General features: G+C 54.9%; 50 protein-coding genes and 11 long non-coding RNA genes across 117 annotated transcripts; 34 read left to right on the plus strand and 27 right to left on the minus strand.

Moving 5' to 3' along the window:
• The first annotated feature begins 1,469 nt into the window (after positions 1–1,469).
• On the plus strand, positions 1,470–9,317 carry LOC116964037. 2 transcript variants are annotated; one of them, XR_004408516.2, is made up of 2 exons: positions 1,470–8,993; positions 9,073–9,317. It is a non-coding gene; the product is annotated as an uncharacterized LOC116964037 (long non-coding RNA). The 2 variants fall into 2 exon arrangements; XR_006166073.1 differs by having other exon boundaries at positions 9,094–9,317.
• Positions 9,318–21,525: 12,208 nt separating this feature from the next.
• On the minus strand, positions 21,526–27,015 carry COMMD7 (COMM domain containing 7). The gene is made up of 9 exons (XM_042801279.1): positions 26,880–27,015; positions 25,660–25,713; positions 25,455–25,557; positions 23,885–23,941; positions 23,768–23,805; positions 23,103–23,193; positions 22,930–22,979; positions 22,389–22,437; positions 21,526–21,891 (listed from the first exon to the last, which is right to left on the minus strand). The coding sequence occupies exons 1-9, from the start codon at positions 27,009–27,011 to the stop codon at positions 21,815–21,817; spliced, it is 651 nt and encodes a 216-aa protein (XP_042657213.1). The 5' UTR covers positions 27,012–27,015; the 3' UTR covers positions 21,526–21,814.
• A 7,408-nt stretch (positions 27,016–34,423) lies between these two features.
• On the plus strand, positions 34,424–57,172 carry DNMT3B (DNA methyltransferase 3 beta). Of its 2 annotated transcripts, none has more exons than XM_042801281.1 (21): positions 34,424–34,479; positions 35,227–35,334; positions 35,815–36,123; positions 40,186–40,330; positions 41,068–41,177; positions 42,255–42,407; positions 42,825–43,016; positions 44,509–44,667; positions 45,354–45,461; positions 46,436–46,577; positions 46,877–47,005; positions 47,477–47,521; positions 47,847–47,926; positions 48,219–48,331; positions 48,678–48,861; positions 49,257–49,341; positions 49,943–50,184; positions 50,334–50,424; positions 50,691–50,839; positions 51,485–51,570; positions 54,172–57,172. In XM_042801281.1, exons 3-21 carry the CDS (start codon positions 36,019–36,021, stop codon positions 54,311–54,313), a joined length of 2,460 nt encoding a protein of 819 aa, XP_042657215.1. In that variant the 5' UTR covers positions 34,424–34,479; positions 35,227–35,334; positions 35,815–36,018; the 3' UTR covers positions 54,314–57,172. The 2 variants fall into 2 exon arrangements, with proteins under 2 accessions (XP_042657215.1, XP_042657216.1); XM_042801282.1 differs by having other exon boundaries at positions 50,039–50,184.
• Positions 57,173–57,612: 440 nt separating this feature from the next.
• On the plus strand, positions 57,613–67,930 carry MAPRE1 (microtubule associated protein RP/EB family member 1). Of its 3 annotated transcripts, none has more exons than XM_033002125.2 (7): positions 57,613–57,715; positions 58,414–58,537; positions 61,198–61,343; positions 62,687–62,891; positions 63,277–63,386; positions 64,075–64,227; positions 64,630–67,930. In XM_033002125.2, the coding sequence occupies exons 2-7, from the start codon at positions 58,417–58,419 to the stop codon at positions 64,684–64,686; spliced, it is 792 nt and encodes a 263-aa protein (XP_032858016.1). In that variant the 5' UTR covers positions 57,613–57,715; positions 58,414–58,416; the 3' UTR covers positions 64,687–67,930. The 3 variants fall into 3 exon arrangements, with proteins under 3 accessions (XP_032858016.1, XP_042656964.1, XP_032858023.1); XM_042801030.1 differs by having other exon boundaries at positions 57,670–57,715; positions 58,393–58,537; XM_033002132.2 differs by lacking the exon at positions 57,613–57,715 and adding an exon at positions 58,074–58,168.
• A 6,246-nt stretch (positions 67,931–74,176) lies between these two features.
• Positions 74,177–76,032, plus strand: EFCAB8 (EF-hand calcium binding domain 8). Its single transcript, XM_033002290.2, has 3 exons — positions 74,177–74,348; positions 75,741–75,870; positions 75,964–76,032. Exons 1-3 carry the CDS (start codon positions 74,217–74,219, stop codon positions 75,993–75,995), a joined length of 294 nt encoding a protein of 97 aa, XP_032858181.2. The 5' UTR covers positions 74,177–74,216; the 3' UTR covers positions 75,996–76,032.
• A 29,670-nt stretch (positions 76,033–105,702) lies between these two features.
• LOC104362702 (BPI fold-containing family B member 4-like) lies at positions 105,703–119,566 on the plus strand. Of its 2 annotated transcripts, XM_042801050.1 has the most exons (17): positions 105,703–105,814; positions 108,039–108,140; positions 108,814–108,940; positions 109,701–109,815; positions 110,378–110,482; positions 110,748–110,903; positions 112,342–112,405; positions 112,811–112,874; positions 113,303–113,394; positions 114,373–114,546; positions 115,216–115,269; positions 115,909–116,076; positions 116,188–116,255; positions 117,523–117,565; positions 118,080–118,143; positions 118,417–118,493; positions 119,079–119,566. In XM_042801050.1, exons 1-17 carry the CDS (start codon positions 105,761–105,763, stop codon positions 119,100–119,102), a joined length of 1,551 nt encoding a protein of 516 aa, XP_042656984.1. In that variant the 5' UTR covers positions 105,703–105,760; the 3' UTR covers positions 119,103–119,566. The 2 variants fall into 2 exon arrangements, with proteins under 2 accessions (XP_042656984.1, XP_042656985.1); XM_042801051.1 differs by lacking the exon at positions 118,417–118,493.
• Positions 119,567–123,229: 3,663 nt separating this feature from the next.
• On the minus strand, positions 123,230–129,192 carry BPIFB2 (BPI fold containing family B member 2). Its single transcript, XM_033002203.2, has 16 exons — positions 129,171–129,192; positions 128,463–128,579; positions 128,121–128,220; positions 127,689–127,796; positions 127,397–127,534; positions 126,905–126,950; positions 126,613–126,673; positions 126,266–126,357; positions 125,968–126,144; positions 125,597–125,638; positions 125,294–125,458; positions 125,049–125,116; positions 124,352–124,397; positions 123,981–124,044; positions 123,815–123,891; positions 123,230–123,538 (listed from the first exon to the last, which is right to left on the minus strand). Exons 1-16 carry the CDS (start codon positions 129,190–129,192, stop codon positions 123,470–123,472), a joined length of 1,392 nt encoding a protein of 463 aa, XP_032858094.1. The 3' UTR covers positions 123,230–123,469.
• Positions 129,193–132,629: 3,437 nt separating this feature from the next.
• On the plus strand, positions 132,630–140,067 carry BPIFB6 (BPI fold containing family B member 6). Its single transcript, XM_042800751.1, has 15 exons — positions 132,630–132,738; positions 133,188–133,287; positions 133,933–134,037; positions 134,344–134,490; positions 134,974–135,037; positions 135,696–135,756; positions 136,120–136,211; positions 136,508–136,684; positions 136,852–136,905; positions 137,218–137,388; positions 137,593–137,660; positions 138,081–138,126; positions 138,857–138,920; positions 139,627–139,703; positions 139,817–140,067. Exons 1-15 carry the CDS (start codon positions 132,630–132,632, stop codon positions 139,853–139,855), a joined length of 1,374 nt encoding a protein of 457 aa, XP_042656685.1. The 3' UTR covers positions 139,856–140,067.
• A 3,625-nt stretch (positions 140,068–143,692) lies between these two features.
• Positions 143,693–151,748, plus strand: LOC116964031 (BPI fold-containing family B member 4-like). Its single transcript, XM_042801086.1, has 16 exons — positions 143,693–143,732; positions 144,854–144,965; positions 145,276–146,191; positions 146,529–146,633; positions 146,744–146,866; positions 147,275–147,338; positions 147,780–147,840; positions 148,232–148,311; positions 148,943–149,122; positions 149,291–149,344; positions 149,414–149,584; positions 149,976–150,043; positions 150,360–150,402; positions 150,867–150,930; positions 151,058–151,134; positions 151,392–151,748. Exons 2-16 carry the CDS (start codon positions 144,869–144,871, stop codon positions 151,464–151,466), a joined length of 2,178 nt encoding a protein of 725 aa, XP_042657020.1. The 5' UTR covers positions 143,693–143,732; positions 144,854–144,868; the 3' UTR covers positions 151,467–151,748.
• A 2,100-nt stretch (positions 151,749–153,848) lies between these two features.
• On the plus strand, positions 153,849–161,218 carry LOC116964045 (BPI fold-containing family B member 4). Its single transcript, XM_042801105.1, has 16 exons — positions 153,849–153,954; positions 154,584–155,012; positions 155,073–155,136; positions 155,695–155,799; positions 155,920–156,063; positions 156,685–156,745; positions 157,270–157,330; positions 157,791–157,882; positions 158,220–158,432; positions 158,662–158,715; positions 159,211–159,381; positions 159,538–159,605; positions 159,745–159,787; positions 160,426–160,489; positions 160,925–161,001; positions 161,115–161,218. The coding sequence occupies exons 1-16, from the start codon at positions 153,849–153,851 to the stop codon at positions 161,136–161,138; spliced, it is 1,776 nt and encodes a 591-aa protein (XP_042657039.1). The 3' UTR covers positions 161,139–161,218.
• Positions 161,219–181,824: 20,606 nt separating this feature from the next.
• Positions 181,825–189,409, minus strand: CDK5RAP1 (CDK5 regulatory subunit associated protein 1). Its single transcript, XM_042801135.1, has 13 exons — positions 189,232–189,409; positions 188,098–188,201; positions 187,623–187,657; positions 186,790–186,890; positions 186,432–186,642; positions 185,490–185,610; positions 184,968–185,198; positions 184,620–184,717; positions 184,451–184,506; positions 184,204–184,334; positions 183,225–183,374; positions 182,672–182,812; positions 181,825–182,524 (listed from the first exon to the last, which is right to left on the minus strand). The coding sequence occupies exons 1-13, from the start codon at positions 189,386–189,388 to the stop codon at positions 182,444–182,446; spliced, it is 1,617 nt and encodes a 538-aa protein (XP_042657069.1). The 5' UTR covers positions 189,389–189,409; the 3' UTR covers positions 181,825–182,443.
• A 247-nt stretch (positions 189,410–189,656) lies between these two features.
• BPI (bactericidal permeability increasing protein) lies at positions 189,657–199,126 on the minus strand. Its single transcript, XM_042801136.1, has 15 exons — positions 198,995–199,126; positions 197,948–198,062; positions 197,308–197,436; positions 196,439–196,594; positions 195,914–195,977; positions 193,895–193,958; positions 193,357–193,448; positions 193,016–193,192; positions 192,720–192,779; positions 192,428–192,595; positions 191,949–192,016; positions 191,654–191,696; positions 191,235–191,298; positions 190,630–190,706; positions 189,657–189,928 (listed from the first exon to the last, which is right to left on the minus strand). Exons 1-15 carry the CDS (start codon positions 199,107–199,109, stop codon positions 189,875–189,877), a joined length of 1,446 nt encoding a protein of 481 aa, XP_042657070.1. The 5' UTR covers positions 199,110–199,126; the 3' UTR covers positions 189,657–189,874.
• Positions 199,127–204,846: 5,720 nt separating this feature from the next.
• Positions 204,847–218,598, plus strand: KIAA1755 (KIAA1755 ortholog). Of its 2 annotated transcripts, none has more exons than XM_042801270.1 (14): positions 204,847–204,944; positions 208,484–208,681; positions 209,201–210,494; positions 210,604–210,768; positions 211,340–211,463; positions 211,854–211,947; positions 213,056–213,142; positions 213,766–213,882; positions 214,269–214,367; positions 214,612–214,760; positions 215,591–215,729; positions 216,001–216,123; positions 216,858–217,049; positions 217,132–218,598. In XM_042801270.1, exons 1-14 carry the CDS (start codon positions 204,942–204,944, stop codon positions 218,116–218,118), a joined length of 3,771 nt encoding a protein of 1,256 aa, XP_042657204.1. In that variant the 5' UTR covers positions 204,847–204,941; the 3' UTR covers positions 218,119–218,598. The 2 variants fall into 2 exon arrangements, with proteins under 2 accessions (XP_042657204.1, XP_042657205.1); XM_042801271.1 differs by having other exon boundaries at positions 215,591–215,699.
• A 9,683-nt stretch (positions 218,599–228,281) lies between these two features.
• On the plus strand, positions 228,282–242,318 carry TGM2 (transglutaminase 2). The gene is made up of 13 exons (XM_042800795.1): positions 228,282–228,576; positions 230,689–230,868; positions 233,012–233,254; positions 234,405–234,523; positions 235,379–235,507; positions 236,144–236,324; positions 237,256–237,391; positions 237,495–237,598; positions 237,730–237,969; positions 238,154–238,426; positions 240,787–240,947; positions 241,175–241,311; positions 241,608–242,318. The coding sequence occupies exons 1-13, from the start codon at positions 228,567–228,569 to the stop codon at positions 241,762–241,764; spliced, it is 2,070 nt and encodes a 689-aa protein (XP_042656729.1). The 5' UTR covers positions 228,282–228,566; the 3' UTR covers positions 241,765–242,318.
• A 5,968-nt stretch (positions 242,319–248,286) lies between these two features.
• On the minus strand, positions 248,287–276,908 carry RPRD1B (regulation of nuclear pre-mRNA domain containing 1B). 2 transcript variants are annotated; one of them, XM_042800796.1, is made up of 7 exons: positions 276,606–276,908; positions 274,868–274,997; positions 273,735–273,868; positions 266,068–266,180; positions 264,138–264,264; positions 262,940–263,115; positions 248,287–250,789 (listed from the first exon to the last, which is right to left on the minus strand). In XM_042800796.1, exons 1-7 carry the CDS (start codon positions 276,754–276,756, stop codon positions 250,640–250,642), a joined length of 981 nt encoding a protein of 326 aa, XP_042656730.1. In that variant the 5' UTR covers positions 276,757–276,908; the 3' UTR covers positions 248,287–250,639. The 2 variants fall into 2 exon arrangements, with proteins under 2 accessions (XP_042656730.1, XP_042656731.1); XM_042800797.1 differs by lacking the exon at positions 248,287–250,789 and adding an exon at positions 250,802–252,185.
• Positions 276,909–277,088: 180 nt separating this feature from the next.
• Positions 277,089–292,163, plus strand: TTI1 (TELO2 interacting protein 1). 4 transcript variants are annotated; one of them, XM_033002091.2, is made up of 7 exons: positions 277,089–279,405; positions 279,896–280,084; positions 280,862–281,010; positions 281,830–281,970; positions 283,381–283,585; positions 284,325–284,412; positions 290,669–292,163. In XM_033002091.2, the coding sequence occupies exons 1-7, from the start codon at positions 277,113–277,115 to the stop codon at positions 290,901–290,903; spliced, it is 3,300 nt and encodes a 1,099-aa protein (XP_032857982.2). In that variant the 5' UTR covers positions 277,089–277,112; the 3' UTR covers positions 290,904–292,163. The 4 variants fall into 4 exon arrangements, with proteins under 4 accessions (XP_032857982.2, XP_042657002.1, XP_042657003.1 ...); XM_042801068.1 differs by having other exon boundaries at positions 290,494–290,779; XM_042801069.1 differs by having other exon boundaries at positions 290,497–290,779.
• Positions 292,164–295,843: 3,680 nt separating this feature from the next.
• VSTM2L (V-set and transmembrane domain containing 2 like) lies at positions 295,844–311,045 on the minus strand. Its single transcript, XM_042801232.1, has 4 exons — positions 310,754–311,045; positions 301,485–301,654; positions 300,343–300,393; positions 295,844–297,289 (listed from the first exon to the last, which is right to left on the minus strand). The coding sequence occupies exons 1-4, from the start codon at positions 310,860–310,862 to the stop codon at positions 296,978–296,980; spliced, it is 642 nt and encodes a 213-aa protein (XP_042657166.1). The 5' UTR covers positions 310,863–311,045; the 3' UTR covers positions 295,844–296,977.
• Positions 311,046–320,668: 9,623 nt separating this feature from the next.
• CTNNBL1 (catenin beta like 1) lies at positions 320,669–377,769 on the minus strand. Its single transcript, XM_042800980.1, has 16 exons — positions 377,661–377,769; positions 369,493–369,681; positions 366,964–367,070; positions 366,037–366,176; positions 361,828–361,925; positions 359,576–359,669; positions 358,608–358,699; positions 355,339–355,411; positions 354,998–355,056; positions 354,133–354,281; positions 347,701–347,882; positions 336,869–336,966; positions 335,687–335,767; positions 326,739–326,876; positions 326,053–326,125; positions 320,669–320,925 (listed from the first exon to the last, which is right to left on the minus strand). Exons 1-16 carry the CDS (start codon positions 377,688–377,690, stop codon positions 320,837–320,839), a joined length of 1,692 nt encoding a protein of 563 aa, XP_042656914.1. The 5' UTR covers positions 377,691–377,769; the 3' UTR covers positions 320,669–320,836.
• Positions 377,770–389,413: 11,644 nt separating this feature from the next.
• On the minus strand, positions 389,414–411,356 carry LOC116962546 (WAP four-disulfide core domain protein 8-like). 3 transcript variants are annotated; one of them, XM_042801180.1, is made up of 7 exons: positions 411,197–411,339; positions 410,832–411,005; positions 410,307–410,474; positions 391,341–391,481; positions 390,858–390,998; positions 390,378–390,770; positions 389,414–389,541 (listed from the first exon to the last, which is right to left on the minus strand). In XM_042801180.1, the coding sequence occupies exons 1-7, from the start codon at positions 411,288–411,290 to the stop codon at positions 389,525–389,527; spliced, it is 1,128 nt and encodes a 375-aa protein (XP_042657114.1). In that variant the 5' UTR covers positions 411,291–411,339; the 3' UTR covers positions 389,414–389,524. The 3 variants fall into 3 exon arrangements, with proteins under 3 accessions (XP_042657114.1, XP_042657116.1, XP_042657115.1); XM_042801182.1 differs by lacking the exon at positions 410,832–411,005 and having other exon boundaries at positions 411,197–411,356; XM_042801181.1 differs by lacking the exon at positions 390,858–390,998 and having other exon boundaries at positions 411,197–411,338.
• LOC116965219 (WAP four-disulfide core domain protein 2-like) lies at positions 397,928–399,876 on the plus strand. The gene is made up of 4 exons (XM_042801183.1): positions 397,928–398,107; positions 398,339–398,473; positions 399,420–399,572; positions 399,669–399,876. Exons 1-3 carry the CDS (start codon positions 398,020–398,022, stop codon positions 399,569–399,571), a joined length of 375 nt encoding a protein of 124 aa, XP_042657117.1. The 5' UTR covers positions 397,928–398,019; the 3' UTR covers position 399,572; positions 399,669–399,876.
• A 4,870-nt stretch (positions 411,357–416,226) lies between the features above and the next one.
• LOC116962526 (nucleolin-like) lies at positions 416,227–419,459 on the minus strand. Its single transcript, XM_032996516.2, has 2 exons — positions 419,065–419,459; positions 416,227–417,041 (listed from the first exon to the last, which is right to left on the minus strand). Exons 1-2 carry the CDS (start codon positions 419,135–419,137, stop codon positions 416,227–416,229), a joined length of 888 nt encoding a protein of 295 aa, XP_032852407.2. The 5' UTR covers positions 419,138–419,459.
• Positions 419,460–425,162: 5,703 nt separating this feature from the next.
• On the plus strand, positions 425,163–429,522 carry DNTTIP1 (deoxynucleotidyltransferase terminal interacting protein 1). 2 transcript variants are annotated; one of them, XM_042801277.1, is made up of 13 exons: positions 425,164–425,342; positions 425,416–425,486; positions 425,614–425,710; positions 425,789–425,887; positions 426,310–426,378; positions 426,693–426,749; positions 426,998–427,059; positions 427,507–427,552; positions 428,025–428,083; positions 428,268–428,328; positions 428,693–428,764; positions 428,973–429,028; positions 429,330–429,522. In XM_042801277.1, exons 1-13 carry the CDS (start codon positions 425,256–425,258, stop codon positions 429,466–429,468), a joined length of 975 nt encoding a protein of 324 aa, XP_042657211.1. In that variant the 5' UTR covers positions 425,164–425,255; the 3' UTR covers positions 429,469–429,522. The 2 variants fall into 2 exon arrangements, with proteins under 2 accessions (XP_042657212.1, XP_042657211.1); XM_042801278.1 differs by lacking the exon at positions 428,693–428,764 and having other exon boundaries at positions 425,163–425,342.
• Positions 429,523–429,733: 211 nt separating this feature from the next.
• Positions 429,734–431,036, plus strand: UBE2C (ubiquitin conjugating enzyme E2 C). The gene is made up of 6 exons (XM_042801049.1): positions 429,734–429,930; positions 430,004–430,031; positions 430,128–430,214; positions 430,346–430,550; positions 430,635–430,694; positions 430,845–431,036. Exons 1-6 carry the CDS (start codon positions 429,830–429,832, stop codon positions 430,901–430,903), a joined length of 540 nt encoding a protein of 179 aa, XP_042656983.1. The 5' UTR covers positions 429,734–429,829; the 3' UTR covers positions 430,904–431,036.
• On the minus strand, positions 431,003–432,192 carry LOC122154168 (regulator of G-protein signaling 9-binding protein-like). Its single transcript, XM_042801047.1, has 2 exons — positions 431,914–432,192; positions 431,003–431,793 (listed from the first exon to the last, which is right to left on the minus strand). Exons 1-2 carry the CDS (start codon positions 432,104–432,106, stop codon positions 431,348–431,350), a joined length of 639 nt encoding a protein of 212 aa, XP_042656981.1. The 5' UTR covers positions 432,107–432,192; the 3' UTR covers positions 431,003–431,347.
• A 572-nt stretch (positions 432,193–432,764) lies between these two features.
• On the minus strand, positions 432,765–434,499 carry TNNC2 (troponin C2, fast skeletal type). Its single transcript, XM_042801209.1, has 6 exons — positions 434,450–434,499; positions 433,725–433,776; positions 433,456–433,599; positions 433,261–433,375; positions 433,048–433,184; positions 432,765–432,967 (listed from the first exon to the last, which is right to left on the minus strand). Exons 1-6 carry the CDS (start codon positions 434,459–434,461, stop codon positions 432,936–432,938), a joined length of 492 nt encoding a protein of 163 aa, XP_042657143.1. The 5' UTR covers positions 434,462–434,499; the 3' UTR covers positions 432,765–432,935.
• A 1,740-nt stretch (positions 434,500–436,239) lies between these two features.
• Positions 436,240–438,261, plus strand: SNX21 (sorting nexin family member 21). Of its 4 annotated transcripts, XM_042801204.1 has the most exons (4): positions 436,240–436,692; positions 436,856–437,010; positions 437,137–437,147; positions 437,291–438,261. In XM_042801204.1, exons 1-4 carry the CDS (start codon positions 436,397–436,399, stop codon positions 437,960–437,962), a joined length of 1,134 nt encoding a protein of 377 aa, XP_042657138.1. In that variant the 5' UTR covers positions 436,240–436,396; the 3' UTR covers positions 437,963–438,261. The 4 variants fall into 4 exon arrangements, with proteins under 4 accessions (XP_042657138.1, XP_042657140.1, XP_042657139.1 ...); XM_042801206.1 differs by lacking the exon at positions 437,137–437,147 and having other exon boundaries at positions 436,856–437,003; XM_042801205.1 differs by lacking the exon at positions 437,137–437,147 and having other exon boundaries at positions 436,240–436,688.
• A 401-nt stretch (positions 438,262–438,662) lies between these two features.
• Positions 438,663–440,877, minus strand: ACOT8 (acyl-CoA thioesterase 8). Its single transcript, XM_042801208.1, has 6 exons — positions 440,698–440,877; positions 440,476–440,612; positions 440,041–440,266; positions 439,641–439,798; positions 439,146–439,337; positions 438,663–439,061 (listed from the first exon to the last, which is right to left on the minus strand). Exons 1-6 carry the CDS (start codon positions 440,832–440,834, stop codon positions 438,943–438,945), a joined length of 969 nt encoding a protein of 322 aa, XP_042657142.1. The 5' UTR covers positions 440,835–440,877; the 3' UTR covers positions 438,663–438,942.
• Positions 440,878–441,084: 207 nt separating this feature from the next.
• On the plus strand, positions 441,085–459,167 carry CTSA (cathepsin A). 4 transcript variants are annotated; one of them, XM_042801241.1, is made up of 16 exons: positions 441,085–441,293; positions 444,192–445,674; positions 455,053–455,216; positions 455,296–455,407; positions 455,520–455,570; positions 455,831–455,917; positions 455,999–456,154; positions 456,515–456,606; positions 456,915–456,999; positions 457,134–457,225; positions 457,445–457,523; positions 457,637–457,785; positions 457,860–457,935; positions 458,033–458,122; positions 458,343–458,444; positions 458,567–459,167. In XM_042801241.1, exons 1-16 carry the CDS (start codon positions 441,139–441,141, stop codon positions 458,648–458,650), a joined length of 3,057 nt encoding a protein of 1,018 aa, XP_042657175.1. In that variant the 5' UTR covers positions 441,085–441,138; the 3' UTR covers positions 458,651–459,167. The 4 variants fall into 4 exon arrangements, with proteins under 4 accessions (XP_042657175.1, XP_042657176.1, XP_042657178.1 ...); XM_042801242.1 differs by having other exon boundaries at positions 441,218–441,293; positions 444,289–445,674; XM_042801244.1 differs by lacking the exons at positions 441,085–441,293; positions 444,192–445,674 and adding an exon at positions 451,628–451,775.
• ZSWIM1 (zinc finger SWIM-type containing 1) lies at positions 445,899–448,477 on the plus strand. Of its 2 annotated transcripts, none has more exons than XM_042801251.1 (2): positions 445,899–446,161; positions 446,196–448,477. In XM_042801251.1, the coding sequence occupies exon 2, from the start codon at positions 446,385–446,387 to the stop codon at positions 448,050–448,052; it is 1,668 nt and encodes a 555-aa protein (XP_042657185.1). In that variant the 5' UTR covers positions 445,899–446,161; positions 446,196–446,384; the 3' UTR covers positions 448,053–448,477. The 2 variants fall into 2 exon arrangements, with proteins under 2 accessions (XP_042657185.1, XP_042657184.1); XM_042801250.1 differs by having other exon boundaries at positions 445,899–446,152; positions 446,187–448,477.
• NEURL2 (neuralized E3 ubiquitin protein ligase 2) lies at positions 450,290–453,552 on the minus strand. Of its 3 annotated transcripts, none has more exons than XM_042801254.1 (2): positions 452,754–453,552; positions 450,290–450,598 (listed from the first exon to the last, which is right to left on the minus strand). In XM_042801254.1, exons 1-2 carry the CDS (start codon positions 453,433–453,435, stop codon positions 450,483–450,485), a joined length of 798 nt encoding a protein of 265 aa, XP_042657188.1. In that variant the 5' UTR covers positions 453,436–453,552; the 3' UTR covers positions 450,290–450,482. The 3 variants fall into 3 exon arrangements, 2 of the variants coding, with proteins under 2 accessions (XP_042657188.1, XP_042657187.1); XM_042801253.1 differs by having other exon boundaries at positions 452,750–453,552; XR_004407640.2 differs by lacking the exon at positions 452,754–453,552 and adding an exon at positions 450,704–451,496 and having other exon boundaries at positions 450,501–450,598.
• Positions 459,168–459,440: 273 nt separating the features above from the next.
• On the minus strand, positions 459,441–463,760 carry LOC116962520 (phospholipid transfer protein). Its single transcript, XM_042801252.1, has 16 exons — positions 463,631–463,760; positions 462,804–462,928; positions 462,522–462,621; positions 462,313–462,441; positions 462,030–462,185; positions 461,818–461,881; positions 461,622–461,685; positions 461,412–461,503; positions 461,108–461,284; positions 460,895–460,954; positions 460,641–460,802; positions 460,425–460,492; positions 460,305–460,347; positions 460,073–460,136; positions 459,875–459,951; positions 459,441–459,781 (listed from the first exon to the last, which is right to left on the minus strand). Exons 2-16 carry the CDS (start codon positions 462,919–462,921, stop codon positions 459,650–459,652), a joined length of 1,506 nt encoding a protein of 501 aa, XP_042657186.1. The 5' UTR covers positions 462,922–462,928; positions 463,631–463,760; the 3' UTR covers positions 459,441–459,649.
• LOC122154147 (collagen alpha-4(IV) chain-like) lies at positions 463,599–467,166 on the minus strand. The gene is made up of 3 exons (XM_042800752.1): positions 467,144–467,166; positions 464,996–465,799; positions 463,599–463,845 (listed from the first exon to the last, which is right to left on the minus strand). Exons 1-3 carry the CDS (start codon positions 467,164–467,166, stop codon positions 463,599–463,601), a joined length of 1,074 nt encoding a protein of 357 aa, XP_042656686.1.
• PCIF1 (phosphorylated CTD interacting factor 1) lies at positions 465,907–483,332 on the plus strand. 2 transcript variants are annotated; one of them, XM_042801245.1, is made up of 18 exons: positions 465,907–466,022; positions 466,247–466,355; positions 469,081–469,219; positions 469,398–469,522; positions 469,993–470,130; positions 470,556–470,686; positions 470,917–471,071; positions 471,304–471,451; positions 471,660–471,743; positions 472,468–472,567; positions 472,765–472,927; positions 474,115–474,287; positions 474,758–474,844; positions 475,352–475,536; positions 476,011–476,104; positions 476,328–476,503; positions 477,305–477,487; positions 482,775–483,332. In XM_042801245.1, exons 3-18 carry the CDS (start codon positions 469,096–469,098, stop codon positions 482,845–482,847), a joined length of 2,139 nt encoding a protein of 712 aa, XP_042657179.1. In that variant the 5' UTR covers positions 465,907–466,022; positions 466,247–466,355; positions 469,081–469,095; the 3' UTR covers positions 482,848–483,332. The 2 variants fall into 2 exon arrangements, with proteins under 2 accessions (XP_042657179.1, XP_042657180.1); XM_042801246.1 differs by lacking the exon at positions 482,775–483,332 and having other exon boundaries at positions 477,305–478,364.
• LOC116962532 (E3 ubiquitin-protein ligase RNF182-like) lies at positions 480,979–482,768 on the plus strand. Its single transcript, XM_042801255.1, has 2 exons — positions 480,979–481,340; positions 481,758–482,768. The coding sequence occupies exon 2, from the start codon at positions 481,781–481,783 to the stop codon at positions 482,507–482,509; it is 729 nt and encodes a 242-aa protein (XP_042657189.1). The 5' UTR covers positions 480,979–481,340; positions 481,758–481,780; the 3' UTR covers positions 482,510–482,768.
• A 690-nt stretch (positions 483,333–484,022) lies between the features above and the next one.
• LOC122154148 (iroquois-class homeodomain protein IRX-6-like) lies at positions 484,023–485,166 on the minus strand. The gene is made up of 2 exons (XM_042800753.1): positions 484,996–485,166; positions 484,023–484,652 (listed from the first exon to the last, which is right to left on the minus strand). The coding sequence occupies exons 1-2, from the start codon at positions 485,164–485,166 to the stop codon at positions 484,128–484,130; spliced, it is 696 nt and encodes a 231-aa protein (XP_042656687.1). The 3' UTR covers positions 484,023–484,127.
• A 1,875-nt stretch (positions 485,167–487,041) lies between these two features.
• Positions 487,042–497,096, minus strand: ZNF335 (zinc finger protein 335). Of its 6 annotated transcripts, none has more exons than XM_042801233.1 (28): positions 496,970–497,096; positions 496,236–496,467; positions 495,624–495,897; positions 495,163–495,240; positions 494,587–494,916; positions 494,313–494,447; positions 494,073–494,231; positions 493,702–493,960; positions 493,418–493,595; positions 493,210–493,322; positions 492,989–493,007; positions 492,665–492,781; positions 492,498–492,574; positions 492,212–492,372; positions 491,854–492,083; positions 491,665–491,773; positions 491,486–491,580; positions 491,071–491,357; positions 490,820–490,961; positions 490,359–490,748; positions 490,127–490,269; positions 489,623–489,762; positions 489,022–489,125; positions 488,819–488,896; positions 488,552–488,635; positions 488,309–488,374; positions 488,087–488,168; positions 487,042–487,717 (listed from the first exon to the last, which is right to left on the minus strand). In XM_042801233.1, the coding sequence occupies exons 2-28, from the start codon at positions 496,434–496,436 to the stop codon at positions 487,599–487,601; spliced, it is 4,170 nt and encodes a 1,389-aa protein (XP_042657167.1). In that variant the 5' UTR covers positions 496,437–496,467; positions 496,970–497,096; the 3' UTR covers positions 487,042–487,598. The 6 variants fall into 6 exon arrangements, with proteins under 6 accessions (XP_042657167.1, XP_042657168.1, XP_042657171.1 ...); XM_042801234.1 differs by lacking the exon at positions 496,970–497,096 and adding an exon at positions 496,847–496,934; XM_042801237.1 differs by lacking the exon at positions 496,970–497,096 and having other exon boundaries at positions 490,820–490,958; positions 493,717–493,960; positions 496,236–496,671.
• A 10,260-nt stretch (positions 497,097–507,356) lies between these two features.
• Positions 507,357–512,258, plus strand: MMP9 (matrix metallopeptidase 9). Its single transcript, XM_033008362.2, has 13 exons — positions 507,357–507,897; positions 508,091–508,329; positions 508,693–508,841; positions 509,108–509,236; positions 509,320–509,493; positions 509,570–509,743; positions 509,896–510,069; positions 510,200–510,355; positions 510,445–510,676; positions 510,825–510,964; positions 511,054–511,204; positions 511,298–511,401; positions 511,644–512,258. Exons 1-13 carry the CDS (start codon positions 507,754–507,756, stop codon positions 511,751–511,753), a joined length of 2,076 nt encoding a protein of 691 aa, XP_032864253.2. The 5' UTR covers positions 507,357–507,753; the 3' UTR covers positions 511,754–512,258.
• An 890-nt stretch (positions 512,259–513,148) lies between these two features.
• SLC12A5 (solute carrier family 12 member 5) lies at positions 513,149–546,161 on the plus strand. Of its 2 annotated transcripts, none has more exons than XM_042801239.1 (27): positions 513,149–513,315; positions 527,329–527,423; positions 527,675–527,806; positions 527,973–528,119; positions 528,796–528,850; positions 529,883–530,013; positions 530,213–530,454; positions 530,537–530,748; positions 533,247–533,414; positions 534,311–534,409; positions 534,560–534,617; positions 535,361–535,535; positions 536,330–536,448; positions 536,773–536,871; positions 536,998–537,117; positions 537,270–537,374; positions 537,454–537,622; positions 538,517–538,712; positions 538,793–538,962; positions 539,059–539,190; positions 539,430–539,537; positions 539,703–539,825; positions 539,906–540,093; positions 540,423–540,437; positions 540,988–541,121; positions 541,638–541,748; positions 541,888–546,161. In XM_042801239.1, exons 1-26 carry the CDS (start codon positions 513,207–513,209, stop codon positions 541,727–541,729), a joined length of 3,393 nt encoding a protein of 1,130 aa, XP_042657173.1. In that variant the 5' UTR covers positions 513,149–513,206; the 3' UTR covers positions 541,730–541,748; positions 541,888–546,161. The 2 variants fall into 2 exon arrangements, with proteins under 2 accessions (XP_042657173.1, XP_042657174.1); XM_042801240.1 differs by lacking the exon at positions 513,149–513,315 and adding an exon at positions 520,123–520,438.
• Positions 546,162–546,945: 784 nt separating this feature from the next.
• NCOA5 (nuclear receptor coactivator 5) lies at positions 546,946–566,673 on the minus strand. 4 transcript variants are annotated; one of them, XM_042801248.1, is made up of 10 exons: positions 566,564–566,673; positions 563,108–563,294; positions 562,470–562,577; positions 558,454–558,520; positions 554,542–554,919; positions 554,164–554,279; positions 553,886–554,012; positions 551,693–551,892; positions 549,380–549,703; positions 546,946–548,968 (listed from the first exon to the last, which is right to left on the minus strand). In XM_042801248.1, exons 2-10 carry the CDS (start codon positions 563,268–563,270, stop codon positions 548,322–548,324), a joined length of 2,130 nt encoding a protein of 709 aa, XP_042657182.1. In that variant the 5' UTR covers positions 563,271–563,294; positions 566,564–566,673; the 3' UTR covers positions 546,946–548,321. The 4 variants fall into 4 exon arrangements, with proteins under 4 accessions (XP_042657182.1, XP_032856919.2, XP_042657181.1 ...); XM_033001028.2 differs by lacking the exon at positions 566,564–566,673 and adding an exon at positions 565,441–566,253; XM_042801247.1 differs by lacking the exons at positions 562,470–562,577; positions 563,108–563,294 and having other exon boundaries at positions 566,564–566,623.
• A 1,711-nt stretch (positions 566,674–568,384) lies between these two features.
• Positions 568,385–573,812, plus strand: CD40 (CD40 molecule). Its single transcript, XM_042801031.1, has 9 exons — positions 568,385–568,489; positions 569,943–570,024; positions 570,660–570,785; positions 570,898–571,041; positions 571,278–571,377; positions 572,253–572,314; positions 572,568–572,666; positions 573,058–573,083; positions 573,391–573,812. The coding sequence occupies exons 1-9, from the start codon at positions 568,442–568,444 to the stop codon at positions 573,544–573,546; spliced, it is 843 nt and encodes a 280-aa protein (XP_042656965.1). The 5' UTR covers positions 568,385–568,441; the 3' UTR covers positions 573,547–573,812.
• A 15,130-nt stretch (positions 573,813–588,942) lies between these two features.
• On the plus strand, positions 588,943–612,297 carry LOC116963632. The gene is made up of 4 exons (XR_004408311.2): positions 588,943–588,954; positions 589,072–589,077; positions 598,495–598,500; positions 612,009–612,297. It is a non-coding gene; the product is annotated as an uncharacterized LOC116963632 (long non-coding RNA).
• A 100-nt stretch (positions 612,298–612,397) lies between these two features.
• On the minus strand, positions 612,398–737,735 carry CDH22 (cadherin 22). Of its 6 annotated transcripts, XM_033001000.2 has the most exons (14): positions 705,300–707,071; positions 704,584–704,857; positions 703,557–703,701; positions 669,167–670,129; positions 663,900–664,194; positions 652,926–653,045; positions 643,170–643,337; positions 641,975–642,162; positions 640,913–641,166; positions 633,441–633,577; positions 625,401–625,522; positions 624,976–625,093; positions 615,945–616,196; positions 612,398–614,496 (listed from the first exon to the last, which is right to left on the minus strand). In XM_033001000.2, the coding sequence occupies exons 4-14, from the start codon at positions 669,389–669,391 to the stop codon at positions 613,958–613,960; spliced, it is 2,418 nt and encodes an 805-aa protein (XP_032856891.2). In that variant the 5' UTR covers positions 669,392–670,129; positions 703,557–703,701; positions 704,584–704,857; positions 705,300–707,071; the 3' UTR covers positions 612,398–613,957. The 6 variants fall into 6 exon arrangements, with proteins under 6 accessions (XP_032856891.2, XP_042656968.1, XP_032856893.2 ...); XM_042801034.1 differs by having other exon boundaries at positions 704,584–707,071; XM_033001002.2 differs by lacking the exons at positions 703,557–703,701; positions 704,584–704,857; positions 705,300–707,071 and adding an exon at positions 737,685–737,735.
• On the minus strand, positions 734,289–739,626 carry SLC35C2 (solute carrier family 35 member C2). Its single transcript, XM_033001006.2, has 9 exons — positions 739,348–739,626; positions 739,124–739,274; positions 737,685–737,748; positions 737,391–737,463; positions 737,037–737,205; positions 736,663–736,746; positions 736,144–736,319; positions 735,322–735,451; positions 734,289–735,181 (listed from the first exon to the last, which is right to left on the minus strand). Exons 1-9 carry the CDS (start codon positions 739,462–739,464, stop codon positions 735,060–735,062), a joined length of 1,086 nt encoding a protein of 361 aa, XP_032856897.2. The 5' UTR covers positions 739,465–739,626; the 3' UTR covers positions 734,289–735,059.
• Positions 739,627–739,742: 116 nt separating this feature from the next.
• Positions 739,743–765,289, minus strand: ELMO2 (engulfment and cell motility 2). 7 transcript variants are annotated; one of them, XM_042801040.1, is made up of 24 exons: positions 765,182–765,289; positions 763,517–763,657; positions 762,712–762,824; positions 758,523–758,648; positions 758,346–758,386; positions 757,764–757,836; positions 757,375–757,425; positions 756,029–756,210; positions 752,347–752,446; positions 751,985–752,136; positions 749,094–749,172; positions 748,447–748,482; positions 745,491–745,541; positions 745,037–745,159; positions 744,257–744,391; positions 743,712–743,816; positions 743,523–743,631; positions 742,734–742,870; positions 742,243–742,406; positions 742,048–742,160; positions 741,635–741,742; positions 741,203–741,285; positions 740,793–740,870; positions 739,743–740,197 (listed from the first exon to the last, which is right to left on the minus strand). In XM_042801040.1, exons 4-24 carry the CDS (start codon positions 758,598–758,600, stop codon positions 739,997–739,999), a joined length of 2,199 nt encoding a protein of 732 aa, XP_042656974.1. In that variant the 5' UTR covers positions 758,601–758,648; positions 762,712–762,824; positions 763,517–763,657; positions 765,182–765,289; the 3' UTR covers positions 739,743–739,996. The 7 variants fall into 7 exon arrangements, with proteins under 7 accessions (XP_042656974.1, XP_042656973.1, XP_042656975.1 ...); XM_042801039.1 differs by lacking the exon at positions 762,712–762,824; XM_042801041.1 differs by lacking the exon at positions 763,517–763,657 and having other exon boundaries at positions 765,182–765,264.
• A 573-nt stretch (positions 765,290–765,862) lies between these two features.
• On the plus strand, positions 765,863–768,577 carry SNRPB (small nuclear ribonucleoprotein polypeptides B and B1). 2 transcript variants are annotated; one of them, XM_042801044.1, is made up of 8 exons: positions 765,863–765,892; positions 765,977–766,088; positions 766,168–766,319; positions 766,809–766,920; positions 767,160–767,312; positions 767,703–767,841; positions 768,021–768,146; positions 768,392–768,577. In XM_042801044.1, exons 2-8 carry the CDS (start codon positions 766,086–766,088, stop codon positions 768,427–768,429), a joined length of 723 nt encoding a protein of 240 aa, XP_042656978.1. In that variant the 5' UTR covers positions 765,863–765,892; positions 765,977–766,085; the 3' UTR covers positions 768,430–768,577. The 2 variants fall into 2 exon arrangements, with proteins under 2 accessions (XP_042656978.1, XP_042656979.1); XM_042801045.1 differs by lacking the exon at positions 765,863–765,892 and adding an exon at positions 765,936–765,958 and having other exon boundaries at positions 766,019–766,088.
• A 953-nt stretch (positions 768,578–769,530) lies between these two features.
• DDX27 (DEAD-box helicase 27) lies at positions 769,531–776,032 on the minus strand. Its single transcript, XM_033001015.2, has 21 exons — positions 775,896–776,032; positions 775,578–775,712; positions 775,415–775,474; positions 775,024–775,177; positions 774,612–774,655; positions 774,361–774,447; positions 773,498–773,603; positions 773,241–773,414; positions 772,776–772,926; positions 772,521–772,620; positions 772,271–772,412; positions 772,042–772,195; positions 771,847–771,928; positions 771,594–771,771; positions 771,348–771,454; positions 771,074–771,179; positions 770,855–770,949; positions 770,633–770,759; positions 770,285–770,369; positions 769,997–770,071; positions 769,531–769,704 (listed from the first exon to the last, which is right to left on the minus strand). The coding sequence occupies exons 1-21, from the start codon at positions 775,983–775,985 to the stop codon at positions 769,689–769,691; spliced, it is 2,268 nt and encodes a 755-aa protein (XP_032856906.2). The 5' UTR covers positions 775,986–776,032; the 3' UTR covers positions 769,531–769,688.
• Positions 776,033–776,039: 7 nt separating this feature from the next.
• On the plus strand, positions 776,040–790,257 carry ZNFX1 (zinc finger NFX1-type containing 1). 2 transcript variants are annotated; one of them, XM_042801032.1, is made up of 14 exons: positions 776,074–776,222; positions 776,812–776,948; positions 777,649–779,955; positions 780,734–780,865; positions 781,117–781,265; positions 781,476–781,619; positions 782,063–782,180; positions 782,418–782,665; positions 782,789–782,928; positions 783,235–783,389; positions 784,064–784,209; positions 784,580–784,690; positions 785,405–785,500; positions 787,702–790,257. In XM_042801032.1, the coding sequence occupies exons 1-14, from the start codon at positions 776,089–776,091 to the stop codon at positions 790,132–790,134; spliced, it is 6,450 nt and encodes a 2,149-aa protein (XP_042656966.1). In that variant the 5' UTR covers positions 776,074–776,088; the 3' UTR covers positions 790,135–790,257. The 2 variants fall into 2 exon arrangements, with proteins under 2 accessions (XP_042656967.1, XP_042656966.1); XM_042801033.1 differs by lacking the exon at positions 776,812–776,948 and having other exon boundaries at positions 776,040–776,222.
• Positions 779,846–790,297, minus strand: LOC116963634. Of its 2 annotated transcripts, none has more exons than XR_006166096.1 (4): positions 790,248–790,297; positions 789,099–789,250; positions 786,224–786,372; positions 779,846–779,952 (listed from the first exon to the last, which is right to left on the minus strand). It is a non-coding gene; the product is annotated as an uncharacterized LOC116963634 (long non-coding RNA). The 2 variants fall into 2 exon arrangements; XR_004408313.2 differs by lacking the exon at positions 779,846–779,952 and adding an exon at positions 785,394–785,479.
• A 38-nt stretch (positions 790,298–790,335) lies between these two features.
• On the plus strand, positions 790,336–798,654 carry CCNDBP1 (cyclin D1 binding protein 1). The gene is made up of 11 exons (XM_042801043.1): positions 790,336–790,482; positions 790,568–790,627; positions 791,207–791,286; positions 791,903–791,984; positions 792,419–792,515; positions 793,643–793,716; positions 794,020–794,096; positions 794,587–794,840; positions 795,227–795,287; positions 796,322–796,368; positions 796,749–798,654. The coding sequence occupies exons 1-11, from the start codon at positions 790,416–790,418 to the stop codon at positions 796,855–796,857; spliced, it is 1,008 nt and encodes a 335-aa protein (XP_042656977.1). The 5' UTR covers positions 790,336–790,415; the 3' UTR covers positions 796,858–798,654.
• EPB42 (erythrocyte membrane protein band 4.2) lies at positions 797,702–808,346 on the minus strand. The gene is given in 15 exon segments (XM_042800754.1): positions 797,702–797,852; positions 798,768–798,901; positions 799,234–799,385; positions 799,692–799,804; positions 799,806–800,010; positions 800,824–801,073; positions 801,392–801,488; positions 801,874–802,012; positions 802,392–802,569; positions 802,925–803,047; positions 803,726–803,844; positions 804,422–804,652; positions 805,320–805,518; positions 805,520–805,593; positions 808,334–808,346. Coding segments are annotated over 15 exon segments (2,178 nt in total).
• An 8,135-nt stretch (positions 808,347–816,481) lies between these two features.
• On the minus strand, positions 816,482–833,355 carry LOC104362470 (protein-glutamine gamma-glutamyltransferase 6). 3 transcript variants are annotated; one of them, XM_033001025.2, is made up of 13 exons: positions 832,984–833,355; positions 829,952–830,125; positions 828,904–829,143; positions 828,263–828,381; positions 826,997–827,101; positions 825,592–825,769; positions 824,641–824,776; positions 823,495–823,598; positions 821,297–821,539; positions 820,275–820,622; positions 819,124–819,281; positions 817,284–817,417; positions 816,482–816,770 (listed from the first exon to the last, which is right to left on the minus strand). In XM_033001025.2, the coding sequence occupies exons 1-13, from the start codon at positions 832,988–832,990 to the stop codon at positions 816,617–816,619; spliced, it is 2,100 nt and encodes a 699-aa protein (XP_032856916.1). In that variant the 5' UTR covers positions 832,991–833,355; the 3' UTR covers positions 816,482–816,616. The 3 variants fall into 3 exon arrangements, with proteins under 3 accessions (XP_032856916.1, XP_032856915.1, XP_009967082.2); XM_033001024.2 differs by having other exon boundaries at positions 826,973–827,101; positions 832,984–833,353; XM_009968780.3 differs by having other exon boundaries at positions 820,275–820,619; positions 826,973–827,101; positions 832,984–833,351.
• A 1,710-nt stretch (positions 833,356–835,065) lies between these two features.
• Positions 835,066–852,661, minus strand: LOC104362469 (protein-glutamine gamma-glutamyltransferase 6). The gene is made up of 14 exons (XM_009968779.3): positions 852,382–852,661; positions 851,284–851,398; positions 849,096–849,269; positions 848,654–848,893; positions 844,140–844,258; positions 843,275–843,403; positions 842,932–843,112; positions 842,519–842,654; positions 840,816–840,919; positions 840,480–840,722; positions 838,741–839,058; positions 837,621–837,784; positions 836,765–836,889; positions 835,066–835,708 (listed from the first exon to the last, which is right to left on the minus strand). The coding sequence occupies exons 2-14, from the start codon at positions 851,288–851,290 to the stop codon at positions 835,558–835,560; spliced, it is 2,091 nt and encodes a 696-aa protein (XP_009967081.2). The 5' UTR covers positions 851,291–851,398; positions 852,382–852,661; the 3' UTR covers positions 835,066–835,557.
• Positions 852,662–854,617: 1,956 nt separating this feature from the next.
• On the minus strand, positions 854,618–874,004 carry LOC104362468 (protein-glutamine gamma-glutamyltransferase E). The gene is made up of 13 exons (XM_033001026.2): positions 873,919–874,004; positions 866,460–866,627; positions 865,909–866,151; positions 865,223–865,341; positions 864,590–864,718; positions 862,938–863,115; positions 862,637–862,772; positions 861,635–861,738; positions 860,918–861,163; positions 859,091–859,396; positions 857,183–857,340; positions 856,838–856,971; positions 854,618–854,955 (listed from the first exon to the last, which is right to left on the minus strand). Exons 2-13 carry the CDS (start codon positions 866,620–866,622, stop codon positions 854,808–854,810), a joined length of 2,064 nt encoding a protein of 687 aa, XP_032856917.2. The 5' UTR covers positions 866,623–866,627; positions 873,919–874,004; the 3' UTR covers positions 854,618–854,807.
• Positions 874,005–900,862: 26,858 nt separating this feature from the next.
• On the plus strand, positions 900,863–904,884 carry LOC122154161. The gene is made up of 3 exons (XR_006166091.1): positions 900,863–900,957; positions 903,059–903,261; positions 904,290–904,884. It is a non-coding gene; the product is annotated as an uncharacterized LOC122154161 (long non-coding RNA).
• LOC116964459 lies at positions 901,108–902,925 on the plus strand. Of its 3 annotated transcripts, XR_006166080.1 has the most exons (5): positions 901,108–902,227; positions 902,334–902,386; positions 902,484–902,546; positions 902,636–902,691; positions 902,775–902,925. It is a non-coding gene; the product is annotated as an uncharacterized LOC116964459 (long non-coding RNA). The 3 variants fall into 3 exon arrangements; XR_006166081.1 differs by having other exon boundaries at positions 901,108–902,386; positions 902,626–902,691; XR_006166079.1 differs by having other exon boundaries at positions 901,108–902,386.
• A 1,939-nt stretch (positions 904,885–906,823) lies between the features above and the next one.
• LOC122154155 lies at positions 906,824–907,894 on the plus strand. 3 transcript variants are annotated; one of them, XR_006166078.1, is made up of 6 exons: positions 906,824–906,885; positions 906,992–907,044; positions 907,142–907,204; positions 907,284–907,349; positions 907,433–907,599; positions 907,717–907,894. It is a non-coding gene; the product is annotated as an uncharacterized LOC122154155 (long non-coding RNA). The 3 variants fall into 3 exon arrangements; XR_006166077.1 differs by having other exon boundaries at positions 907,294–907,349; positions 907,433–907,552; XR_006166076.1 differs by having other exon boundaries at positions 906,831–907,044; positions 907,294–907,349.
• Positions 907,895–910,159: 2,265 nt separating this feature from the next.
• LOC122154159 lies at positions 910,160–912,532 on the plus strand. Its single transcript, XR_006166089.1, has 2 exons — positions 910,160–910,254; positions 912,355–912,532. It is a non-coding gene; the product is annotated as an uncharacterized LOC122154159 (long non-coding RNA).
• Positions 912,533–914,762: 2,230 nt separating this feature from the next.
• LOC122154157 lies at positions 914,763–917,173 on the plus strand. 2 transcript variants are annotated; one of them, XR_006166086.1, is made up of 2 exons: positions 914,763–914,898; positions 916,996–917,173. It is a non-coding gene; the product is annotated as an uncharacterized LOC122154157 (long non-coding RNA). The 2 variants fall into 2 exon arrangements; XR_006166085.1 differs by lacking the exon at positions 914,763–914,898 and adding an exon at positions 916,744–916,878.
• A 3,561-nt stretch (positions 917,174–920,734) lies between these two features.
• Positions 920,735–921,742, plus strand: LOC122154156. 3 transcript variants are annotated; one of them, XR_006166083.1, is made up of 6 exons: positions 920,735–920,796; positions 920,903–920,955; positions 921,053–921,115; positions 921,205–921,260; positions 921,344–921,510; positions 921,626–921,742. It is a non-coding gene; the product is annotated as an uncharacterized LOC122154156 (long non-coding RNA). The 3 variants fall into 3 exon arrangements; XR_006166084.1 differs by having other exon boundaries at positions 920,753–920,796; positions 921,195–921,260; XR_006166082.1 differs by having other exon boundaries at positions 920,753–920,796; positions 921,344–921,463.
• Positions 921,743–929,970: 8,228 nt separating this feature from the next.
• On the plus strand, positions 929,971–935,570 carry LOC122154158. 2 transcript variants are annotated; one of them, XR_006166087.1, is made up of 6 exons: positions 929,971–930,032; positions 930,137–930,189; positions 934,879–934,941; positions 935,020–935,085; positions 935,168–935,287; positions 935,448–935,570. It is a non-coding gene; the product is annotated as an uncharacterized LOC122154158 (long non-coding RNA). The 2 variants fall into 2 exon arrangements; XR_006166088.1 differs by having other exon boundaries at positions 935,030–935,085.
• On the plus strand, positions 930,453–930,977 carry LOC122154160. The gene is made up of 3 exons (XR_006166090.1): positions 930,453–930,494; positions 930,578–930,697; positions 930,862–930,977. It is a non-coding gene; the product is annotated as an uncharacterized LOC122154160 (long non-coding RNA).
• Positions 935,571–938,023: the final 2,453 nt, after the last annotated feature.

Below are 938,023 nucleotides of genomic sequence, written 5' to 3' on the forward strand. Positions count from 1 at the left end.
GGGAGACAAAGGCCGGACCCCGGCCCCGGTGCCTCGCTCCGCTCCCCCCGCAGCCGCCCCCGCCCTCCGCGCCTGGTCCCCGGGCGAGCATCCTCCCGGGGGCGGGGGGGCGGCTGTCCCGCGGCGTGACCCAGCCCCGCCACGGCGGGGGGGTGTGGGGGGGTGCTCAGGCCACGGTCCCGTTCCTCCATCTCCGAGGGGGGTCAGGGGGTGGGCGGCCACAGCCGGCCGGGGGGGGCGAGCTGGGGCCGCCCGTCCCAGCCGGCAGCTGCGGCTCTCTGTGTCCCCGGCAGCCACACGCATGTGCCGTGTTTCTGGTGGTGCCACGCGTGTGCTCTCGGTCTGTCCGTGGGTGGTGCCGCGCGTGTGCTCCCTGGCCAGCAGTGCCACGGGTGTACTCCGTGCCACGCATGTGCTCCCTGTCTGCCCATCCGTCCCACGCGTGTGGTCCTGGTCTGTGGGTGCCACGCATTCTCCCTGGCTTCTCTATCCATCAGTGCTACACATGTGCTCCCTGTCTGCCCATTGGTGCTCCGTGCTCACCCAGCAACGCCACGCGTGTGCTCCATGCCCACCCAGCAATGCCACGCATGTGCTCTGTGCCCACCCAGCAGTGCCATACATGTGCTCTGTGCCCACCTGGCAATGCCACATGTGCTCCATGCCTTTCCAGCAGTGCTACACAAATGCTCTGTGCCCACCCAGCACTGCCACGCGTGTGCTCTGTGCCCGCCCAGCACTGCCACACGTGTGCTCTGTGCCCGCCCAGCACTGCCACACGTGTGCTCCGTGCCCGCCCAGCAATGCCACACGTGTGCTCCATGCCTGCCCAGCACTGCCACGCGTGTGCTCCGTGCCCGCTCAGCACTGCCACGCATGTGCTCCATGCCCGCTCAGCACTGCCACGCGTGTGCTCCGTGCCCGCCCAGCACTGCCACGCGTGTGCTCCGTGCCCTCCCAGCAATGCCACGCGTGTGCTCCGTGCCCACCCAGCACTGCCACGCGTGTGCTCCGTGCCCGCCCAGCACTGCCACACATGTGCTCTGTGCCCGCCCAGCACTGCCACACGTGTGCTCCATGCCTGCCCAGCACTGCCACACGTGTGCTCCGTGCCCGCTCAGCACTGCCACGCATGTGCTCCGTGCCCGCTCAGCACTGCCACGCGTGTGCTCCGTGCCCGCCCAGCACTGCCACGCGTGTGCTCCGTGCCCACCCAGCACTGCCACGCGTGTGCTCCGTGCCGCTGGGCGCACGGCCGCGGTGCGCACCGAGGGCAGCCTGCGTTGTCGGCGGCGGTAGGGCTGGCGTGAGGACGTCGGAGCAGGAGCCGGGAGCCTGTGGGAACCTGGAAGAGGAATTTGATGTGTCAGGGAGTTGTCTGAGGCCGGTGCTGGAGGTGCCGGGCGCGGGGGTGGCCGAGCCAGCCGGCACACAGCCGCACGCCCGGGGCTGGAGGCAGGGGGAAGGGGAGGGCACTTCGCTGCCCCTCGTCCCATCCGACACGTCCCCGAGGTGGGCGCTGGATGCTGCGGGAGCTGAGCCACGGGCTAGCCATGCCAGAGGGGGACAGTGGAAACAGGGGGTGTCTGTGACACTGGAGCACAGAAATTAATTATTGAAATATGCCATTGCAAATCATGTTGACCCTCACTACCCCACTGGATTTCTGGGCACCTTTCAAAAAATTCCCAGCGCCACCATCCCGTTTGCGCTGGGCCCAAGATGGTGCTGATGGAGAGGGACTTGCGGAGCATCAGATCTTCCCTGGTTTGGGTTTTCTACCCAAAGGCATGTAATACAGGATGCCTACAGGAACTTGCTAGTGCACTGCAGTATTTTTGCTGACCACTAAAAATAAGATGGACATCCTTTCAAGCCTCAGTCAGCCATGGAAGCGCAGCTTTCTCGGGGGACTGCTGCGAGGAGCCGCTGGGGGGATGGAAATGGCAGAAAAGAGAAGGATATTCTGCACAGTTGGGGCTCGGTGGGCAACTTTCCCGCAGAGATGTCGCGGATGAAGTCAGGCTCAGCCCTTGGCCTGCACAGCCCGTGGGCCTCCCCCCTGCACGGAACTCGGTGTCCAGAGCCGGCTGGCCCTGGGGCGGCCGCGGGAATTCCTGTGGGAGCTCTGTGGAGGTGTGGAGGCAGTTGGCTGTGCAGGACTGCCAGGGAGGCGCTCGGTGCCGGAGTCCCACTGCTTTGCCGATGTTGAGTGGGGAAGAGAGTAAAAGGACACTTTGCTGTTGCCGAGGAGTTGCTCGAGCCAAGGGTGGTGCTGCCTTCTTCACCGTGATCAGACCTCCTGGCTGAGGCCATCACTGAACTCCCCACCCTGCACTTCAGCCGCTCGGGAGCCAAGGGAAAAGGGAATGTCCTCTCGCACCACCGTAGGCACGGACAGAGTCTTCTCCTACCTCAGCCCACCCATCTGAAGCTGAGGGAAGAGATTGCATGTCCACTGAATGCAGATACTTTCACGTGAACAGCACCAATTTGAGTTTTATCACTGCCAAATCATGATGACCGTCAAAAGTTAGCTCTATTAGCACAGGGCGGAGTGATAAATATTGTATTTTCCCGAATGATTAACAGACACCCCTCCTTGGCCTGAGCGACACTTTACAGAGTAAGACACCAGCTGAAGGGCCTGAGTCTGTCCCAGAAAAGGGGTCTTCTTCAGCGGTCTTCCCCCTGGCAGGGACTGTCCCCTGTAGAAGGCTGCTGGAACGTGCAGTATTTCCAGGGAATGACCTTAGTCTGGTGCACAGCTGGGCTTGCTGTCCTCTCGATGTGGCGAGCCATGCCCTGCTAGCTGCTCCTCTGGCTAGGGCTCTCGCCTGCCTTCCACCCCCTTTGGTTTGTTCATAGTCGCAGTTAAATGTCTTGTCTGCTCTGTGATGTGAGTAGCTGAATCCATTCGGTGTTAAGAGGCTTGGGAGTCCACCTGGAAAGCGACACAGAGGGTCCCTCTTTGGAGAGCATGGACGGGAGTTTCCCCAGTTTGGGAAGGCAAGGGCAGCCAAACCCAGAGCTGTTTTCCTCTGAACGAGGGGTTTGGGAAGACCACTCACACAGGGCCTGAGTGAACACTCAATATTTTAGGTCCCAACCCAGCATGGATCCAACAAGGGTTTAACTTGCACTGCATGAGCAATCTCATGACATGCCAGATTATTATGCCTCATATGGAGGCCACCCTTGTCCTTAATGATAGAAACAAAATTTAAAGAGTGGGAGTGTTTGGTGGCACTGGTCCTTAAACTCTCAGTTTTGGATGACAGAGATGCTGGGTGATGTTCAGCACAAGCTCCAGGGGACTTCATAGACAAACACGTGATAACTCCAGGTCCATTGCTATTTGTGCTGTATAAATAAAAGCAGTTCTTAGTAACTTCCAACAAATATTAACCAGACATTAGTTCTGTTTGTAACACTCTTTCAGGTAGGGGTACCCCAGAGCCTGGACTATTTTATTGGTTTGTGATTATTCTTTCACACGCATAAACTCAAGGAAATCATGAATTAGTGATTTTAATATCTAGAAAATGCTTAATTAGAAATATCAGGGCAGCTCAGCTGGGATGGGGGCTGACGAGGGGAGGCTGCAGTGCTGCTGTAGCATGGGGGGTGTCCAGAGAAGGTACATGGTGTGTGTGTAGAGGTCCCTTCTCAAGGTACAAGAAAAAGAGATGATCCACAGAAACATGAGTCATCCAGATGGATAAAACCGGATAATTTTTACCCATCTGATAACTAACCGTTGAAACTTATCACCACGGAGAATGCGAATGCAAAAGGACCAGGTGCCCGTTGGGAGGAGAAACACCTGAGAAGGTGCAGATTTAAGAAAGAGAAGGGTGAGATAAGCACTCGTGCGTTAGGTAAGTCTAAAACTGATGGTCAGGAGTGAGAAAGGCGCTTCCTTTGAGGGTATTTCCTTCCCCAGTTTTCCACCGTAGCACTTGGTGGGTCTGATGCTGATCAGGGCAGGGCCAGCGCGGCAGGCTGGAGGCTCCGGCTCGGCTCGGCCGCGCTCCCGCGTCCCCGGGATGTCCCCAGCCATCGTGCCCAGCTGTGTCAGCGCTCGGGGCTCACCGCACACCCAGCACCGCGAGCACAGCGAGCCCCAGCCTCGGCTCCGAGCCCCTGCCCCGGGCTCCCGCTCCTTCGGCGAGAGCCTGGCTCCTGCCTCGCTGGGACAGGGCGGTGGGAGAGCCGGGCCCGGGCCGGGGGGGAGCAGTGTCCCCCCGCCCTGCGGGACCCTCCCGGGGGCTCCCCGAGCCGCCCCGAGAGGGGCTGCCCGCTGGTGGGTGGCACTGGTGGGCGCTTCCCAGCCCCCACCCCGGATACCCCCGCAGGTACTTTTACAGCTTCGTGGGAAATTCGTAACTGGAAAGTACCCTTCTCCTCAAAGCTGTTTGAAATGCCATTTATCAGCTGGAAACGAGGGCAGCCAAACACCACGTAAAAAGTCCTGCACAGCAGGCCAGCAGCGAGCGCCCCACGGATCCCAGCTGGAGAAGATGACGTGCCAGTGGGTGCCAGCGGGTGCCAGCGGGTGCCCTGCAGTGTCCCCAGCTACACTGGTTTTCTTGGTTGGCATCTGGATTCGCACCTGAGAACCCAAACTGGAACCACTTACCGAACACCCCTGGGTGCTGCTGGGTGGGATAAGAGAGGCCGGCAGCGGGAGGGGGCATGGGGGGAACCCGACCCCCCAGCAGATGTAGCCTGGTAGCAAGCAGCGCAGAGTGAGCTCGGGAGCTAATAACCATCCCTTCTGCTGGCAGCGGGGAGTGCTTCCTTGGGGAAGGATAGAGGAACGGTGAGGTACTTATGGGATCACTACGGATGAGCGTTTGGCTCTCGTAACTTCAGGCATCCAAAGCCAGCCAGCCAGTGTCACCCAGGTGTCTCAGCTGCCTCTACAGTCAACGCGCAACGATGATCACCTTCAGAAACCATTCATCCCGGTGCTTTAAACGCTCATCGTGGAGTGAGATGAATCGCTCGCTGGAGCTGCCTTTATTCTTCCCATCAAACACAAAGGGAGCCCGTGTGTCTCACAGTCTGCGTCTGAGACGTTCACCTACCCGGGGCTGGATGGGAGAGCTGTGACCCACCAACGGTACCGCTGTGACCTGCCAAGGGGATGCAGTCAAGGAAAAGGGGAACGATCCCCAGTTGTCTCGGGAGAGTCATTTTGAGAGAGGTGCAGAGAAGTATAAAGGCTGTGGCGGGGCTCCGGGCTGCTCTCTGGTTCCCTTGGCCATACCGAGGGAACGCAGGCGGAAAGTAGTGCAGAGAGTTTGCTGGATTCTTCCGGAGAAGGGGGAGCATCTTACAGAGCTGACTCGGCTCACCGATCGCGGCAAAACGAGCGCTGAGAGAAGATGCGTTCGTGGACAGTCAAGAGAGAGAGACAGCAGGGAGTGACACGGGCTAAACCCCCGCGCCACCCTGGCACAAGGAGTAGGAATAAACAGACCGTGTATAAACCCACGCTCGAAATGAGGAGATGCTGACCGAGCGTCGGAGCCCTCAGTCTCTGCAGGAGCGATCTCGGAGGAGAACTGGGGAGGGGAGCTGGGCGCTGTGGGAACAGAGCTTGGTCAGGGTACGAATGACGTGGCACGGTGTGGCTGCCTCCCACGGCGGGGCACTGGGCACCGGCCAAGGTCCCGTCGGGGTCTCTGTCCCCAGAGTGAGAAATCAGTTTTAATTCTCCTGTAGTTTTTGCTAACTCTGAACCTAAACAACGAGACTTTCCCATGTAGAATTATTCTTGACTTTAATCAAAGCCTAATTTAGATCCAGGTCAGATAATAAGTCAAAGCAGCTAAGGGTAGTCAGCAAAGAGCATGAATTCCTTCTGGAGCCTGTTGGCTTTCTGTCCATGTCACAGCACCAAAACGTTGTTTGGTGTGGCTTCTGCGCGGGAGAGGCCTGGGACTGACACAAGCGGAGGAGCCGGAGTTACAGTTGGATTTGTGGAAATAATAGACATTTTTCCCACCTCCTTCTCCTGTCTCCAGCGTGGCTTCAGAGGGCTGGGAATCAAACCACGTGGATGCTCAATTGATGTGCTTGGGGGAAAAGCCGCAGAAGGAGCGCAGCAGGCTGAGCGCTGTGGCGGGGACCGAAATACCCACCCGCTGCCGGGGCTGTGTGGGAGCCCGGGCCAGGAACAGCCAGGGAGCTGCAGATCAGGACTCAGCTACATTTCCAGAGCTGCGTGGGGAAGTCTGATGGCACCTGCCCACATCCTCGGCGACTGCACATGATGCCACATCTCCCTCAGTTTCAAGATCAGCAAATTTACCCTTCTCTGCTTTTTTTTTTTTTTTCCTTCAGGAGAAAGAAGGAAAAAACCAACTGGGAGACCACAGATTTCCAGGGTAGGCTGTGCTAACGCGGTACAAGCTGTCACCAGGCGAGCCTGGAGAAGACGGGGTGCCCTCTGCAAGCTGGAGTTCTCATTGTCTGTGTGGCAGAGGACAAGAGGGGAAGTAATATGAACCAAAAATAGTCTTACAGTTTGGGAAGTGAAACTGTGTTCCTGTGACCTCTCACACTTGTGCCTGTGTGCAGGGCAGTGGGCTGTCTCGCTCCGCCAGCCGAGAGGAGTGGGTCAGCTCCCTTCCTCCAGGTGTAACCCGTCCCTCCAGGCACATCTGCTCGGGCCGGGCCGTCCTCCCCCGTCCCCTCGTCCTCCTCTGAAATCCTCGCTGTGGGTGCACTCCAGCAGCATCTGCAGCTGCAAACAGCTGGATGGGGCTTTCCCACGAGCCCGTTTACGCTGCTCTGAGGTCAGGGGGTGGGCTCTGGGCTCTGAGAAATCCCCACTGCCTCTGCGGGACCTCTGGGCATGGCTGGCATGGGACAGGGGAGCCGAGTCCTGGCCAGGGTGGGCAGCTCGGATCCTTTCAGAAGGGAGCTGCGAGGTGGGGGTCTGGCCTTTAGCTTAAAACATTTAAATGCTAGTGCCTAAAGGCATGGCTGGCCAGCGGGGAAGGGAGGAGGCAGCAGAGACTTTGTGCCTGGGGAGGGCTGCCGTGCTCATCATGGCCCCTAGAAGAAGCTGGTTTAAGTTTTCAGTGTTCTGGTGGGCATGAAGGCCCTTGTGATATTTCTGGATGGGATATAATGGACTCAGGCTGAATTTTGGAAGCCCGGGCAGCAGCAGGATAACAAAAAGACGGCTATTTCTTCGGTCTGGCCTCATCCCACCTCTGAATACTTCAAACTCTTTGGCATGGCTCTTAACTGCGCTGGGCGCCCGTCGCTGTGGCCCCTCCGTCCCCTCCGCTGCCTGGCTGGGTGCCCCGGGGCGGCGGGTGCTGCGGTTGCCGTCCGGGTGCTGCCCGCAGAGAACGTGCTGCTCACAGCCGTCCCCGAGCAGGTTCCCCAGTGCCACACGTCTCCAAAGGCTCGTTACGGGCAGAGCTGGGGAGCCTCGCCCGCCGCGTCGCCCCTGGAGACGCTGAGCACGAGCAGGGCTCGTTACCCGTAACGGGCCGAGAGCAGCGGGGCACCCGGCAGAGCCCGGCCACCGGCCCGCGCGGTGCCGCTTCTTCATCCAACTTTTCGCGCCGGGCAGTGGCTGAGGGAGCGGTGGGGCGGTTTCTGTTGATTTTATTTGGGAGGCGTGCGGTTGGGTTCTTGCTCGATTTCCTAGAATTTTCCCACGGATGTTGAAGTCTGGTCTGGCCCCTGAATAAAGGGGATTCTGTGTCGTCCTGGGGCCGAACGGGTTAATTTTTGTGCTTCTCTCCCCAGCTCGCTGCGGACTCTGGCTGGGACAGAACATCTGTCTGTTGCTATGGCTGCAGTACACTTGAAGGGGATGACTGGATAATTATTGCAAACATCCATCCTGCCTGATGTGCTCCCGGACCCGCCGTGCCCGCACGCAGGGGAGCGGCCGCCGTTGGGAGCGCGACTCCTCACGGGGACCCTACCTCGGGCTGGCTCGTTGGCAGCACCTTTTCATTTGCATAATTAATGAGGCCGGCGGCTGCAGGGCTCCTGGGAAATCCGACGCAGAGCAGCAGCGATGAAATGGCACGGAGGGCTCCAGCCTTCTCGGTGGCTCGTTAGAGCTCTGCTCGCTGATAACGCCCCGTTTGAAGCTACAGGGGAGTTGTTCTCCCGTTTCCATTAATTTACCACCCACTTCCCTGGGAACAGATTGCTCTGGGCCCGATCCCGCGGTACCTCCTGCCAGGCGCAGGCCCCAGGCCTGTCTGCGAGGAGCAGGACCCTGGTGCAAACCCCACAGGCCGGCCGCAGCGCGGGGGGGCCGCGAGGTTCAGGGTCACGGCGGGGACCCCGCGCCGGGACCGGCCGGGACGTCCCCCGGGGACGGGTGCTGCTGGGGAAGGGTGGGTGGCTGCTCTTCGCTGCTCCCCGGAGCGGCGCTGGTGGATCCCGCTGCCGGGCACTGCCCGGTGACCCCCCCGGGCCCCCCGGCCTCGCCTTGCGGCTGCCCGTGCTCTCCCGGCGGTGCCCATCTCTGGGGACGTGGCGTGCCCGAGCCCCGTAACTCCCTGGCAATTCCTTCCTCTGCTCCTAGGAGCCAGCCTGCCTTTAGCCTGTGCCGCAACACCCACGTCCCCTTTGTTCCTGGCCTTGCTGTTCTTTTGCCTACTGGCGTTTAACCCTGCCCTGGATCTAACCCTGGGGGCGTTCAAAAATCCAGACCTGCGTCCTGTGAATTGTTCCTGTTTCAGAAAGTCCCACCTCTGAGTGAAGAGAGCAAAACAATAATGCAGAAATTCCCCTTCTGACCAGACACTGCTGTACTCTGCTTAACTATGAACTTCAATTAATCCATTGTACATTTTTTTTTCTGTTTATCAACACATGGCAGGGTAGGAAGTCCAAGTGGAGCCGGGACCACGATGAGCGCAGACCTCCGCGGCCGCCGGCCAACAAACAGCGTCGCAGCCGGGATCCTCCACAGGGGCTGCACTCACTCTGCAGAAGTCTAGGTGGGCCGTGCGGGACAAGGCTGCCCCTTGCTTTTCCCATTATCTATAACCAGCAATAAATAATAAGATTTTCATGCAGTGCTTTGCATCCGCAGAGCAGCCCGCAAGCACCAGTTGGAGCGTTTCTGGAAGCTGAGCACCTTGCTGGAGGCCAGTGGCGGGTGGGGCCGGGGCGGTGGGACTCTCCATCAGTGCTGCTGCTTTAAAGGAGGAAGAAAGATGGCAGAGAGAGGGAGAGAACTGTGGGCTATTCCCAGGTCCTGTTTGATCCTTATCATCCCTACATTTTTGTGTATGATTCAATAAACTCCCTTGCTCACACAATTTACTCTATTCTCATCAGCATGACTCAGGTGCAAATGATCCACTCACATTAGCAAGTGATAAAGTTGAGCCCCATGGCTACAAAACCTTCAAGAAATCCTCGTTTTGAGTCAATCCACCTGGAAGGCAGAGCCAAGCCCTCCCCTCTCTGCCCTTGCAGAGGGAATGGGGCAAATGAGGGTGGCAGGGTGTGTGAGTACCTCACTGGCTCTGCGAAGGGGGCTCCCCTTCCCCGAGGCTGGCATCTGCTTGCTAAATCTGCAGAAGGTCTGTTAGAGTTTGGGAGGATCCGGGAGCCCCTCTTCCCCCCGGGAGATGATCGCATCCAGCCCTGGAGGAAGCTCTGGGATGTGCTGTCCCGGGCCAGGCCCTAGTCCCAGGCAGACAGGGTGGGCTGGGTGCTGGGGGGGGGATGCTTGTCTGCTCCACAGAGCTGGCTGCCAGGGGGGCGGGGGGGAGTGAACTGCAGCAATTGCACCTCTGAAAGCCCAGCCGTCGGGATGCCCAGCTCTGCTTGGAGCTGTCTCACTTCTAGGTGCCTGAGTTTGGGGGTGACTTGCCTGAAGACACACGAGGCATCCGTGAGCTGCAGGTTTTTGGGAGTGTGTCCAGGCAGGAGGATTGCTGTGGCAGACAGAAACACGAGGCCACTTTCAGCTCACAGGAGGGTCCTGTATCCGTGGTGTCCCGGAGCTGTGGGGAAGCTTCTCCTCTGGCCCCAGGTCTGCAGGGGCTTTAGAGGACAAGCTGTCCATGGCTTCAGCTCCTATTTGTGATTCTGGGGGAAGGGTAGCAGGACGTGCAGTGTCCTGTGGCAGGTCGTGGGGCATTATCTCCTGCCAGTGCCCCAGTGCCAGCCCAGTGGTGACTCCCGTGTCCCTAGCCCAGCCCTTGGAGGAAGAAGGGCTCTTGGGGACAGCTTTGCTTTCCATGCTCCCCAACCGCTGCGTGCAGGGAGGAGGACAAGTGAGTCACTGCAAAGCCGTGGCTGAAATGCAGAGCTGTGCCTGGCAGCATGGGGAGTGGGGCATGGCTGTGGGGGGAGGAGGAGAGGGTACAGTGCTCCCCCAAGGCCAGTCCTGGCCGGGAGCTCGAGATGGGGGCTGGCGTGGGGAGGGAGCCTTGCCATCTCCCCAACCTTCTGGGCTTGGCCCCATTTCCAACGCGTCTTGGCACCATATGGCGCTTGCTTTATTTGTTCTGCTGTGACTTGGGAAGGAGGGCAGTGTTTCATTGTCTGGCAGAGGAGGTGGGACGCAGGCACAGGAACATGCCCGTGTCCCGCGGGATCACCGCCTGAGCCCGGCGCTCCGCATCGCGCCCGAGTTGCAGGTCAGTGTCCTCGCCCCTGCGCAGCCCTTCGCTCCGAGGGGCTTCCCCAGGGAGTCGCTGCTGGAGCTTCACCCACCCACGCGGCTCCGGGGCTGAACCAGCACCGCGTGTGCGGGAGCATCCCGGTGCGGAGCATGACCGACCCGCAACGGGACGCTGCCTGGTAGGAGGAAAACGTGGCAGCGCTGTTACTGACTCATCAGAGCACAGGCAGCAATTCTGCGACAGCGATGCCGGGCTTGCCCAGCACCAAAAAGTGACAGCACGCTCCACCCACCCGGGCTTGCAGGGAACAGGAGCCTTCTCCACATGCCCGCTGCCTGGAGGAGCCGCTATCCCACGCATATCTCCCCGTCCTGTTCCGTGGCATCCCAAATCTCAGCCTACAGCCTCCCCAGCCGCCCCCGTGCTCCCTCCGGCCCTGCCTTTCCCTTCCCTCTGCTGCTCGGGGCTCAGCTCGCTCCCACCCGACCACAGCGATGGGGGGAGGAAGGCTGCCTTAGAGGCCCAGCCCTGCCAGATTTGCATATTTTTTACTGGCCCCTAAACAAGACGTTTCTCGGGGGAAGCGAATGCATCGTCTTCCATCCCCAGGGGTGCTGCGTGCTGGGGCAGCCGCCGCCGCTCGTGGAGGGGCCGCGGTCCCGGCACCCACCGCAGGCTCGCCGCAGGCACAGCCCGGGTCTGCACGCCGCTGCTCTCCTCTCTGCAGGAAAAGCTTCTTTCTTGGTGGTTTCAAAATCCATGGGCTTTAATGCTACTGACCCGGGACCAGGTCCTGTCCCTGTTCGCTCGCAGGAGGAGTCCTGGAGGCAGCCAGGCTGCAGCCGCCTGCACAAACCTGCACATTTTTATTTTTTCACTAGGATTTCCAGCCTGTCCCTCCTCTCGTGTATAATTTAGTCGCATGAAAAGAAGCCGTGCGGAGAGGGGAGAGGATGGGGAAACTTGCAAAGTCAGCCATGGAGAGGGAATCTGTGTCAGAAAGCATTACAAAGGGAGCTGGGGGGATTGGCTCCAGTTGCTTCCAGTTGCTGTTTGTTTGTGCCAACCCCGTAGGAGATTGCCCAGTGCAACGAGCGGCTCTTTCTTTCCCTGCGTCCCTCTCTCCTTTTATTGCACTGCAGACTCGGGCTGGGACAGCCCATCGCTGTTGCTATGGCTGCAGTGTGCGGGGGGGGGCGGATAATCACCGCCGGAGAGGAGCATCCCGCTCCCCCCGGGCCCCCCGGCCGGCCGGCGGGCTCGCAGCCCGGGAACCGCTCGGTCTCCGCCACGGCAAAAGCCGCAGCGTGGATTTTATACCCACGAGATTAGACAGGGCTGTGCGCGCCGCTGCCAGCGCCCGCAGGAGCGGGAGGAGGAGGAGGAGGATGAGGAGGATGAGGAGGAGGAGGGAAGCTCCGGGCTGGGCGGCAGCCAGCGGCCCCGGGGAGGGCCGGGCGGGGCGGCGGGCAGGTAGGGCGGGAGGGGGGGGGCCCGGCGGGGGCCGTGGGGCCGGGGCTGCCGCCCCTCCCCGGGGGGGCCCAGCCGGCGCGGAGATGCGCGGAGCGGGGCGCAGCTGATCCCCGGCCTCAGCGCGCAGCTGATCCGCCGCCCGCCCACCCCGCCAGCTGCCGCAGCGTGGGCAGCTGGGGCCGGCGTGGAGCCGCAGCCGCGGTCCTGCGTGTCCCCGCCGGCACGGCCCGGCCGAGCGCGGAGGCCCCGGGGCTGGGGGGGGGGGGGGTTGGGAAAGGGGGGACACGCAGCTCCCCGCCGCGGGGAGGGGGAAAGGGGCGGCAGGACGGGGCACCCCCCGCCCCGTTCCGTGCGGGGCTGCCCGGGGGAATCGCCGGGTCCCTGCCCGCTGCCGGGGCGGGGGGGCGGCTGCCCGGGGGCCGCGGGGCAGAGGTGAGGGGGGAGCCCCGCATTGCAGGCAGCTGCCCCCAGATCTGCCGGCCGCGGGGTCCGGGCTCTGTGCAGCACACGGGCTGCAGGCTGGGCCCCGCAGCACTGGGGGCTGGGGACCCTGCATCCCCCAGACCGCAGGGACAGCACATCCCCCAGACTGTGGGTACCCCGCACCCCCCGGGCTGTGGGGATCCCGCACCCCCCGGGCTGTGGGGACCCTGCATCCCCCAGACTGCAGGGACAGCGCATCCCCCAGACTGTGGGTACCCCGCACCCCCCGGGCTGTGGGGACCCCGCACCCCCCGGGCTGTGGGGACCCTGCATCCCCCAGGCTGTGGGTACCCCGCACCCCCCGGGCTGTGGGGACCCTGCATCCCCCAGGCTGCAGGGACAGCACATCCCCCAGACTGTGGGTACCACGCACCCCCCAGGCTGTGGGTACCCTGCATCCCTCAGACTGTGGGGAGCCTGCATCCCCCCGGGATGCCCGGACCGCACATCCCCAGGCCGCAATGCTGGGAGGGAGGGCAGCAGCAGCACCACCAAGTCCCCACGGGGGCTTGGTCCACCCCAGCCCTCACCGTGGGAGCCATCCACGCCACACACCCATGCCTGCCGAGGGCTGCAGCGGACCGGGCTGCAGCCCAACTGCAATCCTTTCCCTGCCACGGATGCCCTGTGCCCACCAGGTCCCTCCTCTGCGCCTGCACCCCGGCACCCAGGGATGCGCAAGCAATGGTCCTGCCAGGGCCAGGCAGCTCCCGCACCCCCAGGGCCGTGTGGGGTTTGGGGTGGCCACAGGACCGTCACTCGCACTGGGCCCCAGCAGTCCTGCAGCGCAGGAGCGAGTGTCACGGCCTCAGTGGTGCCACTGGGCCGGGCCCCCAGTGCCCCCCGCTGCCCTGCAGCGCCCGCGGTGCAGGCACAGTGCCTCCCGCACTCCTGATTACCATCTTGTTTGGAACCGCTGCAGCGGCTGTAATTTGATGCTCTCAAAGTTGGTGTTTACAAGGGACAAGGCAGCCATCAAAGGGCTCTTCTTGTTCTCCCAGTGAAAGAATATTCCTCTCTCCGCGGCGTGTGGCTGCTCCGTGTGCCAAGCACTGCCTGGGTTACACTGAGCATCTTGCAGAAACACCTTATGGGGTCAGCACCCCCGGAGCTGCCGGGCGGCGGAGTTGGGGACCCCACACCGGGGTGTTTGGTGGGACAGAGGGTGCAGACCCTCTGGCGCAGTTGGCTGCTGGGGGCCAGCCTGCTCTCCGGTGCCTGCGGCAGGAGGTGCTGGTAGGCGGGCAAGCTGGCCATCCCGTGGGACTCATCAGCTCCATGTTGACAAATCCTTTCACTCACGAGCAAGCGGAGCGGGACGGAGCCTGGCGTGAGGCTTCCCAGCGCCGCTCCAGCCCTGCGACTGCTGTGTCCTCGCTGGGACGCAGCTGGGGTTTCGGTTGCCTCTGGCACCCCACAAGGTACCCACCTTCCCGAGCCATGGGTGGGCTGGGGAACTGCCCCCACCGGAGCCCCGGAACCCCCCCGCCCCCAGCTGCCCCCCCCCCAGCCCCACCCGCTGCCATCCTGCCCTCGTCTTTTCCCCAGGGCTGGAAGTCGCATCGGTCAGCGCGCTCAGAGCCCGGTTCCCGTGCGGGTGGCCCAGCAGGGTCCGCGCACTTTGGCGTCGCTCCTGCAGCACAGCGTGGCACGGGGCTGCGCCTGCCGAACAGATGGCACCGCCGCAGCCGCCTTTGGTGACAGAGGAGAGTACCTGCTGCCTGCCGGCCGGTCTGCCACGGCCGGGAGCGGGGAGCTGCGCCCCCGGCCCTTCGGGGGGGCCCTGGGGAGGGCTGTTTGCAGAATGCCGGCTACAAGGGCAGCCTCCGCTCCAGGCAGCGCTGGGGTAGCGGCGCAGGGATCAGCAGCAATAACAGCTCCGCAAGCCCTTTGTGCTGCGCCATGTTTAGGCGATGCTGTCTCTCACAGGGCAGCAGGTCCTCTGTTTGGGGGGGTTTTGTGCCCCCAGCTCACAGGAGTCCTGCTGGGAGGAGAGTAATAGATAAAAGGCAAACCAGCTGCCAGAGGGAGAAGCGTTAATGGGGGAGCCCTTGGGTGGGAGGGATTAGGGACTGCGGGCACCTGGGCTGGAGCAGGAGGCTATAAAGCAGGCTGGAAAGAGGGGCCCATCATGGCAGGGAACGGCCTGAGGGGGGGGTGAGGCTGGAGCTGGAGGCAGAGCTGGAGCACGAGCACCCAGTGGGCTGGGAGGTGGCGGTGAGTGAGCTGCAGTTACGGCACCGTTATTACAGCCACCCGTCTCTAACACCCTCAGCAAGGAGGGAGCACGATGCGCTCCAAGAAAACGTGATTGCTGGGTCCTGCCCCTTGGCCCGGTGCTCGCTGCGTGGTGCAGATGGAGCTGGCAGCGCCTCGGCTTCGCTGCCTGGAGGGCGAGCGAGATGGCGGAGGGGAAGGCGGGACTCGTCCTTGCGGGTGATGGCGACAGGGAGAGGAGAGGCAGCCCCAGACAGGAGTGCTTCTTCCTCCTTCCTCGGGGTGGAAGGCGTGATGGGCTTGTCCCCTGCGAGGGATGGATGTGGAACCCGTGAGCTGTTCTTGGTGTCGGTGCTGTGCTCGCATCCATGCGTCTCGCAGCGCTGAGTCCAGTGTGGGGTCTGGGCTTGGCCTGGCTCTTCCCTCTGATCTCTCTGCTCCTGGCTGTGAGGTTGGTTTTTAGGCAGAGCCTTAAAAATGACATGCATACAAGTACTAAAAAAAGCATAATTTTATTCAATAACTGCATTGTGTGCTCAGAATTCACTTATATGTGAGCCGGATCAGGTAGAAAAGCTGGTGGAAAGGCGCGTGCTCCCCCTCTCTTTAACCTGCTCTGCCAAAGCCGCTCTGCACCCACAGCCCTGCGCGAGGGGCTCCGGTCCCGGGGGCCTGTGTCCCTCCCCACGCAGAGACACCTTGGCCGGGCAGCCCTTGGGGCTCTGCCTGAGCCTGGGGGTCCCCGCTCTGCACCAAGGGTGGTGGCGAAGGGTCCAGCATCCCGCAGGCACCCGGCCCCCCCCTTGTCCCGCAGCCCTGCTCCCGTCCTCGGGGCCTGGCCCTGCAGAGGCCACTCGCAGCTGGGGGCCCGGGCACCCGCTGGTGTCCCACATAGATGGTGGGTTGGTAACTTTTATGTATGTGTGTATATATATATACACACGCAGAGCCAGTTCCTCAGTAGTGGAAGCTAAAAATACCAGCCTGCCTGGCTGGGTAACCAGATGCCGTGAGGTGGCCCCCAGCGAGGCAATGTTCCTTCCTATTATTTTTATTATTCTGCTCTTCGCAAAGCCAAGCCAATGGATGAAGTGCCCCGACCCGGCAGCTCGAGGGGTGCGTGGGGTGGGACGGGGCGTGCTCAGGCACCGTCCCCGGGTGGCGGCAGGGAACGGGGACAGCTGGTTTTCGGCGTTATTGCATTTTGAATAAATCTGGAAAGTGTGGGGGGGGTGTTCGCTGCGGTGACACGGCTCCAGCCCCCAGCTCGGGGCAGCGGGTGCTGGTACTCACGGCTGTCACTGCTGTGGGGACAGCACTGCGGGGGGGGGGGGGGATCCGGGGCAGGATGGCCAGGCCAGTCGGGGTCTGGGGGTGACATTCGGCTTCGGGGTGGGGGCCCGGGGTGGCTCCTGGGCTCCCGGCTGGGCAAGCGCTTGTGGGGACCGGCGGGGAGATGGTGCTGCTGGGGGGGGGGGGGGGCCGGGTAGTTGGGGCAGGGGGATGGAGGGTGCTGGGTGGGGGGAGGAGAGAAGCGGGATGGGGGGAGGGAGGGCGCGATGCCGGGGGGCGGGGGGGGGCGCGGAGCCGCTGCGCTACGCGGTGCTCTGGCGCCCTCTGCTGCTCCGCGCCGCGCAGCGCAGCGCGGGGGGGGGGAGAACGGGGGGGCCGCGCCCGGCTCCCCGCGGTGCCGTGAGTTTGCCCGGGCTCAGCGACGATGGGATGGACGGAGGAAACGGGGGGGGGGGGGGGGGGGGCGCGGGACGACACCTGCCTTGGGACCCCAAACCCTGCCCCGCCGCGAGAACGGAGATGCCCCGGCTGGTGCTCCCCGCGCCCACCCCCCCTAACACCCCCCCCCCAGGAGCCGTGGGGTGAATGCATGGGGACAGCCCCCCGCCCCGGCGGTGGTGTGAAGTGGGGTCCCGGTAAGGGAGGGGCCCTTCACCTCGCTTGCAGCCCCCGTTTTTTCACGCAGTGCCGTGGTGCCCGTGGGGAGCAACGCTCCCGGCGACGTTGGTCAAGCACCGGCTCCTCTCCGTGGGCTGGCCGCGTCCCCCAGCCCACCCGCTGGCCTGCAGCACGGCACAGGGAAGGGTTCGGGCTTGGCTGCCGATGAGGAAGGACATGTGAGGTCCTTCCTTGGGCTGCTGTCCCAAAACCCGGCCCCGGGGCTCAGCACCGCTGTTCTGGATGTGAGGGATGCTCGGGGGGGGGGGGATGCTGTGGCGCAGGCGTGGGGATGGCACCGGGGGCTCCTCGCCTGGTGTTCCGCAGCAGCCGATCACCGCTGGGACTCGTTAAGAGCACGCGCTGAAACAAAGATATTCCCCGGTGCTGTCAGCAGCACAAGGGTTAACCCCGCTTTCCCCCTTTTTTCCATGGCGAGCTCGGTGGCAGTCGGGGATAACCTCGTTAGCGGCTGCGCTGTGGCAGCGATGCCCCTGGGACAGGGTGGCCCTATGAAATGGAGCTGTGCGCTGGGAAATGGCAGCGGGGCTGTCCGGGCGGGGGGCTGGCGGGGCGTTCCCCCCCCCCCCCCCCATGCACGGGCCTGCAGCCACTCGGGGTGTCGTGGAGGGCTCCGGGTGCTGGTAACGAAGCTGAGCCTGCGAGGGAAGCCCTCGGTCCCGGGCTGGCAATGCGGGTGCACCCGGGGACCTCGGCACCGGCTGTCGGGGCACCTGCCTTGTGTCACCCCCCAGCCCCACAGCGGGGTCTGGGGAAGCCCGGAGATCCCCTCCCAGTTTGCTGATTCTCAGATGCGCCGGTGAGCTCCCACTGTCCTGCTCGGGGCTGGTACTGGCGCCAGCACCCGGGAATTGTTTGCTGCCTGTGCTGTTGTGCCACAGGCCCTGTTTCTGGTGGCCACCTCCCCGTGCAGCGGGAGAAGATGGGTTCCTTATGCCTGAGCATTCATTCGCTCTGCTGATCGACAGCCTGCGGTCTGGCTGAGCAACCCCAATTGTTCCCAGTGTGCCTGGACAAAGAAGTGCCTAGAGAGATGGCAAGGCTGAGGAGAAGAGGACATGCTAGGAATATTTCCATTGCCTTGGACACCACCAGTTTTTTTTCTCCCCCGAACTCCTGCGAGAAAGGGAGGCAGCAGCTCAGTTTCGCAGGCAGGGTGGGATGCCTGTCCCGAGCAGGGTGGGTGCAGCCTGTCCTGGGCCGAGGTTCCTGGGGAGCATGGCTCCCAGTAAGGGAAGCAGAGGCTGGGCCCCCCCCCACCCCCAGCATCGCTGTGGGAGCCCCAGGTAGCCCCACGTCCCCCTGCGGGTCCCTGTCCCCAGGGACTCGTGTGGCACCACAGGGTGATGGCACTGCCCTGGGGCCCCCCCGTGTGCTGGGGTCGGCTGTTCCCAGGCAGACAAAGCAATCTGGGGAGCTGCAGTTTGCAGTTGTTTTTTTTTTTTTTTTTCTGGGTGACATCCTGGGTGCTGCATCACCCCAAAACCTGAAGGAATTAGGGAGGGGAAAGGCATGGGGTGAGGAGGGGCGGGACTGGCTTCATCGGCCACGCTGCTCTGTGCAGGATTAACGCCATCATGGAGGCAGCACCTTTTCCGTTCCCTTTCCTCTCACGGCAGGCTGCAGGCTTTGCGTGGTGCTGGGGGGCCGTTGCCTGCTGGTTCTTCTCCCCAGCCCCTCTCACCTGCCGTGGCTCACTCCCAGCTCCTGGCCAACCCTGAGATTTGCTGCCCTATTTTGCAAACAGGAAAGCTGGGACGGGGATAAAGACTGAGCTTTCAAAGCCCTCGGCATGGAGCAGCTCCCGTCCAGGACTGTGAAAGCGGGGGGGGGGGGTTTCCCCACGGGAGCTCTGCCTGTTCCCATGCGACCTGCTCAAGGTCAGGCAGAGCCGGCAGCGAGCCCCGGTTCCTTCCTTCCCCGCCGGCCCGCGGGGTCGCAGGCGGGAGCGGAAGCGGAGCCTGTGTCTGCTCTGCCACCTCCGAGCAGGGGGAGGGCGGCGGGCGCTGCCGAGGCTTTTGTTCTCGGGGATCAGAGGGCTCCTTCACACGTGAAGGGAGCGGCATCGGCCTTTCTAGTGGGGACAAGATGCTGCATCCGAAAACATCGTGGCTCCCTCGGTCGTTAGCATCTGGCATGGCTGAGCACCACAATGGCAGGGAATCCATGCAGGGAAGTGACAGACCCCGCGAGCGCAGCCCCTGTCTCCCTGCGGCTTGGCAGGAGCTGGCAGGGATCAGCGTGTGGGATGCCTGGGGGCACGGGACACGTTGCAGCCTGGCTCCTGGGGACCACTCTGCCATCTCCCCCAGGCTCAGGAGAGGCTGCCTGGTGGCCCGGGGTGCAATAAGGCGGTCCCCAAGGTGGCAGAGGGTCCCCACTGCGGTGAGCGGGGCTGCACGAGCATCTGAGGATGCAGGGGAGGTAACTGTGCCGCGGCTGCCCCCGCTCAGGGCCATGCTGCAGCTGGGAGAGCCCACGTGTCCCCCCCCCCCCCCACACTCCCACCCCCTCAGCAGGAGCCTGGGCAGGAACGAGGGGGGCTGTGGCACGGCTGCCCCCAGAGGAAATGGGCCGAGAAAGCCCTGGGGGAGACAAACCGCTGGAGGAGCACGGTTAGCTTCACCCCAAGCTGGCAAGAGGCCCCTGTTTCCCCTGCGCCCGCTGTCCCGCGGAGATTAGCTCTCGCCTGGCTGGGCTTGACGGGCAGGCGGAAGAGGCCGCGTGCGCCGAGCGCCGCGGGGCCGCCCGGAAATCTGGGCAAAACGGGCACCACAGCAGCCCCTTCCCTCCCCGCTGCGGCTCGGTCCCTGCTCGACCTTCCCCGCGGCTGCACCGGGCTGTGCTCGCCGCCTGCCGAGTCCCGGCACGGGGCTTTGGGCGTTCGCCATCCCCCCAACGTGCTGGTGGTGAAGCCGGGGAGCTGGGGACACACACACACACACACACACCCCCCACGCTGCGCAGGAAAGGCACGGGCTGTGGTGCTGCGTTTCCCCTGGGCGCCGCGGTTCTGCCGCGGTTGGCATCGCCCCGTGCCGGGGCTGCCGGAGCCGGTTCCCTTCCCCGCCGGGGCTGCCGGCTCGGCTCCCGCTCAGCCAAGTGCACGGGGTGCAAGGGCTGTACCGGGGTCCCGGGGGGCGCCGGGGGGGGCGGCACCGAGGTCCTGCGGTGGCAGTATGTTCCAGTGCCGCTGCTCAGAGGTGCCCGTGGGGACGGCAGAGCAGCGGGGAGGTGACCCCCGCGCTTGGGGTCAGCGGGCCGCGGTGTGCGTCAGCCCTGAGCGGCTCAATCCCAGCTGGGCAGGGGGGAGGAGGAGTGTGTGTGTGTGTGGGGGGGGTGTGTGGCTGATTCCTGACCCACAGCTGGGCCTGGCATCTTCGCCGGCATCGCCGTGGGCCACCTCCCGCGGTAACCGGATAGGGTCGAGTGGTGCCGCCCTGGCATCAGGAGGGCGAGGAGAAATAATAGGAACAGGCAGCAGAAAAATGTAAAGCAAAAAAATTCCTTTTGTCTTGAGAAAGCAGCCCTTCAGACCTTCTGTTCCTCCCTGAAATAGTTTTTCCTGCCACCCAAAAGGAGATGAAATATTCTGTGGGGTGTTATTTCAGAGGATTTTTTAATTGTTGTTTATTTTTACCTTAATCATGTGACGAAGCTTGTGAATGGCCTGATACGTGGGAAAATAAATATGCAAATACTGTCCCCAGGTTTGCCAGCAGGATTCCCCGATCCGTTTCGCAAACACACAGTTCAGCCGACGCTCGTTATCGGTTCTAGTCACTCCTGCAGGACCCCACAAAATGCAGCGCAGAAAACGCCCTTTTCTCCACAAGCTGGAAAGCTGTGGCTTGCGGGGAGCTTCGTGGCACCTTGCTCCCAGAACCTGCCTTTTGTGCACGGCTTTAGCTGGAAGCAGATGCAGGCACAGGGAGCCGCGGCGCTGCTCGTCCCGCAGCAGCTCGCAGGATGACACGGGACAGGGAGTTACTCCAGGTGTAGGCTGGAAATGGAGAGTAGCTTCCCAGAATCTTCCCCCATGCTGCAGTTTATTCCCCCTGCTGTGACCGCCGAGTGTGCCAGGGACACGGAGGTGCCTCGGCAAGTCCCAGCGCTGGAAGAGGGAGCGCCGTGCAGCTCTGGGCTGTGGGAGGAGGGCGGAGTGAGCTCAGGCTGCCAAGAGGCGCTGGACAATTAAACACTCTGGCCACGGGAGGAACCTCGGTGAACACAACATCCTCCCCTGCCCCCGTGCCGGGTCGGGGGCACCCCTCTGCTGCCTGCCAAAGAGCTCACCCTCACCGCCACGACCGGCGAGAGCCGAGCTGCTGGCGCATCCCAGGGTCTGGGCGTACGTCCACCAGGACAGGGGCTGGATCCAGCCCTGGAGTCACGGAACTGCCGGTCAGAGCCGCTCGCTACAGCCCCGGCACGCAAACTGCTTACCTAGTCACCCCCCGAGATGGTGTTCCCCCGTGCATGGAGGCAGATGTTTAGTTGTTTAAGATTTAAAATCCTCTGCCACAGAGACCCTTTTCCATAATGAGGCATGATTGGGAAGGGTGTAATCAATCCGTTTCTCCATACGAGAAGAGCGAGAGGCTTGGACAGGAGCACTAAGTGATTCACCAGGTTAGAGGCTCTCCTTGCCTCCCTTCTCCTCTCTGCTTAATTCTTCTAAGTTTGAAATGGATCCTTTGCTTCCATTTCTCTTTTTCTCACAAAATCAAATTCTGATACAAATGGAGCAGGATGGGAATGGGTTTATTTCTTTGCTATTTTAATACAGGTATCCAAATATTTCTGACTACAATTTTTCACAACAGTATTAACAAAAAAGATGAGTGGACTTGTAGCTGTTTCGTAACACCTGCTGAAGTTTCAGGATCTGAAGGACTGATGGGTCCTTCTGGGCCATGCCACCGCTGCTCGCTGCGCAGCCTTGTCGTTGCTGGTCAGAGCGTTAGAGCAGAGCCGCAGGCCCACAAGGAGAAATTCAGCAGCCTGGACAGACGTCGGTTCAGGCCCGCGCAGTTTCAGCTGAAGCTTTCCAGACTGGCTTTGACCCGCTCCATTTCATGCAGAAAACTGTAGAACTGGGGCAAAGTTAACTCTGCAGAAAAAAAAAAAAAAAAAAAGAGGCATCTAGTCCTAGATGTCAGTCACGCTTCCAATACTGGAAGAGCCGTCCTGGTGCTACCACAGAGCAACTGGCGTTCACCTAAGCTGGGCAGGGCTGGGCACCGCGACTCTCGGCAGCAGTTTCCTTACGCTGCGCGGGGTGCTGGGCTGGGATTCTCCTAACAGCAACCGGCGCTTGGGAATTGTTTCCTTTCTTTGTCTGCCGTGCTGCTCTGACTGCTTCTCACGGCTCCCTGGCGTATCTGCAGTTACTTATGCAAAGATGTGAAGGCTGCCCGACAGTCAGCGCTCCTAAATACTGCCAGGGTGACTGCGGCGGGGGGAGGCCAGGGCAGGAGCAGCCCCAGCACCCATCAGCTCGCAGGGACCCTTGCTGGGGTCCCTGCCCAAAGCTTCCCCACCTCCAGCAACCCCCAGGGGATTTCGTGTACTCAAATGCTTGCTTCTTTTCCAGAACTGTTAACTCACCTATATATATGTTTTCCATTTGGCTCCCTTTTTTAATCACCAGCTTCAGCTTGGGGGGAAGAAAAAGCAGAGGTTTATTAATTCAGAGAGACCTGTGTTCTGAGCACCATGAAAAGCCACAAGTACAGGGGCCTGCTGCAAAGCACACGCATATCTGACGGGCTTCTTGGGAAGCCTCGCTGCAGGAATAGATTCCTCAGGCATTAGGAGGATCTCTGGAAGTCCTCACAAATGATCACATTTCCCCTCCCTCCCCAAGACAGCGTGACCTTTGCTAGACTGAGCTTTCTGAACAGCTCTGAAGAGTGGGCTACACTTTTGTGATACGTGATGTCTTCAGGAGAGAAACACCGAGCGGCGTGCCGGCTATCTGCTGGCAGCTGCGCGCCGGAGACTGAAGCAGACGCCCTGTTGCAGAGCTCGTCCCTGTGAGATCTGGCTTTCCTCTCGTTCCTCTCACAGCCAGCACTTCCCACGTGCCTGGTTGCAGCTTGTTCCTTAACTGCACTACAACCTGAACTCGCTGATGTAGGAGATTTACCTGTAAGAAGATACTTCCCACTTTTTCCAGTTCGCTGCTCCCAGCAGTCACTGTGAGTCAGAAAGAAGAGAAGGGAGATAATTTATTAGCTAAACTGTGAAACAAAAAGTTATTTAGCTGAGAGCTGCTGCCGGGTTTCCCAACCCACTCAGTTTAGGTTTTAGCTCTATTACCTCCAAACTTCCACTCCATATCTATCAGCTGGTTAATCATCAGCGTCTGACCAACAGCCAGGCGCGTCAGGGTGGGGGAGTTCACCTTCCACTGCAAGGGCAAGAGATACACGAGCAATCAATTCAGAGAGGCCTCTATTTACGTTACCTGAAATTTCAACATAAGTCAGGAACGAGGCAGACTGATGGCAGAAGCCCAAAGTGGAGGTGTGCGAAGCGGCAAACGAACGTGCTCGGGAGGGCTTTCAAAGATGTTTGAGTCCTGCTAGGATTTCCCCCTGCCTTGTCAGTTCTGTAAATGAAACTCACTGGTTTTGTTTTAACAGTGGTTCAGTGTAACAATATCTGCACAAAAAGTCATGTGTTCGTGTAACTGCATGACCTCGGGGCTCAAAGCGTGCAAAGCAGGAAAACAATCAAATGAAAGCCACACAAGTGCAGGAATCACGAAACTGATGAGGTAGAGGCCACAGCAAACCAGACGTATCATTAGACTAAGTGTTCCTTATCAGTTATCTGAGGATCTTTGGTTCAAAATTCTGAGCTGGTTTTGAAGAAAATACCCAAAACGCTGACACATCTCGGTAGCACAGCGAGGTTTTACAAGTTCCCACTCAAAGACTGTCATTTTGTTAGCTTAGAAACAAGCAAAAATATATTAATACCTGTTCTGCAAAATAACTGGCTTTCTCCTCGCTGAGGCCTGTGGGAGAAACCATATGAGATTACTATATGTGATAAATATTAATTATCTTTTATTTAGTGAAAGTCAGGTGACCTACCTAGAGCAATAAAATCTGCTCTGACTTGTTCAGAAGACAAATTCCTCTTCAGGGCACCTGAATAAACAATGCAAGGAAGAAAAATCACTTTTTACTGAGTCAAACCAATCTTCACCGAGTCAAATAAATGCAGGGACGGAGACTCCGCGATAGAAAGCCTCGGTCCCTGGACTGTGTTTTGAAACAAACCACAGCTCCTCAAGGTAGGAAATAGAGTTGTGCCTGCCGGGGTCTCTGCGGATGCCCAGTGCTTTAAAAGTCCGGGCGATGGGAGCGCCGGGGAGAGGCAGAGATTTCATTGCGGGTATCCATGGGAACAGCGGCAGCGGTTGTGTTTTGAAGTTGCTGCTTTCTCTCCTATAGAAGCTTTGCTTGTTAAAGGAGAACTGTTAAGGCTGGCAGGCTACTAATTTGACCTACCTGCTGTGTTTTGGATTATGGGTGTGAACGTGTGCATATAACACTTTCCCCTGCTGTGCCTGCCTCCTTTGTTCTGGGGCACAGGCAGCACATGGAAGTTTACAAGGATTCTGTTCTCTGAAGCCAAGAGCAGGAATCTCATAAATTCAAAGCGACTGCCAGCCCCACGTGGCTTCCCGACTGTGTAGCGCACGGGCAAAGTTATCTGCTGTAAACTGGTCCAATGGTGTCTGTGGTGTCCCAGAGCTAATGCCAAGTCACAGCGGGACTGGGGGCCAGTGCACCCGAACAGGAACGATGAGATGGACTGCACCTAGGCCAGAACCAGGACGGGAGAAAGTGCCGATTCCACACTAAATACCCCCAAGACAGCTGTAGGAAAGGAAATTATTCAGTGCTACTCCTGGATAGAAGAAACGGCTTGAAGTAGGAGAACAAGTTTAGACCAAATGCAGGAAACAGTTGCGCACGGTTTCACTGCTGTGAAGAAAGCTATGGGGAGCTCAGGACTGAAGGATAATAGCAACAGGACTATTAATAACGAGAAGGATCAATGGGATGAACGTGCAGTGGAGGTGTTTGATGCATTATCATGTCAAACGGCAGCCACAACATCAGAGTAATCTCATAAAGAACTGGAGTCTGGGGTATTCAGGGGGAATCCCCCTGCTCCTCTTCCCCGCTATTTATGAATGAGAAACTGCTGGACACAGAAGTGTTTCTCTAAAACAAGGCTGCAAGGACAGACATTTCCTTTACACGGCCTAGAACTACACTGGTTTCCAGCCCGGCCCTAGAGGGGTGCGTACGCTGTCTTATCTGTCCCAAACAGTGCTTGTACTTGTAGGAATTACAGTACTGGCTCACTTGGATGGAAGTTCCTGCGAAGACTTAGTGCCAACGTAAGGCTGTGCTGGGCTGGCAAAATGGATTTACAGGTACAAGTTAAACCAAGCACCGTCCCAGTGTTGTGCTCGCGTTTAATGCATAGATGTTCAAGTGAGTTCAGTTAAGCCTGTGAAATGTGTGTGCAGAGAGGGTATGTCAACAGGAGAACTTTTGATTCTTAAACGCTAAGCCATTTATCAGCTACCATTAGCACTTACTCTGCAAACCAAGGGCACTGAAGTTCCGAAGATGTATCACTTACCGTTAGGTACCAGCAGAAAACTTTTGACAATGTTTTTCAGGGGGCCCAAGCTGATTTTGTTCATGGTGGCAAAGTCTGAGAGCTGAGTCAGAAACCTCTCTACCTGCTCGAGAGAAAGAACAGGGACACGACCTTATCTCTTTATGTTTCCCGACCAGAGAGCTGCATTCACACCCTTCTCCTCGGAGTTCCGCACATGCCTCACCTCCCTGGGCTCCGTTAGAAAGCGGAAGAGCACTTCGGTCAGCGCTGAGAATTGCTGCGGAGAAAGAGGACAGCGTTACGGCGTCGGGCACCAGCACGCTTCCTTCCTCGGCACTCCGCCACCCCCATCACCGCCACACCGCAGCTCCACCTGCCGCCGGCACGCTGGGCCCAGGGCCTGACCCCCCCGTGCCGGTAAGGCACCCCCGCGCTCGGCACCGCAAGATGCCTACGGACGGGATTTGCTCATGGCTGCTTTTCAGAGACTCTCAAAGAGTTTGTGCAGCTGGTAGCTGGCACTGCGCGGGGCTTTTGTGACTCGTGGCTAATCAGAAGCTGCTGTTCTATCCTGTGTAATCCGAAAACCGGGAGTGGGAAAAGATGCGAGCATCTACGCTCATGTTTCACGAACCCCACGGGGTAACCAGAGTAACTCAGGAAAGAGGAACTGGTTAAAGGTCTAGTTGCTGCCTCCGGCTTTCTGAGCGGGCAGCTGGCAGGGCTGGAGGTGCCTGCAGGGCAGAGCTCCCCCACCCTCCTCCTCCGCCCACACCACCGGCCTCGACCTTCTGGGAACCGGGGAGCGTGGGCAGGGCTGCTGGTGCAGCGGCTCGTCCCGTCCCCCCCTCACCCCCAGCCGTGGAAGGGGGGGCGGCACCGGGCTGTCACCCCCGGCCCCCGGCCCCCTGCGCTAAAGCAGCCTCGGCCCTTCCACGAGCTTCAGCACAAGCCGAACCGGCTGCCGAGTCGCGGCCGCACGCCCGGTGCCCGGGACGGGAGGGCGGCGGGGCGGCCGCCGCAGCCCCCGGGGGGGAGCCCCTTGGCCCGGGGGGGAGCCCCTTGGCCCGCAGCCCCCGGGGGGAGCCCCTTGGCCCGCAGCCCCCGGGGGGGAGCCCCTTGGCCCGGGGGGGAGCCCCTTGGCCCGCAGCCCTCGGGGGGCAGACCCTTCGCCCGCAGCCCCCAGGGGGAGCCCCTTGGCCCGCAGCCCCCGGGGGACCCAGCTCCCGGCGCTGCCCGGCCGCGCTCCGCAACCCCTCCCCGGTCACCGCCAACCGCGGCGGGACCCTGGGGCCGGGGCCGGGGGGGCCCGGGGGTGCTCGGAGGCCTGTTGCCCCCCCCCACCTCCCCGGGGCGGCGCCTCGCCCCGACCGGCTGCGGCTGCCCGGGCGCCGGCGGCCCCGCGGGTCCCCGGTACCGGGGCTGCCCCCCCCCCGGCCCCACCTGGGCGCTGAGCTGGTTGAGGTTGTGCATGTCGCCGCTCACCGCCTCCGGCACCGGGTCGCGGGTGAAGTTGAGCAGCCCCATGGCGGCGGCCGCGGCTCCGCCCGCCCCCGCCCGCCGCAGCCTGAGCATTGGCGGCAGCACTTTCCGCACGGGCGCGGGACGGCGGGGGGCACCGGGCGGGGGGGCACGGAGCACCCCGAGGGGGGCACGGGTGGGGGGCACGGCGCACCCCGAGGGGGGCACGGGTGGGGGGCACGGCGCACCCCGAGGGGGGCACCGGGGCGGGGGGGCACGGAGCACCCCGAGGAGGGCACGGGTGGGGGGCACGGCGCACCCCGAGGGGGGCACCGGGGGGGGGCCATGGCGCACCCCGAGGGGGGCACCGGGGCGGGGGGGCACGGCGCACCCCGAGGAGGGCACCGGGGGTGGGGGGGGCCATGGCGCACCCCGAGGAGGGCACGGGTGGGGGGCACGGCGCACCCCGAGGAGGGCACGGGTGGGGGGGGGCACGGCGCACCCCGAGGGGGGCACCGGGGCGGGGGGGGGGCCATGGCGCACCCCGAGGGGGGCACCGGGGCGGGGGGCACGGCGCACCCCGAGGAGGGCACGGGTGGGGGGCACGGCGCACCCCGAGGGGGGCACCGGGGGTGGGGGGGGCCACGGCGCACCCCGAGGAGGGCACGGGTGGGGGGCACGGCGCACCCCGAGGAAGGCACGGGGCGGGGGGGGCCATAGCACACCCCGAGGCAGCCCCCCCCCCCCCCCCCCCCCCCCCCAGGGGCAGAGTGGCCAGCAGCCCGGTGTGCCCGCTCGTCCCCCCCGGGGCTGCCAGCGGGGCCCCTGTGCAGGCGGGGGGAGCGCCGCCGGGCTCTTCCCCCCCCCCCCCCCCCTACCTCCACGCGCCCCTAATCACTCATCCGGAACGATTATTTCTAATGGGAAGGGTTGGGGCGGCCTTTTGCTTTCCTACCCAGACCCCCCCAAATCCGAGCCGCAGCCCAGCTACCTGCCGATAAACGCTTACTCTGCGTTCCTCCAGAGATACTTAGCCGCATGTTTAATTTTATGCACTTGATCACTGCCGTGAGAAGTAAAACGGCTGGTTGCTGGTGAGCGTGGAGCCTAAACTACAAAAGGGGGAAAACGGGGGAGAGCTGTGGGTACCCTCTGCGCGGAGCCTCCAACCTCACCTGCGGGGTGGTCTGGCTGACAGCTCAACAGTGTTAAGTCATTTTTCTGTACGCAAACCTCAGATAAATCATTTAAAAACCATAATCTATAGGATGAATGTTTTTTCTTTCGTTTGAAAATTCTACTTGGGACCCGAAACGTGTGTGACTTTCCCCCTCCAGCTGCTGCTCCAGCTGTGCCCGCTGCCGAGCGAGGCCCAGGCTCGGGGTGACAGTGACGGGTGGCCCCAGGGCTGAGCAGCCCGTGTCCCACGCCGGGCGCCATGGGACGGACGGGTGCTGGGTCAGTCAGAGGCAGCTCCGGACCGAGCCAGCCCATGGGCAGAAAGTGCCCGCATGTCGAAGGGGTCAGGGTTTCACGGGGAGAGTTCAACCCGATTCTCGCCATAACCTCTAAGCAGGAGGTCTCCTTGATTTCAGAGATGCGGAGGAAGGCAGGTGAGTGGTAAAATCGCCTTCTCACCCTCTGTTTCATGGTCTTGTTTCTGTTTGTGCTTGGGAGAAGGCCTTGATCCAGGAAATATTAAAACTGGATGTATTCCCACAGAGGACAATGGAGCTGATCACATCCTTAAGGACTCCCTGGCCTTAAGCTGCTATTTTGCAGCTTTTCAAGAGCAGGAAATTAAGGTCTCCAGCAGTTATTCCACTATTGGTGTGAATGTGCCTGACCTGTTTTATCTGGGAAGGTGTTCATGGCTGCCCAGGCGGACTGGGTGGACAGACAGTGTAAAAAAGCATTTGTGGAAGGTAAAACTGCCCAAGCCCACAAGGCTTCTGTTTTATTACTGACACTTTCAATTGCAAATGAGAGTGTAGGAAATTTTATAGTGCCTTTCATTGGGAAGATATCCCAGTAGTGGTTTATAAACAAGGAGTTAAGCAGCAAAGTACCACTAATGATGAGGAGTTGAGATATTTACTGGTGATCTGGCTGGAAACAGCGTTCATGCTTCGTTTTCTTCTCCCTCTACCACCTAGCCCAGCTGGGAGATTTTCTGTTATTTCATATACACAGGGTGGAACCCTGTACCTTGAATGAAAGGGATTGTTGAGGTGAAAAAATTACATGCGAGGGTGCTTGAGGGATTTGACCCTAAATATTTAGGACACCTTAAAAGAAGGTGCAGATTTTTCACATTGGAAAAATTTATCAGGTTCTGTGGTGAACTGGCCACATCGGCATGTTTAAAACCACAGGATATGCTTGTATCTCCAAAACAGTTAACCTTAGCTAAAACTAATTCAGGGAAATGTATGGACTGGGTAGCACGAGGTGCCAGTGCGTGTGAACACAACATTCCTCTCTGTCTTTAAAATGTTACATACAGCTTTATGTAAGTTTTCCTGTGTGTAAATTAATAATGGCAGTTAATTATTGCACATTTTCATAACCACCAAAATTCATTCACCTGTACTGTGTGGCCAAAAAACTGAGACAAGGGAAGAGGCAATTTTCTGTCTGCTTTGTATGCCAGGATTTGCCGTGCAGGAGCAGCCTGCAACTGATCTTTACTTCCCCGTCTTTCTAGGGTGATGCTTTAGAAACTAATTAAGGATGGTCTCGGTGCACGCACGTGTGCTTGTGTGAGCATGCAGAAGGTACAGCGGGAGGGAGAAGCCAACGTAGTTGAACAATTTCCCAGGCAGCAAACCAAATTCATGGGGAAAGTTGAGTGACAGGATCCAAGAAGAAGAGTCTCAGCTGAGGTACGTACGTGCTCATAACATCCTGTTCAAACAATCGCCAGGAAATTCGGCAGTCCCACCTCCTGGGATGCCGGTTTGGCTGCGGCGTGGCACACCAGTGCAAGGAACCCTGGTACGGCACTGCCGGTTCTGCCAGCAAGGCAGGCTGGGTTCTGCCAGCGCTCCTTTTTGAAAAGGATTTATCTAAATGAAAGGTTGCAGGGTGACAATCTGGGTTAGTTACAGGGGTGCCAGGCAGCCGATGGTCCCCAGGGCCCCGGGCAGAGCCCCCAGGGCTGCTCCGTGGGTGCCTCTGCCAGGCCATTCTCATGCAGAAAATGTCTGATGGACTCATCAGAGCTGAGGACAGCAGTTCAGGTACAGATATGGGCTCTTGTTCACCACAAATACTGGAGTAAAAGCAGCAGCCAAAAGCAATGGGGGAGGGGGACACGGGGAGGGAAATAGGGCTTTAAAAATGGTGCACTCCAAAATGAACCGAACCCGAGGATCCATGTGCCCTACTTCAGATGGATTTTTCAGCTTCATTTCACCTGTCAGACTTGAAAAGTTTCCTCAGCAGTTGGAGGGTGTTATCTGGGGAAGGGTCCTTATCGTATATTCCCAAGAGATCAAATCCTGGGGTGTCACCGTCCTGTCCCCTGATGCCCCTTTCTATCCAAAGCTCTCAAAGCCCTTTGCAGCCACTCCGAGGTCAGCCTTGGAGCACCTTTCCTGAAGTGGGGGAGCACTGCCTGCAGTTAGTGGCCCGAGAAAGGCCTGGAAAAGGGAAGAGAGTGTGAACGAGCCAGGGGGTAAAACCTTTCAGCCTGGTTGGTGCTGAGCCTACCCGCTGTGTGCTCTGCCCATCTGCAGTGTCTGTGCACTGAGAACATCTCTCTACACGGGCTGAGGGATGCTGCAGCTCCTCCCGGCTTGCTGGTGAGATGGCGATTGCCTGGCTGAAGCTTTGGAGGGGTTAGTTCTGTTCCTAGGGGAAGCTGATATAAATGAGACCTTTGAGACCAGGATTTCAGTTTCTCCCACAGTTTAATGCCCCTTCCTCTCCCCCCCATCACACTTTGCACCATTTGCTCGCAGGCAAATGTTGCTACAGGAGTAAATTATTGCAAGCATTGTGTGCAAAGGTTGCAGTGGAGGTGGCAGCACCACTGCCGGGCTCCGGTACGCTCCTGCCTTGTGACCGCAGGCAAACCCCTTCCTCTGCCGGCGAGCAGAGATGATAATCCCTTACCCACGGGGGAAGGAAAGGCTCTGGACCTGGAGTGGAGGGGGGTCTGCTGGCAGCCGCCCCCGGGGAGCAGCATTTCTCCTGATAAAAGTATATATGCTTAGGAGGGCGGTTTGGGGAGGCCTCGTCACTTCAGATTAGGCTGTAGCAGGCGTATCCTGTTTTCTAGGAAAAAGAGGATTTTGTGGCCAGCTTTGTTAGAGAGGCATTGAAGATTTTTCTTTGTGCGCCTTTGCGTTTGAAGTTTACACGCGGGTAGCTGCAGACTTTCTAGATGTTTTGGTTACACAGATGACACTTATTTTTAACCTTATTTTTATTAGAGGTTTGTATCATGTGGTCCTGCCCAGCCCACAGGAAGGTCTAGAAATTTTATGTAGGGGGGATAACACTTCCTATCTCCGTGTAAACAGCAATTCCTCCCAGATGGGAGAAGCCAGCCCAGCTGTAAGGGGAGGCTGGAGGCTCCATTCCCACATGTGGCAGCAGGATGAGGCTTTCCCACAGCAGGGACAGACCTTGCTTTCAGTAGCCAGAGCCCTGCCACTGCGCTGGGGGTGGCACAGCTCTGCTCCAGGCTTGGGAGAGCTCTGGGGAGCAGTGGCGAAGAGCAGCTGGTCACTGGGAGCTGCGATGGAGCAGAGCTGGTGGAGCTGGTGGGCGGCCAGCGCGGGGCTGGGGTGAGGGCTCAGGCCACGGAGCTGCTCGTGGAAGAGGAGGACTCATCCCGCAGGACATGCTCCCAAGGGGTCTTGCAGTGAAGAATGCTGGGCAGTGCAAATGATTGTTACTGCAGGCTGTGTGTACACTGACACGGGAAACCCCAAAGCCTGAACTCGGCAGGAACGTCGCCGCCAGATTCAGCGAAAGGAAAAGTTCCTCCTGCTCCCTGCCCCAGGAGGTCACAACTGTCTGGCGTGATTTAATGGTGCTGGTGCTTCTCCCTACCTGCTAGAAGACTAAACAAGCACTTAGCTGTAACTGGGGCCTGGGAACCTGGGACCCAGAGATCCAGAGATGACAAGGTTGCACTGCTGGTGGCTGTAGGTAATGACACATATTTGCTCAATTGCTTTATTTGTTCAGAATCTCCAGGCTGGGGTGCAAAGCAAGAGACAGCAGGTAATTGGAGATCTGGACAGGGAATGGAGTTGCTTTGCCTGGCCAGGGTGGCAAAGGAGAATTTTAGGAAGAAATTTGAAGTGGGAGAATAAGGTGGACAGAGGAGAGCTGGGCCTGGTGCCATAACCTGGCTCCTGCAGCTGGTCGGTCACCAGTGCCACGGGTTGGAAATGCTGGCCGCGTGCGAAAACGGCTCTTGCTGGAATGATTTTTTGCAGGAGCACTGGGCAGTCCAGCGGTGCTGCCGATGGGAGTCACTCGCTCACGGGGTAGGGACGTGTCCGTGGCACGGGGCGCAGAGGACGCCCAGCCTGCGCCCAGGGGTGGGCAGGGACCCCCCACTGCTCCCCAGCTGCTGCTCCCTGCTCGGGTAAGCCCTGGCCATGCTTCCCATCTTCTCGGCAGCTGCTCCAGAGAGGGAACGGAGGAGTTTTTCCCCCACGGCCATGTCCCAGTGCTTGTCCATGCTGGAGAGCCTCAGGGCTGGTGGGGAGCAGGGCCGGGCGGGGGGGCTGCCCGCTGCAAGCCCTTGTTCAGCAGGGCTGGCAGAGAGCCTGGCGCAGGGTACCAGAAATATCTGGCAGGAGCCTAAATATAAAATCCTCTTTAGAGGTACCTTTTCTTCTCGTGAGATGACATACAAACCCTCTGGACTGCTAGGAAATAAACTGGCAGTATCTCTCTGTGGTTGTGTGTAGCACAGACATGGAAAAGGGTCAGGCTTTGGCTCATAATCTGCCCAGAGCTGCTTTGTTCGGTACCAGGCCTTTTTCACAAACAGTATGCACAGACCTGCTCTCCTGAATTAAATGATAACTGAGGGGAAGAGAGAGAAAGAGGGCGTTTCAGCGGGGCGGGAGATTGATGGCAGGTCAGTGAGGCCAACAGAGGCAGGAAGGTTTCCGTAGAAAGGGAGAGGAGCCCGTGGATGCTTGAAGCAAGGGCTAATTCCACCCTAACAGTGCCCTAGAAAGTCTCATGAGCACATTTTGCTTTCCCAAATTTGGAAAACCAAACAGGAGTAACATCTATTTGCTTGGTTTTAATCTACTCGGCGGAGTTGCAAATTAGCTTTAGGTTTATGCAGCATGTGTTTATTTGAACTGTAATCTCCAGTGTTCCCAAAGGCTTATCCAGACCAGATTTCTTGGCTTCTCTTGTTCACTTGCGGGGCTTTTTTTGCACATGCAGCCACATTTTTCATGCTTGTGTTTCGCAGGGATGGAGGGGTGTTCCGGGGGAACCTGCCGTACAGGCCTTGGGCTGGTCCAGGCACTTCCCGCAGGGTTCGGATGCTTTGGCTAACTCACTCATTTTTCCTCCTGGCTTTGAACGCTTATTTCTATCACAACAGGATAATCATATGCCTTCTTTTTACTGTTCTACAGTTTTCTGCTGGATCTAGAAGTAATAGCAAGTGAGCAGAGAAGATTATACCCCACGTGGACTCTGGATGCTTTGTCTTGGGCAGGAGAGGCGCAGACTGTTTTCCTGGTCCCCAGCACAGCCCTTGCAAGTGTCTTGTCTCTGTACAGGAAAGGGAAAGAACAAACAAACAAACAAAAATTGACTGTAAAACTTGGGGAGGCTTTGTCTGCCCACGCCGCGCTGCGTGGGACGCGGTGCTGATGGAAAGCCGGTGGGCAGAGGGGTGACTGGGGGGGGGGTTGTGCGTGTGAGGGCTCTGCCCGGCCCCGGGGTGCCCCTTCTCCCCCGGGGGGGCTCCTCTGCCGCGGGGGCTGAGCTCCGGGGGGCTCTGGGGAGGGATGCGGAGCCCTGGGGGGATGCCGGGCACTGGGGGCAACACTGGGACATTGGCGAGTACCCGGGAATGGGGACCCCCGGGAAGGTGTGAGACATCGGGGGTGGGGGGGGGCTGTGGAGCCCCCGGAGAGGGATGCTGAGCCCCGGGGAGGGGATGCGGGGCACCGGGCGGTGCAAAGCCCCCGGCGATGCAAAGCAGTGGGGGGATACCGGGGTGCCGGGCGTGCGGGGGATGCCCGGGGCGGGGGGAGGGGGCGCCGGGCCGCGGGGGTGCGGGGCACTGGCGGAATTCGGAGCCCCCGGGGGTGCGGAACCCAGGGGAGTGCAGGGCCCCGGGGCGATGCGGGTCCGGGGGGTCGGGCGGGTGCGGGCCCCGCGCTCCCCTCCCCTCCCCCGGCGTGCGGCGCGGCGGGCGTGGGGCGGCGGCGGAGGAGGAGGAGGAGGGGCTGCCCAGCACGGGCAGGGTTAAAGCGCCATGTAACCGGAGCGCGGGGCTGTCGGGGGCCGGCCGGGGCGCGGGCGGTGGCGGCGACGAGCGGCGGCGCGGCCCCGCTGGACGGCGCGTCCCTCCGCGGCGCAGGTGAGCCCGGGGCCGGGCACCGGAGGGGCCGGGGGGCACCGGGAGCGGGGCCGGAGCCGCGGCGCATCCTCGTGGGCGGCTTTGTTGTGCGCGGTGGCGGCGGCGGGGGACAATGGGGCGGGCGGGGAGGCGGCACCGGGCGCCCCGGCCCCGGCCGGTCGGGCGGCCCCGCGCCCGGGTCCCGGGGGCTCGGGGCGGCGGGCGGGGGGGGGGGGGGGGCGGCGGGCCCCACCGCCACTTGTTGCCGCCGCTCGGCCCCCCCGGGCGGGTTTGAGGGGGGGGGTTGGTGACCCCGCAGCCCCGGGCCGGGCTCCCTCCCGCTCCCGCCCGCCACTCCGGCTCCCGTCGCAACTTTCGGAGTTTGCCGCGGAGGCGGCGCGGCCGCGTATCCCGGGGGCGCGTCCCGGGGCTGTCACGGTGGGGTCGGGCCGGCTGCTGAGGACCCCCTGCCCCGCGGCGATGCCGGGACGGGCAGGGGCCGCGGCGGGAGCACGGCAAACCGGGGGAGCCGCGGGTTGCCGTCGGTGAAACGGCAAGTGATGGCTCCGGGGCGGGGAGGGCTGGGGTTGCCCTGCCCGTGGCTCGGCGGGCCCCGGGCAGCGCCGCCCCCCCCAGGCAGGGGGGCACGGGGAGGGCTTCCGGGAGCCCGGGATGCGGCGGCAGCGCTGCCGGGGCTGAACACCTTTGTTTTCGGTTCTTGGGTCAAGGATCTGTCAGCGCATCTTGTATTTTTTTTTCTGTTCGCAGGAAAGCAGCTCCCGGCCGGCGCCTCGGGCGTGAAGGCTCCCCGGGGCTGGGGAGGGGGCGGCCGGAGCCGGGGCGCGCTCAGCTGCCGGGCACTGGCCCCGCCGGCAGGTACCGCCCCGGGGGGAGCGGGGGGAGCCCGGGGCAGCTCTGCCGGCATCCTCCTCCCGAGCCCGGGGAGAAGCTCCAGGGGAGGGAGGAGGGCATCGGAGAAAGAGAATTGAATTCCGGGATGGTCCCAACGTGGGGGACAAGTCCCAGGGGGCTGGGAGAGAGGAGCAGCGGGTGGACACCCGGGGCGAGCGCTGGCCCGGGGGCGAGCGCGGGTGCTGCACCGACCCCCCGCGGGAAGGGGGCAGGGGAAAGAGCGGGGGGGGGGGGGCTGGAACGCAGGACTTGCCCGTTCCGCCTCTGTCTCCGGTTTCCTAATTTTGAATGCGGGGAGGGGGAATGAGCCGGGGTGTCCCGGTCCCCGGCGGGCTGGAGGCTGGAGCCCCGCTGGACGGGGCCAGGCGGGGGGCTGGGGGGGGGACACACGGACGCGGGGGCAGCGAGGTGTCATCGTCAGCGCTCTGAACTCCTCTTGCGCAGGGGGAAGATGCAGCAGTAGCCGCTGGGGACGGAGGACCTGCCACCGCTGAGCGGGACCCACCTGCGCGACGGCGGAGCCCCCGCAGCCCCCGGCCCGGCCCGCAGGCAGCCCCGGCCCGGCGCCCGCTCCTCCCCACCGGGCACGGCCCGGGGCCGGGCGCTCGGCGGAGCCGGTGTGGCTCGCCTCGGCGCGACGGGGGCGAGATGAGCATGGTAAAGAGCCTAGAGCGGCTGGAGCAGCGGCTGGCTGTGATGGTGGCTGCCCAGGAGACTTCTCCGGCCTGGTCTTCACTGGGAGAGGAGGGGCCGGTTTGTTTTTTGTTTCTTTTCTTTCCACCGAGCTTTTGCTGAAAGGCAGCGGGCGACGTGCTGCAGCCTGGGGGTGGCCGCAGAGGGCTGCTGCGGGGCGGCGGGGAGCGGAGCGGGGCGGGGGGGGGGGGCAGGAGAGGAAACGGGGGGGAAAATGGAGGGAAGTGCCGGAGCGCGGGAGCGCGGCGAGAGCCGGAGAGGGGCCAGGCACAGGAAACGGGCAGGGGAGGGGAGAGCCTGCCCGTCTTAATGAGCATATCTGCCAAAATGGGCTCCCTTTCTTACTAAACTGCCAACCCAGCAACTCTTTTCTTCCCAGGATTAGAGGGAAATGTTCAGTTTGGGGAGAGTTAAAGGCCATTTGTGTGCGCGATAGCCCAGAGCCCTCGGCAGGAGCCAGCCTGGAGGGAGCGAGCCTGGGCCATTGGGGTCCTTTATTTCTTTTTGTTATTCAAACAGGGCTTGGGTGATGGCTGCCATCCCAGCCATCATGGAAAACGCTTCCCTCCAGGCTTTTGATATGCATGCCCCTGTCTGGAGGCAAAGTCCGGCTGTCTCCCCTGCGATCTCTCCTCCTACTGGGGCAACGCACCTGATAAGGGCCGCCCTGTTTTCTCAAGCAGGAAAAGCGAATCGGGGCTGAGCCAGGCCGGGGGAGCAGCCCTGGTCCCGGGGGGCCGGGGGAGCAGCCCTGGTCCCGGGGGGCCGGGGGAGCAGCCCAGGTCCCGGGGGGGCGGGGGTGCCCGGCACAGCCCTGCCCGGCCCCTCGCAGGGGAGCGCAGCCCCTCTGCCCGCACCGGGACGGCCGGTGAGCTCGGCCGGGCAGGGACCGGCAAGTCTCTCTAAGCAGTTAATATCGTGGCACGGTCTTTTAACCAGTTTGGCAAACCTTAAAGAAACTGGTATTGCAAAACTAGGGCGGGATCCGGAGTCAGCGGGTTCATTGTCTCGGTGGGGTATCGCCGCAGGGCACGGCCTGGTCACCAGGCAGAGTCGGGGGTGCCGGTCCCTCGGGGAGCTTTGAGCATCGGAGCTGGAGCTCTGCGTTATTTTATTCTTCGTGGGTTCTTGTAGGAAGCGTATGGCTGTAGTGCATGCCTGTATGTTTGCAGTGCATTAAGCAATGCAAACACTGCGGTGCTGTTTTTCTCCTCCTCCCGTGAGACAGAACATGTGAGGGGAGTGCTCTGTTTCTTATTATTTTCGTAATGCCCTGTGTGCACATGTTGGTGTGCGTTCCTGTGAGGGGAGGCGAGGACAAAGAGCGGAGCCTTCTTCCCGAGCGGGACGTGGGGAGGCTCGTGGGGATGGTGGCTGCTGCCGGAGCTCCTGGGTGGCCGGAGGGGCCGGACAGCCCCCTTCAGCGGGCAGGACGGTCCCAGGCGTGCGGCGTGGTGCAAGAGGCAGCAGCGGTGGGAGAAAAGGGATAATGGGAATTGCAGTCGTGCGGCCTCGGTGTAGGTTCTTGGGTAAGCAAGACTTTAACCAGCTTTGCAGTTTGGGTGGTGGCGCGATGTTCCCTTTCCCACTGGTGTATCAGAGGGTGGTGACGGGATGTCCTCGAGTGATCTCGAGTGGTGCAGCTGGAGAAGTGCACGGAGTGAGCGGTGCCTGTGCTGCTGCGTGCGCGCTGTTTGCTCCTGCACGTACCACCGGGTGAGCTGAGGTGCCCGGGCTTGGGCCGGTGCTGGCGGCCGGGCCCCGCGGGCCGGCGGAGCTGCGGCGTGTGGGTCTCCGGCTCGGCCGGGGAGCAGTTCCAGCCAAAGCGAGAACTTTTTTTTCCTACTTTGTAATTGGAACAAAGACGATGTCGGAGCTCCCTGAGCACGTGGCAAAGCTGAGCCTGGCACAGCGGGTGCTCAGTTCTGGCCGTGTGTCCCCGGGGGGACCTGGCCGCTGTGTCACCCTCCGCCCCCCCAGCACAGGGACTCACTCGCCCTGTCGCCTGCCCCGGGCTGGCTGTGCTATTTTGAGGTGCAAGTTTGAACCTTCTGGGCTCGGGCTCCTGTCTGAGGCTCCCAGACAGGCTCCTGACAAAGGACCGAATGCAAAGGTCCTCTGAAAGTCCTGGCGGGGCTTTGAGGGTGCAGATTTTCTGCAGGGCTGGGAGGTGGCTGTGCCTGCTGCTGTCCTCCCTGCATCTTAACAGCCTCACACTGCCCCATCTCCCTGTCCCCAGCCTCTCTGGGTCACCCTCATGCCACGAGAGCAGCGTGTCCTCTCACACCTCGCTGTATGGATTCCCAAGTGAGATTCACTTATTTTTTTGGGGGTGAGAATTGCTATTTTTTTTGGCAGCATCGCTGCTGGCTCTGATTGCTGCTGTTCTGCAATCCTGCTGACCCTGGAGGAGCTGATCCGGCTTGTGCTGTGCTGGGATGTGTTGCTGCACCTGAGAGCATCCGGGGCCGGCGTGTGTGGGGCTGGCGTGCGTGGGGCTGGCGTGCGTGGGGCTGGCGTGCGTGGGGCTGGCGTGTGGGACTGGCTGCCCGGGCCCGGGGCAGCCCGGCGAGTCTGGGCAGCTCCCAGGAATTGTTTGCTGGGTTTGGGAGCAGATGTGCTGCAGCAGTGGGATTTCTGCACACTGCTGTGGGGGGCTTGTGCAGTTTTGGATTCCCTCTGGTGCCGTTCCTCTCCTTCTCATCCCTTTGTTGAGCAGACGTGTCTGCAGGGGGAGGCAGGACGTGCACCCAGGGGCTCTGCCTGCGGAGGTGGGTGCTGGACACCTGAGTTCCTTCATGTTTTGGGTCTTACCAGGGTTTTAATGCTGCCTTCAGCATCCAAAACATCAAACCCCAACTGGTCTTTGTTTGTCAGAGGTGCTGACAGGACAGATGATCTCGAAGCAGAAATCTCAATTGTTAGGGAAGCAGTTGGAGGCGATGCTGGGCGAGAGTGCTGGGAAGGGGGTGGCAGGGCTGGAGCCCAGGGGTCTCTTTGGGGCTGGAGGGAAGTTGCTTTTGCTTCCTAACAAGGGCCTTAGGTGGGTAAAGCCCTGCTTGCCCCTTGGCTCATTGAGCCGACTTACGTGTTCCTGAAATGACTGTGCTGGCGAAGGGGCAAGTTGCAGCACAGATCCACAGCCCAGCAACGAGGCAGCTTCGTTAGCGCAGTCCCGGGTGCCTCTGGGAGAGCCTGGGAGCTTCCACTTCCGAAAACAGGATCCGGGGAGGGCACCCGGGGGCAGGCAGGGTGGGCGCAGGGGAGGTGTGTCCCTCCTGTCCCGGGGTGGGGGTGGGATGCCCGGTCAGGCTTTATCTGCGCAGCAGCAGCAGCAGCAGCTCCCAGAGCAAGGGGGGACACGTCCTTGTCCCCCAGGGCAGGGGGTGGTGGTACATGAGTGCTGGCAGTGCAGCCCCTGCCCTGGCCCTTCGCCCTGGGGCGGGGGAGCCGAGGCCAGGGCGGGGGGGGGGGGAGGCGGGGGGGGAGCAGGAGTTTTCTCTCTTTGGGGGAGTTTACTCACTGCAGGCGCCAGGACTTTGCCCCCCATGGCGAGGTGTCTGCCGTGTCTTGCTGCTGCTGTAACAGCTGCTGGGCTGTGCTGGGCTGTGCTGGTCATGCTGGGTGTGCTGGGCTTTGGGCTTTGCTGGGCGCGCTGGGCAGCTGGAGCACAGCGGGGCTGGTGTCGGGGGGGTGGGATGTCCCCTGGTTTCTGTGGGGTGGCTGGGAAGTGCAGCTCCCCTCTGGACAGGGTCTGGAGCCGTGGGCAGGACCGCTCTGGCAGAGCTGGGCTGGGCGGCTCGGAGCCCGGGAGTGCTCCGGGGTGTACGGGTGGCGGGGGGGGGTGGCTGGAGAAAAGCCCCGGTGCTCCCCTAAGGACAAGCGGGTTGTGTCTGGGACCTCTGTTCACTGGAGCTCGCGGATCTTCAGGGCCACCACGTTTGTGGGGAGGTTTTGTCCAGGTGCCTGTTGGCTCCCGGTACCACTTGAGATGCGTCTCCAGTCAGACCCCTCTAAGGGCATGAGAAGCTGTGGGCTGGCTTGAAGAGCTTACCCTGTCTGCTTTGCCTTCCCTGGGGCTTTCTGCATGGCTAAATTGCCTTTCCACTCTGGCTTCCACAGGCGACCATGAAAAAGGACAAGAGCCACGACCAGGATGAAGCGGACTGCCGGGCAGAGTTGATCCTCATCAACGGGGACTGCAGCGATCCCGCTAACGACGCACCCACCCTGGGGCTGGAGGCAAATGGGAAGCCCAGTGTTCCAGGTGAGCCTCGCCGCGCCGTGCCGGGGTGTGCTGGGGTGTGCTGGGATGTGCTGGGATGTGCCGGGATGTGCCGGGATGTGCTGGGGTGTGCTGGGATGTGCCAGGGATCTCCCAGGTGCCGGCCGGAGGGCTTGCTGGGGGCTGCAGCACGGCGACCGTGGCTGGGGTTCCTCCGTGGCTCTGCTGGGGTTCTGCTTTCTGGCAGCACGTCCAGGCCATGGTGACAGAGGCAGTTGTGGGAACTGGTGCCACACTGGGATGCTGGCTCTGCCCTTTGATGGTTTAACACCCCCCCCCCCCAGCCTGAGGGGTGCCTCCGGCCCGAGGGGCTGCAGCACAACTCTTGGGATGCTCTGGTCGTGGTCCCCAAATCCCACCTCTTGGATTCACGAGGTCCTGCTTTAAATGGAACTGGTGACAAGCCCTGAATGGTGGGCGTATGGTTTCCTTATGCCTCTGAGCTCTCGGGAACAAAAAAGTACAGAAGGAGGTCCCCACACTTGCTATTAGAGTCCCTCCCAGTTCTGGGTGATCTGGGACTGCTGGTGTCACCAGTGTCGTGACGGGGAGCCTCGGGGGCACCGCTTGTCTTCCGCTCTCGGCCACGTTTCTCCAAGAGGAGGTTTCCGTCTCCAAATCGCGCCTTGCTGCTGGGAGCAGTGGCGGGCGGAGGCGTGCGGGGGCACGGCCAGGAGGGCTGGCAGGGCCTGAGGCTGCTCTGCCTTGTCCCTTCGCAGATGCCGGGGGCCTGGGGCTGCCGCCCCTGAGGAGCAGCAAGCGGGTGAGCAAGGGAGACCTCTCCAAGGAGGAGCTGGCCTGGCCGCTCGCGCTGGCGGAGGCGCGGGAGGTAAGTGCTCACCAAGGCTGCTCCGTGACCTTGCTGCCCGGGGGCTTTGTGGGCTCTCTGCAGATGCAATATTTATCTACAAGCGTAATATTTGTTTTCATTTTTAAATTCCTGGTTTACATTATGTCAGCGGCAGCAGGAGGGTGTGCTGTGTGACGCAGTGGTGCCCACTACATGTTGCAGCAGTCTAATAATTGTGCTGCTATTTTCTTTAAAAAGTCTTGGCCATGTTGATGGACTGAAGCATCTCTCTCTCGTCTCCCACTCTCAGGGTGGTCTGCTTTTAGCTGCTTTGGGGCTGGATCCCCATTTTTTCCCCCCCTCCTTTTGTTGACTAGGTTGACAAACCTCCAGGGTCTGGAAGCATTTTTGCCTTCTGGCTTTATTGTTTTTGTCTTTGAAATAAAACCCCAAGGTTGGAGATCTGCCTGTGATGAGGCAGCTTCCAGAAGAAAGAGCCATAAATCCAACTGGGGCGAAAATTCTGCTTCTTTCCCACTATGCCGGGTTTGGGGACTCTTCACTTGCAAAATCTCATTTCATTTTGAGACTCTTGTTATGCCGGATGCAGGAAATATGGCTGGGTTAGAGTCTTGGTAAACTGTGGCTGCTGAAACCGCAGGGGAAGGGCTGCCCTGGGTGCCTCTGCTGGGCCGGGCTGCTGGGGGGAGAGCACCCACACCTGCGTGAGAGCACCCACGCGTGGGTGAGTGGGGTGCTGTGCCCGGGACGGCTGCTGTGTCGCGGCCCGTGGCTCTCCTGATGTCTGCTCTTCCTGGCTGCTGGCTCCTGCTGCTCTCGGTCGTGCCGCCGTGGCTGTGGCTGCGAGGAGGGAGGGCGCAGGAGGGCGCAGGAGTCAGGGATGCAGGAAACAAAAGTTGATGGAAGTAGCTGGTGGGGGGCCCCCTGCCCCCAGCGCAGGGTGCTGGGGGGCTGCAGCAGTGGGTGCTCCCGAGCGGGGCCGGGCTGCTGTGACGCGTGCGGTCGCACCGAGGGGCTCAGCCTTCCGCGCTCCCCTCGGTGTCCCCGTGCCCCCCACCCCGCGGCTCCGGTGCCACCTCTCTGTTCCGGTTGCAGGTGCGGCCCCGCGGCAGCGCCGGGTGGGAGAGCAGCCTCAGGCAGAAGCCCCCCGTCCGCCTCATCTTCCAGGCAGGGCAGACCCGCCACGAGATGAAGATCAAGGAGATGAACAGCGTGGAGACTCTCAGGGACCTGCCGACTCCCCTGCGGGTGAGGGTCTGCGTGGGGCCAGGGCTTCCCTGGAGGCCCGTGCCAAGGGGCTTCAGACATGTTGCAGCCTCTCCGTGCCTCAGTTTCCCCTGTGACGTGGCGGCGGGTGTGCTGTTGCTTGCCGCTGGTACGAACTGGGTGCTTTGAACACCCTGGGGTGAGCTGGGGAGAGGAAGAGGGGAGAGAGAAAGCGGTGCATGGCTTTCTGCGTGTCTTGCAAGTAAAAGCAGCGCAGTCCTCCCCTAGGTGCCCCAGTCCTGGGCCCTCCCCTCCATTCCCAGCTCTGGTGGTGCCCCCGCTCCCTGGCTCCCCCTCTCCAGTCCCCCCCAGCTGAGGGGTTGGGGGGTGACGTGGGGCAGGTCTCTGCTCCCCCCCTGCCCCTCTCCCCGCCGCACTGACGCTCCCTCCTCCTCGCAGAGCTCCAGGCGGCGCCTGGCTGCGTCCCTCCCCGTCACCACCATCGACCTGACGGAGGAGGACTCCCGGGACTCGTCCCAGAGCAGCAGCACGCTCTCCGGCAGCAGCTCCCAGGAGGGGCAGAACGGCTCCGCCGAGCTGGGGGCCGAGGAGCCGGAGAGCAGAGAGGCGGCGACAGCCCTGGAGTACCAGGTACGGGACGGCCGAATTCTGCTCCGGTGCGGGGCGGAGCCGAACCTTCCTGCCTTGTCCCAAGCCTGTGGGCGAGGGGACCCTCTGGAAACGCCACTGCTGCTTCTCCTGCCTCCTCCTCCTCCCTGCCTGCCCTTCCCTGGGTGTCCAGGGTGCGGTGGCGCCGGGCTGTCCCCCTCCGTCGGGCGGTGGGGTGGGTGCTGCCCTGCAGGCACCTTGCTGCGGATGGGTGCTGTGCAGGGACCAGCCCCTGCCTGCGCCGTACACGGGGCTGCGAAGCCTCCGAGGGCCCCCCCCGAGAGAAGCGTGCGCGGCGCACGCCGGGCTGGCAGCCGTGCCGAGCCCCGCCGAGACAGGCAGTTGCATGTGCAGAAAATGTTTCTGCTGGGGGGGTGCTGGGGAGAAAGGGAGCTGCAGAGAGTGATTCAGTGCCTGCGGGCGTCAGGGCAGGGCCCCAGACTTGCAGGAACTGGGCAATTGCATCTTGCTGCATAATTAGGTGCCTAATTGCAGAACAAAGCTGGGGAGGAGGGCTCTGTGGGTGGAGGTGACTGCTCCTGAGCGAAGAGCCTCCCTGGGCACAGCACCGTGCCAGCATGGCCCCCGTCAGGCCGCCTCTCGGAGGCCCCTGGCACAGTCACGCCAGAATTCCCAGCTCTTTCTTCTCTCCGTTTTTGCTCTGCCCCGTTTCCTGCTCTCCCCCGTGGGCACAAGAGGAGGGTGGGTGCCCTTTCCCTGGGGTGCACCCAGAGGAGCTGAGCTGTGCCAAGGAGCAACCCCTTCTGCTCGGGGAGCCCAGGGAGCAACCTGAGAGCCGAGTCCTCCCTGCGGCAGGCAGGACACGTCGCATCCCCTGATGTGCTTCCCGCATCCCTCGGCCCGGGCCGTGGCTTGGCAGCAGCATGCAGCCAGCTGAGTTCTCCCCGACAAACTGTGGCTGCGGTGGGCGGGGGGATCAGGAGAGTCTGTGCCCCCCCGCCCCCGACCTGCTGCCATTCCCATCACCGGGGCTGCTGCAAGCCCCCCCGTGACAGCCGGAGCTCCCTAGCTGCTGGTGTGTGCGAGGGCAGGAAGAGGCTTCCCGGTGTTTGCCGCGACCCCGGGAGGGCAGGCAGGAGTGGGCACGCACGGGGCGCGGGTGCCAGGAGGGCTGTGCAGGACGGAGCACGCGCCGCGCCGTGCGTGCCAGGCGCCGGGCTCGGCGTGGGGCTGGCAGCGCCCAGACCTTCCCGCCGAGCTCCTGCGCGGTGCCGGGCTGGGCGCCAGCGCTGCCGGGGACGCGTTCTGCCATTTTTTGGGAGGGGAGGGGAGGGGGTGGCAGCTTTTGTGGAGCGTTGTGCAGAGGGCCCCCGCGTGCGTGTGACTTCGCTCCTGCGTGGCGGAGCAGCTCTGCAGGGCGCCCCGTGGCCGTTCCCCTGTGCGGGTGCTCGGATAAAATGGGGGGTGGTGGCTGTGTGCTTTTGCCTGATCTGTGTTGTCCTCTTGCTTGCAGGATGGGAAGGAGTTTGGAATTGGGGAGCTCGTCTGGGGAAAGATCAAAGGTTTTTCCTGGTGGCCTGCGATCGTCGTCTCCTACAGAGCCACGGCCAAGCGCCAGGCTGTCTCGGGGATGCGGTGGGTGCAGTGGTTTGGAGACGGGAAGTTCTCCGAGGTAAGCCTGCTGCCTGCCCCTGCCTGCCCTCGGCTCAAATCCCCTCCCCTGCATGTTTCTGCGTCTGTCCCATGCCTGGGGCTGGCCCGGGCGGGTGCGTGTGCCCAGCTGCAGCTCCCCCCCGCCCCGGGCAGGGACCCTGGCGTTCCCTGTAGTCAGGCTCTGCCCTGCTCTCGTGGCTCTAGTGCCTATAACTAATGACTGACCCCCGTGGGTGGGTGACAGGATCCAGCCACGGGGACGTCTGCCCGGCCCCTTCGCAGGGTTTTGTCCAAGCCCTGGGCTCTAGGGCTGCCCCCGGCGTTCCCTGCCTGGTGAGAGGTTCCCTCCCGGAGCCCAGCACCCCTCGGGCTGTCCCCTGCCCTCCCTGGGCTGCAGGCAGCAGGGAGGGAGGTGCTGTGCCGGGTGTCCGTGCCGGCAGAGGGTGCAAAACACCCGTTCTAGTCGCGAGCGCAACGCTGCCGCCTCTGCCCTCCTCCCTCTGCCGCTCGTCGCCCCTCTGCAAAGCTGACGCCGGGCTTCCTCGCGTCCAGCCAAAGCCCCGGCAGTGCGAGAGCCGTGCTGGGAACCACCGGGAACCGCTGGGCCGGCTCAGCGGCGTGGGGGGCACGGTGCCGTGGCGGGGGGGCACGGCCGAAGCGAGGCGTGCCCTTGCCCGCTGCTAAGCTCTTGTCACTCTGTCCCAGGTTTCTGCAGACAAGCTGGTGGGACTGATGGCCTTTAGGCAGCATTTCAATTCTTCCACGTTTAATAAGCTGGTCTCCTACCGACGAGCCATATACCATGCCCTGGAGGTAACGGCGGGGCAGAGCCGGGGTTGGGCGGATGCGGGGCCGAGGGGAGGGGGAGGGCTCGGGGGGGTGCTGGGATGCAGGGAGGGACGGGCTGTGCTCGGGGTGGCCGAGGAGATGCTTCGCTGGGGCAGGAGGAGATGCCCGAGCTGGGGCAGTGGGTGGGGGGAGGCGGATGGGGCTCTGCCCCCACACCTGGCGCTGCTCTGGGTCTGGGCAGTGCCTGTGAATCACCTTGAGAGCAAGCGGTGAGGGGGCTCCTGCCGCAGCCCAGAATTAATCATTTCCCCCATCTGCTGGGGCGATGTGGACAGATGCCTGTAGGAAAACCCTCCTGTCTCTGCTGGGACTATTTCCAAGTGCAGCCACGGGGCCAAAGTCTGCTTATCCCAGGGAGTTCAGGGGTAACTGCGGCTGCTCCAGAACCCCCTGGGGCCAGGCTCCCTCCGGGGGCTCTGACACGTGGAGTCACACTGTGACACGCTGGCAGGATGTGTCCTGGGCTGGTGCGGGCTGCTCTCGGCGGTCGGGGCTGGCACTGAGCACCCCGTGGGTCTGATCCCCATCCAGGGGATGCGCCACGCTCCAGGTTACGGTGCTGCAATCCCCCAGGCACCTCTTCTGCTTCTTCTTTGCTTCCTGTTGCTTGCTGGGGAGCAGAGTCTGGGCAAGAGCTGGGGCCGGGCTGTCCCTGCTCCCAGCTCGGTTGGGTGCGGTGGAGGACAGACAGACAGACAGACAGACTCGCCGCGGGGATGGCACGCACCGCGGTGTGGCTGAGAGCACACCCAGCGCCGGAATCCGGCAGCTGCCGCTGTGCTGGGGGTGCCGAGCCCTGCACACGTGTGTGTGGTGGGGAGGGGGCCTGGGACCCCAGCCCTGGCAGGCATGTGGGCCACGCACGCCGCAGCCGGGCTGCTCCCTGGCCGGGGACCAGCCCCGGTCACGCCGGCCCACGCCACCCCTCCTCTCGGCAGGTTGCCCGGAGCCGGTCGGGGAAGACGTTCGCAGCCACCCCCGGGGAGTCCCTGGAGGAGCAGCTGAAGCCCATGGTCGACTGGGCGCTCACCGGCTTCAAACCCTTGGGCCTGAAGGGGCTGCGGCCACCCAAAGCCTCAGGTGAGGTGGTGGCATGAGCTGGGCCGGTCCCGAGGTGGCCCTGGGGCTCCTTGCTCCTCACTGGGGTGTCCCCCCCCCCCCCTCCCGCCCCCAGCAGCATTGCAAAAAGCCAGAGTAAAGCACCCTTGAAGCTGTTGCTCCTGGATGTTGGTGACCTGTGAGCCTCGAGCCATGTGTGGGGAGCCCGGGTGGTCAGGAGGGGCTCTGCTTTTGGCTGGGGTGAGACCTGGCAGGGCTCGGCAGGAGATGTCCTGCCGGGGCTGGAGGCTTGTCCCCAGGGAGCCGCCTTTCCCTCGCAGAGAACGGGGCCCTGAGGAACGGGACGGAGGAGGTGCTGTCCCTCGAGCAGTGTCCCCCCACCAAGAGGCTGAAGACCAACCTCTGCAACAACAGCAAGGAGCAGCGAGTGGAAGAGGACCAGACCCGAGGTGACTGGCAGCGAGAGCTGGGGAGTGGCGTGGCCTGGGCCGTGCGCCCTGAGAAACACCGGGAAAACTCTGGGAAAGGGCTCGGCTCTTCCCGGGGGCCGTGAGCTTGGTTTCCGAAGGCAAAAGCTTTTGTGGTCTCACATTGCTCACTTGTGCCTTGCAAGACGCCAGCAAACCCAACTGCAAGGTGTGGTGCCACAAGCTGGGCTCCATTAATTGCTCGTCGTGGAAATAGTCTGTGTGGTGGTGTTCTGAACGCTAGCTCTGGTGTCTCCAGCACCGAAAGGACGTGGGTTTTGCACCAAAATTTCTACTGTGCCCATGGCTCTGCCTTGTCTGTGAAATGCTCAGCAAAGCTGTAGTGGTTTTAATGCAAGAAGTAAGGCATCTGTAAGTAGAGTGCATTTAAAGTTTGTTACTTAAGGAATGATAAATCTCTCTTTTTTTTTTTTTTTTTTTCATTTCATAAAGTGCAAATGGTTTCCGACGTCACGAACAACAGTGGGAGTCTCGAAGGTAATCGACTGCACTGTCTCTCTCGGGAGAAGGTGTGGGGCAGATGCGGGTGCATTGCAGGCAGCACTAGGCAAAAATCGCGGGCTCCTTTTGTCCAGCCCCGTGTCGGGGCGGGGGGGAAGGTGCCGTGATCGCAGGGTGCTGGGCTCCCTTCGTGTTGAGGGGAGCAGGCTGCTGTGCAGAGCCTCCCCCCAGCCCCTTCCAGGGGGGCCGCAGCCGCACGTGGCCCCTGCAGCGGTTCCAGCCCGCGCAGGCGGGGCGGGGGGGCCGCACCCCTGCCCGGGGGTCCCTGCCCGGGCTGAGCGGGGCGCTCTCTGTCCCACAGACAGCTGTTTGTCCTGCGGGAGGAGAAACCCGGCCACCTTCCACCCGCTGTTCGAGGGGGGCCTCTGCCAGACGTGCAGGGTAGGTGCCGCCGTGCCGGGGCCGCGCGGGGGCCGGAGGGTGGGGTGCTGGGTGTACCCCGCTGCAGCCAGCGCTGCTGGGACGGGAGGGGCGACCGTGCCAGGTCCTGGCCGTGCTGTGCCCACCGCGGGGCTGGCCCTCGGCACGGTCTGTGCGCTGGAAGCGCCGAGGATGTGCATCGCCCAGCTCTGGGTGCGCACCAGGGATGGAGCAAAGCTGTGTTCTCTCTCCTCCCTCTGAGCCTGGATCCTGACCCTCTGTCCTTCTCCCCTCCCGGCTGTCCTTTTGCTAGGATAGATTCCTGGAGCTCTTCTACATGTACGACGAAGACGGCTACCAGTCCTACTGCACCGTCTGCTGCGAAGGCAAGGAGCTGCTGCTCTGCAGCAACGCCGGCTGCTGCAGGTGGGCCCCGTCTCCGCTCCTCCAGGCGAGCTCTCCGCGTTGCTCCTGGGGTCGTGCCTGAGCCCGGGCAGGGGGCTGTGCCGGTCCCCAGCTGGCTGCCCTACGGCACATCCCAGCCTTGCTGAGCCAGGCTTCACCTGAACAAGCCCTGGGGAGGACTGCGAGAGCTTTACCCACGCCTGGGTCACCAGCTTGTGTTGGTAGCCCTAAAAAACAGGGTACAGGCGGGAAAAACATCCAGCAAAACGGAGCGGGGGCTCTGGTGGACGGCAGGGGAGACTCCAGGAGAGGCTGGGGTGACCCAGAGGGCTTTCTGGAGGTGGCTGAGCTGTTGTGGTTTGGGCAGGTGCTTCTGCGTGGAGTGTCTGGAGGTGCTGGTGGGGCGAGGGACGTCGGCCAAGGCGAAAGAGCAGGAGCCCTGGAACTGCTACATGTGCCAGCCCCAGAGGAGCTACGGGGTGCTGCAGCGCCGGCAGGACTGGAACACCCGCCTGCAGGACTTCTTCACCAGTGACAAGGGACAGGAATATGTAAGGGCTGGGGGCAGGCGAGCCCAGCGCGCCGGGCTTTGGGGGAGAGGGCTGCAGAGGGCAGCGCCAACGGCTCAAAATTCCTCAGCCCTCTGCTTTGGTCTCGCTCATCCACCCTCTCCAGGGGTGCTGGGCCGCTTGGCCCTGCAGATGGAATCATAGAATTGTTTAGGTTGGAAAAGACCTTTCAAGTCCAACTGTTAACCCAGCACTGCCAAGCCCACCACTAAACCGTGTCCCTAAGCACCACATCTGCATGTCTTTTATATACCCCCAGGTGACTCTAAAACACACCCCTGAAGGTGGAGGCGATGCCTGTAGAGCCAAGGTTTGGCCTCAAAGAGCATCGCAGCACTTCCCAGAGCCGGGGCTTCACTGCTGTCCTTTCGTTGCAGGCTGCACCCAAAATCTACCCAACAGTCCCACCAGCAAACAGGAGGCCTATTCGAGTGCTCTCTTTATTTGATGGCATAGCAACAGGTGAGGCACTGGAAGGGCATCGTCCCGGCGGCTTGCAGCACTGGATCTTGCGGGTGGATAGTTGCATGGCCTCAGACTTGGCTGAAAGCTTGGTGGGGAGAAGGGGATGAGGGCAGGGGGGATCCCCATCAGAATGGGGGGGTGAGGGCAGGGGGATCCCCATCAGAATGGGGGAGGTGAGGGCAGGGGGATCCCCATCAGAAGCGGGGGGTGAGGGCAGGGGGATCCCCATCAGAAGGGGGAGGTAAGGGCAGGGGGATCCGCATCAGAAGGGGGGGGTGAGGGCAGGGGGATCCCCATCAGAAGTGGAGGGTGAGGGCAGGGGCTCCCCTTCATGCTGGACGGGGCTGTGGAGGAGGAAGGGGTGGAGGAAGGGCACAGGAATTTGGCTGACAGGTTCCTGCTGCGCCGAGTGTTGTCTCGGGTGGCTGGTTCCACTGAGAAGCAAGAGCTGTGGGAGTGCTGGTAACCTGGCCTCCGGTGGAGTGCTGAGGGCACCTTGGCTCTGGAGTTCTGCTTTCTGGGAGCAAACCTGCCTGGAGGAGCAGGTCAAAAAAAGAGTTTGCTCATCCAGAAGTCTTGTGTGACTGCACCCACTTAGGACATGCAAGAGTGACCACATCAAGCTTCTGTGCTGACGAAGGAGACTGGGAGACAACAGAGAGCAGTGCAGCCTCAGAGCTCTGTCCCTTGGCAGGGTACCTGGTGCTGAAGGACTTGGGCATCCAAGTGGAGAAGTACATCGCCTCGGAGATCTGCGAAGACCCCATTGCTGTGGGCACCATGCGGCACGAGGGCAACATCACCTACGTGCACGACGTCAGGAACATAACCAAGAGAAACGTGAGCACCACTTGGGCGGGAGGGCTGGGGAGCGCGGCACCGCGGCCACGTGGGTCTCGCCCCACCAGCCCTGGCACGGGCTCATCCCCTGCCCTGCTGGGGTGGAGGGACCCACTTGCATCTCCTAACTGGCTCTGTCTTCGCTCTAGATCGAGGAGTGGGGTCCCTTTGACCTGGTGATCGGTGGAAGCCCCTGTAACGACCTCTCCCTCATCAGTCCGGCCAGGAAGGGGCTGTATGGTAAGGCTGCTTTGCCTCCGCAGGGCTGGGTCCCCCCCGGGGCGGGCCTGGGGTGCAGAGCCACCTTCAAGTCAAGGGATGTGGTTCAGCTGCAGCCTGCGTTGGTGGGGACCCCCCTCCGAGCTGCAAATCGTGGGGTGGCACCTACGGAGCACGGTGTCTCCATGCCAGCAGTGGTGGGGGGAGCAGCCAGGCCCCCCCGTGCCCGTGCCCCCCCGTGCCGCAGCTGGTCCCAACCCGCCGCTCCGGCTTTTTCTCCCTTGTAGAAGGAACCGGGAGGATGTTCTTTGAATTTTACCACCTGCTCAACTATGCCCGTCCCAAGGCAGGAGAGGAGCGTCCCTTCTTCTGGATGTTTGAGAACGTGGTGGCCATGAGGGTCAACGACAAGAGGGACATTTCCCGGTTTCTGGAGGTAGGGGTTGCTGTTGGCGTGGGGAAAGGCGTCGGAGCGGGAGCCGCTTGCTGGGGCTGTGCTGAGGCTGTGAGGGTCTGGCTGTGGTTTCGTATGGCCCCGATGCTGCAAAACCCCCTGCCTGGTGCACACAGCAGGAATCAAGTTTTCAGTCTTGGCTCTGGATCCCCTCTGGCTTTCAGCAGGTTAACCCTGAGCACTCGTTCTCCGGGGGAAGGTTTTTGCCAGCCTTGCAGAAGGCATCTGCTCAGAGCAATGCCTGTTATTTCTAGGGAGAGGGAGGTCAGGAACTGGGCAGGATCTTTAACTCTGTGTTAGCCAAGATGGGCTGTGGGTCAGCAGGGACCCCCGTGTGTAAAAGTCCCATCAGAGGCTGATGGTCCTGACCCTGGCCCAGAACAGTCAGCACTGAAGCAGGCTGTGATTTGCATCAGCTGCTGGCCATGGCTGTGGTGTGAGAGCCCACGTAGCCAACCGGACCATGCTCTGCTACGGGACAAGGGTGTGTTGGGGCTACGTCCTCGGGAGGATTTGCCAAAGGTTTTCAGTCCCTGCAGTGCAGTGGAGAAGGGCTTTCCATGCAGGAGCGGGCTAAGCCTCCACCTCCTCTAACTTTTTATTTTTCCCCCCTCTCGTGGCCTGCAGTGTAACCCAGTTATGATCGATGCCATCAAGATATCAGCTGCCCACCAAGCACGCTATTTCTGGGGCAACCTCCCAGGGATGAACAGGTAATCCTTCGCTGTTGTTTCGTATCTCTCGCTGTAGTTTTGTTTTGTTTCGTTCCATGGTGCTTGTGTGGTTCTTCGTTCCTCCTTGGCCCTAAGCCCAGCTCCTGGGAGCCAAAGAGCTGCAGCTCCCAGACGGTGCATTTTCCCTGTGGTGATGTGCACGTGATGATGCGCTTGCTAATGAGCAGCGATGAGACTGTGGGAAAAGTGAAAGTGTAGAGCATCCCCTGCCTGGGACCTGAAGCCTGTGGAGGGAATTGCGATAGGGCTTGTGCGGGATGCTGCGTGGCTGTCTAGCGTGGGGATGCACGTGTTGAAGAGCCAGGCTGATGGGGGTTGTGTCGCAGCCCCGTGCCCGGTCAGTGCCGGGCGGGGGTTTGCTGGGGATGAACTGGGGAAGCTCACACCATGGCGGGCAGCTGCTGCTGCTGCTGCTGCGGTGAAGCACGACCGCGCTCCTCCAGACTTTTGTTCACACCGTGCAGCACCCTGAATTCATGGCAAAACACGACAGAAGGACTTGGGGTAGAGTAAAATCCAATTACTAGTAGTCCTGCGCACCAAATACTCCTAGCAACAAGAATGAGTTTGTTCACACAGCGAATGCCTCAACCAATAAACACAGACTGGGCTTAAATATTTTTGCTTGTTTATATTTAAATTGCCAGTATTTGTTGGAGTTAAAACTGGTTAAAGCTGAGCTAGAGGCATGTAGGTATTTGAAAATAGGAATTGCTGAGCCTTTGTCGTGTCCTGGGGTGGAAGTGCCCGTCGTGATGACTGGGAGCTATCTCCAGGAAACGCCCGGGGCGATGCTTGAGCTCTCAGGCAGGACGGGACGGGCACAGGGCTCCTCCAAAAGCGTTCCAGGAAAAGCCACGGAGGGCACTGGGGAAAGTGGGCTGGCCCCACCCGGCCCCGTTAGGAACGGCTAACGAGCGAGGCCGGCGGTACTGCTGAGGCCGCACCGGGCTCTGACCGTGCTGGGAGCAGAGTGCCCTTGCAGGAGATTCCCGAAGCTTGCTCCTCCTCTGGGTGGCTCGGGAAGGGAGCTGCCCTGGGGAAAAGGGCTCCTGCTCCTGCCCTGGGAAGAGCTGCTTTGGGCCGGTGTGTGCCGGAGCAGGCAGAGGGTGAGTTTATGGCAAATGATGCCAAATGACTTGGTGGTTCCACAGAGAGTCATCTATTGACCTCAGCCAAGCTGGAGAGGCTGCGTGAGGACTTGACACGCAGAGCTGGGAGGAGGAATTTACTATTGTCTTCAGATATTTAGTGCTTGCTTTTTACTCCCCATATTCAGTGCGAGTGCTGATTCCCAGCTGAGAGATTGGTCATTCTTTGGGTTTGCTTTTCCTTTTATTTTCCTAATCCACTTTTAAAATAGAGCCGGCGTGCAGGCATCTTAATCCCTGCCAGCATCTCTTTAACTGGGAAACCTGATCTCTGCTGGGGTGTGTTCCCAGGGGCGTTGGCTGCTGGGTGTGCTGGTGGTGGTGGCTGGGACCCTGCTGCAGCTCACGGGGCGGCAGCGCTTCTGCTCCCTCCGACAACTGCCTGGAGCAGCAGTGCTCCAGTATTTGCCACTTCTCCAGCCTCTGAGGCAGGCAGCCTGCGGAGGTGACTGGTATCTTGGTAGAAAAAACGGTGGCTGTAGGAGAGGCCATCGGTGGGATGACCACGTCACTGTGTACTTCGGGAAAGCATGGCACACTTGCTGTGTTTCACCTGACGGGCTACACGTCGGGGCACTTGGGTAAGACAGGAGCCCCATACTGCGTCCTGGCTGAGAGAAATTGTCTCTTAATTTCAGTAAGACTCAAAACCCTAGATGATAGTGACTGCCCAGGGCTGCTGCTTTCCTGTCAACTTAGGTGTACATCAGCATCTTGCACCTTTTGGCTCAGCCAGGGGCACTGGTGTTTCAGTACAGTGTATATCAGTGCAATTTAGCAGCTTAGCGGACTTCAGAGCTGTAATAGAAAATTTTAGCATTGCTGGTGGTTAATTTTGGCTGCCCTCCGTGCCTGTGAACGTGCCGGTGCTGTGAGCCCCTGGAGCCAGGCATGGCCGGGGCAGGAGGCACCTGCACACACTTGCCATGGGTAGATTTCCATGAGCTGCCCCATGCAGCATGGAGCTCCTTCAGTCCTGGGGGGTCACATCCCGAGCCCACAGCTGGCGCTGGGCACTTGGTCCCCATCCGCAAGCGGGTGAAGTTGTGTGGGCAGAGCAGCTGGCACAGACACGTGGGGGAGGATTTGTGTCCTCAGGAGATGTGGGCACTGCTGCTGCCCTGGGGCGAGCAGGACCGACTGCGTCGCCGTGGCCGAATGCTCTGAGGGCTTCGGGTGGGAAGCGATATGTGTTCGCTTGCTGCCACGCAGGGGAGGGAGATTGGAGAGCTGGAGGAGAGAGCACTGGCTCCTGGAAGCGTGAAGCTCCTGCTGAGCAAGATTAAAACACAGGCTGGGGCTCGAGGGAGCCTTGGGCTGGATGTGGGGCTGGGACAGGGATGCTGCGGCCTGGCTGTGGCCGGTGGGTGCCGGGGGAGCGGGGCAGCCCCCAAGCTTCACCCACTCCCCTTCTGCCTCTGCTCCGCAGGATCTTTGGCTTCCCCCTCCACTGCACAGACGTCTCCAACATCGGGCGCGGCGCTCGCCAGAATCTGCTGGGGAGGTCGTGGAGCATCCCTGTCATCCAGCACCTCTTTTCCCCACTCAAGGATTACTTTGCCTGTGAATAGCAAGCCGAGCGTCCCTCGTCTCTCCGGTAAAGATGCACAGCTCCGCTGCCGTGGCGGGAGAGGGACGGGCACGGCCGCCGGACTCTGCCACGGCACCATCCCTCCCCGGCCACGTGCTGCGGGAAGGCAGCCTGGCCCCGCAGGGAGAGCTGAGGAAATGTCTTTAACCAAAGAACCTGGCAGGGTAACTTTTCTTTAAAGGGACTAATGGCAGTGATACGTAGAAAATGATGGACAAAAGAGCTTTAATTACCCAGCGCAGGAAGCTCTATGCATAACTGATGAGACGGGAAGTCTCTTCCAGAGCATTAACTATTCCGTTTTAGCCTAGAGCTGGAAAGTCACAACTTGCTGAGCAGTAAGTGTGGAGGCAGCTGCCGGGATGCTGCAGGCAAACTTGAACTATAGTGAATTACTGCTTTTCCTAAACAAACAAAACCTCTCTTGAAGCAACTGCCAAAAATCCCCAAACTATAGCAGCAGGTGTAAGGGACCCTGGTCAGGTTACATACACTGAACATGCAGGATACAGAAACCAAATCTTTTTTATTTTTAAGACTTTTTTGATAAACTTTAATTTTGTTGTTTAACGTCTATTGCTGCTTTAAGGCATTACATAAGAATGTGGAGATTCCTAGACCTGAATGTAGCTGAAACTGAACTGTGAGGTGATAGTTACTTTTCTAGTTAGAACTAAAGAAATGTTGTTTTATATGTTTGGCTGTAGTTTACAAATATTCACTACTTCCTTTTTTAAAGCATCTAAAACTTTTCCTTACATTTTAAAATCCTGCTGAGTGGTTTGAAAGCTTACACAGTAATCAGAGCAGGGAGGATTTGGGCTCCAGTGTCCATAAAGGAAAATGTTCTCTCAGCATTCATTTCCCAAATGAATGTGGTGCAGCGGCAGGAAGGATAGATAGCGTAGTGGCCAATGTCATCTTCAAAATACAGCCCCCAACTGTCACGTACGATGTCACGAACCCGAGTAGTATTGGCAGTGTGTTGGCTGTGGGGCAGGGACAATCCCACCCACCCCCGGCCGCGCCGGGGCAGGCCCTGGGGGTCGATCCCCCTCTCCTTCCCTGCCTGCCCGTCTCCCCGTGCGTGACTGTACGGAGCTGGGATGCTGCTGGTGCTTGTTCTGTGCCCGGCCCCAGCCCGACAGCACCCTGGGGGGGGCTGCACCCCCAAACCGGGAGCTCCCGCGGCCACCGCCGTGCTCACTTTTGATTGCCTTCCTCCACTCCCTAGCTTCACCGGAGTGATTATCTCGCTCTCGGGGAGCCCTGGGCGCGCTGTTGCCGTGGCCAGTGTCCGGGGAGATGCGGGTGCGGGCGCAGCAGAGCCCGTCCCTCTCTGCCGGGTTTTCCGTAGCCGCGGGGCTGCTGTCCCAGCCGGCGTCTCCCGGGGACTCCTGACTCCAATGCACATTTCAATGCACTGAAACAGCTCGTGACGTGTCCCCCCCGCCTCGATCCCTCTGTCCTCCCCTACAACCTGTCTCCTGGCTCTGGCAGAGTCCTCGGGTGCCTTCTCAAAATTGGGCACGTGCAAACTGTGGTTTTGTGTTGGGCCAACCCTTCACCCGATGCCCGGCTGTCTCGCGAGGTGTTGTACAGCATCAGTGGGAAACGGGAGCTTCCCTCCAGCTCCTGCTACCTCTCTGACACGCGGGGACCCCCTTGCACCCCCCTCGCGGGCGGTGGAGGACGGCAGCCTCCCCGGAGGAGGGAGCCTCCCATTTTCCACTCTTGCGTGCAGCGTTCCGCCCCGCGCCCATCCCCAGGCTCTGAGCATCACCTTCTCTGGGTCTCCAACCCACGGCTGCGCTCGGGAAGGGGCAGGAAGGGAAGCCCGGGTAGTTGAAAGGCTTTTTTCCCCTTGGTCCTGCCCGGAGGTTACTCTAGAGTCTTCCCAGAGGGGTTTGTTCTCCGTGACGCGTGCTCGAGCCGCTCACCGTCGTTAAGAAACCGCTGGAGAAAGCCGGTCAGTGTCCTCCGCGTCCCTGCTGTGACGCTCGGCCAGCCCTCGGGGACAAGTCGCAGCCTCTCGCCACCTTTGTCACCAGCCCCGTGACCGGGAAGACTGTGGGGTGGGTTCTGTGGGTGCTGGAGGTGTGCGGGAAGCCCGGCTGGCTTTGGACCCCTTGCCGACCCCCCAGCCTTCAGCCCAGACCCCAACAACACTAATTCCCCCGCACGGAGCCCGACACGGGGCCGGGAGGGTGACGGCCCCCCCTGCCTTGGGATTCCCTGATGGTTTTTATTTTTCTAAACTGGGCTAACGCGTAACCTCTACTCCCTGGCATCTCTAATTTCATACTCCAGATCTCACATCCTTTCCTATCTGATCAAAAGGAAAATAAGACGGAGAAAAAAAAAAAAAAAAGGACTTGGGGAAAGTAAACAAAGATAAAAAGAGGAATGAGAATTGTCTTGGCATTAAGCTTACTTGATAAGAATTGTAGTAGACAAGTGTTCCTTGAAATATTTTTCCCTGTAAGAGCTGCCTTTTATTATGTGTTTATAAAAATGTTGTAAGGAGAGGTAGATTTCAGAAATGCCTTTTTAATACTTTGTAAAGGTTTTTTACTCTCCCTGGTGCTATTTTTTTAGGTTAAGGATTTTGGATGTCAAAAGTTTTGCGGGTTTTTATACAATCTTTTGAAAATAAAAGAAGTGTATCGTTTTTGAACACATTTCATACGATTTTTTTTTTTTTTTGTATCAGGAGTGCAAAAGCTCAAACTGCCGTGTCCATGCAGTTTTACTGATTTTGGTGTGGGAAGGAAAGGGGATCTGTGTCAACGGTTTACCATTTATCACCATCTAATTAAAAGTCAGTATTTCTGTATGAGGAGACAGTCCTTATTTGATGACTTCATGGTGTGAAGAGAGGGGGTTTACAGAGGGGGGTGGGTTACAGAGGGGAGGGGCCGGGCCCAGCACAGCACAGGTGAGACAAGGCAGCGGGTGATGGGGAAGGGGAAAGGGAAAGGGAAGGGGAAGGGGAAGGGGAAGGGGAAGGGGAAGGGGAAGGGGAAGGGGAAGGTGCCGGCGCCATCGCGGGGCCTCGGGCCGCAGCCGTGAGACCCCGCCGGCACGCGGGATACCACGGCTGTGGGCGGGGCTAAGCGGCACCGCCAATCGCAGGCGAGCCCGCGGGCTGGGTGGGCGGAGTCATGCCGTAGCAACGCGGCGGGTTTCCCCGCCCCCTAGCAACCGCATCCCCCCTTCCTCCTCCCCCCCCCCCCCGCCCAGTCCGGAGCCGTCGAGCGGCGCTCATTGCCACCGCCGTGACGTCTACGTGACGCAAGCGCGTAGCGTGCGAGTGACGTGGTCCCGGGCAGGCGGGCGGGGCCGGTTTGAACGCGGAGGGGCCAGGGCGAGAGCTGGGCAGGTAACGGGCCGGGCCGTGGCGCTGGGGCGGCGGCGGGGTGAGGCGGGCCGGGCCGGGGCGCGGGGGGCGGCCGGGCCGGGCCGGGCCGCGCCGGCGCCCGGCGGGCTGCGACGAGACCGGCGTGAGGCCTGCAGGGCCGGGCCGCGCCGCTCCTTTGGGTGCCCGGCGGCAGAACGGCCGCTGTGGCGGTGGGGGGGAAGGCGCGGCGGCAGGGCCGGGGGGTGCGGGCCGTGCCCCGCCCGGCGGCAGCTGCCCCGGGGCTCCGCGGCCGGGCGGCGAGCGCGGCGGCCCCGCTTTGTGCCGGCGGGGCGGGGCGGGGGCCGGCCGCCGGGTATTCCCCCCTGGAGAGATTGCCGTGGTCGACCAGGAAGTGTTTCTGCCCTGCTCGGTTGGTGCGGACGAGAGGGATGAATAACTTGCCGCAGCCGTGATTCCTTTCATCAGCGTTTCCCTGTGAGTGCCTTGGTGCTAATTTTTCTTCAAAAAGCCCGAAACCGCGGCCTTTACAGTCGTGATGAAACGGGGTCCTCCCCGCTGTTAGCCGCAGACAGCTTCACGGCGCTTCCTGTGCATCGCGTTCCTCCCGGCTGTTGTGGCATGACTTCAGGCTCGCAGGGAAGCGCCTCCGCTGCAGCCCGGCGAGGAAAACGCTTGGCATTAACCTTTGTGGTTCTTAGGCCTTTGGTTCTGTCTTTCAGAAAATGGCAGTTAATGTGTATTCTACTTCAGTGACCAGTGATAACTTGAGCCGACACGACATGCTGGCGTGGATCAATGAGTCTCTGCAGCTGACGCTGACCAAGATTGAGCAGCTGTGCTCAGGTGAGGGGGCTCAGCGTGAGGGGGGGTGCCAGCTTCAGCGTGCGCCCTAGTTCGGGAGGGGCTGTGCTGGCCCTCTGGGGCCATGCTGTGGGCTTAGCTCCTGCTATGAGCAGATTCATGGGCGCTGTGATAATCTGGCTGTGGTTAGTTTTATTGAAATGGTTGTTAATATTGTAAGTACAACGAAAAGGCATATTCTTCTGACTCGCTGCAGCATAGGTGCAAAGAGAAGGAATGGGTGTTAATGTGAAAAAAAGACTCTTAGGGTGTTTTCCAAAGAGGAATTAAGCCTTTAATCTTGATGGATAGAGTAAGCCTTACAAGTGTAGTAACTAGCATAAACAAATGTGATTTTTTCTATTTTTTTTTTTTTTTTTTTGTGTGGGAGAGAACTACTAGGAGATTTGGGAGGCTGGGCAGGAGGAGCAGCACGAGGAGGGTGTACTGGTGACTCTTGTCTTCACCTTCCAAGCCCTTGTGGTAAAGGAGCAGGTCAGTCGGGGTCACCCCAGCTGACTTTGGCTTGAGTTGACTTTAGCACAGCTGAGTCTCTGATGGAGTTGTAGGCAGAAAAGGGGAAGTGATTGTGGTCCCGAAATGGAGTCGAGTGTCATCATGGGGTGGAGTGTGTGTGTTGTAGAAATGAATGAAAGATAATAGTCTGTGGAGTAAGGGCTGAAAATGCAGCCTAGGTAAAAGATAGTGATTTGGATAACTGCAACAGGTAGGTGAAAGGGGCTCGGTGAGAAGTGGAAGCGCAGCTCATGCAGTGAGTTTGAGATAAGGTGTTGCTCACAGAATGAGAGATGTGGAAATTGGAGGTGGAATAAGAGGAGGAATAAATAAAATAGGTTTGGGACTGTCGATACAGCTGTGGAAGAAACATTGGCAAGGGTTACTGAGAAATGGGGTACTTGCAGTAGACATCTGACAGATATTTGTAGTGGCTTTTGTCTTGTGAGATGATGGAGAAAAACTGTAAGAATGATGGAACTTAAGATCTGCAACCACAGAAGTAAGGGAAATAAGCACTGTCTGCTTTCAGATCGGCAGGTTAAAAACCCCTGTTGTGTGCAGCATTGATTTATATGGCTAAGAAGTTTTGCTTAGAATTGGTGCGAGTGTTGAACGCTGTGAGAGCTCTGTCTCAGAGTGAGGGTAATTAATGCTGGCTCTACAGAATTTCAGCTCACCTGTTTTCAGGAAAAGGCTGAGAGCTGTTGATGTGTTATGTGCTGAGTAATGTCCCTTTCCTGCGTCTGCAAAAATGCTTCATGCCTCTGCAGGTATGGAAGTGGATTTTGCTGTCTGTCATAGTCATGTGAAAACAGGAGTTTCCAAGCTTGTTGTGCTACCTTTGGCAAGAGCAGTAGTGACAGCAGCAGTTTGAGGTTGCATAAATGCACAAGACAACCTTTGGCTCATGCTGTGATCGCTGTTTTTTTTATCATGCGTATTGCTGGCACTACCAATAGTTAGCAAAAGCCTGATTTCTGGCAAGTCATCTGTTTCTGAGTTGGGCATTGGAGTTCTTCAGCAAGTGAACTGGAAGACAGTGGAGATCAAACAGCAAGATTTTTTTTTTTTTTTTTTTTTATTTGCACCAGTGGATGAGCAGCAATCTTATAGTAGGAGATGAAAGTGGGAGCCCCAGAAGACCTGCAAAATATCTTGATAGAAAGTGAACAATACAGGACTGTTTCCTGTGGTTGAGATGACTAGGTTAGCTTAGGACAACACCAAGATGTATTATTCCTTCTTGGTCTTTAGATAGCTCGCAAAAGCTTGTCATGTAGATGTTTGTTTTGGGTTAAGGTTCCCATTATTCTCTGTGTGCACTTAATTTGTTGATATTGGTAGGGGGAACAACACTCAGAATATTGTGCTTGTATCGTCAGTGGCACGCAGTTGCATATCATCACTGCAGAGTGAGGATACAGTTTGAAAGTAACCCTTTTTGTTGGGTGTGTGTATTCTACAAAAGCTAATTTTTTTGGAGATGACTGTCTACTCTTTGTGGCTGAACTGAATCCCTCTTTTGCTCTTGTTACAGTAAGAGCTGAATTGAAGGACATGAAGGATTTTAAATTAATAGAAACATCATCTTATTTCAGTTCTTTGATTAAGGCTTGATTTAAATATAATCCAGCTTAATTTGGCCTCTTACCTTTGAAGGCACCTTGAATTGTGTATAGATTCTGCTTGTAGTAAGTAAATGTATCTCTATTTATTATAATGATTAAATATGCTTTTTAGAATAATTATTTTTCTAGTTTATAAGAGGAGATTACATGACTGTTAGACACGTGTAGCATCTCAGATTTGTACTGCTATCTATTAAAAAAGGAAAGTTAAATTACTCATTGGAATTTTTTTTTTCCTCTTGAAATTATGAAGGCAAGGTTGTTCGTGTTCGTAAGAGTTCAAGTCATGAGACCAGAGTTCTGGTTTCTGCAGCTTGCTTAAGCTTATTTACAGCCATGCTGCACCAAAAAAAGGAAACTGAAGGTTCCTGTTTTCTTGCTTTTGTTGTCTTTAAGAGGTTGTGGAGCTGACGAATGAGTTGAGTCAGTGTGCTGGGCTGACTGAAAAGTGACTTTCCATAGGCTAGTGACCTGACTTGATTCATCCCAGGTGTTGTGTTCTTTTTCTTTCGGCAGGTGCTGCATACTGTCAGTTTATGGACATGCTCTTCCCAGGTTCTGTAGCACTCAAGAAAGTGAAGTTTCAAGCAAAATTGGAACATGAGTACATTCAAAACTTCAAGGTTCTACAAGCAGGTTTTAAACGAATGGGTGTTGACAAAGTAAGCTGGATTGTAACTGATTCTCTCTGCTCTTAATATCAAAGTTCATGGAATGTACTTTCAAATTTAGAGCTGAATAAATCTAGGAACAGAGTTTGCTTTTGGGTTGTAAATCTCAGTTTTTGGTTTGCATTGGGGTCCTCACTTGATTTAGGACACTATCTGCTTTACTCCAGCTAAGGTTAGGTTTCCTTTTCTTGCACTTTGTGATTAATTCTTCCATTTTAATTCTGTGCAACTTATGTAGCACAGACTAATACTGAAATTTCTATGAGATAAGGTTTATCTGACCTTCCTGTTTAAACCACCTTTGTACCAAGTATGCTCCCATAACCTACTGGTACGATAGTCGTAAGAATTTCAAATTCCTCTTTACAAGCAGACAGAATCATAGAATCGTTTAGGTTGGAAAAGACCTTTAAGATGGACTCCAACCGTCAACCCAGCACTACCAAGTCGACCACTAAACCGTGGCTCTTAGCACCACATCTACACGTCTTTTAAATTCTGCCAGGTATTAAAATAGGTCATTTTAAGCTAGTGAAAATGAGATCTGTGAACAAATCTTTTCAGATCGACCAATAGTTATGCTTATGGATGGGTGATTTATCTATGTAATAGTTACTGACAGCATGCTTGGTATGATGCAGAACACTTCTGCATTAAAGGTTTTTCCTGTCTTTAAGAAGGCGTCTCATCCTGTGTTGGCTGGCAGCTTCAGCACACGCTGAATCACTCCTCTGCCTGGGGGGGCAGCTTGTGCGGGGCGTCCGGACCTGGGCAGCCAGTTGTGCTTTCAGGTGCTGAATGATCATGTCATGGCTCCTGGCCCTGCCAGGGCGTGGACTCTCAGCTCACAAGACTTCACAATTTGCTGCATCTTTTTAATAATGCTCAGTTATACTCCTCATTCCAGAGAAACTCTAACTGTAATATCTAAACGTTGTCATTTTAGTACTCATAGCAGTTCTGTGCATTAGCAGTCTGTGAAATTGGTCAGCGGTTTAGATTCGTGAAAGCTAGCATTGGATGAGCCAGCTTCAAATTTACAGAAAGAAGTTTTTTGTGTTGAAACTTGGTGTAGCAGAAACCTTGCCACAGAATTATTTAATATTATTTGGACCCTCACAGTGAATGCATGATATGTTTTTAATTCAAATTATTCTCAGAAATCCTACTATTTGACATACAGTTATGTTCAAGGAGGATTTTCTCTAGGCTGGAGAAAGAATTAAATTTGCCTGTCTTCTGAATGAGCTGATTTTAAAACTTCAGATAAAAAGAGAGAGGGAGATTCTTTACCCTTAATATGAGTTTGACTTTTTTTTTTTCCCCCCCTCCAGATAATTCCTGTGGACAAACTAGTGAAAGGAAAATTTCAGGACAACTTTGAATTTGTTCAGTGGTTCAAAAAATTTTTTGATGCAAACTATGATGGGAAGGAGTATGATCCTGTTGCTGCTCGACAAGGCCAAGAGACAGTAGCACCAAACCTTGTTGCTCCAGTTGTGAACAAACCCAAGAAATCTCTCAGTTCTAGCAGTTCAGGTAGAGAAAATAGTTAAAAGATTATCTAGATCATTAAAAACTCTGGGGAAAATAAGACTGGGTTGCTATTTAAATTTAGCATATGAAACGATAGCATTTTGCATCTTGTTTCAGAGATGCTAGTCTTCAGAGTCATCCTGTAGTACCCAGTTATCTGGGAGCTACAGAAAGAACAATCTTCTCTAAAAAGAGAAAATGGCAATGATTGATACTGACACATGCGGGAAAAAAAAAAAAAGAGGACGTGTCATTCATATGGAGTCAATAAGGAAGGAACATTTCTTCAAACTCTTACATGCCTAAGCAGACTTGGAAAGGGGGATAGTACCTTTATAGGAAGAAGAAAAGTGTTCTGAGAGGAACTAACACTGAATTAATCTTGCAGCCCCACAGAGGCCCATTGTTACACAGAGGACCACAGGAACTCCAAAAGCTGGTTCTGGAATGGTCAAAAAGACTGGGGGAGACGATGAATCAGCGGGATTGATTGAGCAGGTGTGTTGACCAAAACGGCCCTGTGTACTGACCTGTGCTTTATAGATTGACGTGCAAATTTTTTTTTTTTTAATAGCATGAAATGACTGGGTCAGGCAGATGGAAGAAAGAGATCTGAATCTAGTAAGCTCATTTAAAATCACTTAATCGGAAGCCTTCATTATAATGGTCTGACTCTCCTGATAAGAGCGAAACCCCTTCTGCAGTACAGGAGTACCCAGGCATTTAAATCTAGTATGTGCCATATCACACATAGCACTGCTTTTAAGTATTTCCACAGCTGTGTTGCAGCTATCACAGCATTCCAACTGAGCTATGAGCAGCTGCCACTTCACTGAAATACTGAATGTAATACAGCTAAAACTGCCATCAGTGTGAGAGTGGTCTTGAAAGAATGTGTTAGCAAAGAACACGGCGGGCAGTTAGTGTGTTACTGATTTCATGTAACAAGTCTTTAGAATTTTCGAGTGGTATTGCATGTGTTGGACAGGGTTTTTGGTGGGGCAATAATACTACAATTTGAGAAATAGACCTTTTCCTTCTCTCACCCTTCCCTCCCCCATTTGGTTACTTCTGAAGTGCTCTGCATATTAATGCCCTTCTGAGAACTTTGGGGACCCTGCCTTTTGAATAGATACTACTGAATTTTCTCTTTGGTGGATAAATTATTATTGATGCCCTTTGGCAGATCAACGTATTGAAACTTACTGTTGAAGATCTGGAGAAGGAGAGAGACTTCTACTTTGGCAAATTGAGGAACATTGAATTGATCTGCCAGGAGAATGAAGGGGAGAATGATCCAGTGTTGCAGAGGATTGTGGAAATTCTTTATGCCACAGATGTAAGTAATCTGGTGTTTGAATTGTATTGCATAGTTCCTCCCTCCCCTTGTAATTGGAAGCTGGTTTGCTTTCCAGGGTTCCCTCTATTTCTACTTTTTTTTTTTTTTTTTCCCTTTAGGTTTATGGCCTAGCTTTTTCCTGTAATAAAGGAACAGATAACATAATTATAGTCAGGCAGCAAACAAGGTTAGCCTTTCATGAAGAGTATGTAACAAATAGATCAAAGATGAGGAAAATAATTCTTCTGGTAATATATCTTGACACTGTAAATGGTGACTTCAGGGTATCTATCCTAAGTAAAACTTTTTTTTTTTTTTTTTTAAAAAAAAAGTTATACAGAATAGCTAGGAACTGGTTTGAGATCAGATTTTCATCAAAGCACTTGTTTTATTCCCCTTCAGGAAGGCTTTGTGATACCTGACGAAGGAGCACCGCAGGAGGAACAAGAAGAGTATTAACAGACCACATACTGTACCAGCAGAGCAGCAACATCAGAATTCTTTGCCCCAGATCATGTGCTTAACTGTAAAATACTCCACTTTATTCTTAGAGGACTCACTGGTTTCTTTTCATAAGCAAAAAAGTACCTCTTCTTAAAGTGCACTTTGCGGAAGTTTCACTTTTTACAGTGGGTTTGAGTTAGGAGCTCTTTCTCACTTTGTAGCAGAGCAGTATTCACATCGAGGTGGTATATTTAGGGAGCAAGAGGCTGAATATTTGGAACTTGTTGCAGAATGGTTTGCTGGTAAAACACTGGTTTGTGGGAAGACACTTTTTGTATCTAAGGTGGTGTGTAGTAGAGAAATTGAAGACTCTGACTCACAGAAAGATTGAGTTAATGTGAAATTGCAGCACAGAAATTATAATAAAATGCCTTAAGAGTATTTAAAATATGCTTCCATATGCCAAATTGAAGTAATGTGACAGGAGATTTTATGTGCTTCATATTGGGGTAGACGTTTGTTTAACTCCACTCACTGCTGTCTGAGAGGCCTTGCATGGCAGTCTCACTTTGTCAGCAAGTGCTCAAAAGGGGCTATTAAAGCAAAACTCCATTCCTATGTAAAGCTGCTTACTAAGTGATTAGTTCTCGATGAAATAGGCCTTAACGTTGCCTGTCACAAGATTAGAGGGAGTATGAACAGCTGAGACACATAAATTACCTTGAAGAGTGCTAAAGCCTTTTTCCATGGCATTGTGGCTAATGGCTTTGCCAAAATGTACTGTGTTTTCTGTAAGAAAAAAACAACAAAAAAAAAAGCAAAGGACATCCAGTCTTACCGCCTAAAATGTTCTTCAGAAGTGATTTTCCTTCCTGGCTCTTGTTTCTATTTGTCCTGTTTCTTTTTGTTGGTGTACTTTTTGGTCTCTCACTTGTTCTTTTCTCTTTCCCATCCCAAGGAATGTTGATCGAATCCAGTAGTTGTAACAGGACTTGCACTGTGCAACTATCTTAGCAATGAAAGTAAATTGAGCACATGAGGATGATGATTTTTCTGTCTTTTTTTTTTTTTCCTTTCAGACCAGGGCATATCTAATAATACTTGCCAGTTTAGTAGTCTTCTGGGGTAAAAACTAAAACATGCTGGCTAACAGGTCTAATGTTATTGCAGAAAATACAGTACTGAGACTAACTTAAATATTAATATTTAAAGTACTTTCCGTAACTGTCCTTTTTTTGCTATCATGCCCCTCATTACTGTTGTGTTTGGCAAGATCCTGCAAGACCTCTGATCCCCCTTCACTACTGAGATTGATCAGTCCTGTTGTGCTTGTATTCATTTGTTTCTGGTGGTAGCTTGTCCTAAAATGTGTGTAGGAGAGCATTTTATCGTAATTGTTGTGTAGTGCATGAATTTTTGTGAAATTCAGAGAAAAACCCAAATTCAGTGAATGCCAAAAATGCAAGTATCTAGCCATTGTTTAAAATTGCAGTGGTGCTATTTCTCTTGTGGCCTTTTAGACTTTTGTTGCCCTAAAATTCCATTTTACCGAGAAACCATATTTGACTTGGATTTTTCTTGACAGGGTTTTTCTATTTTAAGCAGTTTCTAAATAAAGTTCTGTATTTCAAGAGTGTCATGTCTACTGGAGTTTCTCATGCTTTCAGATATGATTAGGCAAAGCTGAAGTTCATGATAGTTTTCATGATGAAGCTTGCAGAACCTGGAATATCAGCTTTCATTCTCCAGTCCTAGATATAGTTATTGTTAACTTGAGCAGCAGTGATGTTGAAACTATTTGGAGTATTCTGGGAGAAGCTGTTGCTTGAGTATTTTATTTTTGTTGCTGCTGTTGTTTTGTTTTTATTTTTACCCTTCCCATAAATGGATGAAACGTGAGTGTATTGTTGGCTTCCTCCCTCGAAGGGTGTGAGAATGGGGCTGTGTATCAGGAATGATGTCACGTGGCTTTAAGTGTGTTTAAAGTGTTTTAAAACTGCTAAACCCCTGGTTATTAGTTATAAACAAATCAGATGTTAACAGCATCTGTCACCAGTCTCTGAGCAGGCTGACTGTAAACTTAGTGGATTTGTTTCATATGAAGTGTGTTTCATAGGTGAGCTGAAATGTTACTGTCACAGATGTGTGCACAGACCAGCATCTTCAGAGCTGTGCTTGTGTGATGTATCTGACCTTGAAATTGCAAGTGTTCCCTGCAGGGCTTCTCTCTCGCTGGAGAGCACCCTCCCTGCCCCCAAAGTGCTCTATGGATCCCTTATTCTAAAGAGCAGGCATTGCTGGCACTGCCTGCTGGTATTGCAAAACTGGTGGTGGACTACAGAAGTGCAGACATAGAACGGAGGTGTTGATGCACATAAAATCTTCTTTACCATTACTTACTTGCTTTGAGGTCGGAAGCATATTTTTTCGACTCTATTCCATTATTCCAGCAGCTCAAAGCAAAAGATGGCAATTGTATGTGGCTGAATCTGAAGAGGACTTCTTGGGTGTCTGCTCTTTGCAGTCCAGTTGTGCACCGGGACCTGGTTGCTTCAAGTCTCTTTCTAACGGGATGGCATGTGTGGAACTGTGAAGCACCCAGGTCATCAGATGGGTTGCACTGGGCTGATTTTGATCTCTGTTAGCAGAGGAAGCAAATATCCTTTTATGCTAAGAGAATGAAGAGTCAGAAATACTGTTGGTGCACCTTGTGAGACTGTTGAGCGTGTGGGCATGCATTATAAAACTAAATTGAAACTGCAGTCTTGTAAGTCAAATGCTGCTAACATTTCCAGTTCCTTACATCGCTTCTTTGCTACCAAGATGAGTTATAAATAGAATGGGGGACAAACTCACATAATCAATTTATGACTACGTGATAGATACCTTGGCGTAATCTGTTTTTTAATGTCGTTTTTGGGAGGAAAATAGCAAGCCCAACTCAAACCCATAGACTTAACATAGCTACTCTGTTACACTGGTACGGTATATGCTGTTAAATACGAAATGCTCACCTGCTGGAACAGTTCTGATAGCATCCAACCTTTCTTAGTATCTTAGTTCTATCAGATATTTGAAAAATGAACAGAATGGAAGAAGCAAAAGCTCACATTTCCTTTCTGTACCAAAATGTCTTACTTGCAGGTGGACTTGTGGATGTTTTTTTAACTTTTATTGTTCAATTTTTTAAAAATTCCTGGTTTGCAATGACAATTCTTACTGTAACTGTTAAAGCCTTCAAATAAAGGCCAAGAACTTACCTGCTGTTGTATCATATCACTATTTAATGTGTCAGCTTGAGCACTCGGTGATCTTGCAGTCTGTCTAGTCGAATATCTGTTCCCAGGAACGTGCGTGTCCTTCAGGGGGGTGTTCTTTCTTAGAACGTCCTTCTAAGGATAAGGCTGGAATCTACTTCTCACAAGAGACAGGTATTTTTTGCAGGTCAGCGTGGAAACTGAATGAGGACTGTACTGCAGACTCCAGGCTAGCCTGGCATGCAGACCATGCCTCTCCATTTCCATACTAGTGCAAGGAATGTAGAGGGGAAATAATAGGGGCCTAACGTAGGGGCTGTTATTGCAGGGACTGCAAACCACCCGGCTTACTGGCAGAGGGAAAGGAATGTGCATCAGGGCACCTGCACTTGTTAGCAGGACAGCTAAAGAATTTACTGATCTCTTAATGCAGAGAAAGCAAGGAGAGAGGAAGTCATTGCAGGTCCACTTCTGGTTAATCGGAATCCGAAATTGCAGTCTGGATGAGAGCGTGCACTACCGCGGCTGGTGATGCTCAGAACGCAGGCAGCAGCAAAAATACAAACCGTGCTTTTGCAGAAAGGAGACCTGAATAAACTCCGTTGGTAAGTAAGATCTGGGATCGTATTTTGTGTCTGAGACTGTCAGTTCCTCACAGAACTTGTGTTTGGATAGTTAATGGGCCTAGAATCAGAGGAAGGAAGTATGTTAAATGGATGCGAGTAGAGAATGTGAAAGGTATGGGAGCAGAAATGAGTGAGGGTTGCAGTTAGAAAGGAGCTAGTGGAATGGTACAGATAACACTTGAATCTGGTGTGAGAGAACACTCTTAAGGAAAGGAAGGAAAAGTGCAATATTCTGGGGTTAAAGAGGAATAATGAGTGCACAAATACTGGACAGGGAATATGTGGTTGGGTAGCAGTCCTGCAGAAAAGGAGCTGGTTTTGATACAGGCAAAGTCCATGGGGAGAAATGGAAAACAAAGGGGTTTTCTTTTTTGACTAATACCTGTTAAACTGAAAGATCAGAATACCTGGAGGAAAACGGTATTTTTGAGGATACGCCTACTTACACTGTCATTAAGATAGGCAATCTGTATCTTTCAAGAAAATGTTTTTCTTTTTAATAGTGAAGGAACAAAGGTAAACTTAACTCTTGGAAATTTTGAAGACCAAAAAGAAAGTTCCCAGAAGTCAATCCCAGATTTGAAGAGGCAGAGGCCACTTTCTGTAAAAATTACTCTTTTCTTTTTCAACACAGCTGTCTGGCTTTTTGAACTGTGGCCTTTAAATAATATTTAACAATATAATTAAATATATTTAACAAATTGATATATAATTATATGTATAAATATTTATTAACACATAAATATTTATTATGATAGTACAATATAATATTAAAATTATATAAATGTAATGTGTGTATACATATATAAAAATATATATATTTGGCTGACTTGTCAGAACTGTAGGGAATGTGAACTGGTGTTGTTTTTAAGTCTGAGAGATGTTTTGCAGATATTTTCCTCCTGAAAATAATTTCATGAAATGGTTGTCTGTCAATCTTCTTACAGTGCTCTGACTCTGATCTTGTCCCCAGGGGATGCACAAGGATGAATGGACATTCAGGAGGCATTAGATCTCGTGGGACAGCACGGATATAATTCTTGACATGTTCAGAGGTCCGCCGACTGATATTTATGAAGTCACGAGCAGGTGAAGTTAAAATGAGGGGACAGTGGAGGTGGGTCCATTTTCAAAACATGACCGCAAAACTATATTTAATTGTGGCTTTTCTCTCAGACAAGGGCTTTCTGGGAGGATGAGGAGGGAAGCGGATGGAGAGGCTTGTGACGGTGGCTGTCAGGGTGATAGTGAAGCTCCCCAGCAGCCCCACAGACGGGTAGAGAAGGGCAAAGGGGTGGAGCTGCCTCCCCGTGACCGGTGGGAGCTGGGTTGCTGCGAGGGTGAGTGGTGCCACAAGAAGTGACAACCATCTTACTGTGACACCGTGCTGAAAGATGGGACACAGAGAGCTCCCGGTGACAGCTGGCTTCCTCCTTTTTCAGAGGAGGCCGCTCTTCCTGAGCCTCCCTAGAAATCCCAGTCACAGTAGATCCTTATCAAATACTTGTATAGATACAAAGAGCTTAAGAGCTCTGAGTTTCCTCCTATGTAATAAAGGAATGGGAGATCTTCCTTCTTACTGCTGTGTCATTAAGGTTAGTTCGAGTCATGTGGGCCTGGGAGGTTGAGCGCGTGGGTGATTAGCGTGGGTAGGGCTTGGTACCGCCACGGCTACCCTGATAGTATTATCTGAGCTGGCTAATCTTAAACTAGCTGGGGTGTGAGCTGCAGCCAAGGCATCGTCACGGCGAGCGCGTTCAGAAGGGCACTTCCCTTCCTTTGCCATTTCAGGGTAGGCACGGGCTGCTCTTGTTTAACGACCTCTCTGTCTTCAAAGCCACCACAACGTGAGTGAGAAACCATGATGCAGGTGAATAGTAAGAAAAAACAAACAAAACCCCCCAACCCCCTGCATTTTCTAGCTCTTTTAAAACATATTTTGGATGGGCTTAATGAAACAGCTGCAATAGGCCACCCATTGCTTTCAAGATTCTTTGGAACTTTTGATCACTGCTTTGAATGTTTTACATTGCTTTGTTTTCTTTAATGTATTAATAAGTAGTTATAAGTTCACAAAAATAGGGTATTGAACTGAGTAGATGGTGTAAGCCCTGCTAGCCAAATCTCCAGGAGGGGGAAATGCTCTCAGGGCCCTTAGAGATGGGGAGAAAAGTTTTCTTCTGTACTAGAATTTCCTGCTGTGCTCTTTGATCCGAAGTACGTGTGCACAGTTATCTCTACCTTTGAGACTGCCCCAAGCAGGAAACATCCCTGTTTACATACTCCTTCTGCAGGGGAGGTTTTGTTTTCAGTGCCAGGTGAACTGTTTGGAGGCTTTATTGGTTTTGCCTTGTTGCTCTCGGAGCAAATGAGCCCCAGGAGCCCAGGGTGCTTCGGCTGCTGTAGCAGGGTGGCTGGAGAGCCAGCTGGAGTCAGCTCTGTCCATGGGGGTTGGTGTCCTCTCTGACCAGATAATTTCCTATTAGCCGCACCCCAGGTATGAATTAAAACATGTGCTACGAAGGATGGCTTGAAATTTCTCATGGAGCATTATCAAAATTGGGGTTTAACACTTGCATTGTCCTAAATTTCTCACAGCTAGCTCCGGTCTCACGAGGCTATTCTCTTTAAAGTGTACCTTGGATGGTTGAGCTTTTCAGACAGAGGCCATTCCTTATAGCTATAGATAGTGTGTCAGAAATAGTAACCTTGTAAGAGTCTTCCAGTGTATTTGCTGTACAGCAACACTTCCTCCATTTCTGCAGGACGTAATTAAGAGAGTCTGCGTGCAATAAAAGCTCCACACAGTCCATTCTTGAATCAGACTGTTTTTCAGCCTAGGAGACTTTTAGACAGAGGTCAAAGACTGGCTTTCAGAGAAGTGGAAGATACTATTTCTGATCACTTACAGTAAACAACAAACTGGCTGGGAAACATCTCTCACAATATTTGATGAAAAGTTTCCTCACCTCCTAATTTACGATATGCTTTTTATGAAAAATGTACCTTCACTTCCTCCTTCAAACATCCAATATTTAAAGGCAATAACATTCATGCTAGAGTGTTCTAATAGTAAGGGAGTATAACAGCTGCAACCTGTGATTCCGTTTTGATCAATTTAGGAAAGTTTTGATAAGTGGGTGGTATTCACAGCATAATTTTAATACTTCAGAGTTACATAGTGGTTTGTTCTATGTGCAAAATCACTGCAGCTACGTGTGCAAACGGGAAAGCAGCATGTATAAATGGCCAATTTAAAAATAACTGCATACCATACCTGTCTGGGTGCATAATGGCTATGAATTGCACCATTTAGGCTTCCAATAAATGCATTCGCTGATTTGGAACCTGTAGAAATGTGCTGCAGGGTTCTTTTTGGGTTCACCTTTGGTACGACACTATTACAGCATGTCATCTTTATGATCTTTTTTCTCAGTTATGAATTATCTGGTTGAGTTTAGGTCTCAATTTGCAATGCTTGTTTTCACAGGTTTGAATTAGTTCTGCGTGGCAATGAAAGAAATTATCTATAATACTAACAATAAAGACATTGATGACATTGACTGTGATGCCTCATAGCCCAGGTAATGGCACTGTCCTCTGATGAAAGTTGATGGCTAAGGAGTAGCAGATGTAAAAGTAATTTCCTGATTTATTAAAAAAAAAAAAAAATCGAACACCATTTGTTACTGGTGGTAGGGCAGTGTTTATTTTCATAGCTATCTTCCATAATTCTTGCTCTGTCAACACCACAGGATCTTAGATAATTAATTCTACTCTCCCTTTGATACTGTGCAAATGAACGGTCTGTCTTGCAGGAAGGGTGTCTGGACTGCGTGTTACCCAAATTCAGAAGCAAGGATTCCATGCTGGAAAGCAAATCACACCTGCTCTCCAAAATGCCCAAGGAAGTACTCTGACTGTAAGGTAGTTTTGAGGTGCAGTCCTGCGTTAAGAGCTGCTCGTATTTATCTTCCACTTAAATGGTTCTCTTGTGCTGGCCATGAAAAATGTCTGCTACTTAAGCATTCATTTTTTCATCAAATAGAAAACATGAGCATCCTCCCTGTTGAAATTGGTTTAATAAACCAGTCCCTCATTTAAGAACAATGTCTTCTATAAAGTAATAGATTTGGTGATAAATGACTCCTTTAAATGGGTTTTCTTCTGGGTTTAATCAGTCTGGTTTGGCTATTGTATGTAAAACCATGAATTTAGTAGATTGTGCCTGTTACAGAGGCAAACCAGGATATAAGATATGACAGCTATTCTCCTTCACGGGTTTTAGATTTACAAAGGTAAAATGGCCTATTTAGGAAGATTAAAAGAACTGAGGTTATTCTAACCTCGAGAGAAGACTACGCTGAAGTTAGAGGAAAAGACTTAAGTCCGTGTATGCATAAGAGGTTGTTACAAAAAAGAAGTCTGGTCACGTCCATGGTGAAATGAATTCATGGAATTAAATTCCATATTAGACAAATATTTTTTTTTTCCTTTTTAACCTTAAAAGCAGGGCAGTAGTAGAGCATGACTTCCTAAGGAGAGTTCAGAAGTTTGACAAATATTTAGCTGAAAGATAGATCTTGACTCCACCGTAGGCAGGCGTTGGATTAGATCCCCCCTGCTCTGAGGTCCCTCTGCTTCCAGTGTTGATTCTGTGATTCAGAAACAAGTGGTTCTGATTTCTTAGGGATTATAGAGGTCTTCAGTAAGGTGAAATATGATGAACTTCTTGTGTATGCTTGTCTCTTCATCAAAACACAATGTCCCCTCCTACTTCGCCCCACTCTCATCTTTTTCCTTTGCCTTGCAACTTTCTTTTCTCCATCCAGAGAGAGGTGTCTGCAAGAAATACTTTCTCTTTGTATTGGCATTGCTCTCCTGAAGACTTTTTAGGAACTGTAAGAGGGAAAACAAACAATTTTTCTCATAAGAAATATATTTCATTAATTTTCCAGGAGGGTCTGTTTACACAGAAGCATCTAGTCTCAGCTCAAGTTACTGCCGTTAAGTCAGTTGTTCTAGAGTGAGCACAAGGTAACGGATTGAGGTTGAATTCTGGAGAGGTGCAGTTAGAGCCTTGATTCCCGTTTCTCTTCATTTTGTCATTAGTGAGCTTCAAGCTCACGTTGTCTGTAGAGCTTTTCTTGAACTTTTTGTTTTTCTCTAAAGGTTATTGTGGATGGAAAACATTTGACTTGCTGCTCTTTTGGGGCAGAGCTCATCCAAGAGCAGAGGCACAAGGAAGCCCGTTTGTCACTTAGAGTGACAGTGAAGTTTAGAGGGGCAGATGGTGGCACCTCTTTGCCTGAATTCTGAAAACAACCCATTTCTCTGCAGCTTATCTAGATTAGTCAGGGACTATGTCAAAAGATGTGGGTCTGAGCAGTGTCAGCTTACTGGAGATAGGATCTGCTGATGAAACTATTGGCAGACATTTACATAAATTAGTACCTGCTCTGGGGCTGTACGCTGTGACATTTCCTTGGATGTCAAAGGAACTTGGCCTTTGTCAGTTGGCTTGTGACTTTTGTATTTGAGGGTATTGCCAGCACAGCTGGTGCTGTGCGTGCTTGTGGATCGCTGTCAAAATGGCTGCGGATGCCTTCGGTGAGAGGCGCGTGAAGCCACGGTGCCATCAGCGTGTCATTGGCCCTGTGTCATGGGATCTCTCTCTGCAGAGCTGGCACCAAATTCTTTGGTATCGGTGACAACAAATGTGACGGGATCTTTTGCCTCGTTGAATGGGACAGCTGTGACACGGCCTTGGATTACTGGTGGGATGCTTCTCCAAGTGGGTAAATGACTTCTTTACAACAGGACTTTGGATCAGAGGTCTGTGCCTCCCTTCTGTGAAAGAGGGGTCCCTGGGCGGTGGGGGGGGGAAACAGTGATCAGGAGCTCCGGTTGCATTCCCTGGGGTGTAAAACGATGCTCGCGGTTCCTGGGCTCTCGGCTCCCAACACTTGGAGACGATTCTGCTCAGTGCTGGGAGTGGAAACTTTTGCTTTCAGTTCGTGGGGACTGAGCTGCACACTGCCCGTGTTGTCATGGCCAGGGTGGCTGCTGTGTGCAAGTAGTCACAGTGGCAAATTCCAGGTAATCACTAATTCGTTACTCATAGATTAATTCAGGTTCCCACTCATTGGTCATTCGTGTTTTGCAAGTAGTATTGCTATTTTGTTTCACTTCATTATTTACGTCTGACTACTAAATGGTATGGAGACAATTAAACATCACTTCTGCCATTTTAGATTGATTTTTCAACCATTTGTAACTCTCTTCCAGGTCTCCAAGCAATGCATTTGTCTCTTGCTGGGAGACCTGACACATCTCTTCCAGAACTCTGTACTATACAGAGAAGACCTCAGAGCCTTTTCTTGTGAGGCAGTGCAGCAAACTGTTGTGGCTGTGTATCTCCAATGGGCAGTCAACCTCACGTATAAAATTGTCCTTGAATATTTTTATTGCTCATAAGCTACTGGCGTAATATAATAATAGTAACAGCGGATCAGTGGCACTCCTACTTCTCTCCTTGCTTGTACCTTTGTACGTCAAAATGGGAATTGTACTTTGGGGCTGCTCCTGCACCTTCTGGCTCACCAGGAGGTGGTGGCTGTGCCCTGTGAGCAGCTCTGCTGTCTGTACCCCTCGAGGGCCATCTCTCCAAAGAGCAGTGACTTTGGGGTGATCCTTCTCTAGCACTTGGCTGCACACCGCGCTCCTGCTGCCCCAGGTGGCTAATGCACCTTCCCATGACCTTTGCTTCCTGGCTTGAAGAGAAGAATCCCTCTGGGAGGATGTCACTGCTCTTGTTGCAGTTAAGACACTCTCATGGCCTTTATTCAGTGCGAATGATGCACTCTTAGTCTTCTGTTTATCCTGAACCACTGTTATGCACAGAAATGCTATATTTCCTCTGTTCTCCTTTGGCTTTATATTGCGTTTCTCTCTTCTCCACCTTCTGTCACCAGACCCCTCCACTCCCTCCTGTTTTCTGCTTCCCATCAGACTTGCATTTTACCATCTGTGTTCCACTGGACTCTTTCTTAAGAAGTGGAAACAGTGGACTAGACTAAATTGACCCTCCTATCCCATGTCCTCCCCTAAAAGCAAAGTGTTTGCAGTAAAACACATTGAGGCTCAAACCACAATGTCATTAAGTAAAATCTTTCCTCTTTTGCAGGCACTCCTTGGGAACTGGTGCCACCAGATAAAGTTCATTCCTGAGCTCAAGCTTGTTGCCTCCTGCTCAGCAGCTGATAAGAGCCATGATGCTTATTTTGCTTCTATTAAAATAACACAGACTAACTCTGGTAAGACAGGTCTCTGCCTCTGTTCTGTAATTTATCCATTGCACAATGGTATCAGGCAATACTGCTCTTATTTTAACATTCTCTTCCTTTCAGATACAACATACTGGTACCGAACTTTCAGGTGACGGGAAACCTAAGTTGAGGAGAAGATGTGGATAGGGCTCACTTTTTTATGATCATTTTTTTTTTTTTTAACATGTAAATAAATGAAGCTTTTGAAAGTTGATTTAGACTACATGAGGACAGCAGAGCAGGAGAATGATTTGGTATGACTGGATCAGTTTCTGTAGGAAAACTGTAGGAAGCGCTGCCCTTTGGAAGCATCCCCGTGGGCTGGAAGGGGATCTGGAGGCGTTCTCCTTCCTGGCTTAGGAGCCTGCGTGAAGTGGATTGGCTCAGGGCTTCCCAGCCCAGGGAAAACTTGCGGTCTTCTGCCAGCAGAGCAGGATTGCCTTTGGCAGACCTGGGAGTCGGGGTGCAGGGGGATGACGTGAGACTGGAGCGGTGGCCTGGGCAGGGGGGCGGGTGAGGAAGGCTCCTGGGGAGGCGTGGGTGTTGGCAGGGGGATGGGGTAAGGGAGTGGGGGAAGCTGGATATCCTCCTGGTCAATCACCTCCCTCAAATTTCTGGTTCACCCCTCAGTCCTATTTCTCTGCCTTTTCTTGAAAATATTACTCAGCTTTCCCACCACTTGAATTCCCCTTTTCCTTTTCTTCTCACCTCTTTCTTTTTTTTGTTCACACTCCTTGACTGTCTCTCTTCTTTATATGCATCTCATTCCTCTTTCATTCCTGTTTCCCACTTTTTCCCCTCTCGTGGCTCTGCATTCTCCCATCCCCCTTCTCTGCTTTCATAATGCATTTAGTCTGGCAGCAATCCACCATCTCCTGAAAGCTAATGGGGTACAACAGAAAGCCCCATAGTTGCTATTTAGCATGCTGGCAATTGTCCAAACGTGTTTCTGTATCTGGTGTGCTGTAAAGTTGGGAGACATCGGACAATTTTTTTTTACCTGCAGCTGTATTATTTGTGCTGTTTTCTTCAGCCTCAGTAATCATGGTTTCCTCTGTCTTACCTATTTGGGCTGTGCTCTGCTCTTCAGCAGCGTAGGCTGAATAATGTCTGCTTGGAAACTGTGGGTCTCTGCAACTGCAGTTTCGCCTGTCCAAACAATTCTGCAATAACAAAAGATGTGAATGTTAAATTACTGCTTCCAAGAATCTAAAATCCCTATTGCTGGCACCTGGACTCCTAAACTTACCTGGCGTTAATGCTGGTGCACAGGGTAACGTTGAGTCTTCTGTGGCTGTCATAATTTATCAATCTGTAAGTTTTGTCTTATTAAAAAGATCTTTCTTGTGCGTTTCAATAGATGAACTTAAAGGAAACAGGGTGGTGATTTGGAGGCTATCCTCCACATGGGCTTGTTGCCCTTCTCCCCAAGAAAGTAATTTCTCTGTGCTTCTGACAAACTTGTGGTTTTTAAACCCAGAGCTTCTGGTGGTCCCTCTCGGTGTACCAAATTGAACTCTGATGGTGCTGTAATGATCTGCCACCGTTTAAAACCTGCTTGTTTTAATATGCTGAATGAATTGAATGATTTTCTGCTTCTGGCTGTAGCAGAAGAGGATTACCACCAGGTGGTACTGTTGGGCTTTCGTTTGTGCTGTAAACAGCCTGGGGTTTGTGATGGTTTTCAGGGAAGGATTTATACGGTGGGATTAACCTGTGCCATCTCTGCGGAATTTCTTTTGTTTTGTTATTTGCACATAAGATTTGTATATGAAGGAATTTCAGCCCATGAGTGGCTTGCAAAGTCTCAACTACTCCCCAGATATTCAGAATTTGGCATTGGAGGTGTGCTGTTGGTTGTTTAAATTGTTTCTCTGGGGGTCCACTGCTGCTGGTAATCTATACACCTGCATCCTTTCAAACCGTGGGGGGGTTTTTCTTTTGTTTGTGTGTTTTTTTTTTTTTTTTTTTTTTGTTAAGAGACTGAGCAAACCTGGGATCGTGCTGCAGGGCACGAACTCCTTCTCAGAGCCATCCCTCATGTGTGCTTCATGGCGAGGGGATGGAGGCTGGTCCAAAAGAGGATCCTTTTAGAAATGCCTTTTCTGTCTGCAATTTTCTCTGCTGCAAATTGATACTAATTTCCAGGCATCTTGGTACGTGACTTCTGTCTGAGCTGCTTGTTTGGGCCCCTTTTTAAAGCCAAAATTTGACCTTGTTTTTTTAATTAATTGGCCCTGTGTTTCCTCCTTCACCTGTGCTCACAGCGATCGCTTCCTTTCATGTCAATGTTCTAGTTTTTAGCAGTAACTGTGTTTCTTCCATTAGAGTACTGGGTGCTGCAAAGCGCCTGTTTGGTGTCCGAGCCTCCCGCTCAGGGGGATGTCTGGGACTTGTAAAGCAGAGAAACCAGCCATCCCCAAAGCAAATCAGGGACCCCCTCTGCCCGCCCGCCCTCCCTCCCTCCCAGCAGCAGAGCCCGTTGCCCAGGCTGTTCATTCCCTTTCCTTGACAGCGGTTGCAGTACGTGGCTGCTCCAGGAGGCTGGCAGGCCTTTGCAAGCACCATCACTTACACTGACAGGCTGTTATTTTTCTATTAGGACTCTCTGATTTTAGGTTGTAAATCACTGGCTATATTACTTGCCAGAGCCCGGTCCTGGCTGTTGTGTATCCCAGGGATTGCATGAAGAGTGGCTGCACTTGACTTCTGCTCCCTAGCTGTCCCTGCCTGCAGGAAGAACACGTGCTGCTGCACCCCTCTCCTGAGCTGCTCATTCCACATCTTCTTTCTCTCTGCCTTTTCTGCATGGATCGTGATGTCATGCATCTTTGTCTTTCTTTCTCCATGCAGTCTTTAACAGCTTCCAAAATCCTACTGCCAGCCCACTGCAAAAGGAGATTTTCTCTTCCTCTCTAATTCCTCAGGAAGGAATGAAGGGACCAGCTGCGTGCTGGGTTTCTCTGTTTTTCCTTCTGGGAACAGAGTTAAGAATTTGCATAGCATTTCTGTGTAGCAGTGGCTTTGCATGAAATGAAGGCCAGCATTGGCCCCTGCTCTTCTCTAATCATTCTTTACCTGGATGTGAATCTAATCAATTGAGCTTCACCGTCTGGATGGGAGCTTTCTTCTAAATCTGGTTAGGTCAGGAATTTCTGTCTGTGACCACTACAGAGGTTCAAAGTTTGGATACTTCTATAAGCATCTCTCCTTTTTTCTTTTTTTTTTTTTTTCCTTGCCTTATTTTTATCCAACCTCTCCTCTTTAATATTCTCTGATTTTTCTATAACTTTCCCTTTTGGTACCTGCTTTACTTTCCTTGGAATTCTTCTCCTTCAGACAGACACAGACCTGTCCTACACAGCCTTTACTGAGAATCTGCAACGTGTTTCAAATGACCTGCTGTCATTTTCATGCATAGCTGTATATTTTCTCTGCTCATAGGCCATCAGTGATTGCTTTAGAGAAAGGCATCCTCTGTTTTGATGGTTCCCCAGAGATGAATTTATTGGCAAGACCCCATAAAAGTTCTTTTTTTTTTTCTCCATTCTGCAGCTGAAATCATACATGCTTATAATGGCTATTATTTCTGACACTCACTGTTTTATTAGTAATATTGAGATTTGTGTCTTAATCAGCCAGTTGATGCTGGTCAGCATTGATGGCAGTACTGTTCTAGTAGTAGGGCAGAACTGTGCAGAAATTTCTACCAAACTTATCATATGCTGCTATATAAAGCCTGTATTCTGTCAGGGTTCTCCTGTAACCTTAAAAATAATTAAGTAGCATTCATGCAATTAGAATTTTTCTGCCTCCTGATTCCCTGTCTTTTTGGCCTTGTGACGTTTGTTGCATATTAAAATGACTTCACTGGGTTGTGCTTGATGGATCACTTTTATTTGAAAACCATTCCTGGCAGGAATATATTGAATTGTCCTGTTGTTGATGCCTGTTACAGTACAGTGAGCAGCTTCTTCACATCCACCACCTTCCTGGTGAAAGCCGGGACATGAGAAGGATTTCTCCTCTCCCTCAGCGTACCTGCAAGGAGGTCGTGGTTTGGACAGGCTGATGACAGTATTTCGGTACACGCTAGGCTTTAATGGCCCTCTCACTCCTAGCACAGCACTGCAGATGTCCTTAAGGCATTGTTTCATTTCTCTTTGAAAATTGTAACAGAGCCTCCAATTCCAACAAGCTATATTTACCAATCTCCTAATCCAGTTATCGTGCCATTCCATTTGTCTGATAGCTATTGTGTCCTGTCTCCATCAAGAGCTAGTAATGAGTTTGTTCCGATTTATAGATTTGCATAATGAATAGCTCTGAAGTTGCGCGTTACCAGGAGTTGGTGCCTAACTGATGGGATGCTGATGGCCTCTCTGCTCTCGGGGCCGGGGTGCCTGAGCCCTAGGCACACAATCCACCAGGCAGGGCTGTAGCCAGGTGTCCCACCCCCCCACCACCCCCCGCCTCTCCTGACTCTGGCGTTACCAGTTCTCCTGATGGATGCTGAGCTTGGTCCATGCAGACACTCAAATTATACGTGGGCCAGCTCTTCAAATTACACCTATGATTACTTAAAAGTTTTTAAAGTTAAATTTGTTTCTCATCAGTGCTAATTAAGACATGGAGATGGGCTTTGCTACATTATGTGTTATTACTGTTCTGCGGTCCTGTCTGGCCTTTGCCTTTCCTGGGCTGGGACTGTGGTGGATATTCGTAGAGGTGTTATGGTTTTGGAGAAGTGCCCACTAGAAACTAGTTGAGGAGTGATAGAGAAGTTATCCAAATAAAAGCAGTATGCATATTAATAGTACTCCAGCAGTAAAAAACACGTAGAATTAAATGCACTGTGTTTGTAAGAAATAGCTTCACTTTTAGCAGACTGAAACATGAGCTAAATCTGCTTTCTTGCACATCATAACGTAAACAGCTTGATGTGGAACAAATCTTCTGCCACACTGATGGAACAAATTTAGATTAAAACTCTGATCATGACTCACTCGGTGCTCTGATTGACATGTTGGTGCTCAGAATCTCTTCCAGGCTGCACTGCTAGCACCTGAGTGGGCTTGTTGTATGCTTTGCAAATGCATTGTGCTCTTTACCTTAAGTTTCCCAAAGCAGTTGATTTTGAGGAAAGTAGAGGGAGATTTCACCTTCTTGGTGTTCTAACCCATATTGTTTGGGTGTGGAGCTGTGCTGAGCTGATGGCTCTGTCCTGTTCTCCGTGGGGCCATTATAAGTTGACTCCAGTGGAAACTGCTGGAGCCATCCTGCCAGGTGTGTCTCTGAACAAGTGATTCGACTTTTCCAAGTGCTCCTAGTTGTGGATGCTGTTTTGCTCTTGGAGCCAATGAATGGTATTAAATGCAGCGTGACGAAAGATAAATAGTAGAAAACATCAGTAGAGGCTTTCATGATGGAACATGACTCATTTCCAGTGGTCAGACATTTACAGAGAATTGAGAGGAATCCATGAGAAGTATGCAAAAGAAACAAAGTTTTTGTGCAAGCTACAAGTGAGGCTGATGGGTGGAAAACATGCTGGGTGGGCTCATGCAGCCAGTCTTCAACGAGGCCTCAAGGTGCCAAAGAGACTTCTGTTTCCTGTTTTTACTTTGCAGAGACTTGGCATCTGCTTCACTTGTCATGAAGCAGCCCAAAGGAGAAGAGACTGCTCAAGCAGGACATCGGCAGGGGTGGTTCTGCGCTTTAGGTAAGAGCTGGAGCAAAGTCGGGCTTGATCCAACCTGTGCTCGCTGTGTAAGTGCTGTTGCTGCTTCTCTGTGAATCCTGCTCCCAAGCGACAGATTCGTTTAGAAATGAGGAAGAATGACCTCCTAGCATTCCTGCTTCTCTCTCTGCCTTGTCTTGGTCAGCAGCATCGCTTTCTAATTCTGGCTGGTTTTTATATCTCAGTGAAGTTGCTGTGGAATCTGTCTTTACGAGACATTCTCTTATGCTTAATCTGAAAAGAAGTAATGCCCCTCAAAAAGTGCTGTCATTGACTTCAAACACGTAGGCTGTATTTCAGATGAAAGCAGGACTGTACTGGTCCGTGGGGTGTGATTTGAAGTGTCGGAGCTTTGGCCGTGTGATGTGCTTCGGACGTTTGCAGACAGCCCAACCAGCAGAAGGTGAAAATGTCAAGATACGTGTCGATTTTTCTCAACGCCCAGAGAACTGCTGCTAAAACTCGAGCTTTAGCAAAAAGAAAATGAGCAAAGCTGGCAGAAAGATCTAAGGGGTGAAGCAGCAGCTACACAAGAGGTTGGAAGTGTTGGTCCTGCTCTGCAGCCTACCCGCTGGTCACAGAGGGAGGAGTGCAGACAGTGCCTGAGTCACTCTGTCCTCCTTTCTAGGTGACTTTACAACAGGGATGTGAACAAAATCCTGACACAGCTGTCCCACTCACCAGTTCTGAGGGTGGCTGCGTTTATGCTTCGTCAGCAGGTAAGAAAGGAGGGATGCTGGGCAAATTCTGAGCAGAGCACTGCAAAGGTGAGTGCGACTGCCCAGACCACAGCTAATGGCTGGGTCTTCTTGACTGGGCATTAAGGTGAATTAGAGTCTCTTCAGGAGGAAACTCAACTAAAATACTTAGCTGTACTGAATGCGGAAATATGGTCCATCAGGGTCCTGATTTTACATCAGGCAAATCTAAACAAGACTGTGCTCAACTGACCTGTCATGTGTGTAAGCATCATAGATTTTGGTCTAATATTTGCTGTGAACTACTGAACCCTACAAGTTGTTTGTTATTGCTGTCCATATCCCTGAAAGGATGAAAGTCTCCTTTTTTTTTTTTTTGTCAGGTAATTTTCTTGCAGCTTCTTAAAGTCACAGTGACAATTTCTACAGAAATAATTTAGGTAGTGGAGAAGATGTAAAGGTTAAACTGACAAGAACCTCCATAAATTGTTGAGCTTGTCCTTAGTGAGAATCTCCATGAATTAATTTTATTTTATCTGTTCAGCAGATTGGGAATGGTTGGATTTCATCCTTGGTCCCTTCAGAGCTTCTGAGCTCTTGGAGAGGGTCATTTGAAGAACATATCTCACATTTTGTATATAAAAAGTCTCAGGCTTATCATTACTTCAGCAGTGACTGCAATGTCAGGCTGTGGGAGCTGTCAGGGAGATACGTAGGTGCAGCCCCATGGAACATCCTCCCGGTAATATCGGCTGGCCTTCTGTGAAGCAGTACCCTAGCTCTGTGGCAGAATAATCTCATCAGAGCAGATATTTACCTCCCAGTATTTTATTAGTTGCTATGACCCTTTTCATAGTTAACATGTGATTTGTTTATGCTCTATATATTCTTATTTGAGAGTGTGGGAGAATGCCTGCTTCCTACCAGAAGGGTTTCATTCTTAGAAGTGCTTTTAGTCTTTGGTCAGTTGTTGTGGGAGATCAGGGAGTGGGATTTGGTCCCAGGTGAAGTGCCAGCAGATCTCCAGAGCTTGTGCTGTGTAGACACTGAAAGGTACAGGGACAGTCCATGGCTTTGAAGGGTCCCTGACAGTAGGTTTCTACTTATGTACAGATTTTAAAAAGAAAAGAAATACAGAAATATTTATCTCTGTTCATTTTTAATTGCCTTATCCCCAAAGTGTTAGTTATTTTGGCCTCTAGCTGTTGATCTCCTAAAACGTTGTAAGATCTGTTGCTCTTGAGCAAACTAATCTGGCTTCAACCACATTTTAGGGACAGATGCTTAAGTTTTAGAGTTATAGCAAGTAAAAATTACTTTCAGCTTGGCCAAAGCACAGTTTAAAATGGTGGGAAAATGCTGCTGCGATTCCTGTTACCTGACATTGTCATTTTTTGATTGGGAATATTTACAGCCAGTCTTGGTGTTTGCAATCCTTGCAGCTATTAGTGAACATCCCCTGAACAAACTCCGGAGCTGCAGGGTGCAGGCGGGGCCGGTTTGGGGGCGCTCCTGGCCCCAGCCGACCGTCCCGGGAGGGCGTGCGGCTCGCAGGGCACCGGCATCGTCGGGCAGGGGCCACCGCGGCCTTGCCCCGTCTTGGCTGGGTTGTCAGGTGCCTGGGCGTGCCGGCCTCCCGCAGTCCTGGGGAAGCAGAGACGTTCCTTGGAATAGAGCAGTTAAAAACACAGACGGGGAAAACCAAGCCCGCTGAGAACTGGCTGAGCAGGTTGCTCAGAGCTGACAAACCGCACGGGTGTGCGGCTGCAGCTCTTCTGAGGGTGAAATCTGTTGGGGGCAGGTACAGGATTGCTGGAAAGAGCAGGGATGTGAAAGCAGGAAAAGGACTTGTGAGCTTGATTATTTTTATCAATGGCTAAAACGTCTCCTTTGCAATCCTCTCTCTGGCTTTGTGATCCTTCTTTTTGGTCCCTGTGGCATTGCAGGCATTGAGGGTGGTCGTCTGCCCCAGCTCCATCCCGTGGCACTGGCTCTGGAGCAGGATGGGGCCGAGGGCTCTCGGGGATGAGGCCCACAGGTGAGACTCAATGCAGTGGGGAAGAGACCTGGCCATAGGGTTTAGACAGGGAAGCAGCTGGCATGAAGTGTGAATACACCATTTGTACAGCCTCATAATCCTTCCTCTGAACGCTTGGTCCTTCGAACACCGATAGTTTGTTATTTTTATTGCCTAAAATCCTGAGGAGCAACCTGTCAGCAGCTTTGGCATGGGAAAAGTGGAGCGTTGCATGATGTTCTGCTAATGTGTGCGAGATGCTGGGAGATATTGTGATAATGGTGGCTGGCCAGAGACCCTCAGCAAGAGAGACAGCCGAGTTGCTGATACCCCTTCTGTGGCAGCACCCTAATTGCCAAGGATGCGTTCACGTTCGTGCACATTATTTGGTAATTATACTTAGTGGACCGTGGGGGACAGTTAGGAAAGCTTAAACATGTGACAGCTTCCACTACATCATCACTGTAAGCACCAGCACGGCTGGGCTTGCAGCCTGGGGCAGGGTCGGTGCAGAGCAAGGGGCAGCAGCTTCCCCCAGCAAAGCACAGAGCAGCATCTTTTGGAGGGCAGGTGTCACTTTGGGACCCTGAGTGATCTGTTTGGCTGTAGGGAAAGAAAGGGATGCCTGTAAATGCTTTTAACAAGTGATCGATGCTGCTTTTTTCTAATCTAAGCCTGGACTTTAAGGTGCATATGTTGAATACAAAGGTGAACACAAGTGGGGGAACAATGCTTTGTGCTATAGTGTACCTTGGTATTTTATTAATTCATTATTATCCCTTTTTTAGAAAAAAATAGCATTGTTTGTGAAATGGTTTGGAGCCTGGGAGCTAAGTGGAGCCTTGGCAATGGTCCTGACGACATCCCTGCCACCACCAGTCCCCCTGAGCCTGCCAGAGAGCAGCCGATGTCCCGAGCACGTCCCCCCCTCCCCGTGTGGCTTGGCTCCGGGCGTTGGCCGTGTGCGGGGAGCGGGCTGTGCCTGGGGGAGCTGGCACCCCTCCGGGGGGACACCGGGCAACTGCGAGCACACCCAGCGAGCCCTCTGTTGCTGCAGAAGAGCCGTCTAGTGAATCCTTCCAAACAGTTCTGGCAGACCTCAGGGAGGGAAGTTCGGCGTGTAAAATGTATATTTGCACGTGAGCTGTGTGAAGCTTGTACTTGAGCAAGGAAGGAGACTGCAGGAGCACTACTGCAGGCAGATGCTTTGTTTTCCACCGCAGCTCAGGATATACTTGCCCAGCCCAAGCAGAATGGCACCGCAGCGGAGCCACCTGCAGCTCAGCAACGGGCACTGCCAGGGCGGAAATTCAGGGGTTAAAGCTCCAGCCTGGCTGGGCACCTGTGAAATAAAACCGGCTGCAGCAGACCACTGATCACCTCCCATGTGCAAATCTTCTGATGCTTGGTGAGGCAAATAGCAACTCAGGGTTTAATGACACCATCAGGCAGCACCTTTAACTGCATGTGGGGCTTTGGGGCAGGTGAAACCGCCCCCCTCCAGCTGCCTTTACACTGGCTGCCCCCAAAGCTGCTGCAAGCTGTGCGTGGAGGGCAAGGGGGCAGAGCAAAAAGAGACCATCAGTGCGGGGTTTGAGGGCAGAGCTTTTCAAAGCAGGGATTCAGGTGGATTGGTAAGACAGAGCTCCTGTGACACCCAGGATGGCCGGGAAGAGGAGCGATGCTCAACCCAGATGGTGTCCATCCATGCCTGAAAGGTTGTTGGAGGCTTTTTATGCTTCTCTCTGCCTGAAGTTGTTGGCCTGCAGTTGGCAGAGCTGCTGGGTATTGACATGTCATCTGTAAATCTGGTTTAAAATATAGGTCTATATTTTTGGGGTGTATCCCCTGGGACTGTAGCCAAGCACGTGGCACTGCTGTGCAGTGGCAGATGAGCAATTAGCAGATCTGTGCAGGAGCCTTTTGCTGTGCAGAGCTCTCAGAGGTGTCATTAGCATGCCATTACGGGACTCTCTTGGTGTGGTATTGTCTATGCAGGAGCTTTGAGCCGAGCCTGGACAAGGGGTGGTTGCTAACATTGCAGCCAGCACAGCCTGGGGGCTCGGGCGGGCAGAGCCTGGTGCCCCCACCGTGGCAAACGGGCAGCGGTGCGGGTTCACCTCCCCGTGGGCAACGTGAAGCTGTGCTGCACAGTGTGGGTGGTGGGAGAGGAGGGAGGACGCCGTGGGCTCGCGAGGAAGAAGGTCCCATCCTGCACCCCGTGTTGGCAGGGGAAGCTTCGCACTGGGTGGGATTCTGTGGGTTTGACCTTTCCTCTCTCACCCCTCGGCGATTGCTGGGGTCGGTGTGACCCATGCTGGGGACCACTGCCAGCCTGGCCGCTGCCCAGACCCCTGGAGCACAACGGTCTCTATCTAAGGGGGTTCCCTGTGGCTCCGGGTACCTGCTGGAGCTGGCAGGGAGGAGGAGGAGGGCTGCAGGATGTGTCCTTGGTACACTGGCTGCAGCTGGAGGAGTGCACCTTCACTCCACGCTGTTGGCTGAGTATGTTCGTTTGCCCGTTTTCCGTGGGAGGGGGAAGGACGGTGGTTTGGTGGTGCAGCCCGAGGGTCTGCAGGCGAGCTCAGCAAGGGCACGTTTGCCCAGAGGGATGGGGGCCTGGGAAGCCAGCGAGGAGGCTGCCTCTGGGTCCTCGTGTGGAGAAGGTGATTAATTCATCAGCTTTGCATTCTACTTGTTCCAGGATTTTAGGGCATTTTAAAAAACCTTTTGCATTCCTAAAGCTTTTGTGCTGTGGGGCTGTTTGGTATCCAGATCCCATCACTCAACTTCTCAGATCTAAGCACGTTTTTCCTCATCATTAGAGGTAAGAATAAAGCAACAGGGCAACGTCCTTATTATTTTTTCAGGTTAGCTGTATTTATCATGAATGTTTTGTCCAAAACGATCTTTACTTCATGATTTGGGGAATTGAGAGTCATAAGAGCACGTGATGAAGCACTTGCCCAGACAAGCTTTGGGGACTGGGTTTCCCAAGGCACACCCAGCGGGGTGTGGGGGATGGCTGCCACGCAGACAGCGATTGCCAGCGCTGGATTTGGTGGCTCTGGTCCGGGGGAAGGGGAGGACCTCCGGCTCCCACCCTGCTCCCTGCGCGACCAGAGCGTGTTAAGTAAAAATAGAGATTCGCGTTACTTAAAAGTATGCTTCAAATAGCAACTCAGAATTGCCCTGCAAACTATTTCAGATCCTGAAATCACAGGTGTTGGGTGGATTATTCTAGAGAAAAAAAGTTAAAAGGGAAGCTATATCAGAAATGAGTAGAAAACCCTACAAATATTTATCTGAATTGCTGGGTGTGCTTATCCTTCTGTCCTAAGTATTAGTGAGAAAGGCGGCAAAGGGTGGATTCTCTTTGTCGTGCTGACGGGAGTGTCACTGGCAGGTTATTACGACTGAAGATGATGAAGGTTTGAGTCTTCCTCCTCTGTGGTCACTGATGTCCCTACAAGGTTCGAAGGCAGAAAGCACCATCATCTCTCAAGATGCATAAGAGAAGGATGAGTAAAAACTCTCCAGCTTTATCCCGGCCGTTCTGCACATTGTGTGAGTGTGTGTCCGTGTCCCTTTCCTCGCTGCTCTGTTCGTATGTCCCAGTAAAGTCCCCAGTTATTTGAAATGTCGTCTCTCTTAAGCAACTAGGCCAGTCTTGTTTTGTAGACCCCTTCTTCCTCAGCCCCACTGAGTTCTGAAGGACTCAGTTTTTCCACCTATCCCACAGCATCAGCTATTTTGGAGCTGCAGTCCACCCGAATGAGACCCACGAGCGCCTCGGCTGCCCCTCAGAGCAGGCAAACCCTTTGCTTCCTTGGGTGCGGCGGCACGTGCCCCGACTGCCGCTGCAGCCCACCCGGGACAGGGAGCCTGGCCTTCCCCCGGCTTCCCCCCCCGGGGGAGAGGCGAGTGGGCAGCAGCTCGGGTGCCCCTCCGGAGCATTAGTCCCGATGGCCAGGCTGCTCCTCACAGCCTCTGGGGACTCGAGGAATGTCCTTTCCGAGTCTGAAATGAACGCGCTCGTATAGCTGTCGATATTTCAGTATTCAGTGCTGAAGCTCGAGTTCAGCAGCTCTCAAAGGGTGGATTCAGTAGCTGTCAAAGGGCGAGCGGCAAATAGAATAAAGGCTTCTGCGTGATTCTGTGTCTTCTGACAACGTCTCCAGGCCCAGCTGCAGACTAAGCGTGCCGGCAGCCAGCGTTGCGTGCGCCGCGGCAGAACTGGTGGCGGCGGGAGGAACCTCGGGGATCACTGCGGGTGTGTTGGGTGCCCCCGGCACAGCCGGCCTGCGGGACCCCCTGCCTCCTTGAGGCTTTTGCAAGCGACTTGAAGCCGAGACCCCCATCTCCAAGGGATTGAATGGAGAGAAGTGACGAGGCAAAATAAAAACAAACCGACGTTTTATTGAATGAACGTGTCTGTTACTTGGCCAGAAAAGATGCGGCCCTGGACACTTGCCTTGCAAAAGCCAGTGTCACTTCTCTCCATCCTCTCTGTGTTTCTCTTCCTGCCAGGGCTGTTTAGGGACAGTTCCTTCTGCTATTCTGCATCTTTCGCTGTGGGGGGTTTGGGGTTTGTCTTTGGTTTCTGGTTTTGTTTGTATTGTTGTTGATGTTTTAAAAGCAAATAAATGGCCCTGCAGGAGCTGCTTTGCTGGATGCTCTGACACCAAATACCTTTGCTCGTGCTTTCTTGTTTCACAGTTTGTACATCACGAATGTTACGATTCTTCCAGTCAAGGCCGAGTGTGTCCTTGGAGTTGGGGTCAAGGTGGTTTCTTATCTGCTCTTCTCAGCATGTTTGGGACTTGGTGAGTTTTGGCTGTGAAGGTTCTCATGGCATTTGCATTTCGCTCAGTGGCATAAGAGAAGTATGATGAAGGCTTTTGCAAGAGCAAGAGGAGGGAGAAATGAGATTTTTCATCAAGAAACTTTGCAGAAACCAAACGCTATACCTAGGTCCCTTCTTTCTTGTTAATCAGTGTGCAGAGTCCCCAGAAGCGGTGGATGATGAAGAGCCAAGGGGGGTTTCCCCAAGGGCGCCGGCTGCCGTTGCCGCCCCAGGGGTTCGTGTCGGCTCTCGGCAGCTCCTGGTGCCCGGCGCGGGGGCAGCGAGGCGCCGGCTGCGACGCTGCCTGTTCTGGGCAAGGGCAGGCACAGCCTACGGGCGCCGAGCGGCTTCCGCGGCGGCTTGGCAGCTCTGGGCCGCAGCAGATGCTCCTCGCTGGGGCTCTGCCTCTGTGCCGGTGTCTCCTCGCTGTGGCTCTGCCTCTGTGCCGGTGTCTCCTCGCTGTGGCTCTGCCTCTGTGCCGGTGTCTCCTCGCTGTGGCTCTGCCTCTGTGCCGGTGTCTCCTCGCTGGGGCTCTGCCTCTGCGCCGGTGTCTCCTCGCTGTGGCTCTGCCTCTGTGCCGGTGTCTCCTCGCTGTGGCTCTGCCTCTCTGGCGGTGTCTCCTCGCTGGGGCTCTGCCTCTCTGGCGGTGTCTCCTCGCTGTGGCTCTGCCTCTCTGCCGGTGTCTCCTCGCTGGGGCTCTGCCTCTCCGGCGGTGTCTCCTCACTGGGGCTCTGCCTCTCTGGCGGTGTCTCCTCGCTGTGGCTCTGCCTCTTCGGCGGTGTCTCCTTGCTGTGGCTCTGCCTCTCTGGCGGTGTCTCCTTGCTGTGGCTCTGCCTCTCTGCCGGTGTCTCCTCGCTGGGGCTCTGCCTCTCTGGCGCGGTGGGGTCGGGCGCCAGCGCTGGTCCCGCGGGCAGGACACTCGCCGGAGAGCAGCGGCGCCGGGGGCTGCGTGCGTGCTGCGCCTGAGACGCGTCAAAATAAGCCCGAGGCGAGCGCTGCTGAGTTCTCACGTGCAGAAAAGCCCGTGCCCTGTGCGAAGGCCTGTCAGCGGCTCTGATTTTCTATCCACCGCCTTTGTTTTGGATTTATTTCCAGCAGAAGAGCTGTTTGATCAAGTGCCCGGAGAAAGGTTTCCTCCGTGTCTCTGCGTATCAGCGTCACCCACTGAGAATATTTTGATTTTTTTAAACTCTTCTTGGCAGGTTCACCTCTGTGAACACGGGCAGTGCCTTGCACAGATGCCAGCTCACCACAGCACTGCCCTGCTGTTTGCTTCCCCACAGCCTTTCATTAGGTGTGAGCCTTTTTATATTTCAGACTAGCTTACGGCCCTACGTTCTGCTAAGAGGCTTCAGCTCTACCCCTGGAGAGGGAGAAAATGCTCTTATTTAGGTGAGGACAGTGTTCCCACCCCAGTGCGTGGCACGTGTGGCCCCGTCTGTAGGTGTGAAGGTGACAGGGATGTGCTGTGGCACTGGGACTGGGGGAGGAATTGGCTGTCGGGGCCAAGCCCGGGCTGGCAGCGGGGCGGAGGTGGCTAGGGCTCTGGGCCACCAGCCCTGGGGCCACGGGCTGGCCTGGCTGGAGGCGGCTGTGAGCAGAGCCAGCCGGGGCTGGTTTGCTCCCTGTGCCCAGGAATGTTCCTCTGCTTGCCAAGACTGCCCTCTCCTGAGGCAGCAGCCTGGAGGCAGCACTTAAAAACCTTAAATTGGGTTCAAATCATCTCCTGATGATCAGCTCTCTTATTTCTCTAAATTGCTTTTGTCTGATAATGGTTTGTTTTGTTTCATAATAGTTTAATTTTCTCTGCAGCAATATTGATGCAATCGTGGAAGCCACATTAAGAAACACCACCCTGTTTGAGTTAAAAAACAAGGTACAGCTCATTTCTGATGATGTTCCCTAGAGCCATGAGGAAGAGAAAAGGAATTTTTCTCACTCAGCTCCTCCAGGTGTAGACAGGGAGCATGTGCTGCATGAGCCCCGCTTTGCAAACCAGCGCTACCAAAACGGGGCAGAACCTTGCTTTATCTTCCTGACCGGGAGCGCGTCACCTCTCCAGCGCTGCCGCAAACGGGTCTCTGCTGGGCGCAGTGAACTGGGGTTTGTTACCCCTCGAACCCTTCGGAGCAGCCTGCGCCATCCTCCCGTGCCCCACCTCTAGAGGCGGAGAATGACTAATTCTGCTGCATAACAACGTGCGACAGCACGGCTGAGATTCTGCCGCCTCTAAAAAGAAAACCAATCCAGGCTGAGGTTTTTTTTTTGCCTTTACTTAAGCGTAAGTCTCTGAGCCCAGCATGGAAGAGCATTCCCAAGCGCTTCAGAGGGGTCGAATGCTTTCGAGCTGCTTTTCCCTTGGGCGTCGGAGGTTGCTGCGCCGTACAAACTGCGAGCGCTGCTCCCTGTCAGGTGCACGAAGAAGCTGATAAGGCTGGTGGGAGCTGCCCCGGTGCTTTGCCGACCTGTCGGGGTGCGCGTTAAGGGCCGCGGGCGCCCCGGGCGCGAGGTGCCGGTGCCAGCGCATGCCCGCGGATCTGTCACCAGCTTCAGGGCACGGCGCAGCCCGGGGGCGCTTGCGGGTGTTTAGAAAAGCTGCCCTAAATGCGTGGAAAGTGGAGAACGTATGGAAAAGAGAAGGAAGGGCAGGGACGGGCCAAGTTCTTAGATTTGTGTATAAAGAAAAGTTCGTTGTCTTCTGATGTGGCTGTTTCCACCCAGATCTGTGAAGAGCGAATTGCAGCGGTACCGAGGGCTTAGGGGATGCGTAGGCGTGTAAAGGCTAGCTTGCATCCTAAACTGTCTCCCAATTTTCTCTTGAATCAGTTTTCGACTGATATTTCTGATTTTTTTTTTTTTTATCTGTAAAATGCTGAATATTGACATCCTCGTTATCTAAACATAAATTTATACATAAATAAGAAAACCTTTGAAGAGATGACCTGTATTTCAAGGTAAGTGCAGTTTTAAAATGTTTATTGGAGGAGCTATGTTGATTGGGAGCTGAGCCCACTTTTTAAAATTAGACTTTTTTTTTTTTTAAACAAATACCTCTTATATATCCAGCAGACTTGTTTTGACACCTAATTAAGTTAATTTAGGTGGTTTAATATAGTTCAGCAGCAGCTCAAAATCATGGCCTTCCATCTGATCTGATATATTGATTCTACTGGTGTTTCACCCATAAATCTTTTCCTGTTTCTGTGCAGCTGTAATTGCATTGAGAAAGGGAAAATCATACGTGCTCAAGCCACCCAAAGTGCATAATTACTCCACTGAAATACCCCCTCGAGGTAAGCATGGGCTGGGCGTCATTTGTGGGGCTGAACTTTCACAACTGTTTTCTTGGCAGCTCTGCCCCAGCCCCGCAGCAGGCTGGGGGCCCGAGTGGGGCCGAGGGGGTGACGGTGGGGGTGACAGTGCCACGGGTGCCGGACCAGCCTGCGCACGGGCGGAGCGGGGCGAGGACCTGCAAAAGCCATTCTGGCAGAAATCCGCTTCCCACTAGGTGACTTGGAGCAGGATTGCAGCAATGCCGCCTGCTGGCTGATTTAGGAGGTTTTTCATCTTTTGTTTTTCAGATCAACCTTCTTCAAGACCCCTTGGGAGCTTTTGTTCTGGGAATCAAGTGTTAAGTCCGCAGGGATGTCTCCTTCCTGATTTCCCATTAGTCAAAACCCAGATTATACAAGCCTACAGGGTTTTTGGTGTGTGTGGGGTTTTTTGTTGAGTGTTTTTTTTTTTTTTTTTTTTTCTTCCCCTTTTGGAGCAGTTGAAATGTCTGTTCTTTGCAGGAACAACTGCATATTCTACATGTTTAATTCTTAAAAGGCAAGCTGGGTATTGGGGATCTTGCATACACACAACCATTGGTTTGGTTCTTGGACTGCACCGTTTATGTGCTGAAGCAATGTGTGTATATATATTGTGTGAAGATGTGGTCGTCTGGGGGGCTGAACAGTAAAATCCAAAAGCCCTGATGCATGTTTCTGCATACACCTGACTTAGGTTTGTTTATCTCCAGATGCATGCACCAAATCCATCTGTTCCTTCACATTGTAATAAGGTAATTTTACTAAGAATTGAGTAAAGGCAGCATGTTGTCACTGGAGTAATCTTCCTGTACTGTAAATGCACATAAACTTTTGCAAACACAAAATAAATTTGTTAAATATCGGCACTGAACCTTTCTGGTACTTCCCTTTGCCCTCCTCCCTGGTTCTAGTCCAACCTTAATGGGGAGACTGGGCAGGCCAAAGGTGTTGAGATCTTTTTTTATTCAGCCTATGTCCAAGTTGGAAAAAAATCCCAACGCTCCGGGTGCCAGGACCGCACCCCGAGACGTCCACTGCCCCCCTGCACCGGTTAACCCTCCGGGCTACGGGCTGAGCCTCCTCTCCCTCTTCCCCCAGCGTCTGGCTGCGCGGTGGCTTTTCTCACCGCCGTGTTTTATAAAACACCCCACCCAGCAGAAGCTGCGCAGAACCCGGTGCCCGAGGAGGAGGCGTCTCCAGTCCCGGGCCGGCCGTGCTCGCTGCCGGCAGGACTTGAGGACAGGCTTCTCCTCGTCCCCGGAGTCGCTCCCCGAGCGCCGGGGGCCGCGTGTGCCCGGCCCCTTCGCCCGCGCCCCGCTCCCACCCCTGCGCAAGGACGTGGGCCCAGACGGAGTCGTGCCCCTGTGATGGTGGAAACGGCGCCCTGGAAATGCGAATTTCCCACGGGCTTTAAACCAGGCGTTGGGTGGAGGGAGCTGCCGAGGCAGCCAGCGCAGCGCCGGCTCGGCTCGCAAGCGTTTGCTCGCGTTTACGTGGGTCTGGGAAGGCTTCTGAATTTGTATGAAGTTAATACAATGGAAAATGGATTTTCCCTGCCCACCTAAGCAAGCTTTTAGTGATTAATGCTATAAAGTAAAAACAGCAGCAACAAATTCCGGTTTATAATGTTCTCTGGGTTACAGGTGTATGAAAAATGCGTGCTTTGTAAAAGAAATTTTTCTTCCTCCCTAGTACTCTCTCAAAAAATATCTTATCTCCGTAAAAATCCCCTTGTCTCTGTAGCTGCATTTTGATGCTAATAAGATTCATAGCTTCGTAATTCTTTGTCTCTCTTCTTGCACTGGAACAAGGCTAAACTCTGTTGCAGGGTAGGTATGTTCTACTAGAGAAGAACTTAGCAGAAGAGAGGATTCATTCTTTGGTTATGAAATTCGTTGAGCTTTTTTTTTATCTGTTGTTCTAGAGATGTATTTTGTGCCATAAGCACCCTAAGAAAAGGGAAATCTGGAGGTACGGGATGAGTTGCTTGCTGTCGTGTCTCTGACGCTGAACAGTAAAGAGAAAGACCATCACACACTGAAGATATTTTCATTCACGTAATTCTTTATTCTAAAACTTTAATTGCGTTGTTTTAATGGTGGGAAAAACTCCTGTGTCTGCTTTCGAGTTACAGCAAAGGAAGCACAGAGAGGCTAAACAAACAGTTGTTAAAAATACATTCTGCTGCAAGCGCCGGTTCCCAGACCGGCGTCGTGCTTGGCTATGTGCTTCAGGAGGAAGTCCGGGACACTGACTGTGCTCTACGCAAGCGGCTCTACTTTGCCAGCACCTTCCTTGGCCCCTTTTCCCCTCTCACCGGAGTTTGTTGCTCTCCAGGGATGGAGCGAGCGGCCGCGCTTGGTGTGCGGGGCGAGAGCGGCCGTCGCGCTGCGGGGGAGCAGAAGGGTTTGCTCCCAGCCCTCCACGCAGAGCTGCGCCGATACCCCCGCGAGCTGGCTGCCTCCGGCTGGAGAGAGATCCAGCCTCCGGCCGGAGATCCAGCTGCCTCTGGCCAGAGATCCAGCTGCCTCCGGCCGGAGAGAGATCCAGCTGCCGGAGAGAGATCCAGCTGCCAGAGAGAGATCCAGCTGCCTGAGAGAGATCCAGCTGCCTCCGGCCAGAGATCCAGCTGCCTCCGGCCAGAGATCCAGCTGCCAGAGAGAGATCCAGCTGCCTCCGGCCAGAGATCCAGCTGCCTCCGGCCAGAGATCCAGCTGCCGGAGGAGATCCAGCTGCCGGAGGAGATCCAGCTGCTGGAGAGAGATCCAGCTGCCGGAGGAGATCCAGCTGCCTCCGGCCAGAGATCCAGCTGCCGGAGAGAGATCCAGCTGCCTCCGGCCAGAGATCCAGCCGCCGGAGGAGATCCAGCTGCCGGAGATCCAGCCCGACAAACACGTGTCAGAACGCGACGGTATCCTGCGGGGGCAGCGGGTGGTCCCGCGGGGCTAGTGGTGGCCTCTGCACCTCTTTGCCTTTCCCGTGGGCAGCAAACAGCCTCCCAACCCGCCTCCCAGCCTTTGAAAAGTGGATGAGCCCGACTTTCTGCAAACACGGGGCAGGTCTCTCTGAGAGGGTCCTGTGGCCGGGCCGCTCCCTGCCCTGCTCCCCTGCGGCTCCTCAGCCCCTGCTCAGCGCTGCCGTGCGTGACCCAGCCTCCAGGAGTTTGTCCCTCGTCCCCGGGGCTGGCTGTAAAGCCGAGGGGTTCCCTTGGTGAGAGGTTTCAGAGGCTCAGCTCCTCACCGCAGCAAAGCGCGCTGCTACTCGGAAATAAAGGCACCCCGTGAGTCAGGGTATCCTTCCCGCTCATGAAGCTATCCAGAAATTGCAGATCCGGATTATGAGACTGGAATGCTGCGCTACTTACGATGTGTGTTCAGTCACCTAAATCACGTTGGCTGTGTTTGAGCTTTGCCTGGATAATTGATTCAAATGTAAATGGAATGAATAAATCCTTTACAGCTAAAATATGCCCTCTTTTTATCTTGATTCTTTTCCTTTTTGTTGAATGGCATAGAAAATAGGTAGTTATAATCTCATAAATGGATATTTGACTACCTTTGTAGGAGGGCAGGCAAAATGAGGTTTGCATGGTCTCTTTTGAAATGCTTTACTGTTTTGTTTATTGAATTACTAACCTGTTTATAACTCGTCTTCTGTATTTCTGGTCAATAATCTGCTTGTGGAAATGTTTGTGCCGTTCTTCAATGGCAAGGCCAGGTGGTTATTTATTTCTTTAACTGCACATTAGTTGAGGACAAAGTATCAGAGAAATATCCTTTTTTTTTTTTTTTCTTTTTAATATCCATGGAGTGAAATATTGTGGCGAACCTGTGCCATGCTGGCATCAAAGGTTTCTTTGGTTTGGGAATCTGCACAGAGGGACTCAAACTGGCATCAGCACAAGCCTTTGCGAGCTTTTTGTGAACGTTTAAAGCTATTTTTTCCTTAAGGCTGCCTTGAGGTTTCACTAGAGACAGGGCTAACGTGCTAACGACAAGCCAACAAAAGCAAGCTGTTTGAGCTTCCCTCCCAGCCCGGTTATGTCTAATCAGCAGAGCTGCAGATGGCAGTTCTTGGAGCTGGTGGCTCTTCGGCACAGTCCAGGGGGTCCCTCGCTGCCCCGGCTGCTCGGGGACGGTGTTTCTGCTCCTGGAGCAAACATCCAGCCAGTGCAAGGAACCAGGTTCTTGGCGTTCCTCAGGCTGGAAATATTTGGGCATTTTTCACGTCTCGGGGCAGGGATCCCAGCGCTGAGTAGGCCCAGCACTTGCTGCCTTGTCACGCACGATTCTGCTCTGCTCCTGTGAGCTTTTCCCTTCGCTCTGGCGCTAAAATAATTAAACCACCCTGTACGGATCATCTCTATCCCTTCGGGGCTGTCGCTTCTTGCTGACAGCTGTTGCTTTCAGGCCCTTCAGAGCGAGGCGCCGGCGCTTTGCAGCACGTGTGGGAACACCCGCCCGCCCCCCCTCGCGGATTTGGTCTCGGGGTCTCCGGGAGTGGGAGCTGGAGCCTGCCGAAGTGTGATATCCTTGAAACGTGTTCTTCCCCGTGTCCTCGGTGTCTGTGGAAACGTCCAGACCTCTTTGAATCTAATTAACTTCTTGGCTTCGGAGATGTCCTTTGGCAGAACATCCCATATTTGAATCGCCAGTGTGAAAATACATTTCCTCTTGCCAGTTCTCCAAAAGCCAAAAATCCCCGCTTTAGCTGCTTATGCCACAGTCCTGTTTGCTGGAGGTCTTGTGTTTACGTGATGTGTTTTTCTTTATTTTACTCCTGTCTCTGCGTTTCTCACCCCAGTGCCAGGGGCTGGCTGTCCTGGGGCAAGTGGTGCAGCCATCCAGGGTGCGGGCTGTGTGACCGTATCGTACCCCAGCGCGCCCGCGGTGCCGGGAGGTGCTTCCAGACACGTCCCGAGGTCCGTCCTTCCCTCCGGGAGGCACGCGGTGCCTTCCCGCCCGCAGTGTTCCCTTGGCATCTTGCTGGCCAGAAAGGGACCGAATCGCTTCAGCGTTTGTATAATAAGAGGCTTGTTTGTGTCCTGTATGGTTTCTGCCAGCTGTTGGGCATCAATATTTATAGATTTTGTTATACAGCTTCTTCCATGTGTGGTGTTGTTTATAGGGGGAAAAATTGCAGACAAAATGGTTCATGCCCAACCTCGCCCCTATCCAGGATCTGGATTTCTCTCTCCCTATCTCTGTGCTGGCCTGTTATGAATAGGAGATTTTGTGACCGGCTTCAGAGCTCGACTTTGGCTATTTAGAAAACATCCATTCAATAAATCATATGGGGAGCAGCTGCCGCTCTCTGCTGAGCCAAGGCACATCAGATAAAATATTGCTCATTTATTTGGTTTGGTAGAAATAAAGTTGCTGTAGTGGAACATCATTACAGGCTGTTCTTAATTCACCTCAGGGCTATTCCTAATAGCAGCACACAATTCTCCCGTGACAGTCTGAGTGAATGAGATGGGTGTTTTGATGTCAAGCTGAATGTAAGAAAGGTTTTAGGAATCAAAGCTCTGAAAGAGAAATAACTACTGTTTGTGCTCTGATACTGGAAGAGGTCCCTGTTTTATTATTAACGCTATAGCTATTGAAAGCCCTGACACTTGTTCCTTGGGGATTTGAAGCAATTCAAGCCATGAAATACTGTTTCGGCTCAGCCTTTTACAAGTCACTGTTGGTAAAGCCGAAGGTGGCCTTGATAGCTGGTGGAGGCACCCAGGGCTGGCATTAAGTTAATAAAATTTGTTTGATTTTTTTTTTTTTTTCAGCTGTGTGGTAACGAGGAAACCTTCATCTGCCCAGCTCTTGGCTTACAGCAGATATCTGCTTTTGTCCAAGCAGAACGGTTTTTGAAAAGCTGTCCAAAGCATTTGAATTCGGGTTCGCTGCTTTGCACAAATGTCATCAGCATAATATTCGGAAATGGGGCCATGGCATCTGTAGGCATGTTGCCTGCTGATCTGAAAAGGTGCTGGAGGCTGTTACTTTAAAAAACAAAAAAGAAAAAAAGGTGAAGGGGTAGGAAGACAGCGTGTTGCCATGTAGGGCTGAGTGCACATTTCCTTTGACAAGGAACAAGCATCTAATCAGGATCTTGCTTTTCTCCTTAGAAAATTAGGTCTCAAAATGTCTTATCTCCTTCTTGCATCACGGCTTGGCGAAAACAAATGAGAGAACTGTGTGGATCTGAAGCGGTTACCGTATCGCAGGCAAGACAGACAACCGACAACCGCCGGGATTCTGTCTTCTGTGTTTATGTCTTTAAGTGTCCAATCACCTGTGTGAGGCAGCAGGCACTTCACATTCCGTTTGGGTGTGGAGAAGGGAGCCATGTATCCTGCTCTGCCACAGCAGCATTTCTTTGCCCTTGCTTGTCTTAATTATTCTCTATAAAATAGAGGTAACGGGCGGAAAATGTATAGTTGCTTCAGCTTCCAGGAAGCAGCTTGTGCTGCTGAGAGCGATAAAGCTAACAATGCAGCAGCAGCACCTGGATTCCTCCGTGCTGAATTGCATTTTGGTTGACAAAACAGATGCTCTTTGTTGCTGCCGAGGTGCAGGCGCTGCCCTCGCTGCTGGCGCGGTTCAGCGCCGTGACCCCCCGGCCCCGGGTGCTGGACCACCAGCCCGTCGGCCGCCGGCACCGTGCCGCGGGCTCGGGGAGAAATCGGGGCAGGTGACAAGATGCTCGTGGCTCCCGGGCAGAGATGAACAGCGGGAGAAAATGATTTACAAGTGGCTGGTCTTATCAGAGTCCGAGTGTGAACAGCACGGCCGTGCTTCCCATGCAGCAATATTGCTGATGCCGGTGGTCATATTAAATGTGGTCCCTCTCCTGACAGCCAGATAGCCCCTGCTTAGCAATAACTTCTGCTGAAAAAGAAAGAAGAATTGTATGCTGAAATAGCGAAGACCATGAAGCAGAGCTCTCCTGCTAGCTGCTAGAGATGACCTTGATTCTGTGTGCGAGAGCTGCGAAGTATCATAATTCAGTGAGAATATTTATTCTGAGCTGCGCAGCACAAGCTCAAAGAATCTCAAGACCTCATTTTCATCTGAGTAATTTTATATGGCAAATAGGAAAGTCATTTTTTTTATTCAGACTCTGCTCCAAGTAAACCTCCAGAGTGCTCATCTCCTGTACATAAAAGTTTCTCAAAATACTAGTGATAAAGCTGTTTAGTTCAGCTGTATTTCCGTGCTATCGGTGACTTTGTTAAACAGCAGTTCCCTGCAGACGGCTGTAGCTTTGATGCTGGTTGGTGTATGGCACATTAAAAATCCTTAACTCGGTTTCTAAAGTCTCACTAAAAACCCTACTGGGACTTTGATGTTGAGAAGATTCCACTCAAAGTACCCAAACTCTCTGAAGCTTGCCCGGCCTTATCTCGGAGGCCGACCAGCGAGTGGCTGCCTCAGGCAATAAAATATCAGTGGCAGCAAAAATGTGTAGTGATTATTTATGGTCTGAGCATCCGCAGTCAGGAGAGGCTGCTGGAAATTACTGGAGCCTGGTGATGCCTTGAAGAATCCCGTTCTTCATTTCTGAGACAATTTGAACGGCTGCGAGCGGTGGTTCAGCCGTTTCGCTGTCTGCGACGACCCGGCCCAAACGCCTCGGCGATTTCACGCACGAATTCCAGCTGTAAGCATCTGTGCCCCCGAAGGTTTACAAGGGGCGTCTCTTGCTAAATGCTGGGCTGCTAAAAGCAACAGTGGACCTTTACTTAGGTTTTAATTAGACGGCAGCCACTTTTTAACCACGCCACCTTTTCTGCTGCCCTGCAGCTGCGTACCGCGCCGGGCTTTCCCGCGGCGTGCCGGGGCCGAGCGCGTTGCCGTTGTGGATGGGAGGATCTCTGGCTGTGGAGCTTGTTAGAGGATGTTGTTAATGGATCAATCTGTGCAGTTCCAACATTAACAAAGTCTTGCTTTTACTGTGTGAGTGAAATTGGCCTTGAACCAAGTATTTTTTCTTAACTTCACTCGCTAGTGTGAAATACCGGGGCCTGGTGTGCGACTCGCTCCACTGTGCTATATTTGTTTTCTAGGTTGATACTTAAAGGCTCTTTGCCATGTGTCAGATATGCATCAAATTCTTTTTCAGAGTTAAAGGGGAATTGGATGATCTCTCTCTTTTTTGTCTATATTGCATTTTTGTGCACAGGAATCAGCTTGACCCTGCTGTGAGTTGCTTTAGAGGAGCATTGTCCCGTGGACACAATTTCCTGCGCTCCGTTCCCAACCGTTTTACACCCAGTTCCAGCCCGAGCAGGGCGAGCACCGGCGTTTGGCTTCAGCAAAGCTCAGGTGCCGCTGGTCCCATCCTGCTGCTGGCGCACGGTTCACAAGGTTGGGGGGTCCCTGTGCCCAGGGCGTGTGCATGTGGGGGGCCTTGTCCCCAGCGGGGGAGGTCCGTGTGTCCCCGTCCCCAGTGGGGAGGGTGTCCGTGTGTCCCCGTCCCCAGTGTGTGGGGGTGTCCGTGTGTCCCCATCCCCAGTGTGGGGGGGGTGTCCGTGTGTCCCCATCCCCAGTGTGGGGGGGGTGTCCATGTGTCCCTGTCCCCAGTGTGGGGGGGTGTCCATGTGTCCCTGTCCCCATTGGGGGGGATGTCCGTGTGTCCCTGTCCCCAGTGTGGGGGGGTGTCCGTGTGTCCCTGTCCCCCGTGTGGGGGGGTGTCCGTGTCTGTGTGTCCCCATCCCCAGCTGGGGGTGTCTGTGTGTCCCTGTCCCCAGCGGGGAAGGTGTCCATGTGTCCATCTGTCCCTGTCTCCAGTGGGGGGGGCTGTCCGTGTCCCCCTGTCCCCAGCGGGGTGGGGTGTCCGTGTATCCCTGTCCCACTGTCCCCGGGGGGAGTGGAGTGTCCGTGTGTCCCTGTCCCCAGTGTGGGGGGTGTCCGTGTGTCCCTGTCCCCTGTGGGGGGGTGTCCGTGTGTCCCTGTCCCCAGTGGGGGGGGGGGGGTGTTTTTTGCCCCTGTCCCCCCGACCCCGGAGGCGGCTCCGGGCCGCGCCGCCGCGCGCCGCCAGCAGGGGGCGGTACAAGCCCGGCCCCGCAGCGCCCCGGCCCGGAGCGGCGCCGCCCGCAGCCGCGCGCTGCCCGCGGGGCCGCGGGTTCGAGCCTCGCCCCCGCCGCCTCCGCCCCGCGCCGGGGTGCGCGGTGGCCGTTCTCCCGCTCCCGGGGGTTTTGGTCGCTGCGGTGCGTGGGTGCGTGTCACCGGCCCCACGGGACACCTCTGCGCGGCGAGGGCGGCTTGCTCCCCCGTCGGCACAAGGCGTGGGCAGCGCGGGCCCCGGCTCTGGGGTAGCTCCCAGCACCACCAGCATCGCGGGCTGAGGAAACGCGGCTCTTTCCTGCTCCCTTTCCCTCTGAGAGCTGAGCTCCTCGCCCATTTTTTTGCATCAAAATTCCTCGGGAGCCAAGGGAAGGTGCACGTGAGATGTGTAACGTCTCCCCGGTGCGCAGGAGCTGGATGGGGGGACGGGTACTCAGAATTATCCACACCAGCTGCAGGTGTGAATTGGGATGCTGAGCCGCACGGGGTCAGAGGCAGGACAGATGCCTGCCCTGCCAGCACAACCGAATTCTTCACCCTCTCCAGCCTGCTCCAGGTTTTACCTCCTCTAACACCGCCTTGTCTCCTCAGTGTCGCGCTGGTGTTTTGAGGATTCTGCCCTGAGACAGGACCCACGCACCAACCGACACTGGGCTGACCGTGGAAGGGAAGCAGCATATGGGCGAGTTAGACCTCAGTCCTACTCGTCAGGATAATGAACTCATTAGCAAGGTTTGTTTAACATGAGCTCGCTCTCTTGTTTCAGCTGCAGTTTCTTTACAGCAGTTGGTATCTTCCTAGAAATAAGCATTTATTTACATAATGCTGACTCCAAACCCCTGACTGCTTGTAGGGGCTGTAATTTATCCCCCGAGGAATGTCTGGACAAAGCACGGCACTAATTCTGCCACCTGTGCTGATGATGTGTCCAAAGGGACCATGTCAAGTCTCTATTAAAAGCTGAGAATAAGACAGAAAGCCTAAAATCTTTACTTACGGAGGATGTATGTGTGTAATATAAGGCTGCTGCTAATTCTTCCCAGGGATTAATAGAGACAATCAAGGACAATTTCACTCAGTATTGCTTTTCTTTTTGTAAAGCAGAGCTTCCCCAAACCTGAGGCAAAACAGAAACATGGCTTTGAGTCTGTGCCGTTCTCCTTCAGTCAAATGGAACTAGCTGTCTTTATTTAAAAAGTCTCTGCTGGCACCACGGTGCTGACACTTTCTGAGACAACAGAATGGACAGAAATCCATTTTCCAGGCTGGAAGGAAGGCAAGAAATAAATTGGAAGAATGAAGAGTGAGGAGGAATTGAGGTGTTTACAGTGCTTGTAGTGCAAGTGATTGGAAGTGATGGGAAGAAGGCAGGAAAGGGATTAATTTGTTTAAAATATAGGACTAGATTTGACTTTCAGGTGCGCGTTCGGTTGCCCAGGAACCCGGGCTGCCGCCGCGGGGGGTGGCTGTGGCCACGCACCCCACTCGTGAGGCAGTGAGCCCGCGTGTGCCCCGGGGGCTCCGGGTGGTCCCGTGGGAAGGCTGGAGCCTCTTCTGCTGCCCTGCCCAGGCCTATGGGCACCGGCTGGTGCGGGGCAAGGGAGCGAGCTTGGCTTGGTGGGGCCAGGTGAAAAAGGCTGCCCTGGGGAAACCCGGACTGTGCCAGACCTGAAAAGGTCAAGGTGCAAGATGCCCACCCAGCAAGGCGCTCAGGGCAGCGCTGTGACTTCAACTTGCTCCCTGCCAGCCGATGACAATCAGACACTGACAAAATATTGCAAAACTCAGCAAAGCCAATGCCTGCCCGGAGCAGCGGGGGAGGATTTGCTGGGCTCCTCAGGCTCTCCTGCCCGGCTCCCCCTGCGAGTCCTCGGCCAGTGCTGCTTTCAGCATTGCGCCGTGGAGCTCTGATGTCTTAGTGAGGCCTGAAGATGTGTCTGCAAAAATGCCTCTGTTTTTGCACGTCAGCTCCTCACGTTGCATCTGGCAAATGAAGTTTGTCCCTTTTTTGTGGCTGATAGCATTACGCTCACTTTACTTCACATCTTGGAAGCAGAAAGTTTCCTGTCTATAAAATTCCTGGAGACATTGATCTGTTGTTATCTCATGGCACCGATTTTACTCTGCCTCGCTGTTTACGCTCGGCACTGCGGATGCATCCAGAAATCAATGCTGCTGTTCTCCCTCCTTTTGACAGGCAACTCCTGAGAGCTGCTGCCGTGAGACTCGTGTTATTCTCTGTTTTTCCTGCCCGTGCTCTCATCGTGGCCCTTCCCTGAGATTATGTTTCTGTTTCTCGGGTTCCCTGTGTAGGAAACTGCATGGGTGAGCGATCAGACACAAGTAAATCTGGAAAGGATGCTCTTGACGTCTGCCCACGCACAACATGCCACAAGTCCCTGGGGCGGGCGCTACGCAGGAGTCCTGGGTCAGTGCGAGCCTGGGATCGATTTGGCAAGGCTTGCTACTGTTATAATGAGTGATTGGTATTAATTAAGCTGCTCTGCCCCTGTGGACTGCTGACAATGGAAGCTGCTAAACCAACTGTAAATGTGGCTGTGGGGATTGTGGGATTCTAACAATCCTGGGCTAAAGTCCAGTCCCAAAACTTGAGGAGGGTTTGATTCCTTCGGTTCTTACTAAAACCCTCTAGCTCCTTTCTAGGAGAATTTTAGTTCATGCTTTGACAAATCCTCTTGCTAGAATTTAGCTTTGGAGGCTGGCTCTGGGAGGATTTGTCCAAACTAAACCAAAAAGGAACACAGGTAACTTTACAAAGACAGATGCTTCCCTATTGCAGTGTTTCTGGTGAGTATAATTCAGTGTGTTACACTGGACTGGGGAGCTCAGGGAGAGGTTCCCTCCTTCTGCTTCCCTGAACAATTTCATAAACGGGAGCGGAAGAAAATCTACCCTGAGCAAGGCTGCTTGCACCGAGGCAGAGCGAATGCAGCTTCAACTGTTTTCCCCCGCATTTGTTTTCCAGTCTCTGGCCTGAATTGCCGCTGGCCAAGGGGACAGACCGACTGCCACACAAATCTGGCTATCGCCCTCGCTGCCGTACCGCCCGGTGAGGGGACGGGGGAAAAGCCCTTCATGAAGCTGAGCTCCGGCTAATCAGAACCCCGGGCGGGAGCTCCCAGCCCGGGTGCAGTCAGGGCTTACAACTCCTTTCATTTCCCCCCTCCCTTTCTCAGTTTTTGTTCTAGTGGCCTGATTTAGTCTGAGGCTCGCTGTGTCATTTTCCTCCCCCAGTGCTTTCTCCTCTCTCTTGGCCTGGCGGCTCTTTGTTGACATCGGGGAAGTTACCGTCCGTCGCCATTTGAACGGAGCCGGCTCATTAATGTTCACAGCATCCATTTGGAAAGAGTCATTTCTAGGAAGTGTCCCTGCAAGAGAACCGGCTGAATATTTGTACAAAGCAGCTCCATCACAGGGTGGAATTTGTGCTACCAGATTTAGGCTTTTCACCTTGAGAGATAGGATTCTGTTTATGTGTATTCTTAATAAGGAGTGACTATTTGCCCATTAAAAAAGCCTTCTGGCGCTGAGGTTACTTTTTTTTTTTTTTTTTTTTTTTTATTCCCCACATAACAATGAAGAAATTTTGTGTTCTTGTAGGCTGCAAACCTCTGGAATGTCTCAAAACCACCATTTGTCATAAAAAGGTGCTCTTCAGACTGTGGTGGGAAAATTCTTTTTTTTGGTCTTTAATGTTGCTCAACATTTTATTTTGAGATGTATGTAATTCTCCTAAGTTTTCCCTAGGCTTCTGTGACTGAATATTAGAGAAAAAATATCAGTGAATTTAATAATGTTTAATAAGTTATGATATTTATTGAATATTATTCTTCTAAAGTTCCTGCTGCTGTTTAACCTGCCATCTTTCTGAGCTGCAAGCTCGGGCAGCTGGGAATGCCCGAGGCTGCTCTGGAGCATTTTTCCTCTGCGGGTGTTAGTCTTTCCATAAACCCTTCCACTTTCCGGCATTTGTATTGTGATAATCTCTTCTAGCATTTCTTGCAATGCTTCATTTTAATATATATTCCCATGTCACTGCAGAACTGAATTCAGCCTCCTGGTAAGTGATATCTAAATCACTGCTGCGAGGAGAGAATGAAATATAGGTGCATGAGAGGAGGCAAAGGATATGACTGAATAAGAAAAACTCACACAGCAAGAAGAAATACCTGCAGCGATGTGTGAAAGGTGCCGCTTTCCTCACAGCTTCTGCCCGCTGCTGTTGTACAAGGTGTGTGCGTCAGGGACCACCACGGATACCTGCCTCTTGCCGTTTAACGGCGAGATGATCTGATTTGAGCGTGCAGCCGTGTTGTGCATGTGCAAAGGCTCGGGTGTGTGTTGCCCAGGCAGTGGCATGTCTGAAGTCATTTGGAAATCGGCTTCTGTACGTGCTCAGCCCCTGACTCGCGCCAGCAGCGCGTACGAGGCTGGAGCGGAGTGCCCTGAACGCCCCCCTGGGGACCTTCACGGTGACCACCCGGCCTCCTGCGTTTGGATGAGGCTCTTTGAAACGGAACCCGAAAGAAGAAACACAGGTGGGTTGATCCAGGCAGTAAAAACCCATTAGGGCGAGCAGCAGAGTCAGCAATAAAACCAGTTATCACCCTGAGAAACCCAGCAATAAAACCAGTTAGTGTAAATCACCCTGAGAAACCCAGCAATAAAACCAGTTAGTGTAAATCACCCTGAGAAACCCGGGGAGAAAAGGGGGAAAGTGGGTCTAGGGCTGGCGGTCAGTGTGGGTCCCGTGATGTGCTGGCGAGGGGTCGGCCCCGGGCTCTGGGCTCTGCACCCCGTGAAGGGCCGGGGGGGGTTGCAGTGCTGCTCCGTGTCCTTTCCCCGGTGCCCAAGCGCTGCGGTCGCGATCTCAGCGGGCAGCTGGGCTGCATCTTCCAGGGGAGATGGTTCTCCACTTTGCTCTGCGGCTCCAGCCCTCTCGGAGGGACCAAACTTCAGCCAGATGCCGTCCAGATCGAGTGCATCTTAAATGAAGCAAGAGCTCGTACAGCGATGCTGCGATGGGGTTGCTTCACTGAGTCCGAGCCCTCCGAAGCATGTGCTGGAGGACCTCCCCGCTCGGTGGGAGCACTCCTCTGGTTCTGCAAGAAAACACCTTGTGTGGTATCGAGGAGCATCCCGAGGCAATTTTTGCTGCCTTCTATATTCCCATGGGAAAGCTAGCCCACCCCTCGCCATGGTGGCAGCAGCTTTCTCCTAACTTCAACCTGAACGCACTGGCTTGTGTTTGTTCCTGTGCCAACATTGTCCCTGGGCCTGAGCAGCTCTCCTCTCCCTCTCCTCTCCTCTCCTCTCCTCTCCTCTCCTCTCCTCTCCTCTCCTCTCCCTCTCCTCTCCTCTCCCTCTCCCTCTCCCTCTCCCTCTCCCTCTCCCTCTCCCTCTCCCTCTCCCTCTCCCTCTCCTCTCCCTCTCCCCCTCCCTCTCCTCTCCCCAGTATTTACCCCTCTCCTGTGTTCGTGGAGAACGATTGTATCTCTGCTCATCTTTGTTCCCCAGGGCTGAGCGTGCCGGCCCCTCTCCGGTTTCCCAGGCAGCTCGGCTGCCCTTTGCTGCCCAGTTTCCATCCGAGTCCGTCGCTGTTGAACATGGGTGACCAGACCCGAACAAAGTCCGCAGATAAGATCTTCCCGGGGCCCTGCACAATGGAAACTTCCGTGAAGCCTGGCCAAGGTGTCTGTTGCGGGATGTGATTTTCCTTTGAAATACCCTTCTCTGCTGCCCTCGGCTCATTCAGCTGGCATAAGCATTGCTTATTCAAAATGATATTTATTGTTGGCTTTATACATTTCAATGCAACTTCATTTTTTACAGTCAATTCATGACACACTTTACAGATACAACTGAAATCAATTTGAAGCTTGGTCTTCACAAAGCCAACATTTATCAGGTTTCTGCAACCTCTCCACATATTGCTTTTTGTCAAGGAAATCTTTTTCCAGCCCTGCATTTGAAACAGAAATGAGCATTATAAGTCCCACAACTCCTCAGGGACTGGGAAAAGTGGATTGTTTCCTACTATAAGCCTCCTTGAATCCGTGCCCATGTGCTCTGTGTGCTGCCTTCCCATACAGGCAGCCCCATCAGCTTCCTGTCAGATTTAGATGCTTCAGTAATTCTCATGATTTCCCCAAAAAACAGTTTCCTTAAAGCATGGGGGGCCCCCCCTGGCGCCACCATTACAGGGCATCCTTTTTAAGACAGACAAGGGGGTGGAAAAAGCGGCGTCTGAGTGATCCAGGCCACAAAGGGAAACGGCAACCGATCAAGTCAGCGGTGACGTTACCTGGTATAAATCAAGAGGGGTGGCAGCTGGGTGCTGCTTGCAAGGAGCAAGAGTCTAGAGGGGTGCCTGCTCGTGAGACGTGGAGGTTGGGAGGAAAAGGTGTGTCTGCTTGGCTGCAGTTTTTATATAAGGGCAACTTCTTCCATCTCAGCTGCAGGAAAAAAAAAAAAAGGGAGGACGCGGCAGAGTCTCGACGACTTCCAGCAGAGCCCGAGCGGAGCCGAGAGCCCTTCCCGCGGCTCGGCTGGTGCAGGTACCAGCACGGCCCGTGCCTCGGGCTCGGCGGGCAGCGGCTGCGCGGTGACGGGGGGTCGTGCGGGGGGTGGTCGGGCCGCTGCCCCCCAGCTCTGGCAGGACGCGCATCGCGCCTAGTGCTTGGCTGCTTCGGGCTGAGGCTCTGCTGTGCTCCGAGCTCCTAATCATCTGCCTATATCTGCCATTTCGTGATTAAGGTGATGTTAACAATTATTATTTCTAACTTTATAGTTAGTTTATTTTTATCAATTGAACTTTAGTTTACGGCTTTTGAAAGTTCGAAAGAGCAAGAATAACCCTCAGAGGCCTGCCTTGGCAAAGACCCTTGCCAAAACACGCGTAACTTTTCATCTAAGGGATACAGAAATAACGGCTGCTTAAACATCAATTCGGGGGAAAATCAGTTTGGCTTTCTTTTGTGTGAATGTGTAGAATATTGGGGGCAAATCACAAAGGACCAGGAAAGGGCTTTTACTGACCCACACTTGAAGTCTGTCCCTGTGTGTGGACATGAACAAGTCCTGCTGCCCCAGGCTCAAGCAGAGTCTTACTCGAGCTTGACTAAGCGTAGAGGAGGGATTTCTCTCTTGACCTCTTTCCTTATAAAGACACTGGGATCCCTTCTAGAGGCTCTTCCCCCACTCTTCGCTCTGATGTCTCCCTTGTCACAGGCGAGTCTCCTGGAGATGACGATGTTGAAGCTCTTTGGAATCGTCTTTTTCTGTGGCCTCCTCTCACCCTCTCAGGAAGTCTTGTCCGGACTGTCTTGTGCCGTCAGTCCAGGGGCAATGCAGAACGGTAACTAGAAAATGAGTTATGTTTGTTTTGAAAGCTATGTGGGACCATGATATAGAGTAAAACCTCCCGAGTGTCTTCATCTTTATTTTATAGTTCCTCAGGGCTGCAGGCTTTGCTCAGAGCTTCTGACAGCCATTGCTGGGTTCGTGGGTCAGGGAAATATCTCTGCTCCAGAACTGGGACATGTTTCAGCACCAAACAGCCGCACAGAATTTCAGGACTAGATCTGGACTATTTCCTCTTTTTGTCTTAGTTTCTCATTTCCATGTTGGAGCAGCTGATATTTGGCAAACAACTGCTGTGAAGTTTAGCAGCTGTGTTAATATTTGCAATGCTCCAGCAAAAAAAAAAAAAAAAAAAAGAGGCTTGCTTCCAGTTGCTTCTATTAAAAAGCTACCATAATCCCAAAGAAAACCCCTTTACAAATGGGAAACAAGTTGTGAGTTGAAGCACGACCAGTGAGTGGGGTCACTCATTTCTGGCAGTGCACAACTCTACGGTAATCTTTAAGCGGGCGGTCTGGGATGCTCCCCACTGCTATCTCTCTTGGTTAACTCACTAAGGGCAGCCTTGGTCTAGTGCACGCTGTAAAATATCATCCCCTGTGTGACTTGGCTGCACTGAGACAGCTAACAGGTTTATGAGGGGTTTTGGGGAGTGGTGGGGCTTTGTTGTGCGACGGCTTTGCCAGGACAGACCTGACCGAGTGGAGAGAGGCCGCTGCCGCAAGTGCCGGTCCTCACGCAGAGCTGTTTTCCAGTGCTCTCGGATGCCATTCTCCAGAACGGGCTTCTCCAGCAGCACCTGCAGGGCCTCGTGCTCCCAAACATCCTGGGTGAAGGGGGTCTGCTGAACTCTCCCACCAGCATCACCGGGTAAGTGGAGAGCGAGGGCTTCTCCCTGAGCGCACCTTCGCCATCGTTCTGAAGCAACAGAAGCTGAGCTGCAGTTGGCACAGCTGACCCAAGTAGTTCTCCTGGGCTCATTTTGATATTGAAATGCTGACCTGATAAAAGTTTCCTGTGTGGTAGCAAGGTGGATGCTGAAGTGCGCTGCAGGTTATGGACGCAGATGCAGGATGGCGGCTCTGACGCTGCTTTTGGTACCGGAGGTGCTTGACAGCACCGAGGGAGGGAGGAAGGGGCCACAGAGGGGAAAAGTTGGCTGCTCTCTGAAGTTGGCTTCCACCCCCATCTGATTCCCGCTTGCCTTCTTTTGGGTTTCGGCTGCAGACTCTGTCTCTCATCCTGGAGCTGGTATCTGTTGCTTATCACACTGGTGCCTCCAGCGGAGGTGGCCGTGGTGACGCGGGCGCTGTAGGTTCCTCAGTGGGTACTGCAGGTTCCTCAGTGGGTACTGCAGGTTCCTCAGTGGGTACAGCTGCGCAGCTGTTAGATGATGCTTTTAAGTTGTGCCAGCTTCCCCTCTTGTTTGCAGCCTACACCTTGTCAAGGTTTGGCTTCCCAAGCTGTCGGTGGTGCTGCTGCCAGGAATCGGGGTCCAGCTGACCATCACTGCCAAGCTGGAGCTCAGCGGCAACTGGTGAGTGTGGTGTTTCACAGTGGCTGTTAAGGGAAACCCCTACCCACAGGCTTCCTACTGGGCAACGCTTTGCGTATTTTATGGGTTTCCAGGTGTTTCTTGCCTATAATAAAGTCACAGAGCAGAACAGGCATCAAAAAATGGCTTGTGGCGTTTTTAATGGCTTGCAGGAGATGGAGGCTCAGTTTGTTGCTTCTGGCTTTGCTGAGTTTCTCTGGGTAGAGGCTGAGAGATGAAATCTGTTCAACCCATTTGCTTTTTTCAGCTTGGTTGGCCTTCTTTCAGAACTAATTGATATCTTAGTGGATGTGAACATTACTGCAAACATTAAATGCACGAATTTTGAGTCGGGCACAGTGCAGGTCGTCATTGAAGACTGCCTCTGCATTCTTGGTGCCATAAAGATCAAGGTCCTTTCTGGGTAAGTTCCTGTGGATTTATGTTTTCCACTGCCTGTAATCCTCCTCTCTTTATCCCATGATCTAGACAGTCTGCCAGGACACAGACGGTGCTAAGCTGATACAGAGCCAGGCCTCAGGGAAGTAATTTCTTTCCCATTGCCAAGGCCCGTTGCTTCAGTGGAACTGGCAAAAAATTTGGTTGTTGGAAGGTGGGGGTTGATTTGCTCTCTTTGCCCGTGGAAATTTTAAGATCTGGAGTATGAGGTTTGGTACCTCTTCCAGTGCCCTGTCTTTAGACTTAGCTAGTGAATTGATACCCAAAGGGTAGGAATAACAGGGCAGGGAGTGTTCCCGGAGAACAGCCCCGCTGCTTGCCCTGGTGTTATACTCTGCCTTTGGCTGCTGTCACAGAAAGATGCTGCACATATGGACTTTTGCTCTGACCACTGCAGGTGTGTGTAATTCCATGCACATGTCTCGTCTCTTGCTCAGTCTTATTAAATTCTTGGCAGAAGGAATTTGCTGACTTCATGTATTGATGAATGCAACAGTAAATTGATCATGGGAAATATTTTCTTTTATTGCTTTTGAATTACTCACTTTTCAGGTTCATTGAATTTCTGCTAATTAATTTTGGCATTATGCGTGATATTTCAATCAGTGCAGCAGCTGGTTTAAAAGAGACTGTGTAAGTGAACAGAGGAACATGGCTTGCCTGCTCTGGGGGTCGTATTAGAAGTTTCAGCAGGATTTAAGTGATGGTGTGCAGGAAGTGAACTCCCTGCGGGGGAAGGGGGAGAGTGGGTGTATGCGATTGACTTCATGGCAGTTCCTCAGATATGTCTGTAGGCAGAACTTGGGCATAAATAATGAGATGCATTATGAATTCCTGCTGTCTGTGGCTTGCTGAGTGTGCTGCTGCGTGTTCTAACTCAATAGTCCAGAAATATATTGATTATCAAAAGTAAATGGCTCTGTGCTGCCTGTGTGCGTCATGCACCCCTGAGTGGTCTGTTTAGCAGCAGCACCGAAATGTTACGCTGCAGATTTCTCCTTTTGTTATTCCACATGTAAATTGTTTGTTCCCCATAACTAACATGGAGAGATTTCATAACAACTCCACCTTCCCTTAACTACAGCACCGATTTAAATACCAGAGGGAGACGACCAAGCCCCGGTTACACGGCGAGAGGCTCTCTCCCTCTGTGCAGTGGTGTCTGCACACCCCAAGTGCTGAAGCCTTCACTTCTCAGAAATCAGCCCAATTCTCCCCTTGGTGGGGCGAGCAGCTCCTTGCCCCTCTTGCCTTTTGCACAGCCCCTGCTCCTGCCAGTATTGGCTGCCGCAGTGTCCCTGAAGGGATGGCTAAGGACCTAGTAGTATGCAAAATGAAGGCTGGAGATCCTTTGGTCTGGAGCTGTGTTTGTAGTGATTGGAATTTTTTTTTCTCCTTTCCAGCTTGCTGTCCCTATCAGTAAATGAGATAGTGCTTAACCAGCTGACAGCAACTCTGCCCGGTCTGGTAAGCCTGAAGATTGCCCTTCTCTCACAGCTGAAGCACAAATACCAGCAGCAACGTGTTACAAGGTCAAAGCGAGCTGCACCATCTTTCCGTGTTGCTTCCCCACATCGCTGGCGTGTGTGGCTCGGCCGGGATGCTGGTGCCCAGCCCGGCTGCTGCCGGTGTCTTGCTGCCCTCAGGCGATGCCTCAGATATTCCCCGGATCAAAGGAATCCCCTGGGGTGCGGGACCAGGCTCCGGGGATGCTCCGCCGCAGCACCCCAGCTGCTGCCGAAGGCCACGCAGCGCTTTTTCCCTGGGGATTTAGATTAAAAGGAGTGGGGCTGGTCAGGCTGTAGGGCGACGGCTCCCTGCAGAGGGGTGGCGAGGGGGGTTGAGCGCCCGCGTTTCTGCTTTGTGTTGCAGCTGTGTCCGGTGATCGGGATCGTCGTCAACCTCGTGAACATCCAGCTCCTGGGCACCCTCAACGGTGCGTGCCTCGGGGCGGACGAGCCGCCGCCTCCCCGCGTGCCCCGCCGGGGGACGTGCCCTTTCCCACGACCAGTCCCCGCGGGCAGCAGCTGCCCTTCTGCGGGGCCGGCGCCGCACCTTGAACTCGCACCCGAGCGCCCGGGCGAGCTGCTCGCACCTCGGGCCTCCTCACGCCATTTCTGTCCATCACCCTTGGATTTTGCTTTTTACCTGGGATGCCCGTTATGGGCCGTATTCTAAAGGCAGGTCCCACAGAGCTGAACCTGCGGCTGTTTTGCCCATTTTGAGTAGCAGCGAGCATCCCCCAGAAGTGGGTGCTGGGGACCTGGCTGGGGGTGGGGGGTCTGGCTGGTGGCCTGCGGGCTCAGGGGAGGACTTTGTGTTTCTGCCTATTTCCTGACGTAATGGTCTTTTTTCTCCGTGAAGCGGTGATCCCGGTGGGTACAGCAGGCACGATTCACTACCAGCTGGCCAGCCTCCCGTTTACCTCGGGCTTGTTCCTTGGGTTGGATTTAGACGTGAGTTAACGCTGGGCACAGGACCCTGCGAGCGTGGCTGCGGCGCGGCGCCTTTCGGGCCGTTCACCTCATCCCATGGGAGCCGTTGTCTTCTTCCAGTGAACCACCTGGAGGAGCTGGGCGAAGGGCTCCTTTAGGAAATGCTAACTAAATATTTAATCCTTATCCAAATTACCGCTAAGTGTCTGTGTACACTTTTCTCCAAGACCTCTTTCGCTCTGTTTGCAAACTTATCCTGAGACGGCGTGTCTGTTGTTTATAACTGCTGGGACGAGCGGCTTTATCCTCGCCCTTGCCCTGCCTGCAGACTGCGTGTTATCGCTTTTTGCCTTCTTTATTCAGTCTCTATCGTGGGTGAATGCTAAACCAAGCTAGGGGATGGATTTTTTACTTCGCTCTCACTGGGGAAAAAAAAAAAAAAAAAAAAGAAAAAAAGGCACCCCCCCCCCCCAGTAGTTTCAAACAGGAGAGCTTAAATAAAAGAAAGTGGCTAGTGAGAAGCAGCAGAAGCAATAAAGACTGCAAGGGCTGGTGACAAACACTGCAGTCTGTACGATCAGCGCGGCTGCTCTTGCTTTAGGGCTGGTACTTCCCTGGGTTTGGTCTTTGCCCCCCACCCGCAGCGCGTGGGTGCTGCTGGTGCCGGTCTGCCGCGGCGGCCGAGGGCTGGCTGGGTGCCGGGGGGAGGCAGAGCTGGGGCTGCGGGGCCGGGGCGCTCTGGGGCTCAAACCGCGGGGGTGAGCTGGAGCACTGAGGTGGCACTTGGACCAAGTGTGTTATTCGCTAAGAGGGCCCCGGTTCCGCGCTCTGGCCTTTAGCAGCTCCTTTAGCTGCTGAATACGGAGGGAGTTACTCCGCGTCCCGTGCTTTCCCGAAGCTCTTCCAGCTGGCACAGACCCCGCGCTCTCCGTCTCGGGGGTCTGGGCTTGCCCCGCGGCTCTGCCCGCTGGGTTTCACGCCGGTGCTGCCTCTTCGCAGGGTGCGGTGAAGCAGGTGGGAGGCAGCATCATCCCCCACGACTCGTCCGCCTCTGCTCTGCCTCCGCTGCTGGACAGGCTTCTGCTCTTGGGACTGCGCCAGAGCTTCCTCACCGCCGCCCTGTCCCTCCTGATCCAGATACCGCCGCAGAACTTCACCTGCACGTCGGAAGTCGTGAGTGTGGCGGCACCCCCATTTCAGTATGTCACGCCGGGGGGGGTGGCAGGGGACACGTGCCAGCATTCCTTGCCGGCTCACTTGCAGGTGCTCAGGCCCCGGTGCAGCTCCTGGCTGCTCTTTTCTGAAAGCCGTAGTACACGCGCCGTGATCAGCCAGTCTCATTTCTATGTGGGTACCCCCAGGGAGCCCTGTTGAAACCAGTTGCGTACTGGTTATGCTATGAGCTCCTGGAGGTCTGTAATCCATTTCAAGGAGTCTGGAAAATGTCACCGAGAAAAGCAACTTCGTATATGCAATGCAATTCTCTGGGAGCATGCGTTTTCTGCACCTTTGATCTGTATTTCCACTGGGAAATATGAGGAGTCTACACAGCGACAAATGTTGAAAGCCTCTGGATTGCACCTCCTTCGGCTGCTGGCTGTCCTCACTTTGACTGACTGGGAGTCGCTCGGGAAGCTGGGGAGCAACGGGGAAGGCGGAGGGCTCGGGGTGCTGCCCGGGGCCTCCTTGGGGACGGGGAGTGAACGAGGGCTCGGGGACTGGCCCCAGGAGCGCGACCAGGCTGGCTGGGAGCAGGGACACCGCTGGCAGCGGGGTGGCCGCAGCAGGACGGGCGCTGCTGAAATCGGCTGCCGCGCTCAGCTTGTGCTTTCGTTCCAACAGTTCTCCGGCGCCAGTCACCTGCAGGAAGCCATCGCCACCCTCCTTCCTGCTGGGGTGAGTAAGTTCTGCTGGTGTGTGAGGGTTTGTGTAAACCTCCCCAGCCCAAGGCCATCCAAGCGATGCACCCGGGCGTGCCGGTGTGCTGCTGCCAAAGGTCTCCGGTCTTCTGCTCGCTCCTCCTGGCCGTGCTGAGCCGGCAGCACAGCCGAGCCGTGCCGCAGAGCCCGGGGCTGCCCGGCGGGCTGGTGGGAGCGGGCGGAGGGGCTGGGGGGTTTGCTCCCAGCCCTCGGCAGCCCCTGCGCACCACCCGCTCCGCCGCGTGCCGTCGGCAGCAGCCAACCTCCCCCCGCCCCCTGAGCAGGGCATCGCCTTCTCTCGCGGCTCACAGCCGTCGGCAGAAAGAGCTGACCGATGTTTGGCATCTCCCGTCTCCTGGGCGCCACGGGTGCTCTCTTCCCCCTTGGCGTCCCCTTTTGCTTCCTCAGCCCCTCACTGCCCACAGCAAGGAGTGCCAACCCATGCTGCCAGACCTATTTGCTGTGTAAATTTGGCACGTCCAAGGTCTGTGTGACCTTGGGGAACACCCCGACAGAGTTATGGGGCTGTGAGAGTCCACCACAGGCCTGCCGGGCGCCCGCCTGGCCGGTGTGTGGGGTGCAGGTCCCCACCTCCACGAGTGCCCAATTCCCGCAGTGCTCCGCCTGCCCCAGAACCAGTCCTCTGAGCATTAAGCTAACATTGTCCGGGAACCCACACATCCTCTTGGAAGAAAACAAAGCCACCGTGGAGCTTTCAGTCATGATCCAGGTGTTCGTTAGGCATTTGGATGGCTCCATCCTCAACCTGCTGCTGCTGAAAGCTGTAAGTGTGGGTGGAAACGCCTTCAGCTGGTGAAGCGTGCGGCCAGCCGCGTGCCTGGCAGCTGGGACGGGGACGTCTCCACGGGCTGATCCTCTCCCCGTCTGCTTGCAGGACCTCGGTCTGAACGCCCGCGTGTCGATGGCTGGGGGCAGACTGGTGCTGGGGCTGTCCCTGGGCAGGTAGGCTGTCCCCGCGGGGGGCTCGGAGCCAAACCTGCTCCAGCACCCCAGCCTGCCCCCTCCCCCAGACACCGCTGGGCGCTCAGCCGTGCCGGGGAGCTCCGGCTTTCCCGGGGCACAGGGCGCGGGTTCGGTTTTCTGGGAAGCAGTGGCCAGAATGGAGCAGGACAGCGGGAAGGGATGGGAGCGTTGAACAAGCACGGCCGTCACCAGCGCTGCCCTTGGACAGGCTGGTGACATTCCCTGCATTGCCACCTTAGCTCGGCAGCTGCTAACTTGAAATCTTTTCAATGTCTGTAAAACAGGCATTTCATTTCCTGAATCTGAGAATTTCATACCTGGCCGGTGGCATGAGGTAGACAGGTATCGCTGACTTTCAGGGAGCATTATGGCAGTGGGAAAGTTTTAGGAGACTGGAAGAAAAGTCTCTGTCAGTTTTGTAACAAGGAGAAATGAGGTAACCTGAATAACTGTAAAACTGTCAGCTTGACTTTGTTCTTGGGCAGTAGTTTGAAATGTCTGATATTGGACATGAGTGATAAAGGAGTAAAGGAAAGTACTGTCATTAATGCCAGTCAAGGTATGATTAAAGATTGGAAGGCATTCCTTATAGTGTGAGGTTTGAGGATTTCAACCCATTTAGCTTGTCAAAGTGCTAGATTTAGAAGGAAAATTGGCATAGCTTGTATGCAGCAATATACAGAATAGAAATGCATCAAAGGGCTTTTACTTCAATAGACATATAACAAGATTCAACAGAAGTAGAAAGGAGAAATTCAAAGTGGAAATAAAGCATATGTTTTAGCTGTGGAGATAGTTGGCTGACTGCAATGACAGATTAGGAGCTGTAGCAAATTCTTCAGAGCTCATGATTTTTAAATCCAGAGTGGATGCTTTTTCTAGAAGCTCTGCTCTCAGCTAACCAGGAGCTGACTCCTTCCCTAAGATGAGTAACGACCTGGGCGCGGGAGAGGGGAGGGGCGGCCAGGAGCTGGCGTGTGCCCTCCTGTAGTGCTGTTTCGTTTACAAGCAAATAAAAATTTGCAGCTTTTATTCTCCTATTTTCTCTCTTGCAAGCGTGGCAGGGCCTGCTTTTTGCCACGCTGTTGTGACCCCTCTGTGGCCGCCCCGGTGACTTCTCTCAGGGAGCCCTTGCCCGCGCCCCGGGTGACGCTGCTCTAGGAGGTGGCGGGGGTCTCGCGGAGGGGCCTGTGAGCTCTGCTTGTGCCTCGGTGTCTGACGTGCTGTTTTCTTCTCTTTCCTGCAGCACTTCCCTCTCCTTGGAGTCTTCCGACGTTGGCATCAGTAACGTAAGTCTCTCACGGCAGCCTCGGGTGGCCTGGCTGGGCAGGGCTGTGCCCCTCGGGGAGTGGGGGGACGCGCGGTCGCTGTGTGATGCTCTAACGTGTCCTGGCTGTGATGGATTACATCTGCTGAGGGTCTTCGTTGGTGGCTGCTCCACTTTGTACCTTGTAGCCATTCTTTGGCTGCTTTTTTTTTTTTTTTTTTTTCCCCCTTACGCCTTTTCTAGTAATGGAAGTGTAAAGCCTGAAAGTCTGTTTGTTCGTTCACCCCTGCTCGGGCAAAGCTCACGCGGAGCTCCAGCAGGAGTGTTACCCGGTGGGAGGTTTCCCAAAGGAAACACCAAATACAAATCGAGGAAGGAAAGTAGATATCCTTTAAAGAAAAGAGGGACTATCTTTTCTTTTGTTGTGTCGGTGGGAAGTGATTTCCAGTCCCGAGGACTGGCCGTCTTCCAGCCGCAGCGCCGGGCTGTGCTCGCCGCTGCCGCGTGCCTTCACGCTTGTCCCTTCCCTGGTTCAGATCTCCGACCTGGAGCCGCACTGCAGCAGCCTGCTGGCCGAAACGCTGCTGCCCCTGATCAACGGTAAGGTGACCGCCGGGGTAGCTGTGACCCCGGCGGCGCTGCGGGGACGGCGGGGGGGGGGGATGTGTGACCGAAGGCTGTAGCAGGAGCGCGGGAGCGGTTGGAGGTCCGCAGCCCCCGCGGCGGGGCTGTGGTTAACAGCCCCAACCCTTCCCTTACACCACCCACCCCGGCTGCAGTTCGCAGCAGGGAGCGTAAGGAAAGCCAAGCTCCCTTCAGCCCCCCCGGAGCAGCTTGGCCAGGGGGCTCACCCCTCCTGTCTGTCCCCCGCAGGCGCTCTGGGCATCGGGATCCCGCTGCCAAACGTGCTGGGCATTCCCCTGGTAGAGGTGGATATTCGGATATTAGCGGTAAGTGCGCGGCAGGGCCGTTTCCCCCCCGGCGAGGCACGGGTGCAGGTCTCTGGGGCTGTTTCTAGCTGCTGGCTGCTGTCACGGGGCCCTGCCCGTGGGGGCTGAGGCTGCAGGAGCTGTAGGTTTTAAGCCGTGGAAGGTCAGAAAGGGTTTGCTGTGTCTGACCTCCTGCCCGTCAGCAGATGCTGCCCGAGTACTTCGCGCCCGTGGGTGTTACCCAGCCGGGCGTGGGGTGAGCACTGCTCTGCCCTGCTGGGGTGGGTCCAGGCAGCTCCCCTTTCTGGAGAGCTCTGGGGGCAGCTCCGCTGTGGGTCCGGGGGGGTCTGGCCAGCCCTTGCGAGCGGCACCGTTCAAAGTGTCTCGAATGGCACCAAATTCCAGCCCTGTGCACCCTGGAGACGTCCCAGAGGAGCTGGGATCTTCTCCGATGCTTCCCAAAGGGCACCGTGCCCTTCTCGCTTCAAATCTGACGCGAGGATTTTTGCAAGAGCGTTTGCTGCGTGTTGCTGACAAGCTGTTGTGAACCGGCGTCCCTTGAAGTCGGGAAATAACACGGATGTGTCGCTCCTCGCACTCCTTCAGGGCCTGCTGGTGATTCTTGTGTGAGCTGGGGAGCACAAGGCACGGAGGGATCTTTCTGGGCATGGAGAGAGGAAGAAAGACCAGCGAGGATGGAACGATGAGACCAGCAATATCTACTTTTCTTTTCTAAACTTGATTCAAGATTCTTGATAACGTTTAAGACACTTTAAGGTTAATTGGCTCGTGCGAGTACTAAGATACTCGTATAAGCCAAACCCCAATAGGCAGCTCTGTGTACAAATATTTATTTAGAGAAATTAGCATGATTTTGGGGTCACAGTTATAGGAGTTGCACGTGATGCTGCAGTGGAATTGTTAACTTTGTTCTGAGGGAAAATTGTTCTTGATGTAATGAAAAATTGCAAACAGCTTTCTAAGTGAATGTCACCATCCACGTTCAGAAGGGTATGAAGTGCTGAGCAGGAGCTCAGGATACATTTGTCATGTAACTCTTTTAATAAACATTCCTGCTTTTTTAGTGCTTGGAATGAGGTTCTGGTTTCTGATGCTTCTCAGGGAGAGTATCTGTCCTGCCTCCTGGGATGGGATCTGGTTCCTTTGTGACAACTGATATTTTGGGTTTTGGTTTGAAAACTTTTCCACTCAAACTTCCCGAGAGGAAAAAAGAGCTTGGCTTTTCAGTGGCTACTCCTGGCCAGGTAACCTACTGACGAAATGCTAATCCACAAGCAGAAATCAGAATGAAATCAAAGTTCCAAAGGTCATGGAACATTTCCTAATAGAATCTGAAGGGAAAACTTCATTTCCAGATAACTGAGAAGTACGATATCACTGGAGCACACCCAGCTGCCTGCAATAGCCCACGTCTGCTTAGACCGATGTAACAGTCAGCTGATGTCTGCACCTCACAGGGAAAAGAATTCAGGCATTTTTGATTTCAGAAAAACAAATGACTCTGAGTAAAAAATAAATATACCCAAGGTCTTCAATGGCTTCTCCAGTGTCTGTTTTCCCAGCACTAGATGCTATGACTAGTGTGTTCTGTATTGCTTGTGTCCCCAGAGCTGACGGCCGTGTGTCACTGACGGGTGACGCGCAGAAGAGGTCTAGCACGGATCAGGTAACGGCCAGGGGCTGTTCTGCTTTTCTGCCGACAGGTAAGAGCAGGTCCATATCTGCCGGGCCGCAGCCTGTGGCTGTTGCATTCATTTCCAGCATCCCCGTGAGGTGTCGCTGAGGAATCGCGGCGCGCAGCAGCAGGACAGGCTGGGCCCGTCGGCAGTCCTGGCTCGCGCACACCGGCCAGAGCTCCCCTGCGCTGTGCCCAGGGGCAAACCTGGTGTCACACGCTGTCGCCGCGTGGGCTGGGGGGTCTTGTGTCACAGCAGGAGGGGTTTGGGCGGGTTGAAGCACACGGCAACGCTGGAGACCGGTGTCCTGGCGAGTGTGACTGGCTCCTTCGGTTCCCAGCCCCGTGCAGGCTGCAGGTGCCAGGGGGACCGTGCTCTCCAAAGGCCCTTCAGCTGCTGGTAACAGGGACCCTGCCCTGTCCCCGGGCAGAAATGATGCTCCTGCGTGGTGAGGGGACTCCCTGCTCAAGCAGCCCCAGCTAAACCCCGCGGGTGAAGAGCTCCTGCAAAGCAAGACGTGAACAAGGGGGAATGCTGTGGACCCTTGGGGCGTGCTCGTGAGCCGGGAGTGGGGTCTGAACCCCACCGTGCCCTCTGACGCCGCTGAGCCCACGGGGCTGGCAGAGCGGGGTTCTGGGGGGCTGTGTCACCCCCTTACCTGCACTGGCACCCGCACGGCCGGAGCACTCCCAGCTGCTCTGTGCCACCTCGGGGTTACTGGACCCATTGGGCTTGGCTTCTCCATCCATCCTTTTTGCCCACAGGTTGGCATAATGGGCTTTGTTTGTACAAGGTTTTGTTCTGATTCCTGAGCAGACACCTTCTGTGTGGTAAGTCAAGTTTAGCACCTTTTTTTTGCAGAGTCTTTTGGCCAGAACTTCTGTGGGCATTTTCTTTTGCTGGAGGGGATTAATTTTGCCGGCACACTACAGTCTCATCTGTGATCTGACACTGTCCCGAGGGCCTGCTTGCCTTAAAGTGTAACTGGAGAGCTCGCTGCCTCGCAGGGCTGGGGCTGCGCGGGCCTGGGATTGCAGAAAAATTGAAAAAGTCGTCTTGTGCATCTGGAAACAGCTTTTTCCTCCCAGGGCCTGGCCTTTGTCATGCCGTTTATTGCACAGGGCTGAGCGGGAAGGAGCAGAGGAACCTTTTCAAAAGGAAAGGGCAGCATCTCCTTGGTGTGTCTCGTTACTTCTGCAACTCGTAAATCTAGTGCTCTGAACTGCTGGTGGGTTAAGGAGTAAATCCAGAGCAGGAAACGGCAAGTCAGGATTCAGAAGAACTGGGACAATCCTGTCCACAGTGGAAAAAAAATACTAAGCGGCTGTTTTCCAGTGCGCTGGCACCCCGACATGCTGGAAAAACCTTTGAGCGGGTGAGCGGTGGGAGCGGGGTGTGAGGGGCTGGTGGCTCTGCCTGGGCTGCGCGCGGGGCCTCGGGCTCTCCGGCCCTTGCTCCAGGAGCGTCCCGGTGAGGCTGCATCCCTCGGCCGCTCCGCGGGGGCTGGCGAAGGGGCTCGTCTCCGTTTCTGCAGCGTTTGAACCCTCCGGCTGCCCCGTCCCGTTCCCTGCAGCTCCGGCAGGGGAAGCCGTGTGTTACCAGGCGGCTCCTCCTGCGGGACCCTGGGGTGGTGCCCAGGAAAACGACGGATTTTGTTTATGCCAAAGGCGTTAACAAAACCACTTTTTTTTTTCAGCATTTCTCTTTCCAGGTGAGCCCAAAATGTCCGTGGGGGACAGCAGTGGCCGTCTCGGGCGGGTGCGGCTGTGCCGGTGGGCCCAGGCAGCCGGGGGACGGGAGGGAGCAGCAGAAGCCCCCCCGTTCTCCAGCGAGGGCCAGCTCTGCCCCCCAGCCTGCGGCTGGCCCCAGCTGGGAGCTGTGGGGCGGCGAGCCGGGGTGCGCCGCTGCTGTGACCCCAGCCCTACGCTGGCGATGCCCAGCCGCGCCCCAACGCCAGAATATCCGCTGGCAAACAAATACATCTTTTTCCTGCTGTAGCTTATTCCTTTTGGGAAGCTGTTTTAAGATATATTAGTCAAAGAATAATGGTTGCAGGTCTACCAGGAAACTTTTATTAGGAACAGTTCCCGCTATTGCCAACTTCGGGCATTAAAATCATTAGTCAGGTCCCCAAGCTGGGCATATAAACCTTCAGGGTTTTTTACTCCTTGCAATAAATCAGCTTGGCTTGTTTTGTTTGCTTTCCTATTTCTGAGTCTCTGAAATATGAGGTTTTGAAGCGCTTTTCAGCAGCTCCAGAGGCTAGAAATGATGTGTATAGCTGTTGCAAGCGAAAGCAGATGTATGTGTAATTAATGTGGTTTCTCGGGCGTCGCCGGTGCGGGGCTGTGCAGCCGCGGGGAGGACGCTCCCCCCGGCCCCCGCACGGCGCCGCGCTCGCCCTGGCCGGGGGCGGCTGCCGACAGCACCCAGTGCTGGGGCGGCTTGAGGAGCCCCGTTACCAGCCCACCCTTCCATTTCGGACCCTCCAGTCTGCTGGGGATTTTCGTCTCCCATTTTAGGTTCCCAAGCAGCCTCTCGAGCGCGAAGGCTGGCCTGGTCGGGAGGAGCGAGCAGGAGCTGCAGTGCTGACCAGTGCCGAGCCGCCGTGGAGAGCCCCCTCTGCGTGTGCAATCACATTTCATTCAGCGTTTTTTTTCTCTGATGAGCTTTGTCAGAAGTACAGTTTGGAAAATATAACTGCCTTCCAGTCTAAAATTAGAAACCATTGTGCAGACTGATTTTTTTTTTTCTTCCCCTCTTCTTTCTGACCCAGGGAAAAGCACCAGCTGTAATGTTCCCATAGTAACACGAGAAATGGAGGAAAAGCAGATGAAAGATCTCTTGTTGGTAGGGGCCATGTCGTTCTGCAGCTGAGACACGGGGCTGCTTTGCATCCTTATAAATTAGTGGAATTTTCATGCTCCCTTAATTAAATGTAAGGTTTGGACATCTGTACTGGTACCAGTTCTTAGCAAAACAAAATTCATCTGTCTTTAGGTACAAATCATTGAGGAGAAAAAAATCGATATTCATACCAGAAAATGCAGTATGAAAGAAATGTTTAATTAAAGCATGGAGCATTGTTACAATCCATCCTCTTTATGCAACAAAAATACCAAGAGCAGGACTGAAAGACAAGGGTGCTTGTGCAATGCCGTTACTACCCTAAATATGAGAAAGTGTTGGTTTTTGGGTAAGGCGAGAAAGAAGATTTTGAACATTTCAAGTAGTGACAAAAAACAAAGCATGATTTCAGTGTCAACACTTTTGCCACCGTTTTACTCCGGACACCAGAGTTCAGCCCACAGTGGTCTGCTCTCCAGTTGTCGCCTGTAGCTCCAGGTTGCAGGGGACCAAGACATAGTCCTAAGCGAGGGGAGAAGCAAGAGCTGAAGGTGCCTGTGGGTCCCATCAGCCCGCGTGGGGCTTTCGGCAGCCCAGGGGCCCCTCCAACACGGCTCGTGGTCGTGTCAGTGGGGCTAGAGAGGAACTACGCCTGCTGCAGGGGATGACACCTGGTTCTGCGGGGTGAGAGGGCTGGAGGAGCAGGCTCTGGTTTATTTTGGAGCCACGAGGCAAGCACTGCTCCTGGGTTCCCTTTACAGACACAGCAGGGAGCAGTTTAAACGTCTTCTTTCTTACCTTGTGAATCACGATGTTGACGTCGGTGTAGGTAAAGCTGGAGATGTGGGGCAGGAACACGCCTTCGCTCAGGACCACTGGGAAAAGGAAGAGGGGAAGTTGCCAGCCGGGCGCTGCCTTCGGCCTCGCCGCGCGTCCTGCACAGCAGCACCCCTGCAAAACCCACCGTTCATCTGAGCCGGCACCTCCTCACGGACTGTGGGCAAAAATAACTCCTCCAGCAAGGCAGCCTGCCAAAGGGAAAAGGCACGGTCAGCTCGCTCGCGGCGTGAGCCTAAAGCAGAAGGAGAGGGGCAGGGAGCAGCAGGGGAGGGGTCCTGGTGCTCACTGCACCCCCCCGGCCCCGCAGGGACCCGCCGCTGCCCCGGGGAGGTTTGGGGCAGCCCGAGCCGGCGGGGGGGGCCGAGGGAGCCCCCTCCCGGGCTGCCCGGGGACGGTGCGGAGGAGTGGGCTGTCGTGTCCTGCAGTCACAGCGGTGCAAGGAGGGGCCGTGGTTGCGCTCGGTCACTCGGGGGGTGCGCGGCGGGGGGCACCTACCGGCACGGGACCCACGTCGGAGGCAGCCAGGCTGAGCTCAATATCCCTGGAAAACAAAGAGCAGCACAGGCGCTGCTTGTCATTAGTCCTGCTAAGCAGTGACTTTCGTGTTCCCCCGAACACCGCCGCTGAGTCCAGGGCCAAGCCAGGTGTGAACGTGGTGCCTGCGCACATCTGGGCAGGGGCTGGAGCGTTAATCTCTCCCCCCCCGGCACAGCAGCAAGGGCTTGGGGATGCTTTTCCCCTGGGACCCAGACAGAGCAGCTTTCGTGGGGCCCTGCTGAAGCGGGCAGGCTGTGCTGGGCTGCGGGAGGCTGGGGGCTGGAGCCATGGGCAGGGGCTGGGGGGCCGGCTCTGCTGGAGCCCCCCCAGCTGCAGGCTGTGTTTGCAGAGGGGGCCCTGGATGGAGCCTGTGCTTTGCCTGGCAGCGGGGCCGGGGGCGCAGCAGGAGCTGGCAGAGCGGGACGGTGTTGGCGGGTCACCTGCGTACGCCTGTGCTGAACAGGCACAGCTGCAATTTCCAATTTTCTCTCCAACCACGTTACCGAACCCTCACTGTTTCCCTCGGGACAGAGCTCCCTCTGCAGTGCCCAAACCATAAAAGCTAAGAAATTCCCTGGACCACTTTGCCTCTCCTTTCCGTGCTATGACTGGGACACATCCCCTTCGAGGGCTCAGAGCATAGCTGGTTCTTTACTCTATCGTTGCTGCAGAGATCATCATCCTCGTGTTGGCGACGCTAAGGAGGAGTCCTGCAGACATATCCTGTGAGGGGAAAAGAGAGGGCGGGATGGGAGCAAGCAAACGGTCCCGTTCCAGCTTTGAAGAGCGGGATGCAAGGAACCCATCCGTGTGCTGCCACCTGCAGCGTGCTCCTCATGCCCTGCTCTGTGCCTGGGGCTGTGAGATGAATCTGCAGTCGGGTTTGCGGGGCACACTCACCACGTTCACACTCAGGAACCTCTGGAAGGCCGGCAATCCTGCCCCGATGTGGATGGTGAGGAAGAGCTTCAGGGCTGCCTTGCCTTCCTCCAGCACCACCCGAGGCGAGCTCCTGAACACGGCTTGCAGCACCACTGGCAGGTCCTCCTGGAAGAGGGAGCCCATCTGCCGAGGAGCGGGGGGGTTATTTCTGTGCCGGGCAGCCGTGCCCTGTGCCCCCGGGGGGGGGAGCAGGAGGCCGGGGGGGCACTGCCTGAGCTGGGGCCATGCTGCTCGGAGAGAGCAGCAGCAACGAAAACGAACCGGCGTAATCTTCTGTGCCACGGTGGCGGTGGTCAGCGGGCTCTGAAAGGCAAAGCACAGCTTGTGATGCGGCTGAGCGCTGCCTGGGGCTGCTGCTCAGGGGCTGGTGCCGTGAGCACCGGGCTGGCTGCCTTCCCGCACGCTGCCGGGAGCAGCGTTCTGGTTGCTCTTCACGGCAAATTCTCCACGCGGCGTTAGACCGGCAATATTTTTGGGCGCCTGGGGGTGAGGGGCTGTGCCTCCCACGGGCACTCAGACACACGCTCTCGTTTCTGTGCAGGGCGCGTGGCTCCTCTAAGCCATTTGTGGGGCAGGGCTGTCCCTCCAAAAGTGTATTTTGTACTCCTTCCTTGCTCGCTTGCTCCACTCACCGGGATGGTCATGTTGAAGGCTCCAGCCATTTCCAGGGCGAAGAAGAGGCTGGTGTAGAAGTGCTCAGAGAAAGCCAGGGTGAGGTGGGAAGGGCTGGAGCTTGCCAGCTCGGGCATGCTGAACGGCACAGGGCTGACTGGCAGGGGGATCGCCATCCCCACCACCTGGAAAGTCGTCTGCAGGGACACGGGGAAGGAGGAAAGGAGTTTGAGGGGTCTCAGGGCACGTAGCACTGGGAGGAAGCGGCTCTCCCAAAACCTGGAGCTGGGCTGTGGGTGCTGGGAAACGAGGACTTACGTGCAAGGATATGATGATTCCCTGCTCGGAGAACATGGGTGCAGCCAGGGGCAGGTACTGGACTTGGCAGCTCGGCGTGATGGGGAACTGAGCTGAAAACCGAGCGGAGGAATGCTCAGAAAGAGGAGGGGAGCGGCGACGGTGGGCTGGGGCTGGGAGGCGTCTGGGTTTCCCGAGTAAAGAGACAGGGAAGGAGAGCTGGCGGAGGGAGCGGGTCCCCGGGGAGGTGACGGTGGCAGAGCCACTGCTGCTGGGCTGGTGTTGCAGGGTGGGAGCCTGTTCCTTCTCATGACCTGCTCCAAAATGAGCCCCGAAGCACTTAACGAGACTGAAGGCCAAATTCTCACCTGTCAGAGACATCAGCTGTTCATTTGGTGAGAGCAGCAATTTGGACACTTCCAGGCAAATCTATGGAAGGAAGAACAAAGAGGTGGCAGGTGAGCATGAGGGTCTGCTGGCACCAGGAGTCCCCCCGGTGCCTCTGAGGCGGGTGTCCCCATCGCCCAGCAGTGTCCTGCGTCTGTGCGGGGCTGCGGGGGCACCTGGCAAAGCACCAGGTTGACTTTAAGTGCTCTAATTCTTACGGAACTCTACAACCTTGTCTTCTCCTGTCTCACGCCTTTACAAACGTTACGTTACCTTGTCGGCATTAATCTCCTTGTCCAGATCTGAACTAGAGGAGTTGCTGGATGAAGACAACAGAATGGAAGAAGTTAGGTGAGAACCAGCTCAGTCAACAGTAGGCAAGTGTCTTTTATCTGACCCAAAAGGCATCCAGAGACAGTAGCACCATTATTTTCTATCATCTATTAAGCTAGGATTACAATTCAGAATCCTAAAACACTGAAGAATTTCCATTGGCTTTGCATTAAAAATGTTCCTGCTACACTACTTTAAAAGATCTGCTCCCTTATGAGATAATGAAACTCTTTTAAAATGGGGGAAACCAACCCTGCAACAGAACAAAGTTCTTCCCACAAAGATAAAGTGTTTGTGTTAGCCTTCGTAAGCTTTGAGGGCAGCGAGCAGACTTGAGTCATTATCACCTTCCTGCCTAGAAGTGCTCGTGCCTCAGTTTCTTCTCTTCCCCCATTACCCAGATCCCAAAACAAGGAGGAACACGGGGTCGACCTTTCCATCTCCTCGGTGCTCTGTATCTCCTCGACGGTGGGTTTGCAGGCAGAGGTCACCAGCTCCAGGTTCCCTTCGGGGCTCATTTCCACGTGGAATTCCGCCCGGATGGACAGTCTCATCGCCTTGGTGGTCGAGCTGTGCCAGGGCAGGAGAGGCTGGGGCGGGGGGGCTGCTCCTGGTGCTGCTCAGCCCGGCCCCCCCGGCTCCCGCAGGCAGACGGCGGGTGCTGGATGCGGCCCTTGGCGCTCCGGCCAGGAGCTCGGGCAGCCTCCCGCCCCCCGGCACTCACGCGGTGGGGGTGATGCCAAGGTCCACCTCGATGCTCAGCCGTAGCCCGGTGTGAGGGACGAGAGACAGAGACAGCTCGGCGACTTTGACGGAGTTAATTTGGTTCTGGCTGGAGCAGAAGTGAAGGTGTCAGGAGACCAGCACAGCCTGATGTGCAATCCCTGTGCGTTCGCAGGGGGCAAACCCCCAAAGTCCGTGAGATCTGCACAGATAAATCGGTGCCCGAGGCGGCACTGGGGCTGCTGCACTTACACCCCAAGGGAGGAGCCAGGAGCTTGTTTCTAAGCCGCTCTGGCAAACAGCCGTGTTGGTCTCCAGGAGGATTTTGGCCTTTGCAGGGAAAATCCCTTTTTTGATGATATTCAGCACGCTCCAGTGAAACACCAGCGTGACCCAGTGGCAAAGCCTGGGCAAGGCAGAGCTGTGGTCTCACCTGCTGGGCTTTGGGGAGCCGAGAATCAGGTCTGGGGCGGTCGGGGCCATTAGGTCCCGCCTGAGGACTGCCTCTGCGTGTGGCTTTGAAACTTCAGCAACTGTGAAAGAGGGCAGATGTTTCCTGAGAGCCTCTGGAGCTTGTGCTCTGAGGCACAGAGATGGACAGACTGAAATCTGTCCAGGTGGCACACTTCCATCCCTTCCAACCCCCCCCCCCCCCGCCCTCCTGTTCCTAGATCTAGGAAGAGGAGGGTGGCAGTGATGGCACAAGGTGACGGCGTTTGGTGTTGCATCACCGGACTGAAAGGTGCTGCCGAGGTGTGGGAGAGCGCGGACTTACAGTAGCTCAGTCCTGACGGGGTGAGGATGCCCCCGCAGTTGGGTGACCTGGTGCTGTGCGCGGGGACCAGGAGGCTCAGGAGGATGCTCAGGGCGCGGAGCTTCGCCGGGCCAGCGCCTGGAGGGGGAGGAGGCACCCGCAGCAGCCCGGTGAGAGCGGCACGGCCCCAGCCCGGCCACCGAGGCCACGCTCGGGAGCCACGACCCCGCTCCCGGCGCCGGTCTGTGGTCCCGGGCTTGTCAGCTTTTGTGCGGTAATAACACAGGTGCCGGCGGATTTCGAAGCCCTAACAGAAGGCTCAGCCTTGAAAACCCGCTGCAAGTCGGTAAGCCAGAGCAGTGCCTGCCACCGTATGCCTGCTGGAGGGCATGTAATGGCCCACCACTGGTGTAAAACTAGCAAAGAAACAGGAGCTAAAATTAACTGAGGAACGAATGGAAGTTATGAAGGAGGCTAAAATCAAATAAAAAGGTGAGCGTTATCTACCTCTCTGAAAAACATTTGGGACTTGTTTATAATGTTTGTAATGCTCTTACAATATTAAAAAACCCCAAGTCATTCAGAACATTTAACCTGCAGAAAACATACAGATTTATACCAGTCTGCAGAAAGTGGACTTCTGATGAGAGCTGACCCTTACAGAGACACACCAAAGTAAGCACAAGCCATGCCTGTGTCAAGCTATTCAGTTTGCAAATGCATCTTTACCTTTCCTGGCCAGTCTTCCCATTCTTCCAACTCAGTCCGTGTCTTGCTGTGACCACACCAAGGGATTGTGTTGGCTTTATATACCCCCGAGGCGAAGGCTGGTGGAGCAGAAATTGGCAAAGAGGGCTGGAAACCAGGACAGCGGGTGGACACTTTGTTTTATACACCATTTTCATTGTTTTCCCCGTGTACTTGATTGCGTTGGCCATTTGACCTAGCGGGGTGAAATATTGGACCGCAGGTGCTGGGGCAGCTTGCCTTCATTGTGGCGTTACTGAGGAGCACAAAGAAAGGTCTCGGGGTGGAGGTTGCCAAGAAATCAAGCATTGTTAGAAAGCGAACGTCGGTTTCTTTGCTCTGCAGCCATGCTTGCTTCCAAATACCGCGGGGACAGCCGCCAGCGAGAAGCTGCTGTGGTTTGTGTCGCTCTCCCGGCCGGGCAGGGGTGAGACCTGCACGTGTCGTGCTGAAGGAGGTCTTGGCAATTCATCAAGGATGTCACCCGTTTCCATCAGGCCTGGGTAAGTGTTGGAGTGTTTCTGTTGGGTTAAGTGAGTTTTAGACCAGAGAGGAGATAAATTTCTTTAGAGGTATCCTCTCTAACCTCTGGAACGGCCCGGGTGCAATAACTCCTTCGTCTCTTTAACCCAGTCCCAATCAAAAGCCACTGGCAATATTTATTACAACTGGTAGAAAAAATGGTGGGTGATGTCCACCCTCTTTGATGATGTCTCTACAAGCAGCGAAGGCGTTGATGAAAGGGAGTCAGAGCCCCTCTCCTTCCTGTGCTTGGGCTCCACCGTGTTCCCCTGGCTTCCTTTTGGTCTGGAGGGCAGAGCGTGAACTACCTGAAAATGCCACGTAAGTGCGTCCCCCATGGCCTCTCCCAGCTCCTCCGTGCTCCAACTCCCCACCCCCCCCCCATATTTGTGATCTCGGCTTTGAGGTGTGACCAGTCTTCCAGAGAGGGTTGAGTTGCCCATTTTGCTCCAAATCCCGTGGCAGTGGGGTGAGGTGTGCGGCGCTTGTTGAAACACCTGCTGCCCGGGGAGCACCCATTGTCCTTTGTGCGCTGGGGAAGTGAGTTATTGGGCGCTGGCTCCAGGTGCATCCTGACACGTCCAAAGCCTTTGGCTCTCACCGGCGCCGTATCGCTTTTCTTCTCAGCATGGCAGAGAAAATGCCAAGAAAAGCGGAGTTCCAGCCGTGCTGTGCATTCCCACTGAAGGCATCCAGATAGCAGTGTCAAGAGAAAGTACAAAGATATATGTCTGGCAGCCTACTGAGGGCGAGCAGGATTTACACTTCTACGTTGATGTATGCAGCCTATTTAGAGGCAAGAAATGTGTTCAGAAAAGTAAATCTATTGAAAAAGTTGTAACCTACCGATGAGTCCCCTGGAGCCGTGGGAAGAGTTTTGTGGCATCTGACTTGGGCAGGGACATGGACACGACCTAGAACAGTCTCTGAGAAATAAGTCTTTGCTGTGTTTTAGAGCAGCGGTTGGAAATTTGCCCCTTCTATACCTCGTTCCATTGCGGGTAATGTGAGCAGCTCTTCCCGAAGCGGCACTGGAGATTTATCTGTGGAGCGGTATTATCATTTACAGCAGTGCGAGGGTCTGGGGATAAGCTGCCAGGACAAGATGGCACTGTGGTGCTCAGAGGTGGATTTTCTCCTCCTGAAGAGCTGTTCTGGACCGGATGATCCCTGTGGAGGCTTAATTAGATGTCAACTTATAGCATAATGACTGATCAAGTTACTAGCACAAAAGTGTCTTTCTGGCATGATGCGTTCCTTATCAGGAATTATCTATAAATCTTACACTCCTGCTAGATAAGATGTAAATCTCCCTGTCTGGGCTTAGCAGAGAGCCACTGAGTACATCACTGGGAGGGAGATAATGGCAGATTAAGCCTCATGATGCATTTTATACAGAAAAGAACAGAAGAAATAAATTACTTGGTGCTGTAGGGTCCCACCGGGGTAAGCTTGCAGAGTGGGGTCCTGCTGTGTGGGGGTGCCTGGGAGGGGATGGGTGAGGACACCGTGGTGGCCACCAGCCCGGCTCAGGCAGGGCCACGGTGGTGGCAGCAGCGTGACCAGCCCGGGGGGAGCTCGGTGCAGCCCGGCCACAGTCTGGTGGGATGCACTGCTCCCCCGCAGCAGGACGGGGACAGCGTCGGGGCTGAGAAGCCCGTTCTCTGGGCAGGTGATGGTTCTTAGCCTCACTCCAACCCTGCTGAAATCAGTAAGAATATTACTGAGATAACCACAATTTCTACTGGGTTATCCACCGGCTGATCCCATGTGCTCCCACAGCGTCTGCACAAGCTCCATGAACCTTTGGGGAGCAAAAGCCACTCATCCCGGGAGTCACAGTTCCAGTGTGGGTGTCTCTGAAAGCAGAATTTAACGTTGCACATCTCAGGTTTCTCCTCGCCCCCACTCCTGCCTGTACCATGTAATTAAACAGATTAGGTTTTTCTTTCAGACTTGACACGCAAGTCGCTGTTGGCTCTCCCGGGGCGTTGAGCAAGAGCGCTGGTTTGGCTGGGAGCACTTGCCTGGTACCCAAGGCTTGAGGCTTACCCAGACTTTCAAATTTATTACTGCAATTATTTGTATTGGCGGATGTCAGAAACACTCGGGGATTAGCTTACACCGCAGTAATTACCTAGCCCTTAACTTCTTTTGGTTTTCCTCTCTCTTGGTCAGGGTTTATATACAGGCTGTTTCTTGCCTCTCTCCAGAAGACCAGCGCAAAGCTTGGCCAGCCCCTGGGGACTCTCCAGGTGAGGTGACACCAGGGCCCTTCCCTGCAGGGTTCCCCGCCCTGGTGAGGTGCAGCAGCTCCCGTCATTTCCCTCTGGTACCAGCAAGAAGGGGGAGGCCAAGCTGCGGCAGAGCGGTGGAGCCGTGTCCTTCGCCCGTGGAAAGGCTCGTCACGCCTCGCGCCACGGCCGAGAGCCGTGAGCAATCCTGCCGGGGCCGGGGCCGGGGCCGGGGCCGGGGCCGGGGCCGGGGCCGGGGCCGGGGCCGGGGCCCGGGCTGGCCCGGAGATGCCGCGAGCCGTGCGCTGTGTCGGGCAGCTCCAGCCCCTCCCCTGCGGCAGGTTCCAGGTGCTCGTGGAAGAGGAAGGCTGAGCGCCCCGCTTGGGTACCGACCCCGGGGCGCGCGACGCAGGGTGCAGGCGCGTCCCGATGGAGCTGCTCTGGGGTGTTCACAGACGCCTGGGTTTTGGGGAGTGATTCCCGTAAGGAGGCTGTGTCTTGGCTAGTGTAGCTCTGCTGGACTCGCACGGAGCCCTGCTCACCTTCCTCGAGTGCGAGTGCAGTGCTCAGCCCCTCACGCGTGGTTTGGGAACCGTCGCCAGCTCTTTGTCTCTCTCTGTCCGTTGAAGCCCACGCGCCCCTGGAAGCCTCTGGAGCTCCGTGAGCAGCTGTACCGGCTCAGGAGATGTCAAGGGTTTGGGGCGTTTTGCTCCTTGGCGGCTGGCTGGCGTGGTCAGGAGGAGCTTCTGGCCCGGGAGCTGTGGTCAGGATGGATCTCGGAACGATTGGCCGCGGTAAGCGTGCAGCCACGCCGGCGTCCGTGCGCGAGTCCGTCCGTGCAGAGAAGCGGGCAGCCTGCGTCCCCCCGCACGTCCACCCCGTCCCACGGGGGTGCTGCCAGCGGGACCCCGCGGCCGTGACACCCTGGTGTGTCGTCTCACTGCTGTGTGGTACGTTAAGGCGGGAACCTGAAAACGCCCCCGTGTCTCACGTCTAAATTCACACTGTGTGTGCAGCGCGGGCCTGCCGAGCTCCGGCCGTTACCCACATCAGCGTCAGTGCTGACAATCTGAATTTACAGCACCCGAAGCATCCCGCTGGTGCCTGTGTGCGTTGGAGTGGAGATTTGTTAATAACAATGTTTTATAGGGTACGGTGGGGAGTGCAAGTCCCCCCACCCTCCAGCGCAGGCTCCTCCCTGGGGATTTTGTGCTAAATGTCTCGTCTTGTGCAAATCTTCCAGCGGTCTCCACTGCTCTGAATGAGAGTGATGTTCTGCAGAAAATGGCAGAGGAAGCCGCAAAAAAAAAGCCAAACACCAAACCCATCAAAGGCATCTCGGGGTGAGTGATGATCAGCAGCATTACAGCACGAGCCTGAACCTGGGAATGAGAAAATAAAAGCAGAAGGTTGGGAAGTGTCAGCCTGGAGGCAGAAACGAATCACTCCCCGCTAACAAGTGTGATATTAAAGCCGGTGATTTTCTGCATGGTTGTGTCTCCAAATACATGGAGAAACTATAACTTAAAGGCAACAAAGCGCGTCGGCTCCTGCCTCAGCGCTGGCTGGGGACTGCTGCAGCGGCTCTGCGGTGCCGGCTGGGGTTCGCTCGCAGAGCCGGGGGTGCCCGGCTTGTGTCAGGAACATCCCGAGCGAGCCCCAGAATTTCTGGGGGACGAGAGCTGGGCCTCCATCCCGCAGATTCGTGCTGGCTGAAGGCATGGGGACATTTTGAATGCCAACGTATTTTTTTTCCAAGTTTGTTCAGAATTAAACTGTGCAATCATTTTGTTAGGAAGAAACGTGCTTCTAAATTTAAGACTGGTTTTAGATGGAAAGTTTAAACAAGAAGTGAAAGAATAAAGAAAGATGGTGATGGCAAAATCAGCGATAGGTGGCTGTGATGTAAGCAGCCGGGCTTGGCTGCTCTGTGGACTCCTCTTTCCCAGCTTTTTTCCTTTTCTTTTTTTTTTTTTTTTTCCCCACAGGCTGAAAGTGAAAGATCTCCGTCCCCCCGTGATCTCACTGATGCTTGCGCCGGGCTCAGGGCTTTTCATGGCCGTCTTAGTCCAAATGACCATCACTGGGAGAAGGTGAGCAGGAACTGGTGCCCGTGGGGGAGAGACGGAGCTGGGGGGGCTGGGGGGAGCTGGGGGTGGCTGGGGGGAGCTGGGGGGGAGCTGGGGGGAGCTGGGGGGGGCTGGGGGTGGCTGGGGGGGAGCTGGGGGGGGCTGGGGTTGGCTGGGGGTGGCTGGGGGGGGGGCTGGGGGGAGCTGGGAGGGGCTGGGGTTGGCTGGGGGTGGCTGGGGGGGGGCTGGGGGGAGCTGGGGGGGGCTGGGGGGGGGAATGGCTCGCTCCCAGGGCTTTGCCCTGCGGTGACCGAGCTTTGCTCTGAGCAGCTTTACCGGAGGAAACGTGGCAATCCCCCTGGCCGCAAACCTGTCGGCCAGCAGCCGGCTGGGCCAGGGCCCCGTGGGCAGCCCCAGGTTCAGTGCCAGGAGCTGCCACGTCGCCCTCGTCAGCACGAAACCCAACCTCCCCAGCAGGTGAGTCCCCGCGGCCAGCGCCGAGCGTTTGCCCACGTGAACGATTCCAGGGAGGCAGGTAACAATATTAAACCTTTCAGCCTCCCGGTGCGGGTTTCTACAGAACACAAATGCTTTTCACTGTTTATTTTTTCCACTAAGAAAACCCAAATGTTTTATGGACAAATTCAGGCCAGCTCTATCCTTGTTATTCCATGCAATGTTCATCTTTGGCGTCAGTCCTCATTTAAGTGCTGTATGGGGATATCAGAGCTTCTTTTAGGCGTGGAAACCTTTAGCTTTGTTTAAAACCAGAAGATGGCATTCTTGAGAAAAGGTTTGTACAGAGAGAAAGCATCTTTTATTAGACACTAGGCATATCTTGGCCTAATCCATACCAGGTAGGTTTCTTTAGCGTTTGACTTCCTTGCCTTCTGATCTGTAGTAAATCATTATTACCATGTGCGACACGGCTGTGTCGGCTGATGTGTTGTCTCTGCCCAGCGTGCTGCCCAAAGTCATGAGCAAGTTTCTGGACAGCACCCTTCAGAAAGTGCTGCCAGGTCTGGTAAGTCCGGTCCTCCTCCCATCCTTGTTTCCCAGAGGTCATCTCCTCCTCCTCCTCCTCCTCCTCCTCCTCCTCCTCCTCCTCCTCCTCCTCCTCCTCCTCCTCCTCCTCCTCCTCCTCCTCCTCCTCCTCCTCCTCCTCCTCCTCCTCACCGTGCCGTGACAGGCTTCACAGTTTTGCCGCACAGAGGAGCTTGCAGGCTGGTGGAAGGGAGCGTTCCAAGCAGTTACTGGTTCCGTGCTGCCAGCGCCTGCAGCAAAGGCACTGTCACTGCCTAAAGCGCGCGTCCCAGCCGGCGGGCAGGGGGGTGAAGCTCAGACAGAGCTGGCCCCGAGCCCGAGCCCGCGTGTTCCTAAAGTCTTGTCAAAGGGCAGATCTGCAGCTTCTTAACACGTGTCAGAAAGTCGGTCTGGCTTCATCAGGTATCTGTGGGGGGGTCTGGCCCTATTCTTCACTCAGTTTAAGGCAGGTTTGCTCCAGAATAACCTAATTCAACCAGGGACAGAGAAAAGGGAGGCAAGCCCTTGTCTGGGTAATTGGTAGTGGAGGGCTCTGGTGCTTCTGGATGGGAGTTGTGCTGGTCTGGCAGCCACGAAGCTCTGCTCCCACCAGAAGCCTCCATGCAAGGTTTTCTCACACTTTTCTTCTTGCCCTACAGCTGTGCCCAGCCGTGGATGCAGTGCTCAACCTTGTGAATGCAAAATTCACCACCATGACTTGTAAGTTGGCATTCACCCCTCCATCCATTCCTCCCTCCATCTCCTCCCCTCCCCTGGCAAGGAGAGAGCGCAGCTCTATCACCGCGCCTAGACAATCTGCTGAGCCCTGACTAGGACCAGGCAGGGACAAACCCCAGTGGGGGCCACACGGATACCCACCCGCTCCTCAGTGCAGATTCGGGAGAGCCTGGCACCACAGAGGCTGGCAGGGGTCAGGAGCCCACCGAAGCTGTAAATGGCACGTGGCACTGGTGCACCAGTGGTGTGGTGCTGGTGCACCAGTGGTGTGGTGCTGGTGAGTGCTCTCCCCAGGGCGCAGAGCGTGCACCTTCTGGTTAAGCGTCCCACTTTGCTTCCACGCAGCCGAGATCCCTCTCGGGACTGCTGGGACCCTCCAGTACACTTTGCTGAAGCCCCCGCTGACGAGTGAAATGTTCATAGAGCTGGATTTGAAGGTGAGTGCTGCTGCCTGGCGCCGGGTCTTGGGGCAGTGACCGTTCTGACATCCATCTGCTCGGCGGTGTTGTCCTCCTCAGCCTGGGGAGCAGAGGCTTCGGGAGGGGTGCAGATGGGTGCTGGTTGCATTGTCACCCAACCATCTCCCCAGCTCATCATTTCTATGGAATTTATTGCTCCATTTCGTTACTGAGACTATGGAGCAAAGCATCCCGTACCTCGTACCGGGTCCAAATGCAAATCCTGGAAATGGACCCGTGCTCTCTGACATGGCTCTTCTTACTGGTCCTTTCAGACCATTCTCCACCGAAAGGAGGGACAGGAGGTTGACCTTCCCACGGACCAGCCGGCTCTTGCTTCTCTGCCACCTAAGAGGGCTGCTGCTACCCAGCTCATCCTGTCTGCAAACTTCTTGAGTGCTGAGCTCTCTATTCTGCAGGATTCCTTCAACCTCGAGATCAGCAATAACATGGTAGGTGGTTTGGGCTTGGGAATTTCCTCAAGAGACGACTGAAGAAACCTACTCCCAGGTTCAAGGTGGATCCACGCGCTGTCTATGCCTCCTCCCTTCCCCATGTTAAACTCGCCCCCACCCAAGTGAGTGCATTAAGTCCCTGCCTTGTGACACTTTCTCAACAGGTTCTTGGGCTTCCTCCGCTGGTGACCACGACGCTTGGAGCCCTCATCCCTGAGGTGGGTGGACTTTGCCTGATCCTGTTGCTCCGTGGGTCACCTTAGGCTACCCACGGCGGCAGATAAAGCTGCTCTCCATTCACAAAGACATGCGGGGAACCTTTTCCCCAAGGTCAAACTGGCACTCTGTTTTATTAGTAAAATTTTATTAATAAGATTATTTAAAGACCATACTACTGAGCAGGATGGACCAGCTTGACTGACTCCCACTGGCTTTGGGGAATGTGGTGCTCAGCACCCACCAGGATAATCCCCAGAGTAGTGAACTAGGAAGGAAAGGGAATGTCACCCCTTTGCTTTGACTCTCCACAGATTTCCAGGGTGCTGCCTCCATCACAGCCGGTGGTGATTGAAATGCGAGAAGCCAAAGCACCAGTGCTGACCATAACCCCAGACAAAAGCTTTTTGCAGCTCTTCAGCACCGCCGAGTTTCGAGTTCGCCCTTCTGACTCTGCTCCCGCATCCCTGTTTGTCCTGGATGTTGTGAGTTGAAGCGTTTTGCAGTCGGTGAGGGCTGAGCGTGGCCGTCCCTGCCCTGAGCCAGCAGACACGTGCCAACCCCGGAGCGAGAGATGCGGGACAGTGGGCAGGGATGTCTGTCAGGATGATGCCTGGCTGGGGGGTCCTGGAGTGCTCGGGGGGAGACCAGGCTCCTGGTGGGGACCCCCTTTCCCTTTCCCCTTGCAGCACAGCAACCTGGAGGTGCAGTTTGCCATTGCAGAAGAAAAGCTGCGGCTCTCCCTCGCTCTGCAAAGGTAACGTGGCTGCTGGTCCCCAGTGCCACCACCAGCAGTGTGGCCGTCCCTGGGCTGCCGGGGAGGCCACACGCTGCATCTCACCCCCACATTTTCAGGAGGAACCTTTGCTGTCTCTGCATGACCTTGTTATGGTTTATACTAACAGCTTTTTAAAGATAGAGGAGGCTCAATGTGATGTAATCCAGCTGACCTGAAACCTGTTGGGTTTTTTTGCCCTTTAAGCTTGAAGAGCTGGACTTGGTTCAGGCTGGAGAAAATGTTCTCGGTGGGAGGCAGCCGCGTGCTGGGGGGAGGCCAGGGCACCTCTGGGGCGAGGTGGGGTTTGCTGGAGGGTGCGACGGGGGTGAGGAATTTGCTGAGAGTGACAGAGGGACTCGTCCAGAGGCAAATGCTGTTGTGCTTTCCCTCTCCCCGCAGCCTGCCGCGGGTGGCCTTGGCTTCCTCCTCCCTCGGGACGTTCGATGTGAGTTGGGTGGCCTGGGCCGTGCCTGGGGCTGGCGGTTTGTGTAATGCTGTACCAGGAATTCGCTCCCCGGAGCCCTGTCCTGCTCCTTTCATTATCAATAACAGATTTGTTAAAAAAGAAACCAACAAAAAAACCCCAACAAACAAACAAAAACAACGAGAAAACCAAAGCGAATGCTGAAGATTGAAATGTTATTTCAAGGAACAACATTTCAAAGAGTAACAAATGGCAAGTCAGCTGCCAAAGCCGTGAGCCCACAGGCACGGATGCTCTGGAAGGGGTCCCTGCTCCTAACGCACCGGATTCATTCATAGAAGAGTTTTGGCCATGAGTAACAACCCCCAGTGCGGCACCGGCGGGGCGGGAGCGTGGGCTGGGCTGAGCTCGCCTGGGCTGGGTGTTGAATCTGCTCATCTCCCTCTAATCCTGAGGCTGAGGGATACCTGCCCGGGGGGTTGTGTGTGCCGACCCCAACTCCGGGCTGCCAGGAGGGTGCCCGGTGCCGGCAGGGCAGAGGGCAGAGTGCCGCCGGCGCTGGGAACCCTCTCGTTGGGGCACTTTGCATGGAAATTCAGAAATTTTCCGATGTTCCCGTTCTGCCTGGGGGGGACCTTTGCAGGTTTCCTGCGGTTGGAGAGGGCGCTGGGGGCATCGGTGGGGTGAGCCCAGAGACACGGCTCTGGCACACGGAGTGATGGGCGGTTTACACCACTTCTCTGTGTTTCAGGAGCTTCCGCTGAAGGGAGTTTTGGCAGATATTATTCACGTGGCCTATGTGCCATCGATCAACAGTAAGCACGGCTATGGCTTCATCTGAGGATTTGCTATCCGCATGGGGGAAACAGTTCTTATTTCTTTTCCTATAGACTGTTTTCTGGGGTTTTTTTTTTTTGGAAATGGCATTGCCTGACTGACCTTGCATGATTTTCCTGCCCCCAAGACTGTGAGTGACTCTGCCAGGAAAATCACTTGCCAGCTGTTTTGCACCATGGGGTTTGCTGTGGGAGCTGGAGGAGGGCAAAGCCTCCCGGTCAGGGCTCCGGCATGCCCACTCCTTCAGAGGCAGGAGAGATCTGTCCACACAGAGCAGATCCACGACAAAGGATGCAGGCTTCTTCTCTGAAGCCTCTTTTGAACGTTGTTCATGTCCTCAAAGTCAAAGCCACTTGCCAGGATAAGATCTTTGCCTTTCTGAAGTCTCCAAAAATCGTCATGTCCCTTCTTACCATACCTAAAATTAGACAAAGTGTCAGTAAAAAACCCCACCCTGGAGCACCGATTTATGTGCTTAGCTCGCATGGAAAGTATGCCAAAAGCAGAGATTTTATTCATGTTAAAATACACAAAACGAGGAATTCCCACCCTGTTAATTTTCCTTCTGAGGATTCTGGCAAGGGCCAGACCGCTGGCAGGCGCGGCCGGCAGGGAAGCGCCGGTGGTGCCGGTGGTGCCGGCCGTGGCCGGGTCACCTCTGACCGTGGCTCCCGCTCGTTCCAGGGGTGCTGCGTGGAGGGGTCCCCCTGCCCGACCTGCTGGGCATCACCTACCTGCGGGCGAGCCTCAGCCGGGGGGAGGTAAGCGCGCTCACCCGGGTCACCCCTGCAGTCGGTGCCGTTAGTCCGTCACACCTGAGCGCGGAAGCAACTGTTAAATCCTGCCCACGTGCTTTTTATTTTTAAATCTGCAGAATGCTCTAGTGCTGGACGTGCCCGTCACGGAGAGCTGAGGCGCGGGGAGGTACGGGTGCAACCCGCCGCTGCTGCGAGGACCCGGCAGGACGGGCTGGGAGAGGGAGCAGCAAGGGTGCTGGGGTTCCTGGGGCGTTTCTTCCTCTTTCCTTGACTTTTCTGTAGTTTGGCTCCACAAGCTGAAATAAAAAGCCCCCACCAGCCCGCGACAAGGCTCTGGCCTGCCGTGTGCCCAGAGGGGCCAGCTGGGCATGTCTGGGCAGAGGTTGTATTTCCTGACCTAAAGAAGTCACTTTTGCGACAGAAATAGCACGTGCGTTAGCGCGCTCAGGCGGCAGCGTGTGCTGCTGGCCGGGGTGCAGCACCCCCATCTCCCGCAGGAGGGGGGTGCCAGAAGGGACCCCCCTGCTCCTGGGGTGCATGTGCTGTGAGAGGAGGGGAGTGTGTCTGCAGCCCCCTGCGGGGATTAGAACTGCTCGGAATGAGCTAGAGACAGGCATTTAGACATCTCCATGTGTTTTTTAATATTTCAGAAGTGCCTAGCATCGTGGTTTATCAGCTGCATTGCAGATATTGATCCCAAGCGTATAGTTCACTGATTGCTGGATAATTACCTGTCATTAGTAACTCAATAAACAGCTTCGATCCTTATTTCATCGAGCCAACATGATTTGAACATTTTTTTTTCCTGGTGACAAGTACCTGGTGCAGAATTAAGGATATCTTTGAAAAGATTGTTGCGTTTTTAAGAAATTGTCCCCAAGAAGATCTCGCTGTGAGGCAGACTCTGAGAACTCCATTTGTTTTCATGTGTGCACTGCCAGACCCAGCAGGCGTTTGTTCTGCAAGGCTTGTAAGGAATTGTCCTCATCAGGCGTCCTAAGCAATGAGGGAAGCAGCCATAAAACCCGCTCCCCATGAGGACGGGTGTTTATGGTGCCTTCTTTCTTCATTTCACTGCAAACATTGTCAATGCCAAGCACATTTTTTTTTTTTTAAGAGATTTCCCTTATTGTTCTTGCATTAGCTAGTAAACAATCGAACAGTTTGAGTCTGGATTTTCTTAAGAAGAGCAAAAAAGTGAATCAAAATATCTACATTCAGCCTTCCTAGGAGAAATCAAGGCTGAAAATCTCAGGGGGCACCCGGTTCATTTTTCATGGAGCACTTAACCACGCTGTCAAGCTGCACGATCACGTAGCCGGTACTGGGTGCCCCGGGGCACTTGGTGGAGGTGCAGCCTTGGGCCACGTGCAGACACCAGCATCGTCCCCTGGAGCTGAACACCCACCCCAGCAGCCCCGATCCCCCCAGTCCTGGCGGCTGTACCAGTCTCTCACAGTTAATGGTCCCAGACTGCCCAGGCGCGGGGATTTCCTCGGTCAGAAAGGCCACATCTGGGCGATGCCATCAAGGGGGGAGCAGAGCAGAACCCTCTAATTTTTCATCCAGGGCTAATGCATTTCACTTTGCCCGTGCTGGTCAGAGCCTACCCCCCTCTTACTAACATCGAGATCTCTAACGCTTCTCGAGGCATGTCCCTCTTGCTGCCTGGTCTTACGGCTCCATTGCCAGGTGATCTGAGCATCAAAGCGGCCTCTGTTCACATCAGCCCTATTCTTCTCCCTTTTGACCAAATCTGTTCTGGTTGACTCTGTTTCTGTCTTCACACAATGATTTGATTTCATGTTCCTGGGGCTTTGAAAGTTGCTTTAGCAAGACCTGAACATGACAATGTCATTCTCTTTATGGGAATCTGCTTCGATTTATCGAAAATATTTAATTGTCAGAGACCTCTGCATTCAGCAACAGCTGGTGAGAGGCCAAGTTACTGTCATGCCTGAAAGGTCACTGCTCAGAAGCTATTCTCTGTGGTGCCAAAGGGCCCCTTCACTGTGTGCTGACCGTTATCAGGTCTGTCTTTATGGCAATTCGGGTTTCATATAGCGATTGCCTAAAGTATAAAGTGATTCAGGAGGGATGAGAACATAACACCATCTTGTTAACACTCTCTTCCACCTTATCAAATGTCATGATCTAGCTGTGACAGCAAGGCTTTGTGCTCCCAAGGTGCCTGGCTGATCAGGTTGCAAGGAGGGTGACAACTCCTTAAGTACTTTGGCACCTTTGCCATCCCTTCCTTGCCCTTTAGCTAAGATATTTTTTAAAGCTGGAATTAATGTGTGACAAAAGCTGGCTAATCTTCTGGAAATACTTATTTCCAAGTTTGCAGAAAGTATTAACTCTGAGCAAGCATTTGCCTGAACTATTATTCTTCTGAGCTGAGGAGCAGCCCACCCGCCCCTGTCATTAATGAGGACATCAGGGGAGTGAAGAGTTCACCACCGTCCCCTTGGCTGACACATCCCCCCTCCGCCACGGACAGCCTTCGCTGTGCACGTCGGGACACGATCCACACACACGGACCACATTTGGTCTGTGGCCTGCAGAAGAGGGTTTTCTTTTTCCTGCCCCAAAGAGCTGCTGCTCCGGTGCAGCTCGAGGCAGGGGCTCCATGTGTCCGTGCAGGGCCAGGATGGGGTGAAAGGGAGAAAGCCAACGTGGTTGTGGGTGCGCATCTTGGCTCAGCAGAAATCTTTCTCTTTTTCTCCTGCCTCTAGCAGTAAACTATCTGGGAGTAAATGAGCCATGATGGATCAGGCAGGACACAATTTTTCAGCATGGAGAAAACCTGGCCAGAAATCTGAGCGGGTGAGGGCCTGGACAGAGCTGATCCTGGGCAGCTGCGTGGCTGTTCCTCTCCTGCAGCACATCTGTTGCATGGGGTGGTGTGTCAGGGAGGCCACCTCCCTTGATATGCCCACACTGGGATCAACAGTCCCCCCCGGACTTCAAAATGATCCAGAGCTGCCAAGCTCTAGCCTGGGAGCTCCCTGGCTTCATGGTCAATGGCATCGCCCCCTCAACAGTATCTCCCCGTGACAGCACATCCCACCTCCAGTCCTCCTGGAGCGCTCAGAGGTAGAGGTGGTGGACCTGGAAATGATGCCGTGTCAGCTAGACCAGTGCAGCATTTCCGAATCGGATGGTGTCTCTCCAGAGTCTGTCAGCTCAGGTTATCCATGAAGCCGTGACACCTGATTGCTACGTGTCACCACGGTGTCCCTGTTCCTTCCCAACTCAATACCTCCTTTTCCTCAGTTAACAAATGGATTGTGAACCATTCAGGTCACTGGATGGGTGCTGGTGGCTTTGATAAGTGTTGGGTAAGGTCACAGTCTGTAGGCAAGTTGGGATGGGAATTCTGGGCACGTCCTGCTGGCCTGGACAGTGAAGACCCAGCTTGATCTCCACGGTCTGTCTTTACACTGGGAAAGGTGCTGCCTGGTCCTTCAGTTGTCACCCATAACATGTGGCACATCCCCACTGCATGGGGCTTACTGCAAGGGTAACGTGCCCAGTACTGCAGCACCGAGGACTATAGAAGTACTTGACAGGGAGGGCTGGACAGTATTTTGACACATTTTTCAGTCAAAACCTCAATTTTATTTGGAAAAAAAAAAAAAAATTAAAAAAAGGCATTTTATTAGTGCATGACGTTTCAGACACGTCCGCATCTCAACGCAGGAGCAAGCCCAGAAGGCTGACGTACGAAACGAGGCAGTGGTGTGCAGACTGGCACCCAGCGCTGGCCGGGTCTGCCTCTGCACCTACAGGTCATTGCTCAATGACTTGCCTAACTCCTCACATCTCTAGGGAAATATTTGCAGTGGAAGTCACCAGAAACCATGCATTGTTTGTTTTGCTCCCCGCCAAGTCTTCTGGCTGTCCTCGATGACATCGCTGGCCTTTCCTGCTGTAAAGGTCTATATATAGGAGGATGCTTGATGCAGGTCGTCTTCAGAAGACAGGGACATCGGCTGGAGACAGCCCCGCACTCGAGAGCTTGGTCAGGTAAGAGCAAACTTATTCCTCAGGTAAGAGCAAACTTATTCCTCAAAGAGAGTGCTCTTAGCTTCTGCAAATCCGGCTGCTTCCCAAAGGAGAACCCTTAGTGTTCGTTTGGGAGCATTGGCTTTTTAACAAAAACTGTTGTTCTTGCCTGCTGCCTGCCTGAATTGTGCTCCAACAAGTAAAACGTGCGCTGGATTTCACTACGAGGTCCTCAAGAACAGACTTGCATGTTCATTGTTTCTGGAGTCCTTGAAGAAGAAAGGGTATTTCATGGTTTTCATAAACAATTATCCCTGAAATTATTATTGGTATAACTCTATTATCTGAGATAAATTTTTAGCTAAGGTGAATTAGACCTCTCACACTTGTGTTGATCCCTTTTTGTTGTACTATTTACATTTAAATAGATTTGAGGCAATGAAGTCCATTGTGGTTCTTTAAAAATAAAAAAGCTACTTCAATTTGTAGGTCCCAGAGAAATATTTCAGTGACAATGAAACTTTAAAATTTATTTTCTCCATCTTACAATTCTAGCAAAAACTGCTTTTATGCAGGGGGAATCCTCAGATGTTTGATGCTTGTGAAGAGATCATGACATTCAAACACGGAGGTGCTCTCCTTGCCAGCTGTGTCGGTGCATTTGTCCTGTGCAGATGCCATTGATCTTTCTGTGACCAGAGATGCTTGTGTTGTCAGAAATGTCCTATTTTCCCATCATGTGGGATACAGGGTCTTGTTTCTTGGAGAAATTCCCACCCAGAACAGATGCACCCCAGATCATTCAGATCGGTCACCAACATTGCTCACCGGCACTGGGGGATTACAGCAGGAACGACTGAACAACCAATTGCTTTTCACTTGGCTGCTGTGACAGTCGGTCCTTGGAGCAATTGGGGTTGAGGTTCTGGTTCCTCCTGCAGGAAGGTCCCATCAGGAGTTTCACTGTGCTCACTGGTGTGGTGAGGAGGCAGGAGAGTTGCCAGCAGCTTCCTCTCTGATTTTGTTTTCCCTGACAGGCATTCCTCCTTTTTCTTTCCTCCCTCCTCCTTTCCTCCTTCCCTCCTTCCCCTGCCTTGTGCTCACTGGCCCAGCATTGCACTGATGCCAATCACTTTCTACAGTTCTGGAGACCAAAGATGACTGGGTTCTTGGCCATTTTCCTCCTCTGCAGCCTGCTGACCCCTTCACAAGGACTTGCAATCACGCCCTCAGCTGCCAAAGAGGGTATAGATGGTAAGTGTATGGAAGAGCCGGGATTTGAGACCAGTCCTGCTCTTCCTGTCTCTTGGCCATGCTCAGAAAATCAGAAGCTGGTCCAGATTCCTTCAGCAGTAGTGGCAATGTTGGTAATTTGCATTTGTAAAGCACTTTGGCGGTGGCGTTTGGATACTTTACAGTGGCTGGTGCCACCAGCCCTATTGTATGAAGAGGGAAATAGAGGGACAGTGGAGGGGAAGGAGCAGCCAGGCTGACACAGCATGCTTGTGTGCTGTGTCCACATAGATCACAGTGACCTCTCATCTTTTTTTTTTTTTTTTTTCAGATCTTAACAGTACACGAACAAAACGTGACCTCCAGAAGCTTCAAGGTGGACTCCCTGGCAGCAATCTGCTTGGTGGTCTCCTTGAAAAAGATAATCCTCTTGACGGAGTCCTTGGTGGAGACGGTGTCCTTGGTGGTCTCCTCAGCAGAGATGGTGCTGTTGGCAGTCTCCTTGGCAGACGTGGTCTCCTTGGCAGAAATGGTGCTGTCGGTGGTCTCCTTGGTGAAGATGGTGTCCTTGGTGGTCTCCTTGGAAAAGATGGTGTCCTTGGTGGTCTCCTTGGAAAAGATGGTGTTCTTGGTGGTCTCCTCGGTAGAGATGGTGCTGTTGGAGGTCTCCTTGGTGGAGATGGTCTCCTTGGTGGAGATGGTCTCCTTGGTGGAGGTGGACTCCCTGGCATAGATGGTGTCCTTGGTGGTCTTGGTGCAGATGGTGCTGTTGGAAGTCTCCTTGGTGGAGATGGTCTCCGTGGAAAAGACGGTGTCCTTGGTGGTCTCCTCGGCAGAGATGGTGCTGTTGGAGGTCTCCTTGGTGGAGGTGGTCTCCTTGGTGGAGGTGGACTCCCTGGCATAGATGGTGTCCTTGGTGGTCTTGGCACAGATGGTGCTGTTGGAAGCCTCCTTGGTGGAGATGGTGTCCTTGGAAAAGACGGTGTCCTTGGTGGTCTTCTCGGCGGAGATGGTGCTGTTGGTGGTCTCCTTGGAAAAGATGGTGTCCTTGGTGGTCTCCTTAGTGGAGATGGTGCTGTTGGGAGTCTTCTTGGTGGAGATGGTGTCCTTGGTGGTCTCCTTGGCCAAGATGGTCTTGTTGATGATCTCCTTGATGTTCTTAGTAGTCTCATTGGCAAAGGTGGTCTCCTTGGCAAAGATGGTCTTGTTGGCAATCTTCTTGTAAAAAACGGTGGAGTTCTCACAGGGTGAGTGAGAGTGGGAGACGCGTGTCCCTGAACAGCCCTTGGTGTGTCTGGGTCACCCTGGGGCAAGGAGGCTCTGGTCTGGAGCCTGCTGGCTGAACACACGGGGCCCCTCTTTCCCCTCCCGGGGCAGGTTCATAAAGGGGGGGTTCAGGTGTTGGGGGTTTCTGTATGTGCCACAAGCTGCTCGTGGCTGGTGGGGATCCCTGCTGACCCTGGGCAGCGAGGACCCCAAGACCACGGCTCTGCAATCAGCCGCAGTGCTGGGGGCTGAGGGCACGGGGCATCCACTGGACCAATGTGCTACTTGCTGCCTTTTCCTTGTTTCAACCATATTCAGGATGAAAATTGTGAACAACACCCTCCCCAAAATAAGTGTGCGCTCCCTTCCAGGCTTTGGGCACCAGGTGGGCTTCAACACCCAGCTGCTGGTCGAGAGCACCAGGTACGGCGTGTCTGGCAGGGGCACGGCTGGGGGCTGGGGGTCGCCTCCTCTTTGGAAAGCAGATGGCCAGGAAATTCCCTGAGCCACGTGTGGTGTTTCCCCCCGTGCAGCACGCCGGGCAAGGCGCTCTGCGTGCAGGTGGAAGCAGATGCGGTCATGCTGGTCCAGGACAAGTTGGAGTCTCTTCAGAACAATGAGGACTGCAAGACTTCCGACATAACGATCCGTGTGAGGTAGGAATCCGTGTGAGGTGTCACCCGTGGGAGGGTGGCATCCGTGTGAGCAGGGTGCTCATGGCCAGCACGTGGCCCCTGTGGCAGTGGGGGCCTTGGCCGCTGTTGGCCATCGAAGGCAGTGCTTCCTTGCCCAACGCCTCGGAGAGTGAACTACCCGGCTGCCGGCCTCAGAGGGGAACTCCTGACCATTCTTTTAAAGTTTGGGCTCAAGAAAGAATATTTCCAGTTTTTGCTGGGTACCTAGCACCAGGCTGGCTTCAGAGGGCTCAGTTTTGGTAATATTTTAGCACTGAATATGGCCCTGGACAGTGCAAGTGAGGCCTCGTATTTCTCTTGTGTGAAGCGCTCTTATTTTCCAGCCGTTAATCTACGCCGCTCTTTATTTCCTATTTTCCTGCTACCCAGACCCAAAGTGCCGCTTCTGGATCAGCCCTTAAAACGCCTCCTTAGTGATGCCCTGCGCGAGGTGGTAAGTCTACAAAGCAACCTTCACGTGAGCCATCAGCACGGTGTGGGGCAGGAGGGGCAGCCCCCGCGCAGGTGCTGTTTGCACAGCTGCGGGCTCCGTGGGGCAGTCACCCTGCCCTCTGTGCCGACGGCCCCGGCACCTCGCCCGCCCCGTTGGCTGGGCCAGGCTCCGCCGGCCAGCGGGCTCGAGCCACGCAGGGCTAGTGGCCACAGGGAGCGAGTCTTGCCCGGGATGTGAAACCCCCCCCCGGCTCGGGGGCTGCTCACCCACCTGGTGCCGAGCGCTGCGGTTACGGGGTGTCCCCCCCCAACCCTGCCCGGCGGCAGCCCCCGCCCGCGCGGTGCAGCCCCGGCAGGGCTCGCTTGTGCTGGTCGTGTCAAGGCAAGGGGTGTCCGTGGGTGCTGCGGGTCCCAGGGCTCTGACCTTCCTCTGCCTCCCCAGGGGTGCAACATCGTCAACACCAGGCTCAGCGCCGTGGGCTCAGTGCTCGGCTCCAGGACCCGTAAGTGCTGGCACCCTCCTTTTCCTCTTCTCCCAGTGAGCCTCTGCAGTTAGGGTTGACTGTTTTTTTGTTTTGTTTTGTTTTTTTTTTTTTTTCCATTGGGTAAATACAAATATTTTAACTTTGTAAAAACACAACTCTCAGCTCAAGCACAACATTCTGTTTCCCTTGACCCAGAGCAGCATCAGACAGTTTTTCCTGCAGAAAGCCACTTCAGGAACCGTTGATTTTACAAACAACATTTTTGCTGCAAAATAGTGCTTTCTAGAGGCTCATCCAGCTGGGAACACTGAGCAGGAGCCAGCGCTGGTTCCGATACCTCTTGGGACCGCTGGCTTTGGGAGCATCCCCCTCTCACTGCAGCCTAAAAGCTCCTCCCTGTGTCCCACAGCTGCGCTCCCGCTCGGGGCTCTGGGGGACCTGCCCCCCTTTTCCATCATCAGCGACAACGCAATCCAGATGGATCTAAATGTAAGTGCCACCACTTCCCTGGCCCCAAACCCTTTGACTTAATGAGTTTGGGTAATTCACCTGAATGCGGTGGCTGTTTGTCGAAGGCTTCTATTATCCCAGCTGCCTTCAGAGGAGCATTTGCCGGGAGATGCTGATGAGCGCGGTCTGGCTGTGTCCGTGCTAACGCCACCACTGGGTCTCTACCTTATTTTTTACTTGCTAATTCCTGAGGGTAGCATGAGCCACATTGGCTTGATACTGCTTAATCAAGCATAATTGTAGCACTCTCATAGTTGTTAATCGAAAAAGCTTAATTTCATAGAGGGGCAGTGATCACCGTTCACGAGCAGGCTCCATTTATAAGTGGTTTGTAAAAGTTTGGTAGGTAATCGCTAGGGACCATAATCAGGCCAAAAATATTGGCAATGCTGGCCCCTCCGATGGGGAGATGCCAGTGCGTTAAAGGGAAAGCTGTGGCAGCTCCAGCCCTTGCTGGGGCTGGGACAGGCTGGAGCAGCCGTGAGTTTATTAAGGCGTCGATGAACCTCGCGTGAGCCTCTCCGCGAGGTCCCCGGGTGGGCAGGGTGCCCGGTGCGACCGCAGCCCTCCGAGCCCCGCCAGTGTCCCTCCCCTGCTCTGTCCCCTGCAGCTCCTCGTCGGGGACCCGGAGGGCGGCGTGGTGGCCTCCCCGCAGGGCCCGCTCGCTGCCACCCTGCTGCTGGCCACCGGCCACCCGCCGCGGCTCAGCCTCCCCCAGCGCAGCCTCGGCGTCCTGCTGGAGCCGGTGCTGGGGCAGGGAGCCTTCAACCGCAACATCACCAGCTCCACGGTGGGTCCCCGCACCCCTCCCGGGGGCGGGTTGGGGTCCTGGTCACTTTAGGGTGACCCAAGGGTGCTTGCCGCAGCGTGCTCGTGGGGTCCAGCCGAGCCCAGCGTGGGCTTTGCACGACCCCCCCCCCCCCCTCCGGTGCCAATGCTGCCCGTGCTGTTCCCGCAGGTGCCCGATAGCATCTCGCTGTCCACGTCTGCCCTGCTCCCGCTCATCCCCCAGGTCAGCCGCCCACCACCCGCCCCAGCCACACGAAGACCCCCTTGCCCTGACCCCCCTTGCCCCGTGCAGCTCGCCAGGGTCCTCCCCGGCTCTCTGCCGCTGGAGCTGAGCGTGCGGGTGGCCAACGAGCCGGGGATGGCCGTGAAGGACAGAAGAGCCACCATCACCCTCAAAGCCGCCATCGACCTCTTCAGCCCCCTGCTGCAGTCCCCCCAGAAGCTCCTCTTCTCCCTCGATGCGGTGAGTGGGCTCCTGGGGGGTGAGTCCTCCAAAACAGGGTGCGGGGTGGGTCTGGCTGTTCTCTGGCATCCCCTCAGCTTGTCCTGCCCTTACCATGAAGTACCTGTACTTTGGAATTTACTACATCTTCAGAACAGTGGTGCCCACTCCTTTAAAAATGCTCATAACCAAGTGTGAGTGAGATGTTTAGGGCTTAATACAAAATAAAGACAGAAAGAGTGAACCCTGGAGAGAGAGATACATGATGCCATCCATCCAAAGAATGTGATTTCTAGTCACAGACGGGTGTTTTTTCTCAGAACGGGTTACTTACAAATACTCTGGGTTTTCTTTTCAGTCTTGGGAGATATGCAGGGAAATAACTTCATTTCTCCCCTTGTTCCAATTTCAGGACATCGTTCTGAATGTTATCCCATCGGTCTCAAACGGCAAACTGCGAACCTCCCTGGCTCTTGGCAGGTAGCACCGAGCTCTGGGCTCGCTGTGGGCAGGGGGGGCTCTGCCTGGGGCCGCTCCTGGGGGCCTGGCCGCAACGAGCGGGGAGTCTGGTGTAGATGTGGTAGAGATGTAAAGGGCTGCTGGAGCTTTCCTGCCTCCTCCCAGCCCCAGCCTCAGAGCAAGTGCGTGTCTGAAGTCGCCCTGTTTTCAAAATCCGTGTGTTTTTATTTGGGTGGGACAAATTCCGGACCAAGAAAGGGTCTGAGCAGCATTTGGAAGGCTGGAGGAGGGCTGCACCCGATGCACCCCGACTCTGCCTTGTTTTTATCTTTTGTAGCATCAACGTGACACGGGCACCCCTGGGACTCAACCTTCTTGGTGTAAGTGCACACTGCCTGGGGTCGAGGTGCTGCAGCGAGCAATGCGACGGCCAGAGACTCTGTGTAGGGAAGGAGAACCAAAATGCCAATTCTTCAGTCATCACATTTCCTCTTCTCTTGGCAGAGGCCAATTGTTGTCTGCCCTATCCATCCCCTGTGCCCTATAGCACCGACACTCGGATGTCTATGTTCGCTCACTGGCAGTGCACTGGGGGTGCTGGGAAAGGGAGAGGAATAGTCAAGAAAAAATTGCCCAAAGAGCATGTCCCTGTGCATCCTCCCACCCTCAGTCCTGGAAGAGTTTCGCTGTGGGAAGCTTCCCAGCATTTGTGTTTCTTAGCGCTGAGCATGCTGCAGGGACAGGGACAGAACTGAACTGGGAAATAAGCCTGACATGGCTGGTGCCATCCCAATAAGTGTTGGTCTCTTCTTCACACGCTGACATGCATCTCCTTCCCCCGCAGGTCTCCCCGCTTGCAGGATGGCTCCAGGGAGTCCTTGGGGCTGCATACGTACCTGCCATTAACGGTACGGCCGGGGCCTGGGTCCCCTCTTCTCTCAAACTCAGCAGGATTTGGGGGTCTCCCCCTTCCCTCCCTGCATGTTTGGGGTCCGTCCCCGCCCTGTGACGAGGTGCGTTCACTTGCTTTTGCAGATGCCTTGCGCACGTCGGTCCCTCTGCCCAAAGTTGTCGGCACCAGCCTCAGGGACGCCAAGGTTGACATCACCGACGTAAGGATCGCCTTCCCCACGGCGCTGCCCTCCCGGGCGCGAGGGATGTGCCCACCCCGGGCAGGGACCTGCGGAGCCCAAAGCCCCGCGCCGCCCTGGCCAGCCCCCTCTCCCAGGGGCTGCTCTGGGTTTCCAGGGGGTCCCTCTGCCTGTGGGGCCCCACAGGAGAAACTCGCCTGGGGTATAGGGAAAAGCTGGTGGAAGCCTGAATGAGAAAACGGAATGTTTTTTTTTTTTTTTTCTGCTGCTTCTCCCAGGCGGATGACTCTCCCCACCAGACCCCACTAAAAAGATCCTGCCCAGGAGGAGCCTCCACCCTGCTCGTCGTCTGAGGCAGGCCACGCGCTGCGAGCACCACAGCCCTGCTCCTCTCTGCTCTCCCCAGCTCCGTTTTCCCCTGAGCAGCCCCCTGCGCTGTCGCTGTGTCCGAGGGGGACAGGCGACCGTCGCCGGTCGGCCAGTGCTGGCACGGCCTGGCATCGGGGTAGGGGAAGCTGCTCGGCTGGTGGATGTTGGGGGGGTTCTGTGCCCACTTTTTGCAGCCATAGTCGAGAAGCAGGAGCTTTCTCTTAGGCATAGGTTGGTCTCATATTGCTCATTTAATAAAGTCTTTCACTGCCTCTGTATTTCTCTCTCAGTCTTTATTTGATACGGGTTTCTGCCAGCACCCCTTTGTCTCCACGGTGCCCCTATGCCGTGGAGCCCACGGGCGGGCAGCGCAGCTGCAAGAGGAGGCTGGACCCACAGCGAGCAAGCTGGTACCTCACAGAAAGCGTTTCTGAGGCTCAGCCTGTGGCCCAAGGTGTGAAGCAGCAGCTCAGGTGGGAGCTGGGGTTTGGTGCACAGGGTGCCCCGCTGCCGCCCATCCCCGGCCCGGCCAGACTGATGGGGCCAGAGGACGTGCTCGCAGGGCAACGACGGTGTAGATTTAGCAAAGCCCTTACTGACATTTCTTATTTGGAGCCCTCGTTGCAGCCGCTGCAGGCGAGCCGCTCCTTGCCAAGGGTTCATTTGCAGCACGTCCCAGCCGGTGCCCGCCGGTGCTTGCTGTGCAAGGCTCTGTACGGAGCCAAGCACAGACGAGCTGAGCTAACACCTCCGTGCGGCTTTGTTTGGGAGCGTATTATCCCCTTCTTGTGTAAGATGCACCGGGTCGTTAGCAAGACATTTTATCTCACAGTGGTATTGAAGTGTTGAGAACAGCAGGGCAGAAGCGCCCTGATGGGCTGGAGCTGCCGTGGAGCAGCACGTCCCACCCTGCAGAGGCTTTTCTGAGGCTGCGGCTGCTGGGACAAGAGGGATGAGCCTCAGGAACTGCTTCGCAGGTCGAGCGTTAAATGAGATAAAAATCTCCAGGTGCTTTTCTGTAGTCTCCCCACACGCTGGCTGGAAACTTGAAAAATTACCCCGATGCGGTAGTCTGGGTGTGGCAGCCTGTGGGCAAGCGTTAGCGGGCACTGGGCTGGAATAAGCTGATTTTCCAGCACTCTTGGGGCCAGCAGGAGCCTCACGTGTTGCAGCCCACAGTCTCGGGTTCCTCCTTAGCTCGAGCTCTGGGCTCTTGGGCAAGAGCACTGCCCAATAACTGGGTATCCAATAACCTCTTGCTCAATGCTTTTCCCTGTTTTATGAATCTTTATTTATATTGGAATATGTTAAAACCACAAATGCTGCTTTATACACGCAATCCACTAGCCCAGCTTTTACAATTTAGGCATTTTTCCACTTTTTCTGCCTCAGCTTCGCTATATAAGGACCCACTGTTCCTACACGTTAAAGCAGAGGAGCCTATGGACAGCCGTAAGGTCTGCCCTTGACTGAGAGCTGAGCACTGAAGACCAAAGCCAGGCTTTGAAATTCAGGATAAGGCCAGGTAAAGAAAGGCAGTCACAACAGTGGTACGGGGTGTTGTAAGCTTGGAGGGACAGAGCCACCATTTTACCTACAAGCCTTACAATATACTCTGGTGAGCAAGGAAAAAAACACGGGAATAATACCAGTAATGGTAGAAAAGCAGGTAAGTAATTCTGGTTTATACTTAGTGACTAGCCTGAAAAATCAGCAAAGAAGGTTGCTATAGTAAAATGAAAATCCTTCTCTGAATTCAAAAATACATTCTTTTGACACAAAAAGTTAGGGATTTTTATGTTGCAATATCGTTTTATGGTTGTTATTATTATTTCTTTTGTTATAAGGTTAAAACATGCCGTTTTAAGAAGAAAGGCTTTATTCCAAATGCGAGTTGCTAGTATAATTGCAGCATTAATTTGCATCCCCATTTACAGGGTGGTTATTAGCGAGGGGAGCTCAGTGTAGTCTCTAGGTTACGAGTAACGATTTCACGCCGCAAGTTTCAAATTGTGTCAGGGCGAGCAGGGGAGGAAAGGGGCAGGTGGCTCGCTGGAATGAGCAAACAGGCGCTGGGGTTGTGCAGAAAACGCCTCGACAAGGTCCCTGCAGATGTGTGTGCAGACACCCCCCGCTCCCCTTTGCGTGTGTCCAATCTCTTTGCCGACAGTGGCTCCAACTCCTGGACTGGTTCGGTCCTCCTAAAGCTCATGTTCTCCATCCGTGGAAACATTCTCACCCCGCTCGCAGTATCCGACTCCCCTTCCTCCCCAGGGGGGTCACCCAGCCTCGTCCCGCGCTTTTCCCGTTGTCTTTGCCCAGGTCCTGCCAGCACCCGCGGCTCGCCCGGCCGAGCAGGAGACACCATGGCACCGGCGCTGGGCATCGCCCTCCTGGGCGCCCTGCTGAGCCCCTCGCTGAGCCAGCCCACAGATGCCGTCCTCAGGCTCAGCCAAAGCGTTTTAAGCGACGGTGAGTCACTCTGCCTCCTCGTAGCGGGACCCTGGGAAACAGGAACCAGCGGTGGCCCCGGGGGGGTGGCACGGTGCCGCCAGCGCAGCCCCATCCGCCGGCGACGGGAGGGGAATTGCACATGGCAGGGGAAGAGCACGAGGCTGGCGCGCAAGCCTCCCCCTCCACACTGAGCCCGGAGCCATTTTTTGAATGTAATTAAAATTTCAACTGGCCCGGCAGCTAAAAGGACATTGCTCGTGGGGGGGATTGCTCCTCCCGGGAGCCTGCGCCGCTCCGGAGGCGTGAGCCCCACAGCACCCCAATTACCTGACATTTAGGATTTACCAGTGCCCAACCCCTGCGCCTGTGCCGCACCATTCGCCCTCTTACTGGCGCAGCTGCAGATCCCTCTGTGCTTTGCGCAGGTCTTAACGAGGTGCCTCCCGGCCTGGATCCCAAAGCCCTTTTTCTGTCCTTGTGGGAGAAACTGGTAGTTGGGGGGCTGGGCTAGGCAGCGACGGCAACGGGGCGCACAAACCCCTCGAGGGCCCGTGCTTGAGGGGCACAAGGAGCAGCGGCGCGGGCAGGGGGCTGGCAGGCCGGGGCGGCAGCTCTGCCTCGCAGGCTGATGTGGGTGACGGTTCCAGCCCTTACAGGCTCCCTCGGGCAAGGCGATGTCCTCCAAGGTGCCCTCGGAGCGGTGCCGCTCGGGAGCGGGCGTCCCGGCACGGATGGACGCGGAGACTCGCTGGGTGGCCTCGGAGGAGGTCTCCTCGGCGGCGGTGGTCTGCTCGGTGGCATTACTGGTGGTTTGCTGGGCGGCGGTGGTGGAGGGCTGCTGGGGGGGCTGACTGGTGGTCTGCTCGGTGGAGGGGGTGGTGCTGGTGGAGGCTTGCTGGGCGGAGGGGGTGGTGGAGGTGCTTACGGCGGGGGGCCCACAAACCCTCCCAGAGGCTGGGCGGCAGCCGGTGGCGATGTCCCCGGGGACGGCATCCCCGCGGGGGCTGCTGGAGGAGCGCTGGGACGAGGAGGTCTGCTCGGTGATGGAGGTGTCCTCGGCACGGCGGGGATCCTCGGTGGCCCCGGTGGCCTTCTTGGCAGAGGAGGGCTTCTGGGCGACGGGGGGCTGCTCGGAGGCGGCGGCCTGCTCGGCGTCCTTGGGGAAGGCGGCTTGCTCAGCACCGTCCAGGGGCTCACCGGGTAAGGATGGCACCGCCCCGGCTCCTTGGGGGGGGGGGGGGGGGGAACCTCCATGCTGTTTGGGGGGGCAGTGGTGATGCTTCAGTCAACGCTCAGTTCTGGTCTGGAGCTGGTGCTCTGAAAACCGCTGCCTGCAAGTCCCGCCAGCTTTGCATCGCTGGCTGCAAAGGAGCCTCTTGGGCTTCACGAAAAAAGTTAAAGGAACCAGCAGTTGGAGGGTGCAGGGAGCTGTGCCTCAGCCCTGGGCAGCCCCGCCGCTGCTCCCAGGCCAACACTCACTGGTTCGTAACCAGCCCACTTTAGCTCTTACTTGAAGCCCAGCACCAAGCAGAAGCACAAGCAATGATAAAGCAACTAGTGCAAAGCTTCTGATAAAACTGGAAAATAACTAAAGCAGGAAAATAACTGAGAAAATCTGGTGGCTTTTGCCCTTTCTGGTCTAAACGGCCTCTGAGTCACCCAGCCCTGGAGCAGTGGCTCTGTGCGAGTGGCAGAGCCCAGTGGCGGGGTGCTGGGCTCGGAGCCATGGCCCGCGGTGTCCCCACGCTGTCCCTGCAGGCTGAGGATCGTGGAGCTGACGCTCCCCAGGGTGTCCCTGCGGCTCCTGCCTGGCATCGGCATCCACCTCAACCTCTACACCCGGGTGGCCCTCAATGCCAAGTGGTAGGTCGGGCCGGTGCTGGTGGCAGCATCACAACCGGGGTCCCCGGCGGGGGGGGACACTGCTCCTCTTGGCCGGGAAGCGGCTGCTCCTCTGAAGGTGTCTCCCTTCCCCTTGCGCAGCCTCCTGGGCCTGCTCGACATCGCGGTGGAAGTGAACATCACGTCAAGGGTCAGGCTAACCACGGACGGCACGGGCTGCCCCAAGCTGGTGGCAGAAAGATGCGATACCCTCCTTGGTGGCATTAAAGTCCGACTCCTGAGAGGGTGAGTGATGGAGGTGCCCTCCTCTGCCGGCGCGAGCCGCCTCGCCACCGATGCTGCAGAGCAGCAAACACACGAGGACATCTCCCCACGGTGCAGCCCCACGGGTGACAGTGACACCGGCAGCCGCTGTCCCTGCAGGTGGCAGGTGCCCACCAGCCATGCCACGGGGCTGAGCAAAGGAGGTCCCTGTGTGCCCCTCGCACGTTGCACCCGTGGGGCGTGTTGTCCCAGAGGGCTGCACCGCCCCACGGCAATCCCCGAGGGACTTCTCTGCCCCCTGTGCCACATTCACGGGTCACTTTAACTGACAGCGCACGAGGGCTTCTGAGACGTAAGCACATGGTGTGTTAATCATAGGAACCACGTGGGCTCAGGTTGTTTCTGCTCATTTAAGGAGACACTAATAGATAAAAGGCAGCAATAAATTTCCCACTGGTTATTTTGGGATGCAAATTACACTTATCTCATGCAAAATCCAAGCATTCACAATTCACTTTGCTGCTGCAATTGCCTTGCTCCGGGAGGTCTGCGCTCTGCGCTATTCACAGGGAATTGTTTAACAAGACCCATTTACTTTGCAGCAGGTTTTTTTTTCATGGTGCTCCTTTATTTTTTCCACAGCCTGCTCCCAATTGTAGATAATTTATTGGCAAGTGTCCTGAACAGACTTCTTCCTAATCTGGTAAGTCAGAGTAAACCCCCTTCCCCCTGCCCCAGAAAGGAGCAGTGAGTCTGAAGAGCTGCGGCACGGCTCCCCGCGGCATCGCTGGCGTCCCAGAGCTGCTGCGCCCACCCGCCCACCCGGCGCTTTGGGATTCGTGGGGGGCACGTGCCGTGTCTCCATCTGCTTGGGAGAAGCTGCCGCCTCCTCCCAGGTGCGAGGTCAGCCAGCCCGGTGCAGGGCTGCCCAAGAGCCTCGGCGTTTCTAATGGTGCTCTGGAGTGTGTTATGTGCTAATTGGATCTCCCCTCCCTCCTGAAAGCCCCAGGGTCTCTCCAGCCGTCCCACGTGGGCTCCAGGCCCCAGCCCTCACCCTGCTCCTCTGCCGAGGGGCGAGGACGTGGGGCGAAGGCGAGGATGCAGCCCCGTGGGGTCCCCGGCGGGTGCTCCCGGCCCCGGGGAGAGCGCGGCAGAGCCGAGCTGGGCAGCGGGGCTGCAGCCAGCTCTGGGCGCGGGTTACTCACCATCCCGCCCTCGTCCTTGCAGCTCTGCCCCGTGGTCGACGTCGCCCTGGGACTCGTCAACGACAAGCTGGGACTTGTGAACTGTAAGTACTTGGCGGTCCCGCGCCTTGCCCCTCGTATCACCTCTGCTCCTGTGACGCTTTCCCCTCCGCTGCTGCACCCCAGGTGGAACGAGCAACCCCCCCCCCGGACCCCCAGCAGCTCCCCGGGCAGCAGCCAGGGAGCAGTGCCCCGGCACGCCCTGGGATGCGCTCCCCTCCCCACATCTCTCCTGTCCCTAACCATGGACAGAAGGACCCCTGGGTGGCATCAAAGGGGGGGCTGTGAGCTGCCCCCGCCATGTGCAGCAGCAGCACAAGCTGCTCGTTAGGGAAACAACCTCTGCTGTGGCATTACCGCTCGGCACGGAGCACTCCGAGCCGGGGCCCGAGTTCACCTGCAAGCCAAGGGCTGTTCTGGAAGGAGAAGAGCTGCTGGGCAGGGGAGCGGGGGTTTGCACCTGAGCCCAGCAGGGAATCGCTGACTCCTCTGCTCTCCCCCCAGCGCTGGTACCCCTGGGTTTGCTGGGCAGTATCCAGTACACTGTGTCCAGCCTCCCCCTCGTCACCGGCCACTTCCTAGAGGTAGACTTGAATGTAAGTCCTGCACCTTCTCCTCCATACACGAACAAAGGTTGGGATATTTCCCTTGGGTTTGGGAAGGTCTCGCCGGGCCACCTACACCTGAGCAGGGGCTCCAAGGTCTCTGCGGAAAGCTTGGGGAGGTCCTGGCTCCGTGCCCTGCTCTTACCGCTGCTGCCGTCATGGGAGAGCGCGGCGGGATTTGCATTTCACGAAGTTCTGGAGAAGGAAGTGTCACGGGGCCCGACTTGGCCGTGCATGCAGCGATTTCACACGGAAGGAACATGAAGTTAACCGTAAAGGCAAATATTGCAAACATTTCGGACTGTGCTTCCTTCCCCTGTACCTCCAGACTATCGTCAGGCAAGCGGCGGGAGGCCTGGTGGACTATCCACTGGGAAAGCCAGAAACTGTCCCCACACTGCCACGGGTCCCCATGCCACCCCTGCCCCCCATGGCGGCCACCAGCTCCTCCCAGTTGGGCCTCTCGGTGACCTTCCTCAGCTCGGTGCTGGCTGTCCTGCAGAAGGAGGGTGCCCTGGACCTGGCCATCTCCACCGGCACGGTGAGTGGGGCGCACCGCCCAGCTCCGGGGCTGGAAGGGCTCGGCGCTGTCGGCCGTGCACACCGGTCCCGCCTCCGCTCCTCTGCGCCGTTCACCGGGGGCTCTGCTGTCTAAGCCAAAAAAAGCGAGTGAGAGACCATGTGGTAAAAGCCTCAGGCGTGCTGCTGGTGAAAGCAGGTTCTGCCGAAAACCGCCACACACAGGGGCAGCATTTCTCTCTTTGTCACAGTTTCCTGAGCTCCCACCACTGACAACACGGACCCTCGGAGCCCTGGTTCCTGCGGTGAGTCCTGGTTTCCCCTTGCACGGCAAGTAACCCGCGCAGAGAAGCGGCGTCCAGGGCAGGGGAGGTCTCCCTGTCCCTTCCTCCTTGGAGGCACCATCTCAGACATCCCGCGGACTTGAATGAGCTCTGACTTAGGTCCAAACCTGGAAGCCACAGCAGGACAGAGCCCGGCCTGTCACCCTGCAGCTCTCCTGGGTCACGAGGAGCCTTGCTGCTGGCCCGGCTGTGGGGCTGGCTGCTCCGCCGGCCGGGACGAGATGCTCTCGACAAGGCTCGGGGCATCCGCGGGGCTCAGCTCACAGCCAGCTCGGCTTCACTTCAGCCACCTGAGAGAGATGCAGACGGGGGCTGGAGCAATTCAGGCTCAGATCTGCCCCCGGAGCGCAGCACTGCGCAAATGCTGCCGGCACAGGCAGCCTGCTCTGTCGTTCCTGGTTACGGCACCAGTCGTGCCCCTGCCAGCAGTAACTTTCCATTTTTGGGTATTGACAGGTTTTCAAGGCATACCCCGAGCCACATGAGCTCCTGCTGAAAATTGCAGTTCCCGAAGCACCGGTGGTGACCTTAAAGAAAAATAAAGGTGCGATCCAGCTCATGGCTACAGCAGAGGTGATGGTGATCCATTCAGACGATGTCCAGAAGTCCCTCTGCCTTCTGAATATCGTATGTATGAAGGAACAACCCACGTGGAAATTCCTCCTGCAGTTTCCCCCTCCCTGCCTGGAGGGTGCCCGTAGATGGGACCTGTACCTGATGTGACACAGGTGGGCAAAGGCTGGAGGAGCCACCCCCGGCCCTGACCTCTCTGTTTGACCACAGGATGCCTCCTTGCTGGCCCAGTTTTCAGTCGAGGACAACAAACTGAAGATTAGAGTCAGCCTGGAGAAGTAGGACACTGGTCTTCATCTGGGGGGTGGCCAGGGGTGGCTGTGGGTCTTCCTGGGCTGTGTGACAATGAGAGCATCGACAGGACTGGGTCATCGGAGAAACTGCCTGGACTTTACTCACCTCTGCTTCCTCCTGCAGGGCTGGTCTCTCCTTGGTGTCTTCATCCATCGGTGATTTTGATGTAAGCAGCCTCAGCACATGGGAAATCTATTGCAGCAAGCAAAGTGCTGATAGATACTGGCTTGGGAGAAATAAGGGCCAGTTACATGTCATGGTTGTGTCGTGATTTGAATAGCACTCTTCTTTCACCTCCAGAGATGGATTTGTTTTCATGGATGATCCATGAGCAAATTTCAGAAAAAATCCTCATTGAGAAGGAGAGCTTTTGGGTCCTCAGAGAACCTCAGGACATCCCACACGTGCCCATGTTATCCCTGCGGGATGTGCTGAGGGAGGCTCATCCCTGTGCCTCGTAGGGGATGATGGCAAAAGTCGGGAGGAATACTGGGCTCTCCCGTGGCAGGATGCCTGCAGAGAGCATGTTTGGGTCCCAGCAGTGGTTGCTGCAGGCAGCTTTAATGTCAGGGGGAAAGAGCCTGTGGAATGGCATTATTTTGGGACTAAAATTTGACTGTAGAATGCTTAAAGCCCCATTTCTGTGAAATGGGGAGTTTGCGTCAGACGGGTGTGGAGCTGGAGCACCGAGGGTTCGGGTTGGGTTTAGCTGGTGTGAACGGAGTGTCCCCTCATGCCCGAGGCCGGGCTGGCCGTGGGACTGGCACCACCGGTGGCACTCAGCGACCCCTCTCCATGTCGCAGGTCTCACTCCTGGAGATGCTCGTTGGCCAGATTTTCGACGTTGCTTTCCTGCCTGCAATGAACGGTAAGGAAGCTCTTACGCCTCGCCCGTGTACTCACACCTGCTAGGCTGTGCACGGTCCGGCAGCTTACAGAGGTGTAACTGCCCTCGCCGTATAGAACAGGAGCCGCGGGACCGACCCGCACTGGGGGGGGGGTGGTTCCTTTCACGCAGGAGTGTTTTTCCAGGGGGGGGGATGAACCTGCACATCACGAGACAGGGGTCCCACAGCCCCCCCGCCCCTCCCGGGCTGCTCGCTTTGCCAGCAGGAGCGAATGACGATATGTTTTGCCGAAGCACCAAGTCCCACAACACAAAACCTTTCCAGAGAGCCTTGCGCTCGCGGAAGGAGGGGTTTGCGCTCAGCGTGGATGGAGTGGGGGGCTGAGCCCCCGGCAGCAGCTCGGCAGCGACCCCCCACTCCCACCACGCTGAGCTGGGTTGGCTTGTGACCCGCAGGCGTGCTGGGAGCGGGGGTCCCCCTCCCCAGGCTGCTGAACATCGACTTCAACAGCGCGGACATCAACGTCATCGAAGTAAGTGCTCGGGCGTTCCCCGAGGGTCCCCCATCAGCCCCTCACCTCAAAGGCAGCGCCCGTCGCTTGCGCGGGGGCTCCTCAGGGGGAAGGTGACCCCTTTGCTTCTCCAGGATCTCATCGTGCTGTCGGCGTGAGCTGGGGACACCGGGCTGGGGAGGGACCCCGCTTCACCCCGTCCGCCCCCGGAGGGATGGCAGCCCGGCCTGCCCCAAGGACCCCCACCACATTTCTCTTCCTACCTAACATGGCAAAACAGCAGCTCGGTCTTTTCCATGCAAATGTTGCATCCCGCCTACATTGCTTGGAACAGAAGGAACAGAGGTGGTTTTTGCCTCCAAATGTTGTGTTTTGGACTCTTTTGTGGATGCTCAGAAGGATGCGGGTGTCTTTGGCGTTCTCACACTCAGGTTTTATAAAGTCCAGCCCTCTCCGCAGCCACAGCGGGTGCTCAGACTTGTGGGGGTGGCTGGGTCCAGCAAACCCCAGGGGCTCAGGCCAGACCCCACTGTGCTGGGGACCCCGGCCGTGGTTGGGGGGGGGGGGGGGCTGCAGCCCCTGCCTGGCTGCCCAGCCCCAGCTGTGCCCACCCGGCACCCCGCTCAGGGTGGGCAGAGAGCTGCCTGCCAGCAAATGCTGCCTTAGACCCGGATGTCTTGGCCTCTTTTCAGGGCCTGCACCCAAAGCTGTGGGGTCTCTTGGTCATCTTGAGGACCCCCCCCATGCCATCACCTGCCCCGGGCTTTATTGGGGCTTTATCCTTGGAACGTTTGGGGACACAGGGGTACTTCATTCACCGATGCCTGTGAACTCTGCATGAACCACAGTTTATTTATGCACAGGCTCTTTCCTGTGGTTCAGCTGCCTGTTGAAGCAATGAAGCTTTTGCTAATTTAAAGCTCTAAAGGCACTTATTGCTCTTGGGGCGAAAGGTAATAGCTGTGAGGGCTGTAATATTGCTGCCTTGGAGACTGCCCTGCCCCTGTCAGTCCAGATCCACCCTGAAAAACCACCCGGAACCTCACTCAGGCTTTTCTGTCCTCTTTCATGCTCCTTTTCTCTTCCCCTCTGTATTTATTTCCCCATTTGCTTTTATTTGTTGTCTCTCAAGCCTCCTTTAAACTGCCAAGATCTTTCTTGGAGGCACAAGCAATCTCCTGCGTACTTCTGGGTGACAGGCAGTTTTCACGGCGCAGCTGGTATGCCTTAAATCCACACACTCTTTAGTTTGTGATAACTTTTTTTTTTTTTCTAGTCAGCCTTGGGCTGTTTCTGTGCATAATTAGCTTAATTGGGAGGTAATTGCTCACCCCTCACTGTCCTCAGACCCTTGTGCCCGGCTGAACCTGATGGAGCATCCCCTGGGGAGGAGCTGCCCCAAACTGCCTCTGGGACCCTTGGCTGGAACTGCGATGCTCAGGGAATGGTCTGGGGTCTCTGTGTCCCGTGGGAAGGTGGAGATGCAGGGAGGAGAATGGGGGCTGACAGGTTTCCACCTCTCTGCCTTGGCAGGGAGCGCTGCCCCGGGGCTGCAAAGCTCAGCACCATCGGCCCCACGGCCACGCCAGGGCCCCACGGCACGCACGGTGCTGGTGCTGGTCCTCGCGCCGGGGTCTGGGGCTTGCAGGGGCGCACGGAGGATTTGCAGCCGGGGGGCTGTGGGTGCCAACACCCTCTCGATCCACTCCGAGCCGCTTTGGGAGAGCAAAGCAAGACAGACGCCGAGTAGCAGCAACAGCCTCCCGTGCCACGGCCCGTGGCCACGGCCGGCCACGTGCGAGGAGCTGCGTGGGACCTGAGCCAGAGCATCCCTTCCCCGGGGACGCGAGCCCCTGCCCCAGCACCCCAGGGGGGCTTCCCCGCTGGACCCACGGAGCTCGTTGCCCCCGGCGTGAGCTGCCTTGAGAGCCAGAGGGGACAGGAGGGGCTGAGCCCCGGCGCGGGGTGGCAGCGTGGCCCGGCCGGGCGGGAGAGCGGGTGGGCACCGCACCCAGCCCGAGGGGGGGGAGCCGCGGGGCTGGCTGGGTGCTGCCGGTCACGGGCCGGCGCTGCCGCGGGCGGCATCGGGGATCGGGCTGGGGCAGGGTTCACACTCCACAGCCAGTGAAAGAGGAACTCGCCCGGCCTCATCCTTCCCTGGCCTTTCCTTGTTCCTGCAGCGGGGCTGGATAAGAGCCGCTCCCGCAGAGGCCGTGGGCACCTGCATCGCCGGGCAAGGGGCTCCAGGTGAGTGGCGTGATGGTCCCGCGGCCCCTGAGCTCCCGCTCCCATTAGGCAACCTGCAGCACAGCCTAACTCGGCTTCAGAAGCCCCAGTTTTAATGTTTTCCTTTGATTTCTGTAGCAGCATTTAGTCATTTATGAAAATTATTTTTTAAAGCGTGTGGGGCTCTTGCTTGCCAAATTCCACGTTTATTTTTGTTGTTGTTAAGTTTGTTATAATGACTATGCTAGCAGAAATGGCTAGGACGCTTTTTCATGATCTTGGTGACCAGAATTCAGAACAATTTTCAGCTTCTCGGGTCTCATCTCAGCTGGTATAAAATAAGCATTTATCTGCAAACCCATACATGCGTTTTGCATGTGCAAGATGTTCAGCTCGCTTAAATGCGTGTGACCAAGGAGGTAGCAGCCCAATAGATATTGTTAATAACTGCAGAGATAGTTGTCTCCTTTGTCACGTATTCTCTCTGAGAGCTCTTCTAAAAGACCTGACAACCATTTTGGTATCCTTTCACAATGCTACGCACGTCTTGCAGAGACCCTCCAACAAATCCCACTGATTTTATTTGACACGATTTTCAATAGAAGCTGCTCAAGCCTCTATCTTTCTCTCCTGTTCAATAATCACAGCTACAGGAGCTGTGCATCATTACATGCTGATCAAAGGGAAAACGTAAAAGACAGTCTAGTGAATTAAAGTCTAATTTAATTGTGCCAAGAACTGTCATAGAGGGATTTTTTTAAAGTATCCGGAACAGATAAAGAAGTTGTTCAGCCTGACCTAAATAATGTTATTTCTCAGTGCTGAACCTCTGCAATCCGCAGCCTGTACATTGTTTTTCTCAGAAGACACAAGCCGGGGTGGCTGGCCCGGGACGTGGGCTGTGCAGGCGGGTGCTGCCTTAAACTGGGACCTACAGCAGCACCTCAGCAGGTGCCTCTTTTCATTTCTTTGTAAGCAGCTCTCTGTGCATAAACAAACACTCCACAGCGTTGGTTGCAACCCCAAGAAATCCAGCTCATGTGGGATCATGAGGTCCTTGAAGGTCTTTTCTTTTGACTAGAGGTAGATCAAATACAGGGAAAATGGGCTCTTTTCATAGCCTGAATGGAGCAAGATGAGAAAAACAAACAATCTGCCCACGGAAATGTGAGTCTGATTTTGGCTGTGCTTTGAGCTTTAATAACACAAGGTGTTCTTCGTAACAGGGAGAAGGACACGACTTTGACACACACCATTTTTTATCCAGCTGTGCCCCTTTGAGTGTTCTTCTTTCAGGGCCGTTTTGGAGTGGTCGGAAGCCATCTGTCTCTCTCAGTACAAGGTCCTCCTGCCTCATCTCCATCCCTCTTGCTGTCTTTAAAATGGGATTTTCTCCCTCCAAGCTTCCCAGCGATGCCAGGCACCCAGCTCTGCAGCGGGGTAGCCCAGCCAGGCATGGAGACATCAATGACTCTGGAGCAGAACGTCGCCGTGCTTCAGTTGCGCCCTGATAAGCAGAAGGGCTTTGAGCTTTCTGGGTGGGAAAAGGGTGCTGTGGGTCCTGGCTGGTCCCCCAGGGCTGGGGGTCGGTGCCTGGGGCTGTGTGTTCAGGGGGGGCCTGTCCCAGCGCCCCAGGGTGGAGCACATGAAGGATGGAGAGCCAGACCAGGCTGCTGATTCCAATGTGGTGGGACTGGTGCTTGGGCTGATGTGGGTCTCTCCACAGGTACCTGGTCAGGACATGCTGCCCTTCTTGTGTCTCATCTTTCTTGGGGGCCTCCTGCCCCCCTCCCAGGGCCTCGTCAACCTACGCAGTGTCCTTGGGCTGAGCCCAGTGCAACCCAAAGACGGTAAGCTCAGAGGTTTTCCGTGTTTCCCAGGGGAGCGTCGTGGCACAGGCGGCTGCGCACCCGCCTTGGTCCTAGTGTGTCCTGTGCCACATCAGGCTTGTGGAGCATCCCTCGGCTCATCAGGGACCTGCCTCCTGGCAGGCTCGGCTCCATGGGGAACCCTGCTTTGCACAAGGATGCTCAGGGGTCCCTGTGAGACCTCATGAGCAGATCAGCCTAACGTAGCTCAGCCAACATATCTTGTCAATGAAATCTTTCCAACAGTGGAACTCTGATTACTGACTGGGACTTACTTGGTGCAGGTCTGCTTGGTACTGGTCTTCTTGGCAGTGAAGGTCTCATCAGCAGAAAGAGTGGATTGCTTGGCACAGGCCTTCTTGGTGAAGGTGGGCTACTTGGTACCGGCCTCCTTGGCAGAGAAAGTCCAAGTGGAGAAGAAAGTGAAAGTCCCCTTGATGCAGGAAACAAATCCAGCAGATCTGGGGTCCTTGGCACAGGCCTCCTAGGTGAGGAAGGTCTACTTGGCATGGATGTGCTTGGGAGAGGAGAGCTGTTGGGCAGTGAGAGCCAGAACACTAATGGAGGTCTGACTGTTGCAGGAGGACAACCTGGCAGCAATGGTCTGCTCGGCACAGGCATCCTTGGTGGGGAAGGCCTCGTCAATGGTCTCGTTGGTGGGGAAGACCTCGTCAATGGTCTCGTTGGTGGGGAAGGCCTCGTCAATGGTCTCGTTGGTGGGGAAGGCCTCGTCAATGGTCTCCTTGGTGGGGAAGGCCTTGGCAATGGTCTCCTCAGCAACGGCCTCCTTGGCAATAAAAGCCTTCTTGGAGAGAAAGGTCTGCTTGGCACAGGGCTGCTTGGAAAAGGAGGTCTCCTAGGCAATGGAAGTCTACTTGGTCTCAGTGGTCTGCTGGGTGGAGGAGGACTGCTGGGTGGAGGAGGACTGCTGGGTGGAAGAGTCCCTCACAAGTCAACACACTTTGCCTGGTAAGTCAGAGCAGAAGCACAGCGGTGGTACTCACTGCAGGGTAACAAATAACCTCCACAGGATAAGTTCTCCTAAAGGGGTGCTCCAGAGGTCCAGATCCTCCCTGTTATACAAACCACATGAGGAGCTGTGACAGTCAGAGATGGGAAAATTCTTCCCCATGGGAGTGATGTGACACTGCAATGGGCACCTTGGGAGGTGGAGGCATCTCCACCCTTGGAGGTGGTTCAGACTCAGCGGGACACAGCCCTGAGCGACCTGACCCTGCTTTGAAGTCGGCTTTTCTTAGAACAGGGGTTGGCCCTTCCTCACCTTCACTTTTAACTGGGAATATCCACGTAGGTAACAGGTCAGACAATGAACAGGAGGAATTGATGGGACTGTGGGGTCTGCTCCTGCTGATCCTGCCGTCTCGAGGTGGGTTTGCTTTGGTGTCAACCCCTAGGTTGAAGGTGCTGAACCTTGAGAAAGTCCGAGTGTCATGGAAGGTCCTTCGCGGGGGCGAGCTCGTGCTGAACATGTACTCGAAGCTGGTGTTCCACTTGCCAGGGTGAGCAGGGCTGGTGAGCGAGACAGCAGAGCGAGGCCACGGGCGTCTGGGGGTGCTGGGGAGGATGGGGCATTTCCAGGTGCTGGAGAAACATCCCCAAACGTGAAGCAAGGGCCTGGTGAGGAAAACGCTGTGCCGTGCTGCTGCCTCTCTCTGGGGACATTTCCAGCTGCCCTCGGGATCTCAGCCTGTGGTGGCCGGCAGAGGCAGCGACCCTCCTGTGGACAAGGTGCTGGAAGCAACAGGCCAAGAACTCTCCATGATCCTTCGTGTCGACCTGTCCTTCCTCCCCCTGAAGTCAGAACTGGCCTGGAAACCCCCCCTGTGCCTGTTTGCACACTGGGACGCCAGTGACCTGCGAACAGGACCAGCAGGCGGGTGGCAGTCCTGAGACTAAACCCTTGTCCCAGCCGAGCCCAAGCTTGCAGCTCAGCCACAGATACCGCTCTTCCCTGCTGCTTTGGTTTCCTCCATAGCCCTCCAAGCTACTTCCGTGTTTTCCAGGATTTTTCACTTTCTGAGCGGGTCCTCGGTAGAAACAAACATCACGTCTCACATCGCGCTGACCCAAGACGCCCCCAGTGACCTCAAGTTAGTGATTAAGGATTGCAGCAACCTGCTCGGCGGCTTCAGCGTCAACCTGCGGAAGGGGTGAGCGGGGGGGTGGTCACCAGACTTGAGCCCACCCTGTGCTTCACAGAGAAGGTTAATTCAGCAAAAATCTCAGCAGCAACATGCAGAGTAAATGGCAGCTCCGTTACCCAGCCATGAGGAAACCGTGGGATTTTCTCATAGAAAAGCCAATTTTTAAACTTTTTTTTTTTTTTTTGAGAAACCTGCAAAGGGATGGGATATTGGTATGTGTACAGGGAAATAGTTAAAATAATGGGCAGGACTAGCTGGGGGCCAGCTCTTTGCAGGTCTGCAGTGAGACAAAATTTCAGTCTCAAATCTGGGTACAGATTTAATACTCAGATTTTGAGAACCACCTAACAAAGTCCTGAGCAACTGTAATTCCTGCAAAAGCCTGGGGGAGCTGTGGGCTTGTGGCATCTTTTAACATCAGTGGTAAAAGACAAGGGGTGCTCCTCCCTGGCCCTCAGCAGTGCAGACCAGCAGAGTTCAGCTGTGTCTTGATGCTGAGCCCTGGGTTTTGGTAACTTCCCTGGTAATTTTTGTCTGCCTTTGTCCCTTGCCAGCCTCCTCACCAACCTGGTGAGCAGTTTGCTGAACTCTGCTCTTCAGTCTCTCGTACCTGCGCTGGTGAGTGCCTGAAAGTCATTTGCTGTAAGAAGCTGAACTTCAGTTGAAATTAGTGCTCTTGCCATAGTTGTCTAGCAGATTTACACACAGATATAGATATAGATATAGATATAGATATAGATATAGATATAGATATAGATATAGATATAGATATAGATATATAGATATAGATAGGTATAGGTATAGGTATAGGTATAGGTATAGGTATAGGTATAGGTATAGGTATAGGTATAGGTATAGGTATGTGCGTGCACAGACACAAGCCAACATCCCATAAGTGAATTCTACAAACTTCCTTGATCTTTCTTGCAGTCAGAATTTATTTGTTCAAAGTAATTCAAATTTCATCATGCAATGTTACGGGATAATTTGTCACCAATTGCTTTCCGAAACGCCTCTGGTACTGAGATGGTGCAGTAAGCAGAAGTGACAGCCTCACTTAGAGAAAAGGTGCTTGTTAGAAAATCTTTTATTCTGTTAAATAGAATCTGTGCCATTTTGAGAAGAGGGCTGAACAATTTATACTGTTCTTTTTCCATGGAGGAAACTACACTGTAGGAGTTGATCGTTCCATCTTGATTTAAAGTCTCTGAAACCCAAACGCTGTTAGGGAAGCACGTTGTTACACCCATGATATTCTCACCATGGTTGTGCCACTTGTTACCGTTGCAGCTTTGCCCGTTAGTGAATATTTGGATCAGCATCGTCAATATTAATCTACAATTCCTCAACCGTAAGTCATTAAATTTTCTTTTCTATGTTAATTTTTAGAGTGACACTTGAGTTTTGCGTGTCTAGCCACCTCCACAGGCAGCGAGTGTCACCAGGAGAGCCGGAGCTGTGGGTGAAGGAGTTGCTCTGCAGGAGCAGCTCCGCTCCGTCGGCAAAGCTGCTGGGGGTGGCACAGCCCTGGCTCCCCCCCCGCCGCCTGACATCCTGAAAACGTCACGGTCCTGCTGCTCTCACAGTGGTTTTTCCATCGGTTTCCCTCCCCAGCTCTGTTCACTGCCTGTCCTGCACAGACACAATCGCTGCTTCCTTGTCCCCATTTACCCCACAAGATTTCCCGTGCGATGAGACGTGCACAGCGGCTTTCACGGGAGCCTCTGACCCCCCCAGGGCCCTCGGAAAGGACGAGGGGTTTTTTCCTCCCGGTGCGAGACATCTCCGGGCAGGGACTGCGCTTGCCCAGCCCTGACAGCCTCTCCCCCTCCCCAGGTGTCATCTCCTTTGGGCTCCTGGGGAAAATCTACTCTGCCCTCTCCAGTTTGCCGTTGACATCTGGGCAGTTCGTGGAGCTGGACTTGCAGGTGCGGCCGTGTCCTGTCCCCGGTCCCCGCATGCTGCCTGCCCTCCTGCCGCAGCCGCCGCAGTCACACGCTTTAACACTCCCTTGTTTTTTGCAGAATTCCCCGTTCCCAAGCGTTTTCATCAACTGGCTCCTTCAGAGTAAGTCCAGCCCACTGCTGCAATGGGGATCCCCACTGGTGTCTGTGAGCCAGAACGGGGCAGCGGCCGTGGGGCTGCACGGGGGGACACAGCCCTGGCGTGGGTGGTGGCCAAGGGTGGGGAGTGGGTCCCCATGGCCCCGGGGTGCAGCCGAAGCCACAGGGCTCTGATACATCTCAGGGTGGTCACGCAAAGTGCTTGCACCCCCCACAGTGCCACAGGGCTGTGGGCGGTCGGGGTCCCTGGCCCTCGCAGACACCCCCAGCTCAGCCCCGGGCAGGTTTACCCCTGGGCAGCAGCTCTGGGCGTGCGGTCACGAGTCAAAGTCTGTGCGCTCCCACTTACGCCCTGCACAGCCCCGGAAAAGTCACTTCACCTCTCATAAAAGGATTTAATAATATTTACTTAATAGGAGTGAATAATGGTCCTCAGGACGCTGTGAGGATTAATTAATATTTGCAGAGGTGATTGGAAGAGCTTTCAGCCTCATATGCATGCAAAGTTAATATATAGAAGAGGGAAGGAAGAGTTGGAAGCCGTCCCAGCTTCCCCAGAGGTGTATTCCTCAGGGCACTAAATCATCTCTGCCCATAAAGCCGGGGGCTCTCGGGCTGCTGGCACACTGGGCACCACAGAGCCCGGCCCTGTATGTGGGGGCTGCCAGGGCTCGGGGCGGCGGGGGCCGGAGCTCACTGACCTGGGTCCCTCTCCCCCAGTCGCAGGCGTCGATCCCGAGAGCATCCTGTAGCCGTGGGGCCGGCAGCACCATGTGGTGAGGAGGATTTGCTGGCTGGGGACCTGGCTCAGAGCTCTGCTGCCAGATGCCCGGTGCCGGTGCCGGTGCTGGTGCCGGTGCCGGTGCCTGGGCTGGGGGAAATGAGCCCACCAGGGCTGACTGATGCCTGGTAGAGGGAGGTGACAGGGGAGCACGGGGCTGCCACTCCAGGCACCCGCGCTGCCCAAAACCTCAACTCCAGCATCCCCCCAGGTGCCCCCACAGGCAATTGCCACCACTCTGCCCTGAAGAGGAGGGAAGGGAGGAAGATGACTCAATACATGGAGAATAGATATGAAAATGGAGCAACCGAACTGAGGAAACACACTATTTCTTCTGCATTACATTTCAGCCTTACCAGACTTTGGTGCCTCTGTCCAGCTCAGGGTTAGCTGTGCCGATGGTTGGCCATGTCAATGGTTGGCCATGCTGATGGTTGGCCATGCCCATGGTTATCCATGCCAATGGTTGGCCATGCTGATGGTTGGCCATGCCCATGGTTATCCATGCCAATGGTTGGCCATGCTGATGGATGGCCATGCCCATGGTTATCCATGCCAATGGTTGGCCATGCTGATGGTTGGCCATGGCCATGGTTGGCTGTGCCAATGGTGCTGCTGGCAGTGGAGCCAGAGGCAGGAGCCCTGGGTCATGCCCACGTGCCCTCCCGTTGCCACGGCCATAAGCCACTCATTACAGCGATCACTGACAAAGTTACTGCCCTGGCCCTGGTCCCTCCTCACGCACATCCAAGTTTCACCCAACCCGGGGCTGGTTTGGGCCAGGTAATTGCTCAGCACAGAGAAGACTTTCCTGGTGCAGGACCAAGACAGCTTGGCAATTTGGTCCCCGCGCAGCCACCCCATGGGAATTTTGTGAGTTTGCAACAACTGCACCAAATTCCCATGCAGGGAATAAAGAAAAAGACAAAGGCTGGTGAAATGTAAATGCTTTGTCTTTGCTCTCCTTCTGCTTCTTGATTAGTTTACCATTTCAAAAGGAAATTTTGCTGTTACCAGTGATTTTATACTGTTAAAAAGAAGGCAAAAAAAGGCCTACAGTTTAATCCAGATGTGTACTTAGCTGATTTGTTCCCAAACATTTATGCTTTGAACAGATCAGAGTAAATGCTATCCTGTCTTGTAATCTCCAAGTGGATTTGGATGTGTTGCATTGTGGGTGAGGTGGATTCACATCCCTTCTGTTACTCCTTACAATAAAAGGGCTTTTTCTTCATCTGCATTCAGCACGGGATTTGGTTCCTTTCCAAACTGCTGAAGGAATTTTGCATTTGCAAGGGTTTTGTTATTTATCTCTCCTATCAGCTACAGGAGTAACTCACATGCAAAGAATATTTAATAGATAAGTCTGCTGGAAAGGTGGGGAACCAGGATGAGCTGCAGCCCCTGAGCCGAGTCTAAGCCCTGCCCAGCCCTGACAGACCCCGGCTCCTCTTGCAGTTTAAAGTAGCCACAGAAATGTGTCAATGGGAGAAATAAATATTCCCCTCACTTGTATTTATGCAGATTTATTCTGCCCTTGTCCCTGAGCTACTGGTTCTTTTATTCTCTATTCTTGCTCTCCGCTCGTTGCCAGCGAGCTGGGAGCTGTTAGACATGAACAAACACGTCCCTGGGGCCCTGCCGGGGCAGCCCCCCCTGGGCTGGGGCCGGGACCCCCGGGCCCCCGGGTCTGAGCGGGCGGTGACGGCCGGCAAGCTTTCGGGTGCCGGAGGAGCTCAGTCCCGGTCGCAGCGACTCGCCGGCCGCTCCCCGCAGCAAAGCACATCCCCGGGTCGGCCGTGCCCCAGCCCCTGCGCACCACGGCTGCTCCCCAGCACCCGCGTTGGCTCTGCTGGGGCGCACCAACACCCTGCTCTGCCTCTGCCCACGGCGGGTCCCCCCGCTCCTGCCTGGGGCCCTGTCGGCCCCGGGGCCCCGCTCCCAGGGCCAGGGCTCCTGCTCCCGTCTCGGTGCCTCGGCCGGAGGACAGGAGCCGCTTCTCACCCGAACTTCACGCTGCACATGGTGGTTTGCCGTTCCCCCCCGGTAGCGCGCCCGTCGCGGCGGTGTTCTGCAGCGGGCGTGCCGCCGAGCCCCGGCTGCCGGCAGCGCCTGTTCCTGAGGCAACGGGAGAGGTGAGGGGAAGCAGAACGGCTGAAGGTGCTGGGCGGGGGGAGGCGATGGGCGCCGGGAGCCGTGGTGCCAGCGCAGGGCGAGTGTTCCCGGTGCAGACCCCAGCCCACCCCGCTGTTCCGTGGCCACGGCTTGTCCCCTGCCACCGCCCTCCCCACCTGGGCTGTGTCCTTGTCCCCACAGCGCCGGTCTGACCCCAGCCAGTCTGGAGCTGCCAAAGAGCCACCAGCCAGCACGTCCTTGGCCCCTGGAGCTGACGCTAATGCTGCTCTGAAACTGCACATCTGAACCGGTTTTGACAGAAAGTGGGTTTTTTGTATTAAGTTGACTCTGTGCAGAAGCCACGGCTCTTCCAAGCAGCAGCGGCTCTGGGGAGGAAAAGCTCAGCTGGAGGAGTGAAGAGCTCCCGTGCAGCTGATCCAAAAATCAAGTGTTTCAGCTCAAATTCCCCATAGACTTACTTGATTTGTGAGCAGAAGCTCTCAGTTTTCCTTTTTTTTTTTTTTTTTCATGAAAGACCAAGATTTTCACAGGGGAAAGACTATTTTCCTGTAGCCTAACCTACAGCTCCTTCACGCTGTCGTTGAGCGTTCGAGAGTCTAAATGTTTCTCTAAACACCCCAGAGTTTCCTGCTGCCCTTGTCACGAGTCGATGGGGTGACCGAGGTGCCCCCGATGCCCAGGGACTCCAGCCCAGCCTCTCCTGCTCCTCGCTCCCTTTGCCTGGCCACGGCAGCCTGCGCTGCCCCAAGCAGCCCCACCTCGGTGGGGGGGCAGGATCCCACCCCCACCCCCCCAGTTAAACACAGAGGTAACGACGTTATTGAGCCGTGGTCGTCAGGCAGCGCCGGGCTGCAGCCGGCACGTCCCTCCCGCCTCTCGCGCCGGCTGCGCTGAGCACCGACGTGCTGGGGGCTCCGGGAAATTGGGTTTTATGTCACTGGGCTGCGTGTCCTTCGCTGGCAGCGCTGCAAGGGCAGGACAGGGACGGATGGCAGCGCCTCGGCCCAAGCCGCCTCATACCTAACACCCTGTTGGGCACGTTTGGCTGCCAAGTCCTGAGGAAACAGAAGGCGCAGGATGAAAGGAAGTGCCAAATCCCAGCCCGGGCTCACTGGCTGTGAATAATTGCAACGACAGGTGTAAAGGTTTCCTCAGTAATCCTAGAACCAAGAGGCCAAAAAGCAAATCCTTCCAGGTGGCGAGGTGCCACCGGGGTGGTTCCCACCTCCGCTCCCGCAGAGCAAGGGGCAGGCGGCCACGGGCCGCCACGAGCCCCGTGGAACCAGCAGCAGCACCCGCCTCGCCAGCCTGCACCGGTTTGACGCGCCAATTTCAGTGTAAAACGGTGACACAGGGGCCGTCCCTGCCGCTGGCACTGCCTGGCCCCGGCGTGCGACGGCTCCGACCCCTGTGAGCCCCGACCGCAAGGCATTTCCCCAGCAGGCACCCGGGGGGTGCCGTGGGGGGGGCGGGGGCACCCAGGGGCTCCTCTCACCCCCCTGATTCCCCCCGCGGCGCCCGGGACGCATGGCCCGTCCTTTGGGGACGCTGCGCGGAGCCCAGCGGGGCGCGGTGCCGGCTCCCCCGGCGCGGCGGCACCGCGGGCTCCTTTGCCTTCGCGGGGTTTGCTCGGGGGGCCGGCCAGCCCGCTCCCGCCCAGCTCCTGTTCGCACAAGGGCAAACCCTGAGGCCGGGGGCTGCCGGGCGCGGGTTTGCTTCGGCCCACGCCCGTGCCAGCCCGAAGCCCCGACAGCGATCAGCGGCCTCGGCGGTGGCGGTGGCTCCGCTCTCCCCTCCCCTGCGGGGCTTTGCTGTCGCAGAGCGCCCAGCCCCACCTCGGCGGTGGGTCTGAGCCTCTCCCCGGCTTCGCCACCCAACGAGGGGCAGGAAGAGCCCTGGGACGAGGTGCGAAACCGTCGGCTGCAGCCGGGGCAGGGACGGCACGGGGCGCGGGGGCTCGGCTGGTCCCCCCGGCTCCAGAGCATCTTCCTGCTGCCCGGAGCATCCCGGAACTCGGCCGGCCGGTACCGTTGCTGTCTTCTGAGCATGGGATGGGGAAAGTAACAGTAAAAGGGCCCTTCAAAATGGAGTTTTGATCAAGAAATCACGGGAAGAATCTTCTCTTAAAATATCGGAACATTTCCATTTTTTTTTTTAAAGCGAAACTGTTTTTCTAAGTGCCTACTCTTTTGTTCTGACAGCTTCAAAGAAAGCCTTCCACTATTCTTTTTTAAACTTTCTGTAATTAAATAACAGAAGGACAACATTTTAAAAAAATAAGAAGAAACGTTAAAAGAAGAGTCTAAGTAACCCAAAGAGAGTGGAGCATCTTCTTTAGGCTCAAAACCCCCATACCAGCTTGACCGAAGTGAATCTTGTTTTTGTTTCTGTGTGTCAGCCATTACCCTTGGTATCTTCATGGATGCAGAAAGGGGAGGAGGACAATTCTGTCTGGCTTTTCATTTCACAGCAGTGCGCTGAATATTAATCAGCCTAAACCCAGTGCTGTAGGCACTGCTGCAAATTACCCATTCTGCAGTTGGTCGTAGTTTGCTGTGTAATTTTTGCATGCAAGCCAACAGCAGGGGCTGGGCAAGCTACTTCTCCTCTGTGACCTGACTTTGCGGTGAGCAGCCACGCCGTGAAGCGCCGCGTCCCCGGAGCACCCTGATAGCTCTATTAGCAACGCCACCGTCCATCAGGCTGGTGTCATACCAGGGTTTCCTCTCAAGGAGTCGGGCACCTTTCTCTTCCTCATTAATGCAAGAAGTATATGTAGGGAAAGGAGGTTTGGTTTTGAATTAATCCTCTCCCCACGTGGCCGCCCCAGCCCCGTGTCCAACCCTGACCCTGCTTTGCCCCGTGCCCCAAGCAACTCCTGGAAATGAAGCCTGGGGAATGCAGTTTCCTGGTCTTAAGGAGATTTAGGATATTTGGGTGTTTCCATCACTGATGGGCTTTTCTTTTGACACCACTGAGGATACGATGAGAAAAACTCCTGAAGCCAAAAGCACTCGGGCATCCCCGTGCTCCCAGCAGCAGCTCCCGCCAGCCCAGCTGCTGGGGACGGTGGCTCTGACCCAGCAGAACACAGACCCCGGTCATGGGGCCCTTTGAAATAATGTGAAATAATTCCCTTTCACTTCCAATTTCCTAGGGGAAGTTCTGCTAATAGGGATGAGAACGTGCCAGGCACCATCCCACAGCAGCTGGCACCTTACAATAGTCCGTGTGTGTTGGCTCAGCTCAAGGGCTCCTGCTGCTGGGGGGGCTGGGGGGTCGTCAGTGCTGGCCACGCCGTGATTTCCCCTCTGTGGGTCAGCAGCCACCGCCGGCTCAGCCACCTTACCATGTGCAGGGCTGGGCTCCCCCTGCGCTGCCGCCTTTTCCCCAGTAGAAAACAAGTTCCCGAATTTCCCTGTTAGCAGTGAACTAGAGAAGCTGTGGCATCTCCTGCACAGCAAACGTTTTGGGGGGCAGAAGGGGCCTGGGGGGTTCCCGCAATGTGGGGGAGGCACGGGGGGATGTGGGGGCTTCGCACGGGGAGGCCGGCCTGCTCGAGTCCACCCTGCCACCCACAGCACGCAGCCCCCGCCCGAGGGTGGCTTGGTGCTCTGAAACGCTGACATTTTAGGCAAAATGCTGTTTTGAAGCCTACACTGTTGTTTGATCTTGTGAGTTGTCCAGGGAGGACACCGACACCCCTGGTAACCCCCGCGCTGACCGCGGCTCATGAGCAGAGCCCTGCCCGGTCCCTGTGTGTCCCCCCCCCCGGGACACCGCGGCGAGGATGTCCCCAACATGCAGCACGTCCCAGGGGCACGACCCAGACGAGATTTCTGAGTGGGAAGGAGGATTTGTGTGGGAAATCAGGGCTGAGAGGTGCCTCTAGCCCCGGGGCTACTGCCCAAGGGTCGGAGCCGCTGCCCGGGCGCAGGAGCCTGCGGGAGGGGACACCGAAAGTCTTTCTCTCTTTTTCCCAGCGAGAGTCCAGTGCAGCTGTCCAAACGCATTGCACCACCTCACGAGAGGCGTTTTAATTACTCTATTGACTCTTGCTCTTGAGAGCAGCCGGCATGGCAGCTCAGCCCGGGGTTAGAAGGGTGCGGAGGGGCAGAGCGGGGGAGCACGTGGCCATCCCCGCCAGCCCACCACCAGCCCACTGCCCTTCCCTGCACACGCCAGCGGACGCTCGGCCGCTCCACACGCGCCTGTGCCCGGCCTCTGACTGGGCCCTGATCCATGTCTAGCTGTTAAATAACTCAGGCAGCAGGGGGAAAAAACACTTGAAAAAATATCTGGAAGATATAGAGCCATTAATGAAAAACATCAGAAAATAGATATCAAGTAATGACACCACGATGAGAGCTTATTAATAGGAAAGTCTAAAGATAAAACTAATTTAAACCTGATGAGACAGGACATCTCATCTTCAGGAGAATGAAAAGTCAATAGTTAGCTGTCAGTAAAGGAAATAAATTGCTCACAAGGGAGGAAGAAAAGCCACAGGACTCCCAAGCCCCGGAGAACAGCACTTACTGTGAGACTTGTGAGCTGCACGCTGAACCCGCAAAGCCCTGAAGAACAGGCACTGCCGTTCCCCCCAGCGCCTCTGCCACGGCCGGGCACAGCCCGGCGCGGATCCGGGACGGCGCGGTGCCCCGCGGAGGGGCTGGGGACAGCGGGAACGCCGGCCGGAGCGGGCGCGGGGTGGGGGGGACACCAGTGGGGGAGGTTCCAGCATCTGCCCGCTGCCCTGACGGGGAGCCCGTCGACTTTCCAGTGGAGCAGAATTTGCCAGCAGCAGCGGAGGAGCTGGCGCAACCTTCCTGCTGGAACCTGACCACAGCCAGTTCCAGAAAGGAGTGACCTAGAGGTAGAGCTAATCTTAGAAATGGAAAACATTTTAAAAAGTTCTTTATGTTGCATTAAATCCCAAAGCTTTACGCGAAGATCTAGCTTCAGCCAATGGTGATAAAAAGCCACTGAAGGAAACCTCGATGGGCCCCTCAGCGGTAGTGCTGGAGGGAGGAGGAGGCCTGGGGGAAAAGGGCTGGCAAGCGCTTGAAGCCTGTCTGCTCAAGTGAAAACCCACGAGAAAAGGGAAGGAAAGCGTTCCAGCCTGGCAGGCTGCTCGGCACGTCGCTCAGAGGCAAGAGCTCCCGTCACCCGCCACCGCGCCGCGGAGCAGAGGGCTTCGGCTGCCCTCCCGCACGCGGTGCTTACAGGCTGCCGTCAGGGAAAACGTCAATCTGTCCCTCCAGCTTCGCTGATACGTGGAGGAAAAAACAGATTGCAGACTGCCGGGAGTTGTGGGGAAGGACGTGACACACCGCAGCCGGCTCCCGCGCCGAGAAAAGCCCCACCACTCTGCCTCAGCTGCTTAGAGAGTCTTGGAGAAGGGAGCAAGGCTGGGTGGGGGCAGCACAGGCAGCGATGGGCATTTATTTTGAAATTGTCCTTAGGCCGATAAATGGCAGCAGTGAGCAGATGAACACTGGCTCAGGGCGCCCGCTGCCGTCCGTCCCTCCGCCCCGGCCGCGCAGCCACCACCCGAGGACAAACAGGGTCTCTCTTTAGGGCTGTGCGGTGGGAGTCCGGGGAACAAACAGGCTCTTGTTCTCTCTGACAGTGACCTTTCCGCCACGTGCAGCTATTTGAGCGTCCACGGTGGTGCTCAGCCTCACTCAACACACACTCCAAGCAGAAAAGGAAAGCGCGCGGGCTGCGTGTTACGAAATCCAGGTGTCAGGGAGGCGTCTCAGGGCACGGCTAAAATGTCATCCCAGCACTTCAGGTCTGCTCAGAAAACTGATCTGCCCGGAAAACCGATCTGCCAAATACCTCGTTAGGTGTTTGCCCATGGGTGTGACTGGGGCACAACCGCCTGGACAGAGGCAAAAAAAAGCTTTGTGCGTTCTCCAGAGGGACAACTTCCCGGGAAGGGGGGAGCTGTTGGTGAGGAGAGGCTGGGCAGAGCCCTGCTCCCCCTGGGAAGGACCGACCGAGCCCTCCCAGTAACCCCAGCCCAGCGCGGGAAAGAGGACACCAGATAAATCCGGACGCTCGGCAGCGGTGGGACAGGCAGGGACACGGACGTGGCTCCTGGCTCCTGCGAGAGGGCAGAGCGCTGCCGCCGCGAAGCGCGGGGCGAGCTAACGCTGACCGGCGAGCCCGGCCCCGGCCCCTCTGCGGCGGGGGGGACTCGAGGGGGTCGGGGAGCCAGAGGGGTGTGGAGGAGAACAGCCCCCCAGAGCCGCTCTGCTCTGGCAGCGGAGGCTGTCGCTCAGAATGAGACCCCGCTTTCATCAGAAACTCGATTAAAAGACCCAAGCGGAGTGGCTGGAGCTGGGGGACAGGGGCTGCAGACCCCGGCAGCGCCGTCCCGCGCCCTCGGCCCGCTGCCACTGCAGCCAGCCGGCTCGGGCACGGCCACGGCCCAGACCTGCCCGCAGCAGCAGCACTAAATCCCAGTTTTTGTCAGGAGGCACCGGTGACGCTGGAGCTGCCGCGCTGCGCCGGTGTCCCCAGGCGCGGGGGCTTGACCGACACGGCTCCGGCACCGACCCCGAGGCGGGAGAGCTCCCGGGCCGTGCCCCAGCCCCTGCCCGGCCCCACGCGGGGCAGTGGGGCAGCCCCAGGGCCATCTCCTGTCTGGTTTACGCGCCCGGCTGACGTCCCCAGGGGCTCGTGCAGGCTGGAGCCTGCCTGCCTTTTTTCTGAGCAGATGGAGTTCAGCAGGCCTTTCCAGCAGGGCTGTTCGTCTGCTGATGGGCTGTCACCGTCGCCGGCCGTGCCGATGGCAAGTGAGGGTCCACCGCCTCGGCCACGGGCTGCTAAGGAGCCTGGTGGAGCTCCGCACGGAGCAGGGGCGGCTCGTGGGCTCTGGGCGGTTTTGCTGGTGCTCTGCGCGTTTCGCACACACCCTGCTAAGCCGCTGGCTCTTGCCCAAAGAACCTGCCCCAGCAAAGGACCTGGACAGAGATCACTGCTGTGATTTCCTCTGTACCTTTTCCAGGGTGCATCCTACACACATTATTTTGTCGGAACAGTTCAGGGGAGGGCTAGAAGGTGGTTGATCTCCTTGACCTGGGAAGTTCACTCTGCCCAATACTGGGAATATAAACTTGGAACCGTAAAGATATAAAGAGCAGAAAGAACAAGCAGATAACCCCAAAGCCATATGAATAAATACTCCCATTGCTCTAACATGCTGCTTTTTTTTGCCTTTTTTTTTTCCTTTTTTTTTTTTTTTCCCCCCACTTCCTGAGGCTGGTAACTTCTGGTCTGGAGTTGTTACTGCTAGCAGTTTCCACCCCCGGTGAGTGGATACAGGAAGGCTGACTGCACAGAGCAGCACTGGGGCTGCGCACTGAGGAGGGATTTAGAGTTGTGAGTCTGACCTGAGGAAGACTCCTGAGTCATCCCTAAAACAAAATACCACCCCGCATGCAAGCAGTAGTGTTTTGCCTCTGAGGAACGTCTCCCTCCTGTGCCCAGAAGCAAGCAGGGCCTGGCAGGGGCTGACCGCAGCTCTTTTCTGAAAGAACAAGACTAGGGCCCAGCTCTGAACAGGGCTGCTGTCTCCTGCAGCTCCTCAGGAACGCAACAGAACTTGTTCCGAGCGTTTGGGATAGTGGAGGCGAGGACTGAGCTTTGGTACAAAATGTATCTTACGAAGACGCTTACAAAATTGGTTGAAATTAAGACTTTTAAACCCGGTGTTCTAGATAAAAACCCTAGCAGGCCTCTTTGCTGGCAACAAATCTCGGACAGTCACGTCCCTACCAAGGCTGGGTACCGATTCCTGGATCCGTGTCTCTCTGCAGAGCAGAGATAAATGCATGGTTACATTAACCAGCATTTCAGTTTGGAGCCACAGCGCTCTCACAGCAGCAATTCCTGCAAAACAAATCCCTTCCATCATCGAGGTATGCCAGAATACCCCACCACTTCAGCTCCCAGCTGCAGAAGGCACAGGTATAAATCAGCGTGAGAGGGTTAAAGCCCTGTGGAATTCAGGACTCTCATCCCTGCTCAGGCTGGGAAAAGAAACGTACAAGCAGCACGAGGCAGAATGAACACAAGACACAAACAGCCTTCCCACCCGCCGAAATCAGGGAGCAAATCTTCTCACAAGTGATACAGAAGCCACATCCCGCCTCTAGCCCCCGAGAAGAAAACCCATTCCTGCTTCCAGGCAGTGCCAAATGACTAACTCAGCCTCCAAGGTCACTGTGAGCGCTTCCTAATGGATGCTTCGCTGCCTTAAAACCTCAGCCTTCATTCCCGAGGCCTATAAAAACTAAGGAGGCGAGGCAAATGGAAAGTGCTAGGGCTCCTTGGGGAGCCCGTGCAGTGAGCGTTATCACCTTCTCATCAAAATGTAAAACCCAGCTCTCCTCCTCATTAGTCTCCTGCTCTTAAAATAATGATTGTAAAACACCAGCAGCTGGCCTTAAAGGCGGCTGGAGCTGGGAGGGCACACTGCAGCCTGCCTTCCTCCCTGGGAACGGGAGCTTGGGGGGAGAAGGTCAAAAGGAAGAGTGAAAGGGGGGTGCCAGCCCTGTTCAGGGGGTGCTGGCTTGGGGCACACTTGCAAGATGCACAGGAAAAAGGTGCTGCAGGGCAGTTAGAACTGGGCCACTTTCCCTGTTGTTTTAATTAGCAAGCACACATTGGCTTCAGCGCCTGTCACTTTTGAGGGATGATGCTTATGCATCCTGCTGCTCCCTTTGGTATTTCAGACCAAGCGGCTCCTCGCTGCCTCTTCCTGAGGCTGGTCACAGGCTTTCGCCCAGCGGGCAGCGGAGCTCGGAGACCCGGTTTGTGAATTTGGGCCCCGGACACTTTCCCCTGAGGGGACTGGAACGGCACCGTGGAGTTGGTGGCACCTCGGACCCGAGAGCGACTAGAGGCGCTTGTGCAGATCCCCTTCTAGGGAAGGGAAGCGGCTCTGAGATAATAAGCAAAATGCATTTGTTTTTTAAACTGAGCCCTAATGAATATTCAGAGAACCATGCTGTTTTCAAAGAGATACAATTATATCCCAGAAATTGCTGAGAAAAGACTTTCTAGCAAAATCCTTTCATGTTTATTTAAAAATTCTGCAAATTCATGTCATGACTGATCTATTAAGTTGATCAGCTGTTCCTTCAGAATTTGTCACTGGATAGTCTTTTACAATGATTTCTTTGAATAACATCATTATCTATATGAAAGGGGGCGATTCTTTCTCACATCTCATGAGTTTTCTTACAAGAGCAGGTCACGGGTACTTGTTTGGATCTAGAGGGCCAGGCTGGACTATGGCACAGTGCAGCCAGGGTTAGCTGCAGGCTGACGAAAACAAGCAACTGTAAGATGCGCTTAAAGAACTTCCTGGCCATTTAAATTGGTACAACCACTTCTCTCCTCAAGTGTGCAAAGGGGACAAAGCTGCACCCAAAGCTTTAACAGAGATAACCCTCAGCTGGCAGCCAGTCCTTATCACGCACGCCCTTAGGCCTGGGGCTGGGAAATCCTCTCTAACCTAGACCTGAACAGCCCCAGTACAAGGGCAACATCCCTCAGCCTCAGACACAACCGATTAAGCATCACTCGAGCATGGTAAACACCCTTTTATATTCCACAGTTCAGTGCCACGTTCCATCATACAGGCACAGTCCAGGTTCTTACTCCCCCTTTCCAAGAACTTTGCAGACAGGGAAGTTACCAAGATTTGGAAGGAATTCTTCACAATCTTCTCCTGTTCTTTCAGTTCTTCATCCCCTCTGGCAGTACTCCTGCCATTCTCCAGCAGTTACTGGAGCTCTATTTTGTCGGCGCTACCAGCTTTTGCAGCTCCTGAATTCACCTGAGCTAGCAGGAATGCCCTGCTCTGCAGACATCCATTTCTCAGGCCGGGCTGCCGTGGAGGCCAGACCGGCAGCACCGCAAGGGCAGGCCGGGCCTGAGAGCCAGTGAAAATAGGAGATCATACGGTACCTGGGTTTGGCAAGTCCATACGCAGCTTCCATCCCTTTAGCCTACAAACTTGCACAGATCTAGGAGGGGTAGGTTGTTGCCAAACAGAAATACGTATTTTTTTTATTATTATTATTTCATATATATATTCTATTATACAAATATCTCCCTGTTTCTATGCTGTCTCCACCTGGCCAAACCTCCTTGTTTCTTCCTGGAGAAAACACGCTGCTTCTGTCCACGGGCAGCAGGGACACCTCAGTGAGAAGCCGCAGAGCGGGAGAGGGTGGTACGACAGAGCAGAACTCCCTTCAAGGTCTGCGAGGTGGCAGAGGTTACCTGAAAGAAACAGCACGACAGCCCTCAGGAACAGAAAGGCTGAGGAGGATCTGTTCTAATTTTAGGCTCTCCTGGCAGCAGCTGCTCTAGAGAACAGCACTGTGCAAGAAAGAGAGCCCAAGGAAACAAGTCTTGCAGACAGGTCACCTTCACCAGCACATAGTCCCCTGGCTGGGCTCTGGCCAGAGCCTCGCAGCCCGCAGCATCCGCCACCTCGGCATCGGGGAAGATCACCTTGATGTTGCCGTCATTCCTCCCACACAACTCCGAGGCAGAGCGCTTGCTGGGCTGAAAGGAGGACAGGAAACATTACCTGCATGGCAACAGCTCTGATTCACTGCTGGGCTTTATTGCCTCAGGAATTAACTGAGCGCTATTGCCAGTATTAAAATCCACATTCCACTCTTAAGCTAGAGCTGCTGTGCTGATGCCCACACACCAAAGCCAGCGTTTCAAAGCCTGTGCTAATTCAGTGCTTGGCCAGAGACACGTCTCTAGCCCATCTCATCCCCCTGTGCTCAGCTCAGTGCTCTGGAAAAATCAGGCTGTCTGCTTAAGTGGGAAGACACGGTCTTGGGAGTCCTAGGATTGTGTGGGGAAGGCGAGAAGGGAAGGCCGAGGTGACGATTGCTGTGTACAGCCTACAAGCCTCCCGCCCAGCAAGAGGGGAGGGGGACAGCTCCGTTCCAGGCACACTCACCCCTTCCACCAGCACCAGCTGAGACTGGCCCACCATCGCCTCGTTTGCCCTCGCAGCCTCCTCTCGAAAGACAGTAATGAGCTCCTCCAGCCGCCTCTTTTTTATGTCTGCAGGCACATCGTCTTGCAGCCGGTGATGGGCCCGGGTTTTCTGTAAACAGACAGAGCAAGTGTGGCTCCTCGATAACCACCGAGCCTGAGATCAGAGCCTCGTCTGACCCCAGCCAGCCTGGCAGCTCTTCACTTTGTATTTACAGCCTCAAGAAGTGTTTTCAGGTGCTAAGCAACACCCTTGATTTCCTCACATTCTTCCCACACCGCCTTTTTGGCAGAAGGTTTGATGTAGGGCGCTGAGTATCAGTGGCTGTGTGAAGCAGAAGTTCTGCATCTCCCATGTGAGATGCATCTGTTGCCTGCCTGTCCGCGTGGACCAGCAATGAATTCTGCTACTTCTAGTCCCGCGTGCTAAGAGGTGATCCATATTCCTTGCTTCCTTATGTTTCCCAGTCTCCCTGGCAGCACCTTACACTACGGGAAGCATTCTAAAGGAGACTTGTCAACTACTCACTCTTCCCATGGGAAATACCTTGTGAAAATTCACCAGTTCTCCCTAGACTCGATTGACAGAGTCTCTCATCTATTTCTCATCAGCACAGAAAAACGTACCTGCAGCCAGGTCTCTGCAGACATGGCTGCTTCATCGCAACCACTGCGGAGCACCTGCAGAACCAGGGCACCCAGTCAGTAACCAACCCTGACACACGCAAGGGAGCTGGAAGCCCTTCTGCCATGAAGGCAGCAACACGTACCCTCGAGGGGTTGCATGCCAGCAAAATACCTAGCAAGATAACAAGTCTTTAGGTATTATTTTCAATATTTACTTTTTTTTTTTTTTTAGTGTCTTATTGTGAGAAACAGCACTCGGGAGTTAGTCTAGCTGCCCAGAGATAACAGTCTTCTCCACCAGGTCCTGCACTCACCTGTCTCATGCTGTAGGCAAACAGGAAGCCGATGTTGTACCGGACCTCCCGCAGCAAGGACACGGTCTGCTGGTGATCTTCCTCTGTCTCTCCACAGAAGCCGGCAATGAAGTCGCTACTTAAGCTCACTCCTGTAACAGAGACGCAGCTTTACACTTCCCTCAAGGAAGAGAGGAGCACTTCACTCAAGAAAGGACAGAAGGATACAGCCGTGCTGAGCTCAGACCGAGCTAAAGGGAGCCCCTACCTGGAATGGACTCACGCACATGGTGTACGAGCTCTAAATATGCTTCTCTTGTGTACCTGCAATTAGCAACACACGGATTCGCTAATCAGAAAACCCTGACGTCAGTGGGGAGGAACCAGCACCCTAAATCAGAGGGCAGGGCACGGGTCTGCCCACGGTGATCGCCCACCCGCGCCGCATGGCCTCCAGGACCCGCGTGCTTCCGCTCTGGGCCGGGAGGTGCAGCTGTTTGCAGATGTTGTGTCGCTCCCGGATAAGCTGCAGCACCTGCGACGGGCAATCAGGAGACAGTGTCACCGGCAGCACAACTCTACCAGGATGCCAAGGGGAAGCGCCTTCCCCAGGTAAAAGCCAGCAAACCGCAACCCTGCCAGCTTTAGCACAAACATTCCCCCTCCCAGGAGCTGCTGTTCCCGTTCTGCGACTCCGCGTTCCCTTTGGGAAGGAAGCACAGCCCACAGCTAGCAGTCCGGAGCTGTCTGCAAGCAGAGGTCCAGGCGTTTTCTTTCACACTTGCCTCATCAGGAAAATCCTTGGGGTGTGGAGAGGTGAAACGGATCCTCATTTCGGGATCAATTCTAGAAACCTGGTCTAGAAGATGTGCAAAGCGCAAGCCTCCCGGTTTAGCTTTGTAGACTGTGCTAAAGCCACGACTGAGGACTGGGGCAGCAGCTGACTGAAACTGCACCTCAGACATGTCTCGAAAGCTGTTGACGTTCTGACCCAAAAGGGTCACTTCTTTCACCCCCTGCAAAGATAACCAGAGAGCAAAGACCATAACCCAGTCCGGATGGCTAAGCTGCAAGGGAAGCCACGGATCTACTTTTACTTCAAGGAGGAGCCTGCAAGGGAAGCCCTCCCTTCCCTGCCTGTCTCAGAGTTTTACAAGGGGAATCAAAAAGCCACTGGTGGAACCCCACGCTAAACTCGCCTCCACAGATAAAGGCAACGTCGCCAAAAGCGTCACTGAAAACACTTTTGCTGGGAACCATCCTTCCACCCGCGGACTGGGACGGGTGGGAAGGAGGCTCTGCCCCACCTGGTCCGAGAGCAGCCTCACTTCCTGCAGGATGGACGCGATGGGGCGGCTCCTCTCACGGCCGCGGGTGAAGGGCACGATGCAGTAGCTGCACATGTTGTCGCAGCCCCGCATGATGGATCTGCCGAGAGGGAAAGCACAGCTCATGCACTGATCGAATCGTCCGTGTCGATCCCACCCTGCTTTGGCCTGGCCCAGCACTGCTGCCTTCAGCCAGCAACCCTGGCCTGCAGCACACACCAGCTCTGAGCACAGCTCTGCAGCTTCCCCTTACACACCGTGCCAGCCACGGCTGGCTTCTGCTTGCCCCTGGCTAACACCTCCTAGTTTTTCATGCACATTTCCAAGAAATCTGGAAAGCAAGTAACGAGGCACAGCCTTGCACTGTGATCTGGCAGTGATAAAAGATCCTTCTGCACCCTGTTCCTACAGGGGATGATGCTGCCCTTCTGTACTCTATGGCCACACCAAGGAGAGGCTGATTTCGTGTTTGGGCATCTTATTATCAAAACTAAACAAATGGAAACAAAACCAACAAAAGTTACAATGCATGGAGGATTAGAAGAATTAAATAGAAGAACCTGGGGCAGGACATAGCAGAAGGCAGGGGATGAGGGAGGCACAGACTCTAGAGAGGCACAGATGTCTGTGGGACAGAAATCACTCGGTGCAGCATCAGGCTTAGACAATCAACGTTCCCAAAGGAGAGCAAGAGAAGCCCGCGGACAGCCAGAGCACGGGGCAGTCTCTCCAGGGCTCTGTCAGACAGCGAAGCAGCAGCAAACACTCAGTCTGGTAGACTCGTGCCTCCGGGCCACAGGGAGCAAGTGCAACCAGGCATTGCATCCCTTGGGTAGCTGCTGTCACCGACATGTCTGCTCCGCACAGCAGTATTTCCAAACCAGAACCACAGAGACATGCACAGGAAAAAACGGTACTTACACAAAGGCTGTCGTGCCACCTGCGCTTGTCTGGACAGGCAGAATGTCTGCGTAAGTCTCATCTAGCGACAGCAGGACATTAGCAGCTTGCTGGCCAGACTCTGCCACGGCCAGCAGCCGGGGAAGGTCGCGATACGCATCAGGGCCTGCCACAACATCGACTAGCTTCTCCCTGTGCAGAATCTCCTCCTTAAGCCTCTCAGCCATGCATCCTGCCGCCGAAGGAGAAGAGTCCTTGTGAGCACGTGCCCACCCCCCGCTACACCTCCGCACCCCCCCCAGCTCCTTTCACCCCCCAGAAAAGGCTTCGTGTCGCCAGCGGGGAGGAGGAAGCGCAGCACGATGGTCCCGCCGGGTACCGAGGATCCCGATGCGGAGGGGCAAGCGAGCCTGCTGCCGCCGGGCCTTCAGCGCCTTGAGGTGCCGCAGGCGATTCCAGATGGCCTGCTCCGCCTTCTCCCTGGGAAGCCGGGAGAACCGTGGTTATTCCGAGGGTTGTGCTTTAGCAGCCCCCCAACCCGAAGCGGCCCAAGCGCCCTGAGAGGAGAATTCAACCAAAGACGGGGGAATCATCCACCTGATGGGTCTGATGGCACACGAGGGTGTCGTTTGTGGTGTGTGGATTATGTCCTGACTTTTGTCTTATCTACTACCGTTTCGCTCGCTCGGGAGCATCTGCATGCAGAAACAACTCGGGGACTAAGCTCTTGCTGCGAAAAGGTCTGCCTTAGCCAGCCAACATGAGCTACCTTGCAAGTGACAATGAGCATTCAATATCTTCCGCATTTAGAAAAAACAAGCAAAATTCCCTACCTATTTATATCCCAAATTGCCCCTAAATGTATTTCCCAAATTTCTGAAGTACATACCCTGTACTAAAGAGACAGTCACTTCAAGAGAGGACAGAATATTTAAATAAAAATAAAAATCATTAAAGACCTGCACCAATCAGGTCTTTAATTGCCATGGCATATACACAGAGCTTACACTACCAAAGAACTTCTCACTCTGTAGAAAAGCAATTCATGGCACAATTAACGTTAAACATCGTAGCACCAGCTAGCTCTGCCCTCACCTAAACAGCCAGTTTCACATCTGCATGCTCTTTTCCTCGCACAACACGCTTATTGCCTTGGTTTTCAAATGATAATTCCTTAAAAACTGTCCAAAACCAGCAGTGATGTTTCCTTACCTCACAGAACAGGTGACAAGGAGAACCACATCTGCCTAAATTGAAAACAACAAAAAAGGAAGAATTTGTAAGTAGTCATGCCCTGCACGGGTAACTGAAGAGGCAGACTATAAAACTCACTTAACTCAGTGAAAAAGTTCTGCCCAAGTAGGCCGTGGGTTTCAGCAAACAAAGGTGCAAGAAACTAACAGGAGACAAGCAGAGTCTTCCACTAAATGGTAGAAGTAAACTCAGAGATGAGTCAGGAGCATCCCGCTGTGTTCAATCCCCCTCCAGCTGAGAGAGAACCCAGCAGTTTAACGAAAAAAAAGACAACCCACAGCTTCCTAGCACGCTTCTTAAGCGGTTTCCTTTACTCCACAGAACCTGGACTGCAAAACCCGCAGCACCCTGCGGGACTGTGCTCCAGACCAAAGCTGGGACGCAGAGGCACAGCAGCGCTGCGCTGCCCTCGCAGGCGGCCACAGGGCCTCACCTCATCCAGCTCCTTGGTCCTCGCGTAGCCGTTCTTCTGCAGGATGGCCCAGGCGATCTCCGCGTCGTTGACATTCATCTGGCAGCCGTACGTCTCCAGGTACACTGCAACAAAGGGGGGGTGAGGCAGAAGCCTGCCTCGGCTCCCACCTCCCGCCTGCTTCTGTGCCCGGCTCTGCAGGCGGGAGCCCTCAGGCCCAGCACCAGCCGGGCGCGCAGCACCAAAGCTGCTTGCACGGGCAGCCCGTGCAGAGGGAGAAAGCAAAGATAAATAAAGGCGGACTCTGGGACAGCCGAGTGCCTCGGTAAACCGAAAAATAAAGGCGGACTCTGGGACAGGCGAGCGCCTCGGAGCACGCCGCTCCAGCCCGACGGGCCTGCCGCAGCCTGCAGCGCAGCAGGAGCCCCGCTGTCACCCAGCTGTAACGCCCGGTGCCGCGTCACCCCCTCCCCGGGGCACGGGGGGCTCTGCAGGGCCCGGGCCGGCGGGACAGGGGCTGCAGGTGCCAGGGCAGCCCCCCAGCCCCTCTGCGTGGCGGGACACACACACACACACACACACCCCCACACACACACACCCACCCACCCACCCACACCCATACACCCACCCACCCACCCACACACACCCCCCCACACCCCCACACACACCCCCACCCACACACCCACACCCCCACACCCACACCCCCACACCCACACCCCCACACACACCCCCCCACACCCCCACACACCCCCACACACACACTCCCCCACACACACCCCCACACACACCCCCACACACACCCCCACACACCCACACACACACCCCCACACACACACCCCCACACACACCCCCACACCCCCCCCCCCCCACACACACACCCCCCCCACACACACACACACCCCCACACACACACACACCCACACACACATACCCACACACCCACACACACCCCCACACACACACACCCCCCCACACACACACACCCCCCCACACACCCCCCCCCACACACACACACACCCACACACACACACCCCCACACCCCCGCGAGCTGCTTCCAGCACCCAACGCCCGCCCCGGGACCCCCCACAGCACCCAACAGCTCCGCTGCGGCGGCGGGGCACGGCCACCCCCCCCCGGGCCGGCGGCACCACGGACCTCTCCCCGTCCCGGGGGCCGAGCCCGGCGCCGGCCGCGGCTCCCCCGCCGCGGTTCCCCTCAGGAATCGCGCTCGGGGGGGGGCGGCGGGGCGGGGGGCGGCGGCGGGCGGGCGGAGGAGCCCGGCCGCCCTCCGCGCCGGCCCCCAGCGCAGCATGGCGGGGCGGGGCGGGGCGGGGCGGGGAGAAGGGGCGGCCCCGCCGTGCGCCGCCAGCGCCGGCCCCGCCGCCGCCGCGGCCCCTCGGCCCCGCGTTCCGCCCCGCCGCGGTTCCGCCGGGCAGCGGGACCGGCCCCCCCGCCGCGGTGTGTCCGCGGGGCTCCGCGGCCATAAACATCACCGAAACGGGCGTTCCCGGGGTGAGGCACCCCGCGGCCCACCCCCCCCCCCCCGCGGGCCGTGCAGGCTCGGACAGTGACAGTGACAGTGACCCCAGCGCCCGCCGCCTTTATTGTCGCCAACCGCCCCCGGCACAGCGGGAAGCGGGAGGGGAGGGGGCCAGGGGAGGGTTGGGGGGACGCGGGGTTCAGCCCCCGCCGGCGCTTCTGCCCCCGGCCGCGGTGGGTGCTCCTCAGCTCCGGCAGCGGGGGCGAGGGAAGGGGCGAAGGGGACGTTTTCGGTGCTCGAGGGCCCTTCTCGTCGCCCTCATCTCCACCCTCGGGGCTGATAGTGGACGTCTGCTCCAAGCAGCAGGAAATTCTGGGTGAAAAGAGAGAAAGCGCGGGGGCTGCGACAGGCCCTGGCAGCCGCTTTCTGTTGCAGGTGGCCGTGCACGCCAGCACCCGCCCTGTCTCCGGGAGGGAGGATGGGTGGGCACGGGTGGTCCTGCCAGCCCCTGGGCCTCCTCCGAGCCCCGTAAGGGCTCCAAAGACATTTCCCAGCCACGTCTCGCAATAACTATTCGGCATCCCCATCATGGCACCCCTCCGGCGCTTCCCCAGGGCCTCCCACAACAGGGGCTTTCTTGGCTCCCCAGGGCTTGGCCGGGCTCCTTCCACCCAGCCTGGCAGGCGCTGCCTGTCCCGCCGTGGGTAGACGTGTCCGGCGGCCACGGCCCCACGCTCGTACGCAGCGTCCTGGCCGGGGGAGGCTCACGCTGCTGCAGAGCCGCGGGCGCCATCAAAAGCGCCGTGGGGAATTCAGGGCCCGGGTTTAAGAACTGGAGAACGACGCGGTGCTGCCCCAGGGGCGCAGAGCCCAGCTCCCCCCCGCCCCGTGCAGACGGGAGAAGCGGGGCTCTGGTTCGCAGCCGTGCTGCTGGGACCCCGGCTGAGCCCACCCTCCCGCCCGCCGCCCCCCGGCACGGCTCGGGGAACAGGCTCTGCATGCCGTGAGGGCAGGCGGGGGGCTCGGGGGGCACGGCGGGCTCCAGCCAGGGCTGGCTGCTCCCCTTCACTCACCGGGTGAAACCTCACGAGGATATTGGAGAGCTGTATTCTGTCCGGCAGCGGCAGAGGGAAACCCTCAGCTAACCTGTCTGGAAACGACAACACATGTGGCCTCATTGAGATGGGAGCAAGAGGGAGCACGGGCCGTGCAAAGCAGGCAGCCACCTCCTCCCCCCGGCCCTTTCTTCGCCCCCACAGCTCCCGGGGTAGGCAGAGGAAATTCCTCCCAAGCTCCACAGAAGGGCTGGGGGCTGCAAGTTTTGCCGTGCCACCCCCCAGGCCCTCGGCAACCGCCAGCCCCACTCTGGCTCGGATTGCTGGGGAGTCATGAGAAGCAGCGAGCGGGGGAGAGGGTCTGGAAAGCATTAGGATGTGCGTCGTGCTCATTTTTTCCATTGTGTTCACTGCTGGATGCATGTCACAGTGCCGAGAGGCTCCCGCACGCCACTGCCTGCCTCCGCCGGGCGCTTTTACTGCCGTCTCCTGCACTTGCTGCAGGCTCTACCCACCGATCAGGCTTGGCAACAGGGAATTAATTAGTGAGCTGGGCCTGCTCGGATGCAGCGACCTGGCTGGTGACTACACCAGCACCCCCATTCCCCCCAGCAGGTTCTCACCATTAAGACGTGGGAGCAGTATATTGGAAGCAAAGACGTTCATCATGGACTGCAGCATTCGCACCTGGGGAGTGGAGAGAGGGGGAAGGAAAAGAGCTTTAGCCTGTGAAAGAGCAAGTGACCAGGCACTGGAGGATAATTAGGGAAAGAAAAAGAGATGGGGAGCTGGGATGGGCACCCACTTCACCAGAGACCAGTGGCTTTGTCTGGCCATGCTGGTGGGGTAGGAAGTGTAGGGGTGAGCAAAGCAACAGCATCTGGCTCTGCATCCTCTCCCAATCTTGCAGGCTGAGGCAGGAGGCATCTATAGGGTCATTGTGGGGTCCTGGGTGCACCCCCAGGTCCCATGTTGAGGGGCAGGGGGGAATGAGCCCTCTCCTCCATGCTGCGGGCTCTGGTCACGGTCAAGGATAGCTTACCTGGAAAGTGCCGACATCCGAATGCTTCAGGGAGAGCTTCATCCTGCGCAGAGACAAGCGGTGCTGTGGAGGCTGTCCCAGTGGAGGGAGCGGTTCCCACCCCGGTGCCACCCATTGATGGCTGTGCAGATCCCTCTCCCTCCAGCCCCAGCTCATCCCCTCGGCAGCAGGTCCATGTCCCCGGGACCTTCCCACCTCACCCCTGTCACGGGAGCCCCGAACAGAAGCACCCCCAGGCACCCGCTGCGCTCGGGGCGCGGGGCGAGCGAAGCCCTGCGCCGCTCCCCCTCCGTACCTGCCCACCTTCAGGCTCCCAACGATGTGGCCGGATTTCACGTCGATGACGGCGGACACGTTGCCTGTCTGGGGAGAGAGCGCAGAGCTCCGGCAGTGCTCACCCCACCTCACCCCACACCAGACACCCGGGAGAACGGCTCCGACCGGCCGAAGGGCGGCGGGACCGCAGCATGTCTGCACGCAGCATTAAACATGGCATTTGCCAGCTCGGGGATTTTTCTGTTGGGGACACCCCACTACACCAGGACTGGGCTGGTTTCAGCCAGCGTCCGGCACCTCCCTGGCAGGAGCTCGGCGGCGATGGCTCAGCACTGTGGAACGCAGCAGCAGGATGGTGCACAGCTCCAGATCCCATCTTTGCCCCGCTGGGATGCGGGGGGGAGCTCACTAACGCAGCGCGTCAGCTTGAGCTGTGGCTGCAGCCAGAGCTGCCCAGCCAGGGCCACCGTCACTGCCGCAGGCTGTGCCCGAACTCACCAGGCTGAGGAGGAAGAGTGGAGCCAGGCTGGAGCTGGGAAGGATGGCGTAAGCCTGGACATCCACGACAGGCTTGAGTGAGAGCCCCCCTGGTCCGATGTCCAGGAACGGGGCAGAGTGCGTGGTCAGCCTGAGCTTCATCAGCATGTCCGGGTACATCTCCTCCAGCTGCAGAGGAGCAGGGAGAGGGTAGGGACAGCAGCACAACCCCCCTTCCTGGGGGACTGCACCTTGCACGGAGCGAAGCCTGGGCGCGGCGGCAGCTCCAGGGAGGCAGGGCTGGGCCACTCGCCTGGGGAATGAAGGCCGAGAAGGTGGAGGTGTTCAAGTGGAAGCCGATGCCCTGGGGGATCTGCGGGGGGAGAACAGTCACGCTGGGGCGATGCGGCATGGCCGAGCCCACGGCGAGCTCAGCCCGCCCGGCCCCACGCTCTGCCGTGCCCAACAGCCCCACGGCCCCCAGCGCTCAGCCTCCGGGCATCGCGGGGAGAGTCCTCCAAGGGCACAGGTTGTGACCTGACATCCTCTGCAAATGCACCCCGCTGCCCAGAGGTGTGGGGGGCAGCCCCGTCCCGCTGCGCTGCTCACCATGGAGTCCGTGATTTCGAAGACCAGTGCCCCGGCTGCGTGGTAGGCGAGGCTGGCTGTGTTGAAGAAGTAGCTGGAGGCCCCGAAGTAAACCATGCGGTCGTGATCTCGGGGCAAGGCCAGCGCCAGCGGAGGGAAGGGGACGGCGGAGCGGTGGAGCAGGGAGAAGAATTCGCCCTGGGAGGAGGGAGAGAGGGGAAGCAGGGGAGCAGAGGGTGGTGGGACTCCCCCGCTGACACGGGCTGGCAAACAGCGTTCGCAGGAGGGACCAAAACCTGGTTCCTCACCCGCCTGTGCCGACGGCGTCAGGCAAATCAAGGTTTCCCAGGGCAGTCTCTCACCTTCAGGTTTGCGTCCAGGGACTGGGCGGTAGTAGTCGGGGGTGCCACCAAGGAGTAATCGATCCCAGCCTTGGCATCTATCCTGGCTGTGACTGTAAAACAGGAGGCAGATGAGCGAGAGGGAGGTGGCACGGGAAAGCCGGGAGCAGATTGCCGACATCCAGGCAGTGCCGTGCCCTGGGCTCAGTACCAGCTTCTGTTGAGAAGCAAAAAACCTCCCGTTTCCCTCCTGAGTGTTTCTCAGGCATGCAGACTGACTCCTGGACCCAAGGAAGGGTCTGGGTGCCCTGGCTAAGGCAGCCCATGCCCCCACCAGCGCCGGGGCCCGGCCCGCGGAGGCTGCGTGCCGATGAGCCGTCTCTGGGCTGGACAGGGTGCACAGTGACACGGTTCTGCTGACGCTGTGTTCCCCAGCTCCCAAAGTGGGCGCAGAAATACAGGGAAAGGGGGAGCAGGCACCAGGTACAACATTGTCCTCGCAGCTGGGAAATGTGAGGAAGAACGGCTCCTAAAACCCCGCGCAGCCCCCGGCCGGTACCTGGCAGGGTCCGGAGGTAAGGCTGGAGCTCGCTGTGCACAGACGTGACCACGCTCTCACAGACCTGCGGGCAAGAACGGCAGCGAAGCTGAGCAAAGGCAGCTCTGCCAAGGGGGCCTGTTCACACCCCCCGGGTCAAAGCCGCCGCCGCACACCCGGCTTTGCTGCCCAGTGCCAGTTTTACCCTTTGCAAAAGCCTGTTTAAATAAAAGAGCACAGTGACGTTTGTCTCGACTCATCAGACAGCACATCAGTTACGCGTGCAAGACGCAAGCGAGGTTTATACCTGCAAACACCTGCTCGCAGCAAGGCTCCCACGTGTAGTTCAGCTGCATCAAGGCCCTTAGAAGGAATCTCACATGTGCCCTCAGACTATTCCTACAGCCCGTGCTGGAATGAATGGTGCTGAGCAGCCAAGACTTGGCTGAAGCAGAGCAAATGAAAGAGTTAATGCACCCCGCAGGGGCAGGAGCATGAACTGCACAGACAAGGCAGAGCTATCCTGAGTTCCTGCAGCTCCCTGCTGCCAGGACAGAATAGAAAATCCGTCTGCCGCTGTCATCCACAGGCAAAGCCTCGACGTTACTGGGGGATTTAATTGCAGGCGTAACACTAGCCAGGAAACGTACTGCAGGGCACGGTCCTGCAGCCGGCTCAGCGAAGCCGCAGAGCTCTCCTCCAGTGCTTTGCCCATAACGGCACGGAAACCACCAGGCAGGATCAGGCCGTCTGGCTGAGCGGGCACGCAGCCCGCAGCAGGGCACAGAGCTCCGGAGAGCCGCGACCACGCTGACAGCAACGCAGCCGCTGGCTGGGCCGCGCCGGGGAGGAGGAGGAGGGACAGAGCCCTGGGCATGGCCTTATCCACAGAGGGTTGCTGCTCTTCCCTGTGCCCAGCCAATATTCATCTGTCTGTGCTGGAAATGCCCCGTCCCTGACTGGGAGGACGGGGCTGTGGACAGGCAAACGCAGCCCTGATCCCAGTGACCGGGTGCCCCTGGCACTGGGGGCACGAGGACTGCCCAAGCGTGTGCAGAGAGAGCAGGAGGCAAACACGGGCTGCCGGGGCTGGGTCGGGACCGGGTTGTGCCCCGGGGTCCCGGTGCAGTACACCCTCCTGCCCCTCGACCCTCGCCCTGCCTCACGCATGGAGAAAGATGCTGAAAAATGGGTCAGAGCGGGCTCGGAGGGGGCATTGAGGGCAGCAGAGGTCCCCTTGGAGTCCCAGCGCTGCTCTCCTTCCAGGAGGCAAAGCAACAGGAGCCCCAGCTTCACTCCTGCTGCCAGCCCATCTGCTGCCGCAGCTCCCGGGGGCCTCGGGAAAGCCACAGCCTGGCACCAGGAATAGTGCCCGGGCAGGATGGGACCTGCTGCGGGACCGGGATTTGCCTGTTCTCCAACTGCCTCCTTCCCGAGCAGGGTTCACATCCAGGGAGGCTGTAACTCGTGCCAGTTAGCCTTGTAGTAATTATTGCTAACAGCTTGTTTCCATGTCTCGTTGCAGGTCTCCTGCATGTTGGCTTTTGTACTGGGCGGCCGGTACTGGTGCCTCCCTGATCCACCCCGCTAAAACCAGACAGCAAGTGTCTGAAAACCAGAAATGAGATTTTCTCCCCCAGTGCTCTCCAAAGCGTGCAGGAGTGCAGCCACTTAAAGGACAGTTCTGATCACATTTGCTCTGTTACAGCGAGTTTGGCCAAGGCATAAGATCTAATTAATTGACCACATGGAAGGAAAAGTCTTTGTTAATTAGGAACCAATTACGCTGGACTTTGGCAAAGGCTGCAGGTTTCAAATTCAGCCTGAGCCACACAATGCTACAGAGGCTGCAGGTAGTGATGCCCATGCACCTGGTTTTCACCAAATCAGCAACACGTCCATGCGCTCTGGCTCAGTTAAACCCCTCCGTGTGCCCTGATCCTTCTAGCACATCGGCTACAAGCGAGGGCTAAAGAAAACCCCAGAGCTCAAGAAAACCCCCAGAAAACCCCAGAGCTCTGCCCTCCTTTGCTCACGTACCTTGCTCTCCAAGATCTTCCGGAATACGGGCTCAATAGCGTTATGGAAGAGGTTGTAAAGCCATCTGCAGAGAAAAACAGAGGAGAGGCTGCCTTTTCTAGCTCAGAGGCTGCTGCTGAAGTATTTGCCCAGGAAAAGGAGACACTAGAGATGAGGGACACTGGGGAAGGTCATTCCCGTACCAATTTGGCACCTGGCTTTGCCTCAGGGTTTACATTTGCAAACCGACCTGCTTGTAAACCACATGCACACAAGTCTAGTGACTGCCTTAAATCCCCCCTTAAATGTGCAGCCACAGCAGGATGGATTCAGGCCAGATTTAAGCTCATTCAGTTGCACATCTGGATGGGAATTACATCACAAGGGTCCAGAGCCAGCTGACTCGTGCTGTGCCAGCGCAGGCAGCGCACAAGGGACTGCAGATACACCAACATCTTGCACCCTGCACCAGGGCCTGGAGGCCACGGTCCCATGGCAGACAGGCTAACACGCAGCGCTTTTGGGCCTCAGAGTGAAGTTACGTACCCAAACTTGCCCGAAAAGTGTACCCGGACTTTGGAGATGTGGGTGCTGCAGGCAGAGGTGTCGATGGTGGGTTTCCCAGAGGTGTCTCTGCCCAGCTGCAGGTTGATTTTGATATAGACATTCTCCACCTGCAGGTCAAACGAGCCGTGGTCCCGGCTGCAGGGAGAGGAGGTGAGAAGGGGACGTTTTTCAATGGCGAGTCCTGGTGAAGGGACCCCAAATGAGCTTTGGGATGGATCTGTCTAGCTCAGGCTCTCTCTGTATTGAGCGCCCAGAGGAGACCAGGAAAGTTTCTAAACTCAAGGAAGCCAAATTTCCCTGGAACATAAACTAGGAGAGGTAACCTTTAACTAGAGAGGCTCAAGAGCAAGTAGGGGAGATGGAGGAGAGGCAGGAGAGCTGATGCACAGCTCCTCCATCCTCCACCTTGCTCTTGCCTCCCACCCTGTTTCATCCATCTCGGTGGCTGCACGAGTGGCAGCGACCTCTGCCCACCCCCGCTCCCAGCTCAGGTCTGTCCCTGCGGGTGCTCAGGAAAGTGCCCCCCAGTGCAAGCAAGTAGGAGGGACCAGGTGCCACAAGAGGGGAGATGGCTTTCACATTGTTTCCCCAACCACTGCCTGGCCAGCTCCAAGGGCTCCCAGCATGGAGGGAGACCTGGGTGGGCTCCCCCGGGGCGAGGGGCTCCCAAATGTGCATCGGGATACAGCGGCTGCAGCCTGGCTGCGGGAAAGACAAGTCAGGGCATCTGCAGAGAACAAAGCAACAGCTGCCCAGACACGAGGGAGAGGAGAAAAAACCTGCCCAGACCCAGAGAGGGAGACGCAGAGCAAAGTGCCCGAGCAGGAGGAGGGGAGCTGGGCACACACATGAAGTAGAGCTTCACCCGCCAGTTCCCATCCACCTCGGCGAAGGCGTTGGAGATGGAGACCTGCAGGCCCACGTTGGGGACCAGGGAGATTCGTGAGTACGGCAAGTGGAAACTGCGAAGGTCCAATCTAAAAATCAATAAATAAGAGAAAAGTCACATTACAGGGGTGCCTTGCTCCTAGGCACACGGCTGGGCCACCGCGCTGGCAGCATCCCCAGCTCCCATCCTGCCACAACAAAGCGATGCCTGGCAGAGATGTGCAGAGCAAAACAGGGTCCCTGCAGCCACCCAGCCAGCAGCTCAAAACCCCACGAAAACCTGCACGGTGGGAGCAGAGAGGCACAACAGGGCAGCGAGGAGCTGGGATCTCTGCAAGGCCACCTCCACCACCTGGGCTTCGATTGCGCAAAATCCGCCCGCACCCCGAGTGCCAACACCCCTGTTCCCTTCTTCCCCTTTGAGCAGGGGGGCGAAGCAGGAGCGTCTCTGCCTGCACTGAGGACAGGGCCAACATCTCAGGGAGCTGTGGAGGGGCCAGGACGGTCCTCACTGCTCCAGGGGCTCCCTGTCCGTCCCCCACCCCTCCTGCCCCTCATGTGGGTTGGGGTGAGCTGCTCTGGGGTGCTGGCAGGGCTCACCTGGAGAGCTCATAGTTCACCTTCCCCACGTGCCGGATGCGAAAGTCACCCGAGATGTCCGGCAGCTTCAGCTGGGCCAGCTCCTTCTCCAGGACCACGATCCCCTGCTGATGGGCTGCAGGGGCAGAGGGAGAGCGTCACCGCCGCACACCTCCCGCGGGAGCTGGGAGCGGGACCGGGCACACAGCGGAAGGGTTAAAGGAAACATTCAGGCGATGCCCTGGCTGCTTTCCACCTCCCCAGCTATCTTTAAAGCTAATCTGCCCTGCAGGCACACGGGCAAGGCTGCCTGACAGCCAGGCTGCCTGACGTCTGCCCCAGGGGAGGTGGTGGCCAGGCACAGAACGTGGGGAGGGGTCCCAGCCCTGGCTCTCGGGGCTGGGCACGGTGCGAGGTGTGCGGGGGGGGTCCCGGGCACTGCGCTGCTCCATGCCCAGCACCGTCGGGCAACGCCGGATGGAGCCCACGGCCCAGGGAGCAGCGCGGCGTGAGCGGGTGCCGCATTCCTGCACCCGTCTGGGAAGGGGAGTCACGTCCTCCTCTCCCGCACGGCTGGCAGAGCTGCCGGGTAAATGAGCTGTTTCTCACCGAGTGTATTTCAATCCATAACAGCGCTCCGCTGGAGCCGGGGCTCTGCCTGCCTCAATAAAACCAGCACGGGGCCCATCCATCTCCGTCACCACCCCCCCTGCAGCTCCCCACCTCCTCTCCCCCCCCAGTTCACAGCTCTGGGGCTCCCGGCTCGGCTGCCCGCACACGTGCCATGAGAACGGGACCCCCTGCCCTGCCAGCCCTGCACCTCCCCCGACACCGCCTGGGTGCAGCCCCCCGAGACCCCCGCAGGGCCCTGACCTTCTGCAGGGGCTCCATGGCAGGGGGGGCAGATGGGTGCATCAGTGGGAAGCCCCAGGAGACAGTGCATTCAGCACCCGTGGCCAAGGATCCCCCCACCCTGCCCCAGGACCCTGCGCTCTCCCAGCGGGCGCCCGGCTCCGCGCCTCAGCCACCAGCACATCTGCAAGGAGAGAAATCAGAAGCCGAACCCACCATAGTCCAAGCCCGCCTGGGTGATCCTCACCACAAAGCCGGGGTTGGTGGCCCCAGCCAGGGCCAGGCACAAAGCCAGAACCCCCCAAGCCACAGCCAGGCTCTGCGCTCCCATCCTGGCGGCTCCACAGTGCCGTGCTGCTGCCGGGCTCTCCCGGCCCACACCGCCTTTATATCTGTGCCAAAACAGGAACCGTGGGTGAGGGAGGTGTGTGGAGCCACTGCCACAGCCCTTGCAGCGCGTCCCCAGGAGCCCCAAAGCTTCCTGCTGGGCCAGCACCCTGCTCCCCTGCACCAGTGGCACTGTCACAGTGGCATGGCACGGCGCACTGGCACCTGGCGGCACAGCCAGGGCCTCTCCTCGCAGCCGGGCAAGGGCGAGCAGCCCCAGCCTGGAGCCAAGAGCTCGGTTTCCAGCGCCCCATCGGGTGCGAACGGTCCTGGCTCGAGGCAGCAGCGGGGCCTGAGCAAAGCAGAGCTGCTGCGGGCACGGGCTGGGCTCCGCCGGCTGCCTTCGCTGGGGCTCTGCTCTCCCCACGTGTTCTCACTGCATGCTCCCCTGCATGCCCTCCCTGCGTGTTCTCCCTGCGTGTTCCTGCTGCGTGTTCTCCCGGCATGCTTTCCCTGTGCCCAGCAAAATCTGGGAACAGCCCAGCTGCCCCCGAGCCCTCTGCCAGCCCCGCTGCCCCCCACCCCATCCCACGGGGCTCGGGTCAGCGCCGCGCTCCTGGGTGTTAGCTGACACTATTGCGACACAGACAGGTTGTAAGCAGAGCAGCCTTGGGTCACAGCAAGGGCTAAAGAAAGCACATTATGCTTTCTCACCCCATGCAAGCAGACCCTGGAGCACCCCCACACCCAGCATCGTGGGCGAAGGGGCTCCTGCCCAGGCAGGGTGGCTGCAGCAGGGTTCAGGGGGCAACTAAATTAGTGGGGTACCCCATGCTTCCAGCCCCTGGCTCCATCACAGAGCAGCTGTGCAGGGGGGACACAACCAGCGCACTGGGAACAAGCCTCAAAGACAAAACTTCTGGGGCCCTGACACGTCACAGCCTTGGGCTCACCATGGCTGAGGTGGGTGCGGGAGCTGGGTGCAGGCAGGCAGGGGTGAGCGGGGGGCACCCCAGCAGGGAGAGCGGGGCTGGCTGCAGGATGGAGGTGAGGGAAGAAGAAATGATTTACTTTCATTTCCCACTGGGGAAGCCGCAGGACCGGGCACAGGAAACCCGCAGGAGCTGATGCAGGCAGATCTCATGCAGGATCCAGGGAAGTCCTGGTTGCCAGAGGCAACATCCCTGAACCAAGCGCTTGTGAAACGCAGCTATTGCTCAAGCACGGCCGCCGGCATGGCTGTGCTCAGGGCACTGCGGCCCCCGGAGCCCGGGGTGAGGGGGGCCCGGGGTGTCTGTGCTGGAGGAACCTGGCACGTGGCGGATCGGGGCTCTCGGCTCCACTCTGCCTTCCTCTCCCCGAGTTTCATCCGGGGGCACTTCCAGGCTGTGTGGCAAACACAGACAAACACCCACCAGACCTGCATGCGTGGCTATGGCTTTGGGGATTGGCACCGCAGCCCTCTCGGCTCCAGGGCAGGAAAACAAGGACACAGCAACCCGGCAGGTCTGGTGCTGAGGGTGCCTGCCAGAGAGGGACAAACCGCCCGGGGAAGAGCCATGTCCCACGGACACCCAGACAGCATCCACAGACTGCGATCCTCCCATCAGTGCCAGCCCTGGATCCATCCCCGGGAGCCAGGAGCTCATTTTGCCCAGAAAGAAGCCAAAAGCAGAGGGGAATGTTAAAAGGCCAAATCCCCAACTTCCAGCCTCCACAGTGCCATGACCTTGCTGCTGCCTGCTGTCAGCACTTTGCTGGGTCTTGCTCAGTGTGGAGGAGAAGCTAGGCAACCCCTCCTGTCCATGACACCACATCTCAGCAGAGCTGTTTCGAAACAGTATTTAAGACATTCAGGATGAGCATTGAGGAACCAGAACCTCTTCCATGAGGAGAAATGAAATTTCACAGGGAGCAGCAGAGAGAGGAAGCAAAACCAGAAAGTCTTCCTTCTGGGTTTGAGCAAATTTTCAAGTTGAACTGAAAAACCCCTTCAAACAGCATGAACCTGACCAAACACTCCCGTGTTTGGCAAGAAACAGCTGAAACCACATCTAACGCTCGATACGCGAGCTGGTCCCGGCAGTGCTTTCAGCAAGGGATGACAGCAGGGAGTTGGGCGTGAAATCCTGCTCTGCCCTACCTGACCCTTCCAAGCAGAAAAGGCTTTGCCTGACAGGCGGCTCCTCCAGTCCCGGGAGCACGGGGGCTGCTCTGCTGGGGAAGGGACTGGTCCCCCTGGGGCGCCTGGAGCTGGGCTGGGGTTTGCTGGGCTGTACAGGTGGGAAAGGGCCATGGTCAGACGGGAGCAAGAGGCCAGGAGAGCAGGGAGCTGCAGGAGGGCCTCTCCCGTGCTGCCGGCTGTCCCCCGCCCAGGGCTGTGGGTCAGGACAACCCCCCCCGCTGCTGTCCCCAGGCCACCCCCCGCTCCCCAGGTCAGGGCCTCCTCTGGCCCCACACGCTTCTCAGCATGTGCGGGCAGTTCCCGATCCTGCCCACAGCTCTTTCCGCACCTCCTGCGTGACGCAATGGCCCAAACCACCCTGCAAGCGCGTGCTGGGGCTCCCCGGGGGGACCTCGGCGGTTGGGCTGTGGCTCTGCTCCATCCAGAGCAGCCGCCAGCTTGGGACTGCTGGGCTCGCTGCCACCCCGAGCCCCTTCCCGGGTGAGCCCCGAGCGAGGGCTGGCTGCACCCCAGCTGTCCCTGGGATGGCCTCTGGCAGAGGCAGGGCAGCGCGGCAGGCGTTACTGCTCCTTGGGCTGCGAGCGAGGACACCCAGGCACGTTTGCCTTCTGCAAGGAAATCCGTCCGCAGCCGCTTCTTGTGGTGCCGCAGCCGCCCCGGGAATTCCCCAGGGCCTGGGCAGCACGTGCCGCTGCCGGAGGCATCGCTGCTGCCGCTTCCAGCTTCCACAGCAGCTGCGGGGCAGAGCTGGGGGCTGGCAAACACTGCTGGGGAAAGGCAGGGGAAAACCCGGGGCAAGGAAAGCGAGAGCAACCTGGCTGGTTTTGGAGGGAAGTTGGAAAAGAGAAGTCCACAACCAGAAATAAAACCTCCCCCTATCCATTTGAGCCAGGACAAGTTCACTGCCACCAGCAGAACCAGGCTCTGACCAGGACCTGGGGCCACCATGCCTGTCCCTGCACCCGCGGGGACTTCGCCCAGAGCTCAGCGAAACACTGTCGGCATCGAGATGCAGGGGAGCTCCCATGTGTGCGGGGCCGCTGCCAGCCTGGCACTGCCCACCGCCACCTGCAAGTCCCTGACAACCTTTGATCCAGCAGCATCTAACAATACAGCCGGGGGACACGCAGGGGCTCCTCCGCTGTTGTTTTCCCAGCTGCAGGATCGGCGTGACCCGGCCCCGGCGGTTCCTGGAGCCGGGAGGGCTCTCCGCCAGCGCGGGGTCACTGCTGACGCCAGCCCCGACTGCTGCATCAAAAACAGGCAGACGGAAACACGCGGGGACCCAAGAGCTGGTGGAGCGGGAGCGCAGCGGGGCACGTCGAGCACCCCGGGTGCAAGGACACAGCCAGCAGCAACGAGGCTCCCAGCAGGAGCCCCAGAGACCAGCCCCGATGCCAGGCTCACGATCCCTCGCCCTCCCTCCACCCCAACATCCCGGTGACGTCCCCGGCATCCCCCCGGGACCAGCCCTGCAGCCAGCGCGTCTTCTCTGCCCGCTGAGGGCTGCCATCGCCCCAGACAGGCGGGCTCCTCTCCCAGCACGCCAGCTCGTGACACAAGGTCTGGGAGCCTCGGGGGAGACAAAAGGGGATGCAGAGAGCCGAGGGGGATGATTTTGCAGAAAAGTAAAAATAAAAATGCAGGAATGGTGACCTCGGGCAGAGCCTGTTGGGATCTGAATGGTGGCTCTGTGCCGGCGGAGGGGCAGGGCGGGAGGCCACATGCAGCCTGTCCCAGCAGCTGCTCGGGACAAACAGGACATGGAGAAAAGGGGCAAGAGAGGAGGGTGAGCTCATGGGTCAGGGGCCCTGGGGTGGCAGGGGCAGAGGGAGCTCTGCCTTTTGCTGGGCAGGCTTGGTCCCCAGCACCCCAACTCGCACCTCCAAGCCTTGCTGTCTCAGGGCAGCAGGAGGGCACAGGGACGTGCTTTGGGGTGCTGCTGGGGTCCAGCCACGCTGGGTGCAGCTGCAGGGTGGCCCCGCTGAGCACGGCTGATAAGGGCACCCCAGGGCCCATGCAGGGAGCTGCTGCCCTCGGGCTCTCCCCAGGGCTGGGGTGGTTGGGGTCCCTCTGGGCTCGGTGTCGCAGCCTTCCCCTCCTGCTCGCCAGTGCCAGCGCCGCAGAGAGATCCCACCCCGTCAGCCCGGGTCAGCCGCGCTGCCTTCCTCCCTGCCCACAGCCTCCTCGCCCAGCCCTGGTGCCTGTCAGCTGGTGCATGAGCCAAGGCGAGCTCTTGGGCTCATTTCGGAGGTAACCACACAATTAAAGAAGCTCAGAGCATGAGCTCATACTCCCTCACGCTCAGGGAAACTATAAAAAGGCTGAAGCAGAGTATGTGAACTAACGCAATTAAAGGAGCAATTGGCTGCTGGCTGGGAAGGGAGGAGCTGGCCCAGCTGGCCCCAGTTTGCATTCGGGATCCTGGGCAGCGGCTTGGGCTGGTTTTGAGGCGAGGGCCAGCGCTGCCGGGAGCTGTGGCAGTGCCTGCGGGTCTGGAGCCCTGCGGTGGGCTGCAGCTGGGTGCTCCAGCCCCGCTCCCCACGGGCGGGCCTCTGCCCCCCCCGCCACGGCCGCTGGTGCCTGAGCCCTTGCAGCACTCGTGACCTGTACCGGCGACAAAAGGGCTCTCGCGAGCCCCCAAGGAAAGGGGAAGCAAACGCAAAGCCCTCCCTGGCGCCGTCCCCCCTCCGAACGAGCCAGCAGCCCAGCTGTACCTCCTCCTGTCTCGGCTTGTTTTCACAGCGTGTCCTTTGGCCGCTCTCTAATCCCAGGACAAATGCTCGTTACCGAGACCGCCCCGGCAGCTTGTGGCCCACGCTGTGGCCGTCCCTGGTCCTGTCCCCCAGCCCATGCCCACCAACACGACACCTGAACCTGGGCCGGGGGCAGCGGGGGGGTTTGCAGCAGGATACCCCAAATCGGTGGCTTTGTGATGCCGCTTCTTTTTGTGCGGCTTCTGGTTGCTAAATCACAGCGCCCTGACTCGAAGTAGGTACTTTCCATCGTTGAAACGTCCGAAGAGCCGCAAGAGACACTTTCCTTCTGCTGCGCTTTTAGGCCCGCTCGGACAGGCGAGCCCCGGGCGGTGCCAAGTGCTCGGCTCGGTGAGCCCCCCCGGGCCGGGCCGGGAGCTGCGGGGGGGCGGGGGCAGGGCCCGCCGGGATCTGCCGCCCCCGCGGGGCTTTACTCTCCCTCCGGGGGTCTGGCCCCAAACCCCGCCGGGGGCCGGAGCCGCGGGGGCCGGGGGGGCTCCCCGGGAGGAGCACACGGCGGCCGCTCCCCCCGAGCCGCCCCCGCCAGCCCCCTCCCCCGGCCCGCCCCGCCGCGCTCGCTCTTTCTTCGCCTTTTCTTTCTTTTTCCTTTTTTTTTTTTTTTTTTTTTCCTTTCTTTCTTTTCTTTTTTTTTTTTTTTTTCCGCCCAGCAGAGGCGCGGCGGGCGGAGGGAGCCCGGCGGGGCCGGTGGGGCCGGGGCTGCCCGCCCCCAGCTCCGGGAGGCGGCGGCGGGCGAGGAGCCGCCCGTGGAGCGGCGAGCGGGCGAGCGGGCGGGCGAGCCGGGCCCCGGGGCAGCGCCCGGCCCCCCGGGCAGGACGAGGGGAGGGAGAGTTGGTGCCGCGGGCCCCCCCGGCCCCTCTGCCACTTCCCAGTAAACATGGTAATTCCTTCTGCTTTCCTACCCTTCCCACGCCAGCACCTGCGGCCTCCCCGGCCCCCCCCCCGAGCACGGGTGGGAGTCGGTGGGGAGCGGGGGCGGAGGTGGGGTGTAAAGGCGGGGCGTGAAGGCGGAGGTGGGGTGTAAAAGGCGGAGGTGGGGTGTAAAGTTGGAGGTGGGGTGTAAAAGGTGGAGGGGGATGTAAAAGGTGGAGGGGGATGTAAAGGCAGAGGTGAGGTGTAAAGGTGGAGGCGGCTGTCAGGGTGGAGGGGGCTGTCGGGTGCTTGGGGAGGTGCGTGCGGGGCTGCTGCCCGCGATGCTTAAACTTCCCGGCAAAGTTTGGCAGGGGCTGGGGTGCAGCAGCCGGGGGCTACTGGGTGACCTGCACAGGTACGGGACACGCAGTGGAGCCGTCCCTGGGCTTGGCCAGCGCCATGGTCACCGTGGCCACTGTGTGCCGGTGGCCCGGGCTGCGGGCGATGCGGGGCTGAGCGCCGGCCTCTCGCTGCGCCGGGCTGGGGCTGTTCGTTAGCGTTTGCATCGTGTCCTGCCAAAGCTGCTGACAGCGGGAGCTGCGGGAGAGGGAGAGGAATTGTTATTCAGAGCTGGTCCCGGCGCTCAAACCTCGCTCCTTCCTGAGCTGGAGGGGGAAAGGAGACGGAGCTGAGTCACTCTGTGGCTTTGGGTAGGAGTTAAACAACTTTACAGCACCAAAACACCAAAGCCCGGCTTGTCTTGTTGGTGTAAACCACTTTAAAAAATATGGGTATTTGGGGAGAAATATCAATCTCTATTTAACAGCACTTTGGCTTATTAAAATGGAAATAGCTTTGCAAATGTAAATCTCCTTATGCTCCCTAATGCCTTTTGTTTCGGTTCTGCGTTCCCTCGCAGCTGGCAGAGAGACATCGGCTAATTGGTTGCTTTTGGATTTCTAACGGCTCCCCGGCCGGCCTGGCCTCCGCTTCTCCTCTGAACGCGGAGCCACGGCACCGTGGTTACCCCCAAATCCTCCCCCGATGATGAAGTGCTCTGTGATGCTCCGTGAAAACTTGTTCAGTGACTCCAGGCCGAAGTTATTCCCCAGGGCAGCTCAGGCGGCGGCGGGTGCCTCCATCAGTCGGTTCTGCCCGGCCGTTGGCTCGCGCAGTCCCCGCTGCTGGACGCGCTCCTGGGCCGCTTCACTCCACTGACGGGGGAGCAGATTTGTTTATTCGGTTGATCCATCCTCTGGGTTTTGGTGGCGATTTGGCAGATCTTCCTTTTTCCCCTGCAGCAGGGCTGTCCCCCTCCCCCAGACACCCTGAGTTTATCCCAGCCGATTTACCCAAACTCAGGGTGTTTCTCCCCAGCGCCAAGGTGTGGGGCTGTGTGTGGGAGGCTGTGCCGGGGTTTGGGGGGACGGTGTCGCGACAGACGCTGGGTGTGGGATGGGGCTGCTGGAAGCGTGCGCCTTCGCCCCGTCAGGCCACGGTCTGTGCCCCCCGCCCCGCAGGGCCCTCCCCGGCAGGGAGCCGAGCCGGGGAACGGCCGGGTTTGGGGCTGCCCATCGCCCCACGAGGCAGCCTGCCTGCAGTGGGGCCCTGGCCTCAGGGGACCTGGCTTCTCTTTCTGTTTTCTTTTTTATCAGTGCCACATGAGCTTGGCCAGTAAGTTCAGCGCGGTTTCCAAAGAGCTGGCTTCGGGGCGCGCTGGGGCTGTGCAAGGGTGACTCTGGCAAAGGCAGGGCAGGCAGCGCTGGCCCGTCTCTCGTGGGGCGTTGGGCGCTGGACGGATCCCCCTGTGCGCCTACAGTCGGCAGCTCCTCTCCTCCGTGCCGGGGCGGGGAGGGACCCGAGCTCGGCGGTGCCAGGCGGGGAGGTGACGGGCACCCGGCCGGACTCGGCGCCTGGGAGCGGGCGGCTGCGCGGGGGCAAGAGCGAGCAGGGAACTGGGCTTTACCCTGCAGTGGGGCTTTTCCAGAGCGAGGTCTCTCGTCCCTCCTAGGAATTGTGCAGAGACGAAGTGTGACAAAACCGGTGGTGTGCGGAAAGCCTGGCAGGGAATCGCACTTGCAGATCAGGGCACCAAGAAGGGATTTGCTCTCCGCCTGCTCTGCCCAGGCCCTGTGGCTTCTCCTGCCAGGCCTAAGGGCAGGAGATCTCTGTGTGGAGACACGGAGAAAAAGTCAAGAAGAATTATCCAAAGCATGACTGCAAAGTGCTTTAGCTAAAGCGCATTAAAGCTAATTAAGCTGAATTAATGGGGGCCACTTTGTCTCTGTAAGGGCTCCCAGGCCAGGGATTAGCTGCCTGAAACTAATGCTCACCTTCAGCTAATCCCACCTTCAGCTAATCCCACCTCACATCCTGGGTTCCTGTGCAAGAGCACGGGGATGACGGTGAGCTATGGCTGCCTGAGGCGCAGGACCTGGAGGATGCTCATCCCTGCAGCACCCGGGACCCTCCACCATTAAATCGAGCGCCTGGCCCCAGGTGACAGGCTCGGCTTTGCCGTGGGCTGCAGCCAGTGGCAGAACTAGGGGCTCCTCAGTACCTGGGGACTGGCAGAGGTAGCACACACCACGCTCTGGAGGAGGAGGAGGAGAAATATCCTGCTGCAGAGCGGCAGGTCCCCGGCCAGCCAGGCTGGGCCTGACCCTGCACCACGCAGAAACCTGCATCTCTCGCGCGGCAGCGCCGTTTCCAGCAGAAAAGGTGCTATTTTCCCCAGCCTGAGTTGTTGCTTATCCGAGCCTCTCCTGCAGAAACACTCCCAAGGAGTTGGAGAAGTCTTTGTCTGTCCCACTCGCCGCCGGGCTCCTTTAGGCAGCCATGTCCTAGTCACCCCCCCACTGCCTGCGAGGCCCCTGGCATTTACCAGGAGCTGTCGGATGGCTTCTCTCCAGGCACCCTCTGTGCAGCCGAAGCCTGGAGAGCAAACTCAGAACAGCCACTTTACTCGTGGCACAAAACCGGCATGCTCGCTCCGGTGTGGACGCGGCGCAGGGGAGGGGGCTGTAACCCGGCAGAGCGCTTCCCAGAAAACACTCCGAGGACTAATTTTCACTTTGGCAAGTTCAGTGATGAGTCTGAACCAAAACACCCTATCCATCTTCAAGATGTTTGTCCTTCCTCCCATCCGCTGCATTCCTGCAACGAGCTGCTGAGCCCGGCACAGCCCCACATCCCCGCTCCTCCGTGTCTGGCTCGGCTTAACCCCTTGGCTGCCGCAGCTCCTCTGCCTCCGCAGGGCCAGCGTTCCCGAGCAGGGCGGCAGGCCGTGCTCGGGGCTCAGCTCGGGCTCCCTAAACCACAGCCCAGCACTGGGACCGGACCTGGCCGTGCTCGTGCCCGCGGGCTGCGCGGCGCTTGGTGTGCTCTACGCCTCGTTCCTCCCCACTTCCCAGCCCGGGAGGGTGTGGAGCCCCCCGAGCTCGGCGGTGTTGCCAGCGTGGGACCCGGCAGAGGCGCGGCGTGGGATGGTGGGCACAGGCTCCGTGGGGGGTGACGGTGTCCCGTGGCGGGGCCGCCCTCCCCACCAGCATCGCTTTGCTCCCGCAGGACGCCGGGTCGCTGGACGCGGCAGTGCAGAGTGCCCTCCAGGCCCTCTACCCCCCCTTCGAAGCCACGGCCCCCACGGTCCTGGGCCAGGTGTTTCGGCTGCTGGAGACCAGCTACCGGGGCGATGGGCTCTGCTGCCTGCTCCAGTTCCTCATCCCGGCCAAGCGCCTCTTCGAGCACGTGCGGCAGGCAGCCTGTGTAAGCCCGCGCGTCCCCCCGCCGCGGTGCCCTGCACCCCGGACCGGCCGGGGAGGGGTTTGCCCTAACGCGTGACACCCTGCACGGCCGTGCCCTGCGCCGGGCTGCAGGCTGCCTCTCTGCATGTCCCCCTCCCTTCCCCATCCCCTCCCCGTGGAGGGGACCGTGGTGTGCCCAGCTCCCCGGGATGGCTCCAGCACAGAGCCTGGCGCACGCGGTCCTTGCAATAAGGGTGGGGGGACTCCCCAGTCACCTTGCCTTGCCCCTGCTCCAGTGGGGCTTTCCCCTCTGTTAGCACATGGGGAGCACTCAGCACCCTGGGAACGGCCACAAGCTCGGGGTGGGTTTGCAGGGCCTTGCTGTGGCTCGGCTTGGGGACATCCCATCGGGTCACCAGGCTCTTCAGGCCCCATCGTGGGAAGCGCAGAGCCGGGCAGCGAGAACGCGCGGGGCCGGCCGGGAGGGTCCGGAGCTGGCAGGGGGCTCTCGCTCACGCACTTTGTTCTTCCTCCCTCCCAGGCACCCTACTTTAACTGCATCTTTCTCCATGAAGGCTGGCCCTTGTGCCTCCACGAGAAAGTGGTCGTCCACCTCGCGCCGCTCAACCCCCTCCTGCTGCGCCCCGGGGACTTCTACCTGCAAGCGGAGCCCTGCGAGGAGCACTCGGCGCGCCTCACCGTCAAGCACCTCTCCCGGGACTTGCGCACGGTGGAGGAGACGCCGGTCCCCGAGGCCGCGTACGCGCTGCTCTTCACCAACGAGTGGCTGGAGGAGATCAACAGCGACCGGGCCAGAGCCCCCCTGCACACCTGCCTGGTGGCCACCGAAAACGGCATCGCCCCGCTGCCATGGAGCAAGATTGCCACGCCAGAGTTCATCGACAAGCCCAAGGCTGGAGCCGACAGCACGCCCACGGGCACCCGGCACGGCCCCGCTCCTGAAACAGCAGGCAAGCCGGCAGCACCCAGCGCACCCGTGCCCCACGGCACAGCGGACGTCCCGGTGCCCTATGGCAACGTGGCGGGCACCATCCCGGGCTGCAAGGTCACCTCTCGGAAGTCGAGCCAGGGAAGATACCCGGGACTGATCAAGGTGGAGCAGGCTGGGCCACGGAAGAAGCCAGCCACGCTGGCCGTGCCCAGCCTCTGCGAGATCATCAGCCAGAACCTGGAGGGCGAGTATGTGGACCTGCTGGAGCTCTCCCAGGAGCAGCTGGACCTCCTGGCCAGGGCCCTGCCACCCGCCTGCCCGGCGGGGCTGGTGGGGGCCGGGGCCGAGGCGACGCTCCCCTGGGCAAACGGGGGGCCAGATGCCTGGCCCTGTGGGGGGGCACCAAGCTCGGAGGAGGGTCCCTGCTCCCCGTGCCTGGGGAGGAAGCTGAGCCAGGAGCCGGGGCCACTCAGCCCACGGTGCCGCCACCGTGACTCCTACCTGGCTGCGCTGCAGAACCCGGTGAGCTTCGGCCCCGGGCTGATGGCAGCCATCCTGGAGGAGCCGGACGGCCCTGGCCCTGAGCCGCCCCCCACCACCCGCCATGAGACCCCCGTGCAGCACGGGAAGGGTGCCGGCAGCCCCACGCTCCTCACCCGCCGTCCCCGCCGAGCGAGTCCCGGGGCGCAGGCGGAGGCGTTGGTGCGGCATGGCAGCCCCCGGCTCCCCCCGGCCTCCAGCCACAGGTTCTCCTTCCTGAAGGGCCCGCGGCTCGGGGCAGCCCCCGGGGACGAAAGAGCCACCAGCCAGCACGAAGGGGCCTGGAAGAAGATGTCTGCCATCTACTCGCCCAGGATGGGCAGAGCCAAGCCAGCCGGGAAAGGTACCGACCGAGAGGGGCTGCGGCGCCTGCCCGGGCTCTGCGGGGGCTTTTGCATTTCTCAGCCTCATTGTGCATCGCCAGCTCCTCTCTCCTCTGTCCCTGCGGGCAGGTACAGATGCGGCAGCCGCTGCCCCCGCGGAGGAACGGTCCCTGGACGGCACCGGCTGCAAGAACGGTCCCTCCGTGCCCAGCACCGGCACCCCTGGCCGGGAGCCGCCGGCCTGGCAGGACCTGCACGCCGGGCTGCTGCGCTCGGGCATCGTATGCCTGCCAGGTACCACCGGCACCGCGAGACCTCGGGGGGATGGCGGGAGAGACCTCCAGAGGGAAAACGCCATGCTGCTGGAGAGGGTTTTCTGGAGGAAGGTTTCAGGGTTTTGCTGGAGGCCAGAAACCCCCCAAGCGAAAAATTTCCTTTCAGCTGGGCAAAAAAATTAAAAACATAAAAACAAGCAGTCTGCTCAGAGCAGCTGCCCCGGCTCCCAGCTGCCCCGAGCCCTCCCACACCATTCCTCACCAGTGAAGCCGTTCAGCTTTTAGCTGCCAAACGCAGCTAAAATTTGGCTTCTTCCTTTTCCCAAGAGCTGAAAAACAGTGACAAAAACCATATTTTTTTCAGGAAAAACGTCCCCAGCAGCTCTGCCCTGGCATTTCCAGGGCTGGCTGGTGCTGCCCCTCGGGAGGGGAGCCTGCATAGCGTTAACGTGGGCTGAGCCCCGGGAGCTGTTCCTGCTTGGCGAGCAGCAGGATGGGAGCCCTGGCCCCTCTGGGGTGTCTCTTGAGGCTGGAGTTTACAGTCGGGGGGGGGGGCTGCCGGAGGGGTCATTTGTTCCTTTGCCCCCCAGGGAGCTCGGACAGGCTGGGCAGGGCCCTCCTCCAGGTGACCACCAGCGGCAGCGCCTGGGGGGCCGCGTGGTGCTCAGCGGCTGAGCTGGCGAGGCTCATCCTCTACCTCTGCACCCTCCCCAGGTAAGGGCCAGGAGGATCTGCCCACCGGCTGCTTCCCCGCTCGGGGGTCCCGGGCAGCCCCCGGGCCAAGCTGGGATGGGTGCCCAGCATCCCTCCCATGCTGGTTTGGGCACATCCCGCACGTCCCCACTGTGTCCCGCCTGCAGCCACCCCTGAGGACCTTGTGCCATTCCTCTGCCAAAGGCACGTGGTTCTGAAGGGCTGGTGCTGCCCTTGGCCGGGGTGTCCCACAGGGACAAGGCCACTGCCCGTGCCTGCCGGTTCCTGCCTGCCCTCGCCCTGCTGCCCCCGGGCTCTGAGCAAGTCCTGCCCGAGGGAAGGACCCCCGCCTCGTGTGCTGCTTCTGACCCGTGCTATCTGCCTCCTGCTCACTGGATTTCCCCTTGCTAGGCGAGAAGCGAAGGACAGCGGGGTGACTGTCGTGGTGGATGCCAGGAAGCAGCCGCCCGCTCCCGCCCTGTTCTCGGCTCTCCGCTCTGTCCAGGTATGCCGGGCTCCATGTGCCTGTGCCATGGACGTGCCGGGGGGTCCCTGCCTGGGAGCCAGTGCTGCCGCCCTTGGGGGGTCCCTCAGAGGTCCCCTCCCCTGTGCCCGCCGTGCAGGGCGATCCCCTGGCTGGCAGCAGCCTCTCCAGCAGCCCCTGGCACTGCCATGCCTGGGGCCGCGGTTTTTACCCCACTCCCAGATTTTACCCGTAAGCAGTGCGGCTTTACCGAGGCAGCTCTCGGCTGCCTGCAGCTGCATCGCAACGCAATAATGTGAAAAACCCACGTCCCTCTTGCTGCCTCCTCCCCGGCAGCCTGTCCTGGCTCCTGGCTCCCTGTAGGTCTGACAGCATTTAAACAACCGCCACTTTGTTCCCAAAATTGCTGATAAATCTCTAATTTCTGAGCACATCCGCAGCAGCACAGACCATCCCCCAACGGGGCACAAAGACCCCGTTTCCCCCAGCCCCCGAACTGAGCTCGCACCCGGCGCTTGCGTCTCTCCAGCTCCTCGAGTGCCAGCCGTGAGGTACCGGCGGTTTGGGACTGAAGGTCCCTTCCCAGCCCGGCAGGATCTGGCCTCGGCCCCGCGGCGTGCCCCAAACCCCTTCAGCATCCCGCTAGCGGAGCTCACCTGGAAGTGGCTCCGCAGCGGCGGGCGGCGGTCCTGGCAGGGTTTCCGTGCGGGTGCTGAGGCAGTGCTGCAGGAGTGCCCTGCGCCGTCCCGGGGCTGCGGGCTCCTCCCCACCACAGCACCCTTTGCCTCCGCGTGCTCAGGGCTTCAGGGCTTGGTTGCAGCCTGCCCGATAAATCCCACGCCGGGCCCAGTGCTCCCTGCGCAGAGAAGCGTCGCTGGTACAAGTGAAGGGGTTTGCTCAGGCGGCTCTTCCCACGGGTCCCTTCTGCCAGCGAGCTGGTGGGTGGGACAGGGTTGTGGCCTGAGTGACCCATTTCCACTTCCCACACCAGCGAGCTCAGGAGCCTTTTCCTTTGTAACGATCTCACCGGCCTCAGCCGACTGGGGCAACCGAGCCCCGGCATCACCGCAGGTAACCCGGGGGCTGCGCCGTGGGGTTTGTCGTGGTGACTCTTCCCCGCCTCCCGCAGAGCGTCTCGCCGGGCTGCATCCACACCGTGCTGCTGCTGGCCGAGAAGGAGCTGGTCGCCCACCGCGAGAAGCTGCCCGGGCTGCAGGTGAGCCTGTCCCGGTCCCCTCCTCGCGTCCCCGCCTTGTCTCCTGTGGGAAGAGCAGAGCCAAGGTGAAAGGAGCCTCCCGCCTCGGGGGACCCTCACCTGGAGACCCCAGTTCCCCTGCTCGGGGACCCCGGGCAGAGCAGCGCCTCGCTGGGACGGGTCACCCCACACCAGGTGCAGGGATGGGTGCCCTCGGGCCCACTGGACCGTGCGGGTGGGGGAACGCTGCCCCAGGGCAGCCAAGCACCTTCCAAATCGCCTCCAGTGGCCCCACACGGGCACTGGGGTAATAAATCTAAACTCGAGAGGATTTATTATTCTTTTAGTGCTGCTCAGTTTAATTAATATTATGTGAAATATTAATGAGCCTGATCACCTAGCTTGGCTGTCGTGGCAGATTATTGCTGTCCCGGCGATCTCCCATGCATTCAAATGCCGCGGAGCTGCTGCACGGTGTGTGTGCTCAGCCCGGCTGGCACGCCGCGCTCCCGGGGCCGCAGGGTGCTGAGGTGGGGACCTCAGGGCTGGAGAGGATTATGCCCCCTGCTCCAGGCTGTCCCGGGGGATGTTTCTGGGGAGGGACTGGCACAGTCTCGCAGCACTCACGAGCCCCGTGCCCGCAGGTGGAGACCCTGGCATCGTTGAAGGCTCTGGGCCGCCACGTCGACAGCTCCCAGCTGACACAGGAGCTGGACGGCACCTTCCCCTACTGCCACGGCGAGTGGGTTCAATTCTTCCAGGTCTCTGTTCTCACACCATTAGCCATCATCGCCTCACCTTCCCCGCGGTGCCCCTCCGTCCCCACCACAGCTTCTGTGTCTCACAGACATCCCTGGAAAAGCGGCAGGAGAGCCCAGGAGAGGGGATGGAAAGGGAGAGCTCTGAGCACAGGAGGGCAAACCCCTCCTGCCTGCTTCTGCCTGTAACTGCCCATCCACCTCCACGCTCCCTTCCTCCTCGGCTTTAACCCTCTGCCCCACAGTATTCCCTGCTCTGGCCTGGCACTGCTCTTCCTCCTCCCCCTCCTCCTCCCCCTCCTGCCCCTCAGGGGCAGGCTGCCCTCCCGCCCCGCTGCTTGCCCAGCCACCCCAGCCCCCCTTGACCTGCCGTGTGTCCCCCCCCGCAGAAGCTGCATCCCTTCACGGCCAGCCTCCGGCGGGCATCCGAGCTGCTGCAGAGCTGCATCCAGGAGCTGCGGAGCGCCGACGCGCTGGCGGGGACGCAGGTAACGGGCAGGTTGTAGGGCTTTCCAAAGAGCCTGTCTGCAGGCCAGCACACAGCGACATTTCACCCCGGTCCCCCAAAACTTGGTGCCACCACTCCCTGCCTGGCTGCCCCTGGTCGCAGGGCTGTCCCCTGTCCCCTTTTCTCATCCCTCGGGGTGCAGCTCTGGGTGCTGATCCTGCGGTGGCCCAGGGGCCACCAGGCAAGGCGCCGAGTGAGACGCGTGTCCGACCCTCCCTCCGCAGGATGCGGCCGCATGCATCGGGAGGCACCAGGAGCTGATGCAGAGGGTGCTGAGCGACCCACAGCTGGTGCACGTGCAGCGCGAGGCGGGGGCCGTGCTGGCCAGGCTGCGCAGGGAGGCCGCCCGGCTCAGCACCTTGGCCGGCGTCAGGTAGGAGGGGGCGGCTTCGCCGGGAGAGGGGTGCCAACACCGGGGAACCCCGGCCTCCTCACTGGCCGACAGAGCCACCTCCCCAGGGACACCCCGGTCCCATGAGCACGAGCTGCTTTCCAGCTGCTGCCGTGCTCCCTCCTGCCCTGCAAACTCCCTCCGAGCCGGGAGCTCGCGTCTCAGACAGCCCGGTGCAGGAATTCCCGGGGGGAAAGGTGCACGGGTCCCTAGAAGGGCCAGGATCCAGGCTGGGCTCAGCAAGACCTGCAGCTATCCCTGCAGGCTGGGCTCAGCAAGACCTGCAGCTATCCCTGCAGGCTGGGCTCAGGCAAAGCCACTAGATGGGGCCAAGCCCCGGCGATGCCGGCCTCGTCCGTCCGTCCGTCCATGCACACAGGCAACGCCAATCCCACTGCTCCCTCCTGCTCCCTTCTCCCAGCTGGGCCGGGCCACACCGACAGCCAGCGCTTGCATGTTCCCTGAAATCCATCTTGCTCCGTGGGCCGAGGAGATGTCAGGGCATGTGCAGGGCCGGGGTGCTCTTCAGCAGCACCCCGGGGAGAGCCCTGGTGTCCTGGGTGGGCTCTGGGGATGCACGAGGCGGGTGGGGAGGAGGTCTCTTGGTCGGCTCCTGCCCGGGCTCTCGCCAGCCACACGTGCGGGGTCGTTGCCCATCCGCTCCCTCGGCCTCCAGCTCCCACGTCCCAGCACCTGCCCCATGCGAGGCTGCTGCCCGCCGGAGAGCTGCCTCGGCCGGTGTCTTCAGGAGGAGCCGGCGGCTCGCCCGGCGGCACCCGGCACTGACAGCCCCTCTCCTCCCCGGCTGCCAGGACCAGCATGGAGGTGGCCGAGGGGCTGTACAGCCAGCTGGAGGAAGAGCTGCACGACCTGGTGTCCCAGTCCAACAGCTGCCTGGGGCGCCTGGAGTTCCTCCGAAAGGTCCGGGAGCTGGAGACCGAGTTCGGCAAAGTGAGTTGGGCGTCCCTGGGGTGCCGCAAGTTGGAGTCGTCCTCCACAGTGTTCCCATGGCTGAGCATTTTGGGCACAGTTCTTCAGGTTTTGATGATGAAGGAAGCGCAGAGAGTCACAGGATTGCCTGAGCTTTGATTTTCACTACGGGGCAACTGTGTGTAATCACGCCTGGGGTGGGATGCCCCGCTCGGGGAAGGAAAGGGAGGTGCTGTGGAAGCGGTGCTGCCGGCGGCCAGTCCTGCCTGACCCTCGTTCCGCTCTCTTGCAGCTGGGGAGCTGGCTGGATGGGGAGGCAGCGGCGCAGCTGCGGGAGATGGGTGCTGAGGAGTGGAGCCCCGACAGCTTCCAGGGCTCCGCCGAGCAGTTTCACGAATTCCTCGTCCAGGCAACAGTATGTATGGAGGGGGCTCTTCCGTAACATGCATCCCTCAGGTATCGCTCCCAACAACGTTATTAGGTGGTTCCAGCCCTTGCCTGGTGATGAAGATGCTAATTTAGAAATGTTGGAACGTCATTACAGAGTTAGATACAATCAGCTCAAAATCCTTCAGGTTTGGAATGAGGCTTTTGGGCAAAACTGGGTGTCTCCAGGCTGGCTGGGTGAAGCTGCAGTTTTGAAGCCCAGCGTTGCCGGGGTCTTTGGGCAGCTCTGCTCCAGTGAGGGGGATGGTTGTGCTGCTCCTTGGTGCACTTTGGGCTGGGGCTGCCGTTCCCAACCCCTCCTGCGCTGCGTCCTTCGCAGCCCCCTTCCTCCCGCAGGGCCGGGCTGCAGAGCCTGGACTTCCACTGGACAACAAAGAATGTGGTGACAAGGATTTGTTCCTCCCGTACCCCTAGATATGGAGGCCCATTAGGTACCTGCGACGCAGGGAGGACGAAGCAAGGTGACTCCACTTAGGACAGCACGAAGCATTTTGTGCATTTTGAGCTGAGCCAGGACAGAGATTCTGAGAATCCCCATTCCCTCCGTTTGTTCTCCCTTGCCCAGAAACGTTTCCCATATAGCTTTGACAGCGGTGCTGAGTGCTGACCCGCAGAGATCCTCCCCCTGCCCACCCGTCCCAGCGCAGCAGGTCAGCGCCGTTTCCCGAGCGTGGAGCTTGTCCCTTCCTGCCGTCCCTGCAGGCTCAGCACCGGCACGGCCTGGCCCTGTGTCAGGAGGCGGCTGAGATCCGAGACGCGGCTTTCCCCGAGGCCGAGCCCTTCCAGGCGGCTGCAGCCCTTTTCCAGACGAAGCTGACGAGCTTCTACAGGCAGGTGGAGCGGCGGCAGGCGGAGCGGGAGCTGCTGCGGGAGCTCGGCCGGTTCTCCAGCAAGGTGGGTGTGCGGGCTCTCCTCCCCCAGGACCCGGTGCTGGCTGGGCAGCCACAAAAACAGCCGCTCTTGCCTTCTTTTCTAGATCACAGGGTTGAAGCTGGACTGCAGGCAGTGCTCAGCCCGGGTGAAGCACGGGGAGGGCCAGGCGCTGCAGTGTCTGCAGAGCTCCTTCCAGAAGCTGTCGGTGGAGTTTGCCCTGGAGAAGCTGCAGGAGATGAAGGCTCAGGTGTGCAGGATGCAGAGCAGCCGAGGGCTGGCAGCCTGGACTGAGGCATGGCACAGGTACCAGGAGACCCGGCAGATCCTGGAAGAGATGCTGGCAGAGCTGCAGGAGGCCTGGGGAGCGCGAGCCGATGGGCAGGGAGACTCCTTTAGCCCCCCCCGCTCAGGGTCTGCAGCCCCTTGCAAGGAAGACCCAGTCTGCAAAGCAACTGCCAGGCCCCAGCCAGCGGTGTCAGGGGGCCGGGGGCCGGTGGAGCAGCTGGAACCCAGTGCCAGGGGGCCAGGCCAGCCCGGGGGGCCAGGCCAGCCCCAGGCCAGCAGCGCTCCCAGCCCCGCGCTGGGCGCTGAGCCGAGCTCCCCGCAGCCCCGCTGCTGGCAGGGGCCAGAGGGTGACCGTCCCTCTGACCGCCACGTCTCTGCTGACACCTCCTCCCCAAACCCCGAGCATGGAGCCTGCCTGGGAGCTGCAGGACACCTCGCCCAGGAGGGCAGCCAGCCCCTTCAGAGGCACCCCTTCACCCCGCCTCCCCGGGCGCGTTTTCCAGGTGCTGGCCCGTTGTGTCCCACCCCTGTGCCCCATGGGGCTGTCTCGGCCCCCAGCACGCATGGTCTGCCTGCGGAGAAGCGGGCAGAGGCCACGCAGTACTTCCAGGTTTCCAGCCAGAGCAGTTTCTCCTCTGAAGACTCAGACTTGCAGAACTCCACCGAAGACACGCTGGCAGCAAGCCTAGCTTTGCCCCGGGACCTCCAGAGTCCCAGATCACCTTGCCCCTCTGAAAAGCCCCCCCAGATCGTTTACCTGGAGAACCACCACACCGAGAGTCCAGCTAAAGCAAATGACAAGTAAAACCAGTCCCTTCCAGTTGGGGCTGTTTGTGTCCAGTTTTGGAAGACTCGATCACCAGCTGGACGCGACGCACCGTGCTCAGAGGTGGGACGCTGGGATCCGTTGCCCAACCCTCGGTCCCAGAGTCCTTCAGGTCCCTGTACTTAGCACTCACCCCGCTGTGGAACAGCAATAACCCCATCACCAGCCTCAAGAGGCTCGTTAATAATCTACTAGGTGTGTTGCAATCCTCGCCTAAAGTGCATGTACCGCTACGAGCGCCGAGTTTGCCTGAGGACAGCGGTGAGCAGCCATGCTCGGAGCGTCCCGTGGGGGCACAAACCTGTGCCGAGGCGTTCCTGCCCGCCAGCCCCACCGCGCTCCCCGCGGTTTTACCGTCCCCCCGCAGCCCTGGCCAAGCAACGGCGCCAGGCATTTTGTTTGTGTGTACTCCTTAACGTGGGACTAACGTTAGTAACGTTAATAAACCTGAAGAGAAGCGCCCGGCGTGGTTCTCATGGGGCAGAAGGAAAAGCCGTGTCCTGCCCAGCGCCAGGTGCTGGGCTGCTCGCCGTGCTCCCCGCTGCTGCCCCAGCCCGGTGCCAGGGGGCAGCCGGTGCCACCGCGAGAGCCTCATCTTGCTGACAGCAGGGTGGCCCTGCTCAGGCCGCTGCCGGCTCAGCCCTGTTGTGCCCTGCCTCGCCGCACCGTTTGCAGGATGAGTCCCTCTCTCCCCCCTGTAAGGGTTAAATGCCTCCGTCGCCGGTTCTCACTCCCATCCTACCTCCTCCCCAGCACAGGGGCGAGGGTGGTGTCATCCTGCCCAGCCTCCCCACTCACTGGGAACACGCTGTCCCCAAGCCTCGGGGATCTGGCTGAGCTGGGCGCGACCTCACCGATCGCCACCCGAACCAGCCCGGGGTCCCCGGAGACCCCGTCCCGCCGAGCCACACCGCCTGTTTGGGCACCCGGGAGCCCGCGAAGCCAGGCCGGGGACGGGCTGAGCATAATGAGCTAATCAAGAGACATCCCAGAAAAAGCAGTATCTCACGTAGGAGCTGTTCCAGAAAACCTCCCCTCCTCCCAGGCACGGCGCAGTCATGGCTCGCGGCCCCGTGTGATGCTGCGCCTCAGCAAAGGGCACTTGCCCATCCCAGTGTTTGTGAGCATCGCTCATACCCCCCTCAGCCTTGTTTTTGCCAAATCCCCACACCAAGCCCCGCTGAGCTCCTCTCTGGAGGCTGCGGTCCTGGCCACCCTCTGTGGCCCTGCCCTCCTCCTGCCCTGGTCATTAATGGCAGCATTAACGAAGACCGATCCCAGCCTGCTCCCCCTGGCACTGCCCTGGGACTCCTGCCCATCGCTTCTCCCAGTCCTACTCGTCGTCTGCTCTTTGCTTCTTACCACTCTTTTAAACCCCATCTTCTCCAGCTCAAACACTACTTTCCCTAGGTGTACTTCCAGCACTGCTTCACTGAAATCCCAATAACTGGGTCCATCCCATTCCTTTTGGCTTAAAATTAATTATCAGAGAGACACTGAGGGAGGTCCGCATGATCCATCCTGGCTGATCCCAGCCAGCTTTGCTCCAACTATCGCCACGTCCTGGATGTCACCGAGGTGGCCCCAGCCAGGCCACTTTTCCTGCCTCTTCATGTAACGGTATTTCCCTGTGCCCAGCCATCTGGCCCCGCACCGTGTTTAAAGGGCCTCAGAAATCCCCTTGCTGCGGAGCTGATGCGGCACATAAGTCTGGAGAAGGAGCAGACGGACATGCCTCCCCCTGCCCCGACGTCCCCATGAGCCACCCGGGGCTGGCTGTCCCCGCGCCGGCCAGCCGAGCGTGCCTGCTCCCGGCTGGCGAAGGCCGTGCCCAGCCCGCTGCGAGAGCCGAAAATCTCTTCTGCCTCCAAAAGCACTTACAGCCCGGCCTGACACTGCCCGCGCTCGGCGTTCTGCTCTACCGACAGCTGATTTGTTCTATCATCCCCTGACACACCCGCCTCGGCAGCGCGCTGAAGAACCTGCACGCCTCCCAAATTCCTCTTTGGATACCGATTTTTGCCCGTTATTTCAGCGCAGCCCATGGCTTCAAAACTCCTCGTTATCCGCGTGTGGCCGAGCTCAGCCTCCCGCGGCCGGCCCGGCGGACACATCCCACCCCGGGCTTGTGCCGGTGCCTTGGCGGGCCGGGCACGGCGCCCGCGTTACCCCCTGCGGGGGCTGAGCTGCCCAAAACGCGGGCAGCTGCCCGCACCAGCCCACCCGGCATCGGCGGGTGCAGGGGGTCCCCCCCGCTGCTCCTGCTCTCCTACCGTGCCCAGGAAAGTAGTAAATAGACATTAAAAATGAACCGCTGTGTAAACTGAACAAGAGCAAGGAAGAGGGATGAGAATATTATTACTGAAATACTATTGTGTGGAAGCGTTTGGGTGATGCCGTCATTGCATATGAACCCCTCCCTGCTACGCTGTCACACGGTGTCCCTGGATAAGCATCTCCCACCCGTAGCTGAGGCTGCTTTTTATCGCTCTGCACCGCTCCCAGAGTCACAGCACTGCCAGGCTGTGAAGAGACAAAAGTGCTAATCAATACTTTTGTCATTTTTGGGATTGATTATTCTAATTAATTCTGGGAGCCGTTCAGCCCGGCTGTGGACAGATAACTGCTGGTACACGAGGTGGCAGCCAGATCGGGATCTCATTTATCCCATCATATAATTCAAGAGATGAAATCTCTCTGGTGGCCACAAGTAAAACTTCATATTGATTCTGAAGTGCTTTACTTGTTTATAGGAATAACACCTCCAGTGCCCCAGACGCTGGTTTGTGCTTTGCTGTTCTCCTGCGCCATCTCCAGTGCTGATACGAGGTCAGAGGCTGAAATGACCCAAATCTGAGCAGGGTGGCAGCAGCCGGGACTGAGCCTTGGGCTTCGCTGCCCCATTTTGGAAAGTTGCCTCTTTACTTGACTGGCACAAGCAACGTCTATTTTAGCTGCCACGTTGAAATGGAAGAGGCGCTCAGCATTTTTCAATTATTTTACGTCTGTTTAAATAGCCAGCTTCCCGGGAGCCCTTTGGAAAGGCACTCAAATCCGTGCTGCTGCTCTTTATCGTCATCACACATGGCGCAAAGCCAGTTTCTGCATCTCAGCATCGCCGCCCCTCGCCTGGAGAGATTTTGGCACCAGGACCCTGGCCATGCAGGGGAGCACCCCCGCAGCCCCGTGCCCACGGGCGGCCGGGCTCGGGGGGCTCAGGCCCTGCCCACGGCAGCCGGGTCTCAGCGCCAGGCCAGGCTGCCCCGACCGCGGCGAGGAGCCGGAGGTAACGCCGGGCAGACCTGCATGTGGGGTTTAAGAAAGAAACTCAGGCAAAGCAAACGCTGGGAGGGAGAGAGGAGGCAAGAGAGGGACCAAGAGGCACCAAACCCGCAGCAGGATGGGTGCCCGCGGCCACACCGAGCCCCGCTGCTGCTGTGAGTTGGGGAAAACCCAGCAAGTTGGGGGCATTTTCTGAATTGCCGTTTTTGAGCAGCGGTAACGGGTGCCTGCAGCGTGGTTTTGAGATTCCTCATATTAACATCCTAATTCCTCAATAAAATCCTGAGGAGACTCCAGGAAGAATTAATTGCTGACATGAATAATAAATGCTTCATCTCTGCAATGCCGTTCCCTGCCCGCTCTGAGCGCTCGGCCAGGAGCACCAGCGGGTCCCTGGGGGGGGCAGGGGGTCCCTGGGCTAGCAGGGCCCTCTGGGCTGGGCCAGTGCTGGCCAGGGTTTGCCTTCGCTCCAGCCGGTGCGTGGGGGGAGCACCCGAGGCGGTGGGATGCCCGACCCAGCCAGCGGCCCTGGGGAGGGAAGGCACTGCCATCAGTCCACTCTCCTCTGCCCCAGTGGGAAGAGCCTTTTTCTCCTTCCTCCACTGTTTTCCTTGGCTAGGAAAAAGTTGGGACTTTTAAAAATTTGATTTCTAGATTAGGGGCAATAGCACTTGCCACAGAGAAACAGAACCATCTTCCAAAACAGATGGAATTCAGATTCTTCTGAATAAAGCAAACAATGGCTTTCCTGTTGTTTTCCTTTTCCAAAAGAAAAAATAAAAAAGGATATTTTGCAAATCCTGAGATTAACTGATAACAGAAGGGAGAATTTCCGGCCCCTTGCTGGAGGGTGAATCGTTTCCTTGGAGGAGCCCTGTGCTCTCGGCAGCCCTCAGCCCCCACAGCTGGGTGGGCGCAGCTGGATGCCTCCTACCAAAAAGTGTTTTTGCAACATTCTGCAAAAATTTTCTTATCTCTGCTGATCCTTCAGCATGTGATTTATGACTCCAAGTCTGACCAATTAAGCTATAACCTTTCCAGAAAGGCAAGTGCAGGAGTTAATCAACGTCTCTTTCCCACCCATGAAATGGCAAAATCATTTGTCACAGGCTGGCGGGGGCCGGCAGTGCCAGGGCACAGGGCACCACGGCCTGCCCAGACCAGGAGGGCAGCTCCCACAGAAATACTTTTTTTCCAAAGAAAAAAAGGTAATAAATGTTAGATGCAAAAGATGACACAACCAGTCTGGAGACAGACAGGCCACGGGTCAGGCAAGGACGCCAGCCTGGGGGGGGACAGCCCTCCTCTTCCCCGGGGCAGCCGTCCCCCTGCGCCTCCTCGCTCCGGCACTGAGCCAGGAGCTCTGGCCGAGGTCGGCAAGTGCACTTTTCCTCTTCCTCCTCCTCCTCCTCAACACCAGGGTCCCGTCACGCCCTGCCCTGCAGACTGCGGGATCAGCAGGGACTCTGAGTTGTCAACCACAGCGAGAGGGAGGGAAGAGGAAGGAAGAAACGAGCAGGGCGAGAGGCACCGGGGCTGCAATGCTCCCAGCCAGAGCCGCGGCTGTGCCCGCATCCCAGGCAAGGAGGAGAGCACGGGCGATGGGTGGCAAGCAAAGGTGCAGGGACAACCATGAGTGGGACAACAGGAACCCCCCGGATGGGACCCCTGGCAGTTCTGGTGCCAGTGGAGCTGCCACGGGCCCGTTCCCGTTACGGCAGCTCCCGGTGTCCCGGCTCAGCCGCGAGCAGCTGCGGGTGTTTCAGAGCGTGGGACAGGGACTTGGCCCACACCGCAGTGGAAACACCGTCACGCCTGGATTTGTCCTCCTGGGTGCTGAATCCAGACAGAAAAACGGGTCTGGTTTCAGTGGGTGAACACGGAGGGAGCCCCGAATGCCAGAGGAAGCTGAACACAACACGAAGCCGTGCAGCACCGGCCTCAGCCTCGCCAGGGTTTCGGGAGGGGCAGCGAGCAGAGATGTCCCAAAGCAGTTTGTTATCTCCAAGCTCTTGCTCCAATAGAGCAAACTTGGGTCTTACCTGTGGTGGCTGGTGCTTCTGGGGAGCTGCAAGGTGGACATAAAATAACGGAAAAATTAAGAAACGAGCAATACCAAAGGAAAACAGGAAGGGCAAAGGGTAACGTCAAAGGGCTGAACTCCGAGGGCCGAACGTAACTCCGGTCTGGTCTGAGCTGGCAGGGCAAGGCCAGCCCAGCTGCTTTCCAAAATCCCAGCTGTGCCCCATCCCCAGGCACTGGCCCATCCCCAGGAAGCTGCCGAGGGGACAGACAGGAGCAGGAGACCCCCAGAATGGGGAAGCACATCGCTCGCATGCGAATCCTGGGGAATCATGCAACTTCTGGCATTTAAATCCAGACATGTGTGATCACAGAGGAACACAAGCACGCTGCACGCCAAAGCTGTGGCGGGGAGTGCAGACCCCCTTGTTTTCCTCCACAATCCCCGACGGAGCCTGTCTGCAATGAGGGCGGTGGAGGATTACTGGGAGAGGTGCCCTGGAGGAGCAGATACCCTGGGGGCAGCGGGGCTGGGGGGGTTCCAGCAAACTGCTGGGAAATGACACTGAGAGACTGGAATTCAGCTCGCACCGTGTTCAATCAGTTCAGGTTTCAAAACACTGTGTCCGTGCTCCCGGGGCAGCAGACACGCACCCGTCCCGCGCAGCACCGCAGCCCACCCTCCCGCGCCGCGGGACCCCGCCGGCAGCTGGGACCAGCCCCGGGGCCATCCCGGGGCCACCGGCACGGAGGGGTTTGCCACGGCCGGACAATCCATCTCCCGGCACACGCTGCTGCCCGCCCGCAGGTCCCATCGCCGCTGGGCAGCGGGAGGAGGCTGCCCCATCCCTGGGGAGCCCTGCCAGGGAAACCCCCTCCTGAGCACAGCGGGCACCAAGGAAACCCTGCCCCAGCCCTCCTGCCCCGCACCGAGCTCACAGACCGAATAATGTCAAGAGATGTGTGAGAGCTTTGTGTTTCTCCTTCCTTTTAAATAAAAACACGGACTCGGCCTAAGAACAAAGACAGTGACATAACAAATTCCTCCTCAACCCCCCTTCTCTGGAAGCAGACTGGAGTGCCTGGTCCCAGGACTTTCCAGAGGAGCTGGTTATCAGCTGGCTCGCCCCTCCGCAGCCAGCGCTGCTTTGGTGCTCTGCACTTCTCGGGAACAGCCTCTGGCTCGGTGTGTGCCGCGAGCGGAGAGCCAGATCCGGGAGCAGAGGATGCGTCAACCCTGCGGGGCCGTGACACCGGAGCACACCAGCCTGCCTGGACACGGCTGTGGGGCCAGGTGGAAAAACAATCTGCTTTTCCTTGGAAAAGCCATTTCTCTTCCCAAAAGAAAGGCTGCCCCTTCCCTGACCCCTCCTGCCCCACCGGCACTGCCCGCGGCCGGGAGCGAGAGCCCCTTGGTGCCGGCTGTCACCCCGCACTGCGGTGCCTCAGGGGCCCTGCCTGCTGCCGCTGCCCAGCCCGCAGCTCCGTCCCTACCAGGTACGGAGCAGCTACAGGCTTTTCCCCCCAAGTTTTTGAGGTATTTTTCCATGCTCGCAGATCCAGAGCTCCTCTCTAGCTCCGGCATGTGGAGGACAACTGACGCATCCTACATGCCAGGATCCCTGCTGTGAGCCACAAACACTCCCCGCCGGCCCCATCATCACAAGCATAAAACATTTTCTCACCCTTTAACCTTTTCCCGAAGTCACATCCCGGACCTGCCACCCCAGCGTGGAGCCTGGGGCAGGGATGGGATGATGTTGGGGTCCCCGCCGAGGGGCTCTGGCTGCTGGGGTCACTGTGCAAGGTGAGGCACACAGAGGTCACCCCAGCTTCGGAGGGCAGCTCTGCCAAGGGCCATGCTTCGGGGAACACCCCGGGGCGGGAGGCAACGCAAGCGAACGGGGCAGATCTGTTAAACGTCAGTTGACAACTTAACAGGGCGACTCAGAGGAAGACACTGTCCCTTTTCACAGCTTGTTTATCTGCCGGCACAAGAGACTGAGTCAGGATGTGCGGCACAGCCGGGGGCTCCCAGCCTCCCCAGCACACACCCAGGAAAGCAAACACAGGCTCTGCCTGCGCGGGACTGGCAACGGCAAGAAACCAGCAGGCTTTGAAGCAGCTCCAGGAGCGGGGTGGGTGCGAGGGAAGTCGCAGTCCTCTGCCGAACACCTTGAGCAAATGAGTTATTTTCGGCATCCAGCAGTGCAAACACCCTCTTAATGCAACCTTGTCTTACTAAGGAGAGCAAAAATAACACCATCAGTGTGGTTGGCCTTCTATGTGCAGCATTTTCCAGTGCCTGGGCAGGTCTCTGCGTTACGTGGTGGTGAGCGAAGTGGGCACTAAAGCTGGAAACAAGGGGGGTTCCCCCTCGCTGAGGTGCTGGGACCAAGCCTGGGGCTCCCCGGATGGCGCTGGGGGACAACCAGGCACTCAGCTCCTGCAACTTCTGACAGAGGTGCCAGCGCAGGGACAGACGCCGTCAGTCATTCCTGCTCCGTGCTTGGCCAGAAAACCAGGCAGAAATGAGTCCCTACAGCCTGACCAGCACTGGGCACCCCGGCCTGCCTGGCCCTGCGCACCCCAAACACCCCCACACCCCTCACAGCAACGAACCGCTCCTGCTTCTGAGCTGAGTGAGAAAAGTCTTGTTTCCAGTCCCAGGGCGGGCTGTTTGTCACACGTTACCCCGCGCAAATTAAGCACATCCCGAGCGTGGGACCTCGGGCTGCTGCGTGCATCCAGAGTTCACGCTGGGTCAGGGAGGAAGAGCAGGCTTGTACAGGCAGAGCCGGGCCCTGCACCCTCCGGCGTGAGCCCAAACATACCGGCACGTGTCACCGCCGAGGCTGGTGGCTCTGGTGCTCAGGCAGCAGCTCTGGGAGAGGGACCAGCTCGGGGCAGGCTGTGGGCTCCCAGTGCCACCAGCCCGGCCCCGCAGCGGCTTGGCAAGGGAGAGGGATTCCTGCATCCCTGGTACCCAGAGAGCCGGGCAGCCCCCTGGCCCCCACCGGGAACGGCTCAACCCAGCTCTGCCCACGCTGCGGCACCCCAGGCTCCGGGAGGAGGAAGAGGGTGACATTTTCAGAGGCTCCTCCCAACTCTGAGCAGGCAGAGCAGGACCCCGGGGTGGCAATGGCAGGGGCGCGCTGGCGGTGCCAGCCGTACCCCCACAGATCGTGCCGCGACGAGGCGGGTGCTGCTCCGGGGGTGCAGAGGGCCATGCTGACACCCACACCGGCGGCGGTGCCTGGCGAAGGGCCCCCCGCCACCTGCACACCCCCAGCCTGTGCACACACGTGGTGGAGCTGCGCACGGCTGGCTCCCATTAAACCCAGCTGCCCCGAGCTCTCCCTCAGCGAGGATTTGCTGCACTCACTCTAACCTCCCTCCCCGCCGGTGATGAAGGAGGGGGCTCCCCCGGCCATGGCCGCAGCGCTGGCACCAGCCCAGCCCCTTCACAGGGGACGCTGCCTTTCCAGGGCCCCTCTGCCCGCTGACACTCTGGGTAACACAGGGCAGTGCTGCCACAAAATCAGCTGTGTGCCCCCCACGGCGGGGCCAGAGTCCCCAGCTCTGTGGCTTCCCCTGGGTAGCTGCTCTTGGCGTGCTCAGACCTTCCTGTGACACTGTCCGTACCAAAACGCCCGTGGCGGAGCTGGCAGGGGGTGCACAGCTCACTGCAAACCCTCCCAGCACGGTGCTGCAGCATGCCCGAGTAGAAAATATCGCCCGTGGCCGGGAGCCCCTCACCGGGACACCCCGAGCGCCGGGGGAGCGGGTCCGGCTGCATGACTGGAACAGGGCCCACCGGGACACAGGAGAGCCCAGGACACTCGTGCGTGGGACCCTGCGCACACCAAGTGACAGACCCCAGCCGCTTCCAGGACACTGCCATCCCCAAGAAGGACCTCGTTTCCCGCAGCAGCCCTGGGGTGACGCACCAACCACTAAACCTCCTGGGGTCTGGGAGCGGACTGGGGTGAGGGGTCCGGGGGGTGGGAGAGGACCCGTCGGGGGGAGGGGGGGTTCCAGCACAGGGGCTGCAGCGTCCCACCAAGGGCCAGACAAAGAGGGTTTTATGGGGCTGCACCAGGCACAAACCCCATCCTTGGTCCTGTCCCTGGTCAGCCTAAATCATGTGCAGGAAAACCAGTAACAAGCCAAAGTCTGCTCCAGAGGCGGAACTTCCCAGGACCCCGTTCATCACAAGCCGTGCCACTGCTCAGGTACCGAGGGCACTCCCGGGTGCCGGGACCCTGGGGGGGGTGAGGGGTCTCTGCCCCTTGGAGGCACCTCAAGTGCATTGGGACCCCTCGGGGTGCGCGGGGCGGGACAGGCCGTGGCGGGCAGCACCGCTGGCAGAGCCATGGGGCCAGAGACCCTGGGCAGGAGAGGGACGGCCGGGGCTGGGCCAAGGGCTGCCAGGGAAGGTGCCAGTCCCTGCTTCGCGCACCCCTCCCTGTGGCACTGTGCCCCGGAGCAAAGAGCAAAGTTTCCAGCACATTTTCCCTCAAACAACAACGTTTCCAGAATGTTTTCCCTCTGGCCACTACATCTCTTAGGGATGCATTTACGGGAAGGGGGACTGGCCGCTGCAATCCCGAGCTGCCATACCCCTTGCCAGAAATGGCCGGGTATAGAGATAAGGCACGGGGGAAGAAAACTTTATAAGGAGAAAAACATTCCCCAAGTTTCTGGCACCTCAGTGTGAACTGCACAGCTCCTCTCCTCCCCCCATTTTTTTTTTTTTTTTTTTTTTTTTTTTTTTTTTTTGCAGCGCTTCCAGCCCCTGCCCCGGGGGAGGCTCCGGGGGCTGGCGGCGAGGGGCTGCGCCGGGCGGGCGGGGGGGCCGGCGCTTCCGAGAGGGAGCTGAACCCCCAGGGCAGCTTTTTTTTGGGTGGTTGTTTTTAATAGGTGGGACCGAAACCGCTCAGTTTCCTGGAAACTTTGTTTTCCCTTTCTTTCCCTCCACCATCCCCGGCCGCGGGGGTGTGCGCGGCGGCGGGCGCGGTATAAATGGAGCGAGCGGCGGGGCCGGGCGGCGGGCGCTGAGGGGCACCGGGACCGGGACCAGCACCGGGACCAGCACCAGCACCAGCACCGGGACCAGCACCATGGCCGAAGGTAAGGCGCAGGACGATGCCCCCCCGCAGGTGCCCGGTATTTCTGGCCCGCGGGGAGCACGGAGCGGCCGGAGCCCCCCGGGATCCCCCCCCCTCGCCACCACCTCCAGCCGCTGCGAGCTGGCACCGGGGCCACCGTCACCCCCCGGGGGAAGCAAAGGGCGACAAGCGGGGAGCCCGGGGCAGGGAGGAGAGCGGGGTGCTGTGTGGGGTGCGCTCCCCTCCCGCCCCGCAGCCACGGGGCTCCCCGCTGGCCGGGGCGACAGAGGGATTTGCAGGATGAAGTTTGGGGCTATTTAAAGCTTTTGGCGCTCTCAGAGAAGAGCGTTGACAGCTGGACTAAGAACACGCACCCACGTCCCACCCTGGTTTAAGGAGGATTTCTGGAGGCTCAGGCAGAAGTAATGCTTCTGGCCCTCAGAAATCCCCCGGTGCGGGTGGCTTTTCCGAGCCGGTGTGAGGGGGCAGGGACAAGCCCCTGGCTCCCCCAGAGCTGGCTCCAAAGTCCCAGGAAATGGGACTGGGCGATACTGGTGGGTGCTCAGCCCTGTCGTGATGCCCAGCGGGCTCCCGGCCCCCGGAGCGGTACCAGCGGGGGTCCTTGGGGTCCAGCACCGCCAGCCCCCAGAACGCTGAGCCGCGACACACTGGGCAGCTCTTGCTCCTGTGTGCTGAGGCCAGGGATCCTGCTGTCCCCCTCCCCACCCCTCTCTTGGCATCGATCCCTTTGGGAAGAGGCACCTGTGCTTTGAAAAAAATCTGCTTTTTGCTAAATCCACTAAGGATGATAACCCTGGGTGACTGGGACAAGGAGGGGCCCCAGTCCCGCTCTTACCACGCTTGTTTGCGACAGGTTTGGCTCGGTTTGCGCTCACACGGAGCGTGTGCTGTAGCACGGAGCCATGCTTCTGCGTGCAGAGGGGGAGGTGGCAAGGGAAAGGACCTTTTTGTGCGCCGTCCCCACTCCAGGGTCCCCATGGACCGGCTGGAGGGACCTTGCCCTTATTTATGGGCAGTCCCAGGTCTTGGGGTGCAGTGGTGAGCGGTGATAAGCCTGACTGCCTCCCTGGGATGCGCACTGCCGGGCCCCTGTGCCCAGAGAGCCAGGAGCAAGGCTTCCCTTTGGCTGAGGGGCAAGCATTTCCATCTGGCCCTGGCCCGAGGAGGGCTCGGTGACCACCACTGCTGGATCTGTGAAGGGTCCAGCCAGGGAGAGCCCTGACACGGGGGCAGCGAGCCGAGCATCGCCCCTCTGAGCCGCCCCAGTCCCGGACCGGTGCTGAGCTCACCCCATGCTCCCCTGCACTAAACATTTTTGCTTATTCTGGCAACGAAGCCGTCTGCCGGCGGAGCATTTAGGGGTCACTGGCCTTGAGCGGTGATGAACAATATCGCATGGCTCCAGCTCCCAGCCCTGCCCAGGCTGAGGGGGGAGAGCAGGACAGGCTGCCTGAGCCCGGAGGATCAGCCACCCCTTTGTCACCGAATTTATGGTCAGTCTCACCCATTTGTCTGCAGTCGCAGAGCGGTAAAGCTGCCGGGGAGCTGCCCTCAGCCTGGCTGAGGCTCAAAAACATCCCTGGCATTCTCCAGGCTTAGAGGCGCTTGTTTGGAGCGGGGGCACACAGACAGTAACCCCCGGCCGACGGGCCCCACGCCTCCCCGAAAGCGGAGATGAGCGCTGGGCTTTGTGCTGGTGCAAGATGCCGTGAGCCCTGGACCCAGCACAGCTCTGGCAGCACACGGGGCCCCCGCTGCGTGGTGATACCGTGAGAGGGCTACGCCACAGCGTGTGAAATTGGGCTGAGAGCTTGGTCAGCAGGGCAGCGCTTCGCTGTGAGCTTCGCCATGAGCCCAGCCTGCAGAGCCCTCCGGGAGGGATGCTCAGAGCACGGCACGGCCAGGGCTGCGCTGGGCACACCGGGGCCAGGCAGGGCAGCTTGGGCGGAGGAGGCTGGCAAAGCCCAGGCACCAAGGGCCCCAAAGGCAGGGCTTAGGGTGGGGGTAGCAGCCAGCCCCCTCTGCCCGAGCGGGGACGGCGTGTTTGGGGCACGGCTGCGCCCCGGGGAGCACACGGCAGAGGGGAGAGCCGTACCCGCTGCTGCCTTTGCAGATCTGGTGCTGGAGACGTGGGACCTGCAGTGCGAGCGCAACGGCCGGGAGCACCGGACAGCCGAGATGGGCTGCCGGCAGCTGGTGGTGCGGCGGGGGCAGCCCTTCACCATCACCCTGCGCTTCTCGGGCAGGGGCTACGAGGAGGGGGTGGACAAACTCGCCTTCAACGTCCAGACGGGTGAGTGCTGCCACGCGGCCATCGGCCCCAGCCCGAGGGCTCGCCCCATCACACACATTCCCTGTCCCCTCCCGGCAGAGGCTGGTGCTGGGCACAGCTTTTATACCAGAAGGGAGAGAAAAGGTAGAAAGTCGGCTCCATAATGAGAGCTGAAGGGAAGTGAGAAAGTAATAAAAAAAAAAAAGCCACTGCTTCCTCCACCTCCTCCTCCTGTGGCTGAGCCAGGCTCAGGGCCACGCCGCAGCCGCCGGCTCACCGGGAGGTGCCTCGGCTGTGCCTGGGGAACCCACCCGAGTCTCCTGCCCTTCTGAGAAACATCAGCAAAAGCAAATCTTTTCAGCCAGGGGGTTTCACAGCACTTTTTACCCTGCCACCCCTGGTCACTCAGACATCCCCAGAGCAGGGCTTGCTCAGGAAACACAAACCCTGGAGAAAGGAAACATTCCCACTGAGCTTGCCCAGCCCCACTGCAGCCCCCCGGAGTGGTGCCGGAGCCGGCACACGGGGCAGCCGCAGCACTGGCGCGTCCCTGGGGCTTCTCCTGCCTCTGCTGTGGCCCCAGCCAGAGCCCACTGGGAGCAGCAGGGACCGGGACATCGCTCCCGCGGCCAGAGCTGGGCACAGGCACCAGGCAGGGGCTCGGCCCCTGCCAATTCAGAGCAAAGGGAGAGGAAACTATTTCTTGGAGAAGAGTTATTTTGGGGCTGCAGCATCCTGCTGAGTCAACCAGGCCAGAATTCAAAGTGAAACTGCACCCAAGTTTCCTTGCAGTGTAAAAAGCTCTTTTTCTTTTCCTCCAAAAGCTCCGATCCCACTGTGGGGTGACAAACACAAACCCAGCACCCTCCAGCCTCACCCTAAGCTGGCAGCTCCCCCCGCTGCCCCCCAGCCTCAAGGCAGCCGTGGCAGGGGGGGTCTGCCCCCCCGCCGGGTTTTGGCGGGGTGCTGCTGCAGCCCGGGCAGTCCCAGCGAGGAGAAGGGCTGGAGCACAGCCCCGGCGCTTGCTGAGAAAGGGCAGAGGTGCTTCGGCTCTCGCGAAGGCACACGGCCACGTCCCTCACCGGGGCCAGGCCCACAGCCCCACCGGGGCAGGGGCTGCCAGACCTGTCCCCCCGAGACAGTGAAGCCACCGAGGCCATGTGCCACCTCCCACAGGAAAGAGGGGAACAGCTCCCTGCAAATATAAAGCCTGTATTTTCAAGCAGCTGTGTTTGAACAGCCCTGCTCAGGTGCCTGGGGCAGCTTCGAACGCAGGGAGGAGGAGGAGGAGAAAGAGGCAGGCTCCCCCACAGCAGCACCAGGCTGGCCCTTGCCAAAAGGACGGGGTTAGCTCAACCCGGCCTCCCCGAAAGGACAGAGAGGAGAAACCGTGTCACTCTCATGAGTTCATGAGTATTTTTGGTGACTCGCCTGGCGCCCTGCCCACGCTGCGGGCGAAGGCTGGCCGGGGACCAGCCCGGGGCTGTGCTCCTGGCAGGGGGGAGCAGATCACGGCGGCCCCGCTGCCGGCCAGCCCTGCACGGGCACCGGCCCCATCACGGAGCCGTGCCCGGCGTCACCGCTCCCCGGAGGAGCGGCCTCTGGAGCCGGCTGGGCGCAGGTGGCTTGGCCGCAGCTGCGTGCGCGGCGGGGCTGGCAGGGAGCACGCTGTCCTCGGCTCGGGCGCCGCGGCCACTGATGTAATGGCTCATCGGGGGGGTGTTTGCAGCAACGCCTGAGGTTGCGCACACGTAGCGGGGCTCCCGCCAAGAGCACCCCGGCCACGGGGCCTCCGGGGTTCACAGCCGGGCTCTGCGGCAGGACGGGGCTGCAGGGGCACTGCGCTCTGAGCGGAGGAGACACAGCATCGGGGTGGGCATCCCCTCCGCTCTCCTGGCCCTGGGGCACCCGTGGGGTGCATCCCTCCCTCCTGCCCCCTCCCAAACAGCAGGACACGCGCCTGAGCCTCCCACGGCGGGGCTGCCCCACATCCCCCGTACCCGACAGACCAAAGAGGGAACACGCCTGGGGCTCAAGAGCCGAGGTGCGGGCAGCTGCCGCAGGGCAGAGGCCATGGGAGCACCGTGGGGCACTTGAGGGGCAGGTCCCCGTGGCGTGGGGCTCGCAGAGCCCCCAGGAGAGCAAACGTGCTCCTTCTTGGCAGGGCCCTGCCCCATCGAGACATCGGGAACCAGGTCCCACTTCGCTGTGACCGATGTCCCGGAGGAATCGAGCTGGAGTGCCGTGGTGCAGCAGCAGGATGGGGAATCCCTCTCGGTCTCGCTCTGCTCCCCCACCAGCGCCCGCATTGGCCGCTACAGCCTGACACTGGAAACCTCCACCGGCTACCAGGGCACCAGCTGCCACATCGGGGACTTCGTTCTGCTCTTTAACGCCTGGCACCCAGGTGAGGGTTTCACCGCCCCGAGACCAGGGGACAGAGCACGAGCCGCCCCCCGGCTCTGCCGGCGCATCCCTGGAGGCCTCGCACTGTTGCAGGTGCCCCAAGCCCTGCCCAGAGTTTGGGTCTAAGCAGAAATCTCCACTTTGCTTCCACCTCCACGTGGTCCCCCCAGCAGGTCTGGGTCACGAGCACTGTCCCCCAATCCAGGACACACACAGCAGCCCCTTTGCCAGTGCCCCAAACACCCAGTGCCCCATCCCTGCCGCCCCACAGGAGCTCACCTCTGCGGTGCTGGTGTGAAGCCCTGGCAACAGCTCCCCACTGAGCAGCAGGCAGAAGGAGAAGCCCCTAATTACCCCTAATTGCACCCACCTGGCCTGGCCCTGCCCACTCCCTGCCCCCCTCCACCCGGTCTGGGCACCCAGTTGTGGGCTCAGGGCCGAGCCCGGGGTGCTCCTGGGGGTGCTCCTGTCCCGGTGAAATGGGGGAAGCCCACCACAGAAAGGAGACTCAGTGGGTTTAATGACCCTGGGCAAACAACAGCCGGGATTTTCATCTCTCCGTGTCCTTCCTCCGCCCCGAGGAGCAGCCCCGCGCTGCCCTGCTCCCAGCTCCACCCTGCCAGGTCTGGGCAGAAACCGGTTTCCTGAATCCCAAACACTCCGTGCTGGCTCTGCCGAGATAAGAGGCTTTAGGAAGCTTTGCTGGCCCAGGGTTGTGCCGAGCACTGGCACTGAGGATATCTGTCATGGAGTTTTTCTGAAAACATTTCCAGTAAATAGTGATTTTACCATCAGCAACTGCTGTGCAAGCAAAATGGCTTCGGCCGCGATCTCAGCCAGTGCTCCCAGATCCCACTGCTCGCTTCTCCCCCCGGGGAGGGTTCCCATCCTGGGAAAAGGCCGGACTCCATAAAACAAAAGGGAGGAAATAAAGAGAAACGAAAGAATGGAAAAGAAAACCACAGGCCCACTGAACGTTTCCCATCAGTTCAAATCAAACTGGGTTGAAATTCTCCAGCAGCTGTTTCGGATGGGAGCAGTTCCAGCCCCTGTTGCCTCATTTCCCACCAGCTCCGTCCCTGGGGGGGAGCCCTGAGCGGGTGGGGGGCTGGGGGGCAGAGCCCCATCCCCATCTCTTGCTCTCCCCGCAGAGGACACGGTTTTCCTCCGAGACGAGGACGAGCGCTGTGAGTACGTGCTGTCCCAGCAAGGGCTCATCTTCCAGGGCACCCGGGACTACATCACCTCCACCCCCTGGAACTTCGGCCAGGTGAGCTGGGCAGGGCCCCCCCAGGCCCCCCGGGCCCCCCAGCCGAGCCCAGATGTGCAGCCCTGGCGATGCAGGGCATGGGGACTGGTGCCACGTGTGTGCCCCCAGATGTGCACCCCAAATGCAGCCAACAACCTTGGGAAGGATCCAGACCCCGCCATGCAGACATGACAGGAAAAAAGAAAAAAAAAAAAAAAAAAAAAAAAAAAAGGGGAATTTCCAAGAAGGGAACGCAGCGGAGCGAGGGGAGCCTTCCTGCACGGCTCCTGGGGGCCTCGGGGCCACACGCTCCTAATCGGGGTGGCCACGCTGGGCTGGGAGCCGGCGCCCGATAACGCGGCACCGTGCCGGCTGCGCCGATAAGGCAGCGCCCAAGCCGCAGCCCCCCGCGACCGCGCTGCGCCCCGGCACTGCGGGACCCCGGCTGCCCACCCCAGCTCCGGGCTCTCCCGGGGTGTGGGGGCTGCAGGGCTGGCGGGAGCGGGGGTGCCCCTGGCCCCCGCAGGATCCGGGCCTCAGTTCGGGGAAGGGCTGTGACTCAGCCAGCGATGGGAAATCGGTGGTTTCTCCCGGGGGGCAGGTCCATGCCTGACCCCCGTGCAGCGGCGGCTGCAGGAAGCAGGATGCGGCCCCGGTGCGAGGGCGGGAGCTTCGCAGGCTGAGCCTCGGCCGGCCGCCGCGCCAGCCCCTCGCCCTGGTGGCACAAACGAGGGGACCCCGGGGCTGCACGACCCCCGCGTGCCCGGCAGCCCCGCTTGCAGGGGGAGCTGGTGAGCCAGGGAGGGGGGACGGAGGCGGGAGAGCCCCTGCGCACCCCAGGGACCTCACACACCTTTTCTCCCCGCTCTGCCCCAGTTCGAGGACGACATCTTGTCCATCTGCCTCAAGCTGCTGGACACTAACCCCAAATTCCTGAGGGACCAGAACCAGGACTGCTCCCGCCGCAACGACCCCGTGTACATCGGCAGGGTGGTGAGCGCCATGGTGAGTCCCGCAGGGCACCCAGCAGGGTGTCCCCAGGGTCCCCAGCACCCCGTGTCCCCGGGGTGCAAACACCCCTCCACCCACTTTCCCCACAGCTGCAGCTTGCAACTACAGCTGTGACAGAGGTGGCCTTTACCCTCGCAGTTACACCAGTTTCTTGACCCAGGGTGTTGCACAACCCCTTTACAACCTCTCATGCTATCACTCTTATATCACATATATATATATGTATATATAAAAGGTCTTTTTAGGAGGAGAGAAATAGCAGAGGTGGGCCCATGCCATCCCAGGAGCAGTCTGTGCTCCTTGCTGTCTGCTGCAGGTGACAATCATACCCAGACTCCCAGGTGGGAGGGTGTGTTTCTAAAACCCATCCCCAGTTAGCGCAGCCCGGTTAAGGCCCCTCCCTCCACCCACTCCGGGTGCCCGCGGACGCGGCGCAAGGCCGTGCCGGGATGCCCACCTCCGCCTGCACCCTGCAGCCCGGCGAGCTCGTGCAGGGCTCCAGGATGGCGCAGGGGGGTGGCAGCACGTGTGGGCTGGGGGAAGGCCCCTTCCCTCCCTCTTCAGCCTGCTCCGGCCCCTCCCTGCCCGTCTGTCTGTCCGTCCCTCGCAGCCCCTCTTGCCCTGCCACAGGTCAACTGTAATGACGAGGACCTGGGGGTGCTGGCGGGGCGGTGGGACAACCGGTACGAGGATGGGATGAGCCCGATGGCCTGGATTGGGAGCGTGGATATTCTCAAGAGGTGGAAGAAGTTTGGGTGCCAGCCAGTCAAGTACGGGCAGTGCTGGGTCTTCGCCGCCGTGGCGTGTACCGGTGAGAGCAGACGTCTCCCCTCTCCCCATCCCCACAGGATGGGGTCACCCGTGTCCCCCCACCTCCCACCCACTCCCTGGGCTGCAGCAGGAGGGAACCCCGGGGGCTGATTACAATCAGCCCACAATGATTGCTGAGCGGTTAAGCTCTCTGTTATTCTAATTTGTCAGGAAATGGATGAAAAAAAATGATAGAAAAGGGCTCTGGCTTTCCAGTTAAGGATGCCTCCCCAGCCAGGCGGAGAGGGAGGGGCTGGATGCATAGCACAGGAGAAGGAAAGTGGCTTTAAGGTCAATTTTGCAATAAAACCATGAATCCATTGAACTCAAAATAATTTCACTGTCAGCGGGGCAGTCAGGCTGGGGCGAAAGAAGAAAAATCCCAGGCTGGTTTCTGTTGAGAAGTGCATACGCACACACATGCTTGCACAATTTCACCCTGGCAAAAACGCTGCACTTGCAGGGCTGCATGAGCGCACGTGTGCATTTATATATCACAGATACACGAGAACCTTTTTAGAGGAGAGAAATAGCAGAAATCTAAAGTGGATTTTCCGCAACTCACAGAAGTTTATAGCCTTCCTTTGAAGCACTATAACTACCTCCCCGTTCCCCAGGGAGCTCCGCTCGCAGTAGAAGGCAGCTGTGAGATTAAATAAGAGGTCGCAGCACGCTGCCGCCTGTGCACTCCCTCAAAAGCACTCGCAGCCGCTTTTGTGCCTTTTTCCTACCGCAGTATCAGAACCCAGCAGGCAGCCGGTGCCGCGTGCCACCCGTCTCCCCGCGGCACGCCGAGTCCCGCATCCCACGGCGGCTGCAGGAACCGGCTCGTCCCGGGGATGAGTCCCCAGGGACCCCTCTGAGGGGGGAAGGGGAGGGCAGGAGCGGGGCACAGCCGGGCCCCCCCCTCACCCTGCCCTGCCTCCCTGCAGTCATGCGGTGCCTGGGGATCCCCAGCCGGGTGGTCACCAACTACAACTCGGCCCACGACACCAACGGCAACCTGGTCATTGACCGCTACCTCAGCGAGGTGGGGGAGGAGGACCGGCGCTCCAAGGACATGATCTGGTGAGCAGGGCGGCGGGACCCCGGCCCGCCCGCCCCCGCGGCACCCATGGCCCGGGGGGTGCCGGGGGAGGCGGCGGCCCCGACGTCCTGGCTTCCCTTGCAGGAACTTCCACTGCTGGGTGGAATCCTGGATGGCCCGTCCAGACCTGGCACAGGGCTATGACGGCTGGCAGGCGCTGGACCCCACGCCCCAGGAGAAGAGCGAAGGTACGGGGTGCACAGCGGGGGCGCGCCATCCCGCCCCCGGCCCGGCAGGGGCCCTGTCCCCCCGCCGTGAGCACGTCTTGCCCCTGCGGTGGCCGGTCCCCGGGCGGTGACGGCGGCCCCGGTCCCCGCAGGGGTTTTCTGCTGCGGGCCGGCCCCCGTCAGAGCCATCAAGGAGGGCGACCTGCAGCTGAAGTACGACATCCCCTTCGTCTTTGCGGAGGTGAACGCCGACGTGGTGTACTGGGTGGTGCGGCCCGATGGGTCGCAGAAGAAGAGCACCCACTCCTCGGTCGTGGGGAAGAACATCAGCACCAAGAGCGTGGGCAGGGACAGCAGGGAGGACATCACCCACACCTACAAGTACCCGGAGGGTACGGGGTGGAGCGGGGCAGAGACGCCCTGGGAAGGGGCTGGATCTTGGGAAACAGAGTGGGGAAACGATTAATTAACGCAGCAGCTGCACCAGGAGGGCTCCAGGGAGCAGGGCGAAGCAGCCCGCACTGTGCCCTCCCGGTTCCCCCCCCCGGAACCACGTTTTTTTTTCACGCACCGCAGGGTCTGAAAAGGAGAGAGAAGTGTTTGCGAAGGCAGAGCACGAGAAGCACTCTCTGAGGGAGGAGGACGAGGGGCTGCACCTCAAGATCAAGCTGTCAGACGGTGCGAACAACGGCTGCGACTTCGACGTCCTCGCCGTCATCAACAACAACACAGACACAGAGCGAGCCTGCAGGCTCATGCTGTGCGCTCGGACCGCCAGCTACAGCGGCACCGTCGGGCCCCAGTGCGGGATGAAGGACCTGCTGAACGTCACCCTCGCCCCCCGGGCAGGTAAGAGCCTGGCTGGCAGCGAGGAGGGGATGCTTCGGTGAGGGCCGGGGTCAGGTCAGCGATTTTCCCGTGTTCAGCTGCATCTCCGGGGTCTGCGGTGAGGCCTCGGTGCCGGGACCAGGGATGGGTCACCCTGGCAGAGCACCACGGTGCTGGCCGGGGCCAGGGCAGCCCCCACTGCCGCCGGGTCCAGGCTCCGCACCGACCCCTTTCCAGAGAGGAAAGCCTGGTCTCAGCCACCCGCTCCGCAGACATCCCGTCGGGGGGGTCAGGACCAGTGGGAAGGGCTGCGGGCCCGCACAGAGCCCCACAGCCCCACTTGGGAAGCGGGGGGCAGCACGAACCTTCCCGAAAGCACAGTGTGAGCCAAGGCTTTGCTTTCAGCCTTCCCCGTCCAGCCTGGCCCTGCGCTGCAGGGCTGGTTGTGTCCCCTCCGGCGGTACCACCACCACCGGTCCGGTCCGTCCAGTCAGCACGCTCCAGGCTGGCAGCGATCTGAGCTTTCTGTTCAGTCCTGGGGAATAAGGGCAGCGTTAAAGCGTGGCCTGGGGCTGGGCGGCAGGGACAGCCAGCACCCAGCGCTGGTGCCGGGGCGTTTATCCATCCCACGGCACCCCCGAGCCCCAGTGACCGCCGTGGTGGGCAAAGCCTGGGCCGGCGGGGGCCCGTGCAAGCTGCAGCTCCTTCCCGAGGCTGCTCGGCAAGCGATGCTCCTTCGGGGGCTTCTGCCTCAGTCACCCCCCGCCGTTTTAGTGCTGGAAAGGCATTTGGAGCACAACTGCCGTTGCATCCGTGACGCTCTCGTCCCCGGGCGCTGTCCTGCTCCCCCAGGCAGCCCCAGCAGGATTTTCCCACAGGCTGGGGAGCAGGACTGGCCCTGGGTCAGCTCTGCCAGCACGGCCCCAGGCTGGGTGAGCACAGCACTGGGTTTTGTTGCCCACACTGGTTACAGCAGCGCTGAATCTCTCGGCATCTCCTTGGGCCGGCGCGATGTCTCACAGCGTTTCGCCATGGAGCTCTTGGCGTGGGCCTGATGAACCTTCATTTGCCTTTGTTACAAATTAGCATTACCGCCTGGTAATTAAACAAGAGTCTTGATTTATGTCAGTTTTCCACAGACCCTTCAGAGCTTGGAGACGTAATACATCTGGAGCAGACTAATCTATGCCAGGATCTGCTCTGCTCATGGGGCCCGTAGCAAACGCAGCACTGGGCGCTCTGCCCCGTTGGGCTGCGTTAGGGGAATAAGGAATGTGCCCGCTCGGGGCTGCGCAGGGAAGAGGGACACTGGCACCCTGTCCCCACGGTGTCAGCCCCAGCAGGTCCCAGCACCCACAGAGCTGCTCTGGAGCCTTTGGCTACCGGGACGGCGGGGGCCTTTATGGTCTTTAACATTCCTGTCCATGAGTTAATCCAACATCATTTTCTCTGAGACTTTAATTACGAGCTCCTGAAGCTTCTCCCCCCAGCTCCTGCTTGGGAATAAGGTCCCCGGGACTCCCCCCATTGCAGCCTTTAGGGGAGCCCTGCGCTCTGTGCTGGCACAGGGACCCCAGCCTGAGCAGGGCTGGACCCGTCCCCCCGCCCCCCTCCAGCCTTGGCCGATGCTCCAGCACTTCGCGTCCTGTGCCGGGAACGCCAGGCTTCGCTTCCAGCAGTCACGTCCCCTGCGGGCTCCCTCCCCGGGGCAGCTCCACAGCTGGCTGCCTTCAGCCTCCTTCCCCCCCAGCACGGGCCAGCCCCGTCCCCAGAGGGCTCCGGGATAAACACTCGGCGCTGGGCGAGGGCGGCTGCCGGGGAGCCGGGCTGCCTCCCGCCACTGAAGCCCCTCGGGGTCCCAGTGCAGGTGCATCCCCCGGTCCTGCCCTGGCACGTGGCTCCTTCCCATCCCCACACCCTGCACGTGGCTGCGAGGTCTCTCCCCAAAGCCCCAGACCAGGCGCTCGCAGCCTCACTCCCTGCCTGGGGGGGGGGCAGCCCCAGCACCCCGGTAGCACCCCCAGAACCCGGCCGGGCACAGGGTGAGGGGCTGCAGGTATCTGCGGCTCGTTTGGGAAACAGCGGGGATCTGGGGGTTGATGACAGCTAAATACAACCTGTTTTCTTTGGGAAGTGGTTAGGATTGACACCCCCCAGCGCAGGCTTGTTCGTGGGCTCATGGGGCCGTGCCTACCCCACAGTGCCCCTTCCCCCCCCAGGGGTACCCCCACTGCTGCGGGGACCCTGCTCCCCCGAGACTTTCCCGCCCTTGCAAGGCGCCTGGAGAAGCTCCTGGGGAGCCCAGCCCAGCCCAGCAGCAGCCATGGGCGCAGGATTAGGGAGGGGGTTAGCCCTGACCCCCCTTCTGCTTCCCCTTGCAGCGAAGAGCGTGCCGCTGCGTGTCCTGTACGAGAAGTACAGGGAGAGCCTGACCCAGGACAACCTCATCAAGGTGGTGGCTCTCCTGACCGAGTACCAGACCGGCGACGTCGTTGTGGCTGTCAGGGACATCTACATCCAGAACCCGGAGATCAAGATCAGGGTAAGGGCCCAGCACCCTATACTGGGGGGGGGGGCTCTGGGGGGGGGAATTTCCCACTGATGGGGAGTTGGTCCAAGCGACCCGAGCCCTGAGGCTGGGGCGAGCCCACCATGGCGGGGTTTGGTCCTGCATCCCCGGGGACCTGCCTCAGCCCCGCCAGGCTCAGGGCAGCGGGAGCACTGCAGCCCCCAGGGCAGTGCCGGGGGTCCAACCCCTCCTGCCTGCAGATTTTAGGGGAGCCGATGCAGAATCGGAAGCTGGTGGCGGAGATCAGCCTGGTGAACCCCCTCGCAGCCCCCCTGAACAACTGCGTGTTCGTGGTGGAGGGCGCCGGCCTCACCGACGGGCAGCAGGTCAAGGAGCTGTAAGAGCTTTTCTTCTCTTCACCTGGCCGGGCCCTTCCAATTGGGGTGGGGGTGGATTTTTGTGCCTGGAGCCCCCCAGGGAGGGCGGCCCTGGGGCACAGTGGGAGCTGGGGCTGCACTGGTCCCTGCGGGACGTGGGGGCTCAGAGCATCTCTGCCCCATGCCTCACTGGGGAGGGGGGCTCAGCCACGACACGGGGGTCCCAGCGCCGTCCTGTGGCACCGTGGGCACGGGGAGGGTGATGGGTTGTCGGGAGGGAGAGGGGCCACCCCAGTGACCCCCTGCCCTCCCCCAGCGAGGGGCCCATGGAGCCGCAGGCGGAGGCCAAGTTCAGGCTGGATTTCGTGCCGCGCCAGTCGGGGCTGCGCAAGCTGATGGTGGACTTCGAGAGCAACAAGCTGACGGGGGTGAAGGGCTACCGCAACGTCATCATCGCGCCCCAGCCCAAGTGAGCGGCTACCGTGGCCCCCCCCCGCCGCTGCAGACACCCTGCCTCCCCTCCTGCTCGGGGGCTCGCCAGCCCCCACCCCGCTTTAACCCAAGATGCTCCCAGCGGTGCGGGGAAGGGCAACTGCCGAAGCCCAGCCCGGCCCCGACGCGGCAGCCACGGTGCCGCGCTCCCCCCCCCCCGAGCCGGGACGGGAGAGAGGGGCCGGGGGTGTTTGGGGGCTCCCTGCGGCAGCCCCTCGGTTCACTGCCTTTCCCTCACCCCGCGGGGTGGAAACATCCCCAGCCTGCCCGTGCCCCAGCCTGGGCGCAGCAGGGACCCCCCCGAGCCCCCCCCTCCTCCCGCAGCGCTGGCAGCCCCGGGCTGCAGAGCAGATCTCATAAACCAAACCCCGGAACGCCCTCCCCCAGCACTGACTGCACCTCAGCCATGCTCACGCGTGCCATTGCAACGCTCTGAACAGGATTGTATACTGTGAGCACGAAGCTGTTTATATGCTATACACAGATATAACAAATCTATTTATAGCTATATAAATATATATTGCGTACAACCCTACTGCATAGGTAAAGCAGGGAATTTGCTTTAATAACTGTTTCTGTCACTGCAAACACTGCAGTCAGGGATGGGATGTTACCTTGACACTAATTAACTACGCCAGCACTGACTAGAAGCTATTTTTCACGTTTAAAGCCAGACCTGGCACCTGAGCATCCCCTGCAAGCAGAGGCACCCAGCAGCCCCTTGCCCAGGGCTGAGCAGGCGGGGGGGGGGGAGTTCCCCCCAGCCCAGCACTGGGGGTTGCTGAGGGGCCCAGCGTTCACTGCCCTAAAGCCCCGCTGCCAGCCCCGCTCCAGCCACCTCCCTGTGCCCCCAGGGTGCTCTGCAGCTCAGGGGCTTTGCCAGAAGGAGCGCTGGCCCCCCAGGCCAATGCCAGTGCCACATTCCCGGCGCGTTTCTCTCATAGCAGGAAGGGCACCGCGCTGCGACTGTGCACAAAGGGCAGGAGAGAAAAACCTGTACAGGAAATTAAACAAACAGGTTCTGCACGCCCAGGCTCTCCTCAGGGCGGCCCGCGGGCAGCAAGCGCAGGCCAGCAGCCGAAGCACAAGAAATGCAACCTGGGAGCGAGGGAAAAGGGGTGGCCGAGCGCAGGGATTTGTCTCAAGCCTGGGACAGGGGTCAGGGCACTGCTCAACATAAGCACTTCCCACGCCAGAGCACAACCCTCCCGCTTTCTCCCCACAAACGCCGCGGGAGCCTCCCTGCCCCCCCTTAAACAGACACCAGGAAACCCATTTCGGAACTGGTGGTCTCCTGCTGCAGCCAAGGGTCCCCCCCATCCACAGCAGCCCTGGGCAGAGGGGACGCTCACCCAAACTGGGGACAGTCTGTAGCACAAGGGGACCCCGCTCGGGGAGCTCGCACCCGGCTGGCCCCAGTCACCCCACGCTGGTGGAGTGGGAGCTGGAACGTTTCCTGCCCGGGACAGCTCGTCCTCCAGCTTCCCTTTTTGTTTATCTTGGAGATGAGATCAGCTCCCCACGTGCAGCGCTCCAGCCACAGCTGCCGGCCTCTCCCGAGCCTGGCCGGGGGTCCGTGGCCAGGGGTCCCAGTGCCCCAGCTCTGCTCCCCCCACGCTCCATCCCGGCCCCGGGCAGGCGGCAGGCGCGGGGCTGGCACAGGCACCGCCGGGCTCCGGCTCTCTTTGTGCCAGCGGGATAGCTGGCAGACAAAATCTTGCAAGACAACCCTCCAGCACGGCCACACGATCCTTCTCCCCGTACCTTGTGGGGGTTTAACCAGCACATCTCCATCACACTTTCCTTGAATACCCCCCGAGAACGCAGCCGGGACCACCGCAGGGATGCTGGAGGGGAGGAAGGATCCGGCCCCATGGGATGGCTGAGCAGCTGCCCCGAGCAGCTCTCCCAAGGGACAGAAATTGCGAGTGCCCACCCCGCGGTGTGCCAACAGGACGGGAGATGTGGGGACAGGGATTCTCTCCTCCTCCTGCAGCCGGGAGGGCGAGTGGTGAGGACAACACCGGCCCCCGCTCCGGCAGCACCGGCCCCGGGACACAAGTCCCAGGAGCAGAGAGAGCTGCAGAGGAGCAGCGGTGCCTGAAAGAGTTAACAGCATGAACCCCGCGCTGCCTTCCCTTGTCAGGAACATTCCTCAGAGCCAGCGATGATGCACAGCCTTACTTTAAAGAGCATTTGTTACACACAGCTCTGCTGAGCCAGGCTTCAAGCTGCTCAATGCCTGGTTTAAAAATAACCGGCAGCTCCTCTGGTTCGAAGCTGGGTCCTGATAAAATAAACATTAGCACAGCTATTTCTGAAGGTCACTCCCATCCATCTGAGGCTCGGCAGAGCAAGGCTGCTTTGACGAGAAATGAGCTCGTAAGAGACTCCAAATGGTGCATTTACGGTTTGGCTCTGGGGCTTGGCTCTCTTTCGGGCTGGTTATCCACCAACCACCACCCCCTTCCAGACCGTTTGCAGAGCCTAAGGACAAGCCCACGGGTGTTTGTCTCCCTCACGCACCTTCCCAGCCGTCCTTGAAGGGCCGCGGGAACAGCGGGAGTCCCGGCCCTGCCCCGGGCAGAGCTGGCCCCCTCGCCTGCCGCAGCCTGGGGACAGCTTCCCTGCGCACGTCCCCGGGTCCCCCAACGCCGTACCGTCCTACATCCATGAGACCCCTTGGCACTCTTGCAAACAATAAGTTATAAATTAAATATTTACAGCATCCACTGCATGGGAGAATTTGTAATTCAGCATTAGCCCAAGTGCCAAAGCAATGCGAGACTGTTTATGTGTAGAGGAGAGGTTATTAATACATCTCAGCTTGCCAGAGATGCTGACTTGCCAAGAAGTGACTGTAAACTCATTTTAGACTTGAGGACCTTTAACTTACCTTCACTGATGGATCGAGACTAGAACAAACTACCATAAATCAGAGCATGCACAAGTACAAATGTGGGATTTTCAAATCCTACCACCCCTCCAAAGCTTTCCCCTCCTTCTCCACAAGCACGGACACATTTTTACACTCACTGAACCAAGGGGACACCTGAGGCACCAGCAAGCAGCGAGAGAAAAACACATAACCCCCCCCAGATGGAAGAGCTGCCGCGGGAATCCACCCCCCTTTTCCAAGGCCACGGGAGCTGCGGGAGGCACCACGGCGAGACGCTGCTGCCAGCGTGGCCATCGAGTTACATCTCCAGGAGCCTTTTTGTGCCCGCCTGAACCCCCCACGGCCCCAGGAGGGAACAGCCCCAGCGGCCCAGCCTGCGGGATCGCCCCAGCTCCTCTCAGCCGGCAGGTCCCCGTCCTGCCCCTCGCACCGCTCCTGCCCAGGCTGGACTCACACGGACAAGCCAGGAAGGAGACTGGTGAGAGACAGTCAAGCGCTTGCAGATGAGCGTGCTTTCCATCAGCCGCTTGTCTCTCCCCAGAAAGACAAGACCAGACCCTAAATGTGCTTACGATTTATTATTAGTTCTCAGAGTGATTCATTGCAGCAGCAGCACGATGCTTGACCACAGCCAGCCAGCCGGGCTGCAACGCCGCATCGAATCCCTGAGCGGAGGAAAACTCTGGGGGATGTGTGTGTGCAACCACTTCCGAGGGTCCAGGCTCGATGGGGCTGCAAAGCACCTGCCCCTCGGGCTGCCACGTGCCCAGTGTGTATTTCTGTGCCCAAAGCGCTCACTTACCTTAAACAGCCCCTCCCGGGGCTGGAGCCCACGCTGGCCGGTCCCACGGAGCCTCCCAGCCCGTTTCCTACTCGCTCGGGGTCGGAGCAGCAGCCCCAGTGCCCCACTGCCACGTCTGGGCAGCCCCTCACCGCCCGGTCCCCCCGCACCCCCCAGCCCAGCCGCAGCGACACGGCCACAGGGGAGCCGAGAGGAGGGTTTGGGGTTCCCCCGCTGCTGGTGCCAGCCTGGCTCATCAAAACAGCACGGAAGATCTGTCTGAAGCTACTCAATCTCCCAAGACAGATATGGAACATCCCCTCACCTCAGAGCATGGGAAAAAGGTTCAGGTGAAGAAAAATTTTTCACAGTTAGCTCTGTGCCAGAAAACACGAGGCAGATGCAGGGAGAACCACGACTGGGTGTCTTCTATTAATACACACTTTAGCCTCCACTCCCTGGGCAGCACACAAAACATCTCAGAAACCGTGTTTGACAACTGCAGCGTGGTAGCTGATTGTCATCTGCTGTGGCCGTCAGTGCCAGAGGTCCCCTTTATTAAACTTCTTGCTAAATGGTGCCACGTGAAGCCCCTGGTGAAAATACAAATAAAGAAACAATTTTCTACCTACTGTTGCCTTCCAGCAGACTTTTCACACGGTTCCTGCAAGTGCAAAAAGAGGGGAAGGAAGAAGGGAAAGGCTGCAGCAGCTCCCTAGAAGACATGAAGGCACTTACATTGTCATTCCCACCCATTTCACTCCTCTTTCCACAAGACCTCACTTTTCACAATATAATCCTGTAAAGAAGCTTATTTGCTTCTTGGACTTGCTAGAGAAGCCCCGAGCTGGCCGCCTCCCCGGGGGCTCAGCGTGCTGCCTGGCACCGAGGGCCCCCCGCCGCCTGCCCTAGATCCTCTCGCAGCAAGCATAAAGCCATGAAATCCAAGCCGGCAGGTATGTAAATCCTCAAACTTTGATTTTTTTCCTTTTCAAACCAGGTGCTGCTCAACTGAGCCAGCTTCCTCCACCCCGACCCTCCCCATCGCCCAGCAAACTGCCTCCCGCACTGTGAAACCACCCCCGGGGTTTCCTGTACCACGACGCTGTCCGTCTGCGACTCTTTACTTGCCATATTTGAACGGGAACATTTTTATTGTTCTGCTTTACAAACCACCGATTCAAACTCCACTTTCACTTTACTGGCTGATGGAGACAAGAATTTACTTTCTAAGATGGTACAAAAATAATACTTTTAGCGCTAATGCAGAAACATCTTTGTGCTGCAGTAATACTGAACCTCCAAGGCTTCCCAAGCTTCTCAGTTCTGGCTCATTTCCTTGTTTATTCAAAAATCTCCAAAATATAGCTAGCCCTTGGAAACCTGGTGGGCCCCAACCTTACAAACCATAGCAGGCTTCACACAGCAAAAAGGCAGCAGACGCCTGTGGCACTTCTCTAAAACCAGTTGAAATCCCTGGAAAATGCATGTCCTGGCCTCACTCCGCTAACTGACCATCGCAGCACCTATGGTGGGGGTTTCATTCAAATGTTCTACAAGGGTGTTTTTTTTTTTTTTTTTTTTTTCCCGACGGCACAAGGTGCGTCTTATGCTTTTTCTATCTTATCTTAAAGATAATAACACATAAAGTTGGGATCTGACCAGGAAACACATGAACGCTTGGCCCGAGTAAACGACTGGACTAAACCCAAAGTTCAGGGGCGGGACGCCGGGCAGCACAGCTGCTCCCCCCTCCGCAGAGCCTCCCCCAGCCCCGCGTCCCCAGCAGCGTCCCAACCCGGCACCTTACGGACCCCGAGTCCTCGCCTTGCGCGTCAGCCACCCACCCACCCGCACCGCGCAGCACCACCTGGTGAGGGCACGGCCTGAGCACGCGGCGCGCGGAGGTGGCGGGTGCACAGAATGCAGCCTAACAGTCCAATATTTGTGGAGGCATTTGTTTCAGTTCTTAAAAAAAAAAAAAAAACAAACCAAAAAACAAACAAACAAACAAAAAAAAACCCCAAAAAACCCCACCACAACAAAAAAAAACCCCAAAAGCCCAACAAGAGAGGATGTGCAGGACCCAGTCCCATTTATGCCTTTGGGAACCTCGCCCTAGTCCCCGCGAAGGGCACACGGTGGTGGCTTTTCACTGGAAGGAATCAGACCCCCTCCCGCTCCCAGACAGCCGGGTACCAAACCGCCGCCAGCCTTCGGTGACAGCAGCCCTAAACAGAGTCTCTCTAATGGAAGATTTGCAAAGTGGCATAAAAGCGTAAGCAGCGTTACAGGTACTCCCCGAAGCACAGGGAACGACTCGGAGCTTTGCCCAGGGACCCCTGCAGAGCAGTTCCTCGGCGTGCAGAGCCCCCGAGCCCCCCCCAGCCCCGGAGCACCCCGACACAGCGCGCCGGGAGACCCCCCCGCCCTGCGGCACCTCCTGGGCTTGGCCTGCGTTTGGCTTCGGTTATTTTTGTAAGAGTTATTATTCACCCCTCCTCCGTACAGCCTAGTTTGTGAATTGAGGAGCCAGTCCTGGGCGCCGGGCGCCCCGGTCAGAGGTTAGTGCAGGGGAGCACGTTTTGTCCCTGCTCGTTGCAGTCACCGCCCCAGCAAGGCGCCTGTTGGTTCGGCCTCCAAGCTGCCAGCGCGACCGCGACTCGACGTACCCCAGCGGCACTCCGCACCTGCAGGCTAGGGCAGGGACCCTTCGGCAGCCACCACCCGCCTCTGAGCGCAGAGGGCAAAAACCCACGACAGAACCCGCCGTGTGCCAGAGCAGCACCTGCACTGTGAAGAAAAAAAGCAAAGCCACTACTATTCAACGACACCCTCTTTATTCAAAAATAGATATCTATGAGACATTTCAGAATATACTGCTGTCACAAACGGCAGCCTATATGTCTAAATTAATTCCTAAATCAATTCATATACAGATTTAAGCTTTTGTTAAAAAAAGACACACCTTGGGGAAATCTGTTTAACCTTGAGAGAACGTCACCCAGTTCGCCAGATGCCCTTTGCCCAAAAAGTAAAACAAATACAATTAAAAACCACAAGACTTCATTAAATTAAGCAAAATAAAACACACACATATATTTGGAAAAAAAAAAATTCTAAACATAAAAAAAAAAAAAGAGACATACCACTCTCTCACAGAAGATTTGCCCAAAACAAGTGTGAGATGTCAACACATCTGTCTACATAATTTTTTTCTGACAGCGTTTTTGTTCTATAATGGATAGACATTCAATCAATGGTCAACATAATTATTGGTTGAAACAGCCTCGGGGTAACTCCATGAGCTGGGACAGGATAGAAATGAGTCTTTTGGTTTGGGTTTTCAAGGTTTGGTGGGGTTTTTTTGTTTTTCATTTTTGGCAAAAGCAGAGAGAATGTACAGTGCTGTATCTAAATAATGTTTGGACCATAAAAGGCTATACAATCGAACCACTTCACAGAAAGAATAGTTCTGTCACTGGAAAATTTCCTGTAAGCTAAAGAGAAAAACACGTCTCGGCTGGGCAGTAAGGGTGCAAGAAGTTTTTAAAAAAGGATAAAATGAAGTGTCAGTAAGAAAAGGACGTGAGCTTCTCAACAGCTTAATGACCAAAAAATGCTGTATTATTTGTTGTAACTGAATGCTGAATAGGCTACTGAATACCCTGTAAAATAAATTAATGAGGACGCAGAACAAGCTTTGCATTTCTGTAGGTTTCCTCTCATGTCTTTGACAACAGCAGCTTAAGACTATAGGGAGGCACAAACACAGCACATCAACTAATTTCAGCCTCTGTGTTACAAAACCTGTATTATCAGATCAAGTGTTTCCAGAAATTTAAATGTTTTATAGTGAGAAGTGCTAAATTTAACAGAATTGTTATCCAAATTGGAATGGTTTTCAGTGATCAGAGTCCAGCTTGTTAGACCTAACACACAAACTGAAACGTATCTACATCCATGGCAGCTAAAACATTAGCTAGCAACATAATGGAATTAAGAATATTTTAAATTTGCCCCCCCCCCTTTTTTTTAAAAAAAAAACCTTTTCCCAATCATAAAAATCAGCTCACAATAATCTGTGACACAAAATTAAGTACATCCTTCTAATATCTACATGCATGGACATGGTACATGTGCATACAGGATATGTGCATATATATATATGGGTCTATTTTCTATATAAATAAATATTTATACCACATTTAACTTCTGTGCATCGAATAACTTCACTAAAGCTATGGAGAGAATTTATAGAATAGTATTTTCAATGTAACCATCCTGAGAGTAGATCAGACAGTGCTTGTCACAGGGATATCAACAGTTGCAATACACCATTCCAACCTCTCAGCTTTTGTGACCATCTGATTTCGTATAATGAAGAGGAAAAATGTGGTATAAATCTAAGGTAGCTAGAACAAAATTTACTTCCACTCTCATTTAGGTAATATCCAGTTCTGCACTGCTCAGCAGAATGTAAATTACGAAGCGCCCTCTAATTCACAAAGAAAAGCTGCTTATTTTTATTGCCTGTGGTGAGTTTCAATTTATGTACATGCCAAATAGGAACTATCTTCGTGTCAGTCCCACAAGAGTACGAGGAACTGTGGATTTGAGAGAAATATTTCTCTGTACCACTGCTCAGGAGATGCCGCCTTCTGACGCTGACAGGGTACAGTACCTGCACACACCCACGTCCCTACGAAGCCCACTAGCCACTCTACTGCTCTCAGAGATGAGGTTCAGAAACCCAGCTAAAGCAGACAAGACTTATTCAGAAATAATACAATACTTTTACAGAGGAAAAATGCTATATGGTCAAACTTTCTTTGAAAACTTTCCAGGGATGTATGTACATGATTCTCATGACTTTTGTGGGGGGTAACAAGTGCTAAGAGCAAACAGCAACTAAAGAGTACGGAAAAATATGAGAAAAGTTTGCCTATATGGACTATCCCCACTCCCTTCAGAGCTCACAAAAACTCACTCTTCTTCCGCCCCTCGCCATGAGCCAGTGTACAGAGAGAGAGGGGGAGCAGGAGCAGCCAAGAGGTCGAAAGCAGGGTCTGCAAGTTCCTTCCTACTGCGGATCTTGGAAGACTGGATTTCCAGTCGACACCAGAGTCTTCTTGCTTCTGCTGGTAATAACGGAAACCGGGGGACACCAGCTGTCCTAGTCTGTTGAAAACAGGTCACCAGCAGACGGCAGAGGCGCCAGGCCTCCCGTGACGTTGGGCAGCAGCGACAGGTCCGGAAGGCTCTGGATATGGGATTTCAGCTCCTTGCGGACCTGGGTTACCCGAGCGAGCTTCTGCTTATATTCCTACGGGAGAGAGACGAGAGAACAAAGATTAAGCGCGGGTCAATTAGCGGTGCTTTTCCTGGAGCCAGGAGTACTTTCCAGGTGAGGACTCCGAGGGAAGGTGGCAAGGCACCGGTTCTCTGAGGGGGCGGCTGGCCTGGCCGCAGACCCTGCCACCTGCGCCCCCCGCTCACAGCCTGGCCGCAGCCCTCGGCACCCCCACGCCACTAATCCTGCCTGGGTTACTTTAACAGAGGCTACATAACGTGCCCCCCCCCCCCTCCCCGGGCCTGGCCGAGTGGCTGGGAAGTGCCGGGCCGTGCCGCCGCTCTGCTCCGGCTCCTCCGCTGGCAGCCGCAGGCCGAGGCACGCCAGGGCTATTGCAGTGCTGCTAAAACACGCTTGGGGGGGGGGGTTTAAGCTTGATCAATTTTGAATATTTCGATAATCCAATTTGCCAAATCATTAAATCAAAGCCAAGTTTTGGTTGTGGAATAGGGTCTCCTCTATGAGCTGTTAGACAACTCGTGTTAGCAACCACCGCAGCTCTACCAGGAGACTGGCGTGTTAGCAAACAACACAGAAATACGTGTATGGAATCAACTGTAAACCAGAGAAAGACACATCCACACTGGATTGAAACCAAGCAAAATACAGACACTAAAATTTTCAGAATTTTATTACAAAGGGAGAAAAACAGTAAGTTAAAAATCCCTGAAGAGGAAACTTGCAAGTAGTTTTTCCACAAATGAGGACCAGGCTGAGCATTAAAAGTCCAATAAAAAATATCTCTCCATCTTCAGAAATCTCCACAAGCTAAGAGACACCAGATAACAGTGACCAGTATTTCATACTGAGAAGACAGAGGAAGTTTGGACCCTGAAAATGAAAGAGCTGTACCTTGTTAAATTATGTTTAGAGGCCACTTAAGAACAGATCAACATATATCCGAGTTATCTAATACAGAGGCTCGATTAAAGAATGATGTTTAGGCAATTTTCAAAGTTTTGTGATTCTAAACATTTATGTAATAGTCATAGAAGACAGCTATTTAAGTAATAAAAACCCAGTATCACATAATTTCTTTTGGAATGCATCAGTCTTTATCCAGCTACACATGGCATATTTTTCATGTCACCTGCAGAATGCAGGAAACAACGAGCTTAACAAAAATCATACACAGAAGAGGCTTCCATACACTCAGTTGTAATATTAACTTACTTTTCATTTCTTAATTACTTGGCAAAGAGAACAGTTTACCAGAGAACATAGTTTATCTTTGAAGATCACATAAAATTAGGCACACATTTAATCAAAGCATCTTTCTGAAGAGTTTACAACTTTAATCCAGTCTTTCTAACCTTCTCAATGATGGAAATTCTCTTCACCTTCTCCAAATATCAAAGCACAGCAGTTCCTGCGGGGTCACAAGCAATGAGTTTACACTCTGTGTTTCATTACTTTGAATTAGAATAGCGAGAGCAGCAGTCAGCTGCAACAACTCAGGATACCCCTACGCCTGGAATGGCTATGTAAATACATTCCATATATTTCCTGCCAGCACCAAATAAGAATGTCCTTTAACTGCCTGTTTCAAACTTAAATCCTCTTACGAGGCTCAGTGAGTTAACATACCACCATAGCCAAACACTTCTGTTAATGTACACAGGATATACACTGAAATAATCAAGTTCAAACAAAGCTCTACCAGCTTCATAAACTAAAGCGCACCCTTCTCAAACCTAGAGGAAAACAACAACAAAAACCCAGGAGAAGGTGCACCCATTCATTTAGGATTGCGAGGATTCGTTATGTTTTAATGGAAGACAGAGAATCGGAATCAAAATAAGAATGCACCCCACATCCCTAGCCATACCATTTGGGGAAATACTTAAATAGGGAAACAAGTCAGAAAAAGTCACATTATGAAAACGGAGAACAAAACCAGGAAAACACCCCAGATTTTTAAGGAAAAGTACAGAACAAAAGCAGATAAAGAGGAAAGCCATGGAAGTACTGCAGTCTGACGCTTGGTGTACTTCTCCAAGCAAACCTGGAAACCAACACGGGGGAAAGAGAGAGGTGGTAAAGGGAGTGCTCGGCTCAAGGCCGGCACGTCCCGGATAACATGAGGCAGGGAGACAGCAGAACACCAGCTCCTGCACATATGGGATACAGACAGCAAAGCCATTTATCATGTTATTGTGTTCCAAATGCTTACAGATAGAAGGTGAAAGAGGCTGGATTCAGAGACTGATTTTTGACACCCCCCAGAAGACTCATGTAAAAAAAATAAATTAAAAATCATAATTCAGGACATTGTCAAGGAATGATGGATATCAAGCCAGGAAAGGAAGGGCAGTGCTTTCTCAAGAAAGCCAAACTCTGTCAAGAGTGAATATCGGCAGATTCTTTTTTGCTGTAGTAGTTCTGACTAAAGAGAGGAAAGAAATCAAGTGCTGGCAAGTGATCAAAGTCTGGTAAGTGGGTAGAAGGTGCAAATTCCAAGCATAAGCCAAGAAAATACCTCAAATATTGCCTGAATTGCCAAGATCCATGCACAAGAATTCTGTAAAAACGGGTACAATGCACCATCTACCTCCATGGGAAGACTGATGTCCTGTCACTTTCAGGGCAAAACTGAGAAGAGGACCGGAATACGCCACTTCTAGTGGACAGTGAGGACGAGGAGACGACGGCTTTTTAGCTGAAGACAATTTGTGTGACTGTTAAAATTGTATTAGACCCAATATCTGTTTCCCGACAGAACTATCTAGGGGACTGAGAATCTTTCCAGTGCCTTGCTTGATAGCCCAGCTCTCAGAAAACACAACGACAAATGAAGAACCACTAAAACGTATGCAAACCGCATTTCTGTTCTGGTTTTTACACTACGGTGAACATACAGACTTAGAAGCAATTCCTCTACACATTAACAGCAGCAACCTGTTCCCAGATTTACAATTAACAGCTTCAAGTGTTTAGAAAAATATTGTTCTTAACATATCCTCAGTCTTAGGGATAACTCTATGTTGAGAGCTACATGGAGTACCGAGCTATTAGAAATACCTCCTGAATTTGATCGGAGACTTTTTTACATATATGAAGACAAACAAAAAAAAAAAATAATCATCACCATGAGAACAACAACCATTCTATTCTAAGCAATTCTACCTGACTAGTGGGTTAAAGAAGGGATTAACTAGTCCATACAAGTTTTTCTTAAAGCAGTTAGACCTAAATCCTATCTGTTTAAAAAAAGAGGGGAAAAAAAGTACTCACAAGGAAAAGGCAGCTATAGCCCCCAAACCGTTAAAAACTCTGGCTCAGAAAAACATCGCTAAATTCAGGAATGGAGATGATGTTCTAAGGGAGCACGCGAGGAACCAAGGTTTCCTAGAAGAGATGAGTACCTGCCAGACAGATCCGATGCACAGCCCAGGCTACGTGAGAGAACCACCTCCCGCAGGCTTAACACCGGCCCCGGCCGCTGGGCAGATGGTGCCAGAGCCGCAAAGGACCGGCGAGGCCGGCCGCCACGGCTGGGGCAGGGAGCCCTGGCAGCACCCAGGCCCCCACCCCGAGCACCGGGGGGCACCGAGCCCCGAGGCAGCTCGGCGGCTGAGAATTCCGAAGTCCTGCTGCAACAGGGGAGAAGCACCTCCCAGGGAGCCGCAACCCTCCAGGTGAAACGCAAGGCACCTTTACTGGTACCTGCACACCGCAGGAATACACCTCAGCCCCACGCAGCAATATGCAGAAGCAGAGACACATACTCCCCCTTCCAGGCTCGGGGGCTTTTCTTTTTCCACACACTGAGTTGTGGCCGTGTTCTGCAATGTAGGGCTCTGGAAGCAGGTTTTATGGGAAATCACGTTGTTCACGTAGCCCATGACACGCTCTCAAACTGCATCTTGCAGATTTTTGCATAAGGTCTCTCCGTTCTATAAAACCGAAAAAATATGAAGTACACTTAAAAGAAACCACTGCTTTCTGAGGTCTTAGTTTGTACTCCATGTGTCTAGCTAATTGCCTCGCTGCATAGTAAGCTTTCATTAAGATTAATAGTATTTGGATGCCATTTGCTTTTTTTAGACAAAATAATGAGATCTTTGCTGTAAGCAGGAGTTTCAGGATGATACAGAAATACTGGCGCTGTGCCACACGAATGCTTTTGCTAATCAACATTCCCTTTCAGTATGCGGCATTCTACATCCACAGTGGCCAAGCGAATTAGATATTTAGCCCCTGAAAGAAACGCAAAATCAGAATTAAACACCACTGAACGAATCTGACAGAAGTGCTTTATTCGGAAGAAGCCTTGCTTGAACATTATAAAACTGACTGTAATCGACATGACAGGAAACTCATTCTGAGGACTGCTGCATGGCTTGCTTCACCTTGTCGAGTTACACAGCACAGACTTCATTTTATTTTAGCTTAGAATTCGCACTGGGCACTTCCATTCCTGTGCAGGGTCAAGCAGTAACATGCCATAAGTCATCACAGCTATTGCATCTACTGAAAAACATCTTCTTAAGCATTAATGAGAATTTAGAAAGTGAATCGGAAGAGTAGCCAGTCTCAGCTTTGGTATGCTGTAGCTTCAGCCAGATTTATGAAAGCAAAAGACCACAGAAGTCAGGGAAAAAAAATGCACCAGAGGCTCAGCAGAAATTTGAAAAGAGCACATAGTGAAGTGAGAGCTTGACAGTAATATGTTTATATGGTTGTGTAAAATCTCTATTTAAAAACATTAAACATACAACACTAATATAGCAGATTGACTAGGTATTCCTTCGCTTTTGCTGCTTGCCACTTAATCTATGTAAAGTACTTTTAAAACATACTCATTAAACCATGTTAGAATAAGTGTGTTTATAAGAAATGATCAATATGAAGGGTGTTGGGAGAAAATTACCAAAAATTAAGAGCTTTTAAAAGCAAGGAGAGTCAAGTTCCTGCTCAGTAAGTGAACAGCACAGAACATTTAGACACAGCACATCAAAATTAGAACAGCAGAGGTTTGTTTGCTGGTTTTGGGGTTTCCCCATCCCAAGGTCGTGCATTATCTAAGAAAGCACAAATTACTATTAATCAATACTTCCTGTATATATACACCTAGAGGTCAACTCAACTTTTTTTTTTTTCTTTTATTTTTAAGCATCGTTAATTCATTAGGTAACTTTTGAAAAAGCCTACCATTTGATTACAGTTTAGTGCTCAAGAACCACTCTGTACAGAAGATGCTCAGTCTGCATGCTACATACACATTCACTCCACCTCCTGCCAGGCTATTCCTTCTGGCCTTTTCAAAAGCAGTTCAAAATTCCCCTTCTCCGATGTAAAGCGTGGCAAGTGTATCAGCACTTTTCTCTCAAAGTGTCACATTTGAATAAGCCCAGTTTTAAAACTATATTCTATCCTATATTTCAGAAATCAATCTTCCCCACATGATGGTGGAAGGCACTGGTCAGTGTGCCGAGCAGAATCACTAACAGTTCAGTTGGTGGGCAGGGAACAGCCTTCTCCTGTTCTAACCACCCAAACCTCACAGAAATCAAATCTGCAAACCAGACACGAAGTTGCCTTGTAAAGCAACCCTGCAGTCCTAGAAATAAAAGTAGTCTTGGTCAAAAGCAAGCAGCTGGCTAACACTCACACAAAAATCAAGGAGAGAAAAGAGCTGGAAACAAGACATGAATTACCTATAAACGTGCTTGTCTCCATCTTGGCCAGGGCCTGCCCCTGCGTGGGTGCGCTGGGCAGCTGCCCAGGGCTGGCAGCCCCTCCATCTCCGCGGGGCTCCCCGGAGCAGGTCCCCAAACCTCTGGAAGCAGCCACAAACCCACAGAGCGGAGCACAGGCCATCGTCTGCACCCCGACCTCCCGGCTGCAGCAGCGGGGGCTGCTGTGCCAGGGGCACTGAATATTCTCCGGTACCTGGCAGAGCTCAAAAGCAGCGGCGCACTCAGCACGGCAAGCGCCCTGAGGGGTTCGAACAGCCCACAGCCCACTCGCCCCTGCCAGAAGTCAGATAACAGAGGGAAATGTCTCCATTTCACAAGTTCAGTGCAGCATAACTCACCTCAAAAGCAAAGCGAAAACAAAGGCTCATGGTGAAGCCAGTTTTCCCTATTTTGCAGCAGCACTAAAGCAACAGACCTGAGGTTTTTACACGACACATCTGAAAGATGCAGTCCAGGAATCAGAGCTTGAATGATATATTTCCTGACAGAGCTTCAGTTCATTTTCATACTTTAAATTTGTTCACAGTCTTGCTCTTTTAAATTTGACAAGGCTGCTTTCTTCTGCGGCACCGTTCATCACACTTCACCAGAGATGGTATTTTTGCTCTTGGCACAATTACATGCTCTGAAACCATACCTTGTCTCTTTGCTCAGGACAACTTTACGTTGTTCAACAGAAGAGTCAGTGACAGAGGCCTCTGCAGAGCGTTTCTGCAGCTGCCAGAGATGCCGCCTCCTCACCTACTGGCCTTTGCCACCTTTAGAAGCCCTCTTGGAATTGCTGCAGGCTGCCACTGTACAATGGCAATGCAACCTGGCTTCATTTGTGACATATCCTTCCCACAGTAAACACTCCGGGGGGAATGATGTTCAGGCCAAAAAAAAAAAAAAAAAAAAAAAAAAAAAAAAAAAAAAAAAAATCAACATTTAGGGCACAAGCAAACAGCTCCATATTCACCTCTCCAAGCATCTTAATGCTTTTGATTGCTAAGCAAAAAAGTAGTTATAAACTGGTTCACTTCAGTAAAATACATACAAACACTATATATTAACATTGGATGATTTTTATTTGCTTTCATTTTTCAGTATGATTTCATTTGCAGTACTACTCTAATTATGAATGCCTACAAGTGCCTACAAAGTGAAGAAATTACACCTTCGCATTGTGCAAGAAACACAGCTGTTGCCTCGAGCTGTACACCGCACAACAGAACCAGATTCACCGCAGTGTTTGTTTACTGTATCGCTATGAAACAGCCGTGGGCCTTGCCCCACACCCAAAGGCACGGGTGGCTCACAGCTGGAAATACTGATGTACAGTTCGTCACTTTTTGCCGTGTTAATCACCAGTTCGGTTCGATAGGCCTGAGCGTGACGCTCTGCCTGGGTGCTCCCGTTCAGGACCTTCTTGCCCTGCCCAGGGTGCAGAGCAGGAGACCCCCCACCCACCCAGCTCCCACAGCTCTCTCCTGCTACTTGCATGCATGTAAAATACTGTCATTTCTGTTCCTGGCAGAAAAACCCAAACTTCATCTCTTGTTCCCTGCCTAAACCACTGAAATGAATATACCACAATGCAAGACCTCCTGTCTGAGAGGAGAACAGCAGCCACAAAGGCATTGCCAACAGTGACATGCAACAAAAACCTAAGCAGTAGAAGCAACACAGCAATAAATTGCCTATTAACCCACTGAACTAAATCATATTTCAAGAAAATGTGTAGTGCCGGGCAGCCCAGAAAACCTCAAGTGAGACTGTACCTCATCCTTCAGAGATGCACTATCAAAGAGGGCTTGCAAATTCATGTGGACACAGCTTTAACCTTATTAAAGGTGCCTTGCAGCCATGAATATTAAAACCCACCAACATCTGAAAACCCCCACAGCTCTCAGCAGGATTCAAAGAATTTTTCAGGTGCAGTCAACAACCAGAAAATTCCCCCTAAACTGGATCTTAAATAGAGTATGTTGTTTATATTTATATATGCACACCAACACACACACACACATTTGTACGCATACACACATACCCTCACACACACACTGTACTATATATACATACTGTAGATACTATAGCATGTTCCTTATGTCACCTTTATACGAACACAGGCACAGAAGATATTAGGAGGGCAAAGGGAAGAACTCAGCATCACCCGCTGCAAATCAAATGTTCTGAATGCACGTTCTCTTTTTTTTTTTTTGCCTCTCCACCCCATTAAGTGAAAATAAGCATCCCTCCACTTACTCCACATTTTCTGCTGGCAGTAGATGTTTCAGATACCCATAAAGCTTCCACACCATTTGCCATTTTCTAGCACTGCTTTCACTTGGTTCTTCTAGACCCATCTATTTAGTTGACTTAATTTTACAGGCACCTGGTACACCAAAATGGAAATGTTCTCCCAGATATCGCCCCACCTACACTTCAGTTTTAGACAAAGTGACTGGCTGGATTTTCTCTACTTGCCTGCCATGCAATCAGGAAGAGTACACAGACTTCAAAAGGCAATCCCTCCCCTTGAAGTTTTGCAGACTCAGGTGCTGAAGGACAAAATCCCTCCCCAGCCAATTGTACTCAGTAATTGTAACAGGGGCAGCAATCGCCAAAAATAACACAAATTGGAGAACTTTCACTGGAAGTTAAATACTCATGTCAGATACAAAGACACCTTATCTCATTCTTATAGAAATACCAGTTCTTGTTTCTGTGTCTGTCTGAAAATGCATTTTATTTCCTGATACCTATTATGAAAGTCTAGGCTGACCTCTGACCCAGTCCAGGCCATGGAAGATCATACAGCAGCTGCAGCATCAAGCCCACAACTTCTGACTGAGATGAAGCAGCATTTAAAAAGAAATTCAGCATTCAGATGTTGAACAACAGAATCCACCATACCTTTCATTTACCCTTAAAAATATCTGCCTTGTTATAGGCTGTTCAGCATCAGCTTTGGTCCAGCTGATTTTGCTTTGCAGCTGACTTCCAGAACTAAAGGAATTCTACCTTCTCCAAGTGCTTTTAGACTACAATCAAATGATCACAATCTTCCCCCCTTCAGATAAAACATTCCTACTTATGACACTGACAATTTTTTCAATTGGTGCCCTAAAGAACAGAGCTTGCCCATATGTTATGGTCTTCAGGCTCTGTGCCAACTTTCTCCCTTCAAATTACCAGCACTTCTCAGCACAGCGTTGTTTCAGTCCCTTCTCACGCCAGCCTGTACCACCATGGATTGGCAATTCATTGTCCAAAGCCACCGTTCCCAGCATATTGTCCCTTAATTAGACAGCTTTTCTGCAACTGATGACAACAGCTCTGTGTCACAGGGGTTTGACATTGCAAAGTATTTTGAGCATTAGCCCACTAGACATAAATACACTGAGTTCATGTATATGTTTTGAGAATTTGCTGTGTTTCATGAGGAATAGCATTAATAGGATTAGTAAACAACTGTAGCTCTTTAGACCACAAAAGCTGCTTTTCAAAAGATGCAGATTGGCTACTTTCATTGTGACTTTGCTTTGTGAGTAAATAAAACACAAAAAATATCAAGAGTGATTTCCAAATTAGACATTTCCATACTTTAAAATAAAGCCCCGAGTCATATTACTATCAGAAACCCCCTCTTCCAACTAGCAGCCTTGGCTAGATTAGGATGTCAAAGTAAATAATCCATTTTCTACTTAAAAATGCCATCTCATCTGAGAATCAGGAAACTTACTTCACAAAAGGAAAAACATACAATCAATGGTACCAAAGATTCTGGAAAAGATATCCTGAGAGAGCAAAGCATACAATGAGAAGATATGTAAAATTAGATTGTTTTAAGTTATTTTCTTATTTCAGTCATTGCTTGAGTAAATGTTTTGGTTTTTAATACATTCTTAATTGCTACAATAATTTTAGATCCTTCTATTAAAATGCTTATTAACACTACAAAGAAAAATCCAGGCTTATCAATAACATTACTGTGAGAACATCAAAGACTCAAACAAAACTGATGAGCAGATATGGCCTGCCATATCTGTAACCAACATCTTCCACTATTTATTAACCTTCTACAACTCAAGAACAATGAAATGCTTTAATCAGGCAATATCCCTCAGCTAAGATTTGAGATTTGACATGAGTACGAATTGTGCCTTCATGTTAAGTAAATATTAAAGAGTGGCATTTCCCACAACTCATTTTAGACTTCTACAGTACTAAGGCCACCTTGTTCTGGGAGAATGGTGAAGATGCCTACCTAAACAGATATTTTATAAGATCATTCTTTGGTTTCCAACATATTAAAGGACGTGTTTACACTTAGCATTGGGCAAGCAACCTTTCCTGCTGCCATCAACAGGATTATTCCTATTAACAAAGTAGCTCAGCCAGTGAACTGCTTAATTTTCAGGATTACATTTCTTTCTCTGCCAGAGTTATAATTTTCAAGTAATATTCCTTACCAAAAGGATATTGGACCTGTTGTAGTGAGCTCTGAGGAGACCACACAGATGCTTCGGGGGCTGGAGCAGCTCCCCTGGGAGGCCAGGGTGAGAGAGTTGGGGGGTTCAGCCTGGAGAAGAGAAGGCTCCGGGGAGCCCTTCGAGCGGCCTCCCAGGGCTTAAAGGGGGGGCAGGAGAGGTGGGGGGGGACTCTGGGTCAGGGGGTGGGGGTAGGACCAGGGTGATGGGTTTAAACTGACAGAGGGGAGATTTAGCTGAGATGTAAGGCAGAAATTGTTCCCTGTGCGGGGGGTGAGGCGCTGGCCCAGGGTGCCCAGAGCAGCTGTGGGTGCCCCCTCCCTGGAAGGGTTCAAGGCCAGGTTGGACGGGGCTGGGAGCCCCCTGGGCTGGGGGAAGGGGGCCCTGCCCGGGGCAGGGGGGGCACTGGGGGGGCTTTGAGGTCCCTTCCAACCCAAACCATTCTATGATTCTGTGATATTTTCCAAAACAAAAAACACCAGAATTGTCACAACCTTTCAGCTAGTGCATTAGAAATTTTAATTTAACATTGTCATCATGAATTTCTTAATTTCACAGCCTCAGACTGACTCAAATTTATGGATCGTTCTGGGCTTTTTAAAACATTGTTGTGCAGCATTTTGCTACCAATTTCCTGCCTTTTTTTAAAAAATAAACAGCAACATATGTACCATTTATATATATTTTATATATATACACACACACTCAACAGGTGACTTTCTTCTGGCAAGGAAAAAAACACCTGACCCAAGACTTCCACTAGCATTCAGCAAATAAATCAGGTGCCAAACAGGATTCAGTTTTATGGCACCTTTCATACCCATGTCTGAAAGTGCCTTTTAATGACTCAGTCATATGACAGACGATGCTTAAAGAAATTCAAGATAAACAATCTAACAGAGTTATTAACTATCAGCTCTAAGTCTGAATGTGGAATCAGCACTTGTCTGGCTGATTTGGAAAAAATGTTGCTCTGGAAAAGCAGCATGTTCAGTCACAAGACATTGAGAAACTCTAATATAAACACACATGGCAAAGAAAACACTCAAAATTAAGTTTACCTCAGGAGAAAGTTGCCTGGCTGTCAGAGGGTTAGGTTTGTCATGGCAGTAAACAGAACCCACGCTGCTCCAGCACAGTCTCCTTCCAGAAGATTTTGTCCTCTACAGCCACTCAGGTCCCACCCAGCAGCAGCTGCTCGCACTAACCAGCGGCCCCCAGGGTAGAGGCAGCCCTTAATGTGCCGCCAAGGGGCATTTTAACAGATGGCAGAGTGACATACAACCACAATCATTAATTAAACTTTCAGCACCACATCTTGGGACTAGCGTGGAAGAACTTCCTTCGAGAAAGAACATTTCAGAGAAATGGCTGGCTGCCGCAGGCTCTGCGCTTGCTCTAGGACGTGCAGCTGGTGCTCAGGTCCAGTCAGCGGAGCCTCATTTTACAGTGTCCTGCCCTTCTCGTTCGAGGGAGCTATGGCAATAAATGCAAGTCATCTGCTTCCTGCAGCAGCCCAATTTACACTCTACCACAGAAGCTGCAGGTAGGAGTGGCTGTTAAAGGATGGATCCCCAAAGACCTTGTTTAAACTGCATCTCCTTATCAATTAGGGGCTGGGAAGGCAGATGAGGGGCACCCAACCATTAGGAAAATGGCAAAAAAGCAACCAATAAACAAACACCCCAGCTAATTACAGCAAAGAGAAGTAGATTATTTTTTGAAATAGGGATTTCACGAAAAAATAGGGTAAATCTGAAAAAGCTTTGCTAGGTGAGCCTATTTTTCTTTAGGAAGCATGGAGCTCTGGGCCCTCCACATCCATGTGTATTAAAACATCCTAGACTGAACATCAGAACAGATTTGCCTTCTCCAGACCTTTTACCCCGCTTTCTTACCCCTGTTTTACTCCAGATGTAAACACCAGCACCGGTGTAATCGGTACTCACTTCTAGCTTCTTCTCCTTCTCTGTTAAGACATCCTTCTGGTTCTGGGTGTACTCGATCAGCATGCGTGCCAGCTGGCGCCGGTCCTCCAGCTCTGCCGCCAGCCGGCCGTTGTACTCTGCCAGTAACAGGCACGCTTCGTCCACGGTCTTCGAAAGACGTTCGGCTGCCTCTTTGTCTACATGCAAAAGTGTTGGGTACTTCAGAGGACAAAGTTTAAAACTTTCTATATTTGACAGAGGGGCCACAATTCACCAGCCACACACAATAGCATCTAATTCATAAATACACTCCTGGCTTGACAGGAAAATAACAAGTTCTTATCACAGGGAATATAAAGGAAATAGGCAGGGCTAACAAGCCAAGAATGGTGGTTTTCAGACACTGACATGATTGACATGCATTTTATCCTTCCAAAGGTGTCAGTGATGGTGGTGGATATATAAGTATAGGAAGTTAGCCTGTATGAACAGGTTAAACAAAAACATTAGACTGTACTTTCAGTTAAACAAATCAGGTGGTTTTCACATTTAAACATGGTGTGCACTTTTTAATTTCTCTTTTCTCTGAAGAGCTCCTAATGTATCAGTACAAGCAAACATGAACTGCACACTAGCCTTCACAGTTGGACACTGTAAGAGCATATTATAAAGGACTGAATAAGTGACAGTTCATGAAGTCTAAATTAAAAATACTTTCAGGAACAAAAGCCAAATCAGTTCAACCTTTAAATGCTTCTATTAAGATTACTTTTCAAATATAATTACAAACGTCCATTTAAACAAAGACAGACAGACAGATGGATGTAGCAAGTTTCTTCCTCTGTAGCAATCAAGGAGTATGTGTGTACTCAGAACAGTCTAATAAAACTCATAAATACGTAAACAGTCAAGGTGTTCAAAATCAAACACATCCATTTGAGAACTCTGGACCCATTTCCTTTACATTTTTGCAAAATGCTGTTGATGTTCTCAAAGCACAAAAGCCTCAGTCCAAGCTGAAAAAGTGGAAGAAGTTATCCAAGTTTCATCTCCAATTTTACTCCGCAGGATTGCTACCTATTGATCACCCAAGAGCTACAAAACAAGGACACAAAACCAGGAATTCACTCCATCATACATGGGATTATTTGAAGAAAAAAACATTTTGATTTCCAAGTTATTCTTTGGACCCATGTTCATACATCTTCCAGTTTCATACCTGTAATTTTCTCCAATAATGAAACATCTTGAACTTCCTGAGGCAGGGAGGCAATTTTTTGCCGCACTGTTGCGTCTCCTGATGCTGCATTTTCCAGATCTTGTAGGGCTTTGATCAAATCCTCAGTCTACAAGACAAGTTTGCCAACATTAAAACCAAATACTTTTTATGTCATTTCCTGTGGATGTGGCCACTGTACCTGAGGTCATGTACCTTTGAAAGCAACTATTTCTGGAATATTTTCTTCAAGCAATTTTTAAACTGTTGCTTCCTAACACAGGGAATATTCACTAAGTTTACAATATCCCAACGTTTAGGAACTTATGCATAATTACAGCAGGATCAACTTTTTCAAGACTCTGCAGTAGAAAACTTCTCATTCCAATTAAGAGAATTTGAGAAGGCTGAAAAGTACATGACCAAATCAGTTTGAGAAACAGCCATCAGCCCTCTGCATCACATCAGGTTGGGACTATTTCTTTTAGCTGAGCATCCCTGACACTTTCTCTTAGACTAGCAGGAGTGTACATGCACCTTTCTGTTCTATTCCAAAGGTGCATTCTGACACAGAAAAAAAAAAAAAAAAAAAAAAAAAGAAAAAAAACAAACCAAACTTCTATCAGTCCAAACAAACCTGTGTCAGATTTACATCATTAGAAGATTTAGAATTTTGTAATTGGTTACCTATCATAAAGTTTGATGACAATTAAAACTATCCCTGTTAAAGCAAACTTTATATCATCCCGAATTTGCAAAGCCGTTGTTATTCTCACTTAGCTCAACTGGCTCTTTGCAGTTTAATTTGCAATCTGCAATTAAACCAGACTCCACTATCTCCTCAACTTCATCTTGCAGCTGGTTTTCATGTGTTGAGGAAAAATGTAACAGTTTAAATGAGTATACTCAAAACATATCCTAACTTAAAAAGGATGTGGATGGAGATAGCCTTAAGAGGACCTCCTCTGACACACCGTACTTCCTCCCTGCTCAAAAAAAAGGAGACTCCCTGAATACGAAGAGAAAAAACGTTCTTTCTGTTGTTTTAAAAAATACTGAAGTTTTAATGGGAGGTTTTGAAACTGGAACACTAGCCCTGTAAACACCACCACTGATGTTTCAATTACATTTCAATAGTTTGAAAACTAATAAAAACACTGAAAAGAAAAATATTTGTTTAATCTGAAAAATAAAGAAGTCCATTACCTAATATCTACTACTTCTTTGCAAACCGCTAATGATTTCCAACAGTAACAAAGACAATGCTTATCATCAAGAGAAACCATAAGCTGCAAGGCATCTGGAGGTAAAAACAACAAAAAAAATCTTGCTTATTTCCTTGACAACTGTCATTTATTTTTATTTTTCAACATTTACAGTCTACCAGATGGATGGTGTATCTTTTTATCTTTTTCAGATAGACTATAGTTCATCATGTTCCTTCTGTAGCCTCAAATGGTCAGAATGATCCTCTATTTTATTCCTACTACTTCCACACCTCTAACGTGTCAGCCTCAAAACAAAGCCTTCAAAGCTGGCTTTCCTAACCAACTCCATACTAATCTATCAAAGGTTGAGCTTTTTAATAGCTCATAGAAAGAGATGTCCTACAAAAAAACCCTAATTTTTAACCGTGTTACAACTCTGGGTTTGAGAAATTACAACACTGATCATAGAAAGAATTTAAAATATGGTCTGTTCTTCTAGCAGTGCTTTGAGATTCTTTACTGGTAGCACTACTCAGACCCTGGTCCAGACTACCTGAGATCCCTCAGAAGTGGCACACTACTTCCCCACGGAGAAAGGCTGTTCCATTCCACATGGCCTGGTCAACCCCCTGCTGAACTTCCTCCACTCAGCATTTCACTTGTTGGCAGCTCCACCTTGTGGCCCCACCACACAGGAGGTGCCTCCCACAGCCCGTCCCACCTACCAGCAGCGGCCCAGCACTAGGGTCTTGGGGTGAGTAGCTCCCGGGGTAATCATCATCTTCCTCCTCTTGTATTTGCTGAAAAGTCCGCTTTAAGGACTTCTTCTCCTCTGCAACTAAAGACAAATATAAGCAGCTCATTTGGATGCCAGATCTGCCCACCCTGACTATCTCTACTTCAAAAAAATTATACCAGATACTCTGATGATGAAGCTCTCTAAAGAAAAGGATGACCACTGTTGGACTCCCATGTTGGCATCATACGCCAAACACTCAAATGCAAAACAGCAATAAAAGGTTGATTTTGCTCACACTTGTATCTCTGTACATGCAAGTACAAGGACACAGTCTTCATATCAGCCGTGTGCACTGTAGACACTTGTGCCTCCTGCACTGACAGTAGGAAAGGCAAGTAAATGTCCTACTTGTCAACAAATGGCAGGTCCTCAACCCTGCTCAGATTCTCCAGTTAATACCAGGTATGCAGGTGAGGATTTCTAGCAGTAGAAATGAAGCACTAATGCTAAGATACATATGGACAGAAGAATTTAAAGTTATCTTTTTGCACCAAGTATATGCTCACTGTGGTCCCACACTCAAACAAACTGCTAGTTATTCAACCTTCCACTCTTCCATCAAAATAAGGACTTCAAGACAGCTCTGTGAAACTCAAACTCTAAGATGCGACAGCAACAACAGTGATGGGCAGAGCATGAATTGATCTCCAAGCGGGTAATCTTTAACACTTCAGAAATACAGATTTCATAAAGCAAGACAATGTTGGTTAAATGAACCTTAGCATAGCATACCACAGCTTGAAAGGGAAGAGACAGCTTATTTAATGAGTCAGAAGTCTTAATGCAGCCTTTGATCCAGTTACAGAACCTCCAGAAGGCAAATCATAATTCAGACTTGCCATCAAAATTAGTAAGAGCCAGGGTAATTTGTAATAAAGCTTTGGACAGAGTCTTGAGAAATCTCCTCAATGGAATCAAGTCTTGCTGAGATAATCATGGAGTTCAAGTGAATCTGTATATCCTTTGATTCACAGGGAAATCCAAGATCACTTTTAATTTAAAATTAAATCAGTTTGCCCAACTCTAATGAAGAAGCAAACAGAAAGGTCTGTCCCAAATGCAGAATTTTGCCTGCCTTGTCCAGTAGGACAGAGGTCTGAAAGCACTTTATTTTAATGTAGAGAAAGTGAGAGGTGCTGCACATCTTGTTTGTGTGGGGAAAAAACATAAACAACCTTCATGAGGTAGGAACAAACATATCTCTGTTAGAGAACAGATTTACTCAGTGGAAGGCCAAGCAGCACAGAAAAAAAACACAGTCACCCTAAACCAAATGAATTTTTGATGTATGACAGAGCAACGTTATCTAGGCTAGAAAAAGGTACAGTCTAAGTATTGTATGTATACAGTTGATGTAAGAGAGTGCTTGATAATCTGACTGACAAGCAAGATACCAGATCAACAAGAAAAATAGCTGGTGTCCACTGAGGTCTGCAAAAGACACGAGTTGAACAGAAGATGTGCAGACGACAAATCGGCCAGAGAGCATTTAAAATTACATAGCCCCATACAATGTGCCATCAATATTTATTGCTTGTGTGTACTTATCAAAGTAATTAACTAAAGGATAAACACAAGCTAATCAATAGAAGAATGCATGACCAGAGGGCACACACAAGTGAAAACAAAAATGAGAACTGGGATTCAAATCGATGAAGAGCTATTCCTGCTGTGCTGCCAACTGGCCTACCACGAGACACAGTATTACGCTTGCTTACTACTCCAACAGAGGATTCAGAATTCATTGAATTTTCCATCTGAACAAGACCAAGCGAGTTTGATTGGAAACACTCTGAAGAAGATTAGTGCATGAACATCTATAGTCCTAAGTACCAGTCGCTAGCTGGCCTACCTGGAGAGAGGCCACTGCCCGAGCACGTGAATGGCCACTGATGGGACAAAGTGGCCAGTAGACAAAGGAGCACAGATAAAGCAGTCTGCTTTAAAGTAGCATTTTAGGCATGAGTAGCATGACATAATTGTGGACTGTTGCACTTTTTTTCATTGGCATTAGTAAACAGGGGCAGCAGAAGACCTCACAGAGGAATCCTATAAACACCATCTCCATTTCATCAAAATAGAAAAAAAAAAAAACCAAACAACAAACAAACAAACAAAAACAAAACAAACAAAAAAAAAAACACAAAAACACAAAACCACCAAAAACCCACACTTATTTTCAAACCCAAAAGCATATAGTAGAAAAGGATTCCTGAAAGAGAACGAGAAGCAAGGCATAAATTATAATGCACCTTGCCTGGATTGCTTTCAAAATCTGCTAGCCAGAAGTAATTTAATCACTGAAGTCTACACATCTGAAAGAGCCTATCATATCCAACAAGAGAGGAGGAAAGCAAACATTAAGAGCATCTAAAACTGATCAGAGTTCAACAGTGACATGTAACACACATCTTCTGAAACAATCAAGATATCCTTGCAGAATATGGACAGCTTCTTCCAGGAAAATCAAGAGCCCATTCTTGACATGGCCATAAAGAAGACAGAGAAGCTCTAGTAGAGACAAAGTCAGCTTTCCTGCTTTGTTTGAGTCTTCTTCACAGCTCGGAAATTGAACTACTCTCTAAAAGCCTTCAAAGCGCAAAGCACTTTGTATCTGCAAAATGACAGGCAATTGCTGTCATAACAGCTTTGCAGTGAAATTCCAGGTTGTTATCTTGCTGTTGCAGTGTCCAGAGACTTGTAAAGGTGTTTCTCCAACTCTTCAGTCTTCAAACCATCTCCAGCAGCTTGAGGAAGCTTACAGTGTCTAAGACCGTAGTGACCAAGTATGGCAGCACAGGACATCTTCCCATCGAGGGTGTTCACATATTTGTTCTCATCTTTACAACTGGTTTGAGAGATAAACAGGTTTCTTTGATTTGACTCCAGGCTTATATGCACAGTAAAGAGAAACCAACTGTGGAATCTGTATACACACATTCAAAGGATAACCAGGAGTTTAAAACTTTGCTCTGTTAAAAACAGTGGGTTTATGTGTTTTTTTTTTAATCTCAAGGCAATATAAAATTATTATCTTCTCTCATGAGGACTTGGTTACATTCATCTCTTCATTCAAGAAGCAGCCACACCACACAGTAAGGAACTCCCCATGCAGATAATGTCTTTCACTGGAAGGAACTATGCAAAGTGTTCAGATTAAAAAAAAAAAAAAAAAAAAAAAAAAAGGTCCTTAGTTCACACGAGGATTTATCAGTCTCAGCATAGCTACATGATGTGCCTTTTCTGACAGTTAAGCATACAGTTAAATGACAAGTTGCATGAGCAGAAACTTCTGTCTATAGGGAAACAGCAAGGAAACGCCATTTAACAGACACTGTAGTTCTAGAATAACAGCAAACCTGTAGAACAGGGGTTTATCCTTCTGAAGTTCTATAGATAACTGTTTTCTTGAAAGGCAGACCAGCTGAATTTAAGTGTTTTTTTATGTGTTGGCAGAGCTATCAATCTCAATCAGCACAACAAAAAAATATGCCTCCTCAAACTGTAACTAAAACTAAACTTTTGTAGGCTTTGGGTTCCAAGCACCAGGGGTTTAGCAACTTGTGCAGGATCCAAGTAAACTTATATGAAAAACCCTCTTGGAAAGTGATTTAGGACCAAACATTGAATACAGCAATAATAAAAAAAATTGACAGCTTTCCTAAAGAAAACAGAAGACCAACACAGAACACCCAAAGACACAGAAGAACAAAATAAGAGAAACCTAGTGGTCTGGTGTACCCTCCAACTGTTCTAACCCTTTGTTTCTATGGGTGTAGATTATTCATGATTGTTTAAGTTCTCATTATAACACAGAATTGTCAGAAGCCTCTCAAGACAAGCATAACTGAAGTCAATCTGTTCCAAAATGACACCTAGTCCTGTCTCCAGGTGCCTTTATTTCCATAATTCTTGGAAGCATCCCTGCCTGCTCTCCTCTCCGATGTTCTTCTCCATATTTTAATATGGGTCTGAACTTCCTGTGTGAGAATTTGCAATATAAACACAACCAGAGCAGATGGGTAGCAGCTCGTTCTGTGTTAGTGTGACACTCCTACATCACAGCACATTCAAGGACTTCCTTCAACTGCTTATTACAAAGACAATGAAAACATGTCAGCTATATAGGTTATATTACCTAAAGGATTTTACATCAAATATCTACAGACCTAGTTTTCCCAGGCTTTAAGATAAACGTGTGGTTCTTCTCTTCCCTATTGCTTGTAAAAAGAAACATTCTAATAAAAATTAGATTAATGAGAAAGCAAATGCAAGATTAATGAATATATTGATAGTTAAACAAAACACAATACCAATACTCAAAATCTCATTTCCATGTATATGCATATTTCCTAAAGGAACCCAAAAGACTAATACATGGTAGTAAGCTGCATGACGGAGGAAATCGAAGCCAGAGAATATAATGCTCAGAAGGGGCCAGTACTCCTTCCCCTCTGCTTCTCTGAAGACAAAGCTTCATTATGTGTGCAATCAACTCTGTTCCAGGAACCTGGCATGTGCTGCCACCCAAATGGCCATACCTTTACCAGGGCCTTGCTACTAATGAAACACAAAATAAGCTGTACCATTGAAACACACACTGATAAGCTTTAAAGATGTCTTTCCTCACTGATACAGGACTCTATTTTGGCAAGTTTCACAACTCTTAAGTGTAAGCGGTGCTCTGCAACCCAAGCAGAGCCATCCTGCCCAGAAAGCAGCACCTACCAGCCCATTTAATTTACAAGACACTGCAATAGGAAAAAGCCACAGAGAACTACCTGCGTAGACTTGTCGCCATACCTTAGGCTGCAGAAAAGAATACTCATTATCACAGCACCAGATACTCTTAAGGAGCTTTCAAATTCAGTTCACTGGCACAGCCTTGCACCAGACTACAGATACTAACACTACATATTTCTCAACTGTGTCTATCTTGAGTGTACACAAAACCAGCAAGTCAGAATGACTTTGGACAAGTGGTATACTATGGTTTTCCACATTTACGATAAATGTTATGTCTGTAAGACACAATGCATTATTGCCCATCTTGCTTATGTTCACTCGTTTGAAAGCGGAATTGAGTAACTACAACAAAGCCTTCTGCAAAGTAGAGAGCTGCCCATCAGAAACTGGACAAACACCAATTTATCTTAGGAATCAAAAAAAAAACCCATGAGAAACTAGCTGTTACCATTAAGAAGCTAATTTGAAAACAAGTCAGTCAAAACAAAGAGAAAACCTCAGGAGAACTCTGCTGAGCTTTTAAAAGTTATTCTCTTAGTTTAAAAATCTCAATTTCTTTTTTGCAATGAGTCGACAAGAAGGCAGCAATATTCACATTCATGAAAAGGCCCGAACTGTTGTGCTCTCAAAAGATACTACATTAGTATCTCCAATCACCCTGACAAAAACTAGGTTCCTTGCCAAGTGAAGATGTGCACACAGCAGTTGCTAAAACGTTTGTCTTTCTTCAGTTTCCCACAGATAAAGGTCTGTTACATTTAGGAAGGGTTTGATTTTGTATAAACATATTTAAGTTGCGAAGGTTACAGTAGCAAGACTGATGGATACACTGAGCAACAATTGGTTGCCAACACACCAGGAAATCGCAGCTGCGTTTCTTGGACACAACGTATCATTTTGTTTAGACTAAAAGTTAAACACTTGTGTAACACATATCTAGTATCTTAAATTAACACTTTGAGATCCTCAGTTAATCAGTTCAAGGGAATTCAGGCATGTGAACTCCGTCCTTTCAGGACAAACAGGTGTCTTACACATTGCACCCAGACAACAGAAAAACCTTCCCCTCTCCCACCACTGAGCAGACTCCCTCTGCCCTGATACAGAAGGGACAACCGCGTCAGTGAGGTCATCTGGTCTCTCACCATTTGGGGGAAAAATGGCAATACCTTCTGAATGTCATACTTAAATTATGGTAAGTTGGAAGGTCTCTGTTGTAAGCTGCTAAACCACCCATCCAGTAATTTTGCCCAGAAGTATGTGAAAACACAAAACTACAGCCACAGATGTACGTCTTCAGATGCACGTCTCATATGAATGCTTATCAGAGAACCACAGGCTGGTTGGGGTTGGGAGGGACCTCAAAGCCCCCCCAGTGCCCCTCCCCCCCCGCCCCGGGCAGGGCCCCCTTCCCCCAGCCCAGGGGGCTCCCAGCCCCGTCCAACCTGGCCTTGAACCCTTCCAGGGAGGGGGCAGCCACAGCTGCTCTGGGTACCCTGGGCCAGCGCCTCACCCCCCCCCCCCCAGGGAACAATTTCTGCCTTAAATCTCAGCTAAATCTCCCCTCTGTCAGTTTAAAACCATCACCCCTTGTCCTATCACCCCACCCCCTGACCCAGAGTCCCCCCCCACCTCTCCTGCCCCCCCTTTAAGCCCTGGGAGGCCGCTCGAAGGGCTCCCCGGAGCCTTCTCTTCTCCAGGCTGAACCCCCCCAACTCTCTCAGCCCGGCCCCCCAGGGGAGCTGCTCCAGCCCCCCCAGCATCTCCGTGGCCTCCTCTGGACCCACTGAAGACATTAATATGTTTTTATATTAATTCTGTATTAATTACCAACTCCAGTAGATGAATATTCCTTGTTCTCACTAGCTATGAATGGCCTAAGAGCACTTTACTAACAATTAAGCCAATTCTCTCACAAAATATTGCATCTCTGGGGCGAACAGAGCAAAAGTTGGTCAAAGCATCAATGTGATCTTACCTAATTTAAAGACAGTCACACTTCCTTTAGCTGTGAAGTGGACACATTTTCCCTTGATCCTTACACTTTTGATTTTTGACCCTCACCTTCCATAGGTTAGGCATCCTCCCGATCCCCTCTTTTCATTACAGTACTACCAGTTAAATACTTTCAGATGCTACAGAAGAGGGAGTATCTGCCAAAGCAGTATAAAACCACAGTGAATGCAAGAAGCTTATACTCAGTTTCTCACGTCTGTCTCATGCAGTAATAAGGTTATAACCATGATGTTCTAACGATGTTAAACGATGCAAAGTTATTGTTTTCCCCAAATGACGTCAACTGGTATAAGAAAAAAGAGACCAGACAAGCTTTTGGGCATACATTCCAGCCTTGAATTATTAAAAAGTCCTTGCTGAATCATAATAAAATACAGTAACTATTCAAAAGAAAACAATTATTATAAGAATGAAAGCACTAACAATATTGAATAAACCATTCTAATAACCCAGCTGACCACTCTCAGAAGTGCAGAGTGGGAGAATTTTAATTCTCAAAGTGGATGCAACAGTTCCCTGCACCCTACCTACTTGTCTTCACATCAAAAGGCGGCCCTGGAGTATTTTGTCTGCATGAGCAGAATACAACATTACCTTAAGTTAAGCTTACTGCCAGCCACAAGTCACAAGGCAACACACGTGCAAACTGGAACTGTGGGTTTAACAAAAATCAGACTTCTCTCAAGACAATCCTAAAGAATCTCTACGACCAGCTCTGGCAACACCTCAACCACAGGAGCCCAGAGCTCAACTCCTCACAGCACTTCCAGTGAAACATGTTCCAATTTAAGAAACAAAATAAAGCACACAACTAAAGCAATATGCGTTTACCTTTAGTTTGAGGGCTATTGGAATCTTCCATAGAAAGTTTCAGTTGCTGTATGAACTCACTGCCATACACACTCCTTTCTTGCCAGATGTTAAGCAATCGTTCCAAGGGCTTTTTGCAGCCCTCATCTGCTTCTCTGTTCAAAAATTAGAAAATGGTTACAGTTCAGCTGAAAAACATTCCTTCTGTTTTAAGAGAGCATCTTCCAAACTAACAGCTGCATCCATTGCACGTTTGGAGAGAACCTCTCTGATATTGTCAGAGACAGAGCATGCAAAACACATTTGCGGCAAATTTTCCCGTTTTACTGGAACTAAAGATTGCCTGAAAGTACCCCTTATCCCCACTCCAAAGTAAGGGCAGCAAAAGTTTTGAAGGAAGAAACTTGCTATCATTCAGAATTTGCAAGGAGAGGTATAAAATACCCCAAAGTTGACAGGTTTACAATTCAGAGTATTAACTTTAAACAGTTGTTTCAGTCAATAACATTCCAATTAAAAAGCAGGTTGTTTGGATCATTAGGCATTTAAATGTACTCATATAGCACACTGAAAGTTAGACAGCCATCCAGAACAGCATACCACTAAACAAACGGAACATTAAAGTTGTTTAGTTGAGATAACAGGAATTATTACGCTATTTAGAGAAAACTTTAACTAAATGATGGTCCATTTTTGATGGGATAGTAGCTACATCACTTCTTCCCTTTTATGTGTAAAATTCTTCCTTCCTCTAGCAAGGAGACTAATGATCAGATAACTGCTAAAACAAAAAGAAACTGCACTCAAGCCAGAAGACTGACTAGAATCCAGTGACCCAACATATTAGCTCATTTACAGTCTTCTGACAATGGGGAAGAGCCATTCATTAAGTGGCATTAATAAATACACGCAACTATTCAGTTTCACTACCCATGAACAGATCTGCAGGATCTTTTGGTAAGCATTAAAATAAAGTGCACAGCAGTTACACACAGAGAACAAACGTGTAAAGCTTCGAGAGGAGTTTCACCAAAGAGAAATATTAACACTAAACAGTCCCTAGCCACAGAGTAGTCAGAATCCAATCTCTACTAGAGAGAGTACAAGCATCCCTGAGACTTAAAAAAAGCAAAACAAACAAAAAAGCAACATACCTGGCAACATGAGAAAAAGCATCCACAAGAACAGATTCAAATTCCCTAGTAAATTCGGGACCTTTCCTCTTACTGTTCTGGATGACATCGTTTGCTAAATATAGGAAAGTAAGTTTCCTACTCGATTTTGCTAGGAAAGGAAAAAAAAAAAAAAGAGAAGAAGAAAAAAAGGAAGGAGAAAAAAAATAAAAAGAGAGAGAGTTTGCACTTATTTCTCATTTCTTTCACCTGGAATCATTAACATGGTTTTCAAAGTTGCTTATTGCTCTTCAGTCTAAAAACAAAGTTCAGAGTATTTCCATGTTACCAAGGCAAATCAGAAGCCTTCAAGTCAACTGGATCTTGATCTCCCTACTACTGTTCATTTTTTTCTAACTAATTTACAAAACAAACATGATCTTAATACTTTTTGCGCACAGTGACTCCTCAACTCTGAAGACAGACGTGCAAGTAATAAATTTTAAACATGTGATTAAAATGAGCTGTTCTAACCTACCAGCAAATGAATATAACAATAGACTTTTTTTTTTTTTCATTAATTAACTTCAGGAAAAAAGCTTGGTATAGAATCACTTAATTCAGAACAGAATGAAATTGTAGGAGAAAGCTATTGTGGAGACTCAAATATTTTCCAAACAATGTTATGCCAAAGCAACATTAAACTCCTTCCATATACCATAACTTTTCCCTTCTTGACACCATCAGTTTCTATTTTACAATGGCCAGAATCAGTGGGAGATGCTGTTCTACAGAGTGCACTGGCCACAAATACACACGAAGCAGAAAACAAAAGCACCAACTTCCACAGCAGGCCAGACTCAGATCTTTCAAAAATTCATACTTAATATACTATAAATGGCAACTCCAGTGATTACATGAAAGATACTCCAGCTAAGGCTTCATCAGCATCATCTGCTCCAAGGGGCTAACGCTGCTGGCAGCCCGGGATGGGAACGGTGACACTGGCTGGTTTCACAGCCGCCCCTGGGGACAGGGCATCAGCACTGACAGTGACAGCCTCCCTGAATTCATTATGAAGCAATTTGAGAAGTTGACTTTAGTTATGTTAATCTGCAAGGAAAAAGGGCAAAAAAATATTTCTGGATGATACTACCAAACAGATTTTATAGATGTCTACAACCGCTTTTACTGTGCTTATCCTGAAGTGCAATTCTATAGTGGATAAGTAGCACAAGTCTGAGCCCAAAATTTAAAATCTAAAAGCTAAACAGCCAACAAAGCACCTCACAGTTAACTTGAGCACACCCAGGGGAAAACGCTAAGAACATCTTTGTTTTACAACCGAGCTGCCTGGCCCAGCAGAGCAGCGGGGCTGAGCACCCCCCTCCTCTCAACACCTCGCTGCTTCAACCACCGCTTCTACTCTCTATCTCCCTCATCGCCACCTCTACCAGCACCCACAGAAACGCTGCCCCCCCCCCCCCCCCCCCCCCCCCCCGCGTCTCGTGCGCGATATTCGTGGCGAAGTTTAATAATTAATCACACCCGCGGGAAAACGCCGTCCCGGCCCCCGTTAAACTCCGACTCCCGCCGCTCACGGGCTCCCAAGTTTTCACCGCGCCCACCCGAGGGGGTCAGGGGCCGCCGTGAGGAAGAACCGGCCGCTCGCTGCGGCCTGGCCCGACCCCCCGGCGGGGCCGGGGCGGGCCCCCCCCGCCGGGGGAGCGGGCAGCGGAGGGGCGGCTGCCGGCAGACGGGACGGCCGGGCCCCGCGTACCTTTGCGGAGCTCCCGGTGCCAGACGGAGACGATGGGCCCTGCGTGCTTGCGGTGGTGGATGAGCCACAGCGAGAGCGTCTGCACGCTCTGCTGCGAGTTGCTCAGCTCCGACAGCTTCTTCTCTAGCGCCGACTCGGAGAAGGAGGACATGGCGGCGGGCGGCCCGCGCCGGGCCTGCTCGGCCCCGCGGGGGAGGGCGCGGCGCTGCCCCACCGACACCGAGCCGCCGCCACAAGATGGCGGCGCGACCCCTCACCCCGCCGCGGCAGGTCGGAGGGCAGCGCCGGACGGGTCGCGGGAGGGAGCGGGGCGGCGCGCGGCGCATGCGCAAACCGGAGAGAGAGGGGCGCGCGGGGAGAGCGGGCCGGGCGCGCGCATGCGCACGGCGGGCCCGCCGGGGACTTTTCTCGCACCCCCCCCCCGCCTTTCAGCGGGCGTTTTGTGGCGCTGCCGGGCCCCGCCGCGGGAGCAGGTAGGCGCGCTGTCCCCGGCCCCCCCCCCCCGCCATGGCCGTCTGCGACACCCCCCAGGCGGCCTTCGGGGCCCTGCGGCCCGCCTGCGTGCGGCTGGCGCGGGCGCGGACCGCGGCCAACGTGGCGCGGCTGCAGGCCCAGCTGGACGCCGTCGGGGCCGCGGCCCTGCAGGAGCTGCAGGAGTACGTCCTGTTCCCTCTGCGCTTCGCCCTGAGGGCGCCGGGGCCCAGGCCGGAGCGGCTGGTGCTGAGCGTGGCGCAGTGCATCTCCTCCGTGCTCGCCGCAACGCGCGTGAAGAAGCGGGAGCTGCTGCAGGAGCTGTTCTCCGAGCTCTGCTCGTGCCTCGCTCCCCCGGGCGGCTCCAGCGAGCCGGCCTGGCTGTCCGAGGAGCTAAAGCTGGCTGTCATCCGGGCGCTGCACACCCTGATGCATTCCGCTTACGGGGACGTTATCTTCTCTCTGTATCAACCTGCCACCCTTCCCCTCTTAGGATTTGCTGTATCTTTGCTTCTGGGCCTAGCAGAGCGAGAGAAAGCAAAGCAAATTAAGATCTCTGCTTTGAAGTGCTTACAGGTCCTGGTCCTGCAGTGTGACTGCCAGGAGCATCGCCACCTCAATGAAGATGAGGCACAGCGATGTGGGGATTTGTTTGCTTCCTTTCTGCCGGGGATTTCCATTACGCTGTCTCGGGTGATTACTGGAGACATCAAACAAGGTCATAAAACCACCGTTTCTGCCATCAGACTCTTTTATCTGATCGTTGGCTTGGTAATGGCTGATGCACAGCTAGCCAGAATCCCAAAGAACAAAGAAAAGCTGCCAGTGGAACAAAGCAGAATATCAGAACTAATGGTCCATAGAGGGCCTGACTGGAGTAAAAGTACTGCTGAAAAACTCTCTCTTCTCCTGCATAAAATGGTTGAAATTTCTTCAGTTCACCCCCACTGGAAAGTGAGACTGGAGCTGGTAGAACTGGTCCACCACTTACTGAGGAACTGCAGCCAGTCGCTGGTGGACTCGTTCGGTCATCTTTTAAAGGCCTTGGTTGGGCTGGTGAACGATGAAAACAGCGAAGTCCAAAGCAGGTGTAACGAGGTTCTGCAGGGCATTGCAGAGCAGAGGATTGTAGCACAGAACAGGGCTCTGGCTGATGTCCTCTCCGAGAGCCTCCACTCCCTCGCCACAGCTCTTCCTCGCCTGATGAACTCTCAGGATGACACGGGCAAGGTTTCCACTTTGAGCTTGTTGCTCGGCTATCTGAAGCTGCTGGGCCCCAAGGTCAACATTGTCCTCAACTCCGTATCCCACCTCCATCGTCTGTCCAAAGCGCTGATGCAGGTTCTGGAGCTGGACGTGACAGACGTGAAGATAGTGGAAGACAGACGCTGGGGCTGCGAGGGTGGACCTGCGGGCTCCTTGCAGCACGGTGTGCAGAAAGGCAGATCTCAGAAGAAATACTTCCGCTTCTTCACGGAGGAGAAAGTTTTCCAGCTCCTTCAGCAAGTTTGTCGTGTTCTCGGCTACTATGGGAACCTCTATTTGCTTGTGGATCATTTCATGGGGCTGTACAGTGAATCCGGCGTCTACCGAAAGCAGGCAGCAATGGTCCTCAATGAGCTGATTGCTGGAGCCGCTGGGGTGGGAGTGGATGTCCTTCAGGAAAGGGAGGTTTCGCTGGACAGGGATGATCTGAAAGGGTCCATAATGTCCATTCTCGATGAGTACACAGACCAGGCAAACTGGTATTTGATCACTAGCATTGATACAGAAGAAACCAGCCACCAGCACTCTGTGCAGCATTCGGGACTTACTGCCCGTCCAGGAGATGCGTGCGGTGGCATTCTCCTTCCGTCCCCAGAGCCGCACGTAACAACCTGCACCATGAACAGCAACATCTGGCAGATCTGCATCCAGCTGGAAGGCGTCGGCTGCTTCGCTGCTGTCCTCGGGAAGGAGTTCCGCTCGCTTCTGCTGTCAGCTCTCTACCCTGTGTTGGAAAAGGCTGGTGACAAGACTCTGCTCATCAGTGAGACGGCACTGGGGACACTGGTAGACATATGTGAGGCCTGCAGTTACGACTCCTTGCAGTGTCTGATTAATGAGAATTCTGACTATCTGGTGAATGGGATTTCCCTGAATTTGCGCCAGCTGGCACATCAGGCACATGCTTCCCAGGTCCTGGACACTATGCTGAAGCACTCAGATGCTAGCTTGCTGCCACTGGTAGAAGACGTTATCCAAGATGTCCTGTCTGCGCTAGATCAGTCTTACAATACCCAGGCTTCCACTTTCCTCAGGGTCCTCCACTCAGTAATGACAGCTTTAGGTATCTAAATCATGCTTACTTTATGTAATTCAGTCTTATTGTAACTAAGGGTACTTGTCTTTGACCTTTCAGCTTACCAGGGGAAATTTCAAGTAGCTGAGGTACTGCAGCATGATGGCAACTTTGCTTTGCTTGGTGGGCCAGCTCTCAAGCAAAGGTGACCAGTAGCTTCCCCTCTCCACAGCCAGTTTCTGTTTGTCTGGCCTGCAGACTTGCAGGAACGTGGCCTCTAATGGTTGAGAAAGGGTGGGTTTAGTGCTCCCATAAGTGTTCTGTAGAAGCACATGGAGTCTATTCGTTCTTATATTGGGGTTTATAACATTCTCATTCCATCAGGGAGGTCATGGTGATGTGACAGCAGGTGCCTGACTCTGTAGTTCAGTCCCATGAGACTCGAGAGTCACTTTCATCTCAAGGAATCCATGGTACCTTGCTGACTTGCAGGAGGGGATCAGGATTGCTCAGTGACCTTTCAGTTCCTCTTTTGCAGTCCGGTGGTTTGGATCGTCCTGCGGTGAGGAACACCAACAAAGGCAGACTGCCGAGTGGCAGAGCGGGACCTCGTCCCAGGGGCAGCAGGTGGTGACCAGGCAAGAAGTGGAACGATTCTTCCTTGACTATATCAGACAGAAGCAGATCGCAGAGGGCAATCTTCCCGACACAGAGGATGAGGAGGCAGGTCAGTACTGTGTGTGACAGAGAAGAGCATGCTCAACTTTGAGAAAGACCCTGACCTCTGAGGTTCACTTTTGTCACATGAAGGACTTGGGACCAGGCTGAAAGCCTAGCACGCTCCTGACCCTGACCTTAGCTCATGTAAGGTGCTGCTGGCTGTTCTTGCTTTGCCAGGGGAGGGAAGAGTGACGTATTTGCAGATCAAGGCTTATCTAGCCCTAAGACACAGGCACACTGTGGTTTTCCTTACCTCATAACAGGTCACTGGGGTCCAGGACCCAAAGTTTCCTCTCTCCAGGAACCTATTGCATTTTCCTCACTCTCCCTTGAGAGTCCCTATACCATTTTCTCCTGGCTAATGATGCCACCACTCTTGTCTCACTTGGCCTTGACAGGCCCTGCAGAGGTTCATATAGGGAACTTTTTAGACTTTACTGGGCTATGCTGCAATCCTGACCTTTAAATACTTCATCTTTAAATACCCAGGCTTTTCATTTTTAATAAAAATCAATGGGAAATAAGTCCATGGTGAGGAGAAACTGCAAATGTCAGACCAGCTGCATTGTCCAGTAAAGAAAGCAAACCTTCCCTAGTCCCACGCTCTTCACTGAAGCTGACACTTAACTCGCATAACTCAAGCATAGACTTGACGATACCTAAATATGTTAAAAAATGCCAAAGGCCTTACTCAGGAATTTGCAGAGTAGTTGTGGGTGGGCGTTGTGATCTCCCAGAACTTCTAAGACATTGTCATGGCTTCAGTAATGGTTTTGTCTTCCAGATGAGGTCCCCCCTCCTGTTAAACCAGAGCAAAACAACTCTGACACAGAAGGAGAAGCTCCACTGCCGAGCCACGCTCAGCTGGCCAAAGATGTGATGGAGAGGTGCATCCACTTGCTGTCCGACGGGAACCTCCGAGTGAGGCTGAAGGTTAGGAAACGCCGGCTTTGGGGGACGGGTGGCCCCCGTGAAGGGGGGCTGGGAGTTCGGCAACATTTGCACGATGCATGTTGGGCTTCCTGCCGCAATGAGGATAGTGCTGCCGCGTGCTTATTCAGGACAGACCCTCCAGCTCAGTCAGGAGAAGGCGAGACACTTTTCTGGGAGCAGTCTGGTTTAGGAATGGCAGCCAGGCTGAATGGAATATTAAGGGTGGCTTCGTATGAGGCACCTTCCCTTGATGCTCGGGGTAGTCAAGTCGTGTGCCTCAGCCCTTGGTGGAAGAAGCAGAAGTATCTTTCTCCCATCTAGGTCTCCCATCCCCCTTCCTCAGTCTGTAGCACACGGACTGAGGAACATTTTTGAAGTTGCTGGGTGATGATAAGCAGGGCTAGAAGCCTGGTTTTAATTATGAAAATCCTTTGAAGGTGGCCTCCTTTTAAACTGCAAAGCAAGACAGAAAATACAGCAGTGAGGCATAACCCAGATTCCTACAGAGAGGCCCCAGCCCTACCAGGTGATCCTGCTGCCACAGGAGCAGTCGGGTCCTAGTGCACAGCTCAGCATGCAGGATCAGGCCGGGACTCCTGCCCTGGTTCCAGCCTGGCTCTGTCGCCCAGCACAGGTTATGTCACTGCACTACTTGTCCCTTTCCAAACAGGCCTGTGCTCTGTGCACTGTTCAGTTATCCCAGTTCACACTGTATTAAAACCCTTTCTTCTCCTGGCTCCCCAGCATGATACTGGGGGTTCACCTGTACGCCTGGTGCTGTAGCGACCTGAAAGTCTGTTGCCTACCCCTCCTGCCCAGGTCCTGGATGTGCTGGAGCTCTGTGTAACTCTGCTGCATCTTCACGGAAACCATCTGCTTCCCATGGCTCATCGTGTCTGGCCAGCTCTCGTCACCCGGCTGATCAGCGATGACCCTCTGGCAGTACTCAGAGCCTTCAAGGTACAGCAGCGAATCTCTGCCAACAGCCTTCAAGCTGGCGCTTAGAAGGCAAGTGGCTCAGGCATTGCTGTGACCCGTGAGAGAAGCGCTAAGCTTGTGGAGTGATTTTTAGGCGTGGTTTGGAACGCAGGGTCACCACCCTGCAGTGGGTAGGCTTGTACCACTCCCACGGCAGCTTGTCCACAGATAAAACCTTGACACTGTTCCTGGGGGAAACAGCAACATTAGCGGTTATTGCAGGGAAGAGGAAAACAGTTCTTTTACAGCCCAAGCAGCTGTCAGAGGCACCTTAGAGTGCAACTTGCCCTTGTTGGAGCCACAGTCTCAGCACCCCCATTTTGAAGTCTTAGACTGAAGAGAAGGGATAGCTTCACGATTGAGGCATAGGCAAGGGAGGGGAGAGGTTAAGCAAAGACTTAGCCTCATAATAACGTTATTAAAGAGCTCCCAACCATGTCAACTCGCTGCATTCTCTTCCTGATTCACAAGTTGGGTAATAAAGCATGTTTCCAGAGGTTGCCAGCCCCAGGATCTCACAGGGCTTCCTCTGCTGTGCGGAATGAGATTCATTTTAGAATCCTTCAGTGTGGTTAAAAGGAGAGTTTTGATTCCTCAAATTCAAGAAGCCATAAACTAGAATTTCAGAGTAGCCACGCCTCACATGTGCCTGCCCTGAAAGAACGGAGAGATCACTACACAAAAACTAAACAACTCCTGAAAAGTTCAAGGGATCCTAGCAATCGATACGGGATTTTGGTTTTGCTGGAAGAAATCGCCCAGGAGTGTCTTCCTTCCTGAACCTCAGGACAGGAAGTGTAGTATTGACATAGCCAGCATCTCAGTCCTGCACACCAAGACCACAAGCTTAGTGAAGTTCCAAGAGAGACCAGGACACTGGCCAGGTGGATTGACCCCCTTCATTTTTATGTGTATTTAAGGCCATCCTCTAGGCCAGTCTGGTTTTTATCCTGGGCACACACCAGTAGTGCTGGGTGCCCTATGACGTAGCCAGTTGGCTTTTCTGTTTGCTGGCATGCTTGTGAAGATGGAATGTTTCCACCACAAAGGTAATTTATATTTTAATGGCGTTTTCCATCAGAGGCTCCTCCAACAATTCTGAGTGAGATTTCACAAGCTACTCTTACCTTTACCATGCTGATGAGAGAAGGGCAGTCCCAGGAGGTTAGCCGTGTGAAACTGGAGAGCAGGGTGCACGTCACTCAGACTCTCAGTCGAGCATTCGCCTTCTGCTCATTAGGGGAAACTGGAAGGTGTGGTCACGTTGCTCTCAACTGCAAAAAATTATCAGGGGAGAATGAATGCCTTATTCCCCAAGGTGGTGCAGATTGCTGAGCTCCTCCCAGACCTGTATGTGCACTTATCCTCCAGTAACTGATGTTTCTCCCCTAGGTCCTATGTACCCTGGCTCAAAAGTGTGGGGACTTCCTGAGGCAGAGATTCTCCAAAGATGTCCTGCCCAAGCTGACCAGTTCCCTCCTCAGCCAGGCCCCAGCAAGTGCCAGAGCCGGGCCTGTGTACAACCACACACTTGCCTTCAAGCTGCAGCTGGCTGTGTTGCAGGGACTGGGTTCTCTGTGCGAGAAGCTGGACATGGGTGAGTACCAGGGAAAGTACAGTTGTGTGAGATCTCTTCCGGACTTTCCTCTTCTCCTTTCATCTCAACTGACCAGGCCTGCACGTGCTTCTTACCCTTCTGCTGCCCCATGGCATTGACTTCCTGATCTTCTCCAGCCTCGTCCCATTCAGGTCCCGCTGGGCTTTAGTTTGTCTTCTGACAGCTCTGTAAAGAGGGGCTGGTTGCTCTTTACTCCCCGAGAGACAAAATGGAGAGAAGACTCCCAGCACCTTGCAGAATCTAACTTGCTCATCTCACTCGTGCATCAGAAGTGGATATAAAGTGGGGTGCCTGGGTTGCTGCAGCTAGGCCTGTTGGGCCATGCTTTGTTCTTAATTTGCAGAACTGGAGCCCAGATAAGACTTCTGGCTACCTTGACTGGTTCCATTTTGGGGCTTCTCTCAGGGTGACCCTTTAATGCAGCACATTGCATTCTTCTATTGAATGAAACTCTCTTAAATTCTCCCAGGTTAAATTTCTGGAGCCGACTTTGGTGAGGGAGAAGGTTTGCTGGCTAGTTGCTCCTTTCCTCCCTCAATGCCCTTGATTGCTTTCCCAGGTTTGCAGCAAGATGCTTAAGAGGTGAGGTCAGAAGAGCTCTGGGTCAGATAGTTCAAAGGCTCAGAAGCCTCTTGCTGCCAATTTAGAGCTGATTCTGTTAGGCAGCAGCTGCTGAGTAGGTTACCTCCTACCCTTCTTTTCTATTCCATTTCTGCAGGTGAGAGTGACCTGAATAAAGTGGCAGATGCCTGCCTGATTTACCTCAGTGCCAAGCAACCCATGAAATTGCAAGAAGCTGCCCAGAGGTAATATCTCTTAAATGCAGGTGTATCAAGTGTCCAAATAATGTGGGACAGAGGGAGCATGGAAACCCCTTTCCTTTTGCACCTTTACCATTCCTCCCCCCAGCACCTTTGAGTCCTGCACAACAGGGTCTCCTGTGGAAGTTAACCCCTTTCTCTGGTGAAGTATCATTTACTACCCAAAACGAGCTAGAGAGGTTAGCTTGCTCACAAGTTCCAGATGACTTTCAGATTACCTTGCGGTGCATTTGGAGACAGAGGGGGAAAATGTGCTCCCTGCGTTTTTTCCCAAGTGCCTCCGATGCTAGAATACTTAGGGTTCTTGGCACACTGGTGGCATCAATCTGTAGAGGGGCCAACAGCTATGCAAGAGTATGTCCCAGACATTCCCATGTATCTTATCGCTTAATACCTCTTGCAGGCTGGGGGATTTACTTCTGTTATCCTTCCATTTTCCCTGGGCTCCTGTGATCACGTGAACCCAGGCTCTGCCAGGTGGACTGGAGTTTGTTTGGGAAGCTGTCAGTCTTGGCACCAGTCTTGCTCTGAAAAGGCTGGGAGAGGTTGAAAGAGCACAAACAGTTTAGATGAATACACATCAGCTCTATGAAGTGTTGACAGACATACTTTGCTGCTTGGTGTACAAAATCCTGCTCAGCATGTTCCTGCTGTCAGGATAAGAAATCACTATTGTCATATGTTGTCACCTGGAAACAAGGCCAGAGATTTCAGCAGGCAAAACAAGCCCACTTACAGAACATGGAAAATGAACAAGCAAGCCGTGCACCTCCACCTCTGCTGAAGGACGGGGGTAACAGCCCCCCTCTTTCTGTGTGGCCAACCGTGCCCTCCCCTGAGGGGAGAGGAGGCCAGCAGTGAGCGGGTTCAGCGGGCACTGCGGATCTCAGAGGGCAGGCTGCTGGAAAGGGAAGAGCTGCCCGTTCCTTTCACCTGAGCACGGGCCTCCCAGGGGGGTGCAGGGTGTGAAGGGCTTTTGTGTGGCTGAGCAGCAGTTAGAGGGAGAGCGCTCTCAGAAGCTGTAGCCATACCTTTGTTTGCATTCCTGCACTGGTGAGAGTAGGTTTATTTTTACCTTAGTGGCTTTTATTGCATCGCAGCAGGCTTCAGCAGCATTTGTTCTGTAAAGGGGTTCTTCGCTGTAGGCTTGCATACCCTTAATACAATAAAGCGTTCATCTGTGTAAGCAATGCTGGAATGGAAAGCAGAACACCAGGATTTATCTAGATATTTGGAATCTTAAGCTTTTAAATCATTAACAAAGCAGTCTGAAAAGCTGTGCAATTTTCCCCCACAGCAGGGGTGGGGGGGAAATACTGAATTAGCCCTATGATGTGATAGGGTCATTAGAAGCTATATTGTGAAGCAAGCTCACTGTTATTGGAGGAAAAGAGCAGCAAAGTTCAGGGCAAGTAATAGTTTTCTCCTGTATATTATTTTTATTCTATTTTAAGGGGAAAATGCCATATGTTACACTTCTTCCCCCATGCCTTTGATGCACTATACATTACGTATTTCACTGAACAAAGCAAGGTCTTCTGTGAACAGCTCTCTCATGTGTAGCTCTGTTGGCCAGACACATGTATGCACCGAGGCATGCAGCATGTCTGGCCTGGTACTAACAGAGCATATGGCAGTACTCGTAGTTTTCTTGCTTTTGTTTTGTTGTTTGTTTGGGTTTTGTTTTTAAGTTCAGTCCTGTTTGATCCCTGGTCTTTGAGCCTGGATGGATCAGTTAAATATAGCACAATCGCTTTTAACTATAGGACACATGATGTGAGGTTTCAGCTTGGTAAAGTCAAAATCTTACCGTAACAATCGGACCCGGCTCCAGTGCCAGGATAAGAATCGCTTCGCAGCCGTGCTTCAGTTTTCTTTCACCAGCTGCTTAACCACCAGATTCCTGTAAGCTCCGGTCCTTTTCCTCGCTCTGCATGTGCCTGAAAGCAGTCCTGCAAACTGACACAGGTTGTCACATGTAAGGCCCTTTCCATCTAGGCAAGGGCAATGTTATCAGCCTGATGCATGAAAAATTCTGCATTTTAAATGCTTCTAAAAACAGATAGACCAGAACTAATCTTAGCCACAGCCTGAGTGCCAACGTACGTCACATAACTCACCTTTATCACTGCAGAAATCATACACGGTAAAAAGATGTTTGGAATCAGCTTGCCATATTGATTTACACTAACTGGCCTTTGCTCAGCTTTTTGGATTCTTATTCAACTCATGAGTTGTGACCTGCCAAGAACAAGGTCAGGTCTTACAAAGTCGGTTGTAGCTCCAATAACTCCCTGCACTAAGTGAGGATTCTGTAGGTGTGCAAAGGGCTAAGCAGGAATTTTTGGCCAACGTGCTAGAGCCACGAAAAAAAAAAAGTTTTGGCTGTCATCCAGGCATGTTATCCTGCCCCAAGGAAGCTGCTTAATCCCATTTATGGGACCCTGTAGTGTTATTAGTTGAACCAGTGGGACTACGTGAATTTTGTGACTGCAGCTTCATGCAATACTCAACAGGCAAAAATAGACACTGGGAGAAAAAAAAACTCCAGCATGTCTGGGGAAGAATGGGACAATAGGCTTTATTGTAAGATGACTGCTGGGAATATTCCGGGAGAAGAATATTATCCAAAGCTTTTAAAAAAAAAAAAAAAAACAAGCAAACAAGCAAAGAAAAAAACCCCAACAAATAAAAAAACCCACCAAAAAAACCCCAAACCTACTGAAGAAGAGTTTGGAAAAGCCAGGGAACACTAGCTATTTCTTCACTTTCATTGAAAATAAACCAGCGCAACCACAGGTAAAGTGTTCAGAAACACTGGAGCAGATGAGGGGTGGTGGTGTGGGGCTTAGGCACTGGGAACAAGGCAGGGGGGAAGACGGTGTAAACTGAAAGTCACAATATGTAAATCTGAGCTTCTCATCAGTTTAAGTTGCATCATCACTGACAAGCTTTTCACTTTGGGGGAAAAGAACTTTGAAGGAAAAGAGATTAAGAAATGTCACTGGACTATGTCAGCACTTCAGAAATAGTTCTGCATTTTTTCAGTCTGAAGGGACTGTTTTGAAATTTACACTTAATAAATGTTTACAGCCCGTGAAGTTTACCATTTGACCTTCCAGTCAACAGTCTGAATAGGAATGGGGTTTTTTTCCAGGATGCAGAAATAATTTCCCCAGTTTTTACTGAAGCCTGTGGTGAACTGTATCTAGTTACACATTCAGCAGAGATGCAAAAGCCAGGAAGGTTTGCCCTTTTCCCAGCCTGTTCACTGTGCCGTGGCCTTGTTTAGAACTTGGGAAAAAGAGAAGGCAACAGAATAGCCAGACTCTGCTGTGTGCTGGTACAGTAAGTCATTTAGCACAACTGGAACAAATATGAGCTATTTTTGGACCTTTTTAGATACCAATGGTGATTATACAGCATACCTCTTGTGGTTTGATTGTGTAGTTTATTGGATACTTACTGACAGCTGTCATTCACAAGCTGGGCTGAAGTACACTAAAACAGCCACCTGCACAAGGCAAAATTCAATAACATTATATTTAAGTTGAAAAAAAAGCAACAACAGAAAACAAACCTGGATTAACCCCAGGATTCTTTGCCATGGAAACAGGTTGCTTAGAAACTACCCCAGAGTTAGTTTGAAAATGTAAAAGTCAAGTTCTTTAAGCAGCACAGCACTCCAGGTTATCAGGAGATAATCACACGCCTCAGGCCATTAGGGCACAAGAGGCAGTGCCGTTCTCCAGGGACCCGCTAATCTCTCGAGGGTTGCTCTCGCCAGAGCAGCTGGTTGGGGAGAGGTTGGAGAGCAGAGCGCCTTTGGTGCGAGTGGGAGAGGTGAAGTTGTGCACGTGCTGGAGAGGCAGAAGCCAGCCAGATAGTATTCCCTGCTCCCGTGGTCACTTCCCAGTGATTCCTCTTGTTTGCCCGGTCCTGTCCACCCTGGCCATAAGGAGCGAGGATTATTTCTGTGCAGCTGCCGGCCAGCAGCAGCCCCTCGTGGGGCAGGGGAAGCCCCAGGGCCCTCTGCTCTTCGCTGGCAGGCGGCGGCACGCTCCCCGGCACGGCCAGGGGAGCCCCAGGATGGCCAGGGGAGCCCCGGGATGGCCAGGGGAGCCCCTGCAGGGCCAGGGGAGCCCCTGCAGGGCCAGGGGAGCCCCGGAACAGCCAGGGGAGCCCCAGGACAGCCAGGGGAGCCCCTGCAGGGCCAGGGGAGCCCCGGCACGGCCAGGGGAGCCCCAGGACAGCCAGGGGAGCCCCTGCAGGGCCAGGGGAGCCCCGGGACGGCCGGGAGAGCCCCGGCACGGCCAGGGGACCTGGCGCAGGGGTGGCAGCAGGTCCAGGCTCTCGACCCGGCGTGCGCTTCGCTCCGCCTGGCACCGGGGCCGGGCCAGCCGTCGCTTTTCCAGCCAGCAGAGCTGCAGGAACAGAGCCCGGGGAGCAGAGAGCCCCGGGAGCCCACCTGCGCCTGGCTGTCCCCCGGGAAGAAGGCACGTCGCTGCCGAGCCCGGCTGTGGCGTCAGAGCACGTTCACGCCGCGTTGCCCTGCAGCAGGCGGACAGGCGCTGCAGGCGCCTTCGCGAGGGGACGCTGCCAGCAGCTTCCAGCGGCAGCGTGTCCCCTCAGCGCTGTCGGGGGCCTGCACCGAGGCAGAGGCACGGTCAGTGGCGGGCAGGCATCAGCACCCGCTCCGGCTGCTTGTGGGGGAGCAGCCACGAGATTACTGGGAAGAGCTGAGGGCGTTTTTGAGTGCCTCCATCTCATTTCTGTGCTTTTTCAGGTTACCCGTGGCACTGCACTCCCTTTCGGAAGAGCTTCTAAAAGGGATTTCTGCCTGCTTTACATAGGAAGCAAGCGCAATTTAGGGATAGAAGTGCTTCAGGGAGAATTTTTACAGCAATCAGATCTGGATTTCGTGTGGCTTTTGTAGCAGGTGATCTTTGATTTTGGAGAGAGGAGTTCTCTCCTGTGCTGCCTGGGGGAACAGAGACAAACCTACCTTCTGATTTCTCTTCCCGTTACCTCACCCAGCTGCTTTTCTCCTCATGGCCCCATGATTTCAGTAGAAATGAGACCTGAAGATGTGTGGCTGTGGCTAGGTCTTGAAAAGCTGACCCGAAAGTCTGATGAGTGCTGAGTACCCTCAGTGCTCATAATCTCTGTGGGAGCACAGGATACTCAGCACCATGCAGAAAGAGGCCCTGTAGTGCTGTCGGGGCAGCCTGCATAGTCGAGTTTAATTTTGTACATGGCACAGACAGAGAACGTAACGCTTGTTAAGCCCAATACACCTCCTGTGCATTAAACCCTGACACAGACCTAGCTAAGCCCAAAAGTCACTGACAGTGAGAACCGGCAGAAAGAAATGAGTGAGTGTAGGTCATAGAAATCAGCTCCTCAGAGCTTCCTGCCCTGCAGCCAGCCTGTCCCAGCACCTTCCTCACAGCAGCTCACAGCAGGATCAGAAGCATGACTGCAGACTCCAAAGCCAAATCCCCCACCTTGCCCAGGGTATTGAAATTCAAAGCGAAAACCATCTAATGCTTTAGTGCTGTGTTGAGAAAATTGTCGTGCCTCTCTTCCTCCCTTCTGTTGTTAATGAAGGTTGTTAGCTTTGGGGTTTTTGTTTAAAAAGGAAATCCTGCTTTGTGAAAGGTGCTGTGCAGAAGGAAGAAAATGTGGAGGGAGCTAGTAAAGACTCGGGATGAGGGGAGACCTCACAGCAGCAAAAAGCCCTCAATAGAGCATCCAACTTCACTTGTGGGCCAGCCTGGGCAGCTGGCCAGAACTACTCTTGGTTCTACCACCTCTGAGAGGGGAGATCGATCCAGATGGGTTGACCCCCCTCACTCCCCAAAAACCAGAGAGGGTGGTGGACAACATATACAACTTCTTTTAAGAGCTCTGCAGGAGTGATTGTCCAAAACCTACCAGCTGTAAGCAGCACGTGCAGCACTCTGCAGTCACCTCTCCAGCCTGGGTCAGTTACTCACCAGCTGCTGGTTTGGGGTCGATAACTTACTGTGTAGCGTAACAACTGGTTTTTCTCCCACTTGCCAGTAGATGTACCACCACTGACCTGCCTCCTCTTGGACACAGGAGCCATTTTCACGGTACTCGCTAATGAGCCTCCAGACGTCAGAGCTTTCCGTAGCTCTGTTAGTGACCTTGTTGGGTGCCAGTCAAAAGGCCCTCTCCTTACTCTTCTCTCCTTTCTTCCCACTGTTTTCCAAAGCGTTTTCCTCCACTTAATGCACGTGGACCCTGACAGCACCTGGCTCCTCCTGAGCGAGGTCTGCTGCCCGCACCAGTACGAGCCCCCCCACGCCAGCCTGCGGCCCGTGAAGCTGCGTGGGATGGGGAGCCAGCGGAACGAGTTCACCGACAACGTGCTGCTGCTGCTGGAACGGCTGCAGCTGCGGGAGCGCGCGGTGCCGCGGGCAGGCGCACCGGGGGCATCTCCTCCCTGACGGACCCACGCAGCGGCCGGGGGGGGAAAGAGGAACCGCAGGAGAGAGCTCGCCCGGGAAAATGCCGCCGCTTGGGCCCCAGATCATCCGGCGGGCAAAGAAGGGACTGCCCAGTCTGGGGCACTGGCCAAGACACCTTCCCCCTGGGCAGAAGTTTACTTTTTTAAAACAGTGTTAGAGGATGAGGCGGGTACCTTGCCCTCATTCCTGCAGGCTTGTACTTCTCTGCACACGGTGCTGGAAGGAACAAGTTCTTCAGCACAAAGAGTCATTTTCCAGAAATGACTTCCCAACACTGGATCCTTGGGTGGTGCCCCTTCACCACACCCCCCAAATCCCCTCTGACCTCCTCACAAGTGTGACGCTCCCTCCTGTTCTCAGCTGGACAACCATTGCCAACTCAAAACAAAAGCTTTTTCTGGCTTTAACCCTTCCCAGGGAGAGAATCCAGCTTGGGGTGCATTGAGAACCTTTTCTTTTTAAAGCCACTTAATATCAGAAACCGTTAAAATGCATTTCCAATCAATTCCTCACCAGTATTACTGGCAAGAACAACATGTCCTCTCAGAAACACCAAGGCTGTTCCTTGCAGTCTGCTTGGACTGGCTGCGGAGACTGGCCGACTGCTCTGCGCTCCCCCGTTCTCACCACCGCGTGCGAGACGTTCTCTAGGGAAACGTCCAGCCCTGATTTACAACGAGCGCATGATTTACGGCTCCTCGTTCCCTGCCTGCCTGCCATTCTCGCAGGCCATTTCTTAGACCTCTCGGATTTTTAACACCCACCCCAAGGAGAACTCGCTGAAGCACCTCCCCGTGCCCCGGCGCGGCCTCCCGGGCGGGTACAGGCGGTGCCACGGGTGTGAGCACGGCGGTGCCACGCTGTGCCGCTGTTTGCTGGCGCAGCGCCGGCGGGCAGGGGGACGGCTCCGGGGTCTGCTGCCTGCCCGAGGGGCTCCCCTCGGGAGCAGGGCACAGGCTCTCCGCCCGCCCGGGAGCTGCTGGAGCCTGTTCCAGCTCCCGCGTCCTCCAGGCTCCGGCCCCAGAGATGGTCTCTGAGGGCGCTGCTTTACCTGCTGCTCCCAGACCGCGCCGTCTCCCGGGCTCGTCGCCTTCACCCACAGCAACATCTGGCAGCAGGCTGCCTCCTGACACGTGTGAAAGTTTTGTGCTGGTAAAGCAAAAGGACAGATCTTGACTAAATTTGGAAGCAAGCTCAGAAATGCAAAAACCAAAGCAATAAACTGATTGTTACATGGAACAGGCTCTGTGCATCACTGTTGGGGATCTTGGGTGAATGTCCAAAACGCCTCTCGACTGTTGGGACCAAGGGAACTGCTGCTGATGCCCACCCCCCCTCAGCTGAGATTACCTCCCCTTGTCTCCCTGGCTTCCTTCAGGCTTTGCTCCTGGTTGCTCCTCCAGGAGAAACACAAGTCAGTGGCTTTCTATCAGGTGGGACAGGGCTGCAGTGCAGCTTTTACACTTTTTTTAGTATATATTCAGTGCTTAGCACCGGGTTGGATTCTGTACAAAGGAACCCTTCAGAGTTATCTGGCAGGGGAGGACAGGAGAGGCAGAAAGGTGAAACATTACCTTTGGTCTCCAAAGCCCCCCTGGGCTTGGTGCAGAATTTTCTGGGTTGTTGTAGCACCCGATAAAGCTCATCAATCAGGTGCACGTGCCGCGCCGTCTCTGCCGTGCCTCCAGCGCTGGCTGGAGCTCGCACGTTCCGCGATGGCACCCGGGGCTCCTGCCCAAACCTGGCCCGGGTCCCTGCCTGCCGTTGGGGGCTGCGCCTCTTGCCAGGGAGGCACAAGTGAACCGCTGCCACGGGAGACCTGTGCCACCGCCCCGCAGCTCGCTGTCAGCCCCCAGGAGAAGCCCCCACCCCCCATTGCCGTCCCTCACCGGCTGGGCACGGCCTGCGGGCCTCATACAGGGATTTATCTGCACGCGCTCTGCACTGCGCGAATTGCTCACCTCTGGGAAGCAGAGGTAGCCCAGCCTTGCTGGATTCACCTCCACTGAGACAAAGCAAGCTTAGAAGAAAAGCCGATAACCTTTCTTCTAGTGGGTTTTTGTTTGTTTGGTTTTTTTTTTTTTTAAATAAAGTTGTACCCATTTCTGAAAGGAAATGCATAAACCCAAATGGCACCTGCAGCATCTGCCACAGCGGAACACCCCCCCCGTGCCGTGCCATCCCAGCACCAGCCCCGTACAGCCCGTGCACAGGCAGCAGCTGCCGGGACGAGCCCCGTGGTCGGGGGTCTCAGGGCACCCCACCCGAGCCCAGACCAGCCGCCTCCTCCCCTCCCACGGCCACGCGAGGCGGGCGGCCGCTCTCCCTGAGCGGGACAGGGCAGAGAGGAGCGGAATTAGAGCGAGTTCTCGTAATTACCACCTTCCCCACGCAGTGGGGCCGGTGGGAGGGGAGCAACTGGAATCGGCTGCATCCGTCGGGGAGGGGCCCTTGGGCTGCTGCGCCAGCGTGGGCTTCCTGGTGACCCCACAACGCAGCCGTCCAGTCTGGGGGCTGATGAGCCCTCGCAGGAAGCCGGGCTCCCGCAGAGATGCTGATGGGGCTCGGGGGCTGCCGCCACGCGTCCCCCTGGGGCTGACGGGGCACCGGCTGCCGGTCACTGCCCCGGCGCAGCGGGGACCGGGGCGCTCAGGCCCTTGGGACAGCGAGGGCACGGTGCTGCTGGCCCCAGGGGGACAGGGCAGGACCCTCCTGTGACGCCCCTTCCCAGCACAGGGACGCTGTGTCCACGCAGCCCCTTCTCCCACTGGGCGTTACTGAGGCGGGCAGAGCGCTGCGGACTGGGGGGGGGGTCTGACCCCTGCTCCCCCAGAGCACCCTCCCCCTCGCCCAGCGAGCAGGCTGCCGCGTTGGGCACTGCACCAGCCCATGTCCCAGTGCCTCCAGCACAACCGACTGCGCCGAGGCGGCACAGAGCCCCAGTGCCCGTGTCTCCAGGGGCTCCACAGCTCTCCTGGAGATTTTCCCCCCCAGCCACAGGCCCCAGCCAGCCGTTTGGTGTGGGTGGCGGGGAGAGGCTGGCCTGTCTCAGTCACACAGCCGCCTGTCACGGCTCTTCTCAGCTTCGTTATCACCCCTGCTTTATTACAGGCAGAGTAAATTGCTTTTGTCTGAAGCAGGATAATGGCCAGAAGAGTGACTGCGTGGAAATGGCATTTTCATGAGGCTGGTTCCTCCCCAGCAGTGACTTGCATATTAAGCTCAGCCCGTTTGCAAGCCAGCCCAGGGGCTTCTCCGCTGCCCTGCACACACCCTCCTCCCGGGTGGGTGCCTGAGCAGCCCCCCCAACCTGCTGGGGTCTGGGGCCAAGCTGGGGACAGCACCCAGAGCTACAGGAGGGGTGCGCAGCTCCAGCCCCCTGAGCACCCCCACCACCCTGGAGGAGACCCGGCCCCAGGGGAGGCAGAGCCAGGGGGGCCGGGTGGGGGGCACGACCCTTCCCAGGCGCAGCGAGGGGGGCTGCCAGCCGGCTCACCCCGCTCCAGCCACCCACCCCGGGGTTGGGGAGCAGAGAAACCCGTGTCCAGGCGGCTCCTCCACGCACAGACCCAGCCAGGAACTGGGTGAGAGCCTCCACCCAGGGGTGGGGGCACAGCCCCACGTACAGCCCCCCGGGGTCGGGTGCTGCCCCAGGGTTGGGGTGCTCCTGCACCCTGATGTGGCAGGGTCCTCTCTGACTCCCGCTCCCAGGATTTCATATAAACTCAGCAAAATTAATCTCTTCTAATAAAACCTGTTATTTTTAAAGCTCGCCTCTAGGTTTTGCAAATTACTACACCACACAGCAATTTGTTTACTCTCCATTTGAGGTGATTTGCAGCCTTTTACCCTCCCCTAGAGCTCTGGCTCTTCTTTTTTCTCCTCCATAGGCTGTTTTTCACAGCGCTGGTGGCCGATGCCTCCTGCTCCCTCTCCTCCCGCAGCGACACGGTTTCCTGACAAGGAGCACCCGAGTGCAGCACAACCCCCCCAGCTCTGCCAAGAGCTACGGCGCCGCAGCTCTTACTGCTTGTGGCAAAGCAGAATTTCCAACAACAGCCCCCTTGCCCTGCAGCTGCTTAATATTTTTCTCCTGACAACGTACCCTGTGTGTTCACAGCCTCCTGGGCCGTTTGCTCCCCCGAGCCCGTGGCTCTGCGGGTGACAGCCACAGCAGGTGGCAAAGGAGAGCCTGGCTCTCCCCGCATCCCGCAGTCACCAGCCGCACCGTGCCCTTCCTCTGCCGCGGGCGCTGGCTGACACCGGGCCAGCGGCTTTTGCTTTTGTTACTCTAATACATGACAAATCGTTTCATATCAGCAAAGCGAGAGGTGAGCGCTACAGAGCCCCGGGGATTAATAAACTGCAAAGCAGCCAGGGGACTCCTGGCAGCTGGGGCCAAGCTGGCCACAGCCAATGCTGGGAGCACCTCTCCCACTGGTGGGGCAGGGCCTGGCCCTGGGGGGCAGCCAGCACCCCCACTTTGGGGACCCTGACCCCCTGCCCGGCTGGAGACAAGGCCTTTGCTCCACGCACACAGGCAGGGGTCGAGGGTGGCACCCGGCAGCACAGAGAGGGGCCAGACCTCAGCAGCCCACCCAGCCTCCCCCCACGGCTCCCAGCACCCCGGGGGCATGGTGCAGAGCAGCCCCTGCTCACCTGGACCTGGCCGCATCCTGCACTCACGGGGACAGCATCACCCTGCCCCCAGGCAGGGCCCGTAGCTCCCCAGCTGCAGCTTTTAAATGCTCTGGGCCTCCAGCTGCAGGTGGTGATGCCCGGCCCTGGCCCTGGCCCCAGCCCCAGCCCCAGCCCCGCCATTCCCGGGGCAGCCCCACTGTGCCCCCTTTCAGCCAAGACAATGTCAAAGCCACGTCCCCTCGGCGTGCCAGGGACAGAGACCGCACACCCGCAGAGGCTTCGTTTAAAGAGCTTTATTAGCTGCAGCAGGTCTGGTGGTGGCAGGGTGAGTGGCGTGGGTGAGCCATGGCAGGGGAGCAGCGCCCGGCACCCGGATGGGCAGACTGGGGACCCCCTCCTCTCCCTCCCCGCGGCCCCGTCCCCAGCAGCGGTGTTCACCCGCGGGGGCAGCGGGGACGGGCTCTGCCGTTTGCACGGTGAGCCGGACACCGCCCGGGATGGCGCGGTGCCGCGGTGCCGGACGGGGGGCTTGGCCGGGAGCGAGGGGCTGGGAGCCACGCCAGCACGGGCAGCGGGGACGGAGCGAGGGCAGGCGGGGCTGACGGCCGAGCCCCCCCGCTTCCTCCATGAAATGCAAAGGGCCGGGAGGAGCAGCGGGTGACGGCGGGGCAGCTCTGACGGCGCGGTTCCCCGGGCACACGCGGGCCGCGGGCAACAGCCTGGCTGGGCGATGCCGCGGCACAGCCCGCAGCACCATGGCTGTGCTGGGCAGCGTGCCGGGAGCGTGCCGGGAGCGTGCCGTGCCGTCCTCCCGCCGCTGAACTCGGGCCTTGACGGGCTGGGGCGGCTTTGGGGCAGGCAGGGGCAGGGCGCGGCGATACACACGGTCTGTGAGGTGGATGCTGGAACTTAGATACGCACTGCGGGGCTGGAACAGAGCAACTAAACTGGGCCTCCTACGGGAACGGACGGTCGGTTCTGCAAAGCACGGGGGAGTGCGAGGGGGGTCCCGTGGGCGGGGGGGTCCTCCCCAGCGGGCACACCGAGCTGGGGCGCGACACGGCCCGGGGCACCGCGGGTGGCAGCAAGCAGCGGGGTCCCCGCCTGCACGGGGCCGCTGGGGACAGGGACCATCATGTGCGGGCGTTCGCCCCGGCCCCCGGCACGGTCCCGGCGATGCCCCCCCGGCACGGACACGGCCCTGCTCCCACACCGAGCCCTGGCACCGCTGCGCCGCGTGGCCGGGGAAGAAACCGAGGCGGCGGCGGCCGGCGGGAGGAGGAGGTGGTGGGGGGTGGCGGGCAAGACGGGGGCGGTGGGGCCAGTCTCTGGCAGGGGGTGCGGGACCCTCGACGGCTCCGCTGAGTCCGGGGCGGCGGGGGGCTCCGGCGTCCCCCCCCGGCACCGCCCGCTTACAGCACGCAGGAGGCGTCTGCCGAGCGCTTCTTCAGCTCCTTCCCGGCTTTGTGGTGGTGGTGGTGGTGGTGCGCGTGGGCCGAGCCCGGCGCGGCGGGGTCCGGCAGCGGGGCGCCCCGCAGCTGGGTGTCCTGGGGGTGCCCCGCGCCCCCCGCCGCCTCCACCCGCAGGTACGCCTTCACCTTGTGGTGCCGTGCCTTGCCGTCGCTGGAGTCGATCACCCGGCACTCGTACGTCCCCTCGTCCTCCGGCTTCACCCGCGACAGCCGCAGCTTGTGGGAGATGTTGCTGCCGACCACCTTCACCACCTGCGGCAGGGCAGACGGGGGGGTCAGGCAGCCCCCGGGACCCCCGCGGCCCCCAGACTGACTCCCGGGTCGGTGCCACCCCCGTTTGTGTGCTGCCACGCCGCACCCCGGCCACGTGCCGGGGGGGGACACGGCGACGGTGGGCGAAGCCGGGCAGTCGGCGCAGGGGGACCCCGGCCCACGGGATGACGGAGGCCCTGGCGCATGCCCGGCTGCGCGGGGCTCGGAGATCGATGCGGAACCACGCCGGCTAATTAGCTTTTCTACCAAATTGATTCGCTCTCAGTATTTATCACCCAATGAAATTTAAGACTTACTCACTAGCCAGAGCCACGGCTGCTGTTGGGCTGGGTCAATAAATCAGATTTATAACCCACCCCGAGGCCCCTGGCTCTGTTCCCTATAATCACACTGGATGGCAAAGGCCATTTTTCTACTTGCTGCTGCATTTGTTAGCTGAAGATTTTATGGTGTTTAGAAATGGGGCTGGGAGCCGCAACCAAAGAGACGCAAACTCCCAGCCCAAAAGGCAAAGGCGGCAGCGCGGGAACGCGGGCGGCAGCGCGGGGCTCGGGACCCCTCACCGTCCCCTCCGGCGGCTGAGCCAGCGCCCGCGCCCGCGTGCAAACACACACACATGCATATGCACATGCATGCACACGCCAGCACATGCAAGCACACGTGAGCGGCTGTGTCCGGCTGCCCTGCGCCCCGTGGGCCCGGAGAGGCGGCCGGTGCCGCACGCCGGGGCCGGGGCCACCCCCAAGGGCGGCTCTGGGGCCGCTCGGAGCCCACGGGCAGCCGGAGCACCGATCCTGCGGGGCCGGCGATGGGGCCCGTGGGGCTGGTGCTGTGGCAGGGTCATTCCCCCGAGGCAGGCTCCGAGCAGCCCCCGAGCCGGGGCGGGGAGGCAGGAGGCAGGCGGCCCCAGCACGAGCGCGCTGAGGCCATCACGGGAAAGGTGCTTCCGAAAAAGTCCTTTGTGTCAGAAGGGCAAACAGTCACTTACCAAAATTAATGGCTGGGAAATTCAGAACTAATAAAAGAAAACCCCAATTTGCTGGTGCTGCCAGTGGCTGTGGAGCCGCTGCCCAGCAGGTCACGGAGCCTCAGCCCGCGGCTCGGTCAGGAGCAGAGAGGATTTTATGACCGGCCGTAATGCTCATGGCCTGCGCTGCCCCGCGGGAACGGGGGGAGAGACCCCCGGGCCAGGCCAGGCAGACGGCCGCGGCGGTGCCCGGCCCCAGCTCAGCCCCGCAGCATGCCGCTGCTCGGCAACAAAACGGCGGGTTTAAAGAATTCAAGGAGGAAAAAATAAATCCAGACCCATCGTGTTTGCTACCGCACGCGGCGGTTTCCCTCCCGGCGTCCCCACAAAGCCCGGCGGCTCCAGGCAGCGCCGGTGCCAGCACCTCCAGCTCCACGACTGTTTTGGTGGATAAAAAATGGCCACGGGGGTGCCTGCTGCCGTGGTTTCTGCATATGATTTACATCGCCTTGCATTGTTTGACGCCGCCGTTTGTTCTCAGTCAATTGCCTCCGTGGCTGTAACGTACATTTTATCAGAACCGCTCGCGGTGGTGTCTCACCCGTGTTCATTTATCTCCTCCATTCTGTAAACACTTAGTAATCAAGGACATTTAAAATAACAACAAAAAAAAGGTTTAAAACTCAAGCCTCTCCCTGCTGGCTTGATCTGGAGGAGACAGCAGAAGCGTCACACCCCGAGCGCTTCAACATAAATCCTGGTTACACATGCACACGCATCGATTACATTCCAGCGTGCAATTAACTGCCTAATTATGCTGAAAAATGCAACGGCCGAGCGGAGCGGGAGCGCTGGCCCCGGGACGGCTCGGCTGCCCCCGCACCCGCCGCGGCCCCTCCTGCCACCCCGGCGGGTCCTGCCGGCCCTTGGCTCTAGCACAGCACCAGCTCCCAGCCGCGCGGCCCTGCCCGGCACAGGATTTGGCCCCCAGCCCCCAGCCAGCCTGGGGCACTGGGACCCCGAAATCCTCAGCGGTGGGAGCAAAGCGCTGCGCCCTGGGAGCGGGGCTGCGGTGGGACGGGGGGCGGCCGCCCTCCCCAGCCGTGCAGGCAGACCCTCGTGTGTGTGTGTGTCCCAGTGGGGGGGGGGGTTGGGTGGGCATCACGGTGCCCATCATGGGACTGGTGCCAAACGGGGCTGAGACCTCGGGCAGCCGCCCTGAGGCTGTGGTCCTGTGGGGGATTCATTACCGGCAAGAATCTACACGCGCCGATGCCCACGGGCGGGAGATGAGAGGCGACGCTCTCCATCGTGAAGGTGTTCGGCATTTTACCCCTCGTAAACGGCTCCGTCGCTTCCCGGGGATGAGAGTTGGGCAGAGGGACTGATCCTGGGCACGGGGCACCCGGCCCCAAGGAGCCGTGGGCGCATGGCGAGCCCCGTCCCCCCTTGCTGGCTCAGCGAGGGAAAAATGGGAGAACCAGAGGAGGCTGCCAGGGCCAGCGCCTGCTGATATCGCTCTGTTTCTGTGGCACCCCCAAATGTGGAGCCCCCCGAGGTGGGGAAGGCCGGGGGGTGGGGGGGGCACACACCTGACAGCAGGAGCCTGAAAGCATTTACTTTATTTAACTGATTAATGTCTCCTCATTCTGTTCAGGTGGGCCTAAATGGCTTTGGGATGCTAATCTGGGGAGTAAATTAGGTTATTTTCTCTTTAGCATAAACGTGTCCCTCAGATGCTGACAGGAGCCGGGGGGAGGCTCGGGGTCCAGGCTGTGACCCCCAGCGCTGGCGGGGGAGAGTCGCCCCTCACCCTGGCTGCTCCCAGGGCCGAGTTGGGGCACATCCAGCCCCCTCCCCAGTACTGGCAGCTCCAGTGGGACCAGACACCCCCCCCCCATCCCCTGGGATGCCTCATCCAGGGGCACCCGGCCTTGCACAGAGACACCGACCCCAGGAGCCCCCCCCCCAGCTCTGTGCAACGCTGAGCACCGGCGTCGCGGGGAAACGCACCAGCCGAGCCCCCGGCCGCAGCCCCCGCAGGAGCCACTCCAGCCAAACTCACGCTTATTTTCGTTGCGTCCTTCCCGGGCTCCTCCTGCGGTGACACTTTCAGCTGTTGGGAAGAGGATGGGGAGGGAGACCAGAGAGGGAAGAGAGATTGTCAGCTCGGCTGGGCGGAGGCAGGAGCCCACCGGCCCCCTGCCCGCCCCCAGGCTGGCTGCCCCGGGTGAGGAGGAGAGGGGAGAAGGGGGCTGCTCAGCCCCAGTGAACCCAGGCATCTGGGAAGGGAAGGGACTGGCAGCACCAGAGCACCACGGCAGCTGGGGGGGACAGGGTGCCCACCCGAGGGTCCCCGCTGACCCTCAGCTCTGTCAGCGGGTGCTCCCCATCGCCCGGGGCTGGGGACAGAGCCCCGCTCGCCGTGGTGCCCCCCTGCAGCAGTGACCCTGTCCCCAGCGACCCCGGCCCCCCCTCAGCCAGCGCTGCCCCAATTACCATTAAATATTCCCAAATCAGCCGGCAAGGCGGGCCGCAGCCCACGTCCCCTTCGGCAGCTCCCCACGGCACCACGCCGGGCTGCCCCCCACCACCCCTCACCCCCGTGGCCCCCCAGCAGTGCTCCCGAGCGGCAGCACTTCCCCGAAGCTTCTCTCAATTTATGGTAATACCAGTAGCAGCTCTGCCAAAGACACAATAATAAAGGCTCATTAAAATACCTAAAGCTGCCTTCCCATTATTTGGCCCTTATCTCTGTGTGAACAGAAAGAGAAATAAAGAGCCAGCTGTTTGCCGAGACCGATACACACGGAAATGGGGAAACCAAGGGAGGGCTGGGGGGGCGGCTGCAAGGGGACGGGTTGGTGCTGCGATGGGGGAAGGCACAAGCACAGAGACAAAGGCTCTGCCTGGGATCAGTCCCGGGGGATGTTCCCCGCAGCCCCTCGGCTAATTGGGAAGGGTGGACAGGACAGCCCAGCCTCGCCGGCCCTGCGCCCCGGAGCACCCTGAGCGCGGAGCAGAGCGGGGCCAAAGGGGGGGCCGAGCCCCCGCCGCTGCCGGCGGGTCTGGTCAGCGCTGGGGATGCTGCTGTGGGACGGGGACCCCCGAGCCCCAACCGCTGCTGCGAGTGAAGCCCCCGGCGAGCGCAGGGAAGGGCTCTGCCTCTCGGTGCTGCTGCCGGAGCCGGAGGACGAGGGGCACTACCTGGTTGGAAGCCCACGTCTGTTTGTCCGTCCAGTCCTTGTGGTTGCGGACGTACCACCACTGTATCTCGAGGGAGTAGGAGGGGGAGCCGCTGCCTCGGAAGGAGCACGCCATCTCCACGTCCTCGCCCGCCTGGGCCGTCATGTCATGGGGGGTCTCGGTGAAGAGCGCTGCGGGAGACAGAGTGAGGGCTGCGGGGACGCGCCACCGCCCCGGCGAGGGACGGTGCCCCCGGCCACGCGAGCGGGGTCACCGGGAGTGCCCGACCCTGCCCCGGCCAGACAGACCCGGCACCCTCGGCGGAGGGGACAGGTCCCTGCCGCGCAGGGGGATGCCCTCCCTGTCCCCAGCTTCCCCTCGCCCACCCCAGGGCCCCCTCCCCAACAGAGCCACCCACCTCCCCAACCCCCGGCACTTTGCAAAGAGCAGTGGGAGGGAAGCGGGGAGCAGGAGCCTCGGGGACCCCCCGCTCCCACGCCACCCCCCCAGGACCTCTACCCAAAGTAAGCATGGGACCCTGTGCACCTCCGAGGTGTAATAAATAAATAAAGCATGATTGCATCTCTGCTTAGATCAGAACATAAATGAAAAACAAATCCTTGTTTAATGCGGCCCCCAAACAGTCTCCCACATGCCATATGGTTTGCTTTCCTCGCTCAAAACAAATATTGTTCGGAGATGTAATTAGAATTCTTTTCATCTCCTCTGGAGAGATTATTGTTCCTCTGTAAAGACGGTCCCGGAGTGCAGGTCACCAGCAAATGTTATTGTCACAATCTGTGGCGGCTTCTCCCCGGAACAGGGATGGGGGCTGAGCCCTCAACATCAGCACGGCCGGGCCTGGGGCTGCCAGCCTCCCCCCACCCCCTGGCCGCTGCTTCGGCCACCAAGGCGGGCAGGGGCAGGGGCAGGGGCTGTGGGGTGCGGGGACCACCTGCCCTGTCCCCACCACCCACCACTGCGGGGCCAGCGGCAGCACTGGGATGAACCTGGTGCAGCTGAAATCTGCTCCAGCGTGGGGTCAGCCGTCCTTGCCCGTCCCTGCCCCTCCACGAGCCGTGGCACGCTGTGCCCAGCCCACGAGGGTCACAGAGCCCGGGTCAGGGTCCCGCTGGGTCTGTGCCGGGTGCCCTGTGCCCTCCCACCTCGTGCCGCCGGCGCTGCCGGCTCACAGCCACCGCCCAGGTCCCTCGGGTTCCGCCGGAGCGCCCCAGGACGCTCACCCCATTGGAAACACCTCCCTGGGGCTTCTCACCAAGCCCTGATCCCTCTGAAAACGAATTATTATCAGCCCAGACGGAATAGCTAATACCTTTAATATCTCCCCGTCCCTCTGGACGCATGGAAATCCCATATAGTTATCACTTTCCTTTAATCCATCTTAGCGGGGGAACGGAGGGAAATATGCAGCATAAGGGTTTAACAAGTCTGGGTCTCCCGGCGCGGTTCCCAGCACGGCTCCTGCGCCCCCAGTCGCCCGGGACCCCGGTGCCGGCTGCCGCCGGGCTCTGTGCCGGAATCCCGGGCCAGGGACCAGCACCGGCCCTCGAGGGCTGCGGGAAGAGCCGGAGGGTCCGGTGGTGCTGGGCCGTTATGTCCAGCCATAAACCAACACTCACCCACCCGCTCCCGGCCGTGGGCTCCGCAGGATTCGTGCCAGTGGGACCGAGGGCCAGAGCCCCAGCGTCCCGGCAGAGCCTGCACCGACCCCCTGGCCCCCACGGCCCTGGGGGGCACGCAGGGCAGAGGGGGGTGATGGCCCGAGGGCTCCAGCCATGACCAAATTACTCTGAACACAATTGAAATCCACTCCCACAGACGGGAATTTGGCAGATGAGCGGAGAAAAGGCTTGATTGAATCAAGCGCCTCCTTTCTTTCAGATTTAATTGGGAAGCGTATGTACTAATTAACCCCAGGGCTCGGCCGCCTTAGAGTGTGTCCAAAGGAGCGCAGGTCCTGCTGATGGCCCAGCCAGCCCTGCCGCAGCCCCCACCCCAGGAGCCCCCTCCCACAGCACCCCTGGGGACCACAGCCCCCACCGCTGCCCCCAGGGCCCCGACCCCCCCCCCCCTTCCCCAGCGCAGCGGCTCTGAGTGACAAGCTCCTAACAGACAGCCCATAAACCATCCTGGGAAAGAGGGATGGACAGACGGACAACCAAGTCTGACAGCAGGAGGGAAGGTTAGGCCAGTCCCTCCCTCCCAGCACACCCCGGCCCTTCGTCCCCCTCTTCTGCCTCGCTGCGCCGCCTTCGCACGGGACGGGGCGGGTGGTGGGAACCGGCTGGGCGGTGGGCGCAGCCCCGCTGCGGGAATCGGGAGCGGAGGTGTTTGCAGAGCTGCTGAGCTCCAGCACCAGCATTGAACTGTGCTTTCGGGGGGGGGGGGGATGTGCTGGAAACCCCCCCTTGCGCTGGGCTGACACACAGCTCCACGGCTGGCTCAGCCCCAGCTCAGCTCCGCGCAGGCTGCGGCCCGATCCCGGGCACAGCCACCACTGACGGGCACCCTCCCTCCCGCACACCAGTCTGTGACCAACCCCCCTGACCCTGAGCCTAACCCTGAGCCTGACCCTGAGCCTGACCCTGAGCCTGACCCTGAGCCTGCCCAGCGCCAGAGCAAAGGGCAGGAGCACCAGACCTGCACCACTGGCAAAGGGAATGTGAAGAATTGCGCTAACCAGGGCTGTGCCCCTGGAAGTGACGGGCAGCTTGGGGACTGTCGGAAGGGGCTGTGGCAGCGGTGGTGGGGCAGAAGGGCAGCGTGTGCCCACAGACCCCCCAGCCCGCTGCCTCCGTGGGGACACTGGGAAGGGACCTTTGGGGAGGGACAGAGGGGCCGGTCCCCATCCCTCCGGCAGCACCATGATGGACCCTGGCCAGCTGGACAGAGGTGACGCGGCGGGGACAGACCTCGCTGCACCCCCCGCCCCAGCCCTGCCCCTCCGCAGGGACCCGGGCGCAGGAGATTCGGCCCCCCCGGGCAGCCCCCAGCCGTGAGCAGCCCCACGGCCGGGCACGGACCCTGCGCCGGGGTGGCTGAGCTGCCCGGCCCCCCACTGCCACCGACAGTGCCCGAGGGACAGGGCAGAGCCGAGCTGCCAGAGCCGCCCCGCGCCGCGGCCCCGCCGCCGCCCAGCACCATCCTTCTCCCCGCCGCTGACATTGGTGCCGTGTCCTCACAGCGGAAGGGAGGGGGCCGGCAACGGGCTGGCTGCTCCGCGTGCTTTATGGCCTGCTACCTGTCATAAACTGAGAAAATCAGGATCAATAAATCTTCCAGGAAACAAAAATCAGGGGAAATAAAATGAACTCAATGGGGAAACACAGATAAACGGAATTGAAAACGCCTGCTGGGACAGCTTGGTGCTCTCATAAACCAGAGATATACAAGCTGCTGTGCTCCCTCCCCACGGCGGGCAGGATTCATCTCCGCGGCCCCTGGTCAGCACCGGCAGGAGAGCTGTGGGCAGCGAGGAGGGGGTGCTCCCCCCCAATGCCAGGGGCAAGGCCAGGTCATGCATCACCCTGGGGAACCTGAAAATGCCCCATCAGACCCCTGCCCCGACCCCCTGCCCTGTGGAGCACATGAGGCCACAAGCCCCCTGCCCGCTGCCCCCAGTTTTGGTGGAGCCCTGCATGGAATCGTGCCGGCTTCCCCGGCCCCCCGCCACAGCCCACAGCACCCACGGGCTGCTGGGACGGCTGCGGCTTACACAGCCATGCGAGCATGCCCTCAGGCTAACATCTGTGTAAACGTGTATCGGAGGGCGATTAAATGCGTATTGGACATTTGCAAATGCGTATTAATCACCTAGCCGGCGCTGGCGCTGGCTCCGCGGGTTATTTACCCCGCTGAACCACCACAGCACTGGTCAGCCAGACGCTCTTTTCTCTGCCAAACCGAGCGGGAGCCCCTTGCCAGAGCCGCCGCCGGGGCCGAGCGGTGGCACGTGCCGGGCGGGCAGTGGTGGCCAGGGCTGGCTCCATCCTGCGCCGGGCTGGGCCAGGGGCTGGGGGAGGCTGGAAGCCCCCGGCCCCCAGGCAGGACCGTGCTGCCGGCGCAGCCTCTGCCGCCCCTCGTCCCTCCCTCCGGCTGCTGCTCTCATGCTGGGGGCTGCAATCAAGTGTGGCTTATTCCCTTCACAAAGCTCCCAGTCATAATTCATGGTTTGTTATGGTTCGGTGAGTCAAGACACTCAGAGGACTAATTGCCGGCTCAGCCTCGCGCTCCCGTCCTCCGCTCCTTCGGCGGCCCCCTCCCCGCGCCCCGGCAGCACGAGTGTGCCATGAGACGCAGCAGGAAGGGAACCGGCTCTGGACGTGGCCACTGGTGGCCCCGGGTCCACGCTGGGGCGAGGGGCACCCCAACCCCGGCCGAAGGCGTGTCCCCAGCAGCTCCGATGGCGCCTGGCCCCAAGTGGCGTCAGCAGCCGCATCCCACCAACCGCTCGGCCCCCCGGGCCGCATCCAGGCGAGCTGGTCCCCAGCAGCACCCGGACCTGCCAAGGGCACCTGCAGCTGGTGCTGCCATCACCACCCACCTGCGCTGGGGGCTGCGCCGCTCTCACACCAGCAGCTCCCAGCACCGCTGTGGCCAGACCCCCCCACCACCACCACCACGGGGCAAGGTGAGAGGCAGGAGAAAGTGGCCAGGAGAGCCAAGCTGCTCCCTCCCTGCCGGCTGCGGAGCGTGAGCTTGGAGATCCCCCCGAGAGGACCCTGCAGAGCTGCTGAGACAGCCGTCCCCACCGTCCCCCCTGTCCCCACTGCCCCCCCTGCTCTCCAGCTCGGTGCCGGGGCTGTTGGCAGCACTCAGCCCTCCCCGGGGACGGCTGCCAAGGGCCCACTCCTCCTCCTGCTCCTGCCCACTGGCAACTCGGCACAAGCCCTGCCCACATCCCCGGCACGGTGCTGGCTCCCGACCCGCTGGGTTCGTGCCGCCCCACGCGCCTGCACCGCTGCAGGGAAAGCAAACGTGTCTGACAGCAACCGCAGCCGGCGGCGCCTCCCCCGCCCCGGGTACCCGCGTCCCCCCCGGCCGATGGGGAGGGACAGTCGGAGGCGCATCCCAGCACGTGCACCCAGGGACGGACGCACAGACCCTCCTCGGTGCATTGGGACCCCTCCACCCCTGGGCGCGGGCTGCCCGTGCAGGAGTCACCCCGGGAGGTCAGAAGGCACAGGCAGCCCCCCCCGGCCGGACCCGGGAGCAGAAGCTCCGGTACGGCTCCAGCGCGGTGGCTGCACCGGGCCCACACTCTCCCCGCAGCGGGGACACGAGGGTGGCGGGTGTCTGCTACGCAGGTTGGGCTACAGCCTCCCTCCTCTTCCCATCTGCACGCTAACATCTGTGAATGAATCTCCTCCTGACAAGCCTGCGAGCAGGGATGCTGACCCCGGGTCACCGCAAACGCATCGCGGCCACAAACCAGCGCACAAACACAGCGGCACGACGGCCGGCGGCGCCGGCGAGAGCAGGGCACGCAGCTCCGGCTCCGGCGGCTGTGCCGGGGCAAAGGGCTTTGGCAGCAAGTGGCGAGGATCGGGGACGAGGATCGGGGACGAGGATCGGGGACGAGGATCGGGGACGAGGGCTGGATCCAGGCACAGACCCGCCCCGGCAGCTCCCGGCTGTGCTGGCCAGCGCCGGCCCGGGGAGCCTCTGGCCAGCACCGAGCCGCTCGCAGCCTGGCCCCGGCGCGCTGGGAAGGGGAGCGCCATTTCTCTGCCCCTATTTACTGTCATATTAGCAGCAGAATTAGCTCAGATTTGCAGCATAAATTAAAAAAAAAAAAAAAAAAAAGAAAAATATCCAGCTAATTTGGTGACTGTGATCAGGCCAGGGTTCACCTTACCAGGGAACTGGAATTAACCTTGAAACCTGTGAGCATTTCGAACCCTGAACCATTACGGGCTCTGGCCCGCCCACAGCCTCCCCACTGCACAGGCTTTGCCACCACGGCAGAAGAGACGCCAGCGGTGAGAATCCTCCCCCGGCCCAGCCCCAGCTACAAGGAGCTTTCTCCAGGCCAGGGGACTCACTGCCTTGCTGGCTCCCGGGGAGCCGTGCTTCTCAGACAACTCCCTCCCGAGGGGAATGAGGAAGAGCAGTTATCTGATAGTATAAGTAGCAAAAACCTAAAATGGCCCGTTAGAACAGCTCCCGGTGGGACCCCCGCAGCGCTGTGCAGCCGTCCGTCAGCCACCACTCGCTTCGGTGCTGGTCTCTGCCAGGGGCTGGTTCCCAGCAGGCGGGAACTGGGATGGGGCAGACAGGAGCTCCACTCCACTGGAGATCAGCCCCCTAGGTCTCACGCCCAGCACCCAAATCACGAGCCATTGGCACTGGCAGCCGTGGCAGCGAGCCGCCCACGCCGCGCAGGGTGCCGGTACCTGTCCCACAGCGCCGGCAGCACCCTCCGGCCCGGCTCTGCCCACCCCACGGCCAGTGGACTCATCCCAGTCCAACTCCACATGGAGCACACGGCACAAGGCATCAACGCATCCGGCACAGCCCAGCACAGGCGATGGTGCTGGTGCCCAGCCCCGCACCCAGCACAGCCGGAGCCGCAGGGAGGGGGCGGCCAGGCAGGAGACGAACCCGCAGCCGGGGAAAAGGGCCCCGCACAGAGCCCGCGCCGTGGGCGGACAGGGCCGGGAAGGGCTGCCTGTCCTGCGGCGCACGAGTCGTCCTTGCACCCTGAACCAACCTCCCCGAGGAGCTGCAAAGGGGAGGGCACCCACCCGGGTCCTGCCTGGGCGCCCACCCGGCCCTGGCCCCCGGAGCAGCACGCGCCGAAGCGGGGAGCGAAGCGGAGCCTCCAGCCCCCTCGGGGTCCCGCTCCCCCCATGGCCCCACCACGCTGCCCACGGCTCCCGGACCGCGCGCGGCCGCTCTGCCTGTTTGTTTGATTTGCTGCCTCGCTCACAGGGAACGTTATGATTAAAATTAGCTGTCACTGTCCTAACGTAATAATTCCCAGTGTCTGGCCCATCATCTGTCAGCTTCTTCAAGGGAAAAGAAAGCACAGACATTTGATGAGGAGAGGTGTCAGAAGTAATTGCGTTGAATGACTGCACGAACAGCAGCAGGAAAAACACATCGGGCGGAGAATTCCCATCAGGAAGAGTGAAAAAAATCCAGCAGAACGCAAAGTGTTTATGAAAGTAATTGATAGAATAATCATCGGGGTGTGCGAGAAAGGAGAAGGGCAGCACCCCGGGGAGCCGGGGCACGGCTCCCTCCAGCCTTCGGCCCTTCAACAGCAGCTTTATTGACGGTGAGACACCGGCGCTGGCGAGCGATGCGGGGGGAAGGAGCCAGGCTTCTCCTCCTCGGGAACGCGAGCTGCTCGCCGAGCGGCTCGCCCTGCCCGGCGCCGGGAGCGCGGCTGGAGCTTCCCAGCTAGCGCCGGTTTGAAAGCCGATGGCACCAGCCCAGCGTGCACAGGCTGTCTGCAATGGGGGGCATGAATAATTGAAGGCACCAGCCTGAGGAGAGGAGAGAGGAGGTGAGAGGCAGTGCCGTGGGTAGGGGAGGGATGGCGGGGAGGGATCCTGCAGCTCGGGCGCTCTCCTGGGGCAGCGGGGCAGATGGAGCCGCTCCTCGCTCCTTCCTCGCTCGAGGCAAAGCCTTTGCTGTGGGGGCAGGGAAAGGACTTTCTTTGACGGAGAGTTTTTCCCTCCCCGAGCAGCCCTGGCTGCCATGTGAGCGGAGGCGCATTGCTCACGCCTGCAGGGCAGTGGGGTGGGGGGGCCGCCTGCACCCCGAGAGGGGGGTCACGGCCACCACCCACCCCCCCCCCCCGACGCCTGCGGAGCGCACGCCGCCCCCGTTCCGTTCCATCACCGCACCCACTGTGGACAAGTTACAGATAACAGCGCCGGTGCTGCCGGGCTGTGCCAGAGCCTCGCGGTGCAGCGGAGGCTCCTCCAGGCCGCCCGCACCCGGGCGAGATGGCGGCCAAACCCACCCCGGCAGCCCCCGACCCGCCGGGCTCTCGCGGTGCGGAGGGAAAACTGTACCAGCGAGTACCGAAACGATCAATCTCCAATCTGCTAAACAGTAATTTATACAGGTTTTCAGCACACACAGTTTTTATCAAATTGGTATTCACCTACTGAACACAAATGGCTTATTATACATGACCCACTTATTCACTGCTTTTCAGTATCGTTAATAAAGGTTTCTGTTGTGATTAAGTGAGTTGCTGCAGAACTGCTCCTAGTAGCAAGCTGTAATGTGGCTCCAAAGTGCACTCGCCCTCCCAGAATATTTCTTCTCCTCGCTCCCTGCTCCCTCACAGCGACCATTTCACTATTTATTTGCCGATTGCTGAATTTCTGAGGGGAGCAGCGGCGGCTTAATGGAGGCTTTTCGCCCACACCTCCTTCTGGCACGCCAGGCTGGCGGGTCCAGAGCCCCCCTGCCCTTACCCCCCAGCGCAGCGGCGGATCGGTCCCCACGCCGCAGGACCCCGCACAGCCCCCCGCCCCGAGCCCCCCCCGTGCCTGGAGGCTCCTCGGGGCAGAGAGCGGCTCCGCTCCGCAGGCCGGGAGCCGGGGGCCGAGCGAGGGGGACGGCTGCCCCCCCGGGCACCCAGCGCACAGCCCGCCGTCGCTCCTCGGGTTCAGATTTAAACCCACCCGTGTCACCCCACAGACAGCAAGGAGGGTCTCGGCACTCTCCCCTGGCCGCGGGGGGGTCTGTCTCCCGCCAGCGGCTCGGCACCCCGTGGGCAAGAGCTGCCCCCCGCGCTAGGCCGGACCGGACTCTGTCAGAGGGGGGTGCAGGGAGAGGGTCACCTTTCCCACCCCCCCGCCGGAGCCCCGCTGCACCCGCGGGGCCGGTCGCTCCCGCTGCCCGCGCACAGCGAGGCGCGGCGGCGTGCGCGGGGCTGCGCGTGTGCGCGGGGCTGTGCACGGGGGTGCACGTTTGCACGGGGACGCACCGTGCCAAGCTCACCACCCCCCCTACCCCCACCCCCCCCCCCGCCACGGGCTCGGTAGCCCGGCGGCGGAGACAGCGGCCGCCCCCCGGGCCCCAGGGACGGGAGCGGCGGAGCCCACCCCGGCTCGGCCGGGCCGCCCCCCCGGAGCCACGGACCGTGTCGCGGCGCTGCCCGCAGCGGCGGAGCCCAGCCCCCCACCCCACCCCTCCCGCTGCCCCCCCCACCCCCCCGCGGCCGAGACCGCCGTGGACCGGCACCCGCGGGGGACCGAGCGCAGCCGGCCCGCGCGTCCGTCCCCCCCCCGCCCCGCGCTCACCGCTGCCCGCCGCCGGGGCGTCCCACGGGGGGTGCCGGGAGGCGGCGCCGAGCTGCAGGTAGAGCCCCAGGTAGTGGAAAATCCCCAGGGCCAGGGCCAGGGCGCCCATCTTGCCGCGGGCGCGCCCGTCCCGGGGGCCGAGCCCTGTCCCCGGGGCTGCGCCGCGGTCCCGGCGCCGCCGCGCTGCGGAGCTCTTCCCTCGCGCGGAGGGCGCCGCGCGCCGAGGCGGTGCCGCGGCTCGCCCGGAGCCTCCCCCCGCCCGGCGGAGGGATCCCGGCCCCGCGCACACCCCCAAAGTTTTTTCCCACGGTTCATTCTTAAACTGCGCGGGGCGGGGCCGCGCCCGCCGCGCCCACGCGAGGCCCCGCGACACGCCACGCCCCCCGCCGGGACCCCCCACCCCCCCCCCCCGGCACCGCCGCGCCCAGCGGGCCCACGCGGGTTCGGGCGGCCCCGCCCCGGCCCCGCCCGCCCCGGGACCCGCCGCCCGCGGGCGGCACCGGCGGGGGCGACTTCAGCACCCGGGACAGCGCCCGCCGCCGCGGACCGGTACGGGCCGGCCCGGCTCGGTGCGGACCGGTACGGGCCGGCCCGGCTCGGTGCGGACCGGTACGGGCCGGCACGGCTCGGTGCGGACCGGTACGGGCCGGCACGGCTGGGTGCGGACCGGTACGGGCCGGCACGGCTGGGTGCGGACCGGCCCGGCTCGGTGCGGACCGGTACGGCCCGGCCCGGCTCGGTGCGGACCGGTACGGACCGGCCCGGCTCGGTGCGGACCGGTACGGACTGGCACGGCTCGGTGCGGACCGGTACGGGCCAGCCCGGCTCGGTGCGGAGCGGTACGGACCGGCCCGGCTCGGTGCGGACCGGTACGGACCGGCCCGGCTCGGCCCCTGGGGGGTCAGGGATTGTGACCCAGACTGCGTAAGATTCACCTCAAAATGCAAGGCCTGGAGCCGGGGTAGGCGCAGGCTGAAACGCGGCCTCGGGGCCCGGCCAGAGCGGGGCTGCAGCCCCCCGAGCCCCCAGCCCCCCCAGGGGAGGGGGCTGCTCCCCACACCCCGAGCGAAGGGGTGACATCCCGAGCGCCCGCCAGCCATACGGAGCTGGAGGCCAAACCCACCGGCAGCGCTGGCGTTTCCCCAAAACCAGTGCCTCGCAGCAGGCCAGAACCACGGCACCACGACCTGCGTGATTGATACACCTGCTTTGAAAAGTCTAAAAATGTAAAAAGGAGCCCAAAGGCAGCGTATCGCCACCCTAAACACCAAGCTTCATCGCTGGAGGGAAGGCACAGATGCAGGCTTCACTCACACGATATTATCTGTGTGCTACATAACAATCTGAAGGATATTTGCTCTCTAGATAAACAGTAAAAATCAGATTATTTCAGGTGTTTTCTGCCATAAGATGACAGATGGCTGCTACAAAGAGATTCTTTAAATTGGACTTGAAAATACAAACTGCATTTCTTTGCCCTTCCCTCAGCAGGGTTCCACCAGCAGAAAGAGCAGGAGTAATTTTTCCATTACCTCCCCGCGAGGCGAGTTCCCTGGACTCGGCCGGGAAGAGCCCCACACATGACTGCAGGACCTGGGCTGCTTCCGACCTGCCTTACAAATCAATAGTTTTAAAAAAAACTTCTACCTGCTGCAGCGTTTTCCGCATGTCAGAATAAAGCCCAGAGCAGAGCAGAGAGCACTGGTGTCTGCCCAGGTTCATTACTCCCTCTAGAGTTAAAAGCCGGGGGAAGGAGGGAGCAGCGGTAACGGGCGGGCCGGGCTGGCTGGGTTCAGGGGGTCCCACCCTGGGGCAGCGGGACCAGCAGCAGCGAAGGGCTCCGGGCTTCCCGAGGGAAAACTCCTGGGAGCCGGCGGCAGCAGGAGGAAGATGCTGGAGGAGGCACCAGCCCCCACACCCAACCGTCACGGCGGGGTCCCGGGGACGGGCTCTGTGCTCGGAGCAGGGGCCCCATTCCCCTGGGCCAGCACCGGGCTCCAGCCACCCCCCCCGGCCGGGAGCTGGCGAGCAAATCCGGCCGCCAATGGGGAGCAGCTCCGGGCTGTGTCCTGAGCAAAGCGAAAGCATCAGGTCACCCGGAATCACAAGTGGAGGAAAAACACCCACGCACAGAAACACGGGGTTCACGCAGAGGGTCGAGCGCCTCAGGAAAAAGCAGCGACGGCCAAGCAGGCGCGAGCCCCGCGGTGCGGGCTGTCCGGCCCCGGGGCCGCTGCCGTCCCCGCGGTCCCTCCTCTGCCACCGGCCAGCGAGGGGACCTGGAGGAGCCCGCGCTGAAACGGCACCTGCAAACGGTGCCCGCTCAGACCCGACACCCCCACTCCGCGGAGCACCCGCCCACGGGTGCAGCCGGGGCTGTCCCCCAGCAGGGACAGGGTGTCCTGGGCAGGGGTCCCCGGCCCAGCCCCTGCCCCCCCCCGGCTCGAGGGGCGGCACAGCCCCCACCGGCCGGCCGGGATGGCGGGAGCTGAGGCTGCGCGGCTGCACTACGGCTGAAACCTGCCAGGATCTTCCGGCGTAGCATCCGAGTTATTTAAGTCATGCCACGAGGAAGCAGCGAGCATAAATCCCTCTCGGAACTGGGAACACCTCCAGATGCAGAGCCTGAATTAAGCCCCATTTCCAGCTGATTTTCTGCCACCGCAGCAGGATGACAAACGCACAGCGGGTCTGTGCATGGGCCCAGCAGACAGGGAAGAGCCAAGCGTCCGCGTGTCTCGGGCGCACTTGGAAGGTTTCATTTTCCTCCTCAATTTTAATTCATCGGTGAAAAGGCCCAGAGCAGATGCTGTCGAGTGGTGCAGCCACGCAGCCCTGATGAACCCCTGTGTGTCTGACAGGAATAGGAGGGAAGGTTACTCGCACACACAAGTGGGAGCAGAGCCAGCAGCTCCCGGACCAGATAGACTCCGACGCTCGCTGCGTAACGAGGTCCCTTATCTGCATACTGGCTCGTGCTCTGAAAGAGCTGGCACCTCCCTCGCAGGGCTCCTGTTCCAGCCAAACGTGCCCAGGGACTCGCTCTCAAGGATGAAATGTTCCTTAGCTCCGTTAGCACCAGGTTTCCTGCCTATCATTTCATTTTGCACGTGCCGGCGGTTCTGCTCAGGGTGAGCACCTGCGAGGTGGGGGAACCCTGTGGTCGTTTCCACGGGGTGACACCGCAAGGGCCCTGGTGGCACCACCTCCACCACGGTCACAGCTCGTGCAGCCCTGAGGTTGGTGGGTGTTTTCCCTGGGGTGCCCAGGGCCGGGAGCAGAGGCGAGCCTGCCGAGCTGGAGGTTGCAGTGAAGCTCTGAAGAGCTGGAGGAGAGGGTGGAAGGGGTGTGGGGGGGGGCCCAGCCACATCAGTGCCATTTCCCCGGGGATTGCCCTGACCGGGGCCGCAGGAAGATCCAAACCCCATGGGGCAGCCGAGAGGATCTGCTCACCGTGACTGGGGCACAGGGACTGTCCCGGCACTCCCCGAGGACACCCAGAACCAAACCCAGACCGGTCAGTCCCTCCCGCTGGCGACCGAGCGCTCACGGCTGACGCAACCCAAACCCCGTGTTTTCCTTCGGCAGCAGAGCGACCCAGCAACGGCACCTTCAGCTTGAGGCATCCAGGGAAGGAAAAAAAAAAAAAACAAAAAAAAAAAAAAACAAACAAAATCCCACAGCTACTGAAGCGCGGAGGGTTGCCTCCCCCCTGGGGTGGCCGGTCCCACGGCCCCACGGGCTGTGGGGCCGGGCACGGAGCTCTCCCGAGGTCTGTGAGCCAACACTCGAATCCACAGCTGCCGGGGAGAGTGGATTGGGTTGTTCATCTCTCTGACGGGCGGAATAAACACCCTCCACATTGATACCGAGCTCATTTCTGATACTTGTTTAGAGACTTGACAATCCCTGTATAAAAGGATTTCCTTCCACAGCTGAAGTTTGACATTCCTGCATTATTAGATTATTTGCAAAGGTCTGCGTGCGCTGCAGGAAAACAACACTACCGACATCCAACATTACAACCGTCTCCTCCACAAATCATCCCGGGCGCAGTAAGCCGCGGAGACAGCGCCCATTTGAAACCCCCGATATAGAGAAGCAGCCAGGGGAGGCGGCAGGGTGGGGGCTCAGGTGAGCAAACACAACCCAACCACGCCGTAAGAACAAAAAAAAATAATTAAAAAAAAAATAATTCAAGCCTGGAGGCAAGCCTGAGAGGGGGTTGCGGGTGGAGGGAACCCTGCCCCAGCCACACCGGCTGCTGGGCTCAGACTCCAGCACCAGCACCGGCTCCTCGAGCCGCCCCCGGCCCAGCCCTTCCCGGCGGCACGGCCGGGCTGGCAGAGCACCGGGGCCCGCGGCCGGGGGGAGCATCCCCGGGGCACGGGAGCGCCGAGGCCCCGTCCCCCTGCCCAGCTCAGGGACGGCCGCAGCCCCGGGCCCCGGCCCCCCACCCTGGGGAACCCCGGGGGTCCCAGCACGGTGCGGGGGAAGGCAGCGGGAACCTTCACCCCGCACACGGAGGCTTTGGGAGTCACGGGTCTCTGCCCAGAGCAGCCCCCACGCAGGGAAGGTTATCCAAAGCATAAAATTCAGAAGAAAATTACTTGAGAAGAAGTATTTCTTCAGGGAACAATTCATGCCCGTTTCCAGACCATTAACTCCTTCCTCCTCTGCAGAACCCACCATCAGGTTCCTGATGGAGAGAAGCGCTGCCACAGGTGCCAATCATTTTGGCAACAGTTCTCTCCTTCCAAAAAATTGTTTTAAGGACCAAAACCAATCAAATGTGAAAAAATAAAAGACCCAAAACAAAACCAACAAAAAAAGCCACAAAATCCAAACCAGCCACCCCTTCCCCCTCCAAATTACTTCCTGCTGTATGAAAACAGCCTTCCCTGAAACCCAGGTCTTAACAGAAAAAAAAAAAAAATATTAGAAAACCCCATCAATAGTTTAAGTGACTTCTTTGTGCTGCTGGAGGTTTGTTTCCCAATTTTGACAGTGTCTCTTTGTGCTTAGTGCAGCCTGGGTGTCTCTACCAGGGTGCCAAGAGATATTCCTCAGTCAGGATTTGCACTCACTTATCCCCGGTTAGAGAGGCTCGGCGGGGAGCGGAGCTGCAGGTGGGTTCAGACACACGGGGAGATGCTGCCGGCTCTTCTGCAGCACCTTCCCCGGTGCCGCCGGCGCTCCCAGCCCATCGCCCACCGCAGGGCTGGTGCCACCATCCCCCCGCCCGCCCCGGCCCCAGCAGAGCCCGGCCCGGGCAAACCCCGCCGGGGCGAGCACTTGCCCGGGGCGGCGGCAGCTGGTGGCCCCGTAAGCCGGGGACAGCATCGCCCCTGGCCCTGGCTGCTCTCCTGCTTCCCACATCCTGCACTGGTGCTCAGCAGCCCCAGGCACCCCGTACCCAGCCTGCGCCAGTGCCCTCGCAGAGCCCAGATGCCCAGGTGATGGGCTCACATCCCCACCCGCAGCCTCGGCTCCCCTGGGGAGCAGAGCCCCCCGACACGGGGTCCCGCTGCAGAGGGAAGCGTGGGGCACCGCGGGGGCAAAGGACGATGCTCCTGCTGCAGAGCATCCCCCCTCCTTTCCCTTAGAGCGCGGGTTTCCTACCTCCCCATCACCAGAGTGCCTCATCAATCATGTTCCCTCTAATTAACTTCTAATTTACCTCTTTAGTCAAATCTGTTTACAATCAGACAAGAAAACACGGCCCAACGAGGTGCGATGAAGGTTGGTCTCTCTCCCCACACGCTCCGTGTCGTGGCGGGTGCACCAGCCCCGGGTCCTGCCGAACCCCCACCGGGGCTCTTCCCAGCCGTGCTCCGGCCCCTGCTCCTGCTCCTGCTCCGGCCACCGCGGCCTTGGGAAGGTTTTAGCACCTCGTGGGCAGCCCCTGCCATCACCTCCCACAGCTCAGAGCCCCGTGGGGGCTGCCCAGGGTCTGCACCCCTCCCAAAAGCCACGTTTAGCCCAAAAGCCAACACTGACACTGCTGATCCTGAACTTTAACCCAAGGTCCAAAAAAATCAGAAGAGGTTAAACCAGGGAACAAGCCCCACTGTCCACGACCCACAAATGCTTCATTAAGAAAATCTGTTACTAGCTCAACCCTTTAATCCTCCCCCAATTACAATAACGACATTCTCCACAGCTGCTAAGACTCATGGTGCCCGTCCTCATACCTCCAAGGCTTTTCTCTGCTGCTCAACATTACAGCAAAAATGAGCTGGCCTGCAGCAGCACATTAAGCTGAATAATTATCTTAATTAATAACAGTGGGCCCAGGTGGGCATCCAGCCCATCCCAAGGACCAAGGCAGAGGAGCTGGCGTCTCCCAGCAGCAGGGCTCGCGGTCGGGGTGCAGGTGTGTGGTGGAGCCGGGTGCCGAAGGCAATGAAGCAACCTGCCCGCCCCGGGCCCCGCTCCGCTCCTGGGAGCGCAGCTCAGCTCCCACGGGCCCAAACCGAGATCGTGATTTATCGGTCACCACCTTCTTTCAGGGCATCTCCCTCTCCTCACCAATTTCCACGATCTATCTGCTGAAAGCATCTATGGAGCCGGGATTTATCCAGGCACAGGCATTCGGAGCGGTGATGCAAGCCCAGAGGCCAGCCCGTGGATAGGGATGGTCCCGGGAGCCGGGGGGGCGCAGGCGGGAGCGGGGGGCTCCGACTGCCCGTCCGTGCCCGGGGTGCTGGAGAGCAAGACCCCGGTGCAGCACCATGGTCACCAGCACCCACCAGGCCTTGGGGATGCTTGTGCTTTACCGGGGTTTTGTACCAGATAACGGGTTTCACGTGTCCCAGACAGGGCAGGGAGCTGCTTCCAGTCCTCTGGAACACTGGGATGACCAGACAGAGGATCCTAAGTTTTGTGCAGTGGGCACCCTCCCTCCTGGAAGAGTTCAGAAATTGGGAGGAGAGAATAGTCCATCACCCGTCTTGTAAAAGCCTGACTTGGGACAACAAGCTCTGCACTGATTCCTCAGCAACAGCTGGAGCATCTTTGTCGCAGGGAGACACGACGGCTGGGTTGTGCTCGGGTAACCACGGGCTTTTTGGCTTTTTGTAATCCCCGCAAATATCTCCTTCGGCTCAGGAATAAAAAACCAAATGAAAACACTGCGCACAAGGCGTTCCCTCTCCCAAGGCCCCCAGGCTGTCCCGCTGGCACAGGACCTGCTGCTGCCACCAGCCCACCAGCCCTGGGCCGTCCCCCGGGGAGGGCTGCGGCTGCAACCCCGCTCGGTGCTGCCCCACGGCAGGGGGGTGGCACCACAGCCCCGGCCCCGCCGCCCCCGGGACAAAGCTGAGCTCCCCCAGCACTGCCCCAACCCGCGCTGTGGGCACCGGCTGCTCCTGCGGCCGCCCGGGCTAGAGAGGGGGCAGCGGCTCCAGTTCTGGCAGCGGCTCCGGCCGCTCCCCGCCCCAGCCGCCCCCCGGCAGCCCGGCGTGCCCGGCACAGACACCACCAGCTCTCGGGACGGTGATGAGCCCCGGGCCCCATCACCAGTTGCCCCGGTTCCAGCTGGGAAAGTCGCGATCCTCCTCCCGAGCTGGGACAGCGCTGACCGGGGGCACCCGGAGCAACGCCGGGACCCTTCCCCGCTGCCCTGGGCGTGCAGCAAACCCCCCGGCCACGGCACCACCACAGCGCAAAGCTGCTCGTTCCTTCACCCCGCCCCTTAGCACAGATACTCCCGGGACACGTCCACCGGCACAACCCACTGCGACAGCGACCGGCATCGAGCAAATGCAAAAACCCAGATGAAAACTACCCTGCAACAACCCAGCGAGAGCCGAGAAAGCTGGGGCTCGTTTCGAGCTCCGCATACGCGCTGTAAGAGCAGCTCTCGTCCCGGCAGAAGCGGCAGTACCCCACGCAATCACAGGGCACACACCACATTAAACCACCACTGCTTCGGTACCTATCCTTCCAGTGAACTACCGAGAGACTTAAAGGATTTGGTGGAGCACTTTGAAGAGCTAACAAATTACAAAAGGGAAAAAAAAAAAAACAATCAAAGAAAAGCTGTCTTATACAAGAGGAACAATCGTTGCGAGCGGGCTGAGCTCCCTCCAGCAGCAGCACTCCCGGAAAGCGAGCTGGCCAGCCACTCGAGCAGGGAACGGCTTTCAGCCCAGCCTCCCTACTTGGTAACCCAGCTAATGCACCTAGAAAGGAGATGGCGAAGGAGGAGCCATTGACTTTCCAAAAGCAAAACTCCAGCCGAAGCAGCAACGCGGGAGAGGGGCTCTCCCGCCCGCCAGCCGCCGCTGGAGGGTCTGAGAGGAGCCGGCCCCGAGCAGCGACCGCGCACCCGCACGGCTCACACACACGTGTGGCAAGCACGGTGAAATCAGATTAGAGGTGGTACATTCAGATTTTAAAACCTCACCTTGCACTCGGGCGGTTTACAGTCCTATTCTCAAGAGCCTCCCCGCCCTTTTGCCCCCAGAGACGCGGCTGCTCCTCTCCAGTCAAAGCCCTTTCTTGTTCATGAAATCCCCTCCCTGTTCTGCCCCAAACCTCCGCCCCACGCTCCCCTTTCCTCCCCAGCTTTTCAGACACACGTGTACTGCGGGACGGGGAACAACACGTCATCTTCCAGGAGGAAAAGCAGAGACCAGCTCTGACCACAAATCCACTGTCTGTGGTGCGGAAAGGGACCAGCTCCCAGACTCAAGTAAAGTAAAAACCTAGACGCTTCTGAAAGATAAAGGAAAAAACACCTCTAAGGAAGCAGGCTGAAAACAGAAGAAAGAAATGAGGAATTCAAACAAGTTCTGCACGAAAAATGTATTTTTGCAGCTTTTTGTGGCTGCTGAAACCATGACTTCCATGTTGATCCCCTGAATAACAGCGTTTGATAGCACCCAGGCCAGCAGTGCCTACACAGTCATGACTGAAGGAAGCCTTTAAGCTTCCCTGACAATGCATTTTTCTTGGAGATAAAAAATGAATGCTGCCAGCATGCAAATCTCTCTAAATTAGGCAAGGCCCAGCTTGCTGGAGCTGTGATGTTTTGTGATGACAGTCATTAACTTCAGCAGAAGAAAAGAGGATGCGGGAAAATATTCTCAGCTACTTCTTGTCCCAGTTGGGAGTCACTGCTCGGCGAAGTGCTGGGGTTTGGCACGCTGACATCTGAAATTACACTGCAAGTGCAGAAGCGTAACAGCAAAACGAGCCGCGGTCTGTTCCTCTGCAATCAGTCAGGCGGTCAGAGGCAAATCGCTCGGTCCTCCTGCGGCTCCCACGGCGCACCTGCGAAAGGCTGCGGGAGCGGGGGTTTCCCTCTTCTACTGGTGAACTCACCGCTGCTAGAAGCAGCCCGACTCCCCGTTCAAGAACCAGAATACCGATTTTCTACAGAACCACCACAGCTGAGCCAACTGCAGAAGGAAGCCGGTGGAATCTGGGCATTTCTCCGCTTATTCACCCTCCCTCCGAGCCTCGAGCATCCCCTGGACGGGCTCGCTCCGGCAGCCGACCGGCCCGTGCCAAAACTTGCCCTTCACTCTGATTCACCTCTGGGAAGATACAGCCGGAACGGCTGACGTGTCTGATTCCCAGTGACCCTCTGCCACTGAGGAACAGCTGAACTGGACACACCCCAACACCTCGGCCTCCCCAGTTTACACCAGTACAGCGGCTTGTACATTTTCGTGACTGTATCGGGCTGGAATAACTCGCAAACAATCTCGTGAGCTCTCTGGGATTCCTCTTTACCCTCCCGCTAACACATACACTGGCGTGTTGTTCCACCCTGAGCACTGCGGTTGGACTGGGGGCGGGAGGGAGGGGGGAGGAAAAACCAGGAAAAATCTGGAGCTGCCCTACTGCAAGGCATGCGGCTGCAATCCTGCTCACAGCAGACTATTTAAATAACAAACAAAGGAATTTTAAAAAAAAGCAAACTATCTTTAATATCTCCAAAATCCCAGTTAGAAGCAGTTTCATAGAAACATCACTTTTATCGTGCAATCGAGGCTGGAGGAGGGCAGCAGGAGGAAGGAGAACCAGACGCCGCGTCCTCGCGGGCAGACGCAGGATTTGGCCCTCGAGTCCTCAGAAATTCTCCAGCAGATCCAGGATCCGCTTCTGCTCGCTCTCCCGAAACTCCTGGTTCTTCCCATCCCCGATGTTCTCCGCGTACTCTGCGGGGGAGAAAGCAGACAGACAACAGGCTCTGAGAGAGGCACCAATGAACGATGGGCAAGTCCTCCTGCAGGTACCACAGCAGAATCTAAATCTGCGACCGCCACAAACAACTGAAGGGGAATTTATGCACGGAGCATTGACGGTTCTTCTCCCCATCCCCAGGGTTAAACCTTTGCATAATAAACATCTACTGCCCCCTCATCAGGAGCTCTTGCAGCGAAGAGGCCGCGGCAGGAGCATCCTGCTCGCGTCACCAAGCAGCTCAACAGGCCCAAGCAGACACCGGCACCCTGAGGCGCCCGCCCGTGCCCCCCCGGCGCCTGCTGTCCCCCCGGCACGGCCTGAACTGGGCAGCCAGACCACCCCCCTCCCCCGGCCAAGAAACTCCAGGCAGTCCCGGGCAGGACTGGCTTCTCGGGCGGCTTTGATCGCCGAGCGTCCGCGGGCAGGGCAGCCAGCGGCTGCCACACACTGGCTGAACACTCCTGACCCTGGGTTCCACCCGTCCGTTGCCCAAGCATCCTGATGGGGATTTTTGTTAAGTAGAGACCAATTCCCCAGGCTACAAGTGCTTTTAACCCACACGGGAGAAAACACACTGCTTCAGATTTAACTACAGAAGAAACTCCTCGTCTTCACGCAGAGGATACCAGACCCCGGTCGAGGTCTTGCCCATCCACGCACACGGCCAGACACCGCCAGACACCAAGAATTCCCTCTGCAGCTCGCCTTCCTGACAGTCAGGGAAAGCTGGTAGCTCTTATTCCTGTACCAGCTCCCTCCTTCCTGCCACCAGAACCTGCGTATTCAAAGGTGGTTTAAAAAGAAAAATGAAAAGCAGGTTTCGAGCTGCGAGAGCAAGGAGCTGAACAAATCTTAGTAAATCAGGAGCAGACTGCCTGGTTAGAGAGTGTTTTCCAGCCTCCGCCTTCTCGCATTCTCTCCCTTCTCCCTAAACAAACAGAACAGCTTGTATTCAGCATCTGAATGGCAAGTTGCTGTAGAAAGTTTGCTTTAATATTTATACGTTCAGCACTGCTACAAGCTTCTGAGCTCCATCAAAGCCTTTATTATAAGAGCGCTGAAAAGAGCGAGGCCCGGGAGAAGTTAGCTGATGTGGGAGTCTTCCCTCCCGCACGCACTCTCGCTCCCCACGTACAAGAAGCGGCGTTCTTTGCCAGGGCCTCTGGGAGAAACCCTTTTAATATTTATAAACTGCTACAGTGCCTGTAACAAGAGCAGGCGGGTGATGCTGAGGTTTGCTGCAAGCGAACCTGACCTCCTCGCTGTCCTGGAGAGGGGGGACCAGCACCGGGCGCTCTTCCCTCGGGTGGAGGAGAAACTCTCCGCCGCTCTTCACGAAGGCAGCGGCGAGCGCCCGGATCTGCCGTGGCCCCCTGGGTACTGGCCGACGGGGCAGGGGAGGCGCCGGCAGCGCGGCGGCGGTTGGCACGCTTTCGCAAAGGGCCGCGCCGCGGCGCCTGGGGACCGAAACCGGCCACCCGCTCCTGGCAGGAGACGAGCCCCGCTGCGGCAGAGCCGGGGCCCCCCCGGGACAAACGCCGGCCACGGCCGCGTCCAGCTCGGGCCCTCCCGTCCCCCTCGGGCAGCGCCGGAGCCTCTGCCAGCAGCCGTGCCCCCGCGGGGGCTGGCGCAGCGGCGGGCTCTGGCCCCGGCGCGCTCCGTCAGAGGAAGCGCCGCGGAAGCAGACGCCGCAGCTGCAACTGCCGGTGCTTTTCGCAGCCCAAGGGGGACCCTCCCTGCGGGCTGCCCCCCCACAGCCCGGGAGGCCGGCGGCAGGGACGGGCACAGCGCGGCGGCAGCCCGGGCGCCGCGCCCGGCGCCGGCTCTGGCTTCAAGGACTGCCAGAGTACTTGAACGTACAGCTGGGGCAGGGAGACTGCCACGTGCCACTGGTGACACAGCCCTTCCCTTGTCCCAGCCAGAGCCCGCAGGCAGAAGCAAGCCACAAAGTCCCCTAATCTTGGCCAGAAGCTCGGCATTCTTCCTTCTAAATATTTAGGCTTCGTAAGACTAAAACCCCAGGAACTCCCAAGGCAGACTGTTCACTGGGTTACCAACAGTTGCTAATGCTAATTTGAAGAGACCAGAGAAAACTCCCAGAACCAGGCTTAAAAAAAAAAAAAGTCTCCCGCTGAGGTTTTATGTATTTACTTTTTTATTTAAAATTCCACCACTTCGGTGAGACAGCAAAAAAAAAATCAAATGTGAGCTCCCCCTGCCAACAGTTAAACAGAGCTTACACGTTGCTGTAGCTACACAAAGAGAAAGGACCCAAGATTGGTTTCTGCTTCATTAGACAAAATACAATGGTTACGGAACAGTAAAAATCAATCGGGAAATACTGAAGCCTGTAATGGATATGGGGAGCCATAAAGCCTGCACGTACTGAGGGACCACAGGCCGGGTTCAGCGCAGTCCTCCTAACATACCTCCCTCTTCTGCTCGATCAGCCGTGCTCACGGGTCTGGTTCGCAGCTTCCAGCGGGCACGGCGCCTTCCCGGCTGCCCGCCGTGCCCCTTAGCTGCCCCGCCAGCAGACGCCCAGCCAGGCGCCGCCGGGAGGGAGCGGGCACCCGGGGCCAGCAAGGAGCAGCGTGCCCTCCCGCCCCAGGGCCGAGCCTCGCGCCAGCCCCGGCAGAGCCCAGACCGCGACCCGCCCCAAGGTTCGGGCGCCGCTCGCCGCCGCCCCAGAACCACCCCCGCCAAGGCACGCACCGCTCGCTGCTCTGCTCCCCAGGGATGGACCAGCCGCCCCACCGCGACTGCTGCTCGGGCGTCGGGACGAGGGAAGGGCGGGAGGACTGGCCAGCCCTGCAGAGGGGCGCTTAATGAGCCTTCAGTTGCTCCCTGCCCCCGCCTCCCCCCCGAAAGCCCCACCGTAAGAAAACAGTCTTGCTTCCTCACTTGCATCGTAAGTAATCCCGAGGAACCCCAAGGGATCCATCAGCTGTCAGGTTGCCAGAGAAACATGGAGAATATGTAGGCCATAAAAATCAAACTAAAAACTAAGCACCTAATTAGTATGCAAAAATAGAAAATAAAAACTGAACAAGAGCAAAACACGGAACAAAAAGTAAAAATAAACCAGCTCTCGTCTGTCCTGAGAGCAAGTTGGAAAGTGGCCTGGAAACATCCCAGCCAAGGCCCAAGGCTCCTGACCTCTCAGTCACTTGGGATCGAGTCCCACAGCTCAGACACCAGTTAAATTCTGGAAATCCCCCGTTGGCCCCCAGCCGCCCCGGGAAGCACAGCGGGGGCCCACGACCGAAGTACTCCAACAGGCAAGCTGTGCTCAATGAACCACCCCCTGGCGAGGCAGGGACTGGTGCCTGGTGTCACTCCTGCTGCGACCGGTGACTCTGCGCTGACAACATCTTTGGACACGTGTGTGAAACCACGGAGAAACTTAACAGTTTCACCAGCACAGACTGCAGGTAAGCTCAGTGCTGCTCCTGCCTGGCCCCCACTGCAGTATTTCACAAGGGCCCACCAACAAATTGATTTCTAGGGTCACTGACAATTGCGAGGGCAGAAGTCTCTAAAACCGGCAAGTGTAAGAGTTGGGGAGAGCTGAAGGCAGAGCCCCGAATACCGGATCCATCACCCGTAGTATTAACAAGCCACGTGTGGCCTCTTCAGGCAGAGAACGTGGCACTGCTGAGAGCACCGAACCTGCCGAACAATCCGCAGCTTGCAAGACATGATAAAACCACTGAAAAAGTTTCACAATGCAAGTCACTGTCTGGGAAAGAAAGAATCAGATGAAATTTTAATGCAGCTGCCCTCCAATTCAGCTTAGTATGTAAATCAACAAACCAGACATGAACGTGAGGTGTGTAAATACAGCGAGGTGTGCAGACAAATCCCTGTGGCCCAGGTCAAGCGTGGGAATCTGTAAGCGGACGTGTGCCACGCTCCAAGTTGGAAATGGACAGATTGAGGCAGGAATTTTCAAGCACCGTAATTAAAAGCAGCAAAGACATCCTATCCAGCCCCCTCTGTTCGTCAGCAGGCATTAACTTGCACTTGCTGGCAAAGGACGAGGGTCAAAGAGATTGCCTATAGCTGCAGGTAATCTCACACTGTCAGAAAATTACTCTTGGTTTCATTGTACCAGCTGCCCTTCTGATCCCCCTCTTTCCTGCATATGGGAAGGGAGAAAACCGAGAGGATCTGCAAGAAAACAGCTGCCTGTACCTGTCACTGTTGAGGGGGAAGAAAAGGCCAGGAGAACATCATTGGTATTCCCGCAGAAAGCAGAGACATCGAAACAACACGAGCCACAGCCCAGCGCCCCGGAGATGCTGCCAACCTTCCTTTCTCTCCAGAAGAGAGAGAGGGTCCTCACCCCTCACCAAAAGCAACGCAGCCCCTCGGGAGCAGCCACGTCCCGCACACCCCCCCAAGGAGGGAGGCACCTCCCGTGGGCAGCAGGTCACGGCGGCCGCAGCGGGCCGTGGGGAGAGCCCCAGTCCTGCCCTCCTCCTCCTCCCCAGTTCAACGGCGGCCGAAGGGCAGCAGGCTGCAGATGAGAGGCACAGCTCAAATAAGCACCGCTCTAATTCAACATAAGCATTAAAAATAACAAGCGGTACTTTAAAACTGGGATTGCAAATCACAACAGCTGCATTTTAAAGCTACAGAGGATACTTTAATGCTATAATCCATATTAATCTGACACTAAGAACAAGACAAATACACCACGGATAATAATATGGTGCAGATGGTAAAGTGCAGGGCCATGTTAATGAAAGATGAGACTCCACCACTCTTCCCTCTAGCATGCATATACACTTCCCTTAAATATTTACTCGAGTGTTAATGTCAGCAGCAAGTTCCAGCCAGGCTGTAGCTGATGGCAGCATGAAGTGATGTGCTGTCCCAAGACAGCAGACGACAGCAAGTGTCAACTCCAAGGTAAAGTGTGCCTCTTATCAGGGTGATTCCAGCCCCGCCCAGACCTCAGAACTCTACCCAGCTGCTGCCCAAAGACGCTCGTGAAGTCAAGCAGAATCACACATGAAGGCTCATCCAACACAGCGACGGCCAAGCTGTCCCTGGTAGAGACGAGACACAGGCACAGGAATATCTCAACTCACCCTTTAGGATGTGTCGGACGATTTTAATGGAGCTGCCTCTCATGTTCAGAATCTGATGGACTCTCTGACGAATCTGATGAGGGACACGAACGAGGAGGAAATAATCTTCAGTACCACGCAAAACCATGCACAACCCCACTTCTTCCCACTTTGAGGGAAGAGCAGAAACCCTGAGCAACGCAAAGCCCAACTCAGCCTTGGCAGTCCGCAGTCCCAGAGCACCCGCTCGGAAACACCCGGGAAGGCGTGTGGCACAGGGACACCTAACCACGCGCGTGTTCACAAGCCCCAACCTATTCACGCCGGCAGAGATGCAGCATTTTGCACAGAACGAGAGAAGTCACCCGCCATGGTCTGTGCTGGTGTGAGACCTTCTGAGAAAAGCTCCCCTTCCACTACTCTCTCAGCAGCAGCATGCACAGGGCCCTTCCACTTCAACCCGTGACCCTGCTCGTGGCAGGCTGCACGAACTCCGTGACAGCCACGGCTCCCGTACCCACTAACCCCCTCTAACTGCGGGCACTTGATGAAGCTGCATGCACACAGCCGCCATAAGCAGGTTTCCTCCCAAAAAAGGAATCAAAGAGAAGATTATTCCATGAGGCAGTATTTGCAAGGATTTAAGAGTCTTGTTTGCATCGTGGACGGAAACACAGATGATCTGCCAACCTTGTGTACAGCTTTACCTGGGGAACATTGGCATTACAGATCTCTGCCATGATGTAACAAATGAGCTGTAGAACAAAGAGACCAGCATCCAGGCGGCGGAGATAGAATTCGTCTTCCATGTCATCGTCTATTATCTCTCCCCGACGCACCATGTCCTGAAAAGCAACACAAAGGGAAGGTGTGATGACTGTCTCTCAAAGTGCTTCCCATTAGCAGTGGCAGAACGTTGGTGATATCTGCAGTTTCTTAAGAAATGCTTTGTTCCCCCAAACATTAACACCCATATATTTGTTGCCAAAAAAAGAAGTACTTTTAATAATTCATTTAAATTCACAAAACATTCAATTCCGTTTCGAACAAGGTTTTGACCTTGCTGGTTGTGAAGTGTGTCCATCTGCAAATTAAAATTTTAATTTATACACACAAATTAAATTTCTAAATTGAGCGATTAGAGACTGTGAATATGGAACAAACGAGTGTATCTATTATTTACAAGTTCTTTGTCAAAATGGACCAAAAATCCTGCTCTTTCACTGGCCATCTGAGGGTGCTGTTAAGCAGTGCAGACCATGACTCCAGCAGACTCAAAGACCTACCAGGCTTCCACCTTCATTACTGGCCGCAGGATGAGGGAACGGGTCTGAAAATGCTGCCCAGGCGCAGCTGCAGCGTGCCCAGCCCTGCTGGCCCAGCGCCACGGGCAGGGAGGGAGGGATGGATGGATGGATGGACACCCCAGGCAGGGACGGATGGATGGATGGACACCCCGGGCAGGGACGGATGGATGGATGGATACCCCGGGCAGGGATGGATGGATACCCCGGGCAGGGATGGATGGATGGACACCCCGGGCAGGGATGGATGGATGGATACCCCGGGCAGGGACGGATGGATAGATACCCCGGGCAGGGACGGATGGATGGACACCCCGGGCAGGGATGGATGGATGGACACCCCGGGCAGGGACGGATGGATGGATACCCCGGGCAGGGACGGATGGATAGATACCCCGGGCAGGGATGGATGGATGGACACCCCGGGCAGGGACGGATGGATGGATACCCCGGGCAGGGATGGATGGATGGACACCCCGGGCAGGGATGGATGGATGGATGGATGGACACCCCGGGCAGGGATGGATGGATGGATACCCCGGGCAGGGATGGATGGATGGACACCCCGGGCAGGGACGGATGGATGGATACCCCGGGCAGGGACGGATGGATGGACACCCCGGGCAGGGATGGATGGACACCCCGGGCAGGGACGGACGGATGGACACCCCGGACAGGGATGAATGGACACCCCGGGCAGGGACGGATGGATGGACACCCCGGGCAGGGATGGATGGATGGATGGATGGACACCCCGGGCAGGGACGGATGGATGGACACCCCGGGCAGGGATGGATGGATGGATGGATACCCCGGGCAGGGATGGATGGATGGACACCCCGGGCAGGGATGGATGGATGGACACCCCGGGCAGGGACGGATGGATGGACACCCCGGGCAGGGATGGATGGACACCCCGGGCAGGGACGGACGGATGGACACCCCGGACAGGGATGAATGGACACCCTGGGCAGGGACGGATGGATGGACACCCCGGGCAGGGATGGATGGATGGATGGATGGACACCCCGGGCAGGGACGGATGGATGGACACCCCGGGCAGGGATGGATGGATGGACACCCCGGGCAGGGACGGATGGATGGACACCCCGGGCAGGGATGGATGGATGGATGGACACCCCGGGCAGGGATGGATGGATGGATACCCCGGGCAGGGACGGATGGATGGACACCCCGGGCAGGGATGGATGGATAGATACCCCGGGCAGGGATGGATGGATGGATACCCCGGGCAGGGATGGATGGATGGATACCGTGGGCAGGGATGGATGGACACCCCGGGCAGGGATGGATGGATGGATACCCCGGGCAGGGATGGATGGATGGATACCCCAGGCAGGGATGGATGGACACCCCGGGCAGGGATGGATGGATGGATACCGTGGGCAGGGACGGATGGATACCCCGGGCAGGGATGGATGGACACCCCGGGCAGGGATGGATGGATGGATACCGTGGGCAGGGACGGATGGATACCCCAGGCAGGGATGGATGGACACCCCGGGCAGGGACGGATGGATACCCCGGGCAGGGATGGATGGATGGATACCGTGGGCAGGGACGGATGGATACCCCGGGCAGGGATGGATGGATACCCCGGGCAGGGATGGATGGATACCCCGGGCAGGGACGGATGGACACCGCAGGCAGGGATGGATGGATGGACACCCCGGGCAGGGATTGATGGATACCGCGGGCAGGGATGGATGGATACCCCGGGCAGGGATGGATGGATACCCCGGGCAGGGACGGATGGATACCCCAGGCAGGGATGGATGGACACCCCGGGCAGGGATGGATGGATGGATACCGTGGGCAGGGACGGATGGATACCCCAGGCAGGGATGGATGGACACCCCGGGCAGGGACGGATGGATACCCCGGGCAGGGATGGATGGATGGATACCGTGGGCAGGGACGGATGGATATCCCGGGCAGGGATGGATGGATACCCCGGGCAGGGATGGATGGATACCGCGGGCAGGGATGGATGGATACCCCGGGCAGGGACGGATGGACACCGCAGGCAGGGATGGATGGATGGACACCCCGGGCAGGGATTGATGGATACCGCGGGCAGGGATGGATGGATACCCCGGGCAGGGATGGATGGATACCCCGGGCAGGGACGGATGGATACCCCAGGCAGGGATACCGGCGGGGCCAACCCCCGGGTGGGCTCCCCCGGCCCCCGGCCGGTCCTTCCTGCTCCGCCCGTGCCCCTGGACGGCGAGACCTGCCCAAACGCGGGCCCAAGGCGGCTGGCAAGAGGCCGTCCATCCCGCCCGTCTTCTTCAGAGGGAGCACCCTCTTCAAAGCAGCAGCAAAAGCAGCCTGGCAGCAAGCTCCGAGCAGCTTCCCCCCGCGACAGGCTGGCCACATCCACCCCCTGAGCCTGCCATCCATTTTCATGGAGACCGACAGGTCGAAATAACTGATGCCATGTGTGACCTTTTGCATGTGGGGGTTTGTTTTTTGGTTTTGTTCTTAAATAAAGGAAGCAGCTTGTCAGACCCTGCTAGCTCGCTGCAGCTTGCGTGATTTATTATGCAGCCGGCTGGCAGGTGGGCACACACCAGCGGAGCAATATTTCCTCATTAGAGCCGTCGCCAGCGAGAGCACTGTACCTGTAACGCTCAACAAGAAGCGCTTCCTTGGGGTGCAAATGCTCCAGGCAAACACACACAAGGTCACCAGCACCAAAGCTGATTTAGGCTACCAGATTCTCCTGTTTCGACAAGCCAAGACCTCGCATCTGATTGTTGGTAGAGTCTTTTAGACACAAGAAGAATTAACCCTGTGCACTTCTCAGTGGAGAGAGTTGCAATGGACGCGCATCTCACAGCCATCTACGTGACTTAGAAGTAGAGCTGCTTACCACTGCCTCTGGAAAGCGAGCGGAAAGCTCAGGTAACAAAACACTTTTCCTCTCCTCCTGGAAATCTAGCTTGCCAGTGCAAGAACAAGTTAAGTTTAAAAAACAATGCCTAGTTATCAATACCATCAAGTCGACCGTTTTGGCAGCACTCCAGGATGCTTTAGCATCAGATCCTGTAGGCTCCAGAATTTGCACGACTGTAATTTACTCCCGGTTCTCAAAGTCATGGGCACAGGTGTGACTGGGCAAAACTTGCACACAAGCTCTTGCCAGTAAAAAGAAAATCCAATTTTGTGCAAGGAGTGACTTTCCTCACCCCACATCCATGCCAAACTGTTTGAATCCAATCAAAGAGCTAAACAATGGTTTAGCTCTAAAGCTAAACGATGGTGAGTCTAGCTAGCGAGAGATAGAAAGCCATTGACTGAAATATCAAAAATCCCCATTCCTGAAAGACAATTCCCAAACTACTGCTTACCCTCCCCACTGCACACAGGCTTATTGGCTACTCTTCTCAACAGTGCTAAATTCCCGAACAGAAAAACATCAACAGGCCAGGATTTTGAATCTCCAGAGCAGGAAACAAAGACTGTGTCTGTTCTGTATTCTGATCCAAGCACAGTGATCACAGGAGCCGAATCCAGGCAACTGCCGTCTTGATTACACAGAGAAGGCAGCAGTTATAACAGCCCCTCTCGACAGAGAAGCAAGATTATTTTGTGCCAGTAAATTAAGCAGATATGAATTAGAAGACAAGTACAGTTTTAAGGGGCCTTTTCGCATTTTTTTTTAAACTGCAGCCACCCTTTAAATGCTAATCTGCCTCCCAGTACAGTACCAAACAGCCACCTTCCCACTTTGTCTCTCTTTCAAAGCTGTCAAGTCGCTAGCCTCCAAATGAGCACTCAGATGCCATTTCTAATCTGCCAACAATATGTACTGAGATGCCCCTTGCTGATGGGAGAAGACAGCAATAAGATGGGCTTCTGTGAAGCTAAAATGAGCTTCTCTCACACTAATGAGGCAGGACTGACAGGCCTCGAGGTGTCAAGTAGAGACTCGAAACCTAAAGACACAATGGATCTGCCAGTGCTGCACAAAAGATCCCATCTGCTCCGCGTAGTCCCTGGAGTAGCACCCAAGGGCTTCTCCGCATCCTCCTCCTCCCTCACCCACCGCCCGCCTTCCCCCGCGCACACGGCGAGGCCGGGCAGAGCGGGAGGGACGGGCGCTGAGCGCCCGGGAGCAAAGCGCCCCCAGCACCCTGGGATTACTTCCTCAGCGGGTGGGACAGCGAGGCCACTCCAGGGCGGCAGGGGCGAGAAGGCTCCCAAGGCCACGCACAAACCCAACTCCTGTCACTTGTCTCCTACACCAGGTGCGGATCCTCTCCCCTTACTACTTTGTCGGCACCACTGGGGAGGGACAAGTGAGGCAAGCCATGCTCAGTGGGTGCGTTCAGACCAGAGGCCAACAGCTAAACTCACTAAGGGCCCTCGCTAAGCCCTCGGTGAAAAAGGATGTGCAGGAGACGGGGCCCAACACTCGCAACAGGAGAGGAGGAAGCAGGAGCCTCGGACGAAGTCAGAGCACCGTAACAAGGGATGCCCCGGACCATCTGCTTTCAGCTCAGAGCTGTGGCAACGATTTCGCCGGGAGCCTCCTTCACATGCGGAGGCTGCGGAGCACACGGTCCCTGCAGCAGGCCGACCGCCGCTCCCCCTGAGGCACGGGTGGGTTAGCACTGAGCCCGAGTCACGTCACGCGCTCTGCGGCAGCCAGGAGAGCGGGCACCCACCCAGGTCACACCAAGGTGACCGAGAAACTTGCAGATCCACACAGGAAACCACCAGAGCCCGCCGCCGTGGGAAGGACTTCCTTCATTTCTGCCTTACAAGCACAAACACGCTCGGGCCACACAGCTGAGCCACCGATCTGCAAGAGCTGAAAAACTCGCTGCGACTGCTACAGAGCACGCCACCGCTTCTGAGTCGGGAGGAAGAGAGCAGCAGCCCCCGCGAAAGCGTGAGCTCAACTGCAGCGTCAAGAAACGAGAACCACGTCAGGGCAGGCATCCAAACGACCCACCCGCCCTCGAGAGCGAGCCCGACGCCCCCCTCGGCGTGCCGGCCGGCACAGGCGCAGGCAGCGGGACCCCGGCCGCGCTCCAGAGGCCGCGCGCCCTCCCGAGAGCGCAGCCGAGGTGCCTCCACTAACAGCCCCCGCCGGCTGCGCGTCCGGCCCCCGGTGCAACTCCGGCCTCTCCGAACCGAACCGAAACGCTGCGCTACTACAAATCCCCGTTCCCGTTATCCCAGTCCTGACACTGCTCGCACGTCAGGAGTCCCAGCCCTTCCTTTCGAGGACGGAATGACTTCACGGTAGCACAATTAGCATGCAATTTGTAAGTCATTACAGCGCAAGGTGTCTGGTGAGAATATTTGATTGAATAAAACTGCTGAGCACAATTTTCTGTAGAACTATAAAAATATTAAACCGTTTCCTGTCTTTGCCTACCATCTTCAGACATCACTAAGGCTATTGCTGCCACCTGTAATTATATCTCATTTTACACGGAGTTAAAAGCTATAAGGTTTTGCACCATTTCCTACAGAAAGAATTTGAAAGGGGGACAAGGTATCTTCTACATTTCATTAACTAAAAACTCTGATAAAAGTGCTAAGACAGGCATCGGGTGTTGGAGACAAATGCTTGCACAGACTTTGCTCCTGGGTTTCACAGGGCAGCTAGGCTAAGCACAAAGTTATCACCCCTGATCACTTCTGAATAGATTCCACAGAAGCAAACAAGTGGGTGACACTGGGAGGGGACTCAGCGGACCTCACCCTGTTTCACCGTGCAGATTAAGGGTGCAGTTCCATTACAACCAGTCCTCCTCAGAAACAGCTGCCCTCCGAAATTCCTCCCCTCCCTTCTGCCCCCAACTATTCCCACACCTTCACTGCCACAGGCTGAAGAACTGGGCTGTAAACAGATCACTAAAATAAGCCAAGCTAGAAGAAAGGAAGAGAACTGCAAGAGCAGGAGCTTCTTATGCCGGCTGCACTACTAAAGATAAAACATCAGGTATGATACACTCAGTCATTCCTTGTACGATCAGGTCCTCACTCCCTGTAATGCAAGGCTTACACCAGGATACTCTGTCCATGCGACTTGGATCTCGCTCTCATCAGTATAGGCTGAACCTGTAAAATCTCATCAGCTATCATTTTCCTTTGGGGCAGGGCAAAAGGTGAGGATCTGTATACCAGATTTTTGGGGTACTATGTCCTCCACTGCAAGAGGAAAGTCAAAAGCCCCCAAGTGACACAGCACAGGTGCTAAAGGACCAAGTGTTCATCCCATCAGTTCAGTGATTCATGTGCCACAACTAGAAACATTAAAGTGCTCCATAAATCCTGTCACAGCCAGATAATGCTGTGATTTGACGGACAGAATGATGGCTTTTGCCTGCTTCTGCGTGGGGAAAACACTTGAGCCACTTCAGATCTCAGGAGCCTGCGTCCCACTGACCATTCAAGGACACTACAAACCAAAGCAAATGATAATTCCAGGAGTGTTCCAAGCTAGGAATGACCCTCAACATCGTATTTCACAGAATCATAGAATATCTTCCGTTGGAAGGGACCCATAAGGATCATCAAGTCCAACTCCCTGCTGCTGGCAGGACGGCCTAACGCTAAATCATACGACTAAAAGCATCATCTCGAACTCTGACAGGCTCGGTGCCGTGACCACTTCCCTGGGGAGCCTGTTCCTGAGACTGGTCACCCTCCCAGCGAGGAACCTCTTCCTAATGTCCAGTCTGAGCAGCCCCTAACGCAGCTTAGATATTATAAACTGACACGAGTACACCAATTCTTATGCCTGTATAAAATCCATGAGCCTGGTCTGAAAGCTCAGTCCTACATCCTCTTGTGTCATCAGGTAGTTTCACACATGCTGTGCCCAATAAATATATTGCACATTGGAGACATTTCTACCAAATCCTATTATTAGCTCTAATAGGAGCGCAGAATTGAGACCTATTTATTCTAGCCATTCCAGCCTGCAGAGCCCTGCAATGGGGCAAAAGCACACTGGCCTTCTGGATACAGGTGGAGAACCTGAGGTTCTCTGGTTTCTCTTCTCTTGTGCATCAGTAGACACGAATGGGTTAATATAATTAATTGAAGAGCTTCTACACAAGCTTCTTCGCACTCAAATTCCCCTCGCCCCTGCTTTGTGCTGGCTGATTGCTACAGGCATTACCATTTGCAGACTGCTTCAGGATCTTTTTGGATAAAGGGCATATACGCCAGTTCTGCATGTTGCGTTTAAGGGCTCTGCAGAGCAGCTGCCAATACACCGCAAGACTTCAGCCAGAAAAATCCATTCTGTTTTTTGAGTCCTAAAACCCACACACCAACACTGAAACGTAAAGAAGAAATAATTTCTCGCTCTGTTCTGAGGAGGATGAATGGAGCACAGAGGGACAGCAGGAAAGGGTAAAGGCTGTTTTTCTTCAGGCCACCATTCATTTGTGAAGCTGCAGCTGTCCATATGGAGCCCGAATGCTGGCAGCAAAAGGAACTCCATTCATCACTCCCCCCCCGTGCCTCTTTGAGCAGCAGCAGCGGGGCTGAGCTCCGATGCCCTCGGCGCGCTTGCCAGCGCCCAGAGAAGCAGCCCTGGCTGTGGGCAGCCAGCTGTTTGTCAGAGCCAGGCTGGGGGCTGCGGCCCGGGGCCCGCCGAGCTCGCCCGCGGCGGGGACGGCCGCTGCAGTGATTACTCTCCGTCAGTGCTAATCAATCTCACACCCTCTTCAGTGCTGATACAGATAATCTTGTGGGAAGCCGGCCAAGCTCGCTAACAGCTCTGCAAGCTGCTTCCTGACTCCAACGGCTCGTTCTCTTTCAGAAAGTCTGTTCCAGCTTCAGTTCCAAGAAAGCACTGTGTGGTACCAAGGCTCCCGTCATTCAAAACGATTCACTGTTGGTGTGCAGGGAACACACCAGACTTTGGCTGCAGCCTCTTCTAACTAATCAAAATAGACGCTTTCTCGCAGCTGATCAGAACTCTAAAGACCAGGGTAGGAGGCCTCGCACATTATCATGTAATTGTCTCTCTGCATTTCAGTTACTCTCCATCTGCCAAACCAAGCAAGATTGCAGCCAAGTACAAGTGAAGGCAAATTGAAGCACAGACTCAGGCACTCCTAGTAAAATTCGCTCTAAAAAAAAGCCAGAACTGCTGTAGAGAAGTTCTCAGCCCATTTTCTCTGAGGTTAACTGGAAGCTAAAGAGTGGGGCAACAAGAATTACGAGGTAACAGCACAGGTATGAGGGCACAGCTCAGACAAGTGACCTGGCTGAGCCAGAAGTTCTGTGCCGCTGCCAGGCCTGTGCAAGGTATTATAGACATAAGCTGGCAAAACTGAAGCAATACATACATGTTTCTCTCCATCAATCTTCTTATCAGCTGCCTGCATTGCATCCAGGTACTTAAAATACAGCTCCATCAGCCTATCAACCTGCAAAGGCAGAAGAGAGAGACCTAAGCAAGAAACAAGCACAATGCAATCACCTTTAATCCTTCATGCGACTTTGTTTTCCTTCCAGCTGCAGTCTTCACCAAGTAACAGGCAATTCTGCCCCTCACAGGAAGGGATATATTAAGAAGGAAGGTACCAGATGAGCACGCCGAGTCCGCAGGCGTTCGAACGTAATGCCCTGTCACAGTACGGTCCGGTCAGCTCCAGCTAAAAGGCAGCAGACAGACACGTGTCCCCAGCCCACCCGCTCTGCTGCGCTGGGGTTCTCCAGGCCTCCCGGTTCCCTCACCACCTTTCTGGCTACGCTGCCTGCTGCCAAGCTTATGTTAAATGTGTCAGACATGGTAGGGCTCTCCTGCTCTCCTCTGAACTGCATTAGGCAACTGAAAGCCTATCTAGTAATGGGAAATCTTCTGCAATTGGTACAACAGGTTATGAAAAACACCTTTACAACACGCTCATGAGGAATACTAAGGAACCAGTATTTCCCAGGGTGGAATTTACAAATCCCTTGAGAATTACCAGTTTGCAAAAGCTGCTGTTTCCATTTTGCAGCTGTTTGATCTATCCACCACCACGTAAATATTTTGGAAAGAATTATCCAGAGTAAACGCCACTAAAGTGACACATTCTAGGAGAGGAATAGGGATTGATAAATGTGCGCTATAGCAATTCCTAAACTCTCTGCAAAAGAGCTTCACTAGAAAAACTGGCACCTTTCCACACTGTCCTGGTCCCACAGAGCCAGCACAGGGTAACACCACATAAGGTGTTACACGATCAGGCTTCAGCAGAGAGGCATAACCCGGGACTGGGAAGTGCTACTACCATGTGCAAAAGCACCAGACAACAAGAGCACATGTGGTGCGGGAGGCCGAGCACTAAAGGCGTTTCCAGTTCTCCGGTTTGTAGATAACAGCATGAACGAGAGAACGATGCCCTGTGAGAGCACGAGTCTCTACAGGCAGGTACAGGGATGGCTTTTCAGTAACTTAGCGAGTGCACACAGACACCCTGCCGTTATCAAGTATCCTCCCAGCCTGGCAGCCCAGAGACTGCAGACACATATTCAGCACTCACCTTCTCACTGTCATTCTCCGTGAATTTATTCAGTAACCGTGTCCTCTGCTGCCCTCTCAGGTTTCGCAGGAGGGAGGCCAGGATGGAACAGACATGCTCTAGAGATACAAAACGAAAACTGCATGCTGAGATTAGGAAAAGGAGCTTATTTTCTCCGTAACTTGCCATTAAATTCACTACTAGCACTCCCACTTGTAGCCGTTGATAAGCAGAACCCCGGTCCCTTCCCGTCACCGGGGAGGAGGCAGAGCAGCGGGGGGGAGCTGGGGGGCTGTCTGGGGGGAGCACGGACAGCCCCTCGCCTACCACGGCCCAGCTAGCGAGGTCTCCTCTGCCGCACTACTCCGGGGACACTGATCCTGCTCTTCCTCGGTGCCCTGAGAAAAGCACCTTGCAAAAAGCACCAATTCTGCTCCAGTTCCCTCCCCAGGCTGGCACGCCTGCCTAGCAGCACACCGTCTGGTTTTGGCACCCTCCATCGCACGCTGCCTCCTCCCTTGGGGCTAAAATGAATCCTGGCCGAAGCCAGCGCCAGCACTCAAATGACCCTTAGGTTACCAAAGAGAGGACAGTTATTGAAACAGGAGCACTTGAGAGAGGAATAATCGTGCCAGCATGCAGCTCCTGCAGAGACTTAACTGGTATTAGCTAGAGAAAAAAATCCTCCAACAAACCACGTTTGTTTACAGAAAATCCCGTGGAGTGAATATCAATATGCCACAACAAGCCAGAAACGACCAAATAAATGTGTTATTCAGTCTTCTTGATTGTACTTGGGGGTCGTATTTTACACCACAACTCTTGGAGCCAAGTAAAAAGTCAATGCTGCAAGCACACAAGAGACAGCTGTGTTCATGTCCACCCACAGCTTCACCCCAAAAGGTGGGTGGACCCACAGCAACGCTGGTCTCCTCCTGAGGAACAGCACCGCGCTCTGGGGACTTCTGCAGGAGCACGGCTGTCCCTGGGGGGATCCCCAAAGGAGGCACCGAAGGGCTGCGGGGCATCGCTGCTCCTGAAGCTCCTCCTGAGCACACTTCAGCACACCATCCCTCAGCAACGCGGCACGCAGGGCACCAGGCTCAAGTGGTGGTCAAAAACACAGTGTTCTGGAACAAGGCCTTGAGCTCTTTGCTCCTTGAGGGACACAAAGCAACGTGATCTTCTCCAAAAGCACACATTTTCACACAGGGTGTCTTGCGCTTCTTTAACCACTAAATATTTGGCCAGAACAAACTTCAGCAAACTACAAAAGCAAGCGCTTTTCTGTGTCCTTGTTTCTTCAGAAGGATTCTTTGTTGGCAACATGGACACTGGGATGGAGCGCACCCCCAGTGAGTTCCCTGACGACCCCGAGCTGTGGGGCGGGGGGCAGGCTGGGGGCAGGGATGTCACCCCGAGGGGCCTGGGCAGGCTGGAGAGGGGGGACCGTGGAAACCTCATGGAGTTCAACAAGGCCAAGGGCAAGGTCCTGCCCGGGAGTCGGGGCAATCCCCAGCACAAACCCCAGCTGGGCCCTCGAGGGGTGGCTGGAGAGCAGCCCCGAGGAGAGGGGCTGGGGGGGTTGGTGGGGGGAAAACTGCCCGTGAGGCAGCCCCGTGCGCTGGCAGCCCAGAACCCACCCGTGCCCGGGGCTGCAGCCAGAGCAGGGGGGGCAGCAGGGCCAGGGAGGGGATTCTCCCCCTCTGCTCCGCTCTGGGGAGACCCCCCTGCAGTGCTGGGGCCAGCTCGGGGGCCCCCAACAGCAGAAGGACCCAGAGCTGCTCGAGCGGGGCCAGAGGAGCCACGGAGATGCTGGGGGGGCTGGAGCAGCTCCCCTGGGGGGCCGGGCTGAGAGAGCTGGGGGGGTTCAGCCTGGAGAAGAGAAGGCTCCGGGGAGCCCTTCGAGCGGCCTCCCAGGGCTTAAAGGGGGGGCAGGAGAGGTGGGGGGGGACTCTGGATCAGGGGGTGGGGATGGGATGAGGGGTAACGGTTTTAAACTGAAAGAGGGGAGATTTAGATGAGATATAAGGAATAAATTCTTCCCTGTGGGGGGGGTGAGTCGCTGGCCCCGGGTGCCCAGAGCAGCTGTGGGTGCCCCCTCCCTGGAAGGGTTCAAGGCCAGGTTGGACGGGGCTGGGAGCCCCCTGGGCTGGGGGAAGGGGGCCCTGCCCGGGGCAGGGGGGGGCACTGGGGGGGCTTTAAGGTTCTTTCCAACCAAAACCATTCTATTCATCAGTTTTATATGCAATTTATCTTCTCTCTCCCTATATATATATAAATACAAAATCATACTGGGTTTGAAACATTTCAAGTCAAGCTCTCAAGTTACAACTCTCATGCTCTGGCTCCTTCTTATTTTGCCCGTGAACAGTTTCCAGGGGGGAGGAATCACCCCTGGGAGCCAGTGTGCAGCGAGGGAAGGAACGCGGGGAAGGCGTCTGCCTTCCTTTTCTTGTGAGGGGGAAGTGGAGCGACCACACACCGCACTTCTGCACGCCTGCTATCACAGGAGATGCAGAGATGCAAGTCATTTGCAAAACGTATGCCAATACCAGAAATTACATTGGCGGTATCAAAGAGTATATGGGTTTAATATGGGGAAATAAAACCAAGCACAAAGGCGCAAAGCAAATGAGGCACGAGTTTCTCTCCCTTGGCAAATCACTTGGTATTGCTTCCTGCCTACAGGTCTGAATTAAGCACAGACCTTACGTATTAGCTATCTCAATATATTCAAACCTGTAACTTCTCCAAGATGTCCTCACTATAATCTTGCTGCTTAAGACTGATGAAAAATAACGGCCATAAACATTTCCTCACCCACAGTGGTGGGGAGAGCAGAACGGGCGTCCAGATTTGCTGTTTTCAGAGAGGAAAATGCAATGTGCAGAGGAAAGGGATCATCACCTTACTGCCACCAAACCACTTGAACGCGCATTTCCCCAGCGCTGCCCAGCCTGGAGCCACGGGGAGCCCGGATGGGTCGTAGCGGCGCACCGGGAACACGCGCCAGCGCCGCGGGGGCCGCGCCCGGTCCTGCCTGCCCCCCGCACGCGGGCAGCAAGCAGCGGAGGCCGGGCACGCGCCCCGTTTCGTCAGCTGCTTACAACCGCGGCTCCCTCCGAAACAGATTTCTGCCGGAGGTGGTGTCAATTTTTCATGTACCAAAGAGATTGGGAGAGCCGCTGGCAGGAGGAGAGGGGAGATAACAGGTTTATCGGGTGGCCGGCGCTGTGCGGCTGCTCTGTCATTTCGACAGGATAACGCGGGGGTGAAGGATGGCTCTGGGTATGTCGCTGCATGCTCCTGCTGCACAGAAACCGTTACTCCACAAAAGGCGACACCAAATTAAGTGTCCACATTAAAAAATACTGTAAAAGCCTCCAAAGCCCTCGCAAGATCCTATCTCTTGAGGTGAAAAAAAATACAACAAAATTGAGACTTTTTTTTTTTTTTTAATATAGCCCAACAGATGCTCTGCTGTTTTAGAAAGAAGCCAGCATTCTGTATTTCACACTATTTTTTCCCAAACCTTCTTATTTTGGAAGTGTTTAGAAGTGTTGACACAGTATCTTAGTAGTAATATTCTCACCAATGATAGATCTTCATTGCTTTTTTTCAATATTCCTTTACTAGGAAATGTATTTTAGCCAAATGTATTTTGCTTTGGTGCTCATATGCAGATATTTATCCATTTTATCAATAAAATCTTCTAAACTACTGAGAAGTCTAAAGGAGCTGACACAGGTTTTTTAAGAATGATGCTATTCTTTCAACATATCACTCCAGAAAATCCAGGAAATATTTAGTTGCCAGGTAAAAACATTAAAAAAAAAATATTTTACAGAAATATTCCTGAACTATCTAAACCTTTTTTTTGATCAGCTTCCTCAAAAAAATGCAGCTTGTGTGTTTCACACTCCCCCTCCGCTGAAATCACAATGATGCTGTAACACAATTCCCGGCCCAATAAACACCATCCACGTGCAAGGACGGGGGCCAAAACCAGGGCAAACCACGGGCGAGGGGCTGGATCCTCTATTCAAGGGATGAAAGCGTTTACACACGCAATCAGAAGCGCGAGGTGTTAAGGTGGGAGTGAAGGATTCTGCGGGCGGGGGGGGCTTCACCACCTTCCCACAGGCTGCACCAATCCTTCTCTCACATGTGCAAAATTTTCCAAGTCCATAATCACAATATTTGCTCCAGGCTGGATCTTCTTTGGAAAATGATTAGTAGCTGGTGCTGTTCCGAGTCCTCAGAAGGCAAAACCTGGAGCTGCCTGGCTTTGATCTCAGCGGGCAGACAGAGGCCCCAAGCTGCTCATCGCCCTCGGGCGACGCCGCGGGCAGCCGCCTGCCGGAGTATTTCGGGAACTTCACAACAATCGTGCCAACACACAGACCGAGTCCACATCACCTGCACAAAACGCATCATTTTCAGGGAGAGCGACAGCCGAGGCCAGAGGCAGGAGTTGCTGCCTAGCCCCCATCTCTGAGAACGACTAAATGTGTTTCCTTTGAAAAGCAAACGCCAAAAGGAGCCATGCTCAGCACCACCACAGATCCCTTTCAAGGAATAATGGTTATCAGCTGGAAGCCACTATGCATCAAGAACAGCTTTTTCATATAAACATCCCAAAATCTCACAAATTCATGGATATGGGAAGACGGAGGTTTCTTTCATTAGCAGGTAACAGGGTTTTCTGCCCCCTCGGCGGGTTCCCCTGCAGGCACCAGCACCCCCTCCAATGCCGATGCCGCAGTGCACCCTGCGTGGCCGCCCACGGCCCGGGCTCCAGGCAGGTCACCTCCCACGTGCCCACCCACCCGCACCACCGTCCTGCTTAGAGCAGGATCACCTCGGGCTCTCGGGAGCCGTCCCTTCTCCAGACAGGCACGAAGACTTCAGAATGCAAGCAGTGTTTAAAACACCCTAATTAGATCGATCTTGACTTCAGCTGCGGCATGTTGGAATACAGATTAATCTATTCCATGGCTGGCACTGGCAGCTGCAGCAGCAGGAGGTCCTGTCAAATCAAGCCGTAACATTACACTCCCCTGCCTTTATTATTCCCCCCCCCCCTTTTTTTTTTTTTTTTACATTTCATTATAACGGACATCTGCCTAGCAGGGGAGGAAGCTCAAGCACGCTCCCCTGCAATCCTGATGCAGGAGGCGAGCATCCTCCAGGAGGAAGGGGAAGGCGTGTGCTTCTGGGCACAGGGGACAGCAGCCATCAGGTGCACGACAGGGTATTCTGGTGAGCCCAGCAGAACACACTGCAGAGGCTTCTAGAGCCTTCTGGCTTGGAAAGAACTGCTAAGATAAACTGTGGTTTCTAACTAGGAGCAGGAAAGTACCAGAAAAAAAAACAAAAAAACAAAAAAAACAACAAAAAAAAAGGCACCTCTTTCAGAAACTTCTGCCCTTCTTACACACAAAACTGTGCAGCTCCACACCTGCTCACTGGGACACCCGGACGAAGCCCCTGGCCCGTCCCAAGGGCCGGCAGCTCCCCGCTCCGGGAGGGGGGACGCTCCCGTCCAGGCCACGGTGCCAAACCACCCCGGGAGCCGCCGCGAGAGCGGCCCAGCCCGACGCCGCAGCAGGGGTGCCGGGAGGCGACGCCGGGAGCTCCTCCCTGCAGGGCTCCCTCCCCGTGCGTGAGGAGCGCCCTCGGCCCCGCGCTCTGCCAGGGCAGGCTCACCGCTCCTGCGCTCCACTGCTGCTCCGGATCGCTCCAGCTGGAACCAGGGACGTGCTACCCCAACACTGGGGCAGCCAGTAGGCTCACCGGTTCCCACGTGCATTGATAATCTGCATTTCAAAAGAGTAACCCGCTCGAGCATCACAGTGTTTTGCCAAGAAAAATCTTGTCTTAAAATACTGACACCAGTAAGAAATACTGATTTTACTGATGGGTAAAAGTGGGGCCTGGAAAGGTTGAAAAAGCTCCACGCAATACCCCTGGTGAGCTGAATCCAACCATCATGCTGAATGCAAAACCAGCGTCTTTCTATCGACAGGGAAAGTTTATTTTTGTGATGTTCTTGTAGCAGAGAATGCTAACTTTAATTGAGATAAATTTAACTCTGTACTCAGCATCATGGCTCATTCAAATAACAGATTCCTGTCGCATTCTGGAGGGTTGATGGTAAAATAACAAATTGGCATAATAAAGTTCTGTTTAAACAGACTGATGCCTTCCCTAGGTATTCACTTCAGAAGACCACCAAATGAAAAATATATTCTGCTGGCTGGCAGAGGGTGTTCAGCTGATAAAGATAACTCTCTACCGGGCCATTTTTCTGTTGCTGCCTTTTCACTCTCCCATGCCCAGGGAACTTAGTTCTGCAGGAGGTGTTCATTCAAGGGCTTTGCTGCCTTTCAGCATATGTTACAAAGGCGCAAGAGCATATTTACTAAGAAATGGGGTTTGCTCTTCTTGTTTTTTAAAGGAATTTCATAGCTGAGTATCTCCAAAAGAGGCTTCCTTATTGTTAGAGGGTAAACAGGCAAAAAAACCACAGTGACAGGAATTCTCATTTGGAAATTGGCTGAACTAATTCTCGGGTTATCAAATTAAGCATTCCTAAGTAAAACTGACATCTAAGTCAAGAGAAGGCATATAAATGAAGATGAATTGGACAAACATCCTTTTATAGTTCATTAGACTCTTCAAGTGAGCAAAACTAGACTGCAAATAACTGTCCTGAGAAAGAGCAGCAGAACATACAGCCTATCAGGCAAGTTATGATTGCTTCACTACAGACTCTCTAATTCAGAAGGATTTTGTGTTTTCTCCATTTTTAGCTCACTGAGACTCTTCAGGAATTTCAGGTTAGCGTCCAACGCTTTGATTCGGCTGTTGCTGCGGGAAGAGCCGCTGCACCCTTACGGACGGCGAAGGCCAGCTGGCCCTCAGCTCTGCAGCAGAACCCGCAGAGCACCCCTCCCGTCCCAGAATTCACAGCGTTATTCCAAATCCCAACCCGTACCCACGGCAAGAACCACCCGGAGCCAAACCGCCGTTGGTTCCCTGCCATCACACCCTCTGCCCTCCCTGCTCAGAGCCACCGAAGGCACGAGGCAGCCGGGCTGCCCCCGGGGCGCCCCGCCAGCACACGCGGACAGGGCCCATCTCGCCCTTCGGGGTGAGCAGGGAGCCCCCCCAGCCCCGCGCCCACCGACAGCACGGTTCTGCACCACGTGGCCTTTACCCTTCTGCCAGCGCTGCCACCGGCCCCCCGCTGCTGCACCACAGGGACGAGGCACAGCGGGGGGCCCTGCGGCACCGCGCCTTGCTCCCGGCGTGCGCCCCCCCGGCTCGGCCCCCGCCTGGGCACGCGGCCCGAGGGATCGCGGCCCCTGGTCAGGAAGGTGGCAGGGAGCACGCTCCATCCCAAAAACACACCCCGAGCAGCTGGTGGAATTAAATGCATTTCCGCAGTAACACTGGTCACTAATCCTCCACCTCCTCCAGGCTGCCTCATCCGCCCTGCCGCCCCGCGGGGACGCTGCCCCGGCCCCTCACCGCGCCCCAGGCACGCCGCTCCCGGCCGGCCACTGCCCCTCCAGGCTGCCGGCCCGGCTGGATGCTCACAGGTATTCTGACCCTGCGGACAGGAAAGCTCCAAGCCATTTCGGTCTTCAACTGCAAAATATTTCTGGTGTGAGTTGCTTCGCCGCTTCAGAAAAAGGGAAATGGCTTCAATCACAATTCTTCTCCCACACCTAATACCCTCAGAAGTCTACCATGATCTGGACCAAGGCAGGCAAAATTTGAGCGTAGATAATCTGTAGCCAGTTAGACACCACCAGCCCAATCTCCGGGCTCAGATCACCCATGAAGATGGTTTAGAAATTTTCCCTTTCTTTTTTCCTAATTACATAGTGTGTATAAAGTATAAATATGTGCAGTTTGGATTTAAATTGTTCACAGGCTCCCTAGAGTAAAATAATTTTTAAACACCGGCAGTGTTTAAAATGTAGCTAACCAGCACTGCCACCTTTATGCTAGCTTTTAAAAACAGAGAGAAATACATTACAGAAAAGTTATTTTTATCAAATTTAATTTGGGTTATAAATTTCTGTAATAAATAAAGGCTCGCCAAGTCACACTGAGATTTTTTTCACCAGGGTATATATTATTTTGTCACGTTCAGAACACTGCCTTCAAGACAATAAAATAAACGTTATTTTATAGACTTTCTCTTATGCAGAAAGCAACACTGCTATAAAATGAAGACAAGGGGCGGATCTTCCTACCACCTCCAGACACACACGGCGGACTGTGTGGCCCGAGGATGGGGCCCTGCCCGCGGCCCCCGGGCAGCCCCCACAGCCGGGCAGGGCACGGCCGAGGGGGCAGAGCCTCGGCGGGGAAGTGCTGCGGGCAGAGCAGCTCGGGGCCTCGCCGCGCGCCGAAGCGTTTGAAGGGGGGTGGCCTCTGAGCAGTTGTAATTAGGCTCCAGGGTTCACAGCCCATTAAGAATTTCCTATTTTGCAGCATAACCAGGAGTGTCTGTCCTGACGCAGTCTCGGTGGCATTACAGTGAACGCGTTCACAGCACAGCCCCTTAGAACTGCTTTTTAATAAATACTGATGCCTCTGCTACAAATCCATTCCAGTTAATCCTTTAAAGGAATATGTTCCTCCATTTGACACATACACGAACGCTCTCCTAGCAGAAAAGGACCATTCTATTTAATTTTTTTTTTTTTTTTTTAAACAGTCTGAACACAAGATGAAGTTTTTACAAGAAAAGATGACAAGAGAAGACTCAATACCGGCATTCTTTCTGAAATATAAGCAGAGAGATAAACAGAAAGCAGCGTGTTCCTCGGATCAGCAGAGCAGAGAGGGCCCCGATTCCCAGCCACGCCAGACCTGCACCGCTGCCTTCACAGCCCGCGGGCCCCAAGGCTCCCAGGGGCCGAGCAGCGCCCCACGCAGCGCCCCACGCAGCGCCCCACGCAGCGCCCCACGCAGCGCCCCACGCACAGCCATCGCCCGGCTGCCGGTGCAACACCTGGCACAGCAAAACCACAGACTATGCTGCTCATACACGTGTCAGGACAAGGGCTGCGACAGGCTCCGGGGGAACCCTGTTAAACATCTCAATTAACTCCCATCCTTAGAAATTCAGTAACTCACCTGCCCAGTGATGCAAAACAAAGAAAATTGGACTTAACCACCACTGCGTTTTAGGGAGAGTTTATTTTAATAAAACTGATTTCTGGACTCATCTTAATGTTCTCCATTTCTTCTGAATATTAACGAGAAGGAGGTATGATACAAAGACTGTTGGCACAGATCACTCCATTTTCCTGAGGGCAGATTTGCTTTTTTTCCTATCACAGAAACAGCCAGGAACTGACCCTGTTAGGGCTTCCCAGACTGCTACCTAATCCTCACAGTAGCCAAGATTGCACACAGATGTCATCTGCAGTCTCAAAATGAAGCAGATGAGACAGAGATTAACTCACTTTCCCAAAGTGAAAAATTAAGTCAATGACACGAGCCACAGACCCAGATTTTCACACAGAAGCCTGTATCCTCGCTCGAGCTTTCTCTCGGTAAGAAGAATTAAACCACCTTATTTTCATACTGCCAATGAAGTTTAGGGGACACCCCCTAAATCCATCACCTATGGGCAGCCGCGCGCTCTGCAACTCTATTGCACAAACCCCGGCACACAGGACAGCATTTCTCCCCCACCACTATCTCTCTGAGCCGAGCGGCACAACGCACGGCACAAAGGGGGTCCAGAGGGGCCCGGAGGGGCCGCCGGGCCCGAGCCCCCTCCCTCCACCTCCTGCTGTGACCCACGGCCACGCCGAGCCCACCGCCACGGCTCCCACCGCCCGAGCCCACCCGGCACCGCCGCAACGGCGCCTCGTAACGCTGGGGCTGCGGAGCACGCACAGCTACCCGCTCACCGCCGGCACCGTTTCCAAGAAGGAAACGGCCTCCTGCCGAATTTGCCCCTCCTCTTCCTCAGCGCCCCGGCCGCGGGGAGCAGCAGGTGCCCAGGGAGCTGCCCCCCAGCTCTGCGGCGCTGCCCCCGGGCCAGCCCCTCCCTGCCTCCGCTTCGGAGAGCACCGACCGTACCGAGGCAGGGAGGGCGTTGGGGTTCAGAGCTCCCATTTTGCTGCTCTTTCCTTCCATTTTCCCTTGGTTTTCTGCAAGAGTTAAGGATGGATCCCGGGCAAGCCTGAGACCCGCTCACACCACTTCAGCTTTTGATTATGTTCACCCTTTACAGAACCGAGATGAGTAACGAACTGGCACAAAACCTCAAGCAGCACTGGGCAGTATTTAGAGTTTCTTCCAAGACATAGTCAATTATCAACAAAATCAAAAAGGTAATGTTACCAGAAGCAAGGGGGACTTGACCATAGATTCATTTCAGCAGAAGGTCCTGCAGTAATACTCCGCAACAGATTTCTGTTGAAGCAGAGTTTTCCAGAGGAGAGACAAAAAAAAAAAAATAGGGGGGGAAGAAAAAAAAAAAAAGCAACTTCAAAAGCATGCAGTTTATTTCTGCAATGCCTGATGTTCATCGAGTCACACTTCAGTGCTCAGAGCCATGAAAACCCTGCTTTTGAGGTGACATTTGTAGTTGCCTCATTACTCTTTTCAAAAGAGTTTTGCATCAAAGAGTCAGAGCTTCAAACAACAGACCCTACAGGAGTAAAACAACTTATTAACAGCACAGGAAACGGACTCGCCAGGAAGCGCTGCCAGCGCAGCGGGCAGGGCACGCGCGCCCACAACAGCCCCAGCCCCGCGCTCCCGGCCACTCGCCTTCCCCCCACAGAAGAAGGGTCTGCAGGCACACCCACCTTCGTGTTCCTTTTCAGTTGTTCCGACTTTCTTTATCTTTTTGGGCGATTTCATGAAGAGAGGGAAGATGGTCCTCAGACCAAGAATGTCAACAAACTTGTGACAGTTGTCTGTGCCCTCCGGTCCGATCATGGCATGGTCCAGCACCTTCAGGGCACTGCTGCGGGAAATCTTCTTCTCTCTGTGAAAGGAAAGAGGCAACTTAAACTTTCCATGGACAGGAGGAGCTTTGGACCACACTACTTTAGAGACAGCATGAAAAGGGAAATGAATACGACAAAGCAGGAAAAGTCTGGGCATAAGCTCTAAGCAAGATTTTCTTCAAGAAGCCAAAACATTATACCGACAAATACTCTTTTCAAAACTGTGGTTGAGAATATTCTCTTGGTTATTTCTTTTTGAATGTCTTTCATTTCTTTTTATTTTCTATTTCCTTTTTATTTCATTTTATGTATTTTATTGTTATGGGTTTATTTTCTTATTTTTTATTTCTTGGATACCAAAGAAGTTATTTCTTCACCACCTTATAAACACTAGCACAAAACAGCAGGGGAGACTGGGTTGGGTACACAAGGCAAACGCTGTCACACAAAAAAGATCAGGATTTATATTTAGCAACAATTCAATTTAATAAAGGAGTAAGTTTGGTGGTCAGGTATACTGAAGAAATCTCCATCTCCAGAAATCATGTTTGTAAGGATGCAGACAGATTCTGGGATATTCTGTTTTAATGCCAGTTCAGAATGCTGATGCTGGCAACTCAACACCGATAACACATAGATGGTCTGAAGATAATCTTCAAAAGTCCTGTAACTCTCAAACCAGAAACAGAGGAATTTATAATTCATCCAGGGGAAATTTTAAAATACCTTGTGAAACATGTACTGGAAAAGCAGTCACTAATACAGCCCATAAACCCAACAGAACAGGTAAAAGTCAGCAGGAGCTAACGTGAGCCAAAGAATGAGAGCCCCCAGGGCCCCGGCCAGCCCAGGGGGACCTTCCCCCCGGGACAGGGTGTCACAAGCCCCACCACCCGCTACTCCCAATGTATGGCCATCTCCTCTGACTGCCTCTTCCCTAAGATAATAAAGTTTTTAAAGTGCCAGAGGGGAGATTTAGGTGAGCTCTAAGGCAGAAATTGTTCCCTGTTTGGGGGGGGAGGCGCTGGCCCAGGGTGCCCAGAGCAGCTGTGGGTGCCCCCCCCCCCCTGGAAGGGTTCAAGGCCAGGTTGGACGGGGCTGGGAGCCCCCTGGGCTGGGGGAAGGGGGCCCTGCCCGGGGCAGTGGGGGCACTGGGGGGGCTTTGAGGTCCCTTCCCACCCGCACCAGCCTGTGATCCTGTGATGCTTTATGCTCTAACACATAGCTAGACGCACATATGAAAATGAACCCCCCCAATAAACCAGGCGTGCTCTCCGCCTGGAGAGCCAGCGAGGGAACAGTTCCACACCCAGCTGCTCCGCGCTGCCGCCCAGCGTCCAGGTATTACTGTGGACCTGGAACGAGGATGTATGGAGAGCAAACCACCGCAGCAGCTCAGCCCCCTGCTCCTTCCCCCACGCTGCCCATGCTCACACCGGCCAGCCCCCGCAGCGCGGCAGCAGCCAGCCCACCAGCCCACGGGCAAGCTGAGCCACCCAGCAGCTAGCCACCCACACCTGGCATCCACCAGCATGGGCTTCTTGTCCCGGGCCTCTCGAAGCCCGAGCTCCGGAGAGCTGCGGAAAATGTCTTCCCTTTAGAGACCAAACTTCATGAGCCCCTAACAACATGCAAACTCAAAAACCCCAGATATTGACACCCCAGCCCAACCGAAAGTTACTCCGGCCAGCGCAGCCGTGGGTGCCCCCGGCGGGCACCAAGCGGTCGGTGGAAGCACCACGTGCAGCCGGGCCCCGGCGCAGCCCCGAGTTGTGCCCGCCTGCCAAGAGCGGGAGGGTGGCTCAGCACCCCCACCTCTTCTCTACAGGGAGCTAAAAATAAAGTACTTCTTAGGGCAGACAATAGAAGAAATGTTTTCAGGGGAAGTAATTGCATATTGATCAGCATTTAGGAAGGTTGCGCAGAGCTGATCTCTGGAATATTCATTGGGTTTAAGTTCAGGCTTTTAGAGATCAATAGCTGCTTGACTGGACTGTCTAGAGTTGATTTTATTTGAAATATTTATTCTGCCAGAGGGCAAGCAGTTTATCTTAGTCTCATCTGTGCTTATTGAGGTAACTTTTAGCCGAACACTAACTCAAAGACAAGCATACGTGAGTACCACCAAACAGGGCATGACTTCAGTCTTCACAGGAACGCCGAATTACAACTGTATTTGCTAACCATTGTTTCCCTCCTGATCTGAGAGAACTCTCTTGGTACATTTATTATTTCGAAAAGAAGAGGTGCTAACATTATTTGGACTTTCTGCATTAGCATAACACAAGGTCTCACCTTCCAAAATACTAGCAAAAGCAGAATACTAGATTTCCTGGAAAAGTGCTGCATTAAATGGTTCCGTTTAATTAACCAGAAGATTTAGTAAAGAGACAGTCTAAGTTTCCATGGGGTCATTAGGAACAGCAGGACAAGAAAACATAAGGATTTTAATAATCATAAAAAATATACCCTGAAATAGCTATAAGTCAAGCTTTGGGGAGTCGTACAGAGTTGTCCATTTTCACCTTGTTTTCTCTGTATACGCGCAAATGCTTTTTTGAGGGTCAAGAAAAGCCACTGAATAGCTGCAGAATAGAAAATCAAGTTGCCCAAGTGATGCCCATTTCTGTGAGCTCTCTTTGCTGCATTTGCCTATGTGCATACACACGTGCCTTCACCTAATCACTGGGAAAGCCACACGTCATTTTTCCTATGCAACAGAGAATCTTCTTGACACATCCCCTGGGAATCGAGTGGCTGCATCCTCTCCAAACCTTAACACAATTTTACAGCAAAAGCACTAAGCTTCCTGTCAGCGTGTGCAAGGGAACTGACATTACAAGCCTGTTGTTCTCTTTTTTGGCTTTGTAAGGTAAACTGCATTTAGATTACCAAGGCAAGGCTAAGGGACTGTGTATTAAAAAGTGCTTCCTGACCTAGAAAAAAAACTTAATCTAATTCTAGGTGATATTTATAGATTTTTCCACTGGTGGCTACCACCTTGATAAACCATCTTATTTTTGATAGAGACACTCCCCAAAATAAACGAGCCTCCATTGCTGCAGAGATGCAAATCAAATAAGTATATATACCCGTGCTCTCATCCTACTTCAAAACTTCCCACTTAATTTCTTCAGGCACAGGCTCCATTGTTCTCAGTCTGGGCTCCTCCCAGGCCCCTCTGCTCACCCCCCCAGGCCCCCCCGGTGAGGTGGCCACCTGCAAGCCCCCGCGCTCAGCACCACGTCCAGGACACGGCTTGCGATGGGCGACACTGTGCTCATTTGCAGGTGTTACCACTGCCGCCCCACCACCCAGGAGAAGTTCACACAATACATCATCATCTTTCACTGCTGGCCACGCGTTTTAAGGCTCCGCATAACAGAAAGGAGTCCTGTTTTCATTACAGTCTGTAGGAATCTCTCAAGCATGCTAAATGCTCAGCTGAAAGACGCTGTACTTCTCTGCAGGTCTGTGTGCATGACCGTTATTAACAGAACAACTTCAGCACTAGATACAGGATGCTATGCTCCCTAAGACAGTAATGGAGATTCAAGCCTGATATCTTTATTCTCACACAGTTTATCTATCTCACATCGTGTCAATAAACTTTCAACTTTGCTTATTTGTCCTTTCATCTGCACAGACTATGGTACAATGATTAACCGCCTCCAAAGTAAAAACAACAAATAACAGATCTCTCCCCCAAGTCTTCAGAGGACACCGACAGGAGTGAAAAATATTCTGCCTTGTTTGTGGGCAAGGCGGTCAATCACAACTGAATGGCGTTTCTGTTCTTTGTTGGTTATCATGAGCATATCAGGAGGATACAGAAGTGTGAGACTCCCGTGCAGCTCTCTGTTTCCCTACTATCAAGGCTCACTCCCTATTTACAATGCTAGCTTGCAGTCAACAACGCGGTTCTGTCGAAGAAAAACGGAGCACCTGCAAGAGCTTTTAAGCATACACCAAGAGAACTCCCAATGATAACAGAGGTTAACAGAATTAATAGCCATTTAATATCTTCTGGATATTAAAATACGTAAAAAACCCACAAGCAAACAGGCAGCAAAACCTTGCAGTGCCAGCTCTCAGACACTTTGCTTTGTTTGGTGGTTTGAAAGCTAAAGCTACAGAAACGTGCCGTTTTCCACACCAAAGCACTAAGTCTAGCAGAGGCTTCTACCTCCAACCACACCATCACCCACAAAAGCAAGGACCCCGCCACGGCAGGGGCTGAGCATGCCCCAAGCTTCTCCTCCTAACGCAGCTGCCTTCTCCCGGCACCCACTCCCCAGTTTTCACCACCACAAACCAGTGCTTTTACCCTGAGCATCTCCTGTGCTCTCCACAGAGCACCGGACTCTGATGCCATTCACCCTCCTACTGCTGACAAAGCCCCAGAACTTAGAACCCAGAGAGTTGGTTTGCAAGCGGTGCCGAGAGATAGCAAAGCTTAGCACTCTGTTCCTGCAGTTCTGAAGATCTGAGTTAACTACTTAAATAACACATAGAGAGTCATGCTTGTGTCAGGCCTACCAGGAGCAAGCTTACACCACCGATAAGGAATTACCACACCTACCAGAAGTGGAAGCTTCAGGACAGCACTGTGGCTCTGACCCAGCCAGCCTGAAGTACAGAAGTAGCTTTAGGCAGGGGCTGAGTATCACTGATTTCACGTGGTTTAGGTTACCTACATGTTTATCTGTGTCAGAATCCTGAAATTAATTCATTAGGAGTATTAAGACAAAAAGAAAATTGTGTATGGGAATGAACTGGCATGTCAACAACACAGATAGTGTGAAATACTCTCTCTGTCCAACTAGGTGCTGCTCTCTCTAAATGAGATTTGCAGTGTAGCACAAGTTGGGGCCAGAAGGGAGCTGGTTTGGGGATATGACACAATCAACTATCAACTCACATTATTTGCTCAAACAGCCAGGGAAAGAACTTCAACTTTTCTATTTATCTGAACTAGATTAGAAGAGTTTAAAAAAATAGTAAAATAATCAACTGTCAGTATAGTCCATGCTTATGGACAGTAGTGACATAAGCTCCTAGAAAATATTCTGTGAATTGGTACTTTTTTTCCATTGTCATTTTACCAATCTCATTCAGACTGCAGAATAAGTTAGGTGCCTAAACACCAAAAGATTGAGGTCTTGGATACTCCTTCCATTAGACGTAGCTGCTGCTGGCTGGTTAAGTCATGCTTTGTCCCTCCTAACCCCTTCACAACTACTGCAGGGGGGAATGCATCCAGGGGAGAATTTTCCTCTTGTCATAATTTTCCAGCTGGGATCCTGGTACAGAGAGTAGTAAACAGTAGAGTCCAAAAATGAGGAAAAAGCTATTAAAAATCCAAACACTGAGTCCCACCCACACGGCACAAGAACTCCAAGTAATTAGTTCTGCAAGGCTGGCTTAGCAGCTTAGTACTCGAGGCAGAGGGAGGCTTCCCTCTCGTCCTTAGTTTTGGAGCTTTTCTTTAATTAGCCTCAAGAAAACCCAGTGTTCCTATCTGAATAATCCACGTTTGGTTATTTATTCAGTTCCCTGCTGCTGCGCACTACCCAGCCATGCGCTGCTGCAGGAATACATCACTGCTTGTTGGCGTTTGCTAACCAGCCACCACACACAGCCCTGCACACCAGGGTCAACCAGAGAGAACCCCGCTGCGCCCAGTCCTGGGGTCTGGAGGAAGCCAGGCAGCACAGAAGACACAGTTCAGTGCTGGGTTAGGAAGCAAAGGTGAAGAGAGAGCAGAGAAGCCCTGGAGATTCACAGTGTGACAAAACACGTCACAAGAAAAAATGCATACTTATGCCCATTGCACAGAATGTTCACAATTTTTGTATCAATATCCACAAAAATTCAGCAGCTTAGAGAATACACAACACAGTGAAACTTGAACTGGGGAACAAAAGGAAAAACATTTTCTCTAGAGACATCCGAAGGTTCTCTCTTACCCTCACAGGAGTCTTTTAAATCCTTAGAGGATTAGTGGCCTGACCTATGCCATTCTCTCCTCCAGGTGTGTGCCGTGCAGAGCTGCACTGTTACTTACCAGCAGCTATCAAGTAACCCAGTTCTTAGGAAACAAAGCTAAAGACAAAGAGCGAAGCTTGTGTGTTTGAGAAGGTCCAACTTACATGCCCGAAAAAAAGAAAGAGAAGACAGGCAAATATGCTAACAGAGAAATTTTATAAATGGAAACCCACGAATATCTAGCCAGAACATGTGTTGGTATGCCAAAAGCAGGCAAGAAAATCATAGTTATCTGGGTACCTGAGCATCAGATTCATCAGCTGCAGACCCTCGCCTTTGAGGAAGCGGTCACGATTGGAACTGAGCATTAGGCAGGAGCAAAGGGAGTCAAACAGGTTCTCCATCATCTCCTGTTCTTCTGCTGTACTAGGGTTGTGTCGTTTAAACACCTGCATGACAAAGAAAGCAAAATTACCCCAAAATGGAGGGCCTGATTTGCTGGGCACTGTTGTAGGGTATACATGAACATTTTACATCGCAAGCCTTCAGCATGTGATATGCATAAGCCAACAATCATCCACATCACCGATGCATTCTCTCAGGGAACTGCTGCCCTTTTTGCTGCCCTGACTGGCTACCAACATGCAGCAGCCTAATGCAGGCCTTGGTACAGAGCCTCCGAGGGGAAAGGCACCAACTGCACAATTCACAAGTGTGTGGATAAGCTTGTTACCGGAGAACTCCTCGGCAGAGCCTCTACCCGAGGGTGCTGCAGACAGTACTGCCTCAAGAAACAGGAGTGAACTGTGAACACATTCCCTTCAGCTAGCTCAAACACAGGCTCCAGCCCTTGGAGTGGAGAATGCTGAAGATGGGCAAATTTCAACCCTGTATCTCCAACCTGCCATGCAATTGTAACAAAACAATTTAACTTCTGTGTATCCCAACATCAACATCTTTAAAACAGGGATTAACCTCACTTACCACAGATGCTACACTTGTGTGGAAGTTATTCAGGGACTATGCCACCAGTAAATGTAAAGCATGGCTGTACTTCAGTATCTACAGTTCGCTAGGACAGCGCTACACCAGGAGTCTGTTCCATCTCCTCACACCCAGCCTGCAAGTCTCCTGACAGTAGAGAGGGCGTATGTGAATTACTCACAGATAACTGCTGAAGCAGCACATCGATCCCATCCAGCTCCCCAAGCAATTCTCTGTTGTCTAGACGGAGGTGGGGGGAAAGGGGAAAAGAGAGAGAAAAATGAAGCTAACTGTCAGATTTTACAGCCATCTAACACTGATACATCAGCGAACAAAATCAATACGGCTTGACAGAATACAAAAGCTGCAGAGAAAGAGAGGGTGCAGGCGTATGCGAGGGAGCACACGCGCAGGGGAGAGAGCACAAGCAAAGGAAAGCCGGAGGCAGAAGAGTGCTGTTGTGATCTGAAAAAAGTCTGGATCCTACCCTAACAGAATATCGATACCAGAGGCATGTCTCACCATCGTTATTCTGGAGCAAAATAGCCAGCACCTCACTGCAGTACAGCTTGTTGGCATCAAAAGGCATCTTAGCCTGTTGGTGAAGAAGGAACAAGAGACCCATCAGGGCACGGCTCTGGGTTTCACCGATTTGAAGAACATATTAATCAAATCACCGAACACACGAGCGGCACTTAGACCAAAGCACAGCAGCGGTAATTCTGCAGTATGCCTCAGTGACAAACCCCAAGTCATTCCCTCCGGTTCAGGGGTGACGGCGCGGGGTTGGGTGGGGGTGCTCATGCACGCACATGTAGAAACTCAGCTCTGATCCCTCACGCCGTCCTGCGTAAGCAGGTTTGACCGAGTTGGCTCAATAGCCCCTTAGCACAGTCTCCAGTTGCTTGCAACACGGAATGTCTTTCCTGTGATAAATCCCCCATGATGTGATACGAGTGCAGGGGGCTTATCCCTATTCTGAAAATCTGCATCTGTCACCAAAACCAAAATTTCAGAAAATACATCACAGTAACATTAAACAGTAACTGCCAGAGTTTTGTATGAGGATCACAACGTCACAATCAGAAGAACACGAGATGAGTTCAGCCTGCAGAATCACGTAATTTCCTTTCGTACACTCCCTCCATACTCAAATATGTTAAAAAAAAGAAAAAAAAAATCATAATGAAGCCAAAAAACTGAATTTGAAGAAAAAAAAAAATAATCCCTGAAGTGGGATTCTGAACTAGATCCAACGTTTCTGCGGGCTGCCAAAGCGGCTTCATCTACAGAAACAGACTAAACATTAACTGATCAGATAATAATGCAAACTGGTTCACTGAAGGAATTCATAAAGCAAACAAAAAAAATTTTTTAAATCATCAGTTACCAGCTATTTATATTCCACTGTTCAAGAGGAGAAAAAAAAAAAAAAGGAAGCAATAAGTACTAAGCTTAAAACATGCCATTTGTCACGCACCATTTTTCCCCCCAAACGCACAACTCCCCGCAGCTTGACTGAGTGAACCTGCCTGCGCAAGGCTACGCGAGGGCCAGTTATCCCCACCTGCCACCAAAGAAAAGGTCACAGCGCACAAGCACCACGAAACACAAAGCCATGAAAAGCAGGAAGATCCCAAATGCCACCGAGTCTTGACCTCAAGTAAAGGTTTTTGTTCCAGACGGCCCCCCAGCGCCCCGCAGGTGCCGGTGGAGCCAGGCAGCGCCTCCGAGCGCTCGTGGCACGGGGGAAGGCGGCGGGCGCGCGGTGCCAGCGGCTCGGCGGCTCCTCTCGCGGCACGGACCGGCTGCTGTCCTACGGGCAGCCTCGGGAGACAACGCTCTGTTCGCCCGGGGCTGCACGCAGCATCCCCAAGCCCTGCCTATGTTGGGAGAAGTGAGCTATTAAGCTCGCCTTTCCGAGGCGGTTCTGACGGTCGCAATACAATTATGCAACCTGAAACGCAGTCAGAAAACAGAAATTCGCACAGTGCCGCGTGCCAGATGTCCTCACTGACACCTAGACAGAACTCCAATTTTACAACTCATCCCATAGACATGCTTGAGCAGCACAACGCTCTCCCCAGATGCTGCGATCCTGGTTTAACCCTACCCACGTCTGCCAGGGCGAGAGATCCAAGAGCGAGAGCTGCCAACAGCAAAGATGCCATCAGCGTGCGGCTCCGCCAGAAGCAGCAGTGCCTGCTCACACGTCCCCAAACGCAGGCAAAGCTGGCACATCCCAGGGCAAAGGAAAGGCACAGCCAGCACCGCAGGTTGAGCATTCACCTCCTGTGGCACCGAGCAGGGGAAGCCATGTGGCCCTTATTTCGCTTTCCCGAGTTTCTAAGTCTCTCAGCTGCCAGGGTAATCGCAAGGCAGGCAGCAGTACATACCTGCCTGGAATAAAATTAACTTCACTTTTAGTTTTTAAGCAAAAGGAATATAATTATGTTACTACCTGTAGTGGGAAATTATACGTTACTTCTGCTAACAAGCATATGAGGTGCACAAAGGAGTATCTGCACACAGACAAAGCTGATAAGAGTATTTCTGTGATTCAGAGGCCTTCTAACCATAAAGATATTTAAGTATGGAAGTGCTAATGCCTTACTGACAGGCTCAGGAAAGGCCAGAATCTGCTTGCTAAATTTCCTTCACGAGCTCTGTAAGAGAGCTGAACTGCCCATTCCTTTCCAACAGCATCTTCCAGGGAAAGCTTAGGCATCGTTTCACACGAGAGTTACTGTACAACTCACTGCCACCGGATACTAAGAGTATCAAAAAGTGATTTGGAATTCATAAGGCAATTAGACGAGTTCAAAGAAAAAGCCACCACCAGCAGCAATTAAAGACACCACTTGAAACTCCAAAAAGTGTTAGAAAGGTAGGAAGCAAAGGCATAAAATGGTCTTTATTAGTTTCCACGTCTACTGGTCAGCTTTTGCATTCCCACAGATCTCAGCCATGGACCAGAAATCCACCACACCGGAATCATATGGACAGAAAATCCACCTTCTGCTGAAAGTTTACAATATAAACACGTTTACAATAAGAAGACAAGACAGAAGTATGTCCGTGCGAACTAAAAGGGCAGAGGATATAAACCCCGAATTCTAACCTTCTGTCCTGAACTTGGCTTCTCGGACACACGCGCGCGTGTGCAGAGCTGGCTTCCTTTAAGTGATGTTTTAAGTTTGTACTAGCTGGTCTGCAGAAGGCAGGCGGGTGCGGGCGGAGCTCGAGCGCTGCTGCCTGAGCGAGGAGCGCGGTGCTCAGGAGCGCAGCCCCCAGCGCCTGGAGCCCCAGCGCGGTCTGTAGCGCTGTGAAGGGACCAGCTCTGCAGGGAAGAGCGCAGCTCTCCCAGCAGGATCAGGGACACGTCACCAGAAACAACTCCCACAGAAACAAGGAAATCCCAAAGACATTCAGGAAGACCCGACATTACAGACACTCCCCCAGGCAAACGCTATGAAAACGCAGACTGCTGCTACTCGGACTCCCATCACATTGTGTAGAGCTTCTTACACATAAAATCAACTCCTTACATTTTGATAGTTCATAATAAGTTAAAAGGGACGTGCTTCCAGTTAGAGGCAAGTTTTGAATTCACTGTATTCACAAATGTTAAAATTTATCACAAAGATAACCTATACAAACGGAAAGAGCCAGTAACAAACAGCCTTGGGCCTTTAATATTGTGCCAAACACCGTCTCAAGCACACCAGACCAGCGGCCTGACAGTTTTTAGTGTGATACCCCCCAAAATGGCAACAGGAAAACAAGCTCACCTTCAGCCTCTTGAGCAACCACTGCATGAGGCCCTGCTGGGCAGCTTCTGTGCACATCTCTGGTCGGAACTCTGCCATGTTCTCAACGATTGCTGAGAAGACACAGAAAAAATAAACTTTTGCCCACCTGCAGTCCAGCTCAGGCCTGTATCAACACTGCTTTGCCAGGCCTTTCCTAGGGCTGCACTGCTCTTCTCAAAGTTACATCTTATTCACAAAACTACCTTTTTTTTTTTTTTTGAGTTAGACTTAAGCTCAGGCAAATGATACCCTTTCAGTTTTCACACTGCCCACATGTTCCATCCTCGGTGACGCCAGCTCCTGCTGGAAGAAGCCTAAGACTTTACTCCAGCAGCAATTCTCACCACACAAAACTAGCAGTGGTAGTAAAAACTCTAAACCTTACGTTTCCTGTCTCTGTCATTCTTTCTGTCCTTGGGAGGTTACAATCCCGAGTGACTGAAAGGAGTGGATGATGGCCTAAATGCGAGTAACAGCAACACAGTGCAAAGCAGTTACCGTGCTGCGCAAAGACTGGGGAACAGGGAGGTAACAATGTACTGGTATGAAATGCAAATGTTCTACTACCTGAAAGATAAATATATTGCTAGGACACACACGGCTCCCACAGTGGAGTAAGCAGAGCTCACAGCTAAGTGCCCAGTAACCACAGGGGCAGTGGAGCACTCCTGGTGCAGTGTGCTTTCGTCCGGGCATCAGCACCGCCCTACATAACCGCTTTGGGAAGAGACACCTCGCCTGCAGTCGGGTGACAAACGCTGGCTCCAGGGACTGGGCTTTACCCCGAGCCAAAGCTGAGCGTGAGCAAAAGCTGCACTAGGTCCTCTACCGTAGTGTTGGCAGCTCAAGGGGAAAGGAGGTGGAGAGGAGAGGAAGGGGAGGGATAACTCACCCCCTCTTCGTCCAAAATACAGAAAGAGGTGAGAGGCTGTGCAACAGCCACTTACCCAGGGTGTTGTGGACACCATCAGCTTCCTCTTTCACACTTTCATCCAGGCGCTCTAAATTCTGGACCAACAAGGCCACGACCTGGCCCTCCACCTAAATCACCAGGGTCATGGGAAAGATAAAAAGATAAGAAAGAAGACTGAAAAAAGGAACATGAAGGAGAAAGAACGGGTGGGCTAATAAATAATAAAAATCAATACACCCAACTGAAACATCCTGCCAGACACCATCAGAAGACACTAACAATCTTGCTCTGAAATCTGAGGATGTGAAAGAATCACCAAGAAAATCTGCCACTATTGTCCTAATTAATTAAACAACTTTTGTGTTTCAGATTAAACAGAGAAACATCTGGAGGAAAACACGTGCCTTGTCACAGTCTTATTTCCTGAACCAGCCTGATTGATTTATAATCCCCCAGAATTTTGAAGTGCAAGGCATCACAAACCACCACGGAGGGGCTAGCTGTCAGCGCTGCAAGCGGCTCCACTCTCAACTGTTTATTGCTGGGCTGCCTACAGTTCTGTTACATCTTCCACCTTAACGGGTACAAGAAGCTGAAGGAACAACGCTCACACACAGAGATTCAAATCCAAAAGCTGAATGATCACCAGCTGAAGGCTTGCATTTAAATCCCAGCAAGATGAATGTACCAAATAGTCTTCAGTAAGCTAGCAAAACCCAGACCAACCAACAGCAGGAGCAGCAACCCACATCTGCAGGTGGAGCCTCCTAACCAAAAGGCTAACACAAGAAATATGCTTTTAAAGCTGCAATTGGACAGAGTCCAGCTTGACTTTGGGTAACTCTCCACTGTGGACATGAGCTTGGAAAAGTTAAACAAAATAACATTTCCAATTCAAACACTGTTAACTAGCTTTGGGCCCAGTGAACACGTGGAAAAAATACAAGTATCAGCTGCCGTGGAAGGTAAGGCAACTTCACAGATACCCTACATTGTATCTACTTTCTTTGGGAAAAAAATATAATCTAAAAAGCAGATATCTAAGCATTTCTCTCAAGATATGCCTGACCTGTTTCTTTCAAAGAGGACAATAAAACCTCTAAAACTTGGCTATTATCAGCAGGCTGGTGACAAGGAAAACAGAGAAAGAACTTCGCTTGATTTACTACCTCTCTGCGCATTTTATAGAAAACATCTTCTCTAGCAGTTCCTCTCCACCATTTCAGTCATCCAGCAATCTTTCCACGAAGGCAGAGTAATTAAGAACAGCCCAGAGGCCAGCTGGAGGAAATCGGCTCCGGGCCACTGTCATTAACCTTTGGAAGGTAGCATTATAGTGACTGGACAAGAAGAATTGTAGGAGAAAACAGCGCAGCCAAACAAAGCGAACAAAAGAAAACCCCTAATTCCGCATCTTTCAATTTCAACATAATAGTTACAGAACAAGACACAGCCACAGCGTTTCACAAACACAGCACTTCGCTAGCAGAAGCTGCCCAAAGGTAGACAGATGCGTAAATCTCAAGTTTTGCTGGGCATCACTCCTCTGGACGGCTTCTGCTCAGGTTGGCATCCTTAAGGGAGCACTTAAGACTAAGCAGTGCCTCTTCTTCTGCACACAGATCATTTTCTGGGGTTGTTTAATCTCTGTGCCAAAAAGGATAATTACCTCTAAACCCTCCTCCACCCCTAAAATGCATTGGCTCTGTTACACGAAAACTTTCAAGCTTTTACTTCTTGTTAAGAAAAACGTGTACCCTTACTATAACAACAGATCTCCGGGTCTGAAGCAAGAGTTACTGGGTAGAAGACTACTGGTCTCCCGTGCAAAAGGTTAGTCTGAAAGATCACAATGGCCCCTCTGTCATTCAGATAACAATCTGAGCCCTGCCACAAGCTTCAATTTTTCACGGGTGAATAGAGGTCACCCTTTTCCACAAGAAGGAAGAAAAATGCAAATCAAGCTCCTATCTTCAATAGGATACTGTCCAGGACAAAAATATGACTTCATCCTTCCTTGCATGAAAAAAAATCTCCCAACCTACACAAATTTTGCAATATGAGCAAGTTCCTTCCAAAAAGCACAACTTCAACTCGTGGTGCAAGAAGAACCTACTTCCCAAACGCTGACATTCCATTAAAAACACCCATCGTGGTTCTCAGGGCAGCGTTCCGGGTGCAGGAGAGCAGGCTCCTGGGCTGGCAGCACAGGTAACCACAGCGGCAGGAAGCGTGGCTCCTGAGCGCGCGGCGCGGGCCCTGAACCCACCTGAGCTCCCTACTTACTAGAGCGTCGATGAGGACTTCAGCTCCTTCTTCGCTCTCATGGAGAGTATCTATATCAGTCAGTTCTTGAAGCAAGTCTACCACAGCTATGGAAACATGTGCTAGGCATTAAGGACAATCAACACAGAGGCAGACACATTTAATATCAAAAGCAGATTGCTCTTAGGCCAGCATGCTCCTGACACAGCCCGAAACATCTGGTAATACGTTACAGCACTGGAACACCAGAGCCAAGAGCCCAGAGGCTACTTCAGCAGACAGTCCTCATAAGCACCAAAGTCAGGGAGTCCTGACAATTAAGAATGATAAAAACAAATGTGATTCTGTCCTTACCGGATCGGGAAATATTACTGTTTCTTGATGATGCTTGTTTTTTCATTTTTTTTCAAATCAAAATTGCTAGAGTTGGTATAACTAGGCACCATCTTGCATTGTCAAGATTAAATAGAAGCAAAGAGAAATGAGTTATAATAATCTGACTTGGGTATTCTGGTCCCCGTGGTACCCCCACTAACCTGATACGGCAGGCACCTCACGAGGCCGCTGCAGGACGCGCGAGCGATCCCCCCTTCTGCCCGGCCCAATTAGGACAGCATGCTCCTCTAACCACGGACCTTGCAGGAACAGCGCAGCTCCTGCCAGCCCAATTTTCACTCATTAACTCTGGGCTGCATAACACACAGTTCGCCTGACTGCTACACAGCTCTCTCGTACGACGAGACGTATTCCAGCTCATTAGACCCACTTTCCTATTCTCTCAGACACGCTGATCAATCCTGCCCGAGTCCCGCTGGGGCAGAACAGGATATGCAGTTTTCTGCATGTCCTATATAACAACTTTGTGATGAATCTCTTTAAAATGCACAGGCTAACGATCCAGCCTCCCAGCTCTCCCGTTTGTGCATTTGCTCAGACCCACAAACAGCAGCAGCAGCAGTATTTCCATCGGCCTTTCCCTAGCAAGGTTTCAGTCATGACTTACCCAGCCTCGGGGAAGACTGTAAGGGAGCTGCCTGTCCCAGTCCCAAGCTAACCTCTGCCTAGGTGCTGCAGAAGATGTGAATCAGTAAGACTACTACTTTCTTTACACTCTGAAGCACTCCTTCACCAAGCCAAAGCTATCTGTATGTTTTCTTGATGGGTAGATGTCACTCCCAGTTGCAACTGCCATCAGGACCCAAACAGGAGGAGGTTACTCCTCACTGGGCAGACAGTCGCTCATGCTTATACAAAACCCCGGACAAAGGTGCCGGGGTACAGTTTTTAAAAGCAAGTCACAGCATGACTCAATAAGCAAGTTAAAGAGAAAATAACCTGCTTTACATTTATTCTGCAAGGAACCAACTATTAATTAACAAAAGCTGGAGGAACAAGCCAATAGCAGCCTCATGAAGTTCAACAAATGCAGAGTCCTGTACGTGGGAGGGAAGGAGCCCGTGCGCTGGGGCTGACTGGGGAGGAAAGCTCTGCAGAAGAGAATCTGGAGGTTCTGGTGGACAAGTTGAAGGCGAGTCAGCAGCGTGCCGCTGCAGGGATGAAGGCTCATCACAGGCTGCACCGCATCAGCAGGAGCAAAACCAGCAGGTCAAGAGGAGGAATTCTACCTGCTGCCTGGCACTCATGAGGCAACACGCAGAATATTTTGTTCAGTTGTGGGCTCTGCCGATAAAAGAGACCTTGACATACCAGACTCGGGCAAGTGGGGGACTACCGAGATCATCAGGGGGCCAGCACGTGATGTATGAGGAAAGACTGAGGGAATGGGGTCTGACCAGCCTGTAGCAGAGAAGGCTAAGGGAGGAACTAACTGGAGACTGCTGCTGCCTGCTGCGTGTGGTGAAGACAGCTGAGGCAGGTTTTTCTGAGAGCCCACAGCAGAGAGCGCAGCAGTCAGAGGAGCTCCTCTTGCAGGGCATTCCTCTCTAGGGGCTTCTGTTAAGGCTTCCAGTGAGAGTATCAGTTGTCCTGTAAAATTCAGGAGATAGAAAAGCAAAACCTCACTTGAAGCTTTCCTGCCTTTCATTAATAAAATCTTGTTGCTGATCACCTTTCATTCACAGGTTTTGCATAAAACTGCATGAATCACTCAGCAGATTGTTTGCTCCCCCTGGACACTGCTTTTGTCTCCTTACATTAGTCCCTCAAGACACCACATTTAAATCACATCTGAAGAAACATTTTTTTAGTTCTCTCCTTGAAGAACTAATTTTTAAAATCTTTTTTCACTTGTTTTAACAGAAAGTCATTAGAAAACATGAGCTGTATCAATTTAGTTTTATGTCTAGATGCCCCACTTTAATAGTGTTTCCACCCTGTACATAAGCAGCAGCAGCACAGTGAAGAGGCATTACTATAGCCTGATAGCCTGTGTCCTGCTTACAACGGATCTGAAAACACTTCAGCAGTTTTATAACAAGAAATATATTTTTCTCAAAATTGCAATTTGCAGGCCAAATTTCTACCCGTAAACCAACTGACAGGCAAGTTGCAAACCAATTAAAAAGAGTTCACAGTGGAAATACTGACAAGTCCTTGACAGCAGCAGTGACCCCAGGACACAGCCTTTCATGGCTGAAAGGACAAAGCAAGCTGTATTGCTGTGCACTCCAGCTATAAATCAGCTCTGCTATCCCAGTCAATATCCCCATAGCTTGTATTTTCCCTGTGAATGAGAAATTCAGTAGAAGGTTTTAATGCCATGCAGATAGTACACAAAAAGCCTGTGGTGTCTGGCAAAAAAAATAAGCAATGAAACTATGGTAGCCATGAGAATGGTTATGCATTGTACAACAGTAAATGGTTAACAAACATTTACTTGAGAGTAATTTCCATTACAGATCACAGACAAGGAAAGCTGTGGTGGCTGCTGTTTTGCAGGGACCAGCATTCACCACACCAACGCTCAGCTAGATACAAGTCAAAATACCCAAACACCTAAGCACAGTGTTTTCTAATATAAACTGGTATGCAATAAAATATTTATATTTTGTTTTTATCTGCTGATCACTGCACCCGCTTAGAAAGAACAAATTGTGAATTCTTAATACCTAGTACTATAAGGAGAAGTGCTAAAAAAAAACCAAAGATCTGTGCATCGGACCACAACGTTTAGTATTAACAGTCCTTTTAACATTGCATATTTCAAAACACCTCAGAAAAGCTGGTAAGTATTATCCACTTCTTTACACATAAAGAAAAGTAAAGAATAAATTATTTTCATAAGGTCATGAATCAATAAAAAGGAAAAAAGAAAAGCCTGCTGTAGTCCCAAGTAAGACCAGTGCCCTTTCCACTAGACTTCACTGCTCCCTCCACTCACTAATGTTTGTCAGGACACAGACACACGATCTCTCAAATCATGTCACAATTCTTCAGCTTAATCTACTGTAGAATATTTTACAAGCTATGGAGACTGAGCTCTACTTTTGAAGACTACACAGTGGTAAGCCAGGCATAGTTCTATTCGTCAGCTGACTGCTAAGCATCACAGCACCAGGATATCCAAAAAATGACGCTGTTTTTGTTCAAAACTACCAAAAGCTTTAACAGTATAGACAGAAACCTCTCTCTGAGAGGTCCTCAGATCTTCAGAGGAAGAAGAGACAGACACACACAGGGATCAGGTTCAGTGGCACAAGAATGAGCCGAGCATGGAAATGTCTCTGTGTATTTATGGATCCAGAGGGGCAACCCACAGCCCCAGGCTCTGAGCACACAAAACTAAGGGCACGGACACAGGAAAAATTGATCACATTTACAAACTAAGGTGTAGCACTGTGGTGAGCTAGTCCACAGCAAGTAGCTGAAAGCATGACAGCTCAGCTCTCAACAAAATGGGGTAAATCGGTTTCATTTTTACAGGGGCCATTCCAGACAAAGTTTGCACACAGTTCAAGGCTACACACTGCTAAGCCCCTACTTTAGTTTGTCCTGTGCTGTTCATCTGTTCACACTCTAACACAGCGACTCAAACCTAGATGAAAGGGTCATAAAACAAGAAAGGAGAATAACAGCACTGAAAAAATTCAGAATCAATATTACTTGAACAAAGAAGGCTTTCACATGGAAAAAAAAAAAAAAAAAAAGACATAAATTAAGTGTGGTGGGAAAGATGAGAAAAACATATATATTAGCCTATGAAAGCAGGATCTAGAGAGAAGTCTGCAGACAGCCCCTCACATGAGAGCTGCTTTAACAACCGAAGGATATCTGTGTTGTCATGTCCCAGCAGCCCGAGCAGAGACTGCACAGCGTTCAGCTCCACCAGCAGGTGATACAGGTCTGGCATCGTCGCGATCACATGCATTTCCTGAATGATGTCATTTAAATCCAGTTCGGACTCCATGAACCTGAGGCAAGACAAAAACGGTTAATAAAAAGGCAAAAAGTCCATCAGTTACATTCAATGCACAGTCCTTTCCAAACAGAGACCAAGGGCTTTCAGGCGCCATCCAGCTGTTTTGCTCACCACAGCATCTGAAAGCTCCATCATACGAAAATAATTTCTTCCCACACAGACCGCTGGCTGCCTACGCAAGCACACACCCTCACACAAAATGAGGGCATGAAATCTTCGGTTAATTGGAAAGCAAAACGCCTGTCAGTGAGGAAGAGTCCACTGCTCAGGACAGCGCAAAGGAGGAGCCCCCCAAAAACCAAGAGAACGGAGACATGGCTGAAGACCCTCCGACGTCAACTGCCAGGAGGGCTGACGCTGAGAGAGCTGGCAGCGCTTCTGGGAGCCAAACCACTTAGAGACCTAAACCAGAACTAACGAAACCTCGCTGAATTTGTGCGCTCCCCAAATAAAAACAACATCAACTCCAGTTTTAGTACTGAAGCTTCACAATCTAGAATATTAACAACAGCAAGAATTTAATAAACTAGAACTTCACCCTTCATTGCTAATTATTCTCTTCATGGCCATACACCAGCCACCACCAGAGTCTCAATAATGCCATTTTTAATTAACAACGTTAAGTTTCAAATACAATTTAGAACTACATGGCAATAACCGCTGTTAGATAAACCTTAGGTAACTTCAAACATCTGTATATTCAGGAAATGGATTTAGGGCTGAAACTTAAAATCAAAGAAAAAAAAAGGCTAATAGAGAGGGGCCACGCATTATCTTACTTCTCTGGATTGTCAGGAAACTTGATCCGCAGCTCCTGGTTTTTGTAAGATCTCTTCTCAAAGGTGAGAATCATCTTCTTCACTGAACTTTCATCCAGAGGTTCCTCCTAACCAAACCAGGGAGGGCAGAAAACAGTCTGGACGGTTGGAGCAATTACCCGGCCGAACACCGGAAGAGCCCAGCGAGGCGGTGAGACCGCCGTGGGGCCAGAGACGCCGGAGCAAACGCAATCCCTGGAAGCCCCGCTGCAGCGAGCTGCCCAAGCACCCACACACCATCGCTATGCTCTACGGACTTACCCCGACTCTGACCCGAGCCAGCTCCCCCGAGCAAAACCTTCTCAGCTGGGTGTTTATAAACCAGGGGCTTACCAATGGAAGGTTCTTTGGAAAGGAACCAGAACAGCTGCCCTACACTTTCTGAAAGTGAGTAACAATGAAAAAACCAAACCGTTTTGCAATGGCTCACCTTCCTTGAGCTGTTCTTTTACACCTGTTACTACCTGGCCCCATCAGTGCGTACTGAGGCTTTCTGCCTCTGACATATTAATCTGCATTAGCAGTTTACGCTCATGAATAGTTTCTTTTCCAAAGTCCATTGTGCTATTTCATTTTGTAAGTCTACATTTAACTGCCCTCTTTATGTGCTTTTGTATTTTCCTCACTTGGATAAGCTTTCACTTCTATTTTAAAGTCTTTTTCTAAAGAAAAAAAAAAAAACAAACAAACAAAAAAATCAATATTTTACTCTAGTTTCTTCTAAGGCGTTTCTCAGTTGGCATTGTACATTTACTGTACAGCAGTAATATAACTTTAGTTACCTCCCCGACACCTAAAAACATGATTCTGTTATTTTCCTGTTTCACAATTTTAAAGCACTACTTTTAATAAAACATGGATGATACAGATTTTCTTGTGTAACCTCTTCCCTCTCCTCTATTTGACTACGTTACAATCACTACTAAAGAGAGGTCCTCAAAACAGAAAACAAACCAGACCCCTTCACATATTTAGCCAAGTTCTGTGTCCCATCTCCCGGTCAGGATTAAATCAAGAGTTGCTTCTGGTGCTGACAACTCTGGTTAGTGACACTAAACAGCAATCCTGTACGAGACAGGAAATGTCTATTTCCTCAGCAAACTCCATTACAACATGAACACCAGCCCAAGCCTTTGGTTATTACTGGATTTCCTACATTCTCAAGCCCAACCTGTTTTAGCACCATCCCACTCAGGTGGTCAGTGCGACAGTGCCCAAACCATACTCCTCTTGCAACGGGATTTCAACCCACAAAGATACTGTCACACATGCTGACACTGCCTCCCTCTATTTAATTTGATTCTTTGCTTTCTCTAACATGTATCACTACAATAACTCCATTAGGATCGACTTTGTATCCTTCATTTAATTTGCATTCAGTACTACAGTACCCTACAGATTAGCTTCCTTCCATCAGATTTACTGGTACAAAATGCATTTTGATGGAACTTACATTAACTGCATTCCAAGGTAATAAACAAGAGATTTTGGCTCTAAAGAAACTTTGGACTTCCAGCTCTTAAAGCGTCTGCATAGGAGAACTCCACTTGACAAAAACAAAGGACTTGTACACCACAGGAATCCACAAGACTCTAGCCGGTCAGGAGAACTTTTGGCTAGGTCCCTTTGTCCTCCTTGGAGCTCAAATGCTACAGAAATCCTGCATTATCTTTCTCCACTATCAGCAACAACTGTAATGGCAATAGCTCAACATCCAAAAAATGAGGGAGATTTTCAGGGACAAATGCTAGCAATGCTGTATACAAAGGACAATGATATTTTACAAAGCTACATGATTCTGCAGTGGTGAATATCACTTGTTTTTTTATCAAACAGGACACAGGCAGCAGGAAGAAAATATCTTCTAGATTTATACCAATCCATGTGTCACATTTATAAAGTGATCTTTTCCCTGGCCCTTGGCAGAAAGGCCAATGCTGCATTGGATTTCTGTCTCCAAGGCTTGAAATCATTTACCCTTGACAGCTACTACCCCCCTCCTCTGACCCCAGACCTCTCTCATATAGAAGAATGTTTGTTTATTTGCTGCTGCTGCTGCTGCACAGCTACAAAGAGGGGGAGAGTGGGAGAAGCTGCACGGCTAGGGGTGGCAGTGAGAACAATAGAACTAGGAAACCAGTAAGAATACAGAAACTATTTTCTTAAAAAATATATTATAGAAGGTGATGTGATTATTCTCGGCCTAAAACAAAGATTAGGCTTGAAAGCTTCCCCTTCCCCCTCCCCTCTCCTCCCCTCTCCCCCTGCTTTTAAACCTTCAGAGGGTATCCTTCAGAAGCTCTGTTTGAAATTACTGAATACCCCACAGGGCAGGAAAGTAAAACCACAACGTTAAGGCGGATGAGGCACGTGACAATCACCAGTTAGCCTCATCAGCTGCACGGTAAGAAAGGGAAATCACAGAGAAGTGATTTAGCGCTTGCTTATTTCCCACTGTCTCCCCTTTCCCACAGGACACCCCTGATTTACTTCTTCCTCTTCCTCTTCTCCATCCCTCTCAATTATCTGAAGAAGTTTCTTCTTCTCATCATCAGTTTCTTCCAGCGCAACAGCCTCCTCTTCCCTGTGACGGCTGTGCTCTCGGGCACTAGCTTGTTTCCGACGTGCTTTGATTTCTTCTTCCTCTTCATCACGGGGTCTTTTCGTCCCTCGGTTAGGCTAAAGTCAGAGAAATAAGGTAAATGAATACAAGCCTTTTGTGGCCATTGCAAACCAGAATACCAATATTACAAGACATACTGAGGAAATTCTTACAAGTTGCTTAAAACATTTGCTTACACAACGCTTAACAACTCTGAAAACTGGAAAGGAAATTAATTTAGTGAAGTGGAACATCACATGAGTAGATGAATGGCTCTGCCAAGAGCTATGTCAACATCCTACCTTGTTTGATCTATGAACACGATTCACAGGAAAATATCTTCATAGGCAGCAAAGACCAGTATTTCAAAGACAAGAAGTGACCAAATTGATCTGCTCGGTGGCAGTACAGCTGACCATCGTAAAGATCTGGAAACGGCTAAATCGGCTGAGACAACCTCACGTTTTACAGACAGAAGACCGATACGCTCAAGCAGAGAGCAGTGAAAGATAATTTTTTACCCATCTAGTACATGAGATTATATTGAATTCTTGTGTGCATCCTAATTCACCTTGACTTCCCCCATCCTCCGGTCTAAAGTCTGCTGACACTTGAATGCAGAATCGGAGCCTGATTTAGAGTACACAGGGCAGGAGTATCGTTGCGTGCTCCAATTCTGCAGGGGGCTGACACCAGATTAAGCAGTGCCCATACCTTTATGGTTTGCTTGCAACAACCTATTGGTTTATTCCACAATTTCTATTTAATTGTCAAAATTAAAGGTAATTTGCCAGGGACAAGAAAAAGTCCATTAACCTTAATCCCATGCTTTAACTTAGGCAAAAAGGGATGAAAGCATTTGCAATAGAAGAAAAAGCTCTCTCCCTTCAAAAACTACAAGGATATTAAATTTAGTCTCTCACATTCTTTTGAAGGACAACCAAGCTGGAAGTGCTGAGTACACCATGCTCTGTAATTACAAGAAAAAAAGGCTTAATTCTTTACTATGTAAAAGGATCCTGTGTGTTAAGAACAATGAAAAAAATAAGAAAAATATTTTTTTTATTTTCCTTCACTGCTCAAGTTGCCTGATAGATGATTTCGTAACCCCATTAGGTCTAACATTTGTCCAGCCTATTTCATAAAAAATTATCTGACAAGAATACCTCACTCTTCTGCTCTGTGGCACCCTTTGTCTAAAATCAGAAAAGTCACATCATGTTTTCATGAACATAAGGCCTGCTTTTTAACTGAGATTTGGATTCTCCTCAGGTTTGATTCAAAGAAAGATGCAGAGGGAATAGGTGCCAGAATCACTCCCCTGCCAGGTCCAGCACGAGTGCGGGCATCAAGGTGGGAACTTCCAGCTCCCCAGCAGGTTGGGAACTTTTGAGCCCCAGGGGGCAATAAATGTTTCAGGCTCATACGGCAATCCCGCTGTGATTGCAGTGTGCGTGCTGCAAACCAGCTACAACGACTTCTCTGCACAACCCAAAGAGCATTTTCATATTAATTTATTTCACTGTAAATTAAAAGCTAGTAAATGAAAGCTCTGCTCTCAATCAAACTCTGTGTTCAGGATAGATGAAAAAAACAAACAAACAAAAAAAAACCCAACCACAACAACCACCAAACCAAAACAAGATTCCCTTTAAATCACTTGAAGTGTTAATTATAATGAGAAGCAAACTGGACAGCAGACCGACCAAGATCACATTGTTTTCAGGGTTACCACACTGTCACCACTTTGAGGAAGATGCAGAATCAAGTTTCCCAGACAACATATCAGCACAAATCAAAGCTCTAGATGCTTGCTCCCAGGTAGACCTATTCAAACTCTGTCATCTATCGCCTTTCTGCCTGCACCTTCTCTGCTGTTTCCATTACGGATGGTACATTCCTGACTTAAAACCCTTCTAAAGTGCTCCCACGCACTTTTAAAGCAGTTCCTCAGCTCATACTTCAATAGCCGTGAAGTAGAAGCATACCCAGAGATTCTTTGAAATGAAAAATGTATTTGCTTGGAGGGTTTTGTGGGTTCTTTGTTGTTTTTTTCTTTTCGCTGTTGGGGTGTTTTTAAAGCAGATTCCTATTACTTATCTTCTAGGTGCATTAAAATACAATTTCACACAAACATGTCATTGTCAACAACCACTAATTCAAACCCTCCCCAAGCAATCAACAACCTAATAAAGAAAGGAAAAAGAAAGAAGGTGCTCTTCTAAATTACAACATCTAAGGAAAAAAACGGTAAATACATATTCCTTCCTCAGTGCCCTTAATGGCTCACAGGTCTCTGTCCTTCCTATGTCCTTCCACTCATTCCTCCGTAATACCCAATTCACCCTAAACCACCTTTGACTGACTAATGTTACAAACACAAATACAGAAATTAGTGACACGATAAATCCTGAAATTTACAGCAAAAAGCCCCACAAGACTTGCCTTGGATCTTCCTAATTTGGGGAGTCGGAATCTCATTCCCCACTCTCATTTCTAAACATTAAAAAAGGAACAAAAACCTCAATGAGACTGCAGCTGTAATGAGGGACCAAGGGAGCTGGTGGTTTGTCAGATGCAAAGTAATGTACCATGGGAAGGGACTATATCACCAGAACAAAATCTAAATTAAAACTCCATCATGAAACCAACCCCATTTCCTCTGAGTACACAACCCTTAGTATCAGAATTTACACCCTGTTTCAATCTCAATTATTTTATCCTTTTTTGTATTTATGCATTGTTGGGGGGGAAGAATCTTCTATAATACATAACAGAAATCATTATGATAAATTATGGAAGTGCCCCTCCTGCAATTATTAATGCTGCCAACATATTGGCAATAGACAGTAATTGAATTCCCGGGGAAAGGCTATTAAGCAGGCATTAAGGTTTTTCCTTTTGTTATTGATGTTATGCAAAGCCTTACTAAGAATATTGCAGTTTTCCAACCAGCACTATTAAAACTAAGAAATCAAGGCGTAAGTGAAACACCTGGGTTTCTGCTCATTTCACAAGAGATGCACAGTCATGAACAACTGATTTAAGGCAAGCATTAGCTTCTGTTCATTGATTTTCATCTTTGGTTTGCATCTGTATTTCCTAGAGGACTGTTACCAACCAACAAGAATTAGGCACACACATTGCTGCACTGAGACTGGTACATTTTGCTAAGGAAACACATACATTGCATCTAAACATGTTTAGTTAAATAATTTCATAGCTTCACACACATCGACACAAGTTTTGCCTTTCTGATAGAAAAGGGAAAGCTAATAATTTGATAAATAAAATGTTGGGTTTTTTACTCAGTTGTGCTAAGGTGCATTTGGCAGGAAAATGGAATTCATTAGAAAATGCACAAGAAAAGCATTTTTAAATTGTTTTCTTAGTTAAGCTTAGTTTTGTTCTTGTTGAATGCAATGCATTCACAGTAATTTATTCAGAATACATTTTAATTTAAATCTAACACTGATATCACCACACAAAAAACAACGAATACAAAAGGGCTTAAAAAAAAGCTGACATTTATAAAATACAATAAAGCAAGCAAACGCTGGTGATTGGTAAAGGCAGAATTATCTTTCTGTTTCTTTTCTAATCTTCAGCTGTACTGGCTTCAGCTGTGAACAGACACATCCTAAGGTGCTCCGGGCGGCAGAGCTCCTCTGGAAACACACACGGGACACGGCTCTGCACCGCGGAGCCTGCCCTCGCTGCGCAGCAGAACGGCAGCACCCGCCTCCGGGGCGGCCAAGGGGAGAAGGGAAGTCCTCAATCAGAGAACAACCACCTGCCCAGGGCCCCTGCCTGCTCTCCCTCAAAGCAGGGATTGCACATTAATTCCAGGATTAAGTATCCCATAGAAGCTGAAAACATATTGCTCAGGCCCGACTGCTTCCAGCCTTCGCCAAACATCAGGAAGGCTTAGAGAAGTCTCAGTAACGGAGTTTCCTATTACCAAGACATCTGCTTGGAAAGTAACCTTGTTACTGTGGAGCTCAGAAATTATTTGTTAATGAAATCTGAAATAAATCTTCATAAGTGATGCAGCTTCTTTTGTGACCACATCTCTGCCAGCTGCAGCCTGCTCAGAAGAGCCACTGCAGAAAGCCGCACATTAGCTGTCAATTTAGGACTCCTGAAAGCAAGCCCCAAACCTCCAGAGGTATCTTCACTAACTTCTTAATTTTGTTTCCAACATTTGTGATAAACCAGGCTACTATCAATCTTACTTTTCATTGTTTTTTCTTCCTGAAGCAGGACACTTATCTGGTGCAGGATCTAAGTGTTAAAAACTGGAAGAACTGCTACCAGGAAAATCCAGACGCCTGAGGAAGTCCCAAGAGCTCCAAACTCACACAAACTGAGGCAAACGAAAGGAAAGATGCACACTGTGCCTACACAGATACAGATTATTACTTTCAGAGAGAATGAGCCCCTGTCCTCTCCAGACTCGCTCATGAGGCTCCAAACTGCCCCGAGGAGCACGGCCACCGGCACCCGTGCCGGGAGATGCCCAGGGCAGGGCTCCTTCCTGACACACTCTGGTTTGGTGGCCAACGATAACCCATCCAAAAGCAAACTAAAGATTCACCTGCAACCCCGCTAGCGTACCGACACCAGATCCGTACTGTGGGGCCTGTACCGGCCCCGAGCAGAGCCCGGCCGAGCGCTGCGGGCCCACGGCCGAGACGGGGACAGCTCCTCGGTTCAACCCACTGGTAGTTCAAGAGCTATCGGGGTAATAAGGCTGTAAGTCGCCAAGAGCCTCCTCAGCTGAGCTGCCTCTGCCATCGGAGGCATCCACCTCATTGCAAATTTACAGTAAATTATCTCTGCCCGCAGCAGAAATTACGGTGTGCCTCCACTGACACATGGAGATCCCTCCCACTACACACTGCACTCAACCCATTCAAACGACGAGGAGATCGCCCAGCTGATCGGATCTCATCCCATTATTTACTGCTTCTTTTGTTATTTCATTTTACTAATATTCCATTAAAAAACTAGCAATTTGTAGTGATCACTCACTGTGGTGAAATCTGCATTTAATGAGAATTAAAATAATCTCAGTTATTCACTCCCAAGACAATTGAGAGAGATCTCTGAAAAGACCCAGTGTTGGCTTTGTCCCCTTAATTACACTCCATAATCGGAGACCAGACACGGAGGATCTGGGCACAGACTTTCTGAGCAGAACAGCAGCAATATTTAATCATCGGTTTAGACCATCTGCAACTGTTTTGCAGCAGCACATAAAGTTTATGGATTCCTGAGCTTTGTATAAACTGCCAGGTGCTGTTTAATTGTATTTTTTGTTGTGAGAGGTTCCTTTTCCCACTCCGGCAGACACTTGGTGCTGAATTGGTGGCACAGCGCCTGAAATCTTCCATGCCAAGTTTGGCACTGTGGGAGAACATCTTGATTAAGCAAGGGCACAGATTAGGCATTTAGAGGAGACAAATTCGAAACAAGGTAAGAGAAAAGCAATTATTTTGGGTCGTGCTGAGGAGACTGACTCATTTGCAGCAAGAGATTAAAATCAGACAGCTGAGGTGCACACCACCCATCATCCAGCCCACCCGTCTGACAGCCAGTGCCACCCCTGCACCAAGGATGAATGAGCAGAACTGGAGCCAGCCCACTGCTCGGCCCAGCGCAGGAAAGCTCCCAGACCTGCGCTCAAGTTCCACCTCCCAGCGCCAGGCAGAAAACTGGGGCAGGTCAGGAGCTGCTGAAGGAGCCACGGAGCCGTCCTCCTCTTCGCCGGAGCAGCGGCCCGTCAGCCGGGTACAGCGGGCAGCCTGCAGCAGTGCTCACTTCATTTAGCTGCCATGCACACGTCAGCATCCTCTCTGTGGCACTGGCACAACAGCAGTCTGATTATTCTGATTTTTACACGTTCAGTGGACAAGAACATACATTTCTAAGAACAATACAGGAGGGCGCCTGTTCCGCCTGTCTCTGAGGGCTGTGGCAGACGCCTGACCCACGCAGGACGGGAGACAGCAGAACCTGTTATTTCCAATTTCTTTTTCCAGTCTTTCAGCCAGAAGCGCCCTCACAGAAGGGAATCTCATTTTCTCAGAATCAGAGCTATTTATCTACCTTCTGCTCTTCCACCCCTTTCACCTGTATTTACCATTTTACCCAATTCTGGGGCTCTGAATTCAGTGACACTGCAATCCAACACTTACTCTAAAGCGTTATCTACTGACACGGGACTCATCTGTGTTCAAGGGAGAGACCAGAAGAGCACAGAGCCAGGACAAACCCTTCAGGAACCATTTTGGTAGTTGGTTGAAAGCTGTAGAATGTTTTCTCCCACAGCTAAGAATAATTTCAGCAGCAAGAAACAAAATTAAAATTTAAACACCCAGCAGCTAAGCAGCATTACTTTACCTCCAGCCCCCAAAGAACACGGCCCCACATTGTCATAAGCAATTACCCACGTCACCGTATGGAAAGCTCTTCCAACAGAAAGCTGTACAAAATCAACAAGATCAACACAAAGTGGATGCACACTTTCCTCCAGAGCGGAAGGGAATTCTGCAGACTTAACATTTTCAGAGCAAGATGAAAGCCAACAAAAATCCAAACTAGAATTTGCTTACAAAATTACAACAAACAGAAGTTCAGCACAGGTTCACCCTTCCGTGCCTTAGGTAAAAGTTGCATCACAGAACACATACACAACAGCACCATTAACCATAACTAAGGCAGAGAAGACCAAAGAATTAAAGGAACATGAGAAAGAATCATTGTAATTTGATATTGAAAAAAAATCACAGAAAAAAATGGTAGGTAGAGAAATTCAAAATTAGCACGGATCTCAGAACACAGGACTGTGCTGCCAGCACAGCACGACGGGATGACGCGGGAAGGACGTTAGGGACAGACGGAGCCATCCACTGAAGGAAACGTCCTGGAGCTGACTCGAGGAGACAGTGGAGTTCTCAAAAAAAGACTCTTACAGCCACACTCCAGAGTATTTTATACCACTGGGAAAAGAAGATGGGGAACTTCTCAAACCCAAAGGTAACTCTCTCTCTTTCCCGTGCATCTCAACACAACACACTCTGCCAGTGCAGACGTGTCCTGAGCAGCGGGACACTCTCCTCACCCCAGCACACGCGGAGCCCCACAGACCAGCAGACTGGGACAGCACGCAGGAGTCCCACACAGACCCTGTGTCACCGGTTAAGACGGAGGTCTAGTCACATAACTCCCACACTCAACTACTTACAAGATAGATAACGTCTTAAGAGTGCTCTTCTCACCCACCCATTCAGCAGGGAAGAGCCACTGCTGCAGTCTGTCCAAGAATTCAAGTACAAGCCAACACCATCGCGTGCACAAATTGCAGCAAAAGTATCAAAACACCACTGCAAAGCAGCGCTCTCGCTCCCGATCCACGCGGGAACACACTAAATCCACTCTCGGGGCAATAAACACGTGATTTACCACATCTGCTTGTGAACTGACCCACAAACAATGAATAAGCAACGATCACACACCCAGAGAAGAGGAACGCTCGTGAGATAAAATGAGGCTTTTAGAAGAAATAAAAATTTTTCAAAAGACTCTGGTAAAAATCAAATTAAATCAAATTGGGTTTTGTCATAAAACTGGCAGGAGTAAACAGAACGAGAACTCAAGCCACGAAAGCAGCAGAGGCTTTGCCTCAGGGCCAGCCAGGACACCAAGGCGGGCCCGCCGGTGGAAGAAACGGCCCCGGCGGAGCCGCGTTCCCCAACAGCCCCGGTAAGCGGGTCCCACCGGGGCACCGCTTCTCCAGAGGCGGGGAGGGGAGGGAGAGGCCCGACGGTTCGCACCACCGGGTCCCGTGAGAGCGCACCGAAAGCGGCGGGGCAAGCTCTGCACGGCGGCCGGGCCCGGGCCCGCGGCCGGAGCTGCTGCGGCGCCGGGCCGGGAGCTGCCGGGGCAGCGGGACGGGACAAGCCAGGCCGGGCCGGGCCGGGCCGGGCCCACGGCTGCTCCCCGCGCTCCCACCGCCGCCACCGCGCCCCGGAACCGCCGCGGGGCCGCCCACCTGGTAGCTGAGCAGCTCCCCCACGTCCATGGCACCCACCGGGCCCCGACACCGGGAAACTGTCGCCAACCACTGGGGCCGCGCGACAGCGTTGCCGTAAGGCAGGGAGCGCGGGCAAGCCGGGAGGGGCGCCACTCTGCCGGAAAGCGAGAGGCGGGAGGGACGCTGCCGGAAAGCGCCACACTGCCGCAAAGCAGCCCCGGGACGGTTGGGGGGGGGAGGGCAAAGGGCAAAGGGCAGAGGGCAGCCGGTACCGGGGGCACCGGGGGGAAGGGGGGGGCAGGGCCCATCCCGGGGGCCGTGGGGGAACGGGGACCCGCAGCAGCACCGGGTCCTGGGGAGCGCGGCACCCCGAAGCTTGGCCGGATGCCCCAGATCGGGGGTTTTTATTGACACGTTTTCCATAACGTTCCGCGAATCCTCCCCGGCGCTGAGCCCGCCCCGAGCTGCAGCCGCCCGGTGCCAGCGTTTATTGACAACACAATTCTATTTATACCCGGTGTCATTAACCACGGTCACCTTGAAAACGGGCCAGGACGGGGGCGCTGGGTGCCGCGGGGGGGGACGGGACCGTCCCTCCCTGTGTGGGGTCGTGACAGGTACTTCTGTAACTCAGTAAGGTGCACAACCACAGGCAGACAGGGGCATTTTTCAATTTAACAAATACGAATAATTAGAGGAGAGTCAACTCAGCCAAAATCTGATTGAATTTATTTCAGCTATGCTTTAAAAAACACTTTTGAGCTAAACCAATTTTTCATAACGTAATGATCGCAGCTATCAAGCAGTTATCGCAGTAGGAGTCTGGTTTGAGAACACTCACGAAATTAAAAATATATATAATGTGTTCAGAGAAGCCCCTCTCATTCCCCGTTGTTTCAATAAAACATAGGCGGTATCAGTCATGACAAAATTAACTCAACAAATCTGCATGCTAAAGATGAGATAAATAGAAGATAATTATTGGATCATCTGGCCCGGCTCTGCCGAACGCTCCGACAACCCGGCTGCGAGCCCGGAGCGCCGGCACGGCCTCGGGGAGCCTGAAAACACCACGAGCAGTTGTGAAACACTGGCGGGGTGAGAACCGGCTGTGGCGGCCCAAAAAAGTCGGGAATTTGAGGGGTGGCTGCTGCATTAGCGAAACTTGATAGCCAGGAGTCTGTAGCCTCGCGGGAAAGGCGCGAGAGCTCGGGTGCCGTGTCTCACCCTGACGGCTGGGGATCCGGCAGAGGCACGGCCTGCAGAAACGCCGGCACCGAAAGGAACCGATGCAAACGGCCTCCCGTCCCCCCCGGCCGCCCGAAGCCCCCCGGACACGGCTGTGGCCGCACCAGGAGGCGGGTGGGAGCCCCCCGGATCTGCCGAGCCCTCATGCTGCCGCGGGAAGGGGCGCAGCGCCAGTGCACCCGGGGCATCCTGACAGCCCTTCTCCATCGGCAGAGAGCGCCTAGAAGTGACCCCGCGGAGGCTTTTCCCCTTTTGCCGTGATGTTTTTCGCTCAGCCCTCGGGGTGCTGGGGCGGGGGGGGGCAGCGCAGGGAACCGCAGACACCGCGCCCCGGGGTTGTCACTGGAACAGCCACCCCCGGCTCCTCCCGTCCCCGTCTCGCTCCGAAACGGCCGAATTGCTGCCCGGGAAACCCAGCTCTCACCAAGGTGCCGCAGGGCCGGATGCAATAATAGAGAGTTTTCATCCAATAAGGGGAGTTGGAGCACAGGGACAAAATATTGAATTAAAAGGCAAAACCGGGAGCAAAATCAAAGTATAAAAAAAAGCCCCTGAGGAAATGAAAGGACGGGGACCAGCCGGCCGCTCCGGGTGGTGGGCTCGGCAAGGGGCCAGCACCAGCCTCTCCCGGGCAAGCGGCAAAGCTGCGGGAAGGGGCTGAAGGGTCCGGACAGGCTGGAGCAAACCCTGCGCCCCGGCTTGGTCGGGAGAGCGGGGGTGCCGGCAGGAGCCCGGCTCCACGTCCCCGGGCACCCACCCTCCGCAGCGCCCGGGGCACCGCCGGTGCCCTTGGGACTGGACGAATCCTGCCCGGCCCGAGGCGACGGGACCTGCAGCACCTTCCCCCGCCCCCTCGGGGACACCCCCAGGGCTCCGGGGTGTCTCGGGACAGCCCAAACCGGACCTTTCCCGACCCCTTTCCCATAACCGCACCGGCACACACGAGCGGCGGTGGGCAGCTGGAGTCCCGGTGCTGCCGGTTGGCACCACGGCCGCGGCTCCGGCCCCGGGGACGGGCACGGAGGAGCCGGGACCCGGCACCCACCAGCGATGGGGAGAAGCCCCAGCCGCGGCGGCGGTGCCGGCAGCGCGGCACGAGTGCCGGTATGGAAAGGACGGTTCCTCGGCTGAGCGCAGCCGGGCCGCGGGGAGATGCTCAGCACCGCAGCTGGGAGCGGCAGCGGGAGGAGGGGGCGAGGAGGAGAATCCCGGTTTAATTTTATTCCGAGTTCAGGTTTCAATCCAGATGCCTCGAGATCTAATTCCGAATAAATAATTGTACTGAGTAACCCAGGTCCCCCGGTGATTAACTAAACACACTGAGGCTCGCTGAAATTGAATTAGTGGTGTGCACTCAGCCGTTATTACCCTCCCCACGTCATGAATATTAATGAGGGGTTATTAAGAAATGTAAATGATGCCTCAGGGGGTTGGGAACACAGGGGGGGTGCAGGGCGGTGTGGGCTGATATGACAAACCATTAGGAAAACAGCCTGATTGAAGCCACTTTTTAATTATGTCAGATCTCACTCTTTCTTGGGTACAGCAGTGTTTCCGGATGCTTTCGTTTTTATTAAAATGAGAAAAAGGGAACAAGTTATAGCTGGAATGTAAAATGAGCATTCTCAAAGCCGAAAAGCTGCCGCCGCTAAGGGCCCTGGCAGCCGAGGGTAGTGGTGGGGCCCTTCCCGCTGCTGCCTGCACCCCCCCAGGCCCCCCCCCCCCAGCCCGGGCCAGCTCCCAGCTGGGCTCCCCATGCAGGGAGGGGGACACCGGCACCCCACAGCACCCCACAGCACCCGCAGCCCAGCCCAGGGGCTCCCCCACGGCTCCCCCACCACAGCCCCGTCCCTCCCAGTTCAGCATCACTGGCCAGGGAAGAGTGGCTGTGATAAAACTCATGCATTTTAACAGGTTCTTGCAGGCGCTCCCCGCACCGCCGAATAGAAGCTGACAGGTGCAGCTGAGTTAATCAGAGGGGATAATGGAGGGAAAGAAAGAAATCTCAGACCAAATTGCTGCAGAAATCATGAGCCGGGGCTCAAAACTATCCAATTAAACTGGGATGAAGCTTAAAGGGGAAGACGGCCGATCTCCGAGCCCGGCGGCCCACCGAAGCGGGAGAAGGGGGACGGCTGCCGAGCCCGGCGGGAGGGAGGGGGCTGCCACGCACCGAGGGTCCCTGTCCCGCGGGAGGGCCGTGCGGGGCTCGGTCCGGCCAGCGCTGCCACAGCGGCCGTTTGCTGGTAAAACGAAGCCGGAGGGCAACGGCGGGTCAAAGGCTTTGTTGGGGCGGCGAGCGCGGCACCCGCCCTGCCCGCAGCCAGCACCCAACCCATCGCCGGGAGGGCTCGGGGCGGGCTGGGCTACCAGACGAGTTAAAAAATGTGCATTTAATGTAGTCAGGGGCCATTACTGCAGCCGGTGGAAATCCGCCGGCATCACTGCGGCGTTATCACAGCTAGATCGCGTGGCCCGAGATGGGAACGCGCACGAGGGTTTGTTAGTATTCAGGTCTCTCCGCGCTGATAGCTTCATAACGCCAGCCTCGCCTCTTAATTGCACCCGTAAGTGTTGAAATTACTGAAGGGTAAAATGCAAATGGGCTGTAACCTTTCCAGAGCTCACCCCGGCATCGCCGCACCGGCTCCGTGCCGAGAGGGAGGCACTGGCATTTTTTCCCTGTTTACTTAATCGCTAACAGAGGTGCTGGGTGATCCCCTCCCAAGGCCCCAGTCGGGAGAGGAGAGGCCCCTCTCTGAGGTCACTCACCAGTTCTGCTGAGCTGGAGGCCCTGGAGATACTGGGATGGCCCAGGAGCTGCCCCCCACCCTGGGCTGGCCTCAACGCCTGCGCCAGTCCCGGGGTGCTGGGTGCTGGGTGCCAGGGCAGGGTGCTCGCCCAGCCAGGCAGCACGGCAGGCGCTGGGGGTGCAGGTGCTGGCGGGAGAAGCCAGCTCTGGCATTAAGGTTAATGAGATTTTCATGAACCTGCCGATTTGTTTGGTGGGCAGGAGGGGGGCGACGGGACCCGGCTAATTAAAGGGAGCTGACCTGTGAAATTAGGCTGTGAGGGGCTGGGGCGAGCGGAGGGGAGGATGGGCAGGGGGGAAAGTGGGGGAAGAGGTGCAAGGGGAGAGGAGAGGAGAGGGTGGCCGTGGCCGTGGCCAGGCTGCTCCCTCCTTCCCACCCGCACCGGTGCCGCTCACCATCCCGGCACAGCTGGAGCCTCAGTGCCAGAGTGGCACCTTATTTATGGCTCTGCTTCCCCGAGTTAAACTCCACAAAGTGTGACAATCAAAATTAAAGATTTCTCCAGAAAGCCAGCCTGGGGGGAAATCACTGCTGAGGCCGACAGAGATTTCCCAACGGTGACTTTTAAATTAAAGGGGAAAAAAATTTCTTTAATTTGGCGGCGTGCTTGGGATGCAGCTCACTGGGCACGTTATTATCCAGCTCAGCAAATGCTCCCAGAATTCGCTCACACTCCAAATTACCAATCTCTCTGCAAGGCAGCGCGTCCCCGCCTCCGCCGGCATCCACTGGCACCGGGGGCCTGTGGCACAGCCCCGCGGGACCAGGCTGCGCCCCGTCACCCCAGAGCTGAGCCCTGGTGCGTGCCCCCTCCCCACGCCCCCTCCCAGCTCCTGGACAGTGGAAAATGGCCAGATTGTGCGACCACACCAGTGCAGCCAATTCCCCTTCCCGCTCCCAGCCCCTCCTGGTATTTAGTGCCGCCAACCCAGATTGCTCAGGGCTGGGCGTTTCGGCACTGCCAGACCCCCACCAGCGCCGTCGGCCCCTAACAAGGAGCCGGGGGGCTCGGGGGAACCCGATGTTTTGAGGCTTTCTTTCCAAGCAGAGTGCAAGCTCTTCAATGCTGCCAAAAGCAAGACCCTGCCTGCAACCCTGGCCCAGGCGCTGGCTCTGCCAGGGCCTCCTGCGCCGTGCAGCGAGGTCGGCGGCTGCCCCGGCATCCCCGTGGTGCCACCGCGCACAACGCGCCCAACCGCCGGAGCAGCCGGCGCGGTCCCTTCCCGAACGCGGGGCCCCCTCGGGTGCTTGGCCCGGCAGCCTCCCCAGACCTGTGTCGGCACGTCCACGGGGCCGTGGGTGCGCGGCTTTGCCGGCTGGATTACGTGCCAGACCCAGAACACCAAGCGGAGACCATCACCATCAAAGCCTCCTCGTTGAGATCGGAGGCACCCGCGCACCCGGGACACGCGCCTCGAGCGGCTCTGCCACGCAGCACCGCGGCACGGGGAGCACCGGGGCACGGGGAGAAACCAGGGCATGGGGTGCACCGTGGCAAAGCAGAGCACCAGGGCATGCTGAGCACAGGGGCACAGGGAGCACCGCGGCACACCGAAGCGCTGGGGCACAGCCAGCCCCGTGGCACAGCGAAGCACCGCGTCTCCACACCGCCCCTGGGCTCCCCGCAGGGATGTGACGCTGTCCTTGTGTCCCCGTGGGGATGCCCCGAGGCCTTTCCCGTGCCCCGTGGGTGGGAACGCAGCTCCCACCACCCACCTCGCCCCCTGGCACGTGCCAGCAGCCCCCGCCAGGCCTGGGCACGGGGCACAGCCACCGGGTTTTACTGCCCGGGCCGGAGAAGCTGCCGCTTGTCCCCGGCGCAGGAGCTGCCCGAGGCACCGGGGCCGGTGGCACAAGGCCGGCCCTCCCTGGCCGCGCAGCCGCGGGCAGCCCCGGACCTGGCACAGCTCTTCCCCTTCCCCCTCCCCTTCGAGATGAAGCAATGAAATTATTTTTCTACTTGAGTAGTTTTCAATTTAGATTAAGAAAAATCTGTGCTCCGTTAGCGACGTTGCAGTAAATCACGAGCGAGCGGCACTCCGCAGCTGACAGCCCGATCGCTTATCGGCTGCAAACCTTTTTTCAAGTTGACAGGCTCCAAGTGTGACATTGAGCGAGGGCAGCGGCAGCCCGGCGGGGACACCGTGGGGGAGGCAGACCCCCATCCGGCACCCACCCTGGGGTGCGCAGGATCAGGCCCGGGGCATCCCAAGCCGGGACAGAGCTGGGGACACGGAGGGCAGCACCGGCCCCTGCCCGGCTGCAGCGCCGGCTCTGCCATCCCACCCGATCCCCGCCGGGCCCGGCACACGCCGCGGCCACACCCCAGCATCTCGCTGTCACCCACCCGGCACCGCGGGTGACAGGGTGGTGGCACCCAGCGCGGCTGTGGGGGTGCCCGTCGCCTGCTGCCCCACGGCCACGCCGGGAGCGGGTCCCCATCCTCGCGCCCGCCTCCGTGCCGCCACCACCACCCTCGTGCCAGCACCATCAAAAGGAGCATTTGACAGAAAACAAACCTTTTTTTTCTTCCCTCTGGTTCTTCCAGCTCGTTTATCGCTCGCACGGGGCAGGCGGAGCTGTCAGTGCCTGAACCTCACTCATCCGTTTAACCTTGGGGGAAGAAACACATTTGTGCTGGGTAACGTGCATCAGATGGTGGCACGGGGAGCGCCTGTAGCTGCTGCGCCTGATGGATGGGCTACACGGGCCTCGCCTGACCTGTGCTTGTATGTTATCTGCATTGCTGCGGGAGGCTTTTCATCACGCCGACAGCTCCCGCGTCACCCGCCTGGCAGGAGCTCCTCGCCGGGGACGGCTGCCGGCGGCAGCGGGCAGGAGGGGCCCGGCCTGGCACCGCGGCGCCGGTGTCACCGTGCCAGGGGAGCGGAGAGGCTGCGGTGGCCAGAGGCCGTGCCGGGGCTGGAGGGACGGGGACAGCCCCGCCGGGAGCTGAGCTGGTGCCCGCCGTGCCCGAGGGGACGGAGGACGCCCTCACCGCCGGCAGTGCCACCAGCCCGGGCGGAAGGGAGAGGCCAAGCTGTCCCGCTTGTCCTTTGGGTGACATTTTGCCAACGAGGGGTCCTGTGACAGTGACGGAGAGGGTACGGAGCTGGGCAGCCCAGAGCCCCGGTGACGGATGAGCGCTGCCAAGTGCCGACACAAAAGCCATTTGGTGTGGGGAAATGATAGATGCTAACACTAATTTTAAGCACAGGCAGCCGAATTCCTCCAGACAGTCGCAGCGCTCAGGATTTAGGGCACAGCTGCTGGGTTCAGATAAGGTGTGAAATCAGCCCGGCATGCAGGGTGTTACTTAATAATGAACGTCTCGTGATGGATGGGGGTGGCTCAGCCATATAACCTCCACATTTGGAGCCTCTCAAACATCTTGCCATCAATCCTGGTCCCTGCCAGGTGGCGGGAAGGGGAGGCAGAAGCTGGCAGTGGGCGCACGCCGCGCCGGGTGGGCACCACAGCTTGGGCTGCGCGAACCCCCCCGCACCGCCGGCACCTTCGCAGGCTGGCGGCAGCGCCGGAGGGGCCCGGGGCCGGATCCTGCCGGGGCTGGCTGCGGCTGGTCCCTCCAGTGCCGCCGGCAGCGTGGCCCCACACATCCCCTTCGCCGCCCTCCGTGCCCGCAGAGCACTGCTGGCTGCTCGCACGTGCCGGCGTGAGGAAGGGGACGGCGAGACGTCGCGTCCTCCCCGGGGGTGTCCCTCCTCATCCTGCCACGGCGAGTGGGCTCTGAGCCACGTGGGCAGCGCTGGGGCACGGCGCCAGCCCAAAACATTTATGGTAAAAGCGATGCTGGAAATGGCAAGTGCTGTGCTTGTCTGTAGCATTTAATCTTTCTTCTGACCTTATAAAAAAATCTATTTGTGTTGAGATTTTAAATTCACTTCTTAAATCACCCACTACAGGCTCCACACCGTATTAATTTCTCCTCAAGCAAATGAGTTTGGTATTTGCTCTTTTCCAGCACCACCAACACCAGCGTGCAGGGAGGATGCTCGCCACGTCCACCCCCCGCTCAGCCCTGCACCCTGCGCTTGCTCCCCCCGTGCGTGCCCCTGTGTGCACGCTCACCCCCCGTGCACGACACACACAAGCACCTTTGACGGGCACCCGTCTCCCCCAGCTCAGGGCAGGGGTCTGAGCGGGACGGCCGCTGCAGCCACTTCCCAGGAGGAGGAGGAGGACTCAGGGCTGGGGATGAAGGCCAGAGGAGGCTGGCCCAGGGCAGGAGCACCCAGCCAGGCTCCGCGGAGGCGGCAGTGGGCTCGCCTGGGCGCACGGCTCCTGCACCCCCCGGCCGCCCCCAGCACCCCCGTCCCTGCCCCACGGCGCCGGGGACGTGCCGCACCGCAGAGCGGGAGCGGAGGAGCTTGCCGGCACGGTGCCGCCGATGTGGGGGCGATTGCTGCCGGGGTGAGGCATGGTCAGCTCACCTCATTATTGTGCAAATTGCTGGGAATGCAAACCTGGGTGCACCTGGGGAAAAACGCGTTAACAATATTACTCCTGATTAAGGTCACAGGGCGATTTCTGCTCGTTCAGTCAGGCCTGGGCTCCCTTTCCTCTTTTGAATCCAGTGGTTGGTTTATTTGTATATCTGTGACTGTGGAGTCCTCAGGAGGTGTTTTGTCAGGCATTTTGAAACCGCACTCTTGCAGGCTCATGACAAGATCCCAGCGGGGGTGTGGGGTCCGAAACGGTGGCGGAGCCCGCGGGGCGTTGGCCGAGCCCCAGGATTCACCCCCAAAACGGCCCGTGCTGCTGGAGGAGCCGCGGGGACGACCCTGCCGCTGCCGCCGGCAGCTCCGTGGGTGCCCCACCCGCCGGGCAGCCCCTCGGGAGGGGACGGGGCTCAGCCCGCCCTGGCACAGGAGCAGGGGGCCGCTGGAGCCGCGGGCTGACGTCGCACGGCGGCGCCGGGACAGCCCTCGTGCACGGCGGGAAATCACCAGGGCAGACACCGGCACCCCTGCGGGCGTGGGACGGCTCGCGGCTCCCCCAGCCCCAAAACCCACCCGCCTTTCCCCATCCTGAAGCTTGAAAATCCCAAGGCTGGAACCCCGACGGCTGGGCCCCGCCAGCCCTCACACCGGCAGAGCACGGCCCGGCACGGCACGGCCGCGGGCTGCCGTGGATCCCATCCCCCAGCAAGCAGGGACCAGCCGTGGGGCAGGCAGGGAGAACTCATGATCTGCTTAATGGGTGTGAGCAGGGTGCCAAACCACCGCTGATTTATCTATCGCTGAGGAAATGCTTAATTTAGGCAATGTATTTAAAGGAACTAATTAGAATTGTATTAATATTTATGAGCCTTATGGAGAAGCTGATAGTTGCTATTTGAGGGTATTAACTGTTATCTTATACTGGGCAGGACCGTGGTGTTTGGAGGCAACTTTAATTGTGGTGAAAGCAGTCGAGATCTCACCAGAAGCCGGTGGCAGCTGCCCGCCCGCCGCTGCACGTCCAAACTGCATTTGCAGCGCTAATGAATATCTGCGGGAATTAATAACCCTGCCCACGTGGTGCTCCCCCCGCCCCGAGCGGCCGAGCATCCCTCTGACAAGGGTGGGTGCGGGGCTCAGGGCTGTGCTGTGGGTGATGGGGGGGCCGGGGAAGCCGGACCCCCACCTCCAGCCCCCCGGAGCAGCAGCACAGTCCCCACGGCGGGCGCAATACCCCGGTCCTGCCGCTGCCAGTGCTCCCAGCCAGCCCAGCTGGGGAAGGGGGCTGGGAGGGGCCGGGGGGCCAGCAACCCCGGCAGCCCCCCAGCTCATCCATAACCAGCTCCCTGCCCGCGCCCGACCTCTCGCTATAGCAAAGTTCACATCAATTTTCCTTCCCCTCATTTGTCTGTAAACCAGGAAGAAAAATCACCGCCGTCCGCCCGCATCAGGCCGCCGTGGTGATGTATGGCTGTAATAAAAACCCCATTTTGGGAGGCCGCCTTCCCCGTGCCGCCAGCCGACGCGCCATGCGTGGCCGTGCCGCCAGCCGGGCTGCGCGGCGTGGCACCGGGCCGGCTCTGCCGCCTGCCCGCGGGCAGCCGTCACCGTCACCGTCACCAGCCCAGCCCCGGCTCCCCCCGCGCCTCCATCTCGGTGTCGCCGCAGCCAGCGGTTACGGATGGGAGCGATTAGAGCTGCCGTGAGCAGCAGCCTCCGTGCCGCGTTCAGGCGGCCGGTGCCGTCAACCCCCAGGAGCCCGACTGTGGGGGACGGCCTGGCGGGGGCTGAGGGGGGGGCTGGCGTGGGCAGCACCCTGCCTGGGCCGGGCACCCTCCTCGCCCTGAGCTGGGGGACAGCCCCGGGGCTGAGTGCTGTGGCGCTGCCCAAGCTCCCTGCGCAGCGGTCACAGCCCCCACCAGCGCCAGGGACGGGGTGCTGGGGCTGGGGTACCCCCCCCCCCGGCTGCCCCACACAGGGACTTTCATCCCAGGGCCAAGCAGAGCAGGTGAGGAGGGAGCTGAATAACAAATTGGCACTTTCAGCAGGTTTTCCTCTTTTCTGTTTCAAGTTCCTCACTGTCTCTGCCTGCAGAGCTCACCAGCAGCCACGGCCAGCGGCGCGTGGGGAGGGAGCATGCACAGCACCATCTGGCTGCTGCAGGTTTGACACGAAAACCCACTCACTCTGGGCGAACGCCACCTCTGAGGCACTCCTGACCGCAGCCCCCAGCTCCCCAGACCTGTCCCCGTGGGGCCGGGGGCACCGGGGCGCTGCCAGAGAGGGTGGGCATCACCCCCCAGTTCGGCACCAGCTCCCTGGCGATGCTGCCCCGAGCAAGGGCTGTCGGTGAGCCGGTGCCAGCGGCTGCTGCACCCGAGGCAGAGGAGGGAGGCAGTGCCGAGCCTGGACCCGGGGCAGCCCCGCGGCTCCACCCGCCCCTGACCCCAGCTCCGGGGTCCCTGCGGTGGCAGGCGGAGCCCGGGGTGTCACCGCCGCAGAGGTGCTGCTGTCCCGGAGCACGCCAGGGTACTCCATCCCCCTGCTCAGCCTTCCCGGGAACGGCCCCAGCATCTGCAGGCAACGCACTCATCCGCAGCCCCCTCCCCTCTCTGGGCCGTCATTAATTAGCAAATTAATAAGACAGGATGAGCACTGACAGGAGGTTTTTCTGGGGAAGACCTGGAGGTCCCTGGCTCGCAGTGGCGGTGCCCGGCAGGGACAGTGCCACCCCCGTGGGAGCTGCTCCTGCCCCAGGCCTGGCTGCACCCTATGCCCGCTGCCCGCACCGAGACCAGGGCGAGCTCCGGGCGGCAGCGGGAACGTGGCAGCTCCCGGGATGGGCACCGGGCTCGGGATGGCACCGAGCAGGAAGGACACGAGCCCTTGGCCCCAGCCCAGAGCCCAGCTGGTGGCAGGAGTGGAGGCTGGCACGGGGACGGGCACCTGCGCCCTGTCCCACCCCCGGCACAGCAGCAGGACCCATGTCCCCTGGCCGTGCTCTCCCCAGGGACTGAACTGGCAGCAAGTGGCTGTGGGCAACGCAGGGGTTTGCTGGGGGTCCGGGCCGAGAGCTGGGAGCGAGGGGCTGCCGGTGGCCGCCTGCCACCACGAGCTGGGTATGGGGTCCCCGGGCTCGGGCAGGGTCTGGGCTCGCAGCTCCAGCGCAGGTGGTTGTGGCCGGGAAGGGAAGCAGGAAGGTGCTGGGGAGCACATGGAACCGTGGGTCAGGAGAGAGGGGAGGCCGCGCTGCTGCAAGCCAGGCGTGCTGGTGACTTTATTGTGTGGGGCAGAGCGCGGTGGCCAGCACCACCACAGACCCCAGCCCCCGGGCCCCACTGCTGCCACCTCCTCCTCGGGGTCACTCCTTGGCTCTCCCTGGGGGACAAAAGAGGATGGTGAGGAGTGGGTGCAGGCAGGGTGGGGGGAGGCAGCAGGGCGCTGGTGCTGGGGAGTGGCTGGCCCTGGATCAGCTGCTGCACTCACCCCTGGTGCATTCACCCCCCCAGTCCCTGGCACGGGCTGCCCCCCCGGGCCTGGCCCCCAGGGATGTGGCACCTCCAGGCTCAGCCCTCATGGTTCCGGTGTTGCGTGGAGGCACAACGGCCGTGCCAGGGAAGCTGAGCAGCCGTGGCAGTTGCTCAACCACCAACAGCCCCAACCGCCCGCAGCTCCACTCGGAAATGAGTGTCACAACCAGGAGAGTGACCACGCGGTGACAGACCCCCCACACACACCCCCCATGGGGGCCACTGTGGCCCCGCCAGCCGCCTGCTCTCCCAAGCACACACCCTGTGCCAAACACCTTCAGCAGAGACTTAGGAAGGCGACTTGCATGAGCAGGCTGCTCCCTCCGCCCATGCAGGCTGAGCGCCTCGGCGGTCAGGTTTCCTACCTTGATATAATCAGGCTGCAAATTTATGATTACTAACACTATTTCCTGGTTCTGAAGACAGACGACGCCAGCTCCCAGGACGGAGCTGCGAGCTGGTTAAAATCACCCAGCAGAATCGCCCTGCGGCCCCCGTGCCGGGGCACAGGCAGGCGGTGTGCCGGGGTGAGGTGGAGTGCTGCTGCTCTCCGTGCCGCGGGGAGGCTGCCCTCGCTCCGTGGGGAGGTACGGCACCCCCACCCCCTGCCCGGCCCCCCCCCTCTGCCAGGGCAGCGGCAGCCCAGCCTGGCCCAGTCCAGCCCAGTGCAGCCCCTCCTCTCACCCGCCTGCCAGCAGACCCGCTGGCACTCCTCCACCGTCCTGAAGTTGTTGGGGTTCCCCCCGCAGCCGCTGTAGGTGAACGGCTGGCAGGTCCCCGTGGCCGGGCTGTAGGCGTAGTGACGGAAGCGTCCCCTGCACGGGCCACGCACGGGAGGGAGGTGACAGATGTCACCCGAGGACGCGGGGCTGCTGTGGGCAGCAGGACGCAGGCGCTGTCCCCCGCCAGCGGGCAGGAGCGGGGCCGTGGTGCCTCTGGCCGGGGGCAGACAGCCGAGGCCGCAGCCCGTGAAGCAGCACTTCTCGTGGTGGGGACAGTCGGTGTCGTCGCTGCAGGAGCTGTTGCAGGGCGCGAAGGTGTGCAGCACCCTTCTCTTGGGGCAGACGCCCGGTTTGGCTGCGGGTGGGGAAGGAGACAGGCTCGCGGGTGGGGTCTGTCCTGTTCGTGGCCCCCCTCCTGCCGAGCAGCCCTGGCCACCCTTACCTGGTACCGGCTGCACGCAGTGGACGTGGCAGCCCATGCTGCAGCACCTCTTGGTGCCGTGGCAGCTCCCGTCACTGCTGCACTCCACCAGGCAGATGGTCACCAGGCCAGGGTCCAGACGCGGGCAGAAGCCCCTCTTGACTGGGGGTGCCCAGCAAGGTCAGAGCCCCACCAGCCCCTGCCCGCTCCCACCACCCAGCCTACCACCCCCCCCAGACCACCCCTGTCCCCCTACATCGCAGGGGCTGCGGGCAGGGGGATTGGGTGCAGGGGCCACCCACGCTGGCCCTTGGGGGTGAAGCACCCCACAAGTGCTCAGAGGAGCCCGGACCCGGCACATCCCATCCAGATGCCGGGACAGGGCGCGGGGGCTGGCAGGGCTGCAGGACCCGCTCCCCGGGGTGGCTGCAGCGTGTCCCCCCCTCCTTGGGGGGCCGAGCACGGGCTCGTTGCGGGCTGCCGGGGGGGAAGGGACCCCCTTACCTCCGGTGGGGAGCCGGCACTCCCGCCCGCAGCCGGTGGGGCAGCAGCGCTCGCTGCCCGGGCAGTCCGCGTCCGAGGAGCAGGAGACGTCGCAAGGCATCAGGGGGGTCCTGGCGGGCGGGGGGCACTGGCCGAGCTTCCCTGGGGGGGACGGGCAGGGGGTTACGGTGCGCAGGCAGGGCCCCCCAGCCTGCGCAAGGCCCCCCTCGGCGGGACCTGCCCCGGAGGAGCCGCCGCTCCGGGACCCCGCGGTGAGGCGGGGGGGTGGGGGGCACGTCCCGCGCGGCTCCCGGGGGGGTCCGGCCCAGGCTCTGCAGCAGGGCCGGGGCGGGAGGTACCCCGTGGGATGTCCCGGCCCGCGCCCCCCGCCCCAGCGCAGCCCCACCGCGGGGGCCAGGGGACAGCGGGGCGGTGGCGGGGAGCGGGGCCGAGCTCAGAGCGCACCCCGGGCCGGGGCTCACCTGGCAGGCGGTTCCCCGAAGCCGCCCGGCAGTGGCCGGGGGGGCCCGGGGGGGCCAGCAGCACCAGTAGCAGCAGCAGCCCCGGCTTCATGGCGCTGCCCCCGCGCCGCCCGCGGCCGCTTAAATACCGCCCGGGAGCCCCGGCCCCGGCCCGGGCTGGCGCAGCGCCCCGCGCCCCTCCCCGCCCCCGGGCCGGGCCGGGCCGGCGCTCCCGGAGCCCCGCGGAGCCCGGCCCCGAGCCCCGAGCCCCGGCCCGGCCCGCTCTGACGGAGCAACAGCCTCCTCTGCCGGCCGCCGCCCGGGATGCTGCGCCGGGATCGGGCCCGCCGGGATCGGCCCTCGCAGCCCCCGGAGCCCCCGGAGCTGCGAGACACCGCAGGCGGGGGCAGCAGACAGGGAGGGGGCTGCAGGCAGGGAGGGGGCTGCAGGGGAGGGAGGGGGCTGCAGGCAGAGGGGGGGCTGCAGGCAGGGAGGGGGCTGCAGGCAGGGAGGGGGCTGCAGGGGAGGGAGGGGGCTGCAGGCAGGGAGGGGGCTGCAGGCAGGGAGGGGGCTGCAGGGGAGGGAGGGGGCTGCAGGCAGGGAGGGGGCTGCAGGGGAGGGAGGGGGCTGCAGGGCAGGGAGGGGGCTGCAGGGGAGGGAGGGGGCTGCAGGGGAGGGAGGGGGCTGCAGGCAGAGGGGGGCTGCAGGCAGAGGGGGGGCTGCAGGCAGAGGGGGGGCTGCAGGGGAGGGAGGGGGCTGCAGGCAGGGAGGGGGCTGCAGGGGAGGGAGGGGGCTGCACAGACCAGGGGCACCGTCCCCCACGGCTGGGGCACAGTGGCAGCAGGACACGCCAGGCTTCACACTACCGTGTGCCGGCAGGACTCGGACACGCCGTCGTTAAGGACACGCGGCTACACGCCATAACGTGCACCGTAATGCGCGCAGCAGCCGGGGGAGGAAGGGCACGAGGCCGAAGGCCCACGGAGTGAGGAGCCCGAGGACTGGGTGCTGCTTGGGACAGGCGGTGACTCCACGCATCACCACCACGGCACGTGCCACGTCAGGGCAAAGGTGTCACTCAGAGGGACCCCGTGCGCAGAAGCCAGGGCTGGGGCGGCTGTCGCAGCCCCCCGTTCCCTCGCGAATGGCTCCCTTCGCTTCAAGCCCCGGAGTTTCTGTAGCAACAAGTGCATTTGGCCACCTGGGGCAGGGATGACGCAAACAGGAATTTCCAAGCGGGGAAATATGATCGTTGAGCTGTAAAACCCCATATGAGACCGCAGAGGCCACGTGGGCCACAGCACAAAGATGCCTGTTCCAGCCGGGCTGGCCTTGTGACAAGCCCCCAGGCGGGGACTGTCCCCGGCGTCCCCCGGCTGAGGCCTTTCTCCCCGTGTCCAGCTCCGGCAGAGGACCAGCCCCTTCCACCAGCCCCTCAAAAACCCAGGTCACCCCACTGCATCCAGGGGCCATCCCCCCGTGCCTTGCTGCAGCCCTGCCAGCCCCCCCTGCACCCCTCCACCCTCCGTGCTGGCAGCACCCGCCGGTGCCTTTCGCTGTTTGATGGGGCACACCGTGCTGCACTGGCATGGCAGCAATTTGGCAAGAGGTGTCACACTGCAGACCCCCCCAGCAGGGATGTGCTCAGCCCGGCTGTGCCCCCTGCACTGCGTGGGACGGGGTGCCGGGAGCGAAGGTCTCAGGGCACGGCAGCGGCAGCACCGTGGGGTCCCCGGGCATGGAGCACACCTCGCCCTCGGCACGCTTGGCTGTGCCAGGCTCCCTGTGACCTCCCCACACCGTTAACCTTGGGCTTGCCCCCCCCCCCTCCTTGAGCCATCCAGGGCTGCCTCCCACCCGTCCCGGTGCGCGGGGAGGTGGAAGGCAGCCGCAGCCCCGGTGCTGACCCCGCCGGAGCACCCGTCTGCCGGGACGTGTCGGCAGCCGCCTGCCTGTCCCCGCAGAGGAATGGTGCTGGGTGCGCGGGGCGGCGGGTGCGCCCAGCCTGGCACGTCGCACAGGCTGCTCTCCCCCCGAGGCCACGCTCGCCCCGCAGGTGCACGGCCGGGTGTCACCCCCGGCTCCGCCGGCCGACGCAGCAGGATGTGGGCGCCGGGCCAGCACCGGGGCGAGCAGGAGAGCAGGCACTGGCTCTCCGAGGTGGGCACGGCCAAGGACAAGGGCAGCCACCACCCCAGGGGAGCATCCTCCTGCTCAGTCCCCGCCGGGTTCCTGTCCCATAAACTCGTCTAATCCCTTGTCACACCTGGGCAGCGTTTGCCATCTGCAGTGTCGAGTCCCACAGCTCGGAGAGCGGATTGTCTGCCCTCTGCCCCAAGCCTGCGGGCCTCCCCCGGCACCCCCAGCTCCTGCAGACGTGGGAAGAAAGTGCTGCCCACACCCGCTGGGCCCCTCTGGATGTACCGGCCTTCTCCCTGTCCCCTCTATCCACTTGCCCAAGCCACAGAGCTCCAGCCCCTTCCTCCGGGCTCCCCGTGGCCACAGGGGTGGCCCTGACCGGTGGCTGCATCTCCCTTTCCCCTGGGGGGGTGTCGCTGGGCGCTGGCATCCCCCACCCTGGCTGTAGCCTGGCTGCTGGGGCTGGGACGGGGCCATGGTAAATGATTTCTCAGGCAATAACACGTCGTGGGGCTGTCGCTGCCTCGGGCACAACTGTGAAACGCAGCGAGTTTCGGAACCCGAAAGTTATGTGTGAGGCGGCGCCTCGCCAGCCCCGTGCGGATATAAACCCCCGCGTCCACCCGCGCTGGCCATCCGGCACCCGTGGGGAGCACCATGAAGACTGCTGGCATTTTGCTCGTGGGCATCCTGGCCCTGTGTGCCCAGCTGCAGCTGGCCACTGCGGCTCCTGGGGGCATGGGTGAGTGCTTGGGGGGCACAGGGCGGCCGCGTCCCACCGGCTCTCGGGGTGCTGTGGGGCTGGCTTGGGCCGGGGGTCCCGCGTGGGATGAGCAGGTAAGACCAAGCACACTAGCACAGCGCCAGGCGCTTCCCTGGCTCTGGGGCACCCCACACCCCACCACCAAACCGCACGGCTCCAGCTCTGCAGCACGGAGAGGGGCCGCTGAGGTCTGTGCCCGGCGGGCAGCGCGGGCGGGCGGGGGGACACGGTGGGAACCCTCCTGCCCGCGGGGTCACCGGCCTTCAGCTGCCAGCCGGCTGCACGGCCGGGCCCCAGAGGGGTCAGATCATCTCCCGCACGGGGACCCCGAGCTGCCGGCTGCCAGGGCCTGACACCTCCCAGGGGAAGGGGCATCCCTCTCTGTCCCTCTCCTGCTTTCCCCGCTCCATGACGGCAGCGGGCAGCTGGCTAGCCGTCCCGGGGGGCACCTTGCCTGGCCAGCAGCACTCACCTTTTAATCATTGACCGCCCTCCCCCGGCAGGCAGGCAGGGAGACGTGACTCCAGCACCTTCCCTGCTGCCACGAAGGAGCCACGGTCACCCGCAGGGCTTGGGCGCAGCCAGCGTGACCGGGCTGGGCGGCAGCGGGCACTGCCACCCGGGGATGCTGCAGGGAAGAGCTTTTGGGGTCAGGGCTGCTGATCCTGACCCCTCAGCCAGGATCCTCCCCTGGAACGTGCCTTGGCACGGGGACGGCTGCCCATGGCCGTGCTGGCAGACCCCCGTGCTCCCCACGGCCGTCCTCGGCCCCTGTCAGGGAAGCTCCTGGCAGAGCCAGGGTGGGGACAGCAGCATCCCGAATGCCATGTGCTGGGGATGGGAGCCAGAGCATTTCTGTCTCCTGTGAAGCGATGTTGACTGCCTGGGCTGGAGCTGCTGGCCCCGCCGCACGTTCAGTCCCTCTCCGGCTGCTCCGGCTGGCCGGGGGCAGCTCCGGCTGGATCGGCCTCTCGGCAGCCAGCCGGGCACGCCAGCACCAAGGTGCAACCTTGGGCAAACCCACCGCCGCCCACGCTGCTACCCGCAGCTCTCGCCATCCTCCCGGGTTTCCCCCTTGTCTCCTGCCACCAGCCTGTTTCTGGGATCCCGTCTGCTCCCGTCCAGCTGCCCCGGTGCAGCCGGGCTGCTGGCACCCACACTCGCCGCCGGCACCAAGGACATCGACGCACTGGGGCAGAGCAGTTATGGGGTCAGAGGGGGGCAATAACCCCGAAAGGCAAGCGCCGCTGGCAGCGCCGGCACGGGAGCGGAGCTCAGTGACGGTGGGACACCGGGGCAGCCCCTGGGCTGTCAGCGGGGACGGTGCCGCGGGGTGGGCAGCGTCCAACCGGCAGCAGTGCCGCTGCTCCAGGAAAGCTGCTGCTGGGTGCCGGTGGGCTCTGGCCCTGTGCCGCACAGCCAGGGACGGCGCAGGGCCCTTGTTCATGCTCACGCTTGCAGCAGCCACGTTACCACTGCCCTCCCGCCCCGGGGGCCACCGCGCTGCAACACGGACACCTTTATTCAGGGAGTCCCGGCATCGGCCCTGGGCTGGAAACACCAGCCCAGCCCAGTTCCCTCAAGCGCTGTCCCCAGTGGGATCCAGCTGCAGGGGCAAAGTGGGAGCATCCCGGCCAGCCCGAGCGCAGCCGGGTCCCGGCAGCCCCCCCGGCAGGTCCCCGGCACCCAGCCGCCGAGCACCCCAGCCCGGAGGGCGCAGGGACAGGGACTGCTCCGCCGCTCTCCCCGCTGCCCCGGGCCCGTCCCCCGTCCCCACACCTCGGCTCCCGCTGCCGACGGCGGCCAAGCAGGGAGGGCGGCTGGGCCGTCCGTGCCGGCTCCTGTTCCTGCATAAACACCCGCAGCAGGGAGGGGACCGCAGGCAAAGGCAAACAGTTACTGATTTACTGCCACGCTGTTCCGTGCCGCATTGTTGACTGTGGGGTTAAATTACCTGGAGACGGACCCTGGCAGAGCGGTCACCGGCTCGTGACTTGGGGCAGGGACCGTGTCCCCGGCCCCACGCGCCCCTGGCCCTCGCGGGTCTGTGAGATGCTCCAGCCTGGAGCAGGAGGGCGCGTCACCGGAGACAGGGCAGGTCTCACCTTCCTCCCCGTGCAGGAGAGGCTCAGCCTCTGTGCCCGGGGAGCTGGGATGTTCTGGGATTGCCTCCCATTAGAGGGGTCTGAGCCATGCCCCCCGGCTGGGCAGCACTAGCACGGTGAGGAGGGACCCACCTCACAACAGCAGCCAAACGACCCGAGGCATCCAGCCGAAACCGGGAGCTGTGAGCAAAGGGGCCGGAAGCCGCAGGCCCCCCCCGGCACAGCGTGGGGCTGCTCCCCCAGCATCGGCAGCCCCGGGGGAATTAAAGCCACCACTGACAACGGCTGTGGAGGAGATGGGAACTGGTAGGGTGGCAAACGCTGATGAGAGCAGGGTGGCCACACCGCGGGATCTGGGCTGCTTGGCTAGCTGCGCCTATCCTGGCTCGGCGCTGCCGGGTGCCGCGGAGCACCGTGCCCAGGCAGGGTGGCACGTGTGCCGTGAGAGAGACCCGAGGGGGCCGGGGGTCATATGGCCCCCGGCACCGCCGTGCCCCAGAGCACTGGGCGCGCGGCCAGAGCGTGCCGGCGGCTCGCTCCTCGCCAGCCACTCGCCCAACCGGTGCTGCCGGCCGGCCCGGGCCACGTCCCTGGGGCTGTTGGAGGTTGCGAGGATGGCGGGGGCCACGGGACGGGGCTGCGGCCGGGCAGAAGGAGCTGCCGGGGAGGCGCGGGGGGAACCCCGGGGCTGGCACCGGGCAGCCTGGAGGGTCCTTCAGTCGAGGAGCAAAAGCCAGAGGAGAACAAGTGGCTGGAGCAGCAGCCGGGCGAGCGGCAGCTCCCGGCCGTGCCGCCGGCTCGTCCCAGCCCCTGGCCATCAGCTGCACTCGCAGCCGGGGCGGTGGCAGGGACAGACCGTGCCCTGTGCCCGGCACGCCGTGCTCCCGCCGGCGGCACCCGCCGCATCCCCGCGGCTGGCTCGGCGCTGGGGCCGGCCGGGGTCCGGCGTGCGGCACGCAGGGGCCGCGGCCGGTGGCGGTTGGCCGCTGTTCCTGCCGGGCGAGTTTTCGGCATGGCCGCCCCGTCTCCTCGAGGCTCCCCCTTCCTGGTCGGCAGCCAGCAGCGGCAGATACCTGATACTCGGGTTGTGCAAGCGCGAAGGGGGAGCCTGGCCCTGCCCGGCCCTTGGGAGCCACCCGGAAGGCCGAGCCCTCCCGCCCGCCGGCCCCACCTGGAGAGGAGCTTAAAGGGCGGCCGGGCGGCCCCACAGGCGCATCGCCGGCTCCCGCACCATGCCCAAGGCCCGCAGCGTGCTTGTCCTGGCAGGGCTCCTGGCTCTCTGGGCAGAGCTGCCTCCAGCATCCGCCCAGAATGTCACCAGTGAGTATGAGCGCACGGCTCGGCACGGCTCGGCGCGCCCCGGGCCAGCGGCCAGCATCACTCCCAGCCCCAGGGCCCGTGGGGTGGGGGCCGAGGCCGAGAGCCAGCCGGTGCCCGGCGCGGTCGGGCGCAGCAGCATCCCTGGACGCAGCCCTGGGGCTGGCGGCAGCATCTCCCGCCTCGGGCCGGCAGCCCCGGCGCCCACCCACCCCCTCCGCCTTTGCCTTGCAGCCAAAGCCGGCGTGTGCCCGGACCCGGCGGTGGACGCGGTGAACTGCACGGTGGGGTGCCAGTCCGATGGCGACTGCGAGAGCACCCTCAAGTGCTGCCCGGCGGCCTGCGGCAAGGCCTGCCAGAAGCCCGACGGTAACGCTCCCTCCCGGTCCCGGCACCGCTGCCCGGCGCCGGTGCCGCTGCCGCGAGCCGACAGCCCGTCCCAGCCGGCAGCACCGGCTGCAGCGCGGTCACTGGGGGGAGCCCGGCGGGGTCGGGGTGTCACCCCCACCCAGCGGCACGGGGGCTGAGCGGGCGCCTCCGAACAGCGCTGGGGCCGGTGAGGAGGGCAGGGGCCACCAGCCCCGGACGTGGGCACTGTCCTGCCTCCCGACCCCACGCCGGGGAAGAGTCTCCCACCGGCGTCGTCCCCGGTGCTGCGCCGGACAGGGCCCCACAGCCACCCGGCTGAGTACGCTCCCCGCGCCGGTCCTGCCCGAGGGCAGCCCCAGTAGCCGGGTGCAGGATTGGGGATCTCCAGCTGCAAACGTGTGGGTGTGAACTGGGGGCTCCCGTAGCTCCATTGCTGGCGGCGAGGACAGAGCCGGCCCGGCCATGCCACAGCAGAGGACGGCGTGGTGCTGAGCCAGGGGCCCAGCGCCGGTGGCCGGCAGCGGCAGGCGGTGGGACAGCAGGCAGGGGTCCCACGCAGTTGGGGCGCGGGTTGTCCTGGGAGCACGTGTCCCCTGGTGAGCCCTCGGCAGCTGTGGGGGAAAGCGGGGCCGGGGCCGCCGTCGGGGCTGCGTGCCGCGGCTGCACGTCCTGTGCCGGCCACGCACCCCTGAGCGGCAGGCTGGGCACAGGGGTCACGGGGGGCCAGCACGCCGCGTGGCCTCCCCGGCGTGTCCCCATCGTGTCAGGCTGGCAGGAGCGCCAACGGGCAGAGCCGTGGGGTGGGGGGCCACCGGCCGGCATGGGTGTCCGTCCTCCGTGGCAGCCAGGGGCCAGGGCTGTGCCCGTGGCTCCGGGACAGCAGGGTCAGCCCTGCCCCTCGCGCCGGGGCCGTCAGGTCTCAGGCCACGTCCCTTCGCCCTTGCAGAGAAGCCCGGCACGTGCCCTCCCGTCAGCCCGGGGATCCCCATGCTGGGCGTCTGCACGAACCAGTGCAAGACGGACTCCAACTGCTCCGGGAGCCAGAAGTGCTGCAGGAACGGCTGCGGCAAGGTCTCCTGCGTGACGCCCCTCCACTGAGGTCAGTCGGGCGCCCGCCGAGCCCCGGGGTCCCGCAGCACCCACGGCACGGCACCCGCGCGCCCGCCCCGCTCACAGCCCTCTGCTCCCTTTGCAGGCGCAGCCGCCTCCTGCCAGCCCGGCCGCAGGGAAGCTGCTGCCCGACGCGAGTCCCGCACGCCCAGACCCCGGCCCCGCACCATCCAAACGCAGCCCGGCCATGCTCCCGGCTCGGAGCCTTCAGCCTCAGCTTCCTCCCCGGGGTCCCCTGCTCGGGGCGCATCGCAGCCCCCTGCACTCTCACCAATAAAGCAGCCTCTCCCTGCCGCGCTCGTGGTCGCCTCTCTGTCCCGCCACGCTGCCGCTCTGCTCGCTCCTGGCCGCATCCTGCCCGCCACAGCTGCTGCCGGGCGCTGGTGCTGGGGCCGGGGCTGCCTGGAAGGGCTCCACGCGACAAGCGCCAGCGTCGACTGGCTGCACCGTGTCCCCAAGGGTTCCCAGCCTCGCCCCCACTGGGGGCTGCCCCACGGCCCCACAGCCCCACGGCTCCATGGCCCCATGGCCCCACGGCCCCACATCCAAGGCTGCCCCACGGCCCGGGCTGCCCTGGCACAGCATCTCCCTGGCCTTTGCCCCGACGTGCTGGGAGCGGGGCTGCCTCCATGCCCCCGCAGAGCAGAGCCGCTCTCTGCTCTGCCATGGCCGGGGTACGGGGATGCTGCCAGTGTGTGCTGTTATGGGACCAGCACCCAAACCCCCTCCTGCCCCACACGCCCCCAGCCCCACAGTGTCACGTTGCCCGTGGCAGAAGCCTGACGGAGCCATGGGCCCCCGCCCCATGGCTGTCCCCCATCCCGTGCCTGCTCAGAGCTGGGTCCCGCTCCTGCTCCTGCCCTGCTCTCCCCAGCACCTCCTGTTCCCCGCAACCCTCCCGCACCCGCCCCACTCCCAGCCCCCGGCACTGGAGCGACCAGTCCCACCTGCCTTCGAGGGGCCGGGCCCCTCCAGATCCCCCACTTTTGGCAGAGGACAGCGTTCCCCTGGTGCAGAGTGAGCCCCCCACCCTGCCCGGCACAGCCCGGAGCCGGTTCCCCCCCTCCCTGCAGTGCGGGTGCAGGCTGGTGCACCCCGGCTCAGCACCGCGGCTCTCTGCAGCAGCTCTCCCCGCGCCGTGTGTGCCGGGGGGCAACCGGCGGTGCTCCCCAGGCAGGGCTGCGTGGACACTGAGGACCAGGGACAGGACTTGGGTCCCATCCCCGCTCGCCCTCGGGGACCGCAGGCACCGGGGCTGCGGCAGCGTGCCCGTCCCCCCGGCCCGGCTGCTCGCGGGTCACCGGTGACCTGGAAAGGGCGCGCTGCGGAGGCTGTGTCAGCCACGGGCCGCGAGCCCAGCGCTGCCCCGGGAGTCTCCCCCGAGCCGGATTGTTCATGCCCAGCACTCCCACGGTCCTGACATGGTGCTGCCGTGGGAAGGAGCAGCTCGGCTCAGCCAGCCCCCACCCCGGCAGGGTTTAAATCCGCGCCGGCGGGCCCGGCGGCACGGCTCCCCACCAGCAGCGCGATGCCGGCCGAGCGCACCCTCCTCCTGGTGCTCCTGGTGCTGTTTGTGGAGCTGCTGCCCACCCCAACCCAGCAGCACCACTCTGGGGACTGGGGTGCTGCCACCGCGGTCACCCCGGCACCGCGCCGGGCCCCGTGGGGTCGCTGGCCCCCCGCCGCCCTGCCTGCCCCCTCCAAAGCGGGTGAGTGCCCGGTGATGGGGAGCGGAGCCCCACGGCCCCCCAGGCTGTACTGCCTCTCCGACCGCAGCTGCCCCGGCGCAGAGAAGTGCTGCCAGAGCAGACAGGCCAGGAGCTGCCTCCTCCCCGCCACAGGTACCACCGGCTGCCCCCCGAGAGGTGCCGGCGGGGGGACGGGGCGGTGGGTGGGGGCTGGTGCCCGTGCCGAGTGCCCCTGGTGCGAGCCCCTCTCCCTGGGCACGTGGCCACAAGGATCATCTCCCTCTGCAGAGAGCCCGGGCTACTGCCCCCACACCGGCAGTGCCAGCGGGCCGAGCTGCCGGCCGAGCTGCTACAACGACGCCGGGTGCAGCCCCGGTGAGAAGTGCTGCACCCGCGGCTGCTGCGCCCGCTGCGTGCGCGCCGAGCCAGGTAAGGCGGCCGGGGTGTCCCCGTGGGCAGCCCCACGGCTCCGCATCCTCCCCACATCGCTCTGCGGGGCGGCCGTGGGCACTCTGGGGCCGTGCCGGCGGCACCCCAAGCCCTGAGCCTCCCTTCCCCTCCAGCCAAACCCGGCCTCTGCCCGCGGAAGCGTGCCCAGAGGGGCGCTGCTGCCTGCCCCAACCGCTGCGCCGACGACCGGGACTGTCCCGGCGACCACAAGTGCTGCTTCTCTGGCTGCGGGCTGGCCTGCGCCCCGCCGCACACGGGTACAGCCCCGCCAGCCCTCCCCCGGGTGCTGGGCACCCACAGCCTCTCGGTGCCGCGCACCCACCCCGGGCACAGCCCCGGCCTTCATGAGCTCCCCGGGCAGGGGCAGGTCCCCGGGGTGCTGCGGGAGGGGATCCCCATGCCCAGCTCCTCTGTGGCGGATGGGGGTGATTGCCCCCATCCTGCTCCCCCCACTCCCGACCCCCCCATCCTGCCCCTCACTCGGGCTGGCTGCTGGTGGGGACGGCAGCCAGGGTTGTCCCTCGCTGCTCCAGCTGCCAGCTGGCATCGCCTGTTGAGCTGTGACTGGTCTCACTGGGTCGGGCTGGTGCGGGTGTGAGGCTGGAGGCTGAGGGCAGCATGGGGCTCTGGGAGGGAGGGTGTGGGGCAGGATGGGGAGCCAGGCCGTGCCGGGAGCGGGGCTGGGGGAAGCAGGAAACCAGCACAGCCACGGTCCCCGTCGTCACCAGGGAGCCGCCGTGCCACGGCCAAGGCCGGTGCGTGCCCCGTGGTGCTGAGGGGCTCCCTGGGACCCTGCCTGGAGCTGTGTGACACCGACGGCGACTGCCCCGCGGCCACCAAGTGCTGCACCACCGGCTGCGGCCACGTCTGCAAACCGCCCACTGAGGGTAAAGCCACCAGCACCACACGGGGCCGAGACCCCCCCACGTCCCCTCCCTGCCCTGTCCCAGGCTGAGCCCCCCACCCCAGCCAGGGCCAGCACCCCTTGGGCTGTACAACCCCTCCCCAGGGGCTGCCCCTCGCTGTGACCCTCCTGGGCAGCGATGGGAGCTCGGGGACCCAGCTGCTGTCCCCATGGGGCAGGATCCGAGTGAGGGGCTCCCCCACTGCAGGCAGGGCAGCTCCCCCACCCCAAAGGGGTGCCCTGCCCACAGAGGGGGACCCCCTCACCCCTCTGTCTCTCTGCATGTACCAGTGCGGCCAGGGCTCTGTCCCCTCACAGCCGACAGTGACCGCACAGCCAAGTGCCTCCTCCTGTGCCTGCAGGACAAGGATTGCCCCCCCGGCCAGAAGTGCTGCCTGCGGAGGTGCGGCCGGGCGTGCGTGCCCCCACTGCAGGGTAAGGCCCCCCCAGACTGGCGGCTCCTGGGTCCCAGCAGCCCAGGGCACCGTGCGGGTCTCGCCCTCGCAGCGGGTCCAGCCTGGAGCTCCCCAGGGCTCCCCATCCCTCGGGGTGGGAGCACCCATCCTGCACTGACACCTCCTCCGTCTCTTCCAGGCACAGCCTAACTCTGCCAGGGACAGGCTGCACCAGGAGCTGCCATTTCGGGGCTGCTCCCCACCCCTGTGGGTGCATCCCTGTGCCGGACCCTCGGCACCGCCAGAAAGATGGGACCGACATCGCCCCGAAGGGTCCCAGCCGGGGTCCCTGGCACCCCCCACCCCTCCCGGCCGTGCTGTCGGGGGCTGCACCAAGGCGCCCGGCAGCCCCAGCACCCCTGCACCACCATCACCCCCGGCTGCTTCACAGCACTGGAACGGAATAAACCGGCCCACGGCTGCCGTCTGCTCCGGGTCACCGTCCCCTGCGGCGGGCTCCCCCGAGGCGCAGGCAGCGCACAGGCAGGGAGGTGCAGGCAGGCGCTGCCCTGGGGCAGGGAGAGGTTCCCCTTTCCATGCGGGTGCCCTCCAGCCACCATCACTCCGTGGTGACTGTCCTGCCGGGTCTGGGGGCCGCAGTCACGGGCTGGAGCGCAGAAACCAGTTCCCTCGGATTCCTTGCACCAAGGAAGGGCTCATTTGCATCCCAAAGTGTGAAAACCTGGTTGGAAAAGCAGTCACGGGTTGAGGTAGATGAAGCACCCAGACAGGGAAGGGGGCAGGGAGCAGCACCCACATCCCAGGCACCACGGCAGGACCCGCTCATTCCCAGGTCCCAGCCCAGCCCCATCATCGTGCTGGGATGCCAGACTGGTGCAGGACACCTCTCCCACCTCGTGGTGCCAGATCCGCCCGGCAGAGCCCAGCCATGGCTGCAGGGCAGCACCGTGGGGGCAGACCCTTGCGGCTGCTCCCCCGGCCGTGCTGGGGACGAGCCGTGGGCTCTGTGCACAGCCCCCACCCTGGGGAGGCGAGGGGCAAGTGGGGCTGGAGGGAACAGCTGGCAGGGGGTCACAGCTGGCTGTGGCAGGGACGGGGCTGTGCGCTGCGGGGGGACAGCGGCCGCCGGACCCCACGGGTCGCCCTGACCCGTGAGCACGGCTCGGCCGGAGATAAGCGGGATGGCTGGCGGGTCACTGGCGGGTTCTGGGAACTGCCCCTCCTCCTGCTCCTCCTGCCCCTCGTGCCTGCGGCACGGCCAGCCTGCCACGGCCAGCGGCACAGCTTCGGCTGCCCTGTCACCCTGGGCACCCCCGCCGGAGGCTCTAAACCCGGTCCTGGCTCAGCTCCGGACACGCACGACATTCCTGGCAGCACCACGAGGCCGGGGGTTTTCCTCCTCCTGGGGCTCCTCGTCCTCAGGGCAGAGCCGGGCACCGCACCAGAGGAGAGAGGCGGTGAGTACTGGCTGGCAAACCGGGCAGCTGCCAGGCACAGGCACCGCGGGGCCAGCACCTGCACCCCGTCCCCCCCGCGCCCCTGCCATGTCCCCTCTGCCCCTGCCCGGCACGTGCTGGTGGGGACTGTGGGCTGCCCCGAGGACCCCGCTCCCACTCTGAGCTGCACGTCTGCACCCCCTCCATGCACCCCGTGCACCCTGCGTGCACGGGTGCTGTCAGCACCCAGGGGTGCTGCGTGCGGATGGGGCCCTCCCACCCCCCCTGGGCACCCCAGCACTGACACCGGCAGACCCAGGTTTGGGATGTCTGCGCCTGGCCCAGCACTGAGGAGGGGTCCCTGGGCAGAGCGGGGGCTGTGCAGCGAAGGCGGGAGTGAGGAGGGTGCTGGTGGGGGCTGGGCAGGGACCCCCACACATCTGCAGCCCCACGGCACCTGGGCTCTGTCCCTCACACCTCCCATCCCCTCCTCACCCCTGCACCCCCGGCCTCAGGGACAGACCCAAACCCCAGCGGAGGGGCCAGGGCTACAGGTGACGCCAACCAGGCACAGACCCCCAGCGCTGGGCCCCCCCGCCGCGGGGACAATGCCGGGGGCGGTTGTGCTCAGCCCGGTCCCTTCATTGTTTTAACCAAACAGCTGCTGTTTGGAGTGAAACCTCCCGGCAGCGCCTCTGTTTGCAGCCCAAACAGCGCGGCTCGGCCAGCCGCCGGCGAGGGCGGTTTGCAGAAGCTGCTGCTCCCTCCGCATCGCCCGGCTGGCGAGCAGGAGCCGGGCACGGGCACCAGCCGGAGCTCGCCCACGCCTGTGCCAAAGGCAGGGCTGTCCCGATTCCCCCAGCGCCGCCAAGCTCAGCACAAGGTGCCAGGAGGAGGAGGAGGAGGAGGAGGCAGCGGGGAGGAGCATGCCGCTTGCAGTGAGGAAGCACGGGGCAGCAGGATGCTCAGGGATGGATCCTGACCTCCAGCCGGTGCTGGATTGGTGCTGGCTTCTCCCCGGCAGGGCCAGCGGCAGTTCTGGTGGCACTCGCTGCCTTGCGAGGGCACACACAGTTCTGTGCCGTGCCGTGCCGTGCCAGTCTCGGTGTGGGGGTACAGCCCTGAGCCGTCTCCAGAGGAGGCTCCAGCCCCACTTCCACCAGTCCTTTCGTGCCACGGCAGCGGGGCTGCCCACACCCCAGGTTCAGCCGTGCCAGCGAGGGAGGGTCGGGGTGAGCCGGGGCCCCGACAGGCTGAGCTCCTGCCAGGACCGTGCCCCCCCCCAGCTGTGTTCCCCGTGCCGGACCCCTGCCCCATGCAGAGGGGACCTGCTCCCCGCTCCGAGGGTCTGTGCCACCCGGCGCTGCCCCGACGCCGCCGTCCCACCGCAGGGGAGCCCCAGAAGCCAGGGAGGTGCCTGCGCCTGCTGCGCCCCCTCTGCACCAATGACTCCAGATGCCCCGGCTGGCACAAGCGCTGCCCCCGGCACTGCCAGCTCCGCTGCACCCCCCCGGCAGAAGGTACAGCACCGCGGCACGGCCACCGGCACCACCTCTGTGCCGGGGCAGCTGGCACCCTTCTCCCCTGTCCCTGTCCCCATCCTTGTGCCACGGAGCCGCTCTCCGTGTGCTGCTGGCAGCCTCCTGCCCACAGCGTGGGGCGTGTGGAGGGGTCCGGGACACGGGACACGTGGCGGGGTCTGGCAGGGGCGGGTTTCCAGGGGATGCCGCCGGTGCAGCCTCACCTCTTGGCCCCTCGCCCCACGGCATCACAGAGAAACCTGGTGCCTGCCCGGCAGCAGCCCCCCAGGGGCTCTTTTACCCCTGCTCCTTCCCCTGCCTTGAGGACGAGGACTGCCTGGGAGCGCAGAAGTGCTGCCCGCTGGGCTGTGGCTCTGCCTGCCTGGAGCCAGTGCCGGGTAAGGCCTCTGCGGGGCCGGGACCGTGGCAGCTGGGCAGCCCCAGCTCGCCCCTCTGTGCTCCCACCTCCCCAGTGCCATGGGTCCCCCCTGCCTGGGGACGCTGAAGCCTCGCGTCCGCTCTGCCCCACCAGATCAACCCAAACCCGGGGGGTGCCCCGTGGCGCAGCCGGGGCCGGCGGGACCGTGCCGGGAGCAGTGTCAAGGTGACAGCGACTGCCCCAACGTGCAGAAATGCTGCAACAGCAGCTGTGGCCGCCAGTGCCTGCTCGCAGCACCGGCCGGTGAGAAGGGACAGGACGGGCAGCGCGGGCAGGGCCGCGGCTCAGGGACCAGGGGTGATGCCGTGCGGCTGCAGCCACCCCGAGGCACAGAGCTCTGGCACAGCGGGGGCTCCCTCACCCCATGATCGCTGGGGTGGGCTCTGCCGGGGCTGGCCGGAGAGCTGCTGCCTGTCCCTGACCTCTCGCTACTGTCCCCAGTGAAACCCGGAGCCTGCCCCGCCAGTCCCCCGCCGGACACCGACCCGCCGTGCCCGCACCCCTGCGCCCAGGACACCAACTGCCCTGGCAGTGCCAAGTGCTGTCCCCTTGCCTACGGGCTCGCCTGCCTGGCCCCACTGCACAGTGAGCCCGGCTGTGCCAGGGGCCAGCGCCGTCCCTGCTGACGTGCTGCCACGGAGGTGAGCACTGCTGGCACGGCCGTGGCTTCAGGTGAGCACTGGCATCACCCGGAGACGTGCACAGGGGGACACAGTGCTCGGGGCCGCAGTGCTGCAGGGGCATTACAGGCAGAGAGGGGCTGGGGGGGACCCACCACGCAGCTCCCAGGTGGGCACTGGGATGGGGAGGGCACAGAGAGGGGCTGGGTGGGAGCCTGGGACTGATGGAGGGGACGGAAGCGTCCCGGTCCCCGCTGGCATCCCCAGCCCTACGGGCAGCCACAAGCCATCTGATCCCAGGGGACCCCCCTCATCCACACCAGCCTGGCAGGAGGGGACGAGGTGCTGGAGCGATGGAGACCGCGGCGGCAGGGAGACGTGCTGTGGCGGCCGGTGTGTGGGGTGGTGCAGCACCGAGCACCGAGGTGGGACACGGTGGGTGGCTGAACCTGGCGAGCCACGGGAGCGAGGGCAGCTCCTCTCCACAGCCCCGTGCCCCGTGGCACAGGGGCCTGGTGCCAGCCCCGTGCAGCCACCGCAGCCACCCCGCACCGTGCCCTGCAGGGAAGGCCGGCTTCTGCCCAGCTCACGCCGGGCTGTTCCCGTTACCACCGCAGAGCCTGGTGCCGGCACGACGCCGAGTGCCCTGGCCGGGAGAAGTGCTGCCTGCGCGGCTGCGACTACGCCTGCCTGTCCCCGTCCCAAGGTGCGAGCTGCTCAGCCCCACGCCGGGCAGGGGAGTGGTGGGCAGGGTCACCCCCCAGCTCCGGGCATCCCCCGTGCCCCCAGCCCCACTGCCTCCTGCTCCCCAGAGAAACCAGGCATCTGCCCCTTGGCCGAGGAGGCGCCGATGGCCGCGGCCCCGTGCGGCACCGCCTGCGCTGGGGACTGGCAGTGCCCGGGGCTGAGAAGTGCTGCGTCAGCAGATGTGGCCACGTGTGCTCGGCCCCCAAACAAGCTGAGGAGACAGTCACCGGGACGGCGGTTCCGCACGCCGCCGGGCACACTGGCAAACCTCCCGTGGGGTGGGATGTGGGGCGGTGCTGCCGCAGGGCAGGCGCTCGGCCCCCCTGGGATGCTGCCGTCGGGTGCCCTGAGGCTCCGGGAAGGCGGGTGCCTGCAGTGCGGGGGGGGTGCCCCCTGCCCCTGCTGCCCCCTCCCGCCCCTCAGACAAACCCGGCGAGTGCCCGGCGGTGAGGCCACGGCAGGCACTGGAGCCGTGCTGGGGGGAGGACTCCTGCGCCCACGACAGGGACTGTCGGCAGCAGAAGTGCTGCCTCTCCGGCTGCACCATGCGCTGTGCCCGCCCTGCCCGAGGTGAGTGGGGCAGCCCGGCCACCGTCACGGGGCAGCGGCACACAAGTGGGGCTGGGACCCCCTGCCCTCGCCTGGGTCCCCTCCTCCCGCAGAGCACCCCGGGGAGTGCCCCGGGGCACAGCCGTGCTGGGATCCCCGGTGCCTGGATGACAGCGTCTGCCGGCAAGAGAAGTGCTGCAACACCGGCTGCTCCTGGGTGTGTGTGGCCGTGCCCAGAGGGAGCAGGAGCAGCCTGTCCCGGGGGGGGGGGGCCAGCTGCCAGCCCCCCCGAGGGCAGCTGGGTGACAGCAGGTCACCGTGCCCTTTCAGAGAGTCGGGACAGGGCCAGCAGGCAGTGCGCGGAGGGGTGCGAGGCCGTGTCCCCAGCGACAGTGGTGCACCAGCACCGGCTGCGGCCGCGTCTGCATGGACATCCCCAGAGGTGAGAGGTGGTTCGGCCAGCCAGGGCCCAGGCACTGCCCGGGAGCCGTGGGGTGCCCCCCAGCCGCGTGCCCCACGGTGGGGTGCTCTGCCTTGCAGGCAGAGTGGGAGCGTGCCCCGTCCCCAGGGACCGCGGGCCGTGCCTGGAGATGTGCAGCCTCGACGGGGAGTGTCCCTGGGGCCACAAGTGCTGCAGCAACGGCTGCGGCCACGTCTGCACGTGGGTGCCTGCAGGTAAGGGGGCCCAGGGCCAGTGAGGTGGGGCCGGCACCGGGGCTGGCACTGGGGCACACGGGGTGCCAGCCAGGCCTGTGTGAAGGACACAGACCTCAGCGTGCTCCCGGCTCGGCAGCACCGCAGGGCCGGCTCCTGCTGCCGCCCCATCGCTCCGCTCCCGGCAGAGACGCGCTTTCGGGGCGAGGGGACCCCAAGGGGCACGGAGCGGGGTGAAGCTCTCGCCAGAGCTGGCCATGCTCAGCTGCAACCGTGGCAGCCAGTCCCTCAGCCCCGCAGCCTCGGGGCTCCCTAAAAGCACGTCCTCCTTTTCAGACACCGCGTGACGGAAGAGCAGCTCCTCCACGGCAGGGAGATGCCTTCGTTCAGGGATGCGGGGCAGTCACAGGCCCCCGCTGGCCTGTCCCCTCCCCACCACCCCCAGCAATAAAGCCCACGTGTGGCCCCACATCTGGCAGCGCCGGGCTGGCCCCACCAGGCCCTGGGACATCCCCTCGTGCTCCTGGATCAGCCCCGGCATCGCCTGGGGCTCGCTGGGGAAGAGACGGTCACGCAGGGCTGGGGCCAGGGGGCTCGGCCACCGCCGGGGTCGGTGCTGTGGGGCCGGGAAGCGGTGCAGGCACAGCCCCGGGTCTGGGGCAGGCTGCGGGACAAGCAGCACCCCGGGCATCCATCGCAGTGGGGGCCGTTCCTCCTCCCTTAGGTCGCTTTAGCTCCCAGCCAGGTCACGTCGGTGGCTCGAGGGCAGAACCGGGGCTGGGAGCCCATCCAGAGGCAGCGGGAGCTGCAGGGGGGTGGCCAGGCCAGCCCTGGGGCCGCTGTGCCGTGCTGCTGAGGGCACCCCGGGGCACGGGCACTGCCCGCTCCTGCCCGCCCGGGCAGGAAGGACCAGACCCAGACGCGCTCATCCAAGGACCCGTCCTTGTATTGAAGTGTCACAGCCCGGGGGGGGCCGGGCTCCTCCAGCCGGGCACCCCAGCGCAGGAGGGGCGGCTGTGCCACGGCGGGCTCGCCTCTGTGCCCTCGGGCCGGCGAGCATCCCCGGGGGAGCCACAGCCCCCGGCGCGGCCACCCCGGGCAGCAGCACCCATCGCCGCCAGCCCCGCGGGATCGGGTCCCTGCGGGGCAGGGACGGGGCCGCCGGCAGCCGCTCCCCCCGGGCCGGCACTACCGGGCACCTGGAACTGAGAGACGGGGGGTCAGGAGCGGGGCCGGGGCGGGCATGGCCGGGGGCAGGGGCACCGCCGGCTGTGGCACGCCGCGGCACACGGCTAGTTACCGACGTGGGAGCAGGCCTGGAAGCACTCGCCCTCGGTCTCGAAGTTGTTCCTGTTGCCGCCGCAGCCGCCGTAGATGAACTCCTCGCACTGCTGGCTGGAGGCGTTGAAGAAGAAGCGGCGGAAGAGCGCCTTGCAGCTCCCGCAGACGGAGGGCAGGTAGCAGAAGTCTGCGTGGTCCGAGGGGGACGGGCTGAGCCGGGGACAGGACGGGGACGCCGCCGGGCTCGGCGCTGCCGGGGCCCTCGGAGAAGCCTGAGCAGCTCCGGTCCCCTCTGCCCGCCGATCCCTTCCCCCAGCAGCCAGCTCTGCGCCCACCCGCCCCACAGCCCCACGCACCAGCAGGCCGGGTGCTCCCCCACCGCACAGTGCCGTGCCCCGCCGGGGTCTGCAGCACCCAGCAGGAGCTGAGGGGCACCCCAAGGACCCCCCTTCCCGGTTTGCTTAGCGCACCCCTCCTGTCACCCGCCCCTGCGCTCGCCACGCCGCCGCTCCAGAGCCCCACTGCCGTGGCACCGAGCCCTCACCCAGCACCGGCTCCTGGCACGTGTAGCCGCACTTGCTGGGGCAGCACTTGGTGGCACCGGGGCAGCCGGCATCGCCGGTGCAGCGGGAGCAGGAGGAGTCGCTGCGGCAGGCGCCGCAGTCCTCGTCCAGCGGGTCCTCCACCTCCGGGTTGTGGTAGCAGTACCCGGGCTTCACTGCGGGACACAGCGGCCGGGACGCTGGGGAGGGCTGTGGAGCGAGGGGCCGAGCAGCCCCCCCAGGGCCGGGTCCCGATCTCCCACAGCCCCGTGCCCCTGCGGACGCCCGGCTCCACGCGGAGCGGCGGGGAGTACCGGGCGGCAGCCGGAGCATCCCTGACCCCAGGACCTGCCCTGGGCGCACTCACCCGTGTGCAGGGCCGGGCTGGACCGTGCGGCGAGGGGGAGCAGGGCGGCGAGGAGGAGGAGGAGGAGGAGGAGGCGGCCGGGCGGCAGCTCCATGGTGCCCTGGGCAGCCGGGTCTGGGCCCTGGGTGCGGCGGGCTGGGATTTAAGGTGCGGCGGTGGGGCGGAGGGAGCGGGGCTGGTGCCCCAGCCTGGCTAATTCCTGCCATGTGGGTAACAAGCCGCACCCAGGCAGGGCCCAGCCTCCCCAGCAGCACCCCGGCCACAGCCCTCGAGCCGGGGGGACCGGTAGGACGGGACGGCTGCACCGGCACAGCCCTCGGGGAGCCCGGCCGGGCAGCAGCAACGTGCCCAGGCCGGGCTGGGGGCACCGCCGGCGCCCGCCCGCAGCCCCTCGGGAACGAGCCGGTGGTGGGGACGGGCAGGGGGGGGTGGGTGGCAGCCTCCCCGCTGCCAGCGAGCACGGCAGGGCTGTGCCAGCCCGTGGAAAGCCGCCAGCTCTGGCACAGCCGGCGGCCGGGGCACCGCGCACCGCGGCACCGCTCTCCCTGCCGCGCGGGTCCTCGGGGAAGGGCTGTGCCAGAGCTGTGCAAGGGATGTGCCCCTTCTCCCCCGCTCACCCCCCGGTTGACGGAGAGCGTCCCGGGTGGGATGGTCCCACACACGGGGCCGAGCGCGTGGGTACCACCTCGCCTGCCGGTCACCGCTGCCGTGGAAGGGAGGTCCCGCAGGACGGTGATGCTCCCGGCCGTACCCACCCTGCAGGCACCATCGACCCACCTCATCACCCTCTCCCAGTTTGGGGCCACCCCCTTCGCCTGCCCCCCACACCCTGCCCCCCATGCTTCCAGCAGCAGGTCGGGGTCCGGCGTGAGGGGCCTCCCCCAGGACGGGACACGGATCCCAGCCCGCCTGGCTTCCCGCCCGGGGTCCGGACCCACGGCAGCGCAGGGCTCTGGGCGCTGGGCTGGGCGGCAGGCAGGTCCCCAGCACCCCGCCAGCACCCGTGGGCGGGCGTGGGGTGAAACCTGCCAAAAGGAGGGAGAAACAGATTAAGCTGTTCCCATTCAGCAGGAATAATTGTCTTCCTAATTACTGCTGTAATTACTATCCCAAGGGGGAAGCAAAGGGTGAGGAAAGCTCCGTGGGGAGAGGCCAGGAAAGTCGGGCCCGGGGTGGGGTTTGGAAGGAGGTGCCACGACCCACCCGCGCCCCACCGCAGCTTTTTCCTGCCTCTCCTCTGAAGCCCCAGCACAGAGACCCCCAGCAGCATCCCCAGCACAGGAGCCGGCGGCGTGGAAGAGCCCGAGTGGGGTGGGAGCAAAGCCGGAGGGATGTGCCGGCAGCGATCGGGGGGGCGAGGGGTCAGGGCGGGCGGTGGGAAGGGGACCCTCAGCACGTCTCCCACAGCCTCGAGCTGTCCAGGACATTCCCGGTGGCACCGAAACTCCCAGCCCCACACCCCCAGGCGGGCAGGGCCACCGTGTCAAAATCCACCGGGGCTACATTTTTCCCGCTATCTCCCCACGGTATCTCAGCCGCCCGGGCGATGGCTGTAACAACCGCCACCGTCTTCCAGAGCAGCCCCTGTCCCGGCCATAACACCGTGGCCAAGCCAGGGGATGCTGCTGTGGACGCTGGTCCCAGGGCTGCTGGGGCTCAGGGCACTGCAGGGGGCTGGGGAGGGGCTGCTTCCAGATAGGTATTGGGGTTGCACACAACAGAAAACCATGACCCTCGGGGGACCCGTGCGGGTGACCCCAGCCCTGCCTGGTCACCCTGACCAGCTCACGCGGCCGGGGACGTGCAGGGTGAGTAATGGGCGCAGCCAGACCTCCACCGCGGCGGAAATAGCGACCGGGGCCGCCCGGCCCAGGGAGCACCCAGGAATGTGGCACCTCCCAGGGCGGGCACCCAGCGGGGACGGGGACGGAGACGGTGCTGTGCCACCAGCACCATGCTCCTGCCCAGACCGGGCTGTGCGGCAGGAGAGGCGCTGGGGGAGCCGAGGGGCAGAGCGGGCCCCCCACCCTGGCCACGGCACATCCCGGCTGGCCCCACATTGAGCCCACTGGCCTGTCGGGACCAATGCTGCCCAGGGCTGAGACAAGCCAGGCACTGTCCCTGCTGCCCACCCAGGGACAGGGACAGGTACAGGGACGGAGATGGGGACGGGGACAGGGAGGGGGACAGGGATGGGGGCAGCCTGGGCTGCCGACAGGCGCGCAGGGCCACACGCAGTTTCGATGGCACGTGCAGCGTGGATTGTGCGCACACCCACGCACGCACACGCAGGGGCTGCCAGAGGGGATGGGCGCTCCCGGAAGGAATCTGGCAGGGGAAGCCCCGACAGCTCCGGTGCCTCCATCCTTGTGCCGCACCAGCAGAGCCGCCCGCAGCCCCACGCGGCCCCGAGGACAGGCAGCAGGTCCCGGGACAGCCCAGCCGCCACGCTTGCAGACCCCCACACACACTCAGCGGGGTGTTGGGGGTGGCTTCGGGGCCCCTGGGAGAGCCAGGGACTGAGCGATTGCTGTGGCTGAGCCGTGGAGGGGGGACACAGCCAGACCCCAGGTGCTGGTGCAGCTCCGTGCCTGTGCCCGGAGCCCCCGGCAGCGGGTGGCCACAGGGGACAGGGTGGCCGGTCCCGCCAGCCCCAGGGAAGGGAGCGGGAGGTGAGAGGCAGCTCCGGCACCGGCACCGCGTGGTGGGGACCGGGACACCCACTCCGGCTCCAGCAAGGACGCGGGAGCCAGCGCTACAGCCCCACAGTCCCAGTGCTCGGGCAGAGCCCCCACACAGCCTCCGGCTCCCTGCCCCCAGCACCGGGGTCCTGTGCCCCCCGGCCAGTCCTGGTCCCCGCTGCCGCCCCAAGGCGTGGGGCTGGGTGGGCACCGGCTGGCCGGGGGGTGCGGGGCTGAGGGGCTGGTGGCAGCGTGGGGCTGTGGACCGTGTCCGGTCACAGGATGTCCCTCGGGAGCCAGCGATTGTTCCTGGAGGCAGAACAATGCCCGGAGAGCTGCCAGGGCACCACGGGCTGCTCCACAGTGCCCAGCCAAGGAGCCACCTCCGCTGCCTCGGCAGGGCCAGCCCCACACGGGGGTCCTGGGCCCCTTGCTGCTGCCTGGCCTGTCCCGGTCCCCCACCGCAGGAAGCTGCGCCGGCTGCTCTTGCCTTGTGTCATGGCACGGCACGGCACGGCACGGCACGGCTTTCCCAGGGCTGCATAGAGCCCAGCGCGGAGCAGCGGCACCTTCGTGCCTCCCTGCATGGCTTGTCCAGCAGCAGCAGCTGCCCGCAGGAGGGAGGGGACGGGGGTGTCACGCTCGGACGGAGCGTGCGGGGCACAGACCAGGTCACTGGGCCCAACCTCCAGCCTCGGGAGGATTTAAAGCCCCGGCTGTGCCCGGACAGGCAGCCCCCGTGCTGCCCCCCACCCCGCGCCATGAGGCTGCTGTCGCTGCTCCTGCTCCTGGGGCTCTGCTGCCTCTGGGCCCGGCTGGCGTCCGCAGGTGGGAGCGGGGTGGGTGCAGGGTGGGTGCAGGGTGGGCACTGGGTGGGCGCAGGGTGGGCGCAGGGAGCCAGCAGGACGGCGCTGTGGGAGGACGCGCAGCCGCAGGTACAGGCACGAGCACGGCCGTGGCCGGGGTGCAGCACCCCGCGGAGCGGTGCCATCTCCCTGCACGTCCTTGCACGTTGCGGAAGTGACCAGCAACCCCCCCACACTAAAACAGCCCCCCTGGGATGGGTGCCCCTGCCCCAGGACACTGCACCCCGGCGTGCTCCGCAGGAAGGACTTGTGGCATGGGTTCTCCCGTCTCTCCCCAGGATTCACCTAAATCCCACCTGGACCCGCACCAAGGACCCAGCGTGTGCAGCCACCCCACACCAGACAGCTGGACAGCCAGACAGCCGGACAGCCAGCCATGGAGGGATCCATCAGCTGCTGGATAGGCGCCCATCCCCTCCGATCCCACCTCCCCGCCTTCACCCTCAGCTCTGTGCTGAGCACGGGGGTCTCTGTGCCCTTCCCCACCCCCCAGTAAACCCAGTCTGCGGTGAGCACTGGCTGGCTCCTGCTGTGTCTGGCTCCTGGCGAGCCCCCGCTGCCCTCCATGGGACCCTCAGCCCTGCGGGAGGGGCAGGGTCCTGTGCAGGGGCTGTGCCACCATGGGTCCCTGGGGACTCGCACGTGAGTCCTACCCAAACTCCACAGGCCTGTCCATCCCTGCCGGGACTGGGCTTGTTCCCATTCCCAGAGACCCCGGGAGCAGCCGCCCGGCGGGACCCCAGTGGGAGCCCAGAGAGGAGCTGGGCTTGCCCCACGGCCTTGGCAGCTCAGCCAGCCCCGGCCTCGCCTCGCTGCAGCCCCGCAGCGGGTGTTGGGGCTCAGCCAGGGGTGCCCCTCGCATCCTGCACAGGCAGCCATCCCCCTGCTCCTGGCCCCGCTGCTGGCACGGCACGGCACGGGTGAGGCTCCAAGGAGGACACAAGCTCCCAGCTCCCCAGTCCCCCACCTGCACAAAACCGGGAGCTGTGTGTGCCCGTGCCCAGAGGGTGCTGGGGGGCCGTGGGCAGGGAGCAGCTTGCCCCAGGAGCCCCAGGGAGCTGGGGGGGGGGCAGACCCCACAGGGAGGTTTCTCCTGGCCCAGTGATGCTCTGCTGGTCCTGGGCGGGCACCTGGCTGGGGATGTCCCTGTGGCTCTCCCACGGGGGACAGAGCCACGTCGCTGGGCAAAGGGTCCTGCCAAGCCCACACCAGGCAGAAGTGGGTGTGGGAGCCCCCCCATGCCCCGGGCTGGGGCAGCCACGATGGCCTGTCCACGCCAGGCAGCAGCCAGGGACAGCTTGTCACGCCAAGCCAGTGGCCCAGAGTGGGGTTTATTAGGAAAGAAAAGGTCCTGCCCAAAGCGTGCCTGAGCCTGGCCCTGGCAGAGTGAGGCAGAGGAGGAGACAGGGGGCAGCGGCCCCTGCGCCCACCCACTGGGGGCTCGCCTCGCCCCACACGCTCCTCACACCCCCTGTGGCATCGGTCACCAAGCATCATCGCCGTCACCACCACCATCGTCATCACTGTCATCATCATCATCATCGTCACCATCGTCGTCATCATCTCCATAGTCGCTGTCGTCATCATCATCATCGTCGTCGTCATCACCATCACCACCATCATCATCACCATTGTCGTCACCGTCATCGTCGCCATCATCATCGTCATCACCACCATCATCGTCATCATCATCGTCATCACCATCACCATGCTCATTTTTATCATCATCGTCGTCGTCATCATCATCATCATCGTCACGGTCATCATCCTCCCCACTGTCCCCCTGGCCAGACTCAGGCTTCTCTCCCTCCTCAGGCTTCCCCTCACTCTCCAGTTTCCCCCCAGTCTCTGGCTTCTCCCCCAGCACAGGTTTCTCCCCAGCCTCCAGCTTCCCTCCAGTCCCCGGCTTCACTCCAGCCTCCGGCTTTGTTACAGCTTCTGGCTTTTCCAGAGTTTCAGTCTTCCCCCCACATGCTGGCTTTTTCCCTGAACTGGGCTTCTTCCCAGTGTCCGGCTTCCCAGCCAGTGTGGGTTTGCTCCCCGCCGCAGGCTTCCTCCCAGTCACCAGCTTCTTCCCCGGTGCGGGCGTTGCAGCAGCCACCGGCTCAGCCCCGGGCAGGCGCTGGTCCTCACCCACCCGCTCCGCACCCGACTGCTGCTTCCCAGCCAGGGTGGCCCCCCCGGGCTGCGGGCAGAGCAGGGTGCAGGGCTGTGCCCCAGGAGAAGGGCTCTTCCCCGGGGGGGCGATGCCGGGCTGCCCTGGCTGCGGCCGCCTGGCAGGGGCTGCTCCGGGGAGCCCTGGAAGGGAGCAGAAAGCAGCAGCATCAGCGCCCGGTGCGCCGCCCTCCCACCCACAGCTCCCACCCACCAGCACCCTGCATCTCCGCGCAGGGCTCCCAGACGGGTAAAGCCCCCCGGGATCTGCCCCTGGGTGACTCGGGGGTCTCAGGGTCGGCACTTCGACGCCGAGCCCCGGCACGGAGGGCAGGACGCTCCCCGCGTTCGCAGCAGCCGGGTTTGCCGCTGCCCTCTCCCCTGCGGCTTTTCCTGGTGGGTTTTGAGGGCTCTGCCTGCCCGCTACTGCCCGCTCAGCCAGGGCGACGCAGCCCCCCAGGGACACCCCAGTGCCTCCCGGGCTCGGCAGTTGGGGGGGGGGGGGCCAGCACCCGCCCGCAGCTCCGGGAGAGACGGCACCACGCCGCAGCCCACCCCGACCCCCGTATCCCCCAGGCTCATCCCCCACCTCATCTTCCCCAACCCTCGACGGCAGCACCGCTGGCAGCAGCCAGCACCCCCAAAGCGGCACCCCAAATCCCGCCCGCCAGCAGCCAGCCACCGCGCTGGCTGCGGGTGCAGAGCTCGAAGAGCTGGGCCAGACCTTGGAGAGGAAAAGCAAGAAAATGTGTGTGTGTCTGCATGAGTGCAGCAACTTCTTAGCAAAACAAATACAAATACAGCAAGTGCTGTTTAACCAGGGCACGAGAATATTGCTGAGCGTGTTTAGGAAGTCATTCTGCGCGCTCTCCCGCGCAGCAGCAGCAGAGCGGCGCAGGGCAGGGCTCCCCACGGGCAGCGCTGGCCCCTCGACATCGACCCCACACAGGGAGTGAGACGTCAGCAGCGGGAGCACCAGCACCGCCGCCTTGCTGGCTAAAAGGCTTAAAACCAGCCTGAAAACTGAGAAAAGAAACTCAAGTTTCTAGAGAAGAGCATCTGGAAAGCGATGGCATTTCTGCCGACACGTTTTCATCATCGTACAACGGCCCCAGCGTCTTGTTACAGAGCAACAGCAAACCTGGCCCCCAACGCGCGGGAGCCGCTGCTGCCTCGGGGTTTGAGCTTTAGAATAAAGCAGCCTGGCTGGCAACACGTGCAGGAGCATTCGGGAAGGAGTGCAGTAAAATTGTAAACAATCTCAAAATCGCTCCATGGCACATTCAGAAGAAATACCATTTTTTCTTCTATGAAAATTGGCCATTTTTCCTGAGAAAAAAAATACGAGCAGGCAAAATATTCTTTTTTGAGAATTTCCCTTCTCCTGGAGCAGCTCCCCGCCGGCAGGGCTGGTGCTTTCAGAGGGCTTGGAGGGGGGGGAGATGCCCTGAACCTGCCCCAAAGCAAAGCGCGGGGGCAGCTGCCAGCCCGGGCGAGGGAGGTGCCGTGGGCTGGTCCGAGGGGGCAGCGGGTGGGCGGCAGAGCTCAGCCTGCCGGGGCTTGGCTCTCAAACCTGCACAGTCTCATTTCGGCTCGAGGGGGGGCGGGGGTCCCCACTCGCCCCAGGGAGGGTCCCAGCCCCATGGATGGGAGCTGCTCTGCCCAGCCAGGAGGGCCCAGCCCAGCCCGCCCCGGGCAGCCCAGTCTGGGTCCAGTCCAGCCCCCTCGGTCCCACCCCCAGCACCCTGCGGCTCTGGCCAGGCTGGCGTTTCCACCCACCCCTGCCCTGGCCACTGGCCCGACTGACGAACCTCCCGAGCATCCCTACGGCCGCGTGCTGGTACCACCGCCGCCTCCGTCCCCGGCAGCAGTGTTGCCAAACTCAAAGATGATAAAATTTAAGCAAAGATAAAACCTCACAAGGGTCACAACTCTTCACAGAATCTTTCATAAACACACGGATCAAGACAGACGTTTAAACACACATCCCTGAACATCATCATCAGCGCTGATTTAGCTGAAGACGTCCCTGCTCATTGCAGGCGCGCTGGACTAGGTGACCTTTAAAGATCCCTTCCGACCCAAACCATTCTACGATTCTATGAAAATACGGAAAATATTCTTAAAATCTAGCAAGGCGGGGTGTTTCCAGCACGCCGGTACTTGCCTGCAGCGGGCGCTGCCTGCAGCTCTGCCCACAGGGCGAGGAGCCCCAGCAAGACGAAGCCTCTCGCCTTCATGCTGCCGGAGCCAGTGGCCGGGGCTGAGCCGGGCGGCAATTTAAAGTTCCTCCCAGGCAGCCCTGGTCTGGAAATGGGAGGAAGCAGCTCACAGGTGACTTGGAGGAACCTCCCACGTTTTACTGTAATTCTCTTTTCTAAAGAGCCGTTCCAGCTGCCTTTCTCCACCCACAATTGAGGCAGGAGCAGGATCCAGAGTCGGCTGGCGGGGACAGCACGGGGACTGGGAGGAGGGAACGGGAAACCGCAGCTGCAGCGAGGTGGATTCTTCACCACTGCTCTTGACAGGGATCCCCAGCGCCTTTCTGGGGGCTGGGACCGACCCCTCCACCACCGCCGCCCAGCAACAAACCGGCCTCCCCCAGCCCCAGCACGCGGGACGCTGCCGGAGCCTCCCCGCGATGCCGGGTGGGAAAAGGCTGGGCTGCCCACGCGTGCCCCCGGCCGGCCCCGTTCCGGCCGGTCCCTTCGGGCAGGTCCCCACCCCGGGGCCCGGGACCCTTCCCGTCCCGAACGGCACCGCCTGCCACCATCCACGGGAGCACAGCGCTCGCTGCGCAGGTCTCGTCCTTTGGTGAACCGCTGTATTTAAAACCCAGCAGGAATAAACGTCTCCCGCCAGACAAACCTTTCCTCGTACTGCAGCACCACCGGTGCCTTTTCTTCATGTCACTGCTGCGTCAGAGCTGTGAGGGACAGAACGGTGGGAAGAGCTTACCTGCAAAAACCTGGTGCAGGTTTAAAGATGAGAACTCTTGACCGAGACGGGGCATCTCCTGGCAGGCAGCAGCAGCCAGAAAGTTGCCTGGGGAAGTGTGCGCGGGCTTTCTCAGCCCCAGCGGCCGCCTGCACTGCCCCGGCGCTGGGCTCTGCCCGCGGGCACAGCCAGAACGGGCTCAGGGGACGAGCACCCACCCAGGCAGCAGCGCCGGGAGCTCCCTCCTTCCACGTGCAAACCTCCCGTCGTTCCCAAGGCTACTGCTGTGCATGCGAGACATTATTTGCAGATTTTTGCAGATATTCAAGGCTTCATTTTGCAATATTCAAGGCTTCATTTGAATACCTGTCTCTACATCCAGTATTTCATTTGCTTGTTCCGTTCACGAGCAGTGTGCTCCAGCTCTTTCCATGCCACTAATGCAAATCACCAGGTTTTGGCATCCAAATGAGCGAGCTCAAAGTCCCTCAGCACATTAATGTTGTCCCCCAGACTCACAGGGTCCTTCTCCTCTGTGGCCTCCCCAAACCCCCCGTTACTGCAGGGTGGCCCCACACGGACTTGGCAGAGCTCAGCACGATCCTTCATCCAGCCCCAACCACAGTCTCCATCACGGCGCCCTCAGAGCAGCTTTCTGGGAACTCTTGAGCATAAATTTCAGGGTTTAGTGTCCACACACAGGTGCCCAATTAACTTACACACGAGCATTCAATAACTGCATGCATGAGCACCAAATGAGATCATGCAGGAGCGCGCAGTTATCACACGCACAAATGCCAAATTAGTTCCTAAACAGCACAGCACAGGGACGTGGAGGGGCACCTGGTATTTGTAGGCAGCATCAGCACCCCACTAGTGCAGGCACGAGCACCCTGCCTGCTCACACCTGAGCACAATTTGGGCACAAATTGCCTGGTTTAGGCAGCAGTGCCTGTGCAGGAGGAGGCCACGGGCTGCCCTGAGCTCCAGCCGCTGGGCGCATCAGCTGTCTCTAATCAGTCAGTAGAAGTTTGTGTTAGCTGGCAACAGATTAAATTCATTAAAATTTCCCTTGAGTCAGGACTATTTTGCCCACAGCTGAGACTCCCCAGCCCAAGGACAAGGCTGAGCAGCCTCGTACCATGCTGAGTGCCCACAGTCCCTGGAGAACCGTAAGCAGAGGAACCGTTCACCCCCAGCAGTCGGGGCTGGGGCTCAGGCTGCTCCCCCCACTGCGAATCCAGCGGAAGGGTCTGCTCCGATGAGACAGCACTCCGATGGAATGGAGCTCTCTGGAGGGAAAAGTCTTGGGATTTCAAGGACAAGAGCTCACCCGAGGCAAGCAGAGCACGGGAATCTGCCTTCAAACCACAGGTCCAAACTGCCAGCCTTCACCAGAGACCCACGTTAAGAGTAAATGAAAAATTAAATGCACTGCCACATTTACTTCCCTTTTCCCTGCATCTGATTTCGGGGTAAAGACTTATTTAATATGTTTGAGATAACAGATTAAGTAGTGCCTTTAATTATGTGAGTGCTAACCCATTTAAATTAAGTTATTCTCAAGGCACATAGGAGTTCTAGTCATGGTCATATTTTGTAATTTTTTCCTTCCCTATTTAATTATTTCTTCCTGAATTATACACAAACCAAAGTGCAATCAGTATTAGAGGAGATCTTAAGGCCAGGACACACCAGGACCAGGCAAGAATGGGTTGGACTTGCTGGATCAAAAGACAAAGTTTAAATCTGCAACTGTGGGGCAAGTGAAATTAATTGGTCTGAGCTCAGCATTATTTTCACAATTCTAAGCAAGCGTGTGCCTCTCGACACGAACACTGAAAAGGCAAAGTTCCCACTCCAAGAGCTCTCCATCGACATCACGTCACAGGGATGCAGGGGCAGCGCAAGGGACGTGACTCAGGGGCGGGAAGGTGCCCGGCTCCACGCTGCCAAACCTGTGTGGGAAGAGGGCTCGCTGCAAGAAATATGCTTTAAGTACAGGTTTATTCTTCTCCTCGTGGCTGTGACTCAATTTGGATGCAATTTCACCGTGAACCGCCCATCTCTGCTGAAGATCCAGCGTCCCACACCTCGCGGCTCCACGGCTTAACCCGACGGCCCGGTGCTTATCGCGCATTGCTGTCGCTGTTAATCACCGCCGAGCAGGACCCCCCACGGAGCAACCCGGGCCGTCCCGCCGGTGTCGGCAGCGCCGACTCCCTTCCGCACACCCGGCCAACCACCTGGAACAACTTGCGGGACCGCAGGGCTCCTTCCAGCCCCGGGACTGCCGCGGCGGAGAGCTCTGCCTCTGCCACCGCGCTCGCCCGGCAGCTCCTCTTCTTGGGAACAACGCCGTCATTTTGGCACGTTTCCGCTTCAGCAGACCACGATCTTGGTTAACGTTTCGGGAACTAACGAAGGCGCATGTCTGATGAGCGTGCTTCTCTACTGACATAAACGCCTTGAAGAGATGGATCCTGCAGGTCCTGCTCCAGCTCCACGACTCGGATGGCACAGAGCAGGATTGGACCTGCGCCCACCGCCCACGGCAGCGCAGGTCCACGGGGAGTGGGATGCGCACCAGAGCCCTCCAGCCCATTCTCAGGACCAACCAGAGATCGCTCTGTGCCCACTGGGAACATTATTTGGGTCTCCAAATGCTTTTTGGTCATGTTTCCCCTCTCATCAGCTGTGTCCTGACTCTCACTGATTACCTGCAGCGCAGCACCAGCCTCGTGAGAGGTCAGAGGGTGAACAGAGAAAAATAAACCAAAGAATCACATCTTCTGCTGCAACAGGATGCAGCAGGCGTGTGCAGCCCCTCACCAGGATCTTGCAAACACTGGTGCCACAGTTGTTCACAAAAGAAGCAGTGAGAACAAAGAGCAAATGCCCACGGTACGAGCAGCACTGCTCCTGCACCCAGATCCTCCCGGGGACGGCTGGGCTGCGGCAGGTCATGGCTAAACTGCCGCAGGTCTCGCAGCACCCACATAAATCCCGCTTCCACGGGGCGGCAGGAGCTCATCCCAGACCCCCCGCGCACCCGGCCAGCTCCGCAGACACGGAACGTCCCGAGGCTGACACGGATCGACAGGAAAGGGGCTCTCGGCTTTCAACCCGCTTGGTTCCTCTCCCTCCTCTGATCCCTTTCCTACCCACCCCAACCCACTGAAACACTGACTCCCCCGTGATGGCCTGCCCACCGCCTTTCTGCAAAGCCTGGGATAATTTTACAGCATTTGATGCTAACAAGTAATGTCATACAGGCAAAGCTGACAGGCTGCAATCCCGCTCCTCCTTCCTGACCCCCTGTGCCGCTCGTCCTCTCACACCGCAGCCCCGCAGTGACCTGCAAGGGCAGCCCTTGAGGATCCAGCGGGATCACGAAGCTTTGCTTGCAGGAATCTCACCAAACCAGGACGTGGGACTAGGCTCAACAGGCTTCCTGCTGCTGCCAAAAGCCGCAGGGAGGGACAGACGGGACACGTCCAGAGTCTCTGTGGATCAGAACAGAGCTCGGGTAAGCTCAGCTGTGAAACGGCTGCTCGCCTGTGGCAGACATTCGCAGGCTGGTGTGTTCGGTCATGTGCACCTACCGCACAGATCCACGGAAAAATTACCATTAAAAAATGGGGGCTGGGGGAGATCCAAACAAGTCACCTCATCAGCTACGTTTAGGGGATCCCTGCCAAACATTGTTCTGACGTGCTCTTAAAAAGACATCCCTGTACCTGCGAAGATGGGCACTCCTTTATGGAGAATTTGTTCCAGGACTTAAGTCTTCTCATAACTGGAAAGTTGTTCCACAGATCTGACCCAAGTCTCACTCGATTCAAACCAACGCAAGGACGCCTTGTCCGCTCGCGGCAGGCACAGAGAGCAACCGACCGCTGTCCTCTCCGAGCACCCGTGCAGAGCTGAGCCCTCTCCCCACCGAGCTTTCGCAGGTTAAACAGAACCATCCTTTTCACCTTGCCCCATGAGTTTCTGCAGCGGTAGGTTTTTTTTCCTCTCCTCTGGACAACGTCCGATTTTTGTTGCTAACAATTTGGAACAGCCATGGACGGTACATAAAAAGCCCAGCGCTGATGACAATGCAGTTATGGCAACATCAAAACGCTGATGATGAGGATCGGCCCCACATCCGCAGGTCGGGTTTGTGTAACAGCCTGATCTCATCCTGGCCAAAGCGGCAGGAAGGGGACGAGGGCAGGAGCCTCTTCCAGCGCGCGAGCCCGTGAGTCACCCAGCCTCTCCTCCCGCAGCCGCGGGCTCCCGTGGGTGCCGAGCGCCGTCGCTGCTGAGACACCAACGGGGCGTCCCCGGCACCGAGCCACGAGCCCCCCCGCAGCCACCGCGGGAGGCACGAGGGAAAACACGAACAGAACACAAAACGGTTAAATCGTTGTGCAGCTGCCCCAAGGGAAAAGCTTCTTCTTGACCACATCTAGAAAACGACAGACAATTCATTTTGACTGTTCCGCGCTCCCTAGATGAGGAAACATGGGTTTTGTGTGTTTCCTCAGATAAAAAAAAAAAACGAGATTCCAGAAAGATGAGAGACTCTCAGGAAGAAGTTAGCTGGAACTACAAGAAGTTTATTTTTCTGTTTCAGGCACAGAAGGTAATAGGACAGGTGGTGGAAGGACAAACATTCACATTTCTGCAGCTGCCATCGCTCAGGCCTTGCGGGCAGGGCCAACATGAAGCTGGTTTCACCTGAGACGGGTCCTGTTCCGGGGTGGAACTCCGTGACTTTTTAAGGCTTTGGGACTTACGGTTATTTTAGAGCTGGCTGTCCGTCACTGCGTTCATCTCTGAAGTGACCCTTCTTTAGCACTAACGGTTTCTTTACTGCCATGTGCCCTTCCAGGACCGCGCACCCACCTGCGCCTGACCAGGACGGAGTGGACCGAGAGGCGAGGTTCAAAATAAGCCACGCGAGAAAAACCAATGGTGGAGCCACAAACCGTGTGCCCCCCGCCCCCCCGATACAGACCGGGCGCCCCCCCGGGTTCCCCGATCCCCAGATAAACACCGGGTGACGCTCCCGGTGCCCCCCACCCCCCCGATACAGACCGGGTGTCCCCCCGGGTTCCCCTGTCCCCAGATAAACACCGGGTGACGCTCCCGGTGCCCCCCGCCCCCCCGATACAGACCGGGCGCCCCCCCGGGTTCCCCGATCCCCAGATAAACACCGGGTGACGCTCCCGGTGCCCCCCGCCCCCCCGATACAGACCGGGTCCCCGCCTCGGTGCCCCCGGAGTCCCCCAAGCCCCGCCCCATTTCCCACCGCCCGGCGCCGTTGCCATGGCAGCGCGTCACGTCCGGCGCGCGGCCGTGGCGTCGCGGCCCGATGACGCGCTCGGTTCCGGTGGCGCGGGGCCGGGAGCCGGGGCCGGGGCCGCCGCCATGGGCGCCGCCCGCGATGCGGAGCAGCAGCCGGGGCCGCCGGGCGAGGAGGGACCGGGCGGCAACGAGGAGCAGCTGGTCAGCACGGTGAGGCGGGGAGCGGGGCGGGGAGCGGGGCGGGGAGCGCGTCCCGGCCGCGGCTGACGCGTGTGTCCCGCAGAGCCCCTGGAACATCATGATCAAGCACCGGCAGGTGCAGCGGCGCGGCCGGCGCTCCCAGATGACCACCAGGTACGGGGGGGGGGGGTTGTACCGGGCGGGACCGGGCACCGGGCCGGAGGGGATGGGCCGGGCTGGGGTGCGGGGGCCCGCGCCCCCCCATTCCCCCCACCCCCCCGCCTGACTCCTTCGCCTTCAGCTTCACCGACCCGGCCGTGTCCATGGAGCTGCTGCGAGCGGTGCTGCAGCCCAGCATCAACGAGGAGATCCGCGCCGTCTTCAGCAAGTACATGAAGGTGAGAGCTGCGGGGCTGCCCCGCGGCTGCTGCCCCCGCGCCGCTCGCTCGGCCGCTGACCCGCCGCCCCCTCCCCAGTTTTTCCAGAAGGCAGCCGTCAACGTGCGCGATAACGTCGGGGAGGAGGTGGACCCGGAGCAGCTCATCCAGGAGACGTGCCGGAGCTGCCTGGAGCAGGTGGGTGCTGGGGGGGGGGAGCTCGGCACCCTCTGCGGAGCAGCCCGGCTGGGACGCGTACCCTCCTCGCAGTGCAGCATGTGGCTTCACCCGCCCCGGGCACGGGGGAGCAGCCGGGGCCAGGCAGCTCCCGCCGCTGCTTTTCACTGCTGCCAGGGGAACGCGGCGCGTGGCAGGAGCTCCCGCAGGGACCGGCCCCCGTCTGAGGGTCCAGGCTTGGGGGTGGGATATTTTCTTTCACGTCTTGGTTTTGCCCCAGCTTCCCGGAGCTTATCGCGCTGGGATTGTAGTTTTGCGTCTCGCTGCCTGTGGAAGCGCTGCACGGCGCGCCCCAGGAGCGGAGCGGTCACACGGAACTGGGGGTTGCTGGCAGGCCCCTCGCTGGACCCAGCACCGGGCAACCCTCCTTCCTCTTCCCACAGGCCAAACTGCTGTTCTCCGATGGCAAAAAGGTTGTTCCCAGGCTGCCCCATGAGCAGACGGTACCAAAGGTAAAAGCTGTGATTGTTCCCAGAGGCGTGAAGGACTTGTAAGAGCCAGGAGAAGGAGGAGGGTTGGAGTTGCTTTGTTCTGTGCCTCTCGCCCATCAGCGCTAGCAAGGCGGCCGAGCTGGGGGCTGGGAGGGCGCAGTACCTAAAGGGCAAGGAAAATCCCAGACACAGCCGCTGCTTGCTGCGGTTCAGAGCCTCTCCCCACGATGGGGTGGGGCCAGCATTGCCCCCCACGCTTGTGCTCTGCACCTCGAGTGAGAGCGGCTGGCTGGCTGTGGGGGTCCCTGCTCAGCCCGCTGCTGTTCCTCTTCCAGCGTGCCCGACAGATGGACGAGGAGCTGAATCGTCGAGGGAGCCCCGTTCCCAAAAAGGTAGGAGGGTTTTCCACACAAGGGATTTTACATTTTGGGAAACACGTTCCTCGTTCCTGTCCATTCCCACAGTACGAGCACATGCAAGTGCCCAGGTGGTTTTTGAGATGTCCCAGAGGTGGTTGCTCTCGTGCCAGCTGGCATTTCTGCTCATGACAAAAAGAGCAGCTCCCCTGGGAGGGGGAGGGTGACCGAGGGGGTTCTCTCAGCCCACACAGCTGAGTCACTGAAGGATTTCTTCTACGCAGAGAAAGGGGCGGCCTCCAGGACAGAGCCTGGCGAACGATCGCGGGGTCTCAGGGCTGGCAGCGTGAGTATGGGAACTGAGCTGGAGGGCAGGGGGGAAACGGGGCTGCCTGACTGGGGGAGCACAGAAACCCCACGGTCTCCTTCCCCTCCTGCACAGAGGAGAGGTGCAGGGCAGTGCCAGGGGTTGGGCAGGGGGGGTTTAGGTTGAGCTGTTCCCCCCAGGAGGCAAAGACCTTCAAGGACTTGGTTTTAAACAGGCTCGAAGTGGTGACAGGGTCCACATGGGACCACTCAGAGCGAGCAGTGTGAGACACAGGTGGTGGCGGGATCTCAGCAGCTGGGGCCAGGAGAACGTGCAGCAAAGATGAGGGTGGGGAGTTGGGGAACGGAGGGTGTGCAGGAAGGCGGATCTGGAAGGGCTGGGGCTCAGTCCCTTCTGTGTGTGCTGTGGTGGTGACTGCACTGGTCCCGCAGGGACTTGCTCTTACTGCATTCTCCTTCCCCACAGGTGGAAGATCAAAGTCTCTGAGCCCGTGAGAAGGGATGGACCAAAGGTATTGGCTGGCCGATGCTGCTGGGCTCACCCTCTCCTCCCCTTTGCTTCCGCCAGCAGAGCCCTACTGCTGCGGGAGCGGAGGACAGCGCCGAGCTGTGCTCTGCCCCGATGGGCCCCTGCAGTGCAGGAGAGAAGCAAGAAGAGGAGCGAAGTGCCTGGAGGCCTTTGCTTGTCTCCCCCAGGCGCTGTAGCCTGTAGCTCTGCGGTGTGGTGCCGCTGCTAGGAGACCTGGGGAGAGCAGTAGTAGCCAGGAGGATCCCACAAGTGTTTCCCACAAAGGAAACTGCTTAGATCAGCCCAGAGGGAAAGTAACTTCCCTCCTCTGTGGAAGTCCGGAGGTCTGTGGCCAGCTCCCTTCCTCCCAGGCCGGGGGCGGTGCCGAGGTTCCCTGTCAGAGAGCTGAGGCTCGTGGAGCATGGGCTGGCACCAGCTTCATTTCTAATGTTGCCCCTTTTCCAATTGCTCTGTAGTGGGATCCATCCCGACTGACTGAAACCACAACCTTTGTGCTGGGATCTCGAGCAAACAAGTAAGGAGTGGCCCTGTCGATGGAGGGTGGTGTCTCCAAGGCAGGAGCCCGTAAGACTCCTCCTGTCACTTCGCTTCTCTGCCTTGAAAGCAGTAGGAAGGGCTTGGGGAGGAGAGGAGGTGTCCCCGTACCGCCGCGGCTGCGCCCCGCACAGCTGTAACAGCCCATCGTGTTCCTCTTTCAGAGCTCTCGGGATGGGAGGAACAAGAGGGCGACTCTACATCAAGCATCCCCACCTCTTTAAGGTCAGATGCCGCGGCAGGACGCCTCCTCCTTCGGGGTTTGCTCAGAAACAGTTTCTGGCGGGGATGGGGAGCGTGTCCCTCGGCCGGCTTGTCTTCCTCCTCCCCTGCGCCCGGTCTGGCTAGCACTCTGGGACAGCAGTTAACGGCTTAGCGCAGCCTCCGAGGCGGTGGGTTTGCCTGGAGCCAGGGCTTGAGGCTGGAGAAGCAGCCGGCAGAGCTGAGCCCACCCCCGGCAGCCCCCCGGGGCAGGGGGGAAGGCGCTGGAGTGGGGCGCAGCGTCCCGGCAGGCGGGTGGGCAGAGCCGGGGGTGGGGAGGGGGGGTCTGTCGCCTGCGTTCAGCTCGGTCCTTGCTGCTTTATTGCAGTACGCAGCCGACCCGCAGGATAAGCACTGGCTGGCAGAGCAGCAGCACATGAGGGCTACTGGGGGCAAGATGGTGAGTACGGGCGGGCCGGCGGGCGCCGCGCAGACCCACCGCAGGGCCAGGCCGGGGCCGCGAGCCGCGGCGTTGGCAGGAGGATAGGCTGAGGAGGGGCTGCCGGGGCGCCGCGGGGGCCCGTCCGCTGCCCCGCGGGGGTCGGGCCGGTATCGCGGGGGGGACGCAGCGCCCCTGAGGTGTGTCCCCCCCCCGCCTTGTGCCGCAGGCTTACCTCCTCATCGAAGAGGACATTCGGGATTTGGCTGCCAGCGAGGATTACAGGTGAGGGCCAGGGCGCCGTGTCCGCTGCCCTGCCTGGGGCTGCTGCCCCCGGGGGCTGCTGACGCACTTGCTGTGGGGGGGCCGTGCTGGAGGGGCCCTGCTCGGTGCCCCTGGGGGATGGGTGCCTGCTGGGGGGGCTCCGTGCTGGATGCCCGGGTCTGGGGTGGGTGCCTGGGGTTTGGGCTCGCTGCCGGCTGAGGGTCTGTGGGGTGTGGGGGGGGGGTGTTGAGGTCAGGGCGGTGCTGGCGTGCAGGGGGTGTGCCGGGGGTCCCCCCCCCACCTCACCCCACCCTCTCCCCAGGGACTCCATGGACCTGCGGCTGGAGGAGCTGAAGCCCTTCGTCCCGCCGGCCTGGATGACAGAGAAGATGCAGAAGCACATGGAGACGCTTCGCCGCGGGGGGGACGTCCCGCCCCCCGAGGGCCCCCCCGAGCCCTGAGGCCCCTCCCTCCCCCCCCTCCGCGCCAAAATAAAGCCGCTTCGCTCTCGCTTCCGCCGCCGCCTCCTGGGGATGGAACCGGGAAAGGGGGGGGGGGGGGGGGGGGAAGCGGGGGGCGGGTGTGTGTGTGTGTCTGTCCCTTTAAGAGCCGCCGGGGCTCCGCCCCGCGCCGCAGCGGCCAATCCGCGGCCGCCGGCCGTTACTGCGGCAGCCGCGTCCCCGGCGCGTCGCGATTGGCCGGCTGGAAGGGGGCTGCGCGCTGATTGGCGGAGCCGCCGCCCGTGGGAACATTCAAACGGGGGCGCGGGAGCGACCGGCGGCACCGGGACCGGCTCCGCCAGCAGCGACCCCCGGAGCCGCCATGGCCTCGCAGAACGCCGACCCCGCCGCCCTGCCCAGCGCGGCCGCGCGCAAAGCGGCTGAGGCGGCGGCCACGGCGGCCCGCGGCTCGGTGGGGAAGAGGTGAGCGGGGACCGGGACCGGGACCGGGGGCTGCCCCGCCGGGCCGGGCCGGTAACGTGTGATTCACCCGCAGGCTGCAGCAGGAGCTGATGGCGCTCATGGTGAGTGGGGTCCCGGGGCGGGGGGGGGGGTGTCCCGGGGCCGGGGGGGGGTCCCGGCGCCGCCCTGACGCACTGCCCCCCCCCCCCCCCGCCAAGATGTCCGGTGACAAAGGCATCTCCGCCTTCCCCGAGTCCGACAACCTCTTCAAGTGGATCGGGACCATCGACGGCGCCGCCGGCACGGTGAGCGGCAGGGCGCCGGTTCCCCCCCCGGCCGGAGCGGGGGGGCTTGGTCTCGGTCCTCCCCCCGGGTGTCCCGTCCCGTCCTTCCCCCCCCCCCCCCGGTGCCCCCCGGCCCTGACTCCCGCCCCCAGGCCTACGAGGAGCTGCGGTACAAGCTGTCGCTGGAGTTCCCCAGTGGGTACCCCTACACCGCGCCCACCGTGCGCTTCCTGACCCCCTGCTACCACCCCAACGTCGACAACCACGGCAACATCTGCCTCGACATCCTCAAGGACAAGTGGTCGGCCCTCTACGACGTCCGCACCATCCTGCTCTCCATCCAGAGCCTGCTGGCAGGTGGGTCCCACGGCCACGCTGCAGTGGGGTGCTGGTGGGGCCCAGGACACCCCCCCCACGCCCTGATCCGTCCCCTGTCCCCAGAGCCGAACATCGAGAGCCCCCTGAACACGCACGCCGCCGAGCTCTGGAAGAACCAACCCGGTGAGTGCCCAGGGCGGGCACCCCCCCCCCCGCACCCTCCCTCCGGGGGGGGGGCAGCGGCGCAGCCCCCCCACCCCGCTGTGTCCCGCTGCCTGCCCGGCCTCACGCCGGCCCCAGGACCCCAGCCCCGTGTCCCCCCTCTCTCCTCAGCCTACAAGAAGTATGTGCGGGAGACGTACGCCAAGCAGGCCAAGAGCCAGGAAACCTGACCCACACCACCGCCTCTGCCCGCTCCCTCTCCGGCCGCTCCCCACGGCGTTCTGTATCATAGGCTTTTTTTTAAATTAATTTTGCAGTTTGAGCCACGGTTAATGTATAAATAAATGCATGTTTATAACTTTCCTTTTGGGGGTTTTGTTGCAGACTGTGAGCGCCCAGAGGCATCTTCTCTCAGTCAGCCCAGCCCCTCGGTGAGCGAGGGCGGGAAGGGAGGGACACCAACCCCCGTGGGCTAACAGGGGCTTTACTGACAACTGGGGTGCCTGGAGCTTGTCCTGTTCTCCCCGCAGGGTGGGGGCAGCCCCCACCGTCACCTGCCTGAGCGGGGGGCCGGGTGGGGTGCAGTGCTTGGGACTCTGTCCCCTGTTCCGTGACACCTGAGCAGGCAGGGGGGGTGCTAGCCCTGCCGCCTCATCTCCTGCTCCCCCCCCCAGTCAGAGCACCCTGCAGCAGCACCCAGGGCGAGACCCCCCCTGGGCTGCCCCAGCCAGGGGGGCTGCAGTGCTGCCCCTCCCCGCCAGCTGCGTGGCCTCCACCGTCCAGAGCGGGATGTTGGCTCTGCTCTCCATCTCCGCCAGCGTGGCCCTCACCTGCTCGATCTCCTCCTCCAGGCACGGAGCGGCTGGGGGCTGCGCGGGACCCCCCCCTCGCCGGCTCCCCCTGCGGCTGGGCGGCCCCCGGCCCCCCAGCCCGGTGCGCAGCGGGGCCGTGCCGCCCCCCTGCACGGAGAAGAGCTGGCAGAGGTGGTGGGCTTGGCACAGATCCTGCAGGAAGAGCTCCAGGGCGGAGAGGAAGAGCACCCACAGCCGCTCCAGCTCCCGCCGCTCCTCGGGGCTCGCCGGTGCCTGCCGCAGCCCCGCCAGCAGCGCCTGCCGCAGCCCTGAGGCATGGGGAGGGGGGGACACTGAGCCGGGGTGGCCCCAGAACCCCTCCACCAGCCCAGCTGTGGGTGCAGGGGGGTCACCGTGGCTGCTGCCCGGTGCAGCAGCCCCATCCTTACCGGTGCTGAGCTCACGCGCCTCCGCGCTCCTCCTGCGCCGCTCCTCCCGCAGCCGGGGGCTGTCGGCGCTGCCCCCCAACTGCAGCACCAGCTGCCGGTGCCCGGCCGTGGCCTTGCAGAGGGCGGCCTGGGCCACCGCACACGTCCCCGCTGCCCCCCGCCCGCGGCACGCGTCCTCTCGCCGCGGTGCCATCACTCCCCGTGGGGACGGGGCAGTGTCAGGCCCCTCCGCAGCGGCTCCTGGCTTGCAGGGGGGGTGCTCGGCTCCCCCGTGCCACAGGGCTGTGACGGGCTCTCAGCCACCTCCCAGTGTCCCACCAGCTGCACATCGTCCCCCCCTCGTCCCCCCACTGCGCTCCTCCCTGGCTGCAGAGGCTCTAAATCGGGGAGGAGCAGGTCCCTGGGGAGCAGTGATGCACGGCGGGCTGGCACAGGCACAGAGGCTCCTTGACCCCACAGGGAGGGGGCTGCTGCTTCCCCCCCACCTTATAGCCAGGTCCTCTGTGCCCTTCTGGTTGGGACAGGGGGGTCCTGGTGTGGGGCAGGCAGCGGTGGCTCCCCTCTGGTCCCACAGCCCTGCCCCAGAGCGGGTGGGAGCAGCCCCCCAGAACTCCGGGGCCGCAGTCCCTCGCCCGCTGGCGTGTGAACCGGCTGCTCTGCATGGAAAGTCTGAGCTCAGCGCTGGCCCCTGGCCCAGCTCTTCGTGGGAACCGCGGCCCCCACGCCGCGCGGGGGGAGCCCGACTGGCACGACACCCCGGGACACGTCCCCGCTCCCTGGGGAGCGGTGCAGCAGCCACGGTGCCACGGTCCCCTCCGCACGCAAACCCGGTGTAGTTCTGCACCGGCAGCTCAAGCTTTTCCCCTTTTATTGAGGCTCAGACCGAAACCGCATGTGACAGACTGGAGGAAAAGCTCTGGCGGGGGGCGGGAGCGGGGGGCCGGGCGCTGCGGAGCTGCTGCTCCCTGGGGGTGGTGGAGCAGGGCTGGGTGCAGCGGCCGGCCTGAGGAATGTCTGGTCCCTTACTGCACACCCTCCATCATCTTCAGGAACTCTGCAAGAAGAGCAGCACCCTCAGCCCACGGCTCTGCCCGGGGCGCGCAGCACGGGCACTCGGCCAGGGCCGTGGCTCACCATCGAAGTCAATGCGGCCATCGTTGTTCTTGTCCGAGTCCTTCATCAGGTCCTCTATGTCCTCCTCGGTGACGTGCTCCCCCGTGGCCCTCAGAATCTCGCCCAGCTCCTCGATGTCGATGAACCCGTCCGCGTTCCTGCAGGAGGGTGAGGGCAGGATGTGGCCCCGCTCGCCCCCGCGGGCGGGACGGGCAGGCATCACCCCCCGCTCACCGGTCGAAGATGCGGAAGCAGTTGGCCAGCTCCTCCTCAGACTTGCCCTTGGCGTCCTCCTTCATCTGGCGCACCATCATCACCAGGAACTCCTCGAAGTCGATGGTGCCGCTGCCTGCGGGGAGGAAGCCGAGCGTGGCTCGGGCTGCCCACCCGGCGCCCAGCGCCCAGCGCCCGCGGCCGAAGGCTGCTCACCATCCTCATCCACCTCCTCTATGATGGCGTCCAGCTCCTCCTTGGTGGGGTTCTGGCCCAGCATCCTCATCACCGTCCCCAGCTCCTTGGTGCTGATGTCTCCGCCGCCATCCGCATCAAACATGTCGAAGGCGGCCTTGAACTCTGCGGGGGGGGGGGGGGGGGGTCAGGGCCAGGCAGCGCAGGGGATGGGGCCACAGCAGTGGGGCAGCGCCTGGCCCCGCACCTTGGCCGGCTCCGGCCCCTCTCCCCATTGCCCCCGCGCTCACCCGCAATCATCTCCTCGCTGAGGAAGGCGCGGGCTTCAGCCTGCTGGTCTGTCTGCAAGGCAAGGGAGGGGGGTCACCGTGGCCGCCCCCATCACTCCCGGGAGCCCCTCGCCCAGGGCAGCCCCACGGCACAGGGGCGCGGGGCGATGCCACGCCAGGGTGAGCCACGGTCCCCGGCAATGCCGCAGCTCTGGAGCCGCCCGGGGAACCTGCGAGGGCCGGGGGGGGTCTCCGTGGCGCAGGGGCCGCGCTCCCTTCGCGCAGCCTTGGCATGCCAGGCACGCCGCGCTATTTTGGGGCTCTCCTTGGCTCCCCTTGTAGGGCTCGGCGGGGCCGCGGGCACCTGTCGGCCCTGATCGGGTTTCTCGCGGGGCCGGCACCAATGCCGTGTCGCATGACCCCGTGCTCAGCTTTCAGCCGCCCCCCTGCCACCGCCGCGCAGCCCCCGGCTCCGGACGGGGCCGAGCCAGCGTCCCCGGCCACTCGCACCCCTCGGGCAGCCGCACGGGGTGTCCCCCCGCCCCGGCACATCCCGCTGGGACCCTGCACCATCCCGATACCTCCCTGCCCTTGCCCACCGCGGGCAGCCCTGCCCCGGGGACCATCTCCCCACCGCCATCCGCAGAGGCACCTCGGCAGCCCAGATCCCCCGGGGACGCGGGGTGCCCGGTGCCTCCTGCCCCGCCGGGTCTCACCCCAGCACGCGGCAGCGTGGGTGCTCTTACCATCGAAGGCATTTCTGCTGCTTCCCTCCCCCAGGGAGTCACCACCTCCTGCAGCAGAATCCCCCAGAAGATCCCTGGTGCCCCTGGCACCCCAATTTGTAGTGTCCCCGCCGCACGGCGTGGCCCCAGCTGCTGGCCCCCCGGCCCCAGCAGCCTATCAGCTCCCCGGTGGCAACCCGGACCTGCTCATTGGCAACGGGTGCATTTTACCTAATTTAGCCAAAGCATTATTGGCCAAGTGCTGGGGATTAAATGTGGGTCTGAGGCTGGGATAGAAATTCAAGCCCTCCAGGGAGGGACACCGGAGCCTTGACAGGAGGGCGGCTCTGCCCCCACCCTGCAGGACCCCCCTGCCCGAGGAGGCTCAGCAAGGAGGGGGTTAAAAATAGCCCCAGAGCCGCCAGCATCACCCAGACAAGGGGGCCAGGGCTCCCCCCTGCACAGAGCTGTCTGCCCCAGTGCCGTGGGCATGGACACCCTTACCGAAGCCCCAGCTCTGCCTGGGGCAGGCTCCCCCGGCACGGCGTGTTCCCCCTTCATCCCCACGAAACCCTGGGGGCTCCAGCCCCTTCCCTTCACCCCCAATTTCTGCTCAGGTGTGCCGAGGCAGAGCCGCATTTGCAGCACCCTGCCTCAGGCGAGGAAGGGGTCCCCGGCAGGGTCCGGGGCCCAGAGCCCCTCGGGGTGCGGAGCATGCCCCCCCTCCCCGGTGCGGGGTACCCGGTGCTGTTGGCACCCGGCTCCTGGGTTTGGAAAAGGTCTTGTTTTTCCGTGTTGCTGGGAGAGTGGGAAATCTGCCCGGACGCCTCCTCGAACATCGCTGACCATGCCAGCCACCTTTGCCAGTGCCCGGCCGGGGCTGGCATCTTCGGGGATGCACTGGCCAAGTGGCCTATGGCCCAGCGCTGCTCCGAGGGGGCTTGGGGCTGCAGTGGGGTCAGGCTGACAGCACCCTGGTCCCAGTGCCAGGGACATCCAGGAGGTTCCCTGGATCCCCCGTTTTACTGGGATCCCCCTGTCCCCTTGCACGTCCCACCAGCTGGCCAGCAGCCGGGTGGGGACGGGCTGGGGGGGCTTTGAGGCACCCCAGAACTGGGCGCAGAGGCCCCGGGGGAGCGCAGGGATCCCCGTTGGCACCCAGGCAGGGTGCGGGGTGCTGGAGCAGGGTGCAGCGGGCGAGCGGGGCCCGAGCGATGGCAGCAGCTGGGCCGGTTCTTCGATATTAATAGACATTCCCAAGAAAGCAGCGAGGAGGGAGCGGGCACGGCGCTAAAAAAGGCAGGGTGAGCTCTGGGGGTGCAGCCCGGGGTGCGGGGTGAGGGCAGCGGGGTGCCAGGGCAGCCCAGGGGACGTCCCGCAGCGGGATCGGGAGCTGGGGTGTGGGGTACCGGGGTGTCGGGGTACCAGGATATGGGGGTGCCAGGATACCGGGATATGGGGGGTACTGGGGTGTCAGGGTGTTGGGATACGGGTGCACTGGGGTGTTGGGGTACCAAGATATGGGGGTACAAGGGTGCCAAGGTATGGGGGCACTGGGTTGCCAGGGTACTGGGATATGGGGGTACCGGGGTTCCGGGATACAGGGGCACTGGGGTGTTGGGACCCCGCGATGCCGGGCGCTGAGGAGCGGGGCTCCTGCAGCCGCGGGGGGGGGGACGGACACACCCGGGTCCCTGCCAGGACCGTCCGGGCAGGGCTGAGGGGAGCGGGGCTCGGGCGGGGGCTGCGGGCGGACCCGCCCCGGGCCGGACCGTGCCGGGCCCCGCCGCCGCGATCCGGGTTCCCGGCGGAGGCGGAGCCGCGCAGGGAGGATCCCGGGACGAGCCGCGGCGGAGCGGCCATCGCTCGGCACCGCCCGCCGCGGGGACGCGGCTGCACCGGGCCGGGGGGCCCCCGCGCCGCCGTGTCGGGGTGACCCGGCCCGAGCCGCCCCGTTCAGCCGCGGGGATGGCCGCCCGCATCCTGCACCGCCTGCGGCACGCGCTGTCCCGGGAGGGCGGCCGGGAGGAGCGGGCGCACGGCGGCTCCGGGGCCGAGGACTGCCCGGAGAGCTCGGAGCTGGAGGACGACACCGAGGGGCTGTCGACGCGCCTCAGCGGCACCCTGAGCTTCACCAGCCACGAGGAGGAGGAGGAGGAGGAGGAGGAGGAGGAGGAGGAGGAGGAGGAGGGGGGTGCTGGAGAGGAGCTGGGGCAGCCACCGCAACCGGCCGGGGCGGCAGCGGGTGCAGAGGATGGAGGCAGGTGCTGGGGCCGGTGTGCTGGGGGGGCCGAGGCAGCCCCGCTCTCTGGGGTGGGGTGGGGTGGGGGGGAACCAGCGGCCCGGAGGTGTTGGGGAGCCCTGTCCCCACGGCGGGAGCGCTGACCCTCCCCACCCCCCCCCACCCCCCCCTTCTCCCGTCCGCAGAGTGGGGTGCGGCGGCGGAGCGGCCCGGCGGCAGCCTGCTGACCCGGCAGCTGCAGGAGCTGTGGCGGAGGTCGCGGGGCAGCCTGGCACCGCAGCGGCTGCTCTTCGAGGTCACCAGCGCCAGCGTGGTCAGCGAGCGCTCCTCCAAGTACGTGGTGAGTGAGCGCGGCGCGGCGGGGCTGGGGCGGGTCCTGCTCCCTCCCGGGGCGGGGGTCCCACGGGGCTGGTGCTTATTTCTCTCTGTCTTTCCCCGTGCTGCTCGGACGGTGCTGGCGGCTCAGATGAGCCTCAGGTAACTATCGCTGCCGGGGGTGGTGGTGGGGGGGGGGGGCTGCGGCTGCCCACCCTGCTCCTTCCCACCTGGGCCGACCCCCCCGCGGCCGCGCACCCGGCTCTGCCCGGCCCCGCAGCCCTGACGCCCGGCTCGCCCCGCAGCTCTACACCATCTACCTGATCCGCTCCGGCCGGTTCGACAAGGCCCCCGCCGCCATCGCCCGGCGCTACTCGGACTTCGAGCGGCTGAACCGCCGCCTGCGCCGCCGCTTCGGCTGCGACATGGCCGGCGTCGCCTTCCCCAGGAAGAGGCTGCGCCGGAACTTCACCGCCGAGACCATCGCCAAGCGGAGCCGAGCCTTCGAGCAGTTCCTGTCCCACCTGCACTCCATCGCCGAGATCCGCCGCTCCCCCGAGTTCCTCGAGTTCTTCTTCCTGCAGGACCTGCGTGCCGCGCAGCGCCTGACCTGCACCGGCATGTACCGCGAGGCCCTGGCCACCTGGGCCAACGCCTACCGGCTGCAGGACCGGCTGGGGGCCTGCGGCTCCGGCCGCTTCCTCCTGACGCTGGCCGGGCTGGCCGTTTGCCACCAGGAGCTGGACGAGCTCGGCGAGGCCCACGGCTGCTGCGAGCAGGCGCTGCAGCTGCTGGAGGCGCAGGGCAGCCACCCGCTGCTGGGGCCCTTCCTGCAGGCCCACGTCCACCTGGCCTGGAAGGTGGGCAAGGACAAGCGGCGCTCGGAAGCCCGGCTGCAGGACCTGCGGGAGGCCGGGCCGCCGCTGCAGCCGCAGCCCACGCTCAAGGAGTGCCTCATCAAGGAGCCTCTGGAGTGAGCGGCCCGGCGCCGGCAGCGGGGCGCGGGGGGCTCCAGCCCCAGGGCAGCGAGGGCGATGCCTCGAAAATGCACTTTCTCCGTGGTTAGCCTGTCCCGCGGGGCCGGGTGCTGCCACCCGCACTGCCGGGAGCCGGCTGCCCCTCCCAGGAGCGGCCAGGACAGCAGCCGGGACGTACTGGCACTGCGCAAGGGAGCGGGGAGGCTTCTGGGCAGGGTCCGGGGCTCTTGCCAGGAGCTTCCCATAAAACTCATACAATAACAAGGACTTTATTAAATAAAGTCGTGGTAGGAAGAAGAGCGAGGCGCCTGCTGTGTCTGTTCAGCTTTGCTGCCCCCAGGGCACCACCATCGGGAAGCCTTCAAGCCCCCCCCACCCCCCGGCTGAGCTGGGAGCAGCCTCGTCCCCTTTCCCGGCTCCCAGCAGCTGGGCCCGAGCGTGAGCGCAGCCCCGGGGAGGAGACCGAGGGCGATCGGAAGCAGCGACTGACATGCCGGGGCACAAGGAGGGCAGGAGAAGTGAGAAGGGGAAGCCACGTGCGCTGCAGTAGCACGTTCCCCTCCTGCAACCCAGCCTGCTGCGGGGGCAGAACCGGCCCCCAGTGCCCCCAGTGCCCCCCGCCCTCGCCCTGCCGGGAGAGGCTCCCTCGGGGAGCCCCGTCACAGCAGCCAGAAGGACAAAGTCCAGGGGACGGAGCGAAGCTGTTCACCTGACGGCTTTATTTCAGGCAGGTGAGGGGTGGCCGACTGCAGCGTGCGGTTACGTGCTGCGCAGCTGGCAGCCGGTCACAGCGGGTGCCTCTGCGGGTCCCCATCCGTCGCAGAGGGCCTCTGGCTCCAGCGCTCCTCGGTGCTGGATCCGGACCAGTCTCCTCCGAGGCTCCGTCCCCGCTGTCACCCAGGTCCTGCCTCGCCCGCATCTTTTGGTCCCAGGGTCGCTCCCTCAGCATGCCCAAGCTCCAGCCCGTGGGGGTTCCTCAGCTAAAGCTTGCTCTGGCTTGGCGTTTGCTCCACCCTGATGACTCCTTCCTGCACGCAGGTGACAGCCAGGACCCCGTCCCTGCGCCACAGCCGGCCCTGCACCAGTCCCCGGCACCCGCCTGCAGAGAGGGTCTGTCAGCCCCCCGCGCCGGGCAGGGCCGGCCTCTGCCACGCGGGCCCCCGGGAGCGCGGTGAGGACTCACCAGCCCAGGGGCTCTCGCACTCGTACAGCATCCAGTGGTCTGCTCGGAAGGGCGCGTGGAACCACATGGAATGGTCGAGGGACACTATGAACTTGACGTGGTGCTGCCGGTGCGGGAGCAGGGCCGTGCCCAGGAAGGCGTAGTCGGAGATGTAGGCGGCCACGCAGCAGTGCACCTTCATGTCGGTCTCTCCTGCAAAGTGACCGGCACTGCCCCGTCGCCCGCGGGCCAGGCAGAGCCGAGCTGCTCCTTCAGACCCGCTCCCCTCGCCGCGCCCCCCGGGGAAAGCCCGCCGAGGCTGAGCACAGCACACGGACGTCGCTTCACGCCCCGGCACCCTCCCCTCTATTTCAGCTTTGAAATCCCCAGGCCTCCCCGCAGGCTTGGGGCGCAGGCAGCCGCTGGATCGCAGCCCTCAGCCCGCTCTGCAGCGTGAGCTCCAGCCCAAGCCCACAGCTCGTGAGGCAGATGAACCACCCCCCCGGTGGGACCCACCTATGTAGCCTCGTGCTCGCACCCAGAAGAGCTGCTTCGGCTCCTGCGGCTCCGAGCAGAATATATTTGGCGGGTTCACGGGTTTGATATCAATCGGCACGTCTTCAGCTTGGATCTTGTTGAGATGCTTCCTGTACCTCTCTGCCAAGTTAGGGTCCCTGTAGGCCGACGCGGACAAGCGAGGTTAATGCCAGGCAGGCCAGGGACACGTCCTGCTGGCAGCAGCTTCAGCCCAGGGACCTGCGGCCACACGGGAAGGCAGGAGGGGCACGGCAGCTGCCCTGTCCCGCTTCTCTGCTCCTCTCCCAGGCGTATTTGGGGCCCCCCTTGGGCAGCCACCCCAATCCCTCCCTCTCCCCAGCGATGGGCATCCCCAGTGCGCCCCTTCCCCCTCACCCACCGCAGGAACTTCTGGACGAGCTCCTCTTGCGTCAGCAGCTCCTCGGGGGGCGGCGCGGCGGGCATGGTGAACTGGTGCTGCACTGGGCTGCCCTGGGAGAGCTGGAAGGAGGCCTGGCAGGTGAAGATCGGCTTTCCGTGCTGGATGGCCTTTACGGAACGAACAGAGAAGCTCTTCCCTGTGCGGGTCCGCTCCACCTCGTACAGCACCGGTACCTTGGGGTCCCCTGGGGCGGGAAAGGGGTGTCCTGCCGCGGGGCCACCGCGGAGGGGTCGCGATCTACGGAGGCCCCACACCGGGGGCAGCGCGGGGGCACCCGCTCAGCCCCGGGGGGCTCGGCCCCGGCGCCCCCAGCCCCTGACCTGTTCCTCCCGCCGCCGGGGCCCGCGGTCGGCCCCGCTTCCCGCCGCCCGGTGCCCCGCGGGCCCGGCCCACCTGCCCGCACGAAGTAGCAGTGCAGCGAGTGGACCTGCTCGTCGCGGCTGACGGCGCGGGCGGCCGCCACCAGCGCCTGCCCTACGATCTGCCCGCCAAAGAGGCGCTGCGTGGCGGGCACCCAGTGGTGCCGGCCCCTGCGGGGAAGAGCGCGGCGGCGGTGAGGGCGGGCGGCCCGGGCCCGGGCCCGGGCCCCGTCCCGGTGCCGGCGCCCCCGCACACCTGAAGAGGTCGAGCTCCAGCCGCTCCAGGTTCAGCACGCTGGTGATCAGCACGCTCCGCAGGTCTCCGAGCGCCGCCGGTCCCGGTCCCGGTCCCGGTGCCGGCCCCGGCTCCCCGGACCCTTCCGGCTCCGCCATTTCCTCACCGACCCGGAACCGCCGCCGCCCGCCCTGCGGCGCGGGAAGTACCGCCCCTCAGCGCGGCGGAGGACCGCTAGCTGATTGTGCTATCGAGCCGTCAGTCAGGGGGAGGGGGTGGGGTGGTGGCGGAAAGCGCTGGGATGATTGGTTAGCCCGCTGCCAATCCGGATGAAAGCGCCTTCGATTGGTCGTCCCGCGGGGTGCGGGCGGTGCCCCGGTTCGTTTTAAGGGCGGCGGGCGGCGGGCAGCTCCCTATGGCGGCTGAGGGGGAGCGGTGAGGGGGTCGGGCCCGGTGTCCGCCATGGAGCTGGGCGCCCGCTTCGGGAGCTACGAGGAGTTCAGGGAGCGCTTCCGCGCCTACAAGCTGTCGCAGCGGTACCGGTACGGGCTGCAGAGCTGCGTCTCGGTCCGGTGGCACAACCGGCAGCACGGCACGGCCGTCCGGGAGGATGTCAGGTAGGGCGGGCGGGAGCAGGGGCTCGGGGACCGAGGCTGGCACAGGGAGGGGTGGCTGCCCCGTTACGGTCACGGGCTGAAGGCGGACTCGTCCCGGGGGGGAAAGCGAGCGTCAGTTTAGCTCGGACACCAGGAACAAGAGCGCTGAGCAGCGCAGGACAGCGAGGAGCGTTACCACGTCTTGCGAGCGCCTTCCCCCCCCTCCCCGGGCTCAGCTCTGCCCCCCCCGCGGGGCAGGGGCAGGGGATGGGGGTTACAGCCCGCCTGCTGCCTCCCTGCCCCGCTCCTCGGGGCTCCCCTCTCCCTGCAGACCGTCCTCCGGGAGCCCCCTCCGCAGCGAGGCCTCCCCACGGGCCGCAGCCGTTCCCGAGCTGCCGCGGCGTGGGTGCCCCCCCCCCCCCCCCCCCCCCCCCCCCGGACCACAACGGCGGGAGCTGCTGCTCCCCTCCGAGTCCCGGTGTACCGGGGAGGTGCCCGTCCCGGCGTGGCTTTCTCCCTGCAGCGGCAGGTCGGCCTCTGCTCTGCCGCCGGTCTCCGGGGGGGGCTGCTGTCGTGGTCTGGGCCCGATCGGCAGCCAAGCCCCGCAGGGGGTCACCCTCCCGTCCCCCTCCCCACCCGGGAATGGGGGAAGGGATCACAGGGGTGAAGGGAGACTCGCAGGCTGAGATAAGAACAGTTTAATAATGGCAATAAAATTAAAACAATAACGATGATGGGGGGAAAACAAAAAGAAATATATAAACAGGCAATGTACAGTGTAATTGCTCCCCACCCGCTGACCAACATCCAGCCCGTTCCCAGCCAGCGACCCCGAGATACCAAGATCCCACAGTCGCAATCCCCAAAGCGAGAGAGCCCCTTCCCGACCCCCCCTCCTCTATATAGTGAGCATGACGTGCCATGATGTGGAATATTTCACTGGCCAGTTTGGGTCAGGTGCTGTGGCCGTGCTCCCTCCCTGTGCCCTTGCGCACGGGCAGGACATGGGGAGTCGGAGAGTCCTTGAAGTCTCAGCAGCAGCTGAAAACATCAGTGTGCTATCAGCATTTTTCCCATACCAAACCCAAAGCTAGATCCAAAACTCAGCACTCATCTAGTCCCTGAAAAGGAATATTAACCCTATTTCAGCCCAAACTAAGACAGCTGCCCTGCCGTCTCACCGCAGGGTACAAGGGGGCTCTGCTCCAGCACGACTCCCCCCCTTCCTCCTCCCTTCTTCCACCGACCCTGGTGTTCGCATAGCTGTCCTTCTTGTAACTCCTCCTCCTGTGTTCCCCTTCTTAAATACATTCTCGCACAGGCACAGCCACCATCACTGCCTGGCTTGGCCCTGGCCAGTGGTGGGTCTGACTTGGAGCCGGGGGGGCTTCGAAAAGCTCCTCACAGGGGCCACTGCTCTAGCCCCCTCCCCGCTACCAAAACCCCCACCAAACGAGCCCAGCCCGGCTGAACGCTGTTATAACCAGGCTATTTGTGGCTTTGGAAGGGCTGATCCCAATAGTGTAATACACCTGCAGAGAAGAACACCGCTGGCCATGTCACAGACTTGCCTTTTTCATAGTCTCAGCTGTTCCTGTGTCACTCTTGCCCCCCATCACTGCCTGGCTGTGTCCCAGCTGTCTCACTCCCCGCTCCTTCCCCAGCTAGCACTCGCTGTCCTGTCTGCTGCTTAGCTCTGGTTTACCCCTCTGTTCGGGCCAACAGTTCTCTCCACCTCTTGTAGCAGAACATGTAGCTTTGGTCTTTGGAGTCATCCTTCTGGCTAACAATACCTCCTGCATTCTTCTGCTCAAGTAGCAGGATGCCAAATACTGGCATCTGTTGGTGTTCCCCAGCTGCCTTTACCTCCCTGCAGCAGAAAGGTGTTGTCATGTTTCCCTCTCACAGCACTTTGCTTATCTGAGCGGGTGACACTGTCTCATTTCCATCCAGGTCAGTGGATCTGCTCGCGCGTGCAAAGGCTGCAAGGTCATTCTCTAGTTACGCAGCTGCTCCCTTGCTGCCTTCAAATATAATTTATTGCGCTTTGAAGCCTTTTTTGCAATGTTCTAGCCTGTTCTTCCAGATGCAGAGGAGTTGCAGATATGGTGTGTGCTTTAAGGGAGTAAGACACAAACACACAGGTATCGAGTTTTCATCGATGGCTTTGCTGTTTCTAGAGAGCAGAAACAGAGGCTACATTGGGAACAAGATCTGTGGCGGCTTTGTAGTGTCTGGTCTTGGCTGTTGTAACTCTTGATCCTGTTGTTCCTCCTGCATTTGAGCTTTCTTAGCCCAGGTAAGCCCAGCTTTTGCTGAGCAGAAAGCCAGCCTGCATGTCTGACTGGCATATGTGTGTTTTGTGTTCTGTGTGAGGTGACACAAGCAGGATCCAGGAACAACCACAAAACTGGATGAAATGCAAAGAGTAAATTTATTCTCGTCACCTCGTGACCTGGGGGGTCTCTGCAGCAGCACCCAGGCAGAAGCACGCAAGCAGGGACGTGGGCACTGCAGAGATCAGTCCCTGCTAGCCAGGAAGAGGAGAAAGAAAAAATCTTGAACTGCTGCTTTCACCGCTGTATATATCAGGGATTCTTCTGGGTGTAGTTTTCCACCATCATTTGATCTTTCCCACATCAGGGCAGGAGTCCCAAGGACGTTTGATAAGGTGCCTCTGAGTCTATCACAGGCCTGTGTTATCTAAATGCAGCCAAGCACACAAAGCTAAACAATTAGTATATGTGTTTTTCAACACCCCAGCTGTGTCACTTGAGTGTGTTTGCTCCTCGCCAATCTTCCATTGTATTCCCACACTCACTAACTGAATATAGAGTTGGCATGAAAGAAAAGTGAACTAAATGCTGGTAGCCTATGCCACCGTTGCTTCCCTGGTTAACTCTTTCTCAACATTTGCAGGTTCATGCAGGTGAAGTTTGTTTGTGGCCGGACCCAAAAATACACCAGGAAGAGAAAGATGCAGCCCAACTTATGTCCGGCTTATTTTGTGTTGCAGTATAAGGAGGACATAGACCAGCTGGTGATCAGTGAACTGAACGGTGACCATGTCCACTCGGACATGGTGCGTTCCCTGACCAGAGCCCCCGCCGTGACGGCAAGCACCGTGGCGTGCAACGGCCCCGTGACAAAACTGCGTGAGCGGCGGCGGGCGGGTGGGACCCACAGCAGGGCCACGGTGGATGAGAACTCGCACGCGGGACAGCCGGAGGACAGGGCGGCTGCTCCACGCGGGACTCCCAAGCTCCACGAGGTAGCAAAGGAAAATGCCTTGGCCTCCACGCTTGTTAGGGTTGCTGAGGTCATGAAAACCTTCCTGAGGGTGGACAGGGGCTCGCTGGCATCAATTAGCGCAGACGGCAACCACGGCCTGGACAGGCTCAGCTTCCAGACCAGCAAGATGAAGAGCTCGTTTATGCAGTTCCCCGAGAGCCTCCTGCTGCACCGGGCACTGAGCGAGGGGGGTCACGTCCTCTATGCTTTCCTTGTAGAGAGTAAGGAGCGAGTGGGGAAAGTGGTGCACTTGTCGCTGCTGAAGGATGACAAGGGACACAGGGTCAGGAAAATGCTGACCGTCTTCAAGGAGTTCAACCCCGAGTGTCAGAAGGTCCAGGCTGTTTTTGTGGACGTGTCCTTCTTTCACACAGCCATCCTCCACGAGCTCTTTCCCTCTGCCCAGGTGCTCCTTTCTGTCTATCACGCTGTCCGACTGCTCGAGAAGAACGTGAAGGAAGCGGAAATCTCCTCCTCCCTCAAGCGGAGCTCGATGCTGGCCTTGCAGAAAGCCGTGTTTTCCCCTTCGGCGGCAAGCCTGGAGGCCCTGTCCCAGCTGGTGAAGCGCGTGGTCAGCCCGGAGCTGTACGACCACCTGCGAGCCAACTGGTTCTCCTGCGAGCTGCTGTGGTGCTTGCACATGGAGAAGGGTCTGCGCTCCTGCAGCACGCTCATGGAGAGCCTGGACCTCGTCACACACCGCATAGCCACTCTTTTTGGCCACCAGCTGTCCTTGGAGGCGAGCGTCCTTCGTTTTCTGGAGTGTGCGGACAGCCTGGACTCCAGAGGCTTCGGAAGCCCAGAGTGGTGTTTCCCAAGCAGCAAGGAGGACGGCTGGAGGTGCCTCCAGGAGAAGCCCAGCGCGAGTGCCGGTGCTGCCGCACAACCAGGCCCCATCTCTGGCTCCCCGGCTCTCGCTGCGTGCCCCAAGCCCGCGGGGCAGGCTGCTGCGGCGGGGACGAGCCGCGTGCTGGCCGTGCTGCAGGAGAGCTGCACGGAGCTGGGCTCCTGGCTGTGCCGCGGGGAGTGGGAGGTGGTGCGGGGGTCCACCCAGCTGCTGAGCGCCGCGCAGGGCTGCCTCGCCGTTCGGCTGCTGGAGGACACGCACCAGGTGAGCCGGGATCGCCGGAGCTGCAGCTGCAGCTTCCACTGCCACTACCGGCTGCCCTGCCGGCATGTCCTGGCCGTGCTGCAGGCGCACCGGGGCCGCGTGGAGGAAGGCATGGTGTGCAGGCGCTGGCAGAGGAGGCACCAGCACCCTGCGGCCGGTCTCCCGGGCCGCAAAGGGGGTCTGGGGGGCGACCGGGAGGAGAGAGTCCGGTGCCTCAGCCTAGAGCTGGCCAACCTGCTGCTGCAGTGCGAGGGGCGGGAGCTGGAGGAGCGCAGCTCCGCGCTGGCAGCCGTCCTGGCCGCCTGGGCTGGGTCGGCGGGGCCGGGGGAGCCGGTGCCCCCGCCGTGCTCCGGGTGATGGGGGGGGCGGGGGGGACGACAGCGGGGCGCTGGCCTGCGCCGACCCCCCCCCGCACCGGGACCGGCAGGGGGCGCACCAACGCGGCGGTAGGTGGCGTTCCCGGAAGGGAGCGGGGCACGCCGGGATATGCTCCCCCCAGGGGAGCGGGGCATGCCGGGATACTTCCCCCCGCCAGGGGAGCGGGGCACGCCGGGATATGCTCCCCCCCAGGGGAGCGGGGCACGCCGGGATATACTCCCCCCAGGGGAGCGGGGCACGCCGGGATATACTCCCCCCGGGGGAGCGGGACAAACCCCCCCCCCCCCCCCCCCCGGGAAAAGCGGGGCCGCGGCCGAGCGCACCGGGCGGCGATGTCGCTGGCGCAGCCCCCGCCGGGCCTGGGCTGCGGCTCCCTGGTGACCTACGAGCTGGGGGCGGGCGGCCGCATGGTCTCCGTCAGCTTCCAGAGCGCCGCCATGGGCAACGTGTTCGCCCGCTTCCCGCGGGTGCTGCTGCTGCACCGGGCGGGCGGCCCGGCGGGCCGGGTGCTGTTCGTGTTCCTGGCGGGCGGCCCGGCCGCGGCCCCGGCGCTGCGCGGCGGCATGGCCCGCGTGGTTCACCTCGCCGTGCCGCGGGACGAGTCGGCGGCGAGCCTGGCCCGCATGTACGCGGCGTTCCGGTCCTTCAACCCCGCCTGCGCCCAGACCCGGCTGGTGCTGGTGGGCCCCGGCTTCCCGCAGCCGCCGGCGCTGGCCCGGGCCTTCCCGGGCGCCCGGCTGCAGCTCTCCGTCTTCCACCTCTGCCAGCGGCTGCAGCAGCAGATCCAGGGTCTGGCCCTGGGGGCCCGGTCCGAGCGCCTGGCGCTGGCCGCGCTGCGCCGGGCTGTGCGCACCGCCAGCCGCAGCAGCCGCGGGAAGACGCACGCCGTCCTGAGCGAGCTGGCGGGGCCCGGCCGGCTGCCCCGGCTCCGTGCCGACTGGCTGCTGGACGAGGAGATCTGGGCCGCGCACGGCGAGCGCAGCTGGGAGGGCAGCGCCAGCTTCTTCAGGGACCTGGAGGTCGTCAGCCAGGGGTTAGGCCAGGTTTTCAGCGCGGGGGGCTCCCTGGAGAGCTGCATCGCCTCCCTGGCCCAGCACTACCAGGAACATGTTTCGAAAAGCCTTCCCGATGCCGCGGCGTGCTCTGATGGCTGTGCTGCTCGGGCAGCTCCCCAGGCCCTGCCTGCCTCAGCTTCGCCCCTCGCCCCTCTGGCAGGCTGGGCTAAGCTGCCTCAGAGCTCGGTCCAGCCCACGCCACCCTCTCCCACAGCTGCTGCGAGTCCAGTGATTGTCCTCCAGAGTCCATCAGCAGCTCCGCGGCTCCCTGCAGCTTTTCAGCCTCAGCCTGAAGCCCCTCAGGCTCTTCTCCAGAGAAACCTCAGAAGCCCTCAATCCTCTTTAGATCCTTCATCTCCTGCAGCTAAACCGCAGGCCGTGGAAAACCCAGAGGGCGACAGCAAGGAGGAGATTAACCGAAGGGCTGAAGAACGCATCAAGCAGTCTTTGAGCGACATTTGCACGGAGCCCGCTGCCAGGCTGTGCCTGAGCGAGTTTGCGGTTGTTCAGAAGTCTGTGCAGCTGATCAGCACCAGGGAGGACGCTTTCAGCGTACAGCTCCTGGAGGATGCCCACAGAGTGGACCCGAAAGGCCTGAGCAGCTGCACTTGCCACTTCAACCAGGTCTTCCAGCTGCCGTGCCGGCACATCCTGGCCGTGCTGAATTCAGACAGGAAGACCTTGGAGCCAGAGGTGCTCAGCAGACAGTGGCAGAAGGGACGTGATACCCAGCAGGCCAGGCGAGACAGTGCCAATGGCCTCTTGGAGATCCTGAAGAGCTCCTGGAACAAGTCTTTGGATAAATCCCTGGTGGTGTCCTTCCTCACAGCGGAGACCAGCCGGCTTCTCACCTGCTGCAACGGGGAGGAGTTTGAGCGCCGGTACAGGACCCTGCGGGAGCTGGCTGACAGCTGGATTGGGCCCTACATGGAGGTGAAGCTCTAGCGCCGGGCCGAGCCGGCTGCCCCGCGTGCGGGCCCTTGGAGGCCACGGGTGTGTGGGAGGCCTGTTCATCGCTCCACCAGTGCCCTGGTTCCACCCGTGCTCCCCTCAGCCTGTCGCTCCCTCGAGGCTTGGCACGGAAGGGGCAGTTTGGGTTCTTATTCTGCCTAGCGAGTGTTGTCTCTTGCACGGGGCAGCTGAGGAACCGGGCTGGGAGCTCCTGATCACAGTGGATGGGTAACCAGCTGCTGACCTGGTGAGCCGGAGAGGTGGCTGGGAGCCAACGGGTGGTGCGGCGTGGGAGGTGACGGTGTAATAACATGTGACACTACTATTTGATCCGTGGCCAGCGCCTGCAGCTCCTTCCAGCATCCAGCTGCGGCGTCTTGTGCAACAAAGCCAATAAATCGGCCCTGTATCTCTCGGCAGCTGTGTCTGTGTCTGTGCCCGCCGCAGCCGCCCCTGCCTACCGGCGGGACGGGACGGTGGGGCTCGCGCGGCCCCTGAGACCGGTCAGGGCTTTGCACGGTGCCTCGTGGTGGTCTTGTGTGGTGGCGGTGCCCTCCGGTTAGTGGAGCGAGCCCGGTGGTCGGGAGGTGGCGGATCCAGAGGGTGGCAATCTCCGCTGCTGGCCCGTGGTCTGGAGCAGAGGAGTTGTTTGTCTGGTTACGGCAGCTGCTCTCAATTCCTCAGAAAGGGGAACCCGCCCTCCCTCGTCAACAGCTCGTGCGCTGGGGGTCACAGCAGTGCAAACAAAGCTGCGGTGAGGTGGAGAGCAAAGGCTTTAAACTTATGGCGTGGGGGAGGAACAGTACAGAGAAGAGCAAACAAGCCCCGGCCCTCGGGCCTTGCGCTGGGGCTGGGTGAGCTCCCCGTCCCCCCTCGCCAAGGCCCCCCGCACTGGGACGTGGTGGGGGGCGTTGGAGACCTCGCTCCCTCGCGGTGGTGCAGTGTCCTGGTTCGGGCTGGAACTCTATTCCCAATGGGTGTTTTCCCAACTGGCGCTTCCTTTGTTAACGCTGGTTGTGGTGGAGCAGGGACTCCTGCGTGGTTGGGGATTTCCTCTTGATCCAGGGTTTTGTAACATTATCTGATACTATCGAAGCTCTCTGAGTAAATATAGTGTCGTGTTTCTTAAAACACCCTTCTGTAAACTTGGAGCTGCTTATCTCACCCTTCAACTGCACTGCAAGGCTCTGCCTGCCACCCCCCCTCACCATTTGTTTTCCTGACGTGTCTGGGCACCCCCAGATTTTTGGAGGGCTCTTCCCTCTGACTCCTGCTGTGCCCAGCTCCGACCCTGCCTCCCCTCCCAGCCTGGCACGGCGCTGCGGGAAGGCCAGCTGCCGGCCTCGCCGGCTGGAGGATGAGGAGTTGGTTGGGAGGAGGGCCCGGGGAGCACTGGGGTTCCCTCCCCAGCCAGCAAAGCGGGATAGCTGGACCCTGGGCCGGGTCGCCGTGACCGGCTCAGTGGCCAGAGGCATGTGCCTGAGCAACGGCTGCTCCCCGGGCGCTGCGGGTTTCCCTCGGGCGTCTGCCCGGTCCCCCTCCCCGCGAGGAGCACAGGAAATAACTCATCCCTGCTCTCGGGGTAAACATCTTTCCCAAGAGCGAAACCACCCGGCCGGGACAAGCACCCGGCTGTAATTTACTCTCCGCGTGAGCGTCGTGCCGTGCCCTCCCACGCTCCGATCCACCTGGGCGATCCCAGCTTTGTTCTGGGGCCACGGGCAGGTCCCGAGCCCAGTGGGGTTGAGGGCTGTGCTTGCCGGCTCACGGGCCCAGCTTCGTTCCTCGCTGGAGTGGGAACTGCTCCCACGAGTGGCTGCTGAAGCGTGGGGGGGTCCCAGCCCCCTGAGCCCTCGTTTGACAGGACTCTTCCCACCTTACTGGAGGGCAGGTCCCCTGAAGCACCCCCCGGCAGCCACACGAAATGCCCTGACATGGAAGGGGAAGATAGTCCCCCTTGGCTGGGGGCTAAAATCCCCGAAGCCTGGGAGTCGGGCAGCACGCCAGTCCCCAGAGCTGCCCTGCGCTGGCCTTGCCCGTCAAGGACTTGTGTGGAAGCCCTGTGCCGTGGGGCGCCGATCCCGCCAGTGGGGCTGGGTTGCAGGGTCTCTGTGGGCCCCACCAGTGCCCAACCTGGGCCCCCCGCTGCGGGCAGTGCCAGCGGGGCAGTCAGCGATCCTCGCCCCCCCCCGCCTTGCCCCGTGTGCCAGCACCCCGCACAGCGCGCTCGCTTTCTGGCTGGAAGCGCTTTTATTGCTCACTCCGGCCCCGCTGCGCCCCTCTGCACGGAGGAACGTTCCCCCAACGCGCTGCCCCTGCTCTCACGGCCCCTCAGCCACACGGGTGGGCAGCAAGGGGCACGATCCTGCCCGGGCAGCCCACCGGCCGCCCCTGGGGGGGGAGCCGGGCAGCGCCCTCGACACCTCACTCGTGTTTGCAGAAGCTCTTCAGCGGCGCGGGCAGGTCCAGGCCGTCGATGGCCAGGCGGTGCACGATGTGCTTCTGGATGACCAGGCGGCAGAGGGTCTGCAGGGAGGGAACTGGAAGAGAACAGGAAGAAGTAGCTGAGCCGGCCGAGCCGCTGGCGAGGGTGAGAGTGGGGGGGTGTGGGGGAGACGGGCCCCGAGGTTCCCCGGAGTCACCACGTTTTGGGGCAGCGGTGGGTGAGCTTGCTCTGCGGCAGGAGCAGGCATCATCCTGCCCCGGGCTCGAGCCGGCTGTGCGGGAGAGCTCGTGCCAGGTCGGGCTGGGAGCTGGGGGGCCCCGGGCAGTGAAGTTCTTCCCATTACTCGGAGGAAGGGGGGAGGGCAGTTACACGCCCACGCCGTGCGTTACCACGGCTGGTTTGCATCTGCTTTCTCTGGGGGCTGTCGAGCGGCTCCCCGGGGGTCTCACGCCCCCACTGCACTTCCCTTTCACCCCGCTCCCTTGGTCTGCTTCCCCCGGTGCTGGTGCCAGGCTGCCGGGTGGGCGCCTGCGGAGACGGTGCCCTTGAGACAACCACCTCCTGAGCCGTCCCCGTGGCCGCGCACACGGGAGGTTCCTGCTCCTGTGACGCGCCTCTGGGGGATTCCTCTTGCCGGAGCCCTCGGTGGCTCCGCAGCGCGGGCGCAATTAGCTGCAGCCGGCTCTCTCCTCGGATTTTAAACGAGAGCCGGCTCCGGCGCAGCCTGTGGGCCTTGGCTCCTCCGCCGCCTCCGAGAGCCAAACCGGGGGAGAGCCGCAGGTGAGACCTGGCCGTTTCGCCCGCTCGCAGCCCAGCACCCCTCCGGCTGCGGGGCCGGTGCCCCCGGGGGGTCACACCAGCACCGGGCAGAGCAGAGCTCTGCCGAGCACGGCACGCTGCGCCCAGCCATCTCCCGACCTTGGTGCTGGTTTTGGATGGCTGGAGCGCTTCTCTGCGCCGCGGCGGCACGCCGAGTGCCGGGTGACGAGCGGCCAATGCCCTTTGCCTCTCCTGCCCCCGGTGCTGCATCGTGTGTCACCGGCGGCTCAGCTGCTCAATTCTGGGTTTCACTTCACCAGCCGGGCCCCGGCCAGGAGCAGAACCGCACTGAGGCTGATTTTTAGACCCTGCGGAAGTGCTGCAGAAACCGGAGCTCCTGAAATCTTGGTGGAGGGGAGGAAGCCAGATTGTGCCTCCGCAGCGGTGCCTGTGCCAGCCACAGCGTTTGCAGGGGCCCGTGGCCACGGCGGGACGGGGCGGCTCTCCCAGAGGTATGTGTGGCCAGGGCGAGTCCCTCGCCAGTGGCCGGGACGGGCCCCCCAACGCGGCTCAGCGGCCTCCTGCTCCGGTCGGTCACCCCCAGCACGCTCCCGGGGCCGGGGGGCTGGGCAGATTTGACCCCCCCGCCTGGATACTCCGGCTCACGGCAGCCAGCTGGGAGAATCCCGGATTTCAGCCTTGAAACAAGCAGCTGAACTTTGCAGCGGTGAGAGAAGCTGGGGCTCGGGGCAGCTGCCACCACACAGGCGGGCGGTCTCCTGGCTCCCACCTAATCCTCGGCATCTGCTGACTTTCCCAGTATGGTGCTAATTAGCATTTATTAGCCTGACTCCTCACAGGAGCCAGTGACCAGCACCAGCCGTCCCGGCCGCTCCCCAGCCAGCCGAGCGGTGCCGGGTGTTGCCCAATCTGCGGTGGCATCACGGGGTGTCTGCCCAGGGCACCCCGCAGCCGGGGCACGCGGCAGGCGCGGGGGCACGGCGTGCGTGCCGGGGTGGGCAGAGGGCGCAGCCGGATGTTTTGGTGCCAGGGCAGGGTGTTGTTCGGCCCCGGGCTGCCGCGTGCCCGTGGGGTGAGGCCGGGCACGGCGAGGGCTCCCCAGCCCCCGGGGCAGCAGCTCCGTCAGCGCCGGCACAGGGCTCCGGTCAGGGGTGTCTGTCTGTCTGTCTGGGGGGGCGGGGGCACGGCGCTGCAGTCCCGCAGCCCCCGCGCTGGGGCAGCCCAGAACACCCACCCCCGTCGCTCCGCTCGGGGAGGGCGACCAGGGTGGGCTCTGCCCCCGCACAGCCCCGCACGGCAGAGCGTTCGGCCGGCGCTGCCCGTCGGCGGCAGCGTGGGGTCTCCTGGCCCCTCTGCCCCCTGCCACGCTCTGACGCGGCGTTGGGGACTAGGGGGTGACCCACCGGAGCCCCCCCTCCCCAGCTCCCGGCCCGTGCAGGACGTGCCCCGGCGAGGGGACAGGTACCTACAGCCGTATTCCACCGGGATCACCCGGACGCTCTTGGTGGAGGCAAAGACGTCGACCACGGCGTAGAGCGGGCGGGCGGCGGGCAGGCGGCGGGCGCTCGGCCCCATGTCCTCTCCGTTGATGACGATGTGCATGTCGGCGGTGCCGTCGGGGCACAGGGTGTACAGCACGCCGATCCGGCTGCGCCGGGCCGTGGCGGGCAGCACGTTCATCTTGTAGAGGTCGTCCAGGATGTGGCTGTAGCGCCCGGGCCTGCTGCGCCCTACCAGCGCGTCGCGCGGGATCCTCACCCTCTCGATCAGCAGAAAGGGCTCCTGGGGGGGGCCCCGCGCCCGCGCCGGCGCCTCCTCCCCCTCCGCCGCGACGCGGTTGTGGCTCCGGGTGATGGCGAACACCCAGGTGTCCCCCATGTTGACCAGGTCGGGCAGCGAGTACTCGGGGACCACCTCCAGGCTCTGGGGGTCGTGGGCCGTCAGCCCCACGCGCAGGTGCCCGCACCAGCCCAGCTCCTTCTCCTCGATCTCCACCAGGAAGATCTGCCCGGGCGCCAGCGGCTCCTGGCTGAAGCAGAGCCCGTTGGCGAAGCTCTCCACGCGCGTGGCCCGCGTGCGCGAGGCGTCCAGGCGGACGTTGGTGCCGTGGACGCGGTGGAAGCGCGCGGCGAGGCGGCACCGGGCGGCCATCGCCCCCCCCCCCCCCCCCCGCTGCTATTTTTAACCGGCCCCGTCGCAGCTGTGACGCGGCGGTGACAGCTCCGGGGACAGCCGGGGCGGCCGGGGGGGGTCCCAGTGCCGCGGGGGGAGCACGGGGAGGGGGGAGCCCACAACGGCTGGGGCGGGCCGGGCCCCACCGGCCGCTCTGGGGCTGCCCCGGTGCTGCCCGGTGCCCGGTGCTGCCCAGTGCCCAGCTCTGCCCGGTGCCTGGCTGTGCCCGGTGTCTGGTTGTGCCCGGTGCTGCCCCGTGCCCGGTGCTGCCCGGTGCCTGGCTGTGCCTGGTGCTGCCCCGTGCCCGGTGCTGCCCGGTGCCTGGCTGTGCCCGGTGTCTGGCTGTGCCCGGTGTCTGGTTGTGCCCGGTGCTGCCCCGTGCCCGGTGCTGCCCGGTGCCTGGCTGTGCCCGGTGTCTGGTTGTGCCCGGTGCTGCCCAGTGCCCGGTGCTGCCCGGTGCCTGGCTGTGCCTGGTGCTGCCCCGTGCCCGGTGCTGCCCGGTGCCTGGCTGTGCCCGGTGTCTGGCTGTGCCCGGTGTCTGGTTGTGCCCGGTGCTGCCCCGTGCCCGGTGCTGCCCGGTGCCTGGCTGTGCCCGGTGTCTGGTTGTGCCCGGTGCTGCCCAGTGCCCGGTGCTGCCCGGTGCCTGGCTGTGCCTGGTGCTGCCCCGTGCCCGGTGCTGCCCGGTGCCTGGCTGTGCCCGGTGTCTGGCTGTGCCCGGTGTCTGGTTGTGCCCGGTGCTGCCCCGTGCCCGGTGCTGCCCGGTGCCCGGTGCTGCCTGGTTGTATCTGGTGCCTCGTGCCCGGTGCTGCCCTGTGCCCAGCTCTGCCCGGTGCTGCCCGGTGCCTGGCTGTGCCCAGTGCTGCCCGGTGCCCAGTGCTGCCCGGTGCCCAGTGCTGCCCGGTGCCCGGTGCTGTATCTGGTGCCCCGTGCCCGGTGCTGCCCGGTGCCCGGTGCTGCCTGGCTGTATCTGGTGCCCAGCTCTGCCCGGTGCCCACCGGACGCCGACCCCCCCCCCGCCGCAGCCGGCCCCGCTCCCCCCCCGTGGGCACCGTGGGGGCTCCCGCGTGGTGCCCCGGGTCACGCACCGCGTGTCTCCCTCCGGGACCGCCCCCCCCCCCCCCCCCCATTGGTTTCGCCCCCCCGGGGGGTCCCGGCCCGAATCGTTCCCACGTGCGCCCGCGGGAAGGGGGCGGGGCCCGGCCGACGCTCGGGGCGCTGATTGGCCACCGTGTGGCCCCGCTCGTATCACGTGAGCACAGGAGGTCATATGGGCGGGTGTCATGTGCCTGCCGGGATCGCTGCTTGCGGGAGCCGCACCGGGAGCGGCCGGGGTCAGCGGGGGGGGGGGGGGGTCGGGATCGGGACCGGGGGGGGGGCCGGGTTGGGGGGGGTCGGGGGGCACTGCGGGCGGGCCAGGACCGGGGGGGTCGGGAGGGACCGGGACGGGCTGGGGGGACCGGGGAGCACCGAGGGGGCCGGACCGGGCCGGGGGGGCACCGGGGCGGCCGTGGTTCGCTGCCGGGGCGATCCCGGGGCCGTTCCCCGCCGGCAGCGCCCCGAACCCCCTCCCGCCCCCCCCCCCCCCCCCCCCCGCAGATGGGGCCGGTACTGCTGTGCACGCTGCTGCTGGGGCTGGGGCTGGTCTGCGCCGCCCCCCCGGGCCACGAGGTGACGTTCCTGCCGGGGCTGGCCAAGCAGCCCGCCTTCCGCCACTTCTCGGGCTACCTCTGCGCCGGGCCGGGCAAGCACCTGCACTACTGGTACGTGGGGCCGGTGCTGGGGGGCAGCCGGGGCGGGGGCCCGGCCGGCTGCTGAGCGCTGACAGCCGCATCTCCGCAGGTTTGTGGAGGCCCAGAGCGACCCCCAGAACAGCCCCTTGGTGCTGTGGCTCAACGGGGGCCCCGGGTGCAGCTCCATGGAGGGCTTCCTGAAGGAGCACGGCCCCTTCCTGGTCAGTAGCCGCAGCCGCCGCACGGCTCGGGGCTGGCAAGCTGCGCGGCACGAGCCGTCCCGCTGAGGCCAGCCGGGTCGTGCCCGTCGGTCACTGCCTTCCGCTTCCGCAGATCCAGCCCGACGGGGTCACGCTGAAGTACAACGACTACGCCTGGAACAAGGTACGGGCGCCGCAGCCGGCCGTGGCCGTGGGGAGGGGGCAGCCCCGAGTCAGTTCCTCCTGCCCTCTCCGTGGGGCCGAGCGTCCCACAGCCCCGTTTCCCAGCACGCCCTCCTCCCCTCGACTCTGCCGTCGAGCCAGGCAGGAACGTGGCCCAGCCCTGGGGCAGGTCACCGCTGCCGGGGCCAGCAGCCCCCTGCCCTGCCCCACCGGGCTGGGGGGCTCTCCCCCTCACCTCTGGCTCCTCTGCCATCCCTGCAGATCGCCAACATGCTCTACCTGGAGTCTCCCGCGGGCGTCGGCTTCTCGTACTCCGATGACAAGAAGTACGCCACAAACGACACCGAGGCGAGTGACCTGCCCCCTGCCCGCCCCGGGCGCTGGGGGTCCTGCCTTGCTGCCTGACCCCCCATCTCCTCCTGCCCGCAGGTTGCTCGCAACAACTACCTGGCGCTGAAGGATTTCCTCCGGCTCTTCCCCGAGTACTCCAAGAACGATCTCTTCCTCACGGGGGAGAGCTACGGGGGGGTCTACATCCCCACGCTGGCCGAGTGGGTGATGCAGGACCCCAGCCTCAACCTGAAGGTGAGCGGCTGGGCTCTGCCGCCGGCCTGGGCCGGGGAGCGGAGGGCCTGGCCCGTCCCGGCCGGGGCTCTCGAGCAGCACCGGGGTGGGGCCCGGCCGCGCAGCCGGTGTGTGGGGCCCCTCCAGGGTGTGGGGCGGGTCTGGCCCCGTGGCTTTCATCTTCTCCTGGGGTGCTGGCAGCGGCTGCGGGCGGACGTGTGCGTCCCTGCTGCGTGGGACAAGGGGAGCGTTCCCAGCCACCCCCGGCCCTTCCTGTTCCCTCCGTGGTGTAAACAGTGCCGTATCTGCTTCCTGCCTGCCGCTGCGGCTGCCCTGCAGGGAGCTGGAACACAACGGGGTTGTTTTCTTCTTGCCTCTCAGGGAATCGCTGTGGGAAATGGCCTCTCATCCTACGAGATCAATGACAACTCCCTGGTTTACTTTGCCTATTACCACGGCCTGCTGGGGACCGAGTAAGAGGAGGGGGAGAGCTGCTGCAGGCGCGCTGTCCCTGCGCGAGCGGGACGGGGGCACGGCCCGGCACGGGGCTGGCCGGCTCGGTGGTGTGCGGGACAAGGGAAGCTCCTGGGCTGACGTGGGCCAGCAGCTGGGCTGTGGAGGTGGCCCCTTGCCCGGGGCAGCTCCCGTGGCCGCGTTTGTTTGTGGGGCACACGGGGCAGCGGGCAGGGAGCCTGCAGGGCGGCTGCGGCCACGGGTGCCGGCGCTGTGCCGGTGTTGCCGTCTGGGCCACGCGTTGCAAGCCCCTGGTCTCTGCCCACAGGCTGTGGAAGGACTTGCAGGCCTTCTGCTGCTCCCAAGAGAAGTGCAACTTCCATGACAGCTCCAACCTGAACTGCACGCTCAAGGTGAGGGGAGCCAGAGCCCCCGTGCGTGCCCAGGGCGGGTGTCTGTGAGCAGCACCCACCCGCCTGGCTCTGGAGGGGCCGAGGGTCCCTGCACTGTCCCGCTGGGTCCCAAAGCTTCTTGCGGCTCGTGGCAGATGGAGGAGATGATTCAGATTGTAGAAGAGTCCGGCCTCAACATCTACAACCTCTACGCCCCGTGCGACGGCGGTGTCCCTGGCAGCCTGAGGTGAGAGTTGGCCCCAGGGAAAACGGGTCTCCAGGCCCTGGCTTGCTCTGGTTTGCAGCGTGTGGGGTCCCGGCTGGCAGAGGGGCGTGGTGGGCTCCTTCCCTCGGGGACTGGGGGACCGCGTCTGGCTGCTGTCGAGGTCTCCCCCAGGGAGGGCCCTGAGCCCGCCCGTGCTCCTCCAGAGCTCTCAGCCCGTCCCCGTGCTCGTTCCGGCGGCAGGTACGAGGGTGATTATCTCATCACACACGACCTGGGCAACTCCTTCATCCGGATGCCGATGAGGTTCTCGTGGCGGCAGGTGAGCGCGGGCTGCGAGCGTCCCCTGCCCGGCCGGCGGCGCTGCCCGCGGCACGAGCGGGCCGGGAGCGCCGGGGGCTGCTGTGGCAGGGGGCTCTCCCGACTCTCTCCCAGAACCTGTTCCGGATGCCGGTAGCTCGGAACAAGGTCCGGATGGACCCGCCCTGCACCAACTCCACAGCCCCCAGTACGTATCTGAACTCCCGGGAGGTGAGGAAGGCTCTGCACATCGCCCCCGAGGCCCCGGAGTGGCAGGTCTGCAGGTGAGCAAGCCCCCGGGCGGGGAGGGGCCGCTGCCAGCGCCGGCGCCCGCCTGACACCGGCGCTTCCTCCGCAGCTTCGAGGTGAACCGCGGCTACAAGCGCCTGTACATGCAGATGAACGACCAGTACCTGAAGCTGCTCGGAGCCACGGTGCGTGCGGCGGAGCCCGCGGGGCCCCGGGACCGGCTCTGCCAGCCCGGCCGGGGCTGCTGCCCTGCCGAACGCTCACCCTCCCCCTGCTCTGCAGAAATACCGCATCCTGGTCTACAACGGGGACGTCGACATGGCCTGCAACTTCCTCGGGGACGAGTGGTTTGTGGACTCGCTCTGCCAGAAGGTAAAGCCGGGGCCGGCTGTGTGCCGGGGCCGGGCTGTGTGCCGGGGCCGGGCTGTGTGCCGGGGCCGGCTGCGTGCCGGGCTGTGTGCCGGGGCCGGGCTGTGTGCCGGGGCCAGCTGTGTGCCGGGGCCGGGCTGTGTGCCGGGCTGTGTGCCGGGGCCGGCTGTGTGCCGGGGCCGGGCTGTGTGCCGCGGCACTGAGGGCGCTGCCGCCGCTCCAGGTGCAGGTGGCTCGCCGGCCCTGGCTCTACACTGAGGGAGGCGAGAACCAGATCGGGGGCTTCGTGAAGGAATTCACCAACTTGGCCTTCCTCACCGTCAAGGTAGTGCTGGGGGGGGGGGTCCGTGGGCGCACCGGTGCCGTGGTTGGCGCCGCTGAAGGTGCTGGCGGGGCTGCAGCAGCCCCACGGCCGGCTCTGACCCGCCGCCCCCCTGTTTCCCGCAGGGAGCCGGGCACATGGTGCCCACGGACCGGCCGCTCGCTGCCTTCACCATGTTCACCCGCTTCATTAAGAACGAGCCCTACTAGGAGGGGGGGAGGCAGCGCCTGGCGCCCCGGCACCTCCCGCGCCGCCCGTCCTCGCTGCAGCTCAACTGTGAAACGAGTCACTCCTGCAGCTGGGGGGCTCCCCCCCGGCCCGGGGGCCGGCGCCGGGCTGGGCGCGGTGGTGGGGGGTGACGAGCCCCCAGGGCTCTGTCCTCGCTGGGTGAGGAGCCAGGGCTGGGTCCCTGCTGCAGCCTGGCCTCCTCCCCGGCCGGGCCGGCAGCGCCTCCCCCCGGGCCGGAGCAGGCCCCACCGCTTCCCCACGGCCCCCGCACGCACACAGCCCTGGGTGGGCTCCGAGGCAGCTGCCCCCCCGGCAGGGAAGCTCCGTTCCCGGGGCGGCTGCGGGCAGCTGGGCGCGCTTCCTGCAGGGGCTTTCTGCTCCCCCCAACCTGCTCCCACACCTGACCCCGGTGAAGGAGGCTTACCACGAAGACAATCCCCCCCCCACCCCGCGGGCACGCAGTGCTTCTGGGAACTCGCAATAAACTGTCTGAACAAGGTGGTTCTGCTGCTCATTGCCCAGCTCCTCACCCTGCTCTGCTACCCCCCGCGCACCGAGCAGCTGGCAGAGGTGAGTCCGCGCCCCCCTCGCTGCAGGGGGTGACGGGGGCCTGGAGACAAACCACCCAGGCGAGCAGGGAAGAGCAGTTGCTCTGAGCTGTGTCTGCCCCCCAGCACCGGAGCCGGGGAGCAGCGCTCTGCCTCCTTCCCCACCTGCCCCAGCCGCTGGCAGCAGCCTGGGCACGTCCTCCAAGCAACGAGGCCGCGCGGGTCGGAGTCAAGTGGTTTATTAGTGTAAGGAGAAGGGGTGCAGCAGGGCTTCCCAGAGCGGCTGTCTCCGCCTTGCTGCTACCCGCCAGGGCACGGGCGCCCGGCAGGACCTGCCCGTGGTACCGGAGAAGCTGCTTCCTACCTACAGTCTACGGGTCCAGCCCGGGATCTGCCCTGGGTCCAGGGTGAAGGAGCAGGTGGGGAGAAGAGCTAGAGCTGGGGGGGATCCCCGCTGGGCTCGGCAGGCTGTGAGCTGGGGGTGGCAGGAGCCGGGCGGTATTTCTCGATCACCTCCCGCAGCCCCTTGGAGAAGTGGAGATCAGCTCCCACCGTGAGGAATCCCTGCGCAGGGGAAGAGTTGTTAGTGCAAGGCTGGGTGGGACTGCGCCTGCTGGGGGGGCCCAGGCTGTGTGTGTGTGTGTGTCCCCCACGTACCGCGTGGTTGGTGACCACCTCCCTGGTGAAGTCCATGCCTTCTGGCAGGGGGATCTGCACCCCCTTCTTGGTCCGCTCTGCGGGACGGGGGAGAGATGTGGTGAAGCCGAGTCCCGCCAGGCCCTGCCGCAGGCGGGCGGGGGGCACGCGGGGGGCACAGGGGGGGGCGGGTGGGGGGCACGGGGCGGCCGTTCCTACCGTTAATGATGGGCATGACCGTCAGCTGCAGCAGGGTCTTCAGCGGGGCCTGCAGCGAGAAGAGCTGGGGGGGAGAGGAGCGTGGGTGAGCGCAGCAGTGGAGGCCCTGCCTGCCTGGGCAGGGTGGGCTAGGAGTGTGTGGGGGGGTTATGTGCTGCACCGCCCCTCCCCGAGCCATGGCTGGGGGCTAGTGGGGGGGCTGGACCCCCCGGGCTGGCAGGGGTCCCCTCACCGCCAGCGACTCCAGCGCAGACTGCTTGGAGTAGATGCGAAACCTGCGAGGGAGAACGGCTGTGAGCGGGGCACGGGGGGGGCCTTCCCGCAGCCCCCCAGGAGCCCCCGCCGGCCGTACCGTCGCAGGTCCAGCTGCACCCGCAGCGCCTTCCCTTGCAGAAACACCTTGGCGCTCAGCTTGGTTTCCTAGGGAGAGGGAAGGCTGAACTGCAGCCCTGCTGCCCTCTTGCTCCACAGGCCCAGCCGCCCCTCAGCCCTGGGACGCCAGAGCCTTCCCCCGTGGGGTGGGAAACGCTCTCCCCAGGGGTGCAGCCCCGGCCAGCCCCCCACTCACCATGGCCATGCTGGAGAGCTGGACCGGGGGGCGGCCCGGGGGCACCAGCGAGATATTGAGGAAGGCAGAGACGGAGACAGAGGTGCCCGAGGGTTTGATGACGCAGCGCGGGGGAGCCGACACCTGCAGCACCAGCCGCAGGGGCGCATCCACGGCCGGGCTCTGGGGAGGGCAGGAGAGCGGGAGGCACGGAGCTGGGCGGGGGGGGGCTCTGCCCCAGGGATGCCCCCACCCCTCCCGGCTGCTGCTCTCACCTGCATGAAGATGGTCCCGAAGAAGGTGGCCCTCAGCAGAACCTCCAGGTCCTTGGGCACCTGCAGGGAAGACAAACCACGGGAGGGTAAGCGAGCCGTTGCTGTTGATCCCAGCAGAGCCGCTCCCTCCATGGCCCCCCTTCTGCTCTGCCCTCCCTCCCCCCCGCCTGGCAGCAGCCCCCTGCCCGCAGCGAGCCCCCGGGCACCACTTACCTTCTCCCCCTGGAGCTCCATGGCCAGCACACCCTCCTGGAAGTACGCGTGCATGGCCGAGTCGAAGAAGTACTCTGAGAAGGCAACGTAGACCATGCGCTCGGTCTCCTTGATCACCGGCTCCACCGCATGGTTCTCCAGCTCCTGCTGCTCTCTTGCACGGGGGAAGAACATGCCCTGGGCCAAGAGCAGGAGATGTTTCTGCAGCCGTAGCGCAGCCCGCCCCGGGTGCCCAGGGCGCAGGCTGGCACAGCCGCTCCCTCAGGACGGTGGGAGGGCTGGCAGGGCAGGATCCAGCCTTCACCTTGAAGTCTAGGTCCAGGGTGTCCGTGGAGACAGCCGGATCCCGCAGCAGGGAGTAGTCAATGCCGACGTGCTCGTCCACATAGTTCCTCACTGCCGGGGAAGGTGTGCTGGCCTGACCAAGCCGGGGGGCTGCCCGGCAGCCCGCGGCCCAGCTCTGCCCTCCCCACTGTGAGCTGGGTCCGGTCCCTGCCCCCCGGGCAACGCTCACCTGGCACCGTGTCCAGCACGGAGTTCAGCAGCACCAGGCTGGCGTGCTCCAGGGACGGGCAGATCTGAAAGGGAAGGGCCTGGGCTGAGGGCAGGGTCGCCCCCAGGTCCGGATGAGGACCCAGACCCTCCTGCTGCTGCAGGGCTGGGCAAGGCCAGGCCCCCCCGGGGCCCAGAGCCTCCCGCCGCTGCTGTACCTGCTGGCTGAGGAGGAAGCGCATCCCTGTGACGATGAAGGTGCTCAGGAACTCGTAGACCTTCCTGCAGGACACAACGGCAGCTCTGCGGCTCCAGCCCTGTCCCTCCATCCCCGAGGTCCCAAGGGTGCAGACCGCAGGGTGGGGGAGCCGTGGACAGGCAGAGCTGGCCCGGTGGAGGGACAGGGCTGCCGCGGTGGGGCCGGGTGTACCTGAGTGTGCCGGAGAAGCCTGCGTGCATTCTGGCAATGGAGGCGTTGCAGGTGATGTTAGAGATCTTCAGGCGCCCAGCCTCATCCTTGGCTAGCTGCAGCACTGTGTGGATGTGGACGCCATCCGCAGAGGCGTTGATGGACCCGATGTCATAGCTGGAAGTGAGTAAAGCAGGTGAGAGGAGCACACAGCTCCTACCTGCACCCACAGCCAAGCAGCGGCTGTGGCCCAGCCAGGGGGGTAGGCTGGTACCCAGGGGAGCAGGAGCGGGGGGCAGCTCACAAAAACCAGTAGAGCAGCTGTCTCCGGAAGCGTAGGCTGATGGAGGCGTTGTTGATGTTGAAGACGAGGTGCTGCTGAGGCTGGAAGTGCAGGTCAGAAAATGCCAGCTGCAGGTCCATCACCTTGACCCTGCAGGGGTGGGGACAGAGACGGTCAGACAGACAGATGGACGCAGGGAGCTGCCTGCACGGGGAGCGGGCAGCACTCACTGGCTGATGTTGTAGTGGAACTGCCCCTCCTTCCCGTGCAGGTCTGACACCGTGATGTTCTGCAGCTCCTGCTCCACGAAGCGCAGCCCCTCCTGCTTCACTGCAAAGCAAAGCGAGCCTGGGCTGGCCCCAGCCGGGCTGTGCCGCCCTCCCGGCAGCATCCCCCCAGCCCGACCCCGGCTCCCCCCCAGCCCCTCCGCCTGCGGGCAGGGGTCCCAGGAGCAGCGTCCCAGCCCGTCGCTCAGGCAGGCCCCGGGAGCAGGGTCCCATCAGGCCCCTTACCCAGGTCCAGCCCCTTGGAGGTAATCCGGATCTTGCAGCCAGGTGGGCTGTGCGAGGTCGTGACCAGGCAGGGCAGGAGGAGGAGGAGGAGGAGGAGGAGGCAGCTGCCGGCAGCCATGTCGCACCTGGAGGCAGAGAGTGGGGTCAGCACAGGCTGGCCCACCAGGGACACCCAGGGAGGGAGGCGGCTGCTGCCCAACCTGCTCACAGCCCCGGGGCAGGGGATGGCCCCGAGGAACCCCACAGCTCCACTGCTCCCCACACCCCAAAACCCTCTGATGCTGCCCAGGTCCCCATCACCTGAACCCCCTGTGGGCCAGCAGCCCCCGAGTGGCACAGCCCCCACCCGAGGGTGCTGCACACAAGCCCCCCTCACGCACTCTGCGGGGCCTGCAGGGTCCCCCGTCCACAGGGAACACTCCCTCCCGCCAGCCCCGGCCACGTCCCGCCCTGCCCTGAACACACCCAGCCCCCAAAACCACACGGCAAGGCGTGAGCTGCTGCAGCGGGGAGCCCCAGCACCCCGTGGAGGAGGGAGCCCGCTCCTGTGGGGCCGCCCCACAGCCCTCCCCGCCCCACGGAGATGCGCTGCCTCCCCCCACACCGGGCTGGGATGGGGGGCTGGAGCCCCCCCATCCAGCAGCAACAGGCAGAGCTGCCTGCAAGACTGGGGGGATGGCCCGGGGCTCCCCCCACAGCGTTTTCCCCCCAGTTCTCTGCAAGGGCAAGGGCGGGGGACGCTCCTGCCCAGGGCTGCCATCCTTCCCCGAGGCCGTGCTCAGACCCGGGGTTCGCCTACACAACGCCAGCTCGGTTTGGGTACTTACAGGGAGGCTTGTCCTCGGCTCCCCTGGCGTGGGGAAGCTGAATCACGTGAAGGGAGGGAGGGAGAACACCAGTAGCTCCAGGAGTTTCTTTTGAGCCGGCTGAGGTTCCCCTGCCTTTATATATCCCACCAAACGCCACTCCTTGCGAGCCCACAGCTGGGAGGAGACAGCGGGATGGGGAGGATGCAGGTCCCCCGCACGCCGAGCCCGGCAGCCTGCCAGCACAGGCAGAAAGGCAGCGGGTTGCTGAGCCGCCCCGGCGCCGGGCCAAGCGCGCAGCCCTCCTCCCCCGCCACGGCCACGGCTCCCCGCGTGTCCCGCACGCACCGCAGCCCCGGCAGCCCCGCGAGGGGCACGCGTGCCAGCGGGACCCGGTGGGTTGGCCACCTCGGGGCAGCCCCCCACAACCTGCCCTACAAATCCTCCGCCGGTGTCCAGCTCCCCCAGCTCCAGCTCACGCAGGCCCCGCGCCGGGGGTGCCGACAGAAGCGGCGACGTGAACCCCGGGCAGAGAAGCTGCCGAGGCTGCCAGATCCCCAGCGCTGCTCTGACAGCCGCTGCCCAGGCCCCCAGCCCCAACCAGGCAGTTCGGGGGCCGCAGGACGCGCCTCCGCCTGGGCTCGCCGAGCCCGCTGCCGGCAGCCTGGAGAGCAGGCTATCCCTCACGGCACGGTGAGGGGTGCTGCCAAAGCAGCCCCGGCAGCACCCGCTCCTGCGAGCGCCCGTCATGCAGAGGACGGGCAGCTCCTCGGGCCGGGGCGGCCCCCCAGCCCTGCCTGAGCGAGCTGCAGGGGCACAGCCGAGGGGCTGCCCCTGCTCTCACCATCCCCTTTGGCCGCTCGAGCCCCCCGAGGTTCACACCGTGTCCCCCCACCGAGTCCCCTCTCCCCCAGGCCACACAATGAGGGGTTGGTCTCCAGGCAATTATCTGTGCTGGAGGGCAGCAGAGCCAGGCTGCGCGGGGCTCGTGCACGGAATGCGGGGAGACTTAGTGCTTACACAGCACTTATCCCTCCAGAACTGCTTGGCAAGCATTAACTCATTAAACTGACCCCGGTGCTCCCAGAGCAGAGGGCAGGACTTCTGAGAGAGCAAGCAGGTCAGGCTGCTGCCCAGGAGGATGGAAAAGCCCTTCAGAAAGCCGGGCAGCAGGAACGCTCCAGAGGCAAAGGGCAGGGCCCCGTGGCTAGGGGTGACAGCCACGAGCCAGCGCCAGCCGTTGTCTGCCCAGGGAGCTGGGCCCACAGGCCCTCGGCAGGAGGGGAGCAGCCACAGGGAAGGGATGGCAGAGGCTCCTGCAGCCCTTCCAAACCTGTCCCAGCCCAGGAGGAAGGAGCCGGTAACCGCCACGTCACCTTTCCTCACCCCACGTCCTCCTCTAGCGTGCCCTGCACTGGGCGCGAGCTGCTCCCGAGTACCACGCTGTCCCAGGGGGGCCTGGGCTGCGCACCCCAGGGCTCCGGGAGGACACAACCGGTGGGCGCAGGGGAACCAGCGAGCTGGGCCCCGGTGCCGTGCCGGTGGGAGCTCCCGCCACGCCGAGGGGGGCAGCCGGGCACACCCCCCGACCGGAGGGCAGCTGGGCCACGGGTCCTGCCGCAGCAGCCGGCAGCCCCAGGGCACGGGAGCGATCCCGAGGGCCAGCTGAGGAGCACGGCTGCCCGCTCGGTGCCATCGTCCCACCACGCGCACCCACCGCGGCCTTTCTGAAGGCTGACCCTGAGGGCCAAATTAACAACTAAGCGAGCGGGCGCGCAGGGAGATTTTCCCGGGGGGGCTCCCGTCAGCAGGCACACGGACACCGACCGCGCTCGGGCAGGGAGCGGCCGCCGGGCCCCGCCGGGCGGCAGAAGCCCCGCTGCGGGCACATCAAGGCGCTGCCCCCGCCCTGGGGCCCGGCCGCCCGCTCCGCCCCGGCGCCGCTGCGCTTCAAAGACCCTTCGGCGGCGGCCTCGCCCTGCCTTCCGCCGGGAACCGCCCGCGGGCCGCAATGACAGGCTGCGCGGCCCGAAATAGCGGCCACCGGGCGGCCCAGCCCCGGCACCGCCCGCCCGGCCCGGCCCGCAGCGCCGCCCAAAATGGCGCCCGGGCAGGGGGAGGCGCCGCCCGCCCTCCGCGCATGCGCCACGCCCGCCCGCCCGAGCGCGGGCCGCGCTCCGCGCAGGCGCCCTCCCCGCGGGAAGGGCGGGGAGGGCACTGCGCGTGCGTCAGGCGTCGGCCGGGCGGCGACGCCTGCGCAGTGCCGGGGGCGGGGCGGCCCCGCGCCTGCGCGCCGGCGGCCCGCGGTCCCGGCGCAAGATGGCGGTGGCGGTGGGGCGGGCGAGGCGGAGGTGGGGCGGCGGCGGGAGACGGAGCGGTGTCCGGTGCCTGCAGCCCCCGACCTCACGCCCAGGTAAGCGGCGCTCCCGCGCGTCCGGGGCCGGCCCCCGGGGCGGCAGCAGGAGGAGCAGGAGGGGGCGGGCGGCGGCGGGCGGGAAGGCGGCGCGGGCCCGCGGCCGCCATCTTAGAGCGCGGCCGCCCGCCCCGGCTGACCGGGCCGCCGCTCCCGCCGCCGCGCCTGCGCGCGTCCCGGCGGCTCCTCCCCCGCGGCGCCGTAACGGCCTCCTGTCTCCGCAGCGGCCCCCGCGGGGCAGGCGCGGGACGCCCCGCTATGAGGATGCGGCCCCGGCGCGCCAGCGGCGAGCACGGAGCGACGGCCACGCGTCCCGCCAGGCAGCCCGCCACCGTAAGTACTCGCCTGCCCGGGCCTGCTTAGGCCGTGCCCCCGGACTCCTCCCGTCCCGCCTGCAGAGCTGCCGCCGTCGCCGCCTCCGCTCCGCACACGCCGGGCCCCGGTGCCTGTGGCCGCCCGCCGGTCCCGGCCCGCCGCGCAGAGGAGCTCCGTCCCACCGCCGCCTCCGGGACAGCTGCCGGCAGCTCTCCCCGCACTGCCCGGCAGCACGCTTCCCCTCCGTCCCCGGCGCGCTCGCCGCGCGGGAGCTCGGTGCTCCGCTCAGCCCCTGTCCCGCCTAGCCGGGCGCCAGGGCTGGCCCGCAGGGAAGGGAGACGTACCGGGGGAAGGAGGTGCTGGCCTGGCTCCCAGCCTCCTGAAGCAGCTGTGCTTCTGGGATGAGGGAGAACCTTCCTGTGCCCCGGGGGGCTGTCACGGCTCTCCTTTGTCTGCGTTTGCTGTTGTCTTGTATAAAATCCTACCTTGGTGAAATGGAAACAAATAACGATCCTGTTTGTTGTACTCCTTTGCTTTGTGTCTTCTTCCACCTTGCTGTGGTCTCTCTGGTTGTGCTGCTGCTCCTAGGTTGTAAGCTCTCTGGGCAGGGACAGCGTTCTACTGTGTCTGTGAAGTACTGTATGCATTGCCACGGCGTATAAAAACAATACCGTAATCACCATAAAATGCTTACTCTGGATCCCTTTCACTGTCTAACTCCCAATACTAGTTACATAAAAGTAGAGTTACTTCTGTCAGGATTCCTGTTAGTTTGCTTTTTTCCTTTTCCCAGACCTTAAGGGTACTTGGATTTAACGCTCATCGACATTGATCGAGTGATAAAACTTCTTGTCTGCTCCCACCACTCTAGTCGATTCATAAATGGGAGAAGGCAAAACCAGCAAACCCTTTTTAACAGCTGTTTTGAGTGATCAGTGGTGAAAAACACGGGCAAGTCGCTGCAGCTGGTGTGTGCTGTCCAGCCTGGAAAGACATTGATACCCAGCACTATCTGTAACTTCTTGGGATGCACCCTCGGCTCGCTCTGGGAGGTTTGGTCCCGTCAGTACGTAGCAGTTCGTTATAATGTGTTGTCTGTGTAACTTGCAGGACACATCAGCAGCCGCCTGTGCAAAGAGGGTTTTAGTTTCAGGAGGAGGGGCTGAACACATCCTTCCAACGTTCCTGCCCGCAGTGCTGCTTGATGAGGCTCCTGCCCTGCAGCCCTGGGCTCCGGTGTGCCTCCCTGCACCGATGGCCGCGACTCGGGCCTGAGCTGCTGCCGGTGGCTGGGCTGACCTTGCCGCCTTTCTGGCAGCTAGCTGAAGTGGCACGAGTGTATAGAGGGCACGGCGGGGCTGGAGTTCAGGAGGAAGTGTGAATAAACAAATATTGCACAACGCTCACCTGCTGAGGCCTTTAAACCTCCGTGATTGCATTGGCATGCTCTGTAGCAGACACTTTTGCCTGTGGGCTTGGTTACTGTTACCTGCCTAGTTCTGAGCCGACACCGAAACTCCAGGTTTCTGCAGTGTCCCACACCTGTCCCTGCTTACCCTGGCTGGAGGGATGGAAACGTCTTCCAAGATGCTGAAAGAGTCAAGTTCCCCAGCCCTGGCCTGCATCACACTGATTCCACAACCAGTACTGTAGACAACTTAGCTAGTGCCTACTAATTCTTGGTCATTGTTGGCTCCTACCGTTCTGCTCTTCTGAAATAGCCAGCAGAGTTTTTATGAACAGGAAAGGGAGTAAAGGTGCGTAAATCCAAATAACTTGCCTGCAAACCAAACCAGAGTTTTTACTTAAGAGATGATATACTGCTGGGGCTACTGTGGCCCTAACTTTGGTGTTGAATAGGGTGTCTCCAAAGGCCTGAACAGAGTAAAGTCACTGAGGTAGATGGCAATTATTTAAAATGCCTTGTTTCTCCCCAGTTCACTGCCGCTGTATTTAGGGCTGCCAGAGAGGAGCAATCTGCAGTGCTGTTTCAGAAACTTCCTCGGGGGAAGAGTGGTGACTCAGAGAGGAAAAGCCTGGCTGTTTCTCTCCAGCTGGCAACATTAAAATATGATTAAGAGAAGCTTTATTGTTTCAACAGACTTTCTTTTGCATAACTGTTGTTATGCAGATGAAAAAGTACCAAAGACTAAACATCCTGGCTGAGGCCTTGCAGCCAGTCTGGCCCTGGGACGTTTTAAGGAAAATAATTCAGGAGTTCCAACTCCCAGCCTGTGGTTCGCTGAACCACTGAAGCATTAGGACTACTTTATATAGCAGAAATTTTCAAATAAAAGCCTTTGTTTAAATTATGTGCAGTTACATGTGTGTAAATGTTGATTTAAACTGTCTCTGAGGATAAGAGGTCAGATGTGGCTAGTAGTATTAGCATGGCAGAAGGTGGTATGTGTTCACAGAGGAGTGTATTTTATTTTTGATGCTCTGGGTCCTGGTGTGTGGGACCAGACGCTGCACTCTTAGGAGAGATCTAGCTGAAAAGTTAGTATTTTGAGTGCTTGGCCTTAAGGACTCCCTGATTGACACCGTTTAAGGCTCAGCATTCCTCGTAGCTAACTGTATCTAGGATAACAGGTATTTTTCAGGGCTTAGGTGCTGTTTTGTGTGTACTGGTTCAAACCCTGGTTTATTGTCAGAATTAACTTGTAGTGCTACAGCTGCGTGGGCCAAGTGGATCTGGGATCTTTCCTGCCGTAGCCCAGATTTTATGTCTGTTTTTTTCTAGTGCAGTTGCTGAGAAATGGCCAATGAGAATCACGGAAGCCCTGCGGAGGAAGCGTCTCTCATGAGTCACTCACCTGGCACCTCCAACCAGAACCAGCCCAGCTCCCCCAAACCTATGCGACTGGTACAGGACCTGCCAGGTACTGACTCTGCCTCTGGGAAGGCCCAGCTCCCAGTTCTGCGGGGCCCTGGGAGCAGGGGAGGGAAGGCAGAGGGAGGCCAGGAACGATGCCCATTTCAGAGTGTGCTGTGGCAGTAATGGGGCCCTGAAGGGCAGGGCTGTTGTTCAGGACTGCTCCTGACTCTCTGTCTTCCCAGATGAGCTGGTGCAGGCTGGCTGGGAGAAGTGCTGGAGCAAGCGGGAGAATCGCCCTTACTACTTTAATCGCTTCACTAACCAGTCTCTGTGGGAAATGCCTGTTCTGGGACAGCACGATGTCATTGTAAGTACGCACTCGTCTGGAGGGGCTGTGGCGATACTGGGATATTCTGCAGGGGCAGATGCTGTGGTCTTGTGGACTTCAGATTGCACGTGTGGGAGGGTCTTCCCTACCTTCAGAACTGGTGGCTAAGTCCATCGTCTGGCTTGGTTCTGGTGAAATACTCCTCCTTCAGGTGCACGCTCGGGTAGTGCTGTTCCAGGTGTAGTGCACTGCTCAAAGGACACTCAACCTGGGAGAGCTGGGTTGCATTTTTCTCATCTGAGCCTTAAAAGAAGGCATACAGACACAGGTCTAGAAGAGAATTTTTTAGCTTTCTGCAGGTGTGAGTGTTGGTGTCTTTATTTCCATCCATGTGGGAGCCTGGGACAGTGAAATGGGAAGTGAAGAAGGTTTATTGCCATTCATTTGGGACTCTGTGGTGGCAGCAGATGAACTCACCTGGTCTGCTGTTGTTGTTTGGACACCCACAGTCAGACCCTCTGGGATTGAATGCGGCTCCGATGCCACTGGAAGGTGGGATGATAGATACCTCTGTGGAGAGCAAGCAAAGGAAGAGGAGGTTCTCTGAGGAGGTTCCACCAAGCGGCAACAGTGTGAAAAAGCCTAAGGTGGGTCTGGTGCTGTGAAACAAATGGGCTTAAGGATGTTGTTCTAACTGAAACCTAGGGGGTCTGGAGCTTGGACCTATTTTTTTTTTTTCAACTGTGCAAGGTCAGGCCACACTAGTATAACTTAAGCTGTGTCAGCTGACACTCAGAAAGTACAAAAGTGGATCCAGACTCAAGTCCTGCCAAGTTGTCATTTCTCTCTTCCAGCTTGAGGTGAGTATGGGAGTTGGGAGGTAGCAGGTCATGACTGAGAAACGTGGTAGCTTGCATGTCTGTGTTAATTCATGCCAACAGCAGGCAAAATGTGCTCTAGCAATTCACAGGGGTATCCCGAGTGGTGTACTGGTGCAGGATTGTTAGGTATACTGGGTTTCTTCCCCTTTACATGTCTCTGTGGGGCAGTAATTCATCTTTTACATGCACAGGCGGACGTCCCAGGGAACCAAGCTGCTCAACCAGTCCCCAGCTCTCCCAGTATTCCAGGAACCTCTGTTTTGAAGGCATGGTGTGTTTCACCTGAAGATAAACAGCAAGCAGCTCTTCTCCGACCAACTGAGTGAGTTGTCTCCATTTCTCTTCTGTTGTTTTCTCAGTGGTAGATTAGAGACACCTGGTTTTCCAGACATACTTGAAGAAGAGCCTGGGAAACATAACACCCCCCCTGTGTCTTTGCAAGGAGTCTTGATTTCCTGGCTGGTGAAACAGCCCAAAGAAGCATCTTTAGAAGTAATATTTGATAATCAGGCAATGATCTGGCCATCCTGATGCCATTTGCTTCTGCCATAGAGTATATTGGGACCTGGATATCCAGACAAATGCAGTGATTAAGCAGAGAGCACCATCTGAAGTGCTTTCTCCACACCCTGAGGTGGAGCTGCTTCGATCCCAGCTCATTCTCAAGCTGCGACAACATTATCGTGAGCTCTGCCAGCAGCGAGAAGGTAAGCTTCTGTTGGACTCCCCTTACTTGTCTTATCAGCCCCACTGTACTGTGATGTTCTTCCTTCTGGTTTATGTCTGTCTTGTCCTTGTGATCTCTTCCTGTGGTGGTTATACTCTGTGACATTGTTTGTTGTGAACTCCCTAGGCAGAACTCCAGTGTGATGATCCTTATCAGAGCTTCTGGGCATCTCTTTATCTTGTTGATTAGACCCTTTTTCTGTGCTTCTTCAGGGATTGATCCCCCAAGGGAGTCCTTTAATCGCTGGATGTTGGAGAGGAAGGTGGTTGATAAAGGGACAGATCCTCTTTTACCAAGTGACTGCGAGCCAGTAGTGTCTCCTTCTATGTTCAGAGAGATCATGAATGACATTCCCATCAGGTACTGTTCAAAGACAGGGCACCTTACTGGGATGTTTTTGTATTGGTCTGGTCCAGTGATTTAGCTGCCACGGGTCTGTGCTTTTGTGTTTTACTTTTGCCGACGAAGTGGTAGGGTGCTGGTGATGTAAAGCTTGGGAACTGGACCTGGTCTTCATGCCTTCCTGGCAGCTGTGGAACTGATGCATGTGAATTTAAACTTACCTCAGGTTATCCAGAATCAAGTTCCGGGAGGAAGCCAAGAGACTGCTCTTCAAGTATGCCGAGGCTGCGAAACGGCTGATTGAATCCAGGTGGGAGTTCCTCTTACAGTGCTGTTGGGTTCAGAAAAGAGATAAAGGTTACAGGGACTTTTCAGAAGGGCTGCTGCATCCTACCTTATTCAGTGTTGGTCATCATCTTATTGAGGAAAAGCAAGGTTAGGGACGTACAGAATTAAAACAAGAGTACTGAAGGCATCTTTTTGATGCAGAGACAAGTGAGAATCTGTGAAACACTGGACATGGAATCCCTTCTGTCGTTTATCCCTGAGAAAAAAATAAGAGTGCTTAGGCACTCACTGCTACTAAAGAGCAGCAAGCTTAGAGTGGTATTTTATTATACCATGTATGGTTTTTCTGAAAACTTCTACCGCAGGACAGAATTGAGGCAGATAGCCTCGCGGGGAAAATAAGAAGCTTGTTAACAGGGTAGTTTTCTCCGAGTCCCAAGCTCTTAGCAGTGGCTGCATTTGCAAATGAGAGGCAAGATCAAAATGGACGATTTCCATGATAGATAAATGCTTTATCTGCCTCTCCTCTTGCAGAGGGGACAGCAGACAGCTACACTGCGTTTTGGAGAGAGAATGGCAGTCCTTAGTCATACGAGTGTCTGGAAGGGTTTTCCAGAGGAGGCTGGAGGGGAGTGGCAGGGTAGGGCCTTGAGGGAGTGTCAGCAGCTGACAGCAAGCCATTGTGGTGGGACAGAGTAGATTGTCATGCAGCTGTGGATTAAATTTTGCTTCTCTGTTTTGTGCAGGAGTGCTTCACCAGACAGCAGGAAGGTGGTGAAGTGGAACGTGGAGGACACCTTCAGCTGGCTGCGACGGGACCATTCTGCCTCTAAGGAGGACTACATGGTCAGTGTCCCTCTGCTCGTGCAGCTGAGCACGGGCAGCCTGGGCAAGGACGGGAGGCGTGTTGGGGCCTTGTAAAGGTCCTTCGGAGAAGGCTGCGATTGCTTTGCTTTGCGAGACGGGAGTGGCAGCAGCACAGAGACTCTGGGGAGTCCGGTGGTGGGTCGTGTAAGGGGCTGTCTGGTTCTCTGGTTCTGCAGGACCGCCTGGAGCACTTACGCAAACAGTGTGGGCCCCATGTGTCTGCTGCAGCAAAGGACTCCGTTGAAGGCATCTGCAGTAAGATTTACTACATATCCCTTGAATACGTCAAGCGGATCCGGGAGAAGCATCTTGCCATACTCAAAGAGAACAATATATCTGGTACGCAGTCAGCTCTGAAGGGCTACAGGGCTACGGCACTGCAACATAAAGGCAACACACGCTGGCCTGTCCCCGTTCAAATAGTGTTGTCTGGTGGGAAGGCTGCTCTGAGCCCACGGCGTTGAGTTTGATAGTCAGAAACAGCCAGTCCAGCATAGGCCCTGGCTGACAGGGTCACACCGTGCCCGTGCAGTGGCAAAGTGTCTTCCGTCAGCTACTGGCTGTAATATCGGATACCATAAATGTATGATTTGTCGGGATTAAGGAGCTTGTTAGGAGCTGACTACACTGAGTTCACTTCCCTGGACCGTGTTTTTTTTGCTCTGCTTCTTCATGAATTCCTGGGGACAGCTGACAATCCCCTTCCTAATGCCGAGGTCTGTTCCCTCCATATATTCTCCTTTGCCACATTCCTTGGGTTCTGAGCACCTTCTGCACTGCTCTGCTTGCCCATGTGTCACTGTGCCTCCTTCTTCCTTTCCTGGCAGAGGATTCATGCTCCTTGATATTTTCTCTGTTCGTTCTTCCTAGTTTGTCTGGACTTCTGCCTCTAGTCACCTTTTCCTTCTTCCACGGTCCCTGCTTCTTTCATCACCACCATTCTGTAGTCATTTTCCTCTCTGAGTCCTAGTTCTCCTCAGACTCCCTTCAGATCCCTGTGTCTGCCTTTTGCTGCTTGTCTTCCCACCCAATTGAATCCAGGATTCCTTCTGACTGCTCTTTCCTGTGATCTCCTTTTTTTCCCGCTGAATCCGAGGCTGGGCTGTTGTCCATGGTGGGTAACCACAAGGTGGCAGGAAGATTCCTTCGGCTTCAGCACTTGACAGCCTGGGAATATTTATTGTGATTTGGATGAGTTTGGGGCAAACTGAAATAATAACAGTAGCAACAAGGAAAGTCTGGAACATGCCTCACAATGCTGGGATGGCCGTGTGCAGTCTCCAGGTTGTGTTACGAGATGGAGAAGTACTGTGAAATGGGCCCTCTCGATGCTCTGGCAGTGGGTGATGGAATTAGTTTGGGGGGTCGGCTCCGAGCCCAGGTAGCTGCCCACGAGGTCTGTGAAGGACCACCACCATGTTTTTGGGGTGACCACGCTGCTCTTTAGCCCTCTTCTCGTCGCTGCTTGTTTTGAGGTGGGAGAGCCCTGGATTCTAACAGGCTGCCTTTCTCTTTATTCTCCATAGCTGAGATGGAGGCTCCTGAAGTCCAGGACAGGCTCGTGTACTGTTACCCAGTGAGACTGGCCATCCCCTCCCCACCGCTCCCCAGCGTGGAAATGCACATGGAAAACAATGTGGCATGCGTGCGGTACAAGGGGGAGATGGTGAAAGTGAGCCGCAACTACTTCAGCAAGCTGGTAAGGGCTGAGTGCCAGTGCTGCGTGGCTCCTCGGCGGGAGCTTTCGTTTCTCCTGCTCCTCCGAGAGGAGGGGCTGCGGAGGGGAGGAGGGCTGGCCCGGCGGAGGCTGTCAGGCGCTGCCCCAGTAGCAGCAGAAATGAGGACAGCTACTTCCACCTCAGTCGGGGTCGGGCTTCTGCTGGGAATCCTTAGGCAGTGCTGCCTGCATGCCTTGGGTCCGTGCGGAGCTGCAGGGCTGGTCGTGGGCGCAGCAAGGCGGCCCTTGCCGAGGGACACTTGCTGGTGTGGAACGTTCACCCGTGCTGGTGGAGAGCTCGCGGCTCACTGGCACGGTGAAAGCAGGTGTGCTGAAAGAGCCCCGCCTGCGCCTGGTGTCATCACCGCCCCTCTCCGCGGCGCGGTCTGTTTGTGTGCTGGCTTAGCTTTGTTGGTTCTGTTGGTGTTTAACGGCTGGGCTTTCTCTTCCAGTGGCTCCTCTATCGGTACAGTTGCATTGACGACTCTGGCTTTGAAAAGTTCCTGCCCAGGGTTTGGTGCCTTCTCCGTCGATACCAGGTACTGTCTCGCCACCGCTGTGCATCTGAAAACCTGAGCAGTAGCGGGGAACTGGATGTGGTGCTCCTTGCTCTGGGGGAGGTCCACAGCTCTGGGAGCCTGGTGCAGAACAGCGGTAAAACCGGGTCCGTGGTCTGCTCCGGGTGTTTTGAGATAGGACTGCGGTCTGGGGAGCAATTGTGACCTTGACAGGAGACCACAACGGGGGGCAAAGATAAATTTTTATGAAGGAAACCTTCAGTAGTTCTTGACACTTGAGGGCCAGCTGAAGGTTCATGGGGGATACACGTGGAGATGGACGGTTTGTGGGGCCTGAGTTGGACGAAATATCTAAAGAGCATTCTTGGGTACACGCAGGGGACCTACACGAATTTGAGAAAGGACGAGGGGGCTCTGCATACCTAGAGGAGTGGGTGCATGGACGTGTGGCCCTGGGTCCGTGGTCAGTGAAGGGAGCAGCAGGAGCAGCGAGTGCAGGCATGGCTCACCGGGGTTTGCTCTCCTCAGATGATGTTCGGTGTGGGTCTGTACGAGGGAACTGGTCTGCAGGGGGCACTTCCCGTGCACGTCTTCGAAGCCCTCCACAAGCTCTTTGGAGTGAGTTTTGAATGCTTTGCCTCGCCCCTGAATTGCTATTTTAAACAATACTGTTCGGCCTTCTTGGATACAGACGGGTATTTTGGATCCAGGGGGTGAGTCCTACGTTCCGGTGCCCTTGCCGTGTTTCCGTGTGGGTGCGTGCACGTGTGATGACTCGGAGCGGGCTGACGGGTCTGGGCGTTGGGGGCGGCGCCTGGTTGTGCGATGTCTGCTCGGGAGGATGAGTGCTCCAGGCCTGCCTGGCCCTGAAGCCGTCAGCAGTGCACTGTTAGTCTAGTTAGAGGGCTCTGGTCCCTGGGTCGTGCAGTTTAGGGGTCTGCCACCGCTTGCCCTTGTTCCGAAGGGCCCTCGAGCAGTCAGTTTGAATCGGCAGTCGCCTTCAGGGACCACAGATGGAGCGTGTCCCCAGCGACCAGTCCTGCCGACAGGAGCAGCAGGCCCTGTACTGCTGGGCATTCAGGCTTTCTGAGAGCATGACTGCTTCTTCTGAAGAAAGGGATGATTTTTAAAGTGTGGAAATTAGAATTATAGCCTCTCTAATAGGGATCTTCGCCTTTTTCCTCCAGCCCGTGCCTGGATTTCTTCCCTATAAGTGGCTCTTTCGAGGCAAATCCTCCGTTCTGCGAGGAGCTGATGGATGCCATGGTCTCTCACTTTGAGGTATGTCTGCTCACCTCTCGAGTTGTTCTGAGTGGAGCTGTGCAGTCGGTCCTCTTCTCCCCCCAGCTCCCACACCCTCGTGGCAGGGCTGCAATAAAGAAGGGAAAGGACGGTGACTGCTGCAGCGCTGCTCCAGGACCAGAGGCGTTTCCCTTCCGTAGGACTCATTAGACACGTCACTGCGCAGCCAGCACTGAGGTGGTTCATTTTTTTGTTGAACTAGAAACTGCTGGAGAACTCCAGTGAGCCTCTCTCCTTTATTGTCTTCATCCCCGAGTGGCGGGACCCTCCTACACCAGCCCTGACCCGCATGGAGCAGAGCAAGTTCAAGCGGCACCAGCTCATCCTGCCAGCCTTTGATCACGAATACCGCAGCGGGTCTCAGCACGTCTGCAAAAAGTAGGTCTTTTTCTCGGGTCCTTCTGGGATCACGTTTCTGAAGCCGTATGCCAGAAATATCCTGTCTCAGGTTGAGATCAATGAGGAGTAGGGAGCAGGCGAGGAAGAACACAGTGCATAATCACCCTGGATTTTTAAGACAGGCATACAGAGCGCTGTGGAGTTCGCGCTGGGTTAATGACTACTGAAGTATTTCACTGACCAAAACCTTGGGAGTGGTGTGTCCCCTGGCCCCGAGCCCAGCCCGAACGGGTCGTGCCTGTGGCGCTGCGGGGATGGGCTGCGCCCCTCTGATCTGGTGAGCAGCTGGGCGGCGTTTCCCGGGCTGCCAGTGCCGCAGCGCGCTCTGTCGCTCGGGGGAAGCAGAAGCAAAGGGCAGGTAGGATCCCGGCCCCCAGCGCGGCGAGCCGCCCGTTGGTCTGCGCTTGAAGCAACAAGTTCAGGCAACAACTTGTTTAACACTGGGGTTCTCTGCACCTGGTTAAGACTGATGCCTTACCACGATGAGTCTCCTTCTGCAGGGACAGCGACGTCCTGGTGCGCGTGCTGGCAGAGCGCTATGCAGCATCGGTGCTGCTCCTCCGAGAGTTTGCGAGGCTCTACCTTTTCTCAGACGTGCCTGACGCTGCACTCTGCCTGCCCTTTTCCTCAGAGTAATGAGAGAGAGGACGGAGACGAGAACTTGTCCTAACCACGATGTGCAGGAAGGGGAGGGGCGGGTGCTAGGAAGTGGACCTGGGTGGCAGTCGTGTGCCTGGTGGGCCGGGGGAGGTGCTGAGTGCCTCTTGCCTTCCCTTGCAGAGAGGAGATGTACTACAAGGCCGTGCACAACACAGCCGTCCTCTTCCTGCAGAACAGCGCGGGCTTTGCCAAGTGGGAGCCCACACCGGAGCGGCTGCAGGAGCTCGTTGCAGCCTACAAGCATTCAGGCCGGACCCTCAGCTCCTCGTCCTCCTCGTCGTCCTCCTCCTCCTCCTCCTCCTCCTCCACAGCAGACAAAGAGCGGGAGCTGGGCCGAGAGCAAAGCAGCAGCCGGGAGACTAACCCCAACTAGGGCGCAGAGGTGCGAGGCAGCAGGGGAGGTGCCGGCGGCCCCGAGGAGGCTGGCCGGGGCAGGGGGGGACTGCTGGCTGCGCAGCACCGGCCCGGGGGACTCTTGCGCAGCAGCCCCACGGCACCTGCTTCCCCCTGCGAACTGCACGCCGGCGGGGAGAGCCGGCTGGGCTGCGGCCCTCGCCGGAGGGCGAGGGGACCCGGCGCGGCGCGGCAGGAGGAGCAGGCAGCCCCTCGGACGCCGGAGTGCCCAGGGAAGGGGCAGCCAGAGCTGGGACGCACGCACGGGCGGAAGGACGGCGGGACGGATGGCGGGACGGAGGGCAAGCGCGAGTGCTCGGCGCCGAGCGCCGCGGCTGGAGGGGCCCCGGCCGCAGCCCGGCGCCGGCAGGAGAAGGACGGGCAGAGCCCGGGGGCTCCTGCGGCCAGACTGGCCCCAGCACGGCTCCGTGTCCATAGTGTAAATAGTTCTGTCCGTGGCGCCCGCGCTCCTCGCGGGGCCGCTCCCATCGCACCCGTGTTCCTTTCCCCCGTGTGTGAGTCCCGTGTTCGCCGGCGCTGTGTACCGTGTAGGGGGGAGCGGAGAAGAGGAGTTTCTTTGGTGTGTAAAGATGTCTTTGCAGCTGTTTTGTAGTCGTTGTGGTTTTTATGCGGAGCCTCCGGGCTTTATTTAACCTCCTTGGGTTTTGTTTTGTAAGGATTAATTTAACACCGCTAACCATTTTATTACTTTTATCAAGAAGAGCAAAGTCTATTTTTGATTTCTGTTTCCTAGTTCTTAGGAACATTAAAACCAGCATACAGCTCTGCCCTGTGTCTGTGCCGTTCCTTCCCTGTCAGCCGGGGGCCTGTGGCCACCCCCTGCCCTCGCCTCTGTCTGGCTGAAAGGTAGAAAAATGTTGGTGTTTTTTTGGTTTGTTTCTGTTTCCCTTTCAGAACTGTCCGGCATCTGACCCCTTCCGTGCTGCGGTGCCATCCTGGTGAATTTTTTTCCCTAACAACCAGCGTGAACGTGCTGAAGCAGCCTGACCACTGCCCTCTGGGTTCGTTACGCTACGGGGAAGAGTTTTGCTTTCTCTTCCCCGTAACGGCCATCTGAAAAGCGCAGGCACCTCTGGTGGCCCGCAGCCTCCTCGGGACAGGACCAGCCGGCGGCTCCTCGCGGGGGTCTCTGCTCCGGGGCTCGGTGGCCCCCTCTCCCCCCCATCGGGGGCTGAGCCGTGTCGCAGGCGCGGAGCAGCGACCGCTGCGGTGGCGAGAGCTTGGCTGGGGTCCCTGTCGCTGGCCGGGGGTGGCGGTGGGGAAGGGGGGGGGTCCTGGCAGAGCAGCCCGGGGGTGGGTGCGCAGCCCCTCCCCAGCTGGCCTGCTGCTGCCTCGGCCGCCAGCCGTCGAGCTCGCCCTGCCGCCGGCCGTTGGCTTCGAGTCATCGGCCACGCGCTGTCCCTCTGCCCTGGCGAGGTGAGGGCGGCTCTGGGCGTTGAAAGCCACGGTAGTTCCCTGACCCAGCTTTTCTGGGGTTTGGGGATTTCCTGGCTTTACCTCCAGAGCCCCGTGGCAGCCGGTGCTCCCCGCCTGGGTTCTGCCGTCCCAGAGGAGCACGGCTCCGGCGTGGGTCAGCGTTGCCGGGAGCCTCTAATCCCGTGGCCTTGGGGAGCTGCGTGTCCTGGCACGGAGCAAGCGCGTCGCGAGGGCTGTTGGTCGGAAGGCGGGAGCTGAGGAAGCGCCGCGGTTCTTGTGTCGGGGTTGTGCTCGTGGAGCTCCGCGCCCGGCAGCGCCGGCAGCACCGCTGCAGGGGGCAGGAGCAGCCCCGCCCCGCGCGCTGCCAGCGCCCGGGATCTGCGCAGCTCTCCTGGGATGCTCTGACGTGGCACCCGGGTCAGCCGGGAACTCGGGCAGTGAAGGCAGCAGTTTGTAAAGCCTTTTTTGCCTTTTATCAATGATTTTGAGCCAAGGCAAGCTGCTCCTGAAGCGCAGGTGACCAGAGACATGCCAATGCCGACGAGCGTTGGCAAACCTCGTCCAGACCTTTGCCTTGCTCCCTCAGGTGGTGGCCAATTACCTTGTTAAGTATTTAATTGCTGTGGTCTCACAGTGGAAATGGGACAGCAGGGGCTGAGGAGCCCTGTGCCGGGGCTTCCTCTCTAGAACATCTCGTTTATCTGGGCAAAGCAAGAGGCAGGAGAAGGGGAGCGTCAGGTCGAGCACTGCGGGTGCAACGGGCGCTGCCACCGCGTCCCTTGACCAGGGGACGGGGGGTCCTGGGCAGGAGCCCACCGGGACCCCGGCCGGGAGCTGAGCCCCGGCGGCAGCGGGCGGTGGGCTCTGGCTCCGGAGCGCAGGGACAAAGTGACGGCTGGGAACCGGCGGGTACGAGCAGGAGGGGGGGGGCAGTGTCAGCGGTCACACTGGGAGCTGGATGTCGCCGGGTCCCTGGAATTTCTGCTCTTTTAGACTCTGCCAAACCTTGAAGATTTGAACAAAAAGGCCCATCGCTAAGGCTGCTCCGGGCAGCTCCAGCCCAAGGGGCGGCTCTGGCGCGGGCCTGAACTGCAGCCCAGCCCTGCGCTCCTCAAGGTGTGGGCAGTAATCACCTGGGCAGTTCACGGAGCTCAGCAAACAGAGTAGAGCCCGGTGTGGAGAAAAAAAACCCCGTAGTTTTCTTGTTAACCAGCAAACCCCCCAGTCCTGCGGCCCGAGGGGCTGCGGGTGCCAAGGTGTGACCCTGTCACTGATGAGGGGCTGGAAACCCCCCGGCACTGCCGGGGCTCCGGCATGCTCCCGGGTCGCCCGTCGCTGCGCGGGGTCCCCGTCACAGCCCCCACAAGCGCTGCCGCTCTCCTGCCTGGCAGCGCAGCGGCAGGGAGGGAGGTTTGCCCTCTCCGTGCCGGGGGGCGGGGGGAAGGAATCTGCGCTGCTGACCTGCCTTCCGCCCCGGGCAATGGGGGGGGTCTGAGGGGGCTGCTGGAAACACCCCGGCGAGGGGAGCCCCAGCCGTGGAGAGGGATGTGCCACGGGCTCGGCCGCGCCCAGCCTGGATCTGGCAAGCGCTGCGGCCCCCGAATCCCCCCGGCCCTGGCTTCCCGGGGTGCAGGAGCGGGGCGATGTGGCCGGGCACATGCTGGCGGTGCTGAGCAGTTCTTGGCACCCCGGGGTCCCCCATGCTGCGGGCGACGGGCTGGGCTCCGGGGTGGGTGTGCGGGACCCCTCCTCGCTGGGCTCTTCGTACCTGAAACAGCTTCTCTCCCTGGTGCTGAGCAGGAGCCGCCCGTTCCCAGGCCAGGGGAGGGCAGAGGGTCTGCCCGTGCCGTAGGGACCCTCAGGACCCCGCTCTGCAGCCACCCTCTCCCCCGGGCCGGGCGCTGCAGGGCCCCAGGAGCCGCTGCCAGGGAAGGAGCATCCTCAGGGCTGCCTGGGAGCGAAGGGTCAGCAGGGCTGGGGGGAGCCACACCGACCCCCCGCACCAACCCGCTGCAGCGTGGTGGGGGCCCGGGGGTCCCCGCCGTCCTGGCTGCGCCCTGCGGTGCCTGTCCCTGTCCCACCGGGGCTCCGCGCAGCGCTGGCACCGGCACCGCCTGAGCATCCGCCTCCCGCTCCGCGTTGCCAAGCCAACGCCGCGGAGGATGCTGGCAGCCCCTGCGCCAAGGCTGCCTCTGCAGCGTGGCGGGCAGCGCGCCCCACGCCTCTCCATGGGGCACACGCCACCCTGTCTGCCGCCGCCAAGGCCGCGGGGCCGGGGACTGACCCACGGCCGCGTCCCTCCCAGGACCCCCGGCGCGGATCGCAGGTACGGGGGGGGGCCGCGGGCTGGGAGCCTGCTCGCCCCACGGCCGGGGGGCGTGGGCCAGGGGGGCTGCAGGGCAGGGGGTCTGCGCCGCCGGCAGACCCCGGTGTCCAGAGCCGGCCCTTCCCTGGGGATCCCGCATGCTGCTCCCGGGACCTTGCCCCCCACGCTGCAGCCGGTCCCATCCCCCGGGAAGGATGTGTCCCTCCTGACCAGACGCGGAGGCCGGGACGGGGGCGAGTCCCCGCGGTGGCAGCACCGGCTGGTGCTTAGAGCCGGGCTGTGCCGGCCCTGGGAGGGGGCTGCAGCCGGTGCCCGTTTCCCCCGGCCCCGCTCTGCCACGCAGCCCCAGGGGCTGAGCAGGACCCTGCCCGTGGGGTGCATCTGGGCCCCCCCGGCAGCTTCCCTCTCCCCTGCCAGCCCCCAGGCAGCCGGGCGGGAGCATGGCCCAGCCGGACGGCGAGCGGGGGCCTCAGACGATGGCACCGGCGGCCCCCGAGCTGGAGTGCAAGATCTGCTACAGCCGCTATGACGCCCGCGCCCGCAGACCCAAGCTGCTCCGCTGCGGCCACCGCCTCTGCGCCAAGTGCCTGCGCAAGATGGTGGCACTGGGGGACGTGTCGCCGCGCCAGCTCCGCTGCCCCTTCTGCCGCCGGCACAGCCCGGTGCCCGGCGGGGACGTGCAGCGGCTGCAGGACGACGGCGAGGCGCTGGCACTGCTGATAGGCCGTGAGCGGGCCAAGAAGCAGGGGGGTCCCTCCCGGTCCCCCGAAGTTCTCCTCTGCCCCAGCGTGCTGGAGCCCGCTCCCGGCCCCGACTGCCTGGTCGTCACCATCCTGGAGGTGCCGGAGGACGTGGCCCCGCCGGAGGGCCTGGGCGGGCTGGAGGTGGTGCGGCTGTACCGGCCGGCCAGCCTGGGCGCGCTGCCCTGCCACGGCCCCGGGCAGAAGTGCCGCTCCTGGGGGTGGCGAGCCGTCCCCCGCTTCATCCTGGGCGTCCTCTGCCTCCTCTACTTCAGCTCCCTGCCCTTCGGCATCTACCTCCTGCTCATCGAGCACCACAGCCTGGGCATCATCCTGGTCAGCCTCGTGCCCTCCACCCTCCTCCTCTGCATCGTCTACAGCCTCTGCCAGTGTCTGTGCCGGGAGGTCTTTGGGTTCCCCCACTCCTGACTCTGCAGGGCCGAGCCTTGTGCCCGTGCCGGGGAGGCTTTGGGCACCTTGGGGCACTGTCCCTCGGGGTACGGGTGTTCCCCGACCCACGGCTGACTCACAGCTTGGAGGTCTGCCTGGACCACTGGGAGATGCTCAGCGCCCGGTGCCTTCCCTTGCAGAACAGCGCGGGCTTTGCCAAGCGGGAGCCCCCACCGGCGCGGCTGCAGGAGCTCGTTGCAGCCTACAAGGATTCGGGCCAGACCCCCGGTTCCTCGTCCTCCTCCTCCTCCACAGCAGACGAAGAGCGGGAGCTGGGCCGAGAGAAAAGCAGCAGCCGGGAGACGAACCCCAGCTGAGGCAGCGCAAGTGCTCGGCGCCGAGCGCCGCGGCTGGAGGGGCCCCGGCCGCAGCCCGGCGCCGGCAGGAGAAGGACGGGCAGAGCCCGGGGGCTCCTGCGGCCAGACTGGCCCCAGCACGGCTCCGTGTCCATAGTGTAAATAGTTCTGTCCGTGGCGCCCGCGCTCCTCGCGGGGCCGCTCCCATCGCACCCGTGTTCCTTTCCCCCGTGTGTGAGTCCCGTGTTCGCCGGCGCTGTGTACCGTGTAGGGGGGAGCGGAGAAGAGGAGTTTCTTTGGTGTGTAAAGATGTCTTTGCAGCTGTTTTGTAGTCGTTGTGGTTTTTATGCGGAGCCTCCGGGCTTTATTTAACCTCCTTGGGTTTTGATTTGTAAGGATTAATTTAACACCGCTAACCATTTTATTACTTTTATCAAGAAGAGCAAAGTCTATTTTTGATTTCTGTTTCCTAGTTCTTAGGAACATTAAAACCAGCATACAGCTCTGCCCCGTGTCCGTGCCTCCCCGGGGGCTCCTGGTCCCCTCTCCCCTCCCTGGCCAGCTCCCCTGGCCCCGCTCATCACCCTGGGGCTGCGCAGAGCCCCCTGCCATGAGCTTGGCCCTGGGGATGTGGGAGCCCAGCGGGTCTGAGCCCGGTCCCAGCAGCCGCTGTCCCGTTCAGTGAGCAGCCAGCGGTGCCGCTCCCTCCCACGGCTGCCGCCCGCACGTGCCCGTCCACGCGTGTCCCTGTCCCTGCGTGTCCCTCCCTGTGCTGCCCCGTGGCGCAGGGCTGTGCCGGTGCTGATGGCCACCCCAGTCCTGCACCCCATGCATGAGCTCACCCCAGGGGTGGCCCTGGATGCCCAGGGAGGGGAAACAGAATGAGGCACCAGGGAGGCACCAAATCCCCTGGAAATGCTGCGGGTCTTCCCCTGCCAAGTGGGGGGAGCCCCCTCGGGGACCGCAGCTGGTGAACCCCTGGCCGGGCGCGCAGGAGGGCTCTGCTTCAGGCAGAGGGGGCCGGGCTCAGGGCAGCCAAGGGGCTCGGGACAGGACCCACCCTGCTCCCCAGGGGCGGTGGAGCCACCCATGTCCCCACTGGTGCCCCCGCATCCCCGGTCACATCCTCGCAGGCATCCCCACCACAGACAGGCAACACCAGGAATTCCAAGTCAGTCACATTTATTAGTGTCCTGCGTCCCTCCCTGCCGGGTCCCTTGGTTGTCTGTCCTGCCCCGCCCGTCTGTGGGGCTGTCCCCTCCCCACCTGGTCCCTGGGGACAGGTCTCGACTGCCCTGGCCCTACCCCTGCTCCTGCACCGCCGGGGAGCTCCCGCTCTCCCTGGGGGGAGATGCCAGCATCGCCGTCACGCTCCAGATCTTGGGTTTCTGAGGCTCCTTGCCTTGCCCAGGGCCTGGCCCCGCCGCGGGGTTTTCCCCGCACCCATCCTGCACGGGGCTGGGGTCAGGGCCGGGAGGGGCACCCGGCAGAGCCCCCTCGCCCTCGCTGTCCTCGCCGTCCGAGGCGCCGCGCGCGGCACCGCCCGCCTTGTTCTCCTTCTTGAGGCGCCGGCGGGCGTTGGCGAACCACGTGGAGACCTGCGTGAGGCTCATCCGGCTGACGACGGCCAGCATCACCTTCTCCCCCTTGCTGGGGTAGGGGTTCCTGGGGTGCCGCGCCAGCCAGGCCTTCAGCGCCCCGGTGCTCTCCCGCGCCGCCGCCGCCTTTGCCCGCCCCGGCTCCGCGGAGAGGGGCTGCCGGCAGCAGGGCGGGCAGAGCCCGGCGCTGGGCAGCAGCCCCGGCGGCACCTCGTAGGCTGGTGAGACCTGGAGGGGGCACAGGGGTGTCAGGGCGGGGGGCACCCGCGGCTGGGGGACGTGGGGGCTCAGCCCTTCATGCAGGGGAAGGTGCAGAGCTGGGTGCTGCCCGTCCTCGTCCTCTCCCATGCCCGGCCCCGCGCACCCCAAAGGGTCAGGGTGCAGGGGAGTGAGGAGGGGGGAGGCAGTGGGATGGGGGGGGGGGGGGGGGGGGGGCGGGGGGGCGCGGGCAGAGGATGCAGAGAACCCGGGACAGCAGCTCCCCAACCCCAACCACCCCACACAGCCCCAGCCCGGTCCTGGGAGGGGTCCCACATCCTGGCCCCCCCCGGAGCTGCCGTGCGGCTCTTACCGAGGGTGCCAGGAGGCTGAGGGGGGGTGGCAGCAGGCTGTAGCCGGCCAGCACAGGGCAGGGGCAGGAGCAGGGCAGGAGGGCTTGGGGGGGCCCCCGCAGCGCTCCCCAGGGCCCCCTGCAGCCCCCCAGCTCTCGGCCTGGGCTCCCCTCGCCCCGAGGAGCTGCCATGCTGCAGGGAGAGGAGCCAGGGAGCTGCTCCCGGGCGTTTTATAGCTGCCGGGGTCCGCGGTGACTGACAGCTGATTAGGGAGTATTAGCACCCACGGGAGCGGCAGCAGGATCTGGGGCAGGCGATACCTCCCCCTCCCCGGCTCCTGTTGGGCAGGGGCTGGCAGGGAGCCCCCCAGCCTCCCTCCCTGCCCGCCCGCCACCAGCCGGGAGGTGTCCAGGACCCCTGCCCCCAGGGTACGTGCAGCCCCCCGGGTACGTGCAGCCCCAGAGATGGGGCACAGCGGCACTGGGTGCCGGTGCACGGGGCCCACACGAGCCCCACAGACACCCACAGCCACGGGGACGCGGCGCACACGGAGACAGGCACGGGACACAGCACACGGCAGCGCCGAGAGCCATCGGTCCCCGTCCTTGACCCCAGCGCTGACCTGGCCCTGGGGCAGGGGTCTGCAGAGCTCCCCCCCCACCGCGGCGGGGTGGGGGCTGGCGGGAGAATTTGTGCACAGCCCGGTAGGACGCGGGTGGCACGAGGTGCTGCCCCAGCTCCCGCTCATCCTCCAGCTCGGCCGAGCCCGCGCCCAAGCCCCAGCACCGCCGCGCCTGCAGCTGGATTCCTGGCTGCAGAGGGGCGGAGGGGAAGGGGCCCCGCCGCCCCTGGGGACCCTCTGCCTGGGGGGCACCCGGCCCCGCGGGCACCAGGGCGTTCCTGCACGCTGGCGGAGCCAGGGGCAGCCGTGCAAGGGGCCCCGAGAGCCCACGACACCCCGAGCTGCCCAGCTCCTGCCGCCGCGCCTCCCTGCTCAGACCGGGATTATCCCACAGGTTGTATCCGTCATTAAATACCGACTAATAACGCTCTCAGGATATTAAATATGTAACAAACCCGCTTAGCGCTGGCCGGGGACGGGAAGGGGAAGGTCACTGGTGCTAATGAGCCCTGCTGCAGCCCCAGGCTCCCCACGGGCCCCTGGTGACAGCAGCAGGTCCCAGGGCCGAGGTGCTGGCACTGAGGGGGTCCTGAGCCCCCGCTGCCCCCCAGTCAGAGCCCCAGCAGCAGCTGCCAGAGCTGGTCCAGCCCGTCCCAGCCCCGTCCCCGTCCTGGGCTGGTCCCGTGCTCTGGGCAGCCCCAGGCGGGGACCGGCCCTGGCCACGGCCTCGCAGCGGCCCCGTAACCTTGTCCCCACGGGACTCCTCCAGCCCTAATCAGATCCGCTTTATGAGATAATGGGGCCGTAATCTATGAAAGCGCCTGCGGATTGCTGCGGCGTGCCTTAGCCCCGCGCAGCACAGCTGGAGGGGGCCGGGCACAGCTGGATGGCGACCGAGCCACGGGCGGGCAGGCCCAGCCACAGCGGGGCACAGCCCCGAGCGGGGGCCGAGCAGCGGGGTCCCTGGGGACAGCGGGCGCCCCGCGGGGTGGGACGGGGGTGCCGTCGCTCCGGGCCACAGCACCAGCCCCGGTGCCGTCCCCGGCCCAGCCGAGCCCGGCGGTCGCAGCACACCGGACTCCAGCCTCACAGAAGCTCCTGCTGAAGTTGGGTGGTTCCGGGCCTTTTTCCCCTCCGCAGATAATCAGTTTAATGCAAAAGCATAGAACTAAAACTCCGAGATTAGCTGTTATAATCACATGTAAATACTTCCAGACAATCCGCTCAGGGAGGGGCAGCGTGTGTAGTTGGGGGCAGAGTTACACGGGATTTAGGCTGTTTACCACTCGATTAATTTCATGCCTCCAGCCCCAGGCCCACCCGTGTCCCAGCTGCCCGGCCCGCTCCCCGGGAGCCAAGGTCACTTGGGCAGGAGGCAGGCGGGAGCGCGGGGCAGCCCGCAGGGAGGCAGCGGGAGGCTGAGCCCTCCAGGCAGGCACACAGGCAGGTTCCAATCCCTTTTTTATTCATAAGCATAGTCAAAGCTTGAGAACGTCAGAACCGAACCCCCTCCCACAACCACCTACGAACCAACTCGAGTCCATCCCTCTTCAGAAGAAAAATAGAGTATCTTCCAGCTCCGCCTCCGCCCGCTGCGGGTTCCTCCAGTCCAAAGCCCTGCTGCTGCCTGCCCGCAGGCGCCGGGGGGGGGACGGCTGCCCCCGCGCCAGGACCGCAGGGCTGCGCTCGCCCCCCCCCCCGGGATCCTCGTGTGCCAGGCAGACGCCGAGCCGAGTTTGGCCCACAGAGACATGATTCAGGAAAAGGGATTTCAGACCATCAAGTGCAACAGGCAAAAAGACCGGCCGCACCAGAGCACCGCCGCTGCTCAGCAGTCTGCTGGCGACGGCCGCCCGGGCCGGGGGGGGGTGCGCGGGACCCCCCGGGTGCGCGGCGCGCTCCGGCACGTCCCTCGTAGCCCCGAAGCGATAAGGCAACTGCTGGCCGAGGAGGCTCCTGCCCGGCGCCGGTGTCCCAGCGCCAGCCGGGCCCGGCCCGGTGCTAGTCCGCCAGCGTGATGACGTCGTAGTGGATCCCCTGCTGCAGCTGCTGGAGCTGCTCGGCCGTCGCCTCGGCCGCGAACACGCCCTGCGCCTGCGCCATCGCCGCGTCGGCCACCGCTGCGGAGGAGAGGGGGGGGTCAGGAGCCTGCCCCCCACTGACCCTGCACGCACCCCGCGCCTCCCAGCACGGCGACTCTTCTCCAGGGGAGGGGAGCCGGTACCGTTCCCAACGGAGGCGCTGGAGCAGACCTCCCCTCGGACACCGAGGCCGGCCGCTTCCCGGAATTACAGGGACGCAGGCGGCAAGGGGGCAACCCAGCCTCGCCCCCCCCCCGGCCCCAGCAGAGGCGCTGGGCTGAGCCCACGGCCTCTCAGGGGCCGCCAAGAGGCATCGCAAACTGCCCAGCAGAACCAGCACCCCGGGGCCTGGAGGGGGACGGGATTGCCAGAGCTACGCCCGCGCTCAGCCCGCGGCCCTGGTCCTACCGGAGACCGCCGAGTGCGCAGCCGCTTCCAGCTGCGCCTGCGTGACAAGCTGCTGCTCGGGCGAGACAGGCATGTACTGGATCTGCCGGGAGAACAGGAGGGTCTGGGAGGGTCCAGGTCCCTCCTGGAGCGCTGCTCTGGCCGCTGCAGCGAGTCACAACCCGACCCCCCCCCCCCCCCCCGGCCACACACCCAGAGCCCGCCCCATGCCTGGCCCCTCACCTGCGGCTCCTGGAGGAACTGGCTGCCCTGCTCGTACTGGATGTGGGTGATCTGGCCATCCTGGACCTGGGGACAAGAGCCCCCGTGCGGCTGCGTTAGGGCTACAGCGGGCGCCCCTGCCCTTGAGCACAGCCGTGCCTCCAACGGAGCAAGCCAGAGGGAGCAGGAGGAGGCTGAGCCCGCACACAGCACCCTCCCGAGCCCCATCCAGCGCGCCAACGGGGCGGACAGCCTGGGGCTTACCTGGATGTGATGTCCCTCCGGGACAACAACGTACTCGTGCGGAAGCAAGTGCTGCACACCGTCCTGGGCAATGATGTACTGAACCTGCAAACGCAGGGGTTCAGACCCAACACAAGCTCACTGCTGCCCAGCCCCGCCACCGCAACAGGGCTGGTCCTTGTCTGCCTTCTATGCCGGTTTCCACCCCACCTTCCCCACTGCCCCCAGCTCTCCCTGCTCCACCTGCACAGAATCTTTCTGTTCCTGGGACGTGGCCCCCCCCCTCACCTGGTTGTCAGAAGTCACTAAGTGCTGTACTGTCTGTCCGTCGGCTGTTGTGATCTCCTGGATGTACGTAGCCTCTTCCTGCAGGTCAGTGAGAGCCCAGCGCCGTCAGCGGGGGTGTCCCTGCCTGCCCACCCGAGGAGGAGGAGGAGGAGGGAACCCGCACAGCCCAGGGCGGGAGGACGAGACCGACGGGCCCGACTCACCTGGCTCGTGACGCTCTGCTCCTGCGCGACGATGATGTGCTCCTGCCCCAGAGCCTGCTGCAGCCGCTCGGGAGCCAGCACCGCCTGGCCGGACTGCAGAGCCGCTGGAATGCAGAGAAAGCCGGTGCGGACACCGCGGGGGCTGCCGGCCGGCCCCGCTCCCGAGCAGCCCCTGCCAGGTGCCCAGCGAGGAGCACGGGACAGTCTCTTAGCTCTGCTCGCAGAAGGTCAGAAGTTAAACCAAACTCTCCCAGCATGACGGAAATTAGAGGTCACTATGGGCAAGATGCAGCCCCCAGATCAGACCACGCACTCCGCTTCCCGTTTCGGCCACGAGGTGCCCACAGCACCCCTGCTCCTGCAGCGCGCTGATCTACCGGGACCTCCGTGGAGGAAGCGCTGCAGCCCGAGCTCTGCACAGAAGCACGACCACCAGAGCTCCCTGTGCCCAGCCCCCTCATCTCTGTGCCTGCCACCCTGACCTCCATCAGGGATCTCCCGGCCCCGGCCCTCCTCAGCCCCCCAGGCCGGGTGAATCCCCGCACGGGGCTCTGGCCAGAGGGAACCCGCAGGTCACCCCCGGCACAGGGACACATCTTACTCTGCAGGGTGGCCAGTGTGTCCTCGTCGCTGTTCAGGATGATGGTCTGCTGGGCAGCAGCCGTAGGCGCCCCCGGCCTCTTCCCCTCCGAGCTGTGCAAACGCTGCATGTGGAACTTGAGGTGCCCGTTGCGGTTGAACCTACGGGAGGAACGGAGCGAGGTGGAGCTTGCCACGGGCAGCACAGGGCCTCTGGGCTCTCTGCAGAGACCCAGGCCACAGGCACCACGAGCACATCCTGCAACACGGCCTGTCCCAGCTCCCACAGCGCTTCCATCGGCGCCCAAGTACTGAACCTCCCTCCGCAGAAGCTCCTTGGGGACAAAGCAGGGTCCACTGGCAGCAGGAACCATTCTCAAGGGCAGAGTCCCCTCTAACCGGGGACTGCTCCCAGGGGCAGGGTTGGGGCAGACAGCTCTTTGCTGGTACCCTCTCTCCTCCTGAGCCCTGGAGAGCTCTGTACAGGATCTCTCGAAGCAGCAACAGCCTCACAGACTTCACTCACCTCTGCCCACAGACCTGGCAGGCAAAGGGCTTCTCGTTGGTGTGCGTCAGCATGTGCCTGCGCAGGTCCTTCTTGTTCTTGGAGGCGAAGCTGCAGTGGCTGCACTTGTGTGGCCGAAGGCTGGCATGCTGGACCATGTGGCTCTGAGGGCAGAAGGACAAGCGCAGGGTCAGAAAGCCCCCGTTTCTCCAACCCTCTTGTTCCCAGGGCTGCTCTGTGCCAGGGAACCTACCCGAACCTCCGGCCAGAGGGTCGCCGTGAACGGACAGTCGGGACACTTGAAGGTGCTGGTCCCAGTGTGGGCCCTCTTGTGACTCTCCATTTCTGCTCTCCCCGTGAACATGGCTGTGCAAATCTTGCATGAAAACTTTTTGGCTGTGGATATCTTGCACGAGAGCTTCTTGGCCGTGGAAACCTTGCAGGAGAGCTTCTTGGCCACGCCTTGCAGTGCAGGCCACTTGACCTTTGGGGATGAGACTTCCTGCCCCTCGGAGGCTGGGGATAAAGACGAGTCCTTCTGGAGCTGCCTGGTGACACACTGCACCAGGGGCCACTTGACGCTGGCGGGCTGTGCCTCCTGGCCCTCCGCCGGCGAGGGAAAGGCAGCGTCCCCGCTGAGGGGCTGGGAGAGAAACAGCCAGTCACACCTGCTCACACTGCTGCCCGAGACGGGGAGAAGGCTCAGCTCCTTACCTCGATGTGATGGAACTGGCTCCCCGGAACGCCAGACGACATGATATAGTGATTGTTATGGTCCTTCAGAGCCTCCTCTGTCATCACAGCTTCACTCACCACAACCGCGTGGGAGGTCTCTGCTGGGCTCTCCTCCTCACTGCTGGAGAGGACAGGGTCAGGGATGATCTACCTTGTCCTCCTCAGCACTAAAGCCTCCTCACTTGAGGTCAGAAGCGCCTCCATCTCCCTGCTCCTCCCGCACAGCTGACCTGTACAGCGTGCCTGGAGCCTGAATCTCCTCACTGATGGGTGTGATGATGCTGTACTCCGTCATCCCGCCAAAGGGGATGGTGATCTGCTGCAGCTCCGAGCCACCCAGGGTTGCCTCCTCGTAAGCCTCCTGCACCAACGTCTCCCCAGCCTCTGACATGTGCAACGTCACCAACTTCTGCTGCTGCTGCTGCTCCTCAGCGTCCATCTCTGCCCCCTCTTCCTGTGCCGGCGGCTCACAGGGGGCCTGCGCCTCTCCTGAGTCACCCGGCTTCACCACTGCCACCTGCGGGGGACAAAGCAGCTCAGCCGGAGGGAGGCAAGGCTCTGCAAGACACCCCCTGAGCAGAACAGGCCTGGGAGGCCTCCTCCTGCCACCCCCCCGCAGGCACAGGCCCCCCCAGCCCTCCTCACCTGCAGCGAGCCCGTGGCCAGCTCTCGCTGAGTGCTCATGTTCAGCAGCAGATCCAGGGCAGTCTGCGTGGCCAGTTCTGCCGACCCAGCCACATCTGCCGGGGTCAGAAGGGGAGGGTCAGCCACGCGCTCGCCCACCTCCTCCCCGTCCCCACCCCCTTCCCTGGGACCCCGCTCGCCTTGTTCGTAAATGATGGTGGCCCCTCCCAGGGAATCCTGCGGAAGGATGGGGGGCTCTGCTCCCGGGACGGCCTGGACCGCGTGGTAGGTGACGGGGGCAAGAGGCGCCTGTGTGAGAGAGAGAGCTGACAGCACGGCCGGGGCCAGCGAGCACCAGGAGGAGACGGGGCACGGACGACGGCACTCACCGGCGGCCCGGCCTCTGGCTCAGCTGGGGCTTGCACCTGGCTGTGCTGCTGCTTCAGCTCCTCGATCTGCTGCAGGGTGAAGAAGGGGCGGCGGCGGCAGGGTGGCTCCTCGGGGTGCCTCTGTGCCCACTCCTCGAAGGAGTCGGCGTGGCGGCAGTGCACGTGGAGGCGCAGGTTCTTCTTGTGCTTGGTGGTGAAGTGACAGAACTCGCAAGCAAACGGCTTCCCTCCTGCAGGACACGGGAGGCGGGAGTCAAGCAGGAGGCTCCCAAGGGAGAGCAGGGAGGCCGCGACTGCCTCCTGGAGAACTGGGGGTGCAGGACGCCAGGGCACGGGGCAGGCAGGCAGCTCCCCTCACCCGTGTGCTTGACAGCCATGTGCGAGACCAGGAAGTCCTCCCGGAAGGTGGAGTACTTGCAAAAGCTGCACTTGTAGGGTTTGTCGTTCATGTGCGACAGCTGGTGGTTCAGCAGCACCTTTTTGTCCTCACAGACATAGTCACAGAACTCGCACTTGAACCTGCCAGGACAAAGCCCTCTGTCACAGGGGCAAGCCAAGCAGGGCCCTTCTGCCCTCCCCACGGAGGGGAGGCCGGGGCGCGGGCTCCAGCCAGGCGAGGCCGGGGGCTGCTGCCGAGCTCGTACCTGCGGTTGGCAATGGCCTGGATGTGCGTCAGCAGGTGCATCTTGAAGGTGTAACGCTTCTTAAAGGACTTCCCGCACTGCAGCGGGACAAGGCAAAGCAGCACTCACCTCCCATCCAGCTGCACTCACCGCCAGCACCCCCCCGGGCTGCGTCCCCCCCACCTCACCTTGTCACACATGTGTGGTTTCTCTGTGCTGTGTGTCTTCATGTGCTGGGTAAGCCTCTTCTGCATGGGGTAGATACGGTTGCATACAGGGCACGGGAAGGAGTTCAGCTTTGGGGGCTGGAGGGAGAGCACAAAGATGAGCTCACCTGGGAGGGGCTCACCAGTTTCCTTACGCTCTCCCCACTGCAGGACCTGGGCTGCCTTTCCTCAGGTGATCCAGTAACACTGCCTTCAACAAGGCACCAAGAATTTGTGGAAGACCCAGACATGCCTCTTCCCATATAACAGTGCTGAGAGACAAGCCAACAGGGTACTCAGACTCACCGGATCAGCTCTCTTTTTCCTGAAAAAGAAGAAAACACCCTTGCGTCAGTCACATCCCAAGTCCGAGCTCCTCTGTACCCAGACACCAAAACTGCCCGTTTTGGAAAGGGCCAGAGGTCAGGGGAAGGGGCGGCCGCGGCCACCCTCCCAGGGCAGGAGAAACAGCTTTAGTGCTGTTCAGCCAGGCTGCAAGACAGTCTCCAGGACTGCACGTCCCTTACCTGTCCCGGCTGTGCACTGTGGAGTGCCGGATGACGTCCTTCTTGTACACGCTGGTGTAGTTGCACTCCTCGCACTTGTAGGGCTTGCTGCCCACGTGGTTGAACATGTGCTCCTGTGAGAAGCAGCGTGGGGGCCGTGAGCCCTGGGGCTACCAGCCAGACTCGCGGGCGCGGGAGCAGGACAGACGGCAGGACAGACGGCGCTCACCTTGAGGGAGGACCAGCGCCGGGAGCGGTAGCTGCACTGAAGACACTTGAAGAGCTGCGGGTCATTGGCCTCGTGCGAGTTGACGTGGAAACGCAGATCATCGTGCGTGAGGAAACGTGAGCCGCAGATCCGACACAGGTAGGGCCTCATCAGGGGCTTGGGCGACTTGTAGTAGTACCTGCGGAAACAGGCGCGGGGCTCAGAGCTGTGGTGGCAAGCAGGGGCTGGACCGGCCCTGGGCACAGGCCAGAGGGCCCAGCGCCGGCTTGGCACACACCCCTCACCTGCGCCCCATGTACTTGCGGTATTTCTTGCCCAGGAAGCGGCGGGAGGGCCGCCCTCGCCTCCTGGGGATGACGTCTGCCTCCTCGGGGCCGGTGTTGGAGGAAGGGTCCTTGTTCTCAGAGTCGGACTGGCTGATGCTGGGCTCCGCCAGGCTCTCGCTGGCCCCGTTCTCCAGGCCAGAGGAACTGGCTGCTTCCGAGTTCTGCAGCTCAGGGCTCGGAGTGCTTTGGGACGTCACCAGGGGCTCCACCTCCGCTCCTGCTCGACAGAACACGGCACAGCTCAGGCGGACACCTTCCCTGCCAGCTCCCGGGCGCCGGCGTACCGCTCCCTGCTCCAGCCCAGGGCTGCTGCCCCCCGCCTCCTTCACCTTCAGGCAGGTCCTGGGGCATGTTCTCCAGACGAGGAAACTTGCGGGGTCTTCCTGGGCGTCGACGCGGCCTCTCCTCGCTGGATGTGGGGACAGTGCGGCCGTACTTGGGCTGCCGCCCACGAGGCTCATCCTCAGCTGGATTATAGTCACTGTCCTCTGGAGTTAAGGGGGCCAAAATGTCAGACAGAGACCGAGAAAAGACTAAGCTACGTAAGACGTAGGGATGATGAGTCCTACCTTCAGGGTCATCAATAGCACCAGCATCCATGATATCGTCATCTTCTTCTTCTTCTGGGACTTCCTCCTCCGCATTCTTTGGAGCAGACCCCCCCTTTCGTGGACGCCCTTTCTTCAAAGCCAGAGCTGAACCCACTGCCACAGAACAAAAACCCTTTACCAGACGGTATGGCAGAGCAGGTCCTTACACTCACACTCCTCCCCTTGTTTCTTCCCTGGAGAGAGCAGAGCCCGTCTGCAGTAAGGTAAGTTTTCCTCAGCCCTTAGCACACACCTGGCTGGAAGTGCCGCTCTTTCATGTGGTTAATCAGTGTTTTCTTGGAGACGCTCTTGTACTGACACATCTTGCACTTGAACTGCTGCACCACCACCACCTCCATCATCTCCTCCAGGGTCTCCATGTCGGGCTGGTCCAGCTCCTCCCCACCATCCGCCTCTTGGGCCTGATCTGGCCGTGCGGGCAGCTCCAGCACTTCCAGCTGCTCGGAAGGGTCTGAAGGACCGGGCTGGTCAAGGCATGTGGAGGTAGGTCCATCAGCAACAGCTTCTATCGCTAAGCTGTTGGCCAGAGCAGAAGTGGCCATCTGGGACACCATGGGGGCACCTGAAACACCAACACCAGCTCAGCCAAGAGCAGACCCTCGCCTGCATCAAGGGCTGCACCCACACCTGGGGCACAGGGCCGAACATGAGCTCAGTAACAAGCTCCCAACAGTCAGCACGCCCACAGGGACTCTGGCACAGGGGCTGTGGCCGATGCAGCTGGGATACCCGCCCCAGGCCCCGCTCACACAGAAAAGGCTCGGGGGCAGAGGCAGCCACCGCCGGACGCCCCAGGGCACACCCTTACCATCATCAGGCCCCTGCAGAATGAGGTACTGCGTGGTCTCTGCCCCGCCATCCTCCGCACTGGTCACAGCAATGCAGCCTGGGAGGAAGAGAAGGGTGGTAACTGCCAGACACAGGGGCCGTAGTCACTTGGGCTCACTGGGGTTCTCCCAGGCTCAGACATGAGCGGGAATGGGCGAGGAAGGTCTGGCTCCAGGGATGGAGCCTGCCCTGGGCTGCCGGCACCGCGGCTGAAGGAGCAGTGGGACAGAGTGGGGGCTGTCCAGCAGCTGCAGCAGCCACGAGCCTCTCGTCAGACCCTCCAGCTACTGCAGCGATGCAAGAAGAGAAACCCCCACTGACCGAGGTATGTATGAACATATAGCTACACTTCCCGCTCACCTCCCAAGGCCCGGCACAGCAGCAGCTCCCTTCCCCAGCCCCAGCACCCTGAGGGCGAGCGGGCCGGTCGCTCACACTCACTCTGGATGATGTCAGGCCCAATCGTGGACTCGATGATCTTGTCGATGGCAGAACCCAGGTCTGAGGAAGTGGACGCGGTGGAGTCTGACACGATCGTGGCTCCATCGGTGATGACGCTGGAGTGGACCAGGACTTGTGGGGACTCTGACACCATGATGGACTGGCTCACAGTGGAAACACTGGAGACCAAGGTGGACTGGGCGATGGAGGAGGAGTCTGGCAGGTAAATCCGGGGAATAGCATCTGTGCTGGAGCTGCTCTCTGACACCTCTTCCTGGTGGAAAAAAAAGAGGCCAGAGCAGCTCAGCTGAGAGAACTCTGCCAGGCCAGGCCCTCGGGGGAGCCAGCGTGTGCAAGCAACACCGGCGCGTCCCCGCAGAACGACCAGGAGAGGTGTCAGAGCAATTCCCTTGGTACTGCCAAGGGCCCTGGACCTCCAGGGCTGCTCCTGCCACCGAGGAGAGTTCTCCGTCTCGGACCGGCGAGCGGACACCTGGTCGGTAGCGTGGTGGCGCCCGCCTGCTACCGAGCCGGCTGCCGAGGCTCCGTTCGCCAGAAACACTGAGAGAAACCCGCAGGCACCGGCCGCCCCCCGCCCCCGTAAGCTCCTACCAGGGAGGCCCCGCTGCTGTCGGAGCTCTGGCCCACGCCGGAGTCATCCGCTCGGGAGAGGGGCCCGGGGGCCGAGGCGGCGTCGCTGCTGTCGGCTGACACGGCCTCCGAGGTCCCGACGCCCAGGCCGCTCTCCGAGGGCTCCTCCCGGGCCGCCTGCGGGGCCGCGTCGCTGCTGCTCTCCACCGCATTCTCCTCCATGCCCGCCCCGCCGGGGCCGCCTAGGCCGGTCCTGATGGGGGGGCGGCCGCCGCTGTCAGCGCCCGGACCGGGGGCCGCCGCCGCCCCACGCCCGGGGGTCCCGCTCGCCCCCCCATTCCCGGGGACCCAGCTCGCCCCGTTCCCGGGGGTCCCGCTCGCTGCCCCGGGGGTCCCGCTCGCTGCCCCATGCCCGGGGGTCCCGCCGCCGCCCGACCTCCCCCGCTCCCGTCATGCCCCGCGGCCCCGCCCGGCCGCCATCTTGCCGCGGGGTCCCCCCCGCCGCCGCCTCCGCGCGCGCGCACACGGCGGGGCGGCCCCGGTGCGCCGGGGCGGGGGAGCCGCCGCCGCGGCGGTGCGAGGGGATCGGCCGCCGCCCGCCGGCCCGCCCGCCCGCCGGCCCGCGCCCTCACCCGGCCCGCCGCGGCCCCGCCGCGCCTCCGCCGGAGCCGGCATCACGGCGGCCGCCATGCCCCCCCCGCCCTCGCGCCGCGCAGCGCTACGGGCCGCGCGGGCCCCGCGCCGGGACTACTTACCGCGGCCCCCGCCCCTCCCGGGGGCTCGCCGCTGCGGGGACGCGCTCCTCGTTCCGGCCTCCGCCGGCTCCCGGCACCGAACGGCGCCGCCCGTGGGTTGGTGGGGAAGGAGGCCCCGGCGCCCCACCGGGGCGGGGGGGGGGGGGGGACGGACTACTTTCTCCGCGGAGGGATCGCAGAGAAAGCACCGCGACCGTGCGTCATGGCGTCACGAAGCGGCGCCCGGGCCCTGAACGTCGGCGTCGCGCCGGGTTGCGCCCGCCACGTGACGAGAAGGCGGAAGTGGCCGCGGCGGGGCCGGGATCGGGGCTGGGGCCGCCGTGGGCCCCGCCGCCCCCGCCGTGGGCCCCGCCGCAGCCCGCGGGCGGAGCGGGGGCTCCGCGGCGGCTCCGCGGCCCCGGCGCTCCGGGTCCCTTTCTGCCGTGGGCGCGGAGCGCGGTCGTTCCCCTCAGCCGCCCCGGCCGAGCGGCGGGGGCATCTCCCGCGCCCTCCCCCGCGGCCGTTCCGCGCTCGGCCCCGCTGGCCGCGCAGCCTCCGCCTGCCGAGCGGTTCCTCGGTGCGGGGGTGGCACCGCCGCAGCTTCGCTTCGTCCGACAGAACCCAAACCCGCCTCTCGCGATGGCAGCTCTGCACCGGAACGATAGCCGTCGCCCTCTGTTCTCCCGCTCGCCGAAAGCCTGCCTGGGGCCCGTGGCAGCGGGTGCCCGGTTCGGCAGGCTTGGCTGCCGGCAGCACCCCCAGTGCCCGTGCCGGGGCTGCTCCGGGCTGCCCGGGGGCCCCCTGCACGCTGCGGGCAGCGGGGCTTTGCTGGCACCTCCTGCTGCTGCCCCAGCTCTCCCGCAGCCCCGCGGAGCGCGGTGGCGCGCCCTCTCCTCCAGCTGGGTTCAGACGGGGATGGAGAGCTCGGGCTTGGCCTCTTCTGGCCGCGGCCCCTGGCCCAGCCGGCCCCTGGCCCAGCCGGCCCCTGCTCCACGCGTCTTTAGCGAGCCCCCAGCTTGGGTGGCTCCTCGCTCTCACTGATGTTTTCTCATGTTGCAGTGCTCTAGTGAGCTTTGAGCTCGCTGAGATCTACTGCAGAGCAATCTGAACTTCACTGAGAACGTATCCAGGTTGTTTTTTTTTTTTTTTTTTTCTGGAAAGCAAGCCAACCATGTTGTGCCTGCACTCTTGTGAGGCTGGGGCATGTTTGGGCCGAAGCTGGCTGCTCAGTCCCCGTGGAAGGGACGCGCTGACTGAGCGAGGGGGGCCAAGGCTCCGCGTCCCGGGGCTGCCAGGGCTGAGCCAGCCCGCAGTGCGGCTCTGCCCGGAGCAGGTCTGGGCAGGCAGTTGCATTGTCTCGCTGGCCAGAACGGCCAGTACCGCGCTGGTGCTGACGTGGTGCCAGCTGCGGAAGGACAGACAGTGTCTCATCTGGCACGATCTGTGAGCGTGGAGGTAGCCTGCCAGGAATCCCAGCGACGGGCGTTGGGCGAGCGGGGTGGGCCGGGTCAGTGCTCTGCGTCGCTTGCAGTGGTGCTGGGCGAGGAGGGCTGTGGCGTGGTTCAGCCCCCCTCAGCCTGCGGCTCCTCCGTGGGGCTCTGGGGGTCCCTCATGTCCGTCCGGCACCTTCTGTCCCGGGCGAGACTTCCCGGAGGCACCGTGTGCCTGGCAGAGGAGCTGCTGCTGAACTGCCGGCCTGGCGCACGCACATCTTCCGGCTGTTTTTCAAGCTAATTAAATACATCCTTGAAAGGTTTATGCCCTCGTCTGTCACCAGCGAGACCCGCGTGGGGCTGGCCGCACGGGCGCTCCTGCAGCAGCAGCACTGCCTGACAGTGACTCGGGCACCGAGTCCGGGTGCACAGCCGGCTGCTGCGACCACCGCCGTGCCAGGAGCCGAGCGACATCAAGGGGGGGTTGTTTTTTTTTCCCCATTACTCCTCTTTAGAGCAACCCTGCGTAGCTCTGCAGTTGCTGTGGAGGGAGTGGAGCCAGGGAGGACATGGGGGGCTCCTGTGGCAGATGTCCCCTCTCCGATCTCTCTGCAGCTCCGTGGCTCACAGCGGAGGAGCCCGGCGCTGCCTGTGACCAACCGTGGGGCTGGCTCTGTCTGTGGGCTCGGGGCACCCCTGTGCTCCCTGCTGGGGAAGCTCCGTGTTTCTGTCAGGGGGGTGGGTTGGAGGAACCCCTGGCAAAAGGTGCCTCGCAGGCAGAGCTGAGCGGATGGATTTGTGTCGGATGAGCAGGTTTTTTCGTTTTGCCTTCAGGCAGCTGCTCTCTGAGACAAGTGAAGGATTTTCCCAATGGATGGATGACGATTCCGGGGCAGAGCAGCCTGACCGCTGGGGGCCTCAGGGGCTAGTGCGGATGCCTGACGCTGGCTCGACTGATGGAAAGTTTCTTAAAGCTTTCCTGTTACCCTGCAGAGATACCCCATGTCCTCTGTCTCAAGGGATTGTACCAGCAGCAGCTTTGCTGAGATGGGTAACCTGCTATTTTTAAAAATGCTCTGTGCCCCCAAGCAGGGGTGGGCAGAGAATTTTCAAGCCAGACAAAGCACAGCTCCTCTCTGACAATGCTCTGCCATTGCGGCTCCCGTGCCTGGAATCATTTACGGGCCAAAGAAAACACAGAGAAATCTCAGCAAGAGGCTTAAGAGACTCCAAAAATGGATGCGGCACGCATTGGATGTGTGTCCAAATACCTTAGCAGGGGGAGTGCCAGGTTCAAGGCCTTTGGGGAACAGGCTGAGAAGACAACACAAACGCTTGTGCCTGGAGAACGAAGCAGTGAGACTCAAGCGGGATTTAAAGCTGATTTTTAGCTGGGCAGTTGATTCTCTGCACCGATGGGCTGCCCCAGGTGGGGGAAGGTTTCCCAGCTCCGTGCTCGCCAGCCTGGGCACGGCGCTCGGAAAGAGCCGCAGCCGGACACGCTGCCGCTCGGGGCAGGGCGAGAGCGGCTCTGGCCGGGGTCCTGCTCTCACCGTGCCCCTCGGCCACGCTGCTCTGCCCCATCCCCGGCAGCAGATGGTTCCCCACGCTGACCCGCCCCACGGGCTTGCCCTGCTCCCACAATAGCTTCCCAGTGAGCTAATGGCTTGGGTCAGTGTCCCAGAATAGGTGGTGGCTCGTGCTGAGCGCAATGCCCAGGGCAGAGCCCCTCCAGCCTCCCTGCAACCTGAGCCCCTGGCCTTCCGCAGTCAGTGATTTTGGTCTGTTGCTGTTTGTTCCTCCTTGTTTCCTTTTTAGAGAAAACATTGCTGGCCATGTTTGTGTAGCTGCAGGGCATTAATCCACATCAACCAGGCTCATATTTATATCCCACCTGGGAAGGGCAGTTGCATCAGCACATTTTGTAAAAAGTTGAGCAAAACAGCCCTTGCTGCAGGAAATGGGTTTTTTTCTTCACACCAGATTGCTTCACCACTCGGCTCCTTCCCAGCAACAGCAGCTCCTGAAGAAGGTGCCTGGGGCTCTCCCGGGGCATTGCTCCGTGTCGGGGTGTCAGGGATGCGGGATGGCTTCCTGCCGGGCACCGCTCCGGCCCCTCCACCGTGTGCCCGGGGCTTGCTGGGCCACCGGTGCTTCCACGGGGAGCAGCCTCCCTCCAGTGCCGGCTGTTCCTGCTGGGATCTCTGCTCCCCAGGGCACTGCCGCGGGTGGGAGTGTTGTAGGATAATGCTCCGTTTTGGTGTGGCCGCCAAAGCTGCGGCTGAACCCGCGGCCACGGGGGTAATGCCACCCTTGGGCTTGGGCAGGAGCCGCTCCCAGCTGCTCCCCGGGGGCTCGGAGGAGCAGGCGAGAGCCTGTGGCGAGGTCACTTCTGTCCTCGCCAGGTCCCCGTGGCAGGAGGTGGCTCGCTGGCCATGGGCACGGAGGGGCTCTCGGTGCCCTGCTACCGCTCTGCTGGGTGCTGCTGCCTGCCGGGGGGGACCACGGGCGCCCACCCTCCCGCACGCAGGCTGGAGTGGAGCCCCGTATGCTGCCTGTCCCCTGCGAATCCTCTCGTGCCCGGGTTGGAGCCACAGCTGCCAGCCCCGCAGGGCTTCGGGACCATCGGTGGCCTTCCCGGGATGTGTGTGGAGCTGCAGAAAGCGAACCCTCCCCGGCCCCTCCTTGCCTGCCAGAAGTGCCTGTGCTGCTGGCTGTTTTTTTTTCCCTTCTGGAGGGATCCTGTGGCTTCCTTCCCAGAACCTGAGACCTCGGAGCCACGGTCCAAGGCCGCCGGCTTCCACCCTCTCCTGTGCTGCTGATTCATCACTGCTGGTCAGTTAAAAAAGGGTAATCAGCAAATTACTGAAATATAAGTAAAATAAACAAGGTGGGCAGGAGAACTGTGTGTGTAGCAGGGCCCCAGAGGCCTCAGCTGCGTGCTGTGCCGGGCTGTTCCCATCCTCTGTGCTCAGCGCCGGCGCCGGGCTGTGCCCTGCTGAGCACCCATGGTGTGGGGGAGCTCAGTGCCCCGGCGCTGCCACGGGGGTCCCAGCCTGTGCGGCCCCACAGCTGGGACCCCTCGGAGCCGGGCGGTGACCTGGGCATGGTGTTGGTCTGGTCGGTGCCCCTGCCCCATGGGAGGGGGTCACTGTTCCTCCCGGGGCTGCTCTCTGCTGCGTGGCACTGGGAGGTGCCCGTGGGGCTCGGGGCAGCCCCCCAAAGGGCTGGTGGCTCTGGCCCAGGTGCTCTCCACCCTTCTCCTCCCCCAGCAGCTCTCCCCAGCGTTGGTGCTCCCACAGCCCGTGGCTGCCTTCCTCCCCTCCCGCGGCACCCGGGCCTGCAGAAAAAGTTTTAAAAGGTCCCCAGGGTCCTGCAGCCCCGGCAGCTCCCCAGCTGACAGCCAGGCCGTTTGCCATTCCGCGGGCTGCCTGGGTTTTGTCCATATGCCTGTGCTGACAACTGAGCTGCTCTGAATTAATTTGGCAGCAAGCGTTAGAACAGTTGTCAAATGTTTTACTGAAATCCGAGCATGTTGCATCTACCACTCTTCCTTCTGCTTCTTGTAGTTTACAATTAAATACAACCAGTTTTGCCCATATTTCACCTTCTACAAACCCCCGCTTCTTGTTCCTGAGCCGCTTCGCCGCTGGCAGCCGGCGGGTGCCTGGCACCGCGTTGTGCCCTTCGCGCCCCGGACAGGCAGGCAGGTTCGCCGTCATTGTCACAATTGCTGCTCTGCCCATTTTAGCAGGCAGCTGCCGTGCCCATCTCACCGCCGGGGAACAAAGCGCTGCCCACCCGTGCCGTGCCGTGCCGTCTGACACTCCATCACTGTAGCTGTGCCTCAAAGAGCCTGTGGCCGCCCAGCCCTGTCCTGCCCCGTTCCCCTCCCGGCCCCTGCCTTACCCCCCGGGGTGCAGGAGATGGCCTCCGTGGGCCTGATCCTGCAGGTCACCCCGGAGGGGATGGCCCCGAGGGGATGACCGCAGCGGGGCCGCCCGTGGACACCCCTTCCCAAAGCCACCGCAGGTGACAAAGTCTCAGTGCTGCCCCGTGCAGCCCATGGGGGCCAGGGCAGCCCCCAGCCCCTGCCCCCCTCTTATGTGTCTGAACACACTGTGGTGCGTGAAAGTTGGGTGGAAAGACAGTTTGTCAAAGCTGGAGGCGAAAGCTGAGACAGGACAAGGTTCAAGGGACGGGACTGAGTTTACAGCAAAGCAAGTCATGAAACACTCCCAGAGCCCCACGGCGTTTGGAGCTCTCACACCCGTTTGCTACAGCCCCGGGGCTGCCGGGCTGTTCGCGCCGCTCTCGGGCAGATGGGGCAGCCTGGGCTGTTTTCCCTCTGATCAAAGGTGATTTTGGATGCCGCTGCTGGAGGCTGACTCCTTTCTTCAAACCCGTCCTGGATTTCCCACCTCAAGGGCTTCCCAACAGGCAGGAGCGTGGTTTCCTCTCCATCCCATGGCACCGGTGAGCGCAGGGGTTGTGCCGTGCAGTGAGGGCTCTGTGGGGTGCTGGGCCCCCCCCCGGCATTGGCAGGGCTGTGTCTGTCAGGGAGGCTGTGCCGCTGTGCCGGCCGCCGGCCCCAGTGCCCAGGAAAGCAGAGCGCAGGGTGGGAGATTCCTGCTCCAGCATCGCTGGGGGAGCTGAACAAACGGGGGTTCCCGGGGTGGGAACGGGCCGGGGAAGGTGTGGAGGGGGGATGTCCCAGCCCAATGCGGGGAGGTGACTGTGCCGCCCACCTGCGTGCCTGGAGCCGGTGTGATGGCTGGCGGGGGGATCCGTCATGTGCGGTTTGCAGCAGGGATCGGTGCTGCCCGGGCGGTGAAACTGCAGTACTGGTTTCAGTGCCTGCAGGGAGGGGGTGGTCCGCCGGGCTGACACCCGCTGCGTCACCCTCGCCCAGACGAGAGGCTGCGGAGAGCAGCGGCGCTGGGGCAGGGGGGCAGGACAAACAGGGGCGAAGGATTTGCGCGAAGCTGGTGTTGAGGGAGTGGGGAGTTCCCCAGGTGAGGCAAAGGACAGGCAGGGAGGTGTGCGGGTGCACCCGCAGGGCTTCGGGCAGGCAGGGAAGGCATGCGGGGCCGGGCACTGGCGGTGCTGGGAGCACTGTGGGGCTGCGGCACGCAGCACGGTTTGCCAAGAAGGGTCCTGGGCCCAGCTGGAGGATGCAATCCCAGCCCACGCACGGCCCTGGCGGCGGGGCAGCAGATGCTGGAAGTGTGTGCAGGAATGTTGTTTCTGTCTGGAGCCCTTGAGCAGGAGCAATGGGGCTTCCAAGCCTCTGACGCAGAGCTGCTCCCCGTGCCTTTGGTGCCGCGCCAAGGGTCCCCGTGCCCGGGATGCCGTGCTGTATGGCAGGCTGGTGCCGACCGGGGCAGCCGGTGTGTGGGCAGCAGCTCTGCTCCCTGGGCACGGGGTGCTGTGGAGCCCGTGGGATGGGAGCAGGGCTGGGCTCGGGGCGGTGGGGCCGGCAGCTGCGGCCGCCCGGTTTGGCCGGGGACACTGGCCGGGGAGTCTGGCTGTGCCGCGATGGCCGTGGCACTGGTGCTTCCTTTGGCGGCTGCCAGGTCCGAGCTGCGTCCTGCCCTGGCATGGGTGCTGCTTCCCTGCAGCGGCCGGTGCTTTGCCCTCCCCAGCCCGGTGCTGTCTCACCCGCACAAGATGCTGACTCCTTCCCGCCCCGCTTCCCCTTGCCGCCGTGCTCTGCCGTGCCCCTGCCCAGCCCCTCGTGCCGGGAAGGCGCCCGATGCCGTCCACACGCCCGGGGCCAGCCCTTCGCTCCCGCGTCCCCCCATCCCCCTCTTTCGGTGCCCCGGTGTGAGGCAGTGACTGTGGCAGCTGCGTGTCCCCTCGCCTCGCTGCTCCTCAGCCCTCCCACCACGTTTGCCACCCTGGTGCACCCCACGGTTGTGGCTGTCAGACCTCTCCCCTAGCTGGCCGGTGCCGTGTTCCCTCCCCAGCTGGCCCCTACCCTGCTCGTCTGCACTGGGGCGGGGTCCAGGCCTGGCTCTGGGGGTCCCTGGCTCCATCCAGTCACCCCAAACCTCACTGCTGGCCTGGCCAGCACCTCCCAGCTGGAAACCTGCAGCCTCGCAGAGATGCCACTGTGTCCCGCCAGCACGGAGCCAGGCAGGCGTCCGGCCCCAGCCGGGGTCCTGGACTGGCTTCCCATGGGGGTCTCCCCACGGTGCCCGCCTGTGTGAGGGTGGCCGTGAGTAAGGGCGTGGGAAGGGTCTGTGGTGGCTGTTTCTTCCCCTTTCGGCAGCGGTGACATGCAGCCTCGTGGCTCAGGCAGCCGGCTGGGATGGAGGACATCCGCATGGGTTTTTCCACATCATTTGTCCTTACGGGGTCTCTGGATGTAACTGGTGCCCCTGGGCAGAAGCGAGCTGGATGCAGCACCTGAGTGCTCCTGGGGTCCCTGGCACCCAAAAGCCCTCCCCTGCCTGCTGCGCTGCCCATGCTCACCGCTGCCCTCCTCTCCCACCAGCGCCAGCGGCTGCCCTCAGCATCCCTCCGCATGTGCCCATGCCGAGGGACCCGCGCCTCGGCCCAGCTCCCCGGCCTGGCCCCGTAGCCCAGCTGGCCAGGGTTGTCCCACACGGGGCCGGGGCTGCCCATGGGGTTCATGCCAGCAGCGCCGAGCCCATCCCCACGGAGTTCCCCTGCCCAGCGCTCAGGCTGCCGGTGCTGCCAGACGCGGGGGTTTCCCTCTGCCCCAGCCCTGCCCCTGCTCCCCACGGAGCCTCCAGACAGTCACCAGAAAATCCCCCGGGCCGGTGCCAGGAGGAAGCTGGCGAGTGAGGCCGTGAGTCAGTGGGAGAGACTGGGCCAGGGGGCAGAGCTGCGGCCAACAGCCCCCCGCCGGGATGCCGGCTGCCCAGCTCGAGGATGCCCAGGACTGTTGGCCTGAGCACCCCAGAGCTGGTGCACCCCGGAGCCAGGTGAAGCTGGGCAAACGCGGGCTTGCCGGGACGAGCTGCGTGGTGTGTGCAGCCAGGGCTCTCATCTCCTCCTGCCATCGCTTGCTCCCCCCGAGCCCCGTCCCTGCCAGCGTGGCTGTGCTCCGCGGGGCCGCAGGCGATGCGGTACGGTGCGGTACGGTGCCGTGGTGCTGTGCCCAGGCTGTCAGAGCTGTGGCTCCAGCATGCGGAGGAAACAAGGGATGGGAACAGCGTGGGAAAGGCCCAGGGGATCTGCCTCAGTGCCGGGAAGGCCAGAGCTGGATCTGTCCCCCCTGGCTTCACCCCGGAGCTGGGATCAGATGTCCCCTTGCCCGGGCTGTCCCAGGGCTGCATCCTCCCAGGGGTGCTTTTGCATCAAGCTCCCGCACCAGCTCCGTGTGCTGCGGGCTGAGGTCCTGGAGAGCAGAGGACACGGAGCGGTGCCTGCTCCCCGCTCACCCCCGGAGCTGTTGGCTGCAGCGGGGGTCTCAGGGCAGAGCCCCGTCCTCGCCTCGGCTGCCGGCCAGGCAGGGAGCACGGGCAGCCGCTGCCTCCTGCCTTGCAAAGGGCTGGGCCACGCACAGGGGTGAGGGGTGGCAGGCGGGACCCTGCAGGGAGGGGGGGCGGTGGGGGCGACCTGGCTGTGGGGGTCCCTGGCCTGTGTCCCACCCGGAGGGGGCTGTGCATGGGCACTGCGGGCTGGACGTGTTTGTGACACCGGGGCGCGGGATGGCGGCTGCTTGTGGAGCAACTTCCTCCGCCTGGGAACCGGGGCTGCTCTTGCAGGGCTGCGGCGGGGAGTGAGGCAACCCCGCGATTTCTCAGCGCCGCTTCCTCCCAGCGCGGTTTGTGCTGCCTGTGAGCTCCCCGTGCCCGGCCGACCGCGGCCCCGGTGCTGGGTCCCGCCGGCACCAGGCACCCACGGCTCAGCAGCTCCCCTGCACACAGCTGGGCCGGGAACAGCGATGCGGGACCCCAGCTGGGCGAGGAGGGGTCTGGGCCAGAGCCTGCACCCCCGGTGAGCCCCCTCAGTGAGCCCGTCTGCCCCGTGCAGGTGATGCTCCCCCAAGGATGAGCCCTCCCTCGGGCATGGGGGCTCCTCCGCAAGGGCGCAGGGAGGCACGGCCCCTCTCCTCTCAACATCCCCCAGCCTTGCTGGGTGCCAGTGTAACCTCTTTGTCCTCTGTCTGGGCCAGGAGCTGTTCGTTGGGTTCAGCCAGAGCCGGGGTGATGCATGGGGAGGTGGCTGCAGGGGCACAGCCTGGGGCGTTTGGGAGCCGGGAGCACAGGGTACCGACAGGGGTGGGGTGGCCGGGGGGGACCGTCCTCCCAGGGACAGCTGAGGACTCCGCGGGACCCCGTCAGCCCGGCGTTAGGGGGGACCCATCCTGGGACCTGTGTGTCGGGCAGCGTTGCTGGGCTGCACCGGCCCTCCCGCCTCCCCCGGCTGACGCTGCGCCTTTCCCCCCACTCTGCCATCTGTTTTCCTCTCGCTCCTCATCCCTGTTTGCTTTCCCTTCCACCACTCTCATTCCCACAAGCGTCGGCACTTTGGGAGAAGCAGGAAAACACTGTCCCATGGTGAGGTTTGTGCTGGGCCGGGTGGGAACCTGAGTCAGCAGCGCCCTGTGGAGCGGCCAGCGGCGAGGACAGGGCACCCCTGTGTCCCACGGAGTGTCCCCAGGCACGGAGCTGCTCCTGGGCAGGCGCTGCCCCTGGTCCCACAGGGCTTTGCTGGGCGGCTGCTGGAGAGTGGGCTTAGAGGCACTCGTGGGGTGCCGGGAAGGCTCTGGCCACTGGGGTGATGCAGCCGCAGTGGGGGACATGGGGATGGACGCTGTGTCCCGGTGCGGGCCGGAGCTCTGGTGTTCAGCTCCCAGGCAGGCGGGTCGCAGGCACCGGTGCTCTGGGCAGGGGGTCTCGGGCCGGCTCTGCCCGCGCAGCCCAGGCGCCCACCCAAGCCCCCACGGCTCCGGCTCCAGCAGCATCGGCCCTCAGCCCGCCGAGCTCAGCGTCAGCCCGTGCCACAGCAGGGCTGCGGAGTCCTGAGCGCCCTGGGGCCCCCCAGCCTCCGCGAGCCCCCGCTGCCCTTGCTGCCAGCACGGCCCTGGGGATGGCAGGGCAATGCCCCTCACCACCGGCCACCACGCCTGGCTGCTCTCCCCGTCCTCACACCTTGCGTGGCCGCGGGACTGAGCGTGTTTAGTAAACAAGGTGATGAAACAGTTAAGGCAGGGAACAGAGGAGCCTGAGTGTGCGTTTCGTCACCGTGGGAAGGGAGCGTGAGTCGTCGGCTGAGGGGTCTGAGGGTGACTCACTGCCCTCCCCGCGCCATAAATAGGAGCAGGGAGCCCGGCGGCACCCGGAGCAGAGCGGCGGGGACCTGGCACAGCCGCAGCCCTCCTGCCACTGCCACGCCATGGCACTCATCCTCCTGGCCCCGCTCGCTGTGGGGCTGCTGGCCATCTCCTGCTGCGCGGCCCCTCTCCAGAGCAAGCCGCAGGCTGTTGTCACCTTCCCGGGGGAGCTGGTCAGCACCCTGTCCGACCTGGAGCTGGCGGAGGTGAGGGGAGCACGGCCACACCGTCCCCTCCCAGCACCCAGGGCCCCGAGGGGCTCCCGGGGCAGCAGCGTGGGGCTGTGGGTCGAGCTCGGGGGCTGCCTGTCTCTCTGAACCCCGGGGGGTCTGTGGTGCCCAGGACTGCCTGAGCCCCCTCCCGCCTCGCTCAGCCCCTCCGTCTGCCTTTCCTCCCCAGAGCTACCTGCTGCGCTTCGGCTACGCCACGGAGGCGGAGGAGAGGACGGGCAGCAAGCACGTGTCCCTGGCCAAGGCGCTGCGCAAGATGCAGAAGCAGTTGGGGCTGGAGGAGACAGGGGAGCTGGATGCTGGCACGCTGGAGGCCATGCGAGCCCCCCGCTGCGGCGTCCCTGATGTGGGAACCTTCCTCACCTTCGAGGGGGACCTCAAGTGGGACCACATGGACCTGACGTACCGGTGAGTCTCTGCCCCAGGAGACAGAGCCTCATGCCCATGGGGTGATGATCCCCGGGGATGGAGACCGACGCGAGGGCCCAGGCGTCAGCCCGGTGTGCCGGCCGTGCCCCGGTGCTGCTGGCGCAGCTGAGTCCTGGCACAGCCAGCTCCAAGCCAGCACAGTGGCAGCATCTGCTCCCTGGAGCCTGGGAAAACATCTGAGCCCTGGCCTGAGGGTGGTGGCCAGATGCTCTGCCCGGCCGTGCCAGTGCTGCTGTCCCCTCCCGGGGCGGGGGCATGTCCCGGCCGTGCGCCTGGGGCAGGGTCACTGCTGCAGCACGAGCTGGGCCCCAGCAGTGCTGATCCCCCGCTTGCCCCTGGCAGGGTGATGAACTACTCCCCCGACCTGGACCGCGCCGTGATCGATGACGCCTTCAAGCGGGCGTTCAAAGTGTGGAGCGACGTGACCCCCCTCACCTTCACCCAGATATACAGCGGCGAGGCAGACATCATGATCATGTTTGGCAGCCAAGGTGAAGTCCCGCGGGAGGCCGGGAGCCGGCTCAGCCGTGGGGAGAGGCTTGGTGACGTGCCCTGCCCGTGGGACCGTCACCCCACATCTCCCCGGGCCATGTCCCCACGTGCCCGGGGTCCCTCTGCCCCTGCGCGTGCCGACATGCACACGTGTGTGCGGGCACGCGGGGGGTGCGCAGGGCTCACCTGCTCGGGGTCTGTTTGTGCGCCGGGGCTGCGGGGGCTCTTCTGGCGGGGCCAGCTCTGAGCGTGCTTGTCCCCACAGAGCACGGGGACGGGTACCCCTTCGATGGCAAGGACGGGCTCTTGGCCCATGCCTTTCCCCCGGGCCGGGGCATCCAGGGCGATGCCCACTTTGACGATGACGAGCTCTGGACACTGGGAGCTGGCTTAGGTAAGGGCAGGGCTCGGTGGGGTGGGGGGGGGCTGACAGCGCCCGCCCCAGCCCGGTCGTTGAGCCGCCCCTCTCCCGAGCAGTGGTGAAGACTCGCCACGGGAATGCCAACGGGGCCGACTGCCACTTCCCCTTCGTCTTCGAGGGCCACTCCTACTCCCGGTGCATCACGGAGGGGCGCACGGACGGGCTGCCCTGGTGTGCCACCACCGGCAGCTACGACCGGGACAAGAAATACGGCTTCTGCCCCAGCGAACGTGAGTAGCGGCGGCTGCGGCCCCTGCCCGGCCCTGCCGGTGCCCTGGGCCACCCTCACCCCTCCTCGCCCCGCAGTCCTCTACACCAACGGCGGCAACAGCGACGGGTCCCCCTGCGTCTTCCCCTTCATCTTCGAGGGCACCTCCTACGACACCTGCACCACGGACGGGCGCTCAGATGGCTACCGCTGGTGTGCCACCACCGCCAACTTCGACCAGGACAAGAAATACGGCTTCTGCCCCAACCGAGGTGCGAGCGGGGAGGGGGGCAGGCGGCGAGGGGGCACACAGGGTGGCCGGCCCCCAGCTGTGGTGTGCATGGTGGGCACCAAGGGGTCTCGGGGCTGTACCGGGGTCCGGCTGGTGCAGCCAGGGTCCAGCCCCACTGACGCTGTGCTGCAGACACGGCGGTGATCGGCGGCAACTCCCAGGGGGACCCGTGCGTCTTCCCCTTCACCTTCCTGGGGCAGTCCTACAGCGCCTGCACCAGCCAGGGCCGGCAGGATGGCAAGCTCTGGTGTGCCACCACCAGCAACTACGACACGGACAAGAAGTGGGGCTTCTGCCCAGACAGAGGTACCAGCCCCCTGCCCGCACCCTCGGGCCCCGCGCGGTGCTGCCATGCTGGTGGGCTCCCCACAGGGGTCACAGTTCCCAGGCAGCGTGTTCCATCCTGCCGGGTGCTGAAGCCGATGCTTTCCCCCAGGTTACAGCATCTTCCTGGTGGCTGCCCACGAGTTCGGGCACTCGCTGGGGCTGGACCACTCCAGCGTGCGTGAGGCCCTGATGTACCCCATGTACAGCTACGTCCAGGACTTCCAGCTGGACCCAGATGATGTCCAGGGCATCCAGTACCTCTATGGTGAGCAGCCGTGCCCCAGCTGGCCGTGCCGGGGGTCCTGCGGTGCTGGGCTGGCCTCCAGCCTCACACCCTCCCCCGTGTTTTCTCAGGTCGTGGCTCTGGCCCTGAGCCCACTGCCCCTGTGCCCGTGCCCACCGAGGAGCCCCAGCCCATGCCCACGGAGGCCGGCAGCACCTCCACCACCGAGGAGGAGGAGGAGGAGGAGACACCGGAGCCCACAGCTGAGCCCGTTCCTGTGGACCCCAGCCGGGATGCCTGCATGGAGAAGAACTTTGATGCCATCACAGAGATCAACGGGGAGCTGCATTTCTTCAAGGATGGGTGAGCAGCAGCGCCCGGTGCCTCCTGCCCTGGTGAATGCCTGGGAGGTGAGGGGATGTGGGGGCAGACAGGGCTGTGCCAGGGGCATAGGAGGGACACAGGGCTGTGCCAGGCCAAGGTTATCAGGATGGCTGCCCTTTCCCACCAGGAAATACTGGACCCACTCATCCTTCTGGAAGTCTGGCATCCAGGGCGCCTTCTCCACTGCAGACACCTGGCCCGGCCTCCCGGCTGTCATCGATGCCGCTTTCCAGGACGTGCTCACCAAGAGGGTCTTCTTCTTCTCCGGTGAGCTCTGCCCCTGCTGCCCTCGGGGTCCTGGTGCCACCCTGGCACCCTTGGAGCCAGCTGACGCCCGTGCTCCCTCCCACCTGCAGGTCGGCAGTTCTGGGTGTTTTCTGGCAAGAGCGTGCTGGGCCCCCGGGGGATCGAGAAGCTGGGCATCGGGAAGGAAGCCGGGCGCATCTCGGGGGCCCTGCAGCGGGGCCGCGGCAAAGTGCTGCTCTTCAGTGGGGAGAGCTACTGGAGGTGAGCGGGTCCAGACGGCCGCGCCACCCCGCTGCGAGGGGACGGGACGGGGGACTGCCAGCATTCCTAAGCACGGCTCTGCTCTCCCCACAGGCTGGACGTGAAGGTCCAGAGGGTAGACAAGGGCTACCCACGCGCCACCGACGACGTCTTCACCGGCGTCCCCCTCGACGCGCGCAACGTCTTCCTCTACCAAGGTGAGTGGGGATGTGGTGGGCAGGGGCTGAGCGGTTACCCCTGGGCTGGGGAATAGCCCCGGGGCAGGGCATGCCATCAGCCCCATGGGTCCCTGCGGTGGGACTGGTCAGGCCCTGGCACGGGCTGTCTGCTGGGGCCAGATCCCCGTGTGCCCGCGCCCCTGGGGCGGCTGTCGGGACAGCTCCCCGCATGGCCATGCTCCCGCTGACCCTCCGTTCCCTCCGCCTTGCTCCTCGCCCAGACAAGTACCACTTCTGCCGGGGCAGCTTCTACTGGAGAATGACGCCGCGCTACCAGGTGGACCGGGTGGGCTACGTCAAGTACGACATCCTGCAGTGCCCCCAGCACTGAGGACCCGACCGGCCGCCCGGCTCCGGCCGGCATGCTGCTCCCTGCCCATCGTTCCCCACCCCCAGGCTCCCATCTCGCAGCCTGACCTCCCCAGGGCACCGGGGGCTGTGCAGCTTTGCGGCCGCGGGGCAGCCCCCACCGAGGTGGGGGCTTCGCTGTCTCCCTGCCAGGAAGGGGCCGGGAGTCCTGGGCTTGCCCCTCGGGAGCTGCCCGGCCCAGGGAGCCTCGGCTGGGGAGCAGGACTCTCGCCGCAGCCGGCACCGTGCCATCCCTGCCAGCTCCGGCTCCACCACGCAGAGGCGTTTGCCTGGTGCAAACCACACACGGATTTCGAACGACTTTGTCTTTTTCCTGAGCCAGCCGGGCCGGGTCAGGCCGGGCTCTGCTGGGAGCTGGCGCCCGGGGACTCACCCGGGGCAGGGACGCGGGGCTCTGCCTCACTCCTGCCTGCTGCTCGCTCTGCCAACCTCCATCTGCCCGTTTTTAATAAAGACAGTCCTTTGGACATGGCCTCCAAGTGCTCTGTCAGCCGGCCGGAGCTGCGGCACAGTGAACCCCCAAGGTGCCAGGCCAGGGGCATCGCCCTCCCCCGGGCTGTGGGGTGCCAGTGACAGTGGGGAAGGGGCTGCGGGGCAGGGGGGCTGCAGCCAACTCCCCCCTCCTGCTGCAGGCTCTGGGATCCCTAAGGGACACTCAGCCCTAACATCCCCCATCACCAGCCCCACGCCATGCATAGCCCCCTGTGCCGCTCTTTTCCCCCAGGCCCTGGCTCCCCCGTACCCCACCATCCCCCGGCCCTCCCCTGTGTCCCCAGCTCTCCACCAGCAGTGACGGACGGGTGTTTGTCACGGGCTGGGACACGGTGTGTGGCCGGGCCCCCCCGCTGCGGGCTGCGGGGGGGCCCCCCCTCACCCCACCCCGAGACGCGGGGCCCAGCGGCGGGGCCGTGTCCGTGTCCTTGTCCGCGTCCATGTCCGTGTCCGTGTCCGGGGGCTGCCCGGGGCCATGGCAGGGTGGGGCGGCCGCAGCCCCAGGGCTGTAATTAGCTGTAATTAGCGGCCGCAGTTCCGCGCAGGGCGGGGGCAGAGCGCGGCCTCGTCCTGTCACGCCGCGGTCCGGTCCCAGCACCCCCCGTGCGGCGGCGACTGCGGGGCGGAGCGGCCCACGGTCCGTCCCGTCTCACCGAGCCGAACCGAGCTGGGGCTAAGCCAAGCTGCGCCGAGCCGAGTTTAGGCTAGCCGTGCCGAGCCGAGCCGAGCCGACCTTAGGCTAGCCAAGCCGTTCCGAACAGTCGCGCCGAGCCGCGCCGAGCCGCGCCGAGCCGTGCCAGCCCTGCCGCCGCGGGGGCGGCGCGGCGGGCGGTGCCGCGGGCACTAGGACCCCGGTCAGCGCCCGGCGGGGCCGCGCTCGGCGGCCGCCGGGGCCCGGAGCCACTTGTGGAGGCGGCGGGGCCATGAGCCGGCGGTTCACCGTCACCGCGCTGCCCCGCCACGGCCCCACGGACACCCGCGGGACTGGCCGCGGCGCGGGGGGCGGCCGCCTGCCCAGCCGCGACGGCAGAGGTGAGCGCCCGGGCACGGCTGGCGGGGCGGGCGAGGGGGGGGGGCAGGTTCTGTGGGGCGGCTCCGTGGGGCAGGGTGCGGGGTGGGGGGGGGGTCTGTGGGTCAGAGCCGGGAGGGCGGAAGCCGTGGGGGAGAGCCCGCGGGCAGGGCAGGGTCCGCGGCGCAGGGGAAGGCCGGGGGGGGGGGCGGGGTTCCTAGTGCAGGGCCGTCGGGGTGGGACGGGCCCCTCGGGGGTGTCGGGGGTCCCCGGAGCGGGGCTAGCGTGGGGCTGCGGGACTCAGGGGGCAGGGGGTGCAGCGCGGGGAGTGGGGCTCGGCTGCCTGGGCAGGACCCCTCATCTCCGGGCTCCCCCTCGGGGCTGCCCCAGCTCCCCCCAAGCCCTGTCCCCATCCCAGGGGTCTGTCAGAGCAAGACCCCACTCCCGCAGGACCAGCAGTGGGATGGAGCCGTGATCACGGCTGGCACGCAGGGGGGGGGCCGGCTGCGGGGTGCGGGGCTGCACGCTGCTCCTCGGGGAGCCACGGGAGAGGGGGGCTGGGGGGCTGCGGCCGGGCCGGCGCGAGGGTGTGAGGAGGGCAGGCTGCGGGTGGCAGCGCCCCACAGGGCTGTGGTGGGCAGGGGGGGCCGAGGCTGGCAGGCCGTCGCCTTGCGGTGCCGGGGGGATGGCAGTGGCAGGGCTGCGCCGTCACCGGAGCCGTATCGATCCCAGAAACTGAGCCGACGGCAAGCACCGCGCTGCGTGGAGCTGTGACCTTGCACCCTTGGCGAAGGGCGCGGGTGGGAGGCAGCGAGCAGCTGGACGGGCGCCGCGACACCTGGGCCGGGCCGGGCCCCCGCCAGCGGGCTGTGGTCTCCGGGGTCCCCCGCCCAGCGTCCTGGCCGTGGCAGGGCGGCGCAGGGCTGGACCCGGTGGCGAGCGGGTGCGAGGCCACTCGTCACCCCGCGGCATCCCGGGGCGCTGGGCCTGGCCCACGGGCTGTGCTGTGGGCAGAGCAGCCGGTGCTGAGCCAGAGCCGCGGCCAGAGCCCGCGGCCCTCCAGGAACGGCTTATCGGCTCGGCGGCTGATCTACTCACGGGGGGCCGAGTGGGCTGGGCGAGGAGCAGGCCTGGCCGGGGGGGAGCTGGGGGGAGCTGCCGCGGGGGCCGCAGCAGGGGAGGTGCAGGGACGATGTCCCTCCCCGGCGGAGCTGTGACCTTGTGCCCTCGCAGAGGACAGCCAGCGGCCCAGCCCTGCTGGCCGGTGCCCCGGGACCGGCCCTGCACCGTGGGCCCCAGCTACGGCAGGGTGTGTGCCGAGGGGCCGGGGCAGCGTGCCGGAGAGCCCCCGGCTGCCCCTGTTCACGCTCCGCGTTGCTCCATGGTCCCAGGGCTGTGGGTGCAGCCTCCTGGGGGATGGATGGGGGGGCTGCCATGGGGCTGGAGCAGGGCTGTGGATGGCAGAGCTGCCTGTGCAGTGCCAGGGAGGGACCGGGTCCCGGGTGGCCCTTCGCAGCGTCATGCATGGGGCTGGGAGTAGCGCAGGGGTGAGAGAGGCCTGGGGACCACGGAGCAGGTCCCCGGGTGGGCGTGAGCGAGGGCTGAAACCGGCCGTGCTGCTTGGTGCTGGGGTGGCATGGGGACCCTCAAGGGAGCGGGGGGGCCCTCTGCCCCGGCCCAGACCCCGGTGCTGCGGGACCACCTGGCCCCCCCGGCAGGGTCATGTCGCGCTCCCTGCGCTGTGCCGGGGCCGTGGGGCGGCCGCCGTGCCCGCCGGCTCCGGGGGTCGTGCTGGGGAGGGGTTTCAGCCCCGGGCAGGGGCTGCGGGGCGGCCGCGGGACGGGACCTGCCCGGTGCCGGGCAGGGTGCGGGCAGGACCCGTGGGGGTCCCAAGGCCGGGCGCAGGTCGCTGCGGGGGTCGGGACGGGGCAGCTGGGGCTGTGCGGGACCCGAGGGGGCCGTGCGGGACCCGAGGGGGCTGTGCGGGACCCGAGGGGGCTGTGCGGGACCCGAGGGGGCTGTGCGGGGGTCGGGACGGGGCCGTGCGGGGGTCGGGACGGGGCCGTGCGGGACCTCGCCGCCACCAGGCGGCGCTGCCGGGACGGGACGGCCTCCACCGGGGGGTGTGGCCCGCCCCGCCCCGCCCCGCCCCGCCCCGCCCCGCCCCGCCCCGCCCCGCCCCGCCCCTCCAGACCTCGCCCCGCCCGACCACGCCCCGCCCCACCGCCCGCGGGACGGGGCCGCCGCGGCCGCCCCCACGGGGGTCTCTCTCCGCCAGCACCCACGGCGTGGGGGGGGCCGGGCCTTCCGCGGGGTCCGGGAGCGGGTGGGCGTCCCGGGGCGCTGCCGTGGGGCTGGGGGGGCGCTGGCCGTGGGGCAGCTGCCCTCGGGGGGGGCAGCGAGGCGTCCCTGAACGGAGCCCCCTCCGTGTCCCGAGGTAGACGGGCTCGGCGGCAGTCTCCATGGCAACCAACTGGTTAAGGAGCCTCACTCGTTGCCATGGAAACCGGGCCCGGTGTCATCCCTGCCGGCGGCTCCTGATGCTTGGGGAGGGGGGGGTTCATCCGCTCTCCCAGACCCGCTGGGGAAGGGCCGGGCCGTGGGGCTGTGGGGCCGTGGGCAGGGCTGTGTGGGGCAGCCGTGCTGGGGGCCGGCCCTGGGCAGGGGGTGGGCACTTGGGGAGTGGTGGGTTTAGGCGGCAGGGGGGACCCCATCAGCCCTGGCTGCATCCCGGCTGCGCAACTGCTGCCCACAGGGACACCCCACTGTGGGGCCACTACCCTGGGGGGGCCAGGGTGTGCGGGTGGGACAGGGCCCCCCATGGGGTGCCAGGTCCCCCCAGCACCCACTTGGCCCTGGGCGCAGAGGGTGCATGCAAGAGACAGGGTCTGCGGGGGCTATGTGAGCGGGGGGCCCCCTGACCCCCGTTGCCACAGCCCCCTGCCTCCCCCAGCCCCCCTGGCTCCCTCAGCCCAGAGCCACGCAAGACAGGTTCGTGGGATACTGGGTGGTCTTGGGAGGTGGTGTTAAAAGTGCCTAGGGGCTGTGCCATGGAGGGGCTGGGCAGCACAGGGTGGGTGGGACTGATCTTGGGGGGGGCCTGGGGCAGCCTAGGCCCCAGCTTCCACCCGCAGCACCTTCCCGAGGCCTCTTTGTGCCGCTGAACCCGCTATGGGGTGCTCCAGTGGGGTCCCAGGGGTGGGGGTCCTTGCACCGGCTGTGGGGCCAGGCAGGGTATGCTGTGTGGGATGCAGGACACCCCAGTGCCTCGGTCAGCCCCACTGCTGTGCCCGACCCTTTGGGGGGCACCGTGCCCCTCAGCCCCCGCTCAGCGGCAGCCGCTCCTCGGCGTCCCCTGGGCGCTGCAGCCGGTGTGGGGCTGCTCGAGGGCTTCTCGGCTGCGCTGCCCGGCGCGGGGCCTGGCGGCAGGAGGTGGCTTCGGCGGCTGATCCCTGTGCTGGGCTGCCTGCTGCCACGGCCCCACTGCCGGCAAGATGTCTGGGCAGGGCAGCCAGGGATGCCACACCAGCTCACGTCCTCCTGCCCTGCCCCACATCCTGCCCTGCCCCACTGCCTCCCTTCTTGGCCTCGGGCAGCTGCACCAGCTCCTCGTGGCTCTGCTCCCAGCCCCACAGGACACTGTCCCTCCCTCCATGTCCTGTCCAGCCACCGGAGCTGCTGGCAGGTCCCAGCTGTCACCCGTGTCACCTCCAGATCTGCTTTTGCGCTGCTGCTGGGGGCAGGGCCCTGGCCTGTCTGGATGGGGACGAGCAAAACCCCTCCGTCCGGCTGCTGTGGGACGTGCTGCCCCCAGGGTCATGGGGCTGGCAGGACAGCACAGTGTGGGGCACACCGTGATGCAAATCCTCCGGCACGGCCCCCGGGTCTGTGTGTGCATTGCTGCCCTCTGCACCCCACTGCATCTCCGGGCTGCCCCCCACCCCCTCATCCTCTTGGGGTCCCTGCTGCCCCAGCTCTTCTTTCTCCTGGGGAATGCCTGGCCTCGTGCCCTCAAGTCCCCTGCGCTGCGAGGAGCTCCCTGCTGAGCCGGGAGTGCCGGACTTCTCGCGGGTCAGGCTGACGGTGCCTGGGGATCGGTGCAGGTGGAGCAGCGCGGCTGCCCTCGCCTCCTGGGTGGCTGCTGCCGGGCTGCCCGCTCCGTGCTCGCAGGAGGTTTCCCAGGGCTTCCAGCACGTGTTTTGCTCCTGGGAGGTTTGACCACTGCTGGTGGCAGGACAAGCAGGGGCTGTGTGGGCCACGGCCCAGACGCCTGCTCCGGAAGGGGATGCAGGGACAGTGTCCCCCAACCTGGGCTCTGCATGACATGGTGGGTGCAGGGGGGTCTGGGGTGTGCTTGGGGGGCTGTGCAGTGGCACAGGGTGGTTTGCAGGTAGGCTTCGTGTTCCAGACTGGCTTTGGGGGTTTCGCACATCTCAGTAGTCTTGATCTCGGGGGGGGGAGTGCAGAGGTGCCAAGGGGGTAGGAGGGGTGGTCCATCTGTGCTGTGCCAACCCCTTGGCCTGGCAGAGGAGCTGCACAGCTCTCGCTTGTCGTTCCCGGGCAGCCTCTTGCAGTTAAGTGGGGCACTGATGCCATGCCTGGCCTCACGCCAGGCTCCTGCCTGCACCCCGGCTCGGGTGCCACTTGCAGCTGATCCCCCCCATGCCCAGGGAAAGCCGCCTGCCTCCCTCTGTCCTCAGCTCCGCTGCCCATGCCTGAGCCATGCCAAGCCCCTCTGCTCCTGTTGTGATGGGGCCACGTACCCCAGCCCCAGGGCACCATGCTCACAGGCCAGGGTTAGGTCAGTGCTGTGCTGGGGGGCGAGGGAGCCCCCTCGCTTTGGTTCTGCCCCAGGGACACCCTCAACATGTGTCATTCCTCCTCCCCCCCCCCCCCTCCCTGCACCAGTGGGACACCACACATGGGCTAAGCAAATGCAGTCGGTAGCGTGTAGCCCCCCTGTGCTGCTGGTAGATCCCAGCCCCTGAAATGGAGCCATAATCCAGGGATTAGGGGATTAGTGGTCTTTCACGTGCTCCCTCCCCCCCATCTGTTTTAACAGGAAAATCCCTCTTGTGCTGAGCCCACGCGCTGCGGCCTCCTGCGCAAAACCACCCTCTCGGCGCTCGCTCGCCGTGGCTGGCCCCCGCGCGGCCCCTCTGCCCGGCCACGGCCTCCGTGCGTGGGTGGGTGGGCTCTGCAACCCCCCGGGACCCGCCGGGGGGAGCGGCTCTGCCCGCTGCGTCCTTCCTGCAGCCCCGGCCGTGCCGACAGCGTGCGGGGGCCCGGCCCTTGGAGGGGGGACCCGGCCCTGGGGGGGGAACCCGGCCCTGGGGAGGGGGCCAGCCCCTTGCTCCAGCGCTGGCTCCCGCCGAGGGATGCGGGGGCGAGGGGACCGCGGTGCTGCGGCTGGGCAAGGGCAGCCCCCCCTCCCTTGCGGGGGTCCTGGGCGGGGAGAGGGGGGGTCTGGGGGCCGGGGGAGGCAGCGCTCTGCCCGCGCCGGGGCAGCCCCCGAGCTGCCCACCCGGCCTGCGCCGCTTGCCGCGGAGCTGGGTCTGTGCCGGTGGGGGTCCCGGGGGACGCCGGGCCCGGGGGTCGCAGCTGCAGCGGGCAGGGGCTGGCGGCGGGGCCGGTGCGCGGGTCCGAGCCCCCCCCGCCCCGCAAGGTGAGGGCCGGGAGCCGCCGCGCTGCGGAGCAGCTGGCCCCGTACCAGGAGAAAGTAAACAATTAATTACAGCCGTCAAGAAGTAACTAACGCCAGCGGGCTGTCATGATCTCAGCCCGCTCCGGAGGAGATGCCGGGAGCTGCAGCCAGCTCCGGCTCTGGGATCCTCCCGGATTAAGTGGGTGAGAGAAGGGGGGGCTGTGAGCGGCCCTGCGGGGTCAGCGCAGGGTCCAGTCGGCAGCCCCCCAGCCCGAGGGCGGCCCTGAGCCCCGAGGCCCTGCCGGGGGTCGCGCTGCGAAGGCCGGGGGCTCTGCAGCCGGTGGGCAGGGCTCGGGGTGGGGGGGGGGGGGTGTCGGCCTCTTGGCAGCCCCCCCTCCAGGGTCAGCCCCGGACCTGCCGTGCTGCGCGTCTGGAGGGGGGAGTTGCCGGGGGGTTCCCGGTCGCGGTGTGACCCCGGCCCCCCTGGAGACACGGCGGGGGGTCAGGCCAACACCGCTGCCGTCTACGGGCGGTGTTCCCCGCTCTGCAGAGCTGCTGCATCCCGGCGGGGCAGAGCGGGGTCGGCACAACGCTGCTGGCGGGGGGGGGGGGGTCTGGTCGTCCCCCCTCCTCCCCGGGGTGCCCTTGGGTGATGGTGGCTGCAGGTCACGGCCTCCGCGCGTGGGTGGGCTCTGCAACACCCCCCCCCAACCCCCCCCCCCCCCCAGGACTCGTCAGGGAGAGCGGCTCTGCAGCCCTGGGGTCCTGCCTGCCTGCCGGGGCCCTGCTGCCCGCAGAGGGGTCCTCAGCGCGGCTGGCGCTGTCCCCCCCCGGGCAGCTGTCCGTCCGTCTGTCCGTCCGTCCGTCCCCCCGGGAGTTGCTCCCCCTCTCGGGAGCTGCCCGCCGCTGGCCTCGCTGCGGGCAGGGGCCGGGGCTGCCGGGGCGGGGGGGCTGCCCTGACCCCAGGCCTCAGCGTCCCCCCAGGGATGCGTCGGTCCCGCAGGCGCAGGGTCTGCCCCACGGCACGTCCCGAGCCGCGTGCCCGGTCCCGGGGCCGCACCGGGGTGCGGGGTGCGGGGCGCGGGGTGCGGGGTGCGGGGCCGTCCCGCCCGCGCCAGCCGGGGCCCGCAGCGCTGCCGTGCCCTAGTTCCCGCCCCCCCCCCGCGCCTGGCTCAGCCGGGAGGCGGTGTGCGCTCCGCTCCGCGCCCTCCCCCGCCTCGCCCCTGCTCCCCTCCCCGCAGCGGCGGGGGCAATGCCTCCTGCATACGTGATGAAGCGAGCGGCAGGGCTGGGCTCTGCCGGCAGCAGCGAGCCGTGAGCCCGGGCGCCTCCGCACTGCAGCCCCCTCCCACCGGCGGCGGCGGGGGGCGGCGCGGGGACGCGGCGGGGCTGCGGAGCGCGGAGCTCGCCGCTCCCGGGCAGCAGCGTGCGGCCGCGGGCAGCCGGCGCCATGCTGAACAACCTGGCCGACTGCGAGGACGGCGACGGCGGCGCCAGCCAAGGTGAGGGACCGGCACCGGGCACCGGGGGAGCCCGCGGCGGCCGCCGCCGCCGCGCCGGGGGCCGGGGCTCGGCGCCGAGCGGGTGGCAGAGGCGGTGCGGGGCCGGGGGCCGCGGGGCCGGGGGGTGCCGCGGCCGCCGGACCCCGCGGCGGGGCATGCGGGCGGCCCCGGCCGCGGCAGCGGCTCCCGGTCCGCGGCCCCGCGGGGCTGCGGCGGGCGGTGCGGGGCTGCTCCCGCTCCCGCTGCCGGCGCCTCCGCACAGCCCCGGCCCCGCTCCCGCCGCTGCGGCAGCCCCGAGAAACGGCAGCGCGGCGGGGCCGGGCCGTGCCCGGGGCTTGCCGGGGGGCCTCCCCCCGGGCGGGGGGCTGCGGGCTGCGCTCCGGCCCGTCCCGCCGGGCGACGGCCCCTGCCAATTTCCCGGGAAGCCCCCGGCGGCCACTGGCACCGACCCACTCCCGCCCGCCCGGGACCCCCCGCAGAGGTCCCCGCGCGCCCCCCACCCCCACGCGGCTACCTCCTCCCCATCCCTCCCTACCGCCTCCCACGTCCCCGCTGACACCCCCGCCCCCCCATCTCCGGCTGCCGCCCCCCCATCTCATCCCCGCTGCCGCCCCCCCCTTCCTCCCCGCTGCCGCCCCCCCATCCCCGCCGCCCCCCCGGGGCCGCCGCCGCCGCTGTCCGCGGTGCTGAACCGGCCGCCCGGGCCCTGCGCCGGGGCCGGCAGGAGCCGCTCGGCCGGGGGACGTTGCGCTCCGCCGAGCCCAGCCTTGCTGAGCCGAGCCCAGCCTTGCTGAGCCGAGCCGAGCCGGTCCGAGCCGAGCCGGTCCGAGCCCAGCCTTGCTGAGCCGGTCCGAGCCGAGCCGAGCCGAGCCGGTCCGCTCTAGCCCGTGCCGTGCCGTGCCCTGCCGGTCCAGTCCGGGCTGTGCCGTTCCCTGCCAAGCCGTGCCGTGCCGGGCATGCTGCAGCCCCGGCGCAGTGCAGGGCCGCTGCGAGCTGCGGGCGAGGGGCTGCGGGGCTGCCAGGACCTGGCAGCAGCCTCATGACCGTCGGTGCTTCGGCCTGAGCCATCCCTGGGACACCCACCGGCAGCCGAGCTGCTGTGGGGGGTGCTCGGACCCCTGCGGGGCCATGTCCAGCCCCAGGCACCCAGGCAGCTGGGCCAGTGCAGCACCCTCTCTTGCAGGTGTTTCTGTTGGGATCGGGCATGGATTGGAGCCGGGGAAATGCAGTGATGTGCCGAGGGGACCTGCAGTGCCTCTCTGACTCCCCCCAGCCCCGCACCAGGTCCCCTGACAGGATTTGCTGAAAGCCCAGCCAGGAGGGGACACCCAGCCCTGTCAGTCTCTGCAGAAGTCCATGGCTGCCTGCAGTGAGGCTCTGGGCACAGCCGCGATGAGGCTTTTGGTGTTCGCTCTGCTCTGCCGACCTGAGCCTATTTATTTGCTTGTTTATTCACGGCTTCACTCAAGGTCAGGGCTGGCAGGAGTCTCCTAGGGGCACCTTGCCAGGCTGGGGGGAGCCATGCCGGTCCCCGACCGTGCCCTTCCCTGGTCTCTCACCCTCCCCTTGCCCTCTGCAGCATCAGGATCTATCTCTCTTGCTGCGTTTCCATCACAGCAGAGCGGTGCCGGCGGCATGGCAGGAGGCGTTTCTGCCTTGCTGGGGTCTGGAGGGAGGGCTGGACACGGTGCCACTACAGATGGACGAGGCAGGCAGTCTCTGGAGCCAGGCCTGGCGAGATGGTGCCTCATGGGCTAGTGGGCACAGAGCTGGAGGCAGCGGGGGCATTGGGGGGCTTGGAGAGCAGGGGAGCATCTGCTGGGAAGGGCACAGTGGGGCTCTCCGCACCTGTGTTGAGGGTGGCTGCTGCGGATGGGTGGGGATGCCCCCCCTACCGAGGGTCACACTGAGCTCCCTGCGTGGGGTCTGTCTGCGGGGACCATGGAGCACCCAGAGGGGTGGCAGAGCTGTTGCATGCCAGCGGGGTCCCCCCTGTCCCGGCCGCTCCAGCACTGGCTGGCTGGTGACTTGCGGAGCCCAGCAGAGCTGCCGAAGCCCTGGGTGCCACTTGGCCATTTCTGTTGGAAAGGCCGAGCAGTGTCCCTGCTCTGGACAACCTGTGAGAGCCTCATGACAAGGGCTGGAAGGGCTCCAGTCCTGGCAGCCTGGCGAGGGCTGGACCAGTGGCTAACCCTCTGGGGAGGTGGTGGGGAGCAGGGGAGCAGGCAGGGCTGCTGCCTGCAGCGTCCAGGCTGGCAGTTTGTGCTGCTCTGTTTGGGGGATGCAGCCCCACTGCAGGTCGCTGTGCTGCCGCTCCAGCCTGGAGGCACCGGGCTGCCCAAGGAGGGGAGTCCCGGGTCTGGGAGCTTTGCTGGAGCTTGTGTCCACGGCCATTTCCAAGGCAGGGCTCAGGCTGTTGGAGAATCTGGGAAGCTGTTTAAATGCAGTCAGCCAAAGCGCCTGTGCTGGAAATCCTGTGCCTGCAGGGCCGGCTGATCAAAGGGAGGATAATCCTGGGTTTAGGAAGGAAGAGGATAGGTCTGAAGTAGCAGTTGGTCCAATTTGGGTCAGGCAGTGAAAGAATCCAGCCCAAAAGGCCACTCAGTGTGCCTGCCGGCTGGAGGGGCAAAGCACAGCCCCAGGGTGGGCGGAACATCCCACCCCCCCACCCCACCGCCACGCTGCAGCCGGGAGCCGGCACTGCTGTGCATGCTGCCAGCACGAGCCACCGGCGGTCTCTGCCTCGGTGGGGGCTGTGGGGGCTCTGTGGCCTCTCCAAGGGTTACCCTACCTGGGGCAGCTGGCGGATACCCTTGCTCAGGGGAGAAGGCAGCTTGGGTGGGAGCAGAAGTGCCAGCCACCATAAGAGCCATCCCCACCTGCCTTAGGGACCCCCAGGCTAGGGCTAGGCCAGTGCAGCCAAGTCCCCTTGATAGCCAAGGGTGACAGAACAGCACCGTGGCCTCCCCGACCAGCAGCTCCTGCAGAACGGCAGCAGCTGGGGACATCAGCCAGGGCCACGTGCTCACCCGTGTGCTCACCGAGCTGCTGGGGTCACCCTGGGGTGCTCCTTGCCGTGGGCAGAGCCCCAGGGAGTGGGAGGAGGCTGCTCGCCAGCCAGTGCCATCGAACACTCTGGCAAAAGTCAAGGTGCCCCGTGCACCCCCTGAGCAGCCGCCGCACTGCTGTTGCCCCTGGGGCTGGTGGGACTGGTGCGGTGGGGCAGTGCAGGAGGGGCGAGTGGCCAGGCCTGCACAGGGGGTCCCTGAGCTGTCAGCACCCCTGTGCCAGCACCCCGTGGGTCCTGGGGCGCTGCAGGAGCACACACAGGGGTGCAGGGGCTGAGGCTGCCCCAGCCATGTCCCCCCTTGCCCACTGGTCCTCCCGGCCAATGCCACGGCCCCAGCACCCGCTGTTCCTGGCCAGGGCTTGCTGTGCGTGGTGGGTGCGAGGGAGCCGGTCCTCGTGGTGTGCCGTGGAGGGGACAGGCTGGCCGCAGCCGGGGAGAAGCCGGCAGCGGCCCCGGCAGCAGCTCTGGTTAATTAGCTCGTAGGGTTGGGCTGCCTGGGCTCCCGCAGCCAGTGCTCCGTGCCCTGCGCCATGTGAAGTGATTAGGGAGGATTTGGGATGAGGGACGTGACGCTTCCCAACCCAATTTAGGGCTGAGTAAAAAGCCATCAGGCGCTCAAATTGTGGCTGGTGCTGCAGCCCAAGCGCTGCCCTGTGGGGTGGGCCAGCCCCTGGGGATGTGGGGATGGTCTCTGGGGGCCCCGTGCTGCCGGGGCAGGCAGTGGGGTCAGCTTTGGGATGCCGTGGGTAGGCGGTGTCAGCGGTAACCCCTGCCACGAGTGGGACTGCGCGGTGCCCACAGCGGGGCTGCGGGTTCCTGCCAGCAATCCCGCCGCGAGCCCTTCCAGCCGCCGCAGCAAATTAAAAGGCCGATTCATGTTGAGTGATCCCTGGGGAGGGGGGCAGCTGAGCACCGGGATCGAAGCCTGGCACGGCTCGGCTCTTCTCCGCTCGCACCGCCTCTCCTGTGTTGGGCTGCCCGGCCTCGGCGCTGCCCAGCCCCGTCCTGTGCTCCTGCCCCAGTGCTGCTCCTCCCCAGGCTGTACGGGGGGGACTGGACAGTGTCCCACATGTTGCCACGGCCTGGAGGTGTCACTCGGCAGGGACTGGCTGTGGCGGCGGCGGATGGGGGACAGGGTGGGCACTGCCCGGGACGGGCCGCGGTGCCCCTGCCCGCATGGACCGCAGATCTCTGTGGCAGCAACCGGGGAGAGGCTGCACCAGCCCCTCTGCGGCAAAATGGTCTCTGGCAGGAGCGGGGAGCGCATCGTCACCTGGGACCCCGCGGCCCCGGCGCTTAACTCCTTCCAGCCTGCAGGGCCAGGGGGGTGGCGGGTGGCCAGGGGTCCCCCCGAGCCGTGCCCTGGGGAAGCCGGAGCTGTGCCATGTGCACGTCCCCACCTCCCGCCAGCCCAGGGCCTCTCCCAGTGCCGGTCATCCCAGTGGAACCACCAGCCGAGGGGCCCCTGTGCCCCGGGACAGCCCTGGCAGCCCGGGCAATGCCAGCATGGGGCTGTGGTCGCTGCGGTGCTGGAATGGTGCCCTGGACAGGGACCCGGGGGGACTGTGAGGTTCAGGTGCTGTTGTGGCGCCGGCGGGTTGGAGCGTGGGCACCCCAGGGTGCTGCTGGCGTCTGTCATGCGGAGCCAGGCAGTGCCGGTCCCGTGGGGCCGGGGCGGGCTGGGGCCGGGGGGCTCAGCCCTGCGGTCCCTCAGGTGTTGGTGGGCCGGGGTGCGGGTGCTGTGCGGGGCCGGTGTCCGGCCGCCTGCGCCGTTACATAAGAGCAGGAGCCGAGGCGGCCGTGGCTCGCCGTTGCCATGGTAACCAGCACGGTGATGTCGTCGGCTGGGTACCAGGCGGCGAGGCGAGGCCCCCGCGGGCTCCGCTCTCCCCGTGGGGTCCCAGGGCCTCGCCAGGCTGCGAGCACGTCCCCCCTGCCAGGCTGCCTCCACCCCGTGCCCCCAAGGCACTGCCCGGTCCCGCTCGGGCTGGGTGGAGGGGGAGGTGGGCTCCGGCGGTGGGCTCCGGTGTCCCCGCGCTGGGGACAGGCCCCGCCATCGCCTGGAGGGCGTCCCTGTTGGCACGGTGGACGCCTCACATCGGTGCGGTTCCCAGAGCCGGTGCAGGTGGGGGGGGGCCGTGGCGACCAGGTGGGTGCCAGCTCCTGCCACCGCCGTTACCTAACGGGTGCTGGGCGTGCTGCTTTAGACCAAACCCGGAGCAAGGAGCACGCTGGGTCTGCGCGGAGACCCCCCCGCGCACCCTTTGGTGGGGGACACGGGGCTGGCGGTGCAGCGTGTGGTGCTGGGCGCGTGTCCGAGGGGGCTCTGGAGTGAGGCCGGCTGGACCCCTGGGCCACGGTGTCCCGGTGCTGCTGCCGCGGCTGTTCCTGCACAGGAGGAGCCCGCAGGCTCTGCCCCACAGTTTGGCAGCGCGGTAAGGGACCCCACACCGGAGGAGCTTGGGGACCAGAGGGAGGCGGGGGGGCCAGCCCCTGGGTCGGTGTCACCTGCAACGCTCAGGGCTTCACCTCCCGGTCAGCCAGGAGCGCCGCATCTGCCGGGGAAATTGCAGATGGTGAATCACCACCGCACGCAGGCAAACGGGCTCCCAGGATCCCGAATACGAGTCAACGGGCGGGAGGCAGGGCACCGGGCTGCTCCGAAGGGCCGCGGGGTCTGTCCCGGGGCTGCCGCGGTGCGGGGTCTGTCCCCGTGCCCCTGGGCACTCCTGGGCTCCGTGCCAGGGCCAGCAGAGGGGACGGCTCTCGCCCCGGGCCGGGGTGCAGGGCAGGTCTGTGCCCCTGCCCGTGCAGGCAGCCTGCCCGGCGGTGCTGCCGTCGGCGGTGCGATTGCCCCGGCTGTGGGGCCGTCCGTGGTGGTGGGGATGGGTGCGTGGCGGGGAGCCCCTCTCCTCCCACCCAGGGCCAGGGGCCAGCCGCTCTGCCCAGCACCGTGTCCTTTGGCTCCCCAGCCCCACGCAGCCCCTGCCCCCCTCCCTGCCGGGCCTCCCCGCTCAGGGCTGCGCCACTCCGGCAGCACCTTCCTCGCTGCCGCTCCATTTCCAGCCTGATTTATTTCTGCTGCTCTGCAGCTCGGCTGTTTTCCTTGCTATTAAGCCGACTCCGGGTTTCTTCTGCACGAGGTCGTTAATGCAGCGAGCAGCCGCGGCTCTGTCCCAGCAGCTCTGCGAGCTCTGCACCGCTGCGGGCGGCTCCGCTGCCCCGGGCAGAGCAGCGGTGCCTGCCCTCGGTGGTGGCACCGCCGGACACCTCCCCGGCTTGCGGCACAGCCGGCGAGGCCGCGGCCCCCGCCACTGTGCTGCGTGTTGGGGAGCGGGACCAGACATCTGGCCGCTCGCCCCCGCACCCAGGCACGGCGCCGGGACCGTGCCCCTCCGCGGTGCTGTGCTGAGCATCCGGCCGGATCCTGCCCCTGCAGACACGGCGCTGCGGGCAGCCCCGGTGCGCTCACCCACGGGCGCCCCGCGCCGTGAGTTATTGCTGCCAGCCGTCCCGCCGGGAGGGTTCCCCCTGGATCCGCACCGCTCACCTCTCTGCGTGGATGCGCTCCGGCGGGTGCCTGTGCCGGGCAGGGCAGCGCGTGGCTCCTGGCGACGTGCGTGGCATGGGAGGTGACGCTGGCGCCTGGGCTGCCATCGCCTGTGCTGGGATGGGGTGCGAGCATGGTGCCCACAGCCCCGGCAGCCCTCCCACGGGAGCTGGGGTGCAGCCGTGGCCCCTCGCAGCGGCAGCCCCGCGGGGTGGATGCTCTCCCGGCGCAGGCTGGGGCTGCCTGGCTGACCCGGCGGCATCTCTGCAGGCGATGGCAATCCCAAGGAGAGCAGCCCCTTCATCAACAGCACGGACCTGGAGAAGGGCAAGGAGTATGACGGCAAGAACATGGCCCTCTTTGAGGTAGGACGCGTGGGTGGTGGGACAGGGAGGGTCCTTGGGGAGGGGGTCGAGCTGGGCAGCTGTCCCACAGCACCCTGACCCACACCCTGGGCACTGGGACACACCGGAGCCCCAGACCAGGGTCCCCCAGTTACCGCCACTGTGCCTGGTAGGGCAGTCAGTGGGGTGGCATCTGGTGAGGTCCCCACATCCCAGGGCTGGCCGGGGTCCCGCGGGACGGTCCTCACGGCTCGGGGGTCTGCTCTCCACAGGAGGAGATGGACACCAGCCCCATGGTCTCATCCCTGCTGAGCGGGCTGGCCAACTACACCAACCTGCCACAGGGCAGCCGGGAGCATGAGGAGGCCGAGAACAATGACGGGGGCAAGAAGAAGCCGGTGCAGGTGAGGGATGTGGGAGGTTCCCGTGCAGTTCCAGGCAGTCCTTTAGCCTGTGCCAGGGGGGACGGTTTCACCTGGGGTCCCCGGCTGCGCTGCAGGAGGAGCGGGACCCCTCGCTCCTCTGCCAGCCAGACCCGTGAGCGCTGACGGCTGCCCGTTCCCTCGACAGGCCCCGCGGATGGGCACCTTCATGGGCGTCTACCTGCCCTGCCTCCAGAACATCTTTGGGGTCATCCTCTTCCTGCGCCTCACCTGGGTGGTGGGAATCGCTGGCATCATGGAGTCCTTCTGCATGGTCTTCCTCTGCTGCTCCTGCGTGAGTGATGGAACCCCACCGGCCTCGCCCAGGGTCTGGGGGTCACCAGCTGGTCTGACCGGGCTGTGGAGGGGTGCACTGGCTTCCGCCCTGCCCCTGCCCCACTGACAGCAAGAAGCCTTCAGTTTCCCAAAGGAATCAGCAGCAGAACGGTGCTCAAATGGCAACCCAGATTGTAGCGACCATGGTGGGGGGTGTGGGGGGGCGTCCCCTGCTCTGGCCCTGTGCGCCGTGCTGCAGTGAGCCATCCCACCAGGACAGCGACCCCAGGGCAGAGGCTGGAGGGGCTGAACACAGGCAGCGTCCTGGGCAGCCCAGGGACCCCCTGCCCCTCATGGTGCTGCTGATCCCTCCAAGGGGCTCAACCCCCAGCTGTGCTGCCGGCCAGAAACCCTGCCTGCCCATCCACCCATCCGTCCGTCCATCCATCCACCCATCCACCCATCTGTCCACCCATCTGTCCACCCGTCCGTCCATCCATCCATCCACCCGTCCGTCCACCCACCCACCCACCCACCCACCCATCCATTGTCCCAGCCCCGTGGCACATCTCAGCGTGGCCCTGGGGAGCCCCATGTCCCAGCATGGCCCCAGCTCTCCCTTCCCGCTCCCCTGTCCCTCTGCCCCAGCGAGGAGGGAGTTCTGCCGGGTGCCAACGCCGTGTTTCTTCCCGCAGACAATGCTGACGGCCATTTCCATGAGTGCAATCGCCACCAACGGCGTGGTGCCAGGTAGACACAAGTCCATGTCCGTGTATGTGCTGGGGGCGAGAGGATCTGTCTCCCTGCTGGGTTGGGTGCCTGGGGGGCCCCTGTTCCCTAGAAAGTCCGGGCCGAGCGTGGCAAAGGGCTTTTCCCCGAGAACATCCCTGAGGCCGTCCCGCTCCCTGGGCCGAGCTCTGGGGCTGCCCTGCGCGACGCACGGGAGGGCAGACATCGTGGCCAGCCGCTCCCCAGCCTTCTGCCACCAGCCCACGCGGGTTCCCCGTGGCCCGAGGGGAGCGCGGAGCTGGAGCTGCCACCCGTCCCCAGAGCTGCGCAGCGCAGATGGCAGCGAGAGCCGCCAGCAGCGGCTCCTCCCTCCGCCAGACCGGCGGGGCCGCGGGGGAGCGGGGAGCCGCGGCGGCAGGAGGATGGGGAGCCGGGTGCCGCGGGCTGGGCGGCGGGGCAGCCCCTCCTGCCGACCCCCCCGAGCTGTGCCGGGCGTGGGGACGCTGCTGTGTGCGGTCTCTACCCCCCGGGAAGGCACCAGCGGGGTCTGGCTGTGCGGGTGCCCCCAGGTTGCTCCCCCCAGAGTGTGCCCAGCCCCGCAGAGCCCCGGGGAGCTGGGAGCGGGCAAGCTGTGCCGTCCCTGGCTGGTCCCCGGGGCTGGGCGCAGCACTGACAGCCCCAGCGCAGGGTGTAATTAAAGTTATTTATCATCTTGCTGCCGTGGCGGGACCATCGATCCCGGCAGCCCGGCTCTAAGGGCTCCTCTGGGAGGATGGGGCAGGGCATGGCCCATGTCCCTGGGGCTCCATCACCTGCCCGGTGTCCCAGGGGACACGGGTCCCCGTGGCCATCACACCTGGCTGCTGGGCTCCTGCGGAACGGCTCTGCCAGCGCGCTCGCTCCCGCTGCGCCGGGGCCCTGGGGACTGTGTCCCGCTCTGTGCTGGAGCGGGGTCCAGGGCTGCACTGGCTCCATCCTGCCCTCCGGGACACCTGGCAGGGCTGGGGGGGCCGCTGGGGTCTGGCCAGGACCCACTTTTTCTCTCTCTGGCAGCCGGTGGCTCCTACTACATGATCTCGCGCTCCCTGGGACCTGAGTTTGGTGGGGCTGTGGGGCTCTGCTTCTACCTGGGCACCACGTTTGCTGGCGCCATGTACATCCTGGGCACCATTGAAATCCTGCTGGTATGTGCCCGGTTCTTCCCCCGGCGCGGTGCTGAGGGCTCAGGTCCTGGCCGGGCAGCTCTGCCCTCTCCTGCCCATGCTGCCTGCTCCTCATGGCCCATCAGGGAGCTGAGGCTTTGCAGTGGGGCCGAAGGACCCTTCCCTGGGGTCCCCTCCGTGGGGACATTGGCCAGGTGGTGATGCCATGACTCTCTCCCAGGCCTACATCTTCCCAGCCATGGCCATCTTCAAGGCAGAGGACGCCAGTGGGGAGGCGGCCGCGATGCTCAACAACATGCGTGTGTACGGCACCTGCGTGCTGACCTGCATGGCCACCGTGGTGTTCGTGGGGGTCAAGTACGTCAACAAGTTTGCCCTGGTCTTCCTGGGCTGCGTCATCCTCTCCATCCTCGCCATCTACGCCGGTGTCATCAAGTCGGCCTTCGACCCACCAAGCTTCCCGTGAGTACGGTGTCTGGTGGGGCTGTGGTGGGGCCGGGGTGCACAGACGTGTGTGGCTGAGGGCCTGCCCCCCGCTCCCCAGGATCTGCCTCCTGGGCAACAGGACCCTCTCGCGCCACGGCTTCGACCTCTGCACCAAGATGGTGGTGGAGGGGAATGAGACGGTGGGCTCCAAGCTCTGGGAGCTCTTCTGCACCTCCCGCTTCCTCAACGCCACCTGTGACGAGTACTTCACCATGAACAACGTGACTGAGATCGAGGGCATCCCCGGCGCCGCCAGCGGCCTCATCCAAGGTGGGCATGGCGTGGGGATGGAGGCGTGGGGCTGGCAGCATGGGGATGTGGGCGCGGGGATGGAGGCGTGGGGCTGGCAGCGTGGGGATGTGGGTGTGGGGACGGAAGCGTGGGGCTGGCAGCGTGGGGATGTGGGCGCGGGGATGGAAGCGTGGGGCTGGCAGCGTGGGGATGTGGGCGCGGGGATGGAGGCGTGGGGCTGGCAGCGTGGGGATGTGGGTGCAGGGACGGAAGCGTGGGGCTGGCAGCGTGGGGATGTGGGCGCGGGGACGGAGGCGCAGGACAATCCCCGGGGGAGCCGTGGTGGGGCAGCGACCGTGCCTGCCGGGCAGGGCTGGTGTTGGGGCCGGTACCGTGGCGGGGGCAGCCCCTTGGGCATGCCAGGTGGGGGCTGTGGGGCGGGTGGGCAGCGCCGGGTGAAGGCGAGGGGGTGCGCAGGCGATCCTGCCGCGGGCTGCTCTGCCCCTCGGGTGCAGCGAGCCGCGCTCGCGCCGGGCAGCAGGACAAACACCTGCACCACACAACTGAGCAGGATGGCCCCGAAGGATGCGGAGAGGCTGGGGAGGAATAAATCCTCCCTCTGCTTCCTCTTGGCCTTCGGAAAGGCTGGTATTGATCTGAGGTTTCACAAGGAGCGATGGTCCCTTGGGAGCACTTTGTTGCTGCGGCCGCAGCCGTGCTGGGAGAGTGGCCAGGGCCGCAGAAAAACTCATGAATTTGCTGGGAGGAGCCACTTTTGACCTGTTTTTCCAGAGCTGCTGGTGTGTTTGCCAGGTGCTCACACTCTGCAGTGGGCAGCGGAGGCCAGTGCTCAGTGCCACGCTCAGAGAGCATTTGCAGACCCCTGCTCTGGGGGGCCGTGCCAGCAGGGCCTGCTCGGGGTGCCCCTGCGCTGCGGTGGGTGCGGGGGCGGTGGCTGTGCTGGTCCTGCAGCGCACTGGGTGCATGCGGTGAGCTCGCAGCGGCTCCATCTCCAGCGGGTCCCGTGGAGCAGGGCAGGGACTGGGGTGCCCAGGCTGGGACTGGGGTGCCCAGGCAGGGACTGTGGTGCCCAGGCTGGGACTAGGGTGCCCGGACAGAGATAGGGGTGCCCAGGCTGGGACTGGGGTGCCCAGGCTGGGACTAGGGTGCCTGGGTTGGGACTGGGGTGCCCAGGTTGGGACTGGGGTGCCTGGGCTGGGACTGGGGTGCCCGGGCAGGAACTGGGGTGCCCGGGCTGGGACTGGGGTGCCCGGACAGGAACTGGGGTGCCTGGGTTGGGACTGGGGTGCCTGGGCACGGCTGGTTTTTGCTGTGGGGCAGCTGCGGGGCTGCTCCAGCCCGTCCCTGCCGCGGCGGCTGCGTGGACCCGGCTGTGGGAGCTTGGGCTTTGCTCAGCACGTGGCACTCGGGGCTACGGCTGCCGGGCTGCGTCACGGCGGTGCGGTGGAGCGTGTTCGCTGGGGCGGTGGTGTCCCATGCTGGGGTCTCCTGGGGCAGATAAGGAGTCCCTGGCTGCTCGGTACAGCCTGCTCCTGCCGGGGTGGGGACGTGGACCCCCTCACCCAGCCCGGCCAGGCTCTGTCGGGGCAGCAGGCAGGGAGTGTCTGACTGTGCCCTGCGCCTGGGGTGTGCGGGGCAGAGCCAGGAGCCAGCTGTGGGGCGGCTGGTGTCGAGGGTGACCGGGCTGGCAGTGTCCGGAGGCTGCGTGTCACCGTGCGGCCCCGGCAGAGCTGGCTGGGGCTGGCTGTGCCCCAGGCGCTGGGTCTCCCCGCGGGGAGAGGCGTGGGAGGACGAGCCGGGCAGGGCTGTGCGGGTGGGGGCTGCCAGCCCCGTCTGTCACCCCAGAGCGGTCAGGGGAGGTCACACGGCCGGGGAGGGGTGCTCAGCACCGGGTGCTGAGGCTGGTCCCCGTGGGGCCCCTTTGGGCCCGCGCCGCAGTCCCTTCGCAGTGCCGTGCCGAGGGCTGCTGGCCTCTCCCCGCCGTGCCCGGGCGCTGGCTGCTCGCTGCTGCTCCAGTTTCTCCCCGTGATCTGCGGCCAAGGCAGCGCGCGGAGGGACACTAAGCCTGTTACATCAGCCCCGCACTCGTAATCCCATCAAAAACATTATCAAGTTACTTTGACACGATCCACTTTCCTTAAACCTGTGTTGATCAGCATTAATTATATTACCCTCTTAATTATTTGCTACCGCAATCCCACGTCAGCTGCTCCAGAATCTTGCGGGGACGATGCCAGTGGCAGGACAGACCTGCTCTGGTTGCCCACCCGTGTTGCTGGGCCTGTCCCCACCCTGGGTGTCTCCGCACACCCGTGACAGGCTGGGGACGCCCTGTCCCTCGCCCGCCGGATGCCGGTGGCCCCGGCTGTGCCGGCTGCTGAGTGGGGCTGGGGCGGGGGGAGGCGGCACTGGACACCCCCACGCTCCGTCCCTGTGGGCTGTGGGGCAGGAGGGTGCTGTGCTGGGTGCGGGCGGCTCTCCGGCACCTCCCCACGCGCTGCCCGGCCTCCTCGCAGAGAACCTCTGGAGCTCGTACCTGACCAAGGGCGTGATCGTGGAGAAGCGGGGGCTGCCCTCCGTGAGCCCCCCCGACACCCCAGTGGACATGGACCAGCCTTACGTCTTCAGCGACATGACCTCCTACTTCACCTTGCTCGTCGGCATCTACTTCCCCTCGGTCACAGGTGGGAGCCCCGCGCGTGCCGGGGGGCACCGGTGGGCACACGTGCCGGCGGCCGCGCTCCCGCCGAGCCCCACGTGCGCGGACCCCCCGCGCTGGGTGCGGTGGGGGTGGCTCGCAGCCCGCGCCTCCCACGCAGCCGCCCGCGCTCCAGATCTGACGGTGCCGCTCGGTGCTGTGCTGACGTTCCACGGCTCCCGTATTTATAGCTCCCCGGGGGTGGAGGAGCACCCCCCCGCCCCCCCCCCCCCCCCCCGCCCCAGTCCCGCTGTGGGGTGCAGCCGCTGGGTCCCGCCTGCAGCTCCGCGGGTGCCAGAGCCGGTGGGACGCCCCGGGGCTGTTCCCGGCACGGTGATGTCCTGCAAGGCCGCCCAGCGCTCGGACCCGGCCGCCCTCCCGCCCAGTGCCCCCTTACCGGCAGGTCCCGGTTCTTCCGTGGTGCGTGTCCCCGCAGTGACGTGGGTGGCCGTGTCCCGGCCGGGCACAGTGGGACGGCCACCCTGGCCACTGCCACAGCAGGAGTGCGGGTCATCCCTCGGACCTGCCGGTGCTGGCCGTGTCCCCGCCTGGCCTCCTGCCTTCCCAGGGCAGCGCCGGGGCTGGACCCTGTCCCTGTCGCTGCCGCAGTCCCTGTCTGGGAGCTAATTAAGGGCTAATGAGACAAGTCGCTTACGAGCGTTTTGAGCCTAATTCTTCAGTGGCCTCAGACCGCGGCTCGGGGAGCCGAGGGGAGCGGGCGGGGGGTCCCACGCTCTGTGCCCGCTCCCCATCGTGTCCCACGGCCGAGCCGGTGCCGTGCCGCACTCGGGGCTGGCGCGGAGCCCGGCACGAGCCGTCCTGCCAGCCGGGACGGGCCAGGGCTGCGGCTCTGCCCACGGTGGCACCGGCCCCTCTGCCCAGGGATCATGGCCGGCTCCAACCGCTCCGGAGACCTGCGGGACGCCCAGAAGTCCATCCCCACGGGCACCATCCTGGCCATCGCCACCACCTCGGCGGTCTGTATCCTTCAGGGCTCGCCGGAGCCTGGGCTGCGGTGCTGAGGGGGGTGGGCTCACTGCGTGGGGCTGACCCACGCAGGTGCCCCACCGGGCTGGGACGGGGCGGGGGCAGGACTCTGCATCCTCCTGGCTCTCCTTGACCACCCGGTAGATATCAGCTCTGTCGTGCTTTTTGGGGCATGCATCGAGGGGGTCGTCCTGCGTGACAAGTGAGTGTCCTGGGGCCATGGGGGGCAGGGGTGGGGGAAGCCCGGCAGCCCCCCAGGAGCAGCCTCCAGGAACGGGCTGGGACAGGGGCAGCCCTGGGAGGGGCTGGGGGTGTGGGGGGCTGCAGCTGGGCCACTGGGCAGACAGGGTGGTACTGGAGGGTCTGTGAGGGTCCAGGGGTGAGAGCACCAGGATGGGGGGGACTCCTGGGGGGGGCCCAAGCTTGTAACAGGTGCTGGGGGCTCGTGTGCGCCCTGACCGTGTTCTTGCTGCACATCTGCAGCCCTTCCTCCCGCTGCAGGGCTGCAGGCAGCGCGCTTGTTTGTCAGCAGGCAGGGCTGCCCGCGCTGCCTGCATATCTGGGGCAGCCCAGCTCGCTGCATGCGGCTGGTGACACTTCTGGGTCGCCAGCACCAACACAGACAGGATCCAACTGCACGCAGCCTTAATCAGCCTCCTCCTAGCACCCCCCCCCCCCCCCCGCCTCCCCCTCGTCCCCCGCTGTGGTCACGGGCAGGGGGACGGGGACAGACCCCCCGCTACCTGAGAGCCCACTCCCCGCAGGGGGTGAGGACCATCAGCAGGTGGGGCAGGACCCTTCCCCAGTCCTGTCCTATTCCCCCCCCCCCAGTGATGTCCCTCGGTGTCTGATCTGCCGGGGGGGACTGGGTTGTGCCGCCGCGGTGCTGGTGCTCTCAGGGCTCAGCCACGGGACAGGGCTGCAGGTGATGCTGGTGCCCCACAGGTTTGGTGAAGCTGTTAACGGGAACCTGGTGGTTGGCACCCTGGCGTGGCCGTCCCCGTGGGTCATTGTCATCGGCTCCTTCTTCTCCACGTGTGGGGCCGGGCTGCAGAGCCTCACCGGAGCCCCCCGCCTCCTGCAAGCCATCTCCAGGGACGGGATCGTGCCCTTCCTCAGGGTAGGCATCCCCCGAGCCCAGCACTGCCAGCCCCGAGCACCCACCGCCGCCGCAGATCCCACCAGCACCACTGCCTGACAGCGCAGCCCGCCCAGCCCTCGTCCCGCCGGCACCGGCGTGGCGGTGGGCGGCCGGGGGGGTTTGGCTGCGGTGTCGGTGGGATGAGGGTGCTGGGAAAGGTCAGGCTCCCCTCCCCCCCGCTGCCGTGCTGCTTCATATTTTATCTGCTCTCTGAAGACGCGTTCTCACAACCTCATCTCTCTAAATCCAACCCGACAGCTCCTCCCAGGGAAGAGCGGGCTAATTTTATCCTCTCTCCTTCAACCTGCCAGCCCCAGCCCAAGCTCTTGCTCGCTCACACCGCCCGCACCCGCTAATGAATCCGGACACGCGCCCCCACCCCGTGTCCCCACGGCTGCAGAAGGAGCTGCTCCCCGCCGGCAGCATGTCCGTCCCGGGCACGGGGTGCCCAACTCCACGCTGGCTGTGGCCAGGCTGAGCTGGGGCTCGTCCCTGGGTGGGCGTCCCAGGGGGACAGGGGCTGCTCTGGGTGCAGGGGGGGCTGTAGGGTCTTGGGGCATGGGGCTGTACTGGCAGTGGGAGCCAGTCCCGCCAGCCTTGGGACCGCTCCCCTGGTGCCACCCGGCCCTGGCACTCGCGGTGGGGCTTGCGTGGTCCCAGTGCACCCAGTCCCTGCTCCCAGCCAGGGCGGGGTGCAGGGGATGGTCCGGCTCCATCGGGCTGTGCTGAGGACCCTCGCCTGATGTGCCCCTCTCCCCCCCCGCCGCTCCCAGGTCTTCGGCCATGGCAAAGCCAACGGGGAGCCGACGTGGGCCCTGCTGCTCACAGCCTGCATCTGCGAGATCGGGATCCTGATCGCCTCCCTGGACGAGGTGGCTCCCATCCTCTCCATGTAGGCAGCATGCTCTGTCCACCCGCACCTTCGCGAGCGGCGGACGGGCCCCCTCGCCCTGTCCTGGCGGGTGGCGCGTGGGGGGTCTCTGCTCCTCGGGGTGGGGGGCACCCCTCTGCCCTGGCCCCTGTCCGGGAGGAGGGGAGCCCAGGGCCGCTCCTTGGCCAGTGTTGGGGTCAGGTTGCTCCACGGTGCCGGCTCCCCCGTCCGTCGGTGGGGCTGCTCCAGCGCTGGCTACCCCGGGGCCGGGAGGTGCGACGGGGTCCGGCCGCGTCCCCGGTCGGTCCCGGCGCGGCTCGCTCAGCCTCATCCTCTCTCCTGCAGGTTTTTCCTCATGTGCTACATGTTCGTCAACCTGGCGTGCGCGGTGCAGACGCTGCTGCGGACGCCCAACTGGCGGCCCCGCTTCCGCTACTACCACTGGTGAGCCGGGACGGGATGGGACAGGACGGGGGCGGGGGCGGTGGGGTGTCCCACCGCCCCCCAGGCTGGGGACCCCAGCACGGCTGTGGGGCCCGGGGTGCGCTGACGGCGCGGTGCTCTCCGCAGGACCCTGTCCTTCCTGGGCATGAGCCTCTGCCTGGCGCTGATGTTCATCTGCTCCTGGTACTACGCGCTGGTCGCCATGCTGATCGCCGGCCTCATCTACAAATACATCGAGTACCGCGGGTAAGGGCGGCCGTGGTGCTGCAGCCCCTGCCGGTGCTGGCAGCCACCCCTCGGTGTGGGCTGCTCGGCTCCCCTGGGATGCTCCGGGGTGCCGGCGTGGCGCTCCGTGGCCGGAGCCGTGGACGTCTCTTACGCGCTGCCGGTTCCCACAGGGCGGAGAAGGAGTGGGGCGACGGGATCCGGGGGCTGTCCCTGAGCGCAGCCCGCTACGCCCTGCTGCGGCTGGAGGAGGGGCCCCCCCACACCAAGAACTGGAGGTGAGGCCAGGCTGGGGCCGGGGGGGCTGCGGGGGGGCCGGGCAGGGCGCGGGCACTGACTGCAGGACCGTCCTTCCAGGCCGCAGCTGCTGGTCCTGGTCCGCGGGGACCAGGAGCAGAACGTGGTGCACCCGCAGCTCCTGTCCTTCACGTCGCAGCTCAAGGCCGGCAAGGGCCTCACCATCGTGGCCTCCGTGCTGGAAGGGACCTTCCTGGACAACCACCCGCAGGCGCAGAGGGCAGAGGAGGTGAGAGATTCCCGTGTGCCCGCAGCCGTCCCCAGGAGCCCCGTTTCTTCCCCACGGCCAGGGCGGGCAGCCCCGCTTGCCGGGAGAGCACCAGGGCAGCCCTGGGCAGAGCCCAAAGGCTCCACACTTCACCGGTGCTTGGGGCACTGAGGGGACCTCCAGACCCCTGCCCCCCTCCCCAGACACACCAGCACCAGCTGGGCACTGGTCCCAGTCTTGGCCAGCTGCTGCAGAGCTTGGCACAGCACAGCGTGGCGTGGCCTGGCATGGCACCGCACGGCACAGCATGGCGCAGCACAGCATGGCACGGCATGGCACAGCATGTCCTGGCACGGCACGGCACGGTGCCCGTCCAGGGGGCTGCTGTGCTGAGCACCCCCTCAGCTGCCCTGCAGCCCCCGCAGCCCCCACCCTCCCCACGGCCCCCACGGCCCCGGTGCCGGGCAGGGCCGGGGGCAGGAGCCTTTCCGCGCCGGAGCGAGAGCCCTCCCCACCCCCACCCCTCCGCACCAGCCGGGTGGCACATTAATGAGATTAAGCCCTCGGAAGCAAACAGTTTCTCTCCCATGCAGACATGTTATAATTTCTCTGAGTAAATAACTCTAATTGCTGCTCCGCCGCCCATCAGAGCCCTGGCACAGGGACACCCTCCGCTCGGCACGGCGTAGAGCCGCGCGCCAGCTCTGCTCACCGCCAGGCCTCATCCCTCCCGGCCCAGAGCCGCCGGCGTGCCGTGGGGCGCAGAGACCTGGGCACCCCACAACCTGCACCCGCGCCCTGCGCCCCGCGCCCTGCCTGGCCAGGGTGCTGGTGCCGGGGCTGGCGGCTGCCGTGCCAGCGGCAAGCGCCCGTCCCCGGGCACCGCGGGCTCTGACCCCCCTCTCCCCCCGCCAGTCCATTCGCCGGCTGATGGAAGCGGAGAAGGTGAAGGGCTTTTGCCAGGTGGTGATCTCCTCCAACCTGCGCGATGGCATGTCCCACCTCATCCAGTCCAGCGGGCTGGGGGGGCTGCAGCACAACACGGTGCTGGTGGGCTGGCCCCGCAGCTGGCGCCAGAAGGAGGACCACCAGACCTGGAGGAACTTCATCGGTAGGCACCGCGGAGGGTGGGTGCCGCTGGGCCGGGGGGGCTGCGAGCCGCCCCGGCTGACCTGGACCTTCCCCTCCCAGAGCTGGTGCGAGAGACCACGGCCGGGCACCTGGCCTTGCTGGTGGCCAAGAATGTCGCCATGTTCCCGGGCAACCAGGAGCGCTTCTCGGAGGGCCACATCGACGTCTGGTGGATTGTCCATGACGGGGGGATGCTCATGCTGCTGCCCTTCCTCCTGCGGCACCACAAGGTACCTTGGGCCCCGCGGTGCGGGGCCGGGGCCGGGGCCGGGGCCGGGGCCGGGGCCATCCCCGCCGAGCCGTGCCCATCCCTCCCTCCCTCGCAGGTCTGGCGCAAGTGCAAGATGCGAATCTTCACGGTGGCACAGATGGACGACAACAGCATCCAGATGAAGAAGGACCTGACCACGTTCCTGTACCACCTGCGCATCACTGCGGAGGTGGAGGTGGTGGAGATGGTGAGTGCTGGGATGGGGTGCGTGTCGCAGCCTGGGATGCTGCATGTGGGACAGCCAGACAGACCCTGCCCCGGGGGGACACAGCACCACAGGGACACGCAGCTCCACAGTGGGACACAGCACCACGGGGACACGCAGCGTCATGGGGACACGTAGGTTCACCGAGGGATGCAGGGCCAGTCAGGGAGCGATGGGTGCAGCTCACCCTGCCCCGTGGTTTCTCCTGTCCCCCTCCACAGCATGAGAGCGACATCTCTGCCTACACCTACGAGAAGACGCTGGTGATGGAGCAGCGCTCCCAGATCCTCAAGCAAATGCACCTCACCAAGAACGAGCGGGAGCGGGAGGTGAGGTGCAGGACAGCCTGGGTGGGATCCAGCCCCTGTGGTGGCTGTGCTGCCGACCGAGCTGCCCCACAGCTCTGCGCACTCATCCTGCCGGGGAGCTGGGGCTGCCGGCTCGGGTCTGCCTGGCCAAGGCCTCTTCTGCCCCGCTGACCCTGTCCCACACAGATCCAGAGCATCACGGACGAGTCCCGCGGCTCCATCCGGCGCAAGAACCCGGCCAACACGCGCCTGCGCCTGAGCGTCCCCGAGGAGCAGGTGGGCGACAGCGAGGAGAAGCCAGAGGAGGAGGTGAGGGGCTGCGCCAGGATGGGGCCCGGGCAGGCAGCTGGCCCTGGCCCCTGCCCACCGTCCCCCTCTCCTCTCTGCAGGTCCAGCTCATCCACGACAAAAACGCCACCACCTTCTCCAGCAGCTCCCAGTCCCCCGGCGACGAGGTGGAGACGGCCCCCGAGAAGGTGCATCTCACCTGGACCAAGGAGAAGTCTGTCGCCGAGAAGAACAAGAGCAAGAGCCCTGTCAGCCCTGAGGGCATCAAGGACTTCTTCAGCATGAAGCCGTACGGCCCCACATGCTGCCACCCTGTCCCACCTGCACCCTGCATCCCCGGCCATCGCTGCCCGCCTGGGCCAGGCGGGTGCAGGCAGGGCTCCGGCAGCACCAGCGCGGTCCCTGCCCTGAGGAGGGGGTCTGGCAGCCCGGGTGCCCTGAGCCTGCCCCTGCGGAGGGGCTGGGTGGGAGGCGGGGGGGGGTAGGGTCCCCGCGCAGACCTGCGCTGGCGAGGGCCGGGGCGCCCGGGCAGCGCTGCAGGGACTCGGGGCGCACACTCAGCTCTCACCTCTTCTCTCTCTTTCTCTTTCTCCCCCGGCCCCATTGTGCTCCTGGCAGCGAGTGGGAGAACCTGTAAGTCTGGGTTTGGCTGGGGGCCGGGTCCCGGGGCGGGGGGGGGGGAGCCGGGCCACTGCTCGTGGGGCAGCGTGCCCGCAGCCATCGGGGCTGCCCCCGTGCACGAGGGCGGCTCGGTGCGCTGCGGCAGCTGCTGCCGGTGCCGTGCGAGACATCTCACCCAGGCGGCATGCGGGGGCCGTGGCTGCCAGCCCCGGGGCGGGCTCTGCGCGCCGCGTGGTGCCCACGCTGCGTGCTCCCTGTCTGCCCCGTTACGCTGCCGGCAGCCTCCTGCAAGCCTGGGCTTGGGCACCCGTGGCGGCGCGGGTGCTGGCTGCTCCTGCTCACTCCCACAGGGCTCGGTCCCGCGCAGCCACGGCGTGCCACTGCCCACGGGCCCGGTGCGTGGCCCTGCGGCTCCCAGCCGCTGGTGCAGGCTCAGAGCCTGCTGTACCCGCAGCTTGTGCCGCAGCCCAGCCCCAGCCCGCTCTGGGGCAGGAGGCCAGCCCGCCCCGTGGCCCCTTGGGGCTGGTGTGGGGCTGTGCCCCACATGTGCTGTCGCCCCCAGGAACCAGTCCAACGTGCGGAGGATGCACACGGCTGTGAAGCTCAACGAGGTGATTGTGAAGAAGTCCCAGGACGCCAAGCTGGTCCTGCTGAACATGCCGGGGCCTCCCCGCAACCGGAAAGGGGATGAGAACTGTATCCTTCCCGCAGGGCTGCTGCCTTGGGGCTGGCGCAGGGACCCCTCTCTGCAGGGGGGGCCGCAGCTCCCCCAAGGCTGGTGGATCTTGCAGGCGAGTGCCGGCGGGCACAGGTCAGGCACCCGAGCCCAGACCCTCCCACGCCTCCTGTGCCTGGCTGGGTGCGACAGCGGTCGCTGGCACAGCCTGCCTGTCCGGCAGAGCCGATGCCTGCGGGGCGGGTGGTGGGAGCTGCGTGGCATTGCACCCACACGTGTGAGCACGACGGCGCGTTTCAGGGACACGGGCGCAGACCTGCGGGGCTTGGCTGCCTGCTGTGCCGCTCGGCCCCCTTCCCCGTTGTGCGGAGCCAGCGTGAGTGGGCCCCCCCGGCCCCTCGACACAGGACTGACCCCCCCAGCCCCCGGCTCCGGTGCAGGGGCTCACAGTGTCGGTGCCATGGGGCCGGGCAGGGATGGTGCTGGGCTGGCCCCTTGCTCCGTTGTGGCGTTGTTCCTCCTTGACGGCCGGGCAGACATGGAGTTCCTGGAGGTGCTGACGGAGCACCTGGACCGAGTGCTCCTGGTGCGCGGTGGGGGTCGGGAGGTCATCACCATCTACTCCTGAAACACGGCGCGCGAGTGAGGTTTGTCTGCACGCTGAGAGCCCCGCCACCCCTTTGCACCGTGCTCCTGGAGGGGAGGAGGGAAGGCCTGATGGCAGCCGGTGCACAGAAACTTCACCTGGCTTTGGCCGTGCCCCTGATCTCTCCATTCGAACTGCAGCACCAGATCTTCCGGGAGCATCCAGCACCAGAGCAGCTGTTCCTCATTGCAACATCACAGCACTGCTGTCCTTGTTTATATATAAATATATACAGTGTACCGCGGACTGAGCACCAGAGCCCAGTGCTGCCGCCGCTGCCCGTCCCCGGCAGCGCCAGCCCCAGCGCTGCTGCTCGCAGCCCCGGCCGGGCAGGAGGGCGGCTGTGCCAGGACGGGCTCCCGGCCCCACCGTGCAGCCACCCCTGCGCGGAGCTTGTGCCCCGCGGCCGCCCGCGCCGGGAGAAGAGAGAGGCCACCAGCACGCTTTCCTCGCCGGACGCTCCTCTCCCCCGCTCCGGCAGCGCCCGGGGCTGCCTCCCACGGCGCTGCCCCCCGGCCGCCCCTCGCCACCGCGGGCCTGGACGGCCCCACCGCGCTGCTGCCTCGCGCCGCCCGTCTCCGGAGGCTGTGGGCCCAGCTTGTGGAGATGCAGCGTGACGGTTTGGAGAGGGCAGAGGGTGGGGGGCAGCCGCGGGGGGGTCGGGTGCTGGACCGCAGCAATCCCACGACAGTATGAGCCCGGGGCGGGGGTGGGTGGGGGGTGCTCCCTCGCCCCCTTCCCCACTGGCTCCAGGCTCTCCCTGCCCCGACGCTCTCCTGGTGCTTGTGCCGCGGTCGTGCCGCGGAGCTGCGGTGTCGGGAGCCGAGCGGAGGCCCCGCCGCGCGCAGCGTGAGCTGGAGCCGCTCTGCGGCCGCTGGAGCTGCGTGGGTGCCGCTGACCCCCTGCGCAGAGGAGTCCTGTCCCACCCTGTTCCCCCCCGCCCCGCTCCCCCGCCACCCTGCACTGGGGGCTCTCGGCCCCCCCAGCACCTGCACATGCATCCGGGCCCCCCCCGTGCCCCGCTGTGCTCCCTGCTGCTCCCCAGGGCTTCGCTGCTAACCGGGCCCCGGCCCCAGGCACTCGCAGACGCTGCCACGGGGCTGTAGGGAAGTCCGGATCTGCGCGTAGTTTTAACATATGCAAAGTCCGTTTGCCTGGTCCCGGACCCCGTGGCAAGGGGTGCCTGGAGGGGTCCCACTGCCCCCTCTCCGGGCTGGCCAGGGCGGCCCAGGCACCGGCCCCGCGGCCGCTGCAGCCCCGAGCCCGTCCCGTCCCGCAGCCCCCGCGTGCAGGGGGACAGTTCAAACAGCAGCTCCAGGGTCCCCCCCTGTCGTCGTCCCCCCACCCCCAGCATCTCTCACGCCAGAGAAACTGAGGAGCTTTTAACAAATGTGAATGGTTCCAGGAACCACGCAGGAAGCGGTGCCGAGGGCAGCCAGGGCGCCTGCCGGCGCCCACCCCGGCCCCATGTACATAGTGTACATAATACAGTACGTGTATTTTTAAAGTGATCATATTTATGTTAATAGAACCAGATGAAGTCTATATATAGAGATCTATATCTATTCTGAGAGATGCAGGGCTCTGCTAGCACCAGGCCGTGGGGATGGAGAGCCGAGACAGGCTGCTCCTGCACAACACGGGTGCCCACCCGTCACACCGAGTGTGCTGGAGCAGTGGTGAAGGCTGCAGCCTTCCCCGGCCACCAGCAGCCCCTGGGAAAGGGCCAGGTCACAGGTTTATTCTCTTCTCAATTTAGCTTCTTAAGAGTTTTCAGGGAAAAGAAGTCACAGACTTTTCTGAACTTGTTTCACAGCAGATTTGAGCTTCCACTCGAAGTGCAGCCCGCTAAGAGTTGCCCTCTCCCGGCAGTGCTGGCTGCTTTGTGCCAGCCTGACCCCCCCCCCTCCGGCCAGAGCTGAGCCCCCGCGCTGAAGCGCTCGCCCCCCTTGCCCCCCCCCCAACCTGCTCCCCAAAGCTGCCCTGCACCGCCTGACCCCCCCAGCCTCCCCGAGAGCAGGACCCTCCCTGCGCACCGGATGGCTCCAGTCCCCGCTCCCTCTGCAGAGTTCCTCTACTCCTCCAGGTCCAGGCCAAAGCTATGTGGGGCTGCTCGGGTAAAAAGCAGTGGGTTTCTTCATGTTGGGTTCTTTGTTTTTTTTGATTTAAGATACTACTTAGACACACTCCCAGACCAAAACCAAGCCCCAGCTGCACATCTGTGCCTGCTCATGCCTTGCTCCGACATTTCCATCACTCCCAAAGTGCCTCCCTTCTCTCCAGCAGCAACCCCAGCCACAGCCAGACTTTCTGCCATGGTAGCTTGGATACCTGCGTGGCTGCACTGGTCTGCTGCAGGCTGTGGTGCGGAAGCCGGTCCCAAGGGCGTGGGGAGCTTGGTGTTTACAGGAGGTGACTTGTGGAGAGCTGAGACCTGGTTTCAGCACAGGAGCTCCGGGCTGAGGGATGGTGCAGACACACAGGGCAGCCCTCTCTGGTCCTGCCGCTGCCTCAGCTGCTCGGGAGCTGTTGGAAGAGCAGGCAGGCATCTGCAAGTGTAAAGTTCCTTTAGCTTTGGGAAGGGCAGCCCCATGGGAAGCAGGATTTGCCAGTCTCTAGCTGCTCTGCCCCTTGGACCTGGTCCTACACCTCCACACACAAGCTCACGTGCTGTTTCCAGCCTCCCCGAATTATTTGAGGCGCTTCTGCAGCAACAGGGGAGGCACGCACAGCACCCTGCCCACTCATCTCACGTGCTAGCACCACGCTTGCCGGACCTAGAACGCTTGCCAGCTGCTCCGCCTCTTCCAAGGTGCCCCCTGCAGTCACCCTCTCATTCCAGCTTGGCTCAGCCCGGCGCAGGGAGCGGGTCCCCAGGGCAGAGGCAGGTGACCCGCAGCGCCTGCCTCTGCCGGGGCTGCAGCCAGCGTCAGGGCAAAGAGCCCCTGGGGGTGGCAGGGAACGGCGCTGCCAGCAGAGCAGCCGTGAGGCAGCGGGGCTGGGGCACGCTCCTGCGCCGAGAGGTCTGCTTCATCGCCTCCCCAGCACCACCCGCGGGTCCCATTGCCCCCTCAGCACCACTTCTACCCCCGCTGGTAAAGCCACGGTCCCGGTTCCCCCGGGGAGCAGGAAAGCGAGCCCTTCCCACCGGTGCTGCTGAAAAAAGGCGTTCCCCTCCCTCACCCTCCAGCAAGAGCAGGGGCACAGCTCTAGAGAGAGCCAGGGCTGCCTCATCACCCCCGCCAGGCAAAATTCGGCTGTGGCAAGAAAGGTGCTGGTTTCCACAGCGAGCGCGAGCTCTCGCTCGCTGTAGGCTGGAGAGGGCCAGTTTTAGCAGACAGCACTGCATGTTAGTTTACAAACCCAGCCCTGCACGTTTGGCCTCTGTGAGTGTTCAGTTTCCCCACGGAGCACCCTTCTGCCGTTCCACCTTGGTGAAGACAGTGTCCTCCTCTGGTAGACACGCAAGTTCCTCCCTGGCACATGCGCAGACACGTTTCGGTTTTTTGTTCCAGACAGGAAGGTCTCGACCCCCGGGCCTGTTCCGCAGGCGGGCCGCTGCCGTGCGCGGCGCTGAGCGGGCCGGGGTGGCCCGCAGCGCCCGGGGAGCGCGCAGACCCGCAGCCGCATCCCGCCGGCGCGCGGCACCGGCCTCTGCTCCGCTCCGGCTCCTGGCGCCGGAGCGCGGGGGGGCTGCCCTGTCCCTGCCAGCTGGGGGGCACAGGCCCCCCCCGGCCCCGGCCCCGGCTCCCCCCGGGGCGGCACTGCGGGAGGCGCAGGCAGCGCCCGGCCTGGGCCGGTGCTGGGCCGGGGGAAGGACGAGATGCTGCACGAGGGCGAGAGTTGCACTACAAGAGTCAAGACCCTCCTCTGTGTAGCAGGACTAAAAACTAGCAGCGAGACCAGAAGGTCTGAGATTTGCTGGTGACAACACTTTCTGTGCTACATGTGCAATATATTTGTTATGAATGTTATCACAGAGTCAGTTCATTCGATAATCTTTTAATCACTGTAGCTAGATGTTCTACGTCCATTCGAGTGACTTTTATTCGAGTGCAATATTTCAATAGACATGTAGTGACCTAGTATGCTTTGTGTTTTAGAGAATCTTCGTGCAGAGCAATGCAATTAAGTTTAAAACCTTGTAAATAAAACGGGTTGCAAACCAAAAAAAGAAAAGAAAAGAAAAAAAAAAAAAAGAGTATTAGGCTTGCATTTAATTTCTGTGAGTGTTTCAGTATCGTGCACTAGGCCGCCTCAGTACAGACCCTGTGTTCTCTGTGCAGGTATTAATGGAGGAGTGGCTCCTCGGCTGTTGAATGCTCCCTGTTAATGCTTTACTGCTTTAACTGTACTCATTTTTCTAGACTCCTGTCTGCACAAAATGCAATAAATGATTTTATTACACCCTTCACTTCTTGCACGGGGAGTTTTCACTTGCTCCTAGGGTCTCCACAGCTCTTTTGCACTTGGCTGCTACCCGTTCCACGACAAGGAGCAAGGCCTAACGGGCAGCCGCAGAAGGCAGAGGAAGCAAAACATCGGGAGAGGAACAGGCTCTCCCAAATGCCACAGCTCCCACGTCTAAGCTCAGGCAAATTTCCCATCACCCCGTCAAAGACGCTTCACCTGTCTGCACGGTTGTAGAGCCGGAGAAAGGGACCTAACAAAAAGAGACGGGAGGGGGGAAGGCGGCGGACGGACGGACGGACGTCCTTCTGTCCCCTCAGGTGGCGCAGCAGCGGCAGCACTCAGCCGGCGCAGGCCGGTGCTGAACGCACAGGTACTTGCGCCCCAAGCGCTCGCAGCCGCCGGACAATTAACAGCAACTGCGGGCGGGCGCCAGAGCAGCCCGAGCAGCCCCTGCCCGCCCGGCAGCAGCAGCCCGGGAGGCTTCGCCCCTCTCACGCCGGCCCCGGGCCTGCGGGTCCCTCCAGGGGCACCTGGGCTGCTCCCCGAGATCACCGAGTCCGCGGCCCCAGAGTATCCGTGAGGCACCCCCGAGCCGAAGCGTTACAACCCGAGGCAGACACAGGGTTCTCCCAGCGGGTCACGGTCAGGTCTGTACGCTTTCGGCCTAGCATCCAGTGCTGGGCAGCGTCTGACAGCTCATCGGGAAGAAGAGCGCAGTGGCAAACACAGAGGAATAACGCATTCCAGTAGTACTCAAGCTGTCGAGTGTCAAAAACGCAACAAAACATTTTTCCTGCCTTTTTATTAGAAAGTAATGTCCTCTCGTTAACAGCACAGAGAAAAAAAAAAATGCTACAACACAAACCACCTGGGACAAAGAACAAAGAGAACCCTCTGCTCCAAGAACACTGCTTTCTTAGTTTCTCTTAGTTCTCTGCAGGAAGCCTACAGACTCTAAGAAGGCGGTGACGGGGAGGACCACATAGTTAAGAGATGTTCTGTGTTCTGGTATCAAATCATGTTACTGCTTAAAAACACGGTGAAGAATCACGGCCCGATTTTCCACTCAACTGTCCGCTGCAGCTAGCAAAGTGTTGAAAAAAATGTATAAAATTATGGTATTGCATCTTGGCACTGCCTCTCCACCTTAGATGGACAAAACACCAATCAGTAGTGAGATGAAGTTGCAGAGAGTAGACGTTCACCACCCGGTAACCGGCTGCAGGTGTTCCCGAGGGAGGGCCAGCACCACGTCAGTGGGGCTGCGGCTGAGCTGTTGGGCTACAGTAGCCAACCATCCCAAAGCAAGATTGTAAGAAAAGGAAATTTATATGCCAAATTTAGCAGACTGATCTTAACACTGACTACTTGGGTGTAGGAAGATTGACAGACCGTTTGAAGTCCCTGCCTTGGCTGGAAGCTCTCGTGTTTCATTTCTGCCACAGTACTCAGAGCACAGCCGGCAGCCTCCGTGAGCTGGGTGAGGTGAGGAGCGCGCCTCCGCCTCGCTCTGCCAGGATGTGACAGTCCAGCCAGAGACGGGCCACACGGCACAGTCCTGGGTCACTGAGTAGTGGTCAGGCATGTGCTTCATGAGTTCAGCTGCTAGCGCTACCACTGTACTTTCCAACAGGCTTATATGACATTAACAAAAGAAATAAAAAAAGAAATCCAAAGAAAAGTAGTGCCCATTCCAAAAAGGTGGGTCTCCAAGAAGGCCCAGTCAGTGTCCCGCTCTGTGCAGCCCCGTATTTCCTCAAAACCACTAACCATTAAACTATGCTAAGACCATTCAGCGAGACCAGACTGCATCACACTGTGAAGACGCACCGGCTTCTGGGGGTGAGGAAAACGCAGGAGGGCTGTCATTGCAGCAGCTTCCCGGACCAGACAAAACAACCGATTATCCAAAGCAGCTCTTAGCACATCATGCCACTGAGAAAACAGGGCCTACTTCTCCAAACACTGCTAACCAGACCAAGGTGAGGACGGGCAGCGCTAGTCACAGTCAGCAGCAATGCCGCTGGGGGTACACTCTCGCCGAAGTGGAGAGGACATGCATATCCAGGGGCACTTGGCCTGTGTCAAGGGTAGGAGACTGTTTAAACAGCTATGAGTATGGAATGGCAAAGGGAAGGGGAAAGGGCCTGACAGCTCAGCTTTAATAGTGTCGCTGGTAGGAGCCCATAGGTTGCTGGGCTGAGGACCCTGCTCGCCCTTGGGCCACGGTCTGGCTCACCAGGTGGGAGAGTGCGGGACCACTCTGGATAAGGGTGTCCAAGGCTTTCTGTACACTGGGGTTGTCAAAGTTGATACCAGAAGATACTGGCCTTTGAGCAGGTACATTGCCAGGTGCAGGGAGGCGATTTTGGTGCTGACCATAGAGTGGCTGAGCTTGTGGAGGAGCTCCAGGTCTTGGACCTGCATTTCTTGAAGGGCCTTGGAGAGCAGGAAGCTGCGTGCTTGGAGTCTGCAATCTCTGCTGAGCCTGGTTTAAATTTCCAGCGCTCATCTGTGCTGGCCGGGCCTGCCCACTGGCCATGTTTGCAAAGTTCTGGTTCGGAGCGCTGCCCGAAGGGCCCGCAGAGGCTGCAGAGCTGCTGTTTGCTACCGCAGCTGCTGCCCCGCTGTTGAAGAGACTGAGGATTTTTGCTTGAAGCTCCTGCTGAGGATTAGACGAGGACACTGGAACAGAAGGAGCAGAGACCAAAGGCTGTGAACCCTGATGAGCCTGAGAGCTTGGAAGGCTGGACTGACTACCCAGTGATGATCCTGAAGGTGCCCCCAAAGACTGTCTTGACATGGACGCTGGGAAAGAAAAGAAAGAGGGTTAAAGTTCTGCAAATGCCCTTGAAGGGTCACCCGCAGAAAACCACTGAAACAGCTACAAAAGGCACAAGCACCAATGAACGCCCACCCTCTGAACAGGAGAGCTGCACAGCTCTCGGGAACCCAAACCACTCAGCAGAACTGCTGCCTGTCATGCAGCAGCCAAACCAGGTATGGCAGTCCCATGGTCTCCCCGAGAGAATACAGTATGAAAGCTCTTTCGTGTGAGAGATCTGAATCGTCTCAGGACTTCCCAAGGACACGTCCTTCTCAATAAACTGAGGTGCTGCGTGAGGAGGTTGACACTAGGACTCCTCTGCAGCCCCAGGACTGTTCTCCCGCCCCACCAGCCATACGATGAACAGCCTTAGCTGGGGCTGAGAAACTCACCCTGCAGAGAGTCACTGCCTCCCCTCAGCAACCGCTCCTTCCGGTCTCTCAAGTAATTAATTACTTTATCAGTCTCCTCGGCGGTGAGATAGCGATTGTCTGCCAGCAGGTTCAAGAGAGTCTGAATCCCTGGGGGGTGACCTCCCCTGGCGCCCTCCTCCGCGGCGGGTGGGCGCTCCCGCTCCTGCAGAACAGCCTCATCTGCCATCTTGGCAGCCTGGCGGGCGATCTCCTCGCGCTCCTTCTCCCGTGACTCTGTTTTGTAGCGCTCGTAATTCCTCGCCACCAGCACCATGGCATCAGCCTGGGGCATGTTGCGGTGCTCTGCACAAGGAAAAGAAACGTTTTAAGTAAACCAGAGTGACGTCAACAGGCGGTGCCTTGCCTTGCACACCAGCACATCTCCTTCAGCAGGCAGGCAGCACTCTGGGATTGCAAGCACAGACGTGAGCATCGCCCTCGGCGCACCGTGACAATTTGCTAAGCCAACAGGAGGCTCAAGGCTATCACCCAGCAAGGCCATCCTTTTCTTTCATAGCCAAGGGCTCTGAGAGGATATTGTATCAGCTCAGGAAATGTCTTTCTTGCCTCTCACCCGGTTAAAAGGGAAAGCAGCTCCCTCTACCTCTCACATAAATTCTCCGTCCTCCAGGAGGAGACAGTTCCAGCCACTCTACTGCTAAACCCTTGGACAGATCTACAACTTGTCCCCTGACGACTGCAAAGGCCGCCCAGAGGAGGACAGCAATGGGAACACTTTTTGGTTCTGTCCTGCCGATGCCTTAACATAGGGTGTGCATATGCAGGAGATGGGGAGGAAAGAAGCACTCTCTCAATGTCACATTGCTGCTTACGTTTACTACTCCGGGGCAATAAGCAGCAATCAAGTTCTAGAATACAATGAATAACGGTCAATTCCAATGTTGGGGGGTTTTTTGTAGTTGCCTTTTAAAGTTTCTGAGGTCACTACTTCCAGCTCACAAAGCACGCACGTAAGCACTCCCCTGAACACAGATTTAAGCAGGGAAACCAAAAGAGCCTTTACTGTCCAAAAAGTGCCCAAAGTTCTGGGCACTTTTCACACCTGCAGAATATCAAATCCTGCCACCCTCTGCCTTGTAACAGGAAACTGGGGTTCATTTTAACATGACACTTTGTACAAGTTGTGAACGAGTTCCTGAAACTAACGTGAATGGGAAAGTGGCCGCATGCAGTTCAAGTGAACGTGTTTAATCTCCAGAAGGAGCTGTGGATGCGCTAATGACTGGGACTCTTATCAGCTCTGATACACTGTTAGATCCAGTAAAGAAGAGAAGCTTTAGTGGGAGGACGGGTGTTAAACCAAAGGAGTTAAAAGCAAGGGCAGTGGACAGCCCAGTGAAAGTATGCACCAGCTGCAGGAAACGAGGCAACCCCCCCACACACACATCTGCATCTGGTTTTAAAAGAAACCAGGCTTCTTCTGTCAGTGCGCACACAAAAACCAGTGGACTCTGCATTCGCAAGTTCACCCTCCCAGATGAGCCTCAGAAAACATTACTTGAGAGCACAGTAAGGGAGAAAACCTTTGAAAGCTCAACTGCAGTCAAACAAGTCACCTGTGTGAACAGAGTACGTGACCAGGCCTGTGATCAGAGCAAAAGGCTGCTTTCTGAGATCACATTCCGCAAAGATGTTTTTTTAATACTTACACCCACTCTCACACTCACAACCACCAAGTCACACCCTGAGATGGAAAGTGATGTGACAAGCGTAAATGGTGCTAAAAAGATGGAGCATGTGTACCAAATCACTTTATAGCGCTATCTTTTTGTAGCTCTTCCCAGTTTCACGGGTCTAGTTTACCTGGACTGGATACACTATCTTTACTCTGTTTTCCTTAAATCACATTTGGCTTTAAAATCTGTCCTGCAATTTGTCACATTCCAAACATGCTCTCTTTGAGAGCAACAAGTGATAAACTGAGGTTGGACCGGTATTACTCAGAAATCTACTGAGGCAATGCAGTCATTTCTAGAGCACGGGTTCACGACTTGGCCCAAGGTGCAAAGGCTGGTGATGTCAGGTGCCAAGAACGCAGCTGAGATTCCCTCTTGGCAGACATCAGACAGCCCCCTTGACATGGCACAAATAAAGCATTACAGAAGCTTTTACATAATGACATTCACATTTATGGTATGGTGTCAAGTCTTTAATAACTACTTATGTCACAGCAAGGATGAACTCTGTCCTGTGCGATTCTGCTTGCCAGTGTTGTAAAGCAGCCCTCTGAGCAGTTCAGAGAAACCACACGGCCTACCGAGACCTCAGTACCTTGCGGGGTGCCAAACATGATGTTAACAGTGCAAGAGCGGTGAACTTGATGCTGCTGGGTGATGACAATGGCAAAAGGAGACCCGCCTCTGCTCACATCGTCCAGGGCTTGCGTCAGTGACATCTCTGTGTTGAGGAAGATCAGGTCCACTACCATGCCCAGATCCCGCACTTTCCGCCCCACCGACTCCGCGTAGTCCCTACCACAAAGCAAAGCCAGCAGAGTTGAACAAGTCAGTCACATACAGAAACAGAAACCCTGGCACATTCACCCTCTCTGTCATCTCAGATTCGCTTTTCTGATGGCTTGCCAAACTACATAATGTTCAACAGGACAGTATTAAAGCAATCTCATTACCATAACACAGAAGCCCTTATTTTGATCTGAGTCAGTCATTTCAGTTTAACTGAAATAAATTACAAATCAAGCCTTAGCTTAGCTGAGAAACAGAGTGTTTGCAAAGGGATTTACACTACTATAAATTTGTTTACATACAAACGTGTTTAAACTCATTAACTGAGGTAATTTATGCCTGTAGAGATCTGAGGGGTACACAGCAGAACAGCCAACCTACAGAAGTCAGTTACTTGTTCTGTGTTCAGTATCTGAACTGTTCAGATGCACATTACTCCTGATTGTCCTCCTCTTCTGTTCTACTAGCTCCTTTCTGCTCTAACCCAGTATCAACACAGCATCTCTGGAGCCTCTACTCCTGTATCCACTGTCCTGCAGACTTCCCATTACAAGCACCATCCACAGCTCTCACGGCTGAGCTTAAAGTTTTCAACTCCTTTTTTAAGCTTATTATACTCGGTACCAAAACCACAATACTGACTGCATATGCATTCTGAGAAATTTAGTCTGCGTGCACCCACACCTTTTGAAAGAGTTTCAATTTATTGTCTTTGGATACGAACATTGTAATGGTGACTGAAATTGTTCCAGCCCCGCCCCCCAACTATCTTTTTAAGGATTTCTAAGTCATTCGAGAGTCATCTTTCAACAGGTCTATAGTAGGTGACATCAATGATCCAATATCCAAGATTTATTAACATGCCCCTGCTCTTAAGGTTGGTAGCTGTTTACAGACCAAAATGATTCCTTAGGATGTTAAGCTGATCCTCTTGCACAAAAAAAATCTCCCTGTATCAAGTACAATAACTTGTGGTCTATTAGAGCATCTTCCAAAGACTTTTAGTCATCAAGGGATAAAGAATCTAAAATCTCCCTTAAAGATTTGTTCCGATAGGTAATCAATTCCATTAAAAGCAAACCACAGAAGTTTATTTCTAGTTTCACTGCTTCCCTTGTTCCAATTTCCTGTTCTGTCTTCTACTAGCAGATGAGGCAAGTGCCAGCCCTCTTTCTGCCTCACAGATACAGCGGTGTTAAACAAAAGCAACTCTTGATCTCTGTTCCAAGGGGCTAAGAAGACAGCTTTAAATTTCTCCTTGACAAACAATTTCTTCAGACGCCAAGACAGATCTATGATTTATTCATGTATTTGCTATTCTTCAATATATTTATTCATAAAGATGCAGACATCAAACTGGTATCACCATTACAGTCTCCCTCCCACTCTGCCAGGTGCAGGTGTACACCCCTGCTCCCCACACGGCGCCTGCCCCGTTACCTCAGGAAGTGTTCAGACTGCCACATGAGACCGCCCTGGTTACCACTTCCATAGGCTTTTGATATTGTTCACAACTACTTTCAACAGTGATTTTATACTTCTTGTACATTGGATTAATGGCAATGACAGGTACCTGGCCTAGTAACCAATCTGACAGGAGCTCCGAAACAAACACTCCCATGACTCCACAGAGACAACTGCTCTGCACTGCGCTGGCTGGCACATATTAGTAAGTTCCATATCATTCAGCCCATGAATAACAAGTACAGGCCACTATAACCTGTCACAACAGTAGGCTGATATGAAGAGTAGGTAGAAAAGTATCAGAAGGTACAGTGATAGGTGACAAGAAGGAAATCGAAGTAAAGCACAAGATACACTTCTCCACCTCATCAACATATACTGAGAGAACAGCAACAGGAGCTGTAGCTTTCTGAGGGCTCTAAAGCCACGTTCCTCAAGAGCAACCTGTAACACAAACAGACTCAAGGCAGGACTAAGTTTAATTCCATTTTCTTCTACCATGCAATAATAAAATTGGTCGTAATTATTTTCTTACTTTGTCTGTTTATTCACCACTATCACAGAACAATCCACAGGTCTCTCTGCATCAAAACGTCTCTTGATTTCCTCATAGTACTGACGATACAGCTCCTCTCGGCGCCGCTCCTCACGCTTCAGACGGTCTGAAAGCAAGCCACAGGGACAGAACAAATAATGCTCTTTGGGCTTCCTCAAAACGCCACAGAATTCCACACACTCAGCACGGCAGGCACCTCCTGCATCCTCCCACGGGGAGGACAGGAATCTGCCCGTGACAGCGTTACAGGCACTCACCTTCCGAATTCACTGGTGCTCTGTCAAAATGCTCTTTGTAACGGTCATAGTAAGAGTCGTCCTTCCGCCGATAGTAGTCCTCAAGGCGAAGGTAACGGTCGTAAGCTTCATCTCGTCTGCAACATTTACAGAAGCAAGGGTTTCCATGCTGCAGCACACCTTCAGGCAGTAACTTTGGCCAGTGCATCACACACACTTTCCTCAAGTTTAATCCCTGAAGTGCCTGCCGCTCCCCACAAGACACAAAGCCGGCAGGCCAACTGTCCCCAGGCAGAACAATTTCCTTATCTTAAATGCCTGACCCACTCAAACCAGTGCAGCCACTGAGGCAGGAACGCCATAAAAACGTGCTGGCCGATACAGCCCCGTGGAGATTACCTGTACAAAGGGTCCCGAGGGTCTCTCATATCCCGTGGATCCCTCATATCCCGTGGATCCCTCACATCCCGCGGATTTCTCATATCCCATGGATCCCTGTATCGATCGTACAGTGGCTCCCGTGGGTCACGAAGATCTCTAACGTCACGAGGGTCCCGCAAGTCCCTTGGATCCCTGATATCCCGTGGGTCTCGCAGGTCCCGTGGGTCCCTGTGGTCTCTGGTGTCACGCATGTCTCTAGCTCGAATGTCTCGAGTGTCTCTGGAATCTCGCCCGTTTCTACCATCCCTGCCATCTCTGGGGTCTCTCCGTGGGCTCCCCCGGAGAGGGGAGCGGTCACGTCTGGCATCTCGGCCATCCCCGTAGGCATACGGTTCTCTGAGGAAAACACCGGGGAAATTCCATTAGACTGCTAGTGACATGAGTACGGTCACCCCTACATCTCTTACCTGAGGTGCCAGAGCGACCCTTCTCTCAGCAGCTGAATCCTCCCTCCTATCCCACAACAGCAAGAATTTGCCAAAAACCATCTGTTGAAGAAGCCTGGAGAAGCTTCTTAATTCTAGTGTTTATCATAGCCAAACAAGACCCAGAAAGCTCCTTAATGGAGCATCACTAAAAGCGATGGGCACCTGTGGAAGAAGTGAAAAGGCACCTCGGAAACCACCGTTTCAAGGCCTCCATCCTCCAACAACAGCCACAGATCTATCAAATGTTTTTGCAAATTATTTGAGAGAATTCAAGGTGCTGTAGCCTAATACCCATAAATATGCAGTAGCCAGAGACATTCAAGCGATCCATTAAATTCAGTAGTCAGTGACAGCAGAATACCTGACATAATTTGTTATTGGCATATGATTAAAAAAGGAGCTTGTTGTGACCAAAGACACTGTAGGTTCCATGTTGTGGTCGGGTTTGTGCTGCTAGTAGAAAGCAATGTGAGCTACCGCCGTGTCCTTGATTCGAAGGGGTAGTGTCCATAGAAAGCCAGTCTTATGTTTACGATGCCCCATGTTAGGAGGGTACTAAACCCAACCAGTACCGCATCCTCAGCAGCAACAGGCGTCTCTGTCACACCTGAATGATCCACCTCATTCAGACTTTGTATTGCACTGTCTTCGGAGGCAAGGAAGAATAACATTCCAGTCTTCATCCTTTCCCAAAAACAGTAGTTTTGGTTTTTTTTTTTTTGCCCAGGTCATATTTTGTTTTCCAGAAAAAAAAAAAAAAAACAAAAAACCCCAACAAAACAACAAAACAACTTCACCGTAGACGAAGCCAAACAAAAAAGTCTTTCAGAGAAACTATGGAGCTTCACTTGTTTGGAATTTTCTTGCTGCAAGATACTGACAAACATTGGAAAAAACCCAGCTTTTAAAATCTTTTTATTTCCAAAACTTAACAAGACTTTTAGAGAGTCCTGTATCAGCCTAATCTAGTTTAGGAAAGATAAGCAGAACGTAAGTCTGCTTCCACTGCAGTGCACTCACACAGTAGTGACCTGGAGAGAACAGCGGGAGCAGCAAGTCAGATGTGCCCACGTTCAGTGTCAGGTAGAGCAGACAGTCCGTGCATGGACCTTGCTGGTTAGACACCCAGCTGTGCTGGGGATACAGAGGAGCACTGTCATTCTCTATTTTTATGTCAGATACAAAACTGATCTTGGGGCAAACTACAGACTTGACACCAAGAGCGCATATAGCCTCCTCCTGTAAAAGAAACACTGTATTTGTACACAAACAAGTGTAAACTCCCTCAGCCTCTTGGACACACAAATCCTTTTTGTTTGTGATCTGTTGAAACCATATCCCATGAGAGATACATGTCATCGCCCCCTTCCCCCCAATTTACAAAGAATGATGGCAGAAGCTCAGGGAAACCTCTGATTTGCTCTAATGGATATTGAGCAACTCATCTTTCTGTAGCTGTAAGACTATATAGCAAAACAGCCAGATGCAGTGTAATTGTTTGGCATATGACATTTATTCCAGCTGGAGCGGGGGTGACCAGAACAGGTCACAGTCATTATCTCCAGAGACAAAAAGATCCAGAACGAACAACGCACAACTCCAACAGAAGTACAGACGTGGCGCGGGTCCCCTCTGCTCTTGCACCTGCATCGCTGCCCTGCTGCTTGCAGAGAGGCAGCAACACAAAGGCACGGCAGCCTTCTGCCTCTGTCACCACGGTGCGACTCCTGCAGCATCAGCACCACTGCCCGCATCTGCTGGGACTGAGCACTGCTGCCCGCGGCGCAGCGTGGGACTCCACAGCCCGGCAGCAGCAGCCGTCGCTCACGCGCCTGCAGCGTGGTCCTGGGTCCATCGCACGCAGCCGTGCCCAGGACTTGATGCCCACGACCTCACTGCCTCCCGTGCCCACGGTGCTGCTGGGGACCTGGTGCTAGCCACATGTCTGCAGTGCCCAGCACAGTGGTACCAAAGCCTCTGGCAGCCGTGGGGGTGGTCCGGTCCACAGCGTGGTGCCCACAGCACCGCTGCCCACGGCTCACGTGCCTCCAGTGCTCCTCAGGGCCAGCGACACGGGCATCCGCTCTTGCACAAACGCAGGATAACACAGGTCCCAATGCCCACGGCATCGCTGCCCGCTGCTTGTCCCTCTGCACTGTGGTCCGAGGACCAATGCTCACGGCATAGAGGTTCGCCGCTTGCGCCCGCAGTGCTGCCCGATGCCTTCAGCCTGAGCACCTGCGGTGCCACTGAGGCCAAAGATGTGCCACCAGTGCCTGCTGCTCAGGTACTAGCAGTATTCTCAGGGTCCTCATGCCAGCACTGAGCACACCTGACACTGCCCAGGCCCACAGCATGCCACATCCGTAAGGGGAACCCGCAGCTGTGGGCCCGAAGCATTTCCTGGGCCCCGATATCCATGTGCTGGTCTCTGCACGTGCATTTGGCCCTGTCCAGGGTAAGTGCAGCACATACAAAACACCTAGATGATGCCAAGGATCACAGCTACTCATTGTCTGTTTTTTTTGGTAGTAGATGTCTTGCTAGTTGCACTTTTTCTTCATTTTGGTAATTTAACAGGTCAAGTTAGTAGAGCACACCAGACACGTGAGAGCTCGATTACCTTCAAGTCCAACAAGCAACACTCCATTACGCAGAAAGCTTTACAGTACAGGCATAGAAGACGCATGCCTTATACCAAACCGTAACCACAACACATCTTCGTCCGCTCTCTAGCAATGCCATGGAACGGAGACTGAAGTCATCTTCCCGTGACAGGACAGTCTGGGTCTTCTCCACTTGCCTGCGACTTCACACGCTGAGGATGTGCAGGAGCTGCACACGCTGTGCCTACCGAAGGTGAGAAAACCAGAAGCTGGCAGGTACACACCACTAACTGCACAGAAGGGGACTGGCTCCAGGTACTAACAATTGAAGCACACATGCAGATGGGACAGTGCAACAGAGACATTCGCTCTGTCTCGTGCTTTGCTCACACGCTCTGTTCCAGTCCCGTTTCAGCACTAGAAGCTTTTGACATCAGAAGAGGCAAGATCCCGAAGTCCTCTGCAGCATGGCACTGAGAATGCTGCAGCTCCTCAGTGTTCTTTAGATGGGCCTTGGCTTCTCTGATACTCGAGGCAGGAGCGAACACCAAGTGTATTCCTCCTCGCAAGTCTCTTACAACCTGTGCTGCAAAACATAACGCCTAACTGTAGTAACAGCAGCAGACACAAGGTCTCCCTCGTGCCTCCCGAGGTGTCAGCGCCAGAAGGGCTCTCAGAGGTGGAGCAGCCATGTCCCAACTGTCTCGCTTGAGCATCTCCGTTTGACTGGGGAGGTAGTGGTAGGGAAGAGACACAGACATTTAGCACAGGCCGCTGGGCTCATGCCCTAAAAGCCTGACCTTCCTAGTATAACTCACTGCTTCCAGGTACTTTACCTTCGTGCCGGACTGGACCTTGATGAAGCCTTATTCATATTTCTTCTTTCCACTGCTTTTTTAATATCTGTAAAGAATAATCAACCCATCTGTTCAATGCTATGGAACAAAAAAAAGATCATCAGCACAATTCAAATGAAAGCAACTTAAGCTCAACAACATCCAGATGGTGTAAGAAAATCCATTCAGCAGAGAGACATTGTCACTTTGACAATTTTTTATTAAGTTTAGATAGTACAATGTAATGAAATTTTCATTGATTTCTCTGACTTCAAAATAGGGTGGACAGCTCGGGTGAAGTTTTAACCCTTTACATTCAGGCCTACATCCAGACTCTTCATTCCATAAGAGAACCTCTTTCTTCTGCAGTCTATGAGCGAGCAGAACACAACTCATGGACTCTAGGAGAAAAAGCAGAGTCTGAAAACCTCCAACAAAGGAAGCTGATGGCCAGCACAGTCTTAAGTTCACAGCCAGTCCTGTTCAATGGAGCATGCCGCCACCCTTGTTGAAAATAATCCAAGGGTTCTCAAGTGGCACGTGCAACTGCCTTCCAAGGGACTGCTGCAGCGTTAAGTTGTACAGCCTCCACCACTGAGGAAACGGGATCCGAGGAGCCCAAAGCAAAAGCTCCTTAATAAAGTCAACATGGTGCATTCAAAGCACCACTGTTAACATGATGAAAACTGATGCCACAGATCAGGAATTTGAAAATTGGTTGGCTTCTGAGCATCTCCATGAAAAACACCATGAAGTGAAATACAAAGAAGTAACAGAGCTGAAGAAACAGTCTTGTCCTCAACCAGAAAAAGTGAAGATGCCCAAAACTGGCAGGGACCCATATTGTTCTACAGTGAAGAAACAAAGCCTTCCATAACAGCTGACTGCAGATGAAATAATGTACTGGAGGGGGGCAAGAACAAACAGAAATGACTTCAGGTGTTTTACACTCAATCTTTTAAGACCAAAACAAACCTAGGTCCTATCTGCTCCCTGAGAATCTATCAACAATTAAAATTTATTATATACACTAACTACTTTCAAACCTCTTGCAAGAAAATAAACATGCCACAATGTCTTTAGGCAGACTCAGTCTTAACATCTTCTGTAACTTCCCAAACTATCCTTCATTACTTCCAAGATTAAAATTAGAATTAAGGGATTAGTTCTAATTTCTGCTCTTGTTGTCAGTCAAAAAGCAGCGTATTCTCTTCTTAGGGGGGGAGGAGAGAGAAGCGAGTGCAATTTGAACATTAACTACAAATGCAGCATAACAACATTCACAGGAGCACAAAGCAGACTCTCCATGATCAAATACAGCAGCATTGCCTACTGTCACAAACTAAATTTGATGGACATTTATTCCCTACATAGTTTTACTCATTAAAGATACAAAACCACTTCTGTGCATTTGTAGAAGTATTAGTATAATGCAACACTGGAGTTAAGCTTTTCCCAAAGCCTTCAACTTACTGTGTTATTAGCAATTATATTTAATATTCAGACTGTATAACTGAAGCAACTGTTCTCTTTGCATTTATTTTTTGAGAATTTTCTCCCCCCCTTAAAGTGTCATCTTTAAGCAACACATTATCTGCTTTCTTTGGTTTAAAATTATTTTTATTTTCTGTTTTAAGGTGCCATTGCAGAAACCTATTATGATTTTTTTTTTTTTACACTCAATACCATACATTTCTTTCAAATAAAAAAAAAAAAGTATTTAAATCTGAACAGAAATATTTTACTAGAAGAAAAACCACCTTTGACAGGGATCCTTCTCTTGTGCAAAATGAACATTTAATAACATTTTATTTAATGCCAACAGCATTTACAGGTTAAGTGTTTGAACACTGACAAAATTTTAGAGGAAAAAGAAAAAAAAGAGTCTTCTGTCCTGTAGGGTTTTGAGATGACAGGGCCACTGTAATCATACAGTGTAACCTTCTGAATAAACAGATGACAAAAGTTTCTTCAATCACACTCCTATCTCAAGTGCAGCAGTGGCACTGAACTAGAGCTTATCTTTTAGCAAAACATCCAATTCCAATTTAAAAGTCTTCAGAGCACAGAAACCACCAAAGCTCCAATACGTTATTCCAGAAGTAAATTACTCTGCTGTTAAAGAAAACTATTTATTTCCATTTAAGGACTTGTCATACCTATGCCTACTAGATTAAAACTCACTCATCTCCAGGTCTGTAACAACACAGATCATATCACTCCTTTATCTTGAAGCTTTTGCTAGGGCTTGTTCTTCAACTCTTTAAGCCTTCTTCAGGTTTTTCTGAGGCTTCTCCAATTTAGCATTATCCTTTTGGAACCCGGCATACCAGAACCGAACATGGTATTCCAGCAGCAAAACCCACAGGTACCAAAACCTCCCTGCTTACAAACGCGTGTTTTGTACAGCTAAGGATGACAAGAGCACTCTTGCTGGGTGCAGACCTTCCCTTCTGGCATTAATGAAAGCTCAGTTCTGCCTGCATCCAGTTTAGGAAGAAGTCCAGGTCATTTCACCATCAGTGACTCAATCTTCATTAGTTCATTCTCTTTTTAGAACATGATTGTGTGTTTTCTTTCCAAGTCACTTATAAAAGCACTGTATGGCCAGGAATCAATTTTTCCAGAACACCACTCAAAGCACTGAGCAATTCCATCTACGTTACACTGAGATCCATTTGAAATCCATTTAACCCTATGTTGTTTTTAATTATTCTAGTTTCTTAATCAAATCAAGCATCTTGCAGAGGTCTTTTACATCAACACCACTACTTTCAGCCATAAAGCTTTCAGTATCATACGGATAAGTCAGTTTGACTGGATTTATTTTGATTGGCACTAATTCCCTTCTCACTGAGTTCCAGGTGAAAGAACCCCGTTTTTATCAGGGGCTGATGCCTGGCTCATCCCACTTATGCTGCCTACTGGTACATCTGCAGCACTCTGTTAGATCTCTGGGAAACTCCCTAGTTTTCCAAGGCTTGTGGTAAAACAACATTAATAGCTTAGGCATGTCATTTCACCAAGTTTCAGAGAGGTTAGATTTAATTTTTTTGAGAGGTCTAGTTTTGGTAGCTGCTGTTTTAGCTTTTTTATTTTGTTACTGAAATGAAAAACACCTTCTGCCTCCTCAAAAATAGACAGCAAAAACAATCACTGAAGATTAGGTGGTCCTTTCCAGTTAGAAATGTTATTTCCAGACAGTTACACCTCAGCTTCTAAAACAGTCACAGTTCTAGACTTGGACAATGCTGGCCATAATTTCTTCTTGTATCCTCTACCCTCCTTGTCTATTTGCCTTTATTTCCATCTTCAGGCTCATATTTTTTTTACTGCATACACACCTTCCCACAAGTTATTATTTATTGCTCCTTTCATGCCTAAGTCAAACTTTTTCTTCAAATTAGCATAGGCTTACTTCAACAGTAGTTTTGTTGCTTGCATTTGATAAATTATTCTTAGATTTCTAACCATTCATTTCTGTTTAAGTTTGCTTCCAGCATATTTAGCAGAATTATTTTCATCTTTATGAAAATGGCCTTTTTAAAGCACCTAGTATTTATAGCACTACTTACAGATTGATTTTACATGTGCAAAAAAATGCAAGTTAAGATTACTTATCTAACAAGCCGCTAAGTTCTGTGACCAATTCCTCTGAACCTGTCAAGATGAAGCCCAATATTGGTTTACAAATGTTTTTAAAACTATGTGCATGAGGCTTCAAAGACCACTTTCCAGGGCTTACATGTTGAACAGTTTCTTACACAGGGTAATAGAGCTTTTCAAATATTAACACATAAAAATAAGTTCAGAGTAAGACCTAGGTGGCAAGATGAACCACACAGCACTTACAGCAAATATCTCAGAAGACAAATATATACCAAGTAAAAGGGATTTTAGACTAATGCCGGGCAAGTTTACATGGTGATCTTTCCAGAGAGCTTTAAAACAAAAGCACTCTTTCTACCAGAACGCATGCTGGGGTCAGTAGAAGAGCACAGATCAGTTTTCCTTACCTAATCTATACCCTTTATAAAGGCGACCCTTCTCACCGTCCAGAGCGGCCTGGACATCTTCTAGACGGTCATACTGCACGAACCCATAGCCATGGTACATGCTGAGGGCTGGAAAAGTTAACAGCAGGGCAAGACCGGTTACAACTAAGGGACAGTACTAACCCGCACCCAGGCCATCACGTAACCCCAACAGATGAACAAGCAAAGGGGCTCTACCCAGAAATGACTATGCAAGTTTCCTGGGAAAATTAAATCCACCAGGATCAAAATGCAGAGCTTAGACTCTGACATGTATTTTATAGATCAACTTCCTTCTGAGAAGGCAGTGACCAAAACACAACTCATGAAGTGACCAAGGTTTGATTAAGAGACCAAGAAGTCACTTGAAAGAATATTGTACCACCACACTGCAACCCCAAAAGCTAAAACATAGCTGATAGACACACATTACGTTTCAGCTGTACTGAAGGAATCACTTCTTCAGAGAAAATGCAGGCAGTGAATATTATCATTAAAAGGTCACTTTTTAGGAACATTAGTCACTCCTCTCATCATCATCAAATAACATTTGACAAGCATGAAAGTTATATTCCTCCCTGAATTCCCAGCCACAAAAAGGCATAAGATAACATACTAACCCCTGATTTTGCCATATTTTGAAAATATCTCTTCCATTTCTTCACGAGTCATGTGGTCTGTGGGCAAATTGCCGACAAAAAGTCTTCTCTCTAAATCCTGAGGATTGGTGCTGTTAGTGAAGTCGCTCTGTTTGATGCTATTGCTCTTGCGTCCTCGAGCCATTTTGCTTTCGTTCCAAATCCAACTCTTCGCAAAAAAGAAAAACGGCCATGCATATAATTTCAATCCATGACATTAAAATTAAACTGGAACAAGATTAAACTTAACAGCTTTGCAGACTAGAAGCCAACTGGGTCTGCTTGACGCAAACTTCACTCCAGAGAAATCTTAATACAAGGGATATAGAGGTCTGGCAAAAATGTATATCACAGCATTTCGGCTGAGCTTGTCTGTAAGACTGAAAGGTAATAAAACTAATTGTTTTGCAGATAAGTCTTAATGGTTTAACTCCGAACTAAGATACAAATAACACTCATTTTCCACTAAAATGTTTTAACTTTAAGCTTTTTGGTACACTTGTCGTCTTATCTATTTCTTCAGTCCACTGGTAAGAAGTGTTGAAATTTATGCAATATTTTAATACGCGAAAAGGAAACACTCATTGCAACATTGCATAACAGGACCCAAATATTTCAATACAGGCTTTGAATGAGACATCAGGAAATACTGTTTAAATGCTCTTAAGTGACCACACTTGGATCACTTCACTAATTCTGAAATCTTAGCTTTCCAGTATCAGAAAACAGTTTCTCATTCATACCCCTACTAAACAGCATATCTGTGTCCCCATCAAGATGTCAGCTCCCACAGAAGGCGGGTCCACAGCTGGGAATTTAACCACCCCCACATTAATGCTGTACCACTACCTCATCTCCCCCAGTACAGCAAAAGTACACTTCGTTAACCCACACTATTTGCAGACAAAGCTAGAGCAGTCAGCAACATTCACCACAGAATTGCAGGGAAAAAAAAAACAAAACAAAACAAAAAAAAAAAACAAAAAAACAAACTCTACCAAGCTAGCAAAAATATCCCACCCAAGATTTATACTTTCTGGTTTAAAAGTTACCATTACACAAAGCTTAAAAAAAAATGAAAACCACTGAAACTTTCGAGATGAACTATTTTAATAAAGTTGTCATACTTCCTAAACATTCATCTACCGGAATGCAGCATGGGATTTTCTGTTTATAACATGCAAGACACCTGGAGAAAGAAAGCTGGTGAAATTGAGTATATCAACAGAAACTTCTACTGTTAATCATGGGATGCCTACAACCAACACACTCCCTAACAATAACCTATATTCATTACATATTAAAAGTAGTCGGTAAATAAACAAGTCAAATGTCCAAAAATATAAAAGTTTTACATAAATACTTTTAAAACAGTTAACTAGCATGAAAAATACATCTACTCCAGATTTGAGATGTAAAATTTGGGTTTTTGTTTTGTGTTTTTTTTTGTTTGTTTGTTTGTTTTTGTTTTTTAAGATAAATCAACTTTACATTTGTATCATTTTTCTCCATCTTTTAGGAAACCCTGCAGGGACAGGAAGCAGAGTATGTCCTCTAGTCTAAGAAACTTTTTAAAATGAATTGAATTGTTAGAACAAGGAGGAAAAAACACTAACACACAAACCAAAATAAAATAAGAAAGTAATTTCTTCTTCTGTATTTGCCCCAGTCCTCCTGTAAGTTTGTTTACGCACACAGTTTTACCTTACCCATCAGAAGTGTAAAATCTCATCCCATTTTTCTGTGTGGAAGCACTAGATTTCTCTTCTATTCTACTACTGCAGCTCAACTTCTCATCAGTTGATGGGAAACAAGTTTTCAAAATCCTCCCCAAATGATTAAGTGGCTATAAAACATGGAGAGACCCACCCAGTCCACGTTCCCATTCGGAGGAGGGTGACATCCAAGTTGGACCTGGCTGTCACCGCCTTCTCCAGCCGGGCTCCGAGCACTACCAGGGCTGGGGACTCGGAGCCCCTGCGAGCACCTACTCGGGCAGCGTGACCTGTGCGCACGCTGTTGGGATGTCACGCATACACACAGCAAACAGGCATCAACGAGACCCATAACTTCTGCTGGCAGGACATTTCACTTTCTGTATAAAAAGCAGTAAGAAATTTCCTTTTCTTCTTCTTAAGGGTGGGGATAGCAGGGGGTGACTGGGGAAGAGGGTGCAAGAGCTTTCCATATGAAAAAAAACAGGGAGCTATTTTTCCACTTGCAGGTCACTTTCAAAACAAAGCAATAGATCCTAAACACTCAAATGGATTGTATTACTAGAGAACTTTTATATAAGAGCATTTACTGCCTCTTACCGTTTTCCACTTGGTAGATTACATAGTTAAAGGCCATTTAGGACTCCTAAGACCACAGTAAGAATAAATGAATATTGTCCCAGGTTTAGGCATGCCACACCAGGCGAACAACTAATTTCCACATTAAGTCTTTTTCTACCAACAGAGCCAGAGAGGCCAACTACACACCGGGGCAGCTCAACAGTGCCAATCCCCCACACAGAAAGGGCCTGCCAGGCCGAGCAGGCTCCTACAACAGGGCAGCCCACTGCCAACTCATGCGCCAATAAATCCTCTGGACACGAATTAAAGCCACATTTCCCTAAAAATCTTATATTTAAAACCAAATTTATTTATTAATAGCACTACAGCTTCAGAAAGCAAGACACAGCTGAGGTGGGATATAGAAACTAACATGGCACAGGCACAACACGACACAGACGTCTGCAAGAAGCTCCTAGGCAAGGCAGAAACAATAAAGCCAGCCGCCGCTGAAAGGAACGACGCCGAGGAGCAGCAAGCTCCCCATCCAGCCCCGGCTAGCGGCTCTCGGCACGCCGGGAGCCCGGCCCCGCGGGGCAGCCCCCCAGGCCCGGCCCGGGAGGGTCGTCCTCGGGCAGCACCAGCGCCCGCTCCACGCCCCGGGCGCCGGGCCGGCGCAGGGCTGCCCGCGGGGGCAGCGCTAACACGGAGAAGGGCTCGCCGGCCCCGCCGAGGGTCCCGCCGCTGCGGGGAGAACGCGAGCCGGGCCGCTCAGAGGGGCTGCCCGGCCCCCCCCCCCCGCGCCTCCCCGGCTTTCCCGAGCAGCGGCGGGGACGGGCCGCAGGCCGGGGCTCCACCGGCGGCCGCAGCTCCCGCCGGGCCCCGGGGCACGCCGCCACCGCCCAACCGCCGCCGCACGCCGCGGCCGGGGGCCCGGCGCTTCGCCAGCCCCGCGCACCGGCTGGCCCCCGCTCGCCGGGGCGGCGGAAGCGCGGCCCGCCCGCAGGCCGCGGGGCGCCGCCGGCCCAGCGCGGCGGCCGGGAGGGACTCGACCCTCCGCCCGGTTTGCTGCCGCACAGCCTTCCGCCCGAGCGCCCCCCGCGGGGCCCCGCCGCGGCCGCGGGGCCCGCCCGCGGACTAACGGGCCCGCCCGCGGACTTACCGGCCCGCTCCGCCTCAGGCCGCACGCCGGGACAAAGGCGCCAACCGCCGCTGCCGTACGGCGCCGTCGCAAAGCCGCCGGGAGGGCGACACCTCGCGCTTTGCGGCACGACGCGCTGATGTGCCGCCCGCCGCCATGACTATCGAGGCAAGAAGCAGGCTCCGCAGCGCCTTGCCTGGGGTCCCGGCATGCCTCGCGAGCCGGCCGCCGCAAGGCAAGCTGGGGCTTGTAGTCCCGCGGAGAGCGGCCGGGCGAGGCCGCTGGGTGGCGCCACCGGACCCCGCGAGGGGCGGGGCCGGGATCGGGGCCGGGGTCGGGATGGGATCGGGATCGGGGTCAGGATCGAGGTTGGGATCGGGTCCGGTCCGGGATCGGGATGGGATCAGAGTCAGGATCAGGTCCGGGTCCAAGATTGGGTCCAGGGTCAGGGTCGGTCTTGGGGTCAGGCTTGGGCCTGGGGTCAGGATGGGGTCGGGGTCAGGATGGGGTCGGGGTCAGGGTCGTGATCGGGTCCAGGATCAGGACGGGATCGGAGTCGGGAGCAGGTCCGGGATCGGGGTCAGGGTCGGGGCTGTGATTGGGTCCAGGATCAGGACGGGATCGGGATCTGGGTCAGGGTCAGGGTCAGGGTCAGGGTCAGGATGGGGTCAGGGTCAGGATGGGGTCAGGATCGGCTCGGGGTCGGGACGGGATCGGGGTCCGTGCCCCCCGCCCGGCCGTGCCCCCGGTGAGCGGGGCCCCGGGCAGCTGCCCCCCGCCGCAGCCCCAGCGCTGGGCTGTCCCGCCGCGTGGGCTGGGAGTCCCGCCGGGGGGGCAGCACCGAGCCCCGCGGCCCCCGCCCCACCCGGGGCCGGGAGTGGGAGCGGGGAGTGGGGAGCTCTCGCAGCCGCAGCCGCGTCCCCCTGCGCGGCCGGTGCCCGGCCCCGTGGGGACTTCCCGGGTCGGTCCCGCGGGAGCCGGGCCTAGAAATCCCCTCCCCACCGCGGCCTCCTCGTCCCTGCCCACGAGAGTCCCCCGGGACCCTTCGCGCCCTCCGGCGCGTCGGTTTTGGGAAGTGACGGCAGGCTGGGGAATCCAGAGCCCCCGGGATGCGCGCTGCCCCCGGCTCCCGCTGGGCCTGGCCACGGCCACGGGCGGCTGGCAGCCGCCGAACCGGGACCGCGGCGGTGCGGGGCCGGGGCGGCATCACGGGCCGTGCCCGGGGGGTGCTGAGAAGCCATCGCTGCCGGCCGGGCCGCATGCCGCGGCGGGGAGTCCGGGGAAAGTCACCGGAGCGAGGCGGGGGGAGGCTGGAACTTCCCCGGGGACCCCTCGGGGGCTGCTCCGAGGGAACTGAGCCCGCGGCGGGCGGGCGGCCAGAGGCGCAGCCGGTTCTCCAGCACTTTCGCCCCTTCCCGTTTCTGGGCTGACGCGCTGGCGGGAACTCCGCACAGAGGCCTGCGGGCAGCGATGAGGGGCTCTCCGGGGCCACAGCTCCGAGTTACCGTTGGGAAAACGAAGCGGGGGCTCTCCGGGGCCGCAGCCCTGAACCGCCGTTGGAAAAATGAAGTGAAACCCGCCGCTTCTGCCCCGGGACTGAGCTGTCGGGGCCGGCACAAACCCTTCCTCGCCCTGGCCCGCGGCCGGCCCCTGCCCCTGCCCGCTCCTCCTGCAGCCCCGCCGGCACCGCGGGGCTCCTCCCGGGCTGCGGGGGCCCGCGGGGAGCTGCCCCCCTCGCTCCGCTCCCGCCCCCCGGCCGGGAGCTGCCGGGGCTCCCCGGGCCCGGCGCCCCGCGGGGAAGCCCCGGAGGCGGTGGCGGGCGGCCCACCGCCCCCTTCCTGGGCGGGAACGGGCCGGGGCGTTATAGGGCGGGCGGCCGCGGCGGGGGGGCGCGGCGACATGAAGCGGCTTGGGCTGTTGGGACTCCTCGGCGCGGTGCTGCTGGGCGTGAGTGGGGCCGGGGCCGGGGCCGGGGCCGGGGTCGGGGTCGGGGCTGGGGCCGGGGCCGGGGTCGGGGCCGGGGCCGGGGCTGCCCGCTCCCTCCCGCCCTGCCTCCGTAGGGGCAGAGCCCCGGCCCGCAGCCGCCGGCCTTTCCGGGAAGGGGCTCAGTCCGGCCGCTCTGGCCCGTCCCCTCGGCGCGGTCCGCCCCCACGGGAGGCCCACGGGTGGGGCCGTGCCCGGGACGGCGGCGGAGCCCCGCCGGCAGCGCCGCCGTCCCGCACCGCCCCAGCCCCACGCGGGACGCCTCGTCAGCGCCCGGGGCCGTGGACGTCGGGGGGGGGGGAGAGGGCAGGGCCGGCGGGTTCTGCCCGCGGGCCCCTCGGACCGGCCCCGCTTTCGCTTTCTCCCGGGGCAGCGGCGCTCGGCGGGGGCTGCAGCCCAGCCCTGCGCCGCGCCGGGGCCGGGGCGCGGGCCCCCGCGGGCGGGCACCGGCAGCGTCGAGCTGCGGGGCTGCGCAGCCCCAGGCACAAGCAGGGCCCTCGGCCGGGGCACGGGGGTGCTGGGAGGCTGCGGGGGTGCAGGGGCAGGCCTGCCCGCGCCCCTTTCACTTCCCGTTCTGCTCGATGTCAGACGCGTGTGACAGCGGGCCCGTTCCCCGATGGCAGGGCCGGCCGGGCATCCCCTCGTCAGACCTCATGGTGCCCCACAGCCCCATCGCTGCCCCACCGAGCCAGGGCAGCCCGGGGCGGGGGGCGGCTGGGCCACGGCACCCGGCCCTCCCTCACCTGCTGGCCCCCAGCCCCGCAGTCAGCTCGCCCCTGGGCTCTGCCAGAGCCCCGGTCCCGCTCCCCGGGACGGCCGGGCTCAGGCGGGTCTGCCAGGAGCTACCGGGGATGGGCAGCGCGGGGCTTGCTCGGTGCGAGGGTACGGTGCTGTGGGTGTCCCCCGGCACCCAGACTGGCCCGAGATCTGATTCCCTGCCTCCCCTCCACCCTTCCCATGCGCGCAGCCCCCTGCTAGGAGGAGCAAGGAAGGGCCCTGGCTGATTTTGCATGGATGATGTAGTTGCCCGGGGCTTTCCTGCCCCTCAGGGTTGGCGCATGAGCCTTGGGAAGGGGCTGGCAGTGCTCCGGGCTCGGTTAACGCTGCTCCCCCTGCCCCACACTGCCGCACTGTTGGCAAGGGCAGAGGCACAGGGCAATGTGCGGTCACCATCTGTTAGGAAATCTGGGGCCACCCTACCGGAATCGCTGCCACCACACTTCAAAGAAAGCACTGGTGGCATCAGGCGGCTCTGCTGCGGTCTGTGGTTAGCACAGGCATGGGAAGAGCGGTGTGAGGAAGCCCTCACCTCGGGACGTGGGTTAGTGCACAGGTTAGCACACGCGTGCTTGCGGAAGCGAGGCAGTGCCGGAGCGCCGGGGAGTGGCATGAATTCACAGGTCTTGTTTTTTTCCAGTGCTGGGAGCCTGGTGATGCCATAAGATGCTTTGATAAACAGTACGAACACAAGGGCAGGTGCTGCAACCGGTGTCAGCCAGGTATGGAGACCCCTTCCCCTTCCTGGGGACCCCGAGGCCTGGCTGTGCCAGGACCCACTGCCTGGCCACAGCGGAGCAAGCCCAGCTCGGTGTGACCGAGCCCATCCACCCCATTGCCAGCGGTGCTGACAGCTTCACCTCCCTGTATTACCTCACTGCTAGAGCAACTGGGGACCTCATGGGTGCCCTGGGAGACCCCCTGGACTTTACCGAATCTGCCACTGCTCTCTTGGGACTGTCTGTGCTCCTGCAGCCACAGGACCCCATGGCACAGGCAGCTTGTGGGGAGAGTGCTGCCTCTGGCACTACCAAATCATGATGCTATTTGCCAGCTCCTGCTCTCACTGCCAGATCATTTCCCAGTCCTTGGAGGGCTGGAGGCAGTGAGCGACCCCCGCTGCTCTCCTGCCCCAGCACCCAGCAGCCCTCCCCACCTGCCCCCGTGCAGTGTGTGCAGCCACCGGGCGAGCTGGCCCCTGCAGCCCCGGCTGCCAGAGCGGCATCAGGCTACTGAGCAGCATGCTGCAGTGGCCCTGGCATCCACAGCCACCAGTGCTCCCCAGTCCTGCTGGCAGAGCTGCTGCCTGGAGAGGGGGAAAGCCCCCTCGCTCCTTCCTCACCAGCCTCTGTTGCAGGGGAAAAGCTGGTCTCCGAATGCAATGGCACAGAAGACTCTGTCTGTGCCCGCTGTGAGAGTGGACACTATCAGCAGAGCTGGACCAGGGAGAGGCACTGTACCCCGCACGATATCTGTGAAGACAGTAAGTGCTCTCCATGGCCACCAGCAGCAGCCTGTGGGGGCTGCAGGGGCTGGTGTTCCCCTCCAGGCTCACCCGCCCGGTGTCTCACCCTGCCCATGCTCCCTTTGCTCAGATGCTGGCCTTGTTGTGAAGACGCAAGGGAACGCAACGCACAACACCGTGTGCCAGTGCCAGGCTGGCATGCACTGCTCTGACGCCAGCTGCCAGACCTGCGTGGAGAACCAGCCCTGCCAGCGCGGCTTCGGCTTCGTGGCAGGTGAGCCCAGCCAGCTCCTACCTCCCAGCAGGACTGATGGCCTGGCAGCACTGACCTCACGTCCTCCCGGAAAAGGGGGGCTCCCCCAGCAAGGTTCCCCTAGCAGGGCTGTGGGAGAGCTGTGCCTGCCGCTGTGTCTGGCAGCGCTGCCACAGGGAGTGCTGCCTGCCTGACCCCCACAGCCCTGACCTCCAGCAGCCCACACTGACCTTCCTGCAACCTCTGCTCCTCTCCAGACAAGGCCGTGGCCCGGATGTCCTCCCCCTGCGAGCCCTGTGCAGAAGGCACCTTCTCCAACGTCTCTTCTAAAACTGAGCCGTGCTATCCCTGGACAAGGTATTGTCTGAGTGGTGACCACATCCTTCACCCACCCCTGGCTGTGCCCAGTCCCTGTGAGCATGTCTTCTGCTGCCAGCCTCCTAGGGACCTTGGGGACTGCGTGGCTGGGATGGTCTCTGAGGGACACGGCATCAGGCTGGCGCAGGGCAGGAGTGAGAGGGCGGCGAGGTTCAGGGCGGCGTGGCTGAGCTCGAGGCAGACATCCAGGTGCTTGGTGCATGGACCTCCCATGCCCTGTCCAGGCTCTCCCTTCCAGCACGATCCCTGGCTGTAGTCATCAGCAGAGGCACCAGCCATCTCCATGGGGAGTCTGGCTTTGAGGATGCCATGGGCTGGCAGGTCATCCCTGTATTTAGAAAGCTGCTTGAGAGTTAATTGTCCTCCCTGGTAGAAACGTGAGCCTTATTTCCAGGCTGAATTAGTCTTGCTTCAGCTGCCAGCCATTGGATTTCACTTTGCTTTTATCTGTGCCCAGAAATTACCTCCCCACAGAGCCACTTGTAGCATGTCATCGAGTCATCTCCAAGCCGTTCTGCAATAGTTGCCGTGCCCGAGCCCCGGGGTCTCCCTGACTGAGCAGGTCTGCTCCCTCCTGCGCCTTGTCCCCAAAGTTGTCCCCATCTTCAGCCATTTGAACAACTCCAGACCAGGACCCCCGGGTGGGGCCCTGCTGTGTCCCTGGTGTCCCCAGTCATGCAGCACAGGCCCTGGTGTTGGCCAGGGCTCCTGGCCACTCGCCCATCCAGAGCCCGGCAGGCTCAGCGCAGGACGCTTTCTTGCCCTGCTCTGGTGCCAGCCCCGGCCGTTCCTGCTCAGGGGCTTTCCGCGTGCTCACTGCTGCTGAGGTTACATGGTCTTGTTCTTCACTGCAGCTGTGAGGAAAAGGGGCTCGTGGTGAAGGTGAAAGGGACGAACACCTCGGATGCAATCTGCGGTAAGTGCCCGGTGCCTGGGGCTGGCCCAGTGCAGAGCAGAGATCTCCCGGTGCTCCGGCTCCTGCAGCAGTCAGAGGAGCTGGCCTGGTTCGTGGGGGGTTTTGGGAGAGGAGCATCTGACTGTACGATGCCTTCCTGCTCCTCTCTGTCCCCGTGGGGAATCCCCATGGGACTGTGCCTGGAGCAGAGGCAGCTCGGGGTGCTCGGCGTGAGTGTCACGCGGGTGCCTCCCTGTCCCCCTGCCCTCGGCAGAGTCGGGCAGGCGCTCCTCGCTGTCGGTGCTGATCCCCATCACGGCCGCGGTCGTCACGTGCCTCGTGGGCATCTGCATCTACTGCCTGGTCCACGCAGGTAAGGCTGGGACACGGGAGGCGATGCCTTGGCCAGAGGGGCCGTATGGGGCCGAGGAGCCGAGCGGGGAGGAGGGCGGCAGCTCTGCCGAGAGCGGGGCAGCCCTTCTGGGGACACCGCCAGCGCGTGGTTCCCCAAGCCCATCGCCCTGCTGGGTCAGTGGGCTCTGTCCTTGGGAGCAGGCTTGTTGGCACTACTGCGGCTCTTGGAGGAAAGCGCTGTGCCCTGGGGGTCCAGCCTGGCTCCCCGGCCGTGCCCCCCAGCCCGGCAGCGGCAGCAAGCGCAATGTGAGCTGCAGGACCTGCGGCTCTGACCCCTGAGAGCTCCCTGCAGGGCAGGACAGGAGCGCTCCCCCCTGACCGTTGCCCTCTCTGTCCATCTTTCCGTCCAGATCCCAGGCGACCGGTGCAGAAGCAGGTGAGTGTGCCCAGAGCCCTCCTCCAGCAGTGGGGTTGTGGTCCCTCCTGCGCACAGCCGGGGATGTGCCAGCAGCGGAGAGCAGCGGCGGGGGGGGGGGGGGGGGGGGGGGGGGGCTGTCCTGGGGCTGCCTGGCTGGGGCAGGACAAGGGCTGGGGCAACCCTGGGGCAGATGCTGGGACGGGAGGGGGGACCCGCCCAGGGGGAAGCCCTGCCCTGCATGGCAGCGTAGCAGGAGCCTGCGGAAGGACGTGGCTGCGGAGGTGTGGGATGTGGCTGCCTGCCCCTGACCCCTGCCCCTGTGCAGATGGAGGCCAGGAAGCCTCAAGAGACCCCGGAGGCCCAGCAGCCCACGGAGACGGAGGATGGGTTCTTCCCTGTGCAGGAGACCCTGCTCGGGGGCCAGCCCGTGGCCCAGGAGTACGGCAAAGAGAGCCGGATCTCGGAGCAGGAGCGGCTGTGAGGGCAGCGGGCCCTGCCTCCCGCAGCACGGAGCACGGCCAGCGCCGTCCTGAGCCCTCGCCGGCCCAGGAGGAAACCCCGCGGCACGGTCTGGCTGCCACGGACGAGCGGCGGCAGCCGTGGGCCGCGGCACGGCCCCCTCCGCGGGGCTCCCGGCGCGGCCGCGGTGCAGCGAGGCTCGCCCGCCTGCGCGGGGCCGCGGAGCCGAGCCCGGGCCCACGGCGGAGCGCGGCGCGGCTGCCGGCGCGGGGCACGGCCGGGCCCCCCCCCCGCTTCTCGGCCGGGACGGCGGGGCCCGGGGCCGCGGCCACGCCGGCGGCGGCCGGGAGGTGGTGCTGCGGGGCCGCGCGGGGCGGGGCGGGGCGGGGCGGGGCGGGGCGGGGCGGGGCCGGGCGGGGCCGGGCGGGGCGGGGCCGCGCTGCCTCCGCCGGGGTCGGGGGGCGGGGGCTGCCCCACGCGGCCTGCGAGCCCCCTGCCCCCCCGCCGCGGGGGGAGGTGCCGCACCCCCGGGCACAGCGCGGGGCGGGGCGGAACGGCCGGGCCCTGTTACTCTCCCCCGCGCCGCTGACAAAAAGCTGTAATTAAACTTTATTATTCTCCCACTGTGCGTGAGCGGCACGGGCGGCAGCTGCTCCCCGCATCGCTGGGGCCTGCCCGGGGGGGGATGCTCCGTCTGCGGGCGCTCCTGGGGGGGGATGCTCCGTCTGCGGGCGCTCCTGGGGGGGGATGCTCTATCTGCGGGCGCTCCTGGGGGGGGATGCTCCGTCTGCGGGCGCTCCGGGGGGGATGCTCCGTCTGCGGGCGCTCCGGGGGGGGATGCTTCAGGCGTGGGTGCTCTGGGCACGGGTGCCCCTGGGAGGGAGGCTCAGGGGACCACGGCTCCTGGGACTGATGTTCCCGGGACAGATGCTCTCGCCAGGGGAGGGAAGGGACCCCACCAGCTGTGCTTGATCCCTGCCCCAGCCCCTCCCGGCACTGGCCTCCAGCACGCCCCGAGCCTGGGCCTACCCCCCCCCTGCATCTGCAGTCGCATCTCGCGAGGCAATGGGGCAGCTCCCACCCGCTGACCCTGCCTGCGAGGAGAGCACAGGGGCTCTGGTCCCCCACAGCCCTGCCCCCATGTCCTGACCTCAGCCCAGCACCACAGGGGACTGGGTGTATGGGCAGGGCTGCCTGCAGCAGGCAGACCAGTGCACCTCCCCTTGCCAGTCCATCCCCACATCTACCCCGCAGGGCAGTGCTGTGGGCTGCCGGGGAGCAGCAGCGGGGCTGCCGTGGGGCTGGGCTACAGCGGCACCGAGCCCAGCGCAGGCTCCGGACACCAGGAGCTGCTGCAGCCCGTGACCTGCCACCACCCGAGTGCACGCAGTGTGGCATAAGAAAGGCTGTAAATCCCAAAGCCAGGAGCTGCTGGAACACAGGGCCACTTTTACTGTAAAGGCAGTGGCACATTATTTAAGGCTCCTCTTAAAACCTAATGTTAGGTTTAATAAGGGAGATAAAAGCATGTCAGCAGCTTTCCCTCCTAGGGCTTGGCACTCCCAGCAGTGCCGGTGGGATGGTCGCAGGGCTGGGCAGTGTCCCCTCAGCACCAGCCCAGTGAACACCCTGCCCTGGGGACAGAAGTGACCCCAGTTCCTGCTGGCCCTGCTAGTCCCACCAGCAGAGAGGGCTGGCATCGTGTAGGCCACAGACATGGAACCTTTGGCTCCAAACGTAAAGCTTTTGGTCCCAAACAGCCCTCAAAGGACCATCTCCTCACAGCTGCCCCATGGCAGCAGGCTGGCTCCTCAGGCTCCCTGCTCCCCCAGAGCTGACCTCTCCCCGCTGGCACGCAGCGTGTTTAATGACTGCTCCCGCATGTCAGACATGTGCCATCTCATTAGTGCGCCCGTCCCCCAAAGTGAGAAGGGAGAGCGCGTGAGACCTAATTGAATGTAACTAATTATTCACTCCGCAAATGCTCTGTTTAAATGGGATCGTGAGGGACAGAATTACTCATTCTGAAAAGGGGAGAGAAAGAAAGACAGAGAGAAAACAAATAGAGGCGGATGCTGGAGCTGCAGCTCCCTCTCTCCCCAGAATACCAATTACTGGATGAAGTGATTGTATAAATCTTTACCGAGTGAACGAACTGTACTAGTCACTTACTCCTGTCCTCTTATTACAAGGAAGCAGTGAAAAATCATCCCACTCCTCGGTCTGGTTAAGGGCTCCTCGTCGCTGTCTCGGCTGCTGTCCGCAGCTGGAGAGCTCACGCCGGTGCTTTCCCAGGGCAGGGGTCCTGCAGAGACAAGGCTGAGCGCTTGCCAGGGACGAGCACTGCTCCTGCACCCCTGGCCCTGGGGAGCTGCGGGGCTCCTGCCCCGGCGGGAGCCAGGCGATGCCGTGCAGCACCCCGGGGGGCCCCAGCGCTGCATGAACAGCAGCTCACTCGGGTGCCTGGAGAGCCTTCTGCCTGCAGCTTTCCTGGCCCCAGCCCAGCGGGTCCAGGCCTGGCCCCCAGCCCCTCCCTGCCCCCTCCCGCAGTGCTCCGGGACCTCTCCAAGGGCTCACTGCCCGGGGAGAGCGCGGCGCTTCCGACCCCTGCCCACGCCAGAGCCAGCGTTTCTCACTCCCCGGCATCTCGGCTCCACAGGCTGGAGAAACGCGCCCGTAAGCAGCGATCCCCATTGCTCTTCCCTGCCACGTCGTTTAATCCCAGATCTCTGCATGGCTTCCTCCAGACACACCCATTTCTGTCCTCCGCAGCAGTGTGGGATGGGAGGGGAGGTCCTGGATGCGCAGAGCAGGGAAAGCAGCTTTCCTGGCACTGGGGAGCACCCGCACCCCGGGGTCCCGCTGGTGAGGACCCAGCCAGTCCCCCTCTCTCCCCGCAACAGCAGGACCCCCCTCACCGCGAGGCCCCCAGCACCCTGGGGGCTGGCTGGCTGGGACGAAGGCCACCCAGTCTCCACGCCTTGCTGCAGCTGGGACCAGAGACAGCAACCCCAGGGTGCCTCAAGGAGGGACTGCACTGCTGCACAGGCACCCCAGGACCCGCTGCTGCAGCTCCCCAGTTTGGCCAGGGGGTGAGAAGCCACCGGAGGAGCTGGGTCGCTGTTGGGGAAAACAGACTGGCAGCAAGTCAGTGAGAAGAGGGCAAAACCTCCAGCCTGTCCTGTCTCGTACCAGACGGGGAGTGGATTGTTGCCAGCAGTGAGTTTCCATGCGCTGAAGATGTTTGTGTGTGGGTGTGAGGGAGAGATAACATCATCATCATCATAACAAATGCAGCTGTGCAGCTCCGTTCTGTGCTTATTGGCTTTCTTCTGTTTATCTATAAATAATTGCAGGACACAATAGACTTTTAAGACTGCCAAAGAGTTTGTCTCCCTCCAGCAACCATATTGCCACAGTGCTGCCACCTTATCTGCTTGCAGAAAGATGAGGGTGGGAAAAGTATTTACTGTCGGGGATATTTGTCATCTGCAAATTGCCTACAATCCGCAGCAGGGACTGGACTGACAGCGCTTGATCTATATTTCAGGCACGTGAGCCTGGGGATTCTCCACACTGCCCCAGACCCACCTGAGTCCCCTTCCCGTTAGCTGGCAGGGCAGGCAGCCTGGTGCTGGAGAACCCACCCTGCGTGCAAAGCTGTGCCGTGGGCTGCAGTAGCAGCCCGAAGGGATGGGGGGAATGGCGGATGGTGCTGAGCTAGGTGCCCAGCAAGTGGCTTGACATGGAGGAGCACCACGGCAGGACAACAGGGATGTTACACTCAGGGGCTTGCAATGTTGGCAGCACCCCCCCGAGCGCACACCTGCACCCCCATGCTGCACAGCCAGGGCTGCGTCCCCCCGGCACAGCAGCCCCAGGCACCAGCCACCTGGGGACACCCAGGCCTCAGCACTCCCCTGCCCAGGACAAACGTGCCATGCACCCCCACCAACCCCTCAGCACCCAACATCCCCGTCAGCCCTGCTCTGCCTGCGGCTGCCAGCCCCACCAGCCTTGCTTGCCACTGGGATTCCTCATATCCTGAAGCCCAAAGGCTTTTGCACAGCACTTACCACTGCAGTATCTGAGAACCGATCTAATTGATGTGACACCAATTATTCAGGTATTACTAAATGCAGAATTAATGCATCTGTGTGTACAAACCTCCTAGACCCTGACCACGAAATTATGGCTCTGACATGAGAGGAGCCGGAGGGAGAGGACCCGCTCTCAGCAGAGCCCCCTCCACCACAGCGCTGGCTAGCCCTGCCAGGACACGTCCCCGGGGGCTGCACGGAGAGGTGGCATCGCACGGGATGCCTGCAGCGTCCTGCTCGCTGCACGGAGAGTCAGGGCCCCACGGACTGGGCTGCAGCCGTGGTGGGTCCCGCACAGCTGAGCCAGCCCGGGCAGCATCAGCCACGTGGGCGCTGGCAGGGCTGCTGTGGCTGTCGTGACAGCCAGCCCGGGGAGCTGCCTGCTCCGCAGGGCAGTGCGAGAGCCATTTCTGGGCTGCTCAGCACAGCCCGTGCAGCTTGCAAAGCTCTTGGCTTGGACATGGACTGGTGCTGGGAAAAGCCATTCATTGCATTTGAAATTTTACTGTGAAATTAAGCTATGCCTGGACACGCAGAGCTTGGCATAGGCAGCGGTTTGTATTTTGTAAATTGCTTTCTACAATCAATTAAAGAAAAGAGATGGCTGGTGGTGGGGGGTGGGCACACAGGGTGGCTCCAGGTCCCTGCCGTGCAGCCTGGAGGAGCAGCCTCGGCACAGGGAGAGCCTGGACCTGGCAGAAGAGGACATGGGCTGGGAGGGGGGGAGGACAGCCCCGTCAGGAACTGCTCTCTGCCCTACGCCTGCACAAATTACCTGGGTGAGGGGCTCTTGCCCTCCCATGGCTGGACGCCTGCTCCACCCCGCACCCCGCTCGTGGCTGCGGTCTCTGCTGCACACCCCAGCCCCGGCTGCACCAGCTGCTGCCGGAGCCGTGTCTCGCCGCACGCTGCCAGCACTGCCTGCAGCAGGGGTTTGGGGGGCACGGCCCCGCATGGTTTACCACACCGCTGTGGGGCGAGGCCCCGCCGGGCTCCTCACTACACAGGACATCGTGCAGACATGTGGGTTGGCAGGAACCGGGAACCGCAGAGCCAGCGCCGCTCCCGGACAGCGAAGCAGAAAGGTCTCATGTGAACTGGGGGCTGCAGTGAGGCACAGCCAACATGGGAAAGCTCTAGCACCATCTCCCATCATATTTGGGCAGCAAGCAGGGTGAGCATGGCGTGAGTGTTGGACAGCTTGGATGGCCAAGGTCTTACCCTGGTTCTGGTTTGCTCAATGTTTTCATTAAGGACCTGGATGATGGAATAGAGAAAGCACTTATTAAATTTGCAGATGACACGAAGCTGGGAGGGACTACAAGTATCTTGGAGGACAGGATTAGAATTCAAAATTATCTTGACAAATTGGAGAAATGGACTGGAAAAAATAGGATGAAATTCAACAGGGAAAAGTGCAAGGCAGTATGCTGAGCTGGGAACAATCAGCTGTGCAAACACAGGCTGGGATGGCAAGGCCAGCAGCACAGAGCCTGCCAGGCACGGGGCACGCTGCCCGCTCAGCCTGGTAGCCCTTTGGGAACCAGAGGGGCGGGGGCTGCGGGGAGGCAGGAGGAACAGACGGAGGGGGCGATGGGCTCTGTGGAGGAGAGGGGAACCTCCTCTGGCCTCGAGCACAGACTGGCCCCTCGGAGCTGTGCCACAAGCTCTCCTGTGGTCCCGCACACGTATCCCACGCCAGCCAGGAACCACAGTGAGATCTGGCTGGACCTTGGCCCCTGCACACACCGGGAGCGGGGTCATGCAGGGACCCCCCCCCGGGCTCTGCCATCCCTCTGCCTTTGCCAGCTCAGAGCCAGGGCAGCCGCTGCCCTGTGGTGCCGCCCCTAAACTGGCCCCAAAAGCTGCTCAGCCTTTCCCATTGCAGCCCCACTGAGGCAGAGCCCTGGGCACTGGTGCAGCCCAGTGCTGGGAGTCAAATCGTCCCCGCCAGCATGGGGATCTTTGCTCCAAATGCACTTCCCATGCCTGAGGTTCAGCTGGGGGTCTGGCTGCAGCCCCCTGCCCCACAGTGTGCACTCCTGCAGCTCCCGCCGTGCCCGGGGAGGGCAGTGGAGCCCAGTGGGGTGCTGGGGGTGCACATGGCTGCCTGGCCCAGGGCTGAGCTCCCAGAGCCCCTCCTGCTGCCTTCCCCTTACTCCAGCCATTAGAGCTCCAGCCAGCACCCTCCCAGCCTGTGCAAACACCCAGACTCATTTAAATATATTAAGAAGACATAATAAATCAAAGGGAAATGAGGGGCTGTGCCTCGGGGCAGGGGAGTCACTCGAGTTTAATTACATTGGCAAGCCTCTTGCAACAAAAGCGTGGCAAGTCCCACACTCAGCAAGCACAGATGTGCAGGAGCAGGCGCAGCTCCACAGCAGGGCTGGCAGCACCGCCCCGAATCCTGTGCTGGGCACAGCACCGGCTCCGCCAGTCAGGAGAGCGAGGCGCCTGCCTGCAGAGAGGGGCCCTGGGCCCCAGCAGCGCAGTGGGAGCCCCGGCACGCAGCCACTGCTGGCACCCAGTCCCTCCGGCGCAGCCCGCAGAGCCCCGCCAGCCCCCCGGGGTCACCGAGCCCGGTCGAAGCTCGGGGAGAGGCGGCGGTGCCAGCAGCACCCCTCTGCCGCCACGCGAGATTTACAGCCCGTCCCCTGTTGTTTAAAGACTCTCGCTCACGGCTGCAGCGGGGACTCCAGAAAGAGCTTTGTGTAGAGGCAGCAAATTTATGAGACTGGCTCCAAATCCCCAGTCACATCAGGGGCCAATTCGTCTTCCCAGGGCTGAGGATGAAATTAAATTATTGTAAAATAAATCTGTAAAAATGATGAAAAGACCATCACCCAGCCGCAAGGGCGGGGCGCTGGGAACACACGCGCGGCCGTGACGGATGGGGCTCACCGGGTGATAAAGCGCCCGGGACCCCGTAGCTCAGGGATTTTTGCTGTAATCTCACTAAAGAGATGTTGTTTACAGGAAAAAGGGTATTTTGGGGAGGAAATTGCATTTCAAGGTTAAAGGAAAAAAATGGAGCGAGTCTCCCAGGGAGCCCGCTTACATGCGAGACGGTGGCAGGCAGAGACAAGCGCAGGTGCTGGAGAGCAGGAGGGCTGGGACACGGGCAGAGCAGCGCCTCGCACACACACGTGCAAAGGGCCCGGGCCAGGCGCCTGCCGGAGCGGGGGGCTGGCCCCAGCGCAGCCGGTGCTGGGCTGCCCGGGCTCCCTGCCCAGCCCTGGCGGAGGTGCCCAGCGGAGCGGGTGCTGCTCCCCAGCCCTGGTGCTGCCGAGGGCTGCCCTGGCCCAGCTCGGCGCCGGCAAACACTTCCCATGGCGAGCCCTGCAAGGAGGGCCCCCAGCAACCAGCACCCGATGCTTAGGGGGCAGGGGGGCACAGCCGAGCAAAAGCACTGCACAAGGATTTGCAGCTTCCCAGTTTCAGTCTCATCCTACAGGAAAGATGCTAGAGAAATTGGATTTTTTTTTTTTTTGCTGGGATGATTGGAAAAAATTAGTTCATCTTACACTGTGTTGGCTGGGCATTTAACAATGGGCCATTAGCATGGCTCAGCATGGGTAAGGGATTTATTTAGGACACACGGTTGCAAAGACAACCCAGCACCAGGTGCTTAATAGCATTTCAGAGGTATCAGAGTGTTGCAGTGTTCAGAAAATGCAGCTGTAGGGAGTTCAGAGACTTTATTCTTCACTGCTGTGAAATCCCACAATACCAATAGAGATTTCTCAGCTCTACCCTAAGCACAAAAGCAGCGTGGAGAAAGCAGTGGCTTTGCAGGGCCAAGATACCAGCCAGCTTCCAGCCACAGCGCACCCCAGCACTGATGGGACCAGCTCCCGCTGGCACAGCTCAGCCTGGCACGGGGCATAACCACATCCACACCCTGCCCAGGGCTGCTCCCAGGGCCTGTTAAACCCAGGGGATTCCCTCTGCCCCCAGCAAACACACTCCGAGCATGGCACAGGGGAAGCAGACATTCTTCGGCCCCAGGAAAGCCCCATCCTCCCGGACCGGGCTGGGTGCTGGCAAGAACCTCCCTTGCTCATCGCCCGCCGCCTGTGCCATTGCCCTGGGCAGCCCCAGGGCACCAGCGGGCTCTGCCTGAGCCTTCCTCGTGCTTTGATGGCCTGGCCAGACGCTGTCACCCACCAAGAGCCTCCTCACTCCTGCAAACACCACAGCATAGCTCCATCCCCTGTCCTGCCACCAGCCCCTGGGCAGCTCAGCAGGCACCAACACGTCCCTGCTCACTGGCGGGCTCAGAGCTCCTGGGAGCAGGGATGGGACGGGACGCCAGGCAAGCCCCACTCGTGCCCACTCGCACTGCCCAGTGAGTGCAAAGCCCCTGCCAGGGCAAGCTGGCAAGGCTGCTGGGAGGGGGGTCTCCCAGCACCCAGGATCTCTGCAGCTCAGCGAGAGGTGCTGCATTTGCAGTAACCACAGCAATCAGTCCCTTCCCCAGCACAGCCCTGGGAGAGCCAGAATGGAGGGGCAAAGGCAGACGCTGCAGGGGCCCTGGGGGTCCAGCCCCGCTGCTCCCAAACAAGCAAAGCTGGAGCCCAGCAAGAGCAGACTCACCTGTAGCACACCACATCAATGTGGCAAACACAAGGGCTGGTGCATGGAGCTGGTCTGGGCACCAGCAGCAGACCTCAGCAGTGGTGCAGAGCCATTACATCCCAGGCCATGCCTGTGCCCTGCCCAGCCCAGCCTGTCAGAGTGCCAATAGCCACCACCTCCTCCTCCTCCTCAGAGCAGCTTGGCCTTCCTCCCCCCAGCCCACCCTAGGGAGGCAAGGGCCTCCCTCTCTTCCTCTTATCAGCTGGCAGGGATGTGGTGAGCACTGCCCTAAATCAGCCCCATGTGTACCTAATGGCCTGGGTGGCACCCACTCAGGGCACAAATGAGCTCCAGCTGTCTGCCCCCGCTGCTCACAGGGCTCCCCAGTGCATCCCATGTCATCCCTTGTCAGTCATCTCATGTCATCCCATGTCATCCCTTGTCAGTCATCCCATGTCATCCCATGTCATCCCACATCATCCCACATCATCATCCCACGTCATCCCACATCATCCCACGTCATCCCCTGTCATCCCACGTCATCGCACGTCATCCCCTGTCATCCCACATCATCCCACATCTCGCCTGGATTTCCCATGGCTGAGTGGCTCCTGGCCTTCCCCAGCCCCCATGGCCGACAAAGTGGAGCCAGGGAAAGTCACTTTGCTGGACCCGGAATCCTGCGCAGCCCCTTGCCTGCAGCCTTGGCAGCCAGGGGGGCTGTGCCGCGGCACGGCGAGGGGTCCCGCGGGAGCAGGCGGCGAGGCCGGGGGCGGGAGCTGGCGGCTGTCCTGTGCAGGCAGCAGGGTGGAAGTAAAGAGTTACTGAGCAAGCAGACGTTCAATAATTCATGGTCACTGAACTGCAACAGGAACAACGACAAATAATAATACAGGAAAATGGGGGAAAACCTGAAATCGTTAGGCCAATGGTTCAAGCATGAAGAGAGCGTGCTGAGGAGTGGGGCGGCAGCCACGCCATGCACGGACAGAGAGGTCGATGCCAGCTGCACCGCTGTGCTCTGCCCCCGGCCCAGCACCCCCGGCCCAAGGGCCCCCGGTGGGGTCGTCACCCTGCAGGGGCTGTTCCAGGGCACGTGCCCAGCCCAGGGGATGCTGAAAAGTGCTACGTGCTGGCCCTCAGTGCCCTCCAAGCCCCGTCAGCATGCAGGGAGCTTGTTCACGTCTCCAAGAGGCAGGGAAGGCAGATCTGCTCTCCCTAATTATAATTAGTGATGCTTACCATGGGAGTTTGCAAACATGGTTTAATTAGAGCAGCCGGGCTCCCTCCACACGCTGCACCCTCCCTGGGGTCAAGGACAGAGCAAAGCAAGGGAAGCAGGAGCAGGGGGGATGCTCAGCAGTTTGGCTGCTGGGCCCACACAAGCCTGATGCCTTCTCTTTGCCCACAGCCGTGACCCAGAGGGCTGGCAGGGCTTGGGTCGGGTCAGCTCAGCTGGGCTCTGCTGGCAGGGATGGCCCCCTGCCCCTGCACGGACCCTCTCCCAAGGACCTGGCACCGCAGGACTGCACTCTGCTCTTGGGGACAGGGAGGACACCCGCGCACACTGACTCAGCCAGAGGCCAGCAGACACCGAGCTGGGAAATTTAATCTACAGCTACAAGAAAGGGCTGTGGAGTCTCTAGATGCATGAGCCTGCTGCTTCTGTCAAGAAGAAAAATAGGAAAGGGGCGTAGGGAATTAGACAAAAGCCATGAAGCAGAGAGGGGGGGTAGGGGGCCGTTGGGGAGAGCAGGCGGAGGCCGACGGCTGCCCCAGCTCGGGCACGGCTGGTGCCGCAGCCGGGACAGGACAGAGCCCCACGGTGGGAAGGGCTCGGCTGCGCCTCTCCCCAGCCGGACCTGCCGGCATCCTCCACCCCGCAGAGCCAGCGCCGCGCACCCTGCGCCGGGGGCTCCTCGGCTGCTCCCTGCTCCTGCCCCGGCCGCCGCGGGAAGCTGCCGCTGTGCCGTGAGCTGCCGGGGCTCTCCTCCGCTCCGCAGTCGGCGGGCAGACTGCATTCATGGCTGTCCCCCTTGGCCTGTCACCTGCAAGGCTACAGGACGTTTGTCCGTGCTGCCCCGAGCTCGCTCTGGGAAGCCGGGGCTGGGGATGGGACTTGCACTTGCTGAGGTCGCAGCACGGTGCGTCGCGGTGCCGCCGAGCACGGCCGCAGGCTGGCCCCATCCCAGCGCTGCCCGGGAGGTGCTGCCATCTGCACTGTGCTTTGGGCTCATCCAAGCCGGGCCAGGCTGTCACGATGGCTTGTCCTTGCAGCCTGGCCATGGCCCATGGCTGGTGGCCACATTCCCCCCCAGGTCCCCAAGCCCTGCAGAGATGGGACCAGGATTGTGGGAGACATCAGTGAGTGCCAGGAGGAGACGGGGCTGAGCATTAGCAAGCCCCTGGCAGGCTGCGTCTCTGGGAGCAGCCAAGCTGACCCCTGCCCAGGCTGTCCCATGACTGACCAGGTTACCTGGAGGGATGAATTTTGGCACAATGAGTGAGAGCATCCCGAGCTGGAGGACAGTCAGGCGTGGAGGCCAGGCAGCGTCAGGCAGAGCGTCCGTGCAGGCTGAGCCATGGGCAGGATGCCTGGAGTTGCTGCGTGGAGAGCAGTGACCTGGCCAGAGCTCCCTGTAGGTCCCAGGCACTGCACAGGGAGCCTGGATGACTAATTGCCATTGTCACCCAACCTAATTAGGAGGCTGGCCACAGCCAGCTGGAAACTGTAGGTGTTAATTCTTTCTGGTGGGACCAGTGCCCTGCCTGGAGGGGCTCCTGTACCCCAGCCTGTCCAGGGCAGCTCCTCGCCCCAGGTGCCCACAGAGGCCCTGCCTGCCCTGATGCTAAGCCCAGTCCTCACCCCCCTGCCCCGCACGGGCGGCTGCTTCCCATCGGCAGCGTGCACAGCACCCGGGCGCTGGCTGCCGAGACCCCCCCTTGCAGGGCCGAGCTCTGGGCCCTGCGCGCTGGGGGGGCACAGCGAGGCTCTTTGTAGGGACAGGCGGGGTGGGTGCCCGGGTGCTGCTCTCCGGGGGTGCTGGGCAGCCGCGGTGCCTCCCCGCGCCGTGCAGGGTGTTCAGGCTGCCCCAGCGAGGCTGCACGGCAGCGAGAGGGAGCGGAGCTCAGTGCCTGGGTGACAGGTTTACAAATCACCATTGCTGTGTGAAGAGGGAGCTTGGCTGCCTCGGCATTCATCCCCGTGCTAATTACTGCCTCCCGGAGGAACCCGATCCATCTTGCTGTAATTGACAAAGGCAATTAAAAAGCAGTTGTGAATAAAGGGGGACATCTCTGGAGGGCCTGGCAGGAGAGATTTAGGTGCTTTGCTCCTTGGTGCCTTGGACACATTCCAGTGATGTGTCTGGGCAGTGATGCTCAGGGCAGCCGTGCCTCTCCTGCCCTGCTCCCGGCTCAGCCCCGAGGGACGGGTGCTCTGCCTGGCTCCCAGCCCAGCCCTCCGCTCGCCCGCATCTCCTCCTGCCCTGCCAGCTGTGGGACTGTCTGCTTACCCCACGCCTGACCACCGGACAGACCCGGAGACCCGGCCAGCCACGTGCTCTGTGGCCAACTTCCCACGGGCAGGGACCGGGGCAGGAGCAGCAGAGCCTGCACCCGTGTGGGGCCAAAGCCAGCGCCCAGCAGAGAGCCCATCCCAGGGGCTCCCCTTCATCCTGCACTGGGATAAGCCCCAGAGCTGGGAAAGCCCCAGCATATTCCCCCACTGGGAGCTGCAGGGCACACAGGGAACATGGGGAGAGGAGGGCAGAGCCGTGCTGGGAGCAGCACTGTGCCTGCCACGGGAGTGCCACAGCCCCGCTGCCAGCGCTGCCACAAAGCGTGGCCTTGCGGGAGACAAAGGGCAATCAGCAGCGAGAGGCACGGAGCTGGGTGTGAAGAGCAGCTGATTGAGGAAGAGACGCGCCAGGTGCCTCTTGTGCAAAGCAATCTCCTGATTGTGGAGAGCAGCCGGTGCGGGCGCTGCCAGCTCACCTGCGGAGATGCAGCCCTGCCTGCAGAGGTGGAGGGCAGGGGGGACGTGGGACAGCGTGTGCCCTGCGTCCCCGTGCAGCCTGTGCCCTGCGTCCCCATGCAGTGTGTGTCCTGTGTCCCCATGCAGCCTGTGCCCTGCGTCTCCATGCAGCCTGTGCCCTGTGTCCCCGTGCAGCCTGTGCCCTGCGTCCCCATGCAGCCTGTGCCCTGCGTCTCCATGCAGCCTGTGCCCTGTGTCCCCGTGCAGCCTGTGCCCTGCGTCCCCGTGCAGCCTGTGCCCTGTGTCCCCGTGCAGCCTGTGCCCTGTGTCCCAGCATGGTTTGTGCCCTGTATAGCTGCATGGCAGTGCCCTGCATCCCTGCAGGCTGGGCAGCTCTGCCCCAGCCTCAGAGGGATCGACCACCTGGGAGCACGCGTGGGGAAGCCCCGTGGGGAGCCGAGGGCAGGGGCGTCGTGCTGCAGTGTCTGGCTGAGGGACCAGAGCTGTCCGCAGGGCATGCCATGCCTGCGCCGAGCTGTGCCAGCTGCTGGTGCTGCCAGGAGCCGCCCCGAGCACATCAGAGACAGAGCTTCCCCTTCTGCCTGATGCTCCTCGGGGCTGGGGCTCGCCAGAGCTGCCTGGGGAGAGGTGAAGCCGCTCTGGGCAGAGCTGCAGCCCCCCAAAGCCCCCGTGTGCGGCTTGGGCAGCCCTGGCCCCTCCGCTCACCCTCTGTGCCTGCAGTGGCACCAGCCGCACGTGGCTCCTGCCGAGGGGAACCCGCCTGCCCGCAGAGCTGCGGTGGAGGTGAGGGTCCACGGCTGCCCCGTCCCGGGGAGGGGGCTGCCATGGGGCGCGTGGGTCTGGCAGGGCCGCCTCGCGCTCCAGTGGTGGCAGATGGCAGGATGTGCTGATGCTGGGATGTTCTTCGCCATCTGTTGGGTCTAATTGACTTCCTGCAGAAGTTCCTAAAAAAAATTAAACCAGTTGCAAGAACAAAATTGTTAATTAAAAGGCCTTTTGATTAGATAGACAAATATTTACCAATTATGACTGACCCCGGCTACTCTATCTTATGTTTGCAAACTCCACAATCAGCAGTTATCTCAGCAATTACGTCTGCGCCGGCGATTCCCCCACGCAGTTGTCCCCTGTGGGTGTCCGTGCAGCGGCGGGCAGGAGGAGGGAGCCCAATGCTGCTGAGGACGGGTGAGCTGCCCCGCTGCACCCCAGGCACGGCCACATGCCAGCCCGGCCGCATCCCCACCGGCGCTGCGCAGGCGAGCTCCCTCCGCCAGCCTCACGGCAGATGGCTCCACACTCCAGCCCCAGCGTCCTCCCCTGGGTCTGCTGCTGGTCCCCAGGCAGGACAATTAGGCTCATGTTGCTCCATGCACCATGAGGACGCAGCCGAAAAGCTGTCTCTGCTTTTGGGGAGGCTCGGCACACGACAGGGCTCCTTGCCCAGCCTCAGGGCAGGGGCTTTGCTTCCCGTGGCCAGCCCCCCCGTGGCCTCTCCCACGCCTGGGCAGGGGGTGCCGGGGGCCGTGCCGGCTGCCTGGGACCCTGCTGCTCCACCCAGCCCTGCTCGCAGGCCACCAGAGCAGCCCGTGGGACACAGCAAATCCTCCTCCCCCCCGCACCCTGCCAGCACCCCACGGCCAGAGGCTGCGCGACGGGGAGCCTGTGCCCACCCTTGCATCCGCCCGTCTGTGCCGATGGGTCCCGGGCACGGCCCTGCCCATCGCCCACGGAGCTGCCCAGGGGCCGGACTGGAGCCACCGTGGCCTGTGGCACACCAGCCCCCCATCCGCAGAGGGGACGTGTGCGGTGGCACCGTACCGAGGGGTGCGCTGGGAGGGAGTTGGGGGGGGGGGGGCCGCACCAGCCGTGCACTCCCAGGGTGGGACATCGGTTTTAATGTGGTAAGAAAATGATGGATGATTCTGAGCGAGCCAATGTTCAGTGTAAATTACCCATGTTAGGCTCCAATCCGTGGCTAATTCATTAGACACACGTTTCTACACAAAAATAAAAAGCCTTCTGCATGCATTGTTCACCAAATGCTCTAAAGAAAAGATGTGGGGAGGCAAGGCAGGCTCTTGACCCACTCTTCTGGTTAAATCCTAATTCCCAGCCTCTCTGCTCCCGCCGCAATGAGTGGGAGCGGCTCCAGCCCAGCCGTGCAGCCTGCCAGGGGAGCACGACCAGTGCCTGGCCATCCCTGGAGCCCGGCCGGCCGTGGGGCTCAGCACCTCCCGCAGACGGAGGGGACAGGGCGGAATGCATGGCATGGGGGGCACCAACCACCGGCTCCAGCAGGAGAACAAACCCTGGGCATCAGAGCCCACAGAACGCTGCGATGGCTGTGAAGGCCCATTCCCATGATCTAGCACCATTTAGAGTCTTATTAATGGAGTGGGAAAGCTAATTGTGATTAAAGTAACGATGGTACTAAACAGATAATTCTGCACTGAAGGGCAAGATAGATTTTTTAAAAGTGAATAAAAAGGAAAAGACAGAGTAACCGGTCTTTAAAAATACAGAGATCAGTAAGTGAGGATTCATTTTTTTATTAGCACAGGGATCTCAGGGGAGGCATGCATCTGCATCCCCAGTGCCTGAGACTGCACAGCTCTTAATAAATGGCACGCCAGCAATGCTGGGCCTGCCCGCTTCATTACCATGACTACTGCGCTCTGCTTTCACAGAAAACTAAATATTGAACAGAGAGCAGGTGCACAGAGGATCCCAGCCCTCCTATGCCACCAGCACAGTCTCCGTGGGCAGCCGCAACCCCCGGGAGGGAGCATCGGCTGTGGGGCTGTGGGCCAGGCGAGGCAGCGAACGTCCCCATCCTGCACACCCGGCCGCAGGAGCCTTCGCACCGGAGCCGGGGGTCAGGGACCCGGCCAAGCCCTGGGCGATGGCATCAGCAGGACACCCTTCTCCAGGGAGTTTAAACTTACTGCCTGAGCAGAGCAGAGCTCCTTTCCCGACCAGCAGCGGCAGGGAGAGCCCAGCTGGGACGTGACTGTGCGCTGACAAGCCCTGCAAAGGCTGCAGGAGCCGGACCCTTCCCAGCACTGGGCACTCTCCTCCCCCGCGCTGGCCGTTTCGCTGTGCCTGCCTGCGGTGGGGCAGCTGCAGGGCACCCGGTGCACCCCAGGGATGGAGGGGACACCGTAGAGACGCCCTGTACCCAGCCTCCCTGCGGGGCTTGGCTGCTGACTTTAGCAGACCCCAGGGCATAGAACCTCAGCAAACGTCCCACGGCTCCTTCTTCCCGCAACGACTAGCACAGGAGGCAGCAGCGAAGGAGTCTGCGTATCAGGACTGCTGGATGATATTGCTTTCATAAATAGATGGCAGGCAAGCGCTCAAGGTAAGCAAGGCAGGCGAGCCCAAGTCTCAGCACGGCTCCTGCCTGCAAACAGCCTTCGCCTCCTCTCACATTTCAAGGGCTCCCCAGGGCCCATCTCTGGCCAGTGGCTACTGGACTCCTGCTCCCTGGCTGCCTCCGGGGCATTCTGCTCCCCGGTCCTCTCCCACCCTCACTGTGCATTTCTGTTCACCCCTCTAAATGTTCTAATACTGTAAAAGATCCATCAGAAACCTTCCACTCCAGAGGGATATATATTATCTAAATTTGATAAGACAACTTAATTTCTCTCCGTGTCTGTTACTGGCGATAAAACTGGGAGACTTTTATGACCCGGAGTCCTCTGTAAGATTGTCAGGAACTTATTATACAAGGTATAACTGGATTTCTCTCCACAGATGGCTCGCAGCCATGAGCTGTAACGCAATTCTGCAGCACATTTGGTAGAATAAATGCAAAGAGCTTGTTACAGTGAGTTAGATAAGAGAGACGGGAACACGGCTCTCGCAGGCTAATTCGGCATCTGATCTGCCTTTTCCCTCGCTGTGAAGGACGACTTGGAAAAGTGCATTTCATGCTGAGGAAGGAGCCGAGCCCTTCCCAGGGCCGCCTGGGCCCAGCACGGCAGCCGGCGCGGTGCGCTCGCAGGACGGGACCGGCGGCCGCAGCGGAGCCCCCTGGCCCCTCGCCCCGCCGCAGCCGTTTCCCCAGCAGAGCCCTGCAGGTGCCTTCCCACGCGGCGGCGAGGGACGGCGGGTCCCTCTCGAGGCCCTCACGGCAGGCTCATCCGTTATAGTTATCACACAGCCCATTCGGGCTCTGACCAGATAAAGACTGGTGATTTTTTATTTACTGATTTTTTATTTCAGCATCCTGTGGGCAGGATGCCATGTAGCATACTCATTTATCTCAATTTGCTCCCTCCCACCTCCCATCCCTAATTTTTCAGCAGAGCCTTGGAGGTGAAAGCCTTATCTATGTGGCTCTCCTGCACACGGAAAGCAATCGTGGCCTCTCCTTGTAGGGGCCCTGACGGGGCTATTTGCTGTCGGAGCAGTGGTTACATGGACTGGAGATGCGATCGGTCCCTCTGCAGCTGCATGTGGCCCCAGGCTGAGACAGACCCTGCGCTGCTGTGCTCAGGGCTGCAGCGGGGCTCATGCATGGGGCTGCAAAGGCTCCCAGTCATGCAGCAGCTCCCCGACGACTGTCCCTGGACAGCAAATACTGCCCCAAGCTCAGCCCGTGTTACACCAAATGGAAACCACTGAAACCACTCAGCCGGTGACAGCATCTTCCTCTCGTGGGGGGTTCTGGCTGCCCGCTCTCACCTGCCCCATGGGGCTGCAATTGCGGGCACGGGCCCCCGCAGCCCCCCAGCCCTGCACCCCCATGCACACTGGTTCCCGGAGCATGCGCTTCCCGGGCCATTTTTCCCATTTGGGAGAGCAGCACTGGTCCCCAGCCCTCAGACCCCGTGGGGCACAGCAGGGCCGGGAGCCTGAATCAGAGCTGGGGCTGTAGCACAACGTGGCCACATTAACGCTGGGCGAAATATGTTGTTATGTGCATCAGGTTTTGTAATGGAACATGTTTAAAATTCAATAGAAAGAAAGATTAAAAAATAAGTTTCTTATCTAAAGGAGCCATAGAGCCAGTAAGGAAATTATGAATGTCTCGTTGTCCAAGGTTAAAGAGTGAGAGCTGAGGCATGAAAAGGCAGGAGATAAGATGAAATGTTTTCTGTTCAAATGAATGGGCTCCACTCTGTTCCGTAATAAACGATCAGTGTCAATATGACAAATTAATTCTGCATTGAGCTCCATTCAGTGTGTGCGGCGGGGGGGGATCAGAGTGGTAGAGTCCTGGCCACAGCCTCCGTCACCAGATCCACGCCAGGTCCACACCAGACCCGTGCTGCAGCGAAGCTGGGACTGTACAACCTGCTGCTCCGGGAGAATCTCCCAGAGGGTGGCGAGGAGAGGCCCCCACGGCCCCGGCAGCCACCCTTGCCCTTGGCCAGGGGCTGCAGCCCGGCTCTGCTGCCCCTCTCCAGGGCTGATGGAGGGGGGGGGGTGCCCTGGGCCCTGGCCACGGGCTGCGGGGCGCGGTGGGGGCTGCAGCCACCCCTGCCCATGGGGAGAGGGGGACCGTGGCAGGACCCCAAGGACGAGGGGACAGGGATGACGCGTCCCGGGCTGGCAGCTGCAGTGGCTGCAGCAGAGCCGTGCCAGCTCGAGGAGCTGCTGGCAGAGCAGCCAGGTGACCCCGCGGAAGAGATTGGACCTTTTAAAAGAGACAGTGACAAATGACGCTCCCTTCCAGCTCGAGGAGCGGAGGAAGGGGGCAGGGAGGCGCTTCCAGGAGCTGCAAGCTGAAGGTCACCCAGGAGCCAGATGCTGCTGCCGTGGGGCGAGGGGGGGCCTGGGAGAGGACGTCGCAGGGTGGGAGGGTGCGAGCAGGAGGGGCTGGTGAGTGCGGGACCCGGACGGGCAGTGCCAGAGGTGCAGGCAGCAGCAGGAGGAGACGGGGAGCAGGAGCCATCCCCACCCTGGGAGAGGATGGGCAGGGAGCTGGGGCCTGTGGGCGATGTGGGTGATGCTTCTGAGCACTGCGGTGTGTGCCCGGAGCCGTGATCCAGCCCGGGGTGGCTGTGCCAGACCCACCGCGGTCCTGCCTGAGCCCCCACGCTGGCGAGTGATGCTGCAGCGACTCATTTCCCGCTGACGAGCAGTGAGCCCGGGGACAGGAACACAGCTCCTTGGAGTGAACCAGCCACCAGCCCTGCCGCTTTCCGGGCACCATTCCTGCCAGAGAGCAGCCTCCAGCCGAGCTGGTGCTGGAGCTGCCCGGCGGAGCAGGAGCTGGTGCAAAGAGCTGTGCTGCTCTGCGCAGGGCGAGGACGCTGTGCCAGGCCAGCGGATGCCAGGGGAGGCACGACCATGACAGGAGATTTTATTATTCACGGGAGATCCTTAGCACAAGACACACTCTCGCAGAAGACAAATCACAGCTGACACCGAACACTGTTGCTCAGTGTTTATCTCCACGTGCCTGAGGGCAAGAGCAGGTGAAGTTACAGGAGACACGGGAGGGAGCCGAGCTGCCGCAGCCCCGTCCTGCCCCAGCGCCGGGCTCACACACCACCAGCCTCTGCCCAGCAGGTCAGGCGCGGGCAGGGACGGAGCAGGGCTTTGCCCTTGTGCTGCGTGGGCAGACATCTCCACTGCTACCGTGGGGCAGGGCCGGCTGCTGCTAACGAACCAGGGGGCTGCCCGCCTGGAGCCCCTGGGGACGCAGCCACACATCGGGGACAGCATTTGCGAGGACGGGTTTCCTCTGCAGGTCCCAAGCAGGATGGGTGCTGTGGTGGTCAGCAGAGCCGGGTGCCGAAGCTTCCTCTTGAAGCACAGCAAGAGCTCCCATATCGTCACCCATCTGCCCCAGGAGGGGACAAGCAGCTCTGCTCATGCCGCAGCGTTCCCCCTTGCTGCAGCGCTGCAGGACAGTGTGGGGCCAGGGGGGCTGCGGCAGCCGGGCTGCAGGGCTTGCTCCTGGAGAGTTAACAGCCTTCCCCATCTTGTTCTCGAAACACTGACGCTCGTGCTGAAATGGAAACAGCATCTCAACAGCTGACATTAAAACAAGAAAATGAGTATAGAAATGATGTTTGTTAAAGCGAAATAGCTAATATAATCCTCAAAGGGTTCTTCCTTTTGACTTAAAAAAAAAAAAAAATCTAATATCTTCATTTCCATACCTTTTTTAAGCTAATTTGTGGAAAATTAAAATGGTGAGCCCACAAAGGCTGTAGTTTAATTGAATCTTGCATCAGCCCTTGGTGAGCAGTCTCTCTTGGATTCCTTGATTAGTTCCCTCCATTAAATCATTTTTGCATCGTTTAGCTGAGATACTGTCTTCTGGCGGGTCTGGGACTCAGGGACCTGGATAACTCAGTCTCCGTCTGAGCAGATACAAAACGACACGCCATGCTCTGGAGAGCGTCTTATTTGGCCTCCTGCGCCCAGGGGACTCTCCCCGTGCCTCGCTGGCCCCGGCCGGCAGCACTGTGTGGGGCTGAGCCCGCCGGCGCTGCGCCAGCCGGGGCTCAACGCATCCGCGGGTGCCGGGTGCCCCGGCGCTGGGTGCGGGCACTGCAGGACTCGCACGGGGAGCAGCCCGAGCGAGCTCAGCAGCGGTGGGATGGGGGGCAGCAGGAGCAGGGGGAGCGGGGGCAGCGGGGGGGGCCGGGGGAGCAGAGAGGGCATGCTGGCCTGGCCGTGGGGGATGCGGGGTGCAGTAAGGACCAGAGCGTGACATCCTGGCATGGGAAGTCCTTCTGCTCACCCTGCCTGGCAACACCCCATGCGCGAAGCTGCAGGCACTGGGCCCAGCAGAGTGCCGGTCCTCAGCACGGGGCACATGTGCAGGATGCGGCCGCAGCACAGGGAGCCATGTGAAGTTCACCTTATGTCTCTCCCAGATGAACATCCCCTCTCTCTAAGTGCAGATAAATTACACCTACCAGGGACAGCACATAACTTAGTGGAAAGAGCATGTACGTCCTCCCTGTCCCAGGGCACAACATCGCAGCAGGGACAGAGCCACTAAATCTATCTGAAGGCAGCAGCAGCGGCGGCACACCAGGGCAGCCAGCATGGCTCTGGCCCAGCAAGCCACATCCCAGCAATGCCGGCCGCCCGACTCTGCCCCGCTGTGCCACGGAGATGCGGGTGCTTGATGAGCCAACTATCTCTTGCGCATCCCCCAAGCAACTCTGGCACCTCTCCCTGCCCCAGCCATGGTGCACATGTTTTCTGATGGCCTTGTCACGCTATCATGTCCTGTAGATTTAAACAGATTTATATAAAGTCCTTTTCACCCCATTAGATTACTCTGGATTAACCTTGATCTCAGTAATAGATGCTATAAATGTAAGACCCGCTCAGGGGGATTTTATCCATATGTTCTTGGAAGGCAGAAAGTAGATAAATTCTTAGAGAAGGTCTTATTGAGTGATTAGAAAGATTTAACCTCTTCAGAGCCAGCCGGAGCCATGTGCCCCTCTGTGGGGTGAGTGCTCAGCCCCACTGCCTCAGGCAGCAACCCCCATCCCGTCCCCAACCCTACCACCCCTGGCCCTGGGCTGGGGCACATCCTGTGCTGCCTCTTGGAGGGGGGGGACACAGCGTGTGGTGGGATGCTGGTGTGACACTGCTGCTGCGTGGGGCCACCCCCGCCGGTGAGCTCAGCCTGCCCGAAGGGGCTCTGGAGGCATCCCTGGCCGCTCAATCCTCCCCCGAGGGATGCTGACGTGTGCAGGCAGGGCACACCACTGGCCAGCCGTTCTGCGGTAAAGCCTTGACTGCAGCCGAGCGAGAGTCCCACAGCAATGTCCTCTTGCATCCCTCAGCACTGCGGGGGCCCTGGAGTGGATGGTTAACAACAAGCACCCCAGCTCTGCTGGCAAGTCCTGCACAGCCTCTTCAGAGCCAGGGGCTGCCTGATGCTGCTGCTGCTGCTGCCCTTGATCTACAGCCTCTGGTTTCAGTGAGAGCTTCATGCTTTTTCCATCAACAGAAGGGAAAAGCCTGTTGGGCAAACTGCAGTTCTTTCAGTGTTCGATGGCTGAGAAACAGTTAATTCAAGGAGTGATGAAGGCAGGGTGAGGAAATTCAAGCAGCTGTGAGAGCAGAGGAAGGAGGGAGCCAGCACGCTGTGCGCAGCACTACTTGTGCACCCGCAGGTGTGGCCTGAAGGGGTGGCATCAACCAAAATTAATTCTCCATCCCTTCCTGCTGCTGATATTAAATTGCTGTAAGCGCGGGCTAGAGCCAGAGCCAAGCTCAGATCTTCCAGGAGAGTTTGGCCAGCAAGTTGCCTTCTGCTTGCTGATCGGAGAAGAACCTAACGGAGGAAGAGAGTTTGGCACTGGGCTGGGCTGCAGGGAACTGGCCCTGCTGGAAGCTGCAGCGATCACGCAGACTGTGCAGAAGCCAGGAACAAGCTGTTGACAACAGGCAACAGTAATGAAGAGGAGTCAGCTCTGCAAAACTGCGCAGTGCTGCAGACAGTTGGGGTGCATTTGGGGTGGTCTGTGAACACGCTGGCTCCTGGGGAGTTACTGGTTTAGGCTGCGGCGCTGCTGTAGGGCGCTCTCAGTGTTGGAGCTGGAGGGAAGGGCTGGTACCACTGGCTTTGGCTTTACTCTAGCATTAATCACTGACTGTCTATCATTCTCCTGGCAGGGAAGCAGCGGTAGGAAGGGGCTGCAGTTACACCCCTGGCAGCAGAGCTGGGTCTGGCAGGCTTGGCAGTGCACTGCCCATCCCATCTCTCCCAACCTGAGCTGCTCCCCCGGGCCCCGGCAATCCCCGGGCCAGGCTGGCTGGGTTGTCAGCATTGCCTTGCTGGGGCAGCCTGCTGCATGGTGCACGGGGCGACAGTTCTGCAGGATGGGGCAGGCCCCACACAGCACAGCCCACCCCAGGGGGTCGTGGGTCAGCCCAGCTGGCAGCTCCGCATGGCAAGGGTGCGTGCTGGCCCGCACCGGGGTGGAGGCAGGGAGGCTACTGCCCTTCTTCATCAGTCCCCGGCACGGCGGGTGCTGCTCAGCAAGGTCTCCTTGCAGCATGCCACAAGCAGGGGCTGGTGGAGGTCAGCTGCCACGGTTACACAGAGAACGCAGCCAGGCTCCTGGGAAGGCTGCTCAGTACCAAGCAGCAGACAAAGCTTGAACCCAGCCCGCTGAGGACAAGGACAGGCGTGTGTCCTTCCTGGACTGAGCTGGCAGGCAGGGAGAGTCCTGCTGGGGCTGGCCAGGCCAGGCTGTGTCACAGCCAGTGCTGCCCACGGGGATGCCGACCCCCCTGTGCCCTGTACCTGCCCAGCCAGCAAGCACAGTCCTGCCTGGTTGGGGGACACTCGTGGCACCAGCCTTCAGCCACCGCAGTGGCAGTGTCCCCCCCAGGGCCCCACGAGCCCCAGGCACCATGGACCCGCCGGCAGCAGAGGAGGGACAGGGAGAGCATGCCGCCCACCGCCACTCACCTCCCCTGGCCAGGCTGCACCGGGCAGGCGCCGTGGTACACTTGGCACGCGTGAGCGCTGGAGAAGGACTTGCACTGTTAGCACAGTTTGATGAAAACGTGCACGGTCGGCGGGGCCCTGCAGTCAGGGTCTCCGCCTGATGAGCTGTGGCATGAGGACAGCCAAGCCAATCAAGTTGGCATGAGCAGGAGCTGTCTGCTAGGCAGCAGGCACATGGGATGCAGAGTGACTAATACGTCTGCCCCCAGAGGCCAGCGTGTTCCTTAGTGCATTGACCTCACTGCTTCCCTCCCTTGCTGGCATCTGTGGTGCAGGTGTAGTCACGCATCTCCCCAGGGAGGGGAAGCCTCATGTCCCTCGGATCAGCCAGGGCCCATGCTCTGTCCTGGATCTTCTCCTGAGACAAGACACATTTCCTATGCTGGCTTGTATGTCCCTCTGCAGAGCTACATCCTTCCCCACACCGCACAAGGACCCTGGCCAGGCACAAAGCTAGCTTTGCATGACAGTGTGTGCTGCTGGGCTCTTCTAAGCTCAGAGGAGAAGCGGCTGGTGACTGCTCCCCCATAACCATCAGTGGGATCAGGGCATGCTCCAAGCAGCTCTGGAAGGAGAACCTCTCTTGACAGCCTGCTCCTTGCTGCCTCCCGAGCAGCCCTGCTGACTGCTGCACAGCACCGTGGTAGTGCCGGCTCCTGCCTTAACGCTGCTGCCGCTGTGAATTTGCAGAGCATCAATGCGTGCTCTGACCCACGCCAGATTCCCTCTGGGGAGGCTTGTCTCTCCGGAGGGTGGCTCTGCGGGCTGTGCCATGCTGCAGCTCTCTTCCCAGCCAACCAGACTACTCTGCACGCCCAGCCGAGCCCACGGCTGGCTCTGCCCGCACCCTCAGCATCGCTGGCCTCCCCCCATCCCTCCGGGCTTCCTGCACACTGCTGCTCGCTGGACCTCTCCTCAGGATGTGGCTGCCGTGGCCATCGCCAAAGTGCTGGGGTGTGCCAACCCCTGCACGGAGCCGGCGAGAGCCGCAGAGCCCTTGAGACACACCCAGGCCCACTGGTGCTCACAAAGCGTGGTGGCCACGGGCAGCGCGGGTGATGTGTGGATGCTCCGGCTCACAGGGAGCAGCCAGGGCAGGCACAGCACCGGCCTCGCGCCCACAGAGGCACCGGGTCACCAGCAACAGGGAGCACAGAGAGCCCCGGCCAAGGGCGACGCAGTCCCAGGCTGCGCTGTCCCCAACCACTGCCTCCAGGTGCCAGGGTTTGTCCTGCTGTGCTCCCCCTCCCAGGGGGCCAGGAGGTCTTACTGAGACATACAGAAATTTTGCCTGCTGCCATGAGCTGTCACCTCCGATTCTGCTGAATATTTAAAAACCGCCTGAATCTGAAGTGACAAATCCATCATTGACCATCTGCCACTCTGCACGGTCACCCTGCAGCAGTCCCTGACATTTCCAGCTCTGCCCTGACACGAGCCAGTAACTCGGAGATGAAAGGCATCAGCCTCAGCAGGCTGACTGGCGCTGCCCTCCGCCAGCCCCAGGCCCCTCTGCATGCCACGCAGAAGGGACAGCCGGGGTACAGGGGCCCCTCCTGCCCCTCCCCAGCACAGACTTGGTGACCGTCTGCTGATTCCTGCTGAGCATGAGGCTCCATGTGTGCTGGCCCCACCACCAGCACAATCTGTGGAACAGAGCCCAAGGGACACCCCGCTGAGGGCATCACTGCCCCCAAAGCCGGCTGGGAGCAGCATCCCAGCCACCCCTCAGAGGGGTGCCGTCCCTGGGGACAGGGTCTGCTACAGGCCCCGTGGGCAGTGCTGTGCCCACCTGCACCTGTGCCATGGGTCCCCCCCAGCACATCCAAGCACGTGAGGCTCCAGTGCGGGGTCCCCAGAATCCTGTCCCACCCCAGGGCTGTGCAGGAGCCCTGCCACATCCCCACCACGGGACGGAGCAGCCAGGCTGCCACCCACTCTGCACAGGGACCCAGGTGGGCGCCTGCTTGTGCACAAAGGACAACTCACCCCAGGGTCCCCTCCCCGTTACCTGGCTGTGCCTGTCCTGTTCACTCCAGGCAGATCAGCATCAGCGCCCTGCAGACCCGCAGCTGCCTGGTATGGCGGCATGGAACAGGCTGCTTTGAGGCAGGGTCATTCCCAAGAAAAGAGCAAATGTTAATTGCCACTCATCCCCTTGGCAGCAAAACACTCACAGCTCCTCTGCTCAGCTGTGGCAGCTCCTGCACGGTGAGCTGACACTGAGCCCCGTCCCTCCCTGCCACCACAGGCACGGTGCAGAGGGGGTTCTGTCACTGTGAGGTGCTCTCCCCCCCCTCCTGCTCCCCAGACTGAGTACAGGAGGAGCGTTACATCTACCAGCTTTCCAGCAAGGCTGCTGCACCCTGGAAACCTGGTTTGGGGCTCCATGACCGAGGCATTTTGTGGCACCACTCATCCCGGGGCCTGGAGCCAGCAGCAGTCCTGGCACCGTGGGCCAAGCCCCAGAGCCCCAGAAGGGAGTGGGGGCTGCCCAGGAGCTCTGCCGGGCACCCAGAGTGCTCCCAGTCAGGCAGCCCAGGGCACCCAGAGTGCTCCCAGTCAGGCAGCGTGGCTTCCAGCCCCTGCGGCCCCAGGAAGGGCCAGCAATGCCTGCCACGGCAGCTGTGCCGGGTGCCCGCAGAGCTGCTCCTGGCAGCCCTCCCGCAGAGGAACGGTGCCACAGCAAGCCCACGGGGCTCCTCACCACCTCTGCTGTATCCACAGCAGCCTGATGGGCTGGGGGAGCGGGCCCACGTGCCAGGAGACCCCACGGGGGATGTTGGGGGCCGTGGCCCTACACCTCCAGCTTGGCTCAGGCCCCGAGCAGAGACAGCAGGGCTGCAGGAGAGCTCCCGCCTGCCATTCGCTCCGTACTTGTAGCTGGCACAGAGCTGCAATTTACAATCAACCTGCTGTTTGAGCTAATTGTGCTGTAATTGCTGAGCTGTGCTCCCTCCCATTTCACCAGAGAGTGGCAGTTCTTACACTCCTCTTGGCAAGCCAGCACATCCCACGGTCAGCCCCACTGCTCAGCCCACTTGCCTCCCACCCCAGCTGTGCACCCGGCAGAAGCAGTTTTCCTTCACGCCCTCTGCCAGCAAACACCACCTCCCCTGCCTAGAAGCTGCTGGTCCCTATGAGCCCCCCCTGGAAGCAGTTGCTGGAGGGCACAGGGTGACCAGACACGGCCATGCCGCGTGATGTGCAGACGGGCAGGCGCAGGGCACCTCCAAGAGATGCCTCTGCCTCCCTGGAAAGCACCTTGCCAATGTTTCCTTTTGATCAGATAGAATTGTGCAAAGGGAGGAGCAGAGCAGACAGCACTTGAGTCTGGGGGACCAGCAGGATGGGGCCTGGGGTGCCCACTGTGCTACTGCAAGGTGATGAGCTAGGGAGCGCTAAGGGAGCGAGGTGCCGGGTTATCAATTGTCACTAAAGGACACCCACTGGAGGGGCTGGGCTGGATCCCAGCAGCTCCCTGTCACTCCCCCGTGCTGACATCGCTAAAACTTGCACATCCTCTGTGCTATTTAAAAATCCCATCTTTAATAACTCAGAGACATCAGGAACCTGCAGGACAGGCACAGAGGGACACGAAGCACGAAGGGGACAGGTGCAAGGGGAAGCCGGTCCCTGGAAAGCGGGGGGGCTACAGGCAGCCTGGCCCCGAGTGCGCCAGCGGGTGGCCCCCGGGCTCGGTGGCCCCCGGGCTCGGTGCCCCCCGCTGCACCCCGGGGTCGCCGCCGGGGCCGGTGCGGGGTCGCGGCGGGGCAGAGCCGGCAGCACCGCAGGCAGTGCCGGGCCCGGGGGGGCGGCGGGGCGCGCAATCAGCGCTAATCAGGTAGCTCGCTAATTGCTGGGCCTCCTGCGGGGCGGTGATGGCTGGTTGGGCCCGGCGGCTCTGCCGCAGCGGGCGGGCGGGGGGGCGGCTCCGGCTGCGCCCCCGGGGCCCTGCCCGGCGCATCCTCCCCGCATCCCGTCCGGGGCAGGCGCTGCGCCTTCGGTCTCATCGCATTTTTAAAGAACGAGCGTCACAAACTCACAAACACGCTGTGATCCTTCCAAGCGAAAATGGTTCTAAAGGGCAATTTTTGCCGAGAAATCTTGCTCCTCTTCCATAGCCCAAGAGCTTTTCTCCAAGTTGCGTGTTTCCCAGGCAGTGCTGCGGTGTGGTCCCAGCGGTAAGCGTGCGTGGGGCCGCATCCTGTCCGTCCGGTGTCCCCGCGGGATGCCAGGCGCGGGAGGCAGGCCAGGCCAGCCGGGTGCTGAGGGGCATCGTGCTGCTGCGAGGAGCGCGCTGCCCGGGCAGAGGGTCCTGCCCTGCACACGCTGCTGGACCGGACGGACACAGCCCGGCCGCAGAGCAAGCTTGTTCCTTCACACACATCTCCATCTCACAGGCTGGGCCCAGTGTAAATTCCTACCATAATCACTCTGAGACCTATCAAACTATCTAATTTAATTTCTTTGTGAAAATAAATAGCTAAAGTGGCCCTAGGTACATGCATAAATACTTCAGCTTTATGTTGGGCCTGTTATTACTTCTCCCAGCTTGTGTAGTTGTAATGCACACTTAATAAGTACATATTTATTGCACGTCTTGTCCTGGTGGAATAGTGAGGAGTTTTTGCTGAATAAGCAGGAAAACAGCTTAGTCTGTAATAAAAAAGGAGAGAGTTAAAAGAAAATATGCTAGGTAATTAATGATTGGGCTTTGAACAGCCGTAATTTTTTATTAAGCAAGTATGCAACTATGGCGTAAGTGGCTGTGTTATTATTCAATTGCTTTTTTAAAACACTGATGGCTGATCTCTGGTAAGACTACCTCTCCTTTTCTTTATGCCTGTCTGCAGAGAGACATGATGGTGAGCAAACACGAGGGTTGCTGCGTGTCTGTGCGGGTATGTGAGTGTACACAGGGAGTGCACATTGCTCGTGTGCAGCCCTGCCCGGTGAGTGCACACGTGGCCTTGTGCTGCTCCCAGGGTCTGCACAATACACTGCCTTATCTTCCCCCTCACCTGCTGTCATTCACTGTCTCTGTCTTTCTGCTGCTTGCTTTGCCTCGCCTATACATTTGTTGCATCCTTCATTAATCCCGATAAAGCTGTGGATTAGTGAAACACAGGGCTGGGGAGACTTGGCTGAGAGAAGCAGCTCCCAGGATGCTGCCACCACTGAGCTTCTAGCGCCCCGTTCCCACTCCCGCTGGCCAGCACGGGCACCCATCGGGCTGCCCAGCTCCAGCCGGGTCCCTCCCGCAGCCCCTGGGACAAGGTCTTGCTGTGTGCTCAGCACCCATGGCTGTGGAGAGGGGACAGCAGACATCCCTGGAGCACAGGACAGGCAGGGAGAGGGACGGTGGGCTCCTGGGGTTTCTCCCAGAGCTCCATCCTTCCTGTGAAGCCTACAGCAGCCCTGTGAAGCCGCAGTTTCCCACGCAGAGCTGCTCCATCCCCGAGCACCAGCGCCACAGCTACGCAAGCCAGGACAGGCACATAGGTGACAAAAAGTTACTGAGCCATGACCGAACCAGCCTGAGCTACTGCTCCTCCAGTTACCAGAGACGGCTGTGCCCCAGCAGACCCTGAGGCACGGTGGGGCAGTGCGAGGGGCTGACATGGGCTGCACGAGCATTCGGCTGCCCCTTCTCTGTGGGGAGGTCCCCAGGGTGTGACTGTCCTGGGCTCCAGGGGCAGGAGGGGCCATGGCAGCACCACGGGCGTCCCAGCCACAGCGGCCGATCAGGGCTCTTGGGGCTGCGGATGCTGCCGTACAAGGGAGCCCCAGAGCCCACGGGGGCTGCCCGCGAACAGCCCAAGGAGGCTTAACTCCGCAAATGAGTCCTGCTGCTCCGTGGTCGGAGAAAACGGCTCGGTGGAGCAGTTTTTGACACAGTGATCTGTAGCTCACTCCCTGGGGAGAAGACCCCGAGCCCCCTCCCCACTGGAGCAGCAGGGCAGGGGAAGACACCAGCTAGCGAGGACAGCTGGGTTGCAGGAGTGCCAGGGCCATGGCAAAGCACACAGCGACGCTGGCAAACAGCGAGCTGATCTCCCCATTAGCCCTCATTAGCACGTGGCTGAAAGACAACATGAGTTTAAATTAAGAAGACATCACAATGGTCCCAACTGTGTTACCGCTGTGCTCAGAAAGAGCCCGACAGCTGCTATTTAATATACCTTCATGATCTGTCAGGGCATATGCACGCTGCACAGTGTAGAGTCTGTGCCTCAGCGCACACGTGCTTCTGCATGGCTGCACGCCTCCACACGCAGCCAAGAGCACCTGCGTCCACACGTGCCCACGGCTGTGCCGGCGTGTGCGGGGGGACGGGGGGACGGGGGGGCAGGACACCACGCTCAGCCCTGCTTCCCCGTGCTGCCAGCCTGGCCCAGGACACGGCGGTGCGGGTCTGCTGCTGGCGCAGGCGGGTGTTCCTCCATCACCGGGACCCCTTGCTATGGCTCCGTGCGCACCTGCGTGCTGGGCAACAGGGGTGTGCCCCACGCTCGCCTCCGCTTGTGGCCGCGACGTGGCTCTCGCACGGGTGCTCACCTGAACCCCCCGGTGCTCACCTGAACCCCCGGGAGCCGCAAGGCACCTGGCAGAAGCCTCCCTGCGGGCTGGCGGAGCCGAGGGGCGTCAGGGCATGGGCTGCTGGGGGGATGGCGTCACGCCGGGATTACTGCTGCCGGCACCGCGGGGCGGTGATATTAGCACTCAGTATTTATACTGCATGTTCCCAACGTGATGCTTGCTAATGACTCCCACTGACACGGGGGAGCTGGTGGCTGTTATGAGAAAGGAGAAAAGAAGCAACTTGCTCGTGGGCACAGAGGGAGCCAGCACCTGCGTGATGGGAGGTGTGTGGGGGGGCTGATGCTGACGGCATGCGCTCGCCCCCCCTCACCAGAGACACACCCCTGCTCACAGGGGCTGAGCAGTCTGCTGGTGTCCCACGCCGCTGCCTTGACTGCAAGTTCATCTGCCAGCCCGCGGCCCGTGCCTGCTGGCCTGCAGGAGCCCGGATCAAGGGCAGCACTTGCCCTTTGTGCCAGGACATGCAGAAGGGCCAGGGTGCTCTGTCCCATGAACGGGATGGGTGGCAGGCACTGCCCTGTCCCACAGTGCCAGCAGCCTGGGGGGTCTCATGCAGAGTTGGGCTGCTCCCGCCAGCCTCGGCCAGGCAAGGAAAGCTGTGCTCACAGACCAATTGCTTCCTATTAGGCACTGCCAAGTCCACAGCAGGCAAATGTTCCCAGCCGTGAATTTCCCTGCCAGGCTTGTGAAGTTCACATATATTTAGTGACTGCAATGGAAATGCACCGAGTGCATTAAGTGATTTTAGCTGGTATTTACCGTACACCAACACCGGTGCAGGTCACATGTCGGTGCAGAGACCTGCAGGTACTGCCCTGGGCATCTCTGGGAACCTTGCAGACTGGGCAAACGGTGGGCATCAGCAGCTGGGATCCGCAGGCTGCGACAGCGCAGGGGCTGGGGCTGCCAACCCCAAGAGGCCTGGGTCGCTGAGACCACGGGACCCCTCTGCCTGGGTGCCAGGCACTCCCCACCCATCCACGCGCAGCAGTGCCTGGGGCAGGAGCCAGCCACCACTCAGGGTGTTCTGCCTCACCCTCCATCTGGCTGCCCTTCAGGGCAGGGTCTGGAGCCTGACCGGCCTGTGCCCCCCCTTTCTGCAGGGAGCACACTGGACCCCCAGGCCCTGGGAGCTCCCTGCATGGCCTGGGGGGTATGGCAGAGAAATGAGTGTGGGGACAAAGCACCCGGCACCCCTTCATTTCAAAGATGGTAAATGGGAGAAGAGGTCATCCTCCTGGGCCCCCTCACTGGAGGAGCAGAAAGCTGCAGCACAGAGCTTAGTGCAGACCTGCTGCCTCAATTATTTATAGGTACCCTGGGTAGAACATGTTTTAATGACATTTGTGCTGGAGCTCAGCAGTGCAGATCTGCACTGAGCCAAAAGGAATATGTCAGAGGCTTTACGGATGGTGAAAGCAGCATGTCAATCACAGTGGCATGCTCACCTCAGTCCCTATATCGTGCTGCCCCTGCCCTGCAGAAAGCCTGCCCACAGCCCCCGTGATGGATTGATGGGCAAGCCCACAGACACACAGTCATAAGTCGCCAGGCTTTTTTATGGGTAAATCACAAGTAATAAGCTTTCCCACTAGAATTAAAATGACATCCTGGAAAATGATGCTCCGGTTTTACAGCGGATGACGGAAAAGCAATGAACTCCTTAGAAGGAGGTGCCTGTCCTCCCATCAGGCCGCCATGGCTTGAGGCAGGGCAGGACCTCAGCACCCCACGTTGGGCCGCCTTGGGGGAGCTCTGTCTGTCCACCCGCCCACCTCCCTGTCTGCCCCTTGCCAGGCCTCCTCAGCCCTGGGGGAGCCAGTTGTGTGGGCATGGGCTATCAGGCTGGGCAAGGATGGGGAAAACTCAGCAAATGCAAACCTAAGCAGGAGATGAAGAGGCTAGGACAGACCTGGGTCTCTGAGCTGTGGCTGGGCTACCTCAGCTCTGCACACAAAGGCCCATCCTGGACCACAGTGGCCCCTGGGAGAGTGTTGCTGTGCAGGGGCAGCGCTGGGTCTGTGCAGCCCTGGACAGGGAGCACGGCTGCTTCTGGGTCCCAGTAATGCCTGTTGCTGTGGTGGCAGGAAAGGGATGTGTCTCTGCCTAACCTTGCAGCCACCGTCTCTCTGCAGCTGGTGGGCCAGGGGTCCACGGGCCAGGGTCCTGGCAGCCGGACCTGGAAGCAGCAGAGACTCCCAACCAAGCCGGATGGACGTAACATGCCCCAGCACCTCCAGTGGCTTCCTGGAGAGGAACCCAGGACACTGAGCTGTGATGCTGCAGCATCTCCAGCTCACCTGTGCATCCGACAGTATGCCTCGTTCTGGGATTTAGAGCTAATTGGTCCTAGCGTCAATTTGCATTTCTGCTTGCAGAATGTAATTTTCTTCAGAAAATGCTCTTTTGCAATTACTGTGAATTACACATGAAAAGCAAGCGACCACGTATTGATTGGAGCCCAGGAAAAGCACCAGAGCCATTTAGAGTAGATTAACTTTTTCTGGAAAATGGTTTCACAGTTATTGAAAGAGATTAATCAGTTCATTTCAGGTCATTTACCATTGTTTCTGTGGCCTAGCCTCCTCCCAGCACATGGCCTGGAACATCCCCTTCTCAGCTGCAGGAAGAGCTGCGGCCCTCCCAGGAGGAGGGAGGGAGCCCCTGTCCCCGTGGTGCGTGCCCACGGTGCTGCTCTGCTCGTCCCTGCCAGCAAAGCAGGTCCCGCACCGCAGCTGCCCCGAGCACGGCTCCTCAGCTCGTGGGAGTACGAGCGTGCTTCGCCCACCGTGCAGCAAAGGGATGGAGGGCAGCATTTGGGCGAAGCAGCCCCCGCCGCGGGCCAGGGCTCTGTGAGCCGGACCTCCAAAGCGAGCTGCGCGCGGGCTGCGGGGCCCCGCAGGGCTGCTCGGAGGGCTCCAGAGAAAGCCACAAGCAGGGAGGGCAGCTTTGCACCACCCTCCAGCCACCTCGGAGCCAGCGCCTGCGCCCCACACCGACGGCGAGCGCCGGGGTCCCTCCTGCTCGTGGTCATCGCCCCTGGAGCATCACCCTCCTCCTCCTCACCACGATGGCAGGGTGGCAAGGCCATCCAGCACCTGCAGGCAGAGCAGGCTCCCTCCTCAAAATATTTCAAAGCACTTTTTTCTTTGGGAAGAAAGTATTGAAGTCAAATGGCTCCTGTGGTGGAATACTTTCCAAATGTCAACACAATCTGTGCTACATTACGGCTAAATGTGATAATCTTAACGCCTGGCTTCTTAATGTCAGTGGCACTGAAGTCTGATGGATTGACAGACAGCCAGAATGACATGCAGTCATAGCTGATAAGGGCTCTCTCCAGGGAAATCACAGCTTTTTAAAGATGTTGGCAGCTACTAGCAAGTACCTTTTTATTTAAAAGGATTACAAGCATTGATTGCACTTCCTGTTTTCTTTTTATCACATTTCTGCACCAAGTGAAGCTTGTGCTGCGAGCTGAGCCTTCCAGACAATTATTCTGGAATAATGAAGGCGTGTCATGTTGGCCGTAATGAGTATTTTCAATGCCTAATTTGCGTGCAATGTGAAGGGATTTCAACAACTGCCTGGTTCCTGGCTAAAGGTGAGTGACTTCTGACCATGGAGGAAGCTGGTGTAGGCTGACTCAGCTGGGGATAAATTGGGGTGGATTGTTTCTGTTAGAAATGCGTGCTTCCCCCAGCAGAAGAGGGATTAAAACTTCTCCAATTACCATGGTTAAAACACCAGCTAAGGGGATGCATTCTGCTTAGAAATGGCTGGTGTCTGCTTCCCCCAGTGAACAGCTGGACTCATTCATGCTCACCTGAGCAGCTCCTCTACAGCAGCTATAGCAACAGATGAAAAATATATGTCCACAAAACCACAGTGTAGCTGGACAGGGCAGTTAGCAATCCCCGAGCCACAAACACTCGCTGTCACTGGCAAAGGATGAGGGATGTCCAAGAACAACCGCTCGGCATCCTAAGTACAAATGCCTGGCAAACGCACCAGCAGAAGAGGCAGAGGGGCAGTGTGCCACGCTGCACAACCCAGGAGAGGCAAATGCTGAGGCACTTGGCTCCCGCTCCGATTTTTACCCATCCTTGCTGCCCAGTGTCATGACAATAAATGCCAGATGCTGACCCCCCACATCTGGGTTCCAGCATCAGCGAGGGCAGGCTGGACTAAGGCCCTTTGTAAGGCTGGGGCTGTGCAATTACCGTGCAGAGGTCCCCTGGTTCTGCTTTGCTGGGTTGGTACAGTGGCTGCGTATCCCGGCTGCTTTCAGACTCTGCCCACCTCTGTTGGATCCAGATTTGAAAAGCCCAAGGTCTTTCCCTTAGAATTTGAAGAACAGTCATTAAATCCATGCTCGTCTGGAAAAGGATCGGGAGGCCAGGAGAAAGCCCAGGCTGCCGGGATGTGTGAGTGGCTGACAGCCAGCCTGGCCACTCTGCACAGCACCAGCATCCCGGGTGGGAAGCAGGAACGGCCGCTCTCCGCTGTGCTGCCCCGGCACGCTCTGACTGCCCAGGAGCAAGATTTCATGGCCAAGTAAAAGTCAATGATTTTGTTTCTAACTTCTCTGGCTGTGGCAACACGTAGCTGTGACAGCTGCCTGGAAACTCAGCTGCCATCCCTGCCAGGGAGCAGGGAGGAATACCTGCTGCTGCAGACCCCAAGCCTGGGTCACGTCCGGGATGTTGGAAAAGCTCCCAGGCTGGGCTGGGAGGCAGCAGAGCTGCAGTAAGGGGAGAGCACAAACTGGAGCACTGCAGCACAGCAAGAAACTCCTAACAAGACACAACCGCTGTCTTCGCACTGGGCACAGAGATGCAAAACTGGGAAATGCTGGGCAGTGAGAATCTGATACCTGCCTTCAAGGAAGCTCATGGCCTTGGTAAGTGAAAGGATGCAGGGAGCTGTGCTATTAGCTGTGGCAGAGGTGGTTAAAGGAGCCGGCTTTCTGGTGACATAGCAGCTTCCTTGGAGGATATGGGGGGAGAAGCAAACACCTTCCTGAGCAGCGTATTACCAACGCGAGTGGGAGGTGGAGGCTTACATGGCCTTGCTTGCTCTCAGTTACCAGAGATGTATTTTTCTCCTGGGGGTGCAGATATCACTGCCCTTTTTTCATTTCCCCTTAATGCTCCCAGCAGATCGCATCCATCTTTTGTAAGTAACTCTCTGGAGGAGGCTTGGACACCTTACCTTCTGGAGCTCGCTGTGGCTCAGAGCGAAGGTGTTAGAGGTGACCGCTGCAGTGTCTCAGTGCTGGGCTGGGAGCAGAGCTGCAGCATCCAGCTGCCGTCGTAGCACAGGGGCACCAGCCTTGCAGGACTCATCCAGAATGTGACAGTGGCAAATGTCACTGTGCCCTGCCAGCAGACAGCCGCAGGCCGCAGCCCGTGTGGCGAGGGTCGTGCTTCAGCCTCGCAGGGGATGCTGAGGGAGTGACTTGCACGCAGCTGCCAGGAGCCCTGTGGAAGGACGTGGAGCACGGCGGGAGCCAGGGCACAGCCACTTTTGACCAAAAACACAGGACAGAGCAGCACTAGAGCTGCCGTGCTCTGCTCCTGCAAAGCAGCTGGCTACAGCAGACTTCCTTCAGGCAGAGAAACCCCCAAGCAGCAGGCATCAGCACCCCGGGTGCAGCGGGGCCACATCCCGACTGCCGCGCCGCGTCCCGAGCACGCAGCAGTCACCGCCGCACACACCCGCTCGGCTCCTACAGCGCTGCCTGCTCGGGGCCCCGCTGCCCCGTCGTTAACAAGACGGGAGCCCTTGGCCCACGGCGCGGCACGCTCCACACTCCCAGGGCTGCCTCTGAGGTGAGAGAACTGACCTGGAAGGAGCATCTTCGCTCCACACTTACCAGCAATTCAGCCCCGGGGTTTGCCCAGCCTGGATCTGAGACAGTCCTGTCACAGGGCACCAGTCTGCAGAGAGGGGCTGGCTTCCTCTCCTGCAGAAGCATGGAGATCAGCCTGCCCTTGCCCTGCCCTGCAAGGAGCCAGAGGCTGCTGTGCAACTACTGAAGAGAGAGAGAAGTTACTATAGAAAATATTCCTCAAAAGAGGCTGTGTTGAAGGGGCATGGAGCCCTTAAAGCATCTTCACAGATGCTTCTGCAATCAGAGCTCTCAATAATCCTCCTCTTTTGTAGTTAAGGGCCTGGTTCTGGCTGGCAATTTGTTGCTTTGAGCCCTCCATTCATCCACAATACCAAGAAGAAAATTTTTCTGCGTGGCCCAGGCTCATCACATTCAATGCTAGGCACTTGTTACCTCCTTTGTTAGGAGCACACGAGCTGCAGGTGCTTCCTCTGTCAGTGGGGAGTTCCTAGGACAATCCAGTCCACCTGATCCCCAGAGTCCTAAGATAACTAGGCTGCTTGTTTGGGTGCCTGAAGTTGGACAGCAGGAGTCAAAGAGAACACATGTCTGTGCTGACTGCAGCTGGAACGTGAGAGTTCTTGTTGCTAAGGTCCTGGGCTGAAAACCTGGGGTGCAAACACACAGCAACCACCAGTAGCTCTCTGCAAACAGCAACTGGCTGATGTGTCCAGAACTACTGGAGCACACAGCTGTGAGTGCAGTGCTGACACACTTGCTGTGGGTGGGCAATTAATGATGATGCTCACAGAAAGGCCTCCTCAAGGCTGGCAGCTATAGAGGCACTCGCTGAAACCGTGAAGAGTAGTGTGTATATTGAGGTTTGGCAGCACAACTTGTGTGTCTTCAGAAGTCTCTGGCCTCGAGACTCCTCCCTTCTGTTATAGCATCCCACTAACTGCTGTTGTCAAAGGTCACCAGATGCTTCTTCCATAACATTTAGTGAATAATCAAGGGAGCAGGATGGGAGTGGAGGCACGGGGATGGTGAAGGATACAGAAACACTTAAAGACCTTGGGGATCAATAAGCCTGTTTTGTAGTGAGGACTGCAAGATGCTATTTAAATGACAGTTGTTTTCTGGAGAGGTTTAAATTCCGCCCATGCTATCTGCTGACCTACACTGATGCCACCACAGCTGAGTGCACGTGTCCCCTCTCGGTGCTGGCCAGCTGCCCTGTGCCGCATCCAGCCCTCGCAGCTCCGATGGGTGCCGGAGCATTCGCAGCCGCATGCCTTGTCGAGGCTCCCCAGGCCCAGGGACGTTCGTGCTTGTTTGCCATTAGCATGTTGATCATTCCCTGGTCCCTTGCCATCCAGAAAACCATCAGCAACTGATTAATCTGCGGTCAGGCTAGAGTGTCATTTATTTGCATAATTTCAGTATTAAAACCGAGTATGAAGGGGATTTTTTTGCTGCAGCCACTAACTGAACACTGCTACCATTACCAACGTGAGAATGGGCCACCGTAACAAAGCCTGTTGACAATGCCCAGCTGCACTGATGCTGGGAAGAAGTTCATGACCAGGATCTATGCTTGTGAGTGATCGGCTCAGCTACAAGGCTATCTGTGACTTCAAGAGAACAACACTAAAGACAAACTTTTCAAAGAACATTAAGGAACTCTGTTGGCTGAGAAAGGGAGATCATGAGGATGCATCATCAGACTTTCTTTTGTTGCTTGGTGTGCAGTTTGGCTCTCGCTCTTTCTGCTGTCGCTCGTCAGGACGAAGGACAGACAGCCCCCTTGCATGACGAGCTCCTGCTGCTCTTCCACGGGGACAGGGCTTCAGGGACCACGCTGAGGAGCCTGTGCCCAGCTGCACCAGCTCAGACCCTGGACCCCCGTGCTGGGGTGGCTCCTGCTGGGAGCAGACATGGCCAGTGGGCACCACAGCCAGGCTGGAGCACACACCCAGCACCTCGTGCAACCCAAAACGCAACCCGACCTTCTCCTCCTGAAGAGATGGAGACAGCCAAGGGCACATTTTTCCATAATTTCCTTGAAATTCAGACAGAAAACCTGACCCTTCTCTTGAAGAAGCTTTTTCTGATGAGTATTTAATGAAAAACGGGAAGAAGACAGAGAAGCAGCATCCTGCCAGTGGGAACGTGCTGCGGGAGGCCGGCGGCTCGGCTCACGGCAGGGAGCGTGCCGCACCGGGCTGTGCCGTGGCCTGTCCTGCTGGCAGGGCAGCCAGCTCAGTCCCTCCGGGAAGGTGCTGATGGGACCACATGAGGAAATGAAACAAGACAAAATAAGCAAGTAAGACTCAGGCTAGACGACAAGGAAATAATTTATTTCCAGGTCCTAGAAAGACCTTGAAAAAATAACAAGGGTGAGGAAATCAACCTCCTAATTTCATTTGGGTAGAGAAAGAAAACCAAAGTGACTCCATCAGACATTGTGGCAGCCGCCAGCTCCTCCTGCAGGTGCGGGGGGACGGGGAGCGCAGGGCAGCACCACGCTCCTCCCGTATTTACAGGTGGGATAGAAATTAAAACGCAAGCGTGCGTGCATGCGTGCTGGAGAGGACTGGCTGATCAGGGATGGGGAGTAACCCAGTAGGAGGGTTGCTAAACATGTACCCTGTCAGACCCCATCTCCTGCGGACAGAGCCCTGCTACTGCACAACACTTTTGCTAGAGGAAGGGCCAGCTCCAGGGGGGCTTGGGCACAGGTCTTCAGCTCGGAGGGAAAACACAAACATGTTCCTGAGGAAAGAGAGGGCTTTCTCCATTCTCCAGCTCCAGCGTGCAGGGCATCACCTGCCTGAGGTGGCATGGCCAGGGCCGGCACTCGAGGGCCAGCGCGGAGCAGCCCGTTGGCCCCGCTGCCTCCCCAGCACCATCACAGTGAACCAGCAGCAGGCACCCCCCGCCTCCCTGGGGGGACCAGAGAGACCCTGAGAAGCGAGCAGCTCCTGGTCCCAGTGCGAAAGCCAAGCTGCAGCTCCGGCGTGGGCGGACGTGGAGGCCGGGGGCAGGAGCTGTGGCAAAGACACGTCCTGCCCCTCTTCGCTGTCAAGCCTCGCGCTGCAGCCAGAGGACTGACAGCAGCAGCCGGGAAGCAAAACACAGCAAAAAAATGAACACGCGTGTACATTTATAGTTAAACCTTCTCCAAGGAGATAGAACACTGTCTGTGGCTAAACTAAAAGGACAAACCCAATGACAAGCCCAGGATGTGTCAGGCCTTAGGAGACCTAATCAGTTACCTATCAATGATATAATTGATTTTTTTTCCAACCTGAACAGATAAGGAGTTGCACTAGCCATCACAGCCCGAAAAGCTGCCGGAGGGCATTGCTCAACATGCTGCTTAATTCACCCCTGGGGAAGTCAGCAGGCTGGAAAGGTGCAGGGCACCGAGCGCTTTCCTCCAGCATCATCTGCAGCCCAAGGAGCAATGGCACATCCCGCCAGCCTCCTCCCGACCTGCCCCCTGAATCCAGAGATCTCATGCAAAGGCGACCCCACTGTGGGAGCTCATGCTGGTTTCTTGCAGGGCACTGTGCCGGGGTGGGGACAACCTGGGTACCCCGAGGTGTCACAGACCCGCTGCCCAGCCTGCAGCAACCAGCTCGACCGCACAGCAGCACCGGCCGGATCTGGCCTTATGCACATGTCTTGGAGATGGCTTTCCTGTCACCAGTGGTGATGCTTTACTGTCAGCTGGGTGTTAGCAGGAATCATCCCTCCAAACCAGAGGGCTGGGGTTCTCTTGCACCCTACAGCATGGTCCTCTAGCCAGGACGCAGCTCTCCCCCCACCGACGGCCGGGGGGCACCGACGTCCTGCCTCCTGCCCTGTGCAGCCCACGCCATTTGGTAGGAAGCTAGCGCTTGGCTGGGAGCCCTGCAGACCTGGGCGCAGCCGGCTCCGCGATGCTCCGATGGCACTCCCCAGCACCACGGCTGCTCTGCGGCTCCGGCCACCGTGCCCCAGCGGCGGGCGGGATGTCTCCATCTGTCACTGGGGCTGTGGCACTTCAGGACCTCGCAGACAACAGCTGCCGTGCCAGGAGGGAGAGAGCCCCTTCAAATCACAAGCATCTTTGATAACCACAAGAAAGGTCTGAGAACCGAGAGGCAAAGCAGTTGCAGCTTAGAGGCAAAGCGTGTTTTGAAGTGAACTCTAGCGCAGCAGTCGCTCCATGCAGGATGTGACCTTGGAGCCCGCACCCAGCACACACATCCCCGGCGCGGCACGCTCCCTCTGATGCTGCGCCAGCAGCCGGGCACTGCCGAGCAGCCCATGCCCAGAGAGGAGGAGGACTCCAAACAGCGAGTGAACATAAGGGGAGAAAAGCTGAACAGAAGTTAAAAGCTTGTTTCCCTCTGCAAGGAAAGCTCTTAAAGAAATCAAAGCACTTCAAATGCTCTGACTCAAGTGACAAAAACAATTTAGACAACAAAAGGCTCCCGGTTTGCTCTTCCTCTCCTGAACTGGGCTCACTGAACAGATCTATTTAAATGATAATTTGTGGGGGAGAAACCCCCTCCAAACTCTTTGAATTGGATTTTCTCTTTCTTAAATTAATGCGTAGTGCTCTAATGGAGACTGGAATTAAGGAGATGGTGGTGGCCGCAGTGGCTCCAGCCTCGCCAGGCAGTGCAGAGGCACCCGGACAGGAGGCAGCTGATGGGGGGCACGTCGCCCGGCGCTGCCCGGCCCCACGGCGCAGCCCCGCTCTGGCAGCAGCTGAGCCCGGCCGTGGGCGCGCGCTGTGCCCGCGCGGCACCTCGCAGCGCGGAGCCCTGGTCCAGGGGGTGCCGGGGGCCTCGCGGGGGGTCGGCGGGACAGCTAGGACTCCTCGCCGTCCTCCTCGCCCCTGCGCCCAGCGTACAGCGCTGCCAGCTGCCGGAAACGCGGCCCCCAGCCCCCCAGGTAGGAGAAGTCCTGCTCGGAGCCGCTGGACCAGGTGTTGATGGAGCTCAGGGAGGGCACGGGGGAGTCCGAGCCCTCGAAGGCGTAGGTCTGGAACGAGTCGTAGGGCGGCACGGAGAGGTCCTTGTCCGCCTGCTCCACCTTCCTGCAGATGTAGTCTCTGAACACGGAGAAGTCCAGGTCTGGGCTCTGCACCCACTGTGGGAGGGCATGGAGCTCTGAGGCTGGGTTTCCACTCAGGCCCCCCTCTCCCGGCCCCCCACCCCCGTCGCCACCTTTGATTTCACTGAAGTCATAGAGACTGCGCAGGGCTGACATGTCATAGGCCTCTGTGTCCTGCTCGCCACCCCCTTCGTCATTGTATTTGATGACATTGTCCCTCATGTCCTCATCATCCTCGGATGTCAGGTGGCTTTTGTGGTGTCTCTTCAGCGTGAGGATCAGAAGGACCAGCACTGGGAAAGGAAGAGACGGTCAGATGGGTGCAGGAGCTTGTGCAAGCCACGCTCGCTCCCGTGGGGCCGAGGACAGCCCGTGCCTGGCGGCAGGGCGCAGAGGCACAGCACCCTTTGGCACGGGGAGCCCTGCAGCCCAGACCGCCGGTGGGCCAGGCTCATCAGGTACCAGCTGCGCTGTGTCACTGGCTTGGAGAGCGGTTTGCCCGGGCTCCAGTGCAGACCAGGAATTTCCTTTCCCAAGCACCGCGACCGCTGAGACAGGAGGGACAGATGGATGAATGCACGGCTGGACAGACAAACGGATGGATTCTGCAGAAGATGAGTAGGAAAAGCGGGGTGCATAAATCACAGCAGCAGCCAAATGTTGGGAGGGTGAATGTGGAGCAGATGGCACAGAGCCTGAGCAACGAGCTGCAGCTGTGTCCTGGATCATCATCCATTCATCCCATCACCTTTAAAGCACCGATGTGCACTTTATTCATTTGGGCAATTAGGCAGAAATTTGTTTGCGCTGCGTTGGAAAATGAAACCAGTGTAAAGTGCACCCTGTGGGAAAGGGTTTTCTAAACGGAGACACAGCAGGAGACGGGGAGCAGAGGTGTGCCAAGGAGAGGAGACTTCACTGAAGAAGGCGCTGGCTTCCGCAGATGTCCAGACAGCCCTCGGGAGCCAGCTGTGAGCCAGCGTTCAGCAGCAGCGTCCATCAGCTGCCCTAGGCTAAACCTGAGGGCACCTCAGCACCCCGCTCTCAGAGCCCCCTCCCGTGTGTACACGAGCCCACGCTTCCCCTGCACCTTCTCGCTGTGCTGTGGCAGCCCATCACAAACTTGTGCCAGGGTGTCAGCGGCAGCCAGCAGCATTCCCGGGGTGCAGGTCCTGACCTGGGAAATGCCCTGCTTTGCGTGCGCCCCAGCCCTGTGTCCTGCCCACGTGCTCACGCACGCTTGGATGCTGACCCTCCCAGCGCTCCAAGGCAAGGGCACAACCACGTGCTCCACGCCTGAGGTAAGCGCACAGCCGTGCACCCCACGCCTGCCTCCGCTGGCCACCACGCTGGGATGCACACACGCCCCATCTGCAGCGAGATGCCTGCTGTGGGCACAGCAGCAGCTCTCGGCTCCCGCCCATCCAGGCGGGGAGCAAGCCAGCAGCTCTCCGGCCTCCACCGGTCTGCAGCACGCCTGTCTCCACGCAGGGAGACCTGCACTGGCTGCCCTGCTGAGCCCAGCGCGTGGGAGCTGGGGCAAGCGTGGGAGCTTCCTCGGTGGTGCCTCGCTGGCAGGGGCTGAGCTTCCTGCCCCCACGCTGCAGCTACCAGCAAGGAGAGGGGTGCCAGAGGAGCCTGCACCGTGCCCGCAGCAATTGCCTGAGCTCGTTTGTGTGATGCTGGATAGAGAGGAGACGGGACAGGACAGGAGGAGGCCGGGGGACAGACGGGCACTCACCAACCAGAATGAGGATGCACACCAGCAGCGCGATGAGGGCGCCGGGGCTTAGCGTAGCTGACACGACGTAGGCTGTGCTGTTGCAGGACTGGATGGCCCCGTTGCTGTCACAGCCACAGATGCGGATGGTCAGAGTCCCGGTGCTGCTGAGGGCTGGGGGGCCGCTGTCCACCACCAAAATCGGGAGCAAGTACACATCCTGCTCCTGGCGATTGAAGCCCATTCTCTGCGTGTGCACCGCAGCCGTGTTGTCTGCAGGGAACAAGCAAACCCACAGCAAAGTCACTCCCATAGCACGGCCAGCAGGATTCCTCCACGCTCAAGATGAACAGTGGTTGTTTGTGTGCCAACTCCAGCAACCACCCAAAGACGGGACGGGTCCTCCCTCCTCTCCATCACAGGGGAGCAGGGAGCCAGCTCGTGGCTCCGCTGCACCGCAGCCCCTCAGCAGCCTGAGGAGGTGGCCAGCTCTGCTCCAGCACATGCCCCTTCTCCGGGCACCTCGGGGCCAGCCTGGCATTTCACCCACCAGCGGCGCCCAGGGCACAGGGAACCCAACATGAGAGCAGCAGCATGCAGGTGTCTGAGCCATGCTGACAAACAAAGCAGTCGGAGCAGAGAGAAGGAAAAAACCTTCCAGAAGACCCTCTGAGAGTGGCACTGAGCAGGAATCAGGATGCAAATCAGTTGCTGACACGGAGACCAGAGCGGACGGGTGTCTGCAGGTGGCACTGAGCCTGCAAGAGCAGTTACTGCTTCCAAACCCGAGAGCTGCGCGTGAAAGGTCCTGCCTCAGCCAGAGGGTCGAATAACCCTAGGATGCTCTGTAGCTTCTGAAAGAGGAGGCAGAGCTCCTTGCAAGCCTCCAAGCTGAGCCAGCCGTCCTTCTCCCCATCTGCTCCAACTCTCTGTTTCAGGGGCTCAGCTGGCACAGCATAAACCGTTACAATCCCATCAACACAGCCACTTCATGGGCCCCTCCAGGACCCCAGTGCCAGAGATGAACCCAAGCAGCAGCTGCACCCAGACAACCCGGAGCAGGGAGGGTAGGAACAGGGACTGCAAATCAGCTCAGCTCCCCGCTCGTGTGTGCTACGCCTTGCCAGCCAGCAGCAGAGTGGGCAGGAAGGGATTGAACAGTAGCTGAACCATTGTGGCCAGATGTCAGAAGTCACTGCCGACTGTCTGCAGTCTTTATCTAATAAAACGCAGATTGACCCGCTCACAGCAAGGTGCTGCTGTCTACAGACTCTCTCCTCATTGCACCTGATTTATGGTGGACTGGCCCCTTTCTGTATCAATCAGCTCTTCGATTGGAAAAGTCATCTATTCTAATTCTGGTTCTTGGGCTGCCTGCCATCACGGAAATTGCCGTATGGATCGGGTGCTGCATGGGAGCACACGGGGCACGGCGGGGACAGGAGGTGAGCCAAGAGCAGAGCAGCAGGGCAGGCACACGCTGAGCCGCGGGACAGGGAAGATCCGCCAGCCAGATGGGAAGTGGGGCAGACCCCAGAGGTGCCGTGCAGCAGCCGGGGCAGAGCGCTGAGCCCATCACCCACCCAACTGCTCAGGGCTGGGGGCAGCACAGCTTGGGCAGAACCTGGCAGGATCCCAGTGCTGAGCCCTCCTCGCCCAGTTCTGCCAGCGCAAGAGGCACAGACGACCTGCCCACGGGACTGCTGCAACCACCGCAGCAAAGGCCACGCAGGGGCAAGGCTGGCCTCTGCTTCGGGACAGCCTGGAAGAGGAGGAGCTGGGGCAATCTGTACCCCCCGTGCTGACATGTGTGCGCAGGCGAAGCCGCTCAGCATGGGATGGAGCTAAGCACGGCTTGGTGCAGCAAGAGCGAGGAAGACGGCCTGTCTGTGCCTAGAGGGGAGGCAGCAGTGCACGGGATTGTGCCCAGAACAGCGCTCAGCTGCCATGGTGCTGCTCCTGATACCAAACTGCTGCTCCTGATCATCAGGTTTCTGGACTCAGCCCACCAGAGGTTTCTGTATGGCCAGAATACAGCCATACTGCTGGAGAGAGCCGAGCCTTTGGTACCCTAGCTGGGGAGAGCTGGGTAAAGGAGTAGGGGAGAAAGTAATCTCTTCCAGTTCACCTGAGAGCACGGGTCTGCCTTGAAGAGCTCGACACGGGAAAGACAAGGACACCAGAGAGAAGACCACGCCAGCAACATTTGGAGGCTGCACTGAATGCCCCAAGGGTGATATTCAAAACCAGATCTTGTTCACGCACATAGAACTGTGCTGCAGGTCGCTAGAAAAAAAACCCTCTTCCTTTGGATGTAGCATCTTTTATCCATTAAAGGAGTTTTCCAGGTAACCTCACTCATCCCTGCTTGCGGCAGCAGACTTCAGGCAGGCAACATCCTCAGGAGCACAGAGCAGGAGACAGCAATAAGGCAAATGCTTGTACGAGTCGATGTGGACAGTTAACCTCAGAAAGGGAGGTACTGAATGAAATGTCAGCACTCCACCCGCAAGGCTGCGGTGCCCAGCACCGACCCATACTCCGAATCAGATGTGATCCAAGTGCTGCAGTGTCACCAGCCTGCGGAGGGGACTGACCACAGCGGAGAGCACGATCTTTCTGCACCACAGACATTGTCTGGCTTTCCTGTTCACGAGGCAGGGAGCATGGGACCTCTGCCTGGGCAACCACCTGGTCCTGCAGGACACATGCCACCGCAGCTGAGACTCCTGGGGCAGCACGTGGCACCAGCACAGAGGCAACTGGGCAGAGCTGTCAGGAGGAGCAGGGAAGCCCCAGCCCCCTGAGCGGCAGGGAGGCTGAAGCAAGTGTGGCAGCGGAGTCTGCTGAGAAGGTGCCTGTTGCCTACCAAGGATGAGCTAGGAAAAAAAATTATTGTTATGCTAATCATTTGCACAAGGGTAACAAGATCTCATTTGGTGCTGCTTCCTCAGCTTGCTGTAGCATAGCGGGGAAATATAAATAACATTAATGGCACCATCTCAGCAAGAGGCCAGGACTAACTCATAGCTAGCCCAGCTAAACATAAGCCTCGGGCATCTGGATCCTGTGGAGATGAAGCCACAGGACAAACGGGACAGACCAGCTTGCTGTGAGCGAGCAGGGCTCTGGCCTTCGGCCCAGGAAGGTCACTTGCATTGGCACCACTGCACCAGCCAAGCAACCAGCTTCAGCTCGTGGTTGGATCCTGGCTCAGAGGATGCCCATGCACACATTCCTGGACCTCCACATGCTGCCCAGTCCATCCCTGACCCAGGTCCAATGAACTGTTGTGCTTGGGAGCTCTCCCAGCCGAGCATCCCTTTAGCCCTGAGTAAATGCAGACATGGCACCAGCTCCTCACCTCTCTGGAAATGCAGCAGAAAACTGGTGACTCCCTGTTTACAGCCAGCTCCGGCTCCTGTTAGGCACTTGCCACGAGGCACCCTGTATTTTTAGAAATAGTCTCTAGAGATCAAGGCGAAGTACATGTGCAAGTCACAGAGAGGCAGTCACTAACCTCAGCTCAGCTGAGACTGCTCAGACAGTGCATTGCACTGCTGAGCCCCTTCACACCTCCAAGTTCGGGAAGGAGAAATATTTTCACTGCTGGACCCACAACGTCAAAATAAAGCAGCCAGTACTTAAATAAAGTCTGCTCTGAGAAACCTCAGCTCAGGAAGGGGCTGAGGTCTTGCCCTCTAACCCAAAACTCAGTGCTAGGGAGAGACAAAAATCACAACTACAAAACACTATTTCAAACATCATGAAGCTACATTTTCTCTCTTGAACAGGGTGACACGAGCACTTCCTACAGGAGGCGGAGCCACAGAAATTTCACATCTACAGCTGTGACATTGCTCACCAAGGCTGGACAGCCAGACCCCAGTCTGGCAGAGACCAGCCCCCTCCAGGCACTGGGACAGCTGTTTACACCCCTGTTACTTGCAAACTTCTTCTGTGTTCCCTTCTGAGATACTGCAGAAAAAGCAGTGCTGCTGCCGTGCAGTGTAGTCTGTTTGACCATAGACATGAAGAAAATTTTTCCCAGATCTGGAAAAATGTATCCCAGAAAAAGCATCTAAAGCAACCTTCTACAAAACAATGTAATTGCTCTTGGTACAGTTGTTCCTTTACATGCAGCTGACCCAAGGCAGTTGCTTCAGGATCTGTGTCTTGGTGTAGATTTGTTTGTATCGGCACAGCCGGAGTCGTTGCAAAGAAAAGCCAGGCAGGCTTGGCCCTGCAGCCTCTCGTATCTCTTCCTCTTTAGCAGCTTTCTGCTAAGTCCATTTTTGGGGTCATGAAGTTGAGAAGCGGTGTTTCCTAGGAGGTGGTACAGAAACTTATGCAGACTTTAATCCACAGCTTTCCTGCACAGACAAGTTTGGATCTCCACACTTAAGTTTTCCTACCCAGTCCTCGCGAGGTTGTACTTTGTGCTACGGTCACACCATGTGTTCTCAGAAGCCCCAAGCCAAACCATTTACTATCATTGCTGCCTTGCTACACAAACTGACATTTTCTCTGCAGGTTTCCTATGCCACCCCCTCCCCGGCCACACAGCGATGTTATCCTGCTTTGCATCACATCACCTTGTGCGACAGACAGGAGACGGCTTCTCTGCCTGCTTGAGGAGCAAGTCACCAGACAAGGCAGAAACTAACGTGAGTTGGGTGCACAGGGACCCACCAATGCTGCCATAAGAGGGAAGTTTAGGAACGCAATATACTCTGGTGGTAGCATAACATCACTAGGAATAATAAAATAATTGTCTCTCAGGCTCCTTCTCCAAAGAGGCTTTTGTCAACTTCAAAGACAGAAATAATAAATCCTTCTCATAACTGAGTCTTGAACAGTGCTTAGGAGAGCAGAAGGGAGCGAGGAAGCAAGCTACCTCCAGTTTGGATTCTGATATCCCTGCTGTCTCCCACACTCCCAGGGCCCCACCAGCATCTGCCTGCCCCTTCCCCAGCAGCCGCTCTGCAGCCCGGGTGCCCCGGCACGCCGGCTCTGGGGCGCACACGGGGCTCCCGGCCGGGCCCGCAGCCACGCTGCTGCTGGAGCTTCCCCAAGGAGCAGACCCCCGGCTCCAGCCCCAGGCAGGTGCAGCTGCTGGGAGAAGTCACCCATTTTTCCCTTTTGCCTCTTCCCTCTCCCAAGTTCTCTGGGTGCTGGGCCACAGCACCACTGCGCTTCATTTGCCTTTTGCTCAGCCCCCATGGAGATTCAATGCTGTTTTGCAACCCCGCCGTCAGATCACCCTCTGTGCAGCTCGTGCTGAGAACAGCATCCCTGCGGGGCTGGGGTAGGCTTCCTCTATCCTGAGGCAATTGTCGAATCCTAACATTTTGCTTTTGATTGTTCTGATTTTCAGATCTTCTATCACCCATTACATGCTCTTAATGAGACCTGCAGAGAGTTCAGACATCTGCTTGCTTAGCCCTTGAGCTCTGGAGTCAGCAGCTCCATGTGTCACTCCATATTATGTAGCACCCCTTCCAGGTTGCTGGGCTCAGAAGCTTTCTAACATCCCTTCCAACACAATTAGCATTTCTTGGAGAACATGAATTCAGGCTTTAATTGCCTTTGATCATTCTGTAATCAATTTTCTCAGGCCAGAAAGACCCAGCAAAAGGCAAGTTAGGAGGCAGAGGATGGTGAATGCCTTTGGAATGGCACCAATTGGACCCGGGTGGGGACAGCTTTTCCAAGTCTACCTCTTCCTTTAGGCACTTCATTCGCTGGGCATCTTCCTTCTGGATCACAGCTGTTGTTACCACACATGACATTTATTCCTTGTCTGAAGAATTAGGAAGTGCTCGAGCACTCCCTTGGACAGAGCAAAAGCAAGGGAAGAGAGACACCACTAGGAAATGGCACTGTTTCCAAAAGCCTAGCTCCTGCAAACCCACTGTAATTCAGCTAACGGAGTCTCCTGCAGGGTCACCTTTTGCTCCCGTATCTCTGACCCGGAGCACCAGGGCGAGCAGCTCTGCGTGCTGCGGGGGCCGGCGCGCGGGGCCGTAGGTGCTCACCGCGGGCACCCCGCGGGGCCAGCCCCGCTCCCTGCAGCTCTGCCTGCTGCCGGGCCTGACCCAGCAGCGTCTGCGCAAGACGTGGTGTCGTGACTACCGTGGCGGTACCAGACCTGCCCTGTGACCACGGCCATATGCCCACTTACTAGCAGAGTGGAGCTAGCTCCACAGGCTCTTCCTCTGATGGACGCTGTCCCGTCAATCTCGCCGGGCTTTCCCTGAAGCCCTCGCAGGCTCCCTCCACGCAGCCCACGAGGAGCGCTGGAAGAGCCCGGGCAGTGCTCGGCGTCCTCTCCTGCGCTCCCCGGCTCGGCCCTGCTCCTGCCTCTGTGTCCGGGCTCTGCACTTCGCCCTCCCATGGCTCCCGCTCCCTCCCCAGCCTCCGGCGGGCTCAGCTTCGCCGGCGAGGTGCCTGCGCGAGCGGCTGCCCCCGCGCCCCCCAGCAGCCCACTAGGAGCCCCTGTGTGCCACAGCCCCCTCGGGCCCTCGGCAGCAGCTCGCCGCCGGCTGCAGCCGCCCGGGCTCCCCACCTACCAGCCCTGCCGCGGCCGGAGCTCTTGCCCGGCCCGATGGACTGTAACGGGAGCATTCCCCAGCCGACGCTCGTCCCAGCCGTGCTGAGGACAAGTCACCCTCCCGAGGTGGCTTTCTCCTGCCTTGCAGGAGCCGAGGGAAGTAGGGGCAAAGCAAAAGAGAGGAGGATTTAAGAGCTTAGCGAATCCATCTGTGCTGACATCCATCAGTGTCACTCCTTGGCTGCAAAAGCAATATTTATAAATCACGTTTCAAAACTGGCTACAAATTTGTACAAAGAAACAGATGGGCTGGTGGTAGCAGTTTGTCACCACTGAAATTTATATGGAGGAGTAGAGACAAGTGCAAGAGGGGTGAACACACTAGAGTGAGGCAAGGAGGGGGACAAAGAAGGATGCAGCAAGGGAACTCATGAGAGCAAGGGGCGAAGGTGAGCGCACCCAGAGCGCTCAATAGACTGGAGAAAGGGGGGAAGGTGGGAGAGATCAGAGGAAGGGAGATGGCACTAAAACACACACACGTTAGAAATGAGGGGTGCCTCCATCTGCACAGGCAGCCACCTCCTCTTGCTGTGGAAGACAGCATTGCTTGGCAATCGGGAGGGTCTCCAAACACCCTGGGAATAACCCTGCAGCAACAGCATTTGTTTTCCTGAGAGCAGAAGGCGGGAGGTGATGCCAGCTTTTACTCATTTTATGCAGTGTTGCACCACATGCAAAGTTTGTGGGATCATTTAGCACGGAGGATTACCCTGTGCAACGAGAGCCTCGTCCCACTCAAGAGAGCAGCCGCTCTGGAGGAGACGGCGGTGCACGAGCCTGTGTCCCAACCCTCCTGCAGTGCCAGCTCTTGGGTCGCTGCTGGTGACCCCCACCTGCACAAACGGGGGGCAGCACCGCTGCCCCCGCTGAGCTCCAGCCACCCCTGGCCGGGTCCCTCCCCCCAGACAGGCCGAGCAGCAGCGACGGCTCTGGGGCCGCAGCCCAGACACAGCCAACGTCCCGGCTCAGAGCTGGGAGCGCAGCCCCGGCCCCTCGGAGGGGGCTGGGGGGGGCTGGGCACTGGGGTGTAACTCAGCGCACTGGGGCACATTTTCATAAGGTCTTCCAGAGAAAGTGAAGGAAATTAATTGCTGGGTGCGGGACAAAGTCTTGCAGAGGATTAAAGCCCGCTTACATGGTAAGAAGCAAAGGTCTTGTGAACAGCTGCCCCGTGAGTGCAGGGGGAAGCACTTCGGTTGGGGACAGCTGCACTTTTTAGGACGTAAAGGACTGTATCAATCCTCCTACAATTATGTCTGAAGCCTTTTGCTGCAAGTTCCATTTTGACTATCCCTAATAATGCTGAACCAAACTGAGCAAGAAGGATCTTACATCAGCAGAAGGCTCCTCTGATAAGCTCAGAACTAACTCAATCAGACCCTTGACAGAGGAAGCTGTGAAAAACAGAGAAAAACATGGTTTAAAAAAAAAAAAAAAAACCAAAGAAGCATTTTAATGTGATCCACTGGCTTCCATCTGAGCTGGGCCCTTTGATAAGTAAGTGCACGTGTGGCTGGAGAAGATTCCAGTATCTGCAAGAGTCACTGCTGTACCTATCGTTGCAATCGGTACCTAAGTTCACCCAGAATACCAGCCCAAACCAGAAAGCAGCCCGATAACTACCTTTCTGTATTGTTATTGTCCACACAAACGCAGCCTAACCTTGCAGTCGGCAAAGCCAAACAGCAGCCAGGGCTCAGCCAGCAAAACCTGCATCACACCTCATCGGCTACAGCAGCAGGTGGGGATCGAGTCATGGGGAGCTGCTCAGCCCAGACGTGCCGAGAACCCCAGAGCTTCCCAGAGCAACAGATGGGCCCTGCCCGGCCGTGTTTCCCAAAGGGCAGGATGAGCCTCAGGGGATGCAGAGGAACCGTGCTCCTGAGCCACCACCCTTCGGGGAATCCAGCTCCGCTGGCCACATCCCAGGTAGCCCGCAACGGCCGAGGGCCGCTGCACAGCCCTGCTGCCTCCCAGGACTCCCGAGCTGCTCCCGTTTGTCGGGGGCACAGGGCCTGCCCACCTGCACGGCAGCCCCGGGATGACCCACACTCCAGGATTACCTTGGAGAGGGATAAATCATAACGCACAAAACATGAGCGTGTTTATCTGTAAATCCACATCATCTCCTTGCCTGCAGGCAGGTTGGAGGTTTCACATCAAGAAAGGGACCAAGAGCCCCGAAAACACTGAAGGCTAACCAGACAGCACAAGAAGAGATTTAGACCTGTCTGCAGCAGAGCACAAAGCTGACAGAGCCTCCCTGAGGGAACGCAAGCTGCTGGCTGACCAGTCCCACCATTTCAGGTTGGCAAGAAGCCTTTGCAGAGCGCTCAAAGCACCCTGAGCTCCATTCGGCACAGATGGACCCACAGCCCCATCTCCCTCCCATGGCCAGCCCAGAGGCTGCAGGACTGGGAAGGGTGCAGCAGGACTTACCCTTAATATCCAGCAGAGAAAAATGGTGGTTGTTGGTGGCTTCAGGTGCCAGTGTGAAGTAGAAACGATGGCCACTCTGGGGCTCATCACGGTCCACAACGCTTATTGTCTGGATCAGCTGTGGGGAGAAAGCAGAGGTGAGAATCAGTGCTGCCCCTCCCCACGGGCCCCTCTTGGGGGGTCCAGCCCATCAGAGCACCACGAGCTTCTGCCACAGCGGGGGATGAACCTTTGCCCCTGCAGACAGGCTTATCTGTAGGACATCAGCAAAGGGGCTCCCAGTGTGACAGCAGCTGCATGGGAAGACGTTCTGGCAGGAGGGGAAGGGCGGGCAGGCTGGCACTGGTCCAGAGCGCTGCTCGCAGCACGAGGCCTCTGCAGGCACTGGGGGAGACCCAGGAGAGGGGCTGGTGGACACCCGCTACCTGGCCTGGCTTGGCATCCTCACACACAGCAGCTTCATAAGGGGTGGCGAGCTCAGGTGGGTTGTCGTTCACATCCAGGATACGGATACGGAGAGAAGATCTCGACACCTGTGAGTGATTGTCTGAAACAAAAAAAGCAGCGGAGCTTCAGCAGAAAGTACCATCTGCTGCTACCAGGGAGCAAACCCTCCTTGCCTGTCCGACCGGAGGCCATCGCGGCCGTGGAGCTGCTGCCAGCACAGTGGATTGCACAGACTGCGGGTCGGCAGCACCTGCAGAGCGTTGCTTGGCCTCCTTACACCTGTTTTCCAGTACAGAAACTCAACCGCTGGGTTGCGGACCAAGGACTCCCGAAACGCTGCTGTTGGCCTGATCTACCCCAGAAAGCTGAGCAGCCCTGAGCACGTCCCCACGATCAGGGTCAGTATCAGTGCTTGCAGCTGGACAGCGCCAGGAGGGGACAAGCAAATTCAGATGCAAGAACAGCACGCCCTGACTTGGATCCCGACCCTCGGACCCTGGGGGTAGCAGCAATGGCTGAGAGGTGAGTGAGCAGAGCCGGGACACGAAGCGGCCGGGATCAAATAAGGGCACGAGGCAGTGATGAAATCTGCCCCGTGCACCCCCACCGCACCTGGGTGGCCCGGGGTTGAACGCTCCCTGTCAAGGTGCGATGCTCCTGCCCCGGGACCCGGGCCACGCACACTCACACCGGTTTTGCCATCTGCCCGCCGGTGCAGGGGGTCACACAGCAAGATCTCGGGCAGCCCTTCAGCCCCGCACTCGCCAGCCTGTGCCTCGTGCAGGCAGCGGTCCCGGGGGGCTCCCAGCCCGCTCCCCTCCCTTGGGGCGCACGGAGCCGCCGGCACTGCTCTGGGCTCACTCCGCACACGGGGCAGGGATCACATTTACAGCTCCATTGGCTGCAGTGCTGCTCTACCCCACGCACGCACCGCAAAGGTACATTGAGCCCTCGCTATAAGATTATAAATCACTCTGGAGAGCCTAATGTTTTCTGAAGCACCTCATGCGCTTCCAGAAACGAGAACTCCCTCATACTCCATCTCCTTTGTTTTACCCAGAGGTTGCAACTGTGACAGACCCGATGCTTCTCTCCTCGCTTGGGCAGGAGCTCTGCTGCTTGTTTGTCTATAAAATTAATGCTAGCCCCCACAGATCAGGTGGGGGAGGACCCAGGGGAGAGGAGATTTAGCCCTGCTCCATAATTAGCCAGGAACCTAAGCCCCCTCCCCAGAGCTGCCTTCACCCTGTTCTCGCGTTATCACTCCCTCTCACCCAGACCAGCTGCTCTGGTGATTAGATGGTTGTTTTCGGGGGAGGGAGGCAGAAGTCGTGACTAAAAGCCTGGAACTATGTGTTATTTTAAAAGGTGTGTTGGTGCAGTGAAATAAACTGCAATTGCTTTCAGGGAAGAGAGGAAGGGGGCGGCAGCAGGGCGGGAAGGGAGCCAGGGGGAGGCAGAGGGGTGTGCCTGATGCCCATTGGGGTCACAACCGAGCAGGAGGAAAAAGAGTTCCATTCCTGCAAGGAGGATGATGGCATCACATCCCTGTCTCCTCAACCTGCAGGAAGATGGACAACTGTCCCTGCTGCTTGGCTCTGAAGCAAGCTGGCATTGCTCTGGAGGCACTACTGAGAGGAAGATGAGGAAAGGTGGAAAGAGAAGAAAGGAAGAAGAGCCCAGGATGCCATCTCTTTCCCTTCCTAACCGTGACCTGGAGGAGCAGTTCCTCTGCCGGTGCCCGAGCGGGCTGGGAGCAGGAGCCGATCCCAGTGCTGCCGAGCTCTCCCCAAGACCCCTCGGCACAGCCTGTGCCACAGAGGCTCTGTGGAGCCTGGCCGGGACACCTGGGTGAGACTGAGCACGGCAGCTTCCCTTCAAAGATCACCTCTTGCAGCCTCAGAAGGAGAGATGTGATCAGCATATTTAGAGCTGGGCATGACCACAGGCCTGTCCTCTTCCACAGCATCAGCCAGCAGCTGCCAGGAGTGTTTTATGCCGTGCACGCGAGTGGAGTCATCCATGCACCATGGCACAGTGCCGAGCACCCGCGCCGACCCCTCTGCCAGAGCCATAACTAACACCCTGCTCCCCTGAGCACAGCTCAAAGCACGGTTGTCCTTTCTGAATGCACCCTGTCATAAAAAAGCTCTCCTTTTGCCCCTTCCAAAATTGCTGAAGCCTGAGGCTCACGCTTACTCCTGGCTCAGTGACAGGGTTAAAATTTGACGTCTCCAGGAACATCAAGGTTAGAAGTGCAACCATTGCATCGTTGTCTGTTCTTCCAGCGAGGCACACATTGGCTTCATTTTATTGTGCCTGTTCCGTGATCTATTTGAAGGTTCTTCAAATGCTTTTTTATCAACCTCCCTCTTCCTTTGAGCCAGTACCTGGATTTATGGGTGGAAAATAGGAAAAATGGTTGGATGTATTTGAAAAAAGTTATCTCCAAAATATCTCTGAAATATGTTTTCTGTAACTATGTGGCATAAACTAAATTTATGATGGTCAGAAGTGTGATTAAGATTGTTGGAGTACATCTGTGATGAAAGGCACGATGCGCCTAACTAATGCAGACTCCATGTCTGCAAGGGCAAAAGCTCTCACCCGTGGTTCCTGTAGATGCACAGAAATGCACACACGCACCCCCACGCCTGCTCCAGCACACGGAAGCGAAGGCTGAGCAGGCACATGCCACTGCCAGGAAGAACAGCAGACTGGGTGGATGAGGGCTGGGGGAAGGTGCAGAAACGTGCCCTTGAAGGGCTCTGCCAAGCAGCACCCGGGCAGGGGCTGGAGTGGAGGGTTGCACATGCCAGGCTGAGTGCGACTGGGGAGGAAAAAAGTCATCTTCCATTGCAGCATCTCTCCTCAGTATTCCAGCTCAGCTGACTGACATGCAAATTAGTTTAATTATTTCTTCTTCTAAAATAAATTATATTTTGCAGTGGCTGCAATATGTTGTGTCAGGCAAAATTACATTCAATATTTTTAAACTAATTGATGTCAGCCTTGAGAAAACCTGATTGACAGCAGCGAGGAAACTAGGCTGCTACCTAAACGCTTTCCTAAATTAAAATTAAACATGCCGTTTTTCTGCATTTCCTTCAGGAGTTGGAATGCTATTAATCTGAAAAGACTGAGGAAAGAGACATGGAAAATGCATAGAACAAGGGGGAGATGCTGGGAACACAGCAGTGTAGTACGGGAGCTCCAGGCTGATGCCTGGCAGCTGCCTTTGCCAACACGGGCTGAATTATTTCAGAGCTGCTGGAGCCCGGTGGGGTAGGGGACAGAGCTCTGCCCGTCACTGCCAGCGTGCCACCTCTGCACTTCCCTCAATGCCACGACCAGCACAGCGGAGGACGCGCGGCGAGCACGGCTCGGACCCCACGTGCCGGGGAGCTGCTCGGGGCAGCGATGGGCAGCACCCCCCTGGCTTCGGAGCAGGGGAAGCCACAGCCCAGCTGCACCACCACACTGAGGCAGAGACTCTAAGGTTCTGGCTGAATCTTCAGCCACATCCCAAAGCATGTTTTTCTTAATTTAATTAATCATGAAAGCAATCTGAACAGGACAGTATTCTTGTCTCAAACATTCAGATGCGAAACGCCAACGACTCGCCCTCTCCCCAGGTTCTGGACAGCCGACAGCCTGCAGGACTGATGCTGAGCAGCTCTGGACCACTGCTCTCAAATGCTGGAAGCTTTGCAGCAGCAGATCAGTGCTGGGAAGGGATTGCAAAGATGTCTGGCCACCCCTGCCACAGCCAGAAAAGAGGGGATCTGTGGTTACTGCTGTGCTGGGATCCAGTCCTTGCACCTCCAGACCCTCACACAATCTCACAGTAACAAAGCACTTTGCACTTTTGCACCCAAGCCTCTAATGTGAAGCTCCAAATCCAACCACTGCTGAAGCACACACACCATTGCACTCCTGCCAGTACACAGCCACGCAGCGCTATCCCACGCAGAAGGGTGCTCTGCAGCTTCCCAGGGTCTGAAGCACAGTTTAAGGAAAGCCCCAAGGACTGTGGGCTGCTGTCTGGAGCTGCAGCACCTGGGGAAAACACGGCTCACGGTCACTGTTGGGCACAGTGTACATCCCACTTTCTTCTGTGTCAAGACCAAATTGGTACAATATCGAATTCAAAGTTTTTACATTAGTAGGAAAGCCAGAAGAGGCAGGAGTGGAATTTATTCCTCACCATCTCAAACTGGGAGAACAAAATGCGGAATAGAAGACTGGGACGGGCCAGCTGCTTTCCAGCTCTCATGCCACGGCTGTGAGGCACAGGGTGTTTTTGTAGATGTCAGTGCAGCTGCCTGGCTGCAAAGTGGAGTGCTGATGGCAAGGACAAAGAAGGGGCATGCCAGGGGTATGGCTCATCGGACACAGGCAGCTACATCAGAGGCTGGAGCTGAAAACGTGGCTCCCAGCTGAGGAGGAGCAAAGCGGAAGCAGCAGTTAAGCCAAGTAACATATAAATGGCTCTCACCTCTCCCGAGTCCTGCCCAAACTCAGCAGCATGAGAGTCATTAAATCGCATCCAAACACAATGCTCTGATTAAAGCCAGTCTCCAGCAGGAAGATTTATCATCTCAATTACCAGCAGTGGACACAGCAGTCAAGGCCTCATCATTTTACATGAGCAAAGAGGAAAACAGGAAGAGAATCACTAATATTAGCCCAAGGAAGGTAAACAGCTTGTGAGCAAGATGAAGATTTATCTCTGGAAACGCTTGGCCTGGTCCCAGGCCAGATTTGCTGAACAGCCCCCATGCTTCCTGCTGGCTGCCACACTGCAAGGCCAAATATTCTGCCGGTCACCAGCCAGCCAAGGCAGCTCATGCTGGGGAGTGCCTGTTCTGTGGGGGGAGACCTGCTACCCCCTCCTCTCAGCACCAGCAGGCAGCCCAGCCAGCTCCTCGGGTGCAGCCAGGCATCTTTTGCAGCTTTTCTTACTGCTCCTCAGACGCAAATACACTCTCTTGGGTTATCTGAAGGTAGGGCGTGCACCCCTGGACACGGTCTTTGCTGCAGCAGCACCAGATCCCAGGCAGGGCTCTCCCAGCCCTTGTATCGAGCTGCTCAAACCTCACAGCCAGGCTGCCTGCCGGAATGCTTCCCATCAGCTGCTGTTTGTTAAACCTTTCGCAGGACAGTCCTGCCTGCAGACAGGGAAGGCAAGCCCTTGGTGCAGCACGCTCCAGGACGCGTGCCTGTGAGCTGCGGGAATTGAGCGGGCACCGCGCCACGGGGGTCAAGCCGGCATGGCGTCCCACCAGCCGGGGCAGTAGGATGGCTGGTGGGCTTGCTCTCTGTTCCTTCTGCAAAGCTTACATCTCGCTGAGGAAAGAGGAGGAATATTTTACCACTTGCCTCCACTGGAGTTGATGATGTCCTACCCGTCTGTGCGGCAGATCCCGCGGCAGCCAGCTGCAGCCTGCACAGCCGCAGCAAACGCGCCAGGGGAGCTGGCAGGGCCCCGCGCCCAGGCACTGCTGTGCCAGCAACTACCATGGGCTAGGGCCAGCACAAAGGCTCCCGGCCGCCCTGTGCTCACGCTGCTGGTCCTGCTGCACCAGGCACGGCCTGACAACTGCTGCATGGCCCCACTCCAAAACCCCTCTGTCACTTGGAAGGCTGTACCTTTACAACTGCCCTTTCCGCTAGAGGATTCAGACATAAATTGTACTTTAAATTCAATATCAGTCATTAATATTTCATGATTACAAAACGTTAAGGATAATGTCACTGGGAAGAATGTCTGGGCAGTTAAAAAGGATGAGTCAGAGCTCACCACGGGAGAAGTCAGAGCGCTGAAGAGTCTCCCCGGCTTTTGAAGCAATCCAGCCTGACAGGCTTCCCTGCTGGAGGGGAGCCACAGCATTTACTGACTTGTTCTGAAATCCTAGCCGCTGCGTGTAAATACTGTCCTTCTGATTCTTGTCACCTCGTGTCTCCTCTGGATGCCAAGTTGTGCTGCAATGCCACGATCCCCTCCTCCCTGGCCACCGCTGGCAGAGCCTCCGTGCAGAGCCCCCAGGACGTGCCACGGCTCTGCGGGGGGTACCCTCCCTCCGGTGCAGCTGGGCAGCGCCGGCACGCCTGCCCATCACTGCCCGCTGCCGGGCAGGGCTCACGACAGCACCGGGATGGCAGACGTGAAGCATCAGCACAGAGAGGGGCTTGGGACATGCAGCAGAGGCAGAGACATCCCCCCAGGGCAATGGGGGTCTGGCCAGGGCCGCTGCCTTCTCTCCTGGGGCAGCGGGGTCTGTGCCGTTGCCTGGCCGGGGCGGATGGCTGCTGCCACAGAAGGGTGGCCCCACAGCAGGAACCGATCTCTGGGCCCCACGTCAGTCCTCGACCTGGCTCCTTAAACACGAGCGACGTCTTCCTGCTCAAGAACAAGTAAAGAAACAAGAACCAGAACTCCTGAGAGATCCTTTGGAGCAAAGCCTGGAGAAGGCTCCCGCCCACAGGCGGACAGGTCTTGGTGCATGTCTGCAGATGTCAGAAGGTGCTTTGCAGCCAAAGCAGCTCCCTGGTACCAGCTGTCATGGGGTGGCAGATCACAACAGGTCCCAGGCTGTCCTGGCAAACTGCACATCCAAAACGTGGAAAGCTTTGAAGAATATGGCAATGCCTTTCTGCTTCCCAGCACGGTGCCTGGGATTGAAGCCTCTTCTCCATCTTCATGCTCAGAAAAAGGAGGAACATCGAGCACTCCCTGGGGCCCACAGGGCCAGATCCACCATCGCACAGAGGACATGCAGAGCCCGTGAGCCAAGGCACTGTGCAAACATGGCAGAGGGCAGCAGGATGCCCAAGGCAGCTTCATACTCACAGCAGAACACCTGCAGGGATGCAAAGCCTGCCCTTTGCTACTATTATTTTCTTTTCATTCCCCAAGAGGAGTTTATTCAGAGCTCCTTTGAGCAGCAGGACCCAGATTTGTTCTTTTCTTTCTTAAGTGGAGAATAAAAGACAAACCAAACTTCTGCTGGAAGCATCCACGCCAGGCTCCGCCACCCCCATCACGCGGAGCAAAGATAAACAAAACCTGCAGAGCCACTAAGCTGTTCCCTCCTGCCTCTCCCAGCTGGGTGTGAGCAGATTTGGCAGTTACTCTAAATACAGGCTAAAGGATTGCACAGACACAAGGGAAGGAAGAGACCATCACCAGGGCTCTCAGAGGGTCAGAAAGGAGATAATTTCATAAGAGAATAAAAGAGCTTCACCTCACCCTCTGCCTAACACTCTTCCCGGTGGGCTGCAGGGTGAGGCCAAGCAGTGTGGCCAGAGCCAAAGCAACCTGACAGTACCAACCCTGGCAGCACTGCTGCTCCCCATCCCCAGCACGGGGGCTCAGGGACACTGTCCCTGCAGCCTCTTCCCACCGCTGCAGTGCTGGGACTTCCCGTCCACTCATCACTGTGCCTTGACAAGCCAGCAGCCACACAAAGGGCGAGGAGACCAAGGAGGAAGGGCATGGGAGGCATCCAGAGCCACAAACCCAGTGTACAGGTACAGCCTGCAAATCCCAACCACCGAGAGCCCCAGCAGAAGCAAGCGCTGGCAGCCGCCTGTGCCACAGGGCTCCAGTTGCGGGGGCAGCCACCCACAGCACATGGCTGAACTGGGGAGATACAGGTAACATGAACACAAACCCCCTGGGAGCCCCCAGAGCTGCTCAGCAGGTGTGAATGCAGGAGTGAGCTGCACAGGGATGACTGGCAGAGCTGGCGCATAGATAACGCAAATTTGATTAGCGTTCATCAAATATACTATTCGACCATGCTCCCTTATTAACGCTCGAGTCAGGAAGAGTATTTTTAGGTTGTCTAGGGAGATGTCAGACTCAGTGCTGCTGCATTTTTTTTTTTTTTTTTTTCACTTCAGTGTTAATTAACACTCGGATCTTGGTCACCTGTGCAGTGAATGCGCCCATACTTCCCCCTCTGTCCCACTCCAGTCCAGCACAGGCTGCTCCACACAGCACTCCAACTCACCTGCTTCCATTGCCAGGACGGTGATGTTGTGCCACCCTGCTGTCTCCCGGTCCAGGGCCTTTCCTGTCATGATGGCACCCGTGTTGGCATCGATGTCAAAGATCCTCTCTGCATCTGTGCTGCGGTCGATGGCATACCTGAGACCAGGCAAACGGGTAAACTGAACGGCTGATGTGCCAAGCCCAACCATGCCATCAGCCCCAGGAGGATAGGGATCTAATGCATCAGGCCCTGTATCACTGCTCTCACTTCTTCTCTGCTGCAGCATGGTACATGAAGGCTATGTTTCTTCCAGGATGCAAGCCCAGACCCCTCAAGTAAAATTAAGATGTGGCTTTTGGTGCATAAAGTGGAACTAAACACAGGTTGTGGACAAGGGGAAAAACCTGCTCTGATGGGGACCTTATGCTCGGGATAGACAGAGCGATATAGAAATATGGCCTGTAACTCTACTCATGACTCTGGGAAGCTTCTGAGCTTCAGGAGTTCAGGAAAAACAGCAACCCAAACCAAAGGGGGGCACCGCTGCTTGAGGAGCCCACCTTACCTACCCCCCTCTCTCCTGATGCCACAGCACCCACCCAAGTGAGAGGCCTGGAGGACAGCGCAGGGGCAGGCTGCGAGCCAGACCTGCCGATAACCGAACCACAGCTCAGCAGTTACAAACAGCAAGGTCTCCTCTGAACCCAGCCTGAACCTGTGCAACTGGAGCAAGAACCCTGGCAGCAGAGAGGCGGGCAATGGCCAGCAACCCCGCAATCAACACAGCACATCATCCCCAGCAACCCTGAGATTTGCCCTAGTTTGGGCAAATCAGTTTCACAGGAGCAGACTGAAGAGCTCCAGTTGCTCAGCAGAGACCTATCACATGCAGCTCTCCTTCACAATCCCTCCTCCTTCAGTTGCTCCAGTGCTGCCCCAAAATAGCCCCCTCCCTGGGCACCCCATCAACATCCCACTTGCTCCCTGTGCCACCTCTGGAAAGCATGACTTCCACCTCTTCCTGAAAGAAAACTCCACAGCTCATGAGAAGGGTCACATCTGGGTTTAGCCCTGTGCCTCAGCCATGACACCATGAGCCCACACAATCAGTCCCAGTGGCACGTCCTGCAGTTTCAACCATTACACACATTACACACAGAATAAAGAAAGCTCACGTTAAACCAGGGCACATTTAGATGTGTGCTCCTTGGGGAAGGGACTGGAAGGGAAGCCCGATCCAGCTGAGACCCTCAAGCACAGCCATAACACAAATAATAATCACCACTGCAATCAGAATTATAAATCCAGAAAGCCTACAAATCACAAACAATAGAGCATAATGTTATTGTGTGCAGCATCTTTCATACACACTGCATCCCAGGGTGCTTTACGGAATTAAATAATACAACACAGCAAAGAGTACAAAGGATAAATTACTAAAAGGAGGGCTGTGAATAAATTAAAGCCTTCAGTCACATGTCCAACAACAGAAGGAAGACAAATGTAGGGACAAAAGCAAGCTGGAAAGCTGGCAAGACAGGACAGTACTGAGAGGCCACGTCAGACAAGAGGAGCAGTGTAGGATGGGCTCTGGGCTAGAGGCATGTGCAGGATGGAGGAGGTGCTCCACACGCCGCAGAGCAGCGTTCCCAAGTGCTTGCATCTCGCCTGGCACAGTCCAGCTGTGGTCTGTGGCTCAGCCAGGGAACACCAGCTCACCTTCTGCATGCAAGGATGACCACTCTACAGACACAGATGGCCTCCATGCTTTTCTGCCCCATGCCTGGTGGGGGAACCAGCTGCAGAGGAGCGTGCCTCCTGCGGGGCACCTATCCAGACAGCTCCAGCTGTGTCTCTGATGGAGGCACATTCAAAGGCAGGTCTATGCTGTTTAAAGTCTTATACAGCACCAGACTATGTTCCCTAGCTCTCTTTCAGACAGACAGGGAGATGAGACACAAAATACAACGACACTTGCTTCTAGTTAAGGGAAAATGTTCAAAAAAATCACTATCTAAATTGCATCTGTGTGCATGCACAATCTAGTACATACTGTGCCTATGTGGCTGGCTTCCTCCCCCCCTCCTTGCATCTAGAGGCGATGGGGATCTACCACACAAAGCCAGATACAAGCCTAGGCGTCTCTGAACCAACTGCCAGGGACTTTCTAGCCATCCTGCATTTTCTGTCCCAACTCCTAGCTGGAAACAGAGCCTCTTACAGGCACGTAGCCAGCTCCAGAAGGGACGGTGACAGTGCTAACATGTACTGCAGCCTCTCATCCACTTTGTGCTCACTCACTGCAAAGGGAAATGAGAGGTCTGGCCACTGTGACTTGGACACGTCGGTCCAACGTACTGCTGGAAGGAGGAACAGAAACCAGGGTAACACCTAATATCTTTCCAATAGCATAACTGATGCATTTGCATAACTTCTTCCACTGTTCTCCCACATCACCTGACCTCAAACACATCCTGTCTTCCATTCCACTCTTTAATACTGTTAAGAGTTCAGGATGGTACTTCACTCTCCATATGCCTTCCCTGTTTCTCAGGTAAGCACATGCCTGTTTTGTTCACGCTCGTGTCATTGCTGCATAAACAGAGATGTCTGCAAAAAATGGCTACACAGAAAAACCCAGTTATTGATGGGAGACATTACTGAGCCTGGAGACATCTGACACTGGCTGCCTGCATGGCCAGAGGGCAGGAGGCTGGCAGGGGAGCGCTCTGTGTCATTCCACTGGTAACCTTTTCTTAGGCTTTTAATTGTTTTGCTACTAAGGTTGTCTTCTGTCACTTCCGAATTGTCTGCTGAGGACTGACTGCCTGTACACTATGGCAGGGCATAGACAAAACCAGAAACCTCATCCCTTTGTCACCACCACCACACAGAGCTGCCACCTTCTCAGCACTGTGCCAGGGAAAGGGGACAGCTCTGAGCATTGTCTGCATTGGCCATGAAAGCAGGGCTCAGCCTGCTTCTACATACTGATTTTGGAGGTGGCCAGTCCAGGTGTGTTTGTAGCTCTCCATCTGAGCAAAGTGCTGCAGAGGCTCTGGAGCTGGGGATGTCTATCTGCCCCAACAAAGCCACAGCCATAACCCACCCAGAGCTGCAGATCAACCTGCTCCACACTGCTCTATACAATGACAAACTTCCCCTTCCAAGAACTTTTGGCTAACCCTGTGCTAGAGCAGCTAGAATGAGAAACTACCTGCTGTGCTTAGTTTACATCATTTTTCGCAATATGAATGATCTTTACCTACCAAAGTCTGTGCTGACCATCACAAGCCTCTCCACCTCTGGTAGTTCAGCTTCATATTCATCCATCTCACTGATGTCAAATGGTGCTTCTCACCTGGGAGGCAGCAATTAATCCCTGGGTCCTCCAGATACCCAGAGATAGGACATATGCTCACTCCTCCTAAAGCTGGCTGCTGCTCCGTATCTGGAACTGCAGTCCCCAGCTCTGATTGGTATGCGGACCTTGTAATCCATTTTCCTCTCTTCCTGCTGGCACTGCCTGTTGGTTTGGATGTTACAAGTGACTGTTTAATTTAGACAGCTTTCTTGGTGCTCATCTTTCTTGTGAATGCATTTCTCAAGCAGTTTGTTTCACTTCTCCCCCTGAATGCAACAAGGAGCACATTTTATGCCATGTGTTTTGTTAATAGGGAGCTTTTCAAACACTGTGTGAAAAGCTTTTTGTTGTGTTTGTTTTTTTTCCTCCTCTCCCTTTTGTGTTGAAGCAGGTTGTAGCTCTTGCTGTGCTGTTGGAGTTTATAAAATGCCCATGTCCAACACGTGTCTCCAGATTTACTGAATGCCAAACAAGAATATCTCTGAGAACCTTAAATCCCAAGCAACATCTTCCCAGTGCTGATAAAGCCTGGAATGCACACAATCAGAACACAGGCTCCCACTGCAGAGAGAAAAACAAAAGGCTCCCATACAAACAGCCTCACATACACAGACAGTCTATCACTGTATTACCTCATACAATGGCTCAGCTAAGAAAAATTGCACTACACCCAGGAATTGTACAGGTAAATCCAAAAAGCCAACTGGAAACTAAACTCTTTCTGAAAAAAGAGTGGTTCCAGCTTTTGTTAGGCAACAAACCAGGATGAAATAAAATAAAATGCACCAGTCCTTTAGAAAGGCACTTCCCGCCTGTACTACAGCAGGTTTTCACGTTGCCCCTGAGGATGTGTGCAGCCCCTCTGCCGTGGCGACCTTCAGCATGACTCCCTGCTCCGCAGCATCGGCTCTGGAGGGACGGTGTCCCTCTGAGCAGGCACAAGCTGGGGCTGCTCACCCAGAGAGATGGGGGTGCTCTTTGGGCACCCTAAGCCCCAGTTTTCCTCCCACCCGGTCAAGCGGCTGCCAGGGACTCTACATCCATATGTAGCTGGGAGGGGGGCATGGACCAGTGCCTCATGGACACCTCCCAAGAACAGGGGAGTCGGATGCTCCTTCAACCCTCATGTCTTCAGAACAGGTCACTTGGCAACCCAGCCCGGCTTGTCTAGAAGGGCTTTGTTCTCATGCCAAGTGGCCACATCCTCACGGGGCGAGTGAATCCCAGGAGGGCAGGGGAAGGGAAGGCTGAGATGTGCTGCCAGCAGCTGCTTCGGGCTGGATGGTGCAGCAGGAGCTGCACAGCCCTGTTTGTGCTGGCCTGGGGATGCAAACAAAGAGCCAAGGGCATCTCCTTTCCCATTTGGCTAAAAATACTTCCCAAACCTTGTTATTGGCAGCCTGGTGTCAGCAGGACCTGGAAACGCTGACAGAGCTAATTTTTGCTCTGTTGTCTCTAGCAATCCTTGTTCTTTCCTGTCGAGGGGAGAGTCATCTCGTCATGACAGAAGGTTGGGGCTCTCCCCTATTTACAGGGCAGAGCCAACACCCAGACTAGAGTCCAGGAGACAGCATCCACTGCAGAAGCAGAGCCGTGTCTTCGCTCCCATCTCTAGCAGACGAGGATCAGGAAGTTAAAGGGATCCACTGAACTGCAGCAACTTGAAAGGGTTCACACCAACTTCAAGGAGCCGAGGATCAAATACTGGTCATGCTGTCAGGATCAGTTGCTCTCTAATGTATCAGAGGTGAAGTACAAGTGCTGGCTTCTTGTGACTGTACTTCGGAGTAGCACACTTGAAATGCTCCGTGACTTACTGCCATCTCCTGCTGATGGGTTAGTGTCACATCCTGGCAGGGTACTGCAGCATGCAGGACGCTTGCTTTAATGTTTGGGCACTGCTTTGAAGCTGTGAGCAGCTGCCTATGTGGCAAAGTATTTTACTGAATTACCTGGCTAGCTAAAGGACAGGAGGAAAGATCCAACAGCACCTTTCTCCTGCATTGGTGCCACATCAGTGTGACCAATATAAACCTGCATCTCCACTTGGTACAGTTAAAAAGGCAGGGAAGGCTCACCCACCTGCATTCCCCAGGCAAGCACCACGGGAGCAACACAGGGGTACGGAGCTGATGCTGTTCCTGACAGCAGGCACTGCAAGAGCAGAGGGGCACGAGGAGATGGACAGATAGCGACCAAATGCCACAGGGGAGCATGACGGATGAAGGATGAGCTCCAGCAGGGATTGCTGGAGGGAAAACACATATCTGAATGCATCAAGCCTGACAGGGGAAAACACACTGTAATTCCCAAGCTGCAGCAGGCGCCTGTAAGTCCTCTTAGCTGGGCCCTTGTACCTGAACATGAGGCATTGCCTTGCCTGGCACAAAGCTCACTATAAGACAGACACTCACATAGCAAAATTTGGGCTCTAACCCTCTTGCTCCTGCAGAGTACTCGAATCTGCTTCTCTACTCCAAGTCTCCTCTCCATCACCTTCTGCACAGCAGTAGAAAGCCTCCCTCCACTGCTTGCTTTTGTTCTGTCTGCAAACAATGCAACAAGCTCCACAGGGAAGCAGAACAAAGAACAAGAAAAAAACAGAATAAGAATAGTTCTGTCCCCAAGGCCCCTTTTCTACAATTACAGATCAGAAAATAAAAATCCATGTTCTGTAGCACTGCTAGAAACAGTCAAGTGAAAAAGCACATGCACATATGTAGACACACACAGATGTGTAGAAAGACTGCACGCATCTGAAGAGTGCAAGCTAACAGGCACATGCTCAGAGCAGGCCACAAAAAGAAATCAGACAGGTAGTCTGAATGGAGGAGGTAGCCACACAAGGTGAGCGGAGGTACTTTGAGAACATGTCCAACAGACAGCACGGACTAGTGCAAGTGGTGCAACAATTCACATAGTTCCTGGCACGCCAATGCTGATTCCCTTCACATTCATCCCAAAGACAACTTTCAGCATCCAGCTTTGTGACGCAATACTCCCTGCTAGCTGCCAGGCATCTGTAGATGGCAGTTTTCCATGTGTAAATTCTTTTCTGAGCTTTCTAAACATCTCAGTCTTCATTTCCATGAAGACCAGGAGATATCCCCCACCCCAGCTTCAACCAGTGCATTCTCCAAGGCTGCACAGCACTGGAGCTCAGCGCCCCAAGCAGCCAGGCAGGGACATCACGGAGGGGGAACAGCACCATAACTAAGCCCTCCCTGGCCACATCCTCCTCCATCCCTTATCCCTGACCCTGTTGTGTACCGAATGATCACTGCCTGGGGACAGGCTCCCCACAGAGCTCTCAAACGCAAAACCACCGTTGCTCATTTGAAGCAAGCAGCTGTGCACAAGGTGCCTGCAGCCCTGCCATCACCTGGCATAAGAACACACATTTCAAGGAAATTTTCCACACATTGAGGATGTTTTCTGAACACCAGCTTTCCAACTCAACTGCTCGTGACTCAGGCCAGTTGGCAGAGCCAGAAGGCTGCTTTGTGCCTTAGGTAATAACAATTTAACAAGGTAACAATCTCTTTAGCCACAAATTAAATGGAAATGGGAAATGTCCTGTGCAGATAAACTGCTGCCTGGATTATGTCCCCTGCCCAAATATAAACTCCTCTGATCTTTGATCCCTGTGCACACGTACACACAGCCAAGCTGTGGCTCTGCATCTCCCAAGCCTCACCTCGTTTGTCATCCTTCATCACTGCCCTCCTGTCATTTCTGGTCACTCGTCTGGCCTGTGTCAGGCACCACTGCAGATGCCTCACTGTCAGCAGCAAGGACATGCAAGCATCACCCAGCCACCTTCCCTGACACTCCCTTGCCACTCACAAACCCATCACTTGCCTGTGACGTATCTGTCACCCACGAGACGGCTGCTCTTGCGTGCCTGTTTCTTGTGCACAGGCTGCCATTCACCTGACAGCTGCCTGTTCCACAGGACACACACACTTGGCCATGCGTGCAGCACTCGTCACCTTCACCTGCACTGCCTCTCCTCCCCTCTGCCCCAGCCATGCCCACAAGCCCCCAGGACACACGTGTCCCTTGCAGGTGACCCCATGTCCACTGCTGGAAGGGATATGATGCGAGGTTTAGGCAAGTGCTTTACCGGACAGGGTGGTTCGCTGTGTCCGGGTCAAGGGCGGTGACCACCCCCACGACAGAGCCAACATGCGCATCCTCCTGGACCTCCATCAGGTTGGAGGGGGGCCGGAACTCCGGGGGCTCGTCAACGTCCAGCACTGAGACCCGCACGATGGTCTGGTCCCGAAAGGTGCCAAGGTCCACGAACCGTGGGTCCACAAACTTGTTGAGGGCCTCCACAATGACAGTGTGCACTTTTTTTGACTCGTAGTCGAGAGGCTGGGACAACAGGAAAGGGTTAGACGTACCCAGCCTGAGAAGCCCCCTGTGCTGCCCCTTCCTTCGCCGGAGTCATCAAGGGCAGCACTAATGCCACTCTCCCCCCGGGCAGTGCCTCTGCTGAGGCTAGGAGCTTGTGCTCAGCCCTCTGGCACTGAGGGGGCAGGAGGAAGAGGAAGGCTCCAGCCTGCTCCACCCAGGGCCCCCAACAGGACCCCCAGGCTGCAGGCAGCCAGGATGCACTGGGAAGACAGCACAGTGTGTGCTGCAAATGAGCAGGTTTTTAACATTAATCACCCTGCTATTATTTCTACAGGGGAAGTGAGCTGAATCAAGTGGCCTTGGTGAACAATCTGTTCTTTCTTGCCCATGTCAAGTGTTTGCTTGATTGTTTTTGCCACCAAAGCAGATACAGTCAAAGTACTGTTGGTCAGGTATAGGAATTAGGTGGGCATGTGTCTCCAACACGTGCTATCAATAACAGCCGTAAGCACTCTCTCCCCAGCACCATGCATGGCTTCACCCATGCACAGCTCGTTGCTTTGCTGCCAACCAGGCAGCTGCCCTGTGCAGGCTCCAGCAGGCACTGTGCTGCTGCCTTTTCAGCCTTTCCTCCCAAACACAGGTCTTCATTTTGCCATCCAGGCAGAACAGAGGCAGGACTCTCCCTGCACCTGCAGGCAAAAAAATGCAACTGCTACTGCTAGAGCAGCACTCAGAGAAGCACTTATTTAAACTCAAGTGCAGCAGCAGGAATCTCCAAAGGAAAGGGTCCTCCCCTACCCAACCAGCCTTCCTCAACTCTCACCTTCTGTACTGTGATGACAGCCTCTTGGGTATTGCTGTCCGTGGTGACTTTGAACATTTCCACTCCTTCCTCATCCTTCACCTGATATGTCATGTCCGTGTTCTCCCCAACATCAGAGTCCTCTGCCTTCACCCTGCCAATGGCTGTGCCCACCGGGGCAGTTTCAACAATGCTGAACTGATACATCTCTAGAGGAGAAAAAGGTACTAGGGTCACTGCTTCTGCCTTTGAACCTCCTCCAGTCTGATACAGCCCTTTGACTCCCCGGGGCCACCCTTGGGCTACAAGGGCTGCCCAGACTTTATCAGTGTCTATGGTACAGAATTCCCTACCAGGAGAAACACATACCCCAGCCAAAAACAAGGGCCGAAGGAAGATAACTGGGGAGCACTCAAGGTGCCAGCTGAAGTAAAGGCTGATTTCTCTATATAGACATGATTGCTCCGCAATCAGCATTCTCTGATTTTTTGCAGACTTGACCATTTCTAATTTTTAAGAGATGCAGCTCAAGACCTGAGCCTCCTCCAGCTGCAGCACCTTCTCTGCGCTGCCAGTCTCCACAGCTAGTGTGCACTGCAGAGACTGCACAGCCCACTCTTCGCAGCAGGATCACCCACCTTCCTCATTTGGGAAGGGTCCCAGATTAGACACAAGCATGAGCCACAGGCCACTAGCAGCGACACGGAAAGGCAGGCTGCTGTCTGAGCTGGGCAGTGTCACTATACCTCACCCTGGGGCAGAGCGTGCCAAGCTGATGCAGCAGCCAGAAGGGGCCAGGCCAGCAGCTGAGTCCCAGCCCAAGTTCCCACAGCACGACAGACCCGGCTGCCTTCTCCCCCAGCACAGCTTGAAGAGGGGCCAGCTCTGCTCTCCCCACCACCCAGCCCTGCTCACTCCCGGGACTAGCACCAGGAGCAGAGTCTTGTCCAGGGTCCTAGACAGGCTCAGCCAAGGCAGCTGCCCCTCCATCGCCCTGCCAGGCAGGGACACATTCAGACCCAGGCACGGAGCTGTGCGTGCTACCGTACCTTGGTATTGTCATCCTGCAAGCAGGATGAGCAGCTGGGCCGGCTCACCCTGCAGACGTGTGCCAGGCTGTGCTGGGAGCTGAGCTTCTGTCCCACCACCCACAAGGGGCCGGAGCCAGGGCCAGCACGAGGGCCAGTGCTCACCCCCCACCACTGTCAGGACTTACTCTGAGGGAAGCGTGGTGGGTTGTCATTGACATCGGTGACTACGATGGTGACTGTGGTGGATCCAGACAGGCCACCCAGCTGTCCTGCCATGTCCGTCGCACGGATCACCACCTCATAGCGGTCCTGCGTCTCCCGGTCCAGGTCGGCCACGGCTGTCCGTATCACACCTGGAAAGCAGCAGGACAGCATGAGCACAGGTCACAGAGCCCCTGCAGGGGTCAGGCAGGGGGATGCTGGAAGGGGTCACTGGAGACTACCTCGCTCAAGCCTCAGCTCTGAAGAGAATCAGCTAGATCTCCCAGCCCCTCTGCATAAGGCAGATGCTCCAAGACTTCACCAATCTTCATGGCCCTTCCCTGGACTCGCTCCAGTATGCCCGTGTCTCTTGTATTTGGCAGCCCAGAACCAGACACAGTACTCTCCTCATTTCACCAGCGCTGAGCAGAAGGGACAGGTTGCCAGCTCCTGACTGCTGGTGATACTCTTCCTAACGCAGCCCTAGGTGCTGTTGGCCACTTTTGTCATAGGAGCACGTTGCTGGCAACAACAAACATCATCTGCTGGGCCCCAGTGCAAAGGGGAGCGAACCCTTTTGCAGCCTTCACAGAGATCACTTTAGCAAAAGCCAACTGAGGGGAGACAAGGGCTCTGGGGAGAAAAACAAGCACAGGCTGTCTTCTGCCACGTGGAAACATTCTGAAAATCCCCCCCGAGCCCAGGAATGGCCACAGGCCCAACCTGATCCCAGCAGCTCTCTGCAGCCAATTTGCAGGCGTGTTTCAGGAAAGGCTCCTGGCTGCTGCTGCGGGCTGCCAGTTGCTCTGATGAGGTTACACTCCATCTCAGAGGAGGCTTGTACTTCTCTCCAGGGAGGCCAAGAGCTGGATGAAGGATTCGTGGGGGCCAGAGGACTCACCCAGATGCGGGGGCTGCACTGGGGCCAGCCTTAAGGTTTGCACAGAAAGGCTGCATAAAAACCCAGCCTGAGTCACAAAACCCCTTTAGCACAAATCTGCAACAGCCCACTTATCCTTATCTGCTCAAGCAGGAGCCAGGCTTGATGCAGCATTCCTAACAGAACATTGGTGCTCCGAGCCCAAGCTCCATGTCACAGGTGCCTCATGGCCCAAGCATGCCTGGAAAGGCCCCCTATTTGATTTGGAGAATAGGGGGGAGCAGTGTATTTCCATTATCTGTCTGCACAAACCCCATCATTTTCACATGTCCCTCTAAATTAAAGAAACCAGAGATGATATACAAGCTCTATGTCAGAGGCTGAGAATGCACTAGAGACCATAAAGCTTAACAAAATGTGTGGTATGCTAGTACGTTTTATGAAAAGAAGTCTCTTAAAAAAAAAAAAAAAAAGACGTGTTTAGGTCTTCAGTAGTCATCTGGGCTTGGGGGAAATGACCAGGAATAAGATATAAAGGAATGTAAAACAAGAAACAAAGAATAGTAAAACCCAGAAACACTGTGAATGACAGAAGTTATGACTTCTATGTCACCCAGGAGTGTTTCATTTACATGGAAACAAAGCAGAGAAGAAATATTTTGAGAATGAAAGAAGGAAATTATTCTGCCCTGAGGTGGCACCAGGGGCATGCATGAGTGCATACATGGATACAAGGTTATTAGCACCACATTCCCGGTCCCACCAGAACAGCTAGGAATCAGTTTAAAATCCCCTCCAGCTCAGTTTAACATTCCCATAGATTTAGACATTATGTTTTTGTAATTGCTCTCTCTTCCAGGCTTTTCTGTTTAACTATTAGCTTTACCTCCCCTCCTACTGTGAACTGCAAACTCCATCTTTGCTTTTTTTCACCAGTAATCCTGCCTGGTATTAGGGAAGATGCTGGAGAGGGGTTGCCTGGCTGTGTAGTATGGGTCTCCAGTGAGGGAACAAGATGCTCCTCCCTTGCCAAGCAAACAGAGAATCATCCAGTTTGTCTCAGCAACTTGCAAGACATTTGCTGACATGCAGCAGAGCAAGCAGTGGCAGAGCATTGCAGCCATCCGTGCCGCCTGGCTCAAGGTAGACACTTCTGGGAAGCCTTCAGCACAATCAGAGCACAGTGGAGGGGAGAGCTGGGTGCCAGCAGGCTGCAAGGAGACAAGATGTGGCTTCAGAGACATATCCCGAGGCTCCCAGGCATCAGCCCTCCACAGCCAGCAGGTTGCCAGAGTTTCCTTGTTCACGTGTCTGATGTGACCTTGCACGCCTCCTGACAAAGGCTGTGGGTGGATGGCTCGTACCAAGGAGCCACTGGTGTTGTGGCCCAAAGGCAATCAGAAATGCCACTGAGCTGGGAGGATGAAATTCCCCCTCCGCCCACCTCCGCATGACATTACAGGTACGGCAGGAGTTGGCAACACTGTTCTGGAGACACTTACCTCTCCTTGCTTTCTGAAACTAGCAATTATTCCAACGATTATCATTGTTATGGTTTATAATAAAGGCATAACCACCTTTTCAGATCCTTGTAGTTCACCAGCTCTCAGACAGGCACAATTTCACCCAGGTACCCTTGTCCCTCTCTGTCATTTCAGTTCTGTAATTACCAGGATTCCCACTCCCTTCAGCCCCACGAATCAAGAGGAGGCTGTCTCACCCACCATCTCTCGAGCACTTCCATCATCTGCCTGTTTACACAGCTGGATAACTCTCAGCCCTTCTATTGCTCCATCACTGAGGTCCACGCTCCTGGCCAGCACGCAGGTGAGATGCAGCACAGAGCACTGCAGAATTTCTGCTAGAGAGCATCCCAACCCTTCCACAGGAAGACAGCTGGTGCTTACCCTGTGATGGGGCCCAGGGTCTGCACTGGCTCCCTCGTTCATCCCAGGCCTGTTCAGAGGAACCCATTTAACTGGGAGTCCCACTCCATCTCATCCAGAGGGGCCAAGGGAGCACTGACAAGGAAGCGCTGAATACACCTCCAGGCACATATCCCAGTGAGAACAGCAACCTCCCACCTGAGCGCAGGCAGGACCAGCCTTGCACAAGCACCCAGGGCTGCACGCGACTGGCCTCAGCTGGTCGTGCTTATAGGCCTCTCCTGCCATTCCACTATGAATATAAAACTTATTTCTGGGCAAGCACTATCTCACTGAAATTTAAGCAATTCTGTTAATTAACAGGGTCTGAAGCATTTTATAATGAAAATGATTTATGTCAGCACAATAGTGATGAATTGGGATGAGAGGGAAAAAGCTCATGCATTCAGCAAGGCTGTAATGACTTAACTGAGCTGCTCATAATGATATAGCTCATAATACACCATGCAAGATGGGAAGAAAGTGCTCAGGCGCTTCCCAGAACACCTCCAAGGTCACTCATCCCAGCAGAGAGAGTCCAGGCCATTTGGCACATGCAGAGCAGGGCAAAAAAACGGTCCCAGCCGGTTCCAGTTCTTCCAGTGGCAAGAGGCAGACAAAATCCTTGTCTTGGTGGGGGTTCAGGCAGTGAGCAGAAGTCACCTCCTGCCAAGATGCTCTTTGTCCAGTCCATCCTGGAAAAGTGGGGCTCTGATGCAGGTGAACTGCCCCATGCCTCCAAGAGCCCCAGCAGGACTGTCAAGAGAAAGCTGTTCCCCCAAAAGTTGCATGGGCCACACCAGGCTACTACCCCAAGTGTCAGGCTGCTTTTGTCTTTTAGGCTTAGGCACCACTTACCATTTGCTAGCAGCCTTGACAAATCAGGGTTTCCAAACATACTCCACACCAATTCCGTGAACATGGCACTATGAGGGCTGCCATAAACACCCACCTTCAGCAAACTTGCATGGTCCCATCTCCTAGAGCCAAGATAGCCTCTTCTCCCAAAACCTGATCCCCAGGGACTCTGAAAAGCAGCAGCAAGTGATAGTGGCAGACTTGTTCTCAGGGCGCAGAGACAGAAGAGGCAGGGACCTCCGCTGCTGTATGCAGAATAGGGAAAAGTCCTCACTATCGTCATCCACGATTCACCTTCTTTCCAGCTGGAAAGCCTGCCAGACTTTGTCCTTCCCAGACACTGCTAACAAAGCAAGAACAACCTCCAGCTCAGACTCATCTCCCTAGTTCTTGTCAGCATCTGTTATAGTTGAATAATACAGACGCATGGTGTCGTACCCTCTGGTAGAAGGCACATGTGGCTTTCCAGCATGGTCCAGATTAATCAGTATAATTACCAGGCAAGGGGACGCTTACAGCATCACATAAATATTATCAAATCTGCTCAAACAGCAGACACTCTTTGAGTGATAAAAACAAAGCAGGACAAAGCACTCAGCAGGTAACTGCCTTCCAGGAAATCTCATCTGTATGGGCTTTGCTTTGCTCTCAGATACTTCTACCTCAGATGTCCACATCCTTGGAGACCCTTTGGACAAGGCACCTTCCAGCTGAGGGCAGTCAGGAACATCATGCTCCCTGCCGTGAAGTAAAACCCAGAAAGTTGTGGAGTAGTGCACATGGACATATTCTCAGGAGGTCTCAGGTCCAAAAGCAGATGGTCTTCAAAGGCAGATGACATCACTCAGGGCCACATCCAGTCTCATGTTTTGAGTATCTCCAAGGATGGAAATGCCACCCTCATGGTGACAAGTTTTCTCTTCCTGCCATTTTTGGCTTTTCACTGTGCATGCCTGAGAAGCATCTGGATTTGTCTTTATCCCCTCCTATTTAACTGGATAAACCAGACTCACTCCTCCCAGTAGCTTAGTCAGCTAAAGCAAACACATCTCTGCCTCAGCCCGTGCTGGCAAGGTACCCGCCAAATAGACCACAGATTCCTCAACTGTGCCCACACCTGCCTGCAGTGACATCGAAATAGCAATATATCTGCCAAGACACAAGTGCTGCTTGAGACATACATCCTGGAGGAGGTCCAGCCCACTGCAGTTGAGGTCTTAGCCCCAAGAACCAGCACTTCATCTGCCCGACATGCACAGCCCCCCTTCCTGTCCTTCAACTCCAGACAGTTTGGTAGGCAGAAGCTACAGGCAACCTGAGGAAGGTACTAGGCACAAGGTCCGGGAGGTTCATGGCTCTTCAGCAAATGAGGATCAGAGCTGAGATCCAGAGATGGAAGCGTTACGGTTGCATCAGCACAACCAAGCTAACTGGCAAAGCTAATTGGGAGGGTTCAGAATCCCATAACTCTTGTGGCTGAGGGGTGCTGCAGCCTGCAGATTTCTAACATGGTACTTTTCATAATGGGTGGCCAAGTCCTTTTCAAAGCAGGATGCCTCATAGCTTTCTGGGATGAGGCACAGACCTGCATAAACCCATGAGTGCACACAAACACACACATACCAATATCCGTGTTTCCAGGCACCGAGGAACATTTTTAACAAACTGGCAAGAGTAGCAGAGAAACACTTCTGCCTCCCACCACCGCATCACACAAATCCAACAGTTCATCAGCCCAATTCAGCATGCAGCACGAACCCAGCAACAACTCTCCCAGTCCACCTTTACTACCCCAAGACTAGGGCTGTGGTTGGTCTCCAAACAGGGCAAGGCTGACAGGTAAGGATGAAACAACTAATGATGGCACACAAATAACCATCAACTTCATCCCAGCAGGCCAGTATTTCTTGTCCTGCTCTACCTGGCACAAGCACCTTTAAGCCCTCACCTCTAGGTCTCCAAATCAGGAGACAGGCTCTAGAACTCAGGAGCCGTTTTAAGTAATCATAAATGCCGGACTGCATTTCAATAAGCCTTGTTCTGAGTCCTTCTGCTGTTTCTGTGCATGCAGCAGAACGACAGCTTTGAAGAACAATCTATTCAGTAAAAAGCGAGATTCCCATGCACCGACAGACAATCTGTTCTTTTTAAGGAAAGCACCAAATATTATAAGGCCTACCATGTTACCTGCTGTGATTCCTCTGTAGCAGTCAATACCCCTGCAAAGGGATGAACAAGACTGCTGGAGCCAAGTGCATCAGGTTGTGCTCCTCTTCTGGGTGTGGAGTATTTTCATGTTTCCTCCTGAGACTGTGGGCAGGGATAGCAGGCAGCAGCGAGTCTCCAGCCACACTGGCCAGAGATGAGAAAGGGCATTGCAAATAACACGGGAACAGACGTGAGCAGGCAGGCACAGCTGCCTGCCAAAGAAGAGATGTGCCCATATAATGGTGAATAATCTGCAGAGGTACAGAGTACAGGGTAATATAAAGCAACATGAAAATTCAGCCTGAAAATTTAAATTCACACTGATTTCTCCTCTCACGTAAATGCACTGGGAGTCATATACTCTCTGTGCCAATCTCAGTGTCTGAAAAGTGTAAGTTAGAAGGATCTGGGTGAGGACAGGCTTCCTGGAGCTGGAATAGGAACTAGCACTAAACCTCCCAACCTATGTCCTGCTAGGCAGGGCTGGAGCTCACCACCCCTGCAGTCAGCAGCCGGCTGCAGGGTGAGGGGGGGTCAGGCTGAAGTGCTCTCACCCAGAACGAACACCCACCACTGAGAGCAGAAGTGACTGTTTCCCAACAGAAGCAGCAAAGCAGACGTACGAGGTGACTCCTGTCAAAGCAGAGCATCCTCCAAGCAGCGGCAGGGCAGTTGTGAAACAGTGTGATGCAGCTCACCCGCTACAAGGAGCCAACAAGAGACAGCTGCACCCTACCTGCAAACTCAGAATGATTGAGGAAGGCAGGACAAAGCCGAAATATGACTAATGCCTGCAGGCTCTTGCAAGAAGCCTAAGGGATATTCTCATAGCTGGCACAGAAAATCATGCTTCCAAAGTTTGTGCATACAAAATCCTCCACTTGTACACCAAAAAAAGCCAGTCTAGACCTTCAACACATGCAGGGCAAGTTCTGGGACCTGATCTGGGGTACAAAACACAAACTCACAGTTTGTGTCTGAAACTTATCTCTCTAAGCATGAGAGGCAGTGGCTGGGGTATATGATAGAAAAAGCCCATATGCATCAGCCATGCTTTTTCTTTACCATCATTCAACAGTACAGAAACTGGAATCGTTCTCCACAGCTTTGTGGACAGCAAATGCCATCGCTGCAGCTTCAACTATTCCAGTGGGACCATTTAGTTGCTCGTCTTCCTCCAAAAAGTTGTCTGAGACACTATGGGAATTCAGAGCTTATTGAGTGGTAGGAATTCATATGGCATGGCATCCAGGTGGTTTGGGTCTGCCTTTGAAAGGTCCACCAAATCTGAAATCCAAGATGAATACTACAGCTAGTAACACCCAAGAACAGGAGACAAACTAAGCAACCCACACATGGTCCATATCCTGTACTCGAGTGTGCAAACCAGACTTGTACACGCAATACCTATGCTAAGGAAGACAGTGTGAAAAGAGCTGGTTGTAAAGGCAAGGAAGTAAGAGAGAACCCGTGCTGGAAGGAGTCATGGGCTTACATAGTGCACAAGGGAGCATGTGCATGTATGCATATGCAAGAAAAGGCGGAGGAGTTCAAAACCAAAAAGGGAAAACAAATTGTTCTTCATTACCATATATTATAAGAAATGTAACATGCCAGGATTTTATGGTTCTTTTTATGGCCATTAATAACAATGGTGGCTCTGAGAGTTATGCTGCTTCTATGGATAATTAAATCTTATGCTCAGGGCAGAAGCCAGGCCACCCAGGGCAGTCAGATTAGGATTCCCACATGGAGCACTAAAAACCTATTGAAGTGCAGAGTGGGAGCAGGATGGGATTTGCTTGGGTGGATGTGCTGGCTCCTGGCCAGCACCAAAGAGACATGACAAAACAGTGTCCCACCTCGGCACCACCAGTCCTGGACCTGCTGCCCCAGCAGTGCATCCCTGCAGGACACGCAGCTCACGCCGGGCACGAGGCCGCAGGACAGACAGCAGCTGCATCTTAAGCGGCCAACAGGCAGAGCTGCACACTGCTTTCCTGGAGCCCAGGAAGACAGCTACAAAAGGCTATTCACAGCTCAGACATCACCAGAGAGTCAGCCCCAGTACCTGCTTTAGCAGTCAGATATTCTGGAAACAGACATGCTCAAGAGGGGCCAAGGACTCCTCTGCAGACTGTCAGCAGTTTTGCTTTTATGAATCATAAGCAAGTAGAACAGTAAATCAACCCCCCCAGTGTATGAAGCAGCCAGCTTGAGAATTAAGACACAAAAAGTCAAGGAATCAAGAAGCTTGGATTCCCAGAGTGACATTAATTCTCACCACAGTCCCATCGGGCACATTTTAGTTTATGCCTTAATACAGAGCATTAATGTTGTTGCAGGAAGCTGAGCCTCTGCACGTCCTGACTTGTGCATTGTGCTCCCAGTGGTCCCTCTTCACTCTAGCAGCCAGGCTTCCACTCACAGAAAGCTATCTCAGATTAACAGGATCTCACATACACCTGAATTTTCAGTGTTTAGCCCATCGTTCATCCATCTCCCCCACGACTCACCCTTGCCTGCCTGCCTCCCCCTCCACACCCCCCACCCCCCCCCCCCAAAAAAAAAAAAAAACCAAAAAACAAAGTAATTCTAGAAGAGAAGAAAGCTCATGTGCAGCAGCTTCCAGGCCAGGAGTGGGTACAGCCCCAAGCTGCTTCTTGTGCGCTCTCTCCTCACCGCACCGGCCTCTATCCAGATGATGGCATTTTCCACCCTGTACCCCAGCTCTGCTGTCCGGGTGTGCTTAGGAGCTTCCAAATTTGAGCCTTCCTCCAGGGGCAGCCAGGGCTGTGACTGGTTTGCTCATGTGCACCAGACTGGTTTTCACAAGGTGCATGGTTTCATGCAGATGCAGAGGCTCAGGCACACGTACCTTCCTTGCACTCTCCTTATGCCAGAGCCTCCAAACAAATTCCACTAACTTACATAAAAACAGCCTTAAAAATGACATGTTAGCACAGACGCAGGTCAGCCTGACAGAGGCTTGGCACTTCAGTCCAGAGGTTGATCTCAGCCTGTGTCACTGTGGTTCAGCAATAGAGCAGGGGGTGGAACTTTGCTGTCCAGCTTTCCAACAAGAGCTGCAGCTACCCAGCATGCTTGTCCTTTGACAATTTTTCATTAAACTGTGAGTACTTTACTACATGCTTTGTGCCTTAAATACCTCTTATTAGCATTTGAGTGTCTTCCCTCCTTAGAAAGCTTGTGAGGCTCCCATTAAGGGTAATGAGAGTCACACTCCTGGGAGGCAGAGGAATATATACCCCAACATCTCCTGGTTATGGTCTACTCTAACCAGTATGTCAGAGCATCATCTGCTAGGGATTTATTACAGAGGCATTTTACAACAGGCTCTATTATAAGTTATTAAGGATTGGAGCAGCTTCTACCGTTCTTTCATTAAATATTAATAGAACATTTATAAACCGATCCTTAATTTAAAGTGTTACCTTTAATCAAAGCCCTGGTGATAACAATGCAGCCTTTGGAAAGGCCCCTCTGGTAGTACTTAAACCTTTCACACTGAGATTTTATATGCCTGAGGGTGCACTCCTGCTCTGGGCAAGGAGCACACAGGAGCTCTGGCTGGTGCAGGCAGAGCACTCTGGGCTGTCAGCTGCAGGTCTTGCTGCACAGTGCTGCCTGCTGCAGGCACTGCACGGAGCCAGGCAGCAGCCTGCAGGGCTGCCGAGCTCCTCCAACATCCAGGAATGCCTGCAGCACGGGGACCCCCGCATCAATGGCCAACACAGAGGTGCAGGCCTGCTGGCACACAGCTGTGCACTGAACAGATGCTGGATGAGTGGCCATGGTCTCATCTCCTGACACCCCAGACTGCCCCAGCCCAGCTGGGTGCTGCTCACCTGTTTTACTGTCCACAGTAAAGTGCTGCTCGCCCTCCAGCACACTGTAGACTACCCGGGCACTGCTCCCATATGTGGGGTCATCAGCATCAGATGCCATCACCTGCATCACAGAGGTGCCTGCAGCAGGGACAAGGAGGAAAACAACAAGTCAGGGAGGAGGTGAGAAGAGCAATGCAAACCTCAGGGCCAGGAGCTGGCAGAACAGAGAGCAGGGGCTAACACTGATCACTCGCACATGCTGATGGAAACAAGAACAGTCAAGTGCAAATGCAGCATTGCCTCCTCCCAAAAGCCTGAGAGCCAGGACTCCAGACACCGCTGCAAATGCCCCTTTTCTCCTGCAGAATAGCAGGAGGGACTGGACCTTGGGCCACTTTGGGGCTGCTGTCTAGGCAGGGGACCTACTCTCCAGGAGATCACTGGTCTGAACAGCTGGGAGCTTTTCTCCCAGCAGACTTCTGCTGGACCCTCTGGGAAGGAGCCGGGGACCAGATGTTATCACCACAGCTGCCCCTTTTCTGTTAGCACTGCGCAACATGGTCACCTCCAGCCCATGGGTCACCTCCCAGCCAGGGCCTGATCCACACTGCAGCACCACAGATCTGCAGCAGACAGACCTGCAAAACGATGACAGCCATGGGAGAGGAAATGCTTTTGCTTGCCCAGAGCCAGACACAGCACCACGTCCTCATGCTCTACACGTAGCAGGGCAGGAGGACTATAAATTGGATAAAAGTCCATCAAATGTCTGCAATTAAGTTATTGATTTTCAATGCTGCCTCATTAAACTGGGTGTTTCACTCCAACCATCCCTGTGATGGCTTTAATTTGACATCATGTTCAATTTGACAAAAGCAGAACTTGGGACATGAGAATGGGGCCAGCAGCAAAGGGGCTGATATCTACAGACAGAAGGAAGGAGGCCTAATCCTACCTACAGACACCTCTGAGAAAGGAGACTGTGTGACCAAAGACCTGTGAGGACAGACTACCCTGTTCCACCTCTAGCACCAGTCTCAGAGCATCCCTGTCCCAGAGATCACACACTGGCATCAGCCACCTCTCTGCTGGGATGAGGTGCACGCTGGGGAGAAGAGCTGCTTACAGGAACAGTCAAACCAACTTGGAAATTCCCTGTTGTAGGATACTGCCAGGGCCAAAAGCTGACAAGGCTGGCTAAGACAGAAATTTATAACTGAGAGGACCGCCCAGCAATGATTGCAGCTAAAAGTTAGGTTTTGCTTCAGAGATGACTCCAGGGCACAAGACCAGCCCAAAGCAAAGGGGCCAGGAGAGAACAGTTCACAGCTCACAATGCTGCAACCAGCAGCTCTGCTCTGCCTCACGCACCTTTCGGGGCTGCTGTGCCACTAAGCTGAGGACCAGAGGTACCACACTCTGGTCCAGAAACCCATCTGTTCTGCACTGCATTCATCCACATGCTGCAAAGACAATCTCACAGGCTGGTCATGGCTAGACCCATGTTATGAATAACCCAGAGCCAGACTTACTACTAGCTTTCAGCATCTGAGTCTAGACCCGTTACATTCCCAAACACCAGACGTACTCAAAGTCAGAAGCAGCCTCTTCCCATATGGCAGTGGGCAGAAGTGGAGTTGGAACCATCCAGGTGGAGGATGAGGAGCTCCAGTCTCTGGTGCCTTCTTCTTCCTCTGTCAGGAGACCACAAGCCCACAGCTTGCAGGCAAGCCAGGGTGCTTCTGCACCAGTCCAGCCTGGACTCGAGCAGGAGATGAGACAGCAGAGATAGCAATGCTGCTGTGAGCAGCTGGGATGCACACGCTCCCCCCAGTCCAGTTTGCTTCTGATCTCCTGGAAAGGGTGTTCGCTGAAGAAAATGAGCAGTTACCATGGTTGCTTTTCATTCTCCTTGGACATCTTCTCAGAGCTGCAGCTCTGCTGATAACATGAGCATCCCCCTCATCGGTCTTCAGCAACAAGCTAGTTCGAGTCGACTTATTTACGCTTTGCTGTCTGCAGTGAAGTTACAGTGCATCCCTGCCAGGCACGTCCAGATTACACTACATCAACACTAGCTCCCTGTCTTGCAAACAACTGATTAAGAAATACTATTGCTGCATTTCCTTGAAAGGGTCTGTCCAGCCTCCTCCTCCCCCTGCCTGCCATCATATAACTCTTCCGCCAGGTATGAGCCAAGGCAGGTCACCCCCACACTGTACACCCCCTTGGACACCACCCTGGCATGTTCCCTTAGGAAAGCTTCCGATTAGAAAGCTGAGAAGGAAGGTGTCAGAGAAGGGAAGTACATGGCATCGGGGGTCTCCAAGCAGACTATCCCAGCCATAGCAGAGACCCCCTGCTAGGGATGCTGGAGGTGTTGAAGGCTGAGCATCACCAAAAGCAGCACCTGCCTCTGGCAACAGGCAGGTCTCCTTCTGCGTCCAGCCTGGCAGCAACCAGCTGGGAGTCCATGCCCAGTGTCCACAGCAGTACCCACTCCTACACCTGCACCCATCATCACCTCAGGCAGAACCTGTTGACCTTGCACAAACATTCCACACACTAAGAACCACTTACTCTTGACTAGGTACCTCAGAGGCAAAGGGCTAGGAGATCCAAGACTCACCCACATGTGCACGAGTCCATCAGTTATTTGGCTGCACTTACCCTGCATACACTATAACCTGTCTCAGGACTGTATGCACGAAGACAGAGCAAGTCCCCCAAGGACTATGCCACAACATTCTATCCCAGCCATCTCAGTGCTGTCACCACACAGGTGCCAGCCCAGTGGTCATTCAAAAGGGGGGCTAGCTGCACAAGTCTGCACCAGGGTCTGCATCTCATGCTGCTTCTCCTCAGATACATTCACTTAATTGCATAATTCACCTATTAATTCAAGCCTATCAGCCAAACAGCTATACTCCTTGTGTTCCAGTATTTACTGAACAGTGCAAAACTCTATCAGTGCGAGTCCAACAGGAAGGCAGAATCCATGCCCACCCAGAGGTAGGTTGTTTTATTTCTCCATTTTAAACCATGCCCTGGACAAATAGGTTGCTGCTCTCACTTTTCCAGTGCCAGCACAGAAGGCTTCTAACCCACAGGGCTGCCTCTGGCTGCTGGGAGCTCCCAGGTGCTGGAGCAACAGGGCTGCAGATCTAGGCTGCTGGGTCCCAGCTGTGAGGGCCATGTTTGGGGCTAGTGCTTTCCACTTGAGTGCAAGGGGAATACAAGCAGCATAAGGAGCACTGCAGCAAGACACCTTCAGCTCAGAGGCAGCAAAATCATGGTATACTGGCTGCCCTTTGGCTGAAGCCAGCAACCCTGAAGGTGATGAAGGCTCTGCCTTTCCCCACCTCTCATAGCATCTCATTAACAGATAAGCAACAACAGGCAGGTAGGGAACATTAACTCCACTTCATGCCTTGACTTCTAGTCTACAAAGATGCAATGAAGTCTGCTCAAAGTCATCTATAGGATATCAGGAATCTTAGAAGTCCAAAATTTCCAGCATTGTCTCTTAGTCCCCACTTACCCCTTTTCCACTCCTCCCCCCCTTCAATGTGAGGAGCAAAGGTCTCAAATTCCAGTTTAACCTGATCCCCTCCTTCCTGCACAGACAAGCCTAGGAACACTGGCTCCCACTCCTGCTCTGACATTAGTTCCTGCTCTCCAAGCATAGCACTGCCCACAGCAAGTACAGCATGTACAACTTTTACTTAGTTTCCTGGCATGTGCCTTAACCATAAAAGATATGATAAATAAAAATCTAAACATCCATCATCTACTGTATAACCCACTTCCCATAACCAAGAAGCCTGGACTCTTATCCAGAGTGATAATTACACATGTAAAACAAGATAGAGACCTTAGTTCCTCCCCGGTCAGCTCATCCCACAGAACCAAAGGAAACCAATGATTTTACATAAAAATGAGTCAGAGTCCATCTCTTACTCTCCTGCTGCAAAGGTGCGATCTGGCACAGCAGATGATACAAACTGTGCTTCCCCCCAGAGGAAAGGTGGGAGGGCAAGACCCTCGCTTCCAGAGCAATCCTCCCCACAGCCCATGCTGGGGCCACAGAAGACCCGGCTGATACAGTGCTCGTGGGGCTGGGTGCAGGAGGGGACACAGACCCTGGCCACCATCCATCCTTGGGCCCCGCCTGGGCTGCCCCCGATCCGCATCCGGGAGACCTGCCAGGGACATCAGCCAGCCCTTGACTCTGCAGGCCAGGGAGATTAATCCCATCCCTGCTGCACCCAGCAGGGAGCTGGAACCAGCAGCGCAGAGAGGGGCTGCCAGCACCCAGCACCGAAAGGCACCCGGCCATGTCCCTGGGAGTTGGCTGTGAGTGCAGAGATCAGCCCCGCTCAGCTGCCCCAGCCTCGAGGACCGTTCTGCACGGCAGGCCTGGCACACAGCAGCTCAGCCCCCAGTGCCGTGGCTCGGATGGACAGGGCTCTGCAGAGCACCTCTGAAATACTGATGCAGACCTGCCCTACTAGCATCCATCACCCTGTTCCCCGCAGGACCCAGCACCTCTGGGGCCAGTTTCAGCGACCCTAGGAGGTGCCATCTGCCTGCAGAAAGCTAATGGCTCCAGACCACTTACTCTGCCACTCGCTCCAAACATGTTTAGCTAAAAGAAACGTTGGCAGGCAAACTCCAAACACATCCAAGAGTCAAGAGGCCCTGCACTGAATCCACAAGCAAGCCGACAAAACCTGTCACTTCCCCAGGGACAGAAGTACAGCCAGGCTCCAGGTCTGCAGAGGCAAACAGGCAGCAGGAAAAGCCAACACTTGCTAAATTTGACTGCCCCTCCTCATGGCAGCCTTTACCCCTTCCCCAGTGGAGGTAGGAGCCTCCAGCCGCTCTCCAGACCAGCTCTGGGGCTGTAGCCTGCACCTCCAGCTCAGACTGAGCCCAAAGGATAACTCTCTGCCCATGTTTAGAGCATCTTTCTGTACACATCCAGCCAGCTCCAGGACAGCACATGGTCATTTCAGCCCCCAAAAACATAAAGGACCCTGAGAGGAGATCTTTGTCATGCAAAGCCACATGCCCTGGGCTGATGCCAGAGCGCAGCACTTCCATCTCAGGGACCTGGTTGCTGTAGGGGGTGGAGGGCAGCTGAGATTTTATAAACAACGCTATTTACAGCTTTCATTTTGCTCCAACACATGCAGTGGGGCTGATGCACCCCAGAAACAAGCAGGCAGGATATCAGAGAAGAAAATAAACAAGATCTGAAAAATTACTGGAGCAGAAGCAAGTTTCTTGCAGTCTCAGGAACATCCTGACTTGGTAGAAAGCCAAATCTGACCCAGAGGAGATTCACTGCAGAGCCCTCACACCCTGCAGGACAAGCCTGAGGGAGCTAACCTGGCTGTGGTAGAATCACTCAAACATACTATGGAAACGTTCTTTGGGGTGTCTGGCCAGAGAAACCCATTATTCAAAGCACCCCAGGCCCTGGCACCAAGCAGGTAAACATGGTGTTTTGGGGAGCAAACCAAAGCATTAAACTAATGGGGCACAGGCTCCCTGGGGTCTTAGCACATGCAGATTGGATGAGAGGGTATAGGAGGTGCTCAGATGCACAGAGCAGAGGGCTCAGAGCTTGCACCATGACCAGGAATGCAGTGTGGAAGGGGCAAAGGTAGTCTCACTGAGGACCAACAGGCAGGGCAAGCCCTAGCTCCTAGCTACTTGCTGCCCCAGCAGTTTCCAGATGCACACAGGTGTTTTGAGCACTTTCTATCAAGCTAAAAAAAAAAAAAAAAAAATCAAAATATCAGACTGCCTGCAAGTGTTCTGGCTGCACGTTAAAGTATTTTTCTCTGCTTCCAGCATGGAGATTAAACAATTTCTTTTCACAATAATCACTTCTGCATTCAGCCAGATTTGTGCTAGAGCCAGGACTTGACCCCAAGGTTCTATCTGTACAGCCAAATCATCTCTAATCTGGACTTGGTGCTACCCAGAGAAATAAGGAGAGCAAAATGCACCAAGGGAAGAGTGATGTCCTGATGAAAGGATGCACATTGCCTAGCATGTGTCTCACTCCAGGCTCTGCATGCTCCCGAAACAGCCCAGAAGTGAGCTCTGGGCTGCAACACCCACTCTGTGCAACCAGAGTTGTCTTGCAGGTGCCACTGTGTGCTGGATTTGGGCTCATGCCTGTGTGCGGCAGACAGCTGTTAAGGAGACCCCAGGGAGCTTAGGAAGGCAGCCCACAATACAGCTAATTTTAGCATCTCCTGTTACAAGGTGAAGATCCTGCAGTTCTCAAGGCAGCTGGCTGGGTCCCGTTTTACCTTCTGCAGCTGCAGGCCTCTTCCTTTGGTATTAGACTCGGCTCAACTCTGGCATTTTGGAGTCATCTGCACTGGGGTACCCATGCAGAAGCTGAATTTCAGGTGCCGGCACAGAGCAGCCTGTAAGCTCTTAGCCAACAGTTTCTTCTTAAGGTGATAGGACAGCAGTGGGGCTGCAGCAAGGTTTGCAGCTCAAGCCCCATCCTGCAGACAGACTGCTCCTTGGCTAACTCGCATGCACTCATTGCTGGTAGCTGTCCTGATCCGGCAGCGGGCACAGGGGGAGTCGGTAAAAATGCTCCTAGGCAGCACCACCAGCCCCTGCCGTCCTCATCCCAGGTGGGCCCAGGGCATTACCTCCAGTGGCTGCTGCCAGCCCTGAACAGGACAAGGCCCTGCTCGCTCTGGGGGGCTGAGCAGGGGCAGCCCTCTGTCCTGCTGCAGCTCCAGCTGCCTTCCCTGCCACCCCCCCAGCAGCAGGACGAACCTGATGCCTCTGCACCCCGACAGCAGCATTCGATGGCTCTGTGCCCCGCTGTCTGCAAAACAGCCCTCAGCAGCTGTGCTATTTCTCCTGATGCCTCCAGCAGCCCCAGACCAGATGAGGTTTCTAGAGAAAAGTTATCTGAAACCTGCTCTTGCAGCTGGTCCGGCCATGCCAAGGGAGCCCAGGTAAGACTCTTGGGTCAGCTTCCATTCTGGATGTGCTTCCTCCAAGCGCAGGAGCCCAGTGCCAGCCTCAGGTCTGTGCTCTGGGTGTAGAAAACAGATTTCTCCAGGGGCACAACACATGCTCAGCCTGGCTCCGTGGGCTGGGGTTCGCTCCAAGCACCACCTCTGCCTCTTACAGATCCCAGACTCTGGCCTTACCCTCCTGACCACCTTGCATCTGCCATTTTCAATCCATCAGACTGCAGTAGCAACCCCTTTTCCTTTCCCTCTGCCCAGGTTTACAGTGAGCCTGGATGAGTTAGTGGAAGACAGACACTAAAGTTGACTAAACCCAGGGAAACCACCCACAGCTGAAGAAATCCCCAAGCTGAAACTGGCTGCTGGCTGGGAGAGTATTAAGAGGAGCATCACACATACTACGTGTGCTGTTCTTCCTCCTTCATAAGCATCCACGTCGGCCACTGTCAAGACAAGATCCTGGGACAAAGAGGCCTTTAGTCTACCCTGACTTAGTCTTATAATCTCAAGCAGAATGTATGTTGTCACTATGCAAGTGTCCTGCTCTGGCCGCAGCACAGAGCAAGGTGCAGGCGTGTTGCAAAGCACTCCCAGCTACTCTGTGAGAGTTTGTGCAGTTCTCATTTGTTATTCCCTCTTAAACACTAGGAAATCAAATGACTTTCCCTCCCAATTAGTACTCCTTCATTATGCAAATAATGTCCTTTGATCTGCTCCTGCTGTCACAGAACGGATCTGACCGTATTTGTTTTATTCCTCTTTACGCCCCAGGAAGGTACCCACCTCTGGGAGCTGGGACTATACTTTTGGCAGGGATTGGAGAGCTGTGGCTGATAGCTGCCATGAGCGAGAAGAAAAAACACCCACTTGGGCAGCCCCAAGCACAAACTCCAGCAAGGTCTGGGAAGGCAGGAGAATGAAAGGAAGAAGCGGGGTTACCTTTCACTTTTTAGGCTGGGCCACAGAGCAAAGGCTGTCAGAGCAGCAGACAGGACATGAACAGCTCCCTACAAACAAGCTCCAAGGTAGAGGGGTAGCCCTGCACCCTGGGGTGGCCCCATCACAGCTCTTTCCCCAGCAGAGAGCACAACTGAACCATAAACACTGGTGATCCAGGAAAACATCTGCACCCAAATGGAACCTAGACTAGGCATGTCTGCCAGCAGGTCCCCAGGCTTTGACCTTGATCTTGATGTATTAATAACCTAACCAATCTAAGCTTTTCACAAACTGCCCAGCCTTCCTACCGCTGCTTGGCCAGTACAGAGAATCACCTCCATCCACATTCAGGAAGGCAGCAAGGCACAGTCCTCAATCATTCATATGAAAATACCTCCCCCCAGGTCTAGGTGAGATTATCTGTCCAGCTCAGAGACCGCAAACATCACCACCAATACCAACTAGAAAAAAAAAAAAAAAAAAGCCATGATCACAACTGCACCTGGCCTTGATGTCACAGAAAGAGCACTCCCACAAAAATAGGGCCTGGCAGAGTATTTCCCATAAGAAAGTCCTGAACTTTATCTCCTTGGCCCAGGCAGCACCCTATGTTCTCCATCCTCAGCTCTTCCTACAGCATCTAGAGTGGAACTGCACACACCATCTCTCTCTGTGTCCATACCAGGGCCACAGTGGAGTAGCAGGGCAGCTGCTGAACTCCAGCAGGCTGAGGAGAAAGCTACTTGTTGTGATTGCTTGTTGATGCTTTCACAGGACCTGTCCATCCTCTCCTTTGCGCTACCTGTTCCTGGGCAAAGCGCTGGTAAGTCAAGGGAGAACTGGGAGGGAGCTGGGGACTTGGGGCAGCAGCATGTGGGTACCCCTCCAGCTCTGCATTCATACCGCAGGGGACCACATGGCAGCACCACCTGAAGATGCTGTGTGAAGCTCTCCCTGCCCTGTTAGCCGAGCCGTCTCCAGGGCTAGGCTGCTGCAGAGGAGCCCCTGTGCTCCCTGGGATGGCCAGGCTACAGAAAGCTCCAAGGTTGTCTCAGGCAGACAGACATCAGCCTGGTAAGCAGGACAGGCTCTTGGCTCCAGCTCCCCTCTCTGAGCAGGCAGCTTGGAAACACAGCCCACGCCGTTCACAGCACTTTTTACTTTTAACTTCTGAGTATTTTAATTTGCAGGAATCGCCTCCTTTCATGTTGTGAAACAGTGTTTCTTTCTCCCTCTGATCTCCAATTTCGCATAGAAACTGTCTCCTTTGATATGTCTTGTTCACATCAGTCTGATCAGGCAGCTCCGTAATTGTTAGCGATTTTCAAAGAACTGGGATCCTTGTCTAATACTCTAAGTCGAGAATTCCTTTCTTTTAACATGTTGTTCAAGCAAAATAGATTAATTTAATTTCTTTCTTCCCTTTGGGAACAGGATGCCTCCTGCTTTGCTGCCCACATGCCGTCTTTCATTTCTCCAGGAGCACATGGCTGCAGTTCAAGGGGTCACCCTCTGACTCAGGAAAGATTTATGCAGGTAAATAGAAGAGGAAGGAGAATTTGGGATGCCTCAGGAGAGTTTGTTCTCCATCCATCAACAGGCAGAAGCATCTCCTCTGGTGTGGGCAATTCCTGCACCTCTATGCCTGCTGGAGGTCATGCACCAGTTCTCACAATATGCTGCGCAAGAACCATGGAGAGCCAGAGCTCTGTCCTGAGGCAGCACAGACCCCGGCACCATCCCCTGCCCTCTGCTTTCAGGGTGCCTCTTCAGCCAGACCCTCATGCACAAGCACAGCAGGACCTGGCAGTTGGCCTGACCTACTGAGAGCCCCTTGCGTGCCTCAGCCCTGCCCCCCCTGCCTGCACCCCCCCGGTGCTCGCTGCTTTCCTGGCAGTGTCACTCTCCCCCTTGCTGACTCATCCCTTGCTGTCAGTGTTGGGGACCTGCCTTATCTTCGATGTCAGTCAGTCTTTTGCAGGCTGTCTTCTACCTCTGTGCAGCCTTTGGAGAACAGTGATTTATAGTTCCCCCTGCCCGCAGCGCATGCCAGCACGCGCAGTCTGCTACGCGCTCTGGCTAGTCAATGGGGGATAACAGATAGCCCAACGTGGATGGGGAACGGTGCAGTAAAGCAGCTGCTCTCCCTAGGCTCAAGCTGTGCTCAGCAGCATGGGAGCCTGCCCTTGGGCCAGCACAGGGAGCTAGGGCAGCAATACTGCAGCTCATGCATCACCTCACTGGGACCCTCCTGAAGCTGAGGTGAGCACAAAGCTCACCACACTGCTCTGCCAGCCCTGGGGGGGCTAGACTCACAGCACACATCCCAGCCTGGTCCTCAGCACGGCTGATCACCAATGGACTTAAAAGATGCCTGATAGCAGGGGGATAGGCAGGCTAACAGCAACACAGGGAAGCCACATTTCTGTCACAAGGGACACAAATTCCCCAATTTCAGCCCCAACAGTGGCTGGCCCCTCAGAGGAAGGCAGGAAGCCATGCGAGCGGGGTCAGCAGTGCTGTATGGAGATGCACAAGGGGGTGGCTGGGCAGCCACGGGGCTCAGGAAAGCAGCACACTGAGGATGCCCTCAGGAGGGACCGGGGCACAGGCAGCTGGAGAGGAAGAAACATCGCTGAGGCTAACCTGAACCCCAGGCAGCCATGAGCCCCCCAGCACGCAAGGGCTCAGTCCGACCCCCTCCCACACTCCCCCCCGCATTTGGGAGCAAGGGAGCTGTGCAAAACCAGGGTAAATGCACAGTGGGCAGCTGGCACTGCCACAGTCTGTCTCGAGGGCACAGCTTAGGGCTGAGACCAAGCGCTCAGCCACAGGCTGGCAATCAGCTCAGAGGATTTATTCACTTGTTTTCCTTAAGCCACCTTATTTATTTTTCGTTTTTGGCTCCCTAGCTCTGGTCTCAGCTGGAATCCCTGGGATTTGCAGGCAGGTTTGCAGGGTAGAGCAGGCTCCAGATTTGACAGGAGAGAGGCGCAGGTTTCCCAACCCACCTCATTCCACCCGGGAGACCTACCAATGGGGGACAGCTCAGCCACGCTGCCGATGTAGGGCCCCTCCAGGAAACGTGGCTCGCTGTCGTTGATGTCTTGCACCTTGATGATGAACTCTGACTCAGGCTCCAGCAGCCGGTCCGTCTGCCGGTCACGGGCCTGAGCCCGCAGTGTGTAGAAGGTTTTCTGCTCCCGGTCCAGGCGCTCGGTGGCATGGATGTCACCTGTGATCTCGTCGATGAGGAAGATAGTCCCTGCGCCCTCCCCGGAGATAGTGTACTTGATGGAGCCGTCCCCCTCATCTGAGTCCGAGTGGATCTGTCAGGGAAAGAGGGAGAGGGTGGGAGCAGGCTGAGGCCATGCTTGTGCCCCCGTGGCCAAGACCGCACGGGTGTGAAGCCACTACACAAGGTGCCCATGGGCCCTGCATGACGCCCATCTGCTCCTGCTGGGCTGAAGAACGGTGCAGAGCACTGCCAAATGATTCCTGTGCACAGAGGAAGGCCCCAATATACTGGAACTTCAGTCCTGCCTATTCAACCATACGCTCAGCAGATCACAAATCCTGCTAGCATCCACCCACACCACAAACCAAGGGACAAACCCCACCACTGTGAGGTTAGGAGATGATGGAAAAGGGAAGGACATCTCAACATCACTCCAAAAAGAGGCTTCCTTGTGGGCAAGGACCCAGGTGGTGTGGGATCACCCTTCCCAAGCTGCACAGCAGACCCGGGTATAAAGGCACCTCACCGCCAGCATCTGTCCCAGTCGACCCAAAGCCCGTTCTCACCTGCCTGCTCTGCCCCAGCCACTCTGTTTTCTGGGCAGTTGGTGCTGACGAGTCTCCCTGCCTGAGAGCTCGTGCACCCGCTGCACACCTGTATTGGGTTTGGGTGGCAGGTTAATGGAGGGGTCCACCCATCACATCATCACACCCAGAGCCCCCACCTGAGCAAAGCCTGCAGGAGAATGTGGCAAATCAGGCCCACACTGAGGATGAAAACCAGACCCTGTCAAAATGCTTTTGTCACCAAACTCCACTTCATTTTCTAATTAAGACAACATTTGAAATTAGGAAAAGAAAGGGTAAACAGCAGCTCCCAACAGACCAGGAGCTGACTGGAATCCAGGCCAGACGTCCAGAGATAATTTTATTGGTGGCATTAAACTGAGTTATGAGGTTTTTACAATCCAGCCACTTATGAGAAATCTATTAACAGTAACTGGACAGGCAGAATGCATCTTGACAGAGCGCAGCATGGGCATTAATTGGGACAATCCATAACAGGACAGGCCCCCGGAAAGGTTTCATCAGCTGCTTTCATTTGCTTCCTACAATTTCTGCTTAGAATCAGCAAAGTGTGTGTGTGTGTGTGTGTGTGTGTGTGTGTGTGTATCCCAAAAAAAGAAAAAAGCCGTCCATTAATCTGCTAATGAAATATGAAAATGTTTATGGGCCATTCAATCTTCCAAACTGCAGTTCTATAATCCACCTTTCAGACATACAGCTCTACCAGCAAGAATTTATACCAGAGCTGCCTCTTTTTTATGACACCTTCATTATATTTGTCTTGTTAGATACAGTTTATATATTTATTTCATGAGTGAGGGGCCCACGCATTAGACAATTCAATGCATTTTACACAACATTCACATATTACTGCCCATGTTGAAACGTCTCCCAAGACTTGCTTGGGAAGGAGACCTTCACTCAGCTAGCAAACGGGGCTGTGAGCCTAGCAGTGCTCTGGGATCATTGTGGTGGCTTGGCCACAGACCTGCCAGGGCAGCGTCTCAGGGATGGTCTGCAGGAGCATTCTGCCCTGGCAATCCTGCCCCAGCCCTCCCCACTGACTGCTGCCCCCCCTCCACTTCGTAATCCTCTCCCCAGTGTTCACTACTACTTTGCTAGAGATCAAGCTTCTCAGAACAAAAAAGGTGCACCTGGTCTGTACAGCACAGGTAACAGAAACCTGCATTTTTCTACTGAACACCAGGCTCATGATTAATTATTAGTCCAGAGATAAACCACCCAGCACCTCTTCCCAGAGCCACACTGAGCTCTCAGCACATCCTCTTTACATGTTGGCTTATTGCTGACTGCTCAGAGCAGACACCAGCATCCCTGCAAACTGGAACGCTAGGAAGAAAAATGGAGCCTGGGCTCAAGGGGCTGTAGAGATTGATTTACAAAGGAAGATTAAAAGAGCTAAATCTGTGCCGCTTGGCTAAACAACAACTAATGGGGGAGGGCCAGATAACAGACTACAGGCGTCTGATGGGAGACGCCACAGGCCCAGGCCACGTCCCCGGGCTGGTCTCTCCTGCCCAGCCTCGCCCTTACAGCGGGCAGGCGCAGGGAGCACCACGCTTCCCCGCGGGCTTGGGGACCCCGTCACCACCCAGCGCGGCAGGCGAGGGAAGGCGGGCAGCCCTGGCACGGCACAGAGCCGCGCTGGCCCTGGGCCCCCCTGCACCTTCCCCCGAGCTCCCACCCGCGGCGCTGCACCCCAGGAACAGAGGGGATCCCCCGCCTGCGGCTCAGATCCTCCGGCCAAGGACAAGAGCATCCACAGCAGCCAGGGCTGTTCCAGAAGGTGGACAAAAGGCTGATCTGCTCAGTGTGTTAAACAGGAAAATAGCTTCCCTTTCCTAAAAGGACAACCACAAATTTTACAAAGCCATTAGTTACTAATAATTAAATAAAAATTAAATGTGAACAAAGGTGCACATTCCTTATTAAACAGAAAGCACAGATACACAAATAAAAAAATTACTCTAGGGCTGGAAAAGAAAGAAAATCAAATAAAAACTAGCCCGTAATAAAGGCACACTCTGTTTGCTTCAACTCATAAAGCCCAAGTTCATCAATTTTCTTTAAATATTAGCAACTTAATTAAATCTGCTTTTCTCCCTTTAATCCTCTCCTCTATCTAAAATAGATCTGTCCACATGCAGAAGTTTGTAACTAGTGCTGACCCCATAATTCTATTTAAAAAACCCAAAGAAATCCACATCAAACTGACAGCAGCCTCAGGGGAAATTACAGTTCAGAAGAAGGATTAGCTAGAGAACCCAGATTTTATGGAAATGGTATCGGACCTTCGAAAAGCACACGTAGGTGTGCAAGAGCCACCCACAGAGGGCAAGCCCCAGCTCTACCACAGGGAGCCCCGCGTCCCCCATGCAGGAAGGTTCCCAAACCCAGAGGCTGTGCCAGGAGGGCTGGCACACTGCCCTGGGAAACCAGGGGACACCCCTGCCCCGACCGCCCCAGGCAGGAACCCCAGCTTCCCCCAGCCAGCCCGAGGGGAAAGCCTGGCCTCAGGCAGTTTTCAGCCCTCAGGAGCAATAATCACAGGGAATGGTTTTCAGGGCAGGCTGGCAGTTTATTCTGAGCAGGGTGGGTGATGCAGTGAATGATGTGGAAAGGGGCTGTAAAATGGGTTAGTTGTAGGTTCCTGGGTTCGTTTTGGAGATGAGGTGGTTGCTAGGCTACCTCTGGAGTTTGACAGGGCCTGATGCTTCAAGTCGCTTCCCAGGGGAGCTGTGAATTAGCTGTAACTGCACCGAGCCTCGTGGTGGAGGAGCGCGGCTTTCGAGTGTCTGCTGAAATGGACACAAATCACCGCTGAAATCCCAGCTGGCCCCTAGCCAAGAAGCCCATTTTCAAGCCTCCTCCAGACTCATGACCAGACAGCTGAGGCCATCAGAAAGCCCTGGTGCCTGAGTTCTTGGGCATTTTCCTTTGAGAGCCCATGCCCCACAGGGGCTGCTCTAACTGGCTTGCCACACACTCCTCTAACTGGCCCAGCAGCTAGCACTGCCTTCATCAGTATACAAATAACACACCCTCCTGACATGTGGGAGCCACAGGGCAGCTTTTCCACAGCTCCCAGAACAGGACAAAGCCCAGCAAACCCAAGGTGAAATGCTCTTTTAGCCTCAGGACACCAGGAGTGGAAGGAGCAGGATTCCATGTCCAGCCTTCCCACACCCCAGGAGGTCACACATCAGGGAATTAGCAAGTTCCCAAGGACAGACCCAGTCCTGCCCAGCAAGGCACTGCTTTCTGCCAGCAGCTCCAGGTTTGCCAGCACTCCTCTCTCCACAGGGCACGCAACAAGTCAGGATAGCACACGTAGCCATCCCCTTGCAGAGAAGGGAGGCTGCCAGAAAGACAGCATGGCTTTTCCAGCCCGGGGAGACCAGCGTGCTCCAGTGACCACCATCACACCTTCTCACAGCAGAACAAGATTCACTGGCTACAACAAGCCCAAAACTTCCCAGTGCCTCTCCCTGGAAGTTCATCAGTGCCACAGCCTTTGGAAAGCCCAGCAAGGATCTGGCCCTGGGAGCCATGTAACAACACAGTGCAGCTCCCAGCCAGCACCCAGGAGCACCCACAGCACAGGCCTGATGGGCATAAAGCCCCAGGAAAGCTCTGTCACCAGAGCTGGCCTTCAGGGTCCCTCCAAGCACTGCACACCCACACCAAATACCTTCCACACTATGCTGTGCAGGCCAATCTGAGATCGAGAAATCTGCCACAACCTCACTCTGGATATAAACAAGAACAGGATTTTTGTGCCACAGCTAGAGTGGGACATCTCCTCTGGCAGCCCATCTGTAGAGATAATTAGCTAGGAAACACATGCTGTAGCCTGCAGGTCCAACTGAGCACAGCCCTTCCAGGACCAGGAGGGAGGCCATAGGGAATGGCCACAAACCAAAACTTAGCACATTATCCCCCTGTTGAAAGGGCTACAGGGCCAGGGATTGATCGTTTTCAGGAAGTCAGGGTTGCACTGATGGCAACAACTGCTGGGGCAGGAAGGCCCTCCGTGCTATGGTAGCACTTTGGCTCCCAAGACATAGCAGGGACCAGCACCACCAGATGCCCACCCTGCCAGTCCAGCCGTCTGCACTTTTGCTCCAGCCTAGCAGGTCCACCCACAGAGATGGGGCTGAGCCCTCCCCACTGCCCCAACACCACCTAGAGCTGCACCCCTTCTTGCACCCACCCCAAACAACACAGAAACCCAGCACACAACTGGAAGAACACAGATGTGAATTTTGGTGTGTTCCTGCCCTACAGTCTGGGAGCACATTAACCTCACCACCCCCCTGGCTGGGACTAGGCTCCTGCCATCCCAGTACATAGAGTACTTCTCCAACCAGGGCTCCATGAGCAGCCTTTGTGCAGACCCTCTCCCCGCCAGCCTTGACCGTGCTGCCAGCAAGCCACTGGCATGGTCAGCCCCATGGAGACGTAGGGTTACCTTACCTTCCCCACATACAGCGGCTCCGTGCCAGTGTACTCCTCCACCACAAAGAATTGATTCCAGACCCAGCCACGCTTCACTCGCCCACTGGCCAGCAGCGCAGGGTCCCCCGGTTGCCCTAGGCTGGGGCTCTCCACTGCGGCGTGCATGGCCCAGGCTCCCAGCTCCTGGATGGCGCAGAACAGCAGCAGCATGGTCCACGAGAAGCCCTGCAGACCCTTCGCCATTGCACTCTAGGAGGCTGCATGAGCAGTAGCTTCTGGAGAGGCAATTAACATCCTTTAGCGAAGAGGAAGAAGAAAGTCCACACTAGCAACATGGGGCTCACCAGTCAATGGAGAGCATCCCCATCCCTGCTGCACGTCACATCCTGCAGCTGGAGCACTCCTGTCCCAGCAGGCTGGAATCACATCTGTGACAACAGGCGTCCCGGACTGCTCACTGCCAGCACGGGAGCAGTCAGTGCTGGTGCCTTGCAGGCTGCTCCTAGGTCTCCAGAGGAGTCTGGCAGCTGGCATTTGTCTCTGGGGACAAAGCTACATGGCTCTGTGGTCGGCTACTGCCAGTCTCGCTGGGGAGCGGGGTCACACACAGCCTGCTGCCCACCCTGACAGCAGGCAGGGAGCTCCACAGCAGTGTGCGGGGCTCAGGCACCCACAGCCGTCATCCACAGGAAGAGAAGGGAAGCTTTTCCGTGTACGGTTTCACAGAGGAGTTAACAGCATGAGCTGCTGTGGCCAACATCTGCCTGTCCTGCAGTGGCCCTGGACTATTGTGCGAGGGGTCTGGCAGCACAGACGCCTGTGCCACGTGTGCAGTTCACAAGCCCATTTGTAACTCCCATCTTCAGGGGGATGACATCCCAGCACCTGGTGAAGGGTCCTTTGCCCAGCTGATGCCAGTCACTTCCATCCTCACTCGCTCATGCAGGGAGGTGCAGGGCAGCCGGCAGCATCCCCAGGAGCCTGGAAGAAGCCAAGGTATTAATTAGTGCTGGTGTGAGAGCAGGGCTCTATGCCCCCCTGTGCTGCCCCTGCAGCCTTGGTCAGTATCTCCCACCCTGCTCTGCCCCAGGCACCCCCACAGCAGAGCCCAGCAGGTCCTGCTAGAGCAGGTACCCCAGGAGGGAGGGCAGCAAGCTGCAGAGCTCTCATTGCTATGGACAATTGCTCCATCAGGAACTCCCCGACCAAGGAGCCTCACTGTTGAGGGTGCCTCCTCACCACACTGCCCTGGTTGCTGAGGGGAATGAGGTTTGCTGCTGGCTGGGGGGGGGGGGGGTCATCGCTGCTCATGCTGGTGAGAGATGTGTAGGGAGCTCCCCGAGCATTGCACAGCTGCTGCTGCCTGCACAGGGCCAGACCCCGCCAGTCCTGCATGCACAGACACGGCTCCCACTGCAGGATGCCAGCCCCTGACAGAGGTGCTGGCTGTCCAGCCACAGCTGCTAGTCTTTCCAGCAGAAGTTATCCTGCCATCTCACTTCTGCAGCCATGGGCTGGGAGAAAAGCATCTGTTCAAGGACTCACCACTTGGCTGACTTTAAAGCTAACAGTTTAACAAGGGCTCTGGAGTAAGCTTCCAGCCACCTGCAAGGCACTAAGGATAAAGACATGAGATCTGTGGCCAAGGGTAGACTGCCTTCAGTGAACACCTGAGGAGAAGAGGCCTGCTCAGGAGATGGGGACAGGTATGCAGCATCCATCTCTCCCCACACCAACACCCCAAGCTTCCACCAGAGCTCTGCAACCCCAGCCACAGCCAGAACTACTCATGAAACATGTACATCTTCACCAGTTTGTAGAATTAATCTCCTGTTATCTGTAACTCTAAATAGGAGGGGGAAAGAGGATGAATGGAAAGGAGAGCAATCCTGGACTAGATATCCATATACTCCCCATAGACAGGGAACTGGACTGTGCTCTGCACAGCCCCCTGCATGATTCTAAACAGCCACAGCAGTTCAGAGCAGAGGCAGCTCACAAGTAGTTCCCTAGCTCTTCCTCACACTTGCCATTCCCCTAGTGTGACCGCACCTCCCTCTTGCAGTCAGGCCTCCCCAGGCAGAAGCCATTCCTGCCACTGCTCCTGAAGGGCCAGCTACCCTTGCCAATCTGGTGAGAACCCCTATCATCAAAATATTTAACATCAGAGACTATAACCAGGGGAGCAAGAGGACCTGTAGACAGCTGACAGACTGAGTCATTCCTTCCCACTGTTAGAAGTCTCACAAGGCAAAGTAACTGCAGCCTTCACCGATCAAGCACTGATATAAAGATCCCTGCTCTGGAGCAATGAAGCTGAGGCTACCCCACCTGCAGCAGGCTCCAGAGCAAGACACTCACAATGACAATAACAGGACACATACACACGTTTTATGACACCTATATGGATATACAGAAGATACCTATAACAAAATAGAGCACGTAACTGCCACAAACAGCATCTCTCCACTTTCTCACATCTGGGAAATTGGTGGCTATTTTGGAGTAAGTTTCCCAGACAGCAAGAGACATCAATAAACTGAATAGCACAAGCTGTGTCAGAGCTTCAGGCCAGCACCCAGCACAAACAGTTGTAGGAAGAACACCCTACACAGCATCTCTGTCTTTGCCATGCTACAGCCCTTTTGCAGGCAATGCCTCCAGATGTATCCAAAGTCCAAGCACAAATAGGTTGTACCTGGTAAATGCTACTGCCAGAAAGAGACCTTAACAAGTAGTCCATTTGCACATGTTCTCAAGGACTACTACATAAGCAGAGCCTTGCGGAGAAGCAATCACCAGCTGCTGAAGCCTCCCAATCTGCCCTCCCTGGCACCTTCTCCTTGCTCTCCAGGCTACTCCACCCTGGTTTATAAAGCCCTGCCAGAAGCCTGACAAGGCAGCAACGCCACTGCCAGAGAGCAGTTCTGCAACCACTGAAGACCTCCGAACATGTAGGAAGGCTGAAAGCCAGCCCAGTGGTGCAAGTCCAGGCACTACAAGTAAGGTCAGCATCCAAGGGCCCTGACCAAACTGGCAGGAAGGCAGCACATTGCCCCTGCTGTCTCCAGCATGCAGTGCTCTGGGCACACAGCTGGCAAACATCATCATTGGCTCTGGGAGGGCAGTAGGAGCCATCCTCATTCCCCTCACACCATTTCACACCAGAGTGGCAGCTGCAAACTGACTATTTCCTCTATGACCCGACTACCCAAGCCACATACTGAAACCAGACCTGTACGCATGCAGGGATGGCACTGCACCTTTTGTTTTCAGCCTTGCCAGTTACAGCATAAAAATGGAAGTAGCTAAACCCTTGACAGTATCAATAAACCAGTAAAAGCAACAATTTAAATGCACACATTAAAGCAAGGCAGAGAAGAGGAAGCAAGGGCAGAAGATGACACAGTGGGTGAGCACAGCTCCAGCAGAGCTGCTCCCCAGCTGGCAGACAAGCTGGGCCACAGTTCCCAAGGCAACTTGCTCAGCCCTGTTGCATCTGAGACTCCACAGAGCAGCTACTGCCACGGAGAGGAGTCCTGCTGAGCACACATGGGCTGGGCTGCCGTTGCTGTAGGAACCACAACCTTGTGTTTAGAGTCTCAGCCATTATGGTGCTTTTCACATTTAACAGATATCTCATCTTATTGCTATGTCCGAACCAATGTGGCTTGCTGGTGTCCATTTCACATGGCTAAAGTTGAGCTGCATAAGGCGAGTTGTTTGCATGCTCTTCCTACGGGCAGCAATGGAGATGGTGTAACCCAATGCACCTCCAAATACTCAGGTCCTAGACTGCAAAGCCCATCTATACAACCTGTTGCAAGCTCCAGCCCTTCACAGCCAGAGCCACCTAGACACACTGATGCAAAGACATCTGTGGCAAGGCTCATTGCCACAAAATTAATTCTTCTCCACCCATAAATTCTCAGCCTGTTTCTCTTCAGTCACAGCTTAAGGCCACAGCTAGGGTCAATGTCATTTCTCAGTGTGCGCACCTTTCTTGCTGGCTGTCACATCACAGACTTCTTCCAGAGGCAGTGGACCCAAGAGCCTCAAGTCCTGCTTTTGCCCTTGCAGCAGTCTGTACATGCTGCAGCAGGATTCAAAGTACCCCAGGGCTGCAAAGCACCACAGAAGGTCCCACGCGCAGGAACCAAGACAAGCACATTTACTTCCCAGTGTTACTGAAGACCTTTCACCAATAGCTGGAAGTGCCACTTCTCTCTGCCACATGTGAGCAGCGGAGCCATAAATAACTAGTGGGAGCCGCTGCTGTTGCAGCCAGAACCAGCCTGCAGCACAGCATCCCAAGCAGGCAGCAGTGTGCAGCTGCACAGCACACGTGCATCCATATGGCAGGGCACATGGATGGGCACTTGCTGTGCCAGACAGGTTTTCCAGGAAGTCAGGGTTGGCACTTGCTGTGCCAGACAGGTTTTCATGCATGCAGCAAAACGTCAGACCCACACTACCCAGGCCCAGGGTGATGCCCACTCTCCTGCTTCTCTGTCATCCCTGCCTCCCAATTATCAGCACAACTTGCCCCCTCCCCACAAGAGCTTCTGCAGTTTGTCGGTGTGTATTTGGCACAGCCATACTGTACATCATGTTGACAGTAGAAATTACATCCTGAGCTTATGTTTTACACTGTGCTCTGTCAGAACTCACTGCAGCCCAGTGATCAGGACAAATTGAATAGCATCCCGTCCGTGTCAATATTTATTTCATTTTACAAATGCAGGCTGATGCAGGGGAAAGCAGGCAGGGGGAGGGGGAAGACACAAGCAGGCAACAGCACACAGAAGATAGCACTGCTAAATATATCACAATCCTATACCCCCAAACTGTACTATTGCCCAACACAGCTGCAGACCTGGAGCCAGGTCAGTGGTACCACAGGAGCTCAGAGAGGGGTGATCCCAGACAGAGTCCAGGCGAGTGCCCTGGGAGCTCATGCAGTGCTCCCTGTGCCTGCAGCTCTATTGGAAGGACTGCCACAGCAGTACTGTTCCTCTGAGACAAGCCCTCATAACCAGCAGAAAATGCAGAGCTCCATCAGCTACAAAGGATGCAACGGAGCAGGAGAGCCCTCTCTCCCTCCTCCATCCCAGCTTGCTGCCTGAGCTAACTCAGGCCTAGATGCACTGCTTTAGCACCTTAGCACCTCCTGGCAGTTGCATAAACTGCCTGCACAAGCACCTGGCCTACTCTGTTTGGAATGGCCACAAGGATGCTATGAAAGCTCCTGAGGAGTAAGGCACTGCTTGTGCCACCCTCAGGAAGGCAGAGCCACAGAATGAATGCCAAGCACAAGACAGGAGCTCCCTACAGCTTGGGCTGCCTCCTGGTTTTCCACGGCATACCCACACCCCAAATGATGAGGAAATGGAGGCTGCAGCAGGAAGGTCACTGATCAGGGGCAGGAGCTCAGTCCTAACCCCCACAGTCCTGGCCATGGACCTCATTGCTCAGTTTGCTATCTGCAGAATGAGTTCAAACTGGAAGTATGAGTTACCTGGCTCCAGACCCATTACCCAGCAAAGACAAGGAAGAAGCAGACAGCAGCACAGCAGGGACAGTCTCCAGGAAGGGGCTAGCAGTTGCTTCTAGCACCTGCATGCAGAAGCCCAACCTCACAGCTGAAAACTGTGAGCCTGCAGACTCTCATGCTGCTGAACAGTAGCTCCTCACACTGCACTCTCCACCAGCTACCAAATCGCAGACCACACTGTGACAAAGGGGGCTGGGGAAGAGCTGTGGCATGCCTGCATCCCAAGGTCTGCAGCTGGTATCTCTCACCACAGTCACAAAGAAGCCACGTTGGCCCAGCACCGTTCTGTCAGCTCTGGCACCAAGCATAGCTACTACACAGGGAGGGTGGAAAGAAGAGCACAGGGAGATGCAAGAGGCAGGTTGGAGATGTATGTAGAGCACAGACACAGCCTTGTCAGCAGTTTGAAGTGCTGCTTCCAACAGGTAGGACTATAGCATATTTGGAGATGACCCAGGACAAGAACTAGATAAGACAAAAGCTCCTGCTATGCTCCCCAGCAAGCAGCCAGACATGCCACTTAGAGCGGCAAGAGGAGTACAGCTTCACACCAGCCTCTTCCCCAAACATGCAAGTCTGTCTAGATACCCCCTCCAAATAGTGGGGCAGACCTCCAGCAGCAACCCGGCCTCTGCATTCTCTGCCCAGCACCTCCTGACCACAGTGCACCTTTACCTGAATGCTCAGAGGGTGAGCATCAGATCCAGCACCATCTACACATGCCAGCTGTGTCCGCTGTAAGGGAACAGCTGAGGACATGTGCAAGCGCAACAGCAGCTCTGGGGACCACACTAGTGCCGGCTCAGAGTCTGCATCCACAGGGAGCCCAGCTGCCCCACACCCGAGAGCGTGGGCAGCATGACAGCCCGGCCTCAGACAGACCTTGCTGGGAGATGGGGCAGCAAAAAACCTGCAATTACTTCAACAGCAATTCTTCTCTAGTACAGCCCATCATGTGTAACCACATCTCCTCCCGTTAAACAGAATTCAAATCCACTTAATGCTCCCCTTCCTGGGAGAAGGAACAGGATAGATACAGCATGGTTCCAGTATCTGTTGTATGGAGGTAATACAAGCACGGCAAGGCTGCTGCAAAGTTTTAAGATGGCTTATAATCTCCAGGCCTAGGGCTAAGACATGAACTCAGGCTCTCTGGAGCTCACTTTCTCTACTGGATATTGTAAGACAAGATGAGACAAAGATACTTTTTTTTTTTTTTTTTTTTTTTTTTTTTTTTTACACAAACTTCTTGAAATCTAGCTAAGAGAGAGGAGGCAATCTTGCCAGACATAGGATACTATCAACTCTAGACTAGGTCACACGGCAAGCATATCACACACAAGCATCCAACATCCCACAGGCTGCCTCTGACAATGCACCCCAGTACCACACCAAGCCTGGACCACTGCACCACAGCCAAGCACCCACCTATATCCCCGTAACTTCCCCCAGCTCCTTCCGAGCATACAAGAGGCATTTTACGATTACCCCTTTGGACTGGAATAGTCAAGGCATCCAGCCCTCAGCCCTACAAGGAATGCTCTGCAGATTTAAAACACTAGGGACCAACACCACAAACTGGCTGCTGCTCAATTTCCCTGTGCATCACTGCAGTACCCACGGCCACCATAACAAGTGTCTTTGGCTGGTATATATTAACATGCATTGCTATTTCTGTAAGGGACATCAGCACTGGTGAGAGTAAAGATGTGGGATGCCCACTCATACCAAGGCAGATTATGATCACAGACACTGCACTGCAACTTCCCGTTCCACATCAGATCCCATCAGTGATGCGGCTTTTAAGGCCCAATGTTCAGATAAATCAAAGCTGGTCAAAGTGTTACAATACTGTGGTGCCACAGAAAGCAACTGCAAGCTAGACAAGTTTTCTCCACTACAACCTCTGGAACCCCCAGAGCTCCCCTCTGCAGAAGGCATACTCTAATTCGGTGTCCCTTCCAGAATCTCAGCACATTTTGCCAATCGAGTAAGAGATGGCTAGAGATACTGATCTGGGTGGCACATAGCATCGCAGTGTGTACAGATGCTAGAGGTAAGTGGCCAAGGGATTTAAAACTGTAGAAGCTTTTGAAAGATGATATTTAAATTACTTTTATTTTTACTTATGCAGTGAAAGGCTTATGTAACCACAGTTACTGGCTGAACATACCCCAAGCGCAGGTCCAGACTGTGCAAAGCAACGTTCGATAGCAATCTGCTTTTCAGCAAGTCTTCAGCCCTGATACAGACCACAGAAGACTAGCAGTTAATGATAAAAATCAAGTTTTCTCACTAATGTCACCCTAGCCTCAGCTTTGACAACAGGGCTGAAAGTCCATTATAATTAGAAAAAGTTTAGTCACGTTTGTTCTTGAAGTAAATCTCTGGGATTCCTCTTTCTGTTTCCTTGGAATTATTCTCCCAGAAGCAGACTTCTTCCTCTACTTTTCTTCTCAGATGAATTTGCACACAGTCCAGGTAAAGTTGTTTTTCCAGAGGAATTTCTACCTACATCATGCTCAGGACCGTATGACTAAATATTTATTTTTCCCCTTCTTTTAAAGTTGCTTTAATTATTGTCCCCTTTGATGCTGCCTTGAAAATTTTTAGTAGAAGAGTGCAGCAACTGTCAGAGCCGGAGCTATTCACAACCTTTTCACTTATGCTCAGTCACCTTCTGCCATCAGACAAACTGAGAGGAACAGTATTTGTTAAAGCTCTCACACCAGCACTGTTTGGAAAAAATTATTTTCAAAGTTCAGGAGATTTTTTTTCTCCAAATCTTCTTTGGTCCAAGTTTCAAAGAAATTTTAATTGCAAAGAAAATCTCAAAGTCTGCCTTAGGGAAGAAGGTTTTACAGCCATAACAGTCTCGCTCTGCAGCAATTCTTTTCCAAATATGGAATTTTCATGCCTTGTCTATGTGAATACAATACTTTTCATTCATCTTTAAAAACAATCTCTGAGAGGAGGTGGAAGCAAAGGCATTTTCCTATGGCCCTGAATATATATGGTTCCCTCTGCCCAGGCCTGGGAGAAACCACCTCCAAGCCAAGAAGGAATAGAAAGCACAGAGCAACTCTGCGCCCAAAGCATGTGCAGGCTGGAGCGCAGCTAGTCACATCGGGCAGAGCAAGGTGCCCCAGCAAAGCTAGCACATCTGCACTAATCCCCAGACCAGGAGCCACCTGACCACAGCTCTGACTAACCAGGTAGAGCAGTTGGCCTCCAGGACAAACTGCTGTCCCAGCTGAGCATGTAAAAGCTCTGCCTCCAAGTGCCATGGAGGTAAGTCGGATGGATTGGAGAAACCACAGCCTCAGAGAAAACTGCTGTCCACATCTGGAACCTAGGAACTGCTTGACCCCTGAGATAGCAGCCACTGCGCTGCTATGCCATTTGTGGTTCCCCTTTCCAAATTTCACCCTCTGAACCCTTGAGCACACCAGCTCCTTTCCTGCCATTCAGCACAGGGACTGCAAGCGCTTGTGTGGCCCACCCGTTACACACCAGCTCTGCTAGTACCACACCAGTCCCTCCTGCTCCTTGAACGTTTCTGCTGCTCCCCTCGGGATCCTGCTTGCTGCAGCTATGCATGCAACGTTCAACACAGCTTCAAAGGAACAGTAGCAGAAGGTGTTTCCCTCCTGCTTCCCAGAGGGGAGGTCTCCCGAGCTTCACAAGCCCACAGTCAGCTCTAGAGGCAGAAGCCTCTAACACCCAAGAGACAGCACAGCACCAAGCAGGCACTGGCCTCTTCATCCCTCTCTGCCAAGTCAATGCAGTGCTAAAGCCTGGGTATCCAGCAGCTCAGGGCACAGCCGGACACACATTGGCATAGAGCAGAACACCTGCAGCACAACCTCCTGCTGCCACCTCACCAAGCCCCATGCACCAGGGGTGCTGGCATCTCTGACCCAATGGAGAGAGAAGTCTGATCCCAAGGGATAATTCAAGGGATCACAGGCAAGTCAGTCTTTCCTGGGAACCTGACAAACTGCGTGAAATGCTAGAAAAAAAGCTAAACAAAGCATTTGGAGCACTCAGATCTGACAGGGCATGGCTAGTCTTTCCTTTGCATAGGAAAGCTGTACTCTACTAAGCACTGTGCATGCTAAGACCCACCAATTGCTTTGGCAGAGAAAGGAAACACAACATATCTGTCTAGCTTCTCAAATGCTTGTGAACAAAATTGTTAATGGAGGCGGAAGAGTCAGAGTTCTGAACGGGTGAGAGGAGAGAAAAAAAAAAAAATAACACAAGAGGGGAGACACAAAACAAAACCAGAGAAGCCCCATTGCCACAAGCCCAAATCTGATTTAAAAATTGAAAGGGAAAACCCAAGCAATTAGTTCACTCATGACCTGGAAGAAAATGACAAGGAACCCCATATAGGAAGCAAAATCCACAAATTACAGGAGATTTTCATAGTCAAGGCTATTGCAAGAAACTTCTGAAGAACTGGACTGAGCCAGGGGACTGGCCAAACAGAAACTGAAAGTCAGTGCCAAACTGGCATTAGCACCCAGGTGAAGCTGAAAGAGCACATGGAGACCCTATCTCTAGCTGGGCAGCAGGACAAGGTGACATTGCTGCTCCTACCATGCCTGCCTGCAGAAGCGGACACTCAGCCAGCCACCATGCTTGCTGCACATCCTTGCCATGGGCCTGGCACCACTAGCAGAGAGAACATCAGAGATCCTTCCATCCCCATAAGCCCAGGATGAGCAGTGCTGGTTGTGGGGAAGATGCCTACAGCCAGAGTTCATCCTGCTGTGGGGAGAAAGCTCCAGAGCTCGGAGCAGGTCTTTAATCTTAGGATCTCGATTAACAGCTGCATCTGAAAGTCATCCCCTTGCAAACACCCTGTACAGACTCAGAAGCTGCATTCCCGACAGCCTTACATCTTTTATGCCCCATTACCTCAGAAGGAGCCAGAAATGCTCCCATACAGCAGGGCAGAGAATGCCCACAAGCCTTTACCACCAGAGCTGATCCTCATGGCCCAGCCCAAGGACACACAGGAACCACCATCACTCCACTCCTTGCCTCCTGCTGCCACTTCTGTGGGCTCCAGAGGTCAGCAGAAGTGATAAGAAAGGAAAGGCACAAGCACAGGACTGCCCAAAACATGTGAGTGGAATCAAAGCAAATAGCCCAGACAAGTGGGCATCTGGATAGCAATTAAAGGACATATTAAAATTAAAAAAAAAAAAAAAACAAAACCAAAAACAAAAACCACAACACAAAAAAAAAAACAACAAAACCAAAACCACCACAAAATGGGATTTTTACACTTTGAAAAATGTGGTAGGACTTGGGTTCTTTTAAGCAAATGTTTGGCAGATGCATGAATTATTTATCATTTAATATTGTGTGATTAAATGGAAAATTTAAGATGTTCACAGCTTTCTTGTCTGCATCTTTCCACCTCTCATGAAAGTCTCCTCAAATTCCTACAGAGAATAACAAGTGTGTATTATACTGAGGCAGAAGGATTCAAAGAAGCTTCCTTCAATTTGCTAGTCATGGTTCAAGGTCAGGCTCAGACTCAGTCCTCTAGTTAAATAAATATGTCAGGGACACGTCACTTTCAGGGAGGTCTTTCTGCTGCTCACTCTTCCTCCCTGTACATTTTAATCCTCTGGGCAATTTAATTCCTGGAAATGTCTGCCCTCACTATAGGAGACATGTGACTCTTTACAGAATGCATGAGACCAAGAAAGTGTCTTCCTGTGGCAGCACACTCATTTTGAGACTAAGACCAAGTCAGCATAGGATCACCCACGCTGGAGTGGGGAGGTCACAAGGGAGAAGAGAGCAGTGAAAAGCAGGACACGACCTGGGGGACTTGCACCACAGGTCTCACACCTGCAGCTTTAGCAGTACTTTTTTTTTTTTTTTCCAGTGTAATAGGACAATCAAGTTGTCCACAGCCCAGATCAGAAGCACCCAACAACTTTCTGTTGCAGGTACCTTAGGCTGAAAGCAGCCTGAAGGGAGGCAAGTGGCTTCTTCAGCACTAGGTCTGCAGCAATAAACAGCTGTCAAAAAGGACAAAGAATGAGAGTAGTCCCTTTAATGCTAATTTCAGCCTGATCTTTAGCACTTCAGAAAACTGTTACAATGGTTTTCTTATTTTGAGAGGCACTCATTAAGCAAGAATTAGAAACAGGATAGTATAACAGATAAGAAAATTATTTCTGCAACATCTTGCCAAAATCCACTGCTCTGCATCTGCACTCCTCAGACACCCAGGCTACCAGACTTGGCCCTGTAGCATCTGCACAGCAGCCAGAGCACCATGCCAGAACATTTCACTCCCAAATGCATGGTCACCACCATCAACGACCACCACCAGAGCAATACTGTCCTGCCTAAACACAGGCTTTTCTGGCATGTGGAAGAGGCAGCTCCAGCCTCAAACCTTCTCGCTGTCTAAAAATTTCTGACCAAACGCACTGTGGAGAAAGGAATCATGGTACCATAGAAATTCAGGAACCTGAATGTTGCACAGCCTTATCCCCCAGACAGAAGGCAAATATGCTTTGCTAAGATGCAGCACTGCTCAGAAAAATCCCCCCCAGTTGGCAGAAACCCCTGGTAGCCAAGTCTCCTACACAGGTAGGTCAAGTTTATTTGAAAATCTGAATCTCCAAGAGGAGCACAGCAGGAACTGAACCACTGCACACCCCTCAAGGCTGCCCAGGCAATCAGAGCCCTGCTAGGTCCTCTCAGGATGCACTTTGAGCAGAAACAGGCCAGTAATGAGCAGGTGTTCTTGAGAAAGGGCACCAGAGCTTCACAGACCCAAAAGGGCCTCTGGACAGTCACCTCGGTAGACTTTCAAAGCAAAACCCACCTCCCCCTCACAAAGCACAACCAGGAGGCATTTGACCCTCTTTCTGGGCCAGTGACCTGTGTGCTGCAGAGGATGGGCCAGATCTCTAAACAAGAAATCCTCACAGCACACCATTCACGAATGAGCTGTAGATCAAGGCTTTCTCCAATCTATAACAGACTAAAAGATTATGACCTCTTTGTAGGCAACTTGCAGACAACAACAATAGGCTGTTTTGCATTCAATCGTTAATGATAGGTGCATTATTTATTTGGAATCATTTGCTTCATTCTACTAATTACATCACCACTACTAGCTTCTGATGGTGCTCAGCACTTGGAGTCATGTTCCAGGAGTCAGACCCTGTCCAGAACAACACAAAACACAACTGCCAGCACCACATCTCAGTAGCATAAGTGCTATTTCACTTTCCCAGGAAAAACAGGCAGTTTTTGCTGAAAGCTGCTCACTGCCTTGCAGATACCAGTCACATATACTTTGGATAGCCAATACCTGGCACTCCTGCACACTGCCAGATGTTCAGAGGGAGCTGGTGAAACCAGCTCTTGTCCCCCAAGGACTCACTTGGAAGAATCAGAGGAAACTAGCACTGTTATCTCGCATTCCTCTCACCCCAAGCCCTTCTTGCACTCACAACCCAACCTCCCTGCTGCAGGAAGAGGTAAACATCACAAATTTGTGCCAAATCCATCAACCAGGTCAGTGCTGTCCCAGAGCTCATGGCTCCACCAAGCAGTCCTCACTAGGGCTGCCAGAGCAAACAGCTCCATGAAGAGAATCTGCCTGGAAACTGGCCTCTCTCAAGGGCAGAGTGGCCCCTTCTCTCCCTCCTTGCCACAGGCCTGAACATTTAATCTCTACTCCTCCAGGCACACAGCTGAGGGCAGAGGTGCCCCGATACTACAGCTGTGCAAGGAAAAACCAAGCAACAATCAGAAGAGGGCAGAAACCCCTTTCCCTGGAGGGACCAGTCCCTCGGGAACAGGGCTGAATCACAGTGGGAACCCCTGGAGACAAGGATGGGGAGGCTGTCTCCCCTGGGGCCTTGTGTGGCAGAACAGCTACACACGGCTGCACTACAGACAAAACTTCACTTGAATGCAAAACCAGAAGCTTTTAGCATCCTGTCTGGTAGAACAAATTTTTATATCCTTCCATGCCTGGTAAATTCTGTTCACAGAGAACAAGAAAAAAGGAAATAAAAGCCTTAATAAATGCTGGAAGAGCAGGGAGCTCACACCAACTCTTAGCCCAGCATAGCTCCTGGATTATCTAGGCAATAGTTTATTTTTCTCTCCAGTATCATTTTCCCAGCTTGATCTCTACTGTCGCAGTATGATGGTTTCACCCCATTAGCCTTGCTTAAAAAAGTGATCCCAGGACTGTGAGTATTATTGCCCACATAAATCAGAAGGCTTTGAATACAGAGCACCTTTAAATAAACAGCTGATGGAAGTGAAGTTCCGGGATCATTATTAATAGCTTTTCATTTCTGTGTCCGCTGTGCTGTGACATTCTTTCCCAGCAGAAAGCCTCCGCTTCCTATCCCCAGTACATCTGATCCCATGAGTCTTCCAGTCAGAATGAATGACTGTACCTTTGTGTTAATTGCATAGCCCGTTCCACAAACTGAATACTAATACTAACTAGCAAGAAGAGGAGAGTTTGCAGACCAGAAGCGATGGGACAGTTTGAAGAAAGGCATGCTAGCCCCACTGCCTTCCCTTCTGCACAAAAGCGGGGAGTGGTGGTCTTCTCATCTCCCCTTAAAAAAGGGCAGATCCTGGCTCTTCCAACACACACCAGTGAACGCTACAACAGGTGACAAGGCCCTGCTCCATTTCTGTCCTGTCTGCCCAGGGAGTGTGCCCTGTACTGGCCAGACACACAGAGGCTTTCCCTACTCTGCCAGTTCCATCACACTTCTCACATACTGCCCTGCACCCCCACAAGAAGAATGCCTGCCACTCTCTGCATTGCAAATAACTCCTGGCTTGGTCCAAAGGGACACAGACCCTTAGGGAGGCAGCCAGCACAAAGCAGCTGCATCAGTACTTATAGGTGCTATTCAAAGACTTCACCCAGCCAGATCCAGGTTTTTTTTTTCCACTAGCATGCCATGCCCAGGGAGGAATCCTTTTCCTCCTCTACCTTCAGCTACTAGGGTCTCTCCTGAGAGCCGCAGGCAGGTTCAAGCAGCCCAGAGCAGATAAGGACTCTAAACTCAATGGGCAGATCTAAGGGCAGAAATAGCTAACACTGGAGAAAGGCAAACCACCCATTCCCCTCTCCCAGGGTGATAAGTCTGGGATGGGACTAGACACCTACCTCATCAGGAGGGACCTTGACCACCCGCTCTGGGAACCCCCTGCTTTGCTGTCTGCTGCCAGAACCGACATACAGGCACTCCCAGTCTGGATTCCCAAAGTTCTTCCTGCCTAGGACCCAAGCAGAATTGCTGCTGCTGTATCAGCAAATGACATCATTCCTCAGGTCTGTGGCTCTGAAGAGAGACCAAGTTTCTTCTTGGAAAGGGTGTTCAGGCTCTCTGAGCCACTTTGCCCAAAGAAAGGAGGAAATGGTCCTGTTGGCAGCCAGTCCCAACAGTTACCAACATAAGTGCAAGTAAAAAGGCTCCACAGTGGCCAACAGTGCCGAGGAAGAGGCTCTGCTCTTTTTGCCCTTTACTGCAGAGACAAGAACTGAGGGTCCCACTGCTACACCCCACCCCCAGTTTAATTTTGCTGTTCTTGAGTAATGACACCACATACAGGTCGTGCTGCTCAAAGACAACACACAGGCTAAGCAAATATGCCAAAATGGCCTGTTGCTTCAGTGACCTTTGCTGTGTATAAATCAAAAGGGCTGCAGACAGCAGCAAACTCCAGGAACAGGTGATGGGTTTTGGTTTAACTACCTGCTGTTTGCTCTTTCCCAAATCCAGTTCTCAGCAAGGAGATTCAGAACACAAGCATAACCAAAGGTTTACCTATGAGAGAGCCAAAGGGGAAGCAAGCATCAGAAAATTGTACAGTGTGGCTGAACAAAGCTGAAAGATCACTACAGACAGGATGCACATTTCTTAGAGGACTTTAAGAAGAAAAAAAGTGATAAATCTGTCTACTGATTTTAGAGTCCTTCCCTAGCTAGAGACTGAATCATTGATATCATGATGGACTAGCACAGAGACATGTCCTTATGACAAATCAACAAGAACACCCTAGATTTCTGAACATGATTCTGCAATCCAGATATAGTACTAGCCTTTCTCTTGCAAGAAACTCCAACCGCTGTCAGGTGAAAAAAACCCACTTTGATTCCCCCTCGATTCCCTCCAGTGTTCTATTTGCAGACTGTGGATCAGCATCCAGCAGCCACGTAGGAACTCTAAGCAAAGGAGATGTAGTGAGCACCACATATGCAAAACAAGACAGCCTCAGTGTGTCACTAGAAATGCCGCTTTCCAATCACCATACTTCAGCACCCCATTGAAGCATCAGCTCTCAGCAGAGGCCAAACGTACAAATTGCAGTTGAAAAGGAGAACACTTCCAAAAGCTGGAAACACGTGAACACAGCAGACTAGAACAGAATCTGCAAGCAGCTTCACTTTAATGTCACTACCAAACTAGTGGCACAATGAGGAAGGGTCAGACTGGGAGCTCTGGGAACAACCATTCTGCTCAGCACAAGTGATAAAAGGGAGATTAATTGGCCAATTCCTCAATCAGGCATAAGGGCTCAGGGCTTTGGTGTAAAACTGCATCAAACAAGACCAGTGTCTTCGATTTTGACATTCCAGAATGGACACAGGACACAGCGCAGGGTTTTGTACAGGTCATATTTCACAATCAAGCCCTTTGCCTCTGCCAGTCCTGGCAATAGTGAGACTATGAGAATCTTCCCTCTCCAACACACAGGCTTTGAAGGGTCTTTCCTGATGTACCTGCACAAAGCAGGGACCTTGGGGCCTTGTATGTAGGTTCTAATGTTATTATTATCAAAAGGAATAAAGAGGGACATGGTGAAGTAAGAGGCAGCAAAGCAGCCCAGGGAACAAAGGGAGAAAGAGAGAGAGAGATTACAGTAGCAACAGGGAAGACAGAAAAGCAAAGGGACAAAGTGCATGCGAAAGAATAGAGCCAAGGAGAGATATGCATACACGTGAGCAAGTAGGATTGTGCTGGAACACGTGAGTATGTGTGCATACAGGAGGGGGCATGGAAGCCCATACAGGCAGGAGCAATCATTTGCAGTTCACAGTCCTTCAGACCCACTGCACGTTTGCAGCCTTGCACTGCTTCAGCAAGGGGCCTCCCCTAGAATGCCCCAGTGCACATTCAGGACTCCCATGACCTAATTCTCTTCATCCAACACACAGCCCAAAAGCAGCTCAGTACTGGCAACAGTGAAAGATCTTCACAACCAAAAAAAAAAACATTGAAAGAAGATGGCTCTGAGTACCCTCCCTTTCCCCAAAGCGGTTCCATGCTTGAAAGGAGGAAAACTTTACACATACACAGACATGCTCCCACTTCCCCACATGAAATTGCGGCTTTCTCTGGCTTTGTCAGTCTCACACACCTTGTCCATTTGCATCCTGCTCTCTCACTACACTGCAGACCCTTGCTGTCTCTCCCCTTCTTCTATGGGCTGTTTCACTTCCTTCTCCCTCTCACATTCCTCTCCAGCTCATTTGATGACGATCAAATTAGAACTCATGCACGTAGCCCCAAAGTCCCTAGTGTGTGCCTGAGCAGAGCAGGTCCATCCAGAGCCCACCACCCCCAACCCAAGCAATCAGATGCAAAAGTGCTGAAATCCTGAATTGCATGCGCACCCTTACTCCAGCATGCTGTGCCACTCCCCTGCATGCTGCCACACCAGTCTCCAGGCCCCCACCACTCTTAACACCACCGGAGCTAAGCAGTGGACTGGCTAAAGTCAACTGGGACCACTGCAGTGCAGACAAATGTGCTCCTTCATGTCCTCCCCTCCAAATAACCACCCTTCTCAGGCTGCTGGGCTGGCAGCACCCTCATGCAGAGTTTGGGCATCCAAAGCCAAGAGGTGTTCAGCCAAAAAGCCGTTCTTCCCCACGTTGGACTCAGAGCTCTACACATCTCTTGCCACTCATCTCCCCATCAGACCTTACAGTGAATTGACACCAAAACTCACACCTGAAATGCTGTCACTGTGATTCAAAAACAGACTAACAAGACACAGCTGGGCTGAGCAGGGCTGGTATCAAACTTTTGAGAAGTTCAGGACCAAGCCAGACACAAGCACTGCATCTGTGCAGTCCTCAGCCCTCCACGGTGGAGTGCACCAAAAACATTAATTCATGAGACAGCTTTCCTCATCTTGGTGCACAGAGGCACAGATAGACCTCACACACACAAACATATAAAACATATAAACTTATCAAACACTTCACACACCAGCTAGAAAAGGAGAAAGAAAAACGGTCATTGCTATTTCTAAATATACTTGGGAGGCACCAGATAACAGTGATGGACCAGATATAAAAAAAAAAAAAGATGAGTCTCAGTACCAGTCTTTGATCGCTCACAAGGGAAATGCACGTGCTGCATTGTAGAAGCCAGGACCAGACATTGTGTCCTACCTCTGCCTAAGCCCAGCTCAGCTGTGGTTTAAAGAAAAGGCCTTCCAGCCTAGTGCTTCACAGTCCTGCCCTCTCATTTCTATTTCACAGCAGCTTTTCACAACCAGGACAGTGCTTGGTACAATCAACACAGACTCAGCAGCAGGTTTTTCTGCTTCTGGGCCTGCCCAAGGTTTGGAAAAGACCTCCCTAACAGCACCAAAACTGACTGGAACCTGTGCCCAGGAACCGAAGGGAGATATTCAGCAGCAGCCACAGCTCCGGAGTGGTCACAGGTCAGATCATGTACTGCCAGCTTCTCCATTGTGATGGACTGAGGCTAATTTACACCAGCTGAGCACTGTACACGAGTAGCCCTGCTCCGTGAGGCTTGCTTTCCAGCACTCAGTTGTCTCCCTAGCTTCTCACAACAAAACACAAGCCTGGCAGCATTGCAGGCAGTGGCATGCCTTTGCTCAGGATAGTTTGAATGTGCCTTTGCCATTGGACCCACAGGACAGAGGCTCCATCTCCTATTGCACTGCCTAGATCTAACAAAGGCTCTTTTGCAAAGGGCACAAGGCACCTTCCTACAATGCAGGCACCCCAAAGGTGTACGCAATAAAATGTGTTTAACAGTCCCTGTACTGGGTCTGGCTGGAATGGAGTTAATTTGCTTCACAGCAGCTCATATGGTGCTGTGTTTTAGATTTGTGAACAAAACAACGCTGATAACACACTAATGTTTTAGTTATTGCCAAACAGTGTTTGCACGGTATTGAGGCTTTCTCTGCTTCTCACTATGTCCCATTTCCCCCCCCCCCCCCCCCCCCCCCGTAAATAGATTGAGGTTGCACAAGAGGTTGGGAGGGGACACAACCAGGTGGATGGCCCAAGCTAACCAAAGCTATAAAAGGGTGGAGGGAGCTCAGGAGGGTTAACCACTTTTTGCTCAGAGACTGGCTAGGCATCAGTGTACCCATGGAAGGCAGTGAATCTTTGGCTTCGCATCCCTTGTTTTCTTTCTTCTTCCACCTCTCCTTCACTTATTAAACCATTTTTATCTCAACCCACAAGTTCTATTGCTTTTACTCTTCCTTTCCTCTTCCCCTGTCTCAATGGGAGTGAGGGAGTGAGCAAACAGCTGTGTGGTGCTTAGCTGCTTACCAGGGTTAACCCACAACAGTCCCAAAACACACAGCAGCATCATTGCTGATCGTGTTCACTGCCAGAGCAGAGGAAGTCAGACTGACCCTGTTCCAAATAAATTAACCAGAAAGCTGCAGCCGTGGCACAGTGAGAAGCTGCTACTCTCCTTTCACAATGCTGAGCCTCAGTCCAGTGATATGAACTCACATCACCTGTCCTGGGGCTGCCCAGCCCCACCAGCTCATCTGGCTGCCATCACCTCCCAGTGAAGCATCCCCACACCCATCTCTAATTCACCAAAGCAGATCAGCACTCTAGGTGTAAAACCAATTCAAGCCTGAACTGATGGTTCCAGCATACCTCCCAGCCAGACACGAGTCTCCCATTGCACAAAAATGTAAACAGCTTTTTTCAGACAGAATCCATAAATGCTCATCTGTGTTTGCTACTCCAGCTGGGGAGGGTTCAATGCTTGCATTTCACTTCATGCCTCAATTGCTTTGAGGTACCAAGGAAGGGAGCAGCATCATCTGCCAGCACAACAGTCAGTCCTCTAGGCAGGACTCATTATTTCAGAGTTCACAACCCCAGCTCCAGCTCACAAGCTCTTGTCTGCCTTAGCTAATTCACTGCCAAGTCCTGGGCAAGGCAAAGCAAGGCCATGCCTACATCTGGGTCAGCCACAGTCCCTGGTCGCTCATCCCACAGTCCGTGGAGGCTCAGAGTTGCAGCTTTGGTCTGTTGCATGCCTGTGGCTTGCCCACTGCCCACAAAGCCAGCCAACCAAGGCGCTGACACCAACCTCTGCCATACCTGCCACAGACACTGTTCACATCTTGCAGGGCCACCAGGAGCTGAGCTAGTTCAAACCCACCCAAGGGTTCACCTGAGAAATGAACTTGGGTGGCAGCGCAGAGAGGAGGGATTTGGGAAGGACACGGTCCCTCCTCAGCCTCCGTGAGAGTAGCTGAGCCATCGCCCAGTGGAGGATCGTGGTTCTAATCTCATCTCTCTCAGCACCTTTCAAATTAATTCGTTAATTGGCATGTCAGGCTGTGCATATGAAACGAGGATGCATGGCTCCCTCTGCCGGCACGCGGCCCGAGGAGGGGCCCCGCGCCCCCCGCTCCCCTCCAAGAGCCCGGGAGCAGCCGGCGGGGGCCGCGGGCACTGCCCCCGCGCGGATCAGAGCTGGCGTGGGAAGAGTCCTCCTCTCCCGTGTTGCGGGGCAGTAAGGATGCCCAGCAAAGGTGCTCCCTGCCTTTGGACAGTATGACTGGAGCAGGAGTTTTATTGCAAAAAATATCATGCCGCTGGGGAACAGCCCCGGAGGGCTGTAGCAAATGGGTGTTCAGCTAACTTTTAAAAGTTTAAGCAGGGATGTAATTTCTTAATGACTCTGCTGATGCTCAGCTATTCCTACCTGCCTGCTATCAAGAGGTTCAGCTGTATTTCATAAGCAGGAAGGCGGACAAGTTCAGAAAGCTGATAAAGTCCAGCTCCTGAAGGAACCCCTCAACTGTATGTCCTCAACCTTCTAGGCTCCAGTGACAGGGGAAACAATTCCCTCTCCCACACATGCACAACACTCACCAACAGCCACATGCCTTGTCAGGGCCATAACAAATGGCGAGAACACTTGTTTTCACACTGTCTAAAAAAATGGAATAGTGAAGATCCAAAAAGATCCAAGTCCAAGGGTAACTCTGAAGTTTGGTAGCAGGTAGGGGAGGTAGAGTGTTCTGTCCCAGGTTAACAAGCTCATTTGTTCACTTTTAGTATGTGTCCATCTCAAACTGCTCCTCTCTAGAGACGGTGACAGCGTGCTGGCTGTTGAGAGCAGGAGGTGCTCTGGGCTTAAGAGTCACTTTTAACAACAAGGATTACTGGAGAAACAGCATTTGGGGGATTTGGGATTCCCGGAAGCAGCTGCAGAAGAAGCAGAGGGAGATAATCCCAGTGTAATAGACAGAGATGCAGGGAAGCAGGACGGGAGAAGGTAGTGCAGCATCCTCAGGCACACACAGAAGCTACTGTCTTACACAGGTCATCCTGCACAGTGGGGACAACCATCCCACAGCAGAAAGAGGCTGCCAGAAAAAGTGCCTGGCCCAGGGTTCCCAGTACCTTTCTGATCTGGAATGGCCAGACCATGAGAGCTTCTAAGCCTCTGGAGCAGCCAAACCTTTAGCTGTCCTTCCTGACTCTGGCCCATGAGGGGACTCAGACCCAGAGGGGCAATCTGCAGCCAGGAAGCCCAAGCTTCCTGGGCAGCTTGTAGCCCCCAAGTGACCTGCAATTAAACAGCCAGCAAGGGGAATCCAGTCTCTGCCAGGGAAGGCGGTGGGGGTGCGTGTGTGAGGGGTGGAGGAAGGCACTGAGGGGAGCAGACCCAGGACAGGGCCTGGGGGTAGAGGATGCGTGCACCGGGATACCCAACTCCAGGGCCTCTCAGCTGGGCATAGCGCCTCAGATCATCCATAAGCTGGGCCCTGCCTGTACACAGCTCCTGAGGGCCAAACCGTAGGAAAGGGCAGTAGTAGTCAAGAAAGAGGATCAGAGACAGATGGATTCTACCCACAGAGGCTGTGCTGAGTTGCCAGCTGCTGCTGTGCACAGCGCTGAGGGACACAGCTTCCCTAGCTGACCCCACAAGCTTCTGGCTGCAGCACACAAGAAGGGCTGCATGCTGTAAGGTACTGGATGCAGATCAACAGCAAGAACAAGCTCTCTCCTGCCAGACCAGTATCAGGACCATATCACACACTCCTGCTCCAACTGAGTTTTGCAATTAAAACCTCAGAGAAATACTAGCTTACCAAAGCAGTGTTAAAATCCCGTGCTTGCTTCTGCCACTGGTGTTTTCAAATGTCTTGCATCCTTGCTCTGCTGGGCATACACACCTTTCCACATCCACGTACACACCATTACACCCACCTTCATCCATAGGCTTATACTACACAGACTTCAAAGCTTTTGAGGCTCTATTTATTGCCCAAGATGTTTCTATGGTGACTCCCTTCACATTCCATCATTGGCTGCAGAAAGCTTCTGACCATCAGCAGCTTCAGGTGAGTTGAGGGCCTCAAGATTCAAGTCACCTGCAGTCGTTAATGCCACCAGCTACAGTTAATTAGGAAGAGATTAACAACACACCTGAAGTGGCAATGGTAAGTGAGACAATATCAGCAAGTAAAGAGGAGTGATCCCATGTCTCCTTTCCTTTGGTGTTCTCTACAGTAGTGTAGGAGGGAGGAACAGAAGGGTAGGAGGTATCTGCAAAAGGGTACTGGACAAACAGTTCTGCTCTCATGATTCCCTGGAAGGACTTCCCAGTCAGTAAGGCTCACACAACTGCTGTAGCCAGAGCACAGGACTACTTCACCCTATGCAGTGGCTGGCCCTGACCCACTGCTTCCCAAACCAGACACAGGATTCTCCCAGCTCTGCCTGGTAAGCACCTGGCTAAATGCTTCTACAGGGCAGCCACAGATCTGGGGCTGCTGCTGACAAACACCAGGCCCAGCATCACTTCTGTCGCACCCACAGCTTTCATCATCAGCTAGTCGGGGCCAAATTCAGCACAGGCAGTGTTGTTCTCTGTAAAGCAGACCCTGCACACAACAGTTTGATAGTAGTGTTAATAGGCACTTTGCCCAGAGTCTCAGTCCTGCAGTGTGTGTGAGCTAAGGCATAGCTCTCTCGCAAGAGATCTGAAATTAGTAAGTGTAGCACTGAGTCAAAACTGAATGAGCTCCGTCGGGCTTATTTTTCCAGGGTCATTAATGGCACTGCCAGAGCCAGAGTGAGAGGGGAGGAAGTGAGTAAAAGCAGAGCAGCAGAATGGGGCACAGCACACTGAGAGGAGGCAAGCGTATGTCTCCCACAGACAAGAGAAGCAGGGCAGGACTGGGAATCCAGAGAAGTGCTGCCATTTGATGAAAAAACATCGTTAGGTTGCAATGAGTATTGTAACCTTCACTTGTGTTTAGTGACTTATCCTGAGATGGGGCACCCAGCAGAAGGGAGACACTTTCTGAAAAGCATCTTGAATTTCATCACTGCTTGTAGGTTTAGCAACAGCGAATGACCTAGTCTAAACCCAGCCCTTGGGCTGGAGCATAGATGGACTACCTTTGGGCTGGCCGCCTTTCCTAATTCCAAGGGCACAACTACATCCACACTCAAGAATGATGCAGGGGCCTCAGTTTAGCAGGGTCTGTCCTCCACCTTCTGTTCGAAGAGGCCTTATAGGACCCCTGGGGAGAACTGCCTGACAGCACCAGGGCTGCCTCTATCCCCAGCTGGTACCAGTGCGCACACACGCCGGAGCAGGGGCAGCAGGGCACCAGCAGAGGCTGGGTCAGCTCAGTAAGGAGGCAGCAGAGCTGGCACTCTGAAACCCAGAGTCTGAAGATAAGGGCCATGCCCAGCCCACCACATCACAGGCAGACCCAGACCAACCCATGCACTGTGAACGGTCTCTTCTCATGCTCCCACCTCCTAATAGTGTCATGCATCCCTGTTTGCCTTAGATGCAGCAGGTAATGTTAACAGCAAAGGGAGCTCTGCAGCTGCAGCGGGCTCCATACCTGGCTGCCAGCTACCACGTGACAATGCCCACAGTGTCCCACAGGCCCTCAAATGCAAAAAGAGAAGGTGCCATAATGATTTCAAAGAGCTGGAAACATTGATTTGCAGTGAGAACCCAAATCGCACTGCAAGAAGAGCATCACCAAGAAGACCCACAGCTTCTGTAGGAAAAGAAAGAACATACACCCTCTGCAGGTGTCCCAGCTGGCCTCGTGGGATTAGGGAAGGCAGAGATTGCTGAAGATGACATCCACTTTTGCTACCCAGACATTGTACTGTAGAACCTGCACTAAAGTGCCATCCAACAACCCTTACCCAAGAGGGCTGGAGAACTATATCCTCTCAGCCGCAGCACAAAAAGCAATGAAAAGAAAGAAAAATAAAGGAGACACAGAGTCAGACTAAAGTAAAGTCTGGACTAGTCTTTGAAAACAGGGTTCTTGCAAAGGATAAGACTGAAAATTACTGTAATGTGCTGTATTCCTTTTACAGACTGAAAATAATAAAAAGTGATGATTAAATGAAAAAGAAATTGTGAACTGGGAGGAGGAGTCTCTGCAGTGGCTATGTCAGGAACAGAGAGCCCTTTCACTAATCCCTCCACAGATCTTTGAAGCAGAAACTAACCCACAAACTGGATGCAACTGCAGATACAAAACCTCCACAGGGCTGAGTCGGTAGTGGGCACCCATCCCATGATAGATGAACAGGTGAATTCCAGTCCAAATCCCTGAAATGAGCTCCTTATATGCCAGGTCTGCACGGGAGCAGGTAAGGCTGACAAGCAGCAATTTGTTGCCCAAATCCTGCCATAAAGATTCAGCTTTTCGGCTGGGTGGAACAAGGACTGTGCTTCGGAAGCAACGCAGCTCACAGGGACATGCAGGCAGGAGCCCCGCAAATGCTAGAGTTGCCAAATCCAAGGGGCAGAGCTCTTCACCCTCACCTGCAGCCCAGGGCACAGCCACACACAGACATTACCCAAGGACAAGGTAAAATGCGGGTAGTGCTGCTAGCTAGAGAGCAAGAAGCTGGCAGGTGCCAAGGGTGCAGGGCAGGATGCTCTCAGGGTTACAAAGAGTCCAAAGCAAAGCTGGTTAAATCCCTCCCCATCAGCCACCCTTCCCTGCAAAGAAATGCCATGCAATAAACCGGTGGTAGTGAAAAAAAGACATACAGAGAGCAGCAAGGCACTGTACACCATGTCCACCTACCACCTCAGGCAAGGAGTCTCGTTGGGACTTACACCACAATATCTTTACATGTAATTTTTTTAAAAAGCAGATTACTTAAAATGGCCCACGCCTCAGGATATGTATGGACTTATCTGCAGAGAAATGTCATTGCTTGTACACGTAAACACAGTTGCATAACCACATGGTTAAAATATAATGACACAAAGTCATACATGGTTGTATTCTTATGTACAAATACTGTTTTGTGACACGATGTCGAAAGAACACAAGCATCACCACACTATTTCTTCTTCAATCTATTTTTCTTTACTTTTCAAACATGGGCTTTCAAATTATAAAAATAATTAATTGAAAAATATGTAATTTTACTTTAAAAGGACTAACGTCATATCAAATCCCACCTAAAGTCCAGTTCTGTTTCAAAGTTTCCATGAACAATTTAATCCTTCTAATGAAATAAAGCCCATGGGTAGCAAAAGAGCTTTCAGACAAACAAACAGTCCCCCCACAATATTTGCAACCAAATTTTACTACTATGGGCTAGTGATTAGGAGCACAAAAGTAAAATCTGCTAGGAAAAAAGCCTGCTAGCTCAATATCATTTTCAAAGTGCAAAAACCCAAAAAGCTGATCAGATAATATACACAACAAACAGTAAATGATGACTCTATTCTGAGAATACTTATACACAAGCAAGGAACTATGGATATTTCAAATATGATATTGCATTTTAAATCATTAAAATATAACATGATTTGATACAGAGCTAGGAAAAATAGAATTTTAACTGGTATTTTTAACCCACTGACAGCCTTTTAATTTTTTTTTTTTCCTGGAGACCTGCTAGCTTCTTTTGAAAAAGAGTTTTAAAATTGACCTTGTTTCAGTAGCCACTTCTCTGTCCTAGGTATGAAATTACCATATCATATTATAAAGTGTCAATGCACCAAAAAGCAAAGGGCGTTTTTTTGTTGGGTTGTTTTTTTTTTTTTAAGGCAGGAACAAAGCTGGCTCTTTTCACCTATGAAACAGCACATACTTCTTTCACAAGCCCACCAATTTCAACATTGTATTCAACAGCAACCAGCATTTCATGCAGAGACCAAGCCTCACTTGCTCTGACCCCCAACCTCGCCGGAGCAGAGAGATGTATGTGATACAAAAGTCAGTACAGAATCTGGGCCAGTTTATTCAGATTTCAGCGCTACACTCTGGGTACTGTCAACATTTTCAGGGATTTCATCAATGAGCAGCAGAACCACCCTTTGGCCTTGAACACAAACAAACACAGTATCAATACAGGAAAACAGTTTCAGATTCTTGTTTCCATTTCCCCCTGCTATGTGATACCCAAAGCCAGAGAAGCAATTTATTTTCAGCATTTGAAAACTGATGTACCAGGATCATGATCTTCAACCCCGATAATTGTTTGCTGCAAATACTCCTTACCAATGCTCATGAAAGAGGTGCAGAGCATCCACCAGTCTCATAATGGAAAACCTGGCAAAGCCCAGGCTCTGTCTGAGCTGGGCACAAGATCTCCAAGCACAGAGACTGCAGACTTCAGGCATTCTCTGAACATTAGGTACTCTAAAGAGATAAAAGCAGGTCCCAAAGAAACAGTTGTAATCTGAGATTTCCTTGGTGGCATGCAGGACTATGGTATTGTCAGTTGTTGCAACGCATGGTATTTTAACAGCATAGTACCAGACTAGTAGCAGGGACAGAGAGGTACATCTCCCCATTTATTTCCTCAGGCCATGCATGCAATCTCTGGAGAACCAGAGCTCTGGTGGAGCCATCCTTCTTAGCCCTCTCAGGTCCAAAGACTTCTCTGAGATGCACTGCACTGTCTTATGAAGTTACATCTGAACTCTTGAGCCTGTCTCTCCTTGCTTCTATATACACCATCATCTCTGTAACTGGTCTTGTTCATGCACAAAATAAGGTTAGAAGAAAAGACAACGTAGATCTCCCCAGATTGTAAAAGATGTTACAACTGTCAGAAATCAAACAAAAAAGAGAACAGAGGCATCTACTGCATCCCTCCTTCCCCTGTTGGCACCACGAGCGACCACAGGAGCCTGACTGCCACAGGATGTGCTCCCAGGACACTCAGCAAGATGCACTTGCTGTGGCAGCTCTGGGACTGGATGAGCTGCTGTAGCTGGGCACACAGGAGGAGCAGATGTGGATGCAGTACTTGCTCCCAGAAGGACCATGCACAGCCGTTTGGGAACCACATTTTAAATGAGGAAAGTGCTAGTTTTAGCACAGTTATTTTTAGTTTGTTGTTAGAAAAATGTGGCTCTGTAGAGACGTTACCCTGCCTGCTAAAAGGACTCGGGCAGGACTCCTCAGGCATCTCGGCTGCACGTTCACACACATCCCTGAGCGAAACCCCTGTGGTAACAAGCATGAAGGGCTCTGGTCTCAGTAAGAAAAATGGTGAGATACCTCTTGGGTAGGAAGGAGCCCGAAGAGGATGTTTTAAGACACCACCGGCTTAAAAAAGAGCTGCAGCTCTTTAAGCACCTGAGCGCTTTAATTGAAGGGTATGCTGAAACACTGCTGTTGGCAGAGCCAGTGCTGGAGCCGTAGGTACCACGCACTAAGCACCCTGGCAGCGATGCCCAACGGGGCAGATCTCCGATTCGCCTGCCCTCCAACACCGATGCCCAACGGGGCAGATCTCCGATTCGCCTGCCCTCCAACACCGAAGCGACCCAACGCTCCTGCCCCGGCGCAAATCCCGGGGCAGCCCGGGGTGCCGGGGCTGTGCAGCCCGAAGTGGCGGCGATCCTGGCCGCATCCCGCGGCCCCGGGGCGGCCGGGGGCAGGGCCGAGCTCTCACTCGCCTGCGGGGAGCGCCAGCCATAGCCCCGCCGAGCAGCAGCAGCAAAGTTTGCGGCGCGGCGAGGGACGGAGAAGTTGGGCTCCCCCGCGGTGCCCGCCGCGCCGCGCCGAGCCCAACGCCCGCGCCGACTCTTACCTGGGGCGGCGGCCGCGGCGGCCCCCCCGCGCGGGGCGCTCGGCCTCCCGCGGCATCCTGCGCGGCACCCGTGCGGCGCGGCAGCCCGGCACGGAGCGGATCGCAGCCCCGGCACGGAGCCGAGCCCAGCCCCGGCACGGAGCGGATCGCAGCTCCGGCAGCCCGGCACGGAGCCGAGCGCAGCCCCGGCACGGAGCGGATCGCAGCCCCGGCAGCCCGGCACGGAGCGGATCGCAGCCCCGGCAGCCCGGCACGGAGCCGAGCGCAGCCCCGGCACGGAGCCGAGCCCAGCCCCGGCACGGAGCGGATCGCAGCCCCGGCAGCCCGGCACGGAGCCGAGCGCAGCCCCGGCACGGAGCCGAGCCCAGCCCCGGCACGGAGCGGATCGCAGCCCCGGCAGCCCGGCACGGAGCCGAGCGCAGCCCCGGCGCGGCGGACAGTGCGGCGCCCCGATCGGCGGCGGCGGCGAGCGGAGCCGGCTGCTGGCACCGCGCGGGCACGGCGTGAGGCGGGGCGCGGGCGGCGGGGTGCGTGGCCGGGGATGCATGTGCGGCGAGAACCGCCTTCCTCCCCCGCGCTTCCTTCGCTCCCTTCCTTCCCTCCTTCCCCGCCAGCCCAGCCCAGCCCAGCCCAGCCCAGCCTCTGCTGGAGACTCTGAGAATGCAGCGCCGGGTCCCCTCCCGGGACCGGCCCCGGGGACCTCCCCTGGAGACCGGCCGCGGGGACCGGCCCTGGGGACCCCGCCGCGGGCACCGGCCCGCTCCGCGCCTCGGGGCCCGGCTGCAGCGCCCGCCCCACCCCTGCCCTCCGGGACCCGCCCGGCCCCGGCCCTGGGAACAGCGGCCCCGCCGCGGCCCCCCGAGCGCGGGGGGGCCCTGCCCGCACCGCGCGCCCTCTCCCGCGCCCTGCGGCGGCCCCGCCCCCGGCACCCGCGTCGGCTCCGCCGACCCCGGCGCCGGTCCCGGCCGGTCCCGGCGGCAGCAGCCCGGGCCGCCGCGGAGGCGGGACCCAGCCGCGGCGCGGGGGCCGTGGTCAGAGCTCGCTTCCCCCCGCTCAGAGCCGGCCCCTCCGAGCGCCAGCGCCGGGCGGCGCCCGGGCTGAGAACGCCCAAACTCTGTGCAGCGCTGGGCCCGGGTACCGGGGCACCCAGCAGGCCGGGGAGACCCCAGCCCTTGGACGGGACCGGATCCCGATGGCGCAGGGGCAGCTTGGCAGGAGCCCCGGCAGGGGCTCTGGGCAGCGCTGGGACTGGGGCTGGTAGACCCCCTCCTGCTGTGTGCCGGGGCGGCCGTGGCGACTGGCATCCTCAGCACCCACCTCAGGTCTCAGTGCCTCCTCCAGAGCCCTGCCTGAACCATGGCAGGCACCATCCAGGCTCAGGAGCACTCTGGGGTCACAGGGGCAGGAATGGCTGCACAGCTTGCTCATAATTCAGTCACAGAAAAGCAGGATCCACAGCAGAATGCCAAGACCTCTCTGGGCATGATCAGGACAGGTGGAAGGTGGAAGCGAGGAAGAAGCTCGTGGCTGGTGGGGCTGCAATATAATTTTGGGACAGATAAAACTGATCATGCAAGTCAGGGTTTAACCACAACAGAGGCAAACGGCCCCCACTGGGACTTTTTCCAGTTTCCACTGTCCAAGGTCTCACATCTTACCTACCGAAAATACTCTCCTGCTTCCACAGCAATCTCTGGTATTGGGCCTCGGAGTTTGGCCCTGGAAGGAACATGAGGGAACACCAGAGAAGGGAATGCTCCATTGCTCCCTCAGTGCAGCACCTTGCACAAGGGAAACAAATCCTCTGCTTGGCCAATATGGGCCAAGAAACAGTGGTAAGGCAACAGCAGGTTATCAACAAAGTACCTGGGTCTGGTGCTTCCTGCACAGGCAGGTGGCCTGCAGGTCAGGTAGATGGAAAACAAGAGAGAGGTTTATAACCACAACATGAATGTAGGAGGAGTGACTCCTCCTTTCTGGGACTAAGAGATGAGCAGGGCACAGGTCCAGCAGCAGGCTCAGGCAGCTGTCCTCCCCACCTTTGCACTACTGGCTGGCACCAGGCTTCCTATCCTCATGTTACTGCATGACTCCCACCCTCAAAGGCCAATGGGGCCCTGACGAAGACCTAGGAAATGTTCCATACCAGCCCCTTCAGACATGGAAGCATCTAGAAATGTCCTCAATCCCAATGTGAGAGCAAGAAACCTCCCAGCTGCAAGCGCTGCTGCCAAAGTAGATCCCACTTGTGCCTGATGCTCTTGTAGGTGAAGAAGCAAAGCCTGGAGCACAGCTGCTCCACCACTAGCACTGTCTACAAACAGAGACCATGCTTAATGCCAGTGTAGCCCTAGGACAGCTGCTAGGCTCTTGTGCCAACATTGACACAGGGAATGGGAACACCCAGATCCTTTCTCTGGAACAGCCAAGAGTCCGCCTCTCACAGTGTAGTGGCAGTGCAGATGGAGTGGAGCCCACCTGGCAGAAAGCATCCAATAAGCTGGTGTGATACTGGATGGACGTAGTTCCAGCACTGTAGTTGTGGTGCCCTTTTCCAATCTGTTCCTGATAAGACCACCTTACCCCGGAGCCAAGGAAGGTTTGTCTCTCCTGCCATCACCCCGTGTCATAGCTGCTCCATGCCTGATCTAGTTGACGATGTCCCTGCTCATTGCAGGGGAGGTTGGACTAGATGACCTTTAAAGGTCCCTTCCAACTCAAACTATTCTATGATTCTATGCCCTCTTGCTGCTGCCCTGCAGGGTGCTCATAAGGCCAGCCAAGCCTGCCCCAGTCCAGCTCCCAAACGAGCCCCAGGGATCACTGTAACAAGGCACATTATAATAGTCCTTCCGTGAAATCAGCAATACTTCAGAGTATGTCCAGGTCACATAGTAGCACAGGCCAAGACCCCCCCGCCCCATGCACTGTGGGGAAGGGATGATGGAGGATGCAAAGTAGGAGAACAAGGACCACCCGTGACATGATTACTCCCTTTGTGAGCATGGCTCCCCACATGCATGAACACTGAACGCAGCCTCCACAGCTCTGTCCCACAGCCTCTCTCAAAAGTTGACGTCACTTTCATGTAATGTCTTGTATTCTCAGTGACAGAAGGATGGATGGATCATCCTTTGACTTTGATGCCATCCCCTTTATCTCCATGGAATGCAGTCCTCACCTGGCTTCTCCTTTCCTCCTATTCCCATCATTGCTTTATCCCTGCATTCAGATAGCTCTTCTGTATTTCTTAGCTCTCCCCTACCTGCAGCACTCTTCCCTTATTCTGATATACTCTCCCCATCTCATTGAGTTCCAGGCCCTTTTTTCTTTGTTCTCTCCCTACCTCTCCCTTTCTTTCTGGTAGTGACTTGTTCCTTTTCTTGGTGTGATTTGTCTTCTCTGCTCTGTCCCTTTCACTCATCTATTCTCCTTATCTCTTTCTGCTCCTTCCTCTTCCCTTTTCCCAGTCTTTGCACTCCCCGCTACTCCCTTTCTCTGTGTGCCTTTGTCTGTAAGGAGTTGAAAGTTAAAAGCTTTTCCAACTTGATCCTGAGCAGCTTTCCCTGGTGCTTTCATCTCCACAACGCATTTATAAAACTGCTCAGTCTGAAGAGCCATGACACGAACAACTAAAGCAGTATCAGAAAGAAACAGGACTCCCAACATGGGACGGAAATTTGCCTCCTCCAAGAAAATCTCTCAGTTTCACTAGCATTGAGGTCCTCTCTTCACAGTTCCTGTAAACACAACATAAAAACTGCTTACCAAGATTTCCTCTTCCTGGCCTTCTACTCCCTGATGGGTTTGGTACTGGGAGGGGTAGAAACAGGTCTGCCCAAGAGCTCCCCGTCACCTCCTGCCAAAAAGTAGCCATGATTGACTTGCTCTCCTTCCCCTCTTGCTAGCAGCTCCTGCCAGGTTTGTCATTCCTGCTGTATCACAAACTGCTAGCCAGAGGGAAGAGTTGATCACACCAGGAAGGATGCTCTGGCTCTTGTCCAGTCCTGCTCCCTGCTCCTCCTTCATGCAAAGATGGCAGAGACCTGGCAAACTCTCCCAGCTAATGTGTCATCAGCCCCTTTCAGCTGCCAAAAGGAGTTATTTCTTACCACTTTCTCATGTGTTCTGTGCAGGGTCCAGCATTGTTTGGGGTAGAGCAGCTGCAAACAATGAATTCTGGAAAATTCAGGGAAGAAGTGCTTTCAAGTCACGGCTTTCTTGATGCTTCCGTGCAGCCTGTGCTTTGCAGGGCTCATATGTGAGCACAAAAGTATGGTTGATCTTACCTGTGATCGGTGGCAGGGAATTCCAGAATTACCAGTACAGATCTATGCTGTGTCACGTGGAGCAAGTCAAAGTGCTGTCTGTTTACTTGGAAATTTGTTGCTGAGAAGCCCATGAATCCTTGCTATCCTCACAACTCTACAAGAGATTAATCTCACTAAATCCTCCTACTTCTTCCCTATTGGAGAAACGGATTCAGCACAGGACAAGCTCTGTGACTCACCTCTCTGTTGGCAGAGCCAGCTCCCATTAATCTAACTCCCTGTCTAACGTCCACATTTGGCTGGCAGGCAATCCATCTCCAGTCCAGCTCTCTGTCCAGGATCCAGCTCCCCTGTCAGTCAGAGCCTACCTAATGCTGGGTGCCTTGCAGGGCTTCTCCCTGGTGGGACAGGGGCAGTCTGTAGCGCACTGCTCAGGACAACAGCAAGGGACAGAATCTAGGATGGATGGGTGCTTGCTAGGCAAAGCAGTATCTGGCTGCAGTGGCAGCTGGGCTCAGCATCTGCCCAGCAGATCTGTTTTAATTCTTTGACCTCAGCCCACCTCAACTCAGCAGAACAGAGATTCACAAAGCTCAGCCCTACCAGTCTTGGTCTTCATGGGGTGCAGGATTCAGTCTGCTGCCCTCCAAGTTGACCCTGAAAGGAGCTGAACACTAAGTGTTAGGACTGGCAGAGAGGGATTTGCTTCCAGAGATGCAGCTCAGGATGCCATGGAGGCTGCATAGAAGCAAGTCCCCCTGTCAAACAACTCCCTGCAGAGGGTCCCTGAGTGGTCACATTTGCTCCTGCTGTGCTTAGCAGCCACCTTTTGCAAGCTGCATGTCCTTGCCTCACACTGCCTGTCTCCTGGGGGCTGAAATGTGGGATGCCACATTACATGCCCAGATGGCCTTCTGCCTTTTCCTGGGTGCTGCTCTGGCACAGGTCTTGAAAGATGGACCCCACAGGCTAGTTGCACCACATGACTTCCTTCACACCCCACAGATAGCAAGAGGCCTCTGCACGCCACAAAAGGTCCAGCATTGTGATTCCTGCTGGAGATAGGGGCAACAGGTGAAGGCAGCAATTCTGTGCTCACACAGGTCCTGCAGAGTTGGGGACACTCCCTAACACATCCCAGAGTGCACCCACATGCAACCGGAGCTGACACAACATGGTTGTGAGTGGCAGAGCCCAGTGCTGCCCTAAGTTTGATGGGCACACATGGGCCAAAACCCCCAATCTATTGCCCAGAGCCATTTCTCACATGCCACCCCACTTACTTCTGACAGCCAAATGGCCCTGCCTTGCTGAGGCTCTTTGGTGCTGCTTTGAGTCTTTTCCTGGGTGCATTTGCACTGTCCCACACATTTAGGCACTGCCTGTTACCAGAGCCTGTCAGCAACTCCCACCTTTATTCTTCCCAAGTACTGTGTCATTTGCAGACTCCACGGTGTCAGCCTTGTGATTAGATTCCAATGCCTTTATGAATAATTTGTTGCGCAATTATAAAGCAAATATTTAATTGAACTTCATGTAAAATTGCTTCTGCCTCTCAGCACTGAACCACTGGTTTGGGATAGGGCGTTGTGTGACCACATCAGGCCCCAGGAGCCCTGTAAAGAGGCTAGCAACAAACTGCCAGACCCCTTCCCCAGCAGACTGTGGCCTGCGTGCAGACAGCCGGTCCTGGTTGCTCCCAGCTGAGCCTATGGAGGGGAGTGCTAGGGCATGGCTCTGCACCGGCCCCAGAGACTGCTGCAAATGCACCAGCTGCAAGATTGCAGTGCAGCTCCATTCCCTTGGGAGCATGTCTGCAGGAACTAGCAGGAGAATGTGTTGTCCTCAGCTGAGCAGCAGGACGAACCAGCTGGAGCATTCCCACAGTGTGACCAGTACCACGTTGGAAGAGCCCAGCATGAAGTATGTCACTGTAGAAAACATTTCTGTGACAAGTTGTTGGCAGTCAGGTTTCAGCACAAGAATAAGGACACGTGCAAAAACACTGGCCTTCCTTTTTTCCAGTCCTTTTCCTTCCAGGACAAGACCGGAGTATGCATATGAGAAATTTGCACTGCAGCTGACTCTTTAAGGGAGGGAATGCCTCTGAACACCGGCCATGTCTCAACAACACAGGACACCAGTCTGAACTGATAACAAGAGCTTTGGCACCAGGGTGCCTACCTGGGGGAGAGGTTCCTCAGCACACACTAGGGACAGCAGTCTGTGCAGAAATATTCTGTGTACTATGACATCACCTGCAGGCTCAGCTGGAAGACTCTGAGTGGAGGGGGTCTGGACACACCTCAGATTGGCTATGGCATCACCTCTGTAGGGAAAAACATCTGTATCAGCAAAACCAACAGAACTGGACAAAATCCTAATTTACTGTGGTCTGTAAAAGAGGCTGAAGTGCCTATTTCCAGTGAGGTGAAATTGAAATTGAAAGGGGAAAACGAGTGCATTGAAGAGATCAGAAGCTCCTTTCCAAGCACGTATCTGGTGCAGGTAATTGCTAACTGACCTGGAGGGGCTCCTGAAACCGACCTAATGCAGCAGATTTTGCTGCTCAGAGTGACTCTGGGGCTGGGGACAGGCATGCGCATGCAGTACCCCTAGCTGAAAGGCTGGCATGACAGGACAGGCTGCTGTGGAGTTGCGGGGCTAGCAATGGAAAATGCAAGGCCTGAGGCCAGGTAGGTGTTGTGGAAGAAGGTAAGAGTAGCCTGTGTGATGCTCACCCCCATAAGTATCCTAATCCTAGCCAAAGTGTGTATGGCTGGAAGAAAGGGCCTGGTTAGCTGCTGGAAGCTGGAAACTTGTCCTTGCGTGGGGCAGGCCTATTTGCAGTGATGGGGGAAGGAAAGCTTAGAACCTAACCTGGAGTGGCTGTGCTGACACACTGGGAACGGATGAATGGGGAATCTGCTCAGATGAGCTCAGCAGCTGAGGCACTGGATCTGGACCACAAGGTGGGAGCTGAAGTCCCTGTTCCAGTACTGAAGGGTGCAGAAATGCAGCGTACCCTGCTGACAGTAGTGCATCATTACTAGTTTCTCCTCACAGACTATAGTAAAGAACAGCAGTTTCTCATGGGAGCCTAGGGATATCCCCTTCCCCAGCAGCACTTCCTTGCCTCTCAGCTCAGTTTGGGCAGCCCCCTTAACTCAGATCTTGCTTTTATGGCTACAGAAGGAGCAGTGCAACTTACCCTTTGGCTCCCAGCCATGTGCTCCTTGCTACCAGCTCATTCCAGGACCAGGTCCATTAGCTGTTGCCTCTGGCAGGTCCCCATGCTTCCCATTCCTTGTTGTTTTTTACTAATAGGCATTAAAGGTTCCTTTCAAGATGCACCTTTCTGCTTCCTCTGCAATCCAGGCACTTCTTTAATAAATAGCATTTGTACTGGCTCTGTGATGTCTATTTGTCTTTGAGCTTTCATCTCCGCTGCTGGTTGTGCCCAGTAAGAAATGCTGCCACTCAGCCTATAAAAATTAATGGTTGGGGCAGTTATTTGTAGAAGTCATTCAGTATTTGCCTTGCTAGTCCACTCCCAGAGTATGGCCTGAAGAAATCCCAGAGGTAAGTGTTTGGCTCTGATGGTAGGCGGGCAGACAGCGTGACTGAGAGGTGAGCCAGGGAGAATGACCCCCGTGATGTGGGATGTGTTCCCACAATGCCCTTCCATTGATGGCAGAGGCACTCATTCTAAGCTGTCTGCTCCCAAAACCTACAGCTAGACGCACAGCTCACCACCCAGGCGTTGCAAGAGAGTGGATAACTGAAACTATGACCTAGATATGCAAAATAACACACCAGAGCAAAGAAAATGAAGGAAAGGCTATTGGGTCTGCGCAGCATCCAAGTGTCCTATCTAGATGGAAATCTTAGGACAGGGCTAACTGGCAGGGATTCCATCATACTAACCTACATTGAAACTGCCTTTTTCTTGAAGTTAGCTGTGGCAACAGAGTGGCATTTCTTGGCTGTTTTCACCTCTCCACAGGGTAAAGTCTATGAGATGGTCCTACTGGCCAGAAGTCCTCCAGAGCCATGGCTGTGACTGCAGCTCTTATGAACGCACATTCTGAATCACATTTTGCAGGCTTTTACAAGTATATGGTTTAGGGCCATATCTGCTGTAACTTGGAGCCTTCTGGGAAATACTCCTACTTTCTGTAAGTGCTCCATATCCGTTGGCAATGATGGTTTCTTCTCTCCAGTGTGTGCTCCTCTGGGTGGGCGGAGGACTCCTCTTGCCCAGCAGACTTCTGCTGCTGCAGTTTCTGGCTCTTGTACATAGACTTGCCTTTCCTTTTATGCTGTATGCAGAATTCTGCAGATTAGAATGTGTCCACCATTCTCACAGATCCTCAGCTCCAAGGTTTTACTGCAGGTCTTTAATTCTGTCACATATTGATTGACTGTTTCTGCTTGCATGAAAAGGATTTGAAATGTTAAAATGATTCATTGTTTTGCAGGATACACGGCCACATTTTATCATGTTTACATTTTCTCTTACATGTTCCTTTCCTCCTCCCACCCCAGGCACAGAGACTGGGCTTTTGTGTTAGTGCTTCTTTCATCTGCACTAATTGCTGTTAAGTGGATCTCAAACTGCCTGACAGTTTCCGTTCTCTACTGCATCCCAGCAGGGAAGGATTTAATGCTGGACCCTGTGATACACTTGTTAGTTCTTCCAAGAGCTCCTGAAAACTATTGAAGTTCATACTTAAGTTTTGTCAGAGATACCTTGCAAAGAGAAGTGTATGTATGAGGAAAATACTGTCTCCATTGGAGCTGCTACTCAACCATCCCTGACAAAAGTGACTTAGGTTTCTGAATTGTAGGGGGTTAAAAATAATTTCCCAGAGTATCTTTCTGTGCCCCTTGTCCTGAGAACTAGCAATGCTTGACATTGTGCAAGCACAGATCACAAAGACTACTGATGGCAGCACATACCCCCTGGGACATGGGGAGGGAAGTCTCATCTGCTTCCAGACCTTGTGTAGTTCAGTGAACACTGGGAGAGTCAAGGATAGGTGCGCTCTACACTCAGCAAAGATGAGCAAGCTAGCCAAAAGCTCTGCATTGCCATTGCTCAGCATACTGCAAGTCCTTCCTTCCTCCACCAGTACCTGGAGACAACGGGCTGGTGACTCTTGAGGCACCTCCTTTTGCTCAGCAGCACCTAGCCCAGAAGTTATCTCTCCAGTAGGACATGTTTGCCCATTGCCTTCTTCACTATGTTTCAGAACTGCCAAGACACACACACTGGTTTGGCATTTAACCCCTCTTGTCTCTGGGCTGCCAAGCAAGGCCCTGAGTCCCTCACATAAACATGGTATGGTGGTTCAGTCCACAGCACACATAGCAATCCTTCAGTGGTGCTGCTGGGGAGCTGCCTCATTGCAGAGCAGCAGCCTGTAAGGGCAGCTGGGCAAAAATGAGTCCACTGTCCCTGTGGTGCCCCAGCAGCCTTGGCCTCCAGGCTGACAGAATCTGAAAGGCCATGCCCAAGTAGGGCCATCCAATGCTCAGAGTGTGGCTGCTTAGAGAATCCTTGAACTCGCCTTTGGACAAAGAGCAACAGCCTGCACCAGGGCCTTGAGGCAGGGATAAGGGGCAGGCTACACATACCACTTCTTTCTCTTAAACTTCAAATGCACCATCAGACCTAAATTATTCACTTGTAATCCCTGGCATTAGCAGCAGCTCAGAGAGGATCCCGCTCAGGTGACGAGAAGGAAGAAAGAAAAAAAAAAGAACCCATTAAATTTAAAAACTTCTGAGAGTCATAAAATGTAAAAATATATTCAGGAGAGAAGCCAGGCAGGAATGGGGAAGCTGGGTGCAAGCAGGGTGTGACACTGTCAGCTCTCTGAGCTTGAGGAGGATACCACAAAAGATGAGGGAACCTGAGGCTGAAAAGGTTGGTGAGGCTTGGTAGACCTGGGTGTTCAGCTCCGTTACCTCTTGTAACCCCTCACGGTCCTTTGTCCTCCCTCTGTGGTGCAGATGGAGTGAGAAAGGAGCAGGAAACACGCAGAGGAAGTAGATCTGTGCTAAGAGTGTCCACACTGAGAGCAGAGGCCTGCTCAGGGGACTGCCCTCTCCCTCTCCACAGCCAGACTCCTGGCTCAGTCTCCCCAGAGAAGGTGTTGGGGACCCCCCAACACGTGGAGCTGCTGTGTCACGGTGCCAGCAGCAGCCAGCAGCCCTATCCCCTGGGACACAACCAAGATGCCCAGAGCTGCCTTGGCTCCTGCAACATAATTGGAAAACCCTTGTTTACACAGTTACAAAACTAACTGAAAACAGAGGGCAGCTCCTGGCAAGGCATGGGCTGTAGGGAACTGGAATGAAAAGCATTTAAAATGTCTTGCTTCACCAGCTTGGCTGCCTTTGTGCCTACCAACTTCAGTCTGCCCCTGCAGTCAGTACTCCATCACCTCTGAAACAAACTGAGAAACACTCCCACCTCAGGCCTGGGAGCATGTCCTGGCACAGCTCCCCTGGAGTCAGCACCCCTCCCCATCTGCCAGGGACACAGCAAACAGCAGCCACTTGAGGGAACTGCAGAAGTGTCTACAGCCAGAGGCACAGCTGCAGCCCAGCTCAATCTCCACAGCACAGCAAGCCCAAGCCCCACGTCTCTGTCTCAGGCCAGGCTACACAAAAGCCAGAGGGTCTGACAAGAGAGTGGTGGGGCACCCACTAGCTCAGCCCTTCCCAGAAGTTCTGGGGATAGCTTCAGGAGACACAGGAGAAATTACAGTGTTCTGGCTCAGTCTCAGTGGTCCTGCAGTCACAGAGCTTGACAACACCACATGAAAGGTCTTCAATCTGAGCTCCATCCAGGCAGGTGGGCAGCTCTCCTTTCACCTTCACCTGTTGCCAGTGGCACATTGCAAGCAGCTGTGGGGAGGCCAGACAGAGAGCAGCAATGCAGACACTAACTAGGTCTGCCAGCAAAGCCCCGATTCCAGGTGTTCACTGCCCTGGCATACCTCTGCAGGGCTGAGGGGAAGACTTAGAGAGGACTGCGCCTCACAGCAATTGGGAGAAGTGGTGGCTTTAGAGTCTCCAGGATGCTCCAAGGCATCCTCTTATTGCAGCCCCCTGGCTCTCTGTCCTCAATTGTATGGACCCAGACCCAGGATAAGCTTTGTGTTTCCAGCCTCTTGCAAAACAGCTCAAGCTGCCTGAGCCCACTCAAATCCAGAGACTCCGTATCAGTTCCCAGATGCACATCTGAGAAAGCGGCTGCAGGCACTGCTGGGGATGTACCAACCTGGCTTGGAGGGGGCAGCCTGAGACTATTACTTACCAAGACTCTGCAGACAGAGCAGCTGCACCTCCCAGTGAAGGCTGCCCAGCACGGGCAGGGAGCATGGATCACTCCTCAGAAGAGCAGCCAGATGGGAAGGTGTGTGTGAGCCTGATAACAGCTGCTGCTTTGCTCCTCTCACTGGCAGGCCTGCATGGGGCACACAGGTGCCAGTGTCTGGGGCTCCAGGAAAAGAGGGTGGGGGCCCTGGGCCCTGAGGCCAGGCTGACAGCTCTGTCCTTGAGAGCCCCCAGCACAGCGCCTCCTGCTAGAACCTCCCCAGTGAGTGCAGACTGAATGCTCACCTCCACAGAGTAAGGGTAGGTGGGATGTGCGTACCCTTGGTGTGGTCAGACACTGCAGGTGCTGAGCCAGGCTCCTCATGCCTATGGCAAGCACAGAACTGGGTGCTGTTGCGCAGAGCAAGAAGCCAGCACCTCTTCCCTACCAGGGCTTAAGGAATTTGTCCCTGCCTTAAGGCAGACTAAAGGACACAGAGTGGCTGGCTCTGGACCACCCAGGGCAGGACAGGAGCCCAAGGCCCATCAAGTGCTTCACTTGTACTGAAGTGCAAGGGGTAAAGCCAGGTGGAAGAAAAGAGCAAGGCCTGGCTGTTAGTGGCAGGAGTGCTGAAATTCACTATTAAACTATACTCTAAACTGATTTTTACAGTTCTCTTTCCTCTGAAGACAGTGAAAACACAGTGTCAAGTAAGCTGCCCCCACTTTTCTGCACAGCAATCAATAACCCACCACTGCATCAAACCAGATGGAAGTAGGCACCTGCACCCAGCACACACTGCTTCCAATTCATTCACCCTCCACCAAAGGCACCTCAACAAGCAAAGCAGCTCTATGCTTCACCTGCCGAACCAACATAGCACCAGAGCGCAGGCAGGGTGCTGAGCAGGCTGGGGCAAGTAAGCAAGGATGGAGGATGTTTCCTGGAAGTGGAAAGGAAAGGAAAGGAAGGCCTGGGAAATGTCTCCTGATGCCTGGGGATCATGGAAACCACAGGCAACAGGACAAACTGGAGGGTCACTGGTTCAGCAAGTTTACGCATGCTCCTGCATCAGAACTTGCTGCCTCAGTCCTGGCAGTCTTGCCATTTAGATGGAGGATAGATGTGATGTCAAAGACAAAACCTGGGCTTTTCAACCCATTTTCACATTCTGTGCCTGTAAGATGGGCTTGAATTGTTAGGTAGGTAGAGACTACAACAATTGTACCAGGGAAGGAGGTAGAAGACCAGGCAGAGAGTGAAGAATGTGATCAGTCACCGAACAATAAAAAAAGCCCTAAAGCCCAAGGTCCAGCACTTGCCTTTTTTCTCATGCAAACCTCTCTGCACCCTTGTTGTCAGCAAATCTGGAATTGACCTCCATCCCCTGCAGGTATGGAAGAAGGTGAGAGGGATCAGCAAGGCACTGCAAAATTGGTTCTATTTTCACATGCATGGGAGGCCTTTGAATGAAAAAGGGACTGCACATCACCTCTATTTCCACCAGACAAAGGCACTAGAGCTTCCTGGGCCAGCAGTGCCCAAACTCTTGGGAGTTACTGTCCTTGGCTGTAGAGGCAGTACAGGCCTTTCTTTGGGCATCTTAACACTTTAGGTCCATGAATGTCCCAGGCAGGCTCCCCCCTACCTGCTAGGACCGTCCTCACCTATTCCTGACTTTGCCGGGAATTCTGGGCAACAGGGCTGCAGCTCCTGGCCTGGTCCCATGGCAGAGGCTGTGCTCAACTCCTGTTCCGCAGCACCAGGGAAGGGCAGGAGCAGCAGCAAAGAGCACATGATGCTGAGGCAGGCAGCACCCTCCCCCAGAAGATGGCTGCAGGTGCCACTTCTGCATCAGTTGGAGAGACTTTTCTTCCTGCACAAGGCCAGTGACTTGGCTGCAGCAGCCCAGTACTGACATCCAGACCCCAGCAGAGCTGCAAAGAACAGCCCCCCCACTGGTGTTACACCCCACCCTTTGCCCATTCTCTGTGGCCTAAGGGTGTGCAAATCCCAGCACCCCATCCCATTCCAGCTGCTTGCCGCCGCAGAGTGGAGCCAGGCAAACAGCTTGTCAGGAACAAAGCCCTTTCCCGAGTGGGATGGGCTGCCTTGCCTGCAACTAAATATTCAGAGGCACTGTGCACTAGCCCTTTGATCAGCAATTTATCTCTCCATGTCACAAGTTTCCTGGAGCCTGGCGTTTCCGCCCTGTGTTCAGCCTAGGTCCCAGGAGCCTGGGAGACAGGTGTGTGGAATTAGCTATAGGGACTAACGCTCTGACAGGAATGAGCACCAAAAGCAGGGGACAAAGTGTAATGTTTATTACATTTGAAGCAGAGCAAACATGTGGCCTACTTAGGTATCTGGAGAGAATTAATTGGGGAGCTCCACAAAGCAGCAGATTATAAATTAGAATCATTTTCACCAACTTCAGCCATTCATCTTATTTCACACTAGGCCTGTCAGCTCAGCCTGATGCGGCCATGTGCAGCCCCAGACCCACAGGCTTCTTGCTGTCTGGTGGCACAGGGGAACTGTCAGCAGCCAGCCCCATCAGCACTGCATGCGTAAACCCACAGGAAGCATGTGGGGTTGAGCCGAGACACATGCCTCGAATGGAAAGCAAACTCAGAGCCTTGAGGATGGCTCCAGAGGTGCCGAGTGCCACCAGCTGTCATCTGCAAGGGTATCCAAAGTGCTCTGCTCCAGGGACTTGCCCCAGAGACAGCAGAGATGCCGGGTGCCAGCCCTATGGTCCTCCATCTCTCTTCACTGGCAGGCAGCCAGCAGAGCTGCTGGGAGCCAGCAGAGCTGTGGATGCACCTCCTCACCCTCCCCACCCTGGTTAGGATCCCAGGTGTGGGACCAGGCTTTGCTGATGTGACATAATAGGCAACCTCAGGCCAAGGTCAGGTGGAGACTCCCTTGGCACATCTTAGAGGTCACTCCTGGGGACACTGCCCATGATGTGCAGGTGCCTACCTGGAGCTGCTGGGGGTGTAATGCCCTGCATGCACAAGGCACTGGGGGCCTTGGAGTCACACCTCATGGAGGGGCAACCCATCGGCAGACAAATTGCTGCAAAGCAGCTTGTGCCTGAGGCACTCCAGCCCTCAATAGCCCAGGGCCCAGTAGGTGCCCTGAGGGGCACTTCAAGAAATGCCCCTGAGGCATTTCAGGGATTCTGGCCTGGAGCCAAAGCACACAGAGCAGCCACTGCCACTCTGATGGTGGGATCTTGCCCACACCTCTCAAAGCAGAGGGTTAGAAGAACTCTGGTTTGGCCTATACCTGTAGATCTCAAGGGGACAGCATGCAAAATACTATATTGATGCTGGGAACATTTCTCTCTGAAAGGTCACTTGCTGCCTTCCTGGGAGGAGTGTTAAAAGACCCAGTGGAGATGGTGAGGCAACACCTGAAAAGGAGGATCTATTCCTGAAGATGCAGTTCGGGTCAGACCACAGCCACCATGATCTCAACTCTCCTGTCCTTCATGGGAACAATTGTGAAGTCTCCTACTCTGGCTCTGTGCATCCTAAATGGGGTCTGCAGCGTTTCTCACATCTCCCTAGTGTGCTGAGTGATTTTTTTACAATTGGATGCATGAGGCTGGGGTAATCGTGTAAGAGACTCCAGAAGATCAGTTTAGTATTGATCATGTGCTGCATTTAAAGGCTTTCCACATCCATCTGCTGCTGCTACTCAGGTGACAGCTCAGCTGGGACCTGGTTGCTCACCGGGTGCCCCTGTGGCTGCACCCTGTGGCTGGGCTGATTCACAGCAGCATGAGGGGCCAACGCACCACACTGGAGGTCAGTTTATGAGCCAGCGGTCACACAGCTGCTCCCCGCTGAGCCTTTCGATGTCCCCCCAATGGATCAGTCTGCTGTGCTGCTCTCATCACTGGGGCCAGCTGTTTGTGGATCAAAGTGGATCATACGCTCATCTAACAGGGGCAGGAAATGCCACAGACCAAGAGAAAAAGGGTGACAGGGTAAAGAAAGCAGTTTGCACAGAGCAGCACCTAATGCCAACACCCTGCACCAGAGTGACCAGCAGCTGGCACTGTCCCCAAAGAGGCGCCAGCTGCCACTGCAGGGCAGCCGCAGCACCTAGGCCTGTTCACAGCTCTCACACAGGTGCTGTCAGGAGCCATTGCTTCCTGCAAGGAGCAAAGCGTTGGCCTCGGGCATGGAGGAGGGGGCTCTGAGCACCTGGTGCTCCTCTGGATGCTGCAGACAGGACTCTAAACTGAACAACCCTTCCTAGGCAGGTAAAGGTCCCTGCAGCCCCCTTATCTGGCAGATTGTGACTAAAGCACACCTGAAGCACAAAGGGCCGTATCATAGGCAGACTGTACCAGCAAGAGCCTAGAAGAGCTCCAACCCTGGAGAGACAGGGTGACTAGAAAAGGCAGGGGGGGAATACACATGAAGCAGGACCTCTGCCTGTATCTTGAAAGAAGTATCTCCTGGTGTTTGCCTTGAACTCTGCAGGTCTTCTAAGCACCAGACTGCAAAGTGTGAGCCCAGTCTCCAGAGACAATGGCCTAGCAGCAGGATAGTTGCTGTGACGTGCCCACAGTGACAGGAAGAGGGGAATTCAGGCATTATGGGCCTGTTAAACATATTGCATCATGATGAGGTTTTAATTTTTTCTTTTAAAAATATGCATATTGCAAGTTGTTAAGAAGTCATAAAAGCTGTGAGCCATGCTGTCCAAAAAACAACCAGCTTTATGATGCTAAAATATAAACTTATAAAGTGTTTTTTGCAAAACAATACAAGTTAAATGTATGGGAAGTCTACTGACTTACTGAAACAAATGTGCAGGGTAGAAAAAAAATTACTCTTCCAGGTCCATATTTACTCAACAAAAGACCTATATTCAAATAACTCTTAGAGTAGGTCATTGGCATTCTCACAGAGGTTGAGTGGCTGAAATTAAGGCTACAACATAAAGAGGCCCTCTTAATCAGCAGAGAGAGCAGAAATTATATGGACACGCTTTAAGACATTAGGTGCTTCTTCAGAATCCCCAGGCAAAAATTTGAGTCCAAAAATCCATTTTGCAAAGCCATCAAGTGGGGTGAAGTGAGGCTGAGCTGTTACATAGCTGCTCACAGGTAAAAAACTGCCGAGAGGCTGCGCTCTTGACAGAGAGCACTGTCCAGTGAGGACCTCAGTGCACTATAACTGGTAGTTGATTAGATGCAGATCTTAAATTCAGACATTGATAAGGTATCCAATTCTTTTGCTGTTGTTGCTGCTGCTGCTGTTGCTTTGTTTTCAATAGCTGCAGCTAAACATTTAACCTGTACATTGATGGAATGACCTAAACATGTTCTTTCAGGCTTGTCGGCAGCAAGGTTGTCTCACAGTGAGCACAGAAAAGCCTTTTCTTTCAGCCTGGCAAATCGATACACCGTGTGGCTGGCAGACTTGCAGGTGTCCCCTGCTTAGAACACACGGAAGGGTCTCAGGGGTGGGATACAAGCATTTCTCCAGATTGCCAGGTCTAACAGAGAGGTGGGCATGAACCTCCATCTTCTTGGGAAGTCGAAGAGCAGCTCACAATTTGGAAACCATGTAGTTGTTCCAGCTGGGAGGCTGGCTCTGGCTATTGCTGTCCCAAGCCTGTGACTCTGCCAGCAGCTGAGGTGCTTATTCAGCATCCTAGGATTTCAGAGGGCACAGAAAAAGTTACAGGAAGGAGCAGAATCGTGAGTTAATATGGTCCCATGCTTTTTATTACTCTCAAAGTATTAAACTGATAGCCTGGTACTAAAGGCCAGAAGTGTCACCTCTCAACAAGATGAGATCTATGTAGCTTTTGGACAGGGGAAAGCTGCAAGATTTACAAAGGCATCCATAAAATTAACATTTGGATGAGCACGCAGGAGAACAGAGACCATGAACTGCAGCAGCAGGTTGGCAAATACCTGCTGCTCCTGCATTTAGGGTCCATCAGACACCATTGACTGGGTGAATCCTCCTGCACCAATGCATGACTGAGAGGGCCTCCAGAGATTCTCTACTGCTACGAAGGGACTGCCAGGGAGGTTTCAGGAGATGGTGGCATTTTGGTAGTGCCATGAGGAGTAAGCGACAAGGGCAGGAACAGGCCACATCCTAGATCTCCTCAGGGCTAGTAGTGGGAGCAACTCCCCTCAGTCAGACCAGACAGGAAGACTCAGACCCTTTCAGCTTTCTGCATGGCTCAGCCAGTGCTGTCTGAGCAAGCACCAAATCTGGCAAAGAAATGGGACATAAGGAATATGCTTTTTCACAAGATCACAGATCAGGGAGCCCAAGATAAGTACTGTCATGCCAGAAGCCATGAAATGGTGACCCCAGGAACACCCCATTGCCCCAGAGAGGCCAAGAGGCCCTGAGAAGAGCTTGCCTCTCTCTTGCTGCCCCAGGACTCCATCCCACCATCCAGGTGCCCAAGGGCTGTCCCCCAACACTGACGAGACTGGACACCAAGCACTCTGGCAGCTTTCAGGGTGTACATCAAGGCAATCGGGTCTGTGTGAAAATCACAGTGCGGGCACTGGACAAAGGGACTGCTGACACATGGGCCCATTCAGTGTTCTGTTACCACTGCCAGTAGACTCAGGGTCTTGGCACCTCTGGGCCTCTGCCCTTCCTCCGTACAGCGAGGGCAATACTCCAGCCGTACCACAGAACTAGGGACATGAAGATGATCAGAGGGCTGCAGCACCTCTCCTGTGAAAACAGGCTGAGAGTTGGGGTTGTTCACCTTGGAGAAGAGGAGGCTCTGGGGAGAACTTATAGTCCAGGACTTTAAGGGGCCCTACAGGAAAGATTGGGACAGACTTTTTCCAAGGGCATGTAGTGATAGAATGAGCAGTAATGGTTTTAAACTGCAAGAGGGTAGATTCAGATTAGATATAAGGAAGAAATTCTTCACTATGAGGGTAGTGAGGCATTGGAACAGGTTGCCCAGGGAAGCTGTGGCAGCCCCCTCTCTGGAAGCGTTCAAGGCCAGGCTGGACGGGGCTTTGAGCAACCTGGTCTAGTGGAAGGTGTCTCTGCCCATGGTAGGGAGGTTGGAACTAGATGATCTTCAAGGTCCCTTCTAACACAAACCATTCTATGATTCTGTGATTCTATGACACCACCGACCTGCTAGGATAGCATGGTGCTCAGGGCCACCACTTATCCAGACTGGCTGATCCTGCATTGCACAACACACACTTCTACAGGTAGACACCATGGCATGTCATGACTGTGAGTGCACTCAGCTGCCTACCATGCATACTGTGCATACTGTGCTGCAGGCTCACATACCTGGCACGCTGCCTCAACACCCAGTGCAAATGGAGCCATTACCACTGCTGCCTGCAGTGTGACTGCTTTGCAATTAAAGGAACGAAATGTTTATACAGGAATAAATCTGTGTTAATGAGGTGAATCCTACTCCCGCCCTGACAGACTCTAAAACAAGGCTAGGAACTTGGGGGGAGGGAGAAGGTTCAAATGTGCACTGCTCTCAGCCAGCAGCTAGGCCTAGGAAGGGAAGTAGGGAGGGAAGGGGGAGCAAACTCAGGCAGCTGGCTGGTTGTGTGCAGGAGCCACCCGTTCTTTCATTTCCCTGTCTGATTCCCCCTACATGGAGTTAGCAGGAGAGACTAGACCACTGTCAGGCTTGCTCAAGCTCAGGAGGTGTTTGAGCTGTTTCCTTCCCTGGGAAGGGGACTGCACCTGGCTCAAAGATTTAGGAAGAGTACAAGCAGTTTGGACGATGATGCTGCCACAGAGTGGGGAAACACTGCTTTGTGCCCTTCCACCTCAGCCTGTCCAAACTAGTCCTTTGCTGACGCTAGCAGCAGCGGCTATGCAGGAGGAAATCCCTATGCAGGTCATCCTTGCTCTCCTCTATTCCTCAGAAACACTGCACTAATCCCTGTTGCCTGCCTACACGGGAAACCACAGAGACACAGAATCCAATTAGCTTGAAATCCTGCTCTGGCTCCAGCATCATCTCCCTCTGATAGAGCTGTGGAGCTGCAGAGATAAACAGTGCATTAGGATTCCACTGGGGTCTGGCAGTCAAGGATGGCTTTGGAACTGCAGCACCAGCCCAAGGAATGAGTGAGGCACCAGTGCGCCTTTCCCAAGCCTCTCTCCACCTCTGCCTCATACCAACTCTTCCTCCTTGCTTGTCCTGCAGCACCATTCCCGCAACTGAGCCCAGCTGTGCATGGTGAAAGCTGAGGACTGGGTGAAAGCTGAGTCAAGCAGGGCTCCAGGCTGGCTTACCTGCCACAGGGCCTTCGCTCTTCACAAGGGGAGGAAAACATCTTAGGGGCTGAAGAGCATCAAAGTCTTCTGTCTGCTGGGGGTGGCAATGGTGGCATGAAGAGCAGTGCCAGGGCCCATCTCCTCACCACTGCAACCCCACAGGGTACCTTTGTGCCCAGAGGTCCCTTCAGCACCAGTATGATGCGTGTCACCCTCAGCTCCCTTGTCCCTCCCCCGGCAGGGACTGGCTCTGCGCGGCTGGCTCTCTGAAATGATCTACAAGACAAAGCAGATCCCAACCCCACAGAGACAGCAGGGGAAGGGACTGAAACAGGTAATCCTCCCCTGGACAAGCTCAGCACTGCCTCTAGCCACGGCCAAGCAGAGCACAGCTGTTGCTGACTGCGCTATGCCCTTGCTGCGCCTGTGGCAACAAGTCTCCTGTGCCTGATGCTACCACAGCCTTGCCTGCTGTACTCACACTCTTGCTTGCACCCACAGTAAATTAGCTGCTTTGCATTTTGCAGCAGCAACTTAACAGTATTAATTCATTGTGTTCTGTATTTAACAAACACCATTATCATATCACCTGCCAGGATTATGCAAATCCTGCGAACAGAATTATTTCTCTCCCCAAAGTCACCTTGATTTACCAGTTTTAGCCCAAAATGAAATAGAAGTTGCTTTGGATAAACTGTTAAACACACGACCACACCCAGGGGGCTGTCATGGCCCCACAAGGCAAAATACACATCCAGGCCAGGCACAGCTATGCCCAGTTGGGTGACTCTTCATATCCACAGGTGACACAGGGGCAGCTCTGTGCTAGCTCCCACCAAGACTGCTCCTGTGACAGAGTGCAGGTAGACCTGGACACAACGGACCAAGAGCTGGGGAAACAACCCCCTTGCAAAATACTTCTGGGATAACTCCATGGCTCCACTCCCTAGGCACAGGGCCATGGGGCAGGTCTGAAACTGTGCATGTGGGGCTGGAAACAAAGAAACTTTCCAAAATTGCATTGAGGATTGCTCTGTGGCTGCCACTGGTCTGCCTCCATCCCTGCCACCACTTCAGGTTGATCCTGTGTCATGCATAACAAAACGGTGTGTCATCCCATGCAAGTGTGGGCTAGGGATCTATCCCTGCTAGGGATCAAAGAACAAATCTGCATCCCACTCCAGGAATTAGCTCTTTAACAGGGTCCTTAAATGACATAATGCCTTTGTTCGTAATTTCCTTTGCTGCAGAGATAAAGGCTCCCCATCTCTCTGATGCAGCTAGACCTGGCTGCAGTTGCCCCTCAGCATGTAAGGAAGCACTTGTATGACTAAAGATAACCTTTTTTCCCATTATTTGCCAGAAGTTTGAGTCAGTCCTTTCGCAGAGAGCAAGACTAGCACCCTATCAAGAAGGGAGGACTTCTCTTTTGCAGGGCAGACAGCAATCCTCCCTCTGCAACCTGAGCACACTGCTCTTCCAAGAGGAACCAGGCCCTTGGCTAGGGCTTTGCCCTGATGGCCATCAATTACTTTAGGTGTTCTGGATCTGCACAGTTCTGCTTCAGATTCCATTAACCATGGATGGTAGCTTTGTAAGAGCCGCAAAGACCTCCCCAGTTAGTCCTAAATATTTTTTTATTTTCAAATTCAATGTGCTCTGGCAGATGAAGAATCAAGGGCAACAAGCATGTGTTGGAGCAGCACCATGACTACAGGTGGTGCCCTGAAAAGCCACTGACAGGTGTACACTCAGTACCTCTTGTGCTTATGGCCCACACATAACTCTACCAGAGATGGGAAATTCATCTAAAAAACCCATACCGTGACAGAGACAAGGATGAAATCACACACTGTCAACCTATGGTAAAATACAGCTCAGTAAAATAGAATTTTCCCAAACCAAATCCTGGAAACAAAAACATTAGAAGAAATCTCTGGCACTATGCCTGGACACCCACAGCCAGCACACCCACACCTCTGGCTGTGGTTTGCAGTCTGCACAGTGAGAGAGTGCTCGATCTGCATTCAGCTTAACCTGCTCTGGGCCTGTGGGGTAGTGAACTGCCCAGGTTCTGTGGGCTGCCAGAGAGCTGGGCACAGGCTGGCTGGTGCTTGTGGTGTGGGATGTTTACCACAAACGGAGACAGGAGGAACTGAAAGAGCCACTTTGGCCGTGCCAGGACAGCCTGAGCACTGATGGGAGGGAGATGCCTCTACCTGGTACAGCAAAGACACAGGGTTCAGGCTGCTCTGAGTCTCACAGTCATTCTCATTCCTGCTCTGATGTGTTCAACCCGGTCTCTCCTTGATCTGTTCCAGGTACTTCCACTCTGCCTCCCCCCTGTCCCTGTCTCCCCTCAGCTCCTCACCACTAGCTCTCATTTCCAGTTGTGCCTGATGTCTTCTGATCATTTCACACTCTCACTCACGCTGTTCTAAACCAGGTTATGCCAGGCCATCACTGTCCTCGCAAGGTCAGAGGGAAGCTTGAAAAGAGGGACTACACCCTCCTGGCCTTGAGAATACAAAGGATGAATTTCACCAGATGTAGCCAGTCCTGCTCACCTTCCAGCTGGGACAGCCCCTCTCCAGAGGCACGAACCTTCCTGGAGGCAGCCTGTTCTCTGCTGAGGATGGGGAACAAGGTAGGCCAGAGGCTGGGAAGGAGAATGCAAAACTAGAGCACGGGAGGAATGCAATAGCAGAGACAGAAACAGGGAAGGCAATTCAATTTTCAGAGGCTGTCCCACCAATTCAGCTCAGAGAGGCGATAAGAAACCCATTTCCAGCGATAGACACCCTAATCCCCAGCCATCCCGCATTTCCATTTCTGAGAGGCGCTATTTCCAACAGGAAGGCATTTTCCCATCTAGGTTTGCTAGAAGGGACAGCAATGGATTAAATACCAATTTTTCCAGCACTGTTTAACTCCTTCTGTGCCTACTCCTGCTGCTTATGCAAGCGCTGGAGGTACAGGGCAGCAGAATGGCTGCTGCACTGTGCTCCTGAGCAGAACAGAGGTGGGGGCCTCTCACAGGCTTTTCCAAGTGGCCTGCAGCCTGAAGTGACAGGGAAAGGGGGAAAAACTGAAATGCATCAGCAGTGCAGGCAGAGCATCTTAGATCAGGAATTTATTACTGCTCAAGGCGGGACTCTGAGACTCAACTGTGGAACAAGAGTCATGCAGCGAAGCTTACATCCAGTGTTAAAACCGTTAGACAGGTCTGAAGTGCTACAAGGCTGACTTAAAACTACATTTGTAAGAACACAGGCACATAGAGAAAGAAGGAAGCAAATCATGTAGTGATGGCCATGCCCCTCACATGCCCCACATCTCCACAGTTTAAGCGTCATGGTGCAGATGCAGCCTTTGCCTCCAGGTTACCAGGGAGAAGAAAGGCAAAAGCAACACAGATGCAGCAAAGAGTGAAGAGGGACTGACTAGCACAGAAATACATACAGATCAGTGGTAAATAACCTCACTGTCTTCAGGAGGGCCATTCTCAGCACTGGACAACAGCTGCCATCTTGAACACATTGTGTCTTTCCCTATTGCTGTTTGCTGGGGTTGCGCAGGGCCAGCTTCCCTAAGGATGTTTTGTGCCTGGTAGTCTCGCTATTAGCAGTAGCTATCTTATAAGAGCCACCTAACTTCTAGGATCAAGCAAGATTTCTCCTGACACTGGGAGGCCACTAAACTACAGCATTCCCTGAATACCAGCACAGTCCTTCCCAGGGGCCTGTAGCCAGCCCTCTGCACTTCCACCACCCATCCCAACCCTCATCCTTGTTCCACTGCCTTCTCTCTGTGCTGAGGATCTCCTTTATCCCCACCTCCCGATATTGGGGCTCCTACCCGCTATCTGAATCAGTCCTTCAGGCGGCTGAAGGGCCCGACACTCCTAGCCCTGCTTCTGTAGCACATCTGATTGCCCTGGCATCCCACACAGCAGCTCCCTCCCCCCTCTCAGACATCAAACACAAAGCTCTTCCCAAGCACAGGAATAAAGCCTGAACATTCTCAAGTAGCCCCTCCAAAACCCTCCCCTGACCCCTGCTATGAACTGAACCAAGCAGTTTTGTGGGAAAGGGGAGCCCCAGACAGCTGTTGCCTCGCGAACTGAGAAGGCCCTTGGTGCAAAGCTTGCAGGAGGGAGCACTAGTTGCTCTGTAGTAAGAGCTCTCCCACCCCTTCGCAGCACCAACCACAACTGTCCATTCATCACCCACTAAACAAATAGAAATTTAAGGGCTCGTGGCTCTAAAACACAGAAAACAATTCCCTGTGCATTTTAACAGTGCCGTAATTTATCAGATCAGAAATTATGAATGGCAGCAGAAGGGGGCTGGGCTCAGTACACAGGGGAGTACTGATGCAGTGCAAGCCAAAGAGAGACATATGGCTGAGGGGAATCTGGGAAAGCTCCGGAGATTGTTTTTGCATGGGGCTGGGGGAACACCACCATCTACAAAGACCAATTCCCTCCCACACCTTGCTACCCCACCATTCAGTGTAGGATTTGTAGTAGAAGCTTCTGTAAGAAACATCCACATGGGGAAGAACAGAGTTGAGCACTGCATTAGCTATGCCTATTCTCTGTGCTCCTGAGAGGCACACTGTTATGCTTCCCATGCAGCCCTTGCTGGTGGTTTTGGAGATTCAAGGCACATGCAAGAAATGAAAAAAAAGCTTCATCCCTGGGGGAAGAGGAGCACCTGGTGGAAATACAGAGAGTAAACATGAGCATTACCACTCCTCCCCCACGTAATCCCCCAGCTCTGGAGTTTGAGCTGCATTCAGAAGTAATTGAAACCAGACTCTTTAACACAGGTGCCAATTACTGCCTGTTAATGCAAGGAGCTCTGACAGACAAAGCAATTACCCAGCTTTGCTAGGCTGGAAAGCACAAGATGAAGTGGTTGGGCTACTTATGCTAGGGTGGGTCTTGTAGGACAGCTCTGTGCCCCAGCACACCTTCTTGCAGTGCTAGACATAGCAAGTTCTTGCACTAATACGCCCTGCATCTTCACATGAGCCACCGCAATGTGCCCTTGCTGCAAAGAAGGTTGATGATATCATGGGGTGCATTAAGTAAAGTATTACCAGTATGTCAAGGAAGGTGATCCTTCTCCTTTATTCAGCACTGGTGACGCCACACCTGCAGTACTGTGTCCACTGCTGGGCTCATCAGTACAAGAGAGATATGGACATATTGGAGAAAGTCCAGCAAAGGGACCGCAAAGATGTTGAAGGGACTGGAGCACCTCACATACGAGGAAAGGCTGGCAGAGCTGGGACTGTTCAGCCTGGAGAAGACTCAGGGAGAGGGGGAATTTGTCAATGTATATAAATACCTGAAGGGAGGATGAAAAAGAGGATGAAACCAGGCTCGTTTCAGCAGTGCTCAGTGACAGGACCAGAGGCAATGGGCACAAAGAGGAACACAGGAGGTTCCTTCTGAACACCAGGAAACACTTCTTCAGTGTGAGGGTGACTGAGCACTGGCACGGGTTGCCCAGAGAGGTTGTGGTCTCCATCCCTGGAGATATTCAAAAGCTATCTGGACATGGTCCTGGGCAACCAGCTCTAGGTGGCCCAGCTTGAGCAGGGGGGATGGACGAGATGACCTCCAGAAGTCCCTTCCAACCTCAACAATTCTGTGATTGTAATCTCTAACCATCCACATTCCTTGTTTACTCTGCCTAGTTTCTCCACCCTTCTTGGCCAGCTGCCTTTCCCTCCTTTCTCTGCTCAAAGCGCCCTTTTGTTTGCCTTTCTGGGTGTGATGTGGCAGTGAGGAAGGTGGCTGATCCAGGGGTAGTGCTGTGATGATGGAGAGAGGACAATGGTAGGTGCAATTCCCAGCAAAAGCCTGCTGCTCCTTGGTCTTTTATCCTGCAGGAACTGCTGACCTGGAGGGACAGTGCCTTGGGAGAACCTCAGTGGGTGACAAGAGGGTTGACCTACCTGGGCCAGCAGCAAGTAGACTGGAAATTAGTCTTTCGTGGGACCACATCTGAGTCCTTTTAGGTCTACACAGAGCACCCTTTGCCTCCTGTACACCCTCAGTAGGGGATATGCTGGTAGCAAGCTCAGAGACATGGGGAGCAATGAGAGGGAACAGGCTGGCAAGGTTCCCCTCTACATGGTGCTGTGATTGAGATACAGTGCCCACATCTCTAAAAGGATTTTGAATAAATGGAGGATGCGCAGAATAATTACAAACGTGATTTGGAGGCTGGAGAAAATGCTTGCCAGGGACAGAATGAGAGAGTTCAGTCTGTTATCTCACCCAAAAGGGAGTCTGAGAGGTGATTTGATTATAAGCACTTCACAGAGAAAAAATATTTGGTGCAAAAGAGCTCTTTAACTTTGTTAATAAAGGAGGCTGGCTCTTGTAGTCAAGCAAAGTGTAAATAGGAAACACGGCACTGGGCCATGCTACCTGAGAAATGCCATCTGCTCTGCCTCCTCGCATCCTCTACCCTGCTATGGAAGATAGCATCAGGTGAGAGACACTGGGTTCGCTACTGGCAAAACAGAATAATGGTATTTCTTACTTGGAGTTACACAGGGGCCCTAGATAAAGGAATGGTCACTTCAGGCCTTAAAAATCTATGAAACTGTGAGCATAACCTACAGATGGTATTGCGTAAGGAGGCATCCTTGATGCCTGCAAAAAACAGGGAGCTTCTCTACATGATGTCCCCATGTGACTGGACTGCAGCAGGAACGAGCCCAGGCATCCCAGGTCTATAAGCAGCCACCGGTCTCACCTGGCACCTGGGGACAGACCCAGCAACATCAGTGCTTCCCAGTTTGGGCCTGCTTCTGCCCAAACCCACAGCAGACAGCACTACTACATAGGATAGTTGCTGACTTGGCCAGGGTCACCTCTGGCTGTAGCAATGCCTCCCTTTTCTGTGAGGCTAGTGCAATAAGAGGTATCAGGAATATTCTCCCAAGCCCTCTCCCCACATGTGCTCTTTTCTCATTGCACTGTCCCTACTGCCCACACCAAAGTCCACTGGACTGACAGTGCATAATTGACTCCCCTGGCCGCACCACTGGCAAGGGAATGCAGCTGCAGCCTCTGATCCAAGTAAGACTGGAAGAGTGAGGCTACTGAATGAATCAAAGAGAACAGATGTACAGGAGTATCAGATCTACAAGGGGAATCCAACTCCACCCTGCAGATGCGGGGTCAGATGCTGTGACCACTGAGGGAGGCACTGTCAGGCTAAGGCCAAGTGCCCAGGGAGAGACAGGGCACGTAGGGAGAACTTTAGCAGTGTCAGAAAGAAGCCACATACATGTGTCCCAGGGCAGAAGCTATGTTGGGCTTGCAGGATTCATGCTCCCCCAGAGAGTGCTGGGCAGGAACACAATCCATCTCCACAGGATACGCAGAGGACAAGAAGAGGTTCAGGACCTGCTGTACATAACCCAAAACTTGGGAGAAGTCTCTGCCTGCAGAGCTTACTAGCAAGACCGGCCTGTGCTTGTCTCACAGTCTGGACAACCAACCATTAGCTCTGCTAGCACAGTGACCGAGCAGTACACTGCATGTCTTGCAGCCAATCCCTCCTGTTTCAATTATGGCTCCAATGTTGCCAGCTCTAACTTAACAAAAATTGCAAGCCAGTTCCTCCAAAACCACATTAAGTTTCTAAAGCCATGTCTGTTTTCTTTCCTCCCTAGGTGACTTAGAGCCTTCAAGCTTATTGGGATCTCCAGTCCCTGCTTTTCCCCATAACCTGGTTTCTGGAGTCCAGGATCTTAATTCCTGACCTACATCAAAGCTAAAACTCTCTGTGCATACCAAAGTCCAATACCTGGGACTTGGATGGTACCACTGAAGATTCATGAGCGGGCTACAGTTCCTCCCCCTGGGCGAAACACCCTTGCAGTGTCTGTGCCAAGGCAGTAGACCAAAACATGTATTGGGACACACTAGGGCTCTGCCCAAGTACCTCCAGCATCTTCCTTGGCTCTCCCACTCTTCATCTGAAAAGAACGTGGGCATCTTGGCAGACAGCACATTGAACATTGTGTGCACTGACAGCAAAGGCAGCTAGCAGCATCCTACACTGTATTAGAGAAACACAGCCAGTAGATCAAGGGAAGTGACTATCCCTTTATACCAGTACTTGTGAGTCCCCATGAAGTAATACTGCATGTGTTTTCCAACCCCAATACAGAAAAGACATGGACAAATCAGTGGAAGTTCAGTAAAGGACCACCAAAGTACTCAGGAATTGAAGCACTTGTCCTGTAAGGAAACGTAGAGGGAGGGAGGCTTGTTCAGCTTGGAGGAAAGACAGTTTCAAGTGGACCTTATAACAATCTGTCAGTATGTACAAGGAAGTTATCTGAGAAGACGGAGCCAGACTCTATCAGTGGTGCTCAGTGGGAGGATGAGAGACAAAGGATGTAACTATAAAGATATGTTTAGCCTAGATAAGGAAAAACCTCTTCCTCACAAGGACAGTCAAGCATTGAAGCAGGAGTCCAGAGAGGCTACACAGTCTCCCACCTTGGAGATTTTCAAGACCTGGCTGGCTGAAGCCCTGAGCAACCTGGTCTGATCTCACAGATGACCCTACCTGTGTAGAGAACTGCTGAGGTCCCTTCCCACCTGAATTATTCTGTGATCTCTAACTCAGCAAAAGAGGAGAGTCTGTTAGCTTCAAACTCACGTGGCATGATGAGGCAAAATGCCAGCTGCCTGCATCAGCTACACAGTCCCCTCCCAACACACACTTTGCTGCCCCCTTAGACCCTGCCATTCATAGCTTCCCCACTCCCATATTTTCAGAGTGCAGGAAGCTCCTGCTTGGCCAAGGCTGATCCACCTTGTCTTCTGACAGAGAGGGAGAATTCAAGGCTGCAAGCAAAGTGCTGTGCAGCACACAGTCTCCAACAGGAGGCATCAGCTCCACTTCATTCTCTCTGTGGAGTTCCACTGGAGACCTTCAAGCATCCAGAAACAAAGCAGCAGCTCCACAGGACAAGTGATGTAACATATTTTGGCTCCCTTTATACAGTAAATTATACCCACATGGCAGGTGGGTCTGCCTTGTGCAGGGTGGTGAAGGTGCTGAAACATGAGGTTAGAACAATTACTAGGCTGAGACCAGGAGAGTGGCTCTTAGCATGTTCATGATGATGGCTCCAATTAGTGCAATTACAGGGCTCGGCTGTATCTTCCTGCTTGTGATTTTCATTAACAATTGCATGGTCAATTCTGCTACTTTTCACTGGGCAAGCAGCCAGAAGCTGGCAGCAGTCTCTCCTCCTGGCAAGGTCTAGAGGGAGGCCAGGCTGGCAACAAAGGCCCAGCCAGGCATTCAGACGTCCTGGCTCCTGGCAACAAGACCACCATTTGGGAGAAGGGAGGTGAGTGACATAGCTACCTGTCTTGTCGGAAGAGCACACTCCTCACAGGAGGCTTAACTCCACTCAGCACAGCTGGCCCCTCAGCAGGAAATATCATCACAAACACCACCCCCCTCCTAAATCCCAGACACAGCTCAGTTTCGTCTGCATCACCCTTCCTAACGCAAAGTAAGGCAACCAGTTCGCCCCACAAAATATGACTCCCCAAGCAACTACAGGACACAGAACCTCTCAGGTTAGCATGACTCCAGGAAACCAAGCCCCTTCCAAGTATAGGGTGCAGACTAGGAGCAAAGGTTCTTTCAACTTCCTTTGACTGCAGACACAAAAGGCTGTGAACATCAAAACCTGCATACCCCAATGATGAAAAAAAAAGAGCTTCAGTGCAAAAGCAGGGTTATAGAGTTCGGGGCAATTATTTGCCACTGCAAAGATTGCAGATGAAGCTGAGCCCTTTAGAGCCCCAGGCTGGGTGGTAACCAGCCTTTCAGCCCTCTGCACCCTGAGGTCCCCTTCCCCCACCTCACTAGGCACCAACCACAAACCACGTAATAAAAACTAGATAGATATTCAGCTGAAACAAGAAATGAAGCACAGCTTGAGGCAGGCCTACTTCTGGGCACCAGGCCCTGTATTCCTGCTCTGCCTTGCTACTCCTGTGTGTTTTGGAGCTAAGCTGTCTTTCCCAGAGTAAGCTTGCTGATGATACCATATTTTTGGGGCAGGGGAGTGGAGGAGTGCAGAGAGGTTTGCAGGGACGATTTCTCCTCACCCTCAGGATATTTGAAGTATTGAAATTTCACCAGGAAGCCAAGCATCTGTTCTTCAAATAAAAAGGTCTCCCAGGGGAATGGGTAGAGGGGCAAAATCAGCACACATGTAAACAGCTGGTCTTACAGGCAAGAACAGAGTTTGTTGAAGGAGTGCAGCATCTCTGAGATTCATTCAGGTTTGCTTCCACTGGCTAATTAGTTGGAACACCATCAACATTCAATCACAGCCCTCTACTTTGTGTGTATGGCTGCGTGTCAGTGTGTGTGGATTGGCCCACACAGACAGGGGAAGGACTGCACAATACAAACATACTCGTGCGTGTTCTTACCAGCAAAGGGGATTGTGTGTGTGTCTCCCCAACACTGCAGTGCTCAAGAGTGGTTCCAACAAGTTCAGCCTTCACACTCTTCCTTTGAGGAAGGGAGTCGAGTCAGAACCAAACCGTGCCACACAATGATTGACTGTACAGAAAACTACTTCTCCCATCCCCTAAAGCAGGCCCTGACTTGGGGCTCATCAGAAGACAGTCTGCACAACCAATGAGCTTGATCGCTCCTCTCTGAAGACCACAAAGACCACACTGTGGCACAAACAAAGGGACATCTAAGGTAGGAGACCTGACAGCCTTGTGCTTGCACACAGGGCTAGGTTTACCCAGTGCTTCCAATCCCAAACCCACTACCTCGATTCAAGTCTAACACAGCTTCAGCAACTACAAGAGGCCTTGACTACTTCTGAACAAGGCTAAAGAGCTGCACAGCAATTCAGGGTTATTTCCAGAGGCAAACAGGATCTACTGGTACTCCCTGCTCCCACTCCCCACTACCAACCCCTCCGTACTTCCATGCTGTCTCCTCCGTAGACTCCAATTCTACCTCTTCATGCCTAGTCTGCACTTCACTGCTATCACTACAAGATTGTGCCTTCTCATTTGCTTTGTGCCTTTGCTGCAAGCACTTGTCTCCTCCTTTAAGTCCTTCACTCTTGCCTCTTTTTCCGTTTCTGGCATTTTCAGTGCACAGTAGGGTTTTTTCCTTATATGAAGGAGTGTGGGCAGGGGTTCAATCTTTCTTTCATTAAATGTTAATGCCCATTCAAGTGAGACAGACTGCATTCAACACACAAGCTGTACTGCTTAACACTCTGCTGCACTACCCTGCACCAGCATACAGTCCTATCCCACCCCTCCTGAGCTTGCCCACAACTCTACCATATTCCTTAGAAGCCACCCAGCAGCCTAGTCCTGCTCCTGAGTGAGACCACATCCAGATGTAGGATGACTCAGTTTGAAGGCAGGACTACAATTTCAGCATAAGTATTTCCTTTATAGTCCTACCCCAGGAACTGACCCTAGGAGGTAGGTAGTGACCTCTCACCTAGGACCAATCCCCTCCAACCCCTGAGGCTTCTGGGGAGGAGTCAGGAATACATGGACAAAAAGAGCCCCACACCATGCCCCAGTAGAGTTGCCTAGAGAGGAACACTGCTATTTTTCCAAAGGATCAAAAAGCTTTAACCCCTTCCTTCTTGCCAGTTCTTGCATGGACCTCTGCAAAAGCCTTTTTACTTTGCTCACTCATCTCCTGCACTAAACTTGGTGCTTGCACTAGCTGAACCTGCAAAATCAGGTACACCGAACTGCAAGCAATCAAGAATTGCTCCAAGAGCTCCAGGGCAGAACTGGAGTACCAAGACTTCTCAGGCTCTCAGGGAGTACAGGAAAGGGGCACTCAGGAGAGCACCAGGCCCTTCAAAGGGAAGACCATCCCCATCAGCTTCATGGTGGATTCAAATGGGCTCTCCTGTGGCTCTTCATACAGGCAGTGCTTCCACTTTGTTTCTAAAATATTTATTGCTGAAAGTGAGTACTAAAGCAGCCAAGAACAGAATGCTCTGCCCTGCATATGACACTCTCCTCAAGAAGTCCTCACCAGGTGAGTCTGAGAGCCAACACAGCTGAGGCCTGGTGAAGTTCTGGAGTACAGAGGAGCCTTGCAGACACAGCAGTCAGTGAAAGTAAAAGCAGGGTGGAACAAGCAGCAAGGAAGGTCAAAAAATGACAGTAAAGCATTCACCACAAACGCTCTATCCCTAACTCGTTGCTTTTCCAACTGTAGGGAATGGAAGTGCTTCTGGAAGGCTCAGAGGTGCAATGGATAAGGAAAATAGAGCTGAGAAAGACACCTTAGTCCAACAGGACAGCTGCGCCTCACTACTTAAAAGTCAATCTTTGTCCATTTCCACCAAGTATCAGGATTGCTTCCCCATTTTGTCATCTCTGTGCCCTCTGCATCTTCTTTAATGAGAGTCTTGAAATCTGTGATGGAGAACTAGTCTCAAGTCACCGATAGTAGCAAGTTCCACTCACCACAAATCACGGGATTTGCCCATCCTTCATCACGGTGCTCCTGCCAGCGCTGAAGGAGTTACACAGAACACACACAGTGGATGTGGGTGAACAAAGCGGAGCAAGCAGATCTTGGAACAGCAGCGTTGGCATAGGGGGTGTGGGGAGCAGGGAACGTACACACTGTGCTCCTTCCCTTGCAAAGTTGAGGCTCTTACCAGAAGCTGTCACAAAAGCAAGATAAACCCACAAACAATAGGATCCTTTCATTTTCTTTCTATGTTTCCCAGGCAACACCAAGCACTCAATAACAGTTTAGAGTGCAAAATCCCCCTCTGTTTGGTCAGTTAATGGCAGGAAGATGAAGAGACTTAAGCAGAGCTGCTCACTGGTTATTGTTTGGCAACCCCAGTCAGGCACCTGCAGCAATGACATTTATACCCAACACTACACTGTTTTTAAATGCAAACTTCTATGCTGGAGCTCTGAAACTCCAGTGAAGGAGATACATTTCCATTCTTAAATTACAGATCTATAGCTACCCCTGCATAGTTGACCGGGAGTGCATGACAGCACCGTGAAGTCAGGTGCACACAGATCTCAGCAGGAATGCTCCAGGCTAGAGAAAGCAATTTAGATCCAGGACTGTTGCTCAAACATGCTGATGCACAGATGCTAAAAGAACCTCCGGCCGCAGCAGAGAGGCCTCAGTAGACCTTCAAAGTTAGTCAAGTTTAATGGTCCCCAATAGGACTCCAAGAAGATCCTCTCTTCAACCAAAGGGCAGGACCATGTCTTTAATGCATAGCAGGGCACATATGTTGAGCATTCCTGCTGGGCACATGGTTTTGCTAGCATTCCTGATTTGGTCACTTGTGGAATGAGGTGCTGAAGGGTGAACGGTGTCTGTTCTCACTGTTTTGTAGGATGCTGGGGCCAGCCCATGAGCCTTCACCTCACAGAGACTTGACTCAAGGCTAGTACACAGATGGACCTCTGCTTGTCATATAATTCTTGATCTAACTGTTCAAGTTGAAGCTAAAGGACCAGAGGTTCATTGGCTAAATCATATGCAAGGTGACTTGAAAACTCCTAGCACTAGAAGACTCCCAAAGCTATCAGGTCTCAAGAAGAAATTTTCTTTTCCAATTATGCCCACCCAGGGGCTTTGCCTTCTCCTCTGATGAGTCATCATGCAATTTTTTTCCATGCCTCAAATGAGTCCTGAAGGTGCTGTGAAACAGCTGTTCCTTCCCACCGTATTCTAGCAAGTCAGACTGAATCTAAACCTTGTGATTCTAACATTCTGGAGCTTTGGCCAGCAGGGAACACACCAGCCCAAATGATGTTATTAAATCAATGTGCCACTTCATCTAAATGGTAGGAGTAGTTCTAGCACCAAACAGACAAAAAAGGACTTTCACAGCAGTAGAAAAGCCATGTACACATTAAGTTAATCACCCAGAGGTATGCAGGAAAGTACAACTTCTTCAGATTCCCCATCAGGATATCTGTCCCCAGATTTTGCAAACAGTTATTTAGAGTCTAAACATGCTTTGGATATGCTGATTCTAAGGTCTGTATCTCAGCCAGTTTCGCAGGAACAGCTCTTCATTGATACTTCCTCCTAGGCTATCCCTTACAGCCTAAAAAGTTTATCATGAGACGTTTGATGCAAATTACTATCCATTCTTTCTACATTCTTCTTTCTGAACATCTGCTATTGATCACCTACATCTAGCAATTAAGCTGGTACCCAGCACCATTAATTGACAAACATACCCCACAAAAGCAAAACCATCCATAAATAGAGATCTAATTACTATTTTTTTTTTGTTCCTTAAATCATCTAGAATAGGGAGATCAGATTGTAGTGTATGTTCTCTCTCCTTTTTTTTTTTTTTATGGAAAGAATGCAGAAAACAATCTTCAGGAATAAAAAAAAAAAAAAAAGTTTTTACATTTTAATTCTTTTAAAGCACATCACAATTTAAGTGCAAAGGCAACAACCCAAAGTCCCTGCCCCTGCAAGCCCTTAAGCTCCACCCATAGGATAGAATGAAAAGATAAAGTAAAAGGTGGAACTGAGAGGACAAGAAGCATCACTGCAGTTTTCAGAAACCTTTAGAGCATTCTCTCCCCTGGGATTCCCATGTCCTGGCACCTCTGTTCCATAAGCCTGTCCAGAAGCATCTACCACGTTGAGCATAAGTATTAAACATGACTATTGGTATCTGCTGGGGTGATAGAATACCTTAATTTTACATATATTGCAGCAGGAGTAAGAGGGTTATTGGCAACACAGCTAGCTGTTCAGCTGTGTCATTTCTTGGGTCAAGGACACAGTAGGTCCTTGGTTAGAAAGAACCACATTTACGCAGTCTAATTAACATTTGATTTACTTGACACAGGGTCTGCTACAGTCCTGGCCTTCTGATTGAATTTTGGGGATAAAGGCAGAGCTCCAGGTAAAGCCTTCAGACTGGTGACAGCACTGCTGCTGCCAGCAGTCTTGCCAGGTAAAACATTTTAAATAAGAGGTCCCCACAGGAGCTACTGATTGCTTACTGGGAGCTAAGAAGCAACTTTGGTCCTACACTACTAAAAAATGCTGGGACATAGAAAGTTAAGTGTTGGAGGGATTAAGGGAGAGAGGAGTGGCAAAAATATGGATCCTCCCTGCTCTGCACATAGCATAGTCAACTCTACCCCAGTGAGGCTCCTGCAGAGAAAACTGCACAGGGAGAAGTCATATAGGCTATAAAACAGCAATGCTTTCCCAGAAACAGAGGTCCTTGTAGAGTCGAGTCCTAGGCAGGAATCCTTGCAGAACCACCTTCAGCAAGTCCCAACCTGCCACTGAGCGAAAAACCTTTCCATTCTAGCAACGCAGACCCAGGAAAACAGCAGCAGTACTTCAGCATGAGCTGACTTTGGGCCTCCTTGCTGTGTGCTAGTCACAGAAGCACCTGCAGAATATGCCCTACCATGAACCTCCTTGCACAAGATCCCCACCTGTATTTATGAGGCTGAGGGAAAACTTCCTCCACTGAATCTCAAGAAGAAATTAAGTATTATTTGTCACCAAGCTCTGCATAAGCGCTTTTTAAATTCACGGGCAGGATCGGGACTGAGATCCTCTGCCATTCCTATCTGGATACTAGAAGGGACTAGAATAGAGTTCTTTCCAAAACAGATGAATGATGTCCAGTCAGTCTCACAAGCAAACTGGACTGACTACCTGTACCATATGCTGTAGCAAAATCATGAAGCAGTAGACACTTTTATGTTCTTATTTCCAGGTTTCTCTTACCTCTGGAGAAAACAAAATTTTACTGAACAAGGAAACAGACATCTACCTAGCCTCACTGGAAGCAAGCAGCTGGCAACTTTCCAGAGAAGGGTGCAGAACTAACTGCTTGTCCCAAAAGCTGTTCTGAGTATACTTCACTGGAGTGAACGACAGTGTCATATTTGTCACCAGAAAGTCATGTCTAGATCACAAATGCTAACTGGGGACACTAGGTTCTAGGGCATCCCCTCTATCTTAAAGGGGAAACGAGACTGGAAGCAACAGACTACAGGGCTCCACAGTTCACAAGCGCTTGCATTGGCACAATCAAATTTCATCTTCAAGCATCGTATGTGGTGCAAATCCTGGCCTGTGAGCAAAGTCACCTTTACCTTGGATTTACATCCCAGTCTGAGAGTTACACAGTAGAAGGATGCCCAAGGTTCAGTTCTAGGAGAGTAGAAAGTGAAATGCAAAGAGCAGCTGTGGTATTGCTAAACACAGATCGTGTGCAGAAAGCACCACTGTCCCACATCAAGTATGGAGTATTTAGCCCTTGATGCTTACACCTATGAGTAAGGTACACAGGGTGAATCCTGCTGGAAGCATCACGAGTCCCAGCTATTGGAAAATCCAGCTAGGGTCAGATCAAGCCATTCTCAGTTCCAGGCATCCTACTTGATGCACAAGATCCCTTGGTGTGCCAGGCCAGCCTGGAGCTGCTGGTTTGGTAGCTTTACGTGAGGTAGCTGCACCACCTGCTGTCTGCTCTGAAGCAAGTTACCAGTGTCTATTAGAACATCATTAAAAAGGATAATTTTTAACAAAAGTTTTCTTCTTCAAAACCCTTTTTTTCCCAGGACACGCTCTTGATAAAAGTCGTCAAGAAAGACTTCATATCTGAAAACTATGAAGCAAGATCAACAGAAGCACAGTCTAGTCAAAATGGTTCAGGTTCTCAAACAGAATATGAGAAGTTCACCTTAATGCTCAAAAGCTAGCAAACTCCAAACGCTAGCATCGAACAAAACTTTCAAAGAGTCAAAAATTCTGCCATGTAAAATACCAGCCACCTGTCCAACACCACTTGTGGCTTAGCAAAAAGGAAAAAGACACATCTCAAATCCTGCACCATTGTTTCCTGGACACGGCTGCAGCACTAACTGATCCAATCCAATAGGGCATAGAGATAAGATTCCTACAAAAAGCCACAATACCAAAAGTCTTCTTAGGATATGGTGTCTTCTTCACACGTGAGGGCAGACAAGTCAGTATGCTCTCTTGGCTGGCACAAATATGAACAGGTTGAAGGAAGATCCCCCTAAACCCAGAGATCAAGAATTCTGTTCATGCACAAGTATTTTGTGTGCCAGGCCTCAAAAATAATTGGGCATGCAGTAGCAAGGTTAGTGTGGGTCCAAAAGAAAAGAAGTCCAGAAGACAAATGACCTCTGCTTGATGAGGCATAGGTGTATAATGTGCAGACAAAAGGGAATCAGAAAAACAGTTTATTTAAAAAACAAAAAATCCTCCCCTCAAATACCCACAAACTTTCTGATAAGCTTATTGCTCAAGGTAGATCTCCTGTGATACGTCTCTGTCTCTCCTTGGCCTACAGGCCCAGAAGTACTTAAGCATCCTGGTCCTTCCTCCAACCAATATCATTTAGCTATGTTCAATTGGTCCCGAATACCAGCATTTAATTCTCTCCTTACTATGCGCACAGTACATGAAGTCATCAGGCACAAAGGCTCCTTCTCACTGGGACAAGTCTATGGATTTATATATAGTCATCTGCTCCCACCAAGATGGGAGTTCCTACTTAGCAGAACCGTAAAGAAATTATGAGAAGGTATATCTACCTTCTCTTTTGAAGCCAAAGCCTAAACAACACTAAAATCATCCCTGAACCACTGAGCCTGTGGTCCAGACATGTCCACACTCATTCTACAGCTCATGGTCTACACTTTCAAGATACAGCCTTCAGGACTCTGTAATAAGATTTCTATAGCATTTCCCAGTCTCACCATGCCATTCTACTTCCACTGAACCAGGGCTCATCTTCCAAGTTTGCTTTCTGTGAAAGGGATATTGCCTGTTTCTTGTGCAGCATCTACAGATCCACACTGTAGTAGAACAGCAGGACTCTCTCACCAGGCCCTGGCTCTCCTTTGGGTGGTCACAGAGACTCTTGGACCTTCCTCCTAGATAGCTGTCAGGCAGGTTTGGTAAGAATTGAGCAGGGGACTTTATGCTTCATGTTCAGTCAGTGTTGTTGTGGGGTTTCAACGTCCTCTTCCTCCTCCCCACCATGTTCAGTGTGGCGCAGCAGCAGCTCCAGGTCAGGTTCGGAGCTGGCTTCTTTGTGTAGCTTCAGGGCTTTTTCACCTGCATGCAGACAGCCCATTTAGTGACAAACTTGCTAGAATAACGATCAAACCTGGCGTCGGCAAGAAGCTTGACACAGCTCCTAGTGAAGCTACAAGAATGCCTACAGAGAAACAGAAAGGGATTTAAAACAGAATCACCTTTGGAATTCATGGCTTTGAGAATGACATGAAGGGAGATTCCTGACAGACAGACAGCAAAGCCCAGCCAGTTCAAGAGACTGAGGTGGTCTCCCAGCAAACGTGTGGCGAGGAATAAAATGCAGATTTCCTGTGGAAACAAAAAAACATGACAAATGGCAGGGCAGGATCTGAGGAGATATGCATGAGACGTTTTACAGATCAAGCCTAGATCAAGATGCCAGGCTGCTAATTTCCATCAGCACATTCTTCCATGTGCAGAGAGTTCTAAAAAGTTTCTAGAAACAGAATGACCTGTTAAAACTGGGTTGTGGGATTTTAAGTCTTCTGACTGCATAGCCTTGGTTACATGGGAATCCTGTGACCTCCAGATCAGACAAATTTCACATGTCACCATTCAGCTCAAAAATACATGTGCTGGATTCCTCCAAGGAGGGGAGGATGTGACAAACTAGGTTAAAGAGATAGCTGAAACCAGTGGTCATATCCAGGTCTGATGCAAAAGCATGCCATTCTTACCCCTCCTCCCTCTAGCACCATTCATTGCTCATGAGGCCCACGTGTTTTAGTCTATCCCAGATCCTACAAAACTTTGGACCTTAATGGTATTTTTATAGAACAGCCACTAGTCTCTGCCCCTTGCTGTTAGGGACCAAGGGACTTCACTGCAGAGACCGCAAGGAAAAGCATCAAGCTCCTGTGCAAGGAGAACAAAAATAACAGGAGATGATGTCTAAGGCTCTAAGGAAGTTCCCACCACATGAGGCCTTAGGGATGATTCAGTACTTGCCTTCTAGTATTAGCACAGGAACCATGCCTTACCTTAAAAATGCCAGCAATGGAAAGGGTGAGGCTAGATGTTCTGGAAACCAAGAGGAACTCAGAAAAGCCTAGACCAAAGGCAAGAATTCCACCCAAGAACAGCTTCCCTACCAGAGAGAACAGCATTCCTGCTTCATGGAAATGGAAGAGCTTCTCTGATATGGACAAAGGCAGGCCTAGGAACAAGACAGTGAGTAGCAGAGTACCCTTCCCAACTCCCAGAACTCCTCACAACAAGATTGGGGTGGGCTGCTCACATTCCAGTATCAGGAAGATGTGGAGCCTGTTCTTCATAGCCCTTAATTCCACAAGTGTGGCAGGCTACTATTCCTATGCACACTTTAATGTTCTGCCAGCATAAGGTATATCTGGGTCCTTATAATTCCAGGTCTCTAACTACTTTGTAAAGTTCATAGCTGTTCACTTATCTAAATGAATCATCTCAAACAACAGACTGCTAAACAATCTCCCCAACCACTCTATAAAGCTATCCCTGCTTTCTCTAATTAACTCACGCACCCTCAAACACCGCAAAGAGTGGGAAGAGCCCCAGGAACATGAGCGGCTGCAGGTGAAACATGATATCAATGGGGTTCTGGAGCCCTGAAAGAGGAGAATCAGTAACAGACCAGATAGCAACAAGCCAGAGGATAACATAGCTCCTATAGCCTTTATTAGCATCATTTGTCGACATACACCTTATTTGTAATGCCCACACCCATGCTGCTGCAGATGCCAAGCCACCTTCATTACCCATCAAGAGATAACCCCTGCCCCAGGTTTCAAACACTGTCCCTTACACAAGATGTCTTGTTTCTGCAGCAAGGGCTACCACCTCCGTATTCCCCTCCCCACCACCAGCAACACCACCCACTTTCTAACACCCTACATACCCAGTTCAGCCTTCTGCATAAGTATCTGCGTGAGAGTCCAGCGAATACCCCCAAGGAAAGAGGCACACAGCACCAGCACAAACCCCTGTGCATTGAACTGTGTGGACTTGTAGGTGAACATGAAGAGCCCCCCAGCGATGAGCAGAACGACCAGCAGCAATGCCACCCTCTGGATGAGAGCAAACACAGAATCACTACAGACTCCTGGAGCTGAACAGAGACAAACACCTCCTTTCTTTCAGATTCATCCACATAATTGCATTCTTCCTCTACTTATATGTTTGTTGTACATGTACTGTCTATTTCCCTGAGCCTAACCTTCTCCGTCCCTAAAGCATTGTATGGGACCCTTACCACTTCCTCCAGCTTGAAGATCAGTGAAAAAAGCAGGATGAAGAGAATGGCAGAGGATTTGGTCATCGTGTAGCTGTAAGGACCAAAATACACTGTCAGTGTCCTCCAATGTAGTCCTTCCCAGCTAAGTACTATTAGGAACCAGATCACCCACTTCTACACTGCTATCAGCAAGCTATCAGATCCTGCATGCCAACCCCATTGAGCCATACACCCCTTCAAGAAAGTGACCCTGACAAAGCACCTTCTAAACCCCACCAGAGAGCTCCCAAGGAAGATGGTGCTTGTACTCACAGGGAGACAGTGACGTATAGGAAGCTCCAGTTACTCAGCCCAATATCCAAGGAAGTTGACAGAGCTAAAGAATCAAAGAGAAAAATCCTGAAGTTAACTGTCTTCCATGAAATAAAAAAAAAACCCAAACACCAAAACTCTACTACTTGACCACAAACATAGAGAGCAGAGCATACCCTGAAAAAAACCCCCACCTCTTCCTCAGGTTAACTCTTCGGTACCAACAGAGCTCAGATATCCTCAGCTCCTCATGTTTCTGTCCTGTTCCCTGTGATTTAAGTTGGGCTCAGCACTGCGCTTACTGAACATACACTACACAGAAGTGCAAAAATAACCCTTGTCCTCCCTGTGACTGAAAGCCATCACAGATATGCACAGTCTTTTGAATCTATCAGAGCATGATAACATGTAAGTATGAAGGCCACTGCAAGAAACCTGAAAAAGCAAGTGTGGCAACAATCCTCAGCACACACCCTTAATCCTGGTGCAGCTTTTGTTAGTCTATTCTCTGTTGTATATAAGCTTCTTATCACAGGAAACAGTTTTACTGATCCAGTGGCGTGCTGTGCTGATAGATAGCATTGCTACAGGTGTGGAGAAAGCATTTTTCAGGAAACCATGGGGCATGTTATGTAAGGTACTGCAAACCTTGTCAGAGATCTTAGACCAGATGCTGTTCTGTGGGAGACAGTATCACGATGACGGAACCAATGTAAGATGCAGCCAAATTACTGAAATACCTAGACCTGTGTGCTCCGAGTAGGAGCTTCACTCCTTGGTCTTAGCTACAGCAGTTTTGTGTGTCATGTATGATGAACTTCTGTATCATAAAGACCAAGTTCCAACCAGAGAAAGCTCCTGAAATAACATAAATGCATGGCTTAATACCAGTGTTAAGATGAAAAAATAACTTACAACTTATGGAGTTACTGTACAATATTCTCATTGTATGTTCTCATGTGCCAGTGGTTCCTTCAGAAAAATACCTTCAGTTTGGCCTCTCCGTCTCCTAACTAGTTTTTGTTAAGACCAATAAAGATAGCACATCTAAAGCTGAAGCTTTAAGTAACACCTATTCGCACCCTGGACCTGGTAAGGAAACGCACGGGATGCCTGCAGCGTTGGGCACCCGCGGGAGCGGTGCTCGCCGCTCCCCCCCGGAGCATGCCTACCCCCGGGGTACCCTGAAGACCACCCCAGGACCCCGGCCCGAGAGCCGCAGTCAAACGTGGCTCCGGAAGAGGCTCGAGAGCGCGCCACGACGGCCAACGCGGCCTGAGCACCCTCCGACAACGGCTCAGCGCCCCGCTCTGGCTCCTCTGCCCCGGCAGCGGTCCCCACCGCCGCGCCCGGCCCCGGCCCCGGCCCCGGCCCCGGCCCCCCCCGCGGCCGGCAGGGCACCCGGCCGCCGCCGCCGCGCCCCTCCGCGCCGGCAGTACCTGCGGGGGCCGCCCGGCGCAGGCAGTCGGCCCAGGAGAGCGCCGCCCGCGGCCGCCCGGACCGGCAGCGCGCCAGAGCGCGGGCGAGCGCCGAGAGGCCGAAGATGAGGAGGAGGTGCAGCAGGGTCACGAGCAGCGGGAAGGGGAAGCTCTGCGGGACCGACAGCCGCCGTCACTGCCGCCGCCCGCCCGCCGCCGCCCCGCGCCGCCCCGCCGCCCCGCACCTTCATGAGCCACTTGTTGTAGAAGGTGATGCCGATGGAGAAGCCGTAGTAGAGCAGCACCAGCGGCGCCGCCAGCGCCGCCCGCCCCAACGCCGCGCCGCCCGCCCCCGCCGCCATGCGCCCCGGCTGCCCGCCACCAGCGCCGGGACGGGGGGAAGTGGGGTCCCGCTGAGGGGGCTGCGCCGGCGACGGGACGAGGGCTGCCGGGGAGCGGGGGGCGCTGGTGAGGGGCCGCGGCGGGAGGGGAAGGGGGGCGGTGCCGGTGACGTCGCGGGGGGGGGGGACGCGAAGGGGGAGGAGAGACGACGCCTGAGGTGGGCGGGGCGCGCGCCGGTGCCGTTGCCGTTGCCGCGCAGGGCGGGGCCTGAGCGGAAAGAGGCAGAGGCGGCGGCAGCCAGGGGGCGCTACTGGTTATTATTGACTCATACAAAAGCCGTGCGGCGCCGAGACGGCCGCGCGGGCCCGCCTCGCTTCGCGCCGCCCGCAGCAGCAGCAGCAGCCGCCGCAGCAGCAGCCGCCGCAGGCCGGCGGCCCCGCCGCGAGCGGGCGCGGGAGACCAGGCGGCAGCGCCCAGTGCGGGCTCCGTGCAAGTGACAACAGCGCCGGCCGCACGCCGCGCGCGCAGGCCGCCCGTAAAGCTCCGGCCCCCTCAGCCGTAGTGGTAGACGAAGTCGTAGCTGCTCGGCTCCTTGGGGATGGGCGGCGGTGCTTCGGGGATCTGGATGTTCTCCAAGTCCAGGAGCCTCAGCTTCATCTCCATGCTCAGCAGTGTGTCCAGGTCACTTTTAGTCAGCTCACTGGACATGTCCTTCCCCAAGAGAGCATTAAGCCCATCAATCCAGATACAGTACTGTGGAGAAAAAGGGTAATTCACAACTCCAGGCATAAATGATAGGTTATGTTCACTCTTTCCATCCATGCAACAATTAGAGACACTCCCATACAGCTCCAAAAGAGGAAACATTGCAGGGAGTTAACCTATGGGGGAAAAAAATAACAAAAACCAACCAACCCCAACACAGTGCCCATGGAGCTTTCCAACAGAAGGTAGCAGCCTAGGCATAAGCGTGACCCCATAGCTCTAGGAGCGGGACAAGAGTTTCTATTGTGGCATAACAACAGAAAAAGCAAAGCTATTTTAGGCCACAGTGTCTTAGTAGAATAGGGAAGAGGGAACAACTGACTGCATAGGAGGAAAGAAGGTAGCAGTCCAGAGTAAGGGAAATTAGGATTTTTTTTTGTTTTTCAATAAAAACAAACAAACAAACAAACAAAAAAAAAAACCAAAAAAAAAGGAAGATTCACACTAAGCATCAGCAACATTTTCTAAGAAATGAACCTGTGGGAGACATCCTGCTCAAGCCTTTACTGAGAAGCAACTGATCCTTCTTAACCTCTGAAGTTAATTGCTTTATATTCTACTGCTTAACAGCTATGTTTCTTACCTCATATTTATTAGGTGCAATGAAGTTCAAGGTCTCATCAGGATCGTATAATATCGAGAAGGCCAATTCTAACACTTCCTGAATGGAAAAGAATCTTTCACTCATCAACTGAACAAAACATCACAGCACCTTCTGCCTGCTAACCCAACAAGAGAAGCTGCCTTGCTGCAGCTCAGCGCACTTTCCCATATCAGTATTCTGAGCAACTCTGAATACCCTATAGCACAACCAGACTATGCTCACAGTACCTAGCAATCACAAATGAGTACGAGGAAAAGGCCCAGATAGGAAATGGGTTTTGTAAACAATGCACCTGCAGTGTGGAAGACTGTTTGCTCCTGTTGTTTGCTTTCACAGTCTTCAACTTTACAGCACTGGATATTAATTACAGGCAAAAAGGGAGCACTTACTTTGTTCTGTTTCAGTGCACTTTTCTCCTTCATGTGTGGACAATCCTTCCCTGTGACAATGGCTTTGATGTCTGCAACTGGAACTATCAGTGAAAAAATAAAACTCACAAACAAGAAATCCTAACCAGGAAAAGACAGAACTTTGTTTTGTCTTTGCAAATGAGCATTGTTCCTGGTTTTGTAGCTCATTACTGCAGTTTTCCAAAACACATTACCAGTAACACATCCCTATAGTTGGCTGTTATATGAAATACCAAACAATTCCAAGACTCAAAGGATTTGGGCAAGGACCAAAAGTTGATCTCATCTCAGTCAGAGAGGGCTTCAGCCACAGCTCTTTCTCTCTCATCAATAGGATGGTACTCATAACAGCCCCTAGACCGCAGAGCACAGAACATACACAGTGTGCTTAGAGCAGTAACTGGGACTTACTTTTTTCCTGCAGAGATTCAAAGGTCACTTCCCCCTGGGCATTATCTTCCAGATCTCCATAGTGTAACACCTTGTGATTAAGAGCCAGGCGACAATACCAAAATCTTTCTGGAATACACATGAAGTAGAATAAACTGAGCAATATCATTCATGTAAGATCCTACAGCCACTACATTATAGTCTCCCCATCCAATACTTCTACTCCCCCAGTTCCTCAGCAGTGCTTCCTGTTCATGAGGGGATGGTTGTATCCTTAGAAATGCACATCTGGATCCATTCCAAACTACTGGCTAGTATAAACAGTACAGGTAATCAGCTTTCCTTTTTGTCAACATACTTGCTGATTAATCCATTAGATCTTATTTGCCTACAGTTCTTCACAAGAAAAAATGCAGTAGACACTGTCACCTTACCTTGCCTTCTGCGATTTCCAATTTTTCGAAAGCTACTTCCTTCACAGAGCCTGTTCAGGCGCTGTTGCTTTATCAGCTCCAAGATCTCTGGTTGGATTTTCTCTCTCAGCTCCCTGGCAATCAAATATAGAAGAGTAAGCAGAAAATAGAGATAACAGCAAGCACAGAAGGCAATTGGTTTTGTTAGGCACTTACACAATAGGTGGTGACTGGAAGTCATCTTGGCTCATTCTCTCAGACTGGCGAAGTCGCAGAATCTCAGAATAGCTCAGGCTGCGCAGTTTGCTCTTGAACTGATCCAAGGAGTTTGGTTTAGAGGGGAGAGCCCGTGTGATCTGTTCCCTCACAACCTGCATAACCTAAAAAGGTTGGGCAGGGAGAAAAGCAAGTCACATTCTTGCTGCTTAATGGCAGCAGAGAACCAGGGCACAGCTCAGTGGCAGCAAAGAACTGACATGGAATAACTAGGGCCAGCAGCATCGATATACTAGTGACTTTGAAGATCCAGAAGAACAATGAATGACCTCAGATCATACCAAATACAAGTTGGTCCATTCTCCCTTACAGCCCACATCAATGCCTTGTCATACCTTCTATGGCCCTACTCTTTAGCCAAGTGTATAGGCTGAGTGAACACGCACTGTTCTTCAAAAGATTCTACAAAAACACCTCTTCTCCACTCTGACCTTATTAAAATCTTCTGCTGTTGCCCTCATTTCTTTCCAAGTCTTGTTCAACAGCTGGATGCAGATGGCAAAAAGTTCCTCAAATGCACGGTCATGGGTAAAAAACATGGGGTGATAGTCATTCCGGCCTTCATTGGCTTCAGGAAGAAACAGAAACCACAACCATTTCAGCATATTGTACAAGACCTACTAAGAGTAACTTAAAATCCACTACAGTGACAGAAATCTGATGGTGTACAATAGTACTAACTCAAAGAGATTAAGACCATTCAATGCTTCATCTCCCCACAGACAGTCTATATTGGGAATGGCAACTATCCTCATGCTTTACCATGCAAGCCTCTGACTCGTGTGACCTTTTCGTACCAGTCCCCCCAAATAACTGCTTGCAGTTGTTTCCTACTTTCCTCTGGTAGAATTTCTTATACTGATTGTCTCCGAATGCTGTTTTGAGACTGGCAGAACTACTAAACTTTTCTCAAGTTCATAATGGTTTCTAAAGTGTTATTTTTTTTTTATATTGCACCCTGCTGAAGCTTCAGGAAGTTGCAGCCTTCCACTTGTGTCAGTTTTTCAGGAGAACCAGAGTGCACACAACAAAATGTCTTACTTTACTTTGATGCTGGTATTATCAGTGAGGCACTGACACTGCAACTGCAAGCGCCCGCTGTCCTTACGTGGCAGAAGTGAGATCAAGTTAGAAATGCTTGTGTCACTGTCAGCCTGTAAGCTACTTCCAGAAGTATCAGACCAGCAACTTGGAAAGCTGGGGTAATAAATGGTACTTACGGAGTTCCCCAACTTGCAGGATCTCACAAAGCATCCTGGTAAGCTCAATGGCACTGCGCCCAAAGGGACACTCATGCTTATCTTCTCGACTGCTGTTCTCCAGAACAATCTAGAAGAGGAGGATGCAACACACACTAAGAAGAGCTGCTGAGGTGTTGGTATCTGCAAAAAAACAGCAGCTTTGCTTACCCTGATATAGGTGTCCTGATGAAATTTGGCCAAGTAGAGCATGTTGTCTAATGCCAACATCCCTGGAGGAGTCTGAGTAAAATCCATGGCTGGATTTATGTGATTCTGTGAAAAGAGTGTGTAGAAAGAACCCAAACAAATTAGCTCAAAAAAATTGTGTGAGAACCTTTTCTGAATGTATTTTACAACTGCGTGTCCATCAAGCACCTCCCTAGCATCTATCCAAGAGGTAACCTTGGATACTTGCTGACAATGTTATTCAAACTTTCTAGAAGACAGGCTGATTCCAAGTTCTTCATAGAATGGGTGTGTATGGTAAGTAAGTATCTCCAGAGAATGTGCCTAATGAGACCTAGCATTTAACCAATCAGCAAGTTCATAATGATCCTCCTTGGGAGTCAGTGTAGCTGAATTTCTAAAACTCAGATACAAAAGTATGGTAAAGCAAACGGCTTTTTCCATTCCTTATTTCCCCACAGCACTGATGGAGATTGCTTAGAGTGCCTTTGCATGATTTACAGTCAGCACTATCTCTAGATGCATACAGTGAATCCCAGCATCTTGTAGTCCTTGGTGTACATGGCTTTGCGTTTTTCTGTTCCACTGCCAGGGACAGTGTTGCTGTCAGACTCTGCATCAAATGCAATTCTTCTCAACTCAAATATGATATCTCTCTGTGCCTGAAAGACAGAAAGTAGAGAAATGGTAACGTGATCAATCACTAGGGCAGTATTTTCACACAATGCACAGTCCCACCTCTCTCACCAAGGCTTACACAGTGAATACGGAAAGATGCCAAAAGTTATTAGCACTGTGTAAGAAGAGGTGATCCATTTCAAAATGGCAAGTTTCAGTATACCGGGTAATGCAAAATATTTGTTTGCATTTTCCTTTAAATGCCCTAAGTTTAGTTAAAGGCAACTTCTATGCATTCAGATAATGCTAAGGCATTACTCATTGGAGACTACAATGCATCTAACAACTGCGTAACAGACACCTTAAAAATGCCAAGCTTCCTTGTATACTGCAAGGGAACTGATAAAGTGACATGCCCTCCATAGAGATGGAGTAATCAGTTTGACAGCTTGCATCACACTGGTCAATAAATGAATATGTGGCTTCCAGTGACCACTTAAATCTCTAGAAGTCCCATAGCATACAGCAGGGTAGTCATGAGCACACCCTAATCTCAAGGACTACAATGTGAGGGGTGGGTTTGAAACTTTATGCACCATCTACTACAAACTGTATCGAGCTGAGAAGTTCAGGAATAAGGCCCCTTATACGTTCTATTCTATCAGATCTTACTCAGCTCTAATAGCGACCTGATCATTGGGATCCATCTTGGTCATCATTCTTTCTTCCAGGAGATTAAAGGTCAGGACCTGTAGCACATACAGCTGATGTGCCATTTCTGTTTTAATAGGGCGGTTTCCTCTGATCACATGCTGAAAAAGAAAGGATAAGGTAGAAATGAAGAGAATATAAATAAAAAACGAGGTCTTAGCTGTATGCATATGCCAGGCTGCATGTACATCTCTGTATACGAAGATTCAGCTGTTTAACCTCCATATTCCATCAGAAACATAATGATAATGCTCTGTAACAGCAGAAAGAAGCATCCTGATCACTCCCTTTTGAACAAGTGGCTCCAATTTCATCTCTGAAAGAGTCACTTTTCTGGAAATGCCCTGAGGGCAGCAGAATTTACACTCTGCACAAGTGAAACCTCTATTAAGAGAACATTAGGAAGCACTCTGTCATTCCAGACATACTTACATTCAGGATTATAGACCTCAGGTGCTTCTGGGCAAATGCATTAGCCATTTCCTGTTGTGGAATTTAGAGATGAAATAACATGAGTGAAATATAAACAAAAAGCACATTGTGCAGAAAGGAGAGAAAGAAAGAAGCCTATGAACTGAAGATAGCACTAGCACACAGTGAAGTGCTTTTACTATAGACTGTCAATTTAGCATGGCATCTCACCACAAAGCAAGCATCAAGTTGGGATGCAAGGGACATCTACAAAGGCACAACTCATGGATGGCTCCCCTACAAGATGTCATTAACGGGGAGAAAAGCACTAGCATAGTCAAAGAACAGAAGAAAATTTAGCTTAACATTAGACATCTAATAATACTTCAGTATCAGGAGATAGGGCATCAGGGAGCATACTGTGGGTTGCCCAGAAAAATCTGTCATCTACAAGAGGTTCCTTCAATTAACATTTCACAATTTTCTATACCTAGACATACACTCAAGATAACAAGGGCTAAAGGATGTAGTTTTCGGGTCTCCTCCCTCTCAAAAACTCTCCCTCCTAAATTTACATTTCCTTTGTCTCAGTTCCTAAAGAGATGTTTAGAAGTCAGTTTAAGAAAAATGTGCAGAAGCACTTCAGTTTACAAAAATAAAAGGTAAATAATTTTCAAGCTTAAAGGAAAGCTTCCAGTTTCCCTCTTTACCGCATGGCTTTCTTCCCCAGATCAGGGCTTCCCAACCATCAAGTCATGATGACAAAACAGTCACAGCAGATGCAAGTATCTGCTGCAAGCATTTAGTTTGAGGACCAATTACACATGCACCTGCAAAAATCTAACCTGTGCTTTCCTTGTAAATTGTGAAGATGCACTTTTAAAAATACCAGCGATCTCATTACACCTGCTAGGAAAGTGGCACAAGTGGTAATGTCAAGATGGAATATTATCATAAGTTTGCTGTTATAAGCAAAATCTTTGGGTAGGAATATTCTGTTGGGCAGTACGTCATCTGGAAGAAGTCCAAAAGAACTGCCAGTCTGAGATCTCTTCGCATTCCTATGCAGGGCAGATTGGGAATTTGAAGCAGATGTGCAGTCTTAGACAATAGCACTCAAAAGCTGTACATTCTGAGCAATCCAAGGCTGTTCCAACTGCTCATATCAACCCTGCTCTCGACAGGCTTTATAAGGAGTCTGGTAAAACGTATATATTAACCTCATTCCAAGTCCCTATTATCACTTTTGCGTCAGACAAACCTCCTAAAACAAGTAAGTGATGGGCTGGCTGATAGCCAAGCCACGTTGGCTGAAAGTTCAGCAGTGCTCACGTTACAACCAAAATGAGTCAGTGCTTGAGTGGAAAATATCTAAGCAGCATCTACATCAAGTAGGAAGTGGTTTCAGACATAACACACTGCCCTCTGAGCCATTATTTTTTACTATGATTCCTGAGACATAGCACTGAGACTAGAACAAGGCCTGCTGTTAGCACTTTTTCATGCATGCAATACAAAGAATCCTCACTGTGAATTAATTAGTTTGTACTTGGGATGAAGTAACAGGTGACTGAAGCAGATAAACAGTGTGAAGGACAAAGACAATTAAACAATTCTAAATAGCATAGTGAGAAGCACGAGCACACACATAGTCTAACCACTGCTAAGGGATCTATGTTCTACTGAGAGTCCAATAATGTCCACTTTGCTGCTTGATGTGGTCACCGAATCACAGAATCTTTTATGTTAGAAGAGACATCCTGAGATCATCTAGTCCAACTCCCCTGGTTCAAGCAACATCAGACAGAGCAAGTCACACAGGACTGTGTCCAGTCAGGTTTTTAATATCTCCACCGATGGAGACTCCACAGTCTCTCTGGGTAACCTGTTCCAGTGTTTGACCACCCTCGTATTTTTTTGTTTGTTTGTTTAAGTTGTGTGTTCAGGTAGAATTTCCTGGGTATTAAGCTGTGTCCATTGCCTCTTGTCCTGCCAGCAGGCACCACTGAGAAGAGTTAGGCTACCTCTTTTTCATTCCCTTCCATTATCTTCATGGCCCTTTGTGGTCATGTGGGTTGTGTTCAAGGAAAATAAAAAAGAAAAGAGGGGAGGAGGGAGGGAGGGAGGGAAGGAGGAAAAAAGAAAAAAAAAAAAGGAAAAAAGTGAAAGAACCCTTGGAATTTTGTTTGCTATGAAGTTTAGTATCTTGGCCAAATTACCAACAGAGGAGTATGTTCTTCCTTATTTTCATGTGTTAAGCATATAGATTAATTTCAGAAATTATATAACATTTATTGAGACCATAGTTTCCCCGCTGAAGGCACTGCATCCTTGGCAAAAGTGGATTATTCTCTGGGCCACCCAGAAAATCTAAAAAAAGGTACCAGAATCTCAAGCTACAGAAAGTTCCAAATCAACCTATTAACAAGAGTGGTGATTCCCCTGCAGATAGCATGGGGCAAAAAACATCCTTATAGTACAATTCCCATAATGGAGAAGTCACAGATTAGGCAGAATGTATGCTCTAGACCCCAATCAGCAATGAGTTTTGTGACTGCTCTTCACAGACAGCTCTACCTTTAGAAGGACACAGCTGGATATGGAACTGTCATTAATGCAGGCGAGATTTGGGGTATAAAGTCAGGCTGTAGTAAGTTTAAGGAGACCCAGACTGCTAAAGAACTGGTTCCAGTTTTAAAATTGGTTCACCTGATCAGTCTGGTAGTACCAGTTTCCTTTCACTGTCATCTTTATTATGTTGTGTGCACAGTAAATCATTTAGGATTTCTCCTACTACTGACTCTTCTCCCTTTGGCAATCTGAGTATATTCCCAGGAGCCCTCCCGCCCTTTTCCCTAGGCTCATCCACTACCTGAAGCCTCTACGCATCATCTCTGAGATACAATGAAGCATATGTAGAGAAAAGCTAACAAGCCTACAGTTTCGCATGACCAGCCCCCAGGCTTGAGTTACTTACAGTGATGGGCAGGTCTAGTGGGTTAAGCAGCTTGTCCTGCTGGCAGAAAGCAAAAAAAGGCACAAAGAGAAGCAGACAGGATTTAGCTCGGAGTCCAGAAATAAGGCACAAAATGGGGCACTAGAGAAGAAAGGCTCAACACAGCAAAGCTACACAATACAGACATATGCACATCTTGCACGTATGTGAGATATTGGGGTTTTCCTCTGATCAGGACAGGTGTTTCATTTCTCACATTTGCCAGTAGGAATATCCCCCTATGACTTAAGAAAGGTCCCTTTTTTGTAGGAGGGGTAGGTCAGGTATATGTTTAGTAAGTACATACAACCCCGAGGACTCTACCCAGCTTACCTCCCCTATACAGAATTAACTGTCTTCAAAAAAATTTCCATGCTGTATAGAGATTACTTTGTCTCTCAAGGCATTTCAAATTCCTTCCTGAGCATCTCCCAAACATAGATGTGCTGCTCCAGAACAGATCATTAACGGCATGGTACTCTTTCAGTGTTGCCACACTGAAACAGCTACGTAAATTCTTGCCAAAGTCTGAGGTCTACCTTTCCCAGACAATATGATTTCTGAGGCATAAAGTAAACAGCCAACCAGTAACCATTATTCAGGTTTAAAGCCAAAAAGCAAAACCAAACCTGTCTCTTGTCCTCTGGTGCCTTCAGGAAGAGGGCATTGATCAGGGCAATGGCATATGTCTGAATCTCTTGGTTTGAGCTGAAGAAACAAAAATGGGAGGATCATAAGAGAGCAGACAGTATAGAACATTACAGCTTGCTGCTTTGCCTGTGCCTAAGAACATTTACTACAGATAGCTTCCATTTCAATGGACAAGCAGGATTCAGGTAATCTACTTTCATGCCATCTAACTCTTCATAAGGCTTGCAAAAAGCTGACAAAAATTGCTGACTTGATAGCTCCATTATTCAGGGGATAGTGCAGATTGCAGCCCAACAGAGCTCACAGTTCAGCACTACCAGTTTCCAGTGCTGAAACAATCTCTGTAAAGCCTAGTTAAACTGCAGTCTGTTACATGGATACAGCTAGAGACTTGTACAGAACAAGTAATTTTTCTCCCCTGTGCCAATGAAAGCCACCAAACACAAATGGAACTAAGCGGGGAGCATGCATCTCTTTATGGCACTGCCTTCCAACCTCAATAGTTTGGCCCAATCCACACATCTTTTTCTTATTGTCACTGAAGAGCTTCAGGTAAAGAGTGCTTAGTCCCTTACTGGATCACACAGAGTGTATTGTTTCACTTGTCATGTTTTCAATAAGCTTCCAAATGCCAATCACACTCCTTTCCACCCCCGTTTTGATGCTCTATCAAATCCAGTTTTGTTTTTTTACTACACTATTACTCTTTGTGGCAGCTTGATCTTGGCTGGATGCCAGGTGCCCACCAAGCTGCTCTATCACTCCCCTCCTCAGCAGGACAAGGCAGGGGAGAAAATAAGATGGAAAAAACCTCATGGGTCAAGATAAAGGTAGTTTAATAAAGCACAGGCAAAGCCTGCACGCAGAAGCAAAGGAAAACAAAAGATTTATTCTCTACTTCCCATCAGCAGGTGATGTCCAACCACTTCCCAGGAAGTAAGGCTTCACAGCAGTTGCTCCGGAAGACAAACATTGTAGTAACAAATGCACGCGGCCTCCTCCCCCCCACCTTAGCTTTTATTGCTGAGCAGATGTCCTACAGTCTAGAATATCACTTTGGTCAGTTTGGGTCAGCTGTCCTGGCTATGTCCCCTCCCAAGATCTTGCTCACCCCCAGCCTACTAGTGAGGGGAAATGCTGGAGAGACAGCCTTAATGCTGTGTAAGCACTGGTGTTATCAACACCTTTCTAGCTACCAATACAGAACACAGCATTATGCGGGCTTCTATGGGGAAAATTAACTGCACCTCAGTCAGACCCAATATACTCTTGGGACACTTCTGCAGAATTTCAAGCAATTCTGATTAACAGAAGTCCATCGCATCACCTACATGAATTTGTGTGTATACTTGTGTGTGTATATATATATATATATATATATATGTGTGTGTGTATAAAAACTTTTTTTTAATTAGACTTTTATAAAATGCCTAAAGCTAAAACATCTTTTAGCTTAAATAGCTATTTTCACCACTTTGGCACTTATCCCTGGCATATCTGTGGATAACAACCACATTCTCTCTTGTATTGTTCCTTTCCAAATCTTCTTCATTTTGGTCAATCTGCCATATTTCAAACATGCAAATGTTCACGCATCATCCCAGGTTTTCCTTGGGCCTCCAAGATTTGCAGGTCTCTGAAGTCTGCAACTTTACCTATTGTGCCCTCCTTTTCAGGGTTTGCTGCTCTTTTCACCACATTGCTTGCTTTTTGACACAGCAAAGCAATTTTTAAAATAATTTCTCCTCTTCTAACTTCTCTCTTTCAGACCTGTTTCCATGGTCCAGTTCTTCCAGAACCTATCCTCTGTTAAAGACTTTTCCCTCATGATAGTCTTGTCAAACACACACCAGCAAGTTCTGGCTTACTCTCCAGTCTCCCCTTCTACAATATTCCTTGCATAGATACCTTCTTCAACCTTCTGTGTTCTGGAAGCACTTAAGCACATGAGTATGTCTTGAACAAAAGATACTTTGCTTTAACAACTGCACAAGCGTGTCCAGTGTTAGGACCAAAACTGTGTTTTACTAAGATAGAAATTATAAAGCTGAAAGAACACATACTCTTTGCAGAACAAAGTTGCTGCGGTGTTAATGAAAACTTGTTTAGTTTTTCTGTTAACCAAGTTGAAATGTGTAAGCACTGTAAGCACACAGTGACACTGATGCAATACGTTGTTTACACTGTAATTTTGTTAAACAACTATTCGTCAATTAAGGAATATTAATCATATTCACAAATGGTGGTTTTCCACATTTTCAGAATTAAAAGGCTTGAGAAAAAAAAAAACCCAAAACAAACAGCTTACTTGAAGCTCTAACAAGCGCATGCTTCTTTTTCTTATGGAAGAGTAGAACTGACCTAGACAAACAGCTTTAAAAGCCAGATATTCATTTGTCAGTTCATTTGGAAAAAGAGGAAAGGGAGGTGGGGAAAAAAGCAAGAAAAGCATTGTTTTCTTCCTAATAGGCAGGACAAAAACCAGAAGATGATGAGCTCTTAGATTCTAGTGGAGACAATTTAAAGAGGGGAGAAGGTGACAGATGGCTGGATGCAGAAGCTTTGGGAAGCTGTTTTAGTAAAATGCAAGTTTGGTCCTAACACTGAACACACTTGTACAGTTGTTAAAGCAAAATATCTTTGTTCAAGACATATACTCACATGCTTAAGTGTTTCCAGAACACATTTTTCCAGAATCCTATTTTTTTAAAAAATACGTTAGAAATCCTAAAGTTCAAGTAAGATGTCATATCAGTAATACTTTAAAAATAGCATCTTTAAGTGTTATAAACATAAAAGGATGTATTTTCAAATTAACAGATATTCATAAAATTGATTTAAATCACACCACCGTTGGGTGGACACTCACACTTGCAGATGAGAAATTAGTTGCCCCACGGTGATCTCTTCTGCTATCTTCTGATACAGAGTCTGACTGTTTAGCACCATGCTTTCTAGAATGGCTAGGGATCGTTGGAGGATGGAGACATCTACCATAGGCTGACTCACATATCCTGCAATCTAAAAACAGATGAACCTACAGGTCAACAGATGCCCATCCACGAAACCTTGTGGTGAGTGAGACAAACTAAGGGAGACAGAGCTCAGAAATCTGGGTATACTGTGCTCTCAATGAGTACTCAGCTTCTCAGACTCATCTTGCCCTTCCCGGAAGCTGCATTAAAGCATGAAAAGAAATAGCATCCACTCACCCCCTTTACCCAAACTCACCTGTTTGATGAAGGTTATTGAGACCATGTCCCAAGACACGATACCATGGTCCATGAGCTCCAAGAAGGCAGTCAGGGTGAAAGCCAACATCTCACTGTAACTGAGGAAATGAAGGATGCAGTTACAAGAGACCTGGTAGCAAGGAAAAAGCCTTTCCAAGCTGAATAAGCTGGGTAAGAAGAAAATGTCACCAGCTTCTCCTAATAAAACAGGCTACAGTTTGGCAGCAGGGGAAACAAGAAAGTATATGAATTTATGAAGATAATTTTAATGCTTTGTAGAATCATATTTTATTTTTTCTGATTACAAGCACAAATTAAAACCAGCAAAAAAAAGCCTCTAGTCCTGCCATCAGGCACTCACAACCACCTGGATCAGGATCCGACTAGTCAAAGGAGTAAGAGGAGAAGCAGCAATGCAGTATTTATTCCTGAGCACTGCAAAGTATCACTGCTCAAATGCAGCACTTTCATAAGAGGAAAGAAACCCAAACACAGCCAAAAACCAGCAAAACCCAGAATATTCAGTACAATGACCATCAGTTGAAAAAAAAAATACTTGTGAAGGGGAAAGATTTTTAAGCAGATCAACTGAAAATTTGAACCATCTGCAAACACTAGATTTTACAACTGTTGTCAGATTTCAGCTCTAGAGTAAATTTATATCACAAAACATGCAAAAATCTTTGGAAATTATAATCTCCCTACACACACACACGCAAAACAAATATGTTTTAACATCAGAGACAAACAAAGAAGAATGAATTGTCATTCTGTAAATATTGGGACCTGGCTTGAAACAAAATGAAAGCACAGCATGAATTGTGGAAAATTTAATACATAACCACAAGACAGAAAGGTAAAAAAGACTGAGGAAAAATTGCAAAACATGCTGAAAACATATTAGTTGATAATATATGAGAAAACAGAAGACCTATAAATGTTACAGCACTAAGTTATCAAGACTTCAAAAGTGCTTTCAATAAAACAGAACAACTACAGCAGAAAAGCCAAGTGAATTATTTGCATCCGAGTTCACTGTGAAATGTGCTCGGGGAAACTGCCAAATCAGAGTTTGGGGTTTTTTCAGTTTGTTTTTTCTTTGTTTTTAGGAGAGAAGAAAAGTCTTCAAATCTGTCATTTGAATATCACTAGAAGACATTCTGGACCAAGCCATTAATATGAAGAACAGATCTCCAGGATCAGATGATATTCACTGAAGAATTCAAAAGGAACCATAGTAAAATGAAACATTGCCAAACTACTTATTGTGTTCTGCAGAAAGTGACAAATATAATGCCAATTTTCAAAAAGGACTCAGGCAGGAATCTGAAGGACCTATCAGGCACTTAGGTATTTGTAACCAGAAAGATAGGGGGAATCTATCATAAAAGGATAGTACCACTAGAAGAAAAAGAAATATTTAACAGGGAAGAGTTGCTATGGCTTTTGTAGAGGGAAGTTATGTTTCACATCTGTAGGTGTACAAGGTTTATGTGGCAAAGTTTTGGTAGCAGGGGACTGCAGGGTGGCCTCTGTGAGGAGAGGCTGGAGATGCCCTATGCCAGACACATCTCGTCCCAGACAGCTCTGCGATGAACCCACCGCTGGCCAAAGCTGAGCCCGTCAGCCAAGCTGGTGGCACTTCTGTGGAAGCATATTTAAGAAAGGGTGAAAAAATGCTACACAACAGCTATGAGAGAGCAATCAAAAAACATGTGAGAGAAACAAACCTGCAGACATTGGAGGTCAGTGAAGGAGGAGAGGGAGGAGGTGCTCCAGGCGTTGGAGCAGAGATTCCCCTGCGGCTCATGGGGAGACCACAGTGAAGCAGGTTGTCCCCTGCTACCCACAGACTGCCACGGTGGAGCAGATAGTCACACCACAGCCTGTGGAGGACTCCATGCCGCAGCAGGTGGAGATGCCCTGAAGGAAGCTGCAGCCCACAGGCAGTCTGTGCTGGAGCAGGCTCCTAGCAGGAGCTGCGGCCCATCAAGAGAAGCCCATGCAGGAGCAGGTTCTCTGGCAGGAACTGTGGCCCACAAGGGACCCATGCTAGAGCAGTCTGTTCCTGATGGGCTGTGCCTTGTGGGGGAACCACACTGAACAGTTTGTGAAGGGCTGTATCCCATGAGAGGGACCCCACACCAGAGCGGAGGAAAAGTGTGATGAGGAAGGAGCAGCAGAGATAAAGTGTTATGGATTGTCTGCAACCTGCATTTCCCATCTCCCTGTGCATCTTGGTGCTGGGAGGAAAGGAATAAAATCAAGCCCAGAAAGAAGGGGGTGGAGGGAAGGTGGTTTTACTTTTGTCTTTGTTCCTCACCATCCTACTCTTATTTTTAATTAGCAAAACAATAAATTAATTTTCCCCAAGTTGAGTGTGTTTTGACCAACCCATAAGACCTTTCATCTGGTCTTCTTCCCTTATCCTGTTGAGGAAGGGGAGTAAGAGTGGCTTGGTGGACAGCTAGCAGCCAGATGAGGTTAACCCACCACAAACTGATTTGTTCAGAGACCTTCAGTAAAGTCAGAATGAGAACAGTTAAGCACAACTCTTGGCCTTTGAAGAGGATTATGATGTGCTTCACTAAAACATCTTAAAAAAAACAAAACATTCAGCTGCTAAAGGGTAAAAAACAAAAGCCCTTTCCTGCATTAAAATAACTGACTGAAAGACAAACAAAAGCGTAGAAATTAAATGGTCGGGTTTCAAACTGATTAAAAGTTAAACAGATTTCCCCACAACAGCACCGTAGTACTGGAAAGAGCTAAGAGCTAGGGGAAACATAGAAAGAATGATTAGCACTCTGGAATGGCTGCCACAGTTACAGTGTTACCGGACTGAGACTGCAGGTTAGAAAAGGCATGACTAAGCATTGATATGAGAGAGATCTATATGGTTATGAATAGTACAGAGAAGACAGAAGAATCTACAATTTCTCATAACAAAACACGTAGAGGGAACCAAATGAATATTAGGTCACATGTTTAGAATAAAGGAAGTATTTTTTTTCTTATAGGACAAGTAACTGTGGAACTTCCACACAGTGCTGTAAATGTCAAAAGGATAAGTTGAATAAAAAATTAAGAAGAAAAATCTATGGAAGAAACATCCAAAACTTAAAACAGAGAGATACAATTTCTGCTCAGAAAGCCCAAACGTTGAAAACTGTTGGAGACTGAAGACTGATACTTTCTCTGCTATACACTCTCTAGCCTTTTCCATTCCCTAAGATAAACAGACCTTTGGCCTTTATAGCAACTGTTCTTACCGTGCTGCTCAAACAGTACTGATCACATATACAAAAGCCAGCAACAAGCTTGCTGCTGACTGGCACGTTCATGCCACCAGTTCTACAGGAATATTCTTGTGTGCATGTGGGTTTTTCACAGGATACCTTCTCCCTTAGACTTCAGATGAATAACTGCTTGAGGAGATGACCACAAGAAAGGTAATAAAAGTAATTTAAATTATCAAAGTGACCTTTCAATGCAAGTTTCACACATCATAAATGTCTCCTCTTTTGCCTCATGTGGTTAAGCAAATGACTAGAAAGACTTTGTCTCAATTAATAGATTGGCATTTCCTATGAGGTTAGTTGCTTAATGCCACTTCAGCAAGCAAAATTAGCCCCTTATTTGAGGCCCTATTTCAGAGTCCTAGAATACAGGAAACTTACTGGGACAGGAGCTTGGTCCCACTCTCCACAAGCCGTGTCAGCACTGTAATCCCTTCCATGTTGATGAACTCTGTGGCAAAGGTCACATCTGCTGAAAGTTTAGCCAGTTCCTTCATGGCATCCAGTCGGGCTTCCATACTGTGTGACTGGATCCTCTCCATCAGCTGGCGAGCTGCCCTAGACTGGGATGAAAGAGGGATGATGGCAGTTACAGACTAGTCATCTGCAGACCAAGTTCTGCCAGCATCAGCATTCTGCCAGAAGTCCAGGGATGGGCACAGAGAGCATGGCAAGGGTAGAGACATAACCAGCAATGACAGTATAAGTAGCAGCAGTCAGCTAGTCTAAGGCAGACTAAAAAAAGGCTCCACTCAGCAACAGTTACAGCCAAGCAGGAGGCGAGTAAAACGCTATGGTACATGTTAAATACTTGTTTTTCTTCTTGATGAGGTGAGTGGAGGTAGATATAGAAATATAGAGTGAGACCATTAAAGAAATACAATGTTAAAAAAAAAAATATCTCGTAGATTGAAAGAGAAGCACAAGCTCATTTTCTGTATCCACACAACATTCTGTAAGATTCCTCAGACATAGATCAATGTTGTCCTCAAACACCTCTTGCCCAAATAACGTCTTCCTGTTCTACTCACTCTCAGCTATATGCCATGTCACTCGCACAAAAAAAGGTTTAAGATTTTCAATAAAAAGGAAGCTGCATCAAGTCTGCAAAAGACAACTGTTGAGGTCACAAAAGCAAGAATTCACTAGGAACAACTCCCTCTGAATCAAATTTGTCTCTTATTTTAACTTCTGCATTAAGTCACCTGTACTGTTGCTTTCCGACCGAAAATACTAACTGCACTCATATTGAGAATGCATCCATCAGGTGTTTTACAACATGCTGTGAGGCACCGGCACAGGCTGCCCAGAGAAGCTGTGGCTGCCCCCTCCCTGGAAGGGTTCAAGGCCAGGTTGGACGGGGCTTTAAGCAACCTGGTCTAGTGGAAGGTGTCCTGGCCCACGGCAGGGGAGTTGGAACTAGATGATCTTTAAGGTCCTTTCCAATCCAAATCATTCTATGATTCTACGCTAATCTAGGAGATGCAATAAAAATGTGGACTGGATTTATTTACAGAAAGTCCTACAGCAGGGCAGAGCATCCAAATGAAAGATACACACCAGAACCAGGGAGGAAAACTAGAGTGTGCCTCATTGTGCAGAATGGCCCACAATGAAGGTAAGCCCCCTACAATTTGGGGAGAAGGAGAAAGAAAAGCTGAGAAGCAAAAAACAGCCTGCCATACAAGGATAGCTACTCATAAAAAGGGATGTGACGAAGCGTTTACCGGGGAGACTGCCAGCTGTAGGATAGTTCCATTCTTGATGTCACAGCGAGTCTGAAAGAAAACATAAACCTTAAACTGCAGAAAAGTGGGGTGGGAAAGAATGCAACTGGATCTACAGTGCACATTTGTATGCACAAGTAAACGGGTTCCTATATCACACAACCCTACCGAGGGTATTGAGTTGCATCACCGAGTCCTCACACCTATGAGCATGCAAAGGGAGAAGTGCAAGGCTCCTCAGTTGAATGATACCATTCAAGTCTGAGTATTTTTGATAGCACAGATGCTGCCCCTCAAGGATTAGTGACAGTATTGTTTCATGACACAAGTCCAAAGGCATTCTACACTCTTGCCCAGGACATCAGCAAATTGCCAAGTCTCACACTGACCTGTTCTGTGATGTACAGCTGAGGACCATCAGCATACCGCAAGGTGTAGTATTCAGGGTTTGGCAACGACCACCTGGCAGAGGAAGAAGAAGAATACATAAGCTTCGTCCTCCTCTTTTTTCTGGCTCTCAGTTAGGAACAGGAGCTTGATCCCAAGAGGGTGAAAAAGAACTTTCGAGCAAAGCTTTAGCATAGGAAATTAGGTCTCTCAAAGAAGAGAGAAAACACCTTCCCCTTGAAGGAGGGATGGGACTTCAGCCTACTCTAAGTCAAGCTCTGTGGAATGTCTGAAGACGCCTGTGCTTCAGGAACAGCAAAATGGGCCAATCTTCAGAGACACAGAATCTAGGGGCATACACATGCACACACTCAGAATTGGATTAAAGATACAAAGCCCCTGTTTTTTCAGATCTTTTTCTTCACAATTTAAACCCCGGCCCATTCCATGGCCCAAACTGGCAGCAGGCAGCATGGATCATGCTAGCAGCACACTGACAAGCAGCAGAGACTTTCCACAGTACCCCAGTAAGATTTGTCAGGGAGACAGACTTTCTCCACAAGGGTTCCCAGGGAACCACTCACCCATCACAGACCTCCTTGATGATGGATGCAAGAGGCCTCTTCTAGAAAAGAAAGAGAGAGTCCTTAGTAGCCACGTTTCTCTCAACCATAAAGGAATGCTGCCCATCTCTGTGCTTCCCATATTCCAGTAGCAAGGTTGTTGTGTATCTCCTCCCCCATCTGCTTACCAGGTCTCACCTGATCTATTTCCAGCAGCTGGGCATTGGCACCTGGCCACTCAACAGCTACTTTCACAATGTCCGAAGGTGGTGGCATTGCTCCAGACTCCTCCAGGTGCCTTTACAACAGCATATACCCCCACACCTGTTAAGAGAAAGGACAGTGAGCAGCTCTCTGAATACTATTTCAGTTGTTACACTGCGTCTAACACCAAGCTTCAAAATACCACATAAGACCTGCCTTATGGTTTGCTGCGCCTGCCAGAGACAAACCACCCATTGTGCCAGAGATCAAGGCCTCATACTAAAACAGCACATTGTGAAATTGTATGCCCAACCTTATCACCTAAGGAATACTTCTGAGAGCTTGTTGGGGCACTCACACAAAAAGCAGAGTCACTCTGATCAGCAAAGCCCCATCTGCCACCTACTGTCCATACTGTCAAGTCAGTTTACAGGACTAGTACAACAATAGCTCCCTAGGCTCAGCTACTGTCAGTACATGAGAGGGGGAACCTACTGTCCAAGTAGCCTCCCTCCCACGGGTGGGTATTTACTGATGCCCCATTCATATTTCTCAGATACCCTGATCCACTCAGGATACCCAAACAGGCTCCAAGGCAGAGTAGCAGCATCTAGCTTAATTCCATTGCCTTCCTATAACATCATAAATCCAAAACATGAATATGCATCACAGAAAAAAAAGTTAACTCAGCATTTGCTCTGGAGGTCTACCTTTCACTCCTTTATCTGTCTTAGAGCATAAGCTTGTGTTCAGGGTTTGGTCCCAGACAGTTGTCAGACATGCTGGTTTGTGCTTCATCTGGTAGTAAGAGGCTATAAAGAAATGTACTATTTCAGTTCCTTTTTAATCCTCTCCTATGTGGATGGAGCATTCCTGCTCTCTCCCACAGAACCATAGTGAAAAAGTCACATGGGAGAGAGACAACCCTCCCCATCAGCAGCTCTCAGGAACAAAGGCTTCAAGCTGCAAAAAAAAAGAGGTACTGGACACAGAAGTAGTTCTGTCCTTAAGGTCTCCTGAGACTCAATTTCCAGCATACTGTGAATGAGATGGTAATCATCTGAAGAACGATTTCCCAGCTCCTATTTCTCCTATTGGGAAAACCCAATCCCCCTTTCCCAGAACAGAGATGAGACAGTGCTGAGCAGGGACATTGTTTCATGACTAACATACTTTCCCGACTTCCTTGATCAACCGGGAAGGAGATGCTAAGACAGGCTAAGATTTGAAGGGAAACCAGCAGCCTTTGCAATTTTCCTGATGCAAGGCAAATAAAGAAGAGAGAAGTTTCCATGGATCTGCAAAGATCAAGCAGCTGCAGAGATACCTGGCCCAGGACATTGGATTACATGACTGTCCTGGAAAGGGGAACTTTATGAAATTAGCTGAGTCTATCACAAAGGGTGCGTATGCCTGACCTGTATAAGATGTTGACCTAGAGATCTGCTGCTGATCTTAATTAACGAAGCTCATACGCCTCTTCCTTCCCTCACAGAGACTGGTATCACTGCATGGGAAGATATGAAAATTCAGGTGTGCTAATATTTCTCTGCATTTGTACACACACCAACCCCTTTATCAGCCCCCTGTGACTATCTTCTCACTCCAGCTGAGGCAGCTTCCTCACCTAGGAAAACAAAATGCTATGATCTCCTGGTGCAGCTTTTTGAGATAGTCACATTATTATCACTCCTGCCTGCTGGAAGTGAGGATGAGAGGTGCAAGTTTAGAATTTCTTTCATAGCACCTCCTGGAAATGCTCAGTGTTTTCAACTGCAGCTAGCCTTGCCCTCAAGTCTCCACCAGATCACAGATAACTGCCTTACAATGAAGGCACTTGCTGGAGAGAGAAATCGGCCATTCGCCTATTAAAACAAGCATTGTTTAACACGAGAAGCCCTTCTGAAGTTGCTGCCTTGCTCAATTTGCTTTATTCTCAGTATGTGTATGGTCTTTGCAGTTCCTGCAGGAATCCAGGAAGCCTGAACTCCAAAGCTATCTCGGGCTTCAGTCAACCCAAAAGGGAGATTGGTATTGCATGTGCACAGGAACACCATCCTCCTCCACTCCTATGACAGCCAGACTTTGCTCACTCAACTATCCCACCCCTTGGAAAGTATCTGGCAAGCCAGATTTGGAATTTCATGATATTCTGAAAATGAGCATCTTACCCCAACTAGCAGAGATGGTTACAGTCAGTACCCCTGGACTTTTCCTCCCAACAACAGCTTATGTTTTCTTAAAACCCATAAAATGACTGTAAGACTAAACACAACTCACAGGGAAAAGTGCCAGTCAACTTAGGTTCAGCTTCGTCAGTTTCTTAAAATAACATCTACAACCTTTCAGAGAAGCATCACAGTATTAGCTCAGACTAAGAGATCAAGAAAGCTGGCCTCAGAAAAGCAACACACTAAGTGCACCAGTCAGGCTGGCCAGGTCTTGGGCAGTGATCGAAAAGCATTTATACAATTCCTACCATACAAAATTACAAGTTAAGAGTCAGGCAGTTACACAAAAACCTGATATTCTTCTTCCTAATCCTGGAGGGAAGACAACCAAGCCCCTTCCTGCTCCAAGATTTGCTCTAGATAAAAACTTTACCACTCTCATCCAGACAACAAGCAGGAAAGCCTGTCCTTCAGAGAAGGTGCATCAGGTAAAAAAATGCCAGTTTGGACAAGGTGAGGTCACACAAAGGAAAACCACTCATGTGAGCGTTCAATTAAATTAGTGTTTCAAAGAAGCCTTTGCAGCCCACAGAACTAGGCTAATACACAAACAGAAAGCGTTGAGCGTATACTGTCCTATGGAAACAGTCTCCAAATCCCATGAGCATGTAATAACATATTCCCCTTTCTTCACAAATTTTGATTATCAGTGTTCTATTCTCTCACTCCAAGACAGAAACATACAATTTACTCTTTGCTAAGACAGACTTGCTAACTTGCAGCAAGTATGTTCTCAGGAGGCCCCTAACCCTAAACACGCAGCTGCTGGTGCTATTTTCATACCCCTTACAATCATCAAACTGGACTCTACTCCTTTCTTCCACACTTATCCTGAAACAGCTGGTCTTTTGTCCAAAGTAAACTAGGATTTCAGGCAACAAAGCATAAGGAACCCAAGATCAGAATAGCACCTTGCCTCATTGCAGAGCAAAGGAATCTGTATAAAGACAGGAATGCTTTGAACCCAGATATATTTAAAAGACTTAAGCCCCGCCGTACAGCGCTTACTATTGGGGTTAGTATCCATAGCAAGCCTACCTATACCAGTTATTCTCAGCCCGTTCACAAGTCAACAACCAATACCTGATATTTCTGAGGATATGAGAAGTCTGCCAAGCATACCGCACTGCAACTCAGAAGAGTCCCTCCTGATCCTAAAACCTGACTTTCTCTAGCATCCAAGTACAGTGTAATAAAGAGACAAGACAGAACCAAGAGAGCCTGCTGAACCAATGCACTCTGTAGCATCAGTCATAAGAATCTGGAGCTTATCCGATCCTTCTGTCTTGCAAAGAGATAGATGAACCTAATAAAACTATGAATCAGTCTTCCTTACTTCCTTTTCCTGAATTACAGACACATACACAAATATCTTTTGCAGCAATAGCTCAAAACAGGGATAACTCATCAATTAAATCCTGAAGTACACTATGGCAATTACTAGTATATAAGCAGTAGCATACCTCTGTACATATTCCCCAGTGCCCAATTTGCATGACACCCCTGGATCTGCAGGAAATACAGGTTTCCATCCATTAAATCTAGAAATAGACAGGCAGTTCCCAAATGGTATGTGATTTCTACTCACTGTGCTCCGTTCAGCAACTAAAGTCTGTGATGTCCTAAAAGTGAAAGCCTGAGAAATCTTATAGTCATATGGCATAAGCACACGTCATCTCCAATAATCAGACTGGCTTGCAATAACTGAACAGATAATTACTTCTCCTACGAGTGAACCAACTCACAACTAGAAACCATCTAAATCTATTAAGTGTTCAAGGCACAGCAAATACACAGTGAAGAGGCAAGGCTCAAGATTGCTTCCTTGAGTTTTAAGAACTGAATCTGCAACTCTTAACTAATATACTCATGAGTAGTTAGCATCTAATTACCAATTCTTCATTCAGCCCCTTGCAGTACAGTTATAGCCTTTTATTTGTACTGCAACTTACCTTGCGAGATGCTGCTGAGTAGAAGGAAATACAGTACTTCATATATGCCAAACCAAAGATGCCCAGATTACTATAGGTAGAAGCCTTTACAGATCTCTAACTTGCCTTTTCCCCTGTGAAGAATAAGCACCATTCAGGGAGAGGAAGCGCACATTAAAACAAAGAGAACGATATTACGGAAAATTCTGCAGAAACCATAGAACCATAGTGTAATTTATGTTGGAAAAGACCCCGAAGATCAAGTCCAACCATAAACCTAACACTGCCAAATCCACCACTAAACCATGTTCCTAAGTACCGTATAAATAAAGACTCCCGTTTCATCAGAAAAAGTACGGCAGAGGTTGGCCCACAGCTCCTAGTGGTAATGCACTCTACCTGCAGCTCCCCTGATACCCTTGCTGCTGAAAACAGTAACCAACCAAGTTGTATTACACTACCTTTATATCTCAAGAAAAGTTTTCAGCTGCATACAAACTCAGAAAGTAACTCATCATGACACATTAGACTATTTCTGCCCCGAACTTCTTTCACGAACGAGCAACCACTCATGAGTAGAAACCATGTTCCCGATTCCAATCAATATTCAAGGCACAGCAAATACGCAGTGAAAGAAATAGAGCTTAAGGACTGTTTCTTTGCACATCAGCACCATGGAACAGATACCACAGGAGCCTACAGAGGAAGAGATTAAAACATCAAAATGAATTGGCTAAGCAGAACCCAAAGAAGTAGGGATTCAAAATTAGAAACGGTAGGAAACTCTTCAGACAGTCTGGGTCAAACAACCCTCTGAAGGACCTACACAGATCAGTGGTTCAGCAGAAGCAGGTTTCCAGAAGAGGATAATGAAGACTGGACTACAAATACAAAGGGTACTTCAGGTCAGCGTCTTAACACATGGTTGTCTGTCAAAAGCATTCTTTGAAAAGATTTCACTACGTGCCTGCAGACAAGAGAAGTGACAGATGTTAATTTTTACAATGGACATTCTGCAGTGCAACAGTGATATATCTGATAAAATGACTGTTCAGCAGCTCTTGGGAAGAAGCACAGACTGCAATTTTGCATAATCGTGATTATCAGTCATTTACGGGTCTCTCACAGCGCATTCTTCTCAACAACAGCATGTAAGCAATTATCACAGTTTTGTACAGGGAGATAGCAGCCAAGCTGAAATCCATCAAAGATGAATTCACTCTGCTTCTGCAGAGCCAGTTCCTTCACACAAAGCAGTGGTGTAGGGGTAGATGCAAGGCAAGGAAAAATCAGTAAAGCCACTAATAAAACACTATTCAAGAGACTTCTGAGAAGCTGCAAGCTAAAACAACTAGAGTATTTTAAACCGAATTTGCCTATTCACAAACTCAATCTTCTTTTCATTACAGATAGAGAACAAAGTGTGCTGCGCACAGAATGAAAATGAGGAGGATGAAAGAACATTCCATGAAAGTGAAAAGCTGCCTAGTAAAATCCCCTGGTCAACAACCAAGTAGCTGCAGCTTCTGAAAGCTGTAGATGCGGCAAGACATCCAGGTCAGATCTCAGCAAGTCCCCGGGTGGTGGTACCAACAGGACAAACCATAGGTGGAAGTGACATTAGTCTGACTACATGGACAAGTGTGCAGAGAAAACTGCTTCCCTGACCAAGCAGCACAAGAGGGTAGCAGATGGCAGAGTCCAACCTGAGGGCTAAGTATAGTTTTTTATGTTACTTCACGTAACAAGCAAAGAGAAACATACTTCACCAGAGAAACTAAAGAAGCAGGTGGCTCAGATTCTCCATCTCTGGAATCCTATGTTCCTCCAAAGGCCTTCCAGTTTAGCCATGAAACAGTAAGCCTATGACACTGAACTCTCATCTGGCACATTCCAACAAAGTTGGGCAGAGACCATCTCCTTGCTAAGGCAGAAACTGATAGCAACAGGCAAAAAGAGAGAACTGCTTTTTTATTATTTTTAATCAGTCAAGTGAGCTGAAAACAGCCAGCCAGCCAGCCAGCAACTCCCGAAGCCTGGGCTAAAACTCAATTTAAGGTGCCGAGCGTTTTTTGTCCTAGCGAAGTGCTGCCCACTTTACGCCTCGGGTCCACTCGGCTCCTGGGGGAGCGGGGACCTGCGCCGTTCTCGGATAGCTTCTCGGCCCGACCCCGGCCCCTCCCCGGTCTCACGGCCGGGAGCCGGGGCGCCGCGGCGGGCCCCGCGCGCACCGACAGCCGTAGCTCCAGCGGCCGCTGCATAACGGGAACTTGGAGGCCGGGATGGGCTCAGAGGGGGCCCGGCAACCCCAGGCCAGAGCCCGGCGGCGGGGCGGGCCGCCGGAGGGAAGGGCCGGGGACGCGGCGCCGCAGTGGGCCCGAGAAGGCAGCACTGGCGGCTGCGCCCGCCAGTGCCGAGGCCGGCGGCGTGCTACCCGGCCCCCCGCGACCCTCGCGCGGCTCCCCACCCCCGCCCGCCGCCCTGCGCTCACCCAGCCCCGCCGCGGCCGGTCCGCGCTCCGGCCGCCCGGTAGCTCCAGCGGCCCCGCCAAGGCGCTGCCGGCCACTGGCCCCGCCAGCTGTCACTCAGCCGCCTCGCCGCCGATTGGCCGCGACACGCGCGTCACGCGCCCGCAGCGCGCTGCCATGGAGACCGCGGGCGGCCGACCCCGCCCCAGTGCGGCGCGAGCCCGCCAGGGCAGCGGCATGAGCTCCGTCTGCCGGGCCCGCCACCCTCGCGCGTGACAGCCCACGCGCAGCCCGCTACCGGGCCCCCCTCGGCAGCCTCAGAGAATTACGTCAGCGCGTCCCCCTCTCCTGCGCCCCGCCCGCCCATCGGGGCCGCCAGGCAGCGTCCCGCGTCAGCAGCGCCCCGCCTCCGGACCGGCCGCGACCGCCCGGGGCCGGGCCTCCCCCGGCTCGTGCGGAGGAGTCTTCCCTGCAGCTCGGCCGGCCGCCGAGCACGGGGCGGGCAGGGAACACCAGGGCGGCGCCGCAGCCGCGCGCGATACCCGCCCCTTCGAGACCGTGAGGAGGGCTACGGCCCCGCCCCGCCGGGCCTCTCCTGCGCCATCGGAAGCGCGTCCAGCACGCGCCGGAAGGGGCGGGGCGCGGCGCGGCGCGGGCAGCCGCGTGCGGGCGGGAGGAAGTTGGCGCAGCTGCACGTAGGAGCTTCCGGCGGAGCGGGCGGTGTGCGGGGACCGGCGGCAGCAGCAGCGGCAGCAACAGCGGCAGCGGCAGCAGCAGCGGCAGCAGTAGCAGCAGCAGCGGCAGCAATAGCGGCAGCAGCGGCAGCAATAGCGGCAGCAGCGGCAGCAATAGCGGCAGCAGCGGCAGCAATAGCGGCAGCAGCGGCAGCAATAGCAGCGGCAGCGGGGGTCGCGGAGAGCTGCAGCCATGGTGAGCCGGGCGCTCCGGCGGGGCCGCGCGGCCGCGGTGCAGCGAGCCCCGCTTTACCCTGGCGCTCGGTCTCTTGCAGACGGTGGGGAAGAGCAGCAAGATGCTGCAGCACATCGACTACCGCATGCGGTGCATCCTGCAGGATGGTCGCGTCTTCATTGGCACCTTCAAGGCCTTCGACAAGCACATGAACCTCATCCTCTGCGACTGCGACGAGTTCCGCAAGATAAAGTGAGCGGCGCGGCCCGCACCGGGCGGTGCCCCGCCAGCCCTGCACCCCGTTCTGGCGGGGCTGCGGTGGGAGGCCCCGGGGCAGGCCGAGCGCGGAGAGTGCACGCAGCTGCTGGGTGACGTGTGCTGCTGGCTTCCAGGGAAATAGTCGTGGGTTTAGTCTCGTTTGTCAAATCCCCAAACTACCAGGGTTCAAGGGCCACTATGTTTCACTTCTTTCCTAATAACCAACATACACCTTTACAGGATGCCAAGATAGTCACTGTAACAGTTAAGCATCAGGGGGAGAAAGTCATGGAGGTAATATGCATCTTGTGTTTAGACCTCTCTGTGTACTTAGTTTGAGGCGTATAAGAATGTGAGGTTTACAGTAGGTTCTCTCCGGAGTAGCCTAGTCATATTCTGTTGCAAATTCAAAGACCAGCATTGATTTATTTGACTGTTTTTTTTTTCCTCTGTCTTGCAATGTTTTCCTTCTCTTCTCACTAGACCTAAAAATTCAAAACAGCCAGAGCGGGAAGAGAAACGAGTCCTTGGTCTTGTGTTGCTGCGAGGAGAAAACCTTGTGTCCATGACAGTTGAAGGACCTCCCCCAAAAGATGTAAGGACAATGAGCACAGAACTAAAGAGAAGGGGGACATCTGATAAATTTGCTTCCTTGCAGGAGAGTTCTACTACAGTATTGTCCTAGACTTCCAGATGCTGTTGTGACTAGGTCCAACAAATTTCACTGCAGGAAGTTCTAATCTCTTTGTGGGCTTAGACAAAGGAGGGCTGTGGGCATCCTTAAGATCTGAGAACTTTTGTTTTGATCTTGCTTTTGGTGGGGTCTGTTTTCAGACTGGAATTGCCCGTGTACCTCTTGCTGGTGCTGCTGGAGGACCTGGAGTTGGGAGAGCAGCAGGGAGGGGAGTACCAGCTGGTGCACCCATGCCACAGGCTCCAGCAGGATTAGCTGGTCCTGTCAGAGGAGTGGGAGGACCATCCCAGCAGGTGAGATGCTGTGACCCACTAAAAAGAGTTGTCTGTTACATTCTGGGGTGGCTTTTAATTCTTGGTACCAGTGTGATGCAAGAAATTGACGAAGTGGAAGAACTGTAATCTTAGTTTCTGTTACCAGGGAGTTTGGGCCTAGCAAGGCATTTTTGGCACTAGATCCCCCCTAGGAACTCTGTCTTACATGATGGAAGAAGAGGCTTGAAAAGTGCAGCTTCTTCCCCAGAATTCAAGTGGTATCCATTGAATTGTATTACAGGTTTGTAGCATCATTTAATGTTAAGAGGAGACTGGCATGGTTTTCTGAAGGGATAGGAACTTAAATCTTCCTTATTTTTCAGTTACTGTAAAGCTGTTTCTCTGTGAACTTACTTATTTTGTTTACAGGTGATGACACCTCAGGGTCGTGGAACGGTTGCAGCTGCTGCTGCAGCAGCCACTGCTAGCATAGCAGGAGCCCCAACTCAATACACACCAGGGCGTGGGGGCCCTCCCCCACCCATGAGCAGAGGAGCACCTCCTCCAGGTAAGAATCACTCTGTAGAGTTGGGGCAGCAAGAAGCTTGTGTTATATGGCAGAATTGGTGATAAAGAGGTATTTATCCAAGTCTGATGAAGATCTGCTATTAAGGAGGATTATTCCGATATCCACCTAGTGTCTTGAATATTGAGATGGATTTATGTTTATTCTTTCTCTGGCTTAAGGAATGATGGGACCTCCTCCAGGCATGAGGCCACCTATGGGCCCACCGATGGGAATGCCACCTGGTCGAGGTGCTCCTATGGGAATGCCCCCACCAGGCATGAGACCACCACCCCCAGGAATGAGAGGTGAGTGGAGGTTATCTTAAAGGTCTAGAAGCTCTAACAAACCATAACATAAATAAACTGTTGGAAAGGTGAATACACTGTTTGAAAGGTGATAGGTTTTGCTACCTCCCTAGCTATGCTAATTGTCAATAAATGCCTTAGTGCCAAAAAAGGGATCCTAAGGCCACTTTGAGCATGGGGAAGACATCTTTCCTGTGTTTAGCCTTGCTTCTTCTTTTCTCATCAACTCTTTCCTTTATTCCTAGGACCCCCTCCACCTGGTATGCGTCCACCAAGGCCGTAAGGTATTCTGTAATGTACTTTTGATCGGTGAGAAGACTGATAAAGAGAATGTATGGAACAGTACACCACTTGTCAAAACTTTGCTACGCATATTTTATATCTACTGCTTGTAAAGTTTGCCCTTTTTAATAAAGTTGGAAAACACAGTACTTAGACTCACTGTTGCACCGGTCTATTTCAGGAGTGCAAGCCATTTTCTTTCACTACTGCACTTCATCCCAGAAGAGTGGATTTGATGCAAAATGCTCAGTTTCTATTGACAGCTCAGAAGTTGACAGCTGATCTGAGCCACTTAGGTGTGTATTTGGTCTGTGTTCCTTATATGAATTAAAGCCTATCAATGACATTTATCAAGGCTGATGAGGGTGAAAGAAAAAAAAAAAAAAAAGCATTGGGATGCTGGAGATGGTAAAAATTCAAAGGAAGAATTTATAATTTCAGTAAAATTAAATATGGGTTACTGATCAGACTTCTCCCTGCTTTAGTCACAGTGGAACAAGTACAGTGGTGCCTATATTAGGAATAGTGATGCCTCATGCTCTGCATTAAGCTACTGCTTATTAGCCTGCAGTAAACTTGCTTGATCTTTATAGGTGGAGCTGCATTGCTTCTAGTAAAAAAGTAAAGCCAGGATGTAAAAAGGATGAGCGAACCTCTAATTAATTACATATGCAATAATGTAAAACAGCCTCCATTCTGGTTGTAGTCTTCTTGGCTCAGCTTACAGCTGCTTTCTTGGCAGTTAGGAGGAAGCCATCTGCCTACCCCTCACCCCACACTTTGGAGATAATCCTTTCTTCAGGTACTAACCTCTTGGAGATTTGTTTTAACTCCTGTGACTGTCACCTTTGAAACCATTTTTGTGTTAGGTAGTCTGCAAAACTTTTCCCCTATTTTAGAAATGGGCTTTCAGCCACAGAAATCCTTTTCAGCCATGTTAATTAATCGAGATCGCAAAAGTCTATGAACAAAGCAGTAAGTGTTCTCCAGTTTTTGCCCTGAAGATGACTTACATGAACTAAAAGTCTGATAAAAAAATGTAACATATCCCAGCTCCTAGATGTCCTAGCTATCCTATAAAACACCAAACTTTAGAAAAACATAAAAAGAATCAATCTTTTATTGCATGGGCTGCTGAAGATGTTTTCAGAGTCTTCAACCAGGTATTAACAAACATCCCAAAAGCTATTCCAGAACTTGAAATTCAGGCCCTGGAGCAAGCATGTCTGATATAGCCCATTTGGTAATTACCAACAGTCCTTACTTTCTCTTGTACCTGAAAGAGAAGGTATTTGAGAGTTAGGCTGGTGGAATGTTACTTCAATGATAGGTAAGGAACAGCACTCAGCATTTTCTAGGTAATGCTTTCCAAAGTAGAAGCCTAGGAATGTGCTATTAAAGGCAGGATCCTTGATTGCTCACAGCAACAGACCTGCAGTAGGAGGGTAAACTACTACTGCAGAACCATCAAACATTTTAGCAAGGACTTTTGAACAATTACAAGAGGGGGAAAGAAAAAGCATGGGAAAAAAAGGTATCTTGGAATAAGAAAGTAAACGGAGCTATACCTGGACTTGGATTTGAAGTTTCCTCCTTTCCTATGTTGGGCCATACCCAAGCGTTTTCTATCTTCAAATGATGGCCTTTTAAAGAGAGAAGGGAGAGGGGGAAGGCAAGATAAAAACCACTGAAGTACATCAATAGCACAAGTACTTCTTAAAAGAATCCCTTCTCTGCTCTGCCCACCGTTTTCGCCAATATCCAAGCATCCCTGAGAAAGTCCAGAGATGTTAAAAAAAAAAAAAAAAAAATCCCACCTACTGAAGTCTGGACTAACACTACTGCTAAGACATTACCCGGCACGGTACTGCTTCAGAGCCCTTCTGCTTGTGTTGGTAAGCTCTTCGTCAAACACAGACAATTTTTTCTTCCGCTTGGGGCCTAAGACAGAGACGATAGTCAGAATGTGAGCTGTAAAGAGAAGGCTACAGAATCATCTTGTTTACTAGAGCCCAGCAGCCTTGACCACAACAGTTAGCTTAACCATTAGGAAAAGCAATGACTCCTCCCTGCAAACACTCACCCTGGCCAGCACTGGTGGCCATTCCTTCAAAGATCAGTGCCTCCTATACAAATCAGTTTAGTTTACCTATTTATAACAAAGTAAGTGACACTTTTAAGTCAGCTGTAAAACAAGTCTCCACCTGCTGGTACTGCTGCTGGTTCCTCTTCTGGCAAGACTCTGGCTCGCTTTGCTCGGCGGTTCCTTTTTGCCAGCCGCTCAGCATACATTTGAGATTTTAAGATTTCAAACTGTGATCTCTCCTCTGGCTGAAAGATGTTAAAGTATACAGTAATGTGAGGTTTTGCTAAGGGAAAACTAGGATAGTTCACCCAGGGTCCCACTTGTCTATAAATGTACTCACTGTCATTTGGACTTTTTTCTGTCTGTCCTGCATAAATTTCTTCCTTTTCTTTTTGCCTCGTAATGCTAGGTCAAACTCCTGCAGTGCTTTAGCCACTGGAGAGATAAAAAAAAAAAAAAAAAAAAAAGAATAAACAATCTCTCTTAAAGTACAGAGCGGGGTCCAATTGCAGTTACGGAATTTAATGGAATTTAACATGGCAGCAGCATCAGGACTCACATTTCTCTTTCTTCCTCTCCTCACGGGTCTGGAACCAGCTCCGCTCCAAACCCTCACCTACAGTCTCTTGTTTTCCTGTCTCCAGCTGCTTCTTTGCCCTACTGATCTGAGATAATAAGAAGTGAGCTCATGGTGGATAAAAAAATATCTCTCTCTTCCCTTGCTAAAATAGGAAGGTTAAGTACATTAGGGTAACCTCCCCATGCACTTTATCTACTCCAGATACTAAAAAAACTATGGTTAAAAAAAAAAAATTTCCTAAAAAAATGCTTACCTGGGCTTCTGACTGCTGCATCTCACGTTCCTCACGCTCCAAGCACAGAACTGCATACACATCTTTCTCTAGATTCTCAATCTTCTCTCGAAACTTTAGTATGACATCTGAAAATGATAGCGTGAACGTTCTAGAAGCAGCTTATGTAAAGTTACTCTTGTTTTTCAGCACCCCTTTTAGTGTCCCTCTGTACCATGATATTCCCTGTGTTCTGCTCTCATGCTTTTACCTCAGCGAAGTGCATACCTTGGGGGAGAATTCTGGCTTTCACTGGTGTTTTGGCAGTTTTCACAATATCCTTTAGCATCTTGCGCTCTTCCTCACCCACAAGTGAAACTGAACGACCAGCCCTGCCTGCTCGTGCTGTCCGACCCACTCGATGAACATAGTGTTTGGTGGTGTTTGGCATGGTAAAATTGATTACCTATAACAGAAACAGTGTTAGCAGGGAAACAACGTTCAGGGACTTATTAAAAAGCTCAGGACTGCAAATACTCACTGTTTTAACACCTTCAATATCAAGTCCACGCGCAGCCACATCTGTAGCTACCAGAATATCAATCTGCTCATCCTTAAAGCGCCTAAGGAGAGATAGCAAATGCATTAGCAATGAATACAGCAAGCCACTTCTGCTCTAAAACTTCCAACTCCTAACTTCTTTTTTGGCTATGATTGCCAACTAAACCTGCTATACCTGAGTGCTTCCAGCCGCTGTGCCTGAGAAAGGTTCCCATGAAGCTCCCCAACCCGAAGACCCATCAGCCCGAGTAGGATGTGCATACGGTGAGCTTGCTTCTTGGTCTGGGTGAAAAGCATCACATGATCTGGGAAGGTTCGTGTCAGTAGAGCTGAAAGAAAGTCCTCTCAGGTGCCTGCTTCATAGTCACCCTACCGATTCCAGCTTTTCTTTGCTCATCACTAACCTGATACAATGGCCTCACGGTCCCCCTCTCGGTTGGGTCTGATCCGGATAAATTCCTGTCGCAGGAAAGGGGCAACATCTGTGTTGCTGTTCACAAAAATTCGGATGGGATTTTTCAGGGAAACAGAAGCCAAATCTTTCACCTATTGAAACAGATTAAGAAAAAAAAGTCCACATAATCTCTGGTAAAAGACTAGACAAACTTCTATTCACCCTTCTGCCTCAATATGCTTCTCAGCAGCCTGTCTTACCTCCTCTGTCATTGTGGCAGAAAAAAGCATTGTCTGACGGTGGTTGGAGCACAACCTGATTATTTCCTTCATCTGTTCCTCAAAATATTCATCCAGCATCCTACATGTGAGAAAAACAGCAAGGTAAGGCAGCTTCATCTGGTTCTAGCTAAGAAACATAACTTAAGGCAGGGCAACAAAGTCTGCCCTATAGCCTGGGAAAAGGAAAGCAGAAAACTACCACCTAATTTTTCACTGATATCCTGCTCAGCCTACCTGTCAGCTTCATCCAAAATCAGCACCTCAATATTGCTCAAGTGAAAAGAAGGGCAGTTGTGGAGATGATCAATCAGTCGCCCAGGAGTGGCGATAAGAACATCTGGTCCGGAGCGCAGAGCTGCTTCCTGAGTCTTCACATCTAGGCCACCTGAAAGAGAGCAAACATGAACTGCTGACTCCCTGAGCAGGTTGCAGCAGAACACACAGATGCAAATTACCTGAGGAATGCGAAACAACTGATTAATTCCACATTCACAATTAGAAGTGACTTAACCTTTTATTTCTCATCAACCAACAAAAGAAAAGTACAGCACAGTACTGGAAATGGAGATTTTAAACCACAGCACACCTACTAGAAGCATGCCTGCAATAACCACATAGCTTCCAGTTTTATAACACAGAATTCCCATTTCTTTATAACATAGTAAGCTGTACCATTCACATAAGCAACTTAATACTCACCTACAGCAAGGCAAGTTGTGACACTGCTGAACTGTGCCAGCTGTTTTGTGACAGAGTGCACCTGAATACCCAGTTCTCGTGTTGGCACTAGAACCAATACCCGTGTTATTGGAGCCTGCCGAGGTTTGTAAATCAGGCGCTCAAGGACAGGCAAGATGAAGGCAGCTGTTTTACCTAACGAAGAAAATTAAGAAGAATTACCAATTATTGTGAACAGCTAATTCTCCATGTTTCCTGTGCACTGCTCAACCTCCTACCTGTCCCAGTGGCAGCACATGCACAAATATCCTTCCCCAGAAGTCCCACTGGGATACAAGCCTTCTGAATTGGGGTGGGTTGCTTGAAGCCAAGAGCTGTGATTGCCTAGAAAGGAGAAAGAGCAATTAAACTCTGTCTTCGGTATGGCCACACCTGCAGTACTGTGTCCACTTCTGGACTCCCAAGTACAAGAAAGACATGGACATACTGGACAGAGTCCAGCAAAGGGACCGCAAAGATGTTGAAGGGACTGGAGCACCTCACATACGAGGAAAGGCTGGCAGAGCTGGGACTGTTCAGCCTGGAGAAGGCTCAGGGAGAGGGGGAATTTGACAGCGTATATAAATACCTGAAGGGAGGATGAAAAAGAGGATGAAACCAGGCTCGTTTCAGCAGTGCTCAGTGACAGGACCAGAGGCAATGGGCACAAAGAGGAACACAGGAGGTTCCTTCTGAACACCAGGAAACACTTCTTCAGTGTGAAGGTGACTGAGCACTGGCACGGGTTGCCCAGAGAGGTTGTGCTCTCCATCCCTGGAGATATTCAAAAGCTATCTGGACATGGTCCTGGGCAACCAGCTCTAGGTGGCTCAGCTTGAGCAGGGGGGATGGACGAGATGACCTCCAGAGGTCCCTTCCAACCTCAACAATTCTGTGATTCTGTAACACTGTAACAAGTCTCACTCAAGATAGTGTTGACACATTGCAAATCAAAAAATGATTTCCATTACTCAGGAATAACAACTGCTATACTAGCTCCCACATGACTGCCTTTTCAGAGAGGCTGCAAAGAGAAGAGGAATTTGACAGTTCTGATTAGTGGAGAGACTTAATATACGTAATAACTAAACTAGGTAAATACCTTTAGCAAAGGTCGTGAAAGATTCATGTCCTGGAATGACAAGTTATCATCATATTGAGAGGCATCTTCAAAAAAGCTCTCTGCTTCCTAGGAATAGCAACAACAACAAAACTGGAACAATGCAGACAGCAACACAACATGTTATTAAAGGGCTCTGGGCTATTTTTTGAGCTACAGTTTGTTAAGCAAAGTCAAATTCCTTCAGAAGAAATGCTGGAGAATGACCTAGGGTCATTCCGTCCAACACTTACCATTTCTCCTCTTTTTGATCTCCGTTCCTTCACTTTGACCGTATCTGCAGAGAAAGAGAAATGTGACAGAAATTAACAAGCACAGCTAAACACATAAGATACGATAATTATCTTAATCTCATACTTTTTGCCCTGAACGAGCTATTGAAGAAGGAGCCTCAGAAACAAGTACAGGCATGCCATGGAATAAAATATCAAGCAAATATCCTTCCTCATGGATGAGTTCAATTAAAGTACTATGGCTACCATTCAAAATAAGCCTGATCAAAATCAGAAGGAATGTTGCAGAAGGAAGACAACAAAAATTAAGAGATTCTTGTCCACTTCCAGCAATGTTTCACTACAGACTTTTCTCCAGCAAGTCAACAGTCTGTCAGATTCTTGCTCCTGACCATCTATGTACTGCTAATACCTGCTTTTGTGAAGATAGTTTCATCACTGAACGAATACTGAGACTCCACATCTTCTTCATCCCTATTGAAATCTTCACACTCTCTCTTTTTTCTTTGATTATCCTCAGTCTCCACATCTTCATCTCTCACTCGTGCTTGTTTAGCTTCTCTTTCCTAGAAAAAGATTTAAAAAAAAAAAGTTTTAAAAAGAAAGAATAAAAAAGAAACTTCAATCCCAACAGTTCAGCAATGTATCGGGTGTGACTGCAAACCCAGTCAAGGTGATGAGCTGCAGCTTGAGCATTGCACCTCAGGATGCTTATAGAGTCTGTATCTCTGGAGGGAACACAGTAGGTGGCCAAGAGGCCAAACCCATACTAGTCTTTACAGTAATGAGAGAAAGGTCCTGACCTGGAACTTCCTTTTCTGTCTCACTTTCTCAATCTTCTCATCCAGCGTCGTCGCTGCTCTCTAGACAGGAAATCACAACAGAGGAGCTGTAACAAGAGCCCGGGAAAGCGTGGAGCACTACGGCCTCAGGCACTGCAGCCCCAGTCCCGGCCCCAGCCCTCACCTTGCCACGGAGCTGGCGCAGCGCCGCCGCCCAGGCGCCTTCCCCGCTGGCCTCTGCCTCGCCGAAGACGAAAGCGGCACTGAAGTCCCCGCCTGCGGGGCCCCGCCGCCTGGGGCCCGGCGCCCGGCGCAGCTCCTGTCGTGACACCAATGAACAACGACCACGGGGCGGTCGAATCGACCGCACCAACCTCGGCCCCAGCTCGGCGCGGTCCAATGCGACCTAGGCCGGCCCCGGCCCGATCCAACTGGGCCCGGCCCCTGCACCAGTCCGGCCCGGCCCGCCCACGACCCGGACCATAGATCGAGCCCAACCCACCTCCTCATCCTCGGAACTCCCAGACTCGACATCCTCTGGCCCCACGTCCCCCTCTGCGATAGTGCCCACCAGGCCCAAGCTCTGCAGCATGGCCGCAGCCCCACAGCCCCGCCCCGGATCCGCGCGCCAACCACGTGAGCCAGCGGCCGTACACGGGCGGGGCCGGCCGCGGGCCACGCCTGTGGGCGGGGTGATGGCCGCCCCCGCCCCGCCGGGCGGAAATGAAACCGAAAGCGGCGGCGCTGGGTGGCCGCTCAGCGGTAGTACCGTGCTGGCTGCTCTTCCGCCGGGGGGCGGCTGGTACCGGAGGAAGGAAGAGAGGCTCCGGTAACGACCGGGGCCGGGGGGCGCTGGCCGGGACCGGGACCGGGACCGGGGGGGGGCGCTGGCCGCTGGGGCCCGGAGCGGGGCCGGGGGAGGGCGGGGGGGCGCTGGCCGCTGGCGGGCGGGCGGGGGGGGGGGGGGGTGGGGTGGGGTGGGGTGGGGGGGTGGGGCGCTGGCCGCTGGCGGGCGGGCGGGCGGGGGTGGGGGGGGGGGGGGCGCTGGGGCCCGGAGCGGGGCCGGGGGAGGGTGGGGGGGCGCTGGCCGCAGGGGCCCGGAGCGGGGCCGGGGGAGGGTGGGGGGGCGCTGGCCGCGGGGGCCCGGAGCGGGGCCGGGGGAGGGTGGGGGGGCGCTGGCCGCAGGGGCCCGGAGCGGGGCCGGGGGAGGGTGGGGGGGCGCTGGCCGCGGGGGCCCGGAGCGGGGCCGGGGGAGGGTGGGGGGGCGCTGGCCGCGGGGGCGGGCTTTGCAGGGAACTGGAAAGTGAAACTTTCGTCGGTGGCGGGGCGGGTCCAGCGGCTCCCGGCCCGTCCGGGGAGAGCAGTGCCGCCGGGTCGCTGACACTGAACGCTGAGAGGGCGCCTGTGTTCGGGCGCAGGAGCGGTGCAGCCCCCAGCACAGAACGGTGCCATCGCCCCGGAGAGCTGCGACGCCCCGCAGAGGAGTCACCGGGCCCAGCGATGGATGGTGCCGGGCAGGAGCCTTGCTCCCGGCAGCCTCGAGCTGGAGGGAGAGGTGAGGGTCGCCTAGTGAACACAGGGCAGAAAGCTGTGAAATGCATGGGGGATGATGCAGGTACAGGGGAGGCTTCTCAGACTGCGTGTAGTGAAATTTCCTTTGAAGCCTAAATTTCAGCATTTCCTTATTTGTCCCTGGAGTCTGGTTGGGGCCATGAGGTGGTGATGCACTGCAGCAATCTCTTTGCTAACTGTTTCTGCTAGTACTCAGTGCTTCCCTAAGTATTCTGTTGAGAGCGTGACAAAGGCTATCTGGTATATGTTTCCTGCTACTCTGAGAAGCCTGGCTTTGTCCTGAAGTTCTGTGTTTTAATTGTGCTATATACAGTCAGTCGGGCTGCTGCCTTTGTCATTATTTCAATGACAGCTAACTCCTGAGGAAATCCTGTCCTGCGCAGGAAACTTAATCTTTGGTCTTCCTTAATTCTGCTTTTTCTTCTGTGGAAAAGGGTTTAGTTTTTTAGTGTCTTCATGGCGTAGCAGCTTAAGTGAACTCTAGGCATGGCAGTCTCGGGTAAAAAAGAAACACCAATTTGAAAGTCTGAGTGCAAATAGAGTGGTATCTTTCTAACTTCATGCCAAACATCCAAAGTACGCCAACTATCAGGCCAAAATGCTCATGCATTTTTGTGAGAAGGCAGGTTAATGTGGTTGACTTATAATTAAGGAGTGTCCTTTATTTATTTTTTTTTTTTTAGGGAATGCAGATCATTGGGATACTGGCTTTATACGAAGAAGCAGAAACAGAACAAATAATGTGTCAGGCCAAGCAGCTCAGTTAGGGGCAAGCCCCCAAGCCAGTAATTATACTCTTCTACCTGGGCAAAGAGATGAGAGAATTGGTAGTTGGAGGGTTTCTCAATCGAGCAAGAATAAACCAAGAAGCCAAGGTGGACAGGCCAACAGTGGAGCCACAGGCTTCTGGAATGAACAGGAGAATGAGGGAAGAAGAATGAAGCATCAAGGTGGACAAGCACATGAGAGGGCCACAGGATCCTGGAATGAGCAAGAAAATGAAGGTAGGGGAAGGAGGTTTCAAGGTGGACAAGCACATGAGAAGGCCAGAGGACCCTGGAACGAGCAAGAAAATGAAGGTAGGGGAAGGAGATATCAAGGTGGACAAGCACATGAGAAGGCCAGAGGACCCTGGAATGAGCAAGAAAATGAAGGTGGGGGAAGGAGGTATCAAGGTGGGCAAGCACATGAGAAGGCCAGAGGACCCTGGAACGATCAAGAAAATGAAGGTAGGGGAAGGAGATATCAAGGTGGACAAGCACATGAGAAGGCCAGAGGACCCTGGAATGAGCAAGAAAATGAAGGTGGGGGAAGGAGGTATCAAGGTGGGCAAGCACATGAGAGGGCTAGGGGACCCTGGAATGAGCAAGAAAATGAAACTAGGGGAAGGAGGTATCAAGGTGGGCAAGCCCAGGAAGGAGCCAGAGGGCTGAGGAACGGGCAGGAAAATGAAGGTAGGGGAAGGAGGATGCAACCTCAGGAGAATCCAAATTTCTACTGGAACTCTACCCCAGGTGGTGCCCAGCTCAGTGAGCAGCCTCAGCAAGTCAAAAGAATTGGCTATAAGTTCCTAGAAACTCTCCTCCAGAAAGACCCTTCAGAAGTTGTCATCACACTTGCTTCTAGTTTGGGTTTGAAAGAACTTCTTTCTCAAACAGCTATGAAACCTAGTTTCCTTCAGCTCATTTGCCAGGTGCTTAAAAAAGCATGTAGTTCCCGAATGGATAGACAGAGTGTCCAACAGCTTCTTGGAGTGGTAAAGGAATCCAATTTTCTCAAGATCTGTCTGCCACAGTATGTGTCTGACATGATGATGGAAGCAGTCCCTGCTGCACGTCATCAGTATCCTGTGCATATTAGCAACATCATTTCACTTCTTCAGGATCTGATCAGTGTTTTCCCAGCCAGCTCTGTGCAGAAAATTTCCATTCTCTTGACAGTCTTGCCAGCAGCCATAAATGCCCTGAGAGCTTCTGGTGTGGACATCACAGAAGAAACAGAGAAGAATCTAAACAAAGTCCAGATGCTTGTGCAGCACCTGCAGGAGAAGAGACGTGAAGGCACACTGAGGGCTGATAACTATATCCTTATGAAGCCTCAGGCTGATAATCAAGAAGAAACGTATCGCACAATGACCATTTATCCAACATATAATGAGGTACACCATGAGAAGAAACCCTTTCTACGTCCAAATATTGTTTCGGGAAGATATGAGAGCACTAACATTTATCTTGACACTCATTTCCGGCTTTTGAGAGAAGACTTTATGAGGCCTTTAAGGGAAGGTATCTTGGAACTTTTGCAGAGCTTTGAGGACAAAGGTTTGAGAAAGAAAAAATTTAATGATATCAGAATCTACTTTGACACGCGGATTATTACCCCTCTCTGTTCCCCAACTGGTATTGTTTACAAGGTCCAGTTTGACATAAAACCACTGAAGTTTGTACGATGGCAGAATTCCAGACGGTTGCTATACGGATCCCTGATCTGCATGTCCAAAGATCACTTTGAAACATGCCTTTTTGCCACCGTTTCTAATCGTGATAATGTAGATCTTGCCCATGGGGTTGTGCAGCTATGTTTTAATGCACAGAGCCAGGCACTGCTGGCAGAGGTTCAGCCCTCAGACTCCTTCCTCATGGTAGAGACAACTGCCTACTTTGAGGCCTATCGGCATGTGTTAGAAGGGTTGCAGGAAATGCAGGAAGAAGATATCCCATTCCAGAAGTACATTGTGGAATGTGATGTGCAGGTGAAGAAGCCAACATACCTGACAGTGGATACTGCATACAACTTTGCACCCTTGATGGAAGATCCCTCGTCAGATGAAGAGATGTACCCTGATGGTTTGAGAAGGCACAGTGTCCACGTTCTAGATCCCAAGCAGTGGTTTTCAATGGAAACTTTGAGATTAGATGAGTCTCAGATGCAGGCATTGAGTCTTGCACTCACGAAGGAGCTGGCTGTTATCCAAGGACCTCCTGGGACTGGTGAGAAACATTTGTTTTAAGTCTGTCATTTAGTGTGTCAATTCTTGATTCCCCCCGTTTAGGGAGATTAACTTCAGAGAAAGCCAGCTATACTGTCTCCAAAGCTTTAGCCTCATGCCTAATTGATGCCTGAATAGCCCAGTTAGCATGAGCTGTGGAGAAGGTTAAAATATCCTCAAATACCTATATCTGATCTTATGCATTGCTAGCCTAGTTGCAAGTAGACACCAACTGCACTGTTGGCTCTGCTTGTGTATTAGGGTAAAAAAAATGGTACCTCTTGCTGTATAACAGTTCTGCTTGTCTTCATAGCATGTTAGAATGTTGGGAGCATTCAGCCATAATCCTCTCTGTGAATAAGTGTTGCAAGATTGACTGTAATTGTTTTAAATGGTACCTGAACTCAGCAAGCACCACTGCTTGTATTCTACTAGTATGTGGATGTTTCATGGGCGGCCAAATGTCATGTATTGAAGCCAGTATCAGAGTGGGATGGGGGATGCAGTGGCGGAGGAAACCCTGGGTCCAGGTCCAGTGTATTAACCAAAAGATGACATTCTTGCAGAGCATGGCTTTGGCCAACTACAGGCCAGAAAGACAGTGTCACGCTACTTTGTTTACATTTTGTAAACTAGTTACCTCTGGGATCAGCTCTCTTGGCATAGACCTGATTTGCAGCCTAGAAGGAAGTCTTGCATCTAGTTTTGATGATTCCTATGTTTCAATGCACTCTGTAAGGGGTGGATTACCCCCTTCTAATTCTGAGTTTGTTTTGCAGGGAAGACGTATGTGGGTTTGAAGATTGTTCAGGCTCTCTTGACTAATAAGCATGTGTGGCAAAGCACTGTCCAGAAATCTCCCATCCTTATAGTCTGCTACACTAACCACGCACTGGATCAGTTCTTAGAAGGTAAGAGTATTGTACAAGGATGGAGGGTCAGGTAGAAATTATAGTATAACTCACTCTGCCCACATTCTGGCTTGATGACCTGCCCTTTTGGCTTTTTCTAGTGACTAGCCCCACTGATACACTGTAAGAAAACTTCATTCAGACCAATCCAGTGTAGCATTTACAAACAAAGGGTGTTCTCTCTGCCCCTCATCCTATTGCAGAAAAGAGCACTTGCCTCCTTAGTACTAATATTTCTCTCTCATTCTTAGGAATATATGCATTCCAAAAACACGGGATGGTGCGTGTTGGGGGCAGAAGTAGCAGTGAGGTCCTGAAGCAATTCACCTTGAGGGAGCTGAGGAAGAAGTGTGAATTCCGATACAATTTGCCAATGCATCTCCGCAGAGCCTATATGAATGTACGTGTAGACTTCAGGGGAGATGATGGGACTGGGCTGCCTGTGCACTGGAGCTAACTAAACTTCCTTCATGCCTGTTCTTTCACCTTATACTGAAGTCAGCCTCTTAATTCTTCTATCCTTGTTCACTTAATCAGTTTCTTGTCCTGCTGTTTCTAACCTTTGTTTCTCTGAGTATGATGCTACCTCTCTTCTCTTTGTTATGAGTAGATAATCAGTGAGATGAAACAGGCAGAGCAGAAGCTCCATGAAGGAGCGAAGCACTTAGAGTGCACAACATATGGAGTTCTACATGAGCGCCACTTGGAAGCATGCATCGCACCCCAGCACTGGAACAGTCTGATGAATGGTCTGGTAAGAGAGGTCCCTTTCTTCTGAGTCGAGCAGTCCCAGTGTGTGCTTACTACTCTTTCTGCTAATGAGTCTGAGGTTCCCCAAGCACAGTTCTTTTTAGCATCACTTGGCTACCAGGAAAGTGAGGGAGTGAATAGCCAGCTGTGCCAAGTGACAGTAGTCTGTACTGGCTGGGGCGGGCAGGGGCTTTAAATTTTGCTATTTTAAACTGCGGAGATTCTAAGTGATCTTTACCAGCATGAAAATACAAGTGCCTGGATGAAAACCTCTGAAGAGGGGGAGGGATGCTCTTTCTGAAGATCTGAGGCTGCTTAGACTTTGTAGCTCTAGAGGTTTCTCAGGGGACTTGTCCTAGTTGCTTGCTGCTGCAATGCACTGCTTTAGCATCATCCTAAGGCTCTGAAGTGCAATAGGCCTGGCTGATTTGACTTTCCTTATATTAGGACGATGAGGAGTTTTACTACAGTGCTTCACAACACTCAGTGATTCTGGAGTGGCTGGGACTTGGTGTAACTGTCTTCATCCAGAATACTGCGGAGGATGTAGGGGTTGAGAATCCAGGTAAAAAAAAGCAAGCAAGCAACCAACAGATACCTCCCCCTCCCCCCCATCCACTACAGGTATGTTTGCCTAAGCAGTGAATGTGTGCCAGAAAAGAGACACTGCTGTTTAACAGACACTGAAAGGTGCATGATACTGTAAGGTAGTGGAAAGATTAACCTTAATTTCCACATAGTCATCTGACTGCTGCACTGTGATTCTGCTGGAGTGGCTGTGGCTTACTGGTGACTCTCACAGGTGGTCAGCAGGAGAGAGAGGAGGATTGGGATGGTGAAGCAGAAGAGGAGCTTTTGGAGATCCCAGAGGAGGCTGACCTGATTCAAGCTGACAGAGTGATTGAGGATGAAGAGGCAGCAAAGCCACAGGGAAGGAAGGAGGAAGAGCACAGAGCTGTTCATGAATTAGCCAGTGTGCTGTTGGCTATGAAGCTGGAGGACCAGGAAGAAGGAACAGTTCAACCACAACAGAAGACTATGCAGTGGGAGGTAACTGCATGCATTAGCAAGCTCTAGCTCTGCTTGACTGTGTAAAAAAAAAAACACGGAAATGCCAATACAGAAGAATCTTTGTGCTTTAACTGCTTATTGGGTAGCTTTTTTTTCCTGCAGGTAACTTCTGCCCAGAGGAAAAAAATGAAACAGAAGATGAAGGTTGAGCTCCGTAAACTGAGTGCAATGACAGAGTTAGAGGCCAAGGCTATTCAAGATCTATGGCAACTTGACCTGAACTCCCGCTGGAAGCTTTACAGGTGACGGAGCTATTTTGCAGGGTCCACCAGGCAAATGTTTCCTAGAACTGTTCCAGTTTGCAAACTCTTTCTGTCAAGCCACAGTGTTTCTATCCATATCTATTCAGCACTTTATTTGAACATCCTTGTTCTTAGCTTCCCTGCACTGCACAGGTAGTGCTGTCATCTCCGCTGTGTGTGTTGTACAGATGCTAATAAGCTCTTGCCCAAAAGACACAGTAGAAGTTTTGAACTGAATCCACTCAGAACTTTTGGATCACTATGCTGTTTTGTTCGCTGTGTGTGATAATGGCGCTTTCTTCTTAGGCTTTGGCTGCAGACCTACCAGGGTTTTATTCGACGGAGGATTCTGCAGAGTGAACAGCAGTACCAGGCAGCAGCAGAAAGGCTGACAGAACTGAGGCTGCAGGAAGATCTCTGCATTCTCAAGGAAGCCCAACTTGTGGGGATGACAACTACAGGTACACAGCAGTTGGGAAGCAAACCAGTATTGCACTGCATCAAGTAATGGTTAAAGGAACATGTCAAAAGATTAGTATCATGTGCTGCTTGACAGCCTGGGTCAGGCTCTGCATTAGTCTGTAACCTTCTTAATCTCCAATTCCCTTTGAAAATGTGGCTATCGTGTGAGTTGTTGTCAATTAACTGCATGAGCAGTTTCTGTGCACACTTGTACTCTTTCCATTTTGAGCAGCATTCTTCTAATAGAAACGCTTCACTTGTGCCTGAGTAAAGCACAGCTAATATCTGCACTGCTATCCCCACATCACCTTCTGGTGATTGTAGTGTAAAGGTCATTGTAATATGATCCTTTGGAGAGACAACTGTAGGTTTATTTATATGTGTTGATCAATGTATTGAGTAGATATCTTATGTCTGAAGACAGCATCAGGAAATGGCCAAGGCAGGCATAGGACTCAAATCCCTACCTGCTATCCCCTTATAACTTGTCACACAGAAGCCGTCCTTGGTATGGTGCTCTTTTAATGACCAAAAAGCTGATTCTTGAAATGGGGAATCTTGGGAAGAGCCCCGGTCTTTTCTGGACACAGCCTACTCCCCTCTACAAAAACGTTTGTTCTACTGCCTGCATGTAATTATATTCTCCTAAGGTTTGTCTTCGCTCCTTGCTCAGGTGCTGCCAAATACCGTCAGATCTTGCAAAAAGTAGAGCCGCGAATTGTCATTGTAGAAGAGGCAGCAGAGGTGCTTGAGGCTCACACCATTACTACTCTGAGTAAAGCCTGCCAGCATCTCATCCTCATTGGAGATCATCAGCAGGTAACATCCATGACCGACGCCTCTAACTTGTGCAAATGAACTAGAACCTCTTTAACCGAACACCGTATGTGAAAGGTTGCCAAGACATATTGCTCCCCAGCTTCCACAAATATCACAGGTCTCGTCTCCTGTAGTTTTGGAGTAGAGCTCCTGTGGGACTTGTCTTTTAGTTTAACTGAAACAATTTTGCATGTGCTTGCATCCATTTCAATTGTGATAATTTCTAACTTTGATAATTATCACTTCTGCAAGAATCCAATCTCTGGCCTTTCTATGGGGAACCAGTGACAGAAAAACTGATGAATAAAAAAATCTTACAAATACATAGAAAAAGTGCTAAAACATGGACCTCCTATCCCTTTTCTTTCAGCTGCGGCCTAGTGCAAATGTATATGACCTGGCCAAGAACTTCAATCTGGAAGTGTCACTCTTTGAACGGCTGGTGAAAATCAATTTCCCCTTTGTCCGTCTGAAATACCAAGTGAGGAAGAGCTATAAAAAAATCCATTGCATTTGCATTTAGGTGTCTTAAGCTTGTAGTATACTTAAATTTATATTTCTACTCTCAGTGCAGCTTAAAAGAATGTGCTATTTAATTCCTGAGAAGAAGGATAAGAGCTGTCAAACTGCCACAGTGTTCCAGTATATTTCCAGTTATTCAGTGATGTCATCTGCAGAACTGTGGGTCCTCCGTGTTTTAGTGCAATGAACATGGCTTATTGCGATGTCTGAAACTTCCAGAACTCTGGAGACTGACAGCACATGTCTTCTCAGGCTGCTTTCTGCTGAATTGCTATAATCATTTATCTTGATGCCTGGAGAAGTTAAATCTACCTCCAGCAGTCCTGTATTAAAACTACCTAGAAGACCTCATGTAGTGGTTAGGGTGAGGTGCTGGCTTTTGTTATCTAGAACAGCGTTCTTGGATTTGCACTGAAACCAGCATTCTTATTACAACCACCATGTCAAATAATTTTCTTGAAGAGGCTGTGCTTCTACGCTCCCTATAATTGCTGGTGGTGGCAGCGATGGGGCATGAGAGGGTGGGGATTGGGAGGTACTCCCTTCTTGACTACTACAGGAAAGTCATCTTTGTCTTGTATTTAGCCACAGTCTGTACAGTGTAACAACGGAGTATTGACAGGGAAATGTTGTGCTCCTTCCTCAAGACTGATGAAGCTGCTTTGTGTTTCAGCACCGCATGCGTCCTGAAATTGCCCAGCTTCTCAGTCCTCATATATACCAGGAGCTGGAGAACCATCCCTCTGTCCTGAAGTATGAGAACATAAAAGTGAGTTTTCAGCAATCCAAGCAATTGCTTTTGTCCCTTGTTACTGGCTAAAATGAGTTTCTGAAAAAAATAATGTTTAAGGATTTCAAATTCTTAGATGAAGCTCAGTTATTGAAATTTATAACTGAATCAAGGAAATGTGTGACATAAAATTAGGCAAGTAATTTGTAGTTCTTCTGGCATTAGCAATGATCGACACTGGAAATGGATCCAGTACTGATGACTTCAAAAGAACAGTGAAAAATGGAAGAGGGACCAAAACAATTGTAGGAGATTGAAAGCTAGGAAGAAATCTTAAATGAAAGACTTAAAGCATAATATGTGAAACTCCAACATAAGATAGGTGACTTGATTACTGGAACCCTGCCTCCTTCCTTGGGTTCTCTGGGCATTTTACTAATACAAAACATCTGCAAACAAGAGCTGTTCAGCTTAAAAGTATAAAGCAATTACTTATTGGCTAACACTCACAATAAACAGCTAGAATTTAGTAAGTTATAAGCATTAGTATGCATATTGCACCATATGACGCTTGAAGAGTCTTAGGCAGGTATCAGTCAGAAGTGTCAGCCTCTGCATCTTACTTTAATGTTACTGAGTCTCCATCTTAACACTCCCTATTTTCTGATTTGTTTTTTCCCCACGCTAATTAGAATTTCCTATCTCTGTGCTTTTTTTTTTTTTTCATTTTTGAACTATTAACAATAATATCTCTGATTTTACCTTTCTTATCTTGCATAGCTGTGTTCTTCAGACTTGCTTGCAGCTCTCTGTCACAACTTACTATTCCCCAGAAGTCTGAGCCAAGGTTACACTGCTATGCTGTATTAGAGCTAGGCCTTGAATCTCTGAAACACGAGTGAGTGAATACCCTGGGAGAAAGAATTGGAGGTAATTGCAGAAAGAGGATTATATTAGCTTAGTCCATGTAGATCTCTCTTCATGAAAAAACAGTACTAATTACTTAAAAGATCTTTAACTGGATGAGGAAGGTGTACTGAAAACTATAGCAGAATGCTGAAGTCAGACAAGAAAATTATTACTGAAGATGATTTAGTTACTAGAATAAGCTATCTGGGAAAGTGGCAGATCCTCTTGAAAATCCAGATCTTGAAATCCAGATCAGGTATTTTGTAGAAGATGCTTTAGTTAAACAAATAAACAAACAAAAAACCCAAACCCCGACCAAACAAGGAAAGAACCAACAAGAAAAACCTCACCCCAAATTCACAACAACTTAGAAGACCACAAAATTTTACCCCATTTCTCCTATGAGAAACTACTCTGGATACTCTTATGGTTTCCTCTGGCCTTGAAATAAACCTGAGATACCAAACGGCATCAAAATTGAACCCTCCCCTCTAGTACAGTAATCAGCATAGGTGATCACTGAATTAAATTGTACAGCAGTGGACACTATGCCACTATGGACACCTTGGAAAATATTGGAGATGTGTTTGATCTACAAAAACTGTTCTTTCCTGATAAAAACAGTCTCTGAGTTTTGGCATGCAGCCCAAGAATTTAAGGGTAGAACAATTCTGGTTAATAGGCAAAAAATAAAGCTCCCCGCTAACTCAAAGCAAATGGAATTTTTGAACAGGTGAGCAGACAAGTCTACACCCCTAGAGCTGGTAAGTAACTAGTGGAGTCCCTAGTGTTTCTAGTTTTCATGGTGGAAAAGCAGTTCTCCTTGCTGCTTCATGTTTTTGCTGCAGTACCAGAGAAGACGTGTTTTTGGCTATGCAGTTTTAAGCAAGTGCTAACTCATGTGCACTGGTAACTTACTATCTTTTTTCCCACATGGCCAAAACAAGATACTGCTCCTGCCATGAATGTGAAATGGAACTATGTTGCTTTGAGAAATGTTACTAGCACTTAATCTTCTCTTTCCTATAGCCTGAAAAAGTGCAGTAGAAACAATTCTGTAAAGATAGGGAATAAAATCATCCACAGGAACTGATTTCGTATCAGGATACTGAAATGTTGCTAATAAGCTGAAATGCAATTAACAAGCTTAAATTCCTATCTGATGAATACACTATGGAAATCTAAGAGGAAATCACCTAAGTATGCAGTAACTGCATACTGTAGTCCTCTCCTTAAGAGTCTTAGTGTCACTGGATAATTGGGGACATGGAAACAGGCTGTACTGACAGAAGCGAGCATTCTGTTTTTGATATTCCTTTCTCTTGTTTCAGGGGATCTTATCTAACCTCTTCTTTGTGGAACATGATTTTCCTGAGCAAGAGATCCAGGAAGGGAAGAGCCACCAGAACCTACATGAGGCCCAGTTTGTAGTGGAACTGTGCAAATACTTCTTGTGTCAGGATTATCTACCTTCTCAGATCACCATTCTCACTACTTATACTGGACAACTTTTCTGCCTGCGTAAGCTCATGCCAGCCAAGACCTTTGCAGGTGTGAAGGTTCATGTAGTAGATAAGTACCAGGGGGAGGAGAATGACATTATTCTGCTGTCACTTGTGCGGAGCAACAAAGAGGAGAAAACTGGGTTCTTACAGATCCCTAATCGGATATGTGTAGCATTATCCAGAGCTAAGAAAGGGCTGTATTGTATTGGAAATATGAGAATGCTTGGCAAGGTTCCTCTCTGGAGCAAGATCATTCATACCCTTCGTGAAAAAGGTCATATCGGCTGCTCATTGGTGCTTTGCTGTCAAAACCACCCTGAAACCAAGACACTGGTATCTACAGCAGCAGACTTCAGCAAAGTCCCAGAAGGAGGCTGTAGTCGTCCCTGTGAATTTAGGTTGAGCTGCGGACATGTTTGCACAAGGGCATGTCACCCATATGATACACAGCACAAAGAATACCAGTGTCTGAAGCCTTGTCAAAAGGTGCTTTGTGCAGATGGGCACCGCTGTCCACGGTCATGTTATGAGCCCTGTGGACCGTGCATGGTGATAGTGGAGAAAACTATTTCTAAGTGTGGCCACCTGCAGATGGTGCCATGCTCTACTTCAGACAGCGAGTTTCTTTGTCAAGAACCTTGCCAGAAAAAGTTGAACTGTGGGCACACATGCAATAAATTCTGTGGGCAGGAATGCACTATGCGGTGTCCTGAACTGGTTACAGTCATGCTGAAATGTGGCCACAACCAGCAAGTTAAATGCTGGATCACCGAGGAGATGAAACATGAGAAGCCTGTGGAATGTAAGACTGAGTGTTCTGTCACACTGGAGTGTGGTCATGTATGCTCAGGTTCCTGTCATACCTGCTTTGAAGGAAGATTCCATAAACCATGTAACAGCCCATGCAAGCGCTTCTTGGTCTGCTCCCACAAGTGTGAGCAGCCTTGTACTACAGAATGCCCTCCTTGCCAGCTTGACTGTCAGAACCACTGTATCCACAGTAAGTGTAAAAAGAAATGTGGAGAGCGCTGTGTTCCATGTGCTGAGCCATGTGAGTGGCGGTGCCAGCACTACCAGTGTACCAATCTTTGTTCCGAACCATGCAATAGGCCTCGTTGCAATGTACCATGTGCTAAGCTACTGTGCTGTGGTCATCCCTGTATTGGATTGTGTGGAGAGCCCTGTCCAAAGAAATGCCTTGTTTGTGACCGTGAGGAACTCACCCAGATCTTTTTTGGCTTTGAAGAAGACCCAGACGCTCGATTTGTACAGCTTGAAGACTGTGGCCATGTCTTTGAGTCCAAAGGCCTTGACCATTATATGGATGAAGACGATGATGTCATCAAACTGAAGGTATGCCCAATCTGTCAGACACCTATCAGAAAGAATTTGAGATATGGCACCATAGTGAAAAGGCGGCTAGATGAGATAGAAAAGGTGAAAGAGAAAATCCAAGGCCCAGCACAGGAAATTGAGTCTAGCAGACAAAGACTGCAGGCTGCACTGACAATGAATGCTGTTCTGCAGAGGAATGTACCCCTTAAGTTCCTCATGCTAGAAGATAAACTAAGAGCTTCTGATCTCTCCACAAGGACAATCGGACTAATAGAGAACCAGCTTAATTTCTATGAACGTGTAGCGGACCTAACTAATTCTCTGAGCAAAATTGATGTGAATGAGAGGAAAATGTTGAGAAGGAGGCTGGATGAAGTCCAGGAGTGGCTGGATAAGCCACGCCTCAGTTTTACAGGCCAGGAGCTCTCTGACCTGCAGTGTGAGATGCAGAGACTGACTTATTTGATGAGTCTCTTGGCAAGGTGCAAAGATGCAAGTGGGTTGCTCACCCCAGCACTTGCAGCGGAGGTTGCCAGTGCACGTGAGATCCTTGAAGGGACAAAGAAATTCACAGAGAAGGATGAGGCTGTAGTGAAGGCTGACCTGGAGAGGCTCTGCGCTGCCTTGCCAGTGTCACGGCTGGGGATCTCTGAAGCTGAGCGGGTGCAGATTGTCCGTGCTATTGGCTGTCCCCGTGGCCACTGGTTCAAGTGCAGAAATGGGCATATCTATGTGATTGGGGAGTGTGGGGGAGCGATGGAGAGGAGTAAGTGCCCTGAATGCCGTGCAGTCATCGGGGGCACAAACCACACTCTGGACAGCACCAACAGCCTCGCCTCGGAGATGGACGGTGCGACCCACGCAGCCTGGTCTGAGACGGCCAACAACCTGCTCAACTTCGAGGAACTCCAGCAGCTGCTGTAGAGGGGCGTCCGCCCCGTTTCTTACCGCCCTCCCCTCCCCCCCACCCCACGCCCGGGGACGCTGCAGCGGCTCCTCGGGCGCTCGCTGCCGCCCCTTTAGCTAATAAAGTTTACCGCTGCTCCGCGGGAAGTCTGGTCTGTCGCCGCAGGGCGCAGGACCGGGCGGGCTTACCGGAAGAGGCGGGGAAGCGTCTGGTCTGCCGTTGCCCGGAACCGGATGGGACGCCCAGTCGCTGGGCAGCCGCGCCGGAGCGGTGCGTGCCGGCGGCGGCTGCCGCAGCCATGGCGGCGCGGGAGCCGCTGCGGGGCCTGCGCGGCGCGCTGCGCGCGGTGCTGGCGCGGATCCGAGGTGGGGGCCGGGGCCGGGGCCGGGCGGGGGCTGGGCGGCGCTGGGCCGGCCGGCCGCTGGCTGAGGTCTCTCTCTGCCTTTACAGAGGGCGAACCGGGCGAGGGCCGCGAGCCGTTCGAGCTGCCGCGCTTCTGGGACGCGCTAGGTAGGGGCGGGGGGGCGCGCCGCCCGCGGGGTGAGCGGCGCTGGGCCGCGCCGTCGGGGCGGGGCCGGGGCGGGCCCGGGCCGCGGGGCGGGGTGCGCGGGGCTGTGGCGAAGGCGGTTGCCCGCGGTGCCTGCGCCTGGCAGGGCTCCAGCACTCGCCCTCCGCTCCAGGGCGTTGGCGCTGGCACAGCAGCGGCCGGGGTCTGGCAGTTATCAAAACTAGGTTTTTGACGGCTTTGGTCTCTGTTGAAGCCTCACAGCGCATCCTGGTGAAGATGTCACGCACCGGGACACAAAATGCGGTTGTTGACATCACCAGCTAAGTAAAAAAAAAAAAAAAAAAAAAACTAGAATAAAAGCAGACATGGGACACATGAAACGCGTACGGCACAGATACACCATAGAATTTTCCTTCTGTATTGGGATTACATTTATGTCGTTGTATTGCTTGGGAGGAAGAAATGGTAATCAAGCAGTAGGGCAAAGTAGCACCAGAGATGTTGCTCATCTAGTTGTTCTGTTTGGGTACATATTACTCGAGTTACTTTCTATTCTTCTGCTCCCATTGAATCCCTTCTAGGTCAAGCGTTCAAAGTAACGTCACAAGAAGCTACAAAGCTGAGTCTGACATTCTCAAGGCCTCCACTGACTTCTGCAGAGGTGAGTGAAAGCCCCCACAGACTGTGAAGTTGCACTGTGTGTGGCAAGTTTCGGGTATCTCTTGGTTCACATGACTAAACCAAAGTCATTTGGTTCGGTGCAAACAAAGGATGTCGGTATGGGCTGTGCGTTGTAGAGTGTATTAATCTAGTTTGAGAATTGCCTAGAGAACTGATTTCTTGAAGTCAGGGAGGTGTACCAAATAGAATTATTCTTACATTCTTTTCTTTAACATCTACAGCTAGTTGCTGATAGAGACAGGATAGAATATGCAATACTTCTGCTGTTAATTGAGAGAAGTTTATTACACCTGTGTTTGGAGGAGAGAAAAAAAAGTCTTCCACTTCAGAATAATGATCGAAGCTACTTCTTCCTCTCTGATGCATGACCACCACACCAGGGTGTATTTTGTTACGAAATCAAGAGGCAGCTTTTGATGTATACAGCTTGTTTACTGTATCTTTTTCTTGTGCTGTATTTGTTTCTCAAGGAAGATGGCCATTACTATGCTTATTTCTTCTCAAAGCATTCTGAATTTAAGCAATTGCTTTTGAGACTTTCTATACGCAGTGCAGCCATTAATTCATGGTTAATCCTTTTGCCTGTCTCTTTTCAGGATTCCCGGAAGCTGTGTGAAGATGTTCAAAATGCCATTCTTGCAGTTGCCACAGTGTACTACTGGCTCCCCAAGGGCCAAGGTAAGATAGTGGCAGCAGGGCAGTCACCACTATGTAAAGAAACCCAGTATTTCATAGCCTAGTATGAGATCTGGCATTTGCAAGAAAGCAAGTTGTCAGTAGCAGGTAGTCCCACTATCAGCTATTCTGTAGACTTTCAGTATATTTATGAGTGGGCTACTTGTGTGTCTACTCCTGCAGATTAACATCTATGAAAGAGTGATAACGTAGGAAGTTGTGTAGTTGATTGAACATTCATACTTATAAAGTGTTGAGATCCTTGTCCAGAGTCCCTTTGGAACTGGGAAACAGGTTGATTCCTTCAAAATACCTGTAACTTCATTTGTACATTGTATCCACACAAATGAAGCAGTCTGTGTGTTCATCTTTGGCAGTTGCTTTCTGTTGGTGCTGACTTTGTGGCAACTTTCTTGCTCTTTTTCAATCTCAACCAGGCACTACTCTTCGGAAGATGGTACGAGATGCTACCACTGAAGTAGTGGAAGGAATGATCCAACTCACAGAAGCAATTCTCAGTGCTCCATTGGAAAGGTAGTAATCTTCCAGAAAAAATAAAGGAAGAAAAAGTTACAAGTATACTTGTTAGGAAGCAGCAAGTGTAGACTACTTCCTAAGGGAAGGGGGGGAGGCAGAAGCAAAGCATTGTTATAAGGCAGGAAGAGGCAGTGGCCTCATCAGCAAAGGTGCTGTCCAGCAGTATCAGAGTGAGCAGAGCAGTGCTGGTGAGGGTAGTGAGGTTCAGTTGAGAGTCCAGATTATCAGACAAGCCCATAGTGGTGAGGTCAAGCTGGAAAGTCAGGCCAGCACGTCAAGATCAGGGTCAGGTCCGGAGAGAGTAACTAGCATCAGACACCATCCAGTGATTGCCCAGCACGTCCATTACGGTGAGTTGGGTTTGAGGTCAAGGTCAAATCAGTGGGTCAGGATCCAGGTCAGAATCAAAGGGGTATGAGACTGGGTGCAGACATAACTGCCACACGACTGTGATGTAGCACAAACAGAATCTCAGGGTAAAATCATCTCCTAGGGTAAGGAAGGGCTGGCCCTCACTTCTAGTTTTCTTCACAATACCTGCTATCAGCAAAGGAGATGACTTTGTACTTAGCCAACTAAACTCTTCAACTGAGACAGCTAAACTCCTAGGAGGGTGGAATACACTCGAGGCCTTGACATTACCCTCTTGTCCCAGTGACTGAGTCAGGTACCTCTGCCTAAGTGGAAAAGAGATTTTTCCTCTTGTCTGTGGAAAGATGCTGGGAGCAGGATTCCCATGAAGGTGCTAGATAGCTAGTTACTGGACCACTATAGGCTGCTTCCTCTCTTTACGGATTACACACCACTGTTCCCTAGGCAGAGGTCAGCAATCTCTAATAGAGACTTCTGATTTGCATATATTCTGAAAGATAAATATTATGTCTGTGGACCTTGAGAGGCGTTTGTAAGAGGTTCCTGCTTCTTGGTCAATGGATAATTAAAATCAGTAGGAGCCAGCACTTCTTGCTTTACACAGACTTGAGATACTACTGACAAGCTGGTTGGTGATATCTTTCCAGCAGTACTTCTACTAGTGTGCATCATCTTTGGTGCAGAAAATAAAAATACAGTCTAGCAGAGTGTTGTTATTGAGTCTAACTCTGGGGTCCTTTGTTTTGTTTCAGCTTGTCTCAGGAACAGCTTATAACAACTGGTAGTGTGTGGGAGGCATGTGAGCAAGTATCCAACCTGCCACGAGGTGAGTATTGTGTATGCAGCATGACAGAACTAGGGTGTGTTTTGGAGTATCAATAGCCCTTTCAGGGGGCATTCTAGCTAGTACAATGAAGGCTCACTCATTCTGCAAAACTTGACTGGTTTTGAAACGTATAAGCTTGGAAGCCAGGCCAGATTCTTTGCATGACAACAGTGCAACTCTGAGCTCTTCGAAAAGTTTAATTCTATAATCTCAAGGTCTCGTGATTGCAAACCTAGATGAATGTTGTTGCAAGCTGATTTTAATCGGTGCGGTGCCATGGTTTTCATCCTTTTCCTTTTGCAGATAACCAGGCAGCAGTTGCATCAGTGCTGGCTGCATGTCTGGGTGTGGTCAAGGATGCTCTGGAGGAGATGGAACGTGTAAGGAAGCCCAATAAGCCTTTAAGGAACCTGCAGTGATTGATTGCAGTTATGGCTCAGTGATGGAAACAGGGATTGTCTTATATACAGGATTTGATTTCAATTTGTTCTGATATGAGTTAATAATTGTATTATGCCTGGATGTTAGTGAGTTTTTAACCAGCCTGGTTTACTTTGTATAAAGTTTCCATAAAGCCATGTCCTGAATTGCGGGGTGGAGGGGGTGGGGCGGCAGGGCAGTTTAGGCTGATGTAAGAATGGCACTATTTTCCAGGATCTTGCTGTTTGCTTTGTTGAATTGGAGCGGGGGATTAGTTTTTCTTAATCCAGCCCTGCTAGGATTATCAGAATCTGGCAATTGAGATGCTGGTTGGAGAGAGATTCCTCTACAATTTATTTATATGATTTCTAGATTATGTTTTTCCTTTCCTCCCGGGTGCTGCTGGAATTGATGTTGGGCTCTGGGTTTTCAGTGCATCTATGTTCTCAGGCTCTGGTGGAAGGGCAAGATCCCTACAGTGACATCATGGAAGATGAAGAACTGGGCTTTCGGGGCAACAGAGATACGTATTGGTCAGAAGCTGACCGGAAGCTGCTTAGCTCCTGCATGGGATTAATGAAGGCTTCTAAAGCTTGCTTGAAGAAGGTCGTGGGTGTAGTGAAGGCTTATGGCAAAGCTGATTCTCCAGAGCAGATTGCTCAGCTAGATGATCTTGCAGACATTGCTAATGAGATCAGTCCAAGGTAAGCAGGTCTCTCTCCATGCCACTTTTTGCTCCAGAGCACTCCCTGTCTTTCTTGAGGTCTAATGAATGGAATAGGAAAACCTTCATGATACTGAAGCTGTGTGCAAGTGGTGGGAAGACTATTATGGCATAGGCTGTTCAAGTTAGGAGAGAAGTATATGTTGCAGCTTGGGGTGGAGCTGTGGTCATGTCTCTTAAGGTGAGTGTAGCACACAGATACGTGAGAAGGCTGTGAGAAGCATCCCATAGGTATGACAGATGTTGTCTCCTTGTCATGCAGTACTGTTCCTGACTTACATTCAGGGTGGATGTAGGCTTTGACCAGGGTTCATGAGCTGTGCTATTAGGACCTTTCTTCCTTTGCTCCCTTCTCTTCTATTCTAGTGTTGATGAGCTGGCACTGAGCATGTATCCACCTATGAACCAGTTGACTGTGCGACTCAATGTAAGTATCTGCAGCCTGCCTGTGGGTCTATTCACTTGTCTGTAGAGTAGGGGAAGAAAGCGAATTGAAGGGATTATGTGACTGCCAGGGAGACGTGGGTGTTAGTGACTGTCTCAGTAACAAGTTCTGAGGGATGAAGAGTCTCCTTTGGTTCTTTCACACTTAGCTTCCTTAAAGTGGAAGTGCATTCCTCATCTTCCCTTCTTCGGGGAAGAGCGTGCATGGCCACTTGAGCTTTGGCTCTGAACTATAATCCATAGACATGTCCGGTGACAGTACCTGAGGAAAGTGAGGTCAAAGGCTGACAATACATTGCATGTCTGCTTTCTTCCTTGGGTAATGTAGACTTGCTAAAGTAGTTACCTAAATTAAAAATGCAAATTAAAAATTCTCACAGTGAGCATGGTTAAGCACTGAAGCAAGCTGCTCAGAAAAGCAGTGGGATCTCCATTTTTAGCAATACTTGAAACTTGACTGGGCAAGGCTCTGAGCAACCTGACTGAACTTTGAGGTGGGCCTTGCTTTGAGCCGGAGGTTATACTAGATGACTTCCAGGGGTCCCTTGCATCATAAATTAAGTACTTATCTTCTCATATCTGAGATTTTTTAGTCTTAATTTTGGTTTCATGCCTTTGGCCAGTGGCTTCATTTTTGGGGGGTAAAAAAGAAATCATTGCTTAATACCAAATTGCATTACAGTCAGTCACTTGTAACTTCATGCGTTAATATCAGTTACTCATTTATAATAGACTTATATTTTTTAAAAAAAACCAACCAACCAAACAAAAAACCATTTTAACATATGCTTCAAAAAACAGCCTGTGTTTCTTTTCACCTGTCCCAGCCAGCAGCAGATCAGGAGATACTCCCAGCACAGCAGTGATAAATAGCTTCCTTCTGCATCAGGATCTGTGGCAGTTCTACTCATTCTTGGCTGGGTTGGGCAATCCTGCACTCCCCTTTCTTTTCCGGTACTGCTGAGCCTCTATTTTTCCATGTTTGGCTCACTTTATTTCCCTTTTGTTTTTTTCTAGGCTGCTAAGTTGGCCTCAGTATTAAAGAAAGTCTTAGAGATTGCAAAGTGAGTATGAGTTACAGCTTTATAAGTGTGTGTTCCCTGCTATGAAGGTTGATGCCTCCTGTCAAAGGAGACTCATTTCTAGACAGTAAATAGTGGCATTTTTCAATAATTATGATGTTACCCAGTCACAAAGGGATGGGAGTGAGAAAAGGATGGTAGGGATGAAAGTGGTTCCCACTGAAGACACACACATATGTGTTAAGATTTGGGACTAGAGACATGGATGTGGTGCTTTTCCTTGTTCAAAGCACTTGGGGGCTACAGCAGTCCTGTTTTAATGCTGTGGTAATTCAGCACTTCACAATACCCATGTGTTGTCTGGATGCATAGATGTAAGACACCCAGGAGGCTTTCCTAATGAATTTCCTCCACTTTTGCAGGACAAGCCATGTATGTCCACCATCAGAGGAAGGCTGGGTGCAGTTTCTAACTGGTGCAGTAGATCACAACATGAACAAAATCAAGAACTTCACACAGGGTCAACTTTAGCTTTTCCATGTCTACATGTGTTGCTGCCACTGGATCTGGCATATGCTTTTCCGGTGAATCTCACTGTTCTCCAGCTACTTGGAGAATGACGAGGACAATGTTTTTAGGAGAGAACTTTACTGCCACTTGGTAAAACTTTCCCAGGAAGTTGCTCTTTGCCATTGCAGAAGGTGTCATTTTGCTTGGATTCCTGGGATGTTGCGCTGCTGCATCTTAATGCTGTGAATGTGCCCCATTCTTCAGTCATGACAACTACTGTGGGGTTCAAACAATAAAATGTTGCTAGATTTGCATGAGTGGCTTTATCTTTTCAGGTGGCAGAGGATATATACAGAAGGAAAGGGTCTTGCTTCTTTTGCAAGCAGCCTTAAAAATATGCAGCACTGCTGCTAATTCCTATCTAACTTTAGAGAAGTGAACTATCTTTTCTATTTCCTCAGAAAACAGTAGAAAACATTATTTACTACTTTGCCAACATCAGTTATCTGTAGGGGGATGTCTCTAGAGAAATGCTACATCTATCATCACTTTAAAGTTCTAGGATATGCTTTTTTGCCGTGGGTAGGGAAAAATGACTAAATGGTGGGTTCAGCACATATGCATGGTGAGGAATGAAGTATCTGCTTGAGCATTTATCCCATCTTTCTCACAGTAAGGTTCAACTTACAAAACTGGAGAGTGGGCGTAGTGGCAGATGGGAGAGTTGAATTTGTACAAATAATCAAAGTCAGGCATGGTTTTAATTATAACTTAATTGAAGTGTTTATGCTTGCCTAAGATCAGGGCACAGATCATGACCACTCATTTTGTAAACAGGACAGCAGGACCTGTTCTAAGTTTGGCATCAGGCAGCTGCAACGTTAATGGTTTCATAGCTCTTCAGGTTCTGGAGTTAAAGGCAAGTAAGATGTTCAGTGATTCTTCTGGGCCCTGCTTGGGTGGGAGTGAATGTGATTTGCAGCTCTTGAATACTTTTAGGTTGCATGGAGCCCAACCTGAAATGTGAGAAGGGATTTTACAGGAAGTGCACCTCTTTGTATTTCTAGTTCCCAGAGCCCACGAGATGCATTTGCTAGAAAGGAGTGTGGTGCCAAAAGAAGCAAAGCAAAAAAAAAAAAAAAAAGTAGAAATAGGATACTAGCTGTTTTCTAAACTACCACAATGGAATTGTGAGGGAGATGTGACGGGAGAGTTGAACTCCTCATGGAGGCATCTAAGGTTACTTTGTCCTAATGCAGCTTCTTGAGATAAATGTGTGTGTGGGTTTCATGTGAAGGAGAGCATGCCTTTTTGGAGGATTCTTGGCTAAGTTAAGTTTGCCTGGTTCTACAGTAGAGAACGGGAAGACACTTAGAATTGTATCTAGGGACTGTCTTTATTGCTGCCAGTGGGTAACGGGTGGAAAGATATGTCACAAACAGTATAGTTTTACCCCACATTTGGATGTTCAAGTGACTAGCTAAAAAGCATTTGATTTCTCAACAGCAAATAATTTATACATTTCATAGTTAATTTCAGTGACCTATAACTGTTGTCTTATTTAATGTGTATTTCTCTCTAAGTCTTATGGTACTTCTCTTGCTACCCTTTTTGTTGACAGGGGGCTTTCCTTCTGCTGTCTAGGCCTTTGAGGTTGAAGCTTTCACAGATGTCGTGCTGGCTTCAACTTACGTATAACACATCTGTTGAAAGTTCGTTTATCTGGCTTCTCTCCTTTTCGGTGTGAAAATCTGTATTATCTGTAAATAAAGGACAGGACGCCTGGGGCTTTCATGCTCTAGCAGTCTCTTCCTGCCATGTTGTTGCCTGCTTATTTTGGGGACAGCCTTTCCCATGCAAGGGTTTTTTCTAGCTTGTATTGTGTCTATTTGTCCATTTACTGTTCTTAGATTGATCAGTTTGCACTTAACGTGTACTTCCTTTGTCTGTAAATGAGCCCTTGCCCTGCAACCACTATCACACACTTCTCCAAGGGTTCGGTGAGAGGGTTCAGAAGGCTGATCTTTGCTGTGCTTGGCTGATACTGTGCCATGTTTTCTGGAAACTATTGAAAGAAGGAAATGAGCTGAAACTAAGAGAAGTAAAGAGATTCTTCTATGATGAAAGGGAGGTAAATGATTTATTTGGTGCCAGAGGTCTCAGCCTGAGCTGACAGTTGCCAGAAGAGGCAAAGTCCAGCTCACTTTTCTTCTCAGCTACAGTCTTCTGCCATAGTTTCCTTCTGCAGCCTCTGATTTCCAACTGGTGAGTGAGTTAGGAGTCACTGGGATTTCCTTATGCTCGCACATAGACAAGGTAGAAGAGGGAGTACTGTATACAACAGTGTGGCACAACTCACCTTTCCCAAACTGATGTCTCAGTGCTTTGGAAGAAGACAGCATGAGGAGAGTCACTCAGCCCAGCAGAACGTTTTTGGTATATGTAGAAGGAGTCCTCATCTCTCAGTATGGCAGTCAGCCTAAGCAGATGGTTCTCTCCCAGCACTTTTCTGTACTGTGAGTAAGGCACAAAGACTTGCGGGTTGTTCGCTGGAATACAAAGTGGTGAAATACAGATGACAGTGCAGATGATAAATACAGTCTGGTCTTAGCCAGCACCTAGGAGTGTTTAGTGCCCAACATTGTACTAAAAGCTGCAGCATTTAAAAGCTTACATGATCCCAACTGGATTTGCAGATTCAAAATCTCCAAGGTGATGCTGCTAAAGTGTTTTATTTCAATCACCTACAATCAACTATTCAGCCAACCCTTTTTAAACTTACGGCTAAGTGCACTTCTCCTGAAGTGAGAGGACTGGTTACACTTTTCTAGCCATGCATCCAGTAGAGTCCTTACCTTCATTGCCTTTGAGGATAAAATGAAACTCTTCCTTCCAAAGTTGGGCAACAGGCACACCATTATAATGTAGAGACTGAGCCCCAACTACCAGGTGAGTAGACTTCTCCATCACTGTGGTTAAACACTGCAGTGGAAAGTGGAACAACTTGTCCCAGTAGCAGAGAACTCTTTGACTGGAGGTGGATGAAGAGGTTAACTGGCTCTTCAAGGGCAGCAGGAATGGAGCTAAACTGTGTTTCGCTGCTGCTGCTGGTTGTCTCAAGTTTCTTTACCTTTCTGTAGGCTTTGTCAAGTACTTGTTTTTCCTGAAGAGAACCTGTCACAAAAAAAGGGTGCACATATTTTAGTATTCTTTCCCGTTTACTAGTGTGAAAGCAGTAAATGCAGAAGGATGGCATTATCCTGGAAGTACTGTAGTTAACTGTTTCAAAGAGCATAGATATCCTGTTGTGCTTCCGGTTGGAGCAGTTTGAGAATTTCAGCTGACAGGGCATTCATTGGATGTCCCTGAAAGATTCTACTTGGAAAGGCCTGTCATAGTTTTTAAAGCACACTGGTGCTAGCAGCTGTCAGAATAAAAGACTGTAGCTGTAGATAGGGCACAGTATTATGTTCTCTTGTGATGGAATGCAGCTAAGGAGACAACATGCCATAGGCTAAGGTGAGATGCTAGGGTTGGGTCAGGGAAACAGCACTCAGTAATAGATTCTGAAAGGGGAGCTACTTTTTGAGGGAGGGATTTAGACAATATCTGGGAGCACAGCAGTACTCTTCAGAGAGCTGGAGTCTGAAATATATCTAATTACGGGGGTAATGGGAGGTGAATGTACAGAGTGTACAGGTAACAGAAATCAAGAAAGAAGGTTTTCCAGGCAAGAAAGTGCCTGGTGAAGAAAGGCCTGGCCTTCTAGAGAGCTGGTTAATGTAATTAAGCAGGATAAAATTTGGGGTATGACCTGTGCTTTGATTCTGTAGACGGCAAGAGTAAGGTGTTCTTGTTACATTCAGGAAGGGGAAGTAGTGAGAAGTGGCTGACCCTAATGCTCTGGTACAGCTCTGCTCTCTAGTCCTTTACTCTTCACTTTTAACAATGGCAGGGAATATGCTCAGCCACTTGCCTACCCTGAACCTTCAGGATACTTGTAGTTGTGTGTGATATCCTCACAGCGTTCACTGCCCATGCTCTTGGTGCTGATGATGTTGCCAGCATACTTTGTGCCACCGAGGGCTGGACTGAGGGTGTCACCTGCTTTTTGTATCCAGAGCTGGCACTTGGTATTGATGGCAGCAAGGAAGTAGCAGACGTCATTATTAAATTATGTGTCCTGTTCCTTGATGGCTTGAACAGGGGATGACCCACAGAAGGATGGACCTGAAGAGAAAATGTGACCCAGTTAAGATTCACGTGCTTTACCAACTAGATCCATGTTTAGTTTAGATCTATATTGGGAGTGGTGAAGTATCTAGTTTAGGAGGACATTAGGGAGCAGTGCTGTGATAGAGCTCTTAGAGCTATGCAAGCTGCACAGAACAAACAGATGAATGATGATTTAGTGCTTAAAATCAACAGGCTCAGTCCCTGTCCTTTTGCATGTTTCCATTGGAAGTTGGGGAAGGGAGGAATATTGAAGTGCTTTATTTGCTTCCTGCACCGCTCTCCCCACCCCCAAGCCCATCTTTGATATTTTAGCTTTGCTTTTTTCCTGGCAGGTGGCATCCAGTGCCTGCCACCTGCTGTATTCTGGTAGCAAGTTGACTCGAGCCATCCAGCATTCATTCCAAATGTGGAAGGTCCTGCAAGAAACAACATCGCATGCTTATATGAAAGGACTGAGCCCTGAGGTACAGTAAAGTTTTAGAAAAACCACAGCCAATTAATGCTCCTTTGAAAGAGCTCGGTGCATGCTGAGGAGAGTAGTGACCATGGTTTCTGACACAAGCAGAGTTTCTTCAACTGGAATGGGCTATCATTCTTCCCTCGTGGGCTCTATTGATAAGGCACTCTTCAGTTTGGGTTGCAGCAGTTTCTCAAGAACAGGTCACGTAGACGGGACTTGGCTGAGCTGTCTCCTATCCACCTCCCTGCAGCTGTTTATCTCTTTCTTTCCTCCCTCTTGATCACTTCCTAGATCCAGGTATTGTCTCAAATCCTTGCTTGGGCCCTGCCATGTTTTCTTACCCGATATGGGCAGTCTTGTCGTGTGTGAGCAGTGTCCCATCTTCATTATAATACTCATCCACACTTGGGCTGCTGTTAGTGTTGTGAGCCCATGTAAAGCCTGTGACCACCCTGGTAGGAATTTCCAGGCACCTCAGAACTGTGCAGAAGAAAGAGCTGTGAATCAGTTGTGCATCCTGCTCTATGGGTGCCTCTGTTGGTAGATGTAGAGCCTTTTTTGGTGCTAGACCTATCAGGAATGGCACCAGGCCTGCTGTTTGGACTTTGCAAGAGGCATTGCCCCTTCAGGAAATTAGCTGTCATGGGTACGGTCAGTGAATGGTGTGTGCTGATACTCTTTTATCTCAAAGCTAGCAATGCTGAATGTTGATGAGGAAACTGAGGATCTGCCTCTCACCTAAACATTAAAGGTTATGTTACTGGGATCTGTGTTAATCACTGATTTAGCCATATGTTAGAGGTTCAGCAGACCAATTAAGGCTTTTCTCAACACAGTAGTCTTTGAACCACCACTGCACCTGAACACATGACTGCAGCAAAGACCCAGCACTGCCTGCAGTGAACAAGCTTGCACTGCAATGCAAGCCTCTGCTGGAGGATGGGGCTGCCTCCCAGACACTTGGAAGGGGATGTCCCATTATAGTATTGACCAGTCCCACATTCTGTCAGGATTCCTCTTAACTCATCGCAGTTCAGCTGCAGGGAAGGAGGAGAAAAAGATGGGTTAAGGAATTTCCGCTCTTTGGTAGGTACACCTCATCCTGTTTGATGAAGCTGGATTTTTTGTGCAAAGCACGAAAGTCATGGCTGAGCAGAACAGGTGCAGCAGTCTCCCCTGCAATTTATTCAATAAATGTACTGTCACTCCTGCAGCACTACTTGTCTGCCACAAGAATATCTGCAAGGGCAGGATGTGTTGGTTGGAACAGCCCTGGGAAGGCTTCCTTTTTGGTCAGTGGGTTGCCATCAACTGGATTGAGAAGATGGCTACGCTTTGCTCTGCATTTGGGTCTTCTCTGCTAGGGTCAGGGCTGCTGTCTGCTCTCCTTACCATGGCAGCAACTGTGCAGCAGATGTAAATAGGGTTCTTGTGCTGGGTGTGATCCTTGTCTCATTGATGGCATTCACCTACATCCGGCAGTGTGAAGCCAATGTCAACAATATCTTCCTAAAACTGAAACAAGAACACAATTTCAGGAAGTTTGGCCTGAACATTTTCTCTCTGGAGTCCCTGCAAGGGTTTGTAACTGCACAATTATTTCTCCCTTCCTGGTAATATTTGGAGGGGCAGCACTACATACTAAAGGCTTTATCGAAGCAAGATGGGAAATGCATTAGCATGATACTGCATCCCCTCATTAAGGGAAACTGATGCTTTTCTGAAGCACTGTCTAGGTTGGCACAGAGGTACTTTTTGTGAGCTGATGGCACTAAAGTGGAATAAAAATCTTGTTCTAATCACTGGCTATGTCAGATAGCCTTGGGAAAATTGGAAGATGTACCTGTCCTCACTTTACCTGTAAAATAGAGACAGTATTACTAAGCTCTGTTAAATGCTTTGTATCTGTTGATGAAAGGAAGGCACTCAAAAGTGCAGATATAGATCAATGCATTTCTTCATAGAGGACAGCCTGAGAAGGTAGCTAAAATTACCTATACTGGGTTATGGGATTTAATACACAGGTCCCTATTCTCTTGCACATCTTGGTTGAAGATGATGAGTGCAGAGAGCAAGTTCGTTCATCACAGCCACAGCATGGAAATGGGTAGCATCCTGTACAAACAGGAGATATGCACACTTCCTCTACTGGTGGCTGTAAAAGCGCACGGACATATTGTACCTCTTGCTTACCTGACTCAAGTCCCAGGGTTGTGCTAGGACTGCATTTTCAGTCCCCGAGTAGATGACACCCTCTTGTTTTAAAATATACTCCTGCCACTGTGCCTCATTAGCCAAGAAAACATCATCGTCTAGACTAGAGGAAAAAAGCATCAGGAAGAAAGCATTCCTGGTCTCAGATGCACTTACATCTCTCTTACATCATCAGACTTTGGCAGTCCCTGGCATTCTGCCCTGGAAAAATAATACAGATTCCGAATCAGACAGGAAAGAATTGCAGTGTCATCTCTGTTTCTTTGTTCAAAAAGTTCCTCCAGACCTAGGCCGTTGCACTAACTAGCTCTTCTACTCTCCTGGCTGTTGACTTCTCTGTTCCTAAGAAAGATACAGTGGCCTTAATCAGACCAGTTATAATCTTGACTCATGTTAGAATCTTTATTATAGGAAACAGTATCAAACATTTTTGCCTTAGCAGGAGGACAGGTGTCTGGCAGTGGAGTTCCCCAGGAACAGAGCAGAAGTGCTGAGGCAGGAAGCTTTGAGCTTTTATTAGTCCCTACCTCCTTCCTAAGGTGCTGTGAGGAGCAGGGCAGGAGTGGCAGGGAGTAGTAGGTGAGTCAGCCTCAGTCTCCATGGAGGCAGAGTGCCAGAACTCAAAAGCTCTTTTTGTGAAGTGACTTATCCCAGCCTGCCTTTCTGACCACGTACCTTGGCATCAGGGATTAAAGAGAAGGGTGAAATTGCCCAGGAGACAGTAAGACTTGGAGGGATGTAAAAGCAGAGTGTACTGGCCAGTGGGAACATTGACAAGTGTGTTCACAGAGGTGGTCCAGAAGCATGGGTCCAGTTCTTCCAGCGCTCTGCTCCACTGCTTCTGGTCTCCCAGGCTGGCAACGGGAAGTTCAGTCTGGGTTCCATCTGCTTTGGATGGATGTGATCCTGCAACCAAAGAGATCTGGTTGTGTGTATTCCAGACATGCATCTTTACTCCATGCAGATTGCAGGGACTCTGTCTATATCTGGAGCCACAGCTCTCCTTTCTTGTGAGAGTCTTAACCCTTTAGCGGCTTGCTTCATGCCTACTGAATCTTCCTAAGGTTAGTACTGCACTTACGCCTCCATGTTTGAAAGTGGGGTGTGTATTTCATAGATTTGTAGAAACCAGGAACAGCCAGAATGGTGCAGATCTGCTGCTCCTGGGATTCAGTATCTTGTAACAAAAGTCACAGCCTAATGCTCAGATTATGGTAAAACACACTGGGGCTGAAGGCTGCTGGCCTTCTCAGGGGTCTCACTAGAAAGCACTGTAACAGAACGCATCTGTAACAGGTTAGCTAACTTTGAACATTCCTAAACCAAAAGCCAGGAGAGAGGAGAGATCCTGTGAGTACTTCCAAATTATAGAGTAGTAAACCTGCATTGGTTATTGTGCTGCAGTGTCTTTTCTAGAAAGAGATCTAGTTTTGACCCTACAGTCCCAGCAGCAGGAGATTCTACCCTGTCTTACGTGAACGGTTCACTGGCCTCACTTCTAAATGTGGGTGCCTCTGTCCGGCTCTGGAGATGGATTTTTCCACCAGCTCTGTTCTTCAGCTGGGTAGAGGACCAGAGCTCTGATAGTTATGGTAATGGTGTTACCCGTCTGCTATGAGGAAGGTCCTCTTTAGCTGCTGCAGGTATTTATGTATTGGGATTGAGAAGCTCACAGTGATTGTGAACGGCTGCCCCTGCCTCACCTTTCAGTGAGTCATAAGCCTTTCAGTGCTGATTTCTTCTGTGTGATGGTTATTGTTCATTGTGATTTTAGAAATCACATTTTTTGATGCTCAGACCTGTAGCGTGAAAAGATATAGAATGAGTTTGAGGATGTGAGATGTTTACTCAAGGGCATCAATGGAACTCAAAGCAGCATCTCTCCATGTGGATACGCAGTTGAAATTGTGCACAGGAGATGAGCTAATTATACCCCGCTTGCAATGTGGGTGCAAGCTCTTCCAGCAGTTACTGCACCATGTATGTCTGATATACACCAAAGACCAAAGGTTGGCTGGCTCAAATGCAGTGTGGCTGTATAGTCCTGGATGTATGCTGGATCACAGTAAATCAAACAGCAGTTGTTTCTTCTTTGCACCATGTTAGCTGTCAATCTCACACCCAGAGCTGCAGGAGACAGAAGAGCTTCTCCTCCTGTGTCCTACACATGCATCATACCCATCATACATGCTTTTGTCCGGCACCAGAAGAGAGAAAAAAAATGTCACAATTTTAAGTACCCAATTTGGAGCTCAGTGGCTATAGTGTGACCATATACTTGCACTTTTCTTCTAGTTTTGGTGGTGTTCTTAATCTTTCCAGACTTATTGCTGAGAAGCAGATAACATCCTGTTTTTTCTCAGACTTGGGATCATCCTGACTTCACTTACCTCTTCAGCTCCCAAGTCATCACTAAGATCCTTGAACCTGTGGGTTGTAACTGCTGCCCCTTACATGACACATCCTGTCACCTACCTCCCCTTTGCTGACTCCGGCTTCTCCCTTTGTTCCAGCCAAAAGAAAAAAAAAAAAAAAATCCACAGAGCATTCCCCTGCTGTCTGAAGCTCCTATGGTAAAGCCACAACTCCTACTCTTTGCAGTTTTCATTGGTCTGCACTTTCCTTATGTCTAACTTGCCTTGTCCTCTGCACTGATACCTTCTTCCATTGCTGTTGTCCATTTTGTGTTTGTTGTGGGAGTCCCACTGGATTGTGTGCTTCATTTCCTTTTTCCTATATGAATTTTGTCATGCCTTGTTTGCAGTGAATGACTCCGGTCTGGCTTTCAACTCCCTTTGCAACTGTCTCAGTTCGTAGCCCTGCACCAGTTTAAGCTTTACCAGCTCTGACCTTGTATATTTTCTTCTGTGATTAAGATGTTTGTATACTGATGAGTCATATGCAGTCTGGCTTCCTCTCCTTCACATGACTTTTAATGGATCTTATTGTCACTTTCTTCAAGGTTGCTTGGAATCTGGGCCCTCTTATTGCTCAAGTGGCTAAAACACTTCGTCATCTATCTGCTTCAGTTTTATAGTCTGGCTTACCTTCCCCCACCCCCTGCACCCTTTTCCCTATGTTAAGGATAAGTCTCTTGCCTTTTCTGCCAAACTCTCATGTCTGCCCGAGCTGCCTCTTACTGTTTCTCTCAACCTCCCCTTAGGCAGTGATACCAGCTTTTGTTTTCTGTCCCTTTTCGTGCAGTCCTCCGTGCAAATTGATCAACCTTAGCCTTTAGAGCACTTTCTTGGCTCCTGCCCTGTAAGAAGTTCACCTCTTCTACAAGCCTTATGAACATCGTCTTGGAGCAGGGACAGTTGTTTTTCCTGACAGACAACTGTGAAATGCTTGGGACTAACCAAAGTGATTTTTGCTTACCTTGGCCCACATCTAGTTCCCTGTGCCATGAAAGTCTTCAGCTCCTGCTTGCTCTGATGGACAACGGCTCCTTCCTTCAGCTTGCTTTAAAAATTATCCAGTTGCAAAGTCGTTTGTTCGATTTCTTTATACAGGGTGGGACATGATATTGCCACCTCTCCTTCAGCTTATCTTGCTGGCCTGCTGTGCGGAAGTTGAGGACTCTCTTATCTCTCAGACCGCACTAAAAAAACTACAGAAAGGGTGACTTTTCCTGCCTATAGGTGAAGTTAAATTCCACAGTGGGATGTGAAGCCTTTAAAGACAGACAGTGACAATTTCTTCAAAGAGCTGAGACCCCAGAGTAGGAAATGCAAATCTTAACTTGGCTCTAAACAATGCACAGAATGCATTTCAAGTGTGCATGTTGAACTGATGTTCTCCAACACTGACCCTAAGCTACTTAGATCCTAAACCCTTCAAGGAACTAAAAACAAAGTCAGTACATCCAAAATAATGAAACCACTTCAAAATGAGGAAACTTGTTAAAAGCAACATCTAAAAACATAGAATATCTGTAGCATAATGCAGACAAATTAAAAATATCACACTGGAGACTTGGACTTTAAGAAATACATTCTTAAAGTTGCCATAATATAAAAGGAAGATCACTGCGTTAATAAATAATTGGTCAAAAGACAGGAAATAAGAGCAGAAATAAGCAGTTTTCACTGTGGAGTGGGTCACCAGTAGTTTTGCAGAAATCTATGATCTTCTACAAGTTCATGAATAATGTGAGAAGCCGATAAAAAGACATGAGGTGGAAAATCTTGCTCGGTTATTCTGAGTAGTAAAGATGAGGGAGGCACCTTTGGAAAAGTTGTAGAGGATTCTGAACATACTGAATGACTAGGCCATAAAACAGCAAGTAGAGATCAGCCTAGGCACATATGCAATAGGAAAAAGGGACCCATATCTTACATGAGCAGCGATGCATTCAGAGGTAGTTGTAGTCATTCCAGAATGAGATTTGGATTTATACTAGATAACTGCTGCACAATATGGTCCAGTGAGCTCAATGTTTTTCTTAGTATTGCATATTAAACTTTACGATTGCTTGCTTATATGCATCGTCTAAACTAAATACAAACTGTCTTAGTTTTAGTAGTTTACAGCATAGCCTTAATTGTATAGATTCACTTTCACAGAATTGTTGAAGTTGGAACAGACCTCTGGAGGTCATCTCGTCCATCCCCCCTGCTCAAGCTGGGCCACCTAGAGCTGGTTGCCCAGGACCATGTCCAGATAGCTTTTGAATATCTCCAGGGATGGAGAGCACAACCTCTCTGGGCAACCCGTGCCAGTGCTCAGTCACCCTCACACTGAAGAAGTGTTTCCTGGTGTTCAGGAGGAACCTCCTGTGTTCCTCTTTGTGCCCATTGCCTCTGGTGCTGTCACTGAGCACTGCTGAAACGAGCCTGGTTTCATCCTCTTTTTCATCCTCCCTTCAGGTATTTATATACGTTGTCAAATTCCCCCTCTCCCTGAGCCTTCTCCAGGCTGAACAGTCCCAGCTCTGCCAGCCTTTCCTCGTATGTGAGGTGCTCCAGTCCCTTCAACATCTTTGCGGTCCCTTTGCTGGACTCTCTCCAATATGTCCATATCTCTCTTGTACTGATGAGCCCAGCAGTGGACACAGTACTGCAGGTGTGGCGTCACCAGTGCTGAATAAAGGAGAAGGATCACCTCCCTCGACATACCGGCAGTACTTTACCTAATGCACCCTGAGATATCATCAGCCTTCTTTGCAGCAAGGGCACATTGCTATGCCCTATGTAAGGTTTAAGTGCTTTGACTTTAATTAGGAAGTGTGGAGGTCACCAGATTTGCAGAAATTGGGAAACACTAAATATAAGCACACTGGTGAGATCTTCCAGAAAATTACATGAGTTTATTGTCAACATATATTTTTCAAGGTCAACTATGTGTGATTTTAGTATGTGTCTTAAACTTGTTTTTTATAAAAAGAGCTAAACGCAGTATATAATGACTTATTCGTGCTCTTTAAGTATATGCAAATTCTAAGTCAATTGATTGTGCTCAAACCTCTGACTTTCTTTGCATGATCAGTGTTTTTAAATGCACCTTTGCAGTATATGTGTTTATGAACATCTAAATCAGAGAGTGGTTTAGATACAAGCAAGTATTTATCTCGTCACCACTGCCTTGTAATGGCTGTGTATAGACATACTACCATCTCTTGGTCAAATTGGCAACTGCAAGATGCACTTGTGAACAGAGAACTACTTACTGTTCTTTTGTAACTTTCATTACACCGAAATGGCCTAAAGAGGCCCACTGAAAAGGTTAACACACAAAAGAGACTTTCACATGCAGCGCTCAGGTGCTTGTACTGTCATTCCATCTGGTGAGAATTTGCAATCCTAAATTAGATACCTGGGGGGTTCCATCCAAGATCTGAGAGAAAAAAATTGGAATTGGCTGCTACAGAAGTTAAACCATTCATCAAAACTGCTGAGTTTTCCTACCTGTGAATCACCTTTCTTTATGTCTGGAACATGGGTTTCTCACATGTTGGTTTTCTTTCCATTGTCAATTGTTTCATCTTAGTTTAAATGACATTCACGTCTGATTCAGCACTTCTGTTTGGTACAGGCAAACCCAAACCAGTGTCTGCAGTACTGATGGTACTAAAATGGTGCAGCAATTTCTGTATATTTCAATTGTAACTGCACTGTCAAAAAAGTTGAGTTTGGATTGGTTCAGCTATTTTGCTGTATGCAACCAGCAATTTGCATGTCTCTGTGCAGGCAGTCTGAACTTCTAGACATGTTGATAGGTATTTGCAAAGTGTACATCCACATATTTGTGGTTCTTATATGTCTTGGTTTGCCAACTAGGCCCAAACCACGACATTATATTTTGGTGGTCCAAAGGGTCTTACACTAACACTTTGGAGTAGTATTTCTTCTGTGCACTCAGCATAACCGTATTTGGAGTTGTGCACAAAGGTTCTTTTCTCTTGCTGGTTGCCTAGCTTTAGTATAACACTGTCTGTTGATAGTGATATGTTCTGTGTCAGGAAGTGGACAAATGGACAATCCTTCAGATACAATGTCAGGCAGCTCTATCATAGGGGTCCTCCAAAGGTACTACGCTAAGATCCTTCAGCAAAGAAGAACAGACACTTCAGAAAAAATAGTATTTTTTTAGTCTGAACCGTAAAGGGAAAATTCAGTAACCTGTTGACTGACTTTGTCTTGCAGGTTTGTTTTAAGGGTGATTCTTTCATATGCTTTCCACATAGCTGTTACTTTTCAACAGGAACAACTCATCTTTGCTTCGAGGAAAGCATTCATTATGGCATTCTTTTGAAAAGACTGGGTTTGGTTCTTCCCTGCAAAATATACTTCTTCTGTAAGTCCTTCTCACTGATCTTTCCAGTCACAAAGTCAAACTGATACCAGGTTTATTTTTCAGGCTTCCTATTATTATTCAAGAAGTTGAAGCGTGTGAGCTCAAGCTGTACTTTATTGTAATATGTATTCCAGTCTGTTGTCCTATACAGTTGCTAGCTGTGAACATAATTTGCTCAATGCATTTAACGCACATTAATCATGCTTCTGATATGTACCATTGTTTGTAAAACTACAGTTGTAATAGACCAGTATTCTGCTTATGCTGATTTCAATCTCTGAACTTGAGGCTGCAATATTGTTAACATCAGTGTTAGAATGTGTAACCTCGTGTGCACAAGATCCATGAAATCAACAAAGTGATTTCATTGTAAGCATTCAGTAATAATTAACATTCACTCACTCACAACCACATCCAAACCCATATTTGTCTCTAAAATGCAACAAAAGCATAAGCATGTACAACTTGCTAGACTGGATCAGAATGGAGGTTCATCCAGTCTAATCTGGTCTCTCACAGTACACAATGCCAGGTGCCTCAGAAGAATGTGCATGAGCTTCACTCCAGCAAGTGAGGCATCATCTTGTAGGGGATGATTTTCAAGACTAAGTATGTCATGATGTGCAAGATTTAATATCGCTCTGAGAGTTCTTCTTAATGATAAATGTTCTTTGTAGTAGTTCCCTCCTGCCTACTTTGCAGTCTAACATGTCATTAGTGGGAATCATAGAAACACAAGGTGCTGTAATCTCAATTGAGCTGTCTGTTTATGCTGATGTCTCCTTCTGCACTTGATGCGGCTGATGTAATGCTCTGCGTGATGGCTGACTAAAAATTGCTTTCCTTCTGTACATTTACTAAGCTGAATTTCACTGATTGTTATGTTGTCATCTATCTTGCCTTGTTTGGGACCCTCTGAAGTTCCTCATTGCTTTTTAGTCCTTAGTAATTTAATTTGCTTTATGTCATGAGCAGATTTTGTACCCTTTTTGCACTCACTTCTTGTATTTCTGCTTCTGAAAAACTTCATCCAGGTCTAGGCAAGTGTTGCCACTGTTCTGTATCCACTACATCCCTGACGCACTCAGAGAAATCTAAAGGAAAAGTGACCCATAGGATCCTTGAAAGTATCCATCCTGCCTGGATATTACTGTGTTATTATCTTTATAGTGCTTGGGGATTCTTGTTTTACAGGTTGAAACATAAATCCATAAAAATCTTTATCATTTTTATTCCCTATAAAAACAAAAGCTTAAAATGTTACATGAGCATCTTTAATAGCTGGGTCTCTTTCCAAATGTTAGTGATCAAAAAATACATACATCTAAGTTTCCCGTTTATTGTGTCTACATTTCTAGCTTTGACACGGCACATCTATGAATTAGAGGTGAATTTTCCTTTTTGGTGGAATTTCTTGTTTCTTTAGAGCAACGAGAAATGCTTACATAGTGCCTTTTGTTTTGTCTTTTATAGTGAGCAGTAACCTCCACATTCAGTACGCAAGAGTGATAGATACCAAGTAGTAAAGCAGGGCAGCTTCAGTGACAGAACCAATTGATTTGAAACTACCAACTTTGGCTATTCCTGTTTGTTTTGGTTTGGTTTTAAGCTGTAAAAGGGTAGTAATTTAATTGACTGCCTTAATCAAGGCTCTAGAAACTTAGATCAGGAGAACCTAATGGTGGGGAGAAATGTTCACCATGCTGGAGACTGATTCTAGTATGAATGTGTCATAACAGTTAGTGCTCACTTGATTTTTTTTCTAGTGGTCAGAATGGAATGAGGGCTGGGTCAGCCTCTTGGGCATGCTCAGATTTAAACTGCATATTTATGAAGAAAAATACTGATAATTAGCCATATTTTACTCCACCAACTCCCACTGACTTCTGGGTAAGGGCTGTGTAAAGATTGTAGGTTTGGCAAAAGCTATTTAAATCCTTCCTTGCGCACTTACACCTTTTCCTCTGTAATAATCATTAGTTTAATTGAGCAGTTGTCTTATGTGTGATGCAGGAAGAATGTGTATTTCTTGTATATGGCACTGTCCAGATCTCCATTTTAACACTGAAACTGAACTGGATGTGATTGCTGAGGGCAGTTAATAATGGTGCCACCCTGAAAACCCAGCAACCCCCTGGTGTTGCAAAGCTTGGAACTTGGCACAAGCTTTAGGGATGATTTTCCTTTGAACATCAGGCTTCCTTTACAAATAATTAATTAGGATGAGATCATTCCAAGCTCGTGTGACAAACACTGTCTGAAATAATTTCCTGGATGGTATTTAAGAAGAAATACTGAAGGAATTTGAATGGCTTGGCTGTACTGTGCTAAATGTAATGACAGTTCGCATTCTTGCAAGATTTAATGAGATTTTGTGAAATACCATCACTACCTCAAGGCCTTTTCTGAGGCTAGTGGAGGATTGTATACCCCGACTTTCCAAGATCCTGCAAGACTTAATTGATGGGTGCAAAGCTACCTATTCCCCTCTCCTTTGCCTGGAGAAATCTGAATTCCTGTGTGTGTGTGTCCCCTTTTCAATTTTCATTCTAGTCTCTCTGGGTTGACTAGATTTGATGAGCTTCCGCATCCCTTGTAAATATATGTGTGGGTGGCAAAATATTGTAATTGATGTAATAAAATAGGAGTTTACATGTTTTGAAGATTTTTTCTGGCTTTAAATCAAAGAGATTTAAATGAGACCTCAGTTTAATCTGTGTCACTGAGCCAGTTTGTGTCCGTGAAACATTCTTCCTGGGAGAAGTTGGGACTGCACTGCTGGACAGTACTAGGCATTGTCAGGAGGAAAAGGTCAAGTTGTCTCGTAGGAACAGTCAGGTCTTTGCTATTTTGGATTGTTAACTCTGCAATGAATAAATTGACACAGTTCTGGGATTTAGATATGGGTGGCATAATGCTTTCGTCATGGAGGATGATGATCTACTTTAAGCAGCTTTGTGGAATGAGGATGTGTGACTGTGAATTTTCATACATCTTTCTGATTATATTGTCCTGAGCCATTTCTTCCCATCCTGTGCTTTCTGGGTACTTCTGGAAGTATTGCAAAGTATTTGCCTTTGCAAACAGAAAAATCAGTCTTTTTTTTTTTTTTTTTCCTGTTTGCTTTATGATACCTGCATGAAAGGAAACAGGTGAGACTTCCTCTGACATAAGTTAGGAGGGTAGATACGATGGTTTTGTAAGATACACATAAAGGGCTGGGTGAAGTGTGTGGCAGCAGGTGTGGGCAAATAACAACCTTGAAGGTAGTGCGAGTGCAAAACAAAAATACATGTCACATGCTGCTTGTTCTCAACCGGTCCGAGGACGAGTTTGGACTATTCTCATAGTGGTACAGTGAGATGTTTCTGACCTGGCACAAAGTAGAAACACACAACCTTTCCCCCAGCCCCTGCTCCAATTTTATCAAAATGCTTAATGCCAAACTAATTAGGACCAATGCATTGACTGCCTGTGTTAGTTATGGCTTCTGATCGCTACAACTGCCTATTAGTTCTAGAATAGATTCAGACTAGTAGGGGATGAGATTGCAAAGCCAGAGAGCACTGTAAAGTGGGTCCCCACAGACGTTAATTTTCTCTTTGGGAAATTGCTTGTGTTTATGCTTAGCAAAGCTTTTGTAAAGACTCCAAGGCAATTGCTGCAGTTCCTTATGAAGAGGTTCCGGTTTGGGGTCTTTTGCTGTGGGCCGGTATGGTAGCTCAGTCAGTTTTTCCTGCAATAAATCTTTCAAATTGGCACCTTTGTCTTGTCTGTCATTTGTATTTAAAATGCAGTGAAACAGCAGTCAGCCTCAGCGTTAGATGTAAGTCCTGAAAGTTTTTAGCAGTGCTTAAGTTAGAAAAGTTATAATAGAAAGTATTTAGGTAATTTCTACAAACAAAACAGTATTCGTATCAGTTTTGGCTTTATGTGAAACTGCTTCTGGAGCTACTTTGCGAAACTGTGAACCTATGTTGGCAGAGTATTGAGAAATTTCCTTATTCATTATATCAGCTGCATTTTTTTCTCTTCATCACTAATGAGAACAGGAACCAATTTTTCATCTCCTATAAACTCTTTTTTAAATTAACTTTTTTCTTCTGTTTTTTGTTTGTTTGTTTGTTGTTGTTGTTGTTTTTTTTTTTGTTTTTTTTTTTTTTCCTGAGTTCTTGGTAGATATTCTGGCATTTCTGGCTCCACCACTGCATAGGGCCAGTTGCAGTTATGTTCTCTTAAACTCACAGAAACCAAATGCGTTTTGTTTAGATGAAAACGGAATGATTTACCGAGTTCAGTGTTCTCTTTTCCTGTGAATCCTTAACATTTCTCATGTCCTAAAGATCTAACCGCCTGTAAAACTAAAAGTTTCTCTTTTCCTTTTAGTCACATTAAAAAGAGTGTACTGGGACAAAGACTTTTCCCTACCACATCTTTTAAAAGAATGCTGTGTATATCTGTTCAACTACATAAATAATATATCTCTAAAGATTATGTTGTCTTAGATGAAACTAGGAATGATGCTTTTGCATATTGATAGAAGAAATTTATTTTAGCAAATGGAGGTTTAAGACTTGGATAAAACATTGTGCTCCTGGAAGGGAGGAGATTTTATTTGTGCACCTGCACTCCTGAATACACTGGCTGTGGCATCTCTATTTCCTTAAAATTTTTTGTGACTTGCATCAGAATTTCTGTGTATTCCTGCCTCTATGCGTTTGTCATACGTGAATGCAGTGTTATCCAACAAGAAATTTCATGGAAGCCGCTGTTAAAGTGTCAATTGGTTCACATACAATGTTACATTAAAATGTCAAGTTTATTATCCAGAAGCTTCTTTGGGAGAGGGTGATTGTAGAGGTGTAGCCAGCTGAACAAGATTTGGAGTTGAACCCATAGTATAGGGGCTATAAGACATCTCTTAAAGTATGTTTTCCTTGTTAAATACCTTTTCCCCCCCATCTCAAGGGACAAATGCTTTTCTTTTTTTTCCTGGTAGAGCCAACTAAAGTAAGTGATAATTGAGGCTCTATGAGGAGGTGAGTTTGTAAGATGTGTATACATGAAAATTTTCATAGTGCTTAACTATAGTGTAGCAGTGATAGAAATGCAGTGTGTTTTGGTCTCAGGTTGACTGTGGTAACGATTTATCCTTTTATCTTTGGAGAAGTTTCATTCATTCATTTAGTTGTCCAGAAAGATCTCTGGACATTTTGAGACAGTGGTGCATGTGTGGGGAGCTGTGTGTGTAAAGAAATGTGTTTTAGTCCAGGTGGCGGATCACCTATTTACTGTTTAATGATGTTCTGCTTCATTCTTATTTTCAAGAACAGCTATTCCAGTCTGTTATTATTTTAGATGCTCTAGTGTTTGCCACTCCTTAGTCAAGGACATGTTTTTTTTATCTGCTTTTGTACTGTTACTCCCAGTTATTTCTTTGCCAAATACTTCGCGATTTATAATATATCATATGATTAAATAATGATCTGAAGAGGGAAACTGTGAATTAAAGAGTATTGTTTATTGAATCGCTTCTAATTTTTCCAGTCATAAGAAGAGTTCTGTTGTAACACTGACATATCTTATTGCTGTATTTTCCTTCTTTTAATTAGATAAAATGATAAATTTAATTCTCTAATTGAATTATGTCAGCTACTTGGATAGTGCTTTGGCTATTACCGAATAAAACTTACATTTAGTGAATATAATTAAGTTATATTCAATGAAGCTTACAAAAACAGTGATTTTAAATGGCATTCCTTGGAAATCTAACTGCTATCATTGCTACAGGCTGTAATGCTGAAAACCATCACATTTGATCCTCTCCTTCAAGTTAAATAATAAATGATTTCCACTAATAATTCTATTCATGAAGGTCCATAAAGCAGGTTAGGGAATGAAAAAGATGACACTGTCGTTACAGTATAGTTTATAGTACCTTTTTATTCATTTCTGTTCATATTACATCGCTTTACTTTGAGCAGTCTGCATTTCTGTGATCCTACACATAATAATGTATGAACACTGCACCAGTCTCATAAACAGAGGCAAAACTGAACTGATGTACAGGTTATATTACTGAGCTGGAGCCACATCAAGCATCACAAATCCTTTAATGTCTGAAAAATAGATGCAAACCAAGTCCACCTGAAGCTGCCTGGTGCCACTCTTGTAGGGAATGATTTCAAATTGGACTGTTGAGCTCTCCATGGGGGCCATTCTTGCCACACTGAAAGAGAGAATACATTTGTAATTTCAAACAGATGAAAAATTCTTGCTACATATTCTTCATAGTCCCCAAATCTAAGACAGTATGGAAAGTAACAGTCAGATTAAGCAGCTGCTGTGTTTGTATGCTCCTAGCACGGGTGGACACAGCTTTCCATGTTCACAGCCCCCACACCACCATCCTTGAGGAACTAATCAAGCTGTAATGGATGTGGTAGAATAATTGCAGTTCTCAACCTGTGATAAAGATTTAGGGGTTGTATTGTGAGGGCAAAATGTATTGGATGCCTGAGGAATGATCAGAAAAGTTATCTTCAGAGGAGCTCAAATTCTGTAATTTAAAGCTTGGCAAAGGAGGTGTAAAAAACTCTAACTAGTGCGACATGATGGTATTTTGTCCAAGGTTGGTGCAAACAGAAGTCATGAGGTTGACAGAATCTTTTTTAAAAAACAACTTTTATTCCAGATTTCCCACCAAAGTGAATGAGTTATTAGGTAGATAGCATTTACGTACTTGATTCTGAGTTGCTCTTTGAGCAGGCCACTACCTTCTGCTCTCAGCACACAGTCGGTCACCGCTTCAGACAGCGGGTTGGTAAATGTGACCTGCACATTAACAGCCTTGTGTACCACTGTTGGACCGAGGACCTACAGAGAGAAAGCATTCTTCTCAGCTATGACATTAGTCTCACTTCTTTCTCATGGTTTTCTCTTTTCATTCCCATTGCAAACCACTTACCCTCTTAGGAACTCCTGGACAGGAAGGAGACAGGAATTAATACACGTACATATTTTTCAGCATCAGAGTTCAGGCTTGTATCAGCCATCCAGCGTGGCTGAGAAAGAATAAACTACTGTAGAATCTACCATTTAGTCCTAACTTTTTAACTAGGTCAATGTATGGTCTTATGTAAAACACAGTATACGATACTTAACAGAGCGAGAACAGAATGAGAATGCAAGTATTAACTTGGCATATATGACTTAACTCTGTAGGCAGTTTAAGTCAAATTAGCTTTAGTTAGGCTAAATGTATGGTTTAGGATTAGAAAACATCGGAGGTGTGAGACAGAGGTGAATTGTGGCAGGCAAAAAAAAAAAAAAAATAGAATGCCAAAGAGCAAATAAGCATTCATTACCTTATTTTGACTGAGATAAACTGGAATTGGCATATCTGGTTATCTTTGTAAATAATGTAATATTAATTAACATAATGGAGAAGTCCAGTACCCCAATTACACTTCTATATTATTGACTGTATGTTTATACAGATATTTCAGTCAATGGAAACATTAACCCTCGTTGAAACTTCGTCGCTGAATTGAGGTAATTTAATTCAAGCATCTGCCCTATATAAGCTGACTGTTATTTACATGATACAACACAGGCGGCTTTTTACAAGGTCTCACTAGAACTTGGTATTCAGAAATCGCCAGACCTACAAAAATCCAAACTTTTTATTCCTGTGCGTAATCTTGCTTTTCCTATATCCTACTGACAGAGCGGTTTGGGATAGCTAATCTAGCCTGGAGACGCTGAAAGGCTGTGAATTATCATACGCCTTCCATGATGTTTACAGTACAGTAGGCAGATAGCATTTGATCCCATGTCTGATACAGCATGTGAGTGTGCTGAGCTGTCCAAAACGAGTTAAGCTAGTTTATGTGGATGTGATGGGCCGTGCAAACCCAGGACTGTCTCCAGACAGACATAGTGTGTGGTCTTTCCTGTAGACTAAGAATTGCTTTTTACCCATTGTACAAAATTTGTCAGAAGTCAGTCTTAAGTGGCAAACCCCGCCTCCAATTCTAATTATTAATCATTTGGGAAGATGTTACAGAAGGTGAAAAGTGCCACTTTTCCTGACAAGGTGAAAGAACATCCTTGATTATTAGTAATAATGAGCTTCACAGCCCCGGGCATTATCAGCTAGTCAGTGAAGATGTCTTAGGTAAAAATCAGGCTTCCTAAATAAACTGGAAGAGAATGATCAGACTTCCCTGACAAAAGTGGAGGCCTAGATATGGACTAGATCTCTCCGTTTGTCTCTATGGAGATAATCTTACCTAGTAACCCTTGAAACACTGAGAACTTTATCAGTGCCATGTCAACAAGCACTGGCAAGAATACCATAGCACCTCTATGCCTCGGAAAGGTTTGCTTTTCCTTAGTCTATTTAATTTATTTTGTGTCATATGGCCTATTACTAGAGCAACTAGAGCAACAAGATAAAATCGCCCTCAGGCATGATTTCGTTTCCAATACTCCTTCCCATGAGGAGCAGATGGAGTAAGGATTCTAGGTGCTTCTTCTCAACACGTCACTCTAGGGACACAAAGGGGACTGGCTTTTACCTTGATGGTGAGAAAAGGATCCTGAAGTACAATATCCTTCTCCACTAGAAGCGAGGCTCCCTGTTTGGTTTCACACAGAGCAGTCACTAGGATCTTCCTGCCATCCATCAGAGAGTTTTTGTACTGGGAATAGGAGATCTTGAATGAAATCTCTCTCACTGGAATGGAAATAGAAACAGAATTTCCCCCTCTTCTTTTCTCTGTGTCTAAGTACCAGCTGTCTGTAATATAGCTGTATTTTAAGGAGCAAGGATGCTATCACCCTGAGGCTGTCCATTTGTGGGTGTTGACAGGCAATAGACAGGAATGATGCTCGTAGGTGACTTCTACTTAAATTCACATCAAATACTAAATGATCAGGTACAGTTCAGTAGCTGGACAGTTCTGAGGATGGATATATGTGGCAACTCCTGATGGTGTTTTTTTCATTTATCAGAAGCATTTAATGCTCCTTCCTTGCAAAGGAGACAGAAGTGAAAAGGTAGGTTGGTTTAAATGCCCTTGCTGATGCAGCTGTTCAGCCTCTGCCTTAAAGTGGGTGCACAGTCACAACCTCTGTGCCACTGGGGAAGGCAGTGGATCTCAGTACGTTGAGAAAAAAAGTTCATCTACTGCTGGAACGGTAGAATGAGTTTTAATGTGTTATGTATTATCTTGAGAGAGTAGTTATATTAATCTGTGCTAGACATATAATTTTTCAGCACTGTTCCTATAAAAGCAAGGCAAAGGGCATTATCTGCAGGTAGTGTAGCTCTCACTGCAGTCTGTAGTTAGAGTCCTACTGCTGCAAAAGACACAGCCTCATGTTTCCCCCTTTAATCAGTCTTTATACTTTGCTGATGGGGAGCTGGTAGCTGAGTAGTCTCCCGTGTGTCTCTTAGTTGTTGTTTCTTAGCAAAAAATGTCATAATGTAGAACCAACAGTGGCTGTGCCAGGTCAGACAAAAGGTCACCCAGCTCAGTATCCTTTCTGACAGTGCCCAAAAGCAAATGCTTAAGACAGGGCAAATATATAAGTTTCTATTCCCCTTAATAGCCTTAACCTCTAACCATTTGCAGATCATACACTTTGAGCCGTTCATTGTTTCTATGTGATTTGGCTACAAACCAAAGCTTTGTCTTGTCCTAATCTGTAATAAAATTAAAATTACCTTCTTCAGATCCAAGTTTAATAGACCTAGACAACTGCAGTATCTCTGCCTTTGGTTTTCTTGTGTAGAGAATGGCTGAAGCCCTCAGTTTAACCTTTATGGTTTTGAAATCTGAGATTAAGTTCCTGAGTGCCAAGGTAAGGAGGATATCCTGGCCGATTACAGGAGATGCATCGAGGATCAGCTTCCCTGAGATACTGGGTTTTTGTGCAGGCTGTGTCATATTTTGTCTCCATGATATGGTAGATCGTCTTCTAGGTCTTGTAATTTTAGTTCTTTTTCCAGTGTTTCTTACTCCAAGCAGCTTCAGTGCTTTTTTATACACTTGCCTTTCTTTCAAGGATCCTGCTTTGAAAGATAACATGGTCAGAGATCTCATGCATGCTGGATATAGTGCAATGGAGCCATAACTGCTCTCAGTAAATACTGTTTAGGAAAGCTGAGGAGGGCAAAGGGACACAAGAGGAGAAAGTGAGGTCTAACCTAAACGCTAATTTTGACACAAAAGCAAATGACTATATATGGCCATGAAGGCTGGAAAGTAAAACCTGCCTGTCAGCTTTAGCTGGCTATTCATGGGCACCTCTTAGAAGGTGTGAGCGGGAGAAAGATAATGCCTGGGAGAGCTCAGTTCTGCATAAACTGGGTCAATTGCCATCTCCTCTAAAATTAAGAAGGGTGAAAAAACACTTTTGCCGAAACTCTCCCCGAACTACTCTCCAGAATGGCTGTTGCTGCATGCCATAACAGAAATATTCTCACCAGCTGATCAGAACAGCTGGGACAGAATGTTTTACAGAAGTAGCTTGGAATTTGTATTGAATATATTAGTATTTCATCGAGGGCCACAAAGGCCATATTGAATCACTATCAGCTGACAATGACCCCTAAGACTTTGAAAATTCACAATTACTTTGCTCCAGAAGTAGTGAAGAAATTAAGTCATTGCTTGATCCCATGAAGGCCTGAATTCTTTTGACTTCTGAACGTCAGTGGCAAGACAACTGTAATAAAGAATTTACCTTCCGGATATTTGTAATTAGCAGTGACATCCACACGGGAGTTGGTGCCCACGGCTTTCGTGCTGATAAATTTTCCAATCTTCTTAGTATCAGAATAAATTCTCTCTTTTCTTTTGTTGCTATAGTGAATCCAAGTAACATAGTCAGCATTCACTGCTGCAAACACAAATGAGCTGTCGTAATCCAGGTTCACATCCCCTTCCTTAATGGCTCTGGTGGAGGCAGGACCACACTGATATATACCTATAATAGGGAGAGGGGGAGGTTGAATGACTGACTATTGCAAAAGAACACAAATCCTCATGCTCACAGCAAGAGGTGGAGGTAGTCACTCCAAAGACAAGTTTGGATAAAGTGCATTGTTTCTATATCTGTGTATTATGGTAACTGCATGTCCAGAGATTCCACATGCATTTTCTGTCAAAAGGTAGGAGCAAAGAGGAAGGAGGATGTTAAGCTAATAAGGTGTAGGGAGAGATAACGCTTCTTATGATGTGTGCTATGTGAAATGTTCTAACCCTCCACAGCTTGCAAGGCTGTATGCTAAGCTGTCTAGTGAAAGGAGAGGAAAGAATGGGAGCTAATTCAGAAGTACAATCAGATTTATGAGATGTGAGTCATCAGCGCTGTATGTGTATTGAGAAGAACCAGGAAGCTAAATTTGGTAAACTTATTATTGAGTAATGAGAAGGAGTTTATCTGCAGTTTGATGGGTTTTAAATGGCCAAATAAATGAATCTTTTGATGGAGGTTATCAGACTAGATCAATGAAGTTGTGTCTGTATTAGTAAATAAAACCAGAGCCGAACTGTGAACCCAGTGGCCATTGGGCCGTTGGTCATCCACACTGTTTACTTGCTAGCAAGCTTCTTAGTGTGTTTTTTTTTTTCCCCTTGTCAATGAGCAATCTTTCAGGCAGAGGCTGTGAAGAATTCAAGGAATGGGACAGACCAGTGTTTGTTCCCAGGAGGCTGTGCTATTTGGTCTGGGGTGGGAGCTCAGTGCTGTGAACAAAAGCCATTCTATGTCACTTGGTTTTGGAACCAGAGAACAGTTTGGGGCTTCTTTCATGTAGCTTTGTACATATATGTCATGTTGTTGCATGCCACAGGGACATCATATGAAATCTCTTCCTACCCATTTCAGTGTGTCCTGTATATAGGGTAGAGTCATGGGGCATAATTTTATTTTCTGTTGTAAAATCTTCGGTTCAACCCTGTGACTATAAACTCTAAAATCTTTACTTATCATCTTACTAAAAGGGGTTTTCATTTGTTTCGCTGCTAAATCTGTCCAATGCAAGCCAGCAAATATGTCTACACACACAAGGAAGGCAAACAACATCCGGGGCTGCATCAGGAAGACCATTGCCAGCAGCTCAAGGGACATGATCCTTTCCTTCTACTCAAAACTGGTGAGACCACATCTGGAGTGCTGTGTCCAGTCTGGACTCCTTGTGCAAAAAAGATACGGACATATGGGAGCAAGTCCTGCAAAAGGCCATAAAAATGATTACAGGATGAGAATTGGGACTGTTCAACCTGGAGAAGGGAAAGCTCAGGGGAATCGTATCAATGTGTATAAATATCTGATGGGAGGGTGTAAAGAGGACAGAATTAGACTCTCCTCAGTGATACCCAGTGAAAGGACAAGTGGCAGCGGGCACAAATTGAAACACAGAGTATTCCATTTAAATATAAGGAAAACCTTTTTCTATGAGGGTGGTCAAACTCTACAACAGTTTGCCCAGAGAGCTCGTAGAGTCTCCATCCTATGAAATATTTAAAACCCAACTGGATATGGTCCTGAGAAACCTGTTCTGATTGACCCCGTGTGGAGCCATGAGATCGGAGTAAACAAACTCTAAAGGTCCCTTCCAACTTTAGCTATTCTGTGTCATTTTATGTATCTGTGTAGTGGTAGGAGCTAAGGCAAGCAAGGGTGAGATAAGTGAACCTAAGATGATGGCTTTGGTGGAGTCAGAAGATCAAAAAAGTAAGAATTTGCCTGCTAGTAGGCAATCCAGAGGCTGACAGAAAAGCATCGTACGGGAAGTTGATGTGGATATTATTTTTCTTTTGCACCCAAATTAATGCTACATCTACAGGGAGTAGATAGAAGAGAGTTGTCCCGAAATTTCAGTAGCAGTCTTTAGGAGTAAGAATATCTACAGCTTTTAATATTTACAACCGTGTTACCTTTGCTTTTTTCTTGGGGTGTAGCATCCAGAACCTGCCATCCATCATAAAAAGAGCCAAGATCTCTCCTAATGAACCAGCTTTCATTCCAGACATGGAAATTCCTGTAAGGGAGGTAGAATAGGGAATCCCTGATTCATTGAATTGATTATATATTGAAAGATTTGATACATTTCTGGTGCATAACCCTAGTCAAGGGAATAGAAAACGCTGTGGAGAGACCAGCTGGTGACTCCTTTCTCGAGTACCTCTTTCCTCTTCTTTGCCAGTTTTTTACGTTCAGATCTCTGAGAAACGTTGGGAAGCTATGAAAAAAAAATAATGTTAAAAGGAAAATAATTAATTGCAGAGTCAAGTATTCAATCCTGGACATTCCAGAACAACGTACTGTACAGCCAAAGATCTCCTGCGCACATTGCTATCTGTTGGTATTTAATTCACAGTTGCTTTCTACTTCATGTCACCCTTGTTCCATTCAGTCCACATGGTGTAGGGTGCTTGATGACTGAAACACTGATGCATGCGGTACAACACACATGTGCAGTGTGATAATTTCTGTGCACTTGTTTGTCAAAATCATAATTTTTAACAGCTTCTCCGAGGTGAAAGAGACAGGATGTTTTTCCTAAGGGGTGGTATGGAATTTTTCTGAGCTGCATTAAGTGTATTACCTTTACTTTAGTAACCTCTCGGTATTGTGAAAGGGATGTATAGTGGTAATCGTGAAAGACAGAGACAAGCAACAGCGTGTAGCGCAGGAGCTGAATGTAAAACTTAGGGGCTTCTGAGAGTGCTTCGCTCTAGTAATCGAGGGACAAGCTGGTATATTTTTTGGGCAAGAGGTTAATCGCTTCAACATATCTGTTGGAAAAATGTATACGTTCATACAGTAGAGACAAAATTAGCAGTTATATTTTCAAATTATATGTTGAATAGAAATGGTACAAAGTATCTCTGTTAATTCTTCAGAATGATAAAACTGGCTGCATACTACATTTCTGAACACTGCTCTGTTGATTCTTTAGTATGGGGTTTTATATCACTGGGAGCATCAGAGTGGGGTGGTTTTTCAGGAGCACAAATCTAGATATTTTAATTAGAGGAGAATATAATGGAAGAAATATTAAGGAAAAAAAATATACTTACCACACACTGTCTTCAGTCAAATCCAGGGTCTTTCCAGAAATGTCAACGTACTTATCAATACTCAGATTTATATTCCTGTCATGGGCAGAGTTGAAGTTTGTAATAACACGAGTAGGTATTCCCAAGGATCTCAGAACTGCAATATAGAATACCATAAAAATTCTGTAAACCTATTTTACAGACATTTAGAAAGTATTTTTCTGTTTTTCTTGCCAAAGCAGTCTAGCATATATGTTTTCAGCGGGGAAACTTCCCTCAGAAACTTCTCTCTCAGATATGACACAAGTTACAGTCATTGTACAGAATTGCTTAGAAGACAGTTCCACTCACATTACATTCTTCGCTGCCATGAAGATTTGGATTCACCCATTTATTTTAAATGTTCATTCTTTATCCTGTTCTTGCTCCCACTTTCTCCCTTTGTCTGTTTCTGTGTTACCTGGTGCTTTTTCCTCTTCCTCTCTGATACATACCTCTCGATTGCATTATTTTTGCTTTGTATTTTCCCCAAAGTGACTCTTGTCTCTCAGAGCAGGTCTGAATGGAAACTGCTAGTATGAAATGCTTTTCCCAACTTGCAGCTCTCTTTACAGGTCCTCAGAATTGTGACTTGGTTTCGTGTCACCAGTAGGTAAGACACAACAGTAGAAAACTGGCATTGTGAGGAGAGACTTAGAAGACCACTGGTTTTCTCTGAATCCTAGCTTTGAAACAGGAAACCTTGTTTTTTTCACCAGCCCAGCCTAGCAAACCACTTTGCCTTTTGTTTGATGATTCACAAAACTGGGGTGCAGTATTACAACCTATGGCTATTTAAAATAGAAGAAAATAACGCTTCATACATGGAGGGCATAGGTTCTGCACTCTCTCTGGCAGAGTTGAAACAGCTTGATGTCACAAAGATAAAACTACAGAAATTCTAGTAAGCTTCATTTCTGATAACACAGATACCTGTGCACATTACTCCTGCAAAGACCCAGCACTGGCCATACCGGACAGGTTTGTATCTCCCCCTGTACCACTTCCGAAGGATGGTCACACTTCCACTCCACTGCAGGGGGTTGGTTCCTGAGCAGTACTTTCCATTCCACTTCCCTTCCACTACTCCTTTTTCATCGTTGCTGTTAACCTGAAATAGTCCTTCTCATGAGAGAATTAAAATATTTACAGAAAAAGGAAGAGAAGGAAAGAGGCAGAAATGACCTTGTTTGTACCACTGTTCTCACTGGCTGAGTGGTGGGACATCGTATTTGATTCTTAGAATTGTGTTTGCTTAAGTGTAACAATTGGATGAAACCTAGATCAGACTGTGGAGTCTGATGATTCAAAACTGCCTTGCTTATCAGTACAGATGTTCCCAAATATACTGATTGCTAGCCTTTTAAAATTTTCTCCATTTCATTGATTATTTTCACCTCCTTGTGTGTCACTATACTGTTACACTGTGTATTTAATATAGTTTCACGTTTTCAAGTGATTTATATAGAAGCCTTAAAAAGTACATATTTTCTCTGAATCTGCATTTGTTGCAAATGTGCATATAGTACATACAGCTTGCTCAGACTTGTTAGATGTGTTTTCATATATTTGTGCACATCCATTTTAGAAGCCTGTTTAAGTGTCATGTATTGTTGTACAGAAAACAGTAAGTTCTTTCTTAATGATTTTTTTTCTTAAGTATTCATACTTTTAGTACTTCATGTTGAAGCTGAAATCGCCTAAAATAAGTGCTGTCTAAAAGGGTGAAAAGGATCACAGCTATAAAGGATGAATCTCAGATAAGGAATGTGGTAAGACATGTATTATTTATAAAATAGAAAACTTAAGTTGTGTAGTTGTGCATTTATATGTTTGTGAGGATGGGGGTGTGTTGAGAAGACGTAACTATTTGTTGAAGGAAATGCATACAGGCCTCACTAAACAAATCCCCTTAAGTGAAGAATACTAAATACATACATTAAATGCAGCCAAACCAACACTAGGTTTTCCAAAATACTTCATGCTTCTCTTTGTGTTTGGAAAACTTAGCAGATTATTTCAGTGTGGACACAGGCTTTCCAAAGTAATGAAAAGATATAACAGACTGAAAATCTGTTAGGAAAATATGTCTGAGATTCAGTGTTCCCAAAAGTTATGGAAACAATCCTTCAGTTGTGAACAAACTTTTGGGAAGAAGGTAAATTAAATTTTTGGGGTACTTTTCCTTGAAAATAAATCTCCATTTTACCTCTTCTGTTAGCCACTCATATAAAACATCAAGACGTGCAAAATAAAATATTGGGGTTTTTGTTCATAGGTGCATTGTACATCTGTAAATAATTGTTCACTTTACCATCGCACTGATAACTCTGCTCACATAGATAGGATTGTTTCGGTGGGATACATCAACAGCTGGATCTTGGCGGTGGTTCAGGCTTCGATCCAGTATGGTCAGAGAGATATCAAGAATATCCTCTTCAAACTGAAATCAAAACAGGCAATATATAAAGGGCTAATTTAATAAATAAACCCAGGGATAAACTTCCCACCTATTAATAGGATGATGTTGGTAACATAGGCATTTTCTGTACTGTTACAGAAGACAGGGCCAAGAAGGAAGTATAAGCACTAGGCTGCTGACTCTCCATAGTATTTTAAAGACAGCATGTTTAAGAGCATGGTTTGGGGCCATAGCTACTAGGATTCATGAAGACGTTATGTGGCCTGGTGGAACAGCCAAGACCGCTCCAGGTCTGGCTCAGCAGGATTCGCACAATCTCACATCCTGTCATGCTCCTACAGGTACCCTTCTGTTATGAAAGCTTCACTCTTATGGGCTGCCTTCACTTATATCAGACGATCTGAACTGAAAGAAACTCAGAGAAATAATTATTGTGGGTTAGGTTCACAGAGACACTGTGTTGGGCCCAGAGAATGCCAAAGTGCTATGCTGTATGGATGTCGTCAGGCAAGGGTGATGCTTGACCTCTGAGACAGAAAGCAGATCTGGCCTTCTTTCATTTATTGATGTAATGTAGCCAAAGTGATCAAGAGGATTGGTAGAAATGCTCTCTGTGCAACTGCTGGTGCGGTTGTAAGGCATGAAGTGGTCAGGAATGGTTTTGACTAGCCCAACAAGTTGCAGGATAGCTGTGTGACTACAGATGGGCTGTAGTTACGCCTGTATTTGTAGCAGTTATGCTTAGAAGGCCGAACTGATTTTCAGAATTTCCAACTTGAGTTGCTACGGTTGAGTAAATTTGGAATATCCTTTTAGTGTCTTCTGCCCCAGTATATATTTAGATGTACTAGCATCGCTGTACCTAGAGGTTAATACTGGAATGGCTTCCTTGGCCCTTTACAAGGGTCAAGAAACAAGGAGAATTTTCCAGTTAGTGTAATAGGCAAAAGAAAACTAAAATCGTGCTCCGTTTATTTTATTTCTGTATTAGCACGTGCCAGATAGGGAAATGATCCTGCTGCTGCTGTAATGTATTGATAAGCAAGACATATATCTGTGAGAAAATCCTACGTGAGAGAGGAGTACTGAACTCTTATACTGAGATAATGATTCTCTCCCCTCAGGAGCCTAGTTACGCACTGTTATTATTTTCAATATTCTGGAAGAGGTGATGCTTTTTACCTGCCCATAGTTCCAAGCTTCTTGTTGAATATATTTTTCCAGTCCCTGAAATATGATTCCACTATCATTCAGGACATACTCCCATCGCTCCTTTTCATTAGCCATGTAGACATCATCATCTAGAAGCAGAATCAGACATGCTGGCTGAAAGGAAAGTTGGTTTGCTATAACTGAAAATCTCACTTCAAGAGGAGGTCTAGGGAACAGGTCAGGCCGCAAATGCATTCAGACTTAGGACTCTCTCCTATACTTCTGTAATCAAGAGAGTGTATAAAATAAGTATGAAGTTCCTTTGAGGGGAACTGACTATACTCCTGTCCCTTCACTAATCTCACTATGTGTCTTACTGGTATGTATTGATTGGTTTACAGCTGAACACAAGTATCAGAGGGAAAAATCATATGGAATAAATATTTGGAATATTTCCTGCCTATAATTTCTTACTGTACAAGCAAGAGGATGGATTTTTGATGCATTGCAGCACTGAAATGAGGCAAAAACTTCATCCTTGATGTTGATTAAAAAAAAAAAAAAAAAATCTTTCTGTAGCTGTGACTGTCAGGTACATGCTTTACTGTGACAGCCAGATTTCCTGACTGACACAATGAGTTAATTGAAGGACACAGTACATCAAAACATACTTGGACACCAGGGGTTGAAGAGTAGCACAAACTGGCCCAGGAGTGTTGAAGAGACCTTGTGCCCAGAAACAATCCGGAGTTTGAGTTTGTATCGTCCAATGACAGCATTGGCTGGGCTGAATATTGCAATGTTCATGCAGCCAGGCTCGCTGGCCTCTTGGGTTGCACTCCAGCCACTGGCACTCTCTTCAGAAAGGTTAAATATGGCCTTGGTCCGCTGTGATTCTGCTGGAGATGGACCTGCCAGAGGGAACAGGGACAGAAATTCTGAATGACAGCTGTGGGTGACAAACTTGGGGTCAGTGTTGGTCTCTATTCCATTTTCTTTTTAATGACTACATTGAAAGATGGTGGCTTATCAGATCAAATGCTTATTCAGTGTAAACTAGCAGCACTCCAGTCCATAGAATTGTACTGTGCTGCCTTCTGTGTTATATGCACAACTCAGTGAAGATGAGTACAACCCTAATCATTCTAGACAAATTCTAGACAGTTCAAAAATATCTAGGCAGGATGGGCCACACGTTTTAATACATATTTCATTAAGAGTTAGTAGCTGCGTGGAGAATTTGTTGGAGAAGCCTTTTGGGAACAGATAGGAGTCTATGAATGGGGTCATGTAGACTGTTCTAGTAATAGGGAGCACATGAAGTTCATCAAGGGGAGTTTAAACAGGTGAAGTAGAGAGTCAGGAGAGGAAACAAATGGGGGGATGATGGTCTGTGAGAGGTAAAGGTGCAAAATGTTTGGGGATTACAGAATGGAGGCACCTTGCAGTATTGCAGGTAGGACCTTAGGAACAGAGATATAGGCTTGTTTTTAGAATGAGGATGGCATCTACCTTTCTATTAATTACTCCCTTAACTGTCTATTCCCTTAAGGTACAGATTGGACTTTAAAGTGGGAGCTCCTAAGCCTAAGACAAGGCATCCTGAACAATACAGGACAAAGCTTGATGATTCAGGAATGGACCACACAGAGCTGTAAGGCATTAATGTTTTGGAGCTGGAGTGACTTGGATGTGAGGTGAGTGCTGTGGGAAAATTACCTGTGCTTGCAATAAATGTGAAGTTGTCCCCAGATTGCACTGTTGTTTGGAGGTTCAGAGTGATGTTGAAGGCCTGTCCTCTCCTCAGGATTACTTCTGTGCTGCTGTAGTCAGAGGTGTGGTGTGCAGCTTTATTTAGTTTGAATTGCCAATTGACATTTGCTATTTTCAGGGCTAGAAAGACATAAGGCAAGTTAATTAAAAACACTGTATCTTCTAATGTAGTAATTTTATTACATTTATATATAGCTGAAGTTCCATGTTCTAGGAAAATGGAAAAATCCACTGTTATTAAAAGTTGCAAAATAAACAACAACTTAGAGGAACAGCTAAAATATCTTTTCTGCAGGCATCCTTCAGAGACAGGTAAAGCACCCATTCAGAAAATTCATCTTTGATTAAAAAAAAAATTAATCAAAAACCTATTGTATGTAGATAAGACTTTGTTAAAGTTTAAAGAGACTGTTCTATTCCACCATGTTCCTACTCTTTTTCTGTAGGGATCTTTAGTTCCCAGAATGCTTTACAAATGTACAGAAAGAAGTATTAAAACTCTCATGAGCAAGGGCATGCCTGATCCTAGGCACACTGTATGACAGACGATGAACAGAAGGCTAGTATCTTCATTGTCAACCTTGCACATTTTCTTCTCACGTATCTTGTATCTCAGTTAATTTACAGTCTTGTTGCTTGAAGCTGGGTGTTATTTTACATTCTTTTGGAAGAAGATAACCAGCAGATGACAGATAGTAGGGTTAGGAGTGGCATGTCTTGCGGTAGTGCTATGGGTTGCTCTGTTGTATTGTGATAGGTTGCCCACTATTGGAAATGGGACGCTGAAACACAGATTACAGAAGCTTTCAACATTTCTTGTTCTTTGGTCAATTAAAAAAGCAATTAAAAAACAACAAACAAAAAGCAGAAAAATACAGATCCCTCTGTGAACACGTTTGAGAAGTGCCCTTCCTCGGCATGATATTCCAGAGGAATTTCACTTGAAGAAAATTTCCTGCCATGACTAGAGCATGTCAACCCTTTTCAGACTAATGGTGCTGTAATCGATACTTCCATCATTTCACTGAAGATAGAGGACTTATTTTAGCACTGCCTTGAATCACTTGGAATGAAAGAATCCATATGCTTCTACTACAGAAATAGAGAGGGAGGGATTTGAGTTTTCTGCTGTGTTTGCAGCACAGAATTGTATTCTGTGAAGTCTTGATGTCATAATTATACCAATTTTTCATCTTTTTGGAAGAAATATAAATGTGCACATGCAGTTCTGAGGCTGCAGTAAGGCCCTGGAGCAAGTTGCTTTCCTGTAGTCTGTAAGCATAAACATGTTTGAGTGTTTTCAGTTAAGTGAAGGGCCTTGTTTCAGATATGTCACCTGGAAAAAAAAATAAATCGGTTGATAGGAGTGTGATGTTTGAGTTGCAGGATGTAAAGGGCCTAGAAAGTTTCTCGCTTGCATCATCTCTTTATTTTCCTGACTTAAATATGTTTAATTGAAAAGGACCTACAGAAAACAGCATTCCTAACATCGAGTCCTCTAATTTAAGAGCAAATTGGAACATGTTTCTGAAGGGCACTTGGGCTCAGAGTTTGAAAACAAGTTAGCTTTGCAACACTTTACCTGTGTATATCCAACCACTGTGTATCCTGAACTGTGCAAGTCAAATGTCCAGGCTCTTTGGGGTGGGGAGCGAGCGTATTATTAGTTGTGCAGTGATGCAGATAACTAAGAGCATTTTGCCTGTCTGCCAAAAAAAAACGCAGCACATACAGGATTTAACAGTAACCCAGCCATGGGTTTGTTACTAGTGAGACTCTGACATTTAAGGACCTAAACAGTCCTGCTAAGACTTTCAGGATGGAATGTCACAGGCAAAGACAAGTTGTACAACAGAGTAAGAGGGGACACCTGGAGAAATAGGAAGGATAAAGAAGGCAGTGGCTAGCATTGGTTAGCTTTAAGAATTTACTGCATTAATGGTTTGGTTTACCTTGCGAAGTCTGCAATTGCACAGGCTTTTCTAGTGAATATGTGCAGATCAGCAACAAATGGTTTATATATGTGGCAAGGGCACAATAAAGCCCGATACCAGCATTTTGACCATGTGTACTTCAAATTTCTCCTTGTTTTGATCCTCACAGTCTCAATTTCAATCTTACAATTTCTTTTTCTGCTCAGTATCTCTCTGGAAAAATATATTTTCAACAACCCTGTTAATGTACAATTGGACAAACTTCTAAAAATTTGTTTGGGTGTTTATCCTCTAATGGATAGACATTGGGAGCATGCTCATAAGCAAAAGTCTGCAGAATTGGTGATCGCGGGTGAAAATGCTGATCATTATGCATGCAGGGTTCTTGTTCCCTCTGACAAAAAGCTGAAGCTATAACAGAAAAAAATCCTTAGGTTAAATTGTAGATAGACTTTGGGGGGGGGGGGGGAGGGCGGAAGGCAAGGGGGTATTACATGACATCTTTCTAACTAGAGATCTTTCCAGTCAGCATGAGAGTGGGAGCAAGTGCAATATAATACATAGGTACTAGGATTCCACTTCAAAAAAACATCACACAGGCTACCATAGCCACTCTGTAGAGCGGTGAACATGGGATTCCAGAGGCCATCAAATGATCTGTCAGGCCAGACAACAATTCGATAGCAGAGAGGGATTAGAGCCTGGGACTTCTATGTGGCATTTTGCCAAAATCACTAGCCAAGAGTGTTGATTAGGTGGCTGCAAAAGCACTGTATGGAGTAGTTAGTGGATTTGATAGAAAAATATTTTCTTAGTCTTTTTTTCTGTGTTACAGGAGAAAAGAATATGGTCAAGACCCATTATATTAAAAAAAAAAAAATAAAAAATCAGTTCTAGTAGAATAACCCATAAATGCATTTAACCCAAAAAGGGCTAAATTGCTAAGAGAACAAGTAGATGTAATTTATCCTGTTTCCTCAGCAAGTATCACTCATCAGTATTGGAAGAGTGATGTCTGGAGCAATCAGGCTGTTTTTAACTTACCCGCCATAAGGTTTCTTTCTTCTTTTCCACACTTGTGCGTAGTTCAGTTTATAGATACAAAAGTGCACATGAGCATTCGGAATCCTCTTCAACCAGTGTGAGCAATGAAAGGTTTAGGACTCTTGACTTCACTACATAAACTAGAGTTTATACAAGCTGGGTGTGACCTGTGGTTGCTAGTTACTGTTTTTGTAGTAATGTCCTACGTGTGCATCTACTTATGACTGCTTTAATTGCACAATCTTGAATCTAATTATGCTTATTTAAAACTGGTGAATGACTGAGGAAAGATGATTAAGAATATCCTGGTGTCTTAACTACTAAGAGAGGAAAACATCCCAAACTGGATCTAATGAAGGAAATATACTCTTAGGTAGACAGAAGAAACTTAATTTTGTATGGTTTGGTTTGTGTCCGTTTAGGTTTTTGGAGGCTGTGTGGACAGAGGGCAGGTATAGATAAATATACATATTGTAGAACATGGGTGTATGGGGCATGGGGTGGTCTAAGTAGGTTTGTAATATATTAGTGTTACTGTCAGTCAGTAGCATCATGGCTTTGAATAGCATAAACCACTTTTTTTTTTTTTAGACAGGTCTGCTTGAAGATCTTTCACATAACTGTGTATAATTCATTCTTTCTTGGAAGCATGCAGAGTTGTGACGTTCTCATTATCTGTTGCTGACATGATTACGTATAATGTGCATTTCTTATATAAGAAGCAATACGTCTCACTGAGAGGGCATTATTCTGCAGTTACCTGTGCATCAGGAATTTCTGTTAAGTAGAGAGAAGTGTTTAATGGCTGCCTCTACTTTTAATAATTTTTCTTTATAGTTTGGCATTCATAATATCTGTACCTAGTTTCTCAATGGCTATTTGGCACGGCATCTTGAGCTGGGTTCTGGAGGAAGTTACAGAGCTGTTCTTCTGGTGTAAGCCCTGCCTACTCTAATTACAGACATTCTCTTCTCCACTCTTGAAGCTCCCTTATGCTCTCTCCTCCCTCATCCTGTGTCACAACTTATCTAGAAACATGTCCTGCCAATTTGTCCTGAAAGGAGGTCGCATGGTGTTCTGAACTTTCAGTGGACTGTGATTTAGGAGTAAGGGGTGTAAAGGGGGAAGGGGTGATGCCTTATTTTCCTCACCTCTACACTTCTACATTGTGTCTTTCTTTCTCAGTTGCTGTTTTCTGGTTTGTGTCCACATTCATATCAAGATTGCCAGCAACCAAAAAGGCAAATTAATTACCTGCAGCTTAAATTTATTTTGAAAGAAGGGAGTGTAAAGTTTTGTTATGATTTCTTGTGTATTTTTTTCAGTAAGAATTTGTGATCATGTCTGGATGAATCAGACTCTCTGAAATATTATTACCTGTCAGACAAAAGATGTCCTTATCAAACTCCTGACAGCTCTGTGATTCAGATTTTTGGCCTTATTAATTTTGCATTAAACATTTTATAAATCGGATAATGAATCTAAATTTTCAGGCTTGGCAGGGCTACTTGTACACAATCGTTGCCTCACACTCTACTTCTGAACTGTAGCCAGGTGGATGCTGTGTCCTGTCAGTCATTAGCTTTCATAGCAGTCCTTGGAGAGGCTACGTTGCCTGCAGTAATGGAGAATTCTAAAGGCTACCTGAAAGTGCATTTCAGGTGAGACCTGGTAGCTGGCAATGTTAGGATTAGGGAACCCACAAAATAGGCATCGGTATGCAAACACTGTGACAAAGGTATGGAGTAGGGGCTGCCTGTGAACAAGTTGCACCGAGAAGGTTTGAAGACAAATGTTCCTTGTCTCCAGTGACCTTACACTGGTGGGCAAAAGGTGACAGTTATCTTGTGTTTCTGGACTTCCATATTAATGCAAGACTCTCCCTGTGCTTCAAGGTGCTTTGGACTCTGTCATGTTACATAGGAATTAAGTTACTGATTCGAATATGTACATGTGTTGTCTGCTCTGTGACAGGCTTATGCCCACAGGCTATAGAAATACTGCTGTCATGGACTCCAAACATTACTTTTTCCAGCCTTTGTAGGTTTTTTTCCCTCCCCATTCATGGAGTTACAGGTGTCACAAAATACAGAAAATAAATGAACAATGGAGGAAATGTTCTATTTTGTTAGGAAAAAGCTTGTAAAATGAAGGAAAAAGAACTTTCCTCAATCTTGTGATTTCTCATATTTCCATGGAATGCACAACTCATTACAACAGAATACAATTATATGAATAGTTTTTATTTATTGCTGACAATTAGAATGTGGTTGAAAAGAGACTGTATTAATAATCTGATGGAAAAGTGAAAACCAGGAGCTTAACAAAATAAGATTTGATAAAACAGTGGAACTATTTCTACAAGGAAGAAGCTTCATTTTTCTAGACAAGAGGACAAAAAAAAAAAGAAATACAATTAGAGACTAAATAATTAAGCACTGTGAAAGCAGGAGACTTGATTCTATTGCAGGGTCACCAATTTTTGTGGAAAGTTTCTTGCTGTCATCACTGTCCCTATACAGAGGAGTATGTCTTGCCATGTTAATGCTGAAATAGGAGATTGATTGCATCACATTATGCAGGTGCTACTGCAATGGTTACAAATCCCTTAACATGTGAAAATTTGTCACAAGAGAAGTCTACTTGCAGCTGTAAGGGCCCAGTCCTGCGAGGTGTGAATTCAAAGTAAATTTTTGATCTCTCCCTCGGTGCCAGTTGTGCCAGGCTGGAGGAGGGGGGAAAAAAAAAAACAAAAAACAAAAAAACACAATTAAATCAGGCTTGCATTGTCTTTCCTTGAGATTCCCAAGAAGAAAAACTGCATGCTACCTAGGGCATCAACAGTTACTTGAGACCCAGCCTTGGTTTTTGAGAAGTACTTAGGGTTTGAGGCCTTGTGTAGACTAAGAAATGAGAAAAGGTATTACTATCTTAATTTATTCTTGAATAGACTGATGGAAATGAGAATTGGTATGTCATGCCTCCATCTTAGGGCTGAGTGCAAGTTTTGATAACCAACACAGAATAGGAAAACTGTCATGTCAAAGTTTAGCACTCTGTCCAATGCCTGCTTGGTTCATATCACTTTGGCAATAGTATGCTTTTTGTAATCGTCAGGGTGCTTTGTTTTGTGTCTTCTTTTGGCCTAAGTTGCCTTAGTCTTTCACTGGAATAATGTTTTCCATATTTTTATGGATTATTATGTGCAAATATTTCCAGAGCCCCAGCAAGTCAGGCTTTAGGAAATTTTGCAAGCTTTAGAAAATATGAACTACTCAACACTGAGTTAATCCATAAAGCAGCCGAGTCCAGAGGAAAAGAAAAAAACCATTTTGCTCTCATGTTTTGAAAAGGCATGATTTTATCTTACTTCAAAGGAGAAGAGAGCAACTTCTTGTTTGGGCTGAAATGAGGGAAGCTATGGCAGTGTATTACTTGTTTCAGCTCAGACTTATTTTTCTAGTATTAGGGTACTGTATATAAAAAACCCAAAAAACTACATAGAAACACAAAACCAAGCTGTATAAGAAATACCAGAGACACAAAAGAATTTGACATGCCTGTTTGCTTTAGAAGGTTTTAGTTGTTAAAGAAGTTCCTACATGGAAAAAAAAAAATATCTGATTGAGAAATCATCATATCTCAATATATATTTGGTGGCATTTTTATTTTCATAAATAGCAAATATAAAGAAAGACAATTCCACCATGATTTTTCTCTTACTGGGAAACTAGACATGCTATTGGTCATATTAGAAGCACTGACTACAGCTTTCACTTACTTTATCTTGACCTGTTGATTCATCAAAGTCACTAGTAGTACACAGCAGTTCACCGGTTCAGGGAGGGGATTGGCATAGGAGATCTCTAGAGTAACAGCTTTGTTCACTACAACCCGCCGAGGAATCTAAATTGCAAAGACACGTTTCTGATCATTCACTGTTTTCCACTTTTCTGGAGCCAGACTTCAGTCAAACTGTAAGCAGAACACCTCTTGTATTTGAGGATGAATGAGATATTGGTAGGAGAAGTGAAATTTAAATGATGGCTAGTATGCCTTTCCTAATACTTGAAGCTGGATTTGGATGAGATAAACAGTGCTGTCAAGCTGTATGCAGGAGTCTGTGCACAATTTCAGTGAAATAGAGCCCTGACTATACAGACATGTCTCATTAAACCTGTCCGATCTTTGGCTTCCTGAGTGGGTTTTTTGGCACATCGTTGATTAGGGTAGAAGTGTTAAAACAATATTAACTGGACCTAGCATAGATTATGATTAAGGGTTTAAATTGGTATTTTGAGGAGTAGGCAAAGTTGTATAAGGCCAACACGTGCACTTGTCAATAACTAGAATACAGGTGAAATGAAAACAAGTTCTGATGAACGTAAAGCAGCGGCATGTGACTGGGAAAGAAAGAAGGTAACAGAGCTGTTCTGAAGAACACGGGGCACATTCAGGCAAAGATTCAAAATTGGTGTCTTGCATGCTTACTTTCTCAATTTAATTTTAGAGCAACATCTGAAATTGGGGCCTAAATTAATGCACATATCCCCAAATTCTCATCTTAAGATCTGAGCTCCAGAAAGACTCTTTAGTTATTTCTGTCTGTTCGGGACATCAGGGAGAGAACTGTTTACCTTAATGATAATGTTTGTGTCCTCTAAAATGATTGTCTTCTCCACCAGCAACTTTACCCCATGCATGTGCATGACTTCACACAAAGCAGTAACTTGGATCCTTTTGTCAGTAGTCAGATATTTTCCATAATAAGAATAAGGGATCTTTAACCGGATATGTTTCCCTGGAATTCAGACATATATTTAGGAACCTTTACATTCTCAAATAATGCGAAAGAGAGTTATTGTGAGCATTTTTGAAATTACTGAAGAGACCAGAAGATAAGACAGCTGGAGTCTGTATATATTTCTGCCTTTTGAGACTGGTTGTGTATTCCCTCTTCTGGTGTATATTCCCTCTTCTGCTTATCCTTGTCTACTTTGACTCATTTGACCCTTAAAGTTTTGAATGGAGGATTTTGGCCTGAAACTGAGGGAATCTGCTCACCTGCATTTCACTGGATTCCTGTCCCTTTGTATTTCTTAGAATTAGTGGTATAACCATTTTTATCTACTCCCTCCTTACATCCTATTTGGTTTCCTTCAGTCGAGAAGAAAGTTTGGGTCAAGTTTCACAGAGATCCTTTTCAAGTGACCTGGTCAGCTCCTCACTGTAGTCCTACAGTTTTTCTGCTGTGTATGGAAAAAATGTTTATCTTTGTAGCCCCTGGGGATGAAAAAGATCTCTATAATTGTTTTCATACCATTGGCTGTTCAAAAGAGACAGAGTTACAGTGAAACTTTTAACACTTGTCCTAGTTAATTTACATTAAAGTGTTGCCTGTTGAGTGCCAGAAAGCATATGTCTGACTTTTTTTTTGTTAAGATAAAGATGTGTTCCTATATGTATAATAATCACCAAACACACGCATAAAGTATTGCTTCTGGAGCTATAATATATATGTAGCCTTCTATATAACATTTCACGAGAGCTTCAATTCCTGGTTGAACTACTGAAAGTTTTCAGAGGGAAAAAAAAAAATCTCGTAAAATATAGTCATAAACAATGCTATTAAGAGATGAAACAAGTAGATGCACTACAAGTCTGATACAGATATGATAGTCTTGTTTCTTCCTGCCAGTTGCCTTCATGTGGCTAAGAAGAGGGATATATTGGTCCCTTAGGGACATTAAAAGTTACCTTGTTTAGAACCAAGATCCACAGAAGTGGTTGCTTTCAGGATCTCTGCCACTGTTCTCCTTGTGTACAGGATGGTTGACGCACTCATGTCCACCTTCACAGTCTTGTGGTCAAAAGTTAGGTTATTGAGAATTAAGATTAGGGTAATGTCTTTGCCAAACACTGGAGGTTCAGCCAGCTTGAATTTCCCAGAGATCCCAGGGTTTCTAATTGTCTCTGAAGGTCTTTCATCTGGAGATTCTGTGTGTCCTTCTGTGATGTTTGATCCAAATATCTTGGCCAAGGCCTTTTTATAAACTCGTCTTTCCTCAGAAGAACCTGAGCAGAGGAGAGAACCAAGAAATATTTGTCCTTTTGTTGACATTGCACCTTCTCAGTATAAAGGCTTTCGGAATTATATAGGGTGTCAGCTCTGCATCACCCAGATACATGCAATACCTAAAAGTTCCCCATATTTTTATTAGGTCTTTGTTCAGGTTTTTCACAGGAAAGTAATAAACATAATGTAATAAGGTGAATAAGTCACAAAAATGAAATGCATTTGTTTTTGGTTAGGATGCAAAAATTATTTTTCTTTGGTCAGAACATGCAGTAGTGTGATAAGTGTTACTTTGCTAATCTGATGATAACCAAACTGTATATGGTTGCACTAAAACCTTGATGAGTGAGGTATTGAAATATGACCACTGATTCTGAATGGCAAACTCTTTAAAAATTGAGATACCTGTTCCTCTTTTTTCCCCCCCCCCCTTTTTTTTTTTTAAGACGTTGAGCCATAAACATTAAGCAAACTATTATATGAAATCTGTAACCCTAAATTTAAAAAGATGGAAAAACATAGGTACCAAGTTTGTGAGGGAAGATAAAAATATTCCTGCAAACATGGCTTTTCAGTTCTCAACCTTTGCTGCTTTGTTTTCCTAAGTACAGGTGAATGACACTTCGTCCCTTTACTGTTTCCTAGTAGTTTTGTGTCCAGATTCTGATAATGTGGAGACTGAGTCCACCGGGAGCGCAAACACATAACAGCTGAACGGCTGGGTAGCTGATGGGTAGATATTGGAGCAGGAGCACAAGAGAGCCTAACTCGGTGAATTTATACAGTCAGAGAGAGATTGAGTCCCTTGTCTTGGGAGTCAGATTTAATGGGGTCTTCAGAAGGAAAGATGAGTTGGAACAGAGACAGCAAGAAAGAACTTAATTGCTGAGAGAAACTGAGCATGAAGTTATAAGGCAGACGAATGTCCAGAGTTAGAGGACTGAAGTTTAAGGTTTTAGATTAGTGGTTTGATTGTTGCCCCACTCTCTCTGCCATATATGCTGGAAAATTAGTACTTACTCATCTGTAACTTTCCATATTACAAACCTGTGCACGGTTTGTGATACATGGTGGACTCAGTTTTAAGAGGTTTTGGTATGACAGCTTGAGGGTTTGTCTGCATTGGGTAGTAAAATGTATTTTAAAGCCCTGTTTTGTGTATGTATCACATTTTATAGTTCTACGTAAGGGACCAAAGTATATTTTGTATTGTGTCTTAATAAGGAAACTACTAAATACACAAAACCAGAAATGTAACACCAATTGTATTAAGAAAGTAGTCTGAGAACACTGGCAGAAATATTTCCTGAAGGGAGAGATGCTCAAAGAAAACGGGATACCCATCCTAGCTTTCTAGAACCAAGAATTCAGTAGGAGATAATTGTGATAACAAGGAGATTATTTGTGATAATTCCTTTACCTTCTGGATATTTGTAATTATGGGTGACATCCACACGGGAATTGCTGCCCACAGCTTTGGTGCTGATAAACCTGCCAATTATTTCCGTATCACAATAAACTCTTTTCTTAGTTCCATCATTGTATACAATCCATCTGTTGCAATCTGCATTCACCTCCGTATACACAAATAAAGTGTCATAATCCAAGTTTACATCACCTTCTTTGATGGCTATGACAGATGCAGGGCCACACTGAAATAATCCTAAAACATGAGAGGGGAAAAAAGTCAAACCTTGTTAGTTGTGCTCAGTTTGGAGAAGAAATGTTAAGTCATGCTAATAACTTATGCTATCACCTTTGCTTTGTTCTTGTGGAGTTGCATCTAAAACCTGCCATCCATTGTATGATGATCCCAAGTCTGGGCGAATAAACCAGCTTTCATTCCAGACGTGATAATCCCTGAAGACAAAGAACAGTGTGTAGAAAGCATAGAAATAGAGACATACGAGCATCCAATTTGAAAGGAGTATGGGATTTTGTTTTTTTAAAGATTCTCTAAGATGTGACAAGCTGTCTAGTTACAGGAACTCACTACCTCTTTCAAATGATAAATTTACTGCCTGCTTTTGAGGTGTAGACTTCAGGGCAAGGAGGGAGAGAATATAGATGTCAACAGCTTGTTTTGGGAGAAATATGAACTATAACTGAAAGACTTAATTAAGCCTTGAGTGTAGGCAACACTTGATGATTGTGTTTAGTAATCTTCAAATGTGGGAAATTCTTTATTTCAATAGAAACTTAACATAGCTATACTGGGTCAGATAAATGCTCATAAAGTCCAGTAGTCCATTTGTATTAGTGCGCAGCACTAGATGTTTAGAAAACAGGTAAGAACAGCACGTGAGTAGAATGACCCTTCCCCTGATATGCTCTATGATTTCTTGCAGTTTGAATTAGGGACTTTCTGAATTAGTCATTATATTGAGACTACTGGGCTTAGTGGTCATTAGTCATCTTATTCTCTATGAAAATCTTTTGTCCTGTTTAAAAACTCCTTACAGGTTTGTTTTCAACAGCATCCAGTGGTAATGAGTTCCACAAACTCCGAAAGGAAAGGAGAGCATGAAAGATTGGTAAACGTAGGTCACAGGAACACCCTGAAAAGATGATTTGTTGGCTGAATTTTGTTCAGAGGCTAATACTTTTAAGGAATTTAAGAGATGACTTTCCATATCCTTCAATCACATACACTCAGTGAAAACAGGCTAAGTAAAGATGATACTTTAGGCGAAGCCTAGCGTGCACAGAGACTTTGAGCTATATGATATATCCTTGGGCTTAGTTAGTTCACTTTCTGAAAAGTGGCTGCAGAGTAAAGATTTTAAAACTGAAGGGCAACCGAAGTATAAAACTATATTATTTAGAGAAAATAATATTTTCTTGGCTACTCAAATTTTGGGGCTTGATTGATAATCATGGATCACTTGCAGATTACAGCAGTGGACTACAGTGTCCAGTAAACAGGTTGGGAGGTGTTTGGATTGTTCTCTCTTTTTTTCTGCTCCTACAAAGGGAATGTCTAGTTAAAGGAATGCTGGAGAACTTCTTGGGGAGGCCCCCATCTACCCGGGGAGTATGACAAGCCAAGCTGAGAAACACAGGCTTTGAATGTGTGATAAGAGAAAATTATGGAAGCAGTAGACCAGTTAGGAGCATGGAAGGTACACAGCTGCGTTATCAGGAGCAGACTGGTTAGGGGTCAGTAGTTAAAAGAGCCTTGGGAACTGGTACACTGTCAGTGGAAACATACTTTTTTAAAAAAGTTGCAACTTGTTTGAGGCCAGGGACTGCAGAAAATTGGGCTGGTTGGTTGTTTGAAGTAACTGTTATCTGAAACCCATGAAGTATGTTTTCTTTCCAAATTGATATCTAGTGTATTAGTTTAGATATTTGTATTAAATTTTGTCCACTTGGTTGCTTTTTTACTACTAGTGTTCATGTTTAAGTCTTACAAATCCTCTCTCTAATTATCAGTGAGATGCAAAAAATTGTATTTACCACGTGGAATCCTTGCTGATATTAAGACTCTTTCCAGAGCTGTCATAGTATTTATCAATACTCAGGTTTCTATCCACATCATGGGCAGAGTTAAAGTTTGAAACCAAACGAGTTGGAATCCCCAAGCACCTCAGAACTGAAATATATTACAAAAAAAACAAAACAAAACAAAAATAAAAACAAAAGCAAAACCACACAGACAAATAAACAAACAACAAAACCCCACAGCTTTAGTTCAATGATTACACATATCTGAGAAACAAACTTAGGTGCCTAAATATTTTGTGATTCTTCAGCATTTTCCATCTTCAGAGGACTGTTCCTCTTGTAGAATTAATTGCGTTGTAGTTTTGATAAAACCAGAGGTCACAAATACCTCCGTTTTACCACAGCCCTCTATTCTTAAAGCTTACCTGTACACATCACACCTGCAAAAACCCAGCACTGGCCATACTGAACAGGCTTGTAGTTGTCCTGACGCCATTTCTGGAGAATTACCACACTGCCATCCCATCTGGATGGATTCTCATGTGAATGGAAACTTCCTTGCCACTTTCCTAGGAGAACTCCGTTATCATTATCATTTCCATTGATCTAAAAATAGGCCGGTGGACAGAATGCACAAAATCAATTATGTGTAATGCACTGTATCCAGTTAATTATATAGCTTAAGGTGCAGGTGGCTGAGTCTCAGCGGTATAACTAATGCTTTCTGCCTAAGCATGTGGAACTCAGATTAAGTTGTCCATTTCTTACCATGGAACTGATGACTCGGCCCACATATTTAGGATCTCCTCTTCGGGATACATCAATGGCTGGGTCCTGGCGATAGTACAGGCTCAGATCAAGCATGGTGAGACAGATGTTTAGAAGGTGGTCTTGAAACTGATCAGACAAGATAAGTTTTTAGGAAAATAGATATTTTGCCAAGCAGAATTAGAGGAGGTTCTACTGCAATTCCTCCTTTCTAAGATATTCCAGCCCAAAGGTGATAAGGACAGTGAGGCACAGAGACAGTGGTGTGCAGTTCACACTGGAATATTGGCTTAAGAGAGGGCTAACTAAATAAAGCAAAAATTTGGCAGGATACCGTGGATCTTATTCTGACTGCAGTTATTAGATTCTCTTGAGTTATAGCCCTGGAAACATTCAAGGTCAGGTTGGATGGGACTTTGAGCAACTTGATGTAGTTGAAGGTGTCCCTGCTCATCGCAGGGAGATTGGAGTAAAAGGTCTTTAAAAGGTCCCAACCCAAACCATTCTGTGGTTCAATGTCAATGTCAATTCTGGCCCACTGTAACTGCATCACAAGAATAGTGGGTGTGTTGGAGCCACACGAGTATATTGTCACCTGTACTTTGGATGTTTTTATCACAGATGAGGTGCACACTTGTACCATGAGCTTGACGCGCATGTGGAAGTCAGACCTAGCTGCAGTGCTGTGCTAAGCCATCTTTCACACCAACGTCCTATAAGGCACACAGTGAGCAAACCACGAGTAAGACTACCCGGATTTATTCAGTTTTCATATAAATAGGCATACCTATCAGAGAGGCAAATAATGATAAGAGAAAATGCTTCTGGAGACAGAAAGAGCCCAAATGAATTCCCTGTGGCTTACCTGTCCATAGTACCATCCTCTTGCTTCAATGTACTTTGCATTGCCCACAAAGATTATTCCATTTTCATTTAGAACATATTCTTGTCTCTCACTTTCATTAGCCATGTAGACATCATCACCTGAAACAAAGTTGGACATGCTTTTACACTTAAAGCTAGGAATACTAGCAACCTTCGAGAAAACATTTGTATCTTGATCTGGCAACGGGAAAACTACTATTTGGAAAATGCATTGTCACAGTTCAGTGAACATGTACAGTTCAGTGAAAATGCCTGCTATTATATATGACCGGGGCGGGGGGGGAAGAGCAAATCATGGTACATTACTCCAACTTTTTTCCCTAATTTTAGTATAGCCTTTGCGTATTATCTAAATGTCCCCTATCTGTGCATTGTATTTTTTTGAGGAAGATGGAGAAAAGTCCAGGCTACCTCACTGGATTTTTGTGCCCTCTCAGGGTAGTTAGAAGTAGAATAGACATTTGAAAAGAATCACACAAATGACATTTTTCTCTGCTTTCCAGTCATTTTCATCTTGTTTTAAGATTCCTAAATGTAGATCTCTACTTGCCTGATCCAAAGTGCTATCAGGAATGTTATTAGGATAGCCTGCTCAACCGTTCACTTTGATTTCATTGTTACTCTTTGTTTTCTCTAGTCTGTGGCACAGTATCTAGCTGCTATGAAAGCACTGGCTTCCCACAGATGTTTAGGTTGTTTTGATCATTTTTTAGGTAGCAATATCTACTTGGCTCTGTGTTTAATTTCACAGTTTAAAATTACTTTCTGAAAGCTTCAGCATTTCAAGAAATACATATAAAAATCAGCTTTTCTATTTTATTGAGTAAACTTCTTTGCCTTCCTAGGAACTCCTCATCCTTCTCTTCCTGCAAAAAAAATACTGTAATTTATTTAAAAACTTATATCACATGACATAAGTCTATTTTCATGGTGGCAGTCCACACTCCACAGATCTTTTTTTTTTTTTTTTTTTTTAAATGATATCATCATTGTTTATTCCCAAGCTTTTGGGCCAGCATTCACCTAGAGATCTGTGTGCAGTTCCAGGTGCTGCACTTCAAGATGTGGAAAGGAGCACTGAGAATGCTCAGCAATCCTGAAAATATGACGTATGAAGAAAATACAACTTATGAAATAATTAAGAATTATTTAAGGTAGAAAGAAACGGGGGTGAGGACTTGGGCAAGCATTGGAATCAATTCCAGAAATTCTTGTGAAGGGGATGGGGCAGATGGGGAGTAATCGGCTCTTGGTGGCTATCATATGTAGGATGAGAAGTTATATGCTAAAATCCAAGCAAAAAAGATTTGGTTAATTAATAGGGAAAAAATTGTAACGGAAAGGCTAGTGTTTTATTGGAGTGAATTGTTGGGAGAGGTCCTGGAGCTTCCGTAATGGCTGACCATTGAGAAGGAATTCAAGACCTGTCAGAAATGACCAAAGTGCTAAACTGAACCTGCCTTAGAGCATGGTGTGGGACTACATAACTTCCTAAAATCCTTCTAGCCCTATGAGTTTATGATTCTGAGCAATCTAAATGTCCTCCTGTAATCACTTGAAGAACATCTTTTTTCCCCTAAGGTTTATATACTCTCAATTATAGTGTTCTAGAGTCAGTTCTTTGAATAAGTGTACTTAGATTTCTTTTTATAAAAACACTATTCCTACCAAAAACTCAGAGCAAAATTGACATTACTCTAAAAGGAGGAAAAAAAGCCACAGCATACCCAAGTAGTCTCTTCAAGTATGACTAAACAATAGCATCCCCTTCTGTTACTCTCAGTACGCAAGGAGGAAAAAAAGGAAAAAAAACCCAAAAAACAAAAAACCAATGCAATTGGCTGCGATAGTCCTCTTTTGTGACAGTTATAGAAAGACCACTATAGACCTAATCCTTTATTAAATTAATTCCTTTTAATACAGAAATACAAAGTTGATATATCTTCTGTCCTCTCAAAGTTAAAGTTTATCCTGGTGTAGTGAAAAACAAGCAGGATATAAATTTCTACTGATAGTTTTTAATCAATATGTAAGTATGCTTTCTAATATAGGTATGCTTCTAGTCTTTGCTTCATGTAATCTCTGTTACAGAAACAAGTGGCAAGTATCAGACATCTACGGAAAAAGATGCATTCTATAAAATTCTCAAACCTTTTATCCCCTCAAGTTTTACAATTGACATGTTCACTGATGAGCTATAGATAAGCAGTGTATGATCATTCAATTAATTCATGATTGGCATTCTTCAGTCATTAACTGTACATTCCTTCAGTAGTATTTGGACATAATGTATCGTTATCAGAGGCTGGCTTGCAAGTATCTTAAAGTCTCTTAAGGACACTTAAAGAGAAATCTATTAATGTTAAAACATCACTTTTGTTTTAACCACAGGTTTGAAACAAATACGTCGATGAATTAATAAGCTTATTGGTTTCTTACCACTGTGGTAAGATCAGTATTTTCTGTGTCCAAATTCTGTATTTATTTCAGATATACTACCTCTGAAACTAACTGCTTTCGGTTTGCTAAACTAGAAATTCTGTCTTGTCCAAAGGCTTTTCATGTGTTCAGTTATCCTAGTAACCCTACAGTGAACATATTTTAGTTCATAATTCCTGTTCAGGAATGATTAACTGAAAGAAGATTCCAAATGAGATCTTGTCACTTCATACAATGGTATTAATATTTAAAACTGAGTAACTGTGTCCTTTAATACAGTTTAAGTTTGCATTATGCATTTTTCAGGGCCATTTCACTTTCGTTCTCTTTCTTTGATTAACAAGTACTTTCACATTCTTCATGATTTCCAGTGGGTAAGTCTGACATTGAAATTACTGTTATGTCTCCCTGAACGTATGGGGTTTTATTTCATAATATTTTATCTTATCCCTACTCAACTATTCCAGTCTCTAAGGTCAGGCAGTTATTTCTGTGTGGTATCCCAGCCCACCTGTGTATGGGCAATGCTGCTTAATGTCAGCATATCAAAATCAGTAATGAACTATTTGATTAGAGTATTTTTTTCAGATGACACTTAAGGATCCACTCGTAGCTTTTCTCCAACCCAGTGCTTTTCCCTTTATCTCTAGTCCTGACTGTTTCTTTGTACTTTACTGATATTACAGTTTAAGCTGGAAAAGACAGGAATTGATTCATAATGAATAACTTCCCATGTAGAACCATATCTACAGACCAGATCTGCCATTTATCCTTTGCTGAGAAAATATAATTTTGTTCTCTTCTGCTGTGATACTATAGTGGTAATGTACCCTCAAACTGAATCTATTCCTGCTTGTCAGGGCCAGGGAGCTATTCCACTCTGCAGAAGCTTACTCATCAGCATCCTAATTTAAGGACACTCCGTTTTGTTTGACAGTGGTCACTGCATTGTCTGATAAAACTGGAGGGCTCTTCTGCAAAATCATTAGTTTTAAACTGGAATGGTGCAGCTTAATTTTTCTCAGTTTTCATCTGAGAACAGTTTGTCTGGTCTCACGAGTACCACTGCTACTCTGGTGTTCCAGTTCAAATAAGCTGTCAAATAATTCAGTCTCTGCAGTGTGGTTTCCATCAATTAGAAGTTACGCTCCAAGTGATCTTTCAGGGAGTTCTGGAAAGATTTTCCCTCAGGACTGTCTGTGCAGAGACAATACGTGTTTCCTGAACATAGCTCTATAATTATCTCTGTCTTCCAAGACATGCTGAGCTAATTAGCAGCTTTTTTTCATCTTGGACTTTGACATATTTGTTAGTGGCCGTTGACTCGCATATGGTCACAGAAGAAAATAGTGGATGATTGTGTGATTGTGGTTTGTTTTTTTTGTTTGTTTTTTTTTTTTTTTTAAAATAAGTGATTAGTCACTTGGCTGGCTAAGAGACCACTTAACTGTAGAGTGGTATATTTTAAGGCTAATCTAGGTTTCTAGACTATGTCATATTTGCAAAATCAGAGTTTAGGAGTTTGCATTTCTTCTGCAACATGCTGAAGCTGCAGAAATAGAAAGTGGATCAGGAAGAGATGTCCCTTTTTAACCCATGATGAAAGACATGGGAAATGCCAGTCTTCGTTACACTAGCTCTCTATCAGTTTTTATAAAGTTAGTTGAGCTATTGTCTTTGCAGTTAACATCTACAAGAGCAGTTTTGCTTTGATTTAGGTGCAAGTCAAGGATGTTACTGTATGTTTGCTTCAAGTTCTGAGAAATACATGCATTTATGAAAGTCTCTCCACCCTCATCTACAGAAAAAGTGATCTGGTCAGTCCTGAAGAAAGAGTCTATGGTATCACCACATATAGCACATTTCATTAGGCTAAAAGGTTGGGGCTTGTGCAGCAGCAGCTTTTTAATGTAGTAGAACCAGATATCCTAACAGATAACTGAGATTGTTGCTACTGGCAACCTGAAGAGAGACAACTTGAGGGAGCAGGTTCATTGTGCAAAGATGAAAGCAAATAGGTCAGTTACATTCAAGAGCAAAGGCACTGGTACCTACCTGGGCACCAAGGGTTGAAGAGTAACACAAATTGGCCCAGGAATCTGGAGAAGATCTTGTTCCCTGAGGTTACCTGGAGGATGAGGTTGTATCGTCCAATGACAGCATTGGCTGGGCTGGATATTGTAAAGTTCATATAGCCAGACTCACTGGGTCCTTGAACAGCACTCCAGCCACTTGTCCCCACCTCAGAGAGGTTAAATACAGCCTTTGTACGATGAGATTCTGAGGGGGATGGTCCTGCCAGAAAGAAGCGGTAATTGGTTTCCATTCCAGAGTGTGGTTTCAATATTAACCTCACACTTGAAATGATCACATTGCGGGGGGAAAAAAAGCATTAAAAATACACGAAGAAAAATTACATCTCTAAATAGAATAAGGGGAGAACTACAAGGGATAAAGACCAGTTATGTGAGAACCTGATTTAAGCTAAGAGTGTTACCTATTTCAGTGACAAATGCTAGGCTCTCCCCAGTCTCCTTTGGTCTGTTGAAGTACAGGGTAATAGTGAAGGCTTGTCCTCGCCTTACAGTCAACTCCGTGTTGGCATATCTGTCAGTATGGTGTGTGCCTGCATTGACCGATGGCTGCCAGCTGATATGTGTTGGTGTCAGATCTGTAAAACAGAAGAAAAGACATGAAGAAGTATCCAGAATGGAAAGAAGTCATTTGCTACTAATTGGCATGATGAAGTTGCTAAGAGCAGCTATATTTTACTGAAGGAAGGACAACTAAAAAGCAGATGCTCCATTAAATTGATTAAGACTAGTGGTCAATAATAGAAATTTCTGCTTGGATTTTCCTACAGGGCTGTCATACACCGAGGACTTCTATACTTCCTATATAGTGCTGGATGCTGTTATAGTGCTGGACTTAGAAAAACATTTACAGGGGCAAATGAATGTAATTTCACTGTCAGCACCAAATAAAGTGGCCTGTAGCCCCTCTACACTTTCAACTTATGTATTTTTAGGATCCCATAAATGGCTATTAGGACATCTTACTTTTCCTGCTTATATCCTGATGCCGTTTGGCCTAGAGTAGGGAAAGATGCATAGTGAGAGAGTATCTGGCTTGTATGAATGAACAAGAGGCATTTGAGGACATAAGCTGGAGGTTTTGACAAAGTTTTGACAAATCAGTCTGTCTGAATTAATTCTGTCCAAAGTGACAACCGGACCACTGGGATTCCTGTTCTAGTAGGCACCACCTGTGTGTCCTAGAGGAATTATGATGACTTAGCGTGCTTGGAGTTCTCAGATATAGAGTGTCCTCCTGCATGCATACTGTTATTATGGTCTGTGGTTTAAAACCCATAAAGTGGCTTTTGCTACCTTAAATGCTAAACTACTTTTTTGGCAAGCATGTGTGTGACCTTCCTTGCAAGATTGTTTTCTCTTCTATAGTTCATGTTTTATTGCCATGCTCATATGTGAGCAGTTATACTGTCTTAGGGAGCTCTGAGAGGCACCATCCTCTGTTTTTATACCAGCCCTATGAGACTCCACAGAGTACACCTGGAACATTGTGTTGCAGTTTTTGGCAAACGCTCAGGGCAAGTACCTTGGTGAGGATTCTTCCAAATCACATTTATTAATGCTAGTATCATAAACGCAATGGGGGGGGGGGGGGGGGGGGGGAGGCAGAATGGGGGCACATGACTGCCACCATTTTAAAGGGAATTCAAAAGAAAACAATAACAACAACAACAAAAAGAGTGGGATGGAAAGGATGGATTAAGGCCTATGGCACAACGCACTATTACGGTAGGGATCTTCAAATAACCTTCCAAGTCTATCTCATACCATATAGCATAGCAATCAAATACTAAGTCAGGTCTGAAACAATATAGCTGCATACTAAACTACAATTTATTTATAATTTCTGAAGAAGTAAAAGTAAAAACTAACTTATGCAAAAAAAGTGCCATAATTAAATTCAAGGGAGAAGAATTTTTTTCTTTGTAGTCTAAGACCACAAAGAAGTAACGTGAGTAAGCGTTGATGGGCTGAAAAAGAGAATCTTTAGCATGACTATCTGGGACAACAGTGAACTGCAGTAGGCTAATGCACTCCCTGAAAAGCAACATTTTAAAAACTGATTGGAAAATGTTTGCTTCATCGTTAAACAAGAGAGAAGCCTGCTTTGCAATTACCCAGTTCAATAATAATCTTTATTTTAAACTTTAAAAAGCAGAGATTTTGTTATTGCTATTTTGCTTTGGTAGAGTTTTAAGGCATCTTTGATTTCCCATCTGTAGGCTCCATGCTTACAGCTCCATTAGGATGGATTACACTAATTTTGTTAATACAAAGCGTTAACACTTCTGAAATAGCATTTAAGTAAATAAAGGGTTTAGATGAAGTTCTGCATGGTACCTTTTGAAGTAATGGGAATTTATTTTATTTTTTTTCCTCCAGAATATCCTCTGCTTAGCTTAAAAATTATTGTCAAACAGGTCTTAATAATAACAACAATAAAACATTGAAAATGAAGTTCAAGAATAAATTACAATATAAAATTTCCTTTGGATAAGAAACCTGAGCAGATACCTGTAGGGCATGCATCTCAAGGAAACCGTCCTGAATAAAATACCTGCTGAAGGGAAGCAAATGACACGCAGAACTCACCTGCCATTCCCTCAGCTTATGAGAATTGCATACAACTTCTACTTTGTTCTTCAAGGATGTCCAAGTCACATTAATCATAAAAAGAAAAAACCCAGCAACCTTTTCGTGCTGTCAGCTGAAATTTGAGAGAAGGGAGAGGTACTTAGCAGTTGTTATTAATACCTGTAGACTTGTCAAATGAATTAACTAGTTCCTATAATATATGTATGTCTAATGCCAATGTTCCTACTCAACGTGGGTGTAATTATGGGACAAGATACCAGAATTATTTACTCAGAGGAAATGCGTTCTCTTGAACCCCAAGACAAGAAGAACTTCCTACAAAGGATAATAGGTGTGCCGTGAATAAGTTATATTTAAGGATGAGGAAACAGGGAGTGTGGTTGGGCGCAAAAGCCATATAAAGGAAAAAGGAGCATTTCCCGATTACTTAACTTCCAGATTGGTTAATGTCACTTCTGGTTTTGTTCAACAGCTGTGAGTTGGTTTTAGAGGGTTTTTTGGGGTCTCAAATTATCTCCAACACTCTCTGACTTATGAGAAATTATAACTTCTCAGCAGAAACAAATGTATATTTACCTGTTGTGTTAGCCAGCTCCATGCTACTATTTCACCAAAAGTTTTATTTTGGAATGAACCCCCAAACTATTAACCATGAGTAGTTTTTATCAGTGCAAACTCTAAGACTGTCTATCTTCACACCTGTGAATACATTTTTGTACCCTCAGTTAAAAGTGTACAGGTAATAAAGTGACATGGTTGTGGGGAGGAATATTTATCTGTTTAAGATTTCAGAGCATCAGTGATCATGTTTTAGTAAAGTAAAGACTTGAAAAATAGTCTGAGTTTTAAGTTACAAAGGAAAAAAAAAAAAAAAAAAGAACCAGAAATTAAGCTGCTGCTAAACAGCTGTTCCTAAGGTTGCTTTTACAAAAAATTGGCTTCTTGCGCCTTTTTGAGAAATTTTGTTTTGTTACCACAAAGACGAAGAGAGTACTTGCTTATATGGCATTCATGCCAGCCCTATCCTGAAAGAAAAAAAACTAAAACTTTTCACACTTGGCAGCAGTATATCTGATATGGTGTATCTCCACTTACATTATAATTCAGAGATCCTTCTTCCTCTTGGAAGTTGCTGGGATGTTCAGGTTGTCAAAACTTGTTCCAGGGATCACCTCAAATGGGTTTGATTGCTGTTCAGAGCTACTTTAGTTGGTCTTTTTTCCTTAATATTCCTTGGAAACCATAAGAGCCACAAGCTTCTGATGTTACCTGATCTTCACACACAGCCCTAGTGACAAACCGCATCAACCAGTTCTTAAGTTTAGGCATTCAGTACTTACAGTGATTGCTTCAGATGTTACACATTACTCCTGCTGGAGTATGACTATTTCCTTTCTTCTTCCTTGCTACTCATATAAGTAATTAAATCTAAGAACACTTTTTCTGTCTCGGCTGCAGCCACCGCCTTTACCTCTGTATGACACGCCCACAGTGGTGTTCACCAAGCCACCAGAACCTCTCTCTCAGACTGGCCTACATCCCAAACTGGCACCTGCTAGTCCACACCTTCACCACAGCAAAGCATCAGCAACTGCTTTTGTAATCCCTTTGGAATGCAGTGGTCATGGTTCCTAAGTGACTAATGATTTAACATTGTCACAGGTGTTTTCCTAGCTTAATTCCACCCACCCATCATCCAAAATGGTTCAAAATATTTTGTTCCTCCTTTTTCCCTTGTTTCAGAGCCTTAACATTGCAGTGCAGTTTAATAACTTCCAGAGTAAAACATACTCCTATTTCATTCATAGCCTTCATAATTTTGTTTGCTCAGGTATTGTGCTATCATATCCTCAGGGTAACTGATCAGTATTAACTGATCCTCAGGGTATCGGTATAACTTCCACAAAAAATGTTGCAGAATACCTTCTGTGAGTCTGTATTCGTGTAGGTACACATTTACTTAGACACATTAACTTCATGTGCACGTGAAGCATTACAGGGGAAGGGTGTTGCTTTCCTTTTAATTCCCCTAGAGGTCCGATTTCCAAGCTTCTCTCGTTTCTGCTAGTGCAATTCACTTGACTTTAGCATAGTCTGGTTGTGTTCATGCATGCAAGAGGTGTAAAAAGTCATTAGGTGTATATGCACATTCTACATCCAAGGCTATGCTTGAACTTCAGCTTCTACTGTTTGGTCTACGTGATGAAAGCTCTTGGCTCTGGCAAGCCTTGAGGGGAACATCAGGAGAAAAAGAGAGGGCACCACTGTGGGCTACTTGTACAGCCTCGCTGTAGCTCATCTCATTATATGTCCAGTATGGTCTTGTACTGACATCATGTGACTGGGAGTAGACAACTAGGTGGCTGCAAGTGCCCTCCTAAAGCAATTTTGCAGACTGCAAGGACAAAAAGAATTTATAGCCAATCTCAGCCTGGGCTGCTCATGTAAGTGAGGAGTCCCCGTGTCAAGTCACAGCTACCCTGTGCTGTGTGATGGAAGTGGGGGCACAGAACTGGCTTCAGGTACTTGTTAAGATTTATTGGCTTTCTGGCCCAGCAGTCCAAAGTGCAATAGAGCAGTAGCTTGACTTTCCATTCACTTCATCTATACAGATGATTTTCAGTCAGAGATCGAATTACTGTTGTACAATTACTGGCCATAAACCAAGTCATTCACTGGGATACACATAGTTCGCTTGATCCTGGAACCCAGCTTTCAGCCCGTACCTATCCTCCCATAAACAGTTTAAGCGAGTTTTACTAAATTCAAGCTCTGAGAGATGACTTCCTGACACACAATCTATAGTGAAGAATCCCTAACTCTTCACAAGTTTAAATACCCTTAGACTGAAGATTACCTTCCCTTTGATTCCAAAAGAAGACTTTCAGCAAGTGCAAAATATCAGCACGCAAAAATATCATGCATATTGAGCTGAACAATCATCTCGGTGTTTGTCAAATGGCTCTCAAACTGTACGTCACCCAGATTTCTTTTGAACATTTCCTATGCCTTATTTGGTCACTGTGATTTACCAAAGAAGCAAAAATGTCAGGACAGACTTTGCAGCAAAAAAGACAAAGCTAAATCCCATAAATCATGCGACGCATCCCGGCTACTTTCTAGTATCACTGTTGCGGTAAAGGAGCAACACCACTTTGAAAATCCACTGCATAAGGCTTTGAATGTGTAAAAATGAGTTTATAAATGTTTGTGGAAGAGACATCTGGAGCCGGAGAGAACAATTTTCAAGGAAAACCAGACAGGAGTCAAACAGTCTCTGTGTAGAAGGTAAGATGCTCTTTTTAATAACGTGGACACTCACAGCAGTAAATGAAGAATCAACTATTCCTCAGTTTATTTAAAATTACAATGTAAAATTTTGATAATATGATATTGGTAACCCCTTATCACAGGAAGTGAGGATTTTGTTTTGCTGATTTTCTCATTGTTTTCTTATACAAGATTTCTTATGGCATTTTGTTCAATTTATACGCACAGACCATTCACTATATATCTTCATGTTAGTTAATCACATTTACCATCTTAAAGGTCTTGACATCTGGAAATTTATCACAGGAGAAATTAACAAGTAGATGTTTGGGACCCGCCTCAAAAGGGATGAGTTTAAACTTTGTACTGGATTTCTCGCTGGCTTTCAGTGGTGGTATGCTAAAAATAGGAAACAAAGGGAAAAATACAAGCTGAAAACAGGCTTATGCATCATGCTTGAGTTTCTTCACTAACCATCTCTGATCTTGAGTAAGAATTCCTATCAGTTCAGTGTCTGATGGCCATGAAAAGACCATACAGGATTTGGCTCTCTGATATGTATTTAAATACTCAAAGGTATGCATTAAGGTCTCTCACGAGTACATTAGGTAGTGACCCAGATAAGCACACAAAAGGGGCCATACTAGTGTCGTATGAGATAGAACTTTATGCAGAACTGAGGGTATAAAGCACATCACTGAATTATTAAAAAAGAAAAATCTGAGACCATGAAGCATGTTAATATAAATGCCTGAATTAGACCTGTGTTTATACAGCAGGAAATTCTGAATGGAAGTGAAAATGTTTAAAACCAGCATATTTTGCATTTCTTGAAAACTCATGTTTATAGTTTTCCCAAACAGCCTTACCCCGTCATATTGTTTTGTCTTGCCCAAGGATAGTCGTATGCGATAGACAACGTGAGGTAGCTAAATTCCCTCAGGAGAGCTTATAAATGATGGGATAGACCATTCCTAGTTGGTGAAGTGCAAATGGCAATGTTAAGTTGCTGTGTAGGTTGGTTTGTTTGTGTTTGTCTGTGTGTGTGTATTCAGTTAAAGAGCACACTCCCATATCCCAGGTATTTTTTAGAAATAACTGCATTTGCTAGCTTACGTTGAAATTTGTGTGCAATTCTGTATATGTGCAAAGTGGGGTACAGTCTGAAAAATTAACCTTTCTGTTGTGGAATACTGAAGGAAAAAGAGCAAGACAAGATACAAAATGGTGAAAGCATAAAAATAGGAACCTGTCATCTATAGTAAAAGGAAACTATTTTAGTCATCTTCTCATTCACCATCTCAACACCATCTAATGGTTTCTGGACTCTGTTTATTAATCTCCTAACATAAATATTTTGTAGAGTTCTGAAAGCAGAGCTTGAAAACCAGTGTGCCTGTAGTTCTTGTTGTGGAAAAAAATTTTTTTTTTAAACTAAAAAACCCAAACCAACTCAAAACAAACTTCTGTTGTAGTATTCACCATTTTTCCTATTCTCTTCCTGCCTGACTCGTGGATTTCAGCTGTGTTCATGTTCCAGACCTTAGTAAATTCAATCATCTAAGGAGTAGGTGCTGATCACGGCTTAGTCTGTTCTTCAAAAGTTATCCTCCTTAGTTGTGATTTATTGTGTCTGGAGTAGCTATGCATGGAGCATACTTGGGGTGGTACTTCACAGAGGTACCAATCTCTGTCTAAACAATCTGTGTTCATTTTTGTTCCCAAAGCTGCGACACTGGTGCGTCTGCTTTTTACATGTATGTCTATCTGTTTGATGTAAATGCAAATTGTTTAGAAGGCTGATCACCCAGACTGGCAGCTGCAGTCCATTTAATAAAGTGAAAAAAAAAATCCTAGTTATATATGCTATAATTTGGGTATAGTAGGAACAGAAACAGTCATGTATTGTTGGCGCTATGATCAGAACAAGAAGGTTCAGCCTGTCTAGCCTATTGCATCATAGACAGCCTCAGCAAAATTTGCTGCATGGGTAAGCATGTATTTTTTTTGCTGGAACTGTCGGGTAGACAGGAAAACAAGTTACATCCAATTATGACAGCAATTATTTGACCTCCCAAATGATGAAGCCAAAGCCTAGCTTAGATGAAGAGCTGGTTCAAAGCTGTGTGCTTCATTATGAGATGTTACACTGACTGGCCTCCCAAGTTACAGCAAGAAGAAAATGCTGTCTCATCCCACTGTTCGGCTCCAAGTCATCCATGCCTACGTTCTTGCTCTCGTGTAGGCATAATAGCAGGAAGGAGGCATGCCTTGTACTTACTCTATCTCAAGGATTCCTCTGAGCAGATCATTGCCTTCTACCTGTAGCATACAGTCCGTCACTTCTATATCAATAGGATTGGTAAATGTCACTTCCACATCCACTTCTTTATTCACTTTTGCTTCACCAAGTACCTGTGCAAAGAAAATGCTTGAAAGGACAGTTTCTTGGTATAATTTTCTATCTGAGTCCTCTCAGTCATCAGAAGAGGAGATACTACGAGATGCTGTGACGGACCATGGCAGAATGTGAGCCAAGCATCTCTTTCAGGGACGAAAGTGTGCACGAGAGCTCAATTTCCCCTTTCACTGCCACTGCAGTTAGAGCAAAGGAATAGCAATTTACCTGTATGTCAATGGCAGGATTGTCCAGGGTAATATCTCTCTGTATTAGCACTTGAATCCCACCTTCTACATGACACAAAGCTGTTACCTGGATCGTGTTGTCTGTAGTTAACTGATGTTGATATTCAGTATATAGTATCTTAATAGGAAATTGTTTCTCTGGAAGAAAAAAAAAAGAATTGCTACACGCTTTTATAGGGCCACGGAGTTTCATACCTAATGTAGTATTTTCCTTTTATGCTGTCTGGGACTAGGAGGGCATTCAGGTGTCACTGCCAAACTCAATTCATACTAATTTATCAGTTTGCTATAGAGAGAGTGATTTCTTCAGTGTTATCACTCCTCCATTCCCTGCTACCATATTGCCTGGCTTGTTTTCCTCCCAACTGCTCTGAAAGATAAGACAGCTGGAGTTTAAGGAGTCTACCAGTGCCACTCCATTTGTTATGGGATGTCCTCTGATGGGCTTCATCAGTCCTACTGGCTCACAATATACTGAGATGAGCTGAACGATGTCTTTACATTTCTTGTATCTTTCCTAACCCTATCGGCTTTTTAGAATATGTTTTTAGAGTAGTTTCCATGCCGTAGTCCAAACCGAGGAATATTGGATGGGAAGGGATCTCTTCTGTCTCTAAATCCAGGCGATTCCACATTTTTGGCCATTCGTACAATAAACATCAAGTTCAGAAGAACTGTAGAGTAGCATTGCTGTATGCAAACACTGTGAGTCACAAAGTACTTTCCAGCAGTACGCAACAGATGAAACGCACAAGAAAAGATGACAAGTCACCAATGCAAAGTCCCACAAAAGTAAACAAGAAAATGGGGTCAGTGTGAATTTCCTAGATTCCTCCAGTAGCAACAGATTTGTTAACTACAAATCCTAGCAAACAGAGCCTACTTCCAGAAGAGGGCAAAAAAATTCCTTAAATGGTTCCTGCCATCAGATCTGGGGAGAAGACTCCCACTGACTGTATATTCAGCCACTGGTTTAACTCAGCCTGTGTGAGCACAAGAGACCACAAGGTGCCTGCATGACTGTAATGCCATTAGGCTTATAAATTCTGTCTTCACTGAGAATCCAATTCCACATGTTTTAGTGGAAGCTAATAGATCCCAACTCCAGAAGTTAAATTACATATTAAAGAAAGGAAATATTATTTCTGCTTCTTACCAGTGACTCAAGGCCTAAGATTAATACAATACAGTATCGGCTGCGAATCAACGTTCTTTCTGTTCACTTTAGAGATGCTGATATATCTATTATCCCAGGCTCCTAACGGTAACTTAATTTAATCTTTCCAACAATACTAATATTTACGTAGAGAATTTCTTCCATAAGGTTATTAAACTCATCTGAAAAAAAAATAAAATTAAAAAATCTGAGGTCCTTTACTCCTCAACAGTTCTTTGATACAGCCCATCTTTTCTGTGGAGCTTAGCAGGCTATTCAGCTACTTCTATTCCTCACACTTTAATTCCATTTTAATGTGCTAATGGACCAGGTTTCTTGTTTCTGCTGTTAGCCATGTCCTGTAACCTTTCAGTGAGGCCCCTCTTAATGGACCAGAACACATTTAACTGGAGTTGATTTCTATGCTTTTATGTTGTCCTTATCTCTTTTTCATGCAAATTTTGTTAAATGAAACTTCGTGTTTACTCATCATCTTCTTTTCACTTCCGAGATACATTTTCCAAAATGTGATTAGTACTTAAGGAAATGATAGTGTGAAACATGCCTTTTTAATGTTTATAAGTGCAATGTAATTTTTTTCAGCCTTTTCTGCATAGAAATTTAAGATTGCAGTTTGTTAGAGCTTTTTTTCCCCAAGCTGACCAGCTTCTAATGCCCATTTACCAACAAAACATTTCTACAATTATGATTAAAAGTTATTTGAAAAATTACCTTCCTTAGGAGACAGAGTGACAGATATGGAGTCCTTCCAGATCTCGTGAATTGGTCTTCTAGTATACACGGTGCTCCAAGCAGTCATATTTACATGAACAGTCTTAGCATCAGACTGTAAGTTTGCAAGGACCAGAATTAGATTGAGTTCTTTGCCAACTTCTAGAAGGCCAGCCACTTTGAACTTCCCTGAGATGTCAGGCTTTTGATCAATTTCCTGTGGTGTCGGTGCTGTAGGATCAAATTTATCCTCAAGTCCCAGCTTCTTACGGGCTTTTTTAAATATATCTCTTTCTTTTGTAGAGCCTGTGAGAGAGAACCATGAAAATTATCCTCAACAGTTAACATGCATCTCTTTATTTTGTCTCATGACTGCTAGAGACAAGCCAGAAGAATGTAGTGTCTGCAGTTATTGATGAACAGAGCCTCTGTTTTTCACAGCTACACCTAATTTTCTGGATCTGCAGTTTGTAATGCCACTGCCCCTCCAAAAGCATTTCTTTGTAACACAAAATCTTACGTCCAAATTTTCTCACTCTTCCCATTTTATCATTTCCCATTCTATCCCTTTTTATGGTTGTAATATTTAGAAATGTAAATTATTATTAGCTAATACAGAAAGGGCCCCTAATATAAGGGAAGGGAAGGCTGAAGGGACTGTGTGGTGGGTTGGCTCTGGCTAGCAGCCAAACATCCACCCAGACTCTCACTCACTCCCCATTCCTCTTGGATGAGGAGAAAATGGGAGGCCAGAAGACTTGTGGATTGAGATAATGACAGTTTAACAGGGAAGGAAAAACTGTGCACAGGAAAAGCAAAAAGAGGCATCTCTTCACTAATCTACATCCTCAGGTAGCTGTCTAGCCGCTTCCTGGAAAGCAGGACCGCAAGGTATGTAATGGTTGCTTGGGTATACAAATGCTATAAGTGCAAACGCTACACACACCCCACCCACACCCCTTGTTTCCTCTGCCTTTTGCTGAGCTTCTATTGCTGAACACTAAATCATAAAGCATGGAATATACCTTTTGTCAGTTTGGGTCAGCTGTCCTGGCTGAGTCCCTGCCCAGCTTCTCTCCCACCCACGGCCTACCCATTGTGGCAGGGAGGGACGGAGAAGGAGGGAGAAAGCCTTGACACTATGCAAGTACTGCTTAGCAATAGAGAAAACATTGATGTGTTGTCAGTGCTTTTAGCAGAGCAGCTGTAAAGAAAGTTAACTCCATCCCAGCCAGAGCCGGTAGACAATGGAAGCTAGTTATTTGGGCTCTGCTTTATCATGCTTTTCACCCTTCTGATATATATTTTCAGTAGCAGTGTTCATTCTTTACACTTGCAAATTCAGTTAATGATTGTAATTTTTTTTCTGCACTGTCAGACCCAAAGGTCTGACAAGTTTACATGCTGCTTTGTCCTTTGAAAAAGTTGCTTATCCCGGGCCTAAATGCTGATTTAGCTTAGGTTTCTGTAATAGGCCTTTCATCCAGCTGTCAAATAACTGAGCCGTGGACTAATTTTCACGAAGCAGAGGCAGTCAGTACGCATTAGCAATAGGCAGGTGGGAACAGCGAATGCTTTGCTCGGAGGTATTTGGGCTTGCCTTATTTAGGTCCCACAAAGCAGCTCCATATCAAAAAGGTCAAGGCAGTATTTTTTACTCTTCACCTTCTCTTCCCTTTCCTGTTAGAACTGAATAAAAGGAGTATAAATTTTGCTTCTAACTTGTAGATGCCCAAAATTGCCCACTAAGAGAGTCCTAGCATAAAGTTCATATACGTTTGTGAATGAAGCAGCTATGTAACCAGAAGAACTAGTGTTTTTATTTACCTTCTTCATATTTATAATCATTGGTGACATCGACACGATCGTCTCTACCAACGGCCTTTGTGCTGATGAATTGGCCAATTATGGTAGACTTAGAGAATATTAATGTTTTCTTTCCAGTTGTGGAGTCATAATTCCAGTACATACAGTCTGCATTCACTTCTGCAAATACGAATGGGCAGTCGTAGTCCAGATCTACATCTCCTTCTTTGATGGCATTTCGTGAGGCAGGACCACACTGATAAATTCCTACAGCATCAAGAAAAGAATAATGTAGACCAAATCAACTCTTTGACAGTAGGAAAATTGCTAGACAGATATTTATCAATGACTCCTGACTTGCCCAGCACTGTTCTAGCCCTTTCATCCACATAGACCCTCATACCAGGCCCATCATCGATGTATCTTGTGTTTATTTTGAAGGTACACTTAATTTATTTCATATTATCCCTTGATTTTCAATAGCTCTGGATACCTACATTGGAACTGTAGGAACTGTTGCAAAAGACTCTCTAGAAGTCTAGTTCGTTTCTTGGCATTCACAGATGATCTGAAGGTTTTTTTTATATGCAATAAATAGTATGATCTTCTGCCACCCTATTTCTGAACAGGATCAGAAATTACTTTTATGATGGTTTTACTTTTTTTTTTTTCTCTTCTCTCCGAGAGTGACTGACTATATAATTTTTTGACATTATTCCTGAGATAAAATCTGTGTACCTCCACTTTCTTCTTGGGGAGTTGCATCCAGAACTTGCCATCCACTGTATGAGGGGCCCAAGTCACTGCGGGAAAACCAGCTTTCATTCCAGACATGGAAATTCCTATATGCAAGAATGAACAAAGTAAGCTACTGGTATGTGTTTCTAAATTCCTGTTCACATCCATTAATCAGCCATCTTAGTTAAATGTATTAAATTCCTTAATTTGCATAGTTTCTTATCTGAGACTGACCACTTCTGCTCTGATCCTGGCTATATTAACTAGATAGGAGCTGAAAACTGCATTGTGGAACAGCCATAAATGTTCAAGGGTAGAAAGCAAATTTGTAAAATTATACAAAATGTCTTGAGTCTGTTTTTCTCTAAAAGTTCTGAGCATGTGCACTTTGTTTTAGCTGTTTTCCTTATAGCCCAATACTACAGTTATCACTTATATTTAGAATGAGTCCAGAACAAGCAGGGGAGTCAACAAGGCAAAAAGTGAGGGACTAGACCTCTTTCTTTGCTGAACGCAAGCTTGTATGAATTGCATTTTATGATTAATAGTGGCAATAATTAAATTATTTTCACTGCAAATGATGTTACTGCAAAGAAAAAAAAAAAAAGGCAGGGAAAATGATTCTGTTGGTTCTGTTGAACTTTTCAGAGTTTAATGTGAAGTGTTTTTGAAGAATAGTTCCAAACTAAGTCAAGTCTCGCTGTTTGATATTTTCAGTGTAATAACACAAATTTTCAGTCATCTGTGGCATCATAACTGTAACTTTGCCTGCCCTGGTTTCAATTAGCTGTTATAACTCATGTAACAATTTTCTGTTTAACTGAGAAAGAGTGAGAACACCAAGTTGTGTAGTAGTATTTTGTAGTATTTTTTCACTGATCCTGTGTGTGTGCAGTTGTTTTTAAGAAAGTAATAAAGCATTTGTTACTATAATTTATATTCTGCATCTGAAGACTCTGTAGGCATTGAAAAGTCCTACTATTACATATCGTAGAGCCTTACCATATGCTGTCAGGTGTCCTGTCCAAATGATTTCCAGAAGCATCATAAAATTCATCCACACGCAGATTTCCATCTGCATCGTGGGCAGAGCTGAAGTTTGTAATTGTACGAGTGGGAATCCCCAGACATCTGAGCACTAAAGAGTGAATAGAAAACCATAGTCAGAAGGCAGTATTTCTAGAATATGAAGTTTCAATATAACATACCAATGTCTTGAAATACTTTCATGTAGGAAGTGTTATTAGTGCTTCTTTTAATAGAATCTGTGCAGTGTCAGTTATGTGCATGATATAAAACATACCTGTAGTCAGTACAGCTGCGAAGACCCAACATTGTCCATATTTAACCGGTTTGAATCCTGATTTCTTCCAGTTTTGCAGGATTTCACCACTTCCAGTCCAGCTGCTTGGACTTTTCCCACCCTCATAATTTCCACTCCAGTTTCCTAGCAGCACTCCTTGGTCATCATTGGCATTTACCTGTAAAAGTATTCACTAGATTTATGATGAGATAAATTAAGAGTTTACAATAGATGTAGTAGCGGTAGGGAAGCAGGCAGGAGTAAAGCCTTGAATAACATTTTAGTGCACAAAAGTCACTGCTTCATGCAACTGGCCTTCCGGAAGAAACCTTATCTTTTTAGGGGAATGAAATATGTGTCCTCTCAAGAAATGGAGACCATTTAATCACTGTTTCTGCAACTCAAGTACAGTAGCACCAGGCAAGAAGGCGAAAACCAGTTTCCAGTGCACCTTCCTGACACCAGGTGGTACCTTTACCACTGTACGATTGAATGGCATCATCAAAACATGTTTTGCAGCTAAGCTTTCAGAATGTGCCTGGATCATGATGCAGTGAGCCCTCAGCAAATTTACATTAAATTAGGGGAAGTGGCTGACACAACAAATGGGGCACTGTCACCTTGAAAATCGTGGGTACTGTGTCAATAGAAAACTCATGAAGTTCCGGAAGAAAAGGTGTAGATTTCAGAACTTGGGTAGAATAACCCCATGCATTGGTACATGCTGAGAAGCAGCTGGCTGAGTGGCAGCCCATCTGAAAGAGGCCTGGGAGTTACAGCAAATGCCAAATTGAATTTGGGGCAACAGTGCTCTCTCAGCGTAAAGGGAATGCCCACGCTAGGCTACATTGGGAAAAGTGTGACCAGGAGATCGAGGGAAGCTGTTAACCCCCTTTAATTATCTTTAGTGAGGCTGTGCTAGGAATCCTGTCTCCAGTTTTGGGTCCCTCGGTTCAAGGGGATGTTGAGACACTGAAGAGGGCCTAGCGTGGAGGGCTACCAAGATGGTCGGGGCCCTGGAGCACATAATCTACAAAGAGAAGTTGAGAGCACGGGGCTAGTTCAGTTTGGTTAAGAAGGGGGTAAGGGGAATGTAGTAGCAGATTATAACTACTTGAATGGAACATCCTAAGTTGTCAGAGTCCAACTTTTCTCTGTTCTGGCAGGTTATATAACAAGAGGCAACAGCAGAAAGTTGTAGCTTGGGGAAAATAATATTTGACATAAGAGAAAAATTCATCACTAAGAGGGCAGTGCAGCACTGGACCCAGAAAGGCCATGAAACCTCCATCCTTGGAGATTTTCAAGGCAGCCTGACAAATCTGTGTCCGAGCTGATCTAGTACCACTGTAGTTCCGCTTCAAATGGGAGGTTAGACTAAAGACTTCCAAGGGACCAGTCCCTCAACATACAACCTCATGTTTTATACTTTCGGTTTGACTACTGGATATCAAAATGATACGTATCAGAAATACCACAGATGAGATAAATCTAGCAGGCCCAGATCAGACAACCACCTAGGTGTTTCTCTGGCCCACGTTTCTGGTACATACAAACAGTGGCCTAAAATTCTCTGAGAAGCGTCTTCATGCTTACTTTCACTAACTACTTTAAAAGAACAGTAGTTTGGACTTTTTGAACATGTTTCTTACCATCGCACTGAGAACACGGCCCAGATACTTGGGGTCATTTCGGTGAGATACATCTGTGGCAGGATCCTGACGATAGTTTAAGCTTCGATCCATCATGGAAAGGCAAATATTGAGAATATCTCCTTGAAACTATGTTACAGAAATAAGTAAGTATTTTGGAAACACAAATTACTCTACTAAAAATCAGGGTAAGTAAAGCCACATAAGTGTTTAATGTTTGGGTTTTTTTTTTTTTTGTTTTTTTAATCACCGGATGAAGTGCTGCAGCTTAGCCAGGAATTACCATGTAAAAATGCAGCCTCAACAAACTGTGAAGATTAGAACACAAAGAGATTTTCAAAACTTTTAATCTGTGGACCTAAGACCAAAGGCCTAAGGACTTTGCCTCTACAGTACTTTACTACCCAGTGGACACTAAGGTTTCTGCTGGCTGCACTTCCAAGTCCTAGGTCATATCACTGACTAGTCAATTCCAAATCTTCACATTAACCAGTATAACAGAGCTTGGCACAAGTTCCGATTTCAATACCAGACTTCTGCTCTTCAGAGGTATACGTCATGAGCTGGAAAAAGCAAACGTGAACTGGGTGACCAGGGCTGAAACACTGTCTGGTGTTTCAGCGCTGTATTTACCTGGCCAAAGTTCCATCCAAAGCTGTTGATATGATTTTTATTGCCTGCAAAAATGATGCCAAACTCTTCTAGCACATATTCCTCACACTCAGCCTTGTTAGGCATGAACACATCATCACCTGAAAAGCCAAAACAGAGGTATGTATAACCACAACAGGCAGAATGAAACAGAACCTCAGGAGCCTTGGTCTCCATCAATAAGAATGCTTGCAGATATCCAACCTTTGCTGTTCTTGCTGTTATAAACAGATTGTGAAACTCAGGATTTTCTATAATTAGAGAAAAGGGGTGGGGTGTGTCTGAGTGAAGACAGAGGTCACTGTCAAATCTGGGAGAAAATGGCAGCTGGTAAATATGACTATTTTCTTGATTCTACAGAGACCAGACACACCTTATAAATTTGTGCAGAAGTAGGGAAGCTCTGGCAAAAGTAGAACTTAATTTCCTTAAGCAGAACTTGATCTTTTAGCGCAAGGAGCTCTTCGGTAAGTACATGATACAGAGCTGTTTTTATGTACCAGGCTATCCCAAGAAACTGTTAAACCCTTTTCTTTTTTCACCGATACATTATGTGGTGAATGTTAAGCCCCCGTATTAAAGAAGTATAGATCAAATGGAGAAGTTGCAAACATTAATGAAGCACCAAGCAACTTAGTTCTTTCGGTGGAAATGTGACATGTTCATACCTGAAGACCAAGGGTTAAAGAGCAAAACAAAAGTGCCAAGGCTTGCTGGAGAGGAGCTGCCACTTGAAGTACTTTGAACACTCAGTTTATAACGTCCAATGACAGCATTAGGTGGGCTGGAAATGGAGATGCTCACAGAATTGGAACTGGTAGACTGTAGAACTGCACTCCAGCTCTCCTTGTTCACTGTGCTGGAGATACCAAATGTGGCCTGGGTCTTAGCCAGCGTCGAGGGTTTTGGACCTTTTAAGGAAAATAGACAACACTTTTTTTTTCCCAGCTTGCTGAAATAGAGATTCAGTCATCAACAAACTCAGCAGGGGTGTAACCCTCCCCTCAGATTAATTTGTGCCATATGTTGGAAACTGAAGGAAACTATCACTGCTAGCTGAGATGGGAGTAATACAACAAACACTTCAAACAGTTCCATGGCTATATGAACCAGCATGTTGACTCTGAGGTATTATCTTGTTGCCCTATAGTGCATATCAGGCCAAAAGAATGTCACGAGGCAGCATTACTCTTTCTGTGAAAGAAGTTGGGAGCCATACCTGTTTCTGCGATGAATGTTAAGTTTTGCTCAGGCTGTTCTGTTCCACTGAAGGTGACAGTGAAGGCCCGTCCTCTCCTCACAATCAACTCTTTGCTAGAAAATTTACTTGTGTGGTGATCTCTTGCATTTTCTTTCAGGTGCCAGTTGGTACTTGGCTGCATTGCAGCTATGAAAAAGTGAGAAGATCAAGAAAATTTGATGGTCCATCCAAGGAGGAGGGAGAACAGACACACTCTCAAGAATTGCATGTTACTTGCTACAGGTAACTAATAGCCCTGTGAGGTTTCCACCAAAAATAGAAATAATTTATTTATGAGCAATTTTTTTTGAGAGACTCCATCTTCCAGAGATTGTTAGAGAATATCTCCGTAATTAAATATAGAAAGAGTAGTATATCCAGTACTAAAGAAAAATCAGAAAGGCGCCTGAGAGACCCCTGAGAGAACTGAATACTTGTCAGTTACTTGGATAAAGAATCTGGCAGAAGTCAGCTAATTCTTTCAAGGCGTCATCCTTTCCAAGACATGGTGTTATACTAACAGAGGCACAGCCTTGCTGCCTCTGAATAAGAAATAAAGAAACCTGATTAAGCTGAGAAACAGATCTGCATTTTTTATCATGACATGTGATCTCTAGCCCCATTTACATGTCACATACCTCTGATCTATCTGCCAGCTGCTACCTGTCGGAGGTACCTAACAAGAGTATGTTGATGGACTCTGGGCTGTCATTTGGCAGTGGGAGAGATGGCAGAACTGGAGAGAGAACACTACTAAAATAATGTACGTGAAGTATGTGGCAGAAAGCTCTTGTGTGTGAACTGTGGCCTCAAAGGACAAAGAATAAGCATCTGAGAATGGTTTGGCTCTGACATCATCAGAGCCTATAGCGGGTTCTCTTGTAGGAGGTAGCTGGAGGGTTTAAATGAAGTGCAGAACTACAGAAGAAAGAGAGTTGTTTTTTTTTTTTTTTTCCCTGAGGGCACTGTGTGATTTTTTAAAAATTATTTTTATTATTTTCTCAGCTCCACCACCACCCCCAAATCCCCCCCTAAGAGGGAGAATAGGAAAGAGTAAGTGTGGTCCTTAGTAGTGGAACACAGTTACCCTGTGCCATTAGTGAGTAAAAAATCATTATCCCCTGTTCAGACAGATTTATTAATGTAAAGATTTTTTTACAGCGTGATCTTAAGTCTATCAAGTTTAGGCAAACCTTGAAATAACTACATTAATAGTCTTAGCAATGTAGTCACAGTTCAAATGGGGGGAACATGTTTTTTCACAGTATCGAGGCAAGAAGCACGTACTTTGATTTTTCAGGAACATACCTACTTTAAAAACAAAAAAGGCATCTTCAGAAACTTAGCAATGAAGCACATCTATTGTAGAACAAGCTGAGGGGTGGGGGAGATTTGTCTTTAGAAAGGCAGGAGTTATCTGGCAAGGTTGGAAAAGCAACATGGGTCAGTTTGCTTATGTATAAATGTTAGCATGTAAGCAAATAAAAACCTCACTGAAACAAACAAACCATCAAAAAAAAAATGCCATAAACTTTTGTATCCTCTCTGCCTTAACTTCAGGTTTCAACTTTCCCTGCTTATTGTAGCCTCCTTCAGCCTTTGCAGTGATACCTTCTTCGAGTTCTGCTTTGCTTCTTTCTCCTATGTCAGATTTGTCAGTCTCTCATTTGCACTTGTCTGACAACTTCAAATAGCTGCAGACTTTCCCTTCCTTCCTATTTTCAAAATACAACATTTTTACATCAGATAATTGTTCTCCTAAATCTCATTTTCATAAGCTTGCTTTTCCCATGCACGCAATAAGAGACAAAATGGAGTTCCTGTGAAAATCCTTCTTCTAACTCTTGATGGAAGAATTTTCTCTTCCTTTTTTTTTTTTTTTTTCCAGTGTCCATTATAGAACTGAATATGAGGTATGGATGTAAGAAAATAGCAAACAGAGCACCACAGAAGGGGCTTCCCCCTTGCTCACCTTGGCCCATATCTGATCAATACGTCCTGTATAAGCAGCTTCTGGAGCTTTCCTCTGAATGGTGTCCTCTACTTCTGTTGATTCAAGGAATGGCTGGTGCCTTTCACTTCTTTAAAAGTTGAGGTGTAAAGTTGCCTGTTTGCAATATTTCCTGTGGGGGGTGGAGCTTGAATAGCTTTCTTTGCTCCCCAGCCTTTATCTGGCCAACAGGGCTTTAGGATTCATTTTTCCTTCATTTCTCTCAGTCCACACATCCTGATCTCATTTCCTTGCAACTTAACATCTGAAGTTTGGACAATATTTAATGCTAACAGCCTGGCTATTTGTTAAGAGTTTCTAATGTATTTAAATTTACAAGAATTTCATCATTTAGTGGCTTTTCTTTCTGTTATAATGATAAAATTACAGGGATAGCCTAACTCCTTCTTGCACCACATTGCTTTTAATTTGGAATACTTCATGAACAATATTTACAGTGACTTTTTCTTTAAATTAATTCACTGAATCCCTTGTTTTCCCAGAGCTGGGTTTTTTTTTGTTTGTTGGCTTGCTGTTTTTTTGGTTGTTTTTTTTTTTTTTTTTTTTTTTTTCCTACTGCATTGTAGTAATTGCAAAACAATGAGCAAGCTATTGCCTCTGCCCCAAATTCAATCAGGCTAAAGTTAAAGAACCAATTTTTCATTTATCATATAATAACTGTTTAACAACATTAAACAGACAAGCACTCTATGTCATATTTGCATGACATACTACAGAAATGTTAGGTAAGTACATTTGTGACTTGTGATAAAATAGCTATCATTGTTTTCAGCTGGTACACTACTATTTTTTTTAATAGGATATCTCTGAGCATGCAACTGGCAATGACAATTGTGCACAAAAATATTTCGTTTAATTACAATGAGAGTGATTTTTGCTTCTTCTTTGCAGGTGGCTCCACTTTCTGTTAAGAAAGAGAGAGACTAGTTCTCATACTTTTATGAAATGACCTGTAAAATTTGATGTATACAATGCACGGTCCTAAGGATGCCTCTGAGTGATACTCATTATGCTGGACTGGCCACTGCTACATGCCCTCTCAAATGCAGAGGTTTAATTGGCTGGGCTCAGTATTACAGCAGCACAAATTCTTCTGTTTTCAGGTTTGGATCATGTTTGGAGATTTTAGATTTTGAACTTGTGCAACCCATTTCATATACAGACATATTTTATTCCTATTTCCTATAAAAAGATATTAGAAGAAAAAATTTTCACTGAGTATAATTCAGACTACTGCTTTGAATCTCTGTTCATTACCAATATTTAATCTTAAGAGCGACCATGGCTCTATCACATGCAAACCCACTTGTGATTTCAAAGTTATAAGACTTTAATTCTTAAATTTAAAATTTCTTAGAATTTGATTTTAAAGTGTTAAGTCCAAACTTTAGAGGTTTCAGCTGTTAAGATATGCTCTCCTTCCCATACTTTTAAATTATCTTCAATGATACACTAACAATTTTCAGAATAAATTCGCTTTAAGATTTCAGCCTATCCTAGCCTCATTTCTCTTTGCTAGAAAGATTAGTTACTGTTGAAGTTAAAAAAAAAAAAAAGTCAGTGATTATTCACCAAATAGCTGCCGATGCTTATTTGGTCATGTGTTTCACCTTTTTTTCTGTGACAGCAATAGTGTTCTGGATATCATTGTCCTGTAGGTCAATGGCATAGTTGTTTTTGGTATTTGATGGTATGACAGTATAGTTACAAACAGCATGTTCTAAAACACAGATACAGCGCATTTATTCTGGAAGACCATATAGTAAGGAGAACAAGTTGCGTCTGTTGCATCAGCTTCTGGTGTTTATTCCCAGCTCTGGCTAAGTTGTCTTGCAAGCCTCTCTTGTGCTTTGTTTGTAAAACAGATGAATGATACGTACCGGACCTTTGGATTAAAGATTATGGGCAAAGTATGAGGGTTGAATTAATGAGAAATATTAACACTACTCAAAACACTCATCGGGCAGAGGCATCTGACCCAAGCAGCTTCCTGTAAGCCAAGTAGTATTTGCAGAGCTTGTATTGTGGTTGTAAATGTAAGGATTGCACAGGTAGGTGGTTGAAACTCTGGTAGATAGAAAGACAAGATTCTTTTGGACCTCAAAAAATGAAAGCTCTAAGCCATTTTAGTATAGTATTTTGTTTCATGTACCCAAAATAAGCTATATGCGAACCATCTTTTGCGAATCAGTTCATTCGTATAACTCATTACATCCTTTTCCAGTGATACTCAGATTTCTTCCCTCACTCTGTTAATTGTGTTAAAGAAAGGAATATATAGGAGGAAGAGTTCAGCACTGAACAGGGAAGGACATCTTTTGTAATAGACTAATTCCCCTAAGTATTACTTTCTCTCCTTTTTTGCATTGAAGTTCTCTTCCCCACCAGCTCTGTATGTGACACTTGAATTCTATTAAATGTCACCTATTATTAATTGTGCCTTTGTTTGAGGATGGGAAATCAGCCCATAGAATAGCCTATCTGCTCCTTGATTCTTTCAGAGCACAGCTGTTTCTTGCATACCCCTAAAGCACCGTGCTACAACCACATGGCCATGACTCACTGGGGACCACCTCAGTACTTTGAGAAGTTTGGGCTATTCTGTCTCCCTTTGCCTTCCCTTGTTGGATAATTAAGCAAGGAATTTCATAAGCAAACCCCAGTCCTCCTATCCTAGATACAAGAAGTCAAGTAGTTTTCTACAGCTATACTGTATTTGTGAACCACACCAGGGCCCCTAGAACAGTGGTATGGACTGAAATTGCATCAGCACTCTTCAGGACTAGAACCCCCTGATGTAGGTTGGTCAAGTCCATACGGAAAAGCATTTGGCTGAGATCTCTTCTGGGCCTTATTTTCTGTCTTCCTCTTCCATTGACAGTGCCCCAAACAGCAGGGGCATTTGGAATGGAAGTCAGCAGCCTGCTGCATCCTGAAGCCTTACTGAAGTTCTCCAATAGACAGACTTCGAAGGTAGCCGAACTTGGCACAGTCAGTTCCCATACTGCCTGTGTAAAATAGGCTACCCTGTTGGCTGGGCTCACATCTTCTGACAGGATCTTGACTCATTCCAGATGAGATGGCTCTTTCCAGAAGGGAGACTGACAGTGACATAGTAGTGACATACGTGAACTTCAAAAACTACCATAGGACCAGTAGGCAGAAATAAGCCAAAGTGACAGCACACAGACTGGGATGTACCTATGCTAGGCTTCCTGAACAGCTCCCACATAGTCACACACAACCTGTTATTTATAGCCTATTATATTTAAATGTATTTCCCTACCTCTCCCACTTATGCACCCATCTTTTCCATAGGAATGGAGTAAAGAGATTATTTGAAGTTTTAACTTCCAGCTACGGCTGCACACTCATCAGCAAAGAATACCTCTTTGCAGGCTCCCATCACTACATCGCTCTCATTCTGCAGGCAAGCCATCTTAATTCTAACACACAAACAAGATGCTTGCAGGTGTGACTCATGCCTTAGCTGTAGCCACACTGAAGCTTAAAAGTGACAGACAGAAGCAGAGATAATTATTTTGAGCGTGAGACTGTGAAACAAATTCCTGAAACCTTAGTAGCAGTATTGTGCTGCAGCCTATCAAAACCCTTAAAAACCCCAATATCACGCTATCCAATTTATAGGATCTTTTTTGGTGCTTCTCCCTCTTCTTTACACATCACCTTCTGGATTCTGTTAAAGTAGATACACTACAGAGGCCCACGGTTGCATAAAAACTTTCAGAGAAGATATGTGTGTATTTGCAGGATGTGTGCGTCTGGACGGCAGGAGGAGGAGAGAAAGAGAGAGTGTGAAAACAGTTATGTGCACGCATACCTGCATGGAGACCCTCACAGTATTTTACATTAAAGTTGTGCATGGCACTGTGAGAAGCATCCCTGGGCGCTTTTGACATCTCCAACTGAACTTGAGCTTGGCTATTTCTTGGGCCCTGGGTATTTCACAAGCAAGTGCTGACCATGATCAACAAATACCAGTTTGTTCGTTAAATATTGCTATTACTTCTTGCATTTTGTGCAATGAGAAACTTGTGGTTAAGGATAGACTGGTGTATGACACTGAAAGAGGAAGTTTTTAGGGATCATCTTGCTAAAATGTCTTGGCTAAGTTATTGGCAAATCGTTGCGTAAGAGGAAGTGTTACAATGCAGAAACAATTGGTTTGTGGTTTTTTCCCCGTTGCTATAGACGTGAAGGTTTTTACTGTCCACTTTACTATATAGTTCTTTTGTTAAGGATTTTTCTACTCAGTCCAATCTTTCAGCTTGACCTATCAAATTGTGTTCTGCCATTTATTTAAGCTGTGCTCAGTGGAGGAGGTTTATGAGGGAGCCAATAGTCTTACGCCCACCGTATGCATCTGATTCCCTCACAGTCTTATGTTTTGCTCTTAAACGGGTAAATAGTAAGATTGTATTACACTTGGCAGGTACACTGAGTCAGTCATTAACGAAGCACCATCAGGCCAGGCAAACAAACAGCAGATGCTGTTGAGGGATGCTAGCACAAGATCACATCAATAGCATGAATTATTTCAAATAATAGTACATGGAGGAACACATTTGTCCCAAGAGTTTGTGCATTCAGTTCTCCTAAAACTGTAAGAATGGGGTAATCATGCCTCTTTTAGCCTCCGTGAGGGGAAAACAATGCCTGTCATTACTGCTCTCAAGCCTTTTCTCTGTGGATGGTTGTTTTTTATAAATTTCCTAAGCTTTTCAAGCCTATGTCACATAAAGTCAGCAGAGCATGAGCTCTATGCCTAGAAGAGGTAAAGTGGCATCAGCTGCACTCAGGCCTCATTATACCTTTTTACAGAGATCCCAGCAAGTCAGGCCTAAGCAAAAACATGCCCAACCTTGCTAAAGTGTATTTATTTAATATCTTTCCTCCTAAGACCTTACGGCTGGACATCTACTTGTTTTAGATGCATTTTAAAGTGCCTTTGCCTTTCACACTAATTTTAACAAATAGTTAAAATGTCATTGCAGTTTGCTGACTCTGAATCTACAGGAAGGAATCTAGCCCGTATTCTATTTTTAGCATAAATATTCGCATTAACACAAGATCCATTCATCCCTGAACTATTCTCTGGTTCATTAAGTTTCATGCTAAAAGATAGTTTGCAGTTTGCCATAACTTCTTTTGCTCTAGTTGCAGTTTTATAATATTTAACTCCAGTATGGTAATGGAGGGAAAATGCTGAAGCAACTTATTCATAATCTCAAAATGTAGTGTACTCTAACAGTTCAGAACTCTTTACAAAACATAACCCCACAGAGAAAACTAACATATGGTACATTATCGCCCATTCCTTATGCACAAAGAGACTTTTTTCTTTTAAGCTGATTTTTTTGTTTGTTTGTTTTGGTTTTTTTTTTTTTTTTTTTTTTTTTTACTTACCAGCCAGGCTTCCTTGCTCCTCTGTGCCTTGGACTTTGTGTTTCTGTGAGCAACTGTAGGCCTATATGATAAGACTTCAAGCTCTGGTTGTGTGGCAGCATTTATAGAGAAAACTTTAGGCCTCTCCTTATGTTCAAACCAATTATAATTCACATTAGGTGGGTGAGGCAGGTAAGTCATACCAGTGGGCATGTAAACTTCCTAGTGACCATATATTAGCTCATGTGTTTTAACACATTGCACTTATGCAATTCAGGCCATTTATCCAGAGGGTTGACTGAGTTGCTTAGAAAAGTAGAGCATTTAATTGCATACCTGGAATCCAGAATTTCCCATACAATGATGCGTCACTCGGGAAGGGATATTTTTTGAGTCAGTATGAATGAATATATTTTCCCAGTATGATCCACAGATGAGCGTTCATGCAATAAAAATATATATTCATAATAAAATTCAAAGGGTTCCCTCCCTATGAGTGTACTCATAAGAAGTCTGGAAAAAAACCCAAAACTTTTCATTTACCTCATCAGTCCTTTTTTGGGGATCATCACAGCAATGCCTTTGTGTCAGCCCCTCCTCAGAGTCTCTGTGAATTATACTAATGGTAGTAATGCTGTAAATGTAATGTAAACTACTATTAACTTGACAAACCACTGAATGCTGAATAGCTCTGAGGAGTGGATCTCAAGTGGTAACTCTCCCTGCACAAAGAGAAACTTAATCCTCATAAAATAAAATGCTCATTTTGTAGCAGGTACAAATTATGACTATAATTTGTGCTTCTATGGTGGTTACTCATCTAACTTCTGACTATAAAGATGCAACAATAAATGTTAAAATACTTTGATCTGCACATATAAGACATTTTATAGATAAAAAGAAAATTATTTTGTTAGCATGGCCTCACAATATTTATTTTTTTCAGGCTAATTCTTAATTTTTTGTATCAGCCCTCTAGCAATTTGATTATGGATGTCTTTCTCTCTCTCTCCTCCCCCGACTCCTTATACTGGAATTTCCATTTCCTTGCACAGATTTGAATAAGATAATTTGTCACATTTTATTATTACTTCATCTCAGTTATCTACAATGAGGAGAAGAGACTGAAGCAATCTCAGGAATGTTAGTGCTTACCTTGAAGAACTTGAAGGGTGGAAATTTCATAAGACCAAAAATGGGCAAGCACAGTATCTATGTATAAAACAGGGCGTGAGAAAGAACTGAGAAATGATAGTTGACATCAACTAGTTTGATGTCAATTCCTGGAAAATACTGAAATAGATAAACTTGTTAGCATCTAGAAGATGATTAACAGCTAACATGGACTTGCCAAGAAGTTAGTCAAGCCCATCTAATTTTTTTTACTTGACAGATCAATATACCAGCAAAGTAGGAAGCGGAAGCTATCACACATACTGACTTTGATTTGCAACAAGATCCCATGTGGTATTTTCATAAGCACACGTTGGAAACACTAATTACACAAACTTGTTGTAAAAAAACAAATGCTGCATTGTTTCAGCGGATCACTGTCAAACTGGAAGGGCATAGTGTCTGAAGTGTGATTAAGAGCTGCCCTGGAGCTCTGACATTTGCTAAATATGCTCTTTCTGTTGTTAGTAAGACTTCAGCTAAAGTACTATGTTAGCCCTGGGCTGACTTCAGCCGGATAATGCCAACAACACAGAGAATGGAGAGCTTAAAGAAAATAGAATGATCAAGTTGCATCAGTCTAAAACAGAGGCAACTGCAGAGATATGAAGATGATTTTTGAAAAAGCTGAGAAGTGTTTATAGGAAGAGGAGGCCAGTTAAGGAGTCATGGTCTTAAAAAATTTAGGGTTTGACTAAGGACACTGAAGTGAAGCATAAAATAAAATGTTGGCAGCGAAGAAAAATATTCACCTAGACCCTCTAGGCAGGTTGTAAAAACGTTAATATTTTTTTCGATGGAGATTAATAATGGACTGAATGTACATTTGTCAAGAACAATATATATGTGTGCAGTTCGGCTGTGCTTAGGGAATTTATTTTGATATCAAAGTTGAGACAGTGACACTTATTTCTCCTGTCGTGTACTCTCGGTACTTGATGCTGAACTGTATGAAGTAGAGAGGGCCCTAGAAGGGAAACTAAGTATTCTGCATCCAGTGTCAATTCAGTCTCATTTGCCTTGCTTTATTGCTGTGAATGACTTACAGCGAATAAACTTCGCGTTGTGTCTTACGGTGAAGTGTTATTGAGTTCCTGACTAATATTACACAGAAGCCTGCAGACTTCTAGCATGTCATGTTCATCTTAAGAACTGCTCATTTCCAAGAAGTAATAGAATGTTTCACATACAAACAAAGGAATGTTAGCACTCTATCTGTCCAGTATTGCATCAGTTGAGATTCCTGTTTCTGCCAGTATAAGACAGTTCACAAGAATCACCAGGAAGCCCCACAGCAGTCTTTCTCGATTATCTTGGGAAGGGAAAATCTGTCCTATATTCAGTCACTTGGGTATTTGTTCCCCAAAAGAAGGAATTTACATAAGTGACCTGAAAGTAACCACATCTTTATCTTGTGCAGAGAAAAACTGCCTACTTATAAGAATCCTGTAAAGTTCACTGGGTTCTTTTATACCTTAGAGTAATGAGTTTCACATGCTAATTATGACTTATCTAAATAACTTTCTAAACATTTCCTTTCTTAAGATCTATTAGTTCTTACATTGTCAGGGTTAAAAGGTACCTAAGGCTTCGCTTCACTTTATTGTTCAGTGCTTTGTATTCCTCTATAATATCATGTTTTATGATATTTTAATCCTCCAAATTACATTTCAGATTTTTCAGTCTCTTTTCATGCTGATATCTTAGTTTGAATATATCATGCATTTCTGAAACTTGTTCAATTTCTTCTGCACACTTTTTGATATAAAGGAAAAAGATTTGAGCATGATGCAGCAGGGAGAACGCACTGTCAGTAAAATGGTGGCAATGATTTTTAGCATTTCCTGACCTACTTTTTATTAATGCAATTTTAGTTTGTTTGCTTGTTAGTTAAGCATTTGCTCAGCTCAGCCCACAAGACTATTTTTTCATCCTACACAAAGAACTGGTGTCGTAATGAGATATAAAATAACAAGTCTCTGGATAAGACATTTATCTGTGTAGATGGATAAAAATGGGCATATTGGAAATCTTGTGAAGAGAGGCTGCACAACAATCTGAGGGTGGAATCTGTAATAAGAAAGGGTAGGATTGGAGCGTATGAAGTGAACTTGCAAGGGACTTGTAAATAGCATGCCCAGTGAGCTGATAACTGCAAGGAAAATGCTGCAATAGATGGAAAGGCAAGGGGAATGAATAGTCTGAAATGGAAGAGAATATTGTTACTAAAGAGAAGCCAATCAAGTGTGAAAGACTAAGGAGCAGAATTAAGGAGATCAGGAATTGGGATAGAGCACAGCAGGAAGTGGAGAGGAAAAGGAAAGATTCGTACATTTGAGACAAAATAAAAATAGAGAAATTAAAGATGGAAAGTTAGGCCAGGAGTACAGCTAAGAGGAAGAGGAAAAAACACACATTTTGATTTTTTTTTTTTTTTTTTTTTTTTTTTTTTTTTTTTTTGTGGAAGAAATATTCCCCTACAGAAGGAAAAAAGATCACAGAAGTTAAGGAAACTAGCGGTGAGTCAATGATGGAGAAAACTGAACCAGAATGATGGTTTGGTATTCATTAAAGTGCAAGAAGAGTAGAACCGAGGAAGAAGAAAATGAAGTCTGAGGAAATACCATCAGGAAGAGGTATTGGGGGAATCCCCAGCCTGGGGATGATTGGCAGGGACATGAGTATGAGAGAGAGAGAAGAGATCTGGGGTAAAGGAAATGAAAGCTTTAACAGAGTCAAGGACCAAATCAAGCAAGAAAATTGAGGAGATGGTAACTAAAAAAGTACACCAGCATATATATAAATACTGTATTTCAAATCCTGTACTGAAATACAACGTGCTCTTTAAAATAGAATTAGAAGGACCTAGTGTAAGAAATCTCACATCCATAGCTTTTCCATGTTTTCCAGTTGCATGTGCTGCTGTAATAACTGACTGTTTCACCCTGCAAATCTTGTTTGTTGTGTAACCTCGGTTCATTACAGCTACAGCAAGAGTACCACTAGAATAGCATTGGTATTTTGGCAATGCTGAGTTTGTCCTAAGAATTTAAAGCAGTCCTTCACCTGGAACTAAGTGCATCATTGTCCACAAATCCTTTTATCTATAGCTAGACATTTTCTGCTTTTAGCAGGAAATCATGTAGTGCTATATGCTGTAGCTGTGTATAACTAGGATGTTTTAGGTTAATATTCCACAGCCTGCTGGCTCCTCTTGTAGCAGACTGGTGAGAGCTGGACTTCAGGTCTAGCTCTAACAGTTGGCAAAGTAGGAAACTGCCAAGGACAGGCTGCTGGAGATTCAGCAAGATGCCTTCTTGTTTTGCACCAAACTGCTGGAGAGTCCCAAAGGTCGTTACTGCTGCCAAGCAAGATACACCATGCTGTCAGGGGTGGCAACTACAGCGGGAGTAGGGGATGCCTCTCCCAGAAGCAGTGGTTATCATCCATACCTCCTGTCACACCAGCAGTCCCTTTTCTCCTGGGTGCACCCCACATCTCTACTGTACATCTCTGTCCCTTTCTTTATTCTATTTTCTTGCAGCAGAGGCGGTCAGACTGGTGCTTAGATGTTCAGAAGGGCTGTAAATAGATGGTTAGGAATTCATTGTATATTCCATATTGGATAATCGTCTCTGCTGCTGTCTCTGAAAGAGAATTCTTTGGAATCTATGAGTGCCAAGGAACAGGTCACGCCCATAGTATACTGGGCTACACACACTGTATCATGGTTTTAAGGTTTTCTCCCCAGTCGCTGGTGTACCTTTAACCTAAACTAACCAAACCTGTTCTGTGGAATCTAGCACTGTATACAAATGCTGCATCTGTAGCTCATCATTACTCACAGCCACAGAACTTTTCTCATTTTCAAATCAGATTGAAGGCATTTCTGGCCACCAGTGTGGCATCTTACTTAGCTTCGAGACCATCCTGTGCTTGTTTTCAGTTCCTCCAGCAATAAAGCATCTGGTCAGTTTGGAATGCATGACTATGGCTAAAATAGAGTATAATCCATTTAGTTATGAGTCTGACTGGAATAAATAGAATGGAAAAGATTTGGGGAGAGATTGGTGAGCAAGATACAGAACAATCAAACCAGGGGACTTTCTGAAGATTATTTCCAAGGCAATAGAGCAGCCTATATTTTAATTTTAGAGAGTTAAGCGAGTCTCACTGCAGATTTAAAGAAGCATTAAAACATGAAAGAAGCTGCCTTGTTTGTTTCTTTTTATGGATGAGACAAATGAAACTTCTTTAGCTGTACAAGAAGGCAAGTGCTTTCCATTGTAAGAATGGTGGCCACTGTCACTTGTAACCATGAGATAGGTTCAACAAGAGAAACTTCTATTCTGGACAGGATTTACTTCTGAAAGTCTAAAGCCTCTTTTAACTGTGAAAGAGGGGAAGGGACACCGGTAAGAAACACATTCTTATTTGCAGATAATATGGCTTTGATACTATCCATTTTGTGTCCCTGGAAGCATAATAGTTTTGTAGCAAGAGCAAGAACATCGGTAACACTATCAGCTTACCTTGAACTCTCTTTTTTTTTTTTTTTTTTTAGTCTGTGTAGTGAATAGTATTTCTATTTCACGGCTGGGGAAACCGCAAGATAGGTGCCACGACTTGACATTGTAAGTCATCTGATATCCTAAGTCCTATCCCGGCACATTACTGTCAGTCCGTTTGTGCTTTTTAATCATGTCTTTTATGATAAAAATATTGGAATAATGTTTCCCTTTGGAAAGTTTTTGAGCATCTTGTAATTAATGATACTGCAGCATTTTATCCTTTGTGTTTAGCAGAATAACCATTGGCATGACATGGTGGTTATGCAGGGAAGGGTCACTGGTGCCAAATATCCCACCATTTTTAAACTACTGCTGTCGGTATAGACAAACACAACACTGATTACTGCAAATTATTCCGCAAATCATTGCAGCTTTTTTTCTTCCCATTCAGTATAAAATACTCGGTACCATTCTGAGAAGCCATGAAATCTGCAGGGCTTTTTAACCTGAAATTTATATTTTGCATCTGAAATCTGGTTTCTAAGCCTCACTTATTCAGGTAAACAGAAATGCTAATTTTCTTGGCCCTCCCTCTGTTCAAGTTGCTCATATTAGCACAGTTGAGCATGTGTCACTATACAAAAATATTCTGGATATTTCCTCTAATTTCATACTCAGGAGAAATTTTGAGAAACCAACTTGTTTTAACAGTTATTTCTTTTTTGTGTACCGTGACATAAGATGTTGGTGTAATAGCAGAAATTGTAAGTGTGCCAAGTCTCTGGGCAAAAGGGGGAAAAAAGTATTGCCTCAAAAAAGCGAACTATTTCAAGCTTGCTGTGTTCTGTCCTCCCTAAGTAGCATGCTCTTTTCTTTGATGTTCTTCTGTAAGCACACACTGGTAGGTTTTATTGAAATTTTAAAATAAACAACTGGGTGTGGCTACTGATGTAAAATGAATGTAGCAAAGCTAAATGTGAGATGGTATAGAAGGGGAAGGTGATTTTATTTAAAAAAAAGAAACTGATTTCAGTTGCTTACACTCATTCTCCTGTAGATTTAATTAATTCAGTCTTTCATACTTGTTTTCCATAACCACATTTTAACAAGGACCAAGATGTGTATCTCTGACTAGTTCAGCCAGGATTATTTGTGGTGAAACAGAGGACAAAGTAGGCCAGATTTGGAGTCATCATCATGTTTCCTGGCTTCCTTTTGCTGCGTGACCGTATGCTCATTTTACCCTTGTACCCTTCAGGGACCCAGGCCCATGAGTCATTAAGCAATGATGTTGATTGACTGCCCGCCTTTTTGTCTCCTGTTCTGTGAGTAATCTGTCTTTAGTTTTAGGCTGTCCTTTGTTTTCTCAGTCTGTGTATTTCAAGACTGTGACAGTGATCTCAATGACCCGGTGCTGTCAAGTCACGCCATTCTTTTGTCCCTTCTTTTCTTGTCATTTCTTCTGGTGCTTTCATATGTATGTTTCTGCATGTAATTTACTCATTTCAACCTTAATGTTTCTAATTACAAATCTCTGCATTGCAGAAGTACATCAGGTCATACAAATGAGCTAGACAAGGGAAGTACAGTGTCTCAAACAGGTGACAAGCTATAGAGAGTATCCTGAGCTAAGTAGTTGTTGTGGTTTGAGCCCGGTTGGCAGCCAACCACCCCGCAGCCCATCACCTACCCTTCCCTCTCCACCTGGGAGTGGGGGAGGGAATTGGAGGGGTAAAGGGAGACTCGCAGGTTGAGATAGGAAGAGTTTAATAATGGTAATAAAATGAGAACAGTGACAGTAATAGGAAATATAAATGGGCAATGCACAGTGTAATTGCTCACTGCCCGCTGACCAATACCCAGCCCGTTCCCAGCTAGTGATCCTAAAATACCAAGATCCCGCAATCACAATCCCAGAAGTGAGAGAGAGACCCTTCCTGACCACCCCTCCTCTATATAGTGAGCGTGACATTCCATGATACGGAATATTTCATTGGCCAATTTGGGTCTGGTGCTCTGGCCATGCTCCCTACCTGCTTCCTGTGCATTTGCGCATGGGCAGGACACGGGGAGTCGGAGAGTCCTTGAAGTCTCAGTAGCAGCTGAAAACATCAGTGTGCTATCAACATTCTTCTCATACCAAACCCAATGCTAAATCCAAAACTCAGCACTATTCTAGTTCCCAAAAAGGAATATTAACTCTCTTTCAGCCCAAACCAGGACAGTAGTGTAACCGTCATACTGCAATTATATTTGGAGGGACTTTTGTGCTTGTCGTTCTGACAGAATAGCATTCATTACGGATGAAAGTCCATCAGTGTAAACTAGCTCACTCACTTGTTACGGCATGAAGGATACCTGGGGTATTTTTGTGATTTTTTTTTTTAGTCACCATACCCAACGCTATGAACACTTTTGGAAGGACAGTGAGATGAACCGTCTGAAATGACTGTAAATATATCAGTGCTCTTTTGTATACTATTGCTCCATTGAGTGTTACCCAACAATAACAACAGTGCTATAAAGGCATTTGTAAGAGGAGTTCCTGAATTTATGTACCAGTAGCTTTGTTTGTTAGGGTCTACACTGTTCTTTCACCTATGGATCTGGCCTTGGTTGAATAATGGCCTACGGTTCCTGGAAACTCATTAAATGTCATCCATCTTGTAGGTAGTTAAACACTGAGAGACCTAGGGGCTGAGAATGTTTATATGAGGGTTTAAGAGAGAAGAGTGTTCTGCTATTTGGAATAGTAGAATAATATTGAACCAGCATAAACCCAATGTTTTATGGAAGAAGTTGCAGGTGAGTATAAGATGATGCTCTTACCTGTCTAATAACCACAGATTATCTGCTGTATTTAATGTTTCCAAAATTTTAACCCTGTAGTGCGTGATGGTGAGTGAGATATATCAGGACCTCTCCTTTGAGGGAAACAAAACAAAACAGAGAAAAACCCACTCCCGTGCTAAAGAAAAAGGTACATACATAAATTTAACAGCGTCTCATTTAAAATGAAATGTAAAGTTTCTTTGTCATAGAGATGGAACCAATGACAGCAAATGTTGAAAGATAACAGACACAAAGATTTGTGAATGGGTTTAGCAGACCTCTTGTATCATCAAAAGCTCCTACAGAAAGAAGTGTTGCAGCCTGGTTAACTACGATAACTATTGATAACAGCTGTTCATTATTTCTGTCTCCCACTTGCACCTTAGCTTTTCTTCAGATGGTTCTGTTTGTAATCTTACATGCATATGCTAAAACACAGATACCATGCTTAGTTTTTTGATTGTCATGGCTGAAGTTGAAGACACCAGACAAATACAAACTAAAGTGAGAAAATCAAATGTACTCAATTGAAAGCTACCTCCATCTCCAAACCAGAGAAACCAAGTTTCTCCCGGTGATTAGAATAGCTCACCAACATGTACTGCAAAGCCTGTATATGAAACACAAAAATATGATACATACACATATACCTGTGTATGATGAAGCATTATCTTTTAAAAGCTACAAGGCACCAAGTTATTCTCCATGGTAGATGATTGTCAAGTGACCGAGGCTACGGAAGAGGAAGCGGGAGAACTATGTAAATTATAAAGTTGAGAGATCAATTTCAGTAAGGTTCAATTAGTGCTACTCCAAGAATTGTAACTGGGGAAACGTGAAGACAGATAGATAGAAGAAAGATTAAAACTTTATGTGGAATAAAAGCTGCTTCTTCTCAACTCCAGTTTAAAGCAGCTTTAGGAGAAATTAATTTTTCACACCAGTACAAGGTAACTTTGCCGGTATCAGCACACTGCAATGAAAATTACTGGAAAGTGTTGGAATGGAGCTGGAACGAGGAATATGCTGCTACTGTCACTGAATTTAAATGAGCATTTGTAAAAATGCCCACCTTAAAATTCCTGAGACAAGGAGAGCCTTTTACAATAAGGATTTGTCACATTCACTGGTACTATGGGAGTGGCACTGTTACAAAGCAGAAATGAGTGAAAGCAAGTATCAATAATATTGGATTTGCATTACCATGGGGTTGGATCAAAACTCACCCACTCGGTGAGAGACTGTTTAACAGCAGTCAGGACTATAGCAGTCTTTTGCCCTTGATAGACTGGTTGCAATCCAATCTGCTTAGACCTTCTTGAGTACCTAATTTCAGGGTAATGAGTAGGCATCGGAGTACCATCTACCCAAATGGCACAGCAGCCACTAATATTGACACATAGGGACTACTGTGCAAATGTTATAACAAGTACATCATCTCGCTTGTGCAGTAATTGAATGACGGGCAGAGCACAGTTATGTCCAAAATGTGGACACAAAGTTCCAGAAAAATCAACCTCTACTTAGTGTAGCCTAACTGGCATTCTTCCTCTCCTATGGGAAACTCAAATACTGTCCCATTCTGACCCTAAAAGGGGGCGAGTGGGAGGTGTCTTTGTGGCTTGTATATTCTCATTTACCTTGCTTGTAAATATTAATTGGCCTATATGCTTATATACTAACTTTATTTTTTCATGTTTTTCTGCACAACAGATATTTTTGCTTCCTTTATGTTTCTGTAGGGTGAAGGATTTGCTACACCTCCATCAAGAAGTTCTGGCCAACAAACTTACAATGCTGTAACAGAGACTCAGAGTTGAGACTGAGGAGCTGAGATACATGGAAGAATATTGCTTAGGAGCAGTTGCTAGCTTTGCTTGACTGATAGGAACTGGTGAGTACATATGATTTTGTCTGACTTGAACAGCCTTACTGCAGTTGCAGAAATTTTTAGTCTGGCTTTAACACCCTACAATAATAATAAATATATATGTTTATAAATTGCATTAGCCCTAGAACGTTAGGTAATGACCGCACACTGCCACAGAGAGCTACAGGCTACTATCTGCACACCTTTACAAGTTATCACAAGGCAAGAGCGGTCAGGAGAATGCAAACAAACACCCGCACAAAGGCCCTCAGAGCTCTGAGCTGTAACTGAAAGCCTCCACCAACCCCCAAACTCATCCAGCCCTGCCCCAAAGCTTCCAACAGTCCCCATGCACTATCCAAACCCTTCCCCAAAGCTCCCAGCAACCCTAAAACACACCAAAGCCTGACTCAGGGTCCACAAAGCTCCCAGTGGCCACCCAACAATCCCCAAATGCTGCTGCTGCCTCACGGGTGAAATTCGGTACCGCAGCCTGGCATTCGCGTGCTGGCTTTGGCCCCTCCAGTGCACCACTGGCGTCCAGCGCAGGCGCAGTGGTCAGGAGCGGCATGGTGGCACGCTTGTGGCGAGTTCCGGCGGCAGCGGCGGGTGAGAGCCGAAGCCACTGGTGAGGCGAGCGAGCCTCTTTGGTGGCTGCGGAGGTGTCTTCTGCTCACTGGCTGCCTGAGGGGTGGTGGGACAGGTAGCCCCAAACCCCCTGCTGCAGCAGGCTCTCGGTGGTAGCGAGCCAGGCCAAGGCAGCCCCAGGGAGTTTCCTGAGAGAGGCTAGAGGGGAAAGAGGCGGGCGCCCCCTCAGGTGCAGGTGTCGGGCAGCTCCCCCTGAGCCTTCCTCGGCCCTGCTAGCCCAGTGCTGCTGTCCCCAGCTCCATCATCTCCCCCCGAAGTCTGTCCCATAGCCCAAGGCCACCCTCAAGTCCGGTTGTGATGGAAGTAAGCTGGCCCTCAAATGTGTCTCCAGAAGCAAGGATCCCTCTTGTGAGTCTGCAGCAGGCCAGGCCACCAGCATGCACCGCAGGGGCTGTGTGTGTCACCCAAAGTGCAGTGCAGCCATGTAGCGCATGAGCTAGCAAGGCTATGTGTGTAGGAAGCCTTATCTTGTAAGAGCTGTGAGATACCCTTGCATTCTCTTACGTGGAGCACACCCAAGCGACTGGAGCTATGGAAGAGGAAGGGACAAGGAGAAAGAAAGGTCTGAACTGGGAAATTCTCTGCGCAGCGCTAAGAGCAAGGGCCCTGTTGCCCCTCTTGTGTGTCCCGAGCCCTCCCCCGGCCCTTTTGTTTTCCCACACGCTTGTGATTTTTTTTCCTTCCCTTTCCCTTTCCTCTCTATTCTTCTCGCCTGCTCCGTCTTTCTCTCTCACTTTCTCTCTCTTGTCTTACCGCTCCCTTTTGTTTTTCTCTCTGTGCTTTTGTTCTGCTACCTCTCCTTCGTTTTTATCCTCTGCCTCCATCCTTAGCCCACTGCTGTTTTTCCCCTTTCCATCTCTTTGCCCTGATCTGCGCTCATCTATCTTCCCCCCACAATTTCTCTGGGCTGTTCCCTGGCATTCTTTACCTCTCTGTGCTTGTACATGCCACTCTGTGTCCTTGCCTTCCTCTTTCTCTTCCTCCTTTGCCATTCTTGGTCCAGCCGGGTTCAGGAGGACGGGCCAAATAATGACAAACTCACTTCAGTTTGTGAAGGGGGACCATTGCCAAGAGCAAAGGCTGCCATCCTGTATTCAAGCTCCCAATTTATTATCAAGTGTTTACATCTTTTTTTCTGTTTTTCCCATCCTACTGACCTTCAGATTTAGTCTGTTTACTGACCACCCGCTCATCACGCACTCAACTGGTGGTGTTCCAACCTGCAGCTTCTCACGCTCACAACAGTGAGTCCCGCACTGTTGCTTCATCTACCCACAAGGTCAGTTTACAATTTTGTTAACCACCAATTCTTCATTCCCAAACTCCTTTCTTCTCTTCCTCTCTCAATCCCCTTTTCTTCTTACTACAGCTGTTTGGTTTTTTTTCCATTCTGAATCTCACTGTCCCCGTCCTTCTTCCTGTTCATCTCTTACTCTCTCTGACCCCTTGTGCTGCTTCCTTTCCATATGATGTATTGCTTCACCTCTGTGTCGCGCTCTGTCCCTTTGACTCGTGCTCCACCTGTCATTCTTTCAGTTGCTCTCATTGGCTCTATTCCAGCACCCTGCTCCCTGTCCCTCTCTCTGTCACAGTATCCTGCTTTCTGGCTCCCCGTCCCTCACCTGTTTTCTCTGTCCCTCTGTCCTTCCTCCTGTCTCTTCTCATCCTTCTGGCCTGCTACCCATCACTGTTTTTTCTTTCTTTCACCATCTCTCTGCTTTGATTCTGTCACTCTCCTCATCTGTCTCTCGCGTTTCTTTCTCCATCTCTGTCCTGCTCCCTGTCCCTTTTCTCTTATTCTCTGTGTCCTCCATCCTCTCCCTAGCAGTTTGTCTGTATATCTCCATACCACTGCCTGTCTCATTGTTTCTCTCTCTATCCCACTGTCCCATTATACTGCTCTGTCATGCTCCCTGGCCTTTTTTCTCATCCTGCAGCCCAGTGCAGGTTTTAATTTCTCCCTCCCTATGTCTTGATCTATGTGTGTTTCTCTCTCTCCCTCCCTTAACCCCTCTGGCTCATTCTCTTTCTTCTTATCTCTCTCGTTTCTTCCACATTCTTCTCATTCAATTTCTCTCTCAATCTGTCTGTTCTGCTCCTCGCTTATAATTTTCTGTTTCCTCTGTCCTCCTCCTGCACATAGTGCGCATGCAAGTGAGGCTATGTGTCTAGGAAGCCTCGTCTCGTAAGAGCTGTGAAACACCCATGTATTCTCTTAGGTGGAGGACAGCCAAGCAACCTGAGCTACAGAAGTGGAAGGGAGGAGACAAAGAGCAAGAAGTGTCTGACCTGTCCCAGGCCCTCAGGGCCCTGTCACCCCTCTCGTGCATCCCGGTCCCTCCCTGCCTTTCTCCTGGCCCCCTCTCTTTCTGACGCTGCCGCAAATTTTTTTTTTTGCTCCCCCTGCACCTCCTTTCTCCATTTTGCTCTGAGCAGTTCCCTGTCCCCATCTTGTAGGTCCTCCCTCTCTACCATGTACCCGGCCACTATTTTTACTTTTCTCTGTCTCTCTGCGTCCTGCTCCCTGTCCCTATAAATTCCTCCCTCTTCTTCCTGCACCCACTGCTATTCCCTCTGATCTCTGTCTCTCTCTGTTCAGTTCCCTGTGCCCAGTTTTCAGTTCCTCCCTCTGCCTGCCATAGCCTGTTTTCCTTGGTGTCTCTCTCTGGCTGGCTCCCTCCTGCTATTTTTTATTTTCTCCCTAACCATCTTGTTGCCCATCGCTATATTATTTTTTTTCCCCTCTTTCTGTCTGGCTCCCAGCCCTTGTTCTTTAACTCCTCCCTCTTCCCTGCAGCCCACTGCTATTTTTTTTTCAATTCTCCATTATGCTCTGTTTGGTCCCCTGTCCCTGTTTATCAATTCCTTCCTCTCTGCCCTGTAGCCTGTTGCTTTTTCCCATTTTATTTCTTCCTCTCTGTCTTGGCTCCCTGTCCCTGTTTTCTTAATTCCTTCCTCTCTGCCCTGTAGCCCGTATGATCTTTTGCCTTTTGCTGTCTCTTTCTTGCCGGGTCTCTGTTGTTTATAATGTTATTCATTAATTCCTCCCTCTACACCCTGTAGCCTGTCGCTTTTATTCTTTGTCCATTTCACTGTCTCTGGCTCCCCAATGACTCTATCTTAGAATTCCCCTGCTTTTCTTTCTGTACACATTGGTATTCTTTTTGCTCTCCGGGTCTCTTTTTTCTGGCATTCTGTCCCTGTTTCTTAATTCTCACCTCTCTGTCCTATAGCATGTAGCTACATGGCTTGTTTTGTGTTGTTCCTCCCATGCCCCTTCTGTCCATCGTTTGCCATACTGGCTCCCTGTCCCGTTGTTTTATCCTCCCTCTTTGCCCTGTTCTTTGTAGGTATTTTTTTTTTTTTGTCTTTCTCCATCTCTCTCGGTCTGACTCCCTGTCACTGTTCTTTTTTTCCTCCCTCTGTTGCGCTGCCCGTCTCAGGTTTTTTATGCATCTTCATCCTGCTCCTCATCCTTCTTTGTCTGTCTGTCCTGCTCTCTCTCCCTCTTTCTGCTGCCTCTCATCCCCTCTCCCTGCTGTATCTTTCTCCCATATCTGCGTTGGGCTCCCTGTCCCTGTCCTTTCACTGTCCTGTTCCCTGCCTCATGCTTACTCGCTACACTCCCACTGTCCAGCTGGCTGCCACTTTTCTCCTTTCTTCTAGTGTCCTGCGCTCTGCTCCTCATCTTTGGCAGTCTCCACCTCTGCCTGGCAACATATTGCTTCAGGAGCTGACTGCCTGTTCCTGGCCAATCTGATGAGCATGGTTCCAGGAACAACTGCTGAGGTGTCCCAGGGGCAGGAGGTGAGCACCAGGGGCCCTGAATTAGGCTTGCTTCTGGGACTTGTTGTGTGCATGACTGAATAAACACTTGCCACATCTCAGCGTCATTTTGTGCTTCCTTTGCACCAGGTGAGGGGCAGTGACAGACCCCAGGAGAGGAGGTGATGCTCTGTGGGGGTCCGGTTCTGGCCCCCTCTTCCTGCTGGGCTCCAGATGCGGGCTGGGGCTGGAGAAGCCCCAGGTGCAGGCAGTGAGGCTGATGGCAACGGTCCCTTCCTATAAAGGGGCGGCCGCTGGTGGGGGGACAGGTGCTGCTGTTGAGGGCACGGGTGGCCGTGGAGTGCCGGTGTGAGCCGAGGGAGGAGCAGAGTGGTTGCTGGGGTGTTGCTGCACCGAGGGAGGTGAGCAGGACCGCGCAACAGTCTGGCGGCTCCCGGGGAATGCCCCAAGGAGGGCAGCGGTGCCTGCGGGGGGTGACGGCTTCCCTATCGGTGGCACAGGAAGGGTGCCGATCCCTGTCGGAGCCAGCGGCTGCCGCTGCCCCGCTGTGGAGCACAGTGCTGCGCTCGGCACGGCTTCCGGCTTCATCGGCCAGGGGAGTTGCACGGGTGGGCAACGGGGTCCCCGCAGGGTCAGAAAGCAGGGAAAGCTGCCTCCCGCGGCATGCCGGGAGCTGTAGTCCTGATGCGCGGGGCTCGCAGTCGGCCTCGATGGTTCCCCGGGGCATGCCAGGAGGTGTAGTCTTCCAGCACTCGGCTTGCAGACGGCCATGCTGTATTTTCCAGGGAATGCCAGGACTTGGCTGCCGGGCCCTTGCCCCGCAGCGCGGCATGAGGGCTAGTTTTGGTGCCGGTTTCATGTGGTTTCTTGAAGGATTCCAGCGGCTCCCCGAAAAGCGGTGTAGCTGCCGTGCCTCGAGAATGCATGCGCAGTTGGGCACCACCCGGCGTCCGAATTGCTGTACTGCCGTTCGGCCGTCGCGCAATGCGGGGTGTGACGCTCACCTGCGCTCACTGCCGCCATCTGGCGGACGCAACGCAGTGGTGCAGGCGGGTGGCGGGGAGGCGCCCCCATGCTTCTCCCTGCTGCGTGCCGGTAACGGCAATGCGACGCGGTGGTGACGCCGCGCCCGTCGTTGCCTCCCGGTGAGGAACTGCCGCCGCGCCCCCGCGTGCGATGGCGCGCTTCTGGTTGCGACGCAGGGGGTCTTGTTGGGGTGCAGGGAGTTCAGACGGGTTTCAGGTGGTTCTGTTTGTGTTGCATGGGGTCTGCCTGGGATGCAGGTGACCTAGACACGGTGCAGGGGTTCTTGTTGGGGTGTAGGTGGTTCTGACAGGTTTCAGGGTGTCTTCTTGTGGTGCTGCATGTTCAGATAGGGTTCAGGGAGGGTCTAGGCAAGATGCAGCCATTTCGGGTTGGGGTGGATGGTTCTGGTTGGGATGCAGGGAGCCTAGACACGGTGCAGGTGGTTCAGACGGGGTTCATGGGGTCCAGGGAAGTTTCAGGGGTGTCCTGGGTTGAGTGAGTGGTGGAGTTTTTTGGTGGCAGGGGAGGGGGCTATCGGGGCGGCCCCCTGTGAGAAGCTTCTCGAAGCTCCCCCAGCTCCACGTCAGCTCCACTTCTGTTTGGGAAATTGAGCCAATCGGCTGCGCCTCTGCGATAACGTCTTTAAGAAGGGACGTGGTGACGTGCAGTCGGACTTGTGAGGAGGAGTTGCTGCAGCTGCGTGAACACCAAGGTCAGTGGAGGAACGGAGGAAGAAAGGAGGGGGGGAGGTGTGCCGGAGCAGAGACCCCCCTGTATCCTGTGGGGAGACGGCAGGGCGGCCCCCCCTGCCACCCATGAAGATCTACGGTGGAGCAGACATTGATTTGTGGCCTGTTGCTCCTGCTTGGTTGATCAAGGTTCTGTGCCCGAAGAAGGCCGGGGTCTCATGGGAAAAGGTAGCCCCGCTGCTGTAATTCAGTGCTGGGAGGATTGCAGCATGCGGGGGAGTCCCACGCCGGAGCAGCTCGGGAAGGGCTGCAGCCGTGGGAGAGAATCCAGTCAGAGGAAGTTAGTGACCTATGACGGAGCAGTGTGGGGAACGCTGTGGCCCATGGGAGGAATTCAAGTCGGAGAAAGTTTGTGGAGGACTGTCTCCTGTGAGAGGGGGACCACGATGGAGCAGGAGGAACAAGTTTCAGACACTCCCCTCACCGAACATGAAGGAAGTGGCAGCGCTGACTGCACCCCCCATTCCCTGCCCCTGCGCCACTGGGGGAGGAGGTAGAGATATCGGGAGCAGAGCTGAGCCTGGGAAGAAGGGAGGGGTGGGGGGAAGGTGTTCTCAAGATGTGGCAATGCTTCTCACTGTCTTACTCTGTTATGTGTTGTTAGTGTCTGTAATAAATGTATGTTCTTTTTTTCTTCCCCTACCGAGTCTGCCTTTTGCTTGTGATCATAAAAGGGGGATTTTTTCCCCATCCCAGTCCTATCTTGAACCCCAAGCCTGGCTCTCTGTCCCTTCTCATTGCCGGAGGGGAAGGGAGAGAGAGCTGCTGCATTGTGGTTGGCTGCCAATCAGGCCTAAACCACAACAAGGGGGTTCTGGTTGGTGTGCAGGGGGTTTGTTTGGGCTGCAGGTGACCTAGACACGTTGCAGGGGTTCTGCTTGATGTGCAGGGGGCCCAAACAGGGTCCAGCGGGTCTTGTTGGGGTTTAGGTGGTTCAGGCAGCATTCAGGAGGTTCTGGTTGGTTCTGGGGAGCGGAAGACACAGACAGGATGCAGGGAGTTCAGACGGGTTTCGGGTAGTTCTGGTTGTGTTGTGTGGGGTCTGGTTGCTATGCGGGTGACCTAGACGCGGTGCAGAGATTGTTGTTGGGGTGTAGGGGGATCAGACAGGGTTCAGAGTGTCTTGTCGGGGTGCTGCATGTTCAGATAGAGTTCAGGGGGTCTAGGCAAGATGCAGCCGTTTCTGGTTGGGGTGCATGCTTCTGGTTCGGATGCGGGGAGCCTAGACACAGTGCAGGTGGTTCAGACGGGGTTCATGGGGTCCAGGGAAGTTTCGGGAGGTTCTGGTTGGGGTGCAGGGGGTCTGTTTGGTTTGCAGGGCCTCCAGGCAAGGTGCAGGGATTCTGATTGTGGCTCAGGGGGTCCAGGCAAGGTGCAGGGGGTTCTGTTTGGCATGCAGGGAAGCAGGTGACCTAGACACGTTGCAAGGGTTCTGCTTGGGGTGTAGGGGGTTCAGACAGGGTTCAGGGTGTCCAGGCAACCTGAAGGGGGTTCTTGTTGGGGCACAGGGGGCTTAGAGAGGGTTCAAGGGCTCCAGGCAACGTGCAGGGTGTCCGATTGGAGTTCTGGGGTCCCAGGAAAGGTGTACGGGGTTCTGTGTGGTTGCAGGGGGTCTTGTTATTTTGCAAAGGGTTCAGGTAGGGTTCAGGGTGTTCAGGCACGATGCAAGGGCTGCTGTTTGTGATGCAGGGGTTTCCAGACAGGGTGCAGGGAGTCTTGTTGGGATGCAGGTGGTTCAGATAGTGTTCAGGGGGGTCCAAGCAAGGTGCGGGCGGTCTGATCAGCGTTCAAGGGTTCCAGGCAAGTTACAGGAGGTTCTGTTTGAGTTGCAGTGGGTCTGGTTGGGATGTAAGGGGCACAGACAGGGTTCAGGGGGTCTCGCTGGGGTGCAGGGGCTTCAGACAGTGTTCAGGGTGTTCTGTTTGTTGTGCAGGGAGTGGTCTGGGAAGCAGGGGACTCAGACTCGTTGCAGGGGGTTCAGACAGTGCTCAGGCGATCCAGGCAAGTCGCAGGGGCTTCTGTTTGTTGTGCAGGGGGTGTGGTTGGGATGGAGGGGGTGTGGTTGGGATGCAGGGGGTTGGTTTGTGATGCAGTGGGCTCAGACAGGGTGCAGGGTATCTTCTTGTTGTGCGGGGGGGTTCAGACGGTGGTCAAGGGGTACCGGTTGGGGTTCAGGGTGTCTGTTTGGGGTGCAAGGCATTCAGGCAAGGTGCAGGGATTCTGGTTGTGGTTCAGAGGGACCAGACAGGGTGCAGGTTGTCCTGTTGGTTTGTAGGGGGTTCAGACAGGGCTATGGGGACCTCTTTGGGAAGCAGGGGACCCGGACACGTTGCGTGGTTCTGGTCGGGGTGCAGGACGTTCAGTCAAGGTTCAGGGGGTCCAGGCAATTCTGTTTAGGGTGCAGGGGGGTCTGTTTGCGATGTACAGGGCCCAGACAGTGTGCAGGGTGTGTTGTTGCAGCGGTGGGGGTTCAGACAAGGTGCAGGGGTCCTGGTCGGTGTGCAGGGGGCATTGTTGGGGTTCAGGGGTCTTGTTCATGTGCAGAGGGGTATTCTTGGGGTATAGGAGTTCCAGTTGGGCTTCATGGGGTACAGACAGTGTGCAGGGGGGCCAGGCAGGTTGCAGCAGGTGTGGTTGGGGTGCGGAGGGTCCAGACAACGTGCAGGTGTTCCAAGCAGGTTTCAATGGGTCTGGTTGGGGTGCAGGGGGTCTGTTTGGGTTTCATGGGGCACAGAGAGTTTACAGGAGGTCCAGGCGAGGTGCAGGGGGTCTTTTTAGGGTGCAGGGGTTTCAGACAGGTTGCAGGGGATACGGTTGGAGTTCAGGGCATCTGGTTGGAGTGCAGGGGTCCAAGCAATGTGCGGGGAGTCTGGTTGGGTTCAGGGGTCCCACAGAGGCTTCATGGGGTCTTGTTGAGGTGAAGGAGGTCCATTTGGGGTTCATGGGGCCCAGACAGGGTGCAGATGGTCTAGACAGGTTGCAGGGGGTCTTGCTGGTGTGCAGGAGGTCTGCTTGGTCTGCAGGGGAGCCAGGCAAGGTGCAGGGGGTCTCGTTGGGATTCAGTGGGTCTGGTCGGGGCTCATGCTGCAAAGACTGGGTACAGGGGGTCCAAGCAAGGTGCAAGTAGTCTGGTTTGGGTGTAGGGGCCCCAGAGAGTGCGCAGAGGGTCCAGCCAGGTTATAGCTGATCTTATTGAAATGCCGAGGGCCCAGGAAATGTACAGGGGGTCTTGTTGGTGTCACAGGTGTCTGGGAAAGGTGCAAGTCATCTGGCAGGGGTGCAGGACATCCGATTGTTTTGCAGGGGGTCCAGAAAAGGTGCGTGGGGGCCAGGCGAGTTGCCGGTGATCCAGTCGGGATGCAGGGGATCTCGTTGTCGTCCAGAGGGCCGAGACAGGGTTCGGTGGGTCCAGGCATCGTGCAGGGGGCCGGGCGAGTTGTAGGGGAGCTGGCTGGGGTTCAGGTGGCACTGACAGGGTGCAGGGTGTCCGGTTGCTGTCAGGGGGTACAGTTGGCGTGTGAGGCACTCAGAGTTAGCACACCGGGGCCAAGCAGACTACGTCTTGGTGTATAGAGGGTACGTTTGGTGTGCCGGGCGTCTTGTTGGGCTGCAGGGGGGCTGGTTGAGGTGCACGGGGTCCAGGCAAGGTGCAGGGGTTCTCGGTGAGGTTTGGGGGGTGTAGCTGGCCGTCTGGGGGCCCAGAGACAGTCCAGGGGGGCCAAGTAGTGAGCATGGGATCTGGTGGGGTGCAGGGTCACCAGGCAAAGTCTAGGAGGTGTGGTTGTGCTCTAGAGGGCCTCGTCGGTGTGCGTCGTGGCCCAGCAAGGTGCACAGGGTCTGGTTGGTGTGCAGGGGCCCCAGACATCTATGTGGCGAACAGCACGTCTTTAACTTCTTTGCCCGATCCTTCTCTAAAGTGAAAACCGTAGGGTCACTCGGAATCATACCGCCATCCTTTTGCTGTTCTGGACGATTTAGCCACAAAAAGAAAAGTCAATGTAAGGCACTTCTTCCCGTTTCCCTTCCCTCCGACAAAACAACATCGATAGTATATAGTGTTAAACTTTAAGGTCCGTTCTTTGGCCACCTGTCTCGATCTTCTAAAATGTACAACGGCCACCAACAATTACTATAGTCAATTAATTGTTTCCCAGATAAGGGGTTCGCTTCCCACATCCCTCCAATATTTAATATACATTGCAGAGGTGACTTTTTGAAAAGACCGCTCTCAGACCCCTTAGACCGGTGGGAACCCACATTAAACAAAATAAACAATTACTTACACAAAACTATGACACCGCCTAACAGACTAAATGAGGCTGTTATACAAGATAATAATTAGACATGTACATTGGCCAATGCGCCGCGATACCCTAGCCTGCACCTTACGTGCAATCGAGGCTTTCTTCCGGCCCCAGGTGACACTCCGGGCACGTCACTGTAATAACGTGTAATTTCATCTTCTTTCCTGGGTTTCCCTTAATAGCAGAGTCCTGTGGGAATTTCTTGCGTCCAGTCTTATGGACAGGCTTTTCCAGTCTGTGTTACCTTTGGTAATGCCTGGAAAAAAAACACAAACAAACCAACCAAAAAAACCCCCACCAGGGCTCTTAGTCCAAACTCACCAGATCAGGGGATCGGAGGATCTCCGCGAAACATACTTAGGCGACGCCAGAGTCCTCACAATCCTGTGGGTTCGTCAAGTTTCCGAGGCAGCATCCCATCCGGGTTGCCGAAATTCTGTATTGAAATTGGGAACGAAACCTCCTTAACGCCAGGTTTAACGTTAACGCATGGGGATTACTTTATCTGGCCGGGTACGCGAGGGAATCGTTCCGCCTAACTCGCCTGTTGTACATTACCATAGCCAAAGCTCATATCATCCCGTTATGTGCCTATTCATTAACTCATTATCGTCGTTATATAACTATTACCTGTGCGATTTAGGTCCCTGAGGGGCTTCCACGGAGGTCCTCGGCGGTCTATAGCAGTTTCTGGAGAGGATCCTTTCTCAAACTTTGTCTAGGTTTTAGAATGGGCCTTTCTTCGGTTTACGTCTACGCGTTCTTACATCCCGCCTGCCTTCAGCTAGTTTGTTCTTTTTCAGAGGGCCTTGACGTTGAAGGACGAGGGCTTCCGATTAGGAGTCTCTCAATTGGACACGGAGCCTCTCCACATACGCATTTCCGGGGAGGCGTTTATCACGCTCACCTAGCCGAAGGATCTCCGTGTGACAGATGACACGTCATAGGCGTTTGACCGATCGCTTAAGTTTTTACGCTACGCTAAGCAATTTTTTTTCTTTGGCTGTTTTGCAACAGCGGTGTTTCGGTTTGCCATCGCTGTTTTTAAATTCTTTCGTCTCTTCATCCCTGGGCTTTTACAATTGGCTTGTATCTCGGTCACTGCATTTGTTTTTAAAATATTTTGTCTCAGTTTTCCTCATTGCTGACCCTTAAAATTTTATTTCTACATCTCCCCTGTAATTTGCCATCAATATTTCTTATTTATTTCATTATTTCTTTATTAGCCATCGCTTTTAATGTACCCTGGCTATCTGTATTCCGTTCGTGTTTTTTTCAAATTATTTTTTGTCCTTTGTTTGTCTCCACGCCCACGTTCCCTCAGCTCCTCGGAGCCCTCTCATTCTCGTCACGACGTCTCTCGGGACTATCCTCGTGTCTGACAGCACCGTTTGAGCTCCACGGCTCTCCGTGTACATCTCTTAGGCGGACAGATCCCTTCCTCGGGCTTTGTCCTCACCCCAGAGCCGTCTTACTTAATCACCGCCATTTAGGATGCATCTGTTTGGTTGGTCGTCCCCCGAGAACCTCCGTACGTCACGGGGATGCCTTCCCTAGTTAAGCATTCCGTGCGAGAGCCGTCTTTTATGTTTGGCTCTTCTCCCGATGTCAGCGTGCCTCCCGAGGCCATCCTCGTGCTCCGCCGCCCTTTATCGGCTCTGCCGTCAAAGTACCGAGGCCTGAACGACAGGTCTCGAGCCAAAGTCACCCTCTCGATGAATCTCACGACCAAACGTGTTATATAATGACTGTATCCAATCATTAGTGAAATACGTAGCTTGGATAGAACATATCATTATCGAGATAAGTAGCTTAGATAAAACAATACATGAATATACTGACATTTCCTAGTTTAGGAGCCAATTATTGAGGTCGAATACGCAAACTCCCTCGGTTCGTCCTCGAGCCTCGGCCAGGCTCGGGAAAGAATCCCAAAGGAGGATGACGAGGCGACTCAATCCACCTGATGTCTTGCGTGCATTTTGTCAGTTCTACAGATTTACAGATTTGTTTGTTAACCCATCTAAAACCGGAACCCTCGCGCAGCAAAGACGGAGACCTCGTCCACGAGCGGACGCACCGTGTAGGACTCGCCAGTTGCCGGGAAAGTCTCTCCGATCCTTCGTCGTGACGGGGCTCCCCGGCTGAAGCACGGATCCAGGCGATGGTAAAGCACGAGGACGATCGGCGATGTATCTTTCTTAATCGCTATGACTCATCTGGTATAGTAACGACTGGACACATTGCCTTCTTTTTTAAGCACCTTGTTTCTTACCTATCGCTTATTACCTCGAGACAGCCAGCAAAATAAGCCAATCTCTTTAGCTCAGCTTTTGCGCCCTTTGCATTAACCCCATCGATTGGCAAAACGGCGGCGTGCTTTGTGCCCTCCGCATGCCCAGAGAACCTTTCCCGACGCTATAGTTTGTCTGCAGAAAGTTCACGTCTTCCTCTACGGTAGCTAGGACGCGTCCGTTCCATCCCCGCTGCTCAGAGAGCGCGCGTAGTCCATTCAGATCCCCTCCAGACTTCCCAGAGGAGGGATTCTCGTAGGATCTACCCCCACTTTGTCATTTAGTTCCATCCACAGCATAATTCCAGTAGAAGCCAGCTAGCGTGCGCAGTCTCGGTAGAAACGAAGCGTAACCCTATAGCATTTTGGTTGTTTTCTTGGAAACTAAAGCACATCGTTGTAAGTAGCGATAAGAGTATCGCTATTGCCTTTATTCAACTCTTTTGTTACAGAGCCTAATCAAATAGCCATCTTTTTCTACGTATACCCTGGAAAAATTAAGCAGAACTCTCTACCGGGTCGCATCGCCGACACAACAGGCCCAGTAAAAGAGCGGGTATCGTCATTTCTGGTAAGAGTCGCTTTCTCCACAGAGCACTAGACGTGTTGTAAACTTCAGGCAGAGGAGAAAATTCCCCTCTGCTCCTCTGGCTGACTTTATACCTGTGGGGGGTTGGCCCCGCCCCTTTCCCAGGGGATTGTGGGCAGGCTGGTGGGCGGGCTGGTGGGCGGGGCCAGGGGTATATGAGTCCCCACCGCTCCACAGGGAGCTCGTTCCACTTCTGAGTTTCTCAGGTGTCAGTGCTCTCTCAGTCCTGCAGTCAGTAGCAGCTTTTGAGCCATTTAAGCTTCTGAGGCAGATGTGTTTTGGTCTCTAGAGGAACAGAGTCATTTGAGGTAAGATTTTCTGGACCGGTCAAGGTTCAGCATCGTATATAGGAGATAGAATGTTTATATGTAGCTTGCTTTTTTTAATTTTTTTTTTTTCTTTTTTATTTTTTTCACTTTACATTAGTGATTTTGTTTGGGAGGGCAAGATAGCTTAATAAGATAGTTTCACCTGTGGGATCAACTGAGCATCTGAAAGTAGCAAGGCCGAGCACGGGGTCGGTGACTTCTCACCGGCGCAATGGTAACTTTGTTTCTCGGTAAGTTAGGTACCGCAAGCGGCAACGGCTGCAGCATCTGACTCTGCAAAGAGCCCGTGAGTGGAACCCCGCGACGCTTCTGAGTACGGGGGGGTGTCGTGGAAGAGGTAGGCACGGAGCAGCGCGATGCCAATGGCCGGTTGTGTTTTCTCCCGTTTGTTTTTTCTTGCAGGTGAAGAGGAAGGCGGCAACTGCAGGAACGTGCTAGTTAGCTGCCGTGCTGCTTTTGTCGAGGATGGAATCGGACCTCCGTCCCTCTGAAAGCTAAGTCGAGCGAACGGGGCCGAGAGGAGGGGCCGAGGTTGGGAATTGCAGGGAAGTGTTTGAAAGTTAGCACGGGGAGAAGGCTGTACAGGAGCCTACCCTCCGGTCAGGTAAAGGGAACAGATTACTTTTCCTCTCGATGTTAGCGTGTCCCGGGCAGGGCAGTTCCAGCCTCTGCGTGTGTCAACGTGTAGTTTTGTTTCTTCTGTCTACCGTGTCTTTGTCCTTCCTCGGATCTCTATGTCCTCACATCTCTTTGGGCTCGAGGAGCACGGCACGTGTTTCAGGCGCCATCCCTAGGGTATCGAACGCCCATCTTCATCGGCACGCTGCCGATCGGGTGCTTTTTTATTCTTGCGTTATAAGCTTAAAGCGTGGGTAGGTCTTGGAAGTTTCCAGTCGGGAGTCTTTTGCGCAGCGTCGTCGCGGGCTCTGGCGTCAGCTCTGCTATTTAGGCATCCGTTGTTCCTGCCGGTGACTTCTTTCCCGTATCCCGACGTTCTTAGGTCTTGAAGCCCATCTTCTTGCATACCCATCGTCTCGGTTTTGACGGTAGCTTCTCGTAAGGGGCCGTCCCACTTACTGCTTCTTGTAGGCTGCCATATAGCCTCCTCGCGTCACCATCGTGGCCCTCCGAGTCTTCTCGCCTTACGGCATACCCTTCTGGGTGTGCTTATCGCTTAGTGTTTAGTCATCTTTGAATTGTGTCGTTTTTAGTATTTTGTGTGTGTCTGTGTGGCTTGGAGCTGCTCTGCCTGGGGGTGTGGAGCCAGGGATAGGTGGAATAGAGTTCACGGGTATACTGTATGGGTTTGTTTTCAATAAGAAAACAAATCCTCCAACTGGGTGACGTCTTTGCCTCCCCGGTGGGGTTTATTTTCACCCGGTCGCAGATGCTCTCTGAGGGTGACGGTCACGGTCAGCGTGTGGGTGAAGGTCAGGTTTGGGCCGGGATTTCCTCAGGCTAGGCGCTCGAGTCCCCCAGGAACAGTATTCCGGGGGTGACTGCCTGTCGTGACAGTTGGGCGGAAGGATGGGCCGGTGGAGAGTGGGGGTTGGTTTTGGCGGTAGGTGGAATAGCGGTACGTTTAGAATGTGTCTAGCCGCGTAAGAGTATTTATCGTCTCTTTTCTTCCAGGATGTAGGCGGGGCTCAATTTGACTACGTAGACTGGATTTAATGAAAAACTCTGTCAGGGGAATAAACTTCTGTTTTTCCCGTCTCCTGGCTGGGTAGTTTTTCCCTGGTCCCAGCCGGTGTGCAACGCAAGGATCGTTATCTAGATGTGGGTGCAGGTCAGGCTCAGGCTGGAGTTTTTTCAGGCAGGATGATTTTTTTGAGGCCCCCATACCTGATGTTTCTGAGGATCACGGAGGGTGATGGCTTGTGGCGGTTTTGGTGGTAGGGTGGCCAAGGGGAGAACACGTGGTGGTTTGAGTGGTAGCCGGCTGTGTGGCGTTTAAAATGTGTGTAGCAGTGCCTGAATGGTTGATGTTTTGTTTTTTCCTTACGGGCTGTAGGTTGTGTAGCTTTGTTTAGAGGCAGTAGACAGACAAAATAGAAATTAAAAAAAAAAAAAAAAAAAAACCAAACCCAAACCACACAAAACCAAAAATCCCAAAATCCCAAAAGAGCTGGGGGACAAAAAATTTTTTCTTTTCCTGTCCCCTGTCTGGGTTTTTACTCCCCGGTCCCGGCCGGTCTGCGAGGCGACTTTTGTCGCCTGTGTTTGGGCGCAGGTCTGTCTCAGGCTGGCGTTTTGAAGGCAGTGAAACAAAAAAGGGCCACACAATCGGCCTCAAACCAAGGTTGACTTCTGAGTGAATCCCCCGACCAGCAACCAGCATCTTATCAGCGTGAAAATGCAACCCTGGGAACAATCCCTGGAAACAACCAGTAAACGACAGGAAGTAACTATAAATCCCAAAGGTACAGAAAAAGAGTAACTCCTCAGACGTGCCCGGATCCTGGCCAGATCTGGACATGCCCGAGTGAGGCATATCAACCTACCAGATATCTCCTGTGCATTTTGTATAGACTTGTTTGTTAAACTGTATAAAAGCCGGACCCTCTCCCAGCAAAGACGGAGACCTTACCTACGAGTGGACGCACTGCGTAGGACTTCCCAATTGCCGGGAAAGGCTCTCCGATCCTTCGCTGTGACGGGGCTCCCCAGCTGATGCACGGATCTGGATGATGGTAAAGTACGAAGGCAATTGGTGATGTATCTTTCTTAATCACTAGAGCTAGCTTTATGTAGTAATGACTAGGTGCGTTACCTGGCTTATTCTTTCTGCTGCTTTAAACGAAAGTAAAATAAGCCTATTTCTTTAGCTTGGTGTCTGTGTCCTTTGAGTTAGCCCCGTCGATTGGCAAAACAGGCAGGCAGAAATTTTTTTGTGTGGCCTCCCCGGGAACAGCCGGTTGTGTTTCCTCCCGTTAGTTTTTTCTTGCAGGTGAAGCTGCTGTGCTGCTTTTGTCGAGGATGGAATTTTTTGTCGAGATGGACCTCCGGCCCTCTGAAAGCTAAGTCGAGCGAACGGGGCCGAGAGGAGGGGACGAGGTTGGGAATTGCAGGGAAGTGTTTGGAAGTTAGCATAGGGGAGAAGGCTGTACAGGAGCGGGGCCCTCCGGTCAGGTAAAGGGAACAGATTACTTTTTCCCTCGATGTTAGCGTGTCCCGGGCAGGGCAGTTCCCGCCTCTGCGTGTGTCATCTTGTAGTTTGTTTCTTCCGTCTGCCGTGTCTCTGTCCTTCCTCGGCTCTAAATGTCCTCACATCTCTTTGTGCTCGAGGAGCACGGCACGCGCCTCGGGCGCCATCCCTAGGGTATCGAACGCCCATCTTCATCGGCACGCTGCCGATCGGGTGCTTTTTTATTCTTGCGTTATAAGCTTGAAGCGTGGGTAGGTCTTGGAAGTTTCCAGTCGAGAGTCTTTCGTGCAGCATCATCATCGCCGGCTGCGGCATCAGCTCTGCTCCTTAGGCATCCATTTTCACGGACTGTGACGTCTTCCCTGCATCCCTCCATCCTAGGATTCGGACTCGTACTTCTCATCCACCGTCTCGGTTTTGACGGTAGCTTCTTATAACGGGCCATAACGTGTGACTCTTTCTGGGGCTGCCGTATAGCCTCCTCGCCTCCCAGTTGTGGCCCTCTAGGTCTTCTCGCCTGACATGGTATCTTGTCTGAGAGTCCTTATCGCTTAGAGGTTATCTTGGAATCAAACCTTTCGTAGCGTTTAGCATTAGTGTATGCGTGTGCCTGTTTGGCTCGGAGCTGCCCTGCCTGGGGGGTGTAGAGTCAGGAGTAAGTAGAACAGCAGTAGAAGTCAACGGTTTAAATGTTGATACGCTTAGACCGCCTAGGCGACAGATGTGCGGTCACCTCATAGTAGCCATCCAGAGGCTGTGCGGACGGTCGTTTCTAGAGCGTTTTATGGAGACTGTTGGAGCGGTGTGGGAGCAGCTGTCCAGCAGTAGCAAATGAGATGGGATCTCAAAGGTGTTAAGGCTCGTAGGTGTGGGAGCGTACGCTTTGGGCGGAGGCGCGTGGTTTTCTTTTCAACAACAGGCTGTAGTTGGATGCCAGCTAGCATCCCTAGCCGGAAGTGACACCTCCGGATTTGTTAAGCATCCGGGTGACTCACATAACTGTTTTCACATGCAGATCGAGGAGATGCGCCCCAAAGAGTGACGGAGGAGGTGAGCGGAGGGCTGTGAGAAGGTGGGTCACTGAGCGGTGCGGGAGGGAAGATGGCACCGGTGCTATCGGAGGGGATGATAGCGGTGTGTGGTGTGTTTTGTGGTGTTTTTTGTTTGTTGTTTTTTAGATGGAGAGCCACAAGCAAAGTAGGATTTTGGCACCGGAGGCAGCTTGGGCAAGGTGAGCCACGACTAGGGGGGTTAAAGTAGCAGTTCTTATTTTAGGCATCAAATTGTCGGTGAAAGTAGAAGCGTCCCTTGCGGTACGTGTGTTACAGGTGGCACGCGAGCCTTGACGTGACAACTGGAAACGGCAGCGGCAGGGCAGGTGAAGGGCCGAGGTAAGGGAGCAGGAGACGGGAATCGGTGCGGGCAGACCCCAGTTTCAGGCGGTAACTCTGCACGTGTCTTTTCCTCGAGTTTTTTGTAGGTGCCGCAGATGGCCGCGGAGGGGCCGAGCCGCACGCAGACGGACAGTGTGAGAAGGTGAGGCCGTTGTCAGCCAGGTCGGTGTCTAATACGGAAGTATCGTGTGACCGCTCCGTTAAGCGCTCGCCTTGTTTTTGCAGGTGCTTTGGGAGCCGCCTTTGGGATCGGATGAGCGTTTGAAGCGAGCCGGGGTAGTCGCAAGGAGGATCGTGGGTGACTCGTTAGAAGCGCAAGGGTAACTTTGTCTCTCGGTATCTTAGGTAACGCCAGCGATGACGGCTGCACCATCTGACTCTGCAAAGAGCCCGTGAGTGGAACCCCGCGACGCTTCTGAGTACGGGGGGGGTGTCGTGGAAGAGGTAGGCACGGAGCAGCGCGATGCCAACGGCCGGTTGTGTTTTCTCCCGTTTGTTTTTTCTTGCAGGTGAAGAGGAAGGCGGCAACTGCAGGAAAGTGCTAGTTAGCTGCCGTGCTGCTTTTGTCGAGGATGGAATCGGACCTCCGTCCCTCTGAAAGCTAAGTCGAGCGAACGGGGCCGAGAGGAGGGGCCGAGGTTGGGAATTGCAGGGAAGTGTTTGAAAGTTAGCACGGGGAGAAGGCTGCACAGGAGCGGGGCCCTCCGGTCAGGTAAAGGGAACAGATTACTTTTCCCCTCGATGTTAGCGTGTCCCGGGCAGGGCAGTTCCAGCCTCTGCGTGTGTCAACGTGTAGTTTTGTTTCTTCTGTCTACCGTGTCTTTGTCCTTCCTCGGATCTCTATGTCCTCACATCTCTTTGGGCTCGAGGAGCACGGCACGTGCCTCAGGCGCCATCCCTAGGGTATCGAACGCCCATCTTCATCGGCACGCTGCCGATCGGGTGCTTTTTTATTCTTGCGTTATAAGCTTAAAGCGTGGGTAGGTCTTGGAAGTTTCCAGTCGGGAGTCTTTTGCGCAGCGTCGTCGCGGGCTCTGGCGTCAGCTCTGCTATTTAGGCATCCGTTGTTCCTGCCGGTGACTTCTTTCCCGTATCCCGACGTTCTTAGGTCTTGAAGCCCATCTTCTTGCATACCCATCGTCTCGGTTTTGACGGTAGCTTCTCGTAAGGGGCCGTCCCACTTACTGCTTCTTGTAGGCTGCCATATAGCCTCCTCGCGTCACCATCGTGGCCCTCCGAGTCTTCTCGCCTTACGGCATACCCTTCTGGGTGTGCTTATCGCTTAGTGTTTAGTCATCTTTGAATTGTGTCGTTTTTAGTATTTTGTGTGTGTCTGTGTGGCTTGGAGCTGCTCTGCCTGGGGGTGTGGAGCCAGGGATAGGTGGAATAGAGTTCACGGGTATACTGTATGGGTTTGTTTTCAATAAGAAAACAAATCCTCCAACTGGGTGACGTCTTTGCCTCCCCGGTGGGGTTTATTTTCACCCGGTCGCAGATGCTCTCTGAGGGTGACGGTCACGGTCAGCGTGTGGGTGAAGGTCAGGTTTGGGCCGGGATTTCCTCAGGCTAGGCGCTCGAGTCCCCCAGGAACAGTATTCCGGGGGTGACTGCCTGTCGTGACAGTTGGGCGGAAGGATGGGCCGGTGGAGAGTGGGGGTTGGTTTTGGCGGTAGGTGGAATAGCGGAACGTTTAGAATGTGTCTAGCCGCGTAAGAGTATTTGTCGTCTCTTTTCTTCCAGGATGTAGGCGGGGCTCAATTTGACTACGTAGACTGGATTTAATGAAAAACTCTGTCAGGGGAATAAACTTCTGTTTTTCCCGTCTCCTGCCTGGGTAGTTTTTCCCTGGTCCCGGCCGGTGTGCAACGCAAGGATCGTTATCTAGATGTGGGTGCAGGTCAGGCTCAGGCTGGAGTTTTTTCAGGCAGGATGATTTTTTTGAGGCCCCCATACCTGATGTTTCTGAGGATCACGGAGGGTGATGGCTTGTGGCGGTTTTGGTGGTAGGGTGGCCAAGGGGAGAACACGTGGTGGTTTGAGTGGTAGCCGGCTGTGTGGCGTTTAAAATGTGTGTAGCAGTGCCTGAATGGTTGATGTTTTGTTTTTTCCTTACGGGCTGTAGGTAGTGTAGCTTTGTTTAGAGGCAGTAGACAGACAAAATAGAAATTAAAAAAAAAAAACAAAACAAAAAAAAAAAAAAAACCCAAACCACACAAAACCAAAAATCCCAAAATCCCAAAAGAGCTGGGGGACAAAAAATTTTTTCTTTTCCTGTCCCCTGTCTGGGTTTTTACTCCCCGGTCCCGGCCGGTCTGCGAGGCGACTTTTGTCGCCTGTGTTTGGGCGCAGGTCTGTCTCAGGCTGGCGTTTTGAAGGCAGTGAAACAAAAAAGGGCCACACAATCGGCCTCAAACCAAGGTTGACTTCTGAGTGAATCCCCCGACCAGCAGCCAGCATCTTATCAGCGTGAAAATGCAACCCTGGGAACAATCCCTGGAAACAACCAGTAAACGACAGGAAGTAACTATAAATCCCAAAGGTACAGAAAAAGAGTAACTCCTCAGACGTGCCCGGATCCTGGCCAGATCTGGACATGCCCGAGTGAGGCATATCAACCTACCGGATATCTCCTGTGCATTTTGTATAGACTTGTTTGTTAAACTGTATAAAAGCCGGACCCTCTCCCAGCAAAGACGGAGACCTTACCTACGAGTGGACGCACTGCGTAGGACTTCCCAATTGCCGGGAAAGGCTCTCCGATCCTTCGCTGTGACGGGGCTCCCCAGCTGATGCACGGATCTGGATGATGGTAAAGTACGAAGGCAATTGGTGATGTATCTTTCTTAATCACTAGAGCTAGCTTTATGTAGTAATGACTAGGTGCGTTACCTGGCTTATTCTTTCTGCTGCTTGAAACGAAAGTAAAATAAGCCTATTTCTTTAGCTTGGTGTCTGTGTCCTTTGAGTTAGCCCCGTCGATTGGCAAAACAGGCAGGCAGAAATTTTTTTGTGTGGCCTCCCCGGGAACAGCCGGTTGTGTTTCCTCCCGTTAGTTTTTTCTTGCAGGTGAAGCTGCTGTGCTGCTTTTGTCGAGGATGGAATTTTTTGTCGAGATGGACCTCCGGCCCTCTGAAAGCTAAGTCGAGCGAACGGGGCCGAGAGGAGGGGACGAGGTTGGGAATTGCAGGGAAGTGTTTGGAAGTTAGCATAGGGGAGAAGGCTGTACAGGAGCGGGGCCCTCCGGTCAGGTAAAGGGAACAGATTACTTTTTCCCTCGATGTTAGCGTGTCCCGGGCAGGGCAGTTCCCGCCTCTGCGTGTGTCATCTTGTAGTTTGTTTCTTCCGTCTGCCGTGTCTCTGTCCTTCCTCGGCTCTAAATGTCCTCACATCTCTTTGTGCTCGAGGAGCACGGCACGCGCCTCGGGCGCCATCCCTAGGGTATCGAACGCCCATCTTCATCGGCACGCTGCCGATCGGGTGCTTTTTTATTCTTGCGTTATAAGCTTGAAGCGTGGGTAGGTCTTGGAAGTTTCCAGTCGAGAGTCTTTCGTGCAGCATCATCATCGCCGGCTGCGGCATCAGCTCTGCTCCTTAGGCATCCATTTTCACGGACTGTGACGTCTTCCCTGCATCCCTCCATCCTAGGATTCGGACTCGTACTTCTCATCCACCGTCTCGGTTTTGACGGTAGCTTCTTATAACGGGCCATAACGTGTGACTCTTTCTGGGGCTGCCGTATAGCCTCCTCGCCTCCCAGTTGTGGCCCTCTAGGTCTTCTCGCCTGACATGGTATCTTGTCTGAGAGTCCTTATCGCTTAGAGGTTATCTTGGAATCAAACCTTTCGTAGCGTTTAGCATTAGTGTATGCGTGTGCCTGTTTGGCTCGGAGCTGCCCTGCCTGGGGGGTGTAGAGTCAGGAGTAAGTAGAACAGCAGTAGAAGTCAACGGTTTAAATGTTGATACGCTTAGACCGCCTAGGCGACAGATGTGCGGTCACCTCATAGTAGCCATCCAGAGGCTGTGCGGACGGTCGTTTCTAGAGCGTTTTATGGAGACTGTTGGAGCGGTGTGGGAGCAGCTGTCCAGCAGTAGCAAATGAGATGGGATCTCAAAGGTGTTAAGGCTCGTAGGTGTGGGAGCGTACGCTTTGGGCGGAGGCGCGTGGTTTTCTTTTCAACAACAGGCTGTAGTTGGATGCCAGCTAGCATCCCTAGCCGGAAGTGACACCTCCGGATTTGTTAAGCATCCGGGTGACTCACATAACTGTTTTCACATGCAGATCGAGGAGATGCGCCCCAAAGAGTGACGGAGGAGGTGAGCGGAGGGCTGTGAGAAGGTGGGTCACTGAGCGGTGCGGGAGGGAAGATGGCACCGGTGCTATCGGAGGGGATGATAGCGGTGTGTGGTGTGTTTTGTGGTGTTTTTTGTTTGTTGTTTTTTAGATGGAGAGCCACAAGCAAAGTAGGATTTTGGCACCGGAGGCAGCTTGGGCAAGGTGAGCCACGACTAGGGGGGTTAAAGTAGCAGTTCTTATTTTAGGCATCAAATTGTCGGTGAAAGTAGAAGCGTCCCTTGCGGTACGTGTGTTACAGGTGGCACGCGAGCCTTGACGTGACAACTGGAAACGGCAGCGGCAGGGCAGGTGAAGGGCCGAGGTAAGGGAGCAGGAGACGGGAATCGGTGCGGGCAGACCCCAGTTTCAGGCGGTAACTCTGCACGTGTCTTTTCCTCGAGTTTTTTGTAGGTGCCGCAGATGGCCGCGGAGGGGCCGAGCCGCACGCAGACGGACAGTGTGAGAAGGTGAGGCCGTTGTCAGCCAGGTCGGTGTCTAATACGGAAGTATCGTGTGACCGCTCCGTTAAGCGCTCGCCTTGTTTTTGCAGGTGCTTTGGGAGCCGCCTTTGGGATCGGATGAGCGTTTGAAGCGAGCCGGGGTAGTCGCAAGGAGGATCGTGGGTGACTCGTTAGAAGCGCAAGGGTAACTTTGTCTCTCGGTATCTTAGGTAACGCCAGCGATGACGGCTGCACCATCTGACTCTGCAAAGAGCCCGTGAGTGGAACCCCGCGACGCTTCTGAGTACGGGGGGGGTGTCGTGGAAGAGGTAGGCACGGAGCAGCGCGATGCCAACGGCCGGTTGTGTTTTCTCCCGTTTGTTTTTTCTTGCAGGTGAAGAGGAAGGCGGCAACTGCAGGAACGTGCTAGTTAGCTGCCGTGCTGCTTTTGTCGAGGATGGAATCGGACCTCCGTCCCTCTGAAAGCTAAGTCGAGCGAACGGGGCCGAGAGGAGGGGCCGAGGTTGGGAATTGCAGGGAAGTGTTTGAAAGTTAGCACGGGGAGAAGGCTGCACAGGAGCGGGGCCCTCCGGTCAGGTAAAGGGAACAGATTACTTTTCCCCTCGATGTTAGCGTGTCCCGGGCAGGGCAGTTCCAGCCTCTGCGTGTGTCAACGTGTAGTTTTGTTTCTTCTGTCTACCGTGTCTTTGTCCTTCCTCGGATCTCTATGTCCTCACATCTCTTTGGGCTCGAGGAGCACGGCACGTGCCTCAGGCGCCATCCCTAGGGTATCGAACGCCCATCTTCATCGGCACGCTGCCGATCGGGTGCTTTTTTATTCTTGCGTTATAAGCTTAAAGCGTGGGTAGGTCTTGGAAGTTTCCAGTCGGGAGTCTTTTGCGCAGCGTCGTCGCGGGCTCTGGCGTCAGCTCTGCTATTTAGGCATCCGTTGTTCCTGCCGGTGACTTCTTTCCCGTATCCCGACGTTCTTAGGTCTTGAAGCCCATCTTCTTGCATACCCATCGTCTCGGTTTTGACGGTAGCTTCTCGTAAGGGGCCGTCCCACTTACTGCTTCTTGTAGGCTGCCATATAGCCTCCTCGCGTCACCATCGTGGCCCTCCGAGTCTTCTCGCCTTACGGCATACCCTTCTGGGTGTGCTTATCGCTTAGTGTTTAGTCATCTTTGAATTGTGTCGTTTTTAGTATTTTGTGTGTGTCTGTGTGGCTTGGAGCTGCTCTGCCTGGGGGTGTGGAGCCAGGGATAGGTGGAATAGAGTTCACGGGTATACTGTATGGGTTTGTTTTCAATAAGAAAACAAATCCTCCAACTGGGTGACGTCTTTGCCTCCCCGGTGGGGTTTATTTTCACCCGGTCGCAGATGCTCTCTGAGGGTGACGGTCACGGTCAGCGTGTGGGTGAAGGTCAGGTTTGGGCCGGGATTTCCTCAGGCTAGGCGCTCGAGTCCCCCAGGAACAGTATTCCGGGGGTGACTGCCTGTCGTGACAGTTGGGCGGAAGGATGGGCCGGTGGAGAGTGGGGGTTGGTTTTGGCGGTAGGTGGAATAGCGGAACGTTTAGAATGTGTCTAGCCGCGTAAGAGTATTTGTCGTCTCTTTTCTTCCAGGATGTAGGCGGGGCTCAATTTGACTACGTAGACTGGATTTAATGAAAAACTCTGTCAGGGGAATAAACTTCTGTTTTTCCCGTCTCCTGCCTGGGTAGTTTTTCCCTGGTCCCGACCGGTGTGCAACGCAAGGATCGTTATCTAGATGTGGGTGCAGGTCAGGCTCAGGCTGGAGTTTTTTCAGGCAGGATGATTTTTTTGAGGCCCCCATACCTGATGTTTCTGAGGATCACGGAGGGTGATGGCTTGTGGCGGTTTTGGTGGTAGGGTGGCCAAGGGGAGAACACGTGGTGGTTTGAGTGGTAGCCGGCTGTGTGGCGTTTAAAATGTGTGTAGCAGTGCCTGAATGGTTGATGTTTTGTTTTTTCCTTACGGGCTGTAGGTTGTGTAGCTTTGTTTAGAGGCAGTAGACAGACAAAATAGAAATTAAAAAAAAAAAAAAAAAAAAAAACCCAAACCACACAAAACCAAAAATCCCAAAAGAGCTGGGGGACAAAAAATTTTTTCTTTTCCTGTCCCCTGTCTGGGTTTTTACTCCCCGGTCCCGGCCGGTCTGCGAGGCGACTTTTGTCGCCTGTGTTTGGGCGCAGGTCTGTCTCAGGCTGGCGTTTTGAAGGCAGTGAAACAAAAAAGGGCCACACAATCGGCCTCAAACCAAGGTTGACTTCTGAGTGAATCCCCCGACCAGCAACCAGCATCTTATCAGCGTGAAAATGCAACCCTGGGAACAATCCCTGGAAACAACCAGTAAACGACAGGAAGTAACTATAAATCCCAAAGGTACAGAAAAAGAGTAACTCCTCAGACGTGCCCGGATCCTGGCCAGATCTGGACATGCCCGAGTGAGGCATATCAACCTACCAGATATCTGCTGTGCATTTTGTATAGACTTGTTTGTTAAACTGTATAAAAGCCGGACCCTCTCCCAGCAAAGACGGAGACCTTACCTACGAGTGGACGCACTGCGTAGGACTTCCCAATTGCCGGGAAAGGCTCTCCGATCCTTCGCTGTGACGGGGCTCCCCAGCTGATGCACGGATCTGGATGATGGTAAAGTACGAAGGCAATTGGTGATGTATCTTTCTTAATCACTAGAGCTAGCTTTATGTAGTAATGACTAGGTGCGTTACCTGGCTTATTCTTTCTGCTGCTTGAAACGAAAGTAAAATAAGCCTATTTCTTTAGCTTGGTGTCTGTGTCCTTTGAGTTAGCCCCGTCGATTGGCAAAACAGGCAGGCAGAAATTTTTTTGTGTGGCCTCCCCGGGAACAGCCGGTTGTGTTTCCTCCCGTTAGTTTTTTCTTGCAGGTGAAGCTGCTGTGCTGCTTTTGTCGAGGATGGAATTTTTTGTCGAGATGGACCTCCGGCCCTCTGAAAGCTAAGTCGAGCGAACGGGGCCGAGAGGAGGGGACGAGGTTGGGAATTGCAGGGAAGTGTTTGGAAGTTAGCATAGGGGAGAAGGCTGTACAGGAGCGGGGCCCTCCGGTCAGGTAAAGGGAACAGATTACTTTTTCCCTCGATGTTAGCGTGTCCCGGGCAGGGCAGTTCCCGCCTCTGCGTGTGTCATCTTGTAGTTTGTTTCTTCCGTCTGCCGTGTCTCTGTCCTTCCTCGGCTCTAAATGTCCTCACATCTCTTTGTGCTCGAGGAGCACGGCACGCGCCTCGGGCGCCATCCCTAGGGTATCGAACGCCCATCTTCATCGGCACGCTGCCGATCGGGTGCTTTTTTATTCTTGCGTTATAAGCTTGAAGCGTGGGTAGGTCTTGGAAGTTTCCAGTCGAGAGTCTTTCGTGCAGCATCATCATCGCCGGCTGCGGCATCAGCTCTGCTCCTTAGGCATCCATTTTCACGGACTGTGACGTCTTCCCTGCATCCCTCCATCCTAGGATTCGGACTCGTACTTCTCATCCACCGTCTCGGTTTTGACGGTAGCTTCTTATAACGGGCCATAACGTGTGACTCTTTCTGGGGCTGCCGTATAGCCTCCTCGCCTCCCAGTTGTGGCCCTCTAGGTCTTCTCGCCTGACATGGTATCTTGTCTGAGAGTCCTTATCGCTTAGAGGTTATCTTGGAATCAAACCTTTCGTAGCGTTTAGCATTAGTGTATGCGTGTGCCTGTTTGGCTCGGAGCTGCCCTGCCTGGGGGGTGTAGAGTCAGGAGTAAGTAGAACAGCAGTAGAAGTCAACGGTTTAAATGTTGATACGCTTAGACCGCCTAGGCGACAGATGTGCGGTCACCTCATAGTAGCCATCCAGAGGCTGTGCGGACGGTCGTTTCTAGAGCGTTTTATGGAGACTGTTGGAGCGGTGTGGGAGCAGCTGTCCAGCAGTAGCAAATGAGATGGGATCTCAAAGGTGTTAAGGCTCGTAGGTGTGGGAGCGTACGCTTTGGGCGGAGGCGCGTGGTTTTCTTTTCAACAACAGGCTGTAGTTGGATGCCAGCTAGCATCCCTAGCCGGAAGTGACACCTCCGGATTTGTTAAGCATCCGGGTGACTCACATAACTGTTTTCACATGCAGATCGAGGAGATGCGCCCCAAAGAGTGACGGAGGAGGTGAGCGGAGGGCTGTGAGAAGGTGGGTCACTGAGCGGTGCGGGAGGGAAGATGGCACCGGTGCTATCGGAGGGGATGATAGCGGTGTGTGGTGTGTTTTGTGGTGTTTTTTGTTTGTTGTTTTTTAGATGGAGAGCCACAAGCAAAGTAGGATTTTGGCACCGGAGGCAGCTTGGGCAAGGTGAGCCACGACTAGGGGGGTTAAAGTAGCAGTTCTTATTTTAGGCATCAAATTGTCGGTGAAAGTAGAAGCGTCCCTTGCGGTACGTGTGTTACAGGTGGCACGCGAGCCTTGACGTGACAACTGGAAACGGCAGCGGCAGGGCAGGTGAAGGGCCGAGGTAAGGGAGCAGGAGACGGGAATCGGTGCGGGCAGACCCCAGTTTCAGGCGGTAACTCTGCACGTGTCTTTTCCTCGAGTTTTTTGTAGGTGCCGCAGATGGCCGCGGAGGGGCCGAGCCGCACGCAGACGGACAGTGTGAGAAGGTGAGGCCGTTGTCAGCCAGGTCGGTGTCTAATACGGAAGTATCGTGTGACCGCTCCGTTAAGCGCTCGCCTTGTTTTTGCAGGTGCTTTGGGAGCCGCCTTTGGGATCGGATGAGCGTTTGAAGCGAGCCGGGGTAGTCGCAAGGAGGATCGTGGGTGACTCGTTAGAAGCGCAAGGGTAACTTTGTCTCTCGGTATCTTAGGTAACGCCAGCGATGACGGCTGCACCATCTGACTCTGCAAAGAGCCCGTGAGTGGAACCCCGCGACGCTTCTGAGTACGGGGGGGTGTCGTGGAAGAGGTAGGCACGGAGCAGCGCGATGCCAACGGCCGGTTGTGTTTTCTCCCGTTTGTTTTTTCTTGCAGGTGAAGAGGAAGGCGGCAACTGCAGGAAAGTGCTAGTTAGCTGCCGTGCTGCTTTTGTCGAGGATGGAATCGGACCTCCGTCCCTCTGAAAGCTAAGTCGAGCGAACGGGGCCGAGAGGAGGGGCCGAGGTTGGGAATTGCAGGGAAGTGTTTGAAAGTTAGCACGGGGAGAAGGCTGCACAGGAGCGGGGCCCTCCGGTCAGGTAAAGGGAACAGATTACTTTTCCCCTCGATGTTAGCGTGTCCCGGGCAGGGCAGTTCCAGCCTCTGCGTGTGTCAACGTGTAGTTTTGTTTCTTCTGTCTACCGTGTCTTTGTCCTTCCTCGGATCTCTATGTCCTCACATCTCTTTGGGCTCGAGGAGCACGGCACGTGCCTCAGGCGCCATCCCTAGGGTATCGAACGCCCATCTTCATCGGCACGCTGCCGATCGGGTGCTTTTTTATTCTTGCGTTATAAGCTTAAAGCGTGGGTAGGTCTTGGAAGTTTCCAGTCGGGAGTCTTTTGCGCAGCGTCGTCGCGGGCTCTGGCGTCAGCTCTGCTATTTAGGCATCCGTTGTTCCTGCCGGTGACTTCTTTCCCGTATCCCGACGTTCTTAGGTCTTGAAGCCCATCTTCTTGCATACCCATCGTCTCGGTTTTGACGGTAGCTTCTCGTAAGGGGCCGTCCCACTTACTGCTTCTTGTAGGCTGCCATATAGCCTCCTCGCGTCACCATCGTGGCCCTCCGAGTCTTCTCGCCTTACGGCATACCCTTCTGGGTGTGCTTATCGCTTAGTGTTTAGTCATCTTTGAATTGTGTCGTTTTTAGTATTTTGTGTGTGTCTGTGTGGCTTGGAGCTGCTCTGCCTGGGGGTGTGGAGCCAGGGATAGGTGGAATAGAGTTCACGGGTATACTGTATGGGTTTGTTTTCAATAAGAAAACAAATCCTCCAACTGGGTGACGTCTTTGCCTCCCCGGTGGGGTTTATTTTCACCCGGTCGCAGATGCTCTCTGAGGGTGACGGTCACGGTCAGCGTGTGGGTGAAGGTCAGGTTTGGGCCGGGATTTCCTCAGGCTAGGCGCTCGAGTCCCCCAGGAACAGTATTCCGGGGGTGACTGCCTGTCGTGACAGTTGGGCGGAAGGATGGGCCGGTGGAGAGTGGGGGTTGGTTTTGGCGGTAGGTGGAATAGCGGAACGTTTAGAATGTGTCTAGCCGCGTAAGAGTATTTGTCGTCTCTTTTCTTCCAGGATGTAGGCGGGGCTCAATTTGACTACGTAGACTGGATTTAATGAAAAACTCTGTCAGGGGAATAAACTTCTGTTTTTCCCGTCTCCTGCCTGGGTAGTTTTTCCCTGGTCCCGGCCGGTGTGCAACGCAAGGATCGTTATCTAGATGTGGGTGCAGGTCAGGCTCAGGCTGGAGTTTTTTCAGGCAGGATGATTTTTTTGAGGCCCCCATACCTGATGTTTCTGAGGATCACGGAGGGTGATGGCTTGTGGCGGTTTTGGTGGTAGGGTGGCCAAGGGGAGAACACGTGGTGGTTTGAGTGGTAGCCAGCTGTGTGGCGTTTAAAATGTGTGTAGCAGTGCCTGAATGGTTGATGTTTTGTTTTTTCCTTACGGGCTGTAGGTTGTGTAGCTTTGTTTAGAGGCAGTAGACAGACAAAATAGAAATTAAAAAAAAAAAAAAAAAAAAAACCCAACCACACAAAACCAAAAATCCCAAAATCCCAAAAGAGCTGGGGGACAAAAAATTTTTTCTTTTCCTGTCCCCTGTCTGGGTTTTTACTCCCCGGTCCCGGCCGGTCTGCGAGGCGACTTTTGTCGCCTGTGTTTGGGCGCAGGTCTGTCTCAGGCTGGCGTTTTGAAGGCAGTGAAACAAAAAAGGGCCACACAATCGGCCTCAAACCAAGGTTGACTTCTGAGTGAATCCCCCGACCAGCAGCCAGCATCTTATCAGCGTGAAAATGCAACCCTGGGAACAATCCCTGGAAACAACCAGTAAACGACAGGAAGTAACTATAAATCCCAAAGGTACAGAAAAAGAGTAACTCCTCAGACGTGCCCGGATCCTGGCCAGATCTGGACATGCCCGAGTGAGGCATATCAACCTACCGGATATCTGCTGTGCATTTTGTATAGACTTGTTTGTTAAACTGTATAAAAGCCGGACCCTCTCCCAGCAAAGACGGAGACCTTACCTACGAGTGGACGCACTGCGTAGGACTTCCCAATTGCCGGGAAAGGCTCTCCGATCCTTCGCTGTGACTGGGCTCCCCAGCTGATGCACGGATCTGGATGATGGTAAAGTACGAAGGCAATTGGTGATGTATCTTTCTTAATCACTAGAGCTAGCTTTATGTAGTAATGACTAGGTGCGTTACCTGGCTTATTCTTTCTGCTGCTTGAAACGAAAGTAAAATAAGCCTATTTCTTTAGCTTGGTGTCTGTGTCCTTTGAGTTAGCCCCGTCGATTGGCAAAACAGGCAGGCAGAAATTTTTTTGTGTGGCCTCCCCGGGAACAGCCGGTTGTGTTTCCTCCCGTTAGTTTTTTCTTGCAGGTGAAGCTGCTGTGCTGCTTTTGTCGAGGATGGAATTTTTTGTCGAGATGGACCTCCGGCCCTCTGAAAGCTAAGTCGAGCGAACGGGGCCGAGAGGAGGGGACGAGGTTGGGAATTGCAGGGAAGTGTTTGGAAGTTAGCATAGGGGAGAAGGCTGTACAGGAGCGGGGCCCTCCGGTCAGGTAAAGGGAACAGTTTACTTTTTCCCTCGATGTTAGCGTGTCCCGGGCAGGGCAGTTCCCGCCTCTGCGTGTGTCATCTTGTAGTTTGTTTCTTCCGTCTGCCGTGTCTCTGTCCTTCCTCGGCTCTAAATGTCCTCACATCTCTTTGTGCTCGAGGAGCACGGCACGCGCCTCGGGCGCCATCCCTAGGGTATCGAACGCCCATCTTCATCGGCACGCTGCCGATCGGGTGCTTTTTATTCTTGCGTTATAAGCTTGAAGCGTGGGTAGGTCTTGGAAGTTTCCAGTCGAGAGTCTTTCGTGCAGCATCATCATCGCCGGCTGCGGCATCAGCTCTGCTCCTTAGGCATCCATTTTCACGGACTGTGACGTCTTCCCTGCATCCCTCCATCCTAGGATTCGGACTCGTACTTCTCATCCACCGTCTCGGTTTTGACGGTAGCTTCTTATAACGGGCCATAACGTGTGACTCTTTCTGGGGCTGCCGTATAGCCTCCTCGCCTCCCAGTTGTGGCCCTCTAGGTCTTCTCGCCTGACATGGTATCTTGTCTGAGAGTCCTTATCGCTTAGAGGTTATCTTGGAATCAAACCTTTCGTAGCGTTTAGCATTAGTGTATGCGTGTGCCTGTTTGGCTCGGAGCTGCCCTGCCTGGGGGGTGTAGAGTCAGGAGTAAGTAGAACAGCAGTAGAAGTCAACGGTTTAAATGTTGATACGCTTAGACCGCCTAGGCGACAGATGTGCGGTCACCTCATAGTAGCCATCCAGAGGCTGTGCGGACGGTCGTTTCTAGAGCGTTTTATGGAGACTGTTGGAGCGGTGTGGGAGCAGCTGTCCAGCAGTAGCAAATGAGATGGGATCTCAAAGGTGTTAAGGCTCGTAGGTGTGGGAGCGTACGCTTTGGGCGGAGGCGCGTGGTTTTCTTTTCAACAACAGGCTGTAGTTGGATGCCAGCTAGCATCCCTAGCCGGAAGTGACACCTCCGGATTTGTTAAGCATCCGGGTGACTCACATAACTGTTTTCACATGCAGATCGAGGAGATGCGCCCCAAAGAGTGACGGAGGAGGTGAGCGGAGGGCTGTGAGAAGGTGGGTCACTGAGCGGTGCGGGGGGAAGATGGCACCGGTGCTATCGGAGGGGATGATAGCGGTGTGTGGTGTGTTTTGTGGTGTTTTTTGTTTGTTGTTTTTTAGATGGAGAGCCACAAGCAAAGTAGGATTTTGGCACCGGAGGCAGCTTGGGCAAGGTGAGCCACGACTAGGGGGGTTAAAGTAGCAGTTCTTATTTTAGGCATCAAATTGTCGGTGAAAGTAGAAGCGTCCCTTGCGGTACGTGTGTTACAGGTGGCACCGAGCCTTGACGTGACAACTGGAAACGGCAGCGGCAGGGCAGGTGAAGGGCCGAGGTAAGGGAGCAGGAGACGGGAATCGGTGCGGGCAGACCCCAGTTTCAGGCGGTAACTCTGCACGTGTCTTTTCCTCGAGTTTTTTGTAGGTGCCGCAGATGGCCGCGGAGGGGCCGAGCCGCACGCAGACGGACAGTGTGAGAAGGTGAGGCCGTTGTCAGCCAGGTCGGTGTCTAATACGGAAGTATCGTGTGACCGCTCCGTTAAGCGCTCGCCTTGTTTTTGCAGGTGCTTTGGGAGCCGCCTTTGGGATGGATGAGCGTTTGAAGCGAGCCGGGGTAGTCGCAAGGAGGATCGTGGGTGACTCGTTAGAAGCGCAAGGGTAACTTTGTCTCTCGGTATCTTAGGTAACGCCAGCGATGACGGCTGCACCATCTGACTCTGCAAAGAGCCCGTGAGTGGAACCCCGCGACGCTTCTGAGTACGGGGGGGGTGTCGTGGAAGAGGTAGGCACGGAGCAGCGCGATGCCAACGGCCGGTTGTGTTTTCTCCCGTTTGTTTTTTCTTGCAGGTGAAGAGGAAGGCGGCAACTGCAGGAACGTGCTAGTTAGCTGCCGTGCTGCTTTTGTCGAGGATGGAATCGGACCTCCGTCCCTCTGAAAGCTAAGTCGAGCGAACGGGGCCGAGAGGAGGGGCCGAGGTTGGGAATTGCAGGGAAGTGTTTGAAAGTTAGCACGGGGAGAAGGCTGCACAGGAGCGGGGCCCTCCGGTCAGGTAAAGGGAACAGATTACTTTTCCCCTCGATGTTAGCGTGTCCCGGGCAGGGCAGTTCCAGCCTCTGCGTGTGTCAACGTGTAGTTTTGTTTCTTCTGTCTACCGTGTCTTTGTCCTTCCTCGGATCTCTATGTCCTCACATCTCTTTGGGCTCGAGGAGCACGGCACGTGCCTCAGGCGCCATCCCTAGGGTATCGAACGCCCATCTTCATCGGCACGCTGCCGATCGGGTGCTTTTTTATTCTTGCGTTATAAGCTTAAAGCGTGGGTAGGCCTTGGAAGTTTCCAGTCGGGAGTCTTTTGCGCAGCGTCGTCGCGGGCTCTGGCGTCAGCTCTGCTATTTAGGCATCCGTTGTTCCTGCCGGTGACTTCTTTCCCGTATCCCGACGTTCTTAGGTCTTGAAGCCCATCTTCTTGCATACCCATCGTCTCGGTTTTGACGGTAGCTTCTCGTAAGGGGCCGTCCCACTTACTGCTTCTTGTAGGCTGCCATATAGCCTCCTCGCGTCACCATCGTGGCCCTCCGAGTCTTCTCGCCTTACGGCATACCCTTCTGGGTGTGCTTATCGCTTAGTGTTTAGTCATCTTTGAATTGTGTCGTTTTTAGTATTTTGTGTGTGTCTGTGTGGCTTGGAGCTGCTCTGCCTGGGGTGTGGAGCCAGGGATAGGTGGAATAGAGTTCACGGGTATACTGTATGGGTTTGTTTTCAATAAGAAAACAAATCCTCCAACTGGGTGACGTCTTTGCCTCCCGGTGGGGTTTATTTTCACCCGGTCGCAGATGCTCTCTGAGGGTGACGGTCACGGTCAGCGTGTGGGTGAAGGTCAGGTTTGGGCCGGGATTTCCTCAGGCTAGGCGCTCGAGTCCCCCAGGAACAGTATTCCGGGGGTGACTGCCTGTCGTGACAGTTGGGCGGAAGGATGGGCCGGTGGAGAGTGGGGGTTGGTTTTGGCGGTAGGTGGAATAGCGGTACGTTTAGAATGTGTCTAGCCGCGTAAGAGTATTTGTCGTCTCTTTTCTTCCAGGATGTAGGCGGGGCTCAATTTGACTACGTAGACTGGATTTAATGAAAAACTCTGTCAGGGGAATAAACTTCTGTTTTTCCCGTCTCCTGCCTGGGTAGTTTTTCCCTGGTCCCGGCCGGTGTGCAACGCAAGGATCGTTATCTAGATGTGGGTGCAGGTCAGGCTCAGGCTGGAGTTTTTTCAGGCAGGATGATTTTTTTGAGGCCCCCATACCTGATGTTTCTGAGGATCACGGAGGGTGATGGCTTGTGGCGGTTTTGGTGGTAGGGTGGCCAAGGGGAGAACACGTGGTGGTTTGAGTGGTAGCCGGCTGTGTGGCGTTTAAAATGTGTGTAGCAGTGCCTGAATGGTTGATGTTTGTTTTTCCTTACGGGCTGTAGGTTGTGTAGCTTTGTTTAGAGGCAGTAGACAGACAAAATAGAAATTAAAAAAAAAAAAAAAAAAAAACCCAAACCACAAAACCAAAAAAATCCCAAATCCCAAAAGAGCTGGGGGACAAAAAATTTTTTCTTTTCCTGTCCCCTGTCTGGTTTTTACTCCCCGGTCCCGGCCGGTCTGCGAGGCGACTTTTGTCGCCTGTGTTTGGGCGCAGGTCTGTCTCAGGCTGGCGTTTTGAAGGCAGTGAAACAAAAAAGGGCCACACAATCGGCCTCAAACCAAGGTTGACTTCTGAGTGAATCCCCCGACCAGCAACCAGCATCTTATCAGCGTGAAAATGCAACCCTGGAACAATCCCTGGAAACAACCAGTAAACGACAGGAAGTAACTATAAATCCCAAAGGTACAGAAAAAGAGTAACTCCTCAGACGTGCCCGGATCCTGGCCAGATCTGGACATGCCCGAGTGAGGCATATCAACCTACCAGATATCTGCTGTGCATTTTGTATAGACTTGTTTGTTAAACTGTATAAAAGCCGGACCCTCCCAGCAAAGACGGAGACCTTACCTACGAGTGGACGCACTGCGTAGGACTTCCCAATTGCCGGGAAAGGCTCTCCGATCCTTCGCTGTGACGGGGCTCCCCAGCTGATGCACGGATCTGGATGATGGTAAAGTACGAAGGCAATTGGTGATGTATCTTTCTTAATCACTAGAGCTAGCTTTATGTAGTAATGACTAGGTGCGTTACCTGGCTTATTCTTTCTGCTGCTTTAAACGAAAGTAAAATAAGCCTATTTCTTTAGCTTGGTGTCTGTGTCCTTTGAGTTAGCCCCGTCGATTGGCAAAACAGGCAGGCAGAAATTTTTTGTGTGGCCTCCCCGGGAACAGCCGGTTGTGTTTCCTCCCGTTAGTTTTTTCTTGCAGGTGAAGCTGCTGTGCTGCTTTTGTCGAGGATGGAATTTTTTGTCGAGATGGACCTCCGGCCCTCTGAAAGCTAAGTCGAGCGAACGGGGCCGAGAGGAGGGGACGAGGTTGGGAATTGCAGGGAAGTGTTTGGAAGTTAGCATAGGGGAGAAGGCTGTACAGGAGCGGGGCCCTCCGGTCAGGTAAGGGAACAGATTACTTTTTCCCTCGATGTTAGCGTGTCCCGGGCAGGGCAGTTCCCGCCTCTGCGTGTGTCATCTTGTAGTTTGTTTCTTCCGTCTGCCGTGTCTCTGTCCTTCCTCGGCTCTAAATGTCCTCACATCTCTTTGTGCTCGAGGAGCACGGCACGCGCCTCGGGCGCCATCCCTAGGGTATCGAACGCCCATCTTCATCGGCACGCTGCCGATCGGGTGCTTTTTATTCTTGCGTTATAAGCTTGAAGCGTGGTAGGTCTTGGAAGTTTCCAGTCGAGAGTCTTTCGTGCAGCATCATCATCGCCGGCTGCGGCATCAGCTCTGCTCCTTAGGCATCCATTTTCACGGACTGTGACGTCTTCCCTGCATCCCTCCATCCTAGGATTCGGACTCGTACTTCTCATCCACCGTCTCGGTTTTGACGGTAGCTTCTTATAACGGGCCATAACGTGTGACTCTTTCTGGGGCTGCCGTATAGCCTCCTCGCCTCCCAGTTGTGGCCCTCTAGGTCTTCTCGCCTGACATGGTATCTTGTCTGAGAGTCCTTATCGCTTAGAGGTTATCTTGGAATCAAACCTTTCGTAGCGTTTAGCATTAGTGTATGCGTGTGCCTGTTTGGCTCGGAGCTGCCCTGCCTGGGGGGTGTAGAGTCAGGAGTAAGTAGAAACAGCAGTAGAAGTCAACGGTTTAAATGTTGATACGCTTAGACCGCCTAGGCGACAGATGTGCGGTCACCTCATAGTAGCCATCCAGAGGCTGTGCGGACGGTCGTTTCTAGAGCGTTTTATGGAGACTGTTGGAGCGGTGTGGGAGCAGCTGTCCAGCAGTAGCAAATGAGATGGGATCTCAAAGGTGTTAAGGCTCGTAGGTGTGGGAGCGTACGCTTTGGGCGGAGGCGCGTGGTTTTCTTTTCAACAACAGGCTGTAGTTGGATGCCAGCTAGCATCCCTAGCCGAAGTGACACCTCCGGATTTGTTAAGCATCCGGGTGACTCACATAACTGTTTTCACATGCAGATCGAGGAGATGCGCCCCAAAGAGTGACGGAGGAGGTGAGCGGAGGGCTGTGAGAAGGTGGGTCACTGAGCGGTGCGGGAGGGAAGATGGCACCGGTGCTATCGGAGGGGATGATAGCGGTGTGTGGTGTGTTTTGTGGTGTTTTTTGTTTGTTGTTTTTTAGATGGAGAGCCACAAGCAAAGTAGGATTTTGGCACCGGAGGCAGCTTGGGCAAGGTGAGCCACGACTAGGGGGGTTAAAGTAGCAGTTCTTATTTTAGGCATCAAATTGTCGGTGAAAGTAGAAGCGTCCCTTGCGGTACGTGTGTTACAGGTGGCACGCGAGCCTTGACGTGACAACTGGAAACGGCAGCGGCAGGGCAGGTGAAGGGCCGAGGTAAGGGAGCAGGAGACGGGAATCGGTGCGGGCAGACCCCAGTTTCAGGCGGTAACTCTGCACGTGTCTTTTCCTCGAGTTTTTTGTAGGTGCCGCAGATGGCCGCGGAGGGGCCGAGCCGCACGCAGACGGACAGTGTGAGAAGGTGAGGCCGTTGTCAGCCAGGTCGGTGTCTAATACGGAAGTATCGTGTGACCGCTCCGTTAAGCGCTCGCCTTGTTTTTGCAGGTGCTTTGGGAGCCGCCTTTGGGATGGGATGAGCGTTTGAAGCGAGCCGGGGTAGTCGCAAGGAGGATCGTGGGTGACTCGTTAGAAGCGCAAGGGTAACTTTGTCTCTCGGTATCTTAGGTAACGCCAGCGATGACGGCTGCACCATCTGACTCTGCAAAGAGCCCGTGAGTGGAACCCCGCGACGCTTCTGAGTACGGGGGGGTGTCGTGGAAGAGGTAGGCACGGAGCAGCGCGATGCCAACGGCCGGTTGTGTTTTCTCCCGTTTGTTTTTCTTGCAGGTGAAGAGGAAGGCGGCAACTGCAGGAACGTGCTAGTTAGCTGCCGTGCTGCTTTTGTCGAGGATGGAATCGGACCTCCGTCCCTCTGAAAGCTAAGTCGAGCGAACGGGGCCGAGAGGAGGGCCGAGGTTGGGAATTGCAGGGAAGTGTTTGAAAGTTAGCACGGGGAGAAGGCTGCACAGGAGCGGGGCCCTCCGGTCAGGTAAAGGGAACAGATTACTTTTCCCCTCGATGTTAGCGTGTCCCGGGCAGGGCAGTTCCAGCCTCTGCGTGTGTCAACGTGTAGTTTTGTTTCTTCTGTCTACCGTGTCTTTGTCCTTCCTCGGATCTCTATGTCCTCACATCTCTTTGGGCTCGAGGAGCACGGCACGTGCCTCAGGCGCCATCCCTAGGGTATCGAACGCCCATCTTCATCGGCACGCTGCCGATCGGGTGCTTTTTTATTCTTGCGTTATAAGCTTAAAGCGTGGGTAGGTCTTGGAAGTTTCCAGTCGGGAGTCTTTTGCGCAGCGTCGTCGCGGGCTCTGGCGTCAGCTCTGCTATTTAGGCATCCGTTGTTCCTGCCGGTGACTTCTTTCCCGTATCCCGACGTTCTTAGGTCTTGAAGCCCATCTTCTTGCATACCCATCGTCTCGGTTTTGACGGTAGCTTCTCGTAAGGGGCCGTCCCACTTACTGCTTCTTGTAGGCTGCCATATAGCCTCCTCGCGTCACCATCGTGGCCCTCCGAGTCTTCTCGCCTTACGGCATACCCTTCTGGGTGTGCTTATCGCTTAGTGTTTAGTCATCTTTGAATTGTGTCGTTTTTAGTATTTTGTGTGTGTCTGTGTGGCTTGGAGCTGCTCTGCCTGGGGGTGTGGAGCCAGGGATAGGTGGAATAGAGTTCACGGGTATACTGTATGGGTTTGTTTTCAATAGAAAACAAATCCTCCAACTGGGTGACGTCTTTGCCTCCCCGGTGGGGTTTATTTTTCACCCGGTCGCAGATGCTCTCTGAGGGTGACGGTCACGGTCAGCGTGTGGGTGAAGGTCAGGTTTGGGCCGGGATTTCCTCAGGCTAGGCGCTCGAGTCCCCCAGGAACAGTATTCCGGGGGTGACTGCCTGTCGTGACAGTTGGGCGGAAGGATGGGCCGGTGGAGAGTGGGGGTTGGTTTTGGCGGTAGGTGGAATAGCGGTACGTTTAGAATGTGTCTAGCCGCGTAAGAGTATTTGTGTCTCTTTTCTTCCAGGATGTAGGCGGGCTCAATTTGACTACGTAGACTGGATTTAATGAAAAACTCTGTCAGGGAATAAACTTCTGTTTTTTCCCGTCTCCTGCCTGGGTAGTTTTTCCCTGGTCCCGGCCGGTGTGCAACGCAAGGATCGTTATCTAGATGTGGGTGCAGGTCAGGCTCAGGCTGGAGTTTTTTCAGGCAGGATGATTTTTTTGAGGCCCCCATACCTGATGTTTCTGAGGATCACGGAGGGTGATGGCTTGTGGCGGTTTTGGTGGTAGGGTGGCCAAGGGGGAGAACACGTGGTGGTTTGAGTGGTAGCCGGCTGTGTGGCGTTTAAAATGTGTGTAGCAGTGCCTGAATGGTTGATGTTTTGTTTTTCCTTACGGGCTGTAGGTTGTGTAGCTTTGTTTAGAGGCAGTAGACAGACAAAATAGAAATTAAAAAAAAAAAAAAAAAAAAAAACCCAAACCACACAAAACCAAAAATCCCAAAATCCCAAAAGAGCTGGGGACAAAAAATTTTTTTTTTCCTGTCCCCTGTCTGGGTTTTTACTCCCCGGTCCCGGCCGGTCTGCGAGGCGACTTTTGTCGCCTGTGTTTGGGCGCAGGTCTGTCTCAGGCTGGCGTTTTGAAGGCAGTGAAACAAAAAAGGGCCACACAATCGGCCTCAAACCAAGGTTGACTTCTGAGTGAATCCCCGACCAGCAACCAGCATCTTATCAGCGTGAAATGCAACCCTGGGAAACAAAACCAGTAAACGACAGGAAGTAACTATAAATCCCAAAGGTACAGAAAAAGAGTAACTCCTCAGACGTGCCCGGATCCTGGCCAGATCTGGACATGCCCGAGTGAGGCATATCAACCTACCAGATATCTGCTGTGCATTTTGTATAGACTTGTTTGTTAAACTGTATAAAAGCCGGACCCTCTCCCAGCAAAGACGGAGACCTTACCTACGAGGGACGCACTGCGTAGGACTTCCCAATTGCCGGGAAAGGCTCTCCGATCCTTCGCTGTGACGGGGCTCCCCAGCTGATGCACGGATCTGGATGATGGTAAAGTACGAAGGCAATTGGTGATGTATCTTTCTTAATCACTAGAGCTAGCTTTATGTAGTAATGACTAGGTGCGTTACCTGGCTTATTCTTTCTGCTGCTTGAAACGAAAGTAAAATAAGCCTATTTCTTTAGCTTGGTGTCTGTGTCCTTTGAGTTAGCCCCGTCGATTGGCAAAACAGGCAGGCAGAAATTTTTTTGTGTGGCCTCCCCGGGAACAGCCGGTTGTGTTTCCTCCCGTTAGTTTTTTCTTGCAGGTGAAGCTGCTGTGCTGCTTTTGTCGAGGATGGAATTTTTTGTCGAGATGGACCTCCGGCCCTCTGAAAGCTAAGTCGAGCGAACGGGGCCGAGAGGAGGGGACGAGGTTGGGAATTGCAGGGAAGTGTTTGGAAGTTAGCATAGGGGAGAAGGCTGTACAGGAGCGGGGCCCTCCGGTCAGGTAAAGGGAACAGATTACTTTTTCCCTCGATGTTAGCGTGTCCCGGGCAGGGCAGTTCCCGCCTCTGCGTGTGTCATCTTGTAGTTTGTTTCTTCCGTCTGCCGTGTCTCTGTCCTTCCTCGGCTCTAAATGTCCTCACATCTCTTTGTGCTCGAGGAGCACGGCACGCGCCTCGGGCGCCATCCCTAGGGTATCGAACGCCCATCTTCATCGGCACGCTGCCGATCGGGTGCTTTTTTATTCTTGCGTTATAAGCTTGAAGCGTGGGTAGGTCTTGGAAGTTTCCAGTCGAGAGTCTTTCGTGCAGCATCATCATCGCCGGCTGCGCATCAGCTCTGCTCCTTAGGCATCCATTTTCACGGACTGTGACGTCTTCCCTGCATCCCTCCATCCTAGGATTCGGACTCGTACTTCTCATCCACCGTCTCGGTTTTGACGGTAGCTTCTTATAACGGGCCATAACGTGTGACTCTTTCTGGGGCTGCCGTATAGCCTCCTCGCCTCCCAGTTGTGGCCCTCTAGGTCTTCTCGCCTGACATGGTATCTTGTCTGAGAGTCCTTATCGCTTAGAGGTTATCTTGGAATCAAACCTTTCGTAGCGTTTAGCATTAGTGTATGCGTGTGCCTGTTTGGCTCGGAGCTGCCCTGCCTGGGGGGTGTAGAGTCAGGAGTAAGTAGAACAGCAGTAGAAGTCAACGGTTTAAATGTTGATACGCTTAGACCGCCTAGGCGACAGATGTGCGGTCACCTCATAGTAGCCATCCAGAGGCTGTGCGGACGGTCGTTTCTAGAGCGTTTTATGGAGACTGTTGGAGCGGTGTGGGAGCAGCTGTCCAGCAGTAGCAAATGAGATGGGATCTCAAAGGTGTTAAGGCTCGTAGGTGTGGGAGCGTACGCTTTGGGCGGAGGCGCGTGGTTTCTTTTCAACAACAGGCTGTAGTTGGATGCCAGCTAGCATCCCTAGCCGGAAGTGACACCTCCGGATTTGTTAAGCATCCGGGTGACTCACATAACTGTTTTCACATGCAGATCGAGGAGATGCGCCCAAAGAGTGACGGAGGAGGTGAGCGGAGGGCTGTGAGAAGGTGGGTCACTGAGCGGTGCGGGAGGGAAGATGGCACCGGTGCTATCGGAGGGGATGATAGCGGTGTGTGGTGTGTTTTGTGGTGTTTTTTGTTTGTTGTTTTTTAGATGGAGAGCCACAAGCAAAGTAGGATTTTGGCACCGGAGGCAGCTTGGGCAAGGTGAGCCACGACTAGGGGGGTTAAAGTAGCAGTTCTTATTTTAGGCATCAAATTGTCGGTGAAAGTAGAAGCGTCCCTTGCGGTACGTGTGTTACAGGTGGCACGCGAGCCTTGACGTGACAACTGGAAACGGCAGCGGCAGGGCAGGTGAAGGGCCGAGGTAAGGAGCAGGACGGGAATCGGTGCGGGCAGACCCCAGTTTCAGGCGGTAACTCTGCACGTGTCTTTTCCTCGAGTTTTTTGTAGGTGCCGCAGATGGCCGCGGAGGGGCCGAGCCGCACGCAGACGGACAGTGTGAGAAGGTGAGGCCGTTGTCAGCCAGGTCGGTGTCTAATACGGAAGTAGTGTGACCGCTCCGTTAAGCGCTCGCCTTGTTTTTGCAGGTGCTTTGGGAGCCGCCTTTGGGATGGGATGAGCGTTTGAAGCGAGCCGGGGTAGTCGCAAGGAGGATCGTGGGTGACTCGTTAGAAGCGCAAGGGTAACTTTGTCTCTCGGTATCTTAGGTAACGCCAGCGATGACGGCTGCACCATCTGACTCTGCAAAGAGCCGTGAGTGGAACCCCGCGACGCTTCTGAGTACGGGGGGGGTGTCGTGGAAGAGGTAGGCACGGAGCAGCGCGATGCCAACGGCCGGTTGTGTTTTCTCCCGTTTGTTTTTTCTTGCAGGTGAAGAGGAAGGCGGCAACTGCAGGAAGTGCTAGTTAGCTGCCGTGCTGCTTTTGTCGAGGATGGAATCGGACCTCCGTCCCTCTGAAAGCTAAGTCGAGCGAACGGGGCCGAGAGGAGGGGCCGAGGTTGGAATTGCAGGGAAGTGTTTGAAAGTTAGCACGGGGAGAAGGCTGCACAGGAGCGGGGCCCTCCGGTCAGGTAAAGGGAACAGATTACTTTTCCCCTCGATGTTAGCGTGTCCCGGGCAGGGCAGTTCCAGCCTCTGCGTGTGTCAACGTGTAGTTTGTTTCTTCTGTCTACCGTGTCTTTGTCCTTCCTCGGATCTCTATGTCCTCACATCTCTTTGGGCTCGAGGAGCACGGCACGTGCCTCAGGCGCCATCCCTAGGGTATCGAACGCCCATCTTCATCGGCACGCTGCCGATCGGGTGCTTTTTTATTCTTGCGTTATAAGCTTAAAGCGTGGGTAGGTCTTGGAAGTTTCCAGTCGGGAGTCTTTTGCGCAGCGTCGTCGCGGGCTCTGGCGTCAGCTCTGCTATTTAGGCATCCGTTGTTCCTGCCGGTGACTTCTTTCCCGTATCCCGACGTTCTTAGGTCTTGAAGCCCATCTTCTTGCATACCCATCGTCTCGGTTTTGACGGTAGCTTCTCGTAAGGGGCCGTCCCACTTACTGCTTCTTGTAGGCTGCCATATAGCCTCCTCGCGTCACCATCGTGGCCCTCCGAGTCTTCTCGCCTTACGGCATACCCTTCTGGGTGTGCTTATCGCTTAGTGTTTAGTCATCTTTGAATTGTGTCGTTTTTAGTATTTTGTGTGTGTCTGTGTGGCTTGGAGCTGCTCTGCCTGGGGGTGTGGAGCCAGGGATAGGTGGAATAGAGTTCACGGGTATACTGTATGGGTTTGTTTTCAATAAGAAAACAAATCCTCCAACTGGGTGACGTCTTGCCTCCCCGGTGGGTTTATTTTCACCCGGTCGCAGATGCTCTCTGAGGGTGACGGTCACGGTCAGCGTGTGGGTGAAGGTCAGGTTTGGGCCGGGATTTCCTCAGGCTAGGCGCTCGAGTCCCCCAGGAACAGTATTCCGGGGGTGACTGCCTGTCGTGACAGTTGGGCGGAAGGATGGGCCGGTGGAGAGTGGGGGTTGGTTTTGGCGGTAGGTGGAATAGCGGTACGTTTAGAATGTGTCTAGCCGCGTAAGAGTATTTGTCGTCTCTTTTCTTCCAGGATGTAGGCGGGGCTCAATTTGACTACGTAGACTGGATTTAATGAAAAACTCTGTCAGGGGAATAAACTTCTGTTTTTCCCGTCTCCTGCCTGGGTAGTTTTTCCCTGGTCCCCCGGTGTGCAACGCAAGGATCGTTATCTAGATGTGGGTGCAGGTCAGGCTCAGGCTGGAGTTTTTTCAGGCAGGATGATTTTTTTGAGGCCCCCATACCTGATGTTTCTGAGGATCACGGAGGGTGATGGCTTGTGGCGGTTTTGGTGGTAGGGTGGCCAAGGGAGAACACGTGGTGGTTTGAGTGGTAGCCGGCTGTGTGGCGTTTAAAATGTGTGTAGCAGTGCCTGAATGGTTGATGTTTTGTTTTTTCCTTACGGGCTGTAGGTTGTGTAGCTTTGTTTAGAGGCAGTAGACAGACAAAATAGAAATTAAAAAAAAAAAAAAAAAACCAAAACCCAAACCACAAAAACCAAAAATCCCAAATCCCAAAAGAGCTGGGGGACAAAAAATTTTTCTTTTCCTGTCCCCTGTCTGGGTTTTTACTCCCCGGTCCCGGCCGGTCTGCGAGGCGATTTGTCGCCTGTTTGGGCGCAGGTCTGTCTCAGGCTGGCGTTTTGAAGGCAGTGAAACAAAAAAGGGCCAAACAATCGGCCTCAAACCAAACTTGACTTCTGAGTGAATCCCCCGACCAGCAACCAGCATCTTATCAGCGTGAAAATGCAACCCACAATCCCTGGAAACAACCAGTAACGACAGGAAGTAACTATAAATCCCAAAGGTACAGAAAAAGAGTAACTCCTCAGACGTGCCCGGATCCTGGCCAGATCTGGACATGCCCGAGTGAGGCATATCAACCTACCAGATATCTGCTGTGCATTTTGTATAGACTTGTTTGTTAAACTGTATAAAAGCCGGACCCTCTCCCAGCAAAGACGGAGACCTTACCTACGAGTGGACGCACTGCGTAGGACTTCCCAATTGCCGGGAAAGGCTCTCCGATCCTTCGCTGTGACGGGGCTCCCCAGCTGATGCACGGATCTGGATGATGGTAAAGTACGAAGGCAATTGGTGATGTATCTTTCTTAATCACTAGAGCTAGCTTTATGTAGTAATGACTAGGTGCGTTACCTGGCTTATTCTTTCTGCTGCTTAAACGAAAGTAAAATAAGCCTATTTCTTTAGCTTGGTGTCTGTGTCCTTTGAGTTAGCCCCGTCGATTGGCAAAACAGGCAGGCAGAAATTTTTTTTGTGTGGCCTCCCCGGGAACAGCCGGTTGTGTTTCCTCCCGTTAGTTTTTTCTTGCAGGTGAAGCTGCTGTGCTGCTTTTGTCGAGGATGGAATTTTTTGTCGAGATGGACCTCCGGCCTCTGAAAGCTAAGTCGAGCGAACGGGGCCGAGAGGAGGGGACGAGGTTGGGAATTGCAGGGAAGTGTTTGGAAGTTAGCATAGGGGAGAAGGCTGTACAGGAGCGGGGCCCTCCGGTCAGGTAAAGGGAACAGATTACTTTTTCCCTCGATGTTAGCGTGTCCGGGCAGGGCAGTTCCCGCCTCTGCGTGTGTCATCTTGTAGTTTGTTTCTTCCGTCTGCCGTGTCTCTGTCCTTCCTCGGCTCTAAATGTCCTCACATCTCTTTGTGCTCGAGGAGCACGGCACGCGCCTCGGGCGCCATCCCTAGGGTATCGAACGCCCATCTTCATCGCACGCTGCCGATCGGGTGCTTTTTTTATTCTTGCGTTATAAGCTTGAAGCGTGGGTAGGTCTTGGAAGTTTCCAGTCGAGAGTCTTTCGTGCAGCATCATCATCGCCGGCTGCGGCATCAGCTCTGCTCCTTAGGCATCCATTTTCACGGACTGTGACGTCCCTGCATCCCTCCATCCTAGGATTCGGACTCGTACTTCTCATCACCGTCTCGGTTTTGACGGTAGCTTCTTATAACGGGCCATAACGTGTGACTCTTTCTGGGGCTGCCGTATAGCCTCCTCGCCTCCCAGTTGTGGCCCTCTAGGTCTTCTCGCCTGACATGGTATCTTGTCTGAGAGTCCTTATCGCTTAGAGGTTATCTTGGAATCAAACCTTTCGTAGCGTTTAGCATTAGTGTATGCGTGTGCCTGTTTGGCTCGAGCTGCCCTGCCTGGGGGGTGTAGAGTCAGGAGTAAGTAGAACAGCAGTAGAAGTCAACGGTTTAAATGTTGATACGCTTAGACCGCCTAGGCGACAGATGTGCGGTCACCTCATAGTAGCCATCCAGAGGCTGTGCGGACGGTCGTTTCTAGAGCGTTTTATGGAGACTGTTGGAGCGGTGTGGGAGCAGCTGTCCAGCAGTAGCAAATGAGATGGGATCTCAAAGGTGTTAAGGCTCGTAGGTGTGGGAGCGTACGCTTTGGGGGAGGCGCGTGGTTTTCTTTTCAACAACAGGCTGTAGTTGGATGCCAGCTAGCATCCCTAGCGGAAGTGACACCTCCGGATTTGTTAAGCATCCGGGTGACTCACATAACTGTTTTCACATGCAGATCGAGGAGATGCGCCCCAAAGAGTGACGGAGGAGGTGAGCGGAGGGCTGTGAGAAGGTGGGTCACTGAGCGGTGCGGGAGGGAAGATGGCACCGGTGCTATCGGAGGGGATGATAGCGGTGTGTGGTGTGTTTTGTGGGGTTTTTTGTTTGTTGTTTTAGATGGAGAGCCACAAGCAAAGTAGGATTTTGGCACCGGAGGCAGCTTGGGCAAGGTGAGCCACGACTAGGGGGGTTAAAGTAGCAGTTCTTATTTTAGGCATCAAATTGTCGGTGAAAGTAGAAGCGTCCCTTGCGGTACGTGTGTTACAGGTGGCACGCGAGCCTTGACGTGACACTGGAAACGGCAGCGGCAGGGCAGGTGAAGGGCCGAGGTAAGGGAGCAGGAGACGGGAATCGGTGCGGGCAGACCCCAGTTTCAGGCGGTAACTCTGCACGTGTCTTTTCCTCGAGTTTTTTGTAGGTGCCCGCAGATGGCCGCGGAGGGGCCGAGCCGCACGCAGACGGACAGTGTGAGAAGGTGAGGCCGTTGTCAGCCAGGTCGGTGTCTAATACGGAAGTATCGTGTGACCGCTCCGTTAAGCGCTCGCCTTGTTTTTGCAGGTGCTTTGGGAGCCGCCTTTGGGATGGGATGAGCGTTTGAAGCGAGCCGGGGTAGTCGCAAGGAGGATCGTGGGTGACTCGTTAGAAGCGCAAGGGTAACTTTGTCTCTCGGTATCTTAGGTAACGCCAGCGATGACGGCTGCACCATCTGACTCTGCAAAGAGGCCGTGAGTGGAACCCCGCGACGCTTCTGAGTACGGGGGGGGTGTCGTGGAAGAGGTAGGCACGGAGCAGCGCGATGCCAACGGCCGGTTGTGTTTTCTCCCGTTTGTTTTTTCTTGCAGGTGAAGAGGAAGGCGGCAACTGCAGGAACGTGCTAGTTAGCTGCCGTGCTGCTTTTGTCGAGGATGGAATCGGACCTCCGTCCCTCTGAAAGCTAAGTCGAGCGAACGGGGCCGAGAGGAGGGCCGAGGTTGGGAATTGCAGGAATGTTTGAAAGTTAGCACGGGGAGAAGGCTGCACAGGAGCGGGGCCCTCCGGTCAGGTAAAGGGAACAGATTACTTTCCCTCGATGTTAGCGTGTCCCGGGCAGGGCAGTTCCAGCCTCTGCGTGTGTCAACGTGTAGTTTTGTTTCTTCTGTCTACCGTGTCTTTGTCCTTCCTCGGATCTCTATGTCCTCACATCTCTTTGGGCCGAGGAGCACGGCACGTGCCTCAGGCGCCATCCCTAGGGTATCGAACGCCCATCTTCATCGGCACGCTGCCGATCGGGTGCTTTTTATTCTTGCGTTATAAGCTTAAAGCGTGGGTAGGCCTTGGAAGTTTCCAGTCGGGAGTCTTTTGCGCAGCGTCGTCGCGGGCTCTGGCGTCAGCTCTGCTATTTAGGCATCCGTTGTTCCTGCCGGTGACTTCTTTCCCGTATCCCGACGTTCTTAGGTCTTGAAGCCCATCTTCTTGCATACCCATCGTCTCGGTTTTGACGGTAGCTTCTCGTAAGGGGCCGTCCACTTACTGCTTCTTGTAGGCTGCCATATAGCCTCCTCGCGTCACCATCGTGGCCCTCCGAGTCTTCTCGCCTTACGGCATACCCTTCTGGGTGTGCTTATCGCTTAGTGTTTAGTCATCTTTGAATTGTGTCGTTTTTAGTATTTTGGTGTGTCTGTGGCTTGGAGCTGCTCTGCCTGGGGGTGTGGAGCCAGGGATAGGTGGAATAGAGTTCACGGGTATACTGTATGGGTTTGTTTTCAATAAGAAAACAAATCCTCCAACTGGGTGACGTCTTTGCTCCCCGGTGGGGTTTATTTCACCCGGTCGCAGATGCTCTCTGAGGGTGACGGTCACGGTCAGGTGTGGGTGAAGGTCAGGTTTGGGCCGGGATTTCCTCAGGCTAGGCGCTCGAGTCCCCCAGGAACAGTATTCCGGGGGTGACTGCCTGTCGTGACAGTTGGGCGGAAGGATGGGCCGGTGGAGAGTGGGGGTTGGTTTTGGCGGTAGGTGGAATAGCGGTACGTTTAGAATGTGTCTAGCCGCGTAAGAGTATTTGTCGTCTCTTTTCTTCCAGGATGTAGGCGGGGCTCAATTGACTACGTAGACTGGATTTAATGAAAAACTCTGTCAGGGGAATAAACTTCTGTTTTTCCCGTCTCCTGCTGGGTAGTTTTTCCCTGGTCCCGCCGGTGTGCAACGCAAGGATCGTATCTAGATGTGGGTGCAGGTCAGGCTCAGGCTGGAGTTTTTTCAGGCAGGATGATTTTTTTGAGGCCCCCATCCCTGATGTTTCTGAGGATCACGGAGGGTGATGGCTTGTGGCGGTTTTGGTGGTAGGGTGGCCAAGGGGAGAAACACGTGGTGGTTTGAGTGGTAGCCGGCTGTGTGGCGTTTAAATGTGTGTAGCAGTGCCTGAATGGTTGATGTTTTGTTTTTTCCTTACGGGCTGTAGGTTGTGTAGCTTTGTTTAGAGGCAGTAGACAGACAAAATAGAAATTAAAAAAAAAAAAAAAAAAAAACCCAAACCACACAAAACCAAAAATCCCAAAATCCCAAAAGAGCGGGGACAAAAAATTTTTTCTTTTCCTGTCCCCTGCTGGGTTTTTACTCCCCGGTCCCGGCGGTCTGCGAGGGATTTGTCGCCTGTGTTGGGCGCAGGTCTGTCTCAGGCTGGCGTTTTGAAGGCAGTGAAACAAAAAAGGGCCACACAATCGGCCTCAAACAAGGTTGACTTCTGAGTGAATCCCCCGACCAGCAACCAGCATCTTATCAGCGTGAAAATGCAACCCTGGAACAATCCCTGGAAACAACCAGTAAACGACAGGAAGTAACTATAAATCCCAAAGTACAGAAAAAGAGTAACTCCTCAGACGTGCCCGGATCCTGGCCAGATCTGGACATGCCCGAGTGAGGCATATCAACCTACCAGATATCTGCTGTGCATTTTGTATAGACTTGTTTGTTAAACTGTATAAAAGCCGGACCCTCCCAGCAAGACGGAGACCTACTACGAGTGGACGCACTGCGTAGGACTTCCCAATTGCCGGGAAAGGCTCTCCGATCCTTCGCTGTGACGGGGCTCCCCAGCTGATGCACGGATCTGGATGATGGTAAAGTACGAAGGCAATTGGTGATGTATCTTTCTTAATCACTAGAGCTAGCTTTATGTAGTAATGACTAGGTGCGTTACTGGTTATTCTTTCTGCTGCTTTAAACGAAAGTAAAATAAGCCTATTCTTTAGCTTGGTGGTCTGTGTCCTTTGAGTTAGCCCCGTCGATTGGCAAAACAGGCAGGCAGAAATTTTTTTGTGTGGCCTCCCCGGAACAGCCGGTTGTGTTTCCTCCCGTTAGTTTTTTCTTGCAGGTGAAGCTGCTGTGCTGCTTTTGTCGAGGATGGAATTTTTTGTCGAGATGGACTCCGGCCCTCTGAAAGCTAAGTCGAGCGAACGGGGCCGAGAGGAGGGGACGAGGTTGGGAATTGCAGGGAAGTGTTTGGAAGTTAGCATAGGGAGAAGGCTGTACAGGAGCGGGGCCCTCCGGTCAGGTAAAGGGAACAGATTACTTTTTCCCTCGATGTTAGCGTGTCCGGCAGGGCAGTTCCCGCCTCTGCGGTGTCATCTTGTAGTTTGTTCTTCCGTCTGCCGTGTCTCTGTCCTTCCTCGGCTCTAAATGTCCTCACATCTCTTTGTGCTCGAGGAGCACGGCACGCGCCTCGGGCGCCATCCCTAGGGTATCGAACGCCCATCTTCATCGGCACGCTGCCGATCGGTGTGCTTTTTATTCTTGCGTTATAAGCTTGAAGCGTGGGTAGGTCTTGGAAGTTTCCAGTCGAGAGTCTTTCGTGCAGCATCATCATCGCCGGCTGCGGCATCAGCTCTGCTCCTTAGGCATCCATTTTCACGGACTGTGACGTCTTCCTGCATCCTCCATCCTAGGATTCGGACTCGTACTTCTCATCCACCGTCTCGGTTTTGACGGTAGCTTCTATAAACGGGCCATAACGTGTGACTCTTTCTGGGGCTGCCGTATAGCCTCCTCGCCTCCCAGTTGTGGCCCTCTAGTCTTCTCGCCTGACATGGTATCTTGTCTGAGAGTCCTTATCGCTTAGAGGTTATCTTGGAATCAAACCTTTCGTAGCGTTTAGCATTAGTGTATGCGTGTGCCTGTTTGGCTCGGAGCTGCCCTGCCTGGGGGTGTAGAGTCAGGAGTAAGTAGAACAGCAGTAGAAGTCAACGGTTTAAATGTTGATACGCTTAGACGCCTAGGCGACAGATGTGCGGTCACCTCATAGTAGCCATCCAGAGGCTGTGCGGACGGTCGTTTCTAGAGCGTTTTATGGAGACTGTTGGAGCGGTGTGGGAGCAGCTGTCCAGCAGTAGCAAATGAGATGGGATCTCAAAGGTGTTAAGGCTCGTAGGTGTGGGAGCGTACGCTTTGGGCGGAGGCGCGTGGTTTTCTTTTTCAACAACAGGCTGTAGTTGGATGCCAGCTAGCATCCCTAGCCGGAAGTGACACCTCCGGATTTGTTAAGCATCCGGGGACTCACATAACTGTTTCACATGCAGATCGAGGGAGATGCGCCCCAAAGAGGACGGAGGAGGTGAGCGGAGGGCTGTGAGAAGGTGGGTCACTGAGCGGTGCGGGAGGGAAGATGGCACCGGTGCTATCGGAGGGGATGATAGCGGTGTGTGGTGTGTTTTGTGGTGTTTTGTTGTGTTTTTTAGATGGAGAGCCACAAGCAAAGTAGGATTTGGCACCGGAGGCAGCTTGGGCAAGGTGAGCCACGACTAGGGGGGTTAAAGTAGCAGTTCTTATTTTAGGCATCAAATTGTCGGTGAAAGTAGAAGCGTCCCTTGCGGTACGTGTTGTTACAGGTGGCACGCGAGCCTTGACGTGACAACTGGAAACGGCAGCGGCAGGGCAGGTGAAGGGCCGAGGTAAGGGAGCAGGAGACGGGAATCGGTGCGGGCAGACCCCAGTTTCAGGCGGTAACTCTGCACGTGTCTTTCCTCGAGTTTTTTGTAGGTGCCGCAGATGGCCGCGGAGGGGCCGAGCCGCACGCAGACGGACAGTGTGAGAAGGTGAGGCCGTTGTCAGCCAGGTCGTGTCTAATACGGAAGTATCGTGTGACCGCTCCGTTAAGCGCTCGCCTTGTTTTTGCAGGTGCTTTGGGAGCCGCCTTTGGGATGGGATGAGCGTTTGAAGCGAGCCGGGGTAGTCGCAAGGAGGATCGTGGGTGACTCGTTAGAAGCGCAAGGGTAACTTTGTCTCTCGGTATCTTAGGTAACGCCAGCGATGACGGCTGCACCATCTGACTCTGCAAAGAGCCGTGAGTGGAACCCCGCGACGCTTCTGAGTACGGGGGGGTGTCGTGGAAGAGGTAGGCACGGAGCAGCGCGATGCAACGGCCGGTTGTGTTTCTCCCGTTTGTTTTTTCTTGCAGGTGAAGAGGAAGGCGGCAACTGCAGGAACGTGCTAGTTAGCTGCCGTGCTGCTTTTGTCGAGGATGGAATCGGACCTCCGTCCCTCTGAAAGCTAAGTCGAGCGAACGGGGCCGAGAGGAGGGGCCGAGTTGGGAATTGCAGGAAGTGTTTGAAAGTTAGCACGGGGAGAAGGCTGCACAGGAGCGGGGCCCTCCGGTCAGGTAAAGGGAACAGATTACTTTTCCCCTCGATGTTAGCGTGTCCCGGGCAGGGCAGTTCCAGCCTCTGCGTGTGTCAACGTGTAGTTTTGTTTCTTCTGTCTACCGTGTCTTTTGTCCTTCCTCGGATCTCTATGTCCTCACATCTCTTTGGGCTCGAGGAGCACGGCACGTGCCTCAGGCGCCATCCCTAGGGTATCGAACGCCATCTTCATCGGCACGCTGCCGATCGGGTGCTTTTTTATTCTTGCGTTATAAGCTTAAAGCGTGGGTAGGTCTTGGAAGTTTCCAGTCGGGAGTCTTTTGCGCAGCGTCGTCGCGGGCTCTGGCGTCAGCTCTGCTTATTTAGGCATCCGTTGTTCCTGCCGGTGACTTCTTTCCCGTATCCCGACGTTCTTAGGTCTTGAAGCCCATATTCTTGCATACCCATCGTCTCGGTTTTGACGGTAGCTTCTCGTAAGGGGCCGTCCCACTTACTGCTTCTTGTAGGCTGCCATATAGCCTCCTCGCGTCACCATCGTGGCCTCCGAGTCTTCTCGCCTTACGGCATACCCTTCTGGGTGTGATTATCGCTTAGTGTTTAGTCATCTTTGAATTGTGTCGTTTTTAGTATTTTGTGTGTGTCCTGTGTGGCTTGGAGCTGCTCTGCCGGGGTGTGGAGCCAGGGATAGGTGGAATAGAGTTCACGGGTATACTGTAGGGTTTGTTTTCATAAGAAAACAAATCCTCCAACTGGGTGACGTCTTTGCTCCCCGGTGGGGTTTATTTTCACGGTCGCAGATGCTCTCTGAGGGTGACGGTCACGGTCAGCGTGTGGTGAAGGTCAGGTTTGGGCCGGGATTTCCTCAGGCTAGGCGCTCGAGTCCCCCAGGAACAGTATTCCGGGGGTGACTGCCTGTCGTGACAGTTGGGCGGAAGGATGGGCCGGTGGAGAGTGGGGGTTGGTTTTGGCGGTAGGTGGAAATAGCGGTACGTTTAGCATGTGTCTAGCCGCGTAAGAGTATTTATCGTCTCTTTTCTTCCAGGATGTAGCGGGGCTCAATTTGACTACGTAGACTGGATTTAATGAAAAACTCTGTCAGGGGAATAAACTTCTGTTTTTCCCGTCTCCTGCTGGGTAGTTTTTCCCTGGTCCCGGCCGGTGTGCAACGCAAGGATCGTTATCTAGATGTGGGTGCAGGTCAGCTCAGGCTGGAGTTTTTTCAGGCAGGATGATTTTTTGAGGCCCCCATACCTGATGTTTCTGAGGATCACGGAGGGTTGATGCTTGTGGCGGTTTTGGTGGTAGGGTGGCCAAGGGGAGAACACGTGGTGGTTTGAGTGGTAGCCGGCTGTGTGGCGTTTAAAAGTGTGGTAGCAGTGCTGAATGGTTGATGTTTTGTTTTTCCTTACGGGCTGTAGGTTGTGTAGCTTGTTTAGAGGCAGTAGACAGACAAAATAGAAATTAAAAAAAAAAAACAAAAAAAAAAACCCAAACCACACAAAACCAAAAATCCCAAAATCCAAAAGAGCTGGGGACAAAAAATTTTTTCTTTTCCTGTCCCCTGTCTGGGTTTTACTCCCCGGTCCGGCCGGTCTGCGAGGCGACTTTTGTCGCCTGTGTTTGGGCGCAGGTCTGTCTCAGGCTGGCGTTTTGAAGGCAGTGAAACAAAAAAGGGCCAAACAATCGGCCTCAAACCAAGGTTGACTTCTGAGTGAATCCCCCGACCAGCACCAGCATCTTATCAGCAACATGCAACCAGATCTTATCAGCGTGAAAATGAACAATCCCTGGAAACAACCAGTAAACGACAGAAGTAACTATAAATCCCAAAGGTACAGAAAAAGAGTAACTCCTCAGACGTGCCCGGATCCTGGCCAGATCTGGACATGCCCGAGTGAGGCATATCAACCTACCAGATATCTGCTGTGCATTTTGTATAGACTTGTTTGTTCAACTGTATAAAGCCGGACCCTCTCCCAGCAAAGACGGAGACCTTACCTACGAGTGGACGCACTGCGTTAGGACTTCCAATTGCCGGGAAAGGCTCTCCGATCCTTCGCTGTGACGGGGCTCCCCAGCTGATGCACGGATCTGGATGATGGTAAAGTACGAAGGCAATTGGGATGTATCTTTCTTAATCACTAGAGCTAGCTTTATGTAGTAATGACTAGGTGCGTTACCTGGCTTATTCTTTCGCTGCTTAAACGAAAGTAAAATAAGCCTATTTCTTTAGCTTGGTGTCTGTGTCCTTTGAGTTAGCCCGTCGATTGGCAAAACAGGCAGGCAGAAATTTTTTGTGTGGCCTCCCCGGAACAGCCGGTTGTGTTTCCTCCGTTAGTTTTTCTTGCAGTGAAGCTGCTGTGCTGCTTTTGTCGAGGATGGAATTTTTTGTCGA

The sequence above is a fragment of the Tyto alba genome, unplaced genomic scaffold, assembly GCF_018691265.1.
Source record: "Tyto alba isolate M040663 unplaced genomic scaffold, T.alba_DEE_v4.0 Super-Scaffold_33, whole genome shotgun sequence".
NCBI classification, from domain to species: Eukaryota; Metazoa; Chordata; class Aves; order Strigiformes; family Tytonidae; genus Tyto; species Tyto alba.

What these genes read in the sequence shown, in the direction of transcription:
- LOC116962520 (XM_042801252.1), bottom strand. Translation starts at nt 462,921, where the DNA reads ATGGCTGCCGGCAGCTGCCTCCTCCTCCTCCTCCTCCTCCTCCTGCCC. An exon ending in CAGCTGCTCTACTGGTTTTT is followed by an intron (nt 462,186 to 462,312) that starts GTGAGCTGCCCC and finishes ACTCACTTCCAG; the next exon opens with CTATGACATCGGGTCCATCA. An exon ending in AGGTGGTCACCAACCACGCG is followed by an intron (nt 459,782 to 459,874) that starts GTACGTGGGGGA and finishes TCCCCTGCGCAG; the next exon opens with GGATTCCTCACGGTGGGAGC.
- DNTTIP1 (XM_042801277.1), top strand. Translation starts at nt 425,256, where the DNA reads ATGGGCGCCGCCCGCGATGCGGAGCAGCAGCCGGGGCCGCCGGGCGAG. An exon ending in GGAGCCCCGTTCCCAAAAAG is followed by an intron (nt 426,750 to 426,997) that starts GTAGGAGGGTTT and finishes TCTTCTACGCAG; the next exon opens with AGAAAGGGGCGGCCTCCAGG. An exon ending in CTGGGATCTCGAGCAAACAA is followed by an intron (nt 428,084 to 428,267) that starts GTAAGGAGTGGC and finishes TTCCTCTTTCAG; the next exon opens with AGCTCTCGGGATGGGAGGAA.
- NCOA5 (XM_042801248.1), bottom strand. Translation starts at nt 563,270, where the DNA reads ATGGCTCGAGGACGCAAGAGCAATAGCATCAAACAGAGCGACTTCACT. An exon ending in TTATAAAGGGTATAGATTAG is followed by an intron (nt 558,521 to 562,469) that starts GTAAGGAAAACT and finishes TATTCTTTACAG; the next exon opens with ATATTAAAAAAGCAGTGGAA. An exon ending in AGGCAGTGACTCTCTGCAGG is followed by an intron (nt 548,969 to 549,379) that starts GTGAGTTTCTCA and finishes TTTCTTTCCCAG; the next exon opens with CGTCCATGTCAAGACAGTCT.
- LOC104362470 (XM_033001024.2), bottom strand. An exon ending in CACATTTATTGCAAGCACAG is followed by an intron (nt 829,144 to 829,951) that starts GTAATTTTCCCA and finishes TCCCTCTGGCAG; the next exon opens with GTCCATCTCCAGCAGAATCA. An exon ending in GCAGAGTTATCAGTGCGATG is followed by an intron (nt 825,770 to 826,972) that starts GTAAAGTGAACA and finishes GGACTATTTCAG; the next exon opens with GTTAACAGCAACGATGAAAA.
- ZNF335 (XM_042801233.1), bottom strand. Translation starts at nt 496,436, where the DNA reads ATGGAGGAGAATGCGGTGGAGAGCAGCAGCGACGCGGCCCCGCAGGCG. An exon ending in CCCTCTGGCCGGAGGTTCGG is followed by an intron (nt 490,270 to 490,358) that starts GTAGGTTCCCTG and finishes TTCTGCCCTCAG; the next exon opens with AGCCACATGGTCCAGCATGC. An exon ending in AGTTCCTCCAGGAGCCGCAG is followed by an intron (nt 488,169 to 488,308) that starts GTGAGGGGCCAG and finishes TTCTCCCGGCAG; the next exon opens with ATCCAGTACATGCCTGTCTC.
- CTSA (XM_042801241.1), top strand. Translation starts at nt 441,139, where the DNA reads ATGGAGCTGGGCGCCCGCTTCGGGAGCTACGAGGAGTTCAGGGAGCGC. An exon ending in ACGACTACGCCTGGAACAAG is followed by an intron (nt 455,571 to 455,830) that starts GTACGGGCGCCG and finishes CCATCCCTGCAG; the next exon opens with ATCGCCAACATGCTCTACCT. An exon ending in TGGCCTTCCTCACCGTCAAG is followed by an intron (nt 458,445 to 458,566) that starts GTAGTGCTGGGG and finishes TGTTTCCCGCAG; the next exon opens with GGAGCCGGGCACATGGTGCC.
- ELMO2 (XM_042801039.1), bottom strand. Translation starts at nt 758,600, where the DNA reads ATGCCACCACCTTCGGACATTGTGAAAGTAGCTGTTGAGTGGCCAGGT. An exon ending in GGGACCAAGCTCCTGTCCCA is followed by an intron (nt 752,447 to 756,028) that starts GTAAGTTTCCTG and finishes TCATTTCCTCAG; the next exon opens with TTACAGTGAGATGTTGGCTT. An exon ending in TTGCACCTAATAAATATGAG is followed by an intron (nt 740,198 to 740,792) that starts GTAAGAAACATA and finishes TTTTCTCCACAG; the next exon opens with TACTGTATCTGGATTGATGG.
- NEURL2 (XM_042801253.1), bottom strand. Translation starts at nt 453,435, where the DNA reads ATGGCCGCCCGGTGCCGCCTCGCCGCGCGCTTCCACCGCGTCCACGGC. An exon ending in CCGGTGGAATACGGCTGTAG is followed by an intron (nt 450,599 to 452,749) that starts GTACCTGTCCCC and finishes GTTCTCTTCCAG; the next exon opens with TTCCCTCCCTGCAGACCCTC.
- BPIFB6 (XM_042800751.1), top strand. Translation starts at nt 132,630, where the DNA reads ATGTCAAGGGTTTGGGGCGTTTTGCTCCTTGGCGGCTGGCTGGCGTGG. An exon ending in CTCTCCCTCGCTCTGCAAAG is followed by an intron (nt 137,661 to 138,080) that starts GTAACGTGGCTG and finishes CTCTCCCCGCAG; the next exon opens with CCTGCCGCGGGTGGCCTTGG. An exon ending in CTATGTGCCATCGATCAACA is followed by an intron (nt 138,921 to 139,626) that starts GTAAGCACGGCT and finishes CGCTCGTTCCAG; the next exon opens with GGGTGCTGCGTGGAGGGGTC.
- CTNNBL1 (XM_042800980.1), bottom strand. Translation starts at nt 377,690, where the DNA reads ATGGACGTGGGGGAGCTGCTCAGCTACCAG. An exon ending in GAGAAGAGGAAGAGGAAGAA is followed by an intron (nt 367,071 to 369,492) that starts GTAAATCAGGGG and finishes TGGTTTGGTTAG; the next exon opens with GAGGAACCTCTGGATGAAAG. An exon ending in AGATTGATGGAGAGAAACAT is followed by an intron (nt 326,877 to 335,686) that starts GTATGTATTGCT and finishes GTTGCTTTTCAG; the next exon opens with GACATGGTGCGTCGGGGAGA.
- KIAA1755 (XM_042801270.1), top strand. An exon ending in GGGCATCGTATGCCTGCCAG is followed by an intron (nt 210,769 to 211,339) that starts GTACCACCGGCA and finishes TTTGCCCCCCAG; the next exon opens with GGAGCTCGGACAGGCTGGGC. An exon ending in TACCTCTGCACCCTCCCCAG is followed by an intron (nt 211,464 to 211,853) that starts GTAAGGGCCAGG and finishes TCCCCTTGCTAG; the next exon opens with GCGAGAAGCGAAGGACAGCG.
- MMP9 (XM_033008362.2), top strand. Translation starts at nt 507,754, where the DNA reads ATGGCACTCATCCTCCTGGCCCCGCTCGCTGTGGGGCTGCTGGCCATC. An exon ending in CGGCTTCTGCCCCAGCGAAC is followed by an intron (nt 509,494 to 509,569) that starts GTGAGTAGCGGC and finishes CTCGCCCCGCAG; the next exon opens with TCCTCTACACCAACGGCGGC. An exon ending in CTGCATTTCTTCAAGGATGG is followed by an intron (nt 510,677 to 510,824) that starts GTGAGCAGCAGC and finishes CTTTCCCACCAG; the next exon opens with GAAATACTGGACCCACTCAT.
- TNNC2 (XM_042801209.1), bottom strand. An exon ending in CAGCGAGGAGATGATTGCGG is followed by an intron (nt 433,600 to 433,724) that starts GTGAGCGCGGGG and finishes CCCCCCCCGCAG; the next exon opens with AGTTCAAGGCCGCCTTCGAC. An exon ending in TGGCCGCATTGACTTCGATG is followed by an intron (nt 432,968 to 433,047) that starts GTGAGCCACGGC and finishes CTCTTCTTGCAG; the next exon opens with AGTTCCTGAAGATGATGGAG.
- LOC116962532 (XM_042801255.1), top strand. Translation starts at nt 481,781, where the DNA reads ATGGCCCAGCCGGACGGCGAGCGGGGGCCTCAGACGATGGCACCGGCG.
- TTI1 (XM_033002091.2), top strand. Translation starts at nt 277,113, where the DNA reads ATGGCCGTCTGCGACACCCCCCAGGCGGCCTTCGGGGCCCTGCGGCCC. An exon ending in ACCTCCGAGTGAGGCTGAAG is followed by an intron (nt 281,011 to 281,829) that starts GTTAGGAAACGC and finishes CCTCCTGCCCAG; the next exon opens with GTCCTGGATGTGCTGGAGCT. An exon ending in CAGTACTCAGAGCCTTCAAG is followed by an intron (nt 281,971 to 283,380) that starts GTACAGCAGCGA and finishes TTTCTCCCCTAG; the next exon opens with GTCCTATGTACCCTGGCTCA.
- EFCAB8 (XM_033002290.2), top strand. Translation starts at nt 74,217, where the DNA reads ATGGGATCTCTCTCTGCAGAGCTGGCACCAAATTCTTTGGTATCGGTG. An exon ending in CTGGTGGGATGCTTCTCCAA is followed by an intron (nt 74,349 to 75,740) that starts GTGGGTAAATGA and finishes CCTCTTTTGCAG; the next exon opens with GCACTCCTTGGGAACTGGTG. An exon ending in AATAACACAGACTAACTCTG is followed by an intron (nt 75,871 to 75,963) that starts GTAAGACAGGTC and finishes TCTTCCTTTCAG; the next exon opens with ATACAACATACTGGTACCGA.
- ACOT8 (XM_042801208.1), bottom strand. Translation starts at nt 440,834, where the DNA reads ATGGCGGAGCCGGAAGGGTCCGGGGAGCCGGGGCCGGCACCGGGACCG. An exon ending in CTGCTACTTCGTGCGGGCAG is followed by an intron (nt 440,267 to 440,475) that starts GTGGGCCGGGCC and finishes TTCCCGCCCCAG; the next exon opens with GGGACCCCAAGGTACCGGTG. An exon ending in GCGAGCACGAGGCTACATAG is followed by an intron (nt 439,338 to 439,640) that starts GTGGGTCCCACC and finishes GTCACTTTGCAG; the next exon opens with GAGAGACCGACATGAAGGTG.
- CDK5RAP1 (XM_042801135.1), bottom strand. Translation starts at nt 189,388, where the DNA reads ATGCTGCGCTGGGGGCCGGCGCGGAGGGCGGCCGGGCTCCTCCGCCCG. An exon ending in CTTGTCACCTGTTCTGTGAG is followed by an intron (nt 186,891 to 187,622) that starts GTAAGGAAACAT and finishes CCGGCTTCCCAG; the next exon opens with GGAGAAGGCGGAGCAGGCCA. An exon ending in GGTGGCACGACAGCCTTTGT is followed by an intron (nt 185,611 to 186,431) that starts GTAAGTACCGTT and finishes CCCTCTCGGCAG; the next exon opens with ATCCATCATGCGGGGCTGCG.
- COMMD7 (XM_042801279.1), bottom strand. Translation starts at nt 27,011, where the DNA reads ATGCTCAGGCTGCGGCGGGCGGGGGCGGGCGGAGCCGCGGCCGCCGCC. An exon ending in TCAACCAGCTCAGCGCCCAG is followed by an intron (nt 25,714 to 26,879) that starts GTGGGGCCGGGG and finishes CTTTCTCCGCAG; the next exon opens with CAATTCTCAGCGCTGACCGA. An exon ending in TTCTAACGGAGCCCAGGGAG is followed by an intron (nt 25,558 to 25,659) that starts GTGAGGCATGTG and finishes TCTCTCGAGCAG; the next exon opens with GTAGAGAGGTTTCTGACTCA.
- LOC104362468 (XM_033001026.2), bottom strand. Translation starts at nt 866,622, where the DNA reads ATGCAGCCAAGTACCAACTGGCACCTGAAAGAAAATGCAAGAGATCAC. An exon ending in AACATTCATCGCAGAAACAG is followed by an intron (nt 866,152 to 866,459) that starts GTATGGCTCCCA and finishes TTTCCTTAAAAG; the next exon opens with GTCCAAAACCCTCGACGCTG. An exon ending in AGAGGAATCCTTGAGATAGA is followed by an intron (nt 854,956 to 856,837) that starts GTAAGTACAAGG and finishes TCCTATTTTTAG; the next exon opens with CATACCACCACTGAAAGCCA.
- LOC116962546 (XM_042801180.1), bottom strand. Translation starts at nt 411,290, where the DNA reads ATGGAGCTGCCGCCCGGCCGCCTCCTCCTCCTCCTCCTCCTCCTCGCC. An exon ending in CAGCCCGGCCCTGCACACGG is followed by an intron (nt 411,006 to 411,196) that starts GTGAGTGCGCCC and finishes TGTGTCCCGCAG; the next exon opens with TGAAGCCCGGGTACTGCTAC. An exon ending in CCAGGCCTGCTCCCACGTCG is followed by an intron (nt 391,482 to 410,306) that starts GTAACTAGCCGT and finishes CGTCCCCCCCAG; the next exon opens with GGAAGCTCGGCCAGTGCCCC.
- ZNFX1 (XM_042801032.1), top strand. Translation starts at nt 776,089, where the DNA reads ATGGCCGCCCCCGCCCCGCCGGGCGGAAATGAAACCGAAAGCGGCGGC. An exon ending in CCAAGGACCTCCTGGGACTG is followed by an intron (nt 779,956 to 780,733) that starts GTGAGAAACATT and finishes TTTGTTTTGCAG; the next exon opens with GGAAGACGTATGTGGGTTTG. An exon ending in TCCGCAGAGCCTATATGAAT is followed by an intron (nt 781,266 to 781,475) that starts GTACGTGTAGAC and finishes TGTTATGAGTAG; the next exon opens with ATAATCAGTGAGATGAAACA.
- SLC12A5 (XM_042801239.1), top strand. Translation starts at nt 513,207, where the DNA reads ATGAGCCGGCGGTTCACCGTCACCGCGCTGCCCCGCCACGGCCCCACG. An exon ending in GGGGTCGTCCTGCGTGACAA is followed by an intron (nt 534,618 to 535,360) that starts GTGAGTGTCCTG and finishes GGTGCCCCACAG; the next exon opens with GTTTGGTGAAGCTGTTAACG. An exon ending in AGGTGGAGGTGGTGGAGATG is followed by an intron (nt 539,191 to 539,429) that starts GTGAGTGCTGGG and finishes CCCCCTCCACAG; the next exon opens with CATGAGAGCGACATCTCTGC.
- BPI (XM_042801136.1), bottom strand. Translation starts at nt 199,109, where the DNA reads ATGGGAGCGCAGAGCCTGGCTGTGGCTTGGGGGGTTCTGGCTTTGTGC. An exon ending in CCCTGGACGCAAACCTGAAG is followed by an intron (nt 193,193 to 193,356) that starts GTGAGAGACTGC and finishes CCCTCCTCCCAG; the next exon opens with GGCGAATTCTTCTCCCTGCT. An exon ending in ACTGCTCCCACGTCTTAATG is followed by an intron (nt 190,707 to 191,234) that starts GTGAGAACCTGC and finishes TGTCGTTTCCAG; the next exon opens with ACAGGTTAGCTGAGGGTTTC.
- DNMT3B (XM_042801281.1), top strand. Translation starts at nt 36,019, where the DNA reads ATGAGCATGGTAAAGAGCCTAGAGCGGCTGGAGCAGCGGCTGGCTGTG. An exon ending in CGACAGCCCTGGAGTACCAG is followed by an intron (nt 43,017 to 44,508) that starts GTACGGGACGGC and finishes TCTTGCTTGCAG; the next exon opens with GATGGGAAGGAGTTTGGAAT. An exon ending in GGCCAGGAAGGGGCTGTATG is followed by an intron (nt 50,425 to 50,690) that starts GTAAGGCTGCTT and finishes TCTCCCTTGTAG; the next exon opens with AAGGAACCGGGAGGATGTTC.
- CCNDBP1 (XM_042801043.1), top strand. Translation starts at nt 790,416, where the DNA reads ATGGCGGCGCGGGAGCCGCTGCGGGGCCTGCGCGGCGCGCTGCGCGCG. An exon ending in CTGGCTCCCCAAGGGCCAAG is followed by an intron (nt 791,985 to 792,418) that starts GTAAGATAGTGG and finishes AATCTCAACCAG; the next exon opens with GCACTACTCTTCGGAAGATG. An exon ending in CTCTGGAGGAGATGGAACGT is followed by an intron (nt 794,097 to 794,586) that starts GTAAGGAAGCCC and finishes CTATGTTCTCAG; the next exon opens with GCTCTGGTGGAAGGGCAAGA.
- RPRD1B (XM_042800796.1), bottom strand. Translation starts at nt 276,756, where the DNA reads ATGTCCTCCTTCTCCGAGTCGGCGCTAGAGAAGAAGCTGTCGGAGCTG. An exon ending in GCTTTTTCTCATGTTGCCAG is followed by an intron (nt 273,869 to 274,867) that starts GTATGTTGCTTT and finishes ATTTTTGAACAG; the next exon opens with AGAAGCAGATGAGGGCTGCA. An exon ending in ATTATTGGAGAAAATTACAG is followed by an intron (nt 263,116 to 264,137) that starts GTATGAAACTGG and finishes TTTTGCATGTAG; the next exon opens with ACAAAGAGGCAGCCGAACGT.
- ZSWIM1 (XM_042801251.1), top strand. Translation starts at nt 446,385, where the DNA reads ATGTCGCTGGCGCAGCCCCCGCCGGGCCTGGGCTGCGGCTCCCTGGTG.
- LOC122154147 (XM_042800752.1), bottom strand. Translation starts at nt 467,166, where the DNA reads ATGTCGATGAGCGTTAAATCCAA. An exon ending in TCGATGAGCGTTAAATCCAA is followed by an intron (nt 465,800 to 467,143) that starts GTACCCTTAAGG and finishes TCCCGCGGGGAG; the next exon opens with GGCGCCTGCGCGGAGCGCGG. An exon ending in ACGCTAGAGGAGGACGTGGG is followed by an intron (nt 463,846 to 464,995) that starts GTGAGGAAAGGT and finishes CTGTGCTGGCAG; the next exon opens with GCTGCCGGGCTCGGCGTGCG.
- SNRPB (XM_042801044.1), top strand. An exon ending in GACGAGTTCCGCAAGATAAA is followed by an intron (nt 766,320 to 766,808) that starts GTGAGCGGCGCG and finishes TCTTCTCACTAG; the next exon opens with ACCTAAAAATTCAAAACAGC. An exon ending in ACCACCCCCAGGAATGAGAG is followed by an intron (nt 768,147 to 768,391) that starts GTGAGTGGAGGT and finishes CTTTATTCCTAG; the next exon opens with GACCCCCTCCACCTGGTATG.
- BPIFB2 (XM_033002203.2), bottom strand. Translation starts at nt 129,192, where the DNA reads ATGGGAAGACTGGCCAGGAAAG. An exon ending in CTTGGCATCACCCCCACCGC is followed by an intron (nt 127,535 to 127,688) that starts GTGAGTGCCGGG and finishes GCCCTGGCACAG; the next exon opens with CTCGACCACCAAGGCGATGA. An exon ending in AGGAGATTAATGCCGACAAG is followed by an intron (nt 126,674 to 126,904) that starts GTAACGTAACGT and finishes TTCCTTCCATAG; the next exon opens with ATTTGCCTGGAAGTGTCCAA.
- CD40 (XM_042801031.1), top strand. Translation starts at nt 568,442, where the DNA reads ATGAAGCGGCTTGGGCTGTTGGGACTCCTCGGCGCGGTGCTGCTGGGC. An exon ending in CACCTCGGATGCAATCTGCG is followed by an intron (nt 572,315 to 572,567) that starts GTAAGTGCCCGG and finishes TGCCCTCGGCAG; the next exon opens with AGTCGGGCAGGCGCTCCTCG. An exon ending in CTACTGCCTGGTCCACGCAG is followed by an intron (nt 572,667 to 573,057) that starts GTAAGGCTGGGA and finishes CTTTCCGTCCAG; the next exon opens with ATCCCAGGCGACCGGTGCAG.
- LOC116964045 (XM_042801105.1), top strand. Translation starts at nt 153,849, where the DNA reads ATGGCACCGGCGCTGGGCATCGCCCTCCTGGGCGCCCTGCTGAGCCCC. An exon ending in ACCGTCCAGGGGCTCACCGG is followed by an intron (nt 155,137 to 155,694) that starts GTAAGGATGGCA and finishes CTGTCCCTGCAG; the next exon opens with GCTGAGGATCGTGGAGCTGA. An exon ending in TCGGAGCCCTGGTTCCTGCG is followed by an intron (nt 158,716 to 159,210) that starts GTGAGTCCTGGT and finishes GGGTATTGACAG; the next exon opens with GTTTTCAAGGCATACCCCGA.
- MAPRE1 (XM_033002125.2), top strand. Translation starts at nt 58,417, where the DNA reads ATGGCAGTTAATGTGTATTCTACTTCAGTGACCAGTGATAACTTGAGC. An exon ending in TCTCAGTTCTAGCAGTTCAG is followed by an intron (nt 62,892 to 63,276) that starts GTAGAGAAAATA and finishes TTAATCTTGCAG; the next exon opens with CCCCACAGAGGCCCATTGTT. An exon ending in CAGCGGGATTGATTGAGCAG is followed by an intron (nt 63,387 to 64,074) that starts GTGTGTTGACCA and finishes GCCCTTTGGCAG; the next exon opens with ATCAACGTATTGAAACTTAC.
- PCIF1 (XM_042801245.1), top strand. Translation starts at nt 469,096, where the DNA reads ATGGCCAATGAGAATCACGGAAGCCCTGCGGAGGAAGCGTCTCTCATG. An exon ending in TGGGACAGCACGATGTCATT is followed by an intron (nt 469,523 to 469,992) that starts GTAAGTACGCAC and finishes GGACACCCACAG; the next exon opens with TCAGACCCTCTGGGATTGAA. An exon ending in TCTCAGCACGTCTGCAAAAA is followed by an intron (nt 476,504 to 477,304) that starts GTAGGTCTTTTT and finishes CTTCCCTTGCAG; the next exon opens with AGAGGAGATGTACTACAAGG.
- TGM2 (XM_042800795.1), top strand. An exon ending in CGCCGCCGTGGCGTGTACCG is followed by an intron (nt 236,325 to 237,255) that starts GTGAGAGCAGAC and finishes GCCTCCCTGCAG; the next exon opens with TCATGCGGTGCCTGGGGATC. An exon ending in CACCCTCGCCCCCCGGGCAG is followed by an intron (nt 238,427 to 240,786) that starts GTAAGAGCCTGG and finishes TTCCCCTTGCAG; the next exon opens with CGAAGAGCGTGCCGCTGCGT.
- DDX27 (XM_033001015.2), bottom strand. Translation starts at nt 775,985, where the DNA reads ATGCTGCAGAGCTTGGGCCTGGTGGGCACTATCGCAGAGGGGGACGTG. An exon ending in AGAAAAAAGTCCAAATGACA is followed by an intron (nt 770,760 to 770,854) that starts GTGAGTACATTT and finishes AACATCTTTCAG; the next exon opens with CCAGAGGAGAGATCACAGTT. An exon ending in CTGAAGCAGTACCGTGCCGG is followed by an intron (nt 770,072 to 770,284) that starts GTAATGTCTTAG and finishes TCTCTTTAAAAG; the next exon opens with GCCATCATTTGAAGATAGAA.
- VSTM2L (XM_042801232.1), bottom strand. Translation starts at nt 310,862, where the DNA reads ATGGGCGCCCTGGCCCTGGCCCTGGGGATTTTCCACTACCTGGGGCTC. An exon ending in AGACGTGGGCTTCCAACCAG is followed by an intron (nt 300,394 to 301,484) that starts GTAGTGCCCCTC and finishes TCTTCCCAACAG; the next exon opens with CTGAAAGTGTCACCGCAGGA. An exon ending in AGGACGCAACGAAAATAAGC is followed by an intron (nt 297,290 to 300,342) that starts GTGAGTTTGGCT and finishes GCCCTGCCGCAG; the next exon opens with GTGGTGAAGGTGGTCGGCAG.
- SNX21 (XM_042801204.1), top strand. Translation starts at nt 436,397, where the DNA reads ATGGCCGCCCGCATCCTGCACCGCCTGCGGCACGCGCTGTCCCGGGAG. An exon ending in GGTGCAGAGGATGGAGGCAG is followed by an intron (nt 436,693 to 436,855) that starts GTGCTGGGGCCG and finishes TCCCGTCCGCAG; the next exon opens with AGTGGGGTGCGGCGGCGGAG.
- LOC116962526 (XM_032996516.2), bottom strand. Translation starts at nt 419,137, where the DNA reads ATGAAGGCGAGAGGCTTCGTCTTGCTGGGGCTCCTCGCCCTGTGGGCA. An exon ending in GCAGGCAGCGCCCGCTGCAG is followed by an intron (nt 417,042 to 419,064) that starts GCAAGTACCGGC and finishes GCTCCCTTCCAG; the next exon opens with GGCTCCCCGGAGCAGCCCCT.
- UBE2C (XM_042801049.1), top strand. Translation starts at nt 429,830, where the DNA reads ATGGCCTCGCAGAACGCCGACCCCGCCGCCCTGCCCAGCGCGGCCGCG. An exon ending in AGGAGCTGATGGCGCTCATG is followed by an intron (nt 430,032 to 430,127) that starts GTGAGTGGGGTC and finishes CCCCCCGCCAAG; the next exon opens with ATGTCCGGTGACAAAGGCAT. An exon ending in TCGACGGCGCCGCCGGCACG is followed by an intron (nt 430,215 to 430,345) that starts GTGAGCGGCAGG and finishes TCCCGCCCCCAG; the next exon opens with GCCTACGAGGAGCTGCGGTA.
- LOC122154168 (XM_042801047.1), bottom strand. Translation starts at nt 432,106, where the DNA reads ATGGCACCGCGGCGAGAGGACGCGTGCCGCGGGCGGGGGGCAGCGGGG. An exon ending in GGCGCGTGAGCTCAGCACCG is followed by an intron (nt 431,794 to 431,913) that starts GTAAGGATGGGG and finishes CCCATGCCTCAG; the next exon opens with GGCTGCGGCAGGCGCTGCTG.
- LOC104362469 (XM_009968779.3), bottom strand. An exon ending in ATCAGCAAGGATTCCACGTG is followed by an intron (nt 840,920 to 842,518) that starts GTAAATACAATT and finishes CTTTGTCTTCAG; the next exon opens with GGATTATCACGTCTGGAATG. An exon ending in TAATTACAAATATCCAGAAG is followed by an intron (nt 839,059 to 840,479) that starts GTAAAGGAATTA and finishes TCCTCTGCTCAG; the next exon opens with GTTCTTCTGAGGAAAGACGA.
- SLC35C2 (XM_033001006.2), bottom strand. Translation starts at nt 739,464, where the DNA reads ATGGCGGCGGGGGCGGGCGGCGCGGCGTTGGGGCGGGCGGCGCTGGCG. An exon ending in TCTTCAAGCTGGAGGAAGTG is followed by an intron (nt 737,206 to 737,390) that starts GTAAGGGTCCCA and finishes GCTCTCATCCAG; the next exon opens with AGGGTGGCATTGCTGCTGGT. An exon ending in TATGCAGAAGGCTGAACTGG is followed by an intron (nt 736,747 to 737,036) that starts GTATGTAGGGTG and finishes CTCCTCTTTCAG; the next exon opens with GGCTCCAGAACCCCATTGAT.
- CDH22 (XM_033001002.2), bottom strand. Translation starts at nt 669,391, where the DNA reads ATGGCGAAGGGTCTGCAGGGCTTCTCGTGGACCATGCTGCTGCTGTTC. An exon ending in CGTCCTGGCAATGGAAGCAG is followed by an intron (nt 625,523 to 633,440) that starts GTGAGTTGGAGT and finishes TTTTTGTTTCAG; the next exon opens with ACAATCACTCACAGGTGTCG. An exon ending in GTGCATCCTCATTCTGGTTG is followed by an intron (nt 614,497 to 615,944) that starts GTGAGTGCCCGT and finishes TTCCTTTCCCAG; the next exon opens with TGCTGGTCCTTCTGATCCTC.
- LOC104362702 (XM_042801050.1), top strand. Translation starts at nt 105,761, where the DNA reads ATGTGTGAAAGGTGCCGCTTTCCTCACAGCTTCTGCCCGCTGCTGTTG. An exon ending in AAGATCAAGGTCCTTTCTGG is followed by an intron (nt 110,904 to 112,341) that starts GTAAGTTCCTGT and finishes TCTCCTTTCCAG; the next exon opens with CTTGCTGTCCCTATCAGTAA. An exon ending in CCGACGTTGGCATCAGTAAC is followed by an intron (nt 117,566 to 118,079) that starts GTAAGTCTCTCA and finishes TCCCTGGTTCAG; the next exon opens with ATCTCCGACCTGGAGCCGCA.
- LOC116964031 (XM_042801086.1), top strand. Translation starts at nt 144,869, where the DNA reads ATGACTGGGTTCTTGGCCATTTTCCTCCTCTGCAGCCTGCTGACCCCT. An exon ending in AGTGCTCGGCTCCAGGACCC is followed by an intron (nt 147,841 to 148,231) that starts GTAAGTGCTGGC and finishes TGTGTCCCACAG; the next exon opens with CTGCGCTCCCGCTCGGGGCT. An exon ending in TGCTCCCGCTCATCCCCCAG is followed by an intron (nt 149,345 to 149,413) that starts GTCAGCCGCCCA and finishes TGCCCCGTGCAG; the next exon opens with CTCGCCAGGGTCCTCCCCGG.
- LOC116965219 (XM_042801183.1), top strand. Translation starts at nt 398,020, where the DNA reads ATGCCCAAGGCCCGCAGCGTGCTTGTCCTGGCAGGGCTCCTGGCTCTC. An exon ending in ATCCGCCCAGAATGTCACCA is followed by an intron (nt 398,108 to 398,338) that starts GTGAGTATGAGC and finishes TTTGCCTTGCAG; the next exon opens with CCAAAGCCGGCGTGTGCCCG. An exon ending in GGCCTGCCAGAAGCCCGACG is followed by an intron (nt 398,474 to 399,419) that starts GTAACGCTCCCT and finishes TCGCCCTTGCAG; the next exon opens with AGAAGCCCGGCACGTGCCCT.
- LOC122154148 (XM_042800753.1), bottom strand. Translation starts at nt 485,166, where the DNA reads ATGGCAGCTCCTCGGGGCGAGGGGAGCCCAGGCCGAGAGCTGGGGGGC. An exon ending in TCAGCCTCCTGGCACCCTCG is followed by an intron (nt 484,653 to 484,995) that starts GTAAGAGCCGCA and finishes TGCCCCCTCCAG; the next exon opens with GTCTCACCAGCCTACGAGGT.